Here is a 1,153,433-nt window from a genome sequence, read left to right on the forward strand (position 1 = left end):
ATTTTTTGTGACTTACATATATAGTATGGGAAAACAGTATAATTATCCATTAGGAATAATAATTGCATGAAATTAGTTCAAATATGCAGTAGTAGGTCCCACTGTAGTTTGAAATAAAAAATTTGGAATTTCCTAAGCTGTATCTCTCCCTCAAAATAGAAGTCGAAGAATATTGCAGGGTGCGGTTTATAGCTTCCTTTTTTTCAAACGCAAAACGCTTTAAAATGGAGGTTATGTTGACACCCCGTGTACCTTCAAAAACTTAGCTATAAGGACTCCAAATTCCAAAAGTGTGTAAATAATTTCTAAAATTACCTATTTTGCGCAAATTTGGGTATATATTGTCTGAATGCGTTAGGCATACCGTCTTCTGGCCGACTTGTAAGAAAACCAAATTAATCGTTTTTGGTACAACTCTTATTATTTTGAGTAATTACTTGCGCGAGGAAATTATTTGTGAATACTCTTTTATGAAAACGATGTTTCGTGAACAAGATATAGGAAACAATTCTGCACTTTTAAATACTTGCAGAAAACAAATGGAATATCAAAGCAATCCGGAAAAAATCGCCCTTAATATAGTTTTGCCATAATGTTTATTCTAAGACACAAACACCTCGTACAGAAACTGGTATTAAAAATCAAATACTACTTAATTAATTTTCATAATAAAATTAGTTCAGATGTTTATTTGTTATTTAGAACAAACTGCATATAATTTCCTGCAATTACCCTATTATTAACTTAGTTCTTACTATCTCATTAAGTATAATTCAATGCTATCGTAAATGTTCACTCTAAACTGGTGATGGGTATAAGAATGTTAAAAGTGGAGGGACCACATCAGCATACATAACAAGCGATTCATCATTGCAGGTTTTTAGCTGTGAAGAATGGCAAATGGAATAGTGATTTTAAGGATTGGAATGAAACTGGCGCTATCAGAAGGTAAAAGAAGAGTGGAAATTAAACGGAATTGAAAATTTTTTATGAATTGGAGCCAAACTGGGGGTGCCATGAACACACAAGGATATGAATTGGCGAAGAAATGTGCAGGACACTCGACGATAAACTACTCACACCGAAACTGCGTGGAAAATCTCGGCGAATGCTTTCTACATAATGCATTGGGGATGAGCGGAAATCGAGGAAGGGGCAGAGGAAGAAAGGGGCAAAAGCGGAGGCGACGGCAAAGATAAGGGACGGTGGTGTGGGTGTAGGAAGAATTCCGGGTCATGCCGTGGGTTCAATCGTGTTGGTCGAAGAGATGAGGAGGAGGAGGAGAGTCGGAACGAGCCTCTCCAGAAATTTTGGGCAAGAAAAAAAAAGAGAGAAGGCGCTTTCGTGTGTGTGTATGTACCTTTGAGGAAGTTGGGTGTGGAGAGCCAATAGGGTATTGGGAATGGAGGTGAGACAGGAGAGGGAAGGAGTCGTCAAACCCCGCCCTCTCTTCGAGTCAGAAAAAAGGGAAGGAGGAGAGTTTAAAAAAGGCGATGGGTGAATGACGAGCCTGAGAGAACCAACCTGGGAAGCAATTTCTCAAGACAACTGCCGAAAATGAAAGTGAGACAATGACTCTTCCTTCTCCTCATAACCCCCTTCCTTTTCCCGTCCTTGGCAGACGGTTGCGTTAGGAATCTTCATTGAGTCTTCATCTATTCTCTCTCGCCAGAAAACCAGTACTAGGGAATACCTTTTTTCGCCTTTGCTTTTTTGACCCTTCTCTTTTATTCATCTTAGTCTCTTCTTACTTCATCTGTTCTACTCTTAACGGTATTGCCATCTATGTATTTGCTTCTTCGATTTTCAATATTATGTATTTCATTCCACTATCTTAATGTGGCTCTTCTGAATTTATCTTTTTGGGTGTTCATTATTTCCAGCTTCAATAATATTTTGCACGTTATTTTTATTATCATTTAACTTCCTATTTCCTAATCAAGTGGTAAACTTTATTTATTAATATTTAAAAACTAACCGACTAAAATGCATTTATTTCCACCAGGTGTTTCCCACTTTCTCATATAACGACGTTATGAAACACAATGAAATTACATCAGAACGCAAATTTGAATTTTATATTTGCCTTTGTATTTTATTCATCGAGTCTATTTGATCCCACTTGTATTATGCAATAAAGGTATAAATACTTTCGTTACAAGTTAAGTTGCATAACAAATGTTCGGTAATTTATAGTGCAAATTATTTAAAGTGTTTCCCATGCTATTTCATATCAACTAATGATGGCATTTATATTAGTCAAATATTATCTTTGATTATAAACATTCGTTGAAATACGTAGATTGCTTGATTTATAACAGTTAAATAAAAGAGCAATTGGACTGCATAATGAAATTTATTGGAGTTGCGCTGATATAAAAAGATAAATTGCTCTGCAATTTAATTAAAGTAACGTAATATACACCTACGTATACCTACGTACCTGTACGTATTTATAAAGCGTGCTTCAAAAGTTAATATATTTCAATGGAATTACTTTTTTGCATGTTTAGATATAGCTTGCTTAGCTCATTTTAATTACTTAGTTGGGTAAGAAATTGAAGAATAGAATGACCCTGTAACATTTGTTTTCATTTTATATTTACTTGTTCCATTTTACATCAATTTTAATATTTTAATCCTTTAATTTATTTGGTAATTTTTTAATCAGGAGTTCTATAAATTAGGGTACATGTTTATCACACCTCTAATATGATGAACTACGTAATTTATTTCATTAAATATACTCATCTGTGATTTTAGATGACTAAGACAACACATATTCTACCCAGATTTTAAATATTTTTTAAAATTGAAATATTATTGAAACTTAATTTCATTATAATGAAAATAATGTTATGCATTCGTCCCATTTTGTGTTTCCAAGTTAGTTATTAGTTCATCATGAAAGAAATCAATAATTCAATGAGCCAATCAATATTATTTCTCCGGTGTTCAATGCTTCTGTTTCCAAACGAAAGTCTTTATTTAATATTTTTAGTAATTACAATTTTTTCGCCTTTGTTCTTAAGTTTTATGGGAGCAAAATAAATAATTTGATATGTTTCACTATTTAAGGTTTTCGGCTAATTATTTTACAAAATCACTTTAATCTTAAATTGAATTACTTTTTATAATAACTGTGTGATTAATTCTTAAATAAAAGGTTTTAGTTTTTTACGACCTTTTTCACTCACATTTAAAAAACATGGTAATGCCACAACTGTTACTGAACCTAACTTGCTACTTGTAAGCCTGCTATAAATAATAATTATTGCGAAAAACTCAATGAAGCCTGAACCATCTCGTCTAATTACCATGAAAAAATTTCTATGTGATTATAATCTGCGTTTTTGCTATGAATAATTTAGGGTTAAAATATATTTTTTATTTGTTCCCATTGAACTAATACATTAATGCCAATATTTAGAAGCTAAGCTTTGGTGTCAATACCTAACGGAATGATACAGAATGTTTCAGATTTTAAAATCTAAATTAAAGATTACGTATATAGGTAGAAGAGCGCACCGTTTTAATCCCATTTTTCTTCTGGATATGATATTGAAAAAAGAAAATTTTTGAATAAGGAATTTTAATGCTTGAGAAAATATTAAATAATATAAGTAATAATTATTTTTTTACTTTGACTTCATAATAGTTGAAAATCATATGACAGACTTTGACATGGAGATTTGAATGATGCATGCAAGCGTCATACATAAGTTGTCACGCTTTGCAAGAGAAAAGATGGGCATACAATCAGGCTGAAAGGAAAATAGCACTTAGGTATCGTAACTCAACTAAATGTAGACTACATCCAATGCAAATGGTCTGCCATCTAAGTATGAGCAATGAAACTCTTGATTGAATGAAATGGTACATTTCTACAGGAAAACAGCAAACAATTGAAGAAACAAGACGAATAGAGTAAGCAGAATATTACAGAAAAAATCTTCTTACTTATAGCCTTTTTTTTGTCAGTAATTATGCAATATTGGCTTTTTTGCAATATGATACTAAAATCAAAATAAACGAAACATTTCAAATAAAATACGCATTGATAGAATGCACATTAATTTGGCTGTAATAGCCGTTGATAAGGAGAGAAAATTACACCAGAATGAGCCTGGTGTGATCTATCTAGACCAAGCCTGACCAAACAAATGCTTGTGAGAAGACTGATAGCTCAAGCTTACTTAAATTTGGATGTCTTATACCTGTTTTCTATGCTTACATTTGTGTTCTATTGCTCATTGTGTTCTATTACCGTCTGTGTCATATTGCTCTCGTGAGTGCGTCTAGGTCATTGATATTAATATGAACTCTTGTTTTGTTTGAATTAGGAAATAATTAGCTATCAGGACAGAGTGATTGGAACAAGTAACAAATAAAGAAGAACACGTGCTTCGAAGGGCGGGTCAGTATAGGGATCAATATATCGAAGGGCCTTCCAAGGTACTATACTATACAGGGTTCGTCCGGAAAATAAGTGTACTGAGCTCAGGAAAAAAAATTTATTACACTTTTACATATCTTAAGCTAATATTCCTCAAAATAGGACCCTTGTGAGTCGATACACTTGTTCCAGCGGCGTTCCCATTCCTGGAACACTCCCGCGAAGGCATCATCGGGAACCTCTCGAAGACACGTCATCACGGCCTCTTTGACGGCGTCCAAAGTCCCGTATCGCGTTCCTTTCAAACTCCTCTTTATCTTCGGGAACAGGACAGTTCTCTAAAGAATGTGGATCATTTTTGCAGTGATCCGCAAGTTGTGTCGCGATTTCCAAACGATTGAGTCTTTGATCATCACTGAGCACTTTCGGCACCAACTTTGCACAAATTTTTCGCATCTGTAATTGGTGCCTAATAATCTCGTGCACTATTGTTTTTGGCACATTACACTTCTCTGCTATCATCCGAACACTAAGACGACGATCAGAGTTCAGTACATCGCGAACTTTTCGCACATTTTCGTCGGTGAGTGTCGTTGATGGGCGTCCAGGCCGTGGTTCGTCGTCGACCTCTTCTCTGCCCTCCACGAACATCTTGTGCCACCGAAAGATCATGTTTCTGGACATGGCTGACTCCCCGTAAGCCTGGTTAATCATACCAACAGTTTCGGTAGACGATTTCCCAAGCTTTACCGCAAATTTGATGGAATAACGCTGCTCCAAAAACTTCGGCATCGCGTTCCGTGACGTGGGTCGAGCGTGGAGGTTCGCGTTAACAGAGCTCCTCACTACACCACAGCTCAGAGCCGACTGCCTTTTTCAGCGTCGCTTGCCAACATACCCCCCTCCAATCGCAGTCCGTCAGAGCGGTGCTGGGCGTGCCTGGAGCGGCGGGAAAAAATCAGTACACTTATTTTCCACACGAACCCTGTATATCAGGCCTACGGACACGTAATAAAGCACAGGATATTTCACGTGTTACCATTATTATTTTGTGAATAATTTTATTATTTTGTTTGATGTTTTCTTAATTAAAACAATATGCACTGTAGATAAAAATGAAAAAAAATGCAAGAAAATTAATGGAACAAAGGTAAGAACTACTAAGATTTGTATTTTCGGGAATAAAAGAGACCGAATCCAAAATCTACAGCCAACCAGTCATTGTATATTTTTCATTTGGGAATTTATGGTCTATGACGATAATTATTTTCCATTATACACATTAGCTAGAATCATATTTATCGAAGAATTGAGTTTCTGTTTCAAAAATGATTTATTAGTGTCCTTACTTTTAATTTATTTAAGCTTCTTGATTCCATATTTTCCCCTTTCGGAGGGATAAGAGCACGTTCACATTTTGGGTTCACATATCTGCATTATTCATCAATCTAAATGGTAGAATTTCCCGTTTCCATCATTAATTCGCGGTTTTTAGGCTTTCATGAATTATCACCCTAACTGATAGTGAATCTCAAATCCATATTAATCAGTGATGAAAAGTATGCGCCATTTCTAGAGTGCATTCACCCGTTTATGACGCCGTTATGTAGGGTCATTCCTTAATTTAACGTGAAATTTTCCGGTGACATCAATGATAAATAAATAGTGCATTGGTGATAAAACACATAAGCAAGGGCTATTTAAAACAATTCCATAAAAGCGATTGCTTGATATATACGAGTTATTGGAGAACTCGTTATGCTACTTAAATTGCGGCAGATATATATTGTGGCCGTCGAATGGAGCCACCTAATAAAATTGTCCCACGTTTGAAGTAGTATTAGGGATGCATTATTAAGTAGGAAATTTATAGGAAATAAATAATTTTGCCTGCAATTCCTACTGACATAATATCATATTGGGAGCATCTAATCACGTCAAAATTAGTTTAAGAGCTTACACCTTCTGAATGTGTTAATACATCCAACAAAACATTTTTGTTGGATGCAAAACATTATTGTTGATTTTTATAAAAGAAGATATAAAACTCTAATTGCATAGTGTTGGAAGGGAAATCAAAAATGACAATAAGTATAAACCCTTAGTTAATATATTGTATTAGTTGTTGTCATACTAAAAATTGTAAAACTAAAAGTGAAATTAGCTAGTGGAAATGTTAGGTGGATTAAAAAACCTCGTGAGTCGTTTAAGATTTTTAGACTGCTGAAATTATTAATGTGAGTTTGACTGCTTAATTTAAAAGGTGTTCGGGCAGCATTACTGTAATATCGTAATTGTTTCGTAGTTGATAAATTTTCCTAAATCACAAATTAAAAATATTTGATTAGATTTTTTAGTTATTCCTAAATGCTTAATGGTTAAACCTCCTCTTTTGTTCGATTTAGGATATTATTAGCTTGAGCTATGGAATTAAATTTGTAATTAAGAACCATATAAAGTCGTAAATATGTTCCGATTTTCTGTAATCCATAACCTAGATTGTTAACAAAAGTTAATAGCCACCATACTCTTTTACGTATATGTCCCGTTGTTCTTATAATCTTTTCGAGAGACCAATAGAACAGCTGTCGGCAGCTCTTCGTCCCAAAAATTTGAAAACCCCAAGAAACTTACAAGACCCCACTCACACTTGTGCCAGCCATTTGAACTTAGCAGAAATAGAATCATATCGTGCTTTTAGAACTGACTGGCCAACCAAACCCCCAAATTTGGCTTGCTTTTAAAATATTACATTTCTCTACTGCTACTCTTCGTCGTTTTGATAGCGCTACACATGGTGGAGAACTTTTTGATTTCCGAGATCCATCAACGATAGGGAACATTACGGTTATGCTAGCTAGTCGAGTTCACAGTAAGGACTTAATAGGGTCGGAACTTTTGATTAGCTGAAGGGTTTTGTGGATCGTGAGCTGTTACAACTCAGCAAATAGAATGTGTAGCATGATTGAATGCACACATCCTTTTTGTTATCCAAATTTTTTCTAGTTACTATCAGGCCTCTGTTTCTTTTCTCATTGCTTTCAAGTCTCACATTTGTGCCTCATTAAATTGATTTTTTGTTCTTAAGATTCCCTCTATCCCTCTTCATGTGTGATCCTGTGAACAATTCCGTCCATGAATTTTACTGACTCATCCATCCTTTCAACTAATTTACTTACCATTTTAGTGATTATACTTTCGTTAATTCATTTACTTTACCAAATCCACGGAGAATTTTTATCGTGTCATCTATGAGTGCATGATTCACCTGTTCCTCACCTTAACTTATTTCTGGCAACGGCATTTGGGAATGTTTTTCAGTACCCACACCCAATACATTCAGTTCTCATTTACGATTATTTAGTCTTTTTGTTTAGTCTTTTCACATGCTTACTCTCAATGTTTCAGTCCACCCTAATGAATTTGAAAGGAGTAAACATGTGAACACTTATCTCCGTCAAAAATCCAGTGTTTTATGAACTTAATTAATTACTAACTTAATTAATGTTAATTGGGACATAATTTCTTTAAAGATTCTAAATTATAATAAAAAACGCCATAGTTGCCCGAAGAACGGCGCAAATTCCACCATTGTCTAGTCAATCATCTTTCCAAATATTTACCACTAAAATATTACGCAGATGTATTCAAATGTTTTATTCCATGGCATTCAAGCTATTCCACAAGCAGTTCCAACTTCTATATTTATGAAAGAACAAGAACTTTGTATATTTTGAATAGCCTATCTCTCACTGCCGTTTAATAGCTCAATAACGACGGCATTAAAGCCATAAAACCTCCTATTGTGTGATCCTGTATCTAATTGCAGTTAGATTTGAGCTACAAGTTAATATTCAAGATGATAACTCCATAAAATTGTTGATACATTTACGTTAAATTTATTTTAGTAACACATGTAAAATCAAGTCAAAAATTTACTTATTTAATGTTTTTTAGTCCACGGTGTAGTGATTAGGTTATGTTATCGTTATACAAATTTTCAAAAGGAAATGTGCTAAACTAAAGTTTTCTTTCATTTTTATGATTGCAACGGAAATAGTTTCTTACTTCCCAATCTGAATCATTTCGCGTGATTATCACTTTTCCCTGGGAGTCTAGGCGAAAAAATAAAAAACGGAGTTGTTTTTACAAAGTTACTTTTGAGAGAGTTTTAGGTCTTTTTTGTGGGGGGGAATTTTTTTCTTAATTTCTTTAGGCTAGGCTTCCATATGCAGCTCTTGTTCTCGAATGGTTAAATTCACATAATTAGTTCAAAATGAATGTGAAAAAGTTTCTTCCTTTAAAATGTTAATTTCAAAACAGTTTTAATTTCAAGTCCACATCCTTTAGTAGTTACTTATTAAATGAATTCAAAATAATAATTAACGCTTATGCAGTTTGATAACCCCATAGTAAAATTGTTTTTGTTGATGAATGGCTAAGAAAAATGGAAAATAAAACTCCGCACTTGTAGATAAGCAGATTTGGTGCTAGCTTGCAAAAAAGACATGTATAATTATGCTTTGGATATATGTAAAATGAAAAGTACAATAGTTGATACGGCCAGTAATTTAATAATGAAAAAAATTATGGGCTGACACGGCAAATATAACATTTTAAAACATATTATCCACTGTACGATGGTCGGGTAAATGGTTTTTACTCTTCGAATTCCTGAATTTTGGTACGCATCAGCGGAGATTCTTTTAAAATAACTGTCACTGGATTTCCCACAGTTCAATGTCTGGCCCCTTTTTCATATTTCTCTTCAAGGATCCATAGAGCATTTTGTAAATCACCTATCTTCTGCTTTCGTCAACATACCTTACTACCTGCATTATTGTATTTGTCCAAATGTTAAAAAGGTTCCAAGGTTTAAAATTAGTTTTCTACCTCATTGCATTTCTGGAACTTCTAGGTTTTTTTTTAATATCAGATCTATCAACGAAAACATTCCTTTTGATTGCGATCAGTGGGTTTTCCCGTTTGGTTTTTTATACTTCTTTTGCTTTTATTTTCTCCCTCATTTCTCTTCTTTGACAGGTTTCACTTGCTTCCCGTTCACCACTCCATTTTTCAGGAGATACGTGACTTAGGAAATAGAAGGGATTTCGACCTTATTGACTCCGCTGTGAGAAGGTATGCGCATCGTTATGGTGAGTTCTTCCCTTTCTTTATTGCCTTTTCCATCCAGGACTTCCTATCTGTTTCTTCCTCTCTTCCTCGAAATTAGAGGGTACACATGGTTAAAATGTGACATTCATACTGAGTATTTGAATTTCTGTGGATTTCATTCACCACTCCAAGCAGGTTTAGTGTGATGCCTTTTTTCCACCGAATTAAGCGTGTTGTACCAAATGGAGAACGGAACTAACTCTAGTGTTTGAAGTTTACATTTCTGAAGGATGAGTAAAAAGGAGTAGAAGTAATATAGTTGACCCGTTCAGTTATTTTACCAAACTTTTGTACTTATGCGAATCAATGCCATTTCACGTACAGAATAAGTAATGCGTCTTCACTCGTGGTGTAAAATCGAAGAAGAACTTAAGTGTTACTCAATTTCCTTAGTCAGTTACTTAATATTTACCATTGTTCCAAATAAAAGCTTAGATTAAAAAACAAATATAATAAATAATTTAGATATACACTATTTATTGAGTTTAAAAGCAACTTCTTTAAAACTGGAAAATTCCCCTTTAGCAATGGGAAAAATTATAATTTTTTTCAATACATTATTTCTTATCAATGACATTTTTTTATTTCTCAAATTTTACCTCAGATATGTATATGTAAATGCATATGATATATGATATGTATATGTAAATGATATTTACTCTCAAAATAGTTAATGATTACTACTCTGTGGTTCTATACGGGAGGATAGCACACTTTATTTACTACGACGGCTGACGTCGTTCTGTTACCTTTTTCTGTAATACTCTCCAAGACTTTTTTTATGACCATGTACTTATTTCTTACGTCTGATATCAATTTTTATCAAAAACGTCATACAAACTCTGTTATACATGAAGTTGGGAAAAATACGTCACACACACACTGCATCAAAAGGTTGCCGTTGAGGCCTAGATGATGGGGAGGCAACACAAATAGATTTACCGCAACGAATACAAATAATTGTAGAAAAAATCACGAACTTACTTTAACATACACATATGACGCCATTCTTTCAATGGACTTTAAGGAATTTTAAGGTCATATTAATTAAGTAAGCATTGGCAATGGAGCGATTGATTCCATGAGTAATTTACTGGGTATGGAAATTCCGTGACCCCAAATAAGTGAGTGTTTTCTGAGTTTCGGCTCTCTCCTTGTACCAATTACATTGAAATTATTAATGCTTCAAACTTTGATCCTCAAACAACCGGGAATATGTTTCAAGCATTTCGAAATCAGTTTTAATTTTCTTGTTAAGTGTACTTCCTGAAATTTTCAGAAATCGTCCTTCTCGTGCTATGAAATATTACTGTCTGTTTCAAAGCGTCTTTCTCTAGAGGGAGAGTCCGTATCCTTGTCCTCTCTGGATACATGTATATATAAATTATTTAGTTCCAACCTCGCCCTCTGTACTACAGACCTAGTAACGGGTAACTTGGCTACTCTAGGCAATAGAAAACTTGTTGTTTCCCGTTGAGGAATATACTGGTTATTCCGTTTTGGCATAATATGCAACAAAAAGCAAACTACAGTTGCAAGTCATACTTGAGTTTTATGCATATCTTGTCTTCTACACTATATCTATCAGAAAATCTATGATTTCTTTATTTGCAGTATCTCACGAACTGGAGAGATTTTCTCCACATTTATTCCTATTCTCGAATCAATTTTTCTCGCATAGGTTACCGATAGTATGCACGATATAATTATTCGTAACGAGAAATACCGTGTTTTCACAATAATTACGCATGTGAGTTGGTATTTAATCGGTTTGCTTCTCTTTTTGTTATAATTTGCATGTGTCAGTCCTATTTTGATGCATACTGTAATTTTATTTTGTTACAACTACATAAAATATTTAGCTTATTTTTATATTTTATCTTAATAAAATAACCGTCAGTTCACATTGCATTCAGCAACTTTGTTTTCATACCTATGCAGTATATAAAGAATATTTCCAGTCCTTATAGCAATAATGGTGCTACTTAGGTATTTATTTAACATTCTCAAATTCTTTTGTAGTATTTATTTAATTGAATAGGTGATCTATTTTTGAATTCTATTCTTACTTTTATATTTTTTGTCTCCTAATAGATGCCACTATGTTATACATAAGTGTATGTTAGGTAGGAGTAATTGTTGAGTGAATTATTAATCCTTTGAAACAGCTATTTGAGATACCAGGTGACTGTTGTGCTTAATTTACATGAAACAACTTGACCATAAGACACTGTACACCGTTTATTTGTACTATTTATCTGCTGTATCCTCCAGAGGGGTAGATGAAAAATAGTTTACTTACAGAAGTTAAAAAAAAAAACGTGGTGGTTAAGTAATGCTTTTCATAATTTGAAGCAATAGAAATAGTTTTAACTGCCGATATAACATTTTTAGTGATGGATGTTAAAGTAGATCCAGAAATATAATTTTGGAAAGAAAAGAACTGAAGAAAGTGATATAAGACGCTTTGGGGTGGACAATTAAAAAGAAGAGGATTATAGTAAAAGCGTGCTTGAAAGGGAGAAGAGGACCTCGGAGCCACAAGACGAACGCAAAAACGTTGAGTATGAGCTGTGTGTACCAAAATCGTGCAACTTTGTTATAAATGGTATTCGAATTAAATACAATCATGCGAAAAAGTTGCAATAAAATGTAATACCCATTGTGAATGAAAATAATTTTCTTTTTTTATATTTTTATAAGACCGTAGTATTTGGCCAGTAGTGTAGTATTTTACGAAGTCATATGAACTTTTACAGCAAGATGTTAAAATGTTTCATGAAAGAGCCGATTGACGTGGCAGGGATGTATTTGTATTCAAATCCAGGTAAAACTCAGAGGGAGAGAGTACTTTAGTCTTGTGAAATCGACTTACTGAATATGTATTCAAAGAAAGGTGTTCTGTTGGAAGGAATGGGATTGAGATCTCTAGAAGCTCTTTTAGAACTCTTCAGGACTCTCTTTCCGTCTGAGGGATTTGTTTGTTTTAATGAGATGGGCTTGCTGAGTATCCCTTTGCGCTACACTATTATGTCATCCATTTCACCGTGAGGGACGACCATTTCTTCATTTTGTTTGCTAAGGATGCCAGTTTAGGTACTTGGGAATAATTTCTTTAAGATGGTTGTTTTTTATGTACTCTCCGAGGTTTATTGCCCATTGCACCATTTCGCTTTAAAATTCCTATCTTAATAACAAGAGGTCTATAGCATATCTTATTTCCACAGAATTCTCCTTTTTTATTTTCTAATGGCGCCCCCTTGAATTTACATATTTCAACACAATGTACGAGTTCTGAATACTTTTCGTGGGTTTTTCTGTATTTATGTTTGCCGTAATTTAAGGTATTTTTATAATCCAAGTTCAAATTTTAATGTTGTAGTGATACTCTTTTTCAATGGTGTACCATGAGCGTAATTTGTTATATTCGTTTACTGTTTGATAGGAATTTATTTGCCGATGATTTTTCGAATTTGTTCACGTAATCACTGAAAACTACATAAAATACGCGGTTTTGTGCAACTATTGGAATGAAATATTTATAAAAGTGTATTTGGATTATTTCCCGTGTTCCTTTTTATGAGCACAACATTTTCATTTTTCCTATAGGTTATAGCGTTTTATTTTCCAGATAATAGTTTTTTTATATCAGAGTAAAAAATATTTCACTGTACTTTATTTAGCTAAGATTTTGGATGCAACGTTCTAAGTAACCTGAATTTATTAATAAAGTCATGTCGAAAACCACTAATTCCTTTTTATAAAGCATTCCTTTGATATAAAAATATGCAGGATTTTACCGGTTTTGGCATGATGGTAATGGTTTGGTTATAATGATAAACAGAGCGAAAGGGTTTACAGGTCTCTAACAGTTTTAATAAACCTTGGATAATGAACTTATGTACACTATTTCATAGTTTTTGACAAATATTTCAGACACATACAACTTAAAATTGGTAATTAGCGAAATCTTACGATCCAAACTTTGCACTTCAAGAGATATCTACCAAAACTATATCGTTTATGGAAGAGGATATAACTTATTCGTTATAGATATTGGGCCAAATTTTCATTGTATATTACATATCATTTTGCGGATTTTCACGTGGGCAAAGTCAAAAGACAATTTAACCTTGAACATAGAAGTAAATATTGAATTTATTTCAAAGTAACCATCTTTTATTCATCTATTTACAATACTCAAATTTTGGATTACTCTTATGTTCAAAATCACAATAATATGTGTCTTTAAATTCCTTAAATTTAATATAGAATTAAAAGCATGCTATCAATCAGGAAAAACTATGAGATACTGACCACTTGGATTGCTGTGTGCATTTTTAATTTAAGGTTCAAAAAATATGCCAGAAATATATCAAACACTTAATATTTATAAACAATAGTCTTTCTAAATGTTGTTTATTCTATTTATACTATCTACGCTGATACCGTTAATCGGATGATTGGATTATAGTAAGAAGTACTCAATTGAAATAAACTTGTAAAATAATTTAAACAGAAGCTCAAAATATTAGTCAAACAAATATACTTCTACACGGTACATGGATATGACATTATACTACGAGTAGTAGCACATGCGATACTTAAATTCCCCTTTACAAGATGAAATCTTTAATTAGCCTTAATAGATTAATTAATCTAAATTAGCCATAGGAATCCATAGTTAGGTATTCACCTAATTAGATACAAAGTTGTGTTATATCATTACATGCCAAGTGCCCACAAATATTAAAACTTTTAAATACGCATTTCTTTAAAAGATGAGACTTATAGAAAATAGTAAATTCGCATGTATAGAGAAAAGAAGGACAATAATAGGAATCGAAAATTTGTCATATCTGGCCGAACTCTCGTCCTGAAACTGATGCCACCTGGTGCTGTTAATTAGGCTTTTTAGATAATTTAGAAATATTGCATTTTGGGAGATTGTTTAATTCATGCAAAGGGACTTGTTCCTACACTCACTAGATTTCGGTGAAAACAGTTTTAAGCCTGAGGGATCCTTTACATCGGCCAAAATATTCCAACCTCTTGCGTAGTGAGCCCCAAAATGATTAAGTATATGATTTTCATCTTAAATTGGATTCATTCATTTCTTTTTATTTGGATGTCATTTATAAATACGAAAATTTTCGGTTTTTCCCATCGGAAAGTTTCCTTAAAAATGTCCAACAGATTTAAGTAAATAAATTATTGCATCGACAAGGTGTTCACATCTACAAAATAGAGACCACAATCCGTGTTATAGCCGCATTGCCTCTTTTCTCCTCGAGTTTCTAATTAGTTTATCATTTAATTTCATTTTCCTGAGTAAAATATAGAATTGTTCAAATATGAAGCAAAGTGGCAGAAAATACGAATTATATCGTCCTGCAACCTGCCAGGAATCCCCACATTCGTGGCGTGAATCAATTTTCAAGAGTACCAAAGAGTGTAGCAGTATTTTGCGCGGAGCGCAGTTCAAGATTTCTTGCAAATGTACAGACGATACACCTGCTTCAGTATTCTTTTTTCCTGAATCAAACTTGACATAAATGAGGAGTCATATTGTAAGTTATGTTACATGTTGGTGTTTTTTGGGATCTCCTAAATAGCTCTACGTATTTGATTAAATTTTGGCAAGTTTTGTTTGAACATTTATTTATGAACAGAAATAGATTATACCCTGATCTAGATCTCCATTTGAACCGGCCATAATTATTTTACCATTTATCTTTCCGTCATCGACTATATAGTTGACTGGCTTACTTTATAGGTATGCATTCATAAAAATTCCCGAAAAAGTTACATTCAAACTCCTAGTTCAAAATCCACAAATCAGAGAGAAAATATTTGCTAGTGACGACAACAATATTCTTCGATCTGATATAATGAGCGGAATGATTTACTTTGCATGAAATAAATCTATGACTGCAAAATAATTATAATAAGAAAATTTAATTTTAGTGTTTAATTATTCGTTGAAAGAATGTCATACGATGATACCTTTCCGTCTGGGCAACATACTCGTATAAGATCTCCACTTAATTCATCCAGCAAAAAATTACATTATTAACGCGTGTAATGGTTTTATAGGTATTAATGTGGTCATGATAATGTAACTGAGTATAGTTTAATGCGGAATAACTATACCGCTACGGATAAAAATAAAACTATATCCCTCGAAGCTCGTACCATAGCACGAAACTCCTTTCGATTCCTTAAAATGAAAATAATTTTTCAGGGTTATTAATGTACATTGGGATTTAAGCTTTTGATCCTTGAAAAAAATCTGGGGGACAGATAGGCATAGAGTTGTTACAAATGGAGAAAATAATATGCACTAGGACCAGCCGGTGAAAATCTCATATTTGTAGCAGTAAGGACCAGTAAGGAATCAATCTTTAATGACCATTACATGAAATCCTGGTAAACCTTTGACATTTTACGGGTAGATAAAATCTGCAGAACGAATATATTTGTACCCAAAGAGTATTTCCTTTGAGATGACGGCATGTATTAATGCTTAAGGAGACGGGAAGATGCTTGCCTTTTGGTCGTTCGTAACCGTACCCTCCCTTCCTCACGGTTTCGGGGAAACACGCATATCTCAAAGGCAATTCGGATGGTTAACTTACTCGAACAGGCGTGACAGGCCCTTGCATTTGCATGCACGGGAGCCCGCGCCGGAACTTCCGCCCGTCGCTTCCTTAACTGGGAACTGATGGACCCGCCTCGACCATCCCTTTTGCCGATGAGCTCCCTCTCCTGATGCTGCTGTTCTGCGTAAAGCGGTAGCGAGGCGGTCGTCGGTGTCCAGGCATCACATCTTCATGTAATTCTGTTCTCTTACTCATGACCTCTTTTTCTATTAGAGAGACCGCTTAAGACATTCAAAATTAGTTTTTCTTTGATGATTTTGCCCACCCGTGAAATGTTTTTCCCAGCTTCGACAGAAACGGTGGATATTTCAAAAATCATAAACATGCTACTGCTACAGTTGCTATTGAGTGATACTCGCTAATATATGTGGCATCAGTACGATCCTATATTGTGTGTTAAGAATGCATTCTAAATAAATTGCACTTATTTTTCATATAGTGACTCGTATGTACGATTTGGAATGAACTAAGGGAAAGAATGCTTACTTGAATAATCCTAAATTTATTACTGTAAAGACTTTAGTTCCTCATAAAGAAGCTGAGCCTTGTGCAATTGGTAGGCGCAGAGCTGCAGTAATTCTGAAAATATACAGAATTTTGTTTTCAACGTAACTACTCCAAAGGCACTCAATTTTAGGCGAAATGTAATAGGTTTTCAATTAAGAAATGAATTCTCGAACCTCTCTTTCTGTGTAAAAATGCGTACCTATATTTTGGGAACACTTAATTCCTGCTGACGAACATAAAATCCAGATTTTCAGTTTTTATATTATTACCGTGATAACTATTAAAAATAAAATGTTAATTCTGATTTTTTAGTATTGGCAAATTTTCACAAGGCATTATAGTTTTTTATAACTTTTAATAAAAAAATGTCGTGACCCGCCAATTTATTTTTGAGTTACCGTGTTAATATTTTTAATTTATTGTAAATTCTCAGTTGCATGCAGTCAAAAATCCAAGGTGTCAAATACACACGTGAAGAATTAATTGATTCATTCGTGTTCAGGAGACCTGAAAATTTATATTACAGATGATATTTCCAAGTAATATTTCTGTGAGTACGATATATTTGCGTATGCTCCGTATGGATGAAGTGAGAATCATTTGGTTTTGGCAGAGAGGACAATCAGAGAACCTTATAAATTATGTATTATTCCCAGGATTGATAAATAACGTTTAAAAACAATTAAAAATCTAAAGGCTGCTCTGTTTCCATTCACAGTTTGCTGTTGTGCCAAAGAGGCCTAGAAAGAGTTTTGATTCACACTCTCTTCGAGGCTCTCTACGAAATTTTCGAGAGTTCTAAGTTTCTGATCCTGAAAATAAATACCAGTCCCCTATGGATTTAAAAACAACACATCCATTCACTTGATAAATCAGGCGATATGTTACCCTAAATGGCGTCGTTTCTCTGCCGAGAGCCTGGAAATGGTTGCATGGGAATGACTGTGATCTGTCGTCTTTTTCACCCTCCCCTTGCCACCGCCCCCCGTTTCCTCTTCGCCTCCCGGATACATCCGTCCCCGATCTTCCTTCACACCAACCCTCCACACGGCCCCACCCGCCCGCCATTTCCTCCTGTGACGTCCCCGCCTCTTCGGCCCATAGGCCCTCTCACTTATTTCTCCTCGTTCCATAGCTTCCGGTTCCATCGCCCCCCCGCAACTCTTCTCGTGTTTCCAATAGTTTCTCTACGGTGAGACACGTCTTGCATTTTTTAACTATTATTTTCCCTCGCTTGAGTTAATACAATGCATATTTACAACGTTATCACTGTTGCAGCGTTGCTCCCTTTGTTTGCGGGCATCCATTTCTAGATCTGGAAACGGTTGCCTCTGAATGGCACAAAATTCCATTCGTAAATGATAACACCCACTACGCTCCAAATTATCGCGCACGATAGTGACGTAATCTATAAGGGAAGAGAAATTCCGCTTTTGTACTGCGATATAATACCAACAGTAGTTTGCTCTTCATTCATTATTCTAGACGAAGATGTTTGCTAGAAGGACTCAATTGAATGCTGCGTTGGTGTGCTCAACAAAGCCATTGGGAACCGTAACGCATGAATTCAAGTCGACTTTTACAGCTTAGTAAAATTCCACCGTGGTTATTAAGTAAGGCAACAAAAATGAAGCAAGCAAACAATAAACACAAAACATATAATAAAATGAACCTAGGCTTTTATGAAATATCTTTACTTGAATGTTGGATAATAATAAAGGTATAACAAGTTGATTTAAAGAGAATAATGCTGATGTAAATCTGTTCTCTGACGATTAAGTCATTTTGGTGATTAAATGGAAAATTAAATCTACACGTACATATATTATATAGAGTTTATTATAATATTTTTGCTGTGACAAAATGTGAGTTAAAAATTAGTAGACAACTGCTCGAAATTTTTAAGGTAGGCAGATGGTCACTACATTCATAGCATATTATTTTTATTTAGTTTTTGTTTCTAAAATATGACCAAATATTCCACATTATCAATTTTGAAATCATTCTGAGGCATACAAATAACTGTAAGGATTTATTTCAATTCATTTTATCGGATCCAATTCCCGAAAAAGACAGTTATGTAACAAACAGAAGGTATCGGTATCATAATGGCTTCCTATGTGGGATTAATTAATCGTCGTTACTCGCGTGAGCCAGTCGTCTAAATTTAACGTCAGTGTAGCGACTCCGAGAACGATTAGCTCCATGGCCAAGAACGCTTAAGTGGTTCCCTTCGTAATGATAGTCTTCCCCTCAGGTCGATTGGCTTCCTCCTAAACTCCTAGCTTCGCGCATTTCCACAGATACAGGAAGACATATGGTTGAAAGAAATGCCATTTTCTTCGACACCAATCCTTTCAAAACTCCGAAACTCAGTTTATCTGCTCCTTTTTCCGTACGAAGAATAAGAGGAAGATGGAGCCGGGAGATGGGATCCCCCCTGACCCACCCTGATCCCTCCATCGCTCGTCCCCACAGTTCCCCGTCTTTAGAACACCTCCCCCCGCAGAATGGATGGTTATGGAAATCCACGCATAGCGACTTGAGACGGGAAGACCCGGTGGACAAGGGGAGTTAAGGGATAGAGGAGAAGAGGATTCAAAGACGCCAGGCGATGGGCCAGACTCCCGTTTAAACGGGAAAGGCGACCTTACCACCACCTAAACGGACGGAATAACGGTGTCCCGTCCCTTTATCACAAATCGCGGGCACCATTCGGATATCCAGCCACAGAGGAGAGGGCTGCGTATCAAGGAGGCTAAGAAAGAGCGTGAGCCAAAGAAGCTTTGAAGGGGTGGAGGAAGAGAGAAAGAAGGAAGAAATCGCGAGGGAATAAATATGTGGCGGAGGTTGGGAGGGCGTTGGGAAAAGTAAAGGCATAGGTGTGGGAAGCGGGCAGGTGGGCAGGAGAGTGAGTGGTGGAAGAGGATATCTTGCAGGGGATTGTAGATAGGAAAGCCAAATGGGGAATGGTAAGGAGAAAGACGGTGTAGAAGTTGGGGGATAGGTTTGGGGGGTTGTTTGGTGAAAGAAGGGAGGAGCAAGGTGAAGGACGATTCGAGTGGGGAGGATGGAGAGGGAGAGAGGGCGAGGAAGAGAGAGAGGAGCACCGAGGAGAAACGGAAGAGGGAATTTCGGAGGGGTTCTTCTAGATGTGCGTGACGCGGGGAAGGAATTTTTGAGAAAGGAGGAGGAATGGGAGAGCTAATGGTTAATATGTGGATGAAGGGAATGAGGTGACGGAAAGTGAAAAAAACCGTGCGAATTAACATTAGAATTTATGGACTCATAAATCATTTCTAATGGGCTCAGAAAGGTGCCCGAAATTGGCCAATGTTACGCAGAACATGCTTAGTTACCCACTTGATTAAATCAAGTTTTGTGCCAGTTGTTAGATTCTGCGGTTCCCATAGAACACGAGTGTATCGTGCTTGAACTCCGTTAGGATGAGATGAACTCTTATGTCGATAAATCGTCAAGAAACATCAACTGGTAATGAAACCAAGCACAGGATTTCGAAGAAGTCCATTTCTTACAAGTTTGATGAGTCTTTAAATTGCGTTTTTTTAAATTTATAATGTGGAGTCATATTACTTTTTTCTTGCACTCGTAAGAAAAGTTAAACAACCTGATGCGTGAAAAGTTAAATTACATTTTATTTTACATTTCGGTTTCTGCGTGAAAATTGTATAGGTTAGTTAAAATGCTGTAGGTAGTCCTTTTCTTCTTTCTGTAACTAAAAATTGTAATATAATTATAGCAAAGATGAAATTTTTAGCCATACACTTTTCATATAAATACACAAGGTTGACTAAATTTCCAATTTTCCGGCTTGAATAAAAAGGATTTATTTTTTTTAATTACGCAGTAGTCATAGTCTCGTTTTAACGACTATAAGAGAGCTACATTTCATAATAAGATAGCTCAATATCGTAAGGAAATAATAACTCTTACTTTGCGTGTACAGGTATATTTTCGATATTTTCTTGCATACTATGCCCTGCAGCTGTTGACGTAATGAACAAGTCCTTTCTAGAGATTTTTCTTGAAATGAGGTGAAATATTATTATGCCATTGGAAATATGAATTTATTTTTGAGATAAATTCTGTTGAAATAATTATTACTGATAATGAATTCAAAGTGTCGACACAGAGAAGGAAGTAAGGAAAAGCACCATTCATCATTTAAATCTTCTCATAAACATGATAAACCATTTGATTCAACTTGTTCAATTATTTTCTGAATATACTAACAAACGGAATCATAGTAGATGTAATTTGACCGCATTAAATATATCGAAGTAGCTCATTATTTCTTCATTGTGTTGCTAATTACAATGAGTTTACGATGCCATATCATGGTGAGGTATAGCAGAAAGACTTAAAAAATAGAAAACTTTCTAATAATTACTATATTTTACATAATAAGCGTCAGAGAATTTCTAAATACTTCGTTACCCCTCTTTTTACAAATATAGGAATTACTATTTTCAAGCCTAATATCAACTTTTTATTGATTTATCAAAATGCTCTGTCTCTTCAGTTTAGCAAATTAGTTAAATATCCCTTAGAAAATAACTGAATAAGAAATAGCGGCCGAACATGCATGTATATTTAATATGAATTTACACCTTCACAAATACCCCACGATCTATCACGCTTTGCTGCAGAAATATCCATACCTCAAGAAGAACTCTAAGAGCAATATTTTGCTATTTACCTGAAAATAAAAAAAACTGGAGTGTATTAGTAACAAAATATTCATAATTCATTGACTTTAATCAAAATGTTACAGTTACAAAGCCTCAATATTTTATTACAACGCAAAATACTATCCAAATATTCATTGGATAGCAGAAAATAAACTGGCCATTAAATAGATTATAAAAGACAAATGGTCAACGCTTGGAGCTCTAGATGTAAAAGGAGACGTCGGCTAACATTTTTCAGTACACAAATAGCATGAGCGTATTGAGCGATATTTGGAAATATAAGAATTTATTAGGAATTAGAAATAAATGTACTAAAATATGATAAATAAAATCTAAGATACTGAAAAAATATATCCTAGAAACCTACGTGAGAATAAAGCCTAATACTACGCTTCATATAGAAAGAGTGTTTCATCGTTGAGCGCGAGATTGAAGGTTTAGTACTACCTGTTTGGAAATGCCCTCCTCAGCGAAGTTAAAGCTATTGAAGATAGTAATGTTTTCAGAAGGCATTTTGTCCCTCAACATCTTGCAAAATTTTCCGTACAAAGTATTCTATTATATAGGCAGCAAATAGTAAATGTATTAAATGGAAAGTATTTTGAATTTAAAAAGGGGAAATTTCACTAATTGAAAAATTACTCTTCCAATCAGGATACTTTTAACTTGTGGAAAAACAAATATTTATAGATACCAAAAGCCTTAGAAAATGCCACTATATGCCACTTATACACAAGCTTAAAAGTGTTTCAACAGGTGGAGTTATTTCCTGGAGGGTTTTATCGATGATAATATTTTCAGGAATTTTTAAATTGTTTTGTGACATGAGGCTATTTTTCCCTGGAAATATATATTATGAAACGGTGTCAAGAATGTGGATTAAAATAAAGTTGTAGGAAAAATATATCAATAAACCTTTAGGAGATAAAATGGTGCCAGTGATTTTATATTCGATACAATAAAGTATAGAGACTTAATTTTAGTTAATAAAATAACAATATAGTATATCGGATTTTCTCCTGTACCAATCTATTTTTGGGAAAAAACATAATGAGTCCTGCCCGTTTGTCTTAAAGTAAATAGGTTGCATTAAACGGGTAAACGTAAAGAATAAATTGAAGAAAACCCTTATTTTGCATTTGCTTGAGCCGTATTTAGTACATGCCTTAGGGAATAAGTCCATTAAAGACTATTATAAATTATAAACGAATAATTCTAAAAGAATATTCGCTTGATATGGGATGAACACGAGAAAGTTGTTAAATGTGAGGGGTTATTAGGGAAATGAGAATGGGATTATATCCGGACTGGGAGAGAAATAGTGTGAATAATACCTTCTTGTAGTTTAGTCCGAGAGTCCTCAGTTTACGTCTGCCACTGAGGGAAGAGTTAAGGTAGACTACTATAAAGGAATTCTTAAATAAAACTGTAGTGCCGTCCTTGATTATTCATTGTTGCAACTTATTTATTACTTGAATTTAGTCACTATAGTGCTGAAGAAAATATCATTTTTACCCATCATTATTGTTGCGAACGCACCGATTTTTTTACAAATTGATACATAGATTCTTGAAATTGTAAATGTTTTTTTCTAAACACCCTCTTAGATTAATTAAATGAAGAATACAATGTATCTTTCCACTGTCTAAAATGAATTTCCACAAAGTTGAGCTGAAAACAATTGAATACCCTCTTAGTTATTTGCGTGGTATGTCGTCATTGCTAAAACGGTCATTTTGCATCGGAATGTTTTCGCTTATTTTTTCACAGAAGAAAAATACACAGATTTTGGGTTGAGGATAATTTGCCTTCCTTATGGAAAAGGATTTGCATACACCTCAAGTAGTGTTTTAGAAGTGTTGACTATGACGTCTATGCAGGGATCATTACAGTTCCAGAATATATTGGATAAGAAAATGAAATTGGAAGTTGAAATTGAAAGTGGCAGTATTCATTGAATGAATCTGTTTATAATTTTATCCTTACTGCTATAGTTACTGAAAACATGGGGCGGAATTAAATCATCTATTACAAAATTAATGATAATAATATGTAATTGGCAAAATGCCTCATCTTTTTCCAGTGTCTTGGAAAGTTATACTTAATTTTGCTTCTGTGGTAAGTATGCAATATAACTGTTAGGCGCAACTATAATTAGTATAGGTACTCTACCGTTTCAGTAAGTTTTACATTGAACACATTTGACTATAATACAACGTAACAAATGATATCTTTCTTTTCTTCTCCTATCAAAACATAAGCTGACGCCCCACAGTATATTTAACTGCTCTTATATCTCCCTTTATTTTTTCCAACATTTATTCTTCCAAAATAGATTTTCTCATTTTTCTTGCATGGTTTAATGCTCCCCTCTTTCAGACTTCCCATTTTCGTCGCCAAATTAATATTTTCCGTAACCTTTTCTGCCTAATTTGAACCTCTCTTGCTTCAGCGAGTATACGTATTTTCGCACCTTACAAACCCGCACTGGGTCAAAGTCTTCACTTATCTTTTTTTATGTCATTTATCAACTGCCATTTTTAAAGCTTCTTTACGAAAGCAATTCTTCTTCTGATGTCTATACTAATTTGATTATCTTGCTCCAAAGGAATTGCAAGAGAGGTAAAATGTTTTACTTGCTTCAACTTTTGCATTCCTATTTCTGCGTTTTACTTAGCCTTCATCATTCGTGGACGCCACGTATCCTTTGTTTTGTTTACATTATTCTTCATGTCATACTGATCACAAGGATGATCTAATACGTTCAGCAATGATTATCAACTCTTGGCTGACTGGCTCAATATATTTTCACCAACCGCAAAGTAAGTAGTTTTATGTATTCCTTGCCAGTTTAATGGCTATCTCAGGTTCTTTCAACACCTATGTCACCATTTCTTCAATTTAAAGGAGGAAAGCGCGAGCTATAATGGGGAACCCTGCCCTATTTATCTTCTTAACACTGATCTTCGCGTATTGGCCGTTTATCATACGCATCTCAGCAGTCTGGGGCATGTACAGGTTGTAGCTAAGCATCCTCAATCTTTTATTATCTTTTCTAAACGTCCATTTATTCCACATATTTTACTCTATGAAGTGCCTTCTTAGATTATGTGAAACAGGTTACGAATAAGTCTCCTATCTCTTCAATATACCCGTATTTTCAGTAATATATTCAATGATGTCAGCTAATTAACTCTCAAACGCTTTCTCTATTGCTGCGAAACGGGCATCCATCGGATACAACAGCAGAGAAACAAATGAAATAAGTAAGGAATGATTGTTTTTAAAATAGAGTAAAAAGCCAAAATTCTACTTTCAGAACCTGGTATATGTTATTTTCATCTTTTCATTTCAATAAAGAGCTGCAAATAAAACCGCTTGCCAATATTGATTAATATGTTTTATCTTGTAGTAAGATCACTTTTTGCAATACTCACCAATGGATTTCTAATTTTTTTTTAAATTATAAAACAAGCATATAAAATATGAATGGATGCAGCCTAAGTAGTTTTATTTAATTTATTTAAAAATGTATCATATTCTGAAAAATAAGGAGTTCACAAAAGCGAAGTAAATTTTGATGAATATAAGAAAGGCAGATAGTTAGATCATCTAGAATTAATCGGTAACTACTAACCGCTTTACTGGTTTGTCACAATATAAAAGTTGCCCATCCTGCATTAAACTATAATGATAGGACTGAGTTTTATATTCGGGGCGTAAAACATAGTTGATTAATTGTGATGAAATTGATTCTATTTTAAAGTATAAATTACATCATAGAGACGCAATCATTGTGATTAATGATAAAGAATATAACAATCAGTGATATATTTGAAACACAGTACTTTTTAGCTTGTGAAATTTAAATTTACGGAGCATGCTTGAAAGGTTAAATTATCTCAAAATGACCATTCAAATAATTGACTTGTAAACAATGACCTTTTCGTAAATTCTAGATCAAAAACATGGTTTATATGTAATTTTTGCTAGATAAGCAAGCTGCAAATTCTTGTGATATTTTCTTATTTTTGGTAAACAAGGCAATAGTTAATTTACTACTCTTAACTAATAATCACCCTATCATAATTTAATATCAGTTTGAGTATCTTCTGGAATTTCCTCTACGAGTTCGAACACAATTTGTATTTGAATTTTGCTGCCATTGACATTATAAAACTCTTTCAGATCAAGATTTATCGCCATATTAATTGTCTTAAGTATTATTTTCGATACGATGCTTGTACATATATCCTTAACATATCAAAGATATTTGTTCGTAAATATAAATTTTTAGAGTATATTTTGGAGAATATAGCTCTATTACCCCATCATGAAGCACCTTGGATAGCAGTTAAAGGAACTGTTCCTCATAGAAATCTGTCCATCTAAATTATCGTATTCTACAATAAATTGTATCCTTGTTGGGTAACATTTGGTCTAAATATAGAGGTAGGTTATTATACAAATTTACAGCATTTTGATGAAATCACTGGTGTCCGTACGTGTATGCTCATGTCCACTTTGATTTTCAGGAAACAATTACTATGCATTTAAATTAGCTAATAATAAATTTTCTGTAAACAATGCTGACTGGAGGCAAGCTAAACATCTTTTACACCATGATTAAAATAAAGTAAAGATGCTGAAAAACTTAAAGCACCCTATCATTAACCAAACGTCAGAATGCGGCACGGGTTTTTAATAGTGAAAGAGAGAGATGGTGGAGGTACCACGACCATGAAGTAAGAGGCATGTAGTAGAGGAGCAAGTACGTGGAAGATGGCCGGGGCAAATGGGACAATAGGCTGGCAGATGAATGGGAGAGGGGGTGTAGGGAAAGTTGCCCGATGCGGGCGATAGGGGAAGCAAGGGCGGGTAGAGGGTGTGGAGACATCAAGGGAATCGTCCAAAGGAAGGGTTTTGGCGAGGAGAGAGGGATGGAGTATGAGGAGGCAGGGAGGAGACGCGCCGTCGGGAAGGTTGTCTGGGAGACGAAGGACGAATGGTGGCGTCAACGGGGGCCGAGCACCCCCCTTTCGCAAATTGTGTGGGGAAATGGGCGTTAGTGGTGACCAGGGACGGTGGGCGAGGTTTAGGATGGGAGGGATTTGGTATGGGTAGGTAGACAACTGTATGCTGCTCCGAGCCCACGCTGCAGCGAACAAAGCTGTGGAGGAAGGAAGCAAAGATGACGTCGGCGGTCCAGATATTCAGAAAGGAAACGCGTCCCCGGGCATAAAGGTGAGTGGGGGGATAGTGTGGGTGAGTACGTGGGGTGGACTGGCAATGCGGGAGAGAGTGATGGCGGTAGGGAGTGGGAGAAGAGATTAAGGGGAGAAAGGAGAGGAGGATGGGACCATTGCTCTACTTCCTCCGTCCACCTGGACGTTTTCCTAGTGCATTCTACGAACGAGGTATGGAGGAGGTAGAAATGTTGAGAGAAGAGGAGTTCTGTGGCGGTTACAGCCTCACGTTGCCTCCCGGCAAACATCTATCGCTACTTCTCCCGAGTTGAAAATTCTACTTGCGTGGGCATCGAAGCGCAAAACAAAGGAAAGAGCCCTTCCATGAAGTAGCAAACGGTAAGGACGGGAGAGGCGCAGGGGTACCTGAGAAGGTAAACTTGAGTTTGGCTAATAGAAGGTAGAGCCATGATTTATACATATGTATGTATATATATATGTATATACATACATATATATATATATATATATATATATATATATATATATATATATATATATATATATATATATATATAATGCATAGAAGTGTTTCGGTTATCTACAAAAATTTCTATGGATGTAGAAATGACTTGAGTAGATGAATCCTTTGGATTATTTACACATTTAATGCTCAGAAGAAGTTACTTCATTGAGTACTGTTTGAGTGATACCTTGACCTCCAATTTCTCTTTAGAGAATTGCGTTGTTAGTAAAAAGTGAATCATGCTGAAATTAAATTTTACCTACTATTTAAAAGGCATTACCGTTTAAGGACTTCCATTTTATTTCAACTGCATTGGAACTGACACCGTTAAGCCTTTGTAGAGAATTTTGCAAGATTTATCTAATCAAGGTAATATTTTTTCTAATTCATAGCATTATCACTACAAATAACTGGTAATGATAACCTAATCGCAATCCTCCTTTAAATGTAAAACAATGTTAATCATTCTATTATTTTCACCGTGAAAAAAATATCGTAAAGAATATATAGTCATGTCCAAAGAATTTATCTTTTAAGATACCTCAAAACGTCTGAAGTAATCCGCTCAATATGAAGAGACATTGCATGAAATGAATATGAGAGGTATAGGCCTTATTCCTTTCCTGTTACTGCTTTAAAGTATAAATGGCCACCGGTTCAGTGTTTGGCTGAGTTAAATCGTTTTCTACAAGCTACCCAAAGGTGGGTGGCAGGAGCAATTCTACACAATTTACTTTTCAATTTAGCTAAAATTTCTTTTCTGATCTCCAGTGACTTAACATTATTACAATAAATTGATTATATCAATAAAATATAAAAAAATCAAATGTATTTGCGACTTGCAGGGCACTTTTAATTCAATATAATTTATATTTAGAGTCCTTTAAGTACTCTATAATTCTGTCCCAAAAGTAAAATTTGATATTTACAGGTAATAATTACTTTCTCCCATTCAATAAAGTGTTAAGACAAACCGCAATTTATCGAGAGATGATGTCTGAATTCATTCTCATCGTTATATTTTCGTCACTTTGCTTCTATTAAATATGAGCCTAAAAACTTAATGCGGTAGCTCCTAATTATAAAAAGGTGAAAGGCACTGTATATTGGGCCAAGTACAACGGTTTACATACAAAATTGTATACATACAGTCACCTTTTATAGACTCCGTATGGAATAGTGAATCCTTTCTATAACAAAAATCGGATTCCTGCAATTCACAACTGTAATATTATTTAGGTGAGCCAAATAACTGCTTAAGTCATCTGCATAAATCAAGGTCCGCCTTTTTTTAGTGCTACTTATCCAAGTTCATGCGCTGGAAATCCCATCATTTGTTTACATCCCTCAAGAATCACGCACCCGCGCCCCGTGTCGGGGTGATTATTGCAGAAGAGGTCTACTATGAAAATGAAGAGCCTCTTGCAGTAAAATAGAGAGAATCTTCATCATTAAAAGAGCAATGAAGTCCATGATGCACAACTAAATGTACTATTACCAGAATACGTTGATAATTAATGCAGGATAAATGATGATATTCCTAAAATTAATAAAAAGTATTGTGATATTTAAAAGCTAACAAAACTTGGAGATTGTAATGCAATTGTAACCCTGGGCAAGCCTCTCTGGGAACCTGCAGCTATGTGATTTTTCGGGTGCCAGAACTTCCTTGGAAACTATAACCGGCACAGGGAAAGGAACTGGCCTCCCTACCCCGATGTGTGAATTTCACACACTGTCGGGCTTAGTACGGGGTGAACTCTGCCATCACCTATCAAACCAACCTTCGGGTTGATTACTGTGTTTAAGGTTATGGTTTTTATGATGCAGTTGTGTGAAAAGACTATAAAGAAAAACATCACAATAACATGAACTAAGAATGAATGGAATGAATGGAATGGAATGAATATGGAGAATGGCAATAATTGGTACTGGGTTACTGTAATAAATTCTGTGTGCTTCAGTAGTGTGGTTGTAAACAAACTCTTTCAAAATTTTTGACGGAGGCGATAGGCGTATTGGTATAAAATTAACTACTTCGCCTTTAACCAAGGATTTAGGACTCATATTTCTAATCAGAAATCAGAAGTTAATCCTGGGGAGAGTATCAACCTCGGCCTTAATACTCTTAATGAATATTTGTATAAAACTCTCGGTTTTCTATAGTGATACTCATAGCTCGCCCGAAAAAGACAGGTTTACATTTTTTCAAAGTTCTACTTTTAACATAAATCTAAATAGGAGAAGATCCACAAAAATTCTTTTGCAAAATATATTTAAATTGATGCATTTTGCTCTTAAATTTGCTAAACCAAAAAATGATAGAAACGAAATGCTGCATTGTATCGAATGAAAATGGCAAATAATTTTTATACAGTGATTTTGTAAAGGTACTGTAATGATAAACTTTGCCCATTGCCCTTTAAATCTCCAGTTGTAAATACTATTATTAAAGAGGTTATTTTCATTAAAACTATTATTTTTATTAGCCAGAAGGACACTGGCGTAATTTGTAGAATCTTTAGAAAATAGAGAGAAAAAGAAAGAAGATAATAAAAAAACATCGCGAAAACAATTCTGAAAAATGCTACCTTACTCATGCTACGATCTGGCATTGAATGCATTCATTAGGAGGTGAAAAGAATTCTTTTATTTATTAATTGTTGTATACATCACATCAAAATAATCAAAAGAAAAGAAAAATTAAAGAAAACACATGAAAACAACGTTAGTATAAATTAATGAGTTGCTCTATTTAAATATCTAAAAATTGAGAACTTTCTGTAGATTAAGTATTTAGATGGAATCGTTTCGGGAGATTATACCCTAAGACAGTTCTTACAGACTTAATGCTGGACTCATGACTATTTAGATAGTTTTTATGCGAGAGTAGTTTGATTTACTCTTAATTATTCTCTTTAAGTTCCCACCTTCCCGAAGATGATTTTTTTGTGTAAACATAAAGGAATTCCTTAAATATAGGAATCTAATATTGATGCATAGGTCTTAAAACTTATTTATATAAAATGACCAGTAGATATGACAGGTGTAGGTGGGAGAAAGCGAAAAGGCGTGGGGCATAACGCTGGGGAACGGGAAAGGTAACAGAATTAAAGTTGGTGATGGAAAGACAGGGATTAAAGGGAACCAATGGGAAATTGAAATGGATCTAAGAGGAGAATTATTTGGAAAGACGATAGATGGAAATTTCTAAATCATCTCATGCTAACACCAACCCAATACTAATCCATCTCGTGTCTTTGCCTTGCGATAATCCAAGATTTAACCATTTAAGCAAAGATTTAATCACTCAAGCCAAGAATCAGTCCAGTGCTAACCTATTGTAGACATGTCTTGCGTATGCTGAGCATATTTAAACAGAATGAAAACCTTACTTTATATGATTTATTTAAAATAATTAAAGCATATTTTTGAGGAGGTCTCATATTCTGAGATAAAATCTCATTTAACTGGTATTTATCAAATTTAACTGCAGTAAAGGTTATTAGAGAAAACAAATATCCAATAGTCCAGGAAATCCTCGAAAAACTTGCATATTAGGCCAATCGATTCACCATGCATGGGTTAATAATATTATTTTATGATATTATGAAATTAAATGAAGTAAATTACAATGATTTAAAATACCGAAAGTATATTATCCTATAAATATGAGTATGTTTTATATATATATATATATATATATATATATATATATATATATATATGCATATAAGGATAATTTGAATATTATATATATATATATATATATATATATATATACATATAAGGATACTATAAATATAATATATATCTATTGTTTTAAAGTTTTTGTTGCTTCCTTTTTGAATTTTTACTTCATTAACAACCTGTTTTCTGCTGTCTGACGTAGTTTCATTTGCTTTGCATTATAGGCTACACCAGAATTGGGATAAAACTCCAACTAGCCTTCGCTAAATCCTCGCATCAAAATAATATCAAAGCAAAATTAAAAGCTGACAATTGAGTTACACTGTAGTTTCCCCATTAAAAAGAATGCAATTAGGCATTCGAATTTCCTCCAAATTATAATTAAATCCCATTTATTAACTTCCGATTTACGTGTTCATGGTTTTTCCCTCCTGCCCCGTCGAATCTTTTATGCCAACAAATTTGTCCGTATTTGAAAAAATTCCTCACAATTTAAAATATATGTCTTCCCTTTTGACTTTTATCTTGCTGGAAAAAATTAGCAAAAAACATAGGTATATTTTGTTGTAATTTATTTAAACTGACTTAGCCAATTGTTGAGTGAAAATGATGAATATTTATTTATCAAAGTGCTGAAAGATGTAATCAAATATTTTTCAATTACATTTCATAATTGCTCTGTGAGATTCACTAGTTAATTTGCATCTAAATTTAAGCGGTTGCTCTGAAAGAGTGCTGAATATTTGTAAGTTATTAGGTTTACATATCCTGTTTGGTCTCGCTAATTCTGACTAGATAGGAATTTATCCATTTTAAATTCCGATTAAAATGTAATTTATAAAAATGTGGGCGGATGGATTTGAACAGTTGGCTGTTGTATTCACGTTCTATCGCATGATAATGGGCAATATTTTACCGGAAAAAGGATTGACCGCAATATCATATTGCTACTTTTTGCCTCTAATAACAATATGAATATAATTTTCCTGTTAAAAAAAACAATTAATTTGGAAATATCAGGCGATGAAACGAACGGTAGACCCTCTCTTTTGTATGGATGTCTTTTCATTACATAACTTTGCTTGTTCATTCCCTGTAACGGCGAATCTCTAAAAACGAGTTCCAAATGGGTTGGCTCAGCTCCAAAAGTTGGATTTACCAGCAAAAATCGGACTGTGACTTTTATGTTTCCCGAAGGGGGCGGGATGAAGAGAGAGAAAGAGAGGGGAGGTCGAGAGAGGGGGAAGAGGGGAATAGAATCGGACGGGGGTCTTGGGGATAGATGATGGGTGTGAGTGAGGAAGGAGAATGCGGAGGAGAGGGCAACGGCCTAAAAATCCACCGTCGTAAAACATGTCGTTTGGCAAGTGGATCCAGAACTGGCAAATAAATATCATCCCGCCTAATAACACACGCCAGAGAAAAAACAAAAGGATGGGTGTAAAGGGAGAACGACCCGTAAATACATCGCGCATACCTTTTACCACGTCGTCTACCGCGTTGCCGCATTGGTAACGGTGGAGTCGAGTACTATTCAAATTTCCTTCTCAGTTACTCCGGCGATAAAGAAATGCTTGCCGTAATAACACCACGTTTATCAAATAAAAGACGCTCGTGGGGCGTTATCATTCTAATGCTAACATTGCGCGAGGCCAAGAGAATTAATCAAATTCATCTTTTCACACTTATCCGTATGCATTTATCCATTTCTTAGTGTTAAAGGATGATGAAGTTGACACAAAATTCAAGTTCTCCACCTTGGTGTTTATTTTTTCGGCCTTTGCGAGAATTCACTTGTAAGTATCAATCACCTCTATCCGCGAGGATAATGAGATCTACGTGAAGACGAGAGTCAAGACAAAAGTACCGGGAAGGTACTTCATCTCACCTGCTCAGTGAGAACTAGTACAAATGCGACAACATCCTCTCGTACACATATATGCATCTAAAACGTGCCTTGCAAGTGATTTTTCAGTCTCATGGGAGGGTGTTGACAGACAAAAATTTAATTACAACAATTAAGGGCTGGCGTAACTTCTGTCATAAGCTAGTAGGTCTCTCAAAAATCTTTTTAATGGAATTAATATTTTAGAAGAAATTGTTTCATTTTATCGAGTTTGGACAACCATTACAACAGATAAGAAAATATTAATTTACAGATTTTCTTTCACAAATCGCGTGAAATTTTCTGCTACAGCCAAGAAAATGTTTCACTTCATAATTAAATAATTCGGTATTCCAATGAACAATAACATTATATGAGATAAGTTTATTCTTAGTAAATTAAGCTCATACAGTGATTTGGGAGCTGTAATTGACCTAACGATTCAATTTCCTCGTATATGAGGAATTTGGACCATTTCTGGATGAATATTCCTCTGATTTTAAAATTTCGTTTATATTAAGGGGTTAAAATTATAAATTTAAATAATTTTATCAGTAATGTTCTCCAGCAGAAATATCTTAAATTATTGTTCAATATTTACCGCGAATATTTATTACCATTTTGAGCTCAAAATTATGATTACCTGTTTTCGGTTATTTTACTCAAATTCATTCACATTAAAAATGATTTTACGCAAAAAAATATTAAATAGAAAATGTGTCTACTAACAAGAAGTCAAAGAAAGTTGAAATATAGTTATTCAAAATAGAGAAATGCCATCCAAAAGTCGCATGAATTTTTTATAATTCAATTTGTAATACTCTGATACCTGCCACCATTACTTCTTCAGTTACTAACTGGTTTTAAGGAAAAATTCACTATGTCTCAAATTTTTGTAAAATGCATTAATGTTTTTTTGCATAGGACAAAATCATATTTTTAACTCTAATGAGTTGTCTGTAGTATTGAATTTCGCAGATCTCAGTTACTGTGAAATTCGTCGTTACTGCATCATGCGTGTAAAAAAGTTACCGCGAGTTCAGGGTGGTGGGGAAACAGTTAAAAAGTCATTTTGATAGGTGCAAATATGTTTTTATATCTAAGCTTTATCCTGATGGATCATTTCTAACCTTGAGGTTTAGGATTGATCCATCAGGAGTTAGCTCCATCTTCCACCGTTATTCGTATCGAAATTAAAAACGTCAATCAAAATTCCTAAGGTTCCTAATGGAAGTCTGTGGTTTTTGTAAGGAGAAAATTGTATTGAGATGATACAGTAAAATATTAAGATGAAGAAAAACATACTGCAGCATTATATCAGCGCTTCAGTATATTCTCTTTTATCTTTAATCACACTTACCTTTCTAGAATAATGGAAGTTCGAATTATTATCTTTGGGCTAGAGGTGAACACGAGTGCCTCTACCTTGATAAAAGCCTTAATTTTACTTCGTGACTTGCAAGACTCAGTCTTAGTTCCTCATAGTGCATTCGCACTTCCTTCTTCTCGTAACAATTTCTAAGTGCAGTTAATCTGCATCCGTAAAAGTCCCTCTGTTTCCGGTTCCACCTTGATTTCACTGTAATCCCTCTACCCCTCCGCTATTGTTTTCTTTCAACGGGCAGGAGCACTTCAATAACAATATTCAACCGACCTTAAACATGAATGCCTTTCAACTTTATCCCTCACTCTCTAGAGTCTCTCGACTCTATACATGCATTAGTCTCCACCTTTGCTCCACACTTCCTACCTCCATCACCGGAAATACGTAAAATTAAGGAAAACAATGCAGGTTTAAGTCGAGGGAGGGGAAGGCGACCCCTGCTACCTTCCACCATTTTGTTTCGCTTCAGTCAGCTATCCAGGGCTGCTTGTTTCATTTTGCTCTATTTTATCTCTCTCATCCCCACTTGCATATCAGACACCCTTTTCTAGCCGAGCGAGGCGAGGCAACAACAAAGGGATGCAGATTACCACGATTTAGCTCCAAGAGACAAGAGTCGTGGGGGCCTCCGGGGGAGAGACTTGGATGAATTGCTGGGATCCGGGGTTTCCAGGTTCGCCAAAGGGTGGAGAAGAGATAGGACTGGCGGTGTTTGTGAAGTGAGCATGGTGGGGTAGCGGAAGGGATGTCTGGTAATGGAGGGGCGATTTCAAGGAGTGCGGGAAAGAGAGAAACGGGTGGTGTAATGTGGTGAGTGGTATGCAAAATGGACGAGAACAAAAGAGACCCAGTGTGTCCCGACCCCTTCTTGTAGACACGTTTCGTCCAGGCGTCTTTTCTTTTTATTTAACTCGTTTCCTTTACATCTCCCAAACCCATACTTGGTAGATTGTAGAGAGACGATGATCTTTAATTACCTAACTTTTCCATTGGTAAGATACGAGGCTGCAAGTCAAGGTCGGGTCAAAAATATGCTCTTATAATTTTCTTTCAGTGCTCCTACAGACCGTGTTTTTCATCTCGGAGGACATGGTTTTGAAATTTTTCAAATGGGAGCGAATGGTATTGATTTCACAAATGTTCTTTCCATGTTTTTCTAAGATCGAACTTTGCACAGTTCAAAGGAGTTAACCAGCCATTGGGGCAGAACTTACCATTGACTTTGAGATTTAGAAATTGATGAAATCCGGTCTGAAAGTTTGAATTTGTTTCGCGCTATCAATTACGTGAGTGTCTCCCTAGTATTAAAAAAGAGATTGAAATAAATGTATGGAACGCGACAGAATATCTTTGTGTTAGGTGAAAGTGAATCTTTTAAATATTCACTCAATTGAAGTCTGTTAATAAATCTGTGAAGATCTGATGGATAAGAATCAGGCCTCTAGAAATTTGGTGTCTAAGCAAAACTTTTTTGATATTTTTAATTAATTAATGTTTTAAACTTAAAAATGTACGCAAATTAGAGTTTATTTATGAACTATGGTTATACATTAACAAGTCCCATCATTTTGTATAAAACATTGCACATAAAAACAAGAAAAAGTAAAATCCCAAAACAGAACGCTTAAGTGGACTCCTATTAATATAACTACTATTAAGCTCTTGGAGTACTGATGGAGGTGTACTGATTTAGTGGTTGAAATTGATGTTAACAGTTTTTATTACATGACATACGTATATCTAGTCAATATATAGCTATTACCGTAGGTAGCTGCATCCTGTAATTTCAAACCGTTATTTATATGTTCCAATAGGTTTTACTGAGCTTGGGAAAATAGCATTACTTTTATCATATTATGCATGTTTTAAATTTACTTTGAATTAGGTTCAATCAAATAGTTGAGTTTTTGGTTTGAATTTTTGATAAAATCTATCTCAAGATGCAACTTACTTCTGTGAAAAAATTTCATTGGTTAAGTACCCATGCATACATTTCGGATGTTTTGGTAAAACCAGGATTTAAGTTGGTATGACTCCTATCATTTAAATTATGTAAATTGTACTCCTGAGTAATTCATTTGTGAAATATAAACAATTGTAAATTTCATCATTCGCATAAACGACGATATATATATATATATAAGTATATATATATATATATATATATATATATATATATATATATATATATATATATATATATATATATATATATATATATATGGTACATAAATGACAGAAATATAAACAAGGAAAAGATAACTCCCGGAAACTGTAAGAATGTTGTATATGCTAATATAAATTCCCCGTTTAGTGTTAGTTCGTATCCCCTGAAGGTGTTTAACATCTTAAATTTATTTTAGTTCCGATGTTGGAAGTGCTGGAAAGAATAATATTTCAATAGGATATTTATTCAACGGAAATAATGAGGCAAACTTTTATTTTGCTCGAGGAATTGGCGATATTATTGGAGAAAGATAAAATTCATTTTTAATGCAATTGGTGATTCAGTTAATTTCAAAGCAGGATAATATTATTTGGGACTTTAGTGTATACACTCGGAAACTCTTCCATGCCCGTATGGTGCACAGAATCAAATTTTCCACAAACTAGTTAGGTACAATTCCCCAATAAACAGGACACTCAAATTGTTACACTACCTCATTTCATAAAAAAATAGGTTCAAATTGAGTTTCCAGGTTTCATGATTGTTGACACACAGTTTTGATAATAAAGGAGATGAGAAATTTTGTCCCATATATCGAGCAAACCTTTTTACAGTTCATTAGTATCAGTAAAAGCTATGGCCCACGCAACAAAAAAGGCACTGAATGCAGAACTGAACTGACCGCGTAAAAGGGCTATACAACATATATTGAATAGAAAAATTATTTCGTACCCCTCTAAAAATCTCTAACTCCCTCCTGGTCGAAAATATTTCGGGAAGGCTAGAGGATGATATTGAGGAATAAAGAAAGATCGTAGGAGAAAGAAGAAAATGATGAACAGGTCTGGAAACAATTTTTGTGAAATAACAACTCTCGTGCGCTTTTCCTTATTCCGTCTCAATATACGAATCACCTTCAATCAAGTTCTTTGTCAGTCAGTCTGCGAGCTCCTCTCGAAAAACAGCCCAGCCTCCCCTATTACCTCCATCCAGTTCTCGTTTCACTCTCCCATCCTACCACCTCCTCCCACCCACAACAGCTCCACTCGCCCATTTTCATCCCCCTATAGCGCTGGTCCTAACCATCAATCGATCCCCTTTTTCATTTCCGCTCTCCAACTTTTTTATCGCCCAGAACGTGATACGCCGAATCTTCCATTACTCCCCACGAGAGCAAATATCTATGTTTGTTCGCGTGTTCCACAGTAATCTTAGAGCAGCCTTCCATCCTCACCTATTCGTTGTGTCCCCGAGTATCCCACCCTTCCCATCCACCTCCGTCCCCAAGCAAGCCTCCCCACCAAGACAGCTGAAAACGAATCCCCTCCTCACGCTCTCCCCCTCTCCTCCACGTCAGCCCTCCCTCGTCCTCTTCCTGGACCAGCGACCAAAGGCTTATCCATTGGACTCGAAACTCGGATCAGAACTCTCCCTTTCTATTACGTCCGCGCCTTATCTTCCGCCACCCAACCGCCCACTGTCCGCCTTCCTTTCCCACTCCTCTCCCGCTACACAGGGTATCCTTGGCAGAAGATTCTCCTCGTGTTCCTTTTGTCTCATCTCTTTCAACTATCCTCTCATCTTCCCTTTCTTAACCTCCTTCGTACTAATACTGTTTCGCTCTTTCCTAAATTACAGCCAACCTTTGTCAAGAGTCATCTACAACATATCCTACGAGCCACAAAGAGTATATTTTTAGGTTTCATTATTTTTTTATATTTAAACACTCTTGCTAAGCATCCCAATAGGGTACAGAAGGCATTAGGGTTACTCGAGAAACCGCTAAGTTGAAAAATAAAATTCATTCAAACACATGTTACATATGAGCATCAAATAGTTATAGCCAGCTTGCGAACGTTAATAATACGCAACGTTGAACTAGATGTAGCTGAAAACAATTTGATCAGCAACCACTGGAATAATTGTTTAAACTGACACTTGAGCGGAATACCCAATTCAATTTTGAACTCTTTCGCCTGCTGTTGATCTCAAATATATAGCAACACATTCACCTCCCGATGGCGACTCCAACTCCATTTCATTTCATTCATGAACCTTTCTCTTTGTGTCCACCAAACATTCGGCGATATATTTGTATAGCACGAGTTTGTTAGGTTTATATCACTCTGTTGATGGCTACTAAGTAGCGGACATGAGTGTTTCTTGGGCTTGAGAATGCCTAAGTCTCACATGTACGAAACTGTGTGACAGTGGCTTCGTGTAAATATTCCTGACTAGAGGCTGAAGCCACCTCTGCTGAATGGATGGGTGACCAAGGCTGTACTGATAAACACTTAATATTGTAGAGAGAGTACAGTGAGACCGAGCGTAGGTGTGTTAGAGTTTTGACTTCATATTCATCAAAGTACGAGGGTCATCCGGAAAGTAGTACCCGTTCGTGAAATAAAGACACAAAAGTAAATATTAACAAACATAAAAAATTTTATTTGAAAGAGGATACTTTAAACTACTTCTCAACATAATCTCCAAGCAAATTAAGGCATTTGTCATAACGTGTGACAAGTTTCTGTATTCCTGCTGCATAGTCCTTCGCCGCCAGCTCATTGAGATACGCGAGGGACCCATCTTGCACAAATTTTTGCATAATGCAGATGGTGTTTAACAATTTCATGAACAATTGTTCGAGAAACATTGGGAAAATGCTCACAGATGTCATCAATTGTGACGCGCCGATCGTTCCTCACGAATTCGTCAACTGAGCTCACCAGTTGGTCTGTAATGACAGACGGTCTCCCCGAACGCTCATCGTCGTGTGTGTTCCCCCTCCCCATGTTGAAGTTGCGACACCACCGCCGAACAGACGACTCGTCCATTACATTGTCTCCATACACCTCCTTTAATTGGCGATGAATATCACATGGGCGAACGTTTCTTGCATTGAGGAATTTAATCACTGCCCTCACTTCACAACTGGCGGCGTTCTCAATTTTTTAAACATTGTAAACAATCACAGAAACAACACAGGCAATGCTAGCGTCACGCAACTTGGCTCAGAGAAGGCAGACAAGCCACTGAAGCTATCTGACCTCGTCCAGCGGCTACTCGCGTCGTCAGCACTTCATGCGGCACGAACGGGTACTACTTTCCGGATGACCCTCGTAGCATAGCCTCCAGTTGCAATCGCTCAGGCCTTTGACTGCATTTGGAATTAGGTATTCAAATATCTTTTATATAAAATATCCAGGGCTTAATTAATTTAATTATTAGTGTCTTAGTGACTTCTATGCCCTTTCCGACTCTCATTTATTTTTGTCTTTTATTCGATAAGGCTGAACTTTCATAACCACATCTTTGTTTCGCTCTAAATTCTCTTTGTTGGGTTTCTGTGACCTTACTATGTCTCTTTGTCTCAAAATTATTGCTTAAGCAGTACTTAGCAGTTTTTCTGAGCAGTGATGGGTAGTAATCTCCGAGGAAATAATTTTAATGTCATAAATTAGAGCAATAACCAAATAAAAGGTGGCTTCTATATTCGTCATTGACATCATAAAAATGTACATTTTTATTGCATACATTAAACAAAGTCTCCTTTAAATTCTTTTTTGAAGGTTAAAAACAGACATATATATTCTCCTTATTCAACTATATGAACTTTGTCTACTCTTTTCAATCTTTTGCTCCATGACTTAACCACAATATTCCGTCTATGTAAAAATCAGCAGTCATTTTTACGGGAAAAGGAAATTGTACTGGTTTATGAAGTATTTAAACTGGTTCAAAAATATTTTCAATTTTTCTAAGCCTGCGTGAACGTTCAATTTGGAGAATACAGTGCTTAACTCTGCATGCTCACCTCTCCAAGTCCCTGGCGCCAGAAAATACGAGGGTAGTTTCAAAGGTTCTTGGAATCACCACCAGATGTCAGCTATAGCGCATCGAGTTTCTCCCGTAGTAATAGGTAAACCTTTGTGACTAAAGACGCAACGCTTTAGTGAACTGGGAGGAGATCTGTAGTGCGGACGCCTCTGCTGTTGTTCCCGCATAGTGATTTGTGAGGATGGAAAAAAAAGATTTGGACAGTGTTAATGCTTTTGGTAAAGAGAAGTATAAGAGCAAACGATATTCATACGAACTGCTCCTTCATATTTATCAGTTTCCAAGTGTATAAACGAGCTTACGGTTGGTCGATATAGTTTAGATCATGATCCGCGTAGTGATCGGCGAAAATGTGCCACTGCCCCAGAAATTATTGCAAAGGTTCATAGAAATGGTCGTGGTGGATCGCCAACTAAAAGAGCGACAAATTGCTAAAGCTTTAGGGATGTCATCTGAATAGAAGTATGACATTTTAACAGTGGAATTGGATGTAATAATAATATCTGCCGGATGGCTGCCGCCACTCTTGTAGCAGGATCACAAGCGCATCAGAATAGAAATTTCCGAAAAATATTTTACCCCTTTAACTAGCATTACCACAAAGATATTCTGCCCTGGTTCGTGATCACACATGAAACTTCGGTCGACTACTATACCCTAGAGAGAGAGTTGCAGTCAAAGGAGCGGAAATATGTTGTTCACCTCCAACAATGAAAGTAAAGGTACATCGGTCGCCCGGAAAGGTGATGGTTTCAGTTTTCTGGGATGCGAAAGAGATTCTGCTGATAAATTATCTTTCCACTGGCCAAACAATTCTGGAGCAACACTACTCATGCCTCCTGGATCATCTACAATAAAATATACTCGAAAAAGTTTGGGTTTGGCAATGAAGGAGACCATCTTTCATCAGGGTAATGCAGGTCTAAACAGAAATGCCGTGCCAATGCAAAAACACGTGAACCATGATATGAACCGCTGCCACACTCTCACACGCTGTCTTGTTTACCTGATTTGGGTCCATCTGATCTTCATCTCTATCCCAAGCTTAACATTTTTCTCGGTGGACTAGAACTAACATTGAACTAACCACCGAAGTAGACAGATATTTTGCAGGCCTGAAGGGATATAAGTTTCGAGGTGGGATGAAGACATTCGAACATCGCTAGACCAAGTGCATTAGTGCACCAGGAGACTATATTGGAAAATAAAAATATTTTCCTGAGGTAGGTCGTTTATTTTTATTCCATTCCGTGAACTTTTCAAATTACCCTGTTGTAATATGTGGATGAATTCAGGAAACAGTGAAAACCGCAATGTAATAAAATGCCAGCTTTAAAAATCGAGCGTCTGCTAGTGAGCAGTAATCATTTGAAACACGAGGCAAAAGTTCTTGGCAATTAATTTTGATTTCATGCGGGTCTCCGCTCGTTCACTCGTTTGAATGGTGGGCAGCTACTGGGAGGAATTTACATGAGCCCTCCCCTCACATTATATTCTATTGTTAAAGAAGGGTGACAAGACAGTCGGCAAAGTTCAAAATATTATTCCTATATTTGTTGGTCGTAAGACTCAAAATTACTAATTCATGCATACGATTCAATTGTATTGCTATAATTCTCATGTCCCTAAAGGATAACCAGAATATTGGTAAAACAGTTCAAGTGAATTCAAGGATTATTAGAAACGAATAACCAATGTGGTAATTAATAAAAATAATTAATTTGGAACAACATGGAAATTAATAATGAGCCCATCCATTGGTATTTTAACATTCATGCTTAAGCACATGTGTGGTCTCGCGAATACTTCTTGTAATAACGCTCAGTATGTAAAATATGGCAAGCGCATTAATATCCACTTTTTATGCTTAAAATTTTCTTCATATTATTTTTTAACTCCATTATCTTATAGATTATGTACAGCCTATACAGGTATTTTTATCAACAGCTTGCATTATATAACTTAACGACACCGATTACCTGTGAGATTTTGTATCTTTAATTGTGGGCACAAGGTCTATTTTCACTTGCTGATCGACTTGAAGTTATTTTTTCTAGATTGTTTGATTAATTTATCATTTGTAGTTTTTTTTGTCCTTTGTGATATAGTTTATTTTTCTACTATCTTTTTTTATTTCGTCCGTTCTTTGCAGGCTGTACTAAATTACGATGCATTTTTACCTCAGTGTTATTAGCGAATAAGGTAATTTTTAAGAAATGTTCTTTAGAAATACTAAAGATATGTTTATCAATAGGTTAAATCTAGAAAATTATTATAGACATTTCTGAGAAAACGTTCTCAATTGGCTTTGATGGAAACACTTCCCCAGTTTTAAGATGGGAAATGCCGGACGTGAACTCTTAGGAGGTACGCTCAAGTTTTAAAGTTACCCAATTTATCCTTGGAATTGGTAGTTGATATTAAAATGTGCTTGAGCTTAAAATACGGAAACTCTTATGAATATATGGCTGGGATAAGCAATAGAATGGGTCGGAAAAGCTGCTGCATGAGTAAAAACTGTTTTTATTACTTTAAATGGCTTTAAGACAATATACAATAATCATTCAAGTATTCAGTAATAGCGTGTTCAACCATGTTCTCGACATGCGTGGTTTAACACCATTAAAATTCAAAATAAATTGAGTGGGACACGCTGAGATGGTGTTACGTATATATAAAGTGTGCGCTCGAGCTTGACAGATCAAAGCAGGCTGAATGTATTATGATTACGAACTCAAGAACCCTCGCTCTCGGAAAATCTGGTATTTCCAGCAGTCAAAAGAGACAGAGGTGGTAGACTAATCAAATGAAAAATTTAAGGAGAGGTATGATATCCTATCAGCCACATTGGAAGTTCGGAATCAATTAGAACCAAAATAAAATCTTCCTATTGGGAATCGTATCAGCATAAAATGATCGGAAATTTCACTTTATTATCGGTCATCCTAGACTAGGAGCCGAAGGAAGAACGAAGGTTACTTTCAACACTTACTCTATTAGAAAATTATCTGCATTTAACACTAATAATTAAGATTAATACGTAATTTATAAGGGAGAGCAGTGTGGATAGTTAAAGGATATTTTAATCTGGACAAAATGATGGAGGAAACATCTTTTCCGTCACATAATTCATTATATCACAAAAATAATAAACGCCATGTGCAACAATCCGATTCTTCACAACTATCTGGGATGCTGTTTACGAAAAAGTTTTGAAGTGTGGAGACGGGAATGGTTTTGGAAAGCAATTGAAAACTGTGTATGACCAACATTTTTTGAGGAAACTGCAGGCATAAAGTTAACATTTCTTAAATCAGAGCAATTTAAGAATATTTTTTTTTGAATGAACATGTGAAAATGGCATTAAATAAGTTTTTATGCGGCTTAATTTTTATTACGTTGGTGCTTTAAAGTGTTTTTAACAAACTAAGGCAAACAAATTGATGCATACTTTTATAAATATTCTCTAAATTATCGGATGACAGCTTTTCCGATCTAGAGTTCGAGGCTAAAACAAATATTTTTATAACGATTCCATCAAACAGCATTTCGGATTATAATAGATAAACGTCATCCTGATTTTTATGAGACATTGTGAATAGTGTTCTTGAATTATCATGTAAAAGCACAGGAAAATTGAAAACAGGATCAGCGAAATGAAAAAATAAATTTCACCATTGCATAGTTGGTTATAGTGAAAATGTGTGGTCAAGTTCTATAAAATTGAACTGTATACTCGTAGTATCAGAACAACTGAGGATAGAAAAGATCAATTATGATTATAAGTTAGACCAGGTTAATCCTACAAAGTAGTTTTAAATAATAAATTAAAGCAATTATATAATAATAACAAGAAAATTCTATATGAATATTTACTATATGAATATAGGTAGCGCATGAATATACTATAATTTGACTCACTGCCTGCTTATAAAAAACGAAGGAAACAGGGACAATGTTGGAATATCTTTTCAAATGTAGTTTATCGGTGAACTGAAATTTCAGGCATTCAAGTCTTGTGAAAAATATAATTGATAATATCTTTTTCCTGCCGTGACCGTACCTCGCACCGCGCAGGTTTGGTGGTGATAAGAACGCTAGCTGGTGATTGGCCTTTGGTGCCAATCGGCTGCGAGCGTTCTGTCAGGCCAGATCGTGTTTTTAGTGAACCTGTGTCAAGCGACTAGGGGCATTCGTAAAATTCAGTAAACGATTGAACAGCGGTATGCCATCAAATTTTGTGTTGGAGTGAAGAAATTGGGTACGGAGACGTCGGGTATGATTTGCTAAGTGTTCAAGGGTAAGGAATGTCACAAACGGCAGTTTTTAAATGGTTTATATTTATCCTAATCCCTTATCTATCGCACAGCCTTTTCAATGCGCTTAGCAGTGCATCCCTTTGGCTGATTAACAACCTAAAGCAAGATTCTCTGCAAACCTAATTGATTTTATGAACTCCCCTCCGACAATGTGAAATCATATGATCCCCATATCATAGTGACACGGGGAAAAGAACTGCCACCTAGTTATCATGGTACGTGAGTTGCACATGCCTAAGGGCTTTGTGCAAGATGAGCTTTGGCATTACCCTTTCAAGTTTATCAGGTTGATTGCGACGGTGGGTGGTTGTGTACACCGCTCCTGGTGTACTCTTTGTTTAAATTGCGGGTTAAAACGTTTTTTATTATTTTAAACTTTAAGAAGCACCAAAAATATCATAATGGGGCAATCTTTGCTACAGGAACTCTTTAAACTTCATTTTGACAAGCTTTATTGAGAAATGATAGCGAGTGTGGCTTCTCTGAATTCCTCACCCTCTCCGAATTTAGAGGAAAACAAGTTGTTTAGGACGAAAAGCACTTTGGTTGTTTCAAGTATTCATTTTCATTTGGTATTATCCCCTCTTACCCTTAATTACTTTATTTTAGACCAAGGCTCACATGCCAACGAGTAACCTGCCGAGAACGTCCTTGTATTAGAGCATAGAGTGAGACATTCCAAGGCTAATGAACATAGACGGGGATTAATTTGAGGAAATAAAACTTTATGTGTTACTTTTGTTAAAAATAAAAACCCAGATTAAAGATTTGAAATTTAACAAACTAGACTTCATTTAGTAAATTTGTACATATTTGGATCGCCATGGGAGAAAATATTGCACTCGCATGTATTTTTACTACTTCGGTGTGTTCGAAAATTTATTGTCATTTTTTTATCGCATTTTAAGTGATTTGAATTTGTATGCAAGGCTTTGCTTTGCATACAAAGCTATGATTATCATGTACAGCATTGAATCACTAAATGATTCCGGCTGATAGTTAATTAGATTTTCCGAGAAATATTATAGATAATGGTTATAGCGTAGCTTTCCTACATCTAAGGTCGAATCCCTTGCCCAGAAACTGCACGGCCTAGCCTGGAAACAAAGTATAGGAACGTGTGTTTTGAAATGTCACTCTGATATACAAATAAGGAGGGAAACAATCAAAAGGTATTTTCATTATTGTTTAAAAAATCTATGCAATATAACTGAAAATCACAAGGAAACTAGGTTTTCCCTATGAACATTCTTTTGATTGGTACATTGATAAATTCCCAAAATTGAAGGTATTTTTAATACCATGCTTTGTCGTTATCATTTGACATTTTAATTTTTCTTGAAGTTCCCTAACATTATAATCTATAATGCATCAGAGGGACCAGCAGTATTATTTTTTTAAACAAGTGTTTTGATTGTTCATTACCGCCCATCCATTATATAAAATTGCGTATGAAACTTTGAGTGTCCTTCAAATCACAGCAACTGATTAAATAAAACATTTCTACTGTTTTAGTAGATACGGCAGTGCGATGCTCTCTGTTAAATATCCATTTACATTGGCACACACCTTTATCAAACCAAGAATTCCAATTCTTCTTTTCTTGACGCGTCTTCCTTTTATTCGTATTAAATTGAGCCCGTCACCTTCTTTATTTCCGCCAAAAGCCTTCTATCCACATGCCCCAACCCTGGTGCTTTACCAGCTACTATCATCCGAAAACGCCATTCCATTCGGAGTCTGAATAAATAAAGGAGAGATGACGGTAAAGGGAGAGGAGGGCACGGACTCTGTCCTCAACTTTCCTTACCTCTCTCTCACTCGCACCATTTTTCTCCACGACTTCTATCTTCAAGTCACTCGCCTCTTTGAACCTTTTGTTGTCAAGCGTCGTGGCGTATAGGGGGCGTCTTCAGCAAAATAAGAGGGCACACACACTCTTCCACTCGCGCGCTAAGGAACACCATTGCCACTGTTGTCAAACGCTAAAAGAATTTCCCGGAAAAAGGGAAGGGACAATGTAAGCGATAGAAAGAGTTTTCAACCGTTGTTTATTTTACTCTTTCGAGGTTTCTATGTATTTTAAGTCTTTTAGAAAAGGTGACAGAAGGGGAAGGAGAGAGTGGTGACAAGAACGAAGCATACCGTTATCACCAATGAAATATTTGTTGTATTTTTCAAGTCACCCATGACAGAAATTTTTCCGATGAACCATTACAAGAGAAATAATATAACTCAAAATATGGTTTACAACGACCTGGGTCATTTCATTGTATACCCCAAAAATTACTTCGGTGTATTTTGTTGAATCCAACATAAACCATAAATTGTTTAAAAATCATACAGCTTGCATGTAAATTTGCTTCTGAAGATTAACAATATCATTAGATATTATTTTGCAAAAACATTGACGTTAAATTTTGATACCCCAATATTATTGTGTACCAAACATCTAAATTATATATTATTGAGATGGGAAGCTTATAGACGTTTTGCTTCCCAAGGACCCAATAGGATGTCATGATCTCTCATGACTGAACTTATCAGATTTGAAGGTAAACCTTATGTCAATAATATACAGAGAAAAGTTGAAGTAACAATATATACATAATTGAAAGTCATAATCTGATGCACTCAATATGTATAATAAAGACTAAAATTACAGTTCAACCATGCTGACTTCTTTATAATTCATTTAAATTTCCTTCTGCAAGTAAAAACTAATTCTCTATCTGAAGGAATATTAAGGGATATAAATATTGCATTTCGATTAAAAGTACTTTTAACTGCACCAAAAAAAAGGGGTTTATAGTGCATATTTAAAACTTCAAAATTGATCTATTTTATTGGTTCTGTAAAATCCATCGAATTTAAATGTAAATGTGAGATTTTTAGGTAATCTTCCGAATAAGGTAGGCTTTGGATGGACCCAACAACAAAATTAATATTTTGTGATTCCTAAGAAAAGACAAACCTATATCCTACTCTTCAACAAGTCCCCTTTCATCTCTGTGTACTTACTTCCTCCCTTGATGCAATCCAACATTCCTATTTTATTCTATACCTTTCCTCATTTGCCTTAAATTCACCTCTCTATTACAGTCTTAAACAGTCCACCGCCGATCAATACGCTCTTCATCCATTTCTCCTGCCTCCTTGGGATTTATCCAAACAAACCCCTCTCTTCGGCCACCATACCTAGTACTTCCTCATTTTTTTCTTTTCGGTCCATTTCACCTTTTCCATTCTTCTCCAAACCCACATTTCCCAAGCCTCCAATCTACTTCTATCATCCTGCTTCAGTGATCATGTTCCTGCGCCACACGTAACTATGCTCCATATCAAAGTTCTGACGAGTCTTTTCTCAAAATCCTTACTCAAAGTTCCTGTGATGAAATCCCTCCCCCTTGTGAAAGCATCTTTCCCCAGTGCAATTATTCTCCTTACTTCCCGACCATATTGGTTCAAATTACTCCCGAGATACGTGTACTAACACTTCTAAGTTTTGCCCTCCTATTTTAATGTTTATCTTAGCCTTTCTCTATCCGAAAAATCGCATGATCTTTGTTCTATTTATATTGACTGCTCTATCACACTGAATTATCAATTCACTCGGCAATGCTGGCAACCCGTTGGCTGACTGGCAAATTAGAGCTTGGTCATCAATAAACCTAACTCATTTTGCGAATTCCCCTCCGACTTTCATTCCTATCTGTATGCCTTCCCATGTCTCTTTAATCATTACCTCCACATATACGTTGAACAACAACGGTTATAATGGACAACTCTGCTTTACACTCCTTCCTAACACTACCCATCCTGTCTCCCCGATCCCCACTCACACCAGAGCAGTCTGAGAGAGGCACAGTTTGCGGATAAGCCTCCTGTTCCTTCAATCTTTTCCTATTTTAGGTAATATACTCATTAGTTTATCTCAATCCAATCTATCAAACTATTGCTCTCGATTTGTAATCTCATTGCTGCGATGGCATCACGCATGCCTATCGCCTTCACAAACCAAAACTTATCTTCCCCTAAGTAATCATTTGCTTTGCTCTTAATCCATTTGCTGATGATCCTGAGAAAAACTTAAGCAGTGTGGGAAATCAAACATTATTGTCTGTGCCCCTCACATGATGTTGCCTTTACCTTTTTCGGAATAGGAACTAACACTGATCTCACAAACTCTTCCGGCCATATTCCTTCCTCATAGATACTATAAATCAGTCCATATAGACTCTTCTTCCCACATTTTCCTTAATCTTTTAATAGTTGAACGAGAATGTTCTTCCCCCCCACGACCTTATTTAGTTTCATCTACTTTAATGCCCTTCTAATCTCTTCGTCGAGTACGCCTGTACCTAAGCTCTCTCCCTTTACTTCATTTTCTCTCTAAATGCCTAACCTTGCTGTCCTAAGTTCTTTGCCATATAGTTCTTTTATATATTCCATCCATCTCTCTTGGATCTTTTCTGTTTCAAATATTATTCAACCCGACTTATCTCTCACGATTAAAACAGATCTTCCCTTCTTACTTCCCGATAGTAATTTAACCTTGCCTTAAAATATCCTAATTTCATCCCTCTCTCTATAATTGTAATCATCTGTGTATGGTTAATATTGCGTTCGAAATATATGTACATAGAGGCTGGAATTATTGATATTTTAATTATTATTTGCGTATTTATACGCAAAAATACAGAAACGAATATTTCAATACGATTAGATTCTTTAAGTAAAATGTAAAAGGAATGCTTGGATGAAACATTTAAGTATATTTGAAAGTCATTTAGAGTGTAGCATAAATAAACCTACTGGTTAAGAGACTTTATGCCACACTATCCTCTTAAAAACTGGTTTTACTTCCTGCCATAAGCTGCTTAGTGATGCTTTGTTTAGATTTGACAGAAACTTTTAATTTTTTCAACTTAGATCATTAACCTTTGATATTTACACTCGGTTTTATGCATTTAATGATGTATTACGGCTTGTAGGAAAGATGAATTGTGCTACCATGATGAACAATGTTGTCTGTTAGGAACATACAATTGATTACGAGATTACACCAGTGCATCAGCGCGCCTGTCTAACGATGCGTTCAGTCACCATAAATTACCAACCAGGGCCCTTTCTATTTATTTCCATTTTTAAAATTGATTTATTTTAGGAGTAAGTACACCTGTGGAAGTGAAAGTGACGTGTTGACTTTCCACCGTTCCTCAAAAGAATTCGAAGGCAAAAATCAACCTTTGAACCTTCAGGCATTAAAAGTGTTCTTCCATGTGCTGACTGGTGAAACTTTCCGCGAAAGTTATTTGTATAATTTTGGAAATCCAATTTATTTAAAAAAAAAGAAAGAATGCGAGCATAGGAGATAGGGAACAAAACAAATTTCCTGATGGAATGGCATAACAAATGTTGATTTTAAGAAGCGCAGAAACATCAAATCTTGCAAAACTCTTTGTAAAAAACTCGGATGACATAATTTGTATTACTCATGTAAAAGCTCGAAAAAATAATGATAAACCTAGAAAGGGAGCATTTTTATATCCTGCTACGCGATGGAGGACCTACAGAATTTCCCGTGAAAATAGATGAAATACTAACGATAACGATAGGAAAAAGCTGCACAATCAAATAAAATAAAAAATTGTAAAGATAATTATATAAAATTGTGAAATATAGCTCTGACCGTGAATAGTGAAGACTGAGTGATAAACTAAATTACCAAAGATTTTCTTTGCGTGATTCCAAATGCAAAGATCAATTTTTAAGCTAAACTTCATCTTTATCATTTTACTGCCTCAGAAAAAGAAATCAGAATATTATGAGGTCCACCCGACATTTTCATCATCTGGTCACTAACCTTGACAAAGGAGAAACGCAATTAAATGTTTTCTTCTGCTGCAGATGGCATCTGAGTGGGACCGCGCTCAAACCAGCTATTTTAATGCCACGGAACGCCTCTAGGCCAACGCTTCAACCGTGAGCGTTTGAAAGTATATTATAAAGATAATGTAAAACGTGAATCAATTTGAAAAAGCAGTCATATCCGCGAAGACAGTCCCTAGGGTTACATGAAACCATTTCTCAACTAAAAGTCCCCGTACTAATGCACTGGAATGTAAAATTTCTCTCGAACATCACAGGTTTGAACATCACAAATTGGAATTCCCATATCTTTATTATCCATAACAATGCTATTAGATATTAGGACGTTTCAACATTGTTACCATAGCCAGCTAGAATTTATGTTTTTATCCCGCATTTGTGATGCATACTATTAATCGTTAAACGTTTTTTCTAAGACCACTGGTAAAACTTTTCTGTAAATCTTGGGCATTTACAGAAAACATTCTGTAAAAGTCCCACTGATTCCTAGCGTACAGCATAAAATACTTAATTTAGAAAAACAGTAGTGTGCAATGGATTAGACTTTATTTAAATAGAGAACGGGGAAAATAAAAATAAAGATCAATTATTAGGGAAATTCACTAAAGTATGTTCTTAATTACGAAAAGAGAAATAAAGCAGCTTGTTAATACCGTGTCCCCTCCATTACGTAAGACTTGAAAATGTACTTCTCCGATGGATGACGAGCCAAAAAGGATTCCCAATGGCATGATGAACGGCCACATTTTCATATATATTTTTTTGACAGGAACAGTTTCATTTGGCCTTAATAATCTCTCAGACGGAAAGGAAAAACAGCGTGAAAATGCGGATATTGACTTCTTCCACGACCTTCCAATCCATAATTTTTATCCCTCCACAGCACTACGCAATGCTTGACCCATCATTGACTCCCTCCCGTTGCCATCCCCCGTGGGACCTCCATCCTCCCCTACTCCTCAACCCCCTCATCCTCTCGTCCCCCATCCTCTCAAATGTGGGGATAAGTTCTTCTTCCTCTGTCCGGTTCCAAGCACTTGGGAACCGATAGCGTCATTGAGCCAAGGCTATCTTATGGACAGGCCATTCCCTTAAGCCCCAGGCTCCTAAGGTGCCCGTCCAAACTCTCTCTTTCCTTACTTCTCTCTCTCTCTTTGTCCATCGTTCCACCCTTTTTCCTACGTTTACATTCCTCCCTCCGTTGCTTTTCAGCAACTTGCTGTTTTCAGCCATCCCGTCTTTTGCCGTTCCCATCCCGTCTTCATCCTCGCCTCCTTTGACCCCATCTATCTGTCCATTTCATTTCTCATCCAATCCTCATCTTTTCCTCGGTATCCTATCGTGACCTGCCAGTGTCCGAAGCTCCGCGGGACCGGTAAAACAATATCCCCTCGCATCCATTGGCCCTAATGTTACGACAGTTTCTTTTCTCCAACCCCATGCTCCTTTTTTATTTTTTTCCTTCCGCCATGCCCACCAACACAATTTGTATCACTCTTTTTCATGGCACATCTCATTTTTTCCTCTTATGTCGCCATCTTCTCTGATGCCGTTTTATCTCTTCATTCTTTATTTTGTCGCTCTGCACCCTAAAACGGCTTCGGGAGAAATCACAAGAAGAGCCACCTGCGTAATACACCTCCTCTCAGAGCAGTGGCTCAACAAAGAAAAAAATCTAAATTCTTCAGAGCCTGTTTTGGCACAGGTCAATGTGTTTTTAAGATCACGATTTCACCCTTTAAAATCCAATTTTAACACGTGCCTGGGTTGTCCGTCAGGTGGTTATTGTTATATGTCTCATTATCCTTCCTTTCATATTCATGCACAAGCTACAAGTACATTTTCTGTTCTTGCATAGAAAATATCTACATAACCGCCAACATTCTAGGCGAATTGCAAATTAAGCAAATGAATTTAGAGGAGGAAATGACAATCATAGATATTCATTGTTACACATAAATGTTTGTAGAAGTAGTTATTTTATTTCTATGAATAAAAACCGATGTATTATTGCTTACTAGCTTTTGATTTTTACTGTGAATGAAATAATTTTGCTCGATATTTTATGAAGTTTGATTGCTGTGAAAGGATCACAATGTTAAATGCCTAGAAACACTCGGCAGGAAGCAAAATTAGCGACATAATATCACTAGAGAATTTGCAAGCAATCATAAATATTGTCCCATGCTGCTTTAATTAACTAAAACATTATTCCTATATAACGGTGTATTTATACTGGTCTATATTATATCGTATCATATTTTACCATTTATCATCATTCTTACCTTATTACTGCTGCACTTACTTTAATCTTTTTAAAACTGCTTCGCAAATCTGGCCATCCCGTTATCGTAATCAATTAGTAAATATCTTCCCACCACAATAAAGATTTGATTTTCAGCTTCAATCACATATAATTCATTAAAAAGAAGATGACTTTCTTAAACCATTGATGTTTAAGAAAAAAAACGTGGTAATTAGGATATTCTTTATTATATGAAGGATATTTTTTGATAACGGTTATAATTCGTTTCCGCGTGTCGCATGGCAAAGCTGCAAGTGAAACATCATGATGGATGAACGAGTCTAAGCTTATCGAGGTGTTCGTACAAAATGCTACATCCCGATCTGTCACGAGCAGTTTGCTTTCCTTCACATGCTAAGCAATGGGTTTGACTCCCTCCATTATTCATCTTCCATGTATTTTTCACTTTCACATCTATTTCCTCGGGGAATTTTACATATTGGCATTAGATGTGATGATATACTACCTTGATCAAAAAGTTCCGGGAATAACCACCGTGTGGCGCTCCCAACGTTCCGATTTGAGTTCTGTTTTTTTTGTTAAATTGGTACATCTGTTGTTGATATTCCCTTTAAATCTTAGTGTCATAACTTGACATTTGCAAAAGTTACGTAGCCAAGAGTACATCTATCTCTGTGTGTGTTGGCGATTTTTTACAATTGCAGAAATGGATTTAAATTTGCAACAACGAACTTGTATTAAATTTTGCGTAAAAAACGGATTTAGTGGCGCACGGACGTCCCTGAGGGCGCGGGTTCAAATCCCGGCGGTGTTGAATATTTTTCAGAGGTATCTCGATCCCTACTTGAGGTGCTTTGTGGAGGGCACTTTGAGTGAGTACGCCGTCCGTCGGATGGGACGTTAAGCCGCGGACCCCTTGGCGCCTTTCGTAAAGAGTAGGCTAATGCCGACGCCGGGTTTCTCTCCACCCTTCATCCTTTCCTGTCCTTCCCCTATGGCGCAAATGACCTTAGCTGTCGGTCGCCTCCCCTCAAAAAAAAAACTACTAACGGACGTTGGAAATGTTGGAAAAGTGTTTCGGCAACGATTCTCTAAAAACAACGGTCGTTTACCAGTGGCACGAGCGGTTCAGAAGTGGTCGTGAGTCAATCGAAGATGATGAACGCAGTGGCAGACCATCGACATCGAAAGTCGGTGAAAAAATTGATAAAGTAAAAGAAATGTTGGTCAATAACCGCAAATTAACCATCAGAGAAATAGCGGAGGACTTGAACATTGCCTATGGATCCGCCCAAGACATTGTGGTTAATGATTTGGGTTTCCGTCGTGTAGCAGCAAACTTGGTGCCAAAAGACCTCAATTTCATGCAAAAAAGAGACCGTGTTGACGTCGCAAAAGACATGATTTGCGAGGCTGAATCCGATCCCACATTCATCAAAAGGATCATTACTGGAGACGAGACGTGGGTTTATGAGTACGACACGCAATCCAGACATCAGGCAAGTGAATGGCGTTCACCAAATGAGCCGAGACCAAAAAAACCTCGTCGTTTTCAGTCAAAAAAGAAGGCAATGCTGACGGTTTTCATGGATTACAACGGTGTAGTGCATCATGAATTTTTTCCAGAAGGCCAGACAGTAAACAAAGAGTATTATTTGGGCGTTATGAGACGTTTGCGTGAAGCAATTCGCCGAAAGAGACCAGAAATGTGGGCAGAAAACTCGTGGATTTTGCACCATGATAACGCACCGTCGCACAGTGCTATCATTATTCGTAATTTTTTGACGAAAAATGCAACAAATACCATCCAACAGCCACCGAATTCACCTGATTTGGCTCCCTGTGACTTCTTTCTGTTCAATCGAGTTAAAAAACCATTACGGGGAACGCGTTTTAGCAGCCGAGAGGAGGTAATGGAAAAATCGCAGGAAGCACTGATGGACATACCGAAAACCGAATATAAAAAATGTTTCGAGGATTGGATCAAGCGCTGGCATAAGTGTGTTGCAGTCGATGGGGATTACTTTGAAGGGGACAATATAGATTTAGATGAATAAACTTGTATTTTTAATTTTCTGAATAAATTCCGGGAAATTTTTGATCAAGGTAGTATCATGAACAGTTTTTGCAGTCTTAAGGATTACCACACTAATCACACACGCAAACACACACACACACACACACACACACATATATATATATATATATATATATATATATATATATATATATATATATATATATATATATATATATATATATATATATATATATATACATACAAACAAACAATATAGAAACACATAGAAAGATCATCACACGTTATTTCTTGATCATTTCACCATGATTACTTCTATACCTTCCGATGAAGACGGAGCGGAATTCCGTCGAAATGAACACGAAATAACGTGTGAGTGATCTTTTTATGTGTTTCGATATTGTTTGTTACTGTCCAATTTATTATGTATGCCTCAATATATATAGTATAGAATATTATATGTATTGAGGTTGATTAAGTATATTTAAAATCCACGAGCTCACAGCATCGGTAGATAATTTAATTTGAGACATTTTCTTATCATACCTATTATTCTGCTTATGGGAAGTCTTTTGAATGTTATATTATTAATGCATGGTACTTTGCGTGCTTTAAAATCCAGGGTGCGTAATTACTACTTAGTTCTCAAAAAGTCACTGATCGCTCTCCACTGCTTTAGTCCGGATTACAAACTCGGCTTTGGTTAGCGATGATCAACCAGTTTTCAATAAATCTTTTCAAACATTTTACATACATTTTCACTGGAATTTTCTCGAGTGTTTCAGTTAAGGTAACTTTATGTTGGTATTTTTCAGGGCATAAAATATACCTGCTGTTTGTCCCTACTTCGTAAATCAAAGCACGAAATATCTGCTATTCAAAAGAAGCGTTATAAGTAATTTAAAGTTAGTAATAGCTAAATGAATTGCTCTTGATTAATTGCAATTCATAATTTTACGATTATTTTGGTGTTCTCTGTATTTTAAAGATTGATTATGAACACTAGAATTTCATAATTTATAGTTCTGAAATTTATCAACTAAAATTAAGCTAAAAATAATTTTTAAATCGTATAATAGCTATTTTCATGTGCCGAGGAAGTTTTTTCGAAGATGGATTGAACAAATGCGATTTGACTGCGGAGAACTTTGAACCCATCTTCTCTGCCTCCTTTGGGTTTTTCCCGGCAGACCCCTCTTCTCCTAGCACTCCATGCGTAGCAATTTCTCGTTTGAATATCGTTCAGTCCACCTCACCTTCTCCATCCTCCTCCACACCCGCATTTCAAACGTCTCAAATGTACGCATATCTTCTTCCTTGAATGACCATATTTACGCCTTGTGCAAAGCAAAACCCAAAATTTACAGAAATATAGTGTAACTAAAAATTGATAAAGAAATTTTTCGGTATTGAATGGTTAGTTTGCAATCACCCCTGCTCACAATTCCAGCAGTGGTGGGCAGTAACCATGTAAAGAAATAAAAGTTGAGGTTGTCCACCGTCGTTACCCGAATCTGAACCCAGTTCCTCCAGTCAGGAGCTCAGATAGGAATATACCTTCGGTTAATCTGTGATGAAACAAATGTTTTCTTAAGACCATGTGGCAGAAATAAATACTAATATGTTAACGGAGGGTACAGCAGTAATCTGTTTTTTTCGGAACTTTGATCTGTAGCTACTTAATTATCCAACCATCATAAGCCTATAATTACAGGTAGAGTACCCGTTATAAAAGTATTCATAGTGACTGATCAAAGGCTAATTTTTCATAATGTTAAACCGCAGAGCCGTAAAATGTTTGTAAAGTTTCAATCAGATTTTCATAGTGAGAAAAATATTTTTGAAATTATGCAGCATAACCCATAGAATTGGCTTTAAGATGAAAACGCCGAATATATAGTCCCTTTTTTGTCATCAAGCACGACACCATAATAGGAATTTTATGAAATATCATATATATATATATATATATATATATATATATATATATATATATATATATATATATATATATATATATACATATATATATATACATACATACATATGTATATATATACCTCTATTTATGTATATGTATGTATATATATATATATATGTATGTATATATATATATATATATACATACATACATATGTATATATATATACCTGTATATATGTATATGTATGTATATATGTATATGTATGTATATATATATATATATATATATATATATATATAGTATATATATATATAGTATATATATATACTATATACATATATAAACTCATTTACAAATCATCCTCTGGTGGCAAACCAATTCAAAATGAAATTGAATTCTTTCGAAAAATGCAAATGCCAAAAACTTAGCAATTGACTTGGTTAGAAATTTATGGATTTTAAAGAGATGTACCTTTTATCCTTAAAAACTTTATAATTATAGCATTTATAATTGATCAAATACTTGTAAAGAAACGCTAATTCATTTACATTGTGATTCTTATGTGAAATACGATTAAGAAAATAAACTATCTCTACACTCTATAAATGAAATATTTGTTCTGAATACCTATTAATAGGAGCTATCGTTGAAAATAAAATTGCTAATTTTACGTTTGAGTATTTACTCTTCATTCCCTTGTTGCATTCGATTTGATATCCATTATCTCGCAAGCTCAGAGATTCACTGTTGAGGCAGCAAAGAATCCTATTTCAGCGAGACAGTGAACGAAGATAATAATTTATACCCATATTTTTGTCCGTTGCTACATATATACATATAAATCGACTACGTATAAACATACATATAATATGCACGAGTACATATAATTCGACTTCAAATCTTAACTTATGAAGTGAAGAAAGAACATAACGTATCCTGTGCCTTAACTTATCATCGTATTTGGATAACCGATAAACGTAGGCAAAAGAAGGTATGAATCATTTTCCACGTAGTATTACAAAAGGACAATCGCTTTTTCTCAAATGTTCGGAGTAAAATGTGTGTATGTGAGTGGCCACTAGTGGCACACGTGCCATGAGTAGGACTGCCAGAGAGTGCTTGTGGTCATCTGGGCAGCATAATTATGGGACCTCATTGGAATGAATATATTGAAAACCTAATTTTGAGTGAAACCTGTGCTGCTGTGAGCAAAAAAGAATTTTTTTACGATATTATTAGCTTTGAAACTACGGAGTTCTTAAGAAAGGGTTTCAGTTTGTTGGATCCTAGGAAATAGGTGGTGCAAAGTTTGTTTCCTGCGTCAGATTTGAGATTGTTTTCCTGTGGTGTGAAAGATCGGGAGGCTAATAATAATGGCGCTATCTAATAACTGCTAACCCAATTCTCCTCTCTTGCATATGTTACATATATTTTATATTTTACAATAAATTCATACTTATTAGACATCTTCGTCGTTGATTTCTATCAATTCATCTTTGCCCCATTCCTTTGAGTCTTCTTTTCAAATGAAATTACCTCTAATAAAGAAATATTTCCTGAGTTTGGAAGAATTATATTTGCTTCATATTACTTTGGTCCAAGTAAACATATGATATCAATGTCTTAAAAAAGTGTGAGAAACATTGAACTAAGGGTAAAATGAAGAAAGCTGAAACGAAATCTGAACTCGCAAACTGTTTGTTTAAATTAAACGAAGCGGCCAATGAAAACAATAACGGTACCAGCCAAATATTTTATCGAAAAATGAAAACCAAATGCCTCACGTAAGGAGCCGTTCGGGAAATAAGTCATACGGCCTGTTTTGTTTACCGAAAAGCAGTCGTTTCTCATGCCAGCCAGTCTCTCCCGATTGCGTAATATTTCATCGCATCTCCCAAAGTCTTTCTGTTTCCTCCTTGCCAGACTCCACCCATTCGACTCCACATTCCGCTCTCATCCCCCTTGAACACCGACGCATCCCCTGTGTTAAACCAGTCCCACCACAAAGCCACTTCTTCCACCCTCTCTTCTTACCAACCCACTTAGTCCCTACCCTCACTCGCCTCAAGCTTCCAACGCTTTTCCCCACTCATCCCTTTGCCCATGCCTCCGCCCCGGTTTGTTGTTGACGATCCCAAAAACCCCTCCGCCTCCACAACCACCCTCCCACCCCAGTAGCAATCCCTCTATTCTTGTCGCTTTGCAGACACGGGGTGTGTTGGCATATCTTCTCTCGGATGGCACCAAACCGCTCACGAATCTGCATGCGATTCGTTCTGACAATGGGGAAAATGCTCCTGGCCTCCGACTCGCTCGATGCTTTTTGTTGCACTCTACTTGGCACAGTGGACATTTCTGCATTTGCCAAGAAGCTTAACCTCAACCAGTATAGAAATTAGGCTGATGGACTCGTGTTTGAAAATATGCCACTGGAAAATATAGATATTTATTTAATATACGTATAAATATGTATTTTAAATTCATTATCTAAAAGTTATCTTTTTCTTGTAGCCAGAAAATCCTTTCTTAACCAATATCTTCAGTTTATAATAATCGTCTGGGCTATTATTGACTTAAGACCATCAAAATGACTAAGATTTGGTTTACCATAATTCTTGTTTCCTAGGTAACATTTATCTTTTCAATATTTCTCTAATAATATGCTCTAAAATTGTAACTCTCTTTTCCTCCATCCCTTTCTGTATTTCTTAAATTCTTTCAATAATTTAAATTTCTTTTTCTTTTCCTCCTTACCTAATTTTGGAAATCCTTTTAAACCGATATTTCATTCATTCATTTGGGCCAGTAGGGATGGGCAGGAAAAAATGAAGTGCGGAGAGAAACCCGGCGTCGGCATTAGCCTACTTTTTACGAAAGGCGCTAAGGGATCCACAGCTTAACGTCCCATCCGACGGACAGCGGACTCTCTTTAAGTGCCCACCACAAAACACCTCAAGTAGGAATCGAGATACTACTGAAAAATATTCCGCCGGGATTGAACCCGGGCCCTCTGGGTGGGAATCCAGGATGATAGCCACCGTACCGTCTTGACTCCCCAATTACATCATGTAAGATATTCAAAGAATATCATAGAGGACTTGAGAATTCCCTTGCAGCTTTGATGTGTTTTTCTGCGATCGGTAGGAAATGCAACTAACTATCCAAGAGTTCAACAAGTAACATAATAAATGGTACTAATTGTAAATAGATATATGATTTTGTAAAGCATCTTTAACGATCAGTCAGAAAATGCAGTGACTGATTCATCTTAGTTCTGAAAAACATTACTCCTGGACCATGATGATGCATTTACCAAATTAGTCCTGTGTGAAAGGCATTTGGATCTAAAATTTTTATAAAGTACATCAAAATAAAATACAGTTAAGGATTGTTTAATAATCTAAATTATAATTAAATTTTATTCATTTTTTAAATTTTTACTTCCTTACTTTCAACTGTAAATTTTATTCACTGACCAGCCATTTTCCGTTTATTTCCTTAGCTGCTGCTCGCCATTCCACACGATTTATATCTCTTGAAAATAGCTACCAGTTATGAAAAGAGAGTATAAAGGCGAGAATAATGGCAAGTTGAGAAAACCTATAAAACAAAATAAACAACTGTTCTCAGTTTTTGAAGCGAATCTCAAATATTTTCAACTCAAATTTCGTTGTGTTTTGGAAGAATTGTTACGGCAATGAGAACGATGTGAAGATGAAACGAATTAGTTACATCGTCGGTAAACCATCAACTCGGTCAGTTTAAAATCAATGAGTACCAAATGTTCCTTATATCGTTCCCAGTGAGTGCGGAGCTCGAATACTGATTCCTATTAGCGCAAAACACGACAACCTAACCCGGGAAAAATGGACAGCCAGTTTGTGAATAAGTAGTCGATGTTTGAAGCGTAGAATTCCGATGGCATCCCAATTAGCTCTCCCGTACTAATTTGAAACGATGTCTGCAGTACTTGGTGATCCTTATTCTCGAATTTTGAAGCTTGAGATTCCCGCCTCCCCATCCCGAGTTCCAGAATCTCCCCGACAATTTTTCATAAAACCGGATCCGAAATTCTTCTCTAGGGCTCAATCAGAAGCGCTCTCCTCATTACCGATTCCGCTGCCTCCCTCTGTCCCTATACGGGAGGAGAAGAGTAAAAGCCTCGAGGTGGGCGGGGACCGCGGTCCCGCTGCTAAGGAGGTAGTCGGGAGAGACTCGCCCGGAAAGGGACTCCCGATCCTCCCCCCCGCTTTGCTCTTCCCCCTCCTTCCGAGGTGGAGCGAGGGGTGGCGCGAGGGAGAGGAACATCATGGTTGAGGGGGCGGAGTTCTCCGTGTCGTCCTCACCGCTTTTGCCTCCCTCCGACCTGGGAATTTGAAATTCAGAGCGCAGCTCCACACCGCTTCCTCGGAAGATTGAGTAGTTAATAGAGATTAGGGACAGGTTGTGTCTATTTCCTTTCGTTCCCCAAACCCTCTCTGCCCCCTTGAACATACTCCGACCCACATTCCCCTTCTCCTCTTCCTGCCTCTTAGCCTTTCTTTACTCCCTTCCTCCTCGACTTTCCATCCAACTGTTTCCCTTTCATTTATTTCTCTTCCCGAAACATTTTTTTCTTTCGGCTCGTCCTATTCAGCATTTTGTTCAGTCTCTTTTTTCTGTTGTTTATTTCATGGCAGGAAGATTGCCTTGCATGCCGCATCCACTTGCATAATCGAGTTCCATAGTCTATCCTCCGCCCCACTAAGTCTCCTGTATTATGATGATTCTTTCATTTTTGACGGATTTTATTTTTTATATTTCCAAATATTTCAAATCGCAAAGATAGGGTACATCAACGCGTGCTCGTAAAATGTTGCTCTACAGAGAAGAAACGATTCCTATTCCATCGTTGCAATTTTTTTTACCAAAAATCAAAGGTTTTAGACCCTATCGGTGATGAAAGCACGTAATAGAAGTATGCATCTTATTTTTGATTTGCAATAATATGGCATCAACGAAGGAAAACCTGGATAAATTATGAGTAAATTTCAGCTCCAATAAAAGTTCTTCAATCAATAATTTTTTCCTGTTATTTGATATTCTTTAAGCAACTATTTTTGAATAATGAATATAAAATGATTTCCTTTCTAGTTATCAAAATCCCATTACATTTGTCACATTCATTGCCACGGGCGCGAAATATATGTTTATAATTTCATAAAATTTTATTTTAAATATTTCTACAGTTTATTCTTAAACATTTGTCAGCTTATTTTGTATTTTGTTGAAAAACATGTGTATATGGTATTATATTCAATTGTCACGTACAGTCGCAATCTGCTCTTGCCTTAGGTGGCTTATATTTAAAAAGCGCTTGGGTTCATTTTTCGACTTTTTTCTACATACGAGAGAGAGAGTATGCAGCAAAATAATCATTATAAATAACTATTTTCATATTAATAAGTATTATTTTCTTTAATTCAACAATTAGTTGTGCATCAGATGAAAATAGTCACGCGTGATAAATAATAGAATAATAAATGGTAAATTGGACACCGAAGAACGAAATGATGAAGGAAAAACAATAGAAATTTTACCCAAGACCTATCACGTCATGATAGTTAGTAAAGGTTGGTCAATATTTGTATATTGCTGGTGGAATAACTTTGACTAGAGCTAAATTTCACTCATAATTTATTCAAGTTTTCCTTCCTTGATATATCATCGCTGCAAATTAAAAATTAGATGTATTATTCAATGCTTTCATCGCCGAAACCTTTGATTTTTTGCAGAAAATTCTCAAAATATCAAAAAGGTGAAATTATTATGCTGATTAAACTCTAATACGTATAAAAATATACCTAATGCTCATTAAAATACTACAAACATGCAAATAGGCCACTAGCATACCTTTTATTCCAGTTCGGAACGTGATACGTGAACTATTGACCAAGCATTTTTTCCGTGAATTTAATGCCTTTCAGTCAACCCTCATTACGTCGAGGGCATATATTATTTCCAAATGTGTCTTTTTCTTCTTTTTTCCCGTTCCATCTCCCTTCTGATCTCTACCACGTGTGTACTTCCGCTTTGATCCTGTTTCTCACGAGCAATAGTTTTCTCATTTGCCCCTGTTTTATTTCCATCTCCCTGCTACGCTTCCTTCATTTCTCGATCCTTAGAGCCTTCCTTGTGCTTTCCTGTTATCCTTCTCATTAAAATCGTACTCTTTCTCTCCCTCCTTTCCCGCTCACATTCTCCCCTTGGATTTTTACCCTTTCCTCAACTCTCCCTCTCTCCCCTGCAGAAGTGCCCTTCCTTGACAAGTATTTCGCCCCTTCACTTGGAGAAATTTTTCCCCTACAGCTCTTGTTTTTTTCATTCTTTTCCCTTCTCTCCCTCATATTCCTCGTTCTACATCTCCATCGTCCGCTTGTTCCTTTCTCTCCCTTCGGCCTTGTTTCTCTCTCTCCCTTACGTATTCCCTGTCTGCTTAGTGCCGGAGACTTTCTGAAGTCTCCCCATCATCTACCCAGAAAAATCTCTCTCTTAGGTGGTGTGTAGGTGGTAGTGGTGGCCCTTTCTCTTGCCCGCACGCCTGTCCTGTCCCTCCTCCTCTGCCCCCCTACTCCACGTCCCTCGCCACACGCACACATACTCGCGTCGCAACCTTCTCCTTCTCGGCCACCACAGCGTCGCCGTAGTCCTGCCCACTCCACTCTTATCCAGCCCCCCTACCTCCTCCCGGTCAACCCCTGGTTTCTTCCCACCTCCTCTGCCCTCTTTTTCTTGGGTGCCCCGAAAACCTAGCCCTCTGCCGCACTATCGTGAGCCCCTTGCCACCCACACCCCTTAGCCCTCTCCCGCCCCATCCACGCTTCCCTGCCGCAGCCACGGCACCACCCCGAAAGCCTTTAGTCCTCTGCGGTGTCGTTAGGGGGCAACGGCATAATCATCACGTGGGTAAAAGAGAGGTCCCTTCCTCTCCGAACCCTCCCGTCGTCTCCTCTACCTTCATCTCTTTCCCTCCGTGTCCCTCCTTTCTCTCTTGCCCCTTTCTCCTCCTAAATTCTCCCTCCCCACGCGTCCCTCTACTCTCTCGTAATTCCTCACCCATCATCTTCTATGCCCTCCTCGTGCACACCCCGGAGTACGTCGTTTTTACGTCCTCCATCCCTCCACTCCAATTATTTTTCCCGGACAACTCCTTCCTTTCTGATCCTCAGTTTAATCATTCTCATTATGACTTTCTGTTTTCTTTTCCTCTTCTTAGACGTTAAATGAAGTACTGGGGAAAAAAATGTAAAAATTGCATTTTCCAGGGAATTGTTAGTCCACGTAAGGATAACAACACGAGTATTCATATTTTCGAAGTACAGCATATACGCGAAAACATTTTCGTCATCTATAGTTTCAATATTTTCTTTTGATTACTTCCCAGTTTTTTTAGTAGAGTAGTTCTAGTTTTTATTCACATTACCATATTTTGGATTTATAAATGTCCTTATTATTGTTTTAACATGAAGATGCTGTCTGATTCTAATCTTGATGTCGCTTAATCCATGGCTACAAAGGCAATCGACATATTAAATGACGAATTTTCTCATTAAATACTGAATAAGAGCTGTGCTGTAATAAAATTTATTCTGCGTGTATTTTTCACTTCCATAGACCAGCATATTTAACTTTGGAAACATTTGATTTTAAGAAGTGCACATATTGGGAAAATGGGGGTGCCTATTTTTTTGTAATCACAACTGAGGAATAACAGGCACGGTCATTGTAGTGGGCAAAGTACGCCATAAATCATATACTAAGCGTTTTTAAATGTATGCATAATATCGGTGTTTGTAATCCTTGACTATTAAAAGCTTGTTACTATTTGTGATTAAATTCTACTTAATCAACTCCAATGAGTTCATATTCTTTATCGGTTAAAACTACTTTGCGGTGGTATAATTCAAAGTTAAGATTATTAACTTTAGCATTCAAACTTAAAAGTCTTCAATGGGTCGAAACTAAAAATTGATTTTAGCCAGTACTTAATCAAGTTTAATGGTTCTGCTTGATTCATTCAGGCTCTTTCTGTAAATGAAAATGTTGTGAATACATTCACCGTGTTATTCCCTGATGTTCATGAAGTCGTGCCGAAATGTTAGCTGACCATTAATTTCTCTCAAAATTGATTGAATTATTTAACTTGTTTGAGGAGTCTCATGAGGTGGGCGCATCTCTTTCCTTCAGTCTCTGAATTTAACATTTAATCCCTTCTAATTCGCATAAAAGGGGTTTATTTTGAAATGACTACCAATATTTTCGGATAGACAATTGTGAACAGATACCTAATTGATTGATCCCGAGATTAGATAGATATAGATTTCATCAATAAATAAATAATATATGAAAATCACAAAAGTCCTGATACTTTTTGAACAGACCTCGTATTCGTTTGCATAGCCATCCTAGGCAATTCTCGCCGATATCCTCATGCTTGCAGTGCCATGAAGAAGCCGGCCATAGAAGCTATCATTTTTTGTTTATTACTTCTCGTTACGATTATGCTTCTTTCTTAATGAAATCCATATCAAACAATCAAATATTTTGGCTGCAAAGACGAGGCATGATTTTTTTATTGGGAAGACAAATGAGGGTACAAAAATTTTTAAGCTTTGACTTTATTTTCGTAGATAACATAAAATATGACTATAATAATAAGTACATCTGATGATATCTTGGAAGACAATGATATAACTAACAAAAAGGAAAAAAATTGCAATGTTTGAGCATACTTCTCTGCATAGAAATTTTAGAATTAGCTGCAAATATTATTCTCTCATGCTAAATATCGATTAAGGTTTTGAAAGTACGTATTTGCAGACTTATGCACAAATACGTACAGATATTGATTCACGATCCCTGAAATGTGTCTATACATGTTTTGAGGATCATACAAAATTCCTGCTTAATATTGTTTTCAAATAACAGCCAACTAGGTAAAGTAGACTTAGATTTCATATTTACCGACAAAAATTTGAAATATAATCAGGCAAAATAAAACCAACATTAAAACATCCTCTGTTGAATTATGATTTAATTATCATTATAATTTTTTTTAGTTCCGTGTAACCACTCAGATACTTCTATTTGTGTGAAAATACATCCTACAAATCGTTTTAGCATTTAAAATTTGGAGCTTAAAGTTAATCAAATTTATTTTTTGCATGTGAGTTATTTTACAGTTGATTTATGGACGAATGACATTTTAGGAATATTATTATTGTATGGCAATGATAGAGAGTTTTCCAGAGTTTTTATCGTTATATTTTTCTCAGGTACTTTTCATTGAGTTTAGATCTCCATTGTTTAGAAAATTTTCAGGAATAAATGTATCGTCATTATCTTTGACCTATGCCTCGATAGCCATTCTTCCAGCGGCATCAATGTTTGGAGGGATTAAGAGCATATGTGTGAGTGCGTAATTCATCATGAGGGATGTATCATGAAGGCATATATGAATTATTTCATTCTATTCGCATAGTTATTGATAAAAAGTATTTTAAAGAAACATCTTTTTGATAATTCTGTTGAATGATATGTTCACATATGCAGAGCAGCGTAGTAATTCAATCAATAATGATCCTATTCTGCAAAATGAAATACTTTCATTTTTTAATTGAATGGCCGGGAGAGCTGGTCCAAAGTTCAGAAAGTTCACTGAATTCAAATATTTACAGCTTCTCTTCCACAAAATGTTGGAGAAAACGGAAGAAATTTATACTACGTCTAATTTCAATCCGGTTAACTAAACCTTTTGTACTCAATTAGGTTAACCGTAAAAATCATAAAAATGGTGTCCTAAATTTGTTTTCTCCTATTTCCTCATTACATTTCATTTTCTTCCCCATGCAATGAAGCATCATTTAATTTAATTAGGTTCTGAATAGGGATGTCTATTTACAGGTATGCTAAAGGAAGCGGTGATAATACTTTATTAGACGGCATTGCCTTGATTCGATTACCGCCGTTTGTTAGCCATTGCTCATGCAACAATTCTTCAGTAAGGAGGATTCTTTTAGGTGGGTTCACCTCGAGAATTGAGCCTGGTAGCTGCTAAAACATATTTCTGTGCTCAAAGGTAACGTCATGCTCTGAGGCTAGCAAAGTCCCTGGCGGCCTAACTGAATATTCGTGAGCATAATTTAATAAGCACTCTTTTTTAAAATCCGTGGGCTGTTGCAGAAGGCGTAGATTGCCTGCCAACGTACCGAGGGATAAACCGGATAACGTGTTGTCATTTACAGTCCAATCCATGCTCTCATGTTATAAGTCGTATTTTTGAGTGCACTTAATTTCAGAGGCACTGCTCGGGAAACGAGGACAGATCTGATCTTTAACCCTAAAAATGTGAATTTCACACGAGTTGGGGCTTTAAACGATAATTGTAATTTATTCTCAACCATGAGATCTTCCTTGGGTTGAACAATTTCTCTATGCATAAGAATATTATGAAAGTTTAATACTTTTAATTTATGCGTTCAAAACTTTAAATTTGCATGTAAGACAGTATTCTTTCACAATTTGAGTGATGATTCATATTAGTTATGGGATTTTATTGTAATTATATTGCTTTATTTTGTAACTCAATGGGTCAGTGCTAGAAAAAACTGAGCGTAAAATGCATTGTTTCTCATGGTTTTTACTTTGCCGTGTACCTTTCTGAAGACGGCAGGGAAAATAAAATTGAAATTAAAAAGATTACATAGGCGGATTACTCCTTGAAAAAAAATTCTGTTGACAGGTTGCCCAAAGTTATACTGGATTCCCCCGCTCTATAGAAATAGAGGTTTGATTATAAACTTCCTCTTTCATGTCGGCGTCACGGAAAAGGGGCATCTTACGTTCGAGACTCAATTTTAATTAGATTCAAAGTCAAATAGGAAGAGTGAAAGATGTTGCTATGAAACTAGACATCTCATTTTCACAGAAATGTTTCAGTGGAGAAGCGAGGATATGTCATAGATTCGAAAACGTCGGTATACGGAATTAAATGATAATTATTCAGCTTTTCCTTCTTTTGCCGAGATTACAGACCGCGAAATCTACCAGACGGTGGTACACTACGGCTTTGTTTCTTGTCTTAAATTTATTTAACCAAGGAATGTAAATAAATTAATTTGATCCTATATTAAGGCCACCTAATTTTTCAAATAAATTCACGTCTATCTTGAAATAATTTCAATCAAATAATTACCATTAATTTAGAGACAATTCAGTATTAATAGTGTTATGTACAATTGTGTTAGAGTCTTCCCATTCTTAAATATTTGTATATTATTCTTTTCTGAAATAAGCCTAAAAACCAAATGCAACAATCTCACAGCTTAAAAATTATTCGCCTAGCCGAATGCTCTTTACGCCCTGAAATTGTTGCATTGTAACGAATATAGCCATATGACTTCGTCATAAGTTACTGTCTCGGCCTCTTCCGCAGTTTCTTGGAATTCCAATTTCATTTTGGTGGTCACCCTAATGAATATTGGGACTTAATTATATCTTAGTAATAATAATATTTTATTAATTAATATTAGTACTAATATTGCTTTTAGAGGAAAATTAGTAACTCGCAAACCATACAATAATATATTTGTTTTAGTGATATAAAAAAAGAGTAATGAGCTCAAAGAAGTACAATAAATAACACATTGACATAATATGCAACGTGGACCACAGTTTTTGCGCTAAAATTAATGGGCCTATCAAGGGTGCTAAAAATTTCACCCAATAAAACCCAGTCTTTCCAATTTACCCATAACCTTCAGATGTGCAAAGATTCCAAACTTTATTGTTTATAATGCCATTCAATTATACATCATTTCACAATTTTAAACTGGAATTCTGAATGAAAGGACGCCCGAGACCTGTAATAAACTATTAATGGAACTGAAAAGGACCTGAGCAGAACCATTTCAACGATATAGATGGATCCAAATGAGAATAAAGATACATTTCCAAACACATCTCACTGCTTTGAGCACGCCTTCGCGGTTTATATTGCTTCGCGGGGCGATCTGAGGTTGATATTATGGCATTATAAGCATGAATCCTTAAGTAGTATTCGGAAACCTGCAATTCTCCTACCAGCTTGGAAGGGGAGTGATAGAGTGAGAGAGAGTGACTGTGGATGTGGAGTGAAGGGAGGTGGACAAAACGGGAAAGGCATTGAGTATATGAAAGCTATCCATAGATGTTAGACGTTTCGCAGCTTGTGATATAATAAGAGGAAAATATTGAAAAGTAGCCTAGGCTTTCGCTTAGCGATGTGGGCTGTCACAGAAAGTGTCGTCAGGATACCCCTTTGGGTTTATCAACAAGAGGTTAAGAGTGATCGTGGCGAAGCTACCGCAGTCTGCTGTGATGACTTTAAGGAGATAGGAACATCACGTATCATCAGTTTCACGTAGCTCATATTAAATTTTTTACTGAGGAAGTTTATTCTAAAGGATTATTACGTAAAGGTTTACTTTCGTTCGATTATTTTCGTTGCAATACTAAAATGTTTTGAAACACATAAAAATTGATTATAAATAAATAGAAATAAATAAATTATAAAAGTCTGAATAGGTGGATATCTCTATTCGAAGATACCAGTTTTTTCTTAATGTCACATATGTTTACCAGCAGTGTTTTAATTTTCAATTTGGAGCATATCTTAGGATGAAAATAAATTTAACAGGTGCAAGGTCATGCAGTGAGTAGATAGTTGGACTAGTAACGTTAAAGGGTCGGTGTTCGATTTCAAAGGACATTTATCAGCATCCTAAGCGTCACCGAAGCCGTGTGACTTTTCGGACACCAGATATTCCTGAGAAACTATAGGCTACCCGGGAACAAATCTGATCCCCATTAACTGGTGCATGAATTTCACACGTATTGGACTAAGTACTAGGTGAGCGCTGTCCTCATCTATCAAACCAATTTTCGGGTTGATAACTGTGGTGCGCGTAACTTTAAGAGTGAGTTTAAAAAAGAAGTTATAGCTTTTTTTATTTCCTAATAACCCAAGTTTCGGCATTTGATATAGGACTATAAGATGAAATAACCACAATGACAACCACAAACACCCATGACCTTGGAGGGGGAACATAACCACCCCAAGGTGAGTATCTAACCCGCTTCCTCTGAATTTTCAGTTGAGGACATTACTCCGTTGCCATCGAGGTCGGCAAACGTGGAGGAGTAATAAATATTTCCTTTCAATTTTGCCTTGATTTTAGCAATTTCTATCATGCAGGAACTTGAAGAACATCGTGTCTAAACCTAAGAAGTGGCAGAATGAAACATAGCATATCAATTGTTTGTGTCAAAATAATCTTGCGTCACTATTTGTTGAAATGGTTGTGGAAGAAATGGACTTAATTCCGATCGCTTCTATCCAAGCTGTCATTCAAGGGTAGTTTTATTTTTTTCGACTTGGAGGCCATCAATCCATCCTCAGCCCCTCATCAAATATCACTTTCCGAGAAATAAAAGCATCGCCATTATGGGAAAATCAATCATTCGTTCGGAAACTTCCCCTGATGACTTTGACGAAGAGTTTTAATATGGCGTGGGGAAGGTAGGTATAAAGGCGAAAGAGAGGCCTAGTATTGAAAGGCTCGCTAGGTCGGGTAAGGAGTGGTGGGTGTATGGATTAGAAAGGGGTAATTAGCGACGCTTGGGGAAGGAGCGAAGCTCAGATTCCGAGGGCTGCGCCAAGAGGGGGATAATATTTCATAGTCAATCTCTCATGTATTTTCAACTCATTATCCCCTCTACCCCTCGCCACAATCAGGCCAGATACTATTCAGTGCACTGCTTTTCGTAGCATATGACCTGACGTAATTATTTCATATTTTTTGTATTTTACCTATCATCAGACAGTTTATTAATGTTTTAAATAATATTTTCGCACAGAAATGAGAGAAATTTCATTCCAGAAAAAATTTGTAATTAATTTCTTTTTCCGCCATTTTTGTGGCTATATCTGTCCACCAATATGTATTTTTTCAGCTAAAATTCCTTTTCTTTCTCTAATACTAGTATCTCTCTACTATTATTCTACTATTGGCATGCAAGTGCTTAGGAAAAAATGGCATCTATTAGTAAAGGGTGACCAAAGGTTGCAGGCAGAGTAGAAAAATATTTATCACAACATTTCACTAATTTCTAGAGCAGTAGAACTGACTGATTTATCTTGTAGATTATAATTTTCTAAAAGACCGATCAATGTTAATGCTTAGTCTATCGCTGTAATTAAATGAAAAGCAATCATTCAAAGCTATTTCATCATAATATTCTCTCCGCATGCGTTGAGGATTATATTTCTTCTTACCTTTGTACATTGCTATAGGTAGGTTTGACCTAAGTTAAAATTGCAATCAAAATATCCTCATATTTTGCGGTTCTTGAAGTATTTGTTTGCAATTTTCAAGATTATATCTCTATCATCCTACGTCGGTAATGTTGGAATTGGCACGTCCTGTCTTATTCCGTTAACAAATTAACCACTTTAAGGGATGCTCTCCACGAATTGTTTTAATTATTGAAACTAGGTTATTGTTTTTTTGTTTGTACTCATATTTAAAAATGTAATTACCATTTTAGTATTTACATTTATCAAACCGATTTTTTATTTTCTATTCGTGAATTTAGGATATTTCATTATAGGGCTCAACTAATTTAGCGTTCAATCCATTGTAAATAGATTTGCACATTCCTTTTCATTACTTTCTCCTTTTTTACATACTCAATAACTAGTTATTCTTTCATAAACTTTATTAATGAGGAATAATGTACTAATTAACTCAATCTTGAAGCAGTTTAATTCAGTATTTTCAGTTTAATGTGTGCCAGCATGCGTGAATGAAATCGAAACTAGATTTGATGAGTAGATCCCGAGTTAGTCTGATGAAAAACTCAAAATATCCAATAATTTATATAGTTCATTATAGCTCTCGTGGCCGAAATCATTATTTGTGTTAAGAAAATTCTTCATGTCGTTGGAATACTAATACACAAGGTCTACGAAATATTTTTATGCATATATCAATGTACTCTAATTTCTTCTAAAATTATCTTCAAACTAATATTTGAATGTTTTAATTTTTGGATCAGCTTTACTTCTTTCTTACCGTATTAATTTTTTTAGTTATTTCTCTGAATTATTTTGACCTTTCAGGCGATCTTCACAAATATGTGTTTCTTGAAACAATTACGCTTTCTAAAGTAAAGCATGGTCCAATCGATGACGTGCCTAAATTTCCTTAGAACCCCATCTTCAGTCTTTCCTAGGTAGCATTAAGTATGTGAATCCTTCGGTATTCACTACGCTTTCAATTGGCACATACTATATTTTTATCACCTGTTAAAAAATATAACCTTGGGCATAGCATATCGAGATTACCTTCAGTGATCCTGGCGAAGATAGTTGATTTTAGTAATCATCTGCTGAATCTATAATTAAATCTTCGTTTGATATTCTCCTCCTTGGTATCATTTAATTTTATTTCAAGACTCTCCTGTGGTGAGACGAGGGAAATTGATGTTACGAACAAGTTAATCTCCACCCAATAAATTAGAAGTTATCGCAAAAGTCTACAAAAGTTACTTAAAAATTAAGCCAGTGGCGTAACATGGCTAGTTTTCTAAAATATTTGACTAAATATGGACAAACCTGTAATATATCAAAGTGCCGACAAAATCTTATTATTTTTTATTGGTAAGTATGTCCTACACATATGACCTGTCATTACTTACTATGAAGAATATCGACACAACATATTAATAGTAAATGCTAGTATGATATAAGCAATGAATCTAGTCTGAATGGGGCCGATATCATTGCCTAAATTATCTAATGTAACTTCATTTTTATCTCCTCCTATTTCCAAATAAGTGCTGTCCTAAAATTAGGAAATTATTTATGATTGAGCAATCTATTTATCCGTAAACCGACATGCTCACATCAATGTGTAAGGGATAAATGATTCCTTGAATTGGTTTTTCCGATTTTCAAATTGGCTAACTTGGATTCCGATATTTACAATGCATATATTAAGACTAAACTGCATGAAGAGCTCCTTTCTCATGTCTTGTAAGGAGTAACTACAAATAATTTTTTTTCATCATACTTGAATAAATACTCTAAAGGTTCTTTTAAAGATATTAAGCTCTTCGAAAATATTGACTGTGTCTATTCATAAATATAAAAACAATTTTCAATGAGTGAATTGGAGACACATTTTTCTTTGTAATAGATACTTTTAGTTGTGTTATCGAATTGTGATTTACAGAGCTTTTTCATAAAGATGAAAATTCATGAACAATTAAATATTCCCTCTTTATGCCTGAAGGAAACAATTAGGGGGTAACCTAAAATGGTTTGATAATGACTATTGAGATAAATATTTGGCCCCTAACTTTTTTTTAGCTAGAGATTATATGATTTATTTTGAAGCTCTATATTACGTTCCGTTTAGCGTTAAAGTTCTATAGATGTTCGCAGTTACTACAAAGTTGTTTCTCTGAACTTTTTTCTAACTCACGTCTACTTACATCAAATGTTATTCATTAAAATCGCTATTAAATGTTTATCCGAGGGATAGTTCGTTGGTGATTAATAGAAGCTGGCGTGGACATCATTGTATATTTTGGAAAGGCTCAAATAAATGAAAAACTTTTTCTTATGAAGTTTTTTCATTTTTCCTGTTTTCAAATATTTTCGTGTACTAAATATTGTGGACAATTATTTCTGCATGCTATAGCCACAAAATCTAACAAAAATACTTCAAAGCATTTATAAAATTATAATTTCAGTATTTAAGTTCTGTAATTATCGAGTCGCGATTTTGAAATTTCGCTCTTCTCATTATCTAATTTTTCCCTGGAAAGAGCCCCTTGGCAATAAAAAATGTAACGGACATTTTCTCCCTTCTCATTCCCGCCGGATCATCATGTCCACTATCCAAGCCCTCTCACTCCCACTTCATACCACGGTAAGCTGTTTAGTAATCCCACCTCTCCCCTTCCCCATCCTCAGGAGGTCATCTCCTCCCCGTTACCCTTTTTGTCCGCTAACCCAAGCCCCCTCTCACCGACCCCTCTCCCTTCCGTACAACCTTCAATACACATCTACTTTCACCTTCGCGGTGCCTAATGCTTCTCTGCCTTCATCCCACTACTCTCCATAAACCTCTGAGTTCTATGCTCCCAATCCTCGCCCCAAATTCTCCCACGACTCAAAGCCACTTGCAATGGAAAGCGCCAGCTAAACTCCGCACTCCCCCCGTTGCAAATCCCTTGCGTGGCAGAAATATGTCTTTCCGCATCAGGCCGATGGTATGTCACGCCCCGAGTCCAAGATTATAAAAGTGAAAGGAGGGTGGGAAGGGGAGAGAATGGGGAATAGGAGTGAAAGGGGAGTCTCGTGCTGCAGGATTCCGCCAATCTTGCCTTAACCAATTCCCCCTCCTCACGCCCATTGTCCCTTTCTGGAATCCTCATCCTCGCATTCCCCTTGACAATCCGACCCTGTTTTCTTCCTCTTTCATCTCGTTATATTCATCGAACTTGGATAGATGATGGAGGTGGAATGTTTTGCGAAATAACCATTCTCAATCTCTTTAGCCCTCATTTGATTCCTCGAAAATAATGTTTTATATCCCGTTGATTTCGGGTCGTCAGATTGGAAAATACTATATGTAATTCCTCCATGGGTGTCACTTACGATGAAACTCTTTAAATGTGAAATACTATAGAGAATGAGTAGTATTTATTTCGCATAAAAGGCATTATGCCTATTATGATTGTACTAAAAAGGGAAGGAAATCGTCCAAGCGATTTAGCTCGGCCAACAAAAATAACAATTTATGCTCAATGTGTTCGTCTATCCTGTTTGAATACCTAGGTTTTTTGATTGTACCTGTTTTTCCTGCAAGAAGTCAGTCGTAATATCAAGTTATTTTCAAAACCCAACAATGAATTGATGAAATCATTTTTACCGTGCCGGATGTCGTAAGGATAATAATGGCGGAGGAAGTCGCCCCAATTAGGAAATCCCTTTGTTTTAGCTTATTGAATGCAAATTTTTCTCTGATTAAAAATTTACTAAGCTTATTTTATAGCATTAAATAAAAGAGAAGAGCACAAGAGTGTTTAATTTATTTGAAAAATTATAATTGAAGAGAATTACGAAAATTCTCTACTGGTTAATGGGGAAGGGAATTAATAGTATTTACAGATAACTAGTTTGGATTTTGCAAGAGAAGGGAAAAAAGAAGCCAATAATTTCCATCAAGCTTATCGCAAAGAGCAAATTAAATAAAAAGCCTTAACATCTACATCTACACAAAACCGACAAGGGCGTATGGCTGAGGATGTTACGACACCATTCGAAAAATAAAAATTGCGGTCTCGTGCAAAACAAACAAAAACATGTCAATTCAAAGTCGCACAGACTAAAGTAAGAGTTTTAATGCAAAACAATTTCAACTTACACCCATACCAGTATAAATATACCACATACAACAACCAGAATACAAAAACTTGTGCACCTAGTCGCGTTTAACCTTGTCACCCTTTGTAATTTGAATGTATTTAATGTTTATTATTTCTTCGATTTCTTACGGCTGTGATTATGCTAGATGTATGAATTTATATGCATATATATATATATATATATATATATATATATATATATATGCATATATATGCATATATGCCTGCTGGAGTTGATCTTTCTAATCTAATCCTTATGGTCTAAACCACCCCAATTTAGTATCACATTCCCCACCTGTGTCCTTGGTGGTGGATACCATAGTATGTTGCATGTCCATGTGGATGCGGAATTTTGCCTTCTTACTTTTCCAATTATAGTTTGCACCTAATTATATATATATATATATATATATATATATATATATATATATATATATATATATATATATATATATATATATTTCCTGCATTCTAAGGCAAATAAGGTTGTCAGTTGATAGAATATGTATTTGCATGTGTGTAAGTCAAAAAGATTTTTGCATGAATGTACATTTACGTCACTGAGGGTGTTGGTTTGCATAAATCATGCATGTATCATATGTTGATTTTGCATATAATTTTGTTCTCCTTAATAGGTGGTGATTTAATTGGTCGTTACGGTGGCTTGCCGGGTATTATGTAGATGTGGAAATAGTGTGGGGCCATAATAATTCCCTTTGTATCATATATAAACCTGTGTGTTCTAAACCTTACTATAAGTCTCGCCTATTTTCTTTGCGTTTCAAGCGGCTCAGTTAATTCCTCTGAAATGCCAGTCACACTATTTTATCATAGTAAGACGTTTTGACAAATCTTTGTTTTTCACTGAATTTAGACTAATTATTTTATCGACACTTTCTCCCAAGGAACCCTTATACTTGCGGCGTAATCCAAATATGGACTAGCTAAAGCAAAATGACACTTCTCTTTAAGATTCGAATTAAATGTTTCCCACCACTCGTTTAATTAAGCCAAGTTTCTTTTAGTCGGATCCACAAATTCTCCTGATTCATGCTACCCATGAAAGATATGGTGCTAGGACTACCTCCAAACATTTGACTTGATCATCATCGAGCTCTTGTAGAACATATATATATATATATTGGACGTTTCACTGATTTGAGGAATATCATTAGGTGATGCTGCCGCGAGTCGGTGAAACGCGTTGTACCATAAAGTCTGTGGAAAATTACAAACTAATTTAATATGGGCATCAAACAATTTGAAGAAGTGTAACATGAAAGTGAATAGTATTTCTATATTGGAGATTGGATGTCTTTAAAATGAGCACACTAATAGGCCCCTGTTGTCGTGAAAATGGAATAATAAAACTTTCCACTAAAATTGATTGCAACGACGCGTGTCACCGAACAGTTGACATCACCAGGTTGACCTGGTGATGTCAACTGATCGGCCGCAACGAATACTCCTCCACTAAATCTACATCTACATATATACAATACTCCGCCAGCTGCTCTGAAGGTGCGGGGGTGTTAGGTCTTTTCACATAAAATAAAATAAACAACATGCAAAACCATATCATGTTACCCCCACACAAATATTAGTTTGTTCATGCACTTGACAAATCTAAATCATATAAGAAAAAGGAGTATTAAGGAGCAGGCTTTTGAGAAAATGATATCACCTCTCAGGTTTCCAATAAACCGGCTAATTGGTGAAAATTAGGTAATGCATAAGGACATATCCAGTCATACAGAAACGGAAATATCTAATGACCTCAATACGATGCAGAATCAGTGCGAGACATGGAAGATAGACCTACTTTTAAGGAAATTTGTTTCGTTGAATATTTCGCCAAGCATTAATTCACCCAAAATACTTAAAGAATACAGGAAACCATCGAAACAAGGGTAGAATCGGTAAAATATAAGTTTTGGGTGCAAAGATTTCTGAGAATATGTCGCGGGGATATCATGAACCTTGTCGAAGTAGAAATAAAAAGTTGGGATCCATTTAAAGAATACTTGGGAAATGTAATGAGAGGGTTAAAGAACCGTTTATTAATAGAGTATGAGTATATTGAAAAGTTCGAAGACTTATCCACAGTCGATACGTGCATGCACATCTGTATCTCAGTCTGTCAAAGTGAAGATGGAGGATAGAGTGTACCTGCTACCTAATTTATGAATGGATATGCAGTAGTAAGTAGTGTAGTAAGACAAGGGTGCCCAATTATCTCTTGTGCTGTTCAGTGTCGATATGCTACAGTAAGTTAAAGAGGCATGGGAAAAACTGGACATAGGAATGAAAGTTGTTTGGAAGCTCATGAAATGAGTTAGGCTTGTGCGTGAACAAGCTATACTTTGTCAGTCAGCCAAAGGGTAGCATTTCTGAGCAAATTGAAAAGTCAGTGTGATGGAATGAAAATACATGTAAACAAAATGAAAGTTATGCGGTTTTCGAGGAAGAGGGAATCTAAAATAAATAATAGTTCAAAAACTAGAGAGTGTTAGCAGTTAACCTATCTCGGAAGTCTTCTGGATAAAAATAGTTTAAGTAGTTGGCACATAAAACGGAGAATCGCGGTAGGCAAATAAGGCTTTAAAAGGGGGAGGGATTGATGACAGACACGTTAGGTGAGGCTTTTGACAAAAGGCTCCTTAAAACGTTGATAGGATCTTGGTTTTATGTGACGCAGAAACATGATCTTTGTAGCAGAATAATGCAGGTAGTTGTAGTAAAATGATGGGCGTTAATTGGAGGCTTTTTAAAAGTGGCCTTTGAGAAGGTTGAAAAATATGACATGAATGGAAAGAAAAACAAACAATGACGTTCGTGGCATGATTAGAAAGGATAAGGGATTGCGCAATAAAATCCAAAGGGGCAGGGGAAATGAATACAGAACGTTTTGATTGATATTGGGATGTTGAACACTGTGATAAAGGGGAGAACGTGAGGAAAATGAGGAAGGGATAGAAATAAAAAAGAAGAGCAAAATGTTAGATAGATGGAATAGAGTAAGTAAGTATGCGGTATTGATCTTCATTTTAACCGGTATATATCGGTAGCCGGTATATCAGTTAGGTTTGCTGATGATCAAGCTTTAGTTTGTCAGTCAGCCAAGGGGTTGCAAGCATTGTAGAGTGAATTTGAAATTCAGTGCGACAGGTATGGGATGAGAATCAATATTAATAAAACAAAGGTTATGCGATATTCTAGAAAGAAAAAGGCTAAGCTTAACATTAAAATAGGAGGGCAAAAACTAAAGCAGGTAGAACAGTTTACGCGTATCGGTAGTGTTTCGAACCAACACGGTCAAAGTAGTAGGGACGTAAGGAGAAGAATTGCGCTAGGCAAAGAGGCTTTCACAAGGAGGAGGGAGTTGATGACGGGGACGTTGAGTATGTTAAGAAAAGACTCGTAAAAACTTTGATATGGAGCATAGCTATGTACGGCACGGAAACGTGGTCATTGAAGTTGGAGAATAGACGTAGACTGGAGGCTTTTGAAATGTGGGTGTGGAGAGGAATGGAGAAGGTGAAATGGACAGAGAAGAAAACAAATGAGGAAGTACTTGGTATGGTGGCCGAAGAGAGGGGTTTGTTGGGAGAAATCCTATGGAGGCAGGAAAAGTGGATGAAGGGGGTATTCACCGGCAGTGGGATGTTGAAGACTGTGATAGAGGGGATAATGTCAGGCAAATGAGGAAAGGGAAGGAACAGGATAGGGATGTTGGACGGGATGAAGGGAGGAAGAAAGTACTCAGAGCTGAAGAGGGACCTGATATAGAGTAGGATGTTGTGTTTTGCTAGGGGCCACAAATTATGTAATTAGTAATTATGTCCATCCAAAAACCTACCTTAACCGGTAGATTACCTAATAATAATTATATATGTATACATTTATATGTATATATATATATATGAACACATTGAATGTATGCTTTATAGCATGCCGGAAGTGGAACTTTTTCCCTTGAACCGAGGGGACGGTTTAGAAACCCGAGATCTACGAAGCGGTAAATATGGATTAATCATATGTTGAAGGAATGCGTGTTATTGTATGAACTTGGGAACACGAATTTTTCGTTTCCGGGAGGCATCTTGTAAATCCAAGATCCTCTTTCCTGTATTTAAATATTGTTGAGTCAGAACAGAGTTGCACGGGTGCAGCACCACAATAGACATGGCCCAAAGCCATCGAAGTTATTGTTTTAATTCAGTGGCCGTTTCCTGTCGTTGAATGCAGATGAAAATTTCAGCGAAAATTTTTATTCCCTCCACTTAAGAAGTGAGTGCTGTGAATCGATTTTTGATAAAAAGATTGAAAGATAATCAGCGGCCCTAATTCACCAATGGTTGGGCCTAGCTCATAGAGCTACAGTAATGTGTGAAGAAAATGTCAGGCAATAATGCCGAGCCTTAAGAATGGTCAATAAATTGTCCATTGGGAAGACCGAATGAGCAGTTCAGATACAGAGACCGATAAAATCGTTCAATATGGACTAATAATTTGATCTACGATTGACGATTAGTGCTCTGGCATGAGTTTTCTCTATTTGGATGCACCTGTATGCGGATATCATAACGGTGAGGAACTGAAAGCGGCTTCTGTCCACTGTTTCAATTCTCTGGCGTTGAAATTGTATGCTGAGGGATTAAAGAAGCTGCTGCAGCATTACGATCTATCCTTAGAGGGACGGCGATTATGTGCAAAGCTGATTTTTCCAGAAAATAAAAATCTTCCACAAAATTTTTCCTATAGATTACATTTTTAATGACCACATCACCTTGAATTTACGAAAATGACTCGAGTATCTACCCTGAAGGTAATTGGCTCACATTTTTGCATCCAATAAAATATTTAAAGAGTTTTAATTTTTCTGCGATATTGTTGGTGTACACCTACACTTATATAAGAGTAAAATATAGTGTTTAATAAATAAGATTCTTTGAATTTTTTTATTTAACTTTGCTACGATAATACTTTTAATATCTTGAATATATTCAAAATGAGAAATGACTATCAGAATTTTATTACTACATTCCTTCAAATTTCAGCACATATGTGCATGTAGCTTGACTTAGACCAACCATTCATGGGTTTTAATAAAGATACTTATAAATTACAAAACCTTGCTAATCCAATCAAATTTATTTAAATGGCCTTTCTTTGCTGTGGTTCGCATTTGGAAGTAACATCTTCCTTCCAACTAGCACGTTCATCTCGGGTACATTTACCACTCTTCGTCTTCTCTTGCTCTCTCTTCCCATCTCCTTCTACACTCGTCCTGTCAGTTGCTCCCTTCAAACTTCTCCTTCCCTCTAAAACACCCCTTTAACACCTTTTCCGCCCGACGTGCCCACAGGTTTTGCCCCTTCCCCTTCCCTACCCATCAATCCCTCGGTTCCCCCTAAATTTTCACCCCTTATCCTCTGCTTTGCTCTCTCAAAACTCCCTCCCGCCTCCTTCCTACCCCTTATCTTCCTCTATCTTTGCTTCCTTCATGTTCCCATCCGTTCCTGGATTTTCACGTCGTTTTGCGAAACTCCTCGTAGTATGCTCACGCTCGACTTCACCTCACAGCCGCATTCCACACTCGCTAACTCACACAGCCGTCATTTTCTTGGAGACCCCATTTCTTCTCTAGACATGGGATAAACTATGAGGCACACAGACTGTCGCGTACCTTTGCTCTCTATCCCTTCTGAGACCTGCCTCTCGAGTTTCCATCCACTTTCTTTCTTTATAAGTTTAAGGTACAAATTCTACGTATACAAGTATTGTAGAGATTTCCCAAGTGGTACCTACAAACTCAGAAACAATGCCGCTATGTCCATTAATTGACATCCCTGTAAAATACATAATACATGTGTATACGTATAATGTCGAATTTTAAATTTTGAATTATGCTCAAATCCAATTGCCTTCGCAATAACCATTGAAGTGATAACCGAAGTTCAATTCATGACATTTTATTCTAGCACATATTTTACAGTTTAGTCTATTCTAGTAAAGTTTATGCAGTACCCGGTGTGCCACCTCAAGCGAGTTTGGTGGGGTGTTTTACGACAACAGCCTTTTATTCATAAAAAGTGCGTTAATATATATATATATATATATATATATATATATATTAACGCATTATATATTCGCATATATATATATATATATATATATATATATATATATATATATATATATGCGAATGAAGACATATATACGTACACACATGCATGCCGGTTTAAGTTATGTAAAAATGTGAGAATTCGAGTAGTCATACATACATTTTGATTTTCGGATAAAAAATATTTGGGCAGTTAGGTCATAATTACTATATAAAGGTATTTGAAAACGAAGTTTATTAAATTGGTCAGTAGCTCACTATATAAGAATGTTTCGTATACTGTAGCCTCTTTAGGCCGATTGATTCAAATCAATATAGCCGACGAAGTTTGAGGATATGCCAAAAAATATATCCAATGCGCCCTTCTTTTAGTCTTTGGGATTTTCTTCGAAGACAACGATCATGTATGCATCGAGCATCCAAGCATCGAAATTTCCGTTAAAATGCGGCGTAAAATTTAACTATCTTTGGGAGTAGTGCATTTAGCCAAACAGGTAATTGAATTGGAAACAAAGGTGTAATAGCATTAACCATTAACGGATGCTCAATTTGGAGTAGGTGGTTGACCCCGATCGAACGACCTTTTCGTAATCTTGCACCTTCTTTCACCAGACTCAAGCTAACTTCGACATTTAAAATCTTCCCTCATCAGCGTCACTCTTTCAGTCTTACAACATCCCGACCTCCTGACTCACCTAAAATGTCAGCCTCCTACCCTAAGAGACGTTTCAATTTCCAGCTTTCCATGTCTACCACTGATAAATTTCCCTTCCACGATTATCTCGCAGACTTTCTACAATACTCTCCACTTGTTATCTTTTGCTTCACATGACGGATCCCTTATCTCGCCCATCAAGCCCTGCTTTCACTGTTCTCCTCTCCTCCTATTGCTGCAGCCCCCATGTTCCTTTTCATATGCTTCATTTAAGTTTAATGTTCCTTCCAAAGAATTTTCATTTAGAATATTTTAATTATTATGACTCTTAAAATGAAAACCATTAGGATTGATTAGAATGGAAGAAAATACTTGTTTTTTCATGCAGATATCGGAATTCGGGCACTTGAAATACCAACAATGCAGTGCAGTAATGTACAATAAATTTTTCTTCCCGGGACTACGTCCTCAAGACTGTATGAGAAACGAAAATGAAAATTTTAATAGAAGGTATTCATCATTTTCCACCCTGCAGTCACGGCGGAAAATTGAAATTGGGAGGTAGTTAAAAGAGGAGGGCTAGGAGACAAGCGCTTGAAAAATTGACATGGTGTTGAGGAGACAGAACAGCAGCTGTAAACCGTAACAGAATATAAACCAAGGAAGGATGTCCCTGCTCTAGTGGAGCATTCCTTTCCTTGCATTTTTATTTCCCTTTTGACGTCTTCCTCTCGTGCGCCCGTCTCCACCTAGTCCTCTTGTCTCCTCACCCAATGCTCCGGCCCCGAATACATCCTACCTCCCCCAGGTCCTCCGCACCCCCATCTCTTTCTTCTCCCGCACCTCCCATACCTCTCTTCCCATTCATTTTCAGCCCTCTTTATCTCCTTAACAGGCACGCCTCACACTTCTTCCTGCCATCATGTCCTGTCCTACGGCGAGGCCCTTCTCCGCACGCCGCTACTACTCTCAACTACCTCCGCGACTCCCTGCGCACCAACCGGCGGCCGCAAAACTCTCTCCCCACCAACCCCTATTCTTCTCCCTCCCCTCTTTCACTCTCCACACTGTCTGCTCATACTTCTCACGTCATGAACCCTCAAAGGTACTTGAGATGGGCGTGCGAGTATGTATGTGTGCATTTGTGTGCGAGTGCGTGCTGCCCGACAGGGCCTAAACTTCTTCCTCCGACTTCCTCCACTAAATTGCGGAGGGTGCGGGGGTGGGTAGTTGAAAGGGGGCTAGAAAGGGTTGGGAAAGGTGGCTCCGTCGGATGGCTGGGAGAAGCGGATGGTGTGGAGCATAAAAAATGTTATGAGGATCCGCTCCCTGCGCCGTCGGCGGGGAAAGGAGTTGTGGGGAGTATGACGAGGAGGAAAGAGGGTTGGCTGTGCAGCGAAAGGAATGGAAAGGTGCAAACTGAGGGGTTGGCGAAAGATGAGGGGACACGACCGCACCGGGTGGCGGTGGGATTGGTTAGAGAGGGAGGGGCGCGGGATGGGAGGGTCATGGAAGCAAAGCGAGGTGTTTGTAGTTTGTCTCCTTCCCGCTCTCCCCTCCCTCCCCCGTCTCATTCCTGTCTATGCCGCTCCCTTTTAAGTCTCAAGAGGGGAGGACGTAGCATGGCAAATGAGGGGTCCAGTGGTGGTCTCCTCGGTGCCATCCGCCTCTTCCTCACTCGCTCATTGTTTACTGAGGCCAGGGGGGAGGAGTCGGAAGGCAAGCTGGAGGACCGAGTGCGGGCGGTGTCTTTCGCTTCTTGACCCTTTGCACGTAGGTGCAAGCACGGAAACATAACGTGGCGGGCGGAGTTTTCTAGTTTCCTCAAGCCACGTTTCCCACCCTAACCAACTCCTCATTTACACACTTCCCATCTTCCTCCACTCTGCCCTCTCTCCGCACTCTTTGTTTGCTCCCTTCTGTCCGTTCCTCCGTGTATATCTCATTTCTCAAGGTCCCATCTCGTAAAATTGAATCTCAAGAATAAAGTTGCGACTCAGGAAAGGGGTTAAATTATTTTTCATTTTCAGCATTGTTTAATTTGTAATGTTTTACCCACCCTTATGATCAAGGGATTTTTTATATATAGCCCGAGGAAAAAAAATTATTTCTTTGAATAAACGAAAACGAAACTATGTATAAATAATACGTGATTCTTTCTACGTTATTGTCGTTTATTAATGATAGGCTACCGATTTAAACAGGTTTTGCATGGAATCACTAAATAACCACTGTTTCATTTATAGACATCTGCTAACCCGACGCAACCCTGGAATCCTACGATGAAGGAAATTTCCCTTCATGTCTGCATATTTTCTGCGACCAAATTTCATCACATTGTTTAACTGTAAGCATTCTAAACGCTGAACAAAATCAGTATGAAGTTTTGTATATAAAAAGTTACTGGATTATAAAGTGTATAAATTAATTCCTTTTAAATATAGAAATTTCCAAAATCTTTTCAGATTGAAGACAAAGTCTGGAAGTGGAAAGTAACGTTTAAATGAAAGATTAAAAAACAATGCCAGTGAATTGAGGAGGCTACAGCATTAAAGAAGTTCTATCGGGATAATATACCTATATATTAAGTAACATTGAGTGAGCATAATATATTCATTTAACCCCTAGAGTTGTACATAGGACCTGGGATCCTTTAAAAATTTAAAAATATGTAATTTTAAACGAATATAAAGTATCAAAGCTACATACCTGTGCTTATAATGATTGATTTCATATTGGTAGCTAAAAATTGAACAGGGCTAAATTTATAATCTTCAATTGTCAGGGTAGATGAGGACGATTCACGAGTCGGCCATCGAAACGTCGGCCAATATGGAACCCCTGACCGGGGAAATACCGGGGAAAACTTCATCAAGCAGGTATGCCGGGAAAGCACCAGATCTTACTAATTCACCACTGTAGTGTTCGGCAGCGGTATGGAACCCCTGACCCGGTGGAAGACCTAAGAAAACTTTATCAAACTATAGCAGTGGCTTGAAGTATGTGATGTACTCGTAAATATAAGCTGTGGTGGCTAACGTACTAGCTTTCCACCGCGAGGGCTCGGGTTAGAATCCTGGACACGATAGATCATTTTCAGTGATAACCCGAGCTCTACTTGAGGTACTTTGTGGTGAGCACTTTGAGTGAGTTCACCGTCCGTCGGATGGAACGATAGGCTGCAGCCCCCTAGGCGCTTTTCGATAAGAGTATGCCTATGCCGACGCCATGTTTCTCTACACCCTTCCTCTTTTCCTATCCATCTCTAATGACGGAAAGCTATCAGCTGTCGGTCACCTCCGCTACAGTACCAAATTCCCCTATCTACCGAATAACCATGTTCATCATTGGTTTCTATGGCGGAATATTGATCAATGGACCTGATCATGCCGCTGTTCGTAAATCCACTCTCTATCTTAGAAATTGAGTTTCCCTCGTTTTACTGCAGGCACGCCTTTAATCTTATCCTCCCTTCTTTCTTCAAGGTAAAACTTAATCCTCTTGTACTCTGGTCGTCTTCTGAGTTCTACACTCCTAAAATTGTCTGTTCCAGCTTTTCTGTCGTTTCAACATTTTTATTTATATTCCTGCGTTTTATAGACAAGTTTACATCCACGTTAATAATTTGTTAGGTAACTATTATTTGACTATATTTTGATATCCTGTAACATATTTGTCTTGGTCTGATTGTTGCATAAATTTTAACTGAAATTTGTAATATAATTCATTTGCACTATGGTCTACTTCAACTTTCACTCATTTCAGTCCGTTTCCGTTGGTGCCGGATAGTCACACTGTCACTTATTACTATGTATTATTTCAATGAATCAATATGTTTAATGTTTACTTGTACATATTTTTAGGCACACTACTTCCATATGAGTATGTAAACGTCAAGATATTTTAATTCAATGTAAAAGTGGTTCCTCTTTAGAACATCGCATCATCGTTTAAGTATAGCAGTCAGAGTTAAAAACTTGTTGAGTTTATAATTTAATCTTCTACATTTTGTTCCATTGGAGCATATAAAGATAAAATTACAACAGACGTGAACATAGTTTTAAAAATATGATCATTTTTAGTTAAAATGATCAGGAAATTTACTGATGTAAACTTAAGTCCCAACATCTTCTATCCTAAATATCATGGTAAACATTTTTATCATACAGGTAGGTCAAAATTTTACTTCTACTGGATAGAAATAATGAAAAACCTCAACTTTACTTTGAACATTTTTTTAGAGTTAATATATTTAATTAGGATATTCCTGTCGTGTTTGCTTCATTCAGAGGTAATTTTTTATGCCTTCTTCTTTGCTACTCCAGAATTCAACAAACAAAGGAAGCAATTTTCACCTACCGCACATTCAAAGGCCTGAAGATCAACTTTTATCTCGGGAAAAGTGAAAATAATATTTCACCATTTATATTATTTTAAACGTGCTCGTTTCGAAATCCTCTTACACTTTTTATGATGTACGTGACTTTTCCAAATTTTTTAATGCACACTTTGAAGTCATTTAGGATTATTTTCTTGGCAATATAAAGAGGTCTTTTCATGATCCCTGGTATCGCACATTCACCCAAAGGAAATTTTGGTTAAATTAAGGACTTTGGCAACTTCACCAGCGGGGCACAACTACTAACCCTTTCTTTTCTCACATTGATCTCCATCCTTCTCTTCTTGTCTGCATTTCTAAAGGCTAAATTTTGCCAGTTAACAGTCAAGCGTAAAAAAAGTTTCCAGTTAATGTTTATCAAGTTGTGCGTGCTTTAACTTAAAAAACGTGACAAAATCTTGGTATGATTCACTATGTTATTTCATTACCGTTGGGTAAATAATATGTGTACTTCTCTAGTGTTTGTGCGTGACACATGCTCCAAATTTATAGAATGAATTACTCTTTTTCTGTAATTATTTCGTCATAGGCAGGCTGTTTTTTCAGAACCAAAAATCGACCTACGTCACCCTCTACAGGCATGACAGTTAACATTTCTTGGAATATGATATTTATTTTCTTGAACTGAGCTCTTCAACTGAAAGTAAATAACAAAAATTTGAAAAATGTTAGCGTAATTTGTCACATGGGCGATTTAAACTTACTTTTTAGGGTAGTGACCACTTTTACTAGTATAATATTTCCATAAACGAGAGGAAAATATTTGCCCATATTAAATGATGTAAAATAATCAATTATTTTATTTATTTAGATTTGCAAATGACTGGTGTACCAGATCTGAATATCCCCATTAAATTCATTTCCATTGAGAGAAAAAGAGTAAAAATTGAAAAAAATTGAAATCCTAAATACCTACGATCATGATTTTATAACATTTTGGCCTGGGTAACTTAATGCCTGGGTTCTAACACTTTATTTTGAGTAATTTTTTTTTCATTAATACCCGCATATCGTAGATTATTTAAGATACATAATATTCCATTTGGAAAATATATAGTTATCTCTGCCTTGAATCATTTGAGTAAAGGTAATAGTTCTCTTTGATTGGACCTTCACAGAATTCGATGGCTTGAACGCCGTTTGTTTCGAACCATGGTATTTAAACCCCTCATACTTGCAGACCTGGAGACTAAGTGGTGGTGTATTTCTCGCCGCTCAAAGGCATGAAAAATATCGCCGAAACCGCCGCGAGAGAAATTTCCTCGGAATGCCTACTCGAGCGAAAGTGCGCGTCGTGACGACGGAATGGAAGAGAGGAGGGTTGAGGGAGAGAGAGAGAGGCCTGGGGAGACGGTGCAAGTGAGCGCTCCCAAGGCGCGCGGTATTGTCGAGCAGTGAACGCAAGAGGATGAGGGGACCCGGGAGAGCAAAATGAGGGAAGGGGAGTTTTAAGTCGCGAGATAAAGAGAAAAAGGGAGGCGGCCGTGGTATGTTGGGATGAGGCGCGTTTGCCTGAAGTATGGGTATGCGGAGGAAAAAGGATTCGCTCATCATTCATCTCCTTTAATTTTCTAGGCCCTCGCTGTTAAGAAGTCTTAGCGCCTCAACTCTCTCTCTCAATCCTGCTCTGTCACGGGAAGCAAGTGGCCTCGACGGACCAGGCTGGGCGGATTTTTGTCGAAGAAGGGGGCACGCAGGGGTGAAGAAAGGGGATAGAAAGTAATTTATGTAATCTTGTACGGGTGGTGGGATGTGAGTGACGGGAATCAAGTGTCAACCACCCCAGAGGAGATCTAAGTAGCAGGGAAGTGAAGGAGTTGGGAAAACTCGCGGTTAAAATCAGCATTTGAGGTGGAAGTGGGACAAGGAAACGTGCGTGCTGGTAGTGGTTGTCGTCCGTTACGTGGAATTGCTTAGTGAAAATCAACAGTGTTGTGTTTTTTCTTCATGGCACAGAGTCGGTGCAAAATGTATTTTTCTCTCTATGTTGTGAGGTAATAAATGAAACCTTACGACACAGGTGGGTCTTCTCTAATTTGAATAAGACAGACAGAGCAGAAAACGCTGTGGGTATTCCCACATGTTGTACTACACGTCGTCATATCTCTTGTCAACGCCTTGGATGAGGTCTGAGGTGGATGCCTATGTACTGCCATTTGCGCCATAAAAATGTATGTAGCCAGAATTTCCATTCAGACCTTGAGGTTGCAAACCAATAAATCAATTAGAGCGTAAATTTCAGGATCTTAAGGAACCTTCACACTACCTAAAAGCCTTGCTTGTTTAAGGAATCCCTCGAATATTTAGTGCGTTTTCACTGTCCCGCCTCATTTTGGGTTGTCTCAGTTGTTGCCCCGATTCAACAATACGACAGATACGGCAAAATTAAAATGTTAATAATTCGCTTCCTCTAATCTGAGTGCCAAGACTGGATGTCGTCTCTCTCCATTGAAATGATTTCCTCCTCCACATTTTGTGCTGGGTCTACGGATGAACACATTCGCGAAACTGAGGATGCACGTAGAGACGTGGGGTTTCCGCCCCGTGGTGCCACCGCCTTCAAATTTATCGTTCGTATGAGATAGAGTTTGTCGACCTTAAACAAACATAGTAAGTTCAGAAGGCGGGATAATATGTAACTTCGATTCAACGGTTCATGGAAGAGGTTTGGAGCGATGCGCGGAAAAGAGTGAGAGGGGATGGATTGAGAAGTGGGTGGAATAAGGGAGAGTCGGGATCAGGGAGGAAAATTGAAGGTGGCCGGGAGTAGTGGCTGTGGGGGATGGAGGGGGCGAATTTTAAATGGAAACGACCGCGATGGGTGAAGAGAGCAATGTAAGGACGAGGGGGTTGGGAAAAAGGGAGAGCGAACTTGAAAAGGAGAAGGAGGACTAAAAGATGGCAGAGGGGTGGAGACAGGTAGAGATATTTGAGAATGAGGAGAATGAAGAGGTGCGAAGACGGAAGGACGAAGCGGCGGGGGTGAAAAAGGAAGCGGCAATAGTCCCTGGGTTTTGAGATTAAGGGATAAGTGACAACATGGGAGTGGAGATGGGGGAGTAAAGACAGAAGCATTGGAAGAGAAGGGGTTGGTTTCCCAAGGAGAAGGCGGAGGTTGCTGGAAGTGTTCTGTGTGGGTAGTGTGGGAAAGAGCGGGGTGGTTGGCGGGCGTGGTAGTGGGATGCGGGAGGCACCAAGGAGAAGGAAATGGAGTTTGAGGTTGTGATGTGTAGGGGGAGGATTTGAGAGGGGGAAATGAGGATAAAGAGAGAAGAATGGGGCGGAGCCAGGGGAGGGGGATCTCCCGGAGGAAAGGGGAGGGAAGTGGCAGGGGTTAGAGATATAATTTGGGAAACGAGTTTGTTGGCTCCCGAGTTAATCCTGCGTGGTAAGGAGCAGTGAAAAGCGAACGGTTTATTGGTGCTAAAAGCCTTCCAATTCACGGAAAGAGAATATAACCGGAGCTCGCAAGTGTATAAACCCTTCTTGATTAATGCATTTGCTTGGAGGAGTTTTTTACCTAATGTTAATTAACGGCGTCCGGAAGGAAATTAATTTGCTTTTATATAATTTTGTTTTTATTTGGAACCAGAATTGTTTGCACGGTAATAAGCGTTGTCATCTATCTGTGGAAACTTAGCCTCAGGATTTTTTGGGTTCATTAGAGGGAAGTCAGAAAGTCTTAGATGATATTATAACAGTGTTCTGGACCGTGGTACCCAGTTCAGTTTTAATAGGCAAAACTGTGAAGTGAGTCCGTCAGAATATGTGTCTGTGAAACGCTGGAATAATTTGGAGGACTGCTTTTATTCACAGATTGACACTTTTGAGCGGAGCGTATATTTTATGAATCACTAATTACATTCTTAAGAGCACTACATCGGTTTACGGCAATCCTGTGAGAAACTATACTCCCTGGAACAATACTCTGCAATTTCACCTTATTGCCGATATTTTATACCAAGTTGCGACCTGGTTGGAAAGGAAAACGAAAAGAGTTTTTAAAATAATTGATATTGCCAGTGCTAATATTTTTTCAGCCAATGCATCTAAATTTTGTGTGTACGTAGTCAAAATATAATATTAAATATAATCAATACATTTTCCTAAGTACAAATATATTTTAAAGAAATAATTTAAAATTTGAATTTCAGATTGTTTTTTTTTTTGCCATGAAGAATTATAGCTATCAGATTATTTCTTTCCGCATGTAATTTATTTTGTATTTCCCTTCTTTCAGTTTTCTTATTCAATAGTGATTTCCATAAAATAAACGAAACTATTACTTAAGCCTTCATATATTTCATTCGTATATATTTTTTCTCTACGCTCACATTTGGCACGGAATTATCTAGGATGCTAAATGTTGGATAAAGGGGCTGTAGTGTTAGACTTAGGCTAGGGTATCATGTACGATTTCGTATAATTTATTGGATTTTCTAAAATCCCTTTTTGATACTTTTTTAAAAGTCAGATTTAATAGTAAATAGATAAATCATACAATGTAATATTTTGTTTAATTGCTTTACTGGAATATTTATTAAACTGACTGAATAGCATTGGTATTAAGATCGAATTTTTCGTGTCCCAAGAATACTATCGAAAAACGCTGCGTGCCCATTGTATTCTTGAAAGGTGTGCCAATTTGGTTAGTAATCTCCTTGTACTTGGTCTCAATTTAATGAATAATCACGAAGAAAATAATTTTTTTGGAATATTAGAAATAGTGTTATTACAACTTATCCTGAAATAGAATTTAGTGTCATTTATTCTCACCATCAATGATAATTTTTTTGTATTTATTTTTGATATAAAGTCAGGTAAAGGGAAATAAATGTGTTTTTTTGAAAATTCAATTGTCAAATATTAATTATCCATTCAACTGTCAAAAATATTATAATTGAAAAATTAATTTATCTAACGAATTAGTCCGTTCTAACTCTAATTATAGAAATTTAAAGCTTGTATATTGTTAGAAAAATAACAAATATCATATGTATGTCATAATTTAACTAAAGCGTTTGGATAATCACTTTGTGCGTTTTAAGTATATAACTTACTACGAGATACCATCATATGTTCAAGTAAACGGTAAGTACACTCATTTTTGCAAGACTATGCAACATAAGCCAATTTTCTGAGCCATTGCGCTGACAAGGGTGCGTTCGGCTGGATACACACGTCCCCAGCTTTCATAATTACGAGACAATAGACTCTCGGGCGCTCACCTTACCTCGGCTTAGTTCAACATGGCAACTCCTCTCCGCATACGTGCACGCGGGAGATATGGAGGCCGTAGCAGTGCCACTTTCGGTGTTGAGGGGCGGGACCGAAGGAAGAGGGGATGGGTGGTAGGGGTCTTCTCACGGACATTGACCGGCGGTGTGATGAGAGGGAGAGGTGGTTGTTGGAAAGTTGGGTTGTGAAATGGGAGAAAATGAAGAGGAGGGAGCGAGAGGGGGGTTTGGTGAGGGCACTCCAAGGGGGGGTGGATGGTTGAGAGAGATAAAAGAGAAAGGAGAAGAGGTGGTTTCTTGTTGGTGGAGAGAGAGAGAGACAGGAGGGAGATTACGTGTGCCAAAGAAGGAGTCGTGGGAAAAGATCACTATCGTGGAAAAGTAGGGAGGAGACTTAGGGCGCAGGAGTGGGAGGAGATCCCGCGTAGAATGTAGCAGTAGGCTTGGAAATTTTCTCGGATATATGGGCAAGAAAGGACGGGGGTTTGTTGAGGAGACTAGAAATAGGAGGTGAGAGGGCATCGAGACCGCTGGCTGTTGAGTTTGAAGGCGGGGGGGGTGACCACCAGAAGCGTGGATGAAGTTGGAAAGACAGAAGTGGTGGGATTTTAAGGGGTTAAGGTTTTGGACGATGATAAGATTTTCTGGATCAGATGCTGGAGGAATAGGGACTTGGGGGTGCAGGGGAATGAGTGTTGGAGTATGGACCATAATTTGAGGAAGCCACTGCTATGCTGGTTCTTCGGTAGAGTGCGTGTTTGTAACGATCGTCTCGTTCACCTTTACATTATACGGTTCAACTTGTGTCCTGGTAAATGTTGGCGAGGTAATAGACATTGGGAATATGATGGAAATACTAAGATTAATGGATGCAGAAGGAAAAGAGTGGAGTTTTGAGGATTATATTGTAACAGGTAGGGATGAATAAAAACGTTTTGTTCATGAAGATTTGTTCTTTTTGTTCATGAAGATCTTTCGAACAGTAAATCGGTGTCCTAATAAAACTCAAAAACATATTAATTGATACGATTCACCTCAAAGGTGCTGGAAAAGCTGATATGATTGCTCTTTACTCCAATTGCTCTCTATTAATTGGCACTACGTACGTAGATTACTATTAATATTCCTCCAAAATCCTTTACTGATTTGTCTCAACGTTATGCCTAACTTTAACAAAAGCTGGATAGCATAAAGCTAATAATAATAATAGAAATATTGCGTGAAATCTTGAAAATGTTTAAATTTTAGGCATTACTTCAATATTTTCCCATTATAGTTGTTAAATAACTAAAACAGTAAAAAGCAATTTCCCAAACAAGATTGTTTTATTGTATTGTTTAAAAAGTAATTTCTCAGTATTGGAAATACGTATTGGTTTCCAATTCTCATGTGTGGATATGAATTTAGTGAAAAATGGGGAATGAAAAAACGTGAAAGCCATCTTAAATATTTTGTATTACATTTTATTTTATCTTTTTCGTATGGCTGGATACATACAAATTTTATTCGTCTCACAAATTCAAGTATTAGGGGTAGTGAATGTATAAATAGTAAAGAATAAACAATAAAGGAATCCCCAGTGAGACAAGTGCACACACAAAGAATATACTGTGAGGATAGGAAGAACGACGTCATCAAGACTGTCGGCAAGGTTGGCTTTGGGGAAAGAATGAAATTCGAAATATTCTAAATACTCTGTTATCGCGAAAGAGAATGAGTACGATAAGAGAGGAAAAGAAAATATAATAAAAGAACCGAGAGAAGATGAGAAGAGGGAAGGGAAAATACTTCAAAAGAGTGCTATGGCGGTGGTAGAATAGTAGAGGCATGGGTAGGCGTGGGGTTAGGAGTGACCTTAAGTCGGGTAAGTGGGGATGGAGACGGTTGGTGTGTGAGGGGGAGGACACGAAGGGACTGGTGTAAAGGGGAGTAGCGGGGATTTAAAAGAAGAGCATGGGATTTTCGCGGGAGGTGGAGGCTGGGGTGTTAAAGGAGAACAAGGGGTTGGGAGTGGAAGTAAGTGGGTCCGTAAATGTTCTGCAAAAGGTCTCCTAAGGTCGGAGAAAGGGATGTGGGAATTTAATCAGGGTGCGGCAAGAGGTAAGCCTCGGGAGTCCAAGGGTGCCACCGCCAAGGAGACAGGGGAGGGAGAAAGCTTGGGAGGAGGGGCTGACAAGTGTGGAGGCGGCGGCGAGGGGGGACAAGGTTCGGAGGAATCCCTAAGACGGCTCGAGTGGAGGGATGGGACGTTTGGGTGTTAGGAAGTGGAGGGGAGCTGCAATTTAGTAACCACGTTATGATCACCCATCTGCACTCAAAAGTTTACTTAGGATAAGTTATCGGCTTTTAAAGGGTCTGTCCATCTAAAGTACCTGGACTGAGAGATTTTGCTCTGACCTCCACCTTCCCTCCGCTCCATAGTCCGAAATTATTGTCTTAGAACTTGAAGGTCAAGTATGAGGTAATATGATTATATTAAATAGCATTAGTTTTATGATTTTAATAATTAGATGTTAAAGCTAAATAAATAGTTTATTCAGTAATAATTTCAAAAATGCTGATAAAGGTTATTGCCGTCGATAACAAACTATTGAAATAGGTATTAAATTCTTGTGTGTCATGCGAAATTTTTCAAAGTTTAAAATGTTTGATAACGGTAGTAATATAAAATCTGTTTCGTGCCTTTAAATAACGCTACAAAATTTAATAAAATAATTGGTATTGAATACTCTCATATTTCAGGGTGATGCTTAAATATTGTTTTTCTGTCAGTCATTATTCTTTTAATTTTTTTTCTACTATGACGATTTATTCCATTGTTCGAAATTTGTGGTTTCATATTCACTTTTAATATAATTTCAGACTCTGAGATAGAAATTTTCAGACTGTGCATACAAATTTGAAAGATACGAGTGGTTTATAGATGTTATGAGTATCGAAAAATTAGTTGAATATCATAATTAATGCGAAATTTTAATTTTGTTTGTCATTTTTATCCAATATGAAAATTATGTCATAGTATTGTGTAATAAGTTTTTTTATCACCATATTAATGTTCCGTAAACAGCTTTCAATACATTCAACAAAAAAGGTGTTCTTTTTCAATTTTTTATTATATAAAATGGTCTCTCCATCCATTGATATAAACTCATAAGGGTTTTTGCTGAGAAAGCACTATCTCTTTATGCATCACATTGTGATTGCTCCATTTTACAAAGTCGTTTCCCATGCCTCAATATTTGAATTGAGAAAATAGTCCTCCTAAGGACTCATTTCTGCCAATGACAGCGGTCCTCCCCAGATTTTATTCAGTCAGTAAGAAAGGAATAAGAAATTTAATAAAATTATAATTGGTATTTTGGATCCCCAGGAAGTACATGTTGTGAATGAACGTGCTACTGAAAAAACTGATAAGTTAAAATTAAGTTTAGCAATCTTAAACGTTTGGTCTGTTCAACCAGTTCTGTTATTTTACCCTTCTCGGAAATAGTTTTCTCAGATTCTCTTGCCCGGTTAAACGATGGAGGTAACATTGAATGCTTACAGGAGTTTAATTGCAGAATGCTGTCCTAAATCCTAGAGAAGGGGAATGTTATTGCCCAATTGTAAATTCAAGCGTAGGATTTATTTAGTTTTTGACGACAAGACTTGTCAGCAGTAATTTATGTGGATCTTGTTTCCATAAAACAACAATTTTTCGTTTAAAAAAAAAGTCCATTCCATGCTTTAAACTTACCCTTCTTATCTGGCTGTCCACCAAAAATGTCCAGCTATTTTAGCACTAGCCAGATTCTTTCAGTGATAATATTACGAAATCCGTTCAATAAATATTGATGATAAAATGTTTACTCCTATAATTAATGCTTCAAATAATTAATTTTATGTTTTATTGGAAGTTTATTACACTTTAATCACTAGAGCTAGAAAAAAACTAGTTTCGTAAGAATAGTTAATCTTACCTGACAATGCTTTGAACCATGGTGGTCAAAGTGGAATAGCTGTAAAAAAATGGCACTTGGCAAAAGGCTTTCTCAAGGAGGTGTGTCTTGACTGCATGGACGCTGAGCCGGTCAATAAAAATTAAACTGATATTGATCGTGGTTTTGTCCGGCGCAGAAATTTGGTCACTGGGGAAAAATGACACACGTAGCATATATTGCAAGGTTTTTAGAGATGGGTGTGGAGGAAGGTGTAAAGTAAAAGGAAGCATGAGCTAACATTAGGCATAGTGATGGATGAGAGAGAATTTTAGTAAAAAATCTAAAGGGGCTTACATAGAATTTCGATTGGTGATGGATAGTTGAAGACTGATTGAGGGAAGAAGTTTATTCAAAAGGAAGAGGGAGAAGGCGGATGAGTATGTGGAACTAAATGAAGGAAGCAGAATATGCACGAAAATGAAGTACAGTATTATCACGTGTGGGCGATAAGGATATTAGGCCGGGCTACGAATGGTAGCGATTTTCTATCCATAACCTTCAAGATCTGTCCCAAAGGCAGCATAACTTATTTTTTCCCGGATAGACGGACGGACGAGCGGCGGTTTCTCGGGCCACACCTTGAGAAAGGGAAGTCTAAGGAAAGACTGGAGACCGGTGGCAGTTGGCTCCAGCCATAGCAGAGTCAGGATTGTTTTTTTGCGAAACCAGTATAACGTGATCGCGTTACTCTCCGTCATAAACATGTTATTGGAACAGCAATACGCATTCAAATTTTGCGTGAAAATGGACAAAACCGGGAAATAGACTCAATAATTATTCAAGGTAGCTTATGGTTATAACGTCGTGGGTATATCGGGTGTCCTTGCATGGCACAAGTTGTTTCGGGAGGGTGGAGAAATGCTGAAGACACCGAATGCTCAGGACGCCCTTCGACCTCAAAAAGTGACAAGTATCTTGCAATAGTGATGTCTTTGTTTGACAGGGATCGTAGATTAAGGGTTTGCATGGTTTCCGATGAACCTGGCATCCCTAAAAGTGTTGTGAATCGGCTTGTGACCGAAAACATAGCCATTAGAAAGGTGTTTGCGAAGTTGGTGCCGCGACTGCTCTCTGAGTAACGGACTACCTGCCCGGCACAGCACGGATACTCTGCCTCAAACACCCAACAGCTCCGACGTTACCTCACAACACTTCCTCCTCTTCCCTCACATCAAATTCGTTCTTAACGGACCTCATAACGGCTCAGTGGAAGCGTTAAAACATGCCGAAAGCTTAGCAGTCCAGGTGCCGCCTTCCAGAAGGCGTGCGAGACGTGGAAAACCCGTCGGTAGCGGTGTGTTGCAAAACTGTGCCACTTCGAGGATTTTTAAGTGTATTTATCAATTCTGGAAATCATTTTTTTCAATTGACTAAATCCTATTACTTTTGGGACTGACCTTGCATCATAAAAATTAGCATTAATAATGAAATAATTCTTAGCACAATACATTATATATAGATCCCAACTGGAGCACAATCAAATAAACAAGTACCACATACAGTATAAGTAGTTCATGTTTATTTGATTGGGCTCCAGTATTACTTCATTGGCAACCTTTGCAAGACTAAACGTGTTCAGGTCTCCCGAATCACCACTAGGTCTGATGATGACAAAAGCTTTCCATAAATGTTTCCATAAAAAATGGAAAGAGATAAAAGGCACCAGGACTAGTTTGGACTATTTTAAGGATGAGGAACACATTTCGTGCTCCGTGATATTGTGTAGGGTACGTGGAACCCACTGCGCAAACACAAAAAATAAGCAATTGCTCTCTAGCCAATGTGTACTTGCCACCCAATGACATTTTTAATGTTTCTAATAGCACTCTTCTTGTTACTCGACGATTTTCCTTCACAATGGCAGTTTGACTGTTTACTCTTGCAATAGCAGTGACTGGAGTTTTGCCTGCGTTCGAAATCGATTAATGAGAACAAATGTGGTTGACTGGGTATTGAAATAAAATCAGAGAAATCAGTACCAAGTTACACGCTTTGCTAAAAATTGAGAATAAAATTAAATGTTTGCAAATTAAATTTTATGGATAAAATTTTATATCTCTTCATTTAACCGATTCATAATATGGATATGAAGTTATATAAGTCTCTGAAAGTAAAAAAACATGATACGCAGCATTAAATTCTGATCCCTCTTTTTTTGAAAATACATCATCGTAGAAATTTACCCTAAATGTTACCATTTTATTAATTTAAAAGTTAATTTTTAGTAAATTTATAAGAAAAAGCGCATAACACAGTTGGTATAAACAGCGCAAAAAGGCCAAAATCGTTGTGGTGTCAAAAGGTGTGCCTCACAATAATTAAAACTCCCGGTGATTATTTTCCTATTTGGGACCATGCTATCTTATTAGAAAATAACTAAAGGTCTTTGGTCCTTAGCAAAACAGCCATATGGAAAGCGTTGACTTGAAACCAGCCAGCGCTTTTCAGATGTCTCTAATATGATATTTTAATCGAAGGGATGCGGTAGTCGAGGAAGTAGAGTGTCAGACTACCGATCGAAGGGCTAAAATTCAATCCATTTTGACATCTGTAAACACCCTCACCTTCAGCCAAGTATCATTTTTCAGGCACCAGGTCTTCCTGGGATACATAATACAGGGAAAAAACCGGACCCCCTGATTAACAAACTTCAAATAATGTTGGAATTAGTTATTTTTCTTCGAGCAAGCGAATAAAAAAATGGTACTCATTACACGCAATATTGGCAGTAAAAGGATATGAGGTCAATAAAAGTTGCTACCATATACAGTTAAAATACCATTTGGAGACAATCTATTCACCAGGAGTAGAGTTTTTTTCTGTTAATTACAAAAGCATTTATATCATATGGGACCGTGTCCTGTCCTCGAAATATCCGTTAGTTTAAATTTTTCTATATTTTTTCAATGGCTATCTGATGGATCTAATTATACATAAATGTATATGTAATGCATATATTTTTGTATGCTTATATATACATGCGTAAAAATGTAACAATAATAAAGGCTTTATAATAAAAAGCGATTCGGAATAGTTGTTTCAGCAAAAAAATATTTTGCAAATAAAGAAGATACTTTCTAGCGTGACTTTGTGGATCTAAATTCAAAATTTTAAGGAGTCACAATAGTTAATAATTTTACATCAAATCATATTTACATCTACATCTGCATCTACATAATATCCGCTATCCGCGGCAAGGGCGTGTGGTGGGGGGTGTGTGGTCACCACCCGTAAAAGAGAACAAAATCACATGCAAAATCAACATACCCATGCGAACCTATACCCACAGTGGTATATACATTTATGCAAAAACCCTCTCAACTTACTTATACGCAAATGCATGTGCTATCAACTAACAAACAAATGCACATACACTATTTCTAATTCAGCAACAGTTTGGTCGTTGAATATGAGTCACCCAAGAGCTAAGGTTGTTTATAGCTGATGGTCAAAACTCCGCGTATGAATTTGGAAGTTTTAAACCTCTTGGATACATACAAATAAACTGTGAAGAGAGCGAGTTAGTCTTACTGATATTGGTTCATTAAAAAAATTCCATATTTGTTGCTACTCAGATAAATCTAGGCACGAATTCTAAATGACAAGTGCAGAAGTTTGTGCTGAATCACGGACACTTATTCGGAATACGGATTCGACAATTTGAATGAATGAAACTGGAGCAGATGAAGCATTCAAGTTGCTAATCAGTGCTTGCATAAAAATGAGACATAGTAATCACTTCAAGCAAAGTGAACCGAAATAACCATATACTATACAGTTCCCTTAAACCATCAGAAATCATTTATGAATCAGGAAGGAAATACCATATTGATCGTATTTGATGCATTTTTATATCCGATAGATTTTTTCAATTAATTCATTTCGCACAATGGAAGTTATCGTTGATGAAATAATTACATAATATATGGTTATAGCTGCTTCACTAAGTTCCTTCGTATGTTATTTAATCCATTTATTGATAATTTTTGCTACCAATAGTGTTCAATAAAGTTAAAATAGTGGATTTAATTTAGCAGTGGATGCAAAGAGGAAAATTTACCAATAATACTTCGAACATAAAATTACAGTCATATTAATGCATTACATTTAACCCCTGGAATATTAGCTGAAAAATTGGACGCGTGTAGAGAACCGTAAGAATTGTGTGTTCATTTACTAGATTATTTGATTTGTTTAGGATTCGGTGTGACTTTGATAAAAGAGGAACTAGGGAATGCATACGCAAAATTTCCCCTCATTGCAGGTACTTACGGAACGTATCTCCTCTAAACCTACTGATTTTATCTGCACTCCGGGACGGAAGGTTACCTAAACCCGAAAATTGTTCCGATTTCCTCCCATCCTATTCTCTTCGATCACATGTCAGCCTTCACTTCCCCGTGTTTTTACTTTTCACCCATATTCCATTTGTGAACATTTTCGCTTCCACCGCCTTTCTTTCCTCTCGTCCGCCCGAAAGGCATAATATATAATCACGCACGTTCTCCCTACGCACAGACACACATATACGTCACTCTCTCCGTCTGACGTCCATCTGTGCGTCCCTCTGGCTCCCCTCATCTCCCCCGTCTACCTATCATTCTCACTTCACCCCCGAACTCCTTGCATTCCCATCCTTCATTTCCCTTACCACTCTCCAAACACCCCTATCCTCTTTCTGCTACCCCTTTCCACCCCATCTCCCACTCCGGGTCTCTCCCGCCTCCGTGACCGGAAAGCTGGAAGTTGAAGTCCTGTCCCAGGATGCATTAGGGCACTCCCCAGGTGAGGGAAGGTCTCGAAACGGCAGGCAAAAGGTGGGACTTGAGGAGAGAAGAGGAAGAAATGAAGCAAAGGAGAAATAAGGAGGTAGAGAGTGAAAGAGAGAGAGACTAAGAGAGAGAGGAAGAGGGAGAAAGCAAGAGAGAGAGACGGAGAGAGAGTTGGGGGGCGAGAGAGAGAGGAGGGACAGAGAAGGGGGAGAGAGAGAGGAAGGAAGAGAGAGGAGGGAGAGGTGGGTAGAGGGTTAGGCGGGGAGAGAAAGAGGGATAGAGGGAGAGAGAGAAGGAGAGATGGATGCGTGGGAAGAAAGGAGTATTGGCAGAAAGAGGAGAAGCAGGAGGTAGTGGCCTCCGCGAATCAGTAGAGATGGACTCGCCCACAAGGCGGAGTTGGCCTCGTAAGAGAATCTGGGATGAAGTCTGGTCCCCTACGGGAGTTGGCCCATGGAAGGCGGGAGGATGGAGGGACCGTGGTAAAAGAAGGATGATGAAGGTGGTATGGCGGAAGGAAGAATCATTTGGGGAAAGAGGAGGCAGATGATAAAGGTGGTGACCGATGAATGGCAAAATTTTAGCTTGAAAATGAAAGAAATAAACTGCAAAAACGGCAAGTTCGAAAAAGGTGGAGAAAAGAGTAAGCTGATGAGTACATTCTACTTTATGATTATGTCACGCTCTTGGTCTTAGATTTACAGAGTCCCTATTTCAAGCGAAATGTTTTGTCGTAAGTATAATATCAAAATTTAAGGATTAATAATATTTTTTTTCCTCTAAAATGGGTATCGTGATTACTTTAAGACTTCATTGTTATTCCATCAATTGATTCTTTTAATGAATAGCAGAATTATGCCCAATACATATCATATTCATCTTTTTACTAAGTTTTCGACAATCCTAATCTCCACCAAACAGTAATAAAGAAGGCTGAAAGAGGCTGAAGAGATCCGAATATGTGAATGAACTTTCATAAAATGTAAAAAAATCATTTGAAGGAAATGTGCTACTTTGGTTCATCTTTCAGAAAAATCTGAATTTTATTTGGATATTTTGTTTACTCAACAAAAAACAAGGTGATGGGAAAGATATCGTATCAAATACCCTCAACGTACTCATAGATGTCGGAATCATAATTGCGTTAGTTTGAGTATCTCTCGAATTTTTCATGAAGATAACGAGAATGAGGACTACCCGAATAGATCAAGTGATCCCTTCAAATTTATCACTCAAAAAATAAGAAAGTTTCAAAATGTTTCCACTAATTTTCATAAAACAAAACAAACTGCACGCTTATCAGCACTAAAATTCCATAAAAACCTCAAAGAAGTGCGCATCTTTTATTAGATAAGGCCTTCGCATGAATTAGAGAATATTCGCAATGACATGGGTTTTACAAACCTTACGAAGAATATCATTCCTACGTTATCCTGATTAGGGAGATACTTCCAAGTGCGGAGGAGAAGAAACTTTGCATGATTGTATGAAGAGTGTGGGATGGAGGAGGGAAGTACATATCTTGCCGAGAAGTAAAGAAAGAGGGTTGGATAAAATAAAGTAGAGTGGGGCTGTGGAGTGGCCGGGAGTGATGATGGGAGTAGCCATGGTGAGGCGGACCGAGAACAAGTAGGGGAGTAGATGAAGCAGGGATACGAAGGAAAAGGGGTAAAAGGAGTCGAGTAGGAGGCGAAGGAGATAGAGGGTGGGGGTAGATAGGTATAACCAGTGACTCCACCTTTAGCTTGTGTCCAACACGACAATGTCTGAAGGTATCTGGCATTCGAAACACGTCGCCACCCGTACCCCCAGGATTTTTTTCCACCTCCACCCCTCTCTCTCCTCGTGCGCCCACACGCCATTTTCTGACCTCCCGCTCATCCTCCTTTCCTCTATTCACCGCGTTGAGGCAACGCTATCGTCCGGCATGGACATTTCCTAGTTTTTGACCATTTCCATACACTCTGGCGTATTATTTCTATTTATTTTTTACCAAGATATTATTTTATTTTTGACTTTGTCTTATATGCCTTATGCAAACGAGATACGGAATTCAATTAAATTATTTTTGTTATGTTCCTTTAATCCTTCATGTCGGGATAGAATGCTTTTATTATTGCGCCCTCCCCGTTTTTTTGTGTTATCCCTCGGGAGGATTCTTCTACTATGCTTGCTGCTTTGCTCCATTATTTCATTTCGCCTCGTTATGCTTATTTAGTTCCAGAGTCGATGAATTGCCTGTAGCCCAGTAGGGAAGTTTCTCAAACATCTGGCTAGGATCTTAAGTTCACTGTACTTAGCATTTTCCCATTACCATGGTAACAACTTTATCTTACCATCATTGATTAACTTCATAAGAAGGATGCAGAAGGTACATGTAAAGGATAAATACCTAGAACTTAGGGTTTCAGCTCACTGCTTGATCTTCATTATATGGAAATATTTGGTATTCATTAATTATGTATGAACCAAGTGTTCAAAACAGTCATCATCAAAATTTTTAATCATAGTCAAAACCATCTCAACCTAATACGTACTCGTACAGAGATTAAATTTAGCAAAAAAAGAACAGAAATAAAAGTATATGACAGCTGCCTTCTGTCGTTTAGTTAGCTTATGCTTAGTAGATTTGCATTTATAGAATGTATTGATCCTATGCCTTTTGAAGTGCTGAAGGATTCGTTTTGTTCCTAATTTTTATTTCTTGCTAGCAAGACTGCATAATACTAATCAACTGATCTCACCAAAAAAAGAAAACGAAGAGGGTTTTTCAGCGTTCTTGGGGAAAAATTGTAATCTTTTAGGGACTGTTTCATTAGTATGGTAAATGAGAGGTAACATTCTTAGTGTCGCTAATATTTTCATTTTATTCTTACCTTGTACGTTTGTGCTAGGAAAATTTCTTGTGTATTAGGGATCTTTGTTTCGTTTATAATATGTCTGGTTCACCTATAATATGAGAAAATGTGTATTGAATGCTTTGGGCGCAATTTTTATTGGGTGCAAAGGAGAGCCAACGCAAAATATTTTTTGTTATTTTTAGTGCTTTTCCAAGGGAGGTAATTTTTAAGAGAACTTTATAAATAATGTGCTTGCATTAACTTTTGAGAGCGATGAGTGTGATCAGATGGCCAGAAGGTATCAATTTCAAATGATCATATGACTTATGACATATATAGTTGATTAATTCCTAATGATCATATTGTCTGATAGTATATTTTAGTATTGTCGTAGTAAATCAAGATATTTCCCGTATGGAGATGCTAAGCATTAATCCCTTTTATGGTTTAGTATTTTAGTGAGGAAAGGTTGCATAAGAGTTAGGTTGTTCACTACAGTGCTCGCCCTCGCATGTTTTATTTCAATATTTATTTAAAAATTTTAATAATAGATTTTCAGTAAAAATAATCATTGTCCAGGACTAGTATATGATAGGCTAATATGAGAGTATGATAATCTTACGTACAAAACATGTAAATAAGGAACACATAGACTAGCAAAGAGAGAGGTCAGGAAATTCGTTGAAGATATTTGGAAAATAAAGATTAATATTGAATAAAATAAAAAATAAGAATGGACGCTCTTAAGATAAAACTTTTTACCGAAGGATACCGTGATAATGTTTGTTTAAAGGTAAACTGATGACTGCAGGACATACCATTTGGCAGATAACATTAATGAAGGAGTGGACTTAAGTGAATGGAATTCGGTGGATTAAAAAAAGCCGAGGTTAATTACTATGTCCATTTCTACATGACCGGATACATCTTATTTATAAACAGAAAAATGAGTTAACGGAATAGGAAATTATTAAAAAACTATTTCAAAATAATCCATTATAAATAGCAGCAAGAGTTACACGAGTAAATAAAAATATACGTTAAGATAGTGGTTCGTATAAGTTTCAAATTTGAGGTAGATGAAGGTAAAGCTGAAACGTTTAAAGAGTTAACCACGTTGGACAGGACATGTGAGTATCTCTTTTAAAATATAAAAGGAACTATGGAAAGAAATTATTTGTGGCCTTATATGGGCAAAAAAACAATTCTGCAATGGTACAAGCGACTAATTATTTTCAGGCAATATGTAACCTTTAGAATCGGCATCTACCTGTATTTTTAGGATGTTATTTGGAGAATTTAAGCCGAGCAATTCACAGTATAAATACAGTCTGGGTACCTATTCTCAAACGGATTTATTTACAATTTCTCCCTGTAGTTTATCACCGTAATTTCCTTAGCTTTACGTGTCCATTACTTCTTTCCTCTTAATGGACTTTTGCTGCACGGTTCATTCATTCTCATTTTTAGTTTTAATTTCATGACTTACTTCGATCTTCAAGCTACTTAGGAGGTATGGGTACGGTTAGAACGAGGTTCAAGAGGACAATAAATCATCATATCCTGCTCTCCCCTTTAAAATTTGAGGTAGCACTTCTTTAACACCAAGGTATATATGTAAAATGAGCTAAAGGTCACAGATTATCGTTCCCATGACGGAGATTCCTCAACTATTCCTCAAGGTGCTCTCACAAAAGAAACCGCTGCGATTTTTACCCTCCTCCCTTAACCCTTTGTCTCTTTCTAATGCCCCTTTGTGATTCTGATCCTTCATGCCTCTTTCCTTTGGTCCCTTCTCCAATTCTTACCACTCTCCACTTCAGTTTCCTTCCTACCCCATCTTTCTCTTTCCTCTCTCTTCACCCATTCTCCTTTTTCATGTCCGTTTTCACCTTAAAATTCTCCATGCACCGTCTCTCCAGTGAATCAGATTTCTTCTCACATTTCGACTTCTCGGGTACCTCTGTACACTTCTTTCTCCACAGTCGACATCCGAAATTCCATTCTCGTCCACGTATCCTTTCCGATCTCCCATACTTCTTCTTTCCGTCTTCAAACGCACTCCACTTCTCTATAACCATTTTCAGTATCTACCAGCAAAAAAAGCTCTCTTTCTCCACTCAGCATCATCATGCTCTTTTACTACCATGCTAAAACCCCACCGGTTTACTCTTTATGGCGGACAGAGTTGAGCTTTTATCTCCATTTCAGCACTTCCCTACCCTCTAACACAATTTCCTATTCTTACTTCTACATTGGGGCGTAAGCAAAATATCCGCGTTTTCTTTTGCATTCATCACTGACCATAATTATTCATTACTTCACCAGTAGGTTCCCAAAATAGGCATCCAAACGCACTTATGCTTAAAGTGTACGGCCTATTGTGGTGTTTATGTATCCATTATGTTCAAGTCTTCAGAACTTCTAGTTGGCTTTCTCCTCTCCCATCCACATTTCATAAATCGCCACATCTGGTGCAGTAAACTCCTTTTAAGGGCTAATTGTTTACTTTAGAAAATTTATACGGCAAGTCCGTCGCTCTTCCTTTTTACACTTATTCGTCACGCAAAGGTCATGGCTGTTTTTATTATGATCATGCCTGAATTATTTCTATTTCCTCTAGTGCGTAGCCATAATGAGTCTTATAGCCTTATTCTCTTCATCGGTGGTGAGCTTTCCGCAGTGCCCGCATTTCTGGCGTCTGAATACCACCAACAGTGGCTAAATTAAGACTAATTTGATGGAAACGTTTTAAGCCAAAATAGGGTAATAACGGTGGTGCAAATGAGTGCTATAGCCCAGGAATGAAAGATCGGAATGGCGTATGAGGTAAGACTTAAAATCCATCTAATGGCTTAAGTTTTAAGAGGGCTATACAGGGTGCGTTCCGAAAGTAATGCAATTAAATTTACTGCTCCGCTCCTATTGGTCAGAGAGAGATTGAACCACTTAGATTAGGGGAGATGACGCTAAGCTTTGCTGCGAAAACGGCCTTAGTACTTATTAAGTTGTAAAAGCAGCAGGACATAAGGTATTGTAAACCTCTGCGCACCGACCGTGTCACGAAAAAAAATGTAATCGACGATTGAGCAACGTTACGCGATTACTTAAGTGTTGTGTTAAGCTGAAAAAACCTCTTGAGGAGACTAACAAAATGATTTTGATTTGGGGTGGGAATCATTGGCTGTGAGACGATTCAATGCAAGATTGAAATTATTAAATAAATTTAGATCCGCATGTTTCAGCACCAAGGTCTCGCAAATTATTTGTACTCCTACATACATTGGTCGCTTGGATCATGCATATAAAATTCGGGAAATAGATGCCAGAACTAGCCGACTCAAGGATTCCTTCTTCCCACGGACAATACGGGATAGCAACTGCAGGGTTATAGATACCAAAAATTCCACTTGCCACCCTCAGCGTCTAAAAAATAATTAGTTGTATTTAAATGCATGCTCTTCCACTAACCTTATGTGTTTTGCTATAATAACCCATTCTTTCCGAATGACCTCATTCGTGTTTTGTTCATCTATTTTTAAGTCTCCCTTTCAATCCCTCGTCCCTCTCCGCGGGGGCAAATCCCTGCTACCTGCAACGTTGGGTCGCATTACCTGCCTTTTACAGACTCTTTGGGGGTAGAGTATTTCGTGGTGCATTTTCATGTGGTAGTGATGTTTCAATTTCTTGCTTGTTGTGTCCTGGCTTCCGTGTTGTAGGATGGCTTTCGTGCTGCATCATGGGGTGCAGTTTTTTAGTTGTTTTGCGGTAAATGTGTTTGCATGAGTATTGGATGAAGGGATTTTGCATGAGTGTGTGCGCTGCTGTGGGTGTAATTTTCCGTGTTGTTTTTTTGCATGTGGTATTTCTCGTTTTTACGGTTGGTGACCTAACACCTCCCGCCACACGCCCTTGCGGCGGCTTGCGGGGTATTATGTAGATGTAGATGTAGATGATTTCTGAGGGTACTCCACTCTGACCTACTCTCAAGTTTCGAGGTAGTTGATGGTCTTTAAGGAGGCCCGGGGAAAAGTTCACGACGAACAACGCTCTGTTCGGCCGTCAACCAGCAAAACCGACAACAAGGTGGCTCATATTCACCGATTGTCGGACTCTGGCTGTCGATTGAGTATGAAAATGGTTGCAAATATACTGAACTTGTCGTTTACTGTTGTTTCGCATTCTTGCTTAAGATTTAGCGATGAGGAAAGTAGGCGACTAGCTCAAGCCTAAGGTGTTTGCCACAACGGGCTACGAGTCCGCGAGTTCCTGGTCAAACACCAGGTGCCAACGCTGCCCCGCCCCCCTATATTCCTGACGTCGCCCCATCAGACTTCTTTTTGTTCCCTCGGATTAAGTCAGCCATGAAAAGAACCCGTTTTTCGTCCATCGAAGATATCCAATCAGCCGTGACGAAGACCTAGCTAGAGGTCCCCGAAGACGACTTCCAGGGTGCGTACCGGTCGTGGCAGAGTCGCTGGAAAAAATGTGTAGAGACCCAAGGACAGTACTTTGAAGAATTTAAAGTGTTTCTATAAATCTGCTCAATTAATTACTTTTAAAAACACTCCTTCTGCAACTTAAATTCAAATTACTTTGTGATAGGAGTCAATAGGAAAACGTGAATTGATCGTGCAGATATACGTGGATTTATTTTTACCATATTAGAATTGATTTTAAAGTTGTGCCTGCTTGTTTAATTTTCTTGTAAATGTATTTGAATTTGGCTGGTAAATAAGCTTCATGGTATGAGTGAAATACATAGAAGATTTGTAAGGACAACTTCATGAAATAATTTAAGTAATAGTATAGTGTGGTGGGGCGTCATATTATTTATTACATTAGCACTGTAAGATTATTTAATTTAATCCAAATATTAACATAGTGTACTGTACCAGAACATCATAATCTAAGTTTAGGATAAATATTAAATTTGCATCTTCCATATTACGAAATGATAATGGTAATTTTGTTGTGTTTAGTAGCATGAATGATTATATTAGAGGTGTGGAATTTGAAAATTTTGGATTGTAATTGCTCAGAGGTAACAGGTATTTTGGCTATTATTACGCGTTAAATTTGCATTATATTCTCAAGTCACCTTTTATTCTATTCCTGTTGCCTCAGACAACACTAAACGAGTTTTCATTGAATCTCTGCTCCTAAACCGCATTATCCCCTTTTTGAGGCGAAATTCAATGAATTTTGATTATCAGATTTCAAGCAAAACGCTTCACAGGATGATGCCTAGCACTGCAGATATATTAAAAAGAATTATTTAAATACGCTGGATCACAGTAGTCGACCGTAACTGCTTCTAAAACTTCTTATATGATAAGTTTTACCATCGGTAATAGATATTTTTTTCAAGCTCTGGATGATGTATAATTTCGATATGCGCTGTTGGAGATGCGCCAACCAAGCTCAAATTAAAAAAAAACCCTCATGTCCCCAAATATTCCCATCTTGTTTCTTTAAGACCGAGTCGTCTCTCGTTTATCCCCATGGAAAACCCACGCTCTCACCACAATATCCCCAACCGATCCACATTCATCTCATTCCCTGCCCGACCATTTGTCCTTTCGACGCGGACACCCCCTCCTCTCATTCGCTCTGTTATCCCACGCGGCAACCTCAAGATGGATACCTATGTCCGAAAGTTAAACTGGATCCTTTTTATGCCGTCCGTAAGCATATTGTGCGAATCGCTTGCGTTTGCGCCTGGATCCCTCGGAAAGAGCGAGTAGTCAGCATTTTGGCATTTCCACTGCGGCGCGAAATGCTCGCTCCCCGTCTGCTCTTCTCTCTTTTCATCCTGCCCCTCGACTAAGCCGAGACCCTTTCTTCATCAATGGTGCTCTCGCGTTCAACACTATCCATCAATCTCCTCTCTTCCACCCTCCCCTCCTCAGTTCAAAACCACTCCCTATGAATTCCTCACCTTATTCTATCACTTACGTGTTGGGATTTTTACGTACCTCTGCCCTCACCCATTTTTTCGCCCGCGGGGCACGCCGTCCATTTCGCGAGACTTTTGTGGGATTCACAGCGGAGGTTTTACGGCCGTGAAATCAGATCGGAGAAATGAATTTAAGAAGGAGGGGGGTACACTTTGACTTCTATGTTCAGTGAAATATACATGTCGGAATGATTACTTGCCATATAAAGATTTTAAAATTTTCTCTAAATTTCAAATTATGTGTTTTCCTTTCATCGGCTGTGTTCATCTCTCAGAGTGATTTTTTAAATTATTTAAATGCAAAAAGAAACGGGATCTATTGGCAATTGGTGTGTTTCAAGTTACGCGTTCCGGCTATTGTACACGTATGTTCCACATGGTCTGTTTTTGTTTGTCCTAAGTGTGGCGTGGGCTCAAATAGAGAACTAGCATACCGACTTATAATTGCGTTTCGTCATTGAAATTCAAATGAACCAAATGGCGTGAGCAATCTAGTTGCTTAGACAATGAAAAAATAGCAGCTAAATATTTATTGTAAAGCAGTAAAATTATGTTGCTTTTACCAGGTCATTTTCTGTGTTAATTAAAATAAGTATTACAACTATTTGCATAGGAAAATAGTTATATTCTCTAGATTACGTTCATGTGCTAATCGGTAGGTGTTATTAGAGCTCTAGTGTATTTAAATTTGCCAAATGAATAGAACTATTTGCATCAATAGTTGATACCAAATTCTAATTCACTTTTAAGCAGCCTGTAAAATAACCGATAGGTGGCAATATTACTGGAGCGGCTAGGATCCTCCAGCTAAAATATTGCTGCTTTAAACAGTTAAAATCATAATTTTAGTTCATTCGTAACTTCTTAATGTTATTCTTTCGGCTGAGGAAAAATTAAGTGCCTATTTATTCAAACCTTTGTCAGTTCAGCACGAGATAAAGTAGCTGTAAAAATAAAACATGTCATTGCTTCATCTCCGTAAGAATTATTTACTATGGTCATGGTCTTTGATCCAGATTTTTTGAGCTTAGCACAAACTTTATCGCATGGCACCTCTCCATGAAACGTGGCATCGTGAACCAGTGACGCGACCCTAGAACTATGTTCCAGTCTTACAGTGATACTCACGCTGTAACGACACGCAGAAAACTGACTATGGGTTGCATTTCTTTACCAAGACATTCCACCACATTCTCTGCTAGGAATCGCCAAATTCTAGCCGTGACCCCACTTTCTACTGGTAGGCAAAAATTATTCTATTTATCGAAGGAAAGGAACCTGTACGGAGTATTTTTCAAATGGGTACCTCTCATTGTATTTAAATATTGAATTTAATATTCAACGATAGATTCCCTCCTGTTCCGCAGCATTTGTCCATCATTTAAGATGTGACATATTTTTCTATATTCTTCTATAAATTCATTCTTTACTCAATAGTTACTGGAATAAGACTTTTCGAGTTGACGTTGCATTCAATACATCCAAAAGCTACATCATTATCACAGCAATACAATTCATTGGCTTTGTTTAGTTTTCCACGCATATTTTTCCTTTATATTCAAATCGAAGCTAGTAAAGAGTTTTTTGCAGAGTGGTATAACTTTTTATTCATGGTCAAAATATTTGTTTTGCATTAAATATTAAAATATCTGTCAGCACAGTTTATTTCCTTGCACACAATTTTGACTAAGCTCCTTTTTTAACTGCAGTTATTGAATTGAAGTAAAAAATAAATAATATCAGTTTGCTAATATGTAATAAATATCATATGCTCTTCACCAGTTTCTTCCATGGAGTCCTCCCTTAGCATATTATGAATTATAATCAACTTTTGACTTGGGCTAAACCCACTCAATCGAACATCTCCTTGCAACTCAAAAAAATGAAATTACTGGGCCCGGGTGCTTTCATTCTTCACTATATACGCTCTCAGATTTACCAATTGGCAAACAAACATGTATATGCGCTATTATTGGATTTTAAAAAGGTCTGTAATAATGCCCCGCATGCTAAATTGGTTCACAAGTTACAATGGTATGAAAGAAAGGAAAAAGTAATAAACTGACTTCTTTACTGATCGCAAAGAAAGAGTAGTGATAGATGGCTCAGGCTCTAATTATGTGAAAGTTACATTCAGCGTTCCTCATTGTATTGTCATAGGACCTGTAGTTTTTCTTATATGTAAATTATTGGTATCACTAGTAAAATAGAAAGCAGCAAGAGACTCTTTACCGACGACACTTTAATCTACAGGGAAATGGCGATTGACGTAGATCATGGTTCACTAAAAAATGACTTTAACAACATTTAAAAAAGTGTAAAGAATGGGGAATAGCTTTAAAAACGAAAGAATATACCGTCATGAATTTCGTAAACAATAGAAAACACAACGAAACTTTACCAACTTACATACTCGGAGATGTTAAGATGACCGTCGTGGATGAAGTAAAATACTTAAGGGTCACCATTTCATCGGATCTTCCTCGTGGGAAACATATTCGCACTATTTGTGGAGGGGTGATTAATAAGCTGGCACTCGTCAAATGTGGAGTCGGAGGACTTTCGCCCTATTTTGCACTAGGACGCACTGCGGGGGACGTTAGGACGCCCCTAGCTGTGCGCTCCTTGCCAGATGGGTTGCAGGTGAATGATAAAGTCTATTGTATATGTGATTTGTTCATCCGAAATGGGTAGAATACTAACTTGTAATTAGTTTCTGAATTGTATGTGTGCCTGCCCTCTTTTTATGTATTTTCCTGTCCTCTTTGTGTAGGCATGGGAATAGCTGCTTACCATACAATACTCATAATATATGTAGGCCTGTGGCATGATTGGTGTTCAATCACCTCCTTTCCACGCGGTTTTTGGTGGATTGTAGAGTGACAGGTGCATAAGGACATAGAGGACGTAGGCTGGTGACCTACCACCCCATACCACAAGTCCCTGGATTGCGGGGTAAAACTTAGATGTAGATGTACACTATCTTGTTTTCACCTGCTTACCAGCCACTTGATAATTTTTCTCAATACTAGGTATTACTATTTTAAGAACTCTTTAAGACTTTGCACTTATTCTAATCTTCTGATTTACTCATTTCAACTCTCAGTAACTAAGCTTTATATTTTTCTGGTCATACACCTTTCAAAGTGCTGAGAAATAAATCTCTATGAAGAAACTACTTGCCATTTTCCCTGATATTTTGAAAAGAAATTGTTATTAATTATATTATTTTTATTAGATTTTATGTATAAATTAGCTTATTTAATTATAATAAGAATAAAGTGATCTCTTTTAATCATGGAAGTAATCTGTAATTGGTAAATGTTTTATTTTTTCAATATCATTTTTCACGAATTGAAAAGCTGACATGAGATTATTGAGGGTCTTGTTTTTAATAGAGAAGAATGTTTATAACGTCAGTTTAATCAAATTACAACTTCATAAAGCCGATGGAAAGTTTTTTGGGAAGGGACTCCGTAGTTTTTTTTGAATACATTCATGTAAAATCACTCTTGAAAAATAACAAGTTCGTATTTTTTCTGATGCTCTTTAATACCTTTAACAAAAAAGAAACTTCGTTTGAAATGTTCCACAAACCTTTTTGAAATGCTTAGTATCAAAACTGCCACCCAAATTGTTACTGGAAGTTCTAAAAGTACGTGACAAATCATTTATCATTCACCGAAGCCCTTTTGCGCGGCGGAAGCAATCTGAGTGATTTCCTTTGTTCGAAAAATAGATGTTTTTGAATTTCCGCGAGGTAACCGAAAAATACGGTGCAACGCTGGTGGCTGATCTCTGGGCATGGGGTCGGAATGAATAGGAGGTCCAGATGAGAAGACGGTTCTTCATCTGGGTCACCTAGCTCACTCACGTATTCTTTGAAAAACGAGTGCCGTAAGATTTTATGCTGTTCACAATTTATACTTTAAGCCGTTTTTTAATATGGAGTTCATATTAATCCTAAATTCACCATAAAATAAAATTTTTGAATAAATAACAGCAACTGTTTTAAAAATAATACATAAAAATTATCTGGGATATATATCATATAATAGTTTACCTTGAATAGTTTGTTAACAAAATATAGATGGCAAGAAGGAAATAAAAGCTTCTCAGGTACCATAGTATGAATCATTGATATTTTCCTTTTGCCGAAATATTCTACTGCCTTTATTCTTAGACAGTATTTGCTCTTTTGTATGCAGCAAGGACAAATATTCCTAAGTCTCCTACTACCCCTTCACTAATGCTGCCATGCTCAAACCTAATACCTACGTTATTATCCTCATTCTTCGCTCCTTTGCGTTTTTAAAGTCTCACTCGGCTTTTCAACCTTTCCGAGAATATCCTCGTCTCAATCTTTGAAAATTCAATCTTCTCCAAGAAGCCTCCTTTTCACCTTCTCCCTAATCTATTCTACACTTTAATTTCTCCCAAACCACCTCTCCCTTTTCTCTCCAACACCTATCCATCAGAACCTCTCTTAGGGTTCTTTTCGTGAGAAAATGGTGAAGCTGACACATTTACATCACTCCATTAGAGAAAAAAAATCATATATCTGCCAATTTTATATTTCTTTCACTGAAATACCACCTCCGTCTCGTCATATTATTAATTAATTCCATAGATCCGTTGGAATTTCCCTGAAATTAAAACTTGGCTTAATCGACAGAGTTATTAATCTTGAATAATTGACAACCGAACGAAAAGTCGTTAATTTAAACATATAACCCTTCTGCGATTCCAATCTTCTGATTTGAATGAAACAACTTATAACTTTAGAATACGGAAAAATTCGGAATTTTTTAAGGCAGATGAATTACCACCGAAATATTTTATCACTGAAAATTACTTAACCTAATGGATCTCTCTCATCTGTTTGGAATCATTATTTCATCTAGTTTCAATGCACTTACTATAATCAACAGCATATTATCAAAATACGACGATGAAGGAAAGTAATTCTATATCCAGGTAATTATATAAATATTCCTATATAAACCTAAAGTATATCCAATACATACTGAATAAGATAAGCAGAGATTAGAAATAAGTCTTCAAAGTATACCAATTTGGCCAATTTGCTTTGGAAACTAACTATTAAAATTCTGGTCATTGGAAATAGGTTATGGCAGCTAGAGCTTCACCACATAGATACCACCTCCCAGATGAACGAGATCATTCAGGCAAATGATTTATTCCTCGATATGGAATGATATTTCCACACTTTATCTCTGGCTTTACTTTGGATAGAGATTTTTAGTGAAATTTTTGTGTTTTTTTCAATAGCTGAAATTGATGTTAACATATTTACAGTATATTATTTTTTATTATAAAGATTTGTTAAATCTGTGTCAAAACATAAAATAATAATCCTATAATATATATCAAAGTTTGTAACTTTTCTAGCCGTTAAACCAAAATGGGCCGATTCATTCGCCTGTGGGCATTTATGAAATTACCCATCTCTTACAGAAAATTAAATTGACCCTTCCCATGTAGAAAGTGTATGTTTAATTATGTATAACATTTAAATATATCTTTTCAAATTGATGAAAAGCTATGAAGATGACATTGCCATAAGTTGACAACCACCATGGCATTTATTTCCAAAATATGGTCAAGGGACTGCCAAATATTTCTCATCAATTATTTTTCCACTAATTTTTATTTAATTTTTTCGCTTTATTTAGTTACTCATTCCTTTTTCAATTAGTTTGAAAGACTTGAATATAAAAGTTTTTTCTTTATATCATATAAATAATTCTTTGTAAACTCACTTATTTATTCACTAATATTTAAGTTGCCATCTACCTGGGAATTTTAAAATTTATTAATTTTCCTAAAAGGTATCATACGAAAATATCAACGTAACAACGTTTCAATTTCAACAGTTTGCTATTTCAGTAACAAGCTTTTCGCAAGCATTTTGAGAGTTTCTTGGGTCTTTATCTGTTTTGAATTTTTTTTTAAAGTAACGGAGAGTGAAAAATATTTCAAAGCCACAGAAGATTACATTAAATTTTACAACCAGTTTAGAAGATATAACGTATTTATTGTCTAAGTTACCCTAACTAAAATAATAATAATAATAAACCCTCTACCCTAAATATATGTGCACTCTATTTATATTATGATAACAATTCACAATAACTCTATGTACATACTTCCACTGTTATTAACCAGCACCATGTTGCTGGATCTTAATGCCAAAGCGACGCTGCCAAATAATGTATAATGAAATAATAGGACCTCAAAAGAACGCTTTAAGCGTGATTACTATTTTAAAGCCTTGTTGTTTCTCTATCTCGAAATCTCATCAAGGTAATGATCATAAAAGTAGTGATTAATATTCATGAATGAGTTTACAATCAGGTTGTCTGGACAAATAAAACAACAGTAATATTTTAAATATTTACTCCTCGAATGTATTTTTACATTCGGCACCAGCTTGTGATTTAAAGCATGAAAATGGCTTGTAAAATCGAACTTCTGATTTATCAGAGACTGTTTTATGCAATATAAACATAAAAAGTTATCTATTTAATGAATTTTATGCGAATTCGGCTTTGTTTTTCTCCGCCAAAACTTCTTAAACTTCTGACTTGAAAGACCTAAGTATTAGTGGACCAATAGGTTATCCTCTATAACGGCCGCCCTTTCTATATAAGCCTCCAATTTTGACGCAACATCCAAAATTAAATTCAGATTTAGAAAATGCGTTGTCTATTACCGGCTTGATAACTATGATTTTTTTAAATTTTAGTTAACCTAAACCTTAATTCACTCTAAAATCTTTGATAGACCTAGAAGGAAACAACACTCTTTTCCCACCACTTACTTACTTAGGCGTCACCTCACATTGAATATCTGCATACATTTTTAATAGATTATAATCGGAACTGCTGAGTTAAAACAAAACTATGTTATATTTAAATGAATTCATATTTTCAAACGAAATCGTCTTGATCAGCCTTAGTTATTCCTTGAAAGGTTTCCTGACACAAATGAGACCGATACCTAGCGGTTTAAAAGATTTTCAACGCGTTTAATGATGGATTTGATGCCCCATTATTTAGTTAATTTTGGTATTTTTATTAATCGTGAATAACGAACTTTTCGTCGTGATTTCGAGAACTAACTGAACTACTACTCTCGTAGAATGTTTAATGCTCTTCATCTTTACGCTAATCCAGTTTTTCAACACTTTCCTAGTTTCTAATTTGAGAAGTGACCTATTTCATTAAATTTCACTCTTACTCTTATTTAGAAAATTAAGAATCAATGCATCGATTTTTTAACAATTTTTTTGTAAAGTCGGCCCTCAATTTATAAAGAAGCTAGATCACAAATAACTGTACATTCGAAATAGTTACTAAGCTTTGCCATCCTAATTTTCTTGATCACTGATAGATATTTAATCTTAGATATGAGTTCGACTAAAAATTGATACATAAGAACCCTTGCTTGTAGTGGATTTTGAGTGAAACGAATTCATCAGAAGAGGCAGGAAATATGACGATATTGAAGGGGTAATGAGTTAACGACTCTTAAAGTCCAAATTTTTCTGATTGAGAATTAAAGGGTAACGGAAATCAATATGACTTGGGCGACGCGAACACACGCAGGTGATTTTCTCTCCACCTAAGGGGGGAAACGCCTATGGTGATAAGAAAGGGCCCATTAAAGGAGAAGATTTTACAGGATTGTGAGAAATTTAGATCCAGGTGTACTTCATGGCAAGTAAAGGAAATGCATGAATGAAATCGATATCAAAAAACCATTTTTGCTTAAAACGTTTGTAAACGAGGCAAAATGGAATTTAAATTCACAAATAGAGAATTTCAACGAGGCTGTCTAATAATTAATTGTTATCTACAATCAAATTACAACTGTCATGTGTGTTGCCTCCACATCTTAAAGCAGTCCTCGAACGCATATTTTAGAATGGCCTTCAGCTCGCGCGTCTGATTAGTCTATGTCATCGAATCGCTTTCTTTTGAGCGCCATTTTCAACTTTGGGGACATCCAAAAGTAGCAGGGAGCTGTACGGAGGCTGGCGAAGCTGTAAACTCTTGTGTTTCACCAAAACTTGCTGCTCAAGGTTCGATTAATGCGGTGGCGCGTTATTGTGGTGAATAAGCCAGTCACCGCTTGACCAGGACGCGCTCGTTTTCTTCAACACATCACGTTATCTTTTCAGAACTTCAACGTAATATTCTTTGTTGATCCACTGACCTCTTGGAGCACATTTGTATTGCACAAAACCCCAGCAATAAAAAAAATAAGCATTGACTTGCCATGGCTCCGACTTTGACTTGATTTTTTCGGCCGTGGCTCGTGTGGACGCTTACACTGTGAAAACTGTTGTTTAGTTTCAGGATCTTAATCATAAACCCATGGTTAATAACCATTCGTAACCTTCTTAAGGACATTTTCATCATCATTGACTATTTCCAAGTTTCCTGAGCGATTTCAGGTCTTTCTGCTCGGCCCTGAGCAATTTAGGAATGAATTTCGCAAACACGTGAGTCATTTCCAAATTTTTATTCAACATTTCCCGAACAGTAGTTTTCGTTATCCTGAGATAATTGTCTGGTCCACGAACAGTCAATCGACGATCACCTTCGATCGCAAGTCGCACGCGCTCGATGTTTTCCGGTGCTGTTGTCAGCGAAGGTCGGCCAGAACGAGGGTCACTGTTAACAGATGTGCGGCCATTTTTAAACCACCTATGCCACTCCTTTATCTGTGTTATGCCCATACATTCCTCCCCAAAGGCCAGTAATAGTAAACAAATGCGACGAACGGAAAACACACGTTGGACACAAATACACGCTGCGCGCGACCCTAAACGTCCGGCTGGTAACTACGGAATTCTGGGAGTCCGTGAGGGTCTACTGGTTATGCTCATACCCCGCATAGGCAGCACGAGCACCCTGATATTCCAGATATGACCGCAGGTTGGATAGTTTTCGGACAAACCTCGTATACCTGAATGACCAAGTTCATCAGTTCTGTTTTTAGTTCTTCTAATAATATGTTGTCCGTTGCTTCATCTATGTTAATTGTGCTTCTTCCTACCTATTTATTCAATCATATTGCGACCCTTTACTGGCTCTCGTCTCATCCACTGCATATTACTCTTACAGCAGTAGGCCCCGTTATATACTTCCAATTCACCTCGCCCAAACCTAAAATATCTATATTTTCTCTTTCCGTCTCTCGCTTTATATTCTCTAAATTTCGTTTCCGACACATTTTCTAATATTCCAAGCTATCCTTCTAATTAATTCAGGCCTTTTTCTGTGTCTTCTTAATTGCTGCTGTCAGTTTCCTTTTGCAGGGATTTCGTGAGATGAAGACCGTGGGGGTCTTGCATCTCCCGCTGACTATCAGGACACATGGCTGATTTGGCCTCGTCCCGCTGTTGCCAGGTCTCAATTTTCTATACAGTTAATCATGAAAATCCTTGGATTTTTGATTGAGGTGGTTTCACGTGGCCTTTCTCAATAGTTTTTCTAACGTGACACCATCACTCAATGGCCGCCCCACTTGGGTTAGACACCTATGCATCCGCCTCACTGAGGAACAGACGTTGCACGGACTACCTTTCGTCTGGCTCTTTACTATTAACCTATCTTACATACATTACTTAACCAGGAGCAATTGCCATTGCTCCCGTTAGCATATCTCTAATGGCCAACGAAACGAACAAGACCGGTTGCTACGTCAAGACTCTAGCCCATTGGAGGGTTGTCATGTGCATGCAATAAATATCTCGAGTATATATAGGTGGATTTCTGCGGCATTATTCGAACAAAAAGTATTAAAATGGTGGATTTCATTTTAAATTATGCCATTTACTCTATCTTTTTAAAGTCTTTTGGCCCTCATGCTGAGTACTATTAAAGAAAAATGTGAATGTATCAAGATAGAGATATCGAATATATAGAAGAATTGTATGATAAGAATTTATGCCAACAAGGTTAGACATAGAAAAGGTACTTAGAGGGAGATAGCTTACGTCCAGGCGTACTGAATGATGAGATAGAAAGGTCATTAGGGGAATTGAATTCAAATAAGACCGCGAAGCTTGACCAAATTCCTGCAGAACTGCTAAAAGGTTTAGGAAAACGTAGTAGGAGGAGTTTATATGGACTGATTCGTAGTGAATATTAGAAAGGAATCTGGTCAGAAGACTTTTTGAGACCAGTGTTAGTTTCTATTCCAAAAATGGTAAAAGGCACACCATGTGAGTACTTAAGAAGAATAATTTTGACTTCCCTTGCAGTTAGTGTGGTTTCCAGAGTCATCAACAAATGGATGGAGATCAGGGCAAACGATTTCATATGGTTGATCAGTTTCGGTTCGGGAAGGGGGGAGGCACGCGTTATGCCATTGCAATAATGAGATCAATAATTGAGAGGAATATAGAATACATGGCCGTGGGGGTGGATAACATTCCTGCGGAACTAATAAAAGCTTTAGGAAAATGTGGAAGGAAGTTGTTATAAGGGCTGATTCGTAGTATCTATGAGGAAGGAATCTGGCTGGAAGACTTTGTGAGGTAAGTGTTAGTTCCTGTTCCGAAAAAGATAAAGGCTACATCATGTGAGGACTACAAGACAATAAGTTTGATATCTCACGCACCTAAATTTTTTCTCAGGATCATTAACAAAAGGATGGAGAGTAGGGCAAATGATTACTTAGGGGATGATCAGTTTGGTTTTAGGAAGGGGAGAGGTACGCGTGATGCCTTTCCAGTAATGAAATCATTAATCAATAGGAATATAGAATACAATCAGGACGTATTTGTCTCTTTCGTAGATATCAAAAGGGCGTTTGATAGAGTGATAAGGAAAATATAATGATAATATTGCAGAAAATAGGAATAGGTTGGAGGGACAGGGTGCTAAACTGCAACCGGAACATGTCTCAAACTGCTCAGGTGTGAATGGGGAACAAAGAGTCCGAATGGGCGGTGTAAGGAAGGGGCGTAAGGCAGGGTGGTCAATTATAACTGTTGTTGTTCAATGTATACGTGGAGGTAATGATTGTAGAGAAATGGGAAGAACTACAGATAGGAATGAAAATCGGAGAGGAATTCGTAAAATGAGTTCGATTTAATGATGACCAAGCTTTATTTGGTCAGTCAGCGAAGGGTTTGCAAGTATTTTTGAGTGAATTTAAAATTCAGTGTGATTGACACGGGATGAGAATCAGTATGAATAAAAAAAATATTATGCGATTTTAAAGAAGACAAAGACTAAGGTAAACATAAAGGGGCGAAATCTAGATTGGGCTGGTTTACGTATCAGGAGAGTGCTTTGGTTCAATTTGATCGAAGGTTTAGGGAAGTTGGGAGAAGAATCACGCTGAGGAAAGAGGCTTTCACAAGGGGGAAGGAGGTCATCATAGGGACGTTGAGTAAGGATGTTGCGAAAAAAATTGTTAAAACTTTGATATGGAGCGTAGTTCTGTACGGCGCGGGAACATGATCACTGAAGCAGGATGATAGAAGTATATTGGAGGCTTTTAAAATGTGGGTGTGGAGAAGAATGGAAATGGGGAAATTGACCGATAGTAACACAAATGAGGAAGTACTAGGTATGGTGGGCGAGGAGAGGAGTATGTTGGGAGAAATCCTAAGGAAGCAGGAAAAATGAATGAAGGGCGTATTGATCGGCAGTGAGATGTTGAAAATTGTAATAGAGGGGAGAATGTTAGGCAAACGAAGATAGGAAAGGAACAGGATAGGAATGTTGGACGAAATGGAGGGAGAAAGGAAGTATACTGAAATGATAACGGACTTGATGTTGAGATGGTTGCTAGGTTGCGTTTTTTTAGGAGTCACAAAATATTTATTTGGGAGTTGTGTCTATCCAAAACCTACCTTGACCGGTAGATTACCTGATAACAATTCTTGCTACCCCTGTCATAACAAATATTTATTCCTTTCTTTCGCTCTATTGTTGCTAATTGATTATAATTTTGCATTTCAAATGAAAGGTCCTTTGATCCATTCTCATAACTCACATTTTTTTCTAAATATATGACTTTGGAATTCCAATTTGCCATTTTATTTTTTGCGCTTATTTGCATACGTATCAGATTCCATTTGAATAAATTGTAATATGTGCCTTTCCACTCTTGATGAATACATAAACGACTCATAATTATTCTTTTTTATTTTTCATTATCAGATTCACGAGTTTTTTAAACGGTTCTAGCTTATTATCATTTTTGGATTGATTTTTTTAGATGTTATACATATGAAAAATATTTTTTCCCTTTTCTCATATTTCAAATAATTAAATGAATGATTTAATTTGGTTTTTTCTATCCTTTTTATTTTCGTATTAGTTCAATTCATGACAACCTGAATCTGATATCTCTCCAGTTAGCTGTGCGAATTAGAGATGTTCTTCGTACTTTGTTTCTATGGATATATGGATATATTTTAATTGGTACCTTCCATCTATCATTCTTTACTGTCCATCTATCTACCTTTACTGGGTTTTTTAGATAAACCACTAGAAAATATTTTAACTTTTCTATTTTCTTCTATGAAACATTTTTTGTGTTCGTGGTCGTTTTCTTCTTGATCCATATTTCTAGATCTCTCACTATCATTTTCTGCTCCCTAATTGCGTTCTAATCTATTAATCATTGAATTTTTTCTTTGAAGCTGATCTGTATTATATAATATTCCGTTTTTACTACTTTATTGAAAATTTACCACCAAGATAGTTAGAAATCGTTTTTTATGAGATTCCTGTCTCTTTTATTTAACAAAGTCACTGATAGGTCAAACATACTATTAATTGGAGGCAGAGATATGATAAAATAAGTCTTGCGTAAAGCCAATATGGTAGGGGAAGGTACACAAACTGGCCCTGGGCGAGGAAGTCCTGAAGCATATATGAAGATGCCGGGCTCGTTCCAGAATACTTGCAGGAAATGAGGAGCTTGTAGGGATTATATCATCCTGCTGGCCCGTCTCAAAGGGACAAGAGAAAATGAAACAAAATATCCAATGATATAACCCATTGGTAATGTATTGAATTTCTATTCTCTTTTAAGAATTCGTTACAAGTTATAATTGGGATATTCTCCCGGGAAATGTGCATTTTTATCAGATTCGTCTTAGCTACATAGAAAAAATATTTTCTTTTTTTAGACAATGCGAGTAAGAGTCTCTAAAAGGATTCTGATGGAAATCAGCAATAAATCGAATTGATATTTCTACAGTAAATGATCCCCATTAGTCTAAGTCCATTTATTTATTACCTTATTATTGATAATTTTGCATGAATTTCAATTGCCAATTAAAATCTAGTGCGGATAAATGGGGATGGGAGAATATTGAACAGGGAAATGGAAATCACGTGGTTTGATTACTCAGTGATCATGGTTCTGTGACTCTTGGCGTCTGCATGACCAACTGGGTTTTGGTGGCACTTTCACTGAGCTTAATTGGCATAATGGAATATTTGTGGCCACTGGAGTAGGCATGTGCTGAGATGGAATGTAAGGGTACATAATGAGGCATAGTGAAAGAAGGGAGAAAAAGAAAGAGATTAAATGCTGTTTCGACGGCAAGGCTATTTTCATCAGGCAAAGAACGATCACCGAATGTCTGCACAATGCCTTGCAGGGAAGTGATGTGAAAAGAAAAAAGGGCGAGAAGTTTGGGGAGGGGTGACGTAAGTAGTTATGGGTCGGTTAATCGTTTGAGAATGAAAACAACAGGCGAAGACAATACGACCAATGTTTGAATTTAAACTCTTTCGGATTTGCTGATGAACATGTCTTCGTAGGATTCGGTTATGGGGTTCCTTAGTTCACATTATTTTGCTGGAAACACGACGTGGTCGGGTTCAATTTAATTTGTGACAAACCTGGATTCTTCCATGCTAATTTTATGCATAAAACACCAAGTATTTTGTTGATTGTAATAAGGAGATAATGCTTTGTTTTCCCGATACAAATTTTGTTTCGGGGACAGGGACAGTTAATTTCGTATATATTTCTGAATTCTGAAGAGTTAGGGCATCATCTTTGACAAAAGACCTTAGCAATTTTGATTTCAGTTTCTTCGGGGTAGAAATATGATATTTTATTTTAAAATAGAGGCGAGACCGTAGATCAGAGACACTTTTTGACAAATAGGCAGATTGAGTTCAATATGCAGTTATCAGAAATTCGAGAAAAGGCGGAAGTAGAAGTGACTGGTTTTTTGAATGCATGCTTTTTTGAGCATTCGGGGTAGTTTTATCCCAGTCCTCATTCCATCCCTCTTCTTCTCCACTTCATTAACATTTACCATTGAAAGTCCTCCAAAAATAGCATTCCCATTTGGTCAAAGTCAGAGGTTTCTTTAATTGTTAAAGTTTAAAATATTTACCACATAATTATATTAAATATTTCACACTGCCATTATTAAGTAATAAAAGTATCCATTTATCCATTTTTTACAGACATTACTATTCATAAACACCAGAAAGTGTTTTAAGAAACTATGCCCAAAATACTGCCATCTCTCCTTACCTTATCTTAACTCTACAGTTGATCTATCAGTAGAATTTTGGGGTATAAAAATACAAAATACAAAACAAATAGTTTATATCATGTATCTGTTACTTTAATCAAAATTGACGAGCCATGAGATACAAATAAGCCCTCCAGTTTTATGAAATCGTACAAAATGAAATAAATCTTCATCTCTTTTTCCTATGTTGCCCCTCTATGTGCAGCGACAAAGAAGAATTACAAGAAGATTAATAATTATGTTTCTAATTTATGCATTTATTATGACAAAGCAGTGTGATTGTTTCATTATATTTTTTCACGTACTACCTTTAGTAATACTATCTAATAATTTAAAAATACTGAGGTCTATAGTTAAATAGGACAAATCAAAACCTAACATTTAAACACAAAAGTTTGGTTTTTTCAAGGAATGACATGGTATACATTTCCCATGGTACGATAATAATGAGGGGATTTTACGACAACTCCATTGTCAATTAATACTATGTGAAAAGAAAATGTGCTTTTCACCCTGAAAGTGCTGAGTGTTCAACTTAATGGGTAATTGAACATTGATCAACTCTGCAACGGAGCATTTGCAAGCGTAATAAAAGTTTCTTTTATATTATTTTATAAAATGTTCAAATCGAGATTAGAAAGACTGAATATATCAATCAATCTTTTTCAAAATATGTTTTCATTTTTGGGGAGCAAACATCCATATTTCGTCGTCATTATTTTCATACCATTAAAACATGTATGATTACAAAAAAATTATTTGCTAGCTAAATTACGTGCCAGTAATCATTGCAAAATTCACGTAATTAACTAAAAATTTTCGTATATTTTGAATAGCTTTGTTAGATTGTAATTTAGTATGTATTGCTCTAAAATTTTGGGTTTAATGATGTTGAACCAGTTTTGATGACGACTACACTTTCACAAATAGTTTAAAAATTGAGAGTGTTGGTCGCTTTTGACTGAAGGAATCACTCTGATAAATGAAATGATCAGAGATTGGTATATTCACGTCAGAGAAACTACTGCCATTTGCATTTTCTTACGTCATATTTATCCTATGAATGCATTTAATATTTCCTACGAAAGAGTAACACGTATGAAAAAGACAAAGTCAATGAAAATTTAGACTAGTACCACGAAATGGTAGATACATAATTTCCAAGTTATTTTCTTAATTAAACACGATCTGGGTTTCAGCGACGTCGCGAAATCACCAGGTGCAGAGCGAAACTTGACAAAACTTTATATTGCGTCGTAAATAAGTTAGGTACTTGAGTTAGGTACTCTTAGGAAATGTTTTGGCACCGGGATTAAGAAATGGGCTAAGGTCAAATGAGTTTTGTAATGTGTCTACTTCTGGGATGAAGAGGAATGTAAGCATGCTTCTACACTGTTGGCAAGCCATACGTCCTTCCATAAACTTCATAATGTAACTTTTACAATGAATGTAATTCGAATTGCTCCTTTAAAAAAAATAATTTCGGGCTTTTAGCATAAAGCATTCTACTGTGTTGGGGATATCATACGATTTAATTAGCCCCAAGCAATTTCTTCAAAATATTCTGTAAGTTAAGGCAATACTTCCCCCTTTTAAATACGAGTGCTATTGTCATTAATAATTTGTAAGATGTCTTACTTTTATAAGTAGATTATTATAAAATTAATTTTCACGAAAACTATAGTATAATGACCAGATTATATTTGCTACGTCCAAACTGGCATTTTTTATTCGTTTCGGGAAGCACCGATTACACTTAATATCAATATGTGTTCATCATTCAGGTAAGATAAAATGAATTACCTGGGCATTTAGCTCATGTGGTGTACTTATTTTAGTATGCATGTGAAAGTCATAAAATCGTAAATTATTTTAACTATATTTCAGGAAAAGGTGCTCCCCATTGAAAAGCAACTTACTTATAGCTTCAATTATTATAAAAATAATTCCTTAAACATATAATAAATGAAAATGATAACTTCCTGAAAACTAGGCATTTAAAATCTGAATTACTTAGGCATTGCTCAGATGGAATATTACGTATTTTGGGCAAATTCTGGATAAATTTGATGAGAACTGCTAGAGGCAATGTAGAACAAAGTAATGTACTGAGGAAAAAAATGACCTAGTCATAGGTTTTGAAGTTTGGAGAAAAACGTTAACAAACCGCCCCTTCCGTCTATATACCTCTCCACCTCTTTCCCCTCTAATATCCGCAGGCTGAAAACATTCTCGCCTGAACCCATTTCCTTTCCCCAAACCGCAGCCCCACTCCCTCACCACTCCCCTCTCTGAAACGGATTACTTCCGCACCGACTGGATCCATTCTTGCATCGAACCCTCAAACCCCTGGGTTTCCGGCTCTCACTCAAACGCCCGGCGTCCACTCACCCTCCTTCCCCAACCTCCATGAGACGCGAATCCCCGACGCGCGTTGGCGCAGCCCCTCTGGCTCCCCCGTGTCCAACTCCCTAATGAACGGCGATGCGGAGTTATTTGCCTCCGTCCGTGAGAAAGAAATCTCGGTCGGGGGAGTATACGGCACGAGAGAGTGAGACCATGATTTCTTTGCTGTAGCAGCTTCGGGTACTTTCGGGCACAAGGGTAAAGGGCGCGCATACAGGGTGGAGTTTTTGAGGTGCTAGGAGACAAGGGGATTCGAGAGATGCGTGGATTTTGGGGCTACAGAGAAGGAAGAGTTGAATGGGGAGGAGCGGAAGGGAGGGCACTTAAGGGACGTGGATTTGGGGAGACCATGGGATTATAAAAGTATGAGCTCTTAAGAGGACCGGGGCTTTGAGATAAGGGGTAGAAGGCGGTCCACGGGAGTTCGATCGTTGACGACGACGGGGTTGGACCTCTATAAAAAGGATGGGGAGGGTGATAAGGGATAAAATGTTGTACGTAGCTTGCCCAAGGACGAAAAGGGTTCTCACACGGTAGGGTGTTTCACCCTTGCGAGAGGAAATGGGAGGGAACGGGAGGGGTGAAGGAGACTCAAGAGGAGAGAGGGAAGGAATCAATTTAGGGGAAAGATTTGATGCTAGGAGTGCGAGGATGGGGTGCAGTGGAAGGAGGTGAGGATAAAAGAAAGGGATTGGCTCTTAGAAGTTTCCCTTTCTTACTCCTCCCCTCGAACTTCTTTGGCCTACCTTCCCACCAAGTGATCGCCGACGTTTGTCTGGGGTTAATGGGTGTGACGGCATTGTAATAAGTTGGGAGGTTATAAACATTACGGAAAATGAGTTAGTTATGCATTTAAGGGGGGGTCGATTGAGTTAATGTCAGCGAACAAATTGGATAGAAATGCGCAAATTCTACGACGTAGACGAGGATTTAGCGCGCGAATGTCCCTATCACATCGTATGAACGATATGTACTATACATGCTTTCACTTTAGAAAATATTTTCAGCATTAATTATTTATGTGATGCACGAGATTTATTTTGGTCTAAGAATTTTGCGTTAAGAGTTACAGGGAGTTTGGAGGTTATTTCCAGTGCGTGAAAGCGTAATGACGTCCAAACGGTAATAAAATTGTAAACCAGACTTTTATATGATTTTTGAGTAATCATTTAATTTTATCTTTAAACATAATTAATCAAGTGAAACTAAATCATTGTTTTCTGTACACTTATACTCGTATATTTTTGCACGACATTTGCAGTGCATTCTTTGTTTCTGATTAATAGTTGCTAAAATTTTAAACACTGAGGTAATGAAAAAATGAGACAACTGAAATTAAAATCATATGATTATTATTGCAAAATCAGGCAGAATTTGTGGAAGAATAAAGAATTTGGTAAGCAAATAATGAGTAAAGCAGTTAAGCTGAGGAAGCAATCGTCTCGGTTAACGACAGCGAGCAATGAGCCAAGTGCATGGAGGATTCCGAGCGGAATCCGATCGATGAGAGAGGGGATAATGCTTTTGCACTCGAAGATTTGTTATTAAACAAAAGGTGTCAGCTAGAATTTAGTTATCAGCATGAACTTAAAAAAATAGTCATTTATAGGCATAAATAATAGAAATGAAAGGTTATATATTGAATGCAAGATAGAGTATTATCGCAAAATAAAAGGTGAACCAATACGAGAATTACCCTTCGAACTTTTCCGCAAATAGAATGTGGCAATTGTGTGGGATAGTTATCTGAAAGAGAAAAGAGTTTAAATTATAATGCTTATTTTTTTAGCAATTGATATTATTCAGATTATTAAAATGTTTTCCTAAATTTGATTTCATAGATTTTATTAGTTTGACTTCTATCTGCAACACCTTGTCATGTTTTAGCTCTTGTAGTGCTGAAACCTTGATATTGGCTGTCACCAACTCCAATCAATAAAACGTGGACCCTATTATCTGTGTGCTGGAAGCTTTCAATTTTTTCAGCGACTTATAAACTATATTATTAAATCTTTATTCGCCACCAAGTATAGGTAAACTTACAGACTGTCCGCCATACATTTTTTATTTCAATATGTAAGAAATTAATATTGTTCGAAATTCGTAGGCTTAAAATTGTATCTTATTAGCATTTGCCATGTAAAAACAAACTCTCATGTTTGTAGTTTGAGCATGTTGTGTTGATTGGATTTCCCATGTAGTTTTAAAAAAATTAGAATAATAAAAATACTAAAATGCCTACCCGAGCAATGTTATTGGAAATTGTAATATTTTTTGATAGAATCAGGGTTCTATTGAGGAACACTTAGAAGCAATGATGGTAGTAAGGTTAAACACTGATGATTTGTAAAAATAACTAATAGAGTCCCATGCTTGAAGTGCATGGTGTGTTGTAATAAAAAAACACTACACGGAATGGCATGGAAATGAAAGAATTCTAGTAATAAAATTAAAGGATGATTTGGTAAAAACAAAGCATTGAAGACGCAAAATAATGTAGAGAAAGGCGCAAAGTAATAAATAAACAGACACTAAATTCAAGAGAAAAGGTAAACAGTTAATAGCTGGTGATTATCAGTCGCAGTGTATCAGCGTATTGTTGCCCGGAAGGAGTGTAAAAATGTATGAGTCCTTTGAGGCTTTGGCAAAAAGAGTTCCAGGGCGTTATTTGGTTCCTGATTGCGGTATGTGAAAGCTGAACGTAGCCAAAAGTCGACGGTTTTCATGGGAGGGAGAGCAGGGCGTGGAGAAAGTCGGGTGAACGGGTAGCAAAGGCAGAAGGGGTGGGAAGGACCCGTGTCAACATGGTTATAGGAAATGGAGGGTCGAAAAGAGCTTGTTCAATGTTAGGGGTGGAGGGGAGTGACTGCTAGCGTGAGGAGGACAGCAGTGGAAGTTGGGTTTGAGAGTGGAAGGATTTTACCTTCCACCCTCCTAGTTACCGAAGAGGGAAAGTGGACATAATATAGCTCGTTAAAAAGGATGTGAGCGGTAGAAACTGAGGGGGGAGGACACGTATAGCAGCAGGTAGGTGAATACTGGGTGGGATAATGTCAACATCGATTGGATGAGCACGAATGGGAAAAGAAATTTCATTAGAAAAAAACGCTTTTCCAATTAGAATGGATGAAGCCACCACAGTGACAACAACAGAGCCCAACTTTCCCAGTCAAATTCTGGCAGAGCGAACCGAAAAACAAATAATAGAGAGACTTCGAAGATACCGAAATATTCCCAATAATTCATGGAGTTTCACTTGTTAACCTTCTGTGTCAAATTCCTTCTCTTGATGGCTCGCAAAAAATATGGCAAATTCTAGTCCTTAATTTTTTAACAATTTTAAGGTTGATGTTGCTCTCATGATGCTCTTGTAATCGCTGTTACAATAATTTTCCCACATTGTGGCTTCAAATGGTGCGGAAATAATGACCGTTAGAGGTTGGAAAAATTTGCATCCCTGAGGGTACAGAAGCAATGATCAAAGTCACCAAATCGTTACAGACACAAAATTAAAAATGAACTGATACGCGGCCCCACTTATGTTTAACAGCAAGTCAATTTTGAATGAGTTGTCCGGGATTGTTGCTGAAGTAAAGATCCTGGGTTTTTGAAATAGTGGCTTCATTTTAACGTAATTGAAACCAAATACGAGAATATAGGTATATATATATATATATATATATATATATATATATATATATATATATAACCTATATTCTCGTATATATAAAGTATATATATATATATATATATATATATATATATATATATATATATATATATATATATATATATATATATATATATATATAATATATGATTTCGTTGACGTAACACGGAAGTGTTGAATAATAAATTGGACAGCAACAAACAATATAGACACACATAAAAAGATCACTCACACGTTATTTCTTGATCATATCGACGGAATTATTCTCCGTCCTCATCGGCAGTTACAGAAGTAATGATATATATATATATATATATATATATATATATATATATATATAATTATACATAATTGAAATATTCCATACGAGACGCATAAAGATTAAAGTAAAGGCCGTTTGCTTATATGTAAATACTGGCGCTTCAGAACAGTTTTTTATTCCTGCAGCGCCATATACTGATTCATTTTTTTCAGCTATAGCAGCATTTGTTTTGTTTCAGAAGTTGTTTGCTTTTTCGTGCATGCAAACAACAATGTCCGCGACAATCGTTCATCCCGCCAGCTGTGAAGTGCGTTCTATCATACGATTCTTGTAAGCAAAAGGATTGTCGGCTACTGAAATTCATCGGTAGTTATGCTTATTTTATGGACTTACAGTTATGAGTGAAGGAAAGGTGAAACAATGTTGCCGTGATTTTAATAACGAACGAGCAAATGTCCATGACAAAGAGCGAAGTGGCAGGCCCAGTATTCCGACCGATGAAATTGTTTCTCAATTCGGAAGTGGAACAAAAATTGCGATGTGATCGTCAATTGACAATTAATGGCCTAGCTAAATAAGTTCCTCAACTTGGACGCACTACTGTGTAAAATACTGTCACAAAAAACCTCAGATACCACAAATCGTGTGCAAGGTGGGTACCGAAACACTACTGCCAAAACCAATGAGAAAATTCAAGATTTTCGTTGGTAATTCTTTGATAACCCACCATACAGTCCTGACCTTGTACCTAGTGACTACTTCCTCTTCTTGCACTTGAAACAGTGGGTTGGTGCACAATGTTTCGAAACCGAAGAGGAACTCAAGAACGGCGTAGTCAATTTGTTCAACTCTCAGGCAATCTTCATGCAGAGGAGTTAAAGAGGCTGGTGCAGCGGTACGAAAAATGCTTAGTAGTGAATGGCGATTATGTAGAGAAGTGAAGTAGGCTTGTAGCTAACTAAAAGTGCCAATAAAATGAGTTTCATATGCGATTCATTAAGGTGCCACTTATAATGGCTCGTTTACATAAATCAATTTTTCGGCCAGTACCCTCAAGCTGAGTATTGCCTCTTTTCCTCTTCGCTTTTTCCTGAATCTGATTTGGTTTTCCGTGAGGCTTGCTTCCACCTTTCCTTCTATTCGTCGGATGTTTATCCGAGTAAGTATTTTCGATGCGTGAGAATCAGGCTCAATATTCTGTGCTCTCCCCATTTATAAGTTCTAGGCTTCTTCGGTATTGCATCATTACACTCTTCTCGAAGTCCTTACGTTGTCCTCTACTGTCACAGATATCTTGAATTATTTCAAATAGGGTAACCTTTGCAATGGCCACGAGTGCTTTATTAATTCCTCCGTTTATTTCATCAACTCCCGATGTCATGTTGTTCTTCATGTCTTAAACGGCTGGGTCGAATTCATTGCCCAGAATCTCCGGGCACCTTTCGTCTTTTTCTTTAAGTAAGTCATCGTCAAGTGGTTCGGGCCCTTGAGAGAGATCTTCAATGTATTCCTTCCATCCCTTCCTAATGTCTTCATCTTCGGTCAGTATCTTGTCATTAGCATATTATACGTTGTAGGATATATATATAAATATATATGGTAAAAATAATAGATATAAATATATATACGTGGTTGTTCAAAAAGTATCGCGAATTTTGAATTTTTGCGGGTTACATATATTTGATTTTCGATTATTTTGTGGCATTATATTGGTACTTATTGCTTTCACTTCTGCCAAATAGTTCGGTCATTTTGAATATTCAGTTAAGTTATTACAGCTGTTTTGCTTGGACGTGTTTTGGCTTGCCTTCGATTTTTGCCTTTTCCAAAAATTGGATGAAAGATTAGTATCTAATTTGTGTGAAAAACGGAATTAAGTTCGTGAATGCATTCCGAATATTGTCTGTGGCATATGGAGAAGCTATCTTGGACCGAAGCAACGTTTATCGGGGGTAAAAATGTTCTAAGAGGGCCGAGAAGATGCGAACGACGAAGAGCGTGTCGGATGCCCGATCACGTCAACAACAGACTAAAACATTGACGAAGTGAAGAAAATAGTTTTGAACAATCGTCGAATCCCCGTTGGAAAAGTTGCTGAAGATCTAAACATATCGATTGGGTCGTGACATTCGTTTTACCGATGATTTGGGTAAGACACAGGTCGCCGCGAAAGTTGTACCAAAATTGCTCAATTTTGACCAAAAACAGCAACGCATTAACATTGCTTATGAGGTGTTACTCTCTGTCCGCGACGACCCAAATTAACTCCAGAGGGTCATAACTGGTGACAAATCATGGATTTATGGATATGACGTGGAAACTAGAGCTCAATCATTCCAATCAGCACGAGCCAAGACAGAAAAAAGCGCGCCAAGTTCGGTCGAATGTGAAAGTTTTGCTCATAGTTTTCTTCGATTCCAGGGGCATGGTGCTGCATGAATTCTTGCTACAGGGTAGAATAGTAAATAAGGAATATTGCTTACAAGTTATGCGCGAGTATTAATTACAAGTTATGCAATGTGCGCGAAGGATTATGACACAAACGCCCGGATTTGTGTAAGGACAAAAATTGGCTTTTACACCATGACAACGCCCCTGCTCACATTGACGATTGACATCGTTACGTTATAGTGCGGGAATTTTTGGCCAAAACCAACAACCCAAAGATGTCACAGCCACAGTATACCCCAGATCTTGCCCCCAGTGACTTATTCTTGTTCCCGAAACTTGAGAGGCCCATGAAAGAACGACGCTACGCTACGATTGACGAGATAAAGACTGCATCGAACGAGGAGCTGAACAAGATCCCAAAAAATGATTTTTTGAAGTGCTTCGAGGATTGGAAAAATACGGTGCTAAAAGTGCATAATATCTAATGGGGATTACTTTGAGGGGGACAAAATAGATATTTTGAAGAAATAAATAATTTTTGAAAAAAACACTCAAGTTTTGTCACTTTTTGATTAGTCCTCATATATATGTGCAGTTGTTCTCAGGATCATAAACAAAAGGATAGAGAGTAGGGCAAATGATTACTTAGGGAAGATCAGTTTGGGTTTAGGAAGCGGTGAGGTACGCGTGATGCCATTGAAGTAATGAGATTATTAATCGAGAGGAATATAGAACACAACCAGGAGGTATTTGCCTGTTTCGTAGATTTCAAAAAAGCGTTTGATAGAGTGAATTGGGGAAAACTAATGAGTATATTGCAGAAAATAGGAAAAGATTGGAGGGAAAGGAGGCTAATCCGCAACCTGTAAATGTCTCAGACTGCTCAGGTGCGGGTGGGAAACGGGGAGTCCGGATGGGCAGTGTTCGGAAGGGGTGTAAGGCAGGGTTGCCAATTGTCACCGTTGCCGTTCAACCTGTATGTAGAGGAAATGATCAAAGAGTCATGGAAGAACTGGAGGTAGGAATGAAAGTGGGCGGGGAATTCGTAAAATCAGTTAGGTTTGCTGATGACCAAGATTTAGTTTGTCAGTCAGCCAAGGGGTTGCAAGTATTGCTGAGTGAATAGGAAATTCAGTGCGACAGGTATGGGATGAGAATCAATATTAATAAAACAAAGGTTATACGATTTTCTAGAAAGAAAAAGGCTAAGCTTAACATTAAAGTAGGAGGGCAAAAACTAGAGCAGGTGGAACAGTTTACGTATCTCGGTAGTGTTTCGAACCAACACGGTCAAAGTAGTAGGGACGTAAGTAGAAGAATTGCGCTAGGCAAAGAGGCTTTCACAAGAAGGACGGAGTTGATGACAGGGACATTGAGTAAGGATGTTAAGAAAAGACTCGTAAAAACTTTGATATGGAGCGTAGCTATGTACGGTGCGGAAACGTGATCATAGAAACAGGAGGATAGACGTAGATCGGAGGCTTTTGACATGTGGGTGTGGAGAAAAATGGAGAAGGTGAAATGGACAGAGAAGAAAACAAATGAGAAAGTACTTGGTATGGTAGGCGAAGAGAGGGGTTTGTTAGGAGAAATCCTATGGAGGCAGGAAAAAGTGACGAAGGGTCCGGGAATGGAGTGATCGGCAGCGGGATGTTGAAGACTGTAATTGAGGGGAGAATGTTAGGCAAACGAAGAAAGGGAAGGAACAGGATAGGGTTGTTGGACGGGATGAAGGGAGGAAGAAAGGACTCAAAGATGAAGAGGGACCTGATATAGATTAGGATGATGAATTTTGTGTATTCTTAGAGGTAAAAAAATATTTGGTTGGGTAGTTGTGTCCATCCAGAAACCTACCTTAACTGGTAGATTACCTTAAAAAGTATATGTACAATGTTGTTTGAAAGGGTGTGGAATGTATTACAGCAAATTTCCACAGTTTGACATTTATTATTTATATAGGTTTTTAAATTTAAGTGTTTCTCTTATCTTCGTCTGAATGGTTTTATATCAGGAATGAACTCTGCGAATAATATTCAAAGGTGCACATATATCCTGAATAATATTGTATAACATAAAAGCAAAACTCTCAAGTATCGATTCCTGGCGGAGATCAAGGAAATATTCAAAATAAAACATTCCAGGAGTTCTGGAAAGTTTATTATCCGCGAATTTATACAAATGTTTTCCTCCATTCACCTCTTTTCATCGTGAAAACCGTATTAATAGCAGCCAAAGGCTACCAAAATGTTTAAAATACTGAAAAAATATTCTTTTCTTCTTGAATTATTGAAGCTTCGGTCAGGTAAATTTTAATTTTGAATGACACTTAAAGATGATGTAAAATACGTTAGTAAAATAAAATGAGTTTTTCCTTGCTATCAATCTCGCTGAATTATATTTATAACCACTCTACATATATTCTGCGGGAACGGGAGGCATATAAACGTTTTATGGGATTCCATACTCTTTACATGGAAAGATGAAATAGTAAGGAAAAGGAAGAGAACAAAGGACGTGTCAACGGCCTCTAATTCATACCACGTCGTTACTTCCGCGATCGCTCGCAATGGCTTCAGCGGCGGGCTCTAGAAACTCTACCCTGTTAACTTTGTCGGTCGATGACCGCGTTTTCCTTTCTTAGATAAATAAAAAAAAACATTGGAATAGGAAAACCTTTGAATTTCTGTGAGAATTCCTAGTTATGATTTCTCTTGTCAAAATTTTTCTCTATGGTTTTAAGGAATTGAAGAAGTGTGTGGGGTAAATGTATACGAGAGTGATGGAGAAAAAAATGAAGGGTTGTACCCTCATCACGGTACAAAGGGAGATAGCAGGAAAAAAATATGAACGGAAGATGACCAAAATTTTGGGTCGTTTTTCCGTTTCTCTGAGAAGGGAACTCAGCGGTTGAAACGTTATTGTGGCGGACGCAGCTTCGAAAAGAGAGAAGGAACCGATTTATTTCAGTCTCTGGAACGAATTTTTGATGACCCATGGATTTTTATATCATGTATACACACACACACATACATATATATATATATATATATATATATATATATATATATATATATGTATACATTTATATATTTATATATATACAGTTTTTTTAATGACTTTTTCAAACGGTGCTCAACTCTTCGGGGCTTCTCCTCTACTCCTATCAATTCTTCTTCCCTCTTTCCTTCCTGCCAACACGCACTTTACCCTTCCTCTTTCCTTCCTTATCCCTCCTCCGACGTCGGCTCCACACTCCCGCCAGAGGTCATATCCTGGAAAGCGCCACTACCGGCAAAAACCGCAGTCGTGCGTGAATACGCGATAGGAAAGAATCTCCCAAAACGCTCCCTTTCTCCCTTTCCCCAGCTCTCGCCCACTCCCCTCCTGCCCGAAACCTTCCATCGCGCGAAATCCGAGTAGTCGCGCCGCCCCGCAATCCACCATCCCTCCGCATCCAGCTCACTCGGGCCAACTCCCCGTCCTCCCTTCCTCACTCCTGCCTTGTACATATCTCCCCTCCACACCGTTACCGATGGGTCCACCTCCTTCAAATCCAAATACCCACCCCTCCCACCGCTACACATCTCCCTTCATTTTGGCCAACCCCGTATCATCCCTATCCTACATCCCTCAAATTCCCTAATCCCTTGAACCTCTTTTTTTCTGTCATATTCAAGACCTCCCATTCCCCTCTGGGCAGTGTAGCGCCCATGTGTATTTTTCCCTCTTCTTGTCTCCTCTCATTCCCTTACGTCGGCTTGGCCCTCGTGCGCATGACCTCCCACTTTATCCCTTTTCCCTGATTTTGTCCCATTATTTTTCCAGGGGTTTCTTCGAGAGAGCGCTGAACTCCTCAGCAATCTCCTTTAGTCTGTATTCGTTCCGTATCTTGTATCTCACGGAAGCTCTAAATCTCCATCGTTTATTCGCGCTTTTAGCTCCCTCGGATCATTGCCCTCTGCTTTCTCTTCCCTGTGCACTTTTTCCATGTCACTGTCATTTAGGAAGTACCTTTTTTAAGCAGGTAGGTACTAAAATAGTATTTTTTGGAAAACTTTGTCATTCTCCCGCACTAAATAAGGAAGAAATTTTTTTTTACATTTGAATGCATTAGGTTTTGTGCCCTGCTTATTGAAATTAGAATTTTTAATGCATGAAAATACAAATACCCTCTTTTCCTGGAGGCATTTTAGCATAATTATTTTTGCTTTTCAAAACCTCTATGCAACTCACCACTTGCAGGGTAAGGTTTTGGAAACTTATATCAGTATATTTATATCTAGCAGAAAATATGCTCGAAAATAGGTCTGTAAATTAAAAGACGAAGAAATTAATATTACGATCGATGCCTCATAAAGATGAGCTGGACATTATTGTGTTATTCCATCGGTGGGAAAATTATTGATTATTTTGGTTTTTCGATATATTACTAATCATTTTTTTGTCTCAATACACTCATTTTAAACAGTGCCTTAGTTAGTATTAAATTTATAGACAACTCTTCTACTATAGTATGTGCTTGATTGAAGAAAATACATCCTCGAATGAGCGTCATTGCATTTGTACTATGATAATGAAATGATGTAAATTAATTAAAGCATTGAAAAATAAAATGTGAGTGAATAAGTTTAAACAAATTAGTGTTTTTAAATATTTGAAATAATAAACTCTTCATTCTTGCTTATGTTTTCTGTTCCACCTCTACCCTTAACAGGCTTTCTCTCCTCCTTCTCCCTTCATCTCACCAAAAGCGATCCATCGTGCTCCTCTCCAGTTTCCTGCCAGTCTTTTCCGATTTTTTTAGATTATGGCGATTGTGTATGGGTCGGCTGACTCGACACCAGAGATACCTTCTTATGCGTTAAACTTTTTGCTATCCATATACTCATCCTGCTTGACCTAAAATAAATATATTTTTAATTTAAAAATTATTTCAGACGAGACTCATTAAATGCTACGAAAGTAAGAACGTGTTTTTTTGGCTATTCAGTAGTCATAACATATTGATATTAAAAATATTGTTGTTTAAAAGCTTTTGGCCGCTTAATTTGCAATGAAGTCTGGGAAAATCAGTTTTTCCTTGAGTCGACTTATGGATAATTTGCAATAGGACAACATTAATAGAACTGATGTTTGTGCCTGAGAATATTATTTGGCTCCGTTTGCTTACATTAATTTTTGCCAGTGAATTCTACCCACGCACAAATATATATATACATATATATATATATATATATATATATATATATATATATATATATATATATATATATATATATATATATATATATATATATGCAGGGTGAAGCAACATAACTTTATTTTTTACAAAGCAAAAGCCCTTTAAAAAAGGGCATTTATGCATTTTCTGTATTTAGTGGCAGTAGTAATTAATAAAGTTAGTTTATTAGTGTATATTATTGATATATGTACATAACTATGTACTCACAATATTTTTATTTATTACATGTGAAACCCAAGCTAATTCATGGTTCTTTTTTGGAAAAAAGAGCATTGTAGTAATTGGATCGTTAAAAGGACATGCCTTCAAAAGCTTCAACATAATAAAACAATACATGAATCTCATAAAGAAATTTCCAGTAAGTACCTTGTTATATGCATTATTTATAGTTCAGATAGGCAGGTTGTTTTCCATGTCTTATCAATCATCTCAAAAACTTTGAACAAAAATTTCCAATATGGACGACATTATATTCTTAATTGTAATGTACTGGTTTCCCACTGAGAGGGCTCAGGTTCAAATCCTGGAGACGCCAGATAGTTTTCATTGGTATTTTGGTCATTAATAGTGATAATTTTTGAAGAATAATTCGAGTGCGTACGTCTGTCAGATGGGACATTAAACTGCGGATCCCTTGATTCCTTTCTTTTAGAATACCAATACCGCCGCCGGGTTTTTCTCCACCCTTTCTCCTTTTTATCCATGCCAAATGGCGCAAACACCTTAACTTTAGGTGTCCTCTCCTAAAAACTTCGAATACTTCTTTATTGTCACACTACGTATGACATCTGGGTCTTTGCTTTTTTAGCCTTGTTTTTTTCGTAAATTCTAGAATGCACAAGTGTAATGACACTCTGATTTCATGATTTACAGGTTGATGTTGATAATTGGACAATTCAATACCTATGAGTTTCGCCTTTCTTTAAACCCTCGATCAGGGAAGAAGAAGGAAGTGGTGGTATACACCTTCCGTCTCTGCCATCGCTGGTAAGGGAGGAAAGCGGCCGTGAGAGCTTACAAAAAGACACCCTCTGCACTTCTCCGTCTTCACCCTACCTTCTCGTCACACCCACCTCCCAGGAGTTGGATAGATGTCGATTCCTTGACTATCTCAGCCTCTTCCAAATACCTTCCCCTTTCGGTCCCGACCGATACCTCCACAGAGTCCTTATCCCTCCCTCTTGCCCCTCCCCATTCCAGCTTCCCACATCGACGACGTCTCGCCGCTCTCGGACCGACCACATAAAACGCCCACGCGCCCAACCCCGTCCTCGTCCCAGCCAGCCTCCCTTCCTCTAACTCATTCCCCTCAACCCTCCCTTCTCCTTCTTCGAGCCAATCCATCATGAAGGGTATGCCTTACCCTACTTCCGAGGACCCACCACCCAAACAACTATCCCCCCTCCAAGCCTCTCCGCCCAAACATCTAAAACTACCCACGCGCATATACGCACAGACATCGACCCTTCCGCGTCACTACTCCCCTCTATCTCCTCCTCAGCATCCCTCCTCTCCTTTCCCTGTTTTAAGTACACCCCCTCACGGTACAATCTACCTTACACCCTTCCTCAAAATCGACACACACGCGAGAACACACACAACTTCGCACACCAGGTTCCCACACCTTCAATATATCCCTCCTCTCTCACATCTCTTACCCCAACCCTCTCTATCGCGTCCCCTTCACCGTTCTTCCGGCGTGACCCCTCCAACTGAGCTCCCTTAACCCCCTCTCTCATACTCCGCCGCACGACCTCGTATCCCTTGAGGGCTATCAATCTCTTGCGTCTCGGGCAAGCCTTGTCCGAAGTATTGGCAAATCCATTAATAGGGACGGGGAGTAGGGAGAGGTGAGCTGAAGGGCGTGGAATGGGGTTTGTGGCGCCAAGAGGGGTGGATCAGTTCAGCATCGGTCCTATGGGATGAGTTGGGGAAGTCTCGATGGTACTGGGGGCGCGGGCGGTTTTGGGGCGTTACGGGGGTGCAGAATATGAGGGGAATGAGGGGAAACATGAGGAATTGAATGGCGTAGAGAGGAAAAAGGAAAATACAGGGTAGGAAAGAATGTGAATAGAAGATTGGTAGAGAAGACGAGAGGGAAGGAAGTTGACCAATGTGTGTGTGTGTGTGTTTTTGTGTGGGTGTATATGTGTTTCTGAACAAGCCCAAGATTATTTCATGGACTTTTTCGGATGTGAAATTTGTTTTCCTGTAGAGTTAAAAGTTAAGTTTTTCTCTCAGTATCATAAAATTACGAATGAAAAAGCACCCCTTCACAATCTTCTTATTCAAAAAGTCCTCTATTGATAAGTATTAACGGTTTATTACATAGCAAAATGTTTGAACCGTTATTTTTTCAATTAAAGCTCTTCCCACCGTTTTCCAGTTTTGTCTCACATTGCCCTCAGATGTTCAGATGACTCGATGGCTAGAAGGAAAGAGACCAAAATCCAATATACTCTAGAAAGGTTTTGGCACCGTGAGAGGTCAAAAGTCTCAATTATTTTGGGATATAAATGCTATAAACCGATGAGATGAATAAAGGTGTTTTCCATGAAGTTTTTCTTACACTAGTCTGATGCCGTCCTATAATTATGAAAAATCTTTTTCGTTAACGGCAACTGAGGGTACCAATTCTATCAAATTTTTCCTCGAGTATTATCCAAAACGAAATTTTATCAAATGATTCGATTCGATAAGGTGTCTTACTATCCACTTTCCTAACATTATATATAGACCAACAATATCGGTTTTTGTAATATGTTGGAGTTATAAATCTTTTGTACGTGTACACCCGTGTGTTTTTATCCTATTGGAATTCGACATTTTTTAATCAGAAATAAGATTTTATTTGTAATTAAATTTGGATTATCAAGTTGTTTCAAAACTCTTGCGGTTGAAAAGGACCATGAGATTGGAGAAAATTGGAAATTTTGCTCGCACGACTGCCTGAGCTGTATCATAATTCACCAAAACATCTAACTTAATGATATTTAAGTTAAATATCTTTCTGCCCGTTTTCTCGTTTTTTGTATCAAAGGAAACTTAAAATACGTTGAAACGAGTCTTTTAAAATGAGAAATTCATAGTGTCAAAAAACCTTTATCCAATTTTCGTATGGTTGAAAATATATGTGCGTAAAATTCTCTGACATGTCATTAAAAAAACTCAGTTGTACTAATATCTTAACCACTAATCTCTTTGGTGACCTGTTGGATAAATCGTTCATGTGGACTTGGGAGAGGTGCTGAATGAACAGGAAGGAGAGTTTAGATTCACGTGGATGGAAATATGAGTAAAGAAGAGCAAGGTTCATAATCATGGATCTCGAGATGGGGACACCGAGGGAGGAGCAGGGGAAAGAGAAGAAATGGTTGAGGGATAGAGATGGCCTTTGAAGGAGGTTTGGGGAGGAATGAGAGGTAGGTGGATGAAAAGGGAGATGGAGGAGATAGCGGAGTTTTAGGAGTAGAGGACTAAAATGAACCCAAATGATGCGACAGAAAAATCCCTTCGAAAGGAATGAAAGGAAGGGATGTGGTTTGGTCTCGAGTCACTTAGGTTCCCTTCACAAGGATTTAGGGAGTGATGCAGCGTGTTTTTGATGGCCAAGATGGTAAGAAACTAAGAGGCGTGCAATTGTGGTGGAGTGATAATATAAGCTAAAGAAAGAAGAGATAGGAGTGATAAACATGCTGTGGAAAAATAGGATATGTCAGGGAAAACGACTCAGGGGTGGAAAAATAATGGCTTAAATAGAAATTTGATTGCTCAATTTAAATTGAAGCTACAATAGTTCATATGTTTAATAAGCTATGTTAGAGTTAGCAAAATTAGATTAAAGACTAACTTGAAGCTCGGAAGACGTAACAAAGGACGTTTGTGCAGAACAAGTTTAGGAGGAGAGATGCAATGAGAGCAGTGGTTAAAAATTTAGACGTTTGATAGATGATCGGTCGCATATGAAAAACGTGGGGTGGTTGAAAATTATTTTGGAGATACTAAGAGAAGATGCTGGGAAAATAAGTTGAAAATAAACAGGAATACTGCATGTAAGAGGAGTGATATTAGAGTTAAGGAAAAAGGGTGCATATCACTTTAGTTACATTAAAATTCAACTAACTGAATAACTTGCAAATTGCCGACAAACAGTGTTAATGGATATAATATATGGAAAGGGCCTGACCGTTGTTCCGATGCAAAAAAATTAAATATGATGATGAGTCGACTTGTTACTGTTTATTTATTATTTCAAAAGCAAAATAATTTACTTTGTAAAACTCGAGTAAGGAGGGCCCACTATATTCGAGCAGAGATATAAACCATTGTTATACAATTTAAGATATATTTTGCTTAAATTTTTCTGACCTGTTTTTACACTTAATCATAATTAAATGTATATCAATAATACCTTATCAATGATTCCAACCCGTTTTTCTATGATTTAGGGTTACTATTAACATACGATTTTGGAGCATACTGAAGAGCTTGAGATGGCCTTGACCTGCTGCGTTCGATCGAGCAATATAAAGTGTCACTAAACTCTCCGAAAAAATTAAGATACTTTGTTTCTTCGTCATCGTGGCTAATTCCGTTAGGACTTGATACGTACTTACAAATAAATATTATAGATTTTTATAAGAGGTTGAAATTGTAGTTGGCTAGATAAAAAGTAAGGACTTGACCAACAGATTTTAGATATTGAACAATATTTCAGATAAAACATGAGCCTTGCAGCATAATCTATTCTATTTTGACTAAAGGCAATATTTTTCTTCCAAACCGTTTTCAAGTATTGTTTTAGGTTTTGAAAAAAAAATCAACTTGGTTTAACTACTTGATACTCCCTCCTCAGAGACTTTTGGCTCGCACCGAGATATGCTTCATAATCATTTTACGCCTTTTATCTCAAGAAGGCCATTATTTAATTACGTAATTTCTTTTTTGGCATATATTACCCCGCATTTCCTTTCCGTTATGAGACAATCATTTTCGATCTCTTTGAATCGGTTGAAAATGCTTGAATATTAGGTAACGAATATTTTCTTATGGAATATTTTTCCCCCATAGTGATCTAGGAAAACTAAAATTCTTTTTGTTAAATATAGATGAAATAATGAAATGAATAAGGTTAATTAACAATGTTCTTCTAAATTTGAAAGGAAACTTAATGCATTGGTACGCCGTCTCTTCACTAGAGTATTACGTAATTCTAGTTTGCTAACTTCCTACTAAGGAATCTAATGTCAATTGGTCTCTCCTCGTTTAATGTTACGACTACTTTTAGTCGTAAATTTTCAAGTTCTCGTTTTCTGCTTTCCGCAGATAAAAGTATTGAAGTTGATTTTACGTATGTTATGTACGTTCTTCTGCTTAAGAGATACATACTTGCATGTGGCATATTCTTATATGTGTTTTATCAACAGATAAATAATTTTAATTTTGTTTATGTTTAGACTAATTAACCGTTTTCTACTTCTTAATATCCAAATGACTATGTTGAATATTACTATTAAATGAAAGTACCTAATTCTTGCATGTATTTTCCGTTCTCTGCAATAAATTAAAATGGTGTTTTATTATTCTAAAAAGTCTTGACTGTTGATATTCCACCTCGTCTCCTTCGGCGGATTACTAAGTTACCAATATGGTACCATGAAACAGATAACTGTAATGCATGCACTATAGATTCTTATTTTGTGGAATTTTATGATGCTCAATAGTTGTTTTCAATATAATGAAAACGTAACCTAGACTTGAGTGAATAGCTTTCAAAATAAAAGAGCCATATTTTTTGAAATTTCAATTTCTAATCTTCTTCCATTCATATAAATTTCTTTTTTCCTGATTTCCATTGAGGCAGTTATACATGTCTTTCATATTAAGGAGAAGCGTCGGGTTATTTCATTACATTCAATGCCCACCATTTCAAAAGGTTTTCATTATTTGCATCGGTCGCATGAAGTTTTTACCTCCCAGTGGATTGTTAATACACGAAACGTAAACTTATTTTCAAATACAAGGAGGACCTAGTTAAATGATTTTCTATCCCCATTTAATTTTAGTAAATAGCCACCATTCCATTTAAGAATATGATAAAGGTTTTTTACGAGACCCAAAAGTACACAGAAACACTATCTGTTAATTCAAAGAAACTGCGGGATGTCCCGCAACGGTATTTTTATCAGATTCATCATGGCACATTAATAAAGAGCGCAATACCCTATTAATCATTATAATTATAGAAATAAATCTTCCTAATTATATTTCTTAATTCTAATTAATCTAATTATTGAATTTTGAGATATATCATCTTTTCATAGACTTGCATTTTTAGTGATTTTCGAAATAAACATATTCCTGGAAAATATTTCTTCATTTTGCAAAAGTTAAATTTGTGTTCCAAAAATTCGAGAAGGTTGGAAACACCGTATGACTACATTCCATGAGGAATGTAGTCAAAATATTTCTATGATCATGAATGGAATACTAAAGCAATTTGATTTCAGAAGAAAGTATTAACGAAAGAGAACTAATGATATCCAACGATGCTCTTATTAAAGGACGGAATAATACGTGAAAAAAGAAACATAATTGAAAAATTAAAACTAACGGAAATTCAAGGAATCAAGGAAAGCAGAAATCAGTATTTTTGTGGAAAAGTGCCTACAAATGTGACGATTGGAAAGCTAATATATTTCAAATTAAATGAATACAAAATAATGGTCATAAAGTGACACATTAATATTAGCATTAACTTCAAAATTCCCAGCTAAATATTACAGGTTGAAATATATGAGAAGGAACTGGGAAGAGATAATAAGAGCAAGACATGACAGTCTAGTGGGTTTGGGCTTGGGGAATCTGGATTCGCTATTTAGGAACACCTCTAAGCACCTATAGCTTTTGGGAAACCATAGATGGCAAAAGGGAAAGGAACTTGCCATCGACTATCCTGATGAGTGAATTTAACATGCTGTTAGGCTCATCACTAGTTGATTCTACGTTCAGGTATCCAACCAATCTTTGGGGCGATGTCCTTGGATATTTTGGAATCACTGCGATAATGTAAAAGCGAGGAGGATATCTTAAGAAAAATGAAGTAAAAAGGGGTTAAACAATATCAGTTAACCATATTTATGTTCGTATGTGTAATATTGGGGTTTGATGAACAAGAATATGTTATGAAAAAGGTTTCTGATGTAAATTGAATCGGAATGTTATCTTTATTTTCGATTAACTGAGTTTAAGGCATTGTTAAAGAGTGAGTAAGGTCTAATGAAGTGTGTACATAAGTAAATTTATTTCATCTACTCTATAAATATGTTTATGAGCTTTCATTTAACCTAATCACCGGGATTACATACATTATTTTTCATCATCAATAAAATAAATCGCTATAGTTTCCATATTTAGTTGCATAAATTGTTTCGTTAAAACTGCAAGACTAATGAAAATGAGTTCCAGGTTTTAGGAGAAGCTTTTACTGTTTGTTTGAAAATGAAAGGCTTCTGAAAACTTAAAGGAGTTCATTTTGGGTGAGTCAAATCTCGATGGCCACTTTTACCGACTATAATATTTTTAAATCCCTTTAATGACCTGAGTTCATGAAACCCTAAAGAGTTACCTCAGCAGTAATACTTCATTTTCATTTGTGGAAGAAATATATAGAGAACATAAGGCCCTTTCTCAATAGCTCATTTCAATGTTCTTTACGTGCGGCGTCCTTTAATTCTATAAAGATTTACTAATAAAACTTGAGAAATGTAGGTAAATTCAATGTCATAAGACCTGATTTGTTTTTCGAAAGTTATATTTTACATTGCAGTTTTGTAAATAAACAGTGAAAATTCACTGATTTTGGAAATTTTAAAAAAACCTTATGAGTTTTTTCCATTGTTTAGACTCTCAATGATTAGGATAGAAATATAAAATATGATTTTTTTCTTGTAATTTTAACGCTCATTATATAATTATACTGCCACAAGTACTTTAATTATTGTCGTTAAGAATTGATTTAAAATTGCCTAAAGGTGCCTCACAACATTTTATTATTCGTGTAATTTTATGTTTATTCTATAGGAATGCTAAAGAGTTAATGAAGTCAATTCAAACAGTTACACGTGGAACATTTTAATATCACAGAGAACAGTCTTTCCCTCTGACTGTAGTAAGAAAGGGAAAAGTGAACATAATAAGAAAATTGTGATCATATGCTCACTCGCACAAACTTCATTCTGTCTTCAATGTGACTCATTCTGGAGATATTTCCTAATAACCATCGCTATTTTTTTCATTTTTATAATCCTATACTCAGCCTTCTATTCGATGCCATATCGTTTTCCTTCCACGGTCAGGGCATGTCTATCCTCTCACTTTTCACCTTCTTTCCTGCCCACCTCAGCCACTGTCACTTCGTCGCTCTTACAGAATCCATTTTATTCGTCATAAGCGTCTTGTTCCTTAATTTCGTTCGTTCCCTCTATTCTTCTCCTTGCCCACCTCACTTTTGCATTGTCTACCACCTTAAGAAACCTCCTCCATTTCTGTCCCGCCTCCTTTCGTCGCGGGAACAGTGTCTTCTTCTCCTGCCCCTACTCGCATTTGATTGTGTGTGTATGTGTGTGCATGCGTCCCTGCCCAGCCGTCCCGGCTATTTCATTTCCTTTCGTTGCCGTAATTGGAGCTCGCTTCTTTGGGGTCCATTTATCTCCCTTTCGATCTTGCCTTTGCCTCTCCTTCCAGCGTTCCGTCGCTGAGTGGCGCCAATTTCATCGTCGACCAGCTGAGGGAAGCATTATGAAAGACGATAAAATACGTAGGCAACAAAATGGTGTAATGTTGTCAAGCTGTTTCCTGGTTTAGATACAGGTTGGGGTTTACCCGTATCTTACTCTGCAGATAAATAAAATGATTTTTTTCCTTTATTAGGATGCTTTTTATTGTGAAAATTTTTTACTTATATCTCGTTTTACCTCGAAGCTAAACATTAGGAATGAAATATCAACGAGATTAGGACTTACAATGACGATTTATGAACACGGTTGGCACATAGTTCGTTTTTTCTAAATTCCTGCCAACTAGTTCCTAAAATTTCAAGTGATTTTTTATTTATTGATTGGAATTTTTATATTTAATTTCTCATATAATTAAAAGAATTCCCAAAAATAATATCTTTGCAAATTGAGAAATAAATGGTTAAAAATGATCATACCAATATCTTTATTTCCCAATAGAAACGGTCCAATGTGTCAGTTTAGATTAGAATGGAATTTTTTCCATTAATTGGCACCAACTTCTGGTGAAGCTAGTAAGCCTAATTTTTTATAACTCGGTGGCAAAACTATAGAGAGGGAAAAGGTTTAAAAATTGGGAGCAATATATTTAATTTTTATTATTTTTGCACTGGAGGGTCATATTTTCTTTATATTTACATAAATGATTAGATAAATTTAATTTTTAAGAAGGCATCCGATCGAGGCCGCTATTGCTTACATCCATTTTCTTGCACCAAAGACTCCATGTATCAGTTTTTCATTTCCGGCCCCGAGCTCCATTCTCGTATCTCCTTCATTACTTTTGATTCTGTTGGCCCGACTTGTTGTCTTCTTCACAATCTCCACATCCAGCTTTTATAATAGAACCCTTTCCCAACGATTGCTTCCAATCCTTTGTATTATTAAATATTATATTTTTTAATGTTGTGATCATCTCTTTCGGTCTCCGATTTTCCAACCTTGCCTATCAACTTTTGTGTTGTAATCACGATTCTACATCTCTCAATACAGACGTAGAAACATGAAGTTCTACAATCTTAATGTTTTTATTTCAAATTAGTACCGATTTTACGATGGTTGTAATGATCACCTTTTTTCTCCTCGTACCAGTCGACCTTTTAAGTGTTTATCCGCACTTGACCAGAGGAAGGTAAAAGATTAGCAGAGGCTAGTCCAATATGAATCATGCTAATTGATAATTAAATTGAGCAGCGTCTTCATCTAAATTCCTGGTAATTTGAAAACATAAATAATAACACTTAAATAAAAAATGATTTCCCTTTTGTGGTAACATTCATATCATGCATCTTAAGTATATTCTAACTTAGCATGTTTTGGAGAAATATTTTCCAGCTGTACCTTTTTTATCAAACTCGGTTAATGATTTGGATTTATTCCATATTTATCTGATATTTATTTTGTAGTTATCGTAACTCATGTTAAATTATCTTTAGCATAACCTAATTATGGTTAACTTTTGGATATGCGACAGTTCCCGCCACCTCCTAATGCATGTAAACAGAGTAAATATTTCTTTCGTTAAGTAATGAAAAAGGACAATTTCCTGTCATCATTGCTTTGTGTATAATCAGACGCGTATATTTACAAATCGTTCATTCCTTATCCTATGATTTATAAATCATTTGACTTACACATTTTTTCTCCATCCCGTTCACCAGATTATTAAATCTTCCATTATTTAGTCAATACTCTATTCCCTATACATCATAAAGGTGGGTTTTTGCTGTTTTTCCATCTCCGTACAAATACACTGCATTAAATGGTTCTACAATTTTTTCAGATTAATATTACTTGTAGACATCGAAATATTTTGCACACTCAATTTGATCATGCCAACTATTCATTTCACATAAGTTATGCAAAACGAATAATGTTATAAATCAGTACAAATCATGATAATAATGTACTAAATGAAAAAAAAGATTTGTTATAATCGACTAATCAAAGGACCAAATGTGGGCGTATTATTTTTAGTATAATACGATAATAATGTAATTAAAAATAATTGCTCATACCATAAATGTATATTTTGTTATACTTGTTGGACGCTCTTTGATTTATGTTTCTTTATATTTCTTTATGAATGAATTAAGTTAACCCAGTATAAACGGAAAGGTTACAGATAATAAAAAAAAATACGAACATAATTTCTTCAGTTTGTTTGTTTTAAGGTTTAATTTCTTTCCTCCACCTGGGATTTTTCCAAACAGGGGAAAGAATCGCTTCTCATAACTATCAATTTTCTCGTTAATGCTTATTTAGCATCTCGGAATATACATATTCTACGGATCCTGATACATAGGCCATTTACAGCACACGAAGGTTATTAACTTGCATATGTTGCAGGATACCATATTTAAAATTTTTAAATCGTAAGTACCGTAGCTAGCAAAAAAAAGGAAATTAATATTTCAACAGAAAAGTGGGGAGCTGCATCATTATATTAGAAATGATTGTGCACTGAATTTATGGTTAGTGATCTAAAAAACCTTATCGTAATTAAGTTTGGGGAAATTATTCAGTAGGGTGGGTATTAACCTAATGAAGGCACAAGGAAATGAGATGTTTGATCCGCGTTGCTATTTATTATATATGATGGTATTTAATATTTTGGAGGTAATTATCCAAATTTGTGAGTACATACAAGTGTATAAGGAAGAAAAAATATAACAAGCGTAACTATTACTTTTCATTCCTTATTCTGCGGCCTTTTTTTAAGCCATTTAAGCTGCATGAAATGTAAGCGTTTTGGATTAATGATTTTTTTCTTAGTCTCAACATTATTTTCAAAGTGTTTTGGAAAAAAAAACATTCATTAATGCTATCTTATTATTATCTTGGCAAAATTTAATTTTTACTCTGTTATATATGCGTAATTGGGTTATATTAGGGTAGTTAAGGTTTGTAAAGTAGATCTTTCTATAAATGTACTTTCCTTTTCACGAAGGGCAATTGCAGTTATTCTTCTGATAAATTTTGTCCAGGCTCCATTCATTAGGAATTTCTCCCTCAGTCATTTGATATCTTGGCTCTTGCCTATTTCCAATGAAAGTTGTATTTGCTATTTGGATAATCAACACAAATATCTGGTAACCAAAAATATCACCAGATATTTTTGTTGATGACCAAAAATATTTAATATATATCTGCTAGTTTCATGCATTTGTTGTCATTTTCGGGATAATTATGTGCCTTACAAGCATATGCGAAGGAATAATAAAGTTGAACTTCTCGTATTTCAACTGCTGAAATACTCCATTTTGGAACGGATCCTTTGGAAATTTTAAAATATTATGCCGGATGAATGTGTTGTTTCGTGAAGTTTTAGAGATAAATGAAATGTTTTTTGGTTTCACAATCGGAAGTCAGTTTTCGTTTTACTTGCGTTCTTGTCTTTTTAAATAATTCATTGCACTAATTTCATTTATTATGCGACTGCATAATAAATTTAACCTATTAAGTAAACAATTTTAACTTAAATGTTTGAATTCTATGATAAAAGGATGATGGTACACATAAATAATGATGGTAATATAAAGAATGGTAAATTTTGTAGTTACAAATTTGTGATTAGTTAACTGAAAATTGTTAAACTTAAATACGTCTTACTATCGTGAAAGTGCTTCTAGCCATAATTGTTACTATATCTCAATAAGTATTTTGTTTTTGTTATCTTAAATGTAAGTTTTAAAGTTACTTTTGTGGCGATGGAAGCTTACAACGCAACAACCTATAGCTATATAACTTCAGTATAGGTAATTTTAATTTTAGTAAATATAACCTAGTTTTGTATTACTTAATTATAATCGTTTTTCTTCGGCTATTATTGCAATGATTTTTAATATTATCGTGTACTCACAATAATTATTTTAGATTTTATCCTGAGAGATAAGAGTTAAGGGATCTGGCCAAATATCCAAGGAAGGAATATCTCTGACAATATTTGTCTGTAATTTGTAAATCGAATTTCAAAATGTTTTTATACCTTTTCCCTTTACTCTTAAAATTTATCTATGCATATAAATTATATATATATATATATATATATATATATATATATATATATATATATATTTAACTAAAACTCGAAAAGTCATTTGTTTTATTTTATAAAATTAGAACAATGCTGTCTATTGCATAAACCAATCTTTTTTGAACACCCATGATAAATAACGTAAAACGAAATTTTAACGAAATAACTAACACTGTGGCAAATAACGGTCTCTTCATACTTTAGTCCTGAATAATAAAGAATCATTTTCTGACATGAGAAATTTTCCTTCAATGGAGTAATTACATGGTTCATTCATGCAGACTTGGCAGGCACTAAATATGGGGACATGGAAGATGGAAAAGAGAAGGTACATCGAGAGTGAGTACCGGAGAAAATCTGAGAGAAGACAAGCGCTGGGGGAGCAATTCTATCACCCCAGAGTCGGAAAGCCCCCACTCCCATCCTGGATACCCCTCCCATCCTTTTCAGCGCTTTTTCAACCCACCTTTCTCATCGCCCACACTAAACCCTCCTCCATCTATCCCTCCGCCCCCTTACCATCTTTTACTCTACTCCCTTCTAGCCCACCATCCATGCGGCCCCGCTCAAGAGGACGTAAGAGCTCCGTTATCACGTACACGGCCCGCGTTTCGGGACGACGACGCTCCGTCGCCCTTCGCCTTCGTTTTTTGGTCTTCTGCGGGGACAAGAGTTTCTGAATGTTGTATGGCGCTACACTGTGGCGTGCAGAAAAGGATATTGGCGAATGGGGCGGGAAAAGGACGGGAGAGGGTGACGGGAGGGGTGCCAGGAAAAGTGGAGTAAAGGGAGACGACGACCGAGTGGCCAAATTGGGGAATCGAATCGGGAAACAGAGGAGAAGCCCGGAAGGGAGTGGTGACCACTCGTGGGGATTGAGGCGAGGGAATGGTGAGGACTTACATGTAAAATTAAGGGAGCGGGAGTGAAGAAGGACACTTTGGAGAATGTGTGCACCTCGTTAGTCTTGAATCCAGAGGATGATCCACTCGGAAAAGTTGATGTGAATGAAATGGAAGGAGGTGGGAATGGGAAATTGAATTGTTGGCAGCAGTTTAAGGTTAAGGAAGTAGAACTTGTAACGTACGCGACGGGTTTTTTTGGTCCAAGTAGAAATACAAAAAAGGCAAAACCTTTATTTAGGAATTAAATATTCTCTGAAATTCATTTTGAGCAACGTTAATTCTGGGAATATATTTCGTTTTAAAGGGCTTCATTAAAGTTGATTCTGAACGGCATTCCACGATTTGACTACTGAAGTGGGAGTCGCCTGTATTACAAGCTACAGAACAGCTTGTAGTACAGACGACCTCCTTTCTGCGTAAAACAATATTCAAAAGTTGGTTTACTTTAATTAAGTCCATATAAATGGGATGGGTAGCTTGTAATTCCAATGTTAAATACTTACTCAGTTTTCCATCCCTTGTTAATCTACCATTACAATTTATACAAAAATGTTTGTCTATTTTTACTTTTGCGTTTTGTGAATTTTATGCCCAAAAAATTATTGTAGGTCCCATAGGTTGGTAAGTTAAAAAATTATGAATTGGGTAACTCCATGTCATGAAATAACTCAAAACCGGAAAAAATTCAATGTGTGAAAATTTCTCAATGAGAGATTGATTTTGTAAGTGTTAATTTGAGACTTTTGATGTAATAAATCTTTATTGAAACTTTATTGGAATTGAGATTAGCATAAAATTATTTCAAGAAATACCCAGAGTGATTACATTTGTAAAGCTATTTGCATTGTAAGAATGCATAATGATAAATCTGAAACTTGATATTGCTGCTTAAAGGATATTATAAGAGAGTCATATTGTAAGAATACAAACGATTGCTACTAAAATATTCTGTCTAAATAATATGCTCTTCATTATCAACCCCTTTTGAAACGGGAGATATTGATGATTTATCATGCATCATATTTCAATAATGATGAACTGGAATGTATCTTCATTTTCGAGACAAAAATACACGCCGTATTTTTTTTAAACCCGGGGGAATGGCGTCCAGCAATTCATAGAGGTTTTGGTTTAACCGTATGCATTAGTGTTATTATAATCCGTGAAATAGGCCACAAAGACCGCGTTATGCTAGATATCTATTTTTTCATTCACATCTGACCTGATTCAACCATACGTTAATATTCGGTAAGAGATAACACATTCTGAATACTAATGGTTGAAAAAAATTCAATCTATCATAGGAGGGGCGTTATTTTGTGGATTCTGTTCACCCTGCACCCATTACATACGCAGGCTTTGTTCGGCGGTAGCTAATCATAGATGTAGTTATCTATGAATTGAATTCTGGAATGAAAGGTTTTGCACCTAAAAACTTCCTTAGAATTAAAAAAACCACTCCAATCATCACCGGCTATGGGTTTTCACAAATTGGAGAGATATTCATTGCAGAAAGCGAATTATTAAGTAATAAATAACTTTTACAGTTTGAGTGTTTAAAATTTATATGCCCAGCAAGACATTGGAAAAGAAAGCTTTTCTCTCCTCCAAAAAAGAGAAAAGGTTATAATGTAAGTTTGGCATTATAATCGTTCGTCAACTTTCCTCGCCCATCTCCGTCAATTGGTTTATCCATCCTACCTTGGGAGAAGGGGTTGGCCATTGGAAAGAGGAGAGAACTATGTAGTGAGGGCGAGAAAAGCTTTCGGGAATCACCTTTCCCAAAACTCGACACGTATGTTTCAAACGGCACGGAATGAGAAAAGGAAAATTAAAGTGCGGGTGTTTGGAAAGGTGGGGGAGGCAGGTCAAGTGGAGGGGGTAGGTATAAGTGTGAACATACGAGTGAACAGGAGAGGGAGTTGGGTCGAGCTTGAGCGCGGTGGCGTGAGTGGTTGGAGGAGTTCAAAAGGGATGTGGAGAGGAAACGTGTGGAATGGAGAGACAGGCGGGAAAAAAAGATAAGGTTTCCCTGGTGGTAAAGTGGTGGAGAGGGGCGGGAGGGAGGGTGAATGGGAGGGTGCTGAAAGGGGTAACGCCGTGCGACGACCACCACCGAGCACAGCAGCGTGGGGAGGGATCCATAGGGGAGAGGGTGGGGGGGTTGATGTGCTGGAGTTTGTGACAGGTATGAGTTCAGACGAACAAGGTTAAGTGCGCCTGAGTGATGGCGTGTGCATCTATACAAGCGTGTTTACTTCGAGATGTTAAAATAAATGTGCATTCTATGCATTTAGTCGCACGCGTACTCATATAGTGCACCTAAGATAATGCACATTTTGGACTGTCCCCACTCCTAATGCATTAAACAAACCAAGCGAGCGTATGTATGCATGAAAATATATTTATGCGTGTAATATGTATTTAAGCATTTCTGCAGATTAATAAATATATGTGTGAATATTTGCATATATATGAGTAGGGATGAATGCGTGCAGTTTACGTCACGTACCTACGAGATGCATGCGAGCGGAGGTGGCGGCGACGACGACGGTAGTTGAAGGCACTTAACGTGGGGACGCTAATGGGTCGCAGGGGAGGTGCTGGAGGAGCAGTCACGGGAGGTGAGGGGGGGATACGACGTGGGGATTCCACAAGGGAGGGCGGCAAAGGGGAGACGACGGCGGCGGATGGAGTCTCGTTTTTGAGCGCGAGCTGCTGAACTCGAAGCGTAAAGAAAAAAAAAGTAAAACGCTGCTCAACGGTTCCGCCCTGATGGAGAGCCTCCGGTGGACCGGCAAACGCTCCGCCGCCTCCTCTGCCTGTGCTTCTCCTCCTCTTTGCATTGCCGGCGTTTTCTCGCTCCCTCTCACCAACCCCGCCTCACGACGCGTCGCTCCTCCATCCGCCTTCGCCCCACGCCCACAAATTCCCTCCGTTCCGTTTTCCTTTACTCACTCTTCCGTTTTCATCCCTTAATCCAATCCAGCCATATCTCCTCCTCTCTCTCGTCCATTTACGTGCGCATTCAGTTTTTCCATGATTTCAGATGACGGTTCGTGGGGCGTTGTAAACGCGGTAGTAATAAAATGGGAAGTGAACTATTGAGGTGATCAGGAGATGGAAATATGGACATTTTGCTCTGATGCGTTTTTCCTGATGAGAATATATATTTCAAAATAAAATTTGGTCAATTGGGTTTGATATTATTAAAACGAAGATTTAATTAACCTATTTTTTTCAACCATGGTTTCACAAGATATCTAAAGAACTGTGAAAATGGTCACTGTAATTTAATTTCATATATACACAATACTCCTTTAGATTGTTATAGCTGTTAAACAGAAATTCATGTGTGTATTTTCCTGAAAAATATTTAGCCAATCTTCCATTGAACGTCTGACCTGTGGCCGAATTTATTAATTACAGTATTGATTTTCTCAAAATCACCACATTCTACTATAATAGTTTAACCCTTTTAATTTGGGGGGTAAATTTCTTCTAAAAAATAATTAACGAAACCAGTCGCTCCGGGGAAAATTTCGCGACATTTTGAGTTTTTTGGGCGACCTTAAGAGAAAATTCGTGTCTAATTATCGCGCGCTCACCAACCACTAGCTCTCAATGATGAGATCTTTGCAGTTAGCTCACCACAAACTTCCGTCCCCTTCCCTCTCCTCCATATTTCTTACCGCTCGCCTTTCGTTACTAAAGGAAATGCAAAACTTTCTGAACTCCAAAAACTAAACACCTGGTGCTAACGAAAACTGCTAAAGCACTCTTCTACTCTATTTTATTCGTCCTCCTGATTCTGTGCCCTACCGGGAGCAAAAATGATTGCTTGAACAATCCCACATAATACGCAAATGAGGCGGTGAGGCAGAAACAAGAGTGAAGAGTTTTAAGTAGAGTTAGAAGGCGAGCGCTAAGGGAGTTGTGAATGAGGGAATGAGTGTGGGAGGTGGATGGGTAAGATAATGAATGGAAAAGCGTCTTTGAAACTAAAGTAGTTCAGGAGAGTGGATGAGACACACACAGGTTAAAAACAAAGCTAAGTGGATGGTGATTGAAATATAGCATTAAAAAGACGTAATTAAACTTAAGAAAAAACGAACCAATATCAATAGTAATGTTGGTTCATTAAATCAAAAATCTAGGGAATTATCGAGTATCAAATGATACCTATTATTTCATGTAATGGTGATCATCCATAGATGTATTTCACTTTTTCATTGATACACCCTGTGGACGTCGTAAGGATATCAATTCAATTGGTTAGGTTTCCATGGAAGTCTTTTACATCTTTGTCTAATCGTTACATAGAAATTTAATACAAAACATTATTCACAGGCCACGATTATGAATCTTTATGCTTGAAGTTATGCATTCTCTTCCTTTTTGGTAACTTAATATTCAATAATTTTTGCATTAACTAAAAGACGTTGTTTTAATTAAATTATGGGGAAAAAGAAAAATATTTTAAATTCAACTAAGCAGTAACATGTAAGTAAAATTGAGGTAACATTTTTTATATGAACGTAGCAGGAGCAGGTACCAGGTTCCTTCAAATAAAATCCGCGTGATAAAACGTAACAAATGTATGTATATATAAATGTGTATATATATATTTTTATTTATTTATTTATTACATACATATATGTATAGATATGCATGATGGTATAAATATAATGGTTTTTTGCGAAAATGGTATATCACTATTATCGCTATCTCTCCATCTATTTGAATTTAAATTGAAATTAATTTTTCTTTGAAGTAGGCACCATATTTCTTTACCACTTTGGTTTATATAGGCAGTTGATTCCAGATTTCTCGTTGAGTAATATCGATATACTCTTCCTTTGATGCCTTCGTGCAGTTTTCCAATAAGCCACGTAGCATCAGTGTCACTAAAACCACTGTAATCTTTCCGCATAAAATTTAATTTCCTCACCACCATGTATCACGTTAGTAAAAAGGCTAAATTATAACTCATCTAATTGTAAAATGAGATGTTAACACAAATGTACCAGATGTTATGCTCATAATAAAAGTCAAAAATGATATGAATGATGAAAAAAGCATAGAACGGGCTGAAAAAAAAATTGAGGGTTGCAAAAAGTATTTTAAATGCAGAGAAAGGATTATGTGCTGAAAAATGCCTTAAATTATGAGATTATATGAACAAGGAGTGGTTTGGATGGGATTTGAGATGGAAAGTTCGACAAAAAAAAAGAAGAGTGGATGTAGTGGGAATAGGAAGCTGGAGCAAAAAAAAGGGCGAGTGAACCAGAGGCCTCAGAAACCTTTCCAGAGAGCTTTGGTTCTTTCTAGAAGTAGAAAATGGAAGGAGAAGACTTCATAATGTGCTGCTTTCGTTAGCACGGATCAGTGGATCCATTCGCAGGGATTTCCTTTGAAAAATGAAAGAAAAAGCTTCCCACCACTGAGAGAAGTCGGACAGCTGAGCAGGGCGAGGAGAAAGAAGTAAGGTCTGAAATGGAGCCGCTATCCAAAGCTCTTAAGAACATGTGTAGGATGTCAGTTTATTATCATCAATCGTGCATTGAATTGTTCCATACAAAGTTTTGTTTTTTTTCAGGTTTATGGTTTCTATTATGCATAACTGAAAGATGCTTTAAAAACAAATGTAAGTTCTAGTTTTTCTCAGGTAGAGATACATCTATTAATCAGCGATACGCTATTAAATTCAAATTTGCAGTAATGAACACAAACTTTAAATATTATTTTCGTAGTTGGTTGCCTATATTAGTGTGCAAACAATAAGTTGCCTTTTTTAAATACTCTGAAAAAAGTTAAAACATTTTTCATCTCTTAAAACCACCTACCACTACTAAATTCTTCATTTCTAATAGCTTTTTTTAGGAGTAATAATATTATTGCCTGCCATCTAGTTCAGATGGCTCTAATTGTTGAGAGAACTGTGGGGAAACATAGGGGGGAGCGCTTTTATTATCTCTCGATGAGCCCCGAACACTATGAGTTCGTAGGGGAAAACTGAGATTTTCACGTATTCACGGCTTTTATTCTGCATGGTTAAGTAACTGAAAAATTGCTCGTTGAAAATATGATTGAAATTAATAAGGTTGTTTCAAATAACGTCTAAACTAAAAACTATATGAAGTATTTAAATTATTAGAGTAAATTTCTCAATGCATCAAAATAGTTCAGTCGAAAATCTCTTTGACCCTTTAAATTCTTGTAAATTCAATGATGAAATTTTTCTGTTAATCAAAAATAAAATAAAGAATTCCATTTTAAGTTTGTAACATTCATAGGTATTTTTATTCTCATCAGAAAGGCAGGTATTTATAAAAAATTCAATTTAATGAACCTGCAACAATCGTAATTTGTTGAATACCATTACTGAATCACATGAGACATATGAGTTTTTCAGGTTTCGAGGCGAAGTATGCATTCTTCAAGCTTTCCCTTTCTCGTCATTGGATACGGTTTTTACTAATCACATGAGACATATGAGTTTTTCAGGTTTCGAGGCGAAGTATGCATTCTTCAAGCTTTCCCTTTCTCGTCATTGGATACGGTTTTTACTAATGTAATATTTCACTTTACTCATAAATGAATAAATTAAAAAATATTTATATCTATAAATTTATATATACATAAATGAATATATATATATATATATATATATATATATATATATATATATATATATATATATATATATATATTCAACACGGAATCCCGCCAAACGGCGAACAAAATACTCATTGAAATAGATGGAAATAGATCTAAGGAAAAGGGATAGGAACACATTTAAAGGACGAACACCATAGAGGTGGGGAAGGAAAAATCAGGCAAATCACGAGTGTAAAAATATTTCCTAGACCGGGACTTGAACTCCAGATCTTACCACTTGCCGGGCGTATACTCTTAACCATTTGAGCTATCCAGGAAACGTAATTTACACTGAACTTGCAACCAAGTACCCTGATTCTTTGACCAAGAGATGACGTTAGGGAGCTGTTTCACCCGCGAAAGGAGGAATAGACAACACACCAATGATAAAAGGATAGTAGTTTTGCAAACATGCAACATCATAAAGTCTAGGAACAATGCGTTTCGTGGCACGCATAGGCAGAAGAAGAGACGAGCCACATTGGCCTAATACACATGCAAACATGAAATCCCGCCAAACGGCGGGATTCGTGTGTTTCTATGCGTGTTTCTTTATGCGGGATTTCGTGTGTTCCTTTATATGTGTTCCTATCCCTTTTCCTTATATCTATTTCTATATGAATATATGTAGATATATTTTTTTTAGGTAATCTACCAGTTAAGTTTGGTTTTTTTGGATGGACATAATTACTAATTAAATAATTTGTGACTCCTAGCAAAACACAACATCCTACTCTACATCAGGTCCGTCTTCAGCTCTGAGTACTTTCTTCCTCCATTCATCCCGTCCAACATCCCTATCCTGTTCCTTCCCTTTTTCTCGTTCACTTAACATTTCCCCCTCAATTACAGTCTGCAACATCCCGCTGCCGGTCAATACCCCCTTCATCCACTTTTCCTGCCTCTATAGGATTTCTCCCAACAAACCCCTCTCTTCGCCCACCATACCAAGTACTTTCTCATTTGTTTTCTTCTCTGTTCATTTCACCTTCTACATTCTTCTCCACACCCACATTTCAAAAGCCTCCAATCTATGTCTATTCTCCTGCTTTAGTGACCACGTTTCTGCGCCGTACATAAATAAGCTCCATATCAAAGTTTTTACAAGTATTTTCTTATTTTTTCTTTCTCCACGTCCCTGTCATCAACTCCGTCCTTCTTGTGAATGCCTCTTTGCCTAGCGCAGTTCTTCTCCTTACGTCCCTACTGCTTTGACCGTGTTGGTCCAAAACACTACCGAGACGCGTAAACTGTTCTACCTGCTCTAGTTAGTGCCCTCCTATTTTAATGGTCAGTTTAGCCTTTTTCTTTCTAGAAAATCGCATACCATTTCTTTTATTAATATTAATTTTCATCCAATATCTGTCGCACTGAATTTCCGATTCACTCAGCAATACTTGCAACCTTTTGGCTGACTGACAAACTAAATCTTGGTCATAAGCAAACTTCACTGATTTTATGAATTCCCTGCCCACTTTCATTCATACCTCCAGTTCTTTCCATGCCTCTTTGATCATTTCCTCTACATACAGGTTGAACGGTAACGGTGACAATGGGCAACCCTGCCTTACATCCCTTCCGAACACTGCCCATCCGGACTCCCCGTTTCCCACCCGCACCTGAGCAGTCTGAGACATTTACAGATTGCGGATTAGCCTCCTTTCCCTCCAATCTTTTCCTATTTTCTGCAATATACTCATTAGTTTTCCCCAATTCACTCTATCAAACGCTTTTTTGAAATCTACGAAACAGGCAAATACCTCTTGGTTGTGTTCTATATTCTTCTCGATTAATATTCTCATTACTGCAATGGCATCACGCGTACCTCTCCGCTTCCTAAACCCAAACTGATCTTCCCTAAGTAATCACTTGCCCTACTCTCTATCCTTTTGTTTATGATCCTGAGAACAATCTTAGCTGCGTGGGATATCAAACTTATCATCCCGTAGTTCTCATATGATGTAGTCTTTACCTTTTTCGGAATAGGAACTAAAACTGATCTCACAAAGTCTTCCGGCCAGATTCCTTCCTCATAAATACTACGAATCAGCCCATATAGCCTTTTCCTCCCACATTTTCATAAACATTTCAATTGTTCCGCGGGAATGTTATCCACCGCCATGGCTTTATTTAGTTTCATATCCCTTAATGCCCTTTCTATCTCATTGTCTAGTATGCCTGGACCTAAGCTGTCTTCCTCTAGGTCATATTCTTTTTCAATGTCTAACTTTGTTGGTCGAAGTTCCTTACTAAACAGTTCTTCTATATACTCCTTCCATCTCTCTTGGATCTTTCTTATATATATATATATATATATATATATATATATGTATATATATATATATATATATATATATATATATATATATATACATATATATATATATATATATATATATATATATATATATATATATATATATATATATATATATGTGTGTGTGTATATATATATATATATATATTGTTTTTCTATAGAAATAAATATATGACACTCGTAAATAGTTAAAAGGACACTCGTATTGTAGATTGTTTGAGCTTTCAAGTAAGACTGAAAATTTCGTTGTCTGGGACTTGAGCCACGGATCTTTTCACTTGCCGAGAGGATGCTCTAATCCCTTGAGGGATGATAGCAATTATTTTATTCGGTTAAGAATTTTACACATTTTTTTTCCATTATGCATACTATCAGGTCGCAGGTTATGTTTATATAAGTATACATATACATGCATGCATACATAGTATGCATGCATACTATGTATGCATATAGTAATAGCAATATATATAGTAGTAATGGCACAAACATACACGCACGCACATACATACACTCATGCATATGTACACGCACAAACATAAAAAAATATGCGTACAGAGGCACATACGTACATTTAACCACTACTCATAGAAGATGCAGCCCCGGCAGCTCCCGTCGGTTTTCCACATCCCCCTCCATTTCGAGGCATTGTCAGCGGGAGTGATAATTGTCAACGAAAAAATGGATTCGGAAAAGAAGAGGACAGACGACCTTAACCTTCTGGTCGCATCTCTCGATATTTTCATGTGCTTTTAGCACACGGAAGTTCCAGAGGACCCGTTCTAGCCCGGGAGTGATGCACGTAATAGAGCATAAATAACATGTGTGGGTTTGTAAAAGGCGGTTGATTGTTTGTAACTAATACCATCTTCATGGCCCATAACTACTGCAAAATAGCCGTCGTCCGTTTTTTACCCCCTCTCTAATACCCACCCAGCCCGTTTTCCTGGTTTCCAGTGTAACTCTTTGCTAGGACTGCACCGTCTCTGACTATGACAGAGGACTAACGCAGCCATAATTTAAAACCACCAGACGACAGTGTCACGCCGCGTCTTCTAAATTATTAAAATGTGATCCCAGGTTTGGGGCGAGAGAAAATGCTTCCTGGTAATTACTTCTATTTACGAAGCAAACAGAGGCACGTCCAAAATCGGTTCGCCAATTTTACATAGTCTCCGATTATCTTCAGCATTATCTTTAAAGCCATAACTTCCGTGCACACATGTATGTATTCTAAATAAAGATTGCATGCGAGATAGATGGTGGCGCGAGAGATTGATGATTAGGATGTGATACAAGAAACCCGTGAATGCGTCAAATGGTAAAATAAGGAACGGCTTTTTTGGACGATACTTTCAATAGATGTAAAATTTCATGAAAGCACCTGCAATGTAAAGAGAAGTGAATATGTCTTGGAGTATTTGGCATTTTGAGGTTATCCCTTAATGATGCAAACAAATGATATCTGATACAGTGAATGTAATTGATTCAATTTTGAATATGATTTTTTTCATTTAAATTGAAGTACAAAAAAATTTCCATCAAAGTTCAATAAAACAATTGCTCACAGTTTATGAAATAATGTTACTCCACGTATATTCAGCTCCTATATTACGCAAAAAATTCAATGGCTGAACAATCAAAGAAGCTATAGAAGAAACACTATAATTTTCGGCGAAAAAAATTAATTTACATCATATCTCGGCCCTTTTGTTAATTTGCAACCAAATAAATGTATATATATATGTATATTTATGTATATATGTATATATATATATATATATATATATATATATATATATATATATATATATATATATATATATATATATCCGTTTTTTTAAAGTGAAGTGTATTTAATTTAATTTTCTCAATAACTCTATCAAGTGGGACAATAGCTCTAGACATATGTTAATTAGACGGAAAATAATTAATCAACCCACATAGATGTGTTCTCAACCGGGGCTTAGTGTGATATAAGCTGTTGATGGTACGCCGATTCACAAAATATCAGATATATATTTCAGCTTTTACCACAGAACATCGTGAATAAATAGAAATGTTGATAGAACCATTTGAAATTTATACATGAAACATTTGATGATACTTAAACGTACAAAACATTAGCTTACATTTTCGGAATTGTCATCTAAGGTGTATTTTGTGTATGAGCCCAGCCTAAAACTCCACATATCTTATTTTTTTAGAATTGTGTCGAGAAAAGTGTGATAATGCGGAAAAAACTGCGCAATCCTCATTAAGAGTGACGTTCCCTTGGTGCACAAGCGGTACTAGCATAATGAGATAGTAAGATAAATGATATTTAAATTTTCTTTAAACTCAATTAGCTCGCAATCTCATTCTCAATTCGATTTTTATATTTTTCTCTCATTCACATTCCCTACATCTCGTCTTATTTCTTATGTTTAAAGGTAGAATGCTATTTTTCAACACATTTTCCAATTTGTAGCAAAAGATGCATATTTAATCTCTATCACTAGTCGATAACAATTTCATGGTTTGGTAGCTCTAATGGAGATTTCTCTTGAGGAGGAAGGAAAGGGGATAGAAAATGTGTCAGAATAAACATATTATTGAATGCGATCGTTTCATGTTTTTCAAAAAGGCCAATCCTCAAAATTCGTTCTCATAAAGATTAGCATAAGTTGAGGTAATAGTATCAAACTCAAAAATAGTTGAGGAGGATAAATAAACCCAGAATGATAGCCAATAAAGATTGACAGCAGAGGAATATCATATGAATCATGCGAACGGATTAAATTTCCCATATAACGATTCTCACGATAAAATTTTTAATCTGAGTGCAAGTTTAACGCCACCACTCTATCCATACCAATATACATAATTCAACTCCAACACCAATAAAAAGGGCTCGAGCAACTGATAAAAAAATCAGTGTTAAGGTAGTTATAAAGCAATCGTCGATCTTGCACGACTTAGCTCGATTGTAAGAAGGGAGATCCGAGGAAGGAAAGGTTAGAAATGTGGGAACAGTGGCGAAACTAAACGGATGTAGACGAAAATGTAGGAAAGTGTGCCTGAAATCCAGGGAAAGCCCATCCCAGGGGTGACGAGCTAGCTTTAATTGAGTTTAGGTCACCGTTTGTTGTCGAGTTTGACCCTGACCCGCAGCCGATATTGAGGTGGGAGCGGAAGGCGGAACTGTGCAGTAAGTGAGATGTGAGGAGGGAGATTTGGAGGGGAAGGTCGGAGGGTGAAGGGTTTTCGGAGGTTTGAGGCCCTTGGGAATAGGAGTAGTGGGGATGGGAAAGGAAGGATGTGTGGCAGTACGAATGGGTGGGGGGACGACGGAAACGGAGAACCTACACAGAAGCTCTTCGTTTGCTCCGATGCGCATTTACGTGCAGTACGTACCTATGTATTTCAGTTGCAGTATCCCTGTTATGGCCAGGCTCGGAGATGGAAGAGGACAATCGTCCGACCGAAATGGCCAAAGGCTCTCAAGGCAGGGAAGAGGATGGACTGAAGTGTATGTCGCTTTGCATCACGCACCAATGCGTCTTGCAGTCGGCAGCTCAGCTTAGACCTTAGCGTATTCTTTATGCCCGCCAACGAACTGCGCTGCCGGTATCTGGTCTCGACTTCGGTTCGGTTTCTGGGGCTATTCATTTCCCGCTTTACGAGGTGGACGCTGTTCCAAGCAAGGCTGAGGAGATATTATTGGCGCGTATTTTTCGAGCGAAACCGACGCGATTTGTTACCTGATTTCGTATCTCTCTGCCCATAAAATGGGAAAATGCGTTTGTTACGGTCCTAAATCCGGGGGGAAGGAACCGGTTACATTTTTATTTATGCACATTCCGTCCATAACACTTTGTATCTCCATCCAACTAGGAAAAAAGGGTTTGACTGATCAAATGTGCTTGAGATACCTTTATTGCTCCATCGGGAATTGTTTATTTCCATACGGGTATACCGTTGGGAGACTGCATGTTGAAAAAGTCGAATGGTATTACGCTATCCGTAAAATGTTTGGATTGATATCGAGTAGTAGTGTTATCCTCAACTGTCTTTTGATCATAAATCACAAAGAAAGTCCATTAAAAATGTTTAATAATTGGCTATTAAGATCTCTTTATAAAGTATTGCGTACATTTAATTCGCATTTGGAACATATTTACTTTTTCTGCCTAAATTTAGTCGTCAATATTTTTTTGCTTTTGAGCATAATTCCTCAGTTATCTTGTCAATTTTGCGGTAGTTTGAACTTTCATGTATACAAAATCGAAGAACTTTGAGAAATCGTTGGAACCTTAATGAATGATGTTTTAGGTTTTACATTGAGTAAATATTTAATCATTTTTATAAATTATTAAGTTTTTCATTCAATATGAAAGATTTTAGTCAATTATGCATTTTTATTTTATCTCGAAAATAATATATAAAATTATGATATTTCATGAGCATCACATAACAACCACTTAAAAAAATGGGCAATGAAGAATCTCCAACAATAAGGGAGGTAATAGGACAAGGAAGAACATTGAAAAAGTATACTACATACGATTAAAAAATTAACAGTAGCAAGATAATCTATCGAAGGATTTTAAATACTTTGAAATGTGCATCAGCAATGGCAATTGCTTGAATATTGGACAGATTGGACTGTGACTTTGTTGCCAAATGATGTTATTTTTTCAGTAGATGAGCATATTTTTATCATATTATAATGTATCTTAACTATGGCAAATATAAAATCATGTTAGCCATTGTTTTTTGTCGTAAATATTTTGTCGCTTACATTGTCCACACAGAATATTGTTTGGCATAAATTTGATCAAATATTTACATCCGAAAAAGGTGATATCTGCAATTAATATTAAAATTAACTAGGTAGTTCTCGACAAAGCTGGTGTGATACAATATAGCGGGGGCATGTAAAAAAATGAAATTTTTTCTGACCAAGAATCACCAGAAACATTATCATACCATACCAATCAACATATACCATATTTTACGTGTAATTTTCACCATTTTCGACTAGCGTTATAATAATTAGAGCGTTTGATATTTAATACAAAAGTTCTCTCTTTCAAAAAATTGAATTATTGAATGACGGATGGAAATATATAAAACACCCGATTTCATGGATATAACTTGTTAAAAAAACTGCTAATAGCATATGGAAGGGAAGCTAGAGCCCTTATCCTCTCTTCATTATGTGCATTTCATAAATCCACGTCTTGACGTGAAATCTAAGTCCGAGTGAGCTATACTCGCGGTGGAAAAATGTTCCCTTAATGATCCTACGGTTTAGGCCTTACGGCGGTGTGGCGTCTCATCATGGTGAAGACTCTACACTGTTACTTAGAAATTTGGCCTTTTTTGTTCGAATTGGCCTAGGAAAATCTGAAGTATATTCATAAAGAATAAATGCTCTATTTATAAATGTGTGTGCTGTTACGACATACTAATACAACGTTCTCCGATTGTAAAAAATAATGTCATGAAATTTCAAAAAAGGTTCACCCTTCTATATTTGGTGTAAGTGATGCCAGATATTTCTTGTGCATGCTGGGGAAATTTGCTTTTTGCTATCAGCATTACAATGTATCCGCCGAGTTTCATCCGCAGTAATAACCATCGAATTCGAACACTCGTCATCTTAATGTAAAACCAGCTAAAACAGCAAAATCCTGCCACACAACCTGTTATACGATTTTGAGAAATGTCGGAAATCGCCTTACACAATCGTCTTAGATACTGAGGTAGACCAGAAGTAGTTGGTCTGCCTTTAGAGCCGAAGGTCTCGATTCCCAGAACCGGCGAATCCGGCGTTAGTGGGTTTTCGAAACAAGGCCCCTACAATTTAGCAAGAAAAATACCATAAGGATATTTCGAAACGAAGCAACGAGAAAAATAGATCTGTGAACTCATGGTGAAAATCAGCAGTTTCACCATCAGGCACTGGTGGCGCAAACCGAATGGGTCGGCCCGGCATCGGCTGCCACGGCTGCGGGCGAGAGTGAAATGCACGGTATCGGCCACAGTGCTGCAATGTGGACGGCAACAGGGAACCACCACATTATTCTCCCTAGAATTTGGAGTCTTGCATACAAATATGACAAGATGGTTTTCCTACCGTTAAAATATTCCGGAGGTAAGCTAGACCTCCAATCGAATCTCCGAGTGGGGACTACTGGAAGAAGAACATCAGTCAACGTGGACAAATTCAGAATAAGAAAATAGAACGGTAGGTCATTAGGGGTGTACGAGAAATTATAAAATGCAAGGACAGAGATAAATTGGCTGGGTATAGAAATCCTGGGATTGAGTAAAATTGAGTGGCGAACGACTACACAGTGATATACTCGGGAGACGAAAATCGTGAGCTTAATTAACGATAAGGATGCAACCACTTGCCAGCAATATTCAACGTATACCTGGAAGAGGCAATAAAAGAAACAATAATTGGGTATCAAAGGAGCCAAGGTAAATGGAGAAGAAATCAACATGCTCCGGTTTGCAGGTGACATAGCAGTACTGGCGGAAACGCGAGAGGACCTGCAAGCAACTGTAAGTGCTATGACATAGAAGTACTGGGGGGAAACTAAAATCCTTAAGTACGAAAGAAAGGATCTGAATGCAGATATCACAATTCGAGGGGTGAAACTAGAGCAACTACCTTTATCTACCTGAGCAGCAACATAACATTGGATGGATGAAGTTCAGCCGACATCAAGCAAAGAAATGCCCAAGCTAAGAACGCAGTCATAAAGAAGAGGCAATTACTATGTGCAAAGACCCTAAGGCTGGAAACACGGAAGTAATTTGTCAATACTTTCCCGTGGAGCATGGCGCTCTATTGTTTCGAGACTTTGAACTTTGGAAAAGTGGATTAGCGAAGAAAAGAAGCCTTTGAAATTTGGTACTGGAGGGGAATGCTGAAGATTAAATCGACATAAAAAGTAGGAAACGAGGAAGTAAATAGAAGAGCAGAAGAGGATGAACCATATGAAGAACTCTGCGGCAAAGAAGAAATAGATGGATTGGATACACATTGATGTATAATGAATTGATAAGGAAAATAAGGAAAGATTCCGCGAGGAAGACCAAGAGACATGTACATAGGACAAACGAAGAAGGACGTATAACACGGAAGGTATCAGAAATGTAGGGAATTAAAAATGAATAGATGAGAATGGATAGCTGCAGTAAACCAATCCTTATATTGAAATACTGATTAATGATGACTGCATATTTTCACATTTTTATCAATGTCAGGTAATTAAGTAATTCTATTTTATACGATTTATTATTTCAATTACATCAGAGCTAATGTCTTTGGTTTCCAGTTTGTCGGTTATTTTATTCCTGCTTTTAATATTATTGAATTTTTTAAGTAACCGACGATAAGAGAATCCACCATGGACAATTTGAAAATCACAATATTTACACAAAATTCGCAGAATTATTCATGTCTGGTTAAGATTTTGTAATGAAAACGACGCAGGTTCGTTACCATAGTAAATTTACCCAGTATCATGTAGTATATTTGACATTTGTAGCAGTGTATTAATTGTTTTTGCTTGTGAATCCTCCGTCCTCAACTTATCGTTGTACACGGGCACCTTGGTTTATGATAACTTTGGATAAATTGTATTTAAGACAGATTTTTAGTGGACATTTAAGCGTTTTTCAAAATAAAAGTTTATCTAATATTCAAACAAAAAAATCAATAATGTTTAATATAATAAGTAAACATTAAACATATAGATCATTAGGGTTCTAAAAAAACAAGAACTGTGAATATATTGATAGGAAATTCGGGGCAGAAGTTTATCGGCGTGATTTTTTATAGTATCTGCATTTTCTGCTCTTGTGATACAGACAGTATTCAGTTGTTAGACTAGGCTATATTAGATTTTCAAATGTTTTTAACTTCAGCAATGAAGACATTATAAAGAATTAATTCTCTTACCAATGCATATTGACATTTGCATTAAACATATTATAAAAATAAGAACCTTTCATCAAAAGATGTTTATATCAATCAAATATATATTTTGATGTATGATACTTGTACAAAAATATTCTCATAGTTGTAGCTCATTTTTTGCTTAGAATACGACATTGATGCAGTCCGACCTGCCTACGCAAATATATCGGACAGTTTTCTTGATGTCAGTAGAAAATATTCCTGCTATTAATACGACAGATTTAATTATTTTTATGCTAATGAATCCATCCATTCACGTTTTAATGACTTAACAATATTTATCATCATGATTGAAAAGATAAAATGGGATTTTCCCGCTTGAAGCCATCCTCAAGGTACGTCCTGAGGTACCTTTGAAAATCTTAATGCTACGTTAGCCATGCAAAAATGAAAAGGAAACGTTGATTCTGGAAAAAAAACGATTAGACATAGAGAAAAGCGACAAAAGGCGTCAGATATCCGGAACAAATGCATCGCGTTCAGCAGCTAATCCCTAGGACTAATCTATTTATATGCTACCCATTGCTACGCTGCGTGTCGGTTCTCATTCCAAAATTTTTAAACCTTAAAAAAACTCCATTCAGATGCTCTGTGGCTTTATTTTATTGGAAAGGGTAACTTTCCGGAAAGGGACTGTTGCGACCCACTCCTGGCCCCTCCCCTTCTCCGATAATCACGGTCAAGAGTGGTTCAAGGGAAGAGAGTCAGGAGGAGAGTTCGAAGCAATTAATTAATCCGATTTCTTCTCGTTGATGAAGACATTCAGCGCAGGGAATTGGTGAGTGAAACGGGGAGGAGAGGCGGGGAGAAACTTTCTTCTAATTAGTTTCTTTTCGGAGGTGCGGTGTCGAACGAATATTCTTCCTTCCGTAGTGCGGATGTTAATTTGTGCGAGCGTCCGCGCCAAGTTCCATGTTAGTGCTAATTGGAGGGGTTGTTTTCCTCTTTTTGTTTCACCATTTTTGTTCGTGTTGTGCTTGTATGGAGTTCCGTCGTGGTTTCAGAGTGCATCCGGAGCAGAGCTTTGGGATGTCTTTAGAACGAAGGGTAATCGACGGAAAAAGTAATTAATTTAGTTACGCGGATGGGAATGGGTAAGAGAAATGGGAATTTCCTGGGGCCGACAGGCATTACGTGACGGGCGGCGGTTTTTTTTCTTTTGAAGATAATTCGGATGTCGGGCGATATATTTCTCTGTTAATAGGCTCACATCCAAAGCAGTTGGCTTCTCCACTTTTGAATTCGAAAAAGACCAAGCATTTCAGCTTTAATGAAACTAACTTTAATAGAATTTGGATTCCTTCTCAATATTAATTTAGTGGTTGTACTTGCTGTAAATACTATAAATGGTTAATAAAAACTTGATTTGTGGTCAAATCTCCTTATTTATTCTTTTGAAATGATAAAAATGAACCGCCAAGAGAAAAAGTTTCAGTAAGTAAGAAAAGAGTATAGTTAGGCAAGGTGATTTATTGATGATTGAATGACGGAACTCCTTCAAAGTTTCTTCCTTCTCTTCTTTGTTAAAGTTTGCTAGTACCACCGAATATTCGAAAACTAGAGTTTCCTTTTTTTGTGCGTTTCTGTGTTTTTATCTTTGCTTGCTAGTGCTAACTTTATCTACTATAGTATTCACATCCGCGACACTTTCACATTATTTTTATACGGACATAGTGCGGCGCTTCAATCCAGGAGAATTTCAATTTGAATTTCCCGCCATATCCTAGTTCCACTGGAAATCAAATTTGACGTTCTTGGAAGCTAAAGGCATCTGGTAAACAGTCGTAACCTCAAAATTGCCGACAATTTGAGAAAAAGTGCGAAGTTCAATCGAAGATCCGCTATTATCTGCTCCAAGGGACTCTGTTTCCAGAACAATAAAAATTGTTCATTATTATTATTTATTATCGAAAGTGTTCGCGCTAGGAGTTCGGAAGGAAGATTAGGAAGGTAAGGAAATATAGGGACAAATAGAAGGGAAGATTCCACGAGGAAGATCAAGAGACATATGCATAGGACAAATAAAGAAGGACGTATAACAGAGAAGGTATCAGAGATTTAGGGAATTAACATTGAATAGAGGAGAATGAAGGACTGCAGTGAACCAATCTTTGGAATAAAATACTATTTAATGATGACTGTATATTTTCGCATTTTTATCAATGTCAGGTATCAAGTAAATCTATTTCACACGACATATTATTTCATTACATCAGAACTAATGTCTTTGGTTTCCAGTTTGTCGGTTATTTTATTCCTGCCTTTTTTATTAATTGATTTTTAAGGTAACGGACGATAAGAGAATCCAAGTATTATCTATACAACTAACTGAAGATGGGAAGTAATAGGGCAAAAGAAACATGGTCAAAAGAGCGGTAGGATGAGAGAAAGTGGACGAAAGAGGGGTTCTGTATGCAAAGTTAAAGGAATTTCCAGTATATTTTGTTATAAAAATACGTTTACATCCTCAGAAATGCAACGATTAAATAATAAACACAAGAGAATTATCTATGATAAGTTGAGAAAATTTAATGGAGGAACTAATAGGTTCAAATAAAACCAATAATTTTGGAAGGAAAGCTAATGCTACATCTATAATGGTAGCAAAAGACAAGGACCTCTTGACTTTGAAATAGACAAGGTATAAAAGAAAATTAAACCATATGCATCTGGAATAATAGATAGAATCTCTGTCAGTACTGCTCAAGAAGTTAGAAAAACGGGTGTAAACCGATTTCATGACTTTATTGAATTTGATGGTTTAAAGGTCTGTTTGGTGAAAATGAAAAACCCTGAAAAAATGAAATTGGTATTTTTTTCACGCGAAAACCTTCATAATACTACTGGTTTTGAAGCATAGGTGACATCATCAGGTGTAATATATACCCAATATTCCATGTATATACTAATACATATATAAACCGTACCTGTTGATGTCGCCTATGCGTCAAAACCGGTAGTATGATCAAGATTTTTGTGTGAAAAATACCAAGTTCATTTACTCAAAGCTCATCGGAAGTTTTTATAAGAAGCAATTTGATTGGAAGGCCCTAAGATTGTGAACTATACGTTTGGTTTCACAATCGGAAAAGGTACTTCAGCACAGAGGATCATCTACAGAAAGAAATTTAAAAATGATCATTTAAGAGAAACAGCTTTGGTGTAAAAAGGAGATGGATACGCGTAATGCCAAAGCAGTATGCCGAAGCTGCTATGAAAAGGTACATACGAGGGCGGTTCAATAAGTACACGCGATAGAAATGAGGAAACCATTTTTTCAAAAACATTTTTTTTTCTTTTTCAACATAGTCTCCTTTTAGAAATATACACTTCTCCCAACATTCCGACCATTTTTTTAACCCCTCCACAAAAAATAGGATTTGTCGAACTCTCCGAAATAGCCTCTGTCTCGGCGTTAACTTCGTCGTTTGAGCTATTTTTTCCCGCGAGCCATTTCTTCCTTTTAGGGAATAAGAAAGGTTCGGAGCCAGATCTGGTGAATACGGGGGGTGTGGCAGCAATTCATAACGTAGTTCATGCAGTTTGGCGGTGACAACTCCGGATGAATGTGCTGGTGCGTTATCGTGGTGAAACAGCACCTTCTTATTCGCCAAATGCGGCCGTGTCTCCTTCAAATGTTTTGTCAAAGCGGTCCAATAACTCACTGTAGTATTTCCCAGTGATCATTCGTCCTATTTCTAAAACTTCCATGAGAATTACGCCATTTTCATTCCAAAAAACCGTCGCCATGACTTTTCCAGCCGATCGGACCATCTTCGCCTTCTTTGGAGCAGATTCAGAGCAAAAATCCATTGTCCTGATTGTTGCTTGATTTCTGGTGTATAATTATTAATCCAGGTTTCATCAACAGTGATGACTCGACGCTAAAACACCTTCGGATCTCCCTTAAATTGCTGCAAACGCTGCTTTGAAGTTGACAGCCGGATCAGCTTGTTGTCCACCGTGAGCAATCGCGGCACCCATCCGGCCGACAATTTTTTCATCGCCAACTTATTACGTAAAATATTAATTGCTTTTCTGGTCTATTCACTAACGGCCCCTGCTACTTCGCGCACTTTCGTTCATCGATCAGCGAGAATCATGGCGTGGTTTTTTTGAATGATTTCTTCGGTAACCACGTCTGCTGGGCGTCTTGGTCGCTCCTCATCAAAAACAGATCTTCGCCCACGTTTAAATTTTTTGAACCTATATCTAACTGTAATCATAGATGGCGAAGTGTCCCCATAAACAGCATCCAACTTTTTTTATCTCCTCGCATTTCTTCCCATCCAAAAACAAAAAGTGAATTACCGAACGATACTGCTCTTTTTCCATCTTAGCGAAAATCACGAAACAAGTCTTATTCGAATGGCTGCCAAATCCAAACTAACCTTTAAGTCAGTGTAAAATTTGTTTCACCGTCGTTTGATAGATGGCAGCAAACGATGGTAACATAAACTTCCCTCGGGAACGCCCTTTGTCGTCAAACATGGGTACGTCGTAGAGCACGACCAGATTATATAACCTGTATCCTATGTATTCGTATATTTTGATAAGACATCTGAGATAAATGAATTAACATTTTCTAGTAGAAACAGTTGAATGGGAAGATATACAATTGATCCAAAAGACTATTAATAGCGAAAAGAGATTCGTGATTGGCAGTGCTACACAGTTGATAGAAAAGGTGAGAAAGACATTATAAGGGAAGGATGAAGAAACTGAATAGTTGGGAAAAATCACCACATTTGATTTGTGAGTGGAAGATCGTTAAAATAATCAGTCGGCCCCAGATTTATAATCGTTAATTAGCGTAATCCAGAATCCTTGTAATATATATGGGAATAGAAATGATTATAATGAAGCAATTTATGATATAATAAAGGTATTGACATTCTTTAACTAATTTCAACTGAAATAAAAACTTTACGAATATGAACTTGAACAGGAGTGAAATTTCAGATATTTAGGAAGTCTTTTAGTAGCTGAGTAGGATAGTATGACACAAAAAGTCAATTTGCGTTAGATAAGGAATGTTTACAATGAGATGAGATTTGATTACTGCCACTCTACCTATTCTATAATATAGGTAGCTAAGTGCTTGGTTTTTATGTACGTTAAATAAGAGAGATTTGGGTCGAAATATGTCACGTACTTCTCTTATACAGAGTTTATATCCTGATTTTTCAGGCTTGGTTTATAGGTACTACTGACAAGCTTTCCAGTCATCGTTAGTTGGTCTTCATTGCCTTTTTAGCGATCACTTGTTTAGTTTACCTTTGCTAGTTTAACTGGCTCATGATATTAAATTTTTATTTATATTTTTGCAAGAACACCTGCGTTGATCATGCCATATTTAATAATGGGCTATATTTAAGAGTGGTTCCTTATTTCTTCGTTTTTCAGGAACGGATGATTTTAGATTATAGATAATAGCATAGAACCCATTGTTATTACAGACGATGGTATAATCAGAGTTTTTTATATCCATTAAGTACTTATTCTATATCAATAACCTTATTAAGCCATAACAACGAGCTTAAATGTCATGTAGTCAATATTACGAGAGATGAGACGCAATCGAAGGTTATGAAGAGATATAAGGACATTTTAGTCATCACCGAAACCGTTGACCACAGGAGGAAACGCGTTATCATTCATGTACTCCGAACTTACAAGTGACGATTTTTATTCTTGTTTTAGGAAAAGATAAAAATATTGAAATGGATAATAGCACATTAAATGTGCTCAAATGTTTGAAGGTTCATAAGTTAATATGGCAATTTTCATGTATTATGTCATTTTGGGAGTACCTAATGAATAAACCCCGTTACGTACTTGTTCAAAAATAAATATCATAAGAGAGAGTTTATACATAAATGACATTTCCGAATAGAGATGAAGGGTATTTTTGAAAATTTTACTCATGTAATCCAATTGTTTAGTTATATTTCATGGCTCTTTTATAAATTCCTGAACCGTATTAATACTATCTCATGTATTCCTACTGTTAATTCGTTTTTTCAAGAAAATGGATTAGAAATAAATTGTATAATTCGAAAGTTGAATTTAAAAGAATTAATCGGATAATTCCATAAATATAAATTTTAATTAAGACTTAATAAATTATTTTAATAGATGGATAACTGCTCTTGTAAAACCAGTTTTAATTTTAATAATCACGTTTTCGGTGGCCATATTTCGAATTTTCAAGTGAATTCTTGGACTCAAATATGTTTTCTTTCCCTGAACAACTTTTTATTAACAGTGAAAGAATTGAACATGGTAAATCTAACCGAAACTCCTGCCACCTTTTTAATGCTAGGTTTGTGTCCAGGAGGCAAGGAGACGCATGGGAACAAAATGTCAAACCTTTGCTTTCTAATTCGGCAAATTTCATCAATTAATGTCGATTGTACTTTCATTCGCTGACAGCCACTTATGGCGGTGTTATGGTTTTTTCATATAATTTGAAAATAAATGCAGACCATTTTAATTTCTTCTTCCAGAGCTTACAATTCGAAATAATAAACTTGTAATGAAATACGCTTAATTTTAGCTGTTAGAAACAAATGGCAAATACCTTTATGCCAGTCGAAGTCGCGGGAACTACATTTTCTTTATAAAACTGTTGAATAAAGCCATTATATTGGTTAATAGTTTTTTTAAAAAAATATAGTTTAGATATATTTTAGATTAGTTTCCGATTAACATAAATAGGTTTTTGTTTTGAAATTGAAAAATGTTTTCGGTATCATATTCAATGTCACGAAAATATTGAAGGTGGAAAAATTGACAAAAATCTTAGCAGCAATACATTGTAATCTATTTTTCCGAATACTATATTACCTAAATTCCCGTCACATCATATGACTCGTTACTACAGCGTTTGGCGACGTTATTTAACTTACTACCTGTCCGTTACCTATCACAAATTGGTTTAATTTCCTTTTTTAATAATGATTAATAGTATGTGAAAGCAATAATTGCCGATACTAAAATAATATAATTGAAAATTAAACCTCGACCTCATATACATTTTAATTAATTTCAACTTATACTTACAATTTCAATTGCTTTCCAAGTATTTCTTTCACTAGCCTAAAATTACCGGACGCCTGTAATTTTCTTAGCTATAATGACGGTAACAAATCAGTTAAAGGAAAATTAATATGATAATAAAATACGCATCAAATTTTATGATTTTTGTTTTGATTGACCACCATCACACCAGCCAAGAAGAAAAAAGTTCAACGGCAGCAGTTCAACTTGTCAAGAAAACTTCCATCTTCGTTGAGGAAAAAAGAAAGACATAACAGATTTAATGGCCTCGTTGATATTAGTCCCTGTTGGTTTTTGCTCGGCCATAAACCTTAATTTTGTGCGTTTATGGTCCTTTTGGTTGTTAGTCGGTCTATGAGACAACTGCGCGACGCGGCAGTGCCGAAGCTTGATATCCGATCACCCTCTGATCCAATAGTCCCCGATAATTAATGGTAGCTTCCATTTTGATCAGATCTCCCGTGGCTCATCTCCACTTCTCTTCCAATTGTGCCACCCCTTTTTCCTCTTTCACGTATCACCCTTGCCATCACCTCAATCCTCCATTTCCGCAGATTCATATGAATGGGGTATTAGAGACAGACAAGGAATGGTGGGAGATGGTGGGGTGCTCATGGGGGAGCCTCACAAAAAGGGTACCTTTGATCTCATCGGCTGCTGAAAAATTACAAAGAGAAAGAAAAAGATGGTAGAGAAAGAATTAGATAGGTTTGGTAGATATCTACATGTACATCTACATAATACCCCGTAAGCCGCCGCAAGGGCGTGTGGCTGGAGGTGTTAGGTCACCAACCGTAAAAAGGAACAATACCACTTGCGAAACAACAACATGGAAAATTATACTTACAGCAGCGCACACACTCATGCAAAAATCCCTTCATCCAACACTCATTCAAACACATATACCGCAAACCAACAAAAAACTGCACCCCAGGATGCAGCACGAAAGCCATATAAGAACAAGCAAGCCAGGACACGACAAGCAAAAATGTGAAACACCACTACCACATGAACATGCACCACAAAACGTTCTACCCCCCGAGGAGACTGTAAAAGGCAGGGATTGCGACCCAAAGTTTCAGGTAGCAGAAATTTCCCCCCGCGGAGAATAATTAATGGTAGCTTCCATTTTGATCAGATCTCCCGTGGCTCATCTCCACTTCTCTTCCAATTGTGCCACCCCTTTTTCCTCTTTCACGTATCACCCTTGCCATCACCTCAATCCTCCAATTCCGACGAGGGATTGAGAAGGAGTCTTAAAAACAGATTAACAGAACACTAATGTGGTCATTCAAGAAAAATGGGTTATGATAATGGGATATGGAATAAAAATATAGATATAAACGCCTATACGGGTATAAACACATATAATTTTACACAATGTTAAAGGAACATAAAACATGTTCAGTAAGAGAATATTCGGCTAAGACATCTACAACAGAGCAATTCCTACAGGAAAAATTATGCATTGTTACTCTTAATGGAGTATTATTAATTTGCAAATTAACCTTTCTCTAAGTATGGTAGTAACCAGGACTGAAAAATGGTTGGACTGAAAAAACGGCGAGAAAAAGCGTAGTAAATATAAATCATGGAAGTGAGAGAACATTATTTGCAGAAATAAAGCTGAAACAAAGAACGTCATTGCCCAGATTTACGATAAATCATAGAGGGGAAGAAGTTGACATTTCCGATGCATTTTTAACCTCGTGAACTTTGGCCCATCCCGCTCGTGAACTGTGGCCCTGGGTAAAGTATTGTTTTTACAATACGTGAGGTCCTTAACAACTTCCACATGCAACGCAACACGCTTTTTTTGGTGGTAGCGGTGATCATACAATTCCCGGAACCAATAACTTTGTGAAGCATTTATATATCCGTGAGCGAACCACTTTCCCAGGGCATCCTTGAAGCCCGTGTCCGTCAATTTCCCCGATCCTTCTTTTGATTGAGCGATTTCATAGCCTAAAATCCCTTAGTTAAAGCTCTAACAGAAAGAACATCAAGGAAAGCTCTTTTTAAAATTATGTAAATCAGTCATTTTTGCCTTTTACATTAAACAGGAAGAAAAAACTAATCATAGCTTCAACAGAGAAGTATGCACAATTGATGCGGAAATCAGTCAAATGACAAAGGTAATCTCCCAGCGCACATTATTGTGGACGCGACAGAAATCACGTCTTTTTATGTATAGCCCAAATTTTTGAACACGATATAACTGAACCGAAAATTGTGATGATCAAAAAAACCGTTTTGACTCATCATTGGATGCTGAGGAAACATCTCCGAAACTTTTAAAATCATCCTTTCGGACGCGGTCCTGGCAAGCAATGGAGCGTTAAGTATTCTTGCAACCTAAAAGGTTGAAAATTAGTTAATATCTTCTCTTTAACTACCTATCGAGATTCGAGGCTCACTGATCCGATCAGTGAACATAACAAAAACAAATTGAAAGAAAATCTCCAATGGCCGTAATGAAGTAGTACCACTCTTCCAAAAGGAAAATATTGATTTGCTGTGATGGATTTTGTGAAAAGGAATTCAACGACAATGACCCACCAAAAACTCTCATTCAGAATACTTTGGCCACCAAGGTATTCTGGTTGTATCCAATATATTATTATCAAGTACCAAGGATAGTTTGTATATGTATATTCTACTATTCTACAGTCATCTGGTTTTCTCTTAATTAAATGTCTATCCTATACATATGGTCATAATCCAGGCATCCTTAGCGGAGTCTCTTAAAGCCTGTGAAGGATCCCATTTTGTATCTTTACTAAAAAGGAAGAGTTGTACTTTTTCACAGATTTTATTATATGGTACAACGCGATTCACCGACTTGCGACATCATCATGTACCTGATGATGCCGCAAGTCGGTGAAACGCGTTGTGCCATATAATAAAATCTGTGGAAAAGTACGTCTTTCTTTTTAGTATGAATATTAAATACTTCCACGAAGTGAAGCCTGAAACAATAGAATAGATCCCATTTTGGGTGGAATGTGTGCATGTAGTGGGTCACTGGCGAGGAAGCAACAATCCCGCAAGTCTCTACTAAAGAGATTTTTGGTGAGAGGGTGTGGTTGGTCACTGTCATGGATTTACTTCTCCTACAAACCCTCACAGCAATTCTTGGACGCCTTTCACACAACACCTTTTGGACGAGTAGTTTATGACGGCCATTGAAAATTTTCTTTAAATTTGTTATTTTACGAGGCCCTAGAGCTCAAGTTTCCTTTTTATTTTTCCAAGATTATTTATTAAAAAAATCGAATTGGTATCTGAAAATAAATTAACAACAGTTTATCATGATTATTATTATACAGATTTATTTGTGTGAATATTTTCAAACGCATTAACGTTTGCTCCAACATTAAATTTTAAATTCATGGAATGCGGGCCAATAAAATCGCACCACCGGATCCGTGATTGATTCGAGCACTGCGTTCCTTTCGAAGATACTGAATGTTCTCAAATATTGCAATTGGTCTATTTTGTCCCGACAGCTCTCAACTTTAAGAGTTGATTCCGACGATGACTTCTCTTTGTCCCTCAAGTGTACCATTCCGTGATCTCTGTGAATTTATCAAAAAGGCCCCCGCCAATTGCCGAAAGTTTCAACAAATTATTCCTCCCTGAAATCACTCCCCCATGGCATAAATCCCTTAACTACCTTTTTCAACGTGTGTATTCTCGAGACTTAAAAAACAACCATTGCCTTCGTTCTCACTCAATTGGTAACTCGAGGAATCACGTTCTTCTACCAATGGCGCCTCAGGTGATGGAGGGTTGTAATGAAATGAGATTTAATATCAAATATACATTAATTCCTTCGTAAGCCAATTAACTATCATAGGGTGCAAAAGAAAATTGCCTGTGGTCTCCTTACTCTCCGCCTCACATAAGCTCTCGACCGATTGGGAAGGAGGATCAGATCCTAGTGATCATCCTCCGTCTTCTTTGCGGTGTCCATACGGGCTTAAAACAAGTCGTCAAAAACGCTTAAGCACTTAAATAATTGTTTCTCTTATAAACTCGATTGTAATTGTGATGGCATGCATAATGTATGAACACCTTTCATCGATGCAGCAAATCACAAAGTCTCACGGTCAAAGGGTTACATTATTCATTAGCCTCTGCCTTGACAGGGGGAATGTGCCTAGGCAATACGCTTGAGGAACCGGCAGTAGCGGAATTTGATAAAATATTCCACGGAAAATAATTTTATCTCTTTCAGAAGTTTGTGGGTGAATGCTCCACAGGTCGTGAGAGAGACCTGAGGTGATTCGGTGATTAGCATTCTTAGAATTAATAATAATACGCTATTTGTCCAGTTAAATCGAAGTATAGGTTAGATATTGTTGGTGAAAAATTGTACTTCATATTCACTTAATTTTAAATTTTACATTTAATGGCATTTTGAACATAGGTAACACAGTAATTAACATTTACCATAATTCGTAGTGTATGGAGACATACATATCATATCCTTGGTATTAACAGCCTTGAAAAATAGTTGTTTCAAGAGTATGTATTGTTTCTCTATGATACCTTTCCGCCCCACGACAGCATTACATTGACTTGGTATTTACACTGTGATCGTTGCTCAAGTATCGCATGAAAGCGAGTGCGTTACTTTTTGTTTTCAATATTTTATGTCAAATGCGAATATTTTTAAATTATTTTTTAACTATTCTTCATTAAAATCGAGAACAAAATATATTTACTTCCATCATTTTTTGTATACAACACCTAAGGAGCGAAACTTTCCAAATGCAAACAAACCTACATTATTTTACCTGGTTATCGCCTAAGGTATGCAATTGTAGAGGTTAGAGCAACTAAATTTTTCCGTAATTCTAAGGGTATATTTTTGTAATTACATCAGATAAGTTTCCTCTCTTTCCTCGATATTTTATTTAATTGAGTCGCTATTTTCCATACAGAATCTAATGATCCTGTCCATTTAATTCTGATATATATATATATATATATATATATATATATATATATATATATATATACACACACACACACACACATGTCCTTTTTGCTTCGATGAATCACCTACCTATCATGAAGGAAATATATATCTTAGGGAAGCGTCGTACCCATCGAGGTGCAGGAGCGAGGGTTCTCACGTGAGGAGGTAAGAATTTATCAAAGGATTGTGGGTTATCTGTCGGTGTGTGGCGATGGGTGGCGACCACCGCTTTGAGGCTGCTAATAATGGAGGAGCGCCACAATATTACTCTGAATTTTACTACTCGAAGCTTGTTATTTAGCGCAAGCACTCCAAGTTCCAAGACTAAGTTTTTCATCGTTTCAAGTCTTAAGGTCGTCAGTATGTGCCAGCGTCAAGTTAGTTTCAACAAGTCTTAAAGCCACGATCTCAGTCTCTTGGACTTCTCGTTCATGGAAATATCTACATTTCCCAGGAACCCAAATAAAGATTGTTTTGATATCTTTTCATTGAGGGAGAAGGCACAATGAATATCTTGAACAAAAGGGCAGGGAGAAGAGAAGCCGTAAAGAGATTGGAGAGTTCTCAATGAATCCATACAGACGTGAAAGGTTACACACCTCCTACAGCGGTTATTATTGACGGTAATATTTATTGCAATTTTATTCATTGATTTTTTTGGAAACATACATTCAGTTACCCGTAATACTGTGTAGGTTGTATCATCAAAAAATAACATGGTGTTTTAAGGAATTAACATGGACATTTACTTCGACTATAGAGTTTTAAGACTGCTCAAAGAAGAGATATAAATTACTTTGTCCGCATTTTATTTTGAAACATCTTAATTTAATTTCTTAGTAGTCTAATGTGTCACAGAATGCGGTAAAACTTGTAAATATTTTACTTCATTATTAGTCATTGTCAGCAGATACGTATTAAAATTTTGTTAGTTTATCGACGCTTGCCTCTGTGATTAAGACAAGCTTTTCACGATGGTATTTCTTTACGTTTGGGAAAAGAAAAATCCGTTGGTCTAGTTCTTAATTATTGGAAATATGGACAACTCACTTCACTGCGGTTTTAGTGAGATAATCGCTGAAAAGCGTGAAAAAACACATCTTTTAACGTAGCTCTTCTGTTGTAAATGAATATATGTCATCAATTGATTTTTGAAATAATTCTAACGCTACTCTTAACTTGGATGATATTCTCTCGCAATAGCAGCAGTGGTGTAGATGTTTAATTTCGTAAAAGTAATGACTTAAGATCCGGGTCGATCTTCCTTTAAAATTGGTGGCCTTCCCTCATTAAACATTGTAAAATATTTTCTGCTTGCTCTATAGGGAAGAACAGAAGTAAGCGATTTTCATAATCATAATCATACGTATGCAAACTGAGCATGTTTAATTTTGCCACGGCTATCGTTAACTCAATGCAGAGGTTAAATAATTTAAACTTGTGCCATAAGTATCATGTATTGCTTAAAAATACCATAACATTTAAAATTTTGCCATAAATTATGCAAACAAAAATTGTACTTTCTCTCGTGAACTGATGCGTATTTCAGATATTTGATTACCTGATCGTATCGTTTAGCTTTATTCCATTTTCATATACTTTCTTTACTGATGTACATGTGCGTTGAAGGTAAATGTGCTAGTGTATGTTGAAAAATAATACAGCTTTCAATTAGCTAATTTGAATTTGGATTACCTTTTTACGCCAGCACCTACTTCTTCATTTTCATGCATAGTTGGAAGACCTGAGTAATCTATGTGAATTGAATTCAAAGTAGTAGGTTATTCATCTTTAAAGTTGAGCATTAGCTCAACTTTAAAGATGAATATTTCAGATCCTCCCATACATAATCTGTTCCTCTGTTTTATCTATCAAATTTAATTCTTGAACAGTTTCTTGAAACAGCTCTTATGCATAAAAATACTATTCTTGAAAACATAAGACGAAGTACTACATCTTTGGACGGTTAATATATCAACATATTACTTATTGTTAGAACGCCACTTGGCCAGTAATCGTTGTGCTTTTTTTGGTAAACTGGCAAAACGCCGATAGATAAATTCACATTGTTAAAACACTTTCAAATATACGCCCTTGAGAAGTTTTCCAGGTAACTAGTAGTAATTGTATTCATTTCCCAAATTATTAGGCTATTTCTGCAATCCATTAGATCAAATTAACCGGGTGAGACTTTCTTTAGTCGACGCTGAAGTCCACTAAGTAGAGTGATTTTTTAAGCATATATTGTCATGGCGACAAATATACAACACGACTAGTGAGGTAAATCAGGGACATCATAGAGCACTGGGGCAAACCAACGAAGGCAACCGTGTGGCATATGCTTGCGATCCTTGTGAAATTTCTCTCCTTGTCTTTCGTACGATGAGAGAGTGTTAGCGGAAAACAGTAAGATGAAAGAGCAGTAATGAGAATGAGAAAGAAGGTGATGGAAAAGAAAAAGGAATAGATGGAAGGGGAGGAGGGAAGAGGGAGCACCGACCCCTGGAGCTGCGTTGGTGGAGTGTAAGGCAGTCGGCAGAAGAGGAGTTGAAATGGGGGCCACCACCGCAATGGGGGAAAACGAGCGAGGGGTTGAGTGACTGGGTGTGTGCGAGGGGGGGAGAGGAAGATGCACGACACAAGGAGCCGGCCGAAACCGGTGTGACCACGTTTATGTCATTGCCGCAAGTCCCCAAGCCATCAGTGTGTCCCTTCTTTCCCTCTCTCGTTTCATATTCACCGAGCGGGAAGGAACGCCTCGTTAGCACACACAAGTCGGGGATCCGCTCCCACCAGAACATCCATTCACCCGACCCTATGTCTGGAGGTTCTTGGTCGCTGGGGGTGGCTGTTGATGGGGTGAGGATCATGGAACGAGAGGAAGGAAGAGACTGGTATACGAGGGACGGGAGTGATGAGTGTGTTATGGAATACACCGCATAGTGCGTCTCCGCGACGAATATATAGTATGATGACATTTTCTCTTTATCCGTACGTTCCTACCCATGTCCACCAGAAAAACATTTGATGATTGTTTGAGCACTTGATATACGTTTAGTGGAGGATTACTCTTTCCACAAATATTTTGAGTGATCGATCGTAATTCCTCTGGAATTGGATGCAAAATAGGGTCTTTAGAATGCATTTGTGCTCAAGAGTATTTTTTCATGGAAGATTCGGAAATGCAACTATTTAATCGTTTAAAGAATTACCACGCTTATCCGTACAAGATATCATAATGTACTACATTATGATATCTTTGCTACTTTGTTATATTGAGATAATTTTACTGAATAATATGCGCAAATAATTTACCGGGGATCTTTCAGATTACAATTTGTTACGTCATTAAGAGAATACGTACAAATCCTTACGATTGGCCTTTTTTAGGGATTCTAATTTCATGGAAACTTGGAGAGAATAAAATAATTAACTTAGATGGATGATAGATCACCTTGATGGTTTGAATATACAGAAAGATACTGAAGAATATACAATTAGGATATGTAAACATGTATTTAAGGGGAATAAGTTACGGGTAAAAATATTATGTGTTTCTCTCTTAATAGACGGCATTCTGAATGAGAAATAAGCAGTGCTTTGGTTCTGTGACTACATACATGTTCACAACTAACTATTCTCTCAGAGTCAGATTTTCCTCCAATACTGTCAGTTAATTCGTTTTTGCATTTGAATTTAAAAGAAAGATTTTACATATGATTGACAGTGCAACAATGTCAGTATATAAAAACATTCGCCTCGTCCAGATTCTTGAAAATGATGAAGGTAATCTCAGTCAGGGAGAATGATTTTTACACTTTGACATTTTTCCATTGTAATACGCATATGCGGACGACTTCGTTAAAATTTACTGTCGAGGCATCTCCCACAGCAGTCTCTTTGAAATAAATATGTTTGACAAAATATAAAGCTTAATTTATCGTGACACTTATTTTTTTAATCATGCATAGTTTCTTGGATTGGAATTATTCATTAGAACAAAATGATAGCACAACAATTTGTAATATTTTAACTACTTCAATAATGTGAAGATACAAATGATTGGTAACATCCCCTCTCCAAAATCCTCTCTCTTCTCTTTCAGTCCAATATTCAGCCAAAAGCTACCGTCTATTCATACCTGAGTGTATTTTAAGGAAGTATATTGTATGACAGCTAACGAAATTTAGAAGCTTCATGCTAAGAAAAATATCTGCTAATTTGCAAGTTTTTTACGCACGAATTCCTTCTCATTAGTGACTGTTTTGCTAAATTGTTTTTAAAATAATGATGTCATAGTCAATAGATTTATACAATGCTCTTTTTATGAATTTGCATCATAAAAACTGCCATAATACAGGGTTAATTTTTCTAGATAAAGTGTTCATACTGATTATAAGTGCAGCATTTCATTTTAAATTCTATCAAGAAAGTTCTTGATATTTTTCCAAAATATTAATAATTTCTCTTGAACTGTAACATGCAGGCCTGCAGATTTTGTTGTAAAAACTAAAACGTCATCTCTGATTCATGATAAACAGTAGCTATCCATACTCATTTTAAATAGGATTTGAACTTATCGATACATATTTTGACAGATCAGACGGTGTTCATGAAAATTAATCGTAAGCATTCCCTTTTAACTACAGACAGAAAGTCAGTGTTTATGAAAATTAATGGTAAACATTCCCTATTAACTATACTGAACATGCATTCGCGATGCATTATTTGATTGATGTTGCAAGTACCTGACGCTGATTAAAATTATTGCCATGGTAAGTATATTTGCTTCAGTCACTTAAATTATTTCCAGCATTTCCTCCAAGCCTTGTAGGGTACTACCGAGCCTGTCGTTTACAGTGAAGTGAATCAGCAAAGGCTTTGTATCGGAAACGGGTAGTAGAGGGAGGTGAAATAAGATGCCCCCAAGGTTTAAATCAATATCTTGGAGACGGTTCCAAGCTGGTGTATCTCTCATACATTTCTCCGTCCCAAGTCATTTCTTTCCCCCCACACCCTCCTCCCAATATCCCCCATATCTTTATCATTCTATCCGAATAATATCCTCCTCCAGCCACCTCCTCTATGGAATTAATCTCTCTCACTCCTTCCCTGTTACATCCACTCACGACTTCGCTCCACGATATTTCTGTCAGTTCCTGAACTCACTTGGAATCCACTGCTTCATGCCGTTCTACTCCCCTACTCCTCAAAACTTCCTGCTCCCTTCTTCCCTTCTCCAACGCTCCCTCCCTCCACTACTTCGCACCACAGTACACTCCCGTCTCACCCTTTGTATGTGCATGCATATCGCAGGCTAACTCCACAGGCACCGTGAGCAGAGTCATGTAACTAATTGGTATACATTCTGCCGTGATGAGAATCACTAGAACTTACAAAGTGTTGAGGTGAGTATCAGGAGTCAAGAGTTATTTTTTAGATTTAAATTGGCGGCACAGAATTTTATTACGATCCACCTTCAGTTCTTATGATATTGTTTTCTTTATAATACTAACTTGAACTGTATTAATTGCGATGGACTAGTCAAAGAAAATTGTCGTGCTTCTTATGATAGTTTGAAAATGTAACTAAGCAAAAATACGCCAGTGTTTAATTTATTTAAAATGTGAAATGAATCATGAGTTTCTGTGGAAATAAATGTATCAAAATGAATAATAATGATAATTTATAATAAATGAATGAAATACTTTAATATTGAATTGTACGCTGAGAGTTGCACCTGACATTGTTGTATCGATTATATCTGAACCTCCATAAAATTAGTAAAATTTAGAGTTTTTTTAATTATAAACTATTATGTGTTATTCATAATGGTTTTGAGAGTGAGTATTCGAGTATGCATTACATTTACAAGTGCACCTCTAGGTCACAATCAAATTATCATCTCATCACTCATGAAAGTGCGTTCATAGCAATCCACAAATTTTTATATTGTCATCATCAGTTGTCATTCCAAGAATGGTTTTAATGATTTTCTTTATTAAAGATTATTTAGGATGAATGACTTCGACAACATTTGGACATTTATATTTTATATCATGGTCTTATGGTGTAGAGTCAAAAAAGTTGAATCAAAAAATAAAAACAGAAAAATTATAAAATAGAAGAATATAGTAAAAGGAAAAAAGTTTTATCAATGTTTATCACATTCTCTAGAATTAAGAATGAAGGAAGGAAAAAACTTAATTCTGATGCCCAAAAAAGTTAAAAATATATTTGCATATCGAATTTTGGTAACCGTTGATGGATGGGAATGTATTAAGGCTAGTCCGCAGGGAGTGTGGCCAACTCTGCGAACTCTATCCGGACAAACCCCCAGTGGAACGGACCCAGTATCTGACCAACCATATTTCGTTTATCCATAAATATTTCAATTTCCGAGTTTTTTACTCACATGTATAGTTGGGAACCTGGGTAATGTCACAGGTTCTGGAATTTCTCTTCGTGCGCCGAAAACTTCGCCACGAAAAAATGCCACACCCTGAGCACCAATTTTCTTTGGCTTTGACGTCAAAATCTCCTCCTCCTCCTAAAAATTTAAATCGGTACCATCGGGTATAATAGTAAATTTGCTGTTGTCTGATAAAATTTTATTTTACTGAAATATTGGCGCAATAGAATAATGTTTTAAGGGGGATTCTTTCGCTCATTAACTATAACGTAATGTGAGACTTAACGTTTTAGGTCTGTTAGTGTGAGTTAAATTTTCTTAATTTACTGCACGGAAGCTTTCGACAGCAATATGATTATTAAAAGCACAGGTGCCTTGTTTGCGGGAAATATTCAGCGGAGCCTTTATTGTAAGATATGTTGTAGAAGCGCTATTATTTCAAAACAAGAATTTAGGACCTCGTCAAACATATTTTGATGGTAAGAAAAGAAAATATTCACAGCAGAAGAATCTGTGAGAAGCTATTAAATAAGGTATCCATCACTGATATCAGAGCAGTGACAGTTTACATTTTGGTGTGAAACTGTATATAATTGGAATTAATTGGGAAATAGTAATTTCGTTCACACATAAATGTTTATTGCTCTAACAAAAGTAGCATCTGAATATAAAATAAAATTACCAATATAAGGCACCAGATTGATGAAAAAAAGAGACCTGATCGTGTTTTATAGAAAATTGTATTGCTGTCATAATAACAGGATTGAAAGTTAACCGTATATTACTAACCCAGTTATACATAGATTCATGGAAGGGTTTTCTGTCATGTCTTCAATAGAGTTTAGAGTCATCTTCGTGAAAAAGAGTACCTTTTCTTGATATCAGAGTTCACATTCTTAATATTTGATCCTAGAGCAGAGTAGGAGAGAAAATATAATTTAGACTGAGCAAATGAAAGAGTAATTTACAAATTTTATGTATTGGAAATGCATTATTAAAATTAGAGATTCGGTCTTATATTTGCTAGATATTCATCGTCTACAAAATGGAAAGTTTGGTGATAAAAATGATGCCGGAAAGTACTCCGATTGAAATACATGCATGAGATGAAAGAGATCCCTCGTTACCGAAACAATATTAGACCTAGTGTTTTCAACTTTATTCCCTTGCACGTATTTAAAAATGAGTAAATTTTGGAATGTTCCACTTTGGAGAGAATGCTTTAATTAACTTAGGCAATAAAGTAAAATAAGGCAGTTGAATATGGCAATTGAAGTGAAATGGATTTGTATATATGCAACTCTGAAAAAATAAACATATTTTAACTGCATAATCGATTTGAAGTAGAACTGAGAGTAGAGAGTTCAACATGATCAATTTAATTTCGAGTGTGGTAGTAGTAGTTTTAGGGAAGGCGACCGACAGCAAAAGTCTTTTGCGCAATTAGGGATGGATAGGAAAGGAAGATTGGAGAGAAACCCGGCGTCGGAATTGGCCTAATCTTGTCGAAAAGTCCTTGGCGACAAGGGGTCCGCTGTTCAACGTCCCATCCTACGGGCGTCGTACTCACTCAAAGTGCTCTCCACAAAGCACCTCAAGTAGAGATCGGGATACCACTGCAAAAAATCTGCCACCTCCGGGATTCGAACTAGGACTCTCATTTGTATGCCTGTAAGTTAGCCACCACACAATTCCAATCCCCTTAATTTCGAGTGGGGTAATTGAGGTGTACGCAAGAGCATGAACGAGGCTTGAGCAAGGATGTGAGATACATGTTTGCTGGGAGGATAAGTACTGCGTGAACTACCAACAAATACATTCGTTGAAAGGTAAAGACCTATTATCAGTTTATTTTGTGGTGTCATAGGAAAGTATCGTTGGCGAAAAACGATATTATTCCCTTTATACTTTTGCCATTGACTGAAATCTCTTGACTTTTTGCGGTATCCTCACCGTGACCCCTGGACCAACCTTTGAGAAGTTCGCAAATTCATGCCTATATTTTTATTTACATAGATGTTTTAGATAAGCTTCTTTTCGATACTCGTCGCGAAGGGAAGCATTTCTCAATGATCTTAAGGAAACTGGAAAGGTCTGCCCCCTCGGGATCCATATACGCTCCAGAAGGTGTCAAGAAAGCCGAGGAGAGTGCGGTTAACAGTAGGGTGGAGGGCGGTACACTTTGTTCCAGTCTCTAAGGGACCTGAAAGGGATTGGAGGCCCGGGCTTTGTGCTCGGTGGGAAAGGAATGAAAGGAGGGTCAAGGAACACTCCAGGGAATCGATGGTCGTTGTAAAATTATTTCTACCCGCTACTATTGAAAATACTTGCGTCGAGGGAATGATTCAATCTTAAGTTTTCTGAAACACCGGTTGGGATAGCAGGGATGCTTAACATGATGAAAGCTGAGCCTACTGCTGTTGATAAGGACAGAACGGCATTAAAATATCAAGAGAATAATTTGATCCTCTCATCTCTTCCATCTGATTTTTTTAGACTAAGTGAAAATTGGTCCTTATAGCATATTGTAATATGCCCTAGTTTCTTGTTTATGATGCATTTCAACCGAATTATTTAAAGATTATTATGAGATCATCCGAATGGATTTTAGAAGTAAGCGTAAACGTAGAATGAGCACGTCATCGTTACGAAATTGAATTGCCTTTAATATTTTTTAACCCTGGCTTCGAGGTTCTAGTTTAGGTGACAGACCTAATGAAAAAGACTGCTTAACAATAAAATGTACAATATGTTACGGATATCACAACTGTAGTTTTATTAATTGTTGAATTGAATTTGTCTCAATTGACCAATTGGAATAAGCATTTTACCACGTGCCAGTTATTATTTTAGAGATTTTGTAAATTAAAAGTTTAGCATTGAAATAAAAATTCATTGGATATTTTTTTAATGCTTCAATATATACGTTTCCAATTGAATGTATTTTTTATGAAGAAATTTAATTTAGTTGTCGTTTTTCTAATTCAATATAAGACCCAACTTTCACCACATCTCTTAATAAAATTGCTTACGATTTTTATCTGGCATTTTTCTCTTAGATATATCATTTCATAATTTTTTCTTAAGAAACGTAAGCTCTTATGTCTGTTTAATAATAAAATAATTTAAGTAGTAGGGATATAATAGATAAGTTTTTAACGATTTAATTTGAGTTCGCTCTAACTCTTGTGATACGTTGTATGTTTAAATATCTACCACTTATAAGTATTTCATTCATCAATATATCATTCATATTATAATTCATGCACATACGTTTTCCGTACTTTTCTAAAAACGATTTCAGGTGCTGAGTAGAGGGTGGGTTTTTTATGAAAATATTTACTTTGGGAGTCTAACTGAAATACATGTTCTATGGACTCCTCGTCACGCTTTGAGTATGATCGAATGATGTTAATGATGACTTTGTCTCTCACTTTTTGTCTGTATATAATAGTTTTCAAACCATGTAGATAAGGAGTATGAAACTTTTATGTTTTATATCGTTTCATAACGATAAGATGTATTAGTTACTCCCTATCGAATATCAACCCGACAAAGTAATATATTTAGCCTGATTTTTCCAGGGGCGTCAATGGTGCGGCCATATCCTTGCATCTCAGAAGAGAAATAATCTGATTATCTTATTTATATCATCTGTATTGCTACCCTAATACCATTTAAATACAATATGATATGCACCATCTAATTTATTGAAACTGGCGTATTATGCTTGCATGAAGTGCGGTTATATATTTCACATTGATGCATGCAAGATTTAGTTATTAGGAGAAGAACAAATTTAAATCTGTGAAAAATATAAATTTGTCTTATAATCACAAACAAAATCTTGCCTGAATCTGTTGAAAATAAATTATTAGCTCTGGAATTAAACTGATGTGTGGATAAAAATTGAATCATATATTTTCGCTTGCTGCAACTTGCATAATTTTTATTTTCCAAATGCTCTTATTCCGTACTACTAGTCCCATCGCATAGGCGTTGTCTTCAGATACAATGAATATTTGGACATGGCAGAGAAATTTATCGGCTAGAGAGGTTGAGATCGCCTCTTTCATTGTGTTTGCACCTTGCATAATGCACCATAAAGCGTATTTCACATTTTGATCCAATTTTCTTTTTTCCTTGTTTTAATGCGGTTACCAATGATACAACATTTTGGCTGCAGGCTCATTTTCCTTAGCACGGAGAATATTAAATCCACTCCACCCTGCAAGAATATATATTTCTACAAATTTAAATTTTAAATTTAAGATTTAAATACTATGAGAGAATTATTTCATCGCTATTCCTCAGTGTACGATGAAGAATTTGAAAATAAAGTTTGTAGTAGTTGGACGGATATGCAAACAAACGAAGTGATAAATTATAAGAGAAACGTTTATTGGCAAATGTTCACGGCAGGCTAGACGGGATAGTCCTATCATTCATCTTTAGAGTTCATTTGATACGGGAGAATAATAAAGAAGAGTAATATTATTTAAATGACACAGTGTGAAGAAAGGTTTTGACAAAACGGACGAAATGAAAGGAAGGTACGAATTATGTCTAGCAAACAAATGTTTTGTGGGGAAACAGATTATTAGGGCGTCTGGTGAAATATCAGGCGGATTTTAAAGCTGGAGCTACATGGAGTTAAAAATTGTAGTTCATTGCAGCTAATATTTTTTGCAAGCTCAATTCGGTTGCGAAAACAACCTGTATTATTTTCTTATGCATACAAAAATATTTTTTAATTGAATATGATGAAAATTTCAATGCTATTGTAATTGTGTTGACCTGAAATAAGGGTAAAATGCTAATGTTTATTTAAAGTAGAGATATTTCAATTCAATCCTACCATTTAATTTGAATTTACTCCATCAAACTCCTTACATTAGTCAATCTTGGTTTATAATGCGTGCAAATTATATGAATAGAAAAACATTTTATCAGATACCATTTATTCATCCGTAAACTCATAAAGAAACAAAACTCGTGGCTTAAAAACCTCTTGAAGATATGTCAACATCATTAACCTTTTTCAGGATACCCTAAAAATTGTGTACTTCAGGATGAAAAAATGTAATTTGTTGATCAGTTTGTAGGTGATCAAATTGCGAAGCCATATTAACACTGTTGAAAAAATGCTGTTATCGTACTTGTAAAAAAAATGTATAGGCTCATGTGAAAATGATGGTGGTAGAAGGAGTTAAGCTAGTATTGTTTGTATATTAATCAACTTTTTTAAACATAGTATTGAATTTTCATTGGTATTTTTCGATCACTTTCCGGAGGAAAGCATAGCAAAATTTATGTTAATTATCTATTGCCAGAAAGGCTTTGGGTTTTTTCTCTCCCGAATCATTTTTTATTTGCAAATAATTTTAAAATAATAAGTAGTTCATCATAATAGCATCTTAACACATGTATATAATTAAAAATAATTAGTATTACAGAATACAAAATCTCGAATTCCAAGAAGTGTAAATAAAACAAGTACATTTCCCATTCATGTATGTTTATTCTTAAAGTTATTCCATTACTAAACAAGTATTAATTTTTGTAATTTTATTTACAATTAAATATATTTTAGCATCACGTTGGAAAAATGTAAGTTGAAATATTGAGATTACAACACTGGCGATATGAAATATATCGAGCAAAAACAATTGTCCTCTTTGTATTCACCTTAGTATCTGTCAAGACATAGTATCTCTTTATGCAAAAGCATTCCTCCGAAATTTTCACTTTTCTTGCACTGAATTTAATAAAGAGCAACAAGTTTTCACTTCCATTGAACACCTCTAATTTTAGAAGCAACGCATTTTTACAATTTCAGTTCAGTTTGTAATTCACGTGAAGAATAAAAATAAAGATGTGAGTTTACACTGAAAAAAATACAGGAAACCACATACATTTCCACCATATATTATCTCATGAAATAATTAAATAATTGTAGTTTTCCCATTGCTTGGCCACCCTATATAGGCCGAGCGCAGTTCTTTTGGCCGTAGTCTACTTAGAAAAGTCTTCTTTCATTCGACTCTTCTCTGTTAATGTCAATATATTTAAATAATTTACATAGAGATCTTTTTTGAGAACACTCCAAATACAAACCGCAGATGCAAAATGAACAGTTTTCATGGAAATTCTTATTTTGGATTTACCGATAACCTCGAATACTTCTAGACCATTCAGCAGACATGCATTCTGTTACCAGGTGTAACCTGTAAGAAAGAAAAATAAAGTTTATTAGAATCATCAAAGAAATGAACCTCTATGGACTAATACGAAAGGTCTATGGACAAAACATGCCCTTTTAGGCGTCCATTCAATGCAATAAGCACAAAAAATACGAATCAAGTACATTATCACATTTTGATTATCCCGGGCTGAAAGGACGTGCGTAATAAAATTTACTCATTTCTCAGGTTTAAAATAGAAAATATATAGGAAAAATAAGTTTGTGTGTTGATACACAAGAAAATAATCATTAAACGATAGCTTGATTCCACGTCTCTCCTAATTATATTTTCCTATTACTTTCATAAAGGCTTTATTGTGCATAAAAAAATATAATTTCTTGTATAAATTACAGATTCAGGTGTGATGTGGTGGAACTGTTCCAGAATTACAGAACGATAGCTTACACTTTTCCACTTAATAAAGACATATCCAAATAGTTTCGATATTATTATTGCTATTATTACATAAATCCCGTTGTAATTAGGCAATTATCCTGGTAGTAACGGTCAAGTCTGGTTAAGGGTCACTCTTACAATGCACACACACACACACACACACACACACACACATATATATATACACACAATATATATATGTATATATATATATATACACAATATATATATGTATATATATATATATATATATATATATATATATATATATATATATATATATATATATATACGAACACAAAAAACAGATATATGTGACAAAAGGCTCCTATATACAATGACACTTTCAGATTTCCAAACTGCACCCTTACCAGCCTTTAAGGGCTAGGTTCATACTATGCCTACAACGCTCCGTCCATAGCCGCACTCCGTCCATAATCACGCACTCTTCAGATTCATCCAGAGGAGGTAACATGGGGTAAGATATGAGTAATGGAGTAAGAGACGGCGGTAGTTTGATATTGCGGGAATATTCGAAAGGGAGTGGAGGAGGTGGTGGCTTGATGAGAGGAAGATTTAGGGTTGAAATAATGAGAGCGAGAAGTCATGGGGTGGGGGATGAATTTCAGGCAGAAAGTGTGACACTGAGAAGGAGAATAAATCAAATGGAGGAGGTGACTACGACCGTAGAATCTAAACGTCTTCCGTTAAGCCCTTTCGCCACAACTGACCACCTACATTGCCCCTCGTCATTACTTTGTTTAGAGTGAGCGGAAACCTCTTCAGAAGAGAGACAGAATGGTTTGAGGCAGATGTAGAGAGAGTGTGAAAATTGTATAAAGGAACGACATGAATTAAGGACAGAAGTTTAAGGTAAAAAAGTTGCATTTGAGAAGGGATAATAGGGAGAGAAAGGCAAGACTGGGTACAAAGAGAGAAACGGGATGAGGAAATATTATCCTACGGGGGGAGAGAAACCAGAGAAAAGGAGATCGGAGAAGGGACGATTGTGAGAGGAGAATGACGGTTAAAGAAGGTGGAATTGGAGTAAGAGGCGGAGGAAGACAGAAAAAATGGGGAATGAAGGTTTCAGGAGGAAATATAGCATTGAGAAAGGCTGATAGGGTTTTCAGTCAAATTTATAGCATGTACTTGGTGTTGTGGTTACTGTGGTTTTAATTACAATACAAAAATTTCAAAGGGTAAAAATCATTTGCCTTGACCCGGCGATTGTTCTTTTGAGAGGCTACAAAACTAAAAGAAAGAATTTTAGTAAAATATGAATTACAAAGAAGGGAGCGGGAAGTTGATGACTGAGAGGGACTGATTGAAAAAAGGCACGTGTAGGAGAGGGAAGGAGAATGAAAGAAAAAGGACGGGTGTAAACATAATTGGGCAATCGGACATTGGGTTTATTATCAACGGTCAATAAGAATTAAATTGGAATATCAGTAATAACATACGAAGGAATTGAGTTCAAAAGGAAAGATTCAGTATTTCCTTGAGTCGAGAAATATCAGAAATAGGAAATGGGTATGATTGAAAGGTGTTCAAGGACTTAGTAAGTTTGAAGATTACCTACAGTTCAAATGCATGGTATATTTAGGAATTAAAATGATAGCGTGATATATTTAGGAATTAAAATTCAGCAGCTTGAAGACACATAGTGAAAGTTATACCGAACGTTACTTGTGTTAGTGACTTCTAATACCGATATTGTTGGAGAAAGAGAGGGAGAAAAAAGGTAGAGATGGATACATAGGGATGGGCATGGCGGGAATCAGAGGTGGTATACTTTGGTGGGGTGTTACGATGGATATCACCGGTTAGATTAAATGGAGCACCAGCTGCGAATGGAGAAAAACGGTTGTGAGAGTGTAAGGGATTAAGTAAAGGAGAATGGGGCAGTGTGGTGAGGTTCACGAAGAAAGCCCGATGGCGTGGGGAGCCGTAAAAGGATTGGAAGTGAAAGGAAGTTTAAGAAAGTGAAAATGTTAATGTTCCAGTGTTTGAGCGTCAGAGACGGGAAAAGAGTAAAATTCGAATGATATTCGAATAAATGGAGTATGACCCGTGTCATACTCCATTAATCGAGCATGTGGATCATTCAATAGGTAAAGAGACAAATAGCTATAACTCAAAAACGATTAATCATATTTTTACCAAATTTGTGCTATTTTTCATAATAGCATCTAACATGTATGCACTTGGTCAATATTTCCTGTAACTACCTATTTCTCATACCTATTGACAAAGATTTCTTCCGGATGGCCCCGAAGCCACTCTTGCACGGCATCCCTGACTTCTTCATTGTCGACAAATCTTTTTCCATGCTAGACGTCTTTGAGTGGTCCAAACAAGTTAATATCAGACGGGGTGAGGCCTTGGCTGTTCGCGGAATGAATCCTAACCTATGATCTGGTACTTTCCCGGCGAATAATGTTTTCCAAGATTATTCGGGTCTCCCACCGGGTCCACGTCTGGGCTGTACGCGGAATGAATCCTAACCTATGATCTGGTACTTTCCCGGCGAATAATGTTTTCCAAGATTATTCGGGTCTCCCACCGACTTTCTATAGAAACGTGGACCCGGTGGGAGACCCGAATAATCTTGGAAAAAATCCTAACCTAATTCTTGTAGCTGATATACATAATTTTAGTTAACAGTTAATCTGCACTGATGTTTTGTGTATGATAGAAACCCGTAATTTTGACTCGTATAATGACAGGAAAATGTTTTTAATATGAATTTAAGATAATATATACGACCAAGAGATACATGATAGACAGCATGATAGAAATAATGTCGATCCAAGTTACTGAAAGGCTTTGAAACCTATTAAAAATTTGCCATCATCATAAATTTCGATTAGATTCCATGAATATGGAGTACAGTAGGATGTATCGAAGATAAAGGTAAGAAAGAAGTGGGTCATAAAATAAAGTGGTATTAACATTTTGGCGGTCAAAACAATGCAGGACATTCACTTCGGTATTAGACATAAAGATAAAATTCACAAGATTTATCTAAAAATGTAAAATATATGCATCTATTAGTAAACCTAAATTGTTTTAGATGAGGAAATACCGTAAATTCATGAAATTATATGGTCGAAGTGTGATTGAAAATAATATTTGCTAATTTATGCGTGACAACTGATAACCTAACAATGACAGAGGTAATATTAATTTAAAAGAACGCTCTCATGTGAGAAATCATTGGGTGACGGTCAACTCTCAAAAGAGCAAAATTAATTATAAATGATTGTGCTGCCTAAAAAAGGAAGAAACCCTTTGCCTTTTCCTTTTTGAGGCAACACAATCATTTATAATTAATTTTGCTCTTTTGAGAACTGACCGTCACCCACTGATTTCTGAAGGGTATATACAAGAAAATATATGCGGGCAAGATAATATATACGACCAAGAGATACATTTCACACAAAATAAAGAATCATTATTAAGTGGAAAAGTTCAAGGGAATAACATCCAGAATGTTATTTCTCCTGGCAAAATGCGGAAAGAGAAATAAATTTACCATGGCATGCAAACGCCAGTGGCAGTGATAATCAGTGCAACGATATATAAACGAATTGGAGGGGCATCTTCACTATGATTTCAAATTCAAACTTAGAAAACCCTTGCCATGTCAAGTTCGCAAAGAAGACCAGAATCCTCGAGTAAATACTGCGGGTAAATAAGTGGCAAGCGATTTTACGGGACGAAGTTCTTTCCCGACGGGATTCGTTAATAAAATCATAATAAAAAAAGGAAATGTTTGTCGGGGAGGGTAATCTTCCAGTGTTTTGGCGCCAAGAGGACGCCTTCCTCCAACTTTCACCAAGCGCGGCCTCCCGTGCACCATTTTTTTCTCCCCCTCTTAATTTGTTCGCTCAGCAGAACCTTTTGTGGAAGGGGAAGTGTCCGCCCGCCATGGAGATCGACGTTCTCACCCTAGCATGCAGTCAGCGAGCACTATGAGAAGCTGAAAAATATAACTTGCCACGCGGGACGTTTAATGGGAATCTATGGGACCGGCGGGCAGTAATTGCTCGGCGCGCTTTCGTTTATTTTTGACGTCCTAGTTCCTTTATGTGTGCGAATCGACCTAGTAATTGGCGATGGAACGAGGAGGGGTCGGGGACGGATGGGACCGGAAATAGTGGAAGGAGGAGGGCTTGGAGTCGGTATCGAGCTGGCCCAGGCTCCTGCTACGCTAGCGAAGCGGGACATAGAGGTTATGGCGAGGGCAAATGGTGTTTGCTTTGTGAGACCCTCACGGAAAGCATGCTAGGGTGATAGGAATTCACGAGGATTATAGTGGTGAGAATATTACTATTACGTAAAATTGGAAGACTTCAGGGAGAGCGAGGGGGAATGGCAAGCGAGAAGCATCATTTGTTTCTATTGAAAGGGCACGTTTGTCTAGGTTTCTGGTGATATGATCAATTAATACACATTAGGCAATAGTGTATCCATGGACCTTTTTTCATAATTTTACAAAATTTATCTCGATTACTGAAATATGGTTTTTAGATCAATCTTTAATCGCCTCTTTTAAGAATGAACTTCTCCTCCCTAAGTATTTCGAAATATAAAGTGGCAATAAGTTTATATCTATCAAGTATGCTTAATATTTTAAAGTTTCGATTGATCTATTTTACACTAATATTTTTCCAAAAATATCAACATCTAGTTATATTGAAACAATAAGATTTCCAAATTAGATGAAAGACTATTTTAATTCCAGAATTTGAAAACGACTTAAGCACAGAATAAGAATAAAATTTGATGGCCATAATGAAATGGAAAAGAAAATTGCCCAAGTCTTATATGTTACGAATTATTTAATGTGTCAACCCATTATGAATGCTGACTTTAGTTGTTTCTTTATCTTTTACGCGTAACTTATGCATTAGATTTTATAACATTTCCTCCGAATAGTTGCAGAAATATAGAAAGTAAATGTAAATACCATCCTTGCATTTAAAATGTGCCTACGATAACTACATAGCCCTCAGTACAGGTATATCCCAGTATATATAAGAGGGATAAGGATAAGGGTACGACATGAGGGACCAATGGTATCGCGAATAGTAGGACTTCTTTTGAATAGTAAAATTAGCCGAACTTATACTCCAAGCAAGCTTATTGGTATGCGTGCTACGTATGTACAAGGGAAATAGTAAGTGGATAAGGGGAGAAGAATTTCGTTGAACGGTTGAAACTCTTTTAGCTTCAGGTAGAATCCAAGACCTGGCTGAAACAAAAAATGCGTGTAATTACTTAAAAATAATTGCTAATGTTTTGCTATCCTCTGCAATTTCGTTTATTATTTTAGATGCATAGGTTTCCTTCCAAAAATCGCAAAAATGATATAAAAATGAAGGCTCATTTTAATATCCGTCTTTATTTACTATTAAGTTGATTATAGAAATTAATATATTCGAGCTTAATTTCTAGCGCCTTCATATTTTGTTTTAGGATTAAAAACGTACTTGGAGATCGAATATCTAAATTGAAAAAAATTATGTTTATGTCACTGAGTGCTACGAAGGGGTTTTAATTTCCTCGATTTCAACAATGGGCAAGGTTCCATATTATTTTCCCTTTCTCAACCAGGCATGGTCATATAATGTGTGAGGAAATACATTGCATCTATTTTCCAAAGTTGCTTTTATTTATTTTCATCCTTCATTGATTGGGGCTCTTTAGAAAATTGAATTGACCCACGAGCAATTACTGTGAATGGTTGGGGAAAATTTATGACCCTCGTGAAAGCTTCTTCATTTGTATTGGACTGGCTCTTCATGAAGAAAAATGAGAGAGTAAAGACCAGATATTGACGACTGGAATTGAAAATTAAAATTCTCAATTACGATTGACATTTATCCTGAGTGATTCCTATAAAAGTAAAATAGTTTTAAAATTCTTCATTAAAAGCATAATACGATTTTTTTCACAAATTGCTGAGTTTTCATTTGGATAAATGTAACGTTTAATGCGAGACATGGCAGCAAAATAATATTTATTTCTATTAAGTATTAATCATGAGGGTTTAATACCTATGGATTTATAAATTGCGCTTAATTTCATGTAGAGTGTATGCACTCTTTCAGTACTGTACTGTCTCCTATGTTTTCTGTCATCTTTGTGCAATATATTTCAGGGAAAAAACTTAGCACATCTGTAATCACGTAAAATCCTCCAATGAATTGAAAAAATAGCTATCTTTTTGGATTTATGGAATTTTTGCGCATGATAATGTAAAATTTTGAATCATTATCGGTGTAAAATGTTTGAAACTATGTCATATTACTCACATATGTCATCATGTGTCACATATGTCTTTATCATTCACTCGTAAGTTCTTAGGAAATTTTACATACCGTATCATTTTCTACATATTCGCTAATAAAATGAAAATTTGCAAACAGCACTTGTTCCGCTTTGAAGGTGGGCCTTAAAACTTTCCCGAAGTAACACATCAGCTGAGCAATGCCTGTCCAAATCAATTTACCTCCTACAGACACTTTAATGATCTCCATCAAAATAAAAAGTTTTGCTTTACTAGTACGTGGGTGGAAGTTTGATAATAAATGAAGTTAATGAAATGCTCTGCAGAACTTGGTATGAGATGTCAACCTCAGCAAAGATATTTTACAAATGACGAGTACAAATATTATAAAAATACTAAAAATCATCTGAGAAAAGGTTTGGGTTAGAGAAAAGGATTAATTGGACTCCTTACGGCCTTTTAAGAGTGACTTTATTTAATTATATTTCCTTAAGCCGTGAAGGGTTAGACCCGGTACTTGGTGAGGGAAAAACTTCCCTAAAAAAACTTTGGACAAACCAGTGCAAATAAGTGGGTATTTTTAAGTTCCCAAATACGGTCCCTGGCAATTGAAATAATTTCCTTGCAAACCTATTCGTGAAACATCCCTCGCACACTGTGTGTCTGATGTCGTATCCAAAAGATAAAAATTTATCCACCTTAACTTGATTACGCTGATAACTATAAAGGATCAAAATTCAAAGAGTTGGGGAAATTTTTTATAGGATTTTCACTCTGAGCGCCTTTTGTAAAATTAATGAAACTTAAGACACTTAACTATAGACATGACGGTAGCAAGACATGGAATGTAGGATGCTGAAGTAGGGAGACGCGAAAACGTATGAAAGAAATGAGTGCGAGGAAAGTGTAATCTGTCTGACTACAAAAATAGAGAATGAAATGATTGAAGGTGGATGTAGGGGCCAAGAAGGAGGAAGCCTGGAGGATAGGGTTTGGTGTAGGTGGTGAGACGATATCCTCACTTCTGAAGGACGCTGAGAGGGAGATGGAATTTGATAACAAAGAATGATAGGCAGGGAGGACAAGTGGGTTTGGGTAGGGGGTGTGATAGGGAAGTACGACCCGAAGGAACCGATAGTAAAATTGGGCAAAATTGCATGGGATTTTGAGGGACGGAAAAGCTTTTGGTTCTCATGGACAGGGACTCCGGGATCTGGAGAGTGATGGGGAGAAGTGGAAGGGAAAGTGGAGTAGCCGACGGCGGTGTGATGGCGGGATGAAGGGTGAAAAGGGTGATCGTAAAACAGTGCGAAGGCGGAGATGCAGGTCGGGTAAAGGACGTGGCGTCGCGGGAATAGAAACGCGAATAGAAATGTAGAGATACAGTGAGCGGGACATAGTGATTGATTTTCGAGGGGAAGAAGACATAGAAGTACCCAAATAACTCTTTAAGTTGACATTCCGAGACACTATAATAGCATTATCTATCCCATTATCCTCTAACTGAAGAATACGTGATTACACTTTCATGATTTTAGAATAAAACTGGCACGAAAAAAGACGGAAAAGATCTTACATGCATGGTAAAATTTTTTATCGTGGAGTTTAAAAGTTCTCTAGGATTATCGGTTTCGAGCATACGCAAAACTAGACCAAATAAAAAAAATGGTCATAGTTGTCCTTGAAGACTTGATTAATACTCACTGCTGAGTTAAATTTTTATAAACTATTAGTAACAACAGTTCTTCATTAGATAAGATATGTATATTTTGTCGCGTCACCGAAATGCTTATGGAGTGGGTGGGAATCATTAGAAGAGAGACGATGAAATGCAAGATTAAAATTACTAAATAAATTCACATCCACATGTTTCAGCACCGAGGTCTCGCAAATTATTAGCACTTCTAAATACAGTGGTCGCTTGGATCATGCATATAAAATTCGGGAAATAGATACTAGAACTAGCAGACTCAAGGACTTCTTCTTCCCACGGACAATACGGGAAAGCAACTGCAGGGTTATTGGTAGCAAGACTTCCACTTGCCACCCTCAGATTCTAGGGAATAATTAGCTCTACTCAATTGTACTCCCTACTCAGTTCTACTCTTTCTCCAACCTCGTATGTCTTGTTAAACCATTCTTTCCGAATGACCTCATTATTGTTTTGTTCATCTGTTTTTAAGACTCACCTTCAATCCCTCGTCCCTCTCCGCGGGGGGATCTGTCCGCTACCTGCAACGTTGGGTCGCATTCCCTGCCTTTCCTCTCTCCTCGGGGGGAGATATTATTTTCAAGCATGTAAATTCGTAATATAATATCTCTTCGCATACAATTGGTACTTATTACGAATATGGAAAAAAATATAAAAAAATGATGGTACATAAAATTATAAGTTAGTGAAGAGGTAAGATATTCTATTGAATTTATTTTTGACTTCAAGGAGTCTACAATTCATTTTAATTGATTGATCCAGCTACTGCCATGCCCTGTCTACATTGTCATTGCGTATATGCCCAACAATGGTTAAACGATCCTATTGCAGGCACCTGCCTTAGCCAAGCGTTAATATTCCAAGCAAAGCCCTTTAAATCTAATGGTTACACATGATGCCCATGAAATTCGATACTTTCCTGATATCTGGAATGACGACTGAATCTGCGTCGCGGTCAGATTGCTGTTTCGCAAGCCATGCCTAGTGAGAGATCCGCAATCGTAAATCTGCGTTTTTTAAGAACTTTTCGTTGCTTTTTACCGTCTGTTTATCTATCACAAAGCTAGGCCGACCACTGCGGTCTTCGTCTTGACCATAGGTGAGGCCAATTTTAAACTGAAAGCAACACTGTCGCCTTCACTCATTCTTCCGTTTCCACACACTTCACAAAGTTACCTGTCCATTTCAATTAGCTTGTAGTTTTTTGCCAGTAAAAACCTAATTACAGATCGCACTTTAAAAATCATCGGATTTTCCATTGCAGGGTACATTTTAACAGCTCGCAGTTAAGCAGAAGAACCAAAGTCTGCAAGTTACCACTGCAGAATGCGTACTGAGTGTAGAATTGTGTAGACAGCAAGACAGCGTCCCTAGTCCAACTCACCGCCGGGGTAGACTGAAACGTAAGTTAATTTCTGGTTACCGCTCATAGTAAGTCCTTACAAAACATATCCCATTACCTCAAAAGGATATCTAAAATAAATTGGACTGATAAGTGGTCTGTTACTGTGTATGATACCCACGTTTGGTATAAAATCTGGCCATGCTACATTCATGAGATATGATCACTTTCATTATGTGAATAATGTAGGTACATAAAATCATAATCCATTTGTGAACCCGGGATCGTATTGTTACAACGCTTACCCATTAAGATAAAATTACGAAGCCTTATTACCCTAAAAATAAGAAAACGTTCAAAGTAATTCTTAAAAATCTTCTCTCCACATAATTTTCATCTATATAACACATATGTACGTAATAAATGTGAAACTCCAATAGCCGTAAACAGTTTCACATTTATTATATATTGCTAGCCGTAAGAGCTCATTCCTATCAATATACATATGTACGTGTTGGCATAATCGAAAAGAAAACGTGAAACAGCTTCCCGGAGGGCGCTGCTCAAATAGTGCCCTACGAAATTGTAACCTTTGAATTTGAAGGTCACTGATATTTTTAGAAAGAAAGTTATTTGTTCTTGTTCAGCATTCGATTTGCAAAATAAGAGGCCTAGAAATAATAGTATTCAGGTAAATTCATAGTGTTGGGAGGTTTTTGAATGAAACCACAATCATTATGGATAATGGCATACGTACTATGACAGAATTAATCAGCTGCTTCAAATGGTTATGTCAAAAATCAGTTTATAACTCCAGTCTGAGTTTAGAAGCAACCGGAATTTACGGTCACGGTCCTAATTTAAGACTCGTAAGAATGTAGCATGAGGAAATGGAAGGTAAAAATTTAGGATGATAAAGGGCCAAAGACGAAAACACCGAGACTTCGTTTTCATGAGAGACGATGAGGAGGGCTCTTGGGGAACAGTGGGTTGGACGGGACGCAGTGTGACTTCCTTTAGTTCAAGCAACGGGTGAAACGGTGAAGAATATGGTGTCACGAAATGGTTTGATAAGAGTTGGCGAAATGGATGGCAAGGGAAATGGGGAAGGAGGGAAGATGGAGTTGTTTCAGGAATCAAAGGGAAAGATACGAAGCGGAAGGTACGGAAAGGCACTGAAGGAGGATGAGGGCTTGCCCGGAGAAGGGGATATAAAATAAGGCAAAGTTTCACTTTTGTTATTTCAAAGGAATAAAGTTTCTTTTTGCAGACTTGTTCCAGCTCTCCACTCGTTCCAGTTCCTTCGTTCCCTTTATTCAGTTCCCCTCCTTTCCAGTCATCCATCCCTTCACCACCGATTCTCGCCCCTTCATCTCCTTCCCTCTTTTGCCATTACCATGGCAAGGTCGCATTTTTTCACTTTTCCTCATCTCTCTCCCATCGCATTTGTCTCCATGTCTCCTATTCATTCTTCTCCATCCTCCTCCCTGTTCTCACCTCGCCACTCTCCTCCCCTCCTTCCTTTTCGTCCCCTCGCGCAATCCCATTTTCGGCCTCTTTGTCTACCCGGCCTGCCCACCGCCCTTCTCTGACGTGGACGAATCTAGAAAGAACTTGGTTTACGATCCCTCCATGCCCGACTCTTATATAGCCCTCAATCTTTCGGCCTCTCTTCCCAGCGGTCCTCCCTTAAAGCTAAACGTATTCTGCCCTTATCCTATCTTGCCGACCAAAGTCGTTCAACCCTGCTTTCCTCACCCTGCCGTTTAATGCCATATTCTTGTACAAGACACCATCTAACATGAAGGTCCGAGGACCGGTTTTTCTAAAACAGTGTATGTGGATTACTGATTTTCTTCATCTTTCTCCCCACATCAAAACTATTTTATTTATTTTTCAGAAAAAATACTTTTGAAGGAATAGAGAAAAACTCACTGCGACTCACACTCAAGAAAATTTCACTGCGAAGGATGGAATTGCACATTCATCGACAACATTTAAAAAAAAAATTAAGTATGAATTAAATGAAATCAAGTATATCGAACATAAACTATAAAAATGCAATTCAGTGGAGTATTTTTGTGAAATGTTTTCTAAGGGTTTAATAAATGTACATTTATTCCCGTAAATAAACACCATATATCCACCCTTCATATTGTGGCTGGAACTCGAATTTGTGGTTGGTTTTCCGATACGCTCGCGGCTAACACGTTAATCGATTCTCATTAAGATTCCAGCTGCTTTTAAAATTAGTTATGTGCTTTGGCAGAACATTTTAAGTGGTAAAACTCTCCAGAGGAAACCGTAATTTTAATGTAAAACGTTACCGGGAACAATATAAGAAAAGTTATTCGGTGATGTGGTTTACATTCAGGTACCGAATATTAGAATAACAGTCCAAAAACTTTTCACGTTTAATTAAAACTTTTAATTAAACCCAGCGTGTACTAAAAGTGGTTGAAATATTTTCTAGGATGCAATAGCATTAATCTAACTATGATCGCTATGTCCAGCTAAAATGCACCACAAAAATATGGACTTTTTTCCCAGTTTATTTTGAACTTAATTTATTAACCCTTAATTTATATATCCTTATATTGATTTCTCAATAAGATTTGATTCCTACTTCCTCATACAAAAAAATGTTTTATTACTATGCTTTTTGAATCATGTTATGCCCAATTTTGGTTCATTAACTATACATTTTCGTAGCGTAGAGGAATAAAGATTGTCTTTGAATTAAATTATGAAGACATTATGGATATGTGTCTGAAATGGTATCTATAATTTTTCCATTTGTATTTGAAGGTGGCAAATAATTTTAATTTGCAATGGAATGCATATTAAGAGATATGAAATATATATTTAACATTTTACGTTTCGTTTTCCAAGTAAAATTCCAATTTTAGGAAAAAATAATTCACAACTGGTGATGATGCTTTAATCCTAGAATTATTAAAAATACCTATTCTAATTTTTAAATTGGATTTTACAATGGTATTTCAGGATCACATATACAAGAATGTGCATACTTGTAACTCCAGCTTTTGGCATTAACGAAAGTCCCACAATCATACATAATATAATACATTTCAATTTACGGGATTTCAATACAAGAGTTCCATACGGGATTTCAAAAAAATTTGTAATAAAATTAATAATTAACCAAAGTAGCATAAAAGGAAAGGCAATGAATATTGGCAGCAATATTCGCCGAAAAGATTATAATAATTTACCACCTGCCAAGTCACTAATGAATTAAATGAATCACTAATGAATTGCTCGTTGAATGAGGATCAGTTTTTCACCAAGAAGAAATGTCAGGAGTTTTTCTCAATCCCGGTGAATCTTAGATCAGATGCTCTCGATTCCACGGTCATCTATTCCGTAATTCTAGTCTAACTTTAAGACCGTTTACTTCGCTATTTCAACATATACTCTTCCTTTTACTTTCCATCACCTGTTACGATTACGAAGTGCTTTCTTTCGACGTTGACGAGTGAATTTTCTCGTTTCCACTCCAAGCACTCAGACGCAGGCAAGGGACGCGAAGGGTCAAGCCACATTGCTTCAGGGAAAGGGAGTGAGAGGGAAAGAAAAGCAAATTCGATTCCGTTGATGCTCGCTTGTTTGTGTGAGGCGTACCAACACGGTATCTAGCATCGGCTGGCACAAGGGCAGACAGAGGGGATGAGGTGAGGAATAAGGGAGAGAGGAGACGAGATCTCGCATTCGATCCCGCTGGAAATTCAAGCAAAAAATGTGCGCATACACGCGCATGCAAAAATGGATATCGATAAAAAAGCAGCCTGCATAGCCTTCTTTGAATAAATGATGCGAGCACGGGAGTGGACGGGTAGTTATGAAAAATTCACTCGGTAAAAAGTGGACGCAAGTGGCCGAGTCTTGGGGTCGTGAGGTTTTCCGGGGCCTGGTTTCTGTTTATTTTTTCTTCTTCACCTTCTCCAGCCCATCCCCATTCTATGTTTTGAAGGGGTTGCCGGTCGAGGGCATAAAGAGGTCAACTTGTTGATGGGATAGAGTATAGGGACGTATCTGAGGGTTTCCTCTCAAAATAGTACGTGAGATGGGCGATTTTCGAACTTCTCCTCATCCCCTCCTGCATCCACCGTGTACTACACCTCCCTTCTCTCTCCCATTCCTAAAGGAATCTCCTCACCATCTCTCTTTCTCTCTCTCTCTCTTTCCTCCTCTCCCTTCTTCCGTTGAATTTGCTGTCCCTACAGGAAATACTATCCAGTGTGAGTGTTTAAACATGTGTGCGTGCCCACTTGCCGAGGATACGGTCAAGGGTGCGGACGGGAGAAGGTGAAAAACATTCAGGCAGGAAAACAAGATAAAAAAAGGAGGGGAGGGAAAAAAATTACCGCTTTGGCGGATTTGCATATGGTTTGGAGCATAGGAGATGAGGAAGGAATATGAACAAGGGGATCTTGAGTAAGAAAACCCCTAAATCGGGAAAACCCTCGAACATAGCAAGTGACTTGACGAAATACACCACGGAATGCATTTGATTTGGCAATTGAAAAAAAATGTGGTAGGAATTATTTGAAAATAGAGATAGAACTATATCGAATTCGAATCACGGGGTTAAAAGCAAGGCAGGTCTAAATATGAAGTGGTCTGGTATTCAGTCCGGGAGAGCATTCCATTGTCGTGATACATAAGCATTTCCATTGTGTTTCCATAAACTTGTGCGGCAAGATTATTTGAACCGAGGTCTAATTTAGGGCTAGACTTAACAGCTAACCTTTCAGCAGTTGACTTTTATATTTATTACCAATTAAATTGAGAATTGAGATCATAGATTTTTGCCAAACAACATTATTATGTTCAAATAATTAACATAGTATATCACCTAACGGAATATTATTTTGTCTGTTTAAATTACATTTATTTTGATATTTACTTTTCATGCTTCAATAAGTAAAAAAATTTATATATATATATATATATATATATACATACATGATTATATATACATGTGTGTGTGTGTATATATATATATATATATATATATATATATATATATATATATATATATATAAATACATACACACAAAAGGTCGCGGCAGTCCAGGGGTAGAGCGTTGGACTACAGACCAGAGGGCCCGAGTTTGATTCCCTCGCAAGTCTCTCTAAGCGCTCTCAGCTCCTCCCAAGCTGTGTGATTTTTCGGGTAGGAGATCATCCTGGGAAACCATAGGCGCCGGCAAAGTGAAAGGAACTGGCACCCTTACCCTGATATCTGAATTTCACCAGCCACTAAGGCTTAGTACTCGTACTTGGTGTACTCGATAATCACCTATCAAACCGACCTTCGGGTCAAATACTGTGTTAAAGGTGTTTTAAGAATAAAAATAAAAAGATATAATAAATAAGTACACTTTCATTCAAATATGGATTAAAAAGAGATAATTTAATCGAATGTGCCTATATTAACCAGGGAATTTAACGCCTCAAATAGTTGGAAAGGGTGCAGTAATAACGATATCAAATTTTAGAATAAGGAAAGCTTAGAAGTATGGCCAAGTGGCCAAAAAAGCGCATGAAAGTTCCGTGAAAAGAAATATCTCATGGAAAATGGGCTTTCATGAATAAAATCCGGTAGTTTTGGTGACTCGCATTGGATTCGCAGTGAAACAAAGACTTTATTGGGAATGAGAAATATATTAAATTTACCAATGAATAATACTATAGCTGATCAAAAATATAATCACGAAATTCATCTCTTCAACATAATAAGCTGGACCTGTGTGTTTTGAAATTGGTTTTTAATGCATATTTTATTTATGAGTCAAAAGATAGTATTGGTTAGCAATGATGGATAATTAATGAGTACTAAACTGATCAGCTTAATTTTCAGGGTTGGATTTCAAAGATAGAGAAATCAAGCAAAGAAACATTTAGAGAAAATATACCTATCTAAAAGGAAAAGTCAAAAGTTCAATGCAAAAAATTCATTTGAATACAAAAAGAAATAAAGATTCCGTTGGGATTTTTGTAGATAAGTTATTTAAATAAACAGTGGTAATGAAGTGAATGTAAATAGTCATGGCTTAAGGAAGCAATTGTCCAGTCTTGGTGAACCCTGGTTTCTTGTTTACTAAGTAAGTAATAATATTCCTTATATTCATTACGAATTGCCTTGTTGAATATATAAAAATCGGAAAAAATACTGCAAGAAATTGAAATTGTTTTAAGAGATAATTTCATTTTACACATTTAAAAATCATTCCTTTCAAAATAATCAATACATTAACAATAAAAAATGTATTGAACTTGATTTAAGACATTTTTTATTAAGACAAATTTAAGACATACACTACATTCACAATAAGAAATGTATCCACTCTTTACGAATTTCTTTTAGTGTTACAAAGAGTAAAGCATGAAAATCCTCGACAGTAAGGGAGATAAGCCGTTTTCTTTTTTCCCATCCTACTAATTACTTGACGTAATAGTATTGACTCACATTCCCTATTGTCAAATTTGCTTGATTTTTGGAACTGTATCTGAGAATTTGAAGAATGTTTATGAATTTTATGAGTTATGGCAAAATTATTGATAGTAAATAGGTAGTAAAATTCATTCGTAACCGTCGCGTTTTCAAAATATATTCCTAAGAATATCTATGATCCTCTACACCTGTATATTTTTACTCTTGTATGTTATGGTTTTCCAAATTCTTTCATGGAGTCTCAGGGAGTCTCTGATGAAGTTTTTATTATTTCAAAAGTGTCACATATGCATAGAAGCAATTATATGCATAACTACAATTGAATTTTTTTTCTTCTAGTGTACGGCTATTTTATGAATGCATGTACTTGCCGAGAGACTGATTTATGACAAATAATATGGAATGGATGAACAGAATAATGGAGTTTAAAATTATATTGACTTCTACGGTTAAGCCTCAGAAATGTCTGTTGGTAAAATTTATTCATAATTTAATTGTTATGAAGTGGAAACATCTTTTAGTGCATAATGTTTTATGGCATACATTACCTAATTTTGGCCAATAGCTACTTAGAAAAATTAAAACTATATCAAGATATTTTAGTCAATTTTAGGACAATGTTATATTTTGAGGCAAAGGGTGACCTTTCTTCGTAACCTCAACGGAGGAGATGACTTAACCTTCGGTTAACACCGTGTACACTTTTATTAGAGATAACAAATACACTTAATTTAGGGTCCATTATGGTGAGAAAATCCCAACAGATATGTCCAAAATCAGTAACCAACGACGGCTAGTTCAACTAGTCACTCAGTCAAGGGATCACAAATGAATCAAAGTATGCCTGGAATGGGGAAAATGAAACTGACGCGTGATCTCGCGGTTCGATCATGGAAGGAGATGGGAAAAGAATAGGTTGACTCATTTGCTTTGTATGTGATGGTGTGACCATAAATAAAATCTAGTTAAAATTCCTGATGGGAGGTAAGTACTTATCTAGGAAGTCTTAATTTGAGCTCGAGCAGTAGAAGATATTAGCAATAAAACGTTCTCAAGAGAGATCGGGAGGGATGGGGGACGCGGGTCACGGTAGAGAATTCGGAGGACGGCAAAGATCCAAGTGTAGTAGCGACCGGTCTACGTCTTCGCATCCTTTGAAACTGCAGGACTAGGGAAGGAGTGGCAGGCGGAGAGTGAGGCGGAGTGTGATGTGAGTTGGGGTGGTGGTGCAAGAGAAATCGGAGGATGGTGGGAGGGAGGGTGATGAGGATCAGAGAGAGGGAACGAAGGGGAGGGGGATGGTGCGGAAAAAGAGTGTTCGTGAACCCCGGAGCTCTTTGAAAGATTGGCTGGGAGGGCGGTGGCCTTCCTGGAGCTCCCTCATCTATCCCCTCTCCGCTCCCTAACCCCGCCTTCTACTCGTGCTCTTTCTTTCTCTTCTTTGGCCTCCATTTTTAAACAGCCACTGCTCTGCTCTTCAATAAGGAAAGCTCCTATGGCTGCATAATAACAAGCATCCATCTTCCCGCTCTCTCCACTGTTCGGCCCCTCCGAAAGCCGTCACGGACAAAACGCTCCGTCGTGGGGGAGTGCGCCGGAAGATCGGGGAGGAGAGAAGAAATATTAATAAAAAAACACGCATGAGTTATCGATGGATTCTCTCAAAAAGTTTGTGCAGCTGCATATTGGAAATATTTCCGAACATCCGAAAGCGGATGAAGCATTGCGGTTAGATGTGTTGGAAAGAATAAGTTGGGAGTCTTTCCCAAAAGAAAACCGCAAAAGGAAACCATATTCCGTGCTCAAATCGATTCACGTGGCGTACCGCGATCTGAAAAATATCGTTTTTCATTGTATTTCTACTGTTTTTTGTAGAGACTCGCTTCCATCGGAAAAATAAGTGGAATAGTTTGATGCCCATATTCTATAAATAAAATAAATTGATACCCACGACTTAGGTTGACTAGGTTTAATTCACAGCACAAATTTTACTAAATTTCTTAGAATATTGTAATCGGTTTTCCATTGGCGTTGTACAGGTATTAGGTGTACAGTTACTCATTCTATGCACCAAAACTCTCAGAGAAAATGACACTCAAAATCCTTGAATTTAAGTAAAAGGTGAACTCCTACCTAACTTTTTTTCAATATTCACGTAATGGTCCATATTGAAACTCCAGATTAGTGTTGACTATGATAAAACTTTATTTTAATTGTCAAATAATAATAGCTAAAAATTCGATCACCTGGATAAAAACATGAGAAAGAACTCCCCAAAGTTATTGATTTGACACTCATTTTTTCTCACAATTAAGTGGATGACCCAAGCATATGTACACATATTCACGTAAATTCGCCACCGCATTCCATTCGGTTACCAACATAATTATTTTACGCCATTGCATAAAAATATGATTAACTCTCTCTATTTATTCCCTTTGCGCCCATCTGACTACTCGAGGGTTGTTACATTAGTTGTGAAAAATTTCTCAAAATACATATTTTGATCTCAGGTTTTCGACGCATTGCCAATTTACAAAATTGGTGACCATTAACTTGGTGACATTGACACCTAGGTTATTTTTTGATAGGAATTTATTGGTCATTTTCCAGATTGAATGATCATTATCTCATGCTGTTCTTTGTATTCATCCTTGTATTGTAAGAAATTATCAACTTTCAATTGATATCTTTCGGGTGTTTAATGGTGAGTCACTGTATTTTTCATCTTATAAGAAATAAAAATATACTATTTCATATGTTTGGTATTTAATTGCTGCAGTGAGGTGTGAGTGTAATGCTTCCAGTAGGAAATTTCTCAATACAGCTTCCCTTTTCATTAACTCTACTAAACTGCGGCTTTTCAATCATCATTAGATATAAGAATTTATCGAAATCATTCTAAAAATTCATTAAAATGCATCTATCTATTTTACCTTAGTTTAGAAGTAAATTTATAATCAGAGGAAGATTTTAACAATTAAAGTTTATAAAGAAATGGTGTTTCTTTGCATTAAAACACTGTATTTTATCTTCATATTGAATAAGACTCAAGAACTCGGAGCTAGCGAATAGTTAAGGCTATTCGAGTACAGTTTAAAACGTTTCAAACCTACTGAAAAAGTATGAAATAAATCCAAAAATTTCCAATATCTATCATTTAATATTTTTCTATTTTACGTATGCACTACTGATTTAAGAGAAAATAATTGTCCCCATACAGCATTGGAATCAAAAGTTTTCCCACAGATACTCATCGATGAAAGCATCTCTTAGAAATCACATTTATTTAAACTTTTTTTAAAACAAATAAATAATTTTTCTCTACAGCATGTGAAAAAGTAAACAAAACACCTCAATGCATGGTGTCAAAACAAAATGCATCCTACTCCTGCATTACGGCTCGCAGTGCATTTCATAGATGTCATTTGGATACAATGAATTTCCGGAGCTGTCACGGTGTATCCTCCACACGTGCATGCGAGCTGAACACATCAGCTTCTTGATTATTTTCACGGCCTGCCCTGCATCAGACTCGAAATCTGGGACGAAAGTTCTCGAATTCCCAAAGCCGCAGCTTCCGAAAGATATTATCACCAAACTCGCGAACGCTGCGAAAACCTCCATTCGAGCAGATACGATTATTTTTATCGAACTACCAAGGGGCGTGTTCTTGACGAGTGAAAAAAATAAGATAGAGCAACTTTGAATTCAGTATAAAAATACGAATTTATAGCTCCCAAGCCATCAGCATCAATGATTTTTTTTAATTCCAGAGCACTTGGATATTCCGATATTTCGCGTTCAGGGTTACATCGCGCATTTTGGTGAGTAGGACTATATCATGCATGCTAAATAATCCAGTGAGCACTTCTTTGCCCCGCATTCTTCCACAAAGAAGCGGTCGTAAGGAATAATATGGCACATGTCTCTAACGGTCGACCTCGGGAGAAAATGAGGGCGGGGATTAAGCAAGAACTGAACACAGAGAGAGTTATACTAAAAGAAATAGGGATAGGAGGACAAAAATTGTGTTCGTGGTGGCTAAGCATGAGATTTACAGATTAAGTTCTCCCCTCGCTAAGTTGATCCCTACGGTCAACTCTCCAGGGGATTATTTTCTTGGTATAAACGGCAATATAACTCAAATTACGCTTCGACAAACTTTTCATCAAGCCTCATTCACGTGGCTGAGAGTCCTTCTTCATCGGTAATGATTAATTATTACTTATACATTAATAACAAATAAAAACCATATTAGGAAAATGTCTACATAGGTTTAATGAATATATTTAACCAATCATACTGGTATTTTTGATGGATTACCGATGATTTTGCTGGAGAAACGCAAACTAATATCATATAAAATCAGGATATGACTAGCCACCGGGCAGTAAGCGCGGGTTTGACAAGAAGGTCTAAAAAATTACTCACTCTTTGCTATAGATTTTTGTTCTTAAATGTACCCAGTTGCGTAAAGTTAACTCAGGCAATTGAGTTCTTTTGTTGAAGGTAAATCTGGCACTCGGCAAGCTATTGAACGAGTGATGATTACGTATGCCACTAGGGTTAGAACACATTATTTCTGCAATGCGCGTTCATCTCTGACTGCATTCATACAAGGAACAAAATGCAAACCGTATGATAGGCAGTGGTGACGTGGAGTGATATCTACATCTTCAAATAACTAAACCATATCCATGAAACTATTAATATCTGTACATTGTTGTTGGTTTGCTGCTTTTCTACATGCTAACGTGAATTTAAGCTACATTATCATAAAGCTATAACGGTCTCTTCAGGAATGAAAACCTTGAAGTTACTTTATGAGATCGGAAAGTAACTGTGAAATACAGTTCATGATGCAAAAGCGAACTTGATTTAGCCAGTTAATCAATACGTTATAATCAAGCTTTTCGTTTCTTCATTTTAGAGCTAAGTTAGTCACTATGAAGAATATATAAATAATTCTCAAATCTCCAATAATCAAACAACATATCTCTTTCCAAAATATGGTGGACATTTCACACACAAAATATTAATGCATTTCCTAAATAAAATAGAAGCATGCATAAATATAAAGTCTCCGTTTAACTTGATATTTTTATTTGCAGAAGGGATGATAGTATGGGAAGTAATTCTTGAGACAGATAAACGTATTTATTGGCCATTTATTAGTAATACTAAAAATAACTTCACATAAACACACAACTTTTTTTCTAGTGGCAAACAGTTCGTGGACGAGGCAATTTATTTACAATTTTTCAACAAGCACATAATTTGAGTGCAAAAATATAAAAGCGGAGGGTAAAATTTAATAGATATTTTATTTTGCATCACTTTATTCAAGGAATTTTGAAATACCTATCTGCAAAAAAATATTTTTAAGCAAAATTAGACGAATGACCAATGCATATATTGGTTGGAGGGAGTTTTGCATGAGTGTGTGCGCTGCTGGGGTGTAATTTTCCGTGTTGTTTTTTGCATGTGGTATTTTTCGTTTTTACGGTTGGTGACCTAACACCCCCCGCCAACCGCCCTTGCGGCGGCTTGCGGGGTATTATGTAGATGTAGATGTAGATATATGGTTAAATTCTAATGCCAATTTCAATGATTATGTAAATGTGTAAAAAATAATTCTCTTTTCATTAATCAGTTAAAAATTTTATAAATGAGTACCATAGTAATAATAGCATAAGTTTAAATACACAAATTGAAATTAAATATTATTAACATAGGTTTATGCTTCAATGAATAAATTTGGAATGCAAGCGTTGAATTTAATATGATAATTGTATTGAAGCAACATATATAAAATATGCCTACTATGGAAATCATAATACTTGATTTTTAGTGGGGATCGAGATGGTACGGGGGCTAACGTACTGGCTTCCCACCCTGAGGGCGCGGGTTCAAATCCCGGCGGTGTTGAATATTTTTCAAAGGGATCTCGATCCCTACTTGAGGTGCTTTGTGGAGGGCACTTTGAGTGAGTACGCCGTCCGTCGGATGGGACGTTAAGCCGCGGACCCCTTGGCGCCTTTCGTAAAGAGTAGGCTAATGCCGACGCCGGGTTTCTCTCCACCCTTCATCCTTTCCTGTCCTTCCCCTATGGCGCAAATGACCTTAGCTGTCGGTCGCCTCCCCTCAAAACTACTACTACTACTTGATTTTTAGTGATGAACATATGAAATTACTTTTTCACAAGATGTTGATTTATTACATGACCGGTCCCGATGTACATCATCCTTATCTCCACCTGAAGATGATGCAGTGCATGGAAGCTGGCCGTGTAATAAATGAATAACTAGTGGTAGCGTGTATCATTTGTTCAAGACTATTTTCAAATTCCACCATAAAACTCTTACCCACGCAATTAATTAATTTTTTGGTTATATTCAAATTAAAAAAGTAAGAATAAATAGAAATTTACCGTACGTCAACATCGGTGAACAGGTTAGACACTTCATAGACCCAAGTGTTAAATTGCTAGCAAAATTCACTGCAAGATTTTATAAATATTGAAAACTCGTTTCCTAGTTGCAATTTATCAATAGATTATTAATCATAATAACAGGCCTTGATTTATTTATTTTATTAACTGAGATATATACTTCTTTCAATAAGCATTGAAATTTTAATTTATTCAGGACGGGAATTCGCGCGTAAAGGATTCAACTCGTCCACCGTCATAATAATTAGATATGAATTCCCTCTAAATAAACTTTCAGCAATATATTACGGAGCAAGAAATAATTGATAACTATGATAGAATTAATACATGATGGGAAATGGTCAATAGATTTTAAGAGTTCCGGCCTGCCGATACTCTGCACTACCCTCTATTAGTAATCTGGGCAATCAAAAAAGAATGTAGGCTCGTTTATTTCAAACTATGGGAGCGGGCTCGATGTACTCGTACCATAGACTACGCTAGGCTTATTTTTCTCATGTGAAGCGCGACCATGTACAGAAACTTGCTGGTAAGAGAGCGATTCACCCTTAATCTCTCCGTAGACTTAAGCCACACGTCACTTGAAACATTACTACGCCATGGAAGAAACTGAATTGAGAGCGCTTGACCCATGTCTTTTGTCCAGTAATTATATATAATACTTTAACGCTATAATTGGGGAAACTTGAACGACGCCAATGATTCGGGAAGTCAACATAGTTCACGTTGCGGCATTAGGTTTAAGCATTATTCAATTATTCCTATACCTAAAGGTACGACGGAGACAGTGACAAAATAATGAGAAAGATTACGATCCGGTGAACTCTTGTTTAATGACCTAGTTAACTGAATAAATATGTGCCTTCGGCCTCAAATAGCGTAATGTGCGTTTCAAAATAGCCAACCAAACTGTATCGGCGCAAGATTTAGATAAACTGTAGACTTGCTCCATTTGAGAAGGTGGAATTTTAATTCTGTTGGTATTGTTGCCTTGTAGTAGTTATAAAATATATGCAATGAAGGTTCAAGGACCTAAAAGGGCTTGAATTTTGAAATGGAAAAATAAGTCCCTTCACTGACTCTAGTTTTTAAACAAGAGAGATCATCCCGAGTAAGAAGTTAGCTCATATCGCCCTCCTATACGGCATAATTTGATATAATCAATAACTTATCTCAATATTATACAACATTTATTGATTACCAGCAAGTTTTGATTAGCATGAATGACCAATCAATTAATTTTTCATAATTATTTCATATTAATAATTCTACAGACAAAATTTAAACTATCCGGTCTTACTAAATGGGCCCGTATTTCTTCCTTCTGTGGTCCTACTGTGATAAAATATAAAGTTGGAGAAAAAAGATTCAGTACAATTTATTCAATTTTTTCTCAAGTTTTTTCATCAAATAAAGATCAAGCGTAATAAGCGTCAGGCTTTCACATCCAATATTAAATAATATTTTCCCGGAAACCAAAGTCTTTGGCAGAACAGAATATCCGAAGTCCTTTTCAATTTTTAAAATATTAACCATTCCTACTCATAAACTTGAAATGAATTCCGGCTGAAAACCAGAGTTCCATTTGTTAAATTCGGACTACTCTATTTTCTTTAATTATTTTGTATAGCTCTTCAAACTCTATTATATGACTTCAGGAGGTCTCCCCTGACAATTTTTTTAGTTAACGTTAAATTTCTACTTCAAATTTCTACTTTCCTACTGGATGCTTCTATTTTAAGTCAAGAAGAAACTGGCTTAACGACATCTACTTTATCTACAAGGCACCAGTTAGTAGCATGGCTAAGTGTGATAAGTAAGGAAAGATCCCTCTTTCAAAAAGGGCGATTCGTAAGAAGGTGGGGGTGTAGAAGGGGTTGTTACGATTTATGATAGTAAGCCCTCAAGGCAATATCAGAGTGAGATGACACGCAAGTTGGTTAGAAAGCCTACTGGAAGATTTTAAGGGGAAGGTGGCTTAGAAGCGACTTCAGTAAGGGAAATATCCACGGATTAGAGCTGAAAGAGCGAAAATGTGCATTAGCAGCATTCAAATTGAGATTCATTTTTCGAGTGTATGCATTCATGCTGTCAGTAAAAAAAATGATCAGATCTTTCTTGGACGGGCGGCGATGGAGCAGTAACGGGCGAGGAAAACCTTAGTCTTTACCAAACGAAGTTTGGTAAAGACTAAGTTTTTCGGGCTGAGTGCGATGAGGGACGCGAGAAGAAAATCAAATAATGATTCAGAGAAAAAAAGGGACTTAAAACGTGAATGAAAGTGTTGTACAATGAATTAAGGGAAAATGAAGATGGTTTGCTCAAAGCTAGACTTTGGTATCAGGGGAGCAGCTGGGTGACATGCGACATAAAGGGGTGGTTCGTGCGAAATGAGGGGAAAGTGCATGGTCTGCATTTTGACGAGAATAATGAATAGAAATGCACGGATGAAAATGAACTTCAAGTTTTTATTTGTCGAAAGTATTTTATTCTGCTGACGGAAGGGCTAAATCTTATTTCACTTTTTAAACGCTTTGACTTTTTTTGCTTCCTCATATCTACCGTGTTTTATGTTTTTTCCGTGTGTCATAATATTTTAAAGAAACGTCCAATCGAAAATCTGACGCTGACCTCCTCCAACACGCAAATGCAGTAATGAAATCGTTCTTACTCCAGCAATCCCAAATCAAGGGATTCCTCCCGCCATCAGTAAATTGGACCAATACCTCAAAAACTAGGCATTCACAAGCAATTGCTTTAATGTTGCTTCGAAAAACTTATTTTAATTTCCTTGAGCGTATTATTCTTCCAAAAATTCAATGGCCTAATCATTGATGAATATTAGGCAATGCATATTGATACAAGTAGTATTAATTATTATTTTATAGGAAGTAAAAGAGACTAAGAAGTGGGTTGTGACAAACGGGAAGAAAGCGTAAACTCTGTATTTTCACAACGAGAAAAGTGAATAGAGATACAGGAAAAGTCAAGTTTTTGGATTAGTGAGCTGGGAGAGCAGAAATACAAACCTTCAGTTTACGGCTTAGGTAATTAGGAAAACTGTTTGGTGTGTATAGCATATATAATATAAAGATATTCTGCTCCTAACTCTCTCTGATCTGAAGAAGGCCTCAGAGAAGGCCGAAAGCTTAGATTTTTTGAAATGTGAGTGTTCTTTTACGTGTTATCTATTTTATGATTGCGTTATACAGCGCCGTCCGAATTTTACATTGCTCTCGTAAGTGTTCCTGTAAATCATCTAAAGATATAAATATTCACTCAACTATATAAAGGATTATATAAATCACAATTCAAGAAATGTATATATGAAAGGCAGGGACAGAAAGACATGCAAAATTAATTAATTCCTTTAATAAAGTAAACTAATCATTTTTTGACAAGGATATGTATTAGGGGAACATATAGTAAAATTGATTTGGGAATTATTTAATGTAAAAATGTATTCTATTATTTTAATGAACACAATTTTAAGTACGTTTCTATTACAGGGCACGCTGCTAATTACGTTAGTAAAATTTTATGTAGCAAATCATGACACGTAAAATTTATGGCCATTTCAAAAGCAGACAGATGATAATACTTAAAACTTTTTTCTCTAATTATTACCATTTTTAGGGGTTACAGTTATTAAAAACTTTTAATGAATATGAAGCTGAGCCAAAATGATAATAAACATTTATATCTAGATAATATTTGTAAGGCTTCACTTCGGCAAGTTTTTCATTCGAATCTTAAAAAGACATTACGTTACACATACCTGTAGATCTCCTTTATCGTACTGGTAAATCAAAGTTAGAAAACATACTGACATCGTCTGAGAGCCAAATTCAATTTATCGGGAATGAGCTGAAGAAAACTCCAGTCCAAAACATTTAAAGCTCAATCTACAAGTTTCTCCGAAATTCGCTCCTGACATGATCCGCTCCATAATCTTTAGATCCTTAAATTTCTAAGTCCGTACTCACCTCCTCCAGTCGAAATCCAGGATTGAGTCCAATTCCTCGCCAGCAGTAGCTTATTCCGAGATCTCGGAAGCTCTGCGGAACGGCGCCAGCCGTGCTGGTCCGCGGCGGGTAGGTGTGGTGGCGGGTGCAATGGAGCGCTGTAGGGTGTCGTAGACGACCGTAGAGAAAGGGGTTGCGGAATGGAGTGCGCGGCAGGGCAAGGTAATTACTCGAGCCCGGATCGCCCGGCCGCTCAGCGTCCCTTGCCCCGAGGGACATCGTCGCTCCTCCTCGCTCCTCCTACCGCGATTTGCTCGCAGTTCCTATCTCTCTCCATCAAGTTTTTATTTATTCTTTCTTCCTCTTTCTCTCACTCTCCCTCCACGCCTCTCCTTTCCCTCAATTTTCCGTTCTATGCCTTACAAAGAACAAGGGGTTTGGAAAGAAAGAGAGGGAGGAAGCTGTTGAAGGAGGGAAGTTCTCGCAGCTCTTCAGATTTTCTCTTGCTGTATTTTTCACTGCTAGTATCCGTGCGTCTGTGCGTGCGTGTGTGTGCGCTTTCGAGCCACCCTTTTAATGCTTTTGTCTTTGAAAACGAAACTTTTTAAAAAGGAAAGCCCTGGCAGAAGAAAGGACAACTTCAGTGGGTAAATTTAAAAAGTAAAAATATTATAATAATATCTTGTGGTTGAATGAGCGAACGAACGAAACCTTTTAAGCTAATGGAAAAATAAAAGCCGTGCGAGTAAAAAGCACATTGGAATATTTACCTCCACTAAAAAACGATAAAAAATCACTAATCTTTGATTCGGTACGGCGGTGACTGGAGAAACTTCGCGGTTACTTACAAGCAAGCGAACATCCGCCATTTTGGAAGTCCTTAGAACCTTGAACTTTTCTTTTACCGATCACATTTTGCCCTGCATGGGGACTTGAAGAAAACTGGTGTTTTCTGGCCACCTTAAAATGAGAAACCACAAACAATTTGTCTTAAATAATGTCGTAACAAATTGTAAACCAACGCTTAGTTTGCACATTGAAGCATTTAGACACTCATGCCTTTCTCAATATATTTCGAGTAGTTATAGCCGAAAATACATGCCATTAAACTGTGATATGACATATGGCATCACTGCATCACTCTTGAAACACCCACTGCACATTCTGTACATTTAATGTTTTCTCCATTAATTGAAGAAGTTATCTGGTAAAATGCATTCCTTCGCATAAAATTTTCGTTTTCATTTCTATATTCTGGTCAATTCTTTATTTCCACAATTGTCAAAATAACCCTGCCCGGTATCTTTGCCGGATATGATTATTTTGCAGACCAGGGACCATATGGAGGTAATCAAATGAATTCTTCCACTTTCATCTCTGTTCTGCAGAATTCCATCTAACTGCTTTAAGCCTCTTAGTACTAATTTAAAGTATTGAATCAGAGTTTATTGACTTCCTTGATAGAACTTACTTAAATATATTTCACGCTAAATCTTGCAACAAGTTGTTTTCCTGCAAAATAACATAATTCGGATAGGTGATCTATTTTCTGAATACCATTTTCGCATTCCTCAAATGTCTGGATTACTATGAAATAAGTTTTTATAAAAATCGACCAATATTCTTGATCCCACTTGTATTTTGAAGTAAACAGGAGGTCTTTTTACACTCCGGTCGAGCCCGTGAAAATGAATTTTTTTGTTACTCTATACGAGAATATACCCAATAGTATTACATTAAAACATTCCATATTAGTTTCACTTAGCATTTTACATGCAAGCGCGTCTAATGTAAATGGCAAGAATGGCACCAGACTTGGGCGATCCTTGAAATCGTTGTTGGCAATGGATTTGGCGGAATTTCAAATCGCTTAAAACCGAGAATTTTTGGAAGGTAACTTCGTGATGCTTTGTTACTGGAGAAATATCATTTTATCACGACAAAGTAAAAGTTTATCAGACAGAACGGTGGTATTAGAACTAACTTTTGACTTCATTAAAATTAGGCGGTCGTGAAAGAACCTCATAGTATCCCCTTTCAATGAAACCGTCAAATAAATGTCTCAGATGTCTCAGGTCGTTCTCTGATTTGCAGCAGGCATGGAAAAATCAAGAAATGAGTCTCCTCCCATTTTTTCTTTCGTAAACTTTATAGAATCGAGTTAAAAATCGTTCAAGGATGTGTGAAACATAGAGAACCCGAGGTTGCAAATGTAATGCAATGAATCTTGCATTCACAAAGTTTACTTCATTTCAATGCACAATCTTCAAGTTCTTATCAAATATACCCTCTTGACTATTGTCCCTCAGATGCATGTGTTGACGCCTCTCCCTCTATCCAGCCCTCTCCTCCCATTCTCAATCGCTCCAACTTTGCAGGAGATCGTCTCCTTCACCATCCCCTTTATCTCTTTCATCTCTCGCTAACACTGCCGCAAAACGCCTTATTATCACTCTGGCCTGTCTCTCTCTCTCTCTTCCCACCCCCAGGATCCTCTCCCCTCCTCCCTCCACCCACCCGTTAGCAGTTTGGTGCCTTTCGAGTTACTGGGAATTTGCGCCTGCTAAGGGTGGGGAGGATCAATTCGACGCGATGCAAAGGAAGGGCCTCTCTCTGTCCCGGGAGAGTAACGAATAGGTCTTCCTTGCCGCACAGGTGAAAGGGGTTGGCAATGAGGAGCGCGTCAAAGGGGTTTTGAGAGGGTTGATTTGTTGTGCCGACGGAGTGGTTGAAGCACTTCCCTTGCCACCTGTATGTATCATCCTCTACCTACCCTTATCCCTTTCTTTACAACACCCCCCTCTCTCCCGTTCTATCTGCCCTTCTCGCCATCTCACTTATATGCATATACAAAACCCCTTGGGGTTTCAACGAAAAGGGGATGTGGCCCATTGGAACCAGCACAACCCTAACCCTCATAACTATAACACCAAAGCAGCTCCTCTTCCTAATATTGTCTTTCTCTCTCTCTCCCTCTACATGTCTCGACATCCCAAAGTACGCCTCAGCCTATTCCTACCCCTTCCCCATCCCATGAACTCACTTTCTGTCTGAACTAATCCGCCTTCCTCCCTCCCAACTCGCATTATCTTTATTCCCACTTCACCACCTCTCAGGGTCTCCCATTCTCTCCCCCTCACCCAAGCTACACTCAAGTTTCCTCTCTCTGCTCCAATGCCTTCCAACGACATTTCCACCGATCCTTTCCTAGAACAACCCGTCTCCTCCTTCATCTTCCGACTGCTTCCTCTGTACTGTACGATAGTGTTCTCGTCTCCACCCACCCAGACTACCTTACCCCCTAACTTTCATACAATACCATAGCAGCCGCTAAATTCATTCCATTGAACTTGTCCACCCTCGACCTCCATGCCACCCCTTCTTCCCTCGTCCACGCATTTGAGCTCTCTGTGTTTCGGACGAATCTCCCATTCCTCTTATAGTCATCATTTCTTAGCCTTCATCCCTTACCACGCGTGCATTTTCCCCGTTCTCCGCTACATGCAACGTGCACATTCTCGACCCCAAAAATTCGACATTTTCCAGGGAGGAAGTTGGCTCACCTCCTTCCTGTAGCGTATCCGACGACACTTGCTACTATCACCACACACAGAGCAGACCGAGCATATAGTACACATGGTCGTGCACAGACCTCTCCCTCTCAATCCCCTCCGTCACAACGTACACGTTGCATAACTTTTCTTTTCTGACCACGAATCCTTTTCACCGCCGTCCTCTTCATCCCCTCACTAGGCTGGACTTCGTCCGTTACTCTCTTTCAGGCACGACCCTAACAGGCGGTGAACAAGACCTTAGTCCTTCTCGAGAGTTTACGCCACGGATCACTCTTTGCCTTCCCCTCCACTTCAGTGGGACGTCCTTTTGCGTGAAAACCTTCCATATTTGATAGAGTTTGCTCCTTCGCCATTCGTTTCCCATCAATACTTTCCCCGCTGTTTTAGAGTCCGAGCGAATTTTGATGCAACTTGCATGACTAGGCTTCACTAAGTGTACTATACACTTTCTTTATACTCTTTGGGAACACTTATTGCGGGTAGGATATATTTTTTTTGTTCAAAAATTCTTTGTAGGATACCATTGATGCCATAATGGTACCCGATGGTTTACCATTTTAAATTGATTTTCATTTTACTCTTAGTCACGTGGCATAGTTCTTAACGAATATACTTCAATTAAACCGCTTCTTTGCTATAAACAAGATTAAAAAGTTTAAAAAATATTGTGTTCCCATTATCTACAATTTTTATTTAGTACAATAGAAATGACGCCTGGATTTCTGTTCCTTTTAGAGCTACTTAAACGTAGATATCCTTTGCTTTATATTCCATACTCTCGCTTTTCTCCTGCTTCCAATATCTTCTACCAGCAAACTCTGTTCCTTCGAGTCCCAAGGTTTCTTTCCGCTACCATTTTTGCATTTTAATTTCAGCTTAATGCTTATATCTTTCCCCAAACTGTAGATTGGAAATATTAATTCCTACCTTTTTTTCAAATTTGGATAGGACGATTTCGTTAAGTTAAGTTGTCAGTTGGTTATACGCGAATACCGCATCACTGAAAATATTACAAAACTCTGCTACAACAGATGCTTTGACTCCAAGTAAAAAGTGATTAATTTATAAGGCTTTGAATGAGAAACTAAAAAAGCATTTTGGCAGGAAAGTACGCACTTTAAGTGATGAATCGAACCTTTAAATATCTTAATCATTCAGTCCCTATTTTAAAATGGTGATATAATGTAATAATGGAGTCTATCAGGCTTGGGGATTTTTTTGGGTAATAGAAATCAAATAGGGGAACATCGTTTAAAGAAGAGTAATAGATTTGGCTCCAGATGAGAATTGATATACAATGTGAATGAATCTTTCTGCAAATGGCCAATTTAATATCCAGAAAGCGAATAAAAATGCTACATTCGGTCCGGTTAATGTTAAATGATGCAATATTCGGTTATAACTTCACTTTTTAACGTCAAGCAATTCGTTTTTGAATAAAACAGAAATTTATATTTCATTTTCCAATGCTCATAACAAGGGAAGGTTATTGACTAAAAGGGATATTACTATTTCGTTACAACCAGAGAAGTATTTTATCCCAAAATGGACAATATCTTTTGTTTCTCTCACAAGGGTGGTTCTCTCTCATTAGTGAGGAGCTTATGTCTCAAAAATATCATTATTATCCTCCTTTCCATGATCGTGTTTAGAACGAAACCGATTTTTTTTCTTTAAAAACTCTTCATATGTTGATGGAATCAACAAATCACGAATTCTTTCGTCTCTCAACGAGCATTTATGGAACACCAGAGTGTCCCCATAAGGGCAAATCCTTCCTCCATTACCTTGATCATGCACTCTGCAATCAATAAAAAAATTAAACGAACGAAAAAATCGTCAGAAAAAATTGAAGCCATTCTCTTTAAATATCCAGTCGCTGATTTCTCATATAAAAACCATTTAACATTTTAGGACACCGAAAATAGTTTTTTTTCAGATCGTCGGTGTTATGAGAGATACTATTTCAAAAATTTCAATCCCACATCATGTCGGAACAGAGGCAAAATCGCATCCAATAAAGGGGAGATGTAGTGGGTGTGAGTTGATTGCTGCAAACTTCCGTCTGTTAATCTCTCATCCCCGCAAAACACACAAACATTCACTCAGCACTTCCTACGCGAGCACAGATTGAAGTTCCAGGAACCGCCAACGTTTTTCTTGCACACATTCATGTTTCGATGATCAACGAACATTTTGTTACTACGAGGATCTGAATATGGAAGGACTTCTATTAAACATCCACGCTCGCTTGCCGATACTCGTGAGTTTTTTAGTTCTTCCGCAATACCTTCACCACCACCGGCCACAAACCTAAATAGAGAGGCTGAAGGTGCAGAGTGTTCTTATCATAGATATATATATGCATTATGTATTTACATCCTATGCTGGCATAGCGTTTATTTTCAGTGTTTCGTGAGGAGATCGGGCTATTTTTAAGGGTATGTAGAAATGACACTGTACGGGGACGTGGATGAAGGAGTGGGTGTTACTGGTGGTGGCAGGGGTTGACAATGGTGTGTGAAGGGGTGGGATCGGAGGGCGTTAAGGTGCTTGCTTCCGTCGCTTACACGCGCACCACTCAGGATCCGAAGAGGGCTACGACCACGCTGAGGAGGAAGGCACTGAACGGGTACTCCAGCCTCAGCTGCCCCCCGTGCTGCATTGCCGCTGGGTGTTCCCCTGGAAATAAGGGAATGGAAAAAAATTCATCTTTACCATTGGATTTTGAGATTTTAATACAAATATCATTGCTTCTAATACAACTCTTTACAATTCCCTCACACCATTACACACAAAGAAATATTATAAGAAACTCGGGCGAAATAAAGTCATTAATATAAGTGCGCACGAGTAGATATTAACTATCACTTACAGAGGTTATAACTTATTATAATCCACTATTAAACCTTCCACGTTAGACTGGTAGTTTTCCAAACCACCTTATTTGTAGTAGAGTAATAAAAACTTAACGATATTAGAAACTTAAATTATTCCTGGAAATGTATCTGATGGACAAATAAACTTCTATAAAATTCGTTCATCATATGTGAAGGAGTAATACGTAGCCAATGCAACTAGATATGCATTCCAAATTCATGAAAGTCAAGAGTCCAAAAATCATTCACCAAGATCTATTCCGAATTAATTTTCACCTTAAAAGTGTTGCATTCGTGTACACACAAACGGGTAACTCCGCTAAATTTGCTGTTTAGGAAGGGGAATCGAGATGGTGTAGTGGCTAACGTACAAGCTTCCCACCGGGAGGGTCCGGGTTTAAACCCTGGAGACAAATATTTTCACTGGTATCCCGAACCCTATTACGGAGTAGTCACTCAAAGTGCTCTGCATTTGTGTTCTCTCCATTTAGTTTCATATCGAATTACTGCAAGTCGCCTATATTTTATCTTGACTCATATTACTTTCAGTAAGGAAGAGAATGGCTTACATTTATATATATTTAACGAGGGCTACATTATTTACAGAGCAAAAAATTCAACAAATACTAGCAACAATCACTACTCTATGAACGCGGCTCCTTAACAACTTTGACGGATGTAGAAAATTGATCTCATACGACAGTTAATTTGATAAACTATGGTTACATGAACTATCAATACCTTTCATCTATATTCAAGCTGAAGCAATTATGTAAGGAATCGCTACAGGCGTAACTTTACGATTCATATAAATTGTAGTAAATACCCTTGGTAATTTTTATTCTGTGGCCATTGAATTGTTTTGTCAATTTTTATTGATGAACCATTTTAAAAGTATACCAGTGTCCTCACTTCATGATTAAAATATTATACTTATTATTATGCTAATGAACCAGTAATAGAAAATGTTTTAATGAAAGCAATGACATTGAACCAAAATCATATTTTACTATGACAATCTCATTTTAATAACAAGATTTATTTTATCAAAGAATTATGTTCATGCGATAATTGTATACTGATTGCTTAATTGATAATCGTGATTGCTTAACATTTTCTCACATTTTTAGATATAAACATAATTATTTTCACTTCTGCGTAATATGTCTCTAGTAAAAAAATCCTGTTCAACCGCATTAAGTGAATCTGTCACGCTGGTATGCGGAGGACAGATTTTTTTATCCTTACTGTCCTTGGACTATTCTCCGTGAATGTTCCTGCCGCATTTGGCAAGGCCTTAAATCGTATTTGGCAACGACTCACAAGCTAACCTCAACGGTTGGTTGAGTGCCTCTTTGGCTATGTTAGCAGTTTCTCTAGATTCCAAAGTTATATAGGCGACGGATATCATGACTTTTGGTGAATTCAGCTACAGTGAGCTTTGCAGCCGCCGATTTCTGCCATTTCAGTTGCTTTTGCAGCAAAGAACGGGTACACCTTAGAGCGAGTACAAATCATTGCCAATGGCCGCAAGGTCTACCTCTAACTTCGCCAGTTTCCTTTTCCTAGAGACTTTGTCTGGATAACGTTTTCCCATGCAAGGGAAGGGCGAGGTGTGAAATAACAAGGAACAATTTTTCAAAACAAGTGCCGTTAAAGTCAAATAATTTCCAGACACATTTAATTTGATGCATTCATACATCCAAACCTCGCATAATAGTGGAATGTTCCTACATTTAAGAGAAACACGCCGCGTACCATTATTTAATTTCATATAATGATTAGAAATGAATGCAATGCGTCCGTACTTGAAATCTACGCTATTTTTAGGGAAAATATTGGTTACTAGGATACCATTAATTTTTCCAGTTAAAATGCATATATATATATATATATATATATATGGCGTCTCCTTTGGTGGGTGAAACAGCCCCCTGACGCCATCTCTACCCCTTCGCCGCACCCCATATACGCGAGGGAGAATATTCAGTGTCGTAACATAGACAACTTGTGTATTATGAGCCGTGAAGTATTCTATTTCGTCTCTTCTTCCCAAGGGCATAAGACGGCAGTGTTGATTTACATGCAGGGAAATCAATATCATTGTAAACTGCCAGGTGCCTTGGCCGTTAACGCGAGTGGTTGCCTACGGAGAGGGTCATCCAGGGAATCGCCATCCCTTGCTTCACTCGGAATTTTCAGAAGGAAGCCACACTGACTGTATGGATATATTTCAAGCACTTTGCAATTAACAAATCAAAATTTGGGCACAAATATTGAGTTCTTGAATCTTGTTAATATCTTGACGTCAGGTCTACCAAAAAGAACACATGATTTTTATCCATTCCTATACTAAACCAATCATCACTTTTATGTCACTATCATTTGCAAGAATTTTGAAGGCGAGTCAGAATAACATCATTTAATAAGTCTATGATTACATACGTTTTTTGTATGATTTTTACTTATTAACTGACTTTGGCTCTTGGTTTTCGTGGTGATGAATATGTAAACTATCGTTTTAAATTTTCACGACGATTGTAAAATTTCTCTTTATCTTGGAAATGAAGATATTTGCACATGGGTTTTTTCCCTACGAATAACTAAATTACCCAAGTGCAAAGTGCTAAAAAAAACTAAATTATCAGTGCTAATCCCCAAGCCATGAATGCAATAACTGGAAATTAGTCATATTTAAATCGATATTTATGCCAAAATTGTTATGTTTAGCTTCAAATTCATGGTAAAATCATGCATCTACAGATAATCCAAGATTTAAGAATTAATGACCTCCGCCTGAGAAAACAGAATAAAAGGAGAATAAAATTGCCCTACAAGGTATGGATTGCTATGGATAGATATGAAGAAGAAGTAATGAAGGATCTCAGATGGAAGAGATGTCAGGCAGGAGGGGTGAATAAGAATGGGAAGAATGAAAGAAAACGATAACAATTAGGGGGGAAATACACTGATTAGACAGATTAAAACAGATTTGACTGAAGTAGTGCATCGCGTAGCACAGAATTAATACACTCTATGTCAAATGTCTATTGTATTCTATATTAACACATTTTTGTAAGCTTTAACACTGTATATCAATTTAAGTTCGCAATTAAGTGTTATAATTTCGTCGAAGTATTCTACCAGTGAGCTATGCCCTTCTCATACCACACTTCGGTCTGCTCTCTTTTCCTCTGAATCCTGCATCCCCTCAAACTTTGCCCTTGGTCGTCTCCATTGTGTAGTTGTCCGAGAGAAATGAGCTCAACCAGTCAAAGGATTAAATTTGTAGAAATAGGTATTTGTTATAACGGGAATAGATGCTACATAATTAATAGGTAGGACCACATACTAGTGGTCCTACCTATCAATTCCCCGCCCTCACATCAATCGAGCATTCAGAATTTGGATCTTTGAATAAGCAATATGAAGGAAACTTGCAGGGCGCACAGATTTGTATCTCCCAATAAATATAGGCCTTCTTCAGAGGGCAACACTGGAGTGTTCCTCATAAACTTCCTATTTTCACCTCTTGCGAGCTAAAAATGCTATTCACTCCTTTGAGAGTTTCACGCTTACGTGATAATGTTATGCAATTTGCATCGTTCTCACTTTGATACTTGCCTTTGATCTTCTCCTTTCGTTTTCGCTCATTTCCATTTCATTTATTTCTACCGATTCCAATTGCTCAGCATTTATGAGTTTTGGTTGCAAGCTCTTCAGGATTAATCGTAAATAATATAATATTTAAGGTATCAAAAAAATTATCTGGATTAATTTTCCAGCTTAAATATTAATGCGGACAAAATGCGTCACTCCTACCATATTTGCTCGACGGATAAAAATTACACATTCAATGAATCTGTGAATACCTTTTTACGTGGTGAAAAGAGAGTAAAAATTATAAAAAGACTTAAACTTCGCTATCAGTAAATGTATACTTCTCAGAGCGTCACATTTATGTTATTATGTTCGTATCCAGCTGGTAAAATTGTTTTTTTGTGATGTCAAAAGTTCTGGTATTTATTTGAATTTCCCTAATGTATACAAAAGAGCAAGTATTGGAGTTATATGCAAGCAACATCACTTATTTTCAAGCTCTACCCTCAGAAATGTGTTTCGTAACGTCTGAAAGTTTCTTAATTGACATTCGCTCCTTGGCACCTTCCTTCTCAAACCTATTCATTCACGGTAAATGGCTTTTGATTTGCAAAAAACCATAAAAATGCTTATCTCAGTGGTTCAGACACAGATGTGAGCGCTTGTTTTAATTTTCACGCCTCAATCTCTTTCAATTCTTATACCACTGTGGCTTACCCTCTGTAATTCCCTTTATTTTCCCCACACGCTTCTCTTCAACCATCATCCCAAGTGATGCCTCTCTTGCTCAGTTGGCCTCTCTCTTCGTCTTCCTACCCCCAATCCGTCTCATTCCTTTTGCATTCCCTGCGGAGGGACCCGTTTCCATGTAAATTCAACGTATCACTCATTGAAAGTCCTCTCTTCTAACCCTCCTCTCCATCCACCTCTCTCTATCCCTCTCTCACCCTCTCCCGTCTGCCTTCCAGGTCTCCCCTCCCTGAGGCCTCAACTCACCTTCCCTTTCTCACAGAACCTTTCACGATCCCAAAAATTCCACCACTCCTCCCTCACTTTGCCCACTACTGTCGAAAAACCTCAAAAGCGTTCCCCGACTTCTATCCTCATCCTCCTCCCTACAGACGCTTCCGCCGCCAGCATCCACCATCTTTATAGCTTTCTCATTCCGCATAGCAGATCCTCATCTCCTCACGGTACACCATATGATTCCAAAATTGTAGCAAAACTTCCCCTTCACCCTGTTCCCATTGTATTTCACGTACAGTAGAGCCGTCTCTATATCTCCTATCCTCTATATAGGCCCTCTCCTCTCTGTTCCTCGGCATAACAAAAATCCTTACGCCCTTCCTTCGTCTGTCCACCATCGGCTTTAGCCACACTCATGCATGCAGCTTCAAGAGCGAACGTTGGGTGGGTGAAGAAAGGCGAATAGAGAGAGGGGAGTACGGCAAAAGGTGTTTTCCTCTTTCCATCTTTTCCTCCCTCCCCGCTTCCGAGTTTCTACGGCAATTGTATTCTAAAATGATTCTCGTAAGCGGCACCCAAAAGGACGCAAGTTACCCTTGAGTCGGCGGTGGAACAGTACCAAGTGAATTTTGAGTGAGAATGTAAATTAAAAAATCTCTTCAAAGGTTCACCATAACGTTTGCTGCTCCTTACTCTTATAATATAAAACTTAATGGACATCAGAGTGAAACATTTTTATTTTCAAAGTAAACTTATTCATAGAATAGGGAATAGGGTATTTGTTTTTAAGCAAAAATTTCTCTCACTCTGGTATCTGCATCAGTATTCCAAATAGTTGTGTCGATAAAAATGACGGAAATTAACGTTCATTAAAGAAAATTTAATGTTTCAGATATTTTAGACGAGATTCTGAGACCGAGCTAAGTATTGTGAAATGGGTGGAATATACAGGTACATGGGTATTCAACTTCTTATTGCAATTATTTATAGAGTTTTATCAACGTATCAATACTAACTGATGTTATTAATTAATCTCCTTTAAGTAATTAAAGTTTATGAAATTAAGGAATAGTTGCTTCACAGCTGAATAAAAATTAAGTACCATCATCTATTGTTGCATTCCTACATAACACCGTTAAAGCTTTAAATAACTTAATGGAGAATAATAAAACCTTAACTTTTTCATCAGTTTGATCTGGTATATGATTACTGTACGAAATTATTTTACTAAGTTTTCTGATTTGACACAATAAGTCAGAATATACAATTACATTGTTTGGACCCTTTCTTAGTAATACTTGAAAAATCTGATGCTTATGTTATTTACATGTTCACATACCTGAGGTTTTTGGTACTTGTATAATTTAGATTCTTATTGAAACGTCTAATTTAACGTCTATCTAATTTAATTTGAGTTAGGAAATAAACAGAACACGCATTCACTTCAACCTTTATCTCCGTAATGTCACCCCATGACAATTAAATCGCGTACTGAAATTACTGTTCAGTTGAAATTGTGTAGTCAAGTGATATAACGATACGCATACATTTCGTTGGTAAACTCAGATTGGATATCAAAGTAATTATAGTCTGTATCACAATAGGTTTATTATGCAACGAATCATTTGCAATTTAATTCATTATTTCAGTAGTTATGAAGCAGTACACTAGCAGAGAGAAAACAGTGAAAATTGTCGAAATAACATCGCTCAATACTGTCGGGGAAATATAAACTTCTGCGGAAGATATTCAATCACTCGTGTCGTTAAAAGATATGGCTTATAGATCTTATGGTGGTCATTAGTTGTGACGTAAATTGTACTGTTAAAATAATATCATACTTTTCAAAAAACAATAAGGATATAAATAGATCTTACACACAATTTCCGTAGTGTATGGATGTTTTATAACAGTACAAGGAACTAAAGATTTGCATCATTACACGTTCTTAAGACTGTAATAATTCCCCTCATAATACTTTATTCCACCTCAAACCAATATTTTTACGCCATAGAATCAAAATATTATAAATTACAAGGTCGTAATATTTAATAGGAATTCGACTGGAATCTAATATCCAAAAAATAAATCCTTGGAAGCAACTAAAATTGAAAAAAAAACAATATTTTGTTGCCATTAAGTTCTCATGATATCATGAAAGAAAGAAACTTACTTTCCACGCGCATTTTATGCCCTGGAAAAAATTACCATTAAATCATCAATCAATATATATGTATGAACCCACTGTGATACTAGCAGTTATACTTTAGACTTAGTTATGCTTTAGACTTCTATTTCATTTATAACACATCCTAATTTATTATTTGGCAATTAAATGACACAATGTCCAAGGTTGGCTCTTTATTTTGATATTAATAACTTACAAAAGGGCAAACGCATCATGCGGTCTCTTAAAACGTTTATTTGAAATCACCATGGAAATTCAAAGGTGGTTGCTGCTTTAAACATCATCCATGCGTCATTCCGTAAATAAAATATACTAAGGATATTTGTCCCGAGTAGTACTTATACATGTAAGTCTCTATTCATGGAGCGTACTTCAGTAACTGTTTTATTTCCATAAATATTATATAATTAATTCCCTGGTCCAAGAAATTCAATTGCTAGTTTGTCAAATATTATCCAACATTATTACAAATAAAACCACCTGGGGAATGAACTGGAGTTGGGGTTGTATTCGGAGCTATAGGTAAAACCACCTTTTCCCGAGATAATCAGCGGGATGAACGCACGGAACCTTTCTCATTCCACAAGAAGACAAAAGCAGTATTAAACCATCAACGGAATACACACCCCACTGAGGTCATCGGTTGGAATAATTAGAGGCACACAAAGGATGATACGGATGTTAGGACGCATCCACGGGAGCACGAATACATTTCCCCGCCGCCCTCCTCAGTCTCTTTCCAAGGTTTCCACCCACCATGAGCCTTTACCCTAGCTAGAGGTGGATACCTGTCCCATCCTACGGCCATCCAATGCGGCGCGCCCAGTGGATGGGGAATAATATACTCCTGGAGGTAAATGGAAAAGGGGGTATTTCTGGGATTGAGGGAACCAGAGAAGCGACGGGTGAGTCGAGAGAGAGTTAAAAACGATATACGAGGTACCTACTCTGCAAGGTTTAAAGGGTATGGGGCGTGCGTGTCTTGGCTTCGGGCAAGATGGCGTGATACCCCCAACTAACGAGGCACCGAGGTTTAATAGTTTTCGCTCAGGTCGGCCCGCGATCTCGGAGCCTTGATAGTCGAGGGAAGCGGGGGCCTTCTCCTTAACTTCCCCACTCCAATCCCCGCCCCTACCTCCCCAAGAGCTCGGCGTCTTTTCCCAGTCCCGGCCACCGCTCTTGCAGCACACCGCATCTCTAGGGGAGAGCCCACCTCCTCCCCAGCACAGAAATTTAGTCGGGGAGTCATCGTAGCCGTACGATGGGCCGAAAACGCCAAAGGGCAGGACGGAAAGAGAGGAGAGAGAGTGGAGGGTGTTGGTGGGAGAACCCTTGGCGGAGTCAATCATCCATGGAGCCCGAAGCGAGGGAAGGGGTTGAATCAAACCCCCTCTATTTCCTTGGCCTTTAACATGGAAGGGAAGTAGATTATGTCCGTAAAGACCGATATAAGATGAGAATGTAGCCTGGTGTGATGAGGAAAGGGTCATAATAGGAATCATGGTGAGGTATTAGAATCTATGTGATCCGATTTCGTTTGAGCTATTAATAAGATGAGTCAATTTGTCTATCAGAAGAATATAATTTTTTTCCCATGAGAGCGCTATATTTAAATTTACCCGGATGTTTCATGAGCGAATATAGTGTAAGCATTTGACATAAGTGTTAGAAAAAACTGGAGACATTTATCTTTCTAAAAGCCATAAGTCCTTGCAAATAGTTGTATCATAAGGATTTCAGAGTAATCATAAATTACATATAGCATGGGAACTTCATGGGCAATATACGAATGGTCAGATAAATCAGAAAAAAGCCGCGGAAAAAGATTTTGCAAAGAGACAGCCTTGAGAGAATTCTATCCATATCAATAAGATACTGAAATAAACTTATATTTGATGGTTCCATGCTCATATGTTAGTTAATATCGCTCTTCCAAGAGAGGAAAATAAACTTTGAGGTGCCGTCATAAAAATAATAACAATTGATATATATTTTAACTAGGGAATAATAGAATATTAAGCAAGATAAATTGATAAAAACATTTTTTTCAGCATAAATAAAAGCTCAAAATCAATAAAAAATGTAGTTGATGCTTTATATGTAATTTAAATATTTTATTTATTTAATTTAAAATAGTGTACAAACTATTATAACGTACTATTTGTTGATAACTTTTCTTCAGATCATAACATCCACACAAAATGTATCATACAATTACAGTAGAGAATGCGAGTTAAGATAACATCTACGACAAATGACTTTTGTCAAACGATACAGTGTCTTCAACCAAGAATTGGAAATCGGAGCTTATTCGGAGCCTTTACGCTGGGATAAAATTTTTCCAAAGCCATATTAATTTTTCCAAAGCAATAATATAAATAATTCTGCACTATTCCAACTTCATTTGTTATATATAAAAGAAGAGGAAAGGAGAAAAAATAAACATCCAGGGCAAAATAGAGAGAAAATAACAAATAAGGACAAACAAGGAAAAATGAGAGAAAATTCAAGACATCGAATGTCATGACGCTCAAAGCAATCCACCTCCACTTATAATTGGCTGGCCGAAAATTCAAAGGGAATAGACGTCACTTGCAAGCTCCATCGGGAGGAAGGAAAAGACGGACCTTTCAAATCCTTTGAAATGAAGTGCTTCAAATGTATGCATCAAATTGTGACCATCATTTAGCTCAAAAGGACCTTTTTCATTTAAATCTAAAAATTATAAATTATAGAAGTCTTTTATCTGTTATTCAATATGTTTTCATTTAAAATTGTTGTAATGGCTTTGCAAGTTATTAGCTTCATCTGTTTTGCAAATTCAATTCAGGTCTGCATTTAAATACATTGCCTTGTAAATTAGGTGATGTTGTCAGAAGGCTTACATATTCTTAAAAAGGTTTCCAATGGAGCCCGGAATAACTAAATTGACATTACATATGTGTAATATTCCCAATAACCAAACGATGATGATCGAGAATTTTCTGGAATTAAACTTGTTTCTCTTTAACGTGGGAACATAAAAAATATGCCGAAAATCTTTTTCGGATATCTTTTTTCAGAATAAGAGGACGCTCTAAAAAATATTAATTTGATTAAAAATTAATTATTAATTGTGGTAATCCTTAAGAACTGGAAATGACAGGAATTATTTTGGTGAAAACTTAAATTTTAGCCTGTTATTTGGGAAAATAACTTTTAATATTTCAGGTAATATTTATGATTTTTAATAACAAAAGGTTTTTTGTCAGAAAATCTTCATTGTAACATTCTTTTCCATTGAGCACTGCTAAGCCATGTTGAGAGCAAAATACGTCCATTCGACTCGTTTCTACAAAATTCGAGTTTATGATAAAATATTCCAGGGTGCTTCAAATATACCAATGAAAAATATCAATACACGAGTTTCTTGCAAAATCTCTATCTTCAAGATAATAGAAAAATAATTTAGGCTTCAGAAGCTCTCGAGTTTAAAACACAAAAAAACTAACTGGTATTTTCAGTTCATCAAAAAGTGTTTCCAAATACTGAACAATATATATTGTAATCTATATAATACTTTCCTTTTTATATCTTATACAATTTTTTGTAAATCAGAAAATGTTATTTTTTTTCATAAGAGACCCAAATTTGGAGCAACAAAGGATATAAATTTTGCAATTAAAAATTCAAGGACAATGTAAGGTAAAATAATGCTGACCCCTCCTTTCTTCATTTAAGCATTTACACGTGCCCACAAGGACACATTTCACAAAGTTGAAAAATTTAGTCTCATCATCTGGCATACTTATCTCTTCTTCCTTTCTGATATTATTTTCGGCTTGATAAAACGTCATATCAATTCTTTCCTGCCCACCAGTCTCAATGTTCCTTTTCTCCTTCATCTGCCTCCTGCCTTCGCCCTCAATCTTGAAAGTTAAATCTCACTCCACCATTTGATTTGATAATTCCTTTCCATTTACTTTATTCGGTCTCTTGTTTTGGTACGCTTAAAATTAATACACAAAATATGGAGGCGTATTCCGTCTCAACGAAGGGGAAATGGACGTTGCTGCTAGGGAGTCTTCCATCGGAAGTGATAATGAAGCGCGTTAGATTATGCGTTGCCGATAAGTGCGCGGGCGTATAAGCCGCGAAGTATTCTCTTCCGTTGAACAACGCGGCGTTGCCGAGTCTTCGTTAAATAATTCGTCATGTTATTCGTAAAGTTACATTTTCTAGGTAATATGGAGCCTTCTCATAAAATATCATAGAAATTTTCGAGATATTTCAGACAACAAATTACTGTGAGCTTATTACATTTCGGCAACTTTTCGTGAAAACGAGTACTTGTCATTAGCAATAATATATTGATTGAAAGATTGCTGATTAAATGCTTTGTATTTTTTTATGTGAAAGGGATGAAAAAAGTTATTTGGATATCAAGTCAGATAATGGCTGAAGGTGGGTGATAAAGAAAAGAGTAGGATGAAATTTAAAGGTAGAAAACGTGGATTGAATATATTTTCAGTGGTATTGAAATGTTGAATGCTGTATAGGAAGCCAATTAATCGTTTGGAAGAGAAGAAGTATTATGAAAAGTGGCGTTCTGAATAGGGAGTTCTAAATAGAGGAATAATGAGGAAATTAAGTCAACGAATTCGATTGAGGTTTTACAAATTAACTGAAATATATATTTCTGGTAGACATTTAAAGTAATCTTACATATGCCACAAGCCCACATTATTAATTAAACAATAATTCTTGTAATATAATTGCTCTCATTAATATGAGAAAATTGCCTTGTTCATAACTGTTAAAACTTATTAAAATAGAGGCACCATGAAAATAATGTTAGTAAAAGAAATCAGATAAAATGCACATTAGTTAGATAAAAAAAATTGAACGTTTATTTTTTATGCCTCAAATCTATTAGCATTTTTCGGATACATATTTGATGTATAACGTTCATACATTATGGTGCACATATTTATAACGTTCTGAACAATTCCTGACTTGAACCCAATATATACTTCAACCGTCGACTAATAATCGTAGGTTTGGGGGGTGATAAATCTTTGAAATGAGCTAAATGATTAATAATAACTTCTATTTTCTTTTTTATTATTAATCTGGCCTCTGCATCTCTCGTGGTTTTTCTGAATAGCATCCACTAGTTGATTAGCATTACACATAGATATAAAATATCCATACGTTTTGTGTGATATTATCGTGCTAATTACTGGTTTTATTTTGCTTTAAGCCACTAATGTGATATGAAATAATCAAATCTACTAACAGATTTTGCTTGCGAAAATATGTTACTACATGCCCAGTTTGTAACATGAGGGAAAAGTGGTATTTAGGGCTCCTTTGAGAGAATCATTCTAATATCACAAGAGAAATTAATGGAAAATTTGATTCTGCAATGTTTACAAAAATCGGTTTACAGTAATGTGGTTGAGCATCAATTGAACAATAATGAAGAGTGATTTCACGGAAAGATACAAAATAAACTGGAAAGAGAGGAAAACAAAATAATATCCCTTAGAGCAGGGAGGGGTTTGGATTACGAGAAGTTGTCTACTGGAGATGTGCGAAACACTAACTGAAGCAAAGACTGCGATTTGGTGTTAGAATAAATCGTAGATTAGGTAATGTTTGGTAGATTTAAGGCAGAAGAAAAATAAATCTATGAATAAATAGTAAAAGTAAATGAAAACATTATTTCTTGCATGTTGGTGGTGATTGAATTACGTAAGTATATCTCAGGAATTAATTAAACGTACCTATAACCTATAGATAATATGCATTGGTTTTAATTATGACCTTTTTTTCAAGTTTTTCCTGAAAGAATCCACTTATATAATTCATATGAATACTTGTACCGAATATCTTTCAGGAAGTAAAGAAAACTTTCAGAAAAATATTCAAAGCGTTTATATATAATAGCAAAGTATTGGTTCTAAGTTATAGATACCGGCGCAAGTTCTGCCGAACGCTTTTCGCATGACACCAAGAATATTTCCGTCCTTTGTATTCAATAAAACAGCTGGCCTGACAGTGCCTATTCCCAATCCTCATTTGCCGCCTTACATCCCCTCGCGGCACACCCCGACTCGCCGCCTTCCCTTCCTCCGAACCCAGATCGCCGTAAACTTGACCCGATCCGCCCGACTCTTCTCACCCTAGCCACCGCTTCCCCAGGGGGTGGGGCTGGGTTCACCCGGGCACCATCCCTCCGTCTGCCGACCCCCCTCACCCACCCTCTCTCCTTTATCTTCGAATCCCTCCCACTATTTCTCTCCATTCCCTTCCCTATCTTTTTTACGACCCTACCACTCTTCCCAAAGCTTCTTTACGAGCGCCACAGACCGTGAGTTGCACCCACACACCAGCCCGCCTTCTGGCGCCGCCAGGGGCCAAAACTGAGGACAGGCACGCCCTCCAATGCGTGAGTGAGCTCGACGCTGCTACACTCATTTTCGGAGGTGATACGGAACGTGAGACTAGAGGAATCTCTCTGCTGTGAGGAAAGAGAGGAAGAGCGGGGAACTTGTGTGCGCCGGAGGAAAGCGTCCTCTTGAGTGAGAAATGGGTAGGTGTACATGCACATGTCCAGGATAATCCCATGCTCTCTCTCCTTCCCGACCTTTATCCAAACCTTAATTATAAGACCAGCTTCTCCGCTGAGCGGATGCGGTCCTTCTCCGTGCCAAAGCTTCAAAAAACATTACTGGCACTATTGAAGGAGATATAATTGGACCTTTTTACAAGTTTACATCGAAACATCCGGAGCACATTCTATTAGTTATGGATAGAAGCGCCCCTAGAAAATATTTTTGAATGTTGCATTTATGTTTCTATTAAAAAAATACCACATCCAAACAGTGTTTCATGCGTGCTCTTTTAATTCTCATCCTCCCTACATTTCCGCTGTTGAGAATCGAATGCATTCAACTTTGACTAAGCTGAAAGACGAGAGTGAAAAATAAGAAATCCGCGTGATTTGACTTAGAATAAAGATAGTGCTACAAGTTAATCAAATATACAACTATCATTTTTCTATTTTAACCATATGCACAAAGGAAATAACCCATACCAACACCCAAATTTCATAAAGAACTAATGTGGGAAACCCACTTTTCTACACAGTTATTTTGTTACCTCAAGGTACACATTTACCATCTGATATACTCCACTACCAACATATTTTCCAACATTATAAAGTATTTTAATATCTGTATACATAATAAATATCGTCACATGTAGAAAAATTTAAAAACTATGGTGAAATCACGCATCCCTATCATGCACTGTTTTATTTCGATCCCATTGTTCAAGTTCCAATTTACTCTAGAATTTGCGAAACTATTTGTAGGATTTTATGTCACTCAAAGGTTGCTCGTCATTTTAATATTCCCTGAAAATATGGTAACTCTAAACACAACCTTTCTATGTGACGTTCCTACGGATTCCGTACTCATTTTGTAATGTTTGATTTAAGCATCTGTATTAGACAATAATTTCCCTTTTTCCATCGAATTCAAGAAACAAATTTTTTATCACGCAAGCATTTGCACTAGTTCCTTACTTTTTGAAGCTTTGCGACTCTCAAACAGAATATCCTTTTCGACTTGTTTCTCACCCAACACTCACTCTGCCCTATTTTTTATCACTTCAAACACTAACGCCAAATGTTATTTTCATATCTATCATTTCCTGTCTTATAATTCTTCCATTTAATTAATTTCTCAAAATATACTACACAATAGTTGGTTAAGACATTCAGCACCACTCAGCCATGTTCAGTTTATTCCTAAAGTTCTATTAACCTCAGAATACTCAACGGAATATATTTTTCTCCTGTCATCAGCTGTTAATCATATGTGCAAATTAATACAGTTATGCTTTTATTTTGCACTCGAATCAAATAGGTTATCCTTTTTCAATCCACATACTCAAAGGACCAGAAAATTGCCGTATCTTTTTCATGAGGGAATCCTTCCAGCAGATACGCAACCATTAATAATTTCAAATGCTACAATACTTTCATTGAGATTTTATAACATTTATAAATTTTTCTCAAACTCATTCTTTACGCTTCCAGGTTTCCCATTCACAATGGCAGGTATATCTGCGTGAAAAGCTCGATACCAAGTTTAAATACCAAGTTTTGGGTAAGCCGAAATAATTCTAGTGGGCAAGAGTTATATTGCCTCTATGTGTTTAGCTCTCTGACGCTCAGGGGTCGCTATTTGTGCTATCATAAAAGCTCACTTAATTCCAAACGATTTTCATTGATTTTTACAACACCTAATGCTATCACTTAGTTAAACATACACACACAAATAAACTCGTCTCGCATCCATTACATATATCATATTTTGTAAATACCAAGCACAGTTATCCTCAAATTTCATGTAAAAATAGGACGTGATAAATGCTATATCCATCTCTAGATGGGAAATTCTTAAGCAACCTATGTAACTATCATATGCAATCAATCCATAGTCAGTATTTGAAGGCATCATTTGGACACTCTTAGCTAAGCACAGTTTTTGTACCCGTAGATCATTCCCTACCAACGGTATCAGTTTTTTTCCGGAAGTTTTGGCAAATTTTCTGCTAAATAGTCATTTTACCTCACTCATGGAACAATTTTAGAATGCTTGAATAATATAAAAGAATTATATATCCCCATGACAACGTCATGGTTTTTTATCCGACGTCTTTATCAATGACTATGTCATAGGAAAAAATAATTGTAATTAAATTATTTCATTAATATTTTTTTACTCCTGGATAATTTTTTTCATAAATGGTCAAAATAAAATAAATTACATGGCCAAATAAAAAATGAAAATCAAATTTAACATTTTATCAATGAATATTGACTAATCATCTTTGCATACTCAGCACACCTGAATTACTCTTCATGCGCGAATTCGCCGATATAAGTAATTCCCCTGAATATATTTATAAAAATCTTACAATAAACTATGATAAAAAGTTATTTATAAATTATATCTTTGGATATTAGTATGCAATATTTGGTGGAATGCTAGAATGCCTCTCCTCACGCGCGTAAACTGTTCACACTTATTCCAATTCAGAATGCAAGTAATTTTGAATGAAATAGATAGCCCTGTCAATGCTTTCCTTATAAATACGTCGCATTTTGGTAAATAAAGCACCTGTGGGATTTCGTCTGTCTTTAATCAGGTGAAAATTCTGAGAAGGCCCCATGCATTCTTCAAGGAAAGTATGGGACCCTCTCAGAATTCATTAATTACGAAAAAAAAGGTAGTAGGTCTAAATTCTTATAATATATCTAAGACCACCTTATAAAGTTCCCATATCTTTTGGGATTAACCTTGGGATCAACCTTGTGTTGCGCCTAGGACTAGAAGAATATTTTATCATTACTTACGGAAAACTCTCCCTTTTTGTATTCTTCATTGCACAAAATATGACTCTTCATTGCTTTAAATAGAGATTTTTACTGTCTTCATATATTCATATCAGATTGTGAGTGTTAGATAGATTAACTGATCATAGAGTATTACAGTTTATAATAATGTACTCTGAATAAATATATATATATAAATATATATATATATATATATATATATATATATATATATATATATATATATATATATATATATATATATATATATATATGTATATATATATATATATATATATATATATATCATTCTGCTCGTGGCCTGCTTAATGACGCGGACTCATTCAATGATTTTTTCTTTCCATTAAGTGAGCTTCAGTTGGCCATAGCCGGTTGCCTACTGAACGTCATCGACGTGGGCAAATATGGAATCAACGGAGAATACTCTTTATTCTCCCTTTTAAGGAAGCGTCAAGGAAAAATGAGATCTCTCATTCCGGTTCCTCGGCAGTGGGAAAAAAATAACATGTGTCCACCCTAAAACTTACAAACCTTTACCGAACCGTAAAGTTATAAGCGAAGTATTCAATCATTAAAATAAGAAGCAATGTATTGTGGTGGAGCGGTGACATTCAACCTTTGCAAAGAAAGTTCAAACAGACGCCAAAGAGATAGCGAAGTGGATTCCTTGCCGGAGAAATTAGTTTACTAAATGAGATACGATAAGAAAATTGGGGGTGCAACATTTTTTCAAAACACGGATACACCGAATTGTTGTGACAAAGTTGTGACGAAGTTCCACGAGGGTACTCGAGATTTAAAATGGAAGAGAAGAAGTCCTCTAATGCTTGTGACTCTGATTTTTGACACTCCCATTCCTAGATTGATCTTTTTGTACCAGCTAGAAGCATTTCCTTATGCATTGTCAGTCCCCACTCAAAAGTCCCACCGCTGTGTTCGCGGCGGACGCCGAGCACGGTCGTAAAGGCTTCCCTCGAGCATTCCCATTGTAACGCAACTTTAATGTTCACCCGACTTGTATTCCTTTGCTTCCTATTCTTCGAATGGAGACTGTGACAGAGGATTGCATGTGTTAGTGGGCGATGTGGCCTCGGGTAGGATAATTACGATGTAGAATGCGGTTAAGCATAGTTGTAAAAATTAATAGTATATAATTAATATCACAGAACAAAATTTAATTCGGGAACTATGAGTAAGTATATTACCATGTCGTTGATTAAATAAAAGTACCGAGATATTTCGAGAAAATATTGAGAACATTGCTTTCATACTAAGCCTAATGCGAGCGTTATTCACTCAGAGAATAAGTGGCAATGATTTTCAAGTCGTAATTATAGAAACAATTTATTCACAAATGATAAGATTCGTCAAATTGAATGTTATATAAGAGATGTATGTCAATGTTAAACCAGACTTCAATAAAATTTAATCAATTTGGTCATGAAGCCAGAAATTAATTTTGAGCGTGCACAAAATTATATTTATGTTTTATATTACCACTGTTAGTCAAATTTAAGGAAAAAAATATTTGCTTTCCCAGGTCACTTTTTTATTTAGTCAGTGTATGGCTAGAATTTGAAAATGGTTATTTTGAAGAAAATGAAAACATTTCAGGGTAGTAATCGTATGTTCATGCACGATATGTGAAGTTAAAAATAAGAGGCTATTACCATTGAGCACGTGGACGACGAGCGTCTTTGGATTGGCATTGGAAGGGCTGCAAGTATATTTGCCAGAATCGGCTGCTTTCGCCCTTTGGATGAGTAGGTAACTCGTCGTGATGTCTCCTTTCTCCGTGATGACACTCACGCCGCCACGAGGGGAGTCGTAGTTGATCTCCTGCAAAGAAAGAAGAGAAGCAAATTTATTTCCAGGGGGTTATTAATTTCCACCTTTAATAGATTTTCCTTAAAATGAGTAATATTTTGGCAATAACACCCATTGAATTTTAAAAAATTTCATTTATTTATAATATTTGATTTTATCTTCAATTCAATCAGGGGCGATTAAAATTTAATATAAATGGAAATATTGGATGTGATATATTATTATATACTGTTATTTCTTTCATGTAAAATAATAATTAAAGTAAAATAAGTTGATAAATTTATTGGTATTTAAAATATGCCTGTAAATTGATTGTAAAATAGTAGAGCAATATTGCCTATAATAACCCTAGAAATACATGGCTTTTGTAGTAATAACTACTTATAAATGGGTTGAATGGTAATAACTAATGATATAGGATCAGGATATCCTATCACAGACTAAGGTACTTTGAGCTGGGACTATTAATTATCGTAGACTAACCCTATTTACGTTTCGCGAATGTGTCACTTTTTGATTCTTTGTATCTATTTCCTTTTTTATATTTAGGGAGATTTACCCGGGTTTGCTTTGCTCGAGAAGCCCTAAAACATTTTCTGTCGACTGAAAAACTTGTGGCTGAATCGATACGTAAAAACCCCTTTGCTATGTAGGGTTACTGTATCTGAACACCCAATGCTAAACCAAGGGTGATCAAAAGCAATGAAAGATACAGCAGAATTACCAACCCTAGCTAATCACTTTATTTACGTTACACTGATTTTTCAATGAAATGCCAATAGCTTTATTTAGTACTTTTTCACTTTAAGTTTTTCAATAGGATAAAATAAAACGTGAATTAAAATCATCATCTTTTTTTAGTTTGCAAACAAATATATATTCGTCACTGCTGATGGTTCTTGAATTTTAGCACACGCCAGTTGAGCAATGATTAGTCGCCACAATTATAAAGAAAATTGGAAAAAGGATTCATAGCTTTTGAACGTTTTCGTCAATAATTCTCGAAAAGTAAATCCTATATCCATAAAATTTGTGTAAGAAAAGCAATTGAATAATGACATCCCATCGAGTATGGCAGAGATAGAAAGTGGAGATGGAAGGATCGAGAGCGGGTGTGTGAGCAGGATTCAGGGGGAGGAGAGAGTCAGAGCAACAGTGAGAGTGTAAAACGGGAAGTAGTCCCCAGCCGAGGATTCATTGTCGTTTCTATTCTTTCGGTCCTTTGTAGGTATGTAATTTGTTCTCAACGAAATTCCTGCCGAGAGGCCGGCGAACCCGCATTGAAAAGCGTTATGCGGATATTTTTGGACGCAGCCTTTTCAGTACAACTCTAATCCTTTATTTTTTTAGCAATGGCGCGAGAGTCAAACAACTCCGACGAGAGGGGAGATAGGGTCGGGGGAGAGGAAGGGATTGGAGGGATGGAAGTGAGTCGGGGTCGGGCAAAAAAATCATCGGAGATGAGAGTTAGGGGGTGAGGGAAGATGAGGCGAGGAGAGTTGGGGTCGGGTTGGAGGGAAGGAGGAAAGTTTTTTTTTGCTAAGGGACGATTGGACACTCACAGTTGATTCTGGATTGAGGAAAAAAATAAATTCATTCCCGGAAAATATGAATGGGAAAAATGGGAACGCTTAAGCACTCGTTGGCATGAAATTCGAAGATTGGCGACGAGGGGAAGGTTAGTTTTAGTGCGGGGAGGGAGACGAGACGGCAAGAGAAGGGGAAGAGGACGAGGAGTAGGGCCGGGGCGAAAGCAGAGGAGGGGAGATGATAAGCAGGAAGGGAATAAAAATATACCTGGGATGGAAAAGGACGGCGTGGGTGGTGAGTGTAGAGGCCGTTGGGTGGCATTGCGAGAGAGTCTTTAGTGGAAGGAGACGCGGGAAGAGTGGAGAGTGGGGGAGGCCAACAAACCAGTAGATGGGATAGGGCAGAGAAATTAAGGGAAGAAAAGGCGTAGGACGAGCAGGACGGAGGAAAAGAAATGAAAAGAAACGGAGAGGGGAGAGTTGATCGAAGTGCAGATTAAACAGAAAGGACAGAGCAATAGCAGGGGTAGTAGAAGTGGAGGACAATAAGGGGCGGGAGTGATGGGGATTAGAACGTGTGCTTAAGGGAATGCTGAAGAGCAGAATTATTATTTCGGGCAGATTCCATGTCGAAATCCTCTTTTTTTCGACAGACCCAATGTAAATACTCTGGGAGATTATAAATTCAAAACACAAGGGCAATAGTTTACTCTGTATATATATATATATATATATATATATATATATATATATATATATATATATATATATATATATATATATATACATATATATAAAGTATATACTCTGTTGGCACCTTTTGCTAGGTATATACTTTAATTACAATTCTTACAGTTTGCATAAAGCTTTTACAATTATTCTTTGGATATCATCGTTTAGAAATTTAGCTTCATGTTTGTAACTGATATTTTCAACCTATTATGTTTCATCTTCCATTTTCAGGAGTATTATGGTCAAAACATTAGATTTTATTTGATTCAGTAAATATATGCTAGAAAATTTAAAATCTAATGTAAAAACTCAACATGAGTCCTACATTCCACCATTTGAAAAAATCGGTTGAAACTTTAAATTAATTTAAAATTTATTTTCTTCGATTTACCTTTTTTATGGTAGCTATACGGAAATTAAGGATGAAATTCCCTAAAATTGAATATCCCGAAATAAAATCACAAAAGAATTCTGTCTTTAGAATTATAGAAATATTTTACTGTTCTTTTCGTCAACATGTTGAAATTGGGAAATCTATTGTATCTATAAGAATGCTTTTGAATACTTATTAAAAATTGACCAATTCTAAAATACAATTGAAAAATTCTTAAAATTATTGAATGCTTTATTTCGAAATGAAAGTTTTCCATGAGAATAATAATTGGAGTTCATTCCCAATTATGGTCACTAATTTTGAATATTAAGCGATTAAAAATGATTAACACGTTTAAGCAATCGCAATGAATGAGATCATCTCGTAAAAAACCCAGTTCATTCCTAGCACCGAAAAGTAGAGCTACGTCTCTAGCATTACTTTCCATATTGCTCATCATTTTCTATTTAAACTTTTCGGCAAATAAGCAGACCATTTAACGTCGAAAATGACAGATAGGGCATCATCCCCCGTTTTTCCTGGCTGCAGTGAACAATACTTCATATTTCAACGTGTATAGGAGACATAGATATGGGATTTGTACAACAAGAAAATGAGTGTGCGTTGTTTGTCCGTGAGTAAAAAAAGAGACTAGTGCGCATTCGATAAAAGCGACTGAAGGAGAAATACGAGTTGGTCTAGAAAAAGTGATTGGATTACTGAAAGGATTCAAGAGCAAGCCCAGTACCTCTGATGTCTGGGAGAGAGTTACAAATGAAGGAGCGTGTGAAGACTGACGGGGACCAAAATGCCATCCGAAAAAGGAGAAGCGACCCATGAGAGAAAAGAGAGAGCGCGATGAATGGGGAGGCCTGGTTTGGTTCACGGAATGTAAGGCGCCACCCGGCGGCTGTAGTGGACGCTGACGGACAATCGAAACATGAGGGGGTGCCCGAGGAGAACAAAAGGCGAATCTTTTCATGCCTCTTTGCCTCCTCTATGCCTCCTCCTCCCCTCGTCCTCTCTTGCGCTTTCACCTCTCTGACAAGATGATGAGGAGCAAGGGGAGTGCCCCTGGAGGGCGCTGTAGACTGAATATAAAGAGGACCAAGAGGAGAAGGAAAGTGGTAAACGAATCGGAAACGGGACATAAAACGCGGGTGGAGACGAATGAAGGAAAGAATTCGAGAAGTGAAGGGAGAATGCATTGGGGTGGAAGAGATTATGTGTGTTGTCTGTGAATGAAATTTGTAATGTGAAACAGAATTTTACTAGAGAAACGAGATTGGTTGAAAGAAAATCGTTAGGAAATGCAAAACAGGAAAACTGGAGAAAAGGCTATATTAAATGAGTTTAATCTCATATAACATGGACATCAAACAGCCCCGTGAAGGGAAACCTGAAAGTGTGAAGCATGGGGAAAAGTAGTGGTGTCCACATGATCACCCCTTGGCACACACCTTAGCGGTTCCTCAAAGGATACTGACTAAATTAATTAAATATCATGCGTAATTTTTTTCAGTACATTTAATAACTTGAAAAATGTGAATACACGAATATCTCGTGATGCTAGGCATTATTCAGTAACAAGAATTGAAGCAAGTAAAAAGAATATATTTTGTAGACATTATAGGAATTTAGGAATAATTGACGTAATAAGAAGATTGGTAGTAAAAATCATTGTCCATTGGAAATAATTCAGGGCTCAACGTCTACTTAAATAACTTTGGGCATGTGTCTTGACCAGTTAGACTTTAAATAGCTAATGAAGAGTTACAATTAACATCTGAACTGGGCTTAAATTGTTGTGATGAAAAAGCATAAAATATTTTTTAAGCCTACTCCGAAAGAAATCTAGCTAAAAAAATGACTACACATTAGAAAGATAATTTGGAGAATTTAATTTTAATTTTGTTTTCTCTGAATTAATGAAAATATTACTTGATCATTCGACCTACAAGAAGAAATTCTTGCCTTAGACCTTAGTTACCTAAAATCCTCCAAGAATGCAAAAACAGACTAAGGTCATTTGCTTTGTGGCTGTGTAAACTATTTTAGTTTAATTTATAAATAAAGTGATAATTAATCCCAATATTTCTAATTTATAAATTTTGAAGTTGAAATTTACAATTTGGAATTACGTTATCATTGAACAGCTTCAAGCTATTTAAGCTACAAGACATGTAGATAACTCCACAAATAACAAGCTACTGTCATTAATGAATTTCCATCGCCTCTAGACTAGAGGCGAACAGGAGTCAACACGCATGATTGTTATGCATTCCTGTTAGTTATTGCATCCTTTACCTGCTAAGTTTAAGTATATGGGTACATATATTACGCAAATATATTATAAATTTGAAGTGGTCTTCATAAGGTAAGGTTTTAATGTTACAAATGTCCACTCTTAATGCAAAAGATCATAAGTTACTTCCAAAGTCTCTGTTACATATGCATAAATATCACGAAACCATATTATATTTCTCAGTTAATTCACCATTACTCATACATATTTTGTTATCAAGGTAAACCAGAATTTCCACATCTAAATATCGCTTATATAACCCTGCAAGCTGCCGTAAACATATTATTGAAGACAAGTAATTCAAGCAAATAGTTTAGTATGGGAAAAAGGCTAATCTTTCATATTTGGAAGACTATTTTCATTTTTTTACTTTGACGTAGTCTGGATGGTTAGGATATACTGTGTACTTGAGCGTTCAAGAATTTTGGTGGTGAAAATATCTTCAAACAATTTAAATGACAAACTCAAATAAACTCCCACTAATTTTTTCTCCCTTACCTTTGAATCGCCAATTTAAAATTATCCCTTACGTTTTCAGCATTTCCTTTGCTTGATTTTCATTGAGTCAAGTTCAAAAACCTTAAGAACCTAAAAATTCAATGAAGTGTTAAGTCACGCTTGGGTATGTGAAAGGGATATGAAGGACCAATTCACATGAAAAGGAAGGAAGAACACGGAGGTGGTGCGCGTAGTAGTGGGCATGAATGGATTTCAAAATAGGCGTTGGAGATGAGGCGAATTATGATAATGCTTGCCTATATTGATGCGCACTGACGAGAACTCAAGGGCTACCTTGAAGGGAGGAAGCAATGGCGGGGAAAAGATGAGCTGGTTAGTCCGATTCGCGGTGGGAATCGGCTACCCTCCCGGTCGGGAAAGAGTAGGTTAGACAGAAGGGTAAATGGATAAGAATAAGCGTTTATGGATGCCGTGGGTGGTGAGAAGGGTTTTACAGAGGGAGGGAGGGAGAGGGGGAATAGCCAGCAGGTCGGAGATGGTAGATAGTAATGTGAGATGAAAGGAAGGCAAAACAATGGGCGAGGATTTTGAATGGATGAATAGCGAGAAGGCTTTCGGAGCCGGGGAATGTTTTCAGGCCGTAACTGCGGCGGTAAGGGGAGGGTCGGATGAAGGTGATTAAATGTCTTGTCCGCGAAGCGAAGAGAGTGGCGGATAATTCTCCATGGATTAAGCAGGTGCGGTGTAATTATTGAATACTCTATTTCCCGTGAGTATTCATTTTGTTTCAAAAGGATACCATAATGCGAGAACGGATGTTTAGAGTTTCATTTCATAATTCCTTCCACAAAAACATTTCAGGTGGGAAGGAGCCCACTAGAGTGTCTTATATATCACGCGGTAAAAATATATTAAAGGCGCTATAAATGATACCGATTCATTATGCAGTTGTAACACTCTGTCATTTGTTGCTCTCCCAAAAGAATGGCGTAAAAAAGCCTCTCTAAATGATCTTAGGTGACTTGAGAAATATTACTAAATGAAAATGGGCAACAATCCATCTTTACATTTGTAAAGACAATGAAGGTACATGTAATGAGCTCGAAATACGTATTATAAGTATTTTTTTGTAGGCAAATGCAATAGAATTATTGATTTGAATTATTTACGTGTGTTGGACATATCCTAATTTTAGTTTGATTCGGCTCTCTTCTCAGTTATTACTTTCTCCGTGTCTCCATATTTCTTTCTCAGTAGTCTACATTTATTTATTCCACATATCCTATCTTAATTCTTCCCGTAGCTCTTTTTTAACATTTCCTTAGAGAGTATTGATAATCAGGCCATCGTTCCTCTGAATGAGTCGTGTATCTTTATTATATTTGTCATTGTTTTCATTAAAAGTAATTTTTTTCTATATTTTGATTTCATGTTTTTCTATGTCATGATAAAACGATGATTTTCATTCTGGATATTTATGAGAAGAAATTGTGATCAACGTTGTAATAACGAGTAGTCAAAAGTGAATGCGTCCAAAATTCGTGGCAATAGGGCACGCGGAGTCCCATGCCTTGGTGAAAGTTATGAAAGTTTACTTCAAGGGTCGTCGTCGTAATTTCTCAAGGAGGAATTTTGGGTCCTTATTTCCAAAGTTAATGATTTTAAGAATTAGGATCAGTATCTAAAGGATACTTCACATCCGATAAAAATCAAGAAAACGAAGGCAACTTATATCACCATAATATTAGCTCGGGGGATTGATATTTCATTATGGATCAACGGGGAGTTTAATAAAAAAATGTCATAAGCTTGAAAATGGCAAATAACCTCCAAATATCAGAGTTGTAAGTCATATTAAAGAAGATTTAGAGTTAGTTTTAATTGATTGTCATCATCCTTGGATTGGCTAAATAGCTCCTCTTATATTTTATTGGCCATTTATTGTTTGCTGAATCAACCACGACTATGCTCGCAGGTAGAGAAATGGCTACCAAAAATAATTAATTCGGAGAGGTATGTATTCCAAGACATGTGATACCGATAAATTAAGGTGTTGTCCTAATGCTATCCACCAGGACCTTTTCTTTCGCCCCATCCCTATAAATAGGTAGACACACACTCTCAGAAAAACATATAGGTAGCTAGAAGGGCTTATGCAAATGTAATTAATGTGAAAAAAGACGTAATTCTCGTATTCAACTTGGTTTTTTCCCAATAATCAACGGAAAGATAAAATATCAGATTATCAAACTACTGGAAATTAATGATCATCATATTAAGGCCCAAAGAAAATCTCATAGTTTCGAAGCAATAAAGATTATACTACTTAGTTATGACTGTACTTATAAGGACATGGTGGTTTAGTTTGTAAATTAACTTACGTGAATAAGGCCACAGGATTTGGTTTTACCGAGAATTGAAGGATTGAAGCATGTGACCTTGAAAAAAGTTTGGCAATAGCTTTAAAGAAATTAGACTTGTTAGTACTGTAAAATCCATAAAAATGTTCATTTTAGGGATGGTCTAATAGATATTTATAGTTCGTGACAGTAAAATATGATTTCAAATTAGATATATATCTTGAAGCATATGAAAAAATACAAAAATTAAGAAATAGCATTTGTTATTATTTTACATAATAACTTTAATTTTTGATGAATTAAATACAGGTATTGATGAAAAGCCAGGTAATATGCTTTCTTTGAGTACCTTTATGGTTAAAATTGAGCTATTCTTGGAATCTGGTGCGGTGGTTTAATCATCCAAGATGTTTATTTGCATGTGCTTGAAACATATTCCTTGCATAAGTATTGAAAAATAATGACAATTTTTAAGATGAGGAATGAAAGAATGTTACAAAGACATTCTTCTAATTGTCCAAAAGGAAAACCGCATCGAAATAGGTCACAATCTCAGGTATTGCGTGCCCGTCCTCCACGAATAAAGTATTTCGCCGCTAATTGAAGAGGCACAAAAGAGCCAAGGCACAACTCTTCCTTTACGCCAAGGCATGCATGTAAAAAAATATCTTTTGTCTCCCCTCCTCCCCATCTCCACGTGCTCTATGACAAAGGGAAAGCTTTTGCGAATTCCAGCCATTCCGTCCAAAAAAATAGAATCACAAATAAATAAGAGAGAATGCAAAAAATAACCTTCCGTGCCGGATATCTTCCAACCAGCGCTCCACGTCTGTAAACATACTACGACAGAAGGCCGCGAAAGGGAGAAGAAAAATGAAACAGGAGAAGCGGCGGGCCCATGACCGTAGACAGTAACCCGACACCGTCCTCGGGAAAGGAAGAATGCTAGTGGGAGAGGGTGGGGACGTTTCCTCGGGCGCGGTCGTCCCCCCCCCCCCTATAGAATAAGGGGAGGAATATGTACCGTTGTGGCTAGGGGAAGGAGAAGGCCGAAAGGGAGGTTCGAGAGGCGGCGACGGTGGAGGGCAATACTCCTTTGTCATCCTCGGCGTGTAGATCTGAGCGGATGCAATATGGATGCACCACCGCCGGGACCCATGCGTCGCGCTGGACTCGGGTCACCACCGACCACTCTTTCATCCTCCCTCGTATTTCGCGTCCAATATCGCCACGCGATGGGGTGAGGGGGAGAGGGAAAGAGCAGGTCGGCAGTTCTTATAACATTTCCCGCTCGTGCCACCGAATCCAAGCGTGGGCACACACACGCACACACCGCGAGACAAGGTCCCAGAGACCGCCATTTCACAGGTCCAGCCAGGGCTGGTGACGGCAGGAATGTGAAAGAGAGTAGGAAAGAGGGTAGAATCGAATCATCGTCTTTCCCCTTTTCTCCTGCTTTCTCTTGGCCGTCGCCACACGGAATTCCTTCTCCCATGTTCTTTCGCGTTCACCCCACATAACCACGACCCTCCGACCTGGGTTATCCCCACGGACAGCAGCCGTTCCCTAGCTCGCTCGCTCTCATAGCAAAGGGATCTTGTCCATGAGAGGAAAAATCCGCTCAGGAAAATTGCAGTGAGTTTTTTGACACTTCCTTTTCTTGAGGCGAGTACATCAGGGTACTTTTCTGAAGATGTTTCTGCGAGTCTCCTTTCTGAGCATGCGTTTGCTCTGTGTGAAAACACTGTTTTCATAATTCTTCCGTCTAAAATAAAATATATCAAGTCCATCTCCAATAAATATTTCAAAAGTAGTGAGGCAGTATGGGTGCTATTTGGTTAAGCCATATAATGAACCACTTATAATGGGGTTGCTTTACGAAGCTTATTTTGCGTTTTAAACTCATTTCTCCGTTTCAGATCAGTGGCAGATGAAATCGCATTCCAAAACCAAAAATTTAATTTAATTTTATTTTTATTTTAAAAATTTGTATATCCAACTCAATTTATATCATCATCTAAATATCTATTTGGTGATTTTTTGAAATATGCTGGATACATTTATGCTGTATGGGTATGATGGCAATTATGCTAAATGGATAATGCCGGATGTTAACTTCATACTTCCATTTTTCAGAGACGAAAGGAAGGGTACAAAAATTACCAACTTCATGCATTTTTCAAATTTCAACTGCGATTAGGATCAAAAGGGTCTCAATCATACCTCTTTGCTAAATAGTCATAGTAACAGTATTTTTTGAGAAATTACATGAGGTGAAACCAGTTTTATCCTAATTTCGTTTAGTAAAATCAAAACATTTAGAACCACCAGATATGACCAAGTAAATGTCAATCCTAGAATAGCACCCATGAATATTTTGTCGTAATATTTTTAACACATAACGTAGGTCTCCAAAGTTAGTACTTATAATTCCAAAAAACTTAGACCTGATGTTTGTGTAATACTTTCAGAGAGCCAGACTTTAAGATATTACCGATATGCACATTTTAAAAAAATCTGCCTCTGGGTATTGCGTTGATTTTGAATGATTTGATTGAATTATGTTCTACGCAATGAGCCATATGCTATGCAAATAATTAGAATACAAAACCCCTGCAAGTTCCCAAGTAGATATCCTTCACAAAATTGCCACTGGCTATCAATTATTTGCCATTAACCAAAATCTCTGGACTTAAGTTGTATTCAAGTACCAAAAATCAAAATTTAGCTGCTATTTATATGCAACTCGTGATGCGTATATTCGTGTATACGTAGCATTCAGGAAGTGTTTAGTGACAAATTTCAGGCGGAACTTCATAATTTAATAACAATATTAAGGATACTTTTCAATAGAAGACTGATATATTAATCTTCGGCATTTATGCCAGTCTTCTAGACGCTTTATATCCCACATGATTCCCTTTCTGAGTTGAATTAACGCTAAAGAAATAATATTATATTATGATAATGTTTCTCTCGCATAATTAACTGAAATGTTATTTCGTAAGTTTTTCCAGTCTAATGAACCCATGACATCGTAAACAGGACCTGAGAAGAGGACCTCATAATACTGAAGAACAAGATGAAATTTACCACATCTCAAACAAGATGAAATTAACTACTAAACTATAATTTTATGACAGTTATTGTTGTCATCCCCTACTCTATTCTCTGGCATCCAACATATTTTACTTAAAGTTTATGCTCAAAATAAGTGATAAATATGCCCTAAGCATTGAGATTTTTAAACATCCAAAAATTTTATTTTGATAAGTATTTCCAATTGTAAAAAATTGCTAAACGTTATTTTATGTGCATCAAAACTAACCGGATATTTCCTTAGTAAAATGACTTATTTTTACAGAACTAAAGTATGATAATAGATGTATTGGCGAAAAAAATTGATTATCCCGGAAAATCTAGAAAAGAAAATATATGTATAATGAAATTTAACGCTAAGCAATAATGCCATTCTTTCTACATAAAAAGGTATATATTACGTCAAATTATAGTTATGTTTTACCAGGAAGTACATAGTTTAATTGTTAATAAGCGTAAAATAAACCGAATGTGTTATGTTACTTTATATATCTATCAAGCTATATTATCTCAAAGAAATACGTTAAAATAAAAAATAAGTCATTTCTCAGTCATCCTTTATGAATTCATATCCAACAATTAATAAGGTAATCCAAAGGTTTTCCTTATAAATTTTCTCTCTTCCGTTCAATCAGGTCACGTGTGGTTTTTTAGAACATTTAATCATCTGACGCAGACCAAGTCCTAACAGCTGGTTGCATGTGGAGAAAGCATTAAATGAACCCATCGTCTCCAGAGGCTTTGCGCTTCTTCCTTTCTGTCCCAAAGCTATTATTTCCCCAGAGGACCGTGTCTTGGACGGCTTTGCCGCTAAATTTTCCGAGACGTTTTCCCTTTAGCTCCTTTATCACTCGGATCTGGTCCTTCTTTTCCTCTCTCATTTCCGGTTCCCGTTAACTCCCAATTTTTTGAGTCGAAAATGCTTTCGGTCCTCATGTGCATCTCGTAGTTTTATCCTGTGAAGCTTCAACTGACAATTTTAAACGATAGTTTAGAGATAAAAACATTAATAATAAAAAATAGACCATGCAAATAGTAAGTATGTAACTTTGCCAGTTTCATGACGAACTTAGTCAAATACCTACCGCAATAGTAGATAATAAGAAGAAGATAATAATACTATAAGAAGAGTCAACCATGAGATATGAAAAATAACACAATAATAACGATTGCAACATTAAATTAGGACTTTTTCACCCCATTAAGCCAATTGAAATAATGTCTAAAGCCAAAGTTGGAATGCACTTCATAAACTTAATAAAACCATTGGAAAGGCAACTAGAAAAAATGTTAATTTTGTTCCACGATACAATTTCATCAAAATTTCAAAATAAATTAATTATATGATGATTAACAATTAAAATTTCAAATCGGTGTATCTATTTTTGTTTTGTTGTTCATATAATGGCTGATAAGGGACATGTGAGATGATAAATTGTCTACTGTTTCAACGTTTACCAGCTAATATCCGCGTTTTTAAATAAACTTTTTCTCAGATACATTCAGTATATATACTCATTATGTGAACAAGTACTCAACAAATAATGAGAGATTTTTTCCATCCACTTCACCTCATTCTGCCATGTTAAAGCCCTTTCACGCTCCGATACCCTGGGAATCTTGATTAGAATCTCTAGCCTAGGAAAGCACCATCTAAAATCTAACCAGTCCTTTCATCAAAACCCTACAGGAATTCAACAAATTGTGACGTTGTGCTTGGCGCAGCGTCACTTGCCCAGTTCGAATACGCGCGCCCCTCTCGCGAGCCGTAGAACGGCGGGGCGCTATTTGTGGGCGCCGACAATGTATGTAAGAAAAAAAGAAGAGCGGAGCGCGCCGCGCGCGGAGAGTGACGGCCAACACGTGGTAAGGAGAGTTCGTTGTGAGATGTCCGAGAGAGAAGGTCGTGTGCTATCATCGTCGAGTCACCGACAGCCTGCGAACACCGGGGGTGCGCGTGCCAGCAACCGACCTCGCCGTGTGGGCCCCCCGCAGGCCCCGACCGGAACATCGGGACCCAGCAGTCGACAGCGAGGCGGCCATCTTCGGCTGCCGCCGAGCGGCCACCCAACATCGTGGCCCAGCAGGCGTCGGCACCGCGCGTCATGTTTGCTTGGGAGCGCCCACACCTTTTCTTGTGATAATAAATAGTTCTTATGAAGTTTACTCGTCGGAGTCCATTTTTATGCGCCTCCTTGCGTCCCTCGTGATTTCAGCTGAAGAGCCGCTGCCCACCCCGGGGCACATCAAAGGTGAGCGAGCCCTCCCCTGGGACGAGGAGTGTGACGGGCCAGGTGACAGCCAGCGGCGTGACTCTGCGGCTAGCCATGCGGCTAGCCTGGCGCCCTCAAAACAAGTAGAGTCACGGCCTCCCTTGTCTCGCGGTATCGGGGAAAATTTATCTATAAATTAAATACCGCGTCACAAATGGCGCCCAACGTGGGGCAGCCTTTCTATTGTTGTGCGAGAAAAGTGACAATTATATTTCGAGAGTGCGCATGAGGCGCGAGTGTAAAATGGCGTCGCGTCGGCCTTGACGAGGCAACAATGGTGTGAAGGAGAGCGAGCGGAGTGATACCGGCATGTGCATAGCGTGTGTGTGAGCGGGAACGATGCGTGATTAACATCGCGCGAGCGCCAGTTATTACGTACAGCTCTTTCGCGAGCGGTATACAATTTTTCTATTTGATTTATAAAGTAGTCCTTTTTTTTGCTATACATTTTCATGAAATTAAAAAATCTAAAATTCTTTGTGAGGGAAGCAGTAAATAAGAGATTATAATTTCTACTCAATCTTTTGTACTTGAATGTGGTTTGTGCGGTTGCTTTGAGTGGTTGCTTTGCGTTGAGGGTGGGATGAAAGCTGTGAACATTCCCGAGGCGACTTGTTTCCAGTTAAGTTGCGGAGGGACGATCGGTTTCTAAGATTAACTACTATTATTGGCGTGAGGGAAGCTCCGTGCGTAGCCACGTATCCCCAGAGTGGCAGAGGATCCTTTGAAAAGAGGAAGCGGAGTTTGTAATTTTTGAATTTTGAGGTTAGGTTATGCTTTTAATATAGAATTCTGATTTATTCTACCCTATTTGTTATAATAACTGTAGAACAGGGAAATATCTTTAGATTAGGATTAAATTTTTGCAGTAAGCGTATTTTAGGTTAGGTGGGGCAAATCCTTTAATTATTCAATAGGTTAAGAATTTTCTTCTTCCTAATTTACAATGGAGGGTGACACTGGATTTTTGGCGAGATATCAGAGAGATATGAGGGCACTGCTACGGCATTCAGCGGTAAAGGCAGAATTTGAAATAATTAAGCAAATGAGTGAAGAAGAGGTGGAAAATGAGTGGTCAAGTAAAGGACACTCCTTGGTAGGGCCACTCTTAGTGCGCAAAGAGCGATTATTGCGGGCTAAGCTTCTTTTGGCACAACCACGGTTAGGGACACCATGGTCAAAGAATTGGACGAGGATGTGCAGCCTGACGATGTAACCCTCTCAGGAGCTTTATACGCCTTAAACTGGGACGAAGACCTAGATGCAGGGCGGAAAATGAAAGGAGCATGCAGTAAGGGGCATAAAAAGAAGCACATCGAGACGGAGAAAGTTGCCGCAAGCGACGGAGAAATTAATGAGGAACTGAACCCCATTCGGACCATTACAGCAAACGCAGCGGGAGGCCCTCAGCCCAAACTGCCGCTGATGGCCTCATATGATTTTCCGCCGCTGGGGGAAAGGAAAGAAGCGTCAGATTTGACCAGAGAAAAGGAAAAACTGCGCATTCTGCCTTCGGAAGCGAAATCAAATCAGAAAGAGATACCAGTACAGAGCGACCGCAACTCTGAGGAAATAAAGGAGTTGCGGAGTCAATTGCAACAGCAGAACGAGATGATCAACAACCTAACGGATGGAATTAGCCGAATTTTACAAAAATTGGGCAGTGAGAAGAACGATAAGGAAGTGAACTTGAGAAAGGGTTCCAAGAAAAAGTATCGGAGGGAAATAACATCCACTTCGTCATCTTCTTCAGAGTCGGAGGTAACGAGCGGGTCGTTATTTACTGACAGCGGTGATGACTCGGACGATACATCAGGGAACGATGGACATAGACAGAGCATCAGCTCTGAGTTAGGAAGGGCCAGTGCTCCGAGAACATTGGCATCTAAATCCAAGAGACATCGTACGAGCTCGTCACGCTCAGCTGAATTCTCGCAAAGATGCATAAAGGCGTTCCAGAGTTGGAAGCTTGAATTTCGAGGAGACGGCAATTCAAAGGCAAGAGAGTACCTCCAGAAGTTGGGAAACATCAGAGCCAGCACTAATGCCTCGGATAGCGATATCTTGAAGGTTTTGCCGTTTACTCTTCAAGATACCGCTTACAACTGGTATGCGGCCACGGAGGAGTACATCAAAGACTGGAATGACTTTGACCGACGATTTAAACAGAGATTCGTCGAAGAGTGGGACGAAGAGCAAGTGATGAGGGAAATTACCAATAGAACCCAAGGGAGGAAGGAGAGAATAGTAGAATTTATAGGCAACTTACAACATCTTTCTAAATATTTGAAGAAACCGTTGTCAGAGAGGAAACTGCTCAAGGTCGCATTGAGCAATATACTTCCAGAATATCGAAATGAGGTAAAGGATCGACGCCTTAAGACGTTGGATGAACTGATGGATTGTGGTCAGGAGTATGAAAGAAGAATGGCAATCAATGCTCGTTATCATGATCCTATGCCAGCTAGCGAGTCGCTAATCACGACTGGCGCTTATGTGAGGAAAGGAGAAGAGCAAGGATCAAGAAAACTAGCGAAAGTAGGGGCCCTGGGGAGCAATGTGGAGGAAATGAATAAGAAGACCAGCATTGTTAACGAACTTCAACCCAATGAGGTCAAGAAAAAGTCCATCACGGATGGGGGAGGGAGAATACCGCCCACTATGGGGAAAAATGGCGAGCCGTCCTCTCCGAGAGAGGTCACGCCCAGCTCCTCTGGGGCAGGTTACAATGGCCGATGGGACAACCGGGCCATAACGAGACCTACGTTGTCTAGGCCTTCACAGGCGAGAGACCAGGGACCGGACTTTGACGGAGCTTGTTATTCCTGCGGAGAGTCGGGACATAGGGCAAATGTGTGCCCGAGAGTCCAGTGTTTCAGCTGTGGCGCAAGAGGGCATATCAGTGTCAATTGCCCCAGTCGACAGGGTAGGACACGAGAAAAGTGCCAGCTTTGCGGCAAGGTCGGCTTATTGGCAATTAATTGCCCTAATTGCAAACATCTGTTTACTCGGCAGGAAAACGGACAAGCGGGGAGTCGCCTAGCCCAAGCGGCTTCCCCGCAAACCAATCCGTCGAACACAAACCGGCTGAATTAGATTTAGATAATCATAGGAATAAGTCAATTAGGTTAGGAAATGGTGATTCGATTTTGGAAAAGCCGAGTTGGACAGCCAAATTCTGCGAACCAAATTCGATCAAGGAAGATGTAAATAGTGGAATAAAGGATTGTATAGGGAAAGGAAGGGAGATAAACTCAGATGGGCCAGATGAAACATCTGCTCCTGGGTCGAGTTGGACAGCCAACATCCACCACCCATCTGAGGCGTTGGCAAAGATCAAGGATGAAGAAATCTACAGATCGAGGTGGACAGCCAACCTCTATCGATCTGGCCAATGCAATGGAGCTATCAGGAAAAGCTCTCCAGATGAGCAGTCGAGACGGACGGCCGACCTCCACCGCAAAGCTGATATTTGCTGTCCAGCCGTTGATTTCGCCGAGCCGAGCGGGTCAGCCCGTCTCCGCCCATCAAATCAACCGCATATGGGGCAGAAGGCGCATTGGTCGACGGAGTCAACTCCGCTCTGCCAATCCGTTAGGTCGGAAGAAAGCGAAAGGGTTAAGTCATTGGTAGGATCGAACAGGCCAGCCTGTCTCCAGCCACCAAAGCAAGCAGAGAGTGAGAGAATGAGTGAGAGGCCTCAGAGCATCTCGTCGGTGCCACAAAGCCCGCCGAGACATGCGTGGAATGTAGATTCTGCCCAGTCGCTTCACGCGGGCCGGAAATCAGAACAGGACAGCGATTATGAGAAATTGCCTCAAGTACTGTTCACTCTGGATCGGTTGTGTACCAACAAAGGGACGGGCAGGAATGAGTCGAGTGAGAGTGTGACATACCCTGTAACCATTGAGGACAAACCTGATAGGCTGTGTCCGGTTCAGGGAGGGGGAGTCGGCGTGGAGTCCACGCCTAGAGTGAGTTTAGCGAGTGTGACGGCAGAGAATAGAGACCAAGTCTCAGTCCTGATCGGGGGAAAAGAGTACATTGCGCTCTATGACCCCGGGGCTCAAGTGACCATAGTAGGTCCCGAGGTGGTGAAAAGGTATAAGTCAAGACTGAAGGGGTCAATGACTCAAGTGACGATGCCAATGACGCCCATACCAGCTAAGACTTTGGGATACCTAGATGTGACGATTACCATCGATGAAAAAACGGAGAAGATGCAATGGAAAGCCGCTGATTTCCTGTCTTCTCATCAAGTGATCGTTGGAGCGGATTTGAAAAACCTTTTTTCAATTGATACGATGTCCGCGGAGAAGTGTTGGAGAGCAAAAAAGGGCCCGTGGCACCCATTTTGGAAGAAAGGGACAAGAAATGAACCACACATTTTCGCAGAATGCGCGGGTCTATCAGTCCTAGAGAGTTATCAAAGCGTAAGGCTCAGCGCACTACTGAGCGAATTTAATAGAGAGGAAGTGAAACAGGGTGAGAAAAAAAACATGGAATGTGGAGGCATCACTACGCTCACTGATGACCAGAGAAGAAGACTGAACAAGGTAATAGAGCAAGCGATCACAGAGGGCCCGAAGTTAATGCTGCTGACAGAACACCATATTGACGTTCAAGGAGCAGAACCAATAAAACATCGGCCGAGACGAATGTCTCCTAGAATGATGGAAGTAGCTCAACAGGAACTTCAGAGGATGTTAGACGAGGGAGTAGTGGAAAGGTCGGCCTCAGCTTGGAGCAGTGCGCCAGTCATTGTCAAGAAAGCAGATGGTAGCGCGAGATTCTGTATCGATTACAGAGACCTTAATAAGGTTACAAAGAAGGATGCGTACCCTTTGCCTAATATGGATTCAATCCTTGACAAGCTGAGGAAGGCCAAGTATATATCGAAAATCGATCTCCGTTGGGCCTACAACCAGATTCCTATGGAGGAATCGTCTAAGAAGTACACAGCCTTTGCTATTCCTGGCTCAGGTCTGTTCCAGTTCCGACGAATGCCATTCGGTTTGACGAACGCACCAGCAACGTTCCAACGACTAATTGATTCGTTGTTCGGGCCAGAATTCGAACCAATAATGTTCGGATATCTGGACGACATAATCATAGTCACCGAATTATTCGATGAACATTTGAAATGGGTCGAAATTGTGTTGAGAAAACTGGACCAGGCAGGGCTAGTAATCAATAAGGAGAAGAGCGAGTTTTGTTGTAACAGGGCTGCATATCTTGGATATCTGTTAGACGCAGAGGGACTTAGACCAGATCCGGAAAAGATAGCTCCAGTCGTGAATTATCCAGCACCATCTAACCTCAAACAACTAAGACGATTTCTTGGTATGATTGGATGGTACGCTCGGTTCATAAAGGACGATTCGGAAATCAAGCTTCCATTGGTCAAGTTATTGCACAAAGGTCAAGAGTGGGAATGGACAGAGGAACAGCAGAAAGCGTTTGAGACATACAAAAGGGCCATTACAGAAGCCCCGGTCTTGGCAAGGCCGGACTTCTCTAAACCCTTCATCGTACAAACTGATGCGAGTAGTGAAGCAATTGGAGGTGTTCTTTCTCAAGTGAATGAGGACGGAGAACATCCAATCGTTTATGTCAGCCGAGTTCTCACATCAGCTGAGAAAAACTATACGACGACAGAGAGAGAGTTATTAGCTATTCTATGGGCCATAAAAAAACTAAGGCCTTATTTAGAGGGCTACAAGTTCCTCGTGATCACAGACCACTCCGCACTCCAATACCTACGAAATCTCAAGGAACCTACGGGTAGGCTCGCGAGGTGGGCGCTGGAGTTGCAGCAGTGGGACTTCGAGGTGGTGCATCGTCGAGGTAAAATCCATGATTTGCCTGATGCACTATCTCGTATGTACGAGCAACTATCTGGCGAAGAGAAGATCGCTGAAATTACGGAAGTAAAGGATGAGGACCACCAACGCAGAGTCGAGGAAGTCACCAAATATCCGGAGAGGTATAAAAATTGGAAGGTCGAAGCGGGCCACTTGTATCGTTACAAGTACGATGAGCTGCTCGATCCAATCGCTGATTGTGAAGAGGGCTGGAAACTCGTGCTTCCAAAAGAATGTCGAGAGCGGGTCATAAGGGATGCCAATTGTGAACCTTCATCGGGCCACCTCGGAGTGGAAAAGACCTTCGATCGAGTCGTACGAGATTACTATTGGAGAGGGGCCTATCACGACATTCACAACTTTGTGAGGCAATGTCAGGACTGTCAACAGTTCAAAACGTCGCAGCAAGCGCCTCAGGGACTATTGGGTAAAAGAACGGTAGAGAGACCATGGAGCGTCGTAGCAGCAGATCTCATGGAGTTTCCGCTTAGCAAAGCCAAGAACAAGTACTTAATAATCTTTCAGGACTTATTTTCAAGATGGGTGGAGCTAAAGGCGGTCAGAGCTGCTACGGGGGCCAACGTGGTTAAAGCACTTGAGGAGCTTGTCCTATTTCGCTGGGGAACGCCGGAGTATCTCTTGACAGATAATGGAAAAGAGTTTGATAACAAATGCATAAGAGAAGCATTGGCAGAGTATGGAATAACGCATACAACAACGCCTCCATACCATGCTCAGGCAAACCCAGTGGAAAGATCCAATCGAACGCTGAAGACGGCCATCGCGATGCTTGTAGAAAAAGACCATAGAGACTGGGATCAGCATTTACACGAACTAAGGCATGCAGTCAACACCGCGAAGCAGGCCTCGACTAAGATCTCGCCAGCCTACTTGAACTTCGGAAGGCATCCACTGCCAGTGAAGAGTTTGCGGCGCGAGCTTGAGAAGGGGGAAGGCATAGAGAGCAGATTGGATCCACAAGCGTGGAAAAAGAGGGCCGATAGGTTAGGCTTATTACGAGATCTAGTAGCCGAGAACATAGAGAAAGCTCAGGAAAAACAGGCGCGAGCGTATAATAAGGGTAGAAGAAACATCGAATTTAATGTAGGAGACCTAGTAATGCGTAGGACCCACCATCTGTCCAGTGGGATTGATAGGTTTTCAGCCAAGCTAGCCCCTAAATTTGAAGGACCAATCGCGATACTAAAAAAACTGTCTCCAACAGTCTATATAGTAGAAACGCGTTCCAATAAGCAAAACGCGAAAGTAGATATTGGTGACTTGAAACGATATATAGCACCAAGATCCACTCGTCAAAGTGGTGAGTTCTCCGAGCGCCAAGCCCACGGAGCACACTCTCAAAAAAATTCCTTATGAATTTTGTATTATGTAATAGGTCAGCATTGTGTGTTTGCCTCATGTTATCTTGTCTGTGTGTCAAAGTGAGCGATTTATTTTTCAATGATGTGAAAATCTCTGTCGGACATTATTGTTGTTATGGCACATAGCCCTTGAATTGTGGTGAATGAAAGTTTGCAAACGAGGTGTGATGTGTTTGAGCTGAGGACGTACTGCCTTTTATAGAGTGAACTATCTGAGCGAGTGATGCTTTTGTTGAAATTTTGTGAGAAATTCCCTTGGAATGTATGAAAGATTCATGCCAAAAGTTTGTTCATACCAAATGTATTACTTGATGTTCATAGAGAATGTGGTTAAAATTAGAAAAAGTTGTGCTATCCATTTTCTATCCAATAGCTGAAGACAGAATCTCAAAACTGAGTGAACTACTGGTAGAAATCTGTGAAATTGTTGTTATTATATTGTGTTCATAGGTTTCAGTTGCAGGCTCGTTTGTAAGCGGTCCACTCGGACGAGTGTCCGGCTTAGGGAGGGGGTATGTGACGTTGTGCTTGGCGCAGCGTCACTTGCCCAGTTCGAATACGCGCGCCCCTCTCGCGAGCCGTAGAACGGCGGGGCGCTATTTGTGGGCGCCGACAATGTATGTAAGAAAAAAAGAAGAGCGGAGCGCGCCGCGCGCGGAGAGTGACGGCCAACACGTGGTAAGGAGAGTTCGTTGTGAGATGTCCGAGAGAGAAGGTCGTGTGCTATCATCGTCGAGTCACCGACAGCCTGCGAACACCGGGGGTGCGCGTGCCAGCAACCGACCTCGCCGTGTGGGCCCCCCGCAGGCCCCGACCGGAACATCGGGACCCAGCAGTCGACAGCGAGGCGGCCATCTTCGGCTGCCGCCGAGCGGCCACCAAACATCGTGGCCCAGCAGGCGTCGGCACCGCGCGTCATGTTTGCTTGGGAGCGCCCACACCTTTTCTTGTGATAATAAATAGTTCTTATGAAGTTTACTCGTCGGAGTCCATTTTTATGCGCCTCCTTGCGTCCCTCGTGATTTCAGCTGAAGAGCCGCTGCCCACCCCGGGGCACATCAAAGGTGAGCGAGCCCTCCCCTGGGACGAGGAGTGTGACGGGCCAGGTGACAGCCAGCGGCGTGACTCTGCGGCTAGCCATGCGGCTAGCCTGGCGCCCTCAAAACAAGTAGAGTCACGGCCTCCCTTGTCTCGCGGTATCGGGGAAAATTTATCTATAAATTAAATACCGCGTCACAAAATGAAAAAATATTCTCGAAGGATGAAGGGCGAAATCCTGGGACCTTTTTTCTTTCACTCGGTGGCAATATTGTCGGTAATCTAGAGAAGGATTGAAAGAAAGAGAGAGATCTATATACGAGAGATTTACATGAAGAGGACAGAGGGATAGAGAGAGAACGCTCAATATAAGAACCCACCCCACACTGCCCCATATTGCACGGACAATGTGGAATGGACATTAGTCTCGGAGTAGTCAATCTTTCGCAACCGTCTGGCTCCTCGGAGTGGAAAAGGGAGCGATGAGGGGTGGAGTTGGGAGGAGGGAAGGGAAGGGGAACGGGTTCGAGAAGTGAGGATTTTGATGAAAGCGGTGAGAGGAAATGGAATTTGAGGGTGGTTGGGGAGGAAGGAAGGAAAGGGGAGAGGGAGAGCATTTGCAGCAGGAATCCTATTTCTTAGCTCCCTTTTTGCTTCTCCCGAGCCTAGCATTTCGCTGGATCTAGGATCCTCCTCTCCCATTGATTCCTCCCCATCGGGATACAATTTTCTCTTTCATTCGAATCCGTCCAAAATAAAGTATCGACCCCTTTCGCTTTTATTCCAAAAGGCGAGATTTTTCGCAAGACGGGTGGATGCGCCTAGCTTGAGGAATCTGGAGAGGGATTGGTGCGCGAAAGGGATGAAGTTGTGAAAATAAAAGGCTATATGATGCGAAAGATGGCATGGGAAGCGTGAACGGCAGGTGGAAGGAGCGGGAGGAAGATCTTTTAGGGAAGCGTATGGAAGACGCGATGAAAACGGAGGTATGAGGCGCGAGAGGTTTCACAAAGACCTGTTTTTTCTTTTGCTTGGAGAAAGACAAGAAAAGGAAGAAGAAAGGAAGTGAAAGGGAAGGAGGGGAAGAGAGAGATGTACTGTAGAGGATGAGTTTTTTTACCGAAAGAGGTAGAGGATTTTTGACTTGGGGTGAGTTGAGAATAGAATAAAGATGGGTGAGAAGATAGAAATGTAAAGTCAGGGAGAGGTGGATGAGAGGTGTGAGAGAGGGGAATTGAGTGGTGATAGAGGGATGAATCGAAAGCCTCGAAAGAAAACAGTGCGGGGAAAAGAAAGCTTTCAAGGAGGTTCGAACGCGTTGGAGAAGTTAGAGAGGTTAAGAAGGGTGGAGAGGATGTGTGCTTTTTTATACTTTTTGAGGATTTAGCTAGCTCCAGATTCCGTGGAAAATAATTGCCTTGAGGTCTAATGTAAATATAAGCCGAGAGTATGGCAGTGTTAGAGAATGATATCAGAAGATAATATTTTTGCTAGCATTATTTTCTCTAGAAATACGCTCTATGAAAAAAAGAAAAAATGAACTTGTTTTTATGGTTTAAAATTTTACTAGTTGCAGTAAGTTGAAGTAATTTTATCTTATAAAAAATGAATGCACGAGAAATCTTCTTTCTCCGAATCATTTTTCCGATTGAATTCAGTAACCACAATTTCATGCGTATGTTTACGCCTTTGGCACAGTAATGCAGGTTTGATTGAGGCTTTAAGATGTCTTTTTGTTAATAGTATGCTCTAATTTCGAGACTGATGCTGAATTCCAAGAAAAAAATGCATTCAGAAAAGGAAGTTGCTCGACAGACCACGAGCAATGATAGTAAAGGTATAACAAACAAAATAGTGTAATATAATTAAATTTTTTATAAATATTTTATTCAGTTTAGCAAGGTTAATTTTAGTTTTGCAAGTGAATGGACTTACTAATTCGTGAGCACGGAAGAACTTGCCTCTTTGCCTTAAAGGTGTCTCTTCTAAAAATTCTCAATAAAAATGGGGGATTAATTAAAGCTTCAAATAAATAGTTATTCATTCATCATAGCATGCAATTAAAATATAATTATTTCTTTTTTTGCATTATGCAAGTAGAATTTCATGAGTCATTTCTTTTTCAAAAACCTCTATCAAGAATCTTCAACACATATTCAATAAATACAACATGCAAGGTGTTACTTGTTATGCGCATATCAAGTCAGGAAACTCTGGCAGACTCTGTGCTGACTGTGCTTAAGGAGCGGTTCCATATACATTCCCCGGTTCGGAGGTGTGATTCTCGAAATAAAGCAGGCAAATTGGGAATATAGGGATAGAAGAAAATTATTTTCTCCTAACCAACTCTTACCAAAAGATATCTGGATATGTTTTGAGGAAACACTACTAAAAACATCCTTTACTGATACGAACTTACTCCAGGAAATGTAACCTAGCATTTAATTTTAGGGAGGTATTAAAATTTGTGATTGAGCAGTTTTGTTAAATTCGGATAGGGTTCATAATTACCACTGAAACAGACGAACCCTAAAATTATGGATTGGAGCTTTATCCAAAGTAAGGAATCAATACTGGGGAATCAGGGAAAGTTCTTGTTAATTAGAGTTATGTGTTTTTAATAGTGATTGGAAAGACGGCTAGGATAATTCATTACATACAAATAAATGTATATCAAATAAATATACACTTAGAAAATAAAGACCAACCTTTATCCTAATACGGAAGTAAAGACTTCAGCTCAGACTCAGCATGTCTCTTCGGTGCTTTTGATGTACATAACCATTGCTGTATATTGAGAAAGGGATTAAAGGAAAAGCAAATGACGTGGATAGGAAGCATGTAAAAGGTCATCTAGAGTACTTACTTGGACCGTAAAAGGAACCGTGGGTGAAAGTGCATCATTTAAGGTAAAACTTAACTTTTCCTATAAACTGATTTATTATTTATTAAATTATTTCATGAATTGATTCTCGAATTAATTTAAATTTTTCACCATATAAACTCTTACATGCTACTCGTTCCACTACATTTTGTACGATGGCCAACTAAAATCTTTCTGTAATCGTTCTAATTAGCGCTTGCAAAGACATTCGTTGAGGCATGAGTGAATGACAATCAGGGGAAGAGAATCAACCTCTGGAAATATTACAAAATGAAATTCATGTATCCTAATTTTTCTTCAAAAAACTTAAGAATATTTTGCGTAAGCTTAAATTTGCGCCATTTTATGAGTCAGGAAATCAATTTTATTTGATTTATGGCCATTTAATTCATTTATTCGAAACGTTTTGCTTTATATAAGACTCAATTTTTGAAGAAAATTGCAAGTTGATGTAAAGTATCCGGAATTGGGGGCGCTTTATACAATATGGGATAAAATAAATAATTGAATAAGCCATGGGAAAGTGTGTCAAGATATCTTAAAATCATGCTTCGGCTCAATGATTAAAATCGAAATATATCCAATGGGTTGCGTGTAATATTGCAGGTAAAATGATATTCCGATTATACTTCAGCTTAAATTTATTTTTTCTTTTAATATATAATAGCCCCTGGTTTTTGAAAATATATTTTGAAAGAAAAAGAGCAGCAAAAGTTGTATTATTTCTTATTATCCTTGTTTAATTTTGCAAACCTTAAGTCGGGGAAAGCTTACTATAACTAAATTGCAATAAAAGTTCTGTCCATTGATATGAGTTGATTATTCCCTGGGAAATGCAATAATGTGAAGACGGTACGGGAGGGAATCATGTCCGAGAAATCGAAAGATACGGTCCGACGGTGAGCCGTAATGGCGATGGAATCTGCGAAGAAATCGGACGCTGTCGATACCATTGAGGTTAGAAAAATTTTGAAGGCACGATGGAATGTTATGAGCTACGATGTAAAACATTGAAATTCCATAGTCACGAGATAATTCATTTTATCCGTGAGATGGTAGGAAGAGGGGATTTTTGAGAGGATTCTTTCCACCTATAACCACCGCGGTTTCAGTTTCAATCGCTTTAGGTATCCTATACGTTAATTATGGCTTCCTATACAGTTTTAAACCCCTCTCCCGTTACCTGCAACTCGTTTTCAGCCCCACATATCTATGGATGTAATCTGGTTATCTATTTCTCAGAATCGGGTATGAGCAAATCAACCCGCGTACCTCGATGCAATTATTGAAAGGAAGCATTATTTTAGGAGCCCGAATACGTGATAATTTGCCCGTTCATTTGACTATTTTATCTGTATGATGAATAACATCTGTCTGACAGTGATATCTTTCATTCTTTTTTAAAGTTTAACTCTAATGAATTTGCTAAAGTTAAAGATGGTAATTTCTGGAATACACGGACATATGCATTAGATTTAACTATATTATAAAACAAAAAACATCCAAATTTTATTTATTGGATGAGTGATGATATATACGACTCCGAATTACAAATCCACCAGGGGTGAATAAATTGAATGATTTACAAGGAAATTTTAGCTCTGGCTTATTTATGGTCATGGAGTTCTACTTAACGTAGACTACTGAAATACCTTCATTTTATTTAAAAAATTTGTTGAAATAGAAAAATTATTCCCTATTTTAAGGGTATACTAGTTAACCCTTTTCGAAACCCTGAAACAAAAATGTTAGGCATGAGAATTTTTCAAAAAATAAACCCGAAACACATATTGTCTAAGTTTATAAGCAAGTGGCTTTACTGAAAATACACCTTAGTTTTTCCTGCAACAGAAAAATCTAGCCAACTACAGCAGTCGTAATATCCGTAAGGGTTGAAGTCCGTGTGGTAAAGGACTCTGTTTTATATAAAATATTTTATAGCGCCTTATTCTTTACATGTACCACATTAACATTATTTCGCCCAAATATTCCATAGAATGACACATCTGTGGTTGCTGAAAGGAAAACGTTTCTGGCAGGCGTCATGTATTTAGAATTCATTTGAAAGCCTCCAAAAATTGGAGTTTCGCTTGATTGATGATCAGTGGAGTGATAACCGCCTCTCACAAACATTTGTCACTGGAAGTCGTCGTGTTAGCAAAAATAAAATAACGGATGTTATTTTATGTCTGAGCCATATAACACGACTGAGCTTTGAATCGAATCCCTACGGGATGTGGTTTAAGATGTACCAAACAGGCGTAATAGAAAACACTGTTCATTAAATTATATTTTGAAATTGAAGCAGAGTCCAAACAGAAAGACTCTCTCCGGCTTACCTAAACTGATAGAAAACCTTTTATAAGCGCTTAGTTCATGTTTATTATTTGAAAATTTTGTAGGCTCGGTTACATCCGGAATAATTGGAGAGAGACTAAATATGTTATGAGCACATCCCGTTACAAAGGACGAAATATACATTCATCATACCCCATCTCTCTTTTGCCATGTTTGTTATGTGCACGCCGAGGGGATATAATAAACCCAAATGAGGACGTTATCTGGTCGTTTATGAGTGAACACGAGTTTTAGGCCGCATTCCTACCCTTTTTGATCACAAGCGACACTTTCGATTGATGATTTTCGACACACACTTTGGGAGAATGGATGCTGGAACCGATGCTGAAAGCACATTGAATCAGTGATGATCGGTGTGGAAAACAACTTAGAGGAAGCTTGCCGATATATGAGAAAGAAATTTTTTACCAGGGATTTGAACGAAACGACAAGGGACGCAAATGGAACCGATAAAAAATCAAGAATGATAAAGTTAAAGAAAATACTATATCCTTGCGATTTTCTGGTGGGAGGCACAGGAAGTGTCGGTGACAATTATGCTATGAATTAGAAGTTATAGTGACAGCGGACATTGTCTCTAGATTAAAACAATCCTTAGTAAAGTAAAACTTATATTTACGATAGTTAAATGCTACTACTGGGAGCTTAAATACGCTAAAGCGTAAACCCCATTTTTGCCGTTCCTTTTCGGGTTTGCTACATTTAGAGTATGCCCGATATTAGGTTTAGACAAAAAATACACTGATTCCCTACAGGACTGATTCCCTGTATCTACCGATATTTATTTCGTTTCCCAACTTTTAATAATATTATTCTTTGTGGCATTTATTTTGACCAATTGCACAATTGATTTCCTTGACCATTCCTCATCATCTTAAAACTCTTATATCGTGTAGCAATAAAAGAAATTAAGGCTTTAAAAGATTTGATGGGGAGATATTTATATTGAGGTTTTATATATAAAACAAGAGAATGAATTGCAACTTTTATGAAACGCAGTTTTACTCAACGAGATGTACATACGTAACTGATGAGAAAAAATATTCGGGGATACTAATTTCAATTATAGAAACCGAGCAAATAATATAGAATTGAAATATTTAATGCAAATATATTTACATTGTGACGAAATTAAATTCAGAGTACATGATGTCTGTACGTAAAGGAACATCACGTGTTTTAAAGGCAGTAGCTATGCATGTTAAGTGTAGAACTATTTTAGTAAGATTTTAAACGTGACATTCAGAGAATACATTCCCTACAAAGTAAACATTTTGACTGGCATTCTTGAAACTAAATTGTGAATCTAAGTTCTGAAGGCTCTCAGCTCAGTTAGGACCGCTTGAAGTTAATAGAGTAAATAACTTTAAAATTTCCATCCGGTATGAGGTGCTACTATGATCGATAATAATAATGATTCATATTTTAGATTAGGTGTGTAGAGATAACCATATGAAATAAACTTTCTTCTAAAATTGAATTCTAATTGTAATTCGCTTTGGAACCTGAACACATAAATCAATCTTTATATTCTTAGACACTAGAAGTTAGACTTTCAAATCCTTCAGTATTTAACCATATAGGTTAAATCCCATGCTTTACTAAGGATGTTTTGCATAAAGCAGATTTACTTTCTTGATTTAAAAACCAAATTTATCAATTTTTAACTATGAATTATTTCAAAATGGTTAAGAGTCAATTAACCGTAGACGTTTTTTATTCGTGCAGGTAAAAAAAATATCACATCTAAAAAAGTAAAGAACATTTTAAATTAAATAATGATATAAAGCTAATTCTTTTTGCTTAATTATCTTTTATTTAGGCTTTTATTTTTCAAGCATGATTTTGTATGTAACGACTCTCAGAAAACGCTCTTATCAACAAAATAGATGACTCTTCTCCTACTTAACTAACTTCGCAAACAAGGTGGTAATGCTAAGGGGAATGAGTGGTTTAATATTTTTATGAAAGATACTATATATCATTAATTGAAAAAAGAAAATCTCTTTCGATCAGCTTTGGACTTTATGTGGCCATCAAATTTAGTGTTACACTCACCTCACGGTTATGAGTCCAGTATATGGCAGGCGGCGGTTCTGGGCTGTGTTTGACGATGCACGTCAAGTTAATGGTGCTACCCTTATTGATGTACATATCTGGGCCTCCTACAATCGTAGTAATCGGCTCTGAAAAGACAACAAGGAAAATCGATTATGAAAGCGCTAATTTCAGGTTAAACAATATGTAAATTAAATAGATAAGTACACTTGCTAAAAATAGTAAGTTTACTTCTCAGGGATGGCGTTTACGTTACATGTGTAAAATTAAAACAACTCCCTAGTACAAAAAAGTGAGAGTTCTTACTGATAATGAAATTTTTACACAGTAAGAGATTGTACCTTTTTTTCTTCTTTTAAATAAAAAGATCGATATTTCTGATATAGTTAAAAATTAAATAATATGAAAATAATAATAAAAGAGTTGAATTTTGCTTTCACTTATAACATTTCAAGATTAACCAATACCACCGCAACTACCATGGTGAAATGATAAAAAAATGTCCACGTTTTACTGTGAAAGTCTTCAAATATCGTCGTCATATCGTGGATCAGGAATTTAGAGAATTTTAAAACAAAGAAAATAATTGCCTCCAAGCCGTTTCAGTTTCATATTTGGATGAGGGGAAAAAAATAAACCTCCTTCCCGTAAGCACACGTCTCTGCCTTCTCTGCCGCATCAAAACGTGGACTCATCCTTCGCGGGCGTCAATAATACGTTTAAATTTTTTAAAGTCGGCAATTTTATACTCTATTTTCTAATTTTATTCATGACAACACCTTATTTCTTTCATTTAGAGGACCAAACACCGCTACGGAAACGAACACCCATGCAAAATATCTCATGCACCGAGGCTTGAAAAAGTTTGAAAGTTTTTATTTCAAATTAGTGACTCAAATTAAACCAAGCATTGTGGTCTTTTTCGAATTATAAAAATATTTAGATAGTTACAAATTAGTTGCGTAATAACTCTCAATAAAAATAATTGTCAAAAGACGTGACCTGCGTCACTATTCACATAAACAATTAATGCAATTCATAATTTCGAAGCAATCTACCCGGAACACTTAGTTAAGCTCAGTATTTCCAGAGAGATCCTATTTCATAAGAAACGTGCAAATCGACACTTATGCTTTTAACGATCGTCAATAAACATATTTACGATCAAATCAAGAGATACACAACAGAAAATATAACTTTTGTGAAGTGGCACCTAATATTTACAATTACTGAATATTTATACATATTTCCATCGAGTTGTAAATTGATCAAATGATTTAGGGTGAGAATAAATTTGTAATGATTTATACACGCACAGAGGTGCTCTTTAAAGGTTGAAAATCAGAAAAATTTGCACTGGATAAAATAACCTTTCTTTAAATTTTTAACATATTCATAAAGTTATAATTTTTTCCTATAAAAAATACTTAAATAGTAAAAGCCGCTATGATTACCATTTATTTTTAAGCGTGTCTCTAAAAGCTATCGCATGATTGATAGGACTTCGACTTTAAACTAAACTAACTTTTTCACTTCGTGACTACGATAAAGAAGGAAAAAGAATAATCTGACGTGTTTGCCCAAATTAAATAACTTTTGTTCAATTATTTTGGGAGAAAGCTTTTCAAAAATGGTATTCAATTAGTTTGATAACTCTTTAAAATACTTATTTTATTTTCAATCCCACGAAAGTGAGTGATGACAAATACATACTCTTAACCTAAAATTCAAAGTTATAAACATGTTCTACTAAACAAGAGCAATATTACAGTAATTAACTGATTTTCGGAATTATATATCTTTTCATTTCCATAAAACTACGTATTTTTTAGTTTCGTTATCCAACCAGTTTTGATAAAATATTCCCTTCTTAATTTTTTAATCTTAAATCACAATGAAAGTTTTGTCAACGCTTAATCTATGAAGTAATTATATATCTCAATTCAAAATTTTATCAGCCAGAATTGATGAATTGTTTATTACGGAGAAAATGTTTGATACGTACCCACAAAAAATCATAGGTGCTAAATCAATGTGCGCCATGATGAGTAATTCTGTCTGTACGTAACAAGCATAATGAAAGAAGATAAATCTTACAATTGAACGCTTAGACCTTTGAAAGATAAGTCTGTGTGATAAGAGTGACTTTTCTAATCTCTGGACTTATTGCAAGCGAAAAATAACGAACCTCAATTCCAATCTCGAGCAAAGTAAAATGACCTTGGATGCGATGGGATAAGAAAATCAACTGTGTGTACGCATCTGATTGTAGAAGTATGATGCTTCCCAGGGATAATGTTTAATGCTTTCCCAATGATAAAGTATTTTTATTGCTACTTCCAGAGTCATTATCCCTCCTACCTCCACCATAGTTTCCTCCCCTCCATATTTTCATGCCCTTTTCAATCAGCTCCCATCTGACGAGATTTTAAATTGAAGAAGGGAAGAAATTCCAGGAGGATATAGGAAACGACAGAGGCTAGATTGCAAAGGGAAGAGTGGAGGATAGTAGACTTGGGATAAAGAAAAAATACATAGGTTGCACATTTCGCAGGAAAGACTTTACAGCGAAGAAAAATAGGATTTTTTTCAGGATAGGATTTCGGGGGACGTAAAAGATACTAAAGATATTCCTTCAGATAAAGGGGCCTCAAGTCGCGGATCGTGACACATCGTTCTGCAAACAAACCCTTTTGCAACTTATGTCCTGCATTAAACATTGATATCTAGTTATTTACTAAATAAAGCACTCACAGCAGGTAAACCTTTGAGGAGGAAAATCACGTGAATAGGAAGGTAAGAATGACGATAACCCTTATGCGTTGAGGGACGGATAAAATACACGTCCTTATCTTTACTCATACTCAGATGATCAAGATGCCCAACGACTAATGCCAGTCGGGATAATTTTTTGAGACGCACATTTCTATGCTTACTCAACATATCAGTAGTTTGGGTCCATAATAGGGCACTGAATGGGCGAAATCCGTTGTATATGTTTTATTCAAATAATGTGTGTTTTTCAGTGCCGCTAAGATCACTAAATGAAACGCACTTATTTGTACATGACCTAGTTCAGTAGAGAATCGGAAGTTATTTGCGAATTCTAATTTAAAGATGGTCCTTGCCGACACCAGAATTTTCTCTATCCTTCGTTTATCCAAGAATTTCTTATTCAACACCAATTTACTCTCCTATGTGCTGTATTAAACGTGCATATAATAATTTTTCGTTCTCTCCCATATGCTCATCGCAACTATTAAAATCAAAATAGCTAAGACCCGGGAACACAAACCCCAGAAGACTCAAGAACGAAGAAGACTGAAACCTAACCGTTAGCATTAGTGAGCATTAGTAATAGTCAACATTCTGATTGCCCGTGAACATATAAGTGCCACTTTTTTCATGAAAATCTCATCTAATAAGGGAAAATGCAATCGATGCATAAATTTAAACAGGTAACCATTAATATGAGAGTATCCCCTGAGGTGGTAGTTAGCTATGGTCCCTCCCTCCTGGAAATTCAAACTGCATAAACCACGCAAACGATTCTCCATTTGCTGCGGATAATCGAGCTTTTGGTGCCCAAGGCGAAATTAAAGGCGAAAAAGAGGAATATTGTATTGGATCGCGGTTTTAAGACGGGCTTGAGGAATAAATGCGGGTAGAATATCTCGTAAAGAATGGAAGACGAAATTAGAAGAGAAAATTAAAAGAGATGGGGGTACCGGAGGGATGGGGACAATAAAATCGGACAAGTAGGCTACGTGTGGGTGTTGGGGGATGACTATAGGGAGAGAACGAGGAGAATGTGGGACTAACGTGGGTGCACGAAGGAAGGAAACAAGCCGGTGTGTGCGTGCGCGCGTGACATTTTCTCAACCCTTAAGGGGTGGAGACCCACCCCTCAAGACCTCTGGCGACCGTCGAATAGGATGGCTCAATTTTGCCCCCATCAGGGATACCCTAACCCCTCCTCCACAAGGAAAGAAACGAAAGATTTTCTGCGTTAAGGTTTTGCGGTCGTGTGTTCAAGTGAGAGTGTGTTTGTGGGGTTTGCAGTGTGTGGGATGCTAGTGGGTGGGAGCGCGGGGTTGTGTCATTGGGTTGGGAAATAATAGCGGCTCTCCTGTGTAATTAGTCAAACGGGATTTCCAACTCCTTCCCCAACTTCCCCGAAGCCCTCGTTCTTTCTCGATCTCATTCCCGATTATTCCCTTCCGTTTTTATTTCCCATCGTATTCTCGCTCTGTGATAGCTCCACTTCTCCTACCATCAACTCCCACTTCCCCTCAGACTCTCCTTTCAGCTGCATTTACCATCCCTTCGACGGTAGAGATGCCATGAAAATGAGACTTATTTAAGCTTTCTTGGAGATCCTAAGATTAAAGGGTGTCTCATTTAGCAGTTTTATCCTATGTTTTAAATTTTTATGAGAATAGAAGCGATGTAGGTCATGCTTATGATAAAGGGAATCCAATCCTTTACGCATATGACTTCGTTCCATTTGAAAGTCGGAAGGGAGGATTAAAAAGCCCACTCAATTGTTGGCCATACATTTTTTTCATAATTCATATTTTTTTGTTACATTTTTGACCCATTTACTTGGTTTTTTCGCGGTTCTTGTCGCTTAAAATCGCCAAAAACATGATTTATTGATTAAATGTTTGCATTGAAATACATATTACCAGATTACTCCGTCTAAAAGTTAATACTTTGATTAAATCTTAAATAAACTACAATCATCAATCTGTTTTATTTAGTTTGTCCTTTTATATGATTTCTGTAAATATATGAATTGATTAATTCCGCCATTTTTAAAGAATACTTTTGAAAACATATTACTTACACCATATATATGCTATGAAAAAGTAAAATGGTATAATTTTTGAGGAATTGCAAATCCCTGTCCATAGCTAACTCAAAAGCTACGGGTATGTTAACAGTATTATGAGATTCCAAAAAACTGCAAGAGATGCCACAGCGGTAATTTTTAACGGAGTCATCCACTAATACGCTTTTCAATACAACAATTTCAGAGTGTAAAAATCATTCGCCTTGACCGGGATCTGGTAATATCGGAATGGGAGTAACATCAGGCTACTATCAGGATTAGTACGATATATTAAAATATTTTTAAGTAAAAAATATGAAAGACACATCCATTAATTGGCTAAACATGGAAATATTTGTTAAATTCTTCTGCTATATTTAGCCCGCGGAACAATGGTCAATAAATCCATTGGGTTACAAATTATTTTACTTCAATTATATCCATAGTTTCTCGCGCATTGCATTTGAAACTTGGATAAGTGCATATTAAACGTCACGTTCAAGATATTTACTTAAGAGACCAAAATTCACATTTATAATTCTCTTTATTGAAAATTCCCTCTCGATGCCAGTGATTGTTTCCATCTCGAACGTTACTCTTTCAAAAATAACTAAAAAACAACATTCGAACAGAACTACATGCTCACCGTATAAGTTGCTCTAACATATGAGAGCAAACGTTTCCATTTACACTCAACTTTTCTTTGCCTTTAGAATTAAATGAAAAAACCAAGTATGATGTTACAGTCATAGAATTTCATTGTAACATATTTATCGCTGCTCTTACTTTAGCAAAGTTTCGTATGTCATATTACTACTACCACTATACTAAGTTCACCAATCACCAAGTGGAGCAAAAGAATCTTTGCAGCAAAAGAACGGAAGTAGTTACAATTTGTCATTGGCACCATCAAATTTACCACTTACAAAGAAAGAATATTTTATGAAATACTATAATAACACCAGCAGGAAATAAGGATTTAGGTGATGCAGCATATTTTAATATCATACATTGTGCTATTGTATTTGAAGACCGGCGGCCAATGTAATATAAATAGTCTGCAAAATAGACCAGACGTACAAATTTTTCGTCCTCTCCATAGAAAGGCAGCAGCTTCTTATGAGTTAAGGATATGAAATCTATATACTCGTAAAGAAAAACTATTATTTGAAACTCATGGTGCTGATAAACTACAAACGATCTAACAATCCAAAGCCTACGTTTTTAGCCTATTCAGTTAACCTAAAATGAATTGGCTTTAATTAATAAATCTATTGAATGATCTGTCGCCATTTATTTACTTTAAGCGAGGAAAAGTCATTATAACTTTTTATAAAGCAATCTCACCTTATGTATCGCAAATATTGTAATATAAAATATTTCGGTATTTTAAAAATGTCGGTATTCTGGGAAACCAGATGGGTGATTTGTTCCTACAAACCGTATTTAAAAGCTTATCCTCCAGCAGTACCTGTTATTTTTGCCTACAGAAATGGTAAACTCTAAATTATGTATGCTTATGAAAGTGCATATGGCACCAAAAATTAATTTACAATTTATTTTAGATGCAGTGTAGAAATCTTATGACCAATTTGATCGGATTACAATGTACTATAATTTACAAAGGGAAATAAAATATATTGCTTACCGACCCAATTCATAAGTACCCAGAAGTATGATGATAGACTGTAGTAAAAATAGTCTTAAAAGTTATTAGGGTAGGCGGCCGACGGCAACAGCAAAAGCCGTTTGTACTATTAGGAAGAGGTGGAAAATTTTTCAAGGGTATGATGTCCAGAAAAGGAGGAAGGGTTGACAGTTTTGTCATTCCCTGACATTTCAGGAGAGAGCAAAACAGTTATGGTTCTTAACTGATAAATCCTGATATTTTGTCACGTTTACTGTTAATCTAGGATTTGAGGTGGCGTACAGAATATCTGCAACAATAATGATTTAAAAACTACCATATTGAGACGAGCAAAAATGTATTTTTAATTGTGAATGTTTCATGGTTGCGAAGGTATCCAAAGTATACACAATTTTCGTTTATAAAGGGATCAAAGGACGGGTTAAGGATAGAATTTCAGGAGGTTCGTACTTTTAAATTACCGAAGTGTGTTTATATATATATATATATATATATATATATATATATATATATATATATATATATATATATATATATATATATATATATATATATGTATACACACTAAAGAGCACTCACACAATGTTGTTTTGACGGTTCGGCCGTCGTCTTCAAAAATTCTGAAGACGACGGCCGAACCGTGGAAACGTCAAAACAACATTGTGTGAGTGCCCTTTCTTTGTGTCTCTATGGTTTAAAAATCTACATCTGTGTTTTTATATATTTATGCGTCGCCGAAGAGAGTTCCATTTCGATATATATATATATATATATATATATATATATATATATATATATATATATATATATATATATATATATATATACATATAATATATACGAAAAATTTAATACACGCATTTTAATACTTATAATACATTAAGTAAGCTACTAAGATTTTTCAGCACTATTCTGATCCACCTCTAGTACTTGGCATGCATCGTGGAGAGCATTTCAAAGATTTCACATTCCATTGGATGGGACGTTCAATTTTGGACCTCTTAGCGTTTTTCTAGAGCAGGCTCATACCGATGCCATGTTTCTCTCCACTCTTCGTCCATTTCCTAAATCTATTACCTCTATCACTTACGCATCTATCTCTATTGACTCAAACTAAATTAGTTTTTTGTCGCATAATCAAAAAATTGCAATAGCAATGATGCGTGGTATTTTCATTAATGATTTAAATCTGAAGAGTGTGGTTAAGGTAGAACGTTAGGCAAAAGTGGTAGAATAAGGAAACGAATAGACATAGTGGATGGAATAAATGAGGAAAAATGGTATGTGGTATAGAAGAATAGGATTAGAGCTCGTTATATTATATGATATGATAGGTGGTGTTACCTTAGATTAACAGAACGATGCGACAAACAGTGCGTTTTATCTGTTGCGTTAACGAGTAAACTTCACCTCTATATTCAAATGTTATGTTATTTATCATTCACAAACACGTCCGTTGATGATATTTTCCTTATTTAAAGAGAAAGTTTAATATATTTTTTGTAATTAGCATTCATTTTATTTGAAAATTTCTTAAATATGGAATGGATACTCCTTTTCATAAATTTTGATCCATTATTTTCTTACCCATGTTTCAAATTCGAACTCTATTTTTGTTATGCATTCCTGACTTTATTAGAAATTAATGCACAAAACAAAACTATTAGTTCAATTGGTATTTTAGTTTTATAAAACGAAATTCACTCAACATAATGTAGTGGACGAAGAGGTATCTCGTCAGAAGATTCATTATCTGAATATTAATATTAAAGCCATGACAGGTGAGTTAGACACGCGTGCTACAAGTGGCACGCCCAATTTTCCTTCCTTTCACGCGATGCGTTAGGGAAAAGTAAAATGAAAGAAAGAAGGGAGGAAATGAAATTTATTTCCCTGGAAGAAATATTAGTTCTCTGAACGAAGACCTAACGTATCATAGACCTCCAAGTAATTTTATTACCAAAATAGTGATTGTTCCAACAGAAGAATTATACTTGGATGAAAAATGGTTCTTATTAAATACCACGTTGCCTGTAGAAATGAAATTTTGGCCTATTATTGCATATCGTGCAAGAGTTCAAAATAACCTTTAATTGCCAATTCTTGATAGCTAAATAACTTATGTAGCATTATACTTAAAGGTTAAAGGTACTTGAGATTTCAAAAAAAAATATGAACTCTTAATGTTTAATTAAATAAATTTTGGTGGCAATTAAGCTTTGAAATAATAATAATATAACAGAAAACTAATGAATTTCTGAATTACGTCAAGAAAGTTGATATTCGTCATAGAATCAATTTTTTCCCTCATTTACTAATTTAAATGTTCCATTCTATATAGCAGAAAACGTGCAAAGTAAGCTAATAATAATTTACAATAACATATATTTTCAAATTTTGCGTGCACTTTGATTAGATACAAAGGGAAAGTGCTACTAACTATTATTTTAAATCATCGCAACGATTTGAATGTGTTGCCCCCTAAGTGCTAATGGAATGCGTTAAAAATTATTTTCATATACATTAAGATGGGAATTGAATCACACAAATGGAATAAGACATTTTTAATATAATTAATCAAAATTGATGGGATAGGAATCCCGGCATTGCATATTAAAGTGTAGCGAAAAATACTATGAAATTTTTGTAGCTACTAATGATATATAAATCTAAATAAACCGGAATATCTGAACTTATAGTAATTTTACAAAACATATACTAAATTATAAACCAAACTATCAATTTTTGCAAATATTTTAATCGGCAAAAAATATTGACATTATTTTGTATTTTTAATGTGGTATTTTATTTTTCAATTAATGAATTCCCCTAAATTTTATTTCAGAAATATGCAAACGATAAGAAAAATGCACCTTAAATTTTTTCTCTCTCACTAATAATTCACAAATTATTCATAATGGATAAGAACAAAAATTATATTAATAAATTGTTTACCTTTTCCTATTGTACTAAAGACTTTTACTTTTTCAAATGAATACTGTTGAAATAACGCCGATACAAAGAATTTTAAATATTTTCATACACTAAATTCCCTTAGCAGTGACGTTTAGACTCAATTAATATTTATTGAAACCCAATGGGCGAATCTAGGAGGGTATCTATTAAAACGTTATTCAAACTTTAGTAAAAAATATCCCTAAAGTGAAATGAAAAATCGATATTTAACGATGGATTACTTAAAATAAAGATAATAATAATCTAACAAACATCCCTAACTATACCCCGTACTTGAGTGAAACGACAGTGCTGGCAGATGAATAAATTCATTTTTATTACACAAAGAAAAACGCGTCATATGATCCGTACCAATTGTTTATATTAAGAAGTCTTGAAACATATTTTGCCTAAAATACGCATCGTATTTCTTGAATTCTCTGCTCTATTTCTCGATTAATATTATAAGTTCTGGTGTTTCCCTGCGGAAGTTTACGCAGCAGTCAAACAGCAATTTCCGCCGAAATTTCTTTCTACAGATTTTGAAACAAAATCTTTTCCTAGAAATATTACAACTGTTTATCCTCAAACAAGTACTTGCAAGGGTCTTCCTTTAAGTATGCTCATCATTTAGTTCTGATTACTGATAGGGTTTTCGATGGAAGTAGCTATTTCTATCGTAATAGGAAGATATTCTTAAAACTGAGAAGAAGAGTGAACCAGGAAAAATTAGGGAAAGACAATTATGTACGTTTAGATCATAATACATTTTGATGGATGGATAAGAGAAAAGCCAATTGTCGAGACGAAAACCGAGCGCAATAATGATAAATGACTAAAAGCGATTCAAAAGGATGGGGCGGGGATGGAAATAAAAATTCAAAGGCAAATGGAAGGTGATGCGTACGTGACAAGTAATGTGGTGAAATACAAAAATGCATTTCGGGGCCCAAAAAACAAAAGCGTGAATGAAGGAGAATAAGACTGGTGTAAGGATAGATATAGGAAATAATGAAAAAGTAAAGGATTAGAAATGAAAGAGGCAGGGGAGTGAGTAGGAGGGAGAGTCAGCATTGGACAGTGAGAAAGAAAGGCAGATGGTTAGGTAGACGTCTTTATTAGTTTCTGGAGGGCAGAGAAGAGCAAAGAGGAAACTGTGGCATGAGGCGGAAAAGGAGTGGGCAGGGTGAGGTGTGGGAGGCTGGAAAGCGAATGCGAGCGTGAGTGGAAGGATGGGAGACGATGAGAGGGGAAGAATGAACATGGCCAGAAGGAACCGGGACGGGAGTTTTCTGGTGGAACGTGGTGGCGGAGGAGAGGCGGAAAGGAAGAAAAGATGGCGGAGAGGGTGGAGGGAGGGATTGAAAAGAGATGAGCAGAGGGGATAGGGTGAGACGAGGAAAGAGCGAAACGAAGGAGAACGATGGGGAGCGGTGCGAGTTTTTTTACAAGAGGAGGGGGAAAGAGCGGAATGCGGGAAAGCGTAGCTGTGGTGTTTGTGCTCGGGACACTTGAAGCGTTGGAGAGAGGGAGAGTGGGGGGGGACTTCGGGAGGGCAACTCGGGAAAAGTAGAGGAAAGGAGAGAGCAGGGAAAGGGATTTTTCGTCGTGAGAGGCGTACCGTAGGGCACACAAGGTTTTATGAGGGAGAGAAGGAGTGAAGAGGTGCTATTAAGTAGCCAAGGATACACCCACCCGCCATCGAATAACTTTTTTTAGCAGACTTTTTCCCATGGATAAACCTGCGGTTTCCAGTCAGGTTCTCCATTCGCCACCACTATATAATTTTATTTTTCTACTCTGTCATCGTTTAGAAGTGAAGAGTGAAGAATACTGTGACTTTTAGAGTTTAGAGTTTAGAGTGAAGAATACTGTGGCTTTTTGTGAGCAACTTTCCAAAATAAAACCCCCCACCACGAAATATTTTTTAGTGTCTTTTGATGTGGTGAACCTCTTTACCAACATCCCGGCGATGGAAGCAGTCAATGTGGCAAAGAAAGTATTATCAAATACAGTGACGGAAACAAACGTCGTCAGTGACCTAGTGACCCTTGCCAAAGTGTGTGTGGAGCAAAACTATTTTAAATTTAATGGTGATTATTTTAGACAAACAGAAGGTTTAGCCATGGGGTCACCTTTGTCACCGCTCCTAGCCGACCTTTTCATGGACGAGTTCGAACATAAATTGTTTATGAATAGTTCAGTTAACACAAAAAACATTTACTTCTGGGTCCGCTACGTGGATGACATCTTTGCAATATGGACTGGCACTGTAAGACAACTGCACAGTTTTTTGTCGGTTTTAAATTCTCAGTGTAATAATATCAAGTTTACGTGTGAAAAAGAAAATGAAGGAAAACTAAGTTTTCTTGACGTTACAGTTACTAAAAGGGAAAAAGGATTCGAGTTTCAATTATATCGCAAAACCACCACTACAGACCATGTAATTCCTGCTGACTCCCGCCATCATATATCCCAAAAGTTATCCACATTTCACTTCCTACTGAATAGACTACTTAATATTCCCCTCTCGATAGGAAAATTTAACGAAGAATTGGTGACAATCAAATCTATAGCAACTACAAATGGCTACAGTAAAAAAATGGTGGACAAAATGCTCGGCAAGAAACGCTCCATAAGAGCCCAACGGCTACTTTACAATTCAGGGATAACTATTAAGGGAAAACTTAAGTGGGTAAAATTGCCTTATTATGGTTTCCCGTCCGAAAAAATTAGCAAAATGTTCCCGAAAGACAAATTTAGAATTTTTTTCTATAACAAACAAAATCTAAAAATGTTCATAAATAAAACTAAAGATAAAGTTGAGCCACTGGAAAATAGTGGGATATATGAAATGGTTTGCGGGGATTGCAGTGCGAGGTACATCGGACAGAGTGGTCGAGCGGTGCGGACAAGAGCGGAGGAACACAAGAGGTGCTACAAGAAGTGTAACCTAGCCCAATCCCACTTTGCCAAACACCTGTGGGAGGAAAATCACACCAGTGATTTCATCCCCAAAATTCTACATCGTGAAGAAAAAGGGAGGAGGATGGACAAGAAGGAAGAGTTGGAGATCCGGAGAACAATGAAGAAACATCCTTTACTCAATGACATTCTGTTTGAAAACGTATCACCTCTCCTGGAAGCCTCCCTAGCAATAACAGAAAAACAGAACCTCTAACCCCTTCCCCCTAACTCCCATTGACTCCTAACCCGTACCTTTATCCCCATTAGCCATTGACTCAAATTATACCGACCAATGAAATTTTTCCCCTCTCTTAACCCACCTTCCAATCCCCCCCACTCACTAACGCTTTTCCTGGTGTTTCCTACCCTCTCCCACATTCTTTCGTACCTACCCCCGTACTACCCTCCCCGCCCCCTCTTCCCACAACTCCCCCACCCTTTCCAGAAGAGGGTATATATACAATGATTGTGACTTTAAACTTTGTACCTGAGGATGACGCCGTAGCGTCGAAACTAGTCGTACCTGTAATAAAGTGGTGGATTGGAACAAAGTGTTTCTTTTTCATTTATTAAAATGAACTTCCACAAAGTTGAGGCTGAAACTATTGAACTAGTATTAAACCGTTGAAAATTTCTCTTCTTTATATTATCACTTTAAGAATTTCACTAAACAAACAGCACATAGTTTTTAGCTTTCATTTCCTCGGACCTTCGTTTTTCATTTCGACCTCGAGGCTTCTCATCATTTAGTTTTCCGTTACTATTGTTTTAATTTAGAACATTTCTTCTATAGTCCATTATTCAGTAACTGGTGCTCTCGTAAGTTAATTCAATTTAAAAATGTATGAATGGAAAAGAAACATTCCAGCGTACTTTTGCAAAAATGAATATTTTTTGCGAGTCTCTTTTCAAACATGTGATTTAGTTACAATTTCACAGTAAGGGATTGCACTGAAACGACCTTGTGAGAATAGAGAATGACTTAGTCATCCCTAAATGGATTTAGATGAAATTTAATCCCCCTCTGGCTTCAAAGCCCTCATTTCCTCTTGTTAAATCTTATCAACCTCTCCCACTTCACTCTCTTGCACTCTAAACCCTTCCCATTTAATTTTTCCATCCAATCCCATCCTCGACGCCATTCCTCATATATTTCGACTCTTAGGTTTCATGTCCTCCAAATTACATAGTGACCAATTTTGCTATCTTTTAATTCACACCAAATGTTTTATTTTAAAGCCTTCTCCATTTTTGCATAAAGTTTTAAAATATGTAAATATTTCACATACCATATCTTTCTCGCCTTATGCTGTTAGCTACCTTAATAATTCCTCTTCCTACCCAATATTCGCTAGGGAAAAATTTAAAAAAACAATGAGGCGCTGCAGAAAGTTGCCTATTACACTTTCACTTCCGTACTTAAATCTGTACTTCAGGAATAGCAGCAGTAATACTTTAAAATAAACATCTGTTCTGATAATACGAGGGTCATCCGGAAAGTAGTACCCGTTCGTGAAATAAAGACACAAAAGTAAATATTAACTAACATAAAAAATTTTATTTGAAAGAGGATACTTTAAACTACTTCTCAACATAATCTCCAAGCAAATTAAGGCATTTGTCATAACGTGTGACAAGTTTCTGTATTCCTGCTGCATAGTCCTTCGCCGCCAGCTCATTGAGATACGCGAGGGACCCATCTTGCACAAATTTTTGCATAATGCAGATGGTGTTTAACAATTTCATGAACAATTGTTCGAGAAACATTGGGAAAATGCTCACAGATGTCATCAATTGTGACGCGCCGATCGTTCCTCACGAATTCGTCAACTGAGCTCACCAGTTGGTCTGTAATGACAGACGGTCTCTCCGAACGCTCATCGTCGTGTGTGTTCCCCCTCCCCATGTTGAAGTTGCGACACCACCGCCGAACAGACGACTCGTCCATTACATTGTCTCCATACACCTCCTTTAATTGGCGATGAATATCACATGGGCGAACGTTTCTTGCATTGAGGAATTTAATCACTGCCCTCACTTCACAACTGGCGGCGTTCTCAATTTTTTTAAATATTGTAAACAATCACAGAAACAACACAGGCAATGCTAGCGTCACGCAACTTGGCTCAGAGAAGGCAGACAAGCCACTGAAGCTATCTGACCTCGTCCAGCGGCTACTCGCGTCGTCAGCACTTCATGCGGCACGAACGGGTACTACTTTCCGGATGACCCTCGTAATAGGAATATGGGCGTCAAAACAAAACACACAAAATCCAAGAATTTATGTTGATCAAGAGATTTATAGAATTGTATCGTATAAACTTTACGGCATATCACGAACAATAAAAAATAAGTACTCCAGTTCATGAAAAAATATAATTTCAATTAATATCCACGGAATATGCCATCCCTTCTCTAGTGATTCGGGACCCCTCCAGGCTTACCGACTGGAAATATACATGCGCAATGCCCTGGTCTCTAGCCAAATATTGGTAATTGAATCAAAAAATGATAAAATCCCATCTGTCCGTTAAAAACTGGATTCAATCTTATATTTGAGTTTTTATTTCAAATTTAAGAAAACAAACCTTGAGTTAAAACACATAAATAGATAATAATAATATTTAAAATTGATAAAACTAATGTATCGGAAAGAATTCAAAATTATGAAGCTTACAATATCATATTTCATTTTTCTGCAACACTTGAGTTATAAATATAACGACAATATCTAGCAAAATAATTAAAAGTTAGATTTTAATATGGAACATATTGTCTTTAAAAATGATGCCAAGGTTAATTGGCTCAAGCTTTACTGAAATAAAAAACATAAATTGACACAGCAGAGGAATTTATATTGGAACGGATATCTGTATTATAACTAAATATTGATGCTTATTCGAGCAATATATGCTCGTATGCTGCTTATGATATCAAACTTGTATGGCACTTACCTATCAGCTCATGACTATCTTGCTCCTGTATCTGCTCTTGGGTTGTATTAATTTAAAAAGGATTACTTTTTTCCTTTACTGAAACCCATAAATTTCGTCAAATATCTTCTCTTCTTTCCTAATCCCCTTCATATTCATATCATATACTATAATTGGACCTGTTTCCACTTGATCAATCCTAGTTTATTTGGAAATTAAATAACTTTACCTACTGCTCCATTATTATTCAATTATCATTCTAATTTACCTTTAAACCAAAAAATAGTTTAATTCTCAACATTAACTGATGTTTTTATCCTATAAAAATGTGTCACCCATGACAATTTAAGCAATTCAGGCAACTAAGGAAACTAAAGGGCATTCGAACATTCATATAAAATTATTTTTTAACCCTAAAATCCCAATTTTTTATTAATAATGAGGTATCTGGGTATGTGCATTATCAATGACAAAAAAAGATGCAACCTGAGGGATAATCTTTACATATGGATAGATGTATTTTTTCACACATCTATCCCCTGTAACTTCATATTATCAAAGCAGAAGGCCGTTAATCGGAAGAGATTTGAAGAGAATGTGATCCTGACAGAAACGAGTGGAAACTCATAGTCTACCCTTGAAATCATCAAATTTAGATGCCTGTCATCAAATCACAATTACCGACAATACTAACAAATTTTAATTCTACCGCCAAAATTAACACAAGATCGTAACAACGTCTGATGGCACAGTTGCTGAAGGCTTAGTGCGAAAGGTACTGAAAAAGACTATAGTCGTTTGTTTGCGGTGAGAACAAGGTTTCATATCATGGTGCATGTAATATTGCAAATTACAGTACTTACTGTGCTACGAAGTCGTGTAAAATGCATTGAAACTTCAAATAAATAAGTTTATTGCAAAATAACATCATTATTGGCATCTATAGAACTCCTTCAAAAATATTTCCATTTTGTACAGGTTTATCCAAATGCCCATTAGAACGAAAATTCTTTCTCAACTTAGCAATGGGCTAATTTTCATCATAGCCACCAAAGGTTAGCTAGTGAACTGCATGTCTAAAGAAATGTATTCTCTCGACAATTAGGACAGATCACAGACCCTGCATCCATGATGACAAGAACAAATGCAAGGTGGTTGAGACCTAAACTTTGTAAAATTCCATTTTGCATGAAAGCAACGTACTAAAAATTTGCTTGTTTCAATTTAAGGTTCTTCTTCCCCGTTGGTTGTCTTCGGGTGACCACAGTTTCGCTGGCCATCCTGCCTGAGTCTTGAGATCGAAGGCATTTTCGCTATGAATACGTGGAATGGAAGGCCAGCAAAACTGTCGTCACCCGAAGGCCACCAACGCGGATGGAGAACCCAAAAATACAGATACAAGCAGTACAAGGCTGTGGAAACCTTCGTACGCATACTATATATCGGGGTTTCATAGAATATATATATATATATATATATATATATATATATATATATATATGTGTGTGCGTGTATATGTGTATATATACATATACATACATACATACAGACATATATACAGGGTTCGTCCGGAAAATAAGTGTACTGAGCTCAGGAAAAAAAATTTATTACACTTTTACATATCTTAAGCAAATATTCCTCAAAATAGGACCCTTGTGAGTCGATACACTTGTTCCAGCGGCGTTCCCATTCCTGGAACGCTCCCGCGAAGGCATCATCGGAAACCTCTCGAAGACTCGTCGTCGACCTCTTCTCTGCCCTCCACGAACATCTTGTGCCACCGAAAGATCATGTTTCTGGACATGGCTGACTCCCCGTAAGCCTGGTTAATCATACCGACAGTTTCGGTAGACGATTTCCCAAGCTTTACCGCAAATTTGATGGAATAACGCTGCTTCGGCATCGCGTTCCGTGACGTGGGTCGAGCGTGGAGGTTCGCGTTAACAGAGCTCCTCACTACACCACAGCTCAGAGCCGACTGCCTTTTTCAGCGTCGCTTGCCAACATACCCCCCTCCAATCGCAGCCCGTCAGAGCGGTGCTGGGCGCGCCTGGGGCGGCGCGCCCAGCCCAGGAGTCATTACACTTATTTTCCGGACGAACCCTGTACACACACACACACATACATATATATATATATATATATATATATATATATATATATATATATATATATATATATATATATATATATATATATATATATATATATATATATATATATATATATATATATACACATTCAAACACTCAAACACGAAATCCCGCCAAACGGTGAATAAATACTCATTTATATAGAAACAGATATAAGGAAAAGGGATAGGAACACACATAAAGGACGGACACAATAAAGGTGGGGAAGGCGGAAACGAACGGATCACAAAAGTAAAAATATTTCCTTGACCGGGATTCCGCCTTCCCCACCTTTATTGTATTTGTCCTTCATGTGTGTTCCTATCCCTTTTCCTTATATCTGTCTATATATATATATATATATATATATATATATATATATATATATATATATATATATATATATATATACACACATATGTATGTACGTATTTTTTTTCTACAGTTGATTCTATACAGTTTCTAAAGTGCAGCGAAATAATCGAATAAAAATGTTTTTGGTAGATCACAAATTATTTGCGTGTTACTTTCTTTTATTATAACAAGAGTGACATAAGCGATGCAAACTTGTGCATATCATCATCTACATTAATAAAAAGGAATTATCGATGCCTACCGTAAACATTAACAGATATTATTCACGCTCCTTGTTCTGAATTCAATACATTTGAACTCTAATGAACCTACCTACCTTCAAATTTAAAACTTAATTTCAAATTAAAATACCTTCAAATTTAAAAATTAAATAATACTTCATCTAATTATTTGTCAAGTTTTCACAAGTTTTTGTTTTGTTATCAATTTTAAATATAAAAAAGGCTGTAATTAACTCAAAGATAGTGTGATAGACGAACTCAGGGTTAATCTGATACTAGTGTTAACCTACCATCAAGACAGATAGGAAAGATGTCTCGTGTCAGCACCATGCTTCTGTGAAATAAATTCTAAATATTAGCTGATGGTGCTTGTTTCCAGAGGTGACAACCGGAATCGAATCCAGACCCTTCGGTCAGTATACCAAGAGTTACGTACTTGACTAAAACACCCAAGATTGAAATAACGCAGTTGGATAATTAAAACGTTCATAACCTTGTTAAAAATGGATGACAGAGGCGATCTTAAACCCTTAAAAAATAACATAAAGCATTATGGATATTAAATATCATTGTACATTACAATTTGTATGTTATACATTTGCGTGTGTTTACATACAGGTATGTGATGCAGGTATGCGAATACATTATGAATGCATATTTCTGCGTGATTATTCATTGTTTAAGGTGAATGTAGAACGGAAGAATTGAAGCTTATTAATTTGACTCATATATTTTCTTGCTCGGCAGTGAAATATTCCATTAGAAGTACCCTGTTTATGCCAATACGCTACATTACGTAAATATAGACCAAGATCTCTATTGCGCCATGGACTTCCAGGTCTTGGCTGCGGCTATTCTCGTTTTGACTTCATATCCAAGAAATTCTTAATCTACATTTTTCAAATACGCCGTATCATCCTTTTCGCTTGTCAAAATATCCAATCTATGCTCTCATTTAATTTGAAATATTTTTCTTATAGAATTATTTCTTTCCTCTTCATTCCTTATGCCATTCTTCAACCTTATCCCTCTCCCTTCAACCAGTCCAAATCCATGATTCCCAGGGACCTGGGAATCCAACCTTTTCCAAGTTTACGTCGTTTTTATTTGGGAAATCGTCCACAGTATCCATGTATTCCAAATTTCAGCAAGAACTTTTTTATTTTTTTAACATCTAGTGGTAATAAGGCATTGCCTGTTTCTCCTTACTTAATTAAAAAACCTTTAAAATTATATCACCATTAGCCGTAAACAGTTTATCTTTCTAAACATAGTGTTTCGAAAAGTAAACTGTTTACGGCTATTGGAGTTTTTCATTTATTTCATACTATTAGCCGTAAGAGCTCAATTCTATCAATATATCACCATTGTTGGCTGAAATGGAAGCAAAGGTATAGCTTTAACAGGTTTGCATGATAAGTATCGGAAACGAGTTTTTCTAGACGTGACTCTTCATTGCAGTGCGCTCGCATCGCGCAGACTCGGTGGTAAGGGGTCTGACGGTCCACACGCGTCAATCGTCCATCACCCTCGAGGGTTTGTTTACGCTATATCCTGTTTTTAGTGGATCTCTATCGAGTGACTTGGTGCAAACGCAAAATGCAGCGAACTATTGAACAGCAGTACGCCATCAAATGTTTTGCTGGTTTAGGGAAATCGGGTACGGAAACATTAGGCATGATTTTCCAAGTGTTAAAGAATAATAATAATAACATGTCATAAACTGCGCAAGAACGTCGACGTCTAGAACCGACGACAACGTTCAACGTGCGTGTTAAGTCCTGAATTCATACCACCGGTTAAGTGTATAATCGTAGATCGTATTGGCATTGATAATATGAAAGTGCACACCATTATCACAGAAAACTTGGAAATGCGGAATAACTGCACTAACGTGCAGTTATTCCGCATTTTTCCCAAACGTTTTGACAGACGACTAAAAGCAGAGTCGAATGTCTGGTTGCGAAGACCTTCTGCAACGACATCGCGACGATTTCCTAACTCCCTTATAGTCCCGGCTTAGCATTATCAGACTATTTCTCTTCCCAAAAGTGAAAATCCTTTATCAAAGGACACCGCCATTGGACGTTACGTGCCGTCAAAGAAGCTTTCACACGAAATCTTAAGGCTACTCCGAAATACGCCTACGAGGGAGCCTTCAAGTCATGAAAAAGGGATTTACTTCGAAGAATTTTAAGACATTGTAGCAAAATATGACATAAATTTATTTTCCTGAAGCATTTCCCCATTCCTTTTATACAAACCTTGCAAAGCGAAAGAGTTTTTAGGAAAACTATACCCTTCGCTGGGCAGAATACTACAATAAATGAGAGACTCTGTCATCGGTTCTTTCCTTTTTAATAAATAAACGCAGCAATTTAGCAAAATATGGATTGTAGTTATTTTTCCATATTTATTAGATTCAAATCCATTATCAGAGGCTTCATCGATTTCCCAAAATCAGCCGGTAGGAAGATGACTTTTTTAGTGCATCAATTAATCGGTAAATAATTTATTAGTGCCAAAATTAAATAATTTATTAAAAAATTTATAAATGGTTTATTCTAACATCCCAGGAAATTTACACATGATCTTTTCCTTCCCTCTTCCGAAATTAGACCACTTATTTGTTCCCTTCAAACTCCCTCCCACGCTAATTTTTAACCCGTGTCTCCCAGAGGCTAACACTCCCTCCCTTTGAATTGTGTTTGTTTTTTGTTAGTACGCCTCCCTCCTTATCTTCTCGCCCATGAATTGGAACCTACCCCTGCCGCCAGCCCATCTTGCTTTAATTCACTTCCTTCTACTGCCTCCCTCTTTTAATTCTTTCCCCGACTACCAACTCCTTCCCATGCCACCCTTCGTTCACCCTCCCCCGATCCTTTTCCCTCTCAAGTTAATTTGTATCTTCCTTTATTTCGATTTTCTGTCGTGGATGGAGAGTCTATTGTATTTTTCCCTCCTTCGCCAATCTCTCACTCTCCCTCTCTGTTTCTGTTGTTTCCCCGCCCTCTCTCGTAACTGGCAAGTTTTTGCAACTGTGTAATATAATCCGTCTGTGGGAATCTCACCGTCAAGAGGCAATATTTTAGCGAAACTTTTTATATTAGTCTCAAACCAGCTCTGAATTTGTAATCTGGGCGTTATTATTATTTTTTGGCTTGATGGGTAAATCCGAGATTCTTCCCAAAAATGCCTAAATTCAATCTATTTCTACCAACAAGTTCAGCATTTCATCTCAATATTTTAACATATTTCACCGAACGAGTTATTTTTTTATTTTGCAGCAAATGTTTCAAGATCATCATGATAAATAATTCTCAGAAAAGGGTTTTGACATGTTTTCCAAATAGTTTAGAGAACTATTCAAAAATTTGGGGTTGGTTTGACGGCGGAAAATATTTGACGCTATAATTTTTCATTTCCCAACGAAATTAATTTTAAATGAAAAATGAATAAGGCGTATGAAATGAACCATTACTGATAAAATACCGTGGTTTAAATATTTTGAGTAACTCTAAAATACTCTAATAATGGCAAGTTTTCACGGACTCATTAAAACCGTTGTCTGTAAAATAAGGCAAGTTTAAAAGGATGTAAAAATTACAACAGATAAATAAAAAATTATGTAAAGTTCATAACTCCTCTTAACTTTTGCACCGTAGTTTAGTGAAGCTTGTGACTTCAGCGAATCGGATTTATACGATACTAAAATGAAAAATATTGGGATTAATTTATTTACAGGTCTGTCATGCACAACAATCTAAGGTGTATAGAAAGTTAAATGCTATCACTAATGCTGATATAAATTTTAATCTTCCAGAATAATATATTTAGTCGTGGCATATTAATTTTTCCTAATTTTCAATAGTTTCTATGTTTTAGCAGAACTATTGGGAACTATTTTTAGTGCTATCCATTTTTCACCAGTCCGACCAACACAACAACGATCCTTAGTTCCCTACCAGAATTGGGAATTTAAATTGACTGTTAACCGTGTGACCATATGCCGTAAGGTTTCTATTCTTTAATTCACTTGGATGAAAGTATGCAAAATTATAATTTCAGATCTAAACCACTTGTACCCAAATCAAGGAGAATTAAATGAACGGGATACATTACTTATCTACAGGGTGCATTATTTAGATGGGGAAGTTTTTAAGAGGGGCATATCTTCCTACCCTCCCCTTCTCGCGATTGCGGGAACCAAAGTTCTCCAACTTTGGCTATCACTTCTTTCCAAGGCATTGCTTTTAATCGCATCTTCTGCTCAATACCTATTCACCCCACCCATTACGCCTGCTAATTTATTCTTCTCTCTCCTATTCTCATGAAGTATAAAGTTAAGGGCTCTATTTTTCCACGCTGCTTTACAGTTTTGGTTCAGAGAAACCTTTGGATCTTTAACAGTTTATAACCAATCTTCGAGAGTTTATAGACACATAGAGGCATAGAGGTCAAGATCTTATCCATCATTATCACAGTACCTCAACCTATTTAGTGGTACTTAATATCCCAAGTATTGTATCTTTCATTTATATATATTTTCCAATTTACTCCTCAAAATTATTTGTAACTATCTCATAATGGTGGAATGGGATATTTATTTTAGATCGATCCCCATTAGCAAACAATTGCATAATGGTAGAACTGATGATTTAAACACAATGAAATGAGCCTTTTCATTTTTAAAAAGGACACTAGAGAAAGAAATATATTTCGAAACGTATTGAAAATTAGCAGGTATTTAAAACAACATTTTAAATGCTATTCAATATTATTCTAGATTCATAAGCTAGTATGTACAGATTATGTCATTAGAAAAAGTAACTTATGCATACAACAATTATCTTGATATAACTTTTTTTACTTCAGTTTACAAATGAACTAGTAATATTTTCATCCACACAACTATTGCCCAAATGAATTAACTCAATTCTGTCAAAACCAGAAGTAGGCAAAAATAAAAGCCCAACACCTAAATTAAACGAATCTACAAAATATGTTTCAAGCGTATACATCATTACATATCTAATACCATTAGTTACATTATTTTGTTCAATTAAATAAATTTCCGCCAAGACTTAAATTTTGCAAATATTCAATAACGTAGTCAAATGCGACATTTTGGGACTTAGTTGTTAACAATATTTATTATTTTTCCTTTTATATTTTGGTCAAACACATCGTAAAAGTTAAAAATGTAATCATTAGCGATGGAGTGAATGTATATTTTCCAGTCTCTAGTATCTGAATGTCAACTAATAGAAATATGGATGCCAGGGATGAACAGATGCGGCTCAAAATTTCCTTTTAAATGCTGAATACTAGAAAATTTATCTCTTCATCACCATTGCCATTGTATTAGCTTCTAGTAATCCCTGCTAAATGAATTGCTTTGAGATACATAAGGAAATGTGTCAACGATATTTAAAAATCGGTAAAGATATTTGGTAAGTTACTGGAAACAACTACCTTAAAACAATAATTACACATTCATATTTTGATTTAATTGATGGAATAAATAATGCTAGTCGTTAATACATATTAGTTTACGAAGAAAACGTATTTAACGTAAACGGCATTTATTAAGCACAATGAACCATAACTAGCCTTACCGCCGAGGCTAGGGGGTGGATGTTTTCGCCATTCATCCCTTTCCAATACACACTCCGCGGCAGCTAAGTAAAAGCAACAATAAAGATAACGAACTTGTACGGGGGAAACAAAAAGCATACGCAGCGCCAGATGTGTAAGCCTGCCTGAGCTATAGTATATCCTTGAGTACGACAGGAAGGGGTAGGTAGGGTGGAGGTGCAGGGAGATAGGGCGGGAGGAGACAGAGAGAAGTAGAAGGAAGGAGTGCGCGAGTGGAGAGAGAGAGGAGGTAGGAACGAAGGGAAGGGAAAAATGAGGTCTGGGTATAAAAAAACACGTGCTTCCCTATGCTACATTAACCGGGACTACTTTTGCCAAGGAGCTTTTGTGTCCTTCAAGCCCTTGGGCTAAGTTCATTATGCTTGGCCTCAGCTCCCCGTCTTTATTAAGGAATGGGGAGGCGGGCCGAGGAATTCGCTGCCGTCCCTCAACTTTTAGTGGAAAATCTCTCCCCCGCCTCTCACCCCCAAACTTCCCCCTCTTACCAAACAGGAACTCCTACTCACCACTTCCAACCCTCACCAACCCCATATTTCCTCCCTTTTCTCGACTCCTCTGGCCATTGCCCTCCTAAACCACCCTCCCATCTCTACGCCCACCCACCCCTCACCTCACACTACCAAGCATTCTCTTCTCTTCTTTTCCCTTTTCAGGAAGGGCGATGAACACGTCTGGGAACTGGAGGAGTGACTGAGAAGATGGGGAGCGAGAGACGGTGTCCGCAAGAGAAGGCCGAGAGTGGGTGAAAGAAAAAATCCTCTTTCAACCATTTTCTTCGAAAATGGAGACAGAAAAGATAAAACTAGGGATAGGAGGATGCTTGGGTGAGTGAATGCAAGTCTCCGAAAGAGAATTGGAAAAAATAAGAGAGTGAAAAACCGGAGGGATAAAGGAAACAAATGAAGCAAACCCGCGTCAACGGGAGGATGTACGGTGAGAGGGGCGAAGGAAGTAGATGTAGGGGAGGTGGGTGATTTAAGGGTGCTTGGGAGATGAGTGTCAGTGGGTTAAATGGAAAAGAGCGGAGGGTAACAATCCTTTAGCATGGGTAAAGGAGGCCGAATAGATAACAATAAAATTTCGTTTAACATTGAAAGTGATACAAACACATAGAAAAAGGGCTAGGATTAGATTTTGAAGGATTTAAGGTGATACAATTTTTTGATCATGGGCCACAGCCAAATCGGCAATGCTCAAATCTTCTGCTGAGTCAATTTTTGATTTAAAAATATTTTCACTAGGACTTGTCCCATATCATTTCCACATTTTGAAAATCTTACCCATGGAAAGGATGTAGGCAAGTGAAGCAGTCAATGAAAGCCGCAGAGCCTTTTACGGCGTACTGGAAAATCTACTGGCACAGTTCATTACATAAATACTGGGAGTAAAAATGGTTCAAATAGTTTTTGTGCCCAAAGTGCAAAATACAAAGGATGCAGAGTAGTGGGAAAGAAAAAAAATTAAAAGATTGGGAAAGCGAAAGTGACGTGGGGTGGAAGTGAAATGCTCTGCCTTTCTCGCCATCTTTCCCTATTGTATCCTTTATTTTCCTTGCCCCCTCGCCCGTCGCCCATTTCCAGAAGGGGTATGAGGTAGAGGAGGCTTGGGGTAGGAGTTGAGTGACGATGTACCCTGCTGCTCATTCCCATGGAATACCACCTCTCTCTCCTCTCCCTCTCGGCCACACACACCCCCACATGCCACACGCGACCCCCTCTAACACCCTTCACCCTTCCAATGCTCTCGTCCTTCACCAATACCGCCCTTCATCCTCCGCACCCGGCCTTTCCGAACCCTTTCGAAGGAAGGTTTTTGGGAGGGAGTTGGTTATTGATGGCTCCTGCCTGTCATTGGACAAGGAAGATATGAGGACACGATGTGGGACGGAGCAAGGCGACGGAGGTTTGGGGTAGGGGGACTCTGGAGGGTGTACAGGGAGGAAAGATCGGGAAAAAGAAGGGAGGGTTTGCTTGCGAGTGGGAGAGACAAAGGAAGGAGAGGCTGATGGGGGATGGGGGTGCCGTGGGAGTGCAGCCGAGACGGTGGATGGGAGAGGATTGGAAAATGCTTCCGCTGGGTGGGAAATATGGGCGCCGGGCGAGGGAGAATTTCGGGGGAGTAAGGTCGGGGGTAAGGGATTGGAGGCGGTCGAAACTAGAGACCTCGAGGGGCTGAATGAAGAGGGGTTAAAGGTGGGGTAAGAGGATAAGATTTTTGTGGGGAATATAGGAGGGGGGAATATAGGAGAGGGGAATAGTCCAGAACGGAAAACGTCACCCCTATATGAAATGGTTGACGTAAATGGGAAGGAACGGGAGGAGGAGGAAGTAGAATGAAAAGATAAGGGAGTAGAGGGGAACAAGAAGGTAGGGGTACCATGGGAGGGTGTGTTAGAAGGTTGGGTGGAGTGAGGGATTTGGTGATGCCATGGGCGTAAGAAGGGATAGGTGGTGAAGTGAGTTCATAAGGCAAAAGGAGGCCGAGAGAGGTGTTTTGGTCGGTGGAGGGTTGAAGTATTAAGTGAAAAAGTGATATATCACCCAACGTGTATTGTTTAGGGAGGGAAGGCGACAGGCAGGCTTTTAAAGCCTTCGCATTAGCAGCTGCAGGGCCATCTAGGGGATACATGCTCGGTGCCCTGGGGAAGATAATATGAACTACCTTTTAGACGAACCCACCTCCTTTCACATAAAACGTTGGAATGTGGTCTTCACCTTCTCAATTTTGCCTGATTAAAGCACTTAAGTACCGATGTTTTGCAAGCCAGGTTCTCGTATAGGGCCTGTATACCTCTCAGAAAAGGACATAAGAAATTCAATTGGTTATAATCGACGCACTAGGTCTATTGAAAATTCCAAGCAGAGGAATATCAGACTGCGGAATACTGATGAGGAAGGAAGACATTAGGAACATAATGGCCATGGTAATCAATCCACTCATAGCTACACATAATGTGCTACAATTTGTGTTTGGAAACATTTTATTAGAACCATTAAAACATATTATGTATGGGGCAAATTGCAATGTAAACTATGTGCGAATGTAGCAGTGAAGATATTCGTCTATAAAATAATTGGATATATATTAATAAAATAAACTAATAACAATATTTTAAAGCGTAGCAAAACATCTGCTTATGAATCGTCATACGTATATTAAAAGTAGAAAATTAAATTTAAAACTCATTAAATATTAACGAGGAATCGAGCGTTGAATGCATGGCAATTTTCCCTTAATGTGTTTCCATCGTTGCATCAAAATATTAACTGTATCAGCAAATATTTGAATAAAACTAGTTAAAAGAAAAGTCCACCTATCTGGTTACCATCTGAAATTTTCTGGATATTTGATGTTTAAATGCTGATTTGATCCAAATATATGAGGGTGATTTTTTGGTTTTATATTTAACAAAATATAAGGATATACTATATCCACGATCTTAAGAAAAAAAGGGGTAGTTTATTTAATTTGGAGATACTGAAATTGCACTTATTAGACTAATCCCCATCCCTCCAATTATCCAGTCTCCTCTCAACCACGTTTCAAACCTACTTTATTATCTTCTTTTACCCGCTACGATTAATGCGTAAATATTATAGGAACTATTTATGAATTTGGTTTTTTATTATCTCATCTGTGTGCACAACCACGAATGTTCACAAACCGCCCCAATTGAAATTAATTAAATCAAATGCTGCTGTAGATGGTTGCCAACAAAATTAGCGATTCAAATACTAATAGTATTGTAAAAGCACTGAGTGCAAGAATATTATATCTAATAGGAGGAAGTGCAGCAATTTAAGAGCACAAAAATCATTCGCCTTGACCGGGATTTTCACACTCTTAAATTGCTGCGCGTAATAAACTCTAAATGGATGACTCTGTTTAAGTTAATATCGCGGCATCTCGCGTAGTTTCATGGATTCTAATTGAACTTTTGTTTAATTTTTTCAAGCAAATAGCAGAAAAAATAGTATTTTATTTTAAAATAATGATAGATTAAACAGAAAATAGGGGTTTTCCCGGTTACTTAACACGAAGCCTAGATCCTTGTTTTGAAAATTCTGCGAGTAATATATGATATTGTTAGGCATACAAAAATGACAAAAGACTCTAGGGGGACATAAAACCTAGCACTACAGTCAACTTCTTGAATACAACATAAGTATTGAATATACTGATTCTGTAATTGTGTGAAAATTTTATATCAAATATAAAAGTTTAATAAACATTTTGTAGGAAATAATTATTTCTCAGAGATTCACGAGTATTTCCCAAAAGCGTGTAATTCTTGCAAACGTGTGATTTCTGCACAAAGAGATTGGTATTTTTAGTCTTGCGGCAATTAGGACCAGTAATTGGGAAACTCCCTTTGTATGTCCAACCTTCCCCCTTAAACACTCTAAAATTACCAATTAAAGCTCGCGAATTTTAAATTCTACACTGATTATTGAAAAGTAATTTCCTTCATTTTAAATACAGATAATCCTCTTTTAGCCGTGTACCCAGATATGAACCCGATTAATTGAATTTCATTTTAAAAAGTTTCATTAATAAATACTTTGATTAATAAAAATATATATTTTCAAAAAAATGATTTGTAATCGGTGTCTTTTGATTAAAGTAAAAAGTAGTTAAAATTTTACAGTAAATAATTTAAAACATGTCAGCAAAGGCTTCAAAAAACAATCATTATATTGAACAATTATGGAAAGAAGGGCACTTGCGCTAATACTTTCTGATTCTCCATAAAAATAGATAGAATATTTTTCCATCTATCAGTTTCGGATGGAAAATACTCCTTGTGTCAGATTAGATGAACATTTACTTTATAGATAATAATTTTTTATGAGGTTTACCCTGATAGCGGTCAGATTATTTGAATAAAATACTGCCAACGGTCATCCATTAAGTTATAACCCTAAAATGTACTACAATTCCGATATAATGACGATATATTCATATATACGTGTGTGTATATATATATATATATATATATATATATATATATATATATATAAATATATATATATATATATATATATATATATATATATATATATATATATATATATATATATATATACATACACGAGGGTCATCCGGAAAGTAGTACCCGTTCGTGAAATAAAGACACAAAAGTAAATATTAACAAACATAAAAAATTTTATTTGAAAGAGGATACTTTAAACTACTTCTCAACATAATCTCCAAGCAAATTAAGGCATTTGTCATAACGTGTGACAAGTTTCTGTATTCCTGCTGCATAGTCCTTCGCCGCCAGCTCATTGAGATACGCGAGGGACCCATCTTGCACAAATTTTTGCATAATGCAGATGGTGTTTAACAATTTCATGAACAATTGTTCGAGAAACATTGGGAAAATGCTCACAGATGTCATCAATTGTGACGCGCCGATCGTTCCTCACGAATTCGTCAACTGAGCTCACCAGTTGGTCTGTAATGACAGACGGTCTCCCCGAACGCTCATCGTCGTGTGTGTTCCCCCTCCCCATGTTGAAGTTGCGACACCACCGCCGAACAGACGACTCGTCCATTACATTGTCTCCATACACCTCCTTTAATTGGCGATGAATATCACATGGGCGAACGTTTCTTGCATTGAGGAATTTAATCACTGCCCTCACTTCACAACTGGCGGCGTTCTCAATTTTTTAAACATTGTAAACAATCACAGAAACAACACAGGCAATGCTAGCGTCACGCAACTTGGCTCAGAGAAGGCAGACAAGCCACTGAAGCTATCTGACCTCGTCCAGCGGCTACTCGCGTCGTCAGCACTTCATGCGGCACGAACGGGTACTACTTTCCGGATGACCCTCGTATATACATATATATATATATACGTATCGAAGACTTCCACCATTCTGTTACTCTATGAAAAATATTTCGCAGGTCGCTGTTTTTAAGACTCTTAGAAATAATCCCCCTGAATCTCTGGATGAAAGTGTTGGTGGAATATTGTCATATTGGCGTAATAAGTGCAAAATTCCGACACTTGGACGTCCGTAAGGATTTCATGATAACCTCAACTGACATACTTTATCACAACTATACACCGATATTAGAGAACATCTGAATAGCAAAATGTTAATAGTAATTATTTTCGACATCTTTAGCGATGCAAGGTTTCTAAAACACGTGAAAATAATTTTTACTAAGATATTTTCATTTTAAAAGGTAATACGACGAAATGTGCGGCAGGATAGGGATGCATAGGGATGCATAGATAACTACCCATATATGATGCTGAGGCTGCACTGAAGCATGGATTAAGTACTCAGACTTAATTATCCTCTTACAAGTACGAGCAGAAATAAAACAAGTAATAGCTATAACTATTACTGAGTTTGGTTGAGAAATTCCCTTTGAAGTATTAGCTGCGTAATATTCTTTAGTCCACTAACACATAGCAAACAAAGTTCAAATTAACGACAGGTCACGAAACTTCATTGAACATTTGCTGATTAACAAATTTCAAATAACTTTAATTAAGGCCTTCCAGAACCTAATTACGGAATAAATTGAAAATTTACTTAATTAGATTGAATCCATCAGGGATATTCCGAAAAACGTTTTTGGAATGTGCTTTAGGTGAAAACAGTTTGTAATTAAGCCTCAACTTAATATGTGTATTTTAAATAGTTTTCATCGGAAATGGGCTATTACAGTAGTCATAATCGTAAATTTTATTATAAAGCTTTTCATTCAATTCATTTTTCGTTTAATTGAAATCGAAGCTTTATTTACGCTTTGTAATTCATTATCCTAATCGGTCATACGAAAACCTTCAGTTTGCTTCATAAACATGAAATAAATAGGTTAAAAATATTTGTAAACGACCAATTTCCATATATTTCCTACCTTAATTTTCGGAATAAAATAATACTTTTTCTATCAAAATCATTTTATTAGACCATATTATTGATTTAAGATAAATAGTCAAAATTAATGTAATAATATATTGATGTGTTAATTCCTTCTTCCTTAATCAAAACTGCATTTAAAATACTTGCAATTGAATAGAAATGGAACACGTTTATAGGCGTGCCCATTCAAACCTTCAGTGCAAATAAAAAAAACTATCAAATATTTCCATCACGTATTGATTTTTTATCGAGATTGTCTATTGTAGATTTAAATATATATCTATTGTAGATAATATATCAAGAAAAAATATCTACTGTTGGTCAGACTTGTCTACTATCAGTAAGCTTTTCCCTCTATTGCATAACACTGTTTCTGTGAATATATTTGCCATAACTGTACCTCAAGGTTTACCTCATACTTATTACATTTTCAATAAAAATCTGCGTACGGAAATATAGTAAATATTGCACGAAGTTATATTGGTTATATTGGTTTACCATATTTATGAATTGAAGAGCAAAAGAACAGTAAATAAATTTTATTTATTGGATAAAAACTAATAATTGCACTTTTACCAGTTACAATAGATGTACATAACATGGTATAAAAATGGATTAAAAAGTAACAATGAAGACAAATTCTCCCTGAAGCACAAGTGTATTGCCTCAATACATTGATATTTATAACTTAATTATAATTCCAATGAGAAATGAATTTTGATATTTTAACATGTGTCCACATGGCATCTTGGCTAATTGGAAGCTAAAACATTTTATGCATATAATTAGCTTTTTGATCAGGATAGCAGGTGATATACAAAACCTAGTCACCATCTTATATCACATTCTTTTTTTAACGTTATTAAATTAATTTATGGAATACTTAGCAGTTAACTTCACTTTCAAAGACTTCAATTAAAAAATATTATATGTTCTTCATTTTTTTAAAAATTTGATAGTTAAAAACGAGTTTAATAGGATAATTAATACAGCCAATTGTAATTTTCGTTAATGAGCTCTACAATTCTCTGCCTGATGCAAAAAGCATAGAGCTACTTCGTTGAGTCATTGTATTAGGATTTACCTTTACAGCTCTCTGTATATAACTCTCAACTCAATAAAATACAATCTTCTACTAGAACAACAGATCAGCCGATTATTGGAATGAATGCTATTTTTATATTTGCAACATTTACACTAAAGGAAAATTAAATATTTACTTAAATGAAGATTGTTCTCCATTTATGGCTAATACTTTATTTCCATGCCGACATAAATTGTCTAGCCTTTTACACTCCTATCAAAATGTAACATCTCATCGTCATTAAAAATGCTTTTCCACCAAATGCCAGACTCCTTTTGATTTTTTCCAGGAGTCTTATCCCTTCTTTCACCATTTCTCGTTTTTTTGCTTGTTTTTCTCTCCGGTTCTATTTATTTATACTTATCTACGCAGCCTATATCTACGCTAGCCCTCTTACCTCAAGTTTCCGCACTACGCAAAACTACACCCAATATAAGATTTTTCAGTAATATTTTCCTCGAATCTCAATCAAGGATCTTGTGTTTAACTAACTCTTTGAGCGCTTCTTTTCCAGATGCCTTCCTTTCTGTTTTACCCACTGCTCTTAACATCTTCAATCACTTTCTGAGCGAAATATTCTTTCTGGTCTAGCTTATCCTCTTAAAATTAACTTAGATTCTTCATTTTTTGACCTGACATACCTTTTTTCTATATTATACAATAGTACAATAATTTCTGTATTTTCCAGTTCCCATACTAGGACAGTTTCTTCTGAACTTAGCCAAAATTGTATTTTTAAGCTACTGGCTAAGTATTTATAAACTGGGTAAGATTTTATAAATTTCTCACCGGGTGTCATTTCATTCCAATATCCATCCAGCTCTTTCCATGCCTCTTTCGCCATATTCTTCAAAGATGCGTCGAAAAAAGATGTGATAATAACTGGTCATATCTTTACCCATTGGCAAACACTGTACATCCCGGCTCTCAAACAACTACGTCACGAGAGACAAATCAGATTACGCATTAGTCGCATTAATCTTTACGTAGTTCTGCCATTTTCTGTAGTGAATTATTTAATTATACACTCTTAAATTTGTAAATAACTGATTGAATTCGTTTAGCCAAATTTCGGAAGTCACCTTTTTGCATAAATAATATACAACGTCTAACCTTTTTAATTAGAATGTAAATGAACAGCCAATGTATAAAGATACCTCCATAAAAGCATAAGAATAGGTACAATGTTTCCAATATAAAAACGGTAGTATAAAATGATGAAAACTTAAAATTTGAGCTCCAAGATCGAAATTCGATATACTCCAATAAATTATTTTTAACAAAGAATTTACAACTTCAGCTCGATGGCGGGCCTGCTAAATGTTAAAGTATCTTCTTGAGGCTTCTCCCCTCTGAGTTGAGAGTATATGTGTATTGATTTTTATGGAATATGATTCTTTTGTGAATAGAAGAGGAACTAAAGAACTGAAAAATCCCTGTAGAATGTGATGGAAGAAATTTGTTAGTAGAACTAAAGTTTTCATGGGTATGAAAATTATAATATTTATTAATTAAATTTAACCTACTTCTATTAATAAATTGACATCCATCACTTCATATATAAAACTAAAGAGGTTTCCTTAGATTACAGAGATAAACAAAACTCATTAAAATGGCAAATTTTCCATTTTAATAAGTGATCAAACTTGTAGGAAATGAAATGAGATTACAAGTATCACGTAATGCAATCAATAGTTCAGTGGTCAATCAATGGTCAGTAGTTCATAGCCTATAATTGAGTGACAATGTATTCAATTCATTATTTATTATATTTCTCTAATATAACTCATAATTGTATATATATATATATATATATACATATATATACATAGAGACACCATTATTAGAACTTTTCTTTTGGACAGGTGATAAAAATTATACATTATACCATCGTTACGATCTGTATTAATGTGTAATTCGCTTGTCATCAATAAGTAGCTTGTATGAATATAAAAATGATTATATTTGGTAATTTAGTGTTCAAATATTAATGAGGATCATTTTTAAAGCTATATTTTGTGTTAATTTTATTCTTTTCAATGTAATCATATTCGCCAATATAATATAACGAACAAGTATCTAAGAGGAAACCATTACGTATAAAAGATAAAGTTGTAATTCAAATTCCTCCCCAGAACTTTACTCAATTTCGGGAAATGATTATTCAGAATTTTCTGCCAACTTATCTCATCTTTGAAAAACATCTAAATGACAAAATTATTACCTCAAGAAAACATGCTAGATATGATAATGCCAATTTAACTACCGCGATCAAAAGTTATGAACACAAAATTTATTTTTTATAGCCGCTAAAAAACGAAATAGGAATTCGCGCACGGTCGGCAATATATCTCTCAGGGAAAACGAGGAACCTAAGCACAAAAAAACCAGAATGCCAAAACGTTTTCAGGTCATTAATTTGATTCCACTTTTTACCATCAAATTCCCCGCGAGAACCTCGTGTTTTGCCGTGATGTATAGCTTTTAGGAAAGGGGAAAAGGGTGGACGGCTAGCCGCTCCATATCCAACCCCCAACCTCTCTCATCCCTACCTCTCCCCGTCCGACATCCCCATCTACGCCACTCTCTCTTGGGCCAGATAGTTTGGGCGCCTTGCCAATAGGAAGCAGCAGCGGCTAGTAGGAGCGTCGCACCAAAAAATCCGTAAGGAAGGAAGGGGAGGTTTTCTAAGGAGTTATGCGATTCCTTGCCTTCAAAAGGGATGTGGAAAGGACTGCCTCCCTCCCGCACAAGGGAGAGGGTCCTGGAGAAATAGAGGAGTGCCGATATGGGCGGAGTGGTGACGTAGCTCTCCTGCAGACCTCTCTCCCTTTCCCGATCCCCCTCTTCCCCTTCCGCCTCTTAACCCTCCCCCCAATCCTCAATCCACCCCTTTCTTCTGGGCCCCACATGATTTGTGCTGCTTTTCGCGTGGATATTAAGAAAAAGAGGTTAAGGCGGTGGGGGTAGGTTTTGGAACGATGGAATCGGCAAAGAGGGTGGCGGGAGGTAAGCAGATTCTTGAAGGTGGGAGGTATAGGTTTGGTTTCTTATAGAGGCGCTAAAACCGTTCTTTTTTACCCAGGTTTCATCAATTGGCATTCCACAGACTCTTTCCTTCACCGCTTCTTGCACTGCTTTCTTTCCCAGCCCATTGGATCTCTCGATTTACTCTCACCCACCCACAATTTAGTATTGAAATCTTTAGGGTGATTACCATCACCTTTTCTTTTCTCTTTCTGAAGATCTCGAAGTAAGCCCGTACATTCCAGGAGCCCAAAGATAGGTATAACGCCTTCACTAAATCAATTTACGGGCTATGCTATCTCAGTCCAATATGTGACTAGATCTAATATGGCATTATATGTATTATACCTGCAACACTATTTGATTTAGCACAGTCATATAACTTGTTTTTTAAATAAAACAGGTCATGTACTTTTTTCCATTTCAAAAATTAATAAATTTAATTCGTCAGAAATTGGGATCATTTCTTAAGAAAGCATGCATCTAAAAAAATCCTTTTCTAGCTCTTACGGGTCAGTGCCAAATAATTCCCCATATGCCGCTGAACAGGAAACTTCTGAGAACATCATGTCAGACGTATTCAGACTTCTGAGAACATCATGTCAGACTTAGCTCAGAAGAGAAAGAGCAGAGACATAATGCTCTATAAAACTATTTTGAAAAGAGTTTGTGAATTAATTTCTGCCTCGATAGCTCAAATTGACATCGATTGGTTGGAGATACTTTTGGAACTATACAGCTTTTAGATAAAAGAGTGGGTGTTTTCCGGGCGTATCAGCTGCGTAAATTCCTCTCGGGTCCTCCACCGGGTTATATCGTACATATCGGCCGACGTTCCGATGTCCGAGTCGGACCTCGAAACGTCAGCCGATATGGACGATATAACCCGGTGGAGGACCCGAGAGGAATTTACGTATACGGCTTTTTGTTCTCTAAGAAATTGATACTGATCCCTTGAAAGCTATAAGTTTTAGAATGTAACAATTCCAATCCAAAATATGCTTGAGTGAATGTTTATATGAGACTATATTGGTGTGAGAGTTATGTACTGTAATGCAAAGCGTAATATTCAATCGCTGTTTATTTTGATAAAAAAAGAGCCAGAAAACAACGGTAGGGTACATGCTTCATTTTTCTAAACGTATTTTATTTTGCTCTCTAAAGCATTTAACAGAATGCTGACACATCAAAGCTCTCAAAAGTCTCTCTCCCTCTTCATCTTCCTCTTCAGTGTCATCTACCACTCCTTCAACCCTCAAAGGTTAAATTCTTGAAAGAATATATCGTACGCAATTGGAATTGTTTACCACCGAGTTCTTTAAATCTTTTAAAATCGAAACTGTTGTGTTACATCATATCTGCTGTAAAAGTTTCGATATTGTCACTAATAAAAAGCCCGAGAGTTCACCTTGTTATATTTTTACGTAGTTTGACAACATAGAATAGCTCGTTGCAGCAGTTATTTTCCTTTCAATGAATTCATTGCTGTAGTACAGGTTTTTTATCGCCAGCGACATTCTCAAAAAATAGTATGAACTGCCAACTTGAGTAAGCTTCATTTTTGAAATTCATAATGACCTATGTGTATCTAAATAGCCGAAATTAAATATTAAACCTCATCAAACATTATCTTTTTCATTCTTCTACGGGATTCATCATAACCCCTTTGTTCTATAGATGTTATTTTCTTTTTTCATGCCACCACGTTACCATTACTGCCTTATTATCATTATTTTTCTTCTATGTTACCTTTGGCTGTTAGAGTGGAAAATATAAAAAATCCTAAAACAATATCCCAAGAGCCAAAAGCAGTTACTCAAAGATATACATTGACACTCAAGTGCGAACATTTTTGGGAAAGAAGAAAACGCAATATATGTTATACTCGTATACATAATTCTGATCACTTCGAATCCTTTTGTTGAGTTTAAGTTTTTCTCAAAAAGAAAGAATTTCTATAATTTTTAAAAGTAGCAGATCCTCAAGGATACATACTTAAGCACAAGGAAGACGAGGAGAAGAAGAGCGAGCATCCAGATAGTGAAAAAGATGTGGTGGTCACCACTGATGAAAATGATTAAACTACACTGGCAATCTTTACGAATTCCGCTAGTTATGCGTGATCATATCAACTAGATGCCCTATTTGATATATTTTGTCTTTTTATAGCGTATATTGCGCAGCACTAACGAAATTAGTGTGAGTTAGGAGATTTCTTTAATATATTATGAATATTTTTTTAACTGTGCAGTGAAATGAGAGCTTGTAAAATATTTTATCTTATAAAGATGACTTATAAAAAGTATTTTTCAAAATTTTAGTATCAAAATTATTATGATAAATTATGTGATGTTGTATTATCATGTTTGGTTACATTCACTAATGCGGCCAACTTATTCGTTCTTGACCCTAGAAGAACTAGTTGTATGGATCATATACTTTATTTTTTTCTTGATATGCATTTAGATACAGTGTGGTTCATTTATGCCCCCAAAATCCAGAAAAATATTTTACTACTTTAAAATATATCGGTAAAATAGTTTTTTACCAATAACTACGTTATAGGGTTGCAAAAGAGTATTACATACTAACCAAATCTAAAACGCTGCCATACTTTCGCAAATAAAACATACAAAATAAATTTATATCCTAATTAGGTACACAGTTTAGTTCATTTTTCTGCTATTGACATAAATAGAGACTTATATACCCGTAAATTAATTAAACAGAAGAAAGACTTACGCCAAATCGTATGGGGATACAGGTATTTTTTTGCTGTAGGATTTGTGCATATTAAATAGATGCATATTTTTAATGACCCTAATTTTATTAGGAATTAATAATGTTCGACTGAAAACAGACTAAGGTAAGCGAAAGAGAAATTTAACAGATAAATACAACTCTCAGAAAACAGAGATATAACAGAGTGTAATGTTTTTAAAATTCGTCCTAATTCAAATTAGCTGTGGTTAAATATTGAGGTAGTAAGATTGGTATTAGTTCTATTTTATTGCATCACACATATAATGTAAAATCAGTGTTTGAGATGATATTTTAAGTTTAATTTGAAGTTAAAAAAAATAGTTTTCACCGAATTCTAGATTCTGGGAAAAAATCTTGACTTCTGATATTATGAAGAGGTTCAAAATATCTTCCGCCGCACTTTTTCAAAATTATGTTACTGATTTCATAATATTTGAAAGAGCCGTTTTCTTTTATCCCTAAAATTCGACCATTTTAAGGATAAATATGACGTAGAGGTCAATATATTATTGATAAATAGATGACTTCATATCTATTAGACTAAATAATCATCTATATGTAAATATAAATAGTAAATCTATTAGAATAAATAATCTCTAAATATCACACAGATTAAAGGCATAGCTAAACTAATGCAATAAACGATCAAAGTGAAAACAACTATAGGGGTGATTGTACCACTATTCTACGGAATCCAATTTGGTTTCCGTAGAATAGTGGTACAATCACCCCTATAGTTGCAAAAGAAACACTTGGTTTTTCCACATAAAATTTTTTAAAGATTTTATGTGGAAAAACCAAGTGTTTCTTTTGCAATATGTATCATTTCCACAAAGTGACGCCTGAAGTTATCACCCCTATAGTTGTTTTCACTTTGATCGTTTATTCCATTAGTTTAGCTATACCTTTGATCTGTGTGGTAGGGGCATTCGTACACAATAGACCAAATAATTCCAGATTATTTGGTTTATTGTTTGGTATTTGTATATTAAAGAGTAGCGTAGTAACTTCATGGACTTCGCATGATAGGGAAGATAATTAGAAACGTTTCATGAAGGTGTACTGTTAATATCTACTGGAAATTATAAAAACTTCAATGAAAGGCTTTGAATAAAATTGCGGCTTACCTTAATCAAGATAAATTTCTTTGAAATGCGATTGCATAGCCTTGAATTCATATGCAAATTCTCAAGCAATGAGGTAATCGTTGTCATGAGAAATACTGGGGAAATGCATTTTTATTGCCTTTTCCACACATCTTGCGGTAGATAATGCTTACTTCCAAAACTCAATTATAATGTATCGCCGTCTTTTATGAGAAGCAAGGGAGGAGAAAAATGAAATTAAAAAAAAATTTGTGTGTGTATGTGTGCTTGTGCTGTTTTGAGACACAAAAACTTTTATTTTAAGTATTCTTCCCCCAATTTCGAATTCGAGTCAGGGTGAGTATTTCATTCCGAAAGCTGGAGGCGTCTGCAAACCCTTCCACTCCCGGCTCTCATCCCCTCTTTCGCCACTTCCCCTCTTCCACTCCCTCTTTCCCTACGCTGCTCTCGTCTTCACCACGTGAAACCCGAAGAAAATAAAATTCCCTTTGCATTTCCTTTTCATTCTTCCTTATTCCTATTTATCATTCTTCCACTATTTTTGTCTTCTTCTCTATCCCTTCACATCACGGCTGAAATGATTGGTTGATTATGCCATTGTACTCTGGTGTTTTCCCTCTTTCAATCAATTTTTTCTTTTCTACTATTTAACTCATGTCAAAAATCTAATATTTATACTTTTGAATTCTCATTTTTAATCTACTCAAGCGAATTTTGCGATCTCTATCTTATGGTTTACCCATTTTTCTATGGATTTTTTCAAAAGATTATTAAAGTTTTTTCACAAGTTGCAGGGGTCCATTTTTAGTTGACAACACTCAATATTTAATAAAAAAAATGATCTCTAGCGTAAGCTAGGTAACTGAATTAACTGGAATTTATTGAAAGGGCAATTTTTAAATTAGATTATGTGTAGTTATGACTAGGCTTTAAACATTTCAGTGAAAGTTCGTCACCAATACGAAAAACCATAAACGATTTCAAATAGTCTTGCGGAATGAGAGGTATTCTTGTATTTTTTCAGTAATAAATAAAAGATTAACAGCACATCATAGAGAACAATGCTCTTTCAAATTAACATCATAGTTGCAGTAAACAGTGGGCCTTTATTCAAAATAACCCTGTGGGCTTGAATATTTGCGATGCTTATGATATCAATATTGTTAGATAATTTGGTGAAGAAAAATTATGTGGTGACTATTATTATCCTCGCTTCCTCGAAACTGCTGCTATTTTCCTGCCATTTAGCCAGTTAAATTACCACCACCATAATTACTGTCTCTTAGCGGGCACTTCTTCTTTGTCTCATATTTCTAAGCATTTTACTCATTTCAATCTCTTTGTCATTTGGTTTATTTTATCTTAAATGAAAAATTTCTACAGTAAAATAATCGGAAATTTTGGTGCAAAATGTGTAGATTGCAATGCCATCAAGTGTCGTCATAACCATTTAACAAAAGGAGACGTCAACGTGTAGAAGAATTGAATTGAGTCTTTTTATGCCAAGAGAATTCGCTTAAATTCAGGCGGTTTTTCTCCATAGCGATTCTCTCATCAACTTCAAAGAAAGCAGAGTCAAAATGTAGACTACTGATTTCTCTCTTTATCTAAGGCCCTTTCTGGTATCGCAATTACTTTCCTCTGACAAACGAGCGGATTTTCACAGGCATTTCCTTTAAAAAAATGGCATCCATTTACAAAGAGCAGTTCTCCTAATTGTACGGAACATAAGACGGTGTTGAGTCCAGCGAGAGATAGCTAATCTCAGATTCGAACAAGTACTTATTAGCCATAAATGCTTTTCACTGAACATATTTAGCATAAGTTATTTCCTAGAAACTACGTTTCCAAAAGAATGAGTTATATCTTAATATTCTTTCTTAAAATTTATCTCATTATTATTCAGTGGTAGTTATTATCAAATAATTTATTTTTTGGAGAACACTGAAATAATGTTGATCCATTGTATTGACCTTACCATATTGCCTTGAGGAACTTTCCTTCCGGGTATGAATTAAGATGACCGCGGAGGAAAGTTGATACCTCAACAGGTAAAAAGCGAAAATTGTTTGGTCAATTGTATTTCAGCGGTACGACATACTTAGCCGAAAAACCTAAGAAAGCGGGGCATTCAACCAGAACAAGTTAAACTGTGTGTCCTCTTAAAATCCTTGGACGTGAGGTATTATTTCCTCTTACCAATTCTTTGGAGCTAGCTTTGTATGTTACTGAAGTCAATACTATAAAATGTATGCAGACAAAAATCAAAGCAATGAAAATTTTATGTCAGAGAAGAATGGTTGGTCAAATTAATCGGTCAAATGAATATTCGGATTCAACACAGCACTGGAGAAAGAAAGATTTTATGTCATTCTTGAAAATAAGGTATAAATTGAATGACCACTCATGAAAAACAATAACGCGAGGAAGAGAATCGAGAGAAAATAAATTGTATGAAATTTAAAAGAGTAACCGAAAGGAAAACCATTGTATTTGTCCTAGTTTTTAAAGAAATATGGTAAATAAATAATAAAGTTATTACACATTTTTAATGTTTCGTGAAGGAGGAGTGAATGATTGCATTGGAATTGTGAGCATCTTCGCGAATGTATTAGCTTTGCACATCTCAGCCTTTACATTTCATTAATTCTTCCTGAGAGCTACCATTATTATCTTAGGAAATACATGCGGTGAATTTATGAAGGCCATGTCAATAGTGAATATACTGCTTCAGAATTGTATCTTGAAATACCTAATTTCCTACAATCCACGATCTAGAGTATGCCTTTAAAGTGGAAACTCAAATATTTTCCTTCCCCCCTTCCCAGTGAAGAGAATCTTTGAATTTTAATGATACGGGAGACAGTCAAAAGTTATGCTAATGCAGTACTCAATGTCTTTCTTTCATAACCATGAGTTTCCAAGTAGTTTTTGGATGTACACTAATAGGGGATGTGTATATTCTTTGTTTGGTTAGCCTATAGATGGTCAAGAACATGGTAAGGCTTCTTATTTCTTTTATCGCAAGAAAGCCTCGCAAGGAGTGATGTAAAATTGTAGAAGAGAACTTTAAAAGTTGTACTTTGGAAAAAATATCTTGTAATACTGAGCGTTATTATAATACACGTAAAGTAAAAATGTTCCAAATGTACATACTTAAAGAAAACGTACGTTCATATTCAGCTTTATATAGAATTTTCAACGAATAAAACATTATTATACCATTCTAACCAGTGAGATTCCCTTACGTAACACATTTACTTTCGCATAACTGAACTTGTCCATCATTTTAACTGAATCATATTGTTTCTTGAAATTTTTTTTAGAGACTACAAATTCAATTAGCAAAAGCCATGAGTACACTCATATAAAGAAACTTAACCTTTTTAGATAGCACGGGATTTATGACCGTTCGGTGTTTAGCCTACCTTCTCAGAAACTTTGGGAATCCAAAAGCTGTCCAAACGCTCACCAAAAAGCCTGCCATAAAAGATTAAAAGACAACATATACTTACTTCATGGAATACCCTAGACGTCCAAAAAGTGAAAACTGCATCGAGTCTTATTAAAAGGTATCTAGTTTGGGATATCCTTGCCACACTTCCACTCGATAAATTGGAAAAGGCAAGCTTTATGCATAAGGGATAAATTAAAGAATCCTTTGATACATTTAACAGAGAAACTCAAACAAAACACTAAATCTTTTTCCCCTTTCTGCAACCCATCATTTAATTTTTCGTGACTAAAAGAGCGTGAAAAAGACAAAGTGCAACCAAATTTCCTGGGTCGGATTGAGGGTGCGTAATTGTAAGTATTAAAAGAAAATTTACAGTAACAGAGGGAAAGAATCAACCATCACAAATCAATAATAGCTTCTATACATTTTCTTGAAAATTAGACTTCCTTATTTCTGTGCCAGGACAATGCTGCATTTCATTCTGTTTCTTAATTAGATTTTATCCACGATAACTGAAGTCTAACAACATGCATTTCTAGGTATTTTAGCATTATTTAGATGAAGTGAAAGCTATCTATAATAGTGAAATAACCCTGTTTTCTCATTAGAACTTATTACTTCCTCTTCTCCCTTCTCACAATTGACGATATTTTTCTATTGGAAGATAGTGCTAAAAATAATGCTAAATAATCAGTTTTGTTCTTTCTATTTTCGTAACTCATAACTCATGGAGTTGGGGTCTAGTTGGATTATCAAAGAATATCTTTAAGTCAAATCTACCATACCCAGTAATATCTCCCGGATATTTAATAAATACCACCGATTTAAAGTTTAAAATTCTCCTAGAATTCTATTAAGTTCCCATATAAAGTTTAAGACAAACTATGTAGGTACATTTAGAAGATCCATCCTGTATGAGAACGGAAAACATAAGCTATGGATGCAGATGAGAACAAAAGTAAGCGAGTTGAAACCGAGGGAATTAAAAAAAGAAGCTGCTAAAACGGATGCATGTATATTGACCAAATACAGCCTCACTAGCGACCGCAAAATTATCTATTCGCGCGCCAAGCTGAAATGCAGTGCAAGTAACCGAAAAGATAGCGTGCCTGAAGAGGTTCTTGAAAAAAGAAAAGGAATTACTTACAAGAGATAGAGACTGTTGTAATACAAGTAAAAGGAATGCAAAATTGTGTTCAATTGACAGGGTGATTAGGTCACGATTGAATCCGCCCCACATTTTTAAATATTTATTTCAGATAATTTGTGACGGTCTTTGAGCTGATATTGAAAAAGTCGATTTTACTCATTTAATTGTTCATTTTGTTAAGGTATAGTCGAAAGTCATTACTATAAATTAGTATTTTCAAATATTATAAAAAATACGCTGAAAAAGACATCATTTTGGCCTGTGTATCCTAATAAATATGCTTTTCAAGGAGTTAAAAGAACGTATTTTAGACGTTATTGAACTATTAGATATTTCATAATGAAGGTTTTTTCTCATTAGCAATGGATTTTTTTGCATGGATCGTTGCATGCTCTCTTTGTTTATTTGTTCTTGTCACCGATACCCCAATGCACTTTTACCATCAAACTATACCCCCGTCAGAAAATATTCTCGCCTCCAGATGTGCGTTTTTCATAACAATGCGTAGACGTATCGAAAGGATGGAAAAGTGCGGAATTTCGAGTGGTTTCCACCGGAGTGCTAGACTTCTCGGAATGACTTCTGCTCAGATCACACCATCTACGAGACGGATTGTCTCTCTTAGCTCTTTCCGCTCTCCTCCCTCCCGCTATCCACCATCGTGCCAGCAAAAATCCCCAGCGTACGCCTCTTCTCTGATTCCACCTGCTTTCAACTTCACACAAGCTTTTCAGAGAGCCATCTTTCCCCCATCCATCCCCATTCCGAAGGAAGCGCCGCGGAACGAAACGTCCTCGTCTTCCTTTCCTGCCGAGGGTTAGGGAGAGAGGAGGTGGGAAGGGGTGTTTCAGGACAGTGGGACTTTTCGCCAGACCGATGTGCTCAATAACGCTCGGAAACACTGCGTAAAGCACTTATGCCCCCGAGTGTGGATGGGAATGGATTCGAGGGAAGGGTCGAGGGCAGGGAGGAGAGGCATAAGGGGACTGAGGTGCCAGGAGACGACGGATGATGATGGGTGATGGTGCGTGTTACGTGTCTCCACCACGGTGGCGTCTCGCGTGTCGAGTAAAGTGGGAGATTCCGCAGATGCGGAGGAGCGACGGTGTTGCCATAATGAACAAGTGAATCTTCATCAAAGCATTATTTCAAATGCGCGACTCATCAACACGTCATTCGCAGCTAATGAGAAGTACCATCAGTAAGCCATCATCGTCACACAGACTTAGGGATCTCGAAAGCCTCGTTTCACAGTTCATTTTATGGGCAGTAATGCGCGGATAGGGTGTGCACGTATGCATGCAGCATTGTACTGCTCCCGGAAAATATTATACATGCTCTCAACCTAATAAGTGAATAGCAAATCAGGGATTTTGAAATGTACAACATTTTATGGAAACCATTGGCTTATAAGTTGTAAAGCCAATTGATAAAATAAACCAATTTTCGAAAAACGCTTACAAAATTCTCTGCGCCTTTTTTTTTGCTCGAAAAATATTCTAGTGCACGCGCATGTAACTTAAGGTTTCTTGCAATCGTTTTCTTCAGTCAGTTGTTTATATGACCTTTAGAAAACATATTTATGCTAGTGAAAACCTATGTCCATATTTTTAAGAGCAATTGTTACCATTTATGATGCCTCCGATGAAGTAAAATATTAAAAATTTAAGGTGCTTAAAGTTTATTAATGTTTTAGAACAGAAATAATGTTAAATTCATACGCAAATCTACCTCCCTTAGCCCTAAGATGGGTTTTTGTACCATTTCATTAAATTATTTTATTAATAGTTCAAAGTCAAAGTTTAAATCTATTTTATGATTAAAATTAAATATCATAGCTATAATGTTAATGCTATAAGTTGCTTTAATACCTGGTAAAATAAGCTTCGCCGGAGAAAATACTGATAATCATGGTAGTCTTCGACAATCCACAAAATCGCTTAAAGATCTGTTAGAAATTCACTTTGCAATTTAGTACCTTGAAATATTGAGCGCAATAGAAGGGCAAAGATAAAATATCACAGAAACTGCACACAGACAAGAAAACTATTTTTATCGCAAGAAATATTTCAAACACACACATAAGAAAATTAGACGGTTGAATTAGTAACTATTGATTCGATTCTTTACTTTCACAATAATTTAACCAATAGAGAGCATGCTTCAACGCTATTTTTCTCCACCCCGCAATTCCATTTGATCTGTTATCAAATTCCACTAAGGTAAGAATCAATTGGTTTTCACATTTCAAGGTTTAATGAAGGGTAGAATTACATTTTCTCATTCAAGTGAATTTAAATTATCGTGGTCCGCTGTAAACTTTATTTCGATTAATAAACGGCTATTTTTAGCTGTAAATGGATATATAGCCCAAAGCGATATTATCAAGGAAATAAGATAAATATGAATAATTTTAGAAAAACAGTATTATGTAAGGCATAAGATTTTTTCATAGAAGTTTTAATATAAGTAAAGTAATTTTACTAAATCCTATCTCTCAATCCTTTGCAAAATCACGTACCAAAGCACACAAGTGTCGTCTCAAAATATATCTCACTTTATGTTATACGTTATCACCTCTTAACTTTACTAAACAGTGATGATGGGGTCTAGCATAAATTGACATCCTTCACACTCAACTGAGCTGCGATCGCTTCCTATTCAATGCAATATAAAGGACTACATTCAGGTAACCGTAGAGTAACTACTATGCTTAAAAAATTACAAAAGTACAAAAATGGGTATTCAGAAGGAATCTTAGACGCACTCATCGATATGCACCAATTAAAAACATAATGGAGTATTACACGGTATTTTACTAAAGACCATAATCCAGCTCTTCCTTTCGTCCAAATATTTTCCAGGAATTCCTGCGATATATTAATACTATTGGAATAATCGTCTTACTTGGAGTAATGTGATGCGTCAAAAGTTATCAGTTTGTTCGCATAAGATCGGTTAATCGAAGTATAGTATTAATATTCTCATGGTATAAATACATTTTTGCTTCTCTCTATGCAAAAATTCAGGGAGGACAATTTTTGGGAATACTTACCAACGACCGATAGATACATGGAGTGTCCTATTGGAGGCGTAGTGCTCACTTGGCATTCATAGGTACCGGAGTCCCGACGCTGCGGGTATCGCACTTGCAACTTCCAATCTTCGGTGTGCGGTGAGTGGATTGATTGAAAACGTTGGTCACTGGTGTATGTGTAACGGCCAACGGTCAGCAGGTGAATATCTCGGTGTCGGACCCAGGAAACCTGAAGGAAAAGAAAAATAATCGTTTAGCACGTCATCTTCCTACCTTCGATTAGAGGGCAAAGAAATATCTTTAAAATAATTGAATTCTCTACAAATTGGTAAAATGGAAGATTTTTAAGGTTAGATAAAGGTAAGCGTTAGACAAAATCACCATAAAAACGGATAGCAAATGTTTTACGATCTTTTTCTCAAGGGTCTCGGCTTGAAAATTGCCACTGGTCAATGGAATTTTGCCATTACGATGAGCCAAACTCTTCCATTATGATTTTGCAGGAGCAAAAGATTTTCAATATCATTCTTCAATTGTTTAAGAGTATTTATGTTAATCAGTTATCAAAAATCCTAATGTATGTATATTTCGACACCAGATTTTCTTACTTTGGTTTTCAGTCCTTACATTTTTTCTAGCGTGTGTATTGGCTGAATAAGTTAGATGAACTACTAAGAATCATTGAAGGAACAGAGTGATGCCATGAATACATAAAAATAGAAACTTTTTGAACCACAGCATTTAATAGAGTAATATTTTTGTTAGAAATCGAGACTAAAATAAAGTCTCATTATCAGAGAAAATTAGCGCTTAGACAATCTAGCTCACGCGTTAGCGGAGCTGTGAAAAAATACTTTTCTGCCGTTGATCCGTATTAATTTTTTTTGCTTTTTGAAAAACAATACTCAATTCTAAATACATATGATTCATTTATTAAAAATTCAGTCTCAACAATAGTAGGAGTGATTTTTTTTCTGGAAGGGGGGCAGTTTCTTTAGCTGGGCTCGAGGGAGGGCATTCTAAGGAAAGGCTGGAGACCGGTGGCAGTTGGCTCAGAGTCATTGCGGAGTACAGATCTTTCATTTGCTGAACCTCTATAACGTGACCTCGTAACACTCCGTAATGAACCGTTCATGGGCTATTCTATCAAATTTTGTGTGAAACTGGGCTAAACCGGAAGAGAGACTCATGATATTCTCAAGGCAGCGTATGACGATAATGCTATGGGTAAATGTGGTGTTTTAGAATGCATTTTTTTCGGGTGGGTACAGGAGATGTAGAAGGCACCGAACGTTCTGGACGCCCTTCGACCTCAGAAAGGGACGAAAATGTTGAACAAGAGATGGCTTCGTTGGACAGGTATCGCAGATTAAATCTTTGCATGGTTTCTGATGAACTTGGTATCCCAAAAATTGATGTGCATCGACCATGCGTATGCGTGTAAGTGAGGATCCAAATTTTCTGCACAATGTCGCTACTGACTTTTTCCCTTCCCCCGCCTCACATTCGTGCTAAAAGGATGTAATTACGGCTCCGTGGAAGCGTTACAACAGGCCATGACGAGGTAGCTTAGCAGCATTCCGGGTGCCCCCTTTCAGAAGGCGTACGAGGCTGGGAATGCCCGCCGGCAGTGGTGCGTGGACGCAAAACGGTGGTACTTCATAGACTTTTGAGTGAATTTATACATTCTGGCAATAAAGGTTTTCTGATCGGCTCAATCCCTTTACCCTTGGGACCGACCAGAAATAGTATTACGTTGCAATATTCATAGAATCGCAAGCACCGACCCTAAATCTTCAAACCTTTTCGAACAATATTATGAAGTATTAAATTTTATGGATGTTAATTAACTCTAATTATACGATAAAATAATATATTTTAACAATTGGCGGCAAGATGACCGCCAAATTGTTTGCATAATGCTACCTTTATATTTACATCTTAAATATATAAATATTGCTGGATTTGATGATATAATCAGATTGTGCAAGGTACTGCTGATCCGTTTAGGACGGCACAGTTCCTACTCTTTATGTTTGTAGAAGTATTTGCGTTAATAAAAGTAGTATTTAATGATAAGAGCAAAACTTCAGGGCTATTTTACTTCAGGGATACCTTAAACTGTGGATAAGTTATTAAGGACTGATAATATCTAAAGGAGTTTGCAGTTGAAATGAGCCATTTATACGTTGGTGAAAGGCAACACGAAACTTGAGAGTGGTGTTTCATATGAACGTTGGTGTAAATTCTCAGGATACGACTCTCATAAAAGATAAAATGATACACAAGAGGCATCACATCGGAAGACCATATATCGGGGGACGCAATCAAGGTTCCTCATAAATTTATTCCTTCCTCTGATTCACTTGGAGGGAATAAGTATTTGATTTCATAGTGTTAAGATGGACTGACTAATTAAAGTTGTATTGCGTCAAATATATAGAAGATGGGGTTTGCAAGTTATTCTCTGTGTGATTAATCAATCGTGAATAACTTGGAATTAGAGTAATTGAAAATGAGAGAAGATGTGCAACGTAGGGCTGGCGAATGTATTCACACTATAATTGTTGAAAATGTTACTCGAAAAATCTCCGAAAAAGTACTTTCAGAGTACGAATTCACATTTATATTTATCGAGTAGGCATTTTCCCAGAACACTATTGCATAAATACGGATCTTTTAGTAGGAACGCTGTTGCTTCGTTATTTGAAAAATAGCATTTTGCTATAATATTCAAGTGCTCCTATTATAACAATCATTATTTCTTCACAATGCAGTCAACGAAAATTTGCCGAAAAGTATAGAATAATTGACTCGGGTAAAACAAGTCTCTTTGGCTGTCAATCTTACATCCAAAAAGTCATCGCTAGCTGTAGACTGAAGTAATAACGTGTACGTTGAATTTCATGCGCTGCGGATGCGACACTGGGGAGCGGCAGGCAGCATGCGCGCAGGAATGCGTTTTAGAATCGGAACACGGGGATAGGGCGTGGGTGAGAGCGAAGGAAGGTAGCCGGCAGAGGAATGCGAGGGAGAGGAAGAGGGCCCAGGAATGGAAATTTGTCAAGGAGGAGTTGTTGCCGGGAGACAGCCTCGCGGGATGAGAGAGATGCGGATAAGGAACCGCTTGCGGGCGGACGATTCGGAGGCGACGGCCAATTATGCGAGCAGGAAATGACGGGCGGGCGGTGGGGAATGAGAGATGATATATTCAGAAAGTAAACAGGGAAGGAATCGAGGGTGGGAGGAGCTCTGTGAGAATTAATTCGGAGGACCGGGAATTCCTCCTTCCGAGGAAGGAGTTGCCTCCACCGCAGTTGTGGAGTCTCAAGCCGGTCGCAGTAAATCCCCACGGAAGTGGCGTAGCCTCTGGCATTTAACATAGTGGCGGGGATGAGTGGGAATGTAAAGGAGGAGTCAGGCATTGCCTTCATCGACACCGCCTCCACAAGTAGATTAGATTGTGGCGTTGTACTCTACACAACGCACACACATGCGCGTACAAACACATTCGCTGACTATGTTCTCAAGCGATGATGAAGAGCCATCATCCCCGGTTACATAGCGGACGGATATGCTATCTCTCTCGTACACTCTCTCCGGCTCTTTCCACGATAAAAAAAACACGAAAGCAGAAAAATTCGCCGTCATGGATCCACCAGCTTTTTCCCTCGATTCTTCGATCCGCCATTCATACGCGCAGAAGTGGTGGGTCAAAGTTAGACAGGTGATATGACGTAATTTCTCCTGGGTGCGTTTGCGAGTGTATAAATAACGGGTGTGCGTGCGAGTTCTGTGCGAGCACTGAAACAATCTCCAAATTCAGTGCCATCTCCCCTCCCCCCGCAAACCGCAGCATTCCTTCCACTTCTTTATTTGTTCTTTTGTGTGAGTGTATATATGCATGTTGTTCACACCCAAATATATATGCATATATATATATGGGACCCATATATATATATATATATATATATATATATATATATATATATATATATATATATATATATATATATATATATATGTGTGTGTGTGTGTGTGTGTGTGGGGGGGGGGGGGGTCGCGGTAGCCCAGGGGGTAGAGCGTTGGATTACTGACCGGTCCCAGGTTACCGGGCTCTGGGAACCTACAGCTCCACCCAAGCCATATGATTTTTCGCGTACCAGATCTTCCCGGGAAACCATAATCGGCACAGGGAAAGGAACTGGCCACCCTACCCCGATGTATGAATTTCGCACGCCGTCGGGCATAGTACTGGGTGAACTCTACCATCACCTACCGAACCGACTTTTGGGTTGATCACTGTATTTATGGTTTTTATATATATACGTATACATTTACATATAAATAAATTGTCTATATATGCATACATACGTATGCAAACATATTTATTTTTATATTGCTGCAGGCGGTTTGTATATCCGGCCGTCCAATCCATATTTCCTCCAGGCTTTGCGGCTTTCCTGCGCGTACCCATTTGCTTTCCGTACTCTCGCCGTACAAAAGGACATTTCTGCTCTTTTTATTCCACATTTTCTCTCGTCTCTCACAAAAGGAAAAAATAAACCTCCTGCTTGATACTTTCCTCATTGATACACACATATGCATGTATGCATATATATATATATATATATATATATATATATATATATATATATATATATATATATATTGCGGTAGAGAAAAATAGAAATGAAGAAAGGTGATGTAGTCGCCGGCGGTTTTAGAAATATTTTTCATAGTCACCGATTGGCGGATGTTCATTGGGGCGGTGACACGGCACATAACGACACCTCATGTGGTCGAACTCCTCTCCACGCTCTCCCTCACTCTGTCCATTTCTTTCTCTCTCTCTCACTGCATCCCTTTCCCCAGCACTCGCTCCTCCCATACTCCAAGCCATCCGCTGTAACCACATTCTCCCTTTTCCTCCACCGACAACGAGGTAGAGCTACCCACAACCCCCCACGTCCTTCCGGCGGATCCACTACATCCTCTACCACCCGTGCACCCTCCCTCGAGCGACTCCTCGATCCACTTCTCCACTTATCTGATCCAGATGAATTCCCTTTGCTTGTTCGTCATTTTAACTTCCGATTTCGTAGCTCCCGCAGCGTATACGAAGCCGTGCGAGGGTCGCGCACTATTTTATTTAGGAAACCAGCTTACATACAATGGTGTGATGGAAGTGAAGGTGAACATGTAGGGTGATTATGAAAAAGAGATGACTGAAAGAACAATGGCTAATGGTAAAAAAGCAAAGGCAAATAATAGCAATAAAATATAATAGAACGGAAGATTTTGAACGTTACACTATTTTAAAAACCTACCATAATGTATTAGAAAAATGTAGATTTTAAAAAAACGTTACGTTATCCTCCATTCACACACAATAACGTGGCAACATCTTCTCTCAAATAAATCACTGTACATGTAATTGAATGGTTTCATCAAATTTTGTTATTTTTTAAGATTTTATCACAATTGGGTCCCCAATTCGGCAGAGACGAAAATATCAATGCTAAGATACAGGATGTAATTATTGTAAACATTGGACTCATAATACTATACTGGGTAAAAAACCAGAAAAGATGGCAAATTCGCCTGATATTAATGGAAAAGGCATGTATAGCCGAAAACTGGGCCAGGAAGATCTAGCAGTAATACTGGAATGCTACACAGAAGTAATAAGAGGATTACGAGCATTCCATAAGTGACACACATATCTACATCAACGAAATGCATAATATTTTGCTATTTCTGTCGTTTGATGAGTGCTTGAGATCATTTACATAGCATAGATGATAAATTACTTTATTACACTTCAACCGGGCCTAGAATTCTAAGCACATATTAATCTTAAAAGTTTAAGTCTTTCTTTTTCTGCATGTGAATTATTAATATTTAAATATGTATTATATATTATAACCCTATAAACACAGCCACAAAGACACTACTGAAGGATATATGAAATATTATAGCCAATTTTAAAAATAAACATAAAAAATACACCAAGACATCGTATATTTTAGCTGTCACACCACCATTGTCAGACTCGGAACATTCTCGAAGTTTAGATGAGAAGGAGTCGGTGTTGAATGGAAAGAGAATCAATGAAGGGGCTATCTGTGAGGTATAGAGAGCGAATTGTGGTTATCAGTGTGATTGGTTTACATTGTGCGAAGCTCTTTGAGCACAAGTAGGTTCTAAATCCCAGATTTTCACCTCAACGTGGTCTACTGATCCTAGGATGACTTCAGTTGCAATGATAATGAAGCAGTTATAAAAGGTATGACTGTAAAAAACCTGTTTCTTTAGAACTGTGATGATGAATAATGCGGTGTGTTTTGTTGAGTACGTATAACGATCATTATTGATAAGGCTGTATAATATAAGGCTGTGTAGTATTATATATATGAATTCTCCTAGGATATGTTATCTAATACTTACTTTTTATAAAATTCATTTCATTATGTCTCTCTGAGATTTTACCCTGTATTTCCAGCAAATGTTATTAAAGTGATTCCCACTTCTTTTTCCGACAACTCTAACTCAATAAAAAAATTAACTAAGTTTTGTATATAAATGTTCTCCAGTGTTGATGTTTTTACAAACAAACCTATTTACCCATTTTAAATGCGAAAACACTCTTTGAATCACTACTCCTTAGATTTCACCAAAAAAGAAACGACAAACCAAATTTCGCTGAGTTCGGTGATATTCCTAATCGGATTACTTTTTTTAAGTACCCGTATACCAACCTTGGAATTTTAGAGTGAATCAATGCCCTAATTAATTCGAGGGAAGAACCGGAAGCATGCAATATGCTGGTACATGCTGGCAGTGCAAACCCCGGGCTCACATTCGCAGGATTCTGAAATCCAACATTTGGAACTGAGGTTGAAGAATGATTAACGCTCAAATGTGACAACGGGGAGGTACCGCAACCGAAGCATGATTATTACGAAAAATGAGGCACTGTCGAGTCACAACCCCGAGCATTCCACGAATCATGTTTAGCTTAGGATCATAGTCATCATAGCTTTGAAGTAGCAAGGTGCCGTGCGCTGACGTGGGTCCAAACGTGATAAGGTCTGCTGCCCATTCTCAACTAATTTGGCTGACCTCATCTCCCGATTCGGCCTTACCTGCCCGAACATATTCCCGTGCTCTTTGACCTCATCCCCATCCTATCAATGCCACTGGTCCTTTGCCACGCATTGCATCTACACGGGCATCCCATGGAGTAAACTCTTTTCCAAAACCCATTAAGTTCCTCTTTTTAATTTTTTCCCCGATTCTCCTTCTCTCTGCCTGCAGTTATCATTATTTCCCACAAAAGGCATTAAATATGCCGAGACAGGGATGCCGTGACATGTCCTCAACCCACCCTACACCTCTCGCCTCGCCAATCATTCCAGCGGACCCAATCACATACCCTTAGTCCGCCGACCATCCCCCTTCCCCATCGTCCATCCATCCTGCTTCCACAGCCACCAACCGGGTGAACTCAACCCATCCGCCTACACCGTATTCACTTCTCCCTTTCCCCCTCGCCAGAGGCTGCAGCTCCGACAGGCATTCCGGGGCGCAAAAAGAAAAATATAAATGAATAAAATCGACATTGCACTGGAGTGAGGGAGGCGGTGCATGTCATGACGAACTCGCAGTTTATTTGAAAGCGGGTCGGGGATTTAATGTTAGTTGTTCGCGCCCTTCGAATTCCCTCCATTTTAATCGCACGGCGTCGTCCCTCCTCCCCACCCTCCTGCGCCCCCTCGGCCCCAATACCATCCCCACTCTTCGTTTATCTCTCTTTATTCCCCCGACCCCACTAGTCCTTCGACCAACCCTCAAACCCCACTTCCATCTCTCACACTCTCGAGCACTTTTATCTTCCAGAGCATTTCTCTTTCACCCATTTCCATCCCTTCCTCCACCCCTCCTTCCCGCTCTCTCTCTCTCATTCTCGTTACACGTTCCCATTCGACCCGGCACAATGGCAGAGTGTTTTGTTGTTGTTTTTTTTCCTCCCCCACCCTTATTTTTTCTCTCCCTTTTTAATTTTATCACGGGAAACTTTTATTCCCGTGATTTTTCCATGGTTTCTCTCCCTCTCTCCTCTGGATTTTTTTTCAATCTCTTTTCCCTTTTGCCGTTTAAATACTGCTCTCCTACCCGTTCGCTTACCAATATTCCCGTATCCTCAACAGCAATCTCAATCTCTCACAGTTTTATTCATTCCTTTCCCGCCCAATTCTTTCCCTCTCTCCCCTTTTTTTAGGAGGAACACTTTGCAACGGACTGATTCGGGGCTTTCAAAAATACTCTTATCTACTCATACTTTCTTACAACTCATACCACACTCTTACTCAGCTCGTTCCACTCACAAAAATACTCCAGCAAGGACTCTCTTCAAATAAATTATCTCTTGAGCACAAAACAAATGCATGATGTATGTTTTTTTAGTTCGAGTTCGCGTTTTCGTCCCGTCCGCGGCTCGAGGCTTAGTTCCCTCATGTCTCCCGCCATCGACCCTCCCACACACCCACCCGACCTCCCCTACTCACGAGCATTCACTTTCCCCCCTTTTCAACTCTTTGCACCCACGCCTCTTGCCCTTACGCCACCCCACGGGACCCACGCCTTCGCACTCGATTCTCTTTTCAGTTCTTTACGAATCATACTTTTTCCGTGCTGGTGGACGCAGGCAAAAACACATAGGAGAACAAAAACGCATACGCACACACATTGGAACGTATATAGGAACGCACAAACACTCGGAAACACGTATATGCGAGAATTTGCGAACATATCCACTTGGTTACTCAACCCTTTCATCACTCATTCTCTCTTCCCTAGCCTTCCCAATCCTGCTCCCCAACGCACTTTTTCGCTTTCCATGCCAGACTCCCTCCCACTCTCTTTCCATACCAACCTCTACGGTGCCAAGTCTTTAATCTCTTTTTCTCTAAACTTCCACGGTAACTTTACTCGGGGTGTAAGCGCCTTCAAGTTCCGAGAGTGTACTCCTGATAAGCCAATGCTTGTTACTGTGTTATTAGTAATAATCAAGCAGTACATAAGAGAAGTTCAATAAAAACTACTCGAATGCTTTTCTTTAAAGATTAGTTAATTGCACGCATATGTAAGCAGTTATTTGGCCTAATTGAAAGACAATGTCCTGTCAATATGTTTAAAAGTTTCTACGAACACGCTTTCGTCTGAAGGGCTAGAAAGGGTCCCGCTTACACTCGAGCAACCTTTTTGTCGTATCTCGTTGATCCTACTACAAAAAATTTAGCTGCATTCCATTTTTGTGGAATCCTTCCTGTAACTTGGTAAAAAATTCTATTATTCTTTCCTTTACGTCATCACTAATTTATCTTAAGTTTCGCACACACATAAGAAAACGAAATTAAATATGGTCGTTAACCAATAACATAACCAGTGAAACGAGTTTCGTGCAAGGAAAAACGTTAAAAATCAAATATATTTCAAAATATAACGAAAACCCGCTAATTCCAATCAACTCGGAAAAAGCTTGGAAAATAATAAAAAATTTCTTTGACAATGATCTTAAAATAAAAATTAAATTGAAATAAACATCACAGGAGTGAAAAAGGGTGCTTGACCTTAAAAAAATATTTAATATGAATTTTCAGAAAAAAATTCGAATACTATAGACTCATGCCTTTTCTATTCTCTTTACGTTGAATCATTTATTAAAATTAAAAGCGGTATTTGAAAATTAGGAGAACTCTAGGTTGCCACCGTGTAGGGTGCAATATAAATATCTTATCCTCAACCATATATTAAATGAAACATAATTAACTAACTAAACAGCTTATGTTGTTTGTAAAAATAGATTACGTGGAAAATTATTTTTTATAATTGCGTTGAAAATTATTTTTTCACTCATGAAGTTATTCATGTAATTAGTTTCTTACATATTAGAGCTATTTTTCATAAAATATATTATATTTTAGTCTGATGTCTATTATGAAGTCCCCTCCAGGGTCCCCATGGACAACAAACTTGGTATGGTGAAATAGTTTGGGCGTTTTGATGAACCCTATTTACTCATGATAGTCAACCTTTCAGGGTAGGTTAAAGGGAAAGGGCCAAGCGAAAGCCCGCGCAGGGTCTGTTCCTCGGTGAGGCGACTGAAAAAGAGTCTCACCCCAGTGAGGTGGTCATTTGAGTGACGGTTTTACATTAAAAACACCATTGAGGAAGATAACGTAAAACCACCTTAATTATTTATGTCAAGACAAGAAAACGTCATGAAAAAGAGTTTTGGCAACTAAGGGACTCGGCCTTATCGGCTTCCAATCGGAAATTGACTTCAAGGCTTCCCCAGTCCTAATCTCATGAAATCCTGCTATAGCAAAATCGACAACAGCTGCATTGAAGAAAAAGAAGAAGGCCAATTCAGTTATTATAAGGGGTATGTTATTAAGGTGCCAGGTGAGATGGAAAGAAACTGAGGATTGGTGGACTGATATGATTGCTATAAAATGAAGTACAACGAAGGAGACAATATGTACAATAATATTGAACAAAGAGACTTAAAGAAGCGCAGTAAAACACGAGCGAATAATAGAAAACTATTAGTAGGAGTAATCGCTGCACCAATTAACGTGGTTAGTAATGATAGGGAGCAAAGAGTCTAAACTATATATGAATAGGTAAAGGACATACTCACGGGTTTTCCCGGATGGAAACTGTTGATAATGATCGGGGATTGGAATGCGACATTAGGCTAGTAAAGAGATTATAGCGAAGTGGTGCACCACAGTCTTATGGCAAGAAACAACCGAGGGGGGATATAAATAGAGTTCTGTTGGACACAGGGGTTAATCATGTCAAACACTTGGTTTAAACAGCAAATCAGCCGTAGGCATACTTAGAAAATGCCCGAGGATTTAGTATTAGTTAAATGACTATATTATGGTTATGCATGGATATAAAAACTGGTGCGATTAATTCGCAGAATTACCTACGAGCGAATGCGAACTCTAATCATATTTTATTAATAATAAAGTGTAGCGTCCTATTTCAAAAGGTAAAGCAAAATAAATGATTCAGGAAGTGAAATATGGAAACAGTGACTGAAAAGACAAAAAAGGATTATCAGCTTGATGCTAATGAGTGAGGTGAAAATAAGTAATGAATGAGGACAAGAAGATGGGGGCTATAAAAGAAAATAGGAAAATATCAAATAATTGACATCGTAAACTGAAAATAAAACAATAGAAAATTCACAAGACATTCACTTATAGAGGAAATGATTGAAAAGATAAATGAGGGACGGGAATGGAAGGCTATAAACCAGAGTTGTAGAGAAGTAAATAAAAAGAGCGAAAGAAACGTGATTGAAGACAGAGTGTGAGGACAAGAAAATTTAAGAAGGAATAGTGAAATGTGTACACTGTAGAGGAAGGTTAAAAAAGACCCAGGAAGTGAGAAGGGATAATCCGTGTGAACAAGCAAAGATAATTCGGGAAAATTGTTAACTTAACCAGGAAAGATTTAAGAAAGATGGAAAGAATATATAGAGGAACTATATGGTAAAGAAATTTGTCAAGCAAGCGTAGACATAGGAAGAGAATATGAAATAGATTAGGATAGTTTAGACCAAGGTTTACTCGATAGCCTGATAGAAAGGGTATTAAGGGCATTGAAATCAAATATTTCGTGGGGATAGATTATATTCCCGCGAAATGCCTGAAAGGTTTAGTAAAACGTGGAAGGAATAACTTTTATATACAACTTTATGAAAGAGAAATAAAGCCGGATTTCACTTTTTCAGATCAGCATTATTAGTTCCTATATCAAAAAAGGGACAGGCATTCATATGTCAAGACTACAGAAGAATGCGTTTTATTTCGCACGCAGCTATTGGTTTTCTGGATTATCGATCAGGGGATATAGAGGAAGGCAATAGGAAGTGTTCTGAGCGAAAATGTTCAAAGTAATTGGGGATGAAAAATCTGCGGAAGGCAAAACAGCTTTCACTGGAAGGAGGAAATTGACGACAGAAGCGTTGTCTAAGGATGGCAAGAAAAGACTCGTCAACATCAGGAGCGTGGAAATGGTCTTTGAGCAACGTAACAGGAGTAGATTGGCGCCATTTAAATGTGGTCGTGGCGAAGGATGGAAAAGGTTAAGTGGGAAGAAATGAAAATAAACGGGGAACAGCTATTTTTGGTGAGGGAGGTGAGGATTGGTAAGATAAATATAAAGGAGCCAGGGAAGATGAATGTGAGCATTTAGAATGGCAATGCGATGTTAAAAGCTGTGGTATATAAGAGATTGTTAAGGAGACGATGAAGGGATAGAAATAGGATAAGCATGTTGGACAAATTGAAGAAAGAAACTAGCTGAATTTAAGGGAGGTTTACTGAAGTTTAGGATATCAGTTTGCATTTCGTAGGAGAGGCAAGGGAATCATAGTTGTTCCATTTTGTTTTGTAAGTTGTGTCTCCAAAAGCTATCTCACCGAAAGATTGCTAAAAATAGTGAAAAATGAGAAATGTGGCCTAATACTTCGTAAACAGTTCCTATTAAATCCTTCATTCAATTGCAAAACGTCAGCTATAAATTCTAAGTTCATTTAAAAAATTTCCGCTACACATTGTAAGCAATCCCATGAGTACGCTTAGCCTCGACTATTAAAATACGATTTATGTAATACCAATGTGAACAATATATTAAAATTTTATTCATTATTGATGTATTGAATTTAATGTGTATAGCAGTTCAAGAAAGTAGCATTTAAAAATAGCAGTAGCAATACGAGCAGAACCATAAAAACTTTGTATCACATGTAGCATATTGAATCGACATTTAAAGATCAGAGGCTAATCAAAGGGGACCACGTCTGTTCATTTAGAATATTTATATCCTCAATTAAATTAAAATGAATGCTCCTTATATTTTTGACATTAATGTGGAATACCTACTCACCCCCCAACATAAAATCATCCACCGAAATATACATTATAATATCTATAGTTGTGCCATTATTTTCAATTTTTAAGAAAAATTTTATAGAATGTAAAAAAAGATACTTAAAATTCTGTTTGTTCATTTATGAAAATGATTATTCCCTTTCTTAGTTCACCACATACTGCTAACGCGAAGTATCGTGCTAGTGTTTCTCCTAAAGGATGAATTTTCCACCACATCTTTAACTTGAGGTTTTCCTCAATTAAAAGAGACGTTTTTAAGAGCACATTTTATTTTTTTAAAGAAAGGGTCGAAAGAAGAAATTAATTCCTTATTCGTTGTAAAAAAAACTTCTCTTGAATCCTTCCCTTTCATATTATGTTGTAATGGTAACTTTACTGCACATAGCTAATTTCGTTTTTCTCGTTTCTTGATAATTTCTTAATTCTTTTGGCACCCTTCCTGTCTGTTTGGCAACAATACAAATTTGGATTTTTAACATGGGTTTTGATAATTAATCATGAACTGTGATTAAAAACGTAAAAAAATACGTTTGAAGAATACATATGTGATATTTTTTATTCCAATTAGTTTTCATCTCAGGAAATATTTAAAACAAATAATTTCAAAAAACCGTATTCTGGATTATGGTAATACATGGTTCGTCCGGAAAATAAGTGTACTGACTACTGATTTTTTCCCGCCGCTCCAGGCGCGCCCAGCACCGCTCTGACGGGCTGCGATTGGAGGGGGGTATGTTGGCAAGCGACGCTGAAAAAGGCAGTCGGCTCTGAGCTGTGGTGTAGTGAGGAGCTCTGTTAACGCGAACCTCCACGCTCGACCCACGTCACGGAACATGCCGAAGTTTTTGGAGCAGCGTTATTCCATCAAATTTGCGGTAAAGCTTGGGAAATCGTCTACCGAAACTGTCGGTATGATTAACCAGGCTTACGGGGAGTCAGCCATGTCCAGAAACATGATCGTTCGGTGGCACAAGATGTTCGTGGAGGGCAGAGAAGAGGTCGACGACGAGTCTTCGATGATGCCTTCGCGGGAGCGTTCCAGGAATGGGAACGCCGCTGGAACTAGTGTATCGACTCACAAGGGTCCTATTTTAAGGAATATTAGCTTAAGATATGTAAAAGTGTAATAAATTTTTTTTCCTGAGCTCAGTACACTTATTTTCCGGACGAACCCTGTACGTACCATAGTAACATAGAAATAAGAAATTTCCCTACCTATGAATGAGTACATCACCCCGGTAAATATTGTAAAAGAATCAAAGGGTAAATTGAGGTCAACAATAACTTTCTGACAATGATAAGTTGATCATTAAATAAAGATCCATGCCGCATCCGGGCATTATCGTCGCGTAGGTGTGTCCATGGACAACTGTTTCCCCCCCAGTCCTGTAGGCATCTTCAGGTCGAAGTGCTGAACCGACCTAAAGACGCCTCCAAGACTGGGGTCGAAACAGTTGTCCATCAACACACCTACGTGACCTACGTACGGTAATTCCCGGAAGAAGCAAGGACTCTTCATCAGATAGACGTCGCGGAAGCCTAGGGAGAAATGATCATTAAATAATTCTTCTTCAATCTAAGACGTGATTAATCTGCAAGTTCATGCATAAGTTTTCTAAACGAGCTGTGCCATAGAATTATGCGCCGTTGTACGTTTTTAGGAAATGAGTAGTTGTAAGTAACAAAGGATAAAAGACCAATCAAAAAGCAACTTGGCGGGTCCATGGATTCCCATTATTATCCAACCTTGTGAAGTATATCATTTGCTAAAAAACTTCCCGGACAAAAAGGTGGATATTTTGCTATAGTAGAACCGCAATAGATGTTGGGGCATTAATGTTCTGAATTTAAATTATGCGAAGCAGAATGCGAAAACAACAGGGATCACGTTTCGGATGCCCTCTCTGTATCGATATTATTACCCCAACATTACCCTAAAGTATCAGATAATTTGTCTTTAATTGCATGGGGTAATTTCCATTATGCCATGTTCGAAATTTATTAAAATAAACCATTCCAATTATTACCTAATCTACAATGCCCAATTTTTCATCTTCAATTTGTTAATTAATTCAAATGAAAAGGTATATTCTACCATGGTCATATTTTTCTTTTGCCACCAACATGTTTCTGAAGGCTTTTTAAGTAAGCAGTTCGACGCACTGCGTCATCTTCAGGTGTGAACGACGCAGTTGCGTCGGGACGCGTGGTGAATAAATAAGTAAACACGTGTAGTAGTCGATTCCAGTGAATAACATCTAAACAGATTTGAGAGCATATTCCATTTATTTATGATCAATACGATTCGTTTCATTGTGTACAGGCTAATCGATAGAGTCACGACTATGGGTTTGATGTCTATGTGAACGCTTGATACCCTGAAGACCCCTGTGCGAGTTCTGACCAAGTAAACATATTTTGCATTGTAGAAGTTATTTGAACTATGATAAGAGAATACCTTCAATTAATGACAAGGCGCACTGATACTTAAAAGTAGACTCAGATATCAAAATTGGCAAAGGACTGCTGAAAACCATTTGGAGTAGCCATTTCTCGTAGAAAAAATTGCACCGTATAGATAGTTTAAAATAAAAGACACGTATTCTTCTCATACTAATGCATTGTTTAGTATTACCAACACAGAATATGTAAATTCGATTTTAATAAGAGTGCGCTTTATTGAAATATATTAGCCACTTAAAGCTACGTTAACGCACTCTGCTTATGAATAATATGCACAAAAGGGTACTGTTGATTGTTCTCAATCGTGGATTTGTATGTGCATGTACAAAATGATCAATTCTATAAAGTAATAATTATTAGCGAAACGAATTGGGTGTTACTCTTTTTATACAAACAGTTACTCAATGACAAAAAAACCTAAACCATTTTGACTATTTATTTAAATTGATAAAATGTATTTATTTAAGCTGCTATCGGCCTCCCTATTGGCTTAAAATTGTCTTCCGCGATATTGACCAGGTATTGAGAGGACCTTTAATTTTGCAGTTGCAGTGCAGTGCAGCCCAGAGTCTGCCTTGAAACATATTCTTTTCTTATATCCATGTCAAATAAAATATTACATACGTGAAAATTCCAAAACGTACCAACTCTTACCGTGACTCTCATCCTTTCTCTATGCATCATTCTACAAGTCCAAGGGCTGAAGTATCATAGCACAGTTATCATCCTTCCAGACTTTAGGGAATGCCATTAGGTCGTAAAACTTTCTACTCTTCCTTTATCTGACCTACACCTCGGACCTCTGACTCAATTTCCTTGCATTCTTCTTCTCTGCCCTCGAATTGGCGCAGTTGAACACGAATTTTTCAACGGAGCAGTCCTTCACCGGCACCATCGTATCCACCTCCTAGTCCTCGCAATACCACTCTTCCAGCCCCTCTCGCTCACTCCCTCTCACCCAAGGGTTCCCCCGTTCGAATGTCCTCACATGTCTTATTCCAATGTCATAACTGCGCGCAGAGGTGGCTGAGAAGCTATCCAAGGGATTACGAGAGGGTAAAGAGGGGATATACTAGCTAAAGAAAGTATGGGCAAGAGAGAGGATGGATGCACAATCGATTGCAAAAGAAATGAAATCGTCAGGCTTTTAAATGGAAAAAACACATTCTCTGATATAACATGATGATTGATTTTTTTCATTTTGTGCATCGGCATTTTATTTATACGATGAACATGGTTTTCATGAGAACTAAAATATAACTGCTTTGCTAAATATCAAATATTGCATCCCAGAGAATGCGTTCTTTGAGATTGCTTATTTCCCTTGAGCAATTTTCAAGGACTTTCACTCGGTTGAAATTTTATGGTTTGATGGGAAATGGATTAACGGAAAGTACTTAAATTTGCTTTTGGAAAAATTATTGGCCTTAGAAAGAGGAAAATTGACGCTAAATTTATACATATTCATGTTTCCCTACCCACTTCAGCCAGGTTGACATCTGTACGAACCACTATTATTTATAAGAAACCTCAAGCGAAATAGCATCAGTAATAATTGTTCATTAACTTATTTCCGAGAGGAAAGTGAACCTCCCGTACATTTAAAAAGCATTTCTATAGTCAAAATGATTATAGCAACATCAACAAAGTTAGCTCTAAGGGAAAATATTGGTCCCTAAAAAATCCCCTTATGAACAGAAAGTGCTGGTAAATATGAGTAGATTTTAAAACAGTTATTTACATGTAATTTAAGTAAGCGTACTACAATTTGCTACATTGAGATTTTTCCACAAGATACTTCCGAAATCTAATATCTTCAGACTTTCTTTCTACAATACATTTCACCAAGAGCATGTAATCACTCTCACCTGGTCCCGTACACGCCGCGTACATGTGTATCTAAAGATATTTTCCACACATCAGATTAATGAGATAATAAATTAAACAGATCTTTCATGGATGATACCATATTGTCACTTATCACATTATTATTGATTCAAATTTTAAAACCCATTCAATGTTCATTTGTATTTTAGCATTTGTCATCCATTTACACTGTCTGTTTTATGCAACACACGCAAGATATTGCTTTATCACTTATCTTAACCGTGCAACTATTATGATAATGAAACCAAGTAAAATGCAATTAAATTATTTTCTGAAAATGTATTATCCTTCATCATCAAATGATATTAATATAAGATGATTCAGTTCTATTTTGACGTAGTTTGTTTTCACGACCACTTGGGAATTAGAAAATGGATGGAAAATTCAATGCTTATTTTTGCAAGCATATGCTTGGGAAGCGTATGATGCTTATAATTAAAATAAGTGTAAGAATTTTCAGATTAATTGACTTGTAATTTGAATTTTTAAAATACATATAATGCACGGGGATGGAGAATTAGAATGCCAAGAAAAAGCCATAGGAACGCTCCATAAATATCAAATTTAGGAGGAAACAGTAATTTCTAAAGCATTAAATCCTCAACTAATTCTCTGTAAACAATTCCATTTATTTTTCTTTTAAGGTACATAACACAAGGGTGTTTCAAAAGTACCCGCACTGACCTAGAGATCGATGGATGATCGCCCATTGGGTGTGCGCTAGCTAGCAGGCGTAGTAGGCATTTCAAAAAGTGCAGTACATCGCATATTAACGGCAAGTTGGTCATGTAAAAGCTGTGTGCAAGATGAGTGCTCTCACTCGAGGAAAACTAGTGTCATGAGGATGTTTCAATTGGGTGTTTAGCATAGTTTTACAGCAAAAAATCAGAATTTTTGCAACATTTTATAGCCATGAATGAAACATGGGTCCTTTACTTTGCACCCGAAAAGAAAGAACAGTGAAAACAATGGATTCAAAAGGGAGAACCGGCTCCAAAGAAGGGGAAAGTAAGATCATGGTGTTGGTTTTTGGGGATGCACCTTGGGATAATTTTCATTTACTACCATGAAGAGGAAAAAAACTATCAACGGCGAGTATTATGCAAACTTATTACAACATTTGAGCGAAGAAATCAAGCAAAAGTGGCCGAATTTGGCTAAGAAGAAAGTGCTGTTTCATCAATTGACATTAAATGGTAAAAAGTACTTGAGGTTGTGGAAAAGACTACTCGTTCCTTACACAGCAATTCGCCAGGAAAGCACAAGATCATAATTAACACTAGAAGTTACTTCACGTGTCCACTCTGCACTTCTTGCCATTCATTTTACCTTAAAAATGCGAGGAATATTCAATAATAAGCGATCATACAAGTATCCGTGTAGTGTTTTAAAGAAATTTTAAGTCCTCAATTATCGGACAGCAGCTTTGATTCTTCACCGTTCTGTGTCCCAAAGTGACTTTTTTCATTTTCACTCGTTTTGGAGTGGTCTATTATTTTTCTGCCTTCGGCTTTGATACGATAATTACTCAGTAATCTCTGTTTACTCTGGCTGTCATTCTTTTCAATTCTATTTCTATATTGTTATACCAATATATTAGCGACAACATCTAATCCGTACTATAAATTGACGAGTGCCTATTAATAGCATATTTTCTCAAATAGAATAATGCTAAGTGTTATGCTATATTTTAGGGTTTTTTTGCAAGGGTTGATTGGTTCCATACTTTTTATCGCTTATTATATCAGTGCTCAGGTCTCTGTACAGAATTTATCCATTTTTTTAGCTACTGGTTAAATGACCTTTTCCAATAAACATTATTCTTAGTTTAATTATCCAACTGTTGAAGTTGAATTTCATAATTACGATGAACATGTTTGTCAAGTTCTGTTCAAGTAGTAGTTTTGAGGGGAGGCGACCGACAGCTAAGGTCATTTGCGCCATAGGGGAAGGACAGGAAAGGATGAAGGGTGGAGAGAAACCCGGCGTCGGCATTAGCCTACTCTTTACGAAAGGCGCCAAGGGGTCCGCGGCTTAACGTCCCATCCGACGGACGGCGTACTCACTCAAAGTGCCCTCCACAAACTTGTAATTTGAATTTTTAAAATACATATAATGCACGGGGATGGAGAATTAGAATGCCGTTTATCTGTTCAATCTGTTCAAGAACAAGCAAGATGAACAAGTCTTTGTCATGTTTGAACACTTTTAACTTTGGAATATCTGTAAGGTTTGAAAGAGCAGTTCTTCGTTGTAGGAATTAAATACCCCATTATAAATTTTAATATGCTCATAATATGATTGTTTTAATGAGCGGTGGAAATAATGGATGGCACAGATCAGTAAAGCCGTTTTCCTTAACATTAAAGTTTAAATGTTATATTCGAAAATTTGAACTGGCATATTATTAAACATGATTCCTAAAGCATACAAATCCCCAGTTGATTGCATTTTCTCTAACCTCCATAATAATCAGAAAACATTAGAAAGCGTTTCATACGATTTAGATGTGTTTTTTTTAAAAGGACTATTAATATTGCAACAAAATTAAAATTTTATTATTCTTTCGTGTTTTCTTCGGGTTGCTATAATATTGTCATCAAACCTTTCAGTTATTGCGCGTAAAAAACAAATTGCTCCGAAGTATTTGCATTAAAGTAGAATATTCTCCAATATTAGGAGCAAACAAGTTCCTTTATATCCATAAACCCGTGTTTTGAAAGATATTTTGGACCCAATATTGAGAGTTCTTTTTTATTTACATCCAAAATGTTTTCATCTCCCCTTATCCAATTATTCTTTTATCAAGTTGCTTCTTCCGTGAACATTTTTCCTTATTCACAACAGATAAAATCGACTCTCGTAAAGAGTTCTTAGAATGTTTTCTTACAGTCACATAACCCGATTCAACTTTTTCCTTCGTTTCGTTTCTTTCCTTTTCATTGCGTAATCTTTTCTTCCATTCTTCACTGGATTTTCTTTACCTGAAACCAATTACATTCCTGATACTTTTATATTTTAGCAAAAATTCCTCGGTTTCCTTTTGTTTGATCAAATAATTCCTTGAAGAATTTTGATCGCTCCTAAAACTATTCATAGTCCCTACTTTCTTCACCTTTATCATTTTTTTTCCATTACTAATCGTTTGCATTCATTTATTTCCCTTTCAGTTTTATCTTTTGAACCTATACTTGATGCCATCATAAGCTCCGACGCACATAATCACTTCTGGTGTTTGTGTTCTTCCACATGACAGAGATTTTTGATTACTCACCCCATTGAAATCAAGGCATTTTTTTAAAACTTGTTCAAAAACAACAAGTGTAAGGGAGACATTTAAAAAATCAATATGTTTAGAAATGTTGCTACATGTAAATTAAGGCCATCAAGGAATTGAAATATGACAGTAAAAATATTGACAACAGAAATAACAAGCGAGAAAGACATCCCGATTGAAATATTCCTTATATTCGCAATAAATTTGAATACATACTGGAAAGCATTTCAAAATAGATGAAATTGTATGACGCCTACTCAAAAATATAAGCTAGACAAACACAGAGAGAATGAGTAATGAGGAATGCGAGATCCGTTAGAAGATTTTTCAAACTAGAGACTGACGAAGATGGCACGCCCGCGAAAAATAATACAAAGAAATTCTACAAAGGAAGGATAGGAAGGAAAAAAATGCTTTCATAGGAAGTTGGGATAATATTAAAGGATAAATTCAAAGACTTAATGAGTCACAATAGGCTGTTGGTGAAGGTAATGTGAGCGAAAAAAGCACAAAGACTTCGGGTTAAAGTTACGATGCCATTTAGTTAATGCACAAGCGAAAGAAATATTCGGAATGTGAAGAGTTTTTGGAATAGGCAAGGTCTGCGGAGAATCGCATTGGACTAATCTCAGGTTTGATGACCATTTGGGTGAAGAGAGTATGATTGAACCAATTTATCAATTGATTCAAGAGATATTATCATAAAATATTTTTAAACTAAACCTGTTTCCTCAGCTATTTCTATAACTTTGTCAAACGATTTAGGGGATATGATTTTTTTAAAATTTAACTAAGATAAATAGATGCAATATAGTAGTTGATTCATTTTTAGCACATTCCTCTTTGGAGAATACATTATTCATGTGAATTATTAATAAAGGATTCAGAGGACGTAGGTGGTCGTGAAATGTCCATCAAGAGGAAAGTGTTCCGTGCGTCATTTATTTTTCCTTCAATTTCACGAGCGAACGTGATTGTGCTCCATCACATATTTATGTAACTGTTCAACGAACATCGCCCTTTTTTCAGATTGATTTTAATTTTCACAACAAAAGCGCTTCATTTTTTATTTTCAGGCAATATGCTAGGTAAAATTTCACCACGCGATCGCGCATTTCATATGCGATTCCCTCTCCGTTCATGCAAATAGCACGTGTAAATTACCCCGGGGGGGTGGAAGTTTTCCATCTGTTGGCGTTGCTTTGTACGTGAGAGTGTTTATGCGCGGGTGTGTCCCCATGTATTGTGTCCGCCTCTGTGTGTGTGTGTTTGTGTGTGGATCGTGCGCTTGCGTGGAAAGTGCGGTACGGAGCATGACGACGAACAGCGCGAGAAATGGAAGTGAAATGAATGAATGGCGAAGGGAAGAACATGGGCGTCCAATAATCGGGGAATTTGACGTGGGCATAACAAAAGGGGTCGATCGTATTTTGCCTTGTCCGTTCTGCCTCATGTGCAGCATTAGGCCACGATGATGATGATGTTCGGTTTCACGAATTCAGAATCGGTTTCGGCTCACCAATGATCATCCGTGCAAACCAACGGTGACATTGAACTTAGGGCATGTCACGGGATGGAGGAAAAATGTGTACCTGAAAACATTCTTCTTTAAGAGCCGGGCAACAGCATGACTTTATGCGCTGAATGAAACTCTCATGGAGGAAATACGAACTAACAGAATCAAAAAGCGTATATTTAATTACAACTAACTATGCCAAGATCAAAAATTAATGATACATCTCAGAGCAGTGCATTCATAAGTAAAATTTCTCCGAATTTGTTTAATACTAGAAAATCGTATATAGTGTTGCATATAATATCCATACCATAGTATACTATATGTCATATCGTAGTAACCAAAAGCTCCAAAATTTATAGTCAATATACATTTTACTCTCATTGCTTATGTAGCTCGACCACTTCAATTTTGGAACTGAAAGGCAAATACGTGGAGTCCATGGATATAGGTTTCCACTGTGTTCTCTCTAGCAAATATATGTACAGTGTGAGATCGATCAGATGACGTCAGATTGGACTGTTCCAATTTTCCTTGCATGACGGTGTTCACGATTCATCGTCTGACTCACTTTTTGAATCCCGCCACGAATTCCTATTTGCACTTCCTCTTTCACCCAAAGCCATCTATTTTTTGGAAATAACTTGTCATGCAAACATTCCCGAAATACCCTCTTCTGTTTATCCTCTTCAATCTGGACAGATACACACAAGCAGGTCAACACGCGCTACCCTATCCCATGTAACGCAAAGTCTCATCTCCACCAACACCTCTGTCAGAACCAACCCTTTTCTCGCCCAAATCACTCAGATTCTCATCCTTCACATCATTTTGGTTTTGATCATCACTTCCAATCACACAACTTCAAATCGGCTCTCCAAAGCAGAAAATACTCTATTTTTGGACCTTCGAGGTCTTATTTACAAAAATACCTGCTTTTTTAATGGAACGAATCGAGGTCTCCTCTCCTGGATGGCATGCCTCCCGAAGAAAATTAATTATATCGTTTTTGGTTCCTTTTAACTCTTGTAAATAGCTTTCAGTCAAAAGAGTTTACTATATTCCTTAACTTGACCTTTTGAAAAGTATTTTTGCAAAGAAAAAATATGATAATATATTCTCAGGAATAATTTTTGAATAAACTATAAATGGACCATTTCCCCACAACTGTTATACCCTGGGTCATACCTAACGTAGGAGCTATTTAAAACTCCAAAAACCATGACACAGGGAATCTAAGAAGGTTTTATCTTGCGAACATTTAAGTTAAATTAAATTTGCTAAAATCAAGATAAAACCAAATTTAATACTTTTAAATAAATCATTTGTTTAAAGTTTCATTTAAAAGACCTATGCTGATATAATGTTAAACGCTGAGTAAATGCCAACTCCCTCATTCAATGTGATACATGAACGATAAGAATGTAAAATATAGTGATGATATTTTTTAACACGGAAATATACCATAAGGTACATACGTTAGAATTTTCGTTAAATTTAAGTTCCAATTATGCATATTATTTCATAAAAAATTAAATCATTCAATTTAAGTTGGAGGATTTGTACTCAAAAGTTGATATATGTTAATGGACCAAATTATTTCTCTACTTATGGTTAGATTGTTTAAGTTAAACATGACAGATGATATCTGCTGCAGCTAATTTTAATATAAGAAATATAAGAAAACAACAGGAAAACAGAGATGGAGGTACAAAAGTAATAACTTCCACAGCTATTTGAAATCTTAGTTTTGGTTTAATCTTACAACTGCTAAGATGTTGTTCATTCGCACCGTTCTGGTGGGGGGGGTTGGATAATATCTACGCTATAATATTCTAACCGACATAAATTTACATATTTCCACGTTTTAGTGCCACAAATTAATAAATTGAATTTATTTTTTAAGCTTCCATCGTTACTCTTCTCGTTTACTTTCATTCAGTCTTTATCAAAAAGAAATAAAATAAATTGTGGAATTCATGCAGTATAAAGTCATTTACACGACTAATGTTCCGACGACAATACATTTTGTAGCGGGAAAACGAGTCCACTTAATAAATTTAAGTGATAAAAGTTTTAGAAATGCAAAATTCCCCCTCTCAAGCCCCCCCCCCCAGAGTCCTGGGAAAAAGTTTTATTCATGCAGTTGGAAATATTATTCCAGAATACAAATCCCAAAAAACAGTATTGCCATCCCAATACTTTGCTTATCCATCTATTACGCATAAAAATGTATCATATGCGCTGATTTACTGCACCGAAAAGAGTGTTTCCGTGAGAGTCATCATCATTCCTTCTTCGCTGAATTTACTGGTGATCTATCAAGAAAGGTAGTATAGGGAATTTATGGGAAACGCCAGCACGTATGAGATCAAATGGAACGTTTATAACAAAACAGAAAGTGACGTGGGAGGCCACATTCTCCGAGGTAAATAGACTGACTGAACTTGAAACAGAAATATTAACGAAAAGACATGGAAGACAGATCCAAACATATAAGAAAGCTACAAGAACATTCGCACTTGACTACCAGAGATAGAGGAGCTGGCAGGATAAGTGGCGTGTAGAGGTAATAATGTATAACAATCGTTCGTAAATCACTGATTGGGATGGAGGGAATTTAATAGATCATCACTCTTAGGCATATATAGTATATTTGGTTAGGGGGGTTGCCAGTCTTTCTTTGACGATGGTAATGAATATTTAACGCCAATTAAAACCCGGTATATTATCCGAAGAAGACACAGCTGGCAATTCACTCTTTTCATAAGCTTCATATGCTAATTATTAAAGAAAACTCTACATTTTACACCGTTAACTACCCCTCGTAAAGAAAATCTTTCCCGGACGCGACTGAAATGAATTAAGCACACGGGAAAATCATGTACCGCGATCCATGTGGGGGCAATATTATCCCCGAGTACATCATATATTTAGAAAACTGGAAGTTATAAAAGTCAGAGGAAATTAATAAATAAATTCCCGGAACGTTCGATGTCATACGGTATGCGCAAAAGTGTGTATTCATAAAAATTGAGTACCCGACTTTTTTACAATTCCTTTCAGGTGAAACTTCTCTGCTATCTAAAGATGACCACTCTCTGGAGGAATTCGGAGCATTTCCCTGGTGCTGTTGGAAGTCTCTACAGGTATCAAATGTGTGAAAGATACTCCGGATGTCTGAAAGAGTTCCGGATGCTATAGGCAAACGAGAATTCGGAGATTGAGGTCAAAAAGTAACTGGTGATGGCGATACCGACACGAATCCCAAAAGGAGAAACTTTAATGGTAGCTTTGTATGTCGGCGGCTTTTCGAACGTGTAGGTGTGCATTGGGCACTGAGCAACACATATTCCCCATTGACATCGTGATATCTTTTAAAAACCTTTGTCTCCATTCCTCTCCTCTGTTTGTGTTATTCCTTTCAATCCTAATTAAATTAACAGAATAGGTTCAAGTGGTTTTGATTATACTTAACATATGTATATTATTACATTAACAATCATAAGGAAAACTGTACTAAGACCTCAACAATAAGAATATTTATTAAATGACGAATCATATTTATTTAACTTTTTGATAAATGACCTTTGATAACCTCATCGAGCTCTCAATTATAAAAAATACTACGAGGGTCATCCGGAAAGTAGTACCCGTTCGTGAAATAAAGACACAAAAGTAAATATTAACAAACATAAAAAAATTTATTTGAAAGAGGATACTTTAAACTACTTCTCAACATAATCTCCAAGCAAATTAAGGCATTTGTCATAACGTGTGACAAGTTTCTGTATTCCTGCTGCATAGTCCTTCGCCGCCAGCTCATTGAGATACGCGAGGGACCCATCTTGCACAAATTTTTGCATAATGCAGATGGTGTTTAACAATTTCATGAACAATTGTTCGAGAAACATTGGGAAAATGCTCACAGATGTCATCAATTGTGACGCGCCGATCGTTCCTCACGAATTCGTCAACTGAGCTCACCAGTTGGTCTGTAATGACAGACGGTCTCCCCGAACGCTCATCGTCGTGTGTGTTCCCCCTCCCCATGTTGAAGTTGCGACACCACCGCCGAACAGACGACTCGTCCATTACATTGTCTCCATACACCTCCTTTAATTGGCGATGAATATCACATGGGCGAACGTTTCTTGCATTGAGGAATTTAATCACTGCCCTCACTTCACAACTGGCGGCGTTCTCAATTTTTTTAAACATTGTAAACAATCACAGAAACAACACAGGCAATGCTAGCGTCACGCAACTTGGCTCAGAGAAGGCAGACAAGCCACTGAAGCTATCTGACCTCGTCCAGCGGCTACTCGCGTCGTCAGCACTTCATGCGGCACGAACGGGTACTACTTTCCGGATGACCCTCGTATAATATGTAATAAATAATTACTTAATAAATTCTAAGGTAATATCCATGGCTTGTATTGATTAAAATGTAGATATTTATAGCCATTTAATCCTTGAAAGTGACTCAAACTGATACAAGTTTATACGTCTGAATAGTTTACTCTTTTCTAAAGCCTATTTTTCATTTATAGTCAGAAGCACGCCATTTATTTGAAATTCTCATTCGGCATTTCTCTAATGCCAATTTTTCTATACGAATAATGAAGTGTACCTATATCTCCAATCCAGAAATTCAATTCCCTTCCACCTTAGTCCTTTCGCCAACTTCCCGCCTGCCTTTCATTCTCCAAAATCTTTTCATCCTTTATTTTAACCTCGAACTAAGTCTTCGGCAGAGCCGATCCAACTTAATTTTCCCATGATTTCCCTCTCCGCTGCTTTTGCGAGTTCTGCCAATGTTCCCTGTCTTTTCCCTTCTAATTTACGCGCTTTTAGTCTTTAACCACTCGGAAATACGTGCTTTCGGAATAATACATCCTACCTCTTTAGTACAGTATCCACATTGCGAATTGTTTCTATATTGTTTTGTTGAAATATTGATTATTTAATCATTGGCAGGATATTTTATTCTTTTACCTAATATCTTGTCCGTTCATTTTTTAATTTATTTCGAGCATTAAATTGCCTTCATACATAGTCAGATAGGTATTACTTGAGTAGTAGTTGGTTCTAAAGCAAAATAAATTCGAGGTACGATTTCTAACACTCATGGCCAGAGCATTTCACCAAACCCTGGATTTTTTTGAGAATTATGAAAGGAAATAGAAAATCACATCGCCGAATTTTAACTTCATTTTTTCAAAGTTTGCCTTATTCAGAGAGGGCAAAAGTTTCTCGGGATGAATGCTAGAGCGTTCATACAGTCGGCTCCTTCCAAAATCCTGGTCGAAATATTTCTTTAAAAGGGTAATACCTTAAACATACCCACAATTGTTTCTTCAAATGTCTAGGCACAGTCCTATCAGTACTACTACATATTTAAAAATTAACCATTGTATTCTAACTTGCGAGCAGTGATTTTTAAATGAGCTTATTACATAACCCAATTGTAAAAAAACAATTTTTTGCAAAATTATAAATATTGGAACATTTTAAAAATGGTGAAAATATAAGGAATTTTCAAACTATTGCGTTGGAAATGTACGGCTTGTGAAAGACAACATGAGGCACACACAAAAAATAATTGGGTCCACCTCTCTAAGAGACATTAGAACTTCGCTAAGACTCGTAATATAGTATTAAAAATCAGTGGTACATTAACATATGTGACGGTAGCGATTAGTTGATAGATTTAAGAAAATTTCAAAACAAAATTAAAATATATAGTGTTAAAAGCAGCTGAATGGAACTCGGGAAGAAGTGAATAGAACAATTTTATAATGTAAACGTCAGGGAAGGAATTGAATCTCACACTAAAAAGGAGTAAAAATTAGTAACGAGAAGAGTTTAGTATATATATATATATATATATATATATATATATATATATATATAATATATATATATATAATATATATATATATATAATACCTCACGTTATTTCTTAATAATTTTGACGGAATTTAGCTCCGTCTTCCTAAGAAGAAACAGTAGTACTCAGTACTACTGTTTAGTACTCAGTATTACTGTTTCCTCTGAGGAAGACGGAAAATTCCGTCGAAATTACGAAGAAATAATGTGTTAGTGTTCTTTTTTATGTGTTCTTATATTGTATATGTATATACATATAAACACGAAATCCCGCCATATGGCGAACAAATATTCATTCACATGGAAATAGAAATATGGAAAAGGCATAGGCTTCTTTACCTTTTCCTTATATATATATATATATATATATATATATATATATATATATATATATATATATAATCAAAATTTACTCAGTTACAAAAAATAAAAAAAAATGGGTTAAAGGTATATTCAGATATGCTGAATCTATTATTAAAGGAAGATTACAAGAGCTTATGAAACTCCTAGAGGTCACTTGAAAGAACCTCATTCTAAAGCATTTGGAGTAAGGAGAGTGAAATTATCGTAAAAAAAGACAAAGGAAAAAGCATGGAAATAATGTAGGGAGAGTTTTACAATGGGTGACTATAGAAAAATAAAACTTGCAATTAAAGTCGCAGTGGTTGAAGATGCAAGATAGGACCCTTAGTGTGGAATCCAATTTGACGCCACAAGAAACGATTGACAAGGTTGAGCTCCAGACCCAATACCATAATAGTATTACCTCCTGTTCTGGATAAAATAACTTACATAAATTATAAAAGTAGGAAGATGGACGCCTATTCAGCTGAAAAAATGGAATAAATAAGTAATTCCTCAGTTTCCTATCAAATGATCTTTAGACAAACGCAAATATTTAGATCACTACCTTACGGATTATAAATAAAAAGTTTTGGCGAATATTATCTACGGATTTTTTTAAAACCCAAGGAAAAAAATGGATTTATGAGAACTATCCACAATGGCGATTAATCTATTGATGTAAATCACGAAATACAGTCTAAATTTGTTTTCATAGTCCATTTGGCGAACAACGAATGCTTCCCGAAATAGACGTAGAAATATTTACAGCAAGCAAAAATAGCATAATGATATAAAATGGTCACGTTAATGAAAAAATTGAGAGAGGGGAAAATGAGTGAGTAACGCAGTAGTGTGCTGATATATAGAAAATAGTCAATTACATGCCTTAAATAAATTGGTGATATTTTAAACATACGCTTTCACGGGACCCAAAAAACTGTTACACTACTCAAAAAATATTTTGAAATATCTAATACGAGTGACATACGTAAAATTTAAAACTGTAGAATTATTAGGTTTTACGCTCACTTCAGTGATTCATTGACAGTAACTAAAGACTCACCGTCAAATTCTTCATTCATATAAAATTCAAAAACTTATTTAATAACGTCAAGTGAATACAATATTTCGTCGTATAGAAACTTTTCTAGTTTACTTTGACAGTTTTCTTTCCTACGAGTATATATACTTTACAAATAGAATATCTCTAATTATTTTTTTTCTTTCGATTAAACGTAAAGGTACGAGTATTATATATTTAAGTCCATACAAAATAAATTCATATTTCATTTTCATTTCAGTCTCAAAAGTATGTACGTTTGTAAGAACTGTAACACAACTGAGAGGTTCTACCATGTTTAAATGGCTAGAAGAGTTGAGGGTAGCATTGCATCCCACATTTATCAGGAAAGGGTTTCAGTTCTTCTATTTAAATTTATATTCTGATGCTATAATAGCTTTGCAATCGCCTCATGACAGATCCATTTATTTCTGTATTTATGACTTACTTCCTTCCCTTAGGCCATTTACTATCAACTTTATCTGTACTATTTCAAGCTGGAATCCACAACTGAGTTGTCCAATTTAAAATGCCTAGGAAAAAAAGACACATGGGACCCCCTTTCTTACGCCTGCATTCTGCCTGATATCTTATCTAACTACCTCATTTTCGATCCCATTACTTTTCCCAATTGAAATATTCACGACTTCTCCACACAACTCGTCAATCTTGTGTTCGAGCGTGGACTGGTCTATCACATCTCCAACTGTTCTAACCTTGGCATAGACTGCCCGCCCCCGATCATTATCCTCTACCTTCTTCCCACCGTTCTCATCCCCTCAAAAAGTTGTTCTCTACATCTTCTTTCCTTATCTCCCATTTCTTACTGCCACAGCTGCCTAGCAAGCCCTCCGCTCCCCGTCCCTCTTCCACTAAACCCCATTTTCTTTCATTCTCTGCTCTCTCTTGCGAAACTTCCCTGTGTTAAGCCAAAGCCGCACCTCCGCCCTTCCCTATCCTCCCCATTCCCGTCCCCCTTCCGAAGAACCCCTATTCTCCCTTGCTCACTCCCTCTCTCAACTTCAACCCTTCCACTAGTCCTCCCACTCCGAACCCTACACCGCCTCTTTCTTCACACCTTCTTTACCATCCATTACCAAGCCTCTTCTCAAGTCTGGGAAACTTATCTCCTTTCCTATTATTTTCACTTTCCATGCCTCTCTTTTACAAATTTCCTTTACACTTTCTTCCACTCTAGCATTCACGCTTTCTCAATTAGCTACGTCTTATCTGCCCCTTCCATCTTTCCTCCCTTTTTACGCGCATCAATTTAAAGTTTCTCCTCTGTATCGCGTCCCCATTTTTTTCCTTATTACTGATCACCATGCAGAAGAGCACACGCATGTATTATCACGTCCCCCATGGCTACCTGTATTCTTGCCAATATCTCAAAGTTTTCTGTATTACCCCTCAAATTTTCTACCTTTATTCACTCTTCTGGCCATTAATTTGCGCCCATCATCCGTTTAGGCCAATTATTTCCAATGGTAAGGCCTAATTTTACTTTTTAATATCCAATTAACTTTTATGGCCATTTTAAAGTTTTTTCCATGAAAGAGTTCAATCCCTTATTTAACCTTTTGGTTTCGACTTTTTGCCATTTCAATTATAATACCCCATCCATTCCACTTTCACCATCATAGCTTTCTTTTATCTGAATTATATGATTTCCTTCCGACAATATGATTTTTTGGGTAGAACTAATTAATATCATATGCTGAAAAAATATTTAAAAAATACTCTGACTTGTTGTACACTTATTACTCAAAGACAATGGTATAGTCTTAGTTCTGTCCAACTCCGAGTGCTTCATTAATTCATGTCATTAAAATTTGAATTTTTAAATTATATTTTGATGACGCTATTTAGAACTTTGTATAGTAATGCTTTTTTGTATTTTTACTTGTAATTAACCTTATTATAAACAAATGAAAATTTTAATCAGACATGAATCTATGCATTTCAACTCTTTAGTTTGGTAAAGCTACAGTTTTTTTACATATTATTCATTTACTACTAAGGTAATGGGCACAAAAATTTTGCTTTGAAAGATTTTGGAGTACGTTTCATAGAGAACTTAAGTAAGAAAATCATCCAAATCAGAGGTAAAGTACGGTCGTAATTTGCATCATCATCATCTGTATCAATTAATGAGTGGAAATAACTCATAATCGAATGAATGGATATATGCGGCCATTTCCATTAGATTAATACTACCACATTAAGATTAAAAAATGTAAGAGATTAAACTAGATACACATTTTGATAATATTTTCGACAAAAACAAGGAAACAACTCATTAATTGAACGTAATAATAGGTTTACATCCATTAAATTTCATCCGAATTCCCCTAGAATCAAAAGAGAACTAGTAGTAATGCAGCTGAGAACCTTAGATTAGACAAATTACAATTGCACATAACAAGGTCTATCAATCTTTCCAACGATGCACAGGTATACTTGGGGTAGATTCATGACTGTGACTTTACGTTGGGTAAGTGCTTTGGATTCCATGACCCGGCCTCCTCTGGCGAAGTACTACATTTACAATGTAAAAGACCGCAGTTTGCAAAGTATTCGGTTCATAGCTCGACAATTAGCAGTAAACAAGGATAAACGCAGGAACTGCATTGAACTTTACCTTCCTATTTCAGCTGCCGGTGACTTTAGCTATTCACTTCGGACACTTATCTCCAAATGATAGCATTAGTTTACCTTCCCCATGGTGAAATGCTACGGTAAGTATGTACGCCCAGAAGCATTTATTTGACAAAAATAAATTACCATTCATTTTTAAATAGTCATTTGTTGAATTAAATAAAAGTTTGAAATTAAAAAACTAGAAAAGAGAAATGAATCCCCTTTGTTAAAAGTGTATTTCAAAGAAAAAATTGTAGACTGTCAATTGTTTGAATTTACCAAATCCGATTGGGAGTTCTTTGCAAGTTTCCCACGATTATACATATAATAAAATAGCGTATTAATTAATTACTTTTCATGAGAGTTGCATGCAGGCAGCCAGGAGTAAAACTAAATCCTTCATAGTATATATCATGAGTACAACATGGGAGAATGAGACGAAATTTCAACTAAATGCAAAATGGAAGCATCATGCAAGAAATCGGACATTGTAGAGAAAATATCTTGTTTTGTGTGTTCTGCAGCACACATTTTTTTGAATTAGATATGGTAAACGAATTTAAATAAACATTCTTCTCCCCTATAATGTTGTGAAACTTTTTAAGTCTTAACGTTAAGTTAATTTCTAATGGAGAGTCTTAATACCTCCTCTTTCTGAATTTCGTTTGTTTTCCCATTATATTCCAGTTGTAAAAGGATTAAATCTCTCCCGAAACTTTTTCAGGTATTATTGAAGTTAAATCTCACTCTTCAATCAAATATTAAATACGCTGGCCACCAAAAAGTGACCGTACATTTATATTCATCTATGGAGGAGCCAATATGTTTAAGCGGAATTCAATGATGACACAAAAATGTACAATTAAATAAATTTTCTCAAGTTTTATTCAGAAAGATTCAACTAGAGCAAAAAGTAGTTTTTGCTCTAGTTGGTAGTAGAATACATGACAATTAACCTCAGTACTTAATGAAGGATTTATTAAAGTTGTCACAAATAGGCCCGTTGATAAAAAACAATATGATCTATTCCTTTCGGCAATTGTTATAGGCCGGTAATGTAGGGATAAAAATATTCGGCGCCGCTGAAGATATGTTTTTCCTCCAGGAGCATACTCCGTATCTAATTGCGGATTACTATTGCAAACGTCACAAACCTCATTCTCTTTCCCCCTCAAGGCTCATTGGGTTCAGCATCACTCTATGCCTGCCTCTTGTCGATAAAGAACGTGCTCGAATTTGCTCCTGAGATCCAGTTTCCCCGTACCTTAGCCTACCTGCGTGCCTGCTGTTCCTCTTCCCTAGTAAAGAGTAGTACAGTGTTAGCTTAAATATTGTGAAATAGTTTAATTTATTTCGTTTATGTGTTGATTGTTGTTTGTTTTGAATGGTGTGATGGCTATCTTACTGGGTATTCTTAGAAGCTTGTAGTTATTTATTCTCCGCTCCTCTTGACGGCGCTCGTTCCGACAGCGTACGAGTAACCTCGGGGGTACCTTAGGTAAGTGTAATATGGCCGTTGTTTTTTTCTGATTTTTGCTAACGATTTGAACCGCAAAGTGAGAAGTAAGATAAGGATGTTGGTGGGTGACTTGGTGATTTATCAGAAGATATCTGGGGATGATGATTGTTTAATTCTAGCACAGTATCTAGACTGCATTACTGAATGGTGTTCAAAATGGGGATTTTCACTAAATCTTAACAAATGCTTGGTGGAAAATTTATGTGATAGATCAACGGAAATTGTTCACAGATTAGCTGGAATCGATTAAGACGAAGTTGACACGGTAAAATACCTAGTTGTTGCAATCAATAAAGACTTAATTTAGGTGACCCACATACGTGAAGTCTGCGGGCAAGCATATAAAAAAATGATATATATTAGACGCATTGTCGGAAGAAGGGACTCCTACGTCAAGGAATGATGCTACCGCGCTCAAGTAAGGCGCCATTTGGAATATACATGTAGTAAATGGGACCCGACTGAAAAGGGCCTCATTTGGGAAATTGAGAGGGTTCAACGACGGGCAGGCGGTTCCGTTAAAAACTCTAACGGTAAAACAAGAAGCGTCCCAGCAATGCTTATGGAGTCGGGGTGGGAATGACTATAAAAAGGACGATTCAATTCTGTTGATCTTACTAAATAAGTTCAGATACGTATATTTCAGTGTAAGCGAGGTCTCACAAATTATTCGCACTCCAACGTACATTGGTCACTTATATCATGTATATAAAATTTGGGAAATTGATGCCAGAACAATGAAACTCAAGGACTTATTCCACGGAAAATACGGGATAGCAACTGTAAGGTTATTGATAGCAAATGTTCCACTTGCCACTCTCAGACTCTAGGGAATAATCAGTTCTTCTCAATTTTATGAACTTCCACTAACCTTGTGTGATTTGTTGTAAAAACCCTTCCCGCATGATCCCATTTAAATGCCATTAAATTACGAGGGTCATCCGGAAGGTAGTACCCGTTCGTGAAATAAAGACACAAAAGTAAATATTAACAAACATAAAAAATTTTATTTGAAAGAGGATACTTTAAACTACTTCTCAACATAATCTCCAAGCAAATTAAGGCATTTGTCATAACGTGTGACAAGTTTCTGTATTCCTGCTGCATAGTCCTTCGCCGCCAGCTCATTGAGATACGCGAGGGACCCATCTTGCACAAATTTTTGCATAATGCAGATGGTGTTTAACAATTTCATGAACAATTGTTCGAGAAACATTGGGAAAATGCTCACAGATGTCATCAATTGTGACGCGCCGATCGTTCCTCACGAATTCGTCAACTGAGCTCACCAGTTGGTCTGTAATGACAGACGGTCTCTCCGAACGCTCATCGTCGTGTGTGTTCCCCCTCCCCATGTTGAAGTTGCGACACCACCGCCGAACAGACGACTCGTCCATTACATTGTCTCCATACACCTCCTTTAATTGGCGATGAATATCACATGGGCGAACGTTTCTTGCATTGAGGAATTTAATCACTGCCCTCACTTCACAACTGGCGGCGTTCTCAATTTTTTTAAACATTGTAAACAATCACAGAAACAACACAGGCAATGCTAGCGTCACGCAACTTGGCTCAGAGAAGGCAGACAAGCCACTGAAGCTATCTGACCTCGTCCAGCGGCTACTCGCGTCGTCAGCACTTCATGCGGCACGAACGGGTACTACTTTCCGGATGACCCTCGTATGTAGTACTCGCTAAATTATAGCTTGCTCTGCTTTGTTTTAAGTTTCTGCTTCCATCCTTTGTCTCTCTCTGTGGGGGACTCTCTCACTACCTGTAGCTATGGGTGTAATTTCCTACCTGTGTTCTTGGGAGAGTAGGCCATTGTACGTTGCCTGTCCATGTGGTTGTGGAATTTCGCCTTATTACTTGTCAAATTCTAGCTTGCACGTTATTTGACAAATATTAACTACATTCTAAGGTGTAAGCGTTTATTAGTTGTTGGTACATCTATTTGCATGTAGGTATGTTGAAAGGAGTTTTGCATTAATTTATTAGCCACTTTGGGTGTAGATTTGAATGGATTTGTTGATTTTACTTGTAATTTTGTTCTTTTCTACGGTTGGTGACCTAACACCCCCCGCCACACACCCTTGCGGCGGCTTGCGGGTATTGAGTAGATGTAGTACTATGGTGAAATAGAATCTTTAAACGTGGTGGACAAAATAACCACGAGTTTATACTTTGTTACAATCATCCAAGGTCCATCATAAATTAATGGCCAAACAAATAAATCTGATGCCTGGAAGTGATTCTTCTATATTGACTTTTAACTTATCTCCAACTAAGCGCTGTGGCATGTGAAGTTTAGACTAAGGGTAAGAAGAGACATTCTCAACCCCTCTACTACGAGTGATATATAACAACATTCCTTTTCTAGGCAATTTCACTTTTGGGATTTCTTTGTAGCGGTTATTATCCACCGGTATCATTAATGGTTGGTTTCTAACAAACATTCTACGTTACAGGCTACGACGCTACAATGACGTTTTAATTATATTCATTTGGCAATACCATACGACAATAAAATCTAAACAGCAATTCGCTTTTAAAAAAAGTTTTCAAAAAGGCTTTGGAATCATTACTTTTCAAGAGAACTACAGTAATTTGTTGTCAACGGCATGCTTTTGTGTAATTTACATAAAATATTGAAATAAATTACTGAGTTACTTATTTCTTTTCAAACATACAGTTCTCGAGAGTGACATAAATACACAAAATATGTGTGCATCAGCTATGTTTTAGTTTAAAATGGATTACTAGTAAAAACCGTACAAGTCAAGAGACATTTGCCCTGTCCGCAAAATTCCTTTCCGTCTGGAACCACTTCTTGCGCTTTCTCTATTCATCAAACATTTATCTTCCCATTCTTTCTTCCTCTCTCTACCACTCACATTCTTCCATCCCCTTTTACTCGTTAGTGTTGCTATGCCTCGATCATTTTACTTTTTTTTCAGGTGATCTCTGCATCTACATTCACCTTCGACCCTATACGCCCTCTTCCCCTTGGTTCCTGTCGCGCCCCCTTTTTCCCCCGCGGCCCGTCCCACCATGTGCGGCTACCACACTGCCATTCGCCCCACACCCTACCAGTTACTCCGCTCCCTCCAACTCCGGACGACATTCGATCCCCTCACCCTTGAACTCTCCCATCGTGCCCCACTCCAGCCCACCCGTCTCTCCCGTTCCCAAGCTCACTCGGCTCAAGTAGGCAATTAGCCTGAGGGAAGTTGTGACGCATTTAAAATGTGAAAATCTACATTTTATTCGGCCAATGTCTGGCGTGAGTCGTGACATTTTGAGCATAAGCGAAGGGATGGGGGATCAAGGGTAAGAGGATGGCTAGGGTGTATTTATGAGTAGTTGCGGGGAGTGGGGGAGACAAGAGAGGCGTGATGCACCAGCAAGATTGAAAGATAGCCGTCTTGGTTGACGCTGGGGTATTCCATCGCCAACTTATCTAGTGAGATCAAATACAGTCAACGAGAGATATTTTCTTTATCCGAACGTAGAAAAGGAGCAATATTGTTCGTATGCGAGCCGTTAATTTTCAAATATTGGTGTACTGATTTGCACTCCATTGGAGCTTCTTTCTAGTAATCAAAGATGTATAATTAATATTATTATAAGATCCCGACAGACTCGAAGGTGGTGAAGGAGAGAAATTAAATAAGTAAAACTAATCCTGGGTAGATACTCTTCCTGGGTTGATGAGAATTTTCAAAACTGAGTATACTTTTTATTGAATTTAAACGAAATGAATCATCATGTGGAGAAGAATAGACAAATTAATCCATGGATTCCAGGGAAGAAACTTTAATGCAAAAGATGTGGGAATGCGCGGACATTTAGTCAAATAAGGTTTGATTTGCGAATTATTTTAAACAGCATGGTGATAACGAATCAAGTTAAGCATCATAGCAGAAGAGATCATGATCTTAAGAGTCAGGAGAGAAGCCTTTATGCATGGCGATGGCGAAAGGGGAGGAGTCAGTCTGGCACAAGCTCAGGTGAAAGGAGGCATCGGGATGGATGGCGAGTGAGAGAGAGGAGTGCTTTTACGGGGTCTCAGGCGGTTTCACGGACTGCGAGATTTTTCCAAAGCCATTCCCAATCGTCCAAATTTGGATGTAAATTACGGAAGAGAGAGGATTTTTCTCAAGCTTAAAAATTAATGACGCTCACTTCACACACTCGTGCCTATGTACACGGATTCGAAAATATGTCCAATTTTTATTTCCTCGTGTAACTTGCTTCCCTCGCAGCTCAACGAATCTGAAATCAGGCCTAGGTAACAAAAAATGAAAACAAATAAGTTAATCTGAAATATTAAATTGTCCCTTACTAGCATTTATGTAATTTAATAGATTATTTGTTTCAAACTCGAAAATTAATGCACTTCTTTTTTGAAATGGCCAAACTTTTTATACTTTTAACAGGAAAAGATTTTTTTTCATTTCGTCTGGTTTAAAAATTTACATTCTCCAAGTAATTATATTCTCCAAAAAATAGCCAAAATGGAATTAGGAGTTTTATTTGAAACCTCTAAATATAATTAAGGATGAATCCAATGCTCTCACTAATCGGTAATTAAGAAGCGTTTATGTTTTTAAATTCAATGCTATATGATAATAAAAATTGTGAACGTTTAATGAATTTATCCAACTCTATTACTTGAAATGGCGCATTAAAACCATATCATTATTACAAAACTTCCTCATTTTAATGAGCCGTAGGTATAAATTGTGTTAATTGATGACATCCTTTAATCAATTATTGATCAAACACATTTGTCATATCTGGATAAATATGTTCATTTATATTTAATTCTTCATTGGAGATGAGAATAGTCCCCAATGAATAAGGGAATTCATTGTAGAATAAAACATGCACACGGATATGTATTAATCAATTCACTTCCGTTCCTCATATAACATAATGAACCATTTAAATTCGGAAATGTGCAAAGTTTACTCATAAAAGAGTTAACTTAGCACAGTTAATCGTAATTTTGACAGAATTAAACTGCAGAATGACATAATTACTCAACTCTATAATTACGCAACTCAACTTCGATGGATTTAAATAGACAGCCATTTAACTCAAAACCAAAACTACTTGAGAAATAGGGTGCTAAAAATACCCCATACGTATATTTACTCTATAAAAGTCACCCTAATTATAAAGGAGGATAAATTTGAACGAAATAGTAATTCAATTTGATTACACTATTTTATGAACAATGGAGTTTACCAAGAAGGAATTTGTCGCAGTTAAATGAGACTACACTGGGCTGCGGATAGAGTATTTCTCGTGGTTTAGTGGAAAAAATATCATATTAAACAATGAGAAGATACGCTAAATACATTTTTGACATTCATAATACGGTCAGGAGGAGAATTTATGCTATTGCATCGTTTACTGTAAAAGTACATGCGACTGGAGTGCATGCGATACGAATATTTTAAAGCCAATATTTACTTTTTTTAAATGAAAAACTTGAAGGTTTCTTCTCATTAACTCCCAGTTCTTATGGCAGCTGAAGAGACAGCCGCGCTCCGATCATATGATGATCTTGTTTGAAGTCGATAATAATGTAGTTTTACCGCTACAGATATGCCAAATATTTTGAATAAATCTAAATCCTATCATTGTAAAAGGACATTGAATACGGCGACCGTTAGTGATATCACCGGTTTCCTTACTACCAATCCCCATTAATCTAGTTGTGTCATTTCCACAAAGGAAATCTCCTTAAATCCAGCCGTTCTCTTCAACATTATCCAGAAAAATTCTAATGCCATACATAGCACCCGACATCTCGCCCTCCCATCTCGAATCCTCTACCACGAAACCCTCATCCTCTCTTGGAGTCTACAAGGACCGAGAGGGAGGAAAGGAGGAGGGGTATAACAAAGGATAAAGGAGGACTCCTCAAGCCACATCCTCAACTCCTCTCCCTCAGAACCTCCACGCCAACACCCATCTCCACGCCCCCACCTCACCCACCAACCCAGACCATCCCCACCGCCACCCCCTCCAATAAGTCCGTCTCCGCAACTGTCACATCCTGAGAGCGAGCGGTGCAGGAGGCGGTGAGGAGACAGGAGAAGACTGCCCGCATAGTTTTTAAAGAGAGAGGAAGAGGATGAGGAGGAGAGCAATGATGAGGAACTGAGGCGGCTTTCGGAAGCAGGGGGCAGAAACGGTGGAAGAGCTGGAAATGAGGGAAGAAAGGAGAGAAGAATGGGAGGGCAGGAGTGCCTCTTGAAGGCATAAAGGAAGACAAGGGAGAGGAACGGAAATAATTAAACGTGAGAAAGGGGAAGAGAGAGAGGTTTCAACGAAACGAGATAAAGAGTAAGGATTGGAGAAAGAAACGAGTTGAAGTGGAAATGACGGTAGAAAGGAAAGTAAAAATATCATGTTTTAAAAATGAACGATGAAAGTGGTATGGCTAACAAGAGTGTATATGTAAATATGTATACATAAATAAGTATATACACTCATACATTTATATATATATATATATATATATATATATATATATATTTATTTATTTATTAAATTATTTGAATGCTGGATTAAGTCTTTTATAATATAGTCATTTTGTTGATCACTTAATAAAGTTTAGGGCACAATAATTCTATGCTGAGAATTAATAGAAAAATTGCGACCTTAATATTTTGCCTCAAAGTTTCATACTTTCTCGAAAGCGTCGTCCAAGGTGGTTATTAACCTCTCTAATTAAGCACTTCACTTCTCTCCGTAGTCCCTTGCAACTTCCAAGATGCCTCTCCACTCTTCGCTCCCCCTTTTCCATATTCGTCTTCCTCATGAAGCTTGCAATTCCCTCAAGGATGGAGTTGGGCAGAGTAAATAAAAATTGGGGGAAAGTTTCACCAGCAGGAATACGTAAAATCACAATCCGCTAAATTTAACGTTAAAATATCAGCTATGAATAAAACTAAGGTATGCGCTTTGGCGACTTAATGACTCTAAAATTGAGCATTTATTTACTTCTTTGATTAGGTAGCATCTAATGATTATTATCGCGTTTATACATGGATTGTGTGGCATTTCGAATGTGAAATATAATTTCAATAACTATATATTACGATCATTTTACTTCAATAGTCTCAGTTGATGCATGAATCAATGTAATTCATGGAAAGGGAGTAGATATTAAGTTCCAAGGATTAGAACTTAAGTAAATAATTAAAGCTACGAACTGATGTAAAATTAACGTTGTGCAGAAAATCTTTAGGAGCATGTTTTTGCTCCAAATAAATAAGTCATAGAAAAGGTATTATACCTTCTGTACGATACACGAGAATGAGAATGAATTACTATTTAAAGTATAACCAACGTCAGCAATGCTAAAAGGTTATTTTTAACATTATTTAAATGTCATGTAAATTGAAGTAAAAAGGCTAGAATAAAGTCCGTGAGCTATAAATATTAGCGGTGGTTAACTAAGGGCCAAATAGGAAAAGTTCAAAGAATTTGGGAAATTCAAAAAACATTTAAAATTCAGGGAACTCCAGGGGTTGATTTCTGGAAATAATTTTCATTCCACCAATAACGGAAATGAAACAATATTGACAAATGAGTGTTTTTGAAACATTGGAAAGGATTTGAAAACGTCTTTTTCTAGTATTTTTCGCGAGATAAAGGGATAGGAAATGACATACTTAGGAAAAGAGAGTAGAAAGAAGCTCAAAGACTGGACGAACGACCCAATGACAGACAGAGAGAAGGGTGAAAATGGGTCACAAGGGACGGAAATTAGTTTAAGAGAGGGACCACGATAGGAATACGAGTTTGTAGTGTTAGTGAAAACAGTGGACACAAAGAAAGAGAAATGATGAAGGCGGGTTTTCAGACTGAGTGAAGGTAGGTGAGGAGGGATGAGAGTAAGATGGATCCGGGGAAAAGGGCGTCTCCTTCCAAAAGGCCTTTCAATCGTTAAAACGAGGATTCCGACTTCGCTGGGAGTGAATTGAAGGCGTGGGTTTGGATAAAGTCGATATTTGAGCGAGCAAATATACTCTCCCTCCGGATTGCTAATGAGTACCAGGACCCTCCCCTAATTGCTTTTATTTCTCGCTGAATGGAATTCCGGACGTGTCAAGAGGATTATGGCCGAGGGGCTCCGAGAGTCTCGCGGAAACATACCCATTTGCGGTTTCACATTAAGCGGGCGCATTATTGATTTCGTTGACATGGTTATTGACGGGAATTTCATAATTTTGTTCACGCATTTGAGTTTGAGAACATATCAATCATAAAATAATTGGTAGGTTAGGTTAACATATAAAACATAAAATAATATGTAGGTTTCGTAATCTTGGAAGATGGAATTCACTTGGATCATATCACTGGAATCTTTCACTCACTCATTCGGAAATCTACAGGAAGAACTCATTACAAACACGAATTACCTTTGAAACGTCAAAATATTAGCATATACTAGTGCTCTCAGTATACTAGTATTTGCTGCCAGAGGTAAATATTTTTAATTAAAATTAAAGTAGGCAAAACATAAATAATGAACCATCACTATCCATTTAAAACGACATTTTTAAGAATATTTTATTACCGACTTAGAAAACGGCGAAGGAGTGAGGGAAAACAATGGGCTGAAGATTATTTTTTAATGATGTGTCTAATCATAAGGAAATGATATTTTTTACCTTGATTTTTAGTCAATCGAATTACCTGTTTTTAGTTATGTTGTTAGCATTAGATTCCTATTATTGTCAGGAATAAACATTTTTTTGACTATGCACGTAAATTGGCTATATCAATTCATAATGAGTTACAAATACAGAAATATTTCTTTGAAAATCTGCAAATTGTAAGCACAGAGAAACAAATGCATCTACATTATCACTATCCATCAAATATAACTGTATCGGAAAATTGACATTTGACTCATATACTTTTAATAAGAAACGTCTTTTTTCAATATTGGATATAATGAACACAGTAAAATCTGGTACTGACTTTCAATTTAAAAATGTCTAAGTGATCAGAATGTTTGAGTGTATTGCTATTTACATTTCTGTAACTAACATACTTACTAAACATGTGATTACAATATTTTTTTAAGGTCCAAATTCCAATACTACCACCAACGCAGTATTCAAATCAATGGCTTCTTTGATAGAGCTGACCTATTAGTAAGTCTTAATAAGTGAAACTTACACATCAGTTAATGGGAGTCAGAACTTTCCTCTGTGCTGACTGTGGTTACCCACGAAGATCTGCAAATAGAAATATCACACAGCTTGGGTGAAGCTAAAGTTGCTCAGAGGTGTCATCCATAGGCGAACTAGAGACCGAGGTCGGTGGTCCATTGTTTTGCCACCTGAACTTCCCTGCCCATTATTAATATTACCGATTGGGATAATTTCCGGGGCAGAAAAATGTATGGCAAAGTGCCCTCTTTGCCAAAAGTAGTGGCATGGAGACTGCAGATTTACGCATACCCGATTTACCCTTTTCCTCTATCTACCGGAATTGATTTAGGAAAAATATCAATATTTTGCGTGTCCCGATGTCTTTTTCTTCCTATCCTAATTACAAATATTATCGAGTAGAAGAATGAGTCATTAAAAATACATATTTGAAGAAATAATATAAAAAGGCAAAATCATAGTTTAAGCAAGCAATTAAGAGTTTCATTTTTCTTACAAGGAATATAGCTGTTTATCACACTTTAGAAAAAATAAACGAGAAACCATCGTATCAACGTTATTATGTTGACTCTTGACTTTCTCGTAAAACAGTCCGATAAGCGAGATATGTCGCAAAATTCTACTTGTATTTAATTATATAAGAGCCTTAATCTGGAATTGTATTGACCCAACAACTGAAACTAACTTAAGAACTAACGAAGATAACTAAGAAAATTAGTTTAGTTAGATAGAAATGACGCTATTACTCTGAAGAGTTCATGTAGTATTTGCAAGAAAATGAGACGACACTCGTGAGAGGAAATAGTTTATTACTGTCAAAACTAAATATCATTTATCTGAAGGTCATTTAGCCCCTAACGCCCTGGAGAAAATATAGCAATTAAGCGTTTCCATAAAATCAAAGAAGCATTTTTGCGCATTTTCTGGGGATAATATAATTCACTTGATAATTCTATTGCAACCCTTGTTATTAAATAATAAGAGACCTCCTATAGCCTTATTTTCTCCGGCTCAAAGTAATTTAAAAACTCCACAAAAAAGAATGTGATTTAACTTAGGACTGATGATGTTACAGTGTAAACGAAACTAGTCGACGAATAAAGTTTATTCTGTAGAAAGCAAAGATAATATTATTTTTCCTAAGTTAAAAATGGAATTCTACAAAGTTAAGGCCTCAACTATTCAGTACACAATGTGATTTATTAGTAGATCATCAGGAAATTTATCGCTCAGTTCCCCGCCAACAAATTGTGCAGCGCATTACATATAATAATCGAATTTATGTTTTCCAGTGAATCCAATGCGGATATTGGCTGTAATAGTTTCATCAGGTGTAACCAAATCTTCATGCTAAGGTTTCTTTTGGCTTAAGTGCTAGAATCCGAGATCTTGTGTAAATGAGAGATCATATTGGCTCATGACTCTGATAATAAAACTGACTTTTTATAAGGTTGAAGGCATAGTGTCATAGAAAGCCAACTGCTACGATATTTTCCAAGTAAAGTGATTGTTTTAAGTGAAACCTTAACAGTGTTCCAGGGTCACCTTTAACTTGGAGGCACTAATGTGTAGTTCGATATACCATCAATTTATTGCCATCAAAAAGTGCTGGGTAATGGTATTCAATAAATCAACCGTACATATTTTTTATTCTTACAAGTTGAGGACTCCCCCGGGCTATCTGAGGCACTTCTTTAGCATTCCGTTTACAGAATCGACCCTTTTTTACAATTGGTATCACCTTTTTTATGCACAAATCCACAACCGCTGCAAAAGAATGATCGTTAAAAAACGAGCATCGGCCTACACTTTCATTCGATTCATCTCAAAGAGTGGCCAAACATTTTCCCATCGTCCAGCTCGTCCCCTCCTTCTCATTCCAAATTCCGGCCCACCAACCCTAGCCTTTCTACTCCCCGCCCGCTTTCACTCGGATTATCCCCCGGGAACCCTCAAATTCCACTCCCTCTCATTCCCCCTGGCTTTTCCTTTTCCTGTTTATCCGCGTGCCCCAAATTTCTCGCCAGCTAAAAATTTCCATCCCCTATGCTTCTAGCGATAAGCTAACCCTCACGGACCTTCTCGCCCGTTTCTGCTTCACTATTTTCCTCCGTCTTTCACCCTCACGCCCCCACATCCGACTTCTTCCTCGAAGACATCATTTTTCTCTCCTTGTCTCTCATTCTCTCGTACGTGCTACTTCTCCATACCATTTGCCAATATAAGTAGGTAATTTCCCTTCACAGTCCCATCACACATATTTCCCAACGCTTTTCCCTTACTTCTCTCTCAATCTAAAGCCATTATTCAAATATTACTCTCCGATGATATTCAACTTGTACTGACTTATGAATTTAAGGATGAAGCTACAAGGAATATTCTGTTACTCAATCGTTTTCTAGATTTTTTTGAAAAAAAATAACTACATATAAAAATTTGAAATGATCCCATCTCAAATTTAACAGTTCACATTTTGAATTCTAATTCTAAAAGTTGCTTCATGCGTATTAGAAACGAATCTGCAAACAACACGTAGTAATCATTCATCAAATACTATTCTTTCAATATGTCTTATATTCCAGCAAAAGTGGTTTGAATAGATTAACATTCATTTCGATGGCGAAGGAGGAAACCTCTAAAGTGACCAAACGGAAGGGCAAAATACGGTATCTGGACGGCAAACTTGTAAGACTGAATTAAAAGAATGGTTGGAAGTTTTCTTTTATTTAGGCAAAAAATTGATCAAAATCCTGGACAAAAGATGACTGCTACTATATTTTACGGACGGAAATCCCGTACTGCTTTTGTATTTTTTATTTATTAAAAAAGGAAATCATACATCAGTTATCAGTTACATATAAACACATACGTTTGTATTGTTGTCAAGGTAGCAATGAGGGAGTCAAGAACCTAACTTCCACTCAATCTGCAGATAGTAGCACCCCAAACGAGTACTCGTACAAGTCAGCTGACACATTCGTAGTTCCAGAGAAATATCACAATATTTCATTTTTTAAACAAAGTATGCATATCATTTCATCAGTCCCTCGAAATAAGTAATTTTTTGTAAGCGGGAATACTTTATTTCGGATCATTTAACGTCCATAGAATTCGTAAACTAATTTCCACTTAATTATGGATCTGCGTAAAATTCGTTTCCAAGTTTGCGAAATAATTATCATTAATTTGAATACTAAATTATTTACCTCACTTATGGTTTTTGCTTCTGTGATTTTAACACATATTTTTTATTGTTATAGATAAAAATGATTTTTAATCAGTAGCCAATTTTCATGCCTCATTTATGTCCAATATTTTTAGATTCCCAGGAAATTTTCAGTTAACCTTTGAGAAATTGCGCCTTGTATTTCTGAACCGTCATGTCAAATCTCAGTTCTCTAACACCGAAAATTATGGCTTCTGTCCCAGGAACATTTAGCTCACTCACTCTTGATTGAGAGCAATACCATGAAGCGTGCCTTTGCGAGGATTGCAGCAAATGCAAAACATTAAGCTCAGCGACTCTTTTTAGAAATGCTACGACCCCGTTAAGCGAAAACTGGGCGTGCATACGACACGCTCGTTGAGTGTGCAGTGCGGCTGTCTGCACACTCACCTTGCTCTGTCCCGGTCCGCAATTTCATTCAACTCTCCCCCTCTCCTGCCTCCCCATACCCTCCTCACTTTATTCCTCAACGTCTTTGTTTTTGGGCCTTCCCCACCACCAGACCTCAAGTCCACCCCCGTCTCCCACCCGCGTCCATCGCCCGCACTTGGCCTCTCACTCTCTCCCCCTCTCTTCGCGGCTTCATGTTGCCCTGCCACCTGCACCAAACTCCCTCGTCCCAATTCCTTTTCGTCTTCATCTTCGCTCCGCTTCACTTCTTTTTCGAGCCCAACTGAACGCCTGCTTCCCTTCACCTCCTATACTGATATCATTCTCACACCCTCGGCCAACTAGTTCTCCTCCTACGCACGCCAAATGCATACTTCCAACTCCCCCTTGCTCTATTGCCGCCTTCTTGTCTCTTGGCCTCACACCTCACAGCACCACAGCCTCCTACAAACATCCCTCGAACTCATGACCAACGGTCGGCATCCACACCCGGACCACCAACAACTGCTTCTTCACAATCCTTCATGCCGATCGGCCTGCACCTTCATTGCCTCCTCTCTTCCACCTCTCCTTCCACTTATCCTCCATCCCTCTCCGCTTCCCACACTCATCTCTAAGCCCCTGGACGGGCGGGGCTTCCCCAGCATGAAGGCCGGCAACATTTGGGAGAGGGCAAAGGAGAGAGAGGGCGTGGGAGAGAAAGAGGAGTGAGGATGGTCCCGGGGAGTGAGAGGAGAAAGAAGTGTGGGCGGGTCCTTTCTCCCCAGTTTCCTCCCGATTTCCTCCCACTCTCCCGATCCACATCCTCCTTCTCTCTCAAGCCCTCACCCCAGCTCTCTCTCTCTCTCTCAATAGCCCACAGCACCCATCCAGCCTCCCACTCCCCCCCCTCTCCCTCTCCGCGCCTGTTCCTCTCTTCCCCCCAGTGCCGCACGCCAACCCCGCCCGTCCCACCCCCTCCCGGTTACTTCCCTCCCCGGCCTCCTGCTCGCTCAAGGGACCGTTAGCTCGGTCGATATCTCTCCCGCCTCTCCTCGCCTCCTCTGCACGCCTCTCATCCCGGCCACTCCCTCTTCCCTCCCTCCCTCCAACACCGCTCCCGCCCTCCGCGGCCCACGCCACCTTCTCTGCATCCAGAGAGAGAGAGGGGCGCATCACTGTGTTGCCTTTATCTCTCTCTCCTTCCACCTTTCCCTTGCTCTCTCTCTCCATTCTTCTATCTTTTCTCGTCCGTCAGTTCCGCCCAACACCTTGTTTGTCTCCTATTCCCATTCTTTCCATTTCCACTCCACTCTTCCTGAAATCCTTTCAACGCATCTTCTACCCCCCCTCCCGTTTTCACTCTCTTCCGTCTTTGCTATTTTCTTTCCAAGGATCGCGTTCCCACTCTTTCTTTCCCTCTCTTTTTCTCTCACACGTTCACTTGATCCCATCCCACGCGCCTTTCCCGTCATTTTTATTTCCTGCTTTCATTGTATCACTATGCCCGCTATCGGTAAAAAAAACCATCAAAATCCACTCCACTTAATTTTATTTTGACCTGATTTTCGCCGTTTTTTTGTATGCTAGGCCCATTCATCTTCCAAATTAATCGTTTTCATTTTATTCTTGCTTACACTTTTTCCATTCTATTTTTTGTGTATCCACTTTTGCTTAATTCTCGTCTAATGATATCATTTTTCCTTACACATATATCTGCAGTTCCTTCACGGTGACTGTAATTATGTGCCTTTTTAGTTTTATATGCCCCAATCGCATAAATAAATGAATCGATTTATGTATGTATGTATGTATGTATATATACGATTCATATGTACATGTACAAATTTAGGCATGCAAAATGCAATTTTTTAGCACGTACACACACAATAACCATAGAAACATATAGCACGCACCACACCCACGCAGCATGTCTACTGCTTTTTCTTAGGTGGCGTCGAATTAACTTCGCCAGCAAGACAATTACATGGGGATGAAAGAGAAAGGTTATGGGAATGTGTGCCTTAGGAGGACAGAAAGGAATAAAATATACGTTTGCTTATAGTTTTCAGTCCTACACTGATTTATGTAATGAAATACTAAAGGTCCCGGGTTTGACTTTCGATATTTTGACTGCCTTTGGTTTTAGTAACCTGAGTGAATTTCAAGGGCTGAATACGGTTTGAGATAAGGAGAGCCCTAATGCTCTTTTCATATGCTATTATTATTATTAGGGAATCTACAGGTTAAGGTAGGTTTTTGGATAGATACAGCTACTAATTAAATAATTTGTGACTCCTAGCAAAACACTACATCCTGCTCTACATCAGGTACCTCTTCTGCTCCGAGTACTTTCTTCCTCTCTTCATCCCGTCCAACATCCCTATCCTGTTCCTTCCCTTTCCTCGTTTGCCTAACATTTTCCCCTCAATTACAGTCTTCAACATCCCACTGCCGGTCAATACCCACTTCATCCACTTTTCCTGCCCCTATAGAATTTCTCCCAACAAACCCCTTCCTTCGCCCATCATATCAAGTACTTCCTCATTTGTTTTCTTCTCTGTCCATTTCACCTTCTCCATTCCTCTCCACACCCACATTTCAAAAGCCTCCAGTCTACGTCTATCCTCCTGCTTCAATGACCACGTTTCCGCGCCGTACATAGCTACGCTCCATACCAAAGTTTTTACGCGTCTCTTTTTAATATCCCTACTCAACGTCCCCGTCATCAACTCCCTCCTCCTTATGAAAGCCTCTTTGCCTAGCGCAAGTCTACTACTTACGTCCCCACTGATTTGACCCTGTTGGTCCAAAACACTTCCGAGATACTTAAACTGATCTACCTGCTCTAGATGTCAGCATAAATATTAATTTATAGTTTTTCCACACTTCCTTTGCCAAAATAATTCTAAATCATTGAACTATGATTAAATATTGGAGAGTACTTCCTTTTTTCGAGATATCTTTACATAAAGATTTCGTCAGTGTTTTAAAAACATTTAATGGTTAATGGGAGCTTATTATGCTAGAGAAATGAGAAAAGGTATTAAAACGAGTGCTAATCAACAAAAATAAAGGATAACTGAAATAGTTTTGTCTACTATAGGTTGGTAATTGAATGCGTCAGTTTTACAAATCTGTGCCATTTTTGATACCAAATTTTCCTGGGAAAGGAAGATGTTTCTGTTTAGCTCTATCGAGCTCCATCCGTAATAGTTAACTTAGATACGAACTTATTAGAAAGCATTCATTCTTCAGAATCAGGAAGCAATCACCGGATATAACTAAATCTACAAAAAAGTTAACAGCAAAATAATGGAAAATATTGGAAAACATTATTTTCCATAACTTAACCAAGGGAAATAAAAAAAGTACGTGGGAAGACTTTAGAGATATACATATATCCGTACAAATACGAAGTTTTTGTTTCACATTTTTAGAGCAACTTAAATATTCTTAATGAAAACTTCGTTGCAATTTTCCACAGTTAAAACTTTATTGCCGACCATGGTTTCGATACACTGTATCATCTTCAGGTGAGGAAAAATACAAGGAGAAGGGATATATATACACAAGTTACAAGAAGGGGTGGCAGGGGAGGAGGGAGCGGGGGAAGGGGGGGGGTTTGTCATAAAAGGAGAAAGGCAGGAAAAACCAATGGAACCCCCGAAGTGCACTCACCTGACCTAACCACTGGTCATAGCTTCATTTAATATGTACACAATAATCTTTATGTAATCTTTCACTAAAATTTAAAAGTTTAAGTTTACATGTTCTTTAAAATATTCACAATATACTCCACGTGTGTACACGTGCCAGCTGACATTTACCTTACACGTTTAATTATTTTAAACTAGACTGGTAAATGTCAAAGAATGAGATAAATGTTTTAAACGTATTTATGAAATTTATTTTCTCTTCTGTGATTGCAAATTTCCTCTTCCAGGAAGTTTAAAGAACCCAGTGAAATATAAATGAAGATTGGCATTGGTGGAACCATTCTTTGAGGTTTGATGAATTAACTTGAAGAAATATAATAAGGAGACGAATATCGAATTGATTGAATTGACGGAGGATTTGATGATTCAGATCATGGCAATGGTACGGATGAGAGAATGGGGTGACAAGGAAGCATTATTGGAAAGATGTAGCATTGTCCTTATAAAATTCTAAATATGATTAATGAATGAAAGTCTAGAATAAAGTCAATGGAGTCTTGAACTAACAAAGCGGTATCGAGTGCCAATCCTTGGCCTTCATAACTGTAGATCTATCTGCAATTTCAATGCTATGTCACTCTTTCACCAAAGCACAATGTTTTCTTTTGTTATTCTCCCACTACTGTCATACCCTCTCCCTTGCTTTTACGGCCAGCAGCCTTTTCTTAAAATTATTGTCTTCATTCTCCTTCAATATCTTTTCATTAAATAATTCCTCCTGCATTACATATCCTAACATTCCTATGCCTAATTAATGGAAACCCCTTGTGTTTCCACTCTCTACTCATTCTTTACATAGAACATCACTTTTCTCCACGTATTCACTGCTTTGGAAACTCAATGTTAATCCTTTTACTCTATTCTATTTTGTAGCTTCAGGTGTGATGTGGTGGAAGTCGATCATAATGAATAACTGATCGTACCACTTTTCCACTCGATAAGATTTTTGTTTTACGACAGGGATTACATCTTCATCAGATAATAATGTATGGCCAGGTAATAATCAGAATCTAATGCTTCGAAAACCGGTAGTAAAATAAAAATGTTATCAAGTGTAAAAGTGCTACGATCAGTTATTCACTATTCTATTTCGTTTTGATTACGGGGTTACTTCGGCTTATCTAATTCAATGCGCCATCGCAGATAATACTATCTATGGTTTTATACCAGTGCATGTTCTCATTATGTACAGAAATAATAAACTATCTTCACTTAATCACAGAACTATCTTCACAGAAGCACTCATAGTCAAGGTACAACTGAATATTCGCAACTAAATTCTCCTAATCTCAAAAAAAACGAAAAAAACTGCAGGTAAAAATAATAAAGTGGATAGTTATATTAATTACCACAACAATTACAGGTTTCAAAATACCTTGCCTGAATTATTGACGTCACTTTCTTCATATTACTAAGTATTGAAGTCAGAGTACCTTATTTTTCAGAGTGTCATTCATAAACAGAGGAATAATCAATTTTTAAGAGAGATTAAATTAAGGATGAAAGGAAAATAAATAAATGCTGATTAATGACTTCAGAACTAAAATGAAATATTATATTAAGAAATATCGTCATTTTATCCTGTGATGACTGATGTGTGACAAAAATTACACCATAAAAGGTGAAATTAAATTTTTATCACATATCTTGATCGATATTAGTATCACCTTTAAAGCTAAATTATTATTGATACATTAATAAACATTACTGCCCACACTCCAAAGCACACAATTTCAAATAAAATCTGTAACTAGGTGAAGAACGCAAGGCGACATTTTTTCCTTAGGCACCGATCTCACATTTCCTTAATAAGCTTCACATTAACAACCTCCTCTTCTGGGAAGGGGCAGGAAGCTGTTCGCTTCCCGCTCCTGGCCATCCAATTCCACCTTCATGATCTATATTACGTCTAAGGCTATTTACGTCAATTTTTTCAATAGCTTTGCTTTCCTCTTTCAGGAGCTGTCATTCGGCCATTCAATACTACCTTACCATTAAGGATGGGAAATTGCGAATTCGTTCTTTATATATTTCACTCTCCTTCCCGTCATACTAATAAAGATTTTGTGCTAGCAATATTAAAAAATCATGCCCATCGACATCAAAAGCGTCCCGAGTGTGAGCACACTCAAGTAAGTGTATTAACTTAACGTTAACAGGGAAGTCCTTGTTCTGTCATGATTTCCTTAGAAGGTTATATTTTATTATAAAATATCCACGAAGATTATTTTATATTATTTTTAAATAATCTTAGCTGAATATTTTTGAAATATGTTATCTCTGGCCAGTTCACAACTACAATTGGTTTTGGGTGTGTAAAAAATGAAATATAATTATTTTGCACCGTACATTAAAATATCATTTTCTTCATTATTATGTTTGTTTGGGACAACTGTGAAAAATATTTTTATTACATATTAACATGAAACACTTGAACTTTAGAATAATAATTGCTAAACAATCTAAATCAGATACATAATCCTCAGCCGGAAATGTATAAATACCTCTTGAATGACATTGCATTTTGATTATTCCTTATCTCAAGAGCTAAGCAATTTTACTACAAATATATCATTAATGGGATAAAAATGCAAACTGTTTTGTGATGAAAGAATAGGCGTAGCCGTAGGAAAAATACGAATAAAAGCTAAAATGTGTTTTTGTGTGGTAACTTCTAAGCAGAGGATGGTAAAAGAAGCGGAGCTTCAGAGGGAATAAAGTGTCTCAAGGCAAAAGAGTGTGGGTCCTTTGAGTGAAAAGGAAAAGCATGGGTTCCTGCTTCATGTGCATGTCTCATATTTTCTACCGACCAGAGCTCAACCCTTTGGAAGAGATTCCAAAAGAAAAGCAAATATTGAATTAGAAAAGAGAAGGAGAGAAACTCGTTCCTGAAATAAAAAAGACGTTAGCTTTCGCGCGAAAAGAAGACAGAAATACCACAAGTACCACTGGATTAGCCTTGGCAACGTACATCTGTACATTTGCCACCAAAGAAACTTTTTGTTTCTGTCTTCCTGTCTTAGATTTCTTCGTTTTTTAAAAAAAATGAGTAAAATTGTGGAGATATTAAGAAGACCCATTTTATTCTAACATTAAGAAATTCCGATTAGTACATTCTAAAATATCAGATTTTCAAAAATCTCCATTCGCATTTGTTTTTAAAAACTGAAGTTGTTCGCCAACACCACTCTTACCTCTCAAGCTTGCTCAACACCACTCTTACCTCTCAAGCTTACTCAAGCTTGAATCATTTTTGAATTACAATGGTAATCCATAAGATTTTTCAAGAAAAAAGATTTTATTAGTTGCATGACTTAAATTGTGATAGATAAAAGTATAATATGCGATCTTTAGACCTTATGTCGTGTTTTCATCGCACAGCATACGATATGGTAAAATTTTTCAGAAGCACGACATATGGTAATAATTGTAATTTTTTTGAAATTTTCTTTGACACTCTGTTACATATAAATAATTTAAATAGAAAAATGTATAGGTTTAGGTTATGTATTAGTTTCTTAGGAGATGTTCGGAAACCAAACCAAATTACCTCCTAGCTATTCACATGGCTCGTTGTGGCGTATTACCCATTATTTAAACATGTATGTATGTTTGCATGTATAGTTCAATTTCTACATGAGTAAAATATAGCCATTGATTTTGTTTACCGTGAAGCTTTAAATATAATAAGTTGTAAAAATATTTTCTCCAATGATATTTATTGACGATTGGTGGTTTTTAAAGCTTTCAATCTTTATCAATATAATCTGTTGAACATAGACACGCACTTTACGGCGGTACATCATTTGCGGTTTAGCAGGATGGTTTAGCCTCACAAGTTTTTTTCTTGTTTTCATAGCAAGAAACAATTAACAAAAATATTTTAAGAGGAAATCTAGGAAAGTTGATGCGAGCCGTTTTGTTTTTGGTAATTAAATGAAGAACCTTGAGGTATCTTTTACTTTGAAATTACCAAAAAACCCATTCAGCAGATATGAGTACGAACTGATTGTATATATTAAATAATTATGTAGCTACACATATTAATTAGAAGCACTGGGTCTTATTATAAATATACGCGTAAACTTGTAAATTCGTTGGAAGTTAGAGAAAAGGGGGAAATATTCAATTAAGTGCAAGTGGAGCAATAGTTTTCATTGCGTCATATTTGATAACTAAGCAAACCATCAAGTACAATGTCAAAGATATAAATGATGGTGGCTGAGTAAGCAGAAAAACTCGTAATAATAAAATATTTATTTTGTGGAGAGTAACTTTTTTATTTATTTCAACCATGGATTCGCTTGACGCAACTCCAAAACAAGGACATTACTTTTTGGATTATAATGATTTTTGAAGGATTGGCCACATATATTTATTATTTTTGGATAAAACGAACGTCACATTCCAAAAAAGAGAGGCGGCAGAAGGAAAGAAGGATAACAAGATATTGAATATCAGCGAACGGGCCCACCTCATGGGAAATAAGAAACTTAAGAAGCTCGAAATAAAAATAAGTGAGGGTAGATAATGTAGAATTTCCCCATCAAAAATGAGAATACATGTGGCCAAAACTTTTTAGAATAGGGACTCTGAATAGGTCGTAACATATCTTGTCTCGACCTGCCAAAAGACAGCTCATATTTAAATCCCATTAATCCAAAACACGAGAGATTTGGTAAATAATACGAGCTCTCTGAGCTAGATACTGGCTCGTATAAAAATAACATAATAAAGTTAGCCATCTTAGAGAATTAAGAGTTTCCTTTCATAACTCTCAGTTACAACAAACTGAATATAATGAAAAATAAATACTTTACACTTCTTTAAACAAAAGTATTTTAGTTATTTGACTTTATAATTCTTCAATTTGGATTGAAATTAAATCCAATTACGGTAGCCAATATGATAATACACTGTAATTGCCATATTTGTTTCCATATTGGTGATGAATCGCGGAGAAACTAATTATATTGAAACATAACATAGCGAAAGAATACAATTTATACAGATCGATTGAAATGTGCTCTAAATTGCATAGACTCAATGAACTAAATTGCTATGAAACAGAACTGATGCCACTACAAGCCATAATATAAATATACATATATTATGACGTCTAGAGTGACAGTCAATTAATAAGCACATACGCATATCCTTAAATATTAACTAGAATTTTGCATGAGTGCATTGCCATGAGTGGTGCAGGACACGCGACGAGTGCGAAGAAATCGGCACAAAATGTGTTTTGGCGCAATCTAGATGGGTTAGGGAGGGGGGTCCCTCGCTGAAGAGGCAAAAATGGGGAAAAGAGAGAGAGGGCTGGAGGTGGGAAGCGGAACGGAATATGACAGGGGGTGGTGGTGGCAATGGCGGGGATTATAAGGCCATGGGGGTTGTAGTACGCAAGGGGGCGGGGCGGCGCGGAATGAAGGATTCACAATGGTTTTTCCCATTCCATTCCTCCTGTCCCCCCGGTGCCACCTCGCCGAAACAATGAATCTGAGCCCGGGGGCATGACATGATTTTCATTTCCCGTCCGACTTCAACGCCCGACCCCGCCCACATGCGACCCCTCTCCGTCACCCCCGCAGGGGCTTTGCATGCTCCCCTTGATTCCCTCCACCCGCTAACTCGGTGCCGTAGAACCCGGCCCTTCACGGGGTCCTCCTTTCCTTTCCCTAACCCTCCGCTACACCCCAATTCCCCTCCGTATTCCTCCCGCACCATCCCCATGACGAGCTTCCCGACCGACAACCATCGATGCCCCCTTACCCCGACGCCCTCCCTCTACCATCAAACCCCCACTCCCGAACTAACTCGACCTCTCGTCGGCAACCCCTCCACCACGCGCTGCTCTTTCCTTCGGGTGTGGATAAGCACTCTATTGACTCCGTAGTGGCACAATTTTTTCCCTTCCTACTTCTTCTCTCCGTCCCTTCAGCGTAGAGCTCCCCTTATGTCTTTCCATTTTTGCTCCGTCACCATTTCCTCACATCCCACTGCTCATTCCATTCCCCGCTCCACCATCTCACTTCGGTGGGGTCTGCGAGGCGCATTGGACGTCGATGTGGATGGAAGGGGATGAGAAGACACGGGAAGAGGTTAAGAATCGGAGTGGGTGGAACAAACGCTCTTAAGGCCTCCTCCCAAATGGTTGACTGGGAAGACACGAAGTCGGATTGAAAATATAGACGGAAGAGAGGGGGCTGGAGAAGAGAGGGGAGACGAGTGAAGGAAGCATTTCGTTCGCACAGCGCACAATGTTTCCACTACCCGTCCTCTCCCTCCCTGTCCTTTATTTTGCGAAGCAGACAGTTTCGACGACCATGTTTTAGCATTTTCATTTCTGCATTGTAAGCAAACATTTTTCTTTTTTCCAAATACTCGTTGGAACCCGCGGAAGCCGCATGCTTATTTTTACCTGCCCACCGGCGACGAAGCAGCGACATGAACAGATTTACTTGCGAGACATAACTTTGCATATTCTTAATTTATGGACTCGTAATAGGGAAATGCTTAACCTATTCTTTACTCCAGAATTTTCTTTCAACACTCAAAAACTGTTCTATTGTTTCCCCTAAGGGCAGCATCACGCAGTGATATCATACATATACTATATGTATGTGCATATATGTATACACACATATACATGTGTGTATATATTTTTATTTTCAAAATGGAACGCTCTTCGGCGACTCACAAATAAATAAAAACACAGATGTAGATTTTTAAACCATAGCAACAAAAAGAGAGGACACTCACATGTGTTGTTTTGATGTTTCGACGGTTCGGCCGTCGTCTTCAGAATGGCGTTCTCGGGGAAGAGCCGAGAGGACAAGTGAGGGGGAAAGGTGAGGGAACGTTCATTTCCTATTGGTCCCTTACCTCTCCTTCCCTCACCTCTCCCCCGCACATGTCCTCCCCGCTCTTCCCCGAGAACGCCATTCTGAAGTCGACGGCCGAGCCGTCGAAACGTCAAAACAATATATATGAGTGTCCTTTCTTTGTGTTTCTTGGTTTAAAAATCTACATCTGTGTTTATACATATATATATATATATATATATATATACATATTTATATTCACACGCTGTCAACTTATTGTGGGCTAACTCTCATCGCCTACCAAATCAATACTCGGGTTGATTACTGTGTTTATGGTTTACAAATATATATATATATATATATATATATATATATATATATATAAACCATAAACACAGTAATCAACCGGAATATCGATTTGGTAGGTGATGAGGGTTAGCCCAGAATAAGTTGACAGCGTGTGAATATAAATATATATATATATATATATTTGTTTATTTATTTATATATATATACATACGTACACATGATAACAAAGGTACGTAAGGACTTCACAAAAATAAATTTGATTTTCCATGCAGTTAAAGTGTTTCACAGAATTATTTAAGAAATGGAGAGCTGGGCAAATGATATCTTATGGGATGATCAGTTTGGGTTTTGGAAGGGGAGAGGCACAAGCGATGCTACTGCGGTTGAGATCACTAATCAAGGGCATTAGAGAAAAAATCAGGACCTATTTGCCTGTTGGAAAAGGCGAATGATCGCGTAACTTGGGAAAAACACTTGAGTATATTGCAGATAATTGGAATAGATTGGAGGGACAGGAGGCTAATCCGCAACCTGTAAATGTCTCAGAATGCTCAGTTGCGAGTGGGAAACGGATAGGTCCGGTTGGCCAGAGTTAGTAAGTTGGTTACAGGGCTGTCCATTGTCACCAGTGCTCTTCATTGTATACGTGGAGAAAATGATTAAAGAGTCATGGGTAGAACTCTAGATAGGAATGAAATTCGGGGGGAATTTGTAAAATCAGTTAGGTTTGCTGATGACCAAGCTTTAGTATATCAGTCAGCCAAGGGGATACCAGAATTGCTGCGTGAATTGGAAATTCAGTGAAATAGATACGGGCTGAGAATCAATATAAATAAAACAAAGGTTATGCTCTTTTATAGAAAGAGAAAGGCTAACCGAAACTTTAAAATTTGAGGGAAAAAACTAGAGCAGAAATAAACTGTTTATGTATATCGGAAGTGTTTTCGACCGACACAGTCCAAGTAGTAGGAACGTAAGGAGAATAGCGCTAGGCAAAGAGGCTTTCACAAAGAGGAGTGAGTTGATGACAGGGACGTGGAGAAAGAAAAATTAAGAAAATACTTGTAAAAACTTTGATATGGAGCTTAGTTATGTACGGCGCGGAAACGTGGTCACTAAAGCAGGAGAATAGACATAGATTGGAGGCTTTTGAAATGTGGGTGTGAGGAAGAATGGAGACGGTGAAATGGACTGAGGAGAAATCAAATGAGGAAGTATTTTGTGTGGTGGTCGAAGAGAGGGGCTTGCCGGGCGAAATCCTATGGAGGCAGGAAAAATGTATGTAGGTCGTATTGATTTCCAATGGAATGTTGAAGAATGTAATAGAGGGGAGAATGGTGGGCAAATGAAGATAGAATAGGAACAAAATTGGGATGGTTGGCGGGATGAAGGGAGGAAGCAAGTACACAGAGATGAAGAAAGACTTGATGTTGAGTAGGTTGCTGGATTGTGTTTTTTAGGAGAAGGAAAATATTTATTTGGTATTTGTGTCCATCCGAAACCTACCTTAACCGGTAGATTACTTAAAAATAATAAACATGCATACTTTATATACACGAGGCTTATTATATATGCTCGTAGGCTTGGACGGAATATCGTTTGGATTCTTTTAATCCTAGACGTATATATATATATATATATATATATATATATATATATATATATATATATATATATATTCGTAGTAAGGTTAAATCGAAGGAATTTTTAAATATCTCTGTTATCAATGATACTGCTATTTTAAAAGTATTTTGATATTATTTGCGCATTATTTCCCTCGTTTGAAGACATAATTTATTTGCTGCTACATATTAAGTTCTAAAAAGTTAAATTGGAAAGTTTGTTTCACGCTGAAATATCAAACGTAGCAAGTTGTAGGTTCCAAGCTACAGATTGAATGTGAAAAATACCCTAATCGGGTAAGCTGTTAAATCCTAAGGTTTGATCTAGCTAGCAGATACATATGCCATTCATTATATTGATAAAAATTAATTCCCTGAAACTGACCCATTCAAATATAAATTAGATCAAAAGGGCTCCATTGGTGAAATGTTTCAAATTATTTTACGTTTCAAAATCCAAACCCCATAGTAAACCGCCTGGTCCAATTAAAATTAGTCATCACAACTTCCTTGGTTACATTTTTATGTAGTGTCTTCCTATATCATTTACTGATGGATATGCAATAGTCTTTCTGTCAACTTGACAAGAAAAATCTTGCTTAGCAAACTTAAATCACTGATCGTTCATCTATTAGCATTCAGCTAAAAATTGAAAAATCGATCTAACTACTTTTGCTATGCTCTTTTGACCTCTCTGTAACTAGCAATCCTGAAAGCCTTGCCACCCTCTATTTTGTAATTTCGTATCATTCTCTCCATCCTTTGTTCACACAAATTCACACTTGCGAATTAGAGCAAAGGATTTTTCTCTTTCCCTCCCCTTCACGTATATACGCCATCCGCACCTCGCCTCCACAAATCAGGTTTCAACAGTCTCTGCTCCATACTACTTTGGAATCTTCCTCAATTTCTATCCACGCACTATAACCACGGGCCACTTTCTCACCTCCACTTCATATTATGCTCAACTCCGTCGTCCCCTCCTCACGGCCACTTAGGCCTGCAACACCCTTTTCGCCTTCTCTCTTCGGCATCCTCTCAACTCTGTAGTCTCCCCTTCCAAAAAATAATCCTCCGCCATGCGGGGGAACATTTGCTCTCAACCCCTTTTCCACTCACTGCTTTCCAAAACCGTGCCACCCTATTGCATGACACACCGCAGACCCTAACACCTGTTCCATACGACACGGTCCCCTTCTCCAATTTCATTCCTATGTTCTCTCAAATGCGCTCAACCCACACTTTCAGTTCAACCTGCGTGCGCCTTTAAATATGTCCTTTCATATACGCGGGCGTATCAAAAAGTAAGTTACACCCGGAGCTGTCTACCATCTTATTGATCTTGGGACAATAGGACTGGGTTTAATGCATTATATACATGGCGATGAAACCGGTGACTTCCTAACATGTTGACCTTCGCGTTGGATTTGCAGCAAAATTCCGTATTTGTGTGCCACCGTGTTTGCTACAGTATGGTCTGGAGAACGGTTCATTGTTGTACGCTAAAGTTTGAATTGAATCCCGTTAAAACTTTATGAAGGGGATTATGAAATCTCTCCTTATGCCATCTTTAAGTGATCGTAACAATTTAAAAAGGCCTTCATAGTTATCGATACTGAATATGGTGTTGGCAATTGGTAAGCATCCACCACGCTCATTTAAGATTTTCGTGTTGATATAATAGTTCTGGCTCATCATAAGCCGAGGAGTATTTTGACTGGTGATGCACAATATTCACGCTATGCTATGAAACAGTAGCCGTTTCTTGTCTATTCAATATTTTTATTTACTAGTTTACTGCATGCTCCTCGGTTACACCTTGTGAATGCTATACGCACGATAATTAAGATAGTGCTCCATATTTTGTAAATTTAAAGCATGTGAAATGTTCTATTTGGCCTTTTGCAACAATTATTTAGTGATTTATACTTAATACAGACAGAATAAAACATACTAATACAGGTTTTAATGAACGCTGGCTTGTTCTAGTTGGACAATTAGTGAAAATCTTCGCCGTCATATATTTTATATTCCCATTATTTTGTCATATTTCAAAGGGTAGCATTTGTATTTTTATTAGAAAGCATCGGAAAGATTTCATGCATATTTTTGGGATCCCAAATAATCTCCTTTTATCCAAATAATGATGCTATTCTAAATATCCCTTCCTTTCCATCTTCCTGAAGTTTCACAAAGCCTACGTACTTCTTTCTAATCCTTTACTTTTCTCTCTTTCTTCTTTCTCGCTTAAGTTTCGACTTCTTTCTTCTTAACACCGGTAACATTTAACCGTTCCACTCGGCTTATTTCTACTGCTTCCCTGAAGCCCCTAACACTCTATTGCCAAAGTTTACCTCATTCTCTCCCATTCTTCCACGAAACCCTCCTCTTGTTTTCGAATCCTACCCTAACACCTATTTGCTAATCGTTTCTCTGCTTCATTGTGCTCCATTCTCCGTTGACTTTCCTCTGCCCTGCTTCACTCGGTCACTTCCTTCAATGGTTCGCTTGCTCACCGTTTGCATCATTTTTCGTCTGTTATTTGGTCTCATTCAACTATATTTACTTAAATATCGCACATATGTCCATTTTCCGTCCTCTTGTAACACCTTTGTTTTCCATTGCGATACATTAATTAGATATTCAATGTAGAAATTTGAATTCCAAGTTCACGAACGTTTATTTCGTTTGCACCAGCAAGAATTTCACGGACATGATTCTTATTTATGAATTTTTATGAAGATAAACTGCACACTTACAACTTTTTTTATACAGCACTTTAAAATTGTCATCATCTGTATTCAATTAATTTAGCAATTAACTGAGTTATATGTGATCAATTTGCAATCAAAGAATCTCGTAGAATCATTAAAAACCCTTCAACAGCAGGTATTAGAAACATTTACATTTTATTTTAGCAAAGAATATACCACTAAGTCATTGATATACAGAGATAGTCATGGGGGTGTGTTTACTTTCAACATCAACCAGATTTTCTTTGTTTTAATGCGAGATTTGAGCTGAGAAATGCTGAAAAGTTCCAATTTAATGGTCAGTTTTCAGTCAATCTGGGTGGTATAATTCATTTAAATGATAGTAATATATATATATATATATACACACACATATACACACATATACATACACATCGAACTGGCATGTCCTTGGTTTGTGTTCCCATTATACTGCGAACATCTTACTTCCTTATATCCAAGGGAAAACACCAAAAAACTTTGAAGCATTCTATACTTTGAGATGAAAAATGTTGCTTAAGATAAATCCAAGTAAAAAATATTTTATATTTCCTCTTCATCCAAACTTTTGCACGTCGTTTTGTGTGTGATCAATTATATTTACCTCATAAAAATAGGTAGGATCTCCTAAATTCCCCTTCTCAAGCCAGCTAAGGTTATTTTGCAGCATGAACCTCCCCCTTCTGTTCTCACCACTCACTCTCCACCAAAAGTAACTTTCAATTTCATTATAATTTTAGCGTTTTAATCCAGTATTCCCATTCATTCATTTTCATCCCCGCGTGCGGCAGCTATTCCCCGTCCCAGCTCATGCGACCAATCTTCGCCTGCAATTTTCCCACACTGCAGCATTTACGAGCGTAATCAACCGGCATGCCCCGACTCCACTCCCACTACCTTTTCATTGCTAGCTCCTCTTCAGTTCCCCCGTGAATCCAGTAGGGGCTTCATTTCTACGCTAAATCAACTTTTTTCAAATTTTCATCTCAACAAAAGAATGCCACAGTTTTCCCCGAACCGCAAAGAACGTACTCACCCGCAGAAAATACGTACTATAAATCGGCAATAACTTTGTATTCAGATGTCATATTATTTTCTCCATTACTCATTATTATCCCATTTACATTCGCCATACAAATTACTCCTTTTGACAACGGTGGCATATGACTAAAAGGAACCAATAAAATGTGTTTATTTTTATATCTAACCACATATTTTAATTTGTATTTTTTTGCCTAAATATAAGTTATGTAGTAGTTTATATTGACCCTTACAGATTTGTGGGGGAGATTTAACCTAAAATGTGACATAAAAAGTAATTTATAACATCAATGAATTCAAAAATTTCGGAGTGGGTTTTTTGATCCATAGTTATTTGAACTAATTACCGGGAACTCATTAATAGGTCGTTTGCAGTAATTTCGTTTTCTATTACCGTTTAAAAATAGGTTTGGAAGAGTGAACAGGGTTAAAGTTTTATAAATAATTTGGCAGATGACCCAAAATGGTGATATAATTATTCCTCATAAAATAAATGGGATAAAAATATGATCGATGGTAGAAAAACAGAAGTGAAGAAATAAAGAGGACGGAAAATACGACTAAGAAGGAGACCACCAACATGACTGTCGCAAGAGGATATAAATGGGGTCAATTATGCCATGGAGAAAGATTTTGCTGACTTAGTGACGCGCCTTCATCACTACTGAATCCAGCTTCCCTAATTGAAGATCTAAGGGGAATTTACTGTCTTAAATTCTTGCGAGGATTAGTCATTATGCATTCCTAACTTTCAAGGGAGCTTAAATCTTGGTAATCAACTAGGCAAAGCGCTTTGAAACTGACGTAAACAATGACTCAAAATTAAGTTATCATATTTATTAGTAGCAAAATTCAAATGTACCATATTTTTAATTTGAGGTGATCAACTGAATTTCACCGTAACTATGGATTAATTGCATTTCCTAATTACCAATGTGAAGGTAAAATTATATTGACGGAAAACTTAGAGCATCTGTGATGAAATAATAATGATAGGGTTGTTTTTGGAGTGATTTAAATCGTCTTCATTGAGGATTGTCTTCTCATTGGTGCAAATTATGTAAATACTGTCTTGATTTATCTAAATTTTCAGCATTTAAATTTGCTCTAATTTCAATGGAAATTGATAGTCTTTCAAAATTATTTCATCATTCGATTATTTAATACAGAAAAGACCTTCTTGTTCATTTCCCTCATCAATTTACGTTAACCGTGAGAATCATCAAATCAATTCTTAAAAAATGTCAACATTACCAATTGGAAAGTAAATATTAACACAAAATCATTACTGTTCTTCAATTATTAAATTTCCCTGCATTTTTCAAATAATTCTGGTTTAGAAGATATCAATAATATCACGAGTTACAACTCACCTAAGAAATAGTTTATTATTAGTTATTAGTTATTTAGTTTACTCAGTTATTTGAGGTTAGGATCTTGGTGGACATCTAGGAGAAAATATTTTAAGTATAAAGGTGTTTATCTCAAATAGATAGATATTGCTATCTTCACTGAACATTAACAGACAATGATGCAATAGATAAATGCACTTTTGTATCATAAATTGGAAATACTTCCACCTATATTATGAATACATACCTTTGGATCATGAGACACAAAAAGAGTGGACACCTTTCCAACCTGAAGACGGGTGACGAAATTTAAGTGATCGGTGAAATTATAAATTATCTACTATAGAGAATTGTAGAGGGGGAATTAAACAAGCCAGGAATAGCAACAGCGGAAGAGACACCAGCGAATTGGCTGATTTAGAGAAAATTTACATTTTTGATATAATAGACGAGAAAATGAAAGTTAGCCTCTGAAAATAAAACAAAGGCATTAAGTAAGCATTTCAAAATAGAAGTAGAGGTAAAATATGACCATAGGTCCAGTAAGATGGATGATTTGAAAGGGTACTTCAGGGAAATGGAATTATATACGGTAGAATTTACTGTTGCAGTAAACCAATTTATCAAATGAAATGTTAGTGAGGAACAAATATTTTTGCAGCATGATTTGTAAATATTTCCTGCTTTGGAAAACTATGACTTTTTTCTTCCATTTTCGATATTAACTGTGATAAAAATTGAGGTAAGAAGCGTTTACATGGGCATTCGACATATGTCAGCGGATATTTTGACATTAAATACTAGGTACTCCATTAATGGATAGTGATAATTATGGAGAATTGAGAGTAACGGGTTACTATAATATGGTTTACTCAACTAATATAAGGACAAAACTGGAAATTAATTGACTTAAGTAAAAATAAACTTCTTTTTCGTGTAATTAGAGGGTAATCTCTTAGCCCTCAACAAAACATCGTCAGAGCAATTCGGGCTGACTTTTAAGTTTCTGGGCTCAATCTTCCAGGAAAATATAATTAAACTTTTTTAGAATTGTGCTTTGGTATTTAATTAGTTAACAATTTATGTGCCCTAAACAGAGTTCTGAATTCCACGTCTTCCAGCAACAGAAAGTTTTCAACAAAAATATAGACAGTTTATTTCATTTGTTATGACGTCGAAGGGTTGTAAACTAAATATCACATGCTGAATGTGTAAGGAATTGGCGATGAGACGCAATGCGCTCACGTTGATTGGTTGGCAGAATCCGCGGCTCTGTAGTGAATCGTCAACGTCACTCAGTACTTGTCCTCTCTCCCAACCCCACCACCAACAGTGCAGCATCTATGCGGCTAATGTTTCTTCCTCGATGGTGCCTTCACCCGCATCCCCAATCTCTCAGCGCTGCGCCGTGGCTGGAGCGCCGCGTAACTTGCCTCGGGCCTATGCATGAGAAGCATATACCTTGATGGGGTTTCCCTCGCTTCCTCTGACTCCCGTGGCGAATGCGGGAGCAGACTACCGACGGAAATGCATACAGTACCTATGAATACTCTCATGCAGTGAGCCATTGAGTGGGCACTACTATTTTGAATGAAAAGGTAGAACGTCCATTTCAAGGTTCTTCTGGTTGATCGAACAAAAATCTATCTCATTAAATCTTGCGGTTAAATTATATTCAATTTACTTAGCGCTGAAATACATTAGTATTGTTACTGAAAGAACCAGCAGAAGACACGAGGAGATGAAAAAATACTTTCCAATTAGTATTTCTTGAAATGGGCATAACAAATGCTCTCGACCCAAAATATCCTTGCTTCCTAAACTTCGCCTTAGGCCTGCGTAGGTGGTCAGTAAATATAATAAAATTCTGACAAAAAATGTCTAACACTTGATTATCATTCAATTGTCAAATAACCTCTCCTTCTTTAGAGGGAATTTGATGAACCTATTGAGCGAATGATATAACGAACATGAGTCTCCATGATTTACAGAGAAATAAGGCTCCGTTGGAATATTACAAATATTTCAAAGGATTCACTTATCTGTACAGTTACGCTCTATGGTAAATATTGATACAGTTCATTAAGAAATTTTGTTTTATATCGTATTTTGGGTTTTTTTCAACTGTTGGACGAAATAAACCAGTAATATGAATAAATAACTTAAAATGGTCTAAATCAGACGGAAAACGCACTACATTAAGCCTCCGTTAACAATTTTAAAAATTTCATAAACATTATTAAATGAAACATATGAAATGGGCTACTACAAAAATCCATCTGAAAAATATATCTTGAATGGTTCCCATATTGATAAATTCAAACATTATGATCTCTAACAAGTTTATAATAATAACAGTTAATTTTTAGTTTTGATTTGAGAGATGGTTTAGGCCGATACTTTGTGAATGTTCATTTATAAAGTATGAAGAGAGAAGCAAAACGTTTTACAACAAACAAGGACGAATTTAATACTGTCAACTAATTTCATAAAATCCACACCTACCCCAGTTTCCTCCTCCTCCTTCCCCCCCACCATGCCCCAACCGACCCCACCCATTGAGGATATGTATGTATGTACATACACACACACACACACGGATTCGATTCCCGGGCAAGTCTCTGGGCACCTGCAGCTCCACTGATGCTCCACCCAAGCTATGCGATTTTTCGTGTACCAGATCATCCTGGGAAACCATAACCAGCAAAGGGAAAGGAACTTGCCCCCCTACCCTAATGTGTGAATTTCACACGCCGTCGTGCTTAGTATTGGGTGAACTATACCATCACCTACCAAACCGACCTTCGGGTGGTTACTGTGTTTATGATTTTTTATGTACTATAAGTATGTGCGTATGCATTTATGTATACATATAAGTATGCATGAACGATCTTTTAGTATTTAGCCTAAAAATAATACGGACAGGAAACTTGTTTGAAATTATTTCCCACATAATCATACCATAATATGTTTATGATTTACATATATTTAAATGTCTTATAAAGTTCATAATGTATGGAGTTGTTTGAAGAATTAACTCGTATTTAAAATCCACAAGGCTATCATTGTAATTAATCGAATTTACTTCCTTAAACATACAGAACTAATACCATATAGTTGATAGAGATGTAAACATCTGATTTCCCAAATAATATATGCATAGCAATAATAATATCATACGCAATATTATTGTACCTTTTTTAAATTGACTTACCGTTCTGTTTCCAAGGTTTTTCACCCGACAGTTCAGGTATGCCGTTTTTCCCACGAGAGCGGTGACATTCTTTGATGCTGAAGTGTCGAAATATGGCCCTCCCAACGAGATGGCCGGGATGGCTCCTTCTACGTCATCTTCCCCTCCTCCTCCACCACCACCTCCGATGTCTGAACTAACTCCCATCACATCGTTCTCCTGCTGACCATTGTAAAAGGCCTCTTCGAAACGGGTCGATCCTGGTCAGAATAAAATGGTACCATTTATTTCAGTGCAAAATAAAATACCAAATATAAATATTTGTTCAATTTTAAACATACTGGATATTAAGTTTTTTTCAAGAATGAGAGTCAAGATGAAACATAAAGCAGTAAAATAGTTATCCTTGGGAAGAATCATTGAAGATGAAATACATGTCATAAAATTATTAGACTAGGAAACCACATGTAATACATTTAATATGAGAATACCGGAAGTTGACAGCATATGTCTTAGCGTTCCCAGGAGTGATCTCATTGCATGTGATACGCGTGTATCTGGAATCTCTTTTCTTACTGGTACTTTGGCAAACCGGCATTCAAAAGGATATCGTTGTTGCTATCTCCACCAATTGTCCAATTTTTTTCCATTTTCCATACATGATAAAATAATTTAATGAAATAGGTAATATTTCAACAAATTCATGGATTGCATATTTTTCAGTTAATTATTTAACTATGGTTTCTGAATATAGAAATAAAATATTTCGAAATATACTCTTCCTGGTGAAAAATATAAGCAACAGTATTTCACGCTGCTTAAGAAGATTTTCCGAAACATCATTAATAGATACGAGTATCGATGAGTTCTTGCTGGTTACTTTTGAAAGCATACTAATTATAGAAAGAGGGCTTGACGATAAATAAGCAATCTCAAGTCTTATATTTCCTTTTAATTATGATTTCCACAATGGTTCGGGATATGTATTACATAAAAACATAAGAATATTATCTCAAATCAAAAAATGATTCCCTTTCCTAAATTTATTTCATATTTTATTTAAAATGATTTCAAGTCAATACCAGTGGCAAAAGAATACTGCGGTGTGCATCCGTAAATGGCAAGTGCCAATAACCCAATAGTCTTTTTGCTTCCTGATTTACTTTTTTGTTTTCCAGAAAAAATGGTTTTAAAATGTTAATTTCAAAGAAAATTGCATTTTCTCCGATGTCGACTCGTGGCTCATGCTTGATTCCCTTAAGGGAATCATAGGGAATGGAATAAAGCAATGTCTGAGAGTGGCTTTTAAAAATTGAAAGTTGCTCAAGCCGTGACCCAAGGATTTGAGAATTTCCTCTTTTTTTTAGACAACTTAATGAGAAGGGGGAAAGATGCTGGAGAGTTTTCAGCGCTCCATATCCCCCTTCTCGAGCTGCTCCTCGTTCATTTTAATTCCTTAAACCCTTAGTGCAGCAGATCTCCATCTCATCCTATATTCCGGGTCCCGTTTTCTTTATATTACCTGTACAACCCCTTAAAACGTGGACCCTTCTTTTTATCCTTTTCCACCACGCCACATCACCCCATACTCTTTTCCTGTCTCTTTCACAGTGGATTTTCGTCCAAACTTTCTCTACTCTTGCTTCGTATTTCTTCTCGTTATTTTCTCCTCTTCACTTATTGCCTTCCGCTCTTTCTGTTTCCGTCGCGAGAAATTTTCCAGTCGCCTTGGAAGGGAGGAGATAGTAAACTAACTGTGTCGGTAATGATCATGCATAGGAACGTTATTTTCTTTCACTCCGCGGCAAACATATGCTTTCAATTCCCGTATAAGCACGAATAACAACTGTTTATAGCAATAAGTTTGTAATTACCACGAGGGCAATAACACGTAAAAATAATTGTGACCTAAAGTTAAAGTAATAACGCTAGGCGCGTAAGAAAAATTCCTTTAATATGATTAACATTCAAAACGGTGTGAGAATTATCTGAGAGCATTCAATAATTTCATTAATTAAAAATTACAGGGATAACTTCAGGTACATACTATTTTCAAATATATCCAGTAATCCTAAGTTTAATCACTATGAGCATATGAACATTTTTAGGTTGAACTGTAAAATTCTCATTTCCTTTATTTGTCCCAAAGGGGAATGATTCGTTAAGGTCCTCTTTCTCTTATTAAATTTTGAACACCTTAAAGCTTCCGTTGGCGCATTTGTAAGTAGCTTTAGAATAATTTAGTCCATGTGAAGTCATAAAAACTTTTTGTTTCGTTCTCTACTGAATATGGTATTCATAATGCAATAATGACAAAATTTACTTCAAACGAGAACATTTTTCACGTTTTTTTGCGAATGATGCGTTAATTCATCAATATTGCAAATAGAAAATAATGGGTTGACCGCTGAAAAAGAATTTTTATTGACAATTCCTTCGTAAAACCTATTGAAATTCCCCTTGAATTTCAAATGGAAGGGTTTAACTAAACATTTCCTACATAAATTCGATGGTTAAAACGCATGGCGATTGTATTTTATGGATAAATAACATTTTCACTACTACTTTAATATTAACTCTATATATTACGTATTTATTTACTTTTAAAAAAGTCAAGGTAACGCTACTCTGAGCCCTGTGGTGAAAATGGAGGAATTGGGGAACTTGATTGAGGAAAGGCTTAATAGTGTGGACTAAAATGTCAATCAGGTAGTGAAGGAAATAATGAAACATAAAACTGAAATGTAAAAAGTAAAGGTTCAGAAAGAATAGTCAAGATGAGGTTAATCAAGGAATAAACCCGATTAGTGAAAGATTTTGGCACGCACAAGTACTGAGGAAGTTCCTGTATAGCTACGAGCTTTGGCAAAAAATTCTTGGTCATTCGGAGGGCAACTTTCGTAGTGAAAAACGCCAATTACCTGAGGAAATATACCGCTCTCCAAGTTATATAAGACGGACCAAGGAGACTGGCTTGAAGGGATTTTACGATCATAGACATCGATGCGGCTTTTGAGACGTTTTTTCCGACAACGTTTGGAGGTAAATTGGAGGTTCGATGATCAAGAAATACCAATAAAACATATAATTTTACCAACCTATAACACTTTCATGTTTTTATTTTATTGAGCATATTTTTCATGGTAGGCGCAACGCCACAACACCCAAAAACATAGCCGTAGATAATTTAGCACGAGTTTTCGAGGAGCAATGTTAGCGGCCGGTCCAGGGTCTTTGGAGCGGCAGCTATGCATCATGACTTCAGCAGTTTACATAGAATATTTTAGGATGAATTTAAATCCTTTTCTAGATGATGTTTTTCCCCGGAGAGCGGAAGTTTTTTCGTTTAGGACAATTGTCCCAGCCATTCGACCGATACTGCTAGGCGTGTTTTTTAAGAATACTCATGAACTCTCATCCTGTCCTGACCTATCTCTCACGATTATCACACCATAGAGAAAATATGGAGCATTGCGGTAAACAAATGGGATTATGCGGTAAATTATGGAATTCTTTCTGGTAAGTCATATTATAATGGAGCTAAACGTGACCGTGGTAGCGGTCATCTCCTTTGAAAATAGAATGTCTATTTGCTAAAAACGGCACGTACCAAACACTGCCCTTAAAATAAATTGTTGAACATAAACTGATGACTTTAAGCTGATGAGAAGTGGATGTAATTATAATTCCCGGTCTTCTTGGAATACACAACCTAAATGGAAATGAAAATATCTAGAAAGGGTGGAAGAGGAGCATCTCGATTTTTGAAAAATATATGCAGCACCAGTATATCAGTATGTTGCATCAATGATAAAAATTTAAAAATTGTTTCATAAACACGAAACTGAAAGCATTCATTGCAGAGAAAAATGCCAAAAGTAATTAAAATCTTTGTAGTCATCAGTCTTTCAATGACGTAAAAACTAATAAGACAAAGCAGACACTCTGGCCACCTATAATTGTACTCGTAATAGTCCAACATTTTTCACCTTAATGAATACAAAAGAGCAGCTTTTAAATAGCATGCCAGTAATGCGCTACGAAAACCCAGCCAAATTACTGAGGCCTTTATAAGTGCTTTATCTTTCAAGTAGAGATAAAATATGGCAAAAAAAGTTTAGAGATTAGTTGTGATTAGGTAATCTCCGATTATTATCCCACCAATGACCAAAAGTGTGTTCTTATTCAAGCAATCATATTAATCAATTGAATAGAAGTTACAAATTTTGCCGTCAAACCTTTTGGTTGAAAGATAAGCTCCTTTTTTTATATTCTTATATTTTTAACCTCAATAAGGCCGTGGATGTTGACTTCTCAACACTTTTGTCATAAGTTTAATCTAAAAATTTACTATTACTTATGTATGAATATATTAATTATTATTATATAATTACATTATAAGTTTAAATTAATTTACTAATATTAATAAAAAATATTATATAATACAACCGAAAGAATATCTCTAATAAAATAAAAATGGCTCTTTACATTGCAGCATTAGCATTAGTTACGTTGATGAAAACTTCAAAGACTTATAAATGAATTGGATAATTTGCGAGTAGACAGAACATGATATCCCTTTATTTTACTTATGATTGACGATAAATATGCATTTATTATGATGAGGGATACCTCATCGTTATCAATATTTCAAACCTATAAACCTATAACTTGCTATGGCAAACCAATCTTTGCCATAGCAAGTTATTTTTCTCGCTACTGATAACTTCTCTGTTATACGCCCTTCTTAATTTGTCCTATGTACTTGTCACTTGATCTCCCTCGCGGCACTTCCTTTGAAGTTTCACTTCAATTTTGTTTCTTACTAATCCATTGTAACAGGATATGTCCGCCCACCTAGTTGTTGGAGATTTCCATATGGAATTTTCCTCCTCTAATTTTCTAGACACTTCCTTCATATTGACTTTGCCTGTTCATTTACTCTTTAGCATTTCCATCCAGCACCATTTTCAAATATTTTTGTTCTTCTTTAACTCAAGTTTCCAATATTCTATGCATCTAACTCGTAGATACGCTCCATAGGAGTGCTTTGATGCACTGATTCCTTTTTTGCTACGTTAGGTTTTCTGAGAGACAGTCATAACCTCTTCTTCGCGAACAAATTATTATTTTGAGCTATTTTTCACTCAAAGTCGGTCGAACTTCCTCCCTATCAAGTTTTACAGCAGGTAAATGAAGGACTGCACCTGTTCCAGTTTCACTTCTCAAATAATTATATCTGCATTTAGATTTTATTTTTCAAACACAAGGATTTTAGTTTTCTTCCTTTTGAGGCTCATATTATACTGCCGAACAACTAGGTTTGCTAGCATTTAGGAAAGACATGAAGAACTTGCGGCTATTTTCCATTTCTACTGCTACTTCCATGTCATTTGTGAACTTGAATCCCGACTCTTTTGATAAGCAATGTTTGTTCCTTTCATTGCCTCTTGTCTTACTCGTTTGCTCATGTTTGTTTTCCTTCCGTTTTATCTTTTGCATGGTTGCTACCTAAATCTTGGAAAGATGATGAATCCTGTCGTAATAGCCCTTTCCAGGTGCTTTTTCTAAAACGCCTGCTTCCATTCAACGTTTTTGAAGGCTTTTTTCAAGCTCAGGAATGATGGCTTGTTTATTGTATCACTTTTTCGAACAGTACACTCAAATGAATGCTACCCTTATTACTCGTCGTTTTTTTGTAAACATGAATTCGTTTTGCGTGAGCATTTATTCTACATATCTTTTCCATTCTTCAGCTATATAATAAAGGCCGTAAGAACTCTTTTCTATCAATATTATTCAGCTAATTATCGCAGCAAGTTCTTTCGACTCGTGAGACATCAGCTTTAATGTTCTGTGATTTTTCAATTCATCTGTTTTTGATTACTTTACTGTAATCTGCGTTGTTGCAATCATCACACTAATATCGAAGTTCTATTGTAATTTTCCATAGTTGTAGCTACCCTTCGATTATTATCGAAGGATGACCCAAAGAAGATATTCTTTGCTTTAACGTTGAGTGACTTGATTATTTCGTTGTTTGTTTCCTGCATCCCTAGAAGGTAAAAGGGAATATATTTGATTTTTATTTCATATATCGAACTATCACCATAGTCCTAGAATGGTACATGAAATCCCTCACCTTGACGAAATGTTTGCCCCCCTTGTTTAATGTCAGGTCATTTTTCATTCCTAGTGAACCTTTGACGAACAGCACTTCTGCTCCAACAAGTTATGCTGTCCATACCCGACAAAACTCATATTAATTTTACGCATTTAACGAAACATTTAATATATTCACTGAACTTTGATAATTCAGGATACGATGAAACCTCAACGAAAACTTGAAATGCTAATGAAGTTATCAGCTCTCATCAGCAGCAAACACTTGGTAAAGTATCAGCGTATTTCCCGCTTAACGGCCTATAATAGCTCATTTTTAAGACGTGATGGAATTTCGAAGTGGCACTTACCACTGAAGCGCTTACCTAGCAACTGGACCATGGTCATTAACCTTTTTATCTCAAGTTTCCTCCCTACTCATCCCCTCGCTTGAGTTCATCCCTCCCGTTTCCTTTCACCTTTCCAAGGCTGTGCACAATGTGATAACGAGCAAACTTGCTCACGCTTACCGCGATGTTATCTTCCTTACCTACGCAACATACCTACCCTTTCTTCTCGTCTAATTTGCCCGTCTTAATGGATTAGGCAGGCTTTTCATTTGGTCACCAAATTACTAGCAGTTTTCACCCTTTAAAAACTCAGAAAAAGGTCAACTTTTTTTATATTTTTTGGTAGCAGCAAATGATATTTTCAGAATTAAATTTGGCAATAATTCACAATACAACTTAATACGTTTAGAAGCTTGCGGAATATATGCTCAAATATAAACTTCGTGATTCATAGGTTTCATTGTAGATATTGTGTGGAATGTTTGTCATTATTGGTACAAAGTACAGTAATATGGTATTTCTGCAACCTTGTCACGTCATCAAGCGTATTACCTCTACCTTTCTCAGAGACCAACATTTCAATTAACCACTACCATAAAGTTGAAATTATCAAACGCAGTTGTTCAACAAGTTATGTTAACTAAACTGCTAATATAAGATGCTTTTCAAAAGTAATGCAATTAAATTTCCTCCACCGCTCCTATTTGTTGACTCGGGATCTAACTGCTTGGAGTTGATGGAAGACATACTAAGCTTTACCACAAAACCGGTCCTATTGCTTTCCAAGCTTTGGAAGTGACAGGACGTCATTTATTATAATCCTCTGCGCATCGTATTGAAAATGGATCTGAATATTTGGACGACGTCATCATGGTGATGAAACCTGGGTTTTTGACTACGACTCAGAAACAAAACGCCAGCTCTGAGTGGCACCAGTCCCCCAAGACCAAAAAGACAAGAATGAACAAATCAAAAGGGAAAACAATTCCCATTTTCTTTTTCGACAAGAAAGGAGTGGTCCATAAGGAGTTTGTTCCCCAAGGACAGACAGTAAACGCAGCCTAATTCGTGGATGTGCGGGAAAGACTATAAAAGGTTCATCAGGAAGATAAAAGACATCCGCTACCTACTTCAATACGAACGGGCCTTGCCACGACGCCCTACGTGTCCGCGAGTTCCGCTGCCCCACCCCCTATAATCCTGACGTCACCTCAGCAAACTGCTTTTTGTTCCCTCGGATTAAGGCAGTCCTGATAGGAACCCCTTTTTTCGTCCATAGAAGATATCCAATCTGCCGTGAAGAAGACTTTGCGGGAGGCCCCCGACGACGCCTTCCAGGTCGCGCACCAGTCTTGGCAGAGTCCTTGGATAAACTGCGTAGAGGCCCAAGGACAGTACTTTGAAAAATTTTAAGTGTTTGCGCAAAACTGCGAAATGAAATACACTTAAAAATACTTGCATAACTTTTCGAATTCACCCTGAACAAACATTGCCAAAGGTTTTACCTTAAAGTCGGTACTCATTCTCAGAAAAAAATTAAAACTTAGCATTATCTACGACTACAAAAACATAATTTTAAATTTTTTAAGGAATTTTTAGTTATAATTTCTGCCTCTAATTTTTCTTTTACAAACAAATGTATGTATGATATGTTTTTACTTTTACCTACTTTAAAAATACCCTCCCGGATTTTATAATTCTATATTTAAAATGAATAAAGTTGCATTAAAGGGTTGCTTGGGCAACGATCGCAGGAAATAATTGCAGTAATATATTAGTTCAAGATAATAGAGTGGCATTTCCTATTCCCAAAATTTCTTCATTTAATATATTCCCAATGACACATTTAATGGAAATGACTGTGTACCTTTCAATAAAAAGCTAACTGTAGCCGTAGGCCGTCTTGCTAAACGTTTACTGTAAGAATTCTAGATAATCTATTCTTCTTCACTTGTTCTTCTGGGGGCGAATTAAAGTTTATCAAGAGTTAACGACTCCTTTCTCCCATATGCCCGATATCCCAAAATGCCTGTAGATATATATACTCCGGATGAAATACAATAACACAGCAGTTCACTCGTCGGTAACTCTCAAAACTTTAGGTTCCATTTATGGCTACTTTTAGCTAGTTTTTACCATTTCTTCAAGTCTTTCTTTACCTTTACCCGTTAAATTGTCTATTCCATCTCCTCCGTTACCCATGAGCCATGTTTTATAAAACTTTGCCTTCGTGCACTTATATTTTTTTCAACTAAATCTATACTGCCGTCTACAGACGGTAAATGCTTTTCTTACGTTTGCTTGCCCTCTCCAATTCCCTCAACCGCACGTCGAAACGACTCTTCCGCAGACTTCACGGAGCCAAAAATTATCGTCCCTGCAATTTTTCTGCGTCATTTTTTTGGAATGGATTGGCAAGGTTTTCGAGAGTCCAAAGCTGAGGACGAGAGATAGAAGCAGGAAAAATTATCTCTGCAGTAATAAAATACTCTAGAAAGTGTTAAACACGGTCCCAAAAAGGAAGCGCCCATCATAATCAACCTGAATGTGGTGACATCATAACCTGCCCCACGGAATAAATGGAAAAAAGTTGCAGCAACGAATTGACGAAGATAAAATCTGTTTCTGCGTTCACTCGTTTACTGAACCACCGGTTTTTACGTTTCAGGATTTGGCGTAATTTTTTCTAAACTAATTGGCCTACTCCCGGCCTTGTCAAGATAGGGTATCTAGCTTCAAAACTGCATACATCAATAGACTTACAGGTATGTATTTAGAATATAAGAAGTAAATTTTTCTAAAAATAGACAATAGGCTGGGTATGATATTTACTAAAGTAGAATGGTACACGAGTGTTTTCAAATGGATGCTTATCTCCTATTCGTCTGTTTAAAAAATATTTTATATCTCTTAAGAACTCTTCTCTCTATCACACAAAACAAGTACCGTTGATAATGTGATTATAGGTCAACTGGCATTTTTGTAAGGATCCATCGTTTTATTTGAAAAAAAATTAGCATTTGCCTAACGGTTTAGAGAGTATTATTTTCTTTTCTGAAAGTTTTTATCTCACATGAGCATTTATTTTGTGCTTATAACATTAAACTTACCTTCTTTCAAACAAGCACGATTTCATTCGAGTGTGCCTCTTTACTTTCTTTTTCGTCGTTTAGTTGATATTATGTCTTATCAACTTTTTCATCCAGAATTTTATTTTGATGTTTTTGGTGTTTCTAATTGATCATATGATGCTCAAAGAATATAGCATATCATCAAGGTTATGCTTAAAAATATGTAAGGTTTAAACGCCTCTTTTTGAGCGTTCCATGCATGTGGAATTCGTTTAAGAGTTGTTACCGGAACAATATATAACAGCTAATTAGCCACTAGCTTATTGCTGTCAGCAAATAATAAGAAAAAATAGCTATAGGAACGCATGAATATTAAATTTCATCGCTTTAAACTATTTCTGAGTGCGAACAAAAGATACGCTGCTTCTACATCCTGATGCATAAATAAATACAAAGAATATTCATTTAAACTAATCTCAAATAAACTTTTAAAGATAATTTAAATAATATTTTAAAATAATGCTGTTGGTCTGTAAATTCAATGTGTGGAAATACCTTACTCTTTCGTTTGAATAAAAACTATGAAAAAAATGTTATGTTAATTAGTTAAGATTTTTTTTGCCAAAGGGAATTTCCAAATACGTATAAACGAGATGAACAACGAAAAATATTAATTCACAATTGACTCTAATGTTAGAGTAATTTTGTTATAAATTGTATGCTGTCAAATATTTTGCGATGTCCTTAGGAATAATGCATATATTATTTTTCAAAAAAGTCTCCGATAGAGCCCCACACAATGACTTGTTACACACATTTGACTGCTATGGTATCAACAAGAAATTAATAAATTGAAATAGAAACGTTTTGTCAAATCGAAAACAAATAGTAGCAATGGTTGGTTTGTGCTAAACGGATATAGATTTAACTTCGGGCATACCCCAAGGAGGTGTAATAGGGCCGCTTCTATTGTTAATAAACATAAATGACTTTAGATCACACGTTCGTAGCAATATCAGGTTTCCTGCTCACGACAAGGTGGTATACATGTAAACAAAGAGTAAACTAGATCGCAAGCCACTCTCCTGAAACCTAGACATAATTTTCGATTGATGCAAGGAATGGGGGATGGATGCTTAATATAGACAAATGCGCAGTTTAGAAATGTTGGAACAAAGTATGTGGCGAATAGAAAATAAACTATGAAATAGAGGGTTCAGTGCTAATTAAGGCCAATCAATTTAAATACTAGGGGGTAGTTCTAATACCACCGCTTTCAAGGGAAGCATATATGAGGACAATGTGCGTTTTATCTTTAAAGAAACTCTGCTTCATTAACGGGTGTTGGGGAAATGTTATGAGAAAGTTAAAGAGAGATGTCATTTTTCTCTAGAAAGACCTCATTTGGAATATGCCGCCAGCATTTGGGATCCTCAGGAGAAAATTTGGATTAAATGAATCAGATAAAGTTTATAAAATATCAACCAGATTCGTTAAAAATTGTTATTATGAGAACACATGTATGACAGGTCTCTTAGGGGATTTAGGCTGGGAGCCACTTAAGATAGGAAGAGAACAAGCGAGACATAAGCTTATATAAAGGTTCATAACAAACGAGTTTAACCATGATACTTGAAGCCCTACACTACTAAGGTAGATCAGACTACAAAGATAAAATAAGGGAGACAGATTCCAGTACAGATAGATACAAATACTCATTATTTCCTCGAACAATCAGGAATCATAATAGCAAGAAACCGAAGTCATTTTAGAAGTATTATAACATTTAATTTACAAGTTGGAACAAATTAAACATCGTAAAGATATCAGGTGTATTTGTGATTGCATATGTATGTTAGTTGGTAGTTTGTTTGTGTGCATGTGTGTGAGGTGTAAGGGTTTTTGCATGAATGTATGTTTGCATGAATGTTTTGTTCGTGGATTGTAGAAATTTGAGAATTTATTTCTAACTATATCCAATTAATACCTTTATTAAATAGATAATATTATTAATATTATCTAATTAATAATGGTATTAATTAGATATAATTAGAAGTAAATTCATTGGAATGAACGGTGAATTCATGATGATGATGGGTTGTTATTTTCAAACTCAATGCCACATTTTTGTCTAGAAGGAGCATGAATGTGAGAAATTTAGCGAAAAAATAAAACTAAAATTGGGCAATGAATTTGGAGGCTGTCAGCATTCATCATTTCGCAGAGCTTTTGCTCACACGAATGTATTAACTTTTAATATTGGTTCAGCTATTTCAGAGTTATCATATATTAAAATACCCACGCACAATTTAATGCGCAATGTAGCATTAATTATATACTTTATTTCACCTTCATGTGATGATAAAAAATGAATTCACACAAAGAGAAAAAGTAAACTAGAAAACAGACCATTTTGATGCAAACTACTTTAAATTTGAAACAAAGTAAAATTAAATACCTATTAAAGTGTCACGAAACGTTCTAGATAAATTTAAAAGGCAATTAATTACTTTATAAGCCTTACGAGCTAACGCGAGTCGAGTCCGAGAAGAAGGTAGATGGCCCTAGTGGAAATATGGCCGAGCCTTAGTTGACCAGACTCGCAAAATCTCACAGAGCGCAAAATCGCACGAGCGCAAGTCGAGAAGACCCGAGATAACGCATCGGCCACAAAAGCAGTTATCACCCCTCATAAATTAAGGACATTCCTTGCACTCCGCAGTAACCTGAGGCGCCGGGTAACTTCGTGCTAATGCTACGGAAATGCGTGAGGAAACAAGAGCGAGACCAGTATATGTAGCTGGTATAGTGGTAGTAAAGGTCACGTATATTGCGCGGAGGCATGTGTTTCGGTGTGAATTTGTCGTTACCAAAAATCGTGCAGAAAATCCAAAACGGTGAGTGATGAAGGAGACTGCCCTAAGATAATGACTCTGGGGCAAAAGGCGATGGTAGTGAGGAGAACGGTTTGGATAATACGGGTTTTGGTTTGCAAGTGCCCGATTCGAGATGACTCTCTCTTTGAAGTCCCAAGGACTGAGAAAACGTGGATGAAGGAATGGGCCAGGTGGTGCAGCATCTTTTCCAGCGTGATCTCTTAAAATCTCCCGCCCTTTCTCCACCGGTCGTCATTTCACCTAAATGCGTCCTCCTCCTCCCTTTAACTAACGATGCCCTCAACCCCATCACCCTTCATCTTCATACAACGTCCTTGGCTTTCCCCATCCTTTTTTAACATTTCACCCAGTGTCGTTCATTTCGAGGAGTGGCGAATTTTAGCATACCCTTGCTTGTACCCTCTCTTCCGAGTGTCTGATCTCAGATTAGGGATTATTTTCCATCCGTAGGTATCCAGATTGAATGCCCCTAAGGAATCTGGGTAAGAAATTTTTGAATCTTGAAGTCTTTCACCTATAAAGTTTGATATGCGATTTCTATTCTCTCCTCTGCATTAGTTACTACGAAAAATTCAGAAAAAGTAAATAATTTAAATCGAAATGCAATACTTTTGACTGCTCATAACTATCATCAAAAGGCAATAAGTATTAAAGAAAATACCACGAATCGATTTGGCAATAGTTAAAGTTCAAAGAAGACTACATGGAAAACATGCCATGAATTCACCAGAAAAAATTATGGAATGATATCAATATTTAAGTGAATAAAGTGATCTTCATTGCTAAGTTTAAAATATGCAGGTTGCCTGATAAGGGGTGAATGTCAAGGCAGAGATCCAAGGCACAAGGCATGTCCTGTCCATAGTTAAGTGAGTTACCAATTATAGTGAAGGAGCAATGGGGTAGGATATTTGATTGGAGTTACGTGGGGTATGAGTGTAAATATACTGTAGATGTAGATGTAATGCACATGATTGGAGGGAAAGGGAATGAGGTCATGGAGTTAGAATTTAATGTACTTATAAAAGTAGTGGTCGTGAAAGTGATATTAATATTTTATGTCTGTTGCTACAACTTTTAAAAATTTTCCACTAACTCTGTGATACTGTTTGATTCCTTATGAATGAATTTGTATAAGTAGCTGCAAAGATTATTCAACATGAAGTTTGAAATTATTAGTCGATTTAAGTAATCCAAAATCCTTTTTAATGATTTAGAGATATGTTCCAATTATGAATTAAATAACCGCATAATGTGCGAAAAGGCCAACGTATAATAAGTTTTGTCTGATTTTAAGAATATAAGTACCTTTTATTCATCTTATAAGTGAACGCAGGTAAGTGATTCACCCCAATTTGGTTTTAATATATCAGGGTAGACCATGGAGGAGATGTGCGTAAAAAACTTTGATTGCCATTTACTTAACTTTTTTACGAAAATATTTTGTTAGTAAAAAACGCTATGTTGTTTATAAAAGGGAAAGTCACCGGTTATGTGGTAAATATATCAAAATGAAACACCATTAGTATTGCATTTAGTTATTTTTTGCTATTTTGCTTTGCTGAAGAATTTTATAGGTTTTTGAGTTAAAAATTAATGATTAACACCAAATTTCAAGGGCATAACTTTCTATTGGAGGAGGTGAAAATAGTGTTAGACCGACAACTGTGAGATGTGAAATTTTCGGTATTCTTTAATGCGCCATGTAATTGGTATGATTTCATTGTCACTGTACATGGGTATCAACAATTTTCACGTGAATTTTAGTTTTATATTCCCATAATGACCCTAGAGGGTAACAGATATTTTTATATTGAGACTTTTTGTTTTTTTTAATTGAGTGAAAACTACTGTTTCCGCCATTTGGCCAAAAGAATATTCCATAAATAACATACATGACCAAAGTAATACATATTGTATCTAATAACCAATAAAATAATAAACGTAGATTAATTATTTTGAAATACTTACAGCAATAATCTAACTACACTCTGAAAGCAACTTTTTAGGATGATTACAAATGGTGAACGACATAACCTAGACTGAAAACCCTGGTATTATTCGCACATATTAATTGATAATAAACAGTGCATATGACAAAGATATATTATGGCTTTTTTCTCTGAATGCGTCAAAAGACCATGTCGTGCGAGGAATGTGTAACGTTGTGAAAAAATTAGGTAGCCCTTTCATGACGTTTGTGAAGTTCAGGAAGAAAACCTCAGCCACAAAGCTATTGCTTTTATTACCACTGAAAGAATACTTAGGTAATGTAGAGTTTATTTAATCAAGGCTGTTTTATAGGAAAATGAATTCACACGAACGAAATTTTTCTTAATTGAAGTTAAAGGCTCTGACCAAATATCAAACTCATAGTCGAAGACGTAGCAGGAGAGGGCAATATGATTGTTACATGTTCAATGCAAATTATTTAAAGTTTATACACAATTTTGCTAAACCTCTTAAACCATATTTACACCACCCGTGTTTCTTTATCAAATAGACATTTCACTCGATTTAACGGATATCAAAACTCAAAGTTTGGGTTATGATTATTTTTAGGTTTGTCAGGGTGCATTAGAAGAATAGAAGCAATCAATCGCCCAATGGAAGACGCAAAACTAGTCCTTTCTTGTCTGTCTCACTTAACGGACGAAAAACTGTTATATACTATCCTCAGCACAGGAGTGCCGAACCATGACCCCGATGGAAAAGAGCCTGCATGTTAAAACAAAACCAAAAAAAAATGCTAGAGTCCATGCGGCGTGATTAAAGAGGAGCCAAGGGGAGGCTCCCAGCGGCAGGAGGATGAAGCCAGGAGGGAAGGGGGTCGAGTGTCGTTAAGGACCGTCGTTTTGGGAAATGCAGTGGGGGAATGATCGCAAGAATAGGGGGAAAGGCGGGAGGCGAAGGGCCTCGGGGGGTGATGGGTAGAGGGCCAAGGGAGAGAAAATTTGGGACACGTCGGGCGGGGACATCGAGCCTGATGATGGCACTGCGGAAATTCGTGGAGATTGAAGGACCAGTTTTTCACCACGTGGCCGGCTGCTCTCTGCTGGAAGTTTAGTAAATTATTTTTCTTAAAAATTTGAAAATTAGCACTATTTGGCTTTGTATAATTTAAACTGACTTTTTGGTGGAAATGAGAATATAACGTGTAATCTAATTGTACTTCTATACGATTCCTAAAATATGTCTCAATACCAAGATAGTCGTCTTAGCAAACATTTTTATTTGCGAAATTATTTTGGAAAGCACTAAAATTAAGAATTCTTTGTTCTGATTATTTAGTTTATGCATGGAGTGCTTTATGGAGAATTATGGCTGGGCTCACTTCCTTCAAAACTTTCTTAAAATTAAGAGATACTGCAATAAACATTTAGCGTCAGAATGTTGGAAATAAAAATCATACTAGGATTTTTATATTAGTACATGCATACGATCGTATAATTAAAAGTATCTCAGTATTAGTAGCATGTATGCTTTAGTATTCTTGTGTTACTTCCATTCCGTCTCTCTCGACTTCATAGTATATATTTTGTCATCCGCTGTTTATTTCACTTTAAGAGAATTATTGTTAATTTTATGTATGGACCAAAAGGTAACACGACATTTCACATCATTTGAAAACTTAAACGTATTTTGTGATACAAAAGCTATAAATGCATGACCTCAAATCAATGCAGTAACCACCATTAAATTTTAAAATATATGGTAGAATTTTACAATGAAGTAGATTAACTATTTGGCCTTAGTAAATTTCTTTGAAAGGTTTTTGCACTTAATGAAGATTGTATTCTAAGATTTCAAATAAAATAAAGAGAACATGATAAATTAAAATTTACAACTACCTTTATCTTTAAAATTAACTCGTCTTATATGCATTTCCTTACATGAATTAATTACCATCTAATATGGATTTCTCATAGTGTGTGTTTTTTATATTTTCATAATGACGAAGAAATGGATCATGCACAGTTATACCTTACACCTATCTGTTTGAAACTATTTGTAGAATGTAGCTTATTCAAAACCATTACCCTGATCAAATTTTAACTGTTGTATTGAACAGGGAATCCTTGTCTTCTCCATGCCTACAGCTTACCAAATATCCAATCGTGCATAAGAGCTCACAGAAATACGAAGAAAATGAAAAAGAAAAATATACTGACGTAGAGTTAATACTATTTGAGAGATTCTCCTTATCTAATGTGATCACACGAATATTGCTTATGAATAATTGTCAAATCGGAATCTGTATAATGCTATTCACGTCAAAACATTTTTGAATTGGGGAATCGTACTTTCAGGATAAAATCCAGGTCGGGTTAAACTTGTAATTTCATTAACATGAAATTTTTTAATGCTTATTTTTTATATTTATCATTTCCAAAGAAATCAATGCCTCTTATTTAATATAAATATTGAAAAATTAGCTACCCAGATTAAAACAACCATTGATTGGTTTAATGGTAGACCAACTAATTAATAATCAGCTAATCGAGAAGCCTAATCGACTTAAATCCAAGCATACCCTCAGTATTTCAAATATGTACATTCTATCGTAATGCATGTGCATAATTACCTCTTTTCAATTACTTAAATTGGTTTACAAATTGTTTTTCATCAAATGTTAACAGTCCATCAAATGGTACAATTTGTTTTGAATAAATTTCAATTCACGAAGTTTAAATTCAGTCAAGAACATTTTTTATTGTCATCAATTGTTACGTTTAAATTCTCTTATTTCCACGTCTTTCACTTAATAAGAAGTTTAATATACTTATTAGTCTGTATTGCTATAGCAAGAAGTTTGTTGGGAAGTAATACTCTTTTCACCGCCGAAAATGAAATGAATTTCAATTCCTGTTCTAAATCCTTAAAACAAAATATCAAAAACTTTAAGTGCAGACATTGATGGAACCATTGGAAGCAAATATTATTGAGAATTGGTAGATATCACTTCAGATTTCCACGCCATACTCAACTGTCTTGTTTATCATTTTAAACATTTCTTAGCATATTCTATCTTATGGTGTTGGTTTCTATCCACTTAATACCTAACATTTTGAAAGTAGAGACTTTAAGTTGATATCAAGGCTAATTTAAGTTTATAAATTTTGCTATTACGCCAATTTTTAAGAAAACATAACGATATTGGGATAACCATTTTTACTAGCGATCGGCTGCACAAAGAGTAGTATACTGACGCATTTAATTTCGGATATAATTGTTCGGAATAAGGCATCAAACAACTCTGATTAAAAACCATGAACTCTAAACTCAATTTTACATTAATTTTGATACGAAATTTTACCCTGAAATAAACATTACAGCCGTGAAAAGCATATTCAATTTATGGATCTTTAGAATGTCTTGCCTCTTGACAGACAAATGTGCCACATTATAAGTCCTATATACCGAATTTGGAGTCAGAGATTCCGAAAGCAATTCATTTTGACAGTTGAACGAGTAATCTTCATTTATATTACAAGTAGCTATAGAGAGTTTCTGAATTTTACTCATTTGACACTTGCGATTTCATTCTGAAACTAACAAATCAAACCAGCCATAAAATCAGGAGTATTTTTATTTCTTGAATTTTCTTTTGATCGATGTGTAGAGAGGTATAAATTGCACCATTTGAATACATTTGAAACATTTTGACATTTAAACAGCTTAGCTATAAATAAAAAAGTACATTCATTGGACATTTTGGCGCATATTCAGCGCATAATCTTCAAAATCTCATTAACGTTCATAGAGATGTATGTCGTTTTGCCGCTGCTTTTCTCGCGAATTTCTGCGGAAGTCCATAAATCAACGCAAGAGCTTGGTTTTCATTCGCATCCCCTCCACATCCCATCTTCTCATCCTGGATGAACATGAGCAAAATGAAATGAATAACATTGTTAGCAGTAACTTGGTCGTACACAGATCCCCTTGGCGTCTATGCTAGCCCGCTTTCCACTCGCATGCACACAAGAGGTGAGGGTTAAAAACCATGGTTTAACACGCGGAAGTTATAGCGTAGAAACGTATTGTTCTCCGGGGCCACCAAGGATCAAAATGGCAGAGCGCAGAGGGAGGTTGAGCCATGAGATGAAATAGGAGCGAGTTCCTTTCGGAAGTTGAAGGATCACGTTGGAACGATCTTAGCTTTGTGCGTTCACGGAGCGAATAGAAATAATCCGATTTATCAAAGCAGCCATCGAGATTCCTCTGTTTTTACAGTTGTTTCTCATTTTGCCTACTTTATTTATATCATAACTTTGTTCTGTAGTATTCTGATCTTCCTACCTTTTTTCTTATATTAGCAAAAGGTTTATTTGAACTACGTTTTATATAGTTAACCTTTCAGCCAAAACATAAAATTTGAAGCAATTTAAAGCCAACCTTGGCGTCTTCCAACGATAAATTTAATTTTTGTTTGAAATTTTGTGGGTTTAACATCGTTACATTAAAATGCATGCATAAAATATCATTTATAATTTTATTACGAGCGCTAACATTGATATTCGATTGGTACCCGGGAATCGAGATATTGCGGTGGCTATCGTATAGGCTTCCTACCCAGGGGGCCCGGGTTCGAATCCCAGCGGCGGCAAATCTTTTTAGTGGTATCTCGATCCCTACTTGAGGTGCTTTGTGTAGAGCACTTTGGGTGAGTACGCCGTCCGTTGGATGGAATGTTAAGGTGCGGACGCCTAGGCGCTTTTCGTTTAGAGTAGGCTAATGCCGACGTCGGGTTTCTCGCTACCATTCATCCTTTTCTGTCCATCCCTAATAGTGCAAATGACCTTAGCTTTCAGTCGTCTCCACTAAATACTCGGTTGGTTCACAAAAAGGAGAGCACTCTCTTTTTAATTTTTCACATTTTTATAACATTTCTGAACATTTCTAACTTTATCTATAAAAACCCAAATAATAAATTAAAAAAGTTCTTATCAATATTTTTGCCGCATCTTAACATGATAACCACATCACTGAGATTAGTAAAACGAATCAAACTGGCCAATTTTATGGTAGAAATATCTTTTATATTATTTTTGCTCCTCTGCCCTCTTCTTTCGCACTTATTACAACTCTGTAAACTTGGAAACCTCTGGAAAATGTATCACATATGTCTTCTACAATTAAGAGATCTACTATTAAGATACTACAATACTAATATTGAGATTATAACTTTTTTATTCCCCTGCATTATAGTAGAAATATTGTGGTACTTTAATTTCTTGACTCTTAGTATATGTTTACACATGTTAAAAATTGAGCCATCTTATTGAGATACACAACAAAGACTGAGAGATCAAGTATGATCTCAGGCATAGCGTAAACTTTGATCAATGCATCCTGGGAAACTTCAATGAGTTACCTAAATTAGGGTCCTATGCGTTCCCAAGACACCTAAGATATCCTAAGAGTCAAAGTTAAGTGAATGTGCACAAACAAGTAATAAGTAAATTCCAAAGAAACTGCGGGAGATGCCGCAACAGTAACTTTTAACGGAGTCATCCGCTAATGTGCATTTCAATGCAACAATTTCAGAGCGTAAAAATCATTCGCCTTGACTGGGACTCGAACCCAGATCCCTCAATATCCGGTCGAGGTCCGGTCGGATATTGAGGGATCTGGGTTCGAGTCCCAGTCAAGGCGAATGATTTTTACGCTCTGAAATTGTTGCATTGAAGTAATAAGTAAGTTGCATACGGACATTTAATTTTTGCTAATACTAAATTCTTTTAACAATTTAAAATATCTAATATTTTTTTGCTCACTTTCATCCAGTATTGATGTATTAAATATATTCTTAAAGTATAGTGAATAAGTTTAGCAAGTCCTAGTCTTTATTGCGCTCAGCAAAGTTTCGTGGCCTTAATTAGTCCTTTCCTTCTATTTTTCCAAATCATTTCGTATTCCCCAAAAATTATTCTGCAATTTTTTAATTCTGCTATCCGCATTGCTTCCATTCAGTCTTTTGCAAAATTATTCATGTTTAATATCAGATGCTCATGTTTTTTCTCTTTGTAACTATCATGGCTCATCGGCCAAGAGCTATCACTCTTATCTCACTCTATCGTATTATTTTCTTTTTGCCCCTTAGGATTCCTTAAGCCTTCCGGAATCAACTTAAATGCTACACATGCACATGGTCCCACAAAATTTTCGCAAATGAAAGAATCATTACTTTTATTGCAGCAGACCTGTGCATACCCATATTTCCGTTTACGATGTATTTTCCTATTCTGCAGGATTCGAGCATAGGGTTTGCAAAAAAAAACGTTAGGAATTTTTCCTTTATATTTAATACTTAATCCAAGTTAATTTTCTATAGTCTTTAAATGTTTTTTTTTAATATTTTAGTACCCTAGAAGTCAAGACTTTGGTGTGTGGCAGGGACTGAATAAACACAAGACTAACTTGGATCCGAATTGGACCCTGATCTGTTATTCTTATCCCTTATCATTCGTGGGAAAAATTGCATCTTAAATCTATCCGTCCTACACTTAATCTCTATAATTTTATCATTAAAATGATCTCGCGCAGCACGATAGAGGCACCAATATATTTTTAACATCACTGCCCGAGTGACGTCCTTCCAATTAATGCAAGATATTTAATCTGTAATTTAACCTTCGCTCCGTGAGTGATTTCCTGCCTAGTTTCATATTCAAACTTTATCATAAGTAACTTTTACAACTCTAGTTTCTCTACGATGCGCGTGATCTAATTTGGCAATTAATCTTACTTCGTGGGGATCCCATTTACTAACAGCATATTCTCAATGAGGCATTACCAGCGAAAGATAACATTTCTCTTTGGCCTTTTCATCTCATTGACCTATTACTCTTCGAATAAACACAAACTTTTGTTAGCGTGAGGTTAAAACAGTAATAAAAATAATGTTGAAAATTGCATTGGATGCTACTTACACGTTAGTAATATAACAATTACACTCGAGGCGTGTTTTCACGTCATTGATTAGTGAAATCACGGCTATTTAATAAAAAAAATTTGATAGTGTTCCTCATTTTTCCTGTGGCCTTACATTTCACGAGAAATTTTCTCCTCCCCAATGTGAAGAAATGTCTTCAACGATAGCTGGTAATTTTACCACAGATCGATTATATTTTAAGGCATTAATATCACAAACAATTATTTTAACAGAATAACTCTTAAGAATTCGAAATATTTTATCCCTCTTTCATTAAACAGCTCTCGTTGTTATTACAAAATGCTAATTTCAATATGAAAGTAGTTGATAATGAATTTGAGACTTTTGCAATATTTAAATTTTATTAAAAATGTGGAACATAATGTTTTCCTCGTTCACTTGAAATGGATAGATTTCAACAGCTGAAATTACATAATGAATATAACGCGATATTTAAAAAGATACATACAGACACGATGATAGGAAAACATCACCCATGACCACCTTTTCCCTCTACATTCCACCTCGTAGACATTCCACTAGTATTACCTAAGGACAACTAATGACATCTACCTCCATCCCCAAACTCAGTGAATAACCACCATTCACCAATCCTTCCCTCGCCCCCATCTCAGTCACCCTCTCTCCGCTGACATTAAAACCACACCGATTTCCTCCTCCCTTCCCCTTCCCGACATTTCCCGCCTAACCTCACCCGTTGACTACTCGTATATATAATTGAGTGCATACTTTTTGTAACCAGTCCAGATGATGCTACAGTGTAGCGACACTAGTCGACAAAATAAATTCTTTCCTATGGAAACACAAAGACTTAGATTCTTTCTTCGTCCGTTAAATAAAACTCTAAAAACGATACAGAATAACAGGACGCTGATGATATTATATCTGTCCTTCCGCGTCTCTCACTCACTCCTCTCCACATCCTCCTGATTTTTTCAAAAGGATTTCCCTTAGACATTCTCTATAACACCGAATTTTATACAACATATTTTTCTGCATTCTCCAATGCACACCACGGAAGGAAAAGAAGAGGTGCAGATGAAAGAGGCCAGGCAACGCTTGGGAGCCTATGCAACGGAAACCGTGAAAATGTGGGGTCATAAATACTCGAGCATGGAGTTTGATATTCCAACAAAAAAGCTGCACAACGGTTGGTGGTTTTTGTGTTTTTTGACAATATTTCGGAATATTTTGCTATCTTTTCTCCCATCCGTTCCTTTTTCCTCTCCTTCTTTCCTCTTTTCTTCTCATGTTTCCGCCTAGTATCTAAAAAATGCTATGCTTCGAGTAAAGTAAAGTGTCTCAGCAACTAAGAATCTTATACCACAATTTTCTTCCAATTTTCCCTTTTTCTCCAAAAATTTTTGCAAACTGGTATCATTACCAGTGTGCAGAAATATTGAATATTCCCATTGCAATGCGACCAATTTTGAATTAAGATAAGCATTGGCATCTTACAAAGAGAATATAGCACTTAATCACATAACAGCACAATAAAGGTTTTCATTTGGTAGAAAACGGTCTAAATCTCATTTTTTTATTACAAATTTCGTCACTTTGAAGAAATAAAATTACTTATCATGATTTGTCCTTACTTTATTTTACCAACTATGCTTTCTGCACAGAGTGCTATTGTGTAGAGTTAGTGAGTCTATCAAACATCTTTATTAATACTAGGGCAGGAGGTCAGTTGTTTCCTGGTTGGAGGTGGTTTGGAGAGACAATTCGCGGTTTAAGGTCTATAGACAGGGAAAAAATACAAAAATACCAGGTAACAAATTCGAAGGCCTACGATGCAAAAGTCTGCCTTCTCAAAATACCAAATACACAGGGGATTGATCAGTTACCCGGCGTCCTCAAGATAATACTAAGTCGAAACCATCATCGGAAAATAAATAAGCCTTGAGAGGATAATAAATATATTTATTTCTTCAAATATAATGTAGAGTGATTCACCACACGACGCCTGGATCCATTTGGCATGAATTCCTATCACCAAAACGAGTAGGCCACTGCAAAAATTATGAGGATTGTTTTTATGAAGTATCTAATAGAAAAAGAAAAAAATCACCCATAGCAATAGACTTGTAACAGCCAGTTTTTTAATTCTATATCTTAAAAAAATCGGTGCAGTTCTTCCCTGTCAAATAAAATGAAAGATTTTCCGATTTCATTTACCTTTATATAAGTTGTCTTCGATAGATTTTACTTCGTTATAGAACTGAAATATGTCGTTCCGTTTCTGTTGGTAACATTGAAAAAGTCAATTGTCGGCTATCCTCCATAGCTTAAACATTCCAATTAAGGCATATTTTATAACATATTTTTCGGTTCAGAAATATGAATGTTTTTATAGCACTCACTAAAAGTCAACGTTCCTGACATACGTGTACTATAAAAGAGCCTTTATAGATATTGGTTGTAAATAAAATGAGAATAGAAATAAAGTTACCGTTATTATGTTTAATATAGCCATGGTTTACAATTAAATCTAGTTGTACGAACTGATCTTACGAGAAGCAGGGTTTGAATTTCTCCATTTAAATTTATTTAACATCCCATGAGCAGCATCTCTATATCATAATTTCACAAGATAAATATTAACTCCTCACCTATTTTGAATACATAACTCACCGTTTCACGGGCACAAAATAATTACGCAGCCTCTGGAAGCGGAAAATTTTCATTTTCCACATATTCCTAGGAATGTTAAAATTCCACACTCAAAGGTAATAAACTGAATTAGAAACTGGTTCACATAATATGTTAGTGGGAAAATTAGGAAATTCAGTTTCGTATATTTTCAACATACGCAGTGTTCCTATATCTTACCATCTAACTTTCATTTTATGCATGCAAAATGAAAAATGGCATAGAGACTTTTCTCGGGTAATATCCTAAAAATTATATCTCTTTGCCGCCCCAGCATTTCATTCTCTATAATTTGAAAACAGAGCCCACCTTTCATTGTTCCTCCGGTTGGAAAAATGAAATTAATATAACTCGACCGAAAATTTTCCTGAAGGATACATGAAGTCAATCAACCCATTTGACAAATTTTTATGAAAACCCACACGAGTCGCAAACTTATTGCTCTTTTTTGCATTCTCTTTTTTCTTTCACATTTTGCCTACTTATTTCATATTCTTCGTATTCCTTTTTTTTCTTTGCAACCATATTTTCTCACATATTCTCTGAGTAATGACCTGGTCCTCATATTAATACATCCGAAAATGGAATTTTACTACAAAGTGGTGCACGTTTACATCATCCATGAAACCAGGTAGTATATATGCCCCGCTAAGAAAATTGTTAGAAATTCAACGAAAACTGAATTAAGCATTGTACTTTGTCTCATTGATTTATTATTAGTAAGTTCAAACACATCCAGTGGTACATAAACATATGAGGGAGAAGAAGAAAGCGTAGGTACGTATCTTAGTACGTAGGCTCTGAGTCAGTTAGTTAAAAGGGAAAAATGTATTTCTCCCAAAGTTTTAACCGGAGAACTGTATAAAAATGACAAAAGAGTATGGATTTCATTAAAACGGTCAAACAAGCAATAACTTTGAATAATCACATACAGTAGTGATTAGATTAGTATTGCAAGTCATTAGCTCTATATTGATTACGGGAACAGCCACATATCCAAGAGATCACGTGATATAAAAGCAACCACTTACTATGTCAGAAAGCATGATATCTAATAAAATTATTACTGGAGTACCAAGTTGGGAGAGATTTTTGGATCGGAATTTTGATGAATTAAAAATTAATAAATAGCTTCATAGGACCTATTGAAGTCTCTCAACCAGAAAATATGTGATAATATTTGTGCTGAACTTTGACATCGTGGGCAACTGTTTTGCTTATTGTTTCACACCTAATTATCACTAAAGAAATTAATTAAGCATGTTGACTGAACGTCTCCTCTTTTAATGCGCAAAAACCTTTCATTTTTTCCACTCTCATTCGAGGCCAGATATTTTAAGTCAGATATTAGTAGACGAACGTTTTATGAGAACGAACAATAAGTATGAGAAATAAATAATAACAATAAATCAGAGAAATATAAGAATTTCAGAAATGTTACCAAACGTGATTTATTGTGTATTTAATATGAAAAACAGCTCTAAAACAATCTTAAATAGAGTGGCTTAAGCACAATCTGTAGGCCTGGTAAATGCGATATTACGAGGGTTGCTATTAATAATTTGAGCCTAATAATGAAAAGACAGTAACTTTTTGTTGAAAACGACTATTGTTTTTCGATGTATTATATAGGATAATAAATACCATTTTGCGTGCGCTCGAACCAATTTTCGTAACACTTCTTCCACCTCGATTGAGGTACCTCTAAAACATGGTTCTGGAATGCATCAACGGCTTCTTCAGGCGCCGAAAAACATTAACCACGCATATGTTTCTTGATAAACAGGAAAAATAAGTTATTTCGTGGTAAATTAGGGCTGCACGGAGGATGACTCATCAATTTGGCCGGTCAATTAGGCAGTTTTTTCAGCCAACTTATTAGAGCTTGCATTGTCATGATGAAGAATGATCCTCTGTTGCCACTTCTTTTTCCGTATTTCACCAAGCGCTTCTGTCCAACAAATACTTGTGTACTATTCAGAATTCACGGTTCTACGTTGTTCTAGCGTGGTGCGGTTGCCACATGTCCAGTATTTCCGAAGAAACTGACGATCATTTGCTCAAATTGACTCTGTATGGGTCTTTCAAGAAGAATTGCTGTTTTGTTTCGGGGTCACACGGATGGATCCAAGGTTCGTCAGCTTTGTAGATGCTATACGAACACAGCTTTTGATGCACCGCGACGATATTTGTTGAGGATGTCTTTGCACCTTTTGACAACTTTTTGAGGCCATTAGCAACGTTTTGATTTCTATTGTCTATTATGCTATTGTCAAATTATGCGGGATCCAACGCGAACAATTGCCCGTCATACTAATCCCCTTAGATGCCTCAATCTCATGACAAGTCACGTGACGATCTTTCTTTACTAGTTATTGCACAGTATCAATGCTTTCTGGCACAAATGATGGGGATTCATCGCCAAAAGTGGAAGTACGTTGATCGATGCACTTCTGTCTTCATAATCCGCGTCTAAAGTCGTAAAAAAAATCATCGCACGAAAAGGTTCAAGAGTTAACTCCATTTTTTCGCTGAGACAAAATTTTCGAGTCAGTGTGAACAACACAAGTTATGATCAAACGACAAAATGTTCTGAAGAAGGTTAGCGTTAAAGGGGTCAAAATTTCAGATGGATACGTCAGATGGAGCCTAAAACTCTTAGCGTTGTCTAGGCTCAAAATAAAATAGCAACCCTGGTACTTCCGGAAAAAGATCAACTCGTATAACGTACGATTTCAAATGTTTTTTCAGTATCTTTTATCGAGGAGGATTGTTTTTTTTATTTACTTTTCTTTTTCTTCAGAAAAAGTACTCTGAGATATATCTGTGAGAAATTTTCTTTCATGAAGTTTAAAAAAATGTCCAATCCCTACTTCTATTAGTTACTGCTTAAAAGCAACGCCATTAATATCGCGTTCCGTAACGGATTAACAAACTTATTTCGTCCAACGACTAGTTAATTTTCTAAATCCGAAGTGTTGCTGAGTCATGGTAAACCTTTCAAGAACAATATTTTATTTAAAACAATGAAATATAAATGGGTTTCAAGTGAGTTAGTTAGTATGAGGTTGTAGTTGAGGTTGTCACATATCAATATAATTGTAAGTAAAATTCTGATCAGCAAATCAATCCCTTAAAATAAGAAATAAGATTCGAATAGCCCAAAAATACCCTATAATATTTTAAAAACCTTTTATTGACTAAACCAAAAAATAAATTAATGATGCTTGCATTATGACCGTGATACAGTTGCTTCGTCGATTTAATACGCATAAGACAATTCTTTAAAGCGTATTATAAAAATTATATCCCAGTAATATAAACGTAAGGCATGAAGACTATTTGTAAACTAATTTCATTCAATGTTTCTATTTTAAGGTCGTAATCTAATTGACTTTCCTTAGCTATTCAACTGATTTTATTCCGCTTTTGCAGGTCGCTTTAAGATTGCCAAAGAAAAGATATGTGCACCCATGTCAACGCCTACTCCAATCAACTGAAAATAACAATGGCCAAAAGAACGTTGCCTTGCGTGTCGTTCTTCATAATAAGATATAAGTAGGAAAGATATTATTAATTTTCTGTAGTAGCATAGAAATATAGGCTTCAAATATACCATTAAGTTGATAACATTCTAAGTTTATGGAATATTTGAATTTTGAGGTTTGTGCAGAAAGTCACAGTATGTGAATCGATTTTCGTTTTGATGATCAATTATTGGGCACTTTTATAGATGAGATTTAGGTTTCTTATGCTATTGGTGGGTGACTAAAACTTTTTATTCACAGTCACTGAGTTTATACTTCTTCATAGCAACATTTTTCCATTTGAACTTCACCTACGTTTCAGAAATTATTTATGACATGTTTTTCCATAAAACTCTATCATTTTTATTATTTTTTTCTCTTCCCAAATAAATTATTTTTAAGTATTAACTAAATATAAAAATTAGGTAGTTCTTATTTTAAGTAAATCTAATATGGTATTACAGGGAAGACATAGTGGGTACTGACACAGTGGGTACTGCATCAGATAACATAGAGAGCCACAGTGGCAAATTCATAAGAGGGACCTATTACCAAATCAAATAGTCACTAGCTTAGCGATTGCCGTTTATTTAAATAATTCTCTCCCCTTTCGGTTACTCCGCCATCGGAAAGAAAAAGCGTCATTTGATGCCGTTGCGTTCTCTCGTTAACCAGTCATCTTCCACGCTCACTCTATTTTCTACATCATTTGTCTTTTACATGCTCACCAACAGTACATGGCTCTTTAGAAAAACGCTGTGGTCACATACATTTCCCCTATCTTTAATTAAAAAAATATACGCTTAAAGTAAATATCCTCACGCATAAAACCAAAAGGTATGGAAGGAAATGGCCCAATATCTACGATGCACGGAGGGACATTATTTAAAACAAATTATCCAATATTCCCATTTCTCTTCTGAATATTTACTCACTAACAAAATGTCTTTAGCTGTTTTAATGGACTATGATAAATAAAGAGCATATAACATTAACATATGTTCAATCTTAAAATAATTTCAACAATCAGAATAACAACTGAATAATAACATACAAGATATTACACTGAATTAAACGATATCAATTTTATAAGGAATATTAACGAACAGGTATAGCAAAATACGAATAGAAATAATTTTCTGAGACAGAAATCTCAGTTATAGTTAAGACTGAAAAGAGAATGATAGTATTGTTACAAGAGTCATGTCTCTAAGCAGGATAAAGAATTTAAATTTCAAAAACGTCACAGAAAAACAAGGGCAAAAAATCCCACCAAACATAATGATTTGATGAGTTTAAAGTTCATTAATTGCCCAATTATATATATTTAAATACTTTTCCGAACAATTATATCTATATCGTATTTAATTGAAAAAGGAGGCGAGAAGTAATGTATTTTCCTTAGTCTCCATCATTAGAATTTTAAATGCATCATAAATAATTTCACCACCTCTGATCAAAGTACAGCCTCTTAAAAAGATTGGATGCTATTTGTCGTTGGCCTAGAAATAGAGCAATAAGAGGTAAAAGGCACGAAACGGAGGCACGATAATTATTCCGGTCCTGAAGAGAACGGAGAAAGATTGAGCACGCCAAAGAGAGTGGAATCACCTTGGAGATAAATATTTAGACGAGTTACCCTCTTCCACTTCAGACTTCAGTCAAATGCAGCGGAGAGGTCCCAGTCTCAAACCTTGGACTAATTACTCAGTAAAACATACTTTCTTCATTTGAAATAATAAGCAGGAAGGTAAGTTATTTTTAAAAATATGTCCCTCTTAGACATTGTTAAGTGAAATAAATAGCGACCATATATAATAATCAGTGGTATAAGGATACTCAAGATAATGTACCTATGGGCACATATCAGTACAGAATAAGTGCCGCTAACTAGTGTACAAAATCCAGTTTGATGCATATAGTATGTATCGCGCACTAGTTTACATGCAATGCACGACTCTGTACAAAACATAGTTTGTAGAAGCAGAGAGGGGTTATGCTTAAATAAATGTAAACTTTAACTCTTTTCTAATCATTCCAATCTCATTTGAGCAAATAGAAAAACTAAGATTAGCACGGAAGTTTGTTAAAAAAGTATCTCTTCTGAAATCTAGATTGTCAAAGAGTTTTAGATCGTTATTAATTTCAATGCATATTTTCCACGGCTAAAATATTGTTCATATTTGTAAATTTTATTAGACTAACATACTATATAAAACTATCATTTATAATGACACTTTTTTATATTTGTAAAACACCGATTTACTGCTAAATTTACCGTTTCTGATATGATTAGTCGTTTCAGGCTTAACATTGTGGAATTGCTCCATGATGAATAATGTCAGAATAAAACATTGTAAATCCACATGAAAAATAAACTTAAATGTGACCCAGGTTTCCCTGCACCGCAATGAAGCCTGGGGTGGATTCCATTTTATTTTTGATGCGGAATTACAGTTTGATTTTTACATTACTCTTTATTCATTGAGGAAAATTAGTCAGAAAAAACAACACAGGAAACAACCCAAAGGCTGATTAGAAAGGTATAGGATAGAACACACTAAATAATTCGCCGCGGAAAAAATGTGTCAAAATCACACATCAGGGTCGGCGCCCCAATTCCTTTCTCTGTGTTGCATGAGGGTCTCATTGAACAACTGGTATCCGAAAAATCAGCTAGGTTGAATGAATCTAAGGGTCCCCAGAAAATTAATCCGAAATCAAAAAAGCGCCCTTCAGTCAGATACTCAGCTATTTAACCATTGCATCAACACGCTTAATGAAAAATGACATTGCCAAAATTTCCCTAAAGTTTGCCGAATTATTTAGTAAAGGATATTATTTGGGTAATAGGAAATAAGATGATTGAAAATGGATGACATGAGTGTACTCTATCTCTTTTAATTAAGTTTATCATGTATGCTAAAAAAATGTAAAGAATCGTTCATCCAAAATGAAAAGAAAATAGTATCCCTGCCTTTATTCCTCAACTTTAGAAAGTGCAGCTTTTCCGGGCCTTTCTTCTTCTCTATTTGGTTCTCTCTCCCTTATTCTGTTCTCTCTTTCCTTCTTCGATACACGTTTTCTTGTAGGCATATTCAAAACGACCATTATATTTCAAAACAAACCTGTTTGCCTTCCTAAGCCCAAAAGCCAGCCACTCCTTCTTCCCGAGTAGCTGAAACAGCCCACGCTTTGTCGATATATTCCTCAGGGGAAATTAGGAGAGTGATTCGGATGATGTCTCTAGGCTCGAAGCAAAAGATGATAACTTTAAAAAGTCGGAGTGGCATGGAAAACGTGTATTTGAGGGAAGTTGAATGTGAGAGTCTTGAAGGGAGATGGTTTTTGTGATGAGTTCTATTATTAAGTGATGAAATGTGTGTTCACGTGTGAATGAAGTGGTAAGCGGTAGATCCCAGCACGTGTATCCACAGAATATTTACACAAAGAAGACCAAGGAGACGTTTGAAAAATACGATGAGTTGGGAGGGTTGAAAAAATCGGGATCGGGTGCAGAGAATGAGTAAGGCGGTTTGGAGTGGGCGCGGGGAATAGAAAAGTGTTTCGGTGGACTGGTGTAAGCTGTGATGAGAAGGTGACTGTTGGAGGAGATTAAGTGCCTCCAGCGCAGAAATTGAAGAGGGACTTGAAAGGGAGGATTTAAAAGAGCGATGATAAAGAGTGAGGGTTACCGAGGAATTTCATATTTCTAAAGAAAATAGGTTGCACGAGGGTGAAAGACAGGGGTGAAGACAGTAGTGATTTTGGTGGAGGGACTAAATGCTCATTCAAGGGTTTCATAAAAGCACTAACAATGGTGTTTGAAACTCGGAGGAATTTTGTCTTCCAATATTAATCCTCCGTAGTACGTTGACGTTATCCAACTTTCTTTAATGTTACACCTGAAGTACCTCAAGGGATATTAGGGAACACATTAATGCTATATATGCTGGAGGTACATAATTTAGGAGATAAGAATTTGGAAACACGGCATACGGAAGATATTCATGAAGTCATCAGTCTAACCATTACCCACAAATAATTCTATGACACCGTGAAAGTTTGATGAAAGCATTAGTTAGTGAACAAACTTAAATTTCAGAGTGCGCATATTTTGAGAGAAACTTTGAGACTCCTAATGATTTTGTGCCGAATACTAATTAATTCAATTATGCAATGACATCAAGGGTAGCGAAGGACCAATACCTCTAATTTACAATAATGTATGCTGTCAATTAAAGCTGCCTCTTTTTTACTCTAGGTTTAAAAACAAAATTACTCAGGAATTTCAACGTTGATTTTTCTAATTAATTACCCTTAAGAAAATTTTATTTAATCACATTTAGTTGAGGTTTCAGATCCTTATAACGTTATTCCTTAGTACCTAATTAAATATTCATTTTTACATGTGAATATTGTTCCTAAAATCATCCTTACGGCCAAATTTCGTCCATTGTTTGCGTGTCAATAATAAAAAACTAAAACTACTGAAAACTGTTTTATTTCTTTGTGGATTTAATGATATTATCTTTAATTAAAAATTAATGACTATTATCAGGGTGTCGTGGTACTTCAAGGGTAGAGGTTTGGACTACTGCTCGGTTGGCTCGGGATAATTTCCCGAACAGCCCTCTCTGGGCACCCACAGCTCCAGCTAAGCAATGTGATTTTTCGGGTATCAGATCTTCCTGGGAAACCATAGCCGGCAGAGGAAAAGGCACTGGTCCTCCTCTCCTGATGTGTGTATTTCATTCGTCGTATGGTGCTTAGTACTGGGTGAACTCTACCATCACCTAAGAAATCGACCTTCGAGTTGATGACTATTTTTATGGTTATCTAATATGAATCCTGTAATTGGTGAATAGTGTAATTAACTAAGTATTCATCGTATAATTTAATAGTCAACTTTTATTTGAAATTCTGACCAAGAGATTGCGTATGAATCCATTTCACTTCGGTTAAAAGCTCGTCATTGAAGTAAATTCACGGAAAGGTACTCTTTGTCTACTAAGTCTGGCACAAAAACTTAGAAAAAACGAAATTCTTAACTCCTCAAAACTTTTGTTCTTACTCAGTCACTTTTCTGCGGAGTACTCCATGTTTTCTCTACGTCAAACAAGTTTTGAAATAATCCCTTCACATCTAAGGTTATAAATTTCCTAAAGAAAATTTATGGCGTTGTAACTCTTTAAATGTAAAATGTTTCCATACCCCCCTTCTATGTGAAGAGCTCAAAAAATGTCTTCTGCCGAGAGCTCCCGACGATATTTCAGCAAACATTTCGTTTTAATGACACAGGTAATCTCTCATCTTTTATAAAACCAAAAAAAAAGAATTACATCCCCGAAAAAACTGTTCATTTAAATTTTTTGGGTGTATAAAGCGAAATCCTTTCTGAAGTCGTCCATTTTGGCGAACGGATTCCAATTCCACGTCCACATCTCATTTCACAGCCTCATTCTTTTCAATTCCCTCGGAATAAAAAGAGGGAGCCCCAACCAATTCTTTCCTTCCATTTCTATATCCCTTTCTCTCCACCACCGTCGGCGTCCTCTTCCCTTTTTCACCCCTGCCCATCCCCCTCATTCACACTACCTCTGCCTTCCTTCCCTTATACGACTTTCTTGGGCTCTTAATCGCTCTCTTATCCCCTCTTTTCCATTTAAGTTATCTTCTTCCATCCTTTGCTCCGACAGCCTACCACATTCTATTATTTGATAATCCGCACCAGACTAATATTACCTCCTTCCTCCATCTCGTACTGCAGGTCTTCCTCTCTACCTTCTCTCTCCGCCTCCCTTACCACTTACATTCCCTCATAATTTTAAGTGGTTTTCCTCCTGTCCTAATGTCCGAAATATATTCATTTTACCCCATATTCCATACCTATGGTACTACCCTTGACATTTCAGCCCCAAAACATCAGTACCAGGATTACTGGTGCTCTCTTGTATCATTCGCCATTTAATGTATGCTTACTAAAGATTGTAACATACATGACCTTTAACATGAAATATCAAATTACTGTAGAAAACGGCATCTTAAATTTAGCCGTAATATTATTTCATTACCATATATTTCATCTTAAACGTTTTTTTCCTGTTTTCCTACACATCCCAAACTAGACTTTTCTACACATCTTCAAACTAATTGCCGGAGGCTCGTGATTAGGCTCTTAAATATGTGAAATTTCTCACAATGAGATAAAATGAATATTTAATGACATCCTTAGTGCCTTTAAACCGCGCTTTTTTAAATTTCTTAGGCCTGAGTCTCGTTGATACTTTTTAAAATACCAACTACAGCATAGGTTGCGTATCACGTTTTTATCGGCTTAATTTGCATACATCCGGTAAAAATGATCGAAGACGTATTTGATAAAGGCAAATTTACCAATATTTTGTTGAAATAATTTATTTTAGTGATTCCTGTAACAAAGCTTCCTTTATATTCCGGCTTTTTTTTGGTCTCCTCACAACTATTTCTAGTTTAATATTAAAAAATAATGGAGGTTGAATCCTTTTATTTGAATTTTGAATTTGGATTGTCTTGACCCATATAATAATCTCCAATTGGTAGAAGTTTCAAATTTTCTGTGTAACTTCCTTTCGCTACGCTTCTATTTTGCACTATTTACTAGTTCCTATATTTAATGTAAAATACAGGACCTTACTTCAGACGTGAAACAACAATTGCCCTAAACCGTTACTCGGCATGGAAACCTAATCTTCATCACTTTTTCAATTTTTCGTTTAACTTCTAGCCCATAGGAATGTTGAAGTTTCACACATTCCCCTTTATTGGTGAACCTAGGAAACTTCATCTTTCTTTTATACATGTGTTCTTTTGAATTATTTAGGTTTACAAATATTGGCCTCTATTTCTTTATAAGAGTACGAATAAGCAGCATTTGATAAGGATAACTGCCTAACATCCTCCAGACCCCAACTACTATTTCGTTTTCAATCGCCCTGAATGTAATTGCGACCAAAGAAATAACCTCGGCTCCCAGCCTTCTATTCCAAGCACAAATATCTTTTTATATTCAAGGACCTTCTCTGGTTGACATTCATTAGGTTGTTTTCGTTGAAACATCTTAGAAGTGCTCCTTTTAGCTCTCAAACTTCACCAGCGAAATAACGCTTGAGTTGGAAGGAATCGGTCCGTGAGAGACCTCCATAAAAATTTACAATAATGTTTTCGTTCCCATGGCGCCTGAAAAGACGGAATCGTTTACAGTGTGTGGGAAGAGGCAGGAGCGGAATTCTTGATTTTTTCCACAAAAAGATGGATCCTAGTCATCTCATACATCTTGAGAAACGATTTCTAAGATACAATTACTTCGTCAGCCTCTTTCGTAAGGATCACTATTTTCCCCCATAAACGTCCTTATTACCCATTCTTCAATTACATGGAAATATCACAGCTTCGAATAAGTGGATAAATATTCCCCACTTTTTTGTAGGCATCAATATCAATAGTTAAGACTAATGACATGCATATTGTAATTACCTTACTCCTCTAATCGAATCTTAAGCCACAAAATGTATTGGAATTGCTTAAATAGAGGATTATATACATTTTTACCCCATGGAATCAAAATGCTGCACCACATAGTTAGACTTTGTGGGTCAAGAAGTCAAGAGGATGGACCCCCTAGCAGAGTGCGTCACGGCTTCCTTTGGGCGGACAGTGTGAGGATAACGATGATAGGAAGAATATTAATGAAGAGTGGCGGGACAGTGTATTTATCAAGAAAAAGAGGACGGATGGATCGGAAACTCGACCAGTGGGAGGAATTAGATAGTGAGAGACACGGGGAACAGAAAATCATAAAAGAGGATTGCGGTTCAAACGTCGATGGGGCAAGAGAGATGTGGGCAGAACGGGAGAGGACGCTAAAGCTACCGGAGAGGTGGGGAGAGACTTTTATCTGTCCTTGTGGTTCGACGAACAACCCTTACTCACCCGACCGACGAGATGTGTTGACTCAAAGGGAGTAGCGCACAGGGAGTTTGGAATTCCGGTTTTTGGGGGGATGCCGAATGGGAAGGAAATTTGAGCGACCAGATCCCGGAGAAGAGGGTGCCAGGTTAAGATCATGGATTGGAGAGTGATTCGCCGGGCGGCAACGGAGGTACTGGGGGGACGCCAGGGGAGTTCGGGGATTGGAATGGAAGAAAAGGATGGAGGAAAAAAGCGTCATCGAGGCAACCATGGGTATCTGTAACTGACACTGGTTAAAAGTGGGAATGGGCCCAGGGATGAGTCATTTTTATGAAGCCAGGAGGGCGAGAGCCAAATGAGTTCGGGGGAAAGGATATTATTAGGGAGAGAGAGAGAGAGGAATAAAAAACGCGGTGCTTTGATCGAAATAGTGGAGTGAGCGGCTCAAGGGAGGGACTTTCATTGCGATTAAAAATGCGAATGAATAAGATTCATTAAAAGAGGTTGTAAAATTGAAATTGGAATACGAGGTGGACTACGAATGATTGGGAAATCATTGTACGCTACTATGCCGCATGAGAAATTTAATTCCTGAAGATATTTCCATGACAGAGAAAGTGTCACACTATAAACATAAAACACACAGAGAATCTAATGAATTCACGTCTGAAGAGAAATGCAAATCGTAGGGGTTTAGGACCATGTTACTATCACCCAGACTAGCTTATTTAGGATTTGCTCCTATCTGAATTATATTGCATTTCCCTTTTCGCTAAGTTTATAAAATACATCTTTCAGATACTGACTTCAAAATGTGTATTGTGCAACGGTCTACGATGTCAACCTACCACTCATTGAATGTCTTGATTTATGCAATGACGTAATTCTTTTAGATAAACGTTAGCATACACCTTGAGTACGTTTTAGGTCATTCGTGATGCTTAGAAACGGCTGAAATTATGTGTCAATTTTTCAACCATTATCCAATATCTAATACCATTATAACTGATTAATTTTTCTTTTGCCTTACTTGGAGATTGCGTTAGCATAATGAACTCATTATGATTCAAATATAAACCTATTCTATCATCATAGATTGGAAAAATAAAATTTGAGCATAAACTTCCACAAAACATTTTTGTAACTTAAACGGAACAATTTTTGGCAAGTATTCCGTGCCCCAGATACCCTTCCGTTCAATCAACCATGAGTACTGCAGGATAGATCTTTTCTTCAGGGAAATAGTGTGATTAATTGACGTTAAATAATACCACGGTCATTGTGCATCAAACAAACAGTGCCAATTAACGAGTTTCCGTAGCACTAGGTGCCCTCAATACTGGAGTTTAAGGAATCAAGTATCATTAACGTTTACAGGCAGGTTGCACCATCACAAATAAAATTGCTCAATTTTACTTGTGCCAAGCCCCAATTACACTTTCATTCATCTTCATCATGAAAACTCAGCTACTATCTACACAAAGCCGGATCGGATGACGAATGAAGAGAGTCAATTACCAGACATCCGAGGTCGTCAGACAACCCTATTGAATTTTTTTCTATGACGTTACGGTGAGGACCTCGACTCCGAGTAGAAGTTCAATGATCATGAAAAGTTCAATGCTCGCGTTTTTAAAGCTATGGCTACAGTATCTAATAGAATTCCTTCAAATGTGTCATCTGATGTCAATTATCGTATGGTTGTTTATCATGATATCACGCATGCACGCATTAGTATCTATTGATTTAAAAGGGTCCAGGAAAACTAAATTACTTTCTTAAATGTTTGAACTGGATGATAAATTGCAGCAATAATCAAACTTTTCTTTTAAGAGATATACCTTATCATATTGCTACATATATGTAATTTATATTTCTGAAATTTGTCCGCACTATATTAAATTAAGCAATCAAAAGCAAGGATTCTCGATGGCAAAGAATTAGTGTGGGCGAATGGCAAGGAAGCAAGTTTCTAGAGAGGCTAATTACAAACACTTATACACATATATTCAAAATTATATGTTCTGTTCAACATATTATAGGCGGTAAAAATTTTCAGAAACCAATGCTAATTTTATGACACAATCTATTAGAAGAAGTCATTCCTGAGAAGAGAAGCGAAGGCCAATTTTTCCAATGCTACCTCAATTATTGTACGCATTTATCTACGAGTGCAGTGTTACTTCAGTCATGTGTACTTACCATCAAATATAGTTTAAGCCGTCTAACAGCTCTAAGTACATACATTACTTCAATTAAAATATTAACATTGGATTTTGTAATGTAAAATGCACATTTCCAAAATTTTAGAGGATTTTTTTTTTAAATTTTTCCCTCATACCATAGTAAATCAATTAGTGGGTCTGAAATTCCGTGTCCTTTATATACGTGTCTTCAAAAATCATTTTCCTTCAACCTTTTCCGAACCCCAACAAAAAGAACTCCATTTCGGTTATCCATCAGCCTTACTCCTTCCCGGTTTCCCATTTCCTTTTTTCTCGCGCCAGTCTTGAATGACATCCTTTAATATTCCCTTATCTCTAAGAGTACGTCATAACCATCGCTTTCATCTTTCTTTATTCTCGTTAAGAGCATGAGAGATGACAGGGGAGATATTATTTAGAGCACCAAAGGGGAAGATAAAGGAATAAAATGGGGTGAAAATGGAAATGTTTTAGATCGGGAGCTGGTGGGTGAAGGGCGAACGACGGAGGTAGATCGCTCGAGGTTGGCATCGGGAGGGGACGTAAAGGGAGGGGAAGGGCAAGAGGATGGGAAGAGAGAAGCAGGTTAGGCGGCGATGCGTGAGTGGGGATTGACGGGGAGAGGTTCAAGAGAGAGAGTAGAAAGAGTGAGAGGCCGGGAGAAATGGGCGAACCCGGTGAGTTGGGCAAGACAAGCGAGTTCTCCGTGGGAAAAGAGTGGAGGAAAGAGTGTGTGAAAGGGGGGGACAGAGAAGGAGAATGAGATGGTAAGGAGGTGGAAAAGGGCGCCGTTGGAAGCGGCGACGTTGGGGGGAGGAAAACCACGAGGTTAAACTGGGCGGGGTGGAGGGAAGTAAAACTTGGGAAGGGCAAGAGGGGGAAGAGGATCATAAGAGAACCGAGCCGGAGTCAGGGATGGGACTAATGTGGGCAATGGCGGGCTACTGTAGAGTGAGAGTGAGTCAATCGCGGTTTCGGACTTGGAAAGCTATGGGCTTACCGCTAACATGCCCACCCGCACAGAGACGCTCGCACGAAAACAAGCGCACGCCGACATTCATTCACACGTGGATTTCTTAAGGAGTGAGACTCGCGTGGGTCATTAAGAAGCCGATCATGACCCGTAAGCTCCTTCAGAGAGAGGATTTTAAGGCGTTATAAATGAGATGAAGAAGGATGTGTTCGGAGTGGCAGACAAGAGGTAAATTCTCGTATCCTCAGATAAAACTGAAATTAGCACATTTTATTTGAATGGAACGGAAATGATTCAGCATCGAAATTTAGAAGCAGATAATTGAAATGTAAATACTTGCAAAATGGCTCAATATTTCACTAGTGATAAAATAAAATATCGTATGAAAACAGAGAAAATGTGTTCCTAAACACCAATATGATGTTTTCTGTTTGGAAATTACCAGAAGAATTTTTAAAATGTGCACAAACAGTTCCTGCACATGAAGTATGCATTTGGGGGCAATAAAATCAATACATTCTTCTGCCATTTTCCTTCAGAAAAATTGAATATAGTATGTTTAAGCATAGTAATTTACAGATGTAAATAAAATTACTTATCAATAATACCTTGCATAGAAAGATACATTTAAATTGAAAAGTTTGTAAATAACGCATACACTCTTGTATTCACTGACAGTCAAAAGTACATGAGTCGAGGGAATTAAAATTTCCAGTTTCGAAAAAGGCCAGGTAGCTCGCGTATAAATATATGTATGTATGTATGTATATATATATATATATATATATATATATATATATATATATATATATATATATATATATATATACATATACATACATATATACATTTAACCCTTAATAATATTTAAAACTTATTATTAAATGAAAAAATGTTCTCCCCTGGAATGATTCATAGACTCTTACGATAATGGAGGGCATGTACTCATCATATCAAGAAAAATATCATATTAACAGTTCGTTTTCATTTACTGTATACTATATGTGAATAATTTTCAAAGACTACAGCAAGCACAATATGGTGATATTAACTCTGTTTAATTGGAACATTTTTACTATACTAAGAAACTAATCTTGTTATTTTAACGAGCTCTGAACCTGAACAAAGGAGATATAATCTGATAAAATCGGATCAAAGAGTCTCAAAGGTTTAAATGACATCGCTCGAATAAACCAAAGAACGGCAGTTACGGATTTGAATATAACTGCCTTGAAACTAACTTAAGGATTCATCATGTGTTTTCAAATGTGTAAAAGATTCTGCTGTGAGAAGCGGACTCGATGGCACGAGGAAGAACAAGAGAGAGAGAGAGAGATATGCTAAAACGAAAGAGATAAGTATTTGTTACTAGTTAAAGGGGTAGAATGTAAACGACTGGCAATGTAGGTGGATAATTGGGGCGGATTGGATAAGGGGGCTCTTCATGGGTAACCGGGGCACGCAAAGTGTGTACACGTGGGATTGGTTGCGGCACAACTATTCGTCCCCTTGGAAATTAACCCTTGAAGGGTTAACTTCCTTCTCTTGCTGAACAACCCCTTCGCCCCCCAACATTCACAAACGCCTGCCCCATTCCACGATGGATCACCCGTCCAATCGACCAAGAAGCTCCAATCCACCCCCGCATCCGCTACTCCATCCTGCTCTAAAACCTCCCCCAACAACTTCACTCCCTCACACCGCAGCAGGCCTTTCAAATGTTCCCTCCCACAATCCTCGCCCACCCATGCTGCACGTGTTTACTCACCCTCCCACACCGTTCCCTCTTCTCTCTGATTCCACCAACTATCTCTGCACTCCCCCTCTCTGACAACCACCTACGCACCATGATGGCGGCGGGTGCTAAGGCAAGAGTTTGGAGTAGGGGTAGTGACGAGAGGTTGGGGAGTTCCAAGGGATAGAAGGGAGGTGCAATCTACGTGATTAGCAATCCCTAGAGAGAAGATGGCTGGAAAATCTTTCTTCTCCCCGCGAGCCGCCACTATCTTCCTATTCTCTCGCAATGAACGTTCTGGCCCCCTCAATGTCTTCAGCCAATCTTTATCATTTGACCCGGGAATCCCTACTTCCCTCTCCACAAGCTATGGTCCTTAAGGACCCGTTTAGGTCGCTTCGCTTTCTCGCTGTCATCCCTCCCGCTGCATTACCCCACCTCAATCTTTTCCTCCATTATTCGTTATTATGGATTCTTCACAATTTTAGGTGTCATTAAGCATGTCATTTTTTTGTGGTCCACGTCATCTCTTCGTATTGCATCCTTGCAACCAAGTGAAGCAAAAGTTAAGATCATTTATTTGGAAGAAGTGTTTCTTTAGTGTTCTAGCCACCAAACATATGCCTAAAATTCTAAGGATCCAGGTTGCACCTCGTTTGCTATTACTTACATTAGATAATACCTTTCTTATTATTCATTGACTTATCTAATTGAGAAATATTTATCCTTCGCATTCATTGTGAAAGAATCCTGGAATAAATACGGGAATACCAAATACCACAGCTCCGTCTCTGATGCTTGGGACATCATTTAGTAACTCTCCAAATTGGCATTATCTTTCCACGGTATCTTTTGGTGATGACACTTTTTCGAAATTCGCTTTTAAATGGAGGTTAATTATAAAAGATAAAGTTAATATCTCTAATAAGAAGTCGATAAGCACACAAATTTATTATTTCTTTAGCTCCTTGTCATGTATTTCTACAATGGCTGACGCAGCATTTATCAATCCCAAAGTATTTCTCTACCATTTTGAAAATTTATGTAACCTACAAGTATATGATTGCGCCCACAAAGGATTTATCAGTTAAATTAACAACCCCTTCCAATTTAATTGATTCACAACATATATATTCCGACGAAATTTCATTTATTCTTATCCTCAATATATACCAAGAATGAATATTTAAATTAGAATTTGACGAAGAATCTTCATCATATATGCGTTAATATCTCCAATTTAGGACCTAAACCGCATGTCCCGCAAGGGAAATGAACACATCCATTTATGCTCAAGATATTATCTACTTATCAGGTTCTCTGTGCATAGGAAGGAAACGTTTCTTTTGCTATGGCTTACAACCACGTTTTTAAAATTTATTTAGATTCAATTTATATAAATTAAATGTAGTAAATGTACCTATAATCCAGATCTTATCATTTATTTTTGAATAAATGCAATATTTTTTATTAGGCAATGTACCGGTTGAGGTAGGTTTTGGATGGACACAACTACCAAATTTATATTTTGCTACTCCTAACAAAACACAAGCCAACATCCTACTCTACAACAAAGACCCTCTTTATCTCAGTTTATTTCCTTCCTCTTTTCATCCCGTCCAATATCCCTGTCCTATTTCTGCCCTTTCCTCGTTTGCTTAAAATTGACCCCTCTATCCGTCTTCAACTTCCCACTGCCGATCAATTTTCTCTTCGCTCTTTCTTCCTGCATTCTTATGATTTCTGCCATTTATCCCCTCTCCTCGCCCACCATACCTAGCACTCTCTCATTTTTTGTTTTCCTCTCGGTCCATTTCACCTTCTCAATCCTTCTCCACACCCACGTAATAAAATATGTAAAATTCCTGCTTCGGTGATCACGTCTCCGCGCCGCACATAACTACGCTCCAGATCTGAGTTTTGATGAGTCTTATCTCAACATTCTCACTCACCATCCCTGTCATGAACTTCCTCCCCCTTGTGAAAGCCTCTTTCCCCAGTGCAATTCTTCTCCTTAATTACTAACTCCTTCGACCTTGTTGGTCCAAAACACGAGGCACGTAAACTATTTTACCGGCTCTTGTTTATGCCGTCTTATTTTAACCACTCATCTGGGTATTTAATGTTTCCATGTCCAACACGTGGCGCGTATTTAATTTTACACGAATTTATATTTTTGTCGTAGGTTAATTAAACACAAAAATTTTAATATTTTTCTGCAGTTTAAAACAAATATTTTGAGTGGTCGTTTGAAATGAAGAAAATTTTCGGTTTCAATTTTTATATTAATGATAAAACTTGATTGTTTAACAAAGTTAAAAACGATAACAATTAACTAATTCGATGAACTAAAACTCGATTCGATTCGATAAACTAAAACTAACAATTAATGAAAACATTAACCTAGAATGAACGCTATATAAGATATATGGTTAACTCAATGGTAACAGAATATTTCGACAAATGGGAAACATGTAAATTAAAATTTTAGAAATGTTGTAAACTTTAGGGGCAAAATAGGCAACCCTACATTAAAATTATATTTTTTTAGTCCCTTACTTTTCTTTAGTAAAAAAATTTAAATGATCACAATACTTAATTTAATGCAAAAAACACTTCACTTTTTAGAAAACTATCAAATAAAAAAAAATAAAAAAATAAAAATTACAGGACACAAGGAAACTGTTTGAAGCAAACATAAAAAGAAATGAAATCCTAAAAAAATGTAGGTAAATGAGGACCATTATTTTAAATTTGCTGTACATCTGTTAGTTTTACTCACAAAAAACGATTTATTTTCAAATTCAATGAATACCTATTTTTAGAAATCATTATCACTATGGCATACTCGGAAACATGGAGCAGGACACAAACCAGCACAACAATCGGGACACCAATATTTTGTTTCCTTCCTCTTATCCGCTTTGTAGTACGCAACATATCTTTTACCGGAGCAATTTTTGGTTTTTGTGGGGACAGTATTAATAAAATGTTTCTGAGTAAGGTGAGATGGCTTAGGAGATTTAGATGGCCTTCCTTGGACTACTTGGGCAACTTTTCCATACTTCGCTATCAATATTTCAGCGAGCGAGATTAGAAATTATATCCGATTCAGTTTCCCCTTGTTCGTTTTATAAATGGCATAAGCATTGAATATTTTTATGTCCATCAAGTGCCGAAATATTTTTGATAGTATTGTTTGGTCGATTTCTCGCAATTTTGTACATGTTCATGAGTCCAATTTCTCTCTCAACCCAACCCATATTCATATTGTAGTCTTGTACCACAGTTGGTTTCACCACTTTTACCCCCCTCCCCATTTTTCCGTTTCGCACATTTCAGCTCCATGAAATATGATCAACGTAATCGCATCTCTTTCGTCCTTCAATTTCATCACCATCTGTGTCCCCAACGTCCCAAACACATCCGTTCAATTTTCGAATAACTTGTCCACTAATCAAGGGCTAGATGCAGATTGTCTAAATATATAGCACGCCCCTTACCTATCCAATTATCCGCTAAATTAAGGACGATCCGGGTGGTGAAATTCTCTGCTTCGTACATGTCCGAATACATTGTGCCCAAAAAATTCCATATATAGCCTGACTCACTTTCACATAGCACAAAAAGGGGCAATTAGAATGGAACCTGCAAGACAGCGACATAGCTTCGCTAAAAGACGCATAGGTACACAAAAAAATGTCTGAAGTCCCATCTACCGGGCAGAGAGTTAACTCATTGGATAAATTTACGAGTGGCTGCAGTTGCGTGACGGAATATCTCGGCATTACCATTGAAAATGAACATAAAATCGGTGTGACGTACATACACGGCATACCCACCAAAGGATAATCTCCCGATTATATTACTCCCGATAAAATTACAGCATACCGCCTAGGGTGAAGCATGACTAATGAGAAATAACAAAGCTCCAAGTCCCCCTCATTAGTATTTCCAAGTATAATTCCTAGGAATCCCAACTTTTTCTTTACTATTCCGTAAATTTCACGAATGTTTTTCCCGGGATATTTCCGTAGTTATGGTTTCACTCAAGTAATTTACCGATTCCAAGTGTGTTATTCTGGTTCGTTGTATATTTAGTGTGTTTTCTATTGAAATACTTTTCCTCCAAAACTTGAAAGAAACATATTTATTTAAATTTAATTCTATCCCCTATTTCTCGCGCTACGTATGAATTATACTTAGGTTGTTAGCCAATGATACTATATTTTCCTGACTGGATATTTCCCTAGATTTCACGGCGTCGTCAGCAAATAGACGTAGCAAATAGAATTTTAATGGAAACCTGAAACCGGATGTCATTCATGTATAAAAGGAACTGTAGCAAACCGATAAAACTTCCTTTTGGGATACCCTGTGTTACGATTAGGGTGACCGATGATACCCCGTCCACTATGACCCTTGCCTACGACGCTCTTGGCCTGTAAATATTTTACTGATCCAATCTATTACACCTTTAACAATCCCATAACTTTCTAAGTTTTGGAGCAAATTTTAATGAGTAACATTGTCGAATGCCTTTTTAAAATCTAAAAAATAGCTACCTATAAAATCTGGAAATATAGTACCTGAATGATATTTTCCCGCGAGGCCAACATATCCTGAATGAAAAGTGCGATTTGGGTCCCGAAAGATCTACTATATATTTTCAAAAACCGTGCTGGTTTTTTTGTACGTTAATTCTGATAATCGAGATATGTCATGATTGAACCCACAACTATGTGCTCTGAAAATTTGTGTGAGATGGATGTGAGAGATATTGGTCGGTATTCACTCAGATCTTCTCAGTCGCCTTTTTTAAATATGAAAGTGAACATGGCTATTTTCCAGGCTTAGAGTACAGCGCGATCATAGAGGGATTTATTAAATAATATTTCCAGAAGAGAGCTATATTTGAGGCCATTGTTTCGTAAACACGATCAGGGATTTGATCAGGGCCAGACGATTTGTTTGGACCGATGTTTTAAGTTGACGTTTGATTCCAAGAGAAGATGCCACAATATCAAGTATGGGTTTCCGGGGGCGATCGGATAGTGACTCACATTGTTCCAGTGAAAGATTATTAAAAACGCTTTGAAAATATTGTTTTACTCTTTTTGCTTTTCCTAATCTGGTGGTTCAATTTTTGCCCGCTGATATTTAGGGATGGCGCTGTATAATTGTTTCTCTGAACCTCCCGTCCTCATAACTAAAATACTTTTGGATTATCGTCAAAATGTTCTCCAAATCTTTTATTTTCAAATTTTCTTAACATAAAGCGACATGTTTCCTTGCTAACGATTTGGCTTATTTATAGTTATGCATTATTTCATTTTGTTTATAGGTAGACTGGTCCTTTTTTTTTGTCCTTATCTCTTCATTTTTGAATACCATGCTCTTTGGTGATTTAATACTTTACGTACTTCGACTTAGTACCATCTAAGTTCCCTCCTGTAATTTTTAAATTTACTAGGCAAGTGTTTATATATTGAAGCTCGTGTGACGTCGATAAAAGCACTCCACAAACTCTCCCTGTCTCCGTTCCTACTACTTTCTTTCAATGTACCATAAGACTGGGATTGGGCACGCCTTAAGCCTTTGTAATCGGTGAATCAAATAATTTTTTCTATTGGGTTTCTGATTTTTCGTAGTCACCAAGTTAATTCTAACTAGCTCTATTCTGTGGTCGCTATGCCCATAAAGTGCTATATTTTGGATGAATTAGTATAAAATTGTGACTACTAGATCAAATATGTATTTTTTCCTCGGGTGGGTGTTAGTACTAATTGGTTTAAGGAATGTGACTTGATATGACCAATTTATGATGCATGAACTACATAAAAGAAGTGTTGTTGCCGCATTTTGACACACAAAATGGAAAATACAGATCAGTGTTTGCAATGACCAGCCGTTAGAGGTAGTGTACCTATAAAACACTAACACTGCAACTCTCTAATCCAAAGAAATTGCGGAAAGTGCCACGACAGAAACTGTTTCTGAGTTATCCCCTGGTACGAATCACAACGCAACAATGCCTAAGAATAAAAACCATGCCCCTAGACCGGGCTCGCAGGTAAAGTGAGAACATCTCTTTGATAAATTAAAAATAGCAATTTTCCACAAAAATATTTGAAAGATACAAAAAGATTTTTGTGGAAAATTGCTATTTTTAATTAATCATGATATTCCACCATATCACGCCTGAAACGTCTCTTTTTATCTCTTTGATACTTAGACATTATTTCATAGTACCTCACTATATCATTATTACGAATCATCAAATGTAATTGTTTCAAATGAATAGTATAAACTTTATTATTCCTAATCTGTGCTCAGCAATATTGTTCTATTACATAAGCAATTATAAAGAGCAAAAAGACGCCACAGATATTTTTTTGCCTTTCCTACATTCCAGTATACGGATTATTTTTGTATAAAGTTAAATATTACTAAATCTTTTTTCATAACCTTCCACAAGTTTGCGAATTTTCTGTGCTGATTGAAAAGCTCATTCAAGAACATTTTTTCTGGATGTCAAAACCTGGTAGCATTTTCTACTGTAAAGGTTAACGCGTGAATGTATTTCACAATCAAAAATTTGCTTTTCAGTGGGAAAAATATTTCAATGTCCTAATTCCTTCCTGGAAATCACACAAACAATTTAATAGTTTTTAAAAATAACTTTGACGTATCGAAAGTTGATTCTAGAGAATCCACTTATATTATAAAAAAGTTTCCACTGCTGCTTCAAATGCTCATTTTAATCATTCCCCATAATTAACTAAGTCAAAGCAGTAAATTGCAAAGGAATATCTGAGAATTATTGACAACAGCTACGTCCGTGAGCACATTTAACATGTTTTTTAAGTAATCGTACAGATATTTTTAAATGACTGAAAATCATGGTATTCTTTCGAAGTATTTATTTTGACAATTACGATCGATTTCAAATTAATAAGACGTTCCTTTGACAGTCGTATTTTAAGGGTTAGTACGTTCATGTAGTTACGGCTGAAAATTTGCTTACTACTTAAAATTGACCGAACAGCCAAGAAATGTCACTTCTGTTTTGGTCTTAAAAATACATTTCTTAAGAATACCGATTCATCGCCTCTTACATTTTTACTTTTCACTAAAATCAAAAACAAATAGTGTTAAAAAAGAAATAAATCATCTCAAAGATGTGCATAATAAATGAAATTATTATGACCTCCAATCAACATTTGTTAAATTTTACTAACATACTGCTTTAGATCAGTATAATTAAACTTTATTTAAGGTCTTACATTTAAATAATAACAATATATGGACTCCATGTTGCTCGGTGTATGGTACATTATAATAAAAATTCGAATGAGTAATAACACTGCTTGGTGACGCAGAACTTTGTCAGCTTGTTTATTCCTCAGCAGCATAAATCTCCCATTCGTTTATAAGTCTCTCAGTTTATCCCAGCTTTCATCTCACTTCCACCATTCTTTTTTTGGAACTCGATTATATTTCATGCGTACTCTTCTTTCTCCCTCTCTCACATTCCCCTCTCCTTCCCTTTATCTTATTTCCTCATTAGGTTTCTATCTCTCTTCCACCCATATCCCCCATTATTATTAACGTCATTATCTGGTCCCTTTGGCCCCTTTCTCGCCTCCAAACTCCCAATCCTTCCCTTTAACGCCCTTGCATACATACTGCCGCACACAAAAGTTTCGTTTTACCGTTAACGATACTTCTTCCCCACCCTTCAACCGCCTCATCCAACTACTGCCCTCCCGCTTTTGCTCTTGGCCTCTCCATCCACCCACCCGGGCTAACCTCCCCACGATCCTCTCTTCCCTTCTTTATCCCCCGCCATATCTACTCATGTTTTTCCCATCTCACTTTTCTTGTTCTCTTAATCTTCGCTATTTTTCCCTCGTATTTCGCCCTTCTACCTTCAGCGATCGGTCTTGCAGGAGAAGAAGTCTGTGAAGACAATTTGATTTGTTGACGAGTCGCAATTATTGCTGGCGTTATGTAATCTAATGATTGGGGTTTGTTTTCACCGATGCGAATCTGATATTTCCAAAGCTTAACGAGAAGAAAATTATTTTCATACATCATGACAATACTATCCATCAAAATCAACGAAACGTTTAGAAATTCAAAGGTCACTGCCAAAGAGTTCAATGGAAAATAAGGAATGCTTCAACCTTTTAAATATTCATCATTCAATATTTAAACATTGTTAGGTATGGTAGAGGAAACAATTAATGGGAAAAGACTTATTCTCTGGAATTCCTGGGAATGATTAATTATGAAGAAACTCATGTAAAAACTAAGAAAACAGAATGCTCTCTCTCTAATATTTTGCAAAAGAAACTCATTTCTTCCATTATTTGTGGCAAATATTTTTCCCAGCTATCAGTTTCAGTGATTTTTGTACTACCTAGCAATCAAAGCCTTTCAAATCTAAGAAGCCTTAAACATAACACTCCTCTTGTTTACGATTCTAGAATGGTGATGGCTATCTGAGTAAATTTATAATCCACCGGAAATACTTTTTAACTTAATGAACATAGACAAAAGATTTTTGGAATTGAAATCGTTACCTAATTCGTAACCTAATGCCCAACGGATAATGTTGAGGCTTGGATAATACTAAAATTCACTGGAATCCCTTCAATTGTTGTGAATATAATATTGGCATTTTGACCATTAATCATCCTATGTCTCATTAGAACCTGTATGTTTTAATTAAATTTTAAATAAATTATTTATTACTACACCCTCTTCATAGTTGAGCTCTTTATGAATGCTCCTCTCCATTATCACACGTAATATACATGTAATGTATCCTTATATGGTATAATGAAGGGAAATCGTTGATTAATAACGTATTAATAAGTTTTTGTATACCTTGCCTGATTTTCTATTAAAGTACTCTGGGTTCTGGTCGCTGATATTCATTTTGCATTCCGGGTCTCTATGCTTATATTTTTAGTTTCCTCCACTAACTTTTCTCCACGCCTGTGGTTAAATTCCCCTTCATTCAATAACCCTTTTCTAAAAATAAACCAAGTATTAAAATTTGTTTCTCACCTCGTACCTTCATGCTGAGTTGCGCTTGACATTTGATAATTTCATTCCGTTTAAAATGCAATCCTCAAATTTACAATTTATTGTCATCAATGAATTCTACATGCATATATAGTATAGCAAATTTTAACTAAAATACGATTTGGATGAAAGAAAAATTAGCTTCTTCATCAAACAACTTATTTGAATAATTTATTTATTCATTATATTTTGGCATTGAAACTAATCTCGTTATCAATTAATAATTTGCGGTATATAAGCGTGAATTTCTTTATAACGTTACATATATAAAAAATTTTACTTATTTTTACCCCATCAAAATTTTTATTCTATTTTTTCAGTCATTCATTTCATTTATAAATTTTCTTCTCATGTTCCCGCGTGCTTTTGTTTCTTAACTGTCTCCCCCATGTTACACATGTTGGTGCCGATAAAAAAAGATATCCTGATAGGTTTTGCTTGTAATAATTCCTTTAAATCTCCTATTTGCCTCTCCCTGATCTTCCCTCTCTCCACTGTTAGTTCATTCTCAACGCTCTATATACACCTGTCTTTAAAAAGTCTTATTACCTCGCCGCAATCCCATATTTAATTTTTTTTCCCTTTACCTGATTTGAACCTCCTCTATCGTACCACATTTTTGTACCATTTCGTTATAGAAGCATTTCTTTAATATTCCTACATCATGCAAGTTGGTCATTAATAATTAAATTAATCAACATTTTGAAGCTTTACTCCTCACAAAATATTTCTCAATTCAAAGATTGATTCACAGCCATTCTACTTCATCGGATCTAAAATGCATATTGCTTAATTCACTTTTTGGTTTAATTCCTTACGATGGCTAATTCTCACAATGGTGGTCTGCCGATGCAGTGAAAATCTCAATTTATTTCAGATCATTAAGTCTGTTATGATGCATATTTAATTCTTCACTGTATACAGATGAATTTAAACTACATTGATCGCTCGAGTTCGTGCAGTAACAGAAATTTCGAAGTATAAACAATATATATAGCTTTCAAATATTTAACGAAATAGAGTTAGGTGCAGCTACGTTTTATACATAATGAAGCTATATTTTAGTTAATGTAGTAAAAGTTACTAATGAACTCTCAAAGTCCACATTGGTCCAGAAATATTTCAATAAGCATAGGTATTTATGTGAAGTACAGAGTCATTGAAAATGGTCATTATTTCGACGCCCATGCTATTTCTTAATGGACGAAAAGCTATGAGCATTCATGTGATTTATTTTCCCAAGAAAGAAAGTAAATAATGATATCACAAAGAACTTTAAGACCCAGGTATAATTATACAGAAATTTTGACATGAAAATTGATCAAGACGTATTAAAATTTTTATTAAAATCATTTCTACATTTACACGGTGCAACACTACTACATGGTCATATAAATTACGGGAAAATTCTGAGAAACCAATAAATGTAAATGAGACACAGAGATGCAAAGAGAATGTGTTTTTCGGACAAAATTTGCCTGCATATTGAGTAATAAGTCACGTTGAACATAGAAATCTCCATGTTAAATCTTGAAACAATCACCGGACTCCCAAAAAAATATACAGATTTTTGTATGGGAACTTTTGCCTTTTTGCGCAAAACAAGAGCACCACCAACGCCATTACTCACGGAGGAAGGGAGCAAAAATAGCAAAGCAAAAGGGCGAATCCCAATTTGATTTTACTCGCCCTCCCCATGTACAGCTTCGTCCTGGCGTTCATCTTGCAGTCCCTTTTTTAAGGTATAAATTCATTCCCCCATTCCCAGCACTCATCGTTCACTACCGTCTCCTCCTCCACGTCTCCGCCCCATTTTCCAGTCTCCAATCGCTCGCCGGGCTCACTTCATTTGTTTTTACACCCACGGACCCACTATTCTTCAACCCCTCCCTCTCATCATCATCATCAGCCTGCTACACCCCACCCCTGACCTCCCTCTCAAAATCCTTCCCCTAATTCTTTTTTCTATTGCATGGAACGGAATTCTCCGCATTCATTCACGAGCTTCCCCCACGTAACGTAGGGTTATTTGGGACGAATTTTCCTTTCCGTTCCGCACCCTCACCTCTCGGTTAACGTTCCCTTTAACTCTAAAAAAAAAGGATACAATTTTTCCTTCTTTCATCAAACCCACCATTTTCCTCTTTCCGTCGATTGTTATGGGGCCTTCGCTGCGGCTTCTGTCGCTTACAGTGAGGGTTTGAGGGGCAAAAAAGTGTGTTGAAGAGGGGAATCAGTGAAAGCATTTGAGAGGGTTTATTCCGCTCTCGTTAGTTCATTAATATTAATGCAATGGACGTTTGCTCAGTGGTTTGACGCTTTGTGAATGTATTCGCAATTCTTCCGCTATTATTATCAAAACTCCACCACTATCGTGCAAACACGCAGACCTATTCAACCAAACGTACGGTCGCCCGTTCCCACATCCCTGCCTCCTCGACGGCGGCGACTGCACATCTTTGGGCAAGCGACCATGCCCACATGCTCATGTTTCCCATCCCCGTCCGCAAGGACACTGGGCCCAGACAAGTCCCTATCCCTGTACATCCTTCCCCCGACTCCTCGCCCAATCCATGTTAGCCTTCTCTCACTCACTCTGCCTCGCGTACCTCCATTTTGCCATCGCCCCTGCATTTTGCTTAATCTAAATGCAAGTATTTGCTCTTATTAACATACTAGACTTGCCTCTACGTAAATATTCAATCTGTAGCTTCGTTCCCCAAGTCGTTATCAGGACTCAAACGCTCGTGCAAGTGCAGTGGAAATCATTTTTATTTTTCAACCAAGTATAATGCTTGTTTTTCGAGATATATAGTATTTTCTGAAATATCTCGTCCTTCATCAAATGCAAAAATTCATTAAATAAACAACACCTAACATTCATTTTGTTAATACATACAAATATTCACTTACGTTCTCGTAGATGAAACGATAAAATAAAACAAAGCTTTACTTCTTCAACTAGGAATTCCATTCTGGGAGCTTAATATCCTTATATACATTTATTGATTATCGCAAATGTTTAATGAAACTTATTTATTGCTGCTGCTAAAATAGGAATATGAGTTTTGCCGTTTCCTCTTTATTCCCCATTTAATAGTAAAATTTGACGAAGCACAAGAAAGTGAAATATATTTTAGCATAATAGAACAATATGTTCTCTTCTCCTCTCTTATCACCTTATTCATAACTATGACCTCAGAACATTATTGTATCTCCTTAAAGTCAATAATAAAAGAAGTACCCAAGATATATCAATAAATTTCCGATCAATATGTTTGTTGAGTTGTCACATGAAATATGAGAAGGTTATAGATTGTTCTAAGACAGGAGTAAGCAAAATAGTTATTTAGAAATATGCCCCAACAATGACCAATCACTTTGAGATTTGAATTTTTAGTATTTTATAAGCTATAAAATATAAGCTAAGTATTTCATAAGCCAAAAACTCCCATAGCTAATGTGTGCTAATAAGTCTTTTCACCGCACAGTGCGGCAACCCAGGATTCCTCCCATGTTAACCATTTACAGATAATGTAGGAAGCTGAGACAACTATAGACACTGAACCGAAGCTCCAATGGCCAATTGCGAGTGGTATGTTGCTGGTATCACTCGATTTCTCGCGCTTACTTCTCGATTTTAGGCACGTATAAAGAGAAGCGAAATTGGATTGAAAATAGATAGCTAAGGACCATGCACCAAGGGAGCATTATCAAGTTTGTCCGAGCACATGCAATGAACATTGCTTTGGAGCAAGAAGAAAGACTGAAAATTTGGAAACAGAAAGAGATAGAGTAAGTGTGGGAGGGGAAGAAGTGCAAGGATTTTGCAATGGAGGGAGTAAGGAGGGGCATGCAGGTAGGGATTTGAGAAGTGAACTGGGGGGAGAGTAAAAATCCTGAAAAAAGACGCTATGCTGAAAATTTTAAAACCAAAGACCATTTTACTTTGGATTGTTCTCAAAATGCCTCCAAGGTCGAAACGCGCACGCATACAGATGTGGAGCTTGGTTGACCTGAGAGGTAGGGCGGGAAAGGGAGAGTGAAGGTAGGGGTGAAAGGGCGAGGGAGTATGTCAGTGGATATGGGTGGGTGGGGATGCGTTGGGGGGAGGGGGCAGAGAAAGGAGTTGGGTCGGCAAAGGGCTGAGTATTTCGGGGGAGGAAGTGTTTCCTCTCCTTACCCTTTTCCTCCGCCCAACCCGCCCCCGCTCTCGCCCCATTGAGTTTCTCAGAGGGCGTGGGGCGGTAGGCGTGTTGCTAGAGGGTGTTTGGCAGAGGGTCGAGGGGGGAAACTGCCCTGGAGTCCCCGTGCTCTTCAAAAATTCCCGTCCCCACGTTCGACCCTCACCCTCCGTTGCGCGAGTGGCGCCTACCCGCGTCCATTAAGTGGAACTAATTCCACTCCCACCCCGTCTTTAAGTTCCGGCGGGAGAAGTGGAAGCAGGAGGGAGGGATGTTTAGGGGGGAGTAGGGGCGGGTTTAGAGTGAGGGGATGGTATTTGGAACAAGTGGAAAGGCCCCATCCAACCTCCCCTCTACTCTTCCCCTCTCTCTCACTGAGAAATAAAAAAAGAGCTTTCAGGCAACATCGCCAAGCATCCACTCCGTTCCACTCTCATCCTCGTACCTCCCCGTCCCACCATCCTCCGCGAATCCCTACTCTTTTTCCCTCCTGTCTTGACACCACAGACCCTCACTTCATGCATAGAAAATGAGCAGCAAATCTACGCTTCTTTCGCTATCTTGACACTCGATGCAGACACCAGCGCCTGCGTTGAACTACCCCCGCCCCCCCAACACCATTCTTCCTGCCTCAGACCACTTACCCAATCCTCGTCGGCGGTTTTCTCACCCTCACTGCCCCTCTCCTCAACTCATCACCCCATTCCAGTGGCGCAGTCCCTCTCTGCCTCGCCCTCCTACTTCCTCCCTACAGCTAGGGCTCCCAACAGTCACTTGCCCCGTTACCAAACTACTTCCCGAGCATTTGAGATACCCACCCTTATGTATATCCAATCCCCGTGCTGCCCACTCCCCCATTTATCCCTCTTTCAAGACGCACCTCACTCCACCGACCGCTTCCTCTTCTACTTCATTCACTCACTCCGCCCCATTCTCTGCGTCTGAATTAAACTTTAAAAAATTCTTTCTCACCAAATTCCCTAATTCCATACCGTTTTCTTTAACTGCAGCTCATATACCACTCTTCTTCAAACGTCGCTTCCAGAGGGATAAAATGAAGACTTGTCTCTGTGCTCCTATACTATAGGCGTTCTCTCCACTTTTATTCACTCTCCGGCACATGCACTACTCCTCGCAGCGTCCACCCACCACACATACCTCCCACCGCGTAGCCTTATGGTCCTTGCTTCAGAAAAATGTTTTCTTTAAAATAGGTCCGGAAAACTTTAACTTTATCCTAATATGCAAATAGCAATACCGGATTACTGGATAGCGAAAATTACCTCCGGCAAGTCCAAAGAAAGGATGTGAAGGATATTTTCAGTGTTCCATATTATAAATTTTCCGTCAAATATTCTGGACATTTTCGCCTTCTTCACTTTTTGGTAATATTTAGATGACCAAAAATTTTCAGCATTTGAATTAAATATCACCGAAAATTTTTCAAGTTTGATTTTGTAACAAAACTTGCTTCATTATAAAATGTAAGCACTTATTTTATTACAACTTGAAGGTTTTCAAGGAAAATAGATGACATATTGTGCACGCTGAAAGAGTAGCATTATTTTTATTGATAAAATAGATCAATAATACCTAACAGTAAGTAGAATGAAACTACGGACATATCCATATGCCCAAATGCATACATATTTCATAGGATTCTCAAATTGAATATTTAATGCATATAAAATTCACTATCGAGTCATTATTTATTTGAAAATTTTCCTTGATTTTCAATACTACATATTACTTAGTCTTTACCTTGCCTCTGTAAAACAATTCTCGGCTTTATGTAACGTTTCCATTATATATATATATATATATATATATATATATATATATATATATATATATATATATATATATATATTTATATATATATATATATATATATAGTCAAAGATCCAGTAAAGGAAAACCTAAGTTCCGGTATTCAAAGGCATTTATAACGAGGTTGAACCATGCGTACATATGGATGTTTATGTAATTGAGGGTTCAAAGTTCAGAGATGATTGAGATTACATCGTCTATCAATCTTATAAGACATTATAAAACTTTGCAGAGTGATATCCATCCACCTAGCCGTGCAAACGACGAGTACTCTGCGTCTGAGCTAAGAGGTCAGAACGTTAAGGTTGCTGGGTGTTTAAACAAAAGATATTCCTTGTTGAGAGTTAAATGCAACACCATGGTGGAACATATTTTTAATTACGTCAGCTTAATTGAAATGAAAAGTTATTACTAGGTTGAAAAGTTAAGTTGAATGGCGAATTAAGTATAATTACCATCGCAAATATAGATAAGACCCTGAACTGGATAAATCTAAGGGAAAAATTATTTCAAATCTTCCTACCATGGACTCCAAACTATTCAAAATTGACATTCAATTTTCTTGAAATATCGCTTGCGTAAAAATCAGGGAATCATAATGTTCCCATTGAATTCAATGAATTTTACATAACAACAGAATAAAATTAATTATCAGATAACTCAATAGTCATCATCTAGTCAAGTGTTTTGCTATCTTTTACGTTCATAAATTAGGAAATAACGCATAATATAAGTCCGAGTTGCTTACACAGGCAGTCATTATTCAGTGTCAACTTCAAGAACAACTCATTAAGTACATAAACTCTACATTCGTGAGAAAATTAGTCAAATTTCATTTTCAACGATTTCCTCTTCGTGTAATTCTTTCCTCGTTTACTGATGAAACTTCTTTTTATTAAGACTTCAGTTTCCCCCCGCCGAACCTCATCGTAGTCTGCAGAAAAGTCTAATATTTGCAAAGCATCTTTTCAACACCAGACTCGCCATCTTTCTCGCCTCCATGGACGCCAAAACCGTAGACTATGGAAATCCTTCTCATTAATCTTTTCTCCATGTTCTCATTTCAGACTTTGTTCTCAGTTCAAAGACTTTTTCTTAATTCATTTCTGGAATCTAAGGTACAATTCTTCAAGATAACGTCCTCTACCTATCCATCCCAACAAAATAATTTATGATGCATTTTTCTTCTTTTCATCTTTTGTAATGTTTTTCTTCTACTGAACTATGTAACATGATTTACTCGGTCTGCCTTCTAAACTGGTGTGTCCTTCGTTAAACCTATCTTTATTGAATTACTGCCTAACCTCATCGCTCGTCGATTATAGCAAAATGTTAATGATGTAACATGGGTCATATCAATTTTTATGACTATTGTAGCCCCTAGATATGCATCCAGTATAAAGGTTTCCAGACTAAATTCATTTTAATAAGTTAATTATGATATATAGTAATTTAATGGAGCATACTTTTACTAAGGGAAACTCCGTTTCAACAGGATTCTTATTTTTTTTAAATTTAATTTGAATTATTTTTCTCCCTAGAATCAATTATAACCATGGATAATTCCAAAGGTGCTCTATAACTCTCATAATTGCTCCAATAGTAAAACCTTTCACGCAGAATTGTGTTCATTTTAAATTTTTAAGCGCAAAACATTATGTAAAGCCAAATTATGCAGGCACTTACAGCATGCGTTCTGCCATAAATTATTTATCACCTGACCTTATGTATAACTATATTACCATAAGTGGTCTCCGATTGTGGATGGATTTCATTAGATCCCTGAAACGATAACACTCCGAGGTTGATTTTTATAGCTGTTACGCTCAAAAACACTGTCATTTTTATACTTCCTTGTTCAGCTTCTAATACTTTATTCACCTCTGCACATGATTGAACCCTTATACTTTTCCCTCTCTTTCCCACACACTCAATACCCTTCCTTTCCCTTAGGCCTACACCGAAAAAACACCCGACATCTCATCCTCAAGACCCCGTCGTTCACATTTTTTGCTTTATTCGTATTTCTATCAAGGGCTTTCTCTCCTCCCCAATCGCCCGCGATCATTCTTCGTTTCATTCCTCTCTGTTCAGATTTTTTCGCCATTCACTTCCGCAACCACATATTAAAGGCTTTCAATATTTTCCTATCATCTTTTACAATACTGTATTTATCATTTCGAATCACACAGAGCTACTCTCCTGGTCAAATTAACTTTTAATATTTTCTTTACACATTACATCAATTTTTGTAAAATCTATTCCAATCTCTTTTTTGGACGTCTTTCTTTAGTGCAATGTTTACTTCATTTTCTTATTTTATTGCCTCCTGACAACGTTCACTATTGATGGCTACCAAACGGATACGAAACAACGTGGCGTCTTCAAACTTGAAACATATGCTTTTTAATTGTGTGCTTTTTAATACTGCCTTAACTTACTACCGTCATCTCTAGGTCAGACCGATACTTACGGGGCCGACCTTGCATTTCAATGTATTCTTTCCATCTATTCCCAATGTCCTTATCTTCTATAAGTATTTTTCCAGGAGTGGCTCGGACGTTTCGCGATTTTATTTTCTTCCCCGAATAGCCTCTTCACTAGTTTATAAGCCATATCGCCATTTCCCTTTTTCATGTTTTCATTAATTTCCTTGCATCAGCTTTCTCTCCATTCTTCCTTTCACTTCTTGCATTCTTGCATGACCTGGTTCCGCAACTGTTCAAATAGGTCCGCTTCACTCTTATTTTTTTGATTCTTGTATTTTCTACGAGACCTCTTATTTGAGCTGTTATCCAAGGCTTCTTAGATAGTTTCGCCTTACTCACCAGGAACTCATCTCAGCTTTGGTAATGATATTCTTCATTTCTTTCCATCGACCATCAGTGCTGGTATTTTCATTATTTCCTTCTACTTCCCTTCCAATGGCCGTGGTGAATTTTTCTCTTGCGACCTTTTCTTTCAGTATCTTTGTATTCTACTTGGGTTGTTGTGTCTCTTTCTTTATCTTCTTGTATCGCAGTCTGCTGTCCATGATCACCAGGTTGTGATCGCTATTTATATCTGCGCCGGGGTAGCTCTTACACTTCTTAACTTGGTTCTTATATCTCTTCCTGACAAGGGTGTAGTCAATTTGGTATCGTACTTTGTCTCCAGACTTCTATCATATGTATCTTCTTCTCAGATGTTGATCGAAGATGGTTTTACCAATACCGTGTTTTTCTCGTTGCAGAATTCTATCAGTCTCTCTTCCGCGGCGTTTCGCTTTCCCTATCTGAAGTATAAAATGCTACTTCCCTCCCGCCCCTCACCGATCACGGTGTTCCGATCTCTCATTACTATGAGATTGTCCTTCCTTTTTACTGTTCCTAGAACCTATTTCCTCATCTGAATGGCTCGACGCCGGCATAAACGCCTTTACTATTGCTGTATCTGTAGCTCCTACCTCTTACTTTATCATCAATGTCCATTTATTAAATTGCTTATTTCTTGGTGAGTATGATGCCTACTCCTGCAATTTTCTGGTCATCTCCGGCGTATATCACACTGTAGCCGTCATTCCAGAAGTCGTTTTCCCCCACCCAATTAATTTCGCGCAACCGCAGGTCTGCCTCCATGTCTCTCTCCAGCTTATTCATATCCATCTTTGAATTTTCTAATTTTTCTTACACCCCTAATGACCTAAAGTTCCATATCCCTATTCTACATTTATCCACCTTGATTGCTGTACCCCTCTCAGCTTACCTCCGAAATATTTTCCTGGGAGGAAAGCCATCTTGTCATATTTTAATACAAGGCTGCATATTCTTGGGAGGATAATGTGTTGGTTTGCCGTTGCCTTCCACATCGTAGTACTGCGACCGATACCGTGCCGGAACTTGTCAAACAATAGCAGAAAAACATAGCCTATGCCAACGCCATTGCCGCGGCCTCCGCTGCGGTGAAAATAAATCGAAGGAAAGAGAGATAGCACTTCAAAACTTTTGACCGATGTCGAGTTGAATTTTGTTCGTAATAACTGTGGGCACAAATGCATTGATTACTAAATCACCGCTATGTAAAGTGTTACCGCTTTGAAATTCTTCCTAATAACATTTTTTACAGCTCACACGCTCAAATCATTTACTTGTTTCATATTATCAAAGATATAAAACCAAAAAGGAAACTCGTCCTTTTCACGTACGAATTCAATTTAAATACTCTTCCCTATAACAATAATGAATAGATATCTATCATAGAATTAATGAAGGGAGAAATCGATCCAAAAATCCGAAACGACCCCAAACAGTACTCGTATAACACGCACGGAGGCAGTGCAATAAATCACATCCTCAATAGAGGATTCTCCATCAAAACAAAAACATTCCCTATGTTAGCATTCAATGCCTTTTCAGGAACTCCTGAAGTTCAGAGGGGCATAAAATAATTGCAGCTTTCGCAAAGTTTCTGCTAGGCACAGACTGCTTGCATAATGAACACTAGTACCTTTTCCAAACTCTTGGTTGCCGATGACAGACAAAGGTATTTTGGAAATGACAGCGCATCCCTTACAAAAGGATAGGCTAAACATTCAGGACTGACCAACAGAGAAATAATCACATGCACACAATCCCTCGTAAACTTTTTTGACCAAATAACATCTATATTTTCTTTTGATTATTTCTTTTTTATCTCTTTTCCCAATCATGCAGTTTAAGTATTTTAAAACGTGCAAACATATATCGCCAACATTCACCTTTTACATTTAACGGTAAACCTTAGCTATTAATTTAATTTCTATTCAGAGTTTAAACTCTAAGAGATACAGGACCGTCCAATCATTATATTCATAGTTAAATAAAGTTGTGATTGGCCAGACAGAAAGATGTTTGACCTTAACCAGTTAGTTACCTGTGTTACGGCGTGATAACCTTACCCCTCATTCCAATACCAACAGCTAGTTTGTTAATGCAAGGGAGTTCACCCATTAAACATAAGCATTGACGTCAAAAACCATTAGATTAAATATTCTTATACGCCCAATCCAAAAATTTATCTCAAATTAGAAAGAATTACCCATCTTCTGAAGTTTTGCGGCAAGGAAAGGAACGAGCCCAGTACTAATGGATATCCTGGAATATTTATTTTCTCCTTGCATTATTATTTCTTCGATCACAAACACAATTCTAATCACTTTAGCATTCTCCTTTGGTGGGTGAAATAGCTCTCCCTAACGCCATATCTTTGCCAAAAAATAGGGGCACGTGGTTCCATAAACAACCCATAGATTTAAGGGTAAATCACGTTTCTTCGATGGCTCAAGTGATTGGAGAATCGGCCCGGTAGAAGAAGCCTTTCTCTTCATTTAAACCTGCCTTTATCTCATGAAGGATAATTCTCCGGTTATTGCGCACCATCTCGTCAATCGGAACTGCCGTTGATTCCGGCAAACTCGGCCGCCCCGATCGATGCTCATCGTTGACATTTTCCCGGCCATCAAAAAACTCCCTGCACCACTTCCGCACGTTTTTGATATCCATACAATTCTCACCGCACACTTTCACTAAATGACGAGGAATTACTATCGGAGAAGCAATCGTCAGTTGGCTTCGCGACGCGGCGGGAGAAAGGTACGACGCCGGTATTAAAAAGCTGCTTACAACGATGTAAAAAATGATTGATCGCCAATGCGACTATGTAGGAAAATAGCTAAATGCTCAGCCTTTCCTCCGATGCAGCCAAAGTTGAGAATAAATTTTGTTTTTCATGAAAAGAAATAGGAGACCTTACTTTTCGAGTCACCCTCGTATATATATCACACAAAACCATATATATAATGCATTTTTAACAATTAGAAAATATTTAAAACCCAAATAATTCAGATTATAAACAAATTATATAGTTATACGACATGTAAAGTCGTTGAAACGGGGAACATTTTCAAAAGCTATCCATTAGTCTAAGATGTATTCGAAGTGATAATTCAAGTGATATTGTTATTTCCTTTTGCTTTGCTTCTCCACTTAAGCGTAATTATGAATTAGTCATTGGGTGGCGTGACTATTCAAGTAGGTCAAAGAAATCCAATGTTGGATGGTGGCGGGCCCTGTTGTTCCACAGCGGACGGACACTCGAGACCTTTCAACTCTACAACGCCGTCCCTCACTTCTTCCACCCGACCGCCAAACGCAGGCCTTTCCGGAAGCCACTTCGCCTCCAACACCCCACCCCCTCTTGCACGACCACCCTCGTCCCCACTCAATCCAAACGCCGCCTATATATCTTCAGCTCTCCATCACACCCTCTCTTTCCTACGCATTACGAAAATCCAAACCATTCTATTACCATCTCCGCACCCAGGCCTGTCCCTTACCCCCCCTCTCTGTCCATTCCTCGAGATCTATCTCCGCCAATCCGGTCTTCAATCCTTGTCCCGGACAGACCGCTATCCTCAAAGAGTTTTAATCTTCCCCCACCCGACTCACAGATCCTCAGCATAAACAGACACACACACGCACACACATACCAATCCCGTATTTCTCCGACTCTCTCCCTCGTTCCTCCCCGGACATTTTGTCGCCTCAGAGGGCTGCTCCTCGCATTTGGGGGAGTAAAAGGGGAAAATGGAGGAAGGGACACATGGACTTTAAAGGGAGACAAGATCTCGGGAAAAAATAAAGCGTTATTCGTAACGGTTGAAACCGCTTTAAGTTTACTCATAATCTATACATCCGTTTCACTGTATCTTTTTCCGTTGTTCCTATTTTTTGGTGGTTGTAACAATATTCTTAAAATTACACCAGGGGTGAGTTACGGGTTGGCTTATGTCGATTTTCTCAGCGGACGAGCCGTTTTCAACAAATCCTGGAGAGACCACGCTTTAAAATTTAAAGCCATTAATGGATTCACTCGCATAAAAATGTGTTCATACGGCGTTAATATTCTATAAATCACCAGACACGTGAGTCTACTCGTTCCCACTGCCATTTAACCAAAAACAAATATAATCTTATAAAATCATGACCTCTGTAGTTAGCAGTTCGCACCGGAAATTTTATGGAACCGTAAAGCCTTACTAATAAACGTTTTTAGGTTCCTAGATATTAAAAATTCTAAGAAAAATTAAAGGTTCCTCAAGGAGATGTCAGCAATCTTATTACTCGGAGAATACTACTGCGCTGCTCTGATACATTTTTTCTTTTGCTGCGATTCAATATCAGGATGACAAAGAGTTGAAAGTTTTGGTGGCATGAGAGATTATGACAGTCAAATAGCCCAAATTTATTTTTAAATCTAAGAACAAGGGTACGTATTTTATTTATTACAATCATTCCATTAGCTAATTTAATATCCCTTTATTAAACATATGACTTTGTGTTATTTTTTCCCCTATGTTAAAAGTTGATAATACTCACCAATTCAGAATGAAATACTCGTTTGAAAATATAATTCATGAATATAATCAAGAATCTAAAACGTTTTCATTTTTCCATTATCATAAATACCGGTAATAATATATTTCTTATATTCAGGTATTACCAAACAATTTATTTTTCAATATCTGTAGATTGATATGAAAAAAATAGCTGACTACGGCGGGGTTTATGTAAAATAATTTAAAAACAATGTTACCAGGAATAAACCTTGTAGAGTTAAGGTTCTATTTGTATGTCATTGCGCATAAACCATCGTTTTGTGGTTCCACGGTTCTCCCACGCAGAAGTGAATGTCCTCAGAAAAAGAGTAGATACATTTCTTCTCCACGGCAAGAATTATTTTTTGTCTGGCGGTAATAGATCGACCAAAGTTATCACTTCTAAAATGCAATGCCTCCATCATGTACCGAAATAAATAAAATAACTGCATTTCTGTATTTCTTCTGTACAAAAAAGAAATTCACGGATGTCGCGCGTAAAACTCATATTAGTCATCATAGCGTCTAAAAATGTATTATTACTTGCGTTACTATTCAACATTGAAAGATTTTAATAACGAAGACAAAGTACAGAACGAAATGTAAGGAATAGAGAATTGACGAATCACTTCCACGGAAGAAGAAAAGCGGGAGAGTCTTCATATTCAGGCTTGTACACCGTACTACGCATAAATTCCTTATGGATCCTATTTTCAGAAATTTCGTTTTTTCATTGACATGCATGCATCCAGCACAGTAGTCACGAAATGCAATTACAGAAGTATGGAGCAGATGACCACGAGGACGAAAAATTGGCGAGTAAAGGTGGAAGGTATGGTCGAACATTGTACTCGTTGGAGCGTAAGCGCAGAGTCAAACACGATTCGGGTCCTTCATTCTCTTCTAATATTTCCGAGCGCATGAGCGGTCGCCCTCATAAAATAAACAAGAAAAATGAGCTTTCCGAGAACCAGTTCGACAGAACTGATCGTCATCATTTTTTTCGTTTATTAAGAACCGGAGGCAAAAATTGGATCAAGGCCTTGACCACCTCTCCTTTCTGACCAAGGAGGCCGAGACAGCCGCAATTCCGACGGGAGCAGATGCGCGATGTGCGGGGAAAGGTGGACCAGCTGAGATGAAAGGAGGGAAGTGGCAGATCCCATGCCTCCGAAAAAAATGTAAAAGAGGCACAAAAGATATTTTCCATCGGTCGTCCGTCGCTAGATTTCCTTTCGTACTAAAAGCAATCCATTTCTACCCGTGCCTCAATTTATCCGTACCAACGAATACCACCGACACCTCCAACTTTATCCAGTTTGAGTCTGGAGGTAACAGCCACGTCCACGTAGACGGTAACCTTTTAAATATCCACTTTTTTATGCCGCTACTAAAAGTGTGAGTTTTGGGTGTATTTGTGCATGTATGCTGAATGTGTGTGTGTACGAGTTTATTTCTAACAGATATTAAATCCGTAGGGGGCTGACTGACTGTTAAACAAGTACGAAGTACCATATTTAAACAGTATTAGTAAAAAAATCGGGACCGAGGGCGAGGACCGAGGGCGTGTTTTTATATTCTGACCGATCTGTTACCCTATGCTCTAAGTTTCTGCGGATTACAGGAATGAAAACTTAAAAACAGCAATCTTGAAACTAGAGGAAGCAATTATATCCTCACATTAAGGGAAGTGAATTTTTTTTAGGAAAGAATGGTGTTATAATTTATTATCAACATGATGTGAACTTTTCATTGCAAAAATTTTTGGATTACGAAATATCATATACATTCATAGTTTTATCATGATTTTTTCATCACTGAATTCCTGGATGGACATTCCTGAATTCATAAAGGACATTACTGAATAAAATATCTTTAAATTGGTCTCACAATATATTATAGGAAAATATAGCAAAAATATTGGCAAAATTATGAAGAAAATTTGTTTTTGCTCATACGAGGGTCATCCGGAGAGTAGTACCCGTTCGTGCCGCATGAAGTGCTGACGACGCGAGTAGCCGCTGGACGAGGTCAGATAGCTTCAGTGGCTTGTCTGCCTTCTCTGAGCCAAGTTGCGTGACGCTAGCATTGCCTGTGTTGTTTCTGTGATTGTTTACAATGTTTAAAAAAATTGAGAACGCCGCCAGTTGTGAAGTGAGGGCAGTGATTAAATTCCTCAATGCAAGAAACGTTCGCCCATGTGATATTCATCGCCAATTAAAGGAGGTGTATGGAGACAATGTAATGGACGAGTCGTCTGTTCGGCGGTGGTGTCGCAACTTCAACATGGGGAGGGGGAACACACACGACGATGAGCGTTCGGAGAGACCGTCTGTCATTACAGACCAACTGGTGAGCTCAGTTGACGAATTCGTGAGGAACGATCGGCGCGTCACAATTGATGACATCTGTGAGCATTTTCCCAATGTTTCTCGAACAATTGTTCATGAAATTGTTAAACACCATCTGCATTATGCAAAAATTTGTGCAAGATGGGTCCCTCGCGTATCTCAATGAGCTGGCGGCGAAGGACTATGCAGCAGGAATACAGAAACTTGTCACACGTTATGACAAATGCCTTAATTTGCTTGGAGATTATGTTGAGAAGTAGTTTAAAGTATCCTCTTTCAAATAAAATTTTTTATGTTTGTTAATATTTACTTTTGTGTCTTTATTTCACGAACGGGTACTACTTTCCGGATGACCCTCGTATTTAGTCTCTTCAACTAGACTTAATCTTCGTTTACTCAAGATTTTGGTTTAAAGAACTTATTTTTTGAAATTTTACATGCATATGATTTTCTGTTTTTTTCATTCATTTCTTTTTTCACGTATTAGCGATTTTTTCCAAATCATTAATTCCAATCACCAACAAGAACCAGTTATGCCTTAGGTGTAAATCAATTGTTAGTTCTAGGCTTTCCGGAAGGCGTTGACGGAATTCAAAAGGAAAAAATAAGGTGAACATTTAAAAGATAACCCAAAGATGTTTTGGTTCTACGTCAAGGAAGTGCAGTGAAAAAAGCCCACCAAATACTCATTTAATAACAAAAAGGGGATAAAGTAACGAGTAGTTTAGATAAAGCCAGGATATTACACTCATTCTTTCAGAGCATTTTCTACATATGTTCACATAATATACCCGAGAACCTACTGAAAACATTTCAGCAACCAATTCAAGCAATCGACTTTGCCACCCGCGGAATAGAGATACTCCTTAAATACATCGACCCCAACAAATCTGGGGGACCTGATGAGATACTGTCACTTGTGTATAAGGAACTGCCGTCTGAAATGCCCCATATCTTGATATAATATTTCAGAACTCATTAGCGTGCCAAAGGGCTGGAAGGTAGCTTCTGTAACACCCATATTTAAAAACAGAGACCGGAAGGACCCCTGTAATTATAGGCTAATATCGCTCACCTCCATTTCCTGTAAGATTCTTTGACACATCATTCCTAGTTTCATAATGTGGTACCTCGATAGCCACGATTTTTTTATTAATAACCAACACGGGTTCCGTAAAGGTAGATCCTGCGAAACTCAACTCGCACTCTTTGTTCATGATATAATGAACTCCGGTGAAAATAATATTCCAGTTGATGCGATATCCCTAGATTTTGAAAAAGCTTTCGATAAAGTCCCTCATTAGAAGTTACTCGTGAAGTTGGAAACTTATGCAATACACGAGACTATTATATGCTGGATTAGACAACTCTTAAGAGATCGTGTTCAAACAGTCATCCTGGACGGTGTATCATCCAATACTGTCAAGGTCATGTAGGGTGTACCACAAGGAAGTGTCATAGGCTCCTATTTGTTCCTTATTTACATAATAACCTCGTGGTTAATAGAAAGCTCCGTATTTTTGCCGATGATGCAGTGAGATATGGGGAAATTCGAAGTCGGGAAGAGTCGCGTTAACTAACGACCTAGATGCAATTTAGATTTGGTGCAATACATGGCAATTGAAATTAAATTTAAAAAAATGCGTATTTAACATTTTTGGGAAAAGAGTAATTTACTCCCATTTGGTCACAAAGTGAAACAAACCGAAATCGCGAGGATAGATTCCTTTTAATACTGGGGTGTAACAATTACTCCTGGTCTGTCCTGGGGAAAGCACATACGAGAAATATGTGGTCGTGCTAACAAAAAATTGGAATTTGTAAAAAGATTGCTCGATGAATGCGACGTAAAAGTGAAGGAACGATATTTTCTTGCCCTATTCAGGCCGTACCTAGAGTTTGCTGCCAGTATATGGGATCCTCAAAAGATAAATTTGATTTCAAAATTAGACCGAGTTCAGCGGAAGGGGGGTGGATTTGACAGATATTGTTATGACCAACGCAGTAACGTAGCTACTTAGCAAGAAAATTTAGACTGAGCTTACACAGCGGCGTTTACAATATTGATTGAACTGGTTACAAACATTTAAAGATAGGTATTTTTCCAATGAAATCAAGAACATAATACAAACCCCAACGTATTACGGCCGGAGGGATCACGAATATGCGATTAGAGAGATAGACAGCAAGACTGACTGGTTTTAAATGTCATTTTTTCCGAGAACGATAAGAGATCAGAAGGCTTGTAGTCGATACCCGCCAGGAGTCAGTTCGCGCAATAAGTATCAACCGAAACGGCAGGTACTGCGCGTGGTATTATGCATATATATTTTTTTTGTAGGTTCCCCCCACATTCCCCCACCCATTTCAAAAACCCTAACCCCCTCATCCCTTATCCTTTCCTTCTGGTGCTGCACCCCCTGCCATATACCTTTTTGGTGGCTCGCAGGGTATTTGTGTAAATTTTATTCTTCTATATTTATGTCTCATGACGCACAATCAGCATGGAGTTGCACGTGCCATTATCATTTAAATTTTATAAATGACGAACGCATAGACAATGTATTACTTGCCTATTCCTTAATTCAGAGAGCACTAGTACCTCGACGTTGTCTGTAACTTTTCCCAAAACTTTTTCCATTAAGTCCTCATTTGCTTTCTATTTACAAATTATTCTTACCTTCAATCGTTCCACTGCAAAAAAACTCGTTCCTATAAAATGTCATAACGGTTTCCTCTCCTGGTCGATAATATTCCTAGTGGTTGACTAATTTTTAACAATTTTCGTCCACATTGCCCTTTGCTCGCTAATTTCATTTGTTTGCAATTTAAGAATATATAATTAGTAAAAAAAAGATTTTCAAGAATATTCTCTCTAAAATGATTGCCTTTTTTAAACCCTTGCTCGGTTTTGAGGATAAACTCTCTAAGGAACTATCATCACATTTTCTGCGGTTAAACCTTAGTGCCTCACCTCATCACCATCTTCCTTCATCTACCGTCGCATTCGATCCCCAATCATTATCAAGTGTTGCCCATCAGGAACACACGCGATTATGCCCTCTAACTGATCATTTTTCCTATCGACTTCTTTCTCCTTATGGCAGCTTGGTGCCATGTATACCTGAACAATGAACAATGACGCTTCTTCCTACATCTTTATTCAACATTGAGGCAATCTCCCATTTTCTCTCATCCCCGCTGCGGTATATTATTCTACAACTATCAATCCAGTAACTCACGCTATTCTTCCATTTCACCTTGCATAAACCTAAAATATCTATATTTCCTCATGCCATATCTTGCTTAATATCCTCTAATCGTCTGCCCTCAACAATGTCCTAACATTCCAAGTTCCTATTCTAACTAATATGGTCTTATTCTCCTGCGGCTGCTGTCCTGCTGCAGTCAAGGTTTTTTGCATGTGTTTCTTGATATCACGATCCTAGAAACCTTGGCTCCCCCGCTGCCGGGCACGGCATACGGCCGATTGAGCCGAACCCCATTGTAGCGATGAAATAAAACCTAAACAAAGACTTCCTCTTTCGAAATCGCCTATTACTATGATACAGCTATGCTCTAACCTTCTTTGATCACATATTATCCAGGTTTTAGTGTTTTCAAGTACAATGGAGCCTTAAACTACGCCAGAGGCGTGAACAGGTGTGAGGTTGTTATTTATATTTTCAGCCTAGTAATGAAAATACAATAATTTATTGTTGAAAATGGCTGTATTGATTTTCGACGCGTTCTTCATGATAATCAATTCACTTTTGCATGCGCTGAAGCCAATTTTCTTAACATTTTTTCCACTCCGATTGAGGTACCTCCAAAAATGGCTTTTGAATGTATTAACGTTTTCTTCAGACGCAGAAAAACTTGAGCCAAGCAATTCTTTCTTGAAAAATGGGAATAAAAAGAAGTAATTTGGTGCTCTACGGAGAAAGACCCATTAATTCGACGTTTTGGCGAGTTAAATAGGTAGTTGTTTCTGCCAATCTGTGAGAACTTGCATTGTCATGATGAAAAATGATCCTTCGTTGCTGCTTCTTTTTCCGTATTTCACCAAGCTTTTCTGTCAAACAAACGCTCGTGTACCATTCAGAAATCAAGGTTCTACGTTTCTCTAATGTGGTATAGTTGCAACATGTCCAGCTATTCCGAAGAAATATACGATTATTAGCTTTGATTTACCTCGATCACTTTTGTCGGGTTTTGCTCTTCTTGGAAGAGCCATACAGTGGATTGCTGTTTTGTTTCGGACTCATATAGACCCAAGATTCGTCACCTATGTAGATGTTATACGTACACAGCTTTTGATGCACCGCGATTGTATTTGTTGAGCATTTCTTCACACCAATTGACACAAGTATCTTTTTGACCTTTTGTCAAATTATGCGGGATCCAACGCGAACACATTTTTCCACAGCTAATTTCATGTATCTTATTAATGCTCGTCATACTAATCCCCAATAATGCCTCAATGTAACGCTAAGTAACATGACGATCTTCCTCTACTATTCTTGAACAGCATCAATGTTTTCTGGCAAAACAACTGATTTTGGACGGCCTTCACGACTTTTTTCGCGAACGCCGGCCAAGATGGAATACGTTATACCAGCGTTTCACCGTGGTAAATGATGGGGAGTCAACGCCAAAAGTGGAAGCTTGATCGTTGCACTTCTGTACAAAATGATGTGCGGAATGTTAACGTTAAAGGGGCCTAGCTTTCAGCTGGATACGTCAGGTGGCATCTGAATCTCTTAGTGTTGTCAAGGTTCAAAATATAAATAGCAACCTTCATATGAATCGGCAATAACTTCGGCCTATCCTTCATTTACATTTAAGTAAGGGAAAAAATTTACCATTTCAAACGTGATGACGCATTAAATATTGAGACCTTCTTTCGCATAAGCCACTTAATAAGCTAAATTTTTTTTTCATTTCGAACTCACCGATTGGCATTTGGTGTTCTTATTCCTACTTATGGCAGCTTATTCCTCGGAAGAGATTATTATTACTCCCTATGTTTTCGTCTGTTTCAACTCATATTCTTCTTTGGTGAATTTAATTATTTGAGGGCAAAAATAGTTTCGGTTGAAGCTATACATGCGGGTCTAATACCAATGGGACTCTAAGAAGAAATTGTGAAATATGCTCATAAAGAAACCAGATTTGTGAGAAATTTTGGGGGTGACAATTACAGATAAAAAGGAATACGTGATAGGAAATAAGATATTTTTGCACATTTAGGCAACTCTAAATTTGGTACGTTACTATCCTATAATAAGGAAATAGTTCTATAGTGATATTTTGAGTATAGTACTTTCTTTAGAAGGTATTTAATCCTAAACTTGGACTGAGTATTCCCTAATTTACCAAGTTAAAATAAATTAATTCTAGGGTTTTCTTCTAAAATGTTGAATCATCTTTTTATAAGTGAGAGAGAGTGTGTGTGAGAGAGAGGAAAGACAGAGAGAGTGAGAGAGAAAGAGAGAGAGTTATTAAAACTTTTTCGAAAGTTTTGATTGGAAAAAGTTTTCATGCTTATCTTCATTATATCATGGCATCCATTTTTGGTTATAATAAGATGATTCCGCAAAAGTAATGATTAAAAAATTGTTATAATTGATCAAATATGTCTGCGACCACGTTATGTATGGTAAACGGATTTAATGAGCAGGCTCTTAAAAAATATAGCAATTTGGGCCAATTTCAACCTAATATAACATGGGTCAGTGACTTTAATATATTTGCAGCTCATACTTATCATGCTTATCATGCTCATGCTTATCATGCTCATACTTTTCATGCTCATGCTCATGCTTATCTTCATTATATCATGGCATCCATTTTTGGTTTTTTTGTTATAATTGATTAAATATGTCTGCGACCACGTTATGTATGGTAAACGGATTTAATGAGCAGGCTCTTAAAAAATATAGCAATTTGGGCCAATTTCAGCCTAATATAACATGGGTCAGTGACTTTAATATATTTGTAGCTCATAAGAGCTATGTACTACATTCTAAGTAGCGGCTACAAGTTTGTCAAACGTGATATTAGCGCCTTAATCAGTAACATACAGCTAAGCTGGGGCACGGATCAATACATGTGATCACTGTGCATTAAGTTTATTGAAAGATGAAGAAATATGAGCGCGCGGATCTGAATTCAATTAAATCGTTGCAATAATATAGGATTAGAAAACTTTTTCTGAAATCCATTATGAGGTAAAAATTAGAAAATTATATTATTTCCGAGGTGAAAATCGAAAAATCACGAAAATGTCTTGGGAGAAGTAAAAGCCAAGTTTTTAAATGTCAAGTTGGCGTAGATATATGCATTGATAACTTTATGTCATTAAATTATATTTTATGCTCGTTCATACATTACTTGTACAGTAGTGCTTAGTTAATTTTTTAATGGATCCGTTTAATATCATCAAGCAAATGTGGTTAATGTAACAAATATTTCCTTAAAATAAAGTCGATTGCTACTTTTTCAAATTTTGTCCGCTGCAAATCATCAGCATTTTTACATTTTATTTCAACATTTACATTTAAATTTTCAATGGTGGAGTAGTTCTGTTATTTCCATTGACACAATTGATAGTGATCAACATTTTGATCCAATACATTCAAGTTAATATTTTTTACTTTTTCTAAATATTTGAGAGAAGAATATGGAGTGATCATCAAAATTTCTTATACAGTACATAATTTTATACTACAGGGTTCGTCCGGAAAATAAGTGTACTGATTTTTCCCCGCCGCTCCAGGCGCGCCCAGCACCGCTCTGACGGGCTGCGATTGGAGGGGGTATGTTGGCAAGCGACGCTGAAAAAGGCAGTCGGCTCTGAGCTGTGGTGTAGTGAGGAGCTCTGTTAACGCGAACCTCCACGCTCGACCCACGTCACGGAACGCGATGCCGAAGTTTTTGGAGCAGCGTTATTCCATCAAATTTGCGGTAAAGCTTGGGAAATCGTCTACTGAAACTGTCGGTATGATTAACCAGGCTTACGGGGAGTCAGCCATGCCCAGAAACATGATCTTTCGGTGGCACAAGATGTTCGTGGAGGGCAGAGAAGAGGTCGACGACGAATCACGGCCTGGACGCCCATCAACGACACTCACCGACGAAAATGTGCGAAAAGTTCGCGATGTACTGAACTCTGATCGTCGTCTTAGTGTTCGGATGATAGCAGAGCGGTGTAATGTGCCAAAAACAATAGTGCACGAGATTATTAGGGAGCAATAACAGATGCGAAAAATTTGTGCGAAGTTGGTGCCGAAAGTGCTCAGTGATGATCAAAGACTCAATCGTTTGGAAATCGCGACACAACTTGCGGATCACTGCAAAAATGATCCACATTTTTTAGAGAACGTTGTTTCGGGTGACGAGACGTGGATCTTTGAGTACGACCCGGAGTCGAAGAGACAAAGTGCGGAGTGGCACACCCCATCATCACCCCGTCAAAAGAAAGCTCGCATGAGCAAATCTCGGATCAAGGCGATGCTCATTGTCTTTTTTGACAAAAGGGGAGTCGTCCACTACGAATTTGTGCCTGAACGACAAACTGTAAATGCTGCATTTTACGTCCAAGTGCTCGACAGGCTTCGAAAACGAGTCGCCCGCGTCCGGCCAGCGATCAAAAACATCTGGCGGCTGCATCACGACAATGCGCCGTCTCACACCGCGCTTGTCGCGTCGGACTTCTTGGCCAAGCACGCCGTGGCAACGCTGCCGCACCGGCCCTACAGCCCGGACTTGGCACCACCGGACTTCTTTCTGTTCCCGAAGATAAAGAGGAGTTTGAAAGGAACGCGATACGGGACTTTGGACGCCGTCAAAGAGGCCGTGACGACGTGTCTTCGAGAGGTTCCCGATGATGCCTTCGCGGGAGCGTTCCAGGAATGGGAACGCCGCTGGAACAAGTGTATCGACTCACAAGGGTCCTATTTTGAGGAATATTAGCTTAAGATATGTAAAAGTGTAATAAATTTTTTTCCTGAGCTCAGTACACTTATTTTCCGGACGAACCCTGTATAAAGTTAACATTTATTTTTATACAGGGTGCGTTCAAAAATTAATGCAACAGAATTTCCCGAACCACTCCTATTGGTCGGAGTAAGATCGAACCCCTAGGAGTGGGTACATGGGACACTAAGCTTTGCCGCGAAACCGGCCTCAGAGCTCTCCAAGGTGCAGAAGCGGCAGGACTTTCGTTATTGTAAACCTCTGCGTTCCAATTGTGTCACAAAAAGGCAATTGACGATCGAGCATCATTACGCGATTACTAAGTTTTGTACTAAACTGAAAAAATCTCTTGAGGAGACTGACAAAATGACTCGTCGACTGAAAAAAACTCGACTTACAAGTTTCGAGGTGTTTGAAGGCCTTTATATATAAATGTTACCTTATTAGCCGTACGTATCCAACTTCTTGGAAAGATGATCCACATACCTGGAAAAAATGGTATAAAAATTAATATTTTCCAATTTAACATTCTATAAATGCCGTCAAAGGTATTACTTAAAACATATTTAGAATATTTTGCCTTGGTCTCCATTCGGCCATCTTTTGCGATGATATTTTAAACTTTTTCAGCTATATTCAAATGTGAACCCTAAAAGAAAAATTTAATTGTTTATGGAACGTGACTATAATGGCCAAAACTGCAAACAACATAGTCACTTTGCAAATTTTAAGACATATAATAATGACGCAAATATTGAGGATACGTGGAATCACTTCCTTGAGTTCACGCGCTCAACAGTACCTATGATCACTACCAGTAAATTTATGAAGGTTAACTCGAAACCTAAATGGTTCAGCGCTGGATCTAGAAAAGCATTGCGACGTCAAAGGCTATGTCACGCCAATATGGAAAATATTAGGGATATTTTCACTAGCAGCAAAAAGAATGAGATCACTTACGGATACAAGATATCTATGCCAAATGCCAAGGAGGAATTTCAAGCGTTTAGCGAATCCAAAAAGAAAAGATTAGCGAAAATTTTTAGAGAGAATCTAAAAGCAGTTTGGTCGTACGTCAGAAAGGTTCATGGAAATAAGTCAACAATGGAGTCAATTAAAAATGATAAAGGTGAAGGATTAACCAACACTTTGGAATAGTCAAAATTATTTACTTTCTTCTTTCAAAGCGTCTTCACCAATGTCTCACCGAATGCCTCCGATAATTTACCAAATCGTGCCGGCCAACGGATACCCGAAATTGAAATATCATATGATGGAATAGAACGTTTGCTGAAAAATACTAAGCCTCTTCAACCTCTAGACCAGATCAAATACCCATTCATTTATATAAGGATATAGCGTCGGGAATCGCGCCGTATCTATAAACCATATTTAAGAAGTCGCTTGTAGATAACAAGATAGAGATAAGAAAACGGCTAACTTAACACTAGTATTTAAAAAAGGGAGACAGGGATAAACGAGCAATTACTAACCTATTCCCATCACATTTATTTGGTGCGAAGTTATGGAACATATTGTCGCTAGTTCGATCATGAGCCACCTCGATAGTCAAGAGTTACTATCAATGAAATACGATAGCAACACGTTTTCCGAAAGTGTAGCCCCTGCGTGACACAACTTGCACCTTTCGTTCATAATACTCTTATTTCGGGAGAGAGCAATGCTTCAGTGGGCGTGATATTTCAAGATTTTAAGAAAGCCTTCGACAAAGTACTTTATAGTAAATTACTTACAAAGCTAGAAGGACATGGCTTAGATAAAAATATCCGGGGTTGAATTTAAGACTTATTGAATGGTCGGGTACAAAGAGTAGTGATTGATGGAGTTAGCTCAATTTCAGTAGAAGTTACTTCAGCCGTTCCCCAAGGAAGTGTTATCAGACCTCTTTTATTCCTACTTTACGTTTACTATATTGACTCCGTAGTTGTTTATAAGATACGTTTCACTGTCGACAATGCAGTGGTTTACCATAATACTCGTGATTTTGAGGACACAGCATTTTTGTGAGAGCCCTTAATGCTATAAAACACTGGTGGGACACTTAGAGTGCAATTAGAATTAAATTTTAAAAAGTGCGTAGCAATTAATTTTTGGAATGAGAGAAACTCCCTCCTGAGGGTATACTTCATCGGGAACACCAAAATGGATTGTGTAGACTTTATCAAGATACTTAGCGTTACCTTCATTCGCGATCTCTCTTGGGTTAAACACACAAGGGGAATATTTGGACAAGCTAAAGAAAAACGAGGATATAATCGAAGAGTGCTGCGTGAATGTGATGAAAATGTCAACAAAAATTTTATCTTTCACTTGATAAATATAACAGGTTCAGGCTTAACTTTATGGAATTCCTTCATTATGAGGGTAAAGAGAAACTTAACACTTCCACAATAAAGATTTAATATTTCGCGACCATGGTTTCATCACCTGGTGATGATGCGCAGCATTGATACCATAGTCGTGAAATATTAAATCTTTATTGTGGAAGTGTTAAGTTTCTTTTTACTCTAATAATTATCTTTCACTATTTAGGCCTCATTTGGAATATGCTGCATATGGCATCCTCAAGACGTTGGATTTACTGCCGAATTTGATTGCGTGGATCGTAGAGGGGTTGGATTTGTAAAATGTTTTTTGATAAACTTAGTAATGTATCCAAAATATTTGAGGAGCTAGGCTGGGAATCGCTCACGGAGAGATGGTGATTTTACTGATTATATCTCTTGTATAAACTTGAAGGATGTCCCTTTCGCACTGATTTAAAAAATGTATTAATACCTCATCGTACTACGGTTGCAGAGATCATGTTAATAAAATTAGAGAGATTAAGCGTAGAACAGATGGAATTAAGGCGCTATTTTTGTCACCAACGATAGGGGATCATAATAACACTTTGACTGCGGCAGGGGTAAAAATATTCGAGTCATAATTAGTCTGGTGTGAATTCATCCCCTACCACACACCTTAGCTGTAGCTGGCAGGGAACTATTATATCTAATGAAATAAATTATCAAATAAAATAATTATTTCCCATGTAACTGAATTAGGCATTGACAACATTTTCAAGTATTACGTTGACCACAATGAAGAATATTTTAATTATAAATGGTCAAAATTAATTGTCCTAACACTATATGAAAAAATATCCAAAGATTGACCAATGTAATTTAACTTTCGCTGATGTCTTTCATTTTAATTTCAATTTTAATATGAAATCTTCTATTGCCACAAATTTAATTAATGAGTACCCAATCTGTATTTTTCACAACATGAGTTGCTGTCTTTCAATTAACCCTTTGAAGTAATTATTTTGTTAATCCCATTTTTCCCCTATCCGAACTAAATTTCTTCCCGTTTACTATTCAAACTATACCAAAAGTACCCCACCAGTCGACCGATGACTGTAGTTTCCCGTCATCTACTCAGTTGAGACATCTCAGTCATGTAATCATTTACCTTGCTGCAGAAATTAGTAAACGGAGAAACTGCATGTACCTGGTATCAACAATGGGTGGCCCTTATGTGTCTTTACACATTGATAATTTGCAATACGCCTATTCTGAAAAAAAATTTTCTTTTAAATATCTGTATAAAAATAACCAAAGATTAATAACTAATAGCTTGATGGCTAGAGTAATTTTATATTACGGTAAGCCTACAGTTGGTAATAGGTATCCCAGAATACACTTAGTAAATGGAAGGTTGAACATGGAAAGCACGCATTTTATAGAGTGTAATTTTGCAAAAAAGACTTTTTAGAGCAAATTTCTTTGCCTCAAAATGTAATCACCAATTTCGAATCATTTTCTCAGTTTTCAAAGATGAGTAAATCATTGCAACCACATGATTCTACTCAAGGCTCAGTAGCCACAAAGAAGCTGTTAACTCTTTTGTTAAAATATTTAGATGAATTTAAAATATGGAGTTAATCGCTAGAAAATATCCAATTTGTTGAAATGACATTATACATATAGTGTGATATTTTGACGTATTTTTGGTTAAATTCATACGGAATTTCTCCAAGAAATGTAAACTTATTTTTCAATGCGTGTATTTTGTAATACGTATATATGCTTTCATCGGATAATTTGGTATTGAAAAATAATAATTCATGAATAAAAAAAGAAGCAAATCATTATAAAGTTGTCTACTTAAAATTCTGACAAAAGATGAGGAAGGCCGATAATCCGAAGTTTTGATTCTCTGAACAGGTGAACTATAGTAGTTCATGGAAATGATTAAAAAAATTGAAGCTTATTAAAAAAATGGGTTGTTCACTCGTGTTCCCGTGGAATATGAACCTTTATTAAATCTGAATTACGAATATTTAATTTAATATACAAAAATCTATACATAACTTATTCCGTTTGGTATGTATTATATGAAAGCAATGGCAAAATGGACACCTGATACAAATTTACTTTTTCTGATCTTCCACCTAAAATGTTTTTGGGTACTGACAGGGGAATGCCTCTTCTTCCATGACTATTTTAATTTTGTCTTTCCTCAATCCTTTGAGTGGGCGAACAGCTCTCACCGAGAGCTTCAACGCTATAAGTTTGGAATAGTCGTTAATGCTCTAGAGGCAAATATAGTTACTTTTGAGTAATTCCTCCAAAATATAATTATAATTCAGTTTCACATGCGTACTTAAAGTTTTTGTGCGGTAAAATTGTGTAAATGTTACGAATTAGGGAGGTAATTGTTAAAGAAAAATATTTTACACCTTTACGATTATTTTGGAATTAACAAAAGGAATTAGGCAATTAAGTATAGTTATGCAACTAGGATTATCCTCAACCTTTTTCCTAGAGAAGTAAAACAATTTAAATCACAGAGTGATTCGCTTTTCAGGCATCATACAAGATAAAATCCCAAAGTAATTTGTCTATATGAGATGAGTAAGTAAATTTCTATAAACTTAATTCTACAGTACAATGTGTTTAAACGACATGCGGCATCATAAGGTGCAAGCTACAGATACAGTTGTGTGTACAGTTGTACTGTTGAACATAACAGCTGTACGAGAGCAATTAGGCAGGAAGATTCTTGACTAAAAGACGCCCAATTAACTTCCGTTATTTCTCATCGAGACTTTATAAAACTGTTCTCCTCCGAATGTATGTTTAGGGGTAAGTTGCAATCAAAACAAAGAAAGGGGTACCTAGGATGTTTACGGAAGTTGGAGGCAACATACAATACGATATCAAATGCTCTGACCATTGATTAAAAACCTAATAGAAACTGTGTACAAAATATATGGAAGAACTCATTCTATTATTACATGGCATGAATGGGATTATAACCATACAAGTACAAAAAAAATTACTCATAAATCTATCGCAATTTAAAATAATTACTTCAGTATGCTTTAATTTATAACGTAATCAGAAAAGTATTAAAAATATATGCATTTAGGGAAAAGTCATTGAAGAAAATAGGAATAAACAGTTTGAAAAGCACTCGCCAATCCAACTCAACATCAGATAGAAAGTTTGGAAGAGAAAAGATTAATGATGCAGCCGGAGAATGTGCCCGAGAACCTGGAAGAGGGGAATTGGAATGTTTCCGGATGGTTGAACGTGGTAATGGTGGAGACAAGGAATGGACCGCGCAATTCGCTAACGCAGGATACCAAGAGATTTTACCCAGTATTCTAAATGCAGTTATAAGAGAGCGGAGGTGAAGGATCCAACGCCTGGATGTTTTAAGAATGAAATAATGGGAAGGAAAGAGGTAGAGAAAGATACAGGGAGAACTAAGGGTGAGAAAGCTATAAAGTAGGAAAAAGAGAGAGAGAGTGATGCTCGATTGAGCAGCACAGCTCAGTAGCCGATTTCCGTTGATTAAATGGTAACGGAGAATAGATAGGCGTCCTCTAGGAAATAAAGCGTGTGAATCCACACTACTTGATGTTTCATAAGAAACTCTTAAATTTATCTACTCATTAAATTCCAGGGAACACTTGAATCATTTTGTACGCTCACCCACTACCTCACTAGACAAATTCTATCTCACTTACATATTTTAATCTCTTGCTCGCCATTTATCAGTGATATATAGTAATTCAATTTCAAATGCAAATTAGAAGCGCTTACGTGCCCATGTAAATAATTGTATACTGAAACAGATTCTCGTCAAAATCAATAAAGGAATCCATCATCATAATCCTATTAAATTTAATGAGATCTATCCCGCTGTAATTTCTATGAAGTAAGTGTATTTACTTAATCCAATCGAATATTGCCCTGGTTGAAACACGTATCATAAAAATGTCATCAAATCGACCACATTGCTTGGTAAATTACCATTTGCATGGATTACTACAGTACTAAAAATACATAAATATTGCTCCTTTACAAAATGAAAGTTTTCGTTGGAATTTCAACCAATGCACCCGATCAATGCGGCACCGGGAATTATTTCTAATAACAGCTTTAAAAAGTGTTACTAATTTTTTAATTAAATTATTTCAAAGTCCTCTAAAAGCATTTATTACAGCCATTTACCGTATATTGAATAGAAATAGACCTCAAATACTAATAAAATATTTCTTCCAATTGACAACACGTGCACTCACCCACATTGTTGGGGTATGCTATAGCAATTTCCTTAGAGCATCGACCCGGCAATTACATGATCCATGATACTAATCCTGGTCAAGGATACTTTTTTATGGTTGTGAACCGCACCACTCCACCTTCCCCAACATTTCTGTGTGTATCTTTTATGCATGCTTCTATCCCTTCACCTTACATCCATATTTTATAATTCACCATTGAACGGGTTTTCGAGTTTGAATATATGTGTGTGGATGGAGATATATTGTTTATATATACACACACACACATATACATATATATATATATATATATATATATATATATATATATATATATATATATATATATATTTATTTATTTATTTATTTATATAATGGGCTGATACAATATAACACAAATAGAATAGAATAGCAACATTTAAAAGGACACCGCACCCGACCCGCAAACACACACACACACATATATATAATATAATATATATTATATATATATATATATATTATATATATATATATATATATATATATATATATATATATATAACGATTGTAAGGAAAAACTCATACGAGCGGCACAATAATGGGCTGACACAATATAACACAAATAGTAAAGAATAGACACATAAAAGAACACTCACACGGTAAATTGTTCTTTTCTATTTGTGTTACATATAGTATATATATTGTTATATATACACACACATATATATATATATATATATATATATATATATATATATATATATATATATATATATATATATATATATATATTGATAGTTTATATATGTATATACATATATATGTATTTCTAAATGTAGCACTTTTTGAAAGTCTCACGGACGTGAATAATAATGTATAACACTTAGCACTAGTGGACACAGACCAAAACACACAGAAACACACAAAAAAGAGACTCACTATTTTTCGAATTTTCGGTGGTCGTGACCACCTTTATCAAGGAAGAGAGGGACAGAACTGAAGGGAATGAGAGGGCTGGAGCGATGGATGGAAGGGGAAGGTGGGGAGAGAATTCGGAAGGGACGGGTTTGGAGGGGCCGCGTTATAAGGGTGGGGAAAATGTAGAAGGTGATGGGGGTGGAAGGGGGATGAAAAGATATTTGGAGCAGGATAATTAATGCCTAATATTGATTCCTGGCCAATTCCAGGACTCCAAGAGCCAAATGCATATTTCTATATGCATATATATAAACAATAATCAGGCTTAAGTTCGGTTTGATAGGTGATGATAGAGTTCACCCAGTACTAAGCCCGACGGCGTGTGAAATTCACACATAGTGTGATTTCATGGAACACTTCCTACGGAATGTTCATGAACTCCTGCGCAGAATATTTCTGAAGGTCTGGAAGGGTGGCAAATCTTTTTCCTTTGAGCGGGGTTTTCAGTTTGGGGAACAGAAAAATGTTACATGAGTTCAGGTCTGGCGACTAGGGTAGATGGGGGAGCACGGCGGTATATTTTTAGGCTAAAAACTCACGCGTTCTCAGAAAAGAATTAGCCGGCGCCATTTCAATGTGAAAAAACGACTAGCCGCAACAAATTTCGGGCCGTTTTCACCTCGTTTTCTCTCTTACGCGTTTCATAACCCCCGAGTAATATTCCGTGTTAACTGTCTGGCCTTTAGGTAAGTGTTCCTGATACAAAACCCCTTTTACATCTAATAAAGCGGTCAACATCTTCTCGTAATCTAATGTAACCAAAAAAACATGATTATAAACAAATTGGTTGATGGCGGTGTATGGGAATTTTTCGCAAGCACAACGCTTCCAAGCAAATTAATAAATAAACAACCGATGGTGCACCTTTCAATTGGAAACCTTTTGAACAGGCCTCGGATAATAGTTGATTCATGAATGTGAATATAAACATTTGCTCTTTCCTTTGCATTTTCGTAAGAACAAGAAATTTTTCCTTCGCCTGAATTACGTTATTAATGCTGATACTTATAGCTGAAAGAGTGAAATGACCACAAAAACAAAATTAATAGTAGAAAATCTTTTACGGTCGTTACATATTATTTATGAAAATTACGTATTCATGAAAGGAAACATCTGCAATGAACTTATGATTTTTTCCTGGAAAAAATTCTCCAATAAATGAATGCACCCATGCAAGTAATATCACTAATGATTACAGTGAGATAAAAGGAAATTTTTATCATAATGCGCTTAATCAGGTATCAGCATTGTTTGAAAATTTAGATCGTGGTAATAATAGCGTACTAAAATAAATTTGTGCAAGTCAAAACTGTCGGTAAAATAACTAACTATTTTCCCATTATGAAGTAATAAGGTAAGGTAATCTACCGGTTAAGGTAGGTTTTTTTGATGGACACAACTACCAAACAAATATTTTGTGACTACTAACAAAACACAACCCTAAATTCTACTCTACACCAGGTCCCTCTTCATCTCTGAGTACTTTCTTCCTCCCTTCATCCCGTCCAACATCCCTATCCTGTTCCTTCCCTTTCCTCTTTTGCCCAACATTCTACCCTCTATGAAGTAATAAAGAGTAGTTATTTGACATCTCGAAAGCAATGAAGTATCTGTTTGCTTAGTCATTCTACAATATATTCTTATTCAAGTTTAACTTAAGGAAGAACAGAAAACAATTGAAAATATCGATTTATACTGAGTTAGTCACCAAAAATTATTATTACATACATCAGTCCTTATAATATAATCTCAAAAATTAATTTATTGTTTCCACAGCTTAGGTAACATCAATTTTCTTAACCTTTGCATCAGGAAATGTTCAGCTGCGACCTCGCTCCCCTTGTAGATCTTCCTTAACTTCGTTAAAACTTTTTCTGGTGATTTTAAAAATCCTCCTCGTGTTTGCCACTCAGACTGTGTTGTAAAATAAAAAGGATGTAGTATTACTCTATGAATATACTAGTAAATAATTAGTTCGAAAATGACTTCAGGTGACACCTTATATAACACTCTACTGTACAGGTATGAGTGGTGTATTATTAACCTTAGGGTAACAAACATTTCAGATTTTTATGGATTCTAGAACTAATTAATGCAAGCATTTTTATTCCCACCTAATGTAGCAATAGATTCTCTAACGCTTCCTGTTCCAAAAAAACGTTACTCAGCGACACAAAGTCCCTGCCTTTCTTCAGCCCGTCAAATATGCCTATCGTTTTCCTCCCTCTGGCTCGCATACCCTGTAAAATACCCGAGCCGGAAATATCACGTGTATTCTTCTCAGGTAGTCTGCGTTTTGAAATAGGCTTTGAAAGGACATAAAATTAACACCACTGTATAGTCAAGCCTTGTCCAAGATGGAACCTCAAGTCACACTAAAATAAACCTTTGATTTAACCACTCTTTATTTCGTCAAAAATACCCATTATTTATCTCCCAAATCCTCTTTTGCATAATGCTCTTCTCTGTATCAGTCTTTAACGTAGAACCGCCATCAAATTTGCCCTTCACAAGAGTTTCCCGTCTCCGTTAAATATTTCTCAAAAACTTTGTTGTAGGTAGCTTTAGAAAGGAAAAATAAAAAAAATTCTCGGTTGAAGACGCACTAAAGTGGTGGTGGAATTGAGAACATTTTGAGGACCAAAAATATGATATCGCAGCTTTACAGCGGCAGAGAGAGAAATGATAAAGTGACCATGAGGCCTTTGATGAGATGTCACATCTTTTTCTTATATTAAGTCAATTCTGAAAGTGCTTATATTAGAGACGGATGGATACACTTTTTAAAGGCAAACGTTGTAAGAAATAACTATCAAAGGAAGAAAGTTGATTGGTACTGGACATCCCAGTGATGACTGAGGGGAATAAGGGACTAGCTTGACAAGATTGGTAGGAAGAGAAAGCGTCGGGCGTTGAGACGGTGCAGAAGAGAAGATACTAGAGAGAGGGAAAGTAAGGATGATGTTTAGGGCAGTGGTGAGGGAGGGCGGAGGCAGATGACTGGGGATTTACTGAAGGAACTCAAGCCCGCTCCGACGTCCAATGCGGCTGAAGGGATTCGGAGATGAGAATGGGTGGTTGGGCCAGGGCGATTAGTTCAAGTTGGAAGGGTTGCGTGTTCGTGAGGGATGAAGGAGAATTAGGAAATGGGGCGGGGACAATTACGGGAACGTAGAAAATAGAGGAAGACAGCGGCGAAACGGCTATAACTTAAAAAGAATTGAAGATGCCGATAATTAATGTAGCGCTATTATTCTCTATCTATTGTTGTATTGTCTATTTTTGGCTATATTTTTTAGTATTTCCGAAAATTTTCCATGAATAATATAATACAGGGTTTATTTCACAAAGGTGGATTAGAAATAGTGCGTTTAATTTACTTCACATACTGTATGGTGACATAATATAACGGTATATTTTGGTTCTTACTCTCATCAAGACCGCTTTAAGGATAAATGTCAGCCAAAATTCTAGAAGAATATGACACTGAAATAATAAATTACCTTACTGTGAATCACAAGGAACAAAACAAAGATTAGTCCCTTCTACCAACGCAACTTAGTTGATAGGATATTTAGTAGGTTACTCATAAGCGTTAACTTAACGTTAAAACTTATGCCAATTTAAATTAGATAGCAAAACGTAATGAATATATTGAGGAATGGAAACGATTATTCACTTAGAATGCATATGTATTTAGTAGCATTTTAGAGGCCTATAAATCAGAGTAAAAGAAGTTGAAAATGTTGGAGCGTATGGAAACCCTGCGTCTTCATGAAGGGACATCAGAAAATAGGATAAAAGCATAAGTATATGAATGAAAGAAAAGAAAACGGGTTAAGAATCAAGGCCGAATAAAGATTGAGTACTAGAGATTCATGAATCTCACTCTTTGGTGGGTCAAGGGTTCCATGGGAAAAGTAGGAGTGTGGGTCGAATCGAACGGGGGTGAGAGAGAGAAAGAAACGATGCCGAAGAAAAGGGGTTTTCTACGATGGGATGAAAAGGAAGGAGGATGAGACGGGGTTGAGGAAATGAGGATGGCCCTTGGAAAATGGCAAGGGGGGAAGAGAGTGATGGAAATGAGGGAGAAGTAGGCTCCTTAAGACTCGAGAATAAATGAACCAATATAGGGAGAGGGGAAAGCGAGGTCAGTTGAGAGGAGGAAGAGAGAGGGAGACAAGAATAGAGGCAGAAGAGTAAAGGAGAGGCGAGCCAATGGGGAAGTTTAGATTCATTGTAGCAGTTAACTCAGTTGCGTGTGTGCGCGATAGATGGGAGAAAATGCTTTCTCTCCCTCCCATCACCGCTCTTTCCGCTCTCTTGCTGCCGATACCTACTAAGCGATACAATCAAATTTTGTGCCTAAACTATTAATTGTAATAGCCCTTTTGCCCTGGCATTTTCTCACCCTTCTTCTCGCTATTTTATATGACCTTCCGAATTCTTTCTTGAAAACGATACTTAGTGTGTTATTTCATGGGAGGGAGAAAAATATGCATCCAATCTCTTCCTCTCATATAATGCGATTATTTTGAACCCTTTTGCGTGTATTCATTAATTTTCATCCAATACCAAAATTCTCCTTTCTTCCTTTTCCCATGGTCTTTGAGCGTCCTCATATTTCCTTGTGATTTTTAACTTTTTCACAACTATGGTTTCAGTTTTCAAACAAGATCTAAAGTCACCAGAACGGCCACTTTTCTGCCTCATTCTGAGTCATACTGCAACTTTTTTTGTACCTGCACTGTTATTCTTCCTGTTTATACGCTCGCCTACGTACTCATTCATGCGTCTTATGGAAACTATATTAATCTTCGATTAATATAGTTTCCGTCGGTTAATTTTTAATAATAGTTATTTTTTTCTTTCCTCCTTCTCTATACGAAATCATTCCTCAACTCCTAATGTTTAGGTAACATCCTTATCCTGAACCTCCATTTAATTTCATCAATATTGGTCCCAGATGCTCCCTTTAGACAGCCTCCCATTAAAGTTGGGGCCACCAATTTCAATTTATGGTGTACGTACACTTTACAATTATGATCTGGATCTCGACCTTACCGCTCACTATCCCACTCTAAATGTTTAATCTCCTTCCAGACTATGTTACTCGAGGTTTTTCTACCACCCTTTCGTGGACTGGTACCCCTAACCTTGCAATTCGTCGCACTTACCTTGCCGCTCATTCCATCTCAATCCACTCTTCCAATTTACCAAGCTTCCAATTTCATTCCATTGCCATTATTCTCCCACGGTGTTATCTATACCACTGCCGTTCACATATTTGAAGCCTTTTTACCTTTAAAACCCATATGAAACCTTTCATACGAACATCACTAACGTCGTCTCCGGGAGTATTTTTTTATGTTTCGTGGAATCATTATGACCTCGTTCCAACTTCTCATTATTCTCACTTTATCTCAGTAATATTTTTCCTCCACAATTCCACGGCCCTTTTGTTATCACCAACTGGATAGCACCCGCTTTATCAAGCAACTCTCTCTCTTCTCTCTCTTTCTCCCATCCTCCGTCGTGACACCCCCGGATATATACATTTACGAATATATCGATCATTCGCCAAACTTCTCTGCCGTGCTTACAGCGGAAAATTATTCTGTTTCAAGGCCGATTCACCTTCATTTGCAATTCAAAGTGCTCGAAAAATTACGATGGTTCAACACGATTACCCTCTCCGTTAACATACGAGGGTCATCCGGAAAGTAGTACCCGTTCGTGAAATAAAAAGACAAAAGTAAATATTAACAAACATAAAAAATTTTATTTGAAAGAGGATACTTTAAACTACTTCTCAACATAATCTCCAAGCAAATTAAGGCATTTGTCATAACGTGTGACAAGTTTCTGTATTCCTGCTGCATAGTCCTTCGCCGCCAGCTCATTGAGATACGCGAGGGACCCATCTTGCACAAATTTTTGCATAATGCAGATGGTGTTTAACAATTTCATGAACAATTGTTCGAGAAACATTGGGAAAATGCTCACAGATGTCATCAATTGTGACGCGCCGATCGTTCCTCACGAATTCGTCAACTGAGCTCACCAGTTGGTCTGTAATGACAGACGGTCTCTCCGAACGCTCATCGTCGTGTGTGTTCCCCCTCCCCATGTTGAAGTTGCGACACCACCGCCGAACAGACGACTCGTCCATTACATTGTCTCCATACACCTCCTTTAATTGGCGATGAATATCACATGGGCGAACGTTTCTTGCATTGAGGAATTTAATCACTGCCCTCACTTCACAACTGGCGGCGTTCTCAATTTTTTTAAACATTGTAAACAATCACAGAAACAACACAGGCAATGCTAGCGTCACGCAACTTGGCTCAGAGAAGGCAGACAAGCCACTGAAGTTATCTGACCTCGTCCAGCGGCTACTCGCGTCGTCAGCACTTCATGCGGCACGAACGGGTACTACTTTCCGGATGACCCTCGTAGATACCTGCAAACCTAATGCGTCCTAAGAATCCTCCAATATCTTGTACACCTTACCATTTTTACTGCATAGATGCACTCCTATAAGATTTCCTTCATAGATCGAAAAGAGCTTTTCGATTCGTACTGGTAAGGAGTTTTATGTTACCGTTCTTTAGGGTTAGTATATGTAAAGGGTGAACCTTTTAATCGTACTCGGATAACAAAAACATACTTCCTTTATGAAACATCACCATATTGTTGCTTTACACTGCTAAAATCGATTTTAAATCGCAAGTTTTATATAGTATACGTTCATAGGTAGTGAAGTAGCGGTAGGTAGTAGTAAACATCAAGGTAATAGAAAATGGTAATGTAGTTGCAATTAATAATGTGCTATATTCTAGTATAATAGAAGAGATTAGTGAAGTAGTAGAAAATAGTAATGAAATAGAGAAGTATTATTAGAGTAGAAGTTAAGTATTGGTAGTGATCAAGCGTTGGTAGTAGAACTGGCTTAGTATTAGAGCAGTAGTAGTATGAGAGCATTTGTAATAGTAGAGCAGTACATTTGAGCAGTAGTAGTAGAGCAATAGTAGTAGTAGAAGGTTAGGAACTTAGTAGTAGTAAGTGTTTCAGGTGAATGGTGTAAATAAGGTCAAATAGTAATAATAGGTGGATGGCAGTAGTAACTTATGAAAAATAAAAAGTACTGGTAAAGTTTTAGTTGCAAATATTAGGATTCATTTAAGGTAGCTGTAGTAAATGGTAGTAGTAAGTAAAGTTATTTTACCTCTCAAATATACATAACCACTTATATATTCGTATCAATCACAGTGGACTAGATATATTTATACGAGCTACATTTAATAACCATGAATATGATTGGAATGATCTCCAGTTGTATTTATTGTGTTATTCCATTTAATTTAAGAGCTGGTTTTTCTTTCCTGCCGACAGTATTATTATCCATAGCCGTGGTGAGCTCTCATTTTGGTTTTTAATCCCAATTGATCTAGTTCCATCATGGTTCGCAGTTCCTCCTCTTGATCTTTTCTTTGCCAGTGTTTGCTTCCCATTGCAAGTTGGTTTTAGTTACAGTATCTATATCCGCCGAATTAGTTCTTACATTGGTTCACTTGATTCATTTTCCTTCGAAATATACTCGGTTTACATTCTGGCTGAATTCCCTTCTGAAAACATTTTTTATAGGTGAGTACCTTCTACGTCTTCATCACCAAAAGAGTTTGGTCATTACTCCCCCGATGCGTACAATGCATGGCTTACCAGCCAAACAATTTCTTTCACACCTATTCGTCATTTTGATTTCTATTCTGGAGCTCAAATTGACCTATACTTCTTTAATATTTGCCTTCTACACCCGCCGAATTTTAGTCTTTCGTGGTGAAAAAAATTCTCTTCCCCTTTAATAACACTGGGGAATTTATTGATCTTTTCCCATACCTTTTATATTTCCTTTTCTCGTGAGCCAGATGTTGGCATGTAGACTTGAATTGCCACTATGTTCATAGGCTCTCTTTCTACTTTCAGCGTCAAAATCCTTTCGTTATTCCACAAACACGTCTTTATTATCTTCCCACTGGCATTAAAAGATGAAAAGACGAAATAAAAACACACTTGTTAAATTTATCAGTGTAAGAATCAGTTGAGAGTTAATATGACAGCAATGGCTCATTACTGGTTATAAACTTTGTCTTGAGTAAATTATTCTCCATAGTAAATGCATATGCATGCATATCCAGAGAATTTCACCCCTTTTTTCCGCGTAGAATAATTTTCGAAAGCCTCTCTGTTATTTTCTCGAATATTTCCTCATAACAAAAGGGTCAGCAAAACATTTACTTTAACAAATATTGTTTTACATACGAAAGACTTTAGGTTGACTATGAGTCTAATTAAATGCTTTTACGTCCTATACATTGCTTCCTATGATTGATTTTTTTCCATCATGGCAAAAACTTTCCTTTGCAAATATCAAAAGGGTGTAAAACCTTTAATTAAGCTAATAACTTGGCTCTAAATCGTCGGCCCGTTATGGCTACCACTGGATTGTCCCCCTAAAAGAATGAGCTCATATCTGCATACGTAGAGAAGAGAATCAGAAGCACGCAGACATAGATTTAGCTTTTAACGATACAATTCTATCATTGACAACACACATGATTCTAACGTTAGGTGCTTTCATTTGGCGAACGGTTCGTACAACAGTTAATTATCACAATGGAATATAAGTGTTTAAATTTGATCATACGAGGGTCATCCGGAAAGTAGTACCCGTTCGTGCCGCATGAAGTGCTGACGACGCGAGTAGCCGCTGGACGAGGTCAGATAGCTTCAGTGGCTTGTCTGCCTTCTCTGAGCCAAGTTGCGTGACGCTAGCATTGCCTGTGTTGTTTCTGTGATTGTTTACAATGTTTAAAAAAATTGAGAACGCCGCCAGTTGTGAAGTGAGGGCAGTGATTAAATTCCTCAATGCAAGAAACGTTCGCCCATGTGATATTCATCGCCAATTAAAGGAGGTGTATGGAGACAATGTAATGGACGAGTCGTCTGTTCGGCGGTGGTGTCGCAACTTCAACATGGGGAGGGGGAACACACACGACGATGAGCGTTCGGAGAGACCGTCTGTCATTACAGACCAACTGGTGAGCTCAGTTGACGAATTCGTGAGGAACGATCGGCGCGTCACAATTGATGACATCTGTGAGCATTTTCCCAATGTTTCTCGAACAATTGTTCATGAAATTGTTAAACACCATCTGCATTATGCAAAAATTTGTGCAAGATGGGTCCCTCGCAAGCTTACAGATGAGCACAAAACCAAGCGTATGGCTGCAGCACTGACGTTTTTGGGACGTTATTCTGATGAAGGAGACTCTTTCTTGACTCGCATAATTACTGGTGACGAAACATGGGTTTGTTATGCATCACCTGAGAGTAAACGACAGTCAATGGAGTGGCATCATGCTCATTCACCAAACAAACCAAAAAAATTCAAGACAGTTCTGTCCACCAGGAAACTCATGGCAACCATTTTCTGGGATCGACGAGGTGTATTGCTTATTGATTTTATGGCCCGTGGAGACACTATTAATGCCAATGCGTATTGTGAAACATTAAAGAAATTACGGCGGGCAATACAAAATCGGCGGCGAGGTCTATTGTCTACTGGTGTCATTCTCGTTCATGACAATGCCAGGCCTCATGCAGCTGGGATAACACAAAAACTTTTGCAGCAATTCAAATGGGAAACTTTCGACCATCCACCGTATAGCCCGGACTTGGCCCCTTCAGATTTTCATCTCTTTACAAAGCTTAAAGACTTTTTGGCAGGAAAAAGATTTGACAGCGATGAAGAACTTAAAGAAGGAGTGACCCTGTATCTCAATTAGCTGGCGGCGAAGGACTATGCAGCAGGAATACAGAAACTTGTCACACGTTATGACAAATGCCTTAATTTGCTTGGAGATTATGTTGAGAAGTAGTTTAAAGTATCCTCTTTCAAATAAAATTTTTTATGTTTGTTAATATTTACTTTTGTGTCTTTATTTCACGAACGGGTACTACTTTCCGGATGACCCTCGTACATGCACATAGATATACTAAATGGATTAGTTATATTAGAATTAAAAATATGAAAAATACAATTAATTAAAGTCAGATAAATTTACATACACAACTGTTTAAAATATTGAACCTTGCACTTGCTAGAAATGAATTTAATGATCAACAATTTCCCAATAAATAATTCCACTCTTGAATCATGACTCAAATTCCGTCTCAAAAGTAGTATGACTTATTTTTTCCCAGATGCACGAACGGGCAGCGGTTCCTCCGGCCGGTTTTGAGAGAACGGAGTCTCAGGAAAGACTGAAGGCCGGTAGCATTTGGCTCCCAGACTTTGCAGAGTGCGGATAGTTCGTTTGCGAAACGTCTGTAACGTGACCTCGCCACGCTCCGTCACGCAACGGTTTTTGGGAAAGCACTATGTCCTCAAATTTTTCGTGAACTTGGAAAAACCGGGAAAGACATTCGTGGGATGCTCAAGGGCGCTTATTGTCATAATGCCATATATGAATCGGGTGTTCCAGATTGCCACAAGTTATTTCGGGAGGATAGAGGAGATTTCGAAGACGCCAAATGCCCAGGTTGACCTTAGACCGCAAAAGTGACGAAACTCTTGCAAGAGTGAATATTTTGTTGAAAAGGAATTGCAGATTAAGTATTCACATTGTTCCTGATGAACGTGGCATACCTATTGTTGATGCGCATTGACCTTTGACCTTAATCATGGGCATGAGAAAGTTGTTTACGAAGTTTGTACCAGGAGTGCTCTCGGACGAACAGAAGAAAATCCGCACGCGGATCTTCCAAGAGGTTCTTGACCATACCTCAGAGGAACTACAGCCCTGACGTTGCCCCACGAGACTTCTTCCTTTTGTCCCGCCTCAAACCCATGCTGAAAGAAGGTTACCACTGCTCAGAGGAAGCGTTACAACAGGCCGTGCCGATAAAGCTTAGCAGTGTTCCGGGCATCGCCTTCCAGAAGGAGTACGAAGCGTTGAAAAACTCGCCGGCAGTGGTGTGTGAACGCACAAGAGTGCTACTTCGAAGACCTTTAAGTGAATGCATCAATTCTGGCAATAGTTTTATTTTAATCGACGCTGTCCTACTTTTGGGACAAACCTTGTAAAGCGTTGCTATCCTTAGCATTCTGATCCATTTTGCTTCACCGTAGTTCGACCACTATTCTTTACTATATCCTTAGGCCTACCCCTTAAAACAATACTCTTATTTTCTATCTTCCTAGCATACAGTCGTCCTATCCCCTGCCACCACCATCTCTACCTTCATCCCGATATCCCCATCTTGCCTTACCTCCCACCTACCCGCCTTCACCCTCATTTTTCCTCCTTATACCTCTCCATTAATCCCTCCTACCCACACGACCCGCCAATAGCCTTCTCCCTCCCACTCGCCCCCGGATCCCTGACACCACGAACACCCTCTGCTTCCCCGTCTTACTCCGGCATACACCCGGCTCACAACTCCCACCCTCGGTCCTAGACGTTCTCCTACCCCTTTTCCGATCCGCTTGCATGCCCCATTTCACCCTCTCTTAACCCTGCATATACCCCTATCCTTGCCCCACCTCCCAAGAGATCCTCCCCACCTCTCCCTCCTCTAAAATCCCCTCCGCTCCCCTGCTCCTTCTTCCAATTCATGCTAACTCCCACTCCTCCATGCCAACCGAGACCCTTTCCCCAAATCCAGTACGCCTTCGCATCCTACTCCAGCCCACCTCTGCCTCCCCCGATTCGCTCCCCTCGGCACTCTTCCCCGCTAATCCTCTCATACTCTCGTTCATCTTTGTAATGAAAAGAGCATTTCACATCGTTATGTCAGACAACTCCCATCCATTTGCCACCTCGGGAAATCTCCGGGCTTAAGTACCGACATCAATCACTGGGTGGAGAGGGGCCGGGGGAAGTTAAGGAAAGAAAAAATACGAGAGAAGGTGGGGGAGAGAAATCACGAATCCGCACCACCATTCCGTTCCCTCAAGAGTTCAGCCTTATAACGGAATGGATTCTTAAGTTTTATTTTAAGCTTGAGTCAGAAAGGTAACTAAAATAAAAAATACGAACAGCAACCGGATTTCAAGAGAACCCTCTTTTGCGGGGAACATACAGGGATACCTTTTTCATTTTTTTCATTCAGAGAGAACATTTTTACAGAGAAAGGAGACTCACACGAAAGTCTACTATTGAATAGCACCATAAACAATATCATTATGCAGGACAACAATGGAGAAGCTTTCGATATGAACCAGTGTTTCAATGATTTATAGGGATTTCATTCATCCTTATCCTCATCAGCAGTTCGCAATGTTCAAATTTAAAAATGTTTCACAGTCAATGCAGTGAGCTTTGTGGAATATGGCGATAGTTATATTCCTTCATTCAAGAATTAAGATGTATTCTGAAAGATAGTAGATACCTGTTGTAGATATTTTTTTCTCAAGAATTTCAGTCGTGAAATTTAGTTTTTCTTCTTCATTGTGTTGTTAAGCATTAAACCTTGAAATTCCAAGTTTGTGCTATGAATAAACATATGGCTGCCATCACAATCATATAACATGTGAAGTGAAGTAGGTGACATTAAGTAAACAGAGGTAGTTTACTATTCCTGACTATATAATTAAATTTCTGAACCATTCAGCCCATGGATAATGGCGTTTTGTTAAGCACCCTTCAACTCTAAAATATAAAAAAGGAGTTCAAAATCCGAGAATGCTCTTGAAATGAAAGGGAAGAGGTTTGCATGGGATCCGGTGAGTTTTAGTGAGAATTGCTATTCTAAGTGGTCCAAAGCTTCCTTCATTTATGATTCATCCACAGACTACTTCATATCTCAAGGCCTGTTGAAGTATTCCTTATTTTTACTGAAATGTCAAGAAATTACTTTTAATTTTTAGTTAAGTATTATAAAGGTAAAATTTTGAGGTAGAAAAAACCATTTTCTCGAAACCTATAGAAAACTACGTTTTGGTACTCTCGGTGTTTAGATTTTTATGAAATATAAATAGTATATAGTATTTATATTTTATTGTGATCAAGGCTGTTTGTATTCAAACGGCGAATACACAAAAACTCAATATTATCATATGCTTATAATTAGTAAAACTCTAACGATATTGCGAAAAAGGATTTATTTCGTTTTACCAAATTACAAATTCGTAGACATTTTCTTTCGCCACAATGGTCAAAGAAAACAAAAGGTACATTTCTGAAACAAAATTGCTTATTTTACTATGGCTAATGAGGACTTAGAATTTGCCGTGCATTTGTCAAATGAATTTACTGAGTATTCAAATCTAAAACATTAAATGCAAAAATTTCAGAAAGTAAAAATAATTCGGCTTGACCGGGATTCGAAACCGGATCCCTTGACGACCGACCGAGTGCTTTATCCAGTTAAGCTATTAAAGCTTCTTCTTAAATTCTAAAATTTAAGTCAAGGTCAAGGCGAATGATATTTACCCACCGCAGTAGGGGTATTGCAATGCATATTAGCGAATGAATCCGTTAAAAATAACTGTTGCGGAATCTCCCACAGTTTCTTGGAATTTTTCTAAAACATTAAAATAAAAATTACCTACATCGCGCTCACTTGATATAAAAAGGTGATCAAATGTAAGATAAGTAGTTTTAAAAATAAAAAATAATATATATATATATATATATATATATATCTTCCAGCGTATAAAACTGAAAGTACACCTAAGCACAAAATAAAATAATTAAGTGGAATTGATGCAATTAATTAATCTGTCTAACTATGTAAATTAATTAATTTTTCAGGTCCGTTAATTTCCTGGAGCAACACTAAAAGGAACAAGGAAAGGTTTCATTACAACGGCAGGCATTTGAAAGCACGACCAACTCGAGCAAAGGGGGAGAGGGGAAGAGAAAATTGGAGTCCGTTGGAATTAACGCACAGACCATTGGACCGCTGCAATCTCTTTCTTGCCACTCAACGACCAAACGGAGTGCCTTTCCGTCTGCCCTCTGGAGGCACTGAACTCACTTCCCGACGTCCCCTTCTTCTCATCCACCTTTCACCATTCCTCCTCCTCCTTTCCAAGAATAAAGAATGCATGAAGAGAAAGACCGGTATTCAGGGAAGGCGGTCCCTAGTCGAAATGTCTCTCCTCCCGAACCTCTCTCGTTCCACCTTTCGTTTTCGCTGCCCCTTCAAAGAGTCGCGCTAGAGAAGGTACCATTTTTGTGATTATCTCGCTGACCCCACCATGCACACACAATCCTGTATCCCCCCGCACTCTCGTGCCCACACAAGCACACACACAAGCAAAGGACCACACGTTTGCTTGGACACAAAAGAGCACACTTTAAGCGTTAAGATGTCTGGTTTCAGATACGACGATGGGATTGGGATGAACAAAACCACCGCCTGCCCATCACCCTTATCTATTCTCCCTAACCTCACGTTGCCGGGCGTCACAGTCCCCATTCCGAGGTGGAGGTACAAGCTTGAACGAGGCGACTGCTGGCTAAGATCAGCGGTATTTTTCCCTCGCGCGAAGATCGTGCCTCTTGATAAGGGACGTCACATTGGTCTGGACGGGATATTTTCGAACCGCAGTTTCTGTTGCTTGTTTCAAAACGCTTCGAATCGATTCTTTGTCCCTTTCTTTCCAGCTGTCTCCCTTCCAAATACTTTATCCCAAATTGTAGTCAATATTCCTCTTCCTCCGATTTCTCATGAAATTTTATTTGCAAAACGTTTCCTTTGAGGGTCATTTCATAATACAACAGCACATTTTTTGTCTAGTAAATGAAAATATTTCTGAAAGTTTATTTATTATAAGAAAGAATAAATTTTGATAATATCACCAAATTTCCCTGATGACGATTTAAAATGTAATGGCTCCAAATCTCAGCAGGAGTAATGGAAAGAAATAATGTACGAAGTCTACTTTTCTTCAGTTGTAAAATATACTGCATTAAGGGATAAAGAGAATGCTTAAGTTTCGTCTTAAAATATATTATGAAGAGGTCTCTGATATTAAAAAAAAACATCTTGCATGAACAGGCAAATATTACTTGTGGAAATAATAAGGAAGCAAAGTTTTTATCTTCTTAGTGATCATATTGTCCTGTCATAAGATCATTAAGCGAATACGGTCATTTCTTACTATATAATAACTTCTTTCGTAATTTGATCTTCACATACTTATTCATAAAATGTTATCAAGACATCGAATTTAAAATCTATATCTCTACAATTTTCTCATAATTAAATGCAATTATTAAGATGTTTTCTCAATGATGATATTTGATGATATTCACATACATTATGAGTAAAATGGCAATTATTCGCACTGATTAGAACTGTCCAAAACGCACACACCTGTATGTATTTGCATAAAGACGAATACTCACCAATGAGATATTTTAATTAGTCGGTAATTACCATTCTGTGAGTTGCAAGTGGTAAATGTGTTCTTAATTTGGTATTTTATCATCAATAAAGTAGAAATCTAATATAAGGACATTCATAAGTGAAATTTCAGGTGAATTCACTTATTTCATTTTATATGATAAGCTTGAATAACTTTGAAATCTACATTCACCATTTTAAATGAAGTAATAAGGAGCGATTCAACACATGTCATAGATATCGGAAAATCAACCAAGATAAATTATTTATGTTACACTGTTGCACATTTCAAAGAGCACATACATTTTCAGATGTTTTACGCATTGTTATGATCACAATTTGAAGTGAGTTCTGAGAGTTAGGTTTCTGAAAAATTAATTATATACAATTTAATGTTTTAGTATAAAGTGATAGCAATGTATTTTCCATTCGCTGCCTCGTAAATTTGACATGTGCTTTTACAAGAATGCTGTAGCTTAGTGTTAAAAATCTTGCTACATATAACCAAAACCCTCTTTTTTATTGCATTGTAACTGAATCAAAATTACTAACTTAAACCACTTCATAAAACGTTTTAAAATTAGAAACTAAAATATTTTTTCAATTATACAGTCATGAGTACAAAACAACAAGTTTTCAAAGGAAATTTAAACAAGTCTCTCTCCTTCCTCTGGATCGTCCTTTTGGAGTTGAAAGCTCCCCAATTCCAGAGCTAGACAAAGAGAAACTAACGTTCGACTTTAAGTGCAGATGGAATGAAAACGTCGAGTTTGGGCTAAATTTTTGTTAGCTTAAGCACTTTTTATGTTAAGGTGGTCCGAAAACACCCAGCAGTATACGGCAACTGTTTACTGTCTAAAAGGAATTGAAGTTTTTCTCAAACTCGAACATGTTACGGTTCTTCAGAAAATAATCCAGACCAAGGCGACACAATTTTGGTGCACTAGAAGGGCACCCTAGAGTATCTATAAAGGAAGAAGTGGATGAAAAAGTGAATGGGATGCGATAGCGCAGACATGGATGTTTCTCCCTCCTCTACTGGAAGGAATAGTCTTCTGAGTTCTGGTAACCGTCATTTACTCCAGCTGCATTGCATAATTTTGAAACATAGGTTGTATACCAAAGTAAAACTAAACAAATAAATATTCTAAAAAACTGGCCATACCCAATGTCCTCGGAAAGAAGACGATCATTTGAAAGCTTCAATTTTGTATTATCAAAGCAACCTTTTTTTTAATAAATTAATTGAGATATTAATATAGCTTTGAAAATTGATTTAAATTTACGAGATGGTGTCGCTAATATATTCATCTCCAATTAATTGTTAGGAACCTTATATATATGGACTTTATTTTTCATATAAAAAATAAAATAATCTATAACTGAGTTTTCGCAAGAATCACACGTTAGGTATGGATTTTAATTGCAATATACTGTATGTAGTATGTATTTAGATGTGTTGACGAATATAGTATGAGTCAATGTCCAATAAGCAGTCGGAGTCCCTTGTATTTCAACTACAGGCAGCTAGGGAGCTAACATGTTACCATAACCAAAAGCAGTTCAATCAATGTATTTGTCTCATTTTACTTAAAGAGCATAGTTAATTAACTTTTCTAAGAAGTGCAAAAAGACGCATATCCCGACGAGTAGTTTTCCTCTTCACTAGACAATGTCGAGCGTTGTAGGATCAGGCGTCAATGAATGATGCCTTAAATCTGTTATGCATAGTATTAAAAAGTAGTTTTGGAAGATACTTACCCAAAATGAGTATTCTAGTCTTCACCACATGTCTTAATTTAATTCCTAAAATGAATTTTATAAAATAAACTCTTTGCTGAAAATCAGAAGAAACGTTTCATTACAGAGAAGAAGAGAACGACGAATTTCATGGCCACTGAAAGTAGGAAAGCAAATTCCCTTCCTTCAATATTTCTTCTCCCATCTTATTTCTCCCATTAACTTTCACTGTTTTCTCGCCTTACCACAGCACAGCGATCGGCAATGAGAACATGGCATTCCACAACTATATTTAATTCTATAAGAATAATAAAACCGTAATCTTCCCTTTCTCTGAAGAGGACTTTCTTCACCCTTTCCTACGGATTTCCTTCTACACCCGAGTTTCCTGTTCCTTTCTCCATTTCATCGACTCCTCACTCCGGCACGGCTTTTACTAATCCTCGACCCCACGCTGCCCAACTCGATCGGAGTATTCCGAACGTCCGCTGTTATCTCGTTCTACCTATCCGCTCTCTTAATCCGAAATCCAACCCGATCGTCTTCCACACATACGTACCTCGGGTTTCTCCTTCACATTTGGTTTACTATAAAAAGCTCCCACCCACTCCGGTCACCGACTTTAACCAAACTTCTATCTTATCCGCTCGCACTGTTCCTTCTAAGGGAGAGTAAAAGTAAATCATAAAAGCCTTACTTCTCACCTTTTAAATTATATTTTTACGCAATGGTATTTGGGATAACTTTGTTTATGTGTTAATGTTGTAAATATCCCTTTGACGGCACTTTTTGTCGAGAATATGGATGATAATGTTTTGGCTAAAATGAGCTGAGGTCTCCCTAAATTTCAATTGTTAATATGCTGGAAAGAATCTCCTCCAACGTCGCATCTGTGGGCATACTTCTATTTGCCGTGAGTTACTCAAGAGTGCAATTCTCACTACCCAAAAAATATTCCACCCACAGTTACTATGCATTTTTCTTGGAATTGGTCAATTTATCACTAGATGATATACATTTAGACGCAGTTACTATCTACAGTACCATTTTTGTCAGGAATCTGTAATTTTCCATTCCTCACTTAGTTACGACAAACTTGAGTTTGATTAATTGACACATTTTCCTGACCGTGTATTTGTAGGTTCCCTTCTTCAGCCCCTTGCAATAGGATTAATTTACTTTAAACCAATAAGGAAAAATCCAGGGTGAATGTGAACGTGTGAGTATCTCTGAAATTTTAAATGTGAGTCTGAATACATGGGAGGGATTGTTTTTTCCCGTAAGCCACTACAATATCCTTATATTTCTCTCATTTTAACTGATATAGTTGTATGAAAAACCCTTCGCAGCTTAATGAAAAATTATTTCAGTGAGACATTCTAAAAAGGCCGTACGAAGCTCAATTTCACCTTTCCCCAAACTTGTATTCATGAATATTCCTTAGTGGTGGGATAATTTACACTCAGAGGAACAATTACAGTAATTTCCATGCAAAAATTTCAGAGTGTTAAAATCATTCGCCTTGACCGGGATTCGTACCCGGATCCCTCAATGTCCGGTCGAGTCCTTTAGCCAGTTAAGCTATCGAGGTGTCTTAAACTCTAAAATTTTGGGGCTTTTAAAGGAACAAGATGTTGTGACGAAATACCGAACAAATGAAAATATGTGATGAAGTGGAAAATTAAAAATTGCCCTTGATTGTATATTAATGAAGTATTAATTCGCTTGGTATCCTGACAACACAATTCTCAAACAAGAACACAGATGTTACTGAATAATTCCCACGACTGTTTGACAAACTACATTCAGGAAAGTTTCCGTGATAGAGTTGCACACTTTAATTATAACTAAACTAAATAATGAGTTCCTTCTTATTTCCTATCTTTAATTGACAGGTATTTGTAGGTATTACGAGATACCTTCTGCCTTTCTTCCAGTTTTTTACCATATTTGTCAAGATTTCATGGACCTACTTTCAGCTAATCCAATATCTTTTGCAAAAGGGATAGTATGGCCACTATACGAAAGGAATTCTAACTCATTTTTTGCACTTGTCGAAGCCAAAAGATCCGTAGTTCAAGTCCCGGTAAACGAAATATTTTTGCGCTGGTTATATGCTCCATTCCGCCTTCCCCACCTCTTATATTTGTCTTTTATATGTGTTTTTACCCCTCTTCCTTTTATATATATATATATATATATATATATATATATATATATATATATATATATAAGATTTCCTGCGTTAAATCTTTTGGATCGCCTTTAACCGAGAAAATTCAGTCCAACACAATTTAACGCCATACTCCAAAAATCTATACTATTGACAACGGTTTCTTACGGAAATTCTGTGTAGCGGTTTGAGTAAAAAGGTACGAGCATTATCCAATCAGTTCAGATATGCACTCGGCAAGTACGAGTACGATGGAAGTGCAACTTCATCTAATTTCATTCAATGAAGGACCTTTTCCGCGGTCTTCATTCCCCACTCACAAAAACGTAAAAGGTTATCGATCCAGTACACCTTTTTTCAACCAAAATGGAGCATGTGTTTCCTCACATCAATTCAACTCTCCCAGTTCAAAATCATATTTACTTCATTGTCGAAATTATTCAAGCAAATACTTAGTTTTTGCTCTTATTTCTTTCTCTCAGCATTCTTACCAATTGAGGAATAAGTTATTAACTATTGAATCGGAAAAAACTCTTTATATCCCCATCTTTCTTTCGCGCGATACTCTTTAATCATCACATTCAATAGTATATTCCGAGTTTTTCATTACCCGCATCGTTTTTTGTGTTGTTTCCTCGCATTAATTGGATTACCTCTACTGAGGTGTATTAATTGGCTTATGTCACTTTCGAGGGTGCACTTCTTCCTCCCTCGAGGACGCAACTCCCTCTACGGAGACTTCCCCCCCCCCTTATCCAAACCACTTTTGTCTCCCACCACGCCTCGACCGACAAACCCACACCCTCGCTCCCCTTCCACCTGACTCACTCCTGGCTACTCCTCGCCCCCAGTAGCTAACGATGATGGAGCTCGGTGTTTACATTTCTACCAACATATTCAACTCCCGACGGGTTTCCATCTTTTAAGGCCCTTTTTTATATGAGCTCCATTATTTTATTTTCCACGGCTTCAACGTCAGTTTCAGAATCACTCTATGATTCATGGTGTCAAAGTCATTTAAGTCCTTCTCCAACGTTGATCACCGGAGTAAGTAATTCACTAAGGATCTAACTTCTTCGTGTGACAGTAAATTACGTTCTAGTACCACTGAAATAAAACATCACGTTTACCACAGAATTCCTTCTTGTTATCTCTAATATCTCTAATATATCCATAGGTTAACCAATTCAAATGTCTTTGATAGTAGAATTCATTACGCAAAATTCACATATCACATAATGCTTATAATCCATGATGATATTTTTTTTTAATTTAATAGGCAGTGATTACAGCTATATTACTCTTGGGATAATCCAGTACTACAGACTAAGGCAAAATCTAAAGCGAGTCGCAAAAATGAAAATTTTAATCAAACTAGCCATGTTCTTAGATGTTTAATGCATACAAGAAACTATTTCAAAAATTACCAAGTATTTAATTTAATATTTTTCCCTGACATTGAAAAGATTACACGTCAATAATTCGTCATTTTTTTACGAATATGGAGAAATGACTTGAATGAATAAGAGTGATTTCTAGGTTGAATATCTCGTTACCCTCAGGTCATTATTTTAGAGTTGGATGGAAGGTGACATTTCTTTCCATCTATTATCAATGATGGCAAAATGCATGTAGTATTATAAGTACTATATTCGTCATTTAATGAAAGAACGCCTCATGAAAATGTTTAGCAGTATTCCCAGGAGACGGAAAATTAATCGCTAACTCATATAGAAGATAAGGTATTTCACTGATCCCTCCATTCCTTTAACTAATAAGTCTTAAAATTTTCATCACGTCCGTTTGAGCTTACTTTAATTTTCAGTTATTTTCCATATTTTTTCATATTCTCTTATCTTGACCTTAAATATTTCATTTTCAGCAGAAAGAACCAACAAAAAGTAATTCAATTAAGGCCGTCATAACCATTCCTCTGATGTGCGTGTCTCACTCTCATTGACTTCCCTCATTTTTATGAATCCGAAATCCAATGTCTTTCTACGTCACATCATTTTTTCCAATCTTCCGCTTCCTAACTCATTTATTTCATACATACAAGTCTTCTTTTTAATGCTACCTCGTATTAACGAATTTTATGGTATCATTACAATGTTCCAAAATACCACTTGAGATTTCCCTGAAGTTACTTATCCCTTGAATTGATTAAATAATTACTGGCTACCTTTTAACTATTCGGATTTTATATGCATATTATTTCAAATGAGATCTAGTACTGGAAATATACCTATTTTCCCCTGAATTTTCCATACATGGTAAGTCGTTTAATTTATCCTGTTCATTGAATGGTAGGTATATCTCAAGTTTTCTACTGTTGCACTAAAACTCTACAAATGTATATAACAATTTTCTAGACTATTGCCTCTAAAATAGCAGTGTTATTGATTTATATAACTACTACATTACTGAAAACTGAGTTTTTAAAACCCATTCATTCTAAACAACCTTTGTATTAAACCACCATTTATCTTTTATCCTGTGTTTTATTGTTACGGATCAATGTTAGTGAATTCACTTCTACGATCTCTCCGTCTAGATGGGTGTTCAAGCAAGTGACAAAAGAATTTCGTCGGTATTTCTAGATGACAATGTACAAAAAACAGAACTTCAAAAATAGATGTACTAACCCGTCATTAATGGCACTTTTAAAATCCCTTTGACCCCTGATCGCCATCCCGACGGCCACTGGAGTATCTTTGGTCTTGTGGATATCCATCTATTCACTCATACTCACTGCTCTCCCTGTCCCCCCTCTCTGCACCATTCATTAGCATTCCGCCAAATGCCAATCCACTTTATCCCTTTAGACTTTTCCACGCTCACTCGTCCCATTCCCCAACGTCCGCTTCCCATCCCTTCACCCTAGCCGTAACACACTCTATGCCATACCGCCAATTCTCTCCTCATTCACTCCCCTCCCATTCTCCGCATCCTCCCTCCGCTGCTCGCCCCTCCTCAAGTATTCTGTACTCCGTCCCCCCACCTCCTACTATTCCCCGCCCACACTTTCGGCCGTGTCCCTTCGGAGCGCTTGCTGTGGGCGGGAACCTTGATTAGAATGTGTGCGCTGGGGTTTCTACGCTCGTGGCTTAGAGCCTTGGTCAGAAGCCGAGTTGAAAAGAAGTGGAAGCAGGAGAAGGGTTGGAGCATGGGAGGATTTCCGCGGTGTAAGGTTTGGAAGAGAATGGGATCGTTGGAGTAGCATGGTCGGGTGGAGAATATAGTAGTAAGTCCATTTCTCTCCTTCTCTCTTATGGGATGGGAGGGAAAAGGAGGGAACGCTCGTTAAGGTGTAGGCGTGGGGAAGGAGAATCGACGAAGGGGAAAATGGATGAAGGGGATGAAGGGGAGGAAAAGGAGGCAGGTAGGTATCTACAGGAGCGGCAATAGGTGGGGGCAAGGGGAGCGAAGAGAGGACAGGGAAAGAGAAACCCGAGGACCGCACGTCACAGGAAACGGAATGAAAAGGGTAGTGTGCGTGCGCACGTCTGTAGCTGGCTTGCGTGTGTCGCTGTGCGTGTGGGGGAGAGAGGAGGTGTGTTATGTGCGAGGGGTGGGTGGGAGGGAAAGGAGTCACGAGACGGAGGCGAGAGAGAGGTGAGGAGCAAAGAGGAGATCGACGCCTTAAGGGGCTCTTACACGTATGCCTCGTACTCATCCCCATTACCACCCAACTAATCGCCCGGAGCCGATGCTTTTAGGCTACATCAACCCATTCTGGTGTTTTACACCTATTGCCTAAAGGCGTTGAACTTGCCTTAGAAAGCACAAGTGCTGTTGTAATGGAAACATGTTCAACTTTAGAGAGCACCTGTGCTGAAGGCGTAATTGCGGCTGAGATTTAAAAGTAATTTCATCTATGACTAACGAAGGCGATAAATGTTTTCCTTACAAAGCATACTAATGTCCTTTCATAAGCACGTAAATAATTATAACTCGAAGCTATATGTGTATATAATTATATATATACACACACTCACACATCAAGATTGAGGATAAAAGACGGCGAAACATTAAGAGAAAAGTACTCTTAGTTATACCGGTAAATATTTTTGAGGCTCCTTAAATCCGCATGTAAATTCAAGTGCAGACATTTTTCATCCTTAAGAATAACAATTTCTCAGTAGCCTCAAGCAACGGAAATAATTACTATTTACCAATAAAGTAAATCCAGAATTTACGATTGACATTTTTTTTCTAAGGGAAGAAAGTTAAATAAATATTTTGAATTATTTTTTTTTTACATTTAGATATAGAAAGCCACAAAAAACAAATGATATGAGGTTTTTTATGCAAATAAAAAACACATCATCTTATAAATCATCTTAGTACAAGAAAGGAACAATTCTAAATGTATATTAGAAAAGTTAAACTATAAATGTTGATATTCAAGACGAATAAAATGTTAAACGTATTACATTCAATTACAAAGCAATTTGCATTCCAATGAGAGTTCCAAAACTTTCAGAAGAACCACTGATGCAATGAAATGCTTTTAGGTGTATTATTGTACCATTTTTTATAAAAATATTATAACAAAGCAATTGTCCCACGTGGAACAAGATTGAAATTACTCAAGATACATAAACTTCATTTCAATAAGTGCTTAACGTGCTTTCTAAATAAAAGCCAAGCAGCACGTACATCAAAAAAAAGCCATTACATTAAGAATTCCTTACCCCTTATCCTCATCTTCTCCACTGATTCCATACATTTTTAAAATGAGAGTCAGTCACTATGAGAAGAATATACGATTGACTGAACATGGACTCGGGGCGCTTGCAGGTACGTGAGTGTGGACACACAATATATTAGTGTACATAAAACATAACAGTCCACCTCTGAGCATGCATGCAATAAACAGGTTCGAATGTCTATTTACCATATTTAAATATATGCCATAAACACAGTAATCAACCCGAAGGTCGGTTTAGTAGGTGATGGTAGAGATCACCCAGTACCAATCCCTATACGGCGTGTGAAAATTCACACATCAGGGTAGGGGGGCCAGTTCTTTTCCCTGTGCCGGTTATAGATTCCCAGGAAGACCTGGTTCCCGAAAAATCACTTTAGCTTGGGTGGAGCTGCAGGTGCCCAGAGTGCCTTGCCCGGGAACCCTCCGGTCAGCAGTTCAACACTCTACCCACTGGACTACCGCGACCCACGAACATATATATATATATATATATATATATATATATATATATGTTCACATACATACACATATATATTCGTTCTTTTATTTATATACTTATATTTATACAGGGTTCGTCCGGAAAATAAGTGTACTGAGCTCAGGAAAAAAATTTATTACACTTAAACATATCTTAAGCTAATATTCCTCAAAATAGGACCCATGTGAGTCGATACACTTGTTCCAGCGGCGTTCCCATTCCTGGAACGCTCCCGCGAAGGCATCATCGGGAACCTCTCGAAGACACGTCGTCACGGCCTCTTTGACGGCGTCCAAAGTCCCGTATCGCTAAAAAATTTCGCTTTATTATCGCTAAAACGTTCTCTAAAAAATGTGGATCATTTTTGCAGTGATCCGCAAGTTGTGTCGCGATTTCCAAACGATTGAGTCTTTGATCATCACTGAGCACTTTCGGCACCAACTTTGCACAAATTTTTCGCATCTGTAATTGGTGCCTAATAATCTCGTGCACTATTGTTTTTGGCACATTACACCGCTCTGCTATCATCCGAACACTAAGACGACGATCAGAGCTCAGTACATCGCGAACTTTTCGCACATTTTCGTCGGTGAGTGTCGTTGATGGGCGTCCAGGCCGTGGTTCGTCGTCGACCTCTTCTCTGCCCTCCACGAACATCTTGTGCCACCGAAAGATCATGTTTCTGGACATGGCTGACTCCCCGTAAGCCTGGTTAATCATACCGACAGTTTCGGTAGACGATTTCCCAAGCTCTACCGCAAATTTGATGGAATAACGCTGCTCCAAAAACTTCGGCATCGCGTTCCGTGACGTGGGTCGAGCGTGGAGGTTCGCGTTAACAGAGCTCCTCACTACACCACAGCTCAGAGCCGACTGCCTTTTTCAGTGTCGCTAGCCAACATACCCCCCTCCAATCCCAGCCCGTCAGAGCGGTGCTGGGCGCGCCTGAAGCGGCGGGAAAAAATCAGTCCACTTATTTTCCGGACGAACCCTGTATATCGATAATTTAGAAGCACGCACAAGAGCAATATAAATATCTCTGTCTAACCTGAAGAAGGCCTCAGAGAAGGCCGAAACTTTCTGAAATTTGAGTCTTCTTTTACATTTTATCTGTTGCGATCTCTTGAGCAGTCCAAATGCCAAACGTGTATGTATATATATATATATATATATATATATATATATATATATATATATATATATATATATATAACACTTTTTGAAAGACTCACGGACGTGAATAATAATGTATAACACTTAGCACTAGTGGACACAGACAAAAACACAGAAACACACAAAAAAAGAGACTCACTATTTTTCGAATTTTCGGTGGTCGTTGCCACCTTTATCAAGGAGGAGAGGGACAGAACTGAAGGGAATACGAGGGCTGGAGCGATGGATGGAAGGGGAAGGTGGGGAGGGAATTCCGAAGGGACGGGTTTGGAGGGGCAGCGTTAGAAGGGTGGGGAAAATGTAGAAGGTGATGGGGGTGGAAGGGGGATGAAAATATAATTAGAACAGGGTAATTAGTGCCTAATATTGATTCCTGGCCAGTTCCAGGACTCCAAAAGCCAGATGAAGGATTGCTCTAGTGTTTTCAGTCCTTCAGAGCAATCCTTCATCTGGCTTTTGGAGTCCTGGAACTGGCCAGGAATCAATATTAGGCACTAATTACCCTGTTCTAATTATATTTTCATCCCCCTTCCACCCCCATCACCTTCTACATTTTCCCCACCCTTCTAACGCTGCCCCTCCAAACCCGTCCCTTCGGAATTCCCTCCCCACCTTCCCCTTCCATCCATCGCTCCAGCCCTCGTATTCCCTTCAGTTCTGTCCCTCTCCTCCTTGATAAAGGTGGCAACGACCACCGAAAATTCGAAAAATAGTGAGTCTCTTTTTTTGTGTGTTTCTGTGTTTTTGTCTGTGTCCACTAGTGCTAAGTGTTATACATTATATATATATATATATATATATATATATATATATATATATATATATATATATATACATACACATACATACATACATATATAGTATAACATAAACTGTGGGGTAGTAGGAAATTTTGGAATCCGCATTCTTCTACCCTCCCCACTTATATTTTTTCTCCATTATGTTCCGTATTCCTTACCTTTATTACTAAATCCTAGTTAATATGTGTATTTTTCCGGCTGGTCGGCATTAATTTATGAATGTGGGTCCATGCGCACAAACACGTTTGCAATTACTACATTTAGAATGCAAATTAATTTCTTCGAATTTGATTTTTCTGTTCATGCATACGGTGTAGCCGAGGAAGAATGAACGGATTTGGGAAGGAAGGAGATAAGAAAATTTAACAACCTCGCTGGTTGCGCACACCAAAACCGCACATGAACTCCCGCTCATTCATCGGTTCAAGAGACCGGGGAAAAACCGTGGTGTGTACGGACAGGGCTGAAGCAAGTGAAGAGAATATTGAGGATAAGGAAATGTATACGACAGAGTGAAAGAGGGCGAGACGGAGAGGTCTTAAGGGGAGATGGAATGGGTATCCGACGGAGGCCTTACGCCGCGCTCGTATTCGGCAGGTCGTTACGTGCGACCAACAATGGCAACCGAGTTTCGGCCCACGTTACGTCCCATTCTTTAGGGGCGAGAGCAGAGCAATGGGTGTAAGGCTTCGTAGTGTCTCTTGTCACCTGCGTCACCCGCGAAACTTTATGGCAAACCTTAGTTTCTGCATGGTGTCGTGGGTGTATGGGTTTGGTGAGAAACCTTTCATTTTATTATTCTATTTCGAATCATGGAATGTTACGTGAAAATGTTGAGTCAGCGAAGGACAATAAGATAGTTGCTATTGATACAGAAATAATGACTCCCGGGTCAAAACTTGATCGTACATATATGACATAGTTATGAAATTTATTTTTTTCAATTTTAAAATTGGAATCTTACGCGAGTTTATTTTCATAGCTCGGTTATTGTTTAGCGCACTCCTTACACCTTTCCTATGACGTAAACCGTATTTATTATACGTTTATTAACATGATAGCATATTAAACCAGTTAGGATCAGGTAAAAAAATTCCAATTATATTTTAAATAATTAGATAGTTTATTTTTCATTATGTTTGGGAAAAATAAGTTTTACATCAACTGATAACTAACCGTAATTTACGGTGCTTTTTTAAGTGTACGAAATGAAAATTGCAATAGTATGATATTCTTAAAACTAAAAACCTGATATATTAATTAACTAAGAGCTATTTCGAAAAGTTTGTATTCCTTTATTAACCCTGGAGTGGTAAGAGTCAATTAATAATAATGTAAGAATGAATTATTCAGGAAAATAATGGAAAATAAATCTCGCATAATTAGTGCGCTGGACCAATATCTAGAAGCACAGCATCTCTGTTTTAGAGTTCTAATATGTTTATTCTCCAACACAGCGAGTTGGAGAAACACTCGCGACATGTGAGCACAAGGATTTATACTGAAATTAACTCAATATCTACCTAATACATCTCATAATAGTGACGGAAAGTAAAGAAAACTTATGGGTGTGAACGATAACAGCATGTTAAGATAATTCTGGAGATGGACAACCCACCTGAAAAGCACAGCAAATAGATTTAAACACGGTAATATGTTGGCTGTTTGGATGGACTAAGGTGTAAAGGAATATTTAACCCTTCCTAACGGCCTCTAATACACATACGAAGGCCAAAATTATTACTTCTACAAGCTACATGAAGCTTTTTTTTGGTTAATGTCACGACTATTGTTTCTTAATTCACATTTTTCGGCGCTGTTTTGATGTCATTAATAGATGTATAATGCAATTTCCAAGGATCAACCAAAGTTTCCCAAATGTTCACACTTATTTCCCCGCAAAAATTTAACGCACTTATTTACCCACTTCTAATGATATCTGTTCCTCGAGGGCATAGTCTACAAGAGTATCGACCTGAACTTTACTTAACTCTGCCTTAATCGATAAGCTACGACATAATTCATTGAACTTCTCAAGCATAGCAAATCTGTGTGCTGGGCTAACACTACGGTTACAATGCAACAATTTCTAAGTGTGAAATTCCATCAATTTGACCAGAATGGAATGATTTTGGCACTTTGAAGTTATTGCATTGCAATGAGCATTAGTGGATGGCTCCGTTTAAAGTGACCTACTACGATTATCAGACAACCTTTAAAATTCCCAAAACAGACAAAAGGAATGGCAAACCAGAACATTCACCCAAGTCCAAGTAAGAATGAGATTTGATAAATTTTCACTATTACTACTTCACTGGATTACGGGACTTAAGGCTTATTTAGAGGAGGAGGCATGTGGTATAGACTATTGGAAATTAAAAAAACCCAATTAACTTCGCTGGCCTTGCTCTCCTCACTGTCTACGAATTCAAGAACTGGTGGATGAATTACGTTAAAATGGTGAGATCTGGCTTATTCTATTGGAAGCAATCTTCTCATTAGTGCTTTCTAACCACCTCTTATTGTTTTCAAAATTGACTGCACACACTAGACATCAGAACTATGATATCAAAGGTCACTGGCGAGTCACAAATGATTCTCAGGTACGTAAAAGAAGCAAGTAAGTAAAAAAAATCAAAACCGAAGACAAATATTTGAGTACGCATCACAAGGTCAGTCCCAAAAGTAGTAGAAATGAATCGATTAAAAAAATTTAAAGTAAATATTGAAATATTTCTGTTTTCATTGCTTATGTATATATATTAATTTATATATATTTATTTGTTTATAAAATAATTTGTGCATAAACTTTTACACCCGCACATGTTTTCACTTATACATTCTTACATATATGATGGTCGAGTGGAATGGAGTTGAGTAGTGACGGTAGAGGTCATCCATTAATAGGCCAGGCGGCGTGAGAAATTCACTCATTACGGTAGTGTGGCCAGTGCCTTTCCCTGTGACGGTGATGGTTTCCCTGGAAAATCTGGTGCCCAAAAATTCATATTTGTGAGTTTATATATATATATATATATATATATATATATATATATATATATATATATATATATATAACAAGCACACTTACATAAATGTGCATATACAGAAAAATATATTAAAAGAAACCTGTATGAGAGCAAGAAGTGTTTAAATAAGTTTAGATTTATCAAAACGTACTAACTTATTTTTTTACTGGACAATAAAAATGAATAAACAGGATCCTTTTCTATGCATTATTTATACTATCCTTTTCATTGATGCAAAAGACTCGTTTTCCTCCATCGTGAAGGCTACCCGAACAAAGAAATGGTCCATGAAACGAAATCCCTGGCGCTTTCCATTTCACTTATTTTACTTTTGGCTCTCTTTTTCTTAAGGCCCACATATTTACTAACTGAGGTCTCCTTCAGCTCATTCCGATTACTAGTAGCTGACATTTTTGTAAAGATTTCTACCTCCATCATTGAACATATCAGAGAAGTTAACTGTGATGTGGGTATCCCTTTTTGGCTTCTTCGCTTTTTTTCTGGGTTAATCCATGTTGGATCGCCGTAAACGGTGTTTTCGTATTGGTTTAATCCTGAGAGCGATCATTTTCAAGAAAGGAATGAAGGTCGGGAAGAGAGATACGTTTCCTGGCCTCTATGAGAGATTCATTGGAAAAGAGATGGAATAATGTAGCGGGAAAAAGAGAGCTGTAAATGGACTTGTAAGGGAGATTGAGAAAAAAGAGTGAATTCCGTAGTATCGATATGAAAAATGGAAGGGAAACAGTAAAAGGGGTAAAAGAAGCGAGACGGGTAGATGACAAGAATTATCGCAGACCCAAAGGAAGGAAAACAGAATAAGAGAGAAGAAATGGGTTATGAGAATGAGAATAATAAGAAGAATCGAAGTCGTTATGTATGAACGAAGGGGAAGAAAGAGAGTACCTTGATGGATGCCACTGTCTGGGTGGAACGGAAAAAGCACGGGATTGTGGAGAGTTTGAGTGAGGGTAACTCGAGAGGGAACCAAGAACGTCACGAGGTGACAGGGGGAGTTGAATCTAGAGGGTTATTCTGGAATGAAGTTCAGTTGGGGTAGGGAATACTAGGGGCGAGGTTGGAGGGAGAAATTAAGCAGAGGTAGAAGGAACGTGATAGTTGGAAGAAGTAACACAGAGAGTAGTAGTGGAGAGGGCGAAGGAATTAAGGGGTGACGGACGAGGAGGGTTGCGGGTGAGAGGAGAAATTGATCAAATGGGATAGCGAATGTAAGTCGTGGGGAGATACCGAAGTGTTTGATTAAGGCTGATGCTCTCGGGGGAGAATTGGGAGGTAGGGAGGGTGCGCCCAGCAGAGTTTTCCTGGCGGGGGGGTCGCAGGTGCTGAGGTGCGGGCGGTTTGTGGACGAGAAGGTGGGAGAGTTGGAGGAGAAAAAGGTTTGAGGAGATGGCAGGAGAGAGAAGATGAGTGTGCAGACCGTGGAACTACTAGGGATACTTGGAAAGAACTGATTTTCCGAGGACTTTGAAGTTTAGGGAGGTAATTGGATGGCGATGCAGCCTGAAAAGCAAGGGAGTGGAAAAATAAAAAGGAAAACTTCAAGAATTTGGGGATGAAGGAAAGGATTTTTGATACAATTACTTTGGTCAAATGACATTCTTTGCGCGTTCTGGCCAAGATAGTGACTTGATGCGTGACATCATGGCAGTGATGATAACTAATGCAGTTGAAATTATAACCAAAATATTATTTTAGATAAATAAGCTCTCCGAAATGAAACCTAAATTAGCAAGTACTTATAAAAAGTCGTCATGGCGTACATTTTAAGATAATTTATAATATACTACATATTATTTATACATATATATATATATACATATATATATATATATATATATATATATATATATATATATATATATATATATATATATATACACACACACACATATATATAAAACAATACATAAACACATAATTTCTCTTTGAAAGCATATAAGCTCTAAAAGTATCCTGAAACTCGAAAGTGTCATAGCTCAGCCGCTATCAGCAAGATATTATTGCAAAGGATTAGAGAAATAATTTCAAATTAACGTTACATTGAGATAATGCAATTAAAATCGAGAAGACATATTTATAATGCATAGTGTAAATTAGGTGTTTTGTTCACATGCTACATTTCGTAAATTATAAATTCAGAAAGAGAAAAATTTTAGAAAATAAAAGCATTTTAAAAAATTGATTATATAGCGAATTCATTATTCTAAGTACAACAAGATTTAATTCTATCTAGATCGTCATATGCTAAAACAAAAAAATCATTTCTGAATCTAATAGCAGAGAGTGCTGTTCATATCCGATTTTCATTAACAACTTTACCGAGAATTCAAATATGATCCTGAAAACTTGTCACGTTTTAATCTAATGCATAGTAATTAAATTTTATAATAAACGTTTTAATGTCATTTAGTATTGGTAGCCTCAAGAGTTTCTTCGAATTTCATGGATTAAAATGTTACCTGTTCCCAAAAAATTCTGACATTTTTCCGTGCATTATGTCATTTAAAGTGGTAATAGTCAACTATTCAACAGTTTTAGCTTTAAGCAACAGCAATTGAAACATTAGTTCACAGATTTCACCGTACACAGATGAGTATTTTCAATTAATAGGTATTAAAAACTAATTATTTACAGGCTATGTGTGGCATAAAAATGTTATATCGGTTATATTTTTAATTTATTACAAAACAAAAAAAACGCGTTTTCCTAGGCAGGAACAGAAATGTAGTGTTTCCCTAAAACTAACCTAATTATTGAGACGTCATCATTTTCCTTTACGTGAAAATTAATTTTCCAACAAATATGATCGAATATGTTATTAATAAATGAATAAAAGTGTCTAAGCACCGAAGGCTCCAGTGAATATAAAATATAGCTGCAGAATATAAAGTATTTAGGAATACATTTACAATACACCTGGGATTAATTAGAACGAAGGAATTGAATTAAACGGGATAAAGGCACGTTTCCCGCAATTCCTCTTGATTTGACCAAATGGCGAAAAGGAATTGTTCTTTACGCTGCTGGAGCCTAAACTATTGAATAACTAACTAGTTATGGAATAGGTATACGAATGGAGTACCTTATGCAACTGAAATATTTAATCATTATACAGTGAACTATTTGGTAAATTTTATAAGGATATCATGGGGAAGTCACCAAAAGGATTTCAGATGAAAATCGGGTGTGGACCAAAATAATGAATATATCGGCAGTGGAAGTGGAGTGATTCCCGCATTCTTTGAATCGTGTTCTGGTCGAAAATACACTCCGAAAGTTAGCCCGAAGCTATCATTCGTCCTCTCACCGCGCTCATCTTCCTCCTCCTCCTGGTGGAAGCGATGGACCTTACTTGCGTCGGAACAAATTACAGCAGAGGTAAAGGGATTGCTTAGGCAGCACAGATAAAGGAAAAATACGCCATCGCAAAGGTATGGCACGAATACAGATAAAAACAATCATAATATCCACCAGAATACGTTCATGGAGTACAGTTGGAATAAGGGACCTCTAAAGTGCGAAGATAGTGTAACTCAGGAATATTTATTGGGAACGTAAATTGTAAAACAAATCCATACTGATTTGCCATTACCTCCAATTAAAATAAACTCACGGAATTCATGGAATAAGTGTTAACACAGAGTTTTAAATTAAAAAATTAACTGCAAAGGAAAATTCTATTATTTATGTTATTAAGTCAACCAGAACTCTTAAAGCAAAACTTATTATTTGGTCTGTTTTAATAAGGCTTATTTAGCATTTTTTGCTAATATGATTAGCAATTTGACATTTATACATTAATAAACTCACACATTTGTTCTTTTGACTTGATAATTTTAACATATAATAACAACGGAAAGCGTGTTGTCTCTTTATAATATAGCAATGTGTCAACACTGAACTCCAGTACAAATCATATGTATTACTAAACTCGAAAAGTAATCGCTCATCACCTTTTAAGCCTTTTAAATGGGCTTCAAATGATACAGTGGACTGTATGCTTCCGTATTTCAATCGTTTAAGATCGTTACTTGTTAAATAAGGGGGGAGTGTCTTCCGATCATGTCATGAGCACCCTACGCCATAAACCAACAGGATTTGTCAATATTGCCTTGCCAAACGTTAGCAAAATGACGAGTTCTCTTTAGCTCAAAACGGAAAAGAGGCATCAAGGAAAATCTACGTGAACGTAATGGCCTTGCTTGAGTGTGAAGAGAAGTTTCTATATTGTCATTTTATTTTATGCACAAGAAGCTTAATTACGTAAAATAAAAGTTGTCCAAATAAAACAAGTTTTGTTTTCAGATTTAATATATACATAATGAAAATTAGATCTTCTGAATAAGTAAGTGGTTGAATTACTAAAATACCTCAGAGAATGCGGAATATATTTTAGCAACACGCTGGTAGAAGTGAAAAGCATTGATTATAATGCATAATGAACGACCGATTACAATGGAAAATGTAGTCGACATGAATATGAATAGGTATCTTTCAGAAAAGAAATGATAAAATATTGTGATTATGTGAGATTTGAAATGACGAATACGAATAAAATGACATTTGAATCTACTTGTTTGTTTGAGTGTGAATAAACTTCTATCATTACCTGGTATGAGGACAGCTTTATGCATTTATAATAAGCTGCTACCGACCGTTGTGTAGCTATACAGAAACTTCAAAATTTACTTAAAATTTATAACTGTCAGGAACGGTCAAACCTACTAGCATGTTTTTCCCGTCATGAGAATATTAGTCAACCATTAAGAATCATCATTATTAAATTATTTGAAATAATATATTAACATTATTTATGGAAACAATTAAATGTATTTCGGTCATAACAAATGTTATAATTACTTGGGCATCTTCTCTCCAAGTAATCTGACATAAACAAAAATCTAGAAAATATTTTCCAACTAATGTTGAATTGTAACAATGTAAGAGGAAATTTCAGATATTTAATGGAATCCAAAAGCATGACTTTATTTTTTATTAACTTAATCCATAATATGTTTAATGTATAGAGGAATTTCAGATGCGCGTTTTCAGTATTTATATGACTTTTAAAATCCAAGGAGATATGGAAAAGATTTATCCAACCTAAACTAATAAACTTATTTTTAAAAAATACGACTTTTATTTCATATAGTACATAAGTTGTTTTGGAGAATAAACGAGCAATATGAAAGGGATCTTGTTAAAGAATAAACACAGACTAGTAAGCCAAGGAAATGTTTTTCTCCTTGAGAAAAATGATATCAGTGGAGCAAGGAAAATATGTCACGACATGTTCTCAGGAGTCACTTTCCTGGGGGATAAAGCTTAGGATGAGTTAGGGGAATCTGAGAGGATGGGAATTCCGAGTGAGTGTGTATAAATGAACTCTGAGAGCGAAAGATGGAGGATAGAGGTTTGCTGGAGTTTCTTGAGCATCGAGTTTTAGTGAAATGGAGGATTGAAACACTTTTTGACAGGGGTATAGGTGAGCTGAATTCCCATCCACTCCATTCTCAGCGCAAGTGTAGGATATTTTCTCTCCCTTGATAAAGCTGTCACAATTTGAGCTCAATTTTTCTGGATGAATGCCCGTCTTATCCCCAATGGTTGTATTTTTAAATGCCTTAACACAGCCGCGGATTCCAAAACCAAAGTATAGTATAATTACATCATACGATGTACAACTTGTATAAATTCAAATAAATGTTATTGCATATAATGTACTGTACTGTATTAAATGCAATGTATCGCATACATTTTCTATTGCCCTGTAAATGCGAAAGACTCAAATAGGTTCATTGAATGGTATGTATATAATGGTATGTTCTTAAGACTTCTTTCTAGCTTCCTCATGTATAGAGCCCGGCGTATGATACTCTCGAATGCTTCTTCCTCTTTGTCTACTGCGACATCTGGAGTCCCCAAGGGCAGTATCCTTGGACCATATCTTTTCAATTTTTTCATTAATGAACTTCCTTCCCGGCTCCTTTCCTCCCAAGTTCAAACCCATCTCTAAGCTGTTGATTGCAAGATTTAAAAGCAAATTGATAATGCGCGTTACTGTATTCACCTTCAATTTGCCCTACATTAAATTTTCCTGTGGTGTGATACCTGGAAGCTTAACTTAAACCCTGGAAAATGCAGTATCATGAATATTGCTTTGAAAAAAAACCCTGAGGTTCAACTACAGCATTAACTCAAATTCCTTAAACAGAGTGACAAATATGAAAGACCAAGGCGTTTTAACCGACCATATAATAAATTATTCCGATTGCATTCAGAGAGTACGAAATAAAGAAATATCCCTATTAGGCCTTCTTGACCGCTTCACAGAAATTAAAGATCCAACAGCACTCCATTCGTACTTCCTAACGTAAGTCCTTCCTCCCATAGTATCTATCATATTGCTCCCAAATTTGGTCCACCTCAGCACAAACTAATGTAAAATCCCTCAATCGTATCTCTCACTTCTTTCCCAAAATTGTCAAACCCCAAGTCCCACATTTCCAATATGTCCTCAAATGCTATTCTGTCTTCTTAATCCATTTCTAGCCCCCAGAACCACAGGCTTAAATCTGATTTAAAACTTCTCCACACCACCCTAAACTCAACTATTGATTGCTCTGAACTGATCCCGCTCTTCAACTTCAGGATATGTACCAACTCGATCCACACGCACCCACTCCATACTCAATCTTCCTATTCCCAGGATATCTCTCACTAAGTGCTCAACTTCATTTCGCCTCTCATCCCTTCTAAATTCACTCCCTAAAACTGTCGATCCTTTTAATTTATCATGTAACACTTTCACCACCCAAGCTTTATCGCAACTGCCAACAAATTAAATATTACCCCTGTCCATGTTCAGTTCTCATTGTTTATTGTTATGCTGTTATTGTATTTTGTCATCTTCCATGCTTTTGTTATATTTTTCGCTGTAATTTGGCGCAACTACTGCATGTTTATATATATATATATATATATATATATATATATATATATATATATATATATATATATATACGTATTTTCTCAACGGAAAGGCGTCATTTTCAGGTTATCTGAAATTTATGGGTCAGTTTAGAAGTGATTTAATTCCATACCAGACGTTATAGGTATACGTATATGCCACTCAAATTCCTGTATAATGTTTCTCCAATAGAAACACATAGATATTGTCTTAAATTATCCAAACATACACCGTGCTAAATGCTCAAAAAACAAGAGAAAGCGATGAAATAAAATCGGTGCTGCGAAGTGGCGATCAAGATCAGGTGTGTTCCGATTACCGGGAAGTTGGTGAGAGAGTAGCCACGGAAGAATCTACCCCTGAGACACACCAACAACTATGCCAGCATGACTGGGAAATCCCTAAGAACAAAGATGAGAGTTTCGTCGGAGAATACAAAAGTCCCATGGGAAATCAAATGGGGCGATCGAGAGGATGGAATAACGACGGCCTTTAGGGAAACAAAATAATATCAAACAATGGAAGTAAAAAGAGAAAATAATAGTAATTAAATAAGAAGTATGTGGATGAATATGGCCGGAAAATTAATAATAATAACAAAATGTTAAATAAATGTTAAATTGATCATTTGAAACATGGAGGCGTGATGTTCTGGAACTAATACAAACATCCAAAGTGAAGATTCTGGCATAAGAGTTTTTGGATTGTACACGATCTATATTAAACATATCCCTTTTTTAACAGTTTTAGGGGCAACTACTCGTGTAATGCATATCTGTAGTGATATGTGCTTAATTACAATGGACTAAAAGATTAACTTAAAAGCCTTAAATTAATTAAAAACGTGATTGGTTTCAGCCGAGTTCGGCATTGATAGAGATATAGATCATTTGTAACATAATGATATAAGAGGAGTCAGTATTAATGCCGAGCAGTTCATCAAATTAAATTTTGTGGAAATTACATGCTTATTTATTAACTTTATCAGAAAGTTTGCTAGTGCTCTGAAAAAGGAGGCTGTGGTAAGCTAATAGCAGTAAGCTCTAGTAAGCTCACATGGAGACAAATAAGCTCAAGGCACTAGAATTAAGCCAAGCAGCTAGAAAAAATTTTTGGAGGCACTGCAATAACACTTATAGTTTATTCTATATTTTTAAAAGACTAAACATTTACAAGTTTACGTAAAGTGTGAGCATTTCTTGGGCAACAAATCTTCTTGGGAATCATAGGTGGATCAGGGAAAGAAACTGGGTCCCCTACCCTGATCTATGATTTTCACACATGTTCTAAGGACCAGGTGAACTCTAACTTTAACTGTATAACCCATCTTTGGGTTGATGAATGCGATGGTGGTCACAGTTAACACTTATTTATTAACTGAGCTAAAAAAAGATCCCTTTGAATGAAAATTTACAGGGGATGACATGAGGAAATTCTCCCCCTGAGGCACTGGGGGAGAGGATACTGGTTTAATTGACATTGCATGAATCACAATGTAAATCCTTTATTGGGGTAGAGCAAGTAAAGCATTTAATATTACCCCAGGAGTGAAACAAGGAGATGCTCTCTTAGCCACGTTATTCAACCTAGCCCTACATAATGCAATGAAAGCATTGAATTTATTAGAGACCATTTTGCATTAACCCCAGCAAGAATTCGCATATGCAGACGATATAGCACTAATTGCACTAAATGTGAATGACCTAAAAGAAATGTTTAACATTTTAGAAAACACTGGTAAAGAAGTGGGGCTGAAGGTTAGGGAAAAGAGGACTAGATACTTGAAAATGTCAGCTTCTCAAAACAAGCGGGACCTGCAAAACATAACAATAAGGAATTATGAGTTTGAGGTTTTCCAGGAGTTTACCTATCTAGGAGTCAGACTTATCAATGAAAATAAGATATCCACGGAGATCAACCAAAGGGCATGGCTGGCAAGGCATATTTTGCAAATGTAACACTCCTCAAAACAAGGTTACTATCAAGGAATATAAAATTGAAGATCTATAAAATGCTTATTAGACATGTTGTAAGCTGAGACATGGACATTAAAAAGTCAGGATGAAGAAACCCTCAGAAAATCATAAGGAGAATCAATGGCTCAATTAGAGAAGGAGAGAGGTGGAGAATTAGAATGAAAATGGAGATAAATGAACTACTAGAAGGAAAGGGCATAGTTATATTTGCCAAATCAAATGGCTGGCGGCTGGTGAGCCATGTAGAAAGGATGGAAAATGACAATGCCCAAAGTGATGCTTAATAGTTAGATGAAATGGGTCAGAAGAAGAGGTAGACCAAGGAAGAGATGACTACAAGGATGTGGAGGATGATTTGAAGGTGTTGGGAGTGACAATATGGAAGTAAAAAGCAAAAACAGGAACTGAATGGAGGCATATCATAGAGGAAGCCAAGGCGCACACCATACCTTAGAGCTGCAGATGATGATGATGGCATGAGGAACTTATAGAATAAAAGAAAGCTCCTTTGTCCCTACCCTCATGCTTTGTTAATTGTTGCTATTAAATTTCTTTATGCTTAGCATGAATAAGTATGGAATGGAATCAGTAATTTATACCTTCCGCTATACTTTATGCAAAACATTCCAAAACTTTCTTTCACCACCCATTATATGATTTTTTATAAAGATGGAAGTTTGATTAAATAAGTTTGCGAAGAAAAATAGGATAAGCGAAGGAAAGGAAGAAATTAAAAGTAAAGAAAATCCTAGGAAGAGTAGTGAAGACGTGTACGTGTATTAGAGGGAAAAAATGAGACAGCTGGAAGAAGGGGGGACGAAGAGAATATAAGATTAGGCTTTTCATGGAAAAGGTAGGAAGTGAAGAATTTTAAGTGTTCAGTCTGTGGGTAGGGTTATAATCTTTGGAAAGGAAGGGCTTTGGTATTTCGATATTTTTCCTTAGTTTTAAGAGGTGAATTTAAGCCGATTATAGGGTCTTCTCTTAACCGCCAGCGGGAAGAGAAGAAAATCCCCCTGTGAGAGTTTATGAGAAGGTCTCTCATTTTTGCTCCCCTACTCTACTAACGAGAAGCCCTCCTGCTCAAAATCGAAAAAGGCTTATTTAACAAGATAGATCCTTGGCTTAAGTCATGGTGGAAAAATAATAGTATTCCTTGTACCTCTCTACATTATCTAGGGAATTGATAATGACCAAGCATAGAGTCTTTAAAAATCACAACATTTTATCTTAGCCTATATATTTTTAGAAGTTTTAAGGAAAAGTGTAACGGAGCTATCTATAACGGAAAATGACCATCAATGAATGGTGAAGTAGATCATTGATGGATGGTTTCTCATTCAGCCAAAAAAAAACCATTCATCCAGGAAAAACATGTAACGGAAAACTACTTCTCTATAATCTGTATCTGAACGCAGCCTTGTTTTAAAACATGGTTTTTAAACTCTTGTATTCACCATCTAAAATGAATGAGGGCCTTGTGGTGAAGAGTCTTTACTTTATTACTTTAATTACTTTTTCAGCCCATTCAAAAACTGCCCAAAAAAAAAGAGCCGATTCTCTATTATATGCGATTTTAAAGTGTTATCTAAGGCATTTTTGTGTCATCGCCCGCGATCAGCTACAGCAATTTAAGTGTATTCTTTTAGGTAGTTCTAAGCATTATCTATGGATTGAACGGAATATTAATCAGACAATATTTTATACACATTCCGTTCATTTAAATTTGGAGAAAAAATATATCATATTGTTAGTAGAACAACTATTTATTTGATACCATAAAAACGTAATGTAGAATTATATACAAAGCAAATTTATGTCTTTGGTTGAAAAAGGTATGTTTCATGCATAAAAATTTGTTATAATAAATTTACCCTTAGAAATTTTAAGTATTCACACAACAAGATGTCTCCTTCGCCTTATTTTAACGGCTCCAAGAAATTAACTTCAATTCCATGATAAGATTATATTATAAATTATTGCATTTTTATGAATCCTGATTTTTAGAATATTTGTCTCAAAATATTAACATATGCAATTTAAATATAGGTATTCATTTATCAAATATAAATAATTATAATCTTTAAAATTGGTAATATTATGACAAGTTAAATTTACATTTAAACAATATAATTATTTTTATAAATTGGTTTTATCTTGATAAAAAATTATTGAATCAATTTTTCAGATATAAACGTATTTTTATTAATATTTTCTATTGTTGGATTTTTTTAAATTTTTTTGTTGACTCACTGACTCACTAATCTTCATTCCAACTAATTTTGTTATTTCATGTAACTACAGCGTGATGATTTGATACAACATTTGGTTACACTTTTGAAAGTAAAATAGGTTAAAGTTTAGAATTTTTTTCATTCATTTTATTACTCCCAAGGATTTTATCTTTCTTCTGAACCAGTGTTCGTCATGGTAGTTTGCATTTTATCATAACCAACTGATTACCCCCAATTGTTTCTTCCCCCTTCTTGAAGAGAAAGCTCTAAGGTGCACTCTCTTGAGACCCGTACACATTCTCATGCTCTCCTTCTTCATCCAGCTTTTTATTTTTTTATTTGTTTATTCAGCCAAGGCCCAAGGTCACAACACTCGCAGCAAAACCCATTAACGAGAAATCCCCAAGTCTCGCCCAAATTCGTTCAAGACTCTTAACCTCTTGCTTCGTATGCGGAATTCCCTCTTCTCCTCTTGCTCCAAAGCAAAAATCTTTGACAGTCACATCCGGTTTCATGAACTCCTGTCTTTCCCATCAAGATGTCTCTCTCTCTTCTCCTCGCACTCGTCTCAGCTATATGCGACTCTTTTCAAATATTACATTATATATCCAAAACCCTTAACACTACATCGCCCATCCTCTCAAACTCCATTCAAATTAGTCAAACCTGGAATCTTATTAGTTCACCGTCGTATTTTTAAACCTCTTTGTCGTTTCTTTCTCCTCGCAAAATCCTTTAGCACGTTCTCCTGACGCGAATCAACATTATCCATACAATTCGCTCACCAATGTCTCTAGAAATTGATCTCCATAACTCCTTTCATTTGCTTGTCTCTCAGTGTTAGTTTTATTCAAGTAATTACAAGGTTTTTAATGGTCGGGGGAGAAAGTTCCGGATTGTCAATTCAATTTATTTGAAGTTTTCTTCGCACTCCTTTCCTTAGATATGGTGTTATCCACCACAAAAGTCCTTCAATGTTTTTCATATCGCTTCCCTATTACTCTTTCTTGGCCGTTTTAATGCTCGTGTCCCCACAAAATTCAAAAAACTCACCTTTATGATATTGCCATGCTCTACTTTGTTCCTCAATAGCAATTTTTCATAAGTTATTTCGCCATCTTGAAATTATTTTCCATTCACTACACCGCCACTCCGTTAACTTTCTTTTCACCATTTCCACCTCCCTGCATAATCAAGTTCGGTGCTCATAATTCAAGCAGAAATGGTGACACATGTAAGAATTACGATTCTACTTTCAGTCCGCAGTTAATATGACTGTCAGGAGCAATTTTCACACCTTAATCATCGTTGATCTCCAGCCAAGCAAAATCACCCTTTCATTTTGTCACTCTTTGTCTACTTATCCATTTCATTCTATCATAACATCATAATTGCAATCCCCGTCAAATATTATCTTCCTCTGTGACCCCCACTCTTCCGTTCTATTATCTCTCTTTCCTTAACTCTAGCAGATCATTCCATTGTGCCCATACCGCACTTCATCTTTGATTCCTTTCCATTCCTCCGCCTTCCTCTCTCCGTTTCTTTCCACTTTTCATTCGAAACCAACCACTTACTACTCCGGTGACTATATTCCACAGATCATACATTCATAGCAGCCTCTCACCCACACAACGTCCTTTGTACACATTCTTTGCTATGTCTCCTTAGCACATTCTCGCCCGTCCCACTCATTCTCCCCCCTTTAATCAACCCCACCACTCATCCTGTAGCTTTGTGTGAAGAGCATGGAAGTTTATTAAATCCGTTGAAACGTTTCTGGAGACCTCAGCACCCGGTGCGAGAAGCTCACCCACGTTCGGAGGTTTTAAGGCGTGAGGTGACAAGGTGGAAATGCTAGACTTAGTTTGGTAGTTCAAACACACAACATTATAATAAGAAACACTTTCACTCATTCCAAGTCTTCTGGGATCTTGAAAGAAGGGAGAGAAATGTGAGACCTACGGGAGGGAAAACTTTGAGAGGTAAAAAGGCAGACTTCTGGTTTATAAAGAGCTTACCGCTAATGGAGATTCGTGTAGCGTGAAATTAAGGGATGGAGCTACGGATAGTCCCTTCTGATTTTTGTTGTTTAACCTTTAAGACTGACAAAAATAAATAAATATAATTTTAAATAGCTATTATCTAAAATAAATAGGAAAAAGATCTTATATAAACCGGACTATTTTATATAAATATATATGTATATAAATAAATATATATATATATATATATATATATATATATATATATATATATATATATATATATATATATATATATGTGTATATATATATTTATATATATGGCCTATTATGAAAGTAATGCGTATAATTTTATGGTGACACGACTATCCATGGCAGCGGGGTAAAACCGATCAAGAAATTTGTTGGACGGTCTGCCCTTCCAACACTTTTGCTCCGAGCATTGTCAGCGGAAAGACGTCTTTTCACACCTTAATCATCGTTGATCTCCAGCCAAGCAAAATCCCCATTTCATTATGTCGCTCCTTGTCTGCTTATCCATTTCATTCTATCATAACATCATAATTGCCATCCCCGTCAAATATTATCTTCCTCTGTGACCCCCACTCTTCCGTTCTATTATCTCTCTTTCCTTAACTCTAGCAGATCATTCCATTGTGCTCATACCGCACTTCATCTTTGATTCCTTTCCATTCCTCCGGCTTCCTCTCTCCGTTTCTTTCCACTTTTCATTCGAAACCAACCACTTACTACTCCAGTGACTATATAGTATTCCACAGATCATACATCCATAGTAGCCTCTCACCCACACAACGTCCTTTGTACACATTCTTTGCTATGTCTCCTTAGCACATTCTCGCCCGTCCCACTCATTATACCCTCCTTTAATCACTCCCCTCACTCATCCTGTCTAATTTTTTTATAAGTTTAACGTTGTAAATGTGTGAGGAGGGGTTAGGTGGTAAAAGAGACTCCATAGTCTCACTCTTGCCCCAAAATCAATACGATTACCTATTTATTCTTCCCCACCCAAGATCCCTAGTTAAGTAAACGTCGTAAAAGTTGTAATAACTGCTACATGAGATTGTTACTCCAAAAAGGGTGTAAATATTCCTTTGGGTATCTTTTTTATTTGAAAAAGTGATGTGCTTACTCTTACTAACATTAAGGCCAATGTAGTTATTCGTAAATCAGTCACCAAGGCGATCGATGTCATTGTGAAGTATTACGTGGTCATTTATGACTGCACTATATCCGTCTGTATACATTTATACTGCAATTCAATACGCAGAGTAATGTGTAATGCAATCATCAGCAAAGAGTTTACTTGAGAATGTAAATTATTGAGTAGATCGTTAACGTATATTAGGAAGAAAAATGCCCACAGAAGGCTGCCTTTTGGAACTGCTGTTATGACACTCACCTGATTAGAAAATGCATCCCCTATTTTCACTTTTTGAATTATGCCTATAAAATAATTTTTGCTTTACCCTCAAATTCAATGCAACGACTGCAGCTTTAACAATGATCTATCGTGAGTCATTCGATCGAACGCCGCCGAAAAATCAACGAACACTGCATAAAAATCCTTCCCTTCATCTATTTCTCCGCCGATATTTTGGCTTAATCCTAAAAGCTGCGTTTCGCACGAGTATCCCGTTTTAAATCCATGTTGGTGTTCGAATAGCCATCCATCTCTTGGCCACCATTTCCGAATGTAGTCAGAGATATTTCTTCCATTATTTTGCAGACAACTTATGTAAAGCTTACCGGTCTGTAATTCTTGTCTATTGTTTTATCCCCTTTCCAAAATATTGGGTAATGTTTGCTTTTTTCCGATCACTAGGCATGGCATCGTTATTTAAAGTTATACCTCCATGAATTTTTTTACCAAAGACAATTAATCACTAACCCCTGATAACACTTTTTGCGACGACTGCATTATCTACCGCAAAGTCAAGAATGACTGCGACCGCAATGTACTACAAAGGGAAGTGAATAAAATGGCGGATTTGGGGGCAAATAATGGGATGGATATTAAGGTTAGCAAATGCAAATCCATCACTTTTAGTAACAAGGTAAATAGAATCAATAGGGACTAGAAATTCTCGGAAAATGTCAGTCCTAGAAATGATAGCCGTAAATACTTTAGTATACGTATATATAAAAGGATTTAGGGTGGAGGCTAAACGTGGAATTCATTGTAAAAAAAGCTCTCAAAGCTCTGCATTGTGATGTAATGAGAAACCTCAAAGACAGCATGAGAGCAAATGAGGAAAGGGCACATAAGACCCTGGTAAGACCAGTTTTAGAGCACTCACCCCCTGTATTGGACCAGCACGAAGAAGGATATATTACAAAGCTGGAAAAGGTCTAAAGAAAGGCTGCCAGATATGTACTGGAGAAGCAAAGGAGGATGGAGAGTGTGACTGAAATGTTAGGAACGCTGGGCTAGAAACCCTTACAAAGTAGAAGAAAAAGAAGCAGACTTGGTGGAGTGGTCCGTATTCTGAAGGGAGAGAAAGCTTGGGCAAAACAAAGGAAAGAGGCGGAAAATCCAAATTTTATAGGGAGGAATGATCGCAAATTCTATGTAAAATGCCGGGTACAAAGTATAAATAAAAACATTTCATTTCTTAACTAACCTAATGTTGATTGGAACAGTTCACCTGCAAAACTATTCGAACCCTTTCATAACACGGTAAATACATTTAAGAAAAGACGCAACAATTCGTATAATAATTTGATATCTTGTGTAAATTGCACGCATCAGCTAAGTTTTAATTTTCTTCTGGTTGATTGGGAAACTGATATTAATGAAATGGGGATTTTCTTCTTTTTGTGTTAGAGATTGGTGCTTGGAATTTTCCTTTAATTGTATATTTTTCTGACTTTTTTATGCATTACCTTCTGTGATATTGATTGGAATTGAGATGACATGTTATTTTTTAAGTTTGATTGCAATACTTGGGACTTGTGCGCCATCTGACATTGTCTATCTGCACATTGTCTAACTCTTTTACCGATAAGTTTTCTATAAAATTTCATTTTGCAATTAACAAAATTAGTTTTATTTTTCTACAGCTGGTTCCACTTTGCAGTTGACTAATTTATGCAAACATTTAAATTTCAATAAGATCATGTGTTTAAAGGCGGGACTTTGAGGAATCATTGAATGTTGGAATTAATGAAGAGAGAAACCAGCGAATATTAAAGATGTAAATGGAATTTGGAGTGGATTTTAAGGTTAAAATGGCTTCTGCAGAGGACTTCCAGTTACTTCAAAGTGCCAAGGCTAAAAATCCTTCTGTTTAATGAAAAGAGGAGTGATGACGAACTCACTTCAATGGCCCTGGTCGTTTAAGTACGTAGTGCTAGGCGAAGTGTGATTTCTCAGGTTGCGAGTTCACAAAGGAGCAGAGGCGTTCTTCTGAACTGATGTGAAAATTACGGCCAGTTTGTCCTTTGCAGCTGTGACATACTGCACACCAGGTTGTGGATATCTTAAATCTCCGACGGTATATTTTATGTACAAACCCAATTTTAACTGTACAAAACAAAAAGGAGTCATTTTCTTCAATAAATAAATAAACACCTAATAATTTTCAACTTGGGAATATATATAGCCGTCAAAACTTCAGAATTACATATTCGTATGTGAGTATCCTTCCTTCGCGTTTCTATGTTTTAAAAATCTATTTTTGTGTTTGCATAAATAAATAAATATGCATATATATATGTATATATACATACACACACACACACACATATATATATATATATATATATATATATATATATATATATATATATATATATATATATATATATACAGGTATTTATAAATATATATATATATATATATATGTGTGTAATGGCATTCTAAAATGGATATGCGATCTTATTGAATTAAGTGTTTCCGGCTACATGAATTTCACAAGGTGTGGTGCAAATAATATTTTCTGCCTATTCAATAGTTATAAGGAAAATATTTGAGTTTTCCCTCGATTTTTTTCAATTTCAATGATGGAAAAGATTTCCTATTAATACGAGGGTCATCCGGAAAGTAGTACCCGTTCGTGAAATAAAGACACAAAAGTAAATATTAACAAACATAAAAAATTTTATTTGAAAGAGGATACTTTAAACTACTTCTCAACATAATCTCCAAGCAAATTAAGGCATTTGTCATAACGTGTGACAAGTTTCTGTATTCCTGCTGCATAGTCCTTCGCCGCCAGCTCATTGAGATACGCGAGGGAGCCATCTTGCACAAATTTTTGCATAATGCAGATGGTGTTTAACAATTTCATGAACAATTGTTCGAGAAACATTGGGAAAATGCTCACAGATGTCATCAATTGTGACGCGCCGATCGTTCCTCACGAATTCGTCAACTGAGCTCACCAGTTGGTCTGTAATGACAAACGGTCTCCCCGAACGCTCATCGTCGTGTGTGTTCCCCCTCCCCATGTTGAAGTTGCGACACCACCGCCGAACAGACGACTCGTCCATTACATTGTCTCCATACACCTCCTTTAATTGGCGATGAATATCACATGGGCGAACGTTTCTTGCATTGAGGAATTTAATCACTGCCCTCACTTCACAACTGGCGGCGTTCTCAATTTTTTTAAACATTGTAAACAATCACAGAAACAACACAGGCAATGCTAGCGTCACGCAACTTGGCTCAGAGAAGGCAGACAAGCCACTGAAGCTATCTGACCTCGTCCAGCGGCTACTCGCGTCGTCAGCACTTCATGCGGCACGAACGGGTACTACTTTCCGGATGACCCTCGTATAAAATCGAAATTCCAGTCGAAATTCACGAAAAGACTACGTTGAATAAATTGCAATACAAAACAAGAACTTGTATATTATGATGATACGATGAATAATTTTTGTTTATTTAGGACGATCGTCATAATTTTACTCGCTACTTACATGACTCATATTTTATGTGAATCAAAACACTAATGCTCTAAAACATGGTAAGAGATTCATATCTGGATATAGCCATCCATGGGCTTAATAATATGATCCTAGGAAAATTTTTATTGGGGAAAATGTGATGCATTGCTTTCACAGAACCTAAAAATGAAATTATTTCTCCTACGTGATATCTGTAAGTACATAAAGTTTGTTGAAAATCGTGTAGTGAAATAAAAGTATTAGACAAATTATCTTAGGTCCTAGTGATTCCATTGTCATGCATTTTCAATGATTAATGGCAAAGCATTTCGTTCAGCCACTCGATATATTTTGCTTATTCACAAATAGAGATGATATTTACATGCACGTCTCCCTGAATTCAATGCGGATTTATACACGAGGTAATTGGTCAATTTCTGCCACTAAGTACAAAATTGATTTAATAATTCTCCGCAGTCATAATTTCTTATTTAAATTTAATTTGTTTATTGCCTTAATGTGAAATTAATGCAAATTATCCAAATAACACTTCCTTAAAAAGTGTCTACTCGCCTGAATTTAATTGAAAATTAAAGGTCTGATAATAAAAAATGCTTCAATGTTTTCCTAAGCTAATGGAGAAATAAAATTTCTCACATAAACTTATTAGCAGTGCCTAGCATGATTGTAAATCGTCTGAAATTGCTCCTTATCTTAATATAACATTTAAGAAATCATAAGCAGAAAAAAGCGTGCCAAGCGGGTGGAAGAAGCTTCTGTGACACCCATATTTAAAAATGGAGACCGGGAGGACCCCAGTAATTATAGGCCAATATCGCTCACCTCCATCTCCTGTAAGATATTTGAGGACATCATTGTTAGTTCCATAATGAGGTACCTCGATAGCCAAGATTTATTGATTAATAACCAACACAGGTTCCGTAAAGGTAGATCCTGCGAAACTCAACTCGCACTATTTGTTCATGATATAATGCATTCCGGTGAAAGTAATATTCCAGTTGATACAATATTTCTAGATTTTTAAAAAGCTTTCGATAAAGTCCCTCATTGCAAGTTACTCGCTAATTTGGAAACTTATGGAATACACGGGAGTGTTATATGCTGGATAAGACAATTTAAAAAAAATCGTGTTCAAACAGTCGTCCTGGACGGTGTATCATCCGATACTTTTAAGGTCACGTCGGGTGTACCACAGGGAAGTGTCATAGGCCCCCTCTTGTTTCTTATTTACATAAATGACCTCAGCGCCGAGGTTAATAGGCTCCGTCCTTTTGCTGACGATGCGGTGATTTATGGGGACATTCGAAGTCGCGATGACAGAGTCACGTTAGCTAACGACCTAAATGCAATCCAGGCTCGGTGCGATACATGGCAATTGGAATTAAATTTGACAATATGCGTACTAATACTTTCCGATTAGAGAGATTGACTGCAGGACAGACAGATTTAAATGGTCATTTTCCGAGAACAATAAGAGACCAGAATTCTTGTGCTCGAAATCCCCCAGGAGCCGGCCCGACATAATAAGTATTAACCTACAAGGTAGCGACTGCGCAGGGTTATACGATTATATTTATATTTGTATTTATATATATATATATTTTTTTGCAGGTTCCCCTTACCTTTCCCCATCCATTTGAAAAACCCTAACCCTCTCATCCCTTAACCTTTCCTCCTGGTGCTGCACCCCCTGCAACACACCTTTTTGGTGGCTTGCAGGGTATTGATGTAGATGTAGATGTAAATATTATTCAGGTAATTCAATGAAAGCATTTATGAAAACGGATATTAATAGATCGTTGCATTTATTTCCATTGAAAAAAAAACATATTAAAAAGGATTTTTAATCCAAACTTTATCTTTCAAATTAGGCATTATTAAATTCAAAGATTTGATCTGGCCAACAATTCCGATGGAAGAGAGAGTCTAATGGCGTCTGTATAGCATAGATTTTTGAAAGGTCACATCGTTGAATTTGGAATAACAGCGTTGTTTACGTAATGTGAAGCAGCTTCTCTTTGTACCTTAAATACTTTCTATTTTACGCAGGAAAATGGTACATTCACATCCGAATCTTCGATGAATTCAGTTCACCGTGGGATACATGGTAATTTGGACTTATAAATAGCCGTGGCTCCTATTGAATTGGCCAAAAAAAGGCCTGGAAATTATTCTACGTTAGACCCGATTCTTTAGACCTTTGGCAGTTATCTTTTCTTCCTGGGAATCCATCGTTTGACCTTCATGCACCCTCATTCTTTGAAAACAAACGAACTAATTAGACTCATGCTTGAATTCAAACTCAAACAAGGAAAAAATATTCAAACGTGATATGAGATACCGGCACAGCATATAAAATGTTGCTCTATAATTATTTTCTTACTCCTCTGATTTACGAGTGTATGAAGTGAATTTGGAGGGGAGCGATATGTTCTGAATACTACTCAGCTACGCAGCTATCAACGATGTATCGCTTTTTACAGAGTAAAACACCTCATTTTAATTTATGATACCTGATTTGACATGAATAATTTGGACTGTGGTATGTAAAATCTATCTAGATTTTTTAATTTAGCGATAGAAAGGTTGCATGTAAAAAAATTTAACATTGCAAAAAAACTAACACCAATTATAAATAAAATAATCCAAGGCCTTTATTTAATTGGTAAACTTTAATTCCAACACCCCTTGCCGCAATCTTTGCCATAGCAGATTGCAAAGTATGATTCTATAGTACGTAAATTCAGTTGGAGAACGATTGCTTCCCTCATAGGATTCCTATGCTCAATACTCCCAAGATTTTTATACTTGGTTAATTTTACAAGTTAGTCACTCCTAATTTAAAACGATTGATTAACTTTCCCGCACTGCAATTGACCAAAATAACACACTTTCATCGTATCCGAGGGTTAATAAACACATTATTTTGTCTCCTAAAGTAATAGTCACAATATTAACGAAAAGTATAAACGGTGTTTAAATAAATAAATATTAAATATCATATAAATAATTCAAATAAAAATGGTGTTAAATAAAACAACGGGAAACAGTGAAGTTTCGATTCAGTAAAATATTTAAGGTATTATATAAGAAATGACTTTCTCAAAAGATCATAATATAACTTTTTGGAAAAAAGGGAAGCGTTATTTAATTCTCCCTTCAAAAGCTTCAGTTTCTTATTCTGAGAGGTTTAAACAAATGAAATAGCTCTGAATGGATTCAAGTTATAGAAAATGGATTGAAAACGGCTTAATTTGGATTTCAGTTACTGCATAAAATTTATTTCATTTAGGGATCAATCACCATTAGCTCATTAATCTTAATTAAGTTTATGCCTTTATCTCCTATTGTATTATTAATATAAAAATAATATACAAAATTTACTTATGTATAAGATCATCATAATCACCATCTTCTAAGGGCTAAGCCTTGTTGCTGCAGCAATTGGTCTCTCTCCATTGCCGTTCCTTGCAGTTCATTGTAGGTTTTAACTCTCATTGTACTTTTTATACCAACAAATTTCTTTCCCGGCCTTTCTCTTTTTTATTCCTATTATATTCCCCTCCATCATTATTTTCCTGGAAGTTTTTATGTCTGATAACATGTCCAACAAATTTAATTTTCCTTTTCTCCATCTGTTTTATCAAATTCCGTCCTTTTTTAATTTCTCTCATTACTTCTATGTTGCTTTTCTTGTCCGGCCGTCTTGTTCTTGCTATTGTACTCCAAATCTAAATTTCCATTGCTTCCAATTGATTCTTTTCCTTCTTTGCCGATGCCCAAGTTTCGTATCCATATAATAATATACTCTAAATAACCGTTTTTACAAAGGATTTCCTAATTTCCAATGACAAGTGTTTGCTTATGTAAGATTCTTTTTATTTTCATTGGCCTTCTTCGCCAAGGCTATCCTTCTTTTCACTGCAAAGGTGGATCTACGACTGCATCTCGTATTGTTTTTTGTACTTACGTTCAAGGTATCAGAACTCTTCTACTTGACTTATTATTCATTTCCCTTTCATTAAATTTAAATCCTGTTTCTATAAACTATTATAGCCTTTGTTTTCTTCAAATTTATTTTAAGTTTCTATGTAATCAAAACTGTGAACAGGGTTTTGAGCATTCTATTCATATCTTCGGCTGATTCTGCCGAAGATATGAATAGAATTCTCAATCACTTAACCTTCTGGATCACAAGATCATCTGGTAATACAGGTGTACTGTATATATATATGGTACTTTTGAAAAATTTCCGCGTTTAAAATATGGAGGACTAGGTATAAGAAACAGTATTCCTTGATCCGTGTATTTCACGTATTAGATTAATTTAAATTGGTGAGCTTGATTATGCTCACTACTCCATGCACCTAGATGATTGTTACAATGGGAATATCGCAATAAAAACTCAACTGGCGGCTTTTACAGACCATCTTCTTCGATACCTTTCTTTTGTACTTGACTAAAACCGGAATTTCACGAGTTGCTTAATTCCAACCGAGATCTCTCCAAATCCCCCCATTCACAATCTACCAGATCATCCCTGCCCCCTAACCTCCTCATTTCTCCAATCTCAATAACTTCTACTTCATTATCCCACCGGGAAACCTCATATTCCCCATACGCCTTTTCTCCGAGGGTCCAAGGATACCCCAAAGGCCACTACGTATTTCTCTCTCTCTCCTTAACATTCCCTCACCCACTTGTCCCAACGTCCCAACTCCTTCTATCCATCTGCACTTCCGCAGACAACCCAACCCAACTACTATCTGACAGATCGTTGTCAGAAATTTACCGAAACTCTCACTTTCCCCTATTCAAGACCTTACTCCCATTCTTATCTCAGCCAAGCCTAATGTTTTACGGAGAAGCCTCAAAGCCATTTGCTTCCCCCACACCAAAGCATAACATTCCTTAATTTCTCTGATACCTTACGGTCCAATTAAAGGCATCTTATGTATATCTTTCCTCCCACATCCAAGGCAGTCCCATCATTTCACGACCATTAGCCTATCTACTAGCCCATTGATGGCTTCCACTTCCATCTGCTAGGCCAGACTAACGACGTTTCAACGCCTAGACATTTGATTTTTCTGTTTTTATTTAGCTCAAAGTCAACTACTTACCGCTCATTACCGCACGCCTCTGCATATGTTAATTCTCCAACACGACCGTCTCAACTTTGTCCCTTTCATCCCAAGATAGGAATATCTTTCATACTCCTATTCCTTTTTATATTTCCTATCAATTCAATAAAACATTCGGAACATTTTATTAATTTAAGGTGAACGCGCCATTTACCATTACCCGTCCTTAGATACGATCAATCATCGTAAAAATAATATACTGGTTTTCTTCTTCGGTAAATACTGACGAAGTTTTTCGATGCATTGATTCAAAGCTGGATCTAATTAGAAATACCTTTACTTACTTATCTGCCAATTATTATGTTTTATTCAGTGGTGTAGATATGTTATCGTTACAGACGATTATAAAAAATAATCCACGATATGAAAAACTTGAATTATTTATTAAATCATTGTTTTATGCGAATTCTCTTGAAATTCGCTTTAAATAAAATATGTATCGTATCTCATTGCAACATATGGTTGTGAACATATATTAATATAAGGTGTGTGTATATATATTAATACATATACACACACCTATACAAGTATGCATATGTATAAAATCATTATACATGTATATAAATATAAATATATATATATGTGAAATTCAAACATCAGGGAAGGAGGGGCCAGTTCCTTTCTCTGTGCCGGTTATGGGTTCCCATGTAGATCTGGTACCCGAAAAATCACATAGCTTGAGTGGAGGGGCAGGTACCCAGAGAGGCTTCCCCGGGGCCTCGAACCCGGGGAAGCCTCTCTGGGTGGACTCAACCCCTAGACTACTAGTAGTAGTAGTATTTAGGGGAGGCGACCGACTGCTGAGGTCATTTGCGCCATAGGGGATGGACAGGAAAGGATGAAGGGTGGAGAGAAACCCGGCGTCGGCATTAGCCTACTCTTTACGAAAGGCGCCAAGGGGTCCGCAGTTTAACGTCCCATCCGACGGACGGCGTACTCACTCAAAGTGCCCTCCACAAAGCACCTCAAGTAGGGGTCGAGATACCTCTGAAAAATATTCAACACCGCCGGGATTTGAACCCGCGCCCTCATGGTGGGAAGCCAGTACGACAGCTACTGCACCATCTCGACCCCCCCTAGACTACTGCGACCCCCATATATATGCAGTGGTAAATTTATATGTATGGAAATAATTATTCCATGAGATTCCACTTGCTCTCTGAGCCATACAGATCATAAACCTGCTATTAACTTCGGTGTTAATTAAATATAAAAATAAACGCTTTTTGATATCCTTTAAGACCAGAAAAAGATTTTCTCCAACACTAGAATAGATATATGCAAATAACACTAGAGCATATATATTATACCCATTTCAAATACATTTGTTATCATGATCCCAGTTTTCAACCCCTGACCTCCGTCTCGTTTTTCTACCCCCTCTCACCGACAGGTATTTCTTCCTTACTCCCATTTTGGCTCTTCTTAATACTAAGTACCTATATTTTCTATTTGTTTTTTCTTACCCTAACTTTGCCGGACATACCCGTTTGACTTGCACTCCCGTCCCAACATTTCGCTTCGCCACTCGTCCTCCCGAATGCTTCCCCTAGCTCAGGCCCCTTTGCCACCCCCGCGAAAAGACTCCGCCGGGAAAGAACACACCCCGCGATTTTGCCACACTGTTATCCACCCGGCGCACACATTTACTTTTGCGAGAGTGAGGAAAGGCAGCGCTCTGGCTCAGTTGGCCTCGCCCTCCTTCCTCAAAAGAAGACGCGGCAAATGCCATTGGAGTAAATATAAAAATAAAATAATAAGATCGCACAAAATTCCCGCGAGTGGGTTTGCGAGATATAGGGGGTGACAAGACGGGAGGGATGGTGAGTCGGGCATAAGAGTGGGACGGATGTGGAAGGGAGAGGTGGCAGGGAGGGAAGGAAAGAAAAAAAAGGACGTGAGCCGTTCCTAATTTAATTGGTTCGGAAAAGCTAATTAGGAACTCCACGCTTCGCCTTACCTGTTATCTAATTACAGAATGAAAAGTTTTCCCTTGCCAAGACGTTCTACTACCGTTCTCGCACCCAAGGTTCCTCTCCCCTCCCTCCGTAAAACCTTTCCTTTTCTCTTCCGCATCCCCCTCTCTGCACCCTTTTCCGTCCTCTTACCCAGCGCTTTCACCCCCTCCCCCTTTCCCATTCGCCAGGCCCAAAACACCCCTGTCCCCCGACCGGTGGCGTCGGCCCTCCGCCTCCTCCCCGCTCTATTCACCGTCCCAGGCCCTGAGCTGCCCTCATCTCCCTTCCACGTGCCCACTCCTCAACCCGTCCCTCCTCTACAGTTCCCAGGCTCTGGCTCCTTCCCTTCTTCGCGCCGCTTGGCTCTTTGCGCTTCCAACTTTCTTCTTCGCCTCCAGCCCCTGTCGCAGCATCTGCCTCCTCTCTTCCTCCCCGGGAGTCTCTCCCTCTCTTCTCTTCCTGCCACCGTCGTTTCATTTGCTTTCTTCAGCACATCGTCAAAAGTCTAATTGTGCCTTTATTAAGTTCATGGCCTCCTGGTGCGCGTTTACAAATCCCGACGTTAATATCGATTTGGGTGGGTATATATCACTTAACTTGAGGTAGCATAAACACCAAGAAGTTGGAAAACACAGCAGATTTCTGAAGTTAATTTATCTTTTTTGTCAATAACTGTCAGATCAATGGATAGGAGAAGTTTTATTCTAAATGGTTTGACATTTACACCGTAGCAAGTACGATTTGTTAGTCAGGTCCAAGTCACCTAGGCCAAATCAGAGAAATTCTTTTATCTAAATTTAAATTCGCAATTGTCAATTCAACCCTTACCTTTCTTAATCTAAGTGTATGCAGTTTAAAATAGCTATTGGAACTGTAAATCAATGACTAGCTGCTTTTGATCCGTGACTGATCACTCAGGTTCTTTAGAAAAATAAATCATTTTTACAGCTTATAAGATAGATTTCGTTGGCCGCGGTAGTCCAGGGGGTAGAGCGTTACCGGAGGATCCCGGGTTCAATTCCTGGGCAAGGCACTCTGGGCACCTATAGCTCCACCCAAGTTATGTGATTTTTTGGCTATCAGATCTACCTGGGAAACCATAACCGGTACAGGGAAAGAAACTGCCCCCCCTTCCCTGATGTGTGAAGTTCACACGCCGTCGAGCTTAGTAATGGGTGAACTCATCACCTACCAAACCGACTCTCGAGTTGATTACCGTTTTTATGGTTGTTAAGATGGATTTCAGGCTGCCAAGTCCTTTTTTCGTCAACCAAGATCCTAATACAAAGATGCCGACTGTGACTCACGCGCTCGGAAGAGGAAGGTCGGATGAGGCCAGAGAGGACTCAGCAAAAATCTCTATACTCAAAGTAAGGTTGAGGAAAATCCTTTGACCTCCAAAAGGATCAGCCACCAAACGATGCCCAAGAAGGGGAGTTAGAATTTATTCCTGAGGACGTTATGTTCTTCCTACCAGGCTCCACATATCTCTATCGCAGCCATATCATGGAAATAACATTCTTCGACGAAAGGACAATGTACCGACACCGCCGCTCGTCTTTCGCATCGTCCCTACTCCGGGGCTTCTATTATAGAGCATCCGCCTTCTGGAATGGGGCATTTTAGCAATAGCAAACCAACGGTATCTACGATATCCGAGGGTTCATATGAAGACGAGAAATCCTCAACGTCAATTCGTGGGCCATTTCTTTATATGTAACTCCCCAGTTTTTGTTAAGGCATGCCGTTTGAGTCTTGGACACTGTGCCTTTCTTTGAAGTGAGATACGATTTGTCCGGTGCATTCTGGCAAGTGCTTAGTTCCTAAACGCACCAACACAACTGCATTATCTACTCCGAGTCGACTGTTAAATGTGGACTCTCTTACCTGTGGGCCACGCCCTCGCCCGTGGTAATGGTGGAACACGGCGCTCAGGAAAAAAGCCATATATTTAGTTTAGATTTGTTCTATTACTTCATTGCTTCATTCTTGTTTCTCGCCGTAAAATATAACTATACATTGGGTGTGGTGCTAATAGTTTCGACAGGAGACACAGATATTCGTGTTATTTTAAATAAACTAGTTGTACAGTCAACATATCATTTAAATACATGGGACAGCCAAGACCACCACAGACCTTAATGTCCCTAAAGCTTACCCCCTCAGCAGAGGGTTCATTACATACTCTGTCTCTAAGAGTTGTCCTTTATATTTCCCAAAGCGAAAGGTTGCATTCATAACCTGTGGCAGCTATATTTTCAACTTATCATACTCTCCTATCCATTATACTTTCCACGGGAGAACAGAGCGGTTTTAAGTATTTTTAAGAAGTTTTCTCAATGAAAGGATATTTTATTTGAAAATAATTACTCTTAATTTCGCGATAAAAGTTTAAGTGCATAGTGACGCTGGACCCTGGCAAGCGGCATACTCCAAGAAACTATGTATTGTTGATAAACATGTATGTGCCTGTATGGAAGAGAAATAATCGAATTATCAGGTACAGGCGTCGCCTGGCTTAAAACGTAGTATTCAAGGTCTGACATTATTTTAAGAAAAATATACATATGGATAACGCGCGAGTAATGTGCGTCCCAAAATTTTCTCCGGAAGAGATCCTTAAGTTTGGGAGGCGCATGTAAGCAATAAGCACCACATATTATACCGAATCTAACTAAATATGCAGATAAAGAGAGAAAGATAGTCACAATGGCTCTGACAGCATTCCTTAACGAGGACATGGGAAACAGTTAATGCTTGGCCAACTCACTCGGATCAAGGATGACTTGCCTTGGCGAATACCTTGGAGATTGTAAAGAAACTGAAATCTTAGGTGGGTTCATCTAGTTTACATTAACTGCTATTCACCAAGTGGATAGTTTTTGTTGAACTAAGATATGGGACGGTACAATGGAGGACCAGCAGCGGGTTCTCAAGTGCTTGAATATAGCCCTCCCCCGGCCGAAGACTGTTCTCGTGCTATGCAGCGATAGCGGTGTACTGCAATAGGTGGGAATGGCCGGGCTAAAAAATTATTGCATCGCCATTTTAAATTTACGCTGCATACAATGCTTGATTATTGTTAGTATTAAATTACCTAAGTGATACGTTAGAATTTATCATCAATTCACGGTCAAATTGACGAAATGATTTTCGGAGGATATTATGTTTGTAAATGAAATCGGACAGTATATCGTTCAATATTCCAACTAGCTTAATGTGTATATTTTGTTTTCTGACTACATTAAAATCATTCCAATATGGTTGATCCTGATGGTTATAATCCCATCCTGTGGCTGTGTAAAACTACAGCTAATCTAAATAACTTCCATTGTTCGATTTCTGTACATTCTTGAATAATTATTAGTTCTGATTCATGCATTTGGTCGTGCGTGTTCATTGTGAAATTATTCCCGTTAAAATAAACCCAGCGGGAGTTAGAAAATCACAATACAGCTATTTATTTACTTGATTCTCGTATCCGAAGCGTTAACTCTCCGCAATGCATTCAGTAAACATGGATACTTCTTGAAATGCATTCAAAACCTACGCAATCATCATTTTTTTCCTTCCAGCTCTCTCCTCTATTTCTCTACCTCTTAAGCCCTGTGTTTAACCGAAATAATCTCGTTCTATTTAACTCATCCCCACGCTCTCCACGTTAATTTGTCTTTCCCACTTACCTACCCTGAGATTCCCCACTCCTCGAGTCGTCCGCTCCCATATACGCGCGAATATTATTCCTCTCACCCATATACCCCCTTCAACCTTGATTCCCTCTATCTTCTCTCCTCGGCAGTCTCTCGTTTTGCCTCTCCTCTCCTTCTCCCTCGCACCATCATAATATCTTTTTGTGGTCTCGTTTCTCTGAAGTCGTCGTCGTCACCTCCCCCTTTCCTCACTCGCCCACACACACTCTCTGCACGCCTCTCTCTTTCTCCCGCACTCTCTTTCTCTCTCTCTCTCTCTCTCTCGGGTGCTACAAGCTTCTACCCCACCCTCCCCGTTTCCTCCCGCCTTTCCTTTCTGGAGCATCGATCGAATGCTCACCGCCCCTCAGCGTGCCCCCCGTCACTTCCCATCTCAGCCAATCGTTCCCATGGACTGAGCGCGCCGGAGAAAGAGAGGAAAAGAAAGAGGGGGCGGGGAAGGGAGATGTTGGTGTGGGATGAGAAAGTAAGGAGAGGGGAGATGGAAAGGGAGGAAAGATGGGTGGCAGGAGGGAGATGAGGGAGCGGCAGAGGGGAGAGGAGATTGACGATGTTACTGTGAACTTCGGTATGGATCGGGGGTGAAAAACATACGCTTCCAGGTCCCACTCCTCTTCGGACTTCATTTCTTTCAAAAGTATTTCTAATCGGAAAAACTTCCTTCCCGCACGTTGTTGCTTTTCCTTTACCATGGAAATGCAAAGAGTGTGTTGCATGAAGTAATTTTGGCGTTAAGTTCAATTTTTTTGTCTCTTTAAGCAAGGCAAGAAATTTAAAATTATTTTCTTTAAAATTGAAAACCTCCTCAACTCCATTCAACATATAAATAGCGATAGCGTGTATCCTTCTAACAAAATCTCTTACAACACAATTTCATCTCACGTTGGGAATTTGTCTGCACAGAATTAGGGAGGAATAAGTTTTATACTAGGAATGTTAAATGCTGATGGATTATTGATGATGTTTTTCACATATACTTTGTCGTGAAGCTTAAATAATAAGGAAGAATTACGATGAAAAATGTCAACACTAAACTGTAAAAATATTTAACTATCCAAATATTGGTTTAGAAAACATTTTATACTTTATCTAATTTTTCGGAAGTAACTTATAATTTAAAGAATTTATTACTTACTGCTTTAATCATCACATGGACATAACTTGATATATCCATAGAAATGTTCCTCTATTATGCATGTATGTACACTTATGCATAATATTCGCGCATACTTTATGTGAAAGCTATTAAATATAATATGCAATAAGATGAATATTAATGAGGGGGAGAGTATTAGACAATGGCATATAATACTTTTTAGTTTATAACTTTAAAGGCTAAGGATATAAAAATATCTCACTGCACCAAATGTAGGCAATTTGAATACAGACTTCGTTAATATATTTTCAATTTCTTTTGCGCAAATAAAGATATTTCGCAAACTTGATACTCAATATATAAAATGAAGATATTTTGAAAACTGAATAACATAGGTTTTGAGCACCTTCAAAAAAAACCATTAAGCCAATTGAATAAATTATAGCTACCACTCGAAGAATGGAAAATATTCACTAAGATAGAATACAAAATATCTGAAAGTAACTGCAAACACAATTACATAAGTAAACACCACTTGAGTAACATTCACCAAATTGTGTACACGCTTACAATTTTATCTTTTAACTAATACTTCCAAGGTAAACAAGAGAATTTGGAGTAAAAATGTTTCCGATAACCGTTATATTGAAGGCACTGAAGGGAAGTCTAATTTTCCTTTATTTTTTTAATATGAGTTTCATTTGTTGCTGAAGAAAGCCAACTGAAACTGGTGAACACGGATTCTATATAACATAGATATTGCTAGAGGGCCAATCAAGTAATATTAAGTTAAGTTCCACTTTGGAATTTCTAAATCACTTTTCATTGTAAAACTATTTAGTGTTTCTCTGCAAAATAAAAGTCTAATTCATATCGGAAAACATGGTTGTATTGACAATGAATTATAAAAATATGTAAGGGAAAAATATCAAGTATCTTGAATTTGGAGACTCATTATTTTGCAAAGAATACGCTACCACTATTAACTAACAACTGACAACAAGCAGCCCACGTGCTTAAAAAAATAACATAGGCGCGATGAGGGACAATTGAGGGAGCAGATAAAGTCACGGATGGATTTTCTCGGGAAAGTACAGAGAAGAGAGTGGATAAAAATGAGAAAAGTACTCTAGGATATTTGTGATAGCGTGCGGTATTTGAGGAAATTAATGACCTAGCTTTCGCTCGTGAAGCCGTTAAAGGAAGAGTTGGCTGGATGATTAGCTTCATTCGTTACCCGGAAGGGGCGTGGGACTGAATGGTAATGAGGCAGCCAATTAAAACCAAAACGATATGAGAATTAGGGAAAGAAAGGCATTGTATTTGGATTTAGACGAAGGAGGAGAACGATCCCTTTAGGAAATTTTATACTTTTCCTATGAAATCATTACAAGTTCCTTTCCTCTTTAATTTTTTGCATTCCCCTTAATATCCGGCATTTATTAATCAGAAAGTTTGAGTTGAAGATCTACCGATGAAGCTATTTTTATGAATTTCAGGTAATTAAAAACGGTATTTCAGGAATTTGAGGACTTTAAAAATTCCGAAATATGTCGGTACCTTACCAGGAAGAGCACTGAAAATTATCCAAAAATTTCTTAATCTTGGGCACATCGTATGCTTAAGGGGCTCATAAGCAATGAGATTATAGTGAAGTTTGTAAGAGAATAAAAAATTGTTTATTTTCTAGAGGCAAAATATTTCATGCACAGTTTTTTGATAAAATGTTTCATAAATGGTTAAAATTTCAAGAAGAGAGTTTCCCCTCTCACATGGAGTAGGAATATCGCTTTGCTATTTTCAAATCTTCTAACAACTTCCATAAAATGTTCCATTTCTAAAATCCTCTAGGTGATGACAACTTCGTTTGCTGTTGAACAAAACAATTTTTACCAGTCACTAATCATTTTTTTATTGAATCACAGTAATTTTCTTAATGATTTCTTCTAGCAGATTAATAGGTCTAACATGAATTAAGAAGCCTTGGAATTCAAATAGTTGTTTATTTTTTAATTTCACTCAATAAATACTAGCACATGCATTGTTTTCTAATAAGGATAAAATGGGCTCAGATTTTTTCAATATCTAATATAATTGAAAATAGAACGTGGATGTCCAGTTGTTAGAGTTCTGGGTGGTCCTATGGAGAAGCCGCGTTCAATTCCCGCGGAAGCCTCTGGTCATCCTCAGCTTTAATCAAGTTATGTCCATTTTCGTGTACCAAATCTTCCCAGCGAACGATTGCGGAACAGAAAAGGGAGCAAACCCCCTACCCTGATGTGTGAATTATAACGCCGTTGAGCTAAGTACTAGGTGTTCTATACTCTTACCTATCAAATTAACCTTCGGATTGATTTGTTACGAGCCGACATGTAAATGTAGTATTGCTTGGTTTTTATGATTAAAAGAGTTTCTGAAATGGTCTTTTTGGACACTCTTATATCATGTAGCGAAAATATCTAGGAGATATAATTGAACTCATTGCGTTGATCTCTCATATTTTCTAACCATTATTTCGTAATTTATAAAATTTTGTGTTCTCGTTCAGTTTCTAGTTTCTCAACATAAAATCTCAATTTTTTAAATTTCATTTTAGAAAACTTCTTACATAAACCTTTAGTAAATAATTATATTTTGTATCCATTGTTTTAAGATTTACATTCGGAACTCGTCTTCAGATTCTTCACACGAATTTGCATTGGTTTTTTTGAGATTACAAAATATTACAATGCATATTTGTGGTAGAACTGAAAAGTTTTTACGAACACGTGATCTCAATAATTTCTCAAATAATTCTAAAGCATTAAGAGAGCGTTGTCGCATTCCATACCCAGTTGATTTACTTACTTCGGTGCATTAAAGCCGAATAAAAGTCTCCATCGATAAATGATTGCATAATAACTTTAACCACAAAACAAAGCACAAAAAACGTGACTACATTTCTGGCAATGCAATAATTTTACCAAGCAAAATGACCCATTCAAATTATATAGGGTTGAGTGCACATGCCTCTTGGATATTAGAATTTAACTATTGAGAATTCAGCCGTTTGTAATTTTCAATTCCATCAAGTAATCCCATTGACAATGAATTCAATTTTTTTATATATAATTAAGCAGATGCCATGATCCTTATTTAAAAAAATTGGATAAGTGTCACCCGGATGAATGTCTACGGTTCATATAAGAAGAGCCCACCATCAAATACGAGCACATTTGACAATACGGCGTATGGAACCTCAAAAACATCGAATCGCATTTATTTCAACAGCTTTGTTACAATTAATGGCTGAACGGAGTAACGAAACTTTAGATTTATTCCACAAATTACAATAGAAAGCAAATTGTCTTCTTTCTTTCTCCACCGCCACGGCGGCAACCTCGCCTTCAAAATATCTCGCTCCAAATCCCTTCTTGGAGACATTCCGTTCTCCAGCGTAGTTCTTGGTATTTCTCCTCTAATGTGTGCCCCAAAGGGCTCTGCCCATCCTCCCAGCCAGAGGAAAACACCCGACGCTATCACTTTTCCCATCTTCATCCTTCGCCCGCATTCACCTCTGTGCAGGTTCTCCCCAGGAGACTCCCATGCCCACCCCCTGTCTTTACTTGCGAACACATCCACCCTCCAGTCCTCAATTTCCAACTTACAAACTTCCCCGCCTTCTTCTGTCAACCTTAACCAGCCACGCTGCCTAACTCGCTCCGATCTTTCGTCAACGAGTTCTACACACTTCAGGCCCATTCCCGTTTTCCCATTACTCAGTCCTTTCCAACCACGTGAAGGGAGCCTCCTTACACTCTTTGCGTCCAAACGGCTTCGTACCATCTCCCTGCTCTTATTCCAACACCTATGTCAATCTCCTCTTCCCCCTGAAACACATAAAACCTTCCTCTTCATCGGCAACACAGCTTCACCGCACGTGCAATTAGTCCGTTGACTTTCCTTCCTTCCTCGTCGGGATACAAATTGATTCAATTGTTTTGCTTCAAGCATGAATGCACTCATGTAGTTAGCGAAAGAGTCCAACAACTGTTAAATCTGGCTTGAGGAGATGCGGGAGGGATAAGTATTGATTACGAGGCAGGATCATATTTTTTTCTCATCCCTTCGCTCCATGTACATTTCTTGCTATAGAATACTCATTCAGTAGAGAGATGTATTTCGGTGGAGAGCGTTATAGTATGCTCCATTCTAATGTCAATGATGGGTCGTCATTTACAAAATCGGGAGATAAATATTTTCTCAATCTCCTTCCTAATTAAATTTTTTCCCTTTATCTGATGCAATGTAGGGGACACGATACCTCCAGACGATGTTGACTAAATTTCGATTCGTTTTTTCTCAAGCCATTTTATCGTTTCTTGTTTTTAACTGAAGGATTTCGCAGCGTTGAAGCTGACACAATGCAAAAGTGAAGATAAAATTAATTTATGTATTCGTCATAACCCCATAACTTTTCTTTTTCAAACGAGTATTTGATGCCAAGATTTGGTTCTTGAATAAAGTGGATGTTTGGGAGACCCATGATTTTTCGAATAAATGAAAGATTAGCATGAAACATTTAATAAAAGTAAATACATAAAGGTAGTAAAATAATACCAAGTATTAGAAAAAATAAAATATTTAGAATTGCACAAAATGAAATTATGTCTCAAGAAAGAAAATTAAGAATTGCAGGAGAACATTACTGCTCATAATACTTGTAAGCATTATTACAATGCCAAGAGTAATCTGGTATTTACTTAGGCATTACTAGGTTTCCTGGCATTAAAATAGCAATATTCTGACTGCTTAAATATTAATAAATTTTAGGATGGATTGTAAATTTTCAATAACCGTGTTGCATATGCAATTTTGATACCTGATTTTATTTCGAAAAAGTATATTTGCCATATTTTAAATCAATTAGACCGTTATACATTTAATTTTTCTTAGAACGCCTGACTGAAATATTTTTATAATTATCCTCGCCAGTTCTTGTAAAGTAAAAAAATATGTGATATGTATCATTAAGTGTATCACGTTGCGATCAAAGGAGAAGCTATTCCCATTCGATATTTCTTTTTACTTTTCTTTTTAACTATACACCCGTAGTTCTCAACACACACAAAAATTAATTCCACAGGGTTACATGCCAAATAAATAGAAATTTGTGGGCCTGGTTCCAATTTTTCATTCCTTATTTCTTTGCCCAGATTATTGGCAGACCAGCTTAATGAAATGGATGGATTTTCAACGTTTTTTTCCGGAGGAAGAGTGGGCGGGACATATGAGGAAATTGGAAGTAGACGGATGGCTGGGAGGGAGGGGGGGAGAGGAAGATCTAATACACTCTAACGGAGGGCAAACATGCTTCGCTGTAGTACGCCTTCCATCGCCATTTCCCTGTAAACTACTTACTATCCTATACGCCTATTCCACAACGTGAGAGGAAAAACAAACATAATACAATGCAAGAACACATGCGTTTAGAGGAGCTAAGAATTATTTCATGCGGTAACTCTCATTCTCTTTGCCTTTCAACATAGATACACCATAAAAACGGGCTGGCAGGAAGATTATTTGCTCTTTGCTGGGTGAATAATGCTTCTACTCTCTTCATGTGTGTCTAACGGAAAAATAATATATTTAAGTGCAAGAGTCGAGCCAAACGGGTTGAAATCATTCATTTGCCAACAGGATAGGTGTATGGAGCTAATTTTGAATTGAGTTAAAAGTGCAAACAGATGAGTTTGAGCAGGGCTAGGACTTCTTAGGTTGAAATATATTATCAGGTTTAACTTGTGGAAATATAAACATTGAATAACATTTAACCAATCATTTATATAAGTTCAACAGATTCAGGCTTGAGGTCGTGGAAGTTCATCATAATGAAATAAGGACAATTTGCACTTTTCCACAGTTTATTTAACGTACGACGAGTTTCAACTCACAGAGTCATCATCAGGTACAAGACCTTGTCAGGTACAAGTCTTGTACCTGATGATGACTCTGTGAGTTGAAACGCGTCGTACGTTAAATAAACTGTGGAAAAGTGCAAATTGTCCTTATTTCATTAATCATTTGTATGATATGTTTTAGTGAACGAGGATAAATCTCATATGCACGTGTAACACTTAAACGGCCTGTGTGTAACCGAGGAGGTGTTTAGAATTATTTATTTTATTTATTTAAGAATTACGTTGCAATCAGGCGATTTTCCTGGTGGCAACGGTCAAGTTTGGTCAATGATCACTCCTATAACGAAAAATACATTCATACACGCACTAGAAAAACAGATAGGAGACAAAATATTCTTACATACAATGACACTTCCACATCAAATGCAAACAAACTTCCACATTACATGCAAAATGCCGTCCACATCACATACAAGCAATATTTTAATAACTACAATGAAGATTATCACCCAGAGGCTGCTTTAAACGTATTCTCAAAACTTCTAAAATTGGATGGAAAGGGCTCAAACAAACCTCAAGGCAGCCGGTTCCAATCAATAATAGATCTATTTAAAAAAAAGTATATTTTCTGTTTTTGCTATGGTAGAAGGTCCCTTGTATTTACGTACAATATACCTTCTACCACACCTCCAATATTCCACTACCTTTTAATATTTCCTCCAACAACACACCCTCTATCTTATTCGAATTTTACCTCTGAACGTTCTCTCTTCAACCACCCTAAACTCTTGAGTTTGCAAACCTGCGTTTGCCTTTCTTTCTCTTCAAAATACTTTTTAGATTCTCTGTCACACCCGTATTTCAAAAAGCTCCAATCGATACTCACTCTTTTGTTTCAAGGACTAGTCTCTCATTGATTAAGCACTGCGCTCCGTATTAAAAATTGTACCGATCTACCTCCCAAGAGACACCACCTGAACTTAAGTACATTTAGTACCGGGAAGATAAATTTGCGTGGTCAAATGAAGCCGAGGGCTATGCCGGTGGTAGTTTAGCTGCCAGTAGGAGGATCTTATAATCCGAGTAGCCCTTGGTAGAGGAGCCAGGTGAGGTGTACCCCGACATATAGTAGGGTAGAGAAAACTATACAGAAGTGACAAATCAAGTCTTTCTACGGAAGAAAATACAGAAATAAAATCCTGCTCCGCCAGAACGGAGGGCCTGCACCCCGCGTCAGCAATAGTAATTTCGCAATATTTCCCGCAGAAAATAAATTTATACGGACACACTAACAATGAGTTTGGCTGAGTAAAAGAATCGTAATTTATGAAACATAAAATGTGCAAGAAATAAGTTGAAATTTGAGAAAATAATTGGCATGGAGTGATGTTGAAATTGGATATCCTAGTAATTGCAGAAACAAAAAGAAGGGCCGAGGTATAAGCCAAAATATATGGCAAATAATTTGCAGGAAAAAAGTTTGAAATACCAAAAATGACTAAAGACAAGACTTAATGCAGACAATGAGTTTCAGAAAGCTAAATGATTACGTAAATGGCTATTTAGCAATCACTTTTGGAAAAAACTAGGGGATCATTAGAAAAAAAGAGAAAAAAATAAAGGAATGAATGTAATTGCGGTTCTAAAATTTGCTAATGAAAAGTAGAAACTGAATCATAAATGTGTGAACTCGATACATGCTGAATATTTAAATGGACAAGCAATAAGAAGAATAAATATTTATTAAAATATAAGCAGGAAGCAAGGAAAAGACTATGTGGAGAAATATATTATTCTCTACGCAGTAAAATATTTGTACAATCATAGTGAAAGATAAAAAAATGAAAAGCATGAACAAGCCTGCACCAGCTCTACACTGTCCTTGGTGCAATGAGAATCGCATTTCAGAGAACTATTAAATGCGAAGAGAAAAACTTTTAAAAGGGAGTTTAATAGAAAGCAGTGAAACTCAGTATATGAAGTACATTTTAGATGTAGATATGAAAAACGTACAAATTAAGGCGAGGAATGGACACGAAAGTGGGCAGGGGGCTACTATGATAGAGTTGTGGACCGCCACCGTTGATAAATCTACACTGGTGATTGTTCCACAGAATTTTGTAGGAGATGAAATACTGAAAGAATAGTGTTTACCTTGTACATACATCGGCTACATTAAAAAAAGAAAGAATCAAATAACTTATGAAAATTAGTGTAATAGCATCCTTTAATAGCTTTTAGGAGAATTCTAAAAATAGTTTGATGTAAGATCGGAGGGAAGAAAAGGATCCATACTAAATGGATGATATATTAGTCTCAGATAAACGCGGGAGAAGACTCAGGCTAAGGTCCAGGAAGTTCATTTGATATTTATGGATCTTGAAAAGGCCTCCGATTCCGTATGTGCTAGTCAATTTTGCAAAGCAATGTAAGAGATTGGTACTGAGTCTCAACTAATAGTATTTATTAAACGTGTATTCCATCCATATCAAGTTGCTCACATATTTAAAAATAAATAAAAAAATATATATGTTCAGAGAGTTTGGAATAAATAATCGACCCTTTTGGACGTAAAGGAGTCCCATTTAGGCATGGTGTAATTTATTATCTACTGGTTGCAGATGACCAGTCATTGATTGCTCCAAGTAAGCAAAATGCTAAGTTGAGTAATAAGTTAATGGAAATATCAGACGAAGAATAAATTGTAGTAAACATGATTATCTCCATTTTCGTTTTCACACACCTCTATTCTATTCTTTCATCCACCGCTGTAGACATCTATTCCGTAACCGATTGATTCCTAGTTATTTTTTCTCTGCTACTCTTATCGCTTCCTTTGAAGTTCTTTTTATCACATTCATTGGCTCATTAACTCCAACTCACTTTCTCCAGCCATTTCCATTCCTCTATTCACATTAATGCATTTATTACTTTTTATTTGAACTCCTTCAAATTTACTTCCATTAAAAAATTCATGTTTCCGATTTCAAGCGCTTCCAATCTTGATAATCGCAATGAGTTTTTCATTATATTTAATGATAGCTAAATTATGATTAAAATCACCATCCACACCCTGGAAGCTGTTCAATATTTTTATAAACATCCTTCAAAATTGTCCGACTTCAATGGATGAGGAAAGTATACTGGATCAAAGTAATCACTCCCTGCGCCACACCCTAGCGGTAACTAACAAGATTGAACGCAAGTAAAATAATAAAAATAACTCTACGTCAAAATATGATATTATTAAACTGGTAACCTATCGGTTTCTGCGGGTAGTTTCCATATTTACCTACCTGTGCTTATGATGGTTTTCATGCATATATATACATATATATATACATATATATATATATATATATATATATATATATATATATATATATATATATATATAGAGGTAAGTCTTATGATAACAGTTGTTAGTATCATCATACCTCCTCTCCTGCACAAGTCTACTGTTTTCTTTTCACGAATATTTATTATTCCTAAACAGTTCTCTCCTAACTTTTTCTCTCCGCCTAGCACATTTTTGCAATGCCTAATTGATATTCGGTGCTTTCTTCCTCGCGTATTCCCTATTATTACTCCTTATTGATCGTACAAACTACGTCTTTTCATCTATTTTAATTCAAAATACTTTTCCAAAATTTAAGCGAGATCCAAAAAAGTAATTGAATAATTGGGTTTCATTAATTTAAAAAAATCAAATCAAAGATTCTGGGTAAAAGATGAATTATTCAATATTCAAATGAGTGAATGAAAATTGTCCTACATGGCAACCTATCGTTTTTCCCACTAGCACTTTTGAAAACCGTAAAGATTTCTGGATACTTATTAGGGACACACGCATGCATATATATTGAAGAATGGGTCCAAGCGTGCTTTGAGCAAGTTCCAACCTAATTTGTTCTTAGGATCGGGCGTCAGGATGGAACAAAAAGAAAGATTTTCTGATACATATTTATGTAAATAAATTATGGTGTAAAGTACTAGCGGTGAATTGTGGGACAGATAGTTCAACTAATGAAAAAGTCACGAGTTGAGATAAAGAAGCTTATTTATACAAAAGGGTGGCTGTACATGATTTTCACTTATTATAAACTTGTAAATGATAACTGAAAACATTTATCATCGAGGCCAAATTGAATGAAAATTAAATAAACTCGTATGAAAATCTCCAAAGAAGAGTTAGCTAACAAAGAGAAATTAAATATGGCTCTGCAACCACAAAGATTTAATTAAAAAAATAGGAATCAATGTTCAACCTGATGCTACAATTTACAGATGTTTTCTTCTCCTCTGTAGTCTAAAAACCCGCCCTTAGGTAGACCTTTCGTCCTAAAATCATTGTACTCTAATTATTCTCTTCGAGATGAGCTAATAGGGAAAACTCCTTTAACGTAGGCAACGAATTTGAAAACAATTCTTTCCATGAGCAATATTTGAAGCAATTATTATTTATATTTCTGGCATAATCTTATAGATAGATATTATAGGAATCATATCCTAGTCTTATCTTTATAATATCAATTACCTTTTGTGGGTAAAATATTCGAATAATAATTTTAGGTAATGACAATATGAGGACTCCAGTTTTACTATGGCTCAAGTACATTAGCCAGAGCAGCAGACACACCTGTTCCGCCATGAAATCAATCGTTAATTATCCTTTCGGTAAGCAATCTTTCCGCCAAACTTTTTATTTACATCTACTTTTTTGTAAGAAAAATAGCGTGGGTTCAATTAAATGATGCATTCAAATAAATTCTCCCTTAAATAGAAATTAAATTATTTTTGGCCACCTTAAGTTCTAATATAGTGAGACACCATATTTATCCAAAAAAAGGTGAGTAATTCTAATAAATGATATCAAAACTCTCAAACACAAAGTTAAAGTAATATTTATATTTAAAAACTAAATATTTTTCAATTGTTCTCCCCTATAAAAAAACATTTTCCTGTACTAGTAAAGTGGTTTGGTTATTACTTATGTAACCCGTTATTTTGAATAGCAGAAATCATCAAGTCATCGATGTGAACTTTATAAACAAACGGCGATTCATTTAGTTTACCTGGACTTAAAATCAATTCCATAATTTATACATATATATTTTAATAATTATTCACTAAACATTCCATTAGTGATAATTTAAGAAGAGGCTAAGTATCTTATAGATCAAAGATAGCTTATTTCACCCATCACAGCCACGCGAAGACAGAATTTAACACATAATACAATTCCAAAATGCTTGCAATCTGTTTTAATCAAAATGAAGGATTACTTGAGCATCGTAAAATAAAGCTGTATTATAATTAAATATTCACCCCTTACCCGAGACCAAGGAGTCTCCCTTCTCTCTTCACTCTACATCTTAAGAGCAATGATCCTTTCTTTGGGAAGAATTTTCATCGTATTTCCACGGAGGAGACATAATAGAAAAAATGGAAGGGACCTTTTGGGGAAGCAGTTGAGCATCAACTTTGGAACACAAAAAGTGACGAAGAGGGAGCATTTGAGCCAATGGGGGAGAATGGATGTTACATTTTGCGTCAAGGGAAAGGCGAGAGCGCGTGTTGGTAAAAGGTCAAACCTTAGTGATCTCTGCCGATTCAAAATGTGTCATGGTGGTTATCGCCTAATAATTTCAGGACCCACCAACGCCTACTCAGACCCCTCAACTATCACTTCAATTTGGCGCATTATACGCTAATCCAGTCCTTTTTTTCTCTTTCGCCTCGCTCCTTCAGATATTTTTTTTTCCTTTTTTGTCTGTTTTTCTCCCTGCTGTATCCTCTCCCTCGATAACTTCCACATTGCTGAACTAGCCAAGAGACGTTGAAAGAAAGACAGGAAGAATGAAGGGTACTGCGTGGTAGGGGATGATCAAGAGGATATCCCAGATTTTTCCCAGTGGCAGCAAATGTTTCCACTCTCTGCTCTATCTCCTCTATCTAATACTTCTTCTTCAACCGTGGAACCTTTCATTCTCCATCTCTTCCTCTCTCACTCTATCTGCCGTCTCTCTCATCAACAATGCCTAGCTCTCAATCAACAATGTCTCCTCATCCTTACAATGTCCCCATCCACGACCAAACTCATTTTTCTTCCCGATAGCATTCCCATTTTATTTCTGTTCATTATTCTCCGAGTTCTTCTTCTTCTTCTCCCACGTCTGTGGAGCTCTTTGCAACCCATTCATACACATTTTCAAAATCATGAAGAAAAATTCCACGAAACAAAACGTTTTTCAAGAGCCCCTCTGCTCTTAAATTAATTACGAAAATGCATATGAAAGGAATAGAGGTATCAATGTCTAGAATTAGGACAAATTAGGAATGATCGGTATGTATTAGGGAGAAAACTTGAATGAAGGAATTAGAAAGGTTTAGAGAAAATCTCCTACGTTTCTTAAAACTCGCTTAGATAAGTAAGCCTAAGTAGATGGCGGAAGCACCATGATTAACGATGAGTGCATACAGGATCAGGAGATAATGGTTTTTGAAACGAACTGAAAGCCTGAGATTTTCATGACACCGAAAGAATTATTATGGTCCCAAGAAACATTGATAGATTCAGACATCAAGGGAAAATAAGAGAGATAGATACCGTCACTGATACTTTCAAGCACTCGTTCATCTTTTGCCTCTCTTGAGCACATATGTATTGAAATGCATGCATGAACTTATATTTCTCTGCATGTTTTTCTGGTGCCACACGTCCTTGAGGTGGCTGGCGGGGAATTGTGTAGATATTAATAGGTATATACCTGTATAGAGGTAATAACTGAAAATGTACCGTCACAACTTTATAATTTAAACGGAAGAAACAGGTTTAATAATGATAGCAAGAAAAATAAAAAAACGGGAAAAAAATCATAAGTCGCCCACGCCATTGAGAGCAACATGATCTCATCAGGTAAAAGCTAATGTCAAAAGACAGAAGAGCCTTCGGAGAAAGAAAGAACATACTTTATTTATTGCAAAGAGCAAAACTGCATTTTAATTTTTGTCGTGTTCCCGATTTAAAAGCGAGTATTGCGGAATTAGCTATCATACGTCCCTAATTCTCATTACTCAAAGTAATAAATAATTGGCGTTGAGCCCAAAAATGCTCAAGACCTAAGTTCACCTTACGGTCTAAATTGCTGTTACCCAGGGTGTTCACTATTCCAGCCATTTTGTTTCTTTAACAAAAATTCAAAGTACATTAAGGCATGATAATTAAAGGCTAGCACATTATTCATTTTCATCTAATGGGTTCTTGATTAAATTTTTACTTAATCTCCAGCAAGCTGAGTTTAGGGATTTCAAAAATTCAAGAACAAAATTAATAAATAAAATTTCATGCAAAATCAATGAATACCAAATCAGACTTGATGGCTTTTATATGGAAGAGATAAGAATACCTGTGATTAAGGAATTACAAAGCAACATTTTTGGGTAAAATTCATGGTTTCAGGAGTCACCTCGCGGAATTCTATGCATGTATCATGTTATAAGGAACTGCGCACTTTTATATAGAATTTTATTTTAATAGCTAGAGGGCACATGTAAGATGGCCTGGATGCTTTAGAAGTGTTACATATATTTCCTTACGGTTTAAATGTGACTGAAACTTGTACAGCTGAAGATCAAAAGTTAATTGGTAGATGCAAATGCAGTTCTGTACAACGAACTAATATTTTCCCACCCCCCTATTACTCTCAGTCTAACGAAAATACAAACACACCCTTCACTTTCCTCAACTCTATCGCTATGCTCAAACTCTCTCTTAAAGCCAGAGCCATTAACCCCAACCCATGTACCCTACTTTCTACTATTTCCCTCACGTTGTCCTGCTCCCACTCCTTCTTTATTCACTTACCTACCTGCCCGCCCATTGGCTATGACGCCAAAATGACGTTAGGCTTGTAGCCAATACCTCCACCTATTGGGCATATTTGCTCCAAACCTTACAGTCTTTGTTGCCAGTATTGCCGCATCATAATCAAATGCGTTCTACTAAATAATAAAATCCTGGGGGAATATAAGTCAAGTTTACTAATATCATGGAGAGAAATGGGAATTGGAAAATCTTTGCCTCTTTTATCGGAGATTTTTGTACAATAATGCATAACTTCGTGACATTCGTCATATTAATCCGTGGCTAATTCACTTTTTCAGTTATTAGAGGTGAAAATATCATCGTCCCGTCTCCAAATACCATTGTTACTTCAAAGTTTAATCATTTTAAATCATTCCACATCATCCCTTCTGCGATTGAAATGGATCTCGTGCAAAGACACAAGACGTCCTCATTAGACTGCTCGAATCCTAATAGCTTTATGGCTGTACTTTTATTTGCCTTTCCTTATTCCGCTTACATCATAATCTATTTTTCCTCCGTCGTCTTGGCTCTCTCTCTCCTGGACCATATCGTAAAAGGCCTCCTGGCTTTTCCTACGTACTTCCGTTCCTCTCATAAATTTCTTTTTCTTTAGATTACACCTTACATCTCGCCGTAGAACTGCTGTGAGCACCTATAGCTCCATGGGAAACCGCATAGACGGTCGAAAAAGGTGAGGGAGACATAAAATGCCTTGCCCTTAAAACCACGACACTACAAAAATCGTTCGGGGCCCTTTCAATCCTCATTGTCGCCATATCCTTCCTTATCCATTTGACTCCTCCAAGGTCATCAGGAACCCGGTACGCCTGCGGCATTTCATCCCCTCCACCGTGGCCTTCATTTTACGGCTGTTTCTCTATCCCTCTCAGGTTTCTCCCTGCTCACTCCTCCGACATCCCCTCCTCACATTCTTTCATTCCGGGGTATGAGCACTCATGAACCCGCCTCTTTACATTTTCCTTTCGTGTCAATTCATACCAGTGCTCTTCTTCCGATTAATATCAGCACTCTCAAGACGGAGGTCTTTCTCCTCCCTATCCTATTGTTCGCCCTCTCAAATGTTTTTTTTCATATACAAATGCCACCTCCGCAGCCCTCCCTGCATTCACCCCACCAAGAAGAAAGCCGGGACCCTTTCTCGACCAAAGGTGGCTCTGAGCGGCAGATTGACGCGAGTTTGATAGGAAGTAGGCTTTTGCAAAAAGTTCCCTTTCCCATTTCTCAACCCTTTCCTCATCATGCCATCCTCCCTCATTCATTTAAGTGCTCTAACGTGAGCTAGTTGGTCATAATTTCCTGGCGGAGAAATAAAATATTTTCACAACAATAAACGCATCAGACTTATATGGTGCATATTTCAATCGGGTACAACATTTAACACCTATTTATCTATCCAAAATAGATTATCGTTGAATATTGTAATAACACGGTAATCACATAACACAGTATTTCCAGTAGGAACCTTCAGCGAGCTTTCAACGTTCCATATTTTATTCCTTCCAGAATTCTTATTTTTTACATAGACAAGCGGACTATCTATACTTGAAATTACCAGGCATCATTGACTGCATTTTATTTCCAGATCCATACTCGCAAATTTTCATCAACTTTCCATGTGTCGCGTTATTTTTAATTCAATCTGGAAATTTAACAACTTTTTTGTTCCATATACGAGCCATGGAATCCTGTTTTGATTAGGTACTTATGCTTGCACTCAAATTTCACTTTGATCTCTTTTTTTTAAAACTTCTACAGCTGATGACACTTAAACTGTGAAAATCATCTTAAAACTCGTTTAAATGATTCCTACAACAGCCAACTCATAAAGCCTTACATGCATGGTGATTTTAAAAACCTGCAATAATAGTTAACTGCGTTTGATAGGCTAATTAACATAGCCGATCACTTTTCAATTATAGCCATATTAGAGTAGCATTAATGGGAGGGACTATATGGAGAACATTCTATCAAACTAGTGTTGAAAGATTTAAAGAATCCTTCGAGGGTCAAGTAACGCTTGTTGATAGATTTTCATAGGTTATTTCAGCTCATTGCTGCTACTGGGGTTTGTCCGTTATTTATATACATCAACATATAAAAACGTCTTCCACATGGTTATGACGGAAAATTGAGTGTATGGATATTTCGTTGCTCGATAGATACTTTTAATTTGGCGAGAAAGTTCAATGAAATCGTAGCTTTCATTTACCTTCAATTAATATGAAGTCACGAATCAAGAATATCAATGATCAAAACATAATTGAGAAAATGAAAAGAAAATGAAAACATAAAGTAATAAGGGGATTTTGACGATCAACCAAATATATGAGCGAGTAAAAAGACATGGGATGAATGTATATATATATATATATATATATATATATATATATATATATATATATATATATATATATATCTTGTTTGAACCACAGGGTGATATACAGGGAAATAAGGATCGCGAGCAACTCTCTAGATATTTAGACACAATATCGGATAGGTGCACGGAATGGTGATTGCTACATAATGTAGGCAAATGCGCAGTTTTGAAATTTTTGAACGAATGAAGTTAGACCTAGGTTCCTTGAACCTAGAAACCTGAGGTTAGACCAAGACCTTGGAACAAGCGAGACTTAGACTCTAAGTAAGGTTCATAACAAACGAGTCTCACAGTGGCACAATAGGAATTATTATTGACGCACAGTATTTGGGTGTGTTTGACTACAAAGTTAAGACAAAAAAGATTACTTCAGTACAGAGAGATAGAAATATTCGCTCTTTCCCCCGATAACCAGGAATCAAAACAGTAAGAAATTATAAAAGTCCGTATAGAAATGGTAAAGACAGTCGCTTTACAAGTCAGAGAAAGATTAAATACTGCGTTATATGAGGTACCTGTTAATTCGTAGGTGCATTTGCTCGTGTATATTAGTTGATAGTATATGTATTGCATTCGCTTACGCGTAAGTTAAAAAGATTTCATGAATATATACGCCTTTGATGGTGTGGACTGGCATGAGTTTATTCTTTTACGTATTTACCACCAAACGCCCTTGCGGGGTAATACGTGCATAGATGTAGAGATAGAAGAAAACCTTTTCCATGATAGATTCTAAGAGCTTAAAATATAGTGAAATATCTCATATGCACAAGCATGCGACGTAAGGCACAATAATCAATGGAAAGTCCCTGTTGAAAATGAAAATAATAAATAGGATGGAAAGAATATTTACAACACTTATATGAAAGAAGTATGAACAGGAAAATTTAGCGAATTGGAAAATAAATAGATAAAAAAACTACTAACCTAGGGCTACATTGGACGATAGATTTAAATTAGTATGACTACTAAGTCTCAAAATTCGAAGAAAAAGCTGTTATGAAAGTTATTTATAGAATAATCTTTGGACATATCCATATTATCTAATTTGAGAAAACGCATTGAAATTGAAAAAATACGCATGGGCATTCAGAAGAATGGAATTCTTTCAAAAATGAAAATTTAAAGGTAAAAATACGATGATATTTTTAAAAAAATTAGTCTGACCACTAATCAAACTTTATTGCCTATATAATAATCTATTGAATGACAGGAAAACCGAATGATTTTTGTCAATTTAAAGTAAAAGACATTTCAAGAAAAAGTCAATTTCGATTGATAAACTAGCCAGAAAAAGGAAGCTCGTATTATATATCTTCAACTCAACTTAGAGAAAAGCATACAAAAGAAAGAGAAGAAAGATTTCTTTTAATAAATCTGAAGAAAACATTTGACATGACTGAGAAGTGGTGAGACGGATTCCGAAAGTAATTGGAATCAGCAAAAACGTCAGATGGCTGATAGCCTGTCTTTATAGGGAACGGAAACCTGTGATCAAATATGGACGCGGAGAAAAGCTTTCAAAATAAGAAAAAATGGACATGGATAATCAAAATAGTCCTGTATTTTTAATTAGTACCTAAAAAAGCAATAAACACTATAATTGAAAAACCCCAGCCCAGCGAAATGATAAGCTCCCTGCAATTGACAAACAAGAGCATTTCTTACTAAGATGGTTAATGGTACTATCTTCAAATTGTACTAAAAATGAAACTCCAAGGAATAAAAGCCACATGTTTTGGCAATGAAGCACTATTTAATGTAACAAATTGTAAATTAATTAAATAATATAATAATTTATTCAATATGGAAGAATAAATCCTCACATAACAATATCCAGGACACCTGGAAATAAAACAAATTGGTTTGGCTTTCTGCGACAGCAATTGACATCTGTAGCGATGGCATCTTCATCGAATAACCTTTAAAATGAAATCGTCGAGTCGATTTACTAAGAATACGATTCAAAAAAGTGTTAATATAGGAGTCGGAAATATAGAGAAGGAAAAGCACACATTAATTTACTTTTCTACGGAAACTAATCAATGCGCCATGGAAAAGAATGACTTAAGTAAGAGATCAAAAGAAGAAAAAATATTATAAATAGTAGTAAAATAAATATAGAACTTATGCTAGCTGTAAGGTTATCCACGCGCTCGAAATATAAAAAGCAGTTTTTGTCAAATGATGTGAGTCAATTTTGGCCACAACTTTTTGGTAGTATATGATATTATATATAATGATATTATGATAGTATATATATATATATATATATATATATATATAGTATATATATATATATATATATATATGTATATACTACCTTGATCAAAAAGTTCCCGGAATTTATTCAGAAAATTAAATTTACAAGTTTATTCATCTAAATCTATATTGTCCCCTTCAAAGTAATCCCCATCGACTGCAACACACTTATGCCAGCGCTTGATCCAATCCTCGAAACATTTTTTATGTTCGGTTTTCGGTATGTCCATCAGTGCTTCCTGCGATTTTTCCATTACTTCCTCTCGGCTGCTAAAACGCGTTCCCCGTAATGGTTTTTTAACTCGATTGAACAGAAAGAAGTCACAGGGAGCCAAATCAGGTGAATTCGGTGGCTGTTGGATGGTATTTGTTGCATTTTTCGTCAAAAAATTACGAATAATGATAGCACTGTGCGACGGTGCGTTATCATGGTGCAAAATCCACGAGTTTTCTGCCCACATTTCTGGTCTCTTTCGGCGAATTGCTTCACGCAAACGTCTCATAACGCCCAAATAATACTCTTTGTTTACTGTCTGGCCTTCTGGCAAAAATTCATGATGCACTACACCGTTGTAATCCATGAAAACCGTCAGCATTGCCTTCTTTTTTGACTGAAAACGACGTGGTTTTTTTGGTCTCGGCTCATTTGGTGAACGCCATTCACTTGCCTGATGTCTGGATTGCGTGTCGTACTCATAAACCCACGTCTCGTCTCCAGTAATGATCCTTTTGATGAATGTGGGATCGGATTCAGCCTCGCAAATCATGTCTTTTGCGACGTCAACACGGTCTCTTTTTTTGCATGAAATTGAGACCTTTTGGCACCAACTTTGCTGCTACACGACGGAAACCCAAATCATTAGCCACAATGTCTTGGGCGGATCCATAGGCAATGTTCAAGTCCTCCGCTATTTCTCTGATGGTTAATTTGCGGTTATTGACCAACATTTCTTTTACTTTATCAATTTTTTCACCGACTTTCGATGTCGATGGTCTGCCACTGCGTTCATCATCTTCGATTGACTCACGACCACTTCTGAACCGCTCGTGCCACTGGTAAACGACCGTTTTTATATTATTTATATATAGTATTTTTATATTATATATATATATAGTTTATTATATTATATATATATATATATATATATATATATATATATATATATATATATATATATATATATATATATATATATATGTTTGTGTGTATGTGTCTACACAGACTGTGTTTGTTACACAAACTGTCTGTGACAGTTATGTTTCTGCACCCCGTAATAGCAAAAACTGATTTCACGTTATTCACCGTAAGGTTAATTTTGAACTTGTTAATTTAACATTATGGAATTAAACAAATTTTTATACCTATTTGTAGACTTTTTTTCAGCATTTTGCACTTGCACCAAGTCAGTCGACAGAGGTCCACTAAAAACATGATCAAGTTGCTCGCAGGCGCTTGGCGCCTGGCACGTATGCCCCCACCCCCAAAACCGAGAGTATTCTCATATTCAGCGGGATTTTAATGTAGTAAGAATTTGAAATTGAAATTATTTAAAAAAATTACATTCTAGATTAAAACGAGCTTCGACAAACATTGTCTCACCACTATTAATTTGAAGTATTTATGTTATTCATCCCACATAAATAGATTAGCGACATTCTCGTATTTAACTATGATGGATGTATCTTTTCTTTGCATTAAAAATACAATAAGGTTATCTTAAGAAAACAAACTAATCAGATGATTTATTACGTTCATAGTAACAATAATGTGTGCATAAAAAGTTTATTCCTACACTTTTACCCAATTTGCGATATGATAAGAATTCGAATAATATTTAAAACAACAAAAATATGCATTCAAGGGCAAGGTAAAGACAAATATTTCCTTTCTATAAAATGAACATGGAACTCTTTACTGTCATACTTTCTTTCACTCAATAACTCAGACGGGAGTTTTAACCCATGGATTATTTTTAGTTAATTCACTATGCCGAGCTGAAAGGATTTAATGGCATGTGTCTTAAGTTCCCAAGACAAACTCAAGCAACATAATGGCAAAACCTTACTGTACTAGTTTTTCTTTAGAAAACAATGCATCATAATTTAAAACATACAGTGCAAACAGCTATAAATTCTTTCATTTTTTAAGTAAACAATGAAAACAGTTATTAATTCTTTCAGTGAAGCTGGAATGAGTATTATTAATTTAATAACCACATATTTTAGAACAAGTTGGCACATGTTTCCTACCTATGAGCAAATGATCTAATTTATTTCAAATAGAACTACTTCTATGATACCAATGCACCGATGAGCTGTCATAAGGGAGAATATATTATTTAACGATTTGAAGAACCGTCAAAGATAATTAACAGGTGCTCATTGGTTTCTCTTTCCAGTTTTCCTACACTCATTTTAATGTGTTCAAGTTATTTTTAATTACTTCAGCACACATCCTCAAACGCAATTTAACATATTCTTACGGGAAGCGTTAAAAATTTGAGAGTCGCTTCCTCGGGAAGAATCAAATACCCTAACAGAGCGATTCAAATTTCCGGCATTTGTTAAAGTAAAGAAATATATAGAATAAAGAAAAAATAAGTGTTTACCATTCATAGTATCTCCATAAAATGTATATTATTAGCTTCATACATGTCATACAGGTATTAAGCAGATTAAGCGTCATGTCTTCAAAAAGTGTAATCTTACACATGGAACTGGAGAAAAAATTTGGGGTTGGTAGTTTTCAAATCGTTTAAAATCCTAATCTTGAAATGTATTCTATCGAAGAATACAAGCACTAACCATAACAAAAGAAACGTCAGACGAAGGGGTGGAGAGGGTGAAAGGGAGTAAGGATTTGGAATAAAAAGTACGAGGTTATATACGAGGGAAATGGGCATTAAATGCTTTTTATTGGCGGACCCCGGGGGTGCGGGTGGTAGTAGCGCGGTAACGGACGATAGGCGAGAAAGGCTCGACGGTGAGGGAAATGGTAATAATGCATGCATGTGCCACGGATATGCTGGCCGAAAGGACGGGATTGCGTCGCTTTAAAACGGTGGTTTTCGGGTCATGGCGGAGGATAGGATACTGGATATGGAAGGGGGCTATAAGGAGGAAGGGGCTGTTTGGAGGAAGGGGTATGGCAGCTGGGTAGGGGAAGGACTGGAGAATTTGTGAGAACGAAAGGGAGACTTGCATAGCGGATATCGCGCCCACCTTAAAACCCAGCCCTCTACCAACTTCCACCCTCGCACAATGCCTGCTCGTTTATTACGAGTGTAAGTCTTCGCGCTGTGGGCCACCCTGACGGTGCTCTCCGGGATACCTCCGTTTCACCATATTTCATTCAGCCGCCCTCCTGCAAACCCCTTCCCCGCCCCACAACCCTCCCCCATCCGCAACTCCCTCATTCCGCAACCATTCGCCATATTTTTCCCCATCCTCCTCATTCTCATCCCATGGGTCCCGCCTTCACCTCCTCCCCGTCCGCCATTCGTCTCCGCCCCCGCAGCCTTCCTTGTTGTCTCCAACTCTTTTCACACGCGATTCTAAATTCTCTCCTCATCTTCATATCCATCTCCACCCTCCAGGCCCCTCCTCATCCCCATCTCGCATTTTATTTAATCCGATCCCCTTCCACTCCTTTCTTCACTCTCATCCCACCGCCTTCTTCCTTTCTCGTCCCCAACGAAACCCCTTCCCGTTGAGGCTTCCCTCTACATCATCATCTCATCCCTAACGCCTCCTCAAATTCCTCCTACCCTTTTCCTTTCCCAACACCTCCCAGGCCCAGCTCTTACCCCTTCCCCCGCCACCTATCCCTTGCTGCTCGCAGCACAGCAAGCTACACGTCAGCCGAGAAAGGGAGAAGAGGCGGTGCTTCTTTCTTACCCGCACGCAACAATTCCCATCTCGCTTTCCGGGAACGTCCACGCCTCCTTTGTACCCCCCAATTACCTCTCAGTCCTCACTGAGAGCCCACTTTCTCTCGCTTTTCTCTCTCTGCCTCACTCGCCCCTCCCTCTCGTACCTCTCATTTCTCCTCATCGCTATCGCTCTGTCGGAATCTTCTTCCCAAATCTTCTTTGCAGCCTTCACTTCCTCAAACCGCCCAACCAAACAGACAACCTCTCCATATCTTGCATTATTACCCCTCCCCCATCCGGTTGAAATACTGCTCCACTTATCCCGCACCCATTCCAGGCAATCATGCCACACTCTTTTTCCCCGAACGCCCACCTTCCCCTCCTCCGCCGTTTCCCATCCCTTCGTTTGCAAACAAGGCTGCCGGTTCATTTTCGTTTTGTCTTAATCAAGAAAAAATCGACTCTGGGGGAAGGGATGGTAAAGGGTTGAGGGAACTTATTAATTTCAACTGAATTCCCATGTTCGAATGCGAACATCAAGAGGCGTGGAGGCAACTACACGCGTCCTTGCGTACGCTTTAATGGAACCTCCTTCGCTGAAGTTGTAGCAGTAATGCTTCTAAAAATTCATTAAATGGCTCATACACGGTGAAGGAAGATTAAAGAGATTTAGTTTATTGGGCTATAAATATTTTCCGAGGAACCAAGTCACAGAGAGCAATGTTGCAGGAACTACGGCTCACACTTTACGCAAATAATTAATCCTATCAATGAAAATGTTGCTTGAAATGGTCTCAACTATTTTATATTTTTGATACTCTTAGCTCATGACTTGATACGTTACATGATTATGACCTAAAACAATTTAAAATTATGAAAAAAACTTATCTGTTCCATCATGGAGGAGAAGTCCATACCACAAGCCAATTTACCTGGAAAAGAGATAGGGGGATTATTTAAACATCATGATATGCTTAATTCAAAACTATAATTCATAAACATTTAATTTAGTAAGAACAAATGAGGTGTATTGTAGACAGGAGAAATATATTCCAAAAAGTGCAAATTAAGAATAAAAAGGCTTGTCAAATAAAAATGTCAGCTATTTTAATTTGGAAATTACCATTTTTTCATCCCTCAAAGCAATATTTGTAATACACCACATTTAAAAAAACCTTTAATATTAAAATTTTAAGCAACAAAAATCCTTAAGTTATTACTAACTATTATTTTCAGACTGTTAATTTATCATTTATTTATTTTAACTCATGACCATGCTATTTTATAGAATAATTCTATGAATCTTACTCTAGGCAGCATTCATTTGTGACAGTGCTTGATAAAATGTCATTTTCGGAAGTAACAGAGTTAATCCTTGAAAAAATCTACCATTTACCCTTGTTATTCATCGGGGGAAGGGATGATGAAAGGCAGAAAGGCAAGTGGGCCACACATACAATCCTTTTAAAATAGCTAAACAGAGATATGACATAAATAAAATTTCCAACGGCAATACATCAAGGGCGTTAAATTTTTCCCCATGCCGTTTTTGGACGTAGCTCAATGAGGGCGCGACATAAATCCCACTTTACACGCATGCTTTCCAAAATGTAATTTCCGTAACCGACGCTTCCTAACCCACCTCTCTCCACCCTTTTTCCCGCGAACACCCATTGGGGCCTGTCTCCCTCATCCATCCCCTCTGTCCCTTCTCCAGACTCTTCCTCCTCCTCTTCCACCCCCTCCAGCACCCAATATTCCACACCATGGTTCTATCTCCCTCCCACCGAACCTCGGTAACGCCCACCAATCCCTACCCCTCCGGCTATGTCTCTTCCACTTAGTTCCACTCATCCATCCTCTGGAGCGGGCCACCACCACCTCCCTCCTACAAACTCCCCCACCTATCTCTCTCCCTCCCTCCGACAAACTCCCCATCCTATCTCTCTCCCTCCCTCCAGAGGACTACATCCGAGAGGACTTTAACTCCTGTAGCTCCACCAAGCCCCTTTCTCCACGATGTTTGCCAGCAATTCATCTCTGATGCTCACGCCGTCCCTCCTACCGAAGCATCCCTAACGTCCCCTCCGCTCCTCTCTCTCCCACTTCTATCACTTCCGCATCCCCTTGCCCTCCACGTGACCTTGTCGTTCCCCCTTATTCTCTCCTACCCTGCTCCTCCACGCTCCCTGCAAAATTTGCCCCGCACTCCACCGAGGCGACCCGTACCCCTCACGCGCCTATCTCCAAGCTCTCACTCCCACACGGAGCCACTCTCAAAGCCGGGTCCTCTGCCGTCCATCCCCATCGCCTTCGCCGGTGGAAGTGGGTCGAAGGCGTCCGGACCATGAGGGTGAAGGGAGAGGCCGTGAAAAGAAGTGGAGACAGAGAGAGAGAGTGAGAGCGATAGAGAAAGAGAAAAAAATCTTCTGAGAAGTGACCCGAATATATATGTGAGCCGAAACCCATTTTCTTTAACTCTACTCCTCTCGCTCTGTTTACTTCTGTCCCGCCTCGTAACAAGGGCGAAGGAGAGCGAGAATCTGGAGGAAGAGGGTTTGAAGGATGACATAAACCACTCGTCCTATTCCACCTTGGAAAGAGGAGAGAAAGAGAGAGAGGTGAAGGGGGAAAATAAGAATTGAGAACGGGGGTGGGAGTTGTGGGGACGCGGCTGTGGCGTCGGTGGCAGCGGGACTTCATTTGCCCGCTCATTAAGTAAGAGTCCTTCTCCCCTTTTTACCCCTCTCCTCCGCCCACCCCTGCTCAGTCTTTCACTCTCCTCATCCATTCGGACCTCATTTGTCTTTGCCACCACGGTCGAATGTGAGTTGTTTCATGTGAGGACCTTCCAAAGCGTTAATGGGTGTGCCTAGAATTTTCCCAGCCGACAATTCTCTATTTGTCCTTTCCAGTTCATCTCCAATCCTTCACCAAACCCCTGAAATATAGAAATACATGCCATCCATCAGCCTTGCTCCAACCTTGTTTTTCCATCTTACCCGTTTCCTCGTCTTACTTTTTGTTCTTCAGGACCAGCCTTCCCTCTCTCGGTCCGGTCTCCCTTCATTTTTTTGTTACGCCCCGTCCGCCATAATCATTCTTTCTGTCGCGCTGAATTGGAACCGTAATTTTCCCTTTCCGTCGCTATTCGCGGCTTTCACTCGCTTTCGGCTCTCCCTCTGGATACCCCAAAACCATGAATATTCATAAGCACCTTGGTGGGGGGGGGGTACCTACTGCGTAAAATTTCAAGCCACAAATGAAGGGAAGCGCACGCGTTTTATTCTAACCGTGAGCATAAGTTTTTGTCCAAAGAATTCATCACGATTCATAGGTTCACTGATGTACGAGTCGTTACGACTTCTACCTGAACAATTTTTAGTCTCAACAGACAGAACGATTGCGGAGTTGATGTTCTCAGTAGGGTAATATGGTGATAGTTTTAATTTTTTGATAATTTTGGTGTCCAAAAATTTGTATTAATGTTTTACTAAAGAGTATCAGGGTGTTGAATTGTGAGAAAGAGCTCGAAATGATTGCTGGTTTATATGCAATTGACATTCGATTTTAATAACCGTCGATGAATCACGTAATTTATATATCCTCCCTAACACAAACTTTAGGTGAGTTAGAAAAACGTGTAAAAAACGACATAAGTTGGAGGTGAAAACCATTGTCGACAATAAATATAACATTGTGATGAAGTCATTTTAAGGATTTTTATTTATGTATGTAATGGAAATAATTACATTTTATTAATTATTAAAAGGAGACATTATTTAATCTATTGTAAAAAGAAAATTGAATACTTGGGTGTCAGGAAATGACTGAGGCTAAACGTCAAGTACAAATCAATGGAATTGCAGAAATCGGAACAATTTGGCACTGCGACGATACTTTTAGTTAAAGAATTATAAATCATTAAATTTAGCCATAAAAATGTCTTCCAACGCCAAAACAATCATCCTGCGTTATCTCAGAAGACTAATAGTCGGTTGATTCAGAGAAAGGTCAAGTCGTTATAGTTTTGTGGCCAATGGCGTCATTGATTCTTGAATAAGATTAATGTGCTACCTATGGCGCGGAAGGAAAATATCGATGGAAAGAAGAATGAATAATGGTGTCAAGGCTAGGTGTACTAGTGCATGTAAACTGTTGAATGAGAGATTGAATGCCACTAAAAATTACCATCAACCGCTCAAACTTTCATTGAATAACCTTCAAACTTATTTTTTGTCGTAGTTCCTATTATTTTCTGTTTTTTTAACAAAATATTTTTCTAGAAGCGGAATTTATAACATAATATATAATTGATGGCTCGATTTCCACCAAGTTAATGTCGTGAGTCCACAATTACCTTTAAGTTTATGCACACGGTTATTTAAAATTACTTATAAAATCTTATTAATGCATATTTACTTTAATTGTAGAATTTACCCAATCCTTGTAAACTTCTAGAGTGAATGTGATGGTGCGAACAAAAGTCAGTATTAGGTACACTAATATCTTGTGCCAGTGGTCTCAATGAAACAAGGTCAACCTCCCATGGGAGCCCTAGGTAGGTGGCCCGAAATGGCACGATTATTTTTTTATTATTTATTCTACCTGAAAAAATATGACCGAGGGGTGGCGAAAAAAACGCTTGCAACCCAAGGGAATCACGTACCAAAAAGTTATTGAAGCCACTGCCTTACAGTCAATTGGTACCAAAGAATTTAAATTCAAGGCTCTCTCTCTCTTTCCTTAATCAGTTACCAGACGCCCCATGGCATAAATTGGTATAAATGATATCTCACTCATTTGATATTCATAAACCTACCAGCAATACCATAATAGGACCCTTTTTAATACTTACCTAAAACTTGACTCAACGTGATATTTTTATATTTATTATGATACATATGCCATACAGGGCTAATTAGCTGACTCTATTCACTCTGGGATAAAATTGACCTCATCTAACCAGAGCACCCACGATTATTTTCTATGAAACTATCCTCCAATATGCGTATTATTATCTATGCAAGTAAACTTCCCACAAGTCTCTCTCTGCAACGCTCCCACCTCTACCCTTACTCTCTCACTACCGGGACGACTCTGTACACAGCCCACTCCCTCCTTCCACACTTCCTGGTGGCTCCTGGCCACCCTCCTCCCCGCATCGCCCTCCACCTGACTCCCCATCGAAGATCCCTCTGGACATACGGGGAACATGCGTTGGAGCGCAGAGGGACGTTAATTAACAGTCGACTCCCCGCAAGCGCCCCACTCGCATGCGTCCGCGTACACAGACTCCAGCCAGCCCGGGGGTGTGTGTGCCCCTTCCTCCCCACCTATTCCCATCACACCTCTCGGACAGGTCTGGGCGCGCAGTGTGCTGCATTGCCTCGACCGCCTGGGGAGAGGACGACCGGTGCGCGGGGGACCCAGAGGGGTGATGGGTGTGTGGCAGAAACTAGGGGGAGTTTCTGCCGCAGCCGCGGGTGCGGGAGTGAAGGAATTAGAGTTAGAGAGAGAGGGAGTAGAGGACAAGGAGGTGGGAAAGGTGAGGTGCCACGCAGCGAGGTAGATGTTTACGTAGATGGACGGATGGAGTGACTTCACGTCAGGGACTGGCTTTAGCTATTTCCCGTTCCATTCCCCCACCCGTCACGGCAAATCGTTTTAATTGTAATCCCCGAGTATACCTGCTCAGTCCCTTTTCTGTTCAATTCGTGGAAGTCGTCTTCCCTCGCTAAAGTACACCGCAAGCGATCGTATTCTTCGGGCTGGCGTTCTAGTGACCCGTTTGTAATTCTGAAGATTTGAAGCTACTTAAAAGGCGCATGAATAAAATCCGCATGCTTTCTCCGCACTTATCGCAATTTATTTATGGTTTTCACCCACGATCTGTAAAACATGTTATTCCGAAAATCTGGAACTGATGAGTGAGCATATGTTAAACTATAATTCCATTTGGATCGCCGTCTGAATATTACTCAGATATTCTTCTTTATCCACGATCCGTAAACTTATAAACATGTGACTACATCATTTCCACATATTTACCTCATTTTCACACATTTCTGGGCATGAATATTTTCTCTGTAGAAAACCACCAAGTGGATTTTGGAGTACTTTTAATTTTATTATACAGGAATTCCGTTAATATCTATTGATGCATAAGTTAATAGATTATCCGCCTCGGTGCAAATAAAAGATATATTTTTATAAGAGTAGAATCTGTAACTTTACCCCTGAAAAAAAGTTATTTGGCAATTTTTTATCATACTTTGGTGAATTAATAGTGCCAACCATACAATAAAAATTTATTCTAAAGGCTTGCTTAAACGTAGCCCTTCAACAGATAAGAGCATGGAGATGGATAACGCGGTTTAGGGGTATGTCCTCTTTCACCAAAACCGACCTCCTCCTCCTCGCAAGCACGGGATGTGATACCAGAGACGAACAAGCCGAGAAAATACCCGGCGCCCTCGACAACCCTACCGAAAGGTTGGACATTCGACCGTGTGCGATCATCGACGGGTGAGGGGGGGACGGGTAAATAGGTGGGAAAGAGGGGAAAGAGAAAGGGAATGTGTGAGATGAAAGTTGAAAAAGGAGGACGAGAGGAAACGAGAGAAAGGTGGGGGGTAAGAGGAGAAGGAGAGGGAGACCAAATCCACATTTCGCGATCGACTGAACGCATGGGAACCACCAGGGGATCGACCCCTAACTTCCGCAACGACCCCCAACCTCACTCTACCGTCTACCCTCCTCACCATCCCGAGCGAATTATGCATGCGTGGTCGAACGGACATAGGTGGGAAGGAGGGGCTGGAGAGTCCTTCCTCCTCTTCCTCCTCACGCATACATTCACGTTTACACAACAAACTCTCACGTCACCTAGCCGCCACCCCTTAGGGCCGGGGTGAAGGTGAGAGTTGAGTGGGATCCAAAAGGGTTGGCAGGGATATGTGCGGGGGGTAGGCAGGACTGAGGGGAGGGGTGGACGGTCACGGGGAGAAGGGGGTTGTGCTACTATAGACGGTCCGACCACGTCAGCTCTCTTCCCACACCGTCGCCTCCCTCCTCCACCCAATAGTGCCCTCACCCACCCACGCCCGACCCTACATCTCGCAACCGGCGGGCGTGGAGCCATGTTCAGCGCAGGTGCTGTTCAATTAGCTTTTCTACCATACGTGCTTGGATCCACCGCACCGAGTACAATGACTGCTCAACCGAAGAGCCTCGAATGCGAGGGACATCCGCCCCTCCGTGAAAGCCCCCTCCGTGCTCCTGCCGTGGGTGTTATGCGCGAGGGCGCCTTACTTTTGTCCCGGTAGTGAAGAGTTGATAAGCTTTCTCTCTCCCTCTAGCAACGCCTCCATCTTCAACTCTCACATTCCCGCCCTCTCACACACTCACCCGTCCTCACTCTCTCCCTTACTCCCTCCGGCCCTCCCAGCCCCTTCCCCAATTTCCCTCCACCTGCTCTCCTGCATGAATGAATGCCCGCCGTCCTGCCCTTCCCTCTTTCCCCCCTTTCTGCACAGCGTTTTCCCCGTCGTCTCTCACAATCCTCCTCATCCCCACCCCATTCATCGCTCCATCGCCTTCAAGTTTCTTTTCTCTTGTCCTTTTACACGGTTCCGGTCTTCTCACGACCCCTACCCATTTGAACCTCTTCCGCCCCCTCTCCAAACTTCACCCCACTTGCCAATTTCCCCGTGCGTACCTTATGCGTCCGTGTACCCTGATCGCTACTTGCCTGCTAAGCTTCAGTAGCATACGCAGCACTATTAAGTATTCAAGTGTATTCGTTTTACTGTAGATTGAGTGAGTTAACTCTGAGTTGAAAATAACATTTTTTCTTACCTAGACGAGGTGCTAGATGAAATTAAATCGCAATCAAACAACTTCTTTCAATGATCAAGTAGCTCTATTCAAGTATAGCCACAATTTTTATCAGTAAAAAATCATAGGATATTGAGTAAATTATCCTTCATCTTGTAGTGAATAACGGAAATTAAAAATCACTCGAAACTTAATACAATTTTATTGTGCATGTTTAGGTTATACTAATATCTTGCGCTTAAGACGTAAAGCATCCTGTAAGCTAAAATTAAATGTATGACAGAGTAATTCGCTTGCTGGCTTATTAAATTATTGGTTTTTTATCTACAGATATGAAATAACCCCAATATCAATGAATAATTAAAATTAATATTTTTTCACAAAAATGTTATTATAATACTACCGGTTTCGACACAACAGCAACATCATCAGGTATAAAATTTCATATATGTCCAGGAACTATATGTACCATGTTAAATTATTCAGCTATCATGACTTCTAAGAATGTACAGAATATCAAAGTCCCCATATCAATTACATCCCGCGTGCCTTATGCGAGTCAGGTGAATGAGTATATCGAAAATTATACAAATCATAAAATTCCACCTGAAACCATTATCACGATTTATTTTCATGGTCACCAAAGGGAAAATATAGTTTGGGAATGCATTTTACACATTTGAATGCCTAGTATTCAAATTTCAATCGGTTTTATTTGAAAATCAGAGTTCTACGTAGCCATTTAATCTACATAGTCCTTGGTCATCTTTCTTTCTGTTTAGGACCCTAATAAATTTTTATTTCTTTTTTAATACGCTATCCTTTTATCACAAAATAAACATTGAATATAATTAACAATAAAAACACATGTCACATTACTCCTTAATTCTGTGGTTAGCAGATGATTAAGGAGACACGCTAGAGGAAAGGGTGGGTTTAAAACGCCGTTTTTCTGCGGACAATAAAGTATCAGTAAACTTTGTAACCAAATGAGCTCAGAAGATAATTGTTTAGACCCACTTGGTTTCTATTATTTAATTTAGTTCAACCTGTATTAAAACAACCGCTCACGACTCAGTCTCACAAACGTAGACTTTTAATTGAAACTTCGATACTTCTATTATTATTTTGTTTTCCCATTTACCTCAATATTTTTATTAAATCTCTAATTTACTACTACCACCCTTTTAGTCAAATGTAAAAAGATCGCCAGTCATATTGTGAAATCTCTCTTTGGTTCAGGTCTTAGTGCTCATCTATAGTTGAGCATGTACATTTTCGTACCCTTTAGTTAGTATGAACTCAGCGTGATGTATTCCCAATGCATGGACTAATATTTTGTGCTCTCTAGCTCGAACTTATCACGTAATTCTGATAAAAGTTTAGTGCTATCACAGGTTTTCCTATCAACAAATATATTTAATTTACTTTCATATTCCCAGCAAACGAAGGCTTTGTTCACTTGCTCAGGAAAAATAATCTAAAAAATGAAAATCGTGCACTGAGAGTGCATCGTTACTGAGAGTTCATTATTTACTTCCTTTTGTATTCTTTATTTACTCTCCAGGAAATATCCCAAGCAGCGGATTAGAGCAATTAGAATATTTTTTGAAAAGTTATTCTCAAGGTATCAAGAGAAACCGATGGTGTAGATGTAGGATTTACAGAGGAGTGTGTTATTTTTATTTTTGCATTTTTTCATTCTGATCAACTTCATTTCATAGTATATAGGCTTACATACTCATTCAGTGTTGAGAGTAATTCACTTCGGATACCAACGGTTTTGTTGAGGCAATTTGCCTTTTGCACGGAATAATTGGATGCGTGAAAGAATGGGGTTGTATATTTTGAGATATCCCGCAGACAGCGGATAATCTCGAATAACCAACGCATCGTTCCATCCTATCCTCCTTGTCTCCGGTAATATTCCCTTAGCCCTCCCTGCTCCCTTTCTCCTTCATCGACCCATCCTTCCTTTCTCCTCCAGCTGACCTACGAATTCTCTTTTACAGGGCTCACTCATTTCTGGCTATGGCATTTGTTACCGCACACCTTTTCCCTCCTTCCATTCATTTTGATTTGTATCCTTCGTTCTGTTGGCATGTATTCAGTTTTTCACCTCAAATGGATTTAAATATGTTAGTTCGTCAAATGGCGTTTTAGGCTTATCTGCTACATGTTGTACAGGTGACCATCCAATACCACCCTAAAAAGGAAAACTTGGATAAAACGGTTGCATGAGTTGACCATTTAATATTAATCGTTTTAAATTGCTTTTAGCATATTTTAAGCGAAAATATTAAATATCATATTATAACTAAGCAATCCATTATATTTTATCTGTAATACTCGATAACTTTCATTTTTATTACAACCCTCTGATTACATTTTGTGTAAAAAACCTATTCCGATCTACTTCTCTTCATTTAATAGGACGTAGAAATTTTTTAAATTGAAGCGCTGAATATTTTAAATTATAAAACTAAATATATCGTTGGAAATTCTGTCAAATAGCCCAATTTTTGAATGAAAATACATTCCAATTTTATGGATCCTCAAAGAGGTTAATTATCTCTGTACTGTACTGAAAACCTCGTATATTGGAATGAACACATTTCAGCTTTTCGCCCCTCCTCGTGTTCTCTCATTGACCTCGCACGATTTTGTTCTCTGCTTCTCTCACTACTTGTAACCTCCCGCCTCAAGTGCATTACGTATGGAAAGTGAGATCAGCAGACCCTAGATGGGATATTCTGGTCCAGATATATCTCGCGAATATGTGGGATTCGTCGGTAGAAGTACCCTAGGCCAAAAGCTGTATTCCAAAGCACCAATGCTCCTGTTATGCCCCACTAGATTGCTCAGACTGAGCAGAAAGCTTATGTCCATGACTTCAGCTGAGAAAATGGAGCGACTGGTTGGATTTAAACCGACTGAAAGTACATAAAATCGAGAATAAATTATTTTTCGGGATTAAAACTCTGAGAAGACGTGACAAATTCGCCAGTAGTACGCTTAACGTCAATGATTTTCCTTTACAAAATTTTAACTCATTTTTTTCCAAGTTCTAATTACATATTCTGGAGGAATATCACGTCTCACTAAGGAAACAGAAATTTGAATAGCCGATGACATAAACGAGTACATTTAAATCAATAGCGACAAAATGTACCGTATGGTGGTCTTCAAAGGGATGAAGTCACAAATATTACACATGTAGTTTGCATATGGCCAATGTTTCGCTCAACTTCTTCAAATGAATGACCTCAAATTTTCCTTCAGTTTATGATTAGATCTTGGAACAGCTCGATAATGCAGAAGAATGTTTGTCCGAGACAATGGCCGTGTACACGGAGAGCATAAAAAGTGTGGTTGAAGTTGAAAGCGTTTCCACAAGATGGGCAGACGGAATGGTGGGAAAGAGGTCAAAGTTTCTCACAGGCACGTTTCTGCCACCGCCTTGGGATAAGGGCTTTCAAGGCAAAGGTCTGGGAGCCCAGCTAAGTAGCAGCCTACTTCCTTGGGCGGGTGGCTTTAGGGTGAGATATGAAAAGCGAAAAATGGCGTGAAAGGGAATAACAAGGAGTCTCAGAAGAAACCCCAACCTGTGAGTTGCTTAACTGGAGAATAGAGGAGTTTGGTCTTTTGCTGTGTCGGCATTCTGTACACAAAATATTTACTTGCTCACTTATTCAATTCTTAATGGCTTTGCAGTAAGTTCGGTCGTTTACGTAATTTAATTTATTTTTATCATTAGTACTATCGCATTAATTTATTAGTTGTGAAAAACATTCATGATGTTTATTGTCTGAAAGTGAGCTTGAAATAATTTTGATGAAAGCATCGACATATATTCGTTGTTTCTAGTTTTAGCTGACGTTTGTCTCTCAAAAAAATCTTCGTTCATTGAATCTTAACATCAAAAGTGATATAATGAGAAATATCAACCTCAGCCGTACTCTTAATGGTAGGCAAAAGATGGAAGGCAAAATCCTTTGCCCACCATTACGAGTAGGACTGGGGTTGATATTTCCCATAATAATTACACGGCCGTAGTTACCATTCCTGTTAATTCACACGTGGTATTGAGATTTTTGATTGAGAATGACATAAGTTATACTTTGGAAGGCTACAACTTATTTGTTTACTTTTCCTTTCATCTTCTTCCGTCATGCCGTCAGTGCTACTTTTTTCTGTTAGAAAACGATGAAACTGTGGAGCGAACATTAAATGAAAAACAAGCACGTTAGTGATTCTTATTTATAGCTATTCATACATTCTAGCTATACATGAACAATAAAATCGTTTTTCACTATTTAGTCACAAATACAAATGTCCTTAGACCAAATCACAAAGACCAAATTTTCAACTTGAATAAAAAACCTGATAAAAGTTACAAAATTTAATTTCTTTTTCATTTATACTCGTCAAGGTCTTATGCTATCCCATTCGTTTGCTGAGAAGTGCACGATGAATGAACAGCTTGATACTAACTTAATTGTGAAATAAGATTGCACTGTGAATAAACGATCGTGGGCAGAGACACCCGGACAACTTCTATTCCAGGTAAAAGTGGACCTTCAAATTGTTGCTGAAGCGATTACGGTGGCGTGACTTTAAGCAAACTATATTCTTCCAAAGCTCGAAAGGGAGAACAAAGGTTAATAATTATTGAAGTGAGGATGAAATAGTAGGGGTAAAGCTCTTCAAATACTAGGGTAGGAAATTATAACAAGCGGCCGTGGTTATTTGATGCAATATGATAAATATGAAATCACAAACTTATTATTCCTAGGAGAAGCGACCCTTCGAAATATTTAACCCTTTAAGTTATACACTACACACTTCTTGCCCTCATATAGCAAGAGAAAACCTGACACCCCACACTAAAATATACCCTTAATTCAATTCTGCATACATTCTACCTCTTTTAATTGATTCAGCATACTTATGCTTTCCTTCGCATGCCACACGTTCTCCCCTCTAACACAGTCTCCAAAGTTATATATTTCCAAACCAGAAGGGAGGGATAAAAATAGTTTTAACTGTAGATGCACAAAGAAAACAAAAGAAAACTATTTCCTTTGAGGGAAAGAAGGTTAAACAAATAAATTTATTAATCCATATTTAGAAGCAGTGGAAGAAATTCCCCATTAGTTATGCGTTATTTGCTGCGAAAGAAAAAGTAAAAGAAATAGAGTTAGGATAGAACAACACGAAGAATTACCGATGAAGAAACGAGTACTTACAATTCAAACATAAACATCAAATGAAAAGGGTATGTTATCAATAAGTACGGAAAACCTTCTCTTAAAAAATGCGACACAAACGGTAACTGCAGCAGCCAAAATAAGATTATAATGGATAGAATATTGCTACTACTGTACCGGACGGATCTGATAACTTTCGTAAAGTCCTTGCGTTCAATAGAAAATATGTCTCATAAAAAAGTGGACGGAGAAATATTAGACATATGTATATTTTATTTATTTAATTATTTATATATATGAGTGTGTGTAATAAACGGGTAATAACATTTTCTAACGATAGATTGTTAATTTCCCAACAATTGTCATCGCTTTTCAAAAACCCGTCCCAGAAAAAGAGTCATTAAAATTAATTAATTTGTGTCCTCTATTTTAACATAAGACCTATGACATCGATACATTTCAAGAATCTGAGTTTCTTTAATGTCTCATGAGGATTTATTTTGCTTTGCCATTTCGATTTGAGTTTTTCTCTTTTTAACCAAAAAAATGAAAGAATTTACGTAAAGTGAAAATTACTGACATGGGAATAAAATCCAATTTTTGCAAACAATGGAATAAGAATTTTGATTCCAGTTTGCACCTGCATATATCCGATGACTGCTTAGTTTTCATGGGCGGGAGATGTGGAATTTTTCCTCATTGGAAAGGGCAGTGAGATGGCGCAATGGGGAAGGAAATGGAAAATGTTGAGGAGGGAGGATGGGGTAGAGCGAAAGGGGGGTTTAAATAGGATTTGGACAGGAAAGGAGCCCGTGGATGAGCACAAGGGGATGCTAAGGACAGGAAAATGGTGGGATCGAAGGATGCGGTCGACAAAAATCTGGACGGATAAGGCAACGATCTTGAAAAGGAGCGGAGATTGGAGGGAGTGGAAAGAGGGTCGAAGGTAGAAGAAAGGAATGGTTTTCCTTAAGATTAGGTGATAGAGGATTTTTTTGAGATAGCTTTTTTAGGAGTAGGGATGTGACACATGGGCTGTGTGTTGAGCGAAAATGAAAACAGAGGGAGCAAAGAACGGTCGCTCAGGGTTGAAAACGGAAAAGGTAACCAGCAAAAAATGTCAGATATGATTAATGAACGGAAAAGCTAATGCTTATTGAGTGTAAGTGACATGGCATTCCTAAAACCTATAATTTTATTAATTAAATTTCCCCCTCCAAGTTGGAAATATCAATTATAAGTTTGCCTCCTAATATACATAACAATATAAACTTTAATCCTATCAAACATTTTTTGTAAACTATTGCCTAAATGAGACAAACTTTAGAACTATAATCAAGTCGTAAATACTGAAATGTAGAATATAAGTATGTAGTTGAAGGTAAGTAATGAAGTAATAGAGACACCGCTGATTTAGATCTTAAGAAATTAAATTTAAATCACCAATATATTTGGTGATTAAACTAAGAAAGATGGATGAAAAGATTAAATTAAAAAGCCGTGTATATCTGCCTAGCAATAAAACAGATATTCTATTTTACTTGTCTACAACTAATTCCACAAAAATATCTCCTTGAGATTATCTTCATCTATCTGTATTAACTATGCTCCTAAATTTTGCAGCCATAATAATTTTGAATCGGTGACGATCAATATTCTGAATTATGATTACATAACATATATCAAATAATCACATATCACCTCCACGAGTTAGGTCAAATTAGGAAATTTTTCATATACCAGCATAATAAAAATAAATAATGCCGAGGTTTGAATTGCGATTTCTCGTAAGCATGTTTGTTTATTGATCAATGGTCTATAAGAAATAACAAATGCCTGGCAGAAACGATATTGAATATGATAACGTGGTTTCCACAAAATACTGCCTTCCCAGCAATGTGTCACTGAGGTTACATCGCTGCGTCAAGTAGGCTTGTAAACAACAAATTCACCATTCCCAAGTGCCCAAAGCCGTTCCGAAGTCTACTTCGAGCGGGACTAGAATATGTAGGAAAAGCTAAATCCCCAGTGAGAGAATACGGTTAGCTCGAGATAACTGAATAGGTTAAGCTCGGTTGGTTAGATCTTGGATAAAAATAAGATGGGAAAGCAGAAATCATTGGTAGAGTAGATTTGAAGACGGCACTCACACACATACACACAAATGCAGCAAAAAGAAGGAATGTGCCAAGTCAAAAGAATATTAAAATTAGAAACGTGTGCAAGAGAGAGAGAGAGGAAATGAGAGAGGGACGTGGAATAAAGAAGGCGTGAGTTTGAGATGGAAAAAAAGGAAGAGACTAGGGAATGTGTATTGGGCCCAATACTCCCAATACACAAATGTGTATTGGGAGTATTGGGCCCTAAGAGGATGCGACCGGCAGGAGGATGCAGAGGGCGAGGAATATGTTTTGTCTGAAAAGAGGAATAAAGGATAGAATTGTGAGTGGGTAGGAGGAGAAGGTTGAAGGTTGGAGTGGCGTGATGTTTTGAAGAGAGAACAAACCAGGGGGGATTTGGTGGGAGAGGTTTGGGTCTCCGGTTCTGGTAAGAAATCCTGAAGGGAGAGGCATCCTCAAACCCCTGGGGGTGGGAAGAGATATTGAGATTCGGAGGGTAGGGTGTAGAAATATCAGGGAGAGGGTGGTGGCAGAGGTCGGGAAAAAGGGGGTGGGGATGGAAAGGGGGACCCTTAAGGGTGGGTCTTTCGTGGGCGGAGCAGAAATGGATTTCGGGGACTGCTGCGGATTCGTTAGCATAGAGCTCTCCAGTAAGTGGAGGAGTAAAGTATTTGGAATGAATGGTGGCTTCGATGAAAAGTGTTTGTACGGAGATTCCGCAGCCTGCCACTTCCTCCGTGAGGGGGATAAACACAATTGTCCTTGCCAAAAATATAGGAGAAAAATCCATCCAATATGAACACTCGGTGTGACGAAAAATTTTATTTTTTAGAATGGTATACATTACCTTGGAGCCTTGGAAAGTAAATATTTGGTTGTCATTTAAGTGCCGAAATTTTGTCAATTTAAAACCAATTATTTACTCCTCAGATTATATCTTTTGAGCGTATGCGAAGTGCCATCTTTAGCTAAGATTGCCTTGATCCACAGAAATCAAGTTGCTTGGAAAATATGTAAAATACTAATGAACTAACTAGATACTAATAAAGAACATAGTGATTGATAATTCCAAAAATGTTTTTTATTATCTCCAAAAATGTAATATGAAAATTTCAATCTTCAGCAAAAACTAATTTTGATTCCAGAAGTTCGCTTTATATATAATAAATTGGGCTATTAAATATTAAGACACAAAAATTCTATTGCGGTTAGTATAGCGCACTTTAGGTGGATTACTGTTTAAACAGAGATCATGACTTTTATTCCCATCGTTTGTTGAAATAAAACTTTATTTGTTAGCTTAATAAGTAGTTTATACACTGAAACTTCCTCAATTCACGCAGCATAGCAGCAATTATAGTAGGGATAAAGGGAATATACGACGAGCAATGGGCTTCATTGAAGTGTTGCTCTCGCTTGTATCAATCAACAGGCAAGGCCTACGTAACAATACAGGATGCTTACGAATATGTTTCAATTGTACAGCTTCAGATTGATTAAAAAACTTCAAGAAGCGATAGTATTGATTACAAAGGAAGATGGACCTGGAATTTCAGCCACTAATTTTAATCAGGTACACATTTACACTTCTGCTGTCACTGTCAGAAAAGCCATAAAATAATGAATAAAAAAATCAGAAATATTGAAAAATCGATTAGGTGCCACCTACATGTTGATCACGAAAAAAATGCACCTAAGATGTGTCTGTGCGCCGGGGTCCCGCAAAACTCGGCAAAACCTCCTCCACCAGAAGTAAATGTAAATTGTGCTCCTCGTCCTCCGCCATGTCCAGATCTAGCCCTTAGTAGCATAATTCCATGTCCAATGTGAAGAAACACCTTTCGTGAATGCTTTTCACCCCTGGGAAAATCGTACGTGGAATGTATTTTTTACAAGTTGAAGCACCTGCTGTTGAGGCAATTTCAAGTAAACTAAATGAAAATGGTTATCACGTGCATATCATATATTAATCTAGTAATAAAATGATTATTTTAAGTTTTCGGCCAGAAACTAAGCGAATGAAAACTTTTTATCGACTTTTCAAAGTAGTCCTTGTGTTTTCAATAGGATTTAACTGAAGCAATCAATCAAGAGGAAGGCAACATTTTGGCAAAACCTTAACTCCACTGTCGGAAACATCATCAGTCCCTTGATTGCATGGAAAGCGCAAAGCATGCGAAGTATCTGTATATACCTTAACCCTGTAAGTATTAAAATTAGTTTACAGAATCACCACTTTTTACTGTGGTATGTCTTCTCCAACAAAAAGAAAAATCCACATTTCATCTCCACCATTTCTCAGCTTCAATTTCTTTCAAAAGTTTCCCATCTCCCACCAAGGCCACCCTTTGAAAATCCCCTCTCCTCTGGGAGTGCCAATTCCTGTTCCCTCAATCTCCCTACTCTCCCCCAAGTACTCACCGACGTCTTCTCTTTCCTCATATCCAAGTCTTTCACTCCACACAGAATAAGCCTCATAATTCCTCTTCTACTTTTCATCCAGACATCTCCGTCTCCACCCTCCACCACCTATCTCAAAAACTCTCTAAACTCCTTGCTCTTTTATCAGATCAAACTTTCGAACTCCTAGCTTACAGCTCTCTTGAATTTTTTGAAACTACACCATGGTGCACCGTGGCATTTTGTCTCTCTCCTTTCTCACAATATGCTGACATTTACCTATCAAAAAGATCTTTCCGTTTCCCCATCACCATACACACTCTCATACCGATCTGGATTGTATTTCCCTTTCCAATCTTCATTTCCAACTTTTTTGATTCTCTTGACTATTCCTCGCTTCTGTATCGTTATGAAGCTAGCTCTGAATTCTCTATATCATTGTCCTCATCTGTTCACCCGACTTATCTACAGCTCTCGCTCAATATACTCCCGATATGGCCTCAAACGACCTCCCATCACCCAAAGTCGTGGCTAATTTTATTCAGTGCTTATCCGTTTCTCCTACTATACATGTCTTTTCCCAAGTTCCGACCAATATATGTATCTACGTTATGCCTAATGACGGTGCAGTCTTTGAAAACCATTTCCTTTCCCTTTATTTCACGTTTCAATCCCTTTCTTGTCCAATTTCCTTCCTTCCCGCTCTTTTAGGTTTCCGAACATCCGTTCTTTGGCAATCTCTCATCGTCATGCCAATCAGAAAATTCATCTCCGTCTCTTTCATTTGTGTGTATATACTATACTATATATATATATACACACAAAATTTGTGTGTATATTTTGTGTGTGTATGTATATATATATATATATATATATATATATATATATATATCCCTCCCCGGACTACAACCTTGACGTGGTGGAAGGGCTTGTGCGTTCCGATGACCCCTAGAGCTGTACTGGCGGGAGTAATAATTATTGCTCCTGGTAGGGTCACCCATGCCAGATAGGTCGAAGGTTAGGAGCCAGACGAAAGGTAGTCCACGCAGCGTCTGTTCCTCAGTGAGGCGGCTGCAATGGCGTCTGACCCCAGTGGGGCGGCCAGTAAGTGATGGTGTCACGTTAAAAACACTATTGAGGAAGGCAACGGGAAACCACCTCAATTATCATTCCCAAGAAAAATATGATGGACAATAGAGATATTTTGAGTCCTGGCAACCACGGGGCTCGGCCCAATCGGCCGTGTGTCGTGCCCGGCAGCGGGGGAGGCAAGGCTTCCGCGGTCGTCATCCCACGAAACCCTTGCAAGGGAAAACCAGCAGCAGCAGGACAGAAGACGCAGGAGAAGAAGACAAAATTAGTTAGAATAGGAACGTGGAATGTTAGGACAATGATGAGGACAGGGAAATTGGAGAATGTTAAGCGAGAGATGGAAAGGGGAAATATAGATATTTTAGGTCTATGCGAGGTGAGATGGAAAGATAGCGGGGATTACTGGAGTGATAAGTATAGAATAATATACAGCGGCGGGGACGAGAGCCAACGAGGGGTTGCCATAGTATTAAATGAAGAGGTAGGAAGAAGCGTAGTCAACATAGAGCAGGTAACGGATAGAATACTACTAGTGGAGATAAAAGCAGAACCGACGAACTTAGTTATTATTCAGGTATACATGCCACCGAGCAACCATAAGGAAGAAGAGGTCGATAAGATATACGATCAGTTAGAGGACATGATCGCGTGTGTTCCAGCAGGGAAACATTTGATAGTGATGGGGGACATGAATGCGACGGTAGGCGAAGGAAGAGATGGTGATGAGGTGGGCGACTACGGTTTAGGCACGAGGAATGACCGCGGGGAGAAAGCAGTTGAGTTCTGCAGGAGACAGGGGTTAGTCATCACCAACAATTGGTTTAGACACCACAAAAGACGCAGGTATACATGGAAAATGCCAGGTGACTCAGGAAGATATCAGCTAGATTATATCCTGGTTAGACACAGGTTTAGGAATAGTGTGATAAATTCCCACAGCTTTCCGGGAGCGGATGCGGACTCAGACCACAATTTAGTTGTTATGAAATGTAGCGTACGTTTCAAAAAGATAAGGCAGGGGCGGCGAGTTAGAAAATGGAATGTAGAAGCATTAAATGGGTTGAAAAGGAAGGAATACAAACAGGCGGTAGAGAAAATAATGGAGGATGGTAAAGGGCTTATTACTATCGAAGAAAAATGGGAAATGATCAAAAAAGGGTTGTCTAAAGCCGCAAAAGACACTATTGGAACCGTTAACGCTAAAAGGACTAGGAAACCATGGATCACGGATGAGATGATTACAAAGATGGATGAGCGGCGAAAATGGAAGAATATAAATACAGAATTAGGCAAAATGAAGTACAAAGAATTGAACAATAAATTGAGGCGGGCAACAAATAAGGCAAAAGACGCATGGTGGAAGACGCAGTGCGAGGATATGGAAAGTCTCCAGAGGAAGGGCGAAATCGGTGCGCTGTACAGCAAAGTTAAATCGTTATCGGGAAGTAAGAAAGGAAGAGCTATGCTAATAGTTAGAGATAAAGCGGGTAAGGTAATAGTTGACGCAGGAAAGATCCAAGAGAGATGGAAGGAGTATATAGAAGAACTGTATAGTAAAGAACTCAGACCAACACAGTTAGACATTGAAAAAGAAAATGACGTAGAGGAAGACAGCTTAGGTCCAGGCATACTAGACAATGAGATAGAAAGGGCATTAAGGGAGATGAAACTAAATAAGGCCGTGGGGGTAGATAACATTCCCGTGGAACTTTTAAAATGCTTAGGAAAATGTGGGAGGAAGAGGCTATATGGGCTGATCCGTAGCATTTATGAGGAGGGAATCTGGCCGGAAGACTTTGTGAGAGCAGTTTTAGTTCCGATTCCGAAAAAGGTAAAGGCCACGTCATGTGAGGACTATAGGACAATTAGTTTGATATCCCACGCAGCTAAAGTTGTTCTCAGGATCATAAACAAACGGATAGAGAGTAGGGCAAATGATTACTTAGGGGATGATCAGTTTGGGTTTAGGAAGGGGAGAGGTACGCGTGATGCCATTGCAGTAATGAGATTATTAATCGAGAGGAATATAGAACACAACCAGGAGGTATTTTCCTGTTTCGTAGATTTCGAAAAAGCGTTTGATAGAGTGAATTGGGAAAAACTAATGAGTATATTGCAGAAAATAGGAATAGATTGGAGGGAAAGGAGGCTAATCCGCAACCTGTACATGTCTCAGACTGCTCAGGTGCGGGTGGGAAACGGGGAGTCAGGATGGGCAGTGTTAGGAAGGGGTGTAAGGCAGGGTTGCCCATTATCACCGTTGCTGTTCAACCTGTATGCAGAGGAAATGATCAAAGAGGCATGGGAAGAACCCGAGGTAGGAATGAAAGTGGGCGGGGGATCGTAAATCAGTTAGGTTTGCTGATGACCAAGCTTTAGTTTGTCAGTCAGCCAAGGGGCTGCAAGCATTGCTTAGTGAATTGGAAATTCAGTGCGACAGGTATGGGATGAGAATCAACATTTATAAAACAAAGGTTATGCGATTTTCTAGAAAGAAAAAGGCTAATCTTAACATTAAAGTAAGAGGGCAAAAACTAGAGCAGGTAGAACAGTTTACGTATCTCGGTAGTGTTTTGGACCAACACGGTCAAAGTAGTAGGGACATAAGGAGAAGAATTGCGCTAGGCAAAGAGGCTTTCACGAGGAGGAGGGAGTTGATGACGGGGACTTTGAGTAAGGATGTTAAGAAAAGACTCGTAAAAACTTTGATATGGAGCGTAGCTATGTACGGCGCGGAAACGTGGTCATTGAAGCAGGAGGATAGACGTAGACTGGAGGCTTTTGAAATGTGGGTGTGGAGAAGAATGGAAAAGGTGAAATGGACAGAGAAGAAAACAAATGAGGAAGTACTTGGTATGGTGGGCGAAGAGAGGGGTTTGATGGGAGCAATCCTATGGAGGCAGGAAAAGTGGATGAAGGGGGTGTTGACCGGCAGTGGGATGTTGAAGACTGTGATAGAGGGTAGAATGTTGGGCAAAAGAGGAAAGGGAAGGAACAGGATAGGGATGTTGGACGGGATGAAGGGAGGAAGAAAGTACTCAGAGATGAAGAGGGACCTGGTGTAGAGTAGAATTTAGGGTTGTGTTTTGTTAGTAGTCACAAAATATTTGTTTGGTAGTTGTGTCCATCAAAAAACCTACCTTAACCGGTAGATTACCTTAAAAAAAAAAAAAAAAATATATATATATATATATATATATATATATATATATATATATACAAAAACACAGATGTAGATTTTTAGAATATAGAGACGACAGCCGTGCTGTCGAAACGTAAAATAACAAATTGTGAGGGTCCTTTCTTTGTGTCTCTATATTCTAAAAATCTACATCTGTGTTTTTATATATTTGTGTGTCGCCGATGAGCGTTCCATTTCGAAGATATTTTATATATATATATATATTTATTTATTTATTTATATATTTATTTATTTATTTATATAGAAACAGGTATAAGGAAAATGGATAGGAACACACATAAAGGACGAACACTATATATATATATATATATATATATATATATATATATATATATATATATGTGTGTGTGTGTGTGTTTGTGTGTGTGTGTATATATTTATATATATATATACATATGTATACACATATATAAACTCTTGGACGAGAAATATAGTATAGAGCAGGAATAACACACAGCACATATTAAAGACAAAATTACGCAAATAAAAGGACACTCACATGTACATTTATACGTTTAGGTCTGTATCCCTGTGGTGGCCGAAATGGAACGAGACACAAGAACGTAGATATATTCATGACAACTAATTAAACATTTAAAACATCTCTCCCCAGTCATTATGGACACACAATCAAAGAGCCAAATGCACGCCCACTCCACACTCCAGAATCCACCTTTAGATCCCGACCGATCCTTCCCCACCGCTGTCCTTATAAAACTCCTTCCAGAAGATGTACCATTCAGACTTCTTTTTGTTTCTTGAGTGGGTTGTTACAAAGGTTTATGCGGGGGATAGGGAGTTAGAATGTGGGTGGAACATGGGAGAGTTCCGTGGGAGAAGACGGGAAATGAGGCGGAGATGAGGGGCCGAAAGGGAATGGCCGGAAGGAAAAGGGGGATCGAGGGGTGTTGGTGGACACTAACCAGTGGGGGATGTCTATTGGGAAGGGACGTGGGCGGTGGATGGCGATACTTTCTTATTAAAGGGTCTGGGAACTTTGCCAAATGGTGAAACAAACCGAACCTCTAGTAAATTCCAATCTATGCCCCCTCTCAATGCTTTAGCCTTTTCTATTCTCCTATCTCTCTCTCACTCTCCGATCTCCCAACTTTTTCTCTGCCCTTTCTTTCGCATAGTACCAAGATTACAATCGTATTTTTCAAATTACCAGGTAGGTAAATGTATTGAATCCATTACGAGGAAAAAAAATATTTAAGAGATGAAATAAATGTGCCAAAATAGTTTCCCAAGAATATACTATAAGTCGATCTTCTCGGTTTATTTCTGAAGGTAAAAAGTCATTGCACTGTGTAAACACTCCTTTTAAGTAATCTTTCGAGAAATCCAAATACCTCCGACAACTGGATTTATTTATTTTCCAAAATTGGAAAATAAAAAGCTTGCTATAAGAATGTTAATTTTTTTTAGGGACCTTAGGAGGTCATCATACTCTAAATGTAAAAATCTACTCTGCTCAAAGCGGAGAACAATGTTCGTTTCAAATAAACTACACTCACACCTATCCCATTAGTAGAAAGTTTTAATGGAATAGAAAAACTTTCATTAATACGTGTAGTCATACAAACTTCATACTCATACATGGCGAAAAAATTGAATTTATTTTAAAATATCAGAAATGTGTGTAAGATGGACTGTTTAATTCATATTTTAGAAAATGGCATTATATCATCTGCAAAACTCAAGGATATATTAAGTAATCAAGGATTACTGATATTTATCGCTTGCTTATCCTGTGGTGAAACAAGTAGAATTTGATAAATCCGTAGCATCCGTTTATTGGTCAGTCTACCTCTCATACTATTTAAATATAGATAATATCAATCTTTGTGTATATATATATATATATATATATATATATATATATATATATAATTATATATATATATATATATATATATATATATATATATATATATATAATTATATATATATATATATATATATATATAATTATATATATATATATATATATATATATATAACTAATATATTTCAAAATACATTAACTTTATATGTTTTAATATCAAATTCAACACTGGAAGAATTCAAATGCTGATGTACTGCTTCAACGGTTTAAACTTTTCTTAAGCGTATCTATTGTGTTCATCTCTGCATTTACGTCTACATTTCCCAAATGTCATATCTTAACGTACATCATCCATGATGAACGTTAGTCATTTAACTTCTGTAACCTGTCATAATTTCTTTTGAATCTAGTGCCACTTTACCACACTCTTGATTCATTTAGTTTTCATTCTATGAGTGACTGAGAATCTAATGACTGTAATCCAATTAATTTGCTTATTATTTGTCATATCAATCCTTGAATTCTTTCCTCTCCTTTGGATAATTTAGATGAGTATTTTTTGTATTTGAATATCTAATTATAATATTTTCAATTTTTAATTATAATTATAAAACCTTTCCGAAAAATTCAATGATCTTCAGTCATGTTTAACATTTTCTGTAATTACTTCCCGCATCGTTTAGTTAGCATATCTTACCTAAAATTTTAAAAACCTTTCAATTTACATCAACACATCTAAGATTTATATAGATTATATTTTTTTCTGTTAGGTTCTTTTATCTGCGATTATTCCAATTTGGTTCACTTTTTTTAACTTTTAATTTATTGCTATTTTTGTATGATTTACAACTGTAGTATAATCTTCATCATATATAATACACGAATAATTAAGACAATCAATACAAAATACAACCACAGAAAATCTTTATCAAATACCATAGTGATATGATATTCATAATGTACAAAAGTAGTAAAAATTAAAAATTTATGCATGGAATACTCATTCTGGTCCTGCTTAGCCAGTCCGTTCTGCCTTGACATCTGCTTCCACGTAAACAAAAATGAGAGCTTTAAGTGTTGCAATTATAAAGCTACATATATTGTGCCACGTTTTGTTCCAATCCGTAATCCGTTCTGTATAATAGCCTTATTAGTCTTTTATTGACCCTTTCACAGCATTTACTGACTGTAATATTCTTAATTTTTAGGTACTTCATTAAAAAGTAGTGGTAAAGTAACCTCCAATTTTCTTCTACCTTCATTTCTATGAAATTTAATGTTAATTCCTTTTTATTTAAAACAGGTATTTTACATTTGTCATTAAAATAGTTTCCTATCGTGAAGGCATACCTATACAGCCTGTCTGCGGGCAGAATTCCTAATTTGTGAAAGATATTTCTTCCATCTAGAATATTTGTATTTTTTTGATCTAGCCTCAGGCATTTTCTCTAGTATTCTTGCTGCATAGTTTTAGTATATTAATCTGTGTATAACCAGTTGATCCCCACACGGTTATACCATATCTTAAAATACACTTATGCAAAATACACTATTTTAATGACATTTAAACTTAAAAATCTAGTGATGTAGTGAACTTGACGAATGATGTAATTTAATTTATTTATTTTTAAAATATGTTCATCCAAGTTAATATTTTGATAAAAGAGTACCCCCAATGAACTATATTTATTTACTTGTTCCAGCATGGGGCAATAACAGGTATTTGTGGGGTAATGTAGGCAGTAATGTGAATGAATCTGAAATTGAATATCTATGCCAGAGGTTTTGTGTTTCACAAACATGATTTTGGATAATTTCTCATTCATAACGAGATTATTATCATGTACCCATTTACTGATATTATTTAAGTCATACCCTGAATAGCTGCTTTTAGTTCCTATGCTTAGATATGAGTACTGCATCATCAGAATATAATATCAACTCGTAGATATGACAGCACTTCAATATGTCATTTACCTGTGTATATATAATAGTAAAGGGCCCAAAATAGATCTTTGTGGCAAACCTGATTCTATCTTGTAATCTTCACTACATATATCATTTATTTTAGTAATTAATTTTCTATCTTTTAAATAATTTACGAAAACCAAAGGTACCTGGGTCTATAAATGATTTCTATGAATAATTTCTCATAATGGTATAATTTCTTTAACAATATATTGTGATCTACAGTGTCAGCAGCTTTTCTAAGATCTATAGATGTTATTTTCATGTTAAGTCGTCTATACGATCCATCTCTGATACAGTTCACAGCTATTTCAATGGCTTATGTAGCTCCTTTACTTCTTTGGGAACCAAATTGAAATTTTGATATCACGTATTTCATTCTTATCCAGTAAATTCAGCAATTTGTCTGCTATTAACCTGTCCATGATTTTTGAAAAGGCAGGTATTTCCGGATCCGGATCATTCAATACGGCGTATCATATAAACTGCCTGTCGCACTTTTGTGAAATTGCGCTGATATATTGTCAGTACTTACTAGTTTCATCTTTATTACGAATACAATTTACCTATTTTTAAAGAAGTTAGAAGAAATTGTCTTATGTTGTAATAAGCAATAGGAACTTTCATTGAAGCATTCGGGTATTTTAATATTTTCTTCACCTGACTTGCCACAGTCAAACGATACATGCTCACATTATGAAAAGAATGTACTTACATGCAGACATTATTAAAATTGAAATTACTTGTTTCTTAACGCAAATAAAAGAATTAACCAGGCAGTTTCACCGTTACAATTTCAAATATTTTGCTATAATATATCTGTTTTAATAATAAAATACAGGGGGAAGTGTAAATGAATTCTAGCTGCATTTATGTCTGAAAAAATGAGTTTCCGTATGTAATGGGCCCACTTCAAACAAACCCCATAATATAGGCCGACGTAGAATAGAAGTATTTCTTTTTTGTTATTACAGGTAATTGTAAAATCTTGCTTTTTTTCAGACGAAAAGTATAGAAACAATATTTTCATAAAATGGTTAACTCTAGGTTAAATCAAGCGTTCATTTCCTTTTTTTTAAGAAATGAAATGGATTGAGTCATATAATAGGTTTTGCTTTATATGCTCGCAACACAAACCCTTCAGTTTACTACCCAGGTAATTCATATTCCAATGGCATTTTGAATTATCTTTACGTCCTGTATGCTGTTAGGTATAATTAATGACGGGAAGGTATGTAGATATATCATCATATTATCCGTGTCCTTAAAAAGTGTATTTTGACAATGATGATAGCATTTCAAGTCTTCATGAACGCAATAACATTTTAAATATTTTATTCAAAGGTGTAACAAAATGTATTAAATCAAACGCATTCTAGCATCAAATCACGTGGTTACATAAACAAACCCGCAAATACTCTGAGAGGGTGTGAAATAACGCCTCGCCTTACCTCGAATCCTAATCAATATTCGCCATCTATCATTCTCATTACATTTTCAGTTTCATATTAGATAAATCTAATTATTAGACATCAAAATGAATGGCACTTAATTCATTGAAGATATTAGTAATTCATTGAGTAGAGTGTATTAGTTAGATGCTTTCGAATATCCTACTAATACCTTAATAAAAGGAATTTATTCAAATACGGACAAAAAAAGGAGAACTAGATATATTATCCTCAAAATCATGGTGTAACAGTGGTCGCTCAAATATTCATCACATTATTTTTTAAATTTCTGAATTTCTTTGAATAAGATACTGACAAGCAAAAATCGACATAAAGCGGTTCTTACTCGAAAGGAAATGATTGACATTTAAAATACATTTTAACTTTCATCAGCGTCATGGAGTAATGAGTAACCAATCCATCAAGATTTATGTGGCATTCACGCAGAGCATCCACAGTCATGAAATCTTTTTCCCATTCCTGTATTTCTAGTCTTCAACTCTTGATTCTCACAAAATCCCTAAGCCGAACTGTGGAACCATAAATTTTTGATCCGCATTCAAACCATTCTAATGAGATCACCTCCCCCGGAGACACAAGTTGACTTCAATGCTCCGCCTTGGGTCTACAATGATCTGAAGCTAAAACATTTTTCGTAGTTCCCCCATGACAGTAGCTAATCATTTTGCAACGGGGTAAATGAGTGCCATCAGCAACGGGATGAGCGAAAGCCAAATGAAGGACGAAGGTAGGAAGAGGAGAAAAGGTGCTGGGAGCGTTCCCTAGATGGGATACAATTGGTGAATGGGAGGAAGGATAGCACGGAAACATAAGACTTTAGAATAGACTAAGTGAAGGGAAGAATACCCGTAAACAACGAGTATGGATAAGACTAAATCGTGGAATAATTCCAAAAGATTAGGCCAAAAAACTTTTCTGTGGACCTTGTGGAAAAAAATATCCAGATAAAAACACTCTACTGCATGATTTTGCTAGAGGTAAAAATGTGTCACTTCGAAATTACGACGCGCCAGAAAACGATAGGGAAGAGGAGAGAGAGAAATGTGATATGATCACTCGATAAGTGAACGTACGATGGGATAGTGAAAAAAAGGAAAAAAAATCACAGCGCAGCAGGAAAAAGTGCACAATGATTACCAAAATGAACAGTGGGACCGATATCGTCTTTTGCAAAATCCCATTCAATCGAAGAAAAGGGGCATTTGGAAGTCCGAGGGTAGGTAACTGAGTGTATATGTTTCAATGGAATGGGATTGTGTGCGTTTGTGTAACATGTGTTTCCTAATATTGAATCGAAGATGCATACTTTTTTGATTTTCTACCTCTTAACGGGAGTTGATGAGTAGGTTTCGGAGGGAGGTAGGCGCAAGGTCGATATCGATGTAGAAGCCTAGCTTTATGACTATAGCCGAAAGGTGTCTCTCGCAAGAAGTAAACTAAAATTTTCATAATTGCAAGCTTATAAGATTATTTGATCAATAAATTTCATGCAAACCAATAACTACCTCAGATGATGTGCTTCTGGGTATAACAGGAATTAGATATGCTCGATTGGTATTCCGGCTGTTATTACGAGAAAAACTATAGCAGTATTGTAGTCTAATACCTTCAACTAGGAAATATAAAATTAAAATGAAATTAATTAATAAATTAAGCCTCAATAAAAATGAAAATCGATCTTAAATAAGATCTGAAAATGAAAATATTATCGTATAAGCAAAGCTAAAATTGCCCCTGAAATGATAGAACCTTAATGTAATACATTTAATAGAATTTATTTCCTCACGTATTAGATTTTTTAAATTATTGTTATTTATTTCTAGATTATTCTAAGGTCATCACTGAACGAAAATTTCAAAGATGTACCCTTGCAAAAACGGGTAGTAGTCGGAAAGTTGCCTAATAAACTGGAAACTGGAATACACTGAACCACCGAAAAAGATTTTAGCATTTTTCACCAAATGAATTTCCCAATAAATAAGACCTTGAGTACCTCAATCAATCTAAATGTTTCAAACGTTTCCAAGAACTTATATTTGCTTGATAAGCTGTAAAAATGCTCTAAATAAATTACGCCTGAGTATAAAAAAGATCAGAAAGGAATCCTCCATTTCAAATTCATTTTTTTTTCTATCTCTCTCCTTCGCTCCGACCTCCACTTTCTCTGAATTTCTCTTCTCCTCTTAATCCGGAATTTAATTCTCCTCGGCCGAGTAATGCCCCCCTTGCCTACCCTCCCACTCTCCAGTTCAGGACCTCCATCTTGTCCCTACCTTTCCAACGCTCCCTTCTGGTACCTGTCTCTTACACTAACAGGCAATTCAATTTCGTCTCCACCTTGACCAAAACCCAAGCCAGTGGCATTCAGGACGGAATTAAGTGGCGCGGAAACACGAGAGAGAGCGAGGGAGTGAGGGAGATAGAATGAGAGGGGGGATACTATACTACGGTTGGGTTGCGAATTTGGAGGAGGCTGAGGAAGTTGGAGGATGTGTGGCTCAACCTGAGAGGCAGTGGGAGGAAGGGAGGTCAGTTGTGAGATGGAATAGAGACAGGTTGAAAGAGAGTGGAGGGAGGACAGAGAGTGAGACGGATATGGATGAAAAAGATACGCAACCACTCGCACGGATATTGCACGCTCGGCATTCACACATACGCATGGCACACGCAAAAAGGTGGTGATATCGTTTTCGAGCAGAGATGGATGATGAAGCATATACCTAGCTCTCAGTGTAAAAATAAACCACTTCTTCAACCCCAATCGACATTTCATACCTACTCACAACACAACTCGACAGGGTTTTGGCCGCTAATGAATTAAATAAGCCTTACAGAAGGATTAGAGAACGGATAAAAGTGAGCTCGCAACCGGGAAAAAATACTACTTAGGTTGAAATATCGCAGACACCGGAAAAATTTTTATTCTGTTACGTCATCAGGAAATGAAACCCTAATCCGGTTTTTCGACCAAATTTGAGGAACAAAACGTTAAATTGGTTTGTTCCTAGATGGTCTTTAATTTTTCCTTTTGCTCTATGGTTGATTGTGAGGATATTTTGGATCCATGTGACTTTATACCATATGGTCGTCCCTCTCATATTTCCAATGCAATTTTTATCTTTCGGCTGCATTTTCTCAGGTTTGACTTTTCCAACTCATATGATTATTCAATGTTCACTTCTAATACCTGCGTTGATGTTTTGGCACCCTTACGATCTCCTAATACTAATTTATGAGTTGAAAACGTCATCTCTCGTAAAGGGATCCTTCTTTCTTTGGTTTTAGCATTTTATTCTTTTGACTTTGTAACATTTTCATTAAAATTTGCTATTAATGCCTGAATACTGTCGATTTTTTCAAATCCTGCTATTTCTATATTTTTCTGTGCATTCTATCGCCCCCTTCTACTTTTTCACTGCAAGTATTTAATCGATGACTATGAGGAATCTAACTCCGCATTTTCCTTTGAAAGGATTTTGGCTACATATTAACTCATGTTTCACCTTTTTTATCTTTTAATACTCTTTTTAAATGCCCATTCCAACTATAATTTTGTCAATACTTGCATTTATCCCGGGGAAACCCTACCTATCTGAAGCCTGCTTTTCCGTTCTATAAAAATCCGATTGATACAAGTATATTATATAATTTAACATTAGAATGCAACTCTGTTCTCTTTCGCATTTCATGTTATTCCTTGCCACTAATGTGGTTCGGAGAGTTTTTTAGGCGCTACCATGTTTTTCTTTTACAGAACTACACCTTTCAATCGCATGCAGCTGCTTCTCTAAAATCTTCTTCCCCAGATCCAGATGCACCAAACTGATGTACCTATTGCCCTCAACCCAGCCCTCTTTCATCCATCGCCCAACACAGAGACTCTATCATGTGCCTTTATAAGAGGTACCCGTTAACCAGCAAGATTCCTAAACTTTCTTATTACATTGAAAGTAAAACGCTACAAATAAATAACACCCTTTGTAAAAAACATAAATTTGTTTATCTGAAAATAAGTTGCAGAAATAAATTTTAATCTAATATGTAACTCTGAATGTTACCTGAAATTTTCAAACAAATTTCATTTTCCTTCATAGAGCAGTTATTATTAACTATAAGTTTCTAACATTAATGCTTTGAAACATTCATATTCCACAAAAAATAAAGTTATTTACTACAAACTTATTAAAAAATGTTAATAATCTGACTTCAGATCGCAAGAGGAATTTAGATTTGGTCGCATAGGTCGTAGTGGGGCGCTGCTCTTCTGCATGTACTTTTGTGTTACAAAATAACTTTCCCAAACTTACCCTTGTTATCAATTTTTTCTTGCTATCCTTGCAAGAAGTTTCTATCCTTTCCCGAAATTCTTAAATTTTATACGACTCAATGGTTGGTTTACTGCTCTTAGTTTCTTAAACATAATGGCCGATAATATAAGGAAATGTTCCCATTGTAAAGGACAGCATTGAATTGGGAAGTGAATATCTTAGAAGGAATGAGTAACTTCACTTGATTATGATGTGCACCACCTATGATTTCGAAACGCAAGCAGACAGTTCATCCAACGAAAATAGATGCCTATGGCCTGCTGTGCGAGGAAATTATTGCCTGTAAAATATTTTATCCTTCTCCCAATAGTGGCAAAATTTCTTCATAAGAACGATGCATTCTTCTCCAACAAGTATACTAAAAACCATTGATTCTCAGAGACCAGTTTGTACAATGCTATAGAAAGCATTTAATTTTACAAGACGTCAAATGTATCTTATATATTGAAACCTAACAGTCATTATGGCTGCTAGTAATTAATTATAGATATTACAAGACAAAATTTAAATTTCGGCACAAATAAACTTAAAGCTAAAATAATTCTCGCAATTGATTCACGGGAGCGTAAAGGTATCAATATTAATAAATTGTGATTTTAATTCCAGTTGGATACGGTGGACTTTGTACATTATTGTACCTTATGTGACCGTTATAACAGTTTTTATCGCAGTAATTTTCCCAACTAAATATGCTTAATTAGCCCTATAGCTAATAATGGGCCCAAATTATCTTCACAAACTACACCTAGCGAAAAGGACGTTGAATCCACGCTGCTCGAAATCCTCCCACGCAATACGGCAGCGCCGATGGTGGCATTCAACCACTTTATTAATTCAGATAGTGAGCACATGGGACTGATGAAGGAGGATTTCTGATAGAAACACAATAATATTTTCATTAGAAACCTCCTAGCCCTTGCCCTCCATCCCATAATCCTCTCTCATATTCCCATTCGGTAGTCAGCAGGCTCGTTACAGAGGATTGAGACTCCGAGAAACGCTTGGGTTATATTTGCCTCGTACTCTAGACGCCAAAGCAATGAAGAGGACTCAACCACTCCACTTAACCTAATGGGGAGAGGCTTCTTTCTCTGTACCATCCCGGGCATCTTAACCCACTCCGTTCCCTTCCGCTTCAAATCCTTACTTCTCGCTTCCGTCGTACTCCGCTCCCGCGTCAGCTTCTCCCCGAACGATCTCGCAGTGTATTCAGACGCGCGCAGCTGCGTCATAGAAAACCATGCCACTCTCCTCTCCAGAAATTGGCAGTCGGGGGAGGGTGCGGAATTTCCCCCAAACTATTCCATCCCTTTTGGGTTCCTCATATCTCTCCCTCGACTGCTATATCTCTTCTCTGAAATCCTTATAAATTACCTAACTAATCACATCCTCTCTCCATTTTGTTTATCACGGATAATTTCAGCCCCCAATCACATCGTCGGCATATGTCGGAACAATTTTCGCGGCCGAGTCAATTTGGAGCATGATCTATATCTCTTCCTGTTGGGATCTGTTGGATCTATCGCGTGGTGAATGCCAAAATATCTCTCATCGATAACGTAATGATGGAATACTGCCGCAAAACGGCGACCTTTTTGATAATGGCCCAACGGTTATTTTTGTTTCCATCACAAGAGCAGAAAATGTTTCTGCTTCCAATGCAGGCATCTATTCTTAAACAACTGTAAACTATAGAGATGATAAATAAATGAAAAGTAATTTTGTGTGTCATGCGATACTAGTTAAAACACTGACATATTGGTTTTCGTTTCCTGTCTTCCAATTACGCAACAACTGAAATTTCATAAGCAGAGAACCTGAAACCTTTGCATGCAGATTCAATTTTATATCTCACAAAGAGAAACGAAACAATAAAACATGGAAGAGAGTACTATTACCATAGTGATTAGGTTTTACAATTTAAAAAATTACAAGAAAATTTAAGGTAATTAATCAATTCAATGAAATTGGATATCTTTAGGGGTGTAGCACAAGTTCAAGTTTATGTCAAAATATTTTTTAAATCAAATAATGGCAAAAGATAATGGATTTTAAAAGTACAATGCATTACCTGAGGCAAGCGCGAGAAATTAGCAAAGGTTGTTACAAGAGAACATGTAGGCCCGCGCATAGTATTTTAGCCATATAAATAAAACGTAGACATCTAGCATGGCCTAATTTTCTCATTATTCATTCCAAGGCCTTCAATTACAGAATATACATCCTGTTACTCACTTTCTTGGATGACCTACTTCCGCTTGCTAAATGGAATGGTCTTTTTGCCTATGGATATATTTCAGCGGGAATTTATTTGTTGCAAATCATCATCATCCCCAGTCATCAATCCTAAGATTGGTTCGACGCATCTCTTCACTCAGGGGTTTTCCATGCGCATTTCGCCCTCGATGACTTTATTTATTAGGTGTTTCACTTTTAGTAGTAAACATTTTGAAACTAATGAAAATATTATCGAGGAAAATTCTTTAGTAGTAGTAGTAGTTTTGAGGGGAGGCGACCGACAGCTAAGGTCATTTGCGCCATAGGGGATGGATAGGAAAGGATGAAGGGTGGAGAGAAACCCGGCGTCGGCATTAGCCAGGAAAATTCTTTATTCATCAAGATTTGACATTTTATTCCTTTCCATAAGTAATAAAAAAATTTCATAAATAGGATAAACACTGTTTTTTTCATGTTTTTTGCAATGACAGATTTTTCTTTTTCGAATAACGTTTTCCGTGCATAGTTATTTTCTTTGGTAATGCTCTGATTCCGCGAAAAGCGGGGTTTAGTAAAATTTACAAATCTGCACGGTATTAACTTTAATTTTCGAATTTTCGGTTCATTATACTGTAAAACTACCTATTGGAAACAATAAATTTACCCGTAATACGAATGAATAAGATAACAATTTTGTACTTTTCAATGTAGTCTTTCGATTCCATTATATCAGGAAAATCTATAGTATGGCAGGGAAATGGAAGATTTCCATAAGAAATAGGTTGAATCAAGGAACTAGCTTCTAAAAAAGGATCAATAAATTCATATAGAAGCAATATTTCATGCAATGTGATTGCTTTCTTACCTAATTGTCCGAGGTAATCCTACGTTTTCCTAGAATTAACTCCTGAGCGTCATTTCTCACCGTGGAGAATAATCGGACATATGTTGAAATGGAAAAACAGTGATTCAGACACTGCGACGAAAAAAGACTTTCGATCGACACGCTTGGTCCGACTGGAAAGAAATCAATAAATGCTCGAGACACAATTATAAAGGGACTGAAAAATTCCGTCGCCCCTCGGCAACTGCCGTTTTCGATACGTCAATGTGTCCGATAAAACGGACAAATCATATTTCTTGACGATGATAAATTCCATGAAATGCATCCTGGTTGTAATTTTTTAAACTTGCGCTAAATAAGAAAAAAACAAAATTGCAAGCATCAAGTTCAACAACACACAGAGTTTTCATTGAAGTATTGTACAGAAACACCAGCAGGAAGTTAAGGAAATCAAAATAGCTATCCGAGTACTCAGAGCAATAACTAAGGGCTCTTCATTTTTATCACTTAGATGGCAAAATGATAACAATCACACTATACATCTCTACCTTTGTTACTATGCACCTATGATAAAATAATTAAATTCATTTTAAATATATTTATCAATACAGTAAAGGGTTTTTAATATACATTTGAAGTTCCTCAATATGTTGTAATTAGACAAGGAAAGCACACTCAATGTTTTAATTCCGAACACCCAAAGTAATGTAACATTTTCTCAAAAAAAAGTACAGATTTGATAGCATAGGTATCGCCCGATGAATGAGTGGAAGATGACGTATGTGTCATGTTAGATTTTAAGGATATCTCGCCAGTTTAAATCTGAAGGAGAATTGACCATGGTTAACGAAGAAGTTTCATTTATTTCACCTACTAATTACGCTAGACATTTCAAGAGGAAGGCGCAATAACATCTGAAGGCGATACTAAATATGATTTAAAAAATTTCCCTCCAATGAACATGTACTTAGAGTCTCAGCTATGGAATTACGACATTCAAGCGTTTCATTGAGTACAATATAACTACCATACTCGTAATTAAGCAATTTGTTGCAAAACTTACTTCCAGATTAACTGACGTGCAATTGTGAAATTCTGAAAATATAAGCGGTTACATAATTTAGGTTTCTTTTTCTATTTTTTTCAAGATGGTGCCCTGAAATTACTGGTATTTAATTCTGTGAGTTGAAATTATAAGCTGATGATGCACCATTCATACCTAACAATAGTGAAGTAGAAGCAATTACTCCGGGTATAGACAGACTGAAATAATAATTAAATATTAATAAATGGGCACATAACAATAATGTAATCATCAATAAAAAAATCCAAAATTATGTTTGTAAAATACAAAACCTCAGATATTATATATATATATATATATATATATATATATATATATATATATATATATATATATATATATATATAGATGTATATATATACATGTGTGTATATACATGTATATATATATATACATATATATATATATATATATATATATATATATATATATATATATATATATATATATATTTACAGACTTAGTCACATAGCTGTCATTTCGCCTTGGAGGATTAAGTAAAAACACACAGGGTTCGTCCGGAAAATAAGTGTACTGACTCCTGGGCTGGGCGCGCCGCTCCAGGCGCGCCCAGCACCGCTCTGACGGGCTGCAATTGGAGGGGGGTATGTTGGCAAGCGACGCTGAAAAAGGCAGTCGGCTCTGAGCTGTGGTGTAGTGAGGAGCTTTGTTAACGCGAACCTCCACGCTCGACCCACGTCACGGAACGCGATGCCGAAGTTTTTGGAGCAGCGTTATTCCATCAAATTTGCGGTAAAGCTTGGGAAATTGTCTACCGAAACTGTCGGTATGATTAACCAGGCTTACGGGGAGTCAGCCATGTCCAGAAACATGATCTTTCGGTGGCACAAGATGTTCGTGGAGGGCAGAGAAGAGGTCGACGACGAGTCTTCGAGAGGTTCCCGATGATGCCTTCGCGGGAGCGTTCCAGGAATGGGAACGCCGCTGGAACAAGTGTATCGACTCACAAGGGTCCTATTTTGAGGAATATTAGCTTAAGATATGTAAAAGTGTAATAATTTTTTTTTCCTGATCTCAGTACACTTATTTTCCGGACGAACCCTGTATAATTACTTGGAGGTATTACTTAATCAAAATATTACTTTTGGTAAATGTACTCGTATTGTAAAAATAAATAGTAAATTAAATTGTACAGTATCGTTCGTCAATTTCACTGCTTTTTTTGAGTTTAAAGGTTGAAGGCGGTCATGGTAAGAGTAGTTTTTGCACTAGTGAACAATATTTTACGATATGCTATAACAGTACGAGCATCCATATGGGGATCCATCAGTTCTAAAAAATTAATATAATTAAAAAATAACCAGAGAAAAATACTAGAGAATATGCCAGACGCTAAGCCAAAGATTAAAAGTATGTAAAGATGTATTCTCTATGGAAGAGATATCTCTCAGAAATGGGGAAGTCAACCGATTGACAAGCTGTATAGGCATGCCATTTTCGTAGGAAACTATTTTATATACAAAAAGATAAAATACTCGAGGCACAAAAAAAGGAATTACCTTTAAGGGTCAATATCAAGCAAAAAACAAAAATTTATCACACAAATCAAGGTAGAAGAAAATTGGTGGAAATTCCAGCCCTAATGTTTAATGAAATATCAAAGGATTAAAGGTTACTTCAGTCAGTAAATTATATTAAAAATTAAAATAAAGACTGACTATTACATTGAAGTGACTAGAACTTGGAACAAAACCCGATAGAAAGTATAGTGGTATAGCTGCATATTTTTGTCTCTATATATATATATATATATATATATATATATATATATATATACAAATAAATAAATATATATATATATGTACATATGTATATATATACATGTACATATGTATATATATGTACATGTGTATATATATATATATATATATATATATGTACATATGTATATATATATATATATATATATATATATATATATATATATATACATATGTACATATATATATATATATATATATATATACACATGTACGTATATATATACATATGTACATGTATATATATCCATATGTACATATATATATATTTATTTATTTGTATATATATATATATATATATATATATATATATATATGTGTGTGTGTGTGTGTGTGTGTGTGTGTGTGTGTGTGTGTGTGTGTGTGACATTAAAACTGAAAATAAATGCCCAAAACCAAGGCTATAAGTATTAGAGTAGGGAGGCACCAAAAAGTGGATTTTGAATGCATTTTTAACGAGTATTATTAGCACAACTTCCTGTATAATAGAAATTGTAATACTTAGGCCAGATACAATATACGATGCTATATGATATGTTGGATTTCGATTCTAATAAAACTTGCCTGTACGTATGACTCGTTAGGCTACCAATTTTAGTCAAACTTTTTATAAAATATTAATTTATTCCATCTTTCGGAAAGCACTTGGTAATTAATTGGCTTGAAAAGAAAAAAATGTATAGTTTTTATAAAATGCCCGCCTTTAACATGGTTTTACATTGTTATTAGGTTACACCAGGTTTATGACAAATATTGAAAGAGAATGGTTTGATTAGTTTTTGGGTGATGTGTATGCATTAAGAATACTAAAGAAGAATTTTTAAGAAAGTTTAATTGCAACAAATGTGTCATTCAGAATTAAAACGAATAAAATGAACGTTACTTGCATGTGATACAAGGTCCTTCATGGTCACTATATTTTGAATGTCCGTACATATAATACGAGCCCCGTTTTATTTTTCTACCTTGCGATTGTAAATGTGATTCCAGGTTCAGAAATCCTGGTTATTTCCATTTACTTCTTGTGTTTGAAGCTTTCATTATAAACTAGGCACCATGGTTTTCATTTACAGTACTCATAAAATCCCTAAAAAAAGGCATATAAATATTTTGGCCCTCTCCTACTTGGAGGATATCTTGTTTCCCTGGTTCTAATGGTGTCTCGAATGACTATTTAGTCAATACCGGTGCCAAGTTTTAAACTCGTGGTATGAATTATCAAAAAACTAGCATAACGATTACTATTATGATTCATTCTAGGATTACAAGGTATAGTGAGATTACTGAATTTGCTCCATGAATATTTGCCCGTTCCCCGTTTATTTCCACTTGAGGATAGAGGCAGCATAAGTAACATTCATGCATTGGGGAGCTAGGAATTATAAAATGAGCTTGATAAATATGTATTCGAGAAAGGGTGCAGCGTCGTAGAAGATCTCTTTGAGAAATCTTCCCGGAACCTCCACCGATTCAGAAGATGTTGCTTTAATGCGAAGAAGACGTTTGAATTATTCTCATTCGAGGAACAAAAAAATATTGCCATTCATTCGTGAGTCTGTTAGGATGAGTCCTGCAGTTGGTTGTGAGATTCAAATGCCGGATGCGTTCCCTGTAATTATCCAACGGGGAAAAGTAATCCTTCTGTGCATATGTAAACTGTTTGCACAGTATTTTCTCAAGTTAGTCGGAAATGGGAGGATAACAAATTTTCTTTTAAGAGCAAATTTTTTCAATCCTTATGCAATCCTTTTGAGTTTTTTTCGCCTAACATACCGTGTTTTTAGTTCGCCAAATGAGAATTAATCTGATGTCTAACGTTCTTCTAGGGGGGCGTCGACTTCATCAGTGTTTCATCCTTACATATTAAATTGTATTTTCGTATGCCATTAAAATGTTTGGTGAAACCGTTTGTAATTTTTTCCATGAAAGGTTTGAATTCATTGTCAGCGTTTGCACTCGATGCATTACTTACAAATAATACTACTATACTTATTAAATCACCAGAAATGTACTTTGCAGAATAATTATATCTTTCGTTGTCTTATGATTGCGTATATGACATCATTGTAACTAAGCGAAAGTGTCTTTTAGATTTATAATTCCTTCTTCAAGCTATAATAAGGGTGCAAGAATTTCACGTGCGTTATTACTAGCAACTTAATAAATTAATTACAACATAATTCTCAATATTACGTACAAAGAGTTACTATGAGTAACGATTATTATAGAATAATTATATTCCGTGAGCTTCTTTTCCAACCTCAACTCAAAATTAATTAAGTGGTTTTTTCAATCATATCCCATCAAGTGACAATCGTAATTCTATGATAAATAACCAAGTTAGGATCTATCAATTCAATCCTTCTTGATGACAGGAAAATACATTTTTATAAACCTATGAGAAAGCAGTCGAATTTAAGGCAGTATGATATTTTTGAGTAGAACCATCCGTCATTTTTAATCTATCTACTGTAATGACCTCGGACGCATTCTCATTTCAATCCAGGGCAACATAGTAAAATAGAAGGTAAAAATCGAAAGTAAAGGGGTCAGCTGTAACCTGACCCCTTTGCCAAAGGATACAGCCGTGTTAAACAGACGCAAGGGAACAGCAGGCTTGAAATTTTGACGCCCTATTTTCGTAAAGAAAGATTAAGATTAGGGAAAGAAAGCAGTCCCCCAGTGAGACCCATAGGAGTTCAGGGAGTAGGGAGGGTCAAGACAAAGCATTAAGGTAACGGCTAAATTCCAAAAATAATGCAATTAAATTTCCCGCGCCGCTCCTTTAGGTAAGAGTGGAATCCAACCACTTGTATTAGGTGAAAGAGTCGCTAACCTTTGCCGCGAAACCGGTCTCAGTGCTCTCCGAGCTGTAGAAGCGACAGGACGTCAGTTATCGAAAACCTATGAGTGCCGAGCGTAACACGAAAAACCAACCGAGCGGAAATTTCAATTGAAATTTTGCAAGCCAGCGTCATCACTGGTGATGAAAACTGGGTTTTGAAAACGACCCAGAAAAAAAACTCCAAAGCTCTGAGTGGCCCACTGATCAGTTCCCCCATCCCAAAGAGGAAAGAATGAGCAAATCAAAATTGAAAACAACGCTCATTGTCTTTTTCGATAGGAAAGGAGTGGCCCATAAGGAATTTGCTCCTCGAGAACAGACTGTTAACGCATCCTACTTCGTAGGTGTGTTAGAGAGAATCCGAAAAAGGGCTACCAGGATGAGAACAGACACCTCCGCAACCTGGCAACTTAATCACGACAACGCGCCTTGCAAATACGTGCTACTGGTTCGCGAGTTCCTGGCCAAACACCAGGTGCCCACGCTTTCCCACCCCCCCCTATAGCTCTAACGTCACTCCAGCAGACTTTTTTTGTTCCCACGGATTAAGGCAGCCCTGAAAGGAACACGTTTTTCGTCCACTGGAGAGCCGAACGAATCAGCCATGACAAAAGGTCCCCGAAGACGCCTTCCAGGGTGCGTACCGGTTATGGCAGAGTCGCTGGATAAAATGCGTAGAGGCCAAAGGACAATGCCTTAAAAATTTTCAAGCGGTTGTGAAAATCTGTTCGATAAATACCTAAAGAAATAATCGCATTTCTTTTTGAACGGCCCCTGTAAGGAGAGAGATTATAGAGAGAAAAGTAAAACTTGAATCGAGGATGGATGATGAGGAGGGAGTAGCACCATCATCAGAGGCGACGTACGGAAGGAGGAATGAGGGATGGATTAGGAATGAGGGAAGAGTGGGAGTCAGGGTTGGCTCAATGAATGGGAAATGGAATGGAAAGCAACAAAAATCGCGGATGGAAGAGAAAATGTAAGCGAAGAAGAGTGAGGGAGTTGACATTTGATTTAAAAGCCAGTTGAAATGAAAGGATGAAGAGAGGGTAGAGGTCGGGCATTAGGGTCGGAGGGAGTGAGAGTGGAGGAGGGTAGGGGATATTGTAGGGGCGGGGAGATAGGCGGTCTGGAGGCCGGGACGGGGCACATGCTATATGCAAACTGGAACGTAGGGTGAAGCAGAGCGTGCGCTCCCCCGAAGTTGCGGCCGACTTTTGTTTACGACCCATTCTACTTCGGGCTCAAGTTTAAAGCACGGTAAGCGCAAAAAAATAACGTTCTTCGATTGCATTCCATGACAGCATCTCATTTTCGACCGCCATAAAATATGTGTCCTGAAAAAAATGTGCCCCTTTAAACGCCGAGTTAAATCACATTCGGTGAGTTTTTTGTATTTTATTATAGGTTAAGTCCATTTATTAAAGATTTCAAATTGATTCAAGAATATATACTTAAATACTTGTCATAGCTATAATTTTTATGCAAGTGAAAAATAATAAGGTTATCAACTGTGCTGGGAATTCATAACAGACATGTGCGGAATGCTGGTGAGTAAAGGTGGTTATTATGAGTTATTGGAAATCCATCTACTTGTTAGAATAAAAAAATATACCAAGAGTTAAAAGTACCACCTAGAAACTCTAAAATGAATAATTTCAAAAAACACACGTATTTCTTGAGATTTAAACTCTGGCATATGCAGTAGAAATATTAGTCCAGATGAGGGCAACATATATCGAATAAACGATGAGACCGTGGAAATATTTGCCTTTATCATTTGACAAGATTAACTAAACCTAAGTTTACTTAATCTTCAATCAAAAAATCTGGATGCAGATACTGTAACTACCGTTAACAACGTCTACGGCATAAACTTGGCCTAACTTGGTCTTCTATTGAAAAAATTTGAACCAAAAGCAACTTTTTTGAGCAATCCTTTTTTTTCAGAATGATAAAGCATTACTTTGGAAACGTTGCCTGCATTTTTTTCAGCTTAATTTCATATATTGGGTGGTAATAATGTAAAATTAGAGTTAATAATTTTCCAAATGCGAAATATTTGCGTCACGGTATTGGGAGTATAAAATGAAATGCCTTGGCCCTATAAATACGTTTATTCCTTCCAAATTAAATAGCACATGTAACAGCTGCATGAACCTAAAAAGCTCAATGACGTCCCGAATGCGAACAGGCATTCTATTTTGACCGTACTCGACGAAAACCCATTTGATGATTAATAGGTATAAAATTAGTAAATACATACCATACAAAATTTTACATTGGCCTAATGGATATAACAAATTCAATTTTGTAAATTTTAAAAATCAATTCTGCAATGCCAAAACAAAATCAGAAAGGACATAAATAAGGACAAGAATAATACACCATGTTCTCACTTTTCTAGCAGCAAAAACAAATACTAACGATAAGAATCTTTATCAAATTAAACTTCCAGTGCATTCCAACTCACATCACGCCAAAGGAAGTTGCCATTCAGTTACCAAACCAAAACGAGAATTCATTTAGTCAGGCTCTTTCACCTTCAGACTCTATTCAGGAGCAAAAGGATAAATTCAAGAGTCGATGTCCACAGACAAACGTATAAACAACGTAGTCACAGTTGTCGTTTTTGACGTTGCGAGTTTTACTTTTTGGTTTTTTACGTTACATAAACGTCTCCGACAGAAAAAATTTACGTTTATCGCTATTAATGTATATAAAATAATAGTTAAATTTTACGGCTTCCCCTTTTACATGGCGAAGGGCCTCAGTATTCGCGTCTTGCTTACTTAAAAATTCCGTTATCCCATGGTCGTTCATAAATCGATCATAGAATCATTCTTTTAGCCCGAGTAAGAGCACCTAAAATTTGACGATGAAAAAATAGGACCATAAAATTCATACTTTTTAATAGTAAAGAGCTTTATAAAACAAAATCTTTTAAGTAAGATCTGGTGCTTTCTCAGTGTATTTGCTTGATGAAGTTTTCTCGGGCCTTCCACCGGTCAGGGGTTCCATGTTGGCCGACTTTTCGATGGCCAACTCGTGCATCGTCCTCAGGGTAGATGCAGGGTAGACCTACTCTGAGGACGATGCAAGAGTCAGGCATCGAAACGTTAGCCAACATGAAACCCGTGACCCGGTGGAAGATCCGAGAAAACTTCATAAAAAAAAATCTCTTAAGTGTTCAGTTTTTTTCCAATAAATTTTGAAAGCAATGCATTTGCGAAAATATCTTGTCTTTAATTCCATTCTTAAAGTCTCATCTGAGTGTAAGTGAAATGAGATATGCATCATGGAAATGAAGGCATCAACATGCGAGGTAGTTAAAGAAGGATGGAATTTATTAGTAGGAGGTAAAAGATCTGAAATTCAGAATAAAGAATCAGGAGGACCAAGATGGAAATTAACCAAGGGCTGAAAAAATAATACACCGGAGTCGGGATAAGTAAGCGCCGTTTCCTTCAAGATAGCAACACTAGTGATTGATTGAGAGGATTACCGAAGGAGATAGAATGATTTGTGCAAAGGAAACGGGAAACGATTATCCTCGAAAATCCCGGACAAGACATTTCTCTTTATCTGTCGCAACCCTGCCACTGTCACCTATTTTTTGAAAAAAATGAGCAAGGCTATGCGCGAGGTTTGTGGGTGCCGCGGGAGAGAGGAATATTGAAAGCGGGAGAGAGGAAGGAACTGAGATGGAGGACATTTTTCAACGTCCCTCCATGAAGAGGTGTCTTGAAATATCTCGGATTTGAAAGGCGTCAAGACATGGAAATAAAGTGAGCGTGCGATGAAGAGCGAAGAAGAAGATCCCGACTTTCAGGAAAAAAAAGATGAGAAGACGATGGTGTGAGAAGAGAGAGAAAAGGGAAGGAAAAGATGGACCAGATCAAATATTCTCTGTGTTTATGTCTACATGTGTGTGTGTGGGAGGAATATAGATAAAGAAATCCAGACAATGTGACGTGGAATATATAAGTTATATATTGAGAGTTTGATGGATAGTGCGGAGAGAGATGGAGGTCAAAAGAAATTAAGAAACATTGTGAAAGTAAAACCGATAGCAAGGTAGGTTTTCAAGGATCACTATGACATAGACGAGGATGGACTCCTGGTAAGGAGAAGCCAGTAACGCAGAAAATTGTGAGTGCAAAAAAGGGCCACGAGGTGTGAGAGGGACTTAATGACACTTTCAGCGGTATTTCGAGGAGGAGAGCCTGTTTCTCCCCATCTCTTTCACTAGCCACGAAGACCTCAACCTTTCCGCCAAGAAAGGCTGAAGAGTAGTTTTAGGAAGTATCCACCTCCATCCCACCGACGCACACGCCATTCTTCGTGGTCAACTTTTCCCTCAGCTGACAGCTCCCTCACCCAAATCTTCGCCCATCCTGGTGACCGATTTTATTCTCACCCCTCATTTTTTTCCTACTTTCTATCCCTCCTTCGATAGCCTGCGCCCCTTTTATCTCGCTTTTCCTAAGACCTCAAGAACTCTGAATCAGTCCGTGTATTTCCATGTAAACCGCCCCTAGGTAACAAAGCCGCAAGCCGCAATATCCGAGTGAAATCATTTCATCCTTTTTTCAGTTAGAGGTTATAAATAGTTAGTTGTAATGAATCTAGAAAATACTTATGTCAAATTATATTGTGTATTTTTAAAAATAAATAGTTTTTTTGGCTGAGAAATATTCATTATTATTAATATTTATGTCCATGGAGCAGGGTTATAATCCATGAAAAGGCATGAAGTAATTTGACTATCAAACGGTAAGCGGGTCATTAATAATACTATAAAAAACATACTGTAGAATTTTTATTGCCAATCGCCGGTTACCATTGGTAAGTACTGACGACCTAGCGCGATTATACCGTGTTGATAGAGCATTTCAATGAAGCTTTTATTTATATTTATTGCGTTGAAGAGATACCAAAAATGGCATAAATTAATTGGACTTCCTTTAAAGATGGACGAAAACGTAAGCTTACATTTTACTTTTCTTTTTTAAGAAAAAATAAGAAGGTGAGATTCTAAATTAAATTTACAAGATTCAAAATTAAATGAAAAACTGAAGGTTCCTTTGTATTTTAACGCCCAACGAGACAAACGTAACAAAAATGTTTTCATTATTCAAAAAGATTTTCACTTATTTAAAGGCATTTTCCTCCGCCCTTGATTTCCAACACCTCTTTCATTCTATTCCAAAAGCCTAAATTTATTTTATCGCTCATTTTATTTCCAAATTTTGTATAATAATATTCGTTTCAGTATCACCCATTCCTACCAGGTCAATTTCAGAACCATTTTCATGTTTACTTGCATTCTCCAATCTCATTTAAACTATTCCCATTACACTATAACAACTTATTCAAAAAAATGGAAAGTAAGTTAGATTAACATCCCTTAAAGTGAAATAATTAATCACCACACCCCAGATCATCACGATGAGAGTACGTAGTTCTATGAGATTCACAATTTCAAGCTGGCAGCAATAGAATTTTTTGTAGTAAAAAAAATGACAGTTCATCCACTGGAATATGAAAACTCTAAATTTCTTCTATAGCCTAAAATTGTATGCAACACTGACTTTATTTTAAAAGATCCTTTTGAAAAGGTCATCGCTTAAATGAAATTATCATTCTGAACAAAGAATATATATTTGGAATTTATATTCCTTATCAAATAGAGACTACTTTTACCCTTCTCTGATAGTGATTTTTCCGTACACTTCACCATATATTTGAAAAGAAACCACGCTACCTCGGAAAGTCTCAAGGTGTTATAATGAGAAGATTGTAATAATATCTCCAGTTTCATGCACAACCTAAAAAAGACATTACTGTGCTAACGTAACGTTAAATCACGACGAGAATGTATCGTACAAACCCAAAGCATTTCTGTTATCGTCTTCTTTCTCTTTCTTAGTAAATATAATCTCTTCCTGCATTCTTTCTCCTCATTCGTCTCACCCAATATCATTCAAGTATCATCAATCTCATCTTTCATTCGGCACACCACTCACTTCCCCAGAAGTAATCCTTTTCTTCTAATGCTACCCTCCAAATGCGTGCGAACATCCTTGCGAAAGCGTCCCACCTCCCTGAACTCCCTCCCGCCTTCTTTTTTACTCACTCCTCCCTTCTACGCCGCTGCCTTCAATTTCCCTCCCTCCTCGGTCCCTTTCGCCATCCTCTCCCGGGGAGACTGATCGCTGAAAAGGACTTTCAAAGCTCAGCATCCCCCCCTTCGGCTGTGGGGTTGGGTGTTTGAGCCACTACGGTTGATTCTCTCAAGGTTTTTCTCTCCCCTATCTCTCCCTCACGAGAAAGCATTGTTCTTATTTTTTCGTCGATCCCCTCTCCCTTTCTCTCAGTCGCCCTCTCTGCTAAAGCGTATATTTTACAAAGAACTCCGAGGAGGACGCATTTTCGAGACGACTTTTTGCTGGAAAATGGGAAGCGATCACGCAAATACCAGGATAAATCAAGTTCGGGAAACAAGTTTTGCACTCCTTTACATTGCATCCCTTAGATCTGGCTCTTCTTTCCTTTCCACTGTGGACTTAAAAGGTTTTCAATATCATTTCTACCTTAAAGAAAAAGAAGTGCTCTTAGCGTAGTCCATACTTTTCCCCTTCCTATCCTCGAGCACGGTCAAGTTCTCGATCATGAAGCTATTTACGTCAATGAGATCTTAGCCCTTGAACTGTGGGATGGCAAGTTTTAAATCTAAATTATTTATTTTCATAAACTCATCATTTATTTTGGCAAATTATCCTTTAATATTAACAGTGAAAAACTGGAGTGGAGGATATATGTCCATTATTTTTTTTCGAAAAACTCGTGAGTCAGCAACAAATTATCCGCTTTGATTCCGCCCTTCAAAATTTCTGCAATTTTTTCAACGAATTTGACAGGGTTGCCCCGCCCTCCCTTCATCCATAGCTGCCAGACCCTTTCAACCCTCACGTCAACGGCATCGGTTGTGAATAGTCTAATTACATACGCGAAGGATTTTGCCGCGGCCCCTGTAATTTTCCGCTCTTTCGCTTAGATTGCATGAGAGTCATCATGCTTACATGTTGATCTCAGAGACTTTGATAAGACTTGCGGCCAACGCCAATAATTAAAAATACAAAAATAAAATTATCAGTACAAGACAGGTATATTTGCGGTGAATAACGGTAAAACACGAGAAAGCGTATAAATGATTTTTTAAGTTGTAAGATTGATGAAAGATTGAACTTCGGGGGTTTTTAAATTTACTATAAATTCATTCCAAAGAGAATATTGCTTTTAAATTGAGTGTCAAGATGCCTTAAATTTGAAAATTTCATATGTTAACTTATTTTCATACTTAAAATTGACAATTCCAATCCAATATTTGCCAATAAGAGGAATAGTTCATCACATTGATTAAATAGTGTAACTTATTCTAACTAATAATCCTTTGAAAACTAATGGACTTTACGTTTGATCAATTGATAAAGATATGAACCTAATACGCGACGTTTCTACACGTGCAAGCTCGTTGACAAGGTCTAAACCAGCGGAAAATTCCTTTTTTTAAACCAAATGTTACTCTTATCGTTTACTTAAACCTATAAAATAAAGAAAATATCATTTTTTTATGATAATTAATTAACTGTATAAAATCCCGCCGTTAAACGGGCTAGTAATCACTTTTTTCAATGAATTCGTGGTCTAATACCATAATGGTATGAGCTTGTTACAAGAATATTATGAATAAAAAGTATTATTCTTAGATCGTAGTCTTCCGTGGCGTTCAGGATTCGTGGATGTCTCCATTTTTCGGGTTCCCGCCGCGTTGGTTGTCATGGTTGACGACAGTTTCGCCTGGATTCCACCAGGCGTCTTCAGGTCGAAGTGCCGATATCATTTTGGCCGCGCTTATATAGCCCTCGCTCTCTCGCTGCTGCGTTGTGATTGGTTGGTTTCTGGAACACTCTCTTCCAGGCGTTCGTCAGGTGGTAACCGTCTTCCCGGTTGAAGTTTCTCGGCGTTTTTGTGATCTCAATTGATTCTCTAATCAGCCGAGGATAGTATCTTTTTTCCTTGGTGATTATCTCGGCTTCGTCAAATTTGATGTCGTGTCCGGGTTCGCTCCAGCCATGCTCGGCGACTGCTGATAGGCTGAATTTCTTATTCTTCGTTGCCCTCTTGTGTTCTTGCAGGCGGGTCTTCATGGACCTGCATGTCTCGCCGATATACGATTTGCCGCAAGAGCAAGGCACGCGGTACACACCTTCGAGAAGACCTTTCGGGATCTTGTCCTTGGGACTTGGTAGAGCCGAGAGCCGAGATAATCACCAAGGAAAAAAGATACTATCCTCGGCTGATTAGAGAATCAATTGAGATCACAAAAACGCCGAGAAACTTCAACCGGGAAGACGGTTACCACCTGACGAACGCCTGGAAGAGAGTGTTCCAGAAACCAACCAATCACAACGCAGCAGCGAGAGAGCGAGGGCTATATAAGCGCAGCCAAAATGATATCGGCACTTCGACCTGAAGACGCCTGGTGGAATCCAGGCGAAACTGTCGTCAACCATGACAACCAACGCGGCGGGAACCCGGAAAATGGAGACATCCACGAAGTATTATTCTTAATTTAGCGCGGGAATAATTTGAATACATCAGAGAAATAAAAAGAGTAAATACAAAAAAACGTACGTGCATTAAAATAATATTAAAATGAGCAAAACTTATGTATTGAACATGCTAGTTATATGGGCTAGCCTCAATAGATTTAATAATGGTATAAATTAAATAAATTTAGTCATTTCGTTAAATCTGAGAGTAGAGTAACAAGAAATTTAGACTCTGTTTACACAGGTACTTTGCTGGAGGATTGATATTACATGTACCATTGTTCAAAGCTACAGAGGTTTTACGATGAAACTTTAATTTAGATTCACTGTTGACAGGAAATAAAAAACTTTTCCAAAGGCAAAAGTATTTTCCTGGGAAAACAAAAAGACTGATTTCCCGTAATGAACTTTGATCGAAAAATGAGTATCTCAACCATCGAAAATAATACGGTGGATGCTTATTACGTCTACTTGGATCCCACTTGATCCTACTAGGATCTTTTGAGTAAGTTAATTTCTGTTCACGATATATCCATACTTTCATTTTATGGTTATGGAAATCAACAAAAGTGTGACCATTATGCAATTTAGGAGGGTTGAAAATCAATCATCAATAATGAACGGGAGATAATTTTTACAGTACATCATAAAATATTTCTATCGAAAATTTCACATTTCAGCATGATAAAATACATTTAGGAAAAAGAGTTATTCAAATTTAATAAAAGCTAATTTATTATTTTTAAGTAATCTGCCGGTTTTGGTAGGTTTTGGATGGATACAACTACCAAATAAATATTTTGTTACTCCTAACAAAACACAATCCAGCAACCTACTCTACATCAAGTCCCTCTTCATCTCTGGGTGCTTCCTTCCTTCCTTCATCCCGTTCAACATCCCTATCCTCTTCCTGCCCTTTCCTCGTTTGCCAAACATTCTCCCCTCTATTACAGTCTTCAACATCCCGCTTCCGATCAATACGCCCTTTATCGATTTTTCCTTCCTCCTTAGGATTTACCCCAACAAACTCCTACCCTGGCTAACCATACCTAGAGCCCTTTATTTTATTTTCGGTCCCTTATCCCTTATCCTTATCCCTTGTTCTTCAAACCAACATTTCAAAAGCCTCTAATCTACTTCTTTCCTCCTGCTCTTGTGAGCACGTTTCCTCGCCGTACATAACTACGCTCCTTTTTAAAGTTTTAACGAGTCTTATAATCCGATACCTTCCTGAGTCACCTGGAAATTTCCATGTATTTAACCATCACCAATAGAAACCACAAAAAACATGGAACATGCTTTTGTGGTGTATTTTGGTGATGACTAACCCCTGTCTCTTAAACAATCTAATCGCTATCTCCCCTCAAAAGCTAATGAATATTTTTCATTTCAAAAAATCATGTCGCGATCAACTGAAAATGGATGATTGGTTTGTGGCAAGTACATACCACCCGTAAAAAGATTATGAAACTGGTGGGAACACAAAGATTATCTGTATACATGAAAAATGATGAGGCAATAAAAAGGAGAAAAGTATGCCAATATGGAAAAGGAACTTTAAAACTTACGCATGGCTTATCTCCAAAAGGGCCCGCCAAATAAAATAAGTAGTGATGTATATTTAGGATTGAATAAGGATGATGATAAATACTAAGGAACGCACAAGGGTAAAAAAACATAGACTGAATGAATAGGTGTTAAATATTAGTCTTCCTAAGAATCAGGAACTGAGAACAGATGTAACGAAGACGAAATGAGAGAAAAATTTCCCCCACAAAGTGTGCCACAATGCAGACAGCACCCAAAATCGTGATTTGTTAAGGTAATCACAGCTTCGTGAAATGCACAATATTATGAAACTTGAAATTGCAATTGAGCAAGCTTATCGCTATCGCTAGCTGTAGATCATGGAGGGTGGGAAGTGCACAGATATGCCATTTAAATGCTACAGTTTGAGAGATGACTAAATTACAACAACGGAGAGGTTTTAATATCTGACTCAAACTAAATTCAAACTGAAAACTGTTTTTTTCACAAAAAACGTAATTAAAATTGCGCGTGCGAGCAAATGTAGAGCTGCAACTGATGACTCAGTTTCAGTTTGACAAAACTCAAGTTAATATCACTCAAACATTCTTGCTATAATAAGTAATAAATAACCGAAGAACGCACATTTATGGATACCAAGCTGCAAAAAATAAGAAGCGAAAAATACTTGCCCTAATTACCGTGGCCGAGAAGAGGAAAGATGGTACGTAAAATCTTTCAAGATGCTACAGAATATTTCATTTGAGAGGTATTATTTTATTGAAGTGGTATTTATCGTTTCAAAGTATAGCAAGCCTGAACACATTGTTAGGGAATAAAGAGTTCTGTCCAAAATATCATTTCGTGTTATCCAAAAACATGAAAGGTAACTAGTGACAGACAAAGAAGAATGAAGTTAGTAAAGAAACTTAGAAAGAACGGTAGTTAACAAATGGAAAAGAGACAAATATAACAGATGAAAGAGCTTCTAAAGGTTTGCAAAACGAGTGAACTTTTGAAAGAGCTTGGCAGACATTAAGGAGGGGATGAGTCAATGGGTAATGTGGGTGCCGATGGGTGAGTTGCGCCTGCAAAGAGTTAGGGAGAGGCGACTCTGGCAAACGCTCCTCCGAGCGAAGAGGGGGAAGGATGGGGAAGGAGGGGAGCCTTGCTCCCAATTCTCTGCTTGTCGAACGATAAATCCGCACCTTTCTCTCCTAAGTCTAAGCACGCCCCGTGCAGGCGCAGGGGCGTGAAATTCGAATCCTTCGCCAACTTCGTATTTTCCTATCCCTACCTCCGTTGCTACTCCCTTCACACTACTCAAGGAACCATCCAAATCCAAAATTCTTCATCTTGGCTCTCCTCGCAACTACAGTACAAGGGAGCCTCATCCTTCTGCTTCCAACGCAACCCTTAGCATTTTTTCTGATCTATATCTCCCCATAAACTTTAAATACAATACTATCAGTAAACTTTCTCCCTCTCATTTATATATATATATATATATATATATATATATATATATATATATATATATATATACCCACACACACATGTATATATTTATTTATTTATCATAAAGACAAGAAATTATATTTTTGGAATACCATCTAACCATTGTGGGGAGTTATGAGCGTGGTGAGGGGACTCGTTTATTGCGTGAGAAGCAGTGGAAGTTCCAAGCGAGAAAATTGCTAGAAGGTGATTATTCATGACGTCGTTTTCTCTTTTAAAAGTCGCAAAAAATCGGATACTTCAGGAAGACGATGGAGTTCAGGAATGGACGTCGTTCAGGGAATTACGAGGGTCATCCGGAAAGTAGTACCCGTTCGTGCCGCATGAAGTGCTGACGACGCGAGTAGCCGCTGGACGAGGTCAGATAGCTTCAGTGGCTTGTCTGCCTTCTCTGAGCCAAGTTGCGTGACGCTAGCATTGCCTGTGTTGTTTCTGTGATTGTTTACAATGTTTAAAAAAATTGAGAACGCCGCCAGTTGTGAAGTGAGGGCAGTGATTAAATTCCTCAATGCAAGAAATGTTCGCCCATGTGATATTCATCGCCAATTAAAGGAGGTGTATGGAGACAATGTAATGGACGAGTCGTCTGTTCGGCGGTGGTGTCGCAACTTCAACATGGGGAGGGGGAACACACACGACGATGAGCGTTCGGAGAGACCGTCTGTCATTACAGACCAACTGGTGAGCTCAGTTGACGAATTCGTGAGGAACGATCGGCGCGTCACAATTGATGACATCTGTGAGCATTTTCCCAATGTTTCTCGAACAATTGTTCATGAAATTGTTAAACACCATCCGCATTATGCAAAAATTTGTGCAAGATGGGTCCCTCGCGTATCTCAATGAGCTGGCGGCGAAGGACTATGCAGCAGGAATACAGAAACTTGTCACACGTTATGACAAATGCCTTAATTTGCTTGGAGATTATGTTGAGAAGTAGTTTAAAGTATCCTCTTTCAAATAAAATTTTTTATGTTTGTTAATATTTACTTTTGTGTCTTTATTTCACGAACGGGTACTACTTTACGGATGACCCTCGTACATAATCTTATGTGCGAGACCAACTATTCGATAGAGAATAATGAAGAGGCAATATGACGCCTAGGTTAAAATCCTTCGGTTATCTTTTTATACCTCATTTCTCTTAGTAAAACGGTGCAGTAAAAATCGATTTAAATAGGAGAAAGTATAAATGTATTTACTTAGAGTTAGTAAATAAATATAAATAACAATATATTGTTACGTCAATACGTACATAATACAACAATGCCGTAATTTTTCAGTTTGGTGCTAACATTTTTCACTTAAATTTCACAAGCTCATTTATATTCTTCCCACTTGAGGTATTTATTCATTTCTTTAAAGACATGGTGAGATATCATTTCCTTTGTAGAATTTCTTGTTAATTTATCACTATATTAATGCCAAAAAAGTCCATGAAGGCCAACCAAAAATGAAAATATTTAATATATTAGAATTTAAGTCCATTCTTTTTAAATGGAATTTTAACTATTGCTTTTAGGCAATTTTAAAAGTAATGCCGATAGATTATTCGCACATAAAAAAACTTCATTGTGCATTACCTCCCCAGGCATTGTCTTCGGGCATTGCGAGTAATTTTATATACTAGCTTCTGCATAAAAGGAAACTAAATTTGAATACGCAGATAATCCAAGCACAGGTATATGCCGTCTTGTATTCCTGTTATTTATTTTTCTAGCATCTCAGAAAAAGGAGGTGATAAATTTGTATCCGTTAGATTGCTGGCTACTTCCAGTTATGATACAATGGTGAAAAACTCAGCCATCCCTACCACGCTCTTAAACTAAAATTCCTTCGCAACGACATCCACAAATACAACCGTATGGTCCCCTGCCAATCAAGCGTTAAAAGTTTACACACCGTGATCCTGAAAGCAACAAGTCATCCTGTCCGTCTCCCGACTGATATTTAACCTTGTTTAATAGGAACATAATTCTTCATTCTGCTTTCTCCTTACTCTCTTGGAGGGAATCCAAATATCGCGAAAGCATTTTAAGGGATTTCTAAATTTCTGCACCCGTAAGAGAGCCTTCGCGTGCGTAAGGGGGAGCGTGCGAGAGTGGGAAAACTTGTCGGGAGCAGTTGTATGACGCTAATCCACGTTCATTCTTCATCCCTTCCCACACTTTCCCTCACCCTCCACCCGTAGGACTGGAATTTCCTTGCCACCCACACAGCCCACTTTCGTGGATCTCCTATTTTCTCCTCCCGAGCCCCACGCTTCAAACACGAGGGAGCTTTCATTACATGTTGTTTCCTCTTTCTTTACTGCAATCCCTCGCTTTATTTGACTAATCCTCTTGCCCCTAGCTCATTTATTTATTCTGATTTCTTTTCTCGCTGACATTTGCAGTTTCTCACGTATTTTTTCACCCGCAGAAGAAATACCATGTTTTAAATCGCAAGAATTTTTAATATTTTAAAATATTAGTTTTAAATGCATATGTCGGCGAAAATGATTTCTAAGGACCACTTTACTGCATTTAATATAGTTGTACCATCTTCTCCTGGTGCAATTTTACTTATGTTCCATGTTAAGGAATATTTTCCACCGTGAACACTATTAGTTAGCTATCCAAGAAACTTTCCACCAATGAATAAAGAATTTGTAGTTACTTTTCTTTTCACAGGAATATTTTTCCTATGGATCACAAGAGGAGTTCGTAGGTACGTATTAAATATTGGTTGTTTCAAACTGCAAGTTATTTTATTCACATTTACCATTCAAATATGCTCTTCATAAATGTGTAATGAGGGTGTTCATTCGACCTCCATTGAAAATAATTATTTTTATAGATAATTTGACAGATTTTACCTTTTACGAATGCGTTGTCTAATGTTTCAACAATCACATAGCAATATACTCCTTATCTTCTTTCTTTATTCATTGGATTTTGTTTTAAAACATCTTCATTGTCATTTAATGACATAAATATACTCCTGAATTTACCTTCACGAGAAATCACCATTGTACTAAATTTATTCATTATTTAAAGAATATTAACAATTTTACTATTCGTAAAATCTTACTTTATTTGATTCCAAACTCCTTAAAAAATTAATATTAATAATATTGCATTAACGCTAGAGTAATTTCCTTTCCAAATGTCTTTATCATGCCTTAATCAATGTTTAATTGCGGTTTTAATCATGACTCTTAAACTCTTCATCATTTTTATTCTGTATTTTTTTTACATTTTGGAATAATCCTTTTCATTTCGTGGGCATTCACGCTTTCGATTTTTCACACTGCCTTTCCGTTTCCTTTCAAGATAAAATTTTATTTACTTTTCCTCCGGTGTCTCAAATGGCATTTCGTTTCATCCTTTTTGAGTTAATCTCTATCCGAACAAGGCTTCCTAAGTTCCAAGTCAGCTATTGAAATCCAAGAAAATACTTCTTCCGCGACCCATTCATCGTCACCAGAATGTTTCAAAGTTCCTTCTCTGTGGAAAGTTTTCGATTTAATCTTCCACTTAAAATTTCTTTGTTCCAAAATGCGGAAATCCCTCAACTGTTTCCTTTGGAAATCTAAGCCAGTCGTCGATAGAGAGTTACTGTTAATCATAACGTGACCATATTCCATTGTCATTTGAGGAACGTCTTATAATTTATTATCTCAACCTAAATTGAGAATGTGAATCTTCAGAGGTATTATACTCGTAGAAAGTTAAATGATAACCAACTTGTCATTATATTCATATTTACGGATCAACATTAAAGATTATTCAGTCCAATCAAAAAAGTTACAATTCTGAAAAAAAGGATTCTACACTTATCAATTTTCCCTTTTATGCAATTCTTTGTATTCACTCCTATCTACGCCCAATTAAATTTCAAATTTACTATCTCTCATATTCCGGTCTTTGTCTAACATTTTATATCTTCCAATTATTTAAAACGATTTTTCAAATTGACTAATTTTTTAAATTGAAACTTTAATTATGCATCAGAAATTGCCAATTTGTTTCCTCTCCTCTGTTTCCATTAAATGACTTTCCTTTACTCTTTTTTCAGTTACTTTATTAGCGACAGAATCTTAATATTTTAGCCATTTATACATCAAGATCTTTCGTGATTATATATAGGTTTTTGTGGTTTGTTTGATATTATTCGTATTTTATTGCTCAGATTTCGACGAAATAAATTATAAAAACCATTAAAGACGACTCACATAAATTTATTGCAACCCCCTTGTTATTGTTTCCAAGGTTCTTGATTCAAGTTCATGTCAGGAAGTTTCTCCATTGCCCCCGGGGCTAACCATTTAGAGAAGAAGTTGCACGCAAGACAGCGTTAGGTACGTATTAACTCCTTTCCAAACGAAATGGCAAAACAGCATGATTTAAGGACTATAGGCAAATAATTTGATTTGCCATGCACCTAAAATATAACTTCATGACTCCGGATTATTAGCAACAGATAGGAGAGGAGGCAACTGGGTAACTTAAGTGAAGATCAGTTGTGTTTATGAAAGGGTGGTGTTATTCATAATGCCACGGTAGCAATGGATTCACACGACTATAAGGAAATAACACAATAAAACCAAAATATAGTTGTCTAATTCGAATGAAGGTGCTCCTAAGAGAACAGTCAAGGTAGTGAAGTGATTTATCCTACTTCGGAGATTGGAGAAGTAGACACCTTATCTCAAACATGCCTTAGACTGGTGTGTGTCTGGAGAAGACAAATTAGGGATGGGTAGTAATAAGCAGAGAGATAAGAAACAGCTGACCATTATTACACGCAATTTTCAACAAATACGTGCACATAACGATAAGATCGGGAAGGATGGAGGAATAAAAGAGAGTAGATGGCATCATAAAATCAGACTTGCGGGTTGTCAAACGAAATTACCATTAGTTACACATTCATCTAAAGCTTTGAAATCATAGTTTGAGTTTATTGCAGAATCAGAGTGTTTGTAACAGTATTAAAATCAGTGCATGAGTTAAATACTCGTACGTATTTAATCGTATGCAAAACGAAAGTAGGAATAGATTTAATCATACCTAAAAGTAATGGAAAGATTTTCTAGGTCAAAAAATGCGTATATAGGGAATACTGAGGAGCAGTAGAATGTTAAAGTAGATAAAAAGGCGAATGTTGAATGGTCATGGTAGGGGGAGAAAAGGAACAAAGGAAGTGCCTGACGTTTTATTATTATTTTGTGCACAGCAGAGCGTTAGGGTATTGATTAATTGACATTTTGGATCTTACTCGGGAATGCAGTAGTGCTTAGGTATTCAATAAGTTTGTTATCAGCCCAGACAAATTCCAGCCAAGATAATTTCCTTTTTGTTCTCGTATTCGTCCATCTTCTTCCTATTCCTTAGTCTTACTTTATTGCTAACCCTTTACTACCTCAGCTATTTTCATTTTCTTTTTCGTGTTTCAGACAATTATCTAGTATTGTTCAGGTTACTCAATGAAATTTCCCTTTTATATAATAATGTCTTAGCACAGTTTTAAAGGCTAACGTCTAACATCTATCTCATCGTGGGCATGATCCCCTGTTGGAGATTAATAACTGGCCTTATGAGTTATTTGTACTTAAGCTGGCACTTGATCATAGTCAATTTTGTGATAGATATAATGCGTATCTAGGTATTTGGCATATTCCTAATTGTTGCCAAAATCATTTAAATGACAGAATATACCAAGTGGTTCTAAATTATATCATAATTAGTTTCTATCCTTTCATAGAATTCTATTTTCCCGCTAATAACCGGTGGTAGGTGAATAATGAAAACAAATATTATGGATTCATTGCTGGCAAAGATGCAAAGAATCCTCACTCTTCTCTCTCGCCATCCAAATCTCAACAGTAGTAGACATACGATGAACAACTATTCGAAATCCTCGAAAATACATTGATACATAATGCCACCAAAACAAACCACTTTTGAACAAAATATTATTTATCTGCTGAATGGAAAACTTCTGCTTCAGACTCATGTTGCGTGTTTAAGAGTCAGATTATAGTGTACAAAAGACATTTTCTAAACTTATAATTGATTCGAGAATGAATCGCGCTCAGGTTAAAAATAAGGATGACTTGTTCTCACAATAAATCTTGATTGGCCGCATATTCTGAAAATGACCCAACTTTTTAAGAAGCAGATGGATGTTAGATGCGGAGGCGAGAGATATGGCCTCCGAAGGGTCAATCAGAATCGTGAAAACCACAAATTACGTGCTAGTTTCCGTTCATTGGGCAATTTTAAGGCAACCTTAAACGTCACATTAAACATTGGCATTTTTATAAAAAAGCATTGAGAGAATATTGGTATGTGAGTGAGATGAACGAACTATTCCGAAAGTTTTATTGGGTGGGTGAGGAGGAAGATAGACAAAGAATGGTATGTGTTGGATTACTAGCCCGGAAATGAAACCAGAAAATAGAATATGATACCAATCAGTGGTGGATAGACAGTGGATTTGTAATGATCAAGAGGCGAAAGGTGACAGAGAAAGAGATGAAAGCTGTTGAGTGGACGGTGTCAATGATGGCTTGCGTTCGGTCTTTGTTCGTGTAAATGGGAGGTGACGTGTCAAGTTTTACGAGTTGAGGCAATAGAAGAAGGGAAGGTCAACCATTTGTGTGTGTAGACTGTACGTGGGAGGGGCTAAAAATGGGGGATGAAAGCGGAGGGAGCTAAAAAGTGTTGTCTCCGTGCATCCATGACCATAGAAGGATATTGTATTCAGAGCTGAATTAGTTGGTTGAGCTTGGGAGAAAAATTGAATTTGAATTGAACAAGTTTTCGATAATATGTCTGTTGTTTATAGTTTTCATTGAATTATTTCAAGCTGATCCAAAACTTAGTTTAGTTTCATTCTTTTCTTTATAATGCGAGTGAGTTTAATGGCTGCACTACAGGACTGTATCCATTAGGCAATAAAGGAAGTGTTACCATCGCTTTTGGCGAACCTTTCAATTATCATGGATTCATGTTGCAAAATTTTATTCACTATCGCTATCGTACTCTGTTATGAAGCTTTCCAAAGACACGACTCCTTCGTTGCCTGACTACTTTACCTTTATTATGTAATAGTATTTTTATAGGTTATTATGGATTAGGAAAAGAATTATTTTACTGTTGGTGGCCTATTGATTATTTTATTTGATGGGCGGCCAAGGATGGGGATTCTACTTTACCTCCACCGCATTTCATCAGAGCTATCCTTTGGGAGACAATCAAGTCATGCTTCAATTGCGTTTTTTCCTATTTGATGAGCGACTGTCTATAAAAAATGTATTTTATCGATTATTGGCTACTACGGCTCAAATTTTTTAAAAATTTCATTTACATTAACATTGAGCTCCCTGCAATTAGCAAGGGAAATAGTCAGTGGAATATTCGAGCACTGAATAAAGTCTGGATATAGGAAATTTTGCCAGGTGTGACTTAACGTTAAAAGATCACACTATTTATAATATTTGATAGTATATTGAAGTAAAAGGAATGTTTTAGGGTAGTATTCATTGATAGGTTCAACCTGTTATTTAACTTTCATTGTAGACCTACATTTGTTCAAAAAAAGAAAAACCACCATTAACAACAATTTTTTTAAATTCAGTAACGAGCTCCTGCATATTACACCTATTAACAAAATTATGAGAATTCTTAGCAAAGGATAATACTTATTATTTTCACATTTCCTTATTGATTTTTCCAAAATCATGGGTCCAAATTGATTAATACAATTTATACATGCACTAAACACAGACATTTTTTGTTCATCTCTAGCTATTCCTGAATTGTTATCAGTCAAATCGATAACCCCTCATTCTGGGCGTGAAGTTTGACAGTTATCAAAATCTGTCAAGCAATTTTTTTATAATTCAGTAACGAACTCCTGTGCATCACATCCATAGACAAATTCATATGCATTGGTAGCAAAAAATAATCATTATGTTCCCATTTTCCAATTAATTTATTCATTATCATTGGTTCAAATACTATATTTTGCCACCGTTTTATTTCACACTCATATCTAAATGCATTTTATCTTCGACCTATTCACTACGATCTTCGTCATCTTTTCCTGTGTCTCCGCCCGTCAACTTCTGCAGCCAACCTCTCCCCAAATATGACTCTCTTAACCCAGCCAGTCGGAGGATTCCGGGAAGGCCCCATAGTTTTATTACTTTAAGAATGAAAAACGGTGCGGTGAAGAGCTGAGAATATTCGCTCATCTTAATGCAGCAGTAAACGCTACAAAATCCCGTCAACCGCCGCAACTGTTTTCTGCTACTTCACCTTTATGAGATTCTGCAATCTTCAGCTCCATTTCTACGAAACTCCACGATTCCCCCACCTCCCGTCCTACATCATCAAAACCTCCCGCCTAATCTTCTCCGAGATCCTCACTCCCAAGTCGCCGATATACTGCTTCGTACAGCATCTCCGCCCCCTTCCCGTCCTTTTGGCCCGAGTTCCCCTTCCCAGCATCCTTCCCCAACTCATCCCACTTCACGTGAGCCGTTCCCCTACACCGAGATTCTTTACCCTACCAACTGTCTCCATCTCAATCCATCCACTTGTACCCCTTTAGCCCTTTCCATTCCCTTCCACCCACCATTTTAGCACTCCAGGTAGGATTTAATGGCCCCACTTTCTTAAACTGACAGGTCTCCCTATCTATTGCCTTAACTTTAGCATCCTCTCACTCGGTGCCCTTCTATTGGACTTTCTCTCCTTATATCTAAACGTTTCAACTATTCCAGTGTCTCCTTCTGAGCCTCTGCTTTTAAGGTTCCTACTTTCACCAGCGTCCCCCCTATATCACCTGATACGTGTCCTTCTGACATTGAAAACAGTGCTAGTTAACATCAGCACAACTGATAATAAATTGGTTAAGGCAGATTAACGGTAAGAGTTAAACATTTTTTTCATTATTTTATTCATCGCTAGATATCCATGAATTGGTTTTACCCAAATCGATAGCCCCTCATTCTAGGCGTAAAGTTTGATAGCAATCGAAATCTTTCAAGCTACTTTGATTCCTCTCAAACGATCTCAGTACTTCATTGCATTCAGATCAATAAAAAAATAACACCTGGTGAAGTATGGCCCTCATTAGTGAAAAGATAGTTATTGGGAAGGAAAATTAGCTAATCTGCAGAAAAATATCTCAAAATAAAACGGTCTTCCAAGGATGGAGATTTCGTAAGAAAAAGAAAATGGTTCGAAAATATTTGCAACAAGTACATCAATCGCTAATACAGGGTCCGTACGATAAGTATCATGACTGGTTCGCTGTAGCCTCAACGGAGCGGTGGATGGGGGTCCGACCGGTCGGCTCTGAAGATTGGTCCCCCACCACTCAGGCACACCCAAGTTCAGTTGCCTGCGGGCATGCGTTGAGACAGGAGGTGGCTTTTTTGACGTGTAATTGTTTGTGGTGTCGTCGCACCAGCATGGAGCGCACCGTCGAGCAACGCTACGCTGTGAAGTTTTGCGTTAAACTCGAAAAATCCGCGTCAGAGACCCTTGAACTCATTTATCGGGCTTATGGGGATGATACCTTAAGCCTCACAAGAGTTTTTGAGTGGCATAAAATTTTTAAGGGAGGCCGGGAGCTCGTCGAAGACGAACACCGCGTCGGACGCCCAAAGACCGCTCAAATCGATGCTCAGGTGGTCAAAGTGAAAAACGTTTTGGACTCTGACAGCCGTTTAACCGTCACCCTTATCAGTGAGGAGACTGGACTTTCAATCGGAACCGTCCACACCATTGTAACAAAGGATCTTGAGATGAGGAAAGTGTGCGCGAAGCTGGTGCCGAAAGTCTTGAGCGAGAAACAAAAACTGTCGCGGGTGAAAATTTCTCAAGAAATTTTGGACTGCATCCAGGAAGATGAAGATTTTCTCCACAACGTTGTCACATTAAAAAATAGCCTTAAAGGAGCTCAAAGGATATTGGTTCGGCTCCATCGAGGCGGTTCAAGCGGCGACTACAAAGGCTCTCAACAGTATTCCGGAAACCGACTTCTGGCGAGTGGGAAATTTATTCCGGAAAAGTGACCACAACCTTTCCAGAGAACAAAATAAAACCTGTCTTTTTTAATCAAGGCAACCGAGTGAACCTTTTATCTAATAGTAAGGACAAAATTCCCACTAAAAAGTGGAGTGTATAAATTGCGTTGTGAGTGCTCTGCTTTTTATATTGGACAAACCGGGAGGAAATGCAAAGAACGTGTGATAGAACACTACGCCTGTTTTAGAAACAGAAATTCTTCTTCCCATTTTGCCAAGCACCTTATGGGCAATAACCACGCTAGTGACTTGATTCCTGAGATTCTACATTTGGAGAAGAAAGGGTTAAGATTAAATGCCTTGAAACGCTTTGAAATTTCAAAGAGCAGGCATCATAAGGGTATATTAGTTAATGACCGGACGTATTCCTCCCGTTTCCCCCTCCTTGACCTCCCTCTGTTCCACAGCCCCTTTCCCCCCCTGACTCCATATCCAACCGCCCTCTCTCTGTCTCCCACCCTGACGGCATACTCAAACGCCCTCTCCCCATCCCCCCAATACACTCACACACCAGTTTCTCTTCTCTTTCCCCTCCTCCCACTTCACCAACACCTCCCCATCCTTTTCTCTGTCTACAGTGTAACTCTGTGTGTTCTCTGTCCTTGGATCTGCCGATGACTTTGTAAGTCGAACCTAGGTCGTGAATAATAAAATATACATGGAAGAGCAAAGTATTTTCTTTTCTGATGTATAAAGATGCATAAGGATATTAATTAGGAACACGAACGTAAAACCAGGAATTTCAACTATAAATCAAAGATAAATTAGACACATCATAAGTAAAATTAGCATTCATCTTAGTTGAATGCAATCTTCATTGTATAATATCATTAACTTATGCAATCTTCATTGCATAATATCATTAACTTAGAGTTATTTAAAATTATTTTTAAAAAAATGCTGGATTTCTACGAGGATTTATTTTAACACGAATTGAGTTCATAGTTTTACGATGCCCAATTTTCATATATTTCTGTATTAAGTAAGGAAAAATAAAATTTTTGCTATCAAAAACTTATGCCTAGAAATACCATTTCACTAAAAAATATTGAAAGAAGTGAAATAACATTTTTCTTGTGTAGATTTCCTATTTGAAAAGTATTTATCTAATTGATATTTTTTCTAAACGTTAAATATTCTTAATTACTTCACGAGAGTTTATTCATATTGCTCTTCTTCGTACCATCAGTCACAGATCCAAAGAAATATTTCTCATTTACATTGCCCGAATTACATCGGCCGATCCGATTCTGTGCCTATAATTTCGTCTTCATTTTCATAGTGTGCATTTTGAGAGGGAGATGGGGAACTTGAAACGCTTTTAGAGTGAGGAGGAGGAAAAACCGAGTGCGAGGCAATATTTCGTCCAATCACGTGCTCTCTCGAGTCAAATCGCATCTTGTACTGGTTTAATCGTGAGTTAACGGATCGGAAGGATGGAAATTTTGTCAATTAGCAAGGGCATTAATGACTTTGAAACTCCGAGGTGCTGGGCACGGAAGAAAATGGATAAGAAACGCTTTCCGGCTAAAATTAGTGTCTGATAGGATACGAGTGAAGGTTTATTATTTATTATTTTCCGCTCCTACGATAAATCAGCAGCCTGCCAAACAATCAAATAGATACGTATTACATTATAGGGGGAAAGGAAGATATAAGCAATGCCATTATTTATAATACCCATTCAAGGAAATGATTCGAAAATACCTAGCTAAAACGAACTTGGGAAATAACGGGACCAGGGAAATAAAAATCTATGCTCAAGAATTAAATATTAATTGGTTCAAAAGAGATAATCGTGCTCATATGCTTAAACATATATTTTTTTATTTCGATGAAAAGATAATAAGTTACATCAATAAATAAATCATTTCAAATTATTGGCACAACTCACACAACATTAACTAATGCGAAAGACAATGCCTTCAAAATATGAGATGCATTAATAAACTTTGCTGCTTTAGGTATAATTTTTTTGGAAATACGGCAATAAGGAACAATTTGGTCACGCAATACTTCATTAAGGCTTGTTTTAATTTATTTTGGAATATCATGAAAGCTTTTATGCAAACAGCATTACGTTCGAACAAATTAGGTACTTTTTAAGGATATGGTTTTTTTAGAAATCTTGCATTTTCTGCCGAGTGTGAGTGTGATATAATGTAATCCGTTTAATATGACTTGTCCATAGGTTACACTGTCGTTATTCAAAAAATCAATGTAGATCATCTGATTATAAATGTTGATGGCGCATAACTAATCACACATGATATCATTGTAACTAATAACATCCCAAAGTTTACCCACGTAAAAAAATTATAAATTAGTCATAATGAAGAATTTTGTTTATGGAGATATTCGCATAAGTGAGTGATAAGACTCGACAATAATTTCAACATATTTCTTGCCGAGTACATCGTAAATTAGATACATCATTATGAAGATATATTAGCAGAACACGAGAAATCTTTGGTAGATTCATGTATAGATTTGCTAAATTCTTTAAAAGTATTTCATTTATCAGGTCATCTTACAATAAACAGGTAAATCAAAGACATGAGAACTCTAGTATTAGATAAAGCACGTATATGAATACGCCAAATGAAGGCAGAAAAGGGAGAGAAGAAAATCTAATGAATTGTATCACACATTCTCCTTGAAATTCATGTGAATATGTTCAAATATTAAATGGAAAAGAAAGATGTAAATGGAAAAGGTACGATGTGGAATCGAGAGAAAACCAGAAACAGCCAACGAATTTTGTTATTCGACATCTGCTTTTATCTTCTCTTCCACTTCCTTCCCTCCATACCCTTCCCTTTCCAGTGGTACCTTTTACAATACCTACTTCATTCATCCTGCCTCATCTCATTCTTTTGGGAATTTTATGATCTCAAAAACGTGCCCTTTACACCTCAGTTTTTCTCGCTCTTAGGAAAAAAAGATACCCTCTTCCATCTGAGTAACAGTTCCTTCTCCTCCAAATCATTTTCAACACTTTTTACGGTCGTCACAACCCCTCCCCCACCTACCCACACACACACAAACCTATATCTCTCGCCCACCCCCTCTCATTCTCTCTCTCCTTCTCTAACGCTCCCCCCATCTGTTTCTCTCTCCCTCCGACCGGGTGGGTATCTTGTAATTTACTCTCCCTTTCACTCCTCAATCGTCGTTCCCATAAACCCTTCGGAACATTCCCGCGCGTAACCTGCGTCGCTCACGCAATGCACGCGTATTCGAACTATGCCCTCGGATCGATTTTGGGCGTGGAACATCTCGGAGGATTGGAGGAGGAGTCATTTCTTCCATACCTCCCCTCTTCAATTCTAATTCTTTTTTTCCTCTTCGTCCCTCAAGCCGCCACCTCCGCGTATTTCCGCGTGATTAATCGCCCTAATAAGCGGAAAATGCCGTCGATTCCCATTTGTCCCCCCAAATGAACCGAAATCAGCCATCCCTTTTACCACCCCCCATCCAGCGGCGGGGGGGTATTGGCGGGCGAGAAGGGAGGTTGAGAGTGGGTGGGTGTTTGAGAGATTTTTATTTTGTCTTCCTCTCTTTTCTTTTTTTAAGCGTTCCACCCCCTATTCCTACATCACCTTCTCGAAGCTTTTTTTGCCCACTCCGATCGATTACTCCTTTTTATCCCCGTCTGTTGGACGTTCACCCCGCCACACACTTATTTCTGTCCATGAGATACGGGCACCGGACGGATCCTTATCCCTTCAGGAAGGACAGTTGGAAAAAGCCTTTAAATCTCCGCCATGAAAAGCTGAAATACCATCTAGCAGCCCTCAAATAGCAAAAACTAAAGACCTAAGGAACACCAAAAGTTTGCTGGCAAAATAAAGCCGAAATTTCTTGACAAGCTATAAAACATAGAAAAACAAGCTCTTAAAAAAAATCTTTTAGTTCAATGGCAAACAAAATATCAAAAATAGAATGTAATTATTATCAATTGTAATTGAACTAATCTAAAGTAAATTCTAAAAGTAAACTTCACCCTCGTAATGCCGGCTAATTATCTTTACAGATTAGATATGAATATATTCCTTGTTTGGGATTTAGCATGTCTTTTTAGGTACCCAAAGCTTGGCATTTCAATATCTAAAAAAATTCAAAGCGTAAAAAATTGCTATTGTAAGACAGCCTTTATGAATGAAAGTTAACGGAGTACTTTTCCAAAACGTGATTGGACAGAGGCAGAATGAGTGACACTGAACTTTTATACTAATGGGAGAGCACGTAAGCAAGCATATAGTATACATGTATGACGTACATATCAAAAGGAGAAAATCGTGACCTGAGGCGGGAAAGTCGAAGAGACAGAGGTGTGAAAGCCAATAGCACCCACCTTAAATTCTCCGACCTCACGATATTCAACAGTGACGTTCTTAGCTATTTATCAAGTGTAAGATATATATATATATATACATACATATATATATATACATACATATATATATATATACATATATATATATGTATATATATATATATATATATATATATATATATATATATATATATATATATATATATATATGTATGTATATATATATATATATATGTATGTATATATATATATATATATATATATATATATATACATATATATATATATATATATATATATATATATATATACATATATGTATATACATATATATATATATATATATATATATATATATACCCATATATATATATAAATTATGATGAGTTAATCAGAAAAATATGCATGCCAGGTAAAGCACCGAATTTCAATCAATCACTCACTTCAACTGAAAATAGACTTTCCGATTCACCACACGAAAAAATTAAATCTCCTTTTTCTTGTGCTGTTTCACTCTTTAAAACGTCTTATTCATACTTTCTGTCCCCATTTTATTCACGTTTAAAATCTGTATTTATCTCACTTTTTCGCATTTAACATCACTTTCGTAAACCTTCAACGCCACACCATCACGTAAAAAAGATCTGTTTTGCTTTTAACAAGTCTTAGATTCCCAAAAACATCCTCTCCTTATCCACCATGGCATCTGTGTTCATCCCTGTCTGTCTTATTTCTTTCTGCCTTATACATATCCATTGATCAAAATTCATCAATTCATGCCCGTATATTCAACAGTCAGATTTTTTCAATTATTCAACGCTACCTATCATGCTTAAATCATGAATCGTTTTTTCCATAAATAATTAAAGAACTTTTTATAAATTTCCCATTCGCTTCATCATTTATAAATATAAAAGGCTTTAATAAACTTCTTTATATTCCTACGAGGGTCATCCGGAAAGTAGTACCCGTTCGTGCCGCATGAAGTGCTGACGACGCGAGTAGCCGCTGGACGAGGTCAGATAGCTTCAGTGGCTTGTCTGCCTTCTCTGAGCCAAGTTGCGTGACGCTAGCATTGCCTGTGTTGTTTCTGTGATTGTTTACAATGTTTAAAAAAATTGAGAACGCCGCCAGTTGTGAAGTGAGGGCAGTGATTAAATTCCTCAATGCAAGAAACGTTCGCCCATGTGATATTCATCGCCAATTAAAGGAGGTGTATGGAGACAATGTAATGGACGAGTCGTCTGTTCGGCGGTGGTGTCGCAACTTCAACATGGGGAGGGGAACACACACGACGATGAGCGTTCGGAGAGACCGTCTGTCATTACAGACCAACTGGTGAGCTCAGTTGACGAATTCGTGAGGAACGATCGGCGCGTCACAATTGATGACATCTGTGAGCATTTTCCCAATGTTTCTCGAACAATTGTTCATGAAATTGTTAAACACTATCTGCATTATGCAAAAATTTGTGCAAGATGGGTCCCTCGCGTATCTCAATGAGCTGGCGGCGAAGGACTATGCAGCAGGAATACAGAAACTTGTCACACGTTATGACAAATGCCTTAATTTGCTTGGAGATTATGTTGAGAAGTAGTTTAAAGTATCCTCTTTCAAATAAAATTTTTTATGTTTGTTAATATTTACTTTTGTGTCTTTATTTCACGAACGGGTACTACTTTCCGGATGACCCTCGTATTTTGGCTCTTAAAATGAATCTCTTGTATTTATGGCGTATGTATATATTAAAAATTAATAGTAAGTCACAGGTAGAATCTCTTTTTTTCAGTTATTTTGCCCATCCCGTTCTTCCCTACTTGATACAATTATTTGTGCAGTCTCGAGTCATGTAAAGTCTGTAAATATCATGCATTACCCATGAAACTACTACCTTATACAATAAATTAACCTTATCAAAGTTGCCAAACGGATTTAGAATGTGACAGCACTAACTATTAGAAATAAATGATGACAATACGCACAATTCTTCTAAAGGATTGAATTATTTTTGCATTATTTCCTCTTAAAACTTCACTGTCAACCTTGTATTTGTTTCACTCATTTCATCAATTGTACAATGAGTGAAACCAAATACAAGTGGTGCCAATCAATCGTTTTTCAAATTCACATTTGACTACCCAGTTTTATATTATAATTGCTCAGGATTTAATCATATAATGACGAATGGAAACTTGAAAATTGTAGGTAGAATAGTTAAAACAGGATACGATTGAGTATTTCTTACAGGAAAATTCAATGAAAAGTACTCACGGAAATTATTTGCAAATTTTTTAAATCTTGGGCCAAGAAAGAGGTTTACAAATTAATCCGTTAATTTCTTAGCATGATGAAGATGCTTCTTTGTTTAAAGGTTCAAACTATGACTGAACACGTTTAGGTGGATATTTCTAAAGTTTTCTCAATAAATGCTTATTGAAGTCTCCTAATGCAAAAAACATGCGTGTAAAGAAAAGTACAGATATGATCTTAAGTTGATCTCAAATCTTATTTAGAGCTCCTGGTATTTCTGCTCCTAACACTTAGCTAAATAAAATCAAGTAACGTAGCTCGTTTAGATCCAGCATCTGAGGACAACCAAGTAAATTGGTGGATCTGAAACAAAACTTGGAAGTCTGAAACCCAAAGATAATAATTTTTGATCATCTCAATATAAATCCACAAAAACAAAATTGCTAAAAGAATAAGCGTCTATCCTTCAAATCACACAAATACCAATTCCCTTATTTAAAATAAATAATTCAGAATGAAAAACGTCAGAAACTGATCAAAAATGCCACCTGCATTGTATATATAGTATTGTATTTTATCGAATATGGTAGTTTAAATATTCACTTTTTTAAGAATAGGTAGTGAGGGTGTCATTTGGTGTTGTTAACTGCACCAACGACAGTTAAATCAAATTATTTAACTGACTAATTTTCGGATCTCGTTTCAAAATATTCTATAAATGAATTTCAGTATAGATAAGGAAAAATGATGAAGATAATTTCATTACAAAAGAAATTTATTTCCTATTACCAAAAGTATTTTTAGAATACTTTAAATAAAAAAAGGATACGATGTTTGAATGATATTGAACCACTTGCAATGTTTTTATCATTTCTTTGTACTATTTTTGGTTTCCGATTTCGCGTCAGGTACAAAATATCTTAAGATATCATAAAACAATATTAGGATAATTCTCTTACCAACATACTCATCTATGATCACACAAAAATCGCAGAAAATCGCAAAAACAGGGAATTATAGATAACAATTTTCTGTCCATGCTAGTTATATACAGTCAATATTTTTTACAAAAATTTATCCTGCATTTTATTGCAAAAGTGCCATTCAAGTGAGTCTATTTAAATTTAAACTTAAAAATATTTTGAATTTTAGGACAATATAATGATGGCTACTAAAGAGCTACTGGAGGGATAAAAGTTCAGAATTAGCAATCTCATTTAAATTCAGATATCTTCTGTGGTGAAGCTGGAGTGAATATCGAATAGGATAAATGCGGTTTTATTTTCGCATTGCGGTGCCAACAATCTTGCGTGACAGAATACTGTAAAAGTAATACCAACCAATTAAAAATGCATTAGTTAGCTTTTGGAACTTTCCTATGATCTTTCACACATTCAACAAAAAAGGGGAGAAATGGACTTTTTAGGGTCAAATTTATGAAGCATTAAATATTCACAAAGAATCGCTACCGAAAGGCAGCAATTTGTTGGGGCCATTATTACTCTCATTTTATTTTTTGCTCCATAAACGTCTTACTCAGTGGTTCACAATTAATTTCAGGCAGTTTTCATGCAAAGGATAAGTTTCAAAACTCAACTGAGATTTCGAGAGCAATGAATATTTGGTGTGCTTTGCATTTCTGGGTGCTAACATAATATAATGTTTAATATGGTAACACACACACACACACACATAAATATATATATATATATATATATATATATATATATATATATATATATATATATATATATATATACTTCAATTCTGAAGTTAATTACGCGGCATTACAAAATTTGTCAATGCAGACAACACGATCGCCGGGCATCTTTTAAAACTACCTGGGGGAGGATTAAGAATAGTTCAACACACCAAAATCTACGTGCAAAGAAGATTTACCTTAAAGTAAGTAGAGTAATTAGATTGAGAAGACCAGATAATATGCATAAAAAACAGTAATGGGCGCTTTTATGGTTTCTAGGAAAAAGCAAACAAGACCAGGTTTTACTTACGGAGGAGAAAGAAACATTATGGATTAAATTCCTGTGTAGCTAACTGGTCGTAATTCCCTGCTTCAATTTTTTACAAAAAATTCTTTCTCTTCTATGGCGCATGCTCCGTTTATTTAAATATGCCTCCAACAGCGGTTGGGAATAGTACTCTATTTCCCAAAACTCTCATAGCTTTTAACTGTATCACCCCGCTAAGATATCGGCCAGATCAAGCGAAACAAGAAGAGCGGAGCTTCGATGGAAACCTTTTGGACGTCCTGAATATATACCGTATGTTTATGTATTTATGTGTGTATGCGTGTGTGTTTATATACACATCTATTTTTTACTCATGCCAAAGTTACCCTCGGGCCTCTCCCATCTGCTAGAAACCATCCCAGTGTCCCAACCTCCCATAACCGCCGCACCTTCCAGCTCCCCATTCCCGTCCCGTGGTGAACGGCGAAAACCATCCGAAAAGCCAATCACTGTATAACCAGCACCATCCCCAACCCATCTCGCGCTCTCGCAGCCCCGGTGGATCCCAGAACCGCCAAACTCTCCCCAATATTCCGTCCACTCACTCCATATAAGCCACAACAGGGATGGGAGCAGGCCCCTTCACTCACTCACTCCCCTCCTCTCTCCAAAAGCTCACACTCGCCTTCTCCTTCTCTATCCCTCCCTTCCCTGTTGCCCTCTCTCTCTCCAGACTTTCTCCTTCTCGTATTTATACCAACTCCCACTCACTCGGCACCGTTTTATGTATTTATTTATCGACGTTCTCTTATATTTCTTTTCGGACGGTAGGCGTAATCGGAGTTCGTTGCATAAATCGAATCCCATAGACTGGAACACGAGCGAGGGAAATGAATGTGCGAGTCACACATGATTTTTCTCTCTCGTACGTATCGTGCACACACTTCCGATCCCGCTCGCTCCCCCAATTCTATATGGCTCTCGGTCTCCCTTGGCCCTCAGCTGGGATTATATGTAAAACGAAAAAGATGAGAGAGAGATAGAGAAGAGAAAGGGATTTAACGAAATGGGCAAAACGTGTAGAGGAATGGAAGACGTAAAAAGGAATTCAAAATTGAATAACCCGGATATGGATGGTGGATCAAATGAAAGTGGTAAAATATGAAATCGGCCAGAAGCGTAGCCCTTGAGCGGCTAAATGAGCAAAAAGGCTGAAGAAATGAAGAGAATTTGGGTGGAATTGGGAGATAATGGTGTACATTTATAAACTAAAAGCAAAAAAATTAGAATTACAAAAAAACTGGTAAGATTTGATGAGCTGGATAAGATTCCTGAGCACAAAATTCAAATGAAAGGAAGGTTTTACTATTAAACAGGGCATATAAATATATTTGATTACTTTGGTTGTAAATTTCAATTAAATATACCCAGGATAAAGAATGAATAAATTAAAATTCATCATCATCAAGGTGTTTTTCTTATAAAAAAGTAAACAATCCCTAACGACTCATTTTTTTAAGTATAATGGGAGCTTCCTATTTCACTCTTCGTTAACTTCCGCCTACTTACATGTTCCGTAGAAATCCCCCTCAGTTCCTTCTTCTACCCTGCTTTCCAAACGTTCTCCCTTCAAAATATCTTTCAATATTTTTTCCGTTCACTTTCATTGCCTTTTCTGAATTTCCCAATAATTTTCACTCTTAACTGGCCTTATTTAAAACCTCCGCATTTGAATGGGCTAGACACAAAACGTTCTTATAGACTAATATTTTCTTCTTACTGTTATGTTTCCGGGCAAATTGAAATTTAGTACACTTTTTTCTCGTGTTTTTAATTGCAGCTGTGACTAGATGCATTTGAGTCGCAACTCATTTGTATGTTTAACAAATGCTCAATACATTTTTGCTATTTTGTTTGTAACAGATGCAGGAGTCAAAAAACCTTACTCCTTAAATGTTTACCAACCCAATTCACTTAATTATGGTCTAACCTTAAAAAACTCGATAAAATCTATTTAACTCCTAATGACATGTAGTTAATTATAAATGATTATAGTGTGATACGGTTCTCATAGCAGAGATTTCTGGCATTATGCCATTATATGATGATTGCTCTTACGTTAATAAATGCCAGATCATATATACTTGCATATATGCATTACACTTTCTATTATAACCCAATACCTAAAAAGAAGCGAATATTCAAAAAAATGTGGCAAAAGATCCCGGCAATTATTGACCACACTTTCTCACATCCATCTCATACGAAATCTTAAGAGCACATAATAGTAAGTTCAATCATGAAATATTTATATCTTAATTCTCCGAATAAAATTACAGAAGTCCAACACGCTTTCCAAAAGAATAGATCCTGCGAGACCCAACTGACACTTTTCATTCATGATAGTTTGGCCTAAGGTGAAAATAATGTTCAGGTCAAAGCTATATTTCTGGATTTTAAATATGCGCTCGACAAAGTCCCTTATTGGAAATTGCTCCAAAAGTTAGGAAGCTACAGATTTGATATCGTAAATGTGTTATATATTGGATTAATCATTTTATTACAGGCCATGATCAATGGCTCGTAATAAACGGAGTATTATCAGACACATTAATAGTTACATTGGGTGTCCAAAGGAAGTCAGATTTTGATTGCTTTATGTATTCATTACATTAGGTCCCAGATGTCCAGAAAAATTCGTCTATTTGCTGAAGAGGGAGTGTTATGTACAGTGATGAGTATAGAGTATCTTTAATATGAGTTTCTCTAAATGAAATTCGAAAGTGGTACAAGATATGGGAGCTAGAATCAAATTTGAATGAATGTGTTTCGATAAACCTTTGGAGGAAGAGTACACCAGACAGGGAACCAACATAACAATCGTAGTATTCATTAAATACTTTGGTGCTACGATAAGTAAGGAGGTATTGGGGTAAACACATTCGTGAAATATGGAGAATAGCAAAAAAATGTCAGGATTCATAAAAAGGATACTTGCGAATTGTAATGAGAGGTTTAAGGAGCTATGTTTTTCGCGTTAGTTAGGTCCAATGATGAGTATTCTGCGGGTGTATGGCATCGTCATGAGTTAGACTTAATTTAGGAACTATATCGGGCGCAAGGAATAAAAGCTAGTTTTGTGAAAAGTTTTTATGACCAAGATGGCAAGGTCACGACACTATTGGAAGAATTAGGATGGAAGCAACCAGCAGACCGTAGGTTTAAATACAGATTAAATTTAATGCGTAAATTTAAGGAAGGTTACTTACCTGAGGAAATAAAAGACATATTAAGGGCCCCAACTTACTATGGTGGATCAGATCACTAACGTAAAATTTGGGAGATAAATAGAACAAATATATATTTAAAATATCGTTATTTCCTAGCAACCTACGAGATCAAAATAGGCTTGACACCAATCGCGTAGGAGATAATTAGAATTGGCAGGGTATATATTTTATCGATGTCCAGTATGTCACTTTTTATTTAGCAGACCAATCGTTTTAACAGTTATACCGCATGATTTGAATATACGTATCCTGTTATTGAACACTATTGCACGGAAATACCTTCTCTCGTGCGATTAAGTTTTTTCAAGTGCCTCATCAAACTAATTTTTGTGTAGAAGTGACATGCCTGGGATTGTGCAGGACGTTAACTCCCCGGCACACGCCATGCGGCGGCTTGTGGGGAATTGTGTAGATGTAGATAATGATTACTCATATTATGATAAATGATAAAAATTAAATTAAAGCAATAATTAAAACGTTTATGATTCCTTGAATGCGCATATCTAATGGATAAATAAGTACATTGTTAATTAAACATTAAACTATTTATTCATGGTATTTAACTCTAATAATGGGATTTTTAATTTAGTAGATACAATAATGTAATCAGTAAAAGGCTCGCAAAAGTGATTACCGATGCCTTACATAATGCATTAAGTCACCAATAGTGATTGATGTATTTTACTGAGCTAGCCAATAATATCCTCCAGCCTACTTGCCTTGTTACGACAAAAGATACTGAGATAATTTAAAAAATACCTTAAAACGCTGCATTAGTTAGGTATATTAAAAGTTAACTGATCCTCCTGCAGGTCAAATCAAGGAGTGCTCTCCATATTATCCTCTATTACTGTTTAATCATTATTAATATTTGTTGTAAACTTAGTTATTCAGAAAGCTCTTTTCTTTTGGATGGAATGGATACCGAATTACGCCCAATTAGGTTTATCAGTGGGTGCCGACGAAGGACATTCAATGATGACCAAATATAAAAAAATAGGACAAATAAATTCTATCCTTTTCGGTGGTATAATGGCCAATGTTAAACAATGCATATCTTATAACAAAAAATATATATAAATAGTATTTTTCATTGATGAGTACACTGTTAGGGGATATATGTGTGAGCAAAACAGCCTATCCTTTTAATTTGTAATATAATTTAATTATAATAGGTAACATAATATGATGCTGAAATGTATACTCTTTTAAATTAAATAGTTATCAGATCAAACCTTACATTTAAATATTTAGGAGGTTAGCTTCGCTACCACGCGGCGTGAAACGGTTCAATCGATTTCTTCCCATGGAATTTGGATAAAATATTATGTTTCAGCTCTCAATGCAAATTATAATATGGTTTTTGATTAATGGTTATATGAACCAAACACACGCAATTACAAGGCCCCAGAAACACACAAAAAATCGGAATATACTCAAAACGTGACTTAAAAGTATGTACATATTTCCATCATGATCTCGGGGTAGAAATATTTAATCGACATTACTTTCACTATGCCCCTCCTTGAAAAAGTACGAACTAATTGTAACATAAGCTATAAGCAAAGACATCGATAACATTAAAATCGTGTTTACAATATTTTCTATGCCTTCTCCGCTTAAATACTCTACTTTTACAAAATAATGGACGAAAAGACTTTTATGGTCCAATTATAATATTAATAGGTTAGCTGCCCTCTAAGACGCGTCTCTACGAATCATTTTTTCATTGTATTCGGTTGGAATACATGATTTATTTTAGTAATGAGCTGAGCGGTATGAACGAAAAACGCAGTTGTTTCATTGGGAAAGATAATTACTGTTCAAATACAACTAATTTCTTCCCCAGATTTGAAAAAATACTGTTCCCGTCAACATTTCTCAGTCACCCTCTTTACTCTTTTCCTCGTATACGCACCCTAGAGTCCCGGCCGACGGAAGGAAGGACTTTTGGTTGGCATTTCAAACGCTTCTTCTTGAAGCCGATTCAATCTTCGAAAGGTATTCCTGTTTCCCATTTCAGTTTTGTTTGCTTGGCTCTTTCCCCCCCCCCCCCCCCCGCCATTCCTCCTTAAGTCCCAACTACCTCAGAAAAAAAAATCGATCTACTTTTTCGCCCTTTTCATCTACCTTTTCCTTTATTTTCTCACCACCCTCCGCCCACCAACCAAGCACCCAAACCCTCCCTACAGAAACGATTCTCGTGTGATCATCTCCTTTATTGCTCTTCTTCCGTCATTTCTTCTACCCCATTCTGGCCTGCATTTTCGGTTCTCAGTCATAGCTTTTCTCTCTCTCTCTCCCTCATTCCCGTTCTCGGGCAAACTTCTTCTCCCTTGACAGTGTCCCTTAGGTCCCCTCCCCCACCTTCTTCCGCTACGCTCCTCAACACTCCAACCCCTCACCCCCCTCCCTTGGACGCCAATAACGCATTCCTACCCACTCTTCTCGTTCGTTTCTTCCACGCAGTTTCGCCGAATCCGAACCTGGCCTCCAGCCCAGACTCAGTGTCCCAGCTTGGAATTCCGCCAAAAAGAGGGGTCCAGTCGAAAAACAGCACGGTGCTTGCAACTTTCAAAACCGGCTCACCCCCCCCCCCCCCAAACCCAGTCCCAACTCCACCAGGGAATATTTCCGAAGAGGTAACTTGCATCTGGAATGCTTCATGCAAGTAGAACTTAAAAATGTATCAACAGAAGTAATTAAGAAGATTGGTTTTGCTGTGGATTTAAAATCTCCGAATTCCAATATGATTATTTATTTCCCCATAACTCTCAAGCACATAATCATCCATTGTTAGTACCTTCCTTTGGAAGTACTTTTCTTTCCCTTCTCTTTCCAATATAATCTTTACGAGGCGGCAAAACTCTAAAATGAACCCATTATTTTTTTGCTACAAGTTTTCTCATTCTCTCTTCTTCCTGGGACTTTTTTGATAGTCAGCCCCTCCAAATGTTTACTTTTTATCATTTTTACAGGTATATCATGCATGTCATGTCACGATATTTTATAACTTTATTTTAATGATGACTTATCTTCGTACTGAATAATAGCTTTAGATATCAAAGATTTCCTTTTTTCTAGAGACGAATGATTGAATTGAGATTACAGCCACATTTTTTCGTAGCTTTAGCTTGCCTGGAATTGTTGGTTACTACAATAATATTTGCTTCTACCCCCTTCATTAATTTGATCCAGGTTAAAACATGTTTTTTTCACACTTTTCAGTCTTTTCAAGGACATCATGCCATTTTTCTTCAATGTACATACAAGTACCCTAGTATATCACTATTTTTACACATTATTATGTTTTATGTATTTTATACAGTATATCACTATTATTTCACATTTCCTAATATTTCCAATATAAGACGGAAGATAGTTTCATATTTTATTTCTGCCTAAAACTGCAATTTCATCAGAAAATTTTTCCATGCCCATTGCTTACATGTTTAAGTGAATTCAAAAAGTTTAATATAAAATATCAGCTTTTTCAATGCAGGTGCAAACCATTAATCGTCGTTATCCCTTCTTCAAAGACCCCATCAGAAGTGCCATAGCCATATTACGTATATCTTTACCAGCTGTTTGACTTACGTCATGTAGATATAACCATATCTTCGAACACAATATCTGTCAGTGAAAAAATAGAAAATGAGAAATTATTCGTTTCTTACGAAACTGTTAGCTCATTAATTGTGTAGGTGATAATACAGGCCATGAGTATGAGTTAAATAATTTTATTATATCTTTTATAACTTGATCTAATTACAGTATTATGTTTTATCAATATCACCTTCTCGCGTACATGAAAGTAATATACTACATAAAACAAGAATTTGATGCAAAATTTGAAGGAAAATGGCCAATTCAGCCTCGCCCAGTCTAGTCGAATTTGGATTCTGCGGCGCCTTTCCTTCATTCTTATTTTTCAGCAGCTGAAGATACCACTCTTTCCATGAATCATTTTTCCTCATTTTCCCAGCGGTCTCTCTCCCCTCCAGGCTCCCCAATGTCTTTCTCTCACTGTTTTCAGACTCCCTCAAACTTCTCTTCATCAATCTCCCAATTTTTCTCTCGTATTTTAATTTAACTCCACATTCAGTATTCTCTCAGCAAGCCATTTCTCCTCCACTCCTCTCGAGTCATATTTTCAAAAGCGCACCCTTATGACCTTCTTTACTCGCCCAACTGCTCCCTGGCGTCTTTTGTGAAACCAAGAGTTAACCTCCCATCTTGCGAAATAAATTCACATTTTCGCTTGTTTCTAGCCTCGATCTTTATCTCCATCACCTATTTCCCTTTCCCCGTACGCTCCACGAACTATCTCTTCTAAGAATACTGGGTACGTGTGTTTTTAAGTAAGCGTTCTTATTATGGCACGATAATTCAACCATTTCGGTGACCTGTAGTAGAAGGTTGAGACTTCCTGACACAAAAAAGTTACCCAAATAATTCACCACACCCAATTATCGAACACCAAAGTAAAGGGTTACCAAAGAAACTGAATGGGCCATACTGTTTTGAGGAAGTCATCAAAAGAATCGAGTTTAAAAGAGGGGTGAGTTGGACCGCGAAAAACTAAGGAAATATTCAGGAAGACAAATAATTTATAATGAGTAGAAGGTCTGAAAGCAGTAGTTATGGGTAGTTTCACCACAAAGTGGAGATGGGAGGTAAATGTAAAACGAACAAACGACTGCACAGTTTGAAATACTTGATTTATATTCTTGACATTCGTATGTCCAACGAATTTGAACTCATTATCCTGTTTTATTTCGGTTCTTCGTTATTTTTATCTACCTAGAAGCAAACTTTATATAATAAATATGATTATAAAAATTAGAAAACAAAACATTTTTCTTTTATACAAAAGAAAAACTTCCCCAGTATGTTTTAGATAAAAAAAATTCAATTGTTATATTAACCAAATTTAGTTGGGGTAAGGAAACATTTGCAATATTTTTAAAATCATTAGAGAGAATACTGGTATTATAACATTCTTATTAAATTTGGAATGCTTGTAGTAACTACCGGCAGTTGAATGAATAGTACTCACCAATTGAAGAAATTTATAAGCTAAAATAAAATGTTACTCCAAAGAATTGCGAGGACTAATTCCGCAACGCCTATATTAATCAGCTTCGAGGCTGTTATTCTGTTCATAATTGGTTTCATTTGAGGATCCTTGGTCTATATATTAACGCTTTCCCAATGGAATTTATGGACCGTAAACTTTTGAAAATAGATTAGCTCAAAAATGTTTTTTTAACTAATCACCGCATTGCAAGAAAGTCCAAAACTACAAGTATTGACTAATTTCAGACATAGCTTTGTAGAATCATTATCAACATTCTGTTAATTAAATTATGTCAGCAAATTGACTGATTGGTATCCGAAAAAAACATAGCATTAAATAAACCGCAGAATTTATACCTGTTTTACGAAACAAAAGCTCATCAGGGCCACTTCAAGGCGATTCTGGTGTAGGTTTCAAGTATAGCGTGCCGTTTTTTGAGGGAATCGTAACTACTCGAGTGTAATTTGACCACTCCTTACCCTATGCCAGCCCCGTAGCTCTCCCATGCTCCATTAATTCCTATTTTCTCCAAACTTCTCTTCCAAATTATCGCGTTCCGCGCTTTCCTTGAAGCCCACCCCACCCCACTGCCACGATTATCCTCTCTGCTCCCGCTTCACCAATTTCCCGCCATTCCCAAAATCAACCCATTCTCCTGGGTTCTCTCTCTTCGATTATCCCGCATTCTCATCAACCTCCATCGACTATGCCGCCGCCTCTACCGCCTCCTTTATAACCCCCCTATCCCCCGAAAGGCGAGCGAATTCACCCGGTGGGCCCATTCACGTGTGCGCCCTCACCAAATTGGTCTTCCCACTTCCTAATACCGCCCCATCCTCCAATCCTTTCCCACTCCCGATCCTCTCCACTTGAACCCCCGCCTATCGGGCTGTGAGAGTTTCCCAACGATGCAAGCTGCAACGGGGCCCCACCCAAAATCCACACGACCTTTTCGATCTTTGCCGCCTTCCATCGCCCTTTCTTCAATCCACTCTCCGCTCCCTTACCGCCTCACCGAAACGCTGCCCCGTTCACCCTCCAAATGTCCCCTTCGCCCCTCATGGTCCTTGCAGTCTACCGTTTTTTTCGATCGCCTTAAATATCCCGAGGCGCTCCTCCCCACTCCCACCCCTTCCCTCATCCTCCTTTCTCCAGTATGTGCTCCGCATATACAGCCGTCTATGTCATCGCATCCACCCTCCTTTCCCTCGTCCCCTTTTGCAGCCGCATCTCCACCCAAATTCATCAAATTTACGTCTATGGCCTCTTCGTGGACTTTCCCTCGGTTTCTTGAATTCCTCTACACGTCACAGCTACTTCCTCATGTTTTGAGAAAAGCATCCCCATGCGTTTTTCACGTTTAATGGATACTTTTACTGACTCGTTTCGAGCATGAACCAAACTTCTTACGCCTCATCTAGGTATTGCCTGAGGTATTGTCCGAAGTCCCGATTTTTTCAATTTATCCCCCGAAGTTAAATAAGGAGAAAATTTCATCGTGAATAATATTATTCAGCTTTATTTATGCAGCAGTAACATTATGAATATCAAGTAATATTTATTTGCAAGGTAGTCACTTCAGATCCATGAATGGAATTCCTACGGAGACCTGCTACAAGTAAATTCTCGATCACGATCCCTTAACCGTTTATTATCATTATGAACTAAATATAATGCTTCAGTCGCATTGCTATTTTCCATAAATTCTTATCAAAATTCAAATCTTCAGCAAGATCCAGTTCTAATCACGGCCACAAAGGGTCTCCAGGAAGTTTATATATCAGCTGTGAACGAGGTGAAAATATAAATATCTTTTGATTGGTGAGTATTGAAATCATTATTTTTATTCTCTTCATTTAAACACCTTCAAATTAGGTTTCCCCCATCTTTCGTGAACACTGTTTAAATGTGTTTACTTAAATGGATTAAGAGATGGTTATATTATGCTAATCATTAAAAATCTTAATTAAACGTCTTAAGTCTTCCACTATATCATTCTTAGCAGTTCATTAGTTACAGACGAGAGCTTTTCCTTGGATTATGACCAAAGAGTTTGTAAGAAAGACCCAAAATTCACAAAGGATATCATTTATCTGTTGCTGTAATGAAGACGAAAAGAAGATTAATCAACGACTCTCCCCTTCTTACACCCTTTCAAAAAACTCTATCCCCTTCTCCATTCCTTTTCCTTTCATAAGGTTTTCATTGACAAATTTGTTGAGTTACCGTTCCCTTCCTTCCACTGAATACATACCTCCATTAACATCCTTTCGTTTCACGCTTCCTTTAACTCTCCCAGATTTATTTTTTTACCTTATCCACCTTCTTATGCCCCCCTCATGCTCAGCCTCCTCCATGCAGCCTTTATCAAAAAATTTGGCTAATTTTAATCTTGGCAAAAGAAGCACTTATTTTCATTTTCTGCTAATATTTTCTTTGTGACGAAGAAAACTTTCTCGCCACTTACGGCCCTGGAAATGAGGCTGGCATTTACAAAAGTTGATAAAATTACGGCCGATTCCTCAATTCTCTGTTTAATAATAATTGTCCTTCTTTCCTCAAGATGCTTCAAATCTTATTTGAACACTTAGAGGCGATCTCGCCGGCAGTATTTCACCAGAAACCATTCGAATTGGAATTACGTTATTAAAAGTTGAGCGCAGAGTAGATGAAATAGACGCTTTTTCAAAGGTACACTATTTTAGATGACAGAAGCTTAATGTGAGGTGGGCATGATATACATGTGGTAAGAGCCCATGGCTACTGACTGAAGGCTCCCCAGGGTTGGCTTTATACAACATCATCAATATTCAAACAGAGACCATTTTCTAGTAACTAGAATTTCACAAACAACCAAATTGTGCAGACCCTACGTTGAAAAATCTGAATCACACGCGCATCAGAGCTTCATTCAGTGTGATTTCCACTTTCACCCACCAGAACCAAAATGTTGTGTTACACGTGTTATGTTTTTTTTACCGGTATCGAGTTTGTCTGCATATAAATTCACATCCCGCTGGGGAGATTAAATTTTCAGGGTATTTTGCAATGGTCTGATTGTTCTAACAGTATCTAGTGTGCAGTTCTCCTACGGTCAATAGGAAGCCAAGCAGTGGATCCAATCGCTTTTGCAAACAATTGGCTAATGCCTACGCCGTGTTCCTTTCCATTTTTTCAGACTAACGAAATTCCTCTCCTCCACCAAAATATTTCCATCCTAATTTGTATAAGACAGCTCAAATGTTGGTGACCTATTCCAAAAATTAAATCCATTCTATTCATGATTATCTATTTACTTGACTCACACCACTTTTACAACTTTTACGTTTCCTGAAAATCCGAGCTCTCTCTCAAATTTTAGAATGCCTTTGCTAAATCGGTCTCATTTTCTAAATTAAAAAATATTGGTTAACCCTAAGTACACACCAAAATTGGCCAAGTAAAATAGGACCGCTGTTATTATCAAAATTTCCAGAAAAATATCCACCTCCCGGCGTATTCACGGAAGTTTTGGCTGTGATGGGAATTTAATTCCACGGAAATACACCCAAAACGCCTCTTCTGTTGATGATTTCTCCCGTTTTAACCACACGTTTTGCTCGCAGTCATTTACAAAGGGAAACTCATCTAAAAATTCAATTAAAGCATGAGTAAGCTCAACACTGAATTTAATACAGCTGGGAATGCCCTAAATCTACAACCCCGGCCTAGATTCCATTTCGCTGCTTACACATACTTCATTCATTTCCATCTGACTGCACTCAAATTACTCCATAATTAGTAACATTCTTCTATCGTTTACCTGTGCATTAAAAACTGAAACTTAATAAACCTTTTAACCTTTGTATGAAATGGAAAATAAAGTTTTATTTGTTTCTTTTCACAAGTATTATGAACAGCTAATTTGTCAATAGACCTAAAATATTATAGAGTAGGTAATAGTTATTCTATGCCTATGTTTCTTGAACAACTCTCTATACAAGGGCTTTTGATAGAAAACACGCATGATATATTTAAGCATATTTAGATATTTTCGTTCAGTGGGCCATTATAGCTTAATATGAAATCTTTCCAGTAATATTATTTGAGAATATATTGCAAAAAGTATTTTAATACATAATGCTTAATAACAAATAGGGTAATATTTCGTCATTGTACAATGCCAGTCCTGATTTATCTTCTTTCTTGATAAATTCAAGTAAGTGTAAAGTGGGGCTATTTCAAGAATATATATCTATCGACAAACAACATTAATTGCGAAAGTTCTATAGTATATATGAAGGTATAAATTAACATAAAATGACTTCTTTAAAATAACTCAAAAATGTTGCATGTTCAATTCAACAATAGTTCTTATTACCATAGCGTAAATATTTAGCCAGACAGAACAATAATTTGGTAGTGTGGTAGACAGATATTCAAAGATGTTCCTGTTGAATTGGGACGTGTTCCTGGATAATTTTACTTTATTAGGCAAAGAGTTCCATAGTTTACAGGATGAAATACTGAATGACTTGTTATACTATATAGAGCCGTGCGGTATTTGGGAAGATGGAATGTTTTTGTAATGCGTGATGATCTCTTTGTCGTAAGTGAATTGAATATAAAGTTTTCATATAAATATGAAGGGGTTTTTGAATTCAGAACATTGAGTCTATTGAGCCCCAAATTGACAGTAATTTTGTTTTAAAAAGAGAAAAGGAAGATTGGCGATATTTTGAGCTAAACGGAGATACGTATGACGAAAAAAAAGTGGATATTTTTCTGGTATTTATATATAATTTGAGAAACATGACAGGGTAAATAAAGCGGTTAAAAGGTATGCAAATGATAAAAAAAATGGTTACTTATGGAACACATAGTTAAGAAATGAATATTTACCTAAGATAAATAAAATGATAGAGCGTAAAAGTTTACTTTTTTCAGCCCAATTTTATTGAAGTATGTTTGGAAGAAAACTTGGTATGCTAAGGTTAGAATACATGTATTTACTGAATAAATAAATTCAGTATAGGGTAATTGAGGGTCATTTGACTTTTCGATAAAAGATTTGGTAAGACATGATTGGGCCATGAATGAAAATGGATGGCTTACCCCCGTAATGGACATATACGGAAGAACTCAGGTACACCGCTTTGGTAACTGTGAATTTTGTATTATGTCGCTGATGGCTTTTCATCATAAATGCAAGTTAAGATATTAGTTCCAGTGGAGAAAACTAATGAATCACATAATTCTATAGGAATTCTAAATCTCATAAACACACCTTCGTTGAGTTTATTATTTCTTCCCATTCTGTTGCTTTTGCTTAGAGATTTGGCTATTTTGATGAAAGAGGAAGCTTTGCGGTAAGACTGAACAAATTTTTTCGGGTTTTTTACTGGGCAAATTTTCATTTTTTACACAATATCCAATGCCTCAAGTGAGATACAAGAAAGCAGATTAATATAATACTGGGGAAATTCCATGAAACACACTGGCAATACTCTGCCTAGATACTACTGCATAAAAGTGATATACTTAGTACGTTGAAAATACACCACAAATTTTGACAAGAAAATCTGTGAGCAAAAAGTGAAGAAAAATGCGAAATTCGTTTTTATAGAGAATAATGTATAGAATAGGTAAATTCACTCAATAAATCATTTTTGGATTTTTCATAGAACGACAACTGAGGTATGAGTTTCTCAGAGTATTTTTTTTTGGTTCCGTATTAGGGTGCCTTCCCTTTTCTTACGAAATAAAGTAGCCTTGCAGGCGTGACATTACCAATGAATTCTTTTCATTCCATCTTCCATTATATTCCCACAATATTCACATACTTTAAGTGAATAAATCCGCCCTATAGCACAATGCATTCCGCCGCGCACCTTAGCACACTGAAGACGGGAGTTTTGAGGTTTGATTGATCGGCGCATCCTAGGGCACCTTTACAATGAATAGGTGTTTTCACGGAGTCTGCAATGCGAGCCGCGTTCATGACGTTTTCCAGCATTTGAATATTTCTTCTATGACTAGAGACTGATATTTAAATTAAAATAAATTACACTAAAATATTTTTCATATATTTACCAAATTACAAAAGAGTAGCAAAACTTGTTCCGGGTTTAGCGATATCATTTAATTTCACACCAAAGAATAATTTGTAAAAAGTGAGTTTAATCAATATGAAACAGAAATACGTTTGAAGACTAATTTGGATTTCAATATTAGGTAAAAAGATTAAAAATTATCTTAACTTCGTTCAAATAAACAAATAAATATGAATATATACGCACATTTGTTTTCCACGACTATAGTTAAATATTTCCAGTTCCCTTTTTAGTCTCTATCGTACTCTTAGTCCATGCCCATCCAATGGAGTTAAATACCATATTAAAGTGGATAGAGGGATTTTGTAGTCGCTTAAACAATTAACGTAAATAAGCCCATTTTTAATAGGCTAAAATATTTAAACAAATCTGTTTGCTCAAATCTCAATATAGATTCATGAGGACTTAACTCGAGTGATTTATTCAATGTCATAGCATCGAAGAGCGTCTTAATATTTACCCAAATGAGATAATAATTCTGCTAATACAGCTCTGTATTTTCCCAGGGAAGCTCATTGATGCTAAAATTTTGAATTACATGCCTGGTGGCCGTTGATTTTCCATGTTGAGCTTGATTTGATCGTTCGTTAAAATCGGCAGAACCTCAAGCATCCATCCCACCATTCAGGTGTTCCATCGAAGGTTAGAAACGGATGAATGACGGCCCTTGAACGACGACTGGTTCATACCTCTTTCTCACATCCCCCACTCAATACCTGCAGGGGAAGATTTAAACTCATTTTGGTATGAAAGAGGGTCATGGGGTACGTTCCAGTTCTTCAGAACCCATTCAAGCATGAACAGAGAGAGAATTTCCCTCGTTGAGCGATGACCTATTTTATAGGCCTAGCTAAGTGAGCCTTGGTGAAGGTAAGCATCCGTACAGTGATTTTAAATTCCTTTTGATTCCCGCTGCGTGATTCTGCTGAAAATTTGGTCACATAAAACTTTTTGGACGCCGGAGGCTTCGGCCTGACTACATTGCACCGCGCTAGAGGCCGCGATCCTCTGACCGCGGGGCCGTCAGTCGCTCTTATCGTTTCCGGGTCACGTGACAAGCTGCATTGTCCAAAGCAGGCATAAATCCCCTTTGGCATCGTCCTTTCATGAGATAATCTTCGCCATAAATTATCTCGAGAAAGCTCAAATATCTCGAGTTTCGTTTCGGTGAAAGAATTAGCCGGAGAGAAAATACTATTTCATATTACCATAATTTATTTCTAATAAAACTGATTCATATATGTTGGAATTGTTGTGTACCCGAAAGCCTAATGTGATGACTATTATTTTAATAATTCGTCCTTTTTCATTAATCCCCGCATTCCCGCATCATCTGCTTTGATTGATTTGAATGAAGGAATACTATGAAAAAATATGGATATAAATCTGTGTGATTAGAGTATTACATGCATGAATATCATTAGTCATGTTACCTTCAACAAAATACTAATATGTAACCGATTACAGTCCTTGTATTCAGAAGTACTTTGTGTGAGGTTATTTTCAGAATCAAAAGTTTCCAGTAAAATGGAAATGATCTCATAATGAAAGGAGAAACTTTGTAATTCCACATAGATTAATCTATGTGGAATTACAAAGTTTCTCCTTTCATTATGTTAAGTCGATTCCATGAAGTCACGCCTGAGACAACGAATTATGGAAATGATCTCAATTATTTTCTTTCAATTATCAATATAATTTGAATTTAAATTGCATTCATTCCTATAACTTCCTTTGGGTTTTTAATTTGTACAATATATTGAAATATTAAGATATATTTTTAAATATTCAAATTGATATTTGAAAGATATAAGCCGTGGCATGGTAATACGCTTGGTCTATTTAACTCCCTTAGAATTGCGTTCTCACCCATTACTTATTTCATAAGATGGCTGCAAATTATGTTCCAATAATGTTTATTAGACATTTTTAAAATCAGATTGAGTTAAATACATCTATGTTCGAATACCTCGGGATAGTGTAGGAATACTCTCCTAATTTCGTTCATCGGCATAAATATGGAATTGATGAGAGCTGAGGTAACATAAAGACTGATATAGAACCATGAAACGTCCACGATTCATTATTTTTCATCTTTAAGTTCAACCCTACCCATTCATTTTCACATTCTTTGATTCCACACATGCGACGGGTGCGCCTTTGCATCCACATAATTTCCGATTGAGGTTCGAGACGTCGTTTCCGACTTCATTCGGTATCCCGGCGAGACACTTCCCCGTCACGACTGCCATCCCTTGATTTATCTCATATTCCTTTTCCCTCCTACCTCCCGATTCTCAGAAGGTATCTACCCCGCCTATCGATACCTCAAACCCCTACCTCCTCCGCGGTAAAGAATCATTGAATGGGATCTTCCGCCGCGCGGAGGCCTTCCCCATCCGTCGCCTTCTCTCCCGCTCCCTTCCGTCTCAACCCCCCCCATTGCTCCTAAGGGTTTAAGGTGCTCAACCGCTACGTTTCTATGACGAAGGTGGCGGGAACGTGTAGCAGTGCAAAGAGGGTTATGTGGGAAAGGGCGGTGGAGGACCGAGATGGGGAAGGGAAGTGGCATGTGCGGGGGGGAGGGGGTGGAGTGTGTGAGATGAAGGGATGTCCCAAAAGGGGGAACCAGAGTATGAACAGAGAATAGCTTCCTTTTCCCTTACTTTCCTTTGAGGCGGGTTCCCTCGTCCTCCATTTTGGGGATTGGCTTAGAGGATTTGGGGTTTCCCCACCTTATCTTCGTAGTCTAAACCCATTTTCCACCGTTTCTTCCTCCCATCTCCTCACTCTCCTCCGTCTCCGTCGCAACCTTGTTCCTCCACGGTAACCCCCGAAATGCCCTACTACTTCCCCTCCGACGCCCCTCACACCGTCACCTTCTCCTCCACGATTGCCCCGAGCCGTGTGTATCTATTGAATTTTCTGGCGCCTTTTACGCCCGGCACTGTCGCCCCTCACCTTCTTCTTTCTTTACATTAATGATTACCTCTCCATTTCCCCACCCTCCCCAGATCTATCTGACGTTCTGAGTCCTTGCATCAGTTTTCCCCTCGTGTATCCTTTTATCTCTCGTTTAGTCTTCTTTGCTCTTTTCCCTGGAAGGCAACCCATTTGTCATCCCACATGGAAACCTTGTCACGGTTTTTCTTTTATCCTAAACTTCACCCTCCTTTCAAACATATTCTTTTTTCTTTTTGGACAATTTTCACCATGACTCAGAGGAAAAAAGCCTCTGGCTATATTGTCTTTTTCAGCCTTCATATGCGCAGACAGAATCAATTTTGACGGAATTCTCAACGCTATTTTGTATTCACTACTCGTCGCAGCGGACAAAAACACTTCATTGAACGAAAATGTAGTACAATGAACGGGAAAACGAAGTATAACTGAAGAAGAGTGTGAAAATGAAAATTGGGGACTTGAGTAGCTTGAATTCATCATAAATTTAGACTTACATCTTTCAATTCAATATTGAGAATTACTGAAAGAACAAAATGATAATTTATATAAATATTTAATTTATCTCCATACATTAAAGAAACCATCAGTTGCTGGCATGTGATTTCAAAACAATTAATTAACCTAGTTATATACAAATCTTCATGCCATTCCCCATTTAATCATATCAACCTCATCTTTCATTTCAGTCAAAATCTTCTCCTAGTTTGTTTTTATGATTTCTTTCACTCGACTAGCTATTTTAACTTCATAAATTATTTTGCCAGAGTTAAATCTTTCGCCCCTTTTTCCATGCTCTGCGTAATCCCAAATTTACCCAATATTCTTATATTTTAATGGAAATAATTAAATGGAAATTTTACACATTTTTTGAGTTTTTCGCATGGAGGAAATATGTTTTTGAAGAAGAAGAGAATAGTGAACGATCTTTTACAAAGTCCGTGCATAACGAAAGTGTGTCATTAATTGAAAATCTCAGTTTATTCCTGACTTGAATAATGACTGCCAGAAAAACTTCAAAATTATTTTTTAACGTGGCTGATACTCGTGCATGATAAAATGTCAATACGATGTAACATTTTTATTTACTGCCATATTTAGATGCCGATGAAACCTCCAGATGAAAACTATGAGGAGAGAGACAGGGGAATTTAGGTGGTGGAATTTTCCACCAAAATTCAATCAGGGCATGGTTATAGTAGAATCGACGTTTGCACTCTCTTTAATAAACCCTCTTCCCTCACATAGTATTACCTTCCCTGCAAGAACTCACATTTCACCTTTAATCTTTACACGGCTTTACCTTTTCATCTCTTTACTCATTCTCTCTCTCTCTTTTTCTTTTTCTCTCGTTCTAGCCTCATCTCCAAGTTTCTGTTAGCGAACGTCAATATTTCAGGCGACCGTTTATTTACGTTTTATTTCCCTATTTTCCCTGAAGCTTTGACTCAGCGCACTGGGGCTCAAGGTTTTCCTCGCGTGTTTTTATTATGTCGCGGGCCATGCCCTTGAGTTCCCATTTTTATTCCTTCATCTATTCCAAACCTCACCCTCACTCTTTCTTTCACTTTCGCTCATTATCTGTCTTCGGCTCATTCACCGATTTTTCATTTTTTTTCCTTCTGATTTGTCGCCCATTCCTTCAAATATATTATTCTATGGGCAAACCTTACCTTCTTTGCACCCCATTATCTCTACGCATATCTTTCCATTCGTCCCTATACTTTTATACTTGTTGTTCTATAGGTTCTTCATTCCCTTCATTCAACCAAATTCGTCACTTAATCCCGTTCTTTTCCTTCCCCTCTCCATAGAGCCGGATGAAAAACAACTCACCCCCTCTCTAAACAAATTAACGCACAGAAACGACTACTGTTTGCTGAGAAAAACTGGTGAATTATTCATGCCTTCACTTTGCAATGTGTAAAGTGCGTTTTTATTTCCGGAACTTTTCGTGAAATTCAAGAATAAACACTGAAATTAGAGGCTGGGGAAAATGTGTGCACGAAGCAAGGGGCATTTTTAATTCCTTTCATTGCATATTCTGTATTGATAGGTGCTGCCTTTCATGGTTGGCTGTGTGCTTATAAATAGTTGAAGCTGTTGGCAAAGGACCGATTTTAAACCCCAAACAAGTCCCACTCGCATTGCTCACATGCAGGACTTATTAACATGTAACTGATTACAAAATTATTCATAATGGCTGTTCAGCTGAATAGATATATTCGAATTCTTTCAATGAGACTAACCTAGTTTCTATGATAGCGGAGCTATCATACGTGAAATAATAAGAGTGTGACACGAACCACCGTTTCCAGTGACTAAATTCCCCATGATACCTCCTAAAATATTCAATAGCAAATTAACCCATTGAATATCAATATGAGATAAGACTACCAAAGACACTTTTCTGTAAATTGTCTGGAAATTGAGTCTCGTTAGCCAGGCAGGAATCACCCTTCGATATGATAGGGTGTTAAGGTACCTCCTCTTGGCCACCAAATTCATTTCTCTCCAAATTATATGCAGTTGGATTTCTTACTGCATTTGTAGGTCTAATATGTAAGAGCAAGAGATATTTACTGATTAAAATTGAACTAAGTATTAAATAATATGTAAATTATGCAATTCTTAGGCTTTTCCTTAGGTTGATTTCGCGTAATTGCCAGAAAACTCTTCGTAAAATTTTTCTTTCCATTTTTTTCAACTACATCACTTAACTGCGAAAAAAAATATCACTGCCATCCATTTCTAAATTCTTTGAAATCTTATAGTAAGTATACCTTTCAATATACCGTACAAATGCGAGGTAGAAAAATATTTTTAAGCCTATCATGAAAGCCTGTCATGAAAATCCTTAGAGGCAACTAAAATTAAATATTCTCTGAATCAATGTAAAATAAATAAATACTTTACACATGCATACATCTCCAGAAATGGTCTTCTAAATCCACTTTTTACTATTTTACGCATTTATCACAAATTGCATACCATCTGGAAAAATCAGACCAAAATAAAATAAAATTTTCAATTCAAATATGCAACACAAATCACCTGCTTGATTACTTGATAGAATAAATAATTTCTGTGAATATATATTCCGAAATTTCAAATTATTACCATTTTTGTGAAAAGAGTAAATGGAAAATGTGAGTTATGGATTAAATGTACGTACACGAATAAATCTCAATACGACTCATTAAAACTCAATTCATTTAAGAATTCTCTTGGAAGAATAATAGTTAACAGTTAAAGTATTTATTGACTTGTGGTTTCTCAGACTGACAGGCAAAATCAATGAAGTAACTTACATTAGAGTCTGCTCTGGCAAAGTGTTTCTTTATTGTGTACTAAGGTATAAGCATTTTCTTGTATATACGATATTTATACCCAATATTATATAATTATTAAATTGTGACCAAGGTGGTTGAAATCTAGCATACTAGTGACATTGACAACAAAGCCGACTGATGAATTAGGGGAACAAAGGCAAGCGTTGCTATTGTCATGGAAAAATCCCAAAACGCTATAGAGCTCTAAAAGCATTTGTAAATTAAAATGCCTACGTAGTAGCTTATGACCACGGTAATGTTTTACTTAAGTGTAAAAGCTAAGTAATTTCACCTATATCTGATTATTCTGTTCGTGCATTGCATAATCAAGAATTTTACATGAATTAGGAAATATCTTTCTGTTTCAAATCTGGAGCTAAGCGAATCATATTCTTTTCCATTTCAAAGAAACCTATTTAGGTTAATGAAATGTTAAATGGCAAATATCAAAATACTTGGGAATACCAAAATACCAAAAGTCTCTACTTAATACGCAACTTCAGCTGTAAATCGGCGCGCAAGAGTGGAATATCTTTCTTGTTGCCGGTTAAGATTTTCTCGGGTTCCAAAAAAATCAGAAGAGGAATAAGATCAGAAGAGGAATAAGAAAAAATTAAATCTTGAAATAAACTATAGGAAAATTACCGTCCTACAAATGCATCATAATTAACTTATTTCAGTCTCCGCAATCGCTTTTTTAGTTGTGAACTCTAAATCTCACCATTTGATGCAATGTGTTGTAAGACTCCATATGCATAAATAATATTTTACAAAGCAACAAAAAAAACTAATTCCAAATGAAAATCGACAATAATTAACACATGACGCCTAACATGTATAGGCATGAATAGGTTATTGAGACACGTTAAAATTGTTAAAAATAGCAATGGAACAAATATGTATATAGTATAAGTGTATCAAAATCGTAATCATTATCAATAGCCTGGTTACCATGTACATGTGATATAGGAATGCTAATTTAACATATTAAATATACTAATTATGCAAAATGAATTAAATATATGAGTGTGAGCACCAGTGGCAATATAAATCATTCCACAGATATACATTAGAATAATAAAAACCAAGTGAAAGTGAAACAAAATTTATTATATATATACAAATCTATTTGAAATTATCTTGCACATCGCTATATTTTAAATAGCTCGCTACAAATTGAAATTTATTTTAATTATAATTGGAGGGTTCCACAATAAAGAAGCATATCATGGAATAGGTTGGAAAAAATGTTACTTTTTCCTTTTTAAGAATATTTTTCGACCATTCCATACAGTTTGGACAAAAATTTATATCATTTTTTAATAATTCATCTTCCTGCATTATTGTTAATAATTTATCAAATAAATAGTTCATATTTTCGTACAATATGCCATATATGTTGGTCATAAGATAACGCTTAAATATATTACAATCCAAATCAGCAAAAGGAACACATTTTCCATGATAACTTTCACTCCTAAGAAAGTGGTGGATGCGCCAAATTTATATATTACAGTTCAGCTAAAACTTATGGCTAAGAGTTGTCAGATATTCACTTCAAATAATATAGTCATTATGAAGCGATGATGAGGGTAAAATTTGGAAAAATTAAATTTTAAAAACCATAATATCTACCCGCCATTTGGTGACACGATTTGGATGATGAAGGGTAGATTTAACAGAGGCCGATAATTGTCGGAGATATTGTTTTAAAGATTGCTTACTTAGTACTAAACATATCTCAGGAAAAATAATTCAGGAATTTTTGTGAAATATAAAATTTTATACATCATTTAATTGCCACGCCAAATCAGGCTCCTGCTTCTTTCCTGAAACTTGGCGATGGAGTGTGTGAAAGTGTCCATTTACGAGGCAAGATACAGAAACGAACTGCGATCAAATTAGGCGTGTTTTACTTTGTACTTTCTTCCTCCAATTTGCATTCACATCGCCTTCGCCCTTCACCGTTATTGCCCTTCTCTCTAAAGGATAATTGAGACCAAAAAGAACGAAAATTTAACGATCTGTTGGAGTCGGCCATTCTCTAATGCACACTACATACCCCCACATGGACGTGAGTATACGTTTGCTTGGATTTCCTTTCGGTTTCACTCCTCGTTATTTCTATCACGCAGTTGCAAATGAATTTCATGCACAACCGAATTCCCGTCACGCATCGCATTTCTTCACACACAAATTCTTCCCCCTCCCGCCGGTCTCTCTCTCCTTTCCCATTCCGTGCCCCCTCTCGCTCACTCGCGTACCCTCAATTCCACTTCCCCCACAATCATCTCCCATTCCTCCATTCCCAAATATCCCATTCATATGCCCATCCACACCCTCGCCCCCTCATCTCCCATCTTTCCTCCTTTACTTGAAAGAACCAAAGAGCTATCCGGCAGTGCCTACTTATACAGCACTATCGTTTCTGTTCCGTTGAAAAAAATATGAAAAAAACATGCGGAAATGGAACAAAGAAAAGCAAGAGCCATTTTTCAAGAGAGAGAGTTTGTTGAGGGTATGATACTGCAAGAGGTATAGGGAAGAGTACGCGTAGATAGCAGCGGTATGGATGGAGAGATCTGGTGTAGGGGGGCATTTGTAGAGGGAGTGAGGGGACAGAGGATCAAGGGTGGATTAAAAATTGTAAAGAGATGAGTGGGGAGGAGAGGCAATTAGAAGGAGACGTGCAGCTTGCAGCAGCTGCATTGTTTGGAGGCACGAGTGTCGTATAATTCAAGTTCTGGTTAATGGTGACCAGCATTTTTTCATTTAATTGGGCTCCATGTGAACCTACTGCTGTTCCCATCATGAGCTGCATGTCGATAGAATGGTGAACAAACAAGGGACGGCGGCGTACGTACTTTACAGCAAAGTGATTTTGGATTGTTTTACTGTGTCCCTTTCGAACTTCTATTTGTATTTCTACTATTTCTAGTATAATCATAGCTTAGTGACAAACTGTGAAATATGCTATGCTTAAACTTGTAGGCATACACAAACAGACACATAAGCATATACATAGCTTAGCGTTTGCTAAGTGAAGTATTTCCTAATTATAATATAATTACCAAATTGAAGAACACAAAGTTCGTTAAACACCATGGAATAACATCATTTTCAACACGAAGAGTAAAAAAATGAGTTTTTAAAAACGCACGTATTAATTGTTATTAGTTACCCCAATATGCATCTTGCAGGTAATAGTGTAATGTAATAACAAAATTTCAAAAGATTTTTACGTATTAATGTTTTAATTTGAGAAACAGTGAGCTATCTCTTAAAATTATATCAATAAAATCCGGCATGACAAAAATGGGAATAATATTAAAACATGATATATATATATATATATATATATATATATATATATATATATATATATATATACATGATATAGATGTTTATTGCAAATCTATTTTCTAAAAATACTAAATATGACAAAAATAATTACCAAATTCATTATCACATACTATTCGTGTGAAAAAAGGGTGTATAGAACTAAAAATACTATTTATGGGATTAGATACAACAAAATTATAATAATCATTTACCATTTTATACGATATTTAAATCTAATTTACTGCAATCAATGAATAGCACATGTCCTCTTAATTAGGTATTTCATGCACCAACTAAATGAATCCAGTTGAAACTGGGTTGAAAATTCTTTCCGAGTAGTTCCAGAGAATTTTTTAGTTTTAGTCTCTCTAATGCAAGCTAATTAGTAATGCTTTTCCAAGAAACTGGGGGAGATACCGCAACAGTAACTTTAATCCACTAATATGCATACAGAGGCAACAATGTGACCATATGACCAGGTTCGATGGTCAGGGGGAATGGTTTTTAAACTCTATAATTGTTACTTTATAATGATTTTGTGAAATAGATTGTGATTTACTTCGGAAAATTTTAATACCATTTTATATTATTTTGAACCAGGAGATCGGTCAATGTACATAAGAATATACGATTTAGTTTATTATTACGAGCAAAAACGGGCTTAGCTAGGAATTTATCGGGAAACAACGGTTCTATCAATATTTCTCTGAAAACTATAAGGTAATTCTTCTAAAAAACACTTCTAACTCTTAATAATCCCTAAAATATTTGAATCTCTTCAAAAAACCTCCATGAAACTTTAAGCATTATAGGTGGCGTTCATAAGTCTCACAAAATTATTCTGTAACCTGCGTTAATTATAAAATAAGCATATTATGGTTAATTAAACAGCAAGTTAAGTCCTCATGAGATTAAAATATATGACTTCAGCTTTATCTATTTTATTATATCAAGGAATACTGCCACAAAGGCAGTAAAAAAATGGTTCCATATAATAATGCCAAGCATCATTATACTAATTACTAAGTTTTAGACGGATAAATTTAAATATTTTACATTTCCCACTCTTCCGTTTAATTTATTGGTATTTTAATGCAAATATTATGACAAAATAGCGTCATTAAATTTCCATGAGCATTTATCTTCGGAATCTTTCTCTTGGGGAAAACCAATCCCTATCCCACCATACATTTTTTCTACAACTATTTTGTCCCAACGGTTAATTCCACAATTTTAAAACATGAAAGGTTCTTCCTCTTTTTATGATGCTATACAGCATGTACTAATGGTAACTATTTTTTATTTACTGCTAAAATGGACTAGGCAGTTGAATACTATTGTCTTTTTCATCACCAACTTTGCACATCTTATACAAAACCAGACATGCCGATTTATTTTCACTATAAATTTTTTTTACATTTTTTCTTGTAATCGTGAAACAGTTATTGTTAATATCTTCTCCCGCGGGCTTAGGATTTAAAAAAGTATATTGAGTAACTTAATCGTTCTTGAGTAAAATGTTTTCGGCATAGTAATACCTTCCTAGGGGGTGCAAAGCGGATGAAGATAAGGCTTAAAGAAGATGAGTGAGGACAAATCGGAAATAGAATATAAAAGAGAATACAGGGCGATAAAGAATCAGGGAAGGAGAGCTTTTGGGAGCGGGGATAATACAATTAAAAAAGAAAGAGGAAAGCCTACACATTCCCGACCTTTTAAACTGTAATGAATGGCCTCGTTAAGTGGAAGTTCCTTCGCGAGGCTCCGTTGGGATGGTGTGCGAAGGGGAAGAGGATCTGAAGCAAGCAAGGAGGGCGGGGAGATAGCGTAGAAAGCAAATCGGGAGAAAGTTGATGAAAATGTTCAGTTTGCGAGGGTTTTGTATGTCTAATAACACTTTTCTTCCAAGGAAAATATCCAAGGACACTATACTGATGTTTCTACACGGCCATGTTGATAGTCCAAGAAAAATAAACTCTCTTACCCACCGATCGCCGGCTAAGAATGTATTAATGAAGAGCAAAAATATAAACATTCCTCATAATATTGACTTGTAAGAGACTCACATAGATAGTCACTTTTACATGTGATATTTGTCAAGTGATGCCAGAGGAGCAAGTATTATAGACCGCCGTTTATTTTAAGAATGTCATCAGAAGTATTTTTCTACGAGTAATATCTGCATGCATAAATAAATCTGCTAATTAAAAAGGGTACAAATGCATTTGAACTATAATGTAGAAAATAATCAGTTAACAAGTAATTTAAATTTAATCTTTCCAGATGCTCAGATGAACCTTTAAAAATGTAATTATTTAAAAATATCATGAAAACAATAAAAACTTAATGCTGAACTTGGTTCAACAAATTCAGAAAAATTAATTAGCTATCTCTTTAACAGTATTAATTAAAACCACATCGCTTTAGCGTGTTACCTGCCTAATAACAGATTCACGAATATACATCATCGGTAAATTTTTCACTCGATAGATATTATATTTTTGCAACTGCACAAATAAAAAACATTAATTGAAAAAATATCTGACCTGAAATATTAAACCCTAAAATTATTATTTTAACAAGCCGCACAAAATTTATCCCTGCTATTGGTAATGACTGATATTGATTGGAGTTCATGGTCCAGATTAACAAAACCAAAATACGTCCATATACACTGGTACGTACATGGTGGTCACAGCTATTCACTCGGAGGGTCTATCTCGCAAATTTCATATCGGCCATGAACGGTGATTTATTGGCTATTTATATTGGAAATAAATTAGGCGGAATTTAATTTACGTTAATGACAAGCCTTAAAATAAAAAATGAAACAGGTCTACGTATTTAGATTTCCCCAAGGAAAAATATTCACATTAATCGTGTTATCAACCTTTTGAGTGAATCTAGGAACAAATTGGAAATACAGTCGCAAACCTTTCTTTGACTGAAAAGGCTAATTGTCAACGAGTAAAAAATATTAAATATCTCAAAAATATTAAATACTCCATCTTAAAACGCGCAGACCATTTAGGCCCATAATAAGGGCATGGAAAAAATATGGTTACTGTTTAAGCCATCTCTTTCTTCTAACCCGTGTACTAGTAGTGTCAATAACCCTTTGAAGGTTTGCTTCCGCCATGTGTAGAACTAGGTTGCCATATGAAACTACACATTAGACGTATATTTCTATCATTTCAAAGTCAAACCAAAAAGAAATACTTCTAAAATGTATAGTGGAATGTTTATAATCAAACAAATTGTTACAATACTGATCAAAATATACGTCTACATTTTCATAATGAATCTATGTAAAATCTGTGTAATGTTATTTTAGGTAGTTTAAAGTTTCAAATATTGCTCTGACAATGATTACATGTAATACAGGCAAAAAATGCAGTCTTTGAGATTCCACCGATCACAGCAGCTGACTTCAAATATGTGTCAATAAAACTTTGAGATGAATAGATAGACCTCGATAATACTTATCCACTCCATTTTTAAAACTACATATCGTTGAACACATTGAATGGATGATGATATTTCTGTCCAGAGAAAATTCCAATCCATTCTGGACGCTCTGTGGACTTCCTCTCGTCTGACTAACACCCTTCAACTTATCTTGCTTGGGTGACCTTACCAGGAAAAATTACCATTGCCTCCGTCATCACAGATGTAAATTTCATCAGAACGCCCCAGTAGTTCAGCCATGTTAGGGTTAGAGTTCATGGAGAGGATTTTCGAACAGTTATGTTCGTTCGTTATGTGTTATGAGTTATAAGAAATGTTATGAGAACAAAGCGTACCAAAAAATTAACTGTTTTCAAATTTCAGGTGTTTTCTTCTTGCAAATAGGACGAAGGTCCAAAGATCGTTTCACCATTATGAATTGTTAGAGAAACATATTACCATAGATATTGAGTGTGTTAAATAAAAGTAAGTTATAATTTACTAAACTAAAAATAATAATCAGAAAAGGGTAACCTCAAACCGACCTTTTAAAGATATTTTTCTCATATTACTGCTTTTCATCTACTAAAATAATAGGTAGATGGAACTTTCGTACTTCGCCACTTTCTCTATGCATATTTTTCTCTCCTTATGCATATTTTTACTCATTTTTTCAGAGAATCTGATTCCATACCATGGCAATTATCCTAGCTTTTATGTTGCACAAAGAAATCAGCCAATATTCATTACCTAATAATTTGTTTAGTATTCGGCCATATTGTTGATTCCGGCTGTAGCATTTATTACGTCATAACTTGATTGTAGAACTTGGTGCTTCGACGGCTACAACACAATCACTGCGTAAACCAGAAGTGTTTATGAAAATTATTACTTGGTAAAAAGTCATCAATCCACCAAAAAACGCACAAGCTTCAAAATAGGTAAATTAGCAATAGAAAGAGATCATCAAATTCGCCATATATGATCATTTATGACCTAAATTGAAAAAATTACGCTGCGCAAGCAGATATTTTCTTAACCCCCGAAACTTTTATTTATCGAGGGAATTTTTATGATTGACCTATTAGAAAAGGAAAAGTTAAAACCGGAAAATCGTCATCAAATATGTTTTCCAACTAAGTGACTCGATACTTTCGTCGCCCATACATATTTTAGTTCGGAATTAACTGACAATTTCAAACAGTGGAAGCTACTCACAAAGCAATCAGCAGTAATCCTTCACAGCTTAGTTTTATGTTTCAGAAATAAAAGTCTTTCACAAATCGCCATTACAGTAGAGTGCTTTCTGATAGAAAACAAATGCCACTCAGACATTTTACCAGGTCTTTCTCGCGTGCATTTTCCTAGTAAGATAAATTGGGAAGCTTTTCCGCCAGGGAACCAACAAGAGATTCGAAAGCGATGGAAAATGAAATACCTAAAGCTTAAAATGGAGAAAATCGTCGCAGCAAACTTTCCTCATTTTCTTTGGGCTTTCAGATGTCACGCGCCTTCTCTCCAAACCGGCACGAACTCTCTCTAGCAGCACTCGACACTACCCCCCCCCACCTCTTCTATCAGGATAGGTCTCTATTTCCCACGCCGAACCACCGAGGCAACACCTCGCCCATCGCATCCTCTTTCTTCACCCAAGAAATTTGCTCATATTTCTCACCACCACTCGGATTGAGACCAAAGGACTCGCCCAAGAGCGACGCGAGTCCCCGATGCGAGCGACCAACATCGCCTCGATTCCAGGAAGTCCGCGACGCTATTGCGGACAAGTGACGCGCGACACTCGAGACGTCGTTTCCTTTTCCCGCGCCATCCATTAGAACGTGTATCCAACGCGCCCTACCACCAATCTCCCTTCCGAGTCCCTCTTCCCCCCCCTGCTCTCCCACTTCTCTCTCAGAATCCTTAGCCTGCTCCCCCACGTCCCTCTTACTTGGGTGGTTACCCATGTTTTCCAACTCCAAACTTTCTGCCACCCACCATTTCTTCAATCGATACTAATTTGCCCGATGAAGCTTATCATGGTAGCGCATTGCTGAAAAACTAATTTTTGCTTCGACTAGCCGAGGCCTCCTCCATCACTCGTTCCGAATGATTAAACACATTTCATATCTAATTTTCGTTCAACCTCTCCGGTCATTTTACCGATCAGATTTATTCGTATCCATAATTTTCGTTTCGGTTTTTTTTCATCAGAATCCGGAAAATTATTTTGTCGGGAGACGGTGCACGGCGGGAGGCAATGTATTCTCAATTAAGTCTTGATTAGAGCCTCCGCGCTTCCATGGCACTTTCTATCTCCAGTCTAAATGAATAACTCGACTCACTGACCCTTTTATCTGGGAGCGTCCGGATAAATGGAAATTGAAATGGGCATGGAAAGAATTGAAATTTTATCCTCGTGATAAATCAAATTTCAGATGAAGCGCTGCCTATTTCTGAATCCTAATTTTTAAATTTGATTGTGTTGATAAGGCATGAAAAATATTGATATTGACCTTTTAGTTATGCCATTGTAAATTTCCGTTCACGATGCCATTATATCTTAATTCCTTGAAAGGTCAAGTAGTAATTTTGAACACAATATTTTTGTGATAGTCAAATAATAAAACGCCAATTTCAGACGTCAAACACAATACTGCCAAATTCTCTAACCTTTTAGCAATATATTTTATTTATTTTAATTAGAATTCATATTAATATACTTCCCTAGACTTGTAATGGTTGACTTTTTAAATTATATGAAAATATTAACCTGAGATTTAGCATCTGCAAAACAGATTTAGTACATAGCTATTCTTCAAAATGCAGTCTACGGACTGGTGAAGGAATACACAATAGATTAATGAGAGCAAGAGAAAAGAGGCAGCAAAGGCAGCAGTTAAACATGTTTCCGCTTCATAATTTTACTCTCAAACTATTTTGAATAAAATAAAACAGGAAAATTTTTCTAATTGCGGTTTTGAAAATAGTAGTTCTCCATGCGTTACTCATTTTCATATGATATCACTTGAAACTGAGTATGGCTGGAATGACCAAATATTCGTTACTAAATGGTATGTGTACTTGAAGGTAAAATTTCACGAACGGAAGTAACATAAATATTAGTGAAAATGAAATGTTCTTTGAAACCAATATGAAAGTTTAATATTCTTGTTTTAAGCCCTACTTATTTGAATTAATAGCGTAGATTTACAACCTATGCTACTTCGAGCGAAAAAAAATTATATTTCAATACATAACGTAAAAACAAAGGAGTAATTGCGCTTTTTTAATGTCTATATCTTCAATTTCCTGCTATTTTTTTCCTTCGTTTTATTTGACAGGATGTATCTCACAGTTATTGAGTAATTAGGACTCCACCCATGTGGGAACACTCAGCTTCATCCAAATGCGTGATATATCAGGTGTCAGATCTTCTTGGGAAACCATAGGTTTTACAAAAAAAGCAACTGGCCCGTTGCCACGATAAACCACGTCAGACTTAGTACTAGTACTGACTAAAGACTTTAGACTAGCCTCGCCGACTACACCGACAACCTCCCTCTCCCTATTTAATTTCCAAAAAGTGTTTATCTTTTATCTGTGGTCCTTTTTCTTTATCCATAAGAATGAAAATGTGTTCACTAATCAACGGGTTTTCGTTTTTGAATGTATGCGTGTATGTATACATATAGATGTATGCACTAAATTCACACAAAAATGTTTCCAAAGATTCTGCCATGACCGGTACGCGCCCTGGAAGGCGTTTTCGTGGACCTCTCGCAAGGTCTTCGTCATGGCTGATTGGATCGATCGGCTAAGGACGAAATACAGATTTCTTTCAGGGCTTTCTTAAACTGAGGGAACAAAGAGAAGCCTGCTGAGGGACGTTAGGACTATAGGGGGGTTGGTGAGGGAGCGTAGGCACCTGGTGTTTGGTCAGGAACCCGTGAACTCGTAGCGCGTTGTGACAAGGCGCGTTGTCGGGATGGAGTTTTAGCGGAGATGTCTTTTCTCGTCCTGATGACCCTTTTTCGGATTCTTTTTCCATTATTCCCTTTTTAGCTAGGAAGACTGGTCGGTGTGCCACTCAGAGCTTTGAAGTTTTGTTTCTGGGTCGTATTAAAAAACCCAGGTTTCATCACCAGTGATGACAATGTCCAAATAATCAGGTTCATTTTTATTGCGAAGCAAAAGTTCACTTGTAATTTCCGCCCGTTGATCTTTCGTGAAACGGTCGGCGTGCAGTGTTTTACAATAACTGACGTCCTGCCCCTTCCACAGATGGAGAGCACTGAGACCGGTTTCGCGGCAAAGATTAGCGTCCCATCCACTAACTTAAAGTAGCTTGATCCCACTTCGACCAATAAGAGCTGCGTGGTAGAATATGAAATTAGAATATTAGGACAAGATGCTGTAACAAGAAAAAAAATAGAGAATACTAAGCGAGAGATGGAAAGAAGATGTATAGATGTTTTGGCGTGTGCAAGGTAAGATGGAAGGACAGCGGGAATTACTGAATTCATAGGTATACGGTAATATAAAGTAGGGGGGACAAGTTCCAAAAAGGTGTTGCAATAATAGTAAATCTTCAGGAAGGAGGGAACGTAGTTAATATAGAGCAAGCAAACAAAAGAATATGACTAGTAGAAATAAAAACCAGAAGCGAGGTATTTGGTCATTGTTCAGGTATACACACCACGTATACACTATCGAAGAAGTCAATAGTGTTCACGTTCAGTTAGAGGATATAATAGTGTGTTACGATGGGGAAACATTTGACAGTAATAAGAGGCTGGTTGCGACGATAAGCGAAGGAATAGCTGGTGATGAGGTAAGAAATTGTGGATTAGACACGACGAATGGCCGTGGGGAGAAACCAATTGACCTCTGCCAGAGACAGGGGTTCATCATAACCAACATTTGCTTTTGAAAACATAAAAGGCATAGATTTAATTTTACGATGTCCGGTGACACAGATAGATATCAGATAGATTTTTTTATGGCTAGGTACACATTTAGAAACAGCGTCATCAATGCGCAGTTTTCCGGGAATGGACACGGACTCTGATCACAACATAGTAGTCAAGAAATGTAGGTTCATAAAGATAAGACAAAGAAGGTGGGTAAGGGAAAGGGATGCAGAAACATTAACTAGATTGACAAGGAGGGAGTATCAGCTGGCAGTAGATAAAATCACAAGTGAAGGAAAGGAGTTTGAGTACTATCGAGGAAAAATGAGAATACATCAAAAAAAGGATACCGAAGGCCGCTAAAGAAACTAAAGGAACTCTTAATAGGGAATGAACAAGGAAACCATACATCACACGAAACGATTCCTGCGGATTCCTGCCTACTTAAAACTGCAGGAAAATGTGAGAGGAAAAGTCTTTATGAACTAATTCATAGCAATTATGATAGTGGAATCTGACCGGAAGACATTGTTAGATCAGCGTTCTTACAGTATTCCAAGAAAGAAAATGGCTACATTATGTGAGGTCTACAGAACAATAAGGATTGATTTCCTACGCAGTTAAAGTGGTTCAAACAAACATTAACAAAAAAATGGAGAGCTGGGCAAATGATTTCTTATGGGTTGATCAGTTTGGGTTCAGGAAGGGGAGAGGCACGCGTGATGCCACTGCAGTAGTAAGATCACTAATGGGGAGGAATAAAGAATACAATCAGAACGTATATTTCTGATTCCAAGATTTCAAAAAGCCGTTTTATAGAGATAATCAGGAAAAACTAATGAGTATATTGCAGAATTTAGGAATAGATTGGAGGGAAAGGAGACTAATTCGCAACATGTACATGTCTAAGACTGCTCAGGTGCGAGTAGGGAACGGGGCAGTGTTTGGAAGAGGAGTTGGGCAGGTTTTTCCATTATCACCTTCGCTGTTCAACAAATATGTGGAGGAAATTATTGAAGAGGCATGGGAAGAACTTGAGTTAGGAATATAAGTCATCAGGGAATTCATAAAATCAAATAGGTTTGCTGATGATCAAGCTTTTTTTGTCAGCCAAGGGGTTACAGCAATTGCCTAGTGAATTTGAAAAGCAGTGCGATAAATATGAGATGAGAATAAATATAAATAAAGCAGTGATTATGTGGTTTTCCAGAATCAGATAGACTAAGTTAAACTGAAAAATTAGAGGAAAACAACTAATGAAGGTGAGGCAGTTTACGTACCTCGGAAATGTGTTGGACTGAAATGGTCTAAGTAGTCATGAGGGGCAGAATTGCTAGAGGCAAAGAATCTGTCACAAAGAGGAAGAATTTCATGACGAGTCACGCTGATTAAAAAAGGCCAGTTATTATTGTGATATGAAACGTAGCTTGGAATCATGATTATTATAGCAGGTGGATAAGCGTGGTTTGGAGGCTTTTGAAATGTGCGTGTGGAGAAGGATGGAGAAATTGAAGTGGACAAATTGGAAAACAAATGAGAAAGAGCTAGGTAAGGTGCGGGAGAAGATGTTTTTGTGATGAGAAATTTTTAGGAGACAGGAAAAATAGATGGATAGCATATCCATTAGAGGTGGGATTTTGAAGAATGTCGTAGAGGTGAGAAAGTTTGGCAAATATGGAAGGGGAAGGAATAGGATATGGATGTTGGATAGACTGAAGGGAGGAAGGAAGTATATGGAATTGAAGAGGGACTTTTTGGGGAGAAAAATAATAGGTTTTGATTTTTTGGGAGATACAAGAGGATTGTTTGGTAGTTTGTGACCACCGAAAACCGACCTCAACCGATCAATTACCAATTAAAATATTGTCTGCACAGGATGTTTTGTACGATCCTATGAATCATTCCGAGATGAATCCGTAACTCTATGTTTAGTAATTTGAAAACAGATTATTTTAACAAATAAGCATATTAAGTGGCTCCTTAATCCTTATATACAGCTTTAAATACACCATAAATAGATAAATTAAATCTTGAAAAATGTAATCACTTTAAAACTTGTAAATTATTATATTAAAACTTTTGTTTCTCAATAAATGGATGACGTTATTCACACATTCAAGCGCTTTCATAATAAAACCTCCAACATAAATTGAAGTTAGAAAATTTGATAGTCCTAATGCCTCTTCAAAAACGCTTTTCAGGAACCTTAGTTTTAGTCATAGTCACAGGCGCCGAAAAATGATGGCTTCAAAAATATGTCAATTTCCATTATTTTGCTATGGCCATTATAATGGTGGGGATAAATTTTACCGTTCATCTCCAGCGTAAGATAACCCACTAAGCCATTAAAGTGAACTGAAAAAGTAGAGTGACCTAGTTGGCCAACTTGGTCAATTTCTTTCAAAGTAAACGTCCTCTCGTGTCTTTTCCTCTATTCAGAAACTCCACCCTTATTATTTTTTGTTCAACGAAAAGTACTACCCGAGAGAGTAAGTGCCTTAGCATTCCCTAACGGGTCATCTAGGAGTGGTTTAGAGAGTAAGAGAAAGAGAGAGAGAGAAAAAGGACGAGAGGGCCATCGGGCATGGTTGAAGTAATGGAGTTTTTGGAGGGAAAACGAGATTAATATCCAAGAATCACGAGGCTCAATTTTGACATAATCAGGTATCGAGAGGGAAAAGGAAAGAGAGAAGAGAAAAGGGAGTGGTGGTGGAAAACGGAGGAATTAATTCATCTTAACAAAAATGAAAAAAATAAAGAAATAAAACATATAATCTCACTTCCTCATCCCGACCTTTGTAAATTTATTCCAGAAGGATTTCGTTGTTTTTTATGCCTTCCGCTTTAACGTCAGAACCAGCTTGGCCCCAAGAACGAAGTGTCTAGCGAAGAAAAGTTGGGAAAACTAAAAACAAAATTTACTCACACACACACACGAACATGCACACGTGTTAAAATCCAGGACATTTTTTTTAATACTACCTGCGTTTCATTCAAAGGCAACCGGGTCGGTTTTTTCGGTTCTTTCGTCTCGCACTCTCCTTTCTCCCAGCTCTTTCTCACTCTGTCCTTCAGCTGCCGATTCGTCGGTAAGTAGGTCAGGTCACTTTCATTTCTTCTTCTCTTCTGATCGCTTCTCTATTTCAGAGGGATCGAAAATGCTTTGCTATGGCGCGTCGTTTGTAAGGAATTTGGAGGGTGAGAGACCACGATAAGGGTTTCTCGTCCTAAATTTCAACTTTTCGTTTCGGATTTGGTTAAAAGTGGGAGGATGACAGTAAAGTGGGGGAAGATTGATGAGAGATATTATGGGAGGAGAAAGAAAAGAAGGCGATTTGGCCGAGAATATCGGATTGTGAGCCGATCCCCCCCTCTCTCTTTTTATCTCTTTTTCGGACTCTTTCCACCTTCCAAACCTCTCCGTATCCATCTCGACAAGGACCATGGTCATTGTTACAAATGTTTTTACAGTGGAGTTGCGGTGTGCTCGCGTTCCTCATTTCATTTCGCGAAAACCTATCACATTAGTGACGGAATGGGAAAGGAATTAATATTTCCGACTTGGAACCAGCCAGCGAGCCTGGAACCGACGGACAAGGGAGTTTTTTTTTGTTATTGCCATTGCCGCTGACGTCAGCAATTGGTTTTGCGAGCGATGAACGCTAATGATTACGATGAAGTCGAGGCGTTGCTGAGCCCGAAATAGGATAGGAAAAGAAGACAAAAAACGCGGGTGACGCCTATTTTTCTCGCCGGGAAGGTGAAATGGTGGAGATATTGCGTCCACCGAGCTTGTGGATAAATTCTATAAATGCTGGCGCAAACGGTCGATCCAAATTTTCCAGACCGATACGTGCCAAAAAGTGTTCGTCAATTTGAAAATTTTAGTTTCAACTTGAAAGTGTTTCTCCTTCGTTGAGCACTTCAGCAAGTTTTATTCTCCCCTCGGCAAGAATGCCTAACAACTCCATTCATTTTGAGTTTTTATCCATGGACAAATATTCGAGAAAATACTCTTCAATCTTCGGGAGTGACCAAAAAAGCGTGTCTCAAGAGAAAATGTGATAATCCACAAAATTCTCAACTTTATTAATTAGTATCTTCTTATTTACCCGTCGCTCGCTCAATCTTCTTGAAACATAAAGAGATAATCCGCAAAATAATCGGTTTTTTAATTTTATTAAAAATGTAGTCTTACGTCATATTTGAGGTTTATAAAACTCTACCCTCGATTTCATTAGTACAAACTCTTAGTGTCTAAAATGCATAGAGGCATAACACAGAAGCAGTATTAATTACTCTGTAAATATATTTAGCTGAAAAGGAATTTTTAATTGAATTAGTGGATTACGGTTTGCTTATTAAACGCCTATTTGTTGCAGGCAACGATTTCAATGATTTTCAACCACGGTTATCATGCATCACCAAAGGTAGTATTTTACGTGTTTTGCGCGGACTTAAGGTTATTAATTTGTTGTATTTAAGATAGTAATTTATATTATACGTGGGCTGTCCAGAAGGTAACTTACGTTTTGAAATAAAATATGAATATAATGCCAAGACAAAATTTCATAATAAACATTTGAAAGGCTATAACTATTAAACTAATATTCTATATGGCCCCAATAAAATTTGAGGCGTTTATCATAACGATACACAAACTTGGCAATTTAATCTCTAAAAAAGTCTGCCGATCCATATTTTAACCGCTTGTTCACATGCAATTCTGTGTCACTTTCAAACCACGTCTAGCGAGAGATTCGTAATTTAAATTCGCCCTCGTTCCCTACTTAAGGTGCTTTGTGGAGGGCATTTTGAGTGAGTACGCCGTCCGTCGGATAGGGCGCCAAGCTGCGGACCCCTTGGCGTCTTTCGTTAAGGCTAATGCCGACGCCGGGTTTCTCTTCACCCTTCAACTTTATCTGTCCTCCCGTAATGGCACAAATTATATCAGCGGTCAGTCGTCTCCCCCAAAAACTAGTACTACTAATACTACTCGTAATTTAGCGAATTTCACGATTTTTTCGTTTATTTTTACCGTCACAAGGCTAGACCGACCACTGCGGTTCTCGTCGTGAACGCCGGTGCGGCTATATTTAAACTGAATGCACCACTGCCTCACTTCCCCTTCACTCACTATCCCCTCTCCGTACACTTCACCAAGTTACCTACGCATGAATTTCAATTGGCTTGTGATATTTTTCCAGTAAAAGCCTAATCACAAATCGTACTTCACAACTTGAAGGATGTTCTATTGCAGCGCACATATTAATAGTCTGCATTGAGCAAAGTGGAAGAACCACAGTGTCCACACTACTCAAGTAGGCTGGGTACCAAGTTCAGGGACGATTAGACACGGAGATGATGATCCCAGCCCAACACAACGCCACGCTAGGCCGAAATGTAAGGCACTTTCTGGACAGGCTTCTTATTAAGTTTCACACAGGTACTAGAGGATATAATGAAATTTGTACTAATATGACCACATTTATATATTCCAATAGTCTTAAGACTATAAATTTCCATAGCTTGTTTTTTTGTCCCCACTCGCATTTATTTAATTCCATTAATAGATCAGGTCAAGCGTGTGATACAGCTAGCTTTCAATCGATGTTCTAAATTTTTATAACCAACTTCATTAAATAAGAGAATTAACGACCATATATTTAGCATTCTCTACATTGGTCTAGTGTCTATCACTCATTAACATTCACAGTTCAAACTAATCCACCATTAACACCCCAATTATATTTGTCCTGAAAAATAAACTCCACCAGTATCTGGCTCAAACTTAACAAGCATGTATTTTTTTCTCGCGCCAACTATTCCTTTCTCCTTTTTTTATTTTGATTTCAATACCAGAGTATCAAATACTAATATAAATTAAAAAAGCTAAATATCCGATGCCTCTTTTCAAAATGTGTTACAAACGAACTATATTTAAATGCCCATCGCCATTTTGATTCCGCTCTCTTGCTGATGATATGGCTATCCAAATCCCGCGCTAATATACTCTGCGTTTCGGAGAAAGATTTCTAAGACAAACAGGTTTCAAGTTCGGAAAGGATATTTGGGGTCGTTCTAGAAGAAATATTCATTTGTTACTTTATGTCAGTGAGAGCTTTCTTTCCCTCTCATTCCGAATTCACTTCATACCCTAGCTCCAAAAACCACAGTAATCACTAGACTTGTTTTCATAATTTAGGCCCGAGACCATCCAGGGCTAAGCCCAAAGGGATGGGACATTCAAGCATCTGGAAAGAGAGGATACTTCCTGTCTCTGACCCACCTTTGGTCACCAAGAGGATCTGGTACGAGAAAAATCACGAAAATTCACGTGAGTGAACCTGAGACTTCCCAGAAACGTGAGTCGGAATCGAATGTAGTCCCTTCGGTCGGTAGCCCAGCGCCCCACCCAGTGGACTACCACACTCCAAGAGAAATATCAGCAAAACCTAAATGCAGGCAGAAACTTCCTGGCCGTCTCTCTTTTGAGGTTATCCCAGTAATATGAGGAGCCATTAAAGGAGCTCCAGCAACGCCTGTTTTATGGCACCATAAAATTAACAGAGAAAAATCCAGGGCCCGACTATGTAACGATATATAACCGTGGAAGATACAAATGCCGTGTTATTTTGTTTTTTATCTTCTTGCTGGGTTGAAGAAACTTAAAACTGACATACCAGTTTTGTTCGTGGTCAAAGTAGTAGGGACGTAAGGAGAAGAATTGCGCTAGGTAAAGAGGCTTTCACAAGCAGGAGGGAGTTGATGAGAGGGACGTTGAGTAAGGATGTTAAGAAAAGACTCGTAAAAACTTTGCTATGGAGCGTGGAAACGTAGTCATTGAAGCAGGAGGATAGACGTAGACTGGAGGCTTTTGAAATGCGGGTGTGGAGAAGAATGGAGAAGGTGAAATGAACTGAAAGGAAAGCAAATGAGTATTTGGTGTGGTGCGCGAGGAGATGGGTTTGTTGGTAGAAATCCTATGGAGGCAGGAAAATTGTATAATGGGCGAATTGATCGATAGTAGGATGTTGAAGACTGTAATAGGGGTGAGAATGTTAGGCAAACGAGGAAAGGGAAGGAACAGGATAGGGATGTTGGACCGGATGAAGGGAGGAAGAAAGTACTCAGAGCTGAAGAGGGACCTGATGTTGAGTAGGATGTTGTGTTTTGCTAGGGGTCACAAATTATTTAATTAGTATCTATGCACATCTCAAAACCTACCTTAACCGTTAAATTGCCTGATAATAATAATAATTATATATATATATATATATATATATATATATATATATATATATATATATATATATATATATATATATATATATATATATATATATACATACATACATATATATATACATATATATATGTATATATATATATATATATATATATATATACATACATATATATATACATATATATATATATATATATATACATTTTTTAGAATGATGAAAGGGAAAATATTCGGCAAGCAGCATAGAGCGAGGAAATACTAGGCATGTTGAAAGACTGAAGGGAACGTATCTAAGTACGTAGAAAAGTTTATTTTCATTTCAGGTTATTACGATGTTAAGTGCCACGTAAGGTGAGTCCTAGAAGTGAGTCTGCAATTGATCTCCATGTCCATCTCAAATCCACGTTGATCCTTTGACATCCTTCAAGAACCATCATGTATATATTTTCCGAAAATATTTAAGAAAAGTAGAGTTAAACGAGAAGTGAAACTAAGATAAAGAAGCGAAAGTGAAATTAAGATAAGCGAAGATAAAATAAGGAAAAAAAGGGAAGATACTCAGAATAATTGCGAAATTAATCCAGCAAGTCAACCGTTATAATGAACCAAATTGTAGTTATTCGTAAACCTTTATATACGAGTAAAATACTCGTAGGCTTTTAAGGACAGAAAAATCATTGCACTGACCACTGATCTTCTTCAAATACGTGATATAATTTTTAAATTTAGTGGTGATAATGAGCTATGAGTATGTGTGGTATTTGAAGGTAGTGACCTATAAATCGTAAACTATAAGCCGTTACGATTTTGAATAAGATGATCAATGCAACTAGGACTTGCATCAAAATAAAACCTTAGAACTAACACTTTAATATCAGTTTTTAATCCATAAAATTTTAAGCACCTTTTTCGCTATGTTTTAGGAAATAGTTTTGATAGCTTCCAGAGAAATAAAATGAAACTTCTTTTCTCCACCTGTGCACATCCCTTCTTTCATCTCCTCCCAAAAACAATGAACGTTTTCTTGATGCACTGTTCAAAATTGATATTAGTGCAGTAAATCGGGCGCTGAAAGCCTTTTAAAAAGGGATGAAAGGATGCAAAGCAATGTGCTCCGAGCGTTGAAATAAACGGCCCTTTGAGAATATTTGCCCGTGGCATATATCCGATAAACAATCCCTTTCTATACTCGTTATTTACCAAACTTTCCCATACTCCCAAAGGAAATTAAAAATTTTCCATCTTTTCGATCTCCCCCGTCGCCGTTGCCTCGAGCATCTTATCCCCTCCTAAACGGAATTATCTTGAGTTACTCCACACTCCCATAACCACTCACCCCTCAATGTCTCCCTACTCCGACCTCCATCGGTCCAGGGCCTAACCCTCATTCTCATCGTCTCCATCTAAATCTGTTCAAACTTCCACTTTCCTCTTGATTATTTGCATTCACCACCCGTCACACAAATATACAATTCTCCCGCTAGTAATATCTCGTAAATTAATATGTAAAAATTCCAGCCAATTAACTCGATATTTTCTCTATATTTTTACCATTAGTATGCACATGTCTTCAAATTATTGTAACATACACAGGTGTGTGCTCATGCCCTCACACAAATGCACATCGCCCGTTGCCCCCCCAACCCTTAGTTAAATGTTTCTGACCTGAGATGACACGATTAACTCCACAGCTTCCGCACTTGCAATGTCGAATTAGTGATAAGCAACTGGATGATTGAGCAATTAGTGCACCGACCTTCTAGTCATAAAGCTCACATTTCGTTCCCGTGAGTAGTTCGTAATTACTGGAAATTCCGTGACCAGCCCTCTTGTGGAATGAGGGAAATGGCCGCAGTATGATAGCGTTGGAATTATTGCGTCAGAAGATTCCTGTGGTATTTTATTGGGGCCACCAATGTCATGTTCCCTCCCGATCGTCACCCTTAGTGTCCTATCAAGTACTAATTTTCCTTATTCTTATGAAGATTTGAGTTACATTTCGACCACCTCTTAATACACTTCAATTTGGTATTCTGTTAGAAAAATACGCAGTTACGAACATTAAATTTCTTCTAGCTATGAAAATTTATTTTATTTATTGACTAGCAAAATAAATTATCCGCTCTACCGGAACTACCTGGAATAGCAATCACTCTTTCAATTTCGAAAGCAATCATTTACCAATGGATAACGTAAATCTAAGAGGAAAAAGTAGGTTAGCCCCTTGTTCAAACTTTGCAAGCATTTATCCTCCATAGTCTAATTATGTACTTTTCAGGCAAATAAAATAACTCTGGGTTCAATTTAATCGATACAAAAGATTCACTTTATTCAAAATGTTTTAAAAATAAACAATCTGCTTCCATTTCTGGTTCAAAAAAGCCATGATATCCAACATTCGTCAAATCTAGCAACTTATGGTTTTTCTAACAATATGTTTGCATATGGCTGAGTTTTTTGATTTTGTGTCCATTAAAATTACTTTGAATAAAATCTAATATTTTTTATTATTTTGCAGTAAAATACCAATAAAAAACTGATGATTGCTGGTGTAATATTTGCTTGCAAAAAGTTTGGAATAGTCATTTGGACTTAAAATCAAGAGCACCATTTTACACTCGAAATTGAAAGAATGAAGGCGATGAAAATTCTATGAAGTCTATTTTTTCTATTGGCAAATCCCAGGGTTTTTTAAATTTAACATGCGTAATCTATATTTTATTGTACTAAATTAATATTTTTTCGATATAATGGAACAAATTTCGCTACACGTTAATCAAACTATTATTTTTCCCAATATTTTAAAATCTATAAACTCTCTCTCTATTTCTCAACAATTAATTGCGGTTCATTGCTGGATTCTGTCACCGTTTGTCGAACTTAACTCTTTTGACCTATACCTAGATCTTCTACAACCTAAGAGCCTCCTTTTCTTGTCTTTCTCCGTGAAAACCCGCCCACATCATCGTCCGTAACTCCATCTAGCCCATTCCCATCACACCACGATCCGTAGGCTCACTCCTCTGATGGAAAACGTCCCCGCTTACCCTCCCACTCCCTTTTTCTAATCTGCAATTGAAGAGGTTGGAGAGTGGCTTCAAAATGAGAAATTCCCGTACGCAAGGACCCCTCTCTCACTCTCCAAAAAAATAGAGAATCAAGTAATCTCCTCCGACCCTTCAGGCGAGCACCCTCGTCTCTGCACGTCTTGCCTCAAACACCCGCCGCCCCATTCACCCACGTACAAAAACCAAAATCGATCACCTCGCTTAACAATCTCCCGCGACCCCCCTCGTCGAAACCCAAAGGCAGCCTGCAAAAAGAATCGAATATCGCCGTCTAGTCTAAATCGAACCAGAGAGGAAGCGGGGGATCGTTTTAATTTTGAACTTGCCTCCTTTGTTACCGCATGGTTTGAGGAGGCAAGGTAACCGGGGAAGTCGGTTGGGAGTTTTTTTACTTTGTTCCAATAGTGCGTCGTTCCTTGTTTCTTTTTGACTCACATCGCCCCTTTTTCCGTATTTTTCCCCTTTCGTGGCTCGACCTGTGCTCCCGCGTCCCCTTGTCCTGGCTGCCTCCAACATGCGGTCGATTCCTCACCGGAAATTGCTTTATTAACCCCCCTGCCACCCCCTTCCCAATGTTTCCCAGCTATGATCGAATATTTCCAGTTCTTACACAGCGATGGTCTGCCCCACCTCCTCGTCCTCCGTCCCCCTCTCGGCAGTTCAGTTCATTTTCGAGGCTTTACTCTCACTTCCACTCTCTTCTCGAGCCCCCTCCCTCTCTTTCATACCAAATTCTATCCGCTCAAACCGCCGCCACCAACCCATAACACGTGGATATCTGATTATTCGTGGTTTCTCCGAGGGCAGGAGTGAGGCTTCGCGTTTCCAATTACAAAGCTACATCAATATCCATTTACTCGCGAAAGTTTGCCGTTTTCGATATTGTCACTCACTTGCTTCTCCACCCGCTTACCCCCTCCCTTGTAAGCTCACAGTCCCAATTTCCTTTTACTCACCTCCCCCTTCCTTTTTAAGAGAAGCTCACGTGCCCGCTAATTGCGTTCCCAAACCCCTCCTCAGGCACACTCGGGGGACAGACTCATGGAGAATAAGTTTCCCATTCCAACTTCCGCAACCCTCCCATACCCTTCCCTCCCGTTCTTTCATTCGTATTCCTTACTACCGTTTCTCCTTTCCCCCCCTGAAGCTAATCCCTCCACACCCGTCCACTCAAAGGCCCCTTACCCCTCCACACACATACGGAAAAGGAGCGTGAGCGGTTCTCCTTTTGATGACTGCTGTCGCCCCATTATCTCACAAACGCTCCCCCTTTGACACACCTCTCATCCCCCTGTCTGTATTTCCCTTATTCGTTAAAACTCATACCTTGGTCCCCCGGGCAAGATCCTGTGCTTTCTCTCTCTCTTTTCTCATTTCAAGACTTGCGACTTTTTCTTTAATGATGCCAGTACCTTGTACACTGCATCACCAGGCCCTGAAATAAGTCCCTCCTGAAAATCACCCAACTGATTGACTTCATCTATTTTCGGGAGCGGATTTTACTCATCATGAGTACCTTAAAATTAATATCTAAGCGGCTAATATGTTATTCAATTCAAACTTTTGGGGGGCAGGGTGATGTCCTGAAAGGCTAAATTCTCATTGAACTTAACTGCAAATACCCCTCAGGGGATATATACATCGAGTGAAAAGAAAAGAATATGTGCAGGGGAATGGGCATATGATGAGGTAAACGAGCCGAATATATGGATAAGGAAAAGAGCAGGATCATATAGTTATATTGGTGCTCGAGGAAGCTAACCAGATTACCTTCACTACTTACTTGTGAATAGCTATAAAATTTAACTTTTGACGTAATTATAATTAAGCAACATAATTCCCTTCTACTGATATAGATTAACTCAATTAATGAATTCTTTTGCTATGAGTACTAAAGGAAATGATTTACCCATTTTCCTCATTAATGACTGTAAATGCTCTCTCTTAAGAAAAAAAGTACTCAGAAAGTTTCCACGTAAATTTAGGCTCAATACAGTAATCAACTGTATCCCACCATTAAAAAAAAGAATATTTTATTACGCATATTGCATTACCTTTCCGGGAATCATTATTTTCACTCAGGATTTTCACATTTCAGACTTTTTGAGTTCAGAGTTGGGATTCTTTACCTTCGGCAGAAGCCAGGAATATTTTTAGGGAAACAAAAGAAGTTTTCAATCACGAGTGAAGAAAGATAGAGGCAAGATTGATTTAAATCTCACTTCCCTAAGATGCCTTCTTATTTTATTACACTCGCCAACGCACGGACTTAATTTACCAGCGAAGGAATCTAGATTGCCGAATTATTCAGTCTTTTATTTTTTACTGTTTTTTCGGAGAGCACGCAAATATAAATTCCATGTTTCCAAATTCCCTTTGTCTCGAAAACTCCGTTGCAGTCTTAATCGTATACAACGTACACAGATCTGCTTCCGCATTTAATAGGTACCCTCTCCCTCTTTAAAAAGGTCGAGCGGGGGAGGGAAACGTGGCGAGCACAATGGTGTTACATGCAAATGCACTTGCCTCTAATTTGAATGCGCTCGGCAATCGGAGAGCTTTGCTCACAAGCTCGTGACCTCTCTCTCGCTCTCTCATATTCTGTCTCACTCCCCCACTCTTTCTATCCCTCCCACACTCCGCTGCCAACCTTGGATCACGCGGCTATCACCCCAACCGTCGCCACTCTCCCGGCCCTGCACAGCAATTTATACCTCTGGAAAATAGCGCGTGTCCACGTCATCGCGGGTTACGACTGAAATTATCCTCCTCCCCACACCCACTCCGCCGGCATCCCATTCCCTATCTCCACAGCTCCCATCTCCCCCGACGTCGACAAATTCATTTTAACTAACCGTCCCGCTGTATGCACTGAAAAGTACTCCGCGACCTGTTTGCCGCGACTGCTTTAGCATCGTTGTGTCAACAGAAATTAGAAAAAAAAATGAAGTGGAAAGAGCATAAACTTAAAGCTTAGTGTTTCGATTCCGTTGCATTGCACGCTGCACTAGGGGAATTCGTTCTCACACCACCGTGGCTCCCCTTCCCCGTTTTGCTCCTTCTTCCCTCCGCTCAACCCCGCCCCATATTATCACCCCTCCCCTCCCGCCCTTTTATTCAAAACTCTGCACTCTTTCTCCGCACTTGCCTCCCTCATCTTTCGAGTGCCCTTCCACGCGGAATCAGTTTTCTCCTCCAGTCGACACGACATCTCTCCCACCTCCACTTATTGCCACGGGCGAATCCCCTTCCTTATTTTTCTGCCACCATTTCCGCCACCCTTCGCACTCTTTGCCTCCGTCTCCCTCTATCCTTCGACGTCGCAGTGGTAAACAATGAAACGCATTCCCTGGAAATGGTAAATTTTCAGGATGGTGAAGTGAGACGGGGTGACGTGACATGGGGAATGGGTGGACGGGAGAATAGGAGTGAGGTCGAACATGGAAGAGGGGATCAGGAGGAGAAGTGATAGGGCGTGGAAAGGGGTTGAGTCGCGGCGTAAAGGATCGAGGGCATGCAAAGATATATAACGTGATAAAGGGAGGGGCGATTGCCATCGACGGTCGACAGTGTGAAAAAGAAGAGGGAAAATGAATAAATAAATGGAAGGAGTAGTTGATACGGATGACAAGTTAAAAGACAATTTTATACAGCACAAATTGGTACGTTCGCAGTTACAGTTTTAAAAGTAATCTTTTTACTTTATATATTAGAAATGAACATTTTGAAGCGGTTAAATTGTTCCCATATATATTATAATAAAAATCACATTTTGACGTTCGGTTATACTAGTATACGAAGCAAAGTCTTTCATGTTTACCCCGATTAAGTAATGAATTAATGCCCATCATAAGTTGAAAAATGACTTCCTATGATATCACGTTAGGAAAAAAGGTATAATATACAAACAAACCTCCTAAGCAAGTTCATCAAAAGCTCTGCCAGGTGACATACGGATAAAATGTAGGTGTGTACATAAACAGCAAACAAAGATTTCCAACACAGAAAAGTGGAATCAGCTCATGACTCTTCATATTGAATTTTGTTATTTCTCTACTATTTAACAAAAATAAAAAATTGTAAACAATGAAATGTGATTTGCTTTCGTCCCAGGTTAATTCATTTGAGGATCTGAGGCAATCGATACATATTTCGCGTGCTTGGATTGATAAAATTTTTAAACTTATACTTTCACCTTGGAATATGTTACGTGAGTTATATACATTAGACTGGCAAAAAATGTGCATACATTTACAATCTTTCATCATGATTGGAATTATAGTAAATTTTCCAAAGTATGCATCAGTTAGATAATCCCGACCCGATTGCATAATAGTGAAAAATTGGAGGTAAGCAGGTGAATTTATTAAAATAGAGCATATTTTCCAAGATTAAACGGATCGATGCTCATGTTTGAGATATAAGGAAAAAATTAAATTGAGATAATAACTTATTTGTTAAGTATAAAACCTTATGCTAAAATACTATGAAATTTATAATTCAATTACTATCATAAACAATGTTATTGTTATGCCGAAACAGTTGGAAATTGTAAAATGGCAAATCAAAACAAATTTCAACATTTCAGGATTTTTTGTGTACTTCTTTCATTTAATTAAGTTTGGACAGAACTGCATATGAAATTTTTATTGAATGATAGGTCAAACAAATATATTTTAGATAATTGTTTAGGTTATTCCCGAAAAAGAATTCTTTTCCTTCCTCCATAAGGCTGAAATACGAATTGGTAAATAATGATATTTGAAAGTCCTCTGATAAATACAGTAGCAAATATTCCCTACATAAGAGGAGAAACATCTAATTTGTCTTTTTACGTTCGATAACATTTCACATACGACTTTTTAATAAATGTTTATAAACGAAACAAAATATTTGCAGGTTATCTATGATAGGTACTGATTCAAGACAAAGTAATATATACCTCTCTGAGGATAGGAGTAATCTTCTGAGAAAAATTATATCAGAAACTTGAAATGATAAGTTCTAAAAAGCTAATAGTTATTAGTTTGCAAAACTAAAAGAAATCAATTGATTTTGATTTAAATTGTAGGCTATACTTCTAAAATAGTATTTATAAGTCATGCACTGGGCACAAAAGAATGTAATCACTTATTTATCTACTTTCTTTAAATTTTATATACATTCTAAAAGCAAACCGTCGTAACATTTATACTATAAAAAAGTTATTACTGGTAAAACTAGGGTAGATAGTTTTCAGGATGCCATCCATATATGTAGAGAATTAGTGACTAATGTTGATCGAGAAAGAATAATAAGAAAAACACAAATAGCAAATGTATGAATTGTCTGTAAACTATGATTAAAAATGTTGGACACAGTTGATGGATTCCACTTGATATTTCCAGATTAATTGGTCATTGTTATTTCAGTTGCAGACTAAAATGTAAAATGTTACAGATGTGATGAAATATGGTGAATAACCCGTTGAAGGTATTATCATAGCGTATTTTAATCAAAAATATCATGAGATACATTCACAATTTGTAAGGTTTTTAAGAGGTTTTTATAAAAAGATGAAATTACCATTGGATCTCATCTACATTTCGCCAATAACAGACATTTCACATTCTTCGAATTTTCTAGAAAAAATATCCGAATTACTGCAAACACCGTAATAATTCAAAAAATGAATTGCGGAAAAATTAAACAATACCATAAACTTAAAATACCATAAACCAACAATACAATAAATTAAAAATTAACATCATACCATTTTGAAGTTAAACCTAATTTGAGTATAGGTCCAATAAATGAAATACCACCTTTCACCCTAAAGGTTCAAACCAGCACTAGAAAAAAGGAACTCGAGGGAGCAATAAAAATTGGGATGGACAACTCACGATGAAAGCTTGGAAATTTCTGACACAGAACAACACTCTCCAAATCCCATCAACGGATGGCAAACATTGCTTCCGATTGATAACAAACTTGACTGAAAACTCACTATTTCTCAAAGGCAGAGGGGGAGTGATATAAGGTGAAGAACACACACGAGAGAAGAAAGGAGGAAATCGAGACAGGAGTGGATTCAAATGTGTGGCGAGACATAGTAAGGGGGTGGGGGGCGAAAGAGAGATAAAGAAAGAAAGTGATATATGGAGATTTACGGCAAAGGGGTTGGTTGGATGGGAGGGGTAGAAGAGGAATAATAATACGAGGAGGCGGCAGGGGGTAGGAAAGGGAGACGCATTTTGCCTTCGGCGTTTGCACAGCGGGACGTGTAATATTCCCCGTCGATGCCCACCCAACACTCCCCCCATTCACCTCCCCTCCCAAACCCACTCCACTTCCGTCCTCTCTTTCACTCCCCACTCCGTACTCCTCTCAAAACGCCCGTTCCCTTTCCGTTTCCCATAATCCCAGCCCCTTCCCACTTCCCTGTACGCCCTAGTCCCCATTTCTCCTCCGCCTGCCACTTCGGCGAGGGATGCGCCATCGAGAATCACGTAACGCTCTCCCCGGAACATCACAAAACGCCCCGCATTTTCACGATATGACGACGGTTCGCGTGATCACAGGGCGGAAAAAAATCACGAGGATGTGCATACAGAGAGGGGAAGAGATGGAGAAGAGGAGGGAGCGGAGTGTAAGGAACGAAAGGGAGAATGAAGTGGGCGGGGAGAGATTGAAGCAGTTTCATTTCGGTTTTTTCTTCATCCCAGATGCCGGTTGTAAAAAATATTCACCAGCGCGCAGGGCGAGATGTATTACACCAGCGAGGGAATGAGAGGATAAGAGAAGAGATGATACAGGCAGCATATTTAATCCTGACGTATTCCTCCCGGAAGAAGATAGAAGGAAAGCATGCGGATATTGGCCGCGAGATGTTTTGAGGCGTGATGTTTTGAGGGTCCTATTTAAATTTTCAGGTATTAAATATAAATAATGCGTGCCACAATGCTCTGAATAATGTATCACTCTCGTTCAAACACGTTTATCATTTATTATTTTCAGTTGGCAGGAATGAATAATGTGAAAAACACACTAGATGACACAGTGCATAATAATAAAAGCCTTATGCCCCATTAGTGCTTGGCGAATCCCATAACAAAGCTATTAAAATGAAATATAAGTTGATGTAGGAGAAAACTGGACTAGCTGCGAAATAATCCATAATTCACAAATATTTATTTTGAACAATATATCTGTTCCGTAAGCATAGTATTTTTGTGATCATTATCTGAACTCTTAAATGTTTTTGAGAAAACCTTTTGGCTGGATTAATGGCTCGAGAAAAAAATAGAAGTACGAATTTGTTAAATTATTACAAATTTAAATTACATTATTTTTATTTATAAATCGATGACATTTTCAAAATACTGCTCATTTCAGCAGTCATGGCATAAAATCTTAACACAATGAAGTTAATGAGAATAGTAATATTTTATGCAGAAATACTACTATTTGCACCACTAATTATTTCTTGTACATATTTCATTGGGTTTTTGTAAATTAAAAGATTGACCTGTTGACTAATTTTCGGCACCATAGAACACTATGCAATGCTTAAGCTGGTAATTTGAAATTTTAATTTTATTATAACTAGCAAAAGGATGGGTCATTAATTACATATTCGTCAAATCTTTTCTTTTAGTACCGTGGTGGTACATAAAAATATTTAGCTTCCATGCACTTAATCCAGCATCAAATATATTTTTCCAGTTACATGTGTTATATATCAAACCTTGATAAATATAAATGTAACTTCTGTAACTGTAAAATAATGTGAAAAAATTACAAAAATCATAACGACCGAGTGGACATAAAAATGTTCGTGTCGGGCAATGCAACTTTTACATCAAATCAGAATGCGAAAACTCACGCATATATTAATAATAACTTATTTTTCCAAAGCTGACAATAAACTTTGTGATTTATCATGAAATTTAATCAATATACACTTTGTCGACGCACTCACCTATCGCTTCTTTCTTTTTTTTTGAGCATTAAGTTTAAATCAAAAACTGATAAGGGAAAGCAAGCAGGTAAGCAATAATCGATTTCCTTTTGGAAACAGCATTCGGTCCGAGGTCTCAATAAAATGAAACATTTTCGTTACGGTTGGCGACACCCGACGAGGGGTAATCAATTCCCAAGAACGACACACCTATGTATCTCTCGCAAACATTTCCCGTTCCAGGGCTAGAGTTATTGTGCGGTATGGGAGTTGGTTTTACCCTCCCGTGTCACTCCATGGCGCAGGTTTCCCACGGGCAGGGGAAAGATGAAATAATCACCAAGCGAGCTGCCGAGTACACGAGCGTATGGGAATGTTTGCCTTCATTCATTTTTTTTCCTCGCCGATTTTGTAAGAAAAAAATTAAACAAGATGGTATTATGCCGTGTAGTTTCCATTTCCAATTCTTCAGGTTCTGCCCTCGGATTTTCTGCTCTCAACGCCACCCTTTAACATTCCACCACTCCCAACAATAGTCTTTTTCCCGTTTCATTTTCTCTTACCATTTCTTCCATATCTTCTTCCCATCCATTTTCCACTACTCGCCAGGTTGTTGTTTCGCCATAGAATCATTTCTGATCCTTATTAAACTCACTTTATCTCTCCCTCCTCACCCCCCTCTCTCTCATAACCCCTCTCTTTCTCCTCACCCTTCCTCTCTGCTGAGCCTTCCTCTCTCCTCCTCCCTTACCCTCCGCCCTTTGCCTTCCTACCTTAATACTTCTCACTTTCTCACCTATATTTTTTGACGCCCAAGAGGGAACTAAAGCCTTATATGTGAATTATATGTACATGATGCCTCTTCTCAGGTGAGAGGAGAGACAACGTTTGGAAACTAGGTAAGGAACGGAATGGCTGAGGAAGTTTTAGAAAACGAGGGTAACGTGTAGATGTTACAGAGAGAGAGCTAAGGAAAAGGGCGTGATAGATGGGCGGTATTATGGAGTCTAAGTACGGTAGGTCGGGGGACGGAGGACAACATATGGACGTTAATGGTCAGGGTGTTTTTTTTAAAGCGAACAATGTGGTAGGTTTTATGAATGAACACCCTGCCATGTGACGCTTCCTCTTCGAGAGTCCTGTATTGAGCTTCTGTAGCTCGTGGCTATTCAAATTTCCCTGGATTATGCGTGCCTACATTTTGCTTATCATATTTTACCTTTTTTACCTCACTTTTTCATATAGGATTCCGTTAATGGCGTGATATTGTGAAGTATTAAAGGACAAATATTCATGAATAATCATAATTAGTTATTTTTCATTACAGCTCTTAGTACCTAGTTGGTAAAATTTGCATGATTAATGCCAAAACTCATTAATATAGACATAATTTAATTAAGATAGCTATAGAGCTATGTAGTTAGTTAGAAAAGGCAAACAAATGACTTTTGTGAGGGTATTTAAAAGATCATTGAAATACTAATTTATTTCCATCCTTCCGGGGGAGATGATGAGTGCCCTTTTATGGATGAATCCAATAATAGGCCAAGTTCCTTACAACCTCTTTCCTCCATTTCAATTTACATCTTATCGCTTCAAACACCTCAAACTGGATGATGTCATTAATTAACGACCCCTAACCGATCCATCATTGGACAAGCTCGACTATCGCCACTAACTGGCTTTGGGAACAGTCGTGATACAGGGATAACTTTTTACGCTAACCACCTGTAATGTAAGCTCTTGATTATCGAAGTTTTGCAAATGCATAGGTGCATGCAACTTTACAGGCGATTGCTCATTTTTTAATCTCTGGAAGACCAATCGGAACGTGATGTCAACCATTTTATGCTACTAATAGTGAGGGGTCAGTCTCCAGTTTAAGGTAATGTTTGGTTGATACCGCTTTCTATCGCATGGGATCAACGGGCGCTGCGATAATTGAATTCAAAATTTAGACGATGATATCGGATATTCGAAATTGTTTCCAGCACTTTGGTGATGTATTTTTCTCGTTTATCTTCAATAGCCGATTGAGAATTGAAAAAGTAGAAAGGAGCTGTTGTTAACCTTTCTAGTACCAAAGAGATACGTCCAAATAAATAAACTAATTATTAACCGAAATAGATTATGGGCCCTTTCTCTGTTAAACTGTTTAGCAATCCATTAGATTATCAAGCACTATTTATTTCTCTCTCTTGAAAGTGTGTTACGATTCGAATTATATATTTATCACCACGAGTGACCGATGCAATATTTTAAAATATCTAACTATAATTACCGAAGTATGAATGTAAATGAAAGAATGCTATTGATTGATTCAGGAATTAAACGTTGCCCAATTTCTGCTATGAACTATTTCAAAATGACGCTTAGTTAGACATTTGTAATAACCCCTACATTAAAAAAAAGTATTTAATTCCACACACTATACATTACGCCGTTCAACATAACTGTATATAAATTCCACACACTATACATCTCCCATCACGCCGTTCAAGATAACTGTATATATCCTTTCCCTACCCAGCTTCGTTTACCCAACATTCTCTCCTCTATCGGAGCCATCAAAATTCCACCGCCTCTAGAAATGTCCTGCATGGCTTTTCTTACCTCATTTGAATTCTTCTCATTTGAATGACTGTCTCCTATCCTACCATGCTCAATACTTGGCTCAATTTCCTGAATACCTGTTTTCCATTTAAATATTTCTATTTTTCTATCTTCCTACATATTGAAAGGTTCCAATTGATATTTATCCTCTTTCGTCAACCACCAAATATCTGAACCTCATCGATTAACGGTGCATACACACATAATAAAAAGAGACGTTTCAGGCGTGATATGGTGGAATATCATGATTAATTAAAAATAGCAATTTTCCACAAAAATAAAATTTAATGCGACCGGTTTCAATGTTACTACATCATCATCAGGTGATCACCTGATGATGATGTAGTAACATTGAAACCGGTCGCATTAAATTTTATTTTTGTGGAAAATTGCTATTTTTAATTAATACACACATAAGTTGACTCCAATATTTTCTTCACATAATAACATACATCTCAGGAGGGGCCTATTAGTTAAACCGTAACTATCCAAAATATGTTTATCAATACTTTTTTTATGACCACTTACGTAAAATATACTGTCAAGAAAGCTGAATTATTCCCAATAGTATTGGCAAGGCTCTTCAGCTTAAATGTCTTCCTAATGCATTCTTATTTCTTGAGAACTTTTTTACCTTTGTTTTCTAATTTTTTAGTATTATGCCCACTAGTTCGGCGATGTGCTTAACAATGATTGCAATTCTTCATGTAATAACAAGATATCGTAAAAAAATCATCGAATTTCTTCTTTTCCTGTCTCATCAAATTAGAAACTTGTGAAAAACTGAACCTTAATTCAATAGTTTATTACTATTTTTTTAACGTTTCGGGTCTGATACCATAAAATAACTATTTTTTTTAACGTTTCCATTTCGCTAATGCTCCATCTATGAAGCTTTATTAATTTGATCTCAAATTATCACAGTCCGAGAGCATTCCCGCCATCAAAAAAACTTAACAAACGTCGTTCCTTTTTGTGCAATAAGCACAGCACAGACTTGGCTTTTAATTTGAGCGACTCAGGTTAATGGGGACCAAAGGTTTTTTCTTCTTATTTAACATGTGGAAATTTCAACAAGAGAATCAATAGGGTTGATTATGAAAGTATAAGATGTGAGATGACATCGATTTTCGGAATTCAAGGAATTAAGCCATGCATGCGATGCTATTTGGAAATACTTCCTTGATGAGACCATTTGAGAAAATAGAAAACTCAATACCAATAAAATTTAAAAGAGTAAATGAAGAAGCTCGATGGCATAACACTCAAAGGCAGAGGTATTTAAAGGCGCCAAAGGGTGTGCCACACATAAAATTTAAAATTCCAGTAGAGATTTTCCTATTAGTGACCCTACTACGCCATTAAAAATTACGAAAAGTCAAAGTGCTTGGCGGAAGTAGTCCTTCAAAAGCGCTGGCTGATTTCAATAGTAATATTTCAGAAGACTCATTGAACAAAAACCCCATATCTTACTGGCCATAGATGAGAAACGTTCAAAGAATTATGCCGTCAGTCACCTTACTAAAAGATGGGAAAGGACAAAAAAATAATATATCACCCATCGATAGTCAGGATTTATCGATAAGACATCAGAATGGATCGGAAATGGTAAATCGTACGAGAAACAACTAGCTCTCATCGTCCACGACGTTTTGAGGGCTGGAAAAATGACACTAATGTTGATGCGATAGTTTTAGAATTTAAAAAAATCTTTCGGCAAGGTGTCTCATGAGATACTAATTACAAAGTTAAAAAGCTTTGCGTTTTACCATTAAGTTATATGATAAATTAGACAACTCTTAAATAGTCGAGCACATTTGGTTGTTATTAATAGGACGGTTGGTAAGTAGTGGTTAGTACTTGTTGCAGTTAGTTGAGGTGACTTAAGGTTTCCCAGAGAGTGGCGCCACAGGCCCACTTTTATTCATGTTATACATCAACGACTTAGCTTGCAGAATCAAGAGTAAGATTCGCCTATTTCCTGACGACGCAGTTAGTGTTTAGAGATATTGATAGCCAGTCCGAAAGAGGTACGTCGACTTTTGACCTTGCGGCATGGTGCAAGGTATGGCAATTAGAATTAAATCTTTAAAAAATTTTTGTTTTGGACTACTGGAAACAAAACTGCTTCCCCCAAACTGCTAACAGCATTCATATTAGCCGGATAAAGAAGTTAGAATCTATAAATTATCTAGGCATCAATCGAACCCATGTTCTACGCGTATGAAGAGGTAAACATATGAGACAGATATGGAGAAAAGCTAACCGACAATTAGGATTCGTCGAGAGGTGTTTGAGGAAATTAGATGAGAGAGAGAAAGAACGATGGTACTTCTCTCACGGTCGCCCTCATCTGGAGTATGCAGTCAATAACTGGGATACTAACGAGGATGGTTTAGTTAAAGAATTAGATAGTGAGCAGCGTAGGGCAGCGAACTAGGTCAAAAGAGTTTATGACACAGATAGCAATGTCACAAAATTTCTGAAAGATTTAGAGTGGGATCCTCTCAAAAAAAGAGGATTAATTTTTAAGCAGACTCGTCTAGATATATTTGAGACCAAAAAATTTTCAAAAGACGTTTATCATATTTTAAAAATCACAAATTATTATGGAAGACATGATCATTTATTAAAGATTAGAGAGACTGTAGATGGCTTAAGGTTCAGATGTTTTTCCCGAAAACAATTAAAGACAGTAATAGCTGATAAAAAAGCAATTAAGGATTAAATTGAACTATCATTACGTATACATATGTACGAAGGTATGCATGTGTATGTGTGTATTTCCATATTTTAGTGTGGGAATATGCACGAGTATGTTTCCAGAAGTACGCGTCTGTCTACGTATACGCACGCTTGTATACATATCTTTAAGGTTTATGAGGCTACACTTTACAACAAAAAAACATATCACTCTTGCTGTATGATTTTACGAGAAATGGTGGTGGTACTATGTGCAATCCTCTTCAATCTGCTTCGTAGTTCATTGCCAAATATTTTTTCCTTCAGTTGTACACATTGCATTGAGCGTAACTTTGTCTGTTCATGTGCTGTGAACGTCTGATATGAATACAGCCACTGCCAAAAACCGTTTTTGGTGGCTTCCAGGGTATTATGTAGATGCAGAGTAAACCGATATATTTGGTACTTCTTTTTCCGGATACTTAACGGTTACCACACACTAAACGTTTTCAAATGAATCCTCGCCCTTAAAAATAGTAAAACTTAAGTATATTCCAGACGTAGAAACCAATAATCAGTAATCCCGTGAGGAATCCAAAGTAAATCCGTTCTTGCGTAAGGATTAGGCTAAGGATATTTTGATACCAGTCGTCGTCGCTAATTTGTGCCTTCAAAGGCGTTGATAAGTTCTCTAGGCAAAAACAATCCGGCCGCAGCGCGGGCTGTGGGGGCATTATTCCCCCGCCGGCCATCAGCCGCTCTATCCCAAGGACGCACACCCACCGAACTCATCCCGCAGTCCTATCCCGTTTCCACCATCGCAATCGGCCTCCAGATTCCATTTGCTGCGAAGGATCGCGATAGGAGCCCTCATCAGCCGCTCCCTGGTCCCCTCAAAACCCGCACCGGCCGCAAAACCCACCCGGCCGTCCCAATCCAAACGACCTCCCGCGTTAACACAACGTCCTTGGCACCCTTAACAGCGTTTAACGCTAACGACTGAAGGAGATGACCCCCTCCAGAGAAGTAGAGGGAGTGCGGAAAGCGAAGCGCCTAAAGCCCACGCACGGGCATTCAGAGGCATCATTTCCCCTCCTGAATCTCTTTTTCCCCCGGGCCGTCCCTAACCCCCTCCCACTCTCCGCCCCGGATTGTCAGCCCCCTCTCTCGCCACCGACCGCGCGTTGGTCAACGGCTGATGGAGTGGAGAGTGGGCAAGGGTTGGCCAGTGTTTCATGCAACCGCTCACCCCGCCCCATTCATCCCGACGCTCGCCGTCGGGAAACGGACGTGACGTCGCCCTCGTGGGTAAGATCTGTTACAATAGACCGTCCGCAGTGCGCGCGGTGTGTTTAGAGACCCAAGGGAATCGTCAAGTGGGCGAGGGGATGAGGCTGGAGGGATGGGCGGCAGTGGGGTTTCGTATGGCCAGGGGTGGATTGGTGGGGAAGGTGGTTGGAAGTGGGTGGTGGCGGTGGGGAAAGTGGGGGCGGAGGCGAGGGAGGAGTAGGGAAGGTTGGTGCACCGGAGTTGTCAACGCGCGCACTCTGTGGGCGACTGAGGGAAACTACTCCTGCACAGTGTGTCGCGCGCACACAAAAGAGAGATAGCAAAAAACTCACACGTATTCATTTCATGCCAATCTTCCGGATGAACCCCTGGGAGTGCAGGCCGCCATTGTCGCACTGGGAGGGTCCATGGGATGGCAACGCGCTTGCGCTCGCGTGACTGTTGAGTATGTGTAGGTTTACGCGCGCGCGTGTGACTGTTTGGGTGGGAGGGTTATGTACGGACGGGAGGGGGTATATAGTTTTCCGGAGATAAGCGGATGTGATATGTGCCCCGTCATGAAGATAATGTCATGCTGTGGGTTTTGCTTTTTGATTCCCGCGTCTGCCAGGGGTTGAATGGAATAAATCGACTCGCTTCGAGCTAGTTCAAGTGCGTACACGGAAATATTGAAGTAAAAGGCATCCCTCTGCACCTGCGGTTGTGCACACATCCTTTCCCATTTGATTTACTCCTAAGAAAAGGATTTAAAGGGTTTTTGATACACACAAGTATTGTGTGTAGCAAACACCCTACATACATACATTATCTAACTCATACACCTGTTTAAAATGTGGCCAAAAACGACAAAAGGGCGCCTCTGTTTTACGTTTCCATTATTATATTTAAATGGAGCCAATTTGTTGTAATACAGGTACCATACTCATATTACAATGAGTTTTCTCCATAGAACGTCAGCTGATATACTGACCCCCAGGTGTAAACATTATTCTGAACACCATTGCGATTTTTCATGATGGCATAACAGAAATAATCTGGTTATTTTTCTTGCAAACGCATTCAATAGCTGTCACTTTAGTTTTGATGCTGATCAGCATTATTTGGTCACCTCATTTTTGTAGAAAATAACCTTGTTTTTATCCGACCATCATACCGAATTACCAGAAAGATATGAGAAAACAAACAATGGTAAAAATGGCATTTATTTTACATAATTCTATGTAATAACTTCTTATCATATTAAATATACACCACTATTTCATTTCCCAACATTGGATAAGACTTGATACGATTCACATAAAATTTATACCAATCCAAACTATAGTCTAAATCACGAGAGACACGCAGAACATCACCATTCCTTAGAAACTATATATACGAGTGGAAATATACATATATATATATATATATATATATATATATATATATATATATATATATATATATATATATGTATATATATATATATATACATACGATAACCATAAACACAGTAATCAACCCGAAGGTCGGATTGATAGGTGATGGTGGAGTTTACCCAGTACTAAGCCCGGATACTCCCAAAAATCGTTTATTTCACATTACCTCATCTAGTTTGGCTAAACTTCAGTATTTGGTGCATCTAAATATATCATTAAGCGCCGTTTTCAGTAAATATAAATTTTAATAGATTCGATATTTGCGTTTTTTTATTTGAACCACTAATCGTTCACAAGCTAAAATATTTATATTTTTATACAAAAGTTTCAAATACATGGATGTAAAAGATTTATTTTATATATCTGATAAAAATGACGCAAGACATTAACGGAGAAAATATTTATTGATATTTCCTCGATTCTATGATATAAAGAGTGATTTATAATTGTAAAATAAATACTAATTACTTATAATACTAAATTAGGTAGAGTTCACCCAATATTAATCCCTATACGGCATGTGAAATTTACCCATTAGGGTAGGGGGGCAGGTCCTTTCCCTGTTCCGGCTATGGTCTCCAAGGAAGATGTGGTTCCCGAAAAATCACAAATCTTGGGTGAGGGTGCCCAGAATCGAACCCGGGACCTCAGTTGTCCAACGCTATACCCCTTGGACTACTGGACTACCACGACTAAATTATAATGAATTGTCTATAAATGTTATGATTATAAGTATTAAAAATGTAGAAGATTTATCTGAATTTTAAAAGAACGGTTATTATAAGCAAAAAAAATTCTGTAATGAGGATAACACAAGATTCCTGAATTTTTCCATTATTTATTTTATCAAGTGAATTAAATTCTACGATCTGTGCATACCAATTTAGACAGTAACTTCTTCTCAAAAATAACCTAATGATATAAGTATTAAACTATATCTACTATTAATAACTTACTGTTTATACACTTGTATGTAAAAGTAATCATTTGGTAATACAACTACTCCTACCGGAATTTCAAACTGACTACCAATATATAGTATTAGATGAGAATCGTGAAAGATAGTAAAATTTTAATAATTTTTCTCTTTCCAAGGGAGACATTAATGATTTTTTTTACAGAAACAATGGGACATATTGAAAACTATAAAAATATAAAATATAGTTTAACTGGAATCGCACCATAATTCCAACATTAACTGGAAATTCCGTGATTACAGTTTTGCTCTTTTAATCAATACTTAATCAATTACGAATGGTACATTAATTTTTAATTAATTATAAATTGTGGATTCATGTAAAGAACACCTTAATAATTTGAAGATTATATTGATTTCTTACGGATTACGAATAGCCCATAAATAATAAATCAATCGAAATCGAGTATTAACACGAGGAAATTCCATATTTTTTTAAATAGAGTTTTAATATATTACTCCTTAAGTATACCCAGCATTCTTCGCAGTAATGATCGTTCGTAGACGTATTTGCTGAATGGCATCATTTTTGTGTGTTTTCTGCTTGATTGATTTAATTATATGCCTAATTATGCAGAAGCACTAAAGTATTCATCATTTTGAATTGATAAAGTTGGTTAATAACATTATTTCGGTTTACTCCAAAAACTCCATTCTAAATCAAAATTATTTTATTGAAAGCGTATATTGAAAATACTTTACATAAACATAAATTTAGAATATAAATCTACTAAAATATGAAATATAATATCTAAAAATATGCAAATATATTATTGTGCGAGTTTTACTTCATTTATGAATTCTACTAAATATCAACATTATTTTTCATAAGGAAAAAAATAAATAGACCAATGGAGGCTTAGAAATGGGGGAGTGTTAAGTTTGTGTTTACCTAAAACATATTTAAACAGAAGAGAAGAAACGATAATAATAATATGGTTACGAATGATTATTGGATAACTAGAGAGAATTCACAGAAAACGCAGTATTTGGAAAGGATTGGGTGCGTTTCTTTAAATGGAAATTTGCGATGGAAAAGATTAAATGATTAATGTCAAAACCTGTCTTATCATCTCTATAAGTTCTATTAGACACAATGGCTAAAGTTCTCTTGTTAACAGCATTCCATTTCTTCACTTAGCACACGAGTTACCACAATCCACGCACGAGACCGTTGATAGTATCCCTGATACAATCCTCGCAAGGGTTTCTTGAAATGAATTGCATCCTGCCTGGTGTTTCAAATAAAATGAGCAAACTGGGACCGCACTGGAAAAAGAAATCATGCCATGGAGACCAACGAGCCACCCCCTTTTCCCGTCTCTCTCGGCCGAGCAGGAGTGACTGAGAATCGGGTCTTCGAAGCACAGCTCGGTCCCCTCCGTGATACCGAATTCCACCAGCCTCTCCCCCGACAAAATATTTCTCCCAAAATTCATTTTAGCTTGGAAATTTTTAGTTCCCGACCAACTCTGGAGAGAACTAAAACATTTGCGTGGCCCTGGAAAAGGGTAGGCCGCGGGAGAAGGGAATGTGAAAGCTCTCGAGTGCTATTGAAAGCGATAAAAAAATGGCTTGTGGATTTACATAGAAATGAATTTCGAAAATTAATCGCGTTTGGGTAGAGGAACCAAATGTACTGATTACTTTGCGACGCAAAATATGGCACTTCTGAAGGCAAACTACATTGACCGCAAAACCATTAATTCTAATGTACGTTTCGATCTCGGTACGGTAGAAATTACCAGTCATTGTGTTACTCATATGCGACGAAGAAGACATCGTTAAGCACATAAAACTACTTCGCCTTAAAAAGGTATCAATTGATTGACAGCAGCTGTAACGAACATAGTCATAATGGGGCATCGCTACTGAAAGGAGGTTCTTTGCAAATTCAGAGTCGAATATGCATTTATGATATAATATAACGTTTATTTACTTACAAATTTCATTGAATTTATTACAAAATTTCACCCGTTGTACTTCCGAAACAAAACTTCCTCCGATGTACTTGAGAAACGTAGTTTTCAGAATCACCACGCCCAAGAAATCGCTGTTAAAATTCTGCTTTGCTTAATTTTGGTTGATTTTGTAAAAAAGTTGACTGTAAATCTCAATAAAAACACTTTTTCTCTTGCCTCTGCTATTTGAAAATGTTAAAAGAAATTTCCGTGTTTTTTGTACTTCATCTCAACATCTGACTAAACCCTGAAATTTGGATTCCCCTGGATCAGAAATAATGCCATCAATAATTATCGTTTACATAAAATAAAACCCGAATTCGGTAAAACCAAGGATGCAAGAGGTTAGATGAAGTGGTCTTATTACGCTTTGTCGTTTCAACTTGAAACTCAGATTTAGGAATAAATTTCCTAATGGAGTTGAAATGCTAGCTCTTCGTAACGGATACAGGAAGAGAGTAATTAGAACTTCTATTCTTAATGAGGGCAATGTTTTGAACTGCTTACTTCCGTATACTCAATTTTACAGCCTAGAGTAATTAAAACTCCATTATCAATGGAAAGATGGACACAAAGAATAGAATTTCATCATCGTTTTAAAAGTGACCATTAAAATGTAACACTGAACATCAGAAACTTTGGAAGATTAGCATACTTAAATGATGATATATAATAAAGAAAGAGAATAATTAATATTTGATAGATGGTGATAAAATAGCAGCTAAATCAGAGAAATATCAAATATGAATATCGATACTTGATCATTTTCGAAATAAAATAATTCGTCATCAACTAACTTTGAGTTAATACGTACTACTGGTATCTTCTTCCACCATGGAATCTTAATAAACTGAGAACTTAAATTTTAATATATCAGCCGTAACTTTGTAGCACAGTATATGCCATTCACTGAAAGGTTAATTATATTTTCCTTCTTACAATATTGCTATCAAAATCTGCCAATGATCTACCAAGAGGGAAAACGAAATTCGGTAAAATAAATGCAATAAAAAATTGAGTAAGACACAAAAAATAACTGTAATGGCTTTTTATGATCACAATTTGCCAAAACACGGTAGTTATAATATAAATAATTCCATTCTATTTGCATGAAAAAGTTTTTATTACGTTATCTTTTCTGCGATCCTTCAAGTTTGGCTCCAGTTAAAAAAGCCGTACTTCTAAATTCACTCATTGATCTTTCAGTTTTAGTAACAGATTACGCGGCGTAAAACGTTTCCTTTTAATAATTTAGCCCCCGTCCAACATATTAAAGCGTAGAATTTAACCTCAAAAAGATGGAGAAGTCTCAAAGTATTTAAAAATTTTTCTTTACTGGAGCAAAGGCTACTTTATGTCCTTACAATGAGAGTAATATTGCTGTCTGAAAATATTAAGGTAGACTTATATGAGTCATTTCTGCATTTAATATTAAACATATATTTAAATAGCACTACTATAATGATAACTGCGTAATAGCTATCGAGAACTGTCGACTTATTCATAAGTTAAATTTGACATTACCATAAATAAACACAGCCATCAACTTGATGGTCGGTTTGGCGGATGATGCTGGAGTTCACTCAATACTAAGTCTAACGGCGTGTGAAATTCACTCATAAAGATATGGGAGGTCATTTCTTTTCCCTTTGCCACGCATTACATTTGACAAGTGAAATATAAATGTGATTATTCCTCATGTACCATCATGAAGTGTGTTAGTATTTTCATTAGTGATCCGTAGCAACTAAAATTAATTTTGTAAAGATATCTATAGTATTTGGGATTTACCGATACATTAAATTTAGATTTTGATTGATTCTTTTTAATCCCATTAGTAAAAATGATACTTATATTGGAACATTATTGACTTTTCATTACGACTCTATAATTAGTAGAAACACATTTTGGGATGATTGGAGGTATTATTCACCCTCAAATTTCGGTATACCCGAAGGTATACCGAAATTTTACTCAAAGAAACATATTCCTGGAACATACGAAATTATTGACGATTGTAAGGTACGGTATGCTACTAAAAGCTCATCAAATATTTTCTAAAATGATTAAAACGGTTAAATAAAGGAAACTTGCTAAGTATTCCTACCTGTTGAGATGATTAGGGTGAGCATCACCAGAGGCGCCAGGAGCCTTCGAACGTTCGCCATCGCTGGAGCCTTTTGATGTTTCCTTCTGAGGGGACGGTCGCTGAACACGTTCATCTGCCCCCCTTTCTTATCTACTTTTGTATCAGTTCAGAGATGTTCCAAAGGGCGTCACACTGCACTACACTTTGAAGAACCAAAGAAGCAATTTCACGCCTCTAAATTTATGTCGATCACTAATCAACACCTGAAGAAAATTGCAGCAGCGGAGTTTTTGCACTGTAAATGTTCCACTCTTTTATGCAAGCTTTTGCCTTTATCCAAGGTAAAAAAATGGTATGCCGGCCTATGTATTATATTTAATGACTATGTCCGTAGTTTTCACAAAAACACATTAAGTTTTTTCAAGAGCAAGAGTTAACAGTGGCTTATAACGATGTAGAAAAGTTTCTTTGTGTTTTAGCTCTAACGAATCAATTTCTTTCGGTAATGTTGAATTAAAAATCGAAGACGACCACAAAAGCGCAATGAATCATCAATGGGACGGCAAATACATGATTTAATTACTGAGCGACAGAGAATAATGCTAAAAATATTTTAATCTCTAAAAAATTGACAAAATATATTTTTATTAGAAGTTTCCTCTAAAGCCCGTAGCAGTCTGAAATATTAACGAGGACCAACAAAATTTTTTATATTTCAACTCCCTTCAATAGAGGGGGGGGGGCAAGAGTGATTGATCTCCTGCAAAACTTTTTAAATGCTTTCTCTTGAATCCCTTAGTTATTTAAATTTTAATGCGTGTGAGCGTAAAATATACGTTGAAAATTATAAACATGCATGGAGAATAATATGCATTTAGTAGCCACTCTTTTGACAGCAATTCTGAGCGTTGATTACCACTTTAATGATCACACGAGAAGTGTATTAGCTTAAAAAAATCTTTTGCTTGCAAACCGTTGATTATTAACTAAAACATCACCGTTTAAAACAAATTTTTATCACGATCTACTAAATTCCCGAAAAAACTGCTTAAGCAAGGCGATACAATTGCGAAGTTTTTTTGCACGCACTTCGATTTTTTCAAAATTATAAACAATTAACACGTCACTATCCGCAGAATTGTCCCTTGATGAAATCACATACGAGAGAGTTTTTTCACCATAGAATAAAATTAATTCTTTTCGAAACTGAATTGGTTTGCTCTCGTTCAGCTCCAACTAACATGCCAACGTATTGGCGAGTCTCAGAATAGCTCATCTGCCGAAAGGATTGACTAGCAGCCACTTAGGGACTTACTGGTTCACACAGTGTTAAGGAGGGTGTTAGGAAAGTATGGAAAATACACAGCTTGGATCAGATCTCACGGCCCAATCGGTGGCTCTCTAAAGGGGTACTGGCCGTCACAAAGACGAACGTGCCCTGCTGGAGTCGTCGCCGAGGCGGGAAGGTGGTGCGGGTGACGGCGGACGCTGTCCCGCCCTTCTCCGGGTCATTGTCTCTGCGGTGACCCTCCTCCCACGGCATGCTCCCCGCTCTAGGGAGACAAATATATGAATCCACTCCCAATATCTCCCTCCCTTCCGGTCAATTACATATGCATACGGTAATTACCAAGCTCCCTGGAGTGTGCGAGATCACTTCACCTCTTTTCCGATTGATTCTCAATACACCTCCAATTATTCACCCTCGAGAGCTCCCTTAGGACGAACGGGGGGGAAATGAATGATTAAAGAGATGGACGCGATTTTTATCACACACATGGGGGCGACAAGTTATACTTCGCTGAGACAAATTCTGAAACCGGGATTCGGTAAGGACAGATATTTTCTCTCCTCTCAGCTATTTCTGACGTCCCGAGAATGTCAGCGTTTTCCGGTTATTTTCATGCGCTATTAAACCTCTTTGCGGTAGTCTATACAGAGAAGTCCGTCCATAGCATATCTTTCATGGAATACGCAGAGGGGGAAAACGTCACCAGGAGTTCGTTTGCATCCCAGCGGAATGGGGTGATGAGTGGGAGAGAAAAATAAAACCTCGTTCGGCACTCTTCAGAAGTCCATCGAATCTTCGTCGTCGGCACTCACTCTCATTCCCAGCGGATATTTACAATGAGAAAGAGGAGGGGTCCAAGGGTTCCTGAGGACTGTTATGGAGGGGTGACTCCCCCGGGAATTCACACTCCTCGCGGAAACGACGGGGTGCGAGATAGAAGGTTAGTGAGGTGGTGAGGGAAGAGGAGGGGAGGTATGAGGAGGCTGGTCGTCGTACAAGGACCACCAACTCAGAATCCTTGGGACCACCGGTCATTTCACATCCGCCGGCTCGACGGTGAGTCGAAACTTCGCCGGATCCCCTCGTCCGGTCATTGTACTTTCAGGGCGGCACTTGATTCGGGGGAGGCGGGAAGACGGGGGGGGGGAAATCCTGCAGGGGCAATTGCTTCGCCTTCGGGGTGTGGCGGTGGCGATGAATACGAGAGGAAGGGCGAGCTCGATCGTGAAGCTCCCTACGAGATCGTAAAGTCAAACGGGTCTTCTCTCCTGCAAACTACGTCCCAACACAGGGGGCGCACCAGGCGTGCGAGTAGGCGAGGCCACGATGTGGAACATGAGGTTGACCCCCGCTTTCAACGAATTAATTCCCGACACTGGTGCGGGGTCTTAACATCCTTTGGCACGATTTAGATCTAAGGACGTGTTTTCTCTCTCTCTATCTTCCTCCAGATGTAATCCTAACGAAGGAATCTGAAAGGAGGCCGGGGCATGCGGTGGTTGCGGCGGGGACGTTTGGATCACAATCTTCGCTGGGAGCCGGGCAAACGGCTGGAGATCCTCTTGCGGAGAGGCCTCGGCGAAGTTTGGTGCCGTCCGGTGGTCCACGAAAAGAGTAACGATTTGGCCCGCTCCGTATCACACACTACCGTTCACATCCCTCCCTCCGGGCGATGCGTTCTCGGCACGCGTTCCGGGACTGCTCATCTAAAGGACCATCGGCGGGGAAGACGACTGGGAATCAAAAAAATTTTCCGAAGCACACAAACGTGGAGAACTTCCTTATCACTCTCCAATTCCACAGTGATTAGGGAAATAAAAAAGGGTCCAGTGAGAATGAGTCAGCAGTTGGTAGGTATCCTTCATTCCCTTTCTTCTAAGGGAAGAGCAAAGGCTTTGTTAGTTTATCTCGAACAACAAAGAAGAGGAGGTCCTCTGCGTCTCTCTCTCTCCCTCTTTCTCTCGTGGACGTCACCCTCGTCGTTGCCTCCGGGGTCTCCCCACGTCGATTCGCTACGGCGGACTCTCTCACACTGCGCAGCGCCGAACTACGCCGGCGTGTCGAGGAGGGCGGCGGGGGAGGAGGGGGCGGCGGCGACCGGCGGAGGGATAAAGGGGGGGAGGGAGGGAGAATAGAGGAGGAGACCTCCCCGAGAGTTGGCTGGAGGGGAAGAGAGGAGGATGGGGAGGAGTATGTGAGAGGGAGCGGAAAGGGGTGTGGGCGGATGGGATGGGGCGAGGAAAGGAGGAAGGGTAAGGGTTTTCGGAGGTTGGGGTATCGGAGTAAATATCTGGGGATGAATAAAAGGAAGACCTCGCCACCTTTTGCGATTGGTATGTAGATTTCTTGCTTTTTTCCGCGATGATTCTTTTTTTTTGTTTCAGGGGGTATTCGAAGGTTCCCAGACATTGTCAAGAACAAAGGGGGAAAGGGAAGCAATTGTGAGGATGGAGCAGAGGCTGGGGCAGAAAAAAAGTTTTTGGTAGGTCGGGAAAGGGCATGGATGGTTAAGGTCGTAGGTTTAATGGCGGGCGATCAGAGAATGAAGAACTAAAATATTGCACGATTAATAGAACCTATCCTCCCACTATGCCCAGCATGCGTACTGAGTAAACCAACCAGGTCAGCTCTTCCGCCCCTCAGTCAGGCTGCCCTTCAGGCTGCCCTTTGGTCTTTTCCAGCCAGCATGCGCTACGCTATGCTAAACGGTTAAATGCGTGCCTTGTGTGTTTGCCGCAGATAAGGGATGTGTGTTCACTTTTATTTCTGTGGGCTTGTTCTGACCTCGCAATTCCTTCGCCGCGTCCGATACGATTTCAAAGAATTTTATGACCACGGGATCCCGAAAATAGGTCAAATACGCATGGCATTGAGAATATAGCGTTGGTTTCTCACCCTCTTTTCAAAATACTATAGAGAGAAGTGAAATATATTGGATTCGGAAAAATATATCTCATAAGATGGAATAGTAAAGGTACATCTGAGGATATTGGACATTTGTTTCGCTCTAATATTTATATTCTGAATTTAAACCGAGTAAATGAGACTCTCCTACAAAGATGGAAAGAAGTAGATGGCTTATTACACCATGTTTTTGAAGCTACCTATCTACTAATCTATTTATTAACTACTGATGTTGTAAAATCTGTTCGATAAAACTAATCGCATATTTTTTCTCGATATTATTACCAAATGGCATTATTCACTGTCTTGGTTAAGTGGCAAAAGTTAGACTAAGCTACTTTACTTATACTGAGGTAAAATCCTTTTCCCTCCTCCAGCATATTGAGGTATATTATTTTCCTACACTACTGGTACTCTCTACGACCTTAGCTCTCCTCCTGAAAAATATTTTAATGTCTTTTATATGCAATTATGGACTTTGAAAATTAATAGAACATCATTGTTATCAACCATTAGATTACATTTTTACTAAAAATCCTAAACATTAATTGACGGTTCTCCAAATACAGTCATTGTATTTTATCGAAAATTTATTGCTTGCCTCATTAGGGATATCTCGAACACCACAAAAACTCAATGTGGAAATAATTGATTAAACATGCAAGCCATGGGCACGTGGTCCCTACTCGGGGAGAGTGGGATAACTTTGTAATGAGATTTTCGCACAATGCGCTACATGCTCCACCAAATTCGACATATCGCGCATGAAACAATCTGTCAACATCACAACTTTGTATCTGGCGAAAGGACACATTAATTACAAAGGTAAAATGAATGAATGGATGGATGAATAAATGATGAAATACAAGGAATAGCCACCAGGTTAAACTAATTTTTAAACGCAATGAGGGGGGAACATGAGTGAAAAGTGATTATAATTGCTTCTGTAGAGAATTTACGAAGGTGTTTTATGAATAGGTGATGACCAATGTTATATTTAAAAAGGTTTACATAGCACTTTAATAAAAGTAACGCTATCCTAATGAAACAATCTCATTAATTTTGGGGTACTAACATGTATGAATCCTTGGGACACATTTTTGTCAAATACACTAACAAGTGTTACTTTTTAATGTGATATTCAAATTATGAGTTAATTGTTGGAATATAAAGAATTTATTTTTAATTGGAGCATTTAATAAAGGAGAATGAGCACTTCATTATTTTAAGAACATCTCATTTTAAAAGAGAGTATAAACTAATCAATTAAATAAATGAAATGAAATTAATAAGTCAAAGTATATAGACTATTTGGCAAATGTATTTAAAAATTATGAACTTTGTTATTTCTTCCCTATATTATTCTTTGCTATAATTGCAGTTAACTGGTGGAATTCTGCGTGCCAGATAATAGGGTAATGCAATGCATTGCTATGAATATATAAGCTTATTTTAATAATTAATTTTAAAAAACCACGTCACAAAGGTATGATTCCCGGAAGCTGGGTATTAACTGATCATTTCCTAATGAACTGAAAACAATTGACATTACCTCAAAATAGCATTTTTATTAGCAGTTCAGTGTTGAAATGTCTCATTAATTACTCAAAGCTCTTGTTTCCGAGGTGAATTCTCGTGCCGTTATATGAAAAATAACACCTTAGATATATTTATCTCATTATCTTTTAGATTGAACTTCATGAAATGTCAGATTTCCTGAACAAGCTAAAGAATGAAAAATATTTGAACCATATTCTTATATGATAGTCAAAAAAATAACCGAGCATCATGCTATCAAATATATATTTCCTGGCAATAACCTCTTTTACGATTTCTTATAATATCTCCATCTATGAATTGATTGTATTTGTATCCAGTATCATGCGTACGCATTTTATTTGCAATAATCAAATAACTTCAGTACAGAATTTTAAGAGCTGTAAAATGATTATCACCCAAAAAACATCTCGCAGCGATAAAATACGCAGAGAACTAGTCAGCAAGTTTAAAAGAATGCGAGTGGAAAAATTTTTAGAAGTATTTTTCGAATGGTAGGCATTGAATGATACGAATTGTACAATCTGGAAAGGAGTTTGAGTATAATAATAGACAAAAAAGTCCCCAATAAACAATTTTTACTCTTAATATAAGGTATAGGTTATAATTACGCTCTATATAACTCCCGATGAAAACATGCTAGCTGAATCATGAGGATCATCGTAGATTAGTATTATGAGCGGTTGGTGAGGTGAAGGCTAAAGAAAATAAAAAGAACGAGAGGACATGAAACGATAAGTTCGAAAAAGGAAGGCTAGGGAAAGAGATGGCTGTGAGAAGAAATCAGTAGGCAAGATAAGTATGTAGACATAGGAGTTCCTGATATGCGACGGGCTGAAAACGATTACATAGAGGATATTGTTCGGGATTCGAGGTAGGAGGTAAATAATCAGAATTTGGAATGGCATTACGATAAATAGGAAGCATTCAGATCTAAGGAAAGAGTTATTACAATATGCAATAGAGGTTTTAAGCAAATCTTTTATCATGATGGAATTGTGCGTAATCACAGCAATAACACATTAGGCATGAATATTTTAGTGTAACCTGAAATTAGCAGGGCATCGGAAGTCTATGTGAACCCATATCACTCTAGTGCCTCTCAACTTCCGATACACCTATTTCCTTCCAACCATCCACAATGATGTTTAGGCTCAAAATATTAACGAGGTTACAATTTATTTATTTATTTATTCAGTATAAGTCCGAAAACAGCGCATTCTGGCCTTTACATCGAACTATTAACAACGATAACAATGATCACATTTACAAACACCCAAGCCCTAGGTGGAGGAAAACTCACCCAGGCGGGAATCGAACCCACGACCCTTGGAATGGCAGACGAGGCCGTTACCCCGCCGCCACCGGGGTCGGCAATGAAATGAGAATGCTCGTCATCACCACCCGGGCAGATCTAGAGCTTCGAATACTGTCACCTCACATAAAGACGAAGAAAATATGTTTTGTTTTACTGATTACAAATATGAATAGGTTTATATCATAACATCGTATAATTAATATACATTTATGTTGATATCGATGATATAAGCCAATGTTTTGAGGCTTTCTCTCTCCCATTTCTCTCACCAGAAAAAGGACGCCAATTCTTCAATAAAACCTCGAGTTAAATACGTGATATACCTTAACCTAGCCATTTATGGTGAAGTAAAGACCACATGGGATGTTTTAGAAGTTAAATTCAATTCACACGATACAGCCTCTTTGGAGCGATAAACGCGGCATAATCAAGCCAGTGAGTCTGGCTTTAATAAAATTGTTATATCTGGGTCTCGGTTTTAAGCCTATATGGGAAGGCCCAGGATAAGCCGGCCTGAACTAGAAATGGCGATAATTGTTTAAAAAATATCACTGTATGTGAAAGTAAGCAATCTATAAAACAATGAAAATGGAGAAAATCGGTCATCGCTATGAGATGCTTATTTGCCAGACCTCAGTTCAACTAATATAAAAGCTAAACTGGATTCTACTTCGGGTTAGTCTGATCTTTGGTCTACAACAGTAAAATATTGGGTAGCAGAGTTTAAACGAGGCCGTAGGAGCTTTCAAGACGAGCATCGCATTGTTCGACCAAATGAGGTGACGACTCCCGAAACGGTGAAAAAACCCACGAAGTGACCCTGGATGATCGTCCATTTGATGTGCGCTAGCTATCAGGAATTTCAAAATCGCCGTACATGGCATATTAACTGCTAAGTTGGTCATGAGAAAGCTGTGTGCAAGATGAGTGCTCACACTTGAGCAAAACCAGTGTCGTGATAATGTTTCAATTGAGTGTTTAGCAAAGTTTCACAGCAAAAAAGCAGAATTTTTAAGAATTATTATAACCATGGTTGAATCATGGGTCAATCACGTCAAAACCGAGAAAAAAGGAATAATCAAAACAATGGATTCAAAAGGGAGAACCGCGTCCAAAGAAGGCAAAGACTGTTTCATCAGCAGGAAAGGTCATGGCATTTTTTTGGATGCGTGTGGGATATTTTCCATTGAATACCTTGAAAAAGGAAAAACTATAAACAGCGAGTATTATGCGAAGTTATTGAGCCCAACGTTTTAGCGAAGAATTCAAGCAAAACTGGTCGCATTTGGCTAAGAAAAAGGGTTGTTTCATCAAGACAATGCACCAGCTCACAAATCCGTTATTGCAAAGACCAAAATTCATGAATTAAAGTTTGAATTACTACATCATGTACCCTATTTGCCAGATTTATACCCCTCGGGTTATTTTCTGTTCGCAAACTTGGATAAAGGCTCGGTGGTCAAAGATTTTCCAACCGTGAAGAAGTGATGTCGGCAGTCAATGGCAATTTTGAGGAGCAATACAGTTCTTATTATAAAAAGGGTATCGAACTTATTGAGCATCACTGGGGACAGTTTATAGAGCTAATAAGAGATTATATTGAAAAATTAATCCATTTTCTTCAAAGATTTTTGTTTTTTCTTTGTTGGATGGGGTAATTCTGGGATCCCCTCGTTTATACACATGCCTGCCGGCAATGCTTATATTTTGTTCCACAGTGCCTTATAAGCTCATCGTTCAAATATTTTGCCATAAAAATATAAACATGTACGTTTTTTATGTATATGTACAGTATGTATATGTATTAAATGTATTACATAAATATATGTATACATGTATACATATATAAATACATTAACACAATAATCAACCCGAAGGTTGGTTTGGTAGGTGATGGTAGAGTTCACACAGTACTAGGCCCGACGGCGTGTGAAATTCACATATCAGGGTAGGGGGGCTATTTCCTTTCCCTATGCCGGTTATTGTTTCCCAGGAATATCTGGTCCCCGAAAAATCACATAAATGGAGCTGTAGGTGCCCAGAGACTTGCCAGAGAATGGAACCCGGGACCATCCGGTCAGTAGTCCAAGTAGTAGACCTCATGGACTACCATGACTTATATATATTGTATATAATTATATATATATATATATATATATATATATATATATATATATAAAATATATATATATACATATATATGTGTGTGTATGTGTGTGCGTGTGTGTGTATATATACATACACACGTTTATATACATACATTTATATATATATATATATATATATATATATATATATATATATATATATATATATATATATATATTGTATATTTATTGATGTATTCATTAGCTAAAGGAGTTATCCTCGAATTAAAATATCATTGATTCGTATCATTAAAACAAAACAATTTTTGAGAAAAAGTTACCTGTTTAAAAACCAAAGAAATCTTTAAGGCGATTATCCTAAAATATGTCCAGACATATGTCAAAAACGTAACATATAGAATTGATATGCTACTGAGAAATGAAACATTGGGTCAAACATGCAACACCGGAAATTTGATTTAGGGTCACGGCCAGGTAACGATGTCTGAAAACTGAGAACTATAAATAAGTACCGAATAACACTGCCTACCCTGGAATAACCCTTGATCCAATATCCGGTTACACTCAATGTGGGTTATTCCTTAAAATGATTCACAAGAATTTTTAATGATTGAGTACTATTCCTTTGGTGTTGATTGATGCAATTAAATACATAAAGCTATCATAATATGCTTTGTCTTATAAATTCTTAAAATTGCCGCCGAACGCAATTTATTATTTATCAAGAAAAAAAACGCCCTGCCCCGAAAAATGTATAAACTTAAGTTATAAGGATTTGTATTACCAAGTTTTTATAATGTATGTCAGTAATCAAACACAAAAATACGTACCGACTAAAAATTACCAAAATAAATTATGTTAAGAACTAACGTTTCCAAGTTAGAAATACGTTTTCATAATTAGCTCATGCATTTAATGAGACTTTTTTGGTCAAAATGATTTCAATAATCACTGACTAAGTGTATTTTACTCCACGCTGTTAGCAAAAGGAAGAGTATTTTTTGTATTCCAATCTGAACGCACGCAGTATGCGTAATTATAATTAATTGTTTGTGAAATTCATTATAACGAAAGAAGGGCAGTATTTTATAGCGTAAATACATTGAACCTTAAAAGAAACTTAAATCAGACGGGTAATAATAATAACTTGGAATAGTTAAAAAAACTGCTACCAGCAAGGAGGGCGTACATATGTTTCAGTCTTTATGATCGGAGGTTATGGCACAATTAAATTCATCCAGAAACACTTTTCAGTTGACCAAACGTGGAATGAGTTTTTCTCTGTATTGATTACGTCTTTTCGCAAAGCTTCTCGAGCTAAAACAGACAGAGTAGTACCAATTTACAATCATTATATGTATTTTTAAAAATATTTTATTTCTAAATATATTAGCTTATAAATGCGCGAGATGATTTTAATTTATTCTAAGCAATATAGACGATCGATTATTTTTTCATTCTTACATATTCGTTTTATTTTCCGTAATAGATATTTCCTTCATCTCTACTGTAAAAATACAGTTGCTCTCACACCCACAGGCAGGCAAAAGAAAAAATATTATAATGAATGTTTTCATAAAAGTCAGAATGTGTCAAGGTATATTATATTGAATCCTACTTCATCCTATAGAAATATAAACTATATTTTTTTCAGGCAGTGTATTCGGATAACTGTGTCGTAAATTTTATTTATTTTTTATTCACTGCTTCAAATTTGAAAATTCAATATTTCCTGGTCTAGCAAATCTCCCTATTTCTCTTCCTATGATTGATTTTTTATTGAAGGTAAAGGGAGATAATGAGCAGTTTCTTCTGTTATTATAAGGAAGATAAACGTAAATCAATGCTAAAAGAATATCCCACTATAAACTCGATCCCGTAGAATGAACGATGTGCTGACTGATGGAGCTTTAACAAAAGCATTTCATTCAGTTAACATATAAAGCATTGAATTGATATCTCCTACAGAGCTTTCCCGTATTTGCTGTTTGCATTCTGGAGTTCGTAAAACACGATTAAATATTGTAGAACTCGCAAATATTGATCGTGGCTAACTAAGAACAGCGGTCTAGTTCCACGTACGATTCGGTTGAAGATTTAAGTTAAATTTATTTAGCATATAAGGTACTTTCCTATTCGCAAATAGCTTTAAATTTAATTCAAGAATTCATTGGAATATATGACATTAGTGTGTTTTTTTTATTATTGAGAAATTCCATGTTTTCGTCCCTTATATTCTTTCTTTTTATATGTGCAGATACTGTTCAGTTTTCTCTTTTATTTTCCCTATTTTATTTATAAAACCGCGCAACATATTTTAATGCTTTAGTTTTACTTGGGGATTTGGTGAGCAAAACCTCTATATAATATTCCTTTTCCCATCATGTACTGATTGAATTTTGCCTGAAACTTGAGCACTCAAACATGAACGCTTAATAATTATACGCGATTGAATATTTTATTGCCTGTCAATTGAATAAAGTATATTTAATTTTCCTATTGTTACCCCAAATTCGTATTTTGTTTCTAATTTATATTCTACAGCATCGAAAATAACCGCTTATCTGTTCAATTGGCTGTATAATAGTTACGAATAGATAAAGATCTCTTACTGTCCACTCTTACCTTTCATTCAATACCTCGGGCATCCAATGTTTTCACACGTGATTACCGGATCGAATAGTATTATTCAACTTCCAGTTTTCACTCCCTTAACATTTACAACCATAACTATTGACATTTCTTTAACTTGATACCCCCTTAAAACTGAATTTCCATTATAAACAAGAAGCAAACTTCGCTAGCATACGTTTCTTTTAGTAGTCGTCAATTAGCTCGGAATTCCCAAAGAATTGTCTACCGGTAAACATTCCACTATGAACTTGTAATACTTAAGATTACTTAGAGATCCATATGTGTCGAGGAAAATTCATATTTTATAAAGGCGATTCCATGAAGGGGGTCAAAGCTTAAGGGAGGATAAATGCATGTCAAAATCGTCCCTTGCTGGCCTTTTCAAAAGTAAATATCGCCCCATACCGCTCCTTTGCCGTGGTTTTCTTGAACTGTGGAAATAGAAACGAACATCTGACTATGATGTGCCGCAAAAATGATCATTGAGTCTTTATTGTGCACAAAAAAATGTTTTCAATAGGCCTCAAGACGTAGATCCTAATACAAAACATAGTACGATCCTTGAAACATATGTAGGTTCTAAATATTTTAACACACCTAAAAGTGAGTATCTTTGATTTTACTTCACCCCAGAGCAGTACCATCGCTATAACTATTTTAATCCAAAGAATGGTTTACTGTGAACTTAAATTCTCTTCCATTCAGCGAAAATCCCCACTCCCGATAGATTTTCTGATTTGCCTCTGTCTTCAATACTCAATGCACTTCTTTTTGGCCCTTGCTTACAAACTTAGGCACTTTGAATATAGCTATTAACTCTTCTTCATTCACGCCTTTTTTTGAGTTCCTCTTCATTTGATGACGATCCCATATCTTCCAGTCAAAGTTATGCTTGCTGCCCAGGTTGATGAAGGAATCCACATGCCTTAGTTTCGCTCCTGTAACAGTGATATCTACCATGTTGCCTGTATTGCTGCTTAGCTTGTCTCTTACACACACGAGGATTTTAGTCTTTTCTTTGTTCATGTACAAATTATATTCCCGAGGTACTTGCATAGAATTCAGAGTGTCTTCAAAGTCCTCTCCTGTTTCTGTGACTGCTGTGATGCCATCTGGAAACCGAAGCATGCTCATTTCTTGCTATTCAGCTTGACTCCTTTGATGCCCAATTTCTATGATCCTTTTACTGCGTCCTCTGGATATAGGCTAAATATTTCAGGCCAAAGGATTGCATCCTTATCTACCTCCTTTGTTTATTTTTTCATATACTTTTCTTTCATTTTTATTTGCATGTTTGCGTCTTGATTTTTGTATAGTTGACGAATCATTTCTTTGCCTTTGTATTCCATTAAAAACATTTCTAGTATCTTGAGCTCTTGTTTTAGCGGGCGTTGTAAAAGGCATTTTCCAATTTCACGAACACGACCTGTAATAGCAGGTTATGTGTACCTTTTTCCGGCTATTAGCCTCAAGATGAATTTTGCTTAATATGAAATACAAATTCAGGTGCAATGTGGTGGAGCTGTTTCATAATAAAAGACATGAAAACTATTATAATATTTCACTCAATTAAGTTTTACTTCCGAATTGTTTTGAGGTACTAAATCATTTCCAAGTTTGAAAAAAGGACTTGTAAATGATGTAGTACGTCGAAAATGGTCATAAATAAATCTTTATTAAATGGAAAGTTGTAATAGTTTTCCTCTGTTAATATTAATATTGCCTCTCTTGTTTCTAGGTGCTGCCAGAATCCGAATTTGTTTTCCATAAGGCTTTCTTTTACCTTTCCGTGATTTCATTGGCTAATTATCCGACCATGTATTTTCGATGCATGAGGCATCAGACTTAATGCTCTTTGTTCTCTACATTCTCTACATATGCCCTTTCTTCGTTTTTTTGGTATCGCAATAATCTTCCCAAGGTCGTCTGGTTGTTCGCTCTTAGAGCCATCTCTGATTATTTACATTGAGTATCCTTCGCTTTGATGCCGAGTGCTTTGATTATTTCTTAGTTTTGTATGTGCTTTACCAAAGTTCCTTTGCTGCTTGTCGGGCCTTCACGTTTTAAATTTTCATTACATTAAAAAAGTATGTTATCATATTTTTTCTCTCAGTAGATTTTTCCATCCACTAATTCTCTCATTTTATGCGGCTACGAAACTTTTTATGCCAACCTCCTCAGTTTAATTTATTGGATTTTGTTGTTTTTTTAATCTTGCCTCAATGAGGTGTCTTACTTGAGGTTCCATTCCAGTCTGGTTAGATTTCAGCACCTAACGTACGAGTTGCTAACTACCAACTGCTTGCTATTAATTTATTCACGATAAGATCTTCTTTATTTTTTCCATCGTCTTTGTTCGCTGGTCTCCTTTATATCCTTCGATTTTCCTGTATATGATCACGATGAACATTTCACTTGCTTGATATTCCTGAAGTATTTTTGTGCTCCATTTTATTTCAGGTTAATATTTTTCATCTTCTTTTATTGCAGTCAATCTCCACCAGAATGTGGTGGCTATTTAAATCTGTGCCGGAAGAGATCTTACAGTGATTAACGTTGTTCTTGTCCACGTTAATCAATGTAAGATCTCTTCCGCCATTAAAAAAATGTCCACATTTTTTTGACCAGTTGCAATCATTTTGATACCTTGCCCTCTCCTGCAGCATCTAATGCATGTCTTTTTCTACGACGTTGCTTGCTGCTACACGCACGAATTTTGTTTTCCTGATCCCAGCTCCCCCAAACTGCTTCCCTTTTGGACCTCTTTTCCATTACTATTTGACACATTCTTTCCATTCCTTTCCTCCCATTCCTATAATCTTCTGGTCGTTTCCTGTGTTTATCTATCTGCATCAGGAATTTCGCTCAATCCCAGGATGTCCCTAGGAGTGAGCGAATTTTACCATCTCCATCTTAGCATTTGCCAACTTAACGCACACTCGTAATTACCTAAGATTCCATATCCCAATCCAACTTATCTGCCCTTTGACTGATGTGCTCCTCAAATTTAGCACAATACTACAATGAGGGACTATTTTACCTCCATAAGTTTTTACCGGGAGAAATTCCAACGCGTCGTATTTGAATGCAAGGCTTCTTCTCCTAGAGAGATTAATGTGGTACTCCCGTTGCCTTCCACATGGTGGTATTTCGGCGAATTCTGTGACCTTCACTCTCGTCCACAGCAGTAGCAGTTGATCCCGGACTAATCGGTCATTCTCATTGCCTTCTTTTAGAAATATCATCAATTCAATTTCTTCTAATCAGAAAATATTTTTCGTCTCTGTTTACGGTTTAACCTATGATTCATAAGACTCGCTATCTCTTCTCTTAAAATTTGATATAATCAAAAATCCGGAACTAATCTGCTATAAATTTTTAGATGAATGTAAACAGCTGCTACATAAAATGATAATTTGAAAAAAAACGAGCTACCAAATATTTTTGCATTGTTATTGAGGAAAAGGGAATAGTTTCCCAATCGTAATTCAGGTTTCTCCAAAAATCAAGCTGTGAATATAAAAATACGAAATTGATTCTACGTTAAGATGATAAAAGTCGTTGATTTTTTAAAGTAAAAATGAATTTTTTTTGGGTTTGAATGCCTCTAAATTAGCGTATATTTAATAGGATAAATAAATTGACTCGTCCCTTAACGATATCACATAGAAAATGTGCACGCAAAATTAATTTTTTGTGGTTGCCTGCGAAATGGGACTATATTTCTAGTGATTTCCAATGCTTTCATCGTAACATTCAGTTATGCTCTGGAAATCGATTTTTAAAACTACATGGATTTCAATTCTCCTCGTAAAACCAGGGAGAGGAAGTTGGAAAGTGGCCCGAATTTGGAGGTCATTTGCGCATTGCGTTTACATCGGTAATTTTCTGATAGAATTTCAGGAGGCGGAAGAAAGATGAAGAGAAACCAGGCGTCGGAATTAATCTTCTCCAAACGAAATTCGCCACGGAGTGCAAAGTTTTTTCGTCCCATCTAACTGATGAGCATTATATGCTTCAATTGCACTTCAAACGGCACAAAAGCGCGAATCGGAGTGCCATTAAAAATTCCACAAAGCCTAATTTTAATACGTGGGAGGCGAGTAAACCAATCTCATTCGATTCTATGGATGAGATGTAATTGTAGAGGCGATTGAACCTATTTTCACCTATTCGGGAAGCATATTGATCGGTTGAAAAGGTACAAATCTGGCTGCATTGGAAAACATGAAAGAAGATTGCTGTTAGAAAATTAAAAAATCCATTAAACCAAAGGAATAATCATATTCATACAAATAAGTAACGTTTTTTACTTTCACTCTGCTGTGAATGTGACACTCTGCTGAAAAATAAGGAAAATAATGGGAGTACAGAGCGATATGAAAGACCTTAAAACTAGAATATTTGAGAATGGGAAGCGGGAGACGATAAATACGAGGGTCATCCGGAAAGTAGTACCCGTTCGTGAAATAAAGACACAAAAGTAAATATTAACAAACATAAAAAATTTTATTTGAAAGAGGATACTTTAAACTACTTCTCAACATAATCTCCAAGCAAATTAAGGCATTTGTCATAACGTGTGACAAGTTTCTGCATTCCTGCTGCATAGTCCTTCGCCGCCAGCTCCTTCTTTAAGTTCTTCATCGCTGTCAAATCTTTTTCCTGCCAAAAAGTCTTTAAGCTTTGTAAAGAGATGAAAATCTGAAGGGGCCAAGTCCGGGCTATACGGTGGATGGTCGAAAGTTTCCCATTTGAATTGCTGCAAAAGTTTTTGTGTTATCCCAGCTGCATGAGGCCTGGCATTGTCATGAACGAGAATGACACCAGTAGACAATAGACCTCGCCGCCGATTTTGTATTGCCCGCCGTAATTTCTTTAATGTTTCACAATACGCATTGGCATTAATAGTGTCTCCACGGGCCATAAAATCAATAAGCAATACACCTCGTCGATCCCAGAAAATGGTTGCCATGAGTTTCCTGGTGGACAGAACTGTCTTGAATTTTTTTGGTTTGTTTGGTGAATGAGCATGATGCCACTCCATTGACTGTCGTTTACTCTCAGGTGATGCATAACAAACCCATGTTTCGTCACCAGTAATTATGCGAGTCAAGAAAGAGTCTCCTTCATCAGAATAACGTCCCAAAAACGTCAGTGCTGCAGCCATACGCTTGGTTTTGTGCTCATCTGTAAGCTTGCGAGGGACCCATCTTGCACAAATTTTTGCATAATGCAGATGGTGTTTAACAATTTCATGAACAATTGTTCGAGAAACATTGGGAAAATGCTCACAGATGTCATCAATTGTGACGCGCCGATCGTTCCTCACGAATTCGTCAACTGAGCTCACCAGTTGGTCTGTAATGACAGACGGTCTCCCCGAACGCTCATCGTCGTGTGTGTTCCCCCTCCCCATGTTGAAGTTGCGACACCACCGCCGAACAGACGACTCGTCCATTACATTGTCTCCATACACCTCCTTTAATTGGCGATGAATATCACATGGGCGAACGTTTCTTGCATTGTGGAATTTAATCACTGCCCTCACTTCACAACTGGCGGCGTTCTCAATTTTTTTAAACATTGTAAACAATCACAGAAACAACACAGGCAATGCTAGCGTCACGCAACTTGGCTCAGAGAAGGCAGACAAGCCACTGAAGCTATCTGACCTCGTCCAGCGGCTACTCGCGTCGTCAGCACTTCATGCGGCACGAACGGGTACTACTTTCCGGATGACCCTCGTAATTCAAAAGCATCAAGAATAAAGCAGTCTCTGAGGAAGTTGATGAAAATAACCACAGATAACAAACTTACAGCAAGGATCTGTATATACAATATGTGTAACTATATAGGAAACAGTGGATAGGATTAATTAGGGCTATTTTACCTGGTCCGATAGGGTTATGTTGTAATTATTTCAAATTTCATTCCATGATGTTGACACAATTAAACATTGGTAAACTAGATGGGATGCAAAAATAATTCTGCAGATCTTCCCACTGGTCAATATATTACTGGACGGTACTACGCTAACCTCCTGAACCGACTACAGCAAAAGATAGACGAAAATAGGTCAAGTTTGGCCACGAAAAAATTCATCCTTCATCAAGACAATGATGGCAGGACACATAAGTGTCGTTGCCACGGCAAAAATACGTTAACTAAGATGCGGACTGTTGCCAAACCCGACCTATTCGCCTGATTTAGCTCCACGAGGTTTTCATCTCTTCCCCAAGTTCAAAATTTTCCTCGATGGACAGAGATACTCTTCAAACAGAGAACCAACAGCCGAATTTGACGGATATTAGGTAGGCTTGAAGAAATCTAATTTCGAGATGGGATCAAGACATTGGAACATCGTTGGACCGAGTACATTAGTGTTCAGAGAGACTAAATCAAAAAATAAGAATGTTCCACTGAGGTAAGTCGTTTATTTCTATTCCATTCCGAGAACTTTTCATATTACCTTCATATCACAGGAAAAGAAAAACATTGGAACATCTTCTTCCAGTTCTTAAAAAAAGAGAATTTTAGTCATGGTATGTCTGGTTTAATGGTGTGGTACCCCTATGCCTTTAACGGCTATAATGATTGTGATACAGCTATTGACCATCATTAAACGTGGGTTCAATTGATAAGTCTTGCAGAATATATAGCTCTAGTTCCTCATGTTTTTACTGTTTATCTTGAAACGATTTGATTTTGCATTCTTCCTGTGCATTTTTCACCACCGGACAATTTTCGACACCGGATGATCATAATAGTGAAACATCGTGCATTTTTTTTCGAATTACCACTGACCAAAATTAACCAAGGTTGGAAAATACTGGGGAGTACTTAAGGACAAAGAATGCTATGATTTAAGCTAGTTTAAAGGAGTAGGAAGCTTACTGTAGGGTATAATGAGAATATAAATGAAATAAAAAATGAAATTAATACCTCAACAAATATGAAAAAAAACGAGTATAATATCTGCTTTCTCTGCGTATTTACGTTAAAAAAGAAAATATTTATTGTTTAAATAAAAAGACCAACATATTTTATTCTGTTTCTTAAAAAAATGCCTTAATGTCATATTTGAATAAAAGGCCACATCTTACTGGTAAACTAAATTAGTGTTTTCCCGTTGCCTTTCACCTCCCGGTCCTGCGGTCAATTCCGTGAATTTCACTCTCGCCCACAGCTGTGGGTGTTGGCACCCGACCGATCTAATTCATCCATGTTATCAGTACCTTTTGGTAAGGTTGCTGCTGCCCAAGTAAAAATCATTAGGACAAGGTTGTGTGCAATAGTAGTGACTTTTCTCATAGATTCGTTCAAGACAAATCGGGAAACAAATTTCCAAAAATCTGAAACAAATTGTGACATCTCTGAGGGTAGTCGTTGATCTTCAGCTGCTAGTTGTACTAGCTACCCCTTAGATACCTCAAACCAAATATAAACCCAATTTTGAAGTTTATAATGTCAATAATTATAGAAATCTGAGTACGCAAAAGAGGGAGATGCAGGGCTTTTTAATTTAGGATTGAATGTGAAAAACTCAGCAAAGGGAAGAAAGATCCGCGGGCGAGGGAGGGGAGAGCATTTTAGGAGGAATAAATGGAGGCAGAATGTATGAAAATTGAAGAAGGGGTAAATATAGGAGAAGATTATCATCTGACCACACGGTTGGTCAAGACTGAGAAATAAAGGGTTGTTAAATTTGTGCCCATCCAAAACCTACTTCAACCGGTGGACTAACAAATAACAATTATGAGAGTTAGATTTACTGATAATATCATTATTATTTGAATATAATCAAATATTATCTCCTGAAATTTAGAAGTCACTCCGTTATTTTGACGATTGAAACAAGTGTTCAATTTTTATACCTCGGGATTTTGTTTTGCGTTACGTTTTATCAGTTTTGCCTATTTTCGAATAATTTTAACTTGAACTTCAACGGAAAAATTGATTACATTATTCAGAATGATTACTGTACGTAGACTGATTAGCACCGACCAAAAAAAAGGACAGAGCTTTCTACATTTTGGCTGCCAATTGTATCGTATTTAAATAAAAATCAATGGTCAATAATGCTCCTAGCTGGCTCATTTTTAACGCCTATTGTTTAAATATTTTAACTCCTGAATTTTATTCTACTTGAAAAGAAGATAAATCATTGCCTTCCTCTCTAATATGCCAGATGGTGTACTTAATATCTCTTAATAGTGGCGCCGGAATGATGTAAATTTTCAGCCTCTCTCTCAGCCACTTAAAATAGTATATATGCTTGTACACACACACACACGCACACACACACGCACGCACGCACTCACTCACGCACGCACGCACGCACACACACACACACACTGTATGTATGTATATATATATATATATATATATATATATATATATATATATATATATATATATATATATATATATATATACATATACATATATATATATATATATATATATATATACATATATATATATATATACATATATATATATACATATATATACATAGAATCTGTAGAACTGCGCATGTTTTCGTCTTGTATTCCGACGCCAGTCTTTCCTTCTGAGTGATTAATAAGCAGCATTTTCAACTGATTCCTGACTTCTCCATGATACTGAAGTCCTCAAAAAAAGCGTATACATAATCTTACACAGTATTATTATGTGTGTGGCAAGGGCCCGGCAATATCAGTAAATGGGATAAACGATACAAGTTCATGAGAGTCGTAAAAACTTTTGGACATACTTGAGTAATGACTTAAGGTAGGGGTTACACATGGAAGTTTTTGTCTGCAGAACCTTTAAATTGCTCCCTTCGGTCATGCGTAACCTCAAAGGAATTAGCAAAGAAACCAAATATTTGGCTTACACAACTATGCAAAGGATCTTTAACTGAATATGTCACCACCGTATGGAATCCTTATCAGAGTGGACGAATTAAAAATAAGAAAATGTAGAAGGAAAGATTACCAGGTACGTTTTACGCCAGCATTGGGAAAAAAATATTGTAATTAATATGTTAAAACCGTAATAATGGTATTCGCTTGAGACTAGTGGGAAACTTAGGAGGCTCAGCGACGAATTCATAATGATCACAGTAGACAACGGCTGAAAGGAATTAAGTGAAGGAGTGGCGACGCCAAGTCATACAGATATAAATTATCGCCCTTGAAATAAAATTAATGTCATAAAACATAATTAAGGGATAGGTTTACATTTTTAAATAACGGCCTGATGATCATTGGAAGCCCTTTTTTAAAGCTCTAAAATCATTTAGAAGTTAATTCATGACATAAATAGGGAACAAATATTTTTTTGAATGCCATTAACGCACGGACTTTAAATTATACAACTTATAAGAATAATTTAGCTTATGTTATGGTTAAGATATTTCTCTGCAATCTCTTTGTAAAATAGGTTTAATAGGTGCCCTGATTTTGTAAAATTAAAGAGCAAATAAAAATTCGATACAAAGGGGAGGATATAGAGGTATCATAAGCCGTATCATAAAGGTAAATTGTCTAACGGTAGCGGGCGCAAGTGTGCTCCTTCAGCAGAGGAGAACTTCTCATCTGAGAGTCTTTGATAGAAGAAGCTGAGCGTGATACTGATAATTGATTATGAAAATAGAGTTGTGTTCATGAGTTTGAAACATCACTGATACCTGAGATCTGAAGAACTTCCATTTTATTTCCTTTCTTGTGTTCCACCCTAGTCCTCCTGTAAAAGACAAATGCAATTACGGACAGTTCTTGTTATTTGAAATAGTACAAAATATGATTACTCTTAGAGCATATATATTTTTATTTGATTCTTAATTTAAAAAAATGTTATGTTGAATTCATAACTATGATCTCAAATGATAACACCTAATTTCAAATACAAAATTAGGCGTTCGTTAAAATAAATGGTTGAATTTGAATTCTCCAAATTCTAAACAACTCGTATCGTGTTTCAGGTCAGTCAAGTGGAATAAGAAAAATCGCTTCTCCTAGGCTCGTGATCTGTCACGGTTGAGTAAGACGAAGTGAAGTCCCTCAAATACCCCACAAGGATCATAATGAGACATCTGTGAATGGAACCGTGTGGACTTGCATTAAACCTGGAAAATGTACCCGGCAGACGCGGTTATGAGAATAATTTGTGGAAGACAGGACCAACGGCGTATGCTAAGCGTTCTATTATGAGCTGCAGTAACTTGAGAGCATAGCGAATTCGAATGACTACAAACTGGTTACGAGAAAATCCCCTCAAAATGAAACCTCATAGGTCTCTTTGACAACCGTTTTATTTTCAAAGCGAGAATTCTGGAAGTAGCAACTGTCGTTATGCACGAATTTATGTGGGAAGTAAATTTGGTGAGAAAATTTATTCCAACAAGAGGCTATGGAAAAATACATCGGGCCCACAATTCTTCAGGCCACGTATAAATATAAATATTTTCATTGACGTTTTACTAGGGCTTTCATGACTAGGGCTACGAGATGACTGAACGCGCAAATGATCCGATAAACAGCAACACCCCCAATATTTAATATCCTTGCATTAAATTCCAAGGCAAATCAAACCATTTCTATAGAAAGCAAGTCTGCTCATTCATTTATAATGCTCATTCTCCAGAGCTATCAGACAATTTACAAATCCTCTAGATAGAGATTTAAATGTAATAAAAACATTTAAATTCATATGTTGTGCCAATTGTCAAGTTAAAAACTGCATCATTAACTATCAAAAATAGAGTCAAAAGTGTAAGAGGGAGGCCAATAATTTATGATTTCATTGCAAATCTGAGGATATGAGCGTTGAAGGATAGAGAAGGGGAGAGAGAGATAAGAAAGATTTGAGGGAAACCTTTGACGGCGTCAAGGCCCAACAAGAACAAGCGCAACGGAGAGAAAGAGAAAGGTGAAGTGCAGGTAAAGATAATTAAAATTTTTATGAGATTTTATTTCACATTCGTTTAGTCACATTGAGAACGTGCGTGAAATAAGACTCACGGAAGAAGGTGCTAATTAAGATATTCAGAACAGTTAATAAAACATTCCCGAGATCTGTCAAAAAATATTACGTTACGAGGAGATGTTAGTTTCTACAGTGTAATTAGGGAAATAGAGACGGGGGTCCTTCCCCTCTTAATGGTACCCTGATAAAATATATAAATAAATTTTGCAGGTAATCTTGATAACACTGACATGCCACTTAATATAATATAATATTTTCTTCAAATTACGTATCTAGCCAATGACAGGCTTCTTAAAGAAAAATGTTAAACACCTACACGGTGCCTGGCAAGGGAAAATATAATAAGTTGATGATGATGTTGATGAACTCTCAATGACTTTATTTGCTCATATTCCTTCTTTTCCCAACGATAAATAGAAAGCTTCCTGGGATAGAGAGCAGAAGTCACATCATATCTAGCATCTTAACATGAGCTCTCTTACTTGGGTAGGGGAGAACCAGGCTTGAAAAATCTTGTCAATGGTTGTACAGGTAAATCTGATATACATACAGTGAGACTATATGTGTTTCTCAAGGATGTCTGAAGGAATGCTTAGTACCGAGATTCAAAATCAGGGATGCCAGACAAAGAAAATAAGACCAAAAATGATATTTTTAGAATATTTTATGTTCTTAAACTAAGTATCTAGGCTACTTTCAATGATTACAAATATTGTCACCATTTCGTGCATTATTCTTACAAATATTCAAATCACATCTTTCATACAATGTACTCCTGAGTCATTTCCTAATTTATTATATACAGAATTTGAAAAGTTTTATGCATTGTAGTGAAGCAAGGATATGCTTCAATTCGATAAGAGACTTAAAAAAGGCATGCAATGAAGATCAGTTTGATAATGACTGTTATCTGAAGAGTTTTATCATATTTTTGTGAATATTATTCCGAAATTATGGGTTCAAAATTCTTACCCCAAATGGTAATACTTCATAAAATCTAATAAGAATTGCATAAATGTACACAATTATAATAACGGCTTTATGTGTACGAGGCGGGTTTTAAAGTCAATCGTCCAGGAACTCGGGTCTTATTTAAACAATCATTCGACAACCAATTTTTGATGGTCAATCAGAATGGAATTGCCTTCTTTAATTATAGAGGATTTCATTTCCACAGAACTGGAAAAAATGAAAGAATAGCAAGCGTTGCTCTTTTTCCGACGCATGATTTCAGGGGAATAATATTTTCATAGGAGTCGGAGTGGTTGAAATGCAGGAGCCGACCACTTAGCAAATCTACCGGATGTACCGAATCCGAATTATGAATCCCGAGGGCTTTTTCGGTATGTCCCTGCTAAATAGATTTTAGAGCTTATTTCTACCCCCAAGGATTGATTTTCATCCAAATATTGGTCTCAATGCAAATCATTTCGTTCGAGTTCAGAGGTAGACGTATCACCAAAAGATTCGCTTGCCTTTGGAAGTAGCTGTTACGCTATTATTTTATATTTCTGGAGAAATAAATATCGTTGCATTTAGCCATAAATACGATCAAAGACTTGATAAATTTTTAAACACGATAAAACAAATTCGAATAATGAATAAATAGAAAATTTAGTATTCGAAGTCCGTGCTACATATTCCAGATTTTCTATTTATATTCATTAAATTTGACGTTTGAATAGTAGAATAGGAACACAAATTTACAATGTCTCAAAAATATCTCTTTCCGTATTCGGTGTAGCCAGGCGTAACTTTTACATCTCCCATATTTCCTCTCCTTAAGATTTTAATCAATTTCATATTTACTTTATTCGCAAAATTTTCTAATTCAATTACTAGGAGGATTATATTCAATTATTATTTAACTCGGTATACCTGCAAATTCTAATTTACCTTCATTGTCAACTTTTACAAATATAAGCATAGGCATGCAGCTGTTAAATATTCGTTTATGATCACCTAAGATTGCTGAACAATGGTTAGCCTAGTGAATGGATATATCTTACAGGAAAGAACATAAAGCCTTTGAAAATTTCTATGAACTAGTAATGAGATGAAAAAACAGGCCTCCCTGCGGCTGGAGACTATTTAATAGTTTTAGTACCTGAAAGAACAGATGGTAAAAACATTTCTTACGTAGAATACATTTTAAGAAACACCTAAATTGCCATTATTTCAACGTACATGTATTTAATATAGATTGCATAATTGCACCTTATTTATTCATACTAATTAAAAAATCTACATTTTGTGTACACATAGAGTAAAAATGGAATTGGCCAACTGTTATTGCGTAATAATGTGCATTACAGGTGAGATCACCTCCTTAAGATTAACAACTTAAATCCAATAGCTCTTTTGGGAAACTAACTTTCATGCAAAAATATCTATTTTTCATTAAATTTATCAGTTAGATATGTTTAATTTTAAGGTCACAGAAAAGGATTTAAATACATTTGGACGATCCAGTGAATAAATTCCATCAAAACAATTCTGATTACTAGTTACGGAATTTCCAGTTCAGCACAACTATCAGTACGACAATACATAAGAGTATACGAATAAGTATAACGTTACAACTCATAAAGTCAGCTATGCTGACTACAATATTTTTAAATGTTGGAATCATGAGTTTAGGTTTAAATAGACAATAGATTTCAATAAACAATGGACCTTTTTCTCTTAAACTATTAACGACTGCACCAAGTGGTTATGACAAAAACTTTCTTGGCTCTGGTGAGGGAAGCTTCCTCAATTCAATCAGCCAAAGTGGTGACTTTCATTGATAACTTTCAACAATTGGGTTTTAATCCTCTTCTTTATCTTTCATTTTAATGGACATTAAGTACGGTATACTAACCCCTAACAATTTCAAGCGGAAGCCATTTTAGACGGCAGGCATGTAAACTTTCTTGAATTTCTGCCGTATTGTGTGTAATAAAATCAGCAATGTGGTTTCATATCACGGAGCAAGTGGTCCGTGTTCTCAATTCAGTTTTTTCTCCCTCCACCCCGCCTCTGCCTAGCAAATGCAGAAGCCCTATTAAAGACCTCAAGGTTCCAAAAGTTTTAATGGTGATCCAGTCTTGATTTCAGTATTGGAATGGAAACCAAATAAATCAATACGCTACCTGTTATTCATTCAATGTCACTATTATTAAAACCCAAAGCACAACACGAGTCACAGCAGTACTCATAGTTTAAAACTGTTTATAAATATATAGAAGTAGATTCAAATAACAATTTTTACAGAGTAACTGTAAATTTGTCGGTTCTGCTTTTATCTCACCTTGTAATATACCATCCGCGCCTTATTCTATAGGGGTAAAACATATACATGTTTTATTTAAGAGTCAGTCTTTGACCAATGACTAATCTCTATTGATGACCTATTTCTAAAAACCTGGGTCATCGTTTGCGGGTTTGAGCAAATCTCCTGCAACTGCAGGGCATTTGCCCAATCTGAAATAATATCTGATCTTGTGACAGGAGACGTGGCATGAATTTTGCACCCACGCATTCCATGCTCAAATCTCATGATAAATATCGAAGCCAATGGTTTTTTAGCATCCCTAAATCTCCTACTAACTCTCGCACTGTAAATCGTCGATTATCGTTGATTACAGCCGACACACGATGGACATTTTCACGGGGTTAGGCAGGTTGGTATTCCAAGACGTGGATCGCTTCTTCAGGATTCTTTATACCGTTGATACAATGTCTTCATTTGAGCATCATTCATTGAGTCCTCCCAAAGGACGTGATATTCAGGTGAATGGTTCCTTCGGATGAATGTCCAAGTTTGAAGCAAAACTTGATACGAATTCGCTGATCTAGTTTCTCGGTCATTGTGAATACGATGGTAATCATTACATATGCATAGTCATTGGCGTCTCATTACTGAATAAGGAGTCAGACGAAAGACTGGCTTTTCACGCATTCGCGGTAAGGTTTCCTGTGCTTTGCTACTCAGTTTCGTGAAGGACACGCAGTACGTTAACGAGATATTTGAAATGGCTGGATACTGTCTCGTGTGCGCGCGCGTGTTTGTGTGTGTGTATTTGTTAACGTGCGCGCGCGCGTATGGGTTACGGCAATCCAAGGGTAGAGCTAAGGACTACCGAAAGGTCCGGGTTTATTTCTATCGAATATCTAGGCACTCGTATCAAAACCCATTTGATGCAGTGCAATTTAACCTATAATTCTCTAGCACGAATTATATATACATATTATTGATGATATCAAGAATATATGAGTGTGACATGCGAAGGCCGTGAGTTTCATCTCTTGGTGTGTCTACATCATGAAGTTACCCTATATCCTCATCAGGGATCTAGCTATGCGCCAGACAAGATGGGTCAGCCAATTATGGGACGAGCACATATGGTGCAGACCTCGGCACCTCTTTCCTTTCTCCATCTCATCTCGGTAGATGTCAATTCGGATGCGACGCCTTTCCAAGCCGTATGAGTCAATTCGACTATGGGCGATACGAAAACGTGGCCTTTCGGCGAGGAGAAGGCAATCTACAAGGCGGAGGCTTTAGCATCGTTGATGGTAGCAACCCATATGGTATCGGTAACACCTAGTAATACAAATATCAAACTGTATTGTGACAACCTGTCTGTTGTGCATGCCCCCACTAAGGATTGCTTTTCTATATTTGTGATGTCAAAAGACTGAACAATGATTTAATAAAAGAACCGTCACACAATGTGGCCCGGAAGTGCATCTCTACCGCCGACTATCCGGCCAACTGTTCTTCCTGGACCGTCATATATTCCTATGCCATCTCGGTCGCTGATTCTTCTGCCGCTGGGATGGTGGTGGAACGCGGCCCGGGAAGAATAGTTGATCGTAAAAGCTGAAAGCGAGTGTAGGTGTGCCGCCAGACCTTGGTAGGGTCATATTCGGGTGAAAATTAGTCTGGTGTTTATTCAGCCCCTGTCTGATTTATATTCACACCCTAACAGTTGCTTATAGGGAAATAAAATAAATAATAAATAAATAGCCAAGCTTCTCTGGGAATCCTGAGCTCCAACCAAGCCGTGTGATTTTCGGGTGCCAGATCTTTCTAAGGAGCCATGGCCGGAACAGAGACCGGAATCCCCCCCCCCCAGCCGCGGGGCTTGCCACTGGGTGAACCCTACCATCACCCATCACACCGACCATCGGGTTGATCGCTATGTTTATATGTATGCATGCATATAAATATGCATCTCTAGTTGAGTTTAATTTGAGAAAAATCATTAATTTTCATAATATAAAATAAGTTATCCGAAGGGAAGGATTTAGGCTAGGAAAAACGAAAGGTAAATCCACGTTATCATTTTATTGAGGATAAAAGAATTTACGGCACTGTGGTGAGGGCTCTGTTCTCGCCGTTGTAAGCTTTTGGGGCATGACCAGACAATGCCTGTGATAGGCGACGGACTCTTTGACGTCACGGGAAAGGCCCGGAAGACCTAAAGCGGGAAAGCCTCGGCGAGGTCGTAGGAAGGGTTTCTATAACCCTAGCGGTTTCTTGGGCACCGCCAAAGGGCCTCGGGGGCAATGATCCTTCCTACGCCTCCAGGGAGGGAATCCCAGGTGGGAGGAGGGGCTACCGGGCCAGTGACCAACGTCACGGGGAAGGCCCTAGGGAGGGGTGCCGCCGCGCGCGGACCAGCTTGGGTCGGGAGTGTGGTGCGAGCGGTTTCTTGGGCACCGCCAAAGGGCCTCGGGGGCAATGATCCTTCCTACGCCTCCAGGGAGGGAATCCCAGGTGGGAGGAGGGGCTACCGGGCCAGTGACCAACGTCACGGGGAAGGCCCTAGGGAGGGGTGCCGCCGCGCGCGGACCAGCTTGGGTCGGGAGTGTGGTGCGGGGGCGGAGAAAGAGAGGACCAGGGAGGCGATCCGGACCGACGCGATAGAGGGTTAGTCTACTGATATAACCTGCTGCCGAGACCCTGTGTTCGCCCGTTGGTCGCCGCCGCATCGGAGTATCCGAGGGACTCCCCGCTAGACCACCGACATCGGACTCCCCGCTAGGCCACCGCCATCGACGAAGCCCCGCGTTCATCAGTCGGCTGCCAGCACGTCTGCGGATGATTCCCGCCCGAATACTTCCTTTCCCCTGTAAGTTCCCTGCCTTACCCGTTCCGGTGCTTGATCGAGTCAACATTACCAATCTGACCCCTCTAATAAACGGCTGAGGATCGCAGAGTGTCTTGCTGGCTTCACTCTTACCCAAAGTCGGGTCGTCCTTCCCATGTCTTTACGACAGCACTAAGGAAGTATAATATTAGCGAATTATGAAAACGACATCGAGTCAAAGAATGAGCACATAATCAGTTTATCAAAAGAAAACGATAGAAGAGAAAAAAATAAATTTCAGAATGAAGCAATAAACTAATCAAACTTTATAGCTGATTGTGGTAGAATGACTAAACTGCTCCTTTTCCCTTTCATTTGAAATAGAGGTCAGAGGGGCAGATGACTAAGGCGAAGGAAACAACGGGCTAAAACATGAAAAAGAAGATACGAGCGCTTGATGAGGGCTGGAGAGGGAGGACCTAAAAAACATAGGATAAAGTATTGAAATCACAAAAACTTGTGAGGCAAAACGACAGGATTATGGTGACGGTGGGCGAACGGAGGAAAGGAAATTCTTAGAGAAGTGGCAAGCAAAAGAAGGAGTCGACTGGTAGTCGAGGAGACGAGAAGAATTGGAGGCCAGCCTCCACTTACTTCGCCCCCTCTTTCCTCATAAGAAAAGGAGGGAATGCGAGTCAAAAGGGTTTTATGCAAGGAAGTTTACGATGCGTGGAATTGGAGCGAGGGAAGGGACCCAGGGCGGAAATTTCTTCCGGGGAGGAATGCATGCTGGGCCGCCGGGATGAATGAATGACCGAGGAGTGGGCGGAGTGGAATAGGCCGCCCTGTCGGGTGGAAGGCATCGTAACGTGCTGCTAGGGCCGCCTCTCCTTCTCCAGTGCGGGGGCGGACGGCAGGTGGGGTTGTGGGGTCGAGGGAGAGCAAGTAGACGGCGTCGAGTGAGCGCGCAAGTATCGGCAGGCCTTCCGCGTTTCCAGGCTAGTCACGGGTGATGAGCGCCGACCGTATAGGGACGGGCGCACGTATTTCGGTCGCAATTCTCCTGTGCATGAACTAATTCCCTTTTTTTCAGAAAAGTGACATCTTTGAAAATCCTTATACCGAAATTTGTAGGCCGGCACGAATCACAGCGAACTAAATACACCCATCTTCGAATGGATTCATTTTGAATAAAATAATTTGCTTGTTATAAGGTACATTTTTCCAGGCATTGGAGACAAAGGAGCAGTCAGATTGGGTAAATATGGAATGCTAATTGTATGATACCAAATTCCAGCATTGAGTTACTTTTGCAGCTACTTGAAATTTTAATAAAATTTAAGCTCTTTATCGAGTCCAGGTTGAATTTGAATGACCCTCGCATTTCATTGGGCAACGTTTACGCCTTCTTTTGGAATTCTGCAATTGAAAATAATGTCTGATTAACAACGTTCTTTATTTATTTTTGTTTCCTTTGATTATAAACTACTACTCCATTAATATAATTCACAAAATGATGTCTTCCACCCAATTCACCCCATTTTATTTTTTAATAAAATGAAAAGGTTTTAGACTTTAAATCGACCTTTAATCTGGGCTTAGATTTTCTAAACAACACATTAATTTACATTAAATATTTGCTTTCTCCCCATCCAAATTTCACTTTGAGATTTAATTACCTACTTAAACCTTAGAGGATTCTTTCAAAAACTCTATTCTTAGCCTACCGCCTATATGTTATTCACATTTCCTACGAAAAAATGTCCAAATATCTAAATTACCTTACCCAAAATCTTACTCAATGCCACCAAGGTCCTTATCGTAAAAAGATATATTACTGTCTTCCGACTCCATAAGACTTACGACTTCATATGGATGCTGAATATAAACGTTTATGTGTGCACGCGCGCGCGGACACATAAAGACAGACACGGCAATTTGAGTTGGCATGCATCTAGCTCCTTGGCGTTGGCTCGGACTCTATCCACAACCTTCCCCATTAGAGGGTACACTCTGATCCTACCCGTTGACCCCTACTCCTTACGATTATCCTTAAGCCCCACCATATCCCTACCCACTTTCCTTCACCCGTTCTCCCTATGCCCGTCCTATTTATCACCCCCATCCGTAGCTGAGAAAGTGGTCGCTCAAGCGATAAATTCAAAAACCAAAACTGTGAGTAAATGCTTATATTGGGTTTCTAAGTTTTACATATTATCGCCAAGCTTGTGACCGACCTTTTAAATATATATATATATATATATATATATATATATATATATATATATATATATATATATATATATATATATATATATATATATATATATATATATATATATATATATACATATATATATATATATATATATATTTTTTTTTTTTTTAAGGTAATCTACCGGTTAAGGTAGGTTTTTCGATGGACACAACTACCAAACAAATATTTTGTGACTACTAAGAAAACACAACCCTAAATTCTACTCTACACCAGGTCCCTCTTCATCTCTGAGTACTTTCTTCCGCCCTTCATCCCGTCCAACATCCCTATCCTGTTCCTTCCCTTTCCTCTTTTGCCCAACATTCTACCCTCTATCACAGTCTTCAACATCCCACTGCCGGTCAACACCCCCTTCATCCACTTTTCCTGCCTCCATAGGATTGCTCCCAACAAACCCCTCTCTTCGCCCACCATACCAAGTACTTCCTCATTTGTTTTCTTCTCTGTCCATTTCACCTTCTCCATTCTTCTCCACACCCACATTTCAAAAGCCTCCAGTCTACGTCTATCCTCCTGCTTCAATGACCACGTTTCCGCGCCGTACATAGCTACGCTCCATATCAAAGTTTTTACGAGTCTTTTCTTAACATCCTTACTCAAAGTCCCCGTCATCAACTCCCTCCTCCTCGTGAAAGCCTCTTTACCTAGCGCAATTCTTCTCCTTACGTCCCTACTACTTTGACCGTGTTGGTCCAAAACACTACCGAGATACGTAAACTGTTCTACCTGCTCTAGTTTTTGCCCTCCTATTTTAATGTTAAGCTTGCCCTTTTTCTTTCTAGAAAATCGCATAACCTTTGTTTTATTAATGTTGATTCTCATCCCATACCTGTCGCATATATATATATGTATATATGTATATATATAGTGTATATATATATATATATATATATATATATATATATATATATATATATATATATATATATATATATATATATATATATATATATATAACACTTAGCACTAGTGGACACAGACAAAAACACAGAAACACACAAAAAAAGAGACTCACTATTTTTCGAATTTTCGGTGGTCGTTGCCACCTTTATCAAGGAGGAGAGGGACAGAACTGAAGGGAATACGAGGGCTGGAGCGATGGATGGAAGGGGAAGGTGGGGAGGGAATTCCGAAGGGACGGGTTTGGAGGGGCAGCGTTAGAAGGGTGGGGAAAATGTAGAAGGTGATGGGGGTGGAAGGGGGATGAAAATATAATTAGAACAGGGTAATTAGTGCCTAATATTGATTCCTGGCCAGTTCCAGGACTCCAAAAGCCAGATGAAGGATTGCTCTAGTGTTTTCAGTTTCAGAGGAGGATCAGAGGGTGGGAGGGATGCTATGATTGATACACTATAGCATTTATCAAAGGGAGTGTTGTGTTCGGAGGCGTGTTTGGGGATAGGGAGCATGTCAATGAAGGAAGAGTTTTTGCATGAGGCTCGGTGGTTGTTGATTCTGATTCTATTGTGGCTCAGGTACATCGATGATATCTTCCTCCTCTGGCAATATGGTACCGATTCCCTGAAAGCTTTCATTTCCGACCTCAATGCTTCGTCCTCTATTTCCTTCAGTTCTACAGTATCCTCCTCCCAAATCACCTTCCTAGATGTAAATGTTACATTAAGAAACCAAACATTTCACACCTCTGTACATATTAAACCCACAAGCAAACAGCAATACTTACACTACAATAGTTGCCACCCATATCACACAAAACGCTCCATTCCTTACTCCCTATCCACAAGGGGACACAGAATTTGTAGTGACCCTGATTCCCTTGATTATTTCCTTTCAAGTCTACACTGTTCCCTCCTAAAAAGAGGTTATCCCGAATCCCTCCTGAACAAAAGAATCCGAAAACATGCGTACACTCCCAAACCTTCCTCCACCGCGGAACCCCACCCTCTCTCAATTTGCACTACATACTTCCCGGGCTTAGAATCTATACGATCAATCCTGAAAGACCTCTACCCTATCCTAAAAAATCATAATGCCACCGCCAACCTTTTTCCCAAATGCCCCTCAGTTACTTTCAAACGCCCCGCCAACCTATCCGATCTCCTCAAATCAACAAATCCACTCCTTAAATCCCCAACCCGTCCTAAAACCACTCCAACGCCTTGCAATAAACCCAGATGTAAAACATGCCCTATTTTCAAAACCAAAATCCCATCCCTCTCCCACCCGCTTTTTAACTCTCTCCCACCAATTCCCTCCTCTACTTGCACTTCTAGCAATGTAGTGTACCTTCTGAAGTGCCAACTGTGCCCGGCCTATTATATTGGGCAAACCACCACACCCCTCAATATCAGAATCAACAACCACCGAGCCTCATGCAAAAACTCTTCCTTCATTGACATGCTCCCTATCCCCAAACACGCCTCCGAACACAACACTCCCTTTGATAAATGCTATAGTGTATCAATCATAGCATCCCTCCCACCCTCTGATCCTCCTCTGAAACTGAAAACACTAGAGCAATCCTTCATCTGGCTTTTGGAGTCCTGGAACTGGCCAGGAATCAATATTAGGCACTAATTACCCTGTTCTAATTATATTTTCATCCCCCTTCCACCCCCATCACCTTCTACATTTTCCCCACCCTTCTAACGCTGCCCCTCCAAACCCGTCCCTTCGGAATTCCCTCCCCACCTTCCCCTTCCATCCATCGCTCCAGCCCTCGTATTCCCTTCAGTTCTGTCCCTCTCCTCCTTGATAAAGGTGGCAACGACCACCGAAAATTCGAAAAATAGTGAGTCTCTTTTTTTGTGTGTTTCTGTGTTTTTGTCTGTGTCCACTAGTGCTAAGTGTTATACATTATTATTCACGTCCGTGAGTCTTTCAAAAAGTGTTATATATATATATATATATATATATATATATATATATATATTTAAATATATATATATATTTATTTATTTATAGCTTATATATATATATATATATATATATATATATATATATATTTATTTATATATATATATATATTTAAATATATATATATTTATTTATTTATAGCTTATATATATATATATATATATATATATATATATATATATATATATATATATATATATATATATATATATTTATATATATATATATATATTTAAATATATATATATATATTTATTTATTTATTTATTTATTTATAGCTTTATATACGTTTCCTCGATTGCTCAAGTGGTTAGAGCATCCACCCGGCAGGTGGAAATATCCAGTGTTCAAGTCCCGGTCAAGGAAATATTTTTGTTCTCGTGATTTCCTCGATTCCTCCTTCCCCCACCTCTCCTGTGTTCGTCTTTTGCCTGTGTTTTTATCCCTTTTCCATAGTTCTATTTCCATGTGAATGAATATTTGTCCGCAGTAAGGTGGGATTTTGTGTTTCAATGTGTGTGTGTGTGTGTGTGTATATACATACATATACATATAGATGTATATACATACATGTATTTATATATGCATCATATACATCTCGATGGTTTCGCCGAGGTAGCACGAAAGTGTTGAATAAAAAACTTGGGCAGCGACAAACAATATAAGAACACATAAAAAGAACACCCACACGTTATTTCTTAATAATTTCGACAGAATTTATCTCCGTCTTCCTCGGAAGAAAGAGTAGTGTATGTATATAATGACCTACAAATATATATGTATATAATGACCTTACGTGATGGAAGGGCTTTTGCCTTCCGATGATCTATAGAGGTGTGCTGGCTAGAACAATGATAAATGCGCCTATTCGGTCCACCCACGCTAGACGCAAAGTTGTCCGCGCAACGACTGTTCCTCAGCGCGCTTTCTTACACACTAGTATTCAGCAGTAGAATGTATATCATTGTGATAGAGGGGAGAATGTGAGGCATGAGAGGAAGGCGCAGGAATAGGATAAGGATGTTAGTCGGAATGAAAGGAGGCAGGAAGTGCACGGAAGGAAGTTCTCTTCACCCGCGTATAATTCCTTCCTTCATTCCGTTTAACATCGCAATCCTATCACTGTCCACCCCTTCCTCGTTGGCCTAACCTACTCTCTCTATCGTAGTATTCAAGATCCCACTTCCAATTAATATGCCATGTGTCATTCTTTCCTGTCTCTTTTCGATTTCTAACAACAATTCCCTCTCCTCAACCACCATACTCGGCACGTCCTTATTTTTTTCTACTTACTGTCAACTTCACCTTCTCCATATTTATCGAAACCCATATTTAAAAATCCTCCACTGTACGTTTATCATCTTGCTTCAATGACCATGTTACCACTCCGTACACCACTACACAAACAACGGAGAAACACATGTAACTCACACGTAATCTTAATTTTCGGTGGCCCAACTACCTTTCACTAGGGAAAGAATGAACTGAGCACAAAAACGAAACCCCGCCAAATGGCAAACACATATTCAATTACATAGATATATATATATATATATATATATATATATATATAAAAGATAGGGATAAAACCCAAACAAATGACAAACACAGGAATGATTGGGACGGTGGAATTGGGCAGGTCGCAAGCGCAAAATAGTTTCCTTGACCGGTAGTAGACCCACGGATCTTCAACTTGCCAGGCCGATGGTCTTCACCGTTTGAGCAAAAAATCAGGGCACTTGATTGCATAAACCCCCAAAGGTTCCAGTGCAATTTACGCTTCCCTTTTAGGATTTTTTATGTATATATAAATATTTATTTATTGATATATGTACCAATCACTAGACCTCTAGAGGCGGTGAGGCTTCTAGTGCTAGCGAAAACAATTATAATTGCTCCTATTAGGTTCTCATTGCCAGTTATTCGAAGGGTAGGAACCACACGTGAGGCAGTTCGGTCAGTGTCCATTCCTCAGTAAGGCGGCTGTAATGATCATAATTCAGTACTAATTATATGTAACGTCAGACTCAAAAGAATTAAATTGAACGCAGTAAAAGACATGGAATCAAGAATCATTAAACGTGGCAATAGGGAAAGGGTATGCTCTGCTAAGAAACTCAAGAGTGAGAAGAGTGTGCTGGGTACCATTGAGAAAACATAAAAACAAATTAAAAAATATATCAAAATCGCAAATGAAACTATTGCAACAGTAAATAGCACAAAGGCATGGAAACTATGGAAAAGCACGAAATGATCAGAAAAATAGACGACATAAGGAAATAAGGGAACTTATATGCAGCACCTGCAAAACACCGCACACACAACGTCACATGTATTGGTAGTCGTGCGCGAAGCGTAACAGCCCACGAGGTTAAAGCTAATTTTAAACACCTGGGGTGTTTTACCTTTGACGAATGCCAAGAAACTGCTGGAGATACGTGAAATTAACTCTTAGCGGAGTTATCCGCTAAATGCACTTTGCAACATTTTTAAATAGTAAAAATCATTTGACTTGACCAAAAAATCGACAGGTATTTGCAATCTGAAATTGTTGCGCTGTAATGCACATTTAGCGGATGATTCCGTTAATAGTTACTGACACGGTATCTCCCGCAGTTTCTTGGAATTTTTCAGCGGACATTTTTTTATACAATAATTCGTATGAGGGAGGAGTTGGGCCGAAAGATTTCCTCAAATGGATGAGAATAAATGTAAAAATGTAAAGGTTGTATGGATGGAGAGAAAGAGAAGGGCAGGCTTTATATTAAAAAAGTAGTTCATAAAATAGAGCAAGGTGAATACTAAACGTATCTTGAAAGTGTTCTCGACCAAATATTTAAAGTAATTAAGACGTGAATAAGGATTGCATCAGTCAAAGAAGCTTTCACAGGTGGGAATTGGACTTCGGGTCAGGATGTAAAGAAAATACTCTTTAAACTTTGATTTGGAGCTTAGTTTTTTACTGATGGGAACATGGTCATTGAGGCAAGATAATGGGTGTAGATTGGTGGAAATAGTTTGCGTGGAGGTAAATGGACAGAAAGGAAAACAAATAAGCAAGTGCGCATGGTGGGGGAGGAGAGAAAATGTAGGAAAGGTGGATGCGGAGATTTTGATTGCTAATGGGAATTTAAAGACTGTGGCACAGGAAAGAATAATTATATACACGTAGAAGGTATGTGTATATATAATATTCTAATGTTTGAGGTAAGTTTTATATATACTTACCCTATACTACGCTACTGTGATACATTTACGTACCTCTCCTAAAAAAACACAACCTGACATGCGACACCAAAATAGGCCACTTTTACATGATGCATACCTTTGTGTTTCCACATTTTATTCCAACAAACATGCCTATCCTATTCTTCTCCCATCCGAATTTCCCGAACATTTTCCCTTTATTTACCCCATCCTCTTTAACCACAAAAATGTATGGAATGTACTTACGCTGGAATTTGTATTTTTGGAGTTTAATTTTAAGAAAAAGTTTAATGTAAATGCAAAGTGCATATTTATCGGCTCATGTTGCTAGTGGCTCCTTGTAAGACGGCATGCATCTTAAATTTTTCAATATTTCTAACAATGAGTTCTTCAGCGGTAAAAATGCAGGTAAGATCCTTTTCCCTACTGAGAAAAGCTAAAATCTTCAATCGTTAATACTTTATTAATGAAAGAGATACTTAATTTTAGGATATGTTTTAAGTGAAAGAATAATGATAATAGTCTATTGTATACTCCAAAAAATAAATTATTAGATTAGCTACTGGTAGCTTAAAATGCAGTTTTGGTTTTCATAGTTCGATGAAGTTGCCATCAGACTTGAAAAATATTTCTAAACCTCATGGTAAGTTTTATGATCATCCATTCTCTAAACTTCCTTTCCTCGTAGAGGAAAATAATGCTTTAAGAGGCATTTGTTTGGACCTAATGTGAGACAATATGTTGTGTTACCATTTATTTGCAACATATGCCCCATTTTTAAGCAGTTCCTTTTAAAAGATCATTTCCAGAGACGTCTACTTGGGTTTTATACATCTGTAACTAGACGTAACTCGCAATTTGGGGCAATGTTATGAACGCAGCACAAGAAGTGCCGTCGCCGAAGGGGATCGAATGCATTTGCTGCGCCATTGCCGGCCTTCCCACTGTTTCTCCTCCGGAACACCCTCAATCTGACTCAATGAGCTTGTTTCTCTTAAAAGCTACCAAGATACCTCCTTATTGCCGACCCGGCGTCTTTTGACGAGGAAGAAAAGGCCCTGGCGGACCAGAAAGAATGCAGAAAGAATAACATCCGTCGGCAGGACAGCATGGCGCGCGGTTCCCGCTATAAAAACAAGGCACTGTGGTGAGTCACGGCCGTGAGGGCAAAATTGAAGAGTGGGCGGAGGAAGAGGCCCCTAGGGCAGGCGGAAATGGGCTTCCCGGAGAAGTGGGGCGGGTGGAGAAGGGGGTTGAGGTAGGAGGAGGAGAACACAGGGGTTGTAAGACGAGACCTAGGGGAGGGAAAAGGTTAGGGCCACTTTGGAGGGAGCCGGGGAAGGGTTAGAAGGAGAGGGGATGGGCAGATGGATCGGAAGGGCTCAAGTGTGCGGCGCGAGTGGCCGTGCGTGTCAATAGCGATCGCTCCCGACGGAAAAGTCTCCTCTTCCTCGCCCCGAATCTTTTCTTTCCCACTCTCCTGCCCCTTCCCCAAACCTCCTCTGTCTCTCTCTCTCTCCTCCGTTTCACACGTCTTTCTCCTCAACTCGCCAGGTCAGAGACACCCACCACTCCCTGCAACTCGGGCGGGTAATGCTCCGAGGGATGGATGAGGGTAGATGGCGTTGCCCAATCATGAATCCAGGACGCGGATGGAATCTCGCGGACGTACTTGATCGGCAAGCCCCGGATAAAATTACGAATTTCTTCGTTCCGAAACGCTGGTGTCGTTACCTTTGAATGCCGCGCTTTTGCAAGGTATCAGATCGTTTTTGACACCGGAGAGACGAGGCTAGTAGGGGGCGAGGGTTATTTGGAGGAGGAAATTTTTTGTTATAAGACGAGGAAAACATCCTAATAAGTTCAAATTCCCCTAGCGCATTGACTCTCTACGCGGCAGAAATTCCAAAGAATGAAGAAAATTTCCCAGGCCACGGTCATATATCTTCCTCTTCCCCTAATCCAAAAGTATAGGATTTTTGGAAAGAAGTTATTTCTGGAGTTAAACTCGGCAAGAAGAGGAATTACAAACATGTGAAAACAAATTTACCTGATTGAGATTTAACAAAAACGATGATCTTTCTTGTAATTGATGTTGATATACAGTGAACGTTAATACCGTATTAGTAGATGGTAATTTACAAAGCTCGAGTTAAATGGAAAACAAAAATTATTTTAAAAAAATGTTAATATTTATCCTCATATTATACAAACTTCATCATAGATACGATTCTAAATAAATATTACTGGTTTGGTGCTACCATATAATACATTTTTCCATTGATAAACCTCTTCAATTCCTTTCATGTCTTTGTTTTGAAGCCTTTTACTGTTCGATTCATATATCTTGGATATGCCCCTTGCCCTTTAATTTTCTTTCGACAACTTTCGCCATTAACTCTCAAATGTCAATCAACCCTCCCCATTGTGTCGGAGAATTCCTGCAATTGGATCATTTAATTTTCAGAGTTTCATTTGAATCCTAACTTTTCCGCTTTGCACTCCGCTAAACCATCATTTATGAGTATGAGATTCATCATTCCTTCCTTGAAGTAAAATAGCCATTGCCTTTCCAATTATGATATCTTTCAACAACAAAGGTTTTACTCATCTCATTCGGGGTTGCATTAGTTAAGGTAATCCTTTAAAACGGTTTTTAAATAACATTATTAGCATTCTTTAACTGTGAACTATGCAATACAACAAATAAGCCATAAGATTACGTTTAGGCTTATTTGTAAATTATAAAATATTTTAGGCTTGGTTAATTAATAATATTATCAATTCACATTGAATTCAATTTTAAATCGTATTAAAGATTTGCATAAATAATGATGGTTCTTTGTAAATGACCAGCGAATTCCATACACGAGTTTTTACGAAATAGTACAAGCATCATGAAAATTACTATTAGGAACAATAAAAATTTCAAGAATTCTACCCAGTCACTATAGATATTGGCAGTTGTAAACTTCTTAAAAGTTGCGAGTATTTCTCTTATTTTACGGTCTCCAAGAGAAAAGGCTTAAATTTTCCATGTCTGAGGAAACAGTAGCCGTGCTATGGATAGTGGCATTTCTATGAATATTTTCATGTTTTTGGTTACTAATTCTTAGTTGCCAAAGTCTTCCAAAATTTTTCTGCCCATGGGTACTTCGATTAATTAATTCACATTCCATTTTTTTAAATCCTTGTTCTTTCAGAATAAAGGTGTTCACTCGATATATTCGATGTTTTCAGCCTAAACTATGATGAAATGTGTTCATATAATTAGTACGCAGACAAATTGCGGTTTGTCTAATTCTTGGAAATATTTAAGAGGATTTTAAGTACATTTTATAACATAGCATAATCCTTGTTTCGTTATATAAAACATGCTGCGTTTGTACTTCGACATTTTTCCTACCGACATCAAGTGATATTTATTGGTAATAAGGTCAAGCTACTAAAGTAATAAAAATATCATATAATTAAAAATGTTTAAGTTGAAGGTAGTAAAGGAGGAAGTGGTTCTTTCGGGTTTTCTTCCGCGTGTATCCATTTTTCGGACGATATTTCGCCAACGTTCCAGTTGGCTTCCTCAGGTCCACTGAAGTGCCGATGCAGGTTTTGGTCCAATATATATACCCTCCGTTTGGCGCCTATTTTTAGGAGGTGTGCTCTGATTCGTTGAAATCCTTGAGGACACGTTTCCACGCGCTGGCGAGGGGGTAGCCGTCCTCGCGGTTGAAATTTCTGGGCGTTTTTGCAATTTCAATTGCCTCTCTGATGATCCTTGGGTAGTAGCGGCGAGCATGCTCCCTCTCTGACGCTGCCTCCATTGGAAAAGAAAAACAACATCTGCTGAAAACGTTCCAGATGAATGGCTTCCGGCGTGACAACAATCTGAAGATAATGCACAGGGTGGAAGGAAAGAAGCGGATGGCCCTGGAGAGGACCGACGAGACTAGCCCTAAGGAAAAGGCGACGGCACACGCTATCCTGCCGTACGTCGCCGGAACAACGGAAAAAATTGCGAGGGCCCTCCGGAAACACAACGTCTCAGCCAGGTTCAAATGCGTAACCAAAGTGGCCAATATCCTCGTCAACGCGAAAGACCGCCTCCCAAAAGACATCTCTGGAGGAATCTACCAAATCAAATGCAGCTGCGGCAACTCCTACATCGGCCAAACATCAAGAGCGCTGAAATGCCGAGTCCAAGAACACAGAAGGGCCGTAAAAAATAGACAGTTCCAGCAGTCAGCGGTGGCTGAACATCATTGGAGTGGACCGACACATAATATTGAGTTTGACAACGCCACTTTATTGAATAAAGAAGGCCGCTACTACCCAAGGATCATCAGAGAGGCAATTGAAATTGCAAAAACGCCCAGAAATTTCAACCGCGAGGACGGCTACCCCCTCGCCAGCGCGTGGAAACGTGTCCTCAAGGATTTCAACGAATCAGAGCACACCTCCTAAAAATAGGCGCCAAACGGAGGGTATATATATTGGACCAAAACCTGCATCGGCACTTCAGTGGACCTGAGGAAGCCAACTGGAACGTTGGCGAAATATCGTCCGAAAAATGGATACACGCGGAAGAAAACCCGAAAGAACCACTTCCTACATCAATAATCTCCGCGGAAGCCTACATGGAAACTTGAAGGTAGTAAAGATGCTATATATAATTGATATGTATAAGAAAACTGAAAGGGTACACAAAAACAAATAACTTTGATTAAATGTGAATATAAATAATGAATTGCTAAATAAAAATATTTTCTAGCTGGCAGTTAAGCTTTCACAGCAACATTTAACCTAACGATTCTCCCTAAGTTAACTAAAATTCTAGAAAAATTTGAATGAAGTGTAGCATTAAGAATATCATAAAAACAATTTTTAGGCATCAATACTACAAAGCATGTTAGTTGAAATTCGGAAAAAAGGTTTTTTTTTAAATTCATAGACATTTAATGTATCGCGCTTCAGCACATGATTTTTATTTAAAATTTTCAGCATTATAAGTGTAACTTCTTCATTTGTACCTAAAAACCTAATGGATATTTAAATTGATTAATAGGCACATCAAACATATTAAAATGAGAGTAAAATTACAATTTGTGAATGGAATGTAGTTCACTTAAATCTTAAATAATCATCAACTGAAAATTCTTCATTTCATCTGCTTGTGTGTTTGCTCTAATTTGGTTTTAAGAACAAAGTTAGAAATGACAAAAACCAATAACAAAATGAAAATCAGTCCTCGTGATGTAAAGGAGAGTGAATCGTATTAAGCGAAAATCATTTTTTCGATTTTAGGAAATATTTTTAAAAGGAGGAATTTTTTAAATTGATATGCCTTAAATACAATACATGTATGATTGTTTCTGTATCATACGTATTCTTAAATAATGTTCCGTTACTATTGAGTTGAACCGAAAACTGTTGATTTATACTTAAGGATTAAGAATTTTTAATTCTTCTTCGGATAAATATCATGAACCATAACTTTCACATTTCATTCTGGAATCCTATCCAAATTCTATCATATCCTATCCAAATACTGAGCCATTATCACTGCTTGATCGCTAAACAGAGGAATATAGGGCTCTAAAATCGTGGAACTACCATACTACATCTAAGAACTCTGTAATATATTGAAATGGTCCTTAAGCAGGAACAGCAAAATCAGGAAAACTGTGATAGATTGCTATGAATAATTGTTAGCATAATTTTTGCATTTATCAACTTGTAAAACCCGAACAATGTTGACTGCGCTGAGACTATGGTCCCCAATACCATCATAGCAGGGGAGATTAACAACGAGTAACTCCACGTGTTGAGTGATGATCTGTTGCCATCACACTTAGCCAGAGATTTGGTAAGCGTATATCGCTTCACTGAGCGCAATCCCGCAATTCAACACGAACATCACAGGGGAAAACGACTTAATTCGTTCGGACTGATGTAAATCTTGCCTTTCTCTCTCTTCTTCTTCCCTATCTCTCACTCTTTCCCTTCCCCATCTCTATCTTTTCATCTTCCCCATCTTCCTCTCTCTTTCTCTATCTTCGGAATTAGCTCCAGCAAGCGTAAACGTTTCTCCCTATTTCACTTCCCATTACTCACAACAATTCCGGGATCCTCATTGGAAAAGGAACATCTGCCCTTCAAAAGCCTTTACTCCCAAGTGCCCTTTTCACAAGCCTCGCCAACCTATCGGAAAATACACATCCCTCTGCCATATCTTTCGCAGCAATCTAGCGGCCCCGCAGGGAGCATGAATCAAAAACACAAATCTGTGACTTAGGCAAAATCTCACTGATGACGGCAAATTTTACGTCAATGCTCGACGTGGGGAATGTGTGGAAGGGTCTAAAAACAGTCATCTTTCCATTTCCCGTCCATTTATAACCGCTTCTCTTTTGAAACGTCCTCAAAACACTTGCCTCACACAAACGATCTCATCTGTCGCATCCCAGAGGACGAACCCCACGTATACTTAAATTCTCTCTCCATCGCCTCCTTTCACGCAAAGTACTCCCCCTCTTTCGTTATCAGCAATCGGTTTCGTGCGAGCTGGGAAGACAAGGTCGAGGGGTCACCGGCAGATAGCCAGAAATGTCGAAGAACACGAGATTCTCCTTTTGTGATCCTCTGCCCCGATTGGATGGCCAAACGCCTCTCTTATTTTGTTTTCGGCATCAGAAACGCTCACTGGTCATAAATAAAACCGCATTGTGCGTCAACCGCCTTTCGCATATATATTGCGCCAACGTAGAATTGAAATCGTAGGAGCCCGTTTCAGATTAGTCAAAGCGGATTACGTGTTCCCTTCTCCGGGGGTCTAGTTTCAGAGTGGTAACCTTCAAATTAAGAGGGTAGCGCGATAAATGCCCGACAAAGTTTCGGCGTTAGCCAATAAAACTTGCCGGAATAACGCCCGGCCCAGTTTAACTCCCAAATTTTCGGGATGTGCGGGAAGGGGACAGCGCCGGGTGTAGTTCGAGCCGTCCCGATTGTCGCGACAATTTTAGGCTTTGGGAGGAAAAGAGATGTAGGAGAACAGTCGTCACGGCGATAACTTCGGCATTTTGAGCACAGCATTCGTGTCCGACGAGAACGAAGCGAGTAGCAGGAGGGGGTGGGTCGAGAGGGAGGAGGAAGGTCACCGAGAAGCGGGCTGCGAGATGTGAGGGAGGGAAAGAGGGGGGGGGGGAGAGAGAGGGAGCAGTTCATTTCTAAAAGCGCCCCGCCTCTTACATTAATGCACTCGAGGAACTTCAAAAGCGAGAACACACCACGAATTCTAAAGCGTCCGGCGGACACATGCACGGGGCGTAAATCCTTTCTCCGCCACAGGCCCGAAATTGGACTTCATGCTATCCCGTCCTCATCTTCTCTACCCATCTCCGTCTTCCACTCCTCCTCTCCCTTTCTACTTCGCATTCAGAAGCCCTTCCTCCAAATGACGCATTTACATTATTCGAAATTGTCCTCCCCGAATCTGGAGGAAAGGTTTAAGGATAGGATTGCAAGAGAATGGGATTAGGGAAGGCAGAGGGTGGCCATGGTAATAACATGCTCTGGAAGAAATCAAGATGCTCTTAGTTCATTTGGTCCCGTCAGGGAAAAGGGCATCATGAACTGAATTAGTATAGAACCAAGTACTTTATTTTAACTAATCTCACCAAAGTGAGGGTCGTAAAGTTAATATAAAAATGAAAACCATTAAATTCAGAATGTATGTCTTCATGTATACTCGTACCCTTCTTCTCTTTCATTTTCCCTAAGATGTAGCACCGAGTATTCGAAACCTTAACGAGAACCACTCCGAAGGTACCCACAAGAGATATTTTGCTACACCCACCACGAACATTATTCTGCACTGAGTGTAAGTAATTTTTAGTACGTTTACATATATATGAAAAGTTTTATATTTTCAATTATTCCCATAATATCTATGAACACACCGCAGAAATGAATGTGAAACAAAGAAAGAAAAATATTTCTTTAGCAGCAAACATCAAATGCGGCAGATAATGGTTTCGGTGATAAACAGTATGTACGTTTTTTTTCCTCAAAGGAAATACAATCAAGTTTAATTAAGGAGCACCTACCCAGAAAAAAGCATGGAAATACGACTCATGATAAAAAGTGAGCCCTGAAAATAACGGAATGTCAAAGACAATGAAGGAAATAATTAATGAAATAAAGGAAATGAGTGAGATAAACAATGGACTAAATATAACTGAAACCACGATAATCAAATCCTCTGAAACGACTTTTTGACTGTGATATCGTAATCTCACATCCTAATATAGGATACAGTCAAGTCGAGGGTCAAGTGGGTCAAATGTGGAAAACAAAAACACGAAGTCCTACCCATATCCTTCCCTACCCATGATATTTTGCTCCTCGCTTCCCTTATCCTGTCGTCCTCCATCATTACTCCGAAAACCATCCCATGCTTTCCCTAATGCGTCACGTCCTCGGGAACCGCTGGGGACGAGCGTTTCGTCCTTCACTCTGGCACTCCTCGATACCGATCGAGTCCTCGTCACATGCCATGCTTTCTCCTCGCACCCCGCTATTGCACTCCTCCCTTCGAAATCCGATCTTCCTTCGCATAAATGGAAGTGCCCACTTTCACACTCACGCACACACACACGCAGCGACCGCCTCACCGAATGCCATGACTGGCGCGCCTCCTGAAGTATCGTCCTTGAGCAAATCGGCGTTTGTTCGGTTCCACTTTTCTCTCGCACGCGGCCTGCCGTCTCCTCGATTCTCTCCGACCGAAATTCGAATAAAAAATATAAGCGTGAGAGGCGTGCCACACCTCCACCGACACTCTCTCACAATCCATCACACTCACCATCTTCCTCCTTGCATCACTCCACCCTCGCGTCCGATCCGAGGAGGGGGGGGGATCATCGTGCGCTAGCCAAATGAACCATTCCGAGCACGCTTGCAACTCCCCCTATGCCTCCGCCCGTCCTCCCCTCCACAAGCACCCTCGTTTCGTGAGCAGACCCCCCCTCTCTGAGAATCCTACCCCTCGACCCTGCCCCTCTCTCACCCCATCTTTCCAAAAGATTTCACCCTCAGCTGCCGGTCTGACCACCACAGACACATCCCTCCGCCCTCGTTGCCGATGTCCCCCAACCCTCCAAGACTTTCATCCACCATTGCGTCCCATCACACGGCGATGATTCTTCCATCTTCCTCATCCCCTGTCCCTCCTCCCAAACACACACACACCAATACGCCCCCGCTCCTCCGGCCTCTCCGCGTCACTTCTATTCGCAGGGAGATGCAAAAGGTCCATCCAGTCCACAGTTTTGAGCACATTGGCGCAGAGGAAGGGCGGAACGTTGAGGTCTTCGGGGCGGGGTGGAGAGTTAAAAGGAATGTTCGGGAAGTCGGAGGAAGGTGGGCAGAGCGAGGGAGGAGGAGAACGCAGTGAATAAAGGGGCAGAGGGAGGATGGGTGTCGGGGAGTAGGGGTTTCGAGAGTGAGTGGAGGATCTGAGCATGCACATGGAATGGAAGAGGATTACAGGAGAGAGATCGAGGGATGACGACCCTTTTGTGGTTGGGTCAGGGTTGCGGGGAGGGGGAGGAAGAGGAGGGGGACGAAAGTGGGAGGAGTTGTTGGTGAGAAGGGATCGGGATTTTTGAGGGAGAATAAGAGTGAGGGGTAAGCGGGAGAACGGTCCCTGCTTGGCGTCCACTGGGAGGGGCGCGGGGGGAGAGGAGGCGTTGGGGCAAAGCGACGGGCAAATTGGAGGGTGGGGTATGCAGTTGCAAGGGTTTCGGACCAGGAATAATATGAGAGGGGGAATATTCTGAAGGACAGGAGGGAGGTTTGGTGTGTGGGAGGGCGGAATGCGGGACGTCGTAAAGGGAACGCGAGGGGGTGCAAGTAGGGCCATGGAAGGAGGGGTGGGGGACATGCTTGGGCAAGGAAGGGGGTGGAAGAATTGCATCTGGTAACCTCTCTGTGGAAACCCTTTTGCTGCGTCATCTTGAATTGCTCATCACTACCCCACGCCCCTACTCTATCTCCCTCTCTCGCCCCGAATTCCACGAACGTTCTCATCCCTACCCCTTTCCTACTCCTCCCCTCCCCGTCACCTCCCAGACAACCACGATTGTGATGGAAGAAACGGGCAATCTCTTTCCCTACCCCTCGAAATCGTTTCGGGCAACGACGACCCCACCCTCATACTACTGGGCACCCTCCCAGTTTCCCCCCTGGCCAGTCATCTCCTCCCTCACCCCGTGGTCACATTACCCTCTGACGTCACGCCGAAACCCTCCGAGTCTAACACGGCCCCCTTCTTTTCGACACACTTCCCGACCCCCACCTCCCACCTGCTCCTCTTCCGAAATTCCTCCCCCAACCCTCTCCCTCCAGTCAACATCGTCACCATCCATCCCCCTTAGTCCTCTGTGAATTATGCATAGGAAGCTGGGTCGGAGGGAAGGAGTACCCTCGGTCGCGTGGTTGCGGAGGCAGGGTTTCGGGGAGGGTGTAGTGGTTGGGAGCTAAGGGATGTCTGGGGATCGGGTTTGGTGGGGAGAGGTGGGGTTGTCTCGTGGATCTGGGAAATAAAGGGCGCAGCGCGGACATGGTTCGGCAGTCTATTCGATGAAATCGCTCCCGAGATCGGCTCTCTGAGCGGAGTGGCAAGTAACAGAACGGTTTGGGTTTAGTGTTTCTTCCTCGGAAATAAAATTACGGGCACAACGGGGGCCTGTATTGGGCTTCTGTTAGCATTCACGTGCTTATGGCGCCTCTCTGTGAAGTGACGAAGTCAGAATCGCCAGCCAATACATGAAAGGATAATTGCTCTTTCTCCGAGCTATAAACGGTGAAAATTCTGCCATATTCACTAGCGTAGTAAATATTCTTCCTGAATTACAGCTCGAATAGTTCGAAGAAAATGTATTATATGCATATTCGCAGTCACGGAATATCATATCCTAGAAACCACTAATGTTCCCTTGAAAAACATCAGTTCACATAACGAGAATCTTTCTGTTTTACTTTAGAAAAGTTATTTCATCAAATTCTATGAGACCTTTCAAGATTAAAGCTTAAAAAAATAGAAGTTTGACAATGACCATGGTTAAGTTAGCCCATCTAGCGTTATTAAAATTCTTTTGAGAAGAATTTGCTGTTGAAATTAATACACGAATGACTCTTTTGAAGGGGATTTAAGACTTAGATCAAATCAGTTTAAGATTTTTATCAAACCTTATTTATTCACAAAAATAAGAAGATAAATATACAATGTATGTACAAGTAAGCCATCAGTTAGTAAAAAGTTAGATCAAGGGCTAATTAATCATTTTTTGACACGGAATAGTTTCAAGACTAGCCAAATGCATACAGAAAACATTTATCAGGTAAATAGTTAGGTACTTCACATTCCTAACGATATTTCCTCAAGAAAAATATAATTAGCTTACGTAACTATGTTATCACATTTAGGTTCATATAACATTATAATAATATATTAAACAAATCCTCAAAATTGAAGTGAATTATTTCTATAACTTGTTTCATGAATAATTTAGATAATTATGATAACATTGTCATGATATGAAAGAAAAGTGTGACTTAGGCCAGGTTATAGAATTTATTGTTCAACTTGGGTAGTATTCCATATAAAAACAATTATATTAAACTCAAAATTAAAACATTATGTGTTTTCCTTTTTCTCTTTCGTCTGTTATTTTGATCACCCTGTATTCATATTTCCCTTAACAGCGAGAACGTATCTTCTCCTCGGAAGAAACGACCAAAAGAAATGAGCAACTGAAATGAATTATATTAACTACAGCTGTTCCCTTTATATAGCGATAACGTAGAATGTGGCAGCTCGAGCCAGCTTTTGAACGATAGGGTACCGATCCAAAAGCATATATTGTTTTGCGACGGATTTTGTAAGTCTCCCATCTCGCAATGTGTTTGGCGAGCATCGTAATCCGTAAAATAGATGGCAGGAGAGAGTGACGCTGAAGGAGAGGTATGGAAAGAGAAATGGGGGAAGGAGAAAGAATGAATGTCGAGTGGTGACGGATATGAGAAGTGGGGGCGAGAGCGGGACGAGGGCGTTTGCAGCAATGTGGGGAGGGGATGGGCGGTATGGTTTAAGGCTTGAAAAGAGGGAAGCCAAATTAATGGGATGGAGTGAGTTGGCGTTGACCGTGTCGGCATCGGTGGCGGCGGTGGCGATGACTGCGTTGCGATGTTGCGAAAGGGTTTCCATCGATTGTTATGGTGCGGACGGATGGATATATATGACGTTGGTGCCAGCGGTGGCAGTGGCGGTAAAAGTGGTTGGTCCCACTCTCTTCGTAACCCAAACCCTTTCACGTAATTCCTCCCCACCCCGCCACATCTCCGCACTCCACGCTCTCACTCTCCCTCCCAGCCTTCCTCTTTCCGTCTGCAAATCCCTTTCGTTACCCCACTCCGTCCATTCCTCTCTTTCTTTCTCCACAGCCCCGAATACTCTCGCGGTGGTACTGGTAATATGTACCTTTTAGTCAGATCGATGAGACATCTGCGACTGAATCATCCTGGAGCCGGAGGGAAATTTCTTTCTTCCTCTGCCACCATCATTCCACCACTCTACAGCCCCGCGCTTTCAGTCCCCTTCCTACTCATCCCGCTTCACCTCTACCTTCGTCGTCATCCTCATTCACTTTACTTTTTTTATCTTCCTTCAAAATTTTGAATGTTTTTCCTCCCCCGCTGTCTCCTGCGAATGGAATATTCGCACGTCCACGCGCCCTGTTCTCCATCTGTTCCTCCTCTCCCCCGGCGGCTCATTCTCCCCTTCTCGCCTCACTCCATAACCCGCGCCACGATCTTTATTTTTTCGGGCGCCGTAGCACACGCACACTCCCTGCATTAAACTCCCGGGTCCCCCTGTAATTCAGTCGTTGCGCACTTTCGCCTCCGCACAATGACTCCTCCCTTCGTCCTCACGCCCTCCTCACCCTCGGTTTTTGCCCCAGGACCCTCTGGCTGCACCCTCGACCATAGAGATGCGCAATCTCTCCTCTGTCCCCCTCCGGCTACTTTAAACCCTTCCATTCTTACCTTCTTCAACGTCTACAAATCGCCTCCAACACGTTTTTCCTCCGGCAGCGCTTTCCACCGTCGACTGGCATTTTGGAGACAATTGAAGATCAACGGGAAAATGAAAATAAAATGATAGCTATTATAAGATAAGAAATTGAGAATTAATGTGAGATTGAAGAGAGAGAGATGGAAGAGGGAATGAATAATTTTATTCAACTATTGAAATCTCCAAGGCGTTATATTTAAACTGATGATCAACATGAATTCCAAAATAATGTGATTTATCTGGATATGTATGTACGAGGGTCATCCGGAAAGTAGTACCCGTTCGTGAAATAAAGACACAAAAGTAAATATTAACAAACATAAAAAATTTTATTTGAAAGAGGATACTTTAAACTACTTCTCAACATAATCTCCAAGCAAATTAAGGCATTTGTCATAACGTGTGACAAGTTTCTGTATTCCTGCTGCATAGTCCTTCGCCGCCAGCTCATTGAGATACGCGAGGGACCCATCTTGCACAAATTTTTGCATAATGCAGATGGTGTTTAACAATTTCATGAACAATTGTTCGAGAAACATTGGGAAAATGCTCACAGATGTCATCAATTGTGACGCGCCGATCGTTCCTCACGAATTCGTCAACTGAGCTCACCAGTTGGTCTGTAATGACAGACGGTCTCTCCGAACGCTCATCGTCGTGTGTGTTCCCCCTCCCCATGTTGAAGTTGCGACACCACCGCCGAACAGACGACTCGTCCATTACATTGTCTCCATACACCTCCTTTAATTGGCGATGAATATCACATGGGCGAACGTTTCTTGCATTGAGGAATTTAATCATTGCCCTCACTTCACAACTGGCGGCGTTCTCAATTTTTTTAAACATTGTAAACAATCACAGAAACAACACAGGCAATGCTAGCGTCACGCAACTTGGCTCAGAGAAGGCAGACAAGCCACTGAAGCTATCTGACCTCGTCCAGCGGCTACTCGCGTCGTCAGCACTTCATGCGGCACGAACGGGTACTACTTTCCGGATGACCCTCGTATTTAACTGGATATACTCCACTTCTTTTCTTCTTGTCTCCTTGCGAAGAGGAGTATAAAGTACTGCTTTTCACCTATCCGCTAGGAGCTTGTGAATTGCTTATACATTGGTCTCACAGTTCAGTTTTACAATAAATGTTCGGTGGTCATAGAATAAGTCACTATAGCTATCTAGCGATCTAATTCAATGCACTGGAACCTCTTTCCCATTCAATCCCAGATCCTGTAGCCGCTTTCCTTTCCTTTGAATGAGATCCCCTTCCCTCCTCCCACCTTCCCTTTCCCAGGCGACGACATTCACTCTGCCTTTGCCCTTCTCCCTCCCGGACCCTGAACCCTCACTCTTCCCTCGCACCCCACCCTCCTTCTCACGCGAGGCGTGGATACACACTGTCGCCAGACCTCCCACTCTCATTTGAATAGAATTTAAAACCGGTGGTTTGTATACGCGTATGTGTTTGCCTACCCATCCTTTCCCCTCGCCCCTGCCCCTCTGCTTCCCTTCCACCCCCATGCCCCACGAAGCGTTATCGTCCCTCTCCTATTCCGACCGTTCACGCGCACGCCTCCCTCCTTTCCTCCCACGTCCCCTCTTCTATCACCCTGTCTCTCTATCGCTCCCTCTCCCGACCACTCTATCAAAAGGGACCGAAGAATAAATGAAATGAACGTCAGGATCATCCGACCGTGTCCGAAATGCCCTTTTGTTCCCAATGTGTATCTCTCTCTCTCTCTCTCTCTCTCTCTTTCTACCCCGTCCCTCTCTTCCCGCCACCGCCACCGCAATTCCCAACCATTTTCAGCCCTGGGCGACTTCACTCACCCCTGCGAACGAACACGTTTGCCCTCGTCCATTTTTCCGGATGCCTATTCCACACACACACAAACACACACGCACGCACACACTCACGCACTCTCTCTCTTTCTCTCTCACACACACACATAGGAACACCCGATCCATCTTCTCCCTAACTTTAATCCAGCATATTTTCAAGGGACTAGGCAGGATGGACGTCTTCGCCCCAGGGGCTCCTCTTTTATTTTCAGTAAATCATTTATATAGGAGAACTTGCTCCCTGGGCCGATAAAACAGACATCAGATGTTGTTTCGTAGTGGAATTAGAAGCCATTCCCGTTAAATTGTCTCCTTGTTTCTTCCGAGGACGAAATTCTGGTGGAAAATGTGTGTGACGGCACTTTTTCCGTATCTGTGCAGTTTAACTTTTTAACTTGAGAGCCTTATTTGAGTAACCTTTCTCTCGGACTCGGATGGCTTGAGGAGTAATAACGGCATCTTTGGAATGGAGAGCATCCTGCATTTGAATATTATGGGTAGGTACTTTCCCCTCCGACATGTATGCAGTTAAAATAATAGAGCACGTCAAGACGATCGGTAAAGAAGATAAATTCCAGAGTTTCAGGAAAATAATCAACTTGGCCTTCGTCATCCATGCCCTTTATCAAACGAAAAAAGAAGGCAATCTGTAAAGTGAGCACATGACCAAAAAATGAATCTACAAACCGAAGCAAAGTGTCTACATGTATGATTGGGGACGATAGAATTGCTCATCATTATCTGGCGCTAAATTACAAGTACAGATTAATTTGAAAAATGCAGTAGTATTTTCCTAATACCGGATATTGGTACTATAGAAAGGACCTAAATTTGCCGTAGGCTCTAAAAGTGACCAAAGTAGATGTATTTCGTACAGTATGCCTAAAACAGAAATTGGTAACCCTAAATTTCCTGTTTTCTCTATCTTGGTAACATTTTAAAAAAATCATGGTTGAAGAAATACACTAGGAAATTCTGCTGAACCTATAAATGCTGTGCATTTTCTAAAAACATATGAAGTTTTTTTCTAAAATTATGGATTGTACTCATTAGCTCTGTTCCCGAAAATTCAATCCGGTGTGAGAGCATTTTTACTAGTTATAGGCTAAATATAATTCCTATTAGCTAAAAAGCTCAATTTTAAATATCTATACTGTTCGTTTTCAGTTATTACATGGCTAATTATACTTCAGTATGGCTCAATCCATTAGAAAACATCATTTTAACTTACTGCTCCGGGTAAAAAACTAAAGTTACAGGCTCATGATCAAAGTGAAGTTGACTTTCCAGTAGGAACAGAAAGTTTTCCAACTATATGTGAAGATGTGATTTGCTCTTCGTCGAGCATTATGTGACTAATTACCATCGGAATTGTTAATTTGATGAGGCTGGTTCAAAACTCCTATGCGCCATAATGAAGTATGTAATGTATTAAGTCTATGAGTTCAGATAAATGCAAGGGCTGATAAATAGCGAGGTATCAAAAACGCTTAAAAATTTCAAATTATTCACCATTGCCTCGCTTAAATTTACGATAGCTTTGATTCTGATTGACAAGTAGTGCCTAGAAATATTTCTAAAAAAATTGTGGAAATATTTAATATATAGGCTCCTTTAATATATAACTCAAAATGAAGTATTCGCAAAAAAAAGTTAATATAAGCAATCCATTACTGATTTGATTAATTTGTACCTGATGATGACGCTTAAGCGTTGAAACTGGTTGCAAGTAAATAAAGAAACAGGGGAAATATACATTGTGTTCTTCATTTAATGAATCCATTACTGAACTTTGTTTTGTAAGGTTATTTTTTCTAAACACATAAAAATTGAAAATGTTTTCTTTTGGTAGTATGCAAAATAAGGTAAGTCGGTTCTATTGAAATAATACTGAATTAAAACGATAAAACTTAATGAGTGGTTATTTAGTTTTGGATTCGCATTAATGGCACTTTCATAGAAATATCTGTAATACTTATTAAAATATACACTCAATATTGAACTAAATTTATTTAGAAATTACCGTTTCTTTGAAAGAACGATACATAGACCGGCTGTCCAGTTTTAATTTTAGAGAAAATCTTTTGTGACAAAAATGTAGTTTTGTGGAATATCTATCAATCTAATAGGCAATAAACTGATGACATTCAATCGGAAATAGCAAATGAAAACATGCTAGCAGAGAAAAGTAGAGCATGATACAAAACATCAGCAGAAATTGCTGCAATGGAAATATTTAAGAAATTTTTCTAGCAAAGACTTACTTGGCAGTCCTCAGTCTATAATGCGATGAATAGTTAAACGATTTACTTCGGTATAAATAATTAACTAATGCATAGTGCATATCTGTCATGAATTTAATCTAATTCTTAAGAGTTAGCATTTAAGCATTTCTGAAATATTATCGTCTTGTAAAATATAATCACATTCATATTAAATTCCTTTGTGAGGCAAAGAATTATCTTCAAAAAGATTTAATTTTTATTGTTTTTAAAATCACTCACAAATTGTAATAAACTATTAAAATTCCTGGGACTAGAACGAAACAATTTGAGAGGGATTTATTTGGTTCACACTCATTAAATACATTAAATTTTTCATTATCTACAAGGTTTAGATATCGTGTTTTCTGAAAACATCTGGTTGATATCCCTCTCCATAAAAAAACCACAGTCAATATTGCCTTCCTCCTTTTTCTCCCATTCTGTTTGAGAACGTCATATTACCGGAAAGCAGACCGTTGGCTCATACCGTTAAATACGGACATCAATATTTACGGCAACTCCGAAAAAGGCTATTAGCGGTGAAGAGCAGGCCAGCCAAGCGTGGGGGTGAGCGTTGAAAGGGGGAGAGGATCATGGAAGGACCACCGCGCCTTGTCCCCCTTCAACCGACACCGTTATACACAGGGCTAATCATCACCGCGTCCTTATTATTCTGATGACCGATTTTCAAAATGCAATTCATAAAGAAAGAAGCGTTAATATTTTGTAGACATATTTTGTGTAATATTTTACTCCCGATTTGAAGAATAAAAGAACAAAGTTTACTGCACGGAGCGAGTCACGGGAGAAAGAAAATGATGACTGGTGAAATGAGAATAATCGTGAAGAAAATTGAAATTTTTTTCTTTCTTACTTCGTCACATCTCGTTTTCTTAGATATTTCAACACCTTATCTTTATGCACTGCGGAGTTTTATCACATATTAAATTATTCCTACGTCACCTTTCCAAAATTTAATTACTGGTAGAATAGTGAAATCTTATCTGCCAGTATCTAGCCCACTCTACGACGTTGGAAAATACCTCCGCTTTGTGTCGTTTTAACTTATGGATGTGTTTTGTCAAGTGCTAATCATCAGGCTAGTATTTATGCATATGCAATACTACAGTAGTTCACGAAAATACTTTAAATATACAGAAGACACAGTAAATTGTTATCAAATTTCATAAGAGCAACTTCCCGTCAAAAAAATGTTTCAAATTCCCCATCGTAACTTTTCCCATTAAATTGGTTTCGGGGGATTCACTATGAAAGAATTTTTATGGATGTGATCAAGATTTTCATTGATTCTGACCAGAAGAATGTCAAACATAATTTCATGAATAATCAAATACAAATTTACAATTGTGATTTCAAAAATATTATGCAACTTTCATTTTCATTTTTATACTTCATTTATTTAACAGTTCGTGGATTTAGTAGGGTGGGAACTCTTCATGGAATCCGCAAAAAAAAACTAAGCTGACGGTAAAAGAGAACAAACCTAACCGGCTAGTATTAGAGTTTGTTGAATATTTTTCAAATAGTGTTAAAGGTTGAATAAAGTTAATATCATAATCAACAGACAACATTTTCTCAAAGCAGAGGCTGTGACGAGAAGAAGTACTCACAGTTTTCCATTAATTGGATATCTTAATAAGAGTATAAACGGTATTTTAAGCGTTATTAAAAGCGTATAGACTCCAGAAAGTTGGATCAGTATTAACCATGGGATACTTCCGAAATAAGTAAAATATTTTGTTGAATATGAGAAAAAATTAATTTCGATGAAAGGTGATTTCTATATTTACTGATCATAAATGACAATAGGGGAAGAAAGGGCATTCATTTGAAATCATGGATGACGACATTCTAAGTTAATTTATTACATCTGCTTTCCCAAACTCGGTAAGATGCGCGAGGGGCTTAAAACAAAATGTAAAGGTGAGACTCGATTCGCCGTGTTGAAGACCACAACTCTTTCTCTCAGGAAACGCAGTGTGCATATTCACTTTGAGTTTAGAACCTCCTAAAATTTTCAGACTGCTGGATGGTATTGTAAATTCATTAAAAACGGTTTTGGAAATAGATATCGAGGATAAAAAGGAGATATATATATATATATATATATATATATATATATATATATATATATATATATATATATATATATATATATATATATATATATATCCTTTTTATGATGCATTAGAGGTTGATGACACACATTCCGCGGAATATGTTCAAATACGATGACCTTTGTATGGGCAAGGAGGCATGTAACCTGACCGTTTAATGTTTAATTCTCGGCTCCAACCTTCACCATCCGTTCAATTGACCCTTGCCTTTGTGTTTGTGCCTGTGGCGCGCCCTCTTGCAACCCCTTTCAACCACACTCAATTTATACCCCCGTGATACGTCCTTCCCTCCCCTCCTCTCACCTACTACCTCTGAAAACATTAGCTCGGTTTCCCAAAAACACGAAAACGATATGGCAAGCCCCCTACAGTGTCTCTATCCCTGTCTGCCTTTTCATCTTTCGAAGCAATCATCCTTTGCTTGTAGTAAGGGAGGAGAAAGAGGAAGGGCCGAACTGTTGGAGGGGGATTGGGTATCGGGAGGAGGAAGAGGTTGAAAGAGCGGGTTGCATGCGCATGCAAGTCGTACAAAGAGACCGCAGTTCGGGACTGTGGCCCAAATGCTAATCCTCGTTCCTCTTTTCTCCACCATGGCAGCTATACATTGTGCTATCGTGAGTGTGCATCTCGCCCGCCCATCGCTTCGCACGATCTCATTAAATATCGACGGCTGAGCCGCGCTCCCTGGAATCCTAGGGACTCGGCTGCGGTGGTTATATACAGGTGTATACGTATATAATAGTACGTCGGAAACGAGAGTAGTTCAACTCGTTCGCAGCGTGGCGAAATTTAGTTCCTAAACATGTGGGCGTCTATCAATGCTGATTTTTGGCACTATTTTGTCTTTTAACTTCAGCTATTTCTATTTTACATAATTGTTATTATTGAAGTAATCGTGATTTCTATTAATTACGCTACATAACACTGTAGATAGAGAAATTCTAACCTTCGGGATATAAATAATATTCATTTACTGGATAAAAAAATTAATTTATAAAGGATGTAAAAATATATCAATGAAAGTAGGTTCTGATTTAAAATATGTTTGAGTTTTGATTGATATGCGAATATTAAAATAACTTCCTTAGTGATAAGGTGCCTACCAAGACAAACAAACTTATTATTTAATCTAAGAGCCTGAATTACCTATCTGACTACTAATCTTTAAAAAAATGATTTTTCAAATATTTTAATATTTTGTAAAGCGTCTAAAAAGATTAATAGATGGAAACTACTATATAGTTGAAAAAGGTTTTCAAATATCAAGAGATATCTGAAAGGTTGCCTAAGTATACAGCATAAATAATTTCAATAACAATGGAAAAAATTGATAATTAACTGTTATGACCTTTGTTCTCCATTATATAGTGTAATAAATGCGCATGTAGGATTATCAAAACAATTAATCGCATTAATGGTAAGGATAATCTGTTGCTCAATAACCTCTTTAACGATGTATCAACAACCAATAAAATTCCTCTCAGATAATTTTGTCGTAGGTTTGATTGTGTTGATACTCAAAGCAGGTGGAATTTATACGTTTCCGGAGAAAATAATTCGGTTTATGCCATTTTAGTAATTGCTTTCAGAACATTATTATGGAAATTCAACGCATGTAACCCATGTCCAAATATACTGACTGTTCAGAAGGTACCTAATTATTTCACAATGTATCCCTTTTAAAAGGTGTCGTAGCAATACATTTTTAGTATTGCTTAAACATAGAATCCTAACTATTAATAAGTGTTTAGATGAAATAGTTCATTGGTTAATAATCTGATACTATTGTCATTATTTAGCTCTTTCTTTTTCTAAATTCACATTTTAAATTGAATGTATACTTTTATATAGAAATGCATTAAATTGGATGTGCAAACTAGGGATATCATTAATTATGTCAATGTCCCAAGCTGTTGACTTGACAATCCATTCATCCCAAAGCCATCGTGTTATAGATAAAATAGTAAGTTACATTTTAAATTCTACGTATGTAAAAATAAACTAATTTATGACTAGGAGAGATGCAGTCTTCAATGAAACTATTGAATGAAATTAAATGTACGAGGGTCATCCGGAAAGTAGTACCCGTTCGTGCCGCATGAAGTGCTGACGACGCGAGTAGCCGCTGGACGAGGTCAGATAGCTTCAGTGGCTTGTCTGCCTTCTCTGAGCCAAGTTGCGTGACGCTAGCATTGCCTGTGTTGTTTCTGTGATTGTTTACAATGTTTAAAAAAATTGAGAACGCCGCCAGTTGTGAAGTGAGGGCAGTGATTAAATTCCTCAATGCAAGAAACGTTCGCCCATGTGATATTCATCGCCAATTAAAGGAGGTGTATGGAGACAATGTAATGGACGAGTCGTCTGTTCGGCGGTGGTGTCGCAACTTCAACATGGGGAGGGGGAACACACACGACGATGAGCGTTCGGGGAGACCGTCTGTCATTACAGACCAACTGGTGAGCTCAGTTGACGAATTCGTGAGGAACGATCGGCGCGTCACAATTGATGACATCTGTGAGCATTTTCCCAATGTTTCTCGAACAATTGTTCATGAAATTGTTAAACACCATCTGCATTATGCAAAAATTTGTGCAAGATGGGTCCCTCGCGTATCTCAATGAGCTGGCGGCGAAGGACTATGCAGCAGGAATACAGAAACTTGTCACACGTTATGACAAATGCCTTAATTTGCTTGGAGATTATGTTGAGAAGTAGTTTAAAGTATCCTCTTTCAAATAAAATTTTTTATGTTTGTTAATATTTACTTTTGTGTCTTTATTTCACGAACGGGTACTACTTTCCGGATGACCCTCGTATCATTCATTTCTAAGAAGTAACTTCTATTTTCAGTTTTGTTAATTCAGTAATATTTCTAATACCTTTTTCCTTCTAAATTATAGCCACCTTTTTGAATAATTTGACTTAGTCTGACGAACATAGTATTCATGTTAACTGAGACTCGACACTACACTTTTGGAAGATATTATTGAAGAATACAATTATAGTGTTTGATAAACATTGCTTATTTGTGCTATAACCAAGAACAACTTTAAGAATTTTTTTTATTTCCGTGCACATTCAATATCATCCATTTCCATTTTGTGAAGTTACTTAGAGTATTTGTTTTTAAATATATGATATGATATACATTCCAAAAATTGCAACAGTTCAAAGTACTAAAGTTCAATAGTTATTGCCTAATATACGATTAATGCAAATAAAATTCATTTTCTGTAAGGTGCGTCTAACTTAAAAGTAGCAGCAGATTTCCTTAGATGTCACAATGAAGGAGGGCAAATTAATTTTACATTACCGTCTCTCGTGAGCTCTTAACCATGCCGTGTCTTTAGCCTGGATATCTACCTGAGAATGAGTAACGTGGTTCACATTTCCGCTCAGGACAAAGCCCTCCTCTATCTGTCCCTCTTCCTCTCCCACTCTTTCACCTTCCTCGTCATATCTCTCCATCAATTTTTTTCTTTCTCCCTCGACGAAATACTCGCAAACCTGATTCTTTGCAATCCAACCGCTCCCGCTATCGGCGTCCTTAATGAAATGCGGCGTTAAAGCTCGCACGCCACGCCCGCTCCCCACCACGCACGTGCCCCCTCCCCCTTCTTTCCTCATGTATTATATTTTCTTCTTCGCCACGCCTCCGTTCTTCACCTCTCCCACTCTGCCTCGTTCTTGTGCCTCAAACCTAGCGTCCTTTCACCTTTACCCACCGTCGCCCAAAGTGTCTCCCCGCCCCCCACATCGCCCGCCTTCCAGTTTGACGCCGTCGAGCTCGAAGGAGAATTTTTTCCTTCCTCTTCTCCTCCCTTTTAATCTCATTCCACAAATCTTTTTCAAATATTCCTCCCACTGCCTTACATATATTCCGTTCCCTCTCCAGCCGCGGATTTTTATCTCCTTTTACCCCGCTCACAGTATCCCTTCATCCTCCTCTAAAGAGATATTATCCAAGGGGAGCATTGGCTATGCGCACGATGTCGTGTAGGTTTGTAATGGTTTTATTTTTGACCAGTTTGTTTTTGACGTCTATAAATATTTCCATTTACTGCCACGATGCCTTCCATATTATATTCATTAAATCTTCTCCATCGGTTCGTACCTTGTCCAGTCTTTCTCCTTTCGCACCCGTTTTGTGCGATTTTTGACTTCATCTCCACACACCTGTCTCCCTCACCCACTCTCTCTGTCTCCCATTATTTATTACAATTGCTGTGTCGCACCTTCTGTCGTCCGCTGCTCCTCGTTTATCCTGAGCTTTATTTAAATATCTCCCTTCGTATTTTGTTACCGCCATGCCTTCCTCGAGAGCACCTTATGCGCCCGCAGTTATCAGGTCCATCTATCTCTAATTCATCAAGCCCGTCCCCATTGTTTTCATTGTTTCTTTTATCTATCGCAAAGCTTCCTATTCTGAAGATATCCTGCTGACTTTGCTCATTTTGCTGACGCACTATTAGTTCATGTGGAGCAGCATTTTTCACGCCGGTTGTTATCTCAGAAGCTAACGTTCTTTCACTATTTGCCAGTATACACGCTTGAATATAATTCCCTATATTTTATTTGTGTGTATTTTCATAAAAGGTGTGAATTTAACTCACATAAAAATATCAACAACTGCTTATGGTTTTCCTGGAAGACGAGATTAGTCGTTTTAAATTATGTAGCTTTAATGATACTTAAATTACCATAGTTTTTAATGGATAATGACACGACTCAAGTATGGATTTCAAATGTTGACATCGAAAAATATAAGTGGCAACTAAGTGATTGGTAGCTCTAGAGAAAGCATATTTTCTTTTTTTCTATTTCCTTATAAGATTAAGTTATAATTAACCCCAATAGAAATCTTTTCTTAAGCACTTTAATTTAAATTAAAACATTCTTTTAAACCGATTACATCGGAATTGATTTGTTGTGCCATAATATTGTCCGTTAGAGCAGATAGGGGGGTTATAAATGGTGTTTCATTTAGAAGTAAAAAATAAAGTGTAATACACAGTTATAGGATATTAAATCTTAACTATTTGAGGAAAAATGTCAATATAAGGAGGCACTGCACTTATTTTATCAATAATAAATTATGAAAAAATGCCTTTTCACAATTACGAGAATGTAAAAAACCACTTTCGTTTTGAATCATTTTAATAATGAATTTGCACACGTTGAATTTGGCCTCCAAAATGAAGAAATTACAATTACATCTGAAAAGTAAAGTAACTTTTATAAACTTCTTCTTTGATAAATATTGCAAAATATAAATAATCCAAAGAAAAGAGCACTTAGAACCCTGCTGCGTCCGCTGTCTCCGTGGGCAAATTTACGACTTACGTCTTGTTTGTTCTTCACATACTTCTTGATTTTTTTATCATATTTCTTGTTTTTAATACCATAACTATGAGGGTATTTTTACTATAAGCACGAAAAGGGTGAATAGAAAGAGAGATAGGTATATAAGTATGCCCGTACATGCACGGGGGGGGGGCGGCGGAGAAAGAAAGCGGAATGGGGTAAGAGCATTATCCGCGGATCGTTAAAGCGACACTTGGGTGCCTCGATTGCCCTTTTTTGTGACAGGATGGGCGTTCTATCGCTCGCTCGTCCGAAATTGGGAAATAAGGAAGCAGTGACGGTAAGGAAAAAAGTGGGTGAGTGAGGGTTTTTGGGATAGGAAGGTTGGCGTGCGGAGAGAGGTGGAGTAGTGGAGGTTGGCAATGAGCACGGTGGGAACTTAAGTATCGAAAAGAGGTCGGTACCGCTTTATAACTTCAAGATCACATTTCGTATTATCCATTTTACATTAGAGCTGACGACCTTCATAACAAATCGATCGACTGAGCCCGTCCTAATGTGGAAATTATCGACATACATGTTTTCGGAGATAATGTCTTTATTGATGCCTCTCTCCTTGATCTCATTCTCTATGCCAAGTCTATCTCTTCTCAATCTCGGAAAGTTTTCCATATTGATATTTCATATTCCATATAGGTATTGAAATGGAATATTTCACATATGAAGTCAATTTGAAACATCCTACTTGTGTCAAGAGCGTTCGTTCAATTAAATGTCTATCAATTAATGTGATAGCTAACGATAATCGTAAGTATTAGGCAGCAATGTCCCATAGTGCTGGGAGGAGTATACGAGTTTGCCTAATCAGGGCCTTGCAGTGAAAGGGAAGAGGATTGAGAGTAGTGATATGACCTGCATGGTGCAGTATTGTGAATGGATAGTCGTCCAGTGAAGTCCAAAGGAGATGGGATGATAGGAGGGATAAGTTGTTTCGACGAGGGGATGGGCTTTTTGAAAGGAGGGAGGAATAATGGAGGAAGGAGGAAGGTGATAAGGAGGCAAGGAGTGGAGGTTGCTCTTGACGCTGACAGTATTTTTTTTAAAGACCAATAGAGTCGGGAGAAGTGAGTGGTTTGAGGAAAGATTCCCGCGAATGATGGAGAAATAACGGGGTTGAGGAAGAGGGCTGCAGGTAGAATTGGAAAAAGAAAAATTCAAGAGTGAAGCGGTAGAGAACATAAGGTGTAATATGCAAAATAGCGTTACTGAAGAAAGGTCATTTAAGACTATTTTTTGAATTCTGGCCAAGGAAATGAAAAGGAAGTATGAAGCGGTACTCTAAACGAGTGATGGGCCTAAACTACTAAAAACAACAACTATATTAGACGGAAAGCCTATAGAGTACAAATGTGCTCGAATATTTGCTAAATTCTATGAGGAGAGATTGAAGTATTGAATATGAAAGTGATTTATCCGCTTTTGTATGCTAAAGTATGCTCTCAATGCTATAACAATAAATGCTTTAATTCTTACAGCACACAGTAGCTTTGGGTAAAATGCTATTGAAGATGAATGGAAAAACATTTTGATGGCTGATTATCATCATATACCTCAGTTAACTTCTTATCGGAGAAACTAAAAAAAACAAACTATTTTGATTTTTGTTTTTTGAGCCAGGGTAAACAAAAATCTATGCACGATATATGATATTGAAAGAAGTACCTATACTTCATTTTTTCCATAGTATATCAATTTGAAAATATAATGAAGTATTGAAACTAATTACGTAATTAATTGTGCCAGACAAGAAATTACGACAATGTTAATAATTAAGTAGCAAGCCCATCGATGAACCAGAATAGTATGTAATTACTTTTAAAAGATATAAACTTATTTGCATTAATTATGTCACGACAAAAAAAATAGAGGAAGGTGCTGAACTATTGTACGGCTACCCTTAAAAGTAATATTATTAAGTATTATATGCTCTGATTACAAATTTTGTCATTTGTAGGTCATTATAATTTCGAATAATTTTCACTTCGTCAGTTGTATTATTCCTGGAGATTACATTATACTATGCCAAATACTACATAATTTATTACTATTGGTAGTATATATATCAACTCTAAGTAGGCAACACTCCATGTTTACCGTTTATCTACAGTGGAAATAAAATTAGTAACTTTCAAATTGTGTGAAAAACTATAAAAGAAGTGGATTAGAATTAATAAAAAGTACACTTGCAACAATATTTTTCGGAGTATATTTGCTATGATTCAAAAGATTTGTCATGTCATGATCCATGATTTGATTTGATATGAGATTAAACCAAGCAATCCATAGTTGGTTTTTCCGGAAGGAAAACCTAGAAAGTTGCCAAGATGGGATGTGACAATGGTAAAAATCAGCAAAGATAAAACTTTAAAACTTTTTGATAACTTGAATTCATCAAAATGCCGTCCAATTTAATGTTACCTATAATTATTTGACTTTAGTAAATTAAATAACTATCAATTTGATTTATTTTTATCTAGTCTCACAACTGGAACTAAAAACCGACTTAGACACCAAAATGTTTGAAAACATTGGTTGAAATAACTAGTTAATTCTTAGAAAACAGAAGATAAACGTGTATAGGCTGCGATTGATTTCAAGTTATTGTTATTCCCTAGGAAAATATTAGATTCTTTTTTACATTTAAATGAATATTAATTGATTTTTGTAGAATTTTCAGCTAAATTTGATGCAAAAATGCCTTCAAATCATCACTTTATTTCTCAAAATCGATGAATAATTTAAAACTTCGCCAAATAAAACCGCCAATTATTTCATTACTTACTATTATTCTGTTAACATATAGTAGCGAGTGTTTTCGACATAGATGTAGATAAAGTAAATCCTGATGGCTTTATTACAAGGTATTCAAAGTATGAAATGCTACAAACAAAAGAAATAAATAAAACTGTTAAATGCAGGATGATTGAAATATTAGCACCATGGATATGCGATGGAAAATTTATAGATGCTTGGAATGGAAACAGTCAAAGGGAAAAGCTACATTGTTGAATGTCACATGATATATGTACAGTTTTCAAAGACGAAGGAGGTGGAACCTAATTGGTATGAGCTCCGAGAGAGGGCAGGCGTATGGAAGTAAGAGCAAAAAAGGGTACGGCGCGTGTAGGTGGTTAGCGTTAGTAAGCAGGCGAAGGTCCGATAATAAATAATTCACAAGGTTTACTTGGAAAACAGTACGTGTAAACGGAAATAACATTCGATCGTTAAGTGGACGGAAAATAGGGTAAGCATTGAAAACCGAAATCCTTACTCTTAGACGAATACCTATTAAAATAAAAGATTCAATACTGATAATTAAAGTATCCTCATAATGTAAAGTAATTCATTTTAACTCCATAGCTAATTAAATTATTTTTTTCATAAATTGTAATGGCACCGGGAAGATGATAGATTATTATCACTTTTACTTAAGTTACAAGTAATGTTTAAAGTTCGTAATACTTAACAGTGATTTCTGAGTGTGAAAAATTATTCGAGTCTATATTTCCCCCTCACTTGTACACATAATTCAAAGTGAGCGACTCGTAAAATTAGTGAATAGGCCATTATCAGACACGTCACACAATTGGACTTTTTTGATGTTCTAAAGATTATTCTATTTCAAAAGTCTTATTTCAACACTTCGACGAAGTAAATCCTGAAAGAGTAGATTTCACCACCTGCTGCCATTTTACTGAACAAAAAAAGAAACGACGAAAGAATATTCAAAAGTTACACTAAATTCAAAACATTTTTATTCCTATGGTTTAAAATTGCGTTAATAAAAAAATACTCATTTAAAAAAATAACGCACAATTTCATACGTACGATAACCTATTTTCCCTACCCTTATACATTTACAGAAGTATTCAATAATAATTGTGGGGTAAGCATTTTGAATGCTTTGTAACAAAAGTGTATTCAAAATTTTGACTACAACAATACTTTGCATAAAAATTAGAGGAATAGTTTTGATTGTAAGGTAAAATTATGTCTTTTTACATTCAAATATACACAGGGGGGATTGTATTACGATAGATTGTGAATTTAATTGCACTTACTGAAAAGATGACATAGTAATTGGAGATTTACGCCATACTTTTTACTTAAAAATATTAGTGAAACTATTGAAAAATATTTTTAACCGAGGGAAAACCTCCATCCATTCGTTTTGATATTCTTCATTCAAGATATCGTTTTTATTTCAGACAGATATTCCGTCGGTCTATAATGCCTATCACCGTCTACTTAACGCGAGTACTTCCATTTGTTGCCTACATTCATTTCTTTCCTTTTCCATGCCTAGGTAAGTTTTACCTGTATTCATTCTCTCCAAAAAGGCTACTTCATTTCTTTAACCCCGCTTCTTTCCTCATTTTTTCTTTTATCGTGGCCCACAGCATTTCACTTCATTCCGATATTTCCTCCATATTCCATATTTTTTCATCACAATGAAAATTACACCGGTTTGCTGCATGCTTAGTAAAGCATTATCTAAAACCGTGAATGTACTCAATCAATGATGATTCCTTACACTTTAAGAAAATTTTAGATTATCGACCAGTAACCACATGCTTGCACCATGAACCATAAACAGTAAACCTTGGTTTCTTAAAACTATTTCACATCGTTGTGGTCTGATGAAAAAATTTGTTGCATGAAAAGAGCCGCCGACTTATAAAGGAATACAGAGTATAACTACTGTTTACTTCATATTAACTCGTTCTTTAGTTACTATATTTTGCATTTTCCGTAATAATTTCAAGCGTGTATTCGTATTGATTTCCTCCCTCAACCTAGACTGCATAAAATTCTTTCTTCTTCTACGTATCTTGATACTAAATTGCCCCATTTCTTTCGTGCTCATTGACTTGCTATAGAGACGTTCAAGTGATCTATACAGCCTCCTGAAATTATCCTCAATACTTGTGGTGGAATCACGCACGACGAATATATATCGCAAGGCTGCCCACGTGGACCCTCTTCCTCAGAAATATAGGTTTTTTTCTAATCAATCTAAATTCTACTCGTTATTTTATTATGGTTTTATGTTATAAACATCTATGAAATAAGATGGGAAACGCCCCTATTGCATTATGCTACCATTTTAGATTTTTCGATTATTATTAGAAGAAAATTTTATAATATCGTTCATGAAAAAGACCCGGTTCAAAATAATTTTTTTATTGAGGAAATAATATAAGCTTAGAATGTTAAGCCTAGTTATCTTAACTGGAAGAATCATGACAGGTCGCAAAATTTCGTAAAATGATCTTAATGATCGTGAAATGCCCTGAAAGTTAATAGGAAGCGTCAAATTATATGCTTCTAGGGTTTGGGCATTAAATTACGTTTGAAGTCATCCATGATTTTCAACATTATTCGTTACGAAACCTTCCTTTCGTAGAAAATAAAATTCATAACGCGCCTTGAAGTTCTATTGGCGAGTTGAAGCACTATCCATGTTTCAAAAGACTCCGGAGATTGTGAAGTGTGTGGAGGGGGGGGAGGGAGAAATAAAAACGGCGCATTCTCCGTTTCCGGTGAAATAAATAGGAATAGTTAAAATAAATGAGAGAAATCCCATGTAGGCATGTATAAACACGCCACAAAAAATAAATAAATATACATAAATAAATCCGTAGGGGACGGAAATAAAACAGCTCACCAACGGAATCGAGCGCGGCAGGAATGAGCAAATTACGTCAGTGGAAATCCACCGGAAGGAAAAGCGTGGCTAGGGCGAGAGATTAAGGGAGGCGTCATCGCGAAAAATAAACATATGTGTACGAGGGAGAGAGAGAGAGATCGAGACCGTGGAAGGAGTGACATCCATGTGGAGTGAAAAAAAGGAGACTAGGAGAGGAGGGCTTTGGGGAGGGATGGGAGAGAGCGAGGGTGGGAGAAAGAGGAGTTCCAAGGGGTAGAAGTTGAGGGGAGGTGGTTGAAACCGGAGGCCCATCTCAAAAGCCGTGACGCTGGTCCTCATTTCACTTCCACTATCTCGGTCCTCGGTCCCTTTCCTTCCTCCCATGAGCCCCCAGATAGGTGCTGATTAATTGCGACAGTGCACCGGCCGCGAAGGGGACTCTGCGATCGTTCCGAAGCGGACTTAGTGCCCAATCCGCCAGTGTAATCTCAGATTACGTTCCACTGTCTATTTTCTCATTCCGATTCTCTCTCTCCATTTCTCTTCTTCGACCCATTCACATTTGCTCTTCCCCTCCTTTTTGATCCTCGGATTTCCACTGTGACCAGTGTACTTTCTTTCCTTTGCCATACTGCATCCACATTTTAATTAAGCAAGCATCTAATCACGTTATGAAACTGCGAATCATCACATTTCCACGTCGTACCAAATACTGTATATTATATATACTAAAGTAATGCTTATATGTTAAAATTTATCAGCAAATATCTTTTTTATGTGCTCTACTTACATGTATCTTTTTATATTCTTTCCCCTAATATTCTATATGCATTGACATGAATTTCAGGCAAAAACGTATGGGTTATGATTGCTGTATATCATGTTTAACTCTTAGAAAATATATTTTTATTTCCTAATTAATTCAGTAAGTCTATTAAGATAATACGGATTTGACTGGAGCATAAAAAGATGAGGAAAAATCATGATCGTAGGCAATTCATTTCCAGACAAAACTATTCAGCAGTTTTCGCTTAAGATTTAAAAAAATTATCAAACTAATCACTATAAGTAAAGTTGATGATTATAATTAGTATTAAAACAATGGCAATAATTTTTCAAATACCTAATATTGCTCAAAAATTTCAATTATCAAACTTTGTACATCAATATTGACAGTAATCTATCATGATTAACTATTTCCGTTGGACTAAATATTAACTTAATAATGTTTATCATCTTACAAAGTTTGATATTTATATTTTCAGTCCAATGTCTATTCGACATTTTCGTCTGTCAAAAAGGTATCAGCCGATCTGTGAGAGCTTGCATTGTCATGATGAATTTGATGATCCTTCGTTGCCGCTTATTTTTCCGTATTTACCTAGCACTTCTGGTAAACAAATGCTCGTACACCATTCAGAGTTCACGGACCTACGTTGCTTAAACGGCACGGTTTCCACATGTCCAGTAAATCCGAAGAAACAGGCGATCATTTGCTTCGATGTTCTTCATGCGCGAATAACTTTTGTCGGATTTGGCTCGTCTTGCAAGAGCCATTCAGTAGATTGCTATTTTGTTTCTGGCTCACACGGATAGATCCAAAACTATTCACCTGTGTAGAGGGTATGCACAGCTTTTCATGCACCGTGATTGTATTTGTTGAGCATTTCTTTGTAGGAACTGACACGAGTATCTTCTTGAGCTTTTGTCAAATTATGCGGGATCCATCGCGAAAAAATGTGTTTCATAGCTAAAATTTGGAGCAATATCTTATTGATGCTCGTCATACTAATCCCCCAGGATGCCTTAATCGCATGGTAAGTCACATGACGATATTCCTTTACTAGTTGTAGTCCAGCATCAATGTTTTCTGGCACAGCAACTGATTTTGGACGACCTTCACTACTTTCGCCGCTGAACGGCGTTTCGAACGGCGGCCATTATGAAATTAGTTATGCCAGCGTTTCACAGTGGCAAAAGACTGTGCTTCATCGCGAAAAGTGAAAATAAGTTGATCAATGCACTTCCGCCTTGATAATTCGTGTCCAAATTCGTAACAAATCATCGCTCGTCAGTGTTCACGAGTTGAATCAAATTATTTCGATGAGACGACACTTTGGAGTCACTGTAAGCAACAAAAATTTTGATCAAAGCTCAAAATATTCTGAAAGAAGTTAGATTTAAAAGGGTCCAACTTACAGATGAAAACGTCAGATGGAACCTAAAGCACTTAGCGTCGTCGAGGCTCGATATATAAATAGCAACCCTCTTACTAAGGAAGAATCAAAACTCTGATAAATCAAATTAAGAGTCAAAAGATTTAAAAATTTAATAGTTAAGTCAAATCCAAGGACCTAATGAAAAGTTGTGATAAGATTAATTCAAAGCTTCCACCTTTAATACCATATCACTTTCGTATTACTTTTGGAGTAATATACGAGACAGGTGGCACCTAAACAAGAAAATACAGATATTTATTGTTAATAAAATAAATCCAAAGACTGAATGAGAATGGCCCATAGGTATACGGGAAGGCAAACATAAATATATATATAAATCAGTCCTGGATAATTAGTTAAAAATATGACTAAATAAACAAATAGGCAACTATTACTTCCTTTGAATGAGGAATTTATAAAAGTTTCTTTTTTAGACCACGACCCTTCCGTTGAGTATTCTCTAATTAATTCTATATTCTCCTTTTTTTCTCGAATAATTGTGGGGAAAACATTCTCAAAATATTTAAAAAAACAAATAAACTAATCATGTAAGAATTTACGGTAAAATCAAAAATATAATTTGATGATTCTCTGTATCGTATCAAAACTATTAGCTCGGTTCTTTTATAATGATTACTAATTTCTGAACTTCAACGTTGATAATTAATTGCATTTATTTCTGAAATCCAATCAATAGTTTCTTTGTAATCTTTGTTTTATAAATATAAATCACTTTATAATGCCCGCCCCCATAAAAACATGTACACAGAGATGAGAATTCGGGTAATTAAACACTAAGAAATAAACTGAGTATCTGAAACAAGTATTTCCCCTAAAATACCAAGAATCAAGTCTTCATGAATATATAGGGCTCTGTACTGTATGATGCCCTTGTAGAAAGTAAGATTACTGTGTGCAGTACGTTGCTAATATATATACTTATGCCATACAGTTTTTCTGAACTAAATAGACTTTTTAGGATAACTATTATCCAGTACTAAGCAAACCATTTAACAAACGCAATGAAATCAATGTTCTATGAAACAGTTAACAAAAACAAAAGCATCGTTTCAAATCTGCCGGTTTTCAGTTGTAAAGAACTTTAAATGTCAGGACTTATTTTTTCTTCATTCGTTATTTTGAGTCAACCTTTCTCGTGCATTTAAATAGCGCGGACGCAACCTGAACTTGCATGGAAGTCGAAGACTGCAGGAGTCCATGTCAGTCCGTTTCCCATTGCAGGCATCTCTTCCTTCCTATCTCATCTCTAGTGCGCAGTAGTTGGTATCGGTTGTGGGGTTCTTTAATATTTTTTTGTTCTTTCAACTCCTTTCCGGATGAAGCCAGAAAGATAGCGGTCCCTCTTTCAAATCCTCGATTTTTTTCAGGACTTGATGTGCTCTGGACTTATGAATCACGGTCCACAATTGCTGATAAGGAGCTGCGCTTGTTTTTATAAAAGAAATTAGTTCTTTGATCAAACATTCGTCTCATAGCGTTTATGGTTGGCCAGTGGCAGTTCAACTTACGCATGTGCATGTTTCTCACCCCAGATTCACATACATGAAGAGGGATTTCTCAAACATTTTAAGGGCATCTTAAAGTAGATTAATTCATATTCCTTTGACTGATATCATCCATGCACTTCTTTGGTTTGAAATAGCCTTTGACGTAAAAGACGACTGCTAGGGCATCAGATCCACCTGCTATTGAGTCTTAGGAAAATCATGCTATGACTCAAATATGGCCTCGAAAAAATGAGCTGCAGCGAAAAAGTAAGTATTTCAAAAACTATGATCAACAGCATTGAGCTTTACAACCATTATTTTTGCTTGGAGTCAATCTAGTTATTAGTTTAATTCAACAGAAACCAAATTACTTATGTATGCTCCATGCATCAGATTCTACTTATATTAAAGTAAAACGGTACAGTTTTTTGTCACAAAAATCTAACAGCTTTTATCACATGAAAAACGAGCAAAAATGTTTTCCAAAATTTAGTTTGGCGGAAATATTTCATATTAACTTTGTTCAAATTATAAGTTGCAGTTTAGAATTTTTTTAGCGATGTAGTAATCGGGATAAATTAATTCCATTCAATTTAGGTCACTCTAATCAATGACTCATTAGTGAAATAATATTTTGGAATACTGTTATGTATTCCATCTTTAATTTTTAACCATACCTGAGCGCGGAATTAAAATGGAAATGACCAATTTTTAAACACTATTTCGTGAATTCCAATTCATATAAATGAGCAACTAAAGTTGTATGCATCAAAGTCGTATGCATTGATTTATGTGGACATGAATCCCAATATGAATTTCCTCTTATCATATCCGAAATGAACAAAGGGTAAAGTTGCAATACTTTTTGATAAGGCTTAAAAACCCATACAAAGATAACTCGATTACCCATCCTAATGAATCACAATCTGACATCCAACACTGCCATAAGCCGGTATTCGAGTCTGCATACTTCCTTTCTCTCTTTATTTCGTCAGATATACCTATCTACCCTTCCGCATTTGACTAACGTTTTCCCTCTATGAAATTCATTAACATTTCATTAACAATCAAAATGCTCTGCATGCGTCTTTTCTGCCATCCAATGGCTTTCTCCCAACAATTCTCTACCTCTCTCACCATGATAAGTACTTCGTTTGTTCATTTCATCTTTTCCGTAATTCTCGGTAACCACATTTGAAAATCCTTCGATTGACGCCCAACATCCTGCTTTATTGACCATGTTTCCGAGCGGTGCGAAACCACGTTCTATATCTAAGTTTTATGAGGCCTTTTTTAACATACTTAACCAACGTCCCTGTTATTAACTAATCCCTACTCGAAAAAGCTTTTCTGCTTAAAGTAGTTCTTCTTCTGACGTTTCTATTTCTTTGACCATTTTTGTCTAGAACTCTCCCGAAATACGCAAACTGTTCCAACAGCTTTAATTTATGAACTCCTATTTTAATTACAATGCAACAATTTCATAGAGTAAAAATCATTTGCCTTGACCGGGATTCAAGCCCTGACCCCACAATGTTCGTCAGAGTGATTCCATTAATTCTCCACCGAATTGCATTCCTTTTTTGTATGCCCTAATTGCTCATAAAAGTAAAATGTGTGCCTAAAATAATCCATGTATAACTTAATTCTGTTTCAGGACTACCACCTTGAAATTAGGCGTACAGTTGGCTTTCCCAATATACAAGTAGACAACCGTTGATAGAGCAGATTGTAAAAATTAAGAAGTAGCATCACATTTATTTCCAAAAGTGAATAAACCCGATATATGAAAAAATATAGAAGTCATAGGATTTAGATGTCATGCACGATACACAAGACGAATCTCCACGAAAGTGCATTCCCGTTATACATATATTTTCCTTAACACAGTAATATTGCGACCAACATTTACTCCAGAATCCTGGCGAGTTATATATTTTTCAAAGCAAGCTCAAATGCAGCCGAGAAAAAGGCTCATCCTACGGCGGATGAAAGCCGATCTATTCCCTCTCACCCAAAGGATTGCAGCGACACACGGAAGTCTCAAGACTTGGCTAGGAGAGGGAATAATCCGAAAATCGGACGTTGGAACAGCAGCTTCACTTTAGTGAAAATAACTGGGAATGCCCAAAATGTGATCGCTTCGAAGCATAGGATTTCTGGGCAGGGAAAGTATTGGGGGTCACTGTTCGTCGGTCAAGTACAGGGAATGAGGAGCAATGCGGGATGGAAAGAAGTGGGACTTCCGAGTGGGGGAAAGAGAGAGGAGGAGAGTTCCCTGCCAAGGTGCAAAAGGGGAGTGGATATGTGATGGGAGGATGGGAAAGGGATGTAAGAGGAGTTGGCAGGAAGAGAGCCGTAAGGTTTGAGGGCACGCAATGAGGAGGAGGAAGGACCCCGTACGGGCGGAGAAAGCCTTGTGCGACCAGTGACAGGTTCTGTCATCCACTCTCCTCCTAATCATCTGCTCACCTCCCTCCCTCAATCACGTTTCTCCTCTTCCTTCACCATACAAAATTCTCTGCATCAACTTTAACTATTTTATTTGGATTTCTCCTTCCCAATCATGCCTATTACTTCACCATTTTTTTCCATTCCATTAATTGTACTCTGTTCACTCTTTTCCATATCCAAATCACTCAGGTCTCCACCAATATGTGCCTATTATCTTGTCTCAGGGAGATAAAATTAAGCCAAGAACAAAACATCGCATCTAAGTTTTCGCTAATATTTACTAAATATCCTTAATCAATATTGATGCCCTCAACTCCATCATCTTAGTAAAAGCTTTTTGCACGGGCAATGATTTGTTGAAGGCATCAATAGGCGCCAATATCTACTCATTATTCTGGGAGAGCATTAAAGAATTAAGACTGATTATCATAAGGCAGGAAATGATAAGGCAGTCGAATGTCAGCTCGATTAATGCATTCGGCTGTTTAGCCCTAAATGAATGGATTTCACGAGCGTTCCCTATTTATTCATTCCCCTTTATCTCGGCCCCTGAGATGGGTGGTTGGCTGGCTCATGCGTGGAAAGTAGAGAGGGAACTTGAAAGTGTCATTTGCCTACAGGGCTGTGTGTAGATTGACAGCGGAGAACAAAAGGAAAACCTTCAAAGGTGATACCCACACGATGAACCCAGACTAAAATGTTTGGATCGAATTCTAGAAGTTTTCTGGTCATTACGGGCTACAAAACGTGCGATATTTCCCGCACATGCGAACTTTTTACATCTTCAGTAAGTTAACACACATCTTTTGCACTAAAAAGGTAGACGATGTTTGGCAATTGATAAATACTATATCATCATCAGGTTATTGTATAAAAAACCATAAACACAGTAATCGACCCAAATGTCGGTTTGGTAGATGATTCACCCAGTACTAAGCCCGACGGCGTGTGAAATTCACACAATATTAATTTATCAGTTCAGTTTTTATTTAGAGTAAGATGTGTTTTCTATTATTTTGATAAGCATATTCAAAATCTATATTTTAATGACGGTCCCAGGGAAGAAGTGATTGGAAAAATTTGCCAAGATCCAATAAAATAGATAAAGTTTTTTATGAAATGTGTGCAACTATTTAAAGCAATAATTTATGGTATATGACGTTTTATGTCGAAATACCCTTTTAATAATAATATTTTACAAACAGAGAGAAAAATAAATTCACTTAATAAAATCAAATAATTTATTACTTAAGTTAATGAGAAATGGTTCCATAGATTTTGCGATTAAATTTTAGTAGAGATTTACATTTGCAAAAGACTCATTTCTTTAATTAATGGGAAATTTTATTGCACGAATAGGTTGTCCTTGTTATTGAGAAGTAAAATAATACTTCAAATTATGCCAGAAAAATATACCATGCATAAATAGCATACAATTTTTGGAGATGTTACCGGCAGTAATTGAAAAACTATGGCCATATTCCATTCTGTCCAACTGGCTTTATAGAGATCATTTTGCGTCTTTCAATATTAAGAGACATTAATATATTTTAGTTATGCTTAATCTATGATCTTCGCTGTTTTTAATGCTGAGACAGGTGAAAAAAAGATAATGTAGGGACCAGTGGTATACTATTTTAAGTAGACCATGGAACTGCACCGGCTGCTAAACCCTAATACGTAGTGATTAACGGTCAAGGAGGAAGGTGAAATTATTTTCCCTGTCTTTTTAAACATATCAAATTATTTTACCATAATACCTACTATCCAGAGAAGCACCATTAATATATCACTCATATTCGAAGCAGATTTATCTCGTACCGTTGCAAGGAATCTTATAATGCAGAGAAAATATTTTTTATCACGTTATGTGAGCTATTAAGCATTAGTAAGTGGAAAATAACTGCGGTGACGATTAGCTTTAAAATATTCATAGTAATAGTGGAATGCGATAGTATTCTTTTCATTGCATGTACATGAATTCCAGCATGCAGTATGCATTTGATTAAAGTATTGGTTTTTAAAGAGTGGCTACTTTAAAAATTTCCAATTACTATAACTGGTCGTTATTTATTTTAAGGTATTTTCGTGAGCAATAAAGACGCCTATTAATGGCTTTAATTTGTGTCTAAAAATCATATTTGCTTGTTAAGAATAAATTTGCCCTTCTGAAAAAACATTAATCATCTAAGAGGAAGTGACCTCTCTGTGGAAATAGGACATTAGTTTCCTAGTGATGCTGAGGTAAATGACATTGAAACGTGCAATACCACTGGTTTCCCCTGACCGCAGAAACTTCGGATAGGCGGAGGTGGGGTTAGCTAATCCGCATCTTGGCTGAATGAGACGAGGGACGAACCACCAGCCGCCAGTCAGTAAGGGTGGAGCGCGCTGCCCCTTAAGCTTCACCGCAGACGAAAAGAACCACCGGGACCACCGACATGGGAGCACCAGGAAAATTTTTGCTTTTGCGCTCGTGGTTTAGTATTCCCCTGATGCAAAAGTTTCCACGCGTCGTGAGGGCAAAAGGGACGTAGGTTCGCGTTCGGGGTCGACGCAAGGATGCACGCGCGGGAAGCAGGTGAGGGTTATGGAGAGATGAGGACGAAGGAACCGCTGAAACAAAGCGTAATGCCGCGCGGAGTTTGCGGCGCGGAAAGAAAGGATCGGAGAGGAGGCGCGGGGGGTGGGAGGGGAAGGATTCCTGCGGCGGCGGGATGTGCGGCCGTCATGAATTGGGACGCTGGAGATCTCCTCTCTTCGGAGGGTGAGAGGAAAAAAAGGAGGAGGAGAGGTGAAAGTCCCGATCGATTTCTCCAGTCTTCCCATCCCCACCCCGATATCCTGCGCCGTTCTAAAACTCATCCCCATCTTCCGCTCTCCCTCCCCCTTCCTTCCGCACGCGCCTCATGATTGGATGATGACGTAAAAACTGACACGGTTTTTGGAGGTGCACGGGGAGGAGAAGAGATTTGTATGCGTGTGTGTATGTTTGTGTGTGTGTGTTGGTGAGAAGGCGATAGGTCCGGTTAAGCCTTCCCGCACTCGCGTTTACTCCACCACTCCCTTTCATCGCCATCCTAGCAGCTCTTTTTTTCTTCACCTGGTTCTTCTCATCTTTCTTCCTACCACTTCCGTTCTTCCATCGGCTTCCTAAACTCGCCCGTTTTCACATTCCTCATTCGCACCGTCGTCTCCGCCCTTCCTACCCCCTTTCATGCCGCTCCAGCTACTTAACTCAATTCTTTGCGGCCACTCCATTTCTCCACTCTCCCTAAATCGCATTATTTAGAGCAATTTCTCAGTAGCTCTTTTACCTTTGCCATATGCCCGCTCTTTCGGTAGACGTGTACAGTAAGTTCTACTACAAGCATTTTTCCTCACTTCATTACATCAACTATTAGCCTCCGATACTTAATCAATATGAGCATCTCAACCGGCTTAATATTGTTAGTTAAACTCGTTTTTAATCTTTCCAAAATATTGCCCATTATATGTCTTGGAGGTGATCATCAAAACTGTCATTACATCATCGTAAAAGTAAGCGTAACGAATCCAGGACAAACTGACCATCAAAAGATGTTCTCTTGAAATTAGTTTATTATATCATACGCCAATTATTTTAGTCGGTGGTGTGATAGTTATTTATCATGAGAATGTAATACTAGGGTTGCTATTTATACCTTGAACTGAGGCAACACTTAGTGCTTTAGGCGCCATCTGACGTTTCCCTCTGAAAATTTGACCCTTCTTACGTTAATTTTTTCAAAACATTTTGTCGTTTGACCATAACTTGCTTTGCTTACGGTGACTCAAAAATGCTGTCTCATCGAAACAATTTGATTCAACTCGTGAACACCTACGTGCGTTGATTTGTTACGACTTCCGATGTGGATTTTTAAGAGAGGATTCCATTGATCAACTTACTTCCACTCTTGGTGATAAAGCCCCATCCCTTGCCACTGTGAAACGCTGATATAACGAATTCTGACATGGCTGCCGTACGCTCAGCGACGAAAGTCGTGAAGGTTGTCGTTGTTGCACCAGAAAAAATTGATGCTGGACTACAACTAGTAAAGGAATATCGTCATGTGACTTACCATACGATTAAGGCATCCTGGGGGATTAGTATGACGAGCATCAATAAGATATTGCTCCAAATTTTAGCTATGAAACACATTTTTTCGCGATGGATCCCGCATAATTTGACAAAAGCTCAAGAAGATACTCGTGTCAGTTGCTACAAAGAAATGCTCAACAAATACAATCACGGTGCATGAAAAGCTGTGCATAAAATCTACACAGGTGAATAGTTTTGGATCTATCCGTGTGAGCCAGAAACAAAATAGTAATCTACTGAATGGCTCTTGCAAGACGAGCCAAATCCGACAAAAGTTATTCGCGCATGAAGAACATCGAAGCAAATGATCGCCTGTTTCTTCGGATTTACTGGACATGTGGAAACCGTGCCGTTTAAGCAACGTAGGTCCGTGAACTCTGAATGGTGTACGAGCATTTGTTTGCCAGAAGTGCTAGGTAAATACGGAAAAATAAGCGGCAACGAAGGATCATCAAATTCATCATGACAATGCAAGCTCTCACAGATCGGCTGATACAACTACCTTTTTGGCTGACAAAAATGTCGAATAGATGGGTCATCCTCCAGCCCTGATTTAGCAACAAATGACTTGTTTCCCATTTACCAAGAAAACATTGCGTTGCCAACGTTTTTCGGCGCCTGAAGAAGCCGTTGATGCATTCAAAAACCATGTTTTGGAGGTACCTCAATCGGAGTAAAAAAGGTGTTACGAAAATTGTTTCGAGCGCATGCAGAAGTGTATTGATTATCATGGAGAATACTTCGAAAAACAATAAAGCCATTTTCATCAATAAATTGCTGTTTTTTCATCATTAGGCTGAAAGTATGGATATTAATGTTAGCGAATGCAAATCCATCACTTTTAGTAACAAGGTAAATGGAAACAAAAGGGACTATAAATTCTCAGAAAATGTCACTCCTAGAAGTGATAGCTGCAAATACTCAGGTGTATTTTTAACCAAGGATTTAGGGTGGGGGCTAAACGTGGAGTACATTTTTAAGAAAGCTTTCAAAACTCTTCATTGGGTCATGAGAAACCTCAAAGGGAGTGTAAGAACAACTAAGGAAAAGGCGTATAAGACCCTTGTTAGACCAATTTTAGAGTACGTATCACTTGTATGGGACCCTCATGAAGGAGGACATATCAAAAAACTGGAATAGGTACAAAGTAAGGTTGCCTGATACGGTGGTGTAAAATTATATGTAACAGCTTAATTTTTTTTAATATATATTTTTTCTCTTGCTGATTGGTTGATGGGATGGGGATTTTCTTGTTTTGTGAAAAAGATTTGTGTTAGGAAGTTTCCTTCAAGTCTACTTTTGTTTTGCTGACTGAAATTATCTATTATCTTTCGTGATTACTTGGGACTTGTGTGCCATCTGACACTTTCCATCTGCACATGTGGATTTTAATAATAAAAAAATATAAATAGCAACCCTCGTTCTTACGTCATTGCATTTTACGTTGCACTATTCCTATAAATAACCATACGTTACGGGCTTATCATTAAAGAACCAGGTTTAAAGTGATGATATGCTGATAGGTGATTATAACATAGCCGATACTAAGCCTTATGATCTACATCCCTACATTTACATTATACCCCGTAAGCCGCCGCAAGGGCGCATGATGTGTGATACTCGCGTATCGAGTAACTAAATATTTTCGATGAACCTCTGATTTTACAAAAGGAATACCTATTTAAAAAGTCACATTACGGATTTAGCCTTGTTTCTGGAGGAATAACCAAACCAATTGTACTTCCAATAGTCATAACGTCAAATCAATAGGTTACTATTCTCTTCACTATAAAATAGTTGATCCTTAATCACTCTTAATATTTATGTAAGCATATAAATAGTTGCAATTTACGTACATTTACCACTAGATTGCTTATAAAAGGACTCTTATACAGGGGGATCGTCTGGAAATCTGACTGATGGGATAATATGCTCCTTGTTTTAAATCTCCTTCCCCAAAATGTGTACCCTTTTAATACGCTACATATACCTTTATACTCCGAAGTTAACTAACAACAATAAATTTTCTATCATAATTGACAGCTCGGAAAGTGGGAAATGGCTTGGCACGTTGAATATGGGTTCACACTTGGGTTCAAGTCTGCGTTCTCTCTACCACTCCAGGTTTCGCCACAAAAGACTCCCCCCACTTATCCCTTAAACCCCTTTCCCCCTCTCCCTACCGCTGCGTCATATGCTAAATCAATTTCGTCACGTTCGCCCATTAAACCCTTCCCTCGTTACCCCTAACGCGTCCTTTCCGTTCTTTTCCATTTCTGCGTCTCAAAACCGACGTCGCCTCGATAATGCCCCTGACACTCGTCAACCATTTTGAAGCCCTTTGAAATCCTCTTTCAGTCTCTCATCTCAGAGCGCACCACCGCTGGGCTCCGAATCCCTTTCCGTCCCACTCACTCATTTCCCCACTCTCCCTATCACCAGCCCTCCCTTTCACTTCTGCAAGCATTGCTGATTCATCCACTATCCCATTCTCTTCTCGCCCTCTCCATCTTGCCTGCGCTTTCCCTCCTCCATGAGCATTCACTCCCTTTTCTTTCCGCAAAATAATTGCTAAAAATCAACTTAGTGAGGCAAATAGCCTTCAGTTTCACATGGAATGGTTTCGGTGAGTAGATATGCGATCACTTAGCTAATTATTGTTTCACTTAGTTTTGATATCCAAGTGAATTCCGAAACTAAAACTGTCAAAGCAGAATAAGTACAAAGCATGAATATTAAAGAGCGAAGAGGAAAACTAAACAGAGTATTATATGATATTTACGCCAAATCTTTTCCAAATGGGATTAAAATGTCAATTCAAGCGTAATTCAGCATCTCAGACAACGAAGACACGTTGGCTTTGGATGCTCTCAAATACACGAATTGATTGTGATCGCCTTTTTATTTACAAGGATTTTTTTCTTTTAAAGATATCTCTCATAACACTCTTAGTAACCATATTTTATAGTACTTCTTAATTTTCCAGTTCTAGTAGTAAAATCTTTTAGACACAGGGAAACCTTATAAGTGGTACAATAAAGGATTAGCTGGAGGTAAAACTCTTGATTCTCCATGTAATTACCTAATATATAATTGATTTCTGTCTAAATATTTTCCGAATTTGTTTTTTGAGCTTTTATGAGAACATAAATATATAAATATATATATATAAATAAATAAATAAATAAATAAATATATATATATATATATATATATATAACACTTTTTGAAAGACTCACGGACGTGAATAATAATGTATAACACTTAGCACTAGTGGACACAGACAAAAACACAGAAACACACAAAAAAAGAGACTCACTATTTTTCGAATTTTCGGTGGTCGTTGCCACCTTTATCAAGGAGGAGAGGGACAGAACTGAAGGGAATACGAGGGCTGGAGCGATGGATGGAAGGGGAAGGTGGGGAGGGAATTCCGAAGGGACGGGTTTGGAGGGGCAGCGTTAGAAGGGTGGGGAAAATGTAGAAGGTGATGGGGGTGGAAGGGGGATGAAAATATAATTAGAACAGGGTAATTAGTGCCTAATATTGATTCCTGGCCAGTTCCAGGACTCCAAAAGCCAGATGAAGGATTGCTCTAGTGTTTTCAGTTTCAGAGGAGGATCAGAGGGTGGGAGGGATGCTATGATTGATACACTATAGCATTTATCAAAGGGAGTGTTATGTTCGGAGGCGTGTTTGGGGATAGGGAGCATGTCAATGAAGGAAGAGTTTTTGCATGAGGCTCGGTGGTTGTTGATTCTGATATTGAGGGGTGTGGTGGTTTGCCCAATATAATAGGCAGGGCACAGTTGGCACTTCAGAAGGTACACTACATTGCTAGAAGTGCAAGTAGAGGAGGGAATTGGTGGGAGAGAGTTAAAAAGCGGGTGGGAGAGGGATGGGATTTTGGTTTTGAAAATAGGGCATGTTTTACATCTGGGTTTATTGCAAGGCGTTGGAGTGGTTTTAGGACGGGTTGGGGATTTAAGGAGTGGATTTGTTGATTTGAGGAGATCGGATAGGTTGGCGGGGCGTTTGAAAGTAACTGAGGGGCATTTGGGAAAAAGGTTGGCGGTGGCATTATGATTTTTTAGGATAGGGTAGAGGTCTTTCAGGATTGATCGTATAGATTCTAAGCCCGGGAAGTATGTAGTGCAAATTGAGAGAGGGTGTGGTTCTGCGGTGGAGGAAGGTTTGGGAGTGTACGCATGTTTTCGGATTCTTTTGTTCAGGAGGGATTCGGGATAACCTCTTTTGAGGAGGGAACAGTGTAGACTTGAAAGGAAATAATCAAGGGAATCAGGGTCACTACAAATTCTGTGTCCCCTTGTGGATAGGGAGTAAGGAATGGAGCGTTTTGTGTGATATGGGTGGCAACTATTGTAGTGTAAGTATTGCTGTTTGTTTGTGGGTTTAATATGTACAGAGGTGTGAAATGTTTGGTTTCTTAATGTAACATTTACATCTAGGAAGGTGATTTGGGAGGAGGATACTGTAGAACTGAAGGAAATAGAGGACGAAGTATTGAGGTCGGAAATGAAAGCTTTCAGGGAATCGGTACCATGTTGCCAGAGGAGGAAGATATCATCGATGTACCTGAGCCACAATAGAGGTTTCAGTGGTTGTTTTGACAGGAATTTCTTCTCTGCGAGACCAAGAAAGAGGTTTGCATAGGAAGGGCTGAACCTGCTACCCATGGCACAGCCCTTGATTTGTAAGAAGAATTTGTCGTTAAAGGAAAAGGAGTTGCGGGTGAGGATGAACTCGGAAAGACTAAGGAGAAAATCTGTGCTGGGTATGTGTGGCTCAGGGTGTTGGGAGAGGTAATGTTTGAGAGCGGAGAGACCTTCTGAGTGGGGAATCGATGTGTATAGGGATGTTGCATCTATGGTGGCCATAATGATCTCAGTATCTGGAGGGAGGGAGGTTGATTTTAGCCTTTCCAGGAAATGGTAAGAATCTTTGGTGTGTGACGGTAGGGAATGGACTATCGGTTGGAGATAGTGGTCTACAAATGCAGAGATTCTTTCAGAAATGCAGAGAGTTTTTGTCTGTGTCCACTAGTGCTAAGTGTTATACATTATATATATATATATATATATATATATATATATATATATATATATATATTGGTTTTAGCTCTGTTGCCATTAATTCTTCATCATTGCTTAATTTTGTTGAGATAATGTTTTACACACAAATTTTACGAATTAATCAAAGTTACTTAAAAAAATTTTAAAAAAATATTTATTATGAGGAGTCAAGTAAATCTTATTTTAAATTTACTACCTAGAACAAACCACAAACTAAGATATTTAGGGAAAGACACCAGCAAAAAATTGGAAGCCAAAGGAATTACGGCAAATACTCTGTTTCTCACTGAGTACAACCTTAGGTTTTTCCTATCATTTTTCGCCTCTCCTTTCCTTTTCTCTCTCGCTTTCCATTTCGCTCCAATCCCCTTATGCACTCTTCTTCAAAAAGTTCCCGTTTTGTCATCTTCACTAATTATTTCTTACGCTTCCAATTTGCGAACGTGCTCGAGTGGAGGGACTTGAGTGACTCGCAGGGAGAGCGTTGAGGGGCTTTGGTGCGAGTTTTTGCGTCGCTCCACACCGCCAGAATGAGGGACAGTCAGAAAGATAGGGAAGGGGTGTTTCGAGGAGGGAAAAATGAGGCGATCATGGAGGGCCCGGCGAAAAGCGAGGGAGCTTGAGGGGACTAGTGGCCGAAATTTGCAAATGAAAGGTCGTCGGTAGCACTTAAGGTGAATCCACTGTAGGGTAGTACACGATTCGATGAGCATAAATCATTCATCAATAAAATTTCCTATTCAATCCCTTCGTTTTCCTGGCCAATTATCAACTTTCACACAATAGATTAAAAATATGATTGACTCCACTGATCAGCGGAAACGCGCAGGATATGCTTTTCCCAATATATTACTAAAACCATTCCTCATTTATGGAACATTTGAATCTTGGACAAGTGATCCAGCTTAATATTTGGTTGTATGATTCATTCGTCTGCATTAATTTCACAGAAAAATAAAGAAAGTTTATGAGACAAAATTTAATATAGGGACAAAGGGACCTGCGAAATTACTTAAAAACCCTTCAGTTTTCAGCAGGTTTTTAATTCCGAGTTTCTGAAACACACGAGGTTTTGACCTCGTATATTTACAGGCACTTAGGACGTAGATGAAAGCATTAGATACATGCATTAGGAGTAATTCCGGAAAAAAATATGCAAGTCATTATGTAAAAACAGATACTGTGAAAGTGTTTCAAAAAAATATTGAAACAATAAAGTTAGTTGGCATACACAAATTGAGTGTAATGATGGAGGAAAGCGAATGATAATTATTGGCGGCGGTGAAGTGGAGGAAAACGCCGAGAATTCTAATTCTGGTGGAAGGTGAAGATGCAAAAAGGAAGTTTGTGGTGAAGGAGGCAGTGGGGATAAGTGGATGAAGTAGAAAGTAATAAGGAGCCAAGTGGATGGTTAGAGGAAGTAGAGGGTTAAGACAGTAGGAGGAATGCTTGGAGTGGATTGGCTCGGAATGAAGGAGAGATTGTGTTCAGGAGAACCAAGGACGCCGAGATAGAGTATGTTCATTGTGAATTTCCTCCAAATAGAATGATAACGTAATAGTGGAAGATGAGTCACAAGTATTATGCACTGATTTTTTTAATCGTTTAAAAATACTAAATATGCCCATTTCTATCTGTTTGTGTCGCAAGAATAGTAGTTTTTAGACATAAAAACTGAAAATGTATCAATATATCCCCGATATCAAATAAACCATTCTTCAATATTTAATGTGGAAATATGCTTCTGCTCACTTATTTCCTTACATATATCTATAGAGAAGGTTAATTCAATGCTTTTTTCCTTCGGCTTCTATTAAGTCTTTTCAATTGTTTACACACTATTTATGGTAGGTGCCATTGAGATACATTTCAATTTCAATATTTCCAATTCCATCCAAATACCAGTTTGACAGGAGAGCAAATAGTTCATATTGTATTAAATTTGATGGCATCTTCAAATTACATTAAATTGGAGCTGTATTTATATCCCTGAGACATATCAGAAATTGATGATAACCTTATTATTATTCGAGTAAATTTTACCTAAAGACGTGCAGATGCATCGATTGGAGTTCAACCGGAGACCTTCCAATTCAATGTACCTTGAAATACCTGTAGAGCAAAATATTTCAACAGAGCAAAATTCTCATTTTTGAATTTGAGAGCAGTCTATGAGAGCAGGAAAATTACTTATAAAAACTGCATTAATAGCGTCATTGAAAATTTTATATATGCATAATATTATGATTATGCTTATAATTAGCGACTGAATTTTATACAAAATAATATATGTAAATATATAGAAACTATTTCTGATCAGTATGAATGATTATAAACATACACATATATTATACATGCTCACACGTACGCCAGGAATCCTTTTGAGTTAAAGTTGACATAGGCACAGACGGGCGACTAATTTAAAATGTAGCCAAGCTGAAATGGCAATTCATAATAAGGAATATTGAGAGTGGGATTATCTAAGTAATGGTATTCAAGCTATCTTTCAATAAATAGCAATGGACAATCTCTGTTTTTATAAACTAGAATAGAAAAATATTCAAGTCTAACAATTAATTTTCATAATTTTCAACATTATTTGTGATATCACCAAGAATTTCTCTATTAGCCGAGAATACATTTATTTTGGCCGGTTAAAAATTGGTTTCCCTCTTTTTAAACACTTATTTTCCGTAAAATACAAATTTTGTAAAAATACCTTAAAAGAAAATGCAACCAAGGTGAATAAAGTAAGATAATATCGAAGAATGAGAGTATGCACGAGTAATTAATTTTAAATTAGAGCATAATTACGTTAAAAAATTATTAAAAATAATTTCATAAAAATAAAATTTTCCATATGTAATACAGTATTAACTTCTTCAGCATATTTCGTAGCATATTAATTATTTCATTTGAAATTGTTGCAATGAGTTTGTATTTGTTCATGATGTGTACTAAAAGATTTTGTCTTTCGCCCGTCTTTCTTCCTTAATCTTTCATCAAATCATAGAAATGAATTAGGAAAAGAGAGTTTTCTACGCACGAGACGTGAAAAATGTCTAACGAGAAAAACCTAAGGAGGACATTGAGTACAGAAAATGTTTCGCACGCGCAGCATACTAGTTATTTTGGTACATAATATGCAATTCTAATGCATACCTATTGCCAGATTAAGAATATCCTGTATTATTTTCCCATTTAATAGCTTAACTTTAAGTGTTTATGTTTAATTATCTGTGGTAAATATGGTGTTCATTTTTTTAAATATTTAATTAATCATTCATGAATGCAACTTTTAACATTGAATTGGGTCATTAGGAATCTAAAAATGGCAGTTGAGAATACATGATTTCAGTATCTTTGGTTGTTTTTAAATTCACAAAAATACTATTTTTGTGCATTAATAAGACCTCTGATAAGAAACACTTGGTTTTTTCACATAAAATATTTATTCACGACCTAGGTTTCGACGCTCAGCGTCATCTTCACCTGAAGAAGACGCTGAGCGTCGAAACCTAGGTCGTGAATAAATATTTTATGTGGAAAAACCAAGTGTTTCTTTTGCAATATGTATCGTTTCCACAAAGTGACGCCTGAAGTTATCTCCTTTATCACCTCTGATAAGTTTATTAGTAACGGTGCATGCTAGCAGAATATTTTTATTTTATATTTTTCATTTACAGCTGCAAGACACCTTATTTTTAAGGTTTAATTTAGTTTCATCAGTGAAGCGAAGTCAGAGTAACAGTTGAGGTTTTTCATTATTAGTGACCAATGCACAGGATAATAGAGCTTACAAGCAGTTATGGGGTCGCGGTAGTCCAGGGGGTAGCGCGTTGGACTACTGATCGGAGGGCCCGGGTTCGGTTCCCGGGCAAGCCACTCTGGTCACCTGTAGCTCCACCCAAGCTATTTGATATTTCTGCTCCAGCTTTACCTGGGAAACCGCAACCGGCACAGGGAAAAGAATTGGCCCCCATACACTGATGTGTAAATTTCACACGCCAGGGTGAAACCGTCGGTTTTAGCACTGGGAGAACTCTACCATTACCTACCAAACCGACATTCGGGTTGATTACTCTGTGTTTGTGAACCAGTTATGTTGTTAAATACGAATACTCTCCAATTCATTCCATGAAATGCAGTAACTTTGAAAATATTATTAAACCTTTCCGAAATAAACTTTTGGATTAAAATAAGACTTAGGGTGGAGGCAAACCAGTTTTAATATACTTCGGCTAGAACATCAGATATAACTCTATGAAACTCAACTACTGAGGATCCCCTTCAGCATGTGAGGAATGTCAATACCAAACGTTAATTACGAAAATATTGAAACCTTTTTAGTCACAGCTTTTACCTATATCATCCTTATATCCATACTTCAATCCCTAGATTCGATCATTATTGATGGGCTTAGAAAACTCCCCTATTTAATCTTATTACAATTAAGCCTTATATTGAGGTCAAATTTAATTTGTGGCCATTTTGAGAGGCTTTGAAAGAGCTGGAGAATGAAAGGTAATGGGAAGTTTATTAAGAAGTAGATGAAGGTGGAGATTAAACTTTTCGGTCAGTCAAGTAATGGAAGCCAATGTAGAATGTAATGCGAATAAAATTAAGTTTTAAGATTGATAGAAAGAAAATTGGTGATATGAACTTTCAAAAAAATAGTATATATATTTGGAAGAATTTTGAGGGGGCTAGTGAAGGAATACGGTGAAATAAAACCATTGAGAAATTAAATAGTGAAATCTAGTAGTGTGTTGTCGAATAGTATTACAAGTGGTATGTCCAGGGATGCGGAGGAAGCAGGAGCAGAACCTGATCGCTGAGGGGTCATAATTTATTTTGTAAATGGTACGTTAAAGTGAATAAAGCATTTAATTTTCTAATCATATAATGCATTTTTGTGTAGTTTATGAGTTATATTTAAAGAACTGAGTTCCTCCTCGTGATCCAAAACAATTTTTCTTTACCAATAAATGAATTAGAATCGATTTTAATTTCATAAGCATTATTTTTTTTCTCTGCCACACTTTCAGTTTTGACCAATTCCTAATTTTCCTTCCAATAACTTCCTTGATATTTATTACAATTTCTAACATGCACCGACCTCAAGCATATAGCTGTACAACATTTTGAACGAAGGTAGCTTGCCCTAGCTGATGATTCATCTTAATTTAATTGTAGTTTTTTAAACACAATCACCCATGTCATGTTATGTACACGTATCATTTACGTTCAGTTAAATAACCTAAATTGTAGATCGTAAGAAAGGTCAAGAATAAAGAGATTTTTAAGAATTATATGTCTTAACCCGAATGTTGCTTGGCTGAAGATCTCCTGGGAATGGGTTGTTGCGAATGCTAGCGGACTGGCTTTCCACCCTGAGACACCCTGTTCGAATCCGGGAGGTTGCAGATATTTTTCAGTGGTATCCCGATCCCTACTTGAGGAGCTCTGTGAAGAGGACTTTAAGTAAGTGTGTCGTCCGTCGGACCCCTTGGCAGCTTTTTTTAAGAGTAGGCTAATGCCGACGTTGGGTTTTCTCCATCCTTCCTCCTCTCATATCCATCCCCAATGGTGCAAATGACCTCAGCTATCGGTCGGCTCCCCTAAAACTGCTACTACTACTGAGGCTCTCCAATATCCCAAATCTAGTACAAATTTTATCAGAACCAGATAGTTTTTTCCTTACAAAATGCGTGCGTATTGTCCTCATTGGTCGGTTATCCATTTTTCCATTTGGTATCCTAGAGGTGTTCTCCCTTATATTAAAAACGCACAAAAATAGCAAGGAGAGACAGGAATCAACTTTGAATAGTACAGCCAGTTCATTTTGTGTCATCAATTTTGAAACGAAGTCCGACAACTATAAGGGTCATGATTAAAAATTATGTACGGAATTATAAATTTCTGGTGAATGTAACTAGTTTTCTTCGAAATTCCTTTTCTACTGTAAGACTCCAGGAAGAAAGAAGACCAATTCACTCTGATTCCCTGTATTGCTAGTAAGAATGCAGCAGTTGTTCCATCTGCAGAAGAAACAACAACCATGGGTGCAGAGAAGAATTCCGAGAGAGAGAGAGAGATAGAAATTGTATTGATTTTGAAAGAAGAAAAAGCGGAAGGAGAGACAATAAGGACAAAAACGCTTGAGTTCCGGAGCACGCATCGCGACAAGCAAATTGAAACGTCCGTAAGTACAGAGGCAGTCAAAGCAGTGGGAGGAGAACGAAGGAAGAAGACGCCTCCCGCGTGCACCCTCAAGTAGAAAACCGCTCGTCTCCTCTCTTAGCGTATTCCGACCGACATCCCGCACTCTCCACCCACTCCATCCGACTCTCTCCCGTCATTGCCATCATCTCCGTCGAGAAAGTTTTTATTAATTTGTTTAACTAGGTCGACCTTAGATCCGCTGGAACTACGCACAGCACTCTTAGCTGAGCGCTGCCCGACTACGTATATGCATCCTGTACGTGTTCGAGCGAGTGGAATCACTTCGCTGATGACTGAAATTTCCGTTCTTCATTAGCATTTGCATTTTTCACTCCATCACAACGTGCTCCCTCGAAAATATCCTGCAATGTTATTAATTAATAAAACTTAGTTACAGTTGAGATTAAAATTTATCATAATTTTTCCTCTTAGAATCTTGAAATCTAAGTTAGTGTTCAATCGTCCATATCTTTTTCCTAAATAGGCTGAGCCCCATAGGAAATGTATTATAAAATGCGCATTGTATATGCGTTTTAGGGCATCCTAAATATAAGCCAGATTTTATTAACATACCCATCTTTAGCCAATTGAATACTAAAAGACCACTAACATTTATAAAAAAGTTCTCATGGACCTAATATGACACAGGATTTAGATACGAATGTTCCCGAAAAATGTGATATATTTTAATATTATGATATCTTATAATTCGGCGGGATAAGCTAGGATAATAAGAAAGTGAACTTTAACCACATATTTTTCGTGTACTGTGCGATGACTCTTCAAGGTTAAAAAGGTACGATTAAATAGGGGATACCCATATAACATGACTTAATCATCGAATATTTTTCAAGTAGTTTTAATTTCAAACACGAATAGAAATTTTAATTATATTTCGGGGAACATTTATAATATTCCTGAATAACATCTAATCACTCAATTTTTAAGAAATACCTCTGCACTCGAGAACGGGAATTAATTGGTTCATATGGAATCAAGCATATTACAGCGACTTGAAAATTCAAGGATAATTTTCAAAATAGATTTTTTTATTTCAAAAAAATTCTCAAATAGATAAATTAATTATGGTCTTGATTGTTGAGCAATATAAATATCCTGGAGTTTACAATTAATATTAAATCGATATCCTACAAAATTAAATGTTCTTACTTACTATTACGGCCGTTGATACCTTCTCAAAATCATGTTCCTTATTTTGATAGTAGACTTCATAGCTTCAAGTAAGCCACTCGAAACATCCCCAAGAGTACTTCATACTGATTGCGTTGGGAGCGCTGGTGACAAAAGAAAATCTCTCTATTATGAGACACACAGAAGAAGTATGATCCTGAGCAGAATCTTTTTGCTACGTGGGGAGTGAAAGGGTGACCCTCTCAACTGCGGGTATTGCTTCTTCTTTGGAATATTACTTTGGCTTATCTCTCGTCCAAGCAACAGCAGCATTTTTTTATTGCCCTTTTCTTTTGCTCTCATTTTCACTAACTCGCTTTGTACGTTGATACATTTTTCCTGAAAATTTTACATCATGCTGCACACAGAATATTTTCAAAGGAATAGGTACAGGAAGAATAAAGAGACAGCTGTCACTGGTATTGTTTTCATCATAGAAGTTATAGGATAAACCTTTTTATAATGTATTTACCCTTTAAGCATTTTATCCTCGAATTAACGAAGCATCAACGGCCATACATCCCATCCTTTTATTTCGTCCAGTTCAGTGTACTCAAGAGTATTTATTTCAGTAAAAAATAACAAAAATATTCAAGTAAAGTTTTTAGCCAAAAAGACGGACACTATGAAATGACCTGGTACCAGAATTTTATATTCCTCTTGAAAGATTTAAACTACTTTGAATCTCACAGCATTATTTTTCTTTTCGTTCACCTTGCACCCTACACCCTGTTCGGTGTGTTCTTTTCATTGTATTTATCAACTAGAAACGTAAGGAAGGATTTCAGCAGATACATTTACACTATCGCACACAGAAAATCAGCCGCGTGAGTCATCATGCGAGAAATAATTCTCACTCCACGCCAACCACCGCACGCGGCTGCGTTGCCGGCCCCACGGCTTGCTCTTCGGCCAACCATTTAAAATCCATTTCTTTGCTTGGAATGATTCCGGGAAAGTTATTCAATTTGCTTAACCCATATGGAAGAGGGCTAGAGCTATAGCGTGTTGCGTGCCGTCCACCCAATACGGAGAAGGGGGTTTGCCTCTTGAGATTGTCGGTGTAGTAAATATTGCGAAGTCACGGTAGCCATTGAAACGCTTCTCAAAGAATACTCCATCAAGATATATTCGACTATTTATGCACCATGGAACTCCGAAACTTAAAGGTAAGTTGTTATGAATGATTATCAAAGATAGATTGAAAATTAATTATTTTTTGGAGATTTTCACAGATACGCTCCTATCATGCTTTTTTAAAATAAAAAATCGATATGCTTGGAGCAGAAGTAGGTCAAATGGAAGTATATTCAACACCGGGATGGAGGATATGGGATTTCATTTAATGCTAGGTAATAAACCAGGGGCTGAATCGCGAGAACAACTGGGCTATAAAAGTTGGAGAAGCGAGCGAATTGAATGAATTCGTTTTTAAACGCATAATCAGATTAGGCTAGAGAAATACTAGCGCAATATCACTTTGCAAGGAGTTTCCAGTAGACGTAGCGTTCAATTCATCTTTTATCCTTTTTACTCTCAAGTTTTTAATATGAAAACTACGGCCTGTTAAGCAAACCTTCAAATCTCCATTCTTTATAGTCAAATTTTCTTTATGTTCCAAAATGTTTTCCTATCTTCTATTAAGTTCTATAGATTTTAGTGTTTTAATTGTGTTATGTATAGCAGAATAAATTAAAAGTAGTCTTGATAAATTTTGGTCTTGTTTATCAGCCTCAGTTCTTAAGAAACTAGTCTACTCTTTGGATAACATACATGTATGATTCTCCCTGGGCTTCTCTTAATTGATATGTGAAGATATCTGAAGGTAACATGTCTTCAGGTGTAGGTATTTTTCCCCGACATAAAAATACTGAAATATATTTTTGAAAAATGATTTGACTCTCAAATACTGAAACACTAAATTTGAAAGGATTTCATAACATTAAAATTTTGAACTAATTATAATTTATGAAATGAATAAGAAGAAATTACATTGGAGAGTTTTCCCACTTAAGTTGATGAAAGGAAAACACAAAAACCCATTTAGAGGATTGAAATTTACAGAGGTTGTCAAATTTCAGCGCAAAAAATATACACGCACGAGGCCCCACTGAATTGGGAAATACAATATTTTAAAAATTATTTGGTTTTAAAATTCACACGCAGAAATGTATGGAGCAAAGGTTGTGTTTGAGAACAACTTTCCCTAATAGAGGCATTGCGTTTTTGTGGAGAAACATACGTTTTTCGCAACATCAAAGTATCACTACATTCAAACTTCAACGCTTAAGTCACCGCACATTAATATTGACGTTGTCACCCGGGGTTTCTATGCATATGAATTTAGTTTGTGAAGCGAAATTTTCTCGTTTTTGAGAAAAAAATAAAATAACTAAAGGTTTGATCTAAGGATTCAAGGAAAATTATTGTTTTTCTTTATATATATATTTTTGATATTCCATTGAGTCATGAGCATTTTCTGCGGCACCTCGTTTCATTTATTCAAGTTAAGGACTGACAAAAATGTTCGTTTCCCTTAGCGTCCTTATATATGTCCGCGACGGTCGCTGACTATTGCTGGCATATAATTTTTTATATCAACCGGTCAGTTATTACTTATTGGTGTGTGGGCGGTCTTTCCCACACACAGTTGAGGGATAACCAAATTACCATGTTTCATAATCAGATGGTTGTTTTTATTCCTCCTTGAATCAAATGCGGATTTTTAACTTAAAGTTTGGTATATAAAACTCCAAGCTTATATGGAATTGCATTAATTCACGGAGAGGTACCAATAGAACCATTATGTAACACCATCAAATCTCTGCCAAAAATATTAGCACAATATATTTTTTGACCTTCACGAGAAAAATCAAATCAAATGTAAAAACCTTAGCACATTTTTTTGAGATGCTGAGTGATTTACAAGGCCCGGATGAAAACATACTGTTAAGCTTCGACTTCGTGTGAACATTTAATAACTTTTTAGAAAACAATGCAGTAAATATTTTCAAGTAGCTAATCAGTGAAGGATTACCACTCTAGGTACCAAAATTTTATTCATGAAACAGCTATCCTATCTACAGCGAGTAAGGATACAAAAAGAAGGGGCAGATATGGGCTCTTATATTTCTTTTAGTATTACTAATGCATTCATGGAGAAATTGGATAATATGGCTCTAAATGCCAGCAATTTAAGACTATCAAACCGGTGTTTGTACGAGACGATACGCGTGTTATCTGGCAACACCGAAAAGAAGCTTTCAAAGAATCAACAGTGTGGACAGATTACGGGTATTCATAGCAAACATAAATCCACAAATCCAATAATCCACAAATTAATTTAAGAAGATGGTTTCTTCGCTTTACTTGACGTGCTAGAGCGTTTGGATTATTGGAAAAACCCAAACGTACTAGTGTTAAAATGAAGATCCTCATCGCCCATGACAGAAGTCCTCTCATAGTTTATTTTAACAGAAGTCCATTCGTAGAAAATTAAAAAAGATACTAAATCATGGAGCCATAAGAGAATACGATCGTTTTTAGAAAATCGGTAGTGTCCTACATTTATAAAAAGAGCTTTAAATGAAAAAGATAGCATGCATGGTACATTATTGAAGTAATATGCATGATTTTTTTGTGACGAGACTATCCACGGCGTGAAATGTGGTGGGGGGCCTGCTCTTTCAACGCAGCCGGTTGTTAGTTTGCTCCAAACAGTCTGAGCGGAAAGATGTGCCTCCGCGTGAAGTGTGTTTTTCAACTTTGAAACACGGCGCGATGGAGCGTACGCTTGATAAGTGATATGCAATCAAGTTTTGCGTGCAGCTAGGAAATAAATATTAAAATAACTTCTCTATTGATAGAAAATAGACGTAACCACTTATGAGTAAAAACAGACCGTTTTTAAATTGAAGAATCTCAATATGGTCGTTAATAGGCAACGCCCATCTTAGCGACAGGGAGGGAATCAGTACGAAATGTTCAGTCAGTTCCTGACGATGTTTTTACAGAAAGAAGTAACTATAGATCGTACAAATATGCTCAATACACAGAAAGATATCTCCGAACGTTTTATACAGACATCTAATGAAAATTAAATTTTTAATTTAAGCATTATGTTTCGTGAAGAGAAATTTCACACAAAATATATGAATTCCATTTAATTCCGTGTAAACGAGGTCATTTATTTCACGGTTTTGTTCACATTTAGAAGATTGGAAAGAATAACGAACCCTGTACAATAGGTTCATATTCATACAAAAACACATATGAAATAGAAAAAAATGTTGAAGTGCCATGGTTACGTAAAATATATAGAGTTTCATAACATGCAAACATGTAGCATACAGGGTTCGTCCGGAAAATAAGTGTACTGATTTGATTGTCTTTTTTGACAAAAGGGGAGTCGTCCACTACGAATTTGTACCTGAACGACAAACTGTAAATGCTGCATTTTACGTCCAAGTGCTCGACAGGCTTCGAAAACGAGTCACCCGCGTCCGGCCAGCGATCAAAAACATCTGGCGGCTGCATCACGACAATGCGCCGTCTCACACCGCGCTTGTCGTGTCGGACTTCTTGGCCAAGCACGGCGTGGCAACGCTGCCGCACTCGCCCTACAGCCCGGACTTGGCACCACCGGACTTCTTTCTGTTCCCGAAGATAAAGAGGAGTTTGAAAGGAACGCGATACGGGACTTTGGACGCCGTCAAAGAGGCCGTGACGACGTGTCTTCGAGAGGTTCCCGATGATGCCTTCGCGGGAGCGTTCCAGGAATGGGAACGCCGCTGGAACAAGTGTATCGACTCACAAGGGTCATATTTTGAGGAATATTAGCTTAAGATATGTAAAAGTGTAATATTTTTTTTCCTGAGCTCAGTACACTTATTTTCCGGACGAACCCTGTATTGTTTAAACATGATCTGATTTCAGGCCAATGAGAAATCGTTTTGGGTGCCATAAATGTGTACAATTTAAACGGAATATTAGTCTTAGTGATAGAAATGTATACTTTTTGCTTATTTATTTGAATACCTTAGGCATGTTAATATTATATAATTCCTAAATGCTCTGAAAAAATCCACCCAAATAATCAAAAAATACATCCAATATTTATTCACGAAACTTAAAACGAAGCTGCTGAAAATGGCCACACTAAAGGACGCTTTCCTGATTGAATGTCTTTACATCCATTTTTATAATAATGGTAAACAAGGCTTTGCGTTTTCAATAATAAATTTATTATGTCATGGCTAGGTTTCGATCAAAATCTGATCGTGAAAAATAATTAACTTATATGAGGAACCTCAGGAAATTATTTTAGACCCATCATAACGGCATTACTATTAACGTAATTGAAAACACAAAAAGAGAATATAAATCAAATAAACAAAAAAGCGGTACATTTGATGAAATAGTGATATATTTAATTTTGAAGGTTTTGGAAAATATATCCTGCCATAATTTTGAGTGATATGTATTAATTATACCTCTTTAATTAGCTTGTTCTATTTGTTGGGGTACGTTTTTGATAGACTCGTTCAATGCGAGTAACTTTGGTTGCACTTCTAAGTCACACCTAAAAGCTAAACTGCAATAAACGTACTCTCAGTTCCACATATTTTCTTCATGATTTAAAGCTATCCGAGTCTTCAAGGCGTTTTCTCTCTTACTCAATATTTTCCCAAAACTCCAATCTGTTCTCTATCTCCTGCTCCTACTTATCTTTCCTTCTCAGAATTCTTCCCATCCACCTCCTTTTCGTAACGTGCGTAGCACCTCATTGGTTTTCCTTCCCGTAAATTTTTTGCTCAATCTTCTCCAAGAATACATCTATAAAGCCTCCGTCTAAGTCTATTTCCGTTCATTAACGACCAACTTTTCAAGTTTCACAAAATTACGACGGACATGATAACTCTGTAAGTAAAGTGCTCGACTGACGACTGTAGGGTTTCGGGATCATGTATCAGGTGATACCCATATAAAATTTCTTCTAAAATACAAGGGCTGCAACTTTCTGGATGGTAAAACTTCGTGTGGAATCACAAGTGGCACAGACGTTGGCAAAGATCCTCTTGAAAGCGTGAACTGTGAGCGTCTTAAGGCTTAATTCTGGTTGAATCTCACCAATTAAAAAACTAAATATGTGGCTAACTTCAGAGTCTGGAAGAATATTATTCCTTTTAAAGTTTTACATGTTTTTATTTTTATCTGTATTTATTTCTTCAGCTCTCAATCCTTTTTACTTAGGAATGTTTATACAAGGAATAAATTCTCCTTTAATTTCCCATTATTAATTTGTCTCCTAAAAAGTTCATTCAAATTGAACATGTACTGAATTGACCTTTAATTCATTTGATGTATCTTTGCAATCCAAAATTAGCGTCAGTTAAATCCTAATTCTTTCCTGAGTAGTAGTAGTAGTAGTTTTGAGGGGAGGCGACCGACAGCTAAGTTCATTTGCGCCATAGGGGATGGACGGGAAAGGATGAAGGGTGGAGAGAAACCCGGCGTCGGCATCAGCCTACTCTTTACGAAAGGCGCCAAGGGGTCCGCAGTTTAAAGTCCCATCCGACGGACGGTAGATTCACTCAAAGTACTCTCCACAAAGCACCTCAAGTAGGGATCGAGATACCTCTGAAAAATATTCAACACCGCCGGGATTTGAACCCGCGCCCTCAGGGTGGGAAGCCAGTACGTTAGCCCCCTCACCATCTCGATCCCCTCTTTCCTGAGATTATAATTATTATCGCGTCATTATTGTTATGGTTCCCTCCCATGGACTACACCTTGTCGTGGAAGGGCTTGTGAGTTCCAATTACCCCTAGAGCCGCGCTGGTGGGAGCAATAAAAATTGCTTCTAGTAGGGTCACTCAAACCAGATAGGTCGAAGGTTAGGAGCGAGATGAAAGGTGGTTCGCTTTAAAGAAGGTCGGCTTCATTAAACGGTTGGTGGGGAAATGTAATGAGAAAGTTAAAGAGAGGTGTTATTTTGCTCTAGTGAGACCTCATTTGGAATATAGCGCAAGTATTTGGGATCCTTAAGAAAAAATTGGCAAAAAGAATCAGATAGTCCAGAGAAAATCCGCCAGATTCGTTAAAAACTGTAATGATAAGAACACATATGTGACAGGTCTTTTAGGGGATTTAGGCTGATAGCCACTTGAAATACGAGGGTCATCCGGAAAGTAGTACCCGTTCGTGAAATAAAGACACAAAAGTAAATATTAACAAACATAAAAAATTTTATTTGAAAGAGGATACTTTAAACTACTTCTCAACATAATCTCCAAGCAAATTAAGGCATTTGTCATAACGTGTGACAAGTTTCTGTATTCCTGCTGCATAGTCCTTCGCCGCCAGCTCATTGAGATACAGGGTCACTCCTTCTTTAAGTTCTTCATCGCTGTCAAATCTTTTTCCTGCCAAAAAGTCTTTAAGCTTTGTAAAGAGATGAAAATCTGAAGGGGCCAAGTCCGGGCTATACGGTGGATGGTCGAAAGTTTCCCATTTGAATTGCTGCAAAAGTTTTTGTGTTATCCCAGCTGCATGAGGCCTGGCATTGTCATGAACGAGAATGACACCCGTAGACAATAGACCTCGCCGCCGATTTTGTATTGCCCGCCGTAATTTCTTTAATGTTTCACAATACGCATTGGCATTAATAGTGTCTCCACGGGCCATAAAATCAATAAGCAATACACCTCGTCGATCCCAGAAAATGGTTGCCATGAGTTTCCTGGTGGACAGAACTGTCTTGAATTTTTTTGGTTTGTTTGGTGAATGAGCATGATGCCACTCCATTGACTGTCGTTTACTCTCAGGTGATGCATAACAAACCCATGTTTCGTCACCAGTAATTATGCGAGTCAAGAAAGAGTCTCCTTCATCAGAATAACGTCCCAAAAACGTCAGTGCTGCAGCCATACGCTTGGTTTTGTGCTCATCTGTAAGCTTGCGAGGGACCCATCTTGCACAAATTTTTGCATAATGCAGATGGTGTTTAACAATTTCATGAACAATTGTTCGAGAAACATTGGGAAAATGCTCACAGATGTCATCAATTGTGACGCGCCGATCGTTCCTCACGAATTCGTCAACTGAGCTCACCAGTTGGTCTGTAATGACAGACGGTCTCTCCGAACGCTCATCGTCGTGTGTGTTCCCCCTCCCCATGTTGAAGTTGCGACACCACCGCCGAACAGACGACTCGTCCATTACATTGTCTCCATACACCTCCTTTAATTGGCGATGAATATCACATGGGCGAACGTTTCTTGCATTGAGGAATTTAATCACTGCCCTCACTTCACAACTGGCGGCGTTCTCAATTTTTTTAAACATTGTAAACAATCACAGAAACAACACAGGCAATGCTAGCGTCACGCAACTTGGCTCAGAGAAGGCAGACAAGCCACTGAAGCTATCTGACCTCGTCCAGCGGCTACTCGCGTCATCAGCACTTCATGCGGCACGAACGGGTACTACTTTCCGGATGACCCTCGTATAAAGAGAACAAGCGAGAATTAGACCTTCAGAACAAACGAGTTTAACGATGACACTAAAGGAATTATAATGGCCCCACACTACTTAGGTAGATCAGATCACAAAGATAAAATAAGGGAGATAGATTCCAGGACAGATGCATTCAAATACCAATTCTCTTCCAGAACAACCACAAATCATAATAGTAAAAAACCAAAGTCACCTTAGAAATATTGGAAACATTTCGTTTACAAGTTGGAATAAAATTAAACATTGCAAAGATACCAGGTATATTTGTAAGTGCATGTTTATGTTAGTCGGTAGTTTGTGTGTTTGCATGTGTAGGGTGTAAGGGTTTTCGTTAGAATGAGGCGGCTACAAAGGCGTGTGACCCCAGTGGGGGCCATTGAGTGATGGTGTCGCATAAAAATGACTATTTAGGAGGGCAACGGGAAACAACTCATTATGATTATGACTACCAAGACTTATACGATGGAAAGTACACAATATAAATCCTCGCAAATATGGGACTCGGCCCAATCGGCCGTGTGTCGTGCCCGGCAGCGCGACAGGCAAGTCCTCCGCGGTCGCCATCTCACGAAACCCTTGCTAAGGATAACCAAAATTAGCAGGACAGAAGACGTAGAAGAAGAAGACCAAATAGTTAGAATATTAACTTGGAATGTTAGATCAATATTGACGACAGGGAAATTAGAGAATATAAAGCGATAGATGGAAGGAGGAAACAGATATTTTAGGTCAATAGCGCGTGAGATGGAAGGATAGCGGGTATTCATCAGCGCCAGGATCTGTGTTAACAGTCAGAGATGAGGCGGGTAAGATAGTAGTTGAAACAGGAAAGATCCAAGAGATATGGAAGGAATATATAGTATAACTGTTTGGTAAATAACTTAGGACATGACTTAGATGAAGATAACTTAGGTCCAAGCTTACTCGACGATGAGATAGGAAGTGCATTTAGGGAGATGAAACCAAATAAGGCCGTTTGGATAGACAACATTCCTGCGGAACTGCTAAAGGTTTAGGAGAATGGGGATGTAAGAAGAGGAAGATTTCCTCATAGATACTTCGAATCAGTCTATATGGACTGATTCGTAGCATCTATGAGGAAGGAATCTAGGCGGAAGTCATTGTGAGATCAGTGTAAGTTCCCATTCCGAAAAAGGCATTGGCTACATCATGTGAGGTCTACAGAACAATAAGTTTGATTTCCTATGCAGCTAAATTTGTTCTCAATATCATCAACTTAGCAGATCATCAGTTTTGGTTTAGGAAGGGGAGAGGCACGAAAGATGTAATTGCAGTAATGAGATCACTAATCGAGAGGAAAGTTGAGTGCAATAAGGACGTCTTAGCCTGCTTCGTAGATATCAAAAAAAGGCGTTTCATAGAGTGAATTTGGATAAACTAATGGCCATATTGCAGAAAAGAAATATTATATATAAAGTACAGGAGGCCAATCCGCATCTTTTGCATAAGTCAGACTGTTCAGATACGAGTGAGGGGACGGACAGTCCGGATGGGTAGAATTAGGAAGAGGCTTAAGACAAAGGGACCCATTATCACCGGTGCTGTCCAACGCATATGTGGAAGAAATGATTAAAGAGGCATGGGAAGGAAGGGAAAGGAAAGAAGTGATTGGCAAAATCAGTTAAGTTTTCTGATGACCAAGTCCTAGTCTGTAAATCAGCCAAGGGGCTGCAAGCATTCCCGAGTGAATTGGAAATCCAGTGCGATAGGTATGATGACATGATTTTCCCCGCCGACCCCAGTGACGGCGGGGTAATGTCCTCGTCTGCAATTCTAACGGTTCGTGGATTCGATTCCCGTCTGAGTAGGTTTTCCTCCACCTAGGGCTGGGGTGTTTGTAAATGTGACCATTGTTAATAGTCCGATGTAAAGCCAAAATGTGCTGTTTTCGGACTAGTCCTAAATAAATAAATGAGAACCAATATAAAAAAACTAAGGTAATACTTTTTACAAAGGCTAAGCTTAACATTAAAATACGATGGAAAAAACTAGAGCAGAGGGACTGCTTACGTATCTCGGAAGTGTTTTGGACCAAAATAATAAAATTAGCAGGGACGTATGGAGAACAATTGCACCAGGCAAAGAGGCTTTCACGAGGAGGCGGGAGTTGATGACAGGGAATTTGATTAAGGATGTTGAGAAAATGCTTAGGATGGAATGAAGGAGAAAGGAAGTCAATAGGCATGAAGAGGGACTTGTTTTAGAGTAGGATATTAGGTTGTCTTTTGTTAGGAGTCTCAAAACCAACCTCATCTGGTAGATGGCCTGATGAAAAATATTTTGTATTTAAATCACCAAGAGTTATTTTTGAAGAGTCAATTACAGGTGTTAATTGAGGTGCCTACACTTCCAATCCATTTTTATCTTTTGGAATATGCTTGCTATTTATTTGAAAATCACTCCATCATTTTGTGTGAATGCAAAATTCAGTTTTTAATGGATATGTAAAACAGTATCTACGATAGAATAACTATCCATTGAGTAACTAAAATCTCTACGGGACGAAGGAGAAAACAGATTTGTAATTATTAATCATATGAATATCCTTTTAAATGTATCCAACACCTTTTATTTCTTTGGAATTTGTAAAAATTCACCAAAAATTTGGAAAAGCGAAATTCACGTGTAAAGTTCAGTGTTACTTGCATTTTTGACCAATTTTTTAAAACACAATTTAAAATCAAAAATGAAAGCAACGCATTCTGAATACATTTCATCATTCTTTGGCCTACCTCTATGCTATTTTTTCTGGCTTGAAATCCAGTCCTGCCATTTGTGTTTTTTATGATAGATTCGCAGGGTAACAGAACCTGTCTACATCTTCTCAGGGGAAACATGATTTTTTCAAACCACAAAATAATAAAAGCTTTCACCATCTACATATTTTAACAGTCGCTATTAATCAGTAGATTTTGAAGAAGAAATATCTATAGGGTATTCCACTTAGTGAGAATCTCAATTCCAGCCGACGTTTCGATGATCGATTCTGGCGTCGAAAAGCCGAAAGGAGAGTATCAAGTGGTGGAAGGCTGGAGAGAAGTTTTACACATAATACGCCGGGAAATCATAAGATCTGATCTTCTTAGCTATTTGAGTGGACTCTTTTCATGAAATAATTGAAACGTCTAGTCCCTAACAGTCGACATAATTTCGCACACCATTTTGCTTCCTTCCTATGTTCATCTTTCGCCTACACAATGTAAAGTAGCACTCTTTCTGTATTTAAAATGGTTGCAAACGAAAAAAAATCATAAAATGTCTCATTTGTATATTTTTCAGAGTTTTTAATTCATGTTAACTTCCTTTATCATCTTGAGATAAATCGCTTCAATTTGATGTTCTCGTTCATCAAATTATTTCTTAAAAAATAAGTAGTATTCTAAAGTATTCCACGCTCCACAGGGAATAAAATATGCTCATTTTATTGCCACATTAAACTAATATGTTTGATGATCTGTGGGAAAGTATCTCAGAGAGTCAATCCTGGTAATCGGACGCTGCCTACAAAGATGTAATGCCAGTGGTTATAAGGCTATCAAAAGTAGCAGACGCCTTAGTAAAGACTGAAGAACATTAATATTAAACGTGGAGTCTGGCAACCTGCTCCATAAAGGGAAGAAAAGTGTTTTCAGGAGTTTTTAAAAATAATTTACTCTTACGGCATTGTATTAATTTAAAAGTCATAATTACTTTTCGAAAATTTTATCATGATCTGAGCATGCAATCTAACATTAAACTGAATTCGAGAAATATACTTTGAAAATTAATTTAAAAACTATTAATTTTCTTATAATCTTGGAATATATATCTTTATTTTACATTAATTATAGTGCCTTATATATATTAAGACCATTACATTATATAATTTTTAAAAAATTAACAAAAATATGAATTTTAATTCACGGTAGTGAAAGTAATATCTAGATACCCGAAATTTACTATAAAATTATAATGCTTGCATAAAGATTATAAAGTGCCATATTTTTCTAGTTTAGGAATATCTTTAAAAAAGTACAAATGGACATTTTTAACGGAAAGATTTAGAATAGACAGCAAAAAAATATTATTAAAACCGCTATAGAGATAAATTATTTAATACATGGTAAAAAGAGAAGAGGAGTTAAGAAGATAAAATTGGCGCTATGGCTATAATTTATTCAATTCCCCTTATTTATCAACTAATGTTTGCCATACGAATGCATTTTTTTTATTTTGAATTGAAAATGCATGCATGAAGAATCAAATGGAAATATCTATACGTGACAATAATTCATTTCAAGGTTTGTCGATTACAATTATTAATGTAAAATGACAGCTCTCTAGCATACGTAAAAAACCTAAAAATAAGAAGGGAATTTGATTGAATTAGGCAGAAAGGCATTAATTGCTGTTGTACTGAAAACTGATGATAACACCAATGATATTATTATTTTTTATCTGCTTTTCAATTTAGTATATCATAACAAAATTTTGGATAACGGGAAATCAAAATGTAAATACTTATGAACAACTCAAACTAAGCATAAAAAATATGTTATGATAAGCTTTCCACTAAATTTTCATTATGCCATAGAGTAATAAATTCTAGTGCGTTGAGAAAATGCAGACTATTATATAGATTGCTACTAGGGAACTGCCGTTACGGTACACTTGGGAAACACCAGGAAATATTTAAAGTAGCCAAAATGATTACATCATCGCTAAACAATGGTTCAGGAATGAAATAAAATCCAGTGGAAATTACCCAGGTCCGGATGTTGACAGTGATCATAAATTGGCTATGGAAAAGGACAGCCTAAAGCTCAGAAAAATCAGAAGAGCTGTTAAGAATATATGGCCATTGGAAACACTAAAGGAGGAAGAGACAAGGAGAAGGTTTGAGGATAATTCAAAATAAATATCTGAGAAATGGGAGGCAAAGTAAAGAGGAATGAAATGAAACAAGAAATAGTGTAAGTGGCGGATTAAATTCGGGGTAGAAAGGAAATCGAAGCTGGGAAACCTTGGATGACAGAGGAAATTTTAAACCTGATTGGAAAGAGAAGTAAGATGTAAGCAAAGAAGCATATGGAAGAATACAGGAGAGCAAAAAATAAGATAACTGACAAATTGAGAGAAGAAAAGAAGAGCCGGACAAAACTATGGGTGAAGGAAATGTACAAATGTAGAAGAACATGTACAAATAGGAAAACAAGATCTAGCCCATAAGAAATTCAAAGCTGTACGTTATCAAACGAGAATAAGGCCACCAGAGATTAATAACAAAGAGGAAAGGTCAGTAGTAGATAATGAAGAAGTTTATGAGCGATGGAAAGAATGCATGGAGGTGCTATACCATGGCGAAGACATACCTACAGGAGAAAATGATATTGAAATAAGAGAAAAAGCGGGAACAGAAAGTAGGCCTCCAATTAGGAAGAGGGAATTCGAGCATGTCCTCCAAAAGGGGAATGCTGGATATACTACGTGTTGATAATGTACCGGCTGCGATATTAAAAAACCTTGGAAATAATTTGAAAGAAAGACTCTTGAAAATAGTGCATGCATGTTATGAAAATGGGGAGATACCTGAAGGCTTTGTTAAAAGCAAAACTATTATAATACCAAAAGTAGGGAACGCAATTGAATGCATGAACTACAGAACAATTACTATGCTGTCACATACTTTCAAGTTCTTTTACATACAATAGGGATCATAATCAAAAAGAAAGTGGAGGAAAATTCCGAGAAGATCAATTTAGCTTCCGGGAAGGTAAAGGAATAAGAGACACTATCTGGCACTGTGATTTATCCTAGACGGACGGCTAAAATTGAACAGGAAAAATTTCGTTAAGTTCATTGATTTGGGAAAGGCCTTCGATTATGTAGATTGAACAATTATGTTTGAAACCATGAGGATAAGAGCAATAAACTACAAAGACAGGAAGCTTATATTTCAACTCTACCGGAACCAAAGAACTTTTATAGAAGTAAAGGGATGTGAGAAAGAAGCAAAGATTAGAAAAGGAGTAAGAGAAGGATGTCTACTTTTGTCACATCTATTTAAGTTACATATTGAAGGAGGTTTAGAGACAATGGAGGAGAAAACAAATGGCATAAAGATAAACAGAAGAGAGATACACTTGATTAGGTTTGAGGATGATATTGTGACCCTGGTAGAATCAGCCAAAGATATGAATAAAATACTCAAAAACCTGTCCACAGCTTTGAAAATATGGAAACTGAAAATGAGTTTGAAGAAAACCAAAGCTAAAATATTTTCTAGGAACAGGACAGAACACCCAGTATTTTTAATGATAGGGGAATCAATGATAAGCCAAGTAGAAGAGTTCTGCTACCTTGGGAGTGTAATTACAAGAGATGACATTAACACCTCTGAGGTGAAAAGAAGCTTACTCATGGCGAAGAAAGCATATGAAACGAAAATGAATCTTTAAGGAATAAAGCACATAAAATTGGAAAATTCTTTACAAAAATGTTTCTTTTTGAAGTACACTATTACATGGATGCGACACTTGGACGTTGGGAAAGAAGGAAAATCCTCGGCTGGAGGCAATGAAAATGTAGATTTGGAGTAGAATAACAATAACAAGATGGACGGACATGAAAAGCAACAAAACATTTATTGAGAGAAATTAAACAGGAACGGTATTTCATAAAAGAGATGGAGTAAAAAAAATTAAATTTGTTGGACATGTTCTCAGAAATAACATATTCCTGGAAAGTGTTACGGAGAGGAAAATGATAGAAAGAAAAAAAAAGGAAGGCCAAGAAAGAAATTTATATTTTATATGATATAAAAAGTACTATGAGAGTGAAAATCTACAATGAACTGCAAAGAACGGCAATGTAGAGAGACCTATTGCCGCAACAACAAGACTCCGCCCTTATAAGATGATGATGTTAGGGAACACAGACTATGAGTAGTGTGGAAAAATGTTGGCAAACCCTTGGAAAAGGGACAAACAGTCGTACATTATCAGCGTATATTTCTCTATACGCTATGCAATATTTTTAAGAATAGAGGTCTGTGGAACGATTTAAAATATTTTCTTATAAAAGAGAAAAACACGTTTCATACTAATGTGCATCGATTACTGATTTGAGGGAATATTTTACCAGAGAACATAAATTCTGAATTTTCAAGAAGCATCTAACGCTATAAGGAGGATCAGGGAACTTCATAATTTGGAACCTCTGTCGTGCTCATATACAAACACCTAGTTCTCCTTGTTCGGTCCCCAAGTAGGATTCTTAGTCCCATTATTAGAAAGACCAGTAGGGTGAATCTATTGAATACCACTCATTCACGAGTGTGCCATTCTTTAATAAGGATCACAAAAAAATACCTTCACCACTGAGCACTCGTTTTGCATTCCTTATCTTACTCCCTAGGATAAACTTAAATAACGGGAGCTGAAAACAGTAGAGGACCAGAAAATATGAAAAAAGTGGCTAATTGATATGAAAATTTTTGGCTGAGACCACATTATCTGTTTGTTAATTTTGAGAATGAATGATTGGTGATAATCCACAGTGATTATATCTGATCGGTTTGTAAAAAATAATAATACACTATTCCATGATTGATTAAATATATTTCGATGTAGGTTTCGACTTCACTTCGTTATCTTCATGTACACACTTTTGATTGGTGTAAGCTATTAACAGTGGAATTTTAGTAGGTGTATTTTATTAACAGTAGAATAGTACATAATTAATTACGGCTATCTTCGGCTTTCAAAACACCACGTATGATTCTAAAAAACTGAATGGGTTAACCTCTAACTAAAAACATTGCATGCTTTTCACCTCGTTAATTTCTTCAAGTTGTTGCTGTTGTCATCCAAATGTTTTCATTTTTCAGCGAATTGAAACCCTGACCTAACAATAAATCATCGTGAAATAACAATATAGCGTTATCACATATCTAATTTTATAGTTTTCCGTGGCCAGAAGCATACCTCTTTAATATCTTCTGGAAAAAATAGGAGAGTCTATAAAGAATAATAAATGTCCACTGAATAAAATATAAGCAAATTGACTTCGTAAAAATCTAAGCCACGATTCTAGAAATTCGAGGTTAAGAATGACGAACTAAATAATTACAATCTGTTAATTCAACATAATAAGTCATTCGTTTTTCAAAACTCTATTAGTAGTTCGTTGAAAATGTTAAGAAAAAGTAATCAACCGGAAGGCTTATATAAGAAGGCAGATCACTCTTCACACTAAACTGTTGGGCATGTGATGCCCACGTCATGACCGGGGTATCAATTCCTTGTCCTCTCCCGTCTAAACATACCCAAGAACTTCTAATGCTGTATAAAACAAAGAGGACGGGTAAATCTATTGTGCTCCTTCAACCGCATATCCCAAATATTTCCATTGTCTTTCGAGCACGTTCAAAATAATATTTGATTATTTTACCCGGCGTATACGCTTGCATTGCGTTGAGTGTGAAAAGAAATAAATATGACATATCAAACTATTTGCGGAATATTATTTTATTAAAAATATTTAAAAAATAATGCATCAAGTATATTTCGCAAACTAAGAGGTAATATTTCAGGATATTTGGCAGATCTTGGTTTTTAGGTTAACTAAATTCCTGTGCCTCTTAATAAATGGAACCGAGCTACTAGCTTTTCTCCTTACAAGTCGGGGCTATTTATCGGGTATACTTATTTCCCAATATCGAATTATCAAATGGTTTAGCCGAAGGGTATAGTTAAACTATGAAAGTCTTTTAGGACAGTAAACCCAGCAATGATGAATTCAGAAGAGGTCATTTCATCGTAATAAAGAAAAATATAATTTGAAATAGATTGAGTTAACATTCCCCTTTTTTATTGAAATTTTATCTCCAAGTAACTACGTTTAACGATTTTTTTAAATGCATGAAGTAATAAATAGGAAAAGATTGCATTCCTGAGTATAAATTTACCTCATTATAGCGGAATTTCCTTTTAATTGGACTATAAAAAGATAAAGATAAAATGCATACATTAAAGAAATGTATACATGCATTGGGCGTGTCTTTTGGGCTCCTTGAATAAATTTCCGCTACGTTAAAAAATATGTTGAAGGACATTTAAGAGAAACGATTAGGGATTTGGAAGGGGAGTAGAAAGTATACACTGCTAAATAATTCGCTACTATCATTAGTAATGTTAAGTTTGAGGATACAATATGTTATATTAGTCAAGGCTCATAAGTATTGAAGTTTTTAGTGCCAGGGTCAGTGAAATTACCCAAAGACTGTAGACTACTGCTAGTATTAATCACACACCTAATCCGTCAAAATTATGTTTCCAATAAAATAGGTACTCCTGGATCAAAAGTATAATTTAGTACCACATACTGGTTAACATTTTTTTATAGAAATTATTAATAATTTCTGTTCGTCTACACTCCGACGTTATTATTCTCAAACCCGACTCGTTATATATTTTTATGTAATTTTTTTTATATGATCTCATCAAATAGCAGTCGATTCTTTATATTTTAAGTGATCGATTCTAGAACCTCAAGAGAGGGTAAATATTTTTGCACCACAAACTGCCCTCTCCTCTTCCTTTAAGATTAAGCCTGCCTTGGAACACCCGGCGGTAAAGGGTGTGTATTAATATGATTAAGTGGACGGTGATGAACTCTCCTTAAAACGGGCTTAAGAAGGAGGCATAAAAGCAGCGACAACGGCGTTGTGGCGGGAGGGGAGGAGAAGATTTAGGGGGAGAGCTAAAGAGGCTTCGAAAAACGGGGCTTGACCGAGGTGGAAATGTGAGAGCAGGAGAGAAAGGGAAGGGGCGAGTGCGGTGAAGAGAAAGGCACGCAAGGAGTCAGGGCGGGGGTTCCTTTTGGAAGTAAGGGGCGACGCTATTGAGTGCTTGGATCGCTAAGAGATGTAGGGAAAAGGGAAAATAAGGTGGTGAACCCTGAAAGAGAGGAACGAAGGAAGTAGTAGGGGTTAGGCGGGATGAGGTGGAGAGGGAGCCAGATTAACTCTTCAACGGCCCAACGCAAAATAAACCCCCTCCCTTTCCGCCGCGCCCCCACTGTTCGCGTAACTATCTTCCCAACCTCCCTCCTACTCCTTGAGTCCTCCCTCTCCCACGCCTGACCCGCCCCTTCTTTTGCGGTGGGTTTTTGTCCTCGTCTGCGCGTGAATGTTTATGGACGAGAAATGGGTGTGTGTGTGTACGTATTTGTGTGAGTGTGAGGGGTGTACATGTGAGTTTGTGTTTGTGGTCCTGTGTTTGAATGACCCTGTGTATGCCCCGGGTCGTGGTCGGGAAAATAAATTAGCGTGCATTATGCGGGGAGGAAAAGTTGGTGAATGAGAATACCAGGGGCAATTCCTCTCTTTTATTCGTACCCCCTTCCCCATCTTTCCCGTATTTATCAAACGCACTCCTTCATCCCTCAAAACTCGATCCCCTTTTCTTCCTCCGCTTGACTCCTCCCCAACCTTCCAACTCCATATCTCCTGATTCCCCAAGCAACACCTTCCGCTTCCTTTTTTTCTACCTAAGGCTTTCATAACGTTTCCTCCAGTTTCAATCTCTCTCGAGAATTCATTGCCAGGAACCTAAGTATCTTCGCTGCCTTTTGTTTTCCTGTAGATGGTTATATTTTGGAACAATAGGCTGAGTGCACAGCAAGACCCAAAGGTCATTGGTACGCTCAACAAAATCGCCAGCGTCGACTTACTCTTTTTTTGAATTTTACTGCTATTTCAACCAAAAGTTTTAAGGCCGTCATCAACTGTTCTCTCTTTCACAAGAGCTAGTTTTTTTACTCTTACTCTTTCCCATGCGTATTTTCCGTTGCTCTTGGGTGGTGTGCATTCTACCAAGAAATCACTCATTCTTTCAAAGGATAATTTAATTAGCATCTCTAAAGTTTGAAACAAAAGCACTATAGGTATTGTGTTAAAATAAAATTCGGAGAATAGGATGAAATATGGATAGTACTGTGAATATTAGAGTACGGACTATTGTTTACATACAGGAGAAATATGCTTCTAAAAGGCATGCTGGAAAGTGGATTCAAAATGACTAACTCCTGATTTAAATTCTAAGAAATACTATTCTTAATGATATAAATTGCATCGAAAAAAGTCTTTCCTAGCGGTTCCTTGACCTTTTAATGAAATGCTAGTTACTTATCACTAAAATAAAATAATTCAATTTTCTTATCACTTAAACAATATCAATTAATAAAAACGTTTAAAATGAAAAAAAATTCAATAGAAAAGTCATGGAAGCAAAGAAAAAACAGCAAAATCTGAGTTGAAAAATTTCACCATCTAAAAACTAAAAGCCACTCAATATAAATTGCATAAAAAGTACAATTATAGCCATGATATCAGTTTACAAATTGAATAAAAAGTCACACATGGCATTCAAGAAATTGCATATAAATTTATGAAATATATGTACCAATTAAACAGAAAAAGAGGCGGCTCAATAAAATGTAACCAATAAAGGAATAGGTATCAAATGACAAAATATTATGATATATACTGGTTGTAATGGATCGAGATGTTGCGGTGGCTATCGTACTGGCTTCCCACACTCAGGGCTTGGGTTCAAAACCCGGCGATGTTGAATATTTTTCAGAGGTATCTCGATCCCTACTTGAGGGGCTTTGTGGAGGGCACTTTGAGTGAGTATGCCGTCCGTCGGATGGGACGTTAAGCTGCGAACCCCTTGGCGTCTTTTGTAAAGATTAGGCCAATGCCGACGCCGGGTTTCTCTCCACCCTTCACCTTTCCTGTCCATCCTTATTGGCGCAAATGACCTCAGCTGTCGGTCACCTCCCCTAAATACTACTACCGGCTGTACCAGGCTGGTTACAAAGTGTGTGGTAGAAGGATTAGAATTTATTAGACCCATTAAACTAAAATATGATTTGAAAATTCATTCGGCATTTTAAATCAAATTATTTAGGACTAAAAATATGGACGAGTACCACCATTATAGACCACACAGAACACATTTATAATATTTAGGATACGGTAAAATATACGAAGGGCGTATGAACATGGTTAACAAATCAACTTTTACTAGAGGAATTTAAGAATTAATCTTAAACGCAAAATGGAGAAAGACGCAAATGAAATGCCTAAACGTAAAACTTCAGGTGTAACCACAACACACAGCATGGGTCGGATTCCGGCTAATCAAGAAAATAGAAGATAATAAAAGTATCAAAAACAGACTAGAAATTTTATAGGTGCAAAAGAGAATATTGAATAAAAAGATCAAATGTAGACGTTGGGTGGACGGTCAATTACAAAAAATCCACTGCTATTGGATAGAATATGTAATTTAAAGTCTGCGTAGATATTTTGGAAGTTATCCGTGGAATACAGAATCCAATAAAAAGCGGAAAGGTAGACAAACAAAACAATGATATGACGAAATTGCACCAAGCTAAAGTTCATAATAATGGGAAGGGAAGAGAAAAAGAATATATTAATTGTGTGAGGAAATCAAGTTTCTTGATTGAGCAACACGAGAACAGTACTTGCTCAAATATTTCTGTCATATAATGATACATTTATTTAAATATTTTTCAATGGAGTCAAGTTTAAAAATGCATGTACTTACAGGAAATCTCTACATAAAGATACGTCAGCTGTAACTTCTGTCCATATTGACCATATCCCGGTAATTAGAAATGAGTAAACTACATTTATCTTCCTAAATACCTTGTATTCCATCCACTGTGATCCATATTTTGTCGCTACCGATTGAAATTTCCGGATCCGCTTCTGATTCTTGGGTCTTGCGTTTCTAATTATCCTTTTGTAAATGATAATATTCAAATGAATTTCTGCAGCAATTTAAAGTGCAAAAATCATTCTCCATGACCACGATCCTAAACTGGATTAATCCATATTCGACCCGGTACTTTTGCTCGTTAAGCTATTCAGGCGTCCTCTTCTAGTCCGTAATTTTATTCCCGGTCCACTCATTTTATCCCGGTCAGTGTGAATGATTCTTAGACTTTGAAATTGTTACATCGCAATGTGCACTGGCAGATGGCACCATTAAAATTTACTGAAGCGGCATCTCCCGAAGTTTCTTTAAGTATGGTTAGTCTCAAATATAAAAGCCTCCAAATATTTATGACAGAAATTTTCAAATATTTATATCCCGTGTACATCGAAAAAAATCGCAAAACTACCCATAAGCATCCCACCAATTTAGCTGAATTTTAAATAAATATAATACAGGATCATATATATATCATGCATAACATTAATGAACTTAATATTAGTATTTCTATCAGCACTTTATTTTCAATGCTGGAGTTATTCTTATTTAAAAGGTAATACAAAAGCCGAGAAAGAACGAAATTCTGAGTGCTCTATTCTACAACTGATTTAAGTGGCGCGTGAAGTCAGACACGATTCGTTCGGCGATATACTGCCCAGTCAAGATGCGAAAATAAAGACCTGACAATATTTCTCTTTTTACTTCACTATACGTATTCATTCTTAAGTAATAAAAATGTAAGGGGGATCTAAATAATCAATTCTTGCCAAATATTCGAAAGTAACGAGAGTAAATAAATATGTATCTTATAATCTCTCTAGTGCTCAGAAATATCAATCACGACGGCACTACTATGCATCAGGCTCTGACTTATTTTACTAGAGTCTGTTTACCTTTCGGCTTTAGTGAACAGAACGTGGTCAACTACGTGACCACTCATCGCCGGGAAGAAGGAAATGTGACCAACCAGGGTCAAGACCGTTGCATGCCTCTCTCTCCACAGCCGGCTCACTCCAGTTCATTTTCAAGGGACGTCTGCGGAGCGAAGAATAGTATGGGACTGGCTAGCTAAGATATGCTGGCAGATCTCCTCACTTTCCATGTCTTCAGGCTAGCATGCATTCACATCACGCGGAAAGTCTTCATGAACAGGTGAAAGAAATTATGGAAGAGTTATCTTCTTTGTATCAGTTACTCGGGACGTGTGTCCGGGCGATGAAATGAGATCCTACCTGTATTTGGCCTGTATATTTCTTCCCTGTAGAATTTCTGCTATGGAATAGTCAAATCACTGCTCAACTAATGATCACTAGGGGTTGGGAAGACTTAATTGGTTTCTTTCTAGCTGGTTTTATATTAAATTGAATCTCGATGGGAGTCATATTGGTACTCTCGCGGGATATTTCATTAAGCAGCTACATCTCAAATCACTAATTATTGTTTCATTTGCTACAGCTACTTAGAATTCGTCAAATTTCCGCCATTGCTCACTTCGACAGGTTCGATCAGTGGTGAAAAGTCAAAGGATACCCCATTGTTACATCTAATTCACTTAGTTCCGTATTCCCCATCTATCACCTGTAAACTGTTCGCCGTGACTTTGTGCCGCGGTACGGAAAATAATTATGCCCTTTAGGCTTATAACTATTGAATTTTTTACGATTGGATACATGGGAACTAAATTAGAATTTACGTAGATGACCAAAAATGTTTACCTATTATTCAACTTGGTCAGTGGCAACGGTGCAACAAATGGCTATGGAAGAGCGTATGGCAAAATGATTTCCGTTCGCCCTGGTTAACTGCGATTTGGGTATTTCGTCTTTGACACATCGCACACTAACTGCACATTTTTGACATCGAGGCTCGTGCGCTTTCCGAAAAATATTCCTTTTAAACCTCTATGCACTTTTAGCGCTCCTTAATTGCCATAGGGACGTGTTAATCTGCCACGTTTTTCCAAGTATGTTTAAAGTAAACCAAATTTCCTAGGAACTGTCCGTTTAATTTTCCAGATGAGAACGTTATTAATACGATTTCAATTTTTCGCAAGCCATCGGGACAGGAAAATAACTGGGGATCACTCATCTCTCGCACCCCATTATTTTCTCTTCAAAAATCCTCTGCCAAGTTAAAAAAATTCCTTTGCACAATTTTTATTGGTCAGATTTTCTCTCCCTATATTTTGAAAAGGCGTCTCCACCCATCGGCCACTTCGACGCAAATCGGGGCTACCTGTTTTCCACCAAATTCACTTCAATATTGAAAGCAATATATGACGTCCCGGAAAAGTCTAGGTTTAGACGGATTCCTTCGACGGTTCAGGTGAAGTAATAGGAAGGGAAATCGGTTCACAACAGATGTAAAATACTTTCCATCCACCAAAAGTTACGGTATTCTGGGAATTATATTCTGACTAATTGAAGAAAATCGATCGGATTTCGGCAGTCAGTTGTTCTAGTGACTGATGTGGGTGGCACGAACTGAGCAAATATGATTTTGAGGCCACTTGAGTAAAACCAAAATATATATGCATATAGCTGCATGATACCTTGCTTAAAGTTCTCTTTAATTTATATCCTTGTCCAGTCTTAACTTGGGTGTGAAACTCTTTTGCCATCACTAACTCAAATGGGCGCGATGATAAATGATAATAGACGCTAAAGTCACACGCCATGCAACACTCCCCTTAGCTTAGCCCCAGCTGGATTGAGATATAAAGTAAGCTTAAAATTATTAATTGAATAGTTAACGTACTTAATAATTAACAGCACTTCTACATTTAAAAATTATGTACATCTGGGAGTGAGTAGGATAGCGGTATGTGGTTGCAAGATGATCACTGATGTAATTGTCCTTTGAATACTCTGTGCAATTTATTTTTTGTGTCTTAGCGTAAATACTATTATAATCGAGATTACAAATGTATCATTTTTATTTTTGACCAATGATTTAACTTTTATCGCAGAAACACTTTTGGCCACAAACTCCATTGAAAATGTACACATAATCTGTAAACTCCAAGTTTTATTTGCATTAACTTTTGTCTTTGCTCTGTAGAACTTATTCTTTGCCCAGAGTTGTTTCGAAAGTGAATACACCTATTTACATGGAATTTTAATGCGAATAGAGTATATCTTACATGTCGTGACGAGGAGAAAGGAATGTAGCTCACTGAACTTAATACTCTACTGGAAAACTCATACTAAAAAGTACTTATGACTATAGTAAATACTACAGGCTCGCATGTAAAGATATAATTAGCGTGGTAAAGTTATTCTTGAAACTTGTTTAATTTCCGGCCATTCTAAATTCTTTCGTGTAACTTACCCTTAATTGGCAGCACCGGTTATTGCATTCTATAATCCTCGAAGTTTAGCTAAATTCTATATTTTGAATTACATCCGTATATATTATCCGATGGAGCTAGGTGGAGTGAAGATTCTAAAGCCTTCCATAAACTTTTTCAATCAATCTTGACCATAATAAAAAAGCGATTTTATTTATTTCGTCAAAAATGCTCAGTAAACTTTGGGCTACAGATTTATTTTTTTGACAAATTAATTATCAAATTAAGAAAATAAAATGAGAAGGAAGAAAGTCGATTAGGGAACATTTGAGTAAATATAATACCTACCTAACTGTAAAGTAGGCTACTGCATTTAATCGTAGAGAAATAACCACAACATAAAAATACCAAAACTAAATTTTAAAAACCATATAATAAACAAAATATACTTGAATGAATGTGAAAATCAGGAATAAACGAATCATATTTCTATCTATTCACATTTTACGCATGTCAATCACCATTAGTTAATTTTGCATTTTGTTATATTCTGAGTACAACTGCTCTTTTCACGCTATCGTATATTTCTGTTATTACGCACTTTTACCATAAACCTTTTAAAAGGATAAAATATTCAGAATGCCTTAAGAAATATCTGGATATTTGTGAATAACAATTGTGGTTCTTCAGGCCGGACGATATTAACAATAATTACATAACATCCCATTTATACATATACACGAGATATATAAATATTTTCGAGATATATAAATATATACTCATATATATATATATATATATATATATATATATATATATATATATATATAAAATCTTCGAAATGGAAAGCTCTTCGGCGACGCACAAATATATAAAAACACAGATGTAGATTTTTAGAATATAGAGACACAAAGAAAGGACACCCACAATTTGTTATTTGACGTTTCGACAGCACGGCTGTCGTCTTCAGAATGTGTCGTGAGAATGTGTCGTCTTCAGATTCTGAAGACGACAGCCGTGCTGTCGAAACGTCAAATAGCAAATTGTGAGTGTCCTTTCTTTGAGTCTCTATATTCTAAAAATCTACATCTGATTTTATATATATATATATATATATATATATATATATATATATATACATATACATATAACCATAAACACAATAATCAGGAAGGTCGGTTTGGTAGGTGGTGGCAGAGTTCACCCAGTACTAAGCCCCGACGGCGTGTGTAATTCACACATCAAGGTAGGGGGGCCAGTTCCTTTCCCTGTGCTGGTTATAGTTACCCAGGAAATCGTAGTTTCGAAATCAAAAAATCACATAGGTTGGGTGGGGCTACAGGTGCCCAGAGTGCATTGCACGAGAATCGATCCCGGGCCCCTTCGGTCAGCAGTCCAACGCTCTACCCCCCTGGACTATCACGACCCCGCCCACACAAACACACACACACACATATATCATATTTATATAAATAAAACATTATTTATTCATAAATATTATGTATTCATATACACGTGTGTGTATACACTGAAAGGTCTTTGCCAACCAATTGATGTTAAATTAAAATGCGAGGTCTATTCAAAAAGTATCACGAATTTTGAATTATCCCGGGGTACGGATATTGGATTTACGAATTTTTGTTTAGTTCTTGCCACAGGGTAGAACAGTAAACAAGAAATATTGCCTGCAAGTTATGCGCAATTTGCGCGAAGCAATCCACCACAATCGCCCGGATTTGTGGAAGAACGCAAATTGCCTTTTGCGCCATGACAACGCCCCTGTTCACAAATCGTTACTTTTGCGAGATGTTTTTGCCAAAAACAACACACTAATGATGCCATAGCCACCGTATTCCCCATATCTGGCCCCCAGTGACTTTTTCTTGTCCCCGTAACTGAAGAGGCCCATGATAGGACGACGCTACGCTACGATTGACGAGATAAAGACTAAGGAGGAGCGGGACAAGATCACAAAAAATGTTTTTTTGAAGTTCTTCGAGGATTGGAAAAAACTTTGGCACAAGTGTATAACATCTAATGGGGATCATTTTGAAGAGAACAAAATAGATATCCATGAATAAATAAATAAATCATTTTTGAAAAAAGTCGCGATACTTGTTGAACAGACTTCGTAGATATGGAAATTTTGCGTCGGAATAGCAGGCATTTTACTTTGACCAAATTACACCTGAGATATAAATGAAGATTTTCTTCAGGCAGCATCATCATTCAATAATAGAATCAATTTGGTAGAAAGTCATTTTTCGTTCACTCTTCATTTAACCTCCCATCAGCAAGGCATCTTCATAAATTTTCCTCCGAAATCGCCAACGTCAACCAGCACCACATTCCCTTTTAACTCTACGCCATACTCTTTACCCGTACACCCCACCCCCTCTTCCTTATAATTCTGGGCGTGGGGGCAAAAGAGGCCGAGTTTCCGATATGTGGAGCAATACTAATGTGTGTGTGTTCCCCGGTCCGGCAAGAGTCGAAAGCGTAGCGGTAAATTAACTCGTCACTCCGGGGTATCCGCTGCTTCAACGCCTCTCCATGTTATTCCTATTCCGATGCCTTCCTCCCCGGGACCAACTGATCCCGGGCTCTTCAATACCCCCTCACCCTCTCTCGCGCACCCGCGTGGTTGGGTGGGGGCGGGACGACGAGGGTCTCCCTGGACTCTCCTTCACCCCTTAGCCTACATCATCCATCCCCAAACACGATAACCCATCCATCCGTCCCCCTTTCGCGCTCGTCCCCGCCCATTCTCGAAACCCTCTGCGCCCCTTTCCTCCTCCCCGCTCAACCAAATGAGCGCAGTGCTAACTCACTGCTATCACCCATCCTTTCCCACCGTACCACACACTTTAAAACACATCGGCGCACGCCAAACCGAATATCCATGCTTCACTCCACACACACACTTCCAGCGGTCGTCCATTGCCTACCCCACCACCAATTCCTAGAGACCCGTTTGCTTTGCCCCCCATCCGACTCCCTTCACCCTCCTTCGACCGCCTCTCCAGCCCACCTCTACCCTCTTTAGAGCGCCACATGCCACGGGCCTTCTCTTGCGCCGATCCCATGCCCTCTCGCCTCCCTACTTCCCCCGCGTTTAGCTGGGGAGAAAATTCAGGTCCTCGACGGCGCAGTGGAGTGGGGCATTATATAGAGTTCGACTGTATTAATAAAGTGGTGGCTGTAAACGCTAGGGCTGAGAGCGGGAATTAACCCGGGGAGAGGAGAGGGAAGGCAAGATTAAATGGTGGTAGCAGAAATTTGTTTTCGCTGCGGTTGGGCCATACTATGGACGACGGGTTTTTGGCAGCAAAACGATGCCCTTACACCAGATCTGGACTCATGGTTATTGACGTAGGGAAATCCAGAAATTGACCTTTAGAACGTTGAGCATGGGACATAGATAGCCCCCAATTGGATCAATTTGCGTTGTAAATAACCACATTGTTCGTGTGATTTTGTGAGACCTCAGGATACTAGAACGATATCGAATTTGTTCTTCCTAATTCGTTCTTATTTAAAACTAATTGGGATTTAAAATATTCTTCTCATTTAATCTGGCAATCTTGTGAATAAATGTAACATTCTTAATTTGATTATAGTAGTACATTAATTTTATGACATCAGCTCTCCAAACAATACCCAATTCTTAGCCCTAACTAGAATAACCCAAGCAGAGGATAATGGTGCCCTCTTAATTAAAAATTAATTCAATAACAAATTTAATAATTCTTATAAAAAATTGAAGATTGTGTAGCGTTAAACTTGGCTGTCTCAATAAGAATTTTTTTCGAAATGGTTACGTTTTAATCAATATAATTAACAGCAAATTCACCTAGGTGAATTTTTGATACGGGGACACATTTGGATACTCACAAATTATATGTGATAAAGGGAATGATTTACGTACTCTTTTATTTGATAAAAGGAATTCATATAAATCTAGCAATCGTGCTATCTGGTACCGAATAACTCGGATTTTTATTGGGAAGGTCTGGCAGCTTATAGTTACTGGGAATTTAATTTCAGTGATGATTCACATTGGAGATATCTATGACCATTCTAAAATTAGCTATAAACTCAGGCTATTCTTGAATCAATTGCCATTCGGGATCCGCGAAATTATAGATATCGCTAACTCAGTTTCTAAAAATAGCCGTAGCCTTTCATACAACTTTTGATGCTCTAAAATACATATTTTTTATATTGAGTGGACATTTCTTCATTATACATGCCGTCTGTTTTAAAAATCTAGCATTTTAGGTCTGACTACTAACCATTGGGGAATAGGCATTTGAGGTAATTCTATTCGATGAGAACTCCTCAGAAAAAGATGGAAATATGAAGCTTCCCGGGAAAATGCACCTTATGGATCAATTATTCAGGCGTAAAACCTCTGGGGAATAACTAATGGAACCATCATAAGTGGAGCATTAACGAATCTTTCTACCAAGAATACGTTAAACGCTTACTGATCACGTTTATTGGTCTTTAATTTTCCCCATTAAATCCTCTTCCATATTTAGAACAGTCAAAGCGAAATTAAACACCAGAATTTCTCGTCAAAATGCCATCAATTTCTTTTTAGCTGTTTTCAAATTTCTTTTAAAGAGAAATTCTAATTTAGGTGTTCAAATCAATTTCAATTTTACATTTTAATATACTCGTAACAACTCCACACTTGGTATCCTCGTTTCAGATAGACACAATTCGTATCTGTTAGAATACAATTCATATTAGTTCAAAATATTTCTGAGTAGTAATAATTATGAATCTTGATTAATTTCCATTTTACTCAATCAAGTACCATTTTTATTGGTTGGTTATTTGTCATGAAGGGAATAATTAAATAATTGATGTTTTTTACTTACTTGGTGTTTAGTAACACTATAGCATCAAATATTTGAGGTTTGAAAAATAGCATGAGCACTCATGATAAAGCTCAAATTAAGAAAGCATTAAGATTAAAAGTCAGTGATTATTCTATGCTCTTGTTTAAATCAACTGTAGATATTTTGTAAGCTATAAGACTTTACATTGAATAAACCTCAAACGATTTCATCGCTTCCTCAACATTATCAATAGATAGGCCCCTTCATAAAATCTCCTAAGCTTTGAATCCGGTTTAGATATATTAAAACTAAGGTGTGAAAACTAACATGATTATTTGTATTTCATTATTAGGTCTGTATTCGTCGAATTCAATTCATCGACCTATTTTTTATATTCATTTCCATTTAAAAATATATTTTATCATTGAAAATACCATTAAAATCGAGGAAAAATCACGAGTGGACATGAGTTATGCGTTATGCCTACTTTGCGGATGAGAGACAAGCGCAATTTGGAAATCAGAATGGAGAAAAATAGTAGTCGTTGAAACCTAGTGGAAGTTGGGAAAAAAATGAGAATTAAGATAAAAGCTAACATGAAGAACGATATGGAAAAAGGGAATCAGAATAATTGTGGAAATAAAAAGAGAAAATATATAAATAAATGCACATAATAGCATGATGAAAGCGAAAACCACGGGAAACACTCCATGAGTGAGAGGGAAATGGGCAGACTTAATAGAGTGGGGTATTTTGCAGGGAGACTAAAGTGGCACAATGCCACGTTACCATTAATAAATTCTAACAATGATGAGATTTCCTGTCATAACCTGCCCCCATTCCAAAAAGCAACGTTCTAGATGGTTACTCATTTATTTTGCTTCGTAGCAGTTAACAATAATCCCAAAAAATTGATGGATGATATTAATTTTGACTTTTACGTGCGGCTTCCCGTCCCACACGTGTATAACAGTTTAGTTACTTCCCTATATAGTTAATCATATAACCAATGCAATACGCTATTTCGATGTATAGGACGGCAAATGAAATATTTCCAAGTATTACGCCAAATAATTGATTTGTTCGAATAATTAAATGAATGAGTTTCCAACACCTAAATTAATTGCGTTTTAATGCTGGTTAGTCCAAATATCCTAGCTAATTCTCTCCACACACAAGTTTTTAGCAACAAGATTGTGGGACTAAGAGAGATTATGAGTTAGTGTAAAAAATTCATATTTGAATATAACCCATATGTATGTATATTATTACTTTATGTTAACGTAATGTCATGTTAAAGGCTTATTTTTTACGACTGATAATTACGCAAATTTATGCACACGCATAAATTAGAGGAATGTATAATAAAATAACAATAAAATAACAATAAAATAACAATAAAATAAATACTTCAATTTCATTTGATAGAATTATTGACATAAAGTAGATTAAAACATGCCATGAAGCGTTTTATAGATAAATTCAATAATTTTTTCTTCAATATGCATACTTGTATTATTCTGGTTATTGGCGACCTGCCAATACTATTTGTTCCGGCAATTTCCCTTCGTTTGAATATCTTCTAGCTAGATATATTGTTGTTTTATTAGATATAACTTGCTTGATCAATTAATGATTTTCCATTCTTAAATAATTAATACAATGTTACCATGGGAAAAAGGGACACCTCATCGAGTTCTGGATGGCGCGGTGGCTAGCGCAATGGTGTTCCAACCAGAAGACCCGGGTACGTCTCTCAGAGATGGCAGATTTTTTTTCTGTGGTATCCAAATCCCTTGTTGAGCTGCTTTGTGGAGAGCACTTTAAGTGACTACGCCGTCCGTCAGATAAGACGTTAAACTGCGGACCCCTTGGCCCCTTTTGTTGACAGTGGGCTAACGCCGACGTGAGGTTTCACTCCTTTTCCCTAATAACTCTATCAAACGCCTTTTCGAAATCTACGGAACAAGCAAATATGTCCTGATTAAATTCTATATTCCTCTTGATTAGTAATCTCATTACTGGCATAGCATCACGCGTATCTCTACCCTACCTAAACCCAAACTGATCATCCCCTAAGTAATCATTTGCCCTACTTTCTATTCTTTCGTTGATGATCCTGAGAAAAATTTTACCTGCGTGGGATATCAAACTTATTGTTCTGTAGTCCTTACAAGTTGTAGTCTTTACCTTTTTAGGAATAGGAACTAACACTGATCTCACAAAGTCTTCCGGCCAGATTCCTTCCTCATAGATACTACGAATCAGTCAAAATAGACTCTTTCTTCTACGAATCGTCCAAATAGACAAATTTTCCTAAACCTTGTAGTAGTTCCGCAAGAATACTGTCTACCCCCATGGCCTTATTTGATTTCATCTCCCTTAATGCCATTTCTATATATTCTTCAAGTTTGCTTGGACCTAAGCTATCTTCATCTACGTTATGTTCTTTTTCTATGTCTAACTTTTTTGGTTTAAGTTCTTTACCATAGAGTTCTTCCGTATATTCCTCCCATCTCTCTTGGTTATTTTCTGTATCAACTATTATCTAACCTGCCTTATCTCTAACTGTTAACACAGATTTTCCCTTCTTACTTCCAGATTGCTTGCTTTTTAGACCACCAACATCAAAGATTAAATACGGTGATGTTGGTGGTCTAAAAAGCTAAATTTCCATATCCTCACACTAAAGACTTCCACTACCCTTCTTTTGATTTATTTATTAACTATCTCAATTTACTATTTGCATTTATTTATTGTACTTTATGTATTTATTTAATCTTTGTACTTCGTTTTTTCTGACTCTGTGTTTACATTCTTCTGCTTTCTTCTCTTAATTAATCATTTGAAAAGGGACTAGAGAGGTTATCAGTCATATTTGATAACCTCGCTGTCCGCATTTGATTTTCAATTCAATTTGTGATTGTTTTGTGGTGCAATATTAATTTAAACTGTAATTAACATTTCGTAGATTGCGTAAAATAATGGGTAGTGGATTTTAGCAGGGATTCACGTGATTTTACTGTCAAATTCTAAGACTCAGAGAAGGTTTTTAGCAGGAAGGAGTATTTTTAGACCTTTTTACTAATATAAACAAACTTTTAATTAATCTGTCAATCAGAATACCGTATTTAATCTTTGATGAGTGATAAGGTATATCTGAGGTCCAGAAAATTATAAAAAATTGATCAACTCATCAAAAAAGAAGGTTAGCAGAAATATTGAATTACACCAAAGGAAATGTTGTAAAATAATTACAGCAATTTTCCTTGTTTTTTAAGAGTATTAATAGTCACTAAAGTTATTTGTTTTGGAATAATTCATCTAGAGAATCATTAATGGAAGAACGATGCCGGGTATCCTGGTGTCTTCATAAACATGGGTAATGTTATTTGAGAATAAGTAATATAAGTTGGAGAAAGGAAAATAAATAAATCCTACAGAGAATGGCTATAAACGTTATTGGAGGATATTTGGAGAGAAATGTAATTATGGGTTACGGCGTTCGAGAGAATTTACTGAAAGTAAGTAAAGATTGGGGAATGTCTACTTTCAGGGAGGATGGATCAAATGATTTCAAAATATATCATTTCCGATAGCATGTGAGCATGAATTATTTAAGCATGAAAAGAAAACATACTATGATAATGTTTGATTGGATTGCTTACGAAAATATTTCAGAAATTGCGAATCGTGCCACTTCCATAAGAGTCCCGATGGCAAGATACCTCTGCCCTCAGTATATATGGTCAATGCAGTTATACTGTGAGAATAATGATATTCTTTATAAAAAGATCTGTGTTAATTGTAGAATTTTATCGGTTTTAATTTAAGTTAAGCATGTCGAGTAAAATGTATGCCCGTATGTATTGGTATTGTCACCATTTCCATAATTTTCAGGTTCTGAAAATATTTTAGATAAATGCTCGGCATAATTGTTTTTGTCTTCAAAACGCATATGTTTGTATCCCCCAGGAATATATCGAGTTCATGAAATTATTTTATAAACAATCAGACTTTGTACTTTTTAAATTTCTCATTTCCTCACTATTAGCCTGAATACTTCATTACTAGGGGTCAAAGTTTCAAAATCTCCAGAAAGTACTTTATTTCTTTAATTCATAGAAAACATTTTTCTAATATTTAAATAATAATTAATATTTTTATTAATTTTTTAAACATAACTTATTGAATAGATACTAGGTTTTTGCTCAAAATGATAGTTTGTAAATTTAAGTTTCTATGATTGTCAGGTGCAAACACGAAAAGATTGGTTTTAATTGAACAGAGTCCACCTTAAAACATCCGCATTAATTCATTTTATTAAGATTCAATTTTCGTTTTACCATTTTGACACGAAAGCACGACGTCAAAAAACATTTTTTTCAATTTTTTCTCACTTATTAACCGTCAACCTTCTGCATATTGAAATCCTGACTGCTACAGGGAATGTACATACACGGCAGCTCCCTTTTTTATGGCAGGAGTGCACCCCGGATAAAAAATTTTCAACTTTAACCCAAACGAACTGACGCCAGGAATGATGAAGTAGTCGAAGGCATTGCTGACAGCAGTCATTCAACGGGGGAAAATCGGGCGAGAGGTTGAGCTGGGGGCATTCACTGTCGTTGCGAAAGGAGGGACGCGCGGGGGAGATAGAAAGAGGCGTGGCAGCGAGGCGAATAGCATGCACGCAGGTCATGAGCGATGGACGAGAGGGGAGGGATTAATGGGGTGGTCGTCGGGGAAGTGGTAGCGAGCGGGCTTTGGAAGGGACGCATTGGGTCCGTCGCCCGGGCTTTGAAAGGCAAACGTAGCGTGGGTCAGGTGGGGATGGGGACGCCTGAAGTAGAGGGCATTGAGATAGAGACAGAGAGAGAGAGAGGAAACGTGGGGGACTCCGACGGCCTCTCTCGCACTTCCAAGTCTGTTACCCCGACGACCGAGTCTGATGGCGGCGGCGGTGGCATCGGTGGGGCGACAAGGACCCCGGTGTAGCACGCTTGGCCAACTCCTCTCAGACTGTGCGTAAGGCGAGCCCCCCCTCACTGGCATTCTCCAGTGGTCCCGCTCGCTCTCGCACACTCCAAAAAGCCCTCTCCCTTTCTGCCTTTGATGGATGGGGATATAGGGGGTGTGTTGGAGGGCCTCCTCTCCCAGCCTGGGCTCCCACCTCGTATCCTCAACACTTCCTCTCTCCCCCCCACTCAAGCCCCTAGGCCCCCTTGGGATCGTGGACGTCGTGCTAGGCGAGGATGCGTACCGGAGTTCCACAGTGCCGTTTTAGTGGCGCATGCCCGAGATGATTGGGCTCCCTCCCAAATGAGTGAGTGAGTGGTCTTATCTTTGTGACCAAAGTTTCGCAGCATCCTCTCCCCCCTCCCGCCGTCCCTCGCGGTGCAAACAGACGCGGTATCAGGGCACTGGCCTCCAGCCCTGTTTGGGACGCGAAATATGAAACGGGCAATAAGTATAACCGTTAAACAGAATTCATTTACATTCTGTTGAATGCCGTCCTAAATGCGTGCATTGCACTTGGAATGTGGCTTTTTGGCGTCACGTTTTGCGCAATGTGCATTGCTAAGTACCAATTTCAATTTACAAAGGAAATTGAGCCGAAATTTGATTACAGCAGTATTAGCACAACCTCTCGCCTGGAATCAGTTTTTATTAGATGCAGAAATATTGAGGTATGCTGTGTAAAAGGTTTTGATTAATAAATGTATGGAAATTGTCATGAAATAACTAAGTGGGATGAGGGAAGTTTAAAGGAAACCTAACCTTTTTTTAAGTCATTTGAAAGTTCAATACTCTGCAAGATCCGCAGTATTCGTTCAACAATAGGACGTCCAAATTTTGATAGTGACCACCTACGCCATTTGAAGTATTCCCATTTTATGTAACTTAATAAATCGGAATCATTATGTGATTGAAAAAAAACAATCGCAGAGATTCAAATTCACAATTTCACTTCAATTTACCTCGGGGTGACAGGTGAATTCGGAATGAAATTTATAGAACTGGGTATGGGGGCCATCCCTTTCCCTGTGCTGCGAATGCTTTCCTTAGAAGATCTGGTACCTGAAATATCACACCGCCTAGGTGAAGCAGAGGGTGCCCAGAACCTTCACCCGGGATCGAACTTAGGCCCCCCGGTCAGTATGCAAACCGACTGGGTTAACTCTTTCTAATAGATACAATGTATATTTTAGGAAATAATACTCGTATGATGCAAAATAAAGATGAAGTAGAGCCAAGAATTTTAGCAACGACTAATTCTGTTAACCGTTTAAAAACTGTTTAAATAAATGTATTGTTCTTAATGAAAAACATTTCAGCAAATTACACTTTCCACCTGTTTTTTCAGCTCTTCAGAAAAAAACGAACACATCCCATGTTCGTACCTTATTCCTAATTTCTTTGGGGAGAATTCAGTTGAAGTTCTGAGCATAAAATGTTACTGCGATTCCATAAACCAATGGGAAAAAATTATTTATGCCACAAAGGTAATGGTGATTCACTCGCAGGAAAAAGAAATTTCAGCATTTTTATTCGTTCAGCTGAAATAGTTTGTGCGGAAATGTGGAGGAGAGTTATCCAATGGCGAATCGCCATTTCTGTTTTGAATAATATTGTTTCATTTTCAACGTTTAAAGGTAATGGTGAGCTTCCTGAGCATTCTCTAAATAGGGAAAAACATATCACCCGGGCATACTTACATACTTGAGCTGAGTAAACACTCTCTTTGAGCCTTTCATTGGTATTTGGACATTTGTTGTATGCTCGTATATTGAGAGTTTATTTGAAGGTATTTCTTTAACATCCGTATAAACTTTCGAATAAATGGGGGTGGGTAAATTCATTGATCATCTACCAGTCCGCCATTTTTCGAGGTTATGTGTATCTCTTAGTTAATTTTTTTTACTGCATTTAGGTTTTACTTATTGGTGGAATATGGGTATGTTTAAGTCAGCATATATACTAATTGATGATGTATTTATTAATTGAACAGTTATGCATTTGATTTAGATTGATCCTTTATATATTCATGCATTTTCACAAAACTAAATGAATACTTTTGTTTAATCAAGGTGACATCGGGGAAAATCAGGAGTAACTGAAATACACATCCGTTATTCTCAAAGAAAAATTCTCGAATCTCAAAAGGAGACGCGTCACCAACTAAGTTGAATGCAACTCACGCGCCTTCGCGTAAATCCAACCGTATGATGAAATCGCAGCATTTTCAAAATGCTTGCATTACGTCCGAATTTTATGCCAACCTTAACTGAATATCTCATTCCAAACCGGAAATAGGTTCTGCGGAACGATGGTGGCAAAAACAGCTGAGCGAGGGGATGGCTGGGAAAACACCACTCAAAGGTTAAGTGGGTTCCCATGTGTAATGGATGGCAAACTCTTTTATAACCCCGACTCCATTCCGGTTGTCCCGTCTTTTTTCATTGCATGCACTGCCACACCGTCGGCCATTCCTACCCACCGCGGCTGCAACTAGTACTTCACTCTCTCTCGACACCCCTGTCTCTCTCTCCAGTCCCCCTTTGCCTCCACTATCCCCCATCCCCGGATTACCATGTCTCGAACGTCCCGCCCAGTTCCACCGCCCAACCCCACCCTCTGGTCCGTTCCCTCCACGCGCTCAGGCCTCTCCGCCGTCACTCTTTTACCTCCGCAGTTTTAGCCATCGTCATCAGGATTTTACAAACTGGTCCGTCGCGCACCGAGCTGCAGGCCGCTTGAGAGCGAATGAATAAAACTCGAGAGAAATTTAAAAAAAAAAACTAAAACAAAACGAATATCCCGCTCGGGTTGAAGTTTTTGTTTTACACGAATTGGAACTTAAAGTGTTCGGCTTGCACAGTCGAGCGTGCGTTCCGTTTAACGATCCCCCACTTTTATTTACGTTTCCGAGGCGCTGAGTGGTATTTCCTGGCTTCCAAACCTAATGACAAGGCCGCGGAAACGGCGTCAAAATAAATAACGATTTCGTTGAAATGACGGATGGATGCAATATTTCGCTTCCCCCCACCTTTTTCTCTCTCTTTCTTTTTCCCTCTCATTCTCTTTTTCCCTGAGCCTGAATTCGTTTTTGAGTGATCGCCGCGATCGGTTCGTCCTCGTGTCTCCAATTTTATAGCGATTGAATAAAACATTGGCGGTGGTAATTAAAGGGAGAGGCCCACGCACGCACACCGAGTGCCACAAATGAGACACGTCCATGTCGAATGCGTGTAAATGTTGTGCCGTTAATGACGTAAGTAGAAACAATTGTCCGTGGATATCGTGGGAATTGAATTTGACCAAATTCATTTTACCTTCTCAATTGTTGATGAAAATTGGGAATTTTCTATTTCCTCTGAGGAGTCTGCATCACTCGAATCCATTTAATAGTAATTTAACAGAAACGAAAAGTGTCCATTTTTTCCGCTCTTTAAAACTGCGTTCGGCTCCAATGTAAATGTTGCCGAACCACGTCGTTTGCTTTTTTTCCATGATTTAAAAAGTCGCTCATGTTTCTAAAACCACGCCCGAGTTGAAGGTGACACATATATATATGATCAGCTGTGCTGCAATAAATAACAAGGGACGGCGGACGATAGTCATTATTGTGAAATTTTCATTTATTCATGTTTTTGCGTTGAACAAATGCAAGCATTATGAAATTATTGCATATGATTAAATGGATTATTTTCCAAATTAGTTGACCAGAAATATATTTTGAGATGCGCTACAATTATGGATACCAGTTCTCATTACAATTTCAAAAATAAATTACGGAAATATAGTATAGAGAGTTATTACTGTCGGAAGAATAATTAATATCTATAAGTATTCATAATTACCTTCCTTTGATAATACTTAAAAATAATGAAATTACATTATTTTTTTTATATTGTGCTAATGTTTTGCTTTGATTGATCAAATCCATTAGTTACCTGCTTTTGCGTAAAGAGCGCTTGAAATATAATCCCTTGAGCGTAGGTTGTTATTAAAAATTTACGAATTTTCTTGAGAGTCGATGGTAGAGAATGAGCATTCGGATTAGTTTCGCGGGGAATAAAATCAAGAAAAAAAATAGAAATAATAGTGTAAAATGTTTTACCATTTAGTTACATGTACCATCTTTCTTCTAAGAGCTCTTTTTGCCCCATTAATTTTTTCCCCGTTGCAACGATCATCCAATATTAAATAACTGTAGACTCCGTATCTGTTTCAACAGTCCGCTTTCCTGCATCAAGGTTCATCTACATCTGTACCTATACAATATCCCGCAAGCCGTCGTAAGGACGTGTGGCAGGGGGTGGTAGACCACCAGCTATTCTACATACGTTTACTCTATTCCTTCATTCATCTGGCATCCCGCGATTCATCAAAAAACCGCGTGAAAAGGGGTAACCGAGCACCAATTATACAATATACCTGCATATATTACGAGTCTTACATGGTTAACAGCTATTCACATGCCTACTCAAATAATACAAGAAGAAAATACGTTAAAGGAGGACAGGCAAACCTGAAACTCAAAGACATTGCTGGTTGATCTTCTACGCATTCCAAACGGACAATTCACAGGATTTAGATACATTCTTCTAACACCCCATCACACTACACACACAGCCTACAGACCCTGGCGCCCTACACGCCAGATTAGAATATATATAGTGTAAACTCCTATTTTCCACAATTTTTACCAATTATTTTCCAAGGTGTTCCATCTTTTATTGCTGCCACGAACAGTGCGCGGGAAAAACGAATAATTGAATCTATCAGTTCGATAATCTCTCTAATTTTGCTAGCTATTGTCGGCCATTGCAATGGAATTAGGGGGCCTAATTATATGTCCAATTTCGGATGCAAAACCGCACGCTTTGTAATAAGTTTAACCTAGCCTTGAGTCTTCGGATATATAGAGGTTCCCACCACAGATTCTGTATTAAATGTGTAACGCTTTGTGTCCTTTGGTACGAGGTTTTCACGAACCTAGCGGTATTTCTCTGTACCCTATTCAATCCTGAAATCAATGTTTTTTTAAAAAGATCCCAAACGCTCGTCACATACTCAAAGTGAGGCCTTACGAAAGATAAATAGCATAGCAAGATATATAGCACTTCCTTCACCTTTTCGTCACTACACCTTCCGGCTATGCGTTTGACGATTACCAGCTTTTTTAGCGCCCCTCCACAAATCGTGCGTATGTTTTTCCAAGAAAGATGCGATGCAATGGTGACCCTCAAGTATTTTACATTATCTATGACACTCATCCGAACACCTCCGAATGTGTGAACCGGTAAAGTTTAATTGTGTTTTCTATTGTTTAAGGAATGTATGGCGGTACATTTTTTTTGTATTTCATATCAGCCCCCATTCTTCACATCATTTCCGAATGTTTTTTGAGTCAGTTTGTAGTGATTCACGATATGCGTCATTTGCTATTTTCCTGTAGGAATAAAAGAGGTCCGATGACACTTCCCTGGGGAATACCTTAAGTAACTTCCACTGCATTTGAGCTAGCTTCGTCTATCACTATAACTATTTGGCTCGTTGTAATGGCGGAGAGCATATTAAGAGTAACCTCGCATGAATCATGGTTTCTTGCAGCAGTATTAATACAGTATTTGTTCCAGTCTATTCAAGAAAGATTGAAGTCAGATTTGATCTAAAATCAGGTTGCCTGTAAAATAAGCATACGTGTATTTTTTCTGGCTAATTCTCTTTATTATTCACCTCACGCTACCAATTTGGTTATAAAATTTTTGCACATAGCTTTGAAAGTGATTTGTAAAGGCAATGAATACTCCTCCTCTATTTCTGTTAACCCTGTCTTGCCTGTATATACTGTAACCTAAAGGGAAAACTTCATCGTCATTACCATCCTACGTTCCCCAAACTATGACCGCGTCTAGAATTTGGTATATAAGATAAGGTTCTTATGTTTTCAATACTACGACAGTTTATTATTAGTGTTGATCAGTTTCTCGGCATGTACTTAGTTTATTTTTGGTTTAACTCGTCCACTAAGTAGGTTATATGTCTTTTTAAGGTAAGTTTTTATTAGTTCTGTCATTGTTAGAGTCATAGCCTTATCTGAAGTGACAAAAAGCGCCGACTCCTACTTTATTTTTACAACTTAAGGCCTGTGCTCTTATCTACCATATATTCTAAACCTTCGAAATGTGTCCACGTATACTACTTACTACGAACTGAGATTCCTTGGCCAGCACGATTATGAACACTGGAGCGATTAAAAGGTACCAGACGCGATGAGAGGGCAGGCCTCAGATCAACAAATTACGCTCGTAAATCCCGACAAAAACCCAACATGCGGTTTTTTTCTTAATAGCGAGTGGTACCCTAACACATCCCGCCACATGCCCTTGCGATAACTTGCTGGGTATTAAGTATATAAAGATGAAAAATCTTTGAAATACACCCTCTATTCGTCTCCAGATGATCCTTCCATGGACAATGCGCGGCGCAATGCTACAAACAGTAAATTTAATTGGGACCTTCAACTACGCCTCGAACCGTTTCACCTCCGAGTGCATCCCCTCAAGAAAGCGCAGGATCTCTTCAAATTCACGTTCCAGGGTTTCGTTTGTCCACACATGAGCCACAATGCGTAGCTTAGAGTAACCTGCATTACCGTCGTCCGCCTTCACCGCCTGCGTCGCTTTGGGTATCCCGCCACCTGGTATCCATCTACATAACATCTACATCTATCTACATCTACTTAATACTCCGCAAGCCGCCGCAAGGGCGTGTGGCGGGGGGTGTTAGGGCACCACCCGTAATTTAGAAAGGAAAAAAATCGCATACAAGAACCACAAATTCATGCATTCACAAAAAAAAATGGCATACATTCATGCAAGAACACTTACACCCCACACACATGCAAACACTCAAACTAAATCTTACATACACATGCACCTGAAAGTATACCTAACATCTTTGCAATGTTTAATTTTGTTCCGACTTGTAAATTCAATGTTTTTAATATTTCTAAAGGGACTTCGGTTTCTTACTATTATGATTTCTGATTGTTCGGGTAAAGAATGAGTATGAGCATTTTGTATGTGATGTGGAAGTGTCATTATGTAAAAATATTTTGTCTCTTATCTGTTTTTATGTGTTCGTATGTAATTTTCGTTGTTAGTAGTTATCTTTGACCTAACCTGACCGTTGCCACCAGGAAATTTGCCTAATTACAACGTAATTGTGTATCAATTTGTATCTATCCGTACTGGAATCTATCTCCCTTATCTTTGTTGTCTGATCTACCAAAGTAGTGTGGGACCATTACAATTCCTTCAGTGTCATAGTAAAACTCGTTTGTTCTGAACCTTCCTAAAAGTCTAAGCCTCGCTTGTTCTCTCCGCACTTCAAGAGGTTCCCAGCCTAAATCCCCTCAAAGACCTGCCACACTTGTGTTCTTAACATTACAATTTTTAACGAATCTAGCGGATTTTCTCTGGACTTTATCTACTCTATCTACTATCTCGTAATTCTTTTTGCCAAATTTTCTCCCACGGATCCCAAATACTTGCGGTATATTCCAAATGAGGTCTAACTAGAGCCGGTTCCCGAAGATAAAGAGGAGTTTGAAAGGAACGCGATACGGGACTTTGGACGCCGTCAAAGAGGCCGTGACGACGTGTCTTCGAGAGGTTCCCAATGATGCCTTCGCGGGAGCGTTCCAGGAATGGGAACGCCGCTGGAACAAGTGTATCGACTCAAAAGCGTCCTATTTTGAGGAATATTAGCTTAAGATATGTAAAAGTGTAATACTTTTTTTTCCTGAGCTCAGTACACTTATTTTCCGGACGAACCCTGTATACATTCATGAAAAAATCATTTCAACTTACAGGCATGCAAATATATATAATATCCACTGACAAATAATTGCACCTTAGGATGCAGTAAAAAATGTATCCAATAACGTGCAAGCTAGAATTTGACAAGTGAGAAGCGAAATTCCACTACCACCTGGATATGCAACATACAACGGTCTCCTCCCCCAAGGACACCGGTAGGGAATGTGATCCAACGCTTCAGGTAACGGCAGGGTCCCCCCACAGAAAGAGACGAGGGATGGAAAGGAAAACATAAGAACAGACAAAGCAGAGAAAACAATTCTGATAAGAGCAGTACATTTTTTAATGGCCCTCTAATGGGATCATGCGGGAAGGGACAAAAACCAACACGGGGCCAGTGAAAGTGCATGCAAATGAGTAGAACTAATTTTCCCTAGGCGCTGAGGGTGGCAAGTAAAATTTTTGCCATCTAAAACCCTACCGATGCTATCTCGCACTGTCCTTTGAAAGAAGGAGTCTATGAGTCTACTAGTTGTGGCATCTTTATCCCGATTTATATATATATATATATATATATATATATATATATATATATATATATATATATATACATGATATATACATGATCCAAGCGACCAATTTATGTTGGAGTGCAAATAACTTACGAGACCTTGGGGCTGAAATATGCTGATCTGAATCTATTTAGTAAGTTCAACCTATCACTGAATCGTCTTTCTCCGAAAGATTCCCACCCCAACTCCAGAAGCATTTCAGTGACGCTTTGACTTTGACGGCAATAATCCATTATCCCCCTCCAGTTGGACTTAGCGGCGCAGCGGAGATATTATACGCCGTACATAAGAACTGCCTAATGTAATGGTTCCCTCCCTTCCCACACGCTGATGCCTTGCCCTAGGCAGCGCCCTGAGAGTACGGGTAGGGGCTTCAGGTACGATGGTGCTGTTATCCGAGAGCACCTGGTACATGCTGGAGACAGAGATGGGACCTACCTCCGAAGAGCCAAATCCTCGCCGCGGCGTTACCTTCTCCTTGCACCGACAGACCACCCTCCAATCGTATGGCCAGCGGACGTAAGACACTTCTTCATTAGGAGAAGGCCCACCCGGTTGGCCCCTATTCCTACCTCGAGCATCATCTGTCCTGAGGGGAGCCCTCCAGCTGTCTATCTTTGATCTAAGCTTCCGCACCACTCTAGGAATATGATACGAGCCCTTAGAGCCGCGCATTCACCAACGCCTTCGAGCATGGCAACAGGGTACCCAGTTAAAGCTATCCTAATTTAACAAATGAGTTTCCAATAAGAACTATCCTGAACACACTATGATAAAACTTTATAAAAGGGGTTACCTCAAATTATTTCACCCAAATATGCTCCAATTTGCAATAGAATCTGAAGCCTAAGCGATAAAAGAAATGCTTAAGTGAGGCCTGGTATTCAGAGAAAAAGAATAAAAAAAGGGAGCACTCACCAAAAACCAACCAGAGTCGCAGGACAAACACCACCAAAATCCACTAAGATAAACTGCAACCACCAGACACAAAATATAACCAGCCAAAAGCAACAAAAACTATATAAACAAAACATTAGAAACGTTCACCACACTACGATTCGCTAAATCTAAAAGCAAAAAGAAACCAAAACTCCAGGTAGGTATGCTCAGGTCAAACCGGTTGCCAGGAGCAATGTGAAAGCACGTCCGCTCAGGTTGAGGGCCGGAGAGAGAGTTAGTGAGGTTAGTTCCATATCCCCTTGATGGTTTGATTGAAAGCCTCCTGGGTGATCATTATCTTGCATTAAGCATCCTAATTACTACTTTCGGCCCTACCTAATAAACATAATTCATCACCTTCCTCCATTTGTCTGTTCCTAGTTTTATTTAACGATTACTTTCCGTACTTTGACTAAAGATTCTTTTTTCAGCTTTACACAATTCAATTTAGTTACGGTAAAATCAATTAAAAATAAGTAGAATAAGTACTTCTTTAGAAAGAGGTAATACCTTATTTCGAAATTTGGTATAGTGTATTTGACTTGAAGTGTTTTGCATGGCATCGGGCTTTGATTTTGCTTTGGATTGCTAACGAATTTCCTCTAAAACTGAGCGAAGGAGTACCGTATCCATTGGTAGAGGAGTTACGTTTGAGACAGTACCTTCTAAAAATACCGCTAAGCTAGTACATTACCTTGCTCATAAAAATCCAGAAGGGCTTCGAAAACCTGGAAGGATAGTGAAAGTGAGCAGTCGCACTGAGCAGTTAAGGGCCACTCTTGTACTTGTAGACTACCCTTTCTGAAATGTAATTAATAACAATTTTACATGGACTATTGTTAACTAGAATTTCAGATGTGCCCAACGATTGGAAGAAAAATAGGCGTTCGTTCTCTGCGTGTGTGTGCAAAACAAACCACAAGGGGTGTGATGTAGTTGAAATTAATAGAAATGATTTAGTATTGAGGTAAGTAGTTAACTATCGTCCAAAGGGGAGGTCAAATTTCAGGCTTGATTCTGAATAATAGGATTATTAATCGTTATGGATTAATGAATGAATGTCACATAGATTGGCCTTAAAAAGGATTTTAGTTGGTATTCCATGAGATTTTTAGAGTATTTTCAAAATAATTAAAGTGATGGAGTACGTTAGACTGACAATGAGAAATGTTGAATATGACATGCTGGCCATATTTTGTTATCTCAAATGTAAATCTGAAAATTAAGCCGGTAATAAGTCATATAAAAGAGTAAAGAAAATGAAGGGAAATACTACAATGGTTGTCAACCAAGGCTTGAAGGAAGGCTGAACGCAAAACAACTGTAATTGAATAAATACGTCGAAATCGATAGCTTTAGTCTCGCCGAGGAAAGACTGAATGCGATTATTTTTGGTGTCCCGATAGTTTAAACATGCCGATTTTCTGAAAAAAAGTTAAAAAATGATGGAAAGAAGAGATTGAAAACTCCGAGTTATTTGCAGAGAAAGAGGCAAATAAGAAGATAATATTATCTGAAGATAAATTTGCTTGGAATATGTTTACAGAAAAAAAAGATTAATAAATAAGACATGAATGCAAGAGAAGACGAAAGATGAAGAATGATTCGAATGAAAATTAAGCTGTTTAATTAATTGGCAAAAATTACAAAGCCTACAGCGATAAAAGTGAATGCGATGGCGAATAAAAGTGATAATATTGACGGGAAGGAGTTTGCTATTTCAAAATAGATTTGTGTGAAATTAGAATACGTAATGTCTCTAGGCTGACTAATGTTCATGTGTTGGCAGGCCGAGACGACCAATGTGATAGATAGTGAAGGAGAAAATTTGTAATGATTTTGGGTTATATTTTGCGGTTTTATATGCAGAAACTATAGATTATTTCTAAAAGAAATCCTAAAGAATTGATAAAGACCCTGGATGACTTCAAGGAGGTAGCATAGAAAATGAAATTGTGGGTAAGCGCGAGGAAGTATTTTTGATGAGGAGAATGAGAGACATAATTCCATAACGAGGACAAACGGCAAAAAACTTAACAATTAGATGATATGGAGCCTTTTAATAGAATGTTTAATGAGATGGTTGGACAGATTGATTGATTGAAGTGCACTCGTTCATTCTAGCAGAATTGCCTTTAGTGCAAACTGAATATTTTCACTAGCCTATAAAAATGCATGTACATATATAATTAATCTCCTGCTCACATTTTGCCCGGGAACTAAGCTTGGAGATTCCCTTATAAGCCGAAGTGATAACTCTAATTAGTATGACCGGCGTATTTTATGAGGATTTGTGGTAAAAATATGATATAATATACATATGAGTAAATTAGGAAGAAATAAGTATTCAAGATAGGCTGGGTTCAAGTAAATTAGCACTAGCCTCTATGCATCTTAATTTAACCGAATCCGCATTTTATACTGCTGCTTACCCAAATAGGAATTGAGAGAAATATTTACATGTTTAAATTACTTATGCAGGAAATGTTTAGAAATTTCATTAACTTTTAAGGTAAACGAAAATTAGATGCTTGTAATTACATTATATAGGACTTATAAAAATTATATTATTGTATGTTGGAAGACGACTGAAAAAAACTATGGCGCCAGACCCATTTCGAATTTCAAAACGGTTGAAGTATTTTCAATGCCGTAAATAGCTGTATCATATCAATTAACAACTGTCATTAAAACATATGAAATTAGATTACTAATCTCAAGGAAACTTTACTGTCTTCTTTCTTCTCTCTAAAGCGTAAATGTTTGTACTTATTCTTAAAAATATTCTTTCAAATTGATATTGGTGTATCAACTACCAATTGCTTCTTTCTCAACTAAATCTCACTAAGAGCACTCATAATTTTGACAAAGCATGAAATTTTTTTATATTTTCCGACTGACAATAAAGTTTAGACTTAATATTTCTGCCAGTTGCTTTTGAAAGCGTAGTTTTATTTAATATTAACATATTTTCTTTTGGATAATCATGTTATTTCCTGCAATAATACAAGCAAAATTACCACTAAGCTATTTTATTTATCTTTAGGTTAATAATAATTGAAAATATTGATTGCACTTGGTCAAGGTTCTATATGAGAAATTAGAATGAACAAAAGAGCCTTGAAAACTAAGTAAGAGAAATAACTGCGTTTTAATTAACGCTTACAGAAAGATATAAACATGTAAATTAACCATTCCATCCATTTAAGAGTAAACATTCGATGGTCATATTTTAGGAACACCAACGTACGCTATCGTAAAAGCGGAACGCATGAAAACGTTTGATGGGTTAATATATTCATCGTGGTTGACAATTGTCATTGCCACGATGGGTAAGTGGCTCTGTAATGCGGTTTCATATGTTAATATAAATAATAAGGTTGGTTAAAACTGATAACACTCAGCATACTCTGCAAATTAGCTAATGCATTGTCATAGGGAAATGTAGAAGGAAGATAAAATGAGTTCTTTCACCCTGCGGAAGCATATTCCAATATATTTAGTTCATATATTTCAATAATTCAAAAGTTTACGTGAGGCATATATGAGTCATTTTTCATTGGGAGAATATTCTCCGAGTTTAAAAATTAATGGTGCTAAAGTGAAAGGATTAAGCGGCCGTTGTTTTTGAAGCCGGCTCCAATTCAATTATTAAAGAGTTGTATTGTGTGACATGGGACACAAAGTTTTGTGGGCAGATAAATATAACAACGACGGCCGACCAACACTGCGTTCATTTTCAAAGAAATGATAACCATGATAAAAACTGACTAAAATATTTATAATATAATAAAGTATATTTCGCTTATTTTCAATGAGATTATAAATCACTCTAAAAGGAGAGAAAAATTAAATAGAGAGTATTTAGTTAATTTGACATATAAATTTTAACGCCATTTGAAAAATGCTATCTAAATTTTTTATTTGTCCATATTTGAAATCATTACAAAAAGCGCAATCCAATGCATTGTATTATAAAGCAGGTACACTGTGTAAACGAAATAAACTTTACTAATTGGGAAATATCTCATAACTTATTTATTAGATGAATGGTTATCACATGATAAATAATTATACAAGTGCCTTCAGCATCTAAAGTAACTTTGGAACACAAAATAAGACGGTGTAGTAAAGCAATAAAAATAGCAGCTAAAGTTGTCCCATTTATACATTATTGTTCTTTTATATTTTTTCCTACTTTACTTATCTAATTATATGCGATAGGATGTAGAATGAATCTGTAACTCCTGAAACATTAATGATCCCTCTGATTTCAAATATATCCTCCACCAAAAGGGACATAAATACATGTTCGTACATATTTGGGCCTTCTAGGAAATGAATGCCGAGAATAACCTGTTTTTTAGATAGCGAACCACTAAATTCTCATCATATGTTTCAACTGGCGTGGTTTAAAGTTCGATATTTGAAGAGATATTACTCTTATTGCTCCAGCTCAGGATGGAAGCGATCAATAGTGACGACAAATTTCAGTAACAAAGTAATACCACAGAGAAGAATAAATGCAAGAGATTTAAACCACATGAAAAATTACAAAATTTTTCCTTCACACGAAAAAAAAAACTTGCAGGAGTGATTACTAAATATTCCGTGGGAAATACACCATTGCCGATAACTGTACCCATAACAAACAAGCAAGATAAAATACATATACAAATCCTTATTTTCCGAAATCACCGCTACGTCGCATCCACCCTGAGGCTACCGTTTTATTTTTTTCATGTATTTAAACCTATCCTCTTCTCCCGCTCTCCACAAGCGTCTCTCTGTATCTCCTCGTTTCTCCTCCCCCTCTCGCCCTCTCCCCCTCTTATTTGCCTCTCTTTCCTCCACCTCTCCAACGGATCCCCTCGTGTCCAAACCACGCACACGCATGCACAAACGCATCCCCGTCCCTCCTCTCCGCCGCCCGTTCCGTCGTCCCACTTCCTCTACCGCCCGCAAAACCCTTCCCCTCCCACGGTGCCTCTCCGATTACCCTCAATCCTCCAGGCTCGCTCCACTCCCAGCAAACTGAGCATAAAAAATACAGAGCGTGACCTTTCCTCCTCATACCCCGTATCCCTCCACGTTCCACATTCTCCGCCACTTTTTTCCTCCAAATGTAGGCACTGGCGTTTGTTTTTGGATGCTTTTACCTATTTTTGGAAGATAGCCTTCAGCGGATGAGCTGTGGTAGAAGAGGGAGAGAAAAAGACGGCGGAGGGAGAGGGGCGAATGGTGGGGTGGGGACGCGGAGAGGACAGAAACCAAGGGTGGGGGATATGAGTGGCGGTGGAGGGGGATGGTAACATGGAAGGGAGAGAGAAAGGAAGGGTGGAGAGAGAGGGAAGAGAAGACAGAAGTAGTTGGAAAGGGCGACTAGGCTGGAGCGGTTGGGGAGACAAACCGAAGGGGTTGGTCGGTTGGTTGGGCGACAGACGGAAGAGTTGTCGTTTCTCTAAAGCCACAGTGCTTTTCGCAAAAATTCCGTCCGGAAGTTCACATCACGCATGACTGATGATATCGGACACTGCGAGGACGGATGTGAGAGATGCCCCTTTACTCTCCCCTTCTCCCTCCGTCATTCCTCCCCCTGCATCCTCGCCCCTATTCACTCACCACTTCCCAATTCCCTCCTGCCCTATCCCTTCCCACTGCTCGAAAAACCTAGCCCACCCTCCCCGCGGATCCCTTCCCTCTCCGCGCCCCATTGGACCGCACATACCTGGAAGGTTCGGTGTAAAAAGAGAAAGAGAGGCAGTGAGAGGAGATTCCGTTGCTGCTATCGCCAGGAAGATCCTGGAGCCATTTGCTTCGAACATACATATATACATATACCCTTTTTCAATGCGCTTTCTCACGCTTTATGGCATTCGAATTACCTCATTTTTAATTCAGAGGGAGGAATTCTATATTTACGTGGTGAAGATTTGTCATACGGTACGGATCTTCACCCTGACTTTTAATTACTAAGGTTTTTACTCATTTCGCGGTGATGTGAAGGCGGTGCGTGCGTGTATCGACACTTTGCGTCATAAAACTATTATCATTGATCTAGCAATTGGCTTAAAACTAATCCCTCATACGGGTTAAGATTTAGTTATATGCAATGAGCTACTCACATTTATTGAAATAATAATTGTATATTGGAATAATAATTGAATTTTTCATTAATGGCGTCGTATTTCTCCAATCTAAAATGTTTCATCGTTTAATCATATAATGCTAAGATATTAATTCATATAATATGAGCTAATTATGATGTAGCAATTGTGCAATACTCTGTACTGATATAATTGAAAACTTAACGGATATACCTTTTCTAGTCCCCAGTTCCTTGCTTTCTCATCTAATCTGGATACGGAATTAAAACGTTACTTGGCCAGAAATAGTCCTTGAGTTACATTATGTTACCTTTGATAAAATATCTCAAAGGCACAACTTGTATAACTTAGCCATTGAGCACTGTAGGAATTGGTTCATTCAAACTGTAGGTGTCAAAGACATTTTCAATGCAATATGCAATAATTCGAAATATTTTCACTTCGTAGCGCAGCTCTCCGCCTACTGGGCGCTAGGCCTTAGAATTTTAGATTAAATAAATATAGAAATACGCATAAAGAGAGCAATTTAAGAGTAACTTACGAAAGTATATAAATTATCAAAATATCCACATAATTATACAATGTATCCATGACAATTCTATCATCTCCAGGTGTGTGAAGATATACTTAATCCTCATTAGCAAAAGGGGCAAAATTTCATTAACATGACAGGTCTGTCGGAAATTATAGAAGACGCAAAAAAGAGCGCCAAGAAAGTTTTATATTAGTTCACATCTATCGACTATTCTGCCACTCTTAAGGAAACACGGGCTACACCTAGTCTAGAAGGATGAGGACCCGAGGTTATCAAACGAGTTATACTAGAAAACATAAATTAAATGCACTTTTATTTCAAAAGCAACCAAATAATTTAGACAAAAAACGAAGAATACTTGTCAGAAGCAAAATTACAACTAAAAGACTTAATTGAAATCTAATTGGAAAAGGGTCAAAACCTACAGGTAGGACAGCGTCCTTTCAATGGCCTTCAAATATTCAATAAATAACGTAAAATGCAGAAGGCCATCTAGTTACGCGGTTTTCTGACCTAAAATATGGATATATTTCCAAAAAAGGAAACCCACCTCAAACGACCATATAAAATATTAAAGGAAAAATACTTTATGTTTATAAATAAATGATGCTCCCACTTATCTTGACACTAAAAAGAGAAGGGTTTTAATCAAAATCACATTATAGATAAATAAAATGAAATGGATTCAGCATAGTAAATATTTAAAGGCGTATCATGTCTATTATTTAGGACAATTTATTCGAACTACTAGTAAAAACCTTTCCATTAATAACACTATTAATATTATGAATTAATAATAGTTAAAACTCAGTTGTTGTTATATTTTAACAGTGCTTTTTCTAAGAGCATAAAAGAGAGGATAAATTATTATACAGAAATTAGGTGGAATGCTGGAACTACTAAGGGGAGTATTGGAATATTTAATAAATACACTGTGCATCCACCTCATGGCCACCAGAATACAGAAAAGTATATTCGTCGAGAAGTTTTGGATTATAAAATATAATTATATATTAAATAAGCAGACGGTTAAAATAGGGGATTTTATTGAGTCCTTTTAATACAAATTAGCAGATCACTCCCTTCAGTGGCTGCAACCTTGATGTGGTCAAAGCGTTTGTGCATTCCGATGTCACCTAGAGAAGTGCTGCCGGGACCAATGACCACTGCTCCTGGTAGGGTCGCCCATACCAAATAGGTCGAAGGGTAGGAGCCAAATGAACGGTAATCCACACAGCGTCTGTCGATCAGCGGGATGGCTCCAAAGACGCCTGATCACAGTTAAAGGCGGCCATTTAGTAATGGTGTCACGTAAAGACCACTATTGAAGAAGGCAAGGGGATACCACCTCAATTACTATTCCCAAGACTTTTATGATGAGCAGTGTAGACGAAATCAGTCCTGGCAACTACAGGACTCGGATCGGCCTTGTGTCCTGCCAGTCAGAGGGAGAGGCAAAGCTTCCGCGGCCGTCTTCTCACGAAGCCCTTGCTAAGCAAAATCGACAGCAGCAGCGCAGAAGAAGACCGAATTAGTTAAATAAACATATGGAGATGATAAGTGGCTTGTTGTAGGGTATAATGTTAGGTGTGGGGTAAAAGTTTGCTGGGAGAGGCAAGATAATTATTTGGTGTGCCCATCCAAATTCTAAGGTAAATTACTCATGTTATAAGTCAGATTACTACTTCCTCTATTTAAAGGTTGTTCTCTCAACTGATGACACCATGAGCCCTGAGACCTTAGATTGTATGTATTCGCTAAAACGCCCTTACGGGTAGAGTTGTTCTCAATGACAAAAGGCCAATGCCTTTCCAGAAACAAATGCTTTATAAAAAATTCAATTGATTGCAAAAGGATGTGGTTAGCTCCTTTGACCGGAGCTATTAAAAAAGCTTACTTTTATTTGAGAAAAAATATCACTTCAATGGACTTTTTACTTTCCTTTTTGGCTCATAAATTATCATTTTTATATTTACAGTAAAAAGTGGATGTCATCATAAAAACTCTGCCACGCCACGCCCCAAATAACTTTAAAATAGCGGCAATGCACACACCTCACATTTAATGGTCAATGAATATTTAATATGATGCTATTTTTTATGAGTTCATTACATATGTAATAGTTTGTATTTTCATAAAATTATTTTTTCAAATACGAGATTTTTATTACTGAAGGTGTGATTGTAAACTTTAAGAGAGCTTGTCAACTAACTGGAAAGGAAAAAATTAAATGGAATGGTCAATGATCAGCATGGACAAACTTTTTTTACATGGGACTCAGCACACTCCATTGTTACAACTGACATTAATGTACAGTTTTAATGTCACCTTCTTAAATTTGAAATTATTATTGCCATTAATATGGAAAAAAGGTGTTTAACTTATGTTCGTATTTCCTATATAACGGAGGTGTTGCCTCTAAGGCACTGTTTTTTTGTCTCCATGAATCACAGATGCTAACTTAAAATAGACGAACGCCCTTGTTCTCCAATCCCAGAATGTATCCCTTCTCGCTCCTTTTGATACGTGCGGACTAATTATGATGCAAGGTTTCTTGAAAACCTACGTTCTAGTAGCTCAGGCCACAAAAATTAATCGTACTCTTAATCGTCTTCACAATCGGAAGTGTTGGTCATCCTACCATATTCTGTAATAATTAGTGCTATTGCGTAAAATTTAAACTAAATTGTAATTTATGAAAATACATTTATGATAAGCGGCTTTTTGTGAACATGGTAATCCGGTCCACCTGTGTTGAATAGTAATATTCATATGCTACTCATATATCGTTAGTAATCAACTGGATCTACCATATTATATTGTATCGATTACTATTTGCAGCGATCTCAAATGTGTTTTTTATTGAAAGCAAGATCGCCTTAATCGATGCAGGCAAGTTATATTCGTATAGTTTTCTGGACTGAACACTCGTACAAATAATTAATTGAAACATTTAATCCAAGCCTTTAGAATGAGAACTAGGGCTTTTGCCACTAAATTGCGCAACACGTAACAGCACCTCACCTGGACCATTTGATGTTAAGCCTAAATGGTGGGTGGTATGTAACCATTTAATAATAATAGATATCATCATGCAAAATAAAGTTAAGCCATCGGCCTGTCAACCTAAATTATTCAGTAATAAATATTCGCTTATTAATGAAATTATATTAAATAGTTTAAAAGTTGGTATTTACTTGACGGTAATTTTCATTTACCTTAGCTGTCATTCAGAAGCTGTTATTCAGGATGGTGGTACAAGAGGAAATTTTATTTATGAGTTTTTTATGGAATAATATTCTTTGCTATGTAATCCATACATTTTATCTCATAAATCCCTACCCGAACATCTTGGCAGTGCTGACAGACTGCCTGGCATCTGTGGCAACATACCTAAAGTTTAATGACCTAGACGTTCGAAGGAGGAAGATATGTAATTGCCTCTTCCACCTAAACCTCATTCTGCTGATCCCTCGTCCCCGTCCGATTTTGGCCACCTTGACATCAACCCTCTCGCTTCCTCCCCTCCCCCCCGCGCCCAATTCCCCTTGTCTCCAGACCTTTGCCCCTAAATCACACAACATATAGTTCAAAAGATGACGCCTTCAACCATCCCCACTCATTTCCCGTTCTCTCCGAGAACCTGCCCAAAACCTCCATTCCCTCTCCCTCCTACCTCACCCAAGGAGGTCCTATTACTCTTCGTCTTGCATCCAACCGCCGCTTCCGCGGTTCCCGGCCACCGACCCTCCCACTCCCTCCGCCCTGCTTACTGACTCCCCAGAGACCGCCGAGACGGGCGTGGAGGGACGCAGACCCCAACTCCTCCTTCCTTGGAGGTAAGGGTGGAATGGTGAGAAAGCACATGGGAGGGAGGGATAGAGGGGTAGTAGTCCCCTCTCCAGATTCAACCCCGAAGCCTCCCACCCTTTCGGCCGGCCTTCCTATCCATCTCTTCCGCACATTCCCCCACCACATCATACCGTGCCACCGCCGCACCAAAACGTTCTCCTTACTCGCTCCCTCTCTCCCGCCCTCCCATTTCCCCCCCCTTCTTCTCGCTTCCCTTTCCGAAGACTCCACCCGTGCAGAGTTTCCACCCTTTCCGTGCCATAAACTCCAATCGGTCGGCTCGCTAGCACCCAACTGCCTTACTTTACGTCCCCATAACTCATGTAACAGTTTCTCTTTCTCAAACTATCCGGTTCTACGTTCGCACGCTCTTATCTTCCCTCCCTCGCTCCCAAATTCGTCTCGTCTCCTTATTCTCCACGCCTTCCAGTCCCCCTCAGTTTCCGCCGCTTCCTCCCTCCGTGCTTCTCCGCCACCGCTGTTACTTTTTATTCTCCACAAACTGGCTATCTTCATTTTCGTGGCTGCATCGGTAGAGTTCAACTTCTGGCCCCTTTCTCTTTAAGGCATCTCGTTAAATATTTAAGCGACCATGACTTCAAATATGGGTCCTTAGTAAAATTTTAACGCACGGTTCGAGGATTGGGAGGTGGGAAGTTCATCAGATTCACTGCTTTGAAAGGCTTTTTCGCTCGCACCGATCCGTCGTCCTCCGCTTCTGACACACTTAAATTTTTCACCGCTTGTTCTTGCTCAATTTCTCCAGGGTATTTCGTTTTAAGTATAAATGATTTCATCCACACCTCACTCCTCATTCCAATCGCTGCGACGGATACCTTTACGGCTTTGCATTCTGTTTTGGGTCAGATTCGAGGTCTTTTTTTTAATCAATAGAGGTTTTTCTAGTTTGGGAGTTGAAAGGAAGAATATTTTTTTAAGATCGTGAGCTGAAATAGTTGTTGCGAGAAGCCATTAGAAATGTACGTGCATAACGAAATTACGAAACCTGAATTTAAATCTTTAAAGTGCAGTTCCTTGATTGAAATACTGTTAACCTCTTCAATTTGAGCCATGCAGTCAACCTCTCTAGTCACGTAAATGTACTGAATCACATTCCTCTTCATTTGCAATGTTATGAGGGAAAAGAGCTACGTAAGTACATTTACGCTACTAATAGATTTGACGGAAGTTCACTAATGACGCAGAAACACGTTGGCTAAATTTGACAATGACTAACTGCATCAGTGGGTATTTCTTTTTACAAAAATAGAACAGTTATTTTCTCCTTTTGATTTGCCTCTACAGTCCTGATATAATTAAAGTCCAATATTTTTCGAAAATGAAATAAAAACTAGCGAAAGTGCAGCAATGGGAAGAAAATAAATAAGTCACCTTTCAAATTGTTAGACAAAGTTGATACTTACCGTTTTTAATTATTTACTTATCCTGTAAGCATTTATTTATGTCAGTTCCTGTGAATATGGAACTCAGTTAAGTGAGATTATATGTTCACTCAGCCAATTGGAGCTTAGAGAAAAGTAGAAAATTTTTCAATTTATCATTAAAGCATGAAGCTCCTATGAAATGAAGTAAACAACGGGTAGATATATGTTTAAAAGTTTCCACATTCATTTAATTTTGGAATATTATAACTACTATTGAATGTGAAAGTAAATATATTTTATCAGTTATTAATCCCAAAAGACCACTATTAATTGCATTAAAGCTTTGAATTATTCATAAGTGTTCATTTGACCGTATATGTACGAGTGAACATTCCTGTTCTTTTAAGAAAAACGTCTGAATTTCCCTGCTCTCTTATATCCTCCTCAGTTCTTTTTCGCTATGTCCGCTCACTTAGGCGCCCATACCCCATAAGTGTTGCTCCTATAGCTTACAAGATGTTTGAAATATAGCAAACTTAAATGGATAGGTGGACTCATGAATACATATTCGAATTCAGAAGTAGAAGTTACTGTTGTGAGAGTGTAAAAATTATCAAGGGGCATGAGAATGATTTGAATTGTATTTACATGTCAATTGAAATATTAGTGCCATTCCTTTTAAACAGAAATATGTGCTAATCTGAGACAATCTCCCAATTTTGTTCTTATATTTTACAAGTATTCGAGCCTCCAGCATATACAGTTCTTATTTTGTTGAAAAATTTTCTGATTGAATTAGTTCCATTTAGAAAATATCTCTCAAGATAAATACTTAACTAAAGTAACTAGAATATGCTTTATTATTTCATTTTTCAACTAACACAAACCCTAAAGATTCTTTGTTTAAAAATAATCGAACTTGTGAAAATGAATCTTTTGCTCGAACAATTTATTTTAAACATATTTTGAGATCAGATAGAGATCTTTCTACTGAGGCATGAATTTTTCGTTTTTCTGAAGGATGTCGCTTCTTTTGGATTATCTTTTCCAAACTATTCATTCAACTATGCTTGAAAGCATTTTTTTCCTGCAGTACTTCGAGGACGGAGGTGAAGAGATTTGAGAAGAATGTGATAATATTTCAATAAGATAGGTAGGAAAATAATTTTGCGGACTGCTGCTTTTCACAATATATTAGGGATGTCTTAGTGGCGATTGGTTTTTTGGAGGACGATGAAAGTCAATACTTTTAGTTAACCCATAAATTAGTTATTGTACTGGAAATCGGAAAGGAAGGAAACGCAGCATTTATTGGTAAGACAAAATTTAACACAACCGAATTTATATCATGAATGAATAGGCATGGGTGTAAATGGAAGCCCTATTCTAAAATTTAAACGGTCACATTGAATATAAAATAATTTCAACCCTCTGTTTGTTTCGCACTCTTTTGGAACCTTTCCTTTTCCTGCTTTGTTGTTCTTCTCTTTCCGTTTTCTCTTCCCTAACTTCCTGGAACCAGAAATTTCTCTGTCACTGTACCCCTTCTTCGTCTATTCTTCCTTAGCTTTATCACCTTTTACCTCTCCCTGTCTCTCTTCCCCATTGTTTTCCATTTCTCCTCTCAACTAAAACCCATATCCCCAAACTGCCCGCTTCCAAAACCCACTCTTAAAAATATAAGAAAAAAATTCGTCCTTATCCCTCCCTGACATCCAAGAGAGAATTTCCGTTGTCTTTTACGAGCAGTTAATCCTCGTTTAGCGATTTTTATTTCTTTTTTTTTTGGGCCTTCACGACTTTCCGGGGTCCTCCCTCGTAAATTGACGGCAACAGTGACTCGTGGTAATTGTTTATCGATTCATCTAAAGGCGTTATACTGTCATCTCCTTTTGAGAGAGGCTTAAAAGATGATTTATTTCATGCAGCAATATGTATGCATAGGTAGTCAGAGTAGGGTTTCTTCACTGGGCCAGCGGTTAATGCAGGTAATTTAGCACCCTATCTATAACCATTATTTGGTACCCAAAGCGTTAAACTCGAATCATTTTAATTTAGATCCTTTGTTATTGGGTTCAATACTTATCAACCCTGTATTTCATGTTGCAATTCATGAGAATTACGCGCTTATTGCATAATATCCATAACTACGAAATATAAAATTTTAACTGAAAATATAGTAAAGATGCTTATCATAGAAATTTTGGTGGCAGGATATTTGAGTAAATATATTATTTTTTATATGCGACAAAATCCCAGCAATTAGAAAACTTTCGAATATTTTCTTTGCGATGTGAAACAAATCCATGCTTTTTTTGAGATAGTCTTTTACTACTCAGGGTCGCAATTTTTTCGGGAAAGCAGGCTAACCCAGATTAATATTCTGCCCTCTTCCCCGCGTGACAATCAAGTTTATTAAGATGAGATAAGGCGTACCTGAGTATATGCATAGTATTTTTTTTCTTTTTAATGCCAAGATATAGAATATGCAGATGAATTCTGCGAGATAAATGTAAAACAGATAAGCATCAAAAGGCACAATCCTTTTGTTGCTCCCTTTTGTCTCGGCTACTTCTGCTGTTTCCCGAAACAGAGTTTAATCTGGAGACTTCTGCTCCCGAAAGTGTTATCTTTGCATATTCTCTCTTTCCTGCTCTAATTTCCGCTCCGATTCTCGCTTCAGGGCGACTCGACTTCCCTTCCTCGCCCAGCGGCGCCCTCACCCCGCGAAGCCCGCCTCCGCCCTCCTCTGGCCTTTGTTCACTCGACCTCCAAACGCCTTTATCTCCATCTCTCATCTTTTCCTTTCCCATTCCTTTTTTATAGTCCAACTTCCTCATCCTAGGTCCTTTTTTTTGGGAGCGGTCCACTGGCGTCTAGCGTAATTTCTCATCTCCTCATATTTAACGCTAATGCGCGTAGAATTTATGATGCGTATACAGTCAGAAACTCGTGCTTGGAAGTGCGGCAAGCATCCTTCTGGTTACTTTTCGCACGATGAATTCTCCGTTTAGAAGTGATACATTTGGTACTTCTACCTATCTCTATGATTGCCTGATTTTAAGTCCAACGAAATTATTAACTTGCCCTTGTGCCATTCTTTTTGGAATTAATGTTCCGAAAACGTGCCTCGAATAGGCAAACATCGGCTATGAAAACTTTTTTGAAGAGTTTTTTTTTCTCAAAAAGACTTCTAATTGGTCAAAACAGTATCTGTTTCAACGCATTGCATCAATATCACTGTTTAAACATTTTATCCATGATAAGATTTTACACTGCATTTAACCAAAAATATTCCCAACTCTTAAATAATATCCATCGGAGTGAATCACATCAAAATCTGAAACTCTTAACTCGTAATAAAGTTTATAATAAAAAATAATGTGTCCGCATGTCATAAATAACCTAGCATATTTTTAGCACACACCAAATAATTATAGAAAAAATATTTTTCATATTTTTCGCAGCATGCTACAATTAACGTATAACGATGTTAGTGCCTACTAAATGGCATAACTGAAAATGGTGGCGCTGGCAAATTTGGTGTAATAGTGATGGATATTGCCAGTCCTGATTGAGAGGCGGTACGCAACTAATAAAACGAACATTTACGTATAATTTCTCCATTTGTCATCAAGGTTCAAATTTATTGCCCAAGTAACTTTTTATGTCATTCATTTTTCAACACCCCGTTTTGCCAATGTACGATAAAAATTATACATGAAAAGCTAACTAAACATTTAACTCTGGTTTCGCAGGTTATCTATTTATTTATGTATTAAGCCAACAATTTTTCTATCCCCTCGCCCGATAAATTTTACGTTGTGGATTTATTTTATGGCCAATTTGAATACTTAACCGATGTTAAAACGGAAAATAAAGGTAGCGATATTCACGTGCATTATTTATTTTCTGACACCTATAAATGACTAGGGTTTAATTATAATGCAAGGCACTTAGGGCCTTGCATTATAATTAAACTACTCTGTTTACGCTTCACACATAATCAATTGGTGTAAATAAAAGGGAAAATTAAAGAAAAATATCCTCAGAACTGATGGTAATTAGTGTTACTGCGTTCACGTTACTCATGTTATAATTTATCTTTGATTATATTGTTAACGTCCAAAAAAGCCAAAATTATTCCAGAAATAATACAGTAATAAAGTCTGAGGATCGTGAGTCATGACGGTATTGTTAAAATGTTTTGATTATTTGAAAGACAATCGACACCGAAGAACACGAACAAATAGTGCTTTCCTTATGTTAGAGCTATTCATACGTGATAAAGTTGTATATGTTTACACACATAATTTTATATGAATACATATTTATTTATGTGTCCAAAAAAAATTCCGAAAAATTTTCTTCGTGTCGTACATATTTTAAGGAAATATTAAAATAAATCTAAGTTAAAAGTATGCTTATTATTTTTCGGTTCTTGTTTATACTTTCCGAGTTTTAAATAAATAATTTTAGCGATACTGATATATATATATATATATATATATATATATATATATATATATATGTATTTATTTATTTATTTATTTATATTTATATATAATATATATATAATATATATACACATTCACATATGTACATATATATATTTATATACATATATGTATAGGCATTTATGTACATGTATTTATAGATGCATAATCGTATCTGTATAATTTTCTTCAAGACACTTCGGAATAAAAAATTTTCTTTCATGGAAAATAGTTAAATAGTTTCTTCCAAAATAAAAAACATGAAGAGTAACACCGAAGATGGTATTATCATACTACGGTTCATTCCTCAGGGACATTTTTTGGAGGGTTCGAGTTATTTCCCTTCACAGCTACTATATAAATTTTACTTTTAGCGCAACAACCAGCAGCAGCATTTGTGACTGGTCCGCAAATTCATGTAATATTCATTCGGAAATGCCCGCTTTCCCGTTTTCGCCCTATTCGTCTCTGGATTCCGGGTTCCAGTTCATTCCCCTCCGTCCCCTAACTCCTTACCCCCTGTCTCTCTCAACCCCTATCCCATGGCCGGAGAAACCTCTCGTTTCCGTCCGGCTAACACGTGAATCTCTCCCTTCAAAATCCTTCCCTCCCACTCGTCTCCTCAAACTCCCTTCATGCCCGCTTGTCTCCCTCCGTCCTCTTTCCTTCTCCTCTAATCCTCTCCTTGCCCAACCCTCTTTAACTTATTCCAGCCGCTAGCTCATCATTGCCACCCCTACCTCCTAACTCAGTGCTGCAACAAGGCTCTTCCATCCTCCCCTTCGAAAGGAAAGGGTTGCAAGCCTTTACACATACTCCTTTCCTTTTGCTTCCCTTTTCCTTCACATCCCTCCGTCTCTCCTCACCGTCCTCCTCCCTCCAAGCCGCAACTTTGTACTTCCTCACTCCTCTTTCTCTCTCGCACCATCTCTCCTCTCATCTCTCTTTCCGTCTCCATCGCTGCCTCCCTCACTAACAAATGCTAACGCACCCCCGAGGGAGTGTAAACTGTCTTTAATAATTCATCCCGACGTAGGAAATAGACGAGGAAGTTGAAGAGATATAGAGAGAGAGAAGAGTTGAAGGACTTGAGGGAAACCAAGGGAACGTTGGTGGGACATGGGGGTGTAAAGCGAAATAAGAACAAGATAGTGGAGCATTACGGATGGAGAAGGGATTTCGGGAGGAAAGGTAGGGTAAGTAGAAGAACACTTGGGCTATAAGATAAAAGCGAGTAAACCATTCTTGAGATAAAGCAAGTTTTTAGTAGTTTTGGAAAAACTGCGTAGCTATGATCTTGGGAAAGAAATACTCTAAAGAGCATTAGCCTTTAGAGTATGCGCATTATTCAGCCACGATTATAAACAACACAACAACGACAATTAGACTAAAAATAACTGCATCATCCTAAATCTACCTTATTACATATATTTTCAATGATACGCTACCTGTAAATGGTGAAAAGATCATCTTGTATAGGGATTTGGGGAGACAATATTTGCTAGCATTTTGCCAGATTAGCTTTAACAACAATATAAATGAAACCTCATGATAAAATATGATAAAAAAGAACTCATAAAGAATCGAATCAAAGCGTGGGCTTATGGGGCAACAGCTCGATATCTTACCCATGGTCTTGAGTAATATGAATAATGTATAAAAGATAATATAAACACTAATATTAGATAAATGGAATCTATACACAATAAAAAGCTTCAATACAATTAAAATACACAATATCAAAATGATAAAAGTTTACCAGTTAATGAAATAGACAAATAAGATCGTACTTTTAACGAAAAGATATTCTAATTTTACCATAAATTTTGAAATGTATCAGTGGACAAAAAAGGTTCTATACATTCAACTTGGAGAGAAATCAAATATTTGAATATTTTTTTATTTGAAGCCGAAAAGTGCAAACCAGTCTGAAATTTCTAATAAGCATGACACAGTATGAACATGAACCTAAAAGGAAAACTGGTCCAATATAGCTACGAGAACGGTTTTTTTACTGGTGGTGGGCGAACCCATTCACGGGACACACACCTTCGTCATCATACTAGTACTTATGAGACCAAGCATGTGAGTGAGAAAAGTTAACATCCTTCAAGGACAGAACGACCTTTCAGCTGTTTATATTCATGTAAACGGGGATATCACTCAAAGGAACTGTAAACAAAAAGAACTTATGAAAATAAACCATAAACGTGGTGGAAATGAAGGATTTCAGTCCTTTTGAAGGAAAGATATTCGGAATGGGCAGGTGGTGATCAGATAGCAGATGAAGTTTAGATGGTATTTAAAAAGATAATGGAGGAAGTACCCAAACATCTGGTTCCAAAAATATGTAGTTCTTAATTAAATGCTGACTCCGAAGGCTACAACCGTAAAATCATATTGCCGAAGAAAAAAGTAAGTTTTATAAATAAAATAAAATAAAATGACTGCTAAGGGAATGAGGGCTCTGAGTCCCTTAAAAACTATTAAATATTAGTTCTTAAATTAAATATTGAAAAAATAACCTAAGAAATATTCTTACAGAACTTTATCGAGAAAGAATAAGAAACCAAATTCACTCAATGAGTAAAAGTACTCGATAAGGAGAAAATATATAACGCGGAACAGCAGTTTTAAAAAGATGACGGAACTCTAATCCCACATGGTACAGAAAATATTAAGTCATTTAATAATTGGTATGCAAGTTTTTTTTACGATGAGGGTAATTGAAAGAATGCTTTAGACACAGACTGTATCATAGAACACTTAAAGAAGGGGATAACATCCAACATTATCGATGTACAAGCACAACGAATTCAGAAATGAACGAAAAAATAATGACCATGGGTACGAATAAAATAGTAGGGCGAGATGGTATATCAATTGACTTTCTCAAAATGTGTCAACCACCAGCAATACTATTTGGCCTTATGTTAAAAAAGGCATAACTACCACCGGATTTCAAAGGAGGAAACAAGGCAAGAGTTGAAATTTGCAAACACAGGTAACCTTAAATTCAGTTGTGAACAAGATATAAGAAAAAATTTTGCCGATTATCTCTGAAGTTTATGGAGCAAGAATAAGTTTTTCAATCGCAAACATGATGAAAAACAATGTGACCATGTGAAAAACAATCATTAGCTTTTTGAAAATGTTTCCGGTGATATAGATGCCAGAATAGAAGTGGATTCCTTAATCGTTGTCCTGTCAAAGGTTTTCAGCACACTTAAGCATCATAAACGTATACTTAGAGGAGCTAATTACCACTACACACAAATGAAAGAGTAATCTCGTGGGTCCAAAATTTTCTGAAAGGTAGAAAACGTTAGGTCAATTTAGAAAAATGAATATCGAAGAAAAGATGGTAATGTCGGAAGTTCCACAGGTTAGTGTACTTGGACCACTTTTGTTGTTAATCTACATTAATGATCTACCAGGTAAGTTTAAATCTAGACTTAGACTTTTAGCTCATGACAGTAAAGACATTCTACAGGAAATAAGAGGAGGAGAGCGTTCCTGACGTCCTTCATAGCCACAAACATAAAATGGCAGATTGGGAAATACATGTAAATTATGGGAAGTAAAACATTGCCAGCCAATACAAGTTTATGACTTAAAGTTACGAGGTAGTGACCAACAAGGAGTAAAACTTCTCCTGTAATATCGTCTCAGGCAATCCCTAAAAGCTATACCTACACCTATACCTATAGAATCTAGGATGGTTAAAAATGTAGAATATATTGCTTACAAAGCTTTTAAAATATTTAATTTCTTGATGATAAACCTCAAGAAGAATAACATGATAACTAAGGAAATACTTATGAGACGCTGATAGTTAGAATTTTAGAGTACTCATCACTAAAATAGGAACAGCATGAAAAGGGACATATCACAAAACTTGAGAGGGCACATAAAACGACGGTCAGGCACATATTTATGTATTCATAGCGAAATTATTGGAGGACCGAGAGTATGACAGATGTATTAAAAATATTTCTAAAAACCAGGTAAGCTCTAAAAATCATGAGAACAAGAAGCAGGCAATGTGAAACGTTCCACATACTTGGAGGTAAAGAAGCTAAGGGTAGACTAAGAAAATACATAGGAAGACCAAATTTTATAAGAAGACATTACCACCAAAACAAGGTGAAACGTCGGGAACAGAGGAGGTATACCAAAAATATTTTCATTTCTCAGCAAACCAATCGTTGAATGGAACCGCCTACCTGCTAAACTATTCGAGTCCTTCTCAAAAAATGTAAATACTGATAAGGTCTAAACAGCACATTTCACATATAAAAATAAAATCATTGATTATATATATATATAATCAATGATATATATATATACACACAGTGTGTGTGTGTGTATATATATATACACACACACACACTGTGTAATATATATATATATATATATATACATATATATATACATACACACACACACATACATACATACATGTCAGCAGTTATTAGACCGTTTTAATTATAGGGCCGCTCTGATCCGAGGGTGGCGAACCTATAGCATACGTACCCAAAGTAGTACGCAGAGCAATTATTTTGGCACGCAGAACTGGTTGGGTGCTACAGGCAATAACATGGTGATCAGTTGTGTGGTTGGCACGCGAGTCGAGAGTAATTTCACATATAACCTTTGAAACCCATTCGCCAAAAGGCTCGCCTACTCTAAACTTTAACTTTCTAAGCTTTTTAAATGTACATGTTAGACTAAAAAATATTGGAGAAATTATTTAAATAATGCTCATAATACATTTTACCATTGGAAGAGTAATCTTAAGCTCAAGGCAAGGAGATTAACCGAGAAATTAATGGGAAATAAATTTGTAAATAGGTCCCTTCTCTCTTTGTGGTCGTGTTGGTATAAATTGGCATAACCGTGATGATGATGATGATGAGAGTGAAATTGGTGAATTTCATTTCAAGACCATTGCTGCGAGATATCTTATGATACATTCACTGGAAATATTTTTTCCTATTGGAAATTTTCTTTCCATATATTCGAACACTTAATATATATCTATAGAAAATATAGGTCTTGTCTCAGTTCTAGGTTAGTCGCGAGTTAGCGACGCACACATCAGGGGCTTGGATAATAGGAGAGAGACCATGAGGTACACAGAGCTCCGCGGAGAGGCAAAGTAGCACATCGGAGTGGGACAGGGGGAGGAGAGCAGGAGATAGGAATGAAGGACGCTATCCCCATGGGCACCGGATAGGATAACCAGTCCCCTGGCATTTGACGGCGCTGAGATGGCGCCGGGTGAGGAGGCTGGGAAGGGGTTGGTAGAACCCATACCCTCTTACGCCCGATCTGCCCATTCAGTATCCTCCAAAGCACAGCGGTGGTACTCCCGTCCTTCCCAAGCAGACATCCGGTGATATAAAAAGGGAAGGTGCTCATGTTGGAATGATAATCATAGTTTTCCAGTAGACGGGGGAGGAGGTAGTTGGAGAGTGAGGGGTGGTCCTAGGGGCTCGACAGTGAAACTAACCTTTCCATCTTCGAGAACCAGTCACTTCTCCACCATTCTTCCCTCCCCATCCCCGCAACGCGTCTCACCCTAACCCCTTTCCCCACGGTCACTCACCCACGTGCTTGCATCTCTTCCTCTCGCGCCCACGCGCGTACCCCCGCCCCTCAAACCCTCATCCTCCGCGCTCATCCGTACGCAAAAACCATATTTCTCCCGCCCACCCCTCCCTCCCCCGCTCTTAGCTATTTCACTGCTTCCTTGTCCCCGCGCTTGCCCTCGTAAACATCTCGGTTTCCTCCGCTCGGCGTCCGCCGCTTCCGTTCAGAGACGAACTCATGCACCAACGGGAGAGCATTCGCGAACTAGCCCCTCTTTCCCGCCTCCCCGAGGGCTTACGCTATCCTCCCTTGGCACCACGGTCCCGTTTCCCTTTTCCTCTTCGTCCATCCGTGTTTGCTCAACGTCTCTTCTCCGCTTCTACTATTACCCATCCTCGCTATACTTATCCTTCCCCTCTGTTGCGTCCTCGTCTCCATTTTCCTTCCTCCACCTCCCAAAGTGCGCGTTCTCCGGAACTTGAGCCACAAATTCCCGGTCAATGAAAATGGTAGACGTTTTGAACGAGCGATAATATGTTACGGGCCGTGATAAAAATATTTGAATAGCATATATAAGGCACTACATGGGGTCAAAAGTGTAGTATTATAATACCCGAGATAAAATTCGAATAATATGTTCAGTAAGATAATGAAAGAATATATTTTTTTGCTTTCTAACCCATAATTGTGATTTAGCTATTATACATGAGAATTTTAATGTAATCCAATGCGTATACTGCTCTCTCAATAGCGTATGCAACACAAGGGTAAATGTTGTTATCAGGAAACTATAGCAGTACAATTTTCATGCAATAGGAAAACTTTGATTATAAAGGAATAAAAGCTTTAAAGATATGAAAGAACCAGTGTCTTACTCAAACTTAGCAATATAACCCTAAACCCTAAAATTCAACTATGAATCCAATAAGCAATGAGAGTTAGCTCTTAAGATGTGATATAAAATATTTCACATCAACATCACAATTTTTAGTGAGACCTTCAAAGCACTCTGCCGTTTGTTTATTTTTATTTTTTCGTTAGAAAATAATACTGTGTTTCCCGGGAAAGTCTTGACTTCTCTTTGTAGGCCTTTCACTTATTTCATTCTATAGCCTTTGTAGCAATCAATTTTTAAAAGAAAAAGAATTTTCCTGAAACATGAAATTTCCTTTTATATCTTATTAATCTATCTATGGATTTGTATCTTTCAAAAATATTAATAAAATATGCACGCAAAAATTGTCTAATCCATTATAAAAATCCGTGCTTCATGTTATTATATAGATGAATAGTGTGAGATCAAAAATTTTTTCTATCTTGAAGATATATCTCATTGTATCGATTTTTTCCTTATCTTTGATGTTAAATCCAGCTACATTTCCATAACCATTATGGATAAGAAAGCATCGCAGCCTATCTTAATAAAATAAAAGCGTTTTGTTTACCTATTATTGGCCATTTTTATCAATTTACGTCAATTTTACCGATGGACTAACAAATAAATATAAATTCATAGAAAAAAAATATCGCATTCGTAGAACTTTTTATCTTGCATGATGAGCCATTTTGGGTAAAATATTTTCCAAATTTATTACACAAAATCTTTAATGAAGTATATAAGATAGAAGAATTTGCCGGTCAAGATAATAAGAGCAAGACTTCATTGAAACTAGTTTTAGGAAAATATACTGAAAACGAATGGGAGAAGTGTTTTTACTCTTTCTTCAGGCCACATTGGTAATAGCTGGCGAGTAGTAATTGGGAGAGAAAGTTAATGAAGGAACTGAATAGGATTCAGAGATAGTTCAGTTCCTTTGTTAATAAGTACTAAAAGAAGAAGGTATGCGTAACGAGTAATCGGGAGGAATTATTGGTGCAACCTCTTCATTCTCGAAAAAGCAGGCAAAATTCAAATGTTTCTAAGAGTTCAGAACAATTGAAGTTATTAGTCAAATTTTGTTGTAGATTAGTGCTTAATCTTAGCATTAATGTACCGGTGTAGGAAATTTTTTTGTTTCACGCTGGAAACACTAACTACTATACGCATCAAGTATAGCCAAACATTTTCTTCCGTATTCATCGGTTTTTATTTTACTGCATGAATAGGCCTATAAATTACTCTATCTATTGGCCTCACAATCCCTTAAAAGTACTTAACATGTGAGCGATTTCAATTAGTCATACACAACAAACGCATTTGAAGAAGCTACATAATTATTCACAGGTAAAGGTAGGTTTCTTGCAAACTTCATTATAGATTAAGGAGATTTCATCCCAATGGGACCAATATCCAAGTTTTTCACAAAAAGCATTATGATGAAGTATATTAAGCATACTCCAAAATTTTAACAGAACAGAGAGTTCAAAAATTTAACCTTGGATTCTCGAATAATTTCTTAAACATATGGTGAATAATACATATAATATCTCGTCATTATTTATCCCTTTCTAGATATAAATTTCATTTAAACAATTTCAATATTTAACCTTAAAAGTCCAAGGTATTTCTATTGAGTTCTTAAACGATTAAAAAGCCTAATTTTTTACTGAGTGTTCATTATCTAGAGAAAAACTGTAATTGTTGTCATTCACTATTTTCCAACTCCACAACTTAACTCACGATTTTATTCAATACTCAATTAATTCAGGTAATATCGAGAATTTGTTTTAGTGAAGTGAAAGAGATTTATTAACTCATATCGCCTATATCTTAATTTAACCTTAACTGCGAATCAAAAACAACGTATTTAATGATTTAATAAATATAGATGCAATGGTTGTAAGTGCAATGTTTTTCAACAAGATAGTCTTTTTTGATAAATTTTCTTGCCTGTGCTTAAAATACTAAATATAATTACCAAAGTAGCAGATGTGTTCCTTGTGAGTAAGGCGAAAATATCTCAGAAACCAAGGATAATAGCTCGAATAAGAAGTCTCACAGACGAATGAAGAAAATACAAGAATCAAAAAAATCAGAGTGAAGAAGACCTCTATAAACAGATGCGGAACAAGGTCATACGAGAGTGCAAGAAGACAAGGAAGAATGGATAGAAAGCTGCAACGAGGAAATTAATGACAACAGGAAATATCGAGATGGCTTATTAAAAAGTGAAGACGCAATTAGGGAAAAGAAAAAGAAAATCGCAAAAAATCAAGCCACTGATGGAAAAATACTAATAGATGATGACGACATTAGGAAAAGATGGAAAAAATATATTGAAGTACTCTATCAAGCCACTAGAAGATAGCTTAATTAAAGTTAAAAGCGTGGTAGGTAAAAACGATCGGGGTCCGCAGATATTAAGAAGTGAATACGAGAAAGCCGTGGCAGACCTGAGAAACGACAAGGCACCAAGAGTTGACAAAATAAGTGGGGAAATAATCAAGGCTCAGGGGGGTCCAAGCGAAGGATGCCCGCTATGGAATAATCTCAGATAGAAACGACAGCGGAAAGATACCAGAAGACTTCGAGAATGGTACGATAATGATGGCAATACCGAAAACAGATAAATACGAAGAACACAGATCATTGAGCCTGGTGACTCAAGAATCAAAAATCCTTGCTCGGTTAATTAGCCGGCGAATAGAAAGAAAAATCAAGGATTCCTTTCAGAAAGCCAATTCGGATTCAGGCAAAACCGAGGAGCAAGAGAGGCGCTTCTCAATTTGAGAGTTCTAGCCGAAATAATAAGACGCGTAAAAAAGCCATTGTATGTGGCATTCGTGTAATTGGAGGCCTTTGACTACAATGGAACAAGATATTCAAGATACTAAAACGCTTGGATTGTGCAACAACGGCAGAAGAATTATCCTTAATGTCTACAAGAATCAGGCTACAACAATGCAAACGAAAAATAGAAGAAAAATAAACAAAGGATGCAACCTCTCGCCAATGATGTTCAAAGTATACCTGGAAGGGGCATTGAAAGAAACACAAGAATTGGGTATCAAATGAGTGGAGGTAAAGGTAAATGGAGAAGAAATCAATATGCTCCGGTTTGCAGATGACATCGCAGTTATGGCGGAAACGAGAGAGGACCTGCAAGCATGTGCTATGGAACAAGTAGTGGGGGAATATAATATGAAAATCAGCAAGAAGAAAACGAAAATTCTTGTGTGAGGAAGAGAGAAGCTGAATGCAGACATCACAAAATCGAGAGGTGAAATTAGAGCAAGTGGAATCCTTCATCTAACTGGGTAGCAGCATAACATCTACTTCTACATCTATATAATACCCCGCAAGCCGCCGCAAGGGCGTGTGGCGGGGGGTGTTAGGTCACCAATAGTAAAATGGAACAATACCACATGCAAAATAACAACAAGGAAAATTACACCCACAGCAGCGCACACACTCATGCAAAAATACCTTCATCCAACACTCATGCAAACACATGTGCCATAAATCAACAAACAACTGCACCCCATGATGCAACACGACAGCCATCCAACAACACGCAAGCCAGGACACAGCAAGCAAGAATGTGAAACACCAATACCACATGAACATGCACCACAAAACACTCTACCCTCCGAGGAGACTGTAAAAGGTAGGGAATGCGACCCAACGTTGCATCTACTTAAAACCCTGCAAGCCGCCGTAAGGGCGTGTGGCGTGGGGTGTTAGGACACAACCCGTAATTTAGAAAAGAAAAAAAACCGCATGCAAAAACCACAAAATCATGCATCCACAAAAAATTAGCATACATTCATGAAAGAACACTTATACCACACACACACACATGTGAACATACAAACTACCAACTAACATACACATGCACCTGAAAGTATACCTAACATCTTTGCAATATTTAATTTTGTTCCGACTTGTAAATTCAATCCTTTTAATATTTCGTAAGGGACTTCGGTTTCTTAATATTATGATTTCTGATTGTTCGGGGAAAGAATGGGTATTGGTATCTCACTGTCCTGGATCTCACTGTCCTGGAATCTATCTCCCTTATTTTATCTTTGTTGTCTGATCTACCTTAGTAGTGTGGGATAACATGGGATGGATGAAGTTCGACCAGCACCCAGCAAAGAATAGCCCAAGCTAAGAACACATTCATAAAGAAGAAGCAGTTACTATGTTCTAAGAACTTTAGCCTGGAAACAAGGAAGCAATTCGTCAACACATTCGTGTGGAGCATGGCCCTCTATGTTCCGAGACTTGGAACATTGGAAAAGTGGACCAGCGAAGAATAGAAGTATTTGGAACATGGTGCTGAAGGAGAATGCTGAAGATTATAAGGGCAAACAAAGCAACGAACGAAGAATATATAGAAGAGCAGAAGAGGATAGAACCGTATGGAAAAATCTGCAGCAAAGAAGAATGAGATGGAATGGACACACATTGAGGCACAATGGATTGATTAGGAATATAATAGATCGAAAGAGAGAAGAGAAAACTCTACTTGGAAGGCCAACAGGAAATTAGGAAATTTAAGGACGTTAAATAGTGAAGGTATCAAGGATTGAGGAAATTGACAATGATTAGAGTAGAATTGAGGGGTACTGTAAACCAACCTCGAAACCTAGGATTGAAATACTAAAGATGACATACTACCTTGATCAAAAATTTCCCGGAATTTATTCAGAAAATTAAAAATACAAGTTTATTCATCTAAATCTATATTGTCCCCTTCAAAGTAATCCCCATCGACTGCAACACACTTATGCCAGCGCTTGATCCAATCCTCGAAACATTTTTTATATTCGGTTTTCGGTATGTCCATCAGTGCTTCCTGCGATTTTTCCATTACTTCCTCTCGGCTGCTAAAACGCGTTCCCCGTAATGGTTTTTTAACTCGATTGAACCGAAAGAAGTCACAGGGGGGCAAATCAGGTGAATTCGGTGGCTGTTGGATGGTATTTGTTGCATTTTTCGTCAAAAAATTACGAATAATGATAGCACTGTGCGACGGTGCGTTATCATTGGTGCAAAATCCACGAGTTTTCTGCCCACATTTCTGGTCTCTTTCGGCGAATTGCTTCACGCAAACGTCTCATTACGCCCAAATAATACTCTTTGTTTACTGTCTGGCCTTCTGGCAAAAATTCATGATGCACTACACCGTTGTAATCCATGAAAACCGTCAGCATTGCCTTCTTTTTTGACTGAAAACGACGTGGTTTTTTTGGTCTCGGCTCATTTGGTGAACGCCATTCACTTGCCTGATGTCTGGATTGCGTGTCGTACTCATAAACCCACGTCTCGTCTCCAGTAATGATCCTTTTGATGAATGTGGGATCGGATTCAGCCTCGCAAATCATGTCTTTTGCGACGTCAACACGGTCTCTTTTTTGCATGAAATTGAGGTCTTTTGGCTGCTACACGACGGAAACCCAAATCATTAACCACAATGTCTTGGGCGGATCCATAGGCAATGTTCAAGTCCTCCGCTATTTCTCTGATGGTTAATTTGCGGTTATTGACCAACATTTCTTTTACTTTATCAATTTTTTCACCGATTTTCGATGTCGATGGTCTGCCACTGCGTTCATCATCTTCGATTGACTCACGACCACTTCTGAACCGCTCGTGCCACTGGTAAACGACCGTTTTTTTTAGAGAATCGTTGCCGAAACACTTTTCCAACATTTCCAACGTCCGTGCGCCACTAAATCCGTTTTTTACGCAAAATTTAATACAAGTTCGTTGTTGCAAATTTAAATCCATTTCTGCAATTGTAAAAAATCGCCAACACACACAGAGATAGATGTACTCTTGGCTACGTAACTTTTGCAAATGTCAAGTTATGACACTAAGATTTAAAGGGAATATCAACAACAGATGTACCAATTTAACAAAAAAAACAGAACTCAAATCGGAACGATGGGAGCGCCACACGGTGGTTATTCCGGGAACTTTTTGATCAAGGTAGTACTTTCGGTCGGAGGAAAAAATTCTCTACTTCACACTTACTATCTTGGTAATTTTCTTTAATTGGTATTTGATTAAATTAATAATGTTTCACAGTCTCGGCACTGTAAACATATGGGAAAGCATGTCATTTAGTATATTATTTACGTTGAGATTTTATTTTTTTTTAGTCATGTAGTTGAAACTTAATGTGAAGGTTCAGCTTTCAAAATGGCATTCATTTTTAACCGAACCGAATATTTCGAAGTATTATACGAGTATAATATCTTTTAATTAAATAATAACATAAAACATCGGAGCCATTAATTTGACGCCGGAGTAGAAGGGAGAGCTGAAGTAAACCTGTCCTAGGGTTGAAATACTGATAATGATTTATGTATATACGACGGTGGCTATTTTCAGCCTCCGATGGGTCATAATATAAAGACAAGTGAATTTTAATAATTAAAGTATTACAAAATGTAATATGCACTTATGGTTACTGTTGGACAGAATCACCTTGACAATTTAGGCATTTGTTGTACCAGTGGAAAAGCTTTAAAATATCCTCTCCATAAAATATTTCCGCCAATAAATTTAAATAAGTCTTGATGTTGCTCGAAGCTCCTCGTTGGTTTGGAAGCGCTGTACACCTAGCCTCTTCTTAAGTTTAGGGAAAAGGTGGAAGCCACTCGCAGCTAGGTCGGGACTGTATGGTGGGTGATCAAAAATATTCCGTCGAAATTGCTCAAGGAGCCGTTGGGTTGGATCAGCATAGTTAGAACGGGCGTTCTCATAGGTCAGATTCCAGAAGCCAGCATACCTCTTTTTTTGTCTTGAATGGCTCTCCGCAACAGTAACAAAAAGCAGCTGCATTAATCGTTGTGGTGCATGAATTCAACAAGCAGCACACCTTTTTGATACCAAAATACTTAAGCCATAGCCTTTCGATCGTCGAAGGTATGTTTGATTATTTTCGTTATTTTGGTGAATTTTTGTGCTTCCATTTTTGTGATTGCCACTTTGTTTCGGGTGTGGCGAATTGAATCCACATCTCATCTCCGGTCACAATTGATTTCAAATAGTCTTCTCTTTCAGCAGCATAACGGTCAAGTAACGCGAAAGCTAAAGCCATTCAGCGAGTTTTGTGGTTGTCAGTCAACTTTTTTGGGACCCCGCGAGGAAAAATTTTTTGTAGCCTAAATATTCCGTAAGTCCCTTCCCGCATTACTCCATTAGAAGGTCATTTAATAATTTACCACCCTTACCAGAATTGTTTGCTCGGCTTTGTCTGTTCTTAAGTTTTCGCTTCCATCCCTCGTCTCTATCTGTAGGGAGTACCCTCCCGCTACCTGCATCGTTGGGTCACATTCCCTACCGGTGTCCTTGGGGAGGAGACCGTTGTATATTGCATGTCCACGTTAGATGATATTTTTTATATTCTATGTGTTAGATGATAGTGTATCTATTTGCATACGAGTAGGATTAAAGGATTTTTGCATCAATGTATACGCCTCTGTTGGTATAGGTTTGCATGGATATGTTGATCATGTATGTGGTTTTGTTCCTTTTACGGGTGGCAACCCGTACCCCCCGCCACACGACCTTGCGACAGCTTGCGGAGCATTATGTAGATATTGCCATACGTGGAAACAGTTAAAGTTAAAAATGAGTCCTAGGAAAAACGTATCTCGTTTACAACTATAAAAATTACAAGAGTGAATAGAATGGTTTCAGGCGTCACTTTGTGGAAGCGATTCATTTCAGAAAATAAATACTTGGTTATTCCACATATATTTTTTATTAAACACCATTTTTTGTGTTTAATAATAAATGTACATGTGGAATAACCAAGTATTTATTTTCTGAAACAAGATTGAAGGCAATTTTGGATGGTCAATATTTAAGTATTGTTTACCAAATACTACTCAGATCTTCAAAGTTTACAGGGAAAATTTCGCTGTAGGTAAACTTTGACTTAAGTTCTGAAGTAGACCTGCACAAATGTTTAGGGACAATTTCTCATTATATCACTTATTGTAGTAGATATAAAGGTAGGTGACTCATGCCTAAGATCATTAGCTCCATTAGAAAAATGTAAGTTATTTGGTGTAGTAAATTTTACAGGACATGAAGAAAAGGTTGAGAGAAACTCGGTCTCAAACCCTTGAGTGTGCGTGTGTTTTAATCATTTGTTAGAAAATTCATAAGATGAGACTTATAGTATCAAAAAATGTTTGCTTATACTACTCCTAATGTCTCACTTGGTTGCTGTAAAAGTTTCAGCTATATGTCTCGTGGTTTCATTTTTATTGTCGATTGAAGGAAGATTTTTTTATTTTTGAAATTGAATAGCGTACGGTGATTATTCAGTTACATTTAAAAAGCTTAACACCAAAAGAGATCAAAGCCGAGTTGAATGAAGATTTCATCACGTCTGCTTCTGTGTTCACGATTGTTTATAATTGGGTAATTGCGTTAAAAAGTCGTTCATCCTCAAATAATGAACATCTACATCACTCGGGATGTCCATTGGAGTGACTTCCTCCGAAATGATTGCCAAAATCCACGATAAAATTTAAAGTAATTGATCATTCAAAGTTCGAGAAATAGTTGTGACCACAGGCATGTAAAAAGGCAAAAGTGTTTTCAATTTTGCATGAAACAATGGGTATTAAAAAATCTCGTGAAGATGGGATTCGCTTTGCTCACAGCGGAAAATAAACTAAATCGTTTGTTAGATTCGGAGGCTGGTTTGGTTCTTTTACTCCCAACCCTAACGAGTTTCTGAGTCGATACATAACTGTGGACGAAATTTAGATACACTAATACACGCAAGAGGCAAAGAAACAGTCAGAATAGTGGGTTTTTAAATGTGACCCGAAAATGGCGAAGACGGTGTAATTGGCCGACAAGGCTCAGGGTTTTTTTGAGATACACACACCGATTGCTTGCTTAAAGGAAAATCGGCAGAAGGAGAGTATTATGCGAAGTTATTGCACCGGTTGAGAGAAGGAATAAGAAAAAGTCCTCATTTGGCAAAACAAACATTCAATTCCTTCAAGACGATACACAGGTGCTTATCTGTGCAGTTTTTATGGCAAAAATCGCCAGATTTTATCCCCAGTGACTTTTTCTTATTTCCAATTTTGAAAAAAATTATTCACCAGAAAACGATTAACTTTAAACAAGTAGTTAATCACCAACACAGACGCCTATTTTGAAGGCCAATAGAAATCCTACTTCTTGGATGGCTTAAAAAGTCGTAGAACTGCTGAAAAAATTGTATTGAGGAGTGTATAATGAAAAATAACAAACCATCCAAAATATTTTTTTTTCTTTTTTTCCTAAGGACTTATTGAACGACCGTCGTATTTAAATAACATATTTTTTTAGATATCTTTAACCAAATGGTACTGAAGTTTTTTATTTGGATACTTGAAATGAACGCCAAGGTAAATTGTTTGCCGATTGAAGAAACAATTGTAAACTAATGCATAATTCTTAAAAACCAGTAGAAAATTAAAACAGACGCAAAAAGTGTGGTCCCATTTTACATCAATAATAAATTGTGAAATGCTTAGCAATATGCATTAAATTATTTGAGGGAAAATCAGCTACCTGGTTTCAAACATCGAAAAGAAATATTTTGTATTTAAAACGCTAAGTAGTCGGCATTTTTAGCAATGAAATTATTTCCAGTAAAATAATAATATAGGTAGAAATCATTCATTTTTGCGATAACCAAATATTTACCAACATTAGGTTTAAATAATTACAACCCTTTTCATTTGGGTAAAGACAGTTTTATTTCACTAGAATGTGAAGCTATGAGAAAAACGAATTTACACTTTGCCTCAGATTTATATGTAACGCACAACATGTATCGGTTCATCGAACCATCTTCAGGTAAAAGACAAGATTCAAATTGAGATGCATCATATTTATGCCTGTTTGATGAAAGGGCGGGGAGAAAAGGGTGAGGAGTAAGGTAGGCGGGGATAAAGAGGGGAAATATAAAAAACCCAAAGAAACAGAGAAACTAAAGAAATGGAGAGGTAAAAAAAGAGGTAGGGAAAGATTGGCACATGTGGTCATTATTTGAGAGGACGGTGGCAGGTAGGAAGTATCCTGGTGGTTGGAAAGAGGGATGAATAAAAAGGGTTAAGCGGGAAAGGGACATAGAAGGGATAGAGGTAGATTAAGGGATGAGGTTTAAGTGATTCTAAGAAGGAAATTATTGGGGAAGGGTTGTTCCACACATTCTGAGAGTGGTGGGAATAGGGGGGGGGGGGGTACAGGATTCTGATTTCCCTGCCACACGCCCTTGCGGCGGCTTGCGGGGTTTTATGTAGATATAGATTTTGAGGAGAGGAGAGTGGTTTATAAAAATATTGACATTTAAAAGAACATTCATATTTAATTTTCCAATTTCAAGTTGCTCTGAAATATGAAGTCTTGCGTCCTTGTTTTCGTAGTGTAGAATTCCGAATTAAATGTACATGAGTGGGATGAATGTAGTAGATGCTTAGCCAGGAGTGATATATCTTCAAAAGTCCTCCAGCATCTTTTATTTTCTTTTATCCTAATCTTGAAAATTCTACCGGTCTGGCCTACAGCACATGTCAAAGGGTTCAACTACACTTTGTAAATGCCGGATTGTGAGAGGGATTCTAGTTTGTCTTTGTTCTGGCAAAGGATTTCTCCCTGAGTAATTGGGTTATGAAATGATATATTATACTTTCTTTTTACATTTTTGGGCAATCTAATTGGACAAATTCGGATTACAAACAAGATACGACACCACATTTTGGGCTTTTCTTGTATGGGTATAAGGGAGCATAGCTGTGAAATAGCGTTAGATTTTAACTTTTTCTTTGAGAGATTAGCGACAATGTTTACACTTTAGCCATTGGATACTGCTATTGATTTTACGGTGTTTAGCTCAAGGTTGAATTTTTTTATAGTTAGGGGTAAATGAACAAGTCAGTGTATAATTCAATGGAAGACTGACAGAATTTGAATCTTATCTTGTTCCTTGGTTCTATGAACTGAAACGCATTGTACGTTACAAATAAATCTGTGGAAAAGTACATCTCATCTGAATCTATTGAATATATTCTGTTGTGAAACAAATAATCAGTAACATCGAAATGATACCATAACATGCCCTAGAATCCATGAATGCTGCCATATACCTTCTTGAACAAATACGCTGGATAACCTTTTTTTGGGTAATCAATTAAAAGCCTGACTTAATTTCATCCCATTTACTATATTCATTGAAACGTCTTTTGCTTGTAGGAACAGAAAAATTCCTTACAGGTCAAATTGAGGGCTAAAATTATTGTAGAATCAAGTGAAGACAATTTTCTATACATATTTTTAAAATATCAACCCGTCTTAAAACTTACCCTCTTTTCTTTTTTTAATATAGCTTTATTGATTATATTACCTATATTGTATTGACTATTCTCCAAGGGGAACTACTTGGTAAAGGATAGGCCTATAATACTCATCATTGACTTATAAGCAATGTTTTCGCTGAAAATTGTAAAATACATATTTTTGGAACTAGCTTCTTTGCACAAAAACCTTCCAAAATAAAATGTATTATCATCCTTAAAATCCAAGTAGCTCTGTGTCAGATAGGAATCCTAATGAATGATAATAAATACGGTGTAATCATTTCCTACACGGAATGAAAAAACAATTCAACTAATTCAACTTATAGATTTCGTTTGAGCCGTCGGAATATTTGTGGAAATATTTTGATAAGGTTATGGAAATGTTCCCTGAATTTAAATAGGCTGGACTAGAAGACACTGTTCCGTGAAGGCAAGAATAAATGAGTTGAACGGAACGCGGAAAGGTGCAATTCGCGGAATTACGGAGCAGGGAGGAGCTGGGCTTAGCGGGGAAATGAAGGCGGAGACACGAGAGCAGGCGGGATCATGGCGAGGCCTCGTGTCGTCGTACCTTATTGCCCTTCCTCAAAAACATGGAAGCCAAGTCGTAGTTGAAGGGGGTCACGAATGGACTGCCGTTCCCCGCTCATGCAAATCCCTCCTTCCTTCCTCATCTCCCTGTTCCTTAAGCGCCACCACCCTTTCCTCCCGAACCCCTTCCCACTCATTCGTACACGTATATAGGTCGAGGACTTAACTGCGACTCTTTCCGCTAAACCAACATCCATAAAAGGGTGAAGCATCATCGGTTGAACACTGTATGGGGTGGTGTTCGTTTCTGCTGAATTTTAATAACTTATCTTGGCACGATGGGAAATTCGGATGCGTCGTCATGAGCCTGGGGGGGCTAACATTGAGGTGGAGAAGAGAAGTGGATGGGCGAGATGGAGAGGTGTCAATAGGAGGGAGGGTAGAGTAATATACCCCGTCTCTGTCTACCCCTCCCTCTTTCGGCTTCCCTTCTTACTTGGAGCTTTGTTGCTTGCTTTTGCTCATATCCCTATCCTCCCCCCCTCCCAGGATGCTTACGTTTTTCGTCGAGATTTATGCCCCAGCAACCCGCAGTGACATTTCTTACTCGCGGCAGCGGGAAACGTTCGCCACACACACCATTGTGGTTCGCTTATTACGCCTTGCATATCGAGTAATTCAGAACAGCGTCTAAACACGCTCTATACCTATTTCAGCGATGAGGATGCTGAAGCGGTTGGTGTAGGTTCGCTCGATGGATGGAAATGAGGGCCAAGTGTTGACATATTGCGAGCGTCTTCCGCGTTGAGGTTAATTTTAAATTCGGCCCTGCAGCGGGGATCTATTTTTCCTTAAAATATTATAATGTATCAGTACTCTACATGTTCCCCGCGGGATAAATTAAAATGGAGAGAGAGCGGAAATTGATATGGGGAGGGAGAGAAAGAGCGATAAAACTCTCTTGAGCCTGCCTAAATATGCATGTGCATCTATATCTAGAACTACTTAATACCCCGCAATCCGCCGCAAGGGCGTGTGGCGGGGGGTGCTGGGACACCACCCGTGCATCTGTAGAATGATTAAATTCTAAAGTTAAAGGAAGTTTTTGAATGAACATCATACTGTGATACAACGTTTTATTTCCTAATCATTCCTATCAAAACACAACATGGCATATGAAACTAAAATATGTCTTCTCCAAATTCGCATACGTCCTTCTTTACTTGATTTCGTTCAACATGCCAATCATATTTTCAACCATTCCTCTTTTGCCAAATGTTTTACTCACAGTCATAACGTACCATTGCCAATCAAAACACTTTGCACCTATCTTTCCTTCCTCCTGTACCCTTCTCTCAAGAATTCCTTCTCCTTCCCTCTTGCGATGCCTAGTACTTCCTCGTTTATTTTCCCTACTGTCCATTTCACCTTTTCCATCCATTTCATGCTAACATTTCAAAAGGCTCTAGTCTAAATTTCTACCTTCTTAAAATACCTTGTTTCCGCACAATAAAAAATTACTGTAAACATAGAAATTTTAACGAGACGTCTTTTAACATCTTCACTCAACGTCTCTGTCATCGGTTCCCTCGTTTTTGTGAAATATTCGCCGAACGCAATTCTTCATCTTGCCTTCATTACTCGAACCATCATTGTCGAAAACACTTCCGAAATAGGAAATTCGTTTCCCAAGCTCTAGTTTAGAATTTATATTTTAATATTCAACTTTTCTTTCGCCTTATAGAAAACCAGATACCCTTGTTTGTTTGTATTAATTTTCATCCCGTACCTATTGCTCTTACTCACCAACGTGCCAATAGTTTTTGCAACCCCTCGGCTGACTGGCACACTGAAATTTGATCATCCGCGAGCCTAATATATTTTATAAATTTTCATCCCTATCTCCAGTCTATCCTAAGCCTCATGCCTCTTAAACCATTTATTTTACGTATGTTGAAAAACGGGTGATAATGGGCAAACCATCTTCCTCCTCTTCCTTTCACCGCCCAACTCTTCATCTGCCACCCACCCCTGAGCTGTGTGAGACATTTATACGTTGCGGATAATAAGCCTATCTCGCCAGTCTAATCCTATTTTCCGCAATATCTATCCTCAAAGCCTTGTTACAATTCTTTTAGTGTCGTTTTTATCTTGCCATCAAGTATGTCTGCACATAAATTTTACAAATACTTAAGAAGACGAAAAAACAGCCAGGTGAAGGTAGGCGTGATCCAAACCCAAGGGGGCGACATTATAACAGATGATGAAGGGAAAGCAAATGAGCTCAACAAGTGGTATGGAAGTGTGTTTAGCAAGGATTTCAGTGGAAACCTCCCCCCACGTGTTTTTCATGTTTGTGAAGGGGAGAACGTCTTATGTCCGGGTGAACTAGTCATCACACCTTCAAAGAGTAATATTGTTATTCCTAAGTATATGAAGATCTGTGACCGCGAAGTTATGGACAAAGTAAAAAAGCTTAAAGTCAACAAATCGATTGGCCCTGACAACATCTCTGGAGACGCACTCAAATTAGGGTCAGAGGCAATGATACCGTATCTGCGCACCATTTTTAACATTACGTTAAATAATCATCAAATCCCCGATGATTGGAGGAAGGCTTATGTAATACCAATTTTTAAGGGTGGGACCAATAGCAATGTAGAGAACTATCGCCCGATTAGCCTAACGTCTGTAACCTGTAAACTAATGGAGAAGAAGGTCGCAAAATATCTACGTGACTTCTGGGAGGATAAGGACTGGCTATTTAAATACCAACATGGCTTTCGCAAAGGGTACTCATGCGAAACCCAACTACTTGGACTCTGCCAGGAAATATCAGACTGCTTAGACAAAGGTAAAGAAATAGATGCAGTTATACTCGACTTCTCAAAAGCCTTCGACAGGGTTCCCCATGACAGATTGTTAGATAAAATTGGAAAACTAAATATTGATAAAAGAGTACTACTATGGACGAAGGCCTTCCTACAAGATAGAACCCAGCAGGTTCGTGTTGGGCACAAAATCTCAGAAGAAACCCGCGTCACATCCGGAGTACCTCAGGGTAGCGTGCTTGGTCCTCCTCTGTTTCTTTGTTACGTGAATGACCTTGCGGAATGTGTCAATTCCAAAATACGATTGTTCGCTGATGACTGTATACTCTATAGGGAAATCAGCAGCAGCAGTGATCGCGACGTTCTGCAGGGTGACATAGATAACGTGGCTAATTGGATCAAAATCAACAAAATGGAGATAAACATTGCAAAAACTATCCACGTCTCATTCTCCAAAAGGAAGGCAGGTGAGGGAAGGGTATATAAAATAATGGGAGAAACGATTGTAACAAAAGATAATTGTAAATATCTAGGGGTACACCTAAGTAAAGACTTAGGGTGGGGACTTCACACAGATTATGTGGTAGGCAAGGCCTTTAAATCGCTCCACTGGGTCATGCGGAGCCTCAAAGGAAGCACTAAATCAACTAAAGAATTGGCCTACAAAACAATTGTAAGGCCTATTGTCGAATATGCGACCACAGTATGGGATCCCTTTGAAATAGGGCATGTGAAAAAATTAGAAGCAGTGCAAAAGAAGGCTGCCAGGTACGTTTTAGGGCGACATAGGCAGACCGACAGTGTAAGTGACATGCTAGGCTCACTAGGATGGGGGTCACTAAAGAACAGACGGAAGCTGAATAGACTGTGTGCCATTTTTAAAATATTGAAAGCTGACGGAGGCTGGAAAGAACTGAACGAGAGTGTAAATAAGCCATGTTATCTCGGCAGGAATGATCACCCGCTTAAAATCAAATCCATGCCCCAAAGGACAAACACCGCCAAGTTTTCGTTCCTAAATATGGGAATCAAAGAGTGGAACCAGCTGCCTGATGAACTCTTTAAGCCCTTACCCAAAAGCATTAAATCATTTAGGCGTGAATGCAAAAGGTATACATGATGGGATTGTTAAATGACACTATTTAATGGCGACTATTTAATGACACTGTGATATGTTTTAAGAATGACTACTGTTTGTTATATCATGTCATTGCCACCCGGCTTATCGCCTAACAGCAATGTATCCCAAATAAATAAATAAATAAATAAATAAAAAATCTTCATCTAAGTCTTATACTTTTTCTACGTCTAAGCTTCCTGATTTAATGTTTTTGGCATTCATCTCAACACAAGTACCCAGCCGTCCACTTAAAAGAGTGTGGTATGGAGTGCATCAAACAGGTCGAAATGGTATGGTATAGGGACGGGGTAGGACGTTTGTAGGAAAAGAAGATATACGAGAATCTGCTAAAATTGCAGAAAAAAGTACAAGACATTATCGCATTGAGAATACACATCTACATATATTAACACGAAACTTGGTTTTATATGAGTGTTAATTTTTCCCCCTGCAGAATTATTCTAGGATGTAAAAAATGAGGGAATATACTTTATGTGAACATCTATGTGATAGACCACCACCATAGAACACTTATATGATAGACCACCACCATTCACAGACAGGTCATGCTGAATTGAAAAGCCAATTTGGGAAAACAAAATTCAGTCACGATCTTGAAATGTCCTTACATCTGATGCCGTAGATAGAAAATATTGGACCCTGGTAATGACAGCTGACCGCATGAGGAATTACCCTCGTAGAGAGGGACGAAGGGTGGCCGAGAGGAACTTGAAATCACAACAGAAAAAGTTTTTAAAAATTTTTGTCCAACTTGGTGATGCATTTAAACAACGGTGAAATGGAACCAAGAAAACAACTCGATTAATTTTGGTCGTATTGACCTAGGGGTAGCAACTCGTGGCTGATTCATTCGTTGTATGTACTCATGTGATCATTAAACTAGATAGAGGAATATACCCTGCCCTCGTGAATTACAATCAATTTCCAAACAATATGCAACGTTATGAATAACTAATATCGAAATAAATATGAAAAAAACTGAAATAGTTCAACTTAACATCTTCATCTGAGCTGTGTAATATGATCTGCCATTCATATCAAGGTTGGTCGTGAAAAAACCTCTCGGTAAAATGGTCGTCTAGGAAAAGAAAAATTTTGGCGTTCCTTATTTTTTCAGACAAAAATATCGATTACTAAGCGAACCCTGCGGCGAAGGACAAAACATTGTTTTCTCATCCCGGAAAGTAATTCGGAGGTGGTGATATAGCATGTATGAGTTACATAATTATATCTCCAAGGCAGCTAAGAGAGGAGCTTTAAACGACATATTCAATCATAAGCGGTAGGAAATAAGGCTTATATGGACATATAAGAAAAGCAGAGAGAGTATCGGGGACAGAGGAGGATATATTTCAAAGGATTTGGAGAGCGGAACTATGGGAGACAACACACTCCCGCAAAGATGGGAGATATGTTCTGAGGTGCGAAGTAGAACGCGGTAGCGCCGGTAGAGTCTCCACTTCCGCCATGGCTCCTACAGTCATCAGTGGAGCGGATAGACCGGGTTTGAGGGAGCAAACTTGAGGGAGGGTTGGAGTGGAGGGAGCGGGATAAAGAGAGGAAGCCAATGAGATGCACGGTCTCGACATCCGGCGATTCACTTACCAAGAATCCAAAATTCCCCGTTGAGAAGAGCACACAAATAATGTTTAACCCTTTTAGGGATTTTGCTCAACGCGGTTTGTATGCGTGAGTGGGCGGGGGTTTCGGAAAGGATTATGTTCGCCAGAAAAAACATGCCCAAGGACGTGAAGGAATTGTCTCCATTTTTGCTTCATGGGGATTAAAAGATGTGGGACGGCTGACTGATGTAAATAGTCTATGAATATGCATTGTCCGGTTTTTGGAAGGAGAGTGTTGTGAAATTACTTTTTTCGTGGTACGTGTCTTAATATTCGTACTCTTTTCTCATTTAAGCCACCAAGGCTTGAGGATATCCGCTTGAGTACAATCCGCTTGTCGGAAATAATAATGCTGCAAATGGCATCAATTCCTAATATTTGTGCATTTTCTATCAGCAGAAAGCAATTTGTATGCATTTATCAGGCACTCGTGGTGATTTAAATCATTAATATTGATTAATCTGAATCATTAAAATTTGTTCTTTTGTAGAATTGTGACTAATTCATGACATTTCCTAATATATAGTTTTTGCTAAAACTTAAATAACTATTTTTATCGCCTTGGGCGAAGATTATCTCTTGTTTGATAAAACCTCTACGAGGGGCTACTAATTTTCACTCAAAATGTCATTAAGAATTTAATATCACGCATGGAAAAAAATTTAATTTAAACTAAAAATATTTTAAAAGAATTTTGATTTGTCTAAAGTTGCAAACAACTATTTTTTATCGGAGTATTCTAATTCCCTGCTACCAGATACATTATTCGAATCAGATCCGGAAATCATGAGTGTACTTTAAAAACAATTTAAATGTCATTAGAAATAGGCATATAGGCAATTTTGATGAAGAAGTAATGCATAAACGTAGCATATGTGCATCCTCTAATGATAGAGAGCATTAGAACTCGTAATTGATGGACTTAAACCAAAGAGTCACAGGGGAACCATACAATTACATTATTTATTAGTATTTAGAATCTGTCGCAGCAAACTCAGGTACCTAGACATTATGAAATTTATGCTTGTATAATCATAGTTTAAGGTATTGTCTACATTAACTATGAAATTAGAGGATCAAATATTAATTAATCATCTCACGCACAGTACGATGTGGTAAGAGATGCGCGAAATCGGCCGAATATGTTAAAAGGAAACTATGTGTCACTTGATGTACAGATTTAAATTTATAAGGTGAAATATTCTCAACTATCACGATCCTTTAATTATCATATAAATTTGATTGAGCCTACGGTTATTTGTTCGGTTATGGTTATTTCAAAATTGAGTTATATTATATTGAAATAATTTCTATTTTATATATTTTTTATTTCATGGATATTTTAAACCAAAACCCGTAGTTTGCGATGTAAATTTATGCATGGGAAAATATTCATGAAATAAATTAGTTGTATATGTCATTCATATATATCAAGTTCAACAGTAAAAAAGGATGAGGCATTATATTTGTGCAATAAGACAACACAACACAAGAAGTAATAGTCATGGTAGGGGAGAAGCAAGGATTGTTGGGAAAAATCCAATGGAATCAGGGAAAGGTGGTTTCATAGTATTTTGACTGCCGATGGAAACCCGGAGACTATGATGGAGGAGAACTAGTTAGGTAAGTGAGGTAGGAAGAGGGAAAGAATGGGCATTTTGAATAGAATTAAAAGAGAAGTATTCGTAATTGTGGAAATATTTGAGGTAAAATGGGATGCAGGATCTGTCTTGGTAGATGAATAGTGGTTCAGCGATGGCCAGTATGTGTCCATCCCAAACCTACCTAAAACGGTAGAAAAATTATAATTTTATGCAAAAATTGCCATTCACTCGAAAACGTTTGTATCAGCATGAACTTTATAACCTAGTTTAATGTTAATGTAAAATAATATGCGTTAGGCTGTAATGTCACCCCACTACTGTTCTTAACATAAGGAAAAGTTCATAGTGATCTCCTTTAGAAAAACCTGTAACCTGTGCTCAGCAGAAATTTCATAATCCATGCATGCAGCTCATGTTCTTACAATAATTTAAAATGCTTGAATCTTAATTAAGGAGTGGGATGAAATAAAAAAAGGCTGCAGCTAAGGTGGACGGAAATTTTAATTAAGTAAAGAGGAGACGAACAACCTTAGAAACCAAGAACAATTACACAATGCGGAAGGAAGTGGAGATTAACACGGAAAACATCCATAAAACTTCCCATACTTGCATATGTAACCGCATTTATGTCCTCCATAGCGCTAAGTTTTGTAACGAGGCAAGTGATAATTTGGAAATGTCCCACTTAGGCACTAGCGGTGAGAAATGACATGAACAGTGTAAGTTCCGGAGCAGCAAAGTCCGGTCAAGTAATTGACGTCATCTGAAGGAGCTAGCAAAATAGTAAACCACAGGAAATATATGAAAGGACAGGGGATTTTTAATGCGGTTTGTTGGGGCACCTGAAGGGTGCGTTCCGAAAGTAATGCAATTAACTTTTCCGCGCCGTTCCTATTCGTCGGAGTGAGATGAAACCACTTGAATTAGGTGGAGAAAACGCTAAGCTTTGCCACAAAACCGGTGCTCTCAGTGTTCTCCATACTGTGGAAGTGACAGGACGTCAGTTATTGTAAACCTCTGCTCGCCGACCGTGCCAAGAAAAAAATGGAATCAACGATCTAGCAACGTTAGCCGATCAAGTTTTGAGTTAAACTGAAAAAAAAACTTTTAAGAAGACAAACAAAATTATTCTTGAGGCTTAAGAGGACTCTGTTCTGTCATACTCATAAGTTTCAAGCTGGCTAAAGACCTTTAAGGAGGGCCGGGAAGAGGTTCACGACGAATAACCCTCTGGTCGGCCGTCAACCAGCAAATCCGAAAATAATGTGGCTTGTGTTCGACAAATGTTGGACTCTGACCCCGTCGATTGAGTATAAATATGTTTGCCAATGCACTGAACTTGTCGTCTACTGTTGTGTTTCGCATTGTTACTGAATATTTAGCATTGGGAAAAGTGTGCGCCAAGCTCAAGCCCAAGGTGTTGTCGGACGATTAAAAGACCAGCCAAGCGGAAATTTCAAGTGAACTTTTGCAACGTATTGAAAATGAACCTGATTATTTGAAAACGTCATCACTGGTGATGAAACCTGGATTTTTTTAATACGACCCGGAAACAAAACGCCAAAGCTCTTTGTGGCACACCAACCAGTTCCCAAAGCCCAAAATGGGCAACAATGAGCAAATCAAAAGTGAAAACAATGCTCATTGTCTTTTTCGAAGGTAAATAATTGGTCCATAAGGAGTTTCTTCCTCAAGGACAGACAGTTAACGCTACCTACTACGTGCATGTGCTGGGAAGACTCTGAAAAAGAGTCATCAGGACGAGAAAAGATATATCCGCTACCTGGCGACTCCATTAAGACAACGCGTCTTGCAACAACGCGCTAGGAGTCCGCGAGTTCCTGGCCAAACACCAGGCACCAACACTGCGACACCCCAACTATAGTCCTGACGTCGCCCCAGTAGACTTCTCTTTGTTCCCTTGGATTAAGGCAGCCCTGGTAGGCACCCGTTTGTTGCCCATAGAAGAGATTCAATCATCCGTGACAAGGACCTTGTGAGAGGTCCCCGTCACGGGGACAAACACACAACACACAAAAAAGAAAAGAAACTCACAGATTGAATTTTCAGCGGTCCAAGCCACCTTTCACAAGGAGGAGAAGAAAAGAACTCTCGTTCTTTATACTCGTCCTTTCCTTCAAAACGCCAATCTCATAAACCTTCTGAGATCCTCCAACCCTTTGGAGCCTTTCCCTGATTAATTTCCTCATATTTCCTTTACTTGCAACCGCCCCCGATGTAAAACATATCCGCTTCTCAGATCTACTCTCCTCTCCCCACATCACCTCCTTGCCCCCTCACCCCGTTCCCACGCTATTTGCCTCCCAAAAAACATCAACTTTTTTCATGCAAACCATGCACTTCATTTTACATTGGCGAATTTATTACCCCCTTATCGAACCGAATAAACAATCACTGCTACTCCTGTAATTCTGCCTCACTCTTTTCTTTTCCTGTCCCTTCTTACGCGAATGCCAATAATTTTTCCTTCGACCAGTGTTTCCCCTTAACCATACCTAATTTCCCTACCCGTGTCAGCCACCAATATAGATGTGAGGTCTCGCGAATCAGCACATATACTAGCTTTCCGATCTTTTAAAATTCCCACCGTTTACCGCCGTCGTTAATTCGCTTCCCAGCATACTCTGTACCTACGACACCCCCTCCAGACTCCATTATTCCCATCCAAGACCTTCCAGTCTGACCTGAAGAAGGTCCAAGAGAAGTAACCTTTACTGGTAAATCACATAAGATAAAATGTACATATATACTCAAATATGAATATGGTAACTACTTAATGTACGAGTATAATGGAATTTATTTATAAATTACCACTTAAATGCAAAAATATCCCTAATTTTTAAAAGAGTAGTTAAATATATTTTATTGTGGTACTGTCAAAATATTGTATGAAAACCCAAATCCTCAAATTTCATTTAAGTCTCTTAAATAATCATTAACATTCTAGAATTAGACGCCTTATGAGGACCTAAAATTCATTTATCCATAATTAATAGTAGTAATTCCCAAGCGAATATCGTTTCACTTAATGCCTTCTTAATCATATCCATCTCATGAAAATTATGACTCTTCAGCAATTTGAGCAATGGTTGAAGGAAAGGTATTATTATTCTGCAGTAAGAATGCAAACGAATCAAATCCATTCTGCCTGAATTGATCTTCCTCCATGTTGTTCGCGCACTACATGGGTACCTAGTGCATCTTTCAGATTCATTCCTCTATATATCCCGGAGAATCAGGAATTTTTTCAGCTTAATACCACCACTTATTTGTTCATCCGATGTGCTCCGAAGCACGTCTTGCATGTGGATGATGTTCCAGCCGGTCCATCGCGTGGAAGTGTTCGAACGTCATCCGTTTTCACACGAAAATCCCTGTAGAATGCCACTAGACCTATTATATTACGACCGCCCTTTCTATGTCCCTGATACGAATTACGCTCTAATAATTTGCGCTCCAGCCTTGATGCAAAAGATGTATTCAGTAAAGTACAAATAAATATATACATATATATATACATATATATATATATATATATATATATATATATATATATATATATATATATATATATATATAACCATAAACACAGTAATCAACCCGAAGGTGGGTTTGGTAGGTGATGGTAGTTCAACCCAGAACTAAGCTGGACGGCAAGCGAAATTCAAACATCAGGGTAGGGGGGGCCCGTTCTTTTCCCTGTGCCGGTTTTGGTTTCCCAGGGAGATCTGGTACCCGAAAAATCACAAAACTTGGGTGGAGCTGCAGGTACCCTGAGAGGCCAGAATCGAGCCCGGACCCTCCGGTCAGTAGTCGAACGCTCTACACCCTGGACTACCGCGACCCACATAAAGACTAATCTATTAAATTCTTTTAAAGAAATAACCCAAGCCTATCAAATTTTACAACACATGTTTACAGTTACCGAAATCTGCTCAGCTGCCGGTTATACGTTTGTAATTGACACAATACACATAGCTAAAAATGATTGCGACAGTTTAATTGTGGTGAACAAGTTGAAATTATGAATCTGAGGAAAACAGGTGATGCCGTTAGTACAAGATTGCATGCGAAAATCTTGTGCAACTTGTATGTAAAAATAACAAGAATATGTGACAGTGTGCATACACACAAACTTTACATTTGGACGGCACAGTAGAATAAAATATAATAAGTAGAATGGATTCTGGGGCCTTCTTCGGGTTAAACTGAGTGAGTCTGACCTGAAAAAGGCCTAAGAGATGACCGGAAGCTTAAATTTCGTAAAATGGGAGATTCCTATTACATATATACATATACAACAGATTAAGGCGAGATGTCGTGGAAGTTCGTAATTATGAGAAAAACAACTCCGGCCATCCTATCCTAACTAATATTTTCTACTGGTATCGCTATGTTGACAACATTATCTTGTTTTGTACAGGGAGTATAAGACAGCTAGACAGTTTACTCAATCTATTAAATGCCCAAAATCCCAAAATTAAATTCACCAAAGAAATCGAATCCGATAAAGAGTAGAACTTTCTTGACCTTTCCATATCTGTGATAAACGATATACATAGTTTTGGCATACATAGGAATGCATGTTAGAGTGATGCGATCATCCCAGCCGATTCCTGCCACCTACGAACCAGAACCTGTAAGTCTTCTAATCAATGATACACCGAATTGTTAATTTAACCCTAACTTTAAACAAATTCAACCATGAGCAGTAACCAATAAAATCAATAGCAGTATCCAATGGCTAAAGTGTAAACATTGTCACCAATCTCTAAACGAAAAAATTATAATCTAAAGCTTTTTCACAGCGATACTCCCTACACCCACAAAAGAAAAGCCCAAAAAGTGGTATCGTCTATTGTTTGTGGGTCATCTTTCAAATAAGATATCCCTAAATTGTAATAAAAGGAAATTCAATATCTCATTTCATAATCCGCATACTCCGGGAAAAATCCTTTGCCGCAAGAAAGACAAAAAACAACAAAAAAGAAAGAAACCCTCTTACAATCTTTGTATCAACCAAACAAATTTGTTGGGAGAAATCCTAAGGAGGCAGAAAAAATATATGAAGGGCATATTGGTCGGCAGTGGGTTATAGAAGACTGTAATAGGGGGAGAATGTTAGGCAAACGAAGAAGACATATTGCAAATACTTATATATTCATTTATTTATATGTATATGTGTGTTTTGGGTGGATATATATATATATATATATATATATAGTATATACATATATATATATACATACATATATATACATGTATATATATATATACATATAAATGTGTGAGTACACTCTCGCGCATTTGAACAAGTGCAAGTTTGACCAGGCATACATTGATTTATACTTATACATACACGCAATCGTCGATATTACGTCTATCTCGCAACTTCCGATCGACCACCTGGCTATCTAAAATCACATTGAGCATCCCTTCACCTTTCGAAATTTTATTTTCTTACTGACCTTCCCCTTCTCGCTCAAGAATAACCTCCGTCCTCGATACTATAAATATATGTGGCTCATTCTTTTTATGTTTCCTTCTTGCTCCTCCACCACTCCCACTCGAGGAGGGCACCCCTATCCCTCACCCTCGTAGTCTCCCGCGCTGAGTCTTGATGGGCTTTATTTTACTGCTACTCTTCAAGGGTCGGCGTCAGATGTATGCGATAGCGGGCAAAAGAGATCGAGACGGAGGAAGTTTGGACTGCTGGAAGGAGAGGATGGAAGGGAACGAAGGCGGAAGTATGGGAGGAGCACGACCGGTGGAGGGGAAGAACAGGGAATGGTTCGGGGATGGATTGAGGGTTCGATCTTTTTTTTGGGGAATGAGAAGGATTCTTTTTCGTAAAGGTGTGGCGCCGGATGGAAAGTAAATTATTCGAAAGGAACAGAAGATGGAGGTAGAAAAGGAGAGCGCAGGAGATAACATATTGTAGCGCAGAGGAGAAGCTGAATGAAGAGAACGAAAAGACTGAACAGATGTGGGGATGGAGATAGAGAATGGATTTAAAAGAGAAAGATGACACCGCTGGACAAAGGATTTAGGAAAGATTCATGAGAAGTTTTAGAGACCTTTGTTTTTTTGGAGAAAGTTGATGTTTCTATTTTCATTTTAACGAAATCTCTTTAATTTATATTACCAAATTAATCCGCATGATCACATAATATTTTTGCTGAGCCATCAATCACATGAAAAATTTGGGATACTCGGAAAGTATTTACAATCCATCAGTGAGTTGATTGTAATAGAATTCATTTCATGAATGTTCCCAAATAATCTTGAAGATTCTTGAAGAATTTGAGAAGCAGAAATATGCACTCTTGACCTTGATCATACCGAGATCAAGACAGAACAAGTACTTGAAATTACTTTACTTTTAACACCGATAGGTATTTTAAGACGCCACTTGACAAGTCCAGCTTAAGCTACCAAGATAAAATGTGAACAAAGACTTATGAGCTCGTTGATTTACATGATCGTCTTTCCCTCAGGAAATTCATGATGAGGACAAAACCACGGCGACACACCAGAAATATTTTTCAAAAATAACTTTCGTTGGCCACCATTCTGTTTCTCACGTTGTACATCCACCAAAATGAATTGTCTTCCTATATACCAGCATGTTGGAGTTGCTGTCGTGCATATTTAAACGAAAATTGTTTTTATGAATTTATTTAGAATTTGTTTTTAAGTGCTGGGAGCTATTCCTGAGGTAATTCATCTTTGATTACAAGTTAGGTACACAGCACAATATTCACCATGTCAAAACAGTAAGCGAGTTTCTTTACGGATCAAGTCCGCAGCGGTTAGTCAACTCAATACATTTACCTGTATGCTTATGGAAATAAATAATACAGGGACAAGTGATGCCTCAGACCAATAACCTACGTAAATCTGTCCCTATCGACAAGAAAACTCTTTAGTTCCGAAAAAATACCTCTTTCCCCTGAGTAACTAAATGTTGCGTTCCATGAAGGGATAAAATTTAAGCGCGACAAAAGAATGTCATACAAATGGTAAATGACTCTGGAGGTTCTGTCAATTCACCCGATGTGACGAAATAGACAGCATATTTGCAAACATGAGACTGGCAACCGAGGTGAGTGACCACAGAAGAGAACATAGGAGATGCACGGTTAGGAGAGTCCAAGTTTTCTGGTCAGAAATGAGAAAACTTTGCTAAAGTTAAAGGGTATGTCGGGAGCGATAGATGATAGTTATACCAAGAGCGGTGGTATGAAAAGGGAAAGGGCCCGTACTCTGGGGCGGGTGAGGACGAGTTTTGAGCGCCGAGGCACGTGGCTTTTCAAGGAGTTTGCATCCATCACTTTTTGCAACGCGCTGGAGCAATGGGGGGCGGGTAGGTGTCCGGGAGAGGAGGAAAGGTGGTGGACCGGGGGATGGGGTCGCAGTGGTCACTTTTTTCCATGCGTGGTTGACGCAGCATACAGAAACGCCGCTGCTGCTGCGCGCAGTGGCCGCAAAACACCTTATAAAAAGTCCTCTCTCGCGGTGGTAGCAGGCCGGAGAGATGTGAAGTTGATGGCAAGAGGGGAGAGGAAGTTAAAAAAAATAAACTGCGGGGAGAGAAAGAGAGTGGAGAGGTGAGTGTGGGACGCCTGCTGGAGAGAAATGTTCCTGCCCTCGCGATATATATTTCCTGAAGGTTCAACATCGCCTGGAGGTCATGTGTTGTTAAATTTTTTTTATGTTTCGAGGAACAAAGATTTTTCTCCTCCATTTTCATCCCGCTTTACCCGCACTTCCGTAACTTTCTCTCCGTGTCATTTTCGTTGTTTATTTCGCCCGACCATATTCCTTCGAACATTTGTTGATCATTATTCTTACTCTACTACGGCTTATCGATCACATTAATGTTATTGATTATTTCTTATTTCTAATCTTTGTACAGTAAATCATATTGGAATGGAAAATGTTATCCATAAGCCTCCAAGTAATTGAATTTTTTAGGGAAAAATCAAACGTACCCACTGATAAGCCGATCTTTATTAGAGTAATTCTTACATTAAGCCGTTGCATATCTGATTTCAGTTATAATTTTATGTACAATAGGATAGATCCTGCAGCGTTAATGCACCTGCACTAAAAAGTAAGAGACTAATTTTTGTACTCAACCAGGAAGAAGGTATAGTTACCGGATTTTACGCCATGAAGAAGAAAAACACAACTTTTTTAAAACAATCTATTTCCGTGCTAAACTCATAACATGTCCTTTAAAAAACCGGACGCTATATTGTAAACATCATTTACTATTTGCAACGCAATATTTAACAAAACTGAAATGAAACGATTATACTAATATATATTATTATTATGATGCTTTAAAATGATCTTATATGACGATATTAAATATGTTAATACATAGTTTTCTAGGATATCTCTTGCACTCCCTTAATTAAAAATGCGGTTATTTTATAAAAATATTAATCTTTGTCTTAAAGCTGACACTCGTGACACCAATAGTTTGAAAATGTCTTTACTTAGTATTTCTGGTTAATTTCGCTTTGATTGCAAGTATGCACTCGTTATTGAGAATTTCGCATTCTGAGAGGATTTTTTATGTTTTACAGGAATGATTTAATTTCATTTATTGCAAACAAAATTTTGAAATTCATTTATTTATATATATATATATATATATATATATATATATATATATATATATATATATATATATATATATATATTCTTGACTATCACTGACACCATTACTGGGAGATTAAAATTCTTTAGCGTAAATTTGCCACCACAGTTGTTTTAAATACTGATGGGAATTGTATAAAATATTAATTTGATGAAATTTCATTACATTACACCGTCTCTTTTGTTCAGGTCTCATAAAGATACGATTAAGAAGACAGCTAAGGGTTGGCCTCATTTCCCTTGGTACAAATGGCCGTGGAATTTAGCTTCATTTAGTTTTCCCGGCAACAGGAAATTGTGGCCGAAAAATATGGCAACTCCGTCATATTCCTCCATTCTTCTCGCCGCAGTGAGCCGTTTAAATCACTACGTTGATTATTTCATTCTTTTGCAATTCCCAGCCTTGACAGCGAGCGGCAGGGGTTTTTGCAGCACGGCGACAAAGCTTGGGACAGGATTTTCTCTCTGCTCTCATTGTTTCTTTTCATCATAGTGACAGCCGCCGTAATAATGTTCTTTTTCAGCTACAACTCCCGCAGCCTCGAGTCCCCTGCCGTCTCTGAATATGCATTTAGCGAAGCCATTACCTTTATTTCCTTGCCCGCCGGCAGTCAGGCGATCTTAAAATATGTAGGCATTTAAGAGAGAAGATGGGGACGAGTTCATTCTTGAGTGAAAATAAAGGAAAATACGTGAAAATCAAGTTATTACCTGTCATAACTCATTAAACTATTTTTTAATGTTCTTTTAGTGATTATTATTTTAATTATCAAAATCAAATCTGAATAAATGATATTCAGATGTAATTTTATGAATAGCAAAGGAGAATTGAATGAAGACGTCGAACATTAAACCTTCTTAAAGCGCAAATTAAGATAATGTATTTATGAAATCTGGATCAATATATTTCTTGCATAAGAGAATAAATATGTTTTGATATGCTGAAACAATTCAAAACAATTAATTTATTTTATGAAGTTTTCTCGGATCTTCCACCGGGTCTGAGGTTCCATGTTGGCCGACGTTTCGATGCCCGACTCGTGCATCGAAACGTCGGCCAACATGGAACCCCTGACGCGGTGGAAGACACAAGAAAACTTCATCAAGTAAATTCGCCGGGAAAGCACCAGATCTTACTTCACAATTAGTTTAATTAAATTGGCATTATATATAACATTTCAGGGAGGCAGAAGTACCCTCCGACACAGAGGTAGCATCTATTATTTTCTGACTACATAGCATAAAGTAGCAGGTTTTATTCTCCGAGGCACCATAAAAGTTTCAACGTTTCCAAATATTGTTTTTTTTATTTTTGTACGAGCGAGGCACCGATAAAAGTGGCCCCTTCAACAAACATATGAATACTGCTACCCTTCACCAATGGAAAGATGCAGCAGTTACATTATTGGGCCCTGATAACAGATATCAAAAAGATCGGTCCGGCATCAACTGCCACAGGTGTGAGCAAGAGTGAAAGTCACAGACTTGGCCGCAGTGCTGCGATTAGGATAGCAAAGGGAAACCAGCACATTAGTTACCATAGAAGATGAAACCTTGCATTAACATATGAAGTTATGGTACCCTCTCCGGGAACATTTTCCCTCCATAGGGGCTACTTGCGGGGGAGCACCAGTCAAGATGAACAATTGCTGAATAAGGATTTGGAACGTTAGGAAATAAGAAGATTGCGGGGAGTAGAAAAATGATAAATGGAGACAAGCACACTGGTGAAAGACATCCTGGGATTGAACAAGATTAAGTGAGGTGGGGCAGACGACTTCTCGAGTGTCAAATACAGAGGGTGATATACTTGGGAAAAGAGGGTGGATTTCAGAAATGAGCATCTTACTTAGGAGGGAATGGGCAAGAGGAGTGAAAGCGTGCGAAAAATAAAGTGAGAGAACTATGACGACTAAGTTAGGAGGAAGAGCCTACAAGCACAGCGCTAGTACAAGTGTACTCTTATATACCAACGCCCAGCCATTCGAAAGAGGAAAAAGAAGTATGTTAAAAACTGGTAGATAAGGTACTAGAAGCAGTAAAGAAAGAGGAGAAACTATTTCCTGATGAGAAACTGGAATGCTCTAATCGGAGAGGGCCAAGAGGGAGGCAGCATGGGGCAACTTGGGAAAACGGAACGCTGCGAGGGAAAGCCTGATCTGAGCAAAATAAGGGAAAAAGTTACACATGACATACTATTATACCGCGGAAAAAAAAGACACCGGGTGCGAGAGGGGGACGGAGAGTCCCAATGGTCAGTGTGAGGAAGAGGAGTAAGGGAGGGTTGTGCCTTATCACCAGTGCTGTTCAACGGTTATGTGAAGGAAATGATCAAAAAGGCATGGGAAGAACTGGATATGGAAATGAAAGTTGGTGTATAACTCATAAAATCAGTTAAATATTTTGATAAACAAGCTTTAGTTTCTCAGTCTGCCAAGAAGGTTATTTGCATTGATGAGTGAATTGAAAAGTCAATGCGATAGATATGGGGTGAGAATAAATGCAAATAAAACAGAAGTTTTACTGTCTCCAGAAAGAGAAAAGCTAACTCAAACGTTTAAGAAAGGAGGGTAAAAACTTAAGCAGGTGGAACTGTTTACGTATTTGGATGTTTTTTGTATCAAAATGGCAGAAATATTAGGGACCCTAGGAAAAGAACTTCGTTCAGCAAAGACGCTTAATGAATGAGGAAAGAATAGATGCTAGCAAAGGAATTGTTGAAACTTTGAGATGAAATGTTGTTATGTATGGCTTGGAAACCTGGTCATCGAAGCAGGGTGATAGGCGTAGATTGAATGCTTTTTAAATGTGAGTTTGGAGAAGGATGGAGAAGGGACTGAAGGGACAAAATGAGGAGGTGCTGGTAATGGTGGTGGAGGAGCGGGGATTGTTGGATAAATCATGAGGTGACAGGGAAATTGGATGCAAAGCATATTGATTAGAAGCGGGATATTGAAGACTGTGATAAAGGAGGGAATATAATGCAAACAAGGAAAGGGCGGAATAGGTTAGGGATGTTGGACGGGATGAAGGGAGGAAAGAAGGGTTAGAAGCTGAAGATGGACTAATGGCAGAGTAGGATGCTAGGTTGTATTTTTTTGGGAGAGACAAGAAAATTGTTTGTTAGTTTGTGTCCATCCATCATATATTTTAATCGTTAGATTACCTATATTACCCTAATTTAACTTAAAGTTATATTAATGATAATAACTACATGATTCAATATCTAAAAAGTGCATAAAGTGTTTTACAGGTACCCTCTCTATTAAACGAGCGTCCCGGCCTTGAAACATAGTAGAGATAAATAAAGTAAGAAGTTAAATGTTTAAATAAGTCGTAATTATGAAAAATAATAGAGCCAATTGTAAATAGAATTAATATGGAAGTTGAAGTAAAATTCGTCGGATATTTTTCACTGTTCTTGCCTCTGTTCCAGTTTGAAAAAGCCATTTAGCCAAAAGAACCATTTACGTAAAATATTTCCAAATGTTTTGGTTATCTGCAACCGAAGTAAAGAACTTTTACAAAGGCTCCTAACCTTCCCTGCAAAAACCTATGTCATAGTAGCTAGTTAATAACTGCATGATAGCCTGCAAAAATGATAAAATATTACTTTATTTATAAAAAAAAGTGTTCATAACATTATTCATTCATTTAAAAATTATATTTGATATCTTTAAGACCGATTTATCTCAATCTTGTTCAGTGAAACGACATGATTCCAGATAAAACTGGAACCCTGGCAATAGTCAGAAGAAATTTAATTCTGTTTACCGGTTACATATTTTTAGAATATTAATTTTCCCAGAGATTTATTTGTCTCTTGAAATACATGTTATGTGTTTTGCAGCCCACCAAAGTTGTGAAATACCACCGGTGGTATAGTGGAAGAACCTGCTCACTCCCTACCGCACCATGAAGATGTAATACTCACAGTAGATTCTGAATTCTAACCTAAAATTCATGAACAAAACTTCTGTTTGACTACTGCAGTGCACAATGAAAGACGTGAGGCAAAATTTGCGTTCTTTCCGGATTCCTTTCTTTATTATATTCTTCATGCGTAGCACATTGGAACACATTTGTATTCATGAAAAACTCTGGAATTTTAACCCTGGGACGCGCGCATTTTGAGGCCCTCTGGACATAATTACCTTTTCCTAGAAGTATTTACCCAGGTACGCGTCAGAATTTGTGCATGTTTGCATTAACGAGTATGTAGCATGATTAAGAGTTGGTGAACACGACGGTTCAAAATTTTTAATCAATAGAACAAAAATTTTAAATTAGTATTTCGTTAAGTTTAGCATTGCTTTAATTAAAGTTTCTCAATCCGACAAATTTGAGTCAAATTTTATGGCTCTTATTTCTTTCTAAAACTAATTATTACCTTTACCATCGCAAAGTGATGCTTATGGATATTATTTTTGTATGCATATTGAATATCCGTGCACTAAGTCTCATACATTCTTCGATACCCAATAATTTCATATGCGTCGGAATTCGACTTAACATTTTAATGAAATATTGCAAATTTTCGTGCTCCGGATATTATTACCCTCAGTCTGTTTTCTAGAAAATAACTTAAACGCACATTGTTTTTCAATTAAATTTAACACTACAATGGAAGTACAATTTAACTTATAAGAACAAGAACAACAAATTCAGCTAGATAAGGACATTTAGTGCGATGATTTCAAGGGCAAATATTCCATTTCTCATTAACTTTTAGTTTAATAGAGTTTCTATCATAGAGCAGTCCTTCAAAACCAGATCAGATCTTCAAAACCGACAATTCAAGACTCAACTGCTTATTTGAACTCTTTATCGATCCTCAGGACACATATTCCGATGCTTTTCATTCATTTCGAGAGGGAGGAAAATTAGTAAGAAATATGTGACCAGGTATTTGTTGAGAACACATTTACTATTTTAAGCCCCCAAATTTATAATTTAAAGCAGAAACATAAAGTAAATTTTACCAATATTTACGCTACCGTATGTGTAGAAAGTTCAATGGTATCGAATTTGTAGCAATAAAAATGTTTTCAAATCCGGCAAAAAGGGGTAGGGACGTGCTTATCTTCTTCACTGTGCTCGTAATAAATTGAGCTGAAAACCTTTAGTTTACCTCTGTCGAGCAAAATTGCATTTGAATGCCTAGGCGTGATTCATTTAACTGATTCTTTCCCTTGATTTATAGAGGTACCTAGTGATCTCGTGATATTTTTATTAGCAACGGAGGAAAAATTGAATAATCATCTTGCATGAAGCATGCTCCGCGCGAGCCACACCACACCTCCGAAATGCAGGACTTAGCCCCAAACCCACCCCCTGCTCCCACTGAGAACATATACGATACGTTTCCCTCAAAGAACGGGATTTCCGCCCATTCTTTTTCCATCAAAAGCCAACCACTACGCTACCAATCTAGCGCCACCGTGAGGTGAAATGTAAAGAATCCCGCCTTCCTCTTGAAATCTAATATATTTCTGCGAGTGTTTTCGTGCGTCAGTGTGTGTGTTTCTGCTCTACCACCCATGTCCTTCGGCTAAGCGTGTCTGTGCGAGGACAGAGTTCTCCCTCTTTTCACCAGTGTTTGAAGCGGATGAGAGGAATGGAGGTGACGAGGGGAAAAATACGGGGCGGAAATAAGAATGAGGAGCTTGGAGAGAGAGAGACACTAAACCATAGAAGAAGAAATGTTCTTTTGTCACGAAGTGTCTCGACAGTGCGTGGCGCCACAGGGTTAAGGATTTACTCCGACCCCCAAGGAGCGTTCTACGGAAGAAGTATATGGGCGAGATGAGGTTAGTGTGGTTAGGATAAAAACGGGGAAATGGGCGTGTGAATTTATAAAGGGGGTAGGAATTGGTTGCCGTCACCAGAATGAGAGGAGGGTGGGTATTACTGGTGTGAGAGGGGCGAAATGGGAGAAGGGATGGAAGACGAGACCAAACCGCCTGCCTACCTCAGTGGGAGAAAATATGGGTCGGCGGGCATGTGGGGGGAAGGGAGGGGAGGAGGTGGGCGTGGATTACAGCGGCGAGGAAGTGAAAGGAGTGCGAAGAAATAAGCACAATTTCGTCGCTAGATGGAAACCGTGTCGCCGTCGACGTCCCATTCCCTTCTGCGCCCGTGACATCTCCCTGGATTCGAACGTGGCGTTATATGTTTCTTTGCCCTCCTCGAATGGAAAAATGCTTAAGATCTGAGGGGATCAACACCGTGGACCTCCCTCGAAGAAGGAATCTCTGCATCCTTACCCCCCTCCCCACATTCGTCTCGTCTCCACTCCCCAATCCCCACTTCCGAGATTGCAACCTTCCTGCTTGGGCAATTTATCTCTGTTCGAATTCCGAGCACTTGAGAGGTTTGTGAAAAATTTATAGGAACTTACAGGAAGTTGTCAGTAATTCAAGCGCTCCCCGAATATTAAAAGTAAATCATACCATTTTTGAGCCCTTCATAATTCCTGAAATTTGAATTTTCCTTTTTACTATCTAAATTTTCACTTGAATCAACATAAAAGTCTGGAGATGGATGCTTAGGTAAGCACTCTGAAATGACGGATTATATTATCATTATTAAATTTTCCATAGATTTTTTTAACATCTTTTGAAGTAACAAACGGTGCGTGATAAATAATATTTGACCGATGAAATAGGAAAATAAAAATTTTAAAAATAATAATATGCAATGCTTTAGACAAGCAATATTATCATTTTGTCATACAAAGGGAGATGTACCAGTAATATTAACTCTGGGTTATCTTGTAATTATGGCTACGTTTACCTGGATCGGTGAACTCAGCCAAAAAGGTTGCTACTATATAATTTATTCTAATTTTTAAATCCTACGAAAGCCTTCCCACCGTATTTTCTCAATACATTACAAAACGAAACGCCAAAAAATACTACACAAGGCAATTTAACATATCTTAAGAGTTTAATTATCCATAATAATGCAAGTTAATTCAAAAAGAGTTCGATGAAGTAATTGCATACATGATTAATCAAATTTTTTTTTGTTTTCTTTGAAGTTAAATGATAGTCGTACATCATTCTGGTAGTTCTGTCATCAAAAGGAATTAAGTTAGAGTACATAAACAGCAAATTACTCAATCACGTTGTTGTAAGTGATACCGTGAGAGCAATAGAATACAATAAGCTGTAGTCTACTATATTTGTGTGGGCTTTCAGAGACTCTGGTCTACACACAACTGAATCCGTAATCCCTAACTAGCATAACACGAAAAAATCCTTCAGCGCCACAATACATTTACCAAAATAAATTGATTAACGGTAAATACTATCAACGTTTCTTGATTTCATCCAATATCTCTTTTATTATCCTCACTCTACACCTATTTCTTGGCATTCTGATGATTCTCGCTTTCAGCATCCTATTGCATTTCAATATATATATATATATATATATATATATATATATATATATATATATATATATATATGTATATATGTATGTATATATGTATATATGTATATATATATATGTATATATATATATATATATGTATATATATATATGTATATATATATATATATATGTATATATATGTATGTGTATATATATGTATATATATGTATATATATGTATGTGTATATATATATATATATATATATATATATATATATATATATATATGTGTGTACATATATATATAATATATGCATATATACATACATTTTTACTAGCCTTCCGTTTTCTTGGGAATCTGCTTGCCTTTGTCTTCTCATGATTAAATAGCATCCTATACCATTTCCATTTTTTATTACCCAAGGTAATGATTTCAGCCCTTAGGCTGACCTCCAAACTAGTACTTGATCATTAGCAAATTAAACTGATTTTATGAGTTGTTTGCCTAATATGTCTCTCATCTCAAATACATCCGTGCCTCCCTTATCATTTCCTCTACGTTTACATCGAAAATAACATGTGAAATCTAGTATCTTTTCTTACACCCCTGCCTAACACTTCCCATTCAGTATCTCCATTTGCTATCCCTACCTGTTCAGTCTAAGGCATGCATAGCTTCCATATTATAGTATTTTTCCGGAATACTCTTATTTTCTGAAAAATGTTTATAGTGGTCCATCTGGTTTACTCTGTTAAATGTCTCCTCAAAATTTACGAGGAATTAATATTTTATCTGGTTGTGCTATTTATTAATTTTCAAAAGTGAACATATTATTGCTCTGGTATCAAATGTTCTCATTCCCTTTCTAACCTGAAATTGATCTTTGATTAAGGACTCCTTTGCTCCCTACTCCATCCTTGACGATCCTGGGTAATACTTTTTATACGAATGAAATAAACCCCATAATCTGACAACCCTCGCATATTGCTGGTGATGGGCATCAGTGTTACATCTAACAATATCTGACGGCCAAATCGCTCCCTCATAAATGCTGATAATGAGTACATAAAAACTCTTCCTCGAACTATTTTTACGTGACCCCATTATTATTTAGATGATCCCCATTTGAGGCTCCACCTTTGCAGCCGATTATCTATGGACTAGACGCTGCGAGAACTACTTTTCATCTGTCTTCTACACTTTGGCTCATCTGACATCGGTGGCTCTGCTAAGAACTAGTATCTTTTTGCTCAATACACATCTCTATGGGTTATAGAAACACGCCTTTCCTTTCCCCACGTCTAGGATGTCGTCCTTAGGGAGATGCTAGTTGAATAAACCACTGTAAAATATCATAATCAGTTTAAACAGGAGTTCAAAATATATTTATAAATTTTAAGGCTCACTAAGATTTTTGTTCATTAAAAAATAAGCTCAGACTTAGCTTGGAGTTCTTCATTATCATCACTCTAATAACACTGAACCACATTTAAACATAAGTTTCAATAGGTGACTAAATACTTGGGAGTGTAGGATTCCAAGTCATCATCTTAAAGGAAGAATTTGCATTTCATTATCATGATGCAACTTATTACAAACTTGTTCATGTAAAATAAATTAATACATTTACTGAATGTTTGAACAAAAGTTCTAAAAATTGCCATCGTAATTAATTTCAGTGAGAGAAATGTAGAGGAAAACTAAACACAAACTGATTTGTTTAAATTTCATTTATTAAGATTAATAGACTAAGCTCACTTGCTAAATGCTTTTTCTTCATCTTTAAAGTTTTCCTAAAGAAGGCGTTTTCGCGTATCTTTCTACTTCCTGTGAATCACTATTCAATGTGCATCAATTAGGAATCTTCGAATAAGCTCTTTTTTCCCTTTGTTCTCAAGCAGTAAGAAGCAGAAGTTCTACGGAATTTCAAATCGATTTTCTCTTAAATACCCTCTCCCTGTCAGGTTTTATAAAACCTTCCGTTTCATCAATGGCATAATCTGAATTACCGTTTCATTTTATAAGTTCCTTCAAAAATTTAATCCGTCTCTTCTAAGCTTATCGAAATTGGATTTCAAGATTATATTTCAATGTAAAAATGTTTTGAAATGGTTAACTCCGAATGACGTCGGAGAGAGTTCATTGGAATATTCTGGTGGTTATGAAAGAGCATTATTTGCTATTTCTGAGGACTCAAAACATTTTCCTTAGTTCATTTGTGTTACTTAGGAGTTAAATCACTGTAAAGGAACACAGCATTTTAACTATCTAATCATTACTTTTGTTGACATTTTCATATATAATAAAATATACTATGAAATTTGATTTCAAGTTGTACAGCATATAAGAACTAACTTTGTATAAACTTTAAGAGTAGCTCTTAATGTTTTTTAGTTTGCGCAAAATATGAATAAATGGAAACATAAAAGTTTAGATTTGGTACGCGTTAAAGTACGGCATTAAGCTGAGATCATAAAATATGCATGAGTAATAAAAGAAATTACATCTATGGGGGTAAGTTTATCAAGAAACATTATGGATGCATTTGTGAATAGAGTGGGAACCTCAGGTATATCTCTTCGGATATATTTTCCAAGCATGCCTCCGTCCACCATGTCTCTTCAATTAATGTCTTACTTTACTAAAACAACGTTTGCTAAATTATCGCCTCCTTACAGCTCTCAGGCATACAAATGCAGTTGAGAAGGGGCCCGCGAGCACGCACGGACCCCGGTTTGCACCTTGCAATGGATTAGAGAGGGGAGAGAGTAGGGTGACAGAATATCCCGTCACCCCACTATCTAGCCTCTTGACCCTCTGTCACCCCCACCTTTCAACCCCATTCCATACGCTCCCCCTCTATTCCGCTTTGTGAAGAGCACTTGAAGTGAGTACGCCGTCCGTCGGATGGGACGTTAAGCTGCGAGACCTCTTGGCGCCTGTCGATAAGGATAGGCTGCTACCGACGCTGGGTTTATCTCCACCCTTCATCCTTTCCTGTCTATCCCTAATGCCGCAAATAACCTCAGCAGTCCGTCCCCTCACCTAAAAACTACTACTACATACCCTCTTCACTCCACCCAGAGAAATTTCCCACACGGGCATCATTCCTTACCGTCTGCTTAAGACGATTTGAACCCCGTACCGTGGATCCAATCCCCATGTGAGAGCCGTTTTAATATGTTTTTTATGTTTAAATATTTAAGAAGAATAGAAGCATCCACAAATGAATTAAAAAAGACTACATTGAAGCATGGAACCCTAAAAAGACGAAACACACCGTTTGACGCTTCGATAGCTCACCATGTCTTCCTCATAGAAGTAAATACTACATTAAGACAGCTCCTTCTAAAACATCACTCAATATACGTACGCTCTTTTTTACTATTTTTGGTTTGTATTAGACTTTTTTATGTATTTCCGTGTATGTATACAGGTAAAAGAGATATAAGGAAGGAGGATAGAATGAGAGGGACAAAGGACGATCGAATACCTTTAATTTGATATTATTGTAAATATTGCCGTCAACCGACTGATGGGATGACCTGGCCTTTCCTTCAGGGTCAAAGCCGTAAACCCATGACTTATCGGCGTTCCGGATGGACCTCGAGTGGTTGTGTGTGTGTGTGTATGTATGTATCTATACCTGTATATGTATGCATATATATGTATATTTAAACATATATACATATGTGTGTATATATATATATATATACACTATCAAATAAATAATTTGCGACTCCTTACGAAACAAAATCCAGCAACCTAGTCTACATCAGGTCTCTCTTCATCTTTGAGTACTTCCTTCCTCCCTTCATCCCGTCCAACATCCGTATCCTGTTCCTTCCCTTTCCTCGTTTGCCCAACATTCTCCCCTCTATTGCAGTCTTCAACATCCCACTACCGCTCAATACACCCTTTCCTGCCTCCATAGGATTTCCCCCAGCAAATCCCGATCTTCACCCACCATAACAAGTACTTCCTTATTTATTTTCTTCTCTGTCCATTCCACCTTCTCCATTCTTCTCCACACCCACATTTCATAAGCCTCCAATATACGTCTCTCCTCCTGCTTCAATGACCACGTTTCCGCACCGTACATAGCTACGCTCCATATCAAAGTTTTTACGAGTCTTTTCTTAACATCCTTACTCAAAGTCCCTGTCATCAACTCCCTCCTCCTTGTGAAAGCCACTTTGCCTAGCGCAAATCTTCTCCTTACGTCCTTACTACTTTGACCGTGTTGGTCCAAAACACTACCGATGTACGTAAACTGTTATACCTGCTCTAGTTTTGCCCTCCTATTTTAATGTTAAGCTTAGCCTTTTTCTTTCTAGAAAATCGCATAACCTAAGTTTTATTAATATTGATTCTCATCCCATACCTATCGCACTGAATTTCCAATTCACTCAGCAATGCTTGCAGCACCTAGGCTGACTGACAAACTAAAGCTTGGTCATTAGCAAACCCAAATGATTTTACAAATTCCCCGCCCACTTTCATTCCTACCTCCAGTTCTTCCAATACCTCTTCAATAATTTCCTATATATACAGGTTGAACAGCAACGGTGATAATGGGCAACCCTGCCTCACACCTCTTTCTAACACTTCCCAACCGGACTCCTCGTTCCCCACTCGCACCTGTGCAGTCTGAGACATGTACAGGTTGCGGATTAGCCTCCTTTCCCTCCAATCTATTCCTATTTTCTGCAATATACTCATTGGTTTTTCCCAATTCACTCTATCAAACGCTTTTTCGAAATCTACGAAACAGGCAAATACCTCCTGCTTGTATTCTATATTCCTCTCGATTAAAAATCTCATTACTGCAATGGCATCACGCGTACCTCCCCCCTTCCTAAACCCAAACTGATCACCCCCATCAACAAGTAATCATTTGCCCTACTCACTATCCTTTTGTTAATGATACTGAGATCAACTTTAACTGCGTAGGATATCAAACTTATTGTCCTGTAGTCCTCACACGATGTAGCTTTTACCTTTTTCGAAATAGGAACTAAAACTGATCTCACAAAGTCTTCCGGCCAGATTCCTTCCTCATAGATACTACGAATCAGCCCATATAGCCTCTTCCTCCCACATTTGCCTAAACATTTCAGTAGTTCCGCAGGAATGTTATCCACCCCTACAGCCTTTTTTAGCTTCATCTCCCTTAATGCCCTTTCTATCTCATTGTCTAGTATGCCTGGACCTAAGCTATCTTCCTCTACGTCATGTTCCTTTTCAATGTCTAACTTTGTTGGTCTAAGCTCTTTACTATACAGGTCTTCTACATATTCCTTCCATCTCTCTTGGATCTTTCCTGCGTCAACTATTACCTTACCGGCCTTATCTCTAACTGCTATCGTTGATCTCCCTTTCTTACTTCCCGATAAAGATTTACCTTTGTATGTACAGCGCTATTAATTCTGAAACGAAATTCCAATTGTGCCAGAGGTCGAATCAATTGAATATATATTAATACCTTTAATATATTTGCAAGGTTAACATAAACACAGGTCTTTCTTCTTGAACTATTATAGGAATAAGAATTCATGAACATAGCTAATTATGTTCTAACAATTCTTACAAAAAAGTATGTAAACCATGGGGACATCAAGATGGATGCGTAGGCTAATGTATTTGCTTCCCACATTGAGGGCCCGGGTTAAATTCTGGAAGAGGCAAATTTTGTTCAGTGGCATCCTGATTCCTATTTGATATGCTTTGGGGAGGGCACTTTGAGTGAGTACACCGTCCGTCGGATGGGACGTTAAGCTCTGGACCTCTCAGCGCCTTTCGTGTAGAGTAGGCTAATCCCGACACTGGGTTTCTCTCCACCCTTAATCCTTTCCTGTCTATCCCTAATGGTGCACATTACCTCAGCTGTCGGTCGCCTAACCTAAAAGTTACAGCTGTTGCCCAATAATGGCCTAAGTAAATGGAAAATTTTCAAGATATTGACATTTTCAGGTTGTTGTTTAGCAAAGTGAATCAGACGCCAAGCATCTATCTTTTCTTTGCTGGCTCTGGAGGGTTCATATTTTTGCTTTCTGTTACAGTGAAATGCAAGGAAATGTATTGACTTCGTTTGTGTTTGCAGTCCTCTTTCGAAATCCTTTGAAGTTCCTCGAGGGTTTTGGCCGTTCCCATTCTCAAACCAAGTCTTTGATAGAAAGATACCAGGGCTTATTTAAATACATTCTTGAGAGGTCAAAAAAGAGTGGAGATAGAGATCTTGAAAAGATAACTCTAGTGTAGTTTCACTCACTAGCTTCGTGTTCAAACCACCCAAATTCTACTCGTTTCCTCTCGCCATAGAGGGTAGTCTTGTATCTCTAGATATTCCAGCAGTTTTCGAAATAAAGAAATACAATTAAAAAAATACTTCTCACTACACGCAACATCTTACTTAAATATTACTTGAAATCTTTCATTTTTAGACAATAAAGAACACTCTCAAAAATATTATTCAAAGCGTTAAATAAAAAGATTGAGAATCGACCCAAATCTTTCAAGCTGACGTTAGGTCATGAAGCGTGGTTGCCTAATAAAAGTAGCAAAATATTCTAGGCAAATCTTTGGAGTATATAAAATTAACTCTCTGATTTGCTATAATATTGGAACAGAATTTTCTTCCATCAGAGTCAAGGTTTAAGTGACTCCGATGAAAATATTGTACAGATGGATTTAGTGATATATACGCCACCAGATTCATTTACAGAGGCTTCTTTGAGGAATTTTTCATTATTTTCAAGGTCTGCTTTTAAGATTTCCAGAAAATTCTCGTTCTACGAATAGGTCATTTTTCGCCTAGAATACTCCAGTGCTGCTTGTCTAGGAATTAAGATTAATGGGTACTATAGTGACACATGCGTTGGTCTGGAAAGCAAAAATCCTTTTGCATTAAACTGCGCCAGATGTAATTTATTTCCTCGGGAAGAAATTCACTCGGAAATCTCAACTACACAATTTGACAAAAACAGGTCATAAGAAAATTCGAAATGAAAAAATTAATTGCCAAATAACTTGGATGCCATTTCAAACTGTTTAGTCTTACAAATACCCTTATGAATTTTTCCATTTTTCATATACATCTTGACATTGAAGACATGTTTCGTGTCATTAAATAGGTTTCTTTCTATCCAGTCCTTTTTTAACTGTTCAACGATTTATCCTTCTCCGTTTCTGCTGATGCATCATAAAAATTACGCCTTAAAACTTAGTATCGCATATTCTTCGTAGGACGAGCCCTTGTGATGCAAGGAATGATGATATTCATGAAAATTTCATTTATAATATCTGCAACAGTAAAATTCATTGATGAACATAAGCTATACGATCTTCCCATTTCAACTATAGCAATACAGGCATCATAATACGATCAACCCTTGTTTGAACCATGATTTTTTCTTCTAAACTGTTATTTGGTATATTAACAGTGAGTTATGTTTTTAAATGAAAAAAATTGATATAACCAAGGGTTTTATGAGAATGGAATAATGAAACTATCTCAATGGACGTTTTTTAAAACAAATTCGAATGCATAACACAGTGAATATATTCATTCAATGCATCAATCTGATGTGGCATTTTTTAAATATATCTATTGCGTTACTTAGGATTCACCTATCTGTAGGATAGGTTTTGCATTGACAAAATAAGTATCTTATTATACAAAAATATTTCAAATTCTGAATCCTTGTGAAAAATCCTTGTGAATTCATTGTGAAAAATAATAAAGAGGGAATGAATTCAATGAAAATATATAAACTGCTATGTATCTTCACATTTACCGTGAACACTAGTTCTTTATCGAAATATTGCAGAAGGAATGATCAATCAAGTAGCTAAAAGTAAATCATTCTTGTGAGAAGATGATTCTAGATTGCTGCAGTTACTTCTCTTTTAGTGATGAATCAATTAATGTACTAAGAAAATTCGTGTTACAGTTGATAGTGGTTTAAATTTCCCTCTAGTAAAGATTTTCCTTCTAGTGAAGTATTTGAGAATGGTATTTAGCATTCAAAGCAGTCAGAAGTTGATTGTTTTCAAAATTGCTCAATCGAATCAAGCAACTTGTTTCAAAACTAATTTCATTCCTATTTGAGCTGTTTTGTCACAAAACTTTCTCTCCATCCGTGAAGTAATTTAACGAAGAGAAGGGAGAAAATGAGGAAATGGCAATGTTTTCTCCATCAACGCATTACACAAACCGTCACGTCACGTATTTATGGTCATACAATTCTTGTTTAACCCCATCCGAGGCTATTAATGTCCTATCATATCCCCTTAACACACCCAAGTGCTTCTGAAAATGGGAGGGAACGAGTCTCTTGCTATTATTTCTTCCCTAAATTGGACCATTTTTGGGCAGCGGTGTCAGGACATCCACTCAGAGATGTAGGTACGAAGATGCGAGATCGGAGAGCGATAAACAGAAATTTGTGGCGTCGGTGTGGGAAAAAGGGAAAAATAGCCCCCGGTCGGGAAGAAATGTTGTGAAAGAACGCAAAGTGAAACGCAATTATTGGAGACTCTAGGATGGGAGGCCGTGGAGACGCATAGACTCCATGACATTTTATATTTATTTCATCCGTATCAATAGATACAAATACTCATTCATTCCCCGAACAATCAGAAATCATAATAGTAAGAAACCGAAGTAACTTTAGAAATATGAAAAACATTCAATTTACAAGTCAGGACAAAATTAAATATTGCAAAATTATCAGGTATATTTATAGGTACATGAGTATGTTAGTTGGTAATTAGTGTGTTTGCATGTGTGTGGGGTGCAAGGGTTTTTTTATGAATTTATACCATGATTTGACATTCTGTGGACTGTATAAATTTGTGGCTTTTGCATGCGATTTTTTCTTATTCACGGGTGGTGCCCTAGCACCCCACGTCACACGCCCTTGCAGTAGCTTGCGGGGTATTAAGTTGATGTAGATGTAGAATAGTGCATACTTACTAGGCGTGGGAAAGATAATCTCGCAGATACGGGAATAACTCGCTCAGTACTTTGGCTTGTCGTAACACTATAGAAGTGTTAGATGGCATGTATTTCAGATGCATGCATGGGATTTATTTTTCCTTTCACAGATAGAGTAGTGAACTCCAGCAGGAGAAAACCAGCAGCGAAAAAACTTCCTATTAAATATTTATTATTTCCGACACCATATTCATGCTTGGTGTACTAACCCCAGCTTTTACGACAGCTTTTGGGGTATAGCTAGGGATTCGGTTAGTAGGTAGTTGAGGATGGAAGTTCTCACGTAGCAACGCTACTTACTACCTGAAGTCATCACGATGTAGTGTGGATCATGTTGCATGATGCAGCACTACTCGCAGAATCAGATAGAGGACCTGAAAAGGGACATTTGAACCAATGATCGTATGGGTCGCTTTAGAGGCCAATCAACATTTTATCCCTATCATTTCAATCCAACATGTACGAATTTTTCGTTTATCATTTTTTGATCGCCGTAGAAGATTTATAAAACCATCTGCGTGAGTTTCTACTGTCTCAGAGAGCTTTAAAGGGTATAGAAAAAATAAGAAGCATATGAGCACTACTGGTGATAAACTAGTGAAGATTAAAAAGGTGGAAGAAAATAGGGAAAGAAAGGGCAGGCAAAGAGGGAGAAAGCGGTAGGAATAATGAAATGGCCAAAAAATTAAGCTAATAGTGGATATAAGGTTTGGTGGGAGAGGGAGTGCTATCGTTGCCAATCTTGGGATTGAAAACTAATGGTGGAGGGAGTCAGACGTGTTTCCTTCTCGTTTATAAGCTCCCCCGTTCCAAGCCTTGAACAGCCCACCACCGTTGAGCATCCGGCGAAGGCCGGGGAAAGAAGGTGGCAAAATGGGAGGAGGAATGGAGTGGAGTTGATCCTGAAAGAGATCTCCCTCGATTGTTGACGAATCGAAGGGAAGCAATTAAGGAGAGAGGGAGATAAGAGAAAAGATCGAGCGTAAAAACTCGGAGAGGAGGGAAGAGCGAACAAGGGCGGTAGAAGAAAATTCAATGTCTAGTTGAGAAGAAAAAGGAGATATGGAGTGCAAAGGGTAACAAAAACTTTGGCCTTCCGCCCTCCTAATTTTTTGTATTTACAATGCCAATAAAATTGAAGATTTGTGAAAAAGATTCAAAAGTGCAGCAACCGTTGCCCCTAGGAGCGAACGTCATGAAAAGAGGATCAAGGACCTGAGGAGAGGGGAGAATAAGGAGAAGAGAAATTAAGTGTAGAATGAGAGGAATGAGGATGCAGTAGGATAGCGATGGAGATATACTTGATAGAGGAATTGATGAGGTTATGAAAGTGATGGAGGCAGGTACTCTTGAGAGTCGAAAGATACAGTATACATTAGGCACTTCAGAAATTCTAGACGTTTCTCGGAATTCCTATTAAAAAATGATACTCAAAATGGTCAAGGTGACTGTGACCATCTTTATAAAATGCAATAAAATTCATATTCTTTAATATATATTATTTTTCTAATAACTGACTCTGATTATTGAAGAGAGAATAATTCTTTAGAATGATAGCCCTATTGTCTCTCGATGCAACGACGGCAAAAGCAGCCAGTTTTAGTGGAAATAACATCCTCCAGGCAGATGTGGCAGCAATCTTCCTCCATTCATGCCAGTGACTGCCTTCCAGAGTAAAAAGAAGAACGAACGGATTGCGCTCGGTTCCGGTCCCCTAGTTGGAGTCCTCTGGGAGCATTTCTTTACTAGCGGAATATCTCTGGGCGAGCGTACTCGAGAATTACTGCCTGGGCTCCATCTCCCAGTGCCTTCTCCTCGCGGATCGGAAAACGGCGGCAAATTACAAAGCGCAGCGGAGTCCTAGGTTTATCTCCCAATTTCATCGTAGCGAAAAAAGAGCTCTCTTTCTCCTGACGAGACTCCGGGAGCATTTCGTTAAACTGGAATGACCAACCGGAAAACGTTCGTGGTCTTGATTTTGCTCGTGGTGGGAAAGGGGTGGAATTGTGAGATGATGTCTTAGGGGTGTTTGGGCGAGGGAGCGAGGATATGAGGCATGTGTGACTGTGTTCATGTATGTAGAATTAATGCAAGAAGTGACGGCGAGTATGTTGTCTCAGGGAAGGCTCTCGCGCTACAAGAAAAGAGTGGAAGTGATCGGTGCGGGGACGAAAGCCGAAAGGATGGAGGGATTTAGAAAGAGAGGGGGTGGAGGCGGGTGCAGACAAAGGGAAAGAGAGCGAGGGGGAGCAGGCTTAGAGAGAAATGCTAGTGAAAGGAGGAAAGAAGGAAGGGTGAGGGATCAGGGAGAGTGGAAGAACCCTAAGGACAAAATGATGCGGAAGCAAGACGGAGTGAGAAGAAGGGAGGAGGGCGTTTGAGCAGTGGACAAGGGAGTAAAAGAAGAAGAGGAATCGGATCGGGAAAAAGAATTTGGGTGGCGTGGGCAGTCGCACCCGACGGAGAGGAGGAAGGGGTGGGTAGTTTAACGGGGGTAGTGAAGCACGGGCGGGAAGGTGGGCGGAAGGACTCTCTTTTCGAGGAAGGGAAGAAGCGAATTGGGGGCAGCATCGCACGTTGACCCTATTAAGTCCGACCGAGTGGACAGTGGTAATGAAGGCCGTGGGGGTGAGAGGGATGAGACGCGGGGAGCCAGACGGTTGGGTGGGTGAATGGGGTCGTTTAGAAGGTGAAGGGAAGATTATGAAGGGGGGCATATAATGGGGAGTGGGATGTGAGAGAGAGGGGGAGAGATTTCGGGAAGAGCCAGAGGGATGACGGCCGGGAAAAGGGGAAAAAATAGTAAATTAATGCTCTTAAGGGCTTGCATATTTTTTTTATATTACCTCATGTAAAACCTAAATTCTGCGAAAATTACCTGGGTGATTTCAAATGCTATGTATTTAAAGAGGTGCAAAACTGCTGAATTCGGCCGTACGTACAGAAAATTTATTCAAAAGTTTCAACTGCGTGTGCACAGGTCAACATTTATCCTGCCAAAACTGGCTTTTAATTTATTACTTCAGGATAGTCCTAGATACTTCATCGCGCTCTTACTACATAATTTGAAGGGCATGCATAATATGTAACTAACTCTTTGGATGCTACTGATCGGCTCCGCTAACTGGCCATCACCGATGATGAATCCCCTTTTCTTCTCTTAGAAATATTAACAGTAACTAATGTCATCTTTTCTCCTGGCTAACTGTAATTGCCGTTTCTCATGGACCCCCGAATTAGTAGTTTAATAGGGTGGGTGGAAACAATAGGGATAATTATTATGGCTACCGACTAACATATGGTTTCACATGTTTCAACCACGTTTTGAAGATTTAAGTAATCGATGAGCTCGTCAAACTTAATATTAAACGCACGGGTTCCCCCAAGTTCCCCCGGAAGACCCTTCGACAATATGTTCGTCGCTAGCTTGCGACGATGAGGAAAGCACAGTGCTCAATTTCAGCGAGGGGAATGCAAGGACGATTCCTCCCTAGGCACACCACGACCAAAAGAGGGAATTGGATAAGGCTCTTTGAAGGAATCGCCATGGAGGCACATCGTAAGGAGTTGCGATTTGACGGGGAGTAAGACAGGAGTGTTATGAGTTTTAAAAACAGCTTCGGAAGGACGAGAACCAGTTTGAATTCACAGATAGGTTTATGATTGTGTTATTGTCGAAACCTTTATATGCTAGAGCAGGCCCTGATCGTGAGTCGATTTAAGTAATTTTCAAACAGAGTTAAAGGTAAAACTTTTGCATTTATAGAGAAAATTGAATAGCTATTTGTAATGAAAAAAATGAGAAATATTCTCATCGAGTCGTTGTCAACGGCCGCTTTCGCAGAATTTTGTGCGAAAAACTCAGCCCAACTTAGCCTCGGTCCTTAGAGGAACACGTGCAATGGATCAATGCAAGAGGAACAATGCAATCTTCTGTTCTTAATATACATGAATGACTTAAGCAAACACGTTGGTAGCAATCTGAGGTTATTTGCTGACGACACGGTGGTATACAGGGAAATAAGGAGCCAACTAGATCGCGAGCTACTCTCTAGAGACTTAGACAATATCTCGGAATGGTGCAATAAATGGGGATTAACACTTAATATAGATAAATGCGCAGTTTTGAAATTTTGGAACAAAGGAAGCGAGGAACAGGATATAAACTACAAAATAGAGGGTTCAGTATTGACTACGGCAAATCAAGTAAAATATTTGGGGGTTGTTCTAACACCACGCCTTTCATGGGCAGCACATATCAGGACAATATGCGGATCAGCTTTAAAGAAACTTGGCTTCATAAAAAGGGTGGTGGGGAAATGTAACGAAAAAGTTAAAGAGAGGTGTTATTTTGCTCTAGTTAGACCTCATTTTGAATATGCCGCAACTATTTGGGATCCTTGGGAGGAAATTTGGCAAAAAGAATTAGATAAAGTCCAGAGAAGATCCGCTAGATTCGTTAAAAATTGTAATGATAAGAACACAAGTGTGGCAGGTCTTTGAGGGGATTTAGGCTGGGAACCACTTGAAGTGCGGAGAGAACAAGCGAGGCTTAGACTTTTAGAAAGGTTGAGAACAAACGAGTTTAACTATGACACTGAAGGAGTTATAATGGCCCCACACTGCGTAGGTAAATCAGACCACAAAGATAAAATAAAGGAGATAGATTCCAGTACAGATGGGTACAAATACTCATTCTTTCCCCGAAAAATCAGAAATCATAATAGTAAGAAACCGAAGTCACTTTAGAAGTATTAAAAACATTGAATTTACAAATTGGGACAAAATTAACCATTGCATAGATGTTAGGTATACTTTCAGGTGCATGTGTATGTAAGATGTAGTTTGAGTGTTTGCATGTGTGTGGGGTGTAAGTGTTCATGCATGAATGTATGCCATATTTTTTTTGTGGATGTATGATTTTGTGGTTATTGCATGCGGTATTGCGGGGTATTAAGTAGATGTAGATGTAGATGAATGGAAATGATGACAGAAATTGTCACTGGTTCTTACAGATGAATTTGCATGTGGTTTGTTCCTTTATACGGGTGGTGACATAACACTCCCCGTCAAATGCCCTTGCGGCGGCTTGCGGGGTATTATGTAGACGTAGACAGAGAGCCACCGCTCTTCTACAAGGTGCATTCCGAAATTAATTACATTATTTTTAAAATGTAATTTATACAACAAATTTGCTCAAACTCTTTAATTTCTTCAAATTACAGTCCTTGGCCGTCGACACATTTTTATCAAAGACTCTGCCATGGCCGGTATGCACCCTGGAAGGCTTCTACGAGGACCTCTCAAAAGGTCTTCGTCACGGCTGATTGAAGCTTTTGGGATCTCTATCAAAATCAGAACTCTAGCTAGGAAAGACCGCCTAGGTAGTGGGGATAAGCATGGCCACGTAACCAAGAGATTGGCGTGTTGAAACGCGGTTACCTGACATCTGCAAGTATAGGAATAAGCGTCGTTGGAAAATGAATTGTGAATTGTCCATCCTGCATGAGAGGAATGCCTCCTAATAGATTTCTATATTTTGGTTGAACACTGCCTTGCATTAGTCCGCCCATTTTAATGGGACTCCTTATTTGTATTCATAGCGTAACCAATGGAGCGGTGCTAACAGTTAAACAGTTGTCATGTGTGCAACGGATGTGGCATGACCTAATTCCAGTCACCCACTTCGACTTCTACTTTATGAGGATAACGTGGTACCGTTTTTGTGAAAATATTGGAATGGATATAGTATGGATGGTTACTTAACACCCTCAGCCACAAGTCTTTGTGACGGCTTAAGGGGTAGTGTAAAAATTTAAATGAGATGCGGACGCCATGGCTATTTATTGGCACCTTGTAATACCCTACTATAGACATCCCGATTCCGGAGACTTCAATTTTCGAACTAGAAAGAGATGTGGTTAGTTTATATTCCCAGTTCAACCAGAGGAGAGTTATAATCGGGTGAAATTTCAATATTCTCTCCATAGACTGAAAAAGCTTTATAGCAGGAGGTAGCGTCATAGGGCCAATACTATTTTTTCTATACATTAATGACATTACCAGTAAAATAAAAACAGCATAAGACTCTTAGCAGATGATCTGTAATCTACAGGGAAATAGCGGATGCCGCAGATTGTGACTCATTACATACTGACTTAAACAAAATTTAAACGTAGTGCGAAAAATGGGGGTTTAAATTAAATTCGAAAAAATGTACCGTCATATATTCCTTGAATACACACGACCAAACTTTAACACCACCAAACTTTACCAGTTCACACATTCGGAGATGTTCAAATGAGCGTAGTGGATGATGTAAAATACTTGGGGTTCACCTTTGCATCGGATCCTGTTTGACGAAAACATATCCGCACGATTTGTGGAGGGTCGCTAAAGAGGCTGGCATTCGTCAAACGTATAGGCGGAAGGTGTAGTGACGAAAAGGTGAAGGAAGCATGGTATTTATCTATAGTGAGAACTCCCATTGACTATGCGGCTAGCGTTTGGGATCCTTTAAAAGAAGATTGATTTCAGGATTGAATAGGGTACAGAGCAAAGCCGCCATGCTCGTGAAAACCTCGTACTTATGGACACAAAGCGTCACACATTTAATACAGAATCTGGGGTGGGAACCTCTACATATGCGAAGACCCAGGGCTAAGTTAAACTTATTACAAATTTACAAAACGGTGGTTTTGCATCCAACATTGGAGTTATACGAGTAATTAGGCCCCCTTATTACGCAAAATTAGAGTGTTAGATTGTCGAACTGGTAGATTCAGGTATTCGTTTTTCCCGGACATAATTTGCGACAGCAATAAAAGAGGGAACACTTAATAAAATAACAGGTCCCCGCTGTTGAAAATAAGGGTTTACCAGATTAATTTCCCGCAAAATACTATCTAATTATGGGGTCCTAGCGCCCCCCGCCTTGCAATGGGCATAAGGACACCTTGAGCCAGGTGGGGTGTAGATGAATGTATCTGAAGCCTTTTGTATCATGAATCGTCCTTTCAGAATTCGTAGAAGATTTACCATCAAAAAGTGCCTGAACTACATGTTTGCCTGCCCTCTTTTAACGTATTTTCTTGTCGTTTTTGCGTCAGCGTAGGAATAGCTGCTAACCGTATAACACTCGTAATACCTGTATCTGTAGGCATATCTGCATGATTGGTGTTCGGTCGCCCCCTTTCCACGCGGTTTTTGGTGGATCGCGAGGTGTATGAAGAAATAGAGTGGATATATTTAGAATGGCTGGTGACCTACCACCTCCTGCAACACATCCTTGCGATGGCTTGCAGGGTACTGTGTAGATGTAGGCTTAACTTTAGAACTATATTGAGTGCAAATTAGGGTAGTTAGCCTTGTGAAAAGTTGTAATGAACAACGTAGCAGTGTCACGACACTAACAGAAGAATTGGATTGGCTTGACCTTAGGTTGAAAGACATGTTAAATGTATTGCATAACTCTAAGGCAATTCACTTATCCGGCTATGTTCAACACATATTAACAACTAAATTTGGTAGATGAGAGCACGTAGGTAGTCTCTGGGTGTTAGATAGTAGAACGGATTGATTTAAAATGTCGTTTTCTTCTCATGTGATTGAAGATCAAAATAAGTATTACCGCAGGCGCGAAGGGGAAATCAGTCGTCCAAGTGCGTATATAGTATTTTGTTTAGGTCCTACCTAATTTCCAACATTTTCAAATCGACCAATCTTTATACATGTCTTCCGGAATGATTTTAATTTCTCCTGATATTGAATAATCTTTCATGCAAGTACCTTCTTTCACGTGATTTACTTTGGTCGAGAGTATCATCGAACTTATGTTTGTGTAGAGGCGTAATGACTGTAATTGTAAATACATGATTGGTGACCTATCACCCCCCGTCATACACCCTTGTGGGGTATTATGTAGATGAAGACATACAATCAATCCCAAATAGATTACTTAACGATGCCATCAACAAAGTATACACTGCTGCCCCTCTTCATTCCGGTGCAATTTACATGTGTTCAAGAGTCCTTCATAAAATGGGCAATAGTTTTTTTTCGTAGCGAAAGTAAGGTTGACGTCATCTGCCAGGAAATCAATAGCTCACGTTTCAGCCTTTCTGATAAATTGGAACCCGTAGTCATAATCGAGGAATGGAAATGAAAGCACGAGGTTTTATTGTTTCCCAATATTTGGGTGGATGTCGTTAACCGTGTGGATTTTAAGATACGTAGAGATATGGTCGCTGCTTTTGCTAAAGAAATCTATTTTGTTAACTATCGACCATGGCTCCCTGCTGTCATATGGGATTTGACCTCTAACAAATTTTTCGAAGGGTGAGGCCGGGATGCATTTAATTTATTCATTGATTTTTAATCAACAAAAGTGAAAGTTGATCACGGAGTTACTGGGATGTACTGCAATAGAGTAAAATGTATTAATGAACGTCAGGATGCCAGTTCCAAATGAACCTTGCAGAAATGACTGAAAGTAAATAATACGTAAATATAAACAAATGAACGAATACATAAAAATCTAGCATCATAAAATAATAGTCGGAACAGATTCACCATTCAAAAGTCCCTCTTGCATGGTTTCGTTAGTGTGTTCAACATTTTTCATCAGGGACTTAGCTGAAAGGTAATCATTGACGTATACGGGTTAGTTACTGCAACGATCGTCTTAACTTACTTCGAAAACAGAGTTAAAAAAAATATTTTGCTTTCAGTTTACCACCAGATTCCACCTCCGCCGGCAAGGACACGGCGTTCACTCAATCTTTTGGGTTCTCTACACTTACACACTATCCAATAAGGCCGTGTGGCGGGCGTGTTAGGGCATCATCTATATTAACAGTAACACTTACAGCTACAAATATAGATATAGAATACCTTTCAGACCGCCGAAAGGGAGTATGGCGGGGTTGTGAGGACGCCACCAGTAAGATGGAATGCAACTACATTCAAATCCAATAAATAACAAGCTAATTCACACTCACATAGACGGATATCTTCATGCAAAACTTATTTTAACTTTCACATATGCTTCTATTTATACAAGCAATTAATATACATGAACATTCTAGATATTCACATTCAGATTTATCTTATTCTCACTTGTAATTCTATTTTGTTTATTTTTTGCTATGAATTTTGACTTTTTCCTATTGTGATTACTTTGAGTCCGAGAAAAGATAAGAACTTCTGATAAGAATCTATGGAGTCTACGAGGCTTCCTTATCTTACATTTGTGGTCTTATCTGTCAATATAATGTGGGAGCGTAATAATTCCCTCTGTCATAGTTAAACTCATTCGTTCTAAGCCTTACTAAAAGTCTAGCCCACTTTTCTCTTCGCATCTACAGTGTCTTTAAACCTAATTTTTTTAATAAGCCGAATGCTTGTCTTTTGTAGCAAACATTTTGACAAATATAGAGAATTTTCTCTGAACTTTATCCAATTCTTTAATCAAGGATTTCCCCATTGAATTCCAAATAAGTAACATTTTTTTCTTTACGTACGCACCAGCAGACTCTTCCTGATTTCCAAAAGTAAAATCCTCCCGTAAAGGAAACCACCATGGGACCCTGAATGCCATCAAAGCAGCTTGCACGCGTACCCTTAGGACCTTCCGGAATTCACCTACCAGTGAGCCTTTATCGAAGCTCAAAGGATGTACTTCGAAGAATTTTGAGACGTTGTAGTATTATGTGAAATGAATATTTTCTTCGGAAACTTTTCCCATCGCTTTTTATACAAACCATGTATATGTTTACAACTATTAGCCGATCCACTCAAAGTAGTATAAAGAAGATAATATAGTAAACGCTTGTTATCATAAAGGCATACATGCCCTTATGCATCACGTAATAATTGACGTCTTTGATTAAATTATTAAATTTTAGCCATTAATTTTTTCGAGACCTTGGTACGATTTTCTTATGACTGCGTGTTTTGCGAGGGATCTATGAGTACTTGAATATTTCTGTAAAGATGTCCATCCCTCTTATGTTATCCCAGTGGCCTAATCTACAGAACTCAGGTGTGCTGTACCTCTCTAAAATTTTAAGTGTTGCATGCTTCCTTTGAGAATGAAGAGTTATACTGCCATTAAAAGTCACCGTTATTCAAGGAAATCGATCTGCGACAGCACGGCTGTGCCTCGGGAAAAAAGCTCTTAAAACGTTTTAAATGGGAAACATAGAACACCACCGCATCACCCCTAATTTTTTTTGTTGTCTCAGGCGTAACTTTATGGAATTTGCATAACATATTGAAATGAATAGAAATAATTGATGTGTGGAATAACAAAGTCAATTATTTCATTTCAATACCTAATTTTTGTATTTAGGATAGTTTAATAGGAACCGGAAAGCCCCACTCGCAGTGTTCACTGTGATAGCTAAATCACGTGGGATAAAGAATTTGCTGCACTTGTAGTTTCCTTCCATACGGCCTTCCTTCACGGCACTCAGTGAGCGCCCGCCGACATTTCCCTCGGCCGCGAATTAAATCACCCATCGTCCTCGACTAAAACGTGGATGGGAGAGGAAAATTGAACATGCTCCACATATTGCTTAATGTGCACCAATAAATAGAGGTATTGCGGTTTCATTTAAATAGCAAAGATTAAACTTCGGCGGCATGAAAACAATCGCCAACCAAATGCACGCATTAGATCCGATGCCTGAAAAAATTTCCGGAAAAACTATTAATCCGCGGAAAAAAATCAGTTTACCGGCTGAGTGACGGCAGCATGAGGCGATCTAAAGAACAACGTTCCAAGGCCGAGGTGTCATATCCCTAAATCAAAACTTTCAATGAGATATAAAGTTCATTCTTGCATTCCTTGGTCTCTCATGGCCCAATAGCACTAACCTTCTCTCTCCAAAGTTTTATGATTCGTGGTGAGCAGCTGGCGTTGAACAGCGCGGCCGATAATCTATCGTGTTTCGGCTTGTGTTTCAATTTTGTGATTGATATATTTTTTCTCTTTCTATGCTCCCCTATCGTCCATGTTGTGTTTTTGAAATAAAAGAGACTGGCGTAGTTCTTAAATGGTAGAAAATATATTTGACTAATAATTTTCCAGTTTTTCTTTCTATACACAGGAAATGACAACTAGTGCCCTATTTGAGGGAAATTCCTGAGATTCAATGGTTCCAAAGAGCTAAATTTTCATGCTGAATGCTGCTTCCGACAAGCAATAACGCCTTAGCAGGCCCTAAATTCTAACGAGATATTCGATTCTGATATAACAACTGATGATACTTTATTAAATATGTCTGCTATATAATTTCAATATCAATAATACTTCAACGCAGAATCCGTTCAGTTTTACCTAATTTATTGCCCTAACAGACATCTACAGGGTCGCTCCCAAAAGTGGTAGGACTGATTTTTTTACAAGAATTTTATTGACGATATACTTACATCGACTTAATAATCTTCAAAGTATGCTCCTTGAGCTGCTATAAATTTAGTATAACGTTGCTCCCATTCCCCGTACGCCCGCTGGAAATTTTCTTTGGGGATGCCGTTGATGACCCTCGTCGAAGCCTCTTGAACGGTCTTTATCGAGTCAAAACGTCGTCCATTGAGCGGTCTTTTCATCAGGGGGAAAAAGAAGAAGTCCGGTGGTGCCAGATCGGGAGAATAGGGCGGGTGGGGCAACGTGGCAACGCCGTATTTGGCCAGGAGCTGTCTGACGACGAGCGCGCCATGGCACGGCGCGTTGTCATGATGAAGCGCACACCTTGCGCATGGCCAAATCCTGAGAAATAATGCGTTGGACGTTGGATGCAGACAGACCCAACTGGTCTGCAATTTCTTCACTGGTTAAGCGTCGGTCTGTGTTCAGCAGTGTCCTCACTCTGTCCACATTCGTGTCGGTTCTTGCCGTCGACGGCCGTCCGGAGCGATGGTCGTCTTCAACGAGCTCCCTATCCTCTTTAAACAACTTGTGCCACTCAAATATTGAGGAACGGCTTAAGGCAATGTCCCCATAAGCCTGCTTGATCATATCGAGGGTCTCAGTGGCCGTCTTCCCGAGTTTCGCACAAAACTTCACGGAATAACGTTGCTCTAAATTCAGATTCATTTTGTTTTTCGACGCGGACAAAAAACTTGCTTCACTAAAAACGGTGTCCTCACTCAACGACAGCCCGCAGGCAACTGAGGTTGGTGTCGGTCTGTTGCTAAGAGCCCCCTCCACCTTACCCTGCCAGGCAGACCCACCTCCACCGCTCCGTTCACGCCAGAGAAAATCAGTCCTACCACATTTGGGTGCGACCCTGTAAGTCTCGAATTTTTATTCGTGGACTTTTTGTAAAATTATGCAAATAAAACCGTTATTATTTTATTTTATAAATCCAGTGATGGATTTTATTTCTTATATCAACTAGTCATTTATATAAATCACAATATGTTATGATCTTTTTTACCATTTATACATGTTTAGAACTTAAATGGATGCATTATCTATTAGAATAATAAATAATAATATCAACTATGTTTAGAAATAAGAGCAATACACTCAAAGTCATACAACTTTCAGAAAATAAAGAGAAATATCAGTCACCACCATTTTTGAATTTTATACGTTTTGATTTTTTTCCAGTACACTTTTTTGATAATGTGTCATCCTACTAGCATCGTGGGAGAAGAAACGTTTTCGAATAAATTTGGTCTTTAATATACGTATGAGTGGGTTCCCTCATCATCGGTTAAATGAAAACTGGAGTTTTTTTTGAAAAACTTTTTACCCGTTAGCAGAGTTTAAAATAATCAGCGAACCATTTTGCTCGTGTAAGGTATAATAAAAATTATTTAGCCGTGAACGCGTTTCTGATTCGATCAGTGATATCATTCACGACTTTATTTTAGTGAAAAAATTCCCCAGTAACGCTCGTCTTTTGATATATTCCTTTCTCTAAAATTAGGATCAATATTGCTCATTTAGAGGTATTTCAGCGTCTTTTCTTGGCTCAGCATAAAAAGAATACAGACATTTGTCTTCAAGAATTGGTTTTATTATTTTATTTGTTCTATCAAATATGTCTTGTCAGAAACGTTCCCTCTTGGCGCTTGGCTTGCAGCTGCCCGATGATTTAATCATTCAGCAGCTGTGTTTGCGGCTTCTTAGCCCGTCGATGAAGGAGGGTCCAATCAAGTACTTTTCCTTTTCAATGGTGGTTGGTCGTCGTCCCGTCCCGTTGCTGCTCTTGGGCGTTTGTACCTTTCCCAAGAGACAGGTTTTAAGCCGCAGATCGACCGCAAGTGCTCTTCTTTTTTGCCTTCAAGCTTCTCATAAAAGCCTGTTGCGCGAGTCTTGATGACATCTCCGATGGGCGCAGTTTCAGTTAAGGCGTGGAGAATTTCTGCAGCATAGTTCCATCTAAGCCCAAGTATACTGTTGAGTGCCCCTCTTTCCGTCACCTCTATGTGGTGGAAGGCCGTCGGAATTATTCTGCGACTCCATGCCGGTGAAGCGTGCATAAAGAATGGGCGAATTTCCGCAAAGTATAGATACGTCTTCGTCTTGATAGAGAGGGACAGTGAACGCAGCAGTGGCGAGAGTTGCAGTCGTCTTCCTCTTGCCTTCCTGGTGGCAGCGAGGGCGTGACTTTTGAAAGTCAGTCTTTTATCCAGTATGACGCCCAGATAGGTCACCCCTTCCTTCCATGGCGCCTCCTCGGTGCCCACGAGGATTTCTCCTGGTTCTCGCAGTCCTCCAGGTGAAAAAATAATACTCAGCGTCTTTGCGTTGCTGACGCTGATTCGCCACAGGGCGTACCACTCCAGCAGTTTGTCTACTGCTCGCTGCAGGTGTGTTACAGCCATGTGTGCTATCTGCGAAGTGGTCTATTGCTGCATCATCCGCATATAGATCAACGATGGTATGTCGCCCATGGTCCACCGGCAGGTCCGCCGTGTATAGATTAAAAAGTATCGGTCCGATCACCGATCCTTGCGACACGCCTGCGTGGACCTGTTTCGGTTGTGACAACTCGCGTGCCCAGGCGAAACGGATAGTCCTTCCTGTCAGGTATGATGTTAGCAAGCGGCGCTGCCAATTTGGAAACCGCTATTTTTCAAGTTTTCGACTGAGGCCAGCGTGCCATACCCAATCGAAGGCTTTCCTGATGTCAAAGAACGCCGCCGTTGAGCAACATCGCCGATTGAATCCGGCCATCACCTGTTCCACGAGACGGACGAGCTGGTGTGTGGTGAAGTGTTTCTCTCGAAAACCGTACTGTGATGCCGGTAAGATTGAGTAGGCCGCGATGTGCCTTAGGAGACGTGGCAGCAGTACCCTATCAAGCAGCTTTCCCAGGGTCGCTAGCAGGGCGATCGGGCGGTAGTTTTCTACGTTCCGGATACATCTAATTAATACCCCGCAAGCCGCCGCAAGGGCGTATGGCGGGGGGTGTTAGGATACAACCCGTAATTTAGAAAAGAAAAAAATCCACTTGAAAAACCACAAATTCATACATCCACAAAAAAACATGGCATACATTCACACCCCACACACATGCAAACACTCAACCTACCAAAATGACCTACCGAATGACTTTTGTCGATTTCCAGATGGACGGAAAATGTCCCATGGAGAAGCAGGCCGTAAAGATCGTAATAAGATGAGTTGCGAGCGAGATAGGCATCTGTCAAAGGGCCTCGCTCGGGATATTGTCTTCTCCTGGTGCTTTCTTGCAGCGTAATCGTCTAAGGGCTGCTCTCAGGTCGTTTTCGGTAGCCTTCGTTACCCTCATGGTGCCCTCCTCCGTTGTTTCATCCTCTTCAGGAAAGTCACTAGGTTCATCTGGTACCAGTGGATCCGGTGTCGACGTAAAAGTGGCCTCCAGCATAGTTGCTGCAAATTCAGCCTTTTCCTCTTCCATGATAGGAGGGTCACCAGGTGAGTTGATCGGAGGGGCAATCCGAATGTTGTGGCGAAGAGAAGCTGCCATTCTCCAGATGTTCCCATCTTCGGTTCGGAGGGAAGCAACCTTCCTTTCCCACGTCGTCTGCCTGTGGTCCTCGATGAGCTGCCTCACTTCGGCTCGTTTTCTTCTGAACCGTGTCCTATTCGCGGGACATTTAGTTCTTTGAAATCGTTGTAGAAGCCGATTTCTTTCGCAGGTGCGGCGAAGGATGGAATGCGGCGAAGGATGGAATGCGGCAGCGTCAGATGTCCAGAAGGGCGGATCACTTTTATTGGTACGGTGTTCTGTAATGCTTTGTCCACGCCAGTTGTTATGACAGAAGCATATTCGTCCAGCATATCTTGTGACGTCAATGATGGCGGCTATTCCGGTAAAATGTCGGACAAGATCTGCCTGTACCCTGCCCAGTCTGTTTTATCCGGCCATCGCACCTACCCTGGGGGAAGTAACGTTGGGCAGCATCCCAGGTAGGCGCAGACTGGGTAATGGCCGCTGTCCAACGTCGGTGTCGCCACGAGAGAAAGCAAACTCGTGAGCCTACCGTGCAGCGCAATATCTAAGACGTCTTCGCTCCTGTCGTGGTGCTGATGCGTTGGCCCATGTGGACCCGCGACGCGTACTCCGTTGTTCTGAGTCCATGTGAGCAGCGCTTCACCCCGAGGGTTCCGTGTAATTGAATGCCATGCAGCATTCTTTGCATTTAGATCCCCGAGAGAAAGCGATGGTGGTGACCCGGAGAAGATGACTTCGAAGTCCCGTGTGCCTAGAGGTCGTTTTGGTGGGAGATACTACCTTGATCAAAAAGTTCCCGGAATAACCACCGTGTGGCGCTCCCATCGTTCCGATTTGAGTTCTGTTTTTTTTTGTTAAATTGGTACATCTGTTGTTGATATTCCCTTTAAATCTTAGTGTCATAACTTGACATTTGCAAAAGTTACGTAGCCAAGAGTACATCTATCTCTGTGTGTGTTGGCGATTTTTTACAATTGCAGAAATGGATTTAAATTTGCAACAACGAACTTGTATTAAATTTTGCGTAAAAAACGGATTTAGTGGCGCACGGACGTTGGAAATGTTGGAAAAGTGTTTCGGCAACGATTCTCTAAAAAAAACGGTCGTTTACCAGTGGCACGAGCGGTTCAGAAGTGGTCGTGAGTCAATCGAAGATGATGAACGCAGTGGCAGACCATCGACATCGAAAGTCGGTGAAAAAATTGATAAAGTAAAAGAAATGTTGGTCAATAACCGCAAATTAACCATCAGAGAAATAGCGGACTTGAACATTGCCTATGGATCCGCCCAAGACATTGTGGTTAATGATTTGGGTTTCCGTCGTGTAGCAGCAAAAGACCTCAATTTCATGCAAAAAAGAGACCGTGTTGACGTCGCAAAAGACATGATTTGCGAGGCTGAATCCGATCCCACATTCATCAAAAGGATCATTACTGGAGACGAGACGTGGGTTTATGAGTACGACACGCAATCCAGACATCAGGCAAGTGAATGGCGTTCACCAAATGAGCCGAGACCAAAAAAACCACGTCGTTTTCAGTCAAAAAAGAAGGCAATGCTGACGGTTTTCATGGATTACAACGGTGTAGTGCATCATGAATTTTTGCCAGAAGGCCAGACAGTAAACAAAGAGTATTATTTGGGCGTTATGAGACGTTTGCGTGAAGCAATTCGCCGAAAGAGACCAGAAATGTGGGCAGAAAACTCGTGGATTTTGCACCATTATAACGCACCGTCGCACAGTGCTATCATTATTCGTAATTTTTTGACGAAAAATGCAACAAATACCATCCAACAGCCACCGAATTCACCTGATTTGGCTCCCTGTGACTTCTTTCTGTTCAATCGAGTTAAAAAACCATTACGGGGAACGCGTTTTAGCAGCCGAGAGGAAGTAATGGAAAAATCGCAGGAAGCACTGATGGACATACCGAAAACCGAATATAAAAAATGTTTCGAGGATTGGATCAAGCGCTGGCATAAGTGTGTTGCAGTCGATGGGGATTACTTTGAAGGGGACAATATAGATTTAGATGAATAAACTTGTATTTTTAATTTTCTGAATAAATTCCGGGAAATTTTTGATCAAGGTAGTATAGTGACCCCACTGTGAGAGAGCCGAGCGAAGTATCTACTTCAATTGCTTTCGCCTCTAGATACAGTCAAGCTGGTAGGGCAATTTTTCTCGCAGCCAGGTCAAGCGAAACGAGGATCGCCATGCCCCCTCCTCTTGTTAGCCGCTCATCTTGGTAAACTTCATCGCCTGGAACGCCGTATGAAGTTCCAGGACGGAGATGAGTCTCTTGCCGACAGACGATTGAGATCCTTGCCTTCCGTAGAACGGCAAGCAATTCAGGGGTATTTCACTTCAGAGCGCCGCCGACATTCCATGTGTCTACGATGCTAGATATATTTGATTCTTGCCTATGGTCCATTTTGGTTTGGAAAATAGCGGTAAGGGCGACAGTTTAAGCTTGCAGCTGTTGTTGCAATAATGCAGCAGAGGACGTCAATGCTTCTAGGATGGAAGAGAGGGATGTAGCCCAATTTGGAGTCGGTATTTGCGACTCTTTAGCCCGCTTCTTCTGGAGAAGAGAAATTTTTATTTCTTCCGCCGTTTCCCTGGTGACCGGAGCCGGCGTCGAGAGAGGAGGAAAGTCAAGGCGCTTGCACATGGTCGGACGTTGGATTGCGTTGGTTGGGTGTCCCGGCTTCCACGCGTTGAAGGTACCTAGCGTCTTCTGTTGATGAGAATGCAGCTCTGTTTTAGCGGCGGTGCTCTTCTCCCCCGGATTTGGTTCGCCTTTCCTCCGGAGGCTAGCCATCTTCATCTCCTTCTGTTGGGCGTACACAGGGCAGGTCCTGAAAAATGCAGGATGGTTTCCTCCGCAGTGACAGCAACAAGTCTTCTTCCTTTCCTTATTCGGACATTGGATACCTTCATGTGCACCAGCACACTTGTAGCATCGCGGGGCTGCCGTGCAGTTGGAAGATGCGTGTCCAAATCGGGTCTACCGGTAACACATTTGTGGCTCCCTGTGCTGATACTATATTTTGCCACCCTGACACGGAAATTGCCTATGTATCTTATGGCAAGCATTCCTTTTGTTTACCATTCAGGGTTTTCCTTGACAACAACAAGGAAGAAGGTTCCCTGCCGCACCAGATGCACCCGTTCCACCGGAATCCCCATGGCGTCAATATCCTCTTTCAGTAGCTTAACTGGGTAGGTGCACGGAAGTCCACGAACTGCGTAGAAATTGGCTCGTTGAGATTTCGCGTCCCAGGTCCGGAAATGTGCATTTGACTGCACCAACAGCTGCTTTACGGCCGCATAATCAGCCGCAGTCTTTAGTTGAAGTCTCGCCGAGTCGGCTGTGTAAATTGTAGTAAAGGACTTGCCCGTTGCCGGGGGATCGAGATGGTGCGGGGGCTAACGTACTGGCTTCCCACCCAGAGGGCCCGGGTTCAAATCCCGGCGGTATTGAATATTTTCCAGAGGTATTTCGATCCCTACTTGAGGTGCTTTGTGGAGGGCACTTTGAGTGAGTACGCCGTCCGTCGTATGGGACGTTAAGCTGCGGACCCCTTGGCGCTTTTCGTAAATGGTAGGCTAATGTCGACGCCGGGTGTCTCTCCACCCTTCATCCTTTCCTGTCCATCCCTTATGGCGCAAATGACCTCAGCAGTCAGTCGCCTCCGCTAAATACTACTACTACTTGTCCGTTGTCTTGGCCCGGACAAGTTTCAGCAAGGCTGCATGGTCTAATACATCGTATATGATGAGTGCCGGAGGGCGTGGTTCCTTGTTCGGGCTTGCCTGAGATCCAGATGCTACAGATGAATTTTCAGCCTCCATCGCCACGGGAGCAGAAGAGATGTCCGTGTCCATCACGAGCGGTGAGTATTTATTAGTCCTGCATACCGGGCACTTATTAGTTGCTTCTTCAATGGAGAGGAATGGTGCGCGCCGCTTCCCGGCTCCTCTGGGATCATTGACCACTCGCCAGCCGTCGTGGAATTTCGCTGCAGGGGCAGACGGCCCGTTCTGATGCATGGGAACGTCCATATTTAGAGCCCCGACAGTATGAACAGGGTTTGAAGAAGTATTTTCCGGCTGCCGGTCGAGAAGAGTCCTTCTAATGTCCACTGGTGGCGGCACGATGTCCATATTGGGCGCCACGGGCGCCTTGCTGCGCTGTCCCTCGATTATTCAATGATGTCAGCAACCAGGGTTATATGTATCCAGTAGAATAGTCCAAGGGAGAGGTCCGTCGAAATCTCAGCAGGTTTTCCTCAGTACGTAGGTTTTCCTCCAGGTCTTGAAATACACATCCAGGTCTCTCTCCAATCCACATCCCAACCCTTCAATTCTTTCATATTCTCTATCAAATAGAGCTAGTCTCGTACCATATTGTGATAGTCATTTGGGTTCTTTAAATAAATTATTTTTCAACCTCTCTCCTAGTTACTGCCAGTCATAAGTGTTTCTTTTATTTTTTGTCGTCTTTTTAATAAATATTTTTCATGTTGTAAGTTTTTCCATCATCTGTTGTCCGGTTTTTCTGAGCACTGGCGCCCACTTCCCATTACAACTTTTTGATACTCTTCTTCAAATGTTGTGGCTCCCTCTCTGAGCAATTGGGTAACTTCAATATTTTTTGTCCTACAATTTTTATTTTTATATCAAATAATATATTTACAATACAAATGAATCCATAAATCCACTTAATTATATGAAAAAAACAAATATTGAGGAATCATATTTTGAAAAATTTTGATTTTCCCTTCCGAAAGATTATCCGAAACACCCGTTTCTAATTGAATTTCATAGGAATCATTTTCGAATGTCAACTCAATAATTTTCATCGAAACATCAAGTTCATCGACATAAGATATCTTAACAAGAAAGGTTGAAATGTCTTTTGCCTCTAATAGGTTCCAATTCCGACGAACATCGGAGTACGTATATCAAGTGCATAGTGTATCACTGCACTTTAGAAGTACGAGATAATATTCAAACAGAACAGTACTAAGCATTTCCTGAGTACTAGGAAAAATTAATGCTTCTCTCCAAAAATGACGAAATAAAAAATACCAGAAGAATGAAAACATGTATAAGCGTTATTTTGTATAACTCGGAACCTTGGTTTTTGAGGCAAGAGGATAAGAGAAGATTGGTCGCTTTTCATATGCGGGTGCGGATATCAATGAAGAAAATAAAATGAGCAGAAAGATTGAGCAATGAAGTTCTAGACATGGTAGATGAAGAAAGATGACCTCAGCGAGTAATTAGAAGAAATGATGATGGGTTTAAAGGATAATTTGTGACTAGTTAAGGCTTACGAGTCCATTAGTATGTAGGGTAATGATCCATCACAAACCTCCGCTTAGCCGGTAGACTGCTGTTTATATTTTACACCTCAATAAACCTTAAGAAATCTTAGTGGTTATCAAAGATAAATTATAATATGTAAAAAATAAAGGATAACAGAAAAATCACTACAAATAACTACTACATGGTTTCTAGTAAAAAACTGCGGTTATTGGCACGCTGTCATCGTTAAATGCTAACTTATATAAAGTGTAGAAACATTAATCGGTAATCGACGATCGGAATAGCACTGCCCATTCCATTATAATGAAAATCAGATACTTCCTTAAGAAATGGGGGCCCTCTTGAGGCAGATGGGTGGGGAGATGAGTGGTATTCGATGGAAGATTGGACTAGGTTGAAGAGGTGAAGGTATAAAAGATAAAGAAGGCACTTAAATAAACGATGAAGAACGATAAAGGCGAAAGGTTATAGAGGGCAGTTGAGAAGGAGAAAGAATTCGCTTGGAAAGAAAGACTGACGAGAAGAACAGTGGAGGGATGAAAAGAAAAGCAAAAGAACAGGAACGGGACGAAAGAAAAAGGAGAGGGAGGAGAGTAATAATTGAAAGGAGGATGGCACTCGACGGGTCGGTACTTAAAGAGGCAAAGTGGCGAGGACTTGAATGAATGGTGATATTAGTTGAAGGCAGAGAAATTCTGGTTGTGGTGGATGGAAGGAAAAGGATAAGGCAAGTAAAGAACGGAAGGAGATGACAGGTGGGTGTGGTAGTAACACATCAAGTAGATCTCGAAAAGGGAGACCGATATACTAAGTAAAGAGGCCAAGGGAAAAGACTTATAGCGTCACGTATGACGCATCCGAAAAGTTTAAGTGGTTAGCTTGATGATATTACTGTCTTCACCTTTGATACGTATCGAGAGGCTGATACATAAAAGGCCGGGCTCTTAGATATGGTGAAAGAAAGAGAGACCTGTAACACATTTCTCGTTGAGTTTATGAAAATGTCAAAATGATCTTTTAATCGGAGAGACTCATTTTGTCACCTCATTTTGTAATAGTATCCAGATGGGTTTTACTCTCCATAAGTTGAAACAATTGGTGCTAAAATAATTATGTGTCCAACCAATATGAAGTGGGTAAAGGGAATGAATCGGGCGGGTGGTGTCAAGGGGGTTGATGTGACGCTCTCGATCTGCAGCTTTGTCCCGAGAATCGATCGTGGATCTCTGGTTGGGAGTCGAGTGGAAGGCATCCATCGGAAGCTGAGTGCTTTCTACGGAGATATCGAGGCGTCTTTTTCGACCTTCATCCGGCAATCCAATCGTGTAGGAACCCCTTGCACCGTAGTGTACTATACTAGTATTTACTATACTTCTGAGGCCGTTAGGTGTGTAGTGGGTATGATATGCGAGCACTGCAGGGCTGTTTTAAATTAAAATGTTGGCCAGCGTGTAGGCAAATTAGTGGGTATCTAAAAGTTTTCTTTGCCAAATCATGTAGCTATAAATTAAGTGAGGTTCAGTGCTAGCAATAGTTCATTTAACACCAATCAAATAGCATCGGACGGAAATTTTTTTAAGGGATTCAATATTAATAAGAAGGCGATCCTCATTAAAAATTTTCAAAACCGTAATGCCAAGGGAACATGATCTGTATTGGTAGTAAATTGCCGAAGTTTCTACATCTACTCAATACCCCGCAAGCCGCCGCAAGGGCGTGTGGCGGGGGGTGCTAGGACACCACCCATAATTTAGAAAAGAAAAATAATTAAAAAAAAAAATCGCATGCAATAACGACAAAATCATATATAAAAAAAAACATGGCATACATTCATGCATGAACACTTACACCCCACACACATGCAAACACTCAAACTACCAACTAACATACACATGCACCTGAAAGTATACCTAACATCTCTATAGTGTTTAATTTTGTTCCGACTTGTAAATTCAAAGTTTTTAATATTTCTAAAGTGACTTCGGTTTCTTGCTATTATGATTACTGATTGTTCGGGGAAAGAATGAGTATTTGTACCTATCTGTCTTGGAATCTATCTCCCTTAGTTTATCTTTGTGGTCTGATCTACCTAAGTAGTGTGGGGCCATTATAATTCCTTCAGTGTCATATTTAAACTCGTTTGTTCTGAACCTTTCTAAAAGTCTAAGCCTCGCTTGTTCTCTCCGCACTTCAAGTGGTTCCCAGCCTAAATCCCCTAAGAGACCTGTCACACTTGTGTTTTTATCATAACAATTTTTAACAAATCTAGCGGATTTTCTCTGGACTTTATCTAATTCTTTTTGCCAAATTTCCTCCCACGGATCCCAAATACTTGCGGCATATTCCAAATGAGGTCTAACTAGAGCAAAATAACACCTCTCTTTAACTTTTTCATTACATTTCCCCACCACCCGTTTTATGAAGCCAAGTTTAAAGAATAAAGTCGCAGAAAATTATCACCTAATTCAAAGCACAGATGCAGATATAATTATTGGGACAGAAAGCTGGTTATCAACTAATATTGTCGGCGGTGAAATTTTCCCAAAATTATTTTCCATTGACAGAAATGAGAGAACAAATAGAATCGGGCGCGCTGTCTTTATTGCACTTAAAAATTATTGCGTCAGTAGGGCTGAGGTACTCGTAAATCCGGGTAATGACTTGGAAAGCGTTTGGTGCACAATTAAAAGACCCCAATCCAAAATAATTTATATACGCGCATTTCACATACCGCCAGTCAGCAGAGACAATTCAATGCTAGAATTAGGTCAGCTAATCAAAGGTTTAATCCCAACACAATGATCGTGACATTATAATCGTTATAACTGTTAAGGGTTCCGTACTGACTACGGCCAATCAAGTTAAACATTTGGGGGTTGTTCTAACACCACGCCTTTCATGGGGAGCACATATCAGGACAATATGCGGATCAGCTTTAAAGAAACTTGGCTTCATAAAACGGGTGGTGAGGAAATATAATGAAAAAGTTAAAGAGGGGTACTATTTTGCTCTTGTTAGACCTCATTTGGAATATGCCGCAAGTATTTGGGATCCATGGGAGAAAATTTGGCAAAAAGAATTAGATAAAGTCCAGAGAAAATCCACCAGATTCGTCAAAAATAGTTATGATAAGAACACAAGTGTGAAAGGTCTCTTAGGGGATTTAGGCTGGGAACCACTTGAAGTGCGGAGAGAACAAGCGAAGCCTAGACTTTTAGAAAGGTTGAGAACAAACGAGTTTAACTATGACACTGAAGGAATTATAATGGCCCCACACTACGTAGGTAAATCAGACCACAAAGATAAAATAAGGGAGATAGATTCCAGTACAGATGGGTACAAATACTCATTCTTTCCCCGAAAAATCAGAAATCATAATAGTAAGAAACCGAAGTCACTTTAGAAGTATTAAAAACATTGAATTTACAAATTGGGACAAAATTAACCATTGCATAGATGTTAGGTATACTTTCAGGTGCATGTGTATGTAAGATGTAGTTTGAGTGTTTGCATGTGTGTGTGGTGTAAGTGTTCTTTCATGAATGTATGCCATGTTTTTTGTGGATACATGAATTTGTGGTTTTTGCACGCGGTTTTTTTTCTTTTCTAAATAACGGGTTGTGTCCTAACACCCTCCGCCATACGACCTTGCGGCGGCTTGCGGGGTATTCAGTAGATATAGATGTACATAATGGGGGGAGATTTCAATGTCCCATCTATTGACTGGAGCACATATAGTTTTAAAACTGGCGATAGAGACAAAGGTATCTATGAATCGCTATTGAATTCTTTTACGTTGAAATCATTGAATAAACTTGTCATTTCGATAACTAGGGTCCATAATAGAGGGTTGTTTGATTCTTTACAACGAATATTCCAAAAAAAGTGTTAAATATAGAAACTATAAAATGAATTAGTGACCACAGGCAAGTAAATGCTAAGTTTTGGCTTCATGAGATTCGCAGTAAGAAGCCTAACAGGAAAATTAACATATTGCGCCTCGTATTGAAATAAAATATGAAAAATCATTATTCTAAAGCCTCAAATTTTAAATTATTATTATTATTATTAAAAATACACATGTGCTGATAGACATTGTCAGGTGGCACACAAGTCCCAAATAATTGCAAAAGATAATACATAAAACTAGACTTCAAAACACAAATCTCTTTAACAAAACAAGTGAATCCCCATCCCATTTACAACCATTTATCAGCAAGAAAAAAAAAAGATAAATTAAAAAAAAAATTAAGCTATTACATATAATACCATACACCACACATCAATCAAATTATTACATATATGCCTTACATCTATTCTTAATAGTATACACTCTGTTAGGAAAGGGCTCGAATATTTTTGCAGGTAAAGTGTTCCACTCAACAATTGTTCTATTTAGAAAAGAAAATTTTTTTTTATTTGTTCTCTGTGCCCGGCATTTTATCTTAAATTTGTGATCATTTCTGCCTATAAAATTTGGGTTCCCCGCCTCTTTCCTAAGATCTGCCCAAGCTTTCTCCCCCTTCAAAATTCGGAACATTCCACAAAGTCTGCTTACTTTTCTTCTAGATTCTAGAGGTTCCCAGCCCAGCTTTTCTAGCATGTCAGACACACTCTCCATCCTCCCATGCTTCCCCAGTACATATCGGGCAGCCTTTCTTTGCACCTTTTCCAGTTTTTTAATATGACCTTCTTCATGAGGGTCCCATACAAGAGAAGCGTACTCTAAAATTGGCCTTACTAGGGTCTGATAAGCCTTCTCCTTGGTTGCTCTAACGCTCCCTTTGAGGTTTCTCATTACCCAATGAAGAGTTTTGAAAGCTTTTTTATAGATGCACTCCACATTTAGCCCCCACCCTAAGTCCTTAGTTAAATATACACCTAAGTATTTGACAGTATCACTTCTAGGAATGACATTTTCTGAGAATTTATATTCCCTATTGTTTCCAATTACCTTATTGCTAAAAGTGATTGATTTGTATTTGTTAACATTAATATCCATCCCATTTTTTGTCACCCAATCTGCCATTTTATTAATGTCCCTTTGAAGTTTGTCACGGTCTCTGTCATTTTCGACTTTCCTGTAGATAATACAGTCGTCTGCAAAAAGTCTTATCTGAGAATTAATATTTATTGGGAGATCATTTATATATATTAAAAACAAGAGCGGGCCAAGTACGCTTCCTTGTGGGACTCCCGATGTTACCCTTGCTTTTTCAGAATACACTTCTCCTAATTTGACCCTTTGTGTTCGACCTTCCATGAAATTTCTGACCCAAGAGATTACTCTTCCATCTGTGTGTAGTGGCAATTGGCCCATCTTAAGCATTAAGAGATCGTGGTCAACTTTGTCAAAGGCTTTTGACAGGTCGACTATTATAGCATCCACCTCTATTCCCGCATCCATAGAGTCGAACATTTCTTGGCAGAACCCTAATAGCCGAGTTTCGCAAGAGTGCCCTTTTCTAAAACCGTATTGGCGACTATACAACCAATTCTCACTCTCCCACAAGTCCCAGAGATAATCAGCCATTATCTTTTCTAATAGCTTGCATACAACTGATGTCAAGCTTACCGGTCTATAATTATCAACTAGTGCCTTATCTCCTCCTTTGAAAATTGGCGTAACATATGCCTCCTTCCAATCATTTGGCAGGGCATTATTGTTTAAGGTAACATTGAATAAATGATTTATATAATTTGAAACTACACTACCGCCCAATTTAAGCAAGTCAATTGAGATACCATCTGGCCCTTTTGATTTATTTGCCCTCATTTTCATAATTTTTTTATAAATTTCTGCGCTGGTCGTTTTAATACTTTTGGTATTTAATATTTTTTCGCCTCCTTGTTGACTCAGAGATGAATCTACAGGATCCTTTTTATTTACCATAACCTTAAATACACTTGCATACCAATTGTTAAACGTATTAGCCTTTTCCTTATCATCAACGATTAGTGTCCCATCCTCTTTTTTTAAAGCTGTTATGTTTTCCCTGTTGTCTTTCCTCCTCCGGAGGTACTTGTAAAATTTATTTCCATTATCTATCCCGATTATTTTCTGTAGAAAACTATCTTTGGCTATTTTCTTTTCTCTATTTAATTCACGAACTAATTTTTTGTAAATTATGAGCCATTCCGAGCTCTCGTTCCGTTTTTTGTGAATCACTCTCAGTTTTTTCTTCAAGGATCTAATTTTGCGGTTGTAGAACTCTGGATCAGTATTTTCTTTAAGAATTTTTTTCGGGACAAATTTATTTAATCCCTCCTCCATTATCCCCTTAAATGTTTTCCAGATTTCTTCTACATTCTGCCCACCACTTACCCATTGCGAATACTTTTCCCTTAAAAAGGTCTGGAACCCTTCCCTATCACCCCGTTTATATTTGCCAAACTATCTTTTTGTTTACTAGCCCCTTATACTGAGCCCTCTCCCAGTTTAGATACATACGCACAGCTGAATGGTCACTTATTCCCGGAAGGACATCGACTTCCCCTACACACTTTTTCGGTCTCACAAGTATGACGTCGAGGATGTTTCCCCCGCGCGTGGGTTTTTCCACCATCTGTACAAAACCCTCCTCGTTTATAAGACGACTAACGATTTCTTGGGCCTTCCCACCCCCCACCGTGACCTCGTCTGCCGACCATTGAATACCTGGAAGGTTCAAGTCCCCCGCTATGAGGGTGTGATCCTCAGGGTTAGCCGAGCATATGTCTGCTAATACCTCGACTGCGTACATCCCTTCGTTGGGGCTTCTGTACATAGCAACTATTTTTAAAATTTTCCCTCCATTCCTACCTTTAACATGAACACACATCATCTCACAATCATTTCTTGCCCATTCCAATGTACTTATTAGGTTTTTATCTACACATATGAATATCCCCCCTCCACGGGGGGACCATCCCTATCCCTTCTGTAAACTGCCAAATTTTGAGGAAAAATCTCGTTTGACATAATATGATCACTTAGCCACGACTCCGTACCTATCACAATATCCGGATTACATGCATCAACTAACGTCTCGAAATGGCATACTTTATTTAGAATACTTCGGCAGTTTACCTGCAAAACTACTAAGCCCTTACCTTTGTTTCCTTCGGTATTGCGAGGTCCACCTCTTGTGACCATTACAGGTTTCTACATCTACTCAATACCCCGCAAGCCGCCGCAAGGGCGTGTGGCGGGGGGTGCTAGGTCACCACCCATAATTTAGAAAAGAAAAATAATTAAAAAAAAAAATCGCATGCAATAACGACAAAATCATATATAAAAAAAACATGGCATACATTCATGCATGAACACTTACACCCCACACACATGCAAACACTCAAACTACCAACTAACATACACATGCACCTGAAAGTATACCTAACATCTCTATAGTGTTTAATTTTGTTCCGACTTGTAAATTCAAAGTTTTTAATATTTCTAAAGTGACTTCGGTTTCTTGCTATTATGATTACTGATTGTTCGGGGAAAGAATGAGTATTTGTACCTATCTGTCTTGGAATCTATCTCCCTTAGTTTATCTTTGTGGTCTGATCTACCTAAGTAGTGTGGGGCCATTATAATTCCTTCAGTGTCATATTTAAACTCGTTTGTTCTGAACCTTTCTAAAAGTCTAAGCCTCGCTTGTTCTCTCCGCACTTCAAGTGGTTCCCAGCCTAAATCCCCTAAGAGACCTGTCACACTTGTGTTTTTATCATAACAATTTTTAACAAATCTAGCGGATTTTCTCTGGACTTTATCTAATTCTTTTTGCCAAATTTTCTCCCACGGATCCCAAATACTTGCGGCATATTCCAAATGAGGTCTAACTAGAGCAAAATAACACCTCTCTTTAACTTTTTCATTACATTTCCCCACCACCCGTTTTATGAAGCCAAGTTTCTTTAAAGCTGATCCGCATATTGTCCTGATATGTGCTCCCCATGAAAGGCGTGGTGTTAGAACAACTCCCAAATATTTAACTTGATTTGCCGTAGTCAATACTGAACCCTCTATTTTGTAGTTTATATCCTGTTCCTCCCCTCCCCGGACTACAACCTTGACGTGGTGGAAGGGCTTGTGCGTTCCGATGACCCCTAGAGCTGTACTGGCGGGAGTAATAAAAATTGCTCCTGGTAGGGTCACCCATGCCAGATAGGTCGAAGGTTAGGAGCCAGACGAAAGGTAGTCCACGCAGCGTCTGTTCCTCAGTGAGGCGGCTGCAATGGCGTCTGACCCCAGTGGGGCGGCCAGTAAGTGATGGTGTCACGTTAAAAACACTATTGAGGAAGGCAACGGGAAACCACCTCAATTATCATTCCCAAGAACAATGTGATGGACAATAGAGATATTTTGAGTCCTGGCAACCACGGGGCTCGGCCCAATCGGCCGTGTGTCGTGCCCGGCAGCGGGGGAGGCAAGGCTTCCGCGGTCGTCATCCCACGAAACCCTTGCAAGGGAAAACCAGCAGCAGCAGGACAGAAGACGCAGGAGAAGAAGACCAAATTAGTTAGAATAGGAACGTGGAATGTTAGGACAATGATGAGGACGGGGAAATTGGAGAATGTTAAGCGAGAGATGGAAAGGGGAAATATAGATATTTTAGGTCTATGCGAGGTGAGATGGAAAGATAGCGGGGATTACTGGAGTGATAAGTATAGAATAATATACAGCGGTGGGGACGAGAGCCAACGAGGGGTCGCCATAGTATTAAATGAAGAGGTAGGAAGAAGCGTAGTCAACATAGAGCAGGTAACGGATAGAATACTACTAGTGGAGATAAAAGCAGAACCGACGAACTTAGTTATTATCCAGGTATACATGCCACCGAGCAACCATAAGGAAGAAGAGGTCGATAGGATATACGATCAGTTAGAGGACATGATTGCATGTGTTCCTGCAGGGAAACATTTGATAGTGATGGGGGATTGGAATGCGACAGTAGGCGAAGGAAGAGATGGTGATGAGGTGGGGGACTACGGTTTAGGCACGAGGAATGACCGCGGGGAGAAAGCAGTTGAGTTCTGCAGGAGACAGGGGTTAGTTATCACCAACACTTGGTTCAGACACCACAAAAGACGCAGGTATACATGGAAAATGCCAGGTGACTCGGGAAGATATCAGCTAGATTATATCCTGGTTAGACACAGGTTTAGGAACAGTGTGATAAATTCCCACAGCTTCCCGGGAGCGGATGCGGACTCAGACCACAATTTAGTTGTTATGAAATGTAGCGTACGTTTTAAAAAGATAAGGCAGGGGCGGCGAGTTAGAAAATGGAATGTAGAAGCATTAAATGGGTTGAAAAGAAAGGAATACAAACAGGCGGTAGAGAAAATCATGGAGGACGGTAAAGAGCTAAGTACTATTGAAGAAAAATGGGAATGTATCAAAAAAGGGTTGTCTAAAGCGGCAAAAGACACTATTGGAACCGTTAACGCTAAAAGGACTCGTAAACCATGGATCAAGGATGAGATGATTACAAAAATGGATGAGCGGCGAAAATGGAAGAATATAAATACAGAATTAGGCAAAATGAAGTACAAAGAATTGAACAATAAATTGAGGCGGGCAACAAATAAAGCAAAGGAAGCATGGTGGAAGACGCAGTGCGAGAATATGGAAGTCTGCAGAGGAAGGGGGAAATCGGTGCGCTTTACAGCATAGTTAAATCTTTATCGGGAAGTAGGAAAGGGAGATCAACGATAGCAGTTAGAGATAAGGCCGGTAAGGTAATAGTTGACGCAGGAAAGATCCAAGAGAGATGGAAGGAATATGTAGAAGACCTGTATAGTAAAGAGCTTAGACCAACAAAGTTAGACATTGAAAAGGAACATGACGTAGAGGAAGATAGCTTAGGTCCAGGCATACTAGACAATGAGATAGAAAGGGCATTAAGGGAGATGAAACTAAATAAGGCCGTGGGGGTAGATAACATTCCCGTGGAACTTTTGAAATGCTTGGGAAAATGTGGGAGGAAGAGGCTATATGGGCTGATCCGTAGTATTTATGAGGAGGGAATCTGGCCGGAAGACTTTGTGAGATCAGTTTTAGTTCCTATTCCGAAAAAGGTAAAGGCCACGTCATGTGAGGACTATAGGACAATTAGTTTGATATCCCACGCAGCTAAGGTTGTTCTCAGGATCATAAACAAAAGGATAGAGAGTAGGGCAAATGATTACTTAGGGGATGATCAGTTTGGGTTTAGGAAGGGGAGAGGTACGCGTGATGCCATTGCAGTAATGAGATTATTAATCGAGAGGAATATAGAACACAACCAGGAGGTATTTGCCTGTTTCGTAGATTTCGAAAAAGCGTTTGATAGAGTAAATTGGGAAAAACTAATGAGTATATTGCAGAAAATAGGAATAGATTGGAGGGAAAGGAGGCTAATCCGCAACCTGTACATGTCTCAGACTGCTCAGGTGAGGGTGGGAAACGGGGAGTCAGGATGGGCAGTGTTAGGAAGGGGTGTAAGGCAGGGTTGCCCATTATCACCGTTGCTGTTCTACATCTACATCTACTCAATACCCCGCAAGCCGCCGCAAGGGCGTTTGGCGGGGGGTGCTAGGACACCACCCATAATTTAGAAAAGAAAAATAATTAAAAAAAAATCGCATGCAATAACGACAAAATCATATATAAAAAAAAACATGGCATACATTCATGCATGAACACTTACACCCCACACACATGCAAACACTCAAACTACCAACTAACATACACATGCACCTGAAAGTATACCTAACATCTCTATAGTGTTTAATTTTGTTCCGACTTGTAAATTCAAAGTTTTTAATATTTCTAAAGTGACTTCGGTTTCTTGCTATTATGATTACTGATTGTTCGGGGAAAGAATGAGTATTTGTACCTATCTGTCTTGGAATCTATCTCCCTTAGTTTATCTTTGTGGTCTGATCTACCTAAGTAGTGTGGGGCCATTATAATTCCTTCAGTGTCATATTTAAACTCGTTTGTTCTGAACCTTTCTAAAAGTCTAAGCCTCGCTTGTTCTCTCCGCACTTCAAGTGGTTCCCAGCCTAAATCCCCTAAGAGACCTGTCACACTTGTGTTTTTATCATAACAATTTTTAACAAATCTAGCGGATTTTCTCTGGACTTTATCTAATTCTTTTTGCCAAATTTTCTCCCACGGATCCCAAATACTTGCGGCATATTCCAAATGAGGTCTAACTAGAGCAAAATAACACCTCTCTTTAACTTTTTCATTACATTTCCCCACCACCCGTTTTATGAAGCCAAGTTTCTTTAAAGCTGATCCGCATATTGTCCTGATATGTGCTCCCCATGAAAGGCGTGGTGTTAGAACAACTCCCAAATATTTAACTTGATTTGCCGTAGTCAATACTGAACCCTCTATTTTGTAGTTTATATCCTGTTCCTCGCTTCCTTTATTCCAAAATTTCAAAACTGCACATTTATCTATATTAAGTGTTAATCCCCATTTATTGCACCATCCCGAGATATTGTCTAAGTCTCTAGAGAGTAGCTCGCGATCTAGTTGGCTCCTTATTTCCCTGTATATCACCGTGTCGTCAGCAAATAACCTTAGATTGCTACTAACGTGTGTGCTTAAGTCATTTATGTATATTAAGAACAGAAGAGGCCCTATTACACTTCCCTGGGGGACGCCCGAAGTAACATCTCTCTCCGTTGAGCACAACCCATCTATGACTACTATTTGTTTGCGGTTTGACAAGAAGTCCCTAATCCAATTAATTATTTTCTCATTGATCCCATAGTATTTAAGTTTGTGTAACAATTTATTGTGTGGGACTTTGTCGAAGGCTTTTTTGAAATCCAGAAATACTGCATCGACTTGGGTGTTGTTTTCTCCCGATCTAAGTATATCGTGAATGAAGAGACCAAGTTGTGTTTCGCAAGATCTGCTTTTCCTAAATCCGTGCTGGTTGTGGATTAGTATTTTCCTACTATCAAGAAATTTCATAATGTTAGTGACAATAACGTGTTCCAATATTTTACAAGAGATCGATGTTAAAGAAATGGGTCGGTAATTGGTTGGTTTATCCCTATCGCCGCCTTTATAGATGGGAGTTATATGGGCTAGCTTCCAGTCGCGAGGCACTGAGCCTTCTTCTATCGATTTTAGAAAAACAATATGTAAAAATGGGGCAATGTCGTCAGCTAATTCCTTTAATATTCTAGCAGGTATTTCTTCTGGACCAGGTGCCTTGTGTGCTTTGATACTACGGAGCAGATGTACTATTCCCTGCTTGGTCAGTGTAAGATCGCTCATGTGTTCCCCGGGTGGGTGTGGAGGATCGTTTGGTGCGTTTGTGTTTTTGTTGTAGACGCTCTGGAAAAAATGGTTTAAAATATTTGCCTTTTTCACGCTATCTGTAATGATTTCTCCATTTTCCGTCTTCAAAGAGTGAACAGTGGGACGTTTACCCTGTATTTCCCTAACATAGGACCAGAATGACTTTGGATTTTCCTCAAGATATTCGCTTAGCATTTTAGATTTAAAAGAGTGTAGTGCTGTGCGCATAATACTTTTCGTCTTACTACGACATTCTTTTAGTAGCTGTTTGGTTGTATTCACAAAACTTATATCGTCACTTTTTAAACTCTTTTTGAAATTTGACTGTAGCTTTCTTTGCCTTCTTAATGCCGATCTGACTTCCCCGTTGTACCATCTAGGTTCCTTACTGTCGCATTTGAGTTTGGACGGGATGTACGTCTTTATTCCTTCGCGTAAAATATTTAAGAAATAATTCCAAGTGTTCTCTGTATTTGTTGTCAGTGTTTTTGTCTTGTATTCCGGTAATTTTATCTTTAAATATTCTCTTAGTCCGTTAAAATTTGCCTTGTTGTATAGGTATATTTTACGCTTTTCTTTGTTTATTTTGACGAACTTAGTTTTTAACTCCACAAGAATAGCCTTATGGTCACTGATTCCGTCTATTATTTCAATGTTAGTAATGATTTCGGGCATAGAAGTCGCAAAGATGTCTAGTATGCTTTGGCCCCGTGTTGGTGATTTAACTATTTGTTCTAAGGAGTGTTTTGTGAATATATGAAGGAGTTCTTGGCATGAATCTCTGTTTTTGGCAGATTTTCCCACGCAGTAGTTTTCCCAGTCAATTGACGGTAGATTTGTGTCACCAGCGATTATAGTAATACTGTTGCTTTGTCTGCTGCTGATAGTGGATATTTGTTCGTCGAGCTTGTGTAGGACATCTGTGTTAGAATCTGGGGGTCTATAAAATGAACACACGTATAGGCTTCTGCCGTTGTAGTCCTTAATGTTGCACCAAACGCTTTCTATGTCATCTACGTCGCATTCATATCGTTGGCTACTAAGATGTGACTTTACTGCAATGAATACTCCCCCACCCAACCTATTTGGTCTGTCCCTTCTGTAAATTGTGAAGCCGTTTGGAAAAACCTCATTGTTTGCTATATCTCCCGTGAGCCAACTTTCTGTTCCAACTACTATGTCTGCGTTTGTACTGACAAAAATATGTTCAATATCCGATATTTTGTTTCTAATGCTACGGCAATTTAATGTTATAATTTTAATATGGCTAATAACTTCTTGTTTTTCGGTTTTATGTACGCTAACAAAACTGTTTTGAGACGATTCGTGGTGAACAGAGACAAAAGAATTACATTCACTTGCATTGCTATCTGTTATGTATGTAGAGGCACCAATTTTATTAAATTTACGTGGGTTATATGTTGTTTTAACGCAAGTGCTTGTTTGTTCAATATTTTTGGGGATTTGAGAGGCATTACCTGAACTGAATTGACAAAAAGCGCTGGATTCTACTTTATTTTTCCCAATATATGACCTACGCTCTTGCCTACCAGCTATGCTAAACCCTCGACACGTGTTCGTGTAACCTACGCGCTACCAACTGCGATGCCTCGGCAGTATAATGGACCCCGGAGCGATTAAGGGGTACCCGACACGATGAGAGGACGGGCCTCAGATCAACGAAGTCCGCTCCGATTCCCCGGCAAAATCCCAGCAATCTCTCATTTAAACCCTCAATGCGGCTCCAAACGAGCCTTCCGCGGTCTGAACGCGGCACAATACTACATATACTTAATTTAATTGGGACCTTCAACTCTGCCTCGACTCGTTTCACCTCCGAGTGCATCTCCTTAAAGGAGCGCAGGATCTCTTCAGATCCACGTTCCGAGGCGTCGTTTGTCCCGACATGAGCCACAATGCGTAGCTTGGAGCAGCCCGTATTACTGACGGCCGCCTTCACCGCCAGCGTCGCCTGGGGTACCCCGCCGCCCGGTATACACCAGGACGACAAGAATCCAACACCTCCCTCCTGTTGGACTCTGCGGCGCAGCGGGTTCATTATACGCCGGACATTTGAACTACCTAATATAACGGTTCCCTCCCTCCCCGACCGCTGATGCCTTACCCTAGGCAGTGCCCTCGGAGTAGGGATAGGGGCTGCAGGTACGGTGGTGCTGTCATCCGACAGCACCTGGTACCTGTTGGAGACGGGGATGGTATCTGCCTCCGCAGAGTCCAATCCTCGCCGCAGCGTTACCTTCCCCTTGCCCCGAGAGACGACCCTCCAATCGTCCGACCTACGGACGTGAGACACTCCCTCGTTGAGAGATGGGACACGGGGTAGGTCTCTAATCGCCCAGCCACGTGTTGCATTCGGACGAATCCGTGCACCCCTATGGGCGTGGCGGGTTTTCGAATTCCCACCCTGAGCACCATCTCTCCCGAGGGGAGCCCTCCGGCCGGCGATCTCCGATCGAAGCTCCCGCACCATTCTCTCCAGCATGACGATACGGGCCCTTAAAGCCGCGCATTCGCCAGTGCCTTCGAGCATAGCAACAGGGGACCTGGATGAAGCCATCCTAATTTAATTACCAAGTTCCCAACAAAAGCTAACCTGTATACACCAATATATATATTCCTGCTACCTGCAACGTTGGGTCGCATTCCCTGCCTTTTAAAGACTCTTTGGGGGCAGAGTGTTTCGTGGTGCATTTTCATGTGGTGTTTCAATTTCTTGCTTGTTGTGTCCTGGCTTCCGTGTTGTAGGATGTCTTTCGTGCTGCATCATGGGGTGCAGTTTTTTAGTTGTTTTGCGGTTTATGTGTTTGCATGAGTATTGGATGAAGGGATTTTTGCATGAGTGTGTGCGCTGCTGTTGGTGTAATTTTCCGTGTTGTTTTTTTTTTTTTGCATGTGGTATTTTTCTTTTTTACGGTTGGTGACCTAGCACCCCCCGCCACACGCCCTTGCGGCGGCTTGCGGGGTATTATGTAGATGTAGATGTAGATACACTATGCTAAAATTTCTAGAAGGGGTTAGCTAACTTTAGCTCAAACAATAAGTTACGATTTGGAATTGAATATGAAGCCTAAGTGGAAAAAACGATGCTTGAGTAAGGTCTGGTTTTCAGAGGACCAAAAGAAAGAAAAAGGAAAGCACTCACCGGTCACCAATCAGAGTCGAAGGACAAAAACCACCACAATCCACTAAATAAATTACTACTACCACACACAGGTTAACAAACCACACACAAAACGAAAACTATATAAACGAAGCAACGTATACGTTGGCACTACACTGCACTTCACTAAAACCAAAAGCACAAAGAATCGAGGTGGCAGGCAGGTAGTCTCTGGTGGGTCAAACCGGTTACCAGGAGCGCTCAGTAGGCAGGTCCGCTCAGGTTGAGGGAGTTGATGAATGCGCTAGGATGAATGCTGAGGAAATAAATGATGTGAAAGGCGCCTTGTTGCCTAGATGTAATCTTCTAATAACTTCAACACGTTGACCAGCAGAACACGTGCACGGGAATCTCCGAGGTAAAGAAAGCACTTCCCTGAACAATGTATATAGAGTACTCCTGTTCAACCTGTACGCAGAAGAAATGATCAAAGAGGCATGGGAAGAACTCGAGGTAGGAATGAAAGTGGGCGGGGAATTCGTAAAATCAGTTAGGTTTGCTGATGACCAAGCTTTAGTTTGTCAGTCAGCCAAGGGGCTGCAAGCATTGCTTAGTGAATTGGAAATTCAGTGCGACAGGTATGGGATGAGAATCAATATTAATAAAACAAAGGTTATGCGATTTTCTAGAAAGAAAAAGGCCAAGCTTAACATTAAAATAGGAGGGCAAAAGCTAGAGCAGGTAGAACAGTTTACGTATCTCGGTAGTGTTTTGGACCAACACGGTCAAAGTAGTAGGGACGTAAGGAGAAGAATTGCGCTAGGCAAAGAGGCTTTCACAAGGAGGAGGGAGTTGATGACAGGGACTTTGAGTAAGGATGTTAAGAAAAGACTCGTAAAAACTTTGATATGGAGCGTAGCTATGTACGGAGCGGAAACGTGGTCATTGAAGCAGGAGGATAGACGTAGATTGGAGGCTTTTGAAATGTGGGTGTGGAGAAGAATGGAGAAGGTGAAATGGACAGAGAAGAAAACAAATGAGGAAGTACTTGGTATGGTGGGCGAAGAGAGGGGTTTGTTGGAAGAAATCCTATGGAGGCAGGAAAAGTGGATGAAGGGGGTGTTGACCGGCAGTGGGATGTTGAAGACTGTGATAGAGGGTAGAATGTTGGGCAAAAGAGGAAAGGGAAGGAACAGGATAGGGTTGTTGGACGGGATGATGGGAGGAAGGAAGTACTCAGAGATGAAGAGGGACCTGATATAGAGTAGGATGATTGATTTTGTGTTTTGTTAGGAGTAATAAAATATTTGTTTGGTAGTTGTGTCTGTCCAAAAACCTACCTTAACCGGTAGATTACTTAAAAAAAAAAAAAAAAAAAATCCTGTTCCTCGCTTCCTTTATTCCTCGCTTCCTTTATTCCTCGTTTCCCTGCTCACTGAGCTTTAGTGCGACATTTTTAAACAGATTTGACAAAACCAGGGATCCCTTCCTGTTTAAATGCACTCCATCGCGGCCCAAGTGTCTATCACCGACCCAACAGTTTGGGTCTACATCTACATCTACATAATACCCCGCAAGCCGCCGCAAGGGCGTGTGGCGAGGGTGTTAGGTCACCACCCGTAAAAAGGAACAATACCACATGCAAAAACAACAACATGGAAAACTACACCCACAGCAGCGCACTCACTCATGTAAAAATCTCTTCATCCAACACTCATGCAAACACATATACAATAAACCAACGAACAACTATACCCCAGGATGCAGTACGAAAGCCATCCAACAACACGCAAGCCAGGACACAACATCTACATCTACATTTACATAATACCCCGAAAGCCGCCGCAAGGGCGTGTGGCGGGGGGCAGGCATGCGAACAAGAAGGAATGCGAAACTCCACCACCACTCAAATTTGAAACACAAAACGTCAGACTTTGTTGTACGCAAACCCACTCTATTCCTTCGTTGATGGCGTCAATTCTCTTCCAATGTATGTCCCTTCTACGAAGAATTCCACTAATAACAATTTGAGCACTTTTGAACTTATTTTTGGCCGAGGTCGCCAAATCCCAAATAAAACCGATTAGATGGTCTTCTGACTTAGCACTTTTTACGTCATTTGTCCCTACGTGAATTATGACAACACTTTCATCACCATCACTAGCCATATTAGCTATTTTATTATCCAATTGTTCCACTCTTATCCCCGGAAAACACTGAACGCCTTCATTGATACTTTCGCCACAATCTCCGACGAAACGTATTATGGAATCACCAAATATTTTCACTTTGGGTGGCCCTGGATCACCAAGAGACGTCCCCTCCCTTGACACTATGACCTCCCTCATCGGAAGCACTTCCCTCTTCGGTCTCACATTTATCCTATCCTTCCTTCCATCTCCTCGCTTCTTTGGCTGCTCTCTCCGTAGGATGCTTTCCCGTATTCCTCCAGCCCGATCGGCATCCGCGTCACGTGAGCTTGTTCCACTTCTGGTCGGCCTTAAATCTTCCGGTTTCCTCTTATCACACCTCCGGACAAAGTGGAGATCATCTTCGATTTGCTGTTTCACCCGCCGCCTCATCTCTGTTAATGATGCTTTCAGTTCCTCATTTTCAGCGGAAAGACTGAAAATTGTCTTCCGAGCGATGTTTAAATCCGCTTGCAGCTTTTCAATTACCTCCTCCTTTTCTTCTAAACCTCTTCGATTTTTCTGACTTTCACACTTACTGCACTGCCAATTATCACTCACGCAATCCTCCAGTTTACTCTTAGAGCAATTAAAGTGGTACCAAGAACAACACCCACTACACTGGACTCCATTTCTCAATTTTCTACGGCAAATAACACACTTTACATCCACCGCCATGCCCTTTCCCATTTCGCCCAAGGCACTGTGCCTTCTAGCGGTCACTAAACTTCTCGAGCGGTCGCTAATGCGCAGCTTGAAAACACGTCCGTCTCCCTTGAGGGTCCGTGAGTGAGTCATGAGCAAATGATAGCCAGTTAAAAATAGCCTCGCTGTTATAGTGAAATTTAAGTTAAAGTGTCAACAAAGTAAAAGTAATGAAGATCAATGGTTTAGAAAAATTATGTATTATGTGGAGAAACACTGAAATGACTTTCAAATAAAGTCGAAATTACTGGAAAATCCAAAGAGCTAAAAATGGTTGTATGAGATGGAAAATACTTAAATTTCCTTTTAGTTACATTTTTTTTATTTAGAGCTTTTGCTGAACCATCTAACTATTTGGAATAACTTAAGACCTATTAACGTAACCAGTGAGATTTTTAACGAAATTGTTCGGAGCCTTAACTTCGACGGGCAAAAAATGAGACCAAGTGTACACTTATACGCCGAAAAGCTACATTACGCGGCATAATATGGGGCATGGGAGGATTTTCATGACGTCTCCTAACTGGCATTTCCTTCGAGGGTAACAATCCGTTCCTTCGTCCCAAGATTACGTCCTCACATAACCCATCGTTGATCAACCGCTATCGGGTGCGAGGAAGGCGTCGCATCCCGGACATGTCGTCCTTTAGCCGTTCATACGAGCTTCACTCGCACTAAGTGTCCTCGCCTTGCTTAAACGCCACCGAGAGGGGAAAAATGCCTCGTGGGACATCCTCCCTCTTATTTGAGGCTCTTTGAGAGGGTGCCGGAGCACCCTGTTAAACGGGCACCTCTTTTCTTTCAACTTTAACGGTCCAACCCTTCCTCCCGCTTGAGGTGTGTATGTATATGCGCCCATACTTGCTTCTCCATTCTCACCCCTCGACATCATTCCGTTCCTCTCCCCTGTCATTTCATCTCCCACCCACCACGCCCCTCTCCCTCCTTTGCCCGTCCTCATGTGACCCTCAGGAATTTCCATCGCCTTGTGGCCTATCCTTCCACCTCTCAACGCCGACGCCTCCTTACTACCCCCCTCCCCCCGAGCCAGATATCTTCGACTCCACCTCTTGCCTTCGCAAGCATTCACCCCCTCTTCTTTCTTAACATCGTCATGACCTTCACACACGCCCCTTAAACCTTCGACCCGATTCTTCCTTCCTCTTTTTTTTTAAGTTTGTCCTCCAGTTAGCCCGTCCCCTCTCAACTCGTCTGAATCCCGTCCCCACCTCCGTCTTCCCCCGCAATCTTCTTTTCTCCATCCCACTCTCCCTCATCTCCCAACCCTTTCCAATTTCTTCTTGCCACCTCCCTCAAGCCCCCACGGCCCTGCCCAAGGGAAACACCCCGGTATCCTCTCCCCCATGATCCACCCCGTCAACCTTCTTCCCCGTTATTCGTCCCACATTTACGCCCTATCACCCTACTCCTATCCCTCCGTCCCTTAGGTATACCCCTCCTTCAATTGGAAGAAGGGAAAGACGAGTTGGAGGGACTTGACCTCTCCCCCCGAGTGCCTTAAGCCTTATCACCCCCACACCACCTCTTCTTACAGGTACCTGCACAAAGTCTCCCTTGCATATGTAGAACTATTGCGCACCGCACTATTCCATGGTCCCAGCCCCCCTGTGCCTGCTCCCTCGCTTCTTCCGCTTCTCTCCAGACACCCCTCTTCGCTCTTATCAGCCTCTATTCTCGCCCTAGCCCCAGAGATCATTCACTCTCCCCACCCTCCCCTTATTCACCACTTACCTCTTTGCCTCCCCACATCTTTATCGTCCTCTCTCCTTTCCTCTCATCCTCCACCTCCCTTACATCCTCCGTTCCACTTCTCGACTCACCCAAGATCACGAGAATCCAAGGAATTTAATTTCGGTTAGCGTGCCATTCGACCGTCGCCTCAGACGCCACCCTGTACGGCGTGGCTGCGTGTGAGCGCGAAGGGTTGGGCGGGGGAGGGAGAGGGGGTAGGGAAGGAGGAAGTAAAGGGGTGGGTGGGGCCAACACGCAGCACCCTCTTCCGCCTCCTTCCCACCATAAGCCTCCCTTTATTCCATCCCTGGCCCCCAACCCCTCTCAGGCGGTTATTCCCTCCCATCTCCCCTCCTCCGGAACCCCTCTCCATAGCTCCTTCTCCGGTCTCAGGGAATCACCCCTCCTCCTACCCGACCCCTCGCACCTACCCTTGTCCCCCTCTTCCCCAAAAACCCTCTTTTGGGGCGATAGAGATGAAAAGGGTTAAAACGGTTCCGAGGGAATGGGGTGGCAGAAGGAGGTGGGGAAGGAGGCGGAGGAGGAGGCGGAGAAGGAGGCGGAGGTTCTGGGATGAAAGTCGCGTGTTTAAGGGAGTGGCGTGGACGGATGGGATGGAAGGAGGGAGACGGGAGGAAATGGAAGGAGTATGATAGGGGAACGAGGAAAATAAAGGGAATGGCTGGTGAAGAAGGGGCAATAAAGAGGGCGAAACAATGGAGGCGAAGGTAATGTGTGCGGGAGGACAGGGAGAGAGAGATGTAACTGCCCCATCTGCGTAGCCACGCCACTGAATTACGGATTATAGATGGTGCCGCATTAATCTCCTAAGCGAGACCAAGGGGAAAAAGCACTGGTCGAAGATGGTTAACGGGCATAAATTTTCGTATGAATTGGCTCATCACATTAATTCTACGTTGTGTTCCAGAGTATTGGAAGATCGGCAAAGAGGAAATCATTAAGACAAAGTTTCTCTTCGAGTTGTCTTTGACACCTGCGGGCGATTTCTGACGACTTTGGAACGGCTTTAGTGAAATGTCACCCATCCATTTTGATTAAATGAAGACTAATTGTCGCGAAGTAACTTGTTACACCTGAACCTATTACGGAAGGCATTAAAGCTATAGGACGGAAGAACAAAGCTTTAATGAATACCAGCTGAGAGCTACAGTACGAGTATATCTCCGACAAGATAAATGAGAGGGAATTGACGTGCTACGTATGATTTGCAGGTACGATATGGAAACGTGAAAACATCCTTGCAGAAAACTAAATACGAGTATAACTGTTTACAACAGAAATTGAGTACATTTAACATGAAGAGCTCTTCATTTATTATGACAAGGCGGTGGAGTCACAATTCTGCCATAAATAAATAATTAGTAGAATAGAAAATCCAAAGAAAAATTACATTAATGAGATGTCGGAATCTTGCGGCTCCTCAGAAGTCCTCCGTTCGTCATCATAGACTTTCATTTCAGTTTTTATTGGCCCTATGCCCGAAGAATATCGGATTATAGGATTTTCCATCACTTGCTTCTCGTCATTTTTCTATAGTTTCTTTCCGTAGATCTCCCCTCCTATTGTTTATTTAGTGCCTGTTTTTATTCTTGTGATATAGGATGAACCGAATTTTTTGCCTCCCATTTTTGGCGGTCTTTCGTAGAATTCCTCTTCACAGTCCATTTGAAGGACTCCTCCAATTGGCACCAAGTCTTCCCATAAAATTTATATATCCATTATATATTTCAATGCTCGTTCTGATTTCTTTCCTCTGCTGCTATTTCTATGGCTTTTTGTCTCACCCGGGGGAATGGAACAAACTAAGAGCATATGTGTCATATATAAATAGACACGAAATACATAAATTAAAAGTAATTACTTAAGCCTACCATTATAAACATATTATTTCACAGTTAACTCGGATTCGGAATAGGATGTCACATAAAATATTTTGGAGTTAGGTGGGAGGTTTTCCTCCAAGTTCACCAGACATGGTTTTCTTTGGTTTTTCGCTCAGCCAAGTGTTCACATTTCTATTGATATTAATGAGTAACGACTTTTGTTTTTAACTCCTTTGGTATATTTTGTATTCTACTTATTTATTCGATTTGCAGAATAGCTCTACACATTTTAGAAGTAACCTCTAGACAATTTTTTTTAAGAGGTCACCCAAAGCATCCGGTTGCTGTGGGGCTATTATAATGATTAATGCAAACACAAGATTGTATTTTGCTGGAAATAATAAATGTCTATATATAATTTAAATTTCATTATTCATAATTTCATACCCCTGCCCAAATATATGTCTATGCCATAAAGAACTTGTCATCGAATGAGCTTATTATTACTATATCGTTGGATAATTGTGATTTTTGTGCAACTGGAATAAAAGGAGCACCATCAAACTTTTTACACTTTTTGAATTTATAACATCAATAATATGGAGCGTAGCTACGCATGGCGCGAAAACATAGTCATTCAAGAAGGAGGATAGACGTAGATTGGAGGCTTTTGAAATGTGGGTGTGGAGAAGAATGGAGAAGGTGAAATTGAACGAGAAGAAAACAAATGAGGAAGTACTTGGTATGGTGGGCGAAGAGAGGGGTTTGTTGGGAGAAATCCTATGGAGGCAGGAAAAATGGATGAAGGGGGTATTGACTGGCAGGAGGATGTTGAAGATTGAAATAGAGGGGAGAAAGGTAGGCAAACGAGGAAAGGGAAGGAACAGGATAGGGTTGTTAGACGGGATGAAGGAAGTACTCGGAGATGAAGAGGGACCTGATGTATAATAGGTTGCTGTACTGTGATTTGTTAGTTGTCACAAAATATTTATTTGGCAGTTTTGTCCATCAAAAACCTACCTTAACCGGTAGAATACCTTATAATAATATCAATCACTGCTCTCTGTTTTCTTCTAATCAATTTCCTAACCCCGCAACACACGTATTCAACATTGTCGTCAGCTATACTATAATTTTGTCATGGAATTCTCCAAGTTTCGCTTTAACCAATCAAGCGAGTGAGGCGTCCTATTACACTCTGAGTTTCTTGGGGGTTTTAAGGAGCGAGATATTTTTATAAAATAGAAACACTATAAATACATCGTCCCAAGTAATCATATTCATTCGCGTTGCGCATCAGCCCACGAGGTTAAAGCGGTTAAAGGCGTTTTCCTACACTACAAATGTTTAGCTTTATTTTCAAAGTAAAAGAGGACACCTTAATTTGTTGAAGAAATTGGCGGAAATCGAGAGATCCGGGTTCAAATGTCATTAAGACCCCGGAGAAATGATTATTACACTTTAATCTTACAGCTATATAATGCATATTAGTGGATGACTTCGAATTAGTAACTTTCAAGACATCTCCCGCAGTTCGTTCAGACTTCTTTATTTTTGCTGGTATTTATTTGATTGATAAAATACAGGAAATGTGGACTGTGTAGGGCAGTAATTTCGCCATATTTGCGTCTACTGAAGAAAATTGCCCAATTAAAGGTTTAACAATGAATCGCTTAATTTGTATTTCCCTGGAATATTTTTTTAATGAGCTTTAGTTCTCTTTTAAGTAGAAGCAGAGTGTTTTCCTTTTGAACCCATCTTTAGATATCATCATTATTTTTAACTGCTTTTAAAACTGAAGTGAAATATTCTTTCACGCCTTAAGCCGCTCTTACTTCTTTGAGCCATCTTGGCTCATTTCTAAGTATTATGTTTGAGTTACAAAATCCATATCTCTTATATCTCATCCGGTTAAATATTTTTAAATATCCTCAAGACATTTCTTCCGCTGATTGTATGGGTTTTCATTACATACTCCGGTAATTTTTATTTTAGACTTATAACGAACCCTATTAAAATCCTCTGAACATATTTAGCATACGTCATGAGTATACATTTTGCCGGGAGAAGTAATAAGGATGCAGTGTAAATGAACGCAGAGTATATTGAGTGGCAATGGAATGTTTATGAAAGTAGATTACTGTATTAGAGAAGAAACTAATAGGTACGCGAGGTAGAGTAAGGAAATGAACCAGCATTTTGGGGGAAATTATTGGAGAAAGGAAGTGTGAGAAATTTTAGTTTGGAAGTTTTACAGCAGTTATTAATGTCGACTTAATTGGGCCTGGAAATGTAGCATTGCTTGATAATTGCCCGTAATCAGCCTTTAATTGGTTATTTAACCATTTTATGAAGTAAGTTAGAAAATATACTTCTGTGACAAGAATAATATTGTGGGTATCAGGATGTACGTCTAGTTCTAATGGCTGTTGTTATAGTGTATATTTTAATATGGATTGGAATCACTAGCCACTTATAATTATGGTACAATATTTCTGTCTAATTGATGACCATTTGCTTCAAACATGAGTGGTTTATCTTAATTAGCATTAGTGCTTTGCAATATAAATATAATAGAATATAATTTTGGCTGTACATCTTGAATTATAAAAAAATTCCTTATAAGTACTCTATTAGATAATTTTGGTTAATCGTCGGGATAACGAGAATGAAATTCACAACAGCTTAATATGTTATTACTTTTAGTAAACGCTACAAGGAAAGTAGCTTCTATTTCAGCTTTGATGAAACAAAGTGATCGTCTTATGCTTCGTATTTCCAACAAAAATTCTCTGATCAATTCGGGAGTTATGAGATCCTGATATCCATCGGCCAAGGTCTACGGATATGATGAATATTCTGAGACCATGCCACTGGCTTCTTGATAGCATTTTTCAACAACGGAAAGTATGAGGGTCTTTTAATTTTTGATAAAAGGTTATAGGGCAACTAAACATGTCGTTCCCCTTTCTTAATGTAAGATATTTGACCCTCGCCTGTTACCTCCCCTGCGGCCAAAACAGGTCGGCATGGTATCTCTTTGTGGTTTTACGATTTTCCTAGTAGTATTTAAACGAGATATATCATGGTGGAAGTTAGCTATAAATGAAGGATTGCTCGTCAAGAAACATGTGCTCTCGCAACCGGAGGGAGAAATTGAAGTGCATACGGACGTAACCCTCACCCAAGAAGGCAAGGTCTTGATCCCGATATGGAGTTTATCCAAGTTCTTCCCCATGCCACCGACATGGCCATCAACGAAGCTGAGGCAGTGTTGATACGATTTATTGAGACTCTCTGTGTTCTTAAATTACCTAAACTTACAGATTACCATGTACCTGGGTTGAATGGGGATATATTTTATTCTATGAGTAAGGGAAATGGTCGTATTTTTTATAACCTTGACGTAAAATCTTTTTTTTTCTATTTTAGGGTTTTCAATAAATTAGAGTCGCAGAGTTTCTTTGATCAGTCAATAATGGCTGTAAATGTGTGTTACAAAGAACATTTTCCATTACGACCTTCCTCGGAGAAACATGTACGGTTAATGTATGGACAAGTTGGCAAAAAAACTGAATTTACTTAAAGAGCATTGGGGAAATGTGATGCTAAGGTCAAAAAGTGATATTTAAAGCATATGGAATTCTCATGAAGTTCGGTTGATTGCCGAAACAGATTGCGTGCCCAAGGAAAGATTAATTTGTGAAACATTTTTATAACAAACTGATTGACGTTTTAGAATTATTAGAGGAGCTAGGTTGGGGACCACTTGCGAAGTGAAGGTTAAATTACAGATTAAATCTCTTGTATAAATTAGATGGATGTCTCTTTAGCGATGATGTTGCAAATCTATTATTAACCCCACCGTACTGCGGTAGGAGAGATCATGCGAATAAAATTTGAGAGATTAAGTGTAGGACAGATTGATTTAAATTGTCATTATGTTCACGAACGATAAGGGATCAGAATTACGTTGCCTAACAGCGCTATTCGCAGCGCAGCGCTAAGGGGAAAGTATTTTGTGTCAAAAGTAGTTCGGTGTGTACTCACTCCCTGCCACACACCCTACCGGTGGCTTTAACGGTAATATGTTATAGTAAAATAATAATAACCTATCCACCTCCATCTCAGGCGCTCCGTAAAACTGACGTCTCGGTCGCCATCGTAGCGGATCAGCTTTGACCGCGGGAGCTTCAATCGGGCGTGAAACGCGATGCTAGACGGTACGGACGACCAGCAGCAGCCACATCAACCTGCCGTATTATGCTTGTATATTGCGCAAACATTGTACGAGATACCTGAAGCTTTACTTGCCCAGTCAATCAGCTTCATGGACTTTGAAAATGGTCGAAAAGTTAATTATATTCCTTGCGCCGCAACATTGGAATGCAGCCCAGAAATGTTTAAAGTCACTCCAGATTTTCTCCAATAGTGTTGCAGAAGATTCTTATTACTTTTGCCATATTCATTTCTCTGCATTTCAACAGACACAGCATAAAGAGTAGGCAAGTAAATAGAAAATTGATCTTAAAAAATTGAGAGCCATTGACAAAAATCCATTTTTTCGCCACGCCATATACGGCGTACGGAAATATGTACGCATACCATTCGTTGCTACAAGAGCGTTACAATAATATGCTACCACTAAAAGGAAATGCACTCCTAAATTTTTGAAAACAAGGATTAGGGGAATAAGAATTAGGATTGCACTAAAATAACTGTGACAAAGAAGAAAAGAGGAAAGGTCGTTGAGTCCATGTCTATATAAACATCCAAGAAAGTGAGGAGAGAGGATCTAATTTCAAATTTTATGATGGGTGATAAGAGCCGAAAATGATGGGAAATAAATTGAGAAAAAAATAAAATTCCAAAAGACTTGAGGAAAGACAGGTATCTGTTGAATGCAAAGAAAGTTAGAAAATAAAGAGAAGATGAAAGAATGGGAAAACGAAAAACCTTGGAAATGAAGGTTTTAGCAAAAGATTGCTCAGCAGATGTCAGGAGCGTGAGGCAATGAGAGAAAAATAGAGAAAAGTTAAAATAGAGAATTATGAAAGTTTTTCTGGGAAAGAAAATTGGAACCCAAAAGGTCGTCGGGAAGAAACGCAAGCACAAAATAAGTTGGCCTTCATGTAAATTCGGCAGGAGAGGTCGGACGAGAAAAACAAATTGAGTTGCGATGGAGAAAATGGAAAGCCCAAAACAAAGTAATGCCTGGAATGGCCAATATAACAAGAACATAAGAGGAAAGGAAAGCGTTTAACGCCATGCTTTGCTTAAACCCTCTCCTTTAGAGGCGTATAAAAAACCTAAATTGGGCAGTTGATAAACTGAGTCCACTTGTGTCAAATTCATTTGAAATGGAGTGGGCACTAAACAAAGTTTTTCGAACTAAAATAAATACCAAATGGTTAAGCATTTCGAGGGAAACATCCTGGGACAACATAGCAAGAGGCAGGTAATTGAAGAAGGATTCTGTTAGAGAAAGAGTGGGAATGGAAACATAAACGATGGTGGAGAGATGGCTTAAGAGCTTTAAAAGCGGCAGAGAGTCAAAGGGACGACGGATTTAAATTGTAAAACAGGAAAAAAATAAAGCAAATTAAAGGCTGCTACTGGAAGGCAGTCTTTAATTCGGCAGGGTATGAAAATATGAGGGCACGCGTTCTTAGTAATTAGAAGGAAAGATAGATACGAGAGAGAACTTAAGTATTTTTAAGGGAAGGAAAAATGGCGATTTAAATAAGTTCATCAATATGATATGCTTCGAAAGTTAAAGGATAGAGATAACTGGGGGGACTTGGAGGGACGAATTGTTTCCAAGACTATTTAATTGTTAGCTAGTATACGTATACATACAGTACCAGAAAAAAACAAAATAACTCAGGCGCACATAGGTGTTTGTTATCAGCTCTTTTAGGACCGATAATCGCAAATTGTATCGGATTTTCCGATACAATTTGCGATTTTGCGAGACAAAAAATACTGCAATTTTAGAAGGAAGCGAATTACCAGTGTTTCAAACAAAGTATCGTTCGCAGCAGATTGACTAGCCTTCCGTGGGTATTCCAATGTAAAGTAGTGTTTAAGCTATTTTGAGCAATAAATCCTTATAATAATCAACAATACAGGATTGTATATGGACTACATAAATACTAGTCCTTAATTACTAAGATAAGCAGCCTTACCTACTTTGTATTTAGCTATCAGAAGGGGATCGCCCTCAGTGTCTACATTGGACTTTTAGAGAGTAAAAACTGATAATTCATCATTTTTCGTTACTGTTCCTTGTATCAGAAGTCGGAACGCGTAGGTACAAGCCACTTGTACACACCGAAGGTGGCACATAGTACTGTAGGATGTTTCTGAAGTTTTAACCTCGAAGAATATTGTGAATTTCTCCGTGTACGGCTTGAATTCAATAAAAATCATAAGAAAAAGGGCCAAGAGACAATAAAATGGCGAATTTCAATAGCTTTACGTGCAGGAAATATGCAAAGTTGGGCATGAAGGAAAGGAACAGGGAAGTGTTTCTATGGCTGGGAAGGCTTTTGTGTAGGGTTGAGTTAAATAAAAGAGAAGAGGGAATGGCTTGCTGCATTTAATGAAGGTAGTGGAGCATGATGGAGATGGTGAAGCGTGTAAATACAACCTTAATGAACCCAATTGGTTAGTCAGTTGAAATTGTATAGCTGATGAGAGTTACCATATGCGGGTTAAATACCCCCCACGGTGGGCTTTTTCACGCGGAAATTTTAAAAGGCTAAAAATATGTAATGCTGAAAAATGAACTCAAATAGCCTTTGGTGAATTCACTTGGGCAATCACTAAAGAAACAGTAAAAACTGCTAACAATTAAATTAGGAAAATTGAAATGCTAAAGCATACTTTCTACAAAACTACAAAAATATCCATCATTTCTAGGGGAAAATTCAATATCTCTTAGGGAAAGTTGACTTTTTTATAAATGAGTATTATATTAATTAATATTTAAGCCAGTGAAAAGGCAATAGGAAAAATACATTCCATTAATTGATAGCAATGAAACACACAGAATCAAGCATCAAGAAGGAGCATTTATAGATTAACTAACGTAAGCCATCGACTTAAAACATCCACATAAAAAATTAATACAGTGAGACACAAACCCTGATACAACTCTGATGTATTTATTTGTAATGATACTTATTCAGCCTGATTTTGAAATGCCTTTCTCTCTTGAGTTCATACTAAAAGGTAGCGTTTCAATCGCCCAAAATACAGAGATATCTATTTACTGGACCTATAAATTGTTAACCCACTATAATACGTAAATTTGCCTAATTATATCATATAATATCATTTTATCTCAATCTCACTTCATAAGACTTATATTGGTAGTTAAGGCCGTCTGAGGTGAATCCCGTGAAACATTTTGCATAAAATCTAACAGAGATGGTTGATTCGAGGGAGCATGCTGAACTACCAGACTCCCACACCCTTTTAAATGAGCGCCAAAGCACGCCACCTTAAGAACTGACATCACTCTGTCAGAATTTATTGAGTCACGTCACTTGGATTACTTTGTCAGAATTTAGTTCAGAGATCCTTATCAGTATGATGTATTGAATGCCGAAATACTATCTCTCCTTAAAGAAGAAAAGTTCAAAAAGAATAAATTCAAATCCAATTAACACTTCAATTTTATAGGCTAAATTAGTATGAATTTTGTTTTTACAGATTAATATGCCAGTCATTTTATGGTTTTGTTTAACTTTGTGGAAATCCTTTATTACTGAAGTAAAAATACCAATGTTTCTTCCCACTCAATTTTATTCCGTATAACTAGTTTTGACGCATCGGCGTCATCCTCAGGTACAGAGTTACACATACAGGTCGGTTATTTATAAATGGTGTAGGTGAAGAAGGAAAGAGGTCCCTCTTCACCTCCACCATATAACCAACCTGTATGTTTAACTCTGTACCTGAGGATGAAGCCGATGCGTCAAAACTAGTTGCACAGAATAACATTGAGTGGAAAGATACATTGGTATTTTTACTCCAGTGGTAACTTTGCTTTGAATTTCTTTACTCTTCTGGGTACCATCATTTAATATTTATTATTCAATATGGTAAGCAATGCGAGATATACATCATGACCGAAGATCTGGTGCAGAAAATTAAGAGGACATATTTTTTCGTTAGTAAATAAATTTTTGTCACTTTTTTCTATAGTGGACTTAGAGGATTAGAAAATTTTAATGATGCAGATAAGATGGGCGTAGCAAGAAGATATCCGAAGTATTTCTCGAGATTGCTTTCGAGCCGAAAATGCAGATGCTGCAAGTATTTCCACTTACCTACAATCCATTTCAATCGCGCAGATTTTGCCTTTCAGGTCGTTACCCTATCCAATCTTTAAATTAAATAATTTTTGCTGTATTTACCAAACTCTGGATACTATTATCACTTAATGTTAGCTAATAACAAACTATTTTTCTTAAAACATTTCTCTCCATAGTAAAGGGTCTGATTGGCTAAGACTCTTGTCTTACCATATACTTTGGTGACAATTAAAATAAAAATATACTGCATCTATAAAATATATTGTGCCTATCAGAACCAGGCCAGGGTTAGCTACTGGTAGTACACTATTTTATCATATAACTACTGTTTCTCTTGCAGTTTTATAGCACTGTATTTTATATTGTTAGCTCACGCTCTAGCAGATATAATGAAATTCTCTATCTTGCTTTTATTTTGATAGCTATTTTCCGCAATTTTAGCAAATTTCCGCTCAATGTAGCTGTTCAGGATGTCACTTTCACGTATCACCGTGTCAAAGTGGGAACTTTTATCTCTGTAGGCTGTTGCTTCAATCCGTTGCCATGAACCAATTTTAGTAGTTTTGATTTCGTTTGGAACCTTTACCGCCTTTAGAAATCTTTCACTTCTTCCAAAGAGTTCCACGTTCCTCTAAAAGCCTTTCACCTTCCCGCTTCCCCGTTCCTCAATTCACCGCCACCTTTATCTGGCTTTTTCCATTGAGACGGGATAAGTCATGACTTACTGCATGCAATGTATATATTAGGAGGTAACCGCTTACAGTGGCCTTAAACCCCTCTTCTCATCGGATTTCCTTCTTGGAAAGCATGTAAGAAAAATGGCTAGATATTCGCTATTCCTCAAAGAAAATACTAACCTCTAGGGAAAGAAAAATATATTTCACTCCATCTTCCACCTTCACACTGAGGGATTCAGACAAAACTGTTTAAATGTATTGGATGTTATTTTTTTCCATCCACTCGTAAGATACTGTCATGAATTTTATCTTTATATTTTTCATTACATCCAAAAGCTCCACCATACGAGGCCTGTTCAACAAGTATCGCGAATTCTGAATTTCCACTGGTTTAGTATATTAGATTTTTTGTGGTGTTATGTTGGTACCTATGTTTCTCACTTATGCCAAAAATTTCGGTCATTTTAAATGTTCCATTAATTGTTTGCAACTGTTTTCCTCGGACGTGTTTTGGCTTGTCTTCGATTTTTGCCTGTTCCAAAAAATGGATCAAAGAATCTATTTTTTAATAATTGTGTGAAAAACGGAATTCAGTGCGCGGGTGTATTCCGAATGTTGATTCCATATGTAGAAGCTATCTTGGACCGAAGCAACGTTTATCGGTGGCACATAATATTCTCCGAGGGCCGAGAAGATGTGAGCGAAGAAGATCGTACCGGACGCCCGAGCACGTCAACAACAGCCGAAAACATTGATGAAGTGAAGAAAATAGTATTGGCCAATCGTTGAATCACCGTTAGAGTAGTATCTGAGGACCTAAACATATCGATTGGCTCGTGTCATTCGAGTGTTGCCATTTCTTTGGGCATGATACGGGTCACCGTAAAATTCGTACCAAAATTGGTCAATTTCGACCAAAAGGAGCAACGCATTAACATTGCTAATGACTCTGTCCACGACGACCCAAATTTGCTCCAGAGAGCCATAACTGGTCAAAAATCATGGGTTTATGGTTATGACGTGGAAGCTAAAGCTCAATCATAGAAGGACTCCCAATGGAAGCTGAAGCACGAGCCAAGACCGAAAAAAGCGCACCAAGTTCGGTCGAATGTGAAAGTTTTGCTTACAGTTTTCTTCGATTACAAGGGCGTGTTGCATCATGAGTTCTTGCCACAGAGTAGAACGGTAAATAGGAATATTACCTGCTAGTTATGCGCAATTTGCGCAAAGTAATCCGCCACAAACTCCCGTATTTGTGGAAAAATAAAAGCTGGCTTTTGCACCATGACAACGCCCCTGCTCACACATCGTTACTTGTGCGCGAATATTTGGCTAAAAATAACACACTAATGATGCCGCAGCCACCGTATTCCCCAGATCTGGCCCCCAGTGACTTTTTCTTGTTCCCGAAACTAAAGAGGCTCATTAGAGGACGACGTTGCACTACGATTGACGAGACAAAGACTGCATCGAAAAAGGAGCTGAACAAGACCACAAAAAATTATTTTTTGAAGTGCTTCAAGGATTGAAAAAAAAGGTTGGCACAAGTGTATAATGTCTAATGGGGATTACTTTGAAGGGGACAAAATAGATATTCATGAATAAATAAATAAATTTTGAAAAAACATAAAAGTCGCGATACTATTTGACCAGACCTCGTACATCAGAGATTATTTTGTTTCATAAAACGTAAAATATCCATTGCGTTCAACCTGTTTTGGTAAAATAAATTATAAGCTAAAATATTGGGAGGATAAATTTTATAGCAATTAATGAACGTTTTAAGCAACTAATACTGTTCAAAATATAAATACATCCTTTTTTATTTATATCTATACCCTTGGTATGTCAAGATAATCCAATTGCTCCTGCTATATCTTTATAAAAGAAACCGTCGTCAAGGCTTTAACTTATCTCTTTATTTTTATTTTAGCTAGTCAGACACTTGTACCCTTAATTCGGGGAAAAATATGCATACCACGTTTTGTATTTCAAATGAATTTCTAAATTGTACAACACAATACCATAGCCAGTATGTAGTAATTAAGTCGATTTAGTGGTCATCGTTGCTTCTTTTGACAAGGAAGCCAATAAGAGTTTTCTCATCTCAATTCGGCCCCGAAAGTTCCAAAGATGGAACTCCACATCTGGTCACTATCTCGATACAATAAAGAAAAACATTCATTCTATTTATTTTTAACTATCCTTCTATCACCAAGTATTACGAGAGTTAGTCTTCCTTCGAATGTGGATAATATTAACTAGCTTACTGAAGGCTTCAAAAATATCTCCTTTTGAATCAGTGATATTTGCAATAGGTAGAAAAATGAAACAGTGAAAGGAGAAAAAGAAAACCATTGCCACAGAAGAAAATATATTTTAATACATCTTTAGCTATTATAGATAAACGAATTGGTTTCCAAACTTTGGTTTTAGCCGCTTAAAATTGTGTTTAATCTCGCTTATTTCATGATTTCTTAGATTCAAAAACACTGATATTCCCTAAGAGGTACTTCTATCAGTCTTTAAATTTTTCAAATAAACTACTCCTTGGGTCATTGTTTTCCCGCTTTCATTATTAAGATAACTTCTCCTATGCCTTCTGGTTATGCCATTGGTTAAACTCATAAAAATGCATATACCCGATTATAAAAAGCTCATGTAAAAAATAAATTTCCCCGAAAATATTTCTTTTACCCAATCTTTGGATTTATCTAATTCACCTGACTTCCACAATTCACTTCAGTCAACAAATGTTTCCCATCACTAAGCATTACGGTGCCAGGATCCTCATGACTTGACGGGTGTATTGGCCTCTCTTTGCGGTGCAGCCGTAGACAAAGTACAAGTAAGATAAGAGCCAATCATTAATAACTTGGTACGTAAGAATGAAAAAATATATTCCATAATTTAACCCGTGGCTCAGTACTAACTTGAAGGCCTCTCTGCGCACTATTTAAATACTAAAAAATGGTATTGGAGAGAGCATCTCCAAGACAAAAATGAATGATTATCATTTTCTACTTATGAATATAATATATGGTGGTGGGTTAAAATTTTTTCATTGTTGTACGTAATTTTATCTAAATACTAATACATTTTGAATAATTATAAAGCCTATGGTGGTCATATGATTATTTGCAAATTAGTCTTGATTTTCAGTACAAAATTGCATCCAGGCATATATTATTTTACAAAATTTAATAATAGTTTTGGGGTAATAATTAGAACTAGACTTTTGGGAAATCGTAAATTTTTTTTAAATATTCTCTTATTTTTCAGAATATGAACTTATAATTAGACTTTATATTAGACTTTTATAATTTATGATTTTGTCATAATATAATCAGACACATCATGTAATATATAAAGGGTTACTGAGGGCAGAAACGTTGATCGGCACTCACTGATAGTGAGTATATTTTTGGGAATATATCGGCTTTAACGTAATGCTCTCAAAATGGTCGTTTACAACGATGGCCACAATACTCAATCAGGAACAGCGACGCTAGGTTGTACCTTCAAAATTGAACTCAAGAATTAATTTTTCATGAGCTTAACTCCATAAATGCAGCCTCGTATGACAGTCTACTCGGGTTTCATTAAAAAATTTTGAAAATCAACGCTTTCAAAATCAGTACCCCTTCCTTATAGGCAAGTTTAGGAATCGCAAATTCTATTCCGTGAAGATGAAATAAAGCGCTATTGATTAGCTTTCAGTGCTAGTTTTTCTTGACTCCAGGATATTTTATGTTTTTCTTGACTCCAGGATATTTTATGGACATGAAAGATATATCAAACCCTACATTTGCATAAACTCCTTACAAACTGGAAAGCAAAAACAATGCTCCTCACATTAGATGTTAAAAGATACGGCGTGTATATTCACCTTCATGCCTCCCCGTAGTTATTTTGTCATAATCTTTGATCATGCATATTTATTGCCACCCGTAATTACAAGAAAAGGGTATTCAGAATATATTACCGGTCTGAGATGCGTATTAGATTAAAAATCAATAACTCTTGATGTCGGATTGATGACTCAAATTGGAGTATTAAACACTTCACGAGGATAATTTATTTGAAAACTCTAATTTCCAATTTAAGAAAAAAACAGTTGTACTTTGTAAAATACTATGCCAAAATATTAAAATCGATCTCATCGAGGTTTTCTGAACCAGAGAAAAAATATTTAATGCATACTACCTATTTGAATTTCGTTCACATTAATAAGACAGATATTAACTAACAAAAATTGGCCAAATAGAACAAAACCTTTTACTTAGGCAGTTCATATGATTAAAATATGATACTTTAATTGGTTGATATTGATTAATATAAACTCGGCTTATATCACATATTGCCTATTAAAGTGTTTTTTATGCTAGCTAAATGACCATTCAAACCAAAAATATGTGTGTATAACTCAGGAAATCAGACACCTTTCCTTTCACGATCCTTGATTCCATGTTTCAGCGCCGTGAGCTAAGGCAAAATAAAGGTGCCGTCTTCAAAGTATTCTACATTGTATTTCTAGTAGTAGTTTTTATGGGAGGTGACCGACAGCTAAGGTCATTTGCACCATTAGGGATGGATGGGAAAGGAAGGGTGGAGAGAAATTCCAGCGTCGGCATTAGCCTACTCTTAACGAAAGGCGCCAAGGGGTCCGCAGCTTAACGTCCCATCCGACTGACCGCGTACTCACTTAAAGCGCCCTCCATTAAGCACCTCGAGTAGGGATCGGGATGCCACTGAAAAATATCTGCCGCCTCTATGATTCGAACTTGTGCCCCCTTGGTGGAAAGCAAATACGTTAACCTAGTGTTTTTAAGACTCATGAGCAGTAATCACTTTGAATATAAATTTTCGGGTCGCAGATGACTCGTGGATAGACCTCTGAGGAACTGAGAGGAGGCCTTGGGTTTAATGCCGGGTGACGACACTTGACACGCTAAACTTCTGCCTATACTTACTGCCCGCCACCACTAGATTGTGTGGCGGAGGTGTCACAAACAAAGCATGGAACATTAATAATTGTCTAATTAATATTTAACTACACTTTATTCCTGAAAATTTTCTGATTATTTTTTGTACGACGCGGAAACATGATCATTGAAGCAGAATAATAAGCGCAGAATTGAAATTTTTGAAATATCGGTGTGGAGAATAATATAAAAAAGAGGTGGACAGTAAAAAACAAACGAGGATATGTTAGATATGGAGCGGTTGGAGAGAATTCTACTCTAACCTTTTAAGCTACCAAGAAAACGTATGTCTCACTGAAATCTGCCCGGCACATAGAAAGATCCGGTGTTCATGTCCCGGTCAAGGAAATGTTTTTGTGCTTGTGATCTGCTTGATCCCGCCTTCCGTTGACGAAAATCGTCAACGGAAGTAAGGGATCCGAAAAAGAAGAGAACAGACAAGCCCAAGCTCCTGGTCTCGAATACCGATCTAAAAGTAGCTCACGTACCTACCGCCTAGACTCACATGACCTTCGGCCCCCGTCTCCGTGACCTCGTCAAATAAGGAGGGTTTTTCCTTGCCCCGCTCACATCATCGACGCCCTCGCCTCGCATCCTTGCATCACGGACTTCAAACACCCCTAGTCCCTCTGGTGACCGGTGAGGAGGATGTACCTGATAGCGATTGTTTCCCATCCCCAATAGCTCGCCCTTCGACCCCTCAATCATTGATCATAAAGGAAGCGTCACCGACCCCGGAACACATACAAGTTTTCCAAAGTCAAAAATCCCAGATATCCAATTGTCTTTCCCCATTAAGGACAGCCAAGGTGTCGACGATCATCTCGGCGTTCCTCTAGAGACGTACCGCATGCAATTATTTCCCATGATTCATGCCTCCACACCTCTTCGGCAGATAACCCCCAGTCCGCCACTCCGACCCTCCCTGAGGCCACCTCCTGCCCCGTAGCTGCCCCATCGGTCCTCCTTCGAAGAGGGCCCTCCAAGGAACGCTGTCGAATTACCCGCTCTTCGTGGAGACCACGGCTCTCCTCTTCGTGGAGACCACGGCTCTTCCTCTTCGGACAAGGTCGGGGGAGAGGGATGTACCGAAGTGCCGCGCCCTCGCTCGTCGACCCGTCGGACGAGGTGCCCCGGGCGGCGGCAAAGCACTCGGCGCCCGGGGTCGAGTCGTGATCGGTGATCGGAGACGCTGGACAATATCAGAACTCTGGGAAGTGATGTCCTGTATACACTCGGCACCGGAAACACTTCGTCCAACGTTGAAGAGTTTATTTTGCAGAAAGACTGAGCTATCATCGATAATTTTCACACTACCATTGGTAATTTCTTACCAAATATAATTTTATATTAGTAGTTAAAATGTTCCTAATATCTGTAGACCTTGCCTTCCTTTCTATGTTTTCAAAGTGTAAATGGTCGATTGTACGGGCATGCGTCTGTAGGCATATGTCTATATGTGTGTGTGCGTGCACATATATATGTGTGTGTATGTATGTCCAAGGAAATAAGGAGCCAACTAGACCGCGAGCTACTCTCTAGAGACTTAGACAATATCTCGGAATGGTGCAATAAATGGGGATTAACACTCAATATAGATAAATGCGCAGTTTTGAAATTTGAAATAAAGGAAGCGAGGAAGAGGATATAAACTACAAAATTGAGGGTTCAGTATTGAACACGGCAAATCAAGTTAAATATTTGGGGGTTGTTCTAACACCACACCTTTCATGGGGAGCACATATCAGGACAATATGCGGATCAGCTTTAAAGAAACTTGGCTTCATTAAACGGGTGGTGGGGAAATGTAATGAAAAAGTTAAAGAGGTGTTATTTTGCTCTAGTTAGACCTCATTTGGAATATAGGCTGGGAACCACTTGAAGTGCGGAGAGAACAAGCGAGGCTTAGACTTTTAGAAAGGTTCAGAACAAGCGAGTTTAACTATGACACTGAAGGAATTATAATGGGCCCACACTACTTAGGTAGATCAGACCACAAAGATAAACTTAGGGAGTTAGATTCCAGGACAGATAGGTGCAAATACTCATTCTTTCCCCGAACAATCAGAAATCATAATAGTAAGAAACCGAAGTCACTTTAGAAATATTAAAAACGTTGAATTTACAAGTCGGAACAAAATTAAACACTATAGAGATGTTAGGTATACTTTCAGGTGCATGTGTATGTAAGGTGTAGATTGAGTGTTTGCATGTGTGTGGGGTGTAAGTGTTAATGCATGAATTTATGCCAAGTTTTTTTTATGTATGATTTTGTGGTTATTGCATGCGGTTTTTTTTCTCTCTTTCTTTTCTAAATTACGGGTGGTGTCCTAACACCCCTCGCCACACGCCCTTGCAGCGGCTTGCGGGGTATTAAGTAGATGTAGATGTAGATGTGCATGGGTATATGTATGTGGCATATTTAGTATGTATGTGAGTATGTATACATGTATATACTTATGTAAAGGAAAAACATGATGTACACATTATCTGTAACCTGAAATTATGCATGATGCAAACGAACTCTGTAACATTCTGAACCGAATAAAATAGTCTATATCATAGTTCAAGTGGCTTGAGCATCTGCCCGGCAAGTGGAAATATCCGGAGTTCGAATCCCGGTCTAGGAAATATTTTTACTCTCGTCATCTGCTTGATTCCGCATTCCCCACCACTCCTGTGTTCGTCTTTTATGCGTGTTCCTATCCCTTTTCCTTATATCTGTTTCTATATTTCTCACTGAACAAAAGAGTATTTGTTCGCCGTTTGGCGGGATTTCGTATATGAATATATATATATATATATATATATATATATATATATATATATATATATATATATATATATATATATATATATATATATATATATATATACATATATATATACATATATATATATATATACATATATATATATATATACATATATATATATATACATATATATACATATATACATACATACAGACAAAAATGCACAAGGAATACACAACTTAAAGTTTTATCTTATGACCAGTGGTTTTTAATTAATTGAATGGCACCGTTCTATTCAAAAGTATTTGAGCCTTACATTTCTATTTTAGACCTTGACAACATATAATAGATGTGTTATCACTTCAAGTGGCAGTGTAACGAGATATTTCTTAATTTATATCAGCCCATGACGTTTCCGGATCAGGTTTAATCCGAAATATGGCAATGAACATGGCACTTTAGCTCACTGAACAAAGTTTTTATCTTCTTGAGTCGGCCAGGAAGAGGACGGATGGGATAGGCACACACTTTAATTTCCGGCCGCAGCGGGGGTCGCCTTTCCCTCCCGCTGAAAATTTCGATTGAGTCACTCATCACAACTGGAATTAGGCTGAAAACCTCGCTGTGACATCTAGGTAAGTCCATAAAATAAAAAGGAAGTGATCCGTCTCAGCACACTGGCTATTTAAGGAAATTGGCACTAGAAAATGGCAATGCCTTCAGAAAACTTCAAAATATAAAAATGTATTGCGTTGAAAATATGGTAAATAGGGCAGCTGGTAGGTAGCCCGTAATAGTCTATTTGGAATTTATATACGTGTCTACGTATGTAAACATAATCATGATAAGGGAAATTGGTATCTGAATAAAAATAACTCTACATAACATATTAATGTAAATTTGAAATCAGGGATGGGCTAACAGCAAAACATTAATAATTAGAAATTATAAACATTTCAAGCTAAAATCTCGAATTTTTTCTTTATTTTACATATCGGGATAAATTTAGCCAGATAAAGCATGAAAATTACATCCATCGTAGTTTTGAAATTAGTATGGTGCTTCTTTCAGAGATCATCGTTGTACTTTTAGCATGTAATCATTCAAATGTTATTTCAAAAGGATCGTGTCTTGAAAAATCGTCCACAGATGCTAAAATTGTAGTTAATAACTTTGGTTGATTTTAAAGAATTACCTTAATTGTTTTCAAAGCACGCTAAAAAGCTAAAATACGAGGATTTAATAGGATGTGATTTCCCGTTGCCTTCATTGCGTGGTCTTTCAGCAAATACTAATATTTAGTTTCCAACTGAGTATCCGTTATGAGCACTTTCCAAACCTGTTGAGAAGTCATTCTTCAACCAGTATGGCAGTATTGTCATAGTTGCTATCGTATATAATGACACCAGTTATTTTATGGGCGTTTAAAGGCTGTACCTTATTCCCACTGGGACTATATCACCAATATGACAGTGGTTCCATTATGGAGCTAAGTAATGTACTATATAGTTAAATACGTTATGCAGAAGTTTCTTATATAAAATTATTCCGTCCATTTCTGCAGGATAATGGATGTCAGATTCTTACCAAATCAATGACAGTAAAAAGCTTTTGAAAATTTGGTCTCTTGTAATAATTTATTTTACTACACCTAGAATATCCTCTATATATTATTCTATGAAGCAAAAAATAGGTTGAGCTCATAGATTATTCCAGACTGATTACAAAGAACTGACACTACATCACGCATGAAACCATTTTTGCGGAAATTTAGAAATAATTCAAGCAACGCATTAATTTTAATTATTAACTATGCATTCATAGAAAGGTATCCCTTTATTTCTGTAAAAGACTATTTAGTAATTGAGAGTGACATCGGAAAAAAATCTAGTGAAATGAATTGTTGGAATTCACTTTCAATTTCCGGCCTTGCATTTCCACAAAATTAGAAGACCAAGAAACAAATGGTATGCCTTTACATTTTACCAGGCCTCGAGCTATTCCAAATTCATGAGTCAAGCGGTAGCAACAACAGCCAGAAGCACCAAATAGTTTTCGCTTCCATCTAGTCCGTCCCGGATGTACGTAGAACTGAAAGTTCCTCATGAAAAAATGGCACCATGGAGGTGTAGGCAGCAAGAGTAGCTTGGGAGGAAAAAGTTCCTGCCACCGGTAAATAAGGCAAGAGGTAGAGGGATGCCGGGGGATTTGGGAAAAAAAGAAAATCCCCGGGTAGAGGGAGAACATTTTTTTGATTGGGGTGTGCGGGCGAAGGAGGGCGGTGAAAAAGCGAAGGGGCAATGGAGGGCGCGCGGGGTACAAGAGGTAGAAAGAAAGGGAAAATGAGGGTTTTAAGGATAAACTAGATCATCATGCAAGGCATATCCCGCGGAGTGGAGCCGAAGCAAGTCTTTTAAGATGGGACTGAGGAGCGTGACGTATTTGTTTGGTGGGATGGGGCACGGTTGGAGGACATGGAAGGGCGAATGAAGGCAGCGAGGGGAGGTAAAAAGGGGTTTGGAGGGGACTAAAAGGGAGTGAAGGGCTATGAGAGGGAAGCGAGAAAGGATCAGAGGGAAAGGAGGGTGAAAGGCGTGGAGGCGGTTTTAAGGATTTGTCCGGGGAGAGGGAGGAGTAGATGGAAGAGGTCGCTGACGGAGGGGGTGGGGCAGAGGTCTACGGGAGAGGAGGGAAACGAGGAGGAACCTAATTTACAGAGCAAGGAGAAGTTCACTCCCCGAAGGGGATAAGAGGGTGGAATGAGGAGGAGTTTGGATAGGGGACGGAAAAGGTCGAATAGGGCCCAAAAATTGGTGATGGAAGGAGGGGGAGGAGTCGTCGAGAGGCTAAGGGACGGAGGGCCTGGTTGTAAATAAATGCCCTTGCGAGCATTAATTATGAGCACTTGTGGAATAGTCGGGGTGGATGCAATAGAAAATGCTTTGAAAGGAAAATTATTCACAATATTTCTTTAGTGAAAAGGGAAGAATATATAAATAGAACAGATGTTGATTGAAAGGACGGTTTGCCAAGTCAAGCTGAAATACGTACTAAAGCTAAAACCGAAGAAAACTTTTTCGCTCAGTTTCCGTACCCTTCGTATGGATATAATTCAAAGGCCTAATTGTGGCATTTTTCAAGTCAAGCAGGTACTTCAACTTTCACATTCATCAGACGTTAGTAACTAGGGTGACAATATGGTTACTAGCAAAGACTTGACAGCTGCAAAATGTAATATTTGTATAGCTGGCATAAATGTAAAGGTAAAAGTTCTCTACTTAAAATAGAGTTGAGTAAAATGTAAAAGGAATAAATTCAATTTAGTTTTCATGGACACTTGCTTAATTTGAATATAAATATTACGTTCAGACGAATTAATTTCCTTCGCATTCTGAAAAAGAGTATAATTGGGGTGGAGCATTAAAAAAAACAATATCTACTCCAAAAAACTTTTATTAAGTGAAAGATGGGGAAAAACATTTGCCATGCTGACATTTGGTTGCAATGCGAGGTGATTATGGTATGTAAATTCTGCTTGCAAATTCCTTTGCCGTTTTAAAGTTTGTCTCTTAAGTTTTTGTTTTTGGTTAAGCGGAGTATTTTTCCAACAATTAAAAACCATTCTAGGACGAGCGGATTTCACCTTTAGATATATTTAGTGCAGAACGTTATTTACGTTAAGTATTAGGGAGAGTGCATACTGAAATACACTCATTGTTGCCAAATTATTGATTCAAATTTCTCTTCAATAGCCATACTAGTTATGAACCTCAAAAAGTGCTGTGCACCAACTACATAGAATTTCAAGATTACATATGACAGTAAACATGTACGTTTGTTATTGGTTCGTAACCCAAATAAAAGCGTACATTTTCGCATTCTGTGCCTGACACTCCGGTGCCATATGAAAATATGCAGTATACCAAAAATAGTACGAGTAATAATGTGTAGAGGGACACGGTGATAATATAAATACATATACATTACATTATATATAAACATTACATTATATAGATATATTTAAATTACATAATACAAATATATACACATACAGGATATAATATATTATATGTAAGCACCCAAATATCAACTGAGGCCGGGACTTTCAATATGTGCTTGTGTGAGATAACATGTGTGTGTTATTACCATCAATTCTATTTAAACGAATAAAATATTAAGTAATGCCCGTATTTACAAATCATATCTTCAAATGAAATAACTTTGACTAATTCCAAGAAACTACAGGAGATACCGCGATGGTAGCTATTGATGGAGTCATCCGCTACATGTGCATTACAATGTAACATATGTGTAAAACTCCTGGATAGGTTAACTACCTTAAGCACTCGGCAGGACATCGAGGGATCAGGCATTGAATCCCAGTCAAGGCGAACGATGTTTACCCGCTGAAACTGTTACATTGTAAAGCACATTTCTATATCTACATCAACTTAATACACTACAAGACGCCGCAAGGACGTGTGGCGGGGGGTGTTAGGACACCACCCGTAATTGAGAAAAGAAAAACAACCGCATTCAAAAACCACAAATTCATGCATCCACAAAAAAACATGGCATACATTCATGAAAGAACACTTACACCCCACACATGGAAACACTCAAACTACATCTTACATACACATGCACCTGATAGTATACCTTTGCAGCTTTGCAATGTTTAATTTTGTTCCGATTTGTAAATTCAATGTTTTTAATATTTCCAAAAACTTCGGTTTCTGACTGTTATGATTTCTGATTGTTCTGGGAAAGAATGAGTATTTTTACCTGTCTGTCCTGGAATCTATCTCCCGTATTTTATCTTTATGGTCTGATCTACCTACGTAGTGTGGGGCCATTAGAATTCCTTCACTGTCATAGTTAAACTCGTTTGTTCTCAACCTTTCTAAAATTCTAAGCCTCGCTTGCTCTCTCCGCACTTCAAGTGGTTCCCAGCCTAAATCCACTAAAAGATCTGTCACACTTGTGTTTTTATCACAACAATTTTTAATGAATCTAGCTAATTTTCTCTGGACTCTATCTAATTCTTTTTGCCATATTTGCTCCCAAGGATCCCAAATACTTGCGGCATATTCCAAATAAGGTCTAGCTAGAGCAAAATAACACCTCTTTTTAACTTTCTCAAAATATTTCCCTACCACCCGTTTTATGAAGCCAAGTTTCTTGAAAACTGATCCGATAAAGTAAAATAATCGCATTCATTGGAGAAAAAGTCAATGGACAAGGATTACTATTAATTCGTCTTTTAAGCCCCTTGTTAGTGCACAGAAAATCATTTTATTTTTGGATCACACGTTATTTTATATTCCCCTGAACTCCAAATGTCGACTTTCCTATATTGTCTCCACATTGCATGTCTATTTCGATCTTTACTACTGATTCTTTCTTCTAAATCCCCTCTCTTCATTAATCCAAACTTGGTTTCCAAATCGATCTTTTTCCGTCCATCTACATTTTCCATTTTCTCTTCACTAACAACAATTCATCCCTTTGTGCAACAGGATAAAACCACCTTAAAATTCTTTTTGATGATTTTTTTCATACATCTTTTTCAAACCTGCCATCCTCCATCTCCGAATAAACCTCAATAAATCAATTGGCGATAATAATCGAGATGCGATCAATCGCTGCATTTACTCTCATTTCCCTATTTCATCCATTTTGATGTCTATTTAAAAACTAGAGGTCATTTTTTACAGACCTCAGTAATTTTCCATAGAGTTCATACGCTTGATATTACAGGGGAAATTTTCCGAGACGGATTATTCATCATATGTCCAATAGCAATGAGCTCATCATCTCGCGATTCCATTGGTAAACACTTTTTAGTAAATATTTGATTGAACGCAATTCTGCTAGTGCCAATTACTTTAGCCGCCCACTCTTCACTTTAAAAGATTATTAATTCTACCGAGGGTGAACTTAATGAATTACATAATTGTGGTGAACCCGTAATTTTATATCTATGAAACTTTTAACTGGATTTTAATGATTCCTTTAAACCAAAAAACATTTGAATTGTGCTATAGCTAAATATAGAACGGAAACTGCGCTATAAAATTATTTCCAAGTAGCTACCATATTGACTGCACAAACTGGCATTTAACCTGAAGATTCTATAATTAGACACTATATTTCTAGAATTAGATTTTATAATTAGCCAACCAATGGTAAGAAACCGTAAAAATGTTGTTATTGTAGCGTAATAAATTTTTTTCACGAAATTTTTATATCACTAAGCTTTGAAATGTGATACCCTCAAGGTGAGCTTAAACGATGCACGTTTTTCATATGCTTCACTCAATCAGAACTAAACATAATAGTTAGTCCAAAGCAAATAACCTAAGGCCAAAGGTAATGAATAATATGGAAACTTCATGCTTAAAACTCAGTTTGGTTGCAGAGTGGTGAACAAATTGTAATAAATTTAGTACTAAAAGTCGGCAAAGAAACTTCAAAGTTAATATAAAATATCATCTAATATATCTAATATCATTTTGTGATAGCTCTACAAATACCTGTAAAAATAAATACAACTAACATCTACAAAAATAAGAAAATTTGTTCGATATTTAAACTAATTATATTTTCACATTTCTACAAATAAAAAACTAAGAAATATTGAAATACTTCAGTAAATAGCTGGACGACCAAGGAAAATTACAAAAACAACGAACTACTGAAAAATGAAGAAGAACACGGAAGTTTTCTTGGGGATTATTTTTGATGAAGATGAAACAGAGAAGCTACTATTACTCTTATTTTTACTTAAAGGAAAAACACCCAGAAAGAATAACCAGAATTAATAAATTTAAGGCACAGTAAACGCTTTCACAAGGCGGTTTGGAATAACGTTTATCGAGTGGTACCAATACAATAAACTATTTGAAAATGGAAGAAAAAGGAAAATATTAGTTTTAGTAGAGATTAATATTAATAAAGATGAAACAGAGTAACAGAAAAAGCTAGTAATATTTTTATTTTTACCTTACGGAAGATCTCAAGGAAAGAATACGAGGCATTTATTGGCTAAGCGGATACGGCAAAAGCGTCCAAAGGCTGTCTGGAATGGCATGTGATGCACTCTTAAGGATATTGGACGAGTTACAACAAAAGATAATTGATACATGAATCTTATAGATAGCGGAAGGACGCGATTAATAGCGGTGAAAGTAGAGCGAATAAACATCATAAAATGGAGAGAAGAATGGAACAGGGTATTCATTACCAATTTTGATATTAAATGTCCACATAAAGTAAGTGTAAACGAGCTAAAATGAAGATATACTTAAGGCAGATTACAGATGTAGGGAGATAACGGTAAAGGAGGACTGTGATAAATATGATGAAGGGGATTAACGAATCTCAAATCTCCATAAGAGCAAAGTAACTCTTTTTACCCGAATTTCAATTTTCAAAAGAAACTAAAAAGGGAAAGCCGGGACAATGTTCCAGTTTAGGCCGCATCACGAATGACAATGAAAGAAGCAAAACTGAAATATTCAATTAGACGAGTGGCTTGAGCAAAGAAGGCTAACTATCGAGAAAAAAAGAGATTAAGTTCCTTTTTACGGTTGGTAACCTAACACCTCCCGCCACACGCCCTTGCGGTGGCTTGTAGGGTATTATGTAGATGTAGAAAGGTAGCGAATTTGATCGCACATGAGGAAATTTATTCAAACTTGACACTTGGATATAAATATTTTTACGTTAGAATGTAATAACTCTATTTCTGACAAATATTATATTCTTTGTTTCACGGGGATGATTAAGATATTTGGTGAAAATATCTCATGCATAGCCGCTATTTAAATGAATAAGTACCAGTATAATGTTCTCTGATTCATTCACGGGCCACCGTAATAGAAAGTATTAAAGAAGCAGTTTAATATTCAATAGATATAAGGTATGCATTATGCCATAAGCATAATGAAAATATAAGTGACGGAATATGATGTCGCTGGTGAAAGGTGATGGAATTAAAATATGTACAAAATGACAGATGAAGACGTCAGTTCATGAGTGAGTAAATGTGAATGTCTTTGAATAAAAAATGCAAGCAGAATAGAAAACATGTGTGGACACATTCAACAACGCAACAGTTGACTTTAGACCATAATTGAATTATATTTTAAGGCAAATCTAGAGAAAGACCTAGAATGAATTAGAGAGGGCAATTTTTGAAAGATATCAAACAAATGAAAATATTTTAAGAAACCTTGAAACTAATACTAACAGCTGCCGTTGAAAAATTTCTAACACGGATTACCTGTGACAATTATGAAACTAAAATAGGTCACAAGAAGCAGCAATATTTCTCACTATGCGTAATAGAATATAAATACTAAATGAACCATTAATGTTTGAGTATGTAATAATAAATTATTATATTCAAATGGTTGATAAATAAAAAATATAAGTTGAATTTAAATATTATTTCAAAAGTGGGTTACCGAAATACGTAAATAATTTTAAAACTAAGTATGAATATAGAGACTTAATAAAATTTAATATATTTTTATCGTGTTATGCTCTTCCAAAGGTATATAATACACGCACTTACTGAAACAAACATTAATATTGTTTAACACGCTTTTTATTTAAAAAATAGGGTAAGGGGATTTAGCAGAACTAATTTTAATGGTAAGAAAAAATAATTATTTTAGAAAATAAAGATTTTCCAGTTCAGTTATTGAACTGTTTTTTCAAAATGAATACATTTATTTTACTATCAAAATTCTCATTCTCTAACCTTCTGAAATGAATATAGTGCATTTAAACAAAACGTGACAAAAATATCAAATATATCAGAGAGACTAGTTTTTACATATATAAAAAATGTGAAAGGAACCCAAATGGTATCTTGGGCCAAGCAATTAACCTACGCACCAAAAAGTATTTTCAACAGGAGCCATGCCTTTTTTTTGCAATCTTTTAATACATTTTCAAAGTTTTATATTCCTCTCGCCAAATCTAGACATTTAAAAAGTTTTAAAGAACTGCGAACTCGTTCCCATACGGTATCTATGTTAACGTCGAAGTTGATATATTTTCAGTCGTTATTTGGTAAATCTGTTCGATACAGTATCATCTATTTATGTATTTTGAAATTATACCTATATGTTTAGTTTTTAAATTTTATTCTTTGAATGCTGACAAGTTAAGTAAGTTTAATCCATGTTAATACGTTACCTTATTTGATGAAAGGTAAAATAAATAACTTCTTTTAAATGTACTCCAACTCTTTTTATTTTTGTATGGTAGAGACAAGCATGAAATTCATTTATATTTATCAAATAAATAATATTAATTTTGCATATTGATGATATGTAAATATTATTTACGAAAGTAATTGACAAAATATTCGGTAAATATTACGTTATTGAACATTTTCTGTTCCAATTTATCCAACCTATTTCTACATCAATATACCATATCATCTGCTCTCCGTTTTATGCTTAAAATAAAATGAATCGATATGATCACTTCCATTTAAGATGAACTGGAATATTTTTGCTCTTTTTCCTTTATTAATGCCCATTAAAGTGACACAACACTAACGGCTATTTACATAAAACTTCTTTTACAAAAATTCTTTTTAATTACCTAATATTTTTCCTTCGTTTGATTATACCATATCTGATTATTGTTTAACAGAGAATCGTTGAATGAGAAACGCACGGGTTGAATTTTATGCCACAAAATGTGCCATTTACATTTAAAATATATTAGATGCATAAATCATTTTTTCATTACTAGTATTGCCTCAATGTCTTCTATTTAATTATGATTATCAGGACAGTATGATCGATTGACGTATACATTCTTTTTTCAAACTATAATACGCAAGAGGAATTTATTTATTAATCCACTTCCTAGAGACATTTTTGGCAGCCAAAAGACAAGCGCAGATAGAGATGATGAATAACGGAAGGTACAAAGTATTTAAATTGCGAAGAATAAGGTGGCTACTTTTGGGAATCAGAGTCGAATATTTTGAATTATTTGTCAAGAAAAATAGATCTTTAGCTAAATGTAAAATGCGTGGTAGGAGAGAGTGCATCATGTTGATGGATGAAAGGGAAATAAGAAATTGCTTCACAATGCACTTGTATGAGGGAATGTATGCGTGAAAATGGCCTAGTGACAAAACGGTGATGAAACAAGCTTACCCAACGAGCAGTAAGGGCAGTCAACAATAATAGCCGTTTCAAGTTTAAGAGAAAAATCAATTAAGCGTGACACTATAAGGTTGCGAGTCAATTTTCCACTTTTATAACTCATCTATATCTACATCTACTTGATACACCGCAAGGGCGTGTGGCGGGGATTGTTAGGACATCACCCGTAATTTAGAAAAGAGAAAAAAACCGCATGCAAAAACCACAAATTCATACATCCACAAAAATAATGGCATACATTCATGCAAGAATACTTACACCCCACACACATGCAAACACTCAAACTACCAACTAACATTCACATGCACCTGAAAGAATACCTAACATCTTTGCAATGTTTAATTTCGTACCGATTTGTAAATGCAATGTTTTTAATATTTCTAAAGTGACTTCGGTTTCTTACTATTATGATTTCAGATTGTTCGGGGAAAGAATGAGTAATTGTATCTATCTGTCCTGGAATCTATCTCCCTTATTTTATCTTTGTGGTCTGATCTACCTACGTAGTGTGGGGCCATTATAATTCCTTCAGTGCCATAGTTAAACTCGTTTGTTCTGAGCCTTTCTAAAAGTCTAAGCCTTTCCTTATTAAAATACCCACACATTATTTACCAAAATATACTCAAACTAGAGATGAACTGTAAATATGTCATATTACGGGGGTTAGTGACCGCAAGCTTTCTGTGAAATTTCAATGCATGAGGAAATAAACCTACGACACTCCTTCGTGTAAGTTTCCACATTCCACAGCTGTAAGATATTGTAGGTGAAACCAACATATTAAAGACACATCTCGGGTTATGTACTGCGTCAGTATATACATGCCTTTACAACTGCGGGCTGCTAAAAGAAATCTGTGCTTTGGTAAGGTGAAGAGGAATCCTGAAATATTTTATCAAAAAAAATATTTAATTGCTGAATTAATTTTTCTCAGGATATCCCCCGCGTTAGGTCCTCCTTCTCCACCGTGATATATGGTCTAACCCGGGGGAAAACTCTAGACGATTTCATAAAAGTTCTTTCATATTTTGCCATATGTAAATATATATATTGTTTAATTTTAGATATTTTGGACCTCCAATTTTTTTCTAGAATCCTTTTCCTTAATTATACCAGCGGGATTCTCGAGCTATTTGGTTCATAAAATGCCTGTGCCTATTCATGTAGATGCCAACAGTTTTTCATCATCATTGGTCGTTCAATCCTAAGATTGGTTGACTGCAGCACTTTATCCAACCCTATTCGATACTATTTGGCATACTTTCTGGTATTTTTTGCAATGTTTTTTCTTCTTTATTTATCCCTTGCCTTTATCCCTTGGCCTTCCTCTTGAGATATTTCCCTCTATTTTTTCTTTCTATTACATTCTTCACGATTCCATTGTGCCTCAGGGTGTGACCAATCCATCTGTTTCTTCTTTTCTTTATGGTGATCCAGAAGGTCCGTTCTTCGACTATTTTTCTGTATACCTCGTCATTTCTTATTTTATACGTCCATTTGATCTTAAGCATCCTCCACCGTTTATAAAAAACCTTCCTCCAAAAAACCCTAAAAGGCAATTATTGCCATCCTAAAAAAGAATAGGCATGCGTGGTTTCGCTGTTTAAAATTTAAGTTAACTTAAATAACTTATTTTGTTCTAGCCATAAACAATGCATTACCTGACATATCACAGATGTCTGTTAATGATTACATGAATTATTTTCAAACAACATGTGTCTACCTTAGAGAATAATGAAACCTAGAGCCGAATTAAGTTGGATGACATTTATCTTTACATATACGCGTTCCTCCCTACTTATAATATTAGAATTGGCCATAAAATATTCTGAAGAATTTCTTTGATATATTTATATTACTTGAAAAAAAATGTATTGCATTAAACATTTTGAAATCTGGTAAAAATTTTATTTCTCATTCCAATTCCTTCCATTAAAATTAAAAACCTTAGTTGTAACACCGTTAATAATGATTAATCTTGGGAAGCGATAACCACTTTTTTAACGCGTATATTATTTTAGGGAGGAATATATGTGCATATTTCTTCATCAAACAATTGAGAAAGGAAAACTAAAGACACGTTTCCGTAAGCAAAAGAGGAAATTATTCCCGGCTTTCCATCTGAAATGCTAATTCAGTCACAGTGTCAAATAAAACTCAATATTAATTGTTTACTTTGGCTTAAAAAATGAACTCGGCAACAAACATTTGAATGCTCTCATACGCAAATAGTTGTCTTTTTACTGGTGATTCATATTTTAGTCAGCATTTAATCTGAATTCCGGTATAGTAATCTAAGATGATAAAATCTCAGAGAGAACTAACTAGTTGTTTCAAAAATTTAATTCAGTAAGCTCTGATGCACTATCTGTAAAGGGGCTTATAAAAAAACGGAATTGAATTATTATATCAGCAAAAAATGTTTTAAATGTGATAGAACGTATTATTTTATATCGTATCTGCGATCTAAAAAGGAAAAAATATGGTTATTGTACGTGTTTACTTTTTTTGCAGCACGTTTGCAATTCATTTATAAAAATAATTATAACTATATTACATGATTACTATCAATAACTATAGCTCTCTATTTCAGATAATAGAGAGTATCTCTAGAAATAGTGTATTTAGAAGCGCTGTGTATAATACAAAAGGTTTTTATGTCGACAATAGTGTCATGTAAAACGTGTCCGTAAAATAGGTTTTCTAAAAGTTAATTACGTTATCAAATTTGTGGATAAAATGCACGCCCTCTTAAATGTAATAAAATGGATAAATTACTATGTGCAGCATAAATACGTTGTGTGGCAAAAACTCCGTTATTTTAGAGAAAATATTGTTGATTTTTTATAATATACATAATTGAAGTATTTTATTGCTGTTATCTATCAAACCATATTACAGAGTAGGTACATAAACTGCATTGATAGAAAGAGTGGAAATATGGTATTCATTATTTAGTCTTAATATTTTGACATATTTTCCCAAAAATACTGTTTGACCGTATTTTAACTTCGATCAGCATTTTTCAATTAAAATTAGTTGAAGCTATAAGGCCTGCAGTTTATTTTTTAATAAAAGCCATGATGACCAATATCATTTATTGCAATATATCGCATGATAAATAGGTTTTCTTTATCAAGTGTTCCAACATATTGTGCAAATTAATTGGAATTTCAATCCTTACAGATATAATTCTAATATTACACTAAGCTGTCTTCCAATTCACTCGATTTTAATAATGCAGTTTGTTATATTTATTTCGTTATGGAGTAGCAACATTTATTTTTATTTATCTTTTCCTTGTGTAGACTGAATTAGTCTACATTATCCAATCACACCGACCTACAAAATCAAAAACTGTCATAAATTCAATTTACAAATCAACAAAATCAAAAACTGCTATAAATTTATCAGTCCCCTAAGACTTCGGTGTTTGATTATTTTGCATTTTTACCCGTTCAATCGTATTCCATACGGGCGTTTATAGTGAACGGGGAAGGAGAAGATGAATCCGGTACATCAGTCATTTCGTTCCGTCGGGAATCGACCTGGGTACACCCAATTCTCTCAAACCAATGAGTTAAAATTCCATTTCACTCGAAAGCCTGTACCCCAAAGATTTGAATCCCCCGGCAGTAAAGTTGGTGTACACGAGGTGGTTGGGGAATTCTCGCAGTGACGTTCTCCCAAAATTTTGCAAATTCAACTAACCACTGTCAAGGCTATTAATTCCTAACAATTTTTGCTCAAGGTTTCTTTAATCCACTCTTATTTGCTAAATGTAAAAAAAACACATTACTCCAGAATGGCCATAATCGATCACTTTCTGCACATTTGAAAGATTCTAAAATACTTCCAATGATATTTTATGCGACTGTAAATAAAATGAATATTTTTGATAAACAGAAACGAAGATATTGATAAAAATATATTTTTTTAATATTTAAAAAAAGTTGACATATTCTTGACCAAATGACAATTCTTGTGCCATTAACTAAGGATACTTTTGGAATTTTTTAAACATGGTAATTACTATTTCTACAACTAAAAGTAAATCTTCACGAAGAGTTTTACTATTATTTAAATCACATAAGGAATTTCTTTTATGATTGTTTAAATACGGAGAGTTATTTTCAAAATAGGTGACGGTAATAGTTGAAAATTTACAATACAACTTTTACCTAAATTAATTTTACTAGATTAAAAAACACGATATCATAAAATTCATATTTTTCAAGTTTTGATCCTCATGAAGCTTTCATTTTATTTAATACATTGATTTCTATTGTCATAACTCAATGAGGTGTTATTGAAGGATAGTACAGGAACTTTCAGTGAACAACTAACAACATTTTAATGGAAAATGAGGGACTGGTGCCTTAGCACTTTGCAACCAGAACATAATGTATGCAGTATAACGTTTTTGGCACGGTATAGCGTTCGTGTCTTACCAGATTAATTTGTCTGAGATTGTCTTTGCCAAATTCACGGGTTTGGGCCTACGAAAACCTTGGACCCTTTAATGGAATTACAGGAAAAGGAAATTTTATGTAAAGGTTTTATTTTGGTTAAATTTAGCCCAGTGAAAACCTTCAAACTTCTCATTCTCAAAATTCAGTGCAGTGGTAGATAAGAATAAATCCGCATTACATGCACTGATATAAAATTTCTGAAGTGTGAGGAACTTGATGGGCATTTTAGCTTTGGAAATACATTCGAAACGCCCTTTCTACTGCTCTTCCCAATCCCACTCATTGCAACGCCTGGTTTCAAAACGAAAAGACTACCTCGTATCTCTCTCACTCCTCTCTGCCACAGACTTCCCTTTCCCTCGTTCAATTTTTCCCCCAAAACCGTCCCTTTTCCCAATCCAATCTCATGTGCCACTCTTCCGTTCCCCATTCCTCATCCCCACCTGGCTCCACCCACCTCCTCAATCCCGCCCTTCCCTATTAAAGATGACAAATGTGGTCGCTTCCGGTTAATGGTCTCGACCTTTTTTTTATCCCTCGATACTCGTCTCCCTCCCTATTCCCTCTCTCTTCCCTCCTCTCCATATCATATCAAACCGATTTCATCCCTTTCTCCGCCTCCGATCACTCCCCCTCCCAGCCCTCCCCCAACCTTTCTCTATCACTACCCTTCTACTCCTCCTTCCGCAATTTCCTCCCTGACAGTTGCATTCACTTCGGCCTCTTCACTCGGTCCACGTTCTCACACTTCCCACCACCACCTTTCACCACGCTCGTTCGCCCTCCGGAGTCCGCAATTGATATTCGCTGCCTTTTCATCACTCACCTTAATTTTTATTATCCACATCCAGTTTTTGAGGGAGATATTTGCTACTTGCCACTTCTTTTAAGATGAAATATTTCTCCTTCCGTAGTGCCAACGACGTTTTCCCCAACGGAATTATATTTGTTTTCCGCGCGGTTATTCAGAGGAACGGAACCAAAATTTTGAAAATTGACTCTAAATTTCAGCAATTTTAGGATGTCACCCCTCTAAAAGTTTTGAATTTCCATATTGTAACTATTACTTTACTAGATGAAAGTTCCTATTCATGCTCAGCAGACCATTATTTTTTTGTATTAGTCCGAAAACAGCACTTCGACCTTTACATCGGACTTTGGAACTTAACTAAATAACGGGGATAAAAATTATTTTAAAGTTTATCCACTGATACAATCTTTTAAACCGTCGCATTTTATAAGTAAAATTGCCATTATTCAAAATAAACATGACGCTCTACGTAATATTCAAAACACCCAGTCATTAATTCTACCTACCAGAATTTTCCTTCAGTTGAAATAAGAGAGTTTTTATCAAACGTCTTTGAAGCCATTGAGATTTTTCATATGATAATCATCAGTACCCGAGATAAATTCAAATAAATTAGTGCCAGCTCTAAGTCTGATTCTTTTCATCATTTAACCAAACTCAGACTAATCTTAAAAAAGCACATGTAGCTGAATGAAATAGAAAATCATAAAATTGAATTTGCTCTATTAAATTAAGTGAGATTTACTGTTAATTTATATTTGTACCAATGGGAATTAATGGGGTACCTGCAATTTAGCCCATGCAAGTATTGCTATCACTTTTGAAGGTCTCCTTATTTGTGGATATTAAAATTTCACTCTTATATCTATTTTGAGCATTAGCGTAGGCCAAAAATATTGTCACATCACATTAAGGGACACACAGCAACAGGGTGCACTCAAATATTTTTAGTTGCAAAGAATTTTTAAATTATATCCCCTTGTATTAGATAGCAACTCTAAAACGTCATAAGGTACTATTCCTATGTCTATGCCAGTCATACCCTGACTCTTCGGCGAGAAGTGATCAAAACCCTAGTTTCCTTTATTTAATGGAGGCTCCATTTCATGTTTAATTTTTAGTAGTATTTAAATTAATTACTATAAGGAATTAGTTAATTATAACCCAAGGTATTTATAAGGAAAATTTAGGAACTATAATCATAGTACGCATTTAGTACGCATTTAAAAATCAGTCTTTCTATGTGGCAGAATGAAAATTTACTTTACATACAAAAGTTATCCATGTTTTTTAAGTCGGCATCCGATGTGTATGTTTCTGTAAGAAAAAATACAGAGAGAGTTTACTCATCTTTTCTCTTCATTTGACAAGAAAAAATGACAAAATATGCTGCGTTTAGCTCATTTTTCGCTGATGCCACTGTATCGAAAATAGAGTTATCTCTGCGAAATTCGAGGGACGATTGAGGAACAAAAAAGCGCAGTCAGACCCTGAAGAGTGCTTTCAAAGGGGGATGTGATGGGTAGAGAGTTATGACCGGTGGCGAGGAGGAAAAATGGACGGTGGGTCAAAAGAATGGGAGTAGAGGTCATATGAGATGGAAAGGTGGAGTTTCTGAAGGGGATCGCCAATTGGCACGGCAGCTATTTGATTGTCTCTCCACCTCAGTTCAAGTTATGAAGGAACAAAGGACGAGAGAAAAGCCGTAGCTAACACTTTCCTCACGGCATTCCGTCAAAACTTTCTCTTTTACTTGTCCTCAGGGTAAGAGCCTATATTCACGTTTCCTATTTTCTCTTCCCTACTTTGCATATTTAAATTTCCACCATTGTATCTACTCAAAAAATTCTGCTATTGTATCACATTAATTATAAATGACTTGTTAGCCATTTTCCGAGCTATTTAGTTATAAATTTCACCTCTGCAGAAAACACTATATTTCCAAAATACTTTCCATGATAAATCAAGAACTAATGATGAATTGTTTCTACTTTTAATCACATTTCTCCGAATTATTTTTGATTGGTATAATAACTAGGTTGTTTACGAATGTTAAATAGGTGTTCCTCCAAGCACGGCTAAAGTTACACAATAGTGACTACTTTAAGTAAAAGTTCTCAAATTCTTGATCTTGGTATGTTCTCCTTTTCTCGTTCGTTACTAATTTACATTGGGTGGTCATTTTGGATTAACAAGTCAATCATATTCCTAAAATTTCGTTTGGCATTAAAAGCAGTGCAGGTAGAATAGTGCAGGTAGAATTAGTAACAGAAACTTCATGTGTATTACTCGAAAAAGTATTAAACATACATATATGAAATATACATTTTTTGCACTAGCATATTGCAATAATACTAAAAATTTAATTATAGCTGTACTAAGAAATTGGCAGCAATTCATCTCTTACTTATTAGTTGCATTATACAAAGATTTTAAATATTATTTACAATTCAATTATATTTACCTTTATATCCAAAGATTCTATTTTTAAAAAAGACGAGGTCATTGTAGTGACAATTGATAAATTTACATATAATTTATATCAATAAAAATGACGGTTAGTATAAAGAATTTTTTCGCGCTCTTTGTCCGCTAGGAAGCTAATATTTAAAATATTCACGCCGAAGGACGAATAGCTGTTTAGTGCTCTCAGGTTCCTTACTATTTATGTTCAAGTGCGCTCTAACCATTCCATTGAGGGCAGCGGCCTCTCTTCTCTCCCACCTCTCCCAAAAATTCCCATCCGCCAGTTTCCTGTAAGTTCCCTCCATTCTTGTAAGGCTTTCACCTCCACACACTCGGTCTTCACCCACTCAACTTCACCTCCCTCAACCCCACACTCGCAACCTTCCTTCGCTCACACCATACATTTTTATTTCTTTCGAAGCCAGCGATCGATAAATCTCAAAACTTATCCTTCGAGAAGAGAAGCATTGATATTTAAATTCCAATAAATTTATTATCATACGCTTCCTGCAACGGGCACTGTCTGCAAGCCACGAGTGAGTGAAAGGCCGTCGTTCTGCGCTATATTTCCTTCACCTTTTCTATGCATCGCTGCTTTATCTCTATCCTCCTCTCATCCTTCTTCTTCCTTCACCGCATTTCTTTCTTATCTCCCTTCCCTACACTGTGACTGATATTCATTTAATTCTGCCCGGTTTTTGATACAGACTGAGTCCTTGATGTGAACAGCTTTTTTTGGGAGATTTATGCCTCTGGGGGTGTTTTTGGCGAAGAACCCTCACAGTCATTCTATTCACTTTCACCCCCTATCTTCCAACCCTCCACACCATGTCCCTGTATCCTATATCCCCATCTCATTTTACCCGACCTCGCCCGTTTCCCTCTCATCTCATCTGCATCCCCCCTCACCCATCGCTACGGATTCCCGCAGGGCATTCCCAATGGCATACTGTCGCACATCCGTGTTTTCTAGGGTAAGTCCTCTCCCTTATCTAACCTTCTCATCGTTTTCTTTCCATGGTGTGATCGTTTTTCATGCTGTTCCTTTCGCGAAATATCACACATTCTTTGACGGAGCTTTTACCAAAAAAAGGCCCTGAAATTCAGGTGCAATTTCGATATGTTAAAAAAATCAGATTAAGAGTATTTTAGCCTTGGTGTTGGTGAAATATAAGGATGGACTTCTTAAAAGGTAAGATCTTATGCATTACAGGATGTAAGATCAAATGATTTAAGCATAGGAATAATATAAACGGAGGAAGAATAAATCCACATTTTTTATAGATTTTTATTTTGCCTTTAGTACTTTAATGCATTAAATTTTTGATCAAAGAGCATTATAAGCATAATTTGAGGTATTCAACTGAGAAGCAATATTTTTCATTGTATAATTTTAATCAGTTTCAATATCATTCTAAATCAAGAAAAAGTCTAAGGCGACTGTTCTAACTAAAAAACAAACTAAATTGAGACAGCTTCCACCTTTTGATTTGTTTACATCACCTCTAACAATTCATACTTTTGCTGGCCCAGGTTGCGGCGGGGCAACGACCTTGCCTTCAAACCCTAGGTGGGGTTTTTCCATCTAGAACTTGGGTGTTCGTAAATATTTGTATTTTTATATCATTGCTAAGAGTTAGATGCATAGGCCAATGTGCTGTTTTCGAATTGATGAGAGATAAATAAACAATGTGAGATAAACGAAAAATACCTAAAAATAAAAACTAGTTTTTGCAATAACAATCAGCTTTAACGGTTGTTCCTTAGTAAGCTCTTTCACATAACCAATCCAGATGTTAGATATTCAAAAATATAAAATAAAAGAGGAAAGAATACATTGAGACCAATTTGCTGTATTGAAAGACAAAGATCAAAAATATGTGCAGCAGTAGTCAAATTAACATTCCATAGTCTATTCACTCTGTGTCTTACGAACTGGCCTACCCTTTTACCACTACTTTTTAAATATACTAGCGTTATAGAATATGCGCGTTTAATATTATTAAAGGTATCAGCTGGAAAATTACATAAACACGTGAGATCATACCACACCTTTAGTTCCTTTGAACTGGATAGCAGGAAAAATCTATTGAATAGAACTTATTTGAGACACACCTGGGCATCGTTTCTCCGCTATGCATAATGGCCATAACACCTAATTTTTATGAACACTTCCAGGGGACCTCTTCAGATCTTTCGGATTGAACCCTTGCGCTCATGGTTGAAATATTCAGGCGGAGGAACTTTTATTACCTGCTCCAAATTGGCTGTTTCGGCTCTTTGTCCCTGAATTATGAATAACCATATCATTCTTTACCTTTCTCTCTTCCTGGTTATTTTCAAAAGTTTCCAGCTACTATCGCAATGAACATTAGAAAAGTCTGATAAATTTCCGTTATATCCTCTAAATAAAATTAAATCAGTCGGTATCTATATGCAATGGGAGAAAGAACAATAATGCGATTTCATTTATATTCAGAATTAGATATCAATGGTAAATAAAATAACCGTAGACACTTCACTAGTATACTTTAGACCGTTTATTCAAAGTTGATTTAAATATATCAATAAAGACCGTCGTGTTTGACTAGCAACTAGTTAATAAATCACAAAAACTCTCCATTCGGAAGACTGTGAGTGTTTTTTTTGGGCCTTACGATTACAATTATCCTTGATATATGATATTTCTAAAAAATACATCTAATAGATCCCATTTATTAGACTGAAGGTTGTATGATATTTTAAGATAAAAGAGATATGTTCCTAAGAGTTCAGCTGTTGCTAAGATTTATTGAGTCACTATTTCTGAGTGATGGGCTCAACACCTTCGTGCCTAAAAGTCTAGATTAAATAGCATGGCATTTGCGCGTGACGCCATATTAGGCCTGTGTAATATCATGAAATAGTAAACTTAAAATGTATAGCCTGGAACGTAATACATTGAACTCAATCATTTGAATGTCATGCCGGAAAAATAATTTCAGAATGATGAATACCACTGCAGTACCAACACACAAAGTCATGCACTCTTAGGTCCGGAAATTCGTTGATCAAACTCGTACTTTTATTTCTAGTATTAATGCTCTTTGCTATTTGCCAGGAATGTTCGATGAAGCTAATGCAATCACAATCCGAATTATCTGTGTTCAAGTTCGAGAAATCAAAAGGCAGAGATCGAAACCGTCCCTTCTTCAGCTAAACTCTTTAGTCACCTGGATAAAGATGCTTATCTATGTGCTTATTTGAAGTATTCAAAAACTTCATGCATTAAGTTGGTACAAATGAGTATTTATTTACAATGTATAAATAAATTCTGAATAATAAATTTTAAAGGTTGGTGCACATCCAAATTGACTGTATAAGCGAATGAAAGTAATACACAAAATACATTTACGCTCACAACATTTGATAAAAACTAAAAGTGAACACTTTGGTGATTTTATCCAATAATTGCAGGTAAAAAAATAAATCTCAATTGAATATTTGATTCCTCATGAGATACATTTATTACAGATTTAATGGAAAGAGATGACATATGCAAGGCTTACGTGCTCTACTACTTGATTTCTTAGTTGACTTTCAATCCCAACAAGTCTCATTGCAGTGCGTATATTTTGATAAAGAAAACAATTAATAATTAATAAATTATATTGTTTAAAGTTTGTTATTTATATATAAAAATTTAACCAAATCTTCTCGTTAAATCATACATTTCAGCTATGTGTATTTTTTCTTGTATTACTAATTTATTGGTTGAACAATTCTATATACAAATGTAATTAATTTGATGCCATTCCAATGCCACTTCAGCAAGGGCTAACCTTTAATTGTATTAACTGGAATGTCATTTATAACCGAACCTGTGTTTTGCTCAAAATATGTTAAGTATTTTTTTCAATTTTCGATTTTTTCCGCCTCTGCATCCATGCAATCAACTTTTGAACCAACAAGAGCCGTCTTCGCCAAAAGTTCATTTTTACTGGATGGTTAGAGTATTAAATTACACAGACGCAGGGATAATTTGGTTATCTTCACAAAACTATGGACGGTCTAATAATGGAAATATCAAGTAATAAACGTTATCCAATTGATAGTGCTCGTATTCGTTCCATAAACCCGCATGTGAAAGATTGACGAAGGGCTAACATCAGCTTAAAAAAAGAGCAAAAACAAGATTCATTAAAAATTAAAGTAAGAAAACAGAGATATAAAAATATTTGTATAGTTAATGGAATGAAAGTTTATGAATCTTTCATCCCGTAGTACGCTATGTCAACATTTGGCATTATTACCTCGCAATTTAATTATGTTTCAGCTAGTAGATGGTCTTTGATAGAGCATATCTAGAACTAGCCTTTTCTTTTTCAGGCTACGAGTCTCATATTATCATGCTTTACACCAATTAAATTATTTTAATTCAATGTTAAATCAAATAGTGAGGTCACTAGTCTGAAAAAAATAAGAACTGTTGCCTTGACACACATCCTGATATGATGACACATTTTCATGTAAATAACTATCTCACAAATAAGAATATTGTATCATCCACCAAGAAGGCAGCATTAACTCCGTCTAAGAATTGATATTAGAGTTCGGCTATATTCATATTTTCACCTCTTTACATTTTTATTTCAATGAATGAACTAAATGGAAAACACTAATAAGTCGCAAACTGGAAAATAAAAGAGGAAAATATTTCTAAGCAAACAAACATTAACTTTCTTATTGAAAGTCCAATGAGATCGTATACTCATGAGTACAGAGGGAGCTATTAATACAAGGCTACGTTTCGTTAGAATAATATCATTAGGTTGCGACAGCTAAAAATTAGTCTGTTTATACACCCGTCGGTAATAAAGAGATTTATACGTGAAAACACCACTTAATACTTAGCCTCTAAAGGAGTCCCAAAAAGTTAGATCCTGAAAGTTCCTTTTGGTGGGCATTATTTTTTTTAGATTTTCATTTTATAATCCTTATATATCATTTATCACAAAAAATACTAATTTCATTTATGAAACTTTAATAAAAATATATTACGATGCTTGGATAACCATTTAACAGGCGGTTTCCTACAAGTTAACAACGAATAGAATATAGCGACATTTTATTGATAAACCCACATCCAATGAGTCGACATTACAAATTTTATGTAACCTTAAGTTTAGTATGTTACGAGGCCAAATCTTTACATTTCTAATACTTATTTTTGTTCATAACATTTGAATAGATGAATAAGTATTCGCTGAATAAATAAACTTTGTATTTTTCGGACAAAATTTTTTTTTGCACAAAAATAAATGTATTAAATTACGATTTGTATATTTCCCGATTTAATAAAAACATTAACCACCCATATAACTAGGACTTCTATTATTGATTCCTTCATTTCATTTTGACGTGTTCTACACTATATTATAATTCATTTTAATTGTGCAATTAATTCCATAAAAAGCCTTTTATTTATTAATATTAATGCTAAAGTTTCCTAAAATCTCCTGGCTTTTTTAAAATTCGGGTTGTAAAAGAGTGGTAAAAATTACGTTTCACGGTGCTCCGGAAATTACTCAGTCTTCATTTTAACCTGAATTTTGAAGCGGAGACGCATGTCCTTCGAAATAATTTCCCTGATAATTCTCCGAGTAATGGACACTTTCCGCTGCTGTTAGCGCTAGCACAGAGTTTGCGTGATTATATCATGGTAATAAAAACAAACAAGTCTCAAATGGCTGCCATTAAAATCCATCTGCATCCATCTCCCTCCCCTTTATTTCCAGAAAAACAATTGAACCGACTATTAATGTTAATCATCTGTAGACTCCGTCAATGCAGCTCGCACGGTACACTCAGCAGACCGCTGATTATTTCATACGCCTTTTTAATATTATTTACGTCTTCGAAATTCCATAAAAATTGCCAAACCGGCGAAGAATAGGACGTACTTGAATAAACATACCAATATATATTTTCGCTGAAGGTTATGACCCAAATGGTTAGTGTAGAAGCGAGTATCAGCAGAGCAGGCGTATGTATGTACTTTTTCTCAAAAGTGTATTCTTTAGAGAAAAAAAGGCATTTAGGATAGGGCGGTAACATTTTACCGAGTACCAAAAAAAGAGATACGTTTTGGAGTATTTGATTTAAAACATAAGCTTTAAGCATAACACTTTAAATATTTTCGGCTTTCTATTCACTACACACCATATGAGAACTCGTATTCAAAATCTTTGGACTTTCACGGAAAATATTACAACTTGATTTTTGTAATATTTCATCGTCATCTTTTAAAGGAGGAGCCTTGTCGTTGCAGCCATTGGTCTCTGACCATTGCCATTCTTTTCAGTTCATTGTAGGTTGTTAGTCTCAAAGTACTTTTTATATCATCCATAAATTTCTATCTTGGCCTTCCCCTTCCTTTTTTTCCCATTATTTTCCCCTCCATTAAATTTTTCAGGAAGTTGTTAAGTATGATAATATTTACAACAAATTTGATTTTCCTTTACTCTATCTCTTTTATTAAATTCCTCTTCTCTTTAATTTCTCTCAATATTTCTATGTTGTTTTTCATGTCCGTCTCGTTCTTGTTATTCTTCTCAAAATCCACATTCCCACTGCCTCCAACCGAGCATTTTCCCTCTTTTCCAATGTCCAAGTGTCGCATCCATGTAGTAGTGTCCTCCAAATAAACGTTTTTGCGAAGAATTTTCCAATTTCATGTGTTTTTTTCCTAAGAGATCATTTCTATTTTCATATGCTTTCTTTCCCAAGGCTATCCTTCTTATCACAGCAAAGGTGCATATTTTGTCACTTGTAATTACACTCCCAAGGTTGCAGAACTCTTCTTCTTGGCTTATCATTGATTTCCTTATCATTAAATTTAAAGGGGGGTCTGTTCTGTTTCTAAAAACTATCATAGCTTTGATTTTCTTCTAATTTATTTATATTTACCATTTTTTTAAAGCTGTTGACAAGGTTTTGACAATTCTTTTCCTATCTTTTGCTGATTCTACCAGGTTCAAAATATCATCTGCTAACCTAATACAGTGTATCTTTCTTTCATTTATCTTAAAACCATTTTTTTTAAACTCCTAGTGGTATTTAGCGGAGACGATCGATAGCTAAGGTTATTTGCATCATTAGAGAGAGACAGGGAAAAATGAAGGGTGGAGAGAAACCCGGCGTGGACATTATCCTACTTATTACGAAAGGCGCAAAGGGGTCCTTAGCTTAAATTCCCATTCGACTGATGGCGAACTCACTCCCACAAAATGCCCTCCACAAAGCATTTCACATAGGGATCGAAATATGACTGAAAAATATTCGACGCCGCCGGGATTTGAACATGTGCCCTCTGGGTGGGATGCATACGATAGCCACCGTGCCATCTTGGTCCCATTGTTTCTCCTTCATTGTCTCTGTAGCCCCTTCAATATGCAAGTTAAATAGGTATGACGAAAGTGGACATTCTTGTCTTACTCCTTTTCTAATCTTTGCTACTTTCTCACATCCCTTAACTTCTATTGAAGTACTGTGGTTGTGTGAGCGCTGAAATATAAAATTTCTGTCTTTGCACTTTATTCATTTTCTCCTCATGGTTTCAACCATAAGTGTCAAATATCCAAATCGGAAGGAGATTTCATATTATATGTTAAGAAAATTTCCTTTGTTAAGTTATCTCTAAACTGTACACCCCACGAGTTATGCTGTTGAGGGACCATCTTAAAATCCTTAGCTAGGATTATAGACGAATGAAACGAAATGTGATGGAAATCGAACAACTCAGAAGTACTGATATGCTGGTGAAACCGATACAAATTTGAAATTCAAAAACTTTCACACTTGGTGGTGAACGATCCGAAAAGAAAACTTGAACTTCCGTAAATATGTGAGTAAATGTAGTCTGATCCCTTTTATAGAGTGCAGCAGCATTACTTCCTTTTTTCAAACGCAAAACGCTTTCAGATAAAGAAAATATGTTACCGCACCCTGTACTGTACAAATCATGGTTATGCCTGAGGGAGCGTAAGAAAAACAGAAATTCCTACTCCATATGGACGAATATTCCAAAACTTTCTTTTATATTTTATCTACGTTACTAGGAGGAAGAAGAAATTCATTGAGCAACTCGTCATTACTCAACTCCTTCTTCAAGAAAAATGATACACGAAATATCACGATCCACCACTCCATATTTATTTTAAATTCATACTAGTTACTTTTTAAATAATGCACAAATAATTTTTCTCTCAACATCATTTGTCTTTTATTCTACATTGGAAATAATAAAGTTCATTAGCATCAATTTTAGACTCTTTTTGTCTCCATCTATGGAAAATGTGGCCAGGAAAAGAACCAAAATATGTTGGTGAGTTGGTACAAAGGCTCAATCATGGCCAAGAATTCTACGCTACAGAAAATAATGTATTGTAAAATCTTGAAATGATATTCTATTTTAGTCCAAAAATATGAAATAATTTGAAGTGGGATTCAATTCATTATGTTTCTCCCAAATTGGAATATGATATCAGAATATCATGCTTCTTTTCGGAGGAGCTGAATAATTTCCAAATGTCTGATTCAACCCAAGGTTGAATAGCTCTACGCGATAGGAGCAGAATACCTAATATTTAAATAATCATATAGATGAAAAGAGAATTTATTAGAAAATAACATAATCCGTGTAGATTAGAGCTATGGAAAAAGGGGCAAATTTTCCAATAAAAATTGTAGCCGCCTGTGGGGTATACAGAAATGACATCGATGCAACTCACAGGTGTGTTCCATTAGATATAGTTTCTTATAATGTTTTAATTCCTCCCTAAAAAACTATAATTACTCTCTAGGAGATACCATACATTTGTACAGATAATGTAAAAAACTAGAGTTTAAGAATACCGTAGAATTTAAAACAGGATATAAATGCCTAGGGATCACTATGCAGCAATGAAGGTTGTATTAGCAGGTTTGCAGGTTTTGAAGGTTGTATTAGCATTTTTAGTTATAAATAAAGTCCGGGAATTTTTTGAACACAGCTCGTACTGGTATCGTAAAAAAATAGGAATACACAGTTTCGGTGGTTTCCCGTTGCCTTCCTCAATAGTATTTTTAACAGGACTGCAACACCCAATAGCCCTCTCACTGGGATCATACGTCTTTGCATGGGTATGGATGTGAAAGGCATTACTTTTTCTAGAAGATATGATAATACTTTCTTCAGGAACACTATTATCTGACACCTCCTGACACCTCCACCCGTATCTAATGATCCATAAACAGGATTCCAGGCAAATTTTATATCTTCCGTCGAAGACAAGGGAGAGAGACATTTTCCATCCTCACCCTACATCACTCACGAGCTCCTAACTTCTACATCTTTCAAAATACACAAACCCAACATCCCAGGCCGACTAATTTCCCCCTCGTGTAACTCACCGACAGAGAATTGACGCCTTTGTCAACCACTATCTCCACCCGCTGGCCAACTCTCTACCGTCCAATATTAAAGATATTTACCATTTCCTCAACCGTCTCCACTCAACATCTCTCCTCCTGGATATGCAAATCATCAGGGCTACAATAGACGCCATATCCCTGATCTCCCCACCTGAAGGTATCTCATCTCACCATCACTATTAATCCTAATGTCGCACATCACATATTCCCAGCACTGAGTTTCTGGTTGAATCTGTCTCACTTCATCCGAGCCCAAAATTCCTTCTAATTTCACAATAATATTAATTTATAATAAAAATAAAAGGATGTGCAATTGGCAGTAGATTCAGCCCCTTATAAGCAAACCTCCACCATAGCCTCCTTGAAAATAACTTCGTATTTTAATGTTATCCCCTACAACTGATTCCTTGGGCCCAGATATAAACAGTGCAGTATACAGTAGGATGGTATACCTGTACTGTGCCTCGTAGATGATATGCGAGTACTTCTTCTTTTGAGGTATAGTATGGAATCCCTTGGAACATTCATTTCGTCCCTAAATGCTTTCTCTTCTCTCTCCTTCACCTCCTCCTTATTTACCTCAGAAATAACTTAACTGTAACGTAACATTTCTCATTTCCGTCCGCCCCCGATCCTGCGCGGTGCGGGCGAGCTGCGTAGCACAATCACGTCAAGAAAAGCTGTTCCCGATACTTTTTATACAAACATTATATTTACATTTGTCCTCGATAATACTGGCCTCCTTACCTTTACTTATAATTTTATGCACAGCCTGCTAATACTCATTTCTTGTAAATCCAGTTAACGCGTTTACATTCCATTTACTAACTGGCCTCCCCTACTTTTGCCTTATCTTTTTGAATCGGACGCTACTTTTACTTCTGCATGGTGCCTTGAAAGCCATCATCGAGTTTTTGGCAAGGGGAGACAAAATATAATACCAAAAACAAAAAAGGTTTGCTTGATTTTTAGTAACAAGCAAGTATTTTAAATACGTATTTCAAATTATGGTGATACTGTTAACTACGGGCACATGCACTGAAGGTACTGAAGAACCTCGAACAGGAAACTCTGTATACCTTGTTGTAAAACCTCATTTTTCAAAGATAATCTAAGATATTTAGAAAGCTAACCAATGAATTGCCAAAAAATTAAATACATTATATAAAATAAATAAGACTGTTATTGTAATAATATGCTCGTTTTTATTTAAAATAACAATTTATTATTTAATCCTAGAGCACCACCCTTACATTAATTTTATTCTAATATTAATAACTTGAACAATTTTTCACTTCAAATGATGGATGATAATATCACCAAATTGAGTTAGTTCAACGATGGATACACTTGTAGCAGACCAAGCTATCTATAACTAACGAATCTAGAGAAACAAAATGAATAACGTTTTCATGAAATTGCATTATTTTAAACCATATAATATATATACTAAAACATGAAATTTATTCAAAGTTCACATTTAAGACCTGAATTTATTAATTAAATATGCCTGCAGTAACATATTATTAGCATCGATGCTATACAAAACTAGATGTATCATCAACTGAAAAGCCATGTTTCTCATTGTACATGCTGTCAGCATAAACTTATGACTCTATTGATCGGATATTTTAAGCTGTAATTGAAACAATGAGCGAATCTCCTTTTTCCGCAATTGTGCAAATATTTTATTTGACACACATATATATTCCACAAATTTTATTTTTATAATCTAGATTAAAAAAGAAAACACGATGAAATTTATAGCTGTTATAAGCAGAAAAATGTAATCATTAAATTACATATTTTTTCACATAATTTTTACACAGTAGTTGGCTACCGGAGCATTGATGGGTATTGTCAAATGTCAAAAATGAATTTCAAGGCATAACATTTAAAAAAAAACAAATATCATTAAACTTCATCCGCTGCATGGAAGCGGACGCAAAAATAATTGCTAATTTTAAATCGATATGATAGGAATTTTAAATTGAACCTAAAGCATTATGTACCTAGCAACATAAAGGAATAGAGAAATTAATATGCCATAAACATTTAATCCAAGAATGTTTAAGCATAAGGTTGTACGAACTTTTCTTGGATGGCGTGAAACAACATTAACGAATAAATCGGAATATGGCTATCATACTGCATTGAGTTTTTCTTTAAGTGTTTAAATCATCACAAAATACTACTGAACCTGGAAGTCGTTTCCTCTTTCTGATTGATTTTTAAAATTTAATTTCCAATAGAAATATGAGGTTCTATTAGTGCTGAACAATTTAATCTTAGTTCAGAATATCAATCTACTATATTTTCTCCCGTTAAATGCTATACATTTTGCGGGTATGCACTTTGCGTGCTAATTTCAGCACGCACTTCATTCACAGAAAAATTATGAAAATAGGACCAGTATTCAATGATATATAAAGCTACATTTGTAGCTATAGCAAAATGAAACCCTCTGTACGACTAAATGCTTGTGTATATATGATGAATAACATAATATTAATTTGCCTAAAGGTTTTCAAAATACAATTGCTCTTTTTCAAGAAAATTAACCTTTCCTACACTAACTCACCTCTTCTGAGTGGTTAGTCTTATTTTTATAAACAAATTGCAATGAAAAGTAAAAGAACATATATGGCATATTGATATTATTTTATATTCATATATATTTACTTCATTAAGCTAATAATAATTTAGTTTCCTCTCATTTTTCGCATAAATGTGTAGCAACAAATCCTGTTAATAATAGTAAGTCCTTTACAGAAATAATTGTAATGGTAACAATTGAGCTGCACCTGCTGATTTCAGTTGACACATTATTCAACTCTTTAGTTAGGTCAGAAATGAATATTATTAATAGCCAGCCACGGACCCAAGAGTACACATGCTATACGCTATTGTTCATTACAATGCAACAATTTCAAAGTGAAAAATCTTGTTCATTGCCGGGATTCCGGATTAAACCTCGAAAAATAAAAAAATACTGTTTACTCCTCGCTGTACATAAGAACAATGCCTAAAAATTATCATTTAGTATGTATTAACTGCAGAAAAAATCTAATGGTTATTATTTTAATCAAAACTTTAATAAATTGTTAAATAAAATTGTACACCATAGAATCAGAATAATTATTATCTTATACGCCTAAAGGGAAGTGTCAAATTTGTTTATATAATTTTCATTAAAAATCCATTATATGATGGTTTGATCGGGTAAACCGATTATTTTCATTTCCATGTCCATACTATCACCACAAAGAGCTATTAAAATCCCATTGAGTCAAATCACATTCAAATCCCAAAACATGCTCTTTGATACAGAAAAACTGTTTTGGGATGACTGAAAAAACGGAATTAAAAATCGTTATGGATTAAACCCTTGTAAACACTGCAAAAATTTTTATTTTGACCTTTTAAAAAATGAAAGCCTTTGAAAAATAACGCAAATACAAGCTGACTACTCAACGCAGCATTTGAAATCAACAGATGAATTTTTGATGATGTTTTGTTGTCAACTAGTGATTCCATTATTTGCGTTTTACTCTGGACGACATTGCCTGTGGTACCGCTCTCTATTACACGGTCCAGAGGTAGAGGGAAATCTAATTTTGTCGCGGTGCATACATATTCGCTGACGACTTCTTATTTTACCATGTGATGGTAACGTCAATCCTAGATACGTGTTAGATAATCATTGACCTAAAATATAAATCAAAAGATATTTGGTTCAGGAAAACATGGAAACGTAATTCGTTTAGCCCACTGGCATATGATAGAATGCCTGCGGATATGCATTCTCGTTATACAATCGATTGCTCAATACTAATGCAGTTAAATAATCCCATTTTTAGCCCACAGGAAACACATGGAGCAGGATAGATATCTCTGCGGTACTTTTTGTGAAGAATAACTTTATAGGGAATTTTGAAATTTTCTTATTTAAATTAATTTAAAATATATCATTTTTCACTTTTTACAAATAATCTTAGGTGTTTCAAATATAATGGGTGCATTTGATTTGAATGGCAGTAAAATAAATACTTTCCGGATAACATATATCCTGCCTCATTGAAATTGAGTTAACAAGAAGCATTAGCTGCTGATTTCAATCGCTGAAAATAACTAATATTATCCCAGTGGTTTATTTTTCTAAGATTTTACTTTTGACCGGACACAAAAACATTGAAAATCTGGTGATGAGGCAGATATATAGTTCAAAACTATCCTATACAGATGCAAACAAAAGGCTGCCAAACCTTATTACCATCATTGCAAATTATCATCAACCCGAGATTGATTGTAGCATATCTCCAAGCTATTTTGTTTATTTTGAATCTCTTAATTTCCCTCTATAAGCTTTTACTGGCATTTTGTATTCCTCCCTTTCATAGACCATCTTTAGCTTTCTCAGCATACTTATCCTACCTCCATATATTGGTATCGTACACCCCCTTATGCCTTTTCCCACATTACGTTAATTGCCCCTACCAAAAATAGTCGGAAGAAAACGTTTCCGGGCAAGATTTTAGGACACTGGGATACAAATATGTTCATAGAATCGGGAAATTGAGTGGCAGTATGCGTTTCTCTTAAAAAAATACGACCACGATTCACGCAATTGCCGTTTTCTACTAGAGTGACATGGATTGAGCGGTTGCGTTCGGCATGCAATCTCTCCGGGTGGTAGAGAGCGTGAGAGGATCGTATGTGTTACATTTTGAACATCTTCTAATGCAAGTATAGAAAATTAGTGAGGGTATGAGTTGAATATTCAAAACTTTGGATTATATTGACAAAAGAACTACTACTCTTCATATGTTCCCATATTTTAAAATAGTCAATGTGTCATTGAATAATAGACTTAATCAAACGGGAAAGGTTTCATGATAGATACTCTTGGTGTGGTTTAGTATCTCTATTTTGTAATATTATTTTTCAGTGGCCACTGAAGGGATTCGGATCGACTCAATAATTATTTTCAGAAAACAGCTTTGATCCATTGAGTCAAGTTGCTATTTTCGCAATTACAAACATGTCCGCGGCAATTTGGACAATTGACCGTGAATTAAGTTTCTTCGTAAATGAAACATAAGACTTATAAAGGATATTTATTGCTTTCCCAACTTTTAAGTAAAATTAAAATAGACCTAATATATGATAATTTATTTGTCAACTCAAAAATGTATTCATAACATGCTAAATTTCTAGTTATTTAATGATACATTTTCAGTCAGTCAGTTGTAACCGCACGTGTACCACTTTGCAAGGAAGGTAATGAAGATCCAGTGACGAAATATACATTAATTGACCTCAAATCCGTTTACTGTACTCGAAAGTCAAGGAAATCATATCAAACATAATTTTGGACATAGTGTATAAAATCCAGTGCAGTTGAGACATGAACTGAATAGGGCATATAAATATGACAATATTGATGCAGTTCAGAACAGGTGTGACGCTTTGACTGATAAGTTCTTCCCCGAGCCAACACGAGGAAACAACCATAATCCGCACAGAGACAGGGGAATTCCATTAATTAAACATACATACTCAGGAAACTCTATGACAAAAGCCTTTCACCATTCTAAATTGCTATTTCTTGGACTACTGTTGATTTAAACATTATGAATAAGGAAAATAATAAATATTCAACCGTAAGAATAATACTAGTTAAAAATTATTAGAAATTTCAAAATATAATAATCAAGTTATTGCCTTGAAAAATATGGGTATAGTAAAAATAATTACAATTAACATTTTTTTAACGGAAATGAACTTTAGCAATGGTTTTATGCGAAACATACCATAAAATAATTCCCAAAAGAGTATTTCTTCCTACATTTAAATGAAAGCATGTAGAAACTCGTGACTCGCCAGGATTGTCTATATAGCCAAATTCTTTTACTTCAAAGACAAGTAAAATTTTAAGTTGATGGTTTGTATTTTCAAAATTTACTTGTTAAAATGCCCATTATTTATACTCGGACAATGACTTGTACCCTAGTGCATTAAGTAATCAAATATAAATCTTAGGATTTGATGAAATATTCGTATTTTTTTCAAATAATTGGATAGAAAAGGATGTCACCTGAATATCCATTAGGAATTTGGGTAAATTAAACAGTTTACAAACCATCTCTGATAACAGAATGATAATAAAAGTATTTTATTATTTCTGGCAAAAGAATAATCTTTTAGGAGAATAATGCCTCCTCAAACAATGAATTTCTGCCCACGTTTCACCATTTGTAGGATACTTAGGTCTCATGTTAACGCGTTCATCGAATGCCAATGGCTTAATCATTAACCTCAAAATGAGAAACACAAACGCCAGCGAAACTCGTGCTCAATTTTTAATGTATCTTTTAATCTATCTTATTTTCAGGTAGGAAAACGTATAATTGAATAAGAAAAACTACGTAAAGCTCGCAGATACCGATATTAAGAGGTCGGATCTGAAAGGTGACTCTTTCTCCTATCCAATATTCTCTTTTCTCTCCTAGCCCGATGGCCAAATATAATAATAAATCTACGAAAGGGCGAGCAAAGGTCCGTGGTAAATTCCCGGTCCAGGAAACTCTCCCACCTACGCCATCTTCCCCACCTATGTTGAGTTTATTATTCATGTTTGTTGCTATCTTTTTATTTATGCCTATCATGGGAACATATATAACGCATATTAAATTGTTGAATGTTGATGCTTGATCTAGCTGGGTGCTAAGTGTGCAGGAAACATTTTTTCCAACCTCCTGAAGTCGGTAGTTTTATATCTAAAATGAGATCCAGCAAAAACCGTTATGATTTTCATCAAATGTTCGAATTTCTCGCTAAGAGCTGCCATGGAAATCCATAAAACGTGTGGTGGACTACAGCATAAAAATAAAATCTATTTAGGTCACACTATCTTCCCTCCCTAGCATAAGCAGGAAAATACACCAGGTTTTCTCTCGGCAATTTCCCAAGATTTTTCCCACCATATCCACTTTCACGATGTCATTAAACGTTTTACGATGCTCCTCGTGGCCCTATTACTAGGACTGGGAGAGGAGAGGTCGGGGCATGAGGCTTTCTAGGGAGGTGGTCTCCAGGTTTCCCACGTGCCCCCGCACCTCCCTCCATTAATTCGCCCTATATTCTTTGACCCTCCTCTCCACAAATCCCCTCTCTGTCTCACCCCCAGTCCGACACAACCTATCCTGGTTCCCGCATGCCTTTAACCATCCCCCTTCCTCAAGCGAGATGACAAGACTCTTTTGGTAGTTCTTATTCTCCCAGGGCCCTCAGGGCCCCTTCAAATTGCGCCTCGAGGTCCCCTCCCGTTCTTTCGCCACACTCTCTTCCACAGATGGTTCTTCCACCCTCACTGCTCCTAATCCCTCCGTTCTCCGAATTCCCTTACCCTCCCCTGTACCGAACCTACCCGTTACCACCATTATTTTTCTCGATCGCGTCTAGGATCCCCATCCTCAGTCCCACACTTTGTCTTTCACTTGATCGGCCTCCATCGTCTTTGGAATCCATTTTTATTTTGTCTTTTTTCCATCCTCTTTTACACCCTTCCCCTCTCTTTCTCCTTCACTCGACCTGTTTGTCACACCGTCCGCCATCTCATTGCCTCTCCCACTCATCCTCCAACCAGATTGTGCTAGAAGACTTGTTTGAGTGGGCAAGTTCTTTTACGGGCTTCCCCGATGCGAATGTTAGCTGGGTTTTCGCTTAAGCTATTTAGCTGTCGGGTCGCTCCCTACGTAATAAACCAGCTTGAAGGCATATTGTTTGCAAGACTTCCACCAAACCCCTTTCTTCGCTCCAGTTAACAGAAGTAATGGCAAAGGTTCGGTCATCATCAGAGAGGAAGAAAAAGGTCATTTATGTCTCTCAAGAACATTTGGCATTCCGTAGGTTCAAAACTCAGGACGATGAACTGGTAGAGTGAGGATGTAAGAGTCTTGCTGGATTGTATTTTACTTGAATGTTTTTAATTTTTTAGACTCACAGGTTTTAACTGTATTTTGTATATTTATCTTCAGTTTGTACGTAGAGTGCCCAGCTTCATAAATATTAATACCGTTTGATCATTTGGTTGCTTATTTGATCACCTACCTATTTAATATAGTCAGGGTAAGTCAGAAGTTTTAGGAAAGGTCTTTAAAATGTGCTTTAGCGTTTAATAGACGTCAATTAGTGTCCTTCTTATCCACTACTGGGTCATTTGACATGATAGTGTGGTTTCCAGCCCCTTATTTATTAAGTATAACAACGAAAAACGAGATACTGTAGGTAATATGAATCGATCTTGTTTCAAATGATCTTATCAATCAAAGCCATTAGGAATGATATATATGTCTATAATCATTACAAACCTGTGATTAATATTTAACGCTCTTAAGCAATGCACATAGACGATCGTAAGTTGCAGTTTATGCTAGTGCTGGGTATTTTAAATTTTAAGGCGTACTACTGCGCGAAAACCAATGGAATCCTGAATCACTTCCAACAAGTTTATTACGACTTTCTCACGGGTCCATTCGAAAGAACTGTATGCAATAAGGATGAATTAAAGATAACCTGCTGTTACGAAAGACGTAGGGTAAAATAATCTTTCAGAATGAATTTTTATTTTACGTCCTTAATTCCTCGCAAAAGAGGCGTTCAGAGTTTTTGTGAAAATCATAATTTTGGCCATCCAAAATAAAACAATTTTTTTTATATTTCAAACTTAAAATGAATATGTGGTATCGTTAAAAAAATGTTTAAAGGTCAAAAAGCTTCTAAACTAACCCATTATTAAACTGCGTGACTTAATGCTAGAAGATAAGATCGGAATCGGAACGAATAGGAAATGTACTATCAAAAATGGAAGATACATGGATGAATATTTTTTTTTAGTTTGAAACGAATGATTGTGGAATGCGTTTGAATTGTATATGAATATATGTAGTTGGGAGTAGAAAAAGCGGTGGAGAGAAGTAATGACGCAACACGATATTTAAAAAAGGCATACAAGGGAACAGTATGAGATAGCGTTTGATGTGTATAAAGAGAAAAGAATGAATGCAAACTGCCAGTTATAACGTAAGGGAAGAACATGGAGGAAAATCTTCGGGATTTTTATGAAATTAGAGGGCTGCTTTGGGAAAGAAGCAAGAAGATGGAAAACACACAAAAGGCACAAAAAATACGAATGGTGATATTATCTGGGATGATGGCAGGCTTAAAGATCGTTGGAGGGAGATAGTCTTCAGTGGATTTGTATAACGATGTTGTGGAACCTGAAGGTGAGTCAAAGGAATTAGTCGATTACAGTGACAGTGTATTTCCTTCAACTGAAAACCAACCTTATATCCATTATAATATCCATATATGCATAATATCCGTTAACTTTTATCCATAATATTGGATAAACTGCCGGCGTGGATTGCATACGAAAAATACTTATGCATGGGAGTAATTTAGAAATTTCTCCTCCTTGAGAGTTGCTTTATTTATATGTATTAATTTAAGTTGAGTCATATGATCGAGATAATGGACTAACTACACCTTATGAATTTATGAACTGAAGGGAGTAAGATGGGATGCATAATTATACATAGAACAATTAGTTATTTGAAGAAAGGAGATAACTATCGCTTTATATTTCCTCTTATTGTTGTTATGTACTAGACGGAGGGTTAAATGTAAAAAGGGACCTTGTAGTCTCAATTACGAATAAAGCCATTTATCTATCTATACCGAAGAAAAATGCCGGGAAATATTTTAAGCATAGCGTTAAATGAACGAGTGTGGAAGAATGGCCTTTGGCCAAAACTTGAGAATGTATTAATGCGATTTTATCAGTGACAGGGAATGAACAAATCATGTACATACATCAAAAGTTGATTCAACAGATATTCAAATCAAATGAAAAAAGTGTAAACTGGTACGTATTTAAAATATACTACTAACTTTTTCGACAAGTTTATCACCTGTTACCTATCACACCATTATCACCTATCACTATTAACTTATAATGTCGCTAAGCAGTAGCTAGGTTTATATGTATTCGTATGAAAATCGGAAAAGTGGAAGAAATCAGACAGGTAAGAATGGGGAAAAGAAACGTAGAAATGCTTACGTACTTGCTACTTCTCAGACAAGGTAAAGGCAATTGGTGCAAGATTATTGGGCAGGGACTGGGAGGTTATACCAAACAGAGGTGTATTGGGTGTGTTAGTACCAGTTCATTTAGCAATTTGAAGTAATATTACATCAGTATAATAGGGTACAAGTGACTGCTTAGGTTTGCCATTCGCTTCTATAGAGTTATTTGGGAAATTTGGATAGGGGAAGAAATATCGACACATGTGTGAAGGGTAAAGAGACCCGAAAACAGAATTATTCTTTTATCAAATTTGTGCAAAATAGGAGCCCCATCCGGCGGAAGCCGTACTTTACTTTAGCTGCTCTCTACATGCACCCAAGTAGAATTCTAAATGCCTCTCGAAAATTCTGCCACCATTGGTAAGTCTCAAAAAAAGTATACATGGAACAATACAAGTATATAATATAATGCTTGTGTATGAATGAGGCAGTAATATGAAATGTTCAATGGAAATACAGTGAAGAGGAAATTTTAATCGTTATTAAGTCACTTAAATAATCAAAACTAAATTCCATTTTTTGGGTACATACTACCTCGGAAGCAAACGGAGTGAAGTCAATTCATACATTCCTTAGTTAAGTATTAACTGAAGGAATTAAATAAGTAACTCTTTAATAATATTTCCCAATAATATTAATAAAATTTTTTGTTCGAAAACATTATTCATTTTACATTATTATTATCATTATTACGCTGTGATAAATAATCTGCGACCTAGACTAGGTGAAAAAGTAGATTTAATAAAAAGGATATATTTACATATACATATATGCACAAAGATATGTAAATGTAAATATATATATATATATATATATATATATATATATATATATATATATATATATATATATACACACATACATATATATAATATTTTAAAATATTAGTAGAATGAAATATTCATACGAAATTTTTAATAATACAACGGCATGTAAATTAATATGAAAATTATTTTAAGCAATGATATTTTGGTAGATTGATGGGTATATGCATAAAGTAATATTCAATCCTCATTTACTAATAATCGGCTAAGTAAAGTCATACCGTGAATTCACGAAGCCAACATATTACATAAAGCGGTTTTAGTTTGGTGGCAACGCCCGGACACGCCAACCACCTGCTATTTTTAACTGCGTCGGCAATGTTCCCTCGACTGTGAAGTCCTCTAACCTACTCTCTGGCCACAAATCTTGCCCGACTTCCTCGATAGAAAACTCGCGAAATAAATGTATCCGGGCACCGAATTTTTATCGCGAATCTCACGCCGAGTCGGTGCGATTTCGGAGGTAACTCGAAACCGCGTACATCCCTCACGGTACCCCTGCACTCTCTCCATTATAAACTTTCCTCCATTCTCCTTTTTACTCCCCAACTACTCTCTGAACTGTTCTTTCTCAAACCTTATCCTCGCTAAAAGCATCTCGCTAAATTTATTCCTCCGGCTCCCCGACCACACTCTCCTCTTTTCGGACTTATAAATCAACACCTCCGCATTAATCCGCCCTCCGAGGCTCCTCCCTATACACCTCTCGCCGTTCCGTTCTCAACCTCCTCCTCAACCCTGCCACGCAATTGACTTCATATCTTTTTCCCTCCTCCAATCTTCTCCCTCCCGCTACGACACCCCCAACGGGTTCTTCTACCACTTATGGTCCCCTACTTCCCCGTCAACTATTCCTAGAGATTTCCCTTCCTCACACCTATTTACCCTTCAACCTAGTCCCCCGTTATTTCAACTTCACGTGGCTCCAGTCTGTTCCCTTCTCAGGTAATCCGCGGAGTTTCGAGGGCAGTATATTTTATCCACTTCAGACGTCCACACAGCCCATGGGCCTTGTTCGTATCCTGGAAAACCAGAGCTCTTTTTCCTCTCTCTCTCTCTCTGCCTGAGACCAACCTCAGCGGTATTCAGAGCTCGATCCTTCAATGCCAAAAGAGCCATTAATTTTTCTCCTGACCCCTTACGCCCTCCCTCTATCCATGACTCCGTATTCACTATTCCGTATTTCTTCAGTATTCTCGCCCCCTGATCCTCTACGAAGTTTTCCTCTCCCTCGGGAATGTTCCTAAAACTCCTACAACAGGCCCATTCAAATATAATTTCGTATCCAAATATTTCCCCATCTTAATTCGACAGCCATTGTTGCATTCACATGGCTCTTTGGTTTAGAGTTCATAAAGGGGGCTAAGGGCATATTGTGCTCAGACCATTGATACCGCAATCAGGGTGGCACATAAATGATTTATCGGAGTTATTTCGTTTTTGAGCAAACTATGACTAAATGAAGTTAAAATATTTTCCACAAAAATGCCGCGAATATCGCTTGCTTCATTTTCAAATTAGGGTCACTTCTTTAAAATTAACAAATCCTAACAAACAGTTGAAACAATTGGTATCAAATTCATAGAAACTTGGTTCCCAATGAATCCAAAATATCATTCAACAAAAGTGATAAGAAATAAACCTACCTAAATGAAGTACTATTCAAGCAGGACATACAAAACGGGGAAGAATGTATACACAATCCTCCTTTCCCATATTAACTTAGTATGTGATATTACTTATTTCGCCTGCAAAAAAACTCGAATATTGAAAACTAAACAGAAATAAATTCCATTTCAAAAATGTTAGCAGAAAAAATGGCGCAAAAACTAAGTGCTGAAAAATATTAATTTTTCCCTATTTCATTTTCAAATTATTACATATCGCATGCCTTTTCAATTAATTGAGACAATAAAAATGTACTATTATTAAGGAAAAAATGAGTAATTAGGCTCATAAACTCCGTTGTAATTCATGATATAGCCTGTTATTATTTATTTAATATTAACAATCGTATCTCAAGAAGGAAGCATTATTTCCTCCCTTTATATTTGTTCCAATGGGAGAGTAAAAATTATGGAGTTAATAGAGAAAAAATAGATAAACGTAGTGAATTAACATATGATATAAATTAAGCTTAAAATACGCCTAATATTATGCCATCAATTATTTTGAAATAAGATCAATTCTGCGCGATTTAATATGTTATATATGATTTTAAACTGTATTAATTTGTATTTAAAAGTTATTTCTTCTATAAATTGTTGCTAATATATTAAATAGAATTATTGAAAACAATGGAGATATTCCTAAAATAAATTTATAACCTGTACATATACCATTAAAAGATGTCAATTAGTTATTTTATTTATTAAAATCATCCGACCTATTTTTAAATAAAGATAATCACTTTATTTTACGTCTGTTTGTCACCATTGGAATAATGATTTCATATTATAAATATGTTATTACGAAACAATTATGAATTTTCCAACCGAATAAATCGATTATGTTTAATGATATGTATTAAATAAATAATTGTTTACTATTATTAATATTATTACACATTTGAGTTTGATCGTTCATTAAAATTTACACCGGGTATTAGTTTAGCCTGGGATGGGAAAATGGATAGACGCACTCCCTAATCCTAACACAAAAAGCTTCGTCCACTACTGATTAGCGGAGAATTAATTGTTTTATCGCCTAAATAAAATTTGCCATTTTAACTAGGTTTCAGCACATATCGAGTCAAATATGAACTCAAAAATGAATCATAAGGGGGACGTGAACCATTGCAATTATAATCCCAGTGCATCAAAGCTCGAGATTCTCTTTGGACACAAGGCGAAAAATTTAAGAATAATAGAAAAATATGGCAACAAAACGTGTACCTGCTGCTTGCAGCCAAAGGTATTATGTATTACATTCAGAAGAATCTTCCTCTTACAATATAGAGTTTTAGCGCAACAAGCGTCATGGGCATTTGGCCACTGCGTTCGAATCAGCGGCTCTAAACCTCTTTCATTTTGTTTTTCATATATCATCACCTTTAAACAAGGGTCCAAGAAATGATAAAAGGGAGAACTCAGATATTACACCGTGTACTCAGGGAAAAAAAGAGTAAGTAAAAGACTGACGCCGGGTGTTGGGGGTGCTTGTGGTGTAAAAGAAGGAGGTGAACCGGGTCGAGAATATCGAAATTGTTGGGCAGTGGGAACGAGGAAAATGTGTACGAGTGGAATTAAACGGTAGAATAAAGCTTTTTGAAAGGGAATGGGGTTTTCAATATTCATGGCCCGTCCAACATTTCCCGTTACATTAATTCAAACCTAAAAGGGTTTGCGCGTTTGTGCATGTGTGCGTGCGTGTGCTCGCGACTGTGTGCATGTGTGCGCAAGTGTGTTTGCGCGAACTTGCGGGAATGTATGCTGACTTGTTTGTGCGATGGCGTGCCTCTGTTTGTTTTAGGGGGAATAAAAGGTGGTGTGAGGGTGCAGGAATAGGGAAGTGTTAAAGCCATGTGGATGAGAAATACAAGGACGAGAACTGGTGGGTGGAGGAGGTTTGGTGGATCACACCAGGGAATGTGGGTGAGACACTAACCAAGATTCACTGCAAAGGGGATTCTTTTTGAATGTTTTTAACCAATTCAAAATTCAGGGAAATGGGACCGGTTTCTACACATCTTCCCCAAGCCCATGCTTTCCTCTATCATTCTATTCTCATCCCTGTCACGCAAGATGCATGATACATACGGCGCATTTCACTCCATCAAAAAAGTTCAGCTTTATTCCTGCTTACATTAGATGACTATCGTTATAAATAACCGACTGGCAGCAAAGCGGTCCTATAAGTGCTTCTAAAAATTGCCCAAATACTTATTGCATGAATAAAAGGTGCCAGTTAGTGGAAAAACCTCGTGTTTTTGGGAGATGCAAACGTTTTGTTCTGCATAATACAATATTTAAATGGGACACGACTCAATCTAGATATCAACAGCAGATTTATCCAGATGTTGATATTAAGTATCAGAACTGATTGTGAATAAGTGCGTTATTTTCTTGAAAACTCAATCTCTCTCTCTATCTACTTTTAACTAAAATGCCTGTTAGTAGCTGAAGAGAAGACCTAGCCATCTTTAAATCTTTGCATTCAACCACTTTGCATGCCGTTCTGCCTAGGCTGAAACTCTTTTCCTTTCACTTTTCCTCCGGCAGCCCGAATTTTTCGCAAAACGCAATGTTTCTATACTTAATGGCATCCTGCCTTCCAATTTGTTTATCCTTCAAATTAGTTTGCAAGGTTTCTGTCTTTCCTAACGACATTTTTCACATTCCTCTATTTACTTTACTATTCCATAATTCCATAAATCTTGCAACATGCACTCATTTTCTTTCCTTATGGGAATATTTTGTAACCATGAAGCCCTATATTCAAAATCGAATTCTTTTCTAATTCGTTCTATCAAGAAGACTATTTCTCTCCTAATTTCCTTGTTATTACGCCAAATTTCAACCAAATGCATAAAATGTCCCTTCTTTTACAGAGCCTTGTACACGCAATCATATTCGCCCATGCCTATTACTGATTGAGAATGCCATTACCATCGTTCTTTGTGAATGATCAACGCCCCAAACACAAGTCCTTCTTACACAATTTATTTTTTTTTAAGTTGTGATTCAATCCCATATTCTGACAGGTTTTCCAAAAATGTCTAAACTTGATTTTTATTTAATAACTGGCCCACAACACCACCCTCTTCTACCTAGATTATTCACCCGAAGAATAGGCAGTGTGATTCTTAAGGAGCTGTCAAATAATAACTATCTTTCTGTAGTCAAATTATAAACACTGATATATTTCTACTTTTCAGTCCACTAAGCTGCATTAAGCACCATCTATTAATTCACGTGATAAACAAATAAACACTACTCTCTTTATTACTTTGTTAATGTTTTTATCACGAATGGGGAGCCACTTTAAGTTTTTTTATCCCTCTTTTCAACTGATCTTCATGAAGTAAATTGGTTTCGCTTTTATGTTATCTTCCATCAATGATTCATGGGATTCATTTACTAAGGTCTTGGTCTAGAGGCATAGTTAAAGTATTTTACTATTCTTATATGACACTGCTTTGGTTATTTTAAAAAAGGTAATGATACAGATATGATGAAGCCTTCAACCCCAAATCATTCCTCATGAATGCGAAGAATGAGGTAATTCCACCCAGTTAAATTTTTTTTCTGTTTGACCGCCCTTTGTGGATACACTCTAATCCAACTGATTTATATGGATGAATTCCCCTTAGTGTTTGTCCTGTCTCGTCACTCATGGGACCAAGTTATCCTGCTCCAGACATATTCCCTTTTATGCGTCTCTCTCTTCTGACTCATAACCTTTATCTTTACGTATATATTCGTATTTTTCTCCATTCTAGGCATATTTTTCTTCTTGAAAAAAGTTTCTTTCGCGTCTAATAGACATTATTGATAGTCTTGCTAACTTTTTGATGACCCCTAAGACTTAAAATGATGCGTAATACCTTTGAATTTCTCAGGTGGAGCGTATCATGGGTTAAATGGAAGAAGGGACCATTAGGTCTCAATTTCGCCCAAATAAAGACCTCTACCTACCTACCTACCTATCCCGCCATTAAATTGTCTAGTAACAGTGAAGTATCAAAATGATTATAATTAAAAAGACCTTTATTTTAACTTAAGTCATATTTTAAATTCCTATGAAACTACCCAAAATTTGTCGCATGCTAAAGGATGTATTTTAAGTGATCAGAAAGTTTTACGAGGGTTGGCTTCGAGAGGTGAGGGAAATGTTCTACTTTTTGGTCAAAGTCCGACGAAAAGGCACGGCGATGGGATAGAAAGACCACAATGGCATAGTAAGCTCTACCTCTTCCGCTCTGAGGGATGTTTTCTCGCTCAAAGAGCGATGAAATTAGGCAGTTAAGGTCATAAAACAACAATCATTTTATTTATTAAACTCAATAAAAAACGACCGTAAAAAGAAATGGACGATCCCATTACCCAACATCAATTTATCGTCATTTTTTATTCTAGCTTCTCCGATGAATAGTTTAGAGTATCTTTATTTTTTCAATTATAGGTAGGTAGGCACACTAAAATGTGTATGAATAATCTTAAGCGCTATATCGAAATTTATCCACATAGGGTCCGTGCATGATCCAGCGCATTTCCCTCGGTGATAATTTTCTTCCTCTTTTTACCAATCTTGGTTGCTTCATTTTCTGAAATCTCAAGCGTCATGTATGGCCGATTTTTCATCTGAGTTATAATGGAGTGAGTGCTTTTTTCAACAGTTGATTTTTATTCCTAGTTTAATTTAGTATTTTACAGTAGCCGTATTCATACATATAACAAAGCAGATTTTATGATTCGTATATGCTTCATAAAGTGTACCTACAGCCATACTCTAAGTATGCTTGAAGAATAAATTATTCAGGTAAATAAGTATTTTCCAAGAAATATGTTGTTTTTCGAGTTGGAAATGATAGTGCCGAGTGGAACAATGAGTTCAAATTGTTGGAAATAATTAGCATTGTCAAAACGACAGAAGAAAAATGTACCAATTACACAATAGTCAACTCGCCACAGTGGGAATAAAAGAAGAAATTGAATGGTAAATAAAAATAACATAAATTTACATAAAATTAAAATAATATAAAACTTAGACAAGATTGAATGCTTCGCAAGTAATTTTCAATAAATATATTAGTGAAATAATGAAAGAAGCGCAAGAATATGCATCGAAGGAACTAATTTGAACGGCGAAGAAATTAACTTGCTCTGTGTTGTAAGAGACAACATCGTTGATGACATCGCACAAATAGTAGAGAATGTAGGGGACCTGCATCTTTGACTGAAAACAATAGGTCAGTGACTTCAGAGATATGACATGAAAGTTACATTAAATTGAAACCCATGTTGCGGACTCCAGTTAGGGATGCGGGTCCCAGTAATAGTGAAAACTTTGGTCTATCTCGGAAGCATAGCATAACATAATATGCGAGGAGTTCAAAGAGCATCAAGCGGAGATTAGGTAAAGCTTAGAAGGCAGTCACAACAAGGAGGAAAATGGAATCGTTCGTAATATGATGCTTGTGGTGGATGTTTATGATCAAATGAACAGATAAATGAAAGGAATATATAAAATGAAACAAGTATATTCTAAAGACATATGCGAGGAGGAAAGCACTACTTTGAGAGGACTAGAAAAAGGAGAACCCAGAAAGATTGAACACACATCTATGATATATTAAATTTGCTTATGCAATAATAATAATATTTTATCTAAAGGGTATTCATACAACATGAGAAAAAAAATTTTAAATAAGTATATTTTTCTTAACCCCACTAAACCTTATGTTATGTCAAACCACTGCATAAGTTACTACTTGCACATGGTAACAAAACCTGTAATTGTTATTTACCAAAACAAAATTATTGATTTGAGTAAATATTTTTGCTTGATGAAACCATGGTTTTTTAAATTTGGAAATCTTGTTTGAGAATTGTATAAATAAATATAATATAGAATTGTATAAATAAATACTTCGTCAGAATTTTTTAACATCAAAATGGAGAGTTTTTTATGAGTACTTTGAAGTGAATTGCTTTAATTTTTCAAATCCATTATTCCTGATATATTTACTTAAGATAATTTACTTTAATTTTTGCAAAGGATGAATCCGTAATTATAAGGTACCCTCAACCCGGATAGAATATTAAAACCTACATCATGCTTACATTTTCGTATATATTCAATTTTTGCGGGCTCTGTGTTGGATTAAATAACTATCTATCCCAATGCAACAATTTCAGAGCGTAAAAATCATTCGCCTTGACTGGGACTCGAACCCAGATCCCTCAATATCCGGTCGAGTGCTTTAGCCACTTAAGCTACCGAGGCGTCCTCTTAAACTCTGAAATTTTGGGGCTTTAAAAGCTTCCGTTAAAAGTTACTGTTGCGGCATCTCCCGCAGTTTCTTTGGAATTTGTCAAAGGGAAAACACCATACGTGTTTAAAAGTTGGCTTTAACCTCGTGGACAGTGGCGCCTCGCGCACGACTACGAATACATGTGACATTGTATGTACGGTATTTCGTCATAACATCTAGTTCCTTTAAAAGCCCCAAAATTTCAGAGTTTAAGAGGACGCCTCGGTAGCTTAAGTGGCTAAAGCACTCGACCGGATATTGAGGGATCTGGGTTCGAGTCCCAGTCAAGGCGAATGATTTTTACGCTCTGAAATTGTTGCATTGAAATGCACATTAGCGGATGATTCCGTTAAAAGTTACTGTTGCGGCATCTCCCGCAGTTTCTTTGGAACTATCTATCCAATTGTAGATTCCACGATGTATACCAACACACATATGTGTAGACCAAGCTAAGAAGGGTGCTAGATGGAAGAATCATTTTACCTGAGGAATTTGGTATTAGAAACGGAAGAATGGAGTGCTATAGTTAACAAATCTCTTCACGATGATGTCACTGGTCATATTCCAGGTGATAATATCCTATACAATGAATGGCTTCCATTTTGAAAATTCATTAACAGCATTTAAAATCGAATCATAAGGTTGTTGCAAAACTAAAATATTACTATTCAGAATACGTATTTTGAAGTTAATCGGTCATTGCATAGCTACCGAGTTAAGATGACAGAGATGGCCCGTGCTAAAATTACTGGCCAAATTATGCAAGTCGATCAGCAAAAATATTTTATCCATGCCCTGTTCTCAAGAGTCAATATTTACAGATTCCATGCAAATGTTATCAAATCCGACCATGAATAATCTTACCATCATTTTCACCAAGCACGGAGAGGAACTTAAGCAACCACTTCCCATTATGATGGTGGAAGGATAACTTTTGATCCAGTTGATCCATTTAGAAGGCGGAAAAGTGCATCAAGTGATACACATCCTGGTTAGGATTAAATTCTATGAGCAACCGAAACGCCGAATTCGGAATCTCGAGAATAGTGTTTTCTTGTCATCTTAGGACCTATTAATCCATCACATTAAATTAATCTTAATTATGATAGAGCATGCAAAAATTGCTAAAATAAAAAGAGAGAAGTGAAATCAAGAATACAAAATCTTTACCCAAGCATCAAAAAGCTTACCTCTAGATCTTTGAACAAACAATTTTTATAATCAATGCGAAAAAGTGCTTTCATCGAATAACTAAAATATTTAAACATAAGTACTGATCAAAATATTTATGTTTTTCCAAACTAAAACCACGATGCGTAAAACACTTTCGTAATTCTTGAAATGGAGAGACCCGTCGATTGCATGAGCTTAACCGTTAAACTGAAGACGCTCACAGTTAACTTTCCATCCAAAATTCAGAGTACTGCATTTCACAAGTTCTATGTCTCATCATCAAATTAAAGATCGCAGTAACTAGTGATGAATATTTCCGCTGACGTTCGGACTCTTGTCATATGGGACCTTAGGAAAGCACCCCTTTCAAATCTGATTTAAAATTGCTTTCGATCAAATTTCGACCGGATTTGACTATGTTTGCTGTGGAAAATATGATTAGAGGAATTCACTTAGTATATAATTTCATATGCAGCTTTACAAACTCACTGGCATTAGTAATTACCTGAATTGCCTTCCAGAATCAATTCCTGAGTTTATTTCAGGCCATAACTTGTTCGTTTACTGCCCATCATGTCTCCTCCTTACTTCTATCTTCTACTGTTCTATTTCCTAGAGAAAATGAATAATTCAAGGTTTCACACATTTACTCATTTTAGATATCCGTGTTGTAGAGTATAAATGGAAAAAATTTAGCCAAAATATCACCTGCATTTCCCCTACGCACCATTCTCCACATCGTATTTTTGAGATAAAGGACGGAAATGCTCTTGCTTATTCTCAAATAAAAGTAGAAAAACTTAGATACATTTTTTTCTTTGGCTCATTCTTCAGACTGTAGCAATATCCACAGAGTGTCGCTGTCAATTCGTTCGCCACTTTAGCTTTCATCGTGTGCCGCCCGTCTCCTGTCCGTAGTGACCTGTCACACACATTTCTCCCACCAATCCCTCCCACATTCCCCAGAATTCTCACCCACCACTCCTAACCCCTTCACACACACTCTACACATTTACCCCTCCACTACCAGCATCTTCCTCCCACAATCCCGCAAAACACTCTCGACCTCATCCTGCATCCTTCTCCGTACCTCCCCCATTTCCTTCCTTTTGCATCACCCGTACCCTAACACCCTTAACACCCTTTTGCCCTTCCTCACCCTGCTCCTTGCCTTCGTTCGATCGTCTTAACCACTCCACCCGCTTCATCCCGCACACACCTTTCAAACCCGGAATCAACCCCCCCGCCCTCCCCACCAGTTTCTCCGACCACAACGCAACCCCCAGTCTTCATTCTACCAACGCACACATACGTACTCTCCTGCGCGCGCACCCACATACACTCGCAATCTTCTACGTCCTAAAGACCTGCTGGCTGACACCACCTCTTACCACCTCCCTCACCCTTTACCCCAACACATTCGCCCTCCTCGTATAAACCCTCTTGCTGTCCCTTCCCCCAACTCAACCCCAGCACCAGCGCAGTCTGTCACGGATCATCCACCCTCCCACACTTCGGCTCTTGCTTTACCTATTCTTCGCACAATTTCATCTTCCTTTTCCCTTAATCTCGCAATTTTCTCGCTCCCCTTTTTTTTATTTCTTTTTATCCATTATCTATGCTTTTCTTTCTCCATTCCCGTAATAGTTTTCTTTTCAATATTTCAATATTTAAACACATACACCAACTATAAATAAAACAATCTCCAAATGCGGAGCAATTAAAATAGAGATATAAAGTCACTCAAAACTTAGTGTCTGTCCTATGCTAAAGAAGTTTGTGCAACATTCCATCATTCTAAGGGTGTCTTGTCTACTCATTGACTACCACGCTTCGATGTTAAATTTAAATGTTTCGCGACTAGAGTCTAGATTAGTATACTCACGGTCTGGAGGAATTCCTTGATCATGTTATACCATATTTGAGAATCACCTTGGGATTTGACTTGTAATCTCTACTGAGTAAATAAAGCACGTGTAATAAAGATATGAATCATGCTGCATGAATTTCACTTAGATTGGATTTTGTTTTCAGTGAAATGAAAGTACTACTTTTAAGCTAGTCTAGAATTATTTCGCTCATTAGAAAAAAACATTGATATACAATCTCCTTCTAACTTCCAAGTTCATATAATTAACTTCTATCTTCTCATTATAAGTTTACTCAAATTTTATGTATACTTTCATAGGATTTTGCATATTCTTTTGCACTATTTGAAAATTTTTTATTCTTAATTTGGTTATTTATTTGCTCAATTGTCAACAGAATGGTTATTTATCAGATTATGATATAAAAAGTCTACAGTTCTGAGGACCATGAAAGGAGATGGGATAAATAGCATTACATGAAGATAAATCTTGAATTGAAGCAGAACACGCAACCTTATGTGGAAAGAAACAAGAATGTAATACATATAATATGGTTTTTAATGTTTTTTCAATGCTTAAAAAATGTCTAAGCTGTATTCCTATGTTTGACGACCATACATCAAGTTTCATAGGCAACACCACACATCAAATTAGTTGCTACTTAAGAAATGACTTAGTTCCTTCAATTTTTATGTGCTCGTTATTGCTATTCATATTTTACCTATTTCCTAGCTTACTTATTTTCCTATTTTTCCTTGGAAATCTCATTCAACATGTTAGCTTCATTTCACATGACTGAAAAAAATTATTCCATTCAGAATCTTCAAAGTGCTTAACTTAGCCGAATTCACAAATTATCTACGCTGATTAACATTAACTAGACATTAAATATTATAAACAGTCCTGGGGCACTCCAAATAATACAAAAAGAAATAATAAAATCTTGCAATGATAAAGGATGAATTAATTGTGTGAAATAGGTATAAATGATACAATAAAAAGGAGAAAAATTTCAAAGAAAATTTCAAAGATATACCGCAAACGTAACTTTTAACGGAGTCATCCGCTAATATGAATTTCAATGCAATAATTTCAAAATGTAAAAATCATTCGCCTTGACCCGGATCCCGGTCAAGGTGAAATATTTTTACACTCGAAATATTAATAACATGAGATAGTTTGAAAATTTAGTAATCCATGTCCTGTATAAGTCTGTGAGGACGAGAATCGTAAAATGGTTTTTGCTTAAACGGCAGGACAGAGTTCCTCCGGAATTTATGACTGAGTGTACTCACAGCAAGAATTGAGAAATAGTTCAACCTCAGCAGCACAGATGTATCGTACCTTGATGAGTCCCCGAGTGCCTAACATGCAAAGGCTGTTACGTCACAACCTTGGCATTGTCGAGGCTTGGTAATCTCCCTTCCCTGAGTAAGCCGCCAGATTCCTTCTCTTCCAATCAGAATTGATTCAATTCTTAAAGTTAGGCATCCCTCATGCCCTTGGCACAGCTCCCTTTCCTACTCGCTTCTCCTCTCTTCTTCTGTCCACCTCCTCCCCGCCACCCGCAGACTCGCCTCCATCCCTTAGTCATAGACCGCCCCGTGTCCATCTCCCGTGACGCAAACCCCCACCCCCCTCCGCTGCACTCCCCAATCCACCTCGGATGCCAGGACCCTGCGCCTCCCCGCCCGCTCACACCCTCCCCACCACAACCGCCCCCGATTGCCTTGCATTCCCTGCTCCCTCCGTCGTCCTCAATAATGCAATTAAATCCGCGCTCGTAGCATCTGCAGCGGGCCGTGCGAGGGGTCCAGAGGAGGAGCGAAGAGGGGCGCGCGGGGGGTATGGGGTCAGCGGGCGAGTCTCTGAGCCAAGGGGTGGTTTCAGGAGCGAGAGTAAATACAGTCCACAAGGGGGGGGGGTTAGAGGAGTAATGTGAGGGTTCGGGTCGACGTGGATGACATGAATGAAGGTGGCGGTGGTTCCAGGGTTCTGGATTCATTTGGGGAGGGGTGGGAGAGAACAAAGGGTGGGGTGCCGCGGATGAAGGGCGAGGACGCCGTGGGGTTTTTATGGATGACGGAAAGAATGGAGGGCGGGCGAATGGAGAGTATTTTCATGAATCACTTCGGACGCTTTCGCCACTTCTACCCTTACCTCCGGGGGGCCGAATAAATACTGCACGAGCAGACGGATTCCTCGCCATGGATTCCCTCTCCGCCACTTTCCCTCCCTCACTCTCTTCGCTGCCTCATTTTCCATTTACACTTTCATTGTTCATTTCCACTTTATCCTCACTTCTCTCCCCCTCCACGGCCAAGTGCTAATGTTCGTGGTTAATCTCTCGATTTTCGCCGCTCGATCAATCCCGGAAAACATTCCTCCTCCTGATTCTCATCGATTATAATCTGTTGTTCAATGCCAGGTCAAGTTTTTAGAGGTAGGCGACCGAGTGGAAAATAAAACCTTAGATGAGAACCCGACCGGTTCAATACGTTTTAAATTGGTGTTCGCATTTGCGATTAAATTTTAATGTTTCCACGATCCCTACATCTTAATCATAGCGGTACAAAAAGTCGTGGAACTAGTAATATAGAAGATCTACTTAATTTTTGGGGCAAAAAACGTGGCATGACTTCGAGATGTTACATAAAACTATTTTACTCCGATTTCATCTCGTTTATTTCTTTCCTGGCGTACTCCTGGGGACTGACACAGTTTCATATCATGGCATATACCCCTTCAGTGGGGCTAAAATCCCGCATCCCGGAGTGCACGATGAAAACGCGTAAAATGAAAGTTGAGTGTGATTTTATGACGAAAAATTGTGTCGCTCCCGTTTTTCAAACAAAATATTTTTCAGAGAATGCACCGTAACTTTTTTTATCTTTAATTTTCATCACGTTTCAATTGCATTGGTCTTGATGTACTTCAGCATGAAATACACGGCCTCAACCTTCCTACTGTAAAACTAGAAATTCACGTTGTATCCACGTCGTAAATTTTAGTACAAACCCTGTGCTCTATAAAATCAAACCTGAATAAAAATAAATTCAACTTTTCCTTTCATCTATGGTTTTCCGGCCGCAATTTGTTGGTAAAGCCAGTTACATAAATTAGACATGAAAGAGCCAGAACAAAAGAAAGTTTATCAAACATAAACACGAATGTTTTAGTTCTCCTTTCATTCATTTTTATTTATTTTCGCTCCCAGTCAAATAGGACTACATCACTCAAAATCAATATACACTTCAAAAGAAAACGCTCATTAGACATGAGGTTGGCCTAAATTATATCTCAAAGACCATGTTGCGGAAGATTCACAATCGGTGAATACACATATTTTGAAGTTAAATGTATGACTGGGTGGATCTTTTATTTAATATGCATCATTTAAAAGTTATCTTATAAGGCACAGATACGAGGTTAATACACGTTAGGGAATTCTAAAGCATTTTACAAAAAAGGGACGGTTACATCTAACTTCTACAATCATGCGCCATGTGCACAACATCTACCGCTCCCTTTGTTTTTCATAAAGTTGAAATTTAGCATATCCCTTTGATAGAAAAACTAACACAATAGTGGACACGTATAAAGATATATATATATATATATATATATATATATATAATTGGACGGCACAATAGAACACAAATAGAATAGCAACATTTAAAAGGACACTCACACGGTAAATTGTTCGAGCTTGCGGCCTTCTTCAAATATATATATATATATATATATATATATATATATATATATATATATATATATATGTTTATATATATATATATAATATACATACATATATATACATATATATATTATATACATACATATATTATATACATACATATATATATAGTATAGTCTTATCCGATTATTACATAAAATCAGCTATAATCATTTATATGAATAAATTGGAAATGAAATAATTTCATTTTATTTCTGATATTTCCGATTCCCTAGCAAGCATCTCTCCACACCCTCAGCTCCATACAAGCTATGTGATTTTTCGGGTACCAGATCTTCCTGGGAAACCATTACCAACACAGGGAAAGGAAATGCCCCCCAACCCTAATGTACAAATTTCACACGCCATTGGGCTCAGTACTGGGTTAACTGTACTATCAACTACGAAACCGACCTTCGGGTTGATTACTGTGTTTATGTTTTGTTTAATATTAACATGTTTTGTTCTTTAGGGAAATTAAACAGGTTTAAAGACCAAAATTTATTCCCAAAATTTTTAAAGTTTATATTCAGGAAAACATTTAAATTTTTATTATTGTGTGCTGTCCAATGTGTTTTTCAATGGGCAATTGACAGAGGGAGAGTGATCAATCCATTTGTTTCCTAGTTTTATTGGTAATTTCTCATATGTCTGCGGTCTGTTGGAATACCTTTCACTATAAAATTAAGCTGAGGGAAAAGTTGCGAGAGCATAACGATTTAAGGGGAACGGATCGTTTGCCTTTAAAAGTCAATAAACCAATGAAGAGAGAGCCAACTTGGAAGTTAAGTAAATGTCGAAAACGATCGAAAAGTGAACCTTTAGTGGATGCTTCTATCCTCGAAACGAGGCTTCTTTCTTTTTCATTTCGGAAGAATGGCTTTTTCAATCTCATTCCAGCAACAGCCAGTATCGAGTAATCGTTTCCGTTGGCTATAAGGACATTAGGTTTAACTGTAGAATTGAAGTGCATTTTTCATTCTGAAGACTCCATGCTCATCGGATTCTTAATATGCGTCCGCCTCAATTACTGTCTTCGTGGCATATCTCTTTCACAGAGATTGACATTTTCGAATAGGACATTCCTATCATCCGCACTCTATTAACAATTAATATACATGCTCAATATAATAATACGCAATCGGCCATAACAGATTTACTCTCGGCCATTAGTTCTCTTAATATAACGTCGTTTCAATCAAATAAGGGGTTCTATGAATTCTTCGGTCGGTATTCATAAATGTTTGTGGACTGCTCACCATGCGTTTACAAGAATCCATCGCAGAGTGCGCAATGATTTGTACCCATAAGCAAATAGTGAATGTCATTCAGTCAAAAGAGTGATATCGGGAAGTAAAGAAAGGTGAAATTGTGCTACGTATTTCATCGTTTTGAATTAATTTATTTGTCAGTTCTTGTATTTTATCATCTTATTCTATCATTTTATCACTCATTCATGGCATGCATTTTGTTTAAGAAATCAGCCTTTAATATGAAGGGCTAACTGTGTTTCAATGTTCATGTAATCAACATTTATTAGCCTCACTGAATAAAATTAATCTAATTTTATATTTCAATACAGATAATATATATTTTGTATCAATAGGTACGTATACAGCTGGGATGCGTATGCAAGGTCAAGTATGAATATTGCATATGCAAGTTTGAATATTGAAATATACTCTACTTGGCGAATTACACACTGAGCGATCACTGAGTGAGTATCTCTATTGCTTTGTAAACATATGCTTAATATTATTCAAATAAAAAACCAATTAAATACAGAGTTAAAATTTTGTCCATCCACCACTTTTACTATGCAGCTAGTACATAGTTACACATAAAATTTGTATCACCCACAGCAACGAAATAAAAATTTGTAACATTCGATTCTATATAAAGTTTTAGATTCTGTTTCAGCAAATTTCAAGTAAGTTGGGTATTACAATGCAACAATATAGGAGAGTAAAAATTATTCGCCTTGACCCTGATTCCTTAACTGAAAACGTTTTACTCAGAAATTGATGCATTTTAATGTAAATAAGTGTATGACCCCTTTAAAAGTTACTGCCACGGCATCTTCCAAAGTTTTTTGAAATTTAAAATGGGGATGTTTTTGACCATGATTTGTTTGCATCGTTAAGATGATTCTGTCATAGCGTTCATTGTATAAAAATAATTTTTCTGGAATCATTCCGAAACCCCATTAGTGCATCACTAAAAACATAATCATCTATATTGCCTGTAATAGGATGAAATATATACAATTTCCAATCGAATTTACTTAATGTTTTATTATTTTTTTTAAAAGAAAGACTGCTAGGTGTCCTTGCTACAGTGGTTACAATTAATTATATATACTGTTATAATTAACGTGTTGGGGTTTCAATTGACACCAAATTCTATTTATGAGCATACGAATATGCGCGTTAGAAATTGACAATTTACAAAAAACATTAAATATCTAGATAATTCCAGTAATGAAAACCATTTTATCGGCATATATAAGTGGAAAAGTATGAAGAACTAAAGAAGAAGACTGGGTAATCAAGAATCCCCAGCAACATTCAATAATATGCAAATAACAAAAGTGTTTTGAGATCTACCTAGCTTAGCTTTGATTACGTTGCATAATGATGAAGTCCATCATAAATCGAGTGTGTTAATTCTTTAATCTTCCACTAATTCATACTTGTAAAACACACAAAAAAGTTCTCCGCGTTATATATTCCCTTTGGAGTAAGCCAATGGAAATTATGTTCATTGGTTCTCACTACCGACTGCGTAGTCTGTAACGCTAGTTCCATTCCAATCGGGACCTTAACCCGTTGGTAGGCGTGCGTATCCCAGGAACTCCCGCATCCCATCGACCGCGGCCAATGCGTCAGTGTGTTGAATTTCTGGCACCCTCTAGCTAAGCAATGGAAGAACAGAGCATTGAGGTCAGGAGCGTTCTTCGATAACAGTTACTTCACTATCACTAGGCACAAAATCTACGGAAAAACTTTTCATAGAGAAATTGTTTATCCAATGCCTGAATTAGCTTCTTTAATCTACATCTACATCTTATCTAGAGTGAGTCGTAACGACATTAAAATAACCCCTTACCATGAAGTAATTTGAATTAAAATCAATGCCGATACTTTTCGAAGTTATTGCGGAAATATATGAAAATATAAGAATTGTTTAGCACTTTATTATATGCAGTTGACATGACACTTCATGAGACTCGATTGAGAGTTGATGAAAAACTGTAAAAATTCTAATGTTCATTGCATTTTAGGATCGTAGCCATATTTAGTTGGTATGATTACTTATTTTATTCTAAGAGCCTGTATAGCTCGCAAAAAAACATTTCTTAGCAGCGGAAATTAAACAACCTCTTATATTGAACAACTCAACAGATTAACATGGACACAGTAGTACAAAATTTGCACTAAGTTCACCAGGCAATATTCCCTGATATTTATTTGCGTCCACAAATATATATGAATACTTCATGTTTTTCATTACTTTTCCTTGAGGTGATGTGTTTAAAGAAATTAGAAAATAAGTGCCAACAGAAATCTTTGAAGAGTAGGCTTAGCATTTTTCCTAATGGCGTGAATGAATAAAAATATTGTGCAATATTCATAAAACGATTTCTGTTCTGTTTAACCAAAAGTACGTTACCATTAAATAAAGTTCCGTCGCTCTCAGAGTCACGACCAGAGCAATTTCTCATTCAAATCTCCGAAGGCTTACCCAAACTCGAAAATGATGATGGGGAATGAAAATGCTAGCAATACCAATTCACATTTTGGTTTTAATTCTATGGACATGTTTCGACCCATTGTATCAACAAATCTCATCCAATTTTAATTGCTTTCACAAAGTAATGCCAGAAGCACCTTTTCTGACCAAAATGTAATCGATAAATGCATAATTTCAACATTAATATGTTTGCCTACATAAAAGACATTTACTCCGATAACGACGACTGCCTGTAATTTAGTATATGCATTATGTTAAAATGATTGAATGGCATAAAGCCAGGTCATTACAATGTCCAACTACAATTCTTTTCCGCAAAGTTATGTTCCGTCCTTGAACGTGGAAATGTAGCAGGGTGTAAAATGACTACCCATGTTGTGCATATAACTCAGACTCATTTTATTTTATTCTCCATTCCCGGTTTTCAACTGGGAGAAGAGGATTTTTATAATGTTTTTTTTTATCGAACGCATGGAAATTTGAAATTTTTCGCGGAATTTCAGCATATATTTTATTCCACAATTGGATATTGACAGTGATAGTAAATATTAATCTCTAACTAGAAGTGAGATTTTAAAACTATTATCTTTGCATAAACCATGTAAAATCACTTGATTATTTTTCAACACAAATAAATATCACACTTAATCTAAGTCATTAGACTACAGGTAGTAATAAAACCTTTACAAAATAATCAGCACTGAGTGTAGCATATTGCTTTATAAAAGTTGTAAATTTTTCAGGGCTATTAATGAAAATGGTTCCCCCTAGATTCATATAAAAAGGATATAGTAGTAGCAGTATTTAGGGGAGACGACCGATAGCTGAGGCCATTTACGCCATTAGGGATGGACAGACAAGGATGAAGGGTGTACAGAAACCCGGCGTCGGCATTAGCCTACTATGAACGAAAGGCGCCAAGGGGTCCGCAGCTTAACTTCCCATCCGACGGACGGCGTACTCACTCATAGTGCCCACCACAAAGCATCTCAAATAGGGATCGGAATATCACTGAAAAATATCTGCCGCTGCCGGGATTGGAACCCTGGCTCTCTGGATGGAAATCCATCATGTTAGCCACCGCACCATCTCAATCCCCCACGCATACATTGCAAAATATATTCATCCATAAGATGGAAATTCTTCCAGCGTATGAAAAGAAATCCACTCAAAAAAGTTGGTCACTAAAAAATACAAAATTTCATTAGTAAGAGATAATTTTCATCAAAAAGTTTAGAAAGTACAAATAGTTAACTCATACTATTATTATTGATAACCTACTAAAATATTAGCCACATTTAAACTTTTCCATATCTCCTTCTATCAGGCATGTTGATTTTTAGATAATGATTCATGAGTTTATCACTCGCAGATCATTAAAAAAAACTATTATTTCTTCTAATCTAAAATGTATGGATTAAGAAGGGGATGATTACCCATCTCCGTTTGAAATATTACACGCTAACGTCCTTTTTTTTGGTAGCAGAAAGTTTACTAGGTTCTTCAAAGCATACATCTATATGAATACTTTTACCAACGTATACTTATACTTTACATATAATTACAGGGTTCATTCCTAAAGTAATGAAATTAAATATCCCGCGCCGCTCCTGTTGCTCGGAGTGGAATGCAAACACTTGAAGTATGTGGAATAGACGCTAAGCTTTGCCCCGAAACGGTTTTGGTGCGCTTTAAGCTTTGAAAGCGGCAGGAAGTCTGTTATTCTAAATCTCTGCGCGCCGAGCGTGTCACGAATTAAATGGAATCTACGATTGAGTACCGTTACGCGATTAGTTGATCATACTATACATATGTATCTGACTACATCTCTTTTATAATAAAATACCAAAAATAATTATCGGCAGATTGACTGGGCCTGATTTTATATTCGTTTAAAAGTTTCATAAATAACATCTTCGGTGATGTCTACCCTGTTTCCGAGTTCTTTTAGTGCTAAAGCATATTTATGCATCCACAGTTGGCTCCTCAATACCCCCTGCCATAGACCTATCGACATCTTGGAGCTATGGCAGAGATCAGAGGTGTGTCACCTACGACCCAGGATGGTAATGAATGCGGATGAACAAGCGATTCTGAACAAACATGATTGATATGTGAGCATATATTTTCAAGGATGGAGCGTACTAAGAGTAAAGTTAAAATCAAAATATCTTGAGTAAAACTTACAAACTGCAACAGCAAACTCTAAATACTTCCATCGAACCAAATTTCTAAGCGATGAATTATTCTTAAATGCAGTATCAAATATATTTTTATGCCGTTTTTTCTTTAAATGTATGCATAGCTGATATATTTTTATGAAAACGGATTTTTATTAAATAAATTCAGTAACAAAAGGTATATTATTATCTAAAATAGCCCAAAATCCTAAAACGAAATACTTTTTACGATTTTAATAGTATCACGAACATTTCGTATGGGCCATTTTTTGTCATCAGCTTAAGTTTATGTTTTCGTCATATGGTGTGGCCCGAGAAAATTCTAATTTTTATAAATTGGCTCGGTCAGCTTAATAGGTTCGGTATCCCTTGTATAGTTATTGATCAGGCAATATTTATTTAACGGATGAAAATATATTTCCAATGCTTTTTTATATGAACACCCAAGTATTTCAATATAACTGGATGGCAACAGACTTGAGAGATCATTTGAGAAAAGATACGGTAGCCCATATTCATATTCATGGCAAGTAAAACTATAGCAAGTGGCGAATATTTTAATGGACTCCATTAGATATATTTCAAAAGCAAACAATCTCCAAAAATTAGCAATCTCATTAAGAGTTCTTGTCCCCTCGTACACCATGGCTGGCATTCGATGGCATTAAAGTGATTAATTAAGCCAAGGAAAGGGAAGGGTACATAATTATCCTCCTATTCGCCTTTTTGATCGCACCCCCACTCGCCCTTATCTTGCTCCTCTCAATACCAAAAGGATTCGAGAGCTCCAAAAGAAAAAAAATCGCACGGCGCATCAATTATCACGCTCCCGAACACTTCCGCGGAGATAGGGGAGAGAAAGAGAAGAGTGTGGAATAAATGGGGCTTGGAAGGGGAGACAAAAAAAAAGCCTACAGAAACCCCAAGAGATACGAGAAGAGGAATAAAAAGAGGGTGAGACCGTCGAATCTTTCCAATTTTGTTTTCCCGGTTGGACTCGACGAGGGGAGGAGGCAGAGGCGTTGGAGGAGAGTCGAGGGGAGCGAGAGCGTGTGTTGGAAAGAGCGGGGGGTGGACGAGGTAGAGGGTGGTGGAGTCACCATCAGCACGAGGAAACACGCTCGCTCCGCGAGTTAACGACGAGACGGTGGCGTCGCGCTTTCAGCTGTCACGCATGGTGTCGTAGGAACAGGAAAGAACCTTTCGCCGATAATAATCACTAGCCGCGTCTCTTCTCCTCTCTCTTCCCATCCTCCTCTCCCAACTCCCCCCGACAGCGAAAACACCCAGCATCCCAACGACCCCCTCCCGTACAACCACTCTCCCGCAAAACTTCCCTCCCCCTCTCCTGCTCCCCCACCCATAAGCCATTCAACCCCTCCCACCAACACCTCATTCCGAAACTGCTTGCTACAGCGGAGAGAGGAGCCCTGTCACTAATTCACGTCGGGGATTAAAAATAATGAAAAAAATGTACAGTGGGGAAAAGGGGGTGGCGGTGTAGGAAGAGACTGGGAAGATATCGGAGCCGACAGGCAAAATTCCGAGTGAGAGAGAGGAGAAGGGGGCGAGGCATTCGTGGATGATGTGTAGTGCACCGCCACCTCTCTTCGAGGCCTCGGATACTCCCGCTCCACCACCTGTCCCACCCCGGTCTTTCTTTCCTTCCATTCCGCGCCATCATCCTCCTCTCCCACCCTGTCCCTGACTTCTACCCTACCTTCCTCACCATCTCTCTCTCTCTCTACGAAGAAATCCTTATCTTCCTCTCCCACGCCACACCCTTCCGAACTCGCCCCTTTCGAAGTCACCCCTTCCTCTCATCCCACTTCTCTTACCCTCCACATCTACGGCCACCCACAACACCCATTGCCGTCCCCGCGCCTTCGGGTTCGGAATCCGTGCATTTCTATGGCGTCTCTAACCTATATATTTCCCATTTAAAAGCCCCCACAGCTTCCCTCCCTCTATTACTCTACCTTTCCCCTCCTCCTCTCGTGTTCCTTCACAGCCATCGCATTCTCCTCAGCGTCTCCACCGTGCCCCGGCTCCAATTAGCCCCATCTCCCCATCCAATGCTTCTACCTTCCCACACGTGAACATAAAACCTTCCTTCACCCCTCCCTCTTTCCGGGCCACACTCTCAATTCTTTCCCCTCTCAATTGCTCTTCTTCCTTCCTTATTCGTCCACATTCGCGTCCTTACTTCTCCCTGCAAGAAGGGAGGGGCGCTAGTCTTCCTCCCACCGTAAAGGAACGTGATTATTCTGGAAGGCCATTTCTTTAACCGTAAACTTACTCTCTATCTCGGTTGTAGCTAACTAACGGGCTGATTAGGGAAAAGGAAACGTACAGGTCGTGCTTGGATTTCCAGAGGGTGATGACCGAAGTAATTATTTAAAGGGTAAGGAAACAGGTATGGTATCAGGTGGGGAATTAGAAGTACCTGGATTCCCACACGCGTAACATTATTGGGTGATAATTTTTCAAAAAGAGGAAGGAATAAACTAATATGATAATGTAACATATTTACTAACATAAAATTATTAACATAAATCATAACATAAACTCTTACGCATATTGATTGAAGTTCATTACAGCCTACATACGCATATCCGTCAAATTACATACTTCGGAAACATTTAATTGTAACCGCAAACGAGTTTCTGAAACAAGACTTAGCGCTTCACAAACATTTTACATTTAGATATTAATTTTTCAGAAGCATTAAGGATGACTATAAATCACGGAACATCAGATTAAAGAAAAAGTATCGGAAAGAAGATAATTGGATATAACACACCTAGATTTTTTATCATTTTATAATTTCAAAAATTTTTAATATATTCTTGCATTTAAATGTTTCCTAAAGCCATGAAAAAAGCAAGAGTACATTAATTGATGATAAAATCGATTTTTCCTTCATTTTTCTAATAGCCGAAAGTAGATCCGAAATATATTTTGCAAAATCGATATTCCAAGTTTTGCATAACTAAATTGCATATCCTCAGACGAGAAATATCATAATGCCATGACACCTCAGTTAGTAGCAACCTTATCAGCCAAACCATGATATATTTATTACAAAAATGACGTTTTCATAATAATGATTCCATTGAAAATATCATTTAAATGTTAGTAGTTCATAAAAACCGAATGCATATAGATAAATAAGCATTATATCTAAAAGTAAAGCAGATTTATTAAGATTTTTCAACTTTTCTCTAATTTAAAATACAATATGCATTAATCGGTTGACATTATCAACAAAGCAAGTGTGCGAGGCAATAAAATATTAATAAAATAAGGACAATTTGCACTTTTCCACAGTTTATAAACTGTGGAAAAGTGCAAATTGTCCTTATTTCATTATGATAAACTTCCACGACCTCAAGCCTGAATCTGTTGAACTTAATAAAATATTAATTCCTTTACGAAACAGTGCAATAGTAGTCACTTACTTGCATATTAGAGTACATATGTGTCTCCCAGATGTTAAAAAAAACTTAACAGGCGTTCCGCATGAGTGGGTTGAATACCAAGAGCATATATTTTGCGGGAATAGAAAATAATTTAACTTTTATTACATATGCTGTGCAATGATATTTTAGCCAACTAAGCACCTTAAAACTGAATCATAATGGCCTCTCTTAATAACCATTTGGAATCAATGCCACTTTCCCGGTTGTATGCCAAGTACAATACGAAAAACATAAGTCATTAGTCATATCAACATCCTCTTTTTCGACCAAAAACCAAAGCGTACTGTGGATTTCCTAAGTTATGAATTTTTTAGATGGTAAACGTAAAAGTGAACTCACATTCGTTTCACATGAGGAACGTGATGAAACACTTCACACCGGGTGTACCATAGTCTCTATTCGATTTAAACCATGTAAGATGCAGAAAACAGGAGAAAATGACTCCATCGCGACACTTTTGTGAAAAACAAAGAGTCGGCACTTTGGATTGAAGGTGGATATTGGTCGTTATAAAACTACTTCATGATGAACGACCGACCATGAGCAAAATGAAAATGTTGTCAAAAGTTGATTCCAGCGCCGAGAACAACGGAGGGAGTGGAAAAGAAACTGCCAAAGCCGTGATCGCTCCTTTTACGCTGGTTGGCGAGGGGTTGAGGAATGCATAAAAAACAAAACAGATAGTTATTGGCTTTATGTCTCAGCCATTTTTCTCAAGTTTGCAGCGGTCGAAGAAGGCATGGAGAGACACGAAACACGGAGATGAGATGGAAACAGGGGAGTGATAAAAGACAGAGAAAATGGAAGTGAGGAGAGGAGGAGAAAGAAAAGCCTGGAAGGAGATGCACAAAGGAAAAGAGAAAGGAGACACCAGAATGGTGGAATGGGGACGCAAAAAAAAATACGACCACTCCTTCCTTCCTTGACGTCATGATGTAGGGCGGCCAACGAGGGAAGGGGACCAAAGGGGTGGTGGTGGCAGGCGAGCGTCTCATACTACGTGTGTGAGTATATGCGCGCGCGTGTATGTGTGTGTGAGAATCTTTCCCGGGAGGGATAGGGGGTTATCCCCGTACGACCCTTCGCCGCAGCGAAAGGGAGACTGTGGACGGGGTCCCGGGCGGAGAGAGGCGGCGAGGATTCCGAGTGGGTTAGCGGTGGGGAGAGGAAAGAATGTGGGAGTAATATACACACACATATATAACGGGGAAAGAGTAGGAGGGATGTTAGAAATCGGAAGAATAGGGGGCACCAAAAGAGGGACCAATGAAGATAGAGAGTGATGAGTATGAAGAGGTACGGGGTCAAAAGCGGGCAGGAGAAATGGGGGAGGATTAGACTGGGGATGGAAGGGTGAGGACAGACGCGGGTCGGGGTTGAAGGGGAAGGTGGCCGTAAGCCTTCCGGGACGAGTTTACCGGTAGTACAGGTGATTGCAACTCCCGGTTTCACCTTTTCTTCTTTCCGCTTCCTTCCACCGTCAAACTACCCTCTCTAAAACCCTCGAGGCCCAATCCCTTTAACGGACCCTGAGGAGTATCAATGAAGGACGGACGGGGGAGAAAAAATTGATGGCACCAGTCCACCCGGATTGGAGCCGAGAAAAAAATTAGAAGTAAACAGTGTCGCAGATTGAGGAAAGCCTGGCCTGGTGGAAAGAGGTTTATTTTTTTCAGCATGCAAACGTTTACGGGAGTACGCTTCTCTCTTACTATGCAAAAGGGGCCGTGATTTTTCTTCACTCATCCTTTACCACGTTTTTCTCTCCCGTATATTTCTTTCTCTATCGGTCCAAAATCTCTTTTCTCCCTCTGTATTATCCTAGCATCAATTATGTGGGATTTTTTTACACTTTATCCTCCTGGCCTACCGAGCTCGATGCCCTCCCAAAACGAGGAGCAATCCTAGTTTTAAAAGAAGAGAATCAATTGTTTTACTGTCATATATAACAACTTTGTGGTTATTCTTTGTGCCGTTTTCCAATCATCTCGTCCTCATCCCTCGTCATCTACTTTACTCTGACTGACAAAATATTATCGCTCATTCTCAGAGTAGGGAACGCCTCTAGGAAGCATGGGGGAAAAGAGCGTGCGTGCATTAATCTGCGCTAGGAGTAAACGAAACCAATTTACTCTCACCGTCAGTCCGCCTCCCACGCCACTTCATTTCCAGTCCCCCTCACCCCCATCAACTTCACCAGGCGTGGCGTCCTACCTTCATGGACCGAGTCTTCCTTCCTTCTCTCCCTCACATTCTCCCGCTCATCCACACCCCTACGATCACCACGTTCTTCTCTCCCGCTTCTCCACACGCAACGACACCACACAGGCACTAGCGGGGAAGGGAAGGCCATACACGATCGCGGACATATCACGCATACGCAGAGGCTGGGAGCAGAGGAGGGCCTTCCGTTCTATTGCTCATAGCGGACGGGTGGGCATTGGGATGGGGAGCGCGGCGACAGTTGTGGTAATGCGGAGAGAGGGAGGGTGAGGTGAGGGGGTGGATCTGGGTGGTAGGAGAATGGGCCAGGGGCCTGGGTTTCGAGGATGAATAATGTAGAGAGGTGGGCGGGGGAAAGGGAGCCAGGAAGGGAGGGGGTGCTCTCCTGATGTGGAGGAATGGAGGGCACTGTCGGCCCCCGTGGAGGGAAATAGAATGTCTCCTAACCTTCCTTCACCTTCCTCCACACAGTTTCCTCACACCCATTCGCTCTTCCGTGTTCTCCCTACCTCCTCCTCTTTGGATCTCGAGGGAGAGCAAGGCAGTCGTGCGGTTTTTGATGCGTCGGTGTAGCACGACGGAGGGGGGACGTGAAGAGGAACCGATGGGAGAAACAGGATGGAGAGGGAGGGAGGATAAAGTGGCTACCTGGGAAGTGGAGGAGGAGAAAAGGAGAGAATAATGAGATTGTTTGAGTGGAAGTAGGCGAAAGGGTAAAAAGTAGGGCAACAAGGGTAGAAATCCAAGGCGATAGCATTGCTTTGCAAAGTGAACCCGATATGACACTGAAGCCACAGTTGACCCTGAAACATTTCATCTTCATGAATGGGAAATGCTCTGCAAATGTATCGCATCGGCGTGCATTATCATGCATAATAATTTGAATTCGTTTTGTTCGGGATAGTTTGGTTTTTAATGTTGATTGATTCCTTGATCGACACTTTCGTGCCATTAAAATATCAAAATGATTACGTATTAGCGGCGAGTTAAGTGGAATATATTTTTTGTGAAGTGAATTTATATGTAAGCGTTACAATTGCAGGTGATTTAATTTTTTTTAATTATATGAAGTTCCTTTTACAAATATTTCTCAATACAATTCATCAAAGACTTATCTGTTTAAAAAAAACTGTAACTATTAAGGCTACCTTAATAAAGCAGTTGCATATCAAAACTATGGTCAACCAAGTAAATTTTATTGTGAAGAATAAAAAGGATGCATTTTCCTTTAAAACGGACTTTTTCCATTGCGTATTTCTGACAGGGTTATAGAAAATATTGAAAATAAATTGACATGAAATTAATAATTATTCTAGTCTTTCTGTTAAGGAAGAACTTTAAAATTTCGTAATTCTTTTATGTAAAAAGATAAAATCGAGAAACGAGCCAAAAGGCATAATAAGAATATCTGTAATTACGTGATATTATCGAAATAAAAACTACTATCAAGGAATAGACGAATACACCGAACTCAAGAATTACACTTTCTGGGCAAGTATCAAACTGCGTTTACTGCAAAATTTCTCAACTGTTTGGAGTTAATTTTCCTGGAGTCATATTAAACTAGTGAAACCTCAAGATCAACATAAAATGGAAGAAACATCTTGAACTGAAAGATTTCCGTGTTCGGCAGATGCTACAAATTCATTTTACTCTTATATCTTCTTATCCCTCAATCACAAGAATGATATAAACTTACAATTACCGCATTCTTTGGTTTTGGACTCATAAATTCTTTCGATAGTATCCACATTAGTTTGACAAATGTCATTACCAATAATCAAAACACATTTTTCGCCACGTATTCACATCCTGTTTTATCTCGGCAAAGAGAGTACTCTGGTGCACTTGTATGAAGAAACCAACTGTAAAACTTACGCTGTGAGAGAATCGGCGATTTGTGGACTATTTATTTATTCAAGCCAATTTTTTACGTGCCTTTGTGCACTCTGCGCGGTAATTTCCTGATGGCTCACCCTGAAGAGGGAAGTTAAAGAGGAAAATAAAATTTACGCGGTATCCACGCGCTTTCCACGGGGATAGTCCAGAGGAGGAGTCTCGAGGTCTTCTTAACATTCCACCCGGCGTGCGATATATTTCACCGCTGCGTCCTGCACTAAACTCATATAATTCAACGGCAGGGAAGTATCTTTCTAGGTGGGAAGGAATCCCCCTTTCCAAGAAGCATCGAGCCTGTGCACCGCGGTGAGGAACGCAATCACGGCAAAGCCTGCTTCACTACGGAGACGGAGAGGAGAGAGAGGACTGTCAACTTGGGTCGGAGGGCGGGGGATGACGACCGGAGGGTAATAAGGGAGGAGGAGGTCAGCAGGGATGATGTATCAGGACCGGTGGGACAAGGTGTGCTGGGAATTCCGAGCACAGTCCCTGTACCAAGAGATACGAATGACGTCATCATTATTTATACATCATCATGAGGGGGTCAAAATTTCGAGGCCTGCCTGGGGCACCCATCTGGGAGGCATCGCCGCGGTCAGACGCCTCCGCGAGGCGGAGGAAAAAGGTGCGTGGGACATGAAAAGGAGTGGATCAGTGAACGGGGAGATGGGTGTGGGTAGGGAAAAGGGTGAAAGAAATGACGAGGTGGCGGGATGGGGTGAGGGAGGCAGGGTAGAGAGGAAGGAAGGATCTTGCGTGTGAGGAATGGACGATGGGTGACGAGGGAAACGGAACACGGTGGAAGGGGTAAGCAATGCAGTAAAAGGAAGGAGGGGGTGGGAAGGGCTATAGGGGAGCGGAGAACGAAGTAGAAGGGGAGAGTGGCGTCAGGAATGAAAAAACGGCACGATATCGGATGCGAGGGTTAGGCCAGCGTGGATGGAATAAGCGGAGGAGGCAGATATAGGGGTCTGATAGGGGATGAGATATTGGTGAAATGGCAGCTTTGGGGAACCGGCATGGGTAGGGTGTGAGGGCAAGCCAACGTGGCGGTCAGGTTTTACGCCCTCTAGATTGTACCGGATGTCTCCGAAGCACACACAAACATACGTGCAACGCAAAAAAGGATGCGGAGGACGGTCTTTCCTTGGAGGTTTAAGTAAATAGCTAATCCCCTCTCAGCTAAGTTTAGTTATTTTTGCGCTATATGTATCGCTTATTTATAGGTCACAAGGTAGTCAAGGCATCGACCCCTTACATTGTGATCTGAACAAAAATACGTGAATGGAGGAATCGGTCAAATCGCTCAAGGAATTTCAATTCAAAACGATAATAAGTTAACATGAAAATACAAACTCATGACGTCAAATTTCCATCCCAGGTAACGGAAACTCGTCACGTAGAGCACAACATATTAAAGCTTTCATTTTGTTCAGTGGGATTTTCTTAATAAACAGAGGATGTGCAGTTCATGTCATAAATTTAATCCTTGGGAAACAATCAGAGATCCTCTCGTACTTAAGCATGGGGACAAAAAGCTGCTTATTTTGCGGAATATTTAAATAAAGAAAATCCATATCATTTCCCCTATTCAGATTAGTACTTTTCGTTTTATTTCAAAGGAAAATACCTGTAAAAAACTCACCTTTCCGTATTCTGGCGATGGAATTGGGTTCAAATGCACAGTTTCCGGGTCCAATCTGAGGGCCGGGGCGAATAAGAGCTGAAAGGAGCCACGCGAGCGCACACAGGGGTTGAGAAGGGACGAGCCGCGGAAAAGGGTAGGACGGAAAGGAATAGTAATGACGGAAAAAGAGAGATGGAGAACAAAATAAAAGAAAAAGACGGAATCCGGCAAATGCGCTCAGCAAATCCGGATATCGCCAGGGAATTCCGAATCGATTCTTACGAAAGTAAATGAGAATTGGATATAAGGCGTGGGCGAAAAAGAGAAAGCCCCGGCCGGTGTGGGGGGATCGGGGAGGGAGCGAGATGTAGATGGTTACACAGCGGGATGGACGAGCGTGAAGGGATACATGGAGGGCGGTCTGAGAGGCAACGCTGGTGAAGGGAATCGGGAATGTATTCCGAGAGGGAATGGATAAGTTTCTGGGAGAGTGGAGGAGTGCGTGCGGATGGAAGGGGGCAGGGAGAGGGAAGCGGCGGCTTGTGGAAAGAGGAGGAGGAAGTGGAAGGAGAGGGAACCGAAAGAAAGAGGGGGCTGTGGAGGAGGTGTTGAGGGTGCGTGGGAAAGCGGAGAAGCCGGCCTGCAGGAAATGGCGTTAGGAAGAAAGGGGGAGGGAATTGCGGAAAGGGTTCGTTGCGGGGGAAATGAAAGAGTGAGCGAGGATGGGGTGAGAGGGAGGAGAAGGGTCGCGGGTAGTGGTCGTGATCAGTGGACAGTGGGTGCGAGGGAGTGCTCGGCCGAGGGTTACCTACGTGCTATGGAGGAAGAGAGGGGGGTTGGGCGAACCTGGCTAGAAGAACTGCGAGGGATGCAAATGGAGTGGATGGTTATGTAAGCCTCACGGCAGTGAGACGAGCGTTTGGTCTGGAGAAAAGGGTCGGGGAAAGGGCGAGAGGATGGACGCGAGAAAAGGAAGCGAAAAAAGCAACCCTTGAAGCACGCACTCCGGTGCGCAATTCACTTTCCCTTGCGAAGTAAAATATGTAGCCGGTAGTTCAGTATTTTCATTTTAAATGCCTCGGCGTCAGAGGTACTTCTGTACTTTAGCCTTGAAATCTTAGCTAAAGGCGGTAAATTGATTTAAGCAGCGATATGTGAGCAACAAAATTTTCCTCGGAGGACACACTATCCTTATACCAAGAAATATGGAATAATAGGTTTTTTTCACGAATGACGTTCGTATTCCCAAAAACGGTTATGAAAAATCAGTATTGAACTAACCTCTTCTATATTAAATTCGATCTAAAGACATAAAAAGTACTCAATAGATTTATAATTTAACTTTTCACCTACAAATCTAACTAACCTAAAGGAAATTGACACAAAGAAAGCAGCGTTGCAATATAATGTCAATCAAATGTTCATTCGCGAGCAAAATTCAGAGCCCGGTGTTTACTACACATTGTCATGAAGGAATCTTACAGCTTTAAAATTTCGAATACAACTTGCAATACGCTGATATCATTAAATTTGAGGAAAGATGTTAATTAATTACGTCATTTGAGATTCAGCAGTTGTAACTCCGGCATATTTTAATAAGAATGCAATTAACAATGTTCCTACGTCTTTAAAAATAAGCACAAAAGATATTCCTGGAAATAGAGGTTTAACAATATGAATTGGGATATTCATAGTAACAAGAAAACTAAATAAATTTCGATTGATTTAGTGTGTATCAAATTGTAAAATAAAGGAAAGTGGAGATAACTGTCACGTGACTACGTTTAGAATATCTGAACATTTCTCCCGATGACTAATGCCCATGAAATGTGTAAAAAAAATGGCTTGAATGAAGACTGAATGATCAAAAGAGAACGAGAAGATGTGTGCAGAAAGAGAGAGAGAGAGGCAAGCAACGTCGAAGAAATAGATGAAAGGGGAAAATATTAATGAAATTAAAATAAAAGGGCAGGAGAATGGTGGTAATGACAGGAAAGGTTGCGGGGAGCAGAGAGTGATAGAATCGAGAATGGGGAGAGTGGGAGAAGGGAACCGAAAAATGAGAGTAGTTGGCTGAAGGGTGAGGTAGGTTGGTGGGAGTGGGAGCTGAAAGTCCATTGAAAAGGATTTCGTAATTAAAGAGCGTACGCGGTATGATGAATATGCCAGGGAGGTTGGTTGGTGGTTTATTGGCGTCTGTGAAGCACTATATTCCGCCTTAAGAAGCCGACCAAAAATTCTTGTTTGAACCAGTTATTATCCAATTTTCCACCTCCAAATTAATATTTATTTATGTTTTCCAACCATGGCGTTGAAAAGCCGACGGTCTTTGACGTCATTAAGGAATTTTTACAATAATACTTTGTGTTCTCTCGCCACGGGAGTCCCCCTCATGACGGTGTATCGCCAAAAGAAATCGTGCGTAGAGAGTGTAATACCACAACATGAACAAGGAAAGCTTAGACTCATAATTAATGCGTAAACCATGTTCATTTCCCAGCAAAACGGCATGGCCGGCGTTGCGAACATTGCCATTAAAATTAAGATAAAGACTCATTTAATTTATTTATTCTGTGCGGCGCGTTATGAATTCCTTATTTCTTTTGCTAAATATAAATTAATTTCATTGGGATGCTTAATTCTTAGGGCAAAAATTCTGATAAATCGAAGTAATGTACATGTATTAAAAATTTCTAGTACCTATTTTCCTCATGGGGTGAGAGCGTTACATAATAACCTAATGAGCTAATCGTAAAATATCATAGAGAAAAATGAATTCGGATTTATAATAGTAATATAGAATAATAAATGATCCGTTCTTAATTTCTGGCAAGAGTTCTCTTCTAAAGTTTACATGCCAAAAACAAGAAACCATTGGATGGAGATTTCTTGGGAATGGGAAAGTATTCGATAGCATCAGAGGACAGCAATTATAAGTCTTAAACTCTCATTACTAATGTAGAAAAACCAGTGAAAAATATCAAAAGTGTAGTAAATGAATCAAAGACTAATTGAAATTCCAGAAGCATTATAATATGGTAGTCTACTGCTTAAGGTAGCTTTAGGATCACAGATTAGGTAGCACTTAATTCCTCAGTCTCTCCCAACAAAGCACAATCTTACACCCGAAACTGCAATAAACCGGTCTTCAAATGCTCATTCTTTCTTTCTCCCTTCATTTCCTCCAACAGGCCGATCCTTTTCCTCTCCTAACTTGCTTCTTTAACGTTCTCTTTTCCATTGCAGTTTTCAGTTTATCATCTCCAATCTAAACGTTCTGAATTCCTCTTTCCTGTCCCTTGAAGCATTATTTAACCAATTATCTTTTGTTAAATTCATAATTTTCAAAAACCAATACATACACTCATATACACCAGTGGGTACTCTATTAATTCGATCATTATTGCCATATTAACATTGGAGCCTTTGCGTTCTTCTCTTTTGTATCAATTAGAACCAGATTCGTTTCTTTCATCGATAGCCTGTCATAAACATCGATCTAGACAGAAGGCAGATGGGAAGAAAACACGTGATTCAACGAAAAATTTAAACAAAATATACTTAGATTCAAAATGTAACCAAATATCTGTAAGTACCAAAAATGATACGGATTATATATAAAATAAAGAGGGTTATAAAATATTTGATGGTATCTTTGTCAAAAATTTTAAATATTTATCAGTAAACATAAAGTATGCTAAAAATGAGAAAGCTAATGTTAAATACAGCGAATGCACAGATTCTGCATTTAATTCCACGAGAAAATTCCAATCCTGATTATTCATTTGGTTCTAAGGGATTTTTTTCTGCTGATAAGAGAGTATGAATTTGGAAAGAAATTTTTAGCTCTTATGACTCTAACATATATATGTAGCATTTTCACGCAGTTTCGTAAAGTTATTCAACTGATCCCATGCATCAGTAGCAACAGTTGCCATATCCGAACCCTGTTTACGCTAGAGAAAGCAGATCCCACGGTGAAACGCTACATCAAAAAACTTGCCACTTCTCTTCCTCTCTGAGACCAGTTTTCTACTTTATTCAATTCCCAGCATTAAACTTTTGACTCAAAAGAAAATTCTTTGGAATACTTTCACTCCCATACCTTCCTTCTCCCTTGCCTCCTAAGACTTTTCCATTTCAATGTCTTTACAGATGCTTATATATCTTTTTCTTCTTCACTCCCTCAAACTCAGGCTAAAAAAGGAGAGATGGAGATAGAGTTATGAGGTTGCGGCATGACACGAGATGAAGAACTCTTCCCATCTGTTAAGTTTTAGTGGGACGAGTGAGAGACGGAGAGGGAAAATGAAGAGAGAGGGTTAGGGAGGGGAGTCAGCTTTACCCTTTCCCCAAGAGAGCGTCCCCGCCACTTCCCAGGTGACAGCCTCACCTCGTAGGGCAATGGGGGTTTGGAGGTGTCCCGCAGTGGCTGGATCCGCGTGAAAGAGTGGCGGTGAGGGGGATAGGAGGGATAGGGTGAGTGAGACGGCAGGGAGAACACATGGAGAAGTGGAGTCGGTGAAGAAGATATAAGTTTCCAAATCTTCCGATGACACAAGAAGTTTCCAATCGGCTCACCAAATTCTGAGAGGGAAAAAGGATATATTATTTTCAGAAAGATTGATGTACTTTACTTCGAAGGATAAAAATATTCACGACATTATTCCTTACTTGAAACACTGAAGCTTATTATACAGGAATATAAAATGACTCTGATGAATAATTCACCCATCACATTTTCTAGATTCTGTACCTTGAATCGCAATGCTATGATATTTCACTAGATTGCAAAACCATACCTACAACTACGTACTTTCTGTATACCCATTATATTGAACAAATTATGGTATTTTTACAATGATGCAAAATTTAAGGGTAGTTTAATCACCTCACTGATGCTTTTTCTGTTTGTACGAATTTCCATGTACGTGTGTGTGCCCTTATCTTTATTATGCTTTATAATTCCTCCCGGTTAGGTTTTGTGTACAAGATACTTGAAAAAATATTGTTCTTATAAAAATAAAAATTTCCATTTATCACTTCAATGAATATGCAAATATTTTGATGAATCTATTCAACCTTAAATTGACCGAAAGAAATGAAACTTTCTAATGTTTAGCGTTTTTTAGAACATATCTATCAAACTTTCAAAATATTTAACAAATAAAGAATGGAGAAGTATTCACTACGTCTTCATTTAAATTATGAATAAGGTATAATTTTACTCATAATCCATTGAACAGTAAAACATATTATAAAATGACATCAACCAGCGATCATTAGAATAAAAGAAAAGAGTTGTGTAAAAGAAATGATATCACTTCGTAATAAATTACATAATTATGCCCTTATCAAAAAGTAGAATAAGCCTATTTTTGGTTATGTATGGGTTTGATATCTTCTTCGTCATTGAAAAACCGATTTTTACTAGAAATAATGATTCTCTGAATCAGTGGACTCCGGAGTTAATTGCGGTCAAATACGGCTATTGCTCAGTATCCCAATGCAACCGGGCGATTTAAATTATCCTCCCGGAGTCAGGAGCACAATAAAACCAGCGATAGATTTCCATGGCGAGAATGGAGGTAGCCAAAGGTTTAATCACAAGGGTTAATATGATTACTTGTACTTTTGAATCGATACCATATCCCGGACGACTGCCAAAGGGGTTCGGAAGGAGTGGAATAATGGCAGGAGCAGAGGAAGTGGGAGCGGGCTGGTGGGCCGTGGCGTAGATTGGCATGTGAAGCGGAAGGAAGGGTATGCAAAGGCAGGGATAAAAGGATGTTGGATACCGCGGACCCATGCGAGGAGAAAGGAGGGAGAGAGAGTGAGGGAGAGGAAAGGCAGAATGGAACTGTTTTTCGCTCATCCTCTTGTGCTCTCCAATTGAACGACCCACCTGAGCTTTTCACAAGTATAAGGATGCCGAAACCAACCTACACAACCTAATCCCCAGATCCCAAAACTTCCTTCCGCAGTCCTACGCCATCCCCTACTTCTATTTCAAACGGTCAACTATTTGTTTGTCCCTTCCCCTTTTTCCCTCGTCTCTTACAACCTTAGCTGTGCTTCCTCTTCCACTCCGTTTGCCTTTTATTCACCCTTAAGCACCGCTTCTTTTGGCTTTCTTTCTCTCGCTTGCCGCGAGTGTCGAATGTAGCGTCTGTACTTCCCAGCTCTCATCTCTTCCCTTAATACTGGTACCAAATGATGTTCAAATTTCGACGAGAAACTTGTGAATTAATCATCAGAGCACTAGCAACTCTGTAATAAATAACTAAACACAGTATAGAATTCGAACAGGATTTCATTTTTAATTGAATTAGGGAGACCACGCTCTGATAAGCACTGAGGGTAATTGTGGTTCATATCAGAAGGTGGTTGAGCCCTACTTTTTGTGGTAATAACTCTCTCAGTGCGGATATTTTATTCATTTAAGCCACTTTATTGCAATGGTAAAGTTTTCTTGCGAATATAATAAAAGAACACCAAAATGTCAAATTCAGTACTATAAAAAAGAAATTTACTTTACATCTCTATGTACTCTGCACAGCCATGATAATTCGATCTCCGAACTCATCTACATTGGAATTTCAAAGAAACCAGATAATTCTCGAAGAAAATCTATACGTATTATCATGAATGTACATAAAAGCGTAAGCTCAGAAACACAAATCCGTCAACGAAAAGGCTCCTTTGGTGATGTAGGAAAGTGCTAAAAAATTTGAACAACTGTGATAAATATGATTCAGATTTTCATATTGAGCAAACTTGATATATCCGGTTCTAGAATAAGGCATGGAAAACAGAAGGAAGTAGATACTCTTATCACAGAAATTTTTTAATGAATTGAGTGTTTTTCAAACTTTATATTGCACTTGGAAAATAATAAAATTCATTAATTATATCAACCTATGTTAATGAAGGGCTTGATGAAAGATTTGAATTATGTCCCACTTGAATAGATAAGGAATATTAGGTACGAAATAAATAATATTAAGTCGTAATAATAAAGTAATTTATGTAAGTTGAGTGATTGAAAGCAGTCGTTCCAAAATCTAAAAAAAATCAAATGTCTCATGAAATTTATCTATTTAAGGAAAACGTTCATGCAAAACAAGAGTGCATTTTTAATATTGGCTAGTAAATTGAATGAAGGGAAATTTATGCAGATATAAAAATATATCAACTTCTGGCAAAACTTGGTAGTAGCTCAAGAAGTCCCCTATATTTAAAATTTGAATTAATATGAGCCGTTCAATGAGGCCAAATTGCCAGTTGTAATCATCATTTTTCATTATAGCTGGTCCTCTAAGCTCACCTTTTGAAGTTTCAGTATCCGTAGTTAGTTTCCACTCATTTTCTTATATTTTTATTGCTTAAGAAAATATATTCCCTAGCAAATATTTTCTTAAATCGCGGTTCGGAAATGTTCGACTTGGCCAATATCATGTTTCCTTCCAGTGTCAGCATTTTGCTCCGGACTTGTTCCGGAAGAGTAGCTTTGAAATCTTGGTTTTGACACATTGATACGAGTGACTACATTATAGAGTACAATCAATAAGTGGTATGAAGAAGAAGCTCCCAGAGAGTTCCCTTCTAGGAATGTTATCTCTGTCGTGTTTAACGATTCCCGTAGATGTTCTACCCACTAAAGAGTGAATCCATCGATCGAAGTGCAACTCAATAAAAACGGAAGAAATACATACAGTGCCTGAATTTTCAAACAAACGAATATCTCTAGCCAGTACAAGGTTGAGTTCCAGAATGTTTACACCTCTGAAATTAAGTAAAAGTTTATACCAATTTTTCCTCTACCATCTGCAAAAGGCAATGGTTGTCTGGTGCATAGACTTGTTTGGTAAAATGTAACGATAATTTTATCCCATTTTGTTGTGACAGGAACTGTGTTGCATGAAACTTAACCTTTCTAGCTGTAATGTTAATATTTTGTAAAAGATGAAGCACCTTAACTTTACAAAGTCTAGAGGTTTGACCGATCAAATATAAAAGAAATGAAAATATGCATTTATATTTTGTCTAATGAGTTGGATTAGTCAGTGTTGGAAATTGAAGTGGTCTGTCCATAAAATTGTAAAGAGAGTAACAACCAAAAAAAATTGCATTCAGTCTTCCACTATAATTAAAACTACTAAGCATTTTAACTAATAAAAACCACCTAAACTGAAATAACCTTCCAAACTCTGATATAGTGGTCGATTAATATATTTCCTTTACTACATGACTGACACGGTAGCTGACTCAAACTCTGGAATAGCTAATCGACGCAGAAACTTATTTTTGATCAAATCTCCATGAGTTTCGGGTAAACCTAGAAGAAAAGTTAAGAAAAATTTAGCTCACGTTGCACACAGCAGGTTCTATATTCCTCAGCATTAACTTGTAACAAATTTATAACATCAAATTTCTATAAATAAAATGTCCCTACTTACATTTCTCATGAAAAATTACCACATGATCTCCCATGTGTATCTCACAGAGGATGCCTTCTTTTCATTTGAATGCTCGCGGGACACAAGAAACCCTCCATATATTCTCGCCACGCTTCAGGTAAATAGCTGCATAAAATTACGAATGAATACTCGCCCTGAAGGTTGAAACGAGAAGAATTTTTATCTTCCTTCCTTTCTTTCTTTCTCCATCATCAACGTCATATGTCAAGAGCGAAACTATCTAAACATCGTCGGTTTACAAATATTTTTCTTCTGTTCGAAAAATATTACCGAACAAAAAAAACCCTCGTCGGATTACTTGTTCTGATGTGCTCCGAGTAGGTACCTACACGAGTGCCCTCTCATACTCGCAGGAGTGCCACTGAGAACAGATTCCAAAGCACTGGCTTTCCAAACGTCACGTCAACCGAAAACAAGCCTCGCCTGCATGTGCTCGCATGACGTTTCATTTTCGACAGTAAGCGTGAGGATGAGGGAGAGGGGGTTTGGAAACGACTGAGTCAAGGTGGATGGAGAAGGCTGGTCCCACAAAGGAACGGGGCAAAGCATAGATTGTTACGAGCCCAGGCCAAATACGACTTAGACATGTGGCTTTCTTATTTTTTTAGTATGCAAGCATCAACCTCGATACGACACTCAGGTCGGCATTGAATTAATTCACAGCGTCTCTTTTTTGCCGCATTCAAAGTTGTACGTCCTACACAGTCAATTTTTGCGTCGCATCAGATGAGTTTTTTGCTCTACTCGAATAAATTAACCCTTTCTTCTTTGATTCCGGAATGACGTGACTGTCGTTGGAATTGCTAAGATGCGAAACTTTTAACCCGAGAAAGGGACACTCAACATAATTCTCGAGTTGGGTATAAAGATTCTACTCATCTATTACCACCTTTTAGAAGCACAGATTTCAAATATATTATTATTTGAATTCACGGAAAATAAATATTTTTTCAGTGGAAATGTGCTTTATTATTTTTTTACTTTAGCGGATATCACTCCTAATACGTACACTTTTAACTTCCTACGTTCGATCAGCCAGATTTATATTGCTGGCAAACACTGTATGCCATTACCAAACTGGATAAGCGTCGGCTTTCCTAACTTTACAGTTTGAGCGAAATTCATTTGCTTGAAAAATAAAAGCAATTTGTTATTCATAAACCGATTTTTCTTACAAAACTATTGCAATGGATCAGTCCTCTACAGCAGATTGGTTGACACACTTTAAGACCATCAATTTTGCGTAAAAACGTTCAGCAAAGCATATTAACACTCTCCATTTCTATTTTATGGCTCCTATGAGACCACCAAAAATAATTCAATTTTTCACCTATTTTAATGAAGTAATATAAATTCACGTAACTATATCACAAAGGAAAGTTTCGGAAGAGGTGTCAGTCGTCTTCAGCCTAATTTCTGGACCCCCCATCAGAAACATCAATTTTGTCATAATATGTAAATCAAAGTTTATGGATACCAAGATTTCAAAGAATATAAAATTCTCCAATTTAGAAGTCCATTCACGTAGAATCCACCTAATAAAAAAGCCCAATCACTTAGCTTCATTAATGAAGTAGCACGGACGAATAAATGCGTGATCATTGTCTGATATATTCATCACACTAAGTAGTATGTCAGCTCAGAAATTATTTTAAATTAAATCGGTATGCGTAAAAGTATTCCTTAGGACGATTTTTTATATAGATGTGGATAGTTTTTTATCGCAATGAGCGTAAAAATCAATGAGGAGAACTGTTTTTTTACCTAAACCAAAATTTGCTCTGTTTTAAATTGAGGCTGTAATTTAATTAAAAACCACTATTGGGCCTAACCTACTCCAATATTACGATATAAAGCATTTTAAATATTCTCCAAATAGGGATAAATACGAGAGTTGCTATCTATACTTTTAGCCTTGACAACACTAAGTGCTTTAGGCGCCATTTGACGTTTCCATCTCAAAGGTTGACTCTTTTAACTTTCTTCAGAAAATTTTGTTGTTTGATTATAACTTGTGTTGTTTACAGTGACTCGAAAATTTTGTCTCAGCGAAAAAATGGAACTTTTGGCAATGAAACCCCATTTTTTGTCACTGTGAACCGCTGGTAAAATGAACTCCATCATGGCCGCCGTTCGCTCAGCGACGAAAGTCGTGAAGGTCGTCCACAATCAGTTGTTGTGCCAGGAAGCATTAATGCTGTGCTAGAACTAGCGAAGAAATATCATCATGTGGCTTATCGTGAGATTGAGGCATCCTTGGAGATTAGTATGACGAGCATCCATAAGATATTGCATGAACATTTAGCCGTGAAAAAATTTGTTCGCGTTGGATCCCGGTTGGATTGGTTATTTTAACAAAAGCTCAAAAAGATGCTCGTGTCAATTGGTACAAAGAAATGCTCAACAAATACAATCGCGGTGCTTCAAAAGCTGTTTATAACATCTAGACAGGTGACAAATCTTGGATCTATGCGTATGAACCTGAATCAAAACAGCAATCTACTGTATGGCTCTCCCAAGACGAGCCAAATCCGACAAAATTGATTCGTGCACGAAGCACATCGAAGCAAATGGTCGCATGTTACTTCGGAATAACTGGACATGTGGCAACTGTATCGTTAGAGCAACGTAGAACGGTAAATTTTGAATGGTAGACGAGCATTTGTTTGCCAGAAGTGCTTGGTGAAATACGGAAAAAGAAGTGGCAACGTAGGATTATTCTTCATCATGGCAATGCAAGCTCTTACAGATCGGCTGAAACAACTAGCTATTTGACTGGCCAAAACGTCGAATTGATGGGTCATCCTCCATACACCCCTGATTTAGCACCAAAAGACTTCTTTTCGTTCCCGTAAATCACGAAAAAATTGCGTGGCGAACATTTTTCGGCGCCTGAAGAAGTCGTTTATGCATGAAAGAACCATGTTTTGGAGGTACCTTAATCGGAATGGAAAAAGCGTTACGATAACTGGTTTGAGCGCATGAAAAGTTTATTGATTATCATGGAGAATACTCCGAAAAACAATACAGCCATTTTCAACTATAAGTTACTGTCTTTTCATTATTAGGCTGAAAATATAAATAGCAACCCTCGTACACCTCAGGGATTAAATTGGAGATTTTTTGCAAATAAATTACCATATTCATTCGCCTTTTCGAGTAAACCAACGTACATCGATTTCATTAGCTTAGTTGACTCATTAATACTTCATATTTCCGAAAAGGTAGATTATTGCCATAAAAAACTACCAGTTTCAACATACACTAATACGATGACGAAAAAACACCTTTATGTTCCTTCTTTTGCGATAGATTTGTTATTATTTGTTTGGTCCGAGCAATCGGGTTAACGAACATGGATCACCCCAAATGGGGGAAGAAAAATGCTGAGCAAAGCCAACCGAAAAGGAAACAAATTAATTTAGTTAAAAAGATAAAGTTTCATTTTTCCATTATCTAAATTATCAAGTTATTCATCACTGTTGTTTATCCTTGACACATCCAATCGAAACGTCACTATGTTTCTTTTGGCTCTACTATGATTTTGCCTCGTTCCATTCTTTGCAAAAATGGCCAATGAGGCAGAAATGAAGCCTTTTGGGACTGTTTTGCAGCACTTCCCATAAAAACGACAGTTAAAACGTCCGCCTGTGTGCGCTTGTGTGTTACTGTTTCAACCTTTACCCCACCACTCACATCCCTTAGCCCCAATCATCCTATGCTCCCGCCCCAAAGCAATTGACGTGGAGGTGCGAATGGAGACGTAAACACCGCACACCTCGGAGTTCCATGGGAACCATTGGAGACAATAAGTGATATTGGTTTCATGTACCACTTTTAACTACAAACTTTCTGACGAGGATAGACGGAGATTTCCCACACAGAATGTGACAAAGGAGGACGAAGCTGCATAACAGCATGTCAGGACAGGTGTAATGGAATTGATTGATTATGAAAAAGTAGTTAAGGCAGTTTTCTTACTAAAATATTTATTTCACCGGTTTTGTTATTTCTACATAATCAAAATGTTACATATCACTATGTCAATTTTACTAAAAAAACATTAACTGGTAAATTGATTAAGGTTTCAATAATTCTGCATTTTTATCACCCCACTGATCATACTTGTAGACTAATCTGATGTAGATAATCAGTCAAATAAATACGTTTAAGTGGTAAAATACAAAAATTCCTCCTTTCACTACAGTATAGACGTCATTTTAGGAATACGTATATCCTAGCAAATGACTGCATTTTTGACTGGTGTGGCTTCCACAGTTGTAAGCTGTCAAGTACAAAATCTTCATTCCCTAGTTAAATTTATACTGCAAAAGTCGCACGAAAGATGGGGTGAGTAATAATTTAAAGGAGAACTGAGTTTACGAATAGTGCTGTCATCACCATCCGGGGTAAGGATTCTGTGCAAGCAATCTTTGCTCTCATTTAGGATTGTGCCCAACTAGAGCTTGCAAAGACAAGGAATATCCGCCTTAAAAAACGTGAAACTGAATTAAAATTTGAGGATACCGGTGGTTTTCAATGCAATAAAACAATATTTAATTTTTATTAATGCATAATACGAGGAACAATATTAGTTACAGCTTGCAACTATGTTTTATCATCAAGAATTTTTGCCACATGCTTGCAGTACTTGAATTAAGATTGGTACACCATATTACTTCCAGTACGTCATTCTTTTTTTGGATAATGGCAATATTAAAGTAATCCAAAGCCAGGGATATAAACATGGGCAATTAAATTTAAAAACTGAATTTACGATAAAATGGAAATAGTTAGAAATGAATGCTTACCGAAAAGGATAATAAGATTAATCTGCAATTAACTGAAAATGAACTTCAGTCTGCACCATCAATTTGGTATTCTCGTGTGCTCACTCTATTTTCAAAGTTTTTACCACACAAAAATAAGACTCCCGTAATTAAAAGAGCGTGAAAGCTGCGGAAAATATAGTCAATAAAAATCAGACTGAAAAAGACTTAGTGGATCAAATTTATTATAAGATCCAATTCAACCGCTACCGATCAAAAATAATTTCTCGCCGCTCTCGTTTCAGTTCATTAATCTATTTTTTCGAAGTATCTTTCGTCACATTATTTGTTTAAAAAATGTCTTTGCTGTTTTTTTAAGCAGTTCTTTTCATGGACTTTGAATGAAATTTGTTTGCACATGTTTCTATTACAGCTTAAGTATGTGCATATGAATATTTACTACTTCTCTGACATATTTTTTATTTAAACAAAAATTACTCCAAATTTTTACCTCGATTATACCCAACTTCTTAATTTTTTGTCCCTTCAATGAATGAAAATTATCCCCTATTTTTTAAATCAACATTGTATAGGTTGTATAAGTATTTCCTTTCCCAAGCAGTAGCTAAATATCAATCCACTCCCACGGATTAGTACGCACTATCTATATAAAAGGAAAATCAGTAAATTAATCTCTTCCCCCGTAAGGAGAAGTCTGTTTACGATTAGCTGAAGCTGTTTGAAAAACGTGTGCAAGAGCCAATCATTTTGAGAGATAATTTTCCCACAGTAATAAATTTCTTCAAATACAATATTAACACAATTATTTAGTGGAAGAAAGTAAGCATATACTCCTACCTATGCTGTAAGTCTAAGAGCATACATTCTAAGAGTCCCAAAATGCACCCCTATGGTTGGTTCAAAGGATTCGTGGTAGTCCAGTTCGTTGAGCGCGGGACTACCGGGGGCTACCAGAGTTCGACATCGGGTGACGACTTTAGGTACCCTTAAATTCATCCAAGTTATGCCATTTTCCGCATAGCTTCCTGGAAAATCAAAAGCGCCGCTGGTAAAGGAACTAGCTTCAAGGTTTAAAAAATGTTCACTTTTTAAAAATGTTGAATTTAAGTTCATTATTTCAAATATTGAACGGGATTGAGATACAATTTTTCAAGCGCTGTTCGCCGAGGTCTTACTTTCCTTACTCTGCCGACGAAAACTTATTAAAAGGCAAAACTTCGCGTACCTGCAAAAATAATTCTTTCATTTTGGAAGTACCTGCTGGAATGTTTTACTAGTGTAGTAGCTTCTAAAAATAAAGGAAAAACAGCTGATTATTTTTAATGATATACTACAATCCAAGAACTAAATTAGAAAATTAAAAACAAACCGCAAACCTTTCTTAAACGCGAAGAATGTTTTGTTTCTTTGAATGTTTCAAAGAATTTCTAACGGTTTACAGTCAGCGTAATAATATTAAATATAATAAAAGACATTTCAATGATAAGTTATCTTTTTGTTAAGGCAGATAGTAATTAAGAAATTGTATTATATGCTTATTAATGAAGATCGCATTCAAGAAGTAAAACGTATCTCATATTAAATGGAGAAAAACCTCCGGCTAACGAAAGTGACATGTTCGCCGAAGCATTACAAACACCCCTGAATATAGTACGTGTACTTCTTATATGTTTTGCATGTTTCAATATTTTCTCCTTATATATATATATATATATATATATATATATATATATATATATATATATATATATATATATATGTATATATATATTTATTTATTTATTTATATATAAATATATATTTATTTATTTATTTATATATTTATATTTATATAAGGAAAGTTATTGGTGGTGGTTAAAATGAAGGGCTTGAAATACCAGAAGCAGAACTCTGTGTACTAATCGGCAAAGCTTAACGTAAATAATGAATTACTTTAAGGAGATATCTCTCGGAAATGTGATACTGACGGGTAAATAACCATAATATATGAAGTTTAGAATGGGCGTAGCTGCATAAGAAAAAAAAGAATTAAACTAAATTAAATGAGTTTAGTGAACTTTATGACCTAATTATATGCTTTAAAAAGAATAGCAGCTCTGCTTAAATTAGTTTTACAAAATGAGTATAATATAGGATTCCGCAAAGAATGAGGGTCCAATAAAACAACGAAGTTTATTAGTAATTGACGTCGACTACATTTTGTGGAAATTAGTCCTTTGAGAAAAATAAGTCAAAGTTTCCCACAAATGTACCTGTAGTTGTTCCATCCTGCGCGTTTCGATTTCAAGATTCAACCAAAATTTCACCACAGTTAATTTAACCCATAAGATATTGCTCTGATATGTTGAAGAAGGTATTTATACCTTCTTCAACATATCAGAGACCTTTATGAAATTGTTGCATTGAAATACACATTAGCGGATGACTCCGTTAAAAGTTACTGTTGCGGCATCTCCCGCAGTTTCTTTGGAATTTGTCAAAGGGAAAACACCATACGTGTTTAAAGTTGGCTTTAACCTCGTGGACAGTGGCGCCTCGCGCACGACTACGAATACATGTGACATTGTATGTACGGTATTTCGTCATAACATCTAGTTCCTTTAAAAGCCCCAAAATTTCAGAGTTTAAGAGGACGCCTCGGTAGCTTAAGTGGCTAAAGCACTCGACCGGATATTGAGGGATCTGGGTTCGAGTCCCAGTCAAGGCGAATGATTTTTACGCTCTGAAATTGTTGCATTGAAATACACATTAGCGGATGACTCCGTTAAAAGTTACTGTTGCGGCATCTCCCGCAGTTTCTTTGGAATTTGTCAAAGGGAAAACACCATACGTGTTTAAAGTTGGCTTTAACCTCGTGGACAGTGGCGCCTCGCGCACGACTACGAATACATGTGACATTGTATGTACGGTATTTCGTCATAACATCTAGTTCCTTTAAAAGCCCCAAAATTTCAGAGTTTAAGAGGACGCCTCGGTAGCTTAAGTGGCTAAAGCACTCGACCGGATATTGAGGGATCTGGGTTCGAGTCCCAGTCAAGGCGAATGATTTTTACGCTCTGAAATTGTTGCATTGAAATACACATTAGCGGATGACTCCGTTAAAAGTTACTGTTGCGGCATCTCCCGCAGTTTCTTTGGAATTTGTCAAAGGGAAAACACCATACGTGTTTAAAGTTGGCTTTAACCTCGTGGACAGTGGCGCCTCGCGCACGACTACGAATACATGTGACATTGTATGTACGGTATTTCGTCATAACATCTAGTTCCTTTAAAAGCCCCAAAATTTCAGAGTTTAAGAGGACGCCTCGGTAGCTTAAGTGGCTAAAGCACTCGACCGGATATTGAGGGATCTGGGTTCGAGTCCCAGTCAAGGCGAATGATTTTTACGCTCTGAAATTGTTGCATTGAAATACACATTAGCGGATGACTCCGTTAAAAGTTACTGTTGCGGCATCTCCCGCAGTTTCTTTGGAATTTGTCAAAGGGAAAACACCATACGTGTTTAAAGTTGGCTTTAACCTCGTGGACAGTGGCGCCTCGCGCACGACTACGAATACATGTGACATTGTATGTACGGTATTTCGTCATAACATCTAGTTCCTTTAAAAGCCCCAAAATTTCAGAGTTTAAGAGGACGCCTCGGTAGCTTAAGTGGCTAAAGCACTCGACCGGATATTGAGGGATCTGGGTTCGAGTCCCAGTCAAGGCGAATGATTTTTACGCTCTGAAATTGTTGCATAGCAAATTAATATTCATACATCTTATTTCAATGTCAATTTTAAGCTCTCTCATACGAAGGGTTGGCATACAATAGCTATAAAAGTGTAGATGAAATCTGAAACAGGATTCATATTTAATTTCCCGGGAGAAGATCCTCCATTGTCTCAAGCGTTGCACTCATCTATATTAACTATTTCCCAAAAAGAGGAAAAATTCCACTCTTCTTATGAGGAAATAGTAGAATACACTACATTGCATGTCGCGAGCGACTCAATTTAATCTCGTTTGAAGCGAAACAAAGTAAAATATCCTGCATCCTTTCTAGAGAGGAACGCTCGTTCCGTTTCCGTGCTTTCTCTTATTTCCGAAGGTTATTTCAGATGGCGGCGAGGAAACGACATTCTTTTCACGTAATCGTACTACAAAATTTATTCACAAATTCCTTCAAATATCCTCCTCTCCCACCTTACTTGAGTTCTCGGTATTTCAAGTGTCTTGAAACAAAGTTGATAGGAATTTAAGCGTAAGTTTGGCAGAGCTATTCATGGACATGCACGGTGAATCCGCTAACGGAACTGTAAATCAGTTGTTGATGAGTAACGTGTCCGGTAGTGGAGACGGGCTATCATGCTTCACAAATGCTAGAAATATATAGAATTTAATTGAAAATGAGCAATTTGTTCTATTTTCTGCTTCATTGAACATTACATCAAAAGACACCGGGGAGGAATTTTTACCCAGATCTGGACTGTTATTTTCATCAGTCAAAATACAAAGGCCTTGATTGACTATAGCCCATATCGTCTTATCCAAAATTAATTCTCTTCAAATTTGTTAGCTCTTCTTCCCTACGTAATTCTTAAGTTATAATTTCACGTAGCTTTTTGCAACATCAATAATACTACATCAATATAAAAAATTGAGTTTATCGTAATTGACAGTTGCCAATAAATATGTAAAAATGGTTCAAATAATGAATCAATGCTAGCTGTGGGTCCATGCGTTTAGCTGAAGTGTGAAGTATTTTCTGTGCATTTGAAAGCATGAAGTAAAACAAAAAAGTAAAATTTCAACATAAAATTATGATTTACAAGGCTACTACGAATAGAAAAATACTTTTTTTCCTATCTCGGTCGTTAGAATCTCGATCTACTCATCTACTAGCGCGGTCTTTTGCATCGTTTACCTTGGTCTAATGATATCCTGGATCTTCTTTGTGGAACCCTTACCTCTCCATCTTGCTCCTCACGAAATCACAGTACGTCAAATTAATTTGGCACCTCTTTTCTCCGTTTTACTCATTTCCCTTTTTCTCTCCTCTATATACCCTACTTTCATATATACGTCTATTTTATCAACTGCTGACTTCATTAACAACTTCTATTCTTTCCTAGTTTACCTTTCCAATGGCTCAATTTCTATATTATTTGTTTTATGAACATTTAGTTGTAAATCCTTGACATGGATACTTGTTTTCGTCTCATGCAATTTATTTTAATGAAGTAAGAATGAGCCTTAATATGGAGCATTTGAGGTATGAGGTTTAGCGTAGGGCTGAAGGATTTTGAGAATGGGAGCGGAGAAAAAATTGGTTGAAAAGGAATACTAAAACATTCTAGACATGGTAGGTGAAGAGAGAGATATTTCTAGAGAAATTTGATGAAGTTAGAATAAGAGGATGAAGGAGATACAGAGAGGCAGTGGAGTGCTGAAGGATGTGATATAGAGGGAGAATGCTGGAAAGGCGGTGCAGAGGGAGGGAAAGAAGAGGTATCTTCGATTACATTATGGGAAATAAAAAGTGTGCAGAGCTAAAGAATGAATTATTTTTATATGTAGTCAGGGGTCTGCCGTGGTTTCATTTGTTATATGTACGACGGATAATATTACATGTTTATAAGGGTTAAGTAGTAGAGCTGTGTGTAGACCCAGTGTCCATCAAAAACTTACTCTAAGTCAGTAGACAACTATAAACAACATCAATAATAATATACTCAGCGAACAACTATAACATATGTAGCTATCCACTAAGCTATGATGTTCCTAACAGTTACATTAGAGAGAACATTTTCGAAGCAATAAACAAATATGGGACTTGGTTAGCATTCTTCACGCGATCGAAAAAAACAATGTGTGAGCTTAAAATAATAAAAAATACAAAAATAATCTTGGTTCAACTAGATGTGCATCCGCGAGATATGTAACCTTTGAAATTTGATATTTAAGGAATAAAACAAAATTAATTTAAATCCTAAAGTGACTTAGCTGAGTCTTCTATACCACTTTCAGCCGGTACTCTTCCCCTGTTTGTGGATTTCCGTCAAATTATATATTTTATTCCATAAAAAAGGCACATAATCTTTTTATTGCCATAGCTATGCCATATTATTTTATAATACAGGGGAATAAAATAATTTAAACTATGTACATCCATAACAGTTCTCCATTTATTCCAGTTCGTTTGGCATGACGTTCGGCAATATATATATATATTGTTTTAACAAAGTAGTATCAATTAGGTTTTTAATTCCATCCGACCGGGAACTAACAAAATTCATTAATTTAATTCTTAAATTCTTTAATTAAAAAGCATATATCTCCGATTTTTGCTTGGGTACCAATTCCCCGCAAAACATCATAAAACTAAAAGTGAAGCCCTCACTATTATAATTAATTTTATAGGTAAAATTACCAATTTGTAAAGGTCAAAAGAATCAAAGTCGTGGTGTCTATGTTCGGTGTGAAGTGGTTTTTAATAATCATCTTCCAAGCACAAATAGTTCTATCAACAAAGAAATACCTCATTTTTTCACTGTATTTTGTTTTGATAATAGGAGTAATAAAGATTTTTCGGTGGTGATTGTTGAGGCTTTCATGTTAGAAACTTTTCGGAAACTGAAGTAGCAGCTTTTATCGCTGTCAAGCGAAAAGGAGCATCATTATAAAGATCAGAAATATTCCCGTATGGAATGGATTTATGCCATTTAAGCATTAAATATATAATCTAGAGATCATATAGCCGTGAGAAATTTCGTCACTGAGCATCCGAAAAGAGATACTCATCCCAAAGCACTTAAGTAGACAAATAATCTATGGGAAATACCTATAATTATACCCTAGAGAAATCATACGTTGATATTACTAGAAAAACTGCATTCACCCTATCAAAGCGTATTAATGTCTGTCTTAGAGATATGAATAGCATGCTTATATGAAACTGCGAGAATACATCTTAAAAATATTCCGCGGACATTTTCAAGTAAATTTCAAGGCCTTTTATTACTTAGAAAATTATGATGGAAAACGTTGGCTAATGAACGTCTCATGGACCCCAAAAGTAATATAGTATTGTTCAGCACATGGAAATCAAATCTTTTGATCAATTCATTCAACATTTCTACTCTGTCAACCTGAATTAATAAATCGTTGTACCCCTGGTACCTTTTGGTTGACTTTGCCGTTTAAATTCGTCGTCATACCCAGAAGCTATACAGTTCAACATTATTTTCACAGTGTAACCGACAAATGCCCCAGGAAGGAGACGATTCCGACAAGGGTTATCATGATGTTGCTAACAGTGTACACGTTCTTTGAAAAGTAAATATTTGTCATCTCTCAGAATTCTAAGATGCAGAACGTCACTCCTATATTCAATAGTTAAATGAATTAAACTCAATAAAATGCCATCCATTCTAAATAATTTGCTTTTTCAATACATTTCAAGAGTACGTTAAAGTAACGAGTGGCTTTATATCTAACTTTCAGACTACACTTATATGTAAATAGGTCATGAGAAGCACACATGAAAAATGCAAACAATGATAGTCTGTAATTACATAATAGTACAATACAGTTGGATGCCCTATACCTTACTCTCCCATCAATCTCTCCCCAATTGTCTTTAGCATACCACTGGCTCTCCTTTTCTCGTCCATCCACTAGTATTGCCTTCTTCAGAGTCTCTCCTAAACTGCTGAATTCCCTACCCCACTTAGCCTAGAACGTCGTAGTTTGTCGTCCATGTAGTCCATTATATTTTTTATTCTTCTCCAAACCCGCATCTCATAGTCCTCTCATCTTCGTTTATCCTCTTTGCTCAACGACCAAGGTGTCGAGCTATACACAACCAAGACACATTTTCAACTTTTCACTAATCTTTTCTTTACTTCCTCAGATGAGATGATCAAATTCTACCTTTAGGCATTAGCTGCTTCACTTAACGCAATTCTCCTTTAAACGTCCTCAGTAGATTTCTTACCTACGTGTTGAACACCTCCGAAGCACGTGGACTTGTAGATTTAGTGTGTTATACTTACTATAATTTATATCCCCCAATATTAAAGTTTGTATAAGCATTCCTTGAGTACTTAAATACCTTTAATTTCTTATGATTAAACCTCATTAAATCCTATTTACCGGTTCCATAATTCTCTAAGCAATATACATCTACAGATAATCAATATCCCGCAAGGCGGCACTACGGCCTGTGGTGTGATTAGTGGCGTACTAGTTGGTTCTGAGATTCTTTTGAGCATGAATTATCCCGTGTATAAAGCACTCGTACACATGCATTATCGTATTTTCACAAACATGCAAAAATTGATTAAGCAATTAAATCTGTCTTTAAGTTAATATATTCGGGTGCTTGAGATGGATTTTATGACTACTTATCATGCAAGGAAAGAACGATTAATTGAATCTGTCATTAAAAGTACCAACCTTTCTATTTTTATGTCGGTTGCTGAATCTACCGATAGAATTAGTTGTCATAATATTTCACTCGCTGACGCAAGGAAACTGTATTAAGTATTTTGCGCTCTGCGTGAATCAAGGAACTCTCAACCCAATTCCTCCAAAATTCCCGTCTCGCTTACTTTTTTCTCATAGCAATTTCTAACAAATATTGCGTATTTCCTCTGGAAATTTTCAAATTCCTGGAGTAGAGTTAATAGCAAAATAACCACTTTTTTTCACGCTTTCACTACATTATCTTTCGGCCCATCAAATGAAATATTAATTATTTTAGACTGAGCAGCATATTCTTCTGATTTTTGTGCCTCCTTAAAGGGTTGTTATCAGTGCGATATCCAAATTTATTACCTCTTCTGCGATGCTTAATTAGGTTCCATTCATTTTATCATTTACGCCTTGATTTTATTTTCTTTTATCACAAAGATTGAATGCACATGTTTTGATATTTCATTTCTAAGCCCCATCCCTTACAACACTTGTGGTCTCTATCACTAGAAAGTAGTGCGAAATCTTAGAGTGCCATTGTTACTCTGTTAATCATTTCGACATCTGAAAATCTAAGTTTGCTGCTAACATGGAAACTTAGGCCTTTACTGTGCCTAAAGAATTATAGGGGCACTGTAACACTTTCTGGTGCAACCCTATACGTGGATATGTCGTTATCTAATGAGTTCACCTCATAGGGTAATACCCTTGGTATAAAGGAAGATACTTATTCACGAATTCGTTTGGTGACTTTCTCATTGATAAAGTTGCAATCTAGTTCGGCCTTATGGAACATCGTTATCGACTTTCGACGAAATTATCGTTATAGACTTCTATTCCTTTTTATCATCACACATCCCTAAATAAATGATACAAAAAAATAACAATGAGGATAGAGTGGGTCGTATCATTTTTTATTGTAATTTGTATATATTTTTTATTTACCTAAGTGGTAAAATACGGATAAAGCTATTGTTGAAACCAACGCTGAGCCTGATTAATCAAAAACTAGTTTAATATTGAGAATTTAAATGTATTTAACAGTAGTTTTTTAACCCAACTTGGCCTTATGACTTCATTTAATATCATTTAAATTGTTTATTTATATGGTTAAATTAACAAGTTTTATCAAAGTCGTAAATGAATTCATTCAAACAGTAAGGTTGCATGAGTACCAAACCTTGCATTTTTTATCATTTTGTGGAATCCCAGAGTTCTCAGTTCGTAAAATGCTCCAACAGAATCTACATCTATCTATGTAAATCCAGCGCCACAATGTAGTTGTAAATTTGCTTCATTTCAAGGGCAATTCAAATATTCAGCAAAGACCATCAAAGGCATGGGACTTTACAAAGCATTCCAGCTCGCGATTCACCTTATTTCTTACAAAGTGCGCTGGAATGACTTGAAAGTCTTTTTGATATACCCTTGAAAATTTTTCCTCCTAAGTTGTCACCACTAAATGCTCTCAGCGCCAGCTGGTCTCTTGGGGAAATATGTACAGACAATTTTTTTCCATTCATGATACGTCAAGTCCTTCATTCAGCCGCACAATTTTTTCCTAATCTTCCAAAAATTCGAGACGAAAATGTGAACACGAAAGTGGGTGAATGCATTAGAATGGTTTGAATACAAGAACGTCGAGGAGGGATTGGATGTACGCACACGACTTAAGAATGGGCTCGGAAGAGGAGTAGAAAGGGTAGCGCCATGAAAGAAAATAAACATCCAGGGGAAACGGGGGAATAGCTCGAGGATTCAGAACGAAGACTGCACTCGTCGCTTGCCGTTCAAGACTCTTTGGCTGAAGAAAGAGGGGATAAAGGGTTTCGTATGGCATGCAAACGAGGATTGAGGATATTATTATATGTACATTCATGAAGAAAGGATGGCAGGGAGGTGAGTTTCCCCAATATTTTTCTGAAGAAGTCCTCTAGGGGAAGAGGATATATTTGTAACCAGAATGGTGAAACAAACCACTGCCCTTTTACACTCCCTCCAACTTTTTGAATCTCTCTTTCTCCTTAATTCTAACCTCCCGCCGTCTTTTCCCTCAACTTTTCCAAGAGATATGCCAAAAAATAGACGCGTAACGCGAAAATAAGGTTAGTAGGTCATAAAAATAATACCATCTTTAACCCCTCTCCTTCCGACCAACTCGTAAATATTGGTTGTAACTTTGTTTTTGCCGGTGCAAAACTTTAAAGCCGCGGTTAAAAAGTCCACTTCCCCACCTCTCCAAAACAGCCCTCTCCGTTAGTGCAAACTCTCTAGACCTCATTCGCTCTCCACCATCCCCCCTTCCCCCACACAAACACCACCTCACACACACACACACCTCCTGCACCATTCGCCGCTGTGTAAACGTAATCGCTGACGATTATCTGGCGATAGCGATGCATGATGGATGAGTACACGAGGAGGCATAAAATGCCGGTGCACCAGCCGCAAAAATGTGAGGAAGGGGTTATGGTGTGGGGGGAGGGTGAGGAGGCGAGAAACGCGGAGCGCAAAATGCTAGCTGGTCTGCGAGGGAGAGGACGGCGGTTTCCTTCCAGCACGTTTTGAGAGTTATGTTTCCCCTTTCCGGAACCTTTTGGATGCAAGCTCTTAGTTTTCAGTCCTTGGAACAGATGCGACCAGGATCGGTCTAGACAAATTCCCCTTTTTAACTCCGGGCCTAAAAGACTTCCTATAGAAGTGGAGTGGACGAATCACCACTGCATGTGTGACAGCGCTAGCAAAAACTGTTTTTTTTTTGTCTTCCGAGCGTAGGAAGATCGTGATAAAGGTAATTTGTCCATGCGGGGTAGGAGGAGCTCCTGACGCCGCCATTATGCGGAATGGTAACTGCCTTTAGTATCTGGTAAATGTCACAAATTTCATTCATAAAATGAAAATTCACAATGACTTACTTGGATTGTTTTAGGACCTTCCTTATAAAATGAGCCACCAGAGAAGAGTATGGAGAGATATTAGTATTAAGTATACGTTACGCCTTGCCCATTTGATTGTACTTGTTCTTACATTTAGTTTTTCTAGTCTCATAAACGCAAAAAAATTTCTCCGTAATATTCAGCTGTAATCAATTAAGCATAAATGCTCAATATATTAGATTAATGACTCAGTTTCAGGCGTAACATGGTCGGAATCCTTCATAGTGAAAGAAGACACATCGCTTTTCTGCATAGAATTCTAAGTGGAAAGGTGTCTTCTTTCATCGTAATGCAACTATTTTAGAGTGCTAAAATCATTCGCCTTGACCGGGATTCGATCACGGATCCCTCTATTTACGGCCAAGTGCTTTAGTCAGTTAAGCGATCGAGGCTTCCTCTTAAACTCTGCAAAACAAAATGTAAGAATTTAAGCAGACGCCTCGATAGCTAAACTCACTAAAGCACTCGGCCGGACATCGTGGGATCAGGGTACGAATCCCGGTCAAGGCGAATAATGTTTACACTTTGAAATTGTTGCATTGAAATGCATATTAGCGGATGACTCAGTTAAATGTTACTGCTGCGGCATCTCTCGCAGTTTCTTGGAATTTTTCTTTCATCATTTTTGATCAATTTTATAATCCAATAAAATCTAGTATCTACAAAAACCGAAGCGAAGTATGATTTGATACCCGGGTGTAGTTAACTTCGTACTAAGCCCTATGGCGTGTGAAGTTAAAAAGCTGGTTATTGGGGCCAAATCGATTCACTGACTGGTAAGATCTAAAGTAAGTGGCTAGTAACTAATTGTCTACTCAGACCTAAAAAATACACAAAATAAATTTACCCGAAGGTGTCCTAATGGTCCACCCATATTCTAACCTGGACCTTCACTTTCGGTAGGCCAACACTAAAACTTAGTCCCCATAGCCATTTACATGTTCTATTACGTAGGAATAAGCATTCAAAATTAAACTTCTTTTTTGTTATACTTAACACATGTTTGCACTCATATAGACACGCATTTACATATTTGTATTATAATTTTATTAAGTATTAGTAAGTTACGTAATTATTAAACGTATTTACGTTCTAAGCTACCTAATTTATTACTAGAGATACGAAGTTTATAGCTATATAATAATATTTATCAAGGATTTGAATGCATTTCAGGTTTAAATCAAAGAGGATATGTACTTCTCAATATTCCTTACGAAAGGAAGCGTTTCATGTGTCAATGTCAGTAGAATGGATAAGAAAAAAATAATTAACCTCATCTTTTCCTTTTCAAAAAAATTCTGATCTTTCAAGAATTTGGGGTGAATGAAATTCCGAAAGTTTTGTTACTTTGATATGCAAGACGACGAAATTTAAGTGGTTACGTTTTCCTCCGAGAGGATGGCGCTTGATAGCTATTAATGCGCCTACAAGTGCTACAAATATACTCAAGCTCATGGAAGATATTACGTTGTTTACTCACCCTTGCGTGTATTCGCGAACGCCAACCCGTTTTGAGCCTTTGGTATTTTCCAGGTCATATATCCGTATAATTTCTTCTTATGAGAACGCTGCTCTGCGATAAATTACTCTGTGGGAAAGCTTAATAGCGCTGAGGTGGCGGAGTGGGAGTCTATCATAATGTTATATCACTACTTTGCACCATCGTAATTTCAAACACAAATGGTCAACAAAGAAAAATTTCTCTTTAAATTTAAAGTCAAATATTAACTTCTTATTGCATATTCTTCGCAATAAAAATTCCTTAACATGCCCCTACTTAGATTTTAAAGGCCAACAATGTTAAAGCAGCCGCGGGAGGAGACCATTGTATGTTCCAGGTTCATGTGGTAGTGAAAATTCATCTTCTTGCTTTCCAAATTCTATTTTGCACATTATTGGATACAATTCTTACTGCATATTAAGGTGCAATTATTTATTAGATGACAGTATATGAATTTGGATTCGTGTAAGTTGATAGGGTTTTTGCATGATTGTATACGCCACTGTGGGCGTGGGTTTGCATGGATGTGTTGATTTTGAATATGGTTTTGCTCTCTTTTACGGTTGGTGACCTAACACCCCCCGCCAAACGCCCTTGCGGTGGCTTGTGGGACATAATATATGTAGACGTAATGTAAGTTGGAAATTTACATTTTATATACCTAGTTTATTTCGGTGCTAAAAAGATACATCAATCGAATGTTAATCTTACATCGTATAAAGCTCGCCTATCAATTAAATATTCGTGTCCATTCTAAATAGTTTTACTATAATTTCTAATTCGAATTTATAATTCTCGCAGAATTATTGCTGCCAAGGGATAATACGACAATATTAGGATTTAACCTAGGCAGAGTTAAATATTAGAGTCCTATTCAATCACATATCTTGAGTTTACCTCCACAGACGTCTATGTTCATAGTTATATTATATATTTATAATATAATATATTCCATCGCAACTTATTTTTAGCTTAACAATAAACTGCTTCTGCATTTAACCACAAATAATACCCTAACGTAGCACTACCCAATTATCTCACCTCGAATCGTTGTGTAAGATCATGATGTAGGTACATGACTAAATAAACAACAAATTGATAATCTCTTAAAAGAAATTGAGAATCAAGAATCATAGCTCAAGCATCATTAATATAACTGCCCTAAAACACGAGTAAATAACATTCAAGCTCTGAAAATATTATTTTTCTTAAAAATCTTTGAAAATCGATCAATAAAATTGTTTAATCTATGCATACTTTTTAATATGCGAAATTTTTATTATTCCTAAAATATTCACGTATCAGTGAAGTTCAAGAAATTTACAAAGATAAAGAAATAGGAAGCAAACTAAGTCGAAGAGAATTCTCGAATTTAGGTACGGGAGAATTGAGATAACTTTAATTTCGCCAAACCAATTTATAAACTCCTTATATTTCTCAACAGTAAATATTATGGAAAAATCCATTTTTCCAAATATGAAAAAATCTTTACGCAATGATATATTATATTGACATTATTTTCATCTTTATATATAGTAATTAGAACATCTTTGTGGCAAAAAGCGAAGAGTTTCTCATTCCTTTTCCATGCGCGTAGGTTACACGAACACGTTTCGAGGGTTTAGCATAGTTGGTAGGCAAGAGCGTAGGACACGTATTGGGATAAATAAAGTAGAATCCAGCGCTTTTGGCCTCGACAGATCAGGTTATGCCTCTCAGATCCCAAACATAATAGAACCAATAAACACTTGCGTTAAAACAACATTTAACCCACGTAAAGTTAATAAAATTGGTGCCTCGAAATACAAGGGCTGTCCAGAAAGTAACCTCCGTTTTCGTGCAGCGTGAGAAACAGTGGTGGGATCCGTATGGTCGCTCTATTGACGCAAACAATTGTTCAGTAAGCCTCGATCTGCAGTGGTTGGAAGGCCGCGCCGCTAGGGAGAACATACGTTCGTTTCGACTCGTTGCAACAACGAGTCGAAACGAACAACACAATTGAAATTCCCGCCAAATGGTCTGTCCAGAAAGTGACCTCCGTTATACAAGATATGTAGTAGCCTAACTTTTCAGTCATATTTCCATGCAACCGAGTCCTAGTAATCTGTGGAAAACTCTAAAGATATCAGTTATCGCAAAACGATTTTTACGAACTTTTTTTTATCAATTTTCAGGTGCAGTTCATTGTTCACCACAGGCCATCATGGAGATTGGGATTCACTCTTAAACGAAAAACAACACTGACGTACGACTCTTTTCACTCATCACATATGGTCCGTAGAGAGCAATACTTTTCAGATGAATTCCAGCAGTTTTAAAGTTTTTTTATCACTGAAAACCCTATCATTGAACGGACTTTACATCTAGCGGTAATTTCTATTTTATTGTTCATTTTGACTTGCTATTGTAAACAAACGACAAGTGGCTCGTCCTTCCAACCACTGCAGCTTGAGGCTTACTGAACTCCTTCATATATTCGCAAAACTCTCTTTAGAACAAGTTGTTTATTCACCAACATGGGACCACAGCGCACTTGATATCTTCGCCACTTCTACGCCCGAAATCGTTACAAGCATTGAAATTATGGACGGAATCAGTGACAACAAGGCTATTTGTTTAGGGTTAAAAATTAAGTTCGTGAAAATAAACAAAGAAAAGCGTAAAATATGCTTTTTCAACAGGGCTAATTTTAACGGACTACGAGAATATTCAAAAAAGGAATTACCAGAATACACGACAAAAATACTGACAACAGATACAGAGAACACTTGGAAATATTTTTTTAAATATTTTACGCGAAGGAATGAAAATGTACATCCCATCCAAACTTAAATGTGAAACCACAAACCTATATGGTACAATGGAGAAGCCAGATCGGCATTACATCTACATCTACTTAATACCCCGCAAGCCGCCGCAAGGGCGTGTGGCATTAAGAAGGCAATGAAGGCTACAACCAAATTTTAAAAATAGTTTAAAAAGTGACGATATAGTTTATCAGATTATTTGACGAACTCTTATTGATTGAGGTATCCGGGCCCCCGGAAAACCCAATCACGCTACTAGAAAGTGATACCGACGACGAATCAGAAACTGACAGCACTACAACAGAGGAGGGCAGCGTCGCATCGCCAGTACAGCCCGAGACAGCCAGTTCCGACGAAGATCCAGAACCATCAACGCTATGGAACCAGCTAGTGCCCCCGCAAGGCCCGGTCATTTCTCTGAGTACACGCGTTCCCACACCGGAACCCAGTCGTCTACTCCATCACGAGGAATCTGAGGTGAGTGAAGTGCGCGCTTTCCCCGCCGCACATGCATTCCCGTACCATAATGCATCCGTCAGATCCCTCTTTAAGGAAGGCGCCAACCTGGCAAAACCAACAGAGATCACGTCTTTGTCCCCACTCGGGTCACTCCCGAAATATTGCAATGGGTAAATACGCCTACACAACGCCAGGTGCTGGCGATGGCCAGGCCTTCCTGTGCTTTTCCCCTGATCGCCATCCCAAAGGCATCAGGTGGCGTTAGAATAATTCAAGATTTATCGCCCTGGACCATATTTTACAGGAAACCTAAATTCACGCTAAAAGACGCCGCCAAGGCTCTACAAACGATCCAACCAGGCGCCTTCCTTACTAAGGTGGATCTCACGGATGCATTCTAGCAGATTCCAATCATTCCGGCTCAACGCCACTTCTTTGGAATTTACATTGGGGGAGAATACTATGCCTGGAACTGTCTCCCGATGGGGCACGCCCTGGCACCTGCAATCAAGCAGAGATGGGCGCGGGCGGTAGGCGAAGAAATCTATTATAGATTTCGGACCCAGATGATCGCCTACCTAGACGACTGGGTATTCATATTTCCAGAAAATACTCCCGACCATATGCAAGCCATCCTAACCTTCCTTAAACACGATCTCGGAATTCGAGTTAACGAACCAAAGTGCGTCCTATTCCCAACGCAAAAGCTCAGGTATCTCGGCGTCTACATCGATACCGGAGAAATGACCCTACGCCTCACCAGTAGTGCCCTTAAGCGAGTGAAATATATCATCAGTGTTGTGAAAAGAATCAGAGCGCGTGATATCCCGAAGGCGGTGGGCTACATCGCCTGGTGTGTTTATATTTTGAGGCTCCCGTACTTCCTGATTCAGGACACATTTTGCAGAAACACGCGCTGGCTAACAGAACTATGGGAACACGGCATATGAAAAAAGAAAAGAACATTTTCACCAGCCAGCATTACCATCGAAGCCTTCTCGGATGCCACGCCATTCCAGGCGGCGTGAGTTATTCCGAGCTGTCAGCACACCGAAATATGGGCGTTCGGTATGGAAAAGCCGATCTTGGAAGCAGAGACATTGGCCGCATTGATGGCGGCGCATCATGTGACTTCGATTTCACCGCCTGATACCAATGTAGTTATTTATACTGATAATCTCTCGACTATGTATTCCCTAAATAAGGGGAAAGGGCTTGTAATGTACGTTGCGGAAGTTAAGCAACTGTTTGTAAGTTTAATAAAAGAACAGCTACACAATGTAGCCTGGAGGTACGTCCACACGCTGGATAATCCGGCCTACCGTCCGTCTCGGATCATCCTACCTCCCTATGCCATGTCGGCCAACGATTCGCCAGCGTCCGGCATGGTATATAGGTGGGACGAGGCCTGAGGCGGCAGTCGTTCGAGAAAATCCGATCTGTGTGGACCTGCCTCCAGATCTCTCTTCATCAAAACAGAAACTAAAAGAATGTCGTAGTAAGACGAAAAGCAGTATGCACTTGTGGTATACTGAATGTCCAAGGCTGCCATTAGGTTTCCTGGTCACTAACACATATAAAAGCTCACTAGCTCATCTCGTTCCTTAACTCCTATATTCTTGATGGTGCGAATAAATTCCGTGGAGTTTTTTACGGACGAGTCGGTTCTTCCGGCGAAGGGTTGGAGAGAACGAGCGATGTATTGTGCCAGCTTGTAGGTAGGTGCGTCGATTTTGCTTACGATGGGTCGTAGGGAGCCCTTATGGATCTTGGGTAGTCCATACAGACGCGGTGGTTTTGCTGCTGATAGAAAGAGTCCATTGGAATGGATGACCGTTTGATTTTCTCCCTAGTGAGTCGTTCATTCTTTGCTGTTTGGTCACTTTTCAATTAAAATAGGTGCTTCTATCCAATAGGGCTGCAATTTTGGGGTGGTAGTCCTCTTTCTTCATGATTACCAGCATTATTGGCATAATATAACAACTAGGTTCTCCACCGGAAGAAAAATCAGCGACATGATACCTAAGCCGAAGGACCGCATCCCCGATCTCATGCACGAAGGTGTTTATGAGATAAAGTGCACGTGTGGGAAGTCCTATATCGGCCAGACTGGACGGTCCATCAGATGCAGGACCATAGAGCACCAAAGGGCCACAGATAAAAAACAGTTCCGACTCTCGGAAATTGCCGAATATGCATGGTCGGAACCCGGGCACACGATCTATTTCGATGAAGCAATAGTGCTGGCAAAAGAAGGGCATTATTTCCCGATACTGATAAGAGAAGCAGTTGAAATAATGAAGAATCCAAACAACTTCAACCGTGAGGACGGCTACACCCTGGCTCCCATATTGAAAAGGTTGATTCCCATTGGCCGCCAAGAGAGAGCAAATCAGAGAGCTCCCAGCCAGCCAGCGTCTCCTATACATAGCGGCCAAATTGCGGAGGAGTTAATCCTAATACGGGGTTTCCGTATTGTTATTTTTATATCTATCAAATTTTTATATTCTTGAATTACTTTCACTTTACGGAAATAAAAACGTATAAAACTGAAACTGAAACAACGCAAATCACTTCGACCTGAAGACGCCTCCAGGACTGGGGGCGAAAAAGTTGTCCATCAACTCACCTACGCGACTGAAATTCCCGAAAGAAGAATGAATTCATCAAATAGATGTCGCGGAAGCCTCAATATTATAAAATAAGGGAGATAGATTTCAGTAAAGAGAGATACAAATACTCATTATTTCTCCGAACAATCAGAAATCATAATAGTAAGAAACTGAAGCCACTTTAGAAGTATTAAAAACATTTAATTTACAAGTCAGAACAAAAGTAAACATTGCTAAGATATCAGGTATATTTGTGGGTGCATGCGTATATTAATTGGTAGTTTGAGTGTTTGCATGTGTGTGGAGTGTAAGTGGTCTTGCATGAATGTATACCATGTTTTGTTTGTGGGTAGTATAAATTTGTGGCTTTTGCATGCGGTTTTTTTTCTTTCTTACTTACAGGTTATGTCCTAACACCCCCCGATACACTCTCTTGCTGTAGCTTGCGGGGTATTAAGTAGATGGAGATTCCTTAAATTTACTCAACGATATCAGATTCACAATAAATATAGCCTGCTATGCCTATCTAATTTATATATTTGCAATGAATAATATAGGAGTAGAAGTGGTTTTAACAATTTTCTCAACACTGTGTCATAAATAAGTTACCTGAGTTTCTTAAAACGATACGTATTACACAATAGTCTCCGGGAACAGTTCCGAACCTGCATTCAATAAATACACTACCTCTGAACGTGAAGTTGAAATTACTCTGTAGTAGAAATAAATGTTAGAATTTTTAGAACTTGTGTTCTATAAACACCCAGAAGCCAACGCTAGCCACGTGCTTTGCAAAATTTCCAGCTCAAAACATCACTCTATTGTTTTTGGAGCGAACTTTAGTCATTATGAAAAGGGCTCTTCAGTTGAAGCCAGGCGGTAGGCGCGTAACGCGTGCTTAACACACGGCTTAATCCGCACGCTACCGGAAAGAAGGAAAATTATACAGCGTTCCCAAGTCCCATTTACTAGGCTCCCATTGCGACCGCGTCCCGTGAATATTTTATATGAACAAATAAACCGTAGTGTTCTTGGAATAACCTTGTAAAAAATGAGACCTTTCCCTCCACCCCCTTTCCCACCGGAAAGTTGATGACTGCACTGCGAAAAGCGTTCCAGTGGGAAAGAAGAAGCGCTGAATCAGCGGAGCGTATAGAAGCGATTAGCAGCAACCCTATGGTCTCCCCTCTCTCCTCTGAGTCGCGCTCTCCTGGGCCCAACGACCCCACCCCCCCAAACACCCACTCCGAACCTCACCACACCAATCCTGCCTTTCCCTTTCTCCCCCTATCGCCCTCACCCTCCCGCACCCTTCCTCCATCTCTCTCCTCTCTCCCACCCTTTTAAATCCCTTTTTATATCCTCCCTCCATCTTTTTCACTTATCTCCTGGCCGACCCCTGCCACTCCCGCCCTCCCTGCTCCCCGTCCCCCTCGTCGCCATTGTCCGGCTTTCCCCAAGCTGTCCCTCTATCCGGCTCCCTCTCTCTCTGCCTCCTCATTCCGCTCATATCCCTCTCGACGTCCCCATTCACGATTTGCTCCTCTCCGCATATTTTCTCGGAATTACTGATGTGCTCGCGGGAAAAAATGACACGACGAGATTTAACGGCTTCTGTAGTAGCATTTACGAAGGCGTTCGGCATGGAGATTTCGTGAGGTTAATTGTAATCCTAACTCGGAAAAAGTGTCAAGTGGATGAATATTAGGGTCATCTTACAATCCAATTAGAATTTTGAAATGGATTATAAAGATTAGAACAGAAAGTATAAGTTATATTTACCGTGCCTGAGAAGGATCAATTGGAAATTATCAGGTGTAGTGGAACACGTTAAATTGAGGCGATTAGAATTCATACCTACCGTCAAGAAAGGATTTCTACTTGCTAATAAAATCAGATGTATCTATTTCAATTTCCTACGTTCAAAAGTAAAAATTTTAAACACCACTCGAACGTACTAATCATTACAGATGTGGATAGATGCGTGTGTAAATGTCCATGTGCTAAATTATATGAAATATACGTTTATAAATTCACATGCATAGTTATGCATTAAAGTTAATTTTTATATATAAATGGCTGGTGTCTTAAGATCCACCGTTAAATTTTCTTCGACAATTATGCGGGGTATTTTGTTCATTTCGAGGGTTGAATCCAGAGCATTTTGCAATGGGTACAGGGAGAGGCTGAGTTGTTGGTAAGTATAGAAAAAAAGCCATCTATAGTTTTTACGTTTCTATGGCCTTTAAAAACTTTTTAATATTTTCAATGCAACAACAATTAATAATAATTTGATTTATTTATTTATTGTTCGCGCAGAAGAAATTTGTTATAAATTTGTTTGCAAATAAAGTAATTTTCTAGAGCAACTGGATGTACATTAGTATATATATATATATATATATATATATATATATATATATATATATATATATATATATATATATGTAAGATACATATATTTGAATGGATATTAATCCCGATTATTTGGATCCCCTGAATTTCAATGCCTTAAAGTTCGTAAGGATTTTTTAGGATAAAATAGCATATTCAGTTTCTTTGAATTTTCTTTTTAAATATGTGAAATAGGCGTTAATTGAGAATCGTGAGAATTAAAAGCTGATGAATATCTGGATTTTAAATGATAAAAAATCTATACCCGATACATTAATTATACTCACAAAATTTAAATATATGCAAAGAAGACTTTATTATCTAAAAGACTGAATATTTTGGTTTTAGAGTTGTTTGAAGAAACTTATGACTGTGGTGGTATACCAATATCGTCGCAAAAATTCATTTAGCAGGGCGATGGAAGTGATTTACTCTACCTATGAACAAGAATATGGAAGCCGGAAAAACAAAGCATAAAACTGGTGGCAATTGAAAGCCAACGAGGTGAATAATATGCTTTTAAACTAAAAACTATAATGAAAGAAGAATAAGTAGAAGGGTACAATAGAGTTGATGAGTAAAATATTATAGTTGATAGCTAAAATAAAAAAATTTAGATCGAGGGAATTGATAAGGACACGTAAGGAGATAGCTAAAAATTATAATAGCCTTAAACCTAAAAAGACTAGGAAACGAAAAATTCAAGGCAGAAAAGTACGTTTTCCCAGGGGGTTGTCATAGAAGTCAATGGGAAAGGTAATGAAGAATTGCAAATCAAATGACGTCTTCGTGCACTTTGTAAGAAAGGCCTTGAAATTTACTAGCACACTAAGACTCAAGAAATGTAGAGCGGGGAAGAAAACTTAGAAGAGTAACAACGTAGCTTGCTTCTAAAATATAGCAAAGAAAATAATTAACAAGACAAGGAGATGGTAGAACATTCGAGGTTTCTTGAAGGACAGAAAAATTGACGATATCAATGATATATAAGAAAATGCAAAACGTCACTAAGACATTTATGTCACCTTTTCTGTTTTCCTTGATGTTTTTAAAGTTATAGAGATGGAGTACTACACACAATTATAAAGTGGGCGCTTAATGGTTCAATAAATGTCAATGTGAATTTCACCAAAATAATGTCTCTAGCTACTTATACCAGTTAACTTTTCTTTCGTCCACTCTATCTCCATGTATATTCTTAGTAACAAATATATGTACAGTTTTTCTGTTTCCCTAAAGGCATACATGTCTAATAATATATTATTCCACCTATTAACTAGCTCTTTTCTAGCTTTCCTAGCTAGCACCATATTTCAGTTATTCAAATGTCAAATATTCTTATGAGTATCAAATACATGGAGTCATAGAAAAATTTTCACATATTTAAGATGCACTTCTGTTTCTTCCATCATTTCCACTGCACTCTGCTTTCTGATCCGAAAATGAGTAGTCTTAGGAAAAAGGCACATTGGTTACCTTTGCTCATCACACTAGACTAGCACATGATTCACTATCATATAAAGAAGCCTTCAACTCAATGTACTTATGCTTTCATATACACATAAATATATATATATATACATACTTATTTATACAAAGCACTTTAATTTCATGAGTATTTCAATTCAACGCTTGGCAAATCGCTCTCTATATCATTTTTTAGTACAATGAACATTAATATCCCTCTGAGTCAATACTTAGTGATCAAATCAAACTAACAATATATCATTTATATATTTATTTGTTATTTATCTTAAAACCTTTTTCTAAAAAGGTGTATATAAGAGAAAAAGCTATAGTGCTAGTTGTAGGTTTTTAAGAATATAAGCATATGCAATTCGTGAAAATTAATATTGGAAATTATAAAACTTGAGCAATTAATGATACTCTTAGAATCGCTAAATTATTATTTCTGGATTTGTAAAAAAACCTCGCCCTCGGTCATTTATGCATTCTTTTGAATAACGTCCCTCCTTTCTTGGAGAACTAATTTTATTGGACATTGATATTGGCATGCATAACATATTGCATTCAGTAAGCAGATGATAATATCTTTTCATGCACTCATTAGCAAAATACACAAATAATCATAAAATTAATTTGTCATCTATTCAATGGAAAATTTTTTTCCCTGATTTGCGGTTTAAACACCGTCATAGTTTTCTCTATAACAGCACGCTAGCAAAACATTTACTTTAAAGTGTACAAGCCGTTACGGCTTTTGAAAATAGTCGTTAGCACACCAATATTTATTGGTGTAATTAGAGAGGGTAAGTATAATGTTTCTTGAAGCTATCGTAAAGAGACAATAAAAATGATGCCAATTCATTTCAGATGCTGGGGTTGCGAATTTTGCCATTAAATATTAAAACGTTTACGGTCCTTACAGTGTAAGTACCAGGTTAAACTACTAACGTAATTTTATAGTGTAGTAGTCTCACATTAAACCCTCGTAACTTATATCTCCGCTTTTCCAAACATGGGCCAGAAACAAAATAGGGGATCTAAGTCCTGTAATTATGTCCTAATTAATCCATTTCCACGTAATTCTCTTGTCCCTTCACTGGCATTCTTTCCACCATCCCTTTTCCACGAAGCTTCGCCCCACCGACTTTCGCCTTACGTGGAGCCCCCCAGTAACTGTGGCATCTATTCCCTTCCATTTCAACCTCTGCTCGACCCCCTGATTCATTGCACTCCTCCCCTCTCTCCCTCCCCTCGATATCTACCATTCAAAAGCACTCCCCACCCATTTTGGTCTCGCCCCCCATTCTCTCGTCTCTCTTCTTTTTCCGACCAAAATCCCAACCTTCCTCCCTCCTTCACCCTTCCCCCCTCTTTTAAGCTCCTTTCCCTTTAACTTAAAAACTGTAAACGCTTCCCTTACACCTCCTTCGCTTCTCCGTCCGCCTGCTTTAACCCTTCTCTCCCTGAAAATCTCCCATGGTTGTGCGGAACGCGAATAATGGGCCCCAAGTCTAAAGCCGCGTTTTTAGGTCTGCATAATGAAATGTAATCTCCATCCCGAGGCCGTATGTTGCGCCACCAAAATGCAGGAATAATAGCGTACCGACGTATTTTTTTTCTCTCCCTTCTCATTATCTTATTTTCTTCAGCCACCTTGGACTCCTACACATACGTACCGCGTACCTACATGGGGTGCGCTCAGTTAAAAATCTAGCGCTGCATTAATTTTTTTTTCGTCCCGAGCGGGCTGTTTTGGAGGGAAGGAAGAGCGGGATTCATTCTCTGAGCTCTTTCCTCCTAAGGCCACTGAACTTTGTCCATTGTTACTCTATGTTAGCAGAAGTGGTGAAATGACCCCCCTCTCATTTAGCCGCGGGCTCTCGCAACCTCAATGCGCTTATTTTAAAGAAGGTAAAGAAGAGATTTCACTCATCAACTCCATTAAATTTAATTAGAAATCCACTCCCACGAGGGAAAATCCTAAAGAATACTTAAGACTTCCAACTCTTAAAGCCAAATTAGCCATTTGTAATTGTAACCGCAAAAATTGAAATTTGAATAAACATTCCTTTGTAACCCAATAAAGCCATGCATATCCACACCTGTTTGTCAACTGAATTATTGATGGCACAAAGGAAGTGAGGGTTGATTTCCGGATACAATCTTCATGATTTCAAATCCGCCATAAATATTAGGGAAGTGCGCAGGAGTGAGTGTAGGCTGTATTCAAATTTCAAGTAAACACTGTACAATACAAAATCCTTAAAGACTATTTAAAGGATTTGTGGTTCGAATTCCGTAAAACTTTGGGCAAACCAATAATTATTACAATAAAGTAGTTTTATGAAAAAAAACCAATGGGGATTCGATTGGATGGCGAGTCTCTTTGTGGATATTCAGAGTGAACAATTGTTCCCAGGGAGATATGGTGAATAATTACTGTTACCGTTTCCATAGGTATCCTCCAGATATCATCGCGTGACTCATTGTCCACAGATCGTAATCAACTTTGTGCAAAGTGTAGCTTGCACCTGTCCATCAATGGAATTTATGATAACTGAGTGATCTGCGAGATACAGGTATGCTGTCATTTGATTAATTGAGTGTTGGGATTACTAAAAATAATATGGATTGAACCGCCGTAAATTCAAAGATGTCCAGCACTCAGTGGGCATTAGTCATACTATTCTCCAGGACGTAGCAACGGATAAAATTAAACCTTTTTTTATTTTATTATACACTATGTCGACTAAAAATAAAACTACTATGCAATTAAAAAATATCTTAGATAATACAAGAAAAAGATACAAATTTGGAATAAATATAATACTCTAAATGAAAACAACTGATAGCGATGTAAAACAACAACTTTGTAATCTAATGAAAAACTATCACATCCTCCCCTGACGCTTCACCGAAACGACCGGGGGTGTCTTTTTTATGAGAGTAGGACAAACACTCGAAGGAGGAGTGACATGAACCGCTTTATCTTGATATTGGTGTGGTCGGTTGTGTGAAAATTGAGAAATTGCCTAGCAAACATATATGCGCACTTAGGAAGATAAGAGCTTCAGTTAAATAGGACTACTTAGGTTATAAAACACGAGAATTGCCCCCGAGTCATGAGAATGCAATGAAATGTGCATCTAGCCGCAGGCAGCTTGAGAGAGAGAGAGAATTCCACAAAATGCCAACGATACCAGAGACCCTTCAGAGTTTCACCTTCATTGTATTAGTCTTCTCGTTCGTTGAATGTAGTAAACGGAACAGTGCTCATCCACCGCTGTTAAATCCAAACACTCAGCTTTGTGCAAGCAAAGAAGATTTTCTTTCACAATACTTCATCAGTCAAAAAAACGAGAACAAGTGCATCGGAGATAATCCTGAAACACTGAAGAACATATTTTTGGAGCGCTCTTCTAAAGAACCCGCCATTTTGTTGAACCCCATCATCTGCAGCATAGTGGACATTGTGAAGCTGCACTTCAATAACAGTAACAATATTGCAGTGGTGACGGACGCTGCTCCGAAAGAAGTCGTAGAAGCATTGCTCTCAGAGATTCAGTACGATCTAGCAATAGCCGTGAGTATCTACGCTTATCCCCACAATTTAAAATACTTTCCTGCAAACATTCAGAGCCAGGGTCTGGAAGAAAGCAGTGCATCAATCAATTGGAATTTCAAACTAGTTATTTTTATTATCACCGACACAAGAAATTACCGTTCATTGTTTGCTCTGTTTAGTCAGAACCCAAGATGGTCTATCACTGTTCCTGTAATAGTGGGAATAGTGAGGAAACTGCCAAACAAGTTTGCCTCCAGAATAGCTTATGATGTTCTGAATGAGATATGGAAATACTGGATATTTAAAGCTGTCGCAGTAATTCAGACGAAAGAAATCCCATATGCCGAAATTCACAATATAAAACCATATTCTGGCGGTAACTCTTGTGGTCGACAGATTAATGAAGATACTTATCTGGGATACTGGAAGACTGGCTACTTGCAAAAGTTAGATATTTTCGACAGGTCGAGTAAAATCATGGATTTGAATGGATGCCCGGTTGATGTAATAACAATCCACTTCCCACCCTCAGTCATATTTCCCACACCTACCACTAATCCAGAGAACTTGACCAAACTGGCCGGCTTGGAGGGTAACCTGTTGGAAGCAGTTGCATCCGTTCTTAATTTTCGCCCACGCTTTCACCTTCCGAAAAGAGGCCTATCACACGGCTTTCACTTTTCCAACGGAACCTTCATCGGGATACTTGGAGATCTAGCCGTAGGGGAAGGAGACGTCGGGATGGCCGGTATTCTTACGACCCCTACGAGACGGGCAGTTGTCGACTCAGGCGTGCCCCACAGTAGAGACTGTTTCACTTGGGCGGTTCCAGTGAAGGAAGAGGAAGTGGGTTTGCTGTTTATCCTAATTTCCATAGCCTCCAAAGAGGTGTGGCTTGGTCTCTTATCCGTCCTGGCAACCTCCAGTGTAGCAACATGGATTTTGACAACTTTGTCGCCCCCCACCAAGACGAGAAGGCGCAGGTCACTTGGCCGGTCTTGTGTAGTGATGATCTCAGGTTTCTTAGGTGTTACGTTCCATCAGTCACCATCGCCACCACCAGTGAGAATTCTTTATTGGGTCCTATGTGTTGCCGGTGTCACAGTTTCCACCGCGTTCCAGTCCCAGCTAGTCAGTGTCCTTACGGCACCCGGTTCCCCAACGTGGCCAAGGAATACACGAGAGTTACTGAAATCAAATCAAAAGCTAGGTGGCTCCGCATACTTGTTACAAATTATTGCGGATTCAAATCACCCTTCTGGAAGCTCAGTGACAAGAAAATTTATTGTAGAGGAGGAAGGAGAAAATTTCTTGAAGGAAGGGATTTGGGCAGTGCCGGGAGCTAAACAGAATTTGCTACACCGCGTTTCGGAAAGTAAAATTTTGCGAGTGCAGTCTGAGTGCCTGTTTTACTTCCAGAGGAGTCTTATTTTCAGAAAACGTTTCCCATTTCTGAATGATTTCAACACTATTACAAGCTTTGCTGTTGAGTGTGGTCTGATCTTGAAGTGGAACCAAGAAGCTATTTTTACACCTGGATTGAGGAAATACATCACTTCCAACCATCAAGGTCAACGTAAGGTCATTACCGTCCATGAGTTATTGACCGCTTTTGTAATTTTACTTATCGGATTGTCTATCGCAATCATATCCTTTGCATTTGAAAGTTATAAAAGACTGAAGCACATTGCATGTTACAAAAATCCTCAAGCGTACCCTGAATAGAGATGGGCCAAAAAATAAAATTTCTGAAATAGTCGTTTCTCGTATATTCTTCTGAATTTTGCAATGAATAGATAGTTAATGGAATTCAGATTTAAATTTATACCTGATAGTGTCTCCGCGGTCAACAACGAGGCTTCGATTAAATTGACAGGGAAGCGAAAGATTTAGCATTGCCCACCTTACCCATCATGCGTCCAAACCAACTTCTTTAATGTTATAGAATAATTTCAAAATCCATTATCAATAGGCCAGACACATACCCAATGAAATCAAATAATATGGAGCAAATTGCTGCTTCCAAATAACATTGAGGTTGGATAAAATAATACAAATATTTTGGAGACATTTAGTTAATATAACATAAGCTTTGCAGTGTTATATCAAGGTCTATAGATGCTCGTTAAATGCGATAATCCCTTAAGCAAAATAGGGCTCTTTAATCATTCACTTTCTGCAGGACAGCGCTAAGCTATATCATCAATATATCATAATATCCATTTTTCACGTAATTTATTCGGTAATAAAATTCTAAAATATATGAAAATATAACTATTAAAAAGATACGCAACAATAATTTCACTTGAATTGAAGCGTTTGCATTACAGGAAACCATTTTATTAATTGAAATATCAATAAGAGATAATTTCTGATCAATCAATTCGCTCCTACGTATAATAGATGCTTTATACTTTGTTTGCCACTAAATAAATTGATTTTATGTTTTATTCATGAATTATTTCTATAAAGTAGAAAATAGAAAAACAGGCTGACAACATACATAATTCTTGATTATCTCACTAGTGATCACTGATAATCTACCAGTTTCATGTTGTTTTATTTCAACAGCATAAGTATAGCATTTGATTACTCAGATAACAATTTCATTCTGGTTCACATTAAAGTATCTCCTTAATCAAACCCTAATAATAGAATCAAAATACACGAAATTTCATTTGGAGAAATAGCAATTAATAATCGAAATGCCAAAAATGTTCTGAAATCATAGAATTTCGTAACAGCATGTGACCACATGAATTATATGATCTACATTACTCTTGTACCTAAGGAGGTCGTATAAAACGACCCAAAACGATAAATAACACCGCAATAATAATAAGTATATATCCTTTAAAGTAGTTCCAACTTTTAAAACACCAGAATATAGCTTATAAATTGGCAACGTTTTACCCTCAGCTTTATCAAATGAACTTAACTGGTCTGGACGTACTAAATGAAATGAATATCCTAAGTTAAAAAAATTAGGAACTGTTTTTCCAAATTCCATGTAAAATCACGAAAACCACTTTCCTGATGAATCGCTGCTAACCATGTATTACTACCTATTTTCCTCCTAGGAAACGTCGATATTCGAGTTAATGAATAGTTGTGGAAGTCTATAGGAAAGGTTATATCTGAAAGAAAATATCGACCTAAAAGTTATGCGTGGGAAAGAGGAAAGCAAAATGAGAAAGACGATGGAGTCTTCAGACTGGAGACAGAGCCGTCCACACAAGAGTGTTTAGAGGAGAAGAAGGTCAAGAGAGGAAGACGCCAGTCTTAACGTCTTAGTGATCATGAACAAAAAGTTTCTTTATGAAAAATCAGTGCTTGCAGAAGTTTTGTATTTACTCCGTCTCTTTATGCTAATACAAGGTTTTATACGATTTCTGCCACACACAACAGGACTAAATGACAGTGATATAGAAGCTGCATCCGAAAACTATAAGGACTTTGGTTCAGAAGAATTTCGGAGAAGCGAAAACGATAGTCATCATGGACTTAAGCATGTGTTTTTCAAGCATAGTTTCAATTCATCCATTAAATCTAATACCTTGCTAAGTTGCTTAGCAGTAATGACAAAGGACCATTACAAGAACAAGACGAAGATTGCCATCGTGACAGATTCTTCACTCAATGAAGCTACTGAGATGCTGATTCATTTTCATCACAAATTCAAATCGAGTGTGATTATCTTCAAATACCCTTGGTACCGGTTTTACATGGAAGAAAACACCATAAAGATATCTGTTAATTGGCATGCTACTTTTAAACGTAGAGAGTTTCAACATGTTCTGTTTCTCGTGTCACGACCGAGAAAATACAAATCTTTGTTATCTCACATAAGTAAAAATCCCAGCTGGAGTATTAGTGCTCCTTCCATCGTCGCAATAACTGGCAGATTGAAAGGAGTTGATTTAGAGAGAGTTGTCAACGAGACATTACGTGAAACTTGGAAATATTGGGTGAAAAACGTCGTTGTTGTTGTCCAAGAGAGAGGATTGCCACATCCATCAGTTTACACAATAAGACCGTATTCTGGAGGAAGAGCATGCGGTAAAGATCCAGGAGACACTATATTCTTAGGCTTCTGTGAGTCAACTCAGTCGGTGTCACCGACATTCGAACTGTTCAGTAATCTAGGAAAATATCATGAATTGCATGGGTGTGAAGTGAACATAGTAATCCACCAAGAACCTCCAACTGTAATCATTCCCAATGGCAAACTATTAGAAAATATGTCAGAGGTTGATGGTCTGGAAGGGCGACTTCTGCATACGATTTCGACCAAGTTAAATTTCCGACCACGCTTCAGGTATCCACGAAATGGAAATTTTACTGGTTTGCATTTCTCAAACGGCACGTATAACGGAGTGTTAGGGGATTTGGCTGACGGCGTTGCGGACGTCGGAATGGGGGGATTTCTTGTCACAAATTCTAGATTGGCTGTTGTGGATTCAGGTTTTCCTCACAGCAGTGAATGTGTAACGTGGGCTGTGCCAGTCAGACAAAGAGATACTGTCTTTGGAAACACACTTCTATCGGTGGCCTCTATAGCGTTTTGGGCCACTCTGATTGTGATACTTATGGTTTCTACTGTTGTGGCATGGATGCTGTCTAGACTGTCTCCGTTGACAGAATACAAAGGTAAGAAAAGTTTAGGAAGAGCCTTTGTCACAACTCTGTCAGGATTTGTTGGAGTGGAGATATTCCGACCACTTTCCTCCCCATCATTCAGAATTTTTCATTGGATCATATGCATATCCGGATTTGCTATATCCACCGCTTGCCAATCACAATTCACAAGTGTCCTCACGAAACCAAATTCCCTTTCTTGGCCGAAGGATGTTTGGGAACTAATAAATTCTGATCAAAAATTAGGTGGTAGTTCTTACTTACTTCAAGTTATCACGGACATAAACCATCCACTACTGGATGAGGTAAAAGGAAGATACGTCGAGGAAGGACCTGAAGAAAACTTTCTTCATGACGGAGGCTGGGCGGTACCAGGTGATCGGCAGAACCTCCTCTTCCTCACTGCTGGAAGTAAGATAATGAAAGTTCAGTCACAATGTGTATTTCACTATCCAAGTTGTCTACTACTCCGAAAGAATTTCCCTCCCCTAGCTAATTTTAACTCCGTCACCGCATTTGTAGCAGAGGCCGGTATTATTGATTGGTGGGCTAAAGACATTTTCAGGATGATGTGGAGGAAAAAAAAATTCTTACTAAATAACGACGAGCAAAAAATAGCATTAAGTTTGCATGAATTGTCATTTGCATTTGTCCTCTTAATTGTTAAACTAAGTATAGCGTTAATTGTGTTAATTATTGAACTTTATTCTGCCCGTTTGAAAATAAAACTGTAGTTTATAATTCTCAACTTTTACCATAACACACGTTTTGCTCCTGATAAGAAGAGAAGTAATAGTACAATAATGACGTAAAATGATGTTCTTATTTCAAATAAGAAATTACACTGATTCAAAAATAATGAAGTATATTTTACCAACTGATAAAGGCCACAAGAATTGTCATATCAAATGTACACCTAGATATAGGGAAATGCATTGATTATTTATAGACAGAATGAAGTGAGGGAGAAATAGAAAATTGGTTTATTGTCGTATATCATGATATGGTGTCTTGATAGACTAAGCTAAGAATACAGCTGTGCTTAATCTTTCCATATAAAACCCACCTAAAGTAGTATACTGCAAAACACAATACATACGAGGGTCATCCGGAAAGTAGTACCCGTTCGTGCCGCATGAAGTGCTGACGACGCGAGTAGCCGCTGGACGAGGTCAGATAGCTTCAGTGGCTTGTCTGCCTTCTCTGAGCCAAGTTGCGTGACGCTAGCATTGCCTGTGTTGTTTCTGTGATTGTTTACAATGTTTAAAAAAATTGAGAACGCCGCCAGTTGTGAAGTGAGGGCAGTGATTAAATTCCTCTATGCAAGAAACGTTCGCCCATGTGATATTCATCGCCAATTAAAGGAGGTGTATGGAGACAATGTAATGGACGAGTCGTCTGTTCGGCGGTGGTGTCGCAACTTCAACATGGGGAGGGGGAACACACACGACGATGAGCGTTCGGAGAGACCGTCTGTCATTACAGACCAACTGGTGAGCTCAGTTGACGAATTCGTGAGGAACGATCGGCGCGTCACAATTGATGACATCTGTGAGCATTTTCCCAATGTTTCTCGAACAATTGTTCATGAAATTGTTAAACACCATCTGCATTATGCAAAAATTTGTGCAAGATGGGTCCCTCGCGTATCTCAATGAGCTGGCGGCGAAGGACTATGCAGCAGGAATACAGAAACTTGTCACACGTTATGACAAATGCCTTAATTTGCTTGGAGATTATGTTGAGAAGTAGTTTAAAGTATCCTCTTTCAAATAAAATTTGTTATGTTTGTTAATATTTACTTTTGTCTTTTTATTTCACGAACGGGTACTACTTTCCGGATGACCCTCGTACATTAACTACCGTATCTCCCCATGTAATATTGCAATTAATAGTAAAATAGTGATTTCATGAGAGATGACAAAATTGCTTTTTACTTGTAAACCTATGTCAAGTTCCAGTTTATATATGCCATGAAGTATATTATTGTATAGTTTAGCTTCCTCATATAGATATGTAAACACGTCCGTCATATTTAATTTCATTGTAAAAGTTAAAAATCAATAAATATTGATACGATTATTTCATGTCGAAATTTTGTTTATTGATATTGACTTAGTTTAAATCCTGATTAGGTAAATAAAAAATAATTTTATTTAATTTATTTTCAATAGGAGACGTCAATAAATAAATATGCTATTTTTCTTCGCCGAAAAGTTTCTTTATGTATGAATGCCGACGCATGAAGATTATGCATGAAGAATACTAAATTTGCTACATCGAGGGGGTAAAATGTAAGTACACCAACTGAATATTAGAAAATTTTATTTAAGAGAGGTCATAAAAATAGAATTACGCAATGAATATAACGCTAAGTTAAATTATTGACAATATTAAGCTTGATATTAGATTAATTCAGAATAAGCTAACCATATCGGAAAAAACTACTTTAAAGGGAATTAAGAAACCGCAAGTGTGTGTATTTCAACTGATGCTCAGAAAATACATATATTGGAATTGTGCGGCATGCTAATGTAAAAATTATTTTTGCCAATTGATGTATGAGGTGAGCCCAGCACTATATTAGAAAATTGCAATCCTAAAGGACCAGACTTTAAAAAACAAACAGGACTTAAACATCGATACTAATGATTCGATTTGAAATTTAATTTGGTTTTACATGTTATGATAATAAATTAATGTTATTCCTACCATAAAACCAACACTGCGTAGATTTTCATGACTACAGATTTCATGGCAAGAGGTGAAAGGTGAAAGAAGTTGAAATTTCTGATGAGCGGGTAGTTATCAGGAAAAGAAAAACTGAACGGTATGGAGGACTTCAGGACGCTAGACATAACTTCGGTTAGGATGACTCATGATTCTCTATCCATTCGTAAGCTTTTCTCTTGCAGCGATTCATCGGTATGGCGGTGATGTAAGTACTGGATGAACCTGAAGCTACTATAAGGTAAAATAACTTATTGGGGAGCTCGGAAACTTATAACAATCCTTACTGAAGCATTTTGGCTCATGCATTTAAATAAAATCGCAGTAACACAAAGCTTGATTACAACTTGCATCACATGTTATTTTACGAAATAATGCAAATAAATTTCAAAAAGAAGTTCCTGATGTTATATTCTTTCACTTTAAATAGACACGCTGCACTTATAAAAACATGGAACCTACTGAAACAGCTGTTTTATTGGTATACGATAGAAATGAGTGATTATTTACAAGATTTTGGGCATTTTAAAATTTTCGCAAATAAAATAATATTTATCCATTTCAAGTAAATACAGGTTTCTTAATTACGAATGCTGTCCTAATACCCTCCACCACACGCCCTTGCGGAGGCTTGCGGGGTATTAAGTAGATGTAGATGTAATTAAACTTCATATTAATATTCAGATAAGCTGAAGAATTGCAGAGTACACACTTGTAATTACTCAATAAGACAGTAATTATGTAATAATATTTCAAGAAACCAGTATGAGAATTATACGCACATAATACGCCTATAAATGACAATTGAGAATTTTCGGAATTGAATTATATGGCACAAATCAATCTCGGCCGAATACTTATTTGAGTTGTTACAAAAGTTATAATATGAAATCCAGCATATTTCTCTATTAACAACTTGAACCTAATATACCGACTACGAAAAAAACCATGCCAGGAATTTACTCAATGTACGTCTACATTTTGTCAAATAAATCTTTTCTGCAAGTAATTATGAAATTTTTCGCCCTTCTGGGGTTAACAAAAAAAGTGCTATGTCACCACCAATGGTCCCAAATAACTAGATTAGACCTCGTTTGGTCATACACCTATCCATTATTTTTCGAGATTTTCCTTGGCCTCAACTTAACTTCTCGAACTCCTTTCTGCTATCATTTTGTACTTTTCCCATAGCAGCGTGCGTCCAAGATATTCTGCTTCTTAGAAGTATGAGAAAATTGATGAGAAAACTGTTCTCAGAATCGAATATCAATTAGGCCTTTGGAAACTTTCAGGCAAATATCGATATTCTCTCCATTCCTTTACCTCTCAATAATACATACTTCGTAGACCCAAAACCTAATACCGAAGTTCTCAGTAATCCCGTCCATTTTATATACCTTCGCTCCTCAATCATTCTCCATAGCATGGCATTGTTGCACATTTTCAGTTTACTCAAGCGCAATTCAACCATTTAGCGGTAAAATACTTTTTATGACGCATGCTCTCTGAATTCACGCTTTAACTCTGTTTTTTTATTCTACTTAACGGTGTTGTGAACTCTATCAAAAGTTATTTGATACAAGTGAACGTGATCCGGTATAAGAAAGTATTTTCAATAGTTTGTGCTATTTTTACTGTGAATTTTAATCATTCAACATATGAACTGATAATGATTCACCACCGGCATATCTCCTTTCACTTAACTCCAACCTTTCTCATTTTCAATTACACCTGCTCCACACTTAGCTTGTCTTAAAAACCACCCCTTCTACTTCCCTTTTTCCCTCTTCTCTATACAGACGATTTCTATTCCTTTCTCGCCCCCTTGATCCTCGCTCTCTCCTTGAGGGTCCAGCACCCTTCGCGTACGTTCCGCGTGCAAACCCACGGGATTCATCCATCAGAGACTATCCCCTCTCCCCACCTTCTCCCTCTTTTTTTTGAGCGAGCAGTGGAATCCAATTGAAAGAAAGCTCCCCACGCACCACTTGGCTGCGAGAGTCCCCGGCGACCATGCGAATCCGTAACCTGGACCACGACTCCTCCTCCTCCTCTCCCTTATTCCTCGTCCCCTCCCAACTCCGCAATCCCCGCCTCTCAAACCCCCATGCCCCGAGCTCCTTGCCTCGGCCATCCCTATTCCATCAACAAACCTCTCTCCCAATCCGCCTTCTCCACCCACCGTCACCTTTCCCATCCATCGCCCGCATTCGCTTCCTCCCGTCCGCATCCCTTTCCTTGTCGTCCGACTCGGCCTCGTCCAGCACTCACTCCGGCTGTGTCCTCTTCAGGACACGACCGCTAGAGAAAGATGGAGACGGAGTGTGAGGGAGGTGGGTTCCTGGGTGAGTGTTTGTGTGCTTGAGGTATGGGGAGTGATAGGAATGGAAGGGAGGATTCCGGGGTAGATGAGCGAGGGAGGCAGGTGTGGGTAGTCAAGGAACGTGGGGGTAAGGGATTTGGGAGCCGGAGGTTAAGTGGATGGATGCGGTGGAGGGACAGCGAGAGAGGGAGGGGAAGAGGGATTGGACAGCGAGAGGGAGAGGGTGGAAATGAAGATGGAGAAGAAAGGAAAGAGGAAGGGACTCAACTTGGTGAGCATGAAAGGGGAAGGTAGGCATTCAGTTCTTTCAGGAACTCCTCCCGCTCGCCCATAGTGGACCCTGGAGACATCACCGGACAGTTCTCGCATTTCTTTAGAAAGGGCTCCACGATGCGACGGTGAGAGATATCCACGTGCGCTTGTGTGTGTATGGGTGTATTTGAGTGTTACCGTGTGAATGTGTGTGCGTGGGGGTGGAGAGAATAAGGTTGACGGAGTAAATCGGATGCTCTCCAGAAGAGGTGGATAAACTCAACGTGCACGCTCCCTTCGAATTTTAACGATATGCCTTTCATTGCATATGACACGGGAGAGGCAGGAGACCTGAGCGAAAGGAATGGAGTCAGCAGTAAAATACATTTCGATAAGGGGAGTTTTCCGGGAAAAGTATTGCATCGGAGATACTTTCGAAATGCCTTTCAAATTTTAAAGTGGACACGTAGGCTGGCGAGTAGACTCTTTAATAGGGCCTTGGGCTTTCCAAGGAAAACCGTGAAGTGTTTAGGTGAAATTTTTGTCGTAAAATGACCACAGATGAGGTGTGATGCAAAATCACACATGAAAATAATGCATTTTACACTTTATCTTTTAATACTAGTGATTCAATCCTTATATTTTCACTAATTACGCAAGGATTTAAGAATAGATTAAACAAATTTTACTAAGGCTTTGTTGGGAATATATTTTCAAGCATAATTTCTAACCGAAACATGCGTTTACCCTTCATGTATTAAATTAAATTGATCGGAGAAGCGGCACATGAAATAATATATTTTCCAATGTCATTTCCAAAAAATAACGGAAAAGAGATCATTTCTGGATATTCGCTTAGCTATTTACATTCTTGGAAAGATGTTTATTATTCATTTCAGTTATTTAGACTCAGTTCGACCAAACGGATGGATTATGTTTGATTTCCCACAGGTTGTTGGGCGATCGCGCTCTCTCCAACTACATGGAGAGAGGTTGGGGCCAAATTGACCTTTGGTTTACAATTTTTTACAATATTATACCCCTGGATGGTTTTCAATACTTCTGCATTGGCATAAAGATTTTAAAAAAACCTAATTAGGTTAATATAAAATCACTTATTGATTTAAACATTTGTTCATTTATAGTTTTAGGAATTAGGAATAGTTTTTCATATTTAATAACTTTTTTCAATTCGACTTATGATAAACTAAGGTTGAGAGTCTGTTATCTTAGTTTTTGCTCAATTACTACATTTAGAGTTCACTGCTGTAGTTGTTATTAGAGGGTATTGCATATTTCTTTGAATCGAGTGTTTGCTATATTAGTAAATAGTTTGCAGCAAAGAATATGTTTGCAAGACTCGTCATCGACAATGGTTAAATTACCAGCATATATCTTGCCTCAAAATAGGAGAGAAAGGTAGAAGCAAATTGAATAATGAGAAAAACGAATTTGTAGGCGACCGACAGCTAAGGTCATTTGCGCCATTAGAGATGGGAAAGGAAGGGTGGAGAGAAACCCGGGGAGTGGCGCCAAGGGATCCGCAGTTTAACGTCCCATCCGACGGACGTCGCATTCACCCACAATAATCTCCACAAAGCACCTCAAGTGGGGATAGGGATACCGCTGAAAAATATTTGTCGCTTCCAGGATTCGAACCCAGGCCCTCCCGGTGGGAAGCCAGTAGATTAGCCACCGAACAATTCCGATCTCCCAATCAACACATGGTCTTAACCCATTGTCCACACGTAATGACCAAATAACAATTATCTTTTATTTAAAAAAAGTGTATAATGATGAATTTTTGGAATAAAGGTAATTCTTACTCGAATGTTTAATATCAACGGCTGGTGACCTAACACCCCCCGCCGAACGCCCTTGCGGCGTATTTAGGAGATGTATCATAAATACCAAAATAGGAAGTGCGCACTCGATTACATACTTAAGTGTGCCCTTACTTACAACATCTTCGCTGTGAAATATCTGCGAGAAATTTTCGTACAAGCAAGCCAAAATTAGGAATCATTAAAATATTATTGGGAAAAAGTGACGATAACTTTAACGTATAGCACTGCTTTAACTGCTTTCCTGGTTAGTTTTTTTAAGGTTTTTATTTGTCAAAAAGTTATTATACAATATATTTACATGAGACATGAAAAGTTTGGAATTGACAATTGACAAACACCCGTTATAGGCCGAAGCCTCTTCGGGCTTTCCTGGTTAGGATTCATTAATCATATGGGGCTAGTATATGGGATCCCCATTAAGTTGAATTGATTGACAAATTAGATCGTGTGCATCGCGGATGACCTAAGTTTGTAAATGGTGTAAAGATAAACAAAGGAGCGGATCTAAAACATTATGGTAATCAGATTGGGAATCATTCACTGAACGGAGGTATACTTTAAGTTACATTTTATTGCAGTAATTGGACGCAAATCTCTTTAGCAATCATGTTAAAAATGCATCATTAGACCTAGCATTTAGACCCATGTCTAAAGAAATTAATGGTAAGATCAATGTCTTTTTTCTACGAATGATAAGGGATAAGAACAAATTAAAGCATTCACGATATATATTCAATATAAAAAAGTATTCTATTGAACAATCATGTTTTATTCTTAGTAACCTATGTTGTCCTTGTTTTATCTAACCTTAGTTTACGTTTATTTGCCTTGTGATAAATTTTAACAAGAGAAGACATGGTTTTCAACTTGAACAAATAATGAAACAGTCTGCACGTGTATTCTAATGCAACATTGTGATATCATAACGGCCACACAATGTCAACTGAGACAACGAATTCCACTGACCACATACGTAGAGACGATGCCTTCTCCAGATAACGAGAGATACATCAAACAAATCCATCGAAACAAACCGACAAAGTAAACACCCAGAACGGCCATTAGACCATGCAATCAAAAAGAGAAAGGAAAAACCGAGGATGCAGTATACCGTGGAAAAAAACAGTAATTCACTTCTCTCATATAGGCTCGCTTTAACGACAGGAGAAATGTAAAACCCAAAAATCCCTCACATGCATCTCATCCCGAGAGCCAACTTTGAATCATTCAGTTGCGAGACATTCTATTCACAATCAATCATTTTTCTTGAGTTACTTTGTGTAATCTACTGATGTCATTTAGCAAGATAAAATTGTAGCAAGATTTTGTTGTTCGGTAAGTAAGTCCGTAATTTTGCAAAACCAATGCCATTATGGTAATCTCATTGCCAGATCCGCTTCAGTACCCAAAAAGCAGAACGAGTCCTGCTTTTAAAATGCCCTCGCCTTCACCATTGATTCGGCTACATTTATTGCTTCCAAAAACCTCAGTACTTCCTCAATACCAAAAATAATTCTAAATTTTTTTGACACCTTAAGTCGAATTTTGTGCCCCGAACGTATTCAAATATTTGAATTACTACTACAGCACTGCGCTAAATCGGCCACGCTGTGAAATACAGTAGCTCCTATATCCTCGACGCATCGGCCATTTTAAGAAATTATATCAGTGCCGCTTTTGGTGATTTGAGTATCCAATGGCCTTCATAATGTAGATTCTGGAGTGAAATAATTGAAGCATTAGAAAATACCGCCGTCTGCTATCTTTTTACAAACATTATTTCTTTATTTTTATGCATATATGCATGGTAATGTGTCAATTTATTGCTCTTTTTACTTTATAAAATCACCCCCAGTTTGCTAAGACGAAGATTAAGAAACAAAATTATATATCGATTGATGACTCCTACTTGGAGAGTATTAAGTCACACCAATGAATTTATTTAATGGAGTTGGAGATATCTTATATAAATCAGTTTTTTGTGGAAGAGCCAATTTTCATGGTATGGATATTAGGGATATCCAATAAGGACAAAAAATATGTGACACGATTACTCAACCATGATTAATGATGAGATCGTGACTATGGTCTCTCGTGATATTTGGATGCAATATATAATGAGAGCCGTTTCACCCTCTCCAACGAGTAACCCTTTCCATTTTAAATTATGGATAAGTCATTGCCATTCTTAAATCTTACGATGGTCATAATCCAATCTCGTAACTTACGAGACGTAAATTACACCTGTCGAGGATAGGCAGTAATTCATTGCTAGAAATAGAACATAGTATGTTATTTGTGTTAGTGGGCTATTTGTGGCCCAAGTGGCGCAACAAGTATCGTCGTTTGCCTTGCCTTCGATAGGATTATATTTCTTCTCTCGCACTACTAAACATCCCTATCTCATGATTGACGGCTTATTCTATGAAACCCTATGAATAGCAGAAAAAAATCATTCTATCTATATAAAAAATATAGAATCTGAAGTTGCACCTTTTACACGCAAACCACGGTTTCAATAGTTATAATTACCTCATTCCCTAGACTAAATCAGCACTAAAAAGTGAAAATAAAGAAAAATTTATTTCTCTGGAATAAAAATTCTTTAACCAAAGATTTACCATGTCATTGAAGTAGATTATTTAATAGATTCGGTGCAATATTCGGAGAAATATTCATGATATTGTATTTACTATGCATCTTTTATTCATCTAAATAAATTTTAAAGGAGAAGGTGCTTCGGCCTAATATTCTTTCTATAGATTTTTTTAAATTGATAGTAGAATATAGCTAGATACATTTAATTGGATAAGTAATATAAGTTATTTTTTGCGACAAATGTCTCACGATAGGTCGCGCCAAAGCAATCTTTACAATCTCGCATTCGTACATTACTTGTGTACAGTCATTTCAACCCACCGCTCAGATTTTATTTTATAAGAGATAATGAAACGTAAACTTTATCAATGAATCCAGCCAACAAAATGCACATGGTTCAGGAGAGAATCAGAGTAGGAAAACAGCAGCCAAAAAATTTCGAACTAATGCATTTGGATGAAGGATATTTGTGAAATTTGATTACAGGTGAGAGGAGGGAAGTATCAAATGGAGATTTTCCCGTTCAAAACAATCAACTCATGCACGAAGGTGTGCGGGAAGAACGCGGTCACTAACAGGAAAAGATTTTTTCGAGGACCCCTTGCTGTGAACGTTGTTCGAATCAGTAAACGACCATCAGGAATAAAGTGTGAACGTGAATCACCACTTATACCTTCGGTTATGCCCCGAAAGTGGTGGGAGTAGTGAATGTGCCCGGCGGTAGCGAAATCTAAGGCGTTCGGCAAAGAGAAAGCTAGCCAATTTGGCGCGACTACTCCTCTTCCCGATCCAAAGTTCCTAGCCCCGCACATTGGGCCCCCTGCGGAGAGGAAACGGTCCCTGGGAGAAGAGCGGATGGGGGCGTGTGGAGGAAAGAGACGAGCGGAAAGAGGAGTTATCTTTAGTCCGCCCTGTGAAGTGGGGTAGTGTATGGCGTGCTCTCACGAGTGGCGGCGGGTGCACCGGCGACGGAGGGTGGAAGGTGGGACGAGGGTGAGTGGGGGAAAAGGGGGAGGAAGGGAGTAGATGGCACGGGGTGGCTCTTAAGACATTCTCGCCCTCTTCCCCCACCTATCCTCTCTCCCCCTCCTCCCGTCCCGCCTCCTCGGTGCAACACGGAGAACTTTGTAATTATAACTCGCTGGACCGTGACAAGTGCTGCCATTAGGGCATCAAAAGATTAAACTTCTAATTCGCACGAGAGCAGTTGGCTGGGTTAGAGAGATGTAGGGAAAGAGAGAGAGAGAGAGTGCGGGTGGGAATGGATAGAGGGGTGGTGGTGGTGGAGTGAAGACTTCGCCACCCCCGCGCCCCGTTAAAAGCCGAGGCGCGGTCGCTGAAATCGTTTTCAGTGCCGTGTATTCCCGCTTTCCCTTCCCTCTCCATGGATCCTCCCTCCTCCTCCGCCCCCGCCCATTCCACGCCCTTCCAGCCAGCACAATTCTCCCCCTTCCTCCTTCCATCCTTCTTCTCGCACTCCTCTCCCTTCAGGTCAGTCTCTTTAATTAAATTCTCCAATAGAGCGGATAGCTTCCAAGGCTTTTGGACTCATGCCACCCAGCCCTCCCGGCCTTGGGTTAGCGGTCTCCGAACACGGAGGGGTTGGTTGGAAACACAAAGGTCAGCCGTGGCCCGGAAGAGGTCGTAAGAGGGAATCCCTACGCTCCCTTCTCACCCTTTTCCCTCACCCCCTCCATTCGCCTCTGTTTAGGTCCTCTTGTGGAACGAGGGGGCCTATACCCCTTGACTCATCCCTCTCCCCTCCTGTCATGAGGGAGCAAGAGGATTCGAGACCGCTCCTCGAACCTTTATAACACCCCACCCCGCCCTCTCGCTAAAAATGGAATCCCCGCTGAGCATGAAACCTTAAGTGAGTCAACTCGCCCAAATGGGATAGGTAAATTACACCTTTACCTTGCCCCAGAGCTTGTATGCCTCCCTCAAAGCAGTTTTCCTTCATTGCGAGTTGATTGGTTGTGTGGGGTTTCATTGGCGTTGCTTGTTCATGTTTTGGGATAACAGATTCACTGTTCAAATCAATTCCATTTGAAAAGACCATTTGAACTGCGTTTTTTTTTGCAAATATAAAAACGTTGATTATCTCGTGATCGCCTTTCAATAGACAATAAAAAATGGCTTTCTTTAAATAGCTATTAGGATTTTGAGCAGATGACTGCCCAATGACTTTTGCCATTACTCTTAATTTCCCCGTGGTTATCAAGAACAATTTTTCATAAAAATCCTCAAGGAAAAGTTTCTTAAATCTCCTGAATGAGGATGAATTCTTGTCGAATATCGGTAAAAGTTCTTCCATTTTTCAATAATTAGTCCCCAACTCGACCATACCGCTTAATTATGAGCTTGAAGATACAAAGAATAAATAGTGAACTCATCCTCGAACTCAAAACGGTCGCATAAAACATAAAATAGTGATATTTTTGCGAGCAAATTGACTCTGCCGAAAAAAGAGACTATCTTGGGAAAACAATTTCCACAACCCTCGACGAGATGAAAAATTGAAGAGCAAAGAGCGCCGACGGAACGCTAGCTGGGGGCAAAGGGCGTGCGGTCCCAATTATTTCCACGCCAGACATAACTCCGGCGCCCGTCCACAATCCCCTTACTCATCCCCCTCCCTTTCCATTAAAAAGAGGAGAATCCCAGGGCATATGAATCCGGCCGGACCCGGCCGTGCGGTGCCCGGTGCGGATATACCCCCGGGTCGGTGGACGCAGTCTAGGTGCGAAGGAAGAGAGAAAAAAAGAAACTCAAAGTGCAAAGAGGATATGCGCAGTCGTGGGAGGCGATCGTGCGCGATCTTCGTTGGAAATCGCTGTGTGGTTGTGTTTTTAATGAAAAAAGTTATCGAAATTAAATCACCAGGAAAGAGATTGAATTTAACAGAAAGTTTTATGTGGGTGTGTGTGTGTATATATATATATATATATATATATATATATATATATATATATATATATATATATATATATATATATATATATATATGGCCTGGCGGAACACTTTTAAAAGGGCCAAATTAAATCGCGTGTGTTCCAGGCATTGGGAGGAAAACTAGTGGAGGGATCTTCCAGGACTCCACCCAGGGGCCTTCTCTAAACATAAAAGAATCAAACTCCTCCTACCCTCTCACCATTCCACGACCGCCACCATATCCTCCCTCGCGGGAAGTGTGGATCCCGAACTCGCAACAGTACCCCAACACCTCGTCTTTCTTCACAAACACCTCTCCACGAGCGTTAGAGTAGGAAGAGTTCGTTCGGCCTTCCTGGACTATTCCTCCATCCACGAAAAGTTTAATTTGCTCTACTCAAACGCATCAAAACCCATCTACAATTGCCCACCATTTATTCATCTGGCAGTCTATTTTAATTCTGTTCCCAGAAGGAGATTGAAATTTTGCGGGGATTCCTTGGTCACGTTTTGGTATTCGCAATGATGGGTCTCCCTGCGTCTTTAATGATTTAGGGAAATACGCTTTCACTTTCGTTTTTCTTTACATCCATGTTCGGATTGCAACAAATTGATTTTCGTATATTGTAGATTCTTCACATCCATTTCAAAAGTGGCATTGAAGGCTAGGTATTCAACACTCATACAGCTATAATCACCGCCAACTTTGAAAATAGACTGCATAAAAAGGCTGGTTGGTTTACTGTGACACGAATATACATTTGCACATACACATAAACACGTGTACATACATGTATACACACATAAATGCCTATGCACATCACAAAATAATGAATCCATTTGAATATAGCTTTAAATTTTGCTTTATGAAATAAAAAAAGTGCTGGTGTTTAGCTATGCTTTTACTAAATACACATTTTATATCCTTTCCATCTCAAGTAAAATTACTGAATGGAGTCATATCGTTCAAAGTTACCAGAGTTACAGATATAGAAGGAAAATGTTCCACTCTACATCTTCAAAGAGGACTTCATACATATCATGGAGGAGTAATGCCAAAGGAAATTTAACAAAGCATGAAATAAAATAATAAGCATTATTAACATTAAGCGGGAAGTCCTAAAAGACGCTATGAATACAAATACTTTTTCACCTTGCCAAGGTTCAAGATTCGAAGAAACGGATGCCATAAAAGTATATCTTGAATTTTTCGTCAGCTTGAAGTCAAACTGAATATTTCATAATAATGTTGACTTGAGAAAAATAATATTGTAGATAAATTCCAAAGAAACTGCGGGAGATGCCGCAACAGTAACTTTTTAACGGAGTCATCCGCTACATCTTGTTCCTTTAAAAGCCCCAAAATTTCAGAGTTTAAGAGGACGCCTCGGTAGCTTAAGTGGCTAAAGCACTCGACCGGATATTGAGGGATCTGGGTTCGAATCCCAGTCAAGGCGAATGATTTTTACACTCTGAAATTGTTGCATATTGTAGATAGATATTAAGGGAAGCAAATACGTTGTCATTGAAACCAGTATGTGGATAAAGCTTCAATAAATATACAGATAGGTACAAATAAAGGTACAGATAGGTACAAATACTCATTCTTTCCCCGAACAATCAGAAATCATAATAATAAGAAACCGAAGTCACTTTAGAAATATTAAAAACATTGAATTTACAGGTTGGAGCAAAGTTAAACACTGCAAAGCTGTTAGGTATACTTTTAGGTGCATGTGTACGTAAGATGTAGTTTGAGTGTTTGCATGACATGGGGTGTAAGTGTTCTTGCGTGAATGTATGCCATTTTTTTTTTGGTGGATGTATGAATTTGTGGTTCTAGCATGCGGTTTTTTTTTCTTTTCTAAATTACGGGTGTTGTCCTAACACCCCCCGCCACACGCCCTTGCGGCGGCGTGCGGGGTATTGAGTAGATGTAGATGTAAATAATGATACCGCATTTTAATTACTTCGCTTTGGTATGCCAAGATCTTTCAGGCGAACTGAAAAGCCAATCTCCAAAGGATCCATTATTCCTGTGTGCGGTTCATATGCAGTCTTAGAAAATATTACATATTTCTAACTCATTGACTAGAATATGCTGGTTAAAACAAGAAGGTCGCAAGCATTTGCATATTATTTCAATATTGTACCGGATATTATCTAACCACACACCTAAATATTTACGCAAAAATTTTCTCCCCACCAGCTCAATCCACAACAGGAACACTAGGGGTTTTTAGCCAGGTGGTGTGTGGGTGAATATAAGTGGGGTCTGCTGCATTTGTGAGTTTTCTGTCCGGAGTGCGTGGGATGCTGACCGGTGGTGGGTGCGTGAATAGCAAGTGTACCTGTCATCTTTTAATGTATTTTCTTGTCCTCTTTGTGTAGGCATAGAAATAACTGCTACCCATGCAACACTCGTAACATATGAAGGCATGTTGCATGATTGGTGATCGGTCGTCCCTTTTCCACGCAGTTTTTGGTGAATCGCGGGGTGTCAGGTGAACAAAGAAATAGAATGAATGTATTTAGAATGGATGGTGACCTACCACCCACTACCCTACCCTAAGTCCTTGCGACGGCTAGCGGGGTATTATGTAGATGTAGATGAAAGCTGCTCACAAACAAGAGAATTGGGAATATCAGTGATGGGCAGGGCCATTCGTTATCACTTTATATGTTTGATTTCGTTTGTAATGCACAGGTAATAAAGAAGCATGAAAGGGAATTTTTAATTTACCTCAAGAAGAGCCATCTTCATTATTTAAGCACCCTTTTAATAACTATGTTTCTCTAAGAATTTCTGCATATGGGGTCTGTGTCGTAGCTAATTTACTGGCTTCTCACCCAGAGTGCCCAGGTTCTAATTCACCTCTTGGCTGGACTTTTTCAGTCGCATCCAAATCCCTACTTAAGGTGTCATGTAGCGAGCACTTCAAGTGGACTACGTCGTCCGTCGGATGGGACGTTAAATTGGGACCCCTTAACGCCTTTCGTTAAGAGTAGGCTAAGGCCGATGGCGGATTTCTCTCCAACCTTCCCCCATTTCCTGAAAATCCTACCTCTAACAAATTACCCACCTAACCCTAATGGTGGAAATTACTTCAGTTGTCAGGCGACTCTCCTAATAGCTACTTGCAGGACATTTCTGCAGTAACCGAAATGAGCATTACACGACTTTGAATAACTTTATCTTTTTGAGCTCTATGAGGTTGCTTGGATTTCTTGAATTTGATCCATTCAAGGATCTCTCTAACGTTAATTTTCCACAGCTCAAGAATTAAGCCCTTCATTTCTTCAACGATCTATTTTACCATTTAGAGATCAATTAGGGGGCCGTGACTTTACCGTTTGAGTAGTGCTCCTTAACAGTGACACGTCAATATATTTTCCATAAACTCCTTGATGCCCCGGGCCATGGCTCCATTCTGGTTTCGGCCCTCCTCCTCCATGACCACTAATCTCTGTCCACTTCATCCATGAATTCCCAACATATACATTCACAACCGCAAACCTTGACCAAGCTCATCCTTACGATAACATTAACCCCTCCCTTGCTCGCTCTCTCCACCTGACCATCGTGACCCCTTCCCCTCCCCCTCCACGGCAGCGTGCCTCCTACCATCCGAGAGTGACCTTCACCCTTCCTCGCTCGTCCCCATCCACCCATCTCTCCCACCCTTCGGATTCCACACACCCTGCGGAAACGACACTACCATCGCGATTAAGTGATAGACCGACGAGCCTCTCTGTATTTATGGAGATAGGGAAGCGGTCATCGTAAATCCCTCCAGCTAGGCGAGAAATAAGCGAAGGGACCGAGGCCTCCTCCCGCCTCCTCTAAAGACCCCAGCGAGATAAGCGCGGCCACAACCGAGGGAAGACGGGTCGCTCGGTGGGCGGGAAGGCGGAGAGTGGCGGCGGGGAGGGCATCGGCGCGTATGGTAATCGCACCCATCTTCCCCTCCTCATACCGTCTCCCCATCCCTATCACCTTCACCTGACCGTACCGGGCAGAGCAAGCCGGACCGGCCGGACCACCAAATTACGCCAGCCAATACCTCAGCGAGGAAAGTATATGGTAAGTAATATCTCAAGTGTACTGGATGAAGGAAAGAGAATAAAAACCAATCTTTTTTGTAGCCGAAACTCGACTCCAGGTTTTAAAAATGATTTGGGGCCTCTAAATCCCTACCCGATTAGAATTCACATCCCTATTGGAATAAAAACATAAGCCCTAAAGCCTTGGGTATATGTTTTAATTCCAATAAGGACGTGAAAAGGTAAAAAGGTTGAGCATCGGACTCGCGAAGAATATCTATCGGTTTATTTTACAAAGCCTGCATTCTTATTTATCAAACACGTTGCCACTCTACAGCATAGTAATAATAATTCTCAGTAATTCTAGTCAGTTTTTATATTTGGGATGATTTCCATAGAGGTAAATATCCTGAATATGTATCATTACTGTACCGTCCAAATATTCGTCCTTAGTGAGTAAATAGAGACCTAATTTTCGGATGAAGAAAAGTTGCAGCATTTTCTAAATCTAATATTAACTAACGAGACAGTAATAACTCTACACTCTTATTGCTCTTTGACCATTCTTATAAACCTAAAACTGCTGTATTGGCAGCTAAAACTATATTAGTCGCGTGGAGGAACCAGGAGTTTGATCCTTCAGTCATAAGAGTAAGTAAAGTAAGGAAGTATATATAAAATTGAATTTCTCAATTTTCGCAATTCCATTTGCCCCTCCCTCTACCTTTTCCGAGAACCTTTCTTAAATACAAAGGGCTAATAATTCGGAAATATGCATCACAGTGATACACATATAAACTCTCAGATGCACCCAAATGATAATTTAATTTTATAGACGAGTAAAAGATTAAATTCAATCACTTGACTTTTATGAGGTGTTTCTGGGTTGAGGGACAACCAAGTGTTCCGATAAATAAAAACTTGAAAACTTCCAGATTGGGTTAACTTGCGCAGTTAGCAATACACTTCAATCCGGTACCCGTGCAATTCCGACGAGGCCGCTTTCAAACGTATTTCAAACCGTACTTTTCAATTTCTCCCCCTTTGCATGCATTTTTTCCTTCGTCGCAATAATCGTTTTTACTAGGAATCTGTTGAGGTCCATTTTCTTTGGGTTATTGTGCGCAGGAGGAGCAGGGGTGCAAGTTGATGCCCTTGCCCGGGGCTGCGGAACACCTCGAGCGACTAGCTCACCCCGGCCCCATCCCACCCCCGCACTCCTCTGGTGATAAGTACCCCGGAATACCCCGACCATGGGGCCCATAGGGGAGAGGACGTTTTGCCAGGCCGAACAGGAGGAAGGAGTAGGGTGAGTGGGGGAGGAGTGGCGGACTTGGGTGACGGGAGTGAGTGAGGGAAGAAAAGGCGATATCTAAACGGCCATCGGCCATTTTAAAAACTGCACGCTACAAACGCCGTGGAGTTTTCGCCCGGACCTCCATTACGGCTATCATCGCTCGCAATGGGCGGAGGCTGTTTATAGAGCCACAACTCTCCCCCGATGGTGTTGGCATTAAAGGGGGGATTTGGGAGAAGCGGGGCATTGGCGTGGGGGGAGGGCAGCTCTCACGAATCGGCGTTGGGGGCAGAAACACCGTTCCCCTACTTTGGTGTACACTCGTACGTGCGCACGCTCACACCACCAAATACACGTCCCGTTCAGTTCCGACGTCCACTTGCTACAAATATGATCTGAAAGTCACCACATTTCCCACTCCCTCCCCCATCTCAACACCCCCTCCGTGAAAAATGCCAACGTGCAGAGATTGCCTAACCTGGGAAGTGAATTGCTCTGTGGAGTAACATTCTGTTTCAAACGACAGTAGATATTTTAGTTAAATGAAGAACAGTGTATTCACGTTCATTCATTCCCCTTTTAACTGGACAGTCCAACTTTCAAATAAGAATGGGTCAAAAACCTTCAGTTAACTGAAAGCTGCAAATGTTTCCTTGGAAAGCGTCGATAAGAGTGAAAGCACGAAAGGACAATGTTTCAGTCAGTAATCAGCACAGATATCATACAATGCTTTCAATTTAATCTTTATGTATTGGCGTAAGTTTCTGTGGTTCAGGAAATGTATTTGTGAGTCATTTACGTAGGTGCCCATTAAGCTACCAAGTTAATTGTAACCACAAATCGGAAAATGGCAATTTCAAATTCTCATTAGTTCAACACATAAAGAATAAAATTGATTTTTATCACGAAATTTCCTTAATTTGAAATGCGTACTGATCCAGGTATTTGTAACTATACTATTTATTTAAGATAACCAGACGACCGATAAAATAATGTAAAATGCTTATCAATGTCCTTAAAGTAAATAATAGATCTGGCGCTTTTCCAGTGTATAATTTACCAAGAAGTGTTATTCTCCAGCTCCATTTTGGCATATCAGAAATGTGATTCTACCCCGATGTCTTTGGCTTAGATGGTGATTTCTATACCTACCTGAATAATGAAATAATCTGGCATTATCGTATAGAATATCACTAATACTTTTAAGAAGAGACTAAGTAAATCTTCAATTAAACAAGCAAAGGAATCATGAGGAAATATTCCACTGGGAATTCACTTCCACTTTCCTAGACATATACGCATGCATATATATATATATATATATATATATATATATATATATATATATAACATTTGGACGGTACATTAGAACACAACAATATAAATAGGAAACATGGAAAAGGACACATATTCGAACTCAGACCTGAAGAAGGCCTCAGAGAAGGGCGAAAGCTTAAACTTTCGGAAATGTGTCCCTTTACGAGCTTTCTATTTACATTTTTGTGTTATATGTACCTCGTGGGTGCATCGAAATACCTATATGCATATACCTGTAGGTATATATGATATTGCTATGTACACACTGATGCATGAAAAATGACAGCTTAATCGTTCAGGACCTATTAACAATGAGATACCTGAGCTCATGCTTATTTACCGTCATGAGATTTATGACACCTACACGTTTGAACTGGCCGCAGAAGTTTTAAAATCATCCACACTACATATTTACCATTTTCCAATAAATTAATTTACCTTATTTTGAAATATAACTTCAATTTTCCTCAGCATAATATTTAAAGCCACATTTGGAATCTTGGGCAAATTTTAATCCAAGGAAAATTCTGCTTGATGTGAAGTTACTTGAAATGTGGCCCGGGAATCAAAGCCGTATCGTCATAATTTACCTCTAGAGAGGAGTAGACCGCTTTAAAATTCAAATTCACTCTTCTCTTTATTTGAAAAGAGATTCAGTGACTTGGCAGGAACCAACATTATAGCCCCCCCCTCCTTCTTCATTATTTTCATTCCACTCTATCCACGAGCAGCTCTACGTCCTCTCACCTCCGGGGCGGGGGTACAGCTACGGCGAAGGGAGGGTGGAAAGGAGGGGAATGAGATAACAGCTCCCTTTCCGAGCACAAACCCACACCATCGCAATTTCCAATCCCGCCCTCCCTTCACCCTCCCCTAAAACCCTCCTCTCTTCCTCACCCCTCGCGACCCTCTCCCGAAAATTCCCTCGCGAAACTCTCCGCGCGAACACAGTTTTCGCGGGGGAGAAAAAATATATTTCTCTTCCTCCTCTTCTACACTCTCCCGCCACTTAGCTCTCACCCCCTGAATCCCACTTCCTCCACCCTACTGCTCACCCATCCGAAAATAAACCCCGCCAACCCGCGTGACTACAACTTTTGTTTATTTATTTCCCCCCTGCTCACCCACTAAATCATTGATAACGGCGCTTTTCCGCTGGAGGATAGGAAGGCAATGGGGGGAAGGGATTTTTTTCGCAAAGGCACTGGGGGCGGGGTGCCCTTCGTTAAACAGTCAGCCACCCTCCTCCACCCAATCCTCTCCTCCGTTGCCCCCACCCTCCGAACAGCCACGATTTGTGCGCGGGAAGGGAGAGGGACGATTTCGTCCGCTTTCCTTCCTCCATTCACAACGTTCCCCCGCCGTACCTGCACTCCCTCTACGCGCCCGGCGTGATGAAGTCCAGACTCAGATATATGGGGACGCTGATTATTTGATTTGAAAAGGGTTTTTTTTCTTCCCCACCCCTCCTTTATTTTTCCATTCCCTATCTCCGCCTCTTTCCCTCATCTTTTAACGCTCATCCGGGGTTGGTATGGGGCGAATGATGAACGATTCGCTCGGATCTGTCGGATATACAGAACGAGGGCTGGTGTAATGCAATCTTGGAGATCGTATGATTGTTTTTTGGCCCCATTGCTTCCATCATTTATGCCTACTTGAGACAACGACATTAATATACGCGCAAGGAAAATCGAATCCGAAAGAGTGAATTTTTTTATCGAATTGATTGGCAAATTGAATGGCAGACGTCGTCCACAGGTGGGCTACAGGCTGATTTAGACAAGCGTTTTTAGAATTTTGCTAGCACGTCTTTTACGCACATGTTCATGATGGATAACTTCCGTGCGAACTACTGTTTTTAAATATAGAATAGAAGACACTGTATGGATTATTTCGGTGCTGAATTCCTCTCTAAGCGACCTTATAGATTGTTTTTCAATCTTGATAATATTATTACATTTAACAATGTAAAATTTAATTAGTTGTATATAATTTAATTAAGGACACATTTTTAACTTAGATTTTACTCTAAATACCCTTGAATATTGATAGGCAAAGAGACAACAGGTTGGCCCATCACTGAAATGCTCCAGAGGATATTCGTATGCATCAACGTAAAATATCACTCGTTGATTCACATTGTATCTTCCAAACCCCTTGATTTACAACTTTAAAATTTTATGATGCTTTAATTCGACTACTTGAAAACGAAAAAAAATATATTTGCAAATTTCAACAGCCTACTGAAGAATATCATCATCAGTATTTCAATTCTAGGATTTGTTTACTGCAGCTCTCCATTCTACTCCATTTGATGTTAATTCCCTTAAATCCTTGATACCCTCTCTGTTTTACGTCCTTTTTAATTTTTCCAATATATATATATATATATATATATATATATATATATATATATATATATATATATATATGTCTCTTGGTCTTCCACGTGAAATCTTCCCTTCTATTTTTCTATCCATTATGTTCCTAATCAATCCATTGTACCTCAATATGTGTCGAATCCATCTCATTCTTATTAGCCGTAGAGTTCTTCATGTGGTCCTTTTCTCTTCTGCTCTTCTTTATACTTCCTCGTTCGTTACTTAGTCTGTCCATTTAAACTTCAGCATTCTCCTCCAGCACCATGTTTCAAAGGCTTCTATTCTTCGCTGGTCCACTTTTCCAATATTCCGAATCTCGGAATCATAGAGTCCCATGCTCCACACGAAAGATTTGAGGAATTACTTCCTTGTTTCCAGTCTCAGGTTCTTTGAACATGGTAATTGCTTCTTCTTAACAAATGCGTTCTTAGCTTGGGCTTATCTTCGCTTGATGTAGGTTGAACTTTTTCCATGCCATGATATAACATTGGGGAATATAGGAGTTTTAATTATTCATGTGATTTTTCCTGATTTGAAAGGCAAAAGATATCAATATTACATTGAAATTATTAAAAATGGCTTGTTTGACGCAGGAAAGGCTAATTATTTAATTTCGAGTACGATATCTTTCGTTTTTTTATTTCTAATTAACGGTTTCTATGTACGTTGTTTTTCAGGCGTTTACCACGTTATATTTCTTATTTGCCATTGTCATCCAAACTAACGCAAGGAAAATTCATACTGCGACAAGCCCTGGGCAAAGAGGACCGTAAATCAGGATGATGTTAAGAAGATGACTGTATAAGATGTCTTTGATATACTTTGATGCACATTATCAATTTTTTTCGGACAATCATTCACATAGTCTACTCGCTTGGAAATCAGGACACAGAGTTTAAATGATCATTTGGATTACATTAATCCCTTTTCTTTTATTTATTTTTCGAAACAGAATTAATATCTCCGGTGCACTCTATACATACGGTAGGGTTATTTATTTTCGTAATTAGTTGACATTCGCTTTATCGTTCATTGAAATGATCTGAAAGTGCTCTGAATATCGATTATACTTAATAAAAAATATAATTAATCGGCATGATAGTTTACTGCAAAAATCAAGATTTTTGTTATCAGATTAATTTTTTACATATGTTTTTCTTTTACGCACTTCATACACTTTGTTGTGGTATTTATTTTCATTACGATTCACTAGTTGATTGTTTCAAAATTAAAGTGCATAGGAACTTTTATATTTATCAAGGAGCTTTATTTTTAATGTTTGAGTATTATCTTCTGATAAAGTGTTAATCTTTAATAGAATTTAAATTATTGGGATGATTATAACTTATATTAAACCAACACACACGAATTGCTATTTAAAAAATACACGTACTGCTGGTTCATATTAGACTCTCCGGGCTATATTGCTTCTATGAAAGTAGTATAAGGATGACCAATAGATGTACAGTGCTAAAGGTTAAATAATTACCCTCAGAAAAGTTCACAGGGTTTTGAAATACATTGATATTAATTCAAGTTTAGCCTAAAAGCTTTGATTGGGCAAGTCAGATAATAAACGATAACTGATGCTTACTGTTTGCATGACATAAATCTATGAAATTAAAATGTTCTTATTCTATTGACTAATTTAACCTGGGCGTGTAAACACTGTATTTATTCGGTATAAAAAATCTAAATTTTGATGATCTAAATGAAATCTAAATGAAAAATTCAGTTTATCATTTAGAGATATATTTATTATAATTACGCAGCTATAAAATACTCAGAATAACTCTTTTCCTTGTCTTTTGCTGAATTTACCGAGGCGGTGTCTTCCTAACTCATTTACCTTTGGCTTCAATGCCTTTACACTCTTCACTGTATTCATATAAACATGCTGATATGCACCATAGCTCTTCCAGCAATGATGTTTCCAGGTCGGTTCACGATGGCATTAGCTTTCCACTGACAGTACTGATTCAATGAAATGGTGATGGGTTAATATTGCTTGGTAACTGAAGCATGACTTAGCACTTCTGCATGTAAAAATATACAGCTTCCGCTGAACTTGGAATTACACGCGCCTGATAATTTGCATGTCAGACATGTTTACCCGATTACAGTAAATTAAATGACATTTTCTATCTAGATTTATTATTCTAATATATGCAACACATAATTACGTTCAATAGGATGTTACTTACGTATTTAACCAGAGAAAAAGGTAAGAGAGTCATGAGTTTTTCCCTAAACGCTTACAAATGACTATGTATTCTTCTTATTCTTTCACTTATCAGTTACTCTTTACTCCAGGGCTTTACACAATCGCTCCTCGACAGACATTTAACCCGCTTCTATCTCTCTCTCTTTCCTAAAGAATTATACTCGTATTTCCAATTCCGAAGTAGTACATTGTGGTAGTCCAGGGGTAGAGCGTTGGACTACTGACCGGACCAGGCCTGGGTTCAATTCCCACGTAAGCCTCTCTGGACACCTGCACCTCCACCCAAGCTAGGTTTTCCGGTTACCAGATCTTCGTGGGAAACCATAACCGACACAGGGAAAGGAGCTGGCCTCCCTACCCTGATGTTTGAATTTCACACGCCGTCGGGCTTAGTACCGGATGAACTCTATCATCACCTACCAAACCGACCTTCGGGTTGATTACTGTGTTCATGGGTTATTGAAAAATACTCTTGAGTTCCCAAAACTACCATCTAACTTTGATTTCCGCTGCCGTCTTCTTTGAACTCTTTATTAATTCTCTTTTATTGTGTCCAACTTGTGATAAGACAAAGCATATAAAGAACATGCTCCCCCTTGGAGTATCATAATGGGGAACTAAGTCACCTGGATACCTGCTACTGAACAAGCAAAAATTAAGATGAACATTCTTGGAGAGTTACATAAAATACGGTAGAGAAATATTCATCGATAGATATCTTACAAAATCCTAAGCATGAATTTTATTCTATGAATCGTAAATGTAGTTAATTCTTCACTCAGAATATCTTAATATTGCCAATACATATAAAACAATTATTTTTAAGGCATACGAGAGAAATAAACCTAACCTTTTCATCTACTTAATACCCAGCAAAGCCGTCGCAAGGACGTGTGGTGGGGGTAACCTTTTAAGAGAGCTTTAAAGTTATTGTTAATGATGTACGTACACTTCATTAGTTGTTTTCTTTGTCTCTCAATCAAAATTTAGATGACATTACTTGTATTAAACAAATTAAGATATAATTAAAGCAAACGAGCAAATAAATACTCATTAACGGGAAGAGCTACCCACCAGTAAAATAGAAATAAATGGAGAAAAATGCTGAATTAGCTCGCTTTATCGTATGAAATTCTTAATCAACGAAGATAAATGTAATTTATAATCACATCGATTTTACGCTATTTACACCTAACAGAAAAGATTAAAGCTGTCAAATTTAATTCCCATTGAAGATAGCATTGAATTTATTTGGTTTAATATGGTGTAAGCTAAGTTATTGCTTCATGATACTTCATTAGGTAAGGTAATACAATAATTGCTCATGAGTGCTCTTAAAATATATTATTATTTTAGGGGTTCTCAGAAACTGTCATCCGTGCATGCTGGACAGAGGATGATTTAATATTTTCAGTGAATATAAAAAAGTTGGATAGTTCTTCATTATATTATTTCATAAAATTTGCACCAGTTCAATTAAATTATCGTGGTCTCTATATGAATGAAAATATCAACACATAAGAAAATATTTAACACGGTAGTGTTCTTTGCACACAAAATTTATAAAAATGCCACGTATGAACGAAAGAAACTCTAAGGTACCGAAAAATGGCTCAACAACCACATTTGAAAAAATCATTTTTGAAGTAAAACGCTGATAATGGCTTTAACCTAAGAGGTCTTACACCACCACTTATTTATATTGCGCGATTTTAGTACTAAACTTTATATTTTAATACGTATTTTTTAAACTATAATATGCCGAAATTATGGTCCATCAAAATATTTATTTTTTAATCTCACACTAAACGTTATTTTCAATCCCATGCTGTAACATATATTTTTTATGTGCTTGTCTCATTACAGAAGTCTGTAGCCCTGAAGTTAAATAGAGGTTACTCCTCATAGGTTCGTGGCTCCCGCAGCTGTGATGCAAGATTAAAATAGAAAAATGAGGAAAGCCCAAAACTTGGAACAAAGGTTTTGCCATAGAGTAATAAATTTTCACAGAAAACTAACATAATACAGAAAGCGTCCCAACTTCCTTTTGTGAACTGTTTCTCCTCCAAACGACTAAAGTTCACTCGAGAGTGAAGCGATGGAGCAGCCATTGTAACACCCTTAATTCTTTCCAATAGCCTCTACACTCAATGATTTAATCTTCTTAAAAAAAGGAATAGGACTTAAAGTCTGAATCTAATTTTCCACATTTTATAAGGAACTGCACCCTATATCTATGTCATGTTGCCAAAACGAAAAGGTTTTTCTAAACAAAAGCGAGTTCGCTTATGTTTAGAAAATGAATATGTTGCCGCACTCAGAGATGTGTAATTACTATTTCATTCCAAAAATACAGCATACAAGGTTTGCTATTAAAGCGACGCGCATTCTCTAGGAGAAGTAGATTTATTGATTTTACTTGTACAAATGCTTAAAATTCTTCAAAATATTCTCTCCCCCTGCATCAATGCACTTGTGGAGACGTGTCTGCCACACCTGGAAGGCACCTTGAAACTCCCCAGCGGGAATATTTCTCTGGAAAACTGTAACATACTTTTGGATGTTTTCCACGGTCTCCCAACGCTCTCCTTTCAGCTCTCTCTTCAGTAGGGGAAACAAAAAAAAAGTCTCACCGAGCCAAGTTAGGTCTTTAAGGGGTCTGGGGGGTGCTCCGGGCCAGGAAGTTGGTAATGATGAAGAACGTGTGGCTGGGGACATGCGGCGTGTGGCTGGGCTCTCCATCGCACCGTGTCACAAAATCGAAAAACACACCTCACGTGGTTGAACGTCTTTTCGCTCAGACTGCTCGGCTGCGTTGAAAGGGTAGACCCCCGCCACATTTCCCGACTAATGTTACCGCACTGCCATGAATAGTCGCAGAACCATGAAAGCATGCGCATAACTTTCATAATAGACCGAATACATCTCGTTCAAAAGTCACATCAATTACTTAAACTTTTAATATGCATTATTAAGCATTTTTAAAGGTTTTTATCCAATTACAGCGCTCTGCACTCTGTTTTAAATAAATTATTTATTTTTCTAAGCGAATTATATGCGTATATATAAATTCTTTTCGGGTTTTTCACCACAATTTGCCGACGTTGCGAAGGCTAATTCTGTTACTGATTTCAACGCCCTGAGAACGATGGCAGAGTGAGCCTTTGAGAGGTCGGAAGGCAGGCAAAACGAACAAACAGGTGAAAATATGAGTAAACTATACTTTATAACCCTATCGTTTTAACTAGTTTGAGAATATACCAGATTTGATCAATTACTTTTAAATGTAGAATGTAGATCTTGAAAGTATTTGCAAAAGGTATGCAATAATAAAATTTATGCTTTATACAAATGTATGAAATTAAGCATGCTTAACAGCAGTTATAAAATGCCTAAAGGCGAAGTAAATTATGTTTCGGCTCCCTACTACGGGTCTCTGGTTTCATCAAGGTTATGCGTATCGGCCAAGAAGCTTTGAGATCCAGTTTGACCTTACCTAGAAGTAACTAGTTAACATTAATTATTAAAAAACCAATGGCGGTATGGGAGAAGACACTTGCTGTCTTTTACTGAATACTTCTATAAGAATTTTACGCGCCGTTGAATTTGGTAAAAGTATAAAATGATTCACACGTATCTATCTATCAATATTATTAGCCTGCCTGCCATCTCATTTTCGGATCGAAGATTGGTTTTGCCTGTAATTAAATAGCATCAAGTTACATGAATTTTATATTCATGTAGACTTACTTATTACCAGAATTTTTTGGTGATCTATATAATAATACATAGGTAGTTAATATGTATATAATTCCGTGTTTTATTCCGTGGAACTCTCCTGCACGAATGTCTGAAAAACGATCGGAGCGATCGATAAATTTGGGAAAAAATGGAAAAAATTAAAACACTCGTATAGCAAATATGATACAGTTACTGAAGCTAATGAATTAAATATAAATCTTATTCTCTGTTCGCGGACTCAGACCACAATTTAGTTGTTATGAAATGTAGCGTACGTTTCAAAAAGATAAGGCAGGGGCGGCGAGTTAGAAAATGGAATGTAGAAGCATTAAATGGGTTGAAAAGGAAGGAATACAAACAGGCGGTAGAGGAAATCATGGAGGACGGTAAATAGCTAAGTACTATCGAAGAAAAATGGGAATGTATCAAAAAAGGGTTGTCTAAAGCCGCAAAAGACACTGTTGGAACCGTTAACGCTAAAAGGACTAGGAAACCAGGGATCACGGATGAGATGATTACAAAAATGGATGAGCGGCGAAAATGGAAGAATATAAATACAGAATTAGGCAAACTGAAGTACAAAGAATTGAACAATAAATTAGGGCGGGCAAAAAATAAAGCAAAAGAAGCATGGTGGAAGGCGCAGTGCGAGGATATGGAAAGTCTGCAGAGGAAGGGTGAAATCGGTGCGCTGTACAGCAAAGTTAAATCGTTATCGGGAAGTAAGAAAGGAAGAGCTATGCTAACAGTTGGAGATAAGGCGGGTAAGGTAATAGTTGACGCAGGAAAGATCCAAGAGAGATGGAAGGAGTATATAGAAGAACTGTATAGTAAAGAAATCAGACCGACAAAGTTAGACATTGAAAAAGAAAATGACGTAGAGGAAGACAGCTTAGGTCCAGGCATACTAGACAATGAGATAGAAAGGGCATTAAGGGAGATGAAACTAAATAAGGCCTTGGGGGTAGATAACATTCCCGTGGAACTTTTAAAATGCTTAGGAAAATGTGGGAGGAAGAGGCTCTATGGGCTGATCCGTAGTATTTATGAGGAGGGAATCTGGCCGGAAGACTTTGTGAGATCAGTTTTAGTTCCTATTCCGAAAAAGGTAAAGGCCACGTCATGTGAGGACTATAGGACAATTAGTTTGATATCCCACGCAGCTAAAGTTGTTCTCAGGATCATAAACAAAAGGATAGAGAGTAGGGCAAATGATTACTTAGGGGATGATCAGTTTGGGTTTAGGAAGGGGAGAGCCGTGAGGCGTGATGCCATTGCAGTAATGAGATTATTAATCGAGAGGAATATAGAACACAACCAGGAGGTATTTTCCGGTTTCGTAGATTTCGAAAAAGCGTTTGATAGAGTGGATTGGGGGAAACTAATGAGTATATTACAGAAAATAGGAATAGATTGGAGGGAAAGGAGGCTAATCCGCAACCTGTACATGTCTCAGACTGCTCAGGTGCGAGTGGGGAACGGGGATTCCGGTTGGGCAGTGTTAGGAAGAGGTGTAAGGCAGGGTTGCCCATTATCACCGTTGCTGTTCAACCTGTATGCAGAGGAAATGATCAAAGAGGCATGGGAAGAACTAGAGGTAGGAATGAAGGTGGGCGGGGAATTCATAAAATCAGTTAGGTTTGCTGATGACCAAGCTTTAGTTTGTCAGTCAGCCAAGGGGCTGCAAGCATTGCTGAGTGAATTGGAAATTCAGTGCGACAGGTATGGGATGAGAATCAATATTAATAAAACAAAGGTTATGCGATTTTCTAGAAAGAAAAAGGCCAAGCTTAAGATTAAAATAGGAGGGTAAAAACTAGAGCAGATAGAACAGTTTAAGTAGTCAGTCAAAGTAGTAGGGACGTAAGGAGAAGAATTGCGCTAGGCAAAGAGGCTTTCACAAGGAGGAGGGAGTTGATGACAGGGACTTTGAGTAAGGATGTTAAGAAAAGTCTCTTAAAAACTTTGATATGGAGCGTAGCTATGTACGGTGCGGAAACGTGGTCATTGAAGCAGGAGGATAAACGTAGATTGGAGGCTTTTGAAATGTGGGCGTGGAGAAGAATGGAGAAGGTGAAATGGACAGAGAAGAAAACAAGCGAGGGAGTAATTGGTATGGTGGGCGAAGAGAGGGGTTTGTTGGGAGCAATCCTATGGAGGCAGGAAAAGTGGATGAAGGGGATGTTGACCGGCAGTGGGATGTTGAAACCTGTGATAGAGGGTAGAATGTTGGGCAAAAGAGGAAAGGGAAGGAACAGGATAGGGATGTTGGACGGGATGAAGGGAGGAAGAAAGTACTCAGAGATGAAGAGGGACCTGATATAGAGTAGGATGATGGATTTTGTGTTTTGTTAGGAGTAATAAAATATTTGTTTGGTAGTTGTGTCCATCCAAAAACCTACCTTAACCGGTAGATTACCTTTAAAAAAAAATTTTCTGTTCCTATTACTTCAGAGTATAAACAGTGCTTGGCACAGCATATACTATTAGGCTAATATATAGTATTGTATGCATAACAACTGGTAGCTCCTTCATAAGAAATGTCTACTACCTATAACATTAGTTTTTTTTAACACCGTGATGATTTTAGCACTACTACACTGTCTTCAACATTGAATTCGAATTTTTTAATGCCATATTCCACAAAAAATCTTTGATTCTCATTTGAGTATTCGTAATATATTCGTATTTAACGTTAACTCTAGGCATTAACTACTTTTTACAACTACACACTCTTCACCTCCAGTTCACCTCTTTTATCTTTCTTTCTCTTAATAAATTAAACATATTTCCGAGTTTAAAATTGATATCTGATTAGTTTATATCTCATTTTTTGATGCTTTCCCTACCCCAATCATTTCAAAACGTCATGTCAACAAAGGTTTATCGATTAAAATCAATAAAATTTTAATAATAGTACATCGATTTGATATGGACTTTTTGATTCGCAAAGAATTGTTCCTCAAGTTGAAATTAAACTAATATTTGAAAAAATAAATCGATAAAAAGTAAAAATAAAGAGAATAAATATTTATTTTAATTGCAACTGGATTAAAAAAGCGCAAAAGAACTTCTATTTAATAGAATGGGAGAAGAGTAAAATGCCTGAAATGTGGTGACAGATTATTTAAGATGAGCAAATTTTCTTCCTATTCTGGGTTTCAATTTAAAGAAATGCGTTCCAAAAAGAACACGCCTTGATGAAGTCAAAAACTTTAGAGTTAGCAGTGGTCTTGGGGATTAATTTTAATATCTTCATATCCCAGGGATAAATACAAGTGTTGTATACGCATCATAAAGGATTGAATTGAAGGTAGCCCGACTACTCCAGATAATTCAAATCTCCTCTCACTGCTGATTTCTAGATGCTTTCTTGGCTTCCTCAACGAATACATGTCCCAATTTATCAACTTGTCATCGAAGCGATATTTCACAGGCGAAAAATGTTCTTTGGCTCAGCGATACCACCTCCCCAGAGACAGATAGAGATGGAGAGAGAGAGAGAAAGAGTTGAAAATAAGGAAAGATGAAAAACGGAAAGAATCAATCGCACGTCTCAAAAGCAACACATTCGACAAATTGGAAAGAATGATAAGTGTCTTCTCTTAGGCCACATGGGATTTAGAAATCATTATTTCAGGGAAATCAACGAAGTGATTTGTTCATCCGGTCGTAAAACCGTCAAAATGTGATAAAGAAACTGACGAGGGAACACTTTGGATTTCAACCATTTCATTTAAAAGCTGTAGACGTAAACATTTTCATTGAAACCAATTCAGTTCGAGTTTTATCATGATAATAATACTTGAAAAATGATAATCAAAATCCCAATAGTGACATTCAAAGTACATATTCCAACCAAATCCAAAATATTTACCCTTTGGAATTAAACTCGAAATGAAAAATTAAGCTACTCGTATTTTCAAAGCTGTTTTTGCATGATGCAGATAGGCACATATTTAGGTGTAGGTTTCTTCATGTTTATGTAAAAATATATTTATTTTCATGTTTATGAGAATAATTATCCATGGTTCGTGAAAATCATTAAGGTCCAACGCCTCCAGCACACACATGTGGCGTCATTAAAAGTATTGTGTTGAATCAGTAATTTTACAAGAAAAACCCCTACTGCCAACATAAAGCTGTGATTGCAATAGTTCGGACACTAAAAGCCATAAGATAATGAGATATGATATTAAACCAAAATACGAGATTGGGAATACACTGGCAATAATTAATATTAGTATTGCCAATCGTTCATCATTCAATATAATAACTGTAAATTATTTTGAAAGTAAGCTAAAATATTACCCCAAATTTTTTAAATGAAGGCTACGTTTATTTATTTCTCTTTGTTTAGGCACAGCCACTCTTTGATAACCGAGGTAGGCTAATTTATTCTGCCAAAGGGTCTCAGCGCTAAACAAAGCAGGTAATTCTGTATACTATGGCTATACAAAGGTAGTGTGTGGTGGAAAACACATTGTCTCCAAAAGCAAACTCCGTGCCTTTGACTTCCATGACTGCTGTCTCTATGGGAATCGTTCTTTATCTGAATAACCATGCCTTGAAGTCCATAATAGGCAGCCTCTCGTCAACCGTAACTGAAAGGAACACGACCAAATTGAGGGTATTCTGAATAAGGTTCGAACGTAGCATTCCAAGCGACTAAAGTAACGCCTATAAGAAAAATATTTGGCGCAGAAATTATTAACTGCAAATTATGTTTTTGAGATCTACGAACCAAGAGGACAAAAATATATTATATCTTTATTTATTTTGGCCGTATCATAAAATGACAAATTTTAGACGACCAAATTCCTACATTTTTTCAATACCGCATGTTTTTAATTAACTCTTTTTTAACTATTGCTAAAACATTTTGCCGCTTCAGACCTGAAAATCTGTTTGAGGCCTGATTTTTCAGTTTAATTAATAATGTGGAAAGCAGAGTGCACAATCACGTTTTTATTCACAAATTTATATGCCAAGTTCTACTTAATTTATTAGTCATTTACAGTACAGAGCGAATTTCTCGACGTTATCATTGAATTAAGAAAAACATTATTACATATTGCCATTTTCCAATGACTAACATCCAACAATTTTTCAATAATAAACATGTTAGACCCCTGAGGGGAACATAAGTCTGACGATTATGTTTGACCTATCAGTACATGAGGTTGCTAGGCCTCATAACTACGGAACAACTTTAAATCTTTATTACATTCCACGAAATCAATACTGGAGCTAATACCAATCACTAGTCAAATCTCTGCTTTGGAATTCCTGTTGTTTCAGTAACAAAGTGCTCTTAACCTAGACTCGTGCTTTTTGTTTTTCACTTGTCAAGATTAGTGGGCCTGACTAGGAGAGTGGCCGAAGAAGAAAACAAACTTGTAACAGGTCAGGAAAAGAAGATTTCTTCGCCCTTGAATTGCGAGTTGAAATATTTTTAAGAAATGAAAAGCTCTGCAATTTAAAAAAAAATAATTATCGGCATAGTTTTATGAATGTGATGATTCAGCAAAACCATAACACGGTCTCAGAACTGATACTCCGTAGTTCGAAACCAGCCAATAACAATGGCAAGGCACTGTAAGTGAGTGACATTGACTGTCTTCACTGCAATAAAGCCCTCTAGCACGTTGACAGCGACGAGTTACATCGGTAGTCTGAGTGAGAGACCATATATCGAGACGGCTTCCAGTTATGAACTATTTCACTATCAATCAGCAAAATCAAAAGTTAAAAACTACAAACGCATTCTGCGTGTTACAAGTTCATAAACAAGGCAATCTAGGCTAGAATACAAGAATTGATGTTCTGGATATTGTTCCCATCGTAATGACACTTAAAGGTAGGTATTCAAATACATGGCCGTATTAATTATAATTGAAGTCTTGCACTTACGGGATTAGATCTGGAAAAAATTGTAATAAATGACAAAATGTTCCGTGGAGATATAATATAGTAAATAACTCAAACTAAAAAAGCAGTAAAAAGTAGTAAACGCAGTATTTTACTCTAATGAAATTATTGAAATGGTTAAACCATGTTGATATTCATCGTAATGAATGAAATATAATGAAAACCAATACCCCGTGGAGAAAACATAAAAATTAACAAAAAGGGTGAAATTCATAGTTTGGAGAAAATAAATGGAAATCGACAGTTTTTGTCAAGGGAGAAAAAAGGCGAAAAGTGATACTGTTACAGCTAAATCAAAAGGCAGATGTTTTGTTTCATCAATATTTTATCGGTAATCTTCACATAAGTACTATCCTGAAGATTACTGGCATGTCCCTACATTATTCGGCTTCGTTTACCACCATTCGCATAATATTTAGGGATGCAAGTTTTTTCCGCCTTCGGACGCCTATGGTGGTCCATGTGCCTTTCGGATCTCGCTAAGCTATTGGCTTGTCACCATGTTTCCCCGGGGACCACCGGAGTTGACACAACACCCATACTCGAGGTGAGACCTCAACCAACGATATTAGGGCTAGCACGTCAACGCGTTATATGCCCGATTATTAGAGCTAAGGCGCATTTAGATGAAAAATGTACATTTAACATGCCTTTACTATTTTTTTCAAAGAAATCGGAATCTTTCAACTGTTTCTCGCATGTTATTATCTTAATGTCCTCTAAATTGAAATCATTTAAAGGAATTTAATGAAAAACATGGTAATGGATGAAATAATGCTGCATTTTTAAAAATCCCAGTTAGTTGTAATTATTCTATAGCATGTTTTATGTTTCAAAAGAGGCTCATAACCGTTTAATATTACTGATAATTTAATGTTTCCCATAAGAATTTAAAGATTTCAGTCATTTAAGCAGATTCAAATAGGATGACAGAAGACTCTTCATACACAATTTGAATTAAATAAAAATACAGCACTAAACATGTTTATGACACATGAGGGAAAAATGTTTACAACACCCACAGCGAGTATGGTGAATGAAATTGAATTTTTATCGCCATCAGCTTGCAAATTCTTTTGCACGGCGGTTCAGCTCCCTCCAGAAAAATGCAGATACAAGCATCAAATAACGCCTAGAAGATCTAGGAGATAGAGCACAGGTCTTTTTCTCGTTCTTCAAACAGCACTTTCCAAAGCTACGCAGAATCCGCATTATTGGAGCTTGAAGAATAGTTTTTTTTGAGGCAGAAAGAATAACACGGAGTGTGGCGCCACGGGGGGTTGGAGGGTGAGGGTGAGAGGCTGATGCGACCGTGGCTCCCTCCATTCAAGGAGCAAAAGGGAACAAAGCGACGCAGGGAAAACAGCTATGCTGAATCGCCCGAGATGGTGCGCCGCCAGGCCGACTCCTCCCACTCCGCTTACTGTTCTTTCATGGAAATTTTACCCGGGGAGGTATTTCAGAGGAGTGGAGCCGAATTGTAGGGAGGGAATGGGAAAGGTACGACAAGTGGCGGGAGGAGGACGTCAACGGGGGTTGGGGAAGCGGGAACGAGTGGAGAGAAAGGAGGGGGGAGGACGGGGACATGTGGAACTGCTGGAAGTGAAGGTCGATACGATCGCGTGCCGTGACATCGTAGAGATTTCTTCCCGTTGATTTCATGAAACCTCACCGCACCATCCCCCTCACTTAAAACTCGTGGGGAATATAAAAATAAAGTCTTGCCGCGGATTTATCCCGCCACTAAAGCCATACTTTCCTCACCAACAGAAACTCACTTCCACTGCTGCCCCCCAAACAGACTTTCCCACCTCTAAAATAAAAAGATAATAGCGAAAACAAAGCTGAAATCTGCCTGCCTCTCCCGACCCACCTGCTATTCTCTTCTCCATCCACCACCATCACGGCAGTGCTTCCCACCCCTCTTCCCTTCGCCCCTCACTTAGCGCCTCCCCGAACTCTACATTCCCGGTCCTATTCCCTCGTCATCACTCCGCATCGCTCGATTAAATGCACGGCATCCCAAAGGTTCCCGGTGATACTCCTACGGGAAGTCTCCCGTCTCTCCAGCAGGAGTCGGTTGCACCAGGTCCGACTCCCTCCCGCCCCCACCGACTCCCTTCCTCTCTCTCCGATGCCTCCCACGCCCTCCTATCCCATGCCCACCCCCCGACCCGTACGACTCTCGCACACGGAGGGGGAGGGAGAGTGGGGGTGGGAGGCCGTGACCCCTCCCATATCGCCCCATTCCACCTCAATCTACCCACGACGCCATTCCTCACCCGAGGAACGCACACATGAACACACACACGCGCACATTCTGGCCGCCTCCTCCCTTCCCGTTCCGTGCCGTGAACACCGACTGGTAATTTGGTGGTCCTGTTTATATTTTATGCAGCACGCCGCGGTCGCTTCCCTCCTCCCATTTTCCTTTCCATTTCCCCTCGCCCCCTCACTCCATCCCAGAATAAGGTCGAGCTCTTCCCCCTTCTCCCCCTCTCGCCACATTTCACTTTTTCCATCTCTCTCTTCATATTTATTTTCTTCATTCCTCTCCCTCTCTCCATATTTTCCTCTCCTCCTGGTTCTCTCCCTTTACCTCACCCCATCTCTTACTCTCTCGTATACCTTCTCTCTCTTAATCTATCTTCCTTCATCGTCCCTCTTTCTCTCTCTATTTCCCTCCTTCTGTACTCATCTATCCAATTAGCTTAATGTCTTTTTCTCTCACTTTTCTCTCCATACCTCTTTCCGTGTGTGTTTACCTGTTTTCCTCTCACACTAGATGTGGAAACGGGGCTTCGTTATCCGTGCCTTTCCCGTGAAACGTGCTTCTTTATTATGCTTGAGTCCTCATTCATTTGCACGCATGTTTGCATTTCTCGTCATCGTAAATAAAATGTTCAACTAATTTATCGAACTGAAAGTATATCCCGACGTTCATTATGTCGGAAGCGATCGTAAATAAATTAATTAATTTTGTGGTAAAGACAGCGTTGGACATTTTGCATTTCGTTTGTTTAGGGAACAAAATTAAACTCCGTTGCTTTCTTTCTAATCAATTCATACATTGGGTTCACAGGAGTAATTTTGATTTATTTTATCGCAGGAGGAATAAAACATTTCCCAATTTAATGGAGCGTATTCTTTCGGGTGCGTCTGATGCCGGAGACTGCCCATGCAAACACAACTGGTGAACTCAAAAGCCTTGCCAACGCCTCAATTGCTCCTAGTAATTTCCCCCCTAGTCTAAGTGTTTGCTTAACATAATGCTGGTGTGTTCTTAGCCATTCGCTTCGCTACCTCTCCCTTCAAGCCTTCGTTCACATCCCTAACACACTCACCAGCTCCTTCGTTTGCTTTCAACTATTTCCGATGCCCGCATGAATTGTTATTTCGGACCACAAGACCCTCCTTGTCATCTCTCTCCCAGCCTATTGAATCATTACCTTTCAATACCCTACATTTTTATCTCCTATTCTTCCCTTCCTCACGACTAGATAGAATATTGACGATATGTTCTTATTTCTTTTTAACAATACTTAATATTTATTTACATGGTTTTATGCACTTCAAAGTCGTCCTTTGTCTCTCCACCTTCGAGATCCTCGTCCGTTACAATCAAGCACCTCACTTCATTTAATCCATTCGTTTCCATCAAAAATAAAGTGTCACTTATCTCATTTATCGTTAGTTACACAATTTTACCCTTTATCATTTTCCATTATCCTTTCCACGGTTGTCATCTTAAGTTACGGTAAGTAGAAAATAAAGAAGTGATTACCGAAAGACAAGAGGTCTTTCTTCACCACCATGTATATATAATGGTGAAGAATAAATGAGAACATTTCACGGGATAAAACATAAAATGTAAAACCTTTTAGTCAGTTCGAAATGATGCATAGCAAATACCACCGAAAGCAAACCCAGCGAGCAAATATTGCTTTTAATTACACATCGTAATATAATTGACTTCCCCTCAGCGGGATTCAGTATGGTTCCATCAAATCCGTAAACCTTTAAAATGATCAAAGGGCACTTATTTCAAGTCCGATCATGAGCCGTCCTTCGCCAAAAAGTTCTCTGCTTATGCCGCTCTCCGAAGTGTAAATTCTAAACACACTCCATTGCACCACGAAAATAGTTAATCATTCCGGAGAAAGGAGACGTGTTATATGTATTTATTGCTAATTCTCCTGGGACATTCACATTCTGATCACGGGACAATTCCTCCCTTTCATCCATTCTTCCCTCCACCACCAAGTCTCCCCAAAACCCTCCCCACCAACCGTCCCCCGCCCTCTCACGCCCACGCCAGCCTCCCTTCCCCTGATTTTATAACCTTTTTATGGCGCACGTCTCCATTCGCCCCTTCCGCCCTTTACTCCTCCTCCTCCATCCATCCGTTTCCCATTGCCCCTTCCCTCCAAATCCTTACTCCATCCCCCCCCCAATCCATCCCCCCAACCCATACATCCCTCCCTTTCTCTTTTCTCCTGATGTTAGAGGAGGCGGGTGTGAGGAAGGAGTTTGGAGAAAAAAAACGGGATATCAGGCGTTCAGGACCGTCCGCGGGCAATTAGTGTGCAAAATTCAAAGGCTCTGTAATAATTATGGGGAGGGCGTAACTCCTCTCCCTTCGATGTGTTCCAGCTCATGCATGTGCGCGTTTGCTTTCGAGCGCGTCGGTGTGCAGGCGTGTTTAGCGGCAGGCGGCTTTTCCATCCCCTCCACGCCCACCATCCCTCCTCCATTTCCCGTCTCGCCCGTCCGCTAAGCCCATTCCTTCTTCCGCCGCGAGTTTCATTTTTGTTCTGCGCTTTTTTTCCTCTATCTCTCTCTCTCTCTATCTCCTGCATGCTCTCATCTGAAGCGTACGGTCCATCGGAAATGAATCTCCGGCCTGTATTAGCGCCACCCTGGAAACAAAAAAAAAAGATTCGAAGGATTTGATAGCTTCATATGAAGCCGCAGTGATTTGTAGTCATCGGCGGATCTCGGTGGGGATTTTCTCTTTCGTAATCAATGTTATGGTTAAAGGCAATGCCTTTCTCTCTCAATCTCACGTCCAAACCATCTCTCTCTCTCCTTCCCTGTCTCGCCTGCTCTTTTATTAGATACTTCTGCGAGACGCGGTGGAAATAGGATCGATTTTTTTTCCTGGTCCTAACCCTGTCCATTAATACAAAGTTCAATAATCTTTTACTTCTGAATGGAATAGCGTTCGAACGATTGCGGCTCAGTGTGAAGAATTCATGCGCTTACCGACTGCATAAAACATTTCGTCAGCCAATATTTATTTCGAAACACACTCATCCATATCAATTTTTGAAAATCCCCTCTTTGAAAGATACACGTTAACCCAAACTTCATTTGGTCGGAGCCTAGCCATTCATTTCAAGCGTCAAAATTTTCTCTGCCCTGTAGTAAGACAAAAAAATGAACCTCCTCGCATATAAACCGCATATATCTAAGTTCAGAAAATAAGAGCAGAGGTTATGGGATATGACATATGGAACAATAAATTTATTTGGAAAAAAATATATTTCGGAGAAAGTGGTAAAAAGTGGTGAACGTTCATTTCAGTAAAAGTAACACATTTTAAAAAAAGACTCAATACTAATATCAATTTTATAAAAGATTAAATGGACAAACAAAGTAATTAACGAGGAAATATATAGAAGAGCAGAAGAGTAAGGGACCATATGGATAACTCTACGGCAAAGAAGAAATAGGTGGAACGGACATACATTGAGGAACAATGGAATGATTAGGAATGTAATAGAAGGAAAAATAGAAGGGAAGATTCCTCAATTAATTCAGAAAGACCAAGAGACATGTACATAGGAAAAATTAAAAAGGACGTAATACAGAGAGAATAGCAAGGGTTTGAAGGCATTGGCATTAAATAGAGTGGTAAAGAGGGCTGCAATAAACCAATACTAGCATTGAAACACTGATGATGATGAGGGTATAACAATAATTGCAAGAATAAATGTAGTATTAGAACTGAATTGACAGGAACAGGAACAAATCGGAGATACAATACACACACAAAGACATACATACATGCATATATATGTGTATATATATATATATATATATATATATATATATATATATATATATATATATATGTGTGTGTGTGATTACGTCGAAGTATCAAGGAAGTGTTGAATAACAAACTTTAACAGCAACAAACAATATAAGAACACATATAAAGATCACTCCCACGTTATTTCTTGATTATTTCGACTGAATTCAGCTCCGCCTTCATCGGAAGAAGTAGAAGTAAATCTATTACTTCTATTTCTTCCGATGAAGACGGAGCTGAATTCCGTGGAAATGATCAAGAAATAACGTGAGAGTGATCTTTATATGTGTTCTTATATTGTTTGTTGCTGTCAAAGTTTGTTATATAAACATATATACGTACGAGTGTATTTGTTTATGTGCATAATAGATACATTCAAAAAATACCAGTTATTTAAAAATATGATGGAACAGTGAGAAATAGTTTCACTTTAAGTACCCTAAAATGAAAAAATAAAAGGAGAGTTTAATATATATTTTTTACGTTTATCAATTTTTTTGTTGAAAAATAGATAATCTCTTTTGAACTTTCATTTTAGGGCATTCAAATTGAAACAATTCCGCTCTGTTCCATTATTATATTTTTCATTAACTACTATAAATAGGAGGAAATTGATGGAAATGAATGAATCAGTCAATAAACGCATAAAAAGAAAGATAAACACTTTGCAAGTGACATGTACCCAACGTAGAATGAATAATTCTCAAATAAAGTTTAAACATGTGAAATGAAATGTCTTAGATATTAATCAGTCAATGTTTTTAATCTCTAAGACCATAGTATAAGTAACGGAAAAAGAGCCATCGTTGTGTTTACAAAAATGATTTAACTACTGTCACTGGAGGAGAAGAGAATGAATAGTTGCCCTATAAGGATAATGAATAACGATAAATAGTGCTAAACATATTTTTATACGTAAACCATAATCCATATAATATAATGGAATGGAATCAGTCAAAAAGAATAAATATTTTTGCAAAATCAATTGTATTAACTTTCATTGGATTATTTTTAGCAACATATCGAGATGTCAATGATTGAACGAAAAGAAAATGCTTTAATCATGCAAATGTAGATAGAAAATTACACGATTCAAGTTTCTTTAACAATTATAGCCTCAGTAGCGGAGAATAAACTAAGTTGAAAAGAGAAAATATCTACATAACTTAGGTAATTAATTAAAAAGTAACATCACTTATATGCAAAATGGAGATGACGGCCAGCAGTAATATTAAAGATTAAACTAAAATTTAAACTTGGCATTAGATTTTCAAAATTCGGATAGCGTCGGTTAATAACCGAGTAAAACTATTTCGGTTCATTGGAAACATAAAATGGTGCACACATCGGCAAGGTCTTCAGCAGATGAGGATTGTCGATGTACCACCAAAAGCAATTAACATACAATCACAGAAAAAATATTCTCTGCCGTACCCATTAATTGAAAAAAACATAATCACAACAAATATTATAGAAATGATTATGATCTATCACCAATTCCCATATCAGAGTCTTCACGGTATCATGAATCCTTTCCTCTCAATCAATCAAGAAAAATAAGGTAAAGGCATTAGAGACAATTGGAAATATGCCATAAAATGTCTCGAGATGTTAAATTTTTACCTAGTTGACTTATATTTCCTAAAGAGTGAAATATAAAGAATTGACTAAAGATATTTTGATATAATATTTTTTGTTTTACATTCAATAAACATCTAAGTAAGGCAAAATAATTTCTCAATGGATTTCGAACGAGGATCTACTCAATGTTTCCAGAGAAAACCTTTTGGAATAAAGTCAATAATCTTCCACAACGGAAGCGGGAGAAACACCAATAACGAGATACAGCCACAGCCTGAGTCAGTATCTACCGCAAAATTTCGGCTTCGTCACGTTCAGACCTGACCCCAGGATCACCTAGTTACCCGCCATTAAAACATTCAAAAGGTGTACTATCCTCTGCGACGTGGAGCCGCCATCGTCGTCTTTCGCGGTCAATCGCTATCGTTCGCTTTCGTGGCATTAATAAAGCGCAGCACACGCCAATCACGACCGATGGCCTCGGTCGCCTGCCCGCCGTCGAACCGGGCGACGGCCACGGGTAGCGGAGGGCACGCGCGCGCGTCATCTTGATCGTCTCCCCTGCAATTTGCATGCAACTGCCAAGGCACAGTCCTTCCACGAAGGCCGAGAGGGTGCGAGGAGAGCTAGGGGGTTTTGAAGGGGTTATATGGGAGGAGAGGTAGGGGGTCACACCACTTTGATTGCCCTTCCCCGCCCCCTCCCAAACTCGTGATGCATGCCGCAACCATCCGTAATTGGATAACATTCCAGTAATCTGCGCGTCCACCCCGCTTGACCTAATCCGTCTCTCATCCACCCATACTTACCCATAAGGTACACCGCCACGCTCCCCCACCGACATCCCTTGCCTCGCTCCCTAATGCCACTTCCATGGTCGGTCTCAAACTCCCTGAGTACCCCCCCCCCCGCCGGCGCGTCCATTCCTTCCCACTCCACAAACGAGGACATCACCCATCACGTCAATGAGCAAACCTTGCATCTGACCCCACGCATTAGCCCACCCGATTGGATCTTATTTACCTCAGGGACATTATGGCGGGGGCGGTGTATGGAGCAATATTTGGTCGATGGTTTTGATGACGGAGAACAGGGGGAGAATCATGGTCCCCGGGGTTGAAATGTTGTGGTGCCTACACTCCACATTCTCCCGGCGTCCCGGTTTCCCCTCCCACGAGGGCCACGACCTCAGTCCCCCGCGGGCGATCCGTGAACGCGCCCGCCCAGTCTCCCGACCTCCCTTGAGCACCCTCCACTCCCCACCACCTCCCTCTCACTCTCTTCATTTCTCCAGTTCCGACGCGGGCGACCTGGGTTGTTCCCAGGGCCTAAAGGTGTCCCGTCCCACAGGAGGACTCTCTTCATCGCCCATGTCGAAGTGAGATATTTTGACTGCAGCCAGGGGAATAACTTAAAGGAGCATTGGTGTTTTAAGTGCTTCACCTAATGTCCTAACCTTTTATGTGAGCCTAATTGAATGCTTGGATAAAATAATTATCATTTAGTGCATTGAAGTTGAGAATGCGTCAAGACAGAAAAACTGGAGCTAGATTTCCCTGGATCATAATCTTAGCCTGGTAAAGAGGAGTCAGAGAAGTTGGAGGTTTGAGGAAAACGAAGGTGTGAGATCTAATCGGGACAAATTCAAAATACAATTGAGAGTGAGGAAAATTGAGGGTAGGGTCAGTAGAGTTGGCATTTAACAGAGCCACTCCTAAAATTTGAACACAATACAATCAACCTTTTTAGTGCAGTATGCATGCATAAAACTTACACTTGGATTATGTGGCTCAAAATTGGTTTAATAATTTTATACTACATGGTCCTAGCTTGCCCAAAATACTTGCAGCACTTTGAAAGTTTGGTTTAGTTATTGAAAAATAGCTTGAAATCTATGTTCTTTTTTCATTTGATACACTACAAAATGCTAATTCATTCTATTCAATTCTCCTTCTCAATATTACACGAGAGGAGGATCAGTTAAAATATGTATAATTTCTTCTGCCTTTGAAATGGTTAGCTTATTTATTGTATGAATTTTGAAGATGCAATCGTGTGCTGATCAGAGCCATATTTTAGCCATATATTGAGTAACTAGCACAGATATTGTGAGAACCGGGTATAAGTCAAACGTTTTTAATGTTTCAGCTAACATTATAACTATGGTGCGTCATTTGGAGAATATTTCCATTGAATATAACCTAGTTATTACATTTAATATTTTCAAACTACAAAATAAGGAAAATAAAAAAAAACAGTCAAAGGGTACCGATATTTCCGGTATGAGTGATAATTAGATAAAAACCTCTAAATGCCTCTCCAAAATAACATTGGATAAGGTATGCGAGTAAAATTGGTATATGCATAAAATGTTTACTCAAATATTACACAGAAAAGTTCCATACACCTTTTGCTGGAATTAGAAGAAACATTAAAATAATTACACTTAAAAAATATATATTAGTTAAAATATTATTTATTGTAAAGACTATAAGATGACAGAAATACATAGCATGTTAACAAAAGAGATGACATGACACTGGCATTCGGAACTGCATTTTTTTCATTTTTCTATGAAAGATATCAGCAGATAAGGTTTTATGAATCGAATGAATGCTACTTAGAGAACAATTTAGCCTAATAAAAAAAGGAAGTTGGCAGAAATCTCCGTACGGTACTAGTGTTTTTTGCTTGCGCACGTATTTAGCTGAGAGAGAAAGACCAGATTGTTGCTAGGGTTCATTAACTCGCCATTCCTTATTTCCTTATCCTTCCTGCCATTATCAATAATTCTTGCTTTCAATTTGGATCTTTGTTTTTGCTAAAACCCCTCACGACCGTTTTCGGATCAGTTCTCCAACTTTCAAGCGACGGCTTACCGTCCCCCTCCTATAGAAACAACCTCTTCAGCCGTATCTCTCTTAATCTTCCAAATTTTTACTCTTATCTCATTTTGGTATTGAGCAACGGAGGCAAGGAAGATTCAAAAGAGATAGCTAGGGAGTGTGGGGAAAAATTCCAATCCCATCGCTCTCACAGAAGCTGAAGTTTGTTGTCTCATCTATTATTTATTCCTTTTCCTGTGCTACACTTCGAAAGACTTCTGAAAAAAAGATAAGCAAGAGGAATAGAATACAGTGGACGAAAATTGGAGCAAAAGCATTAAAAATTCGAGTAAAATGAAATTCGCACGCGGAGCGGAAATTCAATGACCCAAGAATAAAGAAGTATGAGCAAGATAAGAGCGAGAGAGAGAGAGAAGAGCCTTGTTTTATTGCTTTAATCTTTTAAAAACTACTGGAAAACATTTCAACTCAATTTTTTTTATCCTTACATAATTTTTTTACTCTTTCGGAAAAATATTCACACGGTTGTTAAAAGAGGTTAATTAGTTGGCATGCTGACCCCACGTCTCTAAAAAAATTGTGAATATATTCCGCCCATACATTTATATATAAGAAATATATATTTATATATGTACATAAATACATATATATATATATATATTAGGGTGGTGCTTATTTTTCAACTTTCTTAAAGTTTAGCTACCACCCGCCTATCTTGTTTAAATGAATAAATAAACGATATGTGAAAAATTTAGCTCAATCGAATAACTGCGAGGCGACCCTCATTGAACATAAAGTTTTGAAATTTTCGCTCAGGTCATATTTTCATATAATTTTTTTAGTTGTTTTATTTTCTAGAAGATTTTCTTTGTCACTTGTTATTTCGTTAGTTTTAAATAATCAATCAGTAGAGAAAAATTATGCGATTCGGAGTATACCATACAAATTTTTTCCTTAGCATGTGATTTTCTATTATTAAGTTAATATAAAAAACCACAAAATATTAGCCATATTAACTATGCCATGTGGCTTATCATTAAAAATAAATTTATACCATTACTTTTAGTTGTGTTTCGTTTATTTATTTTGACCCAAGTATGATAGTTGATTTTTTAATTGTCGTTTCAGAACAGTTTCTCCTGCTAGTATAAGGTGATTTTTATGAAGTGTTCTTCCTAGACTCGTTAAATTGCATCAACTTCTATAGGTTGTTCGGCACATAAGTTAAGAAAAGATTTTTATGTCACTCTACTTGGCTACATTTCTAATCAAATCGTTGGAGCCAAACCTCCTTCAAACGTACAAGTTTTAAGTGTATTTTTCTACAATCTAAGAGTAGTCAATATTACAACGAAAGAAAGTGCAGTAATGGCAATTCAAAAAGTTTTTGTTTTTTGGCAAATAACACGAATTCCTACTAGAAGAACTGACCACTGCATTGATAAGTTACTTAAATTATATGATGAATGGAAACATTTACAGAAAAATCTGTCTAGAAATACAGGCAATGAAAAAAGAGATCTTTTCGTGGAAACTCTGGACGATTTCTTTAACAAAGGCCATTCAGATGCTTTGGGACAAATGAAAAATAAAGAGGAATACATTTCCTAATGCCTCAGGGCCAAAATTACCTGGCTCCATGGTTGGTTTAAATCGAAAACTAAAACACAAGGAAAAAAGAGCACTATGGACACTGCAGTAGAAGCTGCCGGGAAAAAGAAGAACTTATGAAGAAATGGAACGGCATTTTGAGATATCAAAAACTAGCTGATTCTACATCAGTTTGCAGCGAAAGCAGTGATGATGGTGATGAAAGTGTAAGTTCTTCTGCCATCAATAAGCAAATAACAGCAGCAACTACAGCAGCAGCAACGGTTGAAACTCATTTTAGTATTTTTATTCACCGTTTCTCCGAAGTTTTTGATAGGTGCAAAATCACTGATAGAAATGGGGTTTACATGAAATGGCAGCAGCTGCAGAATCTTTTGGGTGTGGTACTAAAAAACTGGTAATAAATCAAACTACATTTCAACTCCTTCGAAAACAATTTAGAGAAGTGAGTCATAAATCCGACAAAATTCAAACTAAACGACTGCCAAGAATTAGTCTTGCACTAGGACGGAAAGTTTGCTTCCAGCACTCACAGGTGTTGAAAAGATTGATAGACTGGCAATAATAGTTAACTTTTGAAGGCAAGGAGCAAACTGTTGGGTGTCCCTGAAACCCCGAAATCTTCAGGGGAAGAGCAAGCCATGGTTACTTACCTAGCAGAGGAGAAGTGGGGTGCACTCGACAAAATTCGGGCATTTTACTGTGATACGACGGCTAGCAACACAGGTAGAATAAATGGTGCCTGTACAAATCAAGATCATTTTTTGAGGGAACTTCTCTGCCTTCATCACATTTATTGAGTAAGTTTTCAGGAGCTGTGTCAATTCAGTGATGAGTGCACTTCTGGTCCAGACATGGCGCTTTCGAAAGGAAGTTTATTTAGAGAATCCTGGAAAATACTCGACCGGAAGATTAACAGAACCAGTAGCAATGAAGTGTCTGATGATGTCTGCTCGGCCATTCTTGGATTTTTTTAAATCATCTTTATGAGCATATACAACTGCAGGATGATTACCGAGATTAGTTGGAGTTATGATCCATCTTGGCGGTTTTTCCGAAGTGCGGGATATCGATTCGTAAGCCAGGAGCCCACAGCTCCTGGATGGCTAAGGCAACTAATTTACTTAAGATTTACCTATTTCAAGATCAATTCCAGTTATCTGATGAGGAGAAGAAATTTTCAAAAAACTAAGTTACTTTCTTGCTCGAGTTTACGTTCGAGCCGGGTTTCTTTCATCAGAAGCAATTAAAGCAACTCATCTCATTTCTCATCCATACATCAATTATTAAATTATCAGGATATTGATCCAGAAATCAGTAAGGCCGCTTTTAAAACATTTTAAACTATCTCTGGTACTTAGCTCCCGAAACTGTGGCTTTATCTTTCTTTGATGACAATGTTCCAAAACCGATTTAAAAAAGTATGACCCAAGTTATGCCAGAAGTAGATAAAGGTAAAGAAGAGGAAGAGGAAAAAAAAACTACTTAAGACGTAGATTATACACCAAAATGATTTTTCTTCCTTTACAAACGACGAGTTTTCGTCTTTTGTAACTCTCGGGACAAAAACTTTCTTTACGAGATTCTCTATCAGCACTGATTTCCTCAACAAATACCCTTCAACATGGATGAATGATGCTGGTTACAAAAGTGCAATTAAAAAACTGGAGAAGACAGTTGCTGTGAAATATGTAGTAGAAAGAGATATAAAACTAATTCAGAAATACAATAGCATTCTCAAAAAAGATGCAAATGAAAATCAAATTTATCTTGTAGATCGTTGCCGAAGACCGTAAAAATCACCCAACTGCTACTAAATCTACTTATATCAAAAAATAATATTCAATATTCGTTTTTTCTATACAAAGTATTTTTCTAAATATAAATGTCTTTCCCTTGAAGAAAATTGTAACATTATAAAAGAAACATTATAGTTTCACAAGTTCCATGCTTTTTCAAGGATTGTTCTAACTTCAAGGCGTTTGAGAGTTGTCTATTAATTGTCCAATTGAAGTGAAATTTTGTACAGTCTGTTTTTTTTGTTTATTGGGATAAGATCAGGGGGTATGAGCAGCAAAATTTAACTTCCGGAAAATACCCTAGTGGATAACAGAATATTTGAAGCTACATAGAATGTGCTCAAAGGATATGCAATAACAAGGATATTGTAATCAATGAGTCGCTTTCATATTCAAGAACCTGGAAAGGATAATTGTGTCCTATCATCATTGATTCAAAGCAAAAATTACTGTAGTAAGTTCAGGGTAAATTATGAAGTAATCATATCGCCCGATATTTTCAATTTTTGTCATACCAAACACCAAGTGTTCCTGATAAGACATTTTTATACGGGAATAGCAAAATACGGTGGAACGAAAAGACGAAAGGTAGCGAGCAACCTTTGGCCACATATTGAACATTATGGCAAGAATATTGGGAAGTGAAAGAAAATTTAAGTAAATATCATTTGAATCTACGAGAGCAGAGAAGAAACTATCAAAAAATTATGCAATCTCAGGAATAAATTTCCTAAGCTATCTAAATTCTTATTAATAGCATGTATAGTACTTTTAGGAAAAATAAAGGGTGTTTTATGAAAGATTAATAGTATTTTGTAAACGAATTCACATTTACAACCTGATGAGGTTATTAACCGACTTGAACGAAAGGATAAAATATTTCAACCTCAAAATAAGCCAATGCAAAACGAAAGAACTATAGCATAAAAAAAAGATATTTAAAAAAAAAAATTGAATTTAGGTAACAAAATCACAAGGGATGGATTGAGGAATAAACAGATAAAATAGAATGTCAATTATGAGAAATGCGTCGGTAAAATATCAAGCCATATTTTAGCTAGGGAGATTGTACACATTTCATAAAAACCCAACCAATGGGGTTTTATTTTTCTGTATCAGCTAATTAGTGAAAGGCAGCAACAGTAGAAAATGCTGAGAAAAAGATTAATAACGATGCAATTCAAGCATTATTTTAGATAAAAATGATGAAAACAACGGTCTAGTGAATTACTAATAGTGGTGATCTGAAATGCCAGGTAAGAAAATGAAAAAAATGTATTCGTACTCAATGGGAAGCACCAACTGTTACTGAACAATAAATCAAAAGGACTAAAGAAGGAAAGAACTATGAAGTTATCCAGCATAAATTATACAATGTAATTGTGAGAAGTCTTCCAGATTAAACATTTTTTGGAGAACTGAATTATCTGCCATACTCGGTTAAAAAGGGTGCTCTAAAAATGATGACCATACGAAAGCTGCTGGACAACTTTTGGTGAATTTCAGAGAACTAATGGAAATGTCAATGATTAATAAATATCATTAGCCTATATTTAAACCTAAGGTTTAGTTTTTTCAAGATATATACAAATTATGCTGTGTGCTCCAGTTGCACTCTCATAAATAGGCATGCTTTCTAGTAATAAATGCGGTATAATTCTGTCATAATCCATTCATCCACAGTAGTGAACCCGAGGGCAAAATTTGATATGCGAGTTGATGTTATCTTCCCAACTAACCCCAAAGTTGTATGAAACTCGCACATTGAGGTTAGCGGACTTGATTCCCTTCCCTTGACCACCAATTCACAAAGAAATTCTATTCACCAGAAAAATGTGCAACTTGTTTTGAGATTGAGTAGTGCAAGGGTACGCGCATCATTCGATTTTTGATCTCGGAACCCCGACATCATTTGCTGATCACTCAACCCAATAGATTAGCATGACCCATTAGCTCCGTTTAATTACAAAAATTATTTTTAACCTTACTGTTTCGTACCACCAAGAAGGTATTGCAATATAGACCAGCTTTGAAAAATGTATCATGAATAAATGAAATAAAGTATTACCTCAGTTCAAACATGTTGGTCGAGTCCTTTAATAAAGTTTGAGAGTTCGGTGTATAAGAATATACCAAGAGAAGATCGAAACATAATCAAGACTTCAGCAGCTTGGTCTGCTAATTCATATTTTTTAAGCAGTGGACATAATGTTGGAAAAAGTTCGAATAACAACAAAACTTTAAGGCAACGATGCGGACTAAAACGATTAATTCAAATAGAGGATTTCAACTACGAAAGTAATATTAATAAGCAAATATTTAAATTTCAAGGTAGACTCAGAACGACCAGGATTCAGCAAAACGTTCGTGGAAAATAATATTTAGTATGCGGGCAGGAAACTACTGGAATTAGCAGTGTTATTACTGCATCTGCATTGATATTAATTTAAAAAATCAAATTTTAAAATTCTCAGATATTTTTTCATAATGTAAATTAGATGTGCTGTCCTTGGAGGCTATTTCAAGTTGACCTTATGGGTCAAAGAAAATACATTTCATCTTGTCCTAAGTTTACTTCAATGTGAAATATAAATGACGCTTTTTTCATTTCACGACCAGATGAATTCAAGCTATGTTGTGTTGGATGGAAAGTGCCTGCACCGACTTTATTTGTGCAAGGAAATAGGATGAGTCTTATTTCCTAGGAGGTTTTGGTTTAATTAAGGAAAGCATTAAGCAAGAAATGGGAAGAACTGCTCGTAAAAGAAAGCATTTAGAGGGCTGAGGACATTCTTTTATGAGAAAGTTGACGAATTTAAATGGAAGTCTTTCACTTTAAGGGCCCTACCCAATTGGGTTTTAAAAAAGTAATGAATGTAAGGTATTTTAGATGGAAACTTTGACAAAAAATTGGAGGGAGCGTGTTAGTATTACATTATTAGGTGGAGGACCATTACAGATCACTGAAGAATTATAGATAGTATGAGATGAAGAAGAAAGATTAATGTTATTGGACAAAAATGCAAATTATAAGTTAGCAAGTATTTGGTGTAAAGAGGGAGGGAGAAGACATTGTTGTGCAATGAGAACAGCCGATTGGCGAAATTTAAATAACATAGGAAATGAAAATTGAGTGCTTTAGAAAGGAATGAGAAAAATTACGGATAGCCCAATTTTTATTCAAATTGCGATAATAGAAGTGTTCAAATTATTTGAAATAAACTTGCTAATCACAAGTTTCATTGATACCGATACGCATAAACCAGGGAAATCAACAAAGTAAGGGCATAGAAGTGGGCAATGTTCAATAAATTTGCGATTTTCTTGAAGCTAAACAATATGTATTATTTTAGTAAATTTTTCGTGTATATGACAGCAACAATTCATTATGTCTCAATCAAGAAATATCATATCTAACTTTAAGTCACTAAGCTAAGTGAAAAAGTCAATTGTGGGTAATTTTACGAGCATACCTACATTCAAATCGCCCGTCATGAGATCACGCGGCTGTTTGTTAGGTTAGTGATCACTAGGTGCAACATTCTATTATTTAATCCTTCAAAGATTGATTCCAGTTGTCATAATTGACTGTAAAAAGTTTTTTAACCGTAAACGTGTAAAATAGGCTTAATGATACATATGTCTTTATTCGAAATATTTTAATAATACAAACAAATATCTCTATTTCTATGTCAATTAATCTACATACGAGGGTAATCCGGAAAGTAGTACCCGTTCGTGAAATAAAGACACAAAAGTAAATATTAACAAACATAAAAAATTTTATTTGAAAGAGGATACTTTAAACTACTTCTCAACATAATCTCCAAGCAAATTAAGGCATTTGTCATAACGTGTGACAAGTTTCTGTATTCCTGCTGCATAGTCCTTCGCCGCCAGCTCATTGAGATACGCGAGGGACCCATCTTGCACAAATTTTTGCATAATGCAGATGGTGTTTAACAATTTCATGAACAATTGTTCGAGAAACATTGGGAAAATGCTCACAGATGTCATCAATTGTGACGCGCCGATCGTTCCTCACGAATTCGTCAACTGAGCTCACCAGTTGGTCTGTAATGACAGACGGTCTCCCCGAACGCTCATCGTCGTGTGTGTTCCCCCTCCCCATGTTGAAGTTGCGACACCACCGCCGAACAGACGACTCGTCCATTACATTGTCTCCATACACCTCCTTTAATTGGCGATGAATATCACATGGGCGAACGTTTCTTGCATTGAGGAATTTAATCACTGCCCTCACTTCACAACTGGCGGCGTTCTCAATTTTTTTAAACATTGTAAACAATCACAGAAACAACACAGGCAATGCTAGCGTCACGCAACTTGGCTCAGAGAAGGCAGACAAGCCACTGAAGCTATCTGACCTCGTCCAGCGGCTACTCGCGTCGTCAGCACTTCATGCGGCACGAACGGGTACTACTTTCCGGATGACCCTCGTATGACCGTCACTATTCACTCAGTTGGGAGTTGACTATAGAGAATTATTTACCACTGGGAATTGCACATTCATCACATCTATCTAGGCTTATGATACACTTTCTTAAACTTGGTTAGACTTTATACCTTCTGTAAACCTCCCTATTTCTTTGAAATTGGGAGCAAGAAGGGAGCACACACAAGTTTTTTTTTCCACCATTGATCATAGCCCATCCCCAACCTATTTTGGCTTGTTGGATATTAGTGATAAGATAATAGAGATTCCTAGTGACTTCATGAAAAATAAATTCAAGGATCCTTTATCCTTCAAAAGTTACAATCTGACAAACATTTTCACTATGACATACTAACAAGAGAGCATGTTTTGGCAAATCCCCGACAGACTTCTCAAATTTCAAATTATTGCAACACCTCCTTATTACCATCCTTGTGTTAACCTGGAGGTTTAATGCGTATATAATAGCGTGTATTTTTGTAGAGAGAAAAATAATGAAATAATACCCTTTAACTTAATAAAGATCTCAACTTTTGCCGATTCCTATGTTTTCTGCCATTTCTGGCTAACATAACGATATCTCACCAGTTTTTTTGTGATTTCTCTGACACACACGATAACCTCTAAATATATCAGACTTATCGTACGATGCTGGTACGATAAACAGAATCACTTAGATGAAAGTCACTTCCATTTCGTACGTCACTTGCAAGCCGTGTTCTCGTACGGTTTATCGTAACGGCGAAAGTTTTGTAATAGAAGCCCAGATCATAAGCATGAATAGACCAGTTTATAATTTTACGAGCTCATGAGGCATTGACTCCAAACGCAAGTGAGTCACGAGAGACATTTGCCGGAACTCAGTATACGGTTTGGGTCCCAGGGTTTCACGTAAAGCCTGTCGTCAAGCGTTGCTGGGTGCACACACGCAAAGGAAGCATGTAGTATAAGAAAGTAGGATGTTACCATATGGCACTTTTGTAAAGATATCAAAATATGAACCCGCTACTAGTTAGGCACACGATTTTATCAAAAAAGAAAACGAAGAATGTATTCATTCTCTGTTGCCACAAAAAAAAGTCAAAATTATCACTTTGACAGTTCCATCGCCCTTAAAACTGCGTATATCGATCACAACCTTTATAACTAGAAAAAGATAGGTTATACGAAAGTAAAAAATGCTTTGTTTTATATTTTGTAGGTGATGAAAAAACTTTTCATGGGGAGTCCGAAAATTTTGTATACATATTAGAACATGTAGTGAAAAGTTAATTTTAATCTTAAAAAGTTCATTTGTTAAAAATGGTGAAAGTAATTCAAGAACAATTACGTTTAAAAAGCTATTTATGGATACGAAAAGCTTTTTAAATGTAAAAGCATGATGTAATTGGAAAGAGGAAAATACTCAAAACTCCATCACTATCACCTTTACGGAGCCAACTTCGAGAGAAGTAACTTTTGGTTTCATAACTAAGAGATTCTCATTCAGTTTTATAACCAGCGCTGAGAGCCTTTAAGCTAAGCCGTGACATTTTCAGGCCTTTTACTGTATGCCTTAATTAAGGAAGGTTTTCAAACACGTGTGGGTTGTATATAAGTTCAGAATGGCACAAATAAAAGCATTCAGCCAAAATTAAAGATCTGACGAAACATATTTGACCTGTTTAGCTCATTTCAGAGCTGCGCGCCATAAAACAGGAAAGATGACGAAAATCAGGAACGGCTGCCTCTACAGATAGCCAGTCGCCATAATAATAAGAAGTACATCTACATAATACCCCGCAAGCCACCTCAAGGGCGTGTGGCGGGGGGACAGTTACCACAGTTTGTGCTCTTATCCCAAACTTCACAACTGCTAAATACTATTAACATAATATTACAAATTTTCATTGTCTTGATTATTCAATAATTAATAAAACAATAAATCAACCGCCATACTTTTGGAATATTACTCCTTTCATAGCCGTTTCTAAGAACACTACTCAAAGAGGTACGAAGTTACAGCCTCCCGATGACGCCCGTGCATAGCACCGCTCACATTTTCGGAAAAATGTGAATCCAGTAGTACTCTGCTCTTTTTAAAAGGCATATAGCAGTTTATTTCTTATACAATCCTAAATACTTCTTGTTATTGTTATAATAAATAGTTCATTAAACTTTGTGAACCTAATGATAAAATTTATTTTACTACGCATAGATACTCTGTGTAACCGATTCCAACGCTTCTAAACGGGCGAGGGAGGAATTAAGGCATTTGAAAAAAAGAATGACGGGAAAGCTATCAATGGCGGGCTTAAATAGATAATGGAAATCTTGCCATATGAGTGACGGTGAAACGTACCCCTAAACGTAAGTCTTCTCTCATGAAGGAATAAGGGCTTCAACTAACCGGAATACATGCCATGGAGATAGGAGAGGAGTAGTGGGTGAAGACGGGAAGCGGAGGGGTGCAACGCTGCATACGACCAGCCATTAGCAAAGGTGAGTGTAGTGTTACCCTGAGCTCCATTACGATGGGAACCTAAAACAATTGGTTTGATTTGCTACTATTTGGCTACGAAAATATTGAACGGTAGGAGAAGAGAAGAACTAATGGAGGTAGGAAACTATGAACATAGAGCATAGGATAAACACTGCATGTTAAATCGAATTAAAGCCCTTTGAACACTTAAGAAAACTTTTTTTATAATGGAGTGCGGAAGGACTTTCTTTTCCTTGATTCGCACTACCAGGACAAAGCGAATTTGCGTCGAAGATTTGATCATCGCAATTTGTCGTGTAGTTGTCCAATCTTGAAACAATTAAATATTAACTGAATCGATATATTTTCCGTCAAATATAGGTGACACTCCACCTTTAGAATATTTACCATTATTGTAAAATAATATAAATTTTATCAATTCTCACATAATCTGAAAGGAATACTTTGCTAGAACTTAAAAATTTAGAATAACTTCTTTTTAATACAGAAATTTTGGGAGCACAAATTTTTATATTAATATACATATTTTTTTGCTTCGGTGCCTTATAGTAAAAGCGTTGAATGGTTTGTCAAATTTTTGTCTCCAAATTTCATGCTTCCTTTACACTGGAATTACGATAGTATTTCAGGGTGACCTGGTAGAATATTACGCTACCTTCGGCTACTGTTTGTTGTTCGTCTACTTCGAAGATTCCTTGGCTTATAACCGAGTGGCGCCAATAAAAACACTCATTCACATTTAGAAAGTTTCTAGTTTTCAAATAATTTTGTAATAATCCTTAAACCAAAGGAGAATGGTTGGAATCTCGTTCGGGTAATACACGTTTCATAAACCCTGGAAGGAACTCGGTAAAGATAAAGAGAGATTCAACATGACCTTTCGGACTCTCCCAAGTTGGACATGGAGCATTAAAAGCGCCTGTTCGGTAATATTTGCAATGGCTCCTAAACATTCTTTCTTTTCCTTTTTTTAGTGATTATTTTAATCCATAACTGCATTTGCAAACTTTGAATATGTTTCATTAACAATCGCATATTCTTATTTAACACTTTTAAGTGGATCAATGACATATTCATAATGAAAATATAGGACTACTGCGTTTCTTTGTATTATCATATGGTTCTTTGAAATTATTTAGACTTTCAGCAACTATATGAACTAATAATCTCTCCTTAATTTCATATCATGAAAAATTACTCTTCTTTATAAAAACGTAGACTATTCATGGCTCAATGATACTTTGGAAAAGTTATCAAATCGTAGCTATAGACTGTTAATCAGTAAAAGATTTTATCTTGAAGAGTGCTCTTTATTTATAACTATTTAATATTAGTCTTTATTATTGTATGATTAATAGACATCTTTATTCTATCAATATTTTATTTCCTTCCGGGAATAAGTGACCATTCAGCTGTGCGTATGTATCTAAACTGGGAGAGGGCTCAGTACAAGGGGCTAGTAAGCAAAAAGATAGGTTGGCAATATAAACGTGGTGATAGGGAAGGGTTCCAGACCTTTTTAAGGGAAAAGTATTCGGAATGGGTAAATGGTGGGCAGAATGTAGGAGAAATCTGGAAAACATTTAAGGGGATAATGGAGGAGGGATTAAATAAATTTGTCCCGAAAAAAATTCTTAAAGAAAATACTGATCCAGAGTTCTACAACCGCAAAATTAGATCCTTGAACAAAAAAACAGAGTTATTCACAAAAAACGGAACGAGAGCCCGGAATGGCTCATTGTTTACAAAAAAATAGTTCGTGTATTGAATAGAGAAAAGAAAATAGCCTAAGAAAGTTTTCTACAGAAAATAATCGGGATAGATAATGGAAATAAATTTTACAAGTACCTCCGGAGGAGGAAAGACAACAGGGAAAACATAGCAGCTTTAAAAAAAGAGGATGGAACACTAATCGTTGACGATAAGGAAAAGGCTAATGCGTTTAATAATTGGTATGCAAGTGTATTTAAGTTTATGGTAAATGAAAAGGATTCTGTAGATACATCTCTGAGTCAACAAGGAGGCGAAAAAATATTAAATCCCAAAAGTATTAAAACGACAAGTTGAACAGTAGAGAACAGAAATTTATTTAAAAAATTATGAAAATGAGGGCGAATAAATCAAAAGGGCCAGATGGTATCTCAATTGACTTGCTTAAATTGGGTGGTAGTGTAGTTTCAAATTATATAAATCATTTATTCAATGTTACCTTAAACAATAATGCCCTGCCAAATGCTTGGAAGGGGGCATATGTTACGCCAATTTTCAAAGGAGGAGATAAGGCACTAGTTGATAATTATAGACCGGTTAGCTTGACATCAGGTGTATGCAAGCTATTAGAAAAGATAATGGCTGATTATCTCTGGGACTTGTGGGAGAGTTAGAATTGGTTGCATAGTCGCCAATACGGTTTTAGAAAAGGGCACTCTTGCGAAACTCAGCTATTAGGGTTCTGCCAAGAAATGTTCGACTCTATGGATGCGGGAATAGAAGTGGATGCTATAATAGTCGACCTGTCAAAAGCCTTTGACAAATTTGACCACGATCGCTTATTGCTTAAGATGGGCCAATTGCCACTACACACAGATGGAAGAGTAATCTCTTGAGTCAAAAATTTCATGGAAGGTCGAAAACAAAGGGTCAAATTAGGAGAAGTGTATTCTGAAAAAACAAGGGATCTTTGGATTTATGACCTTATTGGATTAAAAATTTTAGCATATCTAGCTATGCACCTAGCTGTTCATACACAACTTTAAGATACCATATAGTTTTGAACTTAGATGGGTGATTATTTCAAACTAAAAAAGGTCAATATTATTTAATATTGCAAAAAACGAATTAGATGTTGGTCAAGTGCACGTTAAACATCCAATTAAATTAAATTCAAATTAAAACAATATGGTAGGTGATTTATGGGCTCTACTAAATATCTCTATTTTTGCCTCGAATCAAAATTTAAAAGAAAGGCTCCTGGAACGGAAAACTTTCTTTTACACATAATAATATGATAAAAGGAACACGATTCAGAGAATAGTTTGGAATTTAAATGACTTTTCATTTTTGTATTATGAGTCCTAAAAAAATCAATGTTCTGAAACGGTCCAAAGGAAAAGTTTGTGGTCGCGGGACAGTTTTATTATAATTAATACTAAAGCGCTCTTCACCGTCAAGAGTCTCTCACATTTCCCAGCTACCAACTTGCGCTCTTAAACTACCGCTCCACACCGTAGAACTTCTACTTCCTTCATCGTAATAGAATTTTGCCCTTTTTCATTGTCCTTTCAGCCTCATTTCAATTCCTTCCCAGAACTTGTACGCCAAATACACGTTGCCACGTTTTCCTCATCTTTGACTATATGGACCACCGCTATCAGCTTCAGCCACCTTTCTTAGCATATTTATCTCATATATTTAAAAGGCTATGTTACCTCTAACATCTTACCCTGCCTTTTTTTTTGCTCTTAGTCAAATTTCTTCTGTCATATCTCTCAAAATTCATATCATTCTAATCGGCGCATTTCACCCGCATCTCTCCACCAGTTTGAACATAATTTCGCCTAATAATACGAATTCGGAACCATTTTATATTCCATCCGGTGCAAAAAAGTGGAACTTTTATGCAATAATTGGAAGCTCATCTCAATGAATATCTTTTGTATAACTGACCTTATTTTTTATAATATTGTGCAAATACGGTGTTCTGTAATTTGGCTGCGTGGTGTTACCTAGAAATACCATGCTTTCCCAATCAAATGTTTTTAATTTAGAAATAGTAGCTCGCGCCTTCTACGTTCATTAAAATAATATTCATTTTTACAAAATTTAAGATATTTTTTTCTCTTCGTTAAATTCGCTCCAAATGTTTCCCACCAAATGATTTCAAACACTGATTTCGCTTAATTAATGCAAGTTTTTGTGTCAACATCCCATTAATTATTTCGCACTGGCCTCTCTCAACAAAGGATTCAATTTTATGCAACGGTAAACTATTTGTCGATCGATGTTTTCCATCAATTACATCGGCAACAGCCCAATTCATTGTCGAGTGTAACGAGGCGGAATAAGTTATTCCCAAACCATATGTAAACAAGGGAGGAAATTTAAACGAATAAATTATCCATGTATCACAAACCGCAAAATATTATAGCTTGGGCTACCTTAAATAAATTATGTCAACAATATTACATGAAATAACCCATTATGATTATGTCCAGCATGTTTTACCGATATCATGTTTCCCGGAATATTTTTTGAGTTATTTATTAATTTTTTTAATGTTTAGATCTGAAAATAAACACTTGCAAATATCAATCTTTTCATAATTAATAACTTTTTCCAAACACGAGTACATGATATCTCATGACATGCATTTCGTAAAGCACTTTTAAAACATGTATAAAGTTGAATACGTGCTTAGGATCGCTCCCTTTAAGTATTGAAGAGTTTTTTTGGTCAGTTAGAACTGAAATATTAAGCCATAGGATTTCGTTATACGAAATTTGTGATTACTCAGATGTAATAAAGAAAATTGGAGAAAATTATAATTCTGTTAAAAAAATGAACGGATGATTTTATAATGACATACTGAGGCGCAAAGTAAGCATGGACGCTCATGCTTTTTTTATAAAACACTACGGTTAAATAAAAGTTTAAATTTTCATTTGAAGTACAACCACTGGTTCTTCATCGTTATTTATTTTTTTGTGACAAATGAAAAAATCAAAATCCCAGCCATAGTACTCTCAAGTCCGACACTAACCCTATTATCGCACATTACGATGTGCACCTCAATACAGTCATATATTGAGGCGTTTATTTATTTATTTATTTATTCAGTATTAGTCCGAAAACATCACATTTTGGCCTTTACATCGAACTATTAACAACGATAACAATGGTCACATTTACACACACCCAAGCCCTAGATGGAAGGAAACTCACCCAGGCGGGAATCGAACCCGCGACCCTTGGAATGGCAGACGAGGACGTTAACCCGCCGCCACCGGGGTTGGCAATGTCGTCGTTATGATACTAGGCGGCATTGGTATTAGTGTAACTACAAATTTAATTTTAGGTTTCATATTTATATTGGTAAAAAATATGGTGGATTCATTCGAAGAAAAACGATACATGAAGGACACACAATTACTTTACTAACTAGTTTTCAATAGAAACGAAACAACTTAATTAAGATAAATTCCAAAAAGATGTACACATATTTAAGTGTATTCAAACCCGTACGCGATCATTACAAAGTTACTGATTGTTAAAATTTTTAGATCTTTATATTTTTATCATTATAAAATTGGTAACATTTTTACATATAATAAAATTACACATATTCATATCGAAAGAATATAGCATGCTTACCTAATACAGGCCTGAGCGCCTAATGATACTACGCGAGCTGAAAATTTCAGTTTTATCCGTAAATGTATCAATTCAGCAGTGCTATATGCGTATAAAATATTGAATCGATATTTGGATTTAATGTTTCCCTCATTTTATTACAAATCACCCAACCTAATTTGTCATTTGTGTGTTCTTGAATGAACATAACATCTCTATCCCAGTCGATTTTGTTCCTAAATAGCGGATCCACACAACCCACGCAGGCGCTTTCCGAAGTCCCAAAATTTTGAGGATTACTGACTGGGAATGAGCTGTAAGAGTGTTGAAGAAAACAAGTCTGGTATATTTGAGATTAGGATGAACTTAATAAAAATTGGTGAAGCTTCCCTGAGCAACAAAGACAAAAAGGTACCTTGCATTCATGCATCTGGCCGTTATATGGAATTACAATGGAAAACTTTTCACGAGACATCAAGTTGAAAGTTCTAGGAACGAAGATAAATTGGAAATAAATATGATAATTCGCCACAAAGGAAATTTCGGCTTTGGAAAACATCAAAAATTCAAAAGCCATCTCATGATATGAGGCTCTAGTGACCATTTGGTCTAGTAAAATTCTTTCCTTGCAAAATTTTTCCAAATATATTGTTCATTTAAAGTTTTCACAGAGTCTCATTTGAATTTTATCAGTCAGGTATAGAAAACAGTGTACACAGTATTTATATTATGGTGCGATTATTAATAATTGAAATCATTGAATATTAAAAATTGATGAAATAATATTTGCCAGGAATATCGAACTATAGGTATTCTATAAAGGAATTGCTTGTCATAATGCGTTTAGCATGTTATGATGCTATGTGCATAATGAATGGAAAACAAGATATCATTAGCTACATCAAAATTCTAAATAAAACTATTCAAGATTCATAATAAATGTAAATTTTCCCTTTAAGAAACCTCTATGAAACGCGAAAATTTGACAGTGTAAAAGTCACCCTCATATTAAGCGAATTCAGACTGTGGATTTCCAACATTTTCCTACATATCAGCGGATCTTTGATCTAATGTATCTGCCGATGTATTTCCCAAAGCTCTTAAGATTGAACATATACATACAAATATCCCGAATGCCCCAATTCATTATTAAAATTATAGTGTTTTTAGAATTAGTGTGCTTGCGCTTTTGTCTAGCTAAAAGTGACAGCAATACGAATGAGTAATACCCAGGGATTCTGGAAAGCATTGCGTGATAAAGGCAAATTGACTTACTTATCCCTCGTTATGCGAAATTTAGGCAGATAAATAGGTGAAAAAGATTACAGGGCCCAAAGAAATCTCAGATTATCCTTGTATTTATGTATTTCAAATAGACTGATTTCCTTCGTAAAACCATTTTAAAAGACCAAGAACATGAGCTAGAAGCAAATGGTATCCCTGGGATACAAATTGAGGAGAAAATGGGAATATTTGATTAACGAGGAAGCTTAATTTGTCTTTGCGCCCTAACCTACATTTAAACTGTTACGTTAATGCCAATCGTTCAGCGATTTGAATCAGATATAGGAATCTTGAGCTTGAATTTGGGTGAGCAAGAAGATTCGGTGTTACGGAGCAGAATAAAACGGGGGCTCTGAGCACGTAAAAACCAAATTAGCCACAGGATATGATCCTTTAAGCTAACGCATGCACAATAACACCAGGATAGTCGACGTCTCTTCGACCGTATCACCACGCAACAATCTTGAGCCTGCTCGCGCAGAGATTCCCCAAGGGCTGGCTGGAGGTGGGGAGGGAAAGGGAAGGGATTTTCCGCAAACCCACCTGCGGGCTGCTTCCCGGCCTTTGAAATATGCCATGATGCATGCTGGGCTTCCTAGCTTAACCCACACAACCCTCCTCCAATTTCCCCCGCCCCAGTCTCCGCGCCTCCGACTAAACAGCGCCATTGGTCTAACGCCCCAAAGTGTTGGTTTGCTGGGCGCAACGAGTCGTTTTCGGTGGGCCTGAGGGCCTAGACGGGCGCTCACCCTCTTTATTTCCCCTTTGGCTTTTTCTCCTCTTCACCAAGGCTTACGCCCGTATGACCGAGAGGCGAGAAACGGGAAAGGAGGCGGTTGGAGATGGGGAGAGGAAAGGAAAGAAGAGGCCGGATTCCAGTACATTTCCCGCAGAGGCGGCGGCATCGGGGGGTCCCCACTGCTCAGCGGCCACCCGTCCCACTCCCTCCTTTCAAGGCCCCCCTTACACCCCCTCGTTTATTTCCCTCCCCGCTCGCCCCGGCCCTGAAATGGGCGGCGGGAGAGACGCGGGCAATCTCGGCGTGGTCCCTTTCGGTCCCGCCACACCGATACGGAGGTTTATCGGCGAGGCGTGCGGTTTTTGGGGCGCTTTAATTAATGTTTATTCAGCGGATCAGCGAACGGCGAGCACGCGAAAGTTAAGAGCGGGCTAAAGAGGAAGATCAAACAAGGCTCATAACTACGACGCGACAGGGCGAGATTCGACGTCGGTGGGTAAGCTTATTTTCTCTCCCTTGCCTCTGCAGTTTCTTTATTTCTTTAAAGTTTAAACGCCGAGTGAAAACTGCTTAAATTACCAAAACGGATTTTTCACTATCGATATTATTTATGTCCGATTCGCAGGTCGTGAGTAAAAGGAATATGAACAGGTACAGGGTAAATATCAGGTCGTTCCTGGGTCCTAAAATAGCATCCAGGAGCCGACTACCCGTTATTAACTGTTTGCTGATAAATACCGAGGGACAAAATGATTCCTACGCAAAAGTAACATCCCAAATTTCCTGTCGCCATCTAAAAATGTACATTGCTACCTCACAGTTTCTCATACTTCTAGTATATCGAACTATATATAAGTGATGATAATGTCACGACGCCAGTAAAAATACCAGTTGAAGGCATAGGAAAGTTTACTTTTATTTGCCATTTAATAGCATAAACAATAATTGAGACACCAAAATATATCCTAACTATGCTTTTTCTTTCCCCTGCATTGGTTATTTCCTTGAAAATTAATCAAATCAGTTTTTAAGAAAAAATTGAAGTTATTGCCGTAAGTCAGCTGAGTTTAAAACTAGGATGTTTCAGAAAAACAGGTAGTGCGTTGTATTTTTTACAAGTCATTATTACAAATTACCCGCTAAAATTACACCGTAAGAAATATGCCATTTTGCATTAATAATATTTATTTTAAGCTCATTTTCATGGCGTTTCCACTAATTGCAATCACGCCAACTTGAGCAGCACATTCTCCGAAAATGAGATTTTAAATCCAATTTGTAGCGTATTGATGCTTTGGGGATTTTAGCCAAAACTGAAGCCACGGCCTGGATCCTTGCTTTCACTGCTAAGAGAGCTCTATAAGCTGGCTAATGCGTGCATATATACCGTGATTAATTCCTACTATGTATCTTCACTGACTCAGCGTATGGCGGTATAATTATGTTCGCTTACTCTGTCGGCAAAACATTTACAAATAAATCTCGAGATACGCATTTGAACTTGATCGGATTAGTGCTTTTGCTCGCCCATTTTCTCCCCACTTAATACCTCACGTTCCAATTTTCGTTTTTTAGCGCTATAACCTGGGAAATACATCAGACGAAAGTGGGGCGTGACTTACATAGAGATCAAACCTAGCGCTTTCGCTTATGTCCTTCCACGAATTTTTCTCCTCGATATATTTTTATAGTCTCCACCTTGCCTTGCCTCTATTCAATGCTCTTCATATCTTATATCCATCTTTTATTCAAAACTCAAGGGTCAAAAGTTTTAATTTGTGCCAAATATCTTGCTTTTTTTCAATACATTTTGGAACATTTTTAAATATTTACAATGAGAGATATGGTAGATTGGTTAACAATCATTGAAATGTTAAATCAAATAGAAGAGTTTATCATTGGTTTCCTAAAGATTTTTCGTTAAAAATTACCTACTTTCAATATAATTAATAAATAAATTAGAGATATTAAGTATAGAACAGATAGATTTTTTTAGGATGTCATTTTTTCCACGAAGGATAGGAGATCATAATAACATAGTCCGACCGCGGTGTGTCATGTTAAGGTAAAAATTGGTCTGGTGTGTATTCATTCCCTGCCACACACCCAAGCGGTGGCCTGCAGGGTTCATAAATAAAATTTTAAAAATAATCCAAATACACACCAATGAAAATAATAACTCTTCCGATACTGCAGTGTTTAATGAGATCACGTATCAAACTTGTTGGCATTATAATTTCCCACGGCTAGTGATATTATTCCTATGAAACTACTTCATACAAAATAATGGTTATCTCAAAATTCTCTCTCCCTATTGCAGGCCAATAATTATCCTCTCTTTGATTTTTCATCGCTTTTCTAAGGAAATCACTACTTAGATACTGCAGTGTACATGTGGTATTTTCCTTTGTCCCCTTAACCCCAAAGATATCTGCGAACTCCTTACTTTACCAGAAACTATGTAACGCTGAATAAGGTATTTATATTTCCTTATGTTCCACTATGTCCAAGGCTATTCATCAATAAACATATAATTGTAAAAAGAAAAGAACAGTCGTGAAACAGTTACTATTGTTATCGTATCGTTTATATTCCGATTTTGTCAGTTCATACTCGGGTTGTGTTGAATAAGAAGGCTCCAAAAGGAATTCCACTACTATAGAAATTACGCAAGTTAAAAAAGCATCGCTAAACTGTACCTTACCTTTTCCTGTTTAGGGACGAAAAAATTGAGAGGTGATGTTTAATGCCTGTACTCGGAGCTCATTTGGAAGTTCATATTTTATTTCTTTCACCATAACAATTTTAGAAGATCTTACTTCACCTAATTCATATTCAACATCATAAAAACGCATTATTACCATAGCCTTAATGCCTACCATTCGAGTAGTACAAACATTAGGAAATATTTTACGTTGCCGAATTCATGAGGTACCTGAGATTGACTACATGCCTTTGAAAGTATTTTAACATGCACGACAAGATTACGTTTGATACAACTCTAATCTAGTGACTAATAGCACCAGACTTGCACTAAAATAAGAGTACAGTCCGGAAGAAAAAGTATTTGATAGTTAGGTTATAGTTGCTACAATAAGAGTTTAATACATTGGAATTGGCACGCTTAAGATTAGATTCCTGTCAGCAGAGTGCTATTAGAAGGGTACTTGCCTTCCATCTCCTATTTGATGATTGCTACCACTTACTATCATTAAGCAATTAATGACATAAAACCATAAACACAGTAATCAACCCGAAGGTCGGTTTTGTAGGTGATGGTAGGAGTTCACCCAGTATTACGCCCGACGGCTTGTGAAATTCACATATCAGGGTAGGGGGGCCAGTTCCTTTACCTGTGCCAGTCATGGTTTCCCAGGAAAATATTGTACCCGAAAAATCACATAGCTTGGGTGGAGCTGCAGATGCCCAGAGTTCCTTGCCCGGGAATCGATCCCGGGACCCTCCGGTCAATAGTCCAACGCTCTACCCCCTGTACTACCGCGACCCCCAATTAATCACATATCTTCAAATAATAACAGAGACGAAGGCTATGGAAGAAATATCATCTATTCATCCCGGTGATACAGATTTGCGGTGTTTATGACGTTCTTACCTCTGCCCATGACGAGAAGATCCCCGCAGTCGTGGCTATACCTCAGCTAATTCCGTTCCGTTTTCTTAGTTTCGTGATCCTCGAAGTCCTGATGCCATGGAGGTTCAACAAATGCATCTGCAAACCGCACAATCACCAGTTTTATATCACAAGTTTCACTACCCGTCTTATCCCTGGAATGACCCTCCAAGCTTCTGCTTGGAGGGTCATTCCAGGTCTTCCAGGCACTGGTTCTGGGGAGCACAACCTTCGCCGTCAATTTTCGTTATCCAAAAACGACCTTGGGAGCTGTCTTCCTGGTCACTTTCTCCTGTTCCCATCCCTCCATAGTTTTCTGCTGTAATTTAATGCATGCCGTGAAAAATGGGAATTAATTTGACTGGCTTTTCAAATTTCGAATGATTCTCCGTCAACCCCTGCTGCCTTGGGCTACTTAACCTGACACTAATGGACTGAAGGAGAAATTTATTAACTGATGATCCTCCTCTAAATGCTTAACATCCCTCCTAAAAATAATGAGTAAAACACAATCGTGCACCATATCATATGACTGATGCTATGAAATTTAGTGTATGTAATTGATGACTATTGGCTTGAAAATTTTTAATTTTTCTTATTAATATTATTTGCATAATTTTGTAGTACAACTAGCTTAATGAAATTACCCCTTTTGAGTCATGCCTTAGTTGATGGCAAAGATATGACTAAGTGTTATAATATAGGAGCATTAAAATTATCATTAATGCGAGGATTATTAAGAAAACGTTCTACAAGCAAAATTCAAGGAAGTGTAAATTGTTAAAACGAAAAAAGGAGGAATCAAAAGCAGTAATACGGGAGACAATTTGACGTTACGCCTAGGCACGACGTAATAATGAACATGGGCGTGACAATTTCTATACCGTGGTTTCTCTGGAATACTATAATTTTCGCCGCACGGCTGGTGGAAACATTCAGCAGTGAATCATTGAATCACATGTTATAACATATGTAAAAAAACTATGCATAAAAAGTATGAAGTACGAGGTATATATAAGAAATGCCTGATTTTATGATCGCAGAAAATTCCTTGCTAAAAGAACCCATGAGAAGCATTTGGGCAAAAGGGGCTTTAGGGGGCAAGAAATATACGGTCAAATAAGGTAAACTAAAAGAAATCAGGTGACCAGAAGGAATCTGCATCGTTGCCTATCTACATAAAAGTAAAGAAAGTGACTCAAAAATAAGTGTCAAGGGGAGCATGCAATAATGGAAAGGTCTACGGAATGGATAAGGAATTTAAGCTTTCTATTTTATTATGTTTTACATATTTACTACCCATTACATGTATTCGTGAGAGTAATATCCTTTGCTTTGAATGAGTTAGTGTTCCAATGTATCAAAAATTACAATTTTGAACCTTAAAATATATTAAAATTTAGAAATTAACCCCTAAAACCTGTTTTGAATCATTTACTATTACACTAAATAATCGTTCTTTAATAATTCTTGATCCAGATCTAAAACCCCTGCAGCGATATTTTTCCTTTTGCGGTCACAGTTGCCAGTGAATCGGGTAATACAGCTTTGAATATTCCTCTTTTCGCGCATTAATTTTTTCTCGGCCGAGTCCATAAAACTGACTCTATGTGTGGATCTGATCTGACACGGGCATATTTATATGGGTCTGACAAAAGCAATTTATTAACGTTCCATGCCCATCAAAATTGCTTCCATCAAAATTACGAGCAAAAACCCAAGTTTTTATTAGCACTCCAGCAATTTTGACGCATGCGGGGACCAAAATATTGTTTCCTCCCACGTTAACCTTCTGCAATTAATTTTTGCAAAAATTGGTTGACTCTGTGATAAAAAACATAAAAATTGGGCATATATAACTCTAAATGACTAATCATGTATCTGGCAATACAAATTTTAGGAAAGTGTGTTGATCTAAAATTATGTTTTGACGCTATAACGAAATTGCTCCCAGATATTTGAAAGTATACAGAAAAAATATACTACACCATCATATGTGACGCTTCCACCAAAGTAATACAAAAAGTGAACATTCACTGCAATATTTATTATTTGCTTATTCATTTAAGTCAATCATATTAATATAGTAATAGTGATAAATAAACTATGCATGAATGACATTATTATTTACACACACACACACATATATATATATATATATATATATATATATATATATATATATATATATATATATATATATATATATTACGTTTCCTCGATAGCACAAGTGGTTAAGAGCATCCGCCCGGCAAGTGGAAAGATCCGGTGTTCGAGTCCCGGTCTAGGAAATATTTTTACTCTTGTGATCCGTTCGATTCCGCCTTCCCCACCTTTATTGTGTTCGCCCTTTATGTGTGTTCCTGGGGATCGAGATGGTGCGGGGGCTAACGTACTGGCTTCCCACCCTGAGGGCGCGGGTTCAAATCCCGGCGGTGTTGAATATTTTTCAGAGGTATCTCGATCCCTACGTGAGGTGCTTTGTGGAGGGCACTTTGGGTGAGTACGCCGTCCGTCGGATGGGACGTTAAGCCGCGGACCCCTTGGCGCCTTTCGTAAAGAGTAGGCTAATGCCGACGCCGGGTTTCTCTCCACCCTTCATCCTTTCCTGTCCTTCCCCTATGGCGCAAATGACCTTAGCTGTCGGTCGCCTCCCCTCAAAAACTACTATGTGTGTTCCTATCCCTTTTCCTTATATCTGTTTCTATATATATGAGTATTTATTCGCCGTTTGGCGGGATTTCGTGTTTGAATGTGTATTTGGCCAATGTGGCTCATCTCTTTCTTCTGGCTATGCGTGCCACGAAACGCACTGTTCCTTTCCTGTATGATGTTGTATGAATTCTAACCCACTGACCTTTCCTCTTGTGCGTGGTGTCTATTTCTCCTTTGGTGGGTGAAACAGCCCCCTGACGCCATCTCTTGGCTAAATAGTCGGGGCGCTTGGCGACATATAGTATTAGACCCACGGATCTCAGGATAAATTACGTTTCCTCGATAGCTGCCTAGATAGCAGGACGTGCCTGTGTTCACCGAGTGTCTAAAATCGCCGGCGTCCGAGGCTTCGGTCGCCGGGGTTTGGAGAGCGGCACTGCCGGACTCTCTCGGAAATCGAGGTTCCGATCGTGTTTTGTTTCGAGCGGCGGTTGACCGCCTAGTTCATCAAGAAGCGCGCAGTTTGACTCTCGACTTCTTCCGCCGGGAAGGCCGTACTTTTGTTTTGTTTAGTGGATCAAGACTGACCTTGACGCCTGGTGTAGAGCTTAGGCTCCTTTTGTTTGCTACCGCCGGGTGCGTGTGGCGGGGAGGGAGCGTTCGTGAGTGTTTTATTTCCCTTTAAAGTGCTCGTTTTTTTTGTTGCGCTTCCCTTCTTCATGCTAGTGTGCTGAATTTGATTTCTTCAAATGGCTGTGCGCCGTTTAAACACGCTCGCCTTGCAAGTTGACGAGAAGGCGAAGCCCCCTACCCCGTTGGAGGTCCACCTCTTCACGTTAGAGTCGCTGGGCCTCACACCCGAAGAGATAGTGGCGATCCAATTTGGATACAATCGCCATTTGATATTCCTGAAGTTGGCAACCGAAGCTACAATGACTAGGATTTTAGACAATACTCCGCGGAAACTACCGTTTCCGTCTTTAAGTGACCAGAGGACGACAATAACAATTGACGAGACTTCCGGCAGCCCGTGTAATGTCAGGGTTCTTTGTCTCCCCGTGGAGACCCCATTGGAAGACATAACAGGCGAGCTCCAACGCTTTGGTAAAATACATCGCTCGTGGGAAAACAGGTGGGAGGGAGAAAATATGGCGCGGGTGCTTACTGGCACCAGGGTTGTGCGGATGACGGTCGAGAGAAATATCCCCTCGTACCTCCACATCGGCGGCAACCGGGCCATCATCATCTATGAGGGTCAGCGCCGCACTTGCGCCCGCTGTAATCAAGAAGGCCACGAGCGCAAGACCTGCCCTCGGAACCAGGGAGGTAAGAGCTATGTGGAGGCAATGACGATGCCCTCCAACCCTAACGCCGCCGTGGAGATGGACGAGCCCGAAGTGGCTGTGGAGGAGAGAGCGCGGTCGCTTCTACTCATCGAGGGTGCGGTCCCGGCTGTTCCCGTTGGTCCCCCGCATCTCCCTTCAATTGGAGGGAAATGTCAGCGGGAGCGAAAATCGTCAACGGAGGAAAGGGAACCGAAAAAGAAGAGGACAGACAAACCCAAGCTCCTGGTCTCGAATACCGTTCTACAAATGGTTCACATACCTACCACCTCGCCTAATATCACACGACCTCCTGCCCCCGTCTCCGTGAGCTCGTCAAATGAGGAGGGATGGTCTTTCGCCCCCCCTCCCCCCGCTCACGCCATCGACGCCCTCGCTACGCAATCCTTGCATCACGGGTTTCAAACACCCCAAGAACCTCTGGTGACAGGTGAGGAGGATGCATCTGATTGCGATGTTTTCCAGTCCCCAACAGCTCATCCCTCGACCCCTTTATCATTGACTGTAAAGGAGGCGTCACCGACCCCGGAAGTCGACCCGCATACAAGTTTCCCAAAGTCAAAAATCCCACATACCCCATCTTCTTTCCCCATTAAGGACAGTCAATGTGTCGACGATCTTCCCAGCGCTTCTCAAGATACGGACCACAAGCAACTATCTCCCCTGATTTTTCCCGACCACAACCCTTCCGCAGATGAGCCCCAGTCCGCCACTCCGACCCTCCCCGAGGGTGCGTCCTGCCCCTTGGCGGCCCCCAGCGGTGCTCCTTCGAAGAAGGCCCCCTGTGGAACGCTGCCGAGTTACCCGGTCTTCGTGGAGACCACGGCTGGCTCTTCCTCTTCGGATGAGGCCGGGGGGGAGGGATGTGGCGAAATGCCGCGTCCTCGCTCGTCGACCCGTTGGACGAGGCGTCCCGGGAAACGGCGAAGCACTCGTCGCCCGGGGTCGAGTCGCGACCGGAGCGACGCTAGCCACGATCAGAACTCTGGGAAGTGATGTCCGGTAGCCACCCGGTGCCGGACACACTTCGTCCATCGTTGGAGAGTTTTTTTTTTTGCTGAATGACTGATTGAATCGATAATTTCAACCCTGCCATTGATAATTTCTTACAATACATAATTTTCCATTGCTAGCTAAAATCTCCCTCCTAATATCTGTGGACCTTGTCTTCCTTTCTTTTTTTTCTTTCTAAATGTTAATGGTCAAATTCACGAGTATGCGTCTGTATGCATATGCTTATGTATGTGCGTGTGGATATGCATGTGTGCGTATGTATGTACAAGTGGATATGTATGTGGTATATGTATTATATATGTATCCATGTATACACTTATACTAAAGAAAAACAAGATGTACCCATAATCTGTGACCTGATATTATGCATAATGCTAACAAACTCTGTAATATTCTGAACCGAATAAAATAATTTATATCATAGCTCAAGTGGTTAAGAGCATCCGCCCGGCAAGTGGAAAGATCCGGTGTTCGAGTCCCGGTCTAGGAAATATTTTTACTCTTATGATCCGTTCGATTCCGCCTTCCCCATCTTTATTGTGTTCGTCCTTAATGTGTGTTCCTATCCCTTTTCCTTATATCTGTTTCTATATAAAGGAGTATTTATTCGCCGTTTGGCGGGATTTCGTGTTTGAATGTATATATATATATATATATAAATGCAAATATATATATATATATATATATTTGCTTTCGTAGACGTAACACGGAAGTGCCGAATAGTACAATACACAGTAACACACAATATAGAAACACAAAAAAAGAACACACACGTATTTTCTTGATATTTCGACGGAAACAATCCGTCTTCCTCTGAAGATATAGAAGTGATGACTGCCGGAATTGTTGAGGTGAGGGGTGCGAGAGAAAGGGAAGGGGGCCAGGGGAAGGGGAGAACGGGAGGCGAAGGAGGGGTGAAAGGAATGGTTGGGGAGAGGAAAGGGAGAGGGAAGGGGTGGAATTGACACCAAATCGGAAAATAGAACAACATGCTCACCGCAACTATTGCAACATACGAGACTCATGTTTCCACCTACAAAGTATTGATAAAGACCACGTAAGTCAAAACAAAGGCCACGTACACCAAAACTCATTCGGAAAAACACAGTGTCCACCCCCCGATATGCTTTGCTTCCACAAAGTAACAATTTTAGGCCACTCCCATCAGTGAACGACATTGAGGCCCGGATGCTGATAGGCCATACAGATGTAAATGAATGCCATTTCAAGAGTTTTTAATTCTATAGGGTTATCGGATGTGGGAAGGGACGCTAGGACGGAAACATTGTAACACTGGTTGAAAGGGGTATTATGATGGGAAGCATGTTTAGGGATGGGGAGACCCGCGGACGGGGAGGAGGGATTGCACGAGGCGCGGTGGTTATTAATCCTAATGTTAAGTGGTGTGGAACATTGGCCTATGTAAAAGGACGGGCAGAGTTTACAGGTAAGAAGATAAACAACATTCTTGGAAGTGCAAGAGGAATAGGGGAAGGGCGGGAGAGAGTTAAATGGTGGGATGGAGTGGGGTGGAGTGGTGAAAATAGGGCAGGTTTTGCATCTTGCTCGATGACATGGAGTGGGTATGGCTCTGGGGGTGAGAGGGGATTTTGAGAGTGGCCTGGTGGATTTGAGGATATCTGCTAGGTTGGCGGGACGTTTGAAGGTGACAGAGGGGCAATTGGGGAGAAGGTTGGAGGAAGTGTTGTGATTTTTGAGGATGGGGAATAGGTCTTTGAGGATGAATTTGAGAGACTGAATGCCTGGGAAGTAGGTAGTACAGATTGAGAGAGGCTGGGAGTCTGTGGTTGAGGCAGGCTTGGGGGTGTAGGAATGTTTAAGTATTTTTTTATGGAGGAGAGAATCAGGGTATCCTCGTTGGAGGAGGGAGTGGTGAAGGTTGTTAAGGTATTTGTTAAGGGATTCGGGATGGTTGCAAATGCGGTGACCGCGGATAGAAACAGAGTAAGGGAGGGAGCGCTTGGCATGGGAGGGGTGACAACTTCATTACAGCAACCTTCGGGTTGATTACTATGTTTAAGGTTATATATATATATATATATATATATATATATATATATATATATATATATATATACATCGACATAAATCGACGATATAGACGCTCTCACGATAGCGATATAACGGCACAATAGAACATAAAATAAAAGAGGTAAAACATAACACATAGAGGACACTCATATTATAGATTATTTGAGCTTTCGGCCGTCTCCGAGGACTTCTTCAAGTAATACTCTTACTTGAAGAAAGCCTTGCAGAAGGTCGATAGCTCAAACAATCTGCAATGTGAGTGTCCTCAATGTGTTATGTGTTACCTGTTTTATTTTGTGTTCAATCGTGCCGTTATATTTATATATTTTTTCAGTCTTCCTTGTAATACACAAAATCAGACTTATAACACCCAAGCTCTACCATATGACAAAAAGAATGAACTCACATCAATTTTATTAGCACATTGTCCCGCTGTCTCAATTAAACGCCCGTCGAACCTAAGCTTAAACTCGATTAAGAGACGGAAAAAAAGATGAATGAGGCGTCTATACGAATGGATTGTATGTGCGATAGTCGCGGGAAGCGAGTTTCTTACCAGAACACATTCCCGTGGCGTTCATGAGTCTCTAAGTGGTTCTCCAAGTTGCGCTGAGAATATGGCGTCAATGGATGGATCTACGCATAGAACAAAAAGATGCCCGTTTTGTTGCGGGTAGCTGGGGATCAACCAAAAGCGAGAAGTGATGGGCGAGAAAGACGATTGTAATTCGCAGTAAAAAATAGATGGCCAAGTGTTTACTTTTAGCGTAAGCCTTTAGAGAGCCGAATTTTGCGTTGTTCTTCTTCACCTGGCCTTCTCAACTATCTTTCTTATATATAAAAAGCATTCAGTCGAAATTGGTAGTTTTTTTGGCTCAGAGATAGATTGGATGAAATACATGTTATTTTTTTCCAACTTATCTCATCGCTGTAGTTTTTGGTAAACAATCTTAAAATATTTGAAGAGAGATGTAATACGCCCATTCCCAGGAAAAATAGCTACTTAGCGTTATTCGGAGCAAAATATTAATATAAAGTTGAGCCAGATGTGCACATATGTAGGATTTTCTTGGCGAACATATTAGGTACATACTTTTTTTCAACTTCCCTCGGTGGCAGCGGGGTCAGAATTGAGTGAAAGCTCTGGTTTGGTGGTTAGGATGGGAGATTTTGAGAGTCCTATATCTCTTCGACCCCATTACCGAGCCCATGTCCCCTACCCTAATCACTTGAGTGGTCGTAGAAGGCAAACTTGAAGGCCTTTTAGTCAAATGGATGACCTTTAAAACTTTTTCTCTCACAGAGCGGTTTTCTGCAAAAGAATAACTCAATGAAACCGATTCCTAGAAAATAAAGCGGGCAGGATACACACTACCACTTACATACGTTTTATAATTTCTGAGTGGCTATGAACCTTTCCATTGATTAAGCAAATCATAAGATTTCTTTTGGTTTGAAATTGAATAACTATAATTAACCATAAATAGAACTTTTTTGCTATAACCAGAAACTATTCATTCTAAATAAGTGAACCGTGAACCCAATTTTTACGGAAACTAGCTATAAAATCGACCTTTTGGCCTTCGTTTCGGATGAGTTACAACTTTATTTGAATGGAGTAACTTCTTGTCCCACGGACGCAAAATTTGACGAGTTGGACCCTGCCACCCAGCGAAAAATAAAAGAAATTCTTCGGTGTATGATTCGGTTTCGCACGTGAACTGCTTTAACTCCCATGCGCCATCTGCCCCCACCCTACTTGCTTCCACCCTTCATGCGACACGTCATGAACAACGCTCGAAAGGAAGCTCGGGGTCGCAGACGCTCATACCAAAGAGCTTGGCTTATGTTTCCACGACTGCCACCGCCTACCCTTCCGTTCTATCTCTCATAGGAGCTCGACACATTTAATTGGGTTAAATATTTCACGTTGCCCTCCTTCTCCCCACGTCGAGAGTGAGAGAGATGTGGAATAGGATACGCCGGTCTTATAAAATGGTGGGGGCAAAAAATAAAAGAAACTGGCACATCTCCCTCTTCCTATACCGCCCGACTTCTGTTCTATCTCCCTCTCTCTCTCTCTTTCTCTGTCTCAATCTCTATCCTACCCCAGTCGGACCGGCGAAATGTGAGCTTGAATAGAGGTAGAGAGGGGCAAGATCGAAGGGGTGGGGTGGGTTGACTGGTGTGAGTCCCGACGGGAGAAGAAGGCGCCAGAGGTGGGGAAGGGAGGATAGGCATGGTGTAGTAGCGAGGAAACCATGACGCATCTGCAGGTCTCGACCTCTTCCATCCTTACCGGTAACCATGGCTGCGCCACCACCTGGTCCCCATCTTCATCTCCTCTTGGTCCAAGTAGAGCTCCCCTCCATGCCAAGTCTTCTTTCTCCTCCTCCTCCCAGCTCCGGGTCTCCCTCCCTCCGATCCACGGATCCCCCACCACCCCCGATCCATCGACCATCCCTCACCCCCTAGGCGCTTGAACCCAAGCATTTCCACCGTTCTTAGGAAAAGGAGAAAGAGAGAGAGAGAGCTTGATCTGATTCCATCTCTTTCTCCAATCATCCATATTTTCGTTTCTCCTGAAATTCCCACTCTCCTCACCCCTCGCTCAATCTCACACAACAAATCCTTCCGTCTTGTCTCGTATCTCTGCCCTCACTCACCTCCATCCAACCCAGATCAGATCGCGTCCCCACCCCCTGGTCCCTTGCCCTTTCAACCTCGCTTAAAGCTTCCTAATTTCTCTTGCCGTCTTTCCATCACTGTACGTTTTCTTCAACCCTTTATCGCTTCTCCTCCCCGTTCTCTTTTTGTGGCATTATACTTAGCATTTCCTCCATTTCCACTGGACAAGTTTTTTTTCTTTCTTTTCTCAGCATGTGATGCCTACCTTTTTCTCTCTCTCCATTTCGTTTTCTCTCCTCTTTTCCTCTTTTTAGCTCTTCCACATTTTTTTGGATGTCACCGCATGGAAAGGACAAACATGGATATACATTTAAAAAATTAAGAGCTAAGGTTTGATTCCTTCTCAATTCAAGGTAACTCAACCTCAAACAAGGTGAATTGTGGGAAAGATAAAGTGAATTTGGTAAAAGTGATCAAGTACTCGGCTTGTATTTAATAATTTCTCATACTTCCCGGGCCTATTTCTGGTCATTTTAGTTTTGAATTTCTTAAAAAGTATTTAAAACATGAAACATTTATTACACATAGTTTGCATAAAAAGTATCAGAAACAATGTATTCCTGACGTGCCTGCATGTAGAAATGTACTCGCACTGCGCAGGCACGGTAGTGGGGAATCTGATCTTCAACACGCGCCTAGCGCTAATCACCTCCGAGCATTATTTTCGGCTCGATCGGATTTTTAGTGGACACCGTAGTTTTAGTAGTTCAAAAATCCACGAGAGATTGAACAGCGGTGCGCCATCATAGTTTGTATTGGAGTGGGGAAATCAGGTTCGGAGAAGTTGAGCACGATTCAAGTGTTTAAGGATAGAAGCATGTCACAAACTGCGATTTTTAAGTAGTTCAACCTCTTCAAAGATGGCCGCGAGCGTGCGCAGAACAAACCCTACTGCACGGCCGTCCACGTCAAGAACCGACGACGACGTGAAACGTGTCCGTTTAGTGCTGAACTCAGACCGTCGATTAAGTGTGTGCATGATTACAGATGGTATTTGCATTGAAAAGATAATATTGGACACCATTATCACTGAAATTTTGGCGATGTTAATGATCTGCACTAAACTCGTCCCAAAGGTCTGGAAGGACGACCAAAAGCCGAGTCGATTGGTAACCGACAACCTGATGAAAAATGACATCACGACGATTTCCCAACCCACTTACAGTCCCGACTTGGCACTGGCAGACTATTTTTTTGTCTAAAAGTGAAATTCTTCCTCGAAGAATACCACCCTCAATTCTCACGACGCTGAATTTCGTCAAAGAAGCTTGCACGCGTGCCCTTAAGGACCTTCCGTAATCCGCCTACAAGGGAGCCTTCGAGTCGTGGAAAAGTCGCTGGCAAAAGTGTGTCAACACTCAAAAAATGTGCGTGGAAGAATTTGAGGCGTTGTAGCAATGTCTAAAATAAATATATTGTTCTAGAAAACTTCCCGATATTGTTATTACAAACCCTCTAAATGACATTTGAGTTAACTAAACTAAAAGGGAGAATACGATAAACATATAAGGGAGAATAATGATCTTGTCTGAGCTACGTAGCATTTTGACTTTCATCTAGTTATTCTTAGATTTATTTCTGAGAATTGGAAAAATACTCTTCTCCCTTAGGGTATTCTTACTTACCTTCCTCGTGTGAATAATATTATTTACTTTCATCACACCGCAAGGCATGTCACGCTTGGTACCTTGGGCACATTTTTTCAAGTGCTGCAATTGAAACACCTCTTCTCCCGAAACATATTTCATTATTTTTGTTCTCCAAAATCGCACACCATATGGTATAAAGTTGACCCAAGAAATTGCCCCCGCCGCTCAATAGCCCCTTAAAATTTACGCACTCTCGTCGAAAAAGTGTATGACTTTCCTAGTGTGCCTAGTATTGAATCCATCCCAACGCAGATTTTCTCGCAACTCTTCCAATGGAATGGAGTGCCTATCGTCTCCCACCTTCGCCTTTTCTTTCGTCTCCGTTTCCCGCTCCCCCTGCTCACGCCTAAGGCCCCATTATGCGCCGACACCCTCGGATCCGCCTCAGACTAACCCCGTCCTCTCCATCTACTTCACGCTATGAGTTGGACGTCACTGTTGAGACGAATAGCCTCTTTATCCCAGCCGCCCCCATTCCAAACATCACTCTCCGGGCCTGTCCCAACCGATGTTACCACTATACACGCCATTTTCAGCGCCGGAAGGAAAGCCTCGGAGTGAGGAGGACCCGAAGAGAGCGAGAGAGGGGGCCTTTGAAGAAAACGTAGAAGAAGAGAAAGCGGAGGCCCGGAGACGTTGTTGGAGGAGACGGCGGCAAGAAGAGAGGGGGGGGAGCCGCGAGAATGGGTGGATGGAGGCTGCTGTGTGTCGGTGGTGGTAGAGATAAGGGATGAAGAGAGGAGGCATGGAGATGGGTGACAAATCCCTCCTCTGCGGGGCGCCTTAAACTTTTACGTCGCCTTGGTGAATACGCTCACCACTTAGGCATGCCCCAGAATTAACTTCAATCTTCATTTTTTAAGTGGCTATCATCCGCGTTTTACATTTTCTCCTCGGGAAAGGTTGGGAGCGTTCTACTTCGAAGAAAATGCTGCTATGGCCTAGTTAATTTCCCAGTTCCTTTAAGCCCAATTTTGCAAAGGATGAACCTCTTTTACAATATTGGTAATATTAAAATCCGGAATAAAAGGTTGTGAGGGCTGACAATATGCTTTCACCTAGAAAGCCTATTTGCTGAAGAAGGTAAAATAATGCTTTTATTGATAAGACAGGATAAACGACAATGAGAAAGGCAATACGCGAAAGTATTTAGAAAGCGGTATACTCGTATTCAGGACTAATATGATATGCTACAACGTAAAATGAAATTTTTCTAGCTGCTATGGCGTATACGAGTAGCTTAAAAGCTGTTAAATGTTTCATTAAAATATCAGAAAATGTCGAAAATACAGAAATTTATATTATAAGGAGATGTTAAGGAAATATGAATGTAAACTTCGAATAATGCTCCATTTAAACATGAATATTTTAGATAAATAAATCCCTGATAACATTTTCATCAACTTCAATATATCCACTGCTGTGACCGTAATCGTCAGAAACAACTTCCCGTCACTCAATAATGTCATAAAGAATCGTTATAGAAAGGACGTTTATAAAAAAATAAAATAAATGGTTTCAGGTTAAAGATAATGTCTTCCCTACTACACTATATTTGCCAAGATGATGTACATCAATTTAGAAATACAAAAAATAAATCATCTCTGAATATAGCTTTAACCATTTCAACCATTTTAAACGAACCATTGTTTTATAAGTCTACAAAAAAAGAGTTTCAAAACTGATAAATATGAGAAAGTGATCAAAATGCAGTGGTTTAACTATTTAAAATGGTGACATATCTTTGCCATAGTATCTGTAAAACCATGCAAATATTTGTGGTTAATAACGCTACACATGGTTTCATTCTTAAGTTTTTGAAATCAACCGCAGTGGTTTTGAAGGATCATAACAATTAGAAACAAAGTGGCTCGATAAATGTATCGAACGAGATATGTTAAAATAAACGTTATTGAAAACCAAATACGTGTGACCGTTTCCCCTCCGATAGTGAATTTTTTGTCTCCAATAGCTAATATATCAATAATTATGCCAGCTGCTAAGTCCCCTCGTTCAACTTTTATATTTCCTGTAAATCTCCATTTCCATTCAGTTTAGTTGTTTGAATTGCAAAATAAATAGTAGCACATTAATAAATTGTTTAACCTAATTTTTTCACATTTATTTCTAGCAGATTGTTATTAATTATTCATTATAATATCTTATTAGTCTTACAATGACTAGTAGTCTTAAGATTGCATTGATTCTCTTCGATGTGATATTTATTACCTGTATGGCAATAAGATGAAATTTGTATGCAAATAAAATAAGTGAATGAATGGCCATTAGTACGGTAATACTAGGTGAATCTACTGAATATGCTCTCACGTCAATATACATTATGTCATCTGGATGATGACATAATGATGATATTATTAAAAAAATAGGCGACATTATGAGTTACATAAACAGCTTATTTTCTCTCCACTCTTCATTTTTTCTTATTACAACCGATTTCAAAAATAGGAAATCACTTCTTGCATTTAAAAAAAATCCCATTTCCCTCGACCTGGCCAACGGTTGACGCCCGTTCTCATTCCAAACGACGCTCATAAAATTCTCCCATGGTCGATGAGAAGCCGTGGAAACTGTCAGATGTTCGCCTCATCAATCAACAGCTTCCCTATCTACCCTTTGCTCAATCCAAACACCATTCTCACAGCTCATTCCTATTACAAAATCTTTGCGAAGCATAACGAGAAAAGTTGTCGATAGCACACAAAAGACATTGTGAATTAATTATTTACGATGCGGGGAGGAAGAAAAATGCAAGCTATGAAGATTATCATTTAGAGCATGACGTAATATTTCCTTGCAGAGCTTTTATAAAGAGGTTAAAATAGAAGAGTTTTAAGACAAAGGAAAAAATGTTATCTTCTTAAAAGTAGGAGTCCCAATTATATTATTATTAATGCCTACGGATGGCTAAAAGACCCCCAGAATAACATTCAATAGGTGCTACGATAAAGTTAGCGCCATACATTTAAGTAAAACTTTAAAAAGTGTGTTATTATATACACTCTTTTAATTGCCTACCTCTCTTTATGGCTGCTCTCATTATAAGCTAAAATGAATTAAAAATGAGGCATTATAGCATTAGCTACAAGTGTATCACGCACTAGCGTTCAAAATTACTTTTAAAATTGAAATAATGCAGTTAACATTAATGAGAGTAAAATGGAAAATAAACCCTTATATTTATGCAATTCAGGATGAGACAGTAAACAAATTTTCATTCATAGATTTTTGAAGCATTAATATATATTTTATAATAAGTATGAATTCATCCTTTTTAAGAAGATTTTCCCGAGAAAAATATCTCAACTCAGCTTTATGCAACCGCCTGCACACAGAATATTACAAGAGTAAGCACTAAGGTTTCTTCTTTAGTCACGCACAGTAAGAGACTCAACTCTCGGAAATGATGTACCTATTACAGTTGTCATCTTGACTTTCGCTGTGTAAATTCCATCTCGTTCACATCTTCATTCCACACTTTTCGCATGATATAAGTTCCGGTCCCTACGACTTGGGCCATCCATTCATTCAGTCCTCGCTCACCGCTTGCCTTCCGTCTCGCACATATCTACCCTGATGTCAATGAAAGAGAGACCTCTGCCTTCATCATTCCGGCCTAGATTTATTCAACCTATAGATATCCCGCTTTTCATCTAAACCAAACCTTCACTATCTCTTCCTCTCTATTCTCAACAATTTTACCGTCCCCCCAACATGGAGCCTTCTCATGCTATGCCACCCTTATTTCCGGCTTCTCCATCAAGTTTCCACTCCTCTCATCCACCGTCTCTTCTCGTTCCTTCCTTGGCGCCCTCCCCTTCCGCCTCCATTCATGCCCCCCCCCCCTTTCCTCCTGTGCGCCTCGTTTTTCTTCCCGGCTTAATCTTCTCCAACTCGGTGGTCGCACGTCTCCCTCGCCGCCGGTCCGCATCATGCGCGGATTGCTTAACCACATTAGTCAATGTAAGTCCCTTAGAAATCCACATCCATTTGTTTATTTCGGAAATTCTTTTGCCATCTTTCTTAACCCTATTATAAAATCTTAATGATCATCGCGCAGTGCTTTTTTTCCTTGATGAAGTTGAGTAATTTTTTCGTGCGGAAAACGGGATTAGCGTCTAATCTTGTTGCGTCCGCATCATATTCAAAAAACTCTATCTTGGAGAGAAAACGAACCATGTTCAGAGGCAAAAAATATAAAATTTCTTCAACCTGCAAAACTGAGAAATCTCTGTTCTCAAATAGTTACAATTAGCTCATCTGCCAAGTCATCGAAAAGAATCACGATTTTTTTAATGAAGTAGTCGTATTAGGTTATGCTGTATAAAATTTCCTTTGTTGATAATTTTTCAACCTATGCTTCAAAATCACATGAGTTCTTAGTGCAATATTTAAAACGCAACGTCAAAATTATCACATGAATATATTTTGTTTAACCATAGTAAATTAGTTAATTCGAAAATTGGATAAACAAACTCTATTTAAAGTTATTGTATGTGCAAAGTAATAAATATACGAGGGTGGACTCAAAAGTAACGGCAATTGAGCTGCGGTTGGGAGCGAGAGTGGGGGAAGCCATTTTTCGGCCGGTCCTACGTCAGGCTCACGCCACCTGCGTCAGTATGTGCAGCGTCGTTGCTGTGACTGGATCGGTTCGTCCGTGAAAGCTGTTTCAGTGAAACAACTTTTTTCATTTCGGCGAAAAACATGATAGCGGATAATCAAGAGCAACGCGCTGAAGTGAAATTTTGTTTCCTGTCGAGAAAATCGGCCGCGGAAACTATTGTAATGCTCAAAACTGCTTATGGGGAAGCTGCTTAAAACAAAACCAGAGTCTACGAGTGGTTTACACGTTTTAAAAATAGTGAAATGTCAATTAAAGACCAACCCCGCTCTGGCTGCCCTTCAATATCAAGAACTGACCAAAATGACGACAAAATCAATGGCCTCATTCTTGCAGATCGTCCCAGAACCATTGATCAACTCTGTGAGATGTCTGCAGTGTCATGAAGTTCAAAAGAGCATATCTTTAGCACACAGGTGACTGGTTCTGCCAACAACGCGCCGGCTCATACCGTCCTCTCCGTAATGCAATTTTTGACAAAAATCGGCATGAAATCGATTGTCCACCTCCCCTCCCCCTATTCACCGGATTTAGCTTCCTGTGACTTCTTTTAGTTCCCCAGACTGAAAAGGGACATGAAAGGAAAGCGTTTTTGGCACTGTAGAGGAGGTAAAAAAAAATCGCTAGAAGGCCTAAAGAACATCCCGATAAATGAATTTCAGAAATGTTTTGAACACGGGAAGCATCGTTTGAAGAAGTATATTGTGGTCAATAGGGAATGTTTTCAAGGTGAACAAAATTTAATGTAAATATATTGAGAACTAAAGAATCTATAACAGCATTCCTGTTATTTTTGGGCCCCCTTCCTATTTATCACGGTTGATGAATATCTAATATCAGGAGCATAGACTTTTAATTATTCGAATGTTCAAATAAATGACAATGTTTTTACAAAATATTGTTTATCACTGAGAAATATTCTGAAACACAAATTGAAAATCGTTTCCAATTATTGATTTTGCAGATAAAAATATATATTAATGTGTGTTATGATAAATAAATAAATAAATATATATATATATATATATATATATATATATATATATATATATATATATATATATATATATATATATATATATATATATATATATACATTCAAACACGAAATCCCGCCAAACGGCGAATAAATACTCATACATATAGAAACAGATATAAGGAAAAGCGATAGGAACACATACAAAGGACGAACACAATAAAGGTGGGGAAGGCGGAATCGAACGGATCACAAGAGTAAAAAATTTCCTTGACCGGGATTCGAACCTCGGATCTTTCCACTTGCCGGGCGGATGCTCTTAACCACTTGAGCTATCGAGCCTATTGAGCCTGACGCCATCTCTTGGCTAAAGAATCGGGGCGCTTGGCGACATATTAGACCCACGGATCTCAGGGTAAATTACGTTTCCTCGATAGCTGCCTCGATAGCAGGACGTGCCTGTGTTCACCGAGTGTCTAAAATTCGCCGGCGTCCGAGGCTTCGGCCGCCGGGGTTTGGAGAGCGGCACTGCCGGAGTCTCTCGGAAATCGAGGTTCCGATCGTGTTTTGTTTCGAGCGGCGGTTGACCGCCTAGAAGCGTGCAGTTTGACTCTCGACTTCTTCCGCCGCGAAGGCCGTACTTTTGTTTTGTTTACTGGATCAAGACTGACCTTGACTCCTGGTGTAGAGCTTAGGCTCCTTTTTATTTGCTACCGCCGGGTGCGTGTGGCGGGGAGGGAGCGTTCGTGAGTGTTTTTTTTTCTTTCTTTCCTTCTTGGAGTGCTTTCAGTGCGCTCTTCTTCTTTTCTTGGCGCTGGCGTGCTACATTTGATTTCTTTCAAAATGGTCGTACGTCGCGTAAACACGCTCGCCTTGCAAGTTGATGAAAAGGCGAAGCCCCCTACTCCGTTGGAGGTCCACCTCTTTACACTAGAGTCGCTGGGCCTCACACCCGAAGAGATTGTGGCGATCCAATTTGGATATAACCGCCATTTGGTATTCCTGAAGTTGGCAACTGAAGCTACTATGAAGAGGATTCTGGATAATATCCCACGAAAACTACCGTTTCCATCCAAAATTGATCCGAGGACGACGATTACCATTGACGAGACCTCCGGTAGCCCTTGTAATGTCAGGGTTCTATGTCTCCCCGTGGAGACCCCATTGGAAGATATAACAGGCGAGCTTCAACGTTTTGGAAAAATCCATCGCTCGTGGGAGAACAGGTGGGAGGGCGACAAATTGGCACGCGTGTTGACAGGTACGAGAGTGGTGCGGATGACGGTCGAAAGAAATATCCCCTCGTACCACCACATCGGCGGCAACCGGGCCATCATCATCTACGAGGGTCAGCGCCGCACCTGCGCCCGTTGCAACCAAGAAGGCCACGAGCGCAAGACCTGCCCTCGGAACCAGGGAGGGAAGAGCTATGCGGAGGCAATGTTTTTGGCCTCCAATCCGAACACCGCCGAAGAGATAGATGAGCCCGAGATGGCTGTGGAGGAGAGGGCGCGGTCCCTGATACTTATCGAGGGTGCGCCCCCAGCTGTTCCCGCCGAACCCCCGCATCCCCCTCCACTCGGAGGGAAATTTCAGAGGGAACGAAAGTCGTCAACGGAAGAAAGGGATCCGAAGAAGAAGAGGACGGACGACACTGCACTGCTGATTTCGAGCATTGATCAAGCTGCGGTCCCTACCAGCTCGGATACACACTCACGACCACCAGCCCCTATCTCCGTGACCCCGTCAAAAGAGGACAGATCATCCTGCGTCCTTCCTTTCTCTGGCCACGCCAACGATGCGTTCTTCCCGCAATCCTTGCTTCACGGGCTTCCAACTCCCCGAGAATCACGGGTGACAGCGGGGGAGGATGTATCCGATTACGACTGTCCCCCTTCCTCAACGGCGGGCCCCTCGATTACGGTGTCACGGAAAATCAAGAAAGTATCACCGGCCGCGGAAGTTGACACATGTACGAGCAAAACCTTGTCGACGTCAACAATCCCAGACATTCCATCCTCATTCTCCTTTGAGGACAGCCAAGGTGTCGACGATCTTCCCAGGGCTCCTCTAGAGGCGGACCAATTCGACCGATCTCCTCTAATTTCTCCCGATGGGGCCCCTTCGGCAGAAGACCACCAGTCCGCCACCCCGCCCCCCCCTGAGGCCACCTCCTGGGCTGGGACGGCCCACAGCTCTGCTCGCTCGAACAGGGCCCCCCGTGGAATGCCGCCGAGTAACCAGCTCTTCGTAGAGACCACGGCTGGGTCTTCCTCTTCGGACGAGGTCGGAAGGGAGGTATGCGGTGACAACTCGAGACCTCGATCGTCGACCCGTCGGACGAAGCGTCCCGGGAAGCGGCGAAGCACTCGTCGCCCGGGTTCGAGCCGCGACCGAAGCGACGTAAGCCATGACCAGGACTCTGGTAAGTGATGTCCGGTGCCCATAGCTGTCCTCTCATTCCACCAATGAATATTATTTCGCTTAATATTGCTGGCGTTTATAGCGCTTTAAAAATTGCAGTCCTCCAACGTTTTTTCCGCGACCTTAGGGCTGATGTAATCCTCCTTCAAGAGGTAAAGGAGGACATAGTCTGGGATGCGAACATCTTTCAGGCTATCGGCAATTTCGCCGAAAGTCATTCTGGCACCACCACCCTAGTCCGAAATGGCATTCCGTTCTCTCATGTTCGCCGCCACCCCTCGGGCCGAATAACGTCCGTTATCGTGAATGGTATCCATATCACAAACCTTTACGCTCCCTCCGGTGAGCGCGCGAGGGCAGAGCGCGAAACATATTTCAATGAACTTCTCCTCCCCTACCTGTATTCCTTCTCGGGGAAGGCCATATTGGGCGGAGATTTTAACACTATCTACCGCCGAGAGGATAGTGCCTCGAACAGGGATAACGTGACATACTATCCAAGCCGGGCGCTCTCACTGATGCTCGACTCCATTGGAGCGATTGACGCAGTGCGTTCTTATTGCGCCGGTCCCGCCCCCTTCACGCGATCAGGGCCTAACTCTCGGACGCGGATTGACTACCTCTTCGTCTCGACATCCCTAAAGAATGATGTCCAGACAGTGGACACCCTCCCGGTGTCCTTCTCTGATCACTGCGCAGTGATCATGAGAGTTACGTGCCCGGACACAACCCCGGGCGCGCACGTCCACCGCTGCGGCTCCGTGTGGCGCATGGACCTCCGCGTGTTGGAGGACGCGACTCGTGATTCTATCCGCACCCGGGTGTGTGCAATGATCGCGGCACTCCGCCCCGGTGCAAACCTCGCTCTATGGTGGGACGAGGTTTTCAAACCCCGCATTGTCACCCACATCAAAAGGCAAACTTTCGAGTGGCGTAGGGAAAAGAACTACACCATCTCCTTCTACCGCCGAGCGCTGGAAGAGCTCCTGCGTAAGGATGTGGCGCCGGAGGGTTTCCACGCCCAAGTGTCGTCCCTAAAAAAAATTATCCTTGGCCACGAGCTCCAAAAATACGCTCCCCAACAGTGGCAAAAAGAACTGGACACGGATAAAGGGGGCCCCCTAACGCTATCTGAGCTTCGGCGCTGGATGAAATCCAACTCTGGCTCCGATATAGACAGAATCCCTGTCAGAGAATCTGCCGCCGGTGACACCAACCTCCTTAAGGAAGCGGGCCGGCACTTTCAAAACACCTTTAACAGGTATCCTCCATGGAAGGAGGGAGACGCACCCCCTCTCCCCCCTCTCCCTACGCTTCCCACAGATCAAAAAGACGATTTTTGTCGAGACATAAGTTCAGACGAACTGGACTGCGTCTCCTCCATGTTCCCGAAGGGCAAAGCACCCGGCTTGAACGGCCTACCCTTTGAATTTTATCTAGCGTACTGGGATGTTTTAAAACCTATTTTAACCCACCTTTTTAACTGCATTTTAGCTAGCGGCTCTCTGACTGCAAGTCAGAGGACCGCCGTGATAACGCTTATACCAAAGAAGACGCGGCCAAAGTCGTTCAACGACTTCAGGCCAATCGCCCTTTTAAACGCAGACTATAAAATATTGGCGCACGTCCTACGATGTAGAATGACGGCTGCTGCCGACATCGTCCTCTCTCCATCCCAGTACGCCGTGTCGAAAACGCGAAACATTTTCGATGCAGCACTTTTAATTCGCGACATCATTTTTTCCGCCCCCTTGTATGGCGATCGTTTTTTATCACTGGTGGCTATCGATCTTGAGAAAGCATTTGACCTGGTCCGGATCGAATGGATTCTCACCGTGCTCAAGAAGATGGCCTTCCCCGAGTACTTCATTCGTGCCGTATCAACGATGTATAACGGAACATACTCTATAATTAGGATAAACAATGCCACATCGCCGCCCATCCCCGTCAGTAACTCCGTTCGGCAGGGCTGCCCACTGTCAATGCTGCTGTTCGCCCTTGCCTTAGACCCCATACTCAGACGACTACAGAGCAGTGGAATCGGGGTACGTCGTCACGGCGCCGTCTGCCTGGGCGTCGCATACGCTGACGACATAACGCTCTTCGTAGACGACCCGTCCCACATGGCCCTAGCCCACGACATATTAACGTCATACGAGCAGGGTGGTATCTTCCTCAATAACCGGAAATCCGGGTTTTTGCTGCTGAAGGGCGACCGGCCCTCGACCTCCATCGGTTGGTCAGAAGCGCCCTCGCTCAAAATCTTGGGGTTCTGGTGGGAGAGGGAGTTGGCTCCCACGATTGAGCGAAACTGGGGAATTATTGACCATCATGTAAAATGGAGTGTTGGAAAGCTTTCACTCCCTTCCCTCCCGATCGTGACCCGCGTCCGCCTCCTCAACCAGATTGTCTTCCCAAGGATATGGTATGTGGCCCATCTATGGCCCTTACCCACTAAATACAACGCATACTTTATTAGAGTGTCCAACCAAATGATCTGGAATGGCTACGTAAAGAAAGTGTCCCGAAACCAGCTCTATGGCCCGTTTGAGCAGGGTGGTCTCAATTTAACCGATACAGCTCTAAAGGCGAAGGTTGTCTATGCGAAGCTTAGCCTGCGCATCCTCGGCGGTGACGACGCGTGGCGCAAGGCACTCCTCAAGGACGCGTGGCAGGAACTCGCGCGCGACGTATGCCACCGGAGGGCATTTGATGAAACGAAAAAAGTCGCTTCTCTCCTGCGAGATGGAGAAGCAATTCGAGTGAAGACCCTGTATGTCAGAGCGCTTACCGAGCAGCAACAAAATATATCGAAAAGAACGATTTCTTGGAAAAACTGGGCGACCAGCAGGGCGAACGATGAGGCACGTAGTGGAATGTTTAACCTAATCGCGAACACAGTCATGACGAGGGAAGTGAGGCACCACCTTCGGCTAGCCGATTCGCCCCTTTGTCCGTCATGCGGTCGAATAGACAACGTCGCGCATCTCATCCTTGGATGCAACGATAAAATCAGAGAATGGGAAGCTCTAAAAAAGATCTATAAAACCTGGGACGTGTTCGGTGGTGGTGCCATTACCGACATGAATCTGATCACCATGAACTTTCGGCTCTTTCCGAGCTTTAAATCCTTCATAATGACCACCCTAATCGTGGAATTCACACAGATGAGAACCGCGAATAAACACTCCGCTAAAGGCATGCAAGCATTGGTGGAACGGATGTGGCTGCCCCCGGTACCGGACACACTTCGTCCGTGGTTAAAAAGTTGTTTTTCTGAATAACTGTGCTTCAAAGCTATCAATAATCCCAACCAAATCTAATGTTCCGTTGCTAATCCAAATATTTCCTTCTATATTTTGTGAACCCTGCCTTTATTATTTCCTTCAACAGTATTGTTCATGGTCACAATTGTTTAATGCAATGTATATGAATTTATGTCTATGTAAGTGTGTAACCATAGTAGGAAAAAAAATACTCTGTAACCATAATCTGTAAGCTGACAATGTGTACAATGTAAACACTAGCAGTGTAACATACTAGACCGAATAAAACTAAATTGAACCATAGCTCAAGTGGTTAAGAGCATCCGCCCGGCAAGTGGAAAGATCCGAGGTTCGAGTCCCGGTCAAGGAAATATTTTTACTCTTGTGATCCGTTCGATTCCGCCTTCCCCACCTTTATTGTGTTCGTCCTTTATATGTGTTCCTATCCCTTTTCCTTATATCTGTTTCTATATGTATGAGTATATATATATATATATGTATATATATATATATATATATATATATATATATATAAATATATATATATATACATATATATATATACTATATATATATATATATATATATATATATATATATATATATATATATATATATGTATATATATGTGCGTGTGTGTATATATGTGTGTCGTGGTAGTCGAGGGGTAGAGCGTTGGACCATTGACAGATTCCCGGGCAAGCCTCTCTGAGCAGTCTTTCTTCCACCCAAGCTAAGTGACATTTCGAGTACCAGATCTTCCTGGGAAACCATAACCGGCAAAGGAAAAGAAACTCCCACTGCCCTGATGTCTGAATTTCACACGCCGTATAGGGCTTAGCACTGGGTGAACACTATCATCACCTACCAAAGTGGCCTTAGACGGTTGATTACTGAGTTGATATATATATAGTATATATATATATATATATATATATATATACATATATATATATATATATATATATATATATATATATATATATATACACACACATAGATGTGTGTGTGTTTGTGCGTGCGTGCGCCAATGTTTGTGTATATATACATACGTACATACATACAAAGTGAGATATCACGAGATATCCACACAGCGCCTCCTGAATTAAGAGTAAAATTATTGTGTGTGTTGTGCATAGCTATGTAGGGAACAAATAAAGCTCACGAATTCATGACCTTTCAATAAACTATCTTAAATGAGAAAAGTTTGTGAAATACAAGTGGAGAAACTTAACCTGAATGAAGGCATCTTTCGGCTCACGGACCGTCCATCCCCTCTCCCGCTTTTACCCAAGGGATCAAAGTGTTTCCTCACTCTTTCACTTCCCGACTTCCACCACCCTCTCTCTCACTTAACACACCCCCTGCTCTTCCTGCAAAATTCCCCTGAAATCCCTCTTATTCCAAATTTCAACCTTCTCTTCAATATCCAGCACCTATTCATCCTACTCTCCCTCCTTCCCACCTTTCTCTTCCTCCTCTCTTCCTTGGCCTCCCGTCGCATCCATCCCGTTGGGTTTAAATCCTTTCTCTTTGCGTTTACCCTGTATCCTCCCACCTTTCCAACTTCCCCGGTCTCCCGCGCTCATCCCCATTCCCACACATTCCTACCTCCTTTTTTTATATCCTCCAATCCTTTAAACCAATCTATTCAACAACCCACCCATCCACCCCTACCAGCACCGCCACGCCTCTCCCAACATATCTTCCTCGTGTGGTAAATCCGCATTTTCTCACTTCACCACTGCTCCTCCTATACATTCGTGCACTCACAGATCCACTTGTCACGACATTCACACGGCTCTCTACTCAATCACACCCGGCCATTCATTTACTCGCCCTCCGCGTTTATGTTGGTGCGAATACCTGGCTGGGTTCCGTCGGCACGCATATTCCGTCGGCGCGTTCTCTCTCCCGTTACCGACGTCATACCTTAGAAACATCACGTCGATCGCTGCTTGCGGATTAACTACTCAATGGAACAAACGCAGAATTCGGATAACACTCGCCAAATTGAAACAAACAAGAGAGAGAAAAAGAGAAATTCGTATTTGCATATGCGAAGAGCTTGGGAATAAATTCGATTTCCATAATTCTTATTTATTCTTGACTCGGTTACCAAGACTCAATTAAAGGTTCACGTAAAAAATGCTTTCTGATCTTCAAATTCATTTATAAAGCAAATTTGAACGCGGAACAATGTATAAATGATTGGAAACCCTTTCAGTAAAATAAAATACTGCCACTACCACCAGTTATATTTAATTGATTGCGTCAATCGACTTAATTAAAAAATAACGGGTAACAACGGTCTTTATAAAGCTTAATCATTTAAGCTTAATACTCAAAATAACTTTTTTAAATACTACATATGAAGTACATAACTACGTGTTTATAATAATTTGGAAAGAGGTCAAATTTTAAACAATACTAAAGAAATAACAAATGTAACACTGGACAAATACAGAGGTAACCCTGATTTCTTGCTTGCATGAGTTTGAAGAGTATACGGTGCATCAAACATTTTACTTTATTATAACAGTGATCTGTTATCTATAATATCTCCTCATATAGCACTTCGTTTATTAATATCAGTGGCAACATTCTTTAGGAATGTCTTAATTGTTAATGTCAAGACTTAATAATGTATAAAATATCTATTCACATGTATATATACATAAATATATACATACTTCTATATATTTATTTATTTACATATTAAGTAATCTACCCGTTAAGGTAGGTGTTGGATGGATACAACTACGAAATAAATATTTACTAACTCCTAACAAAACACAATCCAGCAATCTACTCTACATGAAGTCCCTCTTCATCTCTGAGTACTTCCTTCCTTCATCCCGTCCAACATCCGTATCCTGTCCCTGTCCTTTCCTCATTTGCATTCTCCCATACAGTACAGTTTTCAGCATCCCACTGCCGATCAATAGGCTCTTCATCCATTAAGGTATATATATATTCCCTTATAAGTATGTCTCTTTGCAAGAAGTTTTTTTAATTGATAATAATAAAAAAATGCCGTAATGCACCGCGCGGATGCTCAGTGAAAGTCGATGAGATACATTTATATGTACTTCTAAAAATAAAATTTATGCATTTTTCCCTGAGGCTTAGCCGGTATTTCACTCATTTACATAAATTGATTTTCCGCTGTGGCGAATAATTTAAGAACTATCTACACTGAAAATATTTTGTTGCGTTTCAAAAAGTTATTTTTAATCCGATTGTATTTAATTAAATACACATATATTTAATATTTGAAGACTTCATTCATTAAATTAAAAGACGAATTTTTGACCCAGAGAGTCTATGAATCCGGGTGAACACACTTAAATAAAATTTCATAACTACCACAGCTATAATTGAAACTATTTTATTCTAACCAGGTACATTTTCTCGCAATTGGTAAACACTTCAGTTACATGAAATAGCGTAATGATTTTCATATTATAGATCATTTAATAGTGCAAATTTTAATTAAATTCAAAACATTTAGGCGTTCATAAATGTTCTGCTGTTTCATGAGGCCCTTTCTTGTCAGTCATTCACATTTTACTTTTATCTCAGCAGAATTCAGCAGCATATTTATTTATCGACATGAATTCCACTCTCGTGAAGTTGAGTACGTGGTAATGGTGGTGTGCAGTTATAACTGATAAAATGAAATTTTTGAGTCGACCGAGGCACACATAAATACAAAAGTAACTTTATTGGAGGAAATTACAAATTAAAATGCGAATGAGAATGGTTCTACAGGTTTTATCGGTCCTTCATATTTAGGTATGAAGCAAATTACTAAAATAACGTCCGGTATGCAATTACCATGCATCCATCTAAAGATAAATTCTTAGCAAAATATTTGCATCGGACAGTAAGCTATTCATGCTCTAAACCTTTTGTTTAGTTGACGGACTAAATAATAAGCATATTCAGAGACTTCCATCTTTTAGTTGTCCATCATGTTTTACTATTCGCAATTTAACAATTAGTGTAATGGCGAGGAACAAGGAAATATCGTATGCGAACACACTAGGGTAAACAATTTTGCCTTCATTCAAATATTTTAGTTCAGGTAAAAAGGTGTTATATCATTTTTGTACCCCGTTAATAAAGAAAATAAAGCAACACCACCAGAAAATTATTCCCGAGAATTCAAATCAAAATCCTTTAAAATTAACTCTATTTGTCAAGGAAGCAATCAAAACTTTTTTCAACGAAACCTGTGCCTGCGTTGCATTTTGTGATTGTACGTATGAGGTTCTAGACTTACCTTGCCTTGAATATACTCGTATATCTCCCATAAAATATTATAATTACGAATTGAAGGATTGTTATATGATCCGTTTAGGGGGTAGCAAGGGCTAAAGGAAGGATGCACGGTAGTGTAATGGGGCTGAATAGCTGAATTAGGTTTAAGGTTTTCAATGAAAACATATTCGAAAAAGGTGAGCTGGGGTGGCCGAAATTATTTGAACTATATAAAACCGCAAATTACTTCGTTAGATAAAAAACTAATCTTGTTAACCGATATTTGAGAGGCATTCGTTGAAATAGGTAAATTTTTATCTTTCAAACAGGAGAATTTTGATCTAGGTAAACCACACGGACCAAAAAATTGAGTTTTTTTACCTCGCTGTTAATTAATGTGAGGTGTTATGCCCTCTGCCTCGCGTATGAATTTTTTTTAATTGTATGCTTGTAAATATTCGAAGTGCTTTCCCAATGTTTTCTTGACGGAGCAATGCAATATGAGCCAATCATCAATATTACTATCAAGCCTAATTGCGTTAATCTGAAGATTAATAATAATATGTAACGCATTGATAATATAGATACAATTTTAAATAAATAAAAATATTATAGGTAATTTAAGAATACATTAAAGGATACATTATCATGTTTCGGGTGAAAATATGGGATAGACACTTTGATTCCAAAAATAATAGTTTTCAGAATATAATTAATAAATGTTAAACGCTATATACGAGTATAACCAGCTATATAAGATTTTTCCGTTAATTGGGGTAAAAATGCTCAAGGCTAGAAAATTATTTATATGATTATGTTTTAAAACAGTAGCATTACACACCATTGCATAGTAATTAATGTAGCTTCAAAAATACAAATATTAAAACTTAGCATGTATAGGATTAATATGTTTGATGGCGTTTATGCATGCTACTGCCATTCTGAAAATTTAAAATATTAAAACTGTACTTATTTACCTAGTTTACCTGTAAATGTAAAACTACAGCGATGAATTCATTTAATTCCTTCAGCTTGACTGGCGTTGCGAGAGTAAAATTAAAACCCAAAACCCCATTTTATAACCTCCCCCTCGGCACATCACCCTTGATTCACGTCCCCAAACCATTCCACCACAATAACTCTACCTCGCAAGGGAGAGAGCCAATAAAAAAAATTAAACAAAATGAAAGGCGGAGGAAAACGTAGAAATTCCGACCGGGCTTTTCGCAAACCAGTCACTCGCACGCTTGCACCCGGGCCTCGCTCCATCCGAGCCATAATTCCCATCAACTCTTACTTCCTCGTCTTTCTCTCTCCCTCACACGCAAACTATTTCCTCCCACACATCCATCCGCCTCTCTTCCTTCCCGTCGGAGGCGAAGTTCTCGGTCCCAGGAAAACTGCCCGTCATACCCCACCTCACCGCTCCCTCATTTTAACCGGGAGGGTAGGGGATATGGGAGGTTTCGTACACGGACACTCACACACATACTCACGGGTCGTGAGCATCTACCTCCTCCCGCCGCTGTAGACGCCACCTCGCACGCCATTTCTCCTTTTCCAGCGGTCGCAAGAGCAGCGGTCAAAGCTCTGGGCACCCTTCTCTCCTCCGAAGCCAATTCATACACACTATGCCTCCCTCCCCACATCTTCCGAGTCGTTCCCCCGCAAACGCCACGCCTCTCCTCGCTCACCCACCCCGCCTACCTCCACCCTTTTGCAACTTCCTGCCCTTGGAAAAGGACCCCTTTCCCTCTCTTCTCCTTCATCCCTTTCGCCCAAACATGCACCCCGCACGCACACCCCTGCCGCTGCCGTCACCCATCCAACTCCTCCCAATCCCCACCGACGACGACCACCCCCCGTGCTGTCATACTACTTTTTTGACCGCTTTTTCTTGAATTGGACCAGTGTATCTCCGGGCGTCACCCTTCATGTTTCATTCATTTTTATTCATTTATTCCTCCCTCCGGAGCCAACTCCACACTCTCTCCCTCAACATCTCTCCACCTCGGGAACCGCGTCTAACACCCCCTTTCTATCCTCCCCCGCTTTTATTTTGTCTCTCTTAAACCCCATCCTGTCCTCCCACCCCTCCAAAAGTCGCGTCACCTCTTCTTCTCCCTCATTTCTACACCCTCACCCCTTACAACCGCTTTTCCGCTGCCGGACATCCTCTTACCCGTTCCAAAATATCTCCTGTGTGTAGCACATACCCACACAGTCACTCGCCGCCTCCGTATCTTCCGAAAACCATTTCTCCTTCCCATCCCCCAAACCTCTCATAATCATATGCCAACCCTCCTTTCCTTCCCTCCCCACGCCATCCCTCCCTCCAACTTATCCACAATCCTTCCACCCTTCCGCTGGCCGAATTTTTCCTCTCCTTTAGTACATTTATCTCCCTCTCTCTCCGCCTTCCTACGTCCATTACCACCCTTGCTTCGCGCACAAGAGGATAACCTTCTTTCAAAAGGAGGGAAACTAACTGCAAAAACGCTGCGTACCCAGGGCCGTCACCCCCTTTAAAACTCGACACTCACCGCCATTGTCCGTGCCACCTTCATCATTCATTTTCGCGCCCCATCCCCACTTCCACCCATTCCCCCACCACCCTATTGTATCTCACATACACATACACACAGAAGTAACGCGTATCTATGCCCCCATCCCGTGACAGCAATACGTTCCCACCCCTTCCACTGCGCTCTTTTAACGACATCCCATGGCCTTTCCTATGCTTGCCAAACCCCGCACCGATCACCCCTCCTTTTCCACCACCCTCCCCAGAAATCCCAACATTCCGCCATGCATTCTCTCCGTTCATTCATATATATTTATTTCCTATTTATCCCCTCGCCTCACGCGCAACGCGATGTTTTTTCCCCTTGGCACCAGATTCCTCTCGCCCTATTACCCGCATTACTCCAAAAATTTGTGAGTCGCCATGAAAAGAAAAAATTAGTGCTCCCGAGGTCGGAACCAAAAATATTAATCCATCATATTCTTCTATAATCCTCACCCATGCGCGAACTACGTAAATGCATTAGGGAACAAGCCGGAAAAACTGCGCAGTATTAGAGTCAAAAGGGACTGGAAACAATGGAAAAAGTAAGATGGGTGTATAATTAAGAATACGCAAAGAACGAAAGAGGCCAGGAGTAATTAGAGAAAAATGAGCCGTTATACAGATTTTAAGCCATATTCCAAGAGCACTGCATCACTAGAATTATTTCTATATTAATATAAAAAATGAATTTCACTGTAAGGTGAAAAAGGTAGAGCAATAATTGGTCTCATATTTTGTAATTTAAATAAATCCATATATAACTACACGGAATCGAATATAGTGATGTCGTATAAAATCTCCAGCATAATCAATTTGAAAAAATGCAGACTGAAGATGGCACAAATTCATTAAATTTAAAGAAATCGGGGAAATATGTTAGGTTTTATGCTATAATATGTTTTTCATTTATCACCACATCCCCGGCTGCATGCGCTTGCTTCAGAAATGAAATGTCTGATCACCTTAACATTTATGTCTTTTCTATCCGTATGCCATTCCTTTTTATCACTCCATTTCCCTCATCTTTACTTATTTGCCAATGATCTTTACGACTCATAAATAATTTTATTACGTTTGTATTATTTTTATTTTCCAATATCTGAGTCAACATATCTCGTTTCTCTCCCCGAATTCATATATTTACTTAATAAATTCTGTACTTGTATTTTGTTACCTCACCTCGCCACCTTGCCTCACTCTTTCTTCTTGAATTCCCTACCGGTTCTTCTCTTTTTAATTCCTTTCTCGTCGTTTTCTTAATTCTCCCCTACGTTCCAAGAGAAATTCCAAAATTTACCCGTAGATTTCGCTTGATTTAACCTTTTTATTTCCATATCTCTCTCATTTTGTCACGCTTTTATATCTCTTCCATTTACCCCTTCCCTTTTAACTCTCCGTGTTTGCTTCGTCCCGTTTCCAATGAATTCACTCTTACCCTTCTCCCTTTCGACCAGTCTCGCTGCCCCGGAATTCATATCCCTCTCTGACCTTTTACTGCATGTGGTCTTTATTCGAGCGGAGAGGTTTTTCCTCTGATTTACGTTCGATATTTGTTGGACCGAAAAATACGTCATTTTTGGCCCGTCATAAAGAAGAAGTAACGCAAAGCGGGGATGTGGAGAAAAATGAACGGAGGCAGGGAAGAAAATAAATAGAATAAAAATACTGTTTGTTGAACATAACCTTGGAATTTTTTCTGCCCAGGCATTGGACTTAGCTATCCTAACAGTCCTATAAATGATATGCGTCCGAAAGTATTCCAGTATGGAGGCTCTTTCTCGCTAAGCTACTTATCACAACCCTTTTATGTGGTTTCTGTCTAGCTCCATGGTTAGATTCGATGTATGAAGAGCATTCCTTCGCACTCAAAATACACAATAAATAAGCCTTCACCACGGTAAACCATTTTCACCCTCCTTTCTGACGAAAAAGATCTGCTTTGGTGAAAATTATAAATCTCCGGTTTAGTATCGCAATTATAAATTAAGTATTAATAAATTAGTTATTACCACAATTTTATTCCAAAACCAGAGTAGATCCTCTAGCTGGCAGCTCAATCAAAAAAATCAGCCATTTTGTACCATAATAGGCACCAAAAATTAATTAGTGAATTTCCTCATATACCTAATTAACAAATTAGTTCCTCTGACGTGATAATTGCAAAACTTGTTTCAAACTACACATTTCCACCGATTTTTTTTAATGAAACAATCATCACGATTTCACCAGTTCTTTCTCATTTCACCAGCTCTTTTCGTTTATAAAACATTTGAATGAGTCAAATGTAAAAACCGAGATATTCATCAAATGTTACAACCATTATACTTGTCAAAAAATCTCGTGTACCAATTAAAAATTTTTTTCTCTTTCTTTCGATCTATCTTGCATGGAAAAACTCAGTAAACCATTCAAAAGTGTTATCATGAAAAATGACATTTTTATTTTTACTTTCTAAGTGTTATGGTCAAGAAAAATTTGACCACTGTTGTAAATTATATATATATATATATATATATATATTTATTTATTTATTTATATTTATAGATTCACTGATTACGTTTTGGTAATTTACCAAATGATGTTTATCTGTGTCTACGTGCACGTAATAGGTTGTTGTTTGGAATGTTGAGATGGACGGA

At 37.7% G+C, this 1,153,433-nt stretch overlaps 1 protein-coding gene across 1 annotated transcript; it reads right to left on the reverse strand.

Annotated features, from left to right (window-relative positions):
- Positions 1–192,239: 192,239 nt before the first annotated feature.
- LOC139692645 (zwei Ig domain protein zig-8-like) lies at positions 192,240–686,425 on the reverse strand. Its single transcript, XM_071590958.1, has 7 exons — positions 683,166–686,425; positions 386,236–386,474; positions 319,040–319,250; positions 272,785–272,912; positions 243,914–244,082; positions 219,645–225,880; positions 192,240–192,958 (listed from the first exon to the last, which is right to left on the reverse strand). The coding sequence occupies exons 1-6, from the start codon at positions 683,278–683,280 to the stop codon at positions 225,780–225,782; spliced, it is 963 nt and encodes a 320-aa protein (XP_071447059.1). The 5' UTR covers positions 683,281–686,425; the 3' UTR covers positions 192,240–192,958; positions 219,645–225,779.
- Between the last annotated feature and the right edge of the window lie 467,008 nt (positions 686,426–1,153,433).

The sequence above is a fragment of the Hetaerina americana genome, unplaced genomic scaffold (genome assembly GCF_022747635.1).
Source record: "Hetaerina americana unplaced genomic scaffold, ioHetAmer1.1.p SCAF_1, whole genome shotgun sequence".
In the NCBI taxonomy this organism is placed as follows: Eukaryota; Metazoa; Arthropoda; class Insecta; order Odonata; family Calopterygidae; genus Hetaerina; species Hetaerina americana.

What these genes read in the sequence shown, in the direction of transcription:
- LOC139692645 (XM_071590958.1), bottom strand. Translation starts at nt 683,280, where the DNA reads ATGAACGTGTTCAGCGACCGTCCCCTCAGAAGGAAACATCAAAAGGCT. An exon ending in AAAACCTTGGAAACAGAACG is followed by an intron (nt 319,251 to 386,235) that starts GTAAGTCAATTT and finishes CTTTTCCTTCAG; the next exon opens with GTTTCCTGGGTCCGACACCG. An exon ending in CGTCGTCCACGTGCTCAATG is followed by an intron (nt 225,881 to 243,913) that starts GTAATAGCCTCT and finishes CCTTATTTCCAG; the next exon opens with GGGAACACCCAGCGGCAATG.